The sequence below is a fragment of the Sylvia atricapilla genome, chromosome 11 (genome assembly GCF_009819655.1).
Source record: "Sylvia atricapilla isolate bSylAtr1 chromosome 11, bSylAtr1.pri, whole genome shotgun sequence".
NCBI lineage: Eukaryota > Metazoa > Chordata > Aves > Passeriformes > Sylviidae > Sylvia > Sylvia atricapilla.
Window position 1 is genome coordinate 14069858 of NC_089150.1, and position 1120120 is coordinate 15189977.

Genomic DNA, 1120120 nt, shown 5'->3' on the forward strand with positions numbered 1-1120120 from the left:
TCAAGAAAAGATGATAAAGTCATTCATCAAACCTTGACTTTGTTTACATTTATCATACATTCAGTACTATATCAGACCTACAGTTTATGCATCTGGTGTGTCCAAAACTGGACGCTCACATTTGTTTAATACAAAACCGTATTTGTACTATTGCTAGTCTAAAAAACTAAATTCACTTGGAAAAAATATTTTTTGCTTGAAAGGACAAGCTGCTTTTGTGTTCACAAACACTTGTGTGCACTGTATCACAAGGTGCTTTGAGCACCTTTCCTTTATGCACACTGGGTATGTCCATGCAGGAAATCAGCTCCTCCCGACCCTTCAGTGGATGGAAAGCAAACCTGAACCATAACAGTCACAAACATTTGACACCACAATCTGTCTGCAGCTGTGTCCTGGCCCGACCACCACTGACTACTCCTGATATGCAGATCACTGCAGTCCTGACACCGGATTCAAAATTTGTGTTAGCATTTCTCCCATGTTGCTCCCATCAGGATGCAGGAACCCCCTAAGTGGGTTTGCATAATAACAAAGGACCAAGGAAAACAGGAAAAAGAAGTGCTAAGTTCTACTGAAGAATTTCAGTCCTTTTTACTGGGGATGGAACAACGTGTTTCATTATTTGCTACAGCCTTGTGATATCCTGGAGCAAAGGCAGAAGAAAGCAAAGTTTCAAAGCAAAATAATGAATTTATCTTTTGGAAGTAATGTGGCGTTTCTATCATGTCCTTATGCTGTTATAGACAACTGCTGAATCTGGAATAATTTCTGGTCCCACTAGAAAAGTGTATGCACAAATAACTGACCAGAGAAGGAAAGCATTTATGCACATAGCAAATATACATTCTGAAACCAAAGTGCATCTCAGTAGACACTGCAGGAAAGTTCCTTACCTGCCACTAGTCTCTGAAGTAGAGCTCCCCAGACAAGTGTATTAAATAGCATCTCCCTGCTCCTGGCCTCCCATTTTTAAGGGACAAAAAATGGCAACTAATTTTCTCCCATGTCCTTGATGATCCAGCATAATGGTGCACTTCAGTATCTCACAGGAAAAGAAAGAACCTGGTTTCCCCATGAAAGCAGAAATAAAACCTGGATATGTGAATCAAATGTTGTAACAGAAAGCCACAGACGGGAAGAGAAACTTGATGAATCCCCAAAGGTTTTTCAGAGGACCACATTCAAGAAAATAAACAAGGAATTGGAGGAAAACCAAAAAAACAATCAAACCAACTCACAAAGAAAAAATCCAGGTCAAGGGGTAATATGAGATATGACACAAAGGTTGAAGGAGAGACTACAGAATAAGGCAAATATAATATACATAATAACTACCTGATTAATTACTCCCATTGTTCTTTTCCTCTACCTCCAGGTATATTTACACTTATGAAAGGGTGCAGAAACAGGGTCACAACTGCATCATCAGCACTTACTTTGAGGTCTCTGATTAGACACATATCAAATCCTAATAAAAGTCAATCGAGAGGCATACAGAGAAGAGAACATATGGTGTAGGGGAGAAAGGTAGGAGGAAATTATATAATTAACACAAATGTTTATTGTATTTCTTTTTTTGGATGCTTATCTACAATGAGTTCTAAACAGAAGTAATAAATGCAGAAGGCTGAAGTATTAAAAGCCTTGTTGAAGATGTAAGCCACCTCCACTGGAAATTAATATTTTCAAAATAATACAAGAAAGGAAATACATCAGTTTATCTATATCCCACATAAATTAAAAGATCCAGGTACTGCAAAAATAGAAAACTGTAACTACTCTGCATGATGTGGTGTTAATACTTGCTTTATACTACATTCCTCTGCACTTCTAAATACTAAGATTATAATCCTCAGAAGTGTTCTCCACAGAGAATTTTTTTCATTTACCAGACTAAATTGTCCATTTTCACTCTTGTTTGAAATACTTAATTTTAAAAAGTCTCCCTTTTATAAAGGCAGTGGGAGAATAAAAAGGGAAAAAGTAAAAGGATATAGATTCACTTCATGCAGCAAACCATTTAATATAATGTCCCATGGTGAAAATCCTTCCAGCCTTTAACAACTCAATGAAACTTTCCCTTACTTCTGTGTTTCACATACACTTACTTGTGGAAAACAGAAACAGGAGAAGTAGAGGCATAACAAAAATCATCTCAGCTTTGCAAAGCTCGAGACTGTCAGATAAAAGGCAAAACCTGAAAGTTCTGAATTTATTATTTGGAAACAAGCCAGTGGTGGAAGCACTCATCAGGTAGTGTTTGCCTGCTGTGAGAACACAGGCTCACTTCTTTCAAGTGATCTGTACATCCAAGGAAGAGCAGGAGACTGCACATGAGGCCTATTCTGGATAGGCTGAACATGTATTCCTAGGATTTTATGGAGGTCTCAAGTGTACAAATCTAAGTGTTCCACGGGTGTGGGAATGCCAAGTTATTGACTGATTCCAACCCACTTACAGCAAAGATTGAGGTCAAGTAGCATCACTCACTAGCTTAAATGAGCACAACTTCACATAATGGGCATGAGCTAATATTTTGGAGAAATAAAAATCCTGCAGAAATTCTGAACAACATCAGTATTTTTTATATGTAACTTTATACACAAACAAGATGATAATATGGTATTGTTATATAGGTCAAATCAAGGACTAGTATTTCATCCATGAGAGCATTAAGAGCATACACAACCAATGTTTACATATAATCAATCATTTATATGACTAGAAGTACTAATCTCTAAAGATTTTTAAAAATACTAATATATAATCCTAATTAGTGTGTTGAGAGTACAGCATTTTAGGTTACTGACACGTTATCTTTAGCACACTTCAATACCCAATAAACCTCACAGTTTGCCATAACCCCCCAAGGAACGTGTGGTTAATTTAGCTTCCACAAAGCCTAAGATCAGCTGGATTTGAATTTCCACAAGGAGTTAAAATGCAAAAGAGCAAAGCATTATCACATCCCAGCCTATGAGAGCTCACACTGCATGGCAAGCTAGAATGCTTTAAGCTAATTATGTTTATAGCTACCCAAATCCAATTTCAGCAGTCCACTGTAGCTCTAGTCTGTTACTGCCATTTTACATAAGCTTCATTTATTTTGAATTTTCAACTATTAAGACAAAGTCTGCCTTTGGTTTCTTTCAAGTGTTTCACGCTGGGAAATGAACTCTTCTCTAAGCAAATAAACTATTTTTTTACTCCCAAAGCTGGTGCTAGGTTGTAAATGTTAATGCTTTCAATGAATTCAAAATACCTGCAAACTGAAGATAGGACTTAAAAAGGAGAAACTGTAATTAAGAGCTCTGATACAATGGACAGAATGCTCTGGAAACAAATCTATCTAGCATCCTTTCTGTGAAAATAATAAAAAAAAAAAAAAAAAAAAAACCACGACGACTAGAGGTCACAGTGTATTTGAGTGTGAATCTATTTCTGTCTACACTCTAGAATGAGCCCCTGGTCATGTCTGTAATGGCCTGTGAATGTACCCCCCCCAAATCTTACAAATTCCTCAGACCCACTTGAAGTGACCCTTGCAGCTCTAAGTACAGACTTCAAGGGTTGGGAAATTGCCTTTAATTCAAACCTTGGCAGGGTTGGTGACACAAACACAGGGTGCCAAAAATGATGTATTCAAGAGGGGAGGGAGGAGCAAAAGTCCTGAGCAGCCACTGCCAAAGGGGCACCCTTTGCAGCAGGAGATGAAGTGACATCTGTGAACCCACTGTCATCAAGGAGGTCAAGGTTCCAACCACTCAGCTGAAAGCAACCTGCAAATTTGAGATTGGCATGTTATTTTCAAAATAACATTCTTATTGCCAAGTGGAAAATATAACATGGCTTTTAATCCAAGAAACAGTGCCATGTCAAGGAATTACATAGAGCCATAAGCTACTTCAGAGGCCCATAATTCTGTCACTCTCCGATAAATTTCTGCATCACAAGTATGAGTTTTGCGGTGGGAATGTGACTTTTATGAAGTCTTGACTACAATTGCCAGTTTCTTGATCTGATATCCACCACAGTTCTGCTTCTTGATGTAACAGAAAATTAATTTTGTATAATTCCATGGCAGCAGTTGCTAACCTGTGATCCACCTCTGCTCTATCACTTTGTTGAGCCTTTTTCATTTATTGTGTACATTGACTGATCCTGAAAATCAAAGTTATTTCAAAAGGAAAGTTATATCAAACTGTAAATAGTATGTGTTAAAAAGTAATGCACTGTGGTAATGAATTCCATCAAAGTTTTGCATAAGGAAAAATAATATATATCAACAGAATAAAGTGTCCTGTGAGGTTATTAGACTTACATAGCCAATCTCAAGTGTAGAAAAAGGCCACCAGGAACTACCAGAAGGCAAACAGATTTCAATAAGGTCTAAAATAATACTAGGAAGCACTAAGCAGATTTCTTAACTTTTCAGAGTTTGACATTGATTTAACTTCAAGAAGAGCATAAGCAAGTCATAATTTGTCTTATGGTCACAACAGCAACCTGATAAAACCTATTTAAGAGTTGCTGGTTTATGCAAATCAAGTTTCACTTCTTAAGGGTTTGCTGTCACCTTGGGTAAGAATCAAATCTAAAATTGCATTTTTTTTTTCCCACCAGTGCAAGTGCCTTCTTGTTCTGATGAGCACTAATTGAAACCTGGGTGCTATAGACAGATGAAACCATCTATTATTGAGGCACTTCTATAACATTTCAAAGTGGAAAAGTGGACTTGGGCATAATAAATGATTCCAGCATAACACAAAATACCCCATCACAGGAAAAAAACACCAAAACAACCAGATAATTTCTTATTCTGGGGTTTCAAATTCTGGCTTGTATATAATGCTCTCCTTTAATAATATAACCTGACATTACACATCATGGAAAGTTCACACCTGCAGAAGAATAGAAGGTTTATAGGTCTGTGGGTTTTAAAAGTATACTAAAGTGTGATTATGCTTAAAAGATGCAAAGTAAAAGCAAAATTGATACCCATAAATATACTAATAAGTGTTAGGTAAAATATTTGCCAGAGCATGCATTTCTATTTTACAGGCTGTTAATCCATCATAGTGTCACTAACATTGCAACAGACACACTCAGATTGCTGTGCTTATTACTTTTTAATGCATCACTCCATTTTAAACATTAATACTAACAAGTTCAAGCTATAATATAGTCATCCTTCTTATCCATAAAAAGAAAAGGAAAAAATCGCCACCCAAATGCTAATTTACACTACAATTTTAGTTATAAGCACAAAATACTGAATAGATTTTAGAAAAATACAGAAAAAATGAATAAAAATTCTGAGTCAAACTTATTCTCACTTTTTTCCCACCCCAATATTTTGTGGTTGGGAGGGCTGGAGTTTGGGGGGGTTGGTTTGGTTCAGGGTTTCTTATACAGTGAAAACATTTTTGCTTAATCTTCAATTGGCGCCAAAAAGTAGGTTTAGATAATGGATTCGATGCAATGTTTGAACAAAGGCCAGTGACACCACCCCTTAATCCAAAGGGGATGTTTTCTTACATGTGCCATTTATCAGTGACCTCAAAAATAAGAATAAAAGTTTGTGCAGTTCTCAGTCCTCCCCCTCTCAGCCATTACTGAAATAACTGTCTCTATCCACCACTGGGTGGATGAACTTCTTAACTTTCCTCAAACTGGTATTTCTTTGAATTAGCTGAGGGCTGCTGAGGGGAAAAAAAAGCAATAGGCTATCTTGTCAATGTTTACAAAAAAGCCACACAAGAAGGACATAGAAAAGGCATCAGACCCCAAGAGCTTCTGAGCATTATACAACCTGGTACATAATTTGGTACTTGTAAATTAAGGCTCCCTATTTTTCCTCCAATACATTTATTCCCCCACCATTTTGCTTTCCACTGCATTCTGTTTCTATTTCCAGTTCTCACCTTTATCCACTCTTCCAAACCACAGAAAGGTACCGCCCATTTTCTCACAAAAACACATCAAATTCCCTAAACAGTTTTCTAGCTATTTGGATTCCTAAATTCCATGCTTCCATCCTCCTTTATAAATGTAGTGAAACCTATTTCATCCTAGATACCCTTCCCATTCCTACAGGCCTCTAGAAAAGACACAGCCATCTAAATCACATTAGATCATACATCTCTCAAATTACCATAAACCTGAACTGCAAAAGCTGCTCAGTCTCCAGAGCAGGAGGTGCCAGAACTCCATGAAAAGCTTCTGAAGTGATGCTCTGTGCTCCTGTGACACTTGCCTCGTAATCAAGGGGTACAACCACAAGCCCCTGAGGGCACCACTGCCCTCCATCACCCCCTGACCCAGCAGTGCACTGCTGATTCCCTGGGGTGGGACTTCTCCCCAGGGAATCTCCACCTGAGGTGTCATCTCCTCACGCTGCTTAAATGCCTCCTCCCAAGCAGCTGTTCTAGGAAGCTCCTTAACTTTGCTTCAAGCTTTAAAATCTAAAGTCAGACCTTTTTTTATTTATGAAAGGAAAGCAATACCATGATGTTTTTGTTATCAAGGAAAACTGCAACAGTTCAATGGCACCTCTTTCTAACAGTTTTGTCCTAGTAGTCAGTAGTCTGGTAGGTTTGCTGAACCAAACTAATTACTCCCAGGGAAAGCAAGACAGTCATAACACACAGCTGAGAAGCTGTAGAGCTCTGAAGAGATAAGCTCTCCCAAATCCAGTAAATAAAAAGCTTCAGTTTCCCAAGACAGTATTTAGTTAACTCTGGATAATCAGTACATGGCCAGTCTTTAACCTACAGATGCACAGGGCAACTAGAGTCCTTCAGCCAAGCTGAGCCCTTTCACAGCGCCCTGGGTAGCATCTGATCCCACAGCCTGCTGGCAGCGAGAGGCAGATCTGACAACAGCCAACACTTCAAGGAGCACTTTTTAGAGCAGCAGTTACATATTTCTTGAAGCAGTAAGACCAGAAACTGCAGTAGTTGAAGACAACACATGTCATCTTTCTGGGCATCTTGCCTTAGCTGTACTACCCAGGGAGCCAGTGTTATGCATTTTGAAGAATTGTAGATGAAGTGACTAGGGATTTATCTTAAAAAAATGGAGTGCCCTAATTGCCCTTTTTTACCACAACTGGCACAATATGCGCCCCCCAGCATCCTGCCACCCCCATCCTGAGACTGAAATATAGTAGAGCACAGGCTGTTCAAGCATACAAATTGCCAACGGGGAAAAGTAATAATCTCAAGGCTTGCATCATTTCACAGTTGAGTTGTTTGAAGACAGACTAGCCATTACATAGAGCAGCTGTGTTATCTGGCTTTTCCTTTCATTCATTTATAGACTGGAGCTGGTTTTCTAAGTATGTTGAAACTATTTCCCTCATTAACAGTTTTTGTTCAGTATGCAGGGAACTCAGCCATAGGAAAAGCACACAAAGGCCTCAGTTCTGTACAGGTCAGTGTTTTAGGGACATTGCTAGATTGGAAGCCTGTCAGGGCCCTCCACATATGTTACAGTATTGGCTGGGATTCACCAGGACACAACTGAAAGATCTGTCTTCACAAACTTGGGCAACCTTTTTTTTCACAGAGCTGACTGACACAACTGCATCTTCCTGTTATCAGTCAAGGTAAGGATCAAAGACTGCTATTTGCAAAACAGAATAACTCAACAGAAATAAAATATAAGATTTTCACATATTGTATTTCACGTATTATTGCCCAGAAACAAAGGGCATTCCACATTATTCCAAGTAGAAAAGATTCATAAAATAACCACTGCAATCTGAGGTGTGAAAGTTGCCAGCTCTTTTTTTTCATTTGACTGAGGTTTTTTCTACAAGCCAGAACTCAAAACTTAGACAGAAATCTGCAGTTAAATGCAAGATGAGATTTAAAACCATACTGTCAGAAAAAAAGTAATGTCAGGTTAACAGGGATATCTTTCAGTTCTTTAATATTTCATTCTTAATGATCCTTTACCAACAGAAGATCTGTTCCTATTTTTCACACTGGAATGCTCTTCTGTTATTATATTTGAATATTTGTTGTTATCTCTGTAGCAGTACTAACACAGGGCAAGAAATACTTGAAATAAACCCTATAAATTTAGGATTTACAAAGAAGTTTCCTACATTTTAGACATTTTTCCAATACTACCACAAGCAATGGTGCCTCTAGACCTTGATTTCTCCTCTTCACCCTCCCATCTCTTTCCCTTTATTTAGGGGTGCATGTTTCTTTCCTTTTAAATTCCACCCTTGTTCCCCTTCTATGATGTAGATACTTAATAAATAGTAAAATAACAATACAGTTATCACACCAAACAGCTTTTCACCTTTCAGTAGTAGGCAGTAAGAAGTTTGTATAATCAGGATTGTTTTCTCCTGTTCAAGTTAGGCTAAGCTGTAACAAAATGTTCTAAATTGCAGGTTTAGACGCCTCCTCCCTGATGGACACTGTTACATTGTTTTAAAAACCAGCATTCTATGTAGGAGAAAAATATTCTGCCAAATCCATTACTACACCATAGAAGTCTCATACAGAGGTGTATTTACATAATGAACTGCAATTACTCACATTATATTTATCCAGGGAAGAATGAACCCATTGTGTGCAGTGGGACGTGTCTGTTCTGCACTAATACATGCAGAGGAAGTTACCTGGTGAAGTAACACATCAATCACAGGTTAACACCAAGCCTGCCGCTGTGTAATGCCATTTCCAGTTCATTAAAGGAAACCAGCTGCAGTATCTGCCATTGTGCCAGAATATCAAGGCTGAGCAGGAGGTCAGGAAGAGATGTGCAGTGAGCTCGAGAGTTGCTTGTTGTGGGCAGGGAAACCCTTTGTGTTGAAAGTGCTGTGACAACGATCATCACAAGGTTTACATCTTATGCACACACTGAATCTGCCTTCATTGGAGCAGAGCCCTCAGCTCCTGGTTAATAGGTATTATGCTATATAAATAACACTGCAGAGATTTGCGATGTACCAACACAGGTACTGAAGCTCTGGAGGCACGGAATGGGTCAGGCTTGAAGAGACCACAGTGGTTCAGCCTCCCTGCTCAAGCAGGGTTATCCTAGAGCACAAAGTCCTGATGCTGGATCCTGCCAGAAGAAATTCCTCTCTCTGCTGACACCACAAACCTGCATACGTATTTTAAAATTTAATGAAAACTTGACAGACGAAAAGTCTGCTCTACTTACTGAGTTCAGAGTTCACAGGCTAAGTAAGGCTGGGCCAGCCTTCTGTTGGTAATGGTGCAACAAAAATGCCTACAAAAACAGCCAGCAAACTGGACCCTCATTTCTGGATTAGAAGGAATTTGATCAATTTTTGCACACATCTGAACACTGTCAGTTTTGGAAATGCACATTTTTGCTACATCTTGGACTTCTAATAGTACATTCATGCATAAAGTGTCACTCACTGGGGATAATTTCAGATCAGATATAGTTTCCTCTGCACCACACTTTTGAGCTTTCTCCTCCAAATTAAATATCAGGAAACTACACAACCCCTTCATTTGACTTGTCAGAATGGGATTGTTCTTAAGTGCTCCAACACAACAGTGATCAGCCCCTGTTAGACTGAAAAGATAAATCCAGGTATGTTTAGACCTTTTGCAACATCTCTTAATTCTACTCATCAATATTAGCAAAGTCCACCATTTAGGACTATTTTCCTTTATGATGGTGTTTTAAAATGACTTGATCTTTGCATGGTAGCTGAGTGAGTGCAGCAGGTCTCCACAACACAAAGACTCCTGCTTGCTAAAGCAAGAGTCTCTCTCCTTACATTTCCTTTAATAACTATATTCAACTGCTGCTGCAGCATTTCACAGCCCACTTCAGAGGCATGTGGGCTGGAGGATAAGAGGCAGATAGACAAGTTAAGCACCTGTTTTAGTCCACAGAAAAGTGGAGTTCAAGAAGTTGCAACCAGGGACTTTTAAACTCAGAAACTTACTCTGTTGGTTCTATGTACATATGCATCATCCAACATTAAAATAGAAAAGCATTATTGCAGCAACAATTTCAAAAAATTAAAATACATCGGAATCACATGTTTAAATCCCCTGCACACACAAGATAAACAGCTTCAACTCATCAGTCTTCCTTTCCTTAGCGATTTCCTTTTCAGGGATTAAGAGACAGCTTCAAAATTTAACTTACAGATAAACACTTGTCTACTAACATAAAAGTGCATTTTTGCTCTTAATATCTTCAGTTAAAAAAAAAAAATCCATTTTCCTCAAAAAATACCCAACAAAGTAAATTACAATTTTGCATAAGAAAAGAAAAAAAAACTCATGACATTTTTTGTCAGTGATATTTCTCACTTTCATAAGCACATAAAGAATATTATAGGTAACTTTAACATCTCTGCTAAATAAACTCTCCTTTCTGCATAGGATAGCCCATCTATGTGAGAGACAACTGAATTGTTTAAGGGGTTTGTACAATGCCAGTCAGAGGTCCTGACTCAATTTTTTACTTTAAACCACAAAACAAGCATTTATAAGATAATGCATAAGAAAAGTAAGGAGCCCAAATATTTTTCTTACTGTAAATTAGTGAAAAAAACTAACACAGAGCAAGAACAATGAAAAACAATCAAAATGATTTATTTTGATATAAAATCCTGTATTGTACAGGAACAAAAATTTGTCACAGCCATGGAGGATAAGAGTCAGGATCCCAAAACAACAAGTGGACTATCCCACAGGGCTGGAGCACAGTGCCTGAGGGGTGGCAAAGATATCTCCCCCAGCATCCACAAGAGAACACAGAGAGAAAGAGTTCTTTTCTTATGAGTAAAGAGAAATTTGGGATGTTTGCAACTCCAAGTAAAAACACCCAGTGGGAAAAAAGAAAATATATATAAACATTAAATTCTCAATTATTTTGATGACAACTATTAGAATCAGATGAGCCAAAGAATGGGTCTTATGAGAGGAACAACAGAGCACACAAGACCGACCAGAGAAAAAGTAATCATAAATAGCAATTAAATATTTTTAAAATCCCACAAAACCCAAGAAGCAGACCTTTTTTCAGCTACTATGTCCATAATTACAAAGGTGAAGGATATGATTGTGTCTGAAACAAGCAGATGCAAAATGTACAGAGCTCTTTGTCAAATGAGGAGATGCTATTGCAGAAATAAATTAATGGTGCTAATAGCTCAGCTTTTTTCTTGTTTGTTTTCCCCTGAAGTGGTGTTAGCTCAGATTCATAGTTCTGTCTCAGAAATTTAAGCTCATGCCTGATGTTCTAGTCTATCACAATTCTTCCTCCCCAACTACCAAACCATGCCCTTAGTGGTGGGTAATGTGAAAAGGAGGTTTTCAGTAACTTAAACTTCAAATGCTCCCCTGCTTTTGCACAGCCCCACTCAAAATCACTCAATTACTGTTTATGTACAGGTTGACACAAAATAATTCCAGCACTTGATTATTTTAGTTATTTGCATCCCACTGAACTGTGCAAGGAGGGAAAACCAAACACAAGGCTTAAAACAAAAATGATGCACTGCTAAAGACATCCGAAAAGTGGGGAGTGTCCATGCATCCTGTTTCTCAGTGCTGTTACAGGCCTGCCTGCCATCAATCAGAAAAGTGAAGACTACATCCAGCCAAAGAGATTTTTTTTTACCATCCCTTTGATCCTGATCAGCAGGGTCACTTTGTACATGAGTCCTCTGCAACAGGGAAAGACAGCAAGAAGCTGGGGCACAAAAACTAATTTCAACTGCACTGTGTCACACACAAGCCCAAGAGTTTATACCTTCACAGACACATGAAATTTTTGAGACAGTAAGACATATTCTATAAAAATGTAAAGAATAGATTATTTTAAGTCTGCAATTTAACTCTGTATTGGACTAGTACACAACAGTGAGAACAAGGACTAAGTTGGGTTCTTTTGTTTTTAGCAACCAGAATTCTACTTTATGAGTTGGACTAGAGCTGAAGTGAAATTATTGCACACAGGGGTAAGAGCCAGAACTAATTCATTATTATGGGTCTAAAACAACACTCTGACAAAGCATATGAGTAGTTATTCATTGTATGTATACAGGATAGCACATAAAAACTTTGCATAAAATGAAACTGGAGGCACATATGTACTCTCAGCATCAGCAGGTGGCATTAGCAGAGCATATTTTAGCTGAAGCCTTAGGCTACTTTAAAAAAAAAAAAAAACTTGGCAACTATGAGTTAATTAAATTGTAAAGTGGCAAATTGCAGTACTAGTAAGAGTTACATGCCCACAGGAGACAAATCAAACGTATCAGTCTCTAAGGGAACAGGCTGGTAAACCTTCAAATCAAGAAAAGCCTATTACTTACTAGTCAGAAATATGCTGTGACTTCCAGTTTCATCAGCTGAGTCCCTTCTGAATGGAATTAGTCTAGAATGAGACTGTAGAAGATACAGAATAAACTCTCAGTTCCTGTTAAATATGTGAACCAGGAGTAAGTGCCAGATCAATACACAGCTACTTCGGGTAAACATATATTGTATAAGCAGGAGTTCACATGTCAATAAATTGGAAATATTATTTAAACCTTGCAAGGCTTTGAAGCCACCAATAGAAAAGACCTTTACTGCTGGAAAACTCGCCATTACAAGGTAAAAATCCAAGCAAAACAGCAAACTAAAAAAAGCTATTTGATTCTTTTTGATGGATTTCAAATTTTATTCTGTGCCCTGTCATTATACTTGCTCTGTAATTATTGAGATATTAGTGCAGTCTCCCAGGACTTGCCTAGAAGGATTCAGTTATTCTTTCCTCACACTACTTGTGATTTATTTCAAACTTTTGGGACTGAAGACTCAGAAAGAGAACACATACTTCGTAGATGTTTTCATACCTATTCTGGGAGTGAATTAGAAAAAGGAAATGCTGTACAGTGTAGGAAAATCCTGTTAAACACAGGAACAGTGCAGTGCATGTCCATGTTCCATCCTGCTGCACAGAAGATCCAGTAAGGCATCAAGAGAACAGTAGCACACAGGCCCTCAGGGAGGCACCACAGCCTGTTCCCTGACCATCCTCCCCCTCCTAGAACAGAAAAATAAAAGAAAAAAACTATACCATATGAACCTTTTGGGAAAGGGCATTCAAGTCTCCAGGATACGAATTCACCCGTTAAACATCACTGCCTCTGTGCCAAGTACCCATCTGTGCTACAGGCTGGTTTGGAGAGCTGTGTCTGGCTTTTCTTTGTGAAAATCTCTCTTTCCTGATGGTGTATACTGGGCAGATAAAGAAATATTTACTAGACTGGTTGCCCAACAAAATCCCCACCACTGGGCACTGAAGAAAACAGAGTTCAACCCTTCACAGCAAATTGCTGGTGCACAGAGAACCCAGCCTGTCAGGACTGAGGAAATGAATTGACACAGCGCTACAGCAGCTCTCAAGAGCCAGTAACAGCTAAACTTCACTGAAATGCTCTCTGCCAGGGTGAGTTCATATCATCACCTGCCTCAGCACACTTCACAAGACATGCTCAAAGTCTTGGTTTTGACTAAACCAACTACATCATTCCTACCAGATTTCCCACTTCCCAGACCTCAGATTGTTTTATTAACCCCTAGATCCATCACTCATCTTTTGCTGCAAGATTCTTCTCTGTTTTTCCTATATGCTACCTAACTTGTTATCAAATTGGAAAATTAAACAGTATTTTGAAAAAGTTTTGATCTATTATCATTTGTATGTTCCTCCCTATTTCAGTCCCTATTTCAGATCTTCTCTGTTTACTACAGCTCCAAAAAAACCCATCCCACAAACTACCACCTAACACACACTGAGCTCCTTGCAGATTATTTAACTACCAAGCTGTTAGTTCCACATGCTATATTGGGAAAATTCCTTCTAAAATACAAAACACAAAATCCATTATATACTCTTAACAACCTGTAAAGATTATTTCATTCACTGTGAGTCTTGCAAACAGTCACAAGGAAAAATATTACACTGCAAGACCTTTAGAAATCAGCTGGTTATAAGGGTAGCTTGTAAATCAGATTCTTCCTACAAAATGAGCAAGGCCTAAGGGGAGCAGTACAGATTATTTGACACCAGCTTGTTGTGGTTTAAAGAGTACATAGCCAGTTTGTTTTCCACATATAATGTTCATTCCAAAACTTGCCATTTTGTGGACTCTGATTTAACTTTGTTTAAACTATATAATTACAGAATTTCTATTCAAAAAAACCCAAGCTAGAACTATAAACTGTGGCTCCAAGTTATCGGAAGCTGCTGACCAAAGAACACTAGAAAGGACCTGCATCTACTGTAACTATAATCCATTTTTATTTATGAAGTTTGCCTCAACATTCCCCTTGCTTTATTAAATAAAGGTAGAGAAAAGCCCTAGTCTCATAATAAACGAGGGCAGCTTTTGTACAAGACAGTAAATATTTATCAAAAACACTTTTAACAGGACTAAGTGACTTCTCCTTTTCCCAGACTTCCACATTTTCACAGGAACAAAACACAATTGAATCATTAAACTGTCTCCACGGTAAAGCACTCAAGGAACGCAGTGCTCAAATATTACAGAGAAACCCAGAAGAAACGGAAAACAAAACACAAGAATCTCTGCTACTTTTTTTAATCTCTTGCTGTTAAGAAAATGTCTTCCTAACAGAGTTCGAGAGTTCTTTAAACCTAGATCCCACAAACCTGTGTGTCACATATTCATTTACTCTTCGTTTCTGCTCAAGAACGACCTGATAACATCTGATAACACATCAGCAGGCAATCGCCTTTGTTTTGTCTATGCCTTTTCCACAGCACACAGATAACTCTGCTCTTTTTGACTAAGGCATCGAACTTCTGGCCATGAAATTGCGCACGAGGTTTGCAGGAGACTGAGGGGGAATAACAGCCAGGGGTACTCCTAGAAGTGTGCTTTGATGGCAGCCTGGTGAGAGCAGCACAATAGCAACCAGAGCTCAGGCCATTCCTGCATTCTCAAGACAAGCTGCACTAATTCAGACTTTATTCCCCATGGGTAAACCACTTACTCTACTAAGAAGAAGTCCAGGTGGCAGCACATCTGAATGGCCAACAGTAGAGGTGGGACAGAATCTGAACAAGTTAACAAGTGAATGTGTAGGGAATAAGATGGAAACAGATGCTGAACAGCAGATCACTTGAAGGTCTCATCCCCTCCCACAGATGCTCAATTGATCTGTCAGGATAAACAGATAATTATTTTGTTATTCTCTCAGCAGAAGAGCTTAAAACAAATAATTACTGTAGTACAGACACCACTGACGGCCCAAAGCTTTGAGCCCCCAACACAGACGTGAACAGCAGCTGCAGGGCTGTCTCTTGGCTAAGCAAGCTCACTGCTTCAACCCAACCCCCATGTTCTTTTCTGGCTTTTTCTTCTGGGGAATAATGGCCAAGGTTGCTTGGCAGAGTGTCTTGGAGAGTGTCATCCAGAACATCAATCAATGTCATCATAAAGGTCAGAGTCACCACATGCCAAGGCCCAGAAATTTTCCATTTCACTGATAAGCTTTCTTTCATATCCCAAAAAGGAGTTTCAACTTAAGAAACAAATAGTGTATCTGCTAAAACACCTTCCCAAATTATGTTGTAATACTTCCTCAGTTATTCCTTACCATTTTCTCTGTGAATCTAAGGAAGAATAAAAAACATCCCTCCAAACAACAACAAAAGTCTCATAGCTGTCACCTAACCACTCTTAGTCCCCAAACATAACCAAGAGCAACTATGGGAAGATCAAGTACAGAAATTATTTTGAGAAACCCTCAATAGGAGAAGAGAAAATAGAGTTAGTAAAAAGGCTTGGGAGTTACGACCCCCATTTGAACTACTCACTACTTTACATTTACATTGTGGATGCTTGGCATTTTTACCTTCATTCCAGAATGTCTCTTCAAATCTCTGCTAACCAAAATCACTAAGTGGACAGACTCACAGCTCTTTTCTAGTGCCATTGACAGGACCCAAGGGAATGGCCTGAATTGTGTCAGGGGAGTTTAGGTTGGATATTGGAGAAAGTTTCTTAACCCAGAGGGTGGTTGGGCACTGAAACAGGCTCCCCAGGGCAGTGGTCACAGCCCCAAGTCTGACAAAGCTCAAGCAGTATTTGGGAAATACTCTCACAATGTGACCCTTGGGGATGTTCTGTGCAGGGCCTGGAGTAAGACACAGTGATCCTTGTGCATCCCTTCCAACTCAGCATATTCTGTGATTCTGTAATAAGACCTTTTCTGGTCCTGGACAAATCTCTTTGTAGACATTCTATCTGAAGTTTCCAGCATATTAAGAAAAGCTCGATTGAAGCAGGTTTTGATTATTTTTTTTTTTTTAAAAATAGTTTAGATAAACATTTTTTAATATATCCTAATTATTTTTCTTGTAGATAAAAGAATTCAAAAAGCCTTGCAAGATGCTCATGTAAAGAGCTGACAATGGAAGAAAATTGTCTGAGGCTTTAATGTTCACACTTCCATCATGATAAAAATAAAGACCTACTTTTTACTCAAAGAAAGTACACATAGCCTAGACAGGTAATATGCAGGAAGAGCCAGAGCTGTTGACGGTGGCACCAAAGGTAAAAATGAAAAAAAAAAATCAAAAATCACTTTTATGGGTGTTTATATGCATCATTGTCATGAAAAAGGACCTTTATTACTATTTCAGTAAACAGAAAGTGTCTGGTGATCTCACAAGTAAAAGAACCTACAAGTCTTGCAAAGTATTTACAGAAAATACATTAATAAGACAGATAATCTATGTACCTGAATCTGCCATGAAAATCCTAATGCTATCTACAGGAGGTTTTTAGCTTTTTCAGACCAGATTCCAAAATGTTGTTCAAGCACCTAAAATTAGAGTTAGACATCTGCTAGAGTTTTCAAAAGCATCTAGCACTTCAGATGCCTGACTTGGTGAGAACTGGCTACAATCGCTTTCCACTCAAAGCCAGCAGCCAGCATTTCCAACCCAATAGAGTAATAATTCATATTCAATTCATCTTAAATGTTACATGAAAACAGTAACAGGCTGTAAAGTCAATATCCATTTCCAAAACAATGCACTGGCCTCAATGAAATATTCTGAACATACAAAACATATCTGAACAGCCCCAACCACAAATTGTACCAGCCTATACTTACAGACCTGCATGTTCTGTACATCCTGTACCCACATAATGCAGGAAAATACATTTATTCACTCTAATGTCTTTTAGACAAGTAACAGTCAGCATGTGAGATGTTCCCAGAGCATGTAATGACAGAACTCTCACCTTACTTACAGTGAGCCAAATTTGTAAGTTACCAGGACCAACCTCTGGAAGTGCTAAATATTGAGTATAAGATTATGAATCAAAATTTTGATTGCAAGATGTACCAATTATGCATTAATTTTAGCTAAATATGAACTGGACTGTAAAAACAATTACCATAATCCAAGAAACAGATCTTTCACAAATTTTATTATTTCATTTTTGTTAATCAATGTTTTATTATTTGTCAATGTTTTATTGTTTGGCATAAAAACCACATTTTTGCTACTTGACCCCCCTAGGGTTTTTTGTTTCTTAGCACGCCATCATATACAGAAATGTTCTCCAAATGCAAAAGCTACTCTACATATTCCCACTACAGACTTTTTATCCTACTTTTTTCCAAAACAGCTGCCACTGATCACTATCAGATGTAGGTAGTGGAGCAGAAGCAACACTGCTCCAGTCAGAGATGACAATTTCTAGGTCAGCATTTTCACTAAGGGGAGTAAGTAAAATGAGATTGAAATACCATACAGCAGCTGTTTATACTTTACACCAACCTGTACAGAAGTAGTGCATCCAAGTTAATTATTTATTACAGCCTTACAATAAAGATGAGGAGGAAGCAATTGTGCCTAGATTTGACTATGCATTAAAAATAATTTTGCATTGCTGTTTCTTTGACTCTTTAAAAGCATTTGCTACTATTCTCTTCCCTCCCCCTTTTTCTATCATCTTCATGGAAGACTAAAAAGGTTGGAAAAACAAGGTCTCAAAATAGAAAAAGCAGACCTTGAATGCTCTAGCATTACTCAGAAAATGGAGCGTTGTATTCTGCTACAGGAGATAGCACTTCAAATTTGAAAGGTCACCTGCAAAGCTTGGCTTCAAAAGCAACTCACAATCACAACATCAGAGAAGAGAAATAACTGTTCCTGGGCCAAAAATTAGCACAGAATCCTGGAGATGCTTGTTTTCAGGTAAAATTGATGACAGAGCCAAAAATCTCCTGATGCAACCCTGCCCATCTTTAGTGAGACAGTATAAAGTCCCATTTCCCTGAAGACAGCAAAAACTAAGGAACAGGAAGCATTTTCCCTGCTCACTGCCCGTGGCTCTCTCAGAGCCAGAGCTCTGAGTGTTCACACCCTGTGCTGAGCCTCTCCTGTGACAGCTGCCAGCTCCTGAAACCACTCAGCACCCAGGGGTTCCTCTCCCAACCAATCCACGATGTTATCCTGCCTACAACCACCCGTCCTAAATGGCCTCAATTGTTTCATGCATATCATAAATGGCAAATACAGGATCTAAAACACCAACCAGATGTTCAAGATCAATCCTTTTTTTCCCCTGCAACCATCCTCAGTAAGACTTAGCTCAAATTTGGCGGCAGATATGGAAATTGTACCATTTTTCTTCAATTAAACTCAGACTGTAGGTCTGATAGATTTTTTTTTCTTTCCCCAGTAGAAGCTATGCATGAAATATTCACAGCATATTTAGACAAATGTGTTTATATTTATCTAATATAGTGTTTGTTTATACTGGAAATAAGGCTTGCCTGGTAGACAGCCCTTATTCTTTGGAGAGTAGTGGTGAATCTATCTCCACTCCCCTAGTGTTGGTTAGATAACCACTGTTGATTTATTAATACTCTGTCACCAAATTTTAATGCAGAGGAAATTGGTAGCCCTAAAGTGACTGAAAATTCTTTTGTATTATGAAGCAGACTGCTGAAGCCAATAAATATCTTTAGTGGTCCTTGCTGATAGCATGACATTACTCTGCAAAGCCACATATTCCCCTCTCCCCTCCTCTCTCATGTTGTTTCATTTGATGGAAGGATCAAAGCCATCAAGTCATTTTTTCACCCCAACTCAATCAGGCAAGTAGCTCTTTGAAGTGATATTTTTTTCTTCCTTATTTTTCTATTATTTTTTTTTCTCTTCATTAGGAAGAATCTTTCCAAAAACAGTCTGACATTCCAAAGATTCAGAATGTTAATTCTACAACAGGTGTGACACATCTCTGAAAGCAATGCTCTGATGGTTTATTTATGGGCTTTACTCTTTCTTTTCACTTAAGAAGAGACCTTGAATATGTTTTCATATGTCCAACATATATTTAGAAACTTTAAAGGCAGCATCCATTCATCAAAAACAGGAAAACTAAAGACAAGAGTTCAAATAAATCTGAAAAGCCATTTGTGGCTGCAGCTTAAGGCTGTCATGGAAAGAAATATATCAAAATACCTCCATTAATGATTGCCTTGCAAGTGCAGGGAAGTTGAAAGCCTGTTACTAACGTTCTTGTCTCTAATGGGAATTCAAACTACTGTGCAAAACTGGGTGAATAAGAAGAGATGAAGGGGAAAAAATTCAAAATTATTTCATTTCAGAAGTCAAGAAACATGGTACTTTATTCAGCAACACAAAAGAAACACCACTATTTTCTCCTGACCCTTGGTAGCACAAAGCAGGAATCGTCCAAAGCAGCAGGAGCCAGAAAATTCAGTAATCACTGACAATCTGTCCCATTAGAAAAAGCTTAGTGATTCACTGTACTGTTAATGTGTGCTCCTCACTGGGGTTTTTTAAACATATTTCAGCACCTTCGTCACAAAGAGCATTAAGAGATATAAACAAAAATCAGTACTTTCCATTTGTAGTCTCACCATATTTTGAAATCTTTTTCTTAATTTTATATAGGGCTACTGAAACAAGAAGCTACTAGAGGTCACTGGACTGAAAACCAGTGCCTGCTGGCCAGGTGGCACACCAGTAAAAGTCATGGGCAAAAAATTTTAAAGGGAGCAGGGAAAGGTAAAACAGGCAGCACAAGTCACATCCCTTCACACCTCAATGGTACCTGAAACAGCACATGATTCTTATTGTTACAGAGCAACTGCATAACACAAAATCCTTTATTTCTCCATCCAGTGGTGGCTTAGTGTCCCCTTCTTGGGTGAGGGGTGGTGGCTGAGATTTGCCCTGAATTGTTCCCTACAGCTCATACCACTGAAGAGACATCAAACAAGCAGCTTCTGTAATTATTCAGAAGGACATTGGTGCTACTGAGTATTCAAAACAGAAACCTCAATTGAAAATGCAATCTAATTTATTTTAATAGCCCTCACTACATCTCTCAGAGGGAAGAAAAATATCAGAGATATTTTAGTAAGGCAGAAATTTTTTATCACTACCTTAAAGACCTCAGAATTAAGGTCTATAATTTGTGCAAAATGGGAAACAGAGCTTAAGAGCAAGGTCCCAAAACTTGGAAGTGCAAGAAAAGCAGTCACTGCTGTTATCTCCAAACAGAAAACCACACTTCGTTTCCTGCCATTTTCACTTATTCATAGCTTCAAAAAGACTCTTCAAGTTTGCAGTGGAATTACTAATTGAACAACAGTTAATTTTGAGTTCAAATTAAAGACAGCAGTGATAAAAATTACCAGGTGCATTCATTTTTGAAGAGCAGTCATCTCAGAAGCAAAAGCAAGCTCTATTGAAAAATCAGAACCATTTCATCTGGGAAGAATTTCTACAGAGTACAAAACAAAGGCAGGGATAAGAGAAACTCAAAACTGCTGCTGGAAGAAAAACGAGGTAAGCAACCAATTCCCTTGGGTTCATTTTCTGTGTAGGAAATGGACAAAACATGTTACTTTGGTAACCTTGACCCCACAGCTCTTACACTTTGTTTCAGTTACTTTAGGGTTTTTTTAGACTGTCACCATCCAGATACAGGAATTTAGAAGCAGTTTTTCAATATCAATGTTTTTCCTATCGCTTTCTGCATGGCAGATACAGAGTGTTGTGACCCATTGCCTCCAGCCCAAAGACTAACACTAATGGTAAATCTTTTTCAGTTAAACTGTTAATTCAGCTGCATAAGGGAGGTCAGAAGGTGCCAGCTCTTGTTTTAATATTGCCTTGCACATTTAACATAGAAGTCAGTGATGGATTTCAGGATGTCACTCAACTTCCCTTAAAGTCTTATTCCCGACCTCAAATGAACTGGCAAAGTCTGGAACAGCATCTATTCCAGTCAAAGAACAAACAGCTATTTATAGAGCAAGTCTTCTATAAGCAACACAGTTTATATATAGCATTTTTATATAGAATATAATAGTATATGCAAAATGGAAAATTAATAGACAACATTAGTTATTTTTGTGAGTTGCAAAACAAGAATCTGAAAACAGAAGTAAGCTTCAAGTAGCCAGACATGAGCAAATGATAGCTCCAGAAGCTGTTGGTTTACAAATGGGTATCTTATATCAAGCAGTTAAACAAAAAAGCCACCCAGCAGAAGACCTGCAAGATGCCACTGAGTTATAAGTGAAAACACCTAATGGGGAGCAAGGGCTCTTTTATCCTCAGGCCCTTAAGCACAAATTATACTGTTTAACTCTACTCCAAACAAAATACGTACATTGAAAAGAATTATGGTTGGCTGAGAGTCCTCGATTTCTTTGTCTTTGTGGATTTAAGAACTAAAACTTCAAGACATGAACAATGTGTTCAAGTAACACATTGAATCAAAGAACAGAATTCATACAAATTAGAGTCATCTTTTAGAATGACAAGAGGCTTTTTGATCTGCTGTAAAATTTCAAGCAGTATAAATACATTGATATCAATGGAACTAAAAATTTGTGGGTACTGCAGGAATCTGAGGATCGTGTATTGTAATAACTCACCACGATAGAAATTATAATTATTAATATGCAAGTCATTTGCACACACTAGGACTAAAAATATTGTTTCATTGTAATAATGCCATAATAGAGACATTTTCAGCATCTGTTGTTGCATTTGTATCAAATGAACAGTCCACTTCCCCACATGGTGGTTATGAACAAAAACCTTCTCATGTCTAGTTGCATTGCTCAATATTTGTTTTTTCTGTTTCAGTACCATCTGCAAACGCTGTTTTCAATCATTAGTTCTAAGGAGTTAGCATAAAATACTCCTATATTTCTTGTTTGGTATTTTTTTGGTTTATACTGGCATTTATAGTTTAGATCTAACTACTTAATGACCAGGGGTCTTGCATATGTCAACTTATACCAACTCAGTTCTTTGTACAAGACTGTAGTTTCCATATATTAACAAATTACATAAATTATTTAGAACTCTCAAAACAAAAAAAACCTCACAGCTTCTTTCTGTGAAGGGACACAGTCCTGTTATCACCTATCCCACTATACAGACTATAAACAGGAATATTGGGTAGGTGGTGTTAATAGTATAATGCTGTATACATAACAGGATTTGTAAATTTATATCAATAACAGCAGCTATGGGACCTTTGAAATAATGTATTAGGGTTATTGGCCATTGCTCTCCTCCCTGCATTAAGACCAATTTCAAGAATACATTATTTAACTGAGTGGGAAACACATCTACACTGATACTTGCAGGTCCAAGAGCACAGAGCTTTAGCAAAGTGTTTATTATGAGGGATCCTCACATTTTAGTCTTGAGAAATCCCCAAAGATGTTTGAAGATATACCCTATTTTTTTTCCAGCTCTCTTTGTGAATAAAAATTGGGGTTCACTTTCTTAACAAGGAATTATAAAAAGAGAATTAAAACAAAATTCTAATGAATAGAAATTTCTCTGAGTACTGTAGAGCAAAGATATTTACCCACCACCAAAATGTGTGATGTCTGTGTGCATCTCCCAGGTCTATATTAAAGCAAAGCAAGCTACAGCACTGCAGATGACACTTTCATTTTAAAAATATGAACAAAAATAAAAATAAAGCTATATACGTGTAGGGTTGCCAAGATGTTAATTATGACCCAGAAAAAATTCTGCAAAGCCTCAACAAATTGATAATACTGTTTGCCAAACTAAAACATGATTTTTCACATAATTCCCAGTAACAGTTTAGCTTTTATGAGCAACAATAAAAGAACATATTGTAACTTTTTTAACCTACTTGCTTTTCAAAGAAAATTACAGCCCATAACACTTTTTCCCTCTTGTACTTTAAAAGAAAAAAAAAAAATCATTTTTCCAGTTCTGGTTAATGTTGGTCCATAGACCACCTCCTATTAAAAAAAAAATTGAAGAGTATTTTCTGGGTAGCAAAAAATTGGAAGCAATGGAATAAAAAACTAGATAGTAATTTCTGCACCTGGGAAAGTATTACCCTGCTCTGCAAAATGTGATGGTTCATGAAAAGGCCAGCTAATGGTTCCACCACTATGGTGGGTTTGGTTTTTTTAAATATAAAAATTCTGCCTGCAAAGTTTCATTGCATGCATTAATACTTCTTGTTTTCTTTTCAAGCAATCCAAAGGTTTATTCAACAAACAACTTCTTTCAGCACACACACAACCATTCAAGCCCTAAATAGAACAAAAGTATTTTACTACTTTGTAATTGAAAAGTCAGTAATGCCTGTGGTTTACACATTTCCAGAGCCAAAAGCACTGAAGAACAACCTTACAAAAAGGGGACTTGATAAATTCTCCAATAGTCATTGAAGAAAATCCATAGGTTTGAAGCATATTATTAAATCTAATTCTTGGAATTGCTGGTTCTGCTCCAGGTGGGCTTTTATCTACAATTTCAGATGTGTGCAGTGTCACTGTTGATTTCTAAGTAGTAGAGGGTCAATAAAGAGAGGAGACGATATTTCAAAAAAAGCATAAACAACCCTTAAAGTCTGTAAGCAGTGCACATGCATCTGGTGCTCCTACAGATAAGCACCACCTTTGTGCTTTACTGATCACTGTGAGGAATGTTTTTCTTTCATTAAACTCAATTGTTTTATGCTTTGTTCTTCTAGACTCAATTGAAACTGAGTACAGAATTCCAACACAATAGAAACAAATCAAAAAATTACTTTGAGAATCCAGGAGACCAAAACACAGGTGACAGAGAGGAATTATTTGCTCTTAAATGAAGACTGAAACCATTCATCAGTATAAATCATCTAACCAGCAGGGAGAAGTAAAAGTTCCAAGTAGGACAGGAGTCAGTGCACCAAAGAGTTGGTATCATTCAGAATGCATAGAGCTGCCAAAGTATTCCAATCAGACTCTAATTAAAGAGTCCAAAACAGGGTCTAGATTGAAATTAATAGAAATTTTACTACAAGCTTTCCTTAAAAAAGAAATAACAGACTACTAAATCATTTAAAAGAGCACTGAACAAAGCTTTGAGGAATACGCAGCCAGATACACCAAAGATAAAATGAAGTATTTTAATAGATATTCTTTTTGTGCAACATCTACAAAGATATCAAATTGAAAAACTCATCAATTACTCATTTTAGGTGAAAATACTAGTGATAAGGAAGGGTGGAAATAAAAATTAAGAATAAACCTTTGTCAGTCTCATTAATGTATATTTCTGCACTACCAAAAAGCTTCTTTATACCACCCCTCTTTACAAAGAAATCTTTTATTTCTAAAAAATTAAACTTCATCCACATCCACACATCTAACTATCTTCAATCATTTTTTCTCTACAGTTTGCAGAGAAAGCAAAACTAAAGTAACTTAGAGAGGGAAATCAGTGGTGTTTCACAAAAAAAAAGGAAGAAAAAAAAAAGGAGGAAAAAAAGAGGGAATTGAGGGAAGATAAAGGATAGAATTGAGTTACAGGCTGTGAGATGCCTGCAGAACACGGGAGGGGCACAGCCTTGGGGTCAGAGCCCATAGAAGGACACTCACAACACTTGTTGATGACATGGGCCACATGGGATAGGTCACACAGGGAGGATTACCACAGAAGGAAATATTGTGCCTTGTGTATAAAATCAGCTCATTTCCTTGTATAAACAATTCCTATTCCCTGCCAGTCTGGGTTCGTGCCTCAGTCTGTCTTGGTTTGGAAAGACAGGTGTCTGCCAGGGAAAGCTGGAGCTTCCTTTGGAATGGAGAATGTAAACCCCATCCCCCACAAATTATTATAGTTTTGTAATTAAGGGAGCTTTCAGGCAAAGATAGGGGAATAGGAATAACAGTCCTTTACTAGGAATATTAGAAAAATATGTTGTGGTACAAAAGAGAAAAACAAACTAACAAAAAGAAAAAAAAAAAAAAACCCACTGACAGAGTCAGAGCACAACCTGACACCCTGTTGGCATCCAGGCAGGAATACTTGGGAGCCACTGTGTGGAGCATCTCCCAATGGGATGATGTAATTTTATCAGTCATGCAGTGAGCCTGGATGCCCCATTAACAGCAGATTCCCCCTGGAGGGAGGACGGGTCCTGGAAAAGATAAAGAAATACTGCCCCACCTGGTTTTAACAGCTGGCCCATTAACAGAAAGATACAAACCTCCTCCCCCCAGAGCCATAAGGAAAGAAACACCTCCCTAACCAGTTTCAACAGATGGGAAATAGAATACATCTTGCATTGAGCCCAAGACACAGTAGTTACACTATTCTATGATGAAGACATGCTGGAGTCCCACTGGTAGTTTCACCTCACCACATCCTTAAGGTTTTCTTCTCCCAAACTGCTAGTGATAAGAAATTATGAGATCTATGAAAAAGAACAAGTTATAGTATGAAATTCTGTTTTCACTAGCACAGACATGTATGAACACTTGCACATAGTGGACATGAATTTCATGTACTTGAGAGATCTTGAAAATGATTTTTCAACAGTAGCTTCCTAATTGTGGAACAGGACTGGATAATTTCACTACCAAATTAAAGTATTTTTACTTTTATTTCTATTCTTAAAATTAAGCACATGGTACAGTTTTCTCCATGCTATACTATAGAGTCCTGGCAGTACATGGCATTTTCTTTGTTGAATTTAAGACAGTGAAATATGTTAGCATGTACCCCCAAAGATATTGCCATAACTTTAAAAAAAAAAAATCATACTTTTCCTGTTTATCTCCTCCACCCAAGCCCCATCATCCCCCTAAGTCATTCTTTCACATAATAGAAAGGAGATGACAATAAAAGGCCAAAGGAAAGCAAGACAAAATCAGCATCACTTTTCTTTTAATAGATTATTAAATCTTTATAGAGATGCATTTATCTGACATACTAAAAGCAGATATGTGTGAACTCAGTCACCACCAGTATCATCTGCCTACAGAATTTTATTTTAAGTTTGCAAAAGACAAGCAGAGCGCAAGCACGTCTGCAAACTCACTGCTGTTGGCTCGCTGGCCAGTGCTGAGTTCTGCAGCTGTCAGCTGCAGCAATCTCACAGAGGCAGCAAGCAGACTGTAATTTGGGCCCCAAGAGGACTGGGCAAGGGATGCCAAAGATAAGTCATATATATCTAAGGACTGGAGTGAAATGCCAGGCATAAACAAGGTATTATTAAACCCTCTTTGTTTTCAAATCCTTTTCTTCTTCCAGTTTGTATTGCCCAGTGAGTCACAGCTTTACAGTTTTGTTCTAAAGAACCTTTAACATCTATTTAACATCATATTTCTTACAGCAATCCAAAGTAAACTCTTGTAGGTACCAAGGTCACTAAACCACCTGATCACAAGCAAAGACACTTAGATGAGATAGGGTGATTCAGCAGTACAAAGAGTCAGATGATAATAACTGAATATAAAATGCAGCAATCCAGTCTGAATTGCCACATCAGTAGGACCCAAAGTGGAATAGATCTTTCTGGGAGACATAATTAGCACGGGAATGAGGGGAGAAATAGCTTCTGCCCCAACTACATTGGATGGCTTGTGATGAGCTCAAAGTTGTTATACCGCTGAAATTTCCCAACACTTGGGATTCAGATATGTCCATGTCCAACTGCAGACTTAGTAAACATCACAAAAACCACTCATCTCCATACTGAAACAAGAGAGATTGCTATAAACAACTAAGACTTGACTTCAGTGCTTAAATCAGAGTGATGTATTCCGGCAAGATGGCACTGTGCAAAAGTTGTATCCCACTAATTGCAAGACAAGTTTTTCATATCAGAACTCCAAGGGAGTAACCACCTCAGATGGGCACTTGGACCTTCAGAGCAAACTTGCCATACAAAAGCCTTGTAAAGGGGAACAAAAAGATCTCACAACTGATTTTGGAGAAGGGCATTGACTGCTAAATCAGAAAATAAGCACTTACATGATTCAGCAGGAATGTTACAGCAGGAGAAGGACAAGATCCCCTCAGGGATTCTGATCCAAGCCAAGCAGCATATAAGGGGTTATGAAGAAGTTACAGAGGAAGTTCACACAAGTACATTATTGTTTAGATCACTCATTTTGTGCTGTTTTCAACTAGAGTGTCCATATGACAAGTTTACTGACAGTAGCTACTTTTTGCACCCTTTAAAAGCAGCCCACAGATTCTCAATATCACTACTCTATATGCAGTTCTAGAGGAGAAGCCTAGGGGCTAACACCTGACTTGTGGCTAAAGTGAGAAAACTCCATTTCTATGCACTTATGGAAACTCAGAATATCCACCTATGCCTGGCCTTGTCCTTACCTTACAGTTCAGTTCTGCAAAATTGCAAAGCCCTTTCATTATATGCAACAACAATGCATTACTAAAGATTTCTCATACCACACAACAGTATACAGTCTACTGAATTTAAAGATTGCAAAGAACATAAGGGTACATGTGAGAAAGACAAATAACATTGAAGAAAAACTGTTTTACTAGGAGAAAAAAACACACAAAACCAGGATGAACAGAAGTCAGGTAGACTTACTTAGGTGGAAATGAGGAAAGGAACATCTGCTTATCCAGCATGTAAGCCCCACATCTGTCTTCGCACAAATCATAATAGCTTTCTTACAGTAAGAAAACTTGACAGGATGAACTCCAACAACTCCTTTGTATTACACTCTACATTCTCACCTCTCCAGCTTTTTCTTCCCCTCTACCTCTTCATTCACAGCCAACCTCATCTCTTATAACCTGGCTTGTTGTTCCCAAAGCACCTGAATCTCATGTACAGATTGGTCCCAGATGGGGACAATAATGATGAACTCAATGAGGACCAGGTGTGTGTGGTGGTATTTTTAAACCACATAAAATCTGTTAAAAGATTTACTAGTTTGTACTTATCTAGAGTTTTATTACAAACTTCATCTCTGCAATCTTTTCACTAAGGTGAACTTGAAATTATTGTAAGTTTCCCCTTTTTAAGTTGCTGTGGTTTGATACTGGGACAACAGGCACCCATGAGAGCCCACTTACCCTCCCTTGCCACAGCTGGGCAGAGGAGGGGGAAAAAATGTTAATGAACACTTCACGGGTGGGATAAAGACTGGGAGGAATATTTCAAGGGCAAAATGGGCTCAACTTAAGTTGCAAAGTGAATTTTGTTACTAACAATCAGAGGAGGATAATGAGAAGTAAAATTAATCCCTTAAAAACAGCTTTTCTTCCTGCAACCCCTCCCTCCTTCCCATGACAGCACAGAGACAGGGCACGGGGGTTTGGGTCAGTTTGTCACCCAAGGGTTTCTTGTGCTGCTCAGGGAGAGGAGTCCTTCCCCTGTGAGACCGTGGGGTCCCTCCCACAGCAGACAGTTCTCTGTGAGCTTCTCCAGTCTCACATGCAGCAGTCCTCCCAAAACTGCTGTGATGTGGGTCTCTCTTTCCATGGGGTGCAGTCCTACAAGGACAGGCTGCTCCAGCCTGGGAGCAGGGCCCTGTCTCTGCACCAGGTCTGCCACTGGATCACAGCCTCCTCCAGACATCCACCTGCTCCAGCGTGGGCACCTCCCCGGGGGCTGTGGGTGGATCTCTGGGTCCCCCATGGATCCCCACGGGCTGTGGGTGGATCTCTGGGTCCCCCATGGATCCCCAGGGGCTGTGGGTGGATCTCTGGGTCCCCCATGGATCCCCAGGGGCTGTGGGTGGATCTCTGGGTCCCCCATGGATCCCCAGGGGCTGCAGGGGCACAGCTGCTTCGCCCTGGTCTCACCACAGCCTGCAGAGGAATCTCAGCTCCGGTGCCTGGAGCACCTCCTGCCCCTCCTGTGCCACTGACCTGGGTGTCTCCATGTCCTTTGCCTCACATGTTCTCACCTCGTCTTCTCTGACTAGAAACAAACCGTGCAGTTTCTTTTGAATTTCTTCTTAAATATGTCATCACAGACACATTAACAACCTCTCTAATTGGCCCAGCCTTGACCAGCAGCATGTCCATCTTCAGAGCCAGCAGGGACTGGCTCTGCTGGACATGGTGGAAGCTTCCAGCAGCTCCTCACAGGAGCCAGCACTGTGATCCCCAGTACCAGAGACCAGGCTGTGCAAAACCAATACATGAGTATGCTACTGTAAGTGCTCACGAAATAACTCATTAACCTTCAGGAATTACTGCATCCACTATCTACAACAATGAAGAACTGTTATTGTTTTTTAAAAACCCTTTTTTATTGTTATTTTTTCTTTAGGTGATGATTTTGTTTGTAATAGTACTTTATGTTATGACTCCAGAGAACTGTAATTTGACTGTCCTGCAAAATTAGATCTCTCCTCTTTCTTCACTAAAAAAATACTTATGTGTCACAGAAGAGACAGATGAGGTGCTTTGGGGGCAGAGACAGACAACAGTTATGTGTGATACAATATCAAAATACATTACCTCTACCATTACCCCTGATTTGTGTTGTTCTCTAGGCACTACTGTCATGGACATGAGTATTCTGAGCTCAGGAATATGGATTTTCCCAACGCATGATGGTGATAATAGGAAGTGCTAAATATGCATAACAGATACAGATTGGGTCCAACTAAACTAAGTAAATTGTAAATACTTTTCAGTGCAGGTATTTTAACTAGAATATCTGAAGCCATTATTGCTGTATTGTCAGCACTGAACCCCATGTCTATACACACAACACACAGATCCTAATATTTCAGCAGGGTTCAGGTCTCCTGGCTTGAGAGAAGATTTGCTGTGCAATATGTGCATGTTAAGCAACTTTACAAGTTGCCTAAGCACAAGTTTATGTGGGCATCTTATCCTAAATCTTGCACAATTCTCTCCTAAGAACTATTGCATCAAAACAAGCTTCTCTTACTGTGTGAATGCAGGTCACCTTAGAGAATAAATGTTTCATTTCTCTGAGGCTTATTGTGAAGGAGATGCAGGAGTTAACTAGTTTATTTAGATCCAGAGAGATGCATGTCTGTGAGTAAAAGGTCAAAGAACAAGCACCTGTCCAAAGCCACTGGCTCTGACCCTTAATAAGGCTCAGTCTTCCAAATGCAACTGCCAGAACCATTAAAGCAAGACCTTAAACATCAGAAAGTATTTACATCTATCAACCTACTCTGCTGAAAGATGCTCCAGCCCATGGCAGGAGCTTTGGACTGGATGATCTTTAAAGGTCCATTCCTATATAAACTATCCTGTGATTCTGTTAAACACTTGAATATTTCAGCTGCCAAGAGGCATTTAGAGTTATTCAAGCCTGTGCCTCTTTGCTGCTTCTTCTTTGTTCTCCTTCCATTGTTCCACCAAACAAATAAAATTCAAATTTATGTCAACTTCCATAGCAGTAATGGCCATCTTAAAGTGAGTATATACTATTTTTTACAGCTTAGTCCTTGGTAAGACCCAGAGGAAAAAGAAGTATATACAGTTCCTGAACAAAAAGCTATTTAGTCCCTTTTTAATTACACATAACTTAAAATACACCCAGAAAAATAATTCCATGGAGAAAACTTAGCAGATAAAGGTGGGTTAGTGAAATGACCTGGATGTGTAGTCTTAAATCTCATCCTTGAAATCTGCCCCGCATAAATAGCACAATTAATAAATCAAATAATTCTGTGAACAAATAAATATCTAAAAACACTAGAAAAGCCAGAGGAACTTTCATTAATGAAAATTCACTTAAGCAGAAATGGAACATATCTCTGGAAATCTGATTTTAGACCAAAACATATTTGCTGTAAAGATTCTTTGGTTTTCTTGGGTTTTTTTCCCCAAAAATTTGCTATGGATTTTAGAGGGGACCTGCCCTGCACAGAAGGACTTCCAATGGAGTTTAAATATTAAAAATGACTGTGCAAAAATACTGTTCATCTATTGAACAGATCTATGGATGAGAGGTTTTGTAAGATTCTGACTCAAAAAAAAAAAAAAAAAAAAATCCATCAAATGCAGAGGTTCAATCCAGTCTTGATTTGAATTAAGGATTACTTGGTCTTGCAGCTGCCTTGGTGTATGCCCCATGCTGCCTAGTCTTCTTCATATATTAACTTACATCTCTATTTTTTATTAAGCATTAAAATAATTACTTATTTTCAGCAACTGAAAAACACCTTTGGCATTTCAGGGATTTTATACCCTTGCAAATTCCTCATGAATCAAAATATTCAGAGGAACAAATGTAAAGCAGTGCTCAATGCAAGTGAGCAGAGAGGAAACCACATTGTACTGGTAACAAGTCCGTGGTATTGGAAACAGGACTGAGTCTTCTGTCTGGAGCAGGATGTGAAAGGAAGGAATTTGAGGTTACAGTGGCTTTCATGTTTCTGTCAAGATACTCAGGTACAGACATTTTAGCTGTTCAGGTGGCTGGGCCCACCTCTGACTTACTTTTTACTCTTTGCTCAATTAATGGGTATGACATTAAAAAATCTACCTGTAATTAAAGCTACTAAAAACAAATTTTAAATTCTGTGTTTACAGTCTTGCTTTTCAAATGTATTGAGACTTTCACTACTCAGCTCTGGGTGTTGTCATATACAAGGTATTTGTCTTTTTAGAATGTTTTCAAACACTTCATTCTGCTTTGCTATTTCAGTTCATGGCTTCTGTGTCTGCCTGCAAGGCACAGAGATAAAAAATAAAATTAATTTACAATATCAAAATAAAGGATTGTCTATTCAAGGAAAAGAAATATTAGTGTTCACTATTATCTATCAGATAGTTTCAGAAATCTCTCTCCCACATGGTTAAAATTTTAAGAAGGAACTATAAACATGCTGGTTTAATACTACTTTAGTGATCCCAAATCAACTCCACTCAACACAGTTGTGTGTATTTTTCCCAAATGTGTTTACTATATATTGGAACAAGCATTGGGAAGATTATTTATGATGTGACCAGAATACAAATCACTAAACTATGCTGCACTCTTTGAATGTATACTACGTTTCCTGCTAAATTCCCTAAGGCAAAAAGAAAAGATGCACAGATGGGAACTATCTCTGTGCAAACCGATGCATTAGAAAAGAAAGAGCTGATTAAATCACAGTTGGTCTCACCCACTTCATGAAACACAGGAGATCTATAATATCAGTGGCCATAATTTTAACCCATCCTTGAAACATATTTGCAAAAATATGATATTCAGGTACTTTGATATAAACACTGATAAAATGTTTGACCAAAGGGGTGAGTGAGGGATTGATCTGAGATGAAAGGGGTGCACATGCTACACTAGTCCACTCTCAGCTTCTTACATAAGGCTGTGTAGCCTTTGGTTCCTCAGGAGATAGTGCAGAGTGGAGTGTTAGAAGCCTACACCTTCCATGTGTCATAGGAGAGAAGGCAGAGACAGAAGTTACTGAAGAATTGAATCTCCCATGTTATTTCTCCTCCTTTAGTCCAGTAAATCCTTTGGAGGGGCAGGGAAGATTTTGGAAATCCTTCATTCTTTTTAATGTGTTTTAATTTTAGTTTGTGTTCTGCATCTAGTCAGGCATAGCAGCAAGGGCACTTCCATTTGTATCCAAAATCTAATTCCTTGAGGGGTGAATGGTAACATAAATGAGAATGAATTCAACCAGACCTTAACAGTAATTTCAGCTTTTATTTCATAACTTCTACAAACTTGGGCAAGATATGCCCAAGGTGCTCCAGATGAGTGGCACAAATAAACAGGCATTGGTTTTTAAATATATAGTAGAAGTATATTTTATCATCATTTCCCTTCTTTTTTTCACTCATATGTGACACTCTTATATCTAAGCTTAAATGGACACTGGTATGTTTTAGTACTCATGTCCTGTGCTGTTGAGACCAGGATTACATTGGCAAATTTATAGGGCATTGTCTTCACTGAAGTAATGATCTAAAATCAAACTGCCCTGGTGGCCTTGAAGGAGCTGAGGACTGGGGTGCATTTAGCAGAGATGCCTTCAGCTGCTTTGCAAACACCGTACTGGTAAGAGGGGCCAGCTTGGAGAAAGAAGTTTATGTACCTTGAGAAAACTCTCAAATCTCTGAGCATGAGCAAGTGGCAGGAAGATTTCCCTGATGACCACAAGCATCATTCTTGTGAGCCCACTAAACTAAAGAAATCCCTGTGAGGTTTGTGCACTAAGGTGTCCAAAGACAAACACTTCTCTTTCCTCTTGGTACCATACAAAGCCCCAAAGCCTCTCTCATGGTTACACTGTTTACCTCTGCTTGCAAGGAAATCTAGAAAGAAAACACAGATAATGCAGGCTGACATTTCTCAACTGGGGTCAATTTCTTGTCCTCAAATTAGCGAAACAGGGATTTGGGTCTACTTTTTCAAATCAATATTGTGATTTAATCCAGGAAACCCACATATCCAAAGCATTCTGAGCACCAGGCAGGCAGAGAAACAACTCCCAGTCAAAAGTTTTGCTTGAGATCTGTCCCAGTCTTTCAAGCAGCTCTACTGACACACTGCAGGGTGGTTGGTCCTGACAAGGAGTTCAGACTATTACTGGAAGCTAAACCTTGGCTCTGTCCTCCTCTATGAAGAGTTATCAGCCTGGATGGCATTCACTGCATTACAGTCTGCTGCTCAGAGTAGACATACATTTAACCTGATTCCAATACATTGCTTTGAAGTTTCTTGGGAGCACGATACTATGACAGTGCAAAAATACTTACTTTATGTTTCTATTATGATAAAAAGCACACGCAGTGACAGCATTAAGTTTTTACAAGCTCAAAGAGAGAGAGTGACTGACCTAGGAGTGAGCACAGGTGGAACCTGTTGAGTGAAGGTCTGCATTTTAGTGCATGACACCTGTGACAGAATTCAGTTAAGTACTGCATTAGTGGACTTCAGGTTCAGCCCAAACACCTGGAAGTGTTTGAATGTAATAGTCATTGGAGCCAGTCGGGCAAAACCAGCTTGGGAACTAGAACATCTATTGAGAGGGTTCCTTTTTTATCAGCTAGCTCTTACTACATGTTCCTGCCATAAAAATCCATAACTAAGTTCTTATACGTGTTCTTTGTGATGTGCTTTCTCCCACTGGCTGATCTTCTATTTCACTGTGAAACGTTCACTACAAGACTAAAGTGCTTTCAGATATGCACACAGCTTCACTTAAGTACCTTAAAGATATCTCAAGCAGCATTAAATTGAAATATTTGACCTTGACAAATAATTTTATTATAGTTTTGTTAGATTGTCCACCTTTCTTACTGCTAATTTCTTAATACAGCACACATTTCTAATTTTAGACTTGCAGAGGTGTTGGACTTCCCCTGAAAAAAGTGTAACTGAATTCCTTCCACCACTCAGTTTCTTTCTCCTTCTCTGCTGTCCTTGAGCATTTTGACTAACATAAGATATTCTTTATTCTAACTGACCTTATTCTATTTTATTGAAAATAGCCAAGTTTTATCAGTGTCATTCATTGGTTAGCAACAGACAAAAAGACTTCCATCCCTCAAAAGAAAGAGAAAAAAAACAAGTAAAATAACATGTAAAAGAGCACCACTTTAGTTTTAAAGTCTGAAAAAGACAGTACATTCATTTCTAACCTGGGCAGAACTAAGCTGTTTGAAGATAATTAGACAAAAGTCATTGGCATCTTAAACAGAAGAATACACATCAGCTCGAGACAGCCTTCTAATTTGTCACTAAAATAAAATAATTGCCTTTGTCTAGATCATAGAATCACATCTTACTTGAGTATAAGTGCAACTAGTATGTACACACATATGTAAATAGTACTCATTTTACTCTTAAAAAACTGAGCTTGGGTCTACACCTCCAACTTGTAATATTAGTACATGATAACCAAAGATAATGAGAACAGTTACTCATATGTATTCTCATTAGTATAAAGCTTTGTGATGGATATTTAGGGAATGGCCCTGCAAGAGTATTTTTGTTAAAGCCACCAAAATAATAAAGTGAATGTTTATAATATATTAAATATTACCTTTCTTAGACTTGATTTTTACTTCTACTGAGCTTTTTTTTATATATATGTCATAACTTTTGACTTTTAAATAACTATGTCTATGTTTTTTAGACTGAAGTTGCAAATGTAGTTATCCCTCCTATAGAACTTCATACATCCATATGTAAATGTTATAAGCCTAATCTTTATATGGTTCGAGGAAACCAAATATTATCAAATGTGTAGTGTCTCATCATCTATATGGAATTAAGTATCAGGAAAATTTACTGCAGCAGCTGATCTTACATTTATTAATTGCAGCCTGTGCCTGAATTCACAACTGCATTTGCATCGCAGCTCCCAGTCAAGGAGAGTTGTGAGCCTGATTTGCTGCTCCCATGACAAGACACATTTAAGGGTCACAATTTCTGGCTTTGGGTCTTCACCACCCAGGCACTTTTAGTGTTGTCTTTACTTTTTCCCTGCAAGTGTGCTGCTGCACAGCAAAGTGGTTTCTCTGTGTGTTGCACAAGAAATGCCAAGGTCAGTTCTAGTTACAGGCTTCCCTGGGATACTGGATGCCATTCACCTCAACTTTGTCAAAATGGCCCTAGACAGAAACCTTTTCACCCCAGAGACATGTGTCCATAAACTGTAGGTGGTTTATCATCCTAGGACTTCAAGACAAGTCATGGTAACCCTGGCAACTCCATGTATTTCCCTGTGGATACAAAACACACACTTAAAAGGCAAATGACTATATCAATATGAAAAATTCATCAGTTCTTTCTAAATTAAACATTCAAGCTAGTCAGAATGCAGCAACTATACAGTTTGAAAGATCTAATAAGTTATTCACACATACTTCAGATGCTACCCTGGGTGTCTCAGTGTGTGCTCTGTGCAGGTGCAGAGGTGGACATGAGCACATGCACACCTCTACCTGTATCAACTGCAGCCCAGCAGTGTGGAATTCCATGTGAGTTACTGAAACAACGCAGCCTTATGGTAGCTGGGTAAACAACTTACAGAATGGAGGCAACATTGTGACAGCAATTCACTTTCTGTGCTCCGAGTAACTGAGACACCGAGAAACAGAAACAGATAAATTATCACACACAGAGCACAGATGTGAATTGTCGTTACATTAGATTTACAATTAATTAGAGGATGCAACTATCCAGCAAAAATACATTTTTGAAGTATACCTAAATTCTAAGATTTGCTCTTAGAATTTAGGTATATATTTAGGTCATCTATTTATTTCTGGTGTATTAAATAACTGTAAACCCAAAAATCCACTGTTAAGGGGAATATAATCTAATCTTCATGATTAGAACATAAATGTATTTAGCAGAGTCTGCTTTATTCACTAGACCTTTCAGGTGTGTCATTCATGCAGCCAGTCTGTCATTCCTCCCTTGTAACTCCAGCTTTACAGAAGCAGGTGTAGCAAGATTTAGCCTGCCCTGTTTGTTAGCTTAGGGGTGACCATAAACCCAAGTAAGTGAATGCAGGCCAAAATCCAGCCCACAGAACCACATGTTTCCATTCAATTCCCAATACCCTCAAGTTTTATGAGGCATTTTGGGGAATCAATAGCTACATTGTTTTCTTCTGTAAATTGTTTCCAAAGTTTTTGACATATGAGCTATGCTTTTTTGCTTTTCCCAAACTTTTTAATGTTCTATGTAAATCCCAGTAGCACTTATATACCAATTGATGTCTTTTCCTACCGTCAATGACTGCATTTCAAACTCGTGTTTTGCTTCAATCTGCTAACCAGCATTTCCACTCTCAGTATTTCTTTGCTTTTGAGTGTATTTCAAATTGTTTGCTTCGTAGACATATTACCTTCCAGAGGCAGAAAGTGCATTATCACTAATGTCAGCTCTCTTCTTAATTTTCCAGAGTTATTATTCACCATGGCTGCTTCCTGTAATGCTCTTTCCTTAATGGAAGAGGGAACAAGGGGCTGCAGTTCATTTAATTGTTCCAAGCTTTCTTCTGATTACCTGCCCCTTCACCAGGAGTAGTAAAAGCAAGTGCATTTCATAGCAATAGGCCTCCAAGCACCTTTCACACACTGAAAATGGTGTTGTAGATGGGTCTGTGAACAGGTGAACATTAAATGCTTCATTTTCCTGAGACATGGCAAATGGTAACTTTTATTTCCTTACTTCTCCTTTTTGTCCCTAAGCAAGGGAAAAGTACCTCAATTCATCTACCAACATTTATTCTTTCTCACCCTGTTATTTCATCTCTTATGCTGAAAATTGTGTCTGGATGAAAAGAAATTCGGTTTTGGAAATCCACCTGGTTTCAAAATAAGTCAAAACCTCCAGAGTCATATGCCTGAACTATACAACTCAAACATCCATTTGGAGCAAAACTAGTACCAAGCAGCTACATTTCTCTTCTAGAAAAGAGAATATTCACAGATATTAAGAGGTAGTATCTGGTTTCCCATGGTCAAAATGAGTCAGATTGATAATGTCAATAAGAGACATGGGACAGATATTTTGATGATGGATTTGGATACAAACTACTGGCAGAGAAATCAGAGGCATGAGTGAAGACAGGGTTCTGTCATGATCATTAAATGATGCAGCCAGATGATTTTGCAAAAAATTCCGTGACCAAAACATTTACAGTTACACAGGGACAGATGGTATATTAACAATGATTTGAATAACAACCTTTCATTGCACTAAGGCAAAAAACTCATTTAATGCATGCAACAAAAAAATCTACCCCTCTGAATTCCTGCTGAAACATGGACAAGTGAAAGGCTTTGTAAATTTACCTTGATACCTCACCTCTTGCATTTTTTTTCTACAGACTAACTTACTCATACCAAATACCTTCTCTAAGTTATTCCTAATGTTGAATATGCAAGATTTAGTAAGGCAAATACTACTAAAACTACCAGGGAATTCAAAATTGTTCTACCATTTTAGTCATCACACAGAGGAACTTTAAAAAATCTGTCCTTTTGCAATTTTTACTGATGTTTTTGAACTTGGAATGATTGATATAAAGGCAAATCAGAGAGCCACTTTCACTACTTGCATTAATTACCTACACTTTTATATAGAGTGTTTGTGTCTGCAGGCCAACAGACTGGGAGCTACTGTGACAAGGACATATGGGAAGTGTCCTGCTCTGTTCTTAAATATAAGACCAGATGAACAGAAGCTCCAATTAAAATTTGTCTTCTGCTGATCTTTCCAAAGAAACTTGAAAAAGGACAAATGTCTTATTTCCTGGCTGGACATAATGGCGGGCACAAACAGACATGGTAAAACTATTAATCAGAATTAGACAATTAGCTTGTTGATGGCACATTTGATAAAAGAAGAAAAGAGGTTGGCCATGTTTCTTCCTTCCTGGGAAAACTGTGACCTGTTGGATATGAGAGAGTTGTAAATGTGAAAGATCTTCCTTCCAACAGCATAAACAGCTGAAAATCTAATAGTAAATAGTATTTCTGTAGACTGCACCTAATGCAAGTCCTGCTACAGTCTGAAGCTTCAGCAATGGAAAAGAATTCCTGGCTGACAGCCCACTCACCAGGATTATCCATCATGCATAAAGATGTCATGCTGTATGATCCAAAATAATTTCCTTCCAATATTTTTCCATGTAAACCATTTCTGTTGTCACAAGTACTCCAAGTGCAAGTGATGGTAGAAATACTGCAAGGCTGACCTCTCCAGCTGGGGCTGATTCACTCACCCACCTTCTGAAACTATTAACAGAGAACAAAATTGCATACAGTCCTCAGTCCCTTTTTACAAGTAGTGTTAATTTAGAGCTTTTAACACCTCTAAATCCATTCTCAGATGTCATAATTACTTCTTGAGAGCACAACATTATACCACTACAAGAAAAAATGAGAAGGAAATGCAGACCAATTTTGCATCACTTAAGGTTTTTTTTTTAACATTTGGATGTTACAGAAACTCTCACATCAAGGAACATCAGACAAATTTTTGGCCAAAAGCTGTTGGATCACTGACTGACAGGCCCTAGGAGGAATTTTTATGTGACTTGTGAATACTATTTGTTGATAATGTGAATACAGTTAAAGATCTTACATCCCAATTATTTTTTTTAATTACATAATATTGTTGATTAACTTCAGAAAGCACTTATACATAATACTGATTTAATTAGCCTGACATCTTTTCTGCTCTGAAAATGATGACTACCACCACAAGTAGAAGATGAAGAACAAAAAAGGAAAAGGTCACTCCTAACTCCCTCCTCTGACTCACCACTCCTTTTCTCATGCAGTCAGCCTGTTTTTCCCTAATGTATATAAAATGCCACGTCTACAAATTTTCACCAAGGTAGATCAGGTTGCAGGACCACAAAAGAATTCGTCTTAGATGGTAAGAATATTGTAGGTGACTGTATTATTTTTAGAGTGATTAATTCTAATCTAAAAAAGCTTTGCCACAAAAGATGAGTGATAATTACAGTAATAGGTTAACTAATGAAAAGGCAAAGAAAAATGAATAAAATTTCTTCTGTCCTGTTTGGCAAGGTTTCATTACATGTGACTGTTTCACAACTGCGAGGAGAAAAATGCAGCCAAATACTGAATAGATAATTAATAATATATGCATTCAAGTATTTTTAAACTTGTGCAGGAAAACTTGGAGTTGGGGGTTGGGTGCTGGGGAGTCAGTGTAATCTCCTTGTGTTGCGCTCACAATATTTTAAAACTATTTTTTCAAAATTTCTATTTTTCCACAGCCTCACGAACGTACACAGAGTTGCCTGCATATGCCCAAAAGATACATCAAATTAGTATATTTCCAGCTTACATGAATTTCTGGAGAAGCAACTATTAAAAGATAAAGCAATAATAACAATAATAACTTTTTCCATTCCTGTGCAGTCACTCACTGAAAAATGCAAGCATTGGAGACAATGCAACAGGAACAAGATGTTCACAGCCTTGGGTCCTCAGCTTCTGAAACCTTCTTGAGCTGGGGTTCAGAAACTCGCTATGAATTCTGCAATGATCACATAAGCAGAGCGAATTTTCCATAAAAAGATATAATTACCACATCAGTTGTCATCTTTTTAATGGCTATCACTCTGTGAACACTCAGAGAACCCTCATTAACCTCTCAAAGCTTGCTTTCAAGAGCCATCAAATGAAGTTAAAATTCAGAAAGGATTTTCTGTGATCTTTTATTTGCTCCCAAAATCTTGGTAAGAAAAAACCTAGAAAAGTCTAGATGCAAATAGATGGATACAAACTGGTGCAGCATTGCATGCTTTATGTTTTGTAATAAAATATGGAACTACAACAGTGACTAGCATTTTAAGTGTTTGCACAGTAACAATAATCACTAAATTATGATGTATCATTCCATTACTCAGCATTTTCCAACAGAAAGGGGTATATGAGACAATTCCTGTCCAGGTTTACTTGTGTACTAACCCAAACTGGCATTTACTCCACTTAGCTCAGTTTACATTTTGAGAAATTCGTAAGTATTCAGAAAGCAGCACTTACAGAGCACCTTCCAGACCAGGACTTAAACACCTGGTCATCTGAGAAGAGAAATTTCAGTTACACAGTTCAAAAGTGCATAAAATATTCATTAACAACTTTTCATTGACAACATTTAACAAAGACCAATAGTAAAATTTATATGTGACAAAAAAAAGTTATTGTATATATTTTTGAATTTAAAGCGCAAAGTCTGAGTTTTCCAAACTGACATCACAAACCAGTCTCTGGTATTCATCCCATGGGAATAATTTCTTTTGCTTCAATATGACTGACTTGATATTCAACCTTTTAAAAATCAGGCAAGTTTATATTTATGTACCAATCTATAGACTTGGAACCAGGTTTCAGAATTCCAAATTTAAATTTACTTCAGTATTTACAGAGGTCCACTCAATATTCATGCAAACTAGTAAAATTACTTAAAAATTCAAAAATTCAGTCACCATAGACTTTTAATATCTTGGAGACAAAATTTCATAGACTTGTGTGGCAGCATACTCTGCTTTCTGAGGCTCCTCTCTTCCTGCTGTGTCTGTGACAGAGCTCACCTACACCTCGAAAATTCTATGTGTGCTTTTATCCATGTCACTAAATAAGTACTAGGCAACTAACCTAATACATTTCTCACAGCAAGAAAGATTTTCTTGAAACAAGAGTTTAGGAAGGGGAAGTAATTTGCAGAGGACAGCAAGGAGAAAGGACTTGCCATCAATTTCACAATGGGAAAAATCTACTTCACTGCCATCTGTGCAAATCGTGTTGATATCTTCATTAAATACACTGTTTTTTCTGAGATACACAAGTCAAGGTAAGAACCCTCCATGCTCTATAAATTCTTAAAGATTTCAGGGAGAGTGTGTTTTATTTAAATCCACACCATCAGCAACAAGTAATGCTACTTCTGTCCACAGTTGGTCTATAGAAAGGTGGGTTACAATTCCTCTATAAGTAAGAAAATGAGGTCAGTACATATTTGAACTGGAGGACAGATGAATTGCCAAGAGAGTTCCTTTACAAAATAAACTCTTTTATACAAAATATTTTTATATTACTAATATTTTTATATTACCAATTTTATATTAATAGCAGAAGCATTGAAAGAAATTGTGATGTCATCTCTGATGGCAAACCTGCTTCCCTTGTAAAGGATCATTCTCCATCTTTAATAGAAGAATAGTGGAACCATAGACTGCATTAAAGAAAATAGCTTAAAAGCTGTAAAAGGAGCAAGAATAAAGAGAAAAATGCTGCACACTCATGTAGAGATATAAAGCTGTGATACAAGTTGTCAACAACTTGAATGAAACAGAAAAAAACTTTTATCATCAGTTCTTCAACCATATAACATTTGCTTTTTGATGTAGGAAAGGAAAAAAGCCTGTCTATGAAGAATCTTAGTAGATTTTTTGTATCACTGCAAATATTTCATATTTTAAAAACACTTCCATACAGATAGTTTCATTGTCAACCAATGCATATTATATATGCTTACTCCTTTATGATTGATTCCTGAATTTAAAATTGATGCACAGCTTCTCATCCTACCATAAAATCCAGATAAAGGATATTTTCAATTCCATTAATTCTTGGAATCAATTCTAATTACCTGTAACTCACAACAATATATAATGAACATCCCCTAAGACATGTCCTGTACAAAGGGCACTAGGAACTACAGAGAACCTGCAATTGTTTGCTATGTTGGATGATATCATCATCAACATTAGTGATTTAATGATTACCAGAATTTTACTGGTACTTTGTCTCCTTTTTCAAATTCTAAACAAAAAAAAAATAGCTGACAAAGAGGGAAACGACAGAAAAGGACGGGGCAAATATATTTTATAAAATAAAAAGACTCAGTCACGAAGCTTTATAATAAAGCCTAGTGTACTATTCAGCATTGAAATTTCTAAAATTATGATGAGATGGTTCATGAACATTCTCATTATGTTAATCCAGATTCCTTCAGGAATATCCAAGATAAAAGCTGAATCTGACAGAAACCATTTGTGGCTAAGCAACTGCACTCAAATATCTGAAGTTTATGTTAGTTCTACAAAAATTATTTGTTCCTAATCTTCTAAGCTGTTCTTCATTAGGCATGCACAGCTCATTCTTGTGCAATTTGACTGAATTAAAAAGGTAAAACAGAAAAAATTTATATCCTGTACAACTGTAACATGAAATACATATCTGAGAATTCACGCAGATGATCAAGCAAGTGGAGCCAATGGTGGGTTTTTTTGCAGAAATTCTGACAGAGTTTTAAATTCACTGTGGTTAACACAGGTATTCTTTTTTAAACAAAGTCAACACATATGTATTTTCTGATCCAAAAAAGTATGCTTTACTTCTGTAGGAATTTGAAGACATTTCTTATTGTGATTTTCAAAGGGACAACGCTGATACTTATTTTGTAACAATATATGTTTTACGAATTATTCAAATATTGAAGACTTTAAAGAATCATTCCAGCCTTAAAAAATTTTCCCTCTTATTGGAACCTTGTGTTCCTTAGTAATAGAGTGTTTGCAAAATTTAATTAAAGTTGGCATTAAAAATGCCTTGTGTAAGCTGAAAGCAGAGTCTTTCTTCATGCAGTTAGCTTCATTTCAACTCACACATGTAATGTTTCTTAAAACTCTACCCAGCTTTTCTCTTCCAACAGTAAACCCACAAAAAAATAAGAACATCTCAGGGAATAATACATTTAGTTAATATTTTTAATGTCCTAACTAGAAATATAATATATTTGTGTTTAAGAAATACAAACACACTTTCAGGGAGGGGAAAAAAAACCCAGAAAGAATCCATGGGTGAATCTGAAAAATCAGGATCATTGATATGTGAAAAACTTCCTGGTTTTAAGTGTGCCTGGTGTACCTTACTCAAAACTACTGCACATAAGGGATGGGCCAAAGCAACGACTGGAACTCTAAAATGTGAAATCCATGGGGAGGTTCTCTCAAGCCAGTGTTGCCTTATGACTTCCAGGAACTTGTGCAGCTTAGAGCTCCCTGACTGTCCAAATAGCACTAAAAGTGAAGTACATTTGTCTACCCACCATGATTATGATTTTTTGTCTTACCCTAAAGTTGAAGCACTTCAAGTGTACTTACTACAAAGTCATGGATTGTGTTGGACTTTAAACATTCCATATCTATGGCTACTCATTTTAGTGTGGGTTTGAATGTAAGTGCTGTAGAAATTCCTGTGCAGAAATAACACAGCAGGTAGCAGCTTATCTTTATGTCAACATGAGACAGAAATAATGCCTCATTTGGTCATTTGTTATGTTGTGTTAGCTACTGATTTAATCCTCATGTCCTGTTCTCCAAAACAGCCAGAAGCTCATAAACATTATTTCAGAACTATTTGTTCTCATCAACAACTTCTCAGAGATTATGAGGGAAAAAAAAAAAAAAAGGAAGAGCAGCAAAGACTAACAGTTATTTTTGCAAGTTATTAGCAGTCACAAAGAAGAATGGTGACTAAGGATTAAGAGTATCGTTTTAGAATTCTGGTAGTATTCAGGTTCAGCGACACTCAGACCTGATCAGTTACAGAGAAAAGCTTTGCTGGAAAGTAAGACATGACATGTCTTATCCTTTTCCACAAAAGGACATCCCTGGATCACGGTAGACATAAATCTGTATTACTTATGCTAATCCTTACACTTTTTGATGAGCTACTGGCAGGGGATCTAAAACTTAAATGTGGAAGTTATTATGACACTAAGCACATGAACAGAGGAATCACTTTGCACTGAATAGCTCAACATTTCAAATGTAAATAACTTTCTGTTTCTGGACTATATTTGAACCAATGAACTATAAATGACATATAATTAACAATAAATAAACATTAAATAAACAAAGGGTATGAATTATTTTCCCTGGACAAGACTTTTACTTATCTCCTGTTTTTCAGTGATCACACCTTTTGGTCAACTTCCATTTTGCATAAGCCTATTCTTTTATTCAAAACAGTTTAATCAAATCAAGTCAGTAAGTTCTTTAGTATGTAGCTGCATGCTTTAAAAACAACTCTTTGTTGTGGCATTAGTGATAGCCTGCAGTTATCAACAATTCACAGTCACAAGGACTGACAGAGTTATTAATTGCAATACAACTTTCAGTGAAAAATTTCACTGGCCAATATATAAGATCAAATAATTGTTCTGAACAGGGAAAAAATACATTTTGTTACAAACACAATTTCCAATAATGGGATGGATGTGTCCAAATAAAGAACAGGTGAATATGTAAAAAAACCATGTAAAAAAATGCACAGGTATGTCTGCAGCCACCGTGGTTATTTTTTAAACAAGTCTTAGAACCAAATTTAATATCAAATCTAACTCTTAGCTCTTAAGCATATGGAAGATGAAGATTGTAAGAGTAGCTAGCAGTTCTTACTTTTAAATTATAATTACAATATATCATGACATCTTTAAGAAAGTATAGTCTTCACATCATCCCTCTTTTAATAGGAGAGTTTCAAAAGTGAGTATGGTGGGACAGTAAGGTAATATTAGCAAAATTCTTAGTCATGTGTTTTGTTTGAAGACAGGTGACATTTCTGATTTGGTGAGCATAAATTGAACTGACCTTGGAAGGAACCTTAATGTCCTCATGTGCATAAAGCAGTAGGAGCTATCTATATGCCTTTTCACACCTCATGAACTTTTACACATTATTCATCTAAATCAGAGATCAGACACTAAATCCAGCACTTGGGATTTTATGTGGATTTCTAAAATTCCTTGGCAAATGTGGAGCTCTGAAACAAAGGGCTATATTTAAATGATTTACAGATGTAGGGGCCGGATAGTGGGGAGAGGGTGATTGGCATTATTTTATCCCAGATGCACACCTAAAGTGTAGATAATCATTGTTCTGCCTAAGTGGTGTTTCAAAATACCACACTGGAGAGAGCACAGTGGCTTGGAGACTGATTATACAGAACATCAGTGGAGACTGCAGCATTTCCTGGCATCTGGCACAGTTGTTTAAATGAAGAGCTTGTCATCTGCTGGCTTTTCAGCTGTGGCACGTCACCTCCAGTCTGCAATGCTGTGGTGTGGGTGAAATGACACGGCTGATGTGGCAGGATGTGACATACTTTTAATTTCACATGCCAAGCATGGCTGCACCCCCCACTCTGAAATGTTGCAGGGACACCTTTTTCATGTGATGTTACATTGTTTTGCTGGAATATTTGCTCCAGTTTGAAGTCCAATTAGCCTTTGGGATGAGAGAAGAAATGTTAGCTGAGCTGTTTGAATGGGACACTTTGACTAGAGACTGTTTTTAATCCTGTCATAATGCTAAGCACCGTTGCTACTATCATTTATTTTATGTCCAGCAGATCAATGTTTTTTCTGAATTGGACTATCAAATAAGATGCATGCTAAATACATGAGAGAAACCTCGACATAATTATTTCTGGCAGAATTCAAAACCAGAAAAAAATAGCAAAATGTACTATGTACTTTATACAGAAATCAGCAAAATACATGGTTTAACATACACACACATATGCATGCACACACAGATAGATAGATAGATAGATAGATAGATAGATAGATAGATAGATAGATAGATAGATAGATATCACTTGTTATCAAGACTTCCAGAAATATGTCAGGTTTTCCTACAGAAACATACAGAACAAGACTGCTTAAGAAACCTACAACAATGGCAGAAATACCAAAGAGATACAGTGCCATGACTGCAATCACAGAAAAAATCTTTCATGTTGGGATACTCAAATTTTAAAATTTCAAAATACAGTCACACATATACAGCTGAAACACAGAGTTCTGAAACAAAATTATTGATAGGACACTTCTTAAAAAGACAAAAAATATCTATATCACTTGGCTTTGAAACTTTACATACCATTGTATGTAAATAATACAGGCTATTCTCAACTCCCTCTTCATGAATTTGTTTCTTTAAACATCAGCTGCTCTCCACCTCATATCTTCCTTTGTATCTCTTGCAGGCAGGATATTTCACATGTTTACTCAAGCAGGAATGTAAAATACTGACCATTTGATGATTAGCAAATATTCCAGCGAGGTTAAGCCCTTATTTTTTGTAAAAATACAACATCTAACAATTTTCTTTTTCTCAGTAATAAATAAGCTTTTAAAAAGTACAAATATAAATGCTACTAGAGGTACTTTAGACCAATGGAAAACTAAAGTTACATTTGAGAGGCTTTAACACTAACTGGCCAATAATCCTCAGTCACTGTCTGGATGCACCTAATCCAGAGTGACTCTGTCTCTGAGCCTATTTAATTCCTTACTCTTTCTGCTAAAATAAACATGTAATTTGCCTGTTCCAAAGAGGACTTGGTAATCCAAAGGATTTGCTCTTTTTGCCACAGTGTGGGTCAACCTCATCAGTTTGGTTATTATTTGGCACTCCAGTGAACCAGTGCCCAACTCAGGCCAAAGTAAAAGCAGTTCAAACAGTGGCATCCTGGATATCCTATGGCCATCCCAAAAATTCCATTGTTGCTATTTTGACTCAGTAATAGGGAAGATAACAATTCACTGAGTCTTGATTTGTCATCTATTCAAATTCTAAGACACATAAAGAATGAACATAGCCTTTTACACGTGTAATAGCCCCATTATTTTTTGCACATTTCTATTATTAAAAGTGACAAAGGGATTTTTAGCTATAGTTCCCTTATGGTAATGAATATTTTTCAAAATTTAGTGGAGGAATGATGCAGTTGTTGCCAGGATTTGAGTATTTTAAAAAAAGGCAAAAGAAGGAAAGAAGTATGGAAAAAAAAATCGTTACTACTTTCTCAGAGAAGGACAATTGGTACTGAATCATGAATACATGCAGAGTGAACAGTCTGCCAAATTTACACCCAGAAATAATCACAGAAAATAATTTTGAAATATAAAAAGAGCTCTGAAAACTAGATACAAGAATGTAAACAAGAGCTATTCTTTTTATTCTGAATTACCCACCTGAGTCAGTGCCATAATTTTCTAGGTAGGAGGATAAGAAAGAAAAGAGAAAAGCTTAAATATCATTTCCCTTTACCCTCTAAGTGTGATGGCTGAAGAAAACACAAAAATTTGAAAGGGTACTTTTTCTCTTGTGATTGCAAAAGTTGTGATGTGTGATAAAGCCTGGGGCCTTTAGCTGTGTTCGAATTTGTGATGTTATTTTTAAAAAGAATAATTAGTGAAAAATTAAAAAATAAAGATGCTTCCCACAACTCCCCTAACAATTTCATGCAAATATCTTAACTGCACATCCTTTGTTCCTCATCTCCTGTTAACCCTTTCCAGTGGAATGAGGAACTCTTTACACTGGGTTGTATGTGAGTCTAGGCATGAAGTTAAATCCACAGACCGGGACATTTCAATCACTGTGACAATTATGCAGAAAAAAAAAAAAAAAAAATTTAAAAAACCCACAGAAGTACATTGATTGAGATATTTGTCCTAGAGTTTTAACTGAAACTCTCACGTCTTTAACACCTGATAGAGTGCAGATACCCTAAAGCTGCAAACCGGTCTGTGAACACACGAGTTCACTGTGAACACTTCTCCCCACGCCTTGGCTGGCAAGTGGACTGGCTGCACATTTATTGGTGTAGTCTTTTCACATAAATCATAGCTGTCCAAAGCCTAATCGGATTTTCTCTGGCTGCCAACATTCTCAAAGGCTTCTGCACCATCAGCTTGGCAGCTCCCTGAGCACGGCCCAACCAGGCACAGTGGAGCCTCCAGGGAGGCTCCTTCTGCTGTGCACATCCCTCCATGGCCAATTAAACTGGCTCCAGAGTCACCTTGTGCTCTGGATGGTGCAAAGAGCCTGCAGTGCAGTCAGGACTAGGGCCAAGGTGTTGTCAGATCAGATCCTAAGGCTGGGGAACATTCTCAAAGAGAAATTTTGGAGTTACTTTCACAGCTCATTGCTGAAGCACCACACAAATAACCTTCTCATGAAATAAAACCCTTCCCCATGATAAAAGCTGGAAATGAAAGCATTCTCACCTCAACACAGAGCAGCTTCATACCCAGCAAAGCAGAACTGCAAAACACCGTTATGGTTGTTGACCACGGAAATTTCTAAAAGAAGCCTCAGAAAATACAATGCATTATATTTCCTAGGTGTAACAGATGAAAAGATATTAAGAAAGATCCCTATTTTAGGAATCATTTTAGGGTTTATGTTGCTTGCAAAAATTGTAAGTTTATTAAATATATGGCTTTATTCAGTACAGCATTTTTACTGTTCTACTATACAATGACAACCACCTATAAAATGCTGACTAACCAGCAGCAGCCATTGAAGAACTTGCTGGAGCTGCAAACCAAACTTTCTCAGAAGTTTGAGCTACAAGCTGAGAAAGCTGAAATATTAAGGAAAGAATAAATTAAAATAATTAATAAAAACTGGCAGCTGACCCCACAGTGCTTTCAGAAACTGAAGATTCAATATTTAATATGACAGTTACCTGTAACCTCAAAATCTCTATGAGCACATCATAAAAATGTGGAGGTACACTAGAAAGACTTGAGGAAGAAGTTCTTTCAAGGCTAACAGAAGCATTTCACATTAATTATTAGGGAATACAAACAAGAACTATTTAAAGAAGAATGCCTTTTTATAAATATATACATATAGCCATGTGTGTGTATGCAAATATATATATTTATATTTACACTAAACCTTTTTGGTAAGGTCCCTTTTTTAACTGAAGCAAAGCTATTTGCACCAAAATATAGGTGGCTGTATTCCATATTTCCTATGTTTGTGCATATATAGGCCACAGCTGACTTTGACTTTAGTAAGAGTGTTCTCAGTGTTGATTAATCAATTATAACCAGGAAGCTGTGTGAATTTCTATTATGAATATAATTAAATCAAATTGCAGTAGTTCTCTTTGAGGTATATTTTTAACACATGCTGCACAGCAATGTTTCATGTTGTGGTACACATCTTAACACCAACACATTCCTGTGGACCACCGGTTTTTTGAAGTGTTAGAACTGGTCTTTACTCATTAATGTCAATTTCACAGCTGAAGGATTTTTCCTTGCCTCTTATTTTATACTATTTTGCCTCAAATCACTGTCTGGCTTATATTAAAAATTGTTTGGTGTATTTATTGACACTAACTTCTTTTTACACACTACATATTGCTACCATTTTTTGATCGCACATTCATTTTTTGGCGTGTATTTATTGAGGTAAATTCATATGCAGAGAATATCAAAAGTGGACTTACTCAAGAAGCTTAACAGCATCAGGATGTGGAATTCAAACCCAGATCATGTCTCTACTTGGAGAAGAAGGCAAACACCAAAAAGAAGACAAATCTTCCTATGTCCATGTTTACTCTCAATGGTGTCTTTTCTTGGATGGAAACGGTATTTCTTTATAAAAGTGGACTCCTAGGATCAGTGTCTCAAATCTAAATACTCCAGGCAAAGGATCTATCAACAGGATGATTTATGATTGCCATGGTGCAGTCACAGAAATAAATGCTAATGATCCAAGATGCCTTGTAAAGCAGTGTGGATTCCTTTAAAAACATCGTGCTTCAATTCCAGATTGCAGCTCCCCAGAGGCTGCCTTCCAACACAAGCACCACGGATTCCTTCAGCACTCTCATTTCATTCTTTTGAACAGTTCCCAAAATATACCATTTACACACAGACACACTGAAATAGAACTTTTCACCTTTTCTAGTATTCTAAATAGTATGCAGAATAAAGCAATGGGGACATTATAAAAAAGAGAAAGAAAAAAGAGCACTTCTTTGTTGAAATCCAGGTGTTATTTAATGTAGCTGAATTAGTTTGGTTGATGCAGTTTCATTTGCTGAGTATCAGGAAAATACATTCCATGTAATTACAACATAAATTTGTACTTACTATGTAATAATACCTGGGAAACACAAAAGAAAGACTTGTAGTCCTACTATGATGAACCATCAGCTAGTCAAAAATCTTACTCACAGTGTCTCTTTCCTCTGTGCTCTAAGATGATCAGCGGAGGAAATGAGAATTTGAGATTTTGCATGATGACAAGATAAAAATAAGTACTATGTAGAAATAACAAAAATGTAACTTCATGGAACAAAAAAATAATTCATTCCAAACAAGGAAAGGACTCAGTTGTTGTGGATTCAGTAACTTACAATCCTTTGTATTTAGCACAGGCCTCTTTATCAGGAGAAACACTTTCTATTTAAAGTAACAGAATATAAAATCCTGATTCCCATATATTTCAAATAGAACATGATATGGATCAGTAACAAATAATAAAGTAGAATTCTAAGACCCTAGACTTCAGGTTATTTCTAGCTTAACAGCAGCTTTTTTGTGGACCCTGAGTGCATCTTTCTGGTTTTATGTTTCAGCTTTCCTATCTGAAAAAGGAGAACCAAAAAATTATTCTTCAGATGTATTTCCACATTTTTAGAAAATACCAGGCATGTAAAATGTTATAACATGTTCTTGGTGAGATATCAAAATTATACAGTAAGAAACAAAGCCCTGTTGACACTTCTAGAGTACAACTAATATAAGTTTTTGCATTTAAGATACCTTGTGGGACTCTGAACTGAACATGGACAGAAAAGTATCTTTAAAAAAAAAAAAGCTTCAAATAATTCCAGTGTAATCAAATAAGAGAGTCAGAAACTATAAGCAATTGACTGGACTAATGGCCAGATTTTTTCCTTTAGATTCATTCAGAGAGCAGGAAGGACAGCATCCATCATCTGTAAAAATCAAGTCGGGAGCACGCAGCTGCAGAGCTGTGCAGAAGCAGGAACGGTGTGCCCAGGAAGTGTTGTGCTCTGTCGACCACAACTCACTATAAATCCATCTATCCAGCAATTACACACTGCAGCCTGAACCCTCAGCTCAAAAGGGCACTGGAACACATTGCACTGAAACCCATAATTATTCTCACCCATGGCAATCCAGAGCACAGAGAGGAAAGAAGGTCTTGCACTGAGACCAATCACTAAGGGCTTCCCAATGGTACTCAACACAACCACCAGTTGCATCTCTCTCTGAATATTCCTAATAAATGTATTCCAGGCTTTCATGAGGAAAATGAATAACCATGCTTAGATGAGTATTACAGGAATATTCATGGAAAACAAGAGTAATTGTTTTGGTATGAACATTGCTGAGATGCGCGGAAAGTTTTTTGATATGAACAAGCATATTTTCTTCCATGTTCTCTCTCTCCTCATTGATTAAGCTCACCAAAGGAAACAAAATGCTTGCTGACCTGCATGACAAAGAAGCAAGAAGGTAACCAAATCAATAGGGAAGTAATTTTGTGCTGAGCAAGTAATTTTTAAGCTGTATTTCACCATCCTTGCAAAAATACATAATGAAAAGCACATGATGTACACTTGTGAGAGAGAGGATTGAACATTTTTTAGCACCAACTCTGTTGCAGCTTCCATTGGACTGCAGGAACACCTCTACACATTAGACTTGTACCTGTATAAGGGAAGGGAAAAAGATGGCAGACCCCAAAGGGAAGTTAAGACACAGCAGATGGTCTTTCTATTAGAGAAAAACTATTAGAACTATATTTTCTCTATTAGAGAAAACTGGTAAACATGGCATGAGGAAAACACCTACATCAGAAATCTTGTGTTCTTCTTATCAGGATTCATGTTAGAATTTAGAGATAATGTTCTTCTAGTAGATTTTTTTTAAATGTAAAACTCCATGCAAAAACTATGAATGAAGTCCTGCAGAACTGAAGGATTGCTTTGCTCAGTATTAGAAGTTCAAATGTTCAATAGCCACTCAAGGGTTTACTGCTTTGCCAGCTCTAAGACAGACTTTCCTCAGAAGCAAAATCAAAAGTGCTGCTGACCTGTGCCCTTATATCTGTGAGCTGCTTGACAGGTCAGTAAACATATAAAACAAAACTGAAATAACTACAAAGACAGTTCAAAAACCTCTCAACTTAAGAAATAAACCCCTAGTTTTGATAATTTGTTAAATCTCACTAATTAAATGAGTTGTGGTTTTCTTTGCACTGCTCTCCCTTGTTTGACCTGTCAGGATGTACAGTGTCACTGTTCCAGCACTTTACCTTTAACATTACTACGAGGCAATAAGATTATGAAACAGCAGATCCCATTCTCCTCTCTCACCTATGACCCACTTTGGCACATTTATTTCATTGCAGGAACAGCCTGGGAAACACTTTGAATTTTTTTCACACTTAGATTTTTCCATTGTATATTTATAGCAGGTGGGAGTGAAAGCACAGAAACTGTCGAGTCTGTGTTGTCAAGAACTGAATATAGATTCTTAGACTACCACACACATGGTCTATAACTGTATCATAGCCCATAGGTTTTGATCCACTTAGCTCTTTAATGAGCTCTAATTATAGCTAAAATTTAAAAAAATCATTAAAACATTTTTTAAAGCATCCAATATTCATATGAATACATCAAGACATGGAAAGATTTGCTTTCCTTCCTCAGAGGTGTTTGTCATGATCTTCTCATGCACACTGTTGTTTTTAGTGGGCTCTTTTGCCCAGAAACGTCCTCAAGGTGCACTGGGGATTAACACTGCCTTAAGAGCCCTTCCAGGCCACAGCTGCCCCTTTCATTCCCAGGCTGGAGCAACTCCAGGTGCAAAGTGACTCTGAAATGCATTTTATCAAGAGTAACTCAGCTGATGCCAGGGTCAAACCCATCTGGAAGTCTGTAAGAATTCCACTGTGTTTGGCAACTATGATGAAATGATATCTCTTCTAATGGTCAGAATTATTGGTTACGCCAAAGGTGGTTTTGCACCTCCCTGTAGCCAGCACAAAGATGCTGTGAGTCCTGATGGTGTTGGTGCCAAGAGAAAAAAACAATCATCAGTTTCTCTACCACAGATCTCTAGAGAACATTAAAGAGCAATGCTGGTATGGGCATGAGGACTGCAGTTAAATGTGGTCAGCACCCACCCCTGAGAGAAATAGGTTCCAGGTGGTTAGTTCGTTTCAAAGCTATCAGTCATTGTCATTGAAGTGAAGTCGAATGACTGACTGTAGCCAAAGGTGGAACAGGTTCAGAAAGCACAAGTAAATTCAAAAGAAGGGTCTGGACCAGAATTCTGTAACTAATGTACCGAGGGATAAAATAAAATAATTTTTAAACATTAAATAAAAGGGGAGGGGGGTGGTGTGAGGTGGCAGAGGGAGAGCAGGATTTGGGAATTTCTCTTTCCACCACCCCTATCCACTTAGATGCTCCACTGGGACAGAAACTCCCCAGCGCCAGACGAGCACAGAAAGAATAATTCTCACCACGCATTTCTGAAGTGTCGGGCGAGCGGCAGGAAGGCCAGCTGTCACTCCAGAGGGCGGGCAGTGTCGGGACGCCCCATCCCGGTCCCGCGGTCCCGTTCCCGGCGCGCTGCCCGCGCTGGAGCCCGGCGGTCCCGCGGACTGCGGCGCCCCCCGGTGGCGGACGGGGCGCAGCGCAGGCGGGACCCGGCTGCCCCTTCCCCGGAGCCCCCAACACCCGCCGCGGACGGCCCCTTGTCATCCTCCCCATGGAGAGCTCCCCTTCGAGGTGTCTCTTTTAGCTGTGATTTGGAAGGAATAGGAGATGATGATATAAAACTACGGAAGGGTTAATACTCCTAATTTTCTTTTTAGCAAGCATTAAAAATTCTCCACAAAATGTTTTGGTTTTATAGGTTCAATAGAGACTTCATTTTGTATTCTATGCTTGGTACGAATTTATCTTCCTTTCCTTAAAGTGTACTGAAAGTGCAGAAGCAGTTCAACAGAACACATATGCACCTACTTAGCTGGGTGACCCTGCGAGAAAGGCACCTTACTGTCTGCTGCTTGTGGAAATCCAAAACAATAAATTTCCTTTTTTAAAAAAACATTTTTCTTAGAGTGAGTATTCCTTTATTGCACTCCTTGTGACTAATGAGATCCTCACAAATCTTTGTCAATGTAGCAGGGGAAATAGTTTAAAGGACTTAGTTCCTCATCATTCTAATAGTTCTTGGAATTATTTTTAAGAGGATAACCATTACTCAAAAAAAAGGTAGAGTCCAAATTCTTACTTCTTTGTGCTATCTCCTGAAATTTTTCATCTGACCAGTGGAGTGGATGAAAAACAAGGAAATAATTACAGCTCCATGATTCTGCGGGCAAGCCAAGACCAACCTAATGTCCTGGAAACACATGTTTTTCATAAAACATTACATATCAGATGCATTAATGGATCAAAATATTGTCCCTCTTCTGATGTCAGAGAGGCAGAAGTGTTTGGTGCAGAAGCCAGCTCTGTGTGCTTTATTCCAGCTGAGAGCTTTCCATCAACAGAACAATTTTCTACTGATTAATTACAGCCAGCATCTGGCTCCTTTATATCACCTGAACAGCAAAAATTGTCAGATCAGAATGGAGATATCTGTCCTTTCATGCAGCAGTTAGTGAAACCCATACTACAGCATGTAGTAGTTAATTATTACACATTATCTATGTAATTCTTGGAATAAATTAATGGTATGAATCACAGCATTAAGTGCCACTACAAATGATTGATGTAAAGGGATAGCCGATTGCTACAGAATAAAACAAACAAAAAGGGACAACAGAGTTTCTCCTTTTACTTAGTATTTTCTGTTAATTTTGGATCTCTAAGGACCTTAATTTCACCTGACTGACCTACTTTAAAGGAACAAGGTGGACATGAGAACACTTTTAATAAAGATTTGTTTTTAATGGATTTGCTAAAGAAGAATAGAAATTTCCTCAAAATGAGCATTTTCTAAAGCTACTTGGAATAATCCATTCTAAACCTTCAGCTGACATTCTTAAAGAACCATCAAGAGTATCTCTGAAGTTTTTTTTCCTCTGAATAACAATAGCCAATTTAGAGATCACTGTAGAATATTAGGACTGCCTCTGCTTACTACCTGGCAATTTTTTAAAAATTGTTGTCATATCACTGCATCGCACAATTCTAAAAGATCCTTCTCAAACTCTCTGCAGTCAAATTAAGTTTTCACTCTTTAAGATCATTGAGGAAACAAAATTTGTTGTTGATAGTACTGTTTACCTTTTTTATTAATAATTTATGCATATATAGAATATATAAACCAGCACGAGTACCCAAACAGTTCCTTGAGGACCTTAAGAGTAACTTCCTCATGAACATGCATAATTTATTCCTCATTTCTCTTTTAAAAATAGTATTTCAAGTACTCTTCTAACCATTTCAGAACTGCAGCAACAATGTTTTTTCAATGATCTTTAAATGCATTTACTTTTGGATAAGCAGATATAAAGCACATGGTTTTCTCTTTGACAACTTGATAGGGGAAGACATGAAGGTAACAGGAGAATTTAACTACAATTCCTTTAAATACAGGTCTTGTCTCTTCCAATGAGCACAGGTAATCATATATTCAGTAAATGTTTAAAATAGCCATTGACTATAAAACCATTTTAGGAGAGATATGCAAAATCTCACTCTGTATGACTAAAATTCAACAGATTGCACTACACTGCAGCTTTACAGCTGGATCTCTAGACACCCATTACATTTTGTGAGCTGTTTGTACTGTAGCTTTTGATATTCTTAAAGGATTGACGGCATCCATTTCCTTTCAAATAGGGTCGTTTTCAATTTACCAGCATTCAGCAACCTGCAAATCTGAGTCTGCAAGGCGCTCTTAAGAATATCACTTTCAGACGATGGATGTTTTCCAGGTGGTTTTGCACAGAACCATGAAATGCAGCTGCTACAAAACCTTTGATGAGACATAAGTAGAACAACATCAAAAGTGCGCTTCTTTTTGAGCAAATACATGAAAGCACAAAACTAGCTGACAGTATCACATCATGGAATTCATTTGAACTTGAAGCAGACAGAAACCAAGAGGAAAGACAATTTCTGTAGCCATTGCTTGGAGCATGGCCTATACTGGATGCAAACACAGAAATGGATTTTTAACTCCATCATTATAGAATCAGACACAAACCCAGAATTAAGTCTTGTGAACAGAAATAGATACACACACACATAGGCACACATATATATTTCACTTGATATTTTACTGCTACAGCAAGGCGTGTGAGCCAAATTCACAGCCTCACACGGCCTCTCAGAAGGTCCAGCAGCTGGTAAGGACAGCACTGCCCAGCAAGCCCATGGCAAGCACAGCACACTTACACCACTTATCTCCTTTGGTAACAACAAGCCAAATCTAAAGCGTTTCATCAAATATTTATAAAACAGAATGCTGGCTGCTGTAGAAAAGGTCACTTCTCTAGGCAGAAATCATTGATTCTGCTGTTACTATATGCTTAAGCTCTTTGTGCTTAAGGCATATATTTCTTTGTATCATTTATAATTTTGTGCAGAAGAGAAAAATTTCAGAGGACAAAGCCACCTTTCTGACTTCCCCGTGCCTTAAGAAGGGGACTAACACACCTTATCTACAGAGAGTTTTCATTTCCGTGCTGTCCTGAAACAAACCTGACTCTGTAGCACAAAATAAAGATAGGAAGCTGTTAACATAAATTATGATTAGGAAAAATACTCTTTAAAATTTAAATTGTGATTTAACTGTATATTTTTTTCTTTTAGTATCTGGTTATTATGTTGATTTTCACTTTAATACATCTCTATCCATATTTGCTCCTTGGTATCACCACAGTTGAAAGTAGTGTTTTACACTTCAGTCCACTAAAGCCCCTCGATACTTTGCAGTGCAAAAAAGAAAAAAAAAATCCCAGCAACTTTATTTGACTCTGAAAACAAAACAAAAGCTTTATTTCAGTGTCATTTACAGCCATAAAGACTGGTAAATATTGTTAACTATAAGGAAATTTCAGATCTGTTAACTTGCAAGGATGTCTTCCAATAAAAACAGAAACTGAACATACTCAGTTCATGGAGTCTCAAAGTCTTGGCAAATTCTTTCCCTTTTATTGCCACTTTCCTTAGGTGCTGTTAAGATTTCCTGGGAACATCCTGGCCAACAGCTGTGGTCTCACAGCCACTTGCATCTTTCTGGTCAAAATTATTAATTTCAGCTTTTTTCTCTCGTGGTTCTTAGAGAGCAGGGGAGTCTTGTCCTAAGCTTGGCATGCACTCCCCTTCACTCTCATCTTGGCAGACTGGTTTTACCCTGAGTTATCCTCCTGTCTGGAATTTCTAAACTATTTGGAAAGTTTGGGGGTTGTTTTTTAGTTTTGTCTGAATTTTTAAGAACCTCTGTCATAGTGATATTTTAATGCACAAGACATGTAAGTAGTTGTTTATATGGTTTAAACACTCTTGCATGTGTGGCAAATTTTCCCCCTGAATAACTCTCCCAAGCTGGTCCTACTCACACACATATATAAAAGAAAATTCCATTGACATGCTTGCATTTCTGCTATTGTAACTGGCATTTACAAGGCACTCGTGAATTTTTGTGCATTTTACACAAATTTTTTGAAAGCTGAAAAATGAGTGCTCTGTTTACAGCACTAAGAAATTACAAAAGGAAGAGCTTTGACCTTTACACAAAAGCTGGAAAGTAGCATGGGAGCACAGCTGTGTGTCCCAGAATGCTATCCTGAAGAATGATTTTAACATTGTCATTCCATATCTGTCTATTGTCAATATCATAAACGTTCAGCCTGGCTCCAGAAAACAATACACAAAGCACTTCCTGATGAGTACAGAAGGATTTTTTCCTTGTTGCTATAGGATATTTACACTTTCAGGAATGCCTCAATTGGGAGCAGCACTTAAAATATATCAGCAATATTCTTTTGACATCTGTCACGCACATTTCAGCACAGCCCTTTCCAACGACGTATTCTCATGAATCATCTATTTAAAATCTACCTCATGTGCCAAAGACATGGTGATAATGGAAACCTGACAGTTTTTTGGATTTGTTACTCTGATGAAACCAGGCAATATGCTGAGACAAGTCCAAACACCTATAGGGAATGAGATGGAATGATACAGTTGAATTCCATCTGTGTTACAATTACTTGGGTTTTCTACATAATACAGTGAATTATTCACATTACTTCCCATCCCACACCAGGGTAGTAACTCAGCCACCACTGATCATCATAAAAACAGGGGAACATCCATTTCAATCAGGTAGCTTAAGCTTGCTGCCAGAACCCTGGAAGGCACAGCCATCAGGGAGACAGCAACAGAGATTTAGGTTCAAGAAGACACAAACATAACCTCAGTTTGGAAGCTATCATCAACTCTCCCCTATCTGAGAAGGGCTGAGGCACCCTTAAGACTTTTGAAAAAGACTTTGCTGCTAAATAATTTTTTTTAGTAAAAAGACCCTTAAAGATTTTAAGAACTTGTAAGTATCTATGCATTTAGCCAGCCAGCCAACTCAGTGCTCCAGCTCCAACAGATTCCAAGAGTGAATGTAAATGGCAAAAAAAAAAAAAGAAAAATAATTTGGAATGATAACACTAAAGCATATTCCCACAACTTCCACCAGCTTGCACCTTAGATATCTTGACCTAGAGTTGATATATTCGTGCTTCCCCATCCTTCAAGAATTTTACTTTCACAAATTTGCATAGCCACTTTTTGAACTTGCACAGAATCTACAACACGGTAGAAGTGTTCCACAGCCTAATTCCATGGTGAGAAGCACATACAGCTTTGCAGCTCTTCTGTGCCAAAAGGCTGAAACTGACTGGAGCTCCTTCTGCAGTATATGTTATAATGGCACTATTACAGCATGTACCATGCACAAATTTTCGATCAGTAATTTGGAGATTATCTCTGCAATGAAAACCTGTTGGACAGAATCTGCCAGGGCTCAGCTGGATAAGTGATGCCAACAGCTGACCTGCACATTTAGCACATAACTGGATCAATGTCCTTGAGACCAGGAACTGCACCTGCACCTGCCAAAGCAGGGAACATAAACTAACCACAGTCTGAAATACAGAGATGTGCAAGCTGAAAATCCTTTCAGCAAAAAGACCGATGAGAGTAGGACAGTGTGAAGGGTCATTTCAGAGTAGATAAGAAAGAGGATATTCGTGTTTGTAATGTATATCCAACATCCACAAGTGGCTCACATTACGCCTAAATGCTCCTATGAAAGAGCATCATTACAACTGGCCTGTTCAAATAACAGCAAGGGATGACAATTTTGCCTTACTGACCATTCTGCAATTTTGCTGTAGCTGTTGTTCTGCATTATGCCCACAAGGAGCAGGGTCTTTTGCAGATGTACTCCTGAAGTTCAGTATCACTTACACAAACACATGCCTTTTAACATTTGTTGTGGGTTTTGTTTCTTGGGTCTTTTGACAGTTTTGATATTGCTTCTATCATGAACTTTTCAAACATGCACTGAGAACATGGCAATCAAATTTGGAGCTCTGCAAAATTCTGGCATCCCAAGGAGGGGCAAACCAAAGTCCATTTTTTGTAATGATACCATCTGGAAATACATGCTAGACAAGGCATGCTATGGGAAAACTTTCCATTACTGAATGAAAAAAATCTGTTTGTTCTCTGGAAAAGCAACAAACTATCACAAGATGTACTTGATTTGTTTCATGCTACCCCACTCTTGCTAATTCACTGGAAATCTATTGTAGATTCTGCACTGGCTTCATTGTGTTTTATGCCTAAAACTATCTGATCAATAATTAATTTGCTTTGCAAAGGAGATTAACTTGCTGAAAAAATGTCAAATATGGATATTCCATGAGTGCTTGAAAAATCTCCATTTTTCAGAATTCTTTTTCTCAAGATTTTCACAGAAAGGAACAGCACACACAAAAGTGACCTGGAAAAGAACTTGTGGTTTTGACATGAGAATATGTACTAGGTATTAAAAAGAGAGGCAGAAAGGTAGTTATTTTCTGCTCTCATAATCACCATAATTTTGTATTCATGATGACAGCTTACTGATAATTATGTGCTAGCTATCTATACATACACACTGATATTTATACTGTCCTTGCATGCCATTTACTGAATGTAGGTTTTACATGACATGGTCACTAAGCTCCAAATAGTTCAATGTATTTTGTACCAAAGTCAAATTGCAGTTCAAAATGCCAGCAATTGCTGTGAACTAAGCAAATGCCCTAAGGAGAAATGATCTTCCCAATGAAGGGCCAATGCACATAATTTAGACTTTATATCTCCTTTATATCATCCCTTTAATGGCAGATATTTTATTCTATATGTTATTAATATGAAACACTGAGAATTTTATTCTGCTTATAAACTACTTCACCCTAATTCAAATACAGACATCAGGCAGAATTCCTTAGATTCTGTATTACAAATACTGAATGCAACACTAGTAAGAATAATAGCTTAAAAGGCTTCATCTAGTAGGCATAATTTATGCATGTTTGTGTATAATTATCTCATTGCAATACTCTCTTAACCTTGAAATTCACTTTTTTGTTTTTAATTTTGTATGATTTTCATCTGAAAGGTTTTAAAAATTCATCCTGGGAATTATTTTACACTAGTCTGCGACCTAACATTTCTTATCCTCAGATAGCTCTGTGTTCTCTAAGAACTAATGAGCTCATCATATATGGAAAAAATACATACACAAAGCTTGGAATTTTTTTTACATGAGCCTACATGAAATAACACCTAAGGCTCTTGGGTTCCCTCTTACTTCCCTGAATTGATTTAATGTGCCACAAGTCCTTTGGAATCCGGTCAAAACAGGCTGCTACCACTTTATCTTGGAGGGGTACATTATGAAACAATTCCCCTCTTTTCATGCATAAACAAATCCCATGGTACCTTCACACAAGTCTGTCTTTCTTTTGTGAGGGTTTCACAGGGTGCCTTATTTAAAGAAGTATCTTCCCACCTCCCACCTGCCCCCTAAATTACTCCTGACAGGCACACACCATAATAAGAGTGTGAGGTTGAGTGAGCAAATCCTCTGGGGAACTGGGCAGGGGCACTACACACAAGAAACATCTGATAAACAGGCATGTATCTCCCCAAGTACTTGGAAAATGGAATGTCAAAGAACATTCACTGGGTTTTACAACTTTAAAAAGAGAAAAAGTAATCACTATTTGAGGAAGATGCAAAGGATGGAAGTGTAGATATACCTACTCTGCCCAAAAATATATTTTGTGTAGGATTTTACACAGAGGAAGTCCAATTTTCTCACAAGGAAGTGGACTGGGTTTTTAAAAGGGAATTTTCTTAAGAATTATACATTCTCAACCCCAATTTTGTAAAAAGGTTTGAAAATGTCCAAGTCAGAAATTGTCCTCCCAACCACCCTCCCTCTGAAAATGTCAAACACTGAGAGACTCTATTGGGAAGCAATTTCTAGAAGTACATGGCTACTGAAGAAAAAAAAAATACACACCAAAAAACAAAAACAAAACAAACAAAAAAACCACACAGGTAGGGGATTACACACTTTAAAATCATTAACTAATGAAGTGAAGGTCATCACAAATTGAACAATGAAGCTCAAATGTACACTAGAAACTAGCTATTGCCAAGACTATGGACCAGACTGTGCAGTGTGGAATCTGTGGGATCCATCTGGCTAGTGCACAAGAAAAACTCCATCTTCCTTGGTACTTATCAAGTCAGATGATTCTACAGCAGTGTGAAAGTTCCTTCAGTTTATTTCAAGATACAAAGTGCTGCAGACATATGCTTTCAAAGGCTGCCGAGACAAAAAATTAACAAGTTTGGAACAGAAGGGCTATTAGAGGTAATTCAGTTTATGGTAAGTATCAGGGCTGAAAGTGAAGAAGTTAACTTCTATCCACAGCCGCAACCAGTTCTCCAAAATTGTTTTTAGGAAATGATGCAGCTATGAAAAGAGTTAACACAACACAGCTCCTGCTGTACAGGAGGGAGATGGAATCCACTACGTTTTTCACCAGCTCTATAGCAGCAGATTTCAGTACATTTAATTCCGACCTTTCAGGACAAACTGCAAAGTGCAGAGAGTTGTTTAGAAAACTACAAGAACTCAGGAGGAAAAAATAATCAAGGAAGATGTTAAAAGCAAACGTAATTATGGACATGGACTTGTTCATATAAATTGGTTCATAAAAATACAGCATTGCCTGTTCCAGAGAGAGCTCTGTGTGCTTTATGTACTTCAGAGAAGGTCACACATCCTTAAAAAGTACTCACAAAAGTAAAAATAAATGTTTTCACATTTACACTTTGATGAGAGCCCCACTTGTATTTAATGTGGTACAAATCTCACTTAGTGGGAAGTCTTAATTTTATTCAATGAAGTAACTTTAATTCAGTGATTGTCCCTAGGTATATGAGCCCTTGGACAGCTACATGCTTTTCTGCACATGGAACTGTGCACCCTAAGTTGTGAATGTATTCTAATCTACTGGAACTGAGTTCACAGATCAGTTTCCACCCTAGCTCCTAACACACTTTCACATATCACTTTCACATGCTGGTGAATCCAACATGTTTGCAATTTAATATCTGACTACTTTTAAAACTCTCCCAGGTAAAGCAACATGAACATTTGAAGAGCATGTCTGAAAATCACTAGCAGATGCATGTACTTATTCAGTGCTTCTATAGGAATTTTTTCATAGATCCACATGAGTGCATTTCCTCTTCTCTTCAAGCTCAAGGCAAAGGATTCATTCTCCTAAAGTCAAATACATGCAAGTCAAATACATAAATTATATAATAAGAATTTATTTTACACATTTTTCTTGCTTCCTTGCTCCCACAAGTGAACAATGAGAGCAGCAACAGACTGATACCTTTAATAAAAAATCAATGCATTCTTTTTTCTTCTTTTGTTACATTAAGTTTCTAGCACAGAGATGCTGTTACATGTGATATTAAATCACTTTATTGTTTCAAGTATATGAGGAATTTCAGACAAAGAGTAGAAGACACCAGCACCAATTGCTGCCTGAATAAGTGTTTAAGTATAAGTGAATAAGTGTTTCTGTGGGTTCATGGCTGTGTAACTGACACCAGAATTTCCTCAAGTCTCTGCAGTATGCATTTCACTTCACTCTGATCACTGGGACTCTTTTAAACGTATGTCCATTTTCCAAACTTGACCAGTTTTATATGCAGTTTGTGCCTCTATTAAAGTTATTTCTAAAAGCCACCTCACTGGTGTCTAGACCTACTGCCCATATCTTCAGGCAGCTCCTGAAGCACTGTCCAGCCAATCCAGCATGGCTTGATGGATCTTTTGACTAAAAGGAACTGCTTGAGAATTACACAATAATTCTTCTTAACTACACTGCATCATATCCTTTATAGGACCTATGAAAAGCTCTAGTGTTCTTTTATTCTACCCAGCCTTGAACATTAAAGACAGAAAGATAAAAAAACACATACAACTGGCTAAACACCAATAGGTTTGAAAACTATGGGTATAAAGACACTTGTTACTGTGCCATGGGAGTTTCAAGCGGCTAAGGGATATAGAGCTGATATTTTTCCCCCTATTAATCCAATTCCTAGTACACAAACACTGAGTAATATCTTGAGAACTAGAGAAGCATTAATATATTCTTGATTCAAGTGAATGCTAAGCATTGTACCTCCTTTAAATAAGGCAAGTGCACTAGGGAAAACACGATGACAGTGTTAAAGTTAATGACCCAGTGCAACAGTATGTAAAAGAGATTTGGCACTAGCTTAATCACATTAATTGCCACATTGGACAAAGTGGAGAACAATGAATACATTGTCCCTGGAAGTCCTGAAGCAGCATCTTGTCCATTATGTTAAGGGTGCAGTGACATTCATGATCTCCAGGTAACTGGAACTTTGAGTGTACTTTGTTTGTCCTGATACATCAACTAACTATGAATTATTAATCTAAGCAGTCTTCAAAGTATTTTTTTCCTACTCTGTGGAGTACCTTTAACAAGGCAATCTGTCTCTTTACTTAATCACAGTAATGCCTGTCAAAGACTATTACCAGTTTGAGGATAAAATGGTGAGGAGAGAGAATGTCATCTGATGCAACTGTCCTGAGATGATTGGCACTCAGTTTTAAGTATAAGTACTCTTCCCTTTCCCAAAAAAATTCACCAGGGAATACCGACAGCCATTCACCCAAAAGTAATCTCAGGTTTGCCATGGTCAGGAGTCTGGGAAGCTGACAGAGCCTTTTTTCAAATGAAGTTCCAAGGGGATGAAGAGTAGCTGCACCGTGCTCCTGGAGCAGTCTGAGTGCCACCACAGTCTCCTGTGGCCCACAGCCACCTGGACACTGCGCTGGGCTGGGAGGGGCTTTTTTTGCTACAGTCTCAGTCTAAGTACATCAATTAATTTGTTAACCATCAGACATTTCTCCCTCACAACTGGCTAGCAATGCATGAGAGCTCCTATCATTCCTCCAGATGTCCAGAAACAAAAAATGAGTTGACTAAAGAAAAGATAAATAAATAAATATACAGCACTGTCACACTGTCTTCTTCACTTCTGTGTAATCAGTAGAAAAGACAAACACGGCAAGAAAGACATGAACTAAGTCAGGATGCTGCAAAACACATCACCAGCCTGACTGGTTAACAATAACAAAGATATGTAAAACAGAATGTGTGTTACAAAAATCAGAATTCACATAACTGCTACCACAGACATCAGATATTTAAACAGGATCAACAAAAGAAGAAGAGAAATAACTGGAATGGGATTTCCCATGATACAATGAATACAGTCAAATTAAAAAGTCTTATTTTCATTCAAAAATGTCTAAGGACTATACTCACTAGTGAAATAGATAATATAATTAAACAAATAACCTCGTAGAATAAATGCAATACTCATATCTTTTTAATTAGATAAAGGTTTTCAGAGGGGAAAAAAACCCAAAACCAAAAACTTGATTTTCTTTTTACCTTACTAACATAAAAAATTAAGAGACTGTATTTGTTCAGATCTCAGAGAGGTCAATTTTGAATAAAAATTTCTTAGGAAAAGAAAATCTATTTAGCTACCTTTCATTTCAAGCTCCTAGATTAGATAATTTTTCCCCTTTCATAAAATAAGTCAAGTTTGTGTATAGGACTGTCTACACATTGCTTGAGCAACAAAGCTAAGAAGTCTTCTAATTACATCCAAGGTCATGGAACCAAAGTGAATGAACAGTGAGACTTCCAGATTTTTTTTTTCTGCTTACAGTACTTTTTTTTTTTTTTTTTTTTTTTTTTTGTGCAATCATTATCTCTTAAGGGAAAGAATCTGCCGTCAGCAACTGCAATATTTTCTGCTAAGTCATTCCACCACCTTGCAAAGACATTTTAAAACATAAAAGTGATTTACAACAACATTTTACAACAAAATGCTGCACTAGTTATATGAGAGATGAGCACAGTGTATCAATATGCAAAGAATAAGAAAGCTCCTGCAAAAAATTAGCAATAATCTGTAGGAATTTTGCAGAGTCACAGCAGGCCCAGGACGTCAAAGACTCTGATGATTTCAAATACAATAAATTCTGGTAAAGGAGTGATCAAGTTTAAGAGGCTATGTAAAGACTATGCATGAAGATTTACGAATAAGTAAAATTAAACTGGATTCAAAATACACGTTGTGAAAACTCTTTGTATACAATATATGCAGTAACCTCTTGAGCCTAGAGAGAGACACTTCTATCTTGATTTGGCTGGTAGAAGCCATAACACAGTGTTACAGAAAGAGTCACAAACATTTCCTTGCTAGGGAGGGTCTTCAGACCTCTGAAGATGATCTGAGTTTTCTCAGCAAGGAGACAAGTCGCTGCAGCTCATCCATAAAAACCCACTTGCACAGAAAGCACTTTTCTCCCTTCTTTCTATATTAAATTGCTTATTTATATACTTCCTCTAATTTCTACTTCTCCCAACTATTTTGAACTTACCACAGATGCCATACAATACTGAAGGAATTAATTGTTGAGATGAGAGTAAGTGCATAATTTTCAGGGTTTTTCTTACTACAGATCACTTATTGCAAAAAAGGAGATCTACACTTCACAGGTAGGGGATGGCAGGCTCATGGAGGGCAGCAAGAGGGAGGGGAAAAACAACACAAAACTTACGGAAAGATATAGGTGCATTTTACATTGATGTACTGAGGTGATTATGGGTCCCCACAACAACATTAATACTAATTCTCTAGGACAAAAATCACAATACAGAATTAAAGTTCTTTTGTCCTCACAATTAAGATCTGTTGAGTCTATTCTGGAGCAGTTTTGTTTTCAGTGTACCAGCGTACAGAGGGAAAGTTTACGTAATGACATGGAGAGGGCTGCAATCCCTCTTCTGTCCCTTTTAATTCTGGTTTTTCAAATGACACGAGGAACCCAGGTGGAAAGAATCACTCTGCATGTCTGGCCATGTGGCAGAGAGGAAAATGTAATTGATTATTCCTATTAAGGGAACTGATTTTGCCAGAAGTATCAATTTTATTCAGTTTCATGCTTCAAATGAAATAATCAGTGTAGTTAAATATCCTTCATTTTATACATAGCTTGAGCTGACTATAGGTATTTCAAGGATAGCAATAATGAAAATTGTAATGTAAACCTAATCAGAAAGTTAATGGAAAGGGAGTGAAGAATGCTAGGATCAAAAACTCAGATCTTGAAATGCACTTACACCTTCAAATCCACACCGTCCCTGCTTCTGTGTGTAAAAGTGTTAGGAGTTGCCTCAAGTCCATCAAAAAGAATGACTAGAAAAAGACTGAGATATTAACATGGAGAGATTCAAATAATGGCTTCAGAGACTAAAAGAAAGAAGTTGTCTTCCAATTTTTCTTTTACATAAGTTTAACAATAAATTACTCCTCTGTGCTTAATCACTTTGCAGACACATCGCTTTCTGGGTACCCAAACACTGGATATATTCACCCATTGGATATGTTATCACTGCAGCATTTGTAAATGGACCAGAAACTGCTGAAGCAAAGGTTCAAAGAAGATACAGAACCATATAAGCAATTTACCCCTTGGGAGAGACCCCCACATTTTGTATTGTTGGTAAGAAAACATACAGAAGAAATCTCTACATCTGTGTTCCCAAAGGACATGTTTTCAGTAGTTTATCAAGAGTTTGTGACCTTTATACAAATTAGGTAACTTACTGTCCAGTTATGCCTTTTTTATGTAGAAGCATAGATTGCATAAGCTACTATTAAATTTTTATTTTTAAAAAAAAATATTAGTGTAGTCAGATGTCATCTGAAAAAGAGATTTAGAAAAATCTAAAAATCAACACATGATGCTGTCAAGCAACGAAACACTGCTTAAATTTGAAGGCAACAGTGTCAGTTTTCTATGCATGGAAAGCTACTAACCCGAAGTAACAGAAGGAACTTTAGGCTATTAGTGAAGTTTCTGTGTCTTCAAAACAGCTGTAATTGACAAAAGAAAGCAACCTGACAAAATACAGCTTGCGGTTCCAGAACCTGCATTCTGCTGCTCAGCATTAAACAAGTGAACTCCGATGGGATCAGTCACATAGCAGTAGAAAAGCAAGTGATAGCCAAAACTGCCCTCTATTGATTTTTTTTCCAGCTTGCTCTCAGAAGCATGTTTTGAACAGCTTCAAGAGCAGAATCTGGAAACAAGCACTTTCTAAAATCTATTAGCCTAATAAAGCATTGTAGTCTATTTTGAGTTCAATTTTTTGGAAGCTTCTCTCACACCATTTTAGTTGTCATTTCTTTGATTAAGACTACAGTGATTCCTGTACCTGGCTAACAGCCTGGAAGAAAGCCTTGTAACATAAAGGATTATGTTACAGGGTGAAAGTATCAGCCCAGAGAAACAATCTTTACCCTTTCTCTCTCCTTAATGACTTGAAATTAGGAAAGGTTTAAAGGGTGCAGGATGGTCTTCAAGAGAAGAAAACAGCCAATTAAATACAGAACTTCATCACCAACTGTCTCCTGTTTACCTTGTTGCCACACACCTGCAGATTTTCTGCACGACAAACAAAATCTGTTGCCTCGAGCCTGGCAGCTTTGTCCTTTCCTCTGGCAGCCACCTGAGCAGCCGGACACGGAGCCCTTCTCCCTGCTACATGTTGGGGAATGCGTGTGCTGTGCTGGGACAGCAGGAAACAAACCCCGGCCCACGGGGACATGGTGCAGGTGGGAAATGATCAGAAGCACCATCTCAGTGGGTTACAACCACCCAAAGCATTACACAAGTGATAGCTAACAGCACTTAGCTTCAGGAGATAAATGCTGCCAAAGCAACTGGGCTGCAGTAAGTTGGATTGGGGTATATCCCTCATTCATAAGGAAACCAGCCGTGAGACCTGCTTGTTAAAATCCTTGTGTTTTTATGCTGGTGCCTGACTTCATCCTCACAATGAACTGGTGCTCACCAGTTCTCTGCAAGACCATGTCACACAGTGGGACAGTGCAGGACAGGATTGTCTTGCCTTAGAAATTAGTTAGACAAACACTGCTGAGATAGACTGTGCTATAATACATCTGTTAATAACGGGAGACAGGAAGCTGGAATACAAATGGGGAGAAGCAAATCTTGCAGCCCAGTGACTGCTTCTAATATCCATAGAAAGGCTGCAAGATCCATGGCAGGAAGGTAAGCAGGAGGCAGCAAGAACAACTGAAAGTCTCTGAAAGGGGCTCCAGGGATCAAATGCTTTGCTGTAGCTCTTTCCAGTACCTGCTGTCAAACACTTCAAAGAAAAGCTCAAGAGATACCAGTTGAGATAAATATGAGAATAAGCTACTTAGTCAAACATCTCAGCTTAATTCCTACTGCTCGGAGACTCAGAGGTGATTGCTTATATCCCTGACTGGTTTTAAAGCACAAATTTAAACACTATTCTTAGTCAAAAGTATCCAACTCCTTTTGATTCTCACAGATTATTTTTTTTTTGTCCAAGGGCAAGAAGACTGAAGGAATCCAATGCCTAAGGAAAAAATGTCTTTCCTTAAACTCACCTCTACTTCTTCCAAAAGGAAATTTAGTTTTGACAGCAGCCTAGAATGTGAGAATCCTACTATGAAAGCATAAAATCTACAATGCTTGATTTCAAAGTCTTTTTCAAGAAAAACAGTCTGACTGTGCAGGTTTGGGGGGTGGGGAGGAAGGGGGGGAAGAACAACCTACTTCCAGGTGGAAGTGCTTCTGTCAAGAGACCACAAAGATACCTGTTACCACCCCCTAATTTTCACTGTCATCAAATGTTTCTGTTACCAAAGAAACTGAAAAACTTTCCACTGCTTAATCCATTTACATGTTTATATATTTCAACTCTCTCATTAGTTATTTTTTCAGATACCAACTATCTATTATTGTCTTTGCTTCTAAATGAAACCAACTTTTACAATCTTCTTCAATACCACTATAATGTCGTAATTTTTGATGCAGTAATTAGAATTCAACATAGTACTTTATGGAAGAACTCAACAAGAAATATCATGTCATTACTTAGTCTGGCTTGCATTCTTTTTCTCTACCACTGAAGCTCAGCTTCACACTTACTGGATTGCTGGAGAACTTTAATTTTTACAATAGTTACTGATGAATAAAATAAGCACTTCAGAATTCTTTTCAGGTAGGCTTTTCTGCTTCCTTAAGCATGAAACACATGACAATTCAATTGCAACTAATTTTCAACGTAAAGAAGTTACTGGAAATTCCTCTGAATTTGTTCCTTCTGAATTTAAAACCCATTTAAGTCAGACATAAAAGGAAGAATATTTAAAATCATTCAATATGACTGTAAAGAACTGAAGCCATGATTTTGTCATCCAAACTGATGAAAATGAACAAAAATATTAAAGTTTATATTCAATTTCTTACTGGAACTAGTTCTGACTCTGATAGCACAGAGCCCATGTACGTTATGCTTTACATTATGAGATTTAATGCAGTGGATTGCATTAAATGAGAAAAAAATGGAAAATGCAGTAAATAAAGTATTAGAGTAGAGTGTCAGAGTCATTCCCCCCCTCCAGCCTGGGGTCCCTCACATGGAATATAGTCCTGCATGAACTTTCCCAGTGGGAGCCCATCCCACCTTCAACAACCACATGCTTTTAAAATACCTATATGTTTTGCACTCATTCAAAAGGGTTTTGATTGCACAAACATATTCTGTTAAAGTAATAAATTTTTGGAAGACAAAAAATTGATATTAATACAACAACATAACCATAAAAGCTCTTTAGGACAATGTTCCAGTTTTCACATCAGCATTTTATTCACCAAATAGATTATGGAATTGCCTTCATCCACCTACTTCTGCCAAGTACCGTAGGTGCTATTTTTACCTTGGCTGTTAAGCCTGAAGCAGTTGAAGAAAGTTTAACAGCTAAAAGGGTATATCGAGTATCAGAGATGCCTCTAGCAACAGCTAGAGCCTTGTTCAACTTGTCACCTTATTTGCATCACCCTTTCCAATGTGCAAGTGAAATTCTCAAAAATTATGTTAATCTTGTCAGATACAGTTTTATACAGTTTCCACTGACAAGGAAACTGCTGGCCGTTAGGAAATTGCTGGCCATTACCACTGCAGGGAGGAAAAAACAGGGTTTCATTTGCTGAAATCTGTTGATTCCAGAACTGCTTATCCACACAGCATCTTTGCCAGCTGCCAATCCTCAGTGTGCACAGCACATGAACAGAGCTGATCACTCCATGCCCATGCTGCAGGAGAGCTCCAGCTGCAATGCAATCTCAGCCTTGCTTCACTGGGGGGAATCCACTCCTGGCACAGCAATGGCACGTTCAAATGCCCACTAAAAGGCTCCAAATGCAGACACAAAGCTCCAAACACACAGCAAAGCAAACATGAATCAAGAAGAAATATGCAGTGGTCACGGTGTGTCGGGAGTCCTGTCCCATGCTGCCTGGCCAGCCCTTACACCGGCCGCAGGGAGGGTCAGTGTCCTGGGACACTGCCCTGTCCTCTGGGCCCTTGTCCCGCAGAACCGTGAGCAGAGACAGGAACAGAAGGAAGGACTCTGAAGGGAGAACAATGCTGGAGTTTATTGATGTCCACAAGGGAGCACCTCAGCACCAGAGAGTCTGCCCAACAGAGCCCATATCATCTCTGTGCAACATCTTAAATACAGGGGAGGGGCAAGGGGAAGGGCTCAGTGTGGGACCAATCGGGGGATACAGGGGGTGGTCTGTACATAAAGGACAAATAGTAGAACAAAGGAGGCAAGGGAGGGAATAACAGGGATCCTGCCCAATCATTCAAAGCCCTCACTGGAACTTTCTAGACACAGGGTGAGGCCTCGAAGTGATGGACTGGACCCAGGAGTTACATAACTGATGATTGACGGATATCAATAACTATGAAGGGGTAAACATGGGTAAACAAGGGACAAACCATTACAACATATATAAAACAGCTTAAAAGCAAAGAATAGATATATACATAGAACTGACAAAACCAAAACCACACCACTACAAGAAACACTTCTACTCAGTCTTCAGTGTAAATGCAACCCATGCACATCCAGCAGGAAACAGCACTGGGATATCCCAGCTGCACATATTTTCAAGGATATCACATCAGTGAGGCCAGAGAATTCCACTATTTATTTTGTGTTGTAGTTGCCTCTGACACAAAATTAAAGATAAATGATAAACAGTAGCACCTTCTTGGAATACAAGTCTTCCCAGCTTCCTTTCCCACTTTTAATGTAGGAATTTCCTCAGTCAAACAGCCCATACCTCTCCCACCAGGTGGCTGATAAGAATGTTCCAGCTATCTCCAAGCAGCTCCACAGCGTCAGTGAGCTAAAGCTTTTTTCCCTCTTTTGAGTGTATTCACAACCAAGCTATCATCAAAAACAGACAGTCTAATGTATGCCAAACAATTAAGACAGCTTTTACAGATAACAGAATGTCTTGGGTTACACAGAAACACACTATATGCCGTAGCAGGCTCCAGAGAACACATTCAATGTAAAACCTTTTGAAGGAGACCAGGTTTGCTTAAATATGATAATGTCTGGCATTTAAACTCCTCAGCATTCTGAGATGCCATTTTCCCCTTTAAATATTTATCTTCTCCCAGTCTTAAGAGCATCTCTCCCTGATTTTCTAGTACTACCATGCTAAACAAATCAGTACAAGCAAGTTTCTGTGTGCAGATAAGACAAAAATCACAGTAGAAGACTGTGACATCAGCTGAACCACAACGTCACCTGCAGCTGATGTACTGCCCTGGTCTGTGGGCTAAATAATCTGGCAAAAAGGAAACATTCACATCTGCCTTAACAAATATATTTCCCTGGTTAATCATTCCTTTTAATTTCTAAAGATGCCATAACAGCACAATGACATCATTGCTGTTACCAAAGTAATATCTAGGACGTGGCAACAACTCTGTGAAATCTGTAGGTGTACTTACAAGCTACCTTTACAAAGAGGATTTGAAAATACAGGAACAGTAGTGAAAAAGGATAATCCATACTATGAAAGCTTGTTCTTCAAATTTCATTGTATTAAATTTTACTTTTAGTTAAACAGAAAGTCAAATATTTTTAAAGAATTCAGAAAATCAAGAAGGAAAACATGCCAAAGTAGGCCCTCTGTATGCACACATTCACAATCCAGACTCATCAGATACGTGACAAATCAAATTGTCAAGTATTAGCAGAAAGCATAACAAGGCAAAGGATATTTGCCTTAAACAAAAACACTGACAGAGTCTGAGACTGCTTTTGCTTCCTCTACCTGACAGATGGAAGTATATCCTCAGAAATTACATAAGCAGGAGAATAAGCAGGGCAGTTTTATTTCAGGCTTTGCCATTAACTTACCACATAGGTTTGAGGACTTGATTTTTATTTATTTATCATTATTTTTCTCATCTGCTATATTTCAAAAGGTTGTTATTGCATTCATTTATGTTCACCTTGTCTTCATTTATTAAAAAAAAAAAATAAAAGCAAGTTGTTCCGATAACAAAATAAGAAGTCTGCTATTCCACTGAGGGAAGTATGCAGGGATGGAGAAGAATGATACGTAAACATACAAGCATTTCTCCCACTTTACCCAAAACTCTGCCTGTATGAAACTTCTAAATCTGTGCAGCCAACACAAGTCCTCACCCCAGGAAGAAGTTGCCATTATGCAATACAAAGTGTCGAGTGGCAGAGGAGTAAGCATTTTTCTCTAAAGGAGGATCCAAGTGTGCTCTGCTGAAGGCACAGAACGTTTCCAGTGCAGTTAAACAAGGCAGGTCTCGACCTTTCACACGTGCTGCCACCTGACTGATATTCCAAGTACCCCCATTCCCGAAACCTGGGGATTTCCTCACTCAGCTCAGATACTTCCACCACGTACTGAACTTGCTCTTTCTCTGCCCAAACATTAAATGCATTAAACATTAAACTCACTCTGCCTAGAGTGGGGAGGTTTCCTTCTAGACTCTCCTACAACTTTAAGTTGTACGACCACCAATTTCATTGTAGTGAAGGGTAAAGTCTTTGTAGTTTACAAGAATATGTAACATATACAGAGAGTTATGGCTTTCTGTATATAAGGATATGCTGTTATCTAAAGAAATATAAAAGCACAAGGCAGTCCTTTGGCATTCCTCCAGCATGTAACTGTAGTAATTTTGAACTAAAGCTTCTTCATGTTTGTTATTCAGAGCTCAAAAAATTGTATAAATAAACAATTTGCAGACAAATTCTGCTAGTAGAACATCTAGTCTCTCTCCCAGCCAGAGGAAAAAATGTTCACAGAATTATGTGCTTATGCACTTGACCTGATTTTATGCCAGGATCAGCATTGCTGATTTTGCAAAATGTACCTTCCAGTTGAAATCTGCACAAGATATGTTAATGTGTTGTGGGCTCTCAGTTAAAGATATCTCTATCTGGAGCACCAAAGAATAAAATAATTAGGTCTTTGTTGGAGGTTAGGTTTGTTCCTTTTTTACTCTAAAGAAATTTTTCCCCATAAGTTACCAAGGAGACCGAGTGTTGGATACTTAAAAGTACTTAACCAAAATAAAGAGGTGGCGAAAGCTCGGAGGGAGAGGTAACAGGAGTTCTGGGGGCAGGTAAAGGACGGAGGGAGTGGGTCTCTCTGGCTCTTGGCATCGGAGAGGACATGGCCAGGTTGCTGCCTGCAGCAGGACAAGTTCACCACCACCAGAAAAGTCCAGCCCTGGAATTCTGAGCTCCTCCACCTGCCCTGCAGGAGCTGGGCCAGCCCTGCTCTGCTGTCCCTGTTGAGATTTCTTCAGCGCTGCTCCTCTTGCTACAGTGTGACCCTGCACCCCCTGCCCTGCCAGGACACCCTGCCCCTGCCTGCCAGGACATCCTGCCATCCCAGCTACCAGCCCAGGACTTTTCCACTGTTCCAGCTTGGTGCTCTGAGGATCCTGCAGGGCCACCGGGACCAAAGTACCCTGGGCTTTTTGTAAAGCAAAGCCCTCAAGGTTCTTGGTACTGTTTTGTTACTAATGCTGTAGTTGTTGGTTTTGTTTTGCTTTGTTATACATATTAGTAAAGAACTGCTATTTCTATCCCCAAATCTTTGCCTGAAAGCCTGTAACTGCAAATTTATAATTGGAAAAAAGGGGAAGTGGTTTACATTCTCCATTCCAAGGGAAGCCCCAGCTTTCCCTGGCAGACACCTGCCTTCCCAAACCGAGACCGTCTTTAATCAATTATTCAAAAGTTGAAGCTACTTGAACAGGTAAATTCTATCTAAAATTCTGCTATTAAATCAACACTATTTAGTCCCAAGAAATATCAGCTCTTCCACAAATAGCAAGTTATTTATATCTTTCTTATAAAAGCAGTTAAAAAAATAGAATTCTGTGAAGCATCCACTGTTATGTTTTCGTTGCAATAGACATTCTACATTTGTAATGTAGAATTTAGAAGACCTTCTAATTCTAAGACATACAGTAATAATTTTGTGTGCATAAAACAAATACTACATAACAATCAGATCTTTTATGAATAATTCAAGTCCAAATTAAGTTTTGAATGCTTCCATTTTAATTGTGTGCTGGTGCAACATGATAATCACTGTGTGAAATAACTATAGGCCAGCAAGAAAAAAAAAAGTGCAGTCTCTATTTCTGCAATTAAATATGATCAGTATATTGCAACTGCTCTTCAGGCCAGGGCCAAGTTTCCCTTGTTTAGCTTCCAATTCAGCATTATTTTCTCTTAAAAAGTCTACAGTTGCACGTAAAATAAATTTTAGAGAGTAAGCACTGTCCATGCTGTATCTCCACATCTCCATGCACACCATTTTCAGCTTCTCTTGCACTACAACTAAAAGATCATCCCTCAGTACAGAAAATGCTATCAAAATACCTGACCCACAGGTTTTGTTACTTTTCATGAAAAAATAGAAAACATTGCTAAAGCACAGTAATACATTGCTCCACATGAATACTTAGGTATGAAATACAGTTCACAAGGAATCATAATATACAAATCTACAGCCCCAAACAGCACAAAAAAACCCCAAATCATCTCAAAACAGAAGGTATCCCACTGAGAGTTCAGAAGGCATAAAAAAACGTAAACGTAAAAAACATTAGTCTTTTTCAATTGCTCTATCCCAAAGTACGGCCCACACTTCTCTTCACGGCATTGCATAAATAACTCCTTGGTCAATTGTCAAATAATCACAGCTCCCCAGCTTCCAAATAGCATTCCTGGTAACTTTTAGCTTTTACACATTTCTGCTCACAGCACCCACCTTCACAAGGATACCCAGCTGGTTTGCATTTCTGCTGCCGACTCTAAAACTGCCTCTGCTACTGTTCATTAAGCACAGGTGCACAGCCCCTTGATCCTCTCAATTTGCCAGCCCCAAAAGTGGAAGCCAAGGTGGGGCTGAGTGGGACACCAGGGCCAAGGCATTCCCAGGATGAGGCTCCAGCAGAGCTCATGTCACACCTGCTGACCCAACTCCACCACATACTGCAGCTGCACAGAGAGAGCTCTTCACATCCCTCCTCTCTACTCAGTTCCTGACATGAGGACAGGCAGGGAGATAATCAGGTTGATAATGCAATGTCACTTATAAATGTCACATTTGCACATCTAAAACTTAAATGTGGGAATAAATTAAAAAATAATGTATTTTTTTTGTACAAAATAATGTATGTATTTTGTAAAAAATAATGTATATTTTGTATATAATGTTAGTGCTTTAAAACCAGTTATAAGCACTTGTAAGAAAACAGCAAAGCCTGACACTGCAGAAAATTCCTGGGAAGTATGGAAGAACTTAGATTATACACTATCTAAGAACAGGAAAGGCATCCTGTTTCCTCAAAGCCTGCAAACCTTGGGAAAACCAACAAACTGTCAGGCTGACGGATTTATTACAGGCCTGCAACTGGGTTGTGTGTGAAGGACTGAAGAAAGATTCTCACACTTGTCACAGCACAGCCTGTCTGGAGCTGGACAGATAAATTTGGCCATAAATAAGAAATCCAATCCAGCTAGCCTGGTTTGATATAGAAAAGAAGTGAACACGTCCTGGGTGATCCATGACAGGATGGGTTTGAACTCAAACAGGGACCCCAGCCAATCCCAGTCACTCCTGAATGCAGACATCTCATTGGCCAGGAGCTGGGCGGGGCTGAGACACTGACCAATCAGGTGTTCAGGCAGGGAACTTTGAACCCTATAAAAGGGTGCGGCCATGACAAATCTGGGGTGTTTTGTCGCATGGTGTTTGTGAATCCTGTTGTGTGTCTGTCCCCAACCTGGGACCATAACGTAATACACACTAAAGTGTGTAAGTATTAACACTGTCTTAATGCTGCAATAAACAGATTCATTTTGCTCTCAGCTTGTGTTGGGGGTTAGGTTTGTCCATTTTTCACTCTAAAAAAAATTTTTCCCTTAAGTTACCAAGGAGACCAAGTGTTGGACACTTAAAAAAAGAGGTGGCCAAAAGCTGGTCGGAGATTTTTTTTTCTTTATCTGTTAGGGAGGGACTAACTGCCTTCTCTGATAAGAAGCCAGCTGTTAAAAACCGAGTGGAGCAGTGTTGCTTATCTCTGTTTATTCTTCCACTACTCCCATGAGAATATCTTCTGTTAATGGACCATTAAAGCTCACCAGTGACATGACACATTACATCATTCCAGTGTTCCTTATCTCCTCCATGGAGATATCTTCTGTTAATGGACCAATAAAGCTCACCAATGACATGACATATTACATCATACTATGGTAAGATGCTCTACCCAGGGAAGAAGAGACGAACCATCTTCACCTAGATAAAAAGGAGCAAAACGTGTCACCAGACATCCAGTCTTCCCACGGGATTCCCAAAGGAAGACTGAACCCATCTCTGGACCCTTGGCCCCACAGGACCATCTCTGCTTCCAACAGGACCACATCTGCCACTCCAGGAGGACTGACTTTTTGGACCGTTTCCAACACCCTGACCAACAGGGTGTCAGGTTGTATTTCTGACTCTGTCAGGGTTTTCTAGAACTTACTTGTTTGTTTGCTTGCTTATTCTTCTGTACTACAACATTTGTATTTTTAATATTCCTAGTAAAAAACTGCTTACTTATTCCTAAAATCTTTGCCTGACAGCCTTTTCATTGCAAATTTATAATAATTTGAAAAAGGGGAAGAAGTGAGCTTACATTCCAAGGGAAATTCCAATCTTCCTTGGCAGATACCTGTCTATCTAAACCAAGACAGCTTGTGAGTCGTTTTCATATGCTACAAACATTTACATTTTCATGCATCATTTTATGCAATGATTGCTTATTTTGCCATTGTTAAGCACCTGGACATTTCTTCTTGAAAAAATAAAATTATTAGGAATACACATATACACACCAGTACTCTCAATTTTAAAAGGATTTTTAAAAAGTTCTTTAGTTTCCTTCACCAAAAGTACATTTCACAGAGAAAATTTGCATTTTATTTATATAATCTTAAGGCACTGAAACATTATTTATCACTGTTATTTAAAAACTGAAGACTAGGTCGCCAGCTTTTACTTTACGTAATCCTTCCCCCCCCCAAAAAAAAAAACCCAAACAAACAAAAAAACCCCACAAACAAACAAAAACCCCACAATAGCTCACAAGAAGAGCTCACAAATAATTTTCTTTGTCATTTGGGTTTGGGGATTTTCTGTCATTTGGAAAGCAAAAAGTACCACAGGTGCTGTCCCTGGATTATTTTAACATACTGCCTACGTTTATGTCCATTTTGCACTGTGCAGCACTATTTTCTAAACACTTTCATACAGCAGCATTTATTGAGTTGCAGATTATCCAGCTCTTACAATAATGATAAACATTTATACAATTTCTTTACTGGGGGCAGCTGCACTGTCAGAGACACTGTATTACAATTTCAGCTTCAGAAAACATTCTTCTCTTATGCCACTCTTAGCAAAGAACTTTACCTCAACATCATTAGGAAAATACAGCTGTTGCAAAGGAAGCATTAAAGCGTTTTTACATAAACTTTTTACTGCTGTTTCACATTAGAATTCAACGTCCCTTCTACTAGGTTAGCTTAAAAACTAGAGAGAAGGTATTATGTGAAATTTGCTCATAAAGCTGTATAGTTACCCCCAATTTTACAAGCATGTATTATCCTAGAAAAGGAATGCTAGCCGCTATTTGCAGGGCAAGGTTTTTATAAAAATAAAATAAATTTAAACAAATGCCCGACTTAGGGTTGAACATTCCCACAAACATAATGTGAATGTATGTAGCCACATACTTGTCATTGAACAGGCGGAACGAGCGTTCCCTTTGGAGAGAAGGGTTAAATCATCTCTGCACTCGGTCATATTTCTATCATTATTGCACAAGGCGACTAGGAACACTTCGTTTTTATGAAACCCCGACAGACTATTCCAACTCCCGTCACTATTGCTAAACGCGGCAGAGAAGCCCTGACAGCACTGGCACCACTAAAATTAATTCATTTTAGGGTGAACCAGATCGGCCCGCTCGCAGGGAGGAGCCGTCCCGCTGAGGACCGCCGGCCTCGGGCTGCTGAGGGCGCCCCGGTGTAGGGGCACGTCGGGGGTCCCTTGTTAACAGCGGCACTGAGAGGAGCCTCGTTGGTAACAGCGGCACTGAGAGGAGCCTCGTTGGTAACAGCGGCTGCTCTAGGGGACGCCTCGTTCCGCCGGGAGCAGAGTGGGATCCCGCGTTAACCGGGATGCCGAGAGACAACTCGTTAGTAACGGTGCTGCTCACAGGGACCCCTCGGTGACCGGCGGCCCTGATGACATGCGGTCGTTACTCTCCGGGGCCGCACGGCCTTTCCCCGCGGCGAGGGAACGAGCGGCCAAGCGGCACCCAGCCCTCGGCGGCGTGCCCTCGGCGGGCGGCGCCGTCCCCAGCGCGCTGCGCATGCGCGGGGCGGGCGCGCAGGCGCGGGGCGGGGCCGGCGCGGCGGGCAGCCATGGTCTACATCTCCAACGGTGAGGGGCCGGGGGCCGCGCCGGGCGTCTGCAGCGGGGACGGGCCGGGCACCGAGCGGGGGCTGGGCACCGGGCACCGACCGGGGGCTGGGCACCGAGCGGGGGGCACCGGGCCCGCTGCAGAGCGCGGCCCCACAGCGCCGCCGCAGCCGGACAGCCCGGCGGGGTCCGCCCCGCTGCTTGTGTCGCGTCACCCCTCTCTGCCCTGCGGCCTGTGGCCGAGCCTTGTCTGCTTCTAAAGCCGATTTAGGGACTTTGGCGAGTCCGAGTGCGTGCTGTGACACCGGCAGCGGCACAGTGCAGCGTTTGAACCGCTTACGGGGAATCAGACAGTGCACTGGTGTTTTCTGTAGGTTTCCCGGACGCAGAGCCCCTGTGGCCGTGCTGACCCCTTTAGTTCAAGCCCTTGGGCAGAAATAACCTACAGAAAATGAAACTCGCTGCCATGAAGTACAGTTTCACCGTCCCAGCTGCAAACTCTGGACTTAGCAGATCTGGTTTTGTGTAATGTATTGTACATGTCCCGCACTGAACGTCACTGGGTGTTTTATATCTGGATATGTTATAGGACAAGTTTTGGATAACCAGAGTCGGGCTCCCTGGAGTTTGTCATCTATAACAGATTTCTTCTGGTCGATAGCAGATTTTGTGGTTCTATTGTAAGTAGAAGTTAATTCTTTTGGTGAGCTTCATTTTAGATTTGACACAGGTGGAAGTTACACAATGCTCTCAGTATATAATAAAAGTGCTATATTTACTCTCTAGCATTCCATATGTATAAATGCTTTACTACAACTATGTGGCTTTGTTTATTAAGCACAGTATACTTAACAAAAACTGCATGAAAAGTGACACTAACTTACTGGCATTTCAGATGGGTTTCTTACATTTCATCTATTTTGAGACTGCAAAAAGAAAATATACAGTTTTGTTTAAAAGCATCTACTAGCTGATCAGATAATTAAGCTCTTTGGAGAATTTCTGCTGGTGACAATAGATTCTGACTATGTAAAAGTAATCACACAGCAGTAAACTGTGTTTATTTGTGGCCCCAGATCAAAGCCAGTTATCAAACAGAAAGTCCATGTGATGTATTCAACAGTTCTTAGTGATTTCAGTTACAAGTTTATTTTTTATGCATTTCGTGCACATTAACAAGAAAACTAGATTTTGTAATTTGGGCTTCACTGTAATTTGGAATGATTTCAGGTTTTAGTTTCATATGTAGGAGGCAAATTACCAAGATTTAAAAACAGTGATCATGAGAAGATAGATGCTTTATTCCTGAACACTACTTACAGTTTTTCTGGCCATTTCTTTTATCTTCCAATCAAAAAATTTAAAAAAACTATTTCTAGCTATCAATTCACCTAACCCTTGTTTTATTTTTTCAGTTTCCAGAGCATTATTCAACCAGATTTGAGAAGAAGAGGCTACACATCTTCCTCCTATTCAGGATACCATGACAGAAGAGGGTATTTTTTCATATTCACACCAGTTTTTTCCCCTGTCTTGGTGAAGTGACACGAATCTGAGTAGATTTCAGTTGTGATTTGCATTGAAATGGGTTGTGCAGGAAGGCTAAAATGGTTATCTGCACTATTGTTGGTGACAATACAGAGCTTTGGACAGCTACAATAGCAATACAGACTATAACACTGAAAATATTTCTGAAGCTTGCCTAGGAGACAAGATATGTCTTGGCTAAAATTCTTCTTTTCTTAGACATGTTTATACTCAGCATTTGACTTGCATTTGTGCAGTCATTTCTTGTACTACATTACCTACAGACAAAGCAAAACACTGTTACAGAGGTGTAATTTCTATGAACACTACAGCCTAAGTGTTTTGTAGGACTGTGTAAAAGCATCAGGGATCTGCAGCCTTCTCACATCACAGCAGTAATGAAACAGGAGAGGATTTCTGTGACCCTGGGGTTGGGGTTTTCTTACAGCTTTTCAGCTGAAACTCAACTTTTTTCAGACTTTCAGATGCTCAGACTTTCTCACTACTGACATTTAGAGACAGTGTTATTGTATATCTAGTTGAAAAGTTTAATGACAGTAAAATTCCTTTCTTTTCAGGCCTCCAGCACCTCCTCGCCGTAGGATGGGCCGAATAAATCACTGGGGTGGAGGCCCCAGTCCACCACCAATGGCTGGAGGTGGATGAGGAAGGTAATTCCAAATCTGCTGTATCCTGCTTTGAAGGGTTTAGGGTTTTTTTTAAATAGCAGTGTTAATTCAGGGTTAAGGTAGACTTGAGTGTTTTGCCCTCCTGCTGCAGAAGTTACCAAAACAGAAAAATAATCAAAATTATTCAGTTATCAAAGAATTAGAGATACATCCAGTAAAGGGGAAAAAAAGGCCAGGGTGAAGGATGTTAAAAAGGATTTTGGTTTAGGAATGGTGGGCTTTTAATTGCACAGAAGCTGATTGATAAAGTGTGGCAAAGAGTTTTGAGCACGGCTGATAAGTTACTTATAGCTTCTCATCTCTTTTGGCTGCTAATTTAAAGATCAGATTGTTAGAAAATGAAGCATTTTTTGCATTTCTAGTATGACATGTGAGGGGTTTTGGTTAAAGTTGATATTTCTCAACAGAAAAGAAAGAAAAAAAAATAAGTTGTTACAAGACAGTAAAAATGGGTTTATTTCCCCTGGTATAATGATACAGCCATAACAATCTTGAATTCCAGTGAAGTGTAAAAATCAGAATTCCTTAAAAATACAGGTAAAAGTAAAAGAGGTTTTAAATTTCTTATAGCTGTCTGATCATTTTATTCTGTTTAATAATGAGTTTGGCTGCTGGGAGTTCCAGCTGACACTGAGTATATTTACAGTGTGGTTTAATTTACTTTAAGACTTAAATAAACAATCCTTGTTTTTCATCAGTCATGCCCATCATTACTATCATAAAAGTTACAAGGAAAAAAAATCCCCATGCAGGTGGTTAATACCTGTAAACGTTGTAGGAAAAAGTTCATATACCAGGAAACACATACACCAGTATTTCAGTTCACTAGAACAAGGATGGGCTTCTTCCAAGTGGGAGAAAAACCCTGGGACATTGTGGTGGGGTTTTTTTGTTGAGTAGACACAAGGCCAGCAAAGAATCTGGAGATAATCCCAGAGGTAATCTTGGGTAATCCCAGCACTGTGTATCCTGCTCAGAAATAAAGTTAGCAACTCGCGTTTAGCTAAATAAAAAATAATATTATTTAAAAAATTTTACTTCATTTTATCTCACAAAGAAAAGCCTCTTTAAATGTGCTGTTACTACTTTATCTTTTAGGTAAACGCCTGCTGAGGAGGCAGGCACAAGCATACACATCTGCCAGATGACAAGAAGAAGAGTTTAGTGGTGGACCAAATGGGGATGTGTATGCCCGACTGGAAACTGTTCTGTGATAGAGGCAGATTAATGAAGTTGTACTGGGAACTCCTTCAAGGATCCAGTGTAACTGAACCACAGTTTCATTAAATACATGTTTACTGTCTAAAGTCTTTGTATAGTTTCTGAACATTTTACTGTAGTTGCAAAGTAATAAGTAAATTATATTTGGCTTGTCACAAGGCTGATTTTCTCATCATTTTTAGAAACTGAAAAAAATCTGAAGTACAATAAGCCTTCTGGTATTCAGATGAGGAAAAATACATATTTGTAGTTGATACAGATGGTCTCTCAAGAGTCAAAGCAGCACTTCCTAACAGGTTTTGTATTCATTCTCTCTGGACAAACACTCTTTACTTTCCTGTATTTTCATTGTATTAATGATACTCTAAAAGCACTTCAAAAATGCAGTTAACAGATTACTTTGTTTTACAACCCTTGCTTCACTAAGGCCCATAATGGCTTTTATAACAGAAACACCTCTTGAAACAGCTTCATTCTCCACTATAAACTTACTGAAATGTATAAACAAATTTACTGTACAAATTTTGGGAGATTTTACAATAAAATTAAGTGTTGTTTTTATTACATGAAGAAAAAAGAGATGAACTCAAAATACTGACAGCTATCCCAAAATAGTTATTTTGTTTCAAATAGGAACTATCTTTTATCTAAAATCACCCTTTTCAGGATGGGAGTTTCTCACTGTTCTTGGAGTTCATTTGGGATTTGCGGGTTTTGGGTTTTTTTTTTTTTGCTTAAAGAGGGCTGCATCTCTCTAAGAAAAAAATAGCTGACAATAATCCAGATTAAATTAGTTTCCACATAGTGCCACTGCAAATTTTTTACTTAAGCCTCCTTAGTAATTTCTTGTTAAGGAAATGTTCCTGTCTGACCATCCAGGCACCTCTCTGGCACTTCACATCCACACCCCGAAAGCTGAGATCAAAACTTGCCCTGATTGACTCCCTACACACACCACATTCAGGTCAGACCAGGTTTCCCAAAGCAGAGTCTCAGTCGTCCAGATCCTTAAAATTATTTAATCTTGGTGCAATAAGTAAATAACAAAAACTAGTGCCTCCGAGGAGGGACCTGAAAAAAGGAATCCCTGGTCTTTTATACCCTCAGTGTAAGCATGGCAAAGTCTGCGGGCTGCTGCCGTGTCTGGGTTCCCTCCCCGGCTGTGCCACAACTCCTCCCGGCCTCAGCTGTGCGGAGGGCTGGCAGCTCACGTCCCTGTCACGGGGCTCCTGTCCCCAGCCCGAGCTCAACCAGCAGCTCGGACTGCAGCCGCAGCCCGGCCTACCCGCACGGAACGCTGACTTGGCTGTGGAACAGCAACTCCCAGCCTTTAAAAGCCACATCTCCGCCAGCTCCAGTCAAACATCCTATCCGCACAGTTTATAGAGGGACTCAAACACGGAGGCTGGTCATCGTTGGCCCTCCACAGCTGTACCGCGTACACCAGCTGTACTACAGCCTTTGTACAGAGGAGTATTTTAAGCTGTTGGAGGATCATCAGCAGTACCAGCCCAGCTGACAGCGTTTGCCTGGTGCTCCGCCAGTCCCGCGGCAGCGGCAGGGCTGCTCCCCAGGCTCCCCGTGCCGCTGTTGGCTCAGCTCCGGGGCAGGAGCCCCGCACTCCTCCCCACGCGGGGCTGTCCCGAGCAGCGCCCGGAGCTGAGCCGGCGGTCAGAGCTGCCCCGGCGGTCAGAGCTGCCCCAGCGCCGCTCCCGCCGCTCCCCGCCCCGTACCTGCTGGGGGCGGTGCCGGGCCGGGCCCGCCCGCTTCCGCCCCGCGCCGGCCGCGGCGCCGCTCGGGCCCGGCAGACGCGGCTTCCGCCCGGCCGGAGCATGACCCAGGCGGAGAAAGGCGAGGCGGAGAACGGCAAGGACAAGGAGCGGGACCGGGAGCGCGAGCAGCGCGGCGTGAAGCGGCCCATCGTGCCCGCCGCCGTGCCCGAGTCCCTGCAGGAGGTGAGGCCCGGAGCCCAGCGGCGGCTGCTCGGGCGCTGCTCCCTCCCCGCTGGGGCGGGCCCGGCCCGGGCTCGGCCTTTTAAAGGCCTGCGGCGGGGCGTGTGGAAGCGCCGGGAGGGCTCCAGGTGGTCGTGGGGACTCGGTCTGACTCCGTGCGCGTTTGTGCTGCTTTCAGCAAATACAGAGCAACTTCATCGTGGTGATCCACCCCGGCTCGACCACCCTGCGGCTCGGGCGGGCCACGGACACGCTGCCCGCGGGCATCCCGCACGTGATCGCGCGGCGGCACAAGCAGCAGGGCCAGGCGGCCTACAGGGACAGCTGGCTCCTCCGGGACGGCCTCAGTGTAAGCCCGGCGCCTCTTCGGGGGCGCTTCGCCTTGTTATAAAGTGTAGATGTCCCTCTCGTCCTTCATGTTTTTCCACGCTTGCACCAGTCCGTGTTTGCGTTTGATTTGTTTGCAATTACTTAAATCTAAAAAATTGCTAAGTCGAGGGTTTGTACGTGTTGATTTCCCTATGCTATGGTCTGGTACCACTGTCAGTATTTCTTCTGATGGAATGCCAACTGTAGGGTTAGAATCTGACTTCTCTGTTTGTAAATGTGTTGGTTACTAGTTAATTTGTGATTTGGATAACACAGCAAATAATTTTAGTCTAGCCTCGTCGAAAAACAAATGTATTAATCCTATTTGTAATCTAAGTCTGTAAAAACTAAATTTATCCTCTCTAATATTAAACCTCGCCTTTAAATAATTGAGATCTATTTAAACATTTTTGCTCCTACTTCATATATCTGTAGTTATGTAGATAATGGCCTGGGCACACCACCAGAGATGAAGTCCAGCAGCCATTAAAAGCAGTTAAAAGATTCAAGTTGACTTGAATAAGGGTTGGGAACTCTAATATTAAAAAAAAATCTTTCTTTAAAAATGAGCGTAAGTCCATTTTGCATTGTACAAACATCTGTCCTTTCTTCCATTTATCAACTACAATAATGATTTAATTGTTTCCTAATAGCTTCAGTATTACCAGTGTACAGACATGGCTTGAGAGTGTTTACATTGCATGTTTGGGATTTTCCTTAGAAACCTGAAAGTACTGAGCAGAGACAAAATGGCCTTAAAATGGTGGACCAAGCAATATGGTCCAAAAAGATGTCGAATGGAGCAAGGCGCATACCAGTGTCCCCTGATCAGGTAACTCATTCTTAAGGTCTTATTAAATTGTTCATTCATACAGCCCTTGGGTGTGATGCCGTGCTTCAGTGGACAAGAATAGATACCCTTTATAGACCAAATATGGATAAGTGCTATTGTGTTACCTAACTCTGAAAATGTGAGAAAATTAAGATTATAAATAAGCATTTCCTCAAGGACTGGGTTCAAAGGGGTGTTTCATTTTTCTTCCATGCATAAAAAGTGACCGGAAAAATATTTATCAACAGGATTTGGTTTGTTTCCATTTCAGGCCAGGTCATACAACAGACAGATGAGGCCTGCCATTTTGGATCACAGCTCTGGGGCCAAGTGGACAAACACATCAAATCATCCTGAATTTTTGGTAGGAGAAGAGGTAAGGTTGATTTTCCTGCTGAATGAGGCTTTATGTGTTTTAATGCAGCCATTGATCAGTTGCAGTCTGCTATAAGTTAGTATGTACTGAAAGATGTGTAAAGCTAACCAACCAAAACTGAGAAACTTTACTGTGGAGTAACTGAGTATTTTTTATCATTAAGCAAGACAAGAGGGTTTCCCCCATTTGCTTAACAAGTATCTTGGATCCTCTGCTGCCATAAATCAGGGATTTTGCAGGGAGTAGGTGAGAACTTTACCCATATGGCATAATTCAGAGAAAAGGCAAGAAACTGATAAAAGTATCACTATATGGAATTGCTGCTGAGTAACTTGATATTTGTGGGCTTCAAAGTGTTTAAATTATTTTAGTTTATATGAGGTCATGGAAAAAATATACCTTTGTGTTCTCTAGATTGTCTATGGGTAAGAACATTCAAACATTTTAAACAATGTACTTGCTGTCTTTTTATTTTAATAGTTTATAATCAAGTCCTGTATCTGCTTCTGAAATACTTTTCTTCCCACTTGTTACTCATTTTGTTACCTTTTTTTTGAAAAGCAATGCCCAGAATGTACTCTCTTATTTTCAGGCATTGTATGTTAATCCATTAGATTGTTATAATATCCATTGGCCCATTAGAAGAGGGCAGCTGAATCTCCACGCAGGACCTGGTGGTTCGCTCACTGCAGTACTGGCAGACCTGGAAGTTATATGGTCATACGCAATACAAAAATACCTGGAAATACCACTGAAAGACCTAAAGGTGAGCTGTGAACAGCACACTTATGTGGTGTGGGCTGTATCCACTTCTCTAAGTGTTATTGTAAAAGAGGAGCAACCTGCTGTTATTGGTAGTCTCTTACTAGTGCTTTTCTTAATGACTTCTTTGTGCTGGTGAGCAGGGTTCCCAAGATTTCATCTGGAATTCTGTCCATGTCTTTAAGACAAAAGCTGTTGATAGAACTTCTAACAAGGATATTTAGAAATCCCATGATAGACATTTCACAGTCTTAGTTTTTGTTTGTTGGTTGGTTTTTTTGGGTTGTTTTGTTTTGTTTTTTGTTGTTGTTGTTGACTGTAAAGAAGGCAACTGGGGAAGGGTTGCCTAATATTTGTATAGTTACTTATCCTTGCAAAGTAGGGGTTTGTCTCATGCCTGATGTACTTTTAAACATTTTAATAGTTATAGACTATTGGCACTTTTTTGAACACATTTTTTAAGTATTAAAAACCTTTCCTTTCCTAAGATTTTGATTTTTTTTTCTTAAGTTATATATTAAACTTTATTTGAGAGCTGGCTTTAATTAACTATTCTTGTCTTCAGTACTACAGATGCATTTTACTAATTCCAGACATCTATAATAAACAACACGTGAAAGAACTGGTAAATATGATCTTAATGAAGATGGGCTTCTCAGGTAAAAACCATAATGAAGCAAATATTTAATGATTAATTGCATAAAGATTTCTTCTTTTTTATTGTAAGGGGTATTTTTAACACATCAGTCCTGGGTTAGCTGGGACTAGTGCCCTCATCTTATGGCAATCATGTAACTGTCTCTCTTAAAGGGGCAAAAGGGTTGGCTAATATTGAAACAAGTTTCTTGGTTTGCTGTTATGCATCCCAGCTGTGGGCTTCTCATTCAGCTGAGGTAAAAGTAGCAAGTCTGATCTCTTAAGTATTTCTAAAATGCATGATTGTCTGGAAGGACAGACTGGAACCTCTGGTAGTTCCTAGGTTTAAATACGGGTTATGATACAAATGTACCCTGTAAAGGTGGATTGAAAGGAAAACAGAGAGTGAAATTGGACCTTATTTTATAGCTACTTAAAGACCTTATCTGAAATGCTAATAGTAATGCTATTTGATTAAAACCAGAAAAAAATAGGAAAACATTTCACGTACATCCAGTGGCCAAGAGCCTGCACTACCAGATTAAAAAAAATATTGAAATTTGGAGACAATACCTTTAGTCTTGTAGAAAATTGAACATTTGACCCTGCTCTTAACTTTTTTCAGGACTTTTAAAGCCTTATCCAACAAAAAAATCTCAACGTACCCCCAACCCATCTTAACTAAATGTACAGGCTTTCAGTGCAGTCAGGCTATTGGTAGATCTTTAAAAGACATGAAAATGTCCTTTAAATGTCAGCAACATAATTGTAAAGTTTGGCATGAATTTAATAATATTTTTTTCTCATATTTCTAGGGATTATTGTGCACCAGGAGTCTGTCTGTGCTACCTTTGGAAGTGGTTTAAGCAGTGCATGTATTGTAGATGTGGGAGATCAGAAGACAAGTGTTTGCTGTGTAGAAGATGGTGTTTCCCATCGCAACACCAGGTACCTTAGAGTGTGCAGAATTATCATCGTGCTTACCAAAGATTTGACTTTTAAAAGGAGACAAAATTTCTATAAATATAGGGGTTTTTTTACTCTAAGGCATTTAACAGAGTCAGCTGTTACAATGTGAACCTTAAATGATTATCTTTAAAAGAAGAAAACAGGCAGAACCAATCAGAACTAATACTGTGTTCTGCAAACTCTGGAAGTCATGATCCCAGCATGTCTAAAATCTTCCTAGCATTCCTCTCCCTATCACTGCAGTCAGCCAGTATTTCAGCAACTACATAAAAGGATCTTTTTTTCCTCTGTGCTTTAGGCTGTGCCTTGCCTATGGAGGATCTGATGTGTCAAGGTGCTTTTATTGGCTTATGCAACGAGCAGGATTCCCATATAGAGACTGCCAGTTAACTAATAAGTTGGACTGCCTGCTGCTTCAGCACCTAAAGGAGACATTTTGTCATCTAGATCAGGTGAGAAGGGGCAAATCGTGTGTTATACAAGTAAATTTTTTTCCTTTACAGAATGTTACTCTGGAGAGCCTTTTTGTGAGTCCAAGTTGATTGTAAATATTTTACTCAGGAGAATACTGGCAAAAGCTGTAGAAGCCTAAGACTTGAAATGTTTGTAATTTGGTTTATCTTTCCTCTAGCTAGAAGGAATCCAAATCCTTAGAAAGATAATTTCTTTGTTCTTATTGCTGAAAGAAGCTGATAATTGCATACTCGCTGGTTTTCAACTAGAGTTCTGGAAAATCTGCCAGCAGGTCTCTTCTTCCTGCAAAATGCTCATTGTAGAGGCTTACGCATGTAGAAAGCTGTCTGGTACAGCATATGACATGGAAAACACTTAAAAAAACTCAAGAATAGATAAATAAAGTCCACAGTTAGAAGAGTGTTTTGTTACTTTTTGTTGTTTTCTGTAGTTAAATATAGTATGCAGCTTCATAAATATAAAAGATATTATTTTTGTTTGTTTCCATTGTTTCTGGCCTTAGGATATTTCTGGATTACAAGATCACGAGTTCCAAATTCGGCATCCAGATTCTCCAGCTTTATTGTACCAGTTCCGATTGGGGGATGAAAAATTACAGGTGATTTTTAAATTAAATTACAAATATATTGAGCATTCAGACTCAGAGCCTCAATTTGTATCAGTCCAGTGCTACTAAACCCATGTGATTTATGGATTGTTCTTAAACTATGCTTGTAGATAAAATAAATTCCTATATGGATGAGTGGGCCTAATGCAGCACTGGTGGATGCACAAAACTTTCTAAGTAGCTTTATTCTTCAAGTGCAAAGCATTAACGTTAATTTTGCAAGTTTTTCAGCTCACCATTGAATTTTCTGATTTTGTAACAAACTACATTTGAATACTTATTTATCATACAGTGCTAAATCTGTAAAGAAACTTGTGTATTTGTTGGGATTTTTTAAAATTATAAAAAACAGAAGACACTTTAGTATTTTATAAACTACCTGGAAAAAACCCTTCTATTTAATTTTGAATTGTGAGAAAAATAGAACAGGACTTCTCTTTTATCTGTAGTTAATGCCAAAAGAAGGAATACTGTAGTCAAACCCTGCCAAATCTCTCTTCAGGCACCCATGGCTCTGTTTTATCCTGCAACTTTTGGAATTGTTGGACAAAAAATGACAATTTTGCAGCACAGGTCACAAGGTGACCCTGAGGATCCTCATGATGAACATTATCTGCTGGCCACACAAAGTAAGCAGGAGCAGGTGTGTGATTGCTGGTTTTATTTTTCATTAACTATCATTTAATTGGGGAATAAAATCAGGGCTCATTAGCTCATCTCAGAAACCAGAGCTTGTTACCTTGGTCAGAAGTACTAAAGAATAAATTTAAAGTGAGTAGTTACAGCTGCCAAAACAATCCTTCAATAAGAAGTGTGAATTTTTAAAGTGGAAGAAGGCTTCATGTTATTGGATTGATCAATCTGATGGAGTTCAAAATAAGCCCTTACTTAGAACATGAGGATTAAAATGAAAATTAGATGAGGTAATAATGTAGGGCTTAACAAAGCACCATTGTACTTCCCTTCACCTTTTTGCACAGCAAGGTTAAGTCTTTGTACTGTTCTGTAATCTGCTGTGACCTTCTTGCATTTTTCATATTTCAACTTGTTTTCTCATTTTTAAGTCTTCAAAAGCTACAGCTGACAGAAAATCTATGTCAAAGCCTGGTGCATTTGAGGGAGAATTGAGAGGCCAATCCTCAGACATTTCAGAGAGGATCTACCCACAAGAAGTGGAACTGGGATCTTCGCAGGGTGACTGTATGATACCTGGCAATGATTCAGAGGAACCTTTAACTTCACACATGTCCAGGAAAACTGCTATTTCTCAGTTTGAAGGCAAAGCCTTGGGCCTGGACAAAGCCATCCTTCATAGTATTGACTGCTGTGGTAAGAATTACATTTGTACAAGTCTATAAAATAGATCTTAGGGTGGATTTATGTAACTCCTGTATTTCACCAAAGAAAGTTGTCTCTCTGGGTTTTATCACCTGGAGAGTAGCTACACTGTTTCTTATGCTTGCTTTGTTAATGTTTCACGAGCTATGTGTCCAATCAATAGAAGAAGAATTTTAAAAGCAAACATCAGTTTCTATCTGGTTTGACTTGCAAAAAATTAATTTTACAAGCCATATTAACTTTAAAAACCAGAATTATTTCTATATATTCATTCCAGCATCTGATGATACAAAAAAGAAGATGTACAGCTCCATCTTAGTAGTGGGAGGAGGCCTTATGTTTCATAAAGCTCAGGAGTTTCTTCAACACCGAATTCTCAACAAAATGCCACCTTCTTTCAGAAGAGTTGTTGAAAATGTTGAGGTCATCACAAGGCCTAAGGTAACTGTTAACTGATAGCTAAGTAGTTGGTAAACTGTGGTTGAAATCTTTAAAAGATTAAAAGAAAAAAATTCTTTAAAAATCTCAGAGTAGTTGAGTATCTGAAATTTAAGGGAGCTTTCCACCTATAACATAGCACTGGCTGGTTAGAGACAGGGAGTTAGAGGCATAGCAAGAGTGACTGGTACAGATCACTGAAGTGTTTATTAGCTCAAGGCCCTATTCTTAAAAAAGCATTTAGTACTGCCCCATGAAGGTAACCTGTCTCCTCAGCAAGAAATATTGATTCTTTAATTTCATTTTTTAGTGCTGTCAAGGTAATAGAAAAACAGGCATTGAGATTAATTTTCATTTGGCATTAGTCAGGCAAAACTTGTAAATGTATTTCCATCTATTTCAGAGCCTCCGTTACTGAAGGCAAGATTTTCATGATATACTTAGAAAGCATCTTAAAAAGTGATTTCTCAAAGCATCTTGCATATCAATTAAATATTTTTTATCTCACTATTTTTTCCTGGATAGTACTGAAAAACTTTTCTCCTCCCCTACCCCATCAGATTCTAACTGGTAAATACAGTTGGAAAAATAGGATACAACTTTAAAGAACCATGCAAAATGAGAGCAATGATTGTGTGCAACCTGTGTTTTGAATTTAGGATATGGATCCACGTTTAATTGCCTGGAAAGGAGGTGCAGTTTTGGCCTGTCTGGACACAACTCAGGAGCTGTGGATATACCAGAGGGAGTGGCAGCGTTTTGGTGTCAGGATGTTACGGGAGCGAGCTGCCTTTGTGTGGTAATGGAGGTGGTTACTGAGGAACCTGTAGGAACTTCACTGGAGATTCCTTTCCTCAAATGCCCTTTTTTTCCAGTGCTCACAAATTGATCTTCTGCTGATATATATTTTTTGTATTTTATTAATATTAACTTCAACTGAGATTTTTCTGGAAGCATTGTAAAAAAACAAAAGAACTTACTTAATTGACTTGACTTCAGCTACCCCATCATCTTTTGAATTGTATGTATTGAATTCTGCATACAGAGTATCACTGTCATCTCCAGAGTGACTATATTTATATTGTACAGGTTATGTATATTAAAATTGCACAATGTAGGAACTTAAGGTATAAAATACTATGTGACAGTTGTTAAGCCAAGATTCATTCCGGAAACATGTACACAGAAGCAACAGCTGAAGAATGCAGCTGTGGGTTCAATGTAATATTCTGATTCCTACTCTAATGATACCAGGACATGAAGCTGTTATATAAGTGATAATTAGGGTAAAAGTGAAATGAAGGACTAAAACTACAGTCACTGTTTGTATTTTACTTATGTAGTAAATTATTTTATTCAGTGGAAAGACAAAGAATTTGGAAGTGGAGTATTTTTTCCTTGCCTTGGTACTTATCATCAAAACCTCTTGTTAGCTTTTCATTATCAATTGTAGAGTCCACGTTTTTTCCCTAATTTACAAAAATCAATATAATACACCCAAAAGACCTAGCTGCAATTTTATAAAGCCAGCACATCTTCCAGTTTCGTTCCACCTGAGGGCAGTGAGGCTGCACTCCTCAACCACCCTGCAACACCAACCGAACCTGGCTTGGTCAGGCAGCTGCCTTCAAAAGGAAAGCACTGATTTGAACTGAAATACTGAAGGTGGAGCTTTCTGAACAAACTTGAGAGCATTCCTATTGCTTTCCATACCTAGAAGGTAGCCTTTTTTATATGACCTTATCTAAAAGGATGCTTGCAGCAAAACTCTACAGAATACAAAAGCTCAAAAAAGTGAGAATTCTTACCTCAGTCTGAGATGGCACGAGCTGCCACAGCAATGAGATAGAGTCACAAGTAGAAGAGCAAATCCTCCAGCTGAATTGACTGTGAGGAGCTCTAAAAGAGAAAGAAATCACTTTGAAACAAGTCTCTAAAAGCTATTGTCACTTATCATAATAATACCAATATATGGTACTTATGGATTAATTTATGTGTTTTTATTAGAATTTAGAGAAGATGCAGACAGAATTATTGAAATTATCATTTCCAATGTCCATACATAGAAAGTGTGCTAAAAAGCAATGCAAAATTATTAATCATTAATATTGAAGTTGTTGATTACTTAAATTGCTTGTCTTCCCTGCTTTGAAAGAAACTAAGCATATCAGTCTGAATCTGGTCCCTGCCAGTTCCCCCCATGGTACTGGAATGCACCTCCCCCTCCAACCTGATGTATCATCAATCATCATCTCATCTCCTCTCTTCCTTTTTGTTTAGAGTTTTACCTGGAGTAAGAGCTACAAAATAACTAATTCCTGAAGTGCAACATTACTCTAATAAGCATAGAACTTAAGGGAAGAAAGGTAAAAGGCAAAATCTGCCAAGGTCAGTAGAGACTTAAGTCACCTAAAACCAAAATCATCTGCATCTTAACAGGATTTTAACATTCAAACATCTATATAACCAAAACATTTATTTTTCCTAGATTTTTGCAAACATCCAGGGGGAGATCTGCTGAATATACCTGATAAATATTGCAACAGAAAACAATTAGTAGTTTCAGCTTAGTTTGCAGTGAATACTGACTTGAGAATGATAAATATTCAAGAATCCATGCATTAAAAAATAGTAAATTCACCTGCACAGGATTCTCAAGATTTCTGTTTAAATGCCATGGGTATGATTCAGTTGGTAACAAAGTGATAAGATATCATCACCTATTTCTAGTCCACAAACCCATGAAATACTGGACACTTGCAGGAGCCCTTACAATGAAGTGGAAACATCTCTAATTTTTGACAAACAATGAACACACTTTAAGTTTTGTGCTCTACATCTTCCCCTACTTAACTACTGAAATTACTGTTACTTCATGAAACTTCTATACTCTTTATACATATTTAGTGCATATTTCCTACAAACGTTTTATTTGCTTATTGAATAATAGCACTGAAAGTGTATAAAACTATTTCAGCATTGCAAACGCACATCAGTTTGGTTTCAAGTATTCTAAACCACTGCAAAGATTGAAGACCACTTATATCAAGTACACATTTACTCATAGTTCCACAGGGAACAATTACTCTTTTCCCCTAATGAATAATTATTCAGAAGTTTGAAGTGTGATGCTTGAGTGTGAATAACCAACCACCCAGAGACTGTCCGTTATCTTCTTACGTGATAAGAAACAAAACCATTAACAAATAATTAAGCTAGAAAATTATTAATGATTCAATACATTCTAAGAAGAGTGATAAGGCAAGACTTGGGAAAAAAAAAAACAGCATCTACAAGCAACATCAACAATATTGCAGCAGAGACCATTATCTTAGATGGTGTCAGAAAAAAATACAAGATTTCACGTTAATCTTGGTTTGTCTTCATAATATCAGTTTAGTTCTGCCATGAGCATTCTGAAAGGGTAAACAAGACTTCTGGGTTTACCCTCAGGAGTGGCACTGACTCCTCACACAATACCAATCCCAGGCCATTTCTCAGGGTGAGATGCTCTCACCACCAGCACGTTTTAATGCAGTTTAGTCTATAACGAACACGCACTACATTTGTATATACCGAATATATTCAAAGGACAAAGCCAACAGAGAAGTAAATTATCTTAGTTGCATTGTGGAATTGTTAGTTCTCCCGCCTATCCGGTGTTCAGAGTTATGACTGAACACACACTTACCAGTGATACAACCAGAGCTGAGAGTCGCCGCCGCTGAGCTAACGGGTCAGTCAATACAGACAGGCCCGGCGGGACACACGTTTGCTGCTGTCACTTCCGAACCAAGGCTTTCTCCTGGAATCACGCATTGCACAGGTAAGGATCACAATTAAAGCCTTCAACTGCAAGTCCCAGCTCAACTTTCACGGGCTGCCTTCGAGCACTGCGCCCAGCGCTCATACACACAGAGATCCCTCCGGTCAGTGCCGGGACAGCGAGGCACGGGCACGGAGCGGGGACACCTGGGGCTTCATCCCCAGTGCGCTGCAGCTCCCAGCGCTCCCACTGGAAAGCGTTTTCGCAGCCAGGGCCGGGGGAACGTTTTTATCGCCCCACTAAGAGCGGGGTGAAGAAGTTGGAGGGCTCCGGGAAGGAGCGGGCTGGGTCTGCCCTGTGCCTCAGAGTTCCGGGACGGAGCTGGCACCTGTCCCGGGGACACTGTTGGAGCTGGCACCGTGTCCCGGGGGCACTGTTGGAGCTGGCACCTGTCCCGGGGGCACTGTTGGAGCTGGCACCGTGTCCCGGTGGCACTGTTGGAGCTGGCAGCCCCGTCCCGGCGGGGTGCGGGAGCGGCGGGGCAGCGCAGCCGCCCGGGGACTCCGGCGGGATGGGCGAGGCTGAGGACTTCGGCCGCTGCCCCTCTGGGCGCTTTCGAAACGGTGCGAAGCCGCTGCGGCACACGCTGCGCAGCGGCCAAAGGCTGCGTTCCGGGAAGCGCCGGCCGCGCTGCCGCCCTGCCTCCCGCGGGGCTCTCCCCTCAGCCGCGCTCGCAGGGCACACCCCGCGCTCCGCCCGCCGCGCTGGGCGGTGGCGGCCGAGGGTCGGCGGCAGCCCCCGCACGCCAGCGGCCTCCGCGGCCTGGGCGGAGAGGGACGCGGCCTGTGGGTGCCCCGTCCTGCGGAGGGGACCGCGACAGACCCGTCTCCCTCCTGCTCGGGCGGCCGGGCGGGAGCGGCGCGGTCCCGGTCCGGTTCAGGAGCCCCCAGAGCGGAGTCGCGGCCGCCCCGGACCCGCCGGAGCTCAGGCGTGTGCGCAGCGGAGGAGGCGGCCAGGTAAGTCGGCTTGAGCGCTTGGAGCCCTGGAAATGAAACTCACCGCAAAGTTTTTGAAAGTGAATGAACTTTCTCCCTAACAGGACTGAAGGGGACGTTAGTCCAAAACATTCTGCAGCAGTTACGTTTAAACCTGTTACAGAGCCTGCAGCAGGGAAAAACAAACAAAAAACAAGATCTGCTTTAGCTGAGGAGCTTTTCCTCCTGCACTTTACACAGTCAGGCCCCACAGCATTTGGTGGTAACATAAAGGGTTAAGGTCCTGACAAAGCCCCATTGCTCGGCTGCACTGTGTGTTGTCTGTGCTGTGGACATCTCTGGGAGAGGGTCAGGTTTTACATCTGCCAGAGACGATATTCTTGTCTCTCCTCTGTCAACAGAACAAGGAGTGAGTGTTTCAGGCACAGTGACCCTCTCCTTGTTGTTTCAGGATCAGTTTAGAAGAAATGGGGTAGGATAGTGCTCATGCAGAGGGACCACTGAAAGAGGAGAGTGGGTGTGAATCAGTACGGCAAACGGAGCTGTATGTTGAAACTAGCATTACTCTATTGAAACTTGTGTTTTAATCCATTCAATCAAAACGTGTAGATATATATAAAATCAGAGTTATTTGATTTTTGACCTCTGCACTTCAGAACTCAAAAGCGCCAAGGTTTGTGAATCATCTACACATCTACTGACTGTCAAAGTTACGTGACTGTTACGGCCAGGACACTGCTGACTGACTTCACTCCCAGCTCTCTTTGCAAGATAAAAATTCTCTCAGATGTTGTTCTGCCAGTCCTGTTCCATTTGAAGTAAAATAACAAAATGCAAAGAAAACCATGAAATACCATCTAACTATACAGCTGAAAAACACAGGGTGCAGAAGATTTAAAATATACTTCAGTAACTTAAAAGGAACATTAGGTTTAGCTTTCTTGGTTGGCAGTTCAGCCTTCTCTCCCTGTCCTGAGTGCCTTAGAGAAGTCTGTTTCCACATATGATGGCAGATAGAGTTGCAATTGTAGGTACTGGTGGATTGTATCAGCCTGATACTGCAGAAATGTGTTACAATGGCACAAGGAACCATAACACCTGGTTTCCGAATTCCACTACCCACCTCTAACTAACCACTGTGTGATTAACTCTATTATTATATTCGAGCAACAGAATTTTCCTGCTGAAATGCTCCTGCTCTCCTCAGGAGTCTTGTATGACCACCAGCCATATGCCCTGCTGAATAGCAGCTTCATAAATACAAACTTTTTTAAAACAAGCCCCAGATTTTGAAGCCCTACTGCAATCCAGGGAATGTATTTTATATTGCTGTTATATGCATTTCTGCAAGTCTGCTCACTGATTACCGAGGAACTTTTCATTACATGCTCATAAAGAAGTCATGATATAGGAGGAACCCAGATAAAGACACCCAGTAACATCCAGCAAGGTTTAAAAGATTTTTTTTTGTTGGTAGTGAGTACAGAGCATCCCAGTAGGACCACAATGTATAAATCTCCCTACTTCTACCTCTTTCCTTTTGATACAACCACTGCAACATTTAGAGGAGTTGGCCATAAAACTATAGTTCCCTACTGGGGCAGAGTATCTTTCTAAGATTATAAGGGCCCACTCCCATATTGTACCAACCCCCTCACCAATTTCCTGCTCCTGGATCAGTAAAGTCCTGTGGCCCACCAGTTTTGCAGGTTAAGCACAGGTGCTGCAAAACCACAACCCTCTTCATCACAACCAAAACAAATAAAGACGTGTCTACCTTTACATCCTCTGCTGCATCACAAGAAGCTGATAAACCCTTTTCTTCAAGAAAGAATCCTTTAATGGACTTCACCTGCTTAAAAAAAAAAAAAAAAACAAACCAACACGGCCTCATCTTCAGCTGGGAACAATTTTAAATTATCTTTGTGAGGAGAATCAGCTGTGTGAACTTTAGGCTCAGACATAGCCCCAGCATTTTTTTTTTTTCCTCTTTACAGAACAAATTGTTCTCCATGGCCAGTTGTTCATTCTGAAGTTTTGGGGTTTGTACAGCCCCAAACAAGTTTATTACATGTTTTCCTAAGAGAACTCAGAGAGTTATGGTTCTTACCATCTGTTCAAATGTGATTGTGTATAAAATAGTAATTGTACATGGAAAATTTTTAACATTTTCAGCAATTTACACCTAATTTTGTTACAGAGGATTCTGCGTATTTCAGGAGAATGCTTGCTTATCTCTTTCAGCTGGGCAGTGCTGGAAGAGATAGGTGTAATGGACCCTGGATAAGTCATTTTCTCTAGAATACATGATAACAGCTTAGACAGAAGTCATGGGCCAAGGAGAAATATTATTTATAGCCCAAGGATACCCCATTTCACTAATTGTTTAGACCAAAAGGAATGGTTTCAGGGGAGAGAGCAGGAGAAACCCTTCAGGCTGGCCAGCAGGATCATTACCTGTGACACACAGAAAATCTGGCACTGGGTCCCTGAGGCTGAACCAGTGCAACACAGAGCTAAACGTGTGGTGCGTCCAAGGCTCACAGGCTTTTCTGAAACTAAAAAACCTTTCCATTCCTACTCAGCCTAAGGATCTGGTGGTGTTAGATTGTTACTACTTGTAGCACTCTTGCAGGATCTGGGGTTTAGTAGCAAGGTAGAAAGGCACAGATTTTGCCTGTGTGTTTTGCCTCCTCCTGTGTTAGGAGACACACCTGCAAATCCAGCAGTTTTTCCCTTGGGGATAGCTGGAAATGAGTTTGTTATGCATTTCTTTTGTGGTGACACTCTCTGGCAGAGTGTGCAGTGAGCATACTCATAATTTCCATTGTGAATTGCCTTGTGTGATATCACTGTCACAGACTTACAGAAAAGTTTTTGAAATTGTTGTTGTTCTTAAATTCTTGCCTATTAGAGGTGGATAAAGAGAGACTACAAGGAATGCAAAAGTTTCCACCTCTTATGGGTTTGGCAAATACTTGAAAATCTTCATCTGTCTCAGGAACCATAAGCAAGTCAAAATCAGATCCGTATGATATAGGATAGTACATTTGACTGCTGCATAGGCTGCATTAAAAGAATAAGAAGACAGTAAATATTTACTGGTTTATTGCCATTGTTAACTTTTTGGGTAGTGAAAATGGGTAAAGTACACCACTGTCACCTGAAAATTACTGACATTTTAGAGGTAGTGATTCTTACATCTTAATTAGTGTCTTTGTGTTTTTTCCTAGGGCAAACCACTGGATTTTTGTCAGAAATTCTGCAAGAGTGACTAACTATCAGTAAAGATGTCACATTTAATGAAAGGATTTAAATGTCACAGTCCTGTGATGTGCAAAGTAGCAGGAAGCCTGTTTAGAATACACACATTAAAGAACACATTACGCATCAATGAACAGCAATTCAAAATTTCACGTGCATCATCTCAGCTGAGCTCTGAAAAGGCAAACTCTTATAATTACATCATCGTGGGAGCTGGTTCAGCGGGCTGTGTGTTGGCCAACAGGCTGACAGAAGACCCGCAGAGTACTGTGCTGCTTTTGGAAGCAGGCCCTAAAGACACCCTGCTCGGCAGCAAAAGGCTGATGTGGAAGATTCACATGCCCGCTGCCTTAACCTACAACCTCTGCGATGAGAAATACAACTGGTACTACCACACCACGGCCCAGAGGCACATGGATAACCGGGTGATGTACTGGCCCCGGGGCAGGGTGTGGGGCGGCTCCTCCTCCCTCAATGCCATGGTCTATGTCCGCGGGCACGCCGAGGACTACAACCGCTGGAGCAGGCAGGGCGCTCTGGGCTGGGACTATGAGCACTGCCTGCCCTATTTTAAGAAGGCACAGACTCACGAACTGGGGCCGGATCAGTACAGAGGTGGGAATGGCCCCCTGCACGTGTCGAGAGGGAAATCAAACCATCCTCTTCATCAGGCATTCCTGGAGGCAGCCCAGCAAGCTGGGTATCCCTTCACAGATGACATGAATGGCTATCAGCAGGAGGGCTTTGGCTGGATGGACATGACTATACACCAAGGTAAACCATAAAGGGGTCCTCAAGTAATTTCTGTTTCTGACCCAGAAATAAATTTGAAATATGGACACATAATCTGCACTGAATGCCATTTGAGTGTTTAGGTTACTACCCAGCTATAGCACTCTGTATTTACACCCTATTCATTTCTCAGCAGCCTGCTATCAATGTACTATGTATTTTATTGCATTGCATTGGTAGGAAAGTCCTGATTCACAGTTAAATTATGTCATTGTGAAATTTGTTATGTTAAAGTAATATCTTTAATTATTGTATTGAATCACATCTGCTTTGAACTTTATAAACTCTATGAAGACTTTCCCTCTGTAGGCATCCTGATGATTATTGGCCAAAATCTGAAGCATACTGAGCATGACTATTTTGATGTTTAATGTAAATATACATTGTAGGTCAAAGATGGAGCACAGCTAGTGCTTATCTTCGCCCAGCCATATCACGCCCAAATTTCTCAGTTGCAGAGAAGACACTTGTAACAAAAATCTTGTTCCAAGGAACAAAATGCATTGGTGTTGAGTATGTGAAAAATGGGCAAAGGAAAAAGGTAAGAGATTTTCAGTTTCCAGTACGAAAGTTATGAATCAAAACTAAACTTTATATATATATATATATATATAAAAGTCTATTAAAATGGCACTTTACTGTGCAAAATATTGATTTTTTTTTTAGAGGCTATGTTGTTTCCTACAGTATATGATTCTTTGTCAGTTATTTTACAGAAGATGATATTCCAGTTGTATTGATTTAGAGATTAACTTCATCATCACACATCCATCTCCCAGTGCTGAGGGCACAAGCCATAACTTGATGTTACACAGTGTTGTGTAAGATGTCTGACTGGAGGCTGTGGTGCAACCATGCCTGTCCCAGCACACTGACCTCTTGCCATGCCATGGGGATGTTTCTGAAGAACAATTCTGGCAGAGGAAAATCTGTAAAAGCCAGATATCGAAATCTGAATGACTCAAGGGATAAATGACAAATCTTGCCCTATGGTTGTCTGTGGGATGAATATTTCTTAGTTTCAGTCCAACTTCCGCTGAAAATGTGATTGTGTGGAAGGAAGCTTGAATTGCCATTACAAAATTCAGTGGATGATTGGTTCATTTTATGTCTCTTTCAATCCATTGACTTCTGTAAGACCTAAACCATCCTTACTTGCCTTAACAGCTGATTATGGACTAGTCTGTAACTAGGATATTGCCTAAAAGGGGCTTGTATGCTAATAACTTAAGATACTTAGTCACAAACTATTATAAAACAAAATGTAATAATAATATCCTAGAGAGACTTGAGTACAAATCTTGGTGGCTTGAGTTCAGTAGTTACGGAACTCAGCAGACAAATTCTGTGACTGAGCACCTGCCAGAAGTTAAAATGCACTGTAAATAATCTGTTCTTTGATTTTCTAAAGCACAGATCAGATCTGCTGCTTTTAATTGGATTGCAAATTATAATAATTTTACCAATATGAAACAAAAGTTGCAGAACCTTTAACTGATTTCATAAGCTATTAAATTTCTGTGAAAACAGTACCTCTAATTGCTGTTCTTGTGCCATTATCAAGATCAGATTTATTGAAGAAAGTCTTGGAAACCCAATTACACATGATCAAAGACTTTCTGAACACTGGACCATTAATTGTGAAATTCTTCAATTGCTATGAATTTTCATACATACTAATATATGTATGATTTATACAGAGCAAACAATATATATTTCTATCATGTATTGTACAAAATAACACCTTAAAAGTTCTCCCATTCCTTCTCTGACCCTCCCTCGCCTCCCTCAGCATCAAAATTGCAGGATGAGTCTGCTTTTACTTTCTGGAAAATTTTATACCTGTCAGGATGGAAGAACTAATAATTTTATTGCATTATGAACACCAAGATGGAACAATTGAGTACATTAAAGTGTTTTTGTTTTTACAGTCTGTTTTAGATAGAATCTCTTTTACGTCAGTCATCAGCAAAGTGAAAAGATCACCAAGACCTGATTCAAAGATTATTCAAAACCTATTCACCAGCCAGTGACTTGTTATTTGTCTAACACTGAAGTCCTAGAGATCTCCCAGGACTCCAGTAATCCCTCTGACAAAAGTAGGAAAGGTAGACTGAACATTCCTAGAGTTTTTAAGTTCAGAATCAAGCAGAAAAGTATATTTATATTTCATGTCAAGGATGAAAAACTTTTAATGTATTATAGACTAACCCAAACAAAAGTGTATCAAAGTCACTTTTTCCTCTTAACATGTTAGCTGTGACATTATGAAAAGCTTTGTGTGGGCTATGAATAACTACATTGCTGACTTTGCAGTGGGTTTAGACTGAGCAAGTGTCATTTGAATGCTGCTCTGAACAAACTGGTACCAGTTCTGTGTGTACCACAGAAAATGTAAATAAGTTAAGTTTTTATAACATGCAAAATACAGCTCCAAGTATTGATTCAACAGGCTCTGATACAGTGTTTATTAATCTTAACACACTAATGATTGCCCAGAGCAAACAACAAATAAAAGATAAGAACATTGGCCATCTGTTGGCCATATCAGATAAATAGTGTGAAAATGCTTTTTATTGTTATTACACTTAGATGTTACTGTAGCAACCATCTCATTTGCCATCATTCTGTATAGCTGAGGTGTCATTCAAAAAGGACAGGATTACAAGTTAATATGCATTCCATTCTAATCTGTTAAAACTTTGACTCGAAGGCAGAGGAATAATTTAGCAGCCTCTCTCATGACCAGCTCAGGGCTCAGACCAAACCACTTGATGAAAAGACTGTCAGCAAAAGAAAGTTCATTCCATGCCTGCAGTCAATTTTATCAGTAGTGCTTCAGTAGATGGGAGGGCTTTTGAGACCTGCCATGAGCTAAAAAATCAAACTTTAGCCTTGGTTGAATTTGAAAAAAAAAAAAAAATACAAGCTTTTGAGAATTTTTGAGCTACCATGTCTGTGAATTCCAAATCTTTCTTATGAATTTCAGTTTTAATTCATAAAGGGTTACTGAAAATGGTAGAGAAGCTTAGCTGCCTGATCCAAGTGGTACTCTTCCCCTGGCAAATAGGATAGGAGCTGGTCTGAATGTGTCTGTGCCATACAGTTTGAATGGATTGTAAAGATGGGAATAAATACAGGAATGATCAAAGTAAAAGCTTGATTACTTCTCTCTGTGGAAAATTCTGACAAGACAGGAATACATTTAAATGAGGAAAATGTGAGGGAAGGGTGTCTAATCTGGATCAGAACAGCATATTCAAAGAGCAGTCCCTGGTGCTGCTCGCATCCAGCTCAGACTTAATAATATTAAGAGTTTTGTGCTCATTTCCTTTTAGGTTTTTGCCAATAAAGAAGTTATTTTAAGTGGAGGTGCCATAAATTCTCCCCAGCTGCTTATGTTGTCTGGAATTGGAAATGCAGATGATCTAAAAAAACTGGGGATCCCTGTCATTTGCCATCTTCCTGGTAATTTTTTTTTCTTTCTTCTTTCATCCTCCAATGGATGCAACTGAACAACCATTAAATTAAATTAATCATGAAATTGTGTTTTCTTTATGTCAAGTTATGAAACACATGTTGAAAACATGTTTGTTACAAATCAGTGGAAAGATGTATTGATTTTATACAAATCAGTGGAAAGATGCATTGATTTTAGAACTAAGCAACAAACTCCTACTTTTTCTTCGCCACATTTGACAGTGAAAAATGCCTTTCTGAAGGCATATTTTTATAGTTAAGCAGCACACTTGTCATTAGAAGTTTTGATTTAATTTTGATCCACAACAGATTGTATAAACTCCCACTGTCATAAGTATTCAAATATAGAAGAAATAACATGAACTTTTCCTTAAAGCTAAAGAAGTAAGCACAGTATTTAGATGCCATATCTGGCAATTTTAGAACAACTGATATCTGCCATTTAACTTTCTATTTTCATTCTAGTTATGCTATTTTTATGTAAAACCTTATTCTGAGGTTTGAGCAAAATATGAGCAAAAGACTGACGTGAGTCATGGCCTTGGTCTGTGTCATCACTGCCCTTGTAAGAAGTTGGTTTAGTTCCCACTTCAGATGTTCTCTGCTTGAAACATGGTGGGAAATTGTTGTGTGTGAAATAACCTTTTTTCCTTTTCACTTTTTTCTCCCTCCCCCTCTCTACCCATTGCAGGAGTGGGCCAGAACCTTCAAGATCATTTAGAAGTGTATGTCCAGCAAAAGTGCACCAAACCTATTACTCTATATAGTGCACAAAAGCCACTTAACATGGTGAGGATTGGTCTCGAATGGCTTTGGAAATTTACAGGTATGAAGCAAAGTATGCAATCATTCTACCACTGGCTGATTTAGAATTCTGACAGCCTTTTATCTGGGAATTTTATAGTCTGTGAGCCTTAAAACGTAATCTTTTTCATGCTCTGGGAAATAACTGGAACTTACAAATGGATTTGAACTATTTCTTCTATACCAGAATATTTTAAAGTTTTTATATCCCAGGTAATGAAGGAGGTTATTATACACCATTTTTAGCATTCCTATATCTCATACAAAGAAAAATTCTATAACTAAAAATCAGTGCAACTAAGAAAAGCTTTTGCAAAAAAGATGGAGAAAATACTCTATTTTAAATCAACATGTCAATAAAAACATATTGTTGAACTGATTTAAGTTTTCTGTTTAATTGTCTCAAAAGAATTTGTTCGTTGTTCTGATCAGAATCATTTTGGCCTTCAAGTAAATGTGAACTGACTTGCCTTAAAATGATACATGCATTTTACAGTACCTCAGTCCTAAGTTGTACCTTAAAAAGAATCTGTAAATATAATCCCTGATGTCAGTTAAATAGCTTGGCCAAAGTTGAGCTCTACATCACTTGCTGAAATACATTATTCTTTGGCAACTTCTTCTGCGTATATGTGGCTTTTTACCACACAAGTAAATATTGAGGGCTAACTTACAGTTTTAAACAGAAATAAAAGTAACATAAGGCACATTGCAGGGCTTTCATCTTTCCCTTCAGGCACTGTGGATGGTTCTGCCTGTTCCATGTGACTGATGGGATAACTGGAGTGCACGTCATGGACTGAGCAGTGCAGGAATATCAGGATGTGCAGCCAGTTCCCTCCACACCTGTTAGAATCCAAATTTGCTCCTGCAGTCAGGCCCTTGACCTGCCAGTTACAGTGAGATAACTGTAACATCCCATTCTCAGATCAGTGGGATTTCCAAAGTTACGCATATTTACATTTATCCAGGAATTAAAAAGCACACTGCTTAAACAACAAGCCATTCACAATGGATTTGCATTCCTTGCAATTGACCCTGGACATATAAATTATTCATTATAGTGCAACTAAGAGTTAAAAACAAGTGGACTTGCTGCTCTACCAAGGTATTTAATGGCATCTTCTTCCTCCTTTACACTCTCTAGGTGAAGGAGCCACTTCCCACTTAGAATCTGGTGGTTTCATCCGAAGTGAACCGGGGGTTCCTCACCCTGACATTCAGTTCCACTTTCTTCCATCTCAGGTGATTGACCATGGTCGGGTTGCTTCCACAATGGAAGCTTACCAGGTGAGTTGAAGAGGATGTTCCAGTAAGGTTTTGTAGACATTGGCAAGGAGGTTTATGGCCCATTATAAATGCTGATAGTTTGGCTATGTACTGAAAAATACTTTGTTCAGTATAATATGAAATAGACTGCTTAATCTCCTTCACTGGGGAAAAAACACAGTCTTGTTATTTGATATTGCCACCAAACCTATGCTAGTTTTTATCTCTGAGAAAGAAGGCAAGTATTGAATTAAGTACTCACTCTACTGAAGTGCCCCAGTCCTGTGGGTTAGGACACAATTTTGCAGTGGAATAAGGTGTTCCCTGTTCCACTGCAGTTTAGACAAAGGTTTAAGTGCAAATATATAGAAACATTCACTGGCACAAATCCAGGCCCCTTTTTAGACTATCATCTGGATCCAATACTCTGAATGCTAATTCTAGGGAATTGCCACTGAATATACATGCTTTTTCTTGCTGATCTCTTTCCTTCAGAGACATAGTAATTTGGTCCAGTTGCTGTTTGTAGTAGAGTGCTCTGGTACTCTTAAATTGGAATGATTGTATTTTAAATGAAAAGAACAGTTGTGAGTTGAGGTGACAGCCATATTTCCTCCCTGCAATGGGATTACATATTTACAAAAGAAATTATGCAACATGAAAAACAGTTCAATGGTATTTTCCATCTCTGGTTAATGTTTACATTTGCTGAATTTGTAAAGTCTGTCTAAATTGCAAAAAACAAAACAAAAAACCCATTCTGAATTTGGAAGTCGATCTGGTGGGATTGTGTCATGAGTACAGTGTGGGTGTTGCAGGTCCACGTGGGACCCATGAGGAGCACAAGTGTGGGCTGGCTGAAGCTGAAGAGTTCAGACCCGAATGACCATCCCATCATTGAGCCCAACTACCTGTCCACAGGTAAATGCAGCCTCTCCTTGCTCTGATGTCAGCTTATTTCCTGCCTGTTTCAGTTGCTGATTTTTGTGCCCACTAAACACCAGTTCAGAAGTGCTGGTTGGTACATTGTTACTTCTTTCTCATTTGTAAAAGTCAACTAGTATGAAAAGAGGTGATTGCACAAAGCACTGTGTAAACTGGAAAGAATTCCCTGTTGGGGATGAAGTCAGAATTCTCAGTATTTGCTGTGCCTTGCTGTTTGTGTCATCACTATCTCTGCTTGTGAAGGAATGAATTTCTTCTGCTTTTTTGTCCTGAGACTGTTCTCCTTTTCCTAGATGGTGGGTACAGCAAGATAAAGTGCAGTTCCTCGTAGTTCACATCTTCCCTTTTGGGGTTGTCCAATATAAGTGACAGTTTTGTTCACAGTGAATGTAAATATCTGTGACTTTGAAAAATATTCTGCTTTGTTACGGCTTTCAGCAAGAAGTGAGAGACTTTCCTTCTACCTTTTTTTTCTGCAATGCTGCTTTTTTTCTGGTTTGCATTCTGTATATACCAGTAAATTAAATGTGTACTTACAATTTTCATGTTTCCTCTCTATACAGAAAGAGATGTGTGGGAGTTCCGCCAGTGTGTCAAGTTGACCAGAGAGATCTTTGCTCAGAAAGCTTTTGAAAAATTTCGTGGGCCTGAAGTTCGACCAGGAGACAATGTTCAATCTGATGAAGAAATAGATGCTTTCATAAGGCAGAAGGCTGATAGTGCTTATCATCCTTCCTGCACCTGTAAAATGGGTCAGCCTTCAGACAGCACTGCTGTAGTGGATCCCCAAACAAAAGTAATCGGTGTTGAAAACTTGAGAGTAGTTGATGCTTCAATAATGCCCAGTGTTGTCACTGGAAACTTGAACGCCCCAACTATCATGATAGCAGAAAAAGCTGCAGATATAATTAAGGGTCTCCCAGCACTTCAGGAGAAAAATGTTCCTGTATATAAGCCCAAGACCTTGGAAACACAGAGATAAGTATCATCTTTTCATATCATTTGCTATTTAGGCTTTCATCAGCATGTTGGTATCTCACACTGGACATGCCAACATGATAAATATCATGCAAAACAACATATCCTATTAAAATAACTATTAATTTGAATAATTTTTTGGTATTAGACTATCTACTGTGTTTTTAATCAGCTGGCTTAAGTTTTATATTTTAGAATCATAGAAAATGTTGAAGGGACCAATCAGGATCACTGAGTCCAACTCCTGGCCCTATGCAGGATAGTCCAAGAATCACAAATTTAGTTAAATATGACCTTTTGTGGTAAATTCAGATTTTCTGTTGAAGAGAAGCTGTTTCTAAATGACAAGATAGTTGTACACATCAGCCAGAAATACTGTGTGATTGCATGAGGAATGGAAGACATTATTGTGAGCTATTTTGAAAATGATTGTCATTTGAAGAATTTTAACTGCTATAAGAATGTTACCCAGGATAACAGAAAGTCAATGATAACCACATCTTGCAAAGAATGGTCAAGCAAATGTAAGCACTTATACAATTTCATATTCAAGAGCTGAATTAGTTTGTATCAGAATTCACAGGACAGGGAGGAACCTGAATGTGCTCAGTTTGTCAAATGTTTTTATGAAAGGAATGCACAGTTTACAAATCCTCACTCAAAGTCAGATCTCACTAAGCTCAGCAGTCTCTAACTATAGGATTCAGGGAGAAGACATACAGTGTATTTATCAGAAACTTATTTTTCTAAAAAATTCAGAACTGGAGTTAATATTTATAAAAATCTACTGGAAATTTTGTGTTTTGTTCTGCCTCTTTTTTTTTTTTTTTTCACAAGGAGCTTAGTAGAATTCTGCTCACAATTTCAGTTGATGCAGCTGTACCACTGGCAGTAAGAGATCTGCACTTCCTATAACATCAAGTGATTGGTCTTTGCAATGATTGTTTGATGATTGTTTGTAAAAGACATTTATCAGAAAATATTCTGAATGGTGCCTTGCTATCACTCAAATTTTATTTAGGAAAATTACAACCAACCTATATTTAAAATTAAATGTTACTCAAAATAACTGTATAAGATCAGATATTGATATGGGAAGAGATCTTTCTAAATTAGAAGGCAAATATCTTATTCAGTGAACCAATGCTATATTTTGGTTAGGACTTAAGTTTTTGCTTTTTTAATTTTCAAATGTGTAAGGTAAGATACTTGAGCTTTTATGGCTATTTCTAGTGTCAAACTAACTTTCACGTACTGATTAAAAAAAAACCACCTAAAGAAACTGAACTCACCGAAAGAAATTGATTCCACTGATTAGTTTGTATTTATTAAGTATTCCAAAGTAACTTCTGATGAAGCAGATGTCAAATCATAAAGTAGAGGCTTCTGTAGCCTAAGATTGCTTAGGACTTGTGGCAAAGAGAATAAACATTTTTCAGAAAAAAAAATGGAATTCTTCCATTTTAATGGACTGTAGAAAACCTTGCTGAGTCAGATGTTGGCTGGAGGGACAACTGCAGATGTTTAAGGCAGATACTTGTACCTGGTGCTGCTCTCTGTAAGGCACTGACTGGCAGCTCTGCTGAAGGAAAGGACTTAATTCCTTAGAGCATCTGCATAAACACAAACAAAACTACTGAAGATGGAAGATGATAGCAGTGAACTCTGCTCCAAAAGGAGACAGGTAAACCCTTTCTATGTATGTTATGCATTCTTTTGAAATGAGGGGAAGAACATGAATATTTCACATCATAGGTGATTGATTAGCTGCGTTAAGGAGACAATTCATCTGGCAACTGTTTGAGAAAAGCATGGACTGTATATTCTGTACCTCCTAATGGCAAATAATTCTTTCTCAGCACTTAGGCTGGTAAGACTTTTCTTTAAAGGTATTCAGTAAGTTCTAGTAATTTATCATTTGGAATACAATAAGGATATATTAAGTTATAAACACTGGTGAGACTTACCACAGTCCTGTGCAGTTGAGAAGGGAGGCAATTTGGCAAGATGAGATTCTGAAGTTCCTGCATTTGCACAAAACCTGGGTTTCCACTCCAGGCATGCAAGATGGGAATTGTTATTATGCAACTACAGAGGATTAACTAGCCACTGGCTTACATAACTTACCACTGAACATGCACAGACCTCTCCTCTGCTGTTATGCCAAGCTCTAAAAAGAGTAAATAGCAAGGTTAGGTATCCATGTGTCTTTTCTTCAGGAGACATTGCTGCACTGAGAAATCAGATAATCAGGCATTTCTTCTGAGACATCATCTTTTCTTGCAGTCCTAGGCATCCTCAGACATCTTGCACATTCCTCCCCTTTTAAACACTTAAACATTTTTATTGCTGTGAACTGCAGTTGCTTTATTAACTCCAGCATCACTGCTGTAGAATACTGAGGCTCTTTCATGAAATTCCTTTGATGCAGTGCTGAAGGGTTTGTTGCCCTGGGGAAATCTTTAAGTAGCATCACTTTACCATTAGTTTCTCCCATGTTGTATCTGGTTGCTGATACTGAATTCCTGTTAAAAGTTTCTCTGACTTCCAGCAGAGTCAAGTCTGCTAGAGAGTCCTTAGAAGAGGTCTAGGTTATTCTAGCACATCCTGTGGAGCACTGGCAGTCTCACAGCTAAAATTAACCATCTTTTACACCTTATTGGACTGCAGAACACAGGTTGTAATTCCACAGCTTTACCTATTTAACAAAATAATACAGTGTGGTTATTCCCAATTCTGCCCAGATATAAATTCTATAAACATACAGACAATACATTATGTGTTCAAAACCAGTTAACTGTAAAAAAGCTGCTTGATTCAAGAATTACTAGACTTGCCAGCATGGCTTGGACCAGCAATGGTACTGCAAGATAGAACCCCAGCATCTCCATGGAAATGGCTTGCTGCAGATGCTCCAGGCAGTTGGAGGTCTGTGGCTGGGGACAATGAGATTAAGAAAGAAAAGTGACCAAAAATATTTGTACACACATTTCAGCTCAAGTTGTTTCAGTATGAGCACTGTATTTCATTTATGTAAGATTTTGTATGCCACAATGTTAAAGTCCTTTCCAAGTGTCTACTGTCAATTAGTCTGCAACCAAATTAGGCAGCTATATAAACACTGGAAAAGTGGGCTTGGAGTGTGCATTTTCTATAAAGTAAAGATAGAAACAGATTTTGAGGAATAATAAAGGCATAAATATATTCAATAATATAAAATATGTATCATCAAATAATAAAAGTAATTAAATACTTTTTATAGTACAGTTAAGATGAAGAGGGAAAACACAAGCACATCTTATTACACTATTAGAATTTTTAGTCTCAATCCTTCTGTCAGCCAAACTCCAAAAAAAGACACTGTTCAAATATGAATATATTTTATAGATTCACTTTTTCAATGAATTTGCTTTACTGTAGAATACTTACCAGTGTTTTTGTGTTGTTTTTTTTTGTTTGTTTGTTTGTTTTTTTACTAGTATTTTCTCTCATTGAATACATATATAAACAAATTTTGGAGTCTCATAAATGATGATTTAATTGTTGAGAGGTCGTCTAGGATTTTGTACTAATTACCATGATTGACAGTATTCTAAGGGTGCCAATTACCACGTAAATTGATTACTTGTTACCACAAATTTCTGTAGTAAAACCAAACAAATATTCTTTTAATCTATACAAATGTTTTCCCCTAAGCCAATAACTACATAGAACATGGTCTGCAACTAAATTTCCTTAATTGTTTATTTTTGCAAACAGTTCTCTCATAAAATTTCTTATCTACCTTAAAGAGTCTCTCATCAGACTATTAAAGGCAGAGGGCAAAGAGCATGAAAATACAGTGAGGTCAGCACATTGTTTTCTGTCTCCTTGGAGAAATCACTTAATAAAAATCCTGTCACTCTGTTCAATCTGCCAAACCTGAGGTGCTATCAAACGTCCAAGCTGGACAAAATACAAGTCTGAGATTGTTTTCCTTCTTCTCTTTTTAAAGTTTAACTTCAGTTGCCTTGAGGGTGGTTATCAGAAATGGGTTCACTATAGTAGGTAGAACTTTGAAATCTAATCATTGTTATTTCACAGGGATTGCTCCCTTTTGGCTTCCCAGATTTTGTTTCTGTAAGCTGAGAAAGTGTAACAAAGTGAGTATTGCTGGGTAACCTAGCTGAGAGCTTCCCAGGACAGCACAGAAAATTTATTTAGATGTTTCAGGGCATTTTAGTCAAAATTTCCTAATAATTTCCACAGGTTCATCTCTAGGGAAGCAGTAATCCCTTTTGCACATGAATACTTATTGCTTTATTTCTTTGTGGTTAAGAGCAATCATTCATAAAAGACTTGTCTGATGTGATGCTGCAGACTGATACCCTATTTCACACCTTCCCTCCCATTCTTATAACATTGCAAATTGAATTTAACCTTTGGAACTTCTTTGTGAAAAAATATTAGTAAAAGGACTCCCAAGTATAATAAAATTATTACACAGTTTTATTTGGAGAACATTTTGCATTTGTTTTAATACAAAATGATGTAGGTCAAGAAATAATTTACAAACCTTTAAGTTCTTATCCTGGCATTTGAAATAAGAATGATTTCAGAGGAAGTCTGTAAGCTATTCATAGGAAACTGTCATTATGTACAAAATGTTTATTGACATGTTTTAAACATCACATTTGTAAAAATGTGAACTGGATTGCTATCTAGCATAGGAACTACAGGTAAAACCTGATAAGACAACTTGTTAGAACAAGTCATTGTTATCCAGTGCTAACAAAGTAGACAGTAGCTTTCAGGGTGTTTTAATTATCCTCCAAGGTCATTTCAGCCTCAAAGACATTTCAGGGTTTTACTGCATTGTGAACAATATCGAAGCCCTCTCTTGATTGCATAAAAATAAATCTTTGAAATAGTACACATAGAACAACAGAAAGGTAGAGGCAATAAAATAATATATTTTTATATCAAGGTTTTTGGTTCTGTGTAGAATCACACTATCACATTTCATCTCTTTCCAAGTCGAGAAAGTAGTACTCAAGTAAAGCATTTTCATTTACCTGTAAAGTATTTTCTGCCTCAGATATTTTCTGTGTCAGTTTAGGGTATGTAGGTATTACACTTTGTCAAAACGAATTGCCTCACGACCAGGAATACCCTGGCATGAACTTGCCAAGGTTTTTGGGTGTGGGGGGTTTTTGCATGGGGTTATTACAAAAATAAAATTAGAAGTTACTTTTCAGTCAGAAAAAAAGTTGAAATCACTTTAAATTTTTTACCTTTCCCAGTATAAGACTGAGTAGTCAATGGTGCATCCCTTTTGCAGAGAGATTCATTAGACTCAATTATTTTAAAAAAAGATCTGATCTGTTGCCAAGTTCAAACTTGACACGTTATCCCAAAAAGAGATTTACACTGAGAGGTGGCTCTATTTAAATATTTAAGCTATAGATCTATATATTCCAAGTAAAAATACTTCTATCTAGAATTCTGTGGAGAGTTACAATAATTAGGGTCCATAAATATTGCTGCAGTTCAATTACGGTACAATAATTACAAAATATAGAACATCTCTTTACAAATACAAATCATTGTATATTACAATTAATTTACAATATTTTCTACTATATAATTTTTAGCAAACTATCTTATCTAATTCTAGTATAACCTGGTTGCAAGTGCATTAGTAAGAATGCAATTATTCCAGTATATTTTGCCCTTAACATGATAGTCATAAAACAGACCATCTGAATGATATTTTCCTATGTAAACTGATGTTACATATGACAGATTATTCTTTATATAACTTCTTTTTCCAACCATCTCTAACAGGTAGAGCATGACAAATTGTATTTTAGAAGAGTATTAAGAAATCAGGAGGCAAGTTTGAAAACAATGTTACAATGGATATGCAAGGGGTATCTGATATGCTTTGAGCACTGAGGTAATGACATTATTGGTTGTCATCACTCATCTCATGCTGCTGTTTCCTGCACAGTCTTGTGCCGGACCTCTTACAGACATTGTCACTGACAAAATCCTGCTCTACTAGGAAGGACAGCAGCACAAGACAGGCAAGATATTACACCTCAGAATCCTGCTCTAGCCCTCAAAAAACTGATTGTCACAATCTGCTTGGTTTCAAAAGAACCTTATTCCTACAGAGGAACTGAAGATTCTGCGGGAGGAGACTTGACCTACTGCAGCTCTGTTCACGTTTCGGCAACCTGGAGATAATAAATTTATTAATTATGGCTTCCTTGAGGTGTGACATCACTCATACAAAACTTGGATTAGTTATTCATTTCAGCTAGTGCCTAGCATCTTGAAACTATGAGGCACTTTTTCTGTTATTAGAACATTTTCCTTGCTAAATACTATAAGCTCGTAATGCATATCATTTCATCAGCTAAGTCTTCTTCATATCGTCCTGTTTCCGGCTCTTCATCGCTGTAGCCAGGACCAAAATCTTGAAGTTCGTAATCTTGTCTGCTTAAAATTGGAAACATATCCCCATTGGCCCCATTGCTGATATTTCCATTGAGAAGATTACTTGCTGCACTCTCCATCTCATCAATAGTCATGTCACATGCATCAGCAATCTCGTGTTTTGTAGCCGAAACAAATTTAGGGTCCTTTGCATACCTTCCTAGGCCTTCAGATATAAGTACCTGGCAGAGGTAGGTGAGAGAGTGAGAATTTCAGTGGAATTACAGAACAACAGACAGTCATTACATTGCTCATTGATGGAAAGCACTAGAAACCCCATGCACTGGAGCAACCCACAGCCAAACTGTCCAGGTAAGTAACAATTAGATCAACAATGAAAAGTCTCCGAAGCACACTGTGATGTGTGATAATGTAAGTGGTGCTGCAGTACATCTGACACTTCTCCTTAGAGATTTGGTCATATTCTTTGCTAAACATCAATCATCAGGCTGATATACTAAAGACAACAGTTAATACCTCTCAGATGGTGCAGTTAGAACAGTTGTCTGAAATAGAGAATTTTAGATGTTCTCAGTACTTTAAAGTCCATAGAAAAAAAGATGTTGAATTCCCATTTGCTAAAACATACCAAAATGTGTTGTTTAGCTCATAGCAATGGAAAGGAAGTGATGGATGGAAGCTACAACATTAACTATGATTCAGAAATGCTGCACACACATTACCTTCAAATCATTTTTAGTATAAAAGGAAATTCTTAGCATTCTATAGCACACCTACAAATCAATCAATCCTTGCAGTTGTTATTCTGCTCTGTATTTAGTACAGATTCATGGAGTTTTTGATCTTTTATTCAGATTACTGTAAAAATAGGGATTTATTTCTATAGAAAGAACAGAACAGGCATATAAATCATCTCTTCCCTATTGTCATTGTGGAAAGATACTTCAGAACTGATGCTCATCTAGAAAACTTCAATTTCAAAATTTTGAAGTATCTTTAGTTATCTGATTAATCTCTCCCTAATGTAAACATCTGGATTCAGTAGAAATCCTTCCCTACATGACAGTAATGAATAAATTCCCCTCTTTACCTAAAACCAGTTTGCGGCTATAAAACTAAAACTACATTTTTAGAGAGCTGATGTGAATTTAATTATGTGCTTTTGAAAGCTAACCCCAAAACTGCACAGATAGACAGTCTGGGCTCCTCCAGAGGCCCCTGCAGCACTCACCGCTTCCACCAGGCTGTCTGCACTCCTCTGCTTGTCGCTGTGTTTGTGCCTGAAGTCGTTGGGGACGGTCAGGCTGGCTGGTGTGAATGTCCTGTAGGAAATGTCGGGGTCATCCGTGTACCAGGAGCTCCTGTGCAAGGAAGGCAGGCTGCCATTCATGTGCTCTGTGGAGTCAGCCCTGTCCACCTGGATCAGAGGGGTGTAATAGGGGGAACGGTCCCTGTTGGGAGGGGTGGCAGGTGGGGTGGCCCAGGAACGCGTTGAACGACTCGGTGAATGTTTATGGGCTTTGCTGGAATCCAGACCTGCCACAGCCATCACCTGGGAAAGGGAAGAATTTTAGAAATCAGTGATTCAAATACTCAGTCATACTCATTTCTCACTTCAGCAGTTAGCTCAAACCAATTTTTCAGGCAGCAGCTACACAAAGTTAATATCTTCTGACATGTAGTAGCCATGTAAGAGAGGAACAGGACTGAAATTGATAAACCAACACAAGAAAATGGTATTTTTCCATTTTACTCATATCACAAAATCTTTTTGCTTAAAGAATATATTAAAGAAAACAAAGTATAGAAACATTCCTTCTGTCCAGGACAGGATAGGAAGCTGTCAGGATTTTCCAAGCTGGGCACTGAGCCTCAGAAGGTGTCTATCTTGTACTTGCAAATTGTCACAAATGGATTTGGGATAGGCAAAGATTAATAGACAGCTGCTGTATTATGCATTCCTGGTCAAAATTTAGGGCATGGTGGCTCTTTGTGAACACTCAGAGTTCAAAGGAGGAGGCTACTTATTCTGTGTTTTGTACAAGGTCGATGTTTGAGAAGCCTTGTGTCTAGCAACACACCAGTACTGCTTCAAACAGCAGTGAAAATCAGGAGTGCAATGGAGAGGATGGGAAGATGTAATTCCCTGTTAGTTCAGGAAGAGTTTGAGTTTACCTGCTGTTGCATTAAGTGAAGTGGCAAAGCCGTGCGATGGTGAAAATTAGGAGAGAGTGGGATCTCGTCTTGGCTACTTTGTCGGCGGAGGCATTCGAAATTAAAGGAAGATCGTCTGTGTGCTACAGGGAAACCATAATTCATTAGAAAAACAAAGTATTTTTCCTCAAAGTCTATTATTTCCAGAATTCCAGGGTGACTGAACTATGCTACAAATAAAAACAGATCCTCCAGTAAGAAACAAGTTGTGCTAATAGAAGGAAGTGGCTGGTTATAAGAAAAAGGACATATTAATCACAAGCAAAAGCAGTCCCAGGTAGAAACCACAGAAGCAACCTAACATGACAAAATTGGAAGCAGCTGTTTCAGAAAACAAGGTTGTCTGATGCAGCTGACTGGCTCAGACACTCAGATGCAGAGTTTTGCTATAAACTGCTGTGACTTTCTTCTTTCCTCCCCACAGCTTCAAGCTCTTGATTTAAATGAAACAGATTTCTCAAAGAAAATATGATATTTCCAGTTCCTTGGAAGCAAAATGCAATATGCAAAACCATATCCAAGTCAACTCAGGTTGTCAATTCCTGATGTTTATTCTGTTGCTTAGGACAGAGATCATCCATCTGCTGTTATTTGCATTTTCATGACAGAAAAGAAAAAGTAGAAATCTGAACTGAATTAAGATGTTTGGCTGATGTTTCAGCTGACCTTGTTGAAAGCCTGCAGAATGATGGGAAGCACGTGGGTATCACTCCCTGTGCCAGGTTCAGTGCACAGAAAGCCTGGATGCTGAACTGTGGCTGGAATCCAGATCCACCCTCAAAGCTGCAGCCACTGGAGTGGGACACTGGAGAGAACCTGGCTATACCAGGTTAAGTGCCACAGAGTTATGGCACCCCACAGTGATCATCAGACACTTCATGCTGGATACTAACAATCAAAGAGCCACTGAACTAAAATAGGTACCTCCATGAGGTGATTCTGTCCAGCTAAAGCAAACTTTGTCTCTCTCCTTTGTCTCTATGGCAAATCCAAACACAGGAATACAAGCCTTAGCTCTTGATCCTAATATGCTAAATGTCCCAGTACCAAAATGTAAAATAGCAAGCAAAAAAAGTCCTGTCATCCAAAACAAGCCACGTTTCTTTGCACATGCTTCTCTGCAGAGAAGAGGCTGAAAGAAAATCTCAGTCATTCCTCAGTACACTTCTGGAAGATGCTCAAATACTGTGGTGATGAGTTTGGTACAGAAACATCCAAAAAGCTTGACATAGAGCTCAGTTTACTGACTGCAGTCCTCAGCCAAGGCACTGGATATTATGTTTACTTGGAGTGGATCAGATGCTAGAAGGAACTGTTTAGTGCGAGTGTCCTTTTTTTTCTCTTTTTTCTTTCTTCCTTATTTATGTGAGATGATCAAGGCTTCCTCAGGCCATATACTACTAACAAATAATAGATCTGAGATTCTTTTAAAATCTGCTCAGATACTGAGCTGCTAAAATCTCTCAACTCTTTTCTGGAATATTAAATAAATGGTTATGACAGGAGGTCTGACATTGATTGCTCTTATGACATTACATTTGTTAAAGTCAAGGACTTCCTCAATTACCCTTTATGCAACTTTGATCAGAACTAGGTCCTCTTATCAAATATATCAAATACTCTTATCTAGTACCTTAACCTAGTCCCCTGTAGATGAGATAAAAAGCATAACTTCCTCTAAATAATTGACTGCCAAACACTGTCATTAAAACTTTATCTCCAATCATGCAGTTAGAGGAAACCTTCAACTCTCCACTCAAAACACTTTCATGGGCAGACCCAGGATAATTTTTATATGAAAATTTTTCTTCTGCAATCTGTGGAATGGATATGCAAAGCATCTATCTGTTTCTTTGGCTTAAAATTCCTCTGCTATCTATCTTTCTTTGTAGAAAAATGTACAGGGGTGTCCTTTCAGTCTCTCCTTCATCTGATGTATTTCCCATCTGCTATTGAAAGACAGCAGCTTCCTGTACCCTTCACTATTGTTCAGCTGAGTTATTTACTTTCTGTGGTGCAAGACTCATACTGTGCCTGTGTCCCTTAGGGGCAGAAGGCCAAATAGCAGAGAGCATGTCTTGTCATGAGGAATTGAGTGTAGATCCAATACTGGCAGTATCGCTGGAGAAGGCTACCCTTTATTACATAAAAATATATTTTGCTGTTGTGTTTGACCACAGCTTTCTGTAGCTTTAAACAGTCTGAAACTGTCCCTCAGATATAAAATTATCTCAATACACCTGAGAATCTCTGAGACAGGAAAAAACCTTAAAAAGAGGTTGCTTTTGATCTTCTAGTGCTACCCCAAGTACTTCCTCTCTGTGAAGTGTCAGAGGTCAAAGACCAAACTCAAGAATTTTGAGTCTGTGCCTAGTTTCGCCAGAGCACTGCTGTTCTCTGCAGTATGGCCTGGAACACACAAAGACAGAATTGCAAGACAAGAAGTATGACATCTTGTAGAAATGAAGATAAAGCAATATTGTCCTTGAGATGAGGAAAAACCAAGGCATAGAGATATAAGGAAGAGAAGAAATAAAAATTAAAGAAACAGGAAAAAAATCTGTTGACAATGCTAACTCTATCTATAATTGAAACATTCAGAAGAAACACAGAATTTTAAGCATTGTTCCTGAAATAGCAGAATAAAGTACCAATATCAATCTGAAATAAGATGCTTTAAATCTACACTTTTTAAAAAAAGCCTTTTTAAACTGGAATCTGTCTGAATGCATCTGAATTATTTCAGATTTGTAAACAAATTGTCCTTAATGTACTTACGTGGTGGTGTTGGAGGTAGCAGCCGTCTCCTAGGAGATCTTTTTGTGTCATAACAGATCTGTGAATCATCTTCCTCAAAAAAACCATGTGGGTGATGGTAACCTTTTGGTCTCTCAAAATCTGAGTCATGGCAGTGATATCTACAGTGGTAATCGTATCTATGCCTGCATTAAAAAACAATAAAATATTCTTTCAGTGAGTTTTTGTAAACCGTTACAAAATTAGTTTCCTTCTAAAAGATTTTCAAGTCTACTCATTCTCCAGCAAGATAATTAAACACTGCATTCTATAATTGCACAACTCAGATTTAAAATCCAGTTTCTGTAGGATTTGGAGAGAGAGCATATACTTTTGTACTAATACAGTTACTTTTGTACTAATACAGTTACAGTAATGGTCAATTCTCAAGTGAAATTTTTAGTCATATTGTTTTTTCACTGAGTTTATTCTTACCAGTGCAGCCAAAAATATAAGATCTCAGTCACATAGTGCTTAAAAAAATAAAATAAATACTCTCTTCTACCCCTGCCATGCTCTCTTGAGAACCCTGGGTAAGGTGCCGGAGCACAGCAGCTCAGAATGGATTTAAGCCTCTTATATTCTGGATATTCTCATGTTTAAAATCAGATCTTGGAAGGGTGTTACTTGATGCTGTCTACCAGACAAAAAAAATTAGTGACCTGAGAATTCTCTAAAATTTAGCTTTCAGGCAAATCTCAGCCTTTATGCAAACCAACATGCTGAATTCTTGCCAGAATTCAGCTGGTAAATGTAGTCCATGTAGCAGGAGAAGAAAAGGAGAGTTAAGCATGTCTGGCACTTGAGCATATGCACTTCTAAGATATAAGGAATCTAAGATAAAATGGCAATAAATTCCTCTACTTCTGGGCTGGACTTGAAAATTTTTTAAAAATAGACAGAAGTGGAGATTATTTTTGAGATGCTACTGAATGTATTCAGTAGAAGGAAAATATTCCATCTTTGGAATACTCCCCTTTCCTACTCATCATTTCCCATTTCAGCAGTTGTGGAGTACTAATTTCAGTAGAGAATTTGCAGTGTGAGTGTGCTTAGCGAAGCCATTGCATCTGTGTATCTATAATACTGAAATATTTTTGCATGCTAATTTATTTAACAAACATTTTTATTTAACAACATTTTATTTAACAAAAGTCCTCACCTGTTTCCTGACAACATACTGTCATCTTCATAATATTCTTCTCCACTGTAATACTCCTGCTCTGCCAAATAATGATCATCATTGCAATAGTCTTGGACTTCATGTTCTTCCCGGCGAATGGTCGGTCGGCGCCCATCACCACTGTCAGATCTGTGAGCAGCAACCAAATAGTGACTTTTTTCTCTATTTATATCAATTATCTATTGTTTATTGTATACACAGTTCTTTTAATGTGCTTCAAAGAGGAAAAGAAAAAGACAAGCATTAACAACTCTAGTTCAGAATGTGGTGTTATAACAGTGCAGAGCAGTGCAGTTCAGGACACGAATGATGTATCTGTTTGTTAAAGATGGCCTTCCTTTATTTCCTTGTGGTACAATAGAAAAACAATAAAAGGAAGCTTAGTGAAATCAAATACATTCAAGACATTTTTCTATGATATACATTGTCATTTGGAAAAACACAGCCTCTTCTAAGCCTGAAATTTGTCAAATGGCTCAAATATTAAGAAGTTCTCACTGAGGTAGTCAAAAAGAAATTTGAAATGGATATGTAAATCTAGACATTAAAACCATCACTACACATCCATTTACCAATGTACCTCGATTAAAACAATAGATCCTATATTTTAAGAAGTGTCTTAGAAAATATTAACACAAAAGACCAGGCAAGATTTGGCATCCCCTATAAAAGGAACTGTACACATTAACACTTATCAAAACTAACACCAGTGTTTTTTCCAGTCTTGGGAAGGCAATTTTTAACAAGGGCTACAATCAGGTGTGATTTTTAGCCTGTTGAAAACTGTAGAAACCTGCCAGGACTTTCAAAAGGGCTTGAATAATTTTGAACTTTACCAGAAGTTTGTCCTTTTAGAACAGGCAGTATAAAAATGGACTTAAAAATTGTCACTTGAGTTGCTGAGCATATGCATTGTTATACAGTTAATTTAGAAAAGAAAACAGGAAAGAAAAAAAAAAAGGGGAAAAACTCCCTGTCATCTTCAATTATATCAGAACAATATCAACTCACCTAATATATGTTTCATAGTAGCGTGTTCTATCCAGGTAGGCCATGAAAATGAGAAAAATATTTTAAGAACAAGTCATTTTGAGAAATTCTTTGGTGATTACAATGTCTACGCTGTAACTAATGATTTCACTTTAAAGAAAACCTTCAAACTTTCAAACCCAGTGAAGCTTCATGCATTTCCCATTTATCAGAGCTAGATTTTAAATACAGCTCATACATTGGTAGGCAACAGAAATGAAGATTCAAATAAATTTCACTTAGCTTAAGTTTCCTATAGTGTATTTCTGCATTTATTTAAAAACAAAGACATATTTAGGTTTACCTCCTACTGCTTGGCCTTCTGCGCTTCTCATGGTCAGTCCTGGAGTGTGAACGGTAACTGTTTTCAGATCTGTGCTCACGATTTCCATAACTTGTGTGTTTTCCATGGACTTTGGACACGTTGGCATTATTGAGATTGGCATTTGTTGAGTTTGGGACGTGCTTTCCTACCGAGTTGTGATGATGATGATTGTGGTACACAGAGTTTCCTGCCTGATGATACATGTGTTTCTCAGTATCACTTGCAGAGGGAATCGAAGGCCGCTGGACGTGTAAGGGACGGTGTGTGGTGTTGATTTGCTGAAATGAATCTCGTCTGTCACTGCTAATGTGGTTTATGTGGTTGCCAAAGAGGGCACCATTCCTCTGTTTTAGGGGAAGAGAAAGAAAAAATTATATCAGATACCTTAACAGAACATACCCTCAACAGTGACAACTTACTTTTCTCTCCTACATGCATAGAAAAGTAGCAATTCAAGTAACCTGTGATTTTTCTTTCTAATTTTATGATGCTTCAGATGGGATCTCCTGAAGTGACAGAGAGGTGATTGTGGTGATGACAATATCGTATTTCAGAGTCAAATCAACAGTATGCTGTGATCATTATTCTTTTCCACACAACTAAAAGTGACATAGCCAGCTTTCTCCATATTTCATTACACAGGAGAAACCTAGATTCCCACACATGAACATGCAGCAGCTTCCTCAGAAAGAGACATGTTTGCTTAATTTTTGGGAAGGCTTTGGTGGAGTTCTCTCCTGCTCTCCCGGAGCACCTGCTCACAGCAGGCGTCGCTCAGACAGGATGGAGTGCCATGCAACAGCCTGCAAGCAAATCCCAGGTAGGGAACATTCAGCTTCAGTGCTTCCATTCTTTCTTCTCACAGAGGTACAAGAAAGAGTAGTTTCTGTTTTTTCAGCCCTGGGAGTGTAATGGATGGTGAAAGAGAGGATGAGGTGCTAAGTTATGACTGTGACATGCAGCTCTCTTGGACACCTGACCCAGGTTAGGGAGCCTCCCTGTCTAGCCAGGTGTGGGTCCTGGATGACAGCAGTCTGAGTTGCAGCTCAATCTAGAGAAGACAGGAGGTAATGATGGTTGGCAGAGAAATGCATCTACTGATGGCAGCTGAGGCACTGTCTCCAGTGCCACATCCTCCTTTTTGCAAAGGACAGTAGCAAGCTATGGGGCTTCTGCTGTAATTCCTGCAGAAGCATGATTTTACATCTGCTTCTTCTGAAATGCTTGTGGAAAAAAAGTTTTCTTGCTGGCTGACAAACGGTTTGCAGACTGCCTCTGATTGTGACACCAAATTTACATGTTCACCATTTAGGAGTAAACAGCATAAAGATGAACCCTAATCTTTTTTCTGATTGATTCTTATTGATATCCCTGATGGAATTGGAAATTGCATTTATATTTAGTTGACCTAAACGTAACCCCATACATTCATTTTAAAATACACAGTTCCATGTCTGCTGTGGTTTGCTTGCACAGACTTTCATTCTCTTCTTCCTATCTACCACTGCAGAGGTTAAAACCAGTTTCAACCTTGCCCCTATCAAAATTTGAGATGGCAAGGTTCATACCTTTTGATAGAATTTGCTTAAGAAAAAATAAGAATTATGAGAAAGAATTAGGGGCAGGAGAACCTGCAGGAACTGCTTCCTAAATTTATAAAGAAATGCAAGAGTCCTGATATTACCATTTTTATAGATTTATACATAAAATATTTATTTATTATATAGTTATATTTTCCAATTTGAGGGGTTTAAAAGAATTGCTACTATTATATTATTTCATATTCAAGGATATGGTCATTCTTTACTCTCATATTATACAAAACCCCCATTTTTATAGGTTTATACATAAAATATTTATTAAATAGTTATATTTTCTAATTTGAGGGGTTTAAAAGTATTGCTACTATTATATTATTTCATATTCAAGGATAAGGTCATTCTTTACTCTCATATTATACAAAAAACAATTCACATGGTTGGGTTCTGACATTACTTTATAAACATCTTCCTCCTCCTCTGGATTGTTTTCCTCTGGTTCATCATCTTGCAAGTCACAGGATATAGCTCGGCGTATTTCTGGGCCAATATCATGAAGTGTCCTTAGTCCTGCCTAAATCAATGACAATACCATAATACATTAGGAATACAAACTCTTTTTTGCTCTTTAATTACAGGTGTTAAATTTATTTTAAAGGACAATTAACAGTTTTTGTATCCTGACATCCACAGAGGATGCATCCTGGTGTAAGTTCCTTTGCTGTTATTAATAAAAGGTTTATATATTCCAGTACCACCCTGTTGAGGTGATCATGTCTTTATTATCACAGTGTAGATACTGACTAAACCACCACTGATGTTTATGGACCCCTATAGAAAAAAAATCTTATTAAAAGGTATAAGTAATCAGCAAGGACTATAATAAAATGCATTTCAATGAGATGTATATTTAATGTTCAAAACACGTTTGCAGCCTGTGTCAACAAAGGAAACACAAGGAGATCTTTGCTATAGCAGCAGCAATTTTAGCAGAGCTCAGATGGAAAAGAAAGCAGTGAAATAATTCCAGTTCATCTGCACTGCACTGTGATTTGCAGGTATTTGGTTGAAAGCTTTAGTTTAGGACAGAAAACCATTGAGTTACAGCAGCAGAGGCTCAGTGTACATCGGTTCATATCCCTCTTAAGTTTGCTACCACAAGCAACATTTAAGAAAAGGGACAATGCTGAAACTGTCCAGGACAGACCTGTACATCGGGGAGGAAAGAGATGTCATAACCCATGCCAAGAACTCAGTGCTTTGTACAGGCCTTACTCCAAACAGGAGACATTTTTCCTGATTTAACTCTGGCTGTTATGGTCCAAAGCAAGAAACACAGTCTTATTCTTCCCAGCAACTTCTTTTATCTCCTCAGAAGAAATCCAAGATGTGTGTGTTTAACCCTTTACTAACACTACACTTACACTACTAAAAATCCTGCACAGCACTTGGCTCAATTTTTAGTTATGATCTACAAACCTGATTTATACTTTTTTAGCATTTTTGAAGGAATTGTGAGTGCTGTCCCAGCACAACACGGATGTTGCATATTACTTGCCCTGGGGTAGCACTAGGATGCATAGAGAATTTTATGTGTTTCAGAGCTGCAGAAGGAGCTGAGAGACCCTCGAGGACCCCAAACATGGCTTGGTCTCATCCATGCTGTTTCCTCACACATTCCCAGGAGCACACTCAAAACTTCTGCTCAAAACAGAAACAGCTGCTTGGCAGAGAAAAAATGTCATTTATGCAGTGTGGGCAATCAGAACCTGGAAAGGGATGAACCAAAAAGCTTAGAACCTTAATGGTCCCGATTTACTACAGGCTCCACTTCAGGTTTCACTCACTGCAGTATTTCCCTTCTTGACAAAGGTGCCTGACTAATCATATTATCTACTTCTATTTGGCAATTCAATTTTCTTCCTCAGGGATGAACTTTGAGAGTTATGCTATAATTGAACAAGGCTCTAAAAATCATTTACTAGTGAGTTAATATACAATACTCATTTCATGAATACATTGTGCTTTCTCCCACTTATGCTAATTGCATAGTCAAAACCTCAGCAAGGTTGCTAATGTCATCATTTTGCAAGGTACTAAAGGGAAGCAAAATTAACTCTTTAAGGTACAGTTATTCAAGTGGAAGACCAGAGGCTTCTATTTATTTAACAGAGACAAATGCAGTATTTATTTACTATAGGACTGCTATTATATTTTGCTTATTTGACCATTAGCTAGAAGAGCCACTTGCATTTCACACTCATTACCCGCTGACTCTAGAGCAAAGAGAACTAAAAAGAACAAAAAACTTCAACAGGCACTTTAACATAAAAGTTAACTGAGCTTAGTATGAGCAGAATACAATTTGAAAACTGTTTAAATAAGGAAATTAGCATCCAGAAAAATACCTGAATAGACCTACACTACAGAACTGAACATAAGAGACACAGCAAAGTCTTGACTGTTCAGAGTTATTCATGCTCGAGGAGCCCATCTCTCAACTCTGGCTGAGTGTGCTGCTCTACAACTGCACAAAAGCTCTGAGTTTTCAGCCAGCCCAGGATGGCTGAGCCTTTGAGCTGAGCCTTCTCTGAACACAGCACTGTCAGAGAGCAGCAAAAGACAAAATTTAACTCTGACAAAATCTACTAGCTCATACTCCTGTCTGCCAAATTGAGACAAAGCCACACAAACATATGCCTGGAAGCTGAGAAAAGCCACATGTTTGACGGCAACACACTGAATAGTAATTTAATTTTGATTACATTTCCAACTGCCTTCTGGCTTACTTCTTGGTGAATTACCCCTCCTTTACTCAAGAGAAAGCAGGCAGCTTTTATCATCTCATCTCTCTCCAGTAATACTTATTTCCAAGGAACAGACCTCTTGCACTTACCCAGTCAGCAGTGGAAAAAGAAACCTGGATCACCAGGTATATGTTCATTACACTAAACTCAGCAGATCTATTCACTCACAGCCAGCACTGAATCTCTTGAGCAACACCAGTCTACAGAATTTAAATATTCCTCAATTTGCTCTAATGAATGACCTTAAATAATTTTGTGAACTGTCTCCTTAAAACAATTACTCCCACTTACTGTCTCATTTTACCTTGTGCAATCCAACAGCATTCAAAGAAACTTTTTATGACGAGGAGCACCACATAATGATACTAATGCTCATGCTGAGCTCTTAATGATAGATAATTCTTAATTAGATCAGTCAGCTACCACTAAAGTGGGACTGACATAAAAACACAAGAATTGGTACTTTTATGTCAGTAGGAAAATCCCTTCTTTGAACCACACTCAATGCCTTCTGCAAAGACTGAAGAGGCAGCATCAAACATTTGGCTTTACCTTCAAGTGCTTCAAAACCAAAGATCTCTTAAACAAAAGAGCACAAACAAATATCAAACCAACCTTCCCCACACTTCTTCTTTAGTTTACAGAGAAGAAGGGTCCTTCAGATGCACATTCCCGACATCATATTGCACATTTTAGTCTACCCAGCAAGAACCCTGAGTGACAATGTAACACACAACAGAGCAATGGGAGCACTCCATATCCTCCCTTTGTGAGATTCTAAAACCTGCTACATTTAAATCAGAGATAAAACCAAAAACTGACCAGATGGTGCTTTTCCAAAACAAGAGCCTGGTTAGTGAATTGTCTAGCCTTGCCACGGGTGTCCTTGTTTCTTTTTCATTAAGACTGCTAAAGTTCTTAGGAGGTGGTTATTACCCTAAGTAGAACTTCATAAGACTTTCATTACATACAGAGATTCAAGATGTGCCACATTCCTTAAGCATTATGTTATAACCACTTTTTTTAAAAGTCGAATTTGAGTGTTAGAGAGGAATTGCTTCCTCACAGTCCTCAAGCATAGCTCTAACTCTGTTCTACAGATTTCCCTCAAAGTTTGCAAAAGAAGTTATTTCTTGTTCAGACACATTGTTTATCCAAAATTTAATTTTTGATTCCTTCATTGCTTCATCTTTTTTCCTTGTAGATGAGAGAAGGATAGGAAATATCAGTCCAAAGGTTACTTAGCAAAGCAGTGACACACAGTGCTGAACAACATAATTATATGAGAAACCCAAGCATATCTTTAATTAGGCTTTCCTGTAAATGCCCAGAATGACTTCAGATGAACATGGTAATTCTGTGCAGCTGTGCTCTGGAGGCACAACAGCACCTGCAATGTTTTCTGGATGGCACAAGGCACTGAAAAACTAGTGCTGGGTCCTAGATAGCATCTCAAGAGACAATGACTGATGCCCCTGTCTCTGACACACCATTGAGAGGATACAGATGTGTTTTCAAAAAATAACAGAAATGTAGGAGTCCTTCATCCTCAGTAAGAAAAGGTATCATATGACCAATAACTGTGCCCCTAGACAGGTTATTTAGAGATATGCCTTAAGAGCCTTGAAAGGCACCTCACACCAAAACATCAAAACATTTTGAAGTTAAACATGCAAACACTTTGAAAAGACCACTTTTAACAAATGCCAAACAGATTTTAAATCAACTTCCTAGAGTATGAATAAAAGAGTAACACCATTTTAAACATATGTCTTATATTAAGAAATCTGTGTATAATGCAAGACTCCACTCATGACTTTGAATAAAAAACTCAAATGCTTATAAATACTGAAACTACAAAAAGATCATTTTCCCTGTACCTAAACTCAGTCCACAACCATTTTAAGGTACGGTCCAACCTTTCAATAGACAACCTTACAATCAACAGTAGATGCAGTTTAAGCTTAGTTTAACAAGTGCAAGCACACTACCCTTATTTAAATATTGTCACCTACACTATTTCCAGTCAGTAAAATACCCAGTAGTCCCTCTTTTAAGGCATCTCAGAGGGATACCAGGAACTGGAAGACACTATCAAGCTTTGCTTCACAGACTTTAGTATGATGATATATATTTATGTATATTTCTATATAAACTCACTTGAACTGTAATAAAGCACAAACATTAATTCTAAATGCTTAGGCTTTCAGAGCTTCATAATCCTGGAAGCCTATGACGCTAAAAATGTTCCTGTAAACCATTAGATTTATAGGTAAAGAACATGTTTTTACTATCTGCTTATTTTAGAGCAAACAAAACTACAAAGAGTAAAACACCTCAGAGCTACACAGACACTTCAACATAAAAATAAACTGAGGTTAGTATGAACAGAATACAACGACAGAACTACTTTAAAAAGGAAATAAGCATGCAGAAAAACAGCTGAACAACCTACACTATAGCAGTGGACATAAGAGACATAGTAGTCAAGCCTTGACTGCCCAGAGTTCTCCATCCTGGCAGAGCGGCTTCCAGCGCTGAGCGTGCTGCAGCTACACCAAAGCTCTGAGCCCTTCTGTGAACACCACAGGAACATGCCAGCACAATTAAATGGGACCTGAGCAACAGATTAACCCCTCAGCTGATGCCTACCAGAGGGTTTTGTTTTCTTCTTTTTTCTATTACTATTTACTGCAGGGTTAATAATAGTTGTAACATTTGCAGGGAGAAAAAAGCATAATTAGTTTAATCTGAAACGTGTTTCCAAAATCAGGCTCGGGTCAATAAATCAGTGCTTTTATGTACCTGGGATGTGAAAGAAAATATCTTTTAACTTTTATTTGTGTATATTATTTATACACATAAATAAATATGAAACACAAATGTGTTACATAGTTTACAGTAAGTGTTTTCCATAGGAAAAACAGTGTAGAATTAGTTCGTTCCCTCTCTGTGCTAGATGAAAGTAATTAAAATTGTTCATGCTTCACTTAACATCTATTTTACTAACAATGTGACCAATGTTTGGCTCAATACAAGTTTCCATCATTGCACAAAGACATCCCTTTATGACCCAGAAAATATATTTGGTGTCACTGCATAAGTACCAGCCAATAGCACAAGGAAGGCACCTTTTTGTTGGTGACCTCAGAGCAGGTGTAACACCACAAAAATGGTATAAACAGCTGACTCAAACTGGTCACCTATAATTTCAGAGCCTCTTGTTCTCTTGCCCTCTTTTGGGTGTGAATTCCCCTGGGTCTGCAAAAGGCAAACTGTGGGGTTCCAAGGGATGTTGTTATTTGCAGCTCTAGATGGTTTAGGTGACAATATACAGATTTAAACAAACTGCAGTTGGTTATCATTTGAAGTGGTCTTTTCTAGATGAGGAGGAATCTGAAACTTCATGGCAGAGTTCCTTAACAGCACGAGCAGATAATTGCTCCCTCTTCACTTTATAGCTGCTGCCTCCTCTCTGACATTACCCAAACAGCAGGCCTGGGTTAGGCTAACACCAAATACAACACCCTTGAGGAAAACCTGAGCTCTACAGAATAAAAATCACCCTGAATGAAGTTACAGTGGAGTAAGAAAAGGAATTCCTGCCCACTGCATGCTCTGGCATACACAAAGCAAATGTAGTTTTGCAGGGAGCTCTGCTCTAATTTTCTAACTCAACCCAAACTTCCATTGTTTCTTCTCCTGCACCAAACACATCTCAAATCCAGTGTCAGAAGAAGCTGTTTCATTTATTGGAATTGGGTGGAGGTTCTGGCCCCTAAACATGAGGGAGCTGCCAGGGACATTCTTGTGACACAGTTAAAAAGTTTTGTGTTCACATAACCAAACAAAAGTCAGGCAAAGGATGCAAGTTTCAGTTTCATGTGTTAAAACGCCTAAGTCTTAATTACAAGAAACCCCTATTCTGTATATTCTAGTGTTCATCCTGAAATTAAATGCTGTGTGTGTCTCTCTGAAGATAACATCTTCTATGAACAGTATTTTTACACATGCTCCTTTGTCAGTCTACCTTCCTGAATCCACAGACTGGATCTCTAGCTGAGTAATGTGGCTTCCAAGGGATCATTTATTCCCACACCTGGTGAAACAGAACTTATTAAAACAACTACTGTAGGCCACCAGAAAGCCTCACTGGATTTTTCTTATCTCACAGAATTTTAGCCTGTTATGCAACTCTCTTCAGCTAACTAAAGACAGTGTGGATAACTCACTGTCTTTCACACCACACTTTTTATGGAAGTGCTTTTCTTGCTGAAAACATTACTTTTTATGACCTTGAACTCCAGTTGTAATATTGTGGAGATTTTGTTCTAGAAACATCTTTTATCTTGGATGTAAAATTCTTAGATTATTTGGCATCACTTTTCTGCCTGTGTTAAGTCATCTCATCAGAGAGAGCAGCGTAAGAAGTACATGTTTTAAAAAGTTTTAGCTAAAAGCAAGGCATCCAATTTAACATCCAAGGACTAGTTTTAAAAAAGTGTTATTCCCTTGCGAAAACAGGGCCTTAGGCCATTTGACAGTTACACAGTTTCCCTTCAGTATCTTCAAAAGTACTGAATGAAATTAGAGTAAAGAACCCAGCCTCCTGAGCATGAGGAATAAAAGAGGGCAAAAGAAATTATCTATGTTTATGAAAAGGCTGTTTCAGTCTCATAAAACAGGGAAAATGGCAACATCCATTAATTTTTTGCCCAACAATCATCCTTTGAATTAAAACACAATGGATTCTGCCACAAGGAGCTTTCTGTCTCACAGGGGCTGCTTACTCTCTGAAGGCAGAAAGTGTGACATGGCCAACTGTAAGAATCAGCAGGATTATAAAACTGTAACTCACCTCTTGCTTCACTCAAAGGTTAGGAAGGGACTGTAAATCTTGATAGCAGGTTGTTTCCTTCCTCTCTTGCACGAGATAAGAGATAAGGAAAACCAGGCTAGATAATGAAGGAACTGCAGGGTTTATTAGATCCTTAGGAAACGTCTTCTTCACTAATTAACTAGTTCATTCACCCCAAGAGAAAGCCACAGATATCAGCAAAAGTACAAGAGCATTTATGGCTCATATGGCTTTTGACACAAATTGGAACAGGTGACATTGCTTTTATTTGCTGGTTTGCTTAAGGATTTTGTAGCATTACAACTGGTCTGAAATGGGGAGAGATGTGAACTAGAATATGGAAATACAGTTGCTCTTGTTCTGTACAAAGAGAAGAATCAGATGGCTGGAAAGCCTTTTCTTATTAGCCTGGTAAAACTACATCCTCATCTTATTTAAAGCTCTAAGCAAGCAATTCCTAGTATAGAGAGGTTCTGAATGACAGAGTTAAAAAAATCACAGCCAGATGTAGGCCAGCTTCTGCTGCTCTCATCTCCACCAGCTCAGAAAGCCGGGGCTGTTTGCAATGATATGATCATGACTATCAGACACTGTGAAATCTTATCCAGTTCAGAAAAACTTAATAAAAGCTGCTGCTGAAGTAACATGCCCACCCTGATTATAGGAAGTTGCTAATTAAAAAAAAAGTTCTCAATACAAAAGGTATACACAGCCAAAAATAAAAATAAAGGTTGTGTATGTGCTGTCAGATTTCAGTGTCAGGAACTCATGTGTAGCTGAGGATAATTTTCCCTTCCAGAGAGGAGAGAAGGCTGACAAATCCTTTTTCTGTTGTTGTTCATACTCTTTTCCATTCACGTCTTTGTAAGTCAGGTGCTGCAATACTGAATGTGCAGCGTGTTTGATTAATTAATGCTGGACCACCTCTGCTACAGTGACACAGCAAGCATCATAACTTCCCTGACAAACTGGACAGCAGAGTGATGCTGCATGTTTCTGCTTTTCTTAGTATACTGTTTAGCAGAGTGATATGCAAGTATTAGTTTACCTGGAGTGTCTGAGAGAATAAATGGAAAAACAGTTACTATTAGCTCTCCAAGAACTGAAATTGCATTTTTATAGTTACAAGGTTTTCATGGATCATCTAACAAGATTTCTCTACTTGAGACACAAGCTGGATCATATACCTATAAATTATGCTGCCGAAAATGGTTGATAAGAACAAAGACTTTTGAAAACTTTGAAGTTTTACAAGCATTTAAGCTTTTGACAAAGCCTGGAATGAAGCAGCTGAAAATGGCTGCACCCAATTTTTATACATTCTAAGGCCAAAAAGATTCTCTGCACTCATTTATACTAAATTCCCTAAAACACATCCCACATGACTAATCTCAGGGTCATTGATCACAAGAAATCAATTCCTTGTTGAAGCAGAACATCTCTTTTAGCAAGATACCCAGCTCTGTTTTAAAGCTTTATCCTCATATAATTAATTGTTCTAACAAACACAGCATTATGACTTTGAATCTGACATGCTGTAGCTTCCAGTTTAAAAGTATATTATTCATTTATATGCTGGACTGGGCTTGTTTTTTCCAACCACGAGTTTCAGGTCTCTTTGAAACAGTATTTCCATTTTTATTTGTCAAGTTGAGTTCCTACTGATTTGTTAGAAAGACAAAAGCAGAAAAGATGAAGATGGGGAAAAAAGAAAGTCATAATCTTCCCACCTACTGGCCTGGCTCATTTTAATACGATGGGTTTTAATCAGAAAAAAAAGTTCCAGGTCTCAAATCCTATAGACCTTTGCAGATTTCCAGTAGAGATTAATGGTCTTTTTTTTAATGGAAAAATATTTGCCTAAGGAGAGAGGAAGAGCTGAGTCTTTCCAGTTCCCTCTGTCTTTTCATTGAACAGGAAGCAGAGTCTGATAATTAACAAGAGATCATACTCACATTTGAGAACTCAGTGGTTCTCTCTACATTGTTATGTATGTAACTTCAAAAACACAAGTGAAAACCTGCAATACTGAAGCTCAGAACCAACTCTGACCTCCTTATGCTCAAATGCTTCTGCAATAAAGAAGTCTGAAAAGTCCTTCCTAAAAATCAATATCTTTCACGGCCTTCTCGACTGTTACAGCCTTTTTATCAATTCCATTACCAATAATTTTCTCTTCTTTCATGTATGCAAATGCAGTTGGTATGGCCCTGGCAAGCCATTTGGGCACAAATACACAGCAAGGACTGTGGTGCATCTTTCCCTGCTTGTTGCATCTCTTATGCTTGTGGTGATTTGGAACAAAGTGGGAGTCAGAGCTGCCAGCAGAGACATTCTTAGGAGATAGGAATGAAAGAAATTACCCACTTAACACACCGAAGATAATTTTGCTAAATTGAAGTACAAACCAATAGGTTTTTAACAAGCAGATTCTGAATCAAATTAACACAGTTCTCCTATTATAGAAAGGGATTTTCAAAACATATTCCTAAATTTTGGCATCAGAATAAAAAACTATCAGAAGCAAATATATTTATAGTTTGTAGCAAACTGAACCATTAACTGAAATTCACAAAGTCCCAATCCAATAAAAACAGTGCAGTGTATGATGTCTGGAATTATTTGAGAACAGCTTTCCATTTGCCTGTTTCAAAGTTCATTCTACAAAGGTACCAGTGGAAAGAAGTTGTCAAAATTTGCTCTTTAGGTCACATGTACTCTATGGACTGCTTGCTGCAGGCCTGTTGAGAGACAGAAGGCCAAATCTATTGTCCTGGTTTCCATGTGATAGCTGGTTTTAAGAGACAGACAGAAGTGTGTGACATTAATTCAATATGTTAACACTTCTTATGAAGGAAATTCATGGATGCAAAATTCAGAATTTGCAAATAATAAAAGAATAAGAAGATATTTCACTGTATCATAAGTGGAAAAGAAAAATGAGAATTAAGAAAAATGATACTGTATAAAAACCTCTTTACTATGAGGTGATGCACAGTAGGAAGTTCCCTGAGAATTGGCTTGTAGCATTTTAGGTACACGACAAATTGAACACTTAAAACAAAACAAAGAACATAAATGATAATTCAGAGCTTTATTTATCCAATATCCAATCAGCAACTTTAGACTGTGATTTATCTGCTAGACTTCCTAAGAAATTTTATAACTATTGCTACTGTTTGAGTAATCCATAGAGAATAAGTTTTTGCACTTACCTTGTTATAGACAGAATAGCAGGATTAGCTTTTACTTTTCTGATGAATAAGGGCCAAAAGTGTCCCAGCTAAATAAAATCCTGGCAGCATTGCACAATCATCAATATTCATCTACCTGCTATTTCAAGTAAGTTCACAAAATGGTTAGTTAAAAACAAAAAAAAATCACCTGCAGAGCAATCGTGGTGTTCTTCGCAGGATGTTTCCCCACCAGTCCTTGTTCTTTGCGTTTCTTGAATTTCCTAAAGTAGTCCTGTATCAGGAAGGTGGCATAGAACTTCCCCACGGTTACCTCATCATCTAAATGAACAGACCAGACAGATCTCTCCCAAGTCAGCACATTTATCAATAGCCTGTACACTCACATCTGATTTTGGGGGGAAAATGTGATGGGTGCAACAGGTACTATGCTTCCAGCTTACAACAATGGAGCCTGTAAGGGGCTCAAAAGCAATGTTTCAGCAAGCACATTTGGTTCAGTCAGCTAAGTGAACTCATCCTAACAAAAGAGAAAATACAATACTTTACCAAGGCTCCTGTACTTCTAAGTAAGTTTCTACCAAAACCATAGACATGTTTGTATATACATAGAGGCTGAAGTACTGGCTTTAGTTACTTGGAATAAATAGATTAAATAAAATCTACTACATCTCACATACGCTGATGTTCATAAGAGTGACTCTGCTGTTTTTTGCCACTACTAAACCAAATTTGCTTGTCAGTGTATATAATGTGTCAGTTCTGTAATGCTGAAAGGAATGAAAATAACTTCCATCAGTGAACTTAGTACAATTCAAACAACAGCCAAATAGCCAGGGCAATAAAACGTAGCATTTTTACAGAGTCACTGTTGTGAACAAAATCGAAATTTGAAGGTTTCCAAAGGCAGGTGCCGTGTGAGGACACCAAAATCACCTGGTTCGTTAACAGGTTAAGAATGAATGGGCCTGTTCATGAGTCCATTGAATCATTCAGCTGGGCAAGTTTGATCTCTCAGCGAATAATGCTTGCCAGAAAACCAGAAATAGTTTTCTATTCAAAAACATTGCTTTTGTGGTCACACACCTTTTTCCCTAGAGTTATCTGACAGGAAGTTCCATTTCCCTTCCTGCTGCACTGTTCAGTCTCCCGTTTTTCAGTATCCAGAGGTAGATTTTGGCAAGAGGATTTCTGGCTCCTGCTCTACATAAAGAGGGGCCAGTGTGGTTTAGGCATCAACTGTTATTCCGTCCAGTCATGAGCTGACTGAGCACAAAAATCCAACAAGCCCAGACACATTTTAACACATCTCTGTTGGAAATTATGGGCTTTTGAAACATTTGATTAAAATAGAGTCTGTGTATCTTATCAGTAATATGTGCAAATGTATCTCACTAAGGATAGTATTTGTAGTACTATTTTTACCTGTAATGACTGTTTTTTCTAATTTAAATTGACTTTCTTCTTTTAATGACTTGCTCTCATCAAAGAGAGTGGGAAATCCATTCCATGGACAGTAGTTTTTAAATCCACGTTTACCTCTCTGATAAAATTTATCTCAAAATGAAATCTCTACCATGCAAAATCAGCTCCTCTTATTTTAATGTCTGAAATGGGCTGTATGCATGTGAGAAAGTACAACAGGCTTTAACTACAGTGAAAATGCACCCAGAATGTCTTCTCTCAGCAATTTGTCTTTATATATATATCAAAACAAAAGTAGTTGTAACAATTGCTTCAAAAGATACTGGTTGGGAGACCAGTCTGTTGCAGGAAATATCTTAGCATATTAAAGAGCCTGCTCTGCCAAACTCTGACAACTCCTCAAGGGTCAGAGTCCCCCAGTTCCTGGTGGGAAAGGAGGAACTGGCAGGAAACACCAGGAACAGCTCACAAGAAAAGCTCACCAGTCTATGGATTCCATCTCAGCAATAAATGAGCTTTTTAATTGACTCCATGAATTTCATTATTAAACTTTCTGTGAATATTTGCTTTGATGTTCACCTGTAATCTTCCTTTGCAGCTCTTCAGGAGACTAATAGTGCATTGTATTAGGATGAGATCTCTTACACAGTAAATGATGTAAACTTGCCTTCCCTATTTTAGATCTGCAACATAGCTCTGGTTTAACTCCCCAGATAAGCCTTTCCCCATCATTCATACTAATTCATTTCAAGTATTTGAACAGAAATTTTAAGGAAGAGAGTTAGCAAATGGCTCCCAGAAAGAACAAGCACACAGAAGTGACAGACTCAAAGTAACAAACGCTGCACTCAGAGCATGTCTCACGTCAGGCTATGACACTGCACCACCACTGACTGTGCTTGAGATGACAACACCTGGGAAATGCCAGGATGCAGAAACAAAGGGCCCTTATTTATCACTCTGGACATGCACCAATTTTTCATAAGCACATCAGACAAATGCACTGCCAGTTTGCTGGACTGTGCGTGCCAAAGTCTGTCTGTGTCCCCACGGTGCTTGTGCATGTCACAGGCACAGCCAGGCATGCTGCAGACACAGGAACTGATGAGCACACAGGAACTGATGCCTGGCCAAGGGGAGCCATCCTTGACTCTGTTTTCTGAGTAACACACATATAGCCAGATATAGACAGGTATAGGAAGGCAGCTAAGCATAACTGACCACAGAACAGACAAATCGCTAATTACAATTCGTGATGGCAATAGGAATAATTTCAAAAGGAAGCTATTGGAAGAGGCAAAAAGTACTAGGCAGGATTAAATGGATTTGCAGGTGGAGACTGGGAAGTTTAGAGAATACAGGTGTGTCCTTAGTGAGTTTTATATATTTCTCTTACTCTCGAGTCTCATTCACCAGGTATTTGAATGATATCCTATGTTTTTGCAAAGCAGTTTCACCTTTCTATACTGAAAATGTGTTGCTAACTATTAACAGTCTCACTCAGTTCTAATAAGAAGCTATTTAATCAGTACCAAGAATTAACTGTTTCTCTCTAGTGCATCCATTTATAATCCAAGGGGAGGGAATAGCCCTCGCTACACTGATTATTTTCATTCTGCTCTGCAAATAAGTGTTCTGGAGATATAGCCATGACATACAAAGGACTCAGCATTCAGTAATATCAGCACAAGTAATACTGGAGCAAACTACTATAAACTATACCTCTCAATAATTTTAAGTGCAAGTGATTTCAACATATTGAATTTGAATGTTTTGTTGATTTATATTGAAGAGAGTTTTCCATCTCTTGGGAAATTGTTATTATCAGCTGTCACTGGTGTCAATTAATATTTAACTGGAGCTAATTCATGGCAATTCTCCATTGAATATTAAACATCAAAACTAATTTCTAGTGTACACTAAGCTATTTTACACTCCTATGGCATATGAATGTAAAATAGCTGTATTCCTCTTTTTTCTAGGTGATTTACAATAATTTCAGTTTTCATAACATCCACAGAGGAACAAAGTAAACTGGAATTGAAAATTCATAAATCTGCAGGACTTCCTGACACATTCCCACTTATCCTGAGTTGCCAAAGGCATCCTATTTCCTATCAATTGAGCACATCCAGGTTTTCGGCCTTCCAGCTACACTGAAGAGCTACATTTGCAGAATAAACATTAGCAATGAATTTTAGTATAGCTGAAAATAAATACACAGCTTATACTCAGCAATGAAATGAAGCTGAAGTTAAGAGTGAATTACTACTTGAGATTAGTTCTAGGAATGTAATCTGTACAGGTTCTTTGTCAGATTGATTTAGGCAGGCAGAGCTCGCTATTCTGAAGCATGCATCTCTATTCAATAAAAATGTAGGGGAATAAAGTTGGCAAGAGGCAACACTAATTCCATGCCACCACCCTAAAACAGAATTGCTTCAGAATATTCGGAAAGACTCATAGTTGAAAGGAACAGAGGCTGCAGAAAAAGCTCAAGCACATAGTTACAACAATAACAAAGCGATTCATCTATGCCATGCAAGCACTTAGGTGTAAGGCTAAAAACAACAGAGTAGAACACAAAAGTTGTTTTAAATGTGCAGTATCAGTTCCCCTTTGGAGAGTCAATTTAGACAGATTTTTGGCTTCATCCCCTCTATTATACAGGAGCCACCCCACCAACAGCAAGTGGCTCCTCCAGCCATAGAGCTGCTGCTGCTGCTGCTCCTTGGTGATGCCAAGAGCAGTGCAGACAGTGCTCCTCCTCCTGGCACTGAGCATCTCCTTCCAGGGCCAGGGGCTGGAGTCTGAGCAGTCCTGGGAGCTGCCAAAACACTGTGAAGGTACAATAAACTACAAGAAACACCAGGGGATTACAATGTGTCTGAGGATTGGATGTCTGGGTAAATATACCCTGGGAATGAGTGACAGTGAGACAGATCCTGCACCTTTAAAACTTGAAAAAGCAAGTAAAAAACAGTCACCTAAACCTACACTAGAGCGTATTAATAAAAATGTATATATTGAAAAAGCCTAAATATATATATCAGAATATATATATTTACAAAGAGAGATATTGACATGTCATTTTACGGCACCTAAGAACAGCTAATAAATGTGCCTTGTAGGTCTCACAAATATTTGGTGTCATTAGAATTCATATATCTCTTTAAATGGGCCATATTCATATCTCAGTCTTATTGGCATAAATCTGAACCATTTCCATCATTTGTGGAATGGCTCTGGTTTAAACTACTGTAACTGAGATAATTCAGCTTCTTGCTTTATTAATTTGGCAAAAAAAATATTAAGCTGGCAATTAATTCTTTTTCCTCCCAGAAGTATTCAACATATACAAGCAAATAAGCTATAATGCAGCATAGTGCAAAACACAGTGTTTTGTTCAATGCATTGAAATCAAGCTAGTTTATTTTGCTGAATGATTTGAAATCAAGAATATACTTAGGTCTAATAAATTTGTTTTTCAAGCAAAAAAGTAAGTATAACATTTTCCTCTCTCTCATTTTGATCTAAGTTTCACTTATCAGTCCTCTATGTATTGTCTACTGTAATAGGATACAATTGTCTCAATATTTATTTTGCCATTGTTTGTTGTCCTTAAATCACATGATAATTGCAAAATGTAGCAGTTTTATTTCTTTGGTTCCTGACACTCCAGAAAGACCAACATGCACAGAGAACAGCACATGGCAGAGTTTATCAGACTGACCGCCAGCCGGAGGGACAACTTGGTCAAGTAATTTCATGCTCGTTTTCTTCCATATTTTCTTTATGACTGCTCTAAGTTCTTCATTGGCTTGCTCCAGGTTACCTGTGACAAGGAAATGGCAAAACAGAGGATGGCAATTATGGTTCAACCAGCTGCAGTGAACGATCCTGTGGATATTAATTAGCTATGTACAATTAAAGACTGTGACAGAGTTCCTTTGGGGCAAGCCCACACTATGTGATGTAGCCAACAGTGCCACAGCTAAAGAGAGCACAAGACAGCAAATTCCTGGTGCTTTCAAATCCAGCTCTGGAGCACTGTAGAGGTCAAAGGTGACTTCCAGACCTTGGCCTCACTCTGTCACTCCTTCTGCTTAAATTTTCCAGGAAGCGATGACTTTTTCTTTACAAGCCACTTCTTCCTTGAAGAAAAGCTGAGTCTTTATTTACTTAACCACAGTAATTACTCAGTTGTACAGGCTTGAAACTTTGAACAACTGAGTACTGAGCAGTTTTTCCTCTCCTGCACTGCTCACACAGCAATGCCTGAGGGTCCTTAATCAAAGTTTGATATTGCCAGCAGAGCCCAATTTCTCCTGAGAACAGCAGAAAAAACAGAACTGAAAGCAGTAAAAGATGGCAAAAAAATTGAAAAACGTGTACAAATAAAAAGACCTTTGAAACATCCCACTATCTTTAAAAGCCTTTCCCTCTTTAATGTAAATGAGAGAGATTTATTCAACCCAGTCAGAACTGGCCTCAACCAGACTGGGAATGTTGTTTTCAAGTGTGCAGAAGTCACAGTTGCACCACCATGGGATCTAAGGCTAAAAGGTAGTGAGGAAAGAGCATCTTGTTTAGGCAGAAAGGGAAATTCACTCATTTCTTGCAGTAGAAATTCTGCTATGCCCGGGCTGCACATTTTTATCTGACCAGATGAAAACATAGAATAATTTCTGAGGCATCTTTGGCTCTGGCCTCACTACCCCTTTCCTTTCGTTTTCCAGCAAATCATTCCTAGCAAGAGTGAATACAATCCATGACCCAAAAGCAAACCAGAGCCAGTGTGACCAAGGCAGCCCTCCTCCAAGAAAAAAAAATAAATAGTAACTTTTCCTCATTGTGCTTTCTGACGAGTGCAGTAAAGGTTTTACAGTGAAGAACCTTACCTTCTGTTTTTATCTTTAGAGCAGTCCTAACCAAAGCAAATAAAGTAGCATTGAACATGACGGTCCCATCACTGTTTAGTGGCATATTCATGGCTACTAACCTCTGAAAATGAGAAAAGGAATACACATTTTGATGCTTCTTTCTTTGAAAAAAACTCCTGTAATGTTAATTTTTGAAAAGCTGAAGTATTCAAAGAATAGTATTACTGAAAGGAATATAATTGGTGTAAGTTCGTCAAAATAATTTTTTCCATCCTAGCTGTGTATAATATGCAGTAATTGAGAACAATAATGCTTCTTTTTGATATTAACTACATGTATTCTTATACAAAAGTTAAAAATGTACAGAAGATTTCTTGAGCTATTTAATGAGCTAGCTTTCAAACACTGAAGTTCAGTTTTTGTCTGAGTCACACTGTGCCAGTACTAAGGACACAAGCAGTTATCTGAGGGTATGCACTCCAGCTGCAGTTGTGTCCCAGGAGTTCCTCATGCTCCACAAAGAACCAGAGCACCAGGTCTGAACTGTCCCAGCCCATTTGTTCCTCAATTAACTCTTCAGTGATGTTGTGAGTCTCTTATGCCAACTACACTGAACTGCTGTGAAAGGGGCTTTTCTCTTTGGGTCAGTCCATCTCTGCATCAGAGTTCTCCATCTAGAGCAGCACTGCTGTGACCCTGTCTGCCAAAAGGACACAATTTCATCTATCAAAATCTTTTTCTAATGTTTGACTTGGATTTTCTTCTATTATAGTTTAAAAGCATTACTCAATGAATACTTGATGTTAGCATATAGATAGATAGAGGTTTGCTTTAAGTATGTCTTGTGACACTGAATTTTAGCCCAGAGGTTTACATGTCAACTTTACCTATTTATGAAACAGATATACAAAGAATCCAAATGACAATACTGTTGTAACAGTCCTTCAATTAACAGGCTTGATCTAATCCCCAATGCAATTGCTAAAATATCAATATCTGTAATTCTGAAGTCATCAAATAATATAACAATGATTCATCCCCTTTGTATTGCCTTTCAACTTTTACATAAAAATGCCATTACTCCCCGTCAAAATTGCACATTTTGCCTGACAGATTCTATATAACATTTTAAATTCCCAATTATTTTGTCTTCTCACTCGCTGCTACAGATTGTTACACACTGTTATTCACTCCAGCCTGGTTTATCATCTTGCAGTCACACAAAATCTGGTGAGACCCACCTTGCAGGCCACTCGGTGAGGGCACAACTTGCCAAAACCAAGGGGTGGCTGAATCCGTCTCAGCAACGTCACCACATCGAGGTGCTTTATCCTCCCCCTAGAACCAACACACACCAGTTAACAAACATCCACTCCCAAAAAATACACCCTGTTCTGCTTGCATTGTGTTCACCAAATAAATTATATCAGAGAAATCATCTAACTTACTTTGCTTCAGGGTCATATTCTGACCATATTCTTTTGAATTCATCCAAATGATGGGGACCCAGAATAGACCAGTCACGAGTCAAATAATCAAAATTATCCATAATGACAGCCACAAACAAGTTTATAATCTAAAAAAAAAGTAATTAAGAACAATCTTCCTTGATTATTTTGAATTTTTATCAATTCAATATGTAGTAGCTTAAGAACTCAAGTAAATCAATAGTTTTTTGCAAATACCATCAAATGTCATGGAAAATATTTGCATTTAACTAACTAGAAATCTATCAAACAATGGCATGACAAGAACATGCTTCTGGTTTAGAGCACTCAGTTTTTTGACATAGGCTTTGTTTCTATTCCTCGATTTAAAAGATCCCACTACATTAAATTGAAGAATGGATCCAATACACACATTATGACAGTGTGTATCTCAGGAATAGCATTCAATTTCATGACAGTACATTTTGTTAACACAGAAGGTAATATAGAGCAACAGAACATATGTTTACATCAGTTCACAGAATTTTGTTGGATCACTCTCCTTTTGCAATGAAACAATTACTGTGAACAGAATCAATCAATCAATCAGCTTATACCAGACACCTCCAATGAGGAAAAACATATTTCAATTATTATCTCAGAGCAAATAATCCATTTCTGCCACAGACTAGGGTAAAAGATTTTAGTTCTCTTCTCATGTGCCACACATGAGGACACTTCTAGAGACACAAATCCAAATTGTGCTAAGTTTAAACAAAACAAGGAGCATTACTGCTCTGCCAGAGGCATTGCAGCTCCATTTTAATGAATATCTAATGGTACCATTGAGAAATGCATGAAAATGACAGCAATGAAAAGACTGCTAACTCAGCTTTCAAATGTGCAGCCAGCCACCCTGCACACGTGTGCAGTCAGAAGAAAACCTCACACATGGGAATTTAGAATCACAGAATAGTTTGAGTTGGTAAGGACCTCTAAAGGTCATCCTCACCAATTCCTTGCAATAAGCAAGGACATCTCCAGCTGGATCAGGCTGCTCAGGGCCCTGTCCAACCTAACTCTGGATATTCCCAGGGTTGTGGGTCATCTGCCACCCCTCTGGGCAACCTGTGCCACTGTTTCACCACTCTCACTGTAAAAAACTGGTAGAAAATATAGGATTTAAGACTCTGTATGGAAAAACACAACCTTGCCAAAATATTTTGGATACAGGATTTTCAGTTATTCTCTCAACTCACTACTCTTCATTTAGAAGAAAGGCAAAATGCCAAAGCTCATTGCTGTTAATAAGCCCAAAATCAACTCACCAAAAATGCACAGAGCATGTAAAAACTGATAAAATAAATGATGGCAAAATTGCTTCCACATGTGTATTCTTCCCCAGGATTATAATCAGATTCTGGATCACAGCGCTTTCCAGGCAAACATGCCAGCATGATCTCCTGCCAGGCTTCTCCAGTAGCACACCTTGGTAACACCACAAAGATAAATTCAGCATTATTTGATCAAGATGGATTAAAAATGTATTCATTTGTTACATTCTGAGAAAATACTGTACAAGCACCAATGTGAAGACAGACTATGAACATTTCAGAGCCAGAATTAATTAAAGAAAAGTGCAGAGCAAGTTTTAGAACTGACAAGCATAATCTGACATTGCAGACACATTTTATAAGATAGACTAATGCACTAAGGCTTGCATGTAAAAACTGTAACCCCAAACTGTGATTTACAAGTTAAATACTTACTGCAGTGGAGTTACTGTGCACAAAAGCTCAAAAGTCATGTATGAAAATCTGTCATAAAATTTCAAAGTACTTATTTGTAAAAGATGAACTTTCCTCTGTGGTTGAAGAACCACCTGTCTCTAGTTTCTGCAACTGCATTTTTTTCACAGTTGCATAAAGCCTGTGTACAGTCTCAGAATTTCAAATTTTTAAAAGACACTTACATAATTATGACATCTTTAGCTGTGCTTATTACCTGGAGTCAAAGGCATAAAGTGACTTAGATCTCAGTGGGTGATGCATGTGGTGCCAGATAAGGAATGACCTGCCAGTTTTTCCAGCCCAGGTGAGTAACAATGCACAGGAACTGAATTACAGAATCTCTGGCAAGATACTGCTCAAGGTTGTCACCTTTAGAGGCACCCCTGTCACATTTCATTCTCTCCTTGTTCCAGGACATTTCTTAAATTCTCCAGTGATGAAAATCCCATAATCCACCCTCCCACCCCCCACACAAAGATTTAGCTGCTTTCAGCATCACAAAGTCTCTCCTATGGCTCATCTGGTATTTCCCTTCTGCAAGTTACACCCCCTTCAGCAAATGTAAAGAATACTTTGTTTCTTTATGTTTGCAATAACTTCATTTCTTGAAATCATCACACAAGCTGCACTTCTGAAGATAGCAGTAAGGGCAGAGCCTTTTGCAGCTTTCCCAGTGCTCAGATTCATAACTGGGCTGACTAGGTTTGGGTTCTGCCCGAAGCCAATTGCTTCCCAGAGGAGTTTCACCAGAGCTGTGATGAATTTAGGTCTGTATCACCTCACTAGAATCCTGCCAAAGGACACTCAGCACACAGCCGCAAACAGGAGGTGCTTGTTGAGCTGAATTGATTGTCACTTGCAAACATGTTTTGCACATTTTTCATAGATCAGTGAAATGGGATGTACTGAGTGAGAGCTAAGGTTTACTCACCTGAAGAGAAGAAGCACAGCTTGGGGGAAAGTCTGAAAATTGTTGTTTCTGTTTATTTGATTGTTGTCCCTCATAGCCACTTTTCCAAATACCTACAATAGACCAGAATTTTGACTCTCATTCCAGTGACCTGTGCTGTCAGAGGCTGCAGGCCTTGCAATCTAAACTTCCTCCAGGACGCATGAAATTTCACAAAAACACTTTCATTACACTTTAGGTTTTTGATCTTAGTCATGTAAGTGCAATAAATGTATCACATATGCAAGCAAAGGAAAAAAAAGAACCAGCACACCAAGTTCTGCTCTGTGTCTTTTGGAATGTCCTGATCAAGAAAATCAGAGCCAAATAAAGATTTTTTTTTTCCATTACTCTGAAAGCTCTGCTTTACACATAGCACCACTAGCCAAGGAATGTTTCAATAAGCAACTTAAGAAGCAAGCCTCAGACAAACCTGTACTGTTGTTTAGTGTTAAAAAAATTCTCTAATTACCTGCATTCCAATGACAGCATAGATGAAGAACAGCATGGCTATCAGAAGGGCAACGTAAGGCAGAGCCTAGAAAGGGACAGGTGCATTGTCTTTTAATAATTTCACACTATCATTTCTATTTAATTTGCAAAAGTAATTTCTCTGTTCAACACAGACTTTTCCAAGGTTTTTCTTCCCATGCAAGTGCATAAAATGTTATTACCTGTCACTCTTTATACTTTGCTGCATGCAATGAATACCAGTGTCATTGTAATTTAAATTACTTCTTCCAGCAATCCAGAGAGAAGCACCATCTTGAGTGTTTTTTATTTTTATTTTCATTACTGATTCTGACAACACAAAGATACTTCATTCTGTACAGTTACAGAGTTTCGTTAACTTCATCAGTTTTCAGGAGCAATGAATCCAGTATCTATTTCACTTATGAAATTGGTTTTATGTAAAATATGTGTTAAATTCTTCTTTTCTAGTCATCTAATAAAAATGTGTGGAAGCATGAGATCTATGTATGTCAAACCTGTCCCATCTCTTTTAAATATGTCAAATATTTTTTCCAGAAGTACTATAGAAACCTCAGGTAATACTAAATGACAAAGAACGACTCTCAGACTCACAGAAATAATTGGAGAAATTAATGTAGGCACTAACATGCAAATACATTTAAATACGCCATTATTGATAACACTAACTTAAAAAAATATTTTTGCAATCCACACAGTATTGCTTCATAAAATTTGGTGTGTAAATGGTTGCAGTTATAAAGCAAATTTAAATAAATTGTGCTAACCTGAAATGACTTGATAAATGTCCAGAGTAATGTTCTGATTCCTTCTCCTCTGCTCAGCAGCTTCACCAACCTCATCACACGGAAGAGACGGAAAAAAGTGATGGAGATCCGAGCGCTGTCCTCGGAGTTCTGAAGAGCATCATGGAGAAGTCAAACCAAATACAAACTCAAACATGCAACACTTCCAGAAAAAAACAACATAAAATGCAAAGGTGGAAGAGGTAAGATTTGGAAATGTATCTTGAGGGCCTGTTCACCTTGATAACCATGATATGAAAGGAAAAGTTACATGCTGAAAACACAGGACCTGTAGAAATGCTTCACACAGCACATGCATTTCCAAGTTTTCTGGTTTGTTAATAGGATTGTGTTGGGTTTGTTTGTAATAGACTCCAATAGAACACTGACAATGAATGCAAACCACTGTATAACACCTTTGCAGTCAGACAGGAATGAAAAATACAGAAAAACTTGGTGGAAAAAAGACATGGTAAAAAGAATAAACTCAAGTATAGGTAAAACCACTGGGGTCACTTTACTGATCTTACCCCAGACTCATCAGTTGTGACTGTTTCAGTTGGCTTTGGCTTTAAGAAATTAAGAACATTAAATATTAAAATCAAATAAAAGATTTTTAAAAAGTTAGCTTAACCATAAGCAAAATTAAGAGCATTTTGAATTTCTAAATGTAAATTAACATCTTTCAACTCAATATATGCCCTGAACACAACATTAATTCCGTTATTAAACCATCCTCTTATCATTTCATGTTGGCTAACTCATGTTAAACCCTTTTGGCTGACTCATAATAAAATCTGCTGGTATAAAACATGCTTAAAAGATTCAATGGAAAGTAAATAAAAAATAAAATATCTGCTCCTATGTATGCCAAAAAAAGTTAGCCATCAATTTTCACAGGTTGTATGAAATCATAGCAGGAAGCCCAGCTAGAACTCAGGAACAGAGCTTTAGGGCCCAACTAGCCTTTTAAGGTCCTTTTTTGCTCTGCCCTTTTTGAAGATTAATTACTCCATCACTGGAATTTAACCATAGTCAAGTGTTTACGGTTTATATCACACCAGGAGCTCCCTTACAGCAAAGTTAATCCACTTGAGGTAGCTCAGTGATGAGCACAGGGTGCTGCAGTGCTCAACAGGCACAGGTTTTGCCTCTGCCAAAGGGGCAGACAAATGTCCCCAGCCCCTGTCCTGAAGGCTGGCCCTGCCCCAGCAGTGCACACCGCGAGGTCACACCTGAGCCCTCTCACTCATAGTCTGCACCAGGACAGTGTCATCAGCCCCAGGAAGGTGTATCAGGCTCTGAGGGTGACCAGCAGCCCCTCTCAGAAATGGCCAAAAAATAATTAGCAAGATCACCTGACCAGAGGTGTTTGGAACAAGCAAAAAGGTTTTCATTAAAGTGAAAATGACAAACTATACAGAACACAAGAGTGAAAGGCAGGTACAGCGCAGGGAGGTCCCCTGCACCTGCTAAGAAACCCCAAAAACCCCAAGAATCTCCGTGCTCTCTCTTAAGTAATCAATTATCCAGGAGGGGTTTTTTGGCTACTGCCCAACAGAAAATAGATACATTTCTTGAGGATCAGCTCAAGGGTCCAGCAGGTGCTTTTGTCCTGGCACTGGGCAATTACAGTGAGAAGATCACAGAAGTTTCTGATTCTTCCTTCATAAAAGTTTCAGGGGTGAAACTTAAACCCTTTCCTAATATAGAAACACCTGCTAAAGTGCAGAGGTGCACGGCAACATCTCAGCACACCTGAGCTGAGCTAACGGGATCAACCATGGAGAAAGGTTGGGATCAGGATTTGATGGATCCTTTTGGATCTGTGCAGCCCTCAGGAGCTACGGGGACTAGAGAGGCACACACGACTTCTTGCTCACAGAGCCAAACTCTGGGTGCTGTGAGATCACTTTCCTCCGTTTATTCTCCCTCTCTGATTTTGAAGAAACTTTCCAGAGAGCCTAAATGGTCACTTTGCAGAGCAGGCAGCAAAGCTTAAAGGACCAATGTTCTGTGCTTCTTGGGCAATGACAAACTTGCAGCAGCTTCTTCCAAAATTGGAGTGTCTTTGAAAAAATTTATAGCACTAGAAAAAAATGGGATTCTGGATGTTAGATCCCAGTGATGAGTCTTACCCTCTTGCCTAAAATATCCTTTTAAAGGGGCTCCTTTCAACAATTCCTGTCCCACAGAGCAGCAGTGAACACGATGCCTCCCCAGAGCTGCTCCCAGCTCTCTGTGGATGCACCAGCCACACTCAGTGCCACACTTCACCTACTCAAATCTCACTGCTGCTACTCAAGATAAAACTCGAGAAGGAAGGGAAAAGAGAGGACTGATTCTGTTGAAAATATATTATGCAAACATATCATGATAAAGAAAAGCAACAAGAGGTAGTACTTTTTAAAAATCAGGCCATTATTAAAATACTAATTGTGCTCTCTATTACTTTTTTTCCCAAAACATATTTAATATAAAGGCATCACTAGGGGAAAATGAGGAGAAAATTCCCGTTTGCTCAACTATGGGCAAGTTGGATACATTGCTGCCCTGCCAAGATATCACTATATTCTGAAACAAAGAGTTTTTTAACTGTATAAGGGATTATTACTAAATTTATGCATAAAATTTACCAAAACCTAGATCTCCTTATTAAACTGAGAGTTTAAAAGCAGAGTATTTGTAAAACTGGCTGTAACACTTAAACTTTCTAAGAACTAATACAAAATAGATGGAAAATCTGCTGCTAAGGAAAGATAGCGTCTTCATTCAAAATTCCCTGCATATTTCAACAATTTGAAATAAAATCATCAAGATATAATTAAGGAAAAATTCGTTATCACAAACACCATAAATTTCAAAATATCACAGATTATGGAAGCAATCTTACAAATCTGCCTACCTAAATCAATCCCAAACCTGCACCAGCGCATACAGACCCACACTGCTACTGACTTTTTAGCACAGAAAAAAATCCTTTTAATTTGAAGCTTTAAAGAAAAAAGGTTTAATTACACCTTCTGCAAATGAAGCTCAAAATGTCATACAATCTCTGGTGACTGAGTCAGGTTAAACTTGATACTCTTTTAAATAGTGAGCAAATTACTTAATTTCCTTCAGTATTTTGTATGATCAAAAACTCAGATCAGATTAAATTACAGTATTATCACAAATTGACATTAAAAAAAAGAAAAAAAAATCAGGGTTAGCATTTGGGAATTTTTTTCCACTGTGGTTTCTGGGAGCAGGATGGGACCCCATCAGTTTTAGGATGGCAATATATAATGGCATAGATAGTACCAGAAAAAGAATACTTTGGTCATCCATATTTTTATTTAATCATTTTTCCAAATGAAAAATTAATCAGTTTGCTTTATGACTTGGTTATGAAAAAAAAAATCTCAAAAGGAAAAGTCAGTAAAAACAACATTTTCTACATATAACTCTCTTAGTAATTACTTAATTCTCACTTTTAAAAATGCAGAGGTCAGAGAACCCAAACTACGTAATCAGCTCTACTGGAGCTGCTTTGGAACAATGATCCCTCATTTTATTTTTTATTTTTTGTCAGGAGGTCACTGAAGGTATTTGTGTTTGCACAGTGGTGTATGCCCAAGACTGCCCAATGCACACTCCCCTCAGAAATCCCTCTTTCTCAGCTTCTTGGGACAAAAAGTCCAAATTGCCTGTTTCTGATAGCTGATCTGATGCTGCTGGGGAGTGTTGGGATGTCATATGCAAGAGATTACAAATTATGGACATTGGAAAGTGCAGGCCAGCAATGAAAAATAAAAAAACACTTTGTTCACAAAAAACAAATTGTGCAATAATGTCAAGGTGGAGGTAAATGCTAGAAACAAAGTATGAAAATGAACTCCTGATACAAGAGGAGTTTTTCCTATTGAGGCTGAAAATGTTCATCACTGGGCAAGTGTTCTGGGTCTGACATTTTAGAGTGTATCTAATGTTTTACCCCCTCTGGCATTTCCCTCTGATAATACAGCAGCTTAGTTTGTTTTACAAATACCAATTCTAATGAAGCTAATGTAGTGATTTACCACAAAAGAAGACATGATTCATACTTATTTATAAAAAGAATGTTCATCTGGGAGACAAAGTTAGTTAATGGTTATGTGTGTCCATCCAGCATGAAGCAATGCTCAGATCTGTTAAACTGAGATATAGATAAGAAAATCTTCAGCAACAATAAAAGACTGACAAAAACAGAGCATCTGCTTCCTACAGATAAGGAAAAACCAGACACTCCCCCGGCACATAACTTTATTGGCAGCACCAGTGACATTACGTGCATGTACACACATAAGAAAGTGGCACATTTTGATTTTGTACATGTAGGGAAGCATTAGAATAGACTTGAGACTGAGGGGAACAGGTTGAGCAGAGGGATGATATCCGTTGACAAGAAGGCAAAAAAAAATATTACCTGTGGTCAGACAATCTACCTCCAGCCTCCTCTTTCCCCTCTTTTTCCACCAATCATTCCAATGCTACTTCGTCCAAAATGCTTTGGGACTGGCTGGTCATTACTAGGACCTTTTTTCCCCAAAAAAACTGTGACTGTGTGATTCTTAAGGTGACAAGGTGTGTTTCTGTCTGCCACAAGTCTGGTAATGGTCACAGCTGGAGTAAATGGACAGCTTCTGCTTTCCCTGCTCGGCTGACAGACACACTGCAATGAAGGGAATGAGCACAGACACTGCCCTCATTGTTCTGCCTCTTCTGCCAGCCATGGACCAGTTACACTCAGAGCCCAGGTCAGCAAAGCACTTCATAACCACGTGATTTTTAGCCAATCCTTAAATGCTCCTTAAGTGTTTCTTTTTTACTAAATTGAAGTGCACTATAACGGTTTTCTTCCTCAATCAATCCCAATCCTCAAAAAAATATAACCAATGATCAACCTAAATTTCTGACTCACTGACTAAAATGTTTGCAACCTGCTACCAATTTTGCTCAAATGCTGCTTATGAAAAATTTAGCACATTTCCTAAAGAGGAACTCCTTTTTACACTCTTCACTTTGCAACAAATGTTCAAAATAAACATCCTGACTAAAAAGAACTTCAGTGTCAAAACCGTGAACAGTGTGAAACAGATTGGATCATGCATTGGAAGCAAACTCTGTGCTTAAAAAAATATATATACATGGTGAAAACCAGTGATGTTAGTAAATGGTGTTGGTCAAAAGCTTCTTTTTTACATATTGTGCCAAAGGGTCCAAGAGTATGTCAGAACAAATGACACGTGATGACAATGTCCTCATCACCATAAACAAAGAAGGAAGCATCTGAATGACAAACAAACATACATGATGACAATAGCATATACAGCAAAACATTCAGGTTGCCAAAATATCTCCAGAAATGTGTGCTGTGAGTCCCTGTGCATAAACACACACAATTTGTTCAGAGAATAGCTACTGCAACTCAGATGTGAGCAAAAAATTGTCTTCAGTCTTATCAATGCTCTCTATATTCCTTGTTCAACGGGAACCAAATGTCTATAGACATCAACTAATTAAAATTTTAAGTCAATGTGAGAAACTCTTGAAAAGACTTTCAATAAGTGCTTCTTCTCCTGAAAAATATGTATTTAAGATCTAAATTCACAACTAATATATTGGTATTATATGATAACTAATAAATATTCTGTTGCACAATAAAGTAAATAAATTATTTTGTCATTAACATGATGAAAGCAGCTCAGAAAATTATTTCTGGCTCCAAATTAGGTATTGCAACACCACAGAGATTTGATACTGCACTAAAACTTCACACTAATTAAAGCAAAGCTGTATGAGAATGTAGTTTTCTGGCCTACCCCTAAGCCTAGAGAGATGTTTGCAAAAGTTTACAAAATATATCAACAGCATTCAAAAATACAAATTACTAGCACCAAGACCTAAGTTCTAACATATGATAGGGTGTGTAAAGTGGTACACAAACTGAACTGGACTGCTCTTGTTCAAAGGTGAATCCAGAATCTCTCACAGGAGGTAGACATGAGGCTCTACTCCACTCCTCCATACAGGCACAAGATCAAGGTTCAAGACAGACAGGTTTTCCTGAGGGGCTAGGGAGGAAGCAAAAATGCTGCTCCTTTAAACCCTATTTCAGCAGAAAACCTGAAGGGGCTTTTTAAATGTCAAAAACAAAATCAGTCCCATAGAGATGGCACTAATAATTTTCATAAAAGATGAGGAAAGGGAACTCTCCACTATTTTCTCAACATTTTGGCAGCACATGAATGGTAAAAGAAACTTAAATAAGAGATGTGAATTAAAACCTTCACAACCACTACTGCTACAATGTGATCATGCTTCTAAGTCATTTAATGTTGGTCATCCAAATGGCTTCTGAGCTGACAAATAGGACCATTTCTACACAGTCAGGCCAAATTGAAACTTTTATGTTATTTTCTTTTAACAACTTATTTATTCAGATTGTATTTCCAATTTATTTCTCTCTCATTCTCATAAGTTATATATGCCCCTCTCCCAGACTGGACTGACCACACTTTGTGTCTGCCAATCATTACTCTGCTTTTTTAATTGAAAAAGAACCATTTCTATGACCACACAAGATCTTGCATGTCATGTGAAAGTTTCTGAAAACAAAAGGCCACAGAACCCAGAAGTATTTATGCAGGTTTTAGTAGTGGTTTTAATTTTTTTATTGCTATACCACATGTATATTTACTTATATATACTTGCCTCTAATAATTTCTAAAAATAAAATGAACACGAAAACCAATTAGGTTCATAAAAGAAGGAGGTTGAAGGAAGGGGTATTAAATGAAAGAGTAAATTGAAAAGAGAATCACAGAAAATTTTTTATTTCCAAAATATATGTTGCTCTGAGGTGGTTCATTTCTGGAGTTGGCCACTGATCCAGTCCTTGAGAATGCTGTGCAATCCTGTAAATTGCTTAATACATTGAAGACTGACTTCCACAGGCACCAAAAATATTCAAACCACATTAATTTCCTGGATTATGTGAGAATGGGAGGTTACTGGATCAAAAGAATCAGCCTCAGGGAAGCATATATATTCTTATAAAATGATTAAAAAGTTAACAACAAATAAAATAGATGACATTTAATTTCCAGTATTTAATAGTGAAATCAAGGCAATGTGTACCTAGAAAGTCCAATCCATTCTCTTGTGAAAACTGGGTCAGATGCAAACTTGTTGTTTGCTAGAAGAACTCACTGGCCTTTGCACTGGATCTAAGCATCCCCAGCTACACTGCCAGAATGATGCTGAGCTGTTTCCACAGCATGGGGCAATCACAGCTGTAACCCTATAGGAATGTTTAGTTCACACTGAGGACATGAAGTATTCACACTCATGTCTCCTTTGCACTGCTCAATCAAGATGGTTGTGCCCCTGCAATTAGAGACAAGACCTGATTTTCTGTCAGTGCACGTGAATTGCCCTGCTCCAAATCAGCCCTCAAACAGGGCTGAGCTTCCTCAGCCTAAGAAGTTTCTGTAGTGGGAATTTTCACAGGTGCTATTTCAATCATGCTTGAAATCCCATTGGAAACAAAGTCTCATTAGCATCTCAGCAGAGATGTAGATTTCCCAGGATCACTGCCAGTGTTAGATAACAAGTACAGGTTGAGTGGCACAATTCAGAATGCTGAAAAAATACTGAGGAAAAGATTCTGAAATACTGGATTTGGATGACAGAAATTTACAGTAGACTAATCAAGTAGGAATAGTTCAGTAGAATCAAAACAATAAAAGTAAAAAGCTAAGAAATTTCCCTGGACACTCTTCAACATTAAATGTTTCATGTTGAAAATGGGAAATCAAGGCCAGAAATATATTGAAACCATAATACATTCTTGACTTGCACAAACAAAGCACAGAAAAATGGCAAGACCAGAAACAGACAATGCTTAGTACACAAAGAGTCTGCTGTGCAAAACTAGAAGAAATCAAAGATGAGCACTTTTTCCTCTTATGAGAATAACATGAAAACAGAGAAATGGCAGTGCTGGCTGTTGACTGTGGTGTGTATTTATCTTGGAGATCATTACTTGCCCCAGAATATTTTCAAGACAAGAGTGAGGACTGCTAAATCAGTGTTCTTCACAGCTGACAGCTCAGCAGTGACCACTCACAAGTAGTGCTGTCCAATTGACACTGCCCATACTCTGCTGAATACAGACACATCTGCTTTGGTCATGGAAGTACATCAGCTATCTTCTCATCTCTCCACAATCAAATTCCTTTTGCAGTTATGAGGGAAAGCTATGCTAAATTATTGGTCTTTTTACTCTTCACCTACAATAGTGCTCACCAACACCAGCACTACTGTGAATGGAAATCAGGGGTAAATTGCAAATACTTGAGTTGTAAGTCTAAATGCAAAACTTTTCAGGGGGGAAAAGAACACCAAACCTTAACTAAACAAAACAGAGGGAAAAAAATCAGCTTTTAAAAACATTCTCCATGAAGAATAATTATATTTTACGAAAAGTCACAAGGGGACACTGAAGTTCTGGGCTGACTGACCCTCCCTGTCAGCTCAAATTCCTTCAGTTCACAGAAGGATCCATCCCCAGAGAACAGAGAAAAATCAGTCTGAAATCTAAAGGTCAGGATAAAGTTCTTTTACTCCCATGTTCTCTCATCACTCCTCCATTTTCATTCCAGAAATTCAGCCAGTCATGAGATTCTCACAGTTTAACACAAGACCAGGCAGCAATTTCCAGGTGAGTCTGTTGCCCAAACATCTATTACATGAAACGGCCATCAAGTAAAATTTTGGTAAACGATGGAGTTTTCCAAATACTTTAAGAGTAATTCAATCTTCCGAACACTTACTGTAGGATATGAATAGCAAAAGGACCAGGAAAAAACTTAACATTCCATTTTCCACAGCATGGAAAGCCTGACTTTCTATGTGCCCTTCTTCTGCTACCTCATGAGATTTGAATGCCAGCACCCCTTCAACCCCAAACCTCTCAGTGAAAAAGAAATCATCATTTGGTAAACTAAGCCACTGAAAACTCACAGAATCTTGAATTATCTTAGCCAAGTTACCTACAAAAAGCAATGGGCTTCAAGTAAGATAGTAACATAAGCTTGATTCCTTTTTTTTTTATATTTTCTGTGCATATAGAAAAACAATTTTTATTCTCTCACTGTGCTGTGTGCACGTGCAACTATACAAGTATATCAATAAATAACAGCAGCTTGTACAAACATCTGTATCAGTGTTTTGGTCTTTGATTCCAGGATTAAACATACTTTTCTAAAAAAGGACTTTTTTGGGGATTAAGTTTACATTTTCTGTATTTCTTGATGAGAGCAATTACTTTTTAGTGCATGAACAGTTGCTACTTACATTAACTTCTGTTATAGCAATATCAACGACGCTACCAACAACAATTAAGGCATCAAAAGTGTTCCATGCATCAGTGAAATAGTGCTGTTAGGACAAGCATTCAGCAGAAAGAGAGCAAGAGAAAAACACAAACAGAAAAAGAGAAGAAAAGGACAGTGTTATAACACAGAAACACTCTAGGCTTCTCTGATGTACCACTATACAATCTAAACTTTCCCTTTCATAGCTAAAAAAAATTGGTAGAAAAAAAAGGCTATTTATTTCCCATATCAACATAATTGACCTATGACTGGTCTGTACTCAAAACTTTAGAAACATCAGATCAAAATCTGTGACTTGTCCAGATGATGGAAATAGTGGGGAGACAGAGAAAGAGAAGTAGGGACTGGGGAAAGTAAGCTGGGATATACTCACATCAGCTTCACTGAGAACGACGTCTACTATGCTGCCAATAACGATGAGGGAGTCAAACGTATTCCAGGCATCACTAAAATAGCCCTGAACAGAGCAGGCAGGGTGCAAACGTTTGTGATTACACATGAAATGTCAAATATTTGCATACTTCTGTTTAGTTTTGCATAAACAGAAATTAGTTAAACAAAACCTGTGGTCTAATGAGAAAACAAAACAAAACCAAACAATATTGCCTACTGAAGGAAAAGCAACATATATGTGCATGTGTGTGTATATATATAATTATATATATACATGTACAGACACACACACAGACACACACACACTCTACACATGCAGAACACACCATCAGATAAGCACGATGCTGGCAAAGCAAGCCATCATCCAAAATTGGTTCTGGGCTTTTAGCAAGGCTGAAAAATTCTAACATATATATACCCTAATGAGGACAACAAGACTCCTTTCATTATATTTCTGCAACACCAAGCCAATTGAAACTTCCTTAACACCAAGGATTTTGTGATAGACTTATCTAAGTGATTGGTAAAAATATTCAAAGGATCAAGTCTCATCATTGGCTAAACATGCGCAGTTATTAATGTGAAACTGTGCATAAAGATTAGAGAATTGATTTAATCTTCTAGTCATAAACTAGGTCTGATATAGGAACTCATCCTACATTTGCAGTCAGAGGCTGATTCTGTAGCCATTGCAACCTGAACGATTTTTTAATGCTTTTGGTTGGTGCAGCCAGTCCAGTGTCTGAAAACTCATTTTCATAAATTGCTTCATGACCCTTCTGATAATTTATGCCTTAAATATATTTTCCACATGTGTGTTACTGGGACATGGCTGCAAAGGGTTTTCAAGGGCTATCAAGCACTTAGCTGACTGCAGGCATGAAACTGCATGTTTGAGCATGAGATACTTCAGAAGAATCCTCTGGGTAGGTTCCAGTGTGAAACAAATCAAGATGTATTACAATTGTTAAGATAACTATGGAGACCAGAGTTTTCTACAATATGTGGCTTTCTCTTATTTATTATAGAAATCCAGAACTGCAAAAATGACTGAACTTGCCCTTTACCTTATTCAGATATAGTAAAGCATCAGTCTACCATGACTAAGGAATGTGCATTACATGAGAAAAGCTGAAATGTACATTTTGTACCTGTACATTTCTTGGTAATTAATTTTAAAATACTAACTTTTCAGCCACTATTGAAGCTCTAAAATAATGCATTTAGCAAGAAGTTTAAAATTACAAATGTGCTAATCTAATCTTGTATCTAGTTACACTCTTTTATTACACTGTTTGCTCTAAGATAATGTTTTAGCTGAGTAGCTTAAGTTAATAAATGAGTTGTCAGCAGAGGAAAAACTGATTTTAGAATTGGACTGATATTTTTCTCAAGATTTTAAACTGGTAGAATTTCTAGTAATTTTACAGTTTTAAGTCATGCACCTGAGTGCATTAATATGAAAAAAGGCTTATTTTGAGTGTAAATTTGCTCCTGGAGACTATGAGAGAGCTGCTACAGTAGACAACAGCTCTACATTTCATTCTTGGAGAGCAAGCAGGGCCAGGAAAGGCTCAGTATGTTTATAATGCTACTGTTTTAAAACAAAAAATTCTACAATCATTCCTTTGTCTAAGAGAGGGGCTGCAATAGGAAAATAGATCAGAGTGTTGATATCTCTACAACCCTTTGCACTACTCTGGTTCTTTCAGATTAACCATCAATTCCAGTTTTGGGGCAAAAGCCAGTGCTCATGGATTTGGCCTCCTGAAGAAATGCCTCCACTCCAAAGAGCTCTTGCACAATTCCCTACTGCTCCCTCCTTACTCATCCTGCTCATGGGAACAAGTCACTCCCAGAGTTTTACTAAGAATCACCCCAACAATACCAAAATTTATAATCCTAACGAGATTAGCAGCTGCCAACCAGAGAAAGAGAGCTGCTCTCATCATATTCTTCCTGATCATTCACATTTCTTATTTTTAAGTATCTTCCTTGATTTTAGAATAGCAATATTTTTATCTATATATACACAAAGTAAGAGACTATTGGCAAACAGCAAACACATAATCAGCACAATCCTGAGCTGTGCTATCCATCTTCCTCTACTGTGGGAACTAAAAAGAGTCCTCCAAAAAAAGGATAATTTCAGCTATAGAAAAAGTTACTTTACTAGACATGCTACAAGATAAAGCACTGAAATAAAAAAATCACATTTTGATTCAATACAGCTAAAACACTTTACCACTAAAATAATTTACACATTTATTTATTTATTTTATGAAACCTTTTCCATCAGTATAGACAAATATTGTTCAAACTAATATGAAAAGCAAAAGCATACAAATAAACAAAAAAAACTAAGAGAAAATAAAGATGGTTTTGGAAAAGGGAGGAATGGACAAGTCACAGCAAATAAACATCATGCAAATAAGTTGTTTTCACCACTGCAAGGACCCAAGATCAATTCACTTACTAGCCATCTTTCCTTTTTTCTTACAAAAATCTGATGTAAAACGACATGGAAAATCATTACAAGTTTAAGCAACAACTGGCTACCAGGAGGCTGTACATACAGTATATGTGGATGGATTATTTTTGATTCCATAGCTGTATTTTGGTTTGAACGGCACTGAACCATGCTGAGTAACAGATTTTAGCAAATTGTAGAAAAAGACCTGTTCTTTTAGCTTATATTATGAAAAATTGGCTCATTTGAGAAATGCTGAAGGACAAAATCACAAATCCTGGGGAATATGTAGGCATAGAGAATTAGCAACAAAATAGGTTTCCATACATCTACAACGTAAATATTTTAGTTCTTTCAGTACTCTCTTGGAAAATTTAGGGCCTCATTCTGCAAAGTCTTGTGTGATCCAATCTCCCAGTCAAGTGTGCCAGACACTCAGCAAAACCTTTACTATTGAGCACTTCTCCAGGTTTTATGCATTTCAGAGCTGGAAGGCAGTCTGCAGTGCCTTGGTTTTACACAACACAATATCATAGGAAGGGTATCAATAATTTATAGTAGCCTTAAGTTTATATGACCAGCAAAACCAAAAGATCAACCAAAGGACTTTTGTCAACATATTAAGGGGACACTGTCAAGCAGATGAGATAAAAACTAGCAGGTTTTTATCTATTCTTATTTCTACAGAGTTAAATGGAGTTTTTATTTGATGCTTTGAACATCTCTGAAATAACTTTTTAAATGCACAAAATTAATAAATAAAACTTTTTTCTGTCAGACTAGCCTAAGAGACCCAGCCATCAGTGACACAGACATAGAGGAAATTTATCAGTCTTCTCTCATGGACCCTAAAGCAAAGCATTAAGTTTGGTTTCAGATTGTTCCTACTATTATTAAACCTTAATAGGAGTTAAAGCAATTAATTGTTGTTTTAAACATGCATCTATTTTGAAATTTAGATTAAAGACATTAAAATTCTGCTTAAGGCTGCTGGCTGATTTGTAATTATTAATGAACTATGTAATATGTGTTGCCAATAGGTTTTGTTAAAGAGTATCTGATAATTTAAAAGGTTACAATCTCCAAAGAATAACAGGAACAACCTTAAATACACTTTATTTCCTTCCTGCTAATTAGTCTCTTCCAAAAGTCTGATTATTATCAAGCTCTTTAAACCTTGTCCTGCTAATTAAAATGTTTAAGGTGTTCCGCATTTATGGGGGACTGAAACTCAGGAAATGAGGCCCTTCCATTGACAGTGTCTGCCCTTCAAACTCTCAGGGTTCAGATCCAAGGATGTCTCACAGTGAAAGCATCCAGTCAGATAGAAAGCATGTGGCAACAGAATTAAAGCTCAAATTGTACAGAGTCTTAGAGACCAGTTTTAAGACATTGCATTTGCTAACGAGTAGGAAGCCCACAGTACAAATGGAGCACTGTGATTTGTACACTTATGATCAGACCACTGTGTTTGGCATTAGCTGCTATTTCTGACTACAGTCACAAGTGCATGGAGAACCATACAAGGATTCACAATCTTCTTTCAAAAAGCAGATGATAAAATGCAGCAGAGTCTTCTGTGCAAAACAAGGATATAGAACAGGAAATACAGATCAGGAAACACAACCAGCATACTCATGACACTGTGGTCCACACAGCTGAGCTATCTCCTCTGGGGCCTCATATTGTGCTATTTTTAATGTGAAACCCTTAGCATTTAAATAAGATAGCTGACACAAAAATACAAATAAATTCATTAGAAATGTACAATGGACTGGACAGTGCAGAGCGAGACCACGGGAGAGCGGGTAAACATTCACCCCGAACTCCACAGTTCACATCTCAACACCAGATCTCAAGTGATGGATAATTTCTTCACTTCTGCAGGCAAATACGAGCTGGCTTTAAACCAAGTAGCTCAGTCTGTACAGCCAAGCTCAGTACTAAATGCAAGCTGAATAAATAGTTTTGAAGTCTGGGAAGCTGTTGTGACCCTGCTGCAGCCTGAGCTCTGGGCCATGCTGTGAGCCCAGAACTCCCCTGGTCAGAGCAGGAACAGGGCTGCTTTAACAGAACAGAGCCAGGGCACAGCTCACAGCCACCCCACAGATCTCCTGGCTGCTTTAAAAGAAGGGCAATGGAAAATAATAAGTACCAGTCTTGGATGGTGAGAGCAGTATACTTCAGATGGCTCATCTGGCTTTTTTCAAATTCCAAGTGTAGCAAGTGAACACGTTTTACTTATTTACATAACCCAGAATAAACATTAATTTCATTGTACTAAAAACAAATTCAGTCTGTTTTTTCATCATTAACTTCTGCACTTCAAAAATGCAGTATGAGAACTGAACAAAAGGGCTGCATTAGCTGCCACAGGATAGTTTTATCCTTTTTTCAATTATAGTTACCAGTTTCTCTTGCAAATCTTTTGAAAATGTGTCTGTTTCATTCATATTGACAGTGTCCCTTTAAAACAAGGAATCAACCACTCAGTGTGGGGCCTTCTACCAAATATAATGTATATATAACTGAAAATAGAAAAATCCAAAAAGGCTATTGCATATGTAAATTATTTATGTGTATATTTGTAACACTTGGCTATATTTTATAAAGTAAAGAAATTATTTTGCATTTTAGAATAGGAAATTATACAGGATACAGGTCTTTACCGAAGATTAAATTATTGTCAAGTAATGAATGTAGTACCCAGAATAGAAGACATGGTAATGCTTGTAACAGGAAATGTTTTATCTGATCTAGAAAGGGACATTTTTCTTTACCTCAAAATACTCCAGATCTCATCAACCACTTCGTAAGACTTTTTTCTGATATCTGCATTTCATTTCCTGGATTTACATTGCTATTATAATTTCTCTGACAGATAAAGATGGGAAATGTTGGTTCTTTTCGTTCTTTGATTGTGAACACAAGTGTGAAACTCATGATACTTAAATCCTGTGGTGATGACCTAATTAAAGCATATCTTAAACTTACCTTGGGTTTGAATGCAATCAGTTTCAAAACCATTTCAACAGTGAACACTCCTGTGAAAACCATATTCATAATGTCCATCGCATCATTAAATAGCTTAGACTGTCCATAATGCTGTGAATGAAAAATAGAATACTTACAAAAGCAAAGGCTTTAAAAAGTGCTTTACTAAGTGAAAGCAAGGCAGCCTAAGACAAAGCTGACAAAAACACAACATAGTAGAACATTTCTAGTAAAATCTATGAAGCACATCTATAAACGTGGAAGATGAGCTGAGTATCCCTGGTCAAGCATGGAACTGTTTAAAGCTATTCTGTTTAGGCACTGAGCAGAACAGAAATGTCATTCCTTGACATCCTAAGGGAATCTCCAGAGAGAAAACAGTTCCCAGACAAGAGGAGTATTAGAAAACAACATTTTCCCAAGTTTCATATGCAAGGTTTTAAAATTACATCAGCCTGTGTCACACCTGCTTAGAAAGCCTGAAGCATGGTAGTCACAAAATAACACAATGTGTAGGAGGTATATTTTCAAGAGGACAGTGTATGTGACTTTACTGAAAACAGCAGAACAGTTTTGTAAACTGAATTCAAACCACATTTTTTCTTAACAGAATCAGAAATACTAGGGAAAGAAAGAGAGAACTAGAACATGTTACAAAAAAGTACCACGATTAGAAGTGCTTTCTTTAAAATTCAACTTCATAAAAAAATACAGGTTGCCATAATTTAAAGGCATTATATCACCCATATCCTTTCCCTCAATTTATACCAACAGCTTCAAGAGAGTTTCTCCTTTTCCTACCTGCATAGCCAAGCAAAGGGTGTTCAGCATGATGAGTACAAACATGATGTATTCAAATCCAGTAGAATTCACCACATACCAGAACTTGTACTGGTAAGGATTTTTTGGAATATATCTACGGAGAGGACGTGCCTTCAAGGCATACTCTACACACTGACGCTGAAAAGCAAATACAGCAAAAACTGTCAGACTATAACTTAGCAGTCAGTCAACTGGTAATACAATGATTAAGTGAAAATTGTTAAATACAACCCTCAAAACCAGTCTGTCTACTTGATTTAGAGCCTTTTATTATTAAGCAATAATAAAGTGCACAAGGAGCTCACCAATCCTTACTTGATTATTTTCGACTGCATCTAACCACATCCACTACTCAGCCACATGCAAAAATCAAGTAATGCTCACAGAAATTCTGGAGGGTTTTGCCCTTATACACTAATGTATTCTAGTATGTATGGGTATAGTACACAGCAGGACTTTTAAATTATCTATAAACCATGTTTGTCTTTACTCTCTTTTCAACCACCAATGGCCCTGAATAGCATAAAACCCTAGAGTCAGCAAAATAAATACTGCAGGGGTCTTACTTCTAATAGCTCAGTTTAATGGCCCAGCAAAATCACATATGTAGGAAGATCATGGATTCATTTCATAATCTATTAGTGCCAAAAATACCGTGTATTTTTCTTACAGGCCCTGACTACTGGGGCACATGGTGCAGAAAGAATTCTGGCTACAGCCTCTTGCTTGGCTTTCTTTAAATGAAGTGTGTTACAGTCAGCCAAAAATACCTGAAAAATTGTGACTTATGAGTTTCTCAGTCAAAGGACTGAACAGTAAATGGGGACAGATTTTGTAATTTTAATCTGAATATCCCTTGTGAATTTCTAAATAAGTGGAGTGAGAAGTGGAACATTTTGAACACTTGAACTTTGGATGCCTTCAGACTATTTGGAACACAAAAACTATTTTCCAGTTCTTAGTGTAAAACCCATCCCTGCCTCAGGATAACCTGGCTGTATTCTCATTAATGTGACACCAAAAACTGAGATACTAAGGAAGCCAACAAGCTTAGTGGATAGCTTTCACAACAAAAGCACTGATAAACTGGCCTCACAGAAAGGTACAACAACCTGAATACTCAGTTAAATAAATACCTAGATAGTAAAAAACTCAAATTAATAAATACAAAGCTATGTGTTTGGTGCCCTCTTCTGCCCCAAAGCAGAAAGGAAGCTCTTCATGGATAAACAAAAACTCTACTTTCAAAACTTAAGAATTCATTATTTATTTTAACCTGATTTTTGTCCAGCTCACAGTTCTTGTACTCTTGTTCTCCCTGTTCTTGGAATGTAACAATCACAAAACCAACAAATATGTTCATCATAAAGAAAGCAATAATGATGATATAGATGATGAAAAAAATGGAGATCTCCACTCTGTAGTTGTATACAGGTCCTACATTCTCGCCATTTGAATCAATGGCTTTGTATAGCAGCCTGAAAAACAAAGAAAATGTTACCTTTATTACCAATAAAATGATAAAATAGTAAAATATGCAGACTCAGAGGGCAGGTTTCAGAAATGGTCTGGTGTTCACTGTTATCTTCTTCTAGTTACTGACAGTTTTTACAAGAATATAGAAACCAGAAGAATCAGCACACATTGTTATATTCTTTTTTTTTCTGAAAGAATTAGGTTAATGATCCAATGGTTATAGTTTTTATTTATTTATTTATTTCCTCAAATAAAATTTTCTCATTTAGAGAAATGGCAGTTAGCTCTTCCTAGGTTTCTCTACGAGTGTACTGCTGTCTGATTTTTTAGTAAAAGGCTTACTTGAAGGCCTAAAACTTTCAAATTAGCCTTACTCAAGGGCCATTGATGGATAAGCATCTAAAACTGTTACTTCCATTAGAGCTGAGGAGTAGGTCCTTGTAGCAAATGTAGCCAGATGGGGAGTAAAACAATATAAAAAAGTTCATCTTTTCTTACTTTTCCTGAAATATGGGATAAGTGCCCAGATTCAGGGTAATAGGTTTCTTTATTTCCTCCCTTTTTACATCACCACTTAAAATTCTTTTATTGCCCAAAAATGTCTGGTAAATGACAGCAAATTGTCCTGGAAAATGCAGCTCTCATAACAACGCTGTGCAAGCACAGAGAACCCACTCACGCTGGCCAGCCTTCAAAGGTGGAGACTGTGAAAAGGGCCATCATAGCAGACAGAACGTTATCAAAGTTGAAATCACTGTTTTGCCAGACCCTCTCTTTGACCATGGGGCTATCGACATCTCCGTCCTTATAAACGATGTAAATCCCTCTGTGGGAAAGAAACTGGCATTAGTGAAACACTGAACTGACCCCAGAGATACTCATTGCACTGTTCAAAGCTGTTTCTTATATGGCTTCCTGGTGTTTGTTTTCTTGCCTTGCTAACCTTTGTTTTCTGGTGGGATTAAGATGACAATTCCAATTTACATAACCCTAAATGGCCTGACACATGCCTGCCCATGCACAGTTTAAGTTATTCAGAACATAATGTGTCACATTCTTAGACCAAAGATCTCCTCACCGGCATTCCTCGGGGTTCTGTTTTGCCTCATCAGTGCACTTGTAGAATTTTCCCTATACATAAAAACAAAAAAGCAATGACAAAATTCAGAATATGCAAGATACATGCTTTTAGACTATGGTTGGTTCAGGATGGGACCAACCCAGTTCCAGCAGCAAACCACCAAGAATTCAATTCAGCTTTTCTTGATGCACTGTAAGTTCTGAGTGTCTTACCTTAAACAGCTGCACCCCAATACAGGCAAACATGAACTGCAGCAGAGTTGTAACAATCATGATATTCCCAATAGTTCTAATAGCCACAAAGACACACTGAACAACGTGCTGGAAAGAAAGAAAAAAAAATATGTTTCAATGCAATTTGTCACAGACTACATACCATAAAAGTAATTCCTGCATTCTTTTTTGAAATTACTACTTTTCTTCTGCCAGCATTATACCTAAGACTGTAATTTGACTTGTTTTCTAAATTTTTCTGTAGGTCTGTTGACACTGACCCATCAACATCAACTGGCTAGAAATTACACAGGCACTGTGGATAAACAACTAAAATGCACTGAAGGGTTGGTCCATCACAGCCCAAATCTGCTCTCAGTGGCAGCTCCTCCACACACAAACTGCTGTAACTGTGGGCAGAGCCTGGGCTGGTTCACACCAGATATGTTTAGGAATCAGGAATTGATTTCTGTCCCTGCTCTGTGGACTTCTGTAGACAATTTCTCCTTGAGCAAGAGCTTTTAACCTGAGGCAGGACTGAAGGATCAGGCCAATAGAAATGTCAGTTAAAAATAAAAATAAATACCTTAAGTCCTTTTGCTCTGTTTATTGCCCTTAGAGGCCTCAAGACTCTTAAAACTCTGAGAATCTTCACGACTGAGATAGCACTTGATCTAGAAGAAAAACAAAAATATACTGTTACTGTTAAGGTAACTGATTTTATTACAGAATAAAATTATCCTTGCCAATTCCTGAAATGTGAAATTTGAAAAAAACCCCTTCAACTAGAACTCTCAAGATATGTATACATGGGGGTTTTATTCTTTATTGATTATTTATTATTAGGAAATAGTACTGATCTCATAAATACCGTAAGAATCATTTAGATTTCTGGAGCAAATTTGGAATTAACAGCTCAGAAGCTCCTCTAAGACTATAATGGAGCAAAATAGTCCCCAAAGTATTTTTCAGTGTTGACAAGCTCTTTTGAAAACACTGTGTAAATCCTGTAAACCAATGAATCCTTCAATTTCCAACTAACCTGAGATCAAAATATCTCAATTTACTTTGATTCTCTCAATTTAAGTAGCTAGGACTGCATTTTGAGGAAATAAGAGTGCACAGTGTTTTAAAGAGTACCCTGTGAAACTGAAAGCTTGTGCAGTAGGAGTTCTGGTACCAGCAGGGTTCAGAGTGGGCAGCAGCTGCCTGACACCCTCCCCTGCTCTCTTTGAGTCACTAGGGTTTTCACAGATTATTTTTAATATGGAAAAAACACCCAATGAATCGAGAAGCACATTTAGACTCTTTTACTGTGTTTAGTCTGACTGAACAAAACAAAACAAAAAACCCCTCTCCACTACCACTCATATTCCTGATTAAGGTACAATTTCTCCCCCCTCAAACACTGGCTAGTTCCATATCCCCACAGGTCAAAACTGGAAAAACCAAGCTCATAAAATTAGATTGTAGATGTGAAAATAGCTCAAGAGATGGGATTTGAACCTCCTGAAGCTCCAGGAAACACCTGCTGTACCATCCACAGTCGTGGTGCTCCTCTTCGTTCTCTTGGTAATTGTGGGAAGTAGTAATTTGTTTCCAACCCATATTAGTAATGAATTACAACTCTCCATTAAAAGCACTCCCTCTTGCCAGCCCCATCATCAAGCACTGACACTGCACACCCACACACCGTGGGGGAACAAAAGGAGCTGAAATACTGATCTCAGTATAAAACCCCAGAGCAAAAATAAATCATTCACACCATAAGTATAGTACTTACTGAATCCCAAATGATACCAGAGAAACGCCCACAACCAGCAAATCCAGCAAATTAAAATAATTCCTGCAGAAGGACCCTTTATGAAGGAATGCTCCAAAAGCTGTCATCTAAAAATAGAATTGTTACACACTCAGTCTATATTTCAATTTATTAAAATTCGCATTTAGGCTGTTTACAAGACACTTGCCTAGAGTGTGAATGCATACAATACTATCTCACTTTCTAAAATCCTTTGAGATATAAAATAATCCCTCCACCATCATTAAATCTTTCATTTAAATCAGAAAAATTCTGCTCAAGCAACATCAACAAATACACTAATTGTTTCTGATGTCATCAAATGTTTTATTTTGTGTAAGAACAGATGAGGCTTAGATAATTACCCTGAATTAGTTTGGCCTTAGAAAAATTGCTAAAAAAAAACATTTGAGATTTCCATGTTTACTAAACTGTAGGATCCAAATTCTGACTCCTAATCATTCATACTATCTTAAGAATTGAAGGAGCTGAAAATGTACTGCAAACACTTGAGAGTCAAAGCTGGTACAGGAGCAGGACAAGGCTGTCCTAAGGCAGCATTACAAGGCTATTTAGTTTTGGCTTTGGGAAACATGAGGGGTTATATCTTGGAATAACCTGGAACAACCAACACGTGTTTTGTATTCTGTGTAATCAGAGGTCCCTAAATTTTGCTTTTCCGTGGGGAGTATCAAACATTGCTCTTCCTTTTGAGCTTTCTCTAAATTTTGGGGGGTTTGTTCCTATATTTAAATGAAAAAAGCTTACAAAGTGGATCTTGTATGCATTATTTGCATGCTTCATTAGGAAACCAGTGATAGAGGCTCTTTTAATTATGGCTGCCAGTACCTGTGCAGATGATTTTGGGCATCACAAAGATCAATTTGACTCCTAAACCCATGCATTAGATTCCCTATCATAACTGTAAGCGCCAGTTAAAAATGCACAAAGGAATCCAATTAAATCATTAGATGCACAGACTCATCAGCTGATGAGAATATGTCAAAAGTCTTTCCATAGTTATGGATTAAGTCTGAAACATTGAAACTAAAGACTAGTAACAAAAATAAGAATACCTCTGCAAAATACCCCTTAGTCAGCTCAGTCACATGAATTCTAATTTCTTCAGCCTCAAGATCCTCTTACAGAGCTATTCCTTGTTTTCCAAAGGTGACAAATTTGATGTCATCTAGAGAACATCCCACAGCAACTGCGCATTTTAATCCCTTTACTTTATATTCTGTTCCTCAAGCAAAAAGGAAGAGATTTTATTTCACTTCCCCTCACAGCAGATTACTACAGCTTTCAAGACTGTTCCTCAATGTACAACACAGCTACGGGCAATGAGCATCTCAGTGCACTGCATCCCTATTCAGTGTGCAGACATTTCCAGGCATTCTGCACAGCAAACCATCACCACCAGTAAAGGCTGTACCTCTGCAAAGGAAAGATGGATTTTTTTGAAGCAAAAATTAATTAATCTCCTGATTCTGTTGTTAAGGCCTCTTTTTGATGATCAAAATACTAAATATTCCCAAAAGCTAGAAGAGTAAAAATCCTAAAGCTTTAACCTATGCTATGGCATGAGACTTCTAACATAGTTATAACATAAAATTTCCATTAAATTAGCTCATTCACTTACAGCTGTACAGAGTACAGCTCTAAACTCATCAAGATCGGTGGGAGTTGAACACTAAAGTAATCCTGAATGCCAAACTAACATCTATCTACAACTACCTATTTACATTGTATATGATATGAGCAGCTCACAAAGTTGCATGTAACAACTCCCACAAAAATTAGGTCAATAACTGACATTAAAGTACAGGTGAGGTACATATCCCCCCATCTTCACATGGATACTCATACTTCAATCACTACAATTCTCAGTGGAAGCATTTGCTAGAACTCTTTAGAGTAAGTTTTAATGGTGTGGGATCAGCACAGGAGAGGAAGGGAGAAAGCACAAATCCCTAAGCTGACCTCTGCTCTGATGTTTTCACCTTTCCCAAGTTGTCCAAACAGGATAGATAAGCTAAATTCAATGTATCCAGGGATTACATAAGAGAATTCTCAAACGCTTTTAAGTGATGTTGCAGCTCTTCTGTTATTGACATCCTCATTCATACCCACAACGCTGTGCAATGTGGGAGCCCTTGTCTGAGAGCAGTAAGAGCACAGGGGGACTCTCTACATGCTGAGAGCTCTTCTTCTTTAATGCTAGTTTTTGTACAAGTTTCTTCACTACAGCTGATAATATTGCCTTTGCTTATCCTAATTTAAGTTTCATGTATTTTTTACCTGGAAATTAAGGAATACTATTGTTACTGCAGGTCTAGTTTTGAATTTTTCTCCTTGCAGAACACACTCCTTCTGTACAACTGGGATACTGTGGGAAGCACAGCAGAGGACATGGAGGGCCCCAGCCATAAGCAAGCAAAGCCAAAGTCTGAGACATGTTAGTAAAGCAGGCACTGTATCTCTGTCAGGCCCTCACCACCCACTATATTTGTATGGTACAGTTTATTTTCCTTTACTTGTGAATGCACTACAGAGTTCCTGGGGAAACCAGAGTCAGAAGTATCAACATTTTTGGCTGTGCTGTAGCTTCTTGTTTCCTTGTAATTTTACAATTCCAGATTTCAGCAGCCCAAGCTCTAGAGCTTCCTGCTTCCCTTGGATAACTCAGAAATTGCTCAGCGCCAAAACCTTTTGCAGTTTGCAGGAATGTTGCTTTTCTTAACACATCCAGTTATGCCTCTTTATCCTGCTTTTTATAATGCCTCTGACTCCTAGGAAAACACAAATGGAACTGCAGGAGCTGGAAACCTGCTGCTCAGAGCATGTGGAATTTTACTGACTCTCTTCTGCCACAGATATAATGGTAACACATTTTTATGGCTTCTCAAATTCAAAGTTGGGAGCGAGTCTGATTAATTGCTAGAACTCTTTTCAATGCTTTGTTCTCTCCTTTAGTTTGGCCTTTCTCTAGCAGCAAAACCTCTGAATATTTATTTTAGTGTGCAACAAATAAGAATAATAATTTCTATAGCAAGCTTCTCACTGCTGAAAATGTGAAATAAGGGGATAAACATTAAGCCTGGGAGAAAAATTCACAAACATAAAATAGTCTATTACTTACAGTACAGCTTATCTTGTAAACAGCCCAAATATTGCACCAATTAGTATTAATCAAATTGCATTGGGAAGAGTATGCACAGCAATATGAGCAAAAGCTGGGAGAGATTTTGTTAAGCTTAATCCTCAACTGAAAATGCATAGTTTATGTACAGATTCTTAGTGTGCCAGCAATTTTTAAGTGTGTAAATCAGGGTTACTCAAAGAAAAACTTGTGGTGAGAATAAGCACAGCACGAAACATTTATGAATCATGTGTGAATCTCTAAAAAAGCGTTTTGACAATTTCCAATGAAAAAAATTATTTCCTTGTTCAGCATTTTGTTTCATGTGAATGCAATTCTTGGTTACTCATCTTCTTTACCAGAGTAAGTCTTGTACACTGAAAATCTGAGTTACCCCAATAGATATTCTTAATAATCAGTACACAAACTATACATTAAAATGCCAGTTTTTTGGCTCATGCATGGGTAATACATTTAAGCAAGCATAATTATGCCTGTCTGCGAATTTAAATGTATGCCCAAGATAAATGCAAAGTATCTTAGTATATAGGTAGATAAATGCAAGATATCTTGCAAGTTCTGTTGCAAGAAAATAGCCATCTACTATTTTAGCTCTGTGGATATAGTTCAGCAAAATAAATGAGAAATTACATGCTCCCTAGTTATAAGACTGATTATCTCTCTCAGAAATGCCAGAGCAAGGAGAAGGAAAAGCTCATGCGCAGTGATTTATTTTTCCCTTTTCTGACAACTGTAAGTTTAAAAGGGGTAAAAAATGAGTTATTAAACTGATGTAATGATAAAAGATCAGCTTCTTCATGCACTCAATGGTAAAAAAATAACCAATCAAAACTATGAAGAACTGTCAAATAAAAAATCCTCTAGTTTAAAAAAGTTTAGCTTTGATCGCTTAGAGAAAAGGTGAAGAACACTTCAAGTGCCTTTTCTTGGCAGGTGACACACAAGGAAAATCCTTTTAAACAAGCTTCCTTTAAAAACCTGTTACCTTCAAAATGATCTCAAATGTAAACATACTAGTGAAGACATAATCTGCATACCCTAGGATCTGGAAGGTAAACAAAAAGTTACAAACATTATTGCTAAAGCTGCTTTTGAGCTAACAAGGATCAATTAACAATGCATTACCTTTAACAGGATTTCAACAGTAAAGATGGCTGTGAAAGCATAGTCAAAGTAACCAAGTATCTGCAAGGTATAATACGTGCCACAGTAAGAAATCCATCTCTTAATAGTTTTTACAACTTAGACCACATACACAACACCTGAATTAATCTAAGTAGATAGATGGAGAATTTAGACAAAGTAGTTTAAAATTCCAGCTACTGTGCAACCATTTCTATTTGCTTAAAAATTTAACAGATGCCACTGTGCTCAGGTATTAGATCTCAATAATTGACAGGACCCAATAGGCAACAATTTCTTTCAATTCAGACATTCCTCTACCAGCTTTCACAGATACTTACTTTAGTCTTTAGCAGAGATACAGAATTTTAAACAAAGAATAAATACTTATTAATAATGTCGTGGTTTTTACCAAAGTATTTAATCACAAAATAAACTTCAGTGGTTGCTTCTAGAGTGCAGATTACACATTCTGCTACATTATACTGTTCCTGTATAGGCTTGTCTAGAATGTCAAAAAGCAAATTTGTGAATAACTAATAACTTAATATCAACACTACAACCCTCTTTCCTTGAAGTGGGAAGATACAGCAGTGATTTATTTGTAGGAAATCTAAAAGAACCCACAACAGTTGCACAGTGATGTGAAATTTCTAAGAGGATTGTGGCTGTGGGATTGACCTCACTGCTGTTGACAGGCACATGAACACGTGTTTCAGAACCACCCAGAGCAGTGGCCACATCACTAACACCTAAATCAGTGAACTGCAGGAGGCTGAGAATTTAGTCTCGAGGATCCAGCAATCCACCTAGCCAACAGATGTGCACAGAAGCATCTTTCCTGGGGTTCAGCAACTAACCAAGAGGGAAGGAGAAATCAAATCAAGAGACAACACACAAAGAAATTAGTCATACTAAATCAAACAAAAAGAAATATTTTTTTCCCACATATTACGTTGAATATCCCATTCTTCTGTCCCTTGATGTGGCTGAAAACATAGGCAAATATTAAAGCCATTCAACAAAGATTTACCAGTAAGCAACTCACTCTAGACTTAAAATAAAATATTCAAAGGCATCCCAGTTTGTAAACTTTCTGTTGCTGACCTGGCTGATGGAAGGAATGTGAACCCTCAAGGCAGTAAAAAGAGAATGATGCATGCCTGGGGCATGTGAGCGTACTTACAACAAGAGGGCAACGCCTTCCTGAAATCCCTCACCCATTTTGTCTGTGTCCCAAACAGAAATAATCTTTTCAGTTACCAACCACTCTCCACTTACATTTTCCTAATGCTCCTCCAGTTACAAATACAATAATCAGCCCTTGAAGCCCTTTCTATAATAACAATTTCAGTATTCTCCACCAGCTCTCTCTTTTTCCTACCCATTAGTGTGATTTATTTATAGGATTACATTGGTCCAGCTTTATAGATATGGGAAGCACACTGCTCTGCTGAATAGTGCATGAAGAGTATCTGTGCTTTGGCCTCTTTTTACCTCTGGAGAAAGTTTTAGCTTTTTGGGTTTTACTAAACTTACTGGAAAAATGTTCAGATAATGCCAAGAGCCAAAAGAAGATTTTCAGAGGTTGCATCAACACCAGAAAAACTAGAGAGATACAACCTCTCCAGCCTCAGCATGCCCATGTAGATGTAGAAGAGTTTCTCTAACTTCGAAATAATCTCTACAGATCATTTTGTATCTAAAACAGGAGAGGGCTGGAAGTTCTGTCAAAGCATCCCCAAAGCCCCCGTGGACCATTACCAAGCTGCACCATCTCAGCTATTTCCTACCTAATCTAAAGCAAACCCAGCTCATAAGTCCTGCTACACAGCTGATACAAGTGCAACAAGGCTAAAAAAATCTGCGGTCAAGAGAGTGGATTTATTTTTGTTTCTCTGTCTAATAATTGGGCATTTGAGTAACAGTTAAGTCTTCCACTAGATAAAGCACTTAAAATGCGGGATTCGGGAATTTGTTTTGGGAGAACACAAGCATTTAGTCCCCACATACAATTACATTGAGTAATAGAGACATTACTGAAATTAATGGTTTTTAGGCTGAAATGGCATTTTTCTCTGAATCAAGGCAAGAGATGGGCATGCTCTGATCCTCCTCTTACAGATGTGTTTAGAAAAAAGTGAGATTTGTTTAGTTTCTGATGCAACCAATCAGGAATCCAAATATCTTTGGGTCCAAACTGGGGGTAACCCAAACCCCTCAGAGTGGCCACATGAGCTTCTCTGAGAGAGGAGGTAAGACCCCTGTGAATCCCTACACTCCCTGACAGAGGGACACTCCGAGTGCTCCAAGACCACATAAGAGAGTCAGTGAAGAGAGGACACATCAGAGTCTGTTCCAAACATAATAAACAGTAATAATTTTAACTGGTGTTTTTAAATCAGCATCAAACACTGTGAGGCAGTAAGAGTGATTCAGAAATTGCACATCAGGTACTCCAGCTGCAAAGTAGGAAAAAATATTAAAATTATAGATATTATATTCAGCTTGAGAATATTTTATCCTGATATATTTATAGTCCTAGAAAAATCATAAATAATAAATACTTCTAATAGTGATGATGCTCCATCAATAAAGGTAATTGTCTTTAAAGATTTATGCTTCTTAGAGGAAAAGGAATATAAATGCTTGAAAAAGGAGAAGGGATGCTTTTTAACATGAAAATTAAACACCAGGCACTAGTCCCCAAAGGATTGTATCCTGTGATGGTATATTTATCTTCAGACAAAAATGAAGGGCTTACATTATTTCGAAAAGAGTGGCTGCGAATTGGATCTTCTGCTGCTAAGGAAACACTGCTCAGCATGATGAAGACAAGGATGAGATTGGTAAAGATGTGGTGATTGATAAGTCTGTGGCATCCCACTCGAATTCTAAAGAGGAGATACAAAAATACACCATTTTTTCACACAGAATTCAGCAGATAGTTAATACACAACATGTTTTTCTGTTACTCTGCCAACACTGATGGAACAGAGCAACAACCAGCAGTTAGAAGCAATGAAACTGCTGAAGCCATTGGTCTGATTCCTCAGAATGTAAATAAATTCAAAATCCAATTCAGCCATAGTGAAGGTGCTCTTAAAGCAATCTGGGAGGGGTTGGTCTCCACTGGGTTATGAACACCACAAGTTCCAGTGCTTGTACCACTGTGAACATACAGTCACAGGTCAGAAAGACCAAGGCTAGATAATAAATCATTCCAGATCCCCAATTTGATTTAAATCTTACTGAAGTTGTCAAAATTACTCATCTTGTGAGATGCAGCTTTGGCTGTAGGTTTCATTGTGCTATTTAGGACTGAACTCAAATCAGAATCTCCATGAAGATTTTCTTACAGAATTACAGAACAAGTGGGTGTTGAAGGCTCCAGAGCTGTCAGGCTTTAGCCACATGACATGAAATGTAACTGTGCATATGCTTAGAGTCACTGAGCCCAGGGTAATCACAAATACAGAGCGGGTCTGGGATTAAACTGACAAAAAGGCAGGATCAGGTTCATAACTAACACTGAAGTTATCTAAATTCTGCTGAAAACTCAGAAGGGTTTTTCTCCTGTTATTAAGTAGATGACTGGAGCGTGGTCTATCTTTGTTAAGCAATTTGGCCATTTTAGACCAGGAAGCTGAAAGCAATTTGAAATGTTCAACAAACTTTATGATTTTGCATCCAAAATATTTTATCTTGATCATTTTCTAAACTTGATGGCCTCTACCACTGAAAGGCAGCATTCTCCCATGCCAAATAAATATCAAGTAAGGACTTCTACTGACTAGTCAAGCTTGCTATCTTCACCAGTGTAGAACTCCAAATGCTCTGGAGCTAGACTAAGTAGTGAAAGATTCCACTGTCTCCCCAAAATCCAGCTACTACAGTTCTTGATTTCTTGAACTAATTTGTCTTTACCTTTGATACTTGTTTGAATCTGAGAAATGCTGTTAACCTAACAGGAATATATACAACTTTCTCCTACTTTTCTCTTTTTCTGGTTTCTCCTCTACAAAGATTCCTGGGGTCACTAGAAATTCTGTCTCATGCAGAAGATGTTCAGATCTTTTACATCCAGTGACTAACATAGTACATAGATAATACACCTTAAAGGGTACTTTCCAGACATGTGAGAACTCAGACTATATGTACAAAATTATATTATCTTCAATAGTGGGAAGAAAAATAATATATTTTTCAAATTCTTCTCATTTACCAAGTCAATCAGAATATTTTAGGAGGGAAGCCAATCTCTTTTCTGTTGAAGACACTAGATTTCTACTCCTGATCTCCCTGGAACAGGTCTGTTACTTCACTGCTAAAACTAGATGTCTAAACCAGTATTTTTCAAAGTTATATTTACGGATTGGTGCTGCTGAAAATGAAGAAGGCACTCCCTTCAGGGATTGGGGTTATCTTCTCCTTCATGTTGAGTTCTGATATTCTGCGGGGACGTGGGCCTGCTGGTACCTCTGGCTCATCCTCCTCCTCTTCTTCATCTTCACCTACTTTAAATTAAACAGTCTTTTTACTATAAACTAAAAATTATCAAGGTTTTGTTCATAACACAAGAGCATAGCTCGTATGAGAATACACATGGCTTATAGGAAACAGGTATTTGTAGCATGACTTAAAAGTCTATAAAGCCATATGTGAGCATCCAGATGTTGTCACAATCTCTCACACAGGTCGTTGTGGACATGTAGGTGTGTGCATGAGTGCCCTGAGTGCACGGACAGGCTTTGCTGGTCCTGAGCAGCCTCACCTGAGTGCTGAGCTCTGGGCACTGTGTGCTCAAAATTCAGGGCAGATTTCTGTGACATACATCCAGACAATCAGGATGAACTGATGTTTAGATAAGTGTGTTCACTGGGCCAAAACAAAAATTGACCAAACATCATCAGCCCTGGAATGTCCTGTTTTGCCAAATGTTTCAAAGAAGTTTAGAATTTGCTCTCCCATGCAGATAGTGTTACCAAAACAGTCCTGAGGCTCACAATATTAACTCTCAAGTGCTGCTTGTACTCTCTAGGAAGCTGCAGAAAAAGATAATACTTAGGCCCATTTGACCACTGATAAGAGAGCACAACTTCACAGACTTCAAAGGAATTGATTCAACATTCACTAAGAGCAAGTTTAGGATCCTTTAGCAAACAAACTTAAATGCATTTCTAGGTAGTATTCACATACCTGGTACATCACAGGGGGGATAGGGATCTTTATCTTCATCCTCTCCTTCTCCGTATTCGCCAATTGTCACCTACAGCAATGAAAGGGATGCACAGGAAGAAAAATAAATTTTAATATAGAGTACAAACCCCAACAGAAGGCAAACCAAATAAGCCTCTGAAGTCAGAGAAGTGAGTTTTCTGAAGCAGAGTAACTCTGAGAACATAGGAGAGCTGACGTTTTATTACTTATTTTTAAAAAATCATTTTTCAATAATATCGACATTTTTCTGGCTGTGTTAATCACAATTAGAATAGAACCAACACACTTTGATAAAAGCTACAAAGAATGTTTGAACATTCTACTCAGAGTTTATCACTCACTGATCTCATTGGATTTATCAAGTGAAAATACCTACAGGGATCCTACAAATAAATCACATTTTTCTAGCATTAACTATTTTGTTCTTTAAGAGCTTCATCTCTCAGGATATCCTAGAACCAAAAGGATTTTTCTAGTTTAAGAGATACTGTGAGGATGAAAACATGAGAACTAAGTTTCCTTTGCCTGGGAAAAAATGTAGGGATGATGGGCTCATAAAAGAAATTGTACAATGCACAATACAAAGTATTCCCTAGGAAAATCAGTAAAATTGCTTCTTATAAAAGAGACAAGTTTTAGGATAAACACCTTACTATCCTTGGGCTTCTTTTGGTCACCTTCTGACTTCTCACTTTTTTTATTTTCCAGACTCTCTTTTCTATAAAACAATACAACAGCAATTACAAAGCATGCCATGTAAAGATAGACAATTTTAAGTGAAATATACCAATTCTATGAAAAGTTGAAAGCCTTATAATAAAATATTTCAAATATTTTGTACAGCTGCAGGTGTCAGAGTAATAAAATCTACTGCATTTGAATGCAATGATCCATTTAAAAGATTATGATTTTGAATATAATTCCAGAGGCTAATCCCTAAAGCATTCAATGCATGATCATTACTCCTTTCTAGAGGGATAAACTGTGCCCTTGGACTCATACAAACAACTTTCATTGACTTCAACAGGCTTGCAGTGATTTCAAAAGAAGGTTTTTTACTTGTCTATATAAGGCTTAGAGAACTGATTCCACAGGGAGCTGTGCACTGGCAACAACAGATAAATTCTTGTGCTAATTGCACAATAAATCCTACTGTTGCAATGTTTAAATATCAGTTGGTTTATCGTCACATTCTTAATTCCAATTACATCCCAATTACTACCCAACTTTTATCTAAAATCATACTGTTTGTCTATTATTTTAGTGTCTAGACAAACCCTCTTATTTTTACCCTGAGCCCGGCACATTTTGAAGCTGGTAAAAACATTCATATTAAAAATTCCTTATGGAAGAATTCAGTACCTTCCTCCTTCCCTCTCCTGCTGGTTCAACATGCCCATCTATTTTACCTTGCATTCTTTTTTCTTTCCTTTTCTTCAGCTTCTTCTTTCTGAGCTGTATTTAGACTTTCAGCATCTGCCAAGTTATCCACAGCAATGGCCAAGAAGACGTTTAGCAAGATATCTATTTCAAATCATTTTAAGGACATTATGCCTTACCATACTTGTGTGGTTTATTATCAGCATAAACACTGACAATGTGAGAGATATAAAACACATGTTCCCAACCTACAGCATGGAGGTTTGTGATGCTGGAGTGTAGTGCAAATAACACCCATTTAATGGACCAGACTGATGCTGGCTGTAAAGTGAACAGAGATCCATTAGGGTCACGGGTTTTAAAACACCAAAATGCTTGAGGTATTTTTTTTAAAATAAATTAAATTCAACTTTATGCTAGCCTGAGCAATTCCTAATATGAAATTGTCTATTATAGTTGGAAGACTGTTCAGGCATTTTGAAAAATTCATTTTTGTGATGCACTGTCATTTATGTCTACAACAATCTATATCAAATTCAGTTCTTCAGTCCATATCAGTTAATCACAAATACTGATACAAATACCATATAGTGCAGAAAATACAATGATTTTGCCCTTTCCTCACCTCCTGACCTTTTAAGAACTTCTGAGAATGGCTGTAGTTCGTTTCTGCAAGGGGCCAAGGAAGCATTTCCAGATCACTGAAGGCAGGGAAGGGGAATGTTCCAGCAGCCTTTATTCCAGCTGCCTCAGTGTGTGTGCCCCAGTCCCTGCCCTGCAGAGCATCCCTGGCTGCACCCAGCCCACGTCAGAGCACTGGGACGAGCAGAGGGAGCCAGGGGCACAGACAGCAGGCAGGGTAAGGCCCTGCTCACAAAGAAGGAACAAAGAAAACATTCTCTGCTTTCTGCCACGGTGGTGGCTGGAGATGGCCTGAAGACCTCCAACTCTTGTTCCTCAGGGCACAAGGAAAAGTCTATTTAGAGGACCTGGCACATGCAGAGAGTACCTGCCCATGGCCATTTACCCCTCTCGGGGGTTTGTTGATGTCCCTGGCACACAGCCCCACCCCGAGCTGTTTCCAGCCAGTGTAAAGGATACAGTTACCACAGATGAAGAGGATAATGAAATATATACAGACGATCATGCCTGAGGATGAGGGACCACCGTATGCCATTATGCCATCATACATGACAGCATTCCAGTCTTCACCTGTTAGGATCTAAGGAGCAGATATTGGGAGATTAGTAGTGACTCAGCACCAAAAGTGAAAAGAGAAACACATTTCCTCTGACCACACAACACAGCTAACCCTCTGTGTGCATAAAGCAGTACCATGTTCTTTTCATGCATTGTTTTAAAAATTCCAATTAAATTAAAATTCCCAATTAAATTAAAATTCCAATAAAATTTCATCTCCTGAAAGCTTGAGTTTAACTCCCTCTGCTTCTATTTTGTGCTATGTATTTCTGTGACTGAACTTCAAAGGCAAAAATAATAAAAATGAAATTTTATTGATCTTGGCATGCCAAAGTAAGACTCCTGGTTTTCAGTAATGCCATATATGTGGCAATGCCAACAAATGTCCATCACCTAAAAATCAAGTTAGCATATGTTTTAAGGATCCTTTTTTCTTTTTTTTTAAATACTAGCCATAAATCTGTATTATGATTCTAAGTATTGCAATGCAGGCTTTAGGGGCACTTCATATATTTTTAAGTAACTTTTGCAAAATTATCAGTTCCATCCTGAGAAAACGTGTAATACTCACTCTCCTTCCAAGCAATTAAATGGTTGTTTAAGAAAATTAAATGCATGCCATTTTCTGAAATTCATTTTTGGAGAGTTAAACCTATCCAACTAATTTTCACTGCTGGTGAACACACAACAGATTGGTTGCTCCTGAGTGTCTTCTAACATTGAAGGAATCTCCATTTCTTTGAAAATGAAAATCTGAGTAAAATCTAACTCAGCTGAATTGGAGAGTAAAGCCTTAAGTTTTTGTAGGGGTAATGTCAGGTCAAATGTGAACACTTTTCCCCATAACAAAATTTCTCATTAATATTTCCTTATCTTGTAATTAAATGGAAAGATTTTCTGCTTGCTATGGGCAGCCACCAGATGAGGCTTCCACCAAAGAGAGAAGAATTGACACCGAGGTGAATCCTGCGGGGTCAGCCTTTAACTCTCACCTACAATGGCTGGAACCAAATATTGTGGTAATGTACACAGCCACATGTGAAATGGTGAGTAAGACAAAACCAAACAGCCTAATTCCAGTATCCAAATTGGGAAAAATAAATTTTAAAAAATCATCACAAATAAGAAAAAACTAAACTCTAAATATGTCCCTACCATTTCACAAGTAGCAGACAAGTTTGCCTTAAGATTTTAATAGCCTGATCTCTAAAGAAATTAATGCTTGTTTTTATGTTATAGTGATATGACCCCTTTGTACATATGCACTCTTTAAAGGCTTACTATTTTTTTCTTGAGAACAGCTGAAATGTTACACAGCTAATGAAGTTAAAAAAAATAACTTGACAAAAAATAAATATAACACTCCACCTCTTTTTCTAGTCATGTGTTTGATGGACAAAGGAGATTTAACTCTGTGAAGTAACGTGACAGCTATGTTGCATAGATACATCAAAGAAGATATGAAACAAATGGTACAAATGGTGCAAAGTTACCAGAGTACTGAATTTAATGAGTAGGATGCTACTTAAAGTAAACTGAATAAATAGTATCCATGATTTTTTTTTCAGGCAACATGATCACTTAAACAGTTTTGTTGATCAAAGGTAAAATGTCTCATACGGGATGAAAGAAAGTTACCTGGAATACAGTTAAAAGGGCTTGTGGAAAATTATCGAAGGTGCTCCGTTTTGTTTGAGTTTCATCAAAATTAAATTTGCCTCCAAACAGCTGCATTCCAAGCAACGAGAAGATTATGATGAAGAGGAAAAGCAGAAGCAACAGTGAAGCAATGGACTTCATTGAGTTTAACAAGGATGCTACCAAGTTGCTCAGGGATGCCCAGTGCCTATAAATTAAAATGCGTGCGTTAACACACACCAAAGAAACCCCAAACAAAACAGTAAAAGAGCAGTGCATGATGAAGTATTACAAAACAATTGCTGATCACTCTTCAGCTATCCTTAGAATTAGCAGTATTAGATAATCTTACCTTGTTACTTTAAAAATACGCAGGAGACGAACACAGCGAAACACTGAAATTCCAAGGGGTGACATAATTTCCAACTCCACCAAAATGGTTTCAACAATGCCACCACAAACAACGAAGCAATCAAAGCGGTTAAAGAGAGAGACAAAATAGGCCTGTAGGCCCAAGCTGTACATCTTTACTAACATTTCACAGGTGAATAAAGCCAGAAGAACTTTATTTGCGATATCTGGAACAAAATATTAAAGAAAAAAAGTTCTGAATGGCCTCATAGATTCCATTTTTATTTTAACATATTAGTACTATATTTTCTATGCGAGTTTGCAGCTTTTTGTTTAAAAAGGAAGTACTGCTTTTTCTGTTGGACTGTAGTTGATGTTTAAGTGGCAAAAGTTACACAAGGATGTAAAGCCTCCTGCAGCTACAAACTATTCATCTTTCCAATCTGTTGTGCAGTTCACGGTTCCTAAGCTCACAGCTTGAGTCCACACTGTAACTTAAGCAACCAGCCCACAGCAAGTTCTGCTGTGCCAGTTCCCACTTTCTTCTCATTTTTCAAGCAGTTCCATGATAAAAGTACAGGTATTTACAATTTAGCATTGTCAGATCTGTGCTGCTGAGTTACTAAGCTGTGCTACAGCTATGGAAATCAAAGACCACATCTAGCCATTTCTTTTATCACCCCCTGGCTGGGTTGAATATCCTTCAGACAGCAAACAACAAAATGACAAAGTACAAAAGTAGCCACCGATAGAATGCAACTATCCATAGTCAAGACCAGGACAAATAATTTTTGACTATACCTTGGATCTGGGTCAGCCAGTCAGGTTGATTGTAATGCTCTGATGAGATAGTTAATGTGTTCAAAAAGACCAAGACAATAACAAGCCAATAAAATGTGACAGATTTTACTGCAGCCCTACATTTTCTTCTGTTAAAGCGGTTCCAGCGACGCCAGCGTCGACTGAAAGTTCAAATAAAAATAATTTTATTATTATGCAGAAAACACATATGAACTTAAGGAGAGTTTCTTCTTTATAGAGAACAAGTGCAATTGTGTATGTGTGAGCAGGTGTACTGTCAGAAATACATGTATAATACTTCAATAGCTATGTAAATTATTACCAGTTGCAGATTAGCGAGTGCTAACGTGCTATTTCTTTTTCTATATTTTCTTATAGATTTCTAAATGTAAACCACAAAATTGGGAGACTCCAATTGCCTGTGACATAATTAGATTAAACTGCATTTAACATTTAATTGGGTAACAAAATATATCTATCTTTCCAAGATGCCATGCACCTAATAGCAATAAAGAAAAGTCAATGAATCAACTCAGAATTCAAATTAAATTCAGTCTAAAAATGTAGGCTTTGAGTTAAACCACAAAGAGAATTCTGGCAGGATTAAACAGAATAGGAATGCTGAGGTCACCTTTCAGAAATCTACCCTATAACATCAGAAATCTTCAGTAATTCCTAGAGATTTCGACTGATGTGCCCTGAAATTGTGTCAGTGGGCAAATGTCTGTGAAATAAATAAGAGTGACAAGTTGAGGATCTACCAAGATATGAGTTGGATTCACAAGTGAGGATGCATCTTTAGACTCATAAAACTAGATTTCTCTGCTTCACTTCTGGGAACTTTGTTAAAGCATTATCTAAGTTTTCTTTATGCACATTAAATTTCTACTTCTAGTAATGGAAATTAATACTGGTTTCAGATATCAGTACAAAAGGATTTCAAGCCTTTGCAGTAATCTAACCATATAAAGGAAAAATATCCTGTCCTGACCTAAATCAACATAGTATTCAAGAACATTCTTATCTTGCCAATCCTCTGCTCTAAGGGCTGTGTCCATGGCCATCAGCAGGATGCCTCACTCCCTGGGTATGTTAAACTGACTTTTTTTGCACTTACAGAACACTCTATCATTGAAGTCCATAAGACAAGAATAATAATGGTGGGATATCTCTACTTACAAGACTCACAAGCAAACTCAAACTCTATAACTCCAAGCTTTCGGAAGCCAATGGGGCTATTATTTTGTTTTCCCCAAAAAAGATGTGTGGTAACAATCAAGTATAGCTAACTGGTACATATATGAATGTGTATGAATAACATGGGCATACGTAAACAGACTAGAGAAATAAAACAATAATTCAAAAAGGAGAATAGCAGTAAATTTCTCCATTAGACTGATACAAGTAAAGGCACAGTCCCAAGGATTAACTTCTATTTTGACTTGTAGTGTAGCAGGTAGGCAAGCCTGCAATGAAAAGCATTTTCTATTTTGATCCAAAGGCATTTTGACATTATGGTCAAAACAATATTCTTGATAAGTTATGGCCTGACTTACTTTGTGCTCAAACACAGTGTACTGACACTGCAGCGTAACATTCCAGAAGCCAGACTGAGGATCAGCCCAGAAGAGTGAGAACTGGACCAAGACTTTGCATTTGCCTTAGAATGTGATTATAAGAAGAAAATACTGACCTGAACTTGGATTTTGAGATGGTTTGACTAGAAGAAAAGGAAAACACATTTTTAAGAATGAGGAGAAAGTAATTAACAAATTAATCTTCTTTAGAATTTTGCATTGCAATTACATATACATAAAACAAACTTTTAACAAAATGCATCATGAATGCTGAAATTCTTTTTTCTGTTATTTATTTTCTGAAATAGCATTTCTAAAGCCTTACAAATTTTCTTAGTGAAAGAAAGGAAATCTTTAAACTCAGTAAATAAACCTTGAAAAAACATGTAAAAGCTGCCTGGAAGTCAGGAAAATCTGCACAAATAAATACTGAACACCATGGGTTACAGAAATACTCCCATACATTCAGTTATTGTCTAAAAGAATACACATTCTCCAGGTCATGCACAATTTAACAGAAAATATTTGGCTTTACTTTTCATTAGAAACTGCCATTCTTTTCTTGTAAGTTTGGACAAAAATCACATTTGAGAAAAGCTTTCAGGAAATCACAATTCCACTGCAAGCTGAGTTGAAATGTTTTATATCTTCTTAAACTGAGAATTTTAGGAACACTTTAATAATTGGTCTAATACCAAACTCCTGCAAGTGCCATACAAAGCCTGGTTATTTCAAGGCACTTTTGGCCAAGCAGACAGTGGGAAGAGAGGGCTCTTTTGCATCAGATGATGAGGTGGGCCCTTGGCACCCACCCGTGCACTCACCACAAACTCCCACAGCACGCCGGGCTCTCCCCTTCCCCGCTGACGTTCTCCGTGTTCACGGACTCGGTCTCGCTGGTGGGCATGCTCGCTGTGGGGACACAAAGCTGCCTCAGCCCCTGCTCCCAGCAAGGCACAGCACTGCTGGCATCTCCTGGCCTGGGGCAAGAATGCCTCCAGCTCTGCTGAGAGCTTGGAAGATGTGAGGAGTCGTAGATGAAGTCAGACACTTCATCAGTCCTCCCCTCTCCATCAGAAGGAAGCACACAGAATTCCAGAGTGAATTGTGGTGCTTCATTTGTTTGGTTCTTCCTTTCTTTTTTAGTGATTCAAAGTCATTGCTTACAATTTACCACAGAATATAAAGTTAGAGAAAGTTTGTACAGAGTATGCTACCCTAGCAGAGAAATTAACCTGAGCTAGATTCTGTAACTTTTCACTTTGAGAAATGTTCTGTTAAGACTTTGGAGGTGCTGTTAACAAGTTCACTGATTCCAAGAAATATATCAAACTTCTGAAAGTAGGAACAATCACACTGTGGTCACACTGACCACTCTTTGCTTTTATTGACATTAAGAATTATTGAGGCAAGATGCCAGAGAGTAAATGTGCCTGCAAATACTGTGTGAGCAGCAAGCAGCAGCACGGGGAATGGGAGAATGATCCTTCTAAGCATGATGAGAATTACTGCTAATAAAAAGGGGACAATTACATTTGCCACAGAGTGAATTACTACACATATAGAGTATCATTACTGAGTGGTTAGCAATTGTAGCTGATAGTTTTTTAGATAAAACCCATTTTCAGCCAGGTCATGACCATTTGTCTTCAAATTGACTGAAACACAGAGGGAGACCTTATGTCAAAGAGTGTTAGGAAATTATGAACAGCCAAAGTTCTCAGTACTTCCTCAGGGAGAGCATTGCTTCCATGTCTGCAAAGCAAGCATGAAAGGAAAACCTCAGGAACAAGAAAAGTGTAAATTAATGTTGCTGGTTTATACAGTAGAAACACGATTTAAAGTAGGACACATAAGAGAGGTGCAAGATACACTGAAATTACTGTAAAACAGCAAGAACAAAAGTAAAACAGAGCATTCTAAAAGTATTCTGGTGTGTACCTTCCAGTATTTTGATGGTTTGCTTGTTTGGTTTATTTGGTTTGGTTTGTTGGGAAGGGTTTAAGCCAATGTCTGTGGACTGAGAGTACTGAGGGCAGAACAGCCACACTGCCAACTTCTGATAGGGAAATCTCACTATTTTGGGTAGCCTAAAGGATGATATGAGATTTAAAAATCAGACCCTGAATTTTCTGATTTGTGTACAAAGTGAAAACTGTTAGGAACAGTCTCTCTGCACAGCCTCAACACTGACATGAAGTTAGAGGGGAGTGGGAAGTGCTGGTTTGGTTTCTGTGCCCATCAGCCCCATCCAAGCTGGAGACTGACAGGTCTGTGCAGGCCAGGTGCTCAGCTACTGTTTGTAACAGCTGAGAATCTGTCCCCATAAGCAAGTCACTGTTATATGAAATGTTAAACAGAGTGGCATAACAAAGTGTCCATGCATGTGTTTGAATAAACAAAGCACTTCAGGCAGTAAGCACAGCAAAACCTTCTTTCACAAGGTTCTTCTGTTCTGATGATTTTTTTTTAATATTACTGTAATGACTTTATATATTAAAAGTCTCTGGTTAGCACCTGCAAGTGTCTCAGTTCTAGTATCATGCTTCCCTTTATAACTCAGTTTTTAAATAATCAATTTTGCCAGTCCAGTAAGAACTTCATAGCTTTTGAACTGTGAAGAGTCAGAGTTCAAAAGGAATTTCACTCAAAAGTAAAGAAAAAATATTTCATGTTCAAATTCAACTATTAAAATTTCAAAGAGTTAAAAAAACCCACAAAATTATTTCAAACATAGTCTCAAGGCTTTCAAACTAAGAACTTTTATCTTAAAATGTCAGTGTCTTTTGAAATAAGTATAAGGGGTTTCCCTGCCTGGTAAAGAACTGAACTGGTTGCCTTGAGGCAGGTGACTCGAGTGCTGCTAGAAAATATAACATTATAGTCACCTAATGATGAAGATTTCAGCACTTGTGATGGGCAGCTGCAAAATAAGAGTGCAGAAGTCTTGTTTCACGCACTATTAAGAGCTGCCAGGAAAACACAGCTAGACCTACTTCCATGATTATTGCATATGTGCAATGTCCTACACTTGTATTTCAAATTTATAAGCCCTACCATCCCCTGAAAAAAATCCAGTTCTTCAGTAAGTGTCACTCCACTGAGTAACACAAAAACCTACATTTAATGTAAGTAATCCAAATACAGGTAAAAGTGAAGTACTGTAATTTTAACTCAAGTCTACCCCGACTGTGTTAGTCCACAGTATGAAATACCAGCCCCTTTTGAACAGGATTATGTGAAGAAAAACAATATAAAAATATCTTTGTCCCTGTTCACATGGATATCAGTTCTGCTAATTATAAAATACACCAGAATGGTACTGTGTTTCAGACACCACAGGGCTATTGCTCCATCTCTATCAGTGACTTGCAGGTGCTGTATTAAAAACAGAAGAGGGAAGAAAAATAACCAATTCACATTAGAAACTCAGCTGTCATTATACTGCAATTTGTATGTCAAAATTGAAACTTGACAGAAGTACTGAGAAAGGCACCGTGTGGAAGTCCAGCTCCAGCAATGCCAGCAAGTCATCAGGTCTTTAGCCAGAAGAAAAGAGCAGCACTGCATGTCCACATCCACTCTGCTAATGCAAGCAACCTGCCAGGTCTCAAAACAACTCAATTCCACGGCCACGGCTCCATAAGGGCAGGTAGTGTCCATGAGGCAAACACAGCACACAATTTTGAGAGACTGATCTCAGCAGGGTGAGCTCTGAGATCTGTAAACAGGCACCCCACTATTGAAAGGAAGATGCCAAATTTTCTCTCCTTTTTTATTCACTTTTTGCCCTTATTTTACTGGCATTCTTCTGGGAAGATTATCTAGATTTCTAGATCTAATAATCTCTTCAATTAAGCTAACTGGTTTCAATCAAAAGAATGCTTGCATTAGACAATATAAGCAACTCATACAGCATGCAGCTTAATACTTTCCTGAGTGGATAGAAAACAGGTCAAATACATCAAATACTACATTTTGCTTCTGTGGATAAGAATATAACATGAGAAAAACAGTCCATTGTATTCATGAAGTACTCTAAGGGGTCTTTAGACTTTGGAGCAGGGATTTCAAACTCCACTCCAGGATGCAACATAACTAATGCACAGTTATTATGCCACTAATGCACAGTGAAGAGCAAGCTACTATCTATCAGCAGTGATGTGCCCTTGCCAGGTAGAGTTGGAAGAAATAAATTCCATAATCCTGAAATATAACAATTCAGTGTCACTGTAGAATCCAGAAGCAGGCAAAATTGCAACCTGAATTACTGAATTGTAGTGCTAATTATTATTGTTAGAAATGTTTTCCTCTCTTATGTAAACGATTAAAATTTTAACCTGTTTCAATTTCAACTGTGCATTTTCAATCCATAGGCTGATGTCATTTTCACACTGGTGCATGTTGGGCAGCCTTGCAGTTACATGTGCTGAAGGAAAAGTGCTGCAGAAGTGGAGAGATCTGCATAGCTCATCAGTATTGGCTACTGCAGAGAATCTTGGCATTATTTTAAACTGGCAAAATTGTGCATCAGTCTTACAAAAAATGTCATCTTCTGTTTGTTCGTAACAGCCAACCAATTCCTTGAACTCCAGAATTTTCCTAATTCTTTCTCAGATTAGTACATTAATTTTCTGAATCCTTTTTACCAAATCTTTGAGGTAGTCAAACAGGAAAACAGAGTTAAAAAAAAAATCCCCAAATTGGCAACATTATCATTGCAAATTCATCTCAAATCTTCCTAAGTCTGCTGTATGCCGAGAAAACACTTCAGAAAGAAGTGGCACTATCTCTTCTGACTGTGAAGCTTCTCAGGGTAAATCCAGTTCAAGGAGAGTCTTCTTGGAAGATGTTCTCCATGATAGTGTAGCAAGATATCTTTTTCCATAGTGTAGATTTAACGTTGTTGTAGATCGTTCTTATAGGCTCTCTTTTTTTATAGGCAGCCCACGGAAAAGCAATATAAGCCTGGCTGCATAGCAATGGAAGGAGAGCAAATTAAACAGGTTTTGTTACAGCAGTGTCACTGAGTCAACCACTTGTAGCCCAAAAGATGACACTGTGAACCTTGGGAATGTTGAACATTCTACACACATGTTGCTTTTAATGGAAATACAGGTAAAGGGAATACAATGAAAAATATTTTGTGTGGTGTTCCTAATCCAGAGACAGTTTAAGTGTCAACTGCTCAGATCAGCATAATCATCTCATGAACTCAGGAAGAAATAGACTTGGGAAATTAATTTGTACTTTGGAAAAACCCTACATACAAAAGGTGCATCTGCCCTGCAGAGCAGAAGAATCCAAGTCAGTGCCCATGAGTTTGGGATGCCTTTGACTTGCAAGGTCAGGCACCAGTCGTGACACAGCAGCCACTGCCCACATGTGACAGTGACATTGCCAGCCAGTGCCAGGCTGCTTCCTGACAAACATCAGAACCTGAACATGCTCGTTTAAGGGCTGTGTTGAAACACACAGTTCAAAGTAAAACTGCAACTGTCTTCTCACAATTTTTATAGAAAAACTATTTCAGCACATAGAGCTGTGTGAGCTATCACACAATATATGTAACAGTTGCACAAAAAATTTCAAGCAGACTCAGTGCTTGTACAAAATGAGTATATCAGGTTGCCACAATTTCTAACTTAGAATTCTGCATTGTCTAAAGTAACTGGATCAGAGTTTTCAGCCTCAGTCTGGGCCATGGTAGTGATTTTTAGGACAGCAAGAAAGCCAGTTGGTCAAATAACTTAGTTGCAGATAGGATTAAAACTAGATCTCCTAACTACTGCAGTCGTGCTCATGTCAAAACAGGACATTTGCCATTAAAACAGGCAGACTTGAAAATAACTATCATACTCTAAACCTCCTGTCCATCTCCAGTGCAGGTGGGGGAAAGTGAATAAAACAAATTACAGAAACAAAACCATCAGTAACAAAAGGAGATACAGTAAAAGCTTGTGTTTTGTTAGATTCTACACCATAAGTATCAAAAGTAAATAGTAAATATTTTCATGATGCTCTTCTAAGCTTACACTATGATGCATTATAAAACTTGTAAAATACTTCTATTACTTTCTTCACACCTACATTTAAAATACATTTTTTGATCTGGTTTACCTGACTTTTGAAAAAGAAAAGCTATTCTTCAAGAACAGCCAAAGACAAAGACACTTCAGTGGAAATCTGAATGGATTAAACACTCTGCTTTAGGGAGGTAGAGCAGCACCTCTATTTCAAACATGCACTTCAACCAGCAGGAAGGTCTGCATGCACGAGGGGTTCCATGCTACAGAGGGTTGTGCCTTGGTTATAGAAATGCAAACAATCTGTGCTCCCGAAAGCTACCACATCCAATGCAGTATTGGCACAAAAGAGAAGTTCAACTGCAAATCCGAACACGTTTTACCATGTTTATTGGAAGAACGGCCAAAGCAGCTAAGTCTGCTTTTCTTCTTGTCTTCCATTAAGTCAGCCAGTGTAAGCCCTGGGGAAGCACATGTAATCCCAGCAGTGACGCGGGAGGTGGCAGCAGTCGCAACGCAAAAAACAAAAAACGTGTCCGTACACACAACACAGGCAAGGTTAGGCAAAACAAACTGAAATCACCAGCAGCACAACTGATCACAGCTAAACCCCTCACCTCTCACGGATCCTTGCGTTTTGAGCTAAATTCGCAGTGCTTTGAAGGCAATGGAAGTTTTTTCATTGACTTCAGGATAATCAGCTATTGGTTTCACTAAATTCACATATATATCCACAATATTCACTAAAGGCATGTTTACAATTCTAGTCATTAAAAGGTATTCTGTTATTCAACAATATCGAATACCTGCCCATTATTAGCAACAGAGATGTACAAATACATAGGATTCATAAATGAATGGCTTAATGACTTTTTTGATTAGAAATTTTCAAATGCTGGGGAGGCATTACAGGAACCTCAACTACAATTATGTGAGAAATTATTCATCATTGACTTAACCATCTTTGAAATCTCTGCCTTTGCCTACCACAGAGATCTTCTGTACTTTAAACCCAGAGATCTTCTACATCATTAAGGAGCACCATGGTGGTCTTCCATCACCATAAACCAGCAGTAATCTGGATCACCCAGGGGTTTAGATATTTAAAGCAGGGACATAGTTGCCTACAAGCCTGAAAATTATTTTTCTGACTATCTTGGGACCCAGCTCTACTTCATGCTTCCAAGATGGCTCAAGAACAAATATCAGCAATATATTTCAACTAAATTTATTTCCTAACAATATTCAGGTATTATTGCATGGAGGTAGAGCAACTCAGCAGCCCTTCCTCCTTTACAGGCTGTTGCAGTTGATATTAAAAATGAAATACCAAGCCATATATTTAAAGATGTGTATAAATCCAGAAGTGCTTGGAGATTGCCTATTCACTGGAAGTTTCCACACAAAAGCATGTATGTCTGCCTGAAATTAAATTCTTGGTATTCCTCTTAAAGCTTTTTAAATCACTTTCCTTCTATTTTCACTCTGCAAGTCTTCTACAACCTTTAACTTAGCCTAGAATTGTGCCTAAGTTAACAGTTTAGACTTAAAAGTTCTTTCAAACTGAGTAGCTATGCAAAGTATTTTTTATCTGTAAGACCTCAAAGCTGTTAAAGGAATACCAGAGCAAACAGGGGTTTTTGCAGCCTATTAACAAATACCCAATTTGAACAAGACAAAAAAGGGTTCCTGGGAAAAAAATCCTGTTTTCAGTGGATTTCAGTCTACAGGCAGCACAGCTGACAACTGAGCCATGCAACAGCCTATGCAAACTCAGCATCACCTACAATTCTACACTGCAGCCTTGTACTAAGTGTATTTACTCCATAAAATGTGCCATCTTTTACATCTAAGGCTTAGGATTTTATACCAGTACTCAAACCCACAGGTCATGTACTCCTTCCACCCATTAGTAGCAATAACTAAGTATAGTGAACTAAGAACTCTAGATTTTTTGCTCTCTTCTGTATAAAAATTCTATTTGTGCAACACATTTTCCAATAGACATAAATTATTCCTTTCCAGTGATGCTGGAATCAACACCAATCCAAGGTTGCCTTCCAGCCTCTCATAAAATCAGTGTTCTTCCAGCCAGTTCCTTACCCCCATACTCTGCTTTTATTATAAACTGAAGGACTGACAAAACTCTGAAACTCAAAGAATTTGAAAAACTACTACCATCTCTGCAATACAGAGACATCTCTGCAATACAGAGATAAGTTGAAAAACAGATATTTCAATATCAAACCACATAATTTTTGTCATTTACTGCACCTGAAAAGTACTGCAACTTAGCAGAACAGTTCACAATAAATTAGCAACACTTGAAGAAAAGCAACAGTAATGTATCATTTAAACACAGAAAATACTATTCCGGGTTGTCTTTGACAAACCATTTACCCTTATAAATACTCTATGGCATCCAAATGACCACATACCAAAACTTTCCAGAGTATAACATTAATAACAAGGTGCTATGTAGCATTAGAATATCTACTGAAATTTGGAATTAGCCTTAGACTTAGTGTTAAATCAGTAACCACATCCTGAATTTGTGTTCTCATTCATGGACTGCTCTAAAATTTCTCATGAAAATTTTAACTACTACTCTGAAAACATGACAAAGAGGTTAAAATTATGCTAAATTATGATATTAAAATACTGCTGTTGCTAGAATTTTCAGATATATGGAAATCAATTACAACTTTAACAGTTTTTATAGTATCATGAAATTAACTTGCTCTTATACCTTAGAACTCCGATTAGAAGCACAAGAGGGTCACTACAGGATAAATTACCTGTTTGCAATAGCCTACAGTCAAACAAATACATCATAAATTGTATTTCTTAGTGTCAAGTGAAAATCCCACAAGATTTCATTTATTATACACCCAGTTAAGACAAGCAATAAAAATATTTTTTATTGTATTCTGAATATCCAAAAGAAAGACCCAGAATGTTGTTTCCCTACTTCAACAGCAACAGCAAAAATTCCTCAGTATTAGCACAAGGTTATTTCTTGACTGTAGCTTTGACCATATTTTTAAGCTCTTTATATCATTATTATTTCCCTTGCATACACCCACAGGAAAACACATTCTAAGGATTTACAACGACACTTAGTGCCACATGGTTTCTCTGCACTAACTCTTTCCAGAACACAAATAAAGCAAAGTTTATAAGTCTCAATAGTAACTGAACACAGATGGTGATTTATACATGGACACCCCAAGCAGAATTTTGCTGTAAGATTCCAAATTACCTTCTATGACTCAGCATCTCCATATTAACCAACAATTGCTCTGCTAACCAACACTTCTCCAAGCTGGGAAAGGGAAAGCCCTGGGCAGGCTGTGATCCCTGCAGAGGAGTCAAACTGTGCCACAGAAGTAGAGAGGAAAGAATACGTACTGTTCCTCTTGCCTTCTTCATCAGCCTCCTCATCATTCTCGGGGTCAATGTCTTCTGCCTGGGTAATCCAGTCCAAATATCCCTTCAGATCTTCTTCAAGCTGTTGTTTTTCACGTAGTTTCTGAAAGTCCCCTCGGGCCTTGGCTTTTTCTCTTTCTTTGGAAAATTCTCTATCAAATGCAGATAAAGCAGAAAAAATACACTGATTGACAAACTTGCCAGCATTTTGATCAAAGTCTTGACACTGCTGATTAACACAGTAACATAGAAAACACACCAAAGATTTGAGCACTGCTTTGAAAACAAGGTAGAGATGCAAAGAAGTCATGGCAAATCCCTACCACGTTACATCTCAGCTTTCAGAACTTCTATGATTTAATCAAAAACTAAGCAGTATTTTTGACACTTCCCATAAGGAAACAGTCTGTTCTCTAATTACTGCTCCTCTATACAGATTTTAAAATTGCTTTTATCTACAAATAGAAACTAACTTGCAATGATGCAGCAATCTTACATTTAATATTAAGTTTCAGTGAAAAGAAAATTCTGGTAGCCAGTCCTAAAATCTTTCCTCTCCCAGCCACAGTTCATTGGCCATGTCCAAACATACAGTATTCCAGAACACCACTATTGGGCTAGCCCTTAACTATATCACACACTAACTCCTGTGCTGTTGGAAATCTGCTCCCCACAACAGAACCTAGAAGTCCTGTTCCCACAGACCAGAAACAGAAACTTAATCCTCTATCTCATTGCCCCAATCTCAAGACAGTGTATTGGACTGTCTATCCAGTTTAGTGGAATCATGACTGAATTATCATGGAATGATAATAAAAATAATGAAATCATGCTCTTTGAGGAGGAGATTGGATAAAAAGGCCTACTAAGACCTTTTTCAAGCTGAATTACCCCATAAATCGAAGATTCTCTGAAGGACATGTGACTGAAGACAACTAACAAGTATATTCTCCCCCAGCAACTCACATGCCAACATTATTACAACTTTTGATGTGATCCACAGATCTAAATGAGTAACATCCTTTGCTCCAAGGACAGACACATTCCAGTTTATCTGAGTATCAATATGCAGTGTTAGGATCCGGCAAGGCTCTTTTGGACTGTACATACAAATCGGTATTTAAAGTTAAGTCTGTTCTGACTAACACATTAATCATTGAAGGATTTGGGCTGAGAGGGACCTCAAAGTTCATCCCATTCTGTGTTCCTGCTGTGGGCAGGGACACCTTTCACTATCCCAGGTTGTTCAGAGCCTTGTTCAACCTGGCCTTGGACATTCCACTGGTTCTCTGGGCAACCTGTGCCAGGGCCTCACCACCCTCATAGGGAAGAATTTCTTCCTAATATTAATCTAAACCGCCTTCATTCAGTTTTAAGCTGTTTACCCCTTGTCCTGTTGCTACTCACATTAATCTTACAATAGGGATTAAGTTAAACTTAAAAAAGGCTAGAGCAATTTCATTTACCACAACTTTGCAACTCCTTCATTAACTGGAAAACTTCTCTAATTAGTACACTTTCAAGGGGAAATTTATTGAACTACTCAACAATATCCTTTTTAAAGTGGAAAAATATTATAAAATTAACATAAGACAGAAAAATATTTTAAGAAGATGAAACAATCAGCAATAAAAATGTTGCCCTAAGAAAACAGAACAGAATAACAGAAAGTCTCAGGTTTTCAATATAATATTTCAGTTTGCTGATATACACTATTTATTTGGAATTGCAAAGACATAATCTCTCCAAGGGGTTTCTTATTTATTTTTATGAGCTCCTTTAGTCTTTAAACATGTCAGAGCAAAAATGTAGTGTTGAGAGGACATCAGTAAATTTAAGTGTTAAGCTGTTTACATACACCTACAGAGGTGCTGGAGGTTTTTCTAATGTGGTATTGCAGAAATTACACAGCTTTCTGCTGCAAATGCTAAGAGGCAAGTACTACATCTTTTGCAGCTGAGGACCTAATTCAACAGCATTTCAGTGTGGCACATGGGGATCATCCTGTTCCATCTGATGGCACTGTAATGAAGCTGAAGAATGACAGTGCTTGTTTTGCATTTGCTATCCTTCACCTCCCATCCAAGGACGAGATTCTGCAAGAGGCCATCTCCTCACAAAATGCCAGTGAAACAGAGAGCTCTAAAGATCTCTCTGAAAGATAATCACTAAAAAAAAAAAAAAAACAAACCAGAGTAATTTCACAAGTCAATAAGAAACTGTTTGGGTTAAGGAATGCCGGGTTTAAGCTTCTCCCAGGGGATTAGAGACTGTCCTTTACACCTGATTGAGGCAAAGCATTCGTGACTCAATTCCCACTGGCAGTATCTTTGGAGAAAGAGCTATCATGGCAGGGTAGGAAATGAGAAGTAACAAGCCTTGCTGGCTTTTACTAAGTATTCATATCTTTTTCATTTGAAGTTCTTCAGGTATTTCTTATTAATGCAAAGAAGATGTGATGCATGAGGGTGAAGCAAAGCAGAAGTTGCTGGTACTAAATAGAGTGAAGTGAACGAAATAATTTTTTTAATTAATCAGCGAGCAAGGCTGATAGTCTGAACAGCACTTCACCCATGGCTGACCCACTCTCTAACTCTGACTTCACATTAAAACAGCTGCATGCAGAGAATTAAACCTAGTTTTTTATATACACAGCTGATTCTGACCTCTCCCTTTTAATACTGCACAGAAGTCAGATGCTGCCTTGCTACAGGCTGCTGTGATTTATCAGTAGGGGGAGATGCAAGTGTGCTTATTTCCTCAATATTTAAAAATGTTAATTTTATTTTTAAAACTTGACTGTTTGTAAGGAACTATAAAACATGAGAAGACAATTTTCTTCAGGGAAGAATCTGGCTCTATGGTATTTTTTTCTATCACATCCACAATGAAGGGACATCCCTCGGACACATACTACATACTCCTTTTAGTGAAATGCCATGAATAAGGAAGGAGAACTAAATAGAATAGTAAAGTAACCAGTTTCCCACTGGCATCTGGGTTTTTTTGGCCAAGAAATAAGTAATTTGAAAAAGATGATTGGCATGAGAACAGGGAGAGATGTCAGCTCTTCAAAGCTTCTGACAAAGATCTGTGGACAAAAAAATACTTGAGTATTTAGATAAAGATACATAGACAGTGGCTGATCTGGAAGGAGGACTAAGACAGCTGCTTGTGCAACATTTACTGAAGTGGGAAGGGTGGGTTCAGCCAGAAAAGCAAAGCTTTTGGCTCTGTAGGCAACACGGGGACTGACGAGGTCAGACTGGTGGCCTGAACTGGCCTCCCTGTCATCAACCCAGCATTCAGGCCAGCAGCCTCTGAAGCTGACAGGCTCAAGAAACTGCACATTAATTGCAGTAAGTGGACTTCAGCTCTGTAAATATTTAGTTTCACAAATGCCCGTGCTAAGAGCTAACTTTTAAACACTTATTTCATTCTGGTTTGATAAAATGACCTGGATCTGATATTTGAAAATATTTTGGGCAGGGGGTGCTGCATCTGCAGCACAGTAGAGACATCACCTGCAAAATAAAGCATTTGATGGAGACTAATTTGGATAATCTCATTCACTTTTAGCAATAACTAACCTGCTATATAAAACTCAGGGTTTATTTCTGTTGTCCAAAAATTCCCTGTCTCCTAGCAGAATGATCTCATTTCTCTGTTCAGGCACAACACCATCATCATCAATGGCTGTTGAGGCAGAAGCATATAAAATGCAGGGCTTGAATTCACGCTTCAGTAGTCTGGGGTAATCATGCCAGATTTTTCTTTCTTCATCAGAGTGAAGTAACCCCTGCTGGTATGCATCAGTTGGGAATGGCTTGATGCAACAAGGTGGAAGTGGCAGCAAGAAATGCCTGCTGGGACTCAATTACATCTCCCTGGTTCTCACAGCGTAAATTACAGGCAGGGTCATATTAACCAGAAGTCCTAAGGCAATTCATTGAAATGCTTTTGGGATACTCTCCCTTGTCTCTGTATATTCCCAGATGTAATAACTAGAGACACCTATACCAGCCTCCTACCAGCTGAAAGCTTTCCCATGCTGAAGGCCAGGGACATTTCATCAGGGGGCCTGCGCAGCACCATGAGTGTTGCTGAAACTCCTGAGCATCTCTGGGCATTGATGGTATGAGACAAATGGGTGCTTTTGATATCTAAGCATAAACCAGGACACAAATCCTTCATTAGCCATATTCCTGCCCTTTTGTGTCTCTGCAAATGCACCAGGAGGCACAGTGAATCTCCTGCAGTAGAGAGTTCACCGTACACAGGGTCTGGTATGTGGAAAGTGTCAAAGCTAATTCTATATGCAGAACTGCCACCCAGACATCCTAGACTCATTATTCACAGAGAACAGTCACATAATAACAAAAATGTACTCCCAGGAGTACAGTGTTGGCCACCAAACTTGCAGAAGAGGTTTCACACAGTGGTAACCATACCAACCAATAAATTAGCAGAATCAAGTCAGAGAACTAAAACTACTTCAAGCACACAGCTAGGCACAGATAGCAGCTCACAGCTGGGTGTAAAGTGTAACAGATGTGGAGAGGCATAAAAAGGTTAAGTAACAGCACATCTTTAATTATAGGAGATTTGTATAAGTCAGTGTCACCCCTTCTTTTAGGGGGAAAAAAAAAAAAAGTCACAGGCTGAACACTAGAATTATTACTGTAGGACAAAACCAAGAAATCCTAGTAGGAATTTTCCTTGAACAAGGGGCATTGGGCTCTTGATGGGGAAATGCAAACTGGTACTACCTAGCCATGGCTATCTCTATGCAGTTTGTTAGCAATTAACAAAATGTGCATTTAACAGCTCCAGCATTTCTGTGGAACAAGGGCCTGCACAGCCTCACTGTGCAAGAGTGCCCACGAATGTTATGGGGTCATCAGTAGAAAGAGAAAAGGAGCCATTTGATAGAGCAACAAAAGTGAGATCTGATGTTTCAGACCATTAGATCCACATATTAAGATGTGCCCCTTCTCTCCTGGCTCAAGACCCATTTGGCTCAGGACACTCTGAATTTCTTGGAAGAAGAAGGGGTAGTTCTGAGCACAGGACCAAAAGCAGCCATCACCTGACATCAGGTACATGGGCGCCCTCCCAATGGAGTTACTGAAACTGCCATGGTTTGTTCCCTGCCAGGGGCTCACCAGCAAGGACTAACCCCTGAAAAATCTTGGTGTGGTGAGCTTAAACAGGACTCAAATAAAACCAGTTCCCTCCAAGATCTTATTTAAGAGTACAGAACTGTCCACATTGACTTTGTCAAGCTTTCTGTCTAAAGCAATCAGTTGTTTACTGCTGTACACAGCTGAAAGTATTTGCTGATCCATTATTGTTAGTATAATCAATTGATTGATCAAATGTAACATTTCCTTGTCTTTTTTTTATGTGAGTTTTACTTTCACCAGGATACAGAAATAAATGAGCCTGCTCCAGCTTATAACCTGCTGAGATCTACAGCTGAAGTTCCTCTCCTTCTTTTCAATGTATATTCAGTTTATGTATGGGAAGGAGTTAGATTTTCAGCAATAATTTTTCACTAGGCCTTCCTGCTGCTGTGAAAAGGAACACTGTCAAAACCAGTTCATTTTCCTTTTGCTGAAAGGCTATGGATGACAGTTTACTGCCGTTTTCTATTTGCTGCATCATTATTCAAATGTCTTTTTCTATGATTTTTTTCCATATATACTGCAGACAACAGTTCTTAGGTGTATAAGCTTATCTGCACCAACATATTTTACGTGACATTAATTAACAGATATTGCTGGGAGGTTGGGGCAGATGACTGCACACCCTTAGCTTTCAGACTCACTACATACATTGCAAATATTACTGGGGGAAAAAATTGAGAAAATTAACATTCACTTAATAACCTGCAACATCACATGTAGGAGGATGTAAGGACATGTCAAAGCTTATGTTTTGGTGTCCTTTTGCAAGGCAATAAATTCAACTTATAGATTTATTAATATGTGTTTGAAAGTCGTATTTGTTCCCATGGCTACCCAAAGAAATACTAATGCCTTGAGCAGAAAATGCCATCAGCAGAACCAAACTCCTAATGGTAAGGACTATCTTCATTAATAGATTATCATGTATTAATAAAAGCCATGCCTCTTGATAAATAAGTTTTGAAGTTTTATAATTTATTTCCTCTGTTCATAGCAAACTAGTTTAATACATGCTGAATTATTAACATGCTTGTTTAACTTAACCTTAACCTTATAATTTCTAACTTTCAATTTCAGCTCAGTCTTTTGCAATAGCCATGATATGCTCTGGTCTTTGACACTGGAATATCTGGATGAGGCCCTTCCTGGGCTCTCAGTTTCTGCACCTAGAATTTTATGCCTTCAGAAAATCTACTCTTAGAGTAATGTGAATACTTCTAGTGTCTAACACAGAGTAAAATGAGTTTTTTAGAGGTTTTTTTAGAGTTTTTTGAAAAAGCTGAATTAACTCAAGCCTATGAATTCTCTCCATCCTTGTTATTCAAGGGAATTACTTAAGAAATAATCTCCACAGTCAGCTTCCATGCAGAAATTACAATATTTACCACATGCAGATTCCATACACACATTGTTTCTATTCATTTATACTACTGATATTAAAAATATGAACTGTATTTTTAAGATTGTCACCTTCTGCAGGCAAGACTGACACGGATCACTAGGAATACTCACCTTCAGAAAGAGCTAGATGTAAAACAAAAGATCTGCCAAATCACCATTCTCATCCATTTTACAGTATCTAAATACATCAAACATGCAGTGCAGAAGAGGCATTACAGAAATACAAAGGGGCAGATGGTCACAGAATAACAAAGGAGTGCAAAGAGAATAACTGAGTATTTAAAAACAACAAACAGATCAAAAACAGCAAACAAATTCAAATGTGCACAGCATAACCTGATATAATGGAAGTAACACTTTCATACAGAAAAGGTATTAGGCATTCAGATTCCACTTTCAAAATCTGTATGCAAAGCCATGCTTTTCAAGTAAGTTGGCTTAATTTTTGCATTCTTGGTATTTGATTGGTTTAGTAAAATTTATCTGTAGATTTATCATAAACCAAGTTTTTGTGTTATGGTTTGAAGAGTATAAAATATAAAAGCTTGTAACTTTTAAATAAAACCAAATAAAAATATGTGATACATATTCAATGCTTGGCTCAGAATGAAAAATATCTTTCGACTAAGAAACACAGAAAGATCCATTGGATTTTACTAGTACATCACATTTATCCATAAAATTTAGATGAGGCTAGTAGCTCTAAACAGAAAGTATGGGGAAAATTATTTATATACAACTGCTATATACTGATCAAAATAAACCAGAGTAACAGTATTCCACACAGGTCCTTGTTTGTCAGAGTTTCAAACAAGCCAGGACATTCTCTTCACTTCTGTACCAAACATCAGTTCGCTATGATAGGTATCTTTTAGGAGTGTCTCCTTTGACTTTCTCCTTGCATTTTAATGTCAGTCCTTGGTGATATTTATACATCACATGTCTCAGCTCTCCAGTGTCATTGTCTTCAGAAAGAAAACAAAAAATGGGAGTTTTAGGCAGGCCCTTTCATGTATTTAGGGCAAACATAGATTCAGACAATTCATCAAGCACCCTGATCATTCAGTTGACCCTGGCTGACAGTATGGCAGAAAAATAAATTTAGCAATTAATGGCTTGATGAATATAAGGAGAGTTCACATCCCACTTTTCACTGCCATTTTCACTGAAAATCCAAGGGAAGCTGGCAAGGGTTGTGAGGAGCATTAGAGCTCTTTGGATCTCACAAAACCAAGAAATCAGTGGTGATTTCCTGTCTGCAGAAAGGAACCCAAGGACAAGGGGACACCTCTTCCCTGTATTGGAATGGCTAAAAAACTACTCCATATTCCAAGAAATATATGTATCATAATGTTGAAAATTTCACACAGTATTTTAAACTTATTAAATCAAATGCTAAGCTGATTCATTAGAGTATCTCTAAATTTCTATTACTTCAGGAAAACAAATTAACATGTGCAACAAAACATCAAATTTGGTGTCGGTTTCCCTGTAATTATTTATTTTTTAAATAGGAAAGTCTAAAATCAAGAACAATTTGAGCCATGGAAGGAAAAAAAGGAATATTCATTATCTGTTACCAGACACCTTCACAGGACAGGAAGAAAACTAATTGGTGCTTGTGATGCTCTTAAGGACCAGAGAAGGAACTGTGAGAGCCTAATCCTGTAAGGACTTCAGTGGAAAAGCCAGTCACACAGCAACATTAGGTAATAACATCAATAGAAGAAATAAATTACACTGTAACTACCCTCATTTATCTGTCCTCCTTCTTATTTCATTTTACAGTGTGGCTGAAAGCTGGGCCCTTGGTTTTGCAATAATTTACACATTTGTCCTTGGATAAAACAAAGCTGATATGAATGTATAAATCTTGGAAGGACGAGATTAAATCTAAAATCAGCAGTGTTGTTTTACCACTACCATTTTTCTTTTTTAAACATCTGCTTTATAAAGCCAGTCTGACAGTAAGGTAAAACCATGCTTTCTGTGGCTTCCTGGGTGCAACAGTAATCTATCATAGATAAATGACTAAATATTTTAAAAGCACATTGTAAAACCACACATCAGATAAAAGTGCTCTTGTAATGAAGTTACATCAACACCTGGAAATCTTGTCTGCTTATCTGATTTCCAGGAATATAATAATGCCTTATCATTTCTTTCAGATACAATGGATACAATATGGCAAAACCATGAATAGGGATGCACACACTGTCAAAATCCTGATGACACCATCAACTGCTCTGTCAGGCTGCTTTCCACACAAGGGAAATTTTTTTGTTGGCTAGCAAAGAGGGCAGAACTCACCTGAGATTGCCAGAACAATATTGTTTGCTGTATAACTAAAACCTAATGCATACAGCCATAAGAATTTTCTTTTCAGCATTCAAATGGTAGCTGGATCTTTTATATATTTATCAAAAAATATCTTTACCATAAACTGGAGTTTCCCAAGCTCGAGTGTGTTAGAAACCAGGAAATGGCAAAGGAAATAGGGTTGTAACTTCATGCAACTTCTTCTTTGTGTAACTTCTTCTTTGTAAAAAGAAATTCTGGCAAACTCTTGCCGTAAACTACAGTTTTGAAGTACATTATACAGCTAGAACTGACATGAGTTTAGTTTTGGCTGGAGCCTGGACAAAGCAACAAAAAGCTGCAACAACCTCCTACTGATAGCTATATTAAATTGATATTTTATTATTGATAAATTTATCAGCTCCTGATGCAGGCTGCCACAGCACTTCTCAGCTCTACAACCCAGGAACCACTGAACACTGTGTTGGGGTAGTGCAGCCACACTCTCTGTAAGGCAGCTCTTAAAGCACTTATTAAAAATATTTTGCCATATTTTGAGCAAAATATGTGACTGGTAAACATAAACAACACTTCAGTTGCACTACGACTATTTGAAGAAAAGCAAAAGTTGGTCTTTCAGAAAAAGACACTTGCATATAACAGAGGAGAATATTTGTACAGGTGCACCACCCATCTCTGTGCACAAAATCTTTTTCCTTGCAGGAATATTATAGAATAAGGAGATTAGTGCCTCATTGAATGAATGTTTTTGCAAGCATGGTGAACGTGATGTCAAGACAGATACAGGCACTTGAATCACACAGTTCAGTCCAAAGAGCAAACACTGGCAGGATGACATAAGAATCTCAAGTGCATGCAAAAAAGCCATTGCTGAGAAGCTGGAGTAAATGCAGAGGCCATCTTACAAGTAGCAGTAGCATACACAATGTTAACTCAAGGGCTTACCCACTAAGTACACCAAGAACCAGGTTAAGTACGAAAAATGAGCCAAGGATGATAAGACTAACAAAATAGATCCATGGCCACTCACATCCTATTGCATCATTTACCTGTAAAACGCAAGGAAATAAATTATGATTCAGTCATTCATTAAACAGCAGAGTCCTTTTTACAGCTGCCAGATCACATAGGTTCGACACAAAGTTTATGGCTTACCCAGATCTTAAAGTGAATGAACAATTGTTTAAATTTACTTACCCAAATGTTGTTGTAGATGTGAGGTTTTAGACAATTAATTGAAATAACATCTGAATGAGCGCATGAGAATTGTTATTCTTATTTTATAACTTTGCCAAAAGCACATGAAGAGTACTTACTGATAGGTCTAAACTCTGATTTTGTTGTTTGTATGTTATTTATATGAGAGCTACAAGAAAACTTTTTGTGTTGTAATAAGAGGAGGAAGCAATAGAGGTTAATTAAAAGATGTCATCCCAACTGAGGGCTCACCTGTATGAGATAACCTGTGTGTTCATGGCAACTGAATTCAGAACTCTGCCTTCATGATGAAAAAGGTGTATGCTTACCCGCTCAATACACCAAGAACAAGATTTAGTACGAAAAATGACCCAAAGATGACGAGACTGACAAAATACACCCATGGCAATTCAAATCCCATTGCATCATTCATCTGCAAGAAATAAGATGATCTTATAGAGCAGATCACTATATTAACAGCAATGAAGAGTCAGAGAAAGGAGAATTTGATCATTCAGGTTAGATAACATTCTATACATTCCTTCAGAAATCAAAGAAGAATAATGAGAGCGAGAAGGCACTGGCCACGTTCACTTTGCATTTCCAACACAAACCCTAGAACAAAATGCTGAGTGAACCTAGCATTTGGATCATAAATATTATCAGACATAAATGGAGCACTGCAACAGTTCTGTTCTTTAATGCTGAGAACATGAACTAAATTTCAGATCTCCAATTAAGACGATGATCACAAAGTATATTGAAATATTAGGAATTTTAGTTCATGTTTATCCTACCTACATGAATAATCATTTGGGAAAATAAATAGCAATGCATATCTCAACTGGACAAACAGTGTTACTTTCTGTAACACAGAATTCCCACAGTTTTTCCTGAAATAAAGCAGTCAAATGCAGTTAGACATTTTAAATCAATTCAAAAGAAAAAAATGAGAATGAATCTGTGTAAAAAGCATGAACACAATTTTAGGAAAATGGAAATTTGAAAAATAATTTCAGAAATACAATAGAAACATGGAAACATTCCAGGAAAACTTCTGAACATAAGTTATATCCAGATCAAGGTTGAATGAAATTTAAAAAGTTTTTGCTGATGTTTTTAAAGTGAGGTTGAAGCCACTGAGCTTTCAACACAGTCCTTATAGACTCACACAAGGTTTTCTATAAAGATTTCTTCCACTTGTTATTCTTAGCCAGCTCATCATAGCTATCAACAGATAGACCAGTGAAACCTACCCATGGACATCCAAAAAGGCCTATTCAGAAAAACAGATCTTTTAGAACAGAGAAATTTGGTTTTGTGTGTAGGATTCAAGTGCAAGAAGACATTCTGATAAGTCACAAAACCTCTGATGTGAAGCTTCTTGGAAATGGCTCTTCTTGAAGAGGAATTATCCTGGCTTTTGCACTGGATTCTTCTTAAGATGTTTCACAGTCATGAAAATTCAGCAGACCATAAAATTCATATGATACTGTTGAACAATCTAATTGCAAATCTGTTTTCTCTTCTGTGAATGCCATTGTGTTTGTTATATCTGAAATTTGTGATTAGGCTTTGAGCTCTATTGACAGTCAAGTTTGACACCTCTCCTTAACATCTCTCCTGGAATAAACCTATTAAACATGGGAACAAACATTTTTTCAAAATTACTTCTTCTATTTTTTCCCCTGTCTTTAAATATCATAATCTCATTTTCTGCAAGGGGGTCCTATGGATGGTTAGACAGAAGCATTAAGTCTTTGAAGGTAAGGCCCAAAGGCACTTCTCCTCCATGGTGATCTGTGATAGCACCAGTTTATACTTACACTAAAGTAAAAAAACCTCTTAAGTAACCAAACCAGATGAGTTTACACAGCTCCTTTATGCACCTTTAAAAAGAATCTATGTATCATCTTTAAAAATGCTTGTTAATTGAATTGAGGTACTGAAAAGCAACTTAAAATTACACTTGCTACGAAAAAAGAAAGAAAACTTGAAAATACATATTTGATTTGGATTTTTTTCCTCTTCCAATAAAACTATATTTTGGAGAAGTTAAAATAAAAAAGGGTTATAGTCATTCAGCAAGATTGGGATAATCACCTTCAATGCCAAGAGATCCCAATATTTCATCGTTCAATTCTGCAATATTCATATGGGAAAGTCTTTCACAAATGCTGACATTATACCTACTTAGTCTCCTGGGAAGAGCTTTCTGCAGCCCTTGGCACATCAGTGGCTTCTGCTAAGGACAATGGCTGTGAAGTTTGGGGTTTTATCACCCATACCCATTCTGTCAAAGTGAGTCCCCCGTGTTTGAGAAGTTTTAGCAATGAAGCCCCAAAGTTAATAAATAGAACATCTCATTGCTCAGACTGAATTTCTGCCTCGTCCCAGTGGATGCTGCCCTTTGCATTTTCTTTCAAGCACAGGCATCTGGCCTTATGTGTTAAGAATAATATTTACTCAATGTCTTTTTTAAAAGTGTACTCATTCTGTTACTCTAGAAATGAGTTTGCTTCATAGACCTGACTCATGCTATACACGCCAAGTGTTTTTCTTGCAATAACTGATCAGGACAAACATTTTAATTAAATTTTGAATACATCTGAATGCATTTTGCATCTAACAACTATACAATTGGCAGACAGTTGTTTCCAAGTCATCAGAGTTCAGAGTGAAGACAAATTCATCTGGTATTGGTGCCAACATGTTTCTGCTATGTATCATTTTGAAAAACCTGAGAGATTAATATTTGCAATTTTACTTTGAGCAGAGCTCAAAAAACAGAACTCTGGCAATCGCTGCAGTACAATTCCATGCTCTGCTTTTGCTCATAAAAAGAACATTTTCAGGCAGCCAGGCACTCTGCTAACTCAGTTACCCAGGAGCAAAGCTGAAATTCTCATGTTCTGTCACAAAAGCTCTGTTAGTATGAGCAGCTGTGATTTGCATTCACTTTTTAATGTGCAACATATTAAAAAAGTCTTTCTCATTTATGCAGCTGGATTTTAAGACCAATGTTTTAGGCTAATCTATCTAGGACTAATGCTTTGTGAAGCAAAAATTGGCAACTGCAGATAACAGCTAACTCATACTAGAAGAAATGCTTCACTTGGTCAAATGCTGAATTATTTCAAAAGCATTCTATAACTCAGGAACACCTGAACCTAGCAGAAGACCTTGGAACTAATCTAAGATTGAATTCCTAAAAACTACTCAACAACTTTACAATTTAAGTCTAGATACAATTAAACTCTAATCAAGTAATGCTTTGTAATTTCTATTCATGAAATTTTAATTCAGATGGCATTAATACCAGAGATCAAAGTATAAAAAGAAGTCCTTTCCTTTTGGAAAACTTTGCTGCTCATTTCATGCATGTCAAATGGCATTTTCCATAACTTCCAATTAAAGAAAGATTAAAGGAATTGATTTGCCTTTTGATTAAAAACAGAGACAGAACTTGGTTAATATATGAGTACAGAAAAATCTTCATCCTCAAAATGAAGATGGATTCATTTGAAGGGATTAAAGCTGACTTCTCACCCAAAGTGCAGAGAAAGGAGTTAAAGTCACAAATTCCAGATGGGCTAAAGCAACACCAGGAATTCAAGGAGATCTCACATCTGAAATCCTCAGCAAATCACCTTTGCAAGAGTCTCCTGCCCAATGGCTCAGGGATGCACTGTGCCAAAGGAGGTGCCATATTTAATGGCCCTCAATGGACTTTTTCTTTCTTTTTGAGACCATGAGGCTTTTAGCCTTCAAAACACCTATGGCAAGGACACCACCAAGAACCATCCTTCTTGCTCTCTGTCTCTTTAAAGATCTAGTCTTACTTTTTGAATGTCGTTTCTCCACAGTTTGTCCATCACATCAATCAGAGGGCAGATGAGATCATGGGTAGTATAAAGGACAAAGGTTTCTTCAAATCCCTTCATTCTGTTTCACCATATCAGTAGGTGTGCACTACACATTATTTATTTGACTCTATGCTTACATCCATATGTTGGTGAGTCTGCAATCGTGAAGAATTATCTTGAGCTGATTGGACAAATTTGATACAGTCTGAAACTGCTTCAAGTGGCATTTGGATGAATTATCTTGTGAGCTGTGCCTTAGTTGAAGTCAACTATCATTACAACTATCTCTGATAAATTATCAGAGACCAAGACTGAAGGGAGAAGGGGAAAAAGTCAAGTTTACTGCAGATAAAACCCTTACTATTAAACAGCAGCAGATGACAAATTTCAACCTAAAACATCAATTATTAACATCACTAAAATCTCATTTGTCTTTATCTGTGGTAATTGTGAGTAAAATTCTCATACACAATTGCATGCAAATCAAGGTTTTAACTTTTCTATATACCTGGTATTCTTTTATTGAAAATTGTTGCAAACTCAATTTGCAAGCAATATAAGCTCTACCTGAGGTTAATGATAAAACAAAACCTCTAATTCTGCATTTGTACCATTATAGATACAATGTGCTGATGCATGAACCTATTTTGCTTTTCCACAGTGTTTCAAACCCTCTTAAATTGTTTGAATTTCTTAAGCTTCCTTAGGACTTAATTTTACCTTCCTCTTTTCATACCCATGTCAACAGACACATAACTGGTGGGTTTACTTAGTGCTACCTGTAACCTGCTTCATCATCTTAAAAATTGTTCAGACTGACAAATTCAGCCTCCTGACGTGTAAAAATTCTGCAGACATCAGTATTTTGTGACATGGGACTATCCCTGCATTCTTGGAAGCATGGAAGGGAGGTTCACAAAACCCCAGATCTGGCTATTTATTCTACTCAGTGAAGAGCATACCAGAGAGCTTTTCAAAGCTGTCTGGCTTCAAAGGTTTGTCCTGAGATATTCTTGGCTGAATTGGCGTTAACTGAAAGCTGACTTAAAACAGGCTGTGCTTGAAGCACAGCACTGTCCAGGTTGATTTATAAAAGCATGGAATTTTATATTCAGTGTTCTGGAGTCAAAGCACAGATTTCCCTGACACTGTCCTGGTTGGACAGACTCAGCTTTGTTCTGCTTCTGACACAGAATATAGAGATGCACTGGTGGGGTGCATACTGAGACCATCCTTTGTTAAACACTTCAGCTCAGTAACACCTGAAAAAATGAGAGTTCCATCGCTCAGGCATCAAGATAGTCCTAAAGAGAAAGAGATTCCACTGAGAAGTGTAAAATAGTCACAGGACCTAGAGAGTCTCATAATTGTTTAATCACCTCTTAAATTTGGCCTCTGTCTTCAGCATGTAAACTACTGTGCAATTGCATGCAGGATCCTCTCAAGTTAAACCTCAACTTGGAAGATGCTGCTTCAGCTTAATTTATTTGATCAAGCTGAACAGACCTCATTTTCTTCCTTCTGTTGGTTCTTAGCAAATGAATTTTGGTATTCCCATAAAGCATTTACGCTTCAAAACATCATTGTTTATAAATTTTTACGATGATTGTTTGGAAATGAGTTTAGATGCAGGTCTTTCTTTTTCATTCAGACACTGTATTGTATTTAATAGTATTTTAGCTAATTCCTGTTAGTGGCATTCCATTAATCAGCTTACTGTCTTTAAGTGGGAGGAGGGGCTGGGCAGAAATCAAGTAATTGTTCCAAGGAAAGCCAAGATGTCAAATGTGACTGTTAAGAAATTGTTTTATCTTTTTCAGATTATTAGGCATCCCTGCTTAATCTGCAGAGCAGATGGACAGAACCATCAGGTTTAACAAAATCTATATTCCAGATATAACAAAATCCAAGTGTTTGACTCCTCTCATGAATAGCAGCACATTAAATTTAGATTAACGAACTGTTAGTGCTTGTACCTATTTATCTGTATTGCCCAAACTAATTACACAAAAATGTATAAAACCTATGCATAGATTTGGCTTGTTAAATCAAAGGGCTCAAAACATGACTAAAATTAACGTGATCAACAACGTGTTCATTTTTTTTAATAGTTAGCTATGACGTATGAAAATGGAAAGTTATAATATCCACACAGGTGTTCTGTACTAAACACCCTCTTTCTTTTGGATTCTGCTTTTCCACCTATATATGTACCATACACTATACAAAAATTGGATGTGTTTAATATTTCCCACATGCTGGATACAAAAAAATAAAAAAGTACAATGCATTTACTATTCAGATAGATGATGTACAATTATTACCTTAGCTTACGTAGCACCAACAAGTGAAGCCTCAATACTCAAGAAAATCTAAATTTATCTACTAAATTGTCCTGGGACAGACTGGGAACTAGAATTGTTAGAAAATAATTGTTGGCTTCTTGTGGCAAAGATTTTGGAAGAAACTCTAGCTGATGGACTAGTGGTGTTCTTAGTACTATCGCAAGTTTAGCCTCTATTTCCAATCCAGTTTCAACCCAGTTTTATTTAAAATTTCTGGGGAGAAATAATAGGTTCTTCTTAGTATTTTCAATGATCTGTGACAAGAAATTAGTTCCACGCTTTGACTGCAGTACAGGTCAGCAGTCAGCTGAGGCAGAGATACCAGATATCTTGTCAAAGTCAATCAAGTTCACCTCATGGAAAAGATATTTCCCTGTGAGTTAGTTTAAAATCTTCCTTGGGTGGGGTCTTTGTGTTAAGATGCTAACTGGAAAATAATTATACTAAAATCATATATTATGAAATGTATATATACATATATCTCACATATTTTTTGATCCTAATCCACACTTTTAATCTGCACATTCCTTGGCTTGGTAGCTCTGTTTAGACGTCTGAATTCGATCATTCCCTTTTCCCTCTTTCTGAAATTAAGTCCTGTCTCTTTGAAATCCAAAGCTGGATAGTTCAGAGCTTTTAATAACCGGAAAATATAAAAAGGTAATTAATCCAAATAATTATGTAAAAGGCGGGGGGGGATTAATCTTGATTTTAATGTGAAACCAGATTCAAGTAGTTAACACTCAAACAGAAAAAATTCTGCCTGCAATCCCTCTCTCTTTAGGGAGATTTATGCAATATATTAATGCTGTCATCCAAAATTTCTATCACTCTTTCTCCAGCTGTACATCATGTGTTAACTTTCTGCCTATGTAGTCATGGAAGGCTGCGAGCTCTGTGCATACAGCACATGGATGCCTTTGGGGATGAGCTGACTTGTTTCACTCCAGAGCCTCCCTCAGATGACCTGGGAATGGTGCTGAGCAATGCTAGCAGAACAGCACTAAGCTTTCCCTAGGTACATAAGAGGAAAAGGCAGGAATAATTATTTTCTAAGCCTTTTCAGGCAAATTTCCTCACAATTTTTAACACCACTAAGTATTTGCAACTGATTCACAAATGGAACAAAGCTGTGAACTTCTCTCAGACAATAAGCTGAAATTCATTGCAGACAAGTATTGTTTGGATGCAGGAATATGCCTTCCCTTTTTGCAGGTGGAATGGGACTAACATGGCTTAAATCACCTTAAGAAGTTGATTCCCACTAGCTTACTAAATCATTCAATTCAAAGTTCAACTCTTGTTCATGTTTTAGGAAAGGTATTTTTAGGAGCCTTCTCATCAGCACTCTGATGACACTTTTGATAATACTTTGAACATATTTTGCAGTTTTTGTTTATAGCCTAATAATACATTTTTGTGCATGAGCCAAGGTGTTTTCTTGTGTGATGTGTATTTGTAAAACATTCGCTTCTGTTTAGGAAATATCTTTGGCTGCACATCAGCTGGTTTCAAATATATTTTATCTGAATCTATCCTTAAATATCCTTGAATAGGAGAATTCTAAAAGGTGTCAGGAGTAGAGATTGAGCTCCTGACCCGATCTGATTGACATTAATACACTGTCTGTGCAGACACTTGTGCAAAAATGAATACAGACATACACAAGAGTGCAGTGCAGCCTGAACAGTCTGTCTTACAGAAACGATGGACTTTTTTCAGATGTTCTAAAATGCTTCAAGGAGTATATTGGGGGGGATATAAAGCCTCATTTCTTAAACAGGAGACAGGTTCCTAAGTGCACCCTTTTTTGTTATAAAAGCAGAAGAACAATGAACGAAGAATGTCTTTGATGATAATATATGATACTAGTAAAAAGTAGTAACAGTTTTTAAAAGTTGACATATCAGTAAAAGATATATTTTAAAAAATACTGCCATCCCTTTCCTAAAACCCTATATGAGTTTCAGGTATGTTTTAGATTGCCTAGACATTTCAAGTAATGATCTGAGTACTTTAAACAAGAATCCTTTAGAGAATATCTTGCTAACATATCAATAGGCGTATTAATAGGAAAAACCATGTAAGAAATCAGTGTATCATTATTCAGCAATTTTAGCTCGAGTGCTTCAATGTCAAAATCTCCAGCTCAACCTGACAATGCTAGGCAGGTATTACAGAAGTGGGGAACTTTTAAAATTGGAGTTAGTAATGCAGCATCCAACCATAAAATTGACCTAGTAAAATTCAGTAGCCACTAATACATTTGTCTCGTCTTTGAAGCAACTGCGCTGGCAACCCATCCCATGAAGTACTTCGTTTTTCAGAGGCCCTAACCACCTCTACTGCAAGCTGCAGTTGGATTGTTCAAGTGTAATAAGTCAAGATAACTTCACTATGGTGAAAACAAGAAAAATAAAATGTGATCATTTTGGTGCTCATGGGAAAATTGGGGGGTTTGCTGGCAAATATCACTGCTTGTTATCTGTGTTCCCATGTATCAAGTGAAGCAGCTAAAAATAAAAAGCAATTTACAAAATACGTGTTTGCCATTAATAGATTATACATCAAGATGTTTCAAAGGCCTGGGAAAAATCTGGAGCCAGATATGCAAATGCAGATTTAAGTTCTGCAATTCCTGAGAGCTTGCTAGCATAAATTGGAAATGAAGTAGAGAGTACTATGCTCTCAGCTTTAGAATGTGAGCCAGAGCATTAAAAATTGGGCACACAGAGACTGCTACTTGGCTGATAACAAGGACTGCACCAGGATCCAAAACTAAAAGCATGAGCCTCAGTGAGGGCTCCAGAGCAAACAGGAAGGACCATGACTGCAAATAAACATGGTCCCAATATAAATGGAGAATATACACAGATACACAGCCACAAGCACACAGTGTGGGAGCACACGTGCTGCACTGGCTGCTGACAACAAGAACACTCAACCTCTCAGTTCAAACCTTGGGCACTAAGGAGTCCCACTGTTTGTGGATAAACCACGTAAAGCCTGCTATGCAGTGAGTCACAAGAAAGTTAGAGAGAAAAGAGGCCAGATGAAGACACTAAAACCCAGTAGGACACATGGGATTGGGCTGCAAACTGGTGAGCAGCAGGATGCCCATGGGAGACACCAAGATCTGAAGGGTGTCCAGCAGCAGCAGAATCAAGGCCTTGACTCACAATAGCTAGGCATAAGAGAAAAATCATCATTGGTGCAGTCATTATTTCAAAACAAGTTTACTGTCATTAACCAGGTGATAACGAGCTGTGCCAGTGAGGGCTGTTGGAAGCTGTCGTTTTCATCTGTCATCCTTGCTGACAGAATGCCACTTAACACGATGCAAAATATTGCACAGATTTCACCCACTCACATTACACCTGTTAGCAGGAGAAGCCTACAGAAGTTTATTTCACTGTTCACACAGTGACCGAATGAAAAACGAGAGTTTTGTGCAGTTTCTAATATTCATGGGTTTGCTTTTGTCTTGTGTAAAACTCATTCAGTCTGTGTATTAATAACAGAGTTTTAAGTAAAAAGCAACCCAAAAGCCCCATGCACATCGAGCTAAAATGGCTTCCTCAGATTATTTTACTACAATCTGGTATCCCCCTAAGGCTTTTTCAATTTTCAAATGAAATTTAATCTTTTCCAATTTTTATCTAAATCTACCTCAGCTTGATCCAGTGAAATAAAATTAAAACATATAAATTGTCATTCCTCTTGTCCTCAGCAAGTAATTTCAGTTTGACAATGGGCAACTTGTTGGTCTCTAAGATAGAAATAATCTGCATCTGTAATTTAATTATATAGGCATCAGTTAAGATAAATTCCAAAGCCATCTGAATGTCTGATTTTGATTATATTTCACTAGGTCAATAAATATTTGCTTCACTGTCTAATAATCCAAGTATCATTTATATTAAAAACAAAAATGACACCCATATACCTGTAAATTCTACATTGCAAACTCCTTACAGAGAAAGAAGTAAAAAAAAAAAAAAACCCTCACGTAGTTTTCAATTGTTTATTATTTTCTTATACTTTTCATTTTGTCTGATAATGAAATATTCAACATCCTATTTTAATTATTTTGGTTTTTTCTGCTGTCATTGGAGACTTTAAAAAGGTTTCTAAAGGGCAGCAGATTAATTAGGGCATCAAATCCCAGGGGACAAAATATTTAATTCTGAAACACTGAAATTGTTTCTATATGTTTTGTAACAATTGGATTCCAAATACAGCAGATCTCTTAAGCTTTTATATTCATTTTCTTTGAAAAACGTTGGAACAATTATCAGCTCCTGAAATGTGGGTACACTTTTGCCTCAAAAGATATTAAGATATTAATTTTTTTCTAGATAACCATGGCATACCTTCCCTTTTCAGGAAGAATTAAAATAATTGCCATCACCATGAATAAAAACCATAAGGCACATACTAATTCTACATTCACACAGTCTCCTAGAAAATTAAGGAGAGCTGGAGTGCAAACTCCAAGGAAATGAAACAGCTTTACAAGGGGAAAACATGCAATAGCCTATATGTAGCCACACACAATAGTTACTCATTAGTGTTGATGAGTTGTGTGTTTCTAGCCTGTTTTGCAACTGACAACAGACAGTGGAAGAAGATATTCATAGTTGTCTTTCAATCCTAAAAGAATGTCATTTTACCATCTTAATTATCTTTAACAGTGATATACTCTTAAAAATACGTCCATATTCTAAACTTCAGTATCACAGCTTTTATCTGAGAATCTGTCTTAACACTCTGTGTTATGTTTTAGAAACAGCTTATTTTACCATGATTTGCAATAAATGACCACATAAAATCATGTGGTCATTCACTTGGTAATACCACACTTTTAAATGCATCCAGTACACCACAACAGATGCACTATTAGTAAATAATCCTACTTGGCGAGACAAACTTGAAAAAACTCACAAAGGGAGCTGCTCTCAGCAACAAAACCTAAAGCTCCACTAAGATACTCCTTGAGATAACTCATCCTTTTTTAACAGCTTGCTAACAGTGATTCTTACCAGTAATCACTTTTCTTCTTCCATACACGCTTTCTAATATCTGAACTGTTAGAACTGTGGTTTTTAATAAGGTCCTCATAGCTGCAAAGACTTACTGCTGAGTACCAAGTAGTACAGAATATTCCCACTGACGTTCAGCACCTGTGGGAGGTTCTGTCACAGAACTCTTGAATGACCTTGGAAAAATCACTCACATCAGCTATTGATATACTCCAAGACTGACAAAATAATGTCATGTCACTTAGACTGGAATGGGGTTAAGCAAGAAGATGTCTATCTGTGGCTTTAGGTGACTCTATTCCTTTAAAAATCTGTGTGCTCATTTTCCTCCATCCTTCAGTTTCCCAGTCTGTGCCCAGCTGACTGTTGATGTTGCAAGACTCTGAAGTACCATACCTTACACCAAAGGAGCATTTAAAGGTAAAGATTTACACAGTTGGGTTTTTTAATACCTTTTGCCGCTTCCACGGAGATGACGGAAGGGCCACAGCTCCTGTAAATCTGTAGTTTTTGGATGGTTAACATGATTTTCAGTCCCCATGGCAAACAACATCAGTTGAGAGCCTGCTTTGTTCTAATTTATGTTAACATTGTGAAAAAAATCTGCACAAATACTGCAAAAAGAGAGCTCTTAAGCCTAATCAGTGAAGACATATTTAATATCTGTAGCCTCACACGAAAAAATGTTAGTCCAAAGGACATAAATGTAGTTTTACATGTATCCAAATGGAATAGGATAAAAAAAAGCCTCAAATAAGCAATGAATAAATTTGTTTCTAAAATGTCCTTTTAGCCTGAGGAATCCAGAAACAAGTATGCAGCCGAGCTTGTCTCCTGCAAAACTCACCAGGATTTCCTGTTGATGGTAATGTGAAACACAGCTCGATCCCGGCTTGCACAGAGAAGCTTGTTTAAAAGCAAAGAAAGCTGAGTGATGGATGGACTCACCCAGTAGAGCACATCAGTCCAGCCCTCCATGGTGATGCACTGGAACACGGTCAGCATGGCAAATGCAAAGTTGTCGAAGTTGGTTATGCCCCCGTTGGGCCCCACCCATCCGCCCTTACATTCCGTGCCGTTCATCACGCACTGCCGGCCGTTCCCTGAGAATGCACAAGGTGCTGGATCGTCTTCAACTAGTATATCTGCAGAGGAACCAAACAAATCACATCTCTGAGCCCTCAGCTTTTCGTGGGTTACCGCTTCGTAAGAGGAAATAGCAGTGCTGCTGTGGGATAAATCCAGATTTCAAGCTGAGAAAGGCAACACATCAGAGCTTTGGGGCTTTTATTCTCTCTCAGGTCTGGGCCTTATAACCTCGAAAATAGGTTAATAAAATAATTAAGCAGTGGAAAGAAGCACAATGTAATAATGTATCATTTCACAGAATCATGCTGATCTTTTTCCCTCTTTACTACTGCTACTTCACTTCATGGCATTTCACACCAACACGTCGACCACTAAGGAAAAATGGATCTAATTCCTATAATGAGTCATCTTCATTACTTAGCTGAAAGAAAAGCATCTTTAGCCACTAGGTAAGACAGTTTCACTCTTTCAAAGTTCTCCCACAGCACACACTTCCATTGCATTATTTCACCTGCACAGAAGAACACTGTTTTCCTTCTTTACTCATGCAAGACCTGCACTCCTCACCACACTGCCACAATCTGGATTTGTCCCTTACAGGTAGTAACCCTTATTTTCTTCACTACTGGTATTTCAGCTACACATATCAGAAACTAAAACCTATTGAGAGCATGGTCTATTCTCTAGCAAGCTTGATTAACAAGCTTGTGACTTGGGTATTTCGGTTTTAATTTAATGCACTGTACCTAAAATTGTGAACCAGTGTAAACTGGGGTTGCAACAGCTTTAGTGCCTTGCTCCTAGATTTATTTCAAGCTGAAATCCCACAGATTTGAAAGAAAACATTATCAAACCCTCATTTTAATCAACAGTTTAATGACTTACCTGAATCAATAAGAAAACAAGATTTGTGCATTTTTCCAATAAAAAGTTCCAATCCTATAATAGCATAGATTATGATTACAAACAATACCAAAAGGGCAATATGGAGGAGGGGGACCATGGCTTTTATAATGGAGTTCAGGACAACTTGTAAACCTAAAAAAAAAAGAAGATACAAGATATGAACCATATTTCTATGTCTTGGTCTATCAAATTTATTATATAATTTATTATATAATTTATTATATAATTACACATTACTATAACTTAATGATACAGACGCCCAGAGATAATCAGATTTTTTTAAAGCATCTACTACCCAGAGCCACAAAATGTTCCTGTAACACAAAAGTCTTCATAAGAATCTAAAACTTTCCATCTAATTAGTTCCTCTGTTAATGAAGTTTATATGATAGAAGTCAGTGCTTGAAATGTGTCACAAGAACCAGTGGGCTTTTATAAAGAAAGGGCATACGCCTTTCAGTGTGCGCCTGAAAGTCATTCTATATGACCTTTATGAAATTCTGTGCTAAAACGAAAATTTTGTGGCAAGTTCTGAGAAAATGTGCACTCAGCCAGTTGTAGAATTGTCTTCTTCCTCTGGGACAAAAACATGAAAACGCATTTTTAATCTGAACAAACTTTTTCTTTCATCATTTATCTCTTTCCAAACTATTGTGTTTTCTTTTTTTCAATTAAATATTTATCCAACTTTTGCCTTTTTCAAAATAAGCTAATCCCAGACTAATGAAGCTGCCCCAGTAGCAACGAGAATAGAATATGCCTCTTTTTTAACTTGATAGAATTTCTCTCTGACATTTCATAGGACTGCTTCTGTCCTCACTGAAGCCATTTTGGCAAAAATCAGTAATTTCCCTGTAACAGTCTGCAGACTGTTATTATATTATAAACACAATTAGCTTTTTCCCTTTGAATGCCTTGGAAAGAGCTGAACTGGAAGTCATGAACCTTATATAGCTCAAATAGCTTCAATAATTAATAAAGCATTAAAGGAAAACAGGAAATATCAGAAAATTCAATTACTTTCTTAAACAATATTGTTCTACTTTTTAACTTTCCTAATTTATCTGTTAGCTCTGCTGAGATAAACAGAAGGCATTCATGAGCATTGGAGGGGGCAGGAAACACAAAATGTGTAATGTGCTCTAGCATACACTTACCAACATCTAAACTATTTTAGGACCACCAACACTTTTAAATGCAGGGGTTTAGAATAAAAAAAAACCCTGAGTTTTATTTTCTGGTGTATTTGCATTTTTATCTGTAATTTACTTCCACATAAAGCTTCCTTTTTAGAAGTGTATTCCCCTGTCTGCTTATTGAACTGTGTAAGGAGATCATACACTGACTGAATTCACAATCCCTTCTTTAACTTGAAATAGGGTATCATTCCTCTTGAAATTCTCTTTATATGCATAGCCAGATAACAAAAACTCAGCTTTATCCCATCTCATTTCTGTAGTGTCTGGAAGAAGACAGGTCAATAATCAGAGCAGTCACGTTCCTGATTGCAATGGAAATAAAGAGAGCAGAGCTTACTGGGCACTCCTGATACAAGTCGGAGAGGTCGCAATACACGAAAGGCTCTTAGGGCTTTGACATCAAAGCCACCAGGTTTGCCACCTGAGTGGCTGCCACCATCTGTTTCTTTGGTTAATTGTTCCAATATTACACTAAATAATCTAGAAAATGAGATGAAAGGTAAGGTCATCACTATCCATTTACCACACAGTTAAAAATATTACTTTGGAAATTTGTTGAACTGCAGATCATTCTGCAAAGCTGTTCAGATGCCAAATTGAGAGGTATATTTGCACACTAAATCATGACAGACAGAGCTATGAAGTACAAGACTTTATAATCCCTCTAGGGAATGAGGATCACACAGTTTCCAATAATTAAGCATTCAGCTTATATACACAGTTTGCGATTTTTAAATAAATGAAGCTACTTTGCCACTTTTGTTCAAACATTTTAGTTTTAACATTTGGAGAATTAATCTTCCCTTTAGAAGAAGAAAGAGATAATAATGAAACATATAACTAATAAACCATCTGGCTTAATTTTGGTGGAATATATGAACTCCAAGTGGCACAGCAGTACAATATTCTATATACAGTCAGAAGAAACGGAATATTTTAAAAATAATTAGATTCCACCATTTAATAACACCAAAAAGATTTGTTTCTCACGCATAATACCTCTGAGGAGAAATAGATTCCCAGATGGCTCATTTATTATATTGTATTTTTTCCCTGCAGAAATGAATTAGTCATTCATTAGAACAGTTAGCAAGACAAGACATTTATTTTGCTTTCCCACTTTTAGCAGCAATTTAAAGTGATGCATGTTCTTGAAATCCAAATTAATCTTGGGTTTATTTTAGTTTGGAGCTCGATATCAGATGCATGTGCTTCTAGACTGTCACTAGACCACACAAACTGTGTTATCCTTTGCACAGAGTCTGTGTGGTTCAATAGTTGCAGAGCTGCACTTCTCCTGAAAGCATTATCAAGTTAATAGAGTTTTGCAATCATGAAAAAAGTTTCACACTTGTAAAGGATGCCTGAAATGTGCAGGGTTTTCATTTGGTCATGAAAAGTTTTCACAACTCTGGTTAAGAACTCTGTCACACTGGATAGTTGCTTGAAATCATATATTATTTAATAGGTTGCCTAAACTGGATTATTGAAGGCTTTACTCTCCCCCAAGTAAGCAGTTGACCCACATCAGTCAATATCCATCCCTAGACTGCTTCGTTCTGCTCCAGAGGAAAACTCAGCCCCTAAGACTCTACAGATGTTACAAGGAACATCAGCAGCCCACATATTGTTAGACCAAATCCAGACATTGAATACCAGGTCCTGATTCAGCCCCAGGATTTAACAGAAGCATAATTGCAGGAAAAGCAACACCTCAATGATTTTAAGAGTGACTATTTGTGCTCTAAAGACAGATATTATTAAAAAGGCTTCTGAATCAAGTCCTGAATTCAGGGAACCCTTCAGTCTGTCAATTCATACAACATTCAGAAAATTAAAGGGCATAGGCAGGTGCTATGAAAGCTTTCTCTACCGGGACCTTATTCTTTCACAGAAATCAATGGAAATTACATGAGAGACCATGCAGGTAAGTAGACTAATTACTCAAAGTAATTAATATTCTTATGGGTTACAGAGAGAAGTGACAAAGAGTAGAAAGCATCACATTCACAGCTCTGTCTACAGCTCTGTCATTTTACATTGTCCAGCTGAAAGCAGGAAGTATGTTATTCCTAAAAAGCCATTAAGATCTAAAACTATTGATCTACTTTATTGAAATTTACATTCATATCCCTCTACAGTTTACCAAAGATTAAAGGTTTAATTAAGATTTGATTTTTAAAACATCTTTATATGTGGTTCCCTTTTCTTGTTGAGATTCCTCTATGTATAATTAAAATTAATGCAATTGGACTGCTACAGCTTCTGCTGAAAAAGCAAATTTCAATACATTCAATATAGGACATTATGGCAGCTCTTTCAAAGCTATTGAAATGAAAAGCTAATGAAATTTCCCATTGAAGCTAGTCAAATAGAGTCAGGTCCAGAAGGGATTCCATATCCACCTTGGACTATATATGAAAATCAATTTTTCACTGGGCTTTTATGTATTAATTAAATAAATGGGACTCATGCTTGCTTAATCATGCAGGTTGTGTTCTTACAGAAAGAACAAAAACGTTGCTCACAGTTTTGTCAGTGTGTGACATGTTAGGAAAGATCAACCTTGTCTTACAGGTAGGCTGATGACAACCTGCAGAGGAGTTTATATTCCAAACTTTTGGATTTGAATTACAACTCAATCCTAGTGTGATATTTTTTGGCATTTGATAAGATATAGTCTTTTTCTATTTGTATTTTCAACAAATTCACTCTGAGTATTTGACCTAACTACATTTAGCCTCCAATAATGAGTATTTTAGGAATTAGTGGAAAATTTTTTAGTTATCATGTATTTAGGACACAGTCAAAGATAGAGGTCATGTTAATTAGACTGCTCCAGGGTTACTGTAACTCCGTGGTCACTTGACAAAAGGGAAAATGTCTATTCAAGTGACTGCTTGGCAAGGGAACAGAGCTCGTGTGTGACAGTCCCCAACCTGCCCACCAAGCTTCCCCTTCAGGCACAGAGACCAATCTGTTGAGAATGACCTGACCTGATGAAAGATCTATTTATACACAAATTTTAGTCCTGGACCAAAACTGCCTGCATGTCAAAGTACTGGCCCAAATACAATCTTCTCAGTAACATTTAGCATCTTATAATCAAAGAGTTACAATTCAGGCATTCTTATATTCACAGTACTTCCCCACATTTAACAATGCTTTACCGCAAATTCCTTTACTTAGCATCTCTTTCTTTCCCTTAATGAAGTGACAATTTAAAAGCACCACACAACACTCCAATTTCTGAGCCTTTCCAATTACAGGCAACCCTTGATATTGTTTGAATTTAAAAATTAAATTAGAATTGCACACTGCAAGCCATGTTTGCTACAACATACAAAGTTATCCATGGATAATGCTCTCCATGTTCTAGATAATATATACTTTTAGCAAATAAAATTTACATTACTGGTTGAACAGTTTTTAACATAATCTCCATAACATTTAGGAAACTGGTGAACATACATCTCAAGATTAATTCCCTAGATAGATAAAGGTAGAATCTAATGAAGTAGAGCAATCTCTGACATAGACCTGCTGACACAAAAATAATTTATCAATAAAGAGGAGCATAAAATAGGTTCCACTCTTCTGAACCTTCATGAGGCCCAAGCAGTCCCTTCTCTGGGGCAAAGAACAAACTCCCCAAGGTTTCCTGGTAGAGCACAGCGCACAGGGTAAATAAAAAAAGGCATTTTTATCATACATTCTACCAGGCAAACCAAAATAATATCTGAATCTGGGCCCTGACATGCAGCATCCAACTTTACTCATATTTTGGTAGTATCAAGGGATCACTGTTAATTCTGTACCCCCCAACCACTCTTCTCCACTTTGAAACATGTTTCAAAGAGATCTTGGTGAAACAGATGAACTCCACATAATTGCAGTGAAGGGTTAAACTAATAAATTAAATAATAATTTGTGACCCTTAAGGGATCAACATATTGAAAGAGTTTACCTTGAAAAAGTCAGATGGAAAAGTTTCTGAAAAACAACTCTGGGAATCTCCAGTAGGACTCAGAATTCCCTGGGAGCTTCTACTAGAAATGCAATGCAGTCTGAAGCCACAGATAGCACTGAAAATTTTAGAACTTTTAAAATTTTTTTCACTCAGTTCATGCTTTTACTCCAAAGAAACAGAAATCCAGCATAGACTGCTGCTCACAGCCAAAAAAAACTTATGACTACCTCACAGTAAAGAAAATTTTAAGTATTCATATAATGGAAGGTAAGCTACTTACCCTACTATAACTATTACAAAATCCAATAAATTCCATCCGTTTCTAACATATGCATTGGGGTGTAATAATAATCCATATGCTATAATCTTCAAAAATGTTTCAACTGTAAAAATTATCAGGAAGGCATATTCTACTTTTTCCTGTGGAAGACAAAAGAAGCACAATGAAAGACAATGAATGTAACAGCTCCTTTTACTGTTGACAATTTGCAACAAGTGGGTACTGATCAGGACTAAGGAAATACCTTCATGGCAGTTTATTTCACAGGTTTTAATTGCATAACACATAATAATAACTGTACTGACAAGGTTACAATTACATAATTGCACTAGGTTTTCTTGTTTTCACATTCTGTGAGAGGAAAAAAAGCTGTTCCTGCAAACATGGAAGGATACTGTACCTTTGTTTCAGCAAACAGTGCCATCCAGGTCAGTAGGATTCTCTGCATTCATTATAACCAAAAAATGCTGTAATGCTGTAGAACAGAACCCTAGAAATATCCTTGGAAGGTAAGCAGTGGTTATACTTCTTTCACTACTCAAAAAGTTTTAATTTTGCAGTATTTAATTTTACATTATCTTGCAACTTTTTAATCTTGATATGGAATTTTGCATTGACTTAGTCTCCCCTCCACATCACCATTTTACCAAAATTCTTATTTCAGGGCTATACACTGAATATCTTTTCCTAGCTAATTAGACACTTTAGAAAGAAGAAACCCAAAAAATATTAGCATGCTTGATTTGGTAAATTGTAGAGGTCACCACTATCAAAACAGAGCACTTAGCATCTCTTCTTTTTACCTTTGGACAAGATAATTTCATTAATTTCTATATCATTTTGTTTACTTACCTGTTGCTACTCAAATATTACAGCCAAGAATAAAAGGCACAGAGTGTGATTCATTTTTTAAACTTGTTCAGGAACACAGGATGTTGCTCATTTATCACATACAAAGTTAATTACATGACTGTAACTGCTCAGCCAGGATTACAATCCTCTACTATCATTACTCAAATAGAACACCAACATTATACACATTACACACAGAAATACATTATCCCTATTTGTTACATACAAAAATACACATTCCTTATTTGTCACACAGCTTGGCACTTCCATACACAACCAAAAGAAAAACGAAACCTTAATCATTTGCAACTTAAACAAAGATCTTTATACTCTTCAGCATTAATTTATAATTTGGGCAGCTAGATTTCCTGCCAAAAAGGCCATTTAGGATGGTTATGTATATGACAGGGAATATCCAGTTACAATTCTGACACTGGTGATTTAATAGAGGCACAGGCTTATCAATAAGCTCCTCTCCAGGTCTTTGGCTGCAATAAGCACCACCCTGAGATCACTGTGGCAGGTAAGGCTCTTACTGCAAAGCAAGGATCCCTGGATCTCATCTCCTGCTCAGCTCAGTCCTATACCCCTGCCTTTTTCCCCTCTTTTGAGTACACTTCATAAACACTGTGGAGCTTCATCCAAGGCTTCTCAGCTACTTTTCCTTTTGGGTGAGGTCTTCCAGCCCAGTGAAACCAATGCATGTCCTTCGTCTCCTCAAACTTACTAAGACTTCTTTCAAAACTGTCCCTTCCACTTACCCATCGATGTATCACCAATCAACAAGGACAGTTGCTAGATAATAAGAGTGAAATGGCCTCACACAAGAAATGTGAATGTCTTGTGCACCAAAATACATCAGATCTCTTTGGCTAGAGAGCACCACAGAGTTTACAATAATATGAATAATCAGCATTCCTGAGAAACGCATTCATAAGAGCTTAAATACAGGAAATCCTACCACATACACATTCCATGACAACAGCTATTTCTGTCATCTTGCATACAACTAAATTTGCAGCTTGGTTATAGGAAGATAAATAATGTAGGAAAACATAAGGAAGACAAAAATATTATGGTTGCCATTTGCCATGGGCAAAATATATATCAAAATCATAGTAGTGAAAGAAAAAGCGAGACAAAATACGTATGTTCCATGTATGCCAAATTTCAACAGCTTCTTTACTTAAAAGGAACACAGGATCCAGGACTGGATGGGACCTTTTGAGCTAAAACAACCTCATGGGTCCCTATGCCCAGCACCCTGTTTTATAGGCCACCATGTAATTGAACGCCATCCATTAAAGTACCAGTTCTGTCCTAAAAACCATCTTTGCTCTTCACTGCTCTCCTTCAAAAAATATTCCAATGCTCTCTGGGCTAAACACTAGCCCCAGCGCCAAAGTTACACAACTTTGTTAATGGTCACATAGTCCTGCAGCTCATTTTAATGGGACTGTTCAAAGCTGAAAAAAAAAAAAAATGGAAATCTGTTCAACTCCGCCTTATCATTTACCATCCATCTTTGAAAAATAATATTGGTCTCATTCCGGCTTATCTCATTTCATTTATGGAAGCAGGAGTGTTTCTTATTTCCTAAAAGTATTGCAAAAATTCCATTAGAGCCATATGGAGTGTAGGACAATCTCATTTTTAAACCCACCAGTGGGCTTCAGGTCAGTGTGTGTCACTTTGCAGATGGACCATAAGAAACCTGGACAGCTGCACCAACAAAAGCCACATGAACCTCAGCAAAGAAAAATGGGAAATGCTGCACCTGGGGTTAAAAAATTCCACTCCTGTATGGGCTGAGAAAGGATCTGGAAGTCACAGTGGGCACTAACTTAAATATGTGCTCATTTAAATCAGACAAATTCCATATCTTCGCAGTTTCATTTTTCTTCTCTTCCTGCTTTCCTCCCTTTCATGCTCTCACATGCTCAATGTATTTATTTATTTTTAAAGCACAACCTGTGTCTTCCACAGAGGCCAGACCAATGACTTGGCCCCATAGCTAACAATATTCAAAGTACAGGCTGTGCTTTCTTTGCAGACTGTTTGGCTTTTTATTAAGTAGGTATCCAACAGATGTTCTCACACAAACTGCAGAGTTAACAACCCTGCTCACCCTCAGAAGGTTCTGGAGGTCTCTTCTCACACTTGGGCAATTTCTTGCTGGTCACTATGGACATCAATTTTTGCCTCTGCAATCCTGACACATCTGGAGGTCACACATCACCTTGTTTGTCCAGAGCTTAAGCAACCACTACTCAAGAGTAAATAACATTTAATTTTCAGTATTAATTAAAGAGTTGCAGACACAGGGTTGGTTTGGGAAAATAAAACAAAAAATAAGAGATAAATTCATAATAGAGACTCAAGACTGCAGTTTTAGCAGGAAATGATGCATATGTTAATCTGCTCTCTCTTCCTCACAGTGGAGAAACCATATTTTGTTCAGATTAGTTGATATCTTTAAATGAACACTTAATTCCATTCAAAATGGAAGTAGGAACACTAAAAAAGAAGACAACTAAACAAAATAACAAGGAAATATCTAAGAGTATGTATTGAGCACTTGCAGAAGAAAATCTCTATTAAAATAAACCAATAAGGCAGTTTTGGTTCTAAGAAACTGCAGCGATTAAAGCAGAATTTGCATATAATTTCTAATATCTATTATTGCATTTAGTTCCACATTGCATCATAATATTAGCAGAAAAAAGTGACAGCTGTAAACCTAAAGAAGATATGAAGCACAACAATATGTCTGCGTTCTGAAGGATCTAATCCTGAGGCTGTATAGATTTAATAGTTGCTTGTTCACTGATTTGATAAAGCTAGGTCATCTCTCCTTACAGGCAGCTGAATCCAGCAAGGCTGTCTGACACTTTTGTTAATGCTGCTCAAAATCTTCAAGTCTCAGCAATCTTTTCCTGAATATATGATGCAACAGGACTGATAAGATAAACTGCCTTTCTCATGGAATCCAAGAAGTTTGTGTTTGATATTGATCACAGAACACAAAACAAAGGCCACCCTTACCCTATGAGTTTAGGTGGAATTGTGAGAACTTCATTTTCTAAAAAAAAGAAAAAAAAAAAAAAAGAAAAAAGAAAGGGGGGGAAAAAGCAATAAAAAACCAAGCATTTGCTTTCTTACTTTAAGTAAATCAGCTTAACAGAAACCCTGTTGCTCAGGAAATCTTTTTTCCCCCACCCTAGCCAGATGGTGTACATTAGTCATCATTTATTATCTTTGTATTTTCAAAATCTCTGAAAGAAATATGCAAAGCTATTGTTGCATGTCAGCAGGTGACACACCAAAATTCTGCATTTACATTAAGATGTTTCACTAGATAACTGTTTCAAAATTGTAAGTCATTAATTTGCAAAACCTTAACCTATTATGCTAGGTAATTAAGTCTTACTATATTAAAACTTCTATTCCCTTAGCATCATTCATGGGAATTCTTTCTTAACTGAAGAAATGCATTTTTGCATCCAGACTAACAAATGTGCATCAGAGCAAAAACTGCTTAGCAGATAGAGTGACTCAATTTAAGCAAATAAAGCAGACCGATCAACTTTCTGAAGCTGAGACACAACACAAGATACTTTGACACTATTGATTTAGGGATAAAAACAAAAAGGTTGTATGACTGATGCTTTGACAATGCATAAAAGTTATTTATTTTTTTAACAAAAAGACATTGTTTCAAGTTCTGGCACTGCGAAAACTCTCCATCTATAAGCCAAAAAATTAACTTGAGTTTTGAATTTTCAAATAAAATTATAAAATTTTTCACTTTGTATACCTGTAGTCCTCTGAAAATCATCTGTGACATGCAGCACAGTAACAATTAAAAAAATAGGAAAGTAAACCTATTTATTCCCATATGTGAAAAAAATGTTATGGCAATTTCCCAATACAAAAAATAAACACAAATGTAATCCACACTCCTGGCAAAAAAAAATCTATATACTTGCCTTTCTCTTGTGAACTTTAAAAGCAGAAAAAAAGTCTCTACAGACATTAGACATGGAAATTGTTCTCTATTTATGAGAAGAATTGGAATTATTAATCACTCAACAATTTGCTGATAACTATTTTAACTGTGCCTTCAGATACATAACAACAAACATGGAGAGCAAGTTTGAAAAACATATTTTCAGGTTTCATGTCCTGATCAATCCAATTAAATCATTTTTCACCATCCTCATCAGTCCTGACCCACTGGAGAGAATACAACCACTGCTCTCTACTTTGTCTGCCTTCCTGTCCTTGTAAGTGCAGCTTTGCTTTAGATAATGTGCTGCAGCAACTTTAGAAAATATAATTACCTACACAAAATATAATTATTACTACACAAAATTAACATAGACCTGGGCAACAGACATTGTTTCTTTACTTGAAGTGCACATTTCATGTACATGAGACCTTTTATGTTTGAATACATGCAAAATCCAGAGCAAGACTGGGCAGGAATTTGGCATTAGGCCCAGAAACATCTCCAGTCTTTTGAGGGGCTTTCTAGGACACCATCACATTACTGCAGACCCAGATGCTCTGGCATTTCAGGCTGGTGCATCTGATGGCAAGGCTGATACTTGGAAGGCAACACCAAGAACAAACTCCATGCTTAAGTGCAGAAATAAGTCAGTGTTAAACAGCACAAACATTCTTTCACCAGTGCAACATTAAATGAACGGGATTTCACATTCCTAGTACCACTGCCAAGCAACAAATCTCACTCACAACATTTTTACTGTTTTTAAAGAGAACACAAAATCCTCTCATCTTTTTTGAACTGAGGATTCCCGTGGTCTGGTCACAATTAACAACAGTTGCACCCCCCTCCAGATCTCAAGCAGGCACTTGTGTTTGCAGGAACACAATGTGCAATAACATCTCAAATACTCAGTGCAGCAAAGGAACAAAATGGATGTGCAAGCTATACACTGAGATGTGATTAAAATTAACTGCAATTAAGTTTCTTCAAGTCCCTTTTTATCAGTGTGGGCTGAAGGAGCATTTGAGCACTAACATCACTGAAACAACTCAACTTCAAATTCAGTTTTAGTTTTACTTTCATCTGACAGGTTCTGGCAGCCAGAGGTAGGTGAATAAGCAGAGCATATTTAACATTGATTACCTTTTTCATTATTTCCTGCAATCACTTCCTCTAAATGCACTGCAGACCTGCATTTCATCTTTGAATGTGATTGCTTCTCATATTCTTAATCATGTATTTTGCACTTTAGAAAATACACAATGCACTTTACATTGTAACGCAATAACGGAGATGTAAACACCTCTGTTCTGTAAATAAGCATTTGTACAGAGACAAAAATGTTGCATCCAAATTACAGTTTTTCATACAGATTACAGGCATCCCTGTGGAGCCAGACTGGTTTTATCCATGCAAAAGTTCTATTTGGTACACATTAAGCAACTATTTTCTGTTCATAAATAGAAAAAAAAATCCTGGGACAGGTAAAGGCAGAGCTTTGCTGAGCAACAGCTGGGGAAAACAACAGACACCCACTCTGTGTGTCCATTACTAAATTCAGTACTGGCACTGCTTTGCATACCCTGATAGAGGCACAGACAGCCCTTCTGCTTCATATTTTTGTGAAGAAACGATGTGATTTTGAAAACTTGATCATAAATAACTAAAAGCAAAACTGAACTCCTGCAAAGTGACCATCTACTAAAAAATTATCAAGAAGGGGCCCATAAACCAATCATTTGGCAATGAGTGCATTCTTGCAAGGTGTGAAAGGCAGGCTATAGAAATGCCAGCAGGCAGTGACACATGAGCTTCAGTCCTGAATCCACTTGAAGATCCAGCACAGTATTCCAAAGAATTACACAAATGAAAGCAGACCAACTAAGCAACGAAGAATACACCTGGAATATAATCCAATTTACTTGGGTGTTTTTCTGTCCCTATCTGACTGACAATATTCAGGAAAACAAGGCCAGCACAATATGTAGAAGAGAATATTTGTGTATACAGGCATAGTCTCATCATCTTCCTTACAGAGTTGAATAGAATCAGTGTCAAGTGATGAATTAAACCCATACCTAGTCATAAAACAGCATTAAGGTCAAATACATTTTGAGACTTTCTATTAATTTTATTCATTTGTTTATAAGACACCAGGCTTTGGACAGAAACTGGGCTATAAGAATATTAGTAGGTCCAGCTTAGCGAACATATTCAAATTCTGAAAATATAAAAATCAAGAGAATTTCGTAATCGTTATAAATTCATTCTAACTGTGCAGAAACTCACAAGCAGAGAACAGACAGGAGCACTGACAGCATTAAATCCTCTATTGTATTTAAAGCAAGGTAAGCAAAAAAAAAAAAAAAAAAAAAAAAAAAAACACCTCCAAAAGCTAAAAGAAATTATTTTTCCTTAAAAGAGAAAAATCAGACCAAAATCTCACCAATCAGATCAAACTATAATAACTTCAGCATTTCACAATGAAACAGATGAAAAAATCTGCTTTTAAAACACTCCTGTGTGAGCTCTTCCTGTATTTTTTGCTAATCATACTTCAAAAACAGATATATTGAGACCACTTACAAGTTTCTTAAAATGCGATCATAAAAACTTTCAGCTCTCATAAAAACTTAATTACTCTGGTGATGCTGCAATAGCCTGGATTTAAACGTACCCACTAACAATGTTCATTTTTATCCTGTTTTTCCAACCCATGTACTTCCTTCTTTGACCAACACAATCCTGAAATGTGCAGGAGTGGCTCTCACACCAGTTCTGCATTCAGAACTACAGTTCTTTCCTGTAGGTGAGCTTGCCAAAGCAAAAGTCTGTTCCAACAGACCAATAATTCTCCAACTGCCTCTGAAGGAATATGGCATCCCAAATGAAATGAAAGGGAAAAGACCAAACAGGTAAGGGGGTTTTGTGTGTTAGCTATTAATTCACAGCTCTATAATCATCCAGTTATGATTTTATGTCTTTTTATAATGTCAAGGACTTTCTGTTAAATAAAGGAAAAAAAATTAAAACAATATGGAGAACAGATTGGGTCTGTAGTGCTGTTCTGCACTGATAGTGTCAGCCAGGAAACAAAACAATGACATTCCTTGAGTAGGTGTTTTTTTCCTTGATTTATTCATCTGATTGCAAATCTAATTTCCACTTTCATTACAAAAGAACTGGACAAAACTGATAGAATAGTTTCATCACGATGCTTTACTCATCAATCTGTCAGATATATGACTTCATTAGCTCTTTGCTTTTGTCAGTTTAAGAACTACAGAATTATTTGCTGAGAACATACCAAAGAGACAGTTTGTTTTTCTAAATACCTTGAGTAGGATAGAATCTTGCATTATGTAAGGCTTTATAATTTAGTTTGGTGGGGTTTGGTTTGAGTTTGTTTAGCTTGGTTTTAGGGGGTTTCTTTGATTGGTTTTGTTACAGTAGAAATGGTTTAACAAACACCCACCAATAAAGCTTTCAAAAACTCAAACACTATACCTACCCCATGCCCTGGTCTGACCTTGAGGTGAATACAAAGGGAGGACATGGTCAGGCCTGTTACTTCACTGGAATTTTTCTAACCATCCTTCTCAAGTTTCAAATGGAAGAGTCCCAGAGTCCCAGTGGTCAATCTGGGAGCTACTTGGTCTTGTGCTCTATTATTGCCCCTCACAAACCAGCAGCATCAAGAATATTTCCTTCAACCCTCTGCTTGTGGAGAGCAGTCAACTTCCATGACCAGGATTGGGTATCTGTAGCAAGACTGGCTACAGAATTAAAATATTATTTAAAAAAATTCAAGGGCTTTAAAATGCACTAGAGAATGTGCATCTCTTACAGTGGTACAACAATGTTGAAAAATTGCTTCAGAGAAATCTGTATTTAGTTCTGACTTTCTTTTTAATACATCCTAACATCAGCTCAGCTCTAGAATTTCATACAGAAGACACTGAATGCAATACATGATGTGGATATGATTATCCCACACTGAGAGGAAGGTATGATTGCAAAATAAGTTGCAGTGTGAAATATCTAACACCCTTGTGAGAAGTACATGCTACACACTCTATTACCTCTTCACAATTTTATTTTTTTTTTAGAAAGGATTTCTCGACTCCTTAGATACACTTTGATTTACTCTGTGTATTTGTTAAAAGGTAAAACAAAGTATTGCTCTAAAAACCACTCCAACAAATCCAGAAAGACTCTATTATTTATGAGCACACAACCTGCCAGAGCACTAGAAGTCATAAACTACAGAAATGTCAACAGCAATGTTGCTGATGAAATACATTTTCAACTAAAAGAGAAGGCAGGGTAGAATATTCCTGGTAGATGCTGCCCAGAACAACAATGTAAGAAACAAAAAAAAAATGCATTTATCCAAACTGGCAGGAGAATGGTCTGCAGTAGTCACGAAAATGTTAAAGCACAACTTCATCCTCGATTGTCTCAGTTTGCTGAACAAGTTCTCCTTTGCAGTTTTCTTCTCCTATGGTAGTTTTGAGCCAAATGCTTGAGGCATCCATTTAATAAAAATTTTATTTAACAGTCAAAAATCAAATAATGCACTAATAGACTACCTTATTTTGAAAAATACCTCATAGTAAATTCCAGATATGTGAAATATAATGTGGCTGTAGAAGTTAGTATTTCCCTGAAGCAATAAAATGCAGGAAGATTCCCATTTGTGTATCCACTAAGTACTCGGATAATTATGAAAGGAAAGCCCTCTATGTTCTTTCAACTTGAACACGAGGCAAAACGAACATAGAAACAATTTCATCACACATCTGAGGGTTAGATTGCTCTGGCTGTTCCATAACAAAGAAAATGAGGATCTGTGGAGAAAATACAAGGGAAACGTGCTCTTCTGCCATGACAGCATTCAATGGAAGGCCCTTGTTCCACTGCAAAACATAGAGCTCACGAAGAAGACAGATTAAAAGGTGAAATGGCTCTCTATAAATAGAGAGGAGTTGCAAGAAAAAATTTAAAAATACCACAGCTAAACCAACAATTTGTATTCAGTCCACAAACAAGACCCATGTATATACCTGCTTTAATTTCAGCAGTGCTCAGGTACAACACTGATCCAGTCTTATGAAAATTCATTAAAAATTCAAACGTTTAGCTGGTTTCTAGCAATAGCATCACCATGAAGCTTTCCTGTTTTCTTCATTCTAACCATGGTTGAAAAGAATTCAAAGTAACCCTAAATGTACCAATACTGAAATAAAGAAAACCACAGGATACTACTGATACCAACTGCTAAGGTATCAGGAAAACTTGCCACAGTAGAAACAACTGAAATACCTGAATAAAAGTTGAAAATATTTTCGTCCGTTTCCTCTGATCTGCAGATCAAACCTTAGTGATAAAAGTCTTCAACTCCTAATAGAAAGGAAAATGAGTCTGCCTGCCCTAAAGCCCCATTTCTTGCTTCTTTATGGATGAATAATCAGTTTTCCCTCTATCTTGTGGAAGGTTGCTAACATAATTTAGGGTCTCTCTCGGTGCCTGATACAATTACAATTCCAGATTCTGCAAATGCTTCTAAGTGCATCTTTGTAATCTCTAAGTTACAATGCAAAATCATTTCTTCCTTCCATTCCCGTACCATTTGGCATCCCAGGAGATGTATTTAGGTTTTGAATGTCTTATTTCATTTTCCACTTCTACACACAGAACACTTGATCAAGAAGATTATTTTGTTATTATTCCCATCTGAACTGCATCTAAGCCTGTTTTAATTTATTCCCCTATCTGGAATATCAGTTTTGATTTCCAGAGAACTCACTGTCCACAACAATATATTCCTAAGTGCTCTGTCAGTGTTTCAAGTTCACTGCTGTTATGACTATAAGACAGTTTGAGTACACCAGCACTTGCTTTTGTTTCACCTATAAAACTGCTTTCCAGCTGATATAGAAGGCCATAGTCCCTGCAATTTTTCTCCCATCTATTCAGTGGAATAGCCCCTAAAGCACATTTACAAACAGTGTTCTTCAAAGTAATTACATGAAACAAGAGCCATTACCTCCCTTTTGGAAAAATAAGGCTTTCTCCCCTAAAGCACCAAAGTCTCTACTATCCTCAAGTAGCCAAGGAAAACAAATATTATTTTGATCAGACAAAAATCCCAGAGACCAAGAGCTAAAACCAAAAATATTTTTTTCCTCTTCCAGCTATATGTACAGAATTTAAAAACTATACATTTACTGAAGATCACAGAATCATCAAGGTTGGAAGAGACTTTCAAGATCACCTGGTTCAAATATCAACCCACCACCACCATAATCACCCCTGAACCATATCCCCAAGTGCCATTTCCAGATGCCTCTTGAACACTTTGAGAGATGCGGACTCCACCACCTCCCTGAGTAGCAGGTTCCAAAGCCTAACCACTCTTCCAGTGATTTTATTTTTTCCTAATATATAACCTGAACCTTTCCTGACACAATTAAATGGCCATTTCATCTTGTCCTTTCTCTTGAGATTTGGTAGAGGACAACAATCTCTTCTAAGGGAGTTGTAGAGAGTGGTAAAGATGCCCGAGCCTCCTTTTCTCCAGACTAAACTACCTCAGCTCCTTGTAGGACTCTCTAGACCCTTCCCCAGCTTCACTGCCCTTCTCTTGACACACTCCAACGCCTCAATCTCCTTTTGAAATGAGAGCCCCAAAACTGGACACATGATTTAAGGCAACTTGATTGCCTAAGTAAAGATATTTCACAGCCAGAAGAGCTGAACTGAAAATTCTATCAGTCTCCCACTGTTTCAGTGATTTGAAGACAGCTCTAAAAATTATTTGATTCTATTTCAGCGAGTGTAACTAAAATGCAAATCTTTGTACCTTAATGGCCTGGGAGCTGCTGACATATGGGAGTCAGTTTATATCTCATATTGGTTTTTAAAGTGACCACTGAAACACAAATATTTTCACAATCCACTACTACACATTGAACAGTCAGTGAAAATATTGGAAAAATGAAGGCCTGAAAATTAGTCCTTAACATAGGAGGAAGATTAGCAGGAATTTACACTCCACAGGCTTAATTCAGAATCACTTTGGGAGTCAGCAACCACCATTTTTTGTTTCCTTTTGCAAACGGACAATTTGACGTCACAGGTTTTCTACTCTCATTCCAACACCAATCCCTCGGATTTGAAATGAGGGTCTTCATCTCAGCAGGAAAAAAATGCTCAATACTCTGAAAATCGAGTGCTCAAAGTGCAACAAAATGCTTTAATTAAAACTATTTCCTTTGCTTAGTGCTATCTCTAATTTATGATTTGCCAAAGGCACTATTTTACTTGTCTTTCGATGGAATTCTTAGCACAGCGTGAAATAGATGGCATCTCCTCTGTAGCAAAAGTGAAAGGTTGACTTCTGCCCTGGGCATCTTTCATTTTTTGTGAAAGCTTAGAGGTAGAAACTGAAGCATGATAATTGAAGCTTGAAGGAAAAAGTAGTGACATTATAAGAACTGCTTCTGTCAAGTGATAAATATCCTGTGATACGATATATTAAATTTGTACAAATAAATCCATAGTGATAATAAAGATTAAAAGGTAGTTACACCATACAAAATGGGGCATGTTGGACATGCTGACAGATAGTAGACCCCATTTACCATTCCAAGGAGTGCTGCAGATTACTACTGGATTGAAATAAAAAGGCTAATTCATCTAATCTTTCTTTTAAAAAATAATTCTGCTTTTACATTTATGATACACGGCATATTTAAAAGGTGGTTTTCATGTTCTCCAGCGCCCAAGGCATAAACCTGAAAGTGCCAGTGGAAATAACAAATGATGTAATAGAAGTGTGTAAAACCTGAAGCAATAATACGTCGCAGTCAGAACCCAATGGCTCTGCTCAAGTGACACACACATTTGCACTCAGAAGTTTTGCCTTTTTTTTTTTTTCCTTTGGTTAAAGCTACCACAGCAGCATTCTCCTAGTGAGGTGTGTCAGAACTAATGTAGCTGAATGTAGTTCACTGTAATTGAAAGTAATTCATGCTGTCACATTTACTGTAACGAGAGGTCACATCTCCAGGGCCATAAATGTTGTTCACATTAATCGTAACTGACACCTTCCTCCTCCTTCAGGGAAACTCAGCCATATCACATGGCTTAGTTCACATCCTTTTTAAAGATCTGAACTTTTTTATGTTTGGCTGGTTTTGTGGTTTGTTTTGGGTTTATTGGTTTTTTTAAGCAAAAACAGGCAAAAATAACAGCAACAAATTCTGCCTTCTGCATGTTGATAAAGTCATCTCACTGAAAAGTATGCACCAATAATTATAATTACCCTAATCTCCCAAAATCTTACAGATTACTAAAAATTTGGACCTAAAATCTGACTACTCTGGAAACAAAAATAGTCCTTAAATTACAAATACATATAGATCATATTTTAAAAGAGCAAGTTAAATACAACACACTCCATAATGACCACACGGAGTACATGCATTAATTTCTTCCTAATATTTACATGTATTATGATTTAGGAATCATAAAGCCCCTCGGTAAACCATGTACTGATTTTGGAACACTTAAATTCCATACTGACATGGCAGGGAATGAACCTCCATTCTCAACATGACTGTATATTTCAAACCTGATAATTCAGCTAGGACACCATTTCCTTTTTAAATATTATTTGGGGGGTTATAGCATGTAAGTCTAAGTCTTTTGATCCCTATTTAACAAAGCTTCACACCCAAAAGAGGCCCTTCAAAACACTGAATGCATGTGCACCCCATAATTAACACTGTACAGAAAGTGGACAGCTTTTTATCTGTATGCTTAGTTTATCCTAAATTATAGCTAAAAGATGAAAGATACTGAAGAAGGAGAAGGAGAAGTGGAAAGTAAAAACACATAGGCAAGAGTACGATGTGCTTGTTGGCCAAACAATAATCTCCTTCTTAGTTTTGTTTTGGTTGGATTGACCAAGAATCTGGGTTCCCTTCGTGAAAAATTAACTGGTATCTTAACTCAGAATTAAAAGCTTAGGGTTTGTTTTTTTTCTAACAGATCCTTATGGCAACACAAAATACAAAGTTTCATTTACTCACAACAACAACTGATAATATTAATGATAAAAAGTTTCACTGATGACTCTCAAAATTACATATTAAAGAAGTGAAGAACAGAAAAATAGGAGCACAGATTCACTTCTGTAATAGTTTGGAATAATGCTATTTTTTAATAGCAGATATAGGCTATAAGGATATAAGGCAGGATATAATAGCTGATATAGGCTATAAGGATATAGGTTATAAGGCAGATTAGCCTTAAAGCTACAATTATTTGAAATTGATCATAACTCACAAGAAAATCAGTTGCTTGATTTCCTCTGGCATCACTCAGTAATAATGCTGCTGAAATAAATTGGATGCATACGTGAATTTTTGAAGAATCAACTTTGAAAAACTCAAGGCTCACTATCACAGAACACAACTCTTCAGACATAAATAAAATTGATTCTTTCAGAAACCAATTTTTTCTGTTGTCTGACAATGTCATTTAATTTTGGTGAGGCATCCAGCAACTGTGTAATTTCCTACATTTGGTAGCATTTGGTATAGAGATACACAAAACACTGCTGTGAGCCCTGCAATAAAAGTTTGCTGAATGACCTGAAACACCAAAACAACAAATGCATGACCTCACTGCAATAAAAAGTTATATTTGGCTTATTCTTCTTACCTGTAATTAAAGTTAGCTGTTACATTTTTAGCAACATCACTCAACATTTCTCAGAAATAAATCTAGGTTTTGCTTCCAAACAGGTAATCACTTCATGTTTTATTACCACCACACTATGGCATAATATTTGTCCTGCACCAGTATCTACAACAGCCTTGATGGTGCTTGTTGTGCCAAACATATTATCAACAAGTATAAAAATACGATTTACACTTAAAGTAGTTCCTCATTTCAGCCTTAACTGCATTATAATTCATCAGTTTCTTACTCCATAGAAAGGCATATCAGCACTTCTACCCAAGTACCTCATTTATTCCTAATTTCAAAGGTTATCATTAATCTATATTTTTCCAATATATTATAACTCAGGAAAATAGCTTGAAAATCATAGTGAAACTATGTTCCAATAAATCACCGTTGCCATTAATACCTCAGCACCACAAAAAGTATACATAATTAAATAACTGTGGGCTTTTCTAACTAGGAAAGTGACCTCTGCTTTAGAAATACTCTCTTTCCTGTTCTATAAAGAATAAGTCAGAAAGTAAAAATACATTTAGATAGTAAAACATGCGCTCCTATTGAGTCCTATGAAATACAGCTACTCGAAGGTCTAAGCAGGTCTATTATTTGCTTCAGACTCTTTATGTACTTTAATAAATCATCAATCAGTCATTTCAAAGTTTTTGGTGAAAAGAAGCAGCAGCACTAATTAACCAGTCAGCCTAAACTCTGAATGTGGTTTTGCAGATATTCTAAAGCTCATTTTTGCACAGTAATTTCACAAGGAGTATACCGTGTAATACTTTATTAAGATTGGGGATAAATCAAGACAATATGTTAGGGAATTCAAATTTGCCCCTTTTTCCTACTTTATTTCTTCATTCTTTGCTGCACTCTTTTCCAGAAGATTTGACAGTACTGAGATGTGAAGTTGTGGGGCCAAATCCTGCCAAAATGAATGTCCTGTTCACTCCTACTGGAAGTCTGTTCCCATATCTCACCCCTCTGGCATTTAGAAAGCTCTTCTAATCACTACTGTAACTTTACCCACAGCTAGTTAATACCCAGTTGTTCTTGTGCCAACGCTACCCTTTAGCTAGAGCAGTTTTCCTCTCCCCCTCATGTTCCCCCACTGAAATTCTCTCTCGTTCTTCGATTTTCCAAGCTGAAAAATGTCATGCTGTTAGTTCCCTCTTATGAAATAAGTTTATTTTACACAGCCATCCTATTATCCTTCCTCTGCACCTATTTATTTGAGTTGATCCACAAGAGGATGATTAATTTACCCTCTGTCAGAAAGCAATTTCCACACTGTGACAAAGTATGCACATATTTCTCTTCTGTAACTTTAAGTCTGTTTCTATGAATCTCTCTGAACTCCATACCTTCAAATCCTTACTTTAGGGTAAAAATTGTCATCACTTGCACTCCATCAAAGAATCAACATTAGTTTCTCCAATCATATCTGATTGAAGTCTATTACATTTGTTTTTGAAGCTTCCCAGACTTCCATTTCGGTAGGCCACCTTAAGCATTTATTATTTCTATATAAGCACATAGAGCTTCTTAAAATCTCACATGTGGGGAACCCTTTCCATAGGAATGCTTAAAAGACATCACTTTCCTTGGAGGAGAAAAGGATTATTTTGGCAGGTTAGCATAAAGTTGTCTTTTTCTTTGTTACATAAGCCTTGATGTCTGTGCTGTCAAGTATTTATCATGTCCAGAGTTAAACAGCATTGTCTTTTAAGTCAGAGGAGTAGGCCTGAACCCAGACTCTGGAAAGCATCCAGTTGTAGTAATGTTTTCTTCAGATGAAATATGTTGGACAAATGTAAAGCCTTTTTACTACTGCTACAAAATATGGTTGGATTAGTTCTTCGGGCTATATACACTTTGTCACTTAGATTCCATGACAGCAACAAGCCATGAGAGGAGCAGAGAGAAGTTAGCCAGGCAATCAGCTCCTGTGATTATTAAAAACTTGACATTTCTGTAAAAAAAAATACTTCACATTGAAAGAAATAATAATTTTCTTAACCTTTACTTGCAGTCTTCTAAAAGTATGATTAATCAGGGGCTATGCTCTGTTGCTGTTTATTTTTCTGGTTTTTACTGCATGTACTGGCACAGGTTATTTAAAATGCTGTCACTTTTTCCTTCCCTGTGTCTTAAATGTGTACCTTTTCTAACTTGCTTTCCCAAAAATAAGAAACCATCTTCAGACAGAATCAGTCTGATAATACTTAGCCCAGGTGAAAGTACATATTTTGAAAGTTAGACCATCAATTATTACAACTACTATCCCATCTGCTAAACAGGAATATTGGACTACTAATGACATTTCATGCCTCAGTTAGGCTTTGGTTCATTTTATAAGGAAAGGCAGCACAGATGTGTTATCAAATAAAATTAAATTACAGGGCATATTTTAATTCTGAAGAATTACATGTTCAGACACCACTTATTCTTCTACTCCAGAAAAGTATAAAATGTCTCAAGAAAAGGCCAAGATAGGTTAGTTTAGCTTCTGAGTGATCCAGGGTATTTTTCAGACCAAAACCTTTACCCTTCTCCAAGCAGCACTCTGCTTCCTTGGAGGACCTGAGACAGCACAAGCCAAGTCTGAAGTCAGGCAGCAAAATATTAGTACAGTAATGGCACAAGAAAATTACCCTGCCATATTCAGGACAAAAAATTGAAGGCAAACTTATACTAAACTTTTGTCTCCCTAGCTTCCCTTCACCTCCAGGTTTCACCAAACTCCACAAAGTATTGGTGCAAAGTATTTTTGCAAAAAGAAAAGTAAAACACACCATAATTGCCTATACACATTCCTGAGTGTGCTTGCTCTAAGCTAGAGAAAAATACTTTGTGCTCACTTGGTGTGACATTACTTTAGCCTGTGTATGACAACCGGTAATGGGAGGTAAATTCCCATTAAGTGTCAATCACATTTGTTTACTGGTTCAATGGAGTAAAAAAAAATGAATATACATGTATGATATAAAATGGACCAGGGACAGATGCATGCATGTATTTATCTTATTAACAGCAAAGCAATCATAAGATAAAAAGGCTGATTAGTACCAAATGCATCTAGCTGAGAAACACTCTTAAAATTGTAGGAGGAAGACACCAGCACAGGTTGATAACCCTCTCCAATCTGAGAGGGAAGTCACTGACTCTGCAGCTGCACTGGTCTTCATGCCCAAGCCAATGCGTTTTCAATCACCCTGTGTGTTCTGTAATTAAACCTCTGGCTGCAGTGAGCACCAGCTGGATGGAGCCAGCAGTTTGACAGCACCATAAAACCTGGTATTGGCCGGCAAATCAAACAGTCTGATCCATGACAGCATCCTGGCTGTCCAGGGTCTCTATTCCAACATCCAAGGATGGTATGCAGAAACACAAACTCCACCACTGCACGCATGGCAAGGATGAAATCAGCCACTGCAAACCAGAGCAGGAGCCCAGCCCAACACCACTCTCTGGAGCTGGGCCAGCTGAAAGGCTGCTCTGGGCAAAGTCCACGTGCGTCTCATTTGCTTCAATATTTTAATGGTAGCTTAAAAAAAACCCCATAATACACAGCCTGTATATTATGGACTATATATACACACAGACTGCAGTCAGCCTTTATGTAATACAGTCTGCTACAGGTAATGTACAAACTACTGGTACAGTGCAGAATGGAAAGTGCAACACTTCCCAGTTGCTGCAAACAGCAGTGACTCCTCACAGCAGCTTGTGCTGGGGAAAGTGGGGAGAGAGGTTCCGAGCCAAGCCCCTCAGCTGGGCTTGTTCCCAAATCCATCTAAAACACAGTACAACGATAGGAGAGCCTTCTCCTGCCCTTCAAAATTGAAGTAGGGCAATATGACCTGGCTGTGTTTCCTAAAATGTTTATCCTGGCCAACCATTGCAGACTGCAAGGAAGACGTTTCAAATATACATCCATCAGAAACTTTTCCATATGTTTACTGTACTCTAACATACAGAGTCAGAGGAAGCAGGCAGAGGTGAGAAACTGAAATTGAAAATACAGAGCTCTTTTTATCTAAATTATCCCTGCCCTGATATTAATCTAGAGAATATCTCTTTGCCAGAACAATATAATGCTGCTGATGAATATTTCTTGTAAAAAGAGTTCTATTTCCTTAATTTTTGCTTTCTACTATATTATCCTTGCTCTTTAAAAACAAAATGCAAAAATAATTCTCCCCCACCCCAGATGCTGTTAATATTAAAATTACATCACTAACACTCTATTCATAGTGATTTGAATGAAGTCTGGTTTTCAGCACAAAAACGGGCAAAGAGTCTGAAAATCCCGTGTATGTTCAGATAAGGATGAACACAAATACAGAAAGTTTATGTCAAAAAAGATTAGTAGAGGATTAAAAATTTAAAACATAGGTAAAGAGAAGGTTAAAACAGGATATGGATCCTATCACCTTTCAACCACCTGTTTAAACTCAATTTAAGTGCAATTGGATTCTTTGGATATTCTCCTGCAGCTCCAATATAACCAACCACCACCCTCACAGCAAATCCTACCAGGAGTGTCTGCAAAGCAAACAGCTGGACAACCTGTTCAGCAGAAATTGTGAAAAAGCCAACAACCTCAACCTACTGACTGAACTGTAGGTGAAGTTATTTTCTACTTAGCAAATATTAAAATTAACTAAAATTAAAATATTAATATACACACTGAAGTTTAGATATTGGATTTAGCTGTGCAAAGATCCAGATTCAGTGCAGGTAAGGGACTAAATAATAAACTTGAGCTGAAGCAGAAATAAAGGATCATACCCACAGGAAATAACCCAAAAGGAAATAACTTTGTAAATCCTAACTGTCTATTTTGTGTTCTTCTATGAAGCATGATAACTGAGAAATTCAAGGAAAGAGTTGAATCCTTTTGGTTTGCTGAATGAGATCTGCCCTAAATTCTGGATTACATGGCAGCAACCATGTTAATCCTTACACTGTGTCTACTTGGAAAATGTCAGTTTAATAAAGTCTAGGTCAAGTTCTTCAGAATCCATCCTTATATCTGTCTTCAATCACTTGCCCAACCAGACCAAGTTCTGAGTAGATAACAGTAACTACAGTACTTGAGGCTCACAATGAAGCCTCTGACAACTTGCATGAAGACTGCCTGGATAGTATCATTTTGTAGATAAGGAAGTTCAGTCTGCTTCAAGCAATAAATTCAATTTCTGTAAAGAATGCAGATGGTTAGATACCAACAAGATGAATGCTGTACTGGTCTTACATGAAAGATTCAAGCAAGCAGTTACTCTATTCATCAACCATGCAAGAAATTTAATTTTATAGCACTTAGTTTGCAAGAGAGTATTTATTATTATGGGATCATAGTTAAATAAACATATTTCACTGTTTCACTGTAAAAAAACTGTGCTAGCTTTTTTGTGTGCTACCTTACCTGACTGCCTCAACTTACCAAAAAGTACATTTAAAAATATTCATAAAGCCATGATAACATTTAAAAGTGTAGTTTAAGACATTTCATCCCTCAATAGTACTACATATACTGAGACTACATCCTTAACTTTCTGTAGCATGGATGTTCTTACATTGATTCTAAAATCACACAGCAGAAAAACCCCAAAGTGTTAAGCTGGGATCCTCTCCCCTCAATATTTTCATAACTACCCCACAGGAAAGCATCACAATGCCTAAACACTGAATGCTCTGCAGCACTTGTGTAGTCATTACAATACTTTGAGTCACTTGACAACTGCACACAATATTTGGACTTCCAGCGACAGAAGCAACCACGATAATGTACTTGTACTCAAACTGCCAACACCAAAAATCAATTCCAAATTAAAAGTCATTAGCCTACAAAACTTGAAGATGGAGGAGAAGAGAAAAAAGGATTCAAAAATATTCATTACAACATTATGCCTCAAAAGTATTATTTTTACTGTAGTTTTGGGAAATATTTTTGTAACATTTTCACATGCATTCATTTAAGCTCCAGAAATCCACAGATGAGAGATCTGAATCCATAAGGCCCCATGTTCTTTTCCTAAAACTCTGCTCAGAGAATAAAACCCAATAAAAATCTGGGGGCTGAGGCTGTACATTTACAGTATATCCATGCCAGTTCAGAGAGCAGTAAAAATTTGATTCACATCAGACATAGATATGATCATGTGTGCCTTCAATTATTCAACATGGAGTTTATTAAAAAGTTAGATTTCTGGAGCATGTCAGATCCCTAGCAGGCAAAAGGTGCAACACCTATCATGAATGAAGTGTCACTGAAAAGTTTATCAAGTGAAAAAAGCATTTACCAAACTTGAAAGAGCTGCATGAGTCTGCACCACTTGGGAGTGCTACACCATGTGCACAAGGCGTTTCTGATTTAGCATTTCCAGCCCCCAAACCAAACTCTATTTGCTGAACTTTGATGTGGAGGCTAAGTTTTCCACAGTCTTCATTTTACATTAATTCTACATTTAATTAAATACTTAATAGTTGCACATTCAGCCTGTGACAGGATAAAAAATGTGGGGAAGGACACTGACAATCCTTTTTTTCCAGCAGCGGTACTGGATTAAACACAGTATTTTTCCTTTACTTCCATCTTTTCACTTTTTCTGTAAGGCAAAACCATTTCAGCCACTTCAACAATATGAGAACATACTGGGCATATGTTGATCCAGTTAAGTAAAAAGGTTTATTAAGAACAGTGGAGAGGGGTCATTTTCACACAGATTTGTTCATTCATCTGTCTCCCCTCATACTGTACAGTTACTTCAGCACAGTCCAAGCAGAAAAACATGCACAGGAAGATGAAGGCAATGCTCAACTAAACAATGAGATTGAAAACTATTCATCAAGCTAAAATCTTACATATTGCATCTTCAGGGGTAAAAAGAAAATAAAAGTAAAGGAGGAGTTTCAGAAGAGTAAGAATCCCTACAAAATATAAAATTACATAAGAAAATATAAGAGAATACATATTTAACATATTTATCAGGGAAACTGCTGAAGAAGTATCAAGAGCTGGATCCTCTAAGCAACTTCAGCAGAAGGAAAAAGAAGAAAGCAAAGTCAGCTTGATACCAGACTTCATATTCCAGGAATTTGAAGAAGGGACCATGGAAGTTACTAATAACAGCAACATAGCCAAAAGCCTAGAGTGGTTTTGCCAGCCTGAAATGACGACTGTCGAAGCAACCCAGGGAAATGTTTTATAATCAGACTTAATTTCATAGCTATAAAAACAAGAACGATTAAACTCAATAAAATCATTTCCCTTCCCCAGGGCCAAAAAGCAGAGCCCCTCAAGCAACCTAGAGGAAAGAAATTAAACTATGAATAAAGAAGTGTCCCTTAATAAGTTTAGTAACTCCATTTTGCTCTCCAAACATACCTCTGACCAGATCTGCTCTTTCTTGGCTGAGATCCTACATAAAATTGCCAGAAGAAAAGCACAGCACATGAAACTGGGCTTAAGTATTAAGAGTGAACACCAAAGACTCATGTCATTCACTAAAGAGCTGGGTCAAAAGCTCTGACTGGTCACTAAACAAAGCTTTTCTTCAATTCCAATAATGTAGAATTTTCTTCTGCCTTCTTTGAGGGGCAAAGACAATCCCATCCAGACCTGCAGATGCACATGGGGCATCCTCTGCAACCACTCCCAAACTGTTGCGGTGCTATTGCTCAAAGTTTCCACCTCACATCTCACACTTTGTACAGCTTCACCATCCTGCACTAAGATATTTAGTATCACTACATCCAAAAGGTTTAGGACTTGGACAGAAACAATGTAATAATACAGCCCAATTGTTTCATGGCCTGTCCAGTACTCTTTCAGTTCTTTTATAGGTAGGCATTGACAGATCCTAAAATGACCTTCAAAACTTTAAAACAGAATACACAATAACCTGCCTAAAAACAAAAGTGGAAAGAATTACAAGATTAGCAAAGAGCTGCATGATAAAATGATAGATAATGCAACTAACATTAAAAAGGATACAAATATATCTCTAACTAGACTAGGAAGAAAAAAAATCTCATTAGCAAAACAAAATGTAATGAACGAACACAGTTAACAGTAGTCACAACTAAGTCAGCCCACACAGAAGTAAGTTTGGAGGAACTGAGTGAGTCTACCATAATTTTAAAGACAGTAATTTGCTCTAGACAACATCATGAAATCTAAAGTATAATGGGAACAAATTGGATTAGCACCAATTGCAAGGAAATTAAATGCAGGAGTACTCAGAGAGGAAAGAGACATGCAAATTGCTTTCATAGATTATGATTTTCTTTGGGACCGCAGAGATTAACCCAGCTTGTTTCAGTAACTGCAGGGGAAGTCTTGTTTGAAAGAACCTTGTTTTAACAGGAGGAAGTGAACATTTTTAGGAAGACTTTTAAATGTATTTTTTAGAATACATGACAAGAAAGATTTTGACAGCCCTGGTGGAAAGCAAAAGTTTAAAAAGACAAGACTTTGACCAAATTATTTTCTCTTTGAATTGTCTTTCTTCTTTTCCCCGGAAGTCCTTCAGGTTCTCTTTGCTCCTTCAGGTATTCCTGGAGGTAACCTTGCCCAACCTTCTAATCTCATAATAAAGAGCTCAGCAAAAGTTCACTTTACTCAAGCATAGAGTTCTTTGCTTCATACTCACTATACTCAAAACCACACCACAGAACACCAAAAAAGCCAACTAGTGGCATATGCTGCATGTTCTATTTACAAACAAATTTTGCACTAGAGTATTTTGCTGTAACAAGTTTCTTGAAACGCATGATGAAATAACCATGTTTTCAGAACACTGAGAAATCACTTGCAGCTTGGTTATACAGTACTGATCTTATTTTTTTAAATAAGCAAACACTGTTGAAAAGTCACTAGATTCATGCTAAGAAAACTAGAAAGGGAGAGCTCAAAAATGCAAAGTTATTTTACTTTTAATAGCTTATAATACATCAATATTTATGTCAAGTGGCCCAAATAAAATAGAAATAAATAAAATAAATAAAATATAAATGAATAATTTTTTGTTCAATATTATTTAAGCAGAGATGCTTAGTTTAGCAAATTAAATTTTATTCATCTTTACTACAGTTTAATGAAGTTCTTCTAGCTGTATGATTTTTTTTGTTTGTTTTTTTAAAAATCTGGTAATGCAGATATTTTCAGTAAAATAACTGCCCTGAAAACACAAAATAAAATTCAAAATTTATCAGAATTTATTTCTCTCATATCTGTGTACCATTAAAATACTAAGTGTCTTATACTCTTTCTTCTTTCTATAATGAACACCCAAGTACAAATAACCAGAAAGATCTGCTCACAAATGTGACCAAAACATCTTCCTGACAGCTTGATGCACTCAATATAAAATAAATTCTGTAAAAAATATGGAAATCACACGTCCCCAGAAATTATTTGTAACATTTTTTAAAGCTTGTTGCTTAAAATACAGCAGGCTAACAAAGCCCTTTCAGGAAAATCCTGGTACATGTAAATCACCTTCTGCTTCCAGAGGCTTCTCTTCTCATACAGCAGGATTCTTAATCCCTCCTTACAGCCATGAAATAACTTTCTAACAAGAATTCTGGCAGGGCTTTAGAAGGTCATGAGCCTAAAACTATTTCTTGTTGACTACAGACATGTTGCTCAAAGAAAAGTAACACATTCTCTACTGTGATCACAGTCCCTTCTAAGGAAATGATTGAGAACATGATGGAATCCTAAAATATTTAACAAGGATGTATTTTAGAAGCTGCTGCTGACAACTTTACTATTTCTGTGAGTATGTTTTACAGCATGACTTCCTTCCAATTTTGAAATATTACTACCTTATTTGGGAACACTGAGATCAAAATCTTACACAGGAGAAAAACTAAACTTTACAGAATGGAATGTAGGTAAATGCTGAATATTCTTTCACTACCTGTGATATGAATTTTAATTTACAGCCTGATGACAGAAGTGAAAGCTTCAATGGGCTGAAGAACATCAGTACAGGGTAAAGCCCTCAGAAACCTGTGCTTTATCAGCATAATGGCAGTGCAGAGAAACACACTCCCGCCAATACCTGTTAGGCCAGTAGTCACTGAATGATATCAATGTTTGCAAAAACCCCCAAACTGCATACTCAACAAAGAAACTCTATCTCAGCATTGTTACATTTTTCATCCTCTAACTTGATCCTAAGAATTTGAACAAGTCACCTCTCATATTTCTGCAAATATACACAAACATGTGTGTATATATATATAAAAAATATCCTTGAAAACCACCAAAAGCTCAAGGACATTGGCAGTGGCCATATTAACTGGGGAAAAAAAAAAAAAAAAAAAAAAAAAAGAAAAAAAAAAAAAAAAAAAAAAAAAAAAAAAAAAAAAAAAAAAGAAGAGTGTGCACCTGAAACCAAACAGAAATCTGAAATTTGTTTGATTATTTTTACGTCCAGCTCTCACATCCCTAGTCACATTCGGTAATAATATGGTCTAGAAAATTCTCATCTCCTGATAGTCATGTCAAAAAAATGCTGCTATTTAATCTACACTTCAGAATACCTCCAGAGTAAGGACTCCTTCCTCAAGTTAACATACTCTGGTGCATTTCCTTTCAGTACCATGTAAGAATATAAATATTTACTAAAAATAGTTCAGCATGAAGATGAGTCACATCATCATGTCCTTGGAGACCAATTAGAAGTGGAGTCATTCTGATCAAGTGTTACAATAACCATCTTATAATCAAAACAAATAGAATTACACCTTGAGTAAGTACTATTTAATGCAAGAACAGCTGAATCATACACAAAGTTTTAAAAGGTTGCATTGTGTGCAGAAAGAATTTCATTACTTACAATGGGCTACATATCACAAGAAGGCTTTAAATACCGGTTCTCACTTTTGGAAGGAAGTTGGAATGCGTGTGGGACAGGAACTTAATTCAGTTTTGCTAAAGAACCTACATGTCCTCATTCATTTGCTGCATATCATGAATGAGAAAAATTGGCAGGAGCACGTACTGCTCCCCTTTGGGAAGGAGGCCAAGCAAAGGCCAGGTTTGGAGAAAAATTTTTTTGACCTTGACTCACACAAGTCCATAGGAGTGCAAGCCTGGTATCTCATGCATAAGGCCAGTAAATGCCAGCAGAAATATTCCAAACCCTAAACCTCTCCAGTTAATACCAAATCCCTCAAAGAATGGTTAGAACTTGTCCATTGGAAGCAGAGTGATGGACACTGGACACTTCCCTTAAAGGATCAGCTTTAACCCTCAGATTAACCAGAACAAGACCAAACAGTATTTTCTGGGAACCATGAGGGCAGATACAGAATTATGTTAAGCAATCACTCTGCCTTTTACTTCTGCCCAAACCCAGAAGCCGAATGTTTTTCTCTCTCTTTTAATATATCAGTGGTAAAAACACTGTTATTTAATGAGTGACACTTGGATTTCCAATTCAATTTTCAGAAGACTAATATGTAATCTGTAGTGCCTCAATTTCAGATATTTAAAATCAGCAGCCACCTTTAAAAAATATTCTTCTTTGCAGAAATTCTGCTCACAATATTTATGTTGTGAACTCTATATGACAAACTGTTCTTGTTGTTTCTCTAGATCAATATTCTGTCATTATTCACATCATAAAACTTTTCAGACACCTCAATTTAAATGAGCACCACAGTAACTGAGTATTTAGAATAAAACTGGCTGAAATCCATTTTCACACCAATGTGTGCTCATAGACTGTGCTTCTGTATCCATTTACATTTGAATACTTGTTCTGATGACTAAGCAAAGTCCTATAGAAGCTGTCTTATTTAATAAAAGCAGTTCTAGCAATTCTAATTAGGAGTATTTGTTATTCTACAGAGGTGCAATTTACAGTTGGGGTCATAAAACAAATCATGGTAAAAGCCAGGATAATGCTCCTCTTCCAGCTCAACTTGATAGATATCGTACACATGAGTTAATATTTAAACTCCTTCTCCAGCAGGAATAGCCGTACTCCTGCTTTAGCTGTTTCAGAACATGAAGAAAAGCCAAAGGTAAGGTACTAAAAATGGCCAGTCCAGGTGCAGAATTTTCTCGGTTCAACTCTTGCTAAAATACCCATACTGCTGCCTACAAAATAAAGTGTAGAGCAGTTAAGCAAAGTTAAGTGTCCATACTTGAGGATTAACAGCACAAATTTGGGGGCTTGCTTGCAGATTGGTTAACCCAATTCTGAAGAGAATCCTTAGATGGGTAACACTTTTTCCTGATCATCTCTCCTGTAAATTTAAATTAATACAGTATAGTAAATAAAACCAAGTATCTTTAACTGTGACTTAACAAAATATTCTGAATCAATAAATGGTGAATAAAAAATAAGCTTGGAATTGAATACGGAACATATTATTCCTAAATTAGCAATATATCCATGAAGATACACGTCTACCTCACCGTTCAACATAAATGTACCTTTTCTACCAAATTCCTGATTTGGTCGCATGTTCTACATATTTGAATTCAATCCAAACATTTCACACACATGGAAGCACAAAAGTAGCTTAGAAAAATCGAAGGGATAGTAAGCAGATCAATTCAAAGATTTCTCCTAATCTGGGCTAGACCAAAAATGTACAGTAAGATTTCAAAGTATAAAATACTGCTGCTAGAAAACAAAATAGGTGACCTATTTTTGATAAGAATCATCTAGAGTTCTTAAGTAATTAGTAATGTAATAACACTTCAAGAGCAAAGAGTCATCTGTAACAAAGTAACATTTGAAAACTTCATCTAAAGCAACTCCCCTTACATAATTAATATGGGCCTGCTTCCTAGATTAGTGCATCCACAAGGGAAGTTTTCTTTATATGGAGCTCTGATTACAAGATTGCAGGAAAGCAAACGAGTTCCTAGGGCATGTGACTTTGGCATTCATTGTCTTCGTCTTCTAATCCTCCACAAGGCAAACTTTTACAGAGTACCTACTGAAGGAGAAATGCAAAGTAACGCAGACCAGAATACATTTAAACTATCTTTGATTTACCACTAGATAAAGCAACTTTAATCATAAATCCCTGAGAGTCCTTTAAAAAGACCTAGAAGAGGATGCTCCTGCAATTTCTTACCTATTCACTTTCAGATATACAGAAACACAAAGCTCAAAGTGTCCCAAAATGTGGCTTTTCAAGTGCATTGAGAAATCAGAAAAGGATTCTGTCCCATAAAAAGAAACATACACATGGCATGCATAATCTTTTATCTAGGTTAGCAACACATCCTCTTTCTCTTAGCTTCTGATTAGGAAACAAGTGGCAACTATTAATAATAGTTAATCTTAGTAATGCCTTAAAGCCTATAAGGTCCTACATGGAATTATTGTTTCTGTTTAAGATATAAAAGTGTTTTCTCCCATAAACATGTCTTGGGACCAGAATTTGGAGATTCTTATTTTCAGCATGAACACAACCAAGGGATTCATGCTTCTTATTCTCCCAGTATGCATTAGAACAGTTCATTCCAAAGGATTACATAATTAAAAGTTATTGCAGAAGGAATGACAGTTTTATACATTCTGTGACCTGTGCAACTACGTGTTTTCATTGACCAAAATCTGAAAGTTCTCCTGGAAAATCAGGCCTTTGCCAATAGGCCAGATCATTTTGGATTCACATGCAAAATACTCTTTCAATTTTACAGTAGTCTATGATCAAACCAGGATTATATAATTGCGTTCCTGGCGACTGGCTTGCAAAACCATAAACAAACAAAACCCCAAACATCAACAGTAACACAACAAACAAAATGCCCAGTTAGAAAAGCATATTCCATTGAGAGTAATTTAAACTGCTGCAACTGCTGCTGTCTTTGAACTGCTCAGACTTCCCTAAGAAATGTTTATATGCTGTGTAGAAATGCAATTTCATTTCCTTACTACTGTATTTTTTCTCAATCACAGGTTTCTTTTTTGTGTTTTTCCTAATTCCTTCTTTGAACCTCTATATCAGATACAGCATTAACTGAGCTGATAGACCTGGCCAAAATAGAAAATAGAAAGGGACCACTTGCTTTTCAAGTTGAAATGATGAGTCATTTGGGTTTTTATAATTCATAGCTTTATGTAAGAAAATAATGTCAGAAGATTTGGGAAAATATGAAGTTGTAAGATTTTCATATACAAGTTTAGTGTTTCACAGAAGGGAGCTCCCGTTTTGCAGAAGTTTGTGATCTTACGTGAGGTGCAATTCACTTTCTTAAAAAGATAACCTGACCATAAGTTTAAAGAAGAAAAAATTAAAATTTCAGAAAAGAAAAGTGTTCAACAGTGAATCACCATGCCAGGCTGCTATGATGCTCTCTCCTCACTAATCAACTTTATTTTAATGTGATTTCTGTAATTGTACAGAACTTTATAGCTGGAGTCTGTACCAAGCACTCAAAGCCATCACTTCCTAGCTCCTGAGCAGATACAGCATGTGAGAATGCATAAACCATAACCATTTTAACATTAATATCTTTATCCACAGTCAGGAAAAATTGTGTGGATCACATTACTTGAACACAAGTTATTCAAGATTATTAATTCCTTCCTCTGACAGAGAAATTCCAATAGCAGACTTCTATTTAGAAGTGCCCAGTAGTTTCCAAGTAATTTTGGAATACACTTAAAATTGAACTAGAGCTACTGGTATAAACAGGCCTAGCATATTTATTTGGCAATAACCACAATATTAGTTATATTCCATGTTTATTATCTGTATCTTTATTCCAGTTGAACAAAACAATTACTTGGTTTAATTTTCATTAAAAATGTAAATAAGCATTTAAAAATCCTAAAGGATAATGCTAGTAATTTATGGCATTCTTGAAAAATATGAAATAATAATCTATTTGGTTATACTAAAAAAATGGCATCTCACAATTCTTCAGCAACATAAAGCAGGTTCAATGAGTGTACTGACAAACTTTCCACCAGTCCTAAAACATTTCGGTATTTTCACCACCTATTACTGCAATATCACAGAAATCTTCTGTGGAGGGCAACTATAGCCCAAGTAAGGTCATAGAAGACATATGTGGGAACTGTGTTTATAAACACTAGGTACCATAGTTTTATTCAAACTGTGAACATTTTCAAGTTTTTGTTTTTTCAGTACTCATTCAGTCTGCAGTCACACACACCACACACATACACAGATTTCCTCTTTCTTGCAAAGTTTCAAAGTGTCGACATTTTTGGGCTCTTGATTAATCTCGTGCAGTAAGATGGACTTTTATTAGCCCACCTAAACAACCAATTTTGCCAGTATTCTTGCTAGAGAAAAAACACCACTTTTGAGAATGGACTTAGCAGCCTCTTCCCAAGCCTATATTTTTCTTTTACTGTTTGTGACATTGAAACAAGACTGAGTTCAGACAAGAACCACTCCTAGCCAAGGAATAGCTGGATAAGGAACAGGGCTAAACAATTTGCTTGCTAGAAGAAAGAAATCCTGTAACCTCATTTCTTTTGTGAGAATTTTCATGTGGTGCAGCCCTTACACTGCGTGTGTACAACACATTTCATAAGGACGAAACCACAGTATTTGATCCTGCAAATATTCATAAGGGCAGTCACCAGAGGAGAGTATTTTGTATATTTATATAAAAATATATATATTTTATATTTATATATACATAATATATTTTATATATATATATTATATATTTATATAAAAATAAAAAAAGAATATTTATTTTGTTTTGGGTGTAGTTCTTCTGCTCCATGTGTACATCTAAGCCTCTGACCACATTAAGAAAAAAGCAAACAGAACCTGATAAATTAAACACAACATAAGAACCCTGGTTTATTTCTCATCTTAATTTCTTGTACTTGGACTTTTGTTAGACAACTGGAAATTAATTCCACTTCAACGGCAAACATTAAAATCGCCATTTTCTGTCATTTTATGTGCATTTTTCTTTATAAGATGAAGAACCTGATTATCACATTAAAAAACTATGACTGTTTGCAATTTTAATTTAGAAAACTATTGCAACAACACTTCAGAAGCTATAGAGTTATTCAAGAATAACACTGCTGCTTTGAAATTAACTCTGTATTCAAGTAAGGAATCTGAGATAATCTAAAATTCAACTGTGCTATTAATCTCAGAATTTCTCTGGAGAAAAATCAAGGTTCTTGCCTTAAAACTCTCAGGACAGATACCTGCACCACATGTTAGCCATCAGCTGGGCAAGAATCTCCTGAGTACTATAAAACCTACACTGAAAGTGAGACCAGGTAGGCTGAACATGTGAGATTTCACTGTATCAGAAGTTTGTTCCCACTTAATATTTAACTGGGAGGCTTTAATAATTGCATTTGCACTGCTGTGGTAGAAAATATTTCCCCAGAGAGCCCTAACAGCATGCCTTAGGCCACAAAGATATGCCTGCAAATATCTGAGGAAACAGGACAAAGATAACGAGCAGGAAATAATATTATCTTCTGCAGGCTACACGTGATGAGGGTCATTCTCTAATCAACCTCCACATGTAGACATTCCCATATTATCACAGCATCAGTGTGTCAGTTTAAAGCACTGTTCCTTTTTTCCTCCATGAAGTTAACTGTCCCCAAAGGCACTGACCCAAAAACACGTCCAGTGTTGTCACCTGCCAAGTCCCACAGCACCTCTGGGAGCAACAGTGACGACCTCACTGAACTGGCTCTAAACTTTTCTTTGCAGTTCACACACAGGCACTGCATTTCTACTGTGTAACTCTTTGTAGAAAACGAATTTACGTAACAAAAAAACATGGTAAAACATTGTACATTTGTAAACCCAGTAACTACCGCAAGTGTTTGTAAGCCTGTTCTCCTCAGAGCATGCACACGCCTCACTAGTCCCAAATGGTTCCTTATAAATGAGAGTTCTGGGAAAGCATCTGCTGCCAAAATACAATGCCTCACAACCACCTTTTTGGAGGAACATTTTAGAAGCTGTACAGGTTTGCAACCACCAAAAAATCCATTCTGCTACAGCAATTTTTCAGGGTTACTTTGACCTCTGTGTCACATGACAAAGACAATTATAGCCCCTTAAACACACTGTTGCCAATGACAGGGCACAGGCTCTGTACCCAGTGTGCTGGGTCTGGACCAAAGATTGTCTCTATCACCTGATGCTTTCTTTTCACTTGGTTTAGCTCTAACAATTGTTTCTAACAGCAGGTAACCATGCCTGGTTTGGAGTGGGACAAATCAATTTGAGGGTAATGGAGGGCAAGGAACATAACTGAAGTCAAAATACAGTGTGTATGTGGCGTGTTTTACACAGCTTGCAGACCACTGAAGAAAGAGCAAGATCTAAAAGTATAAGCAAACTTGTAAAAAATTTCCCCAAGCAGATCCTAGAATGAAAAGAAGCCATCAAACAGCCCCTGGCTCACACATGCAACACCGTGTAAGCCTGAGCTCTGCAGTCCCAGGGGAGGAGAGAACTGCCCCTGCCTTGCCAGCCACAAGCACAAGTCTCAGCATCACAAACACACAGGAAAGTGCCCAAGGCCTGACATTCCCAGTACCTCAGTATCCATGTTCCAAATATAACAAAATATTTACCTAGCACAGAGGGACGTGAAGAGCAATCAATAAGATCCAATTATACATATTTAAAAGATCCCTGGTAACACATTCCAGCTCTGCACACCTTGTTACCTGTCTAGGAGTGCCCCGTGCTGTGTGGGCACACCTCCATTCTCAGGCACTGCTGTGGCACACCAGCAAAACCTGCAGCTCTCCATGGGGACAGGGAAGAGGTTGCTGTGGCCAGATCAGCTTGCAAGACCACAAATTAAATTTTGGTAGTGTTTCAGAGAGGCTGTGCCTTGCTACCTAATGAAGAGCACTCCTAAGAAGTTTAAGAAGAAACTGTGCTTAAGATGCATTACTGATCAGAGAGTAACAAACTGGAGCTGCTTTTAATTACCAAAACCACTCTAACAAGAAATGTTGCTGCTGCTACACTATTTAGAAGCAAGATCTGACAAGGAACAGATTATTACACAACAACTTAAGGTCATATGTGCCTCCTGTAATTACAAATTAACATTTTAATTAAACACAAAACTTGTGTCCTATTTTTTCCTAAACCAGTTTAATTAAATACACCATGACAATGAAAAAGCTCTTCTGGTTTACTATTTAATCATTTAGAATTTTGTTAGACCAAAGAAGAGAATAGTGACAATTTCTCATTAGGAAGGACAATTTAGTACCTCATGCTTTTCACAGAAGATACAAATCACATTAATTTCTGGTACAGTATTACTAGCAATGCTTTCACTGGTACAGAAATATATTTTAGGATTTCTTTCCTCCAGAAGCATCAGCAAAACAAGATCAGCAAAGCATATTTTTGTCTGTGATTTGCTTTGGCCACAGCTTTGCTGGATCAGCAACATATCACTAAAACAATACAAGAACAGCAACTGTTGATCACATCCCCTTTCTGCTGCACACGAGGCTGTGCTCAGACTGCCCAAATTATAGCTCAGATCCCTGTTGCCCTCAATAGTTCTCTGGTATCATCTAAGCCCTCCCAACTGCTCCTCTGCAATACCCAATGCTGTCACCTTTGTGATACAATCTTCATGAGCACAGATCCCTATTCCTAAGGCCCAAGCTTCAAAAGATACACTGCAAAGATGAGAAAGTTATCCTGATGATCAAAGACATCCAACTCACCAGAAGTGTGCCTGACAACACCTTTTATATTTATGATCAGACCAGAACACTAGGAACTCTCAGATCTCTGAGAGCACAGTAAAACCAACGTGCAAATTCACCTAAGGAAACCACAAACAGCAGTTTTTTTATAATCAGACATGTCAGTGATAGTGGTGGCAAACACAGCTCACAGAACACGTTAGAGACAGAAAAGCTTTCCCCTGCTCTTTGCCAAGTATCCAGGAGTTCATAATACCATTACTGACCTCGACCTCTGACAATGTCAACAGAGAGCAGATGCTCTATTACTGGCAGAGCACTCTGCTCTTTGAGGTAGCAGCAGCTTGACACAACATGCTTTAAATGACATCCACCCTTGTCACATGGAAATATGTAGGTTTTTATAGACATTTGTCAGCTTACCTTTAAAAATACTGAGATACAGAAGCTGCTCCTTACTGAAAAGCTCACATTTAATAATACAGAAATAAAATAAAAATAAACCCCAAAGAATAGACTTAACTCACTTCATTGCATGTATGCATCAAGAATTTTTCACTATAGGATATGCTAAATTCAATAATTAATTCATCTGTGTGCATTGGGTCGGGGAGGGGAAAAAGACACTATTTTTTCAGCTGCTCTGTTTGGTTTTTTCATTCCAAAGCCAGGACTAAATTCAGATATAATTCTAGAACTGCAGAATTATAGTCACAATCAGTATAACTAAAATAAGAACTTGGCAACATGTCTCTTCATGCCTTGTATGGCATTAAAGGTACCATCTGTGCACTTAACAAATTTATAATAATGTCTCGTTACCAAATGTTGCATGCTCATGTATGTATTAAGGCTTCTACTCTGAAAATGCATTGAAGCATAAAAAGAGACATTAATTCTGAATTACCTGAACTAGTACAATTAACATTTTGGCCATGTGCTAATGTAAGTACCATTTATCCACAAAACAAATAATCCACAGAGGACAAAACAAAAACAAAAAAGAAAACCTATGTTTCTATTCCCAGAATTTTAGTTCTTTTTTTTCCACTCATTCTGAAATTGCATCACTCCACAGCTGAAGGATCAGCATTCAAATGCCAATGTAAATTTATTGGAAAATTATAGATTGCAATCCATCATGGGAAATTTCATGCAAGTCCCCTGCTCAAATATTTCTGCCAGCTTTGGTCCAATCCTCACTGCTGCTACATGATAATAAAGCTCTCAACCTCACTCCCCTCCTGTGAGTCCAACAAAAGGAAGGAGATTCTGGTTGCAGAATCCCTCACAGAGGGGAACAGTTGTAATGCTGTGTGTCAAATGTGGAAACAAACTGTGGGCAAACATCTGGATCCAGCTGTAGAGCAAAAAGGAGACCCTCCCCCCCATTCAGACTATTCTTAGCTGTTCATCACCACTTAGTTTAGGGGAAAAAAAAAAAAAAAGTGAGGTTCATTATAAAAACTATTAAAAGTCATTTTGAAATATGAGAGTAGGGAAGAATCACAGTGACAGTTTGCCTGGTAAATATGAGAACAAGTTCCCTCCAGCAGGGAAGAGGAGACAAGAGCTAATGATGAATCTGGGTTTTAATACATTTCAATATATTTTTAAAACTAGTTACAACATTTCATACGTATAATTAAACTTGACTTCAAATCTGAACATTAGTCTTCACAGGTTTCTAAAAGCTCTCAATGAGTTTATACAAAAGACATTTATCCCACCTTTGCTGATGTATTCTACTTTTCCAGCTAAAGGTCATGCTAAATTTTAGAAGTGTTTGGATTTAAGAAAAAAAAAATAAGGCCTTCCAGGAGACAAGTCTCCTGAATATGCAATCATAAATGATTTATGTAACACTTGTATTTATAATATTCATGATGCAAATAAGTCCTAACCTTTTTGACAATTCTGAATGTTTTGGAAATGCTTAGACTTGTGCAAAATTTAATTGTTTTCTTTCTTTCTGTGTCTTCCTCCTCAGCCCCAGAAGGACAACTGAGTCAAGATACGGTCATTCAGTTAGCCAAAATCAAAATTGGAAGCCAGGAATTGAATAAGTAGCCCCCACTGCTAATAAAAATCCTTCCACATCCCTGGTTTCTCAGCTATGAATCTCTTCAGATTGCACTCCAGAATCATCCATGTACGGAAACTTTATTGGTATAATATCCATTTACTCTCCTGAAGGGTAACCTCCCTTCCTTGCTGCTAAAGTAACTTCACATCAACCAGGGAAGTCAGAAGGGTCACTTCACTGTCATCATAAATGCTTAATAGCACAAATGTGATATTTATACAAAACAACCCAAATCTTTGCTGTCACATCTAGGCCTTTTAAATTGAATTACAATGGTTAATAAAGCCATCGCCAACAAAGACTTAGTTCAGACAAGAGGAAAATATTTTTGTACATAGACATCTCATGAAGAGATTCCTAGTTTATATGATTACAAATGGAATCAATCCAGGTCTTAACTTCAAAAGAAACAACCTCTTGTCATATCAAAGCAACAAAGTTTATAGAAGAACATAGTTACTTCCCACTACATGCCATGTTCCTGATTAATACTTAAATACCATCAATATTGAGATCTCTGCTGTGCTTTTCAACACTACTCATTAAAAACATTTTCATTTCAACAGCATCATGAACTGGGACATTGCCCAGGAACTAAACAAAATATCCAAGTTTATTAAATACTTGACTTTCCAACCCAAGAATATTAAACACAATTCTCACCAAGTATCCAGGCACAAATTTAACTTTAGTAACAATGTTAGGTTGAAAGAAATACATTCAGTTTGCTCTGAATTCATTCACAAAGAACTGTGCCAGCCTCACCTCCACCACCCCTAAATTCCTTATCACCCGTTTATAGGCTCTGTCTTCTGTTCTGCAAGGAAAGTTAATGTGGGTAATTTTTAATCATTTTTAATGTCCTTGAGACTCTGTACATCAGATTTCCTGGCAGTACAGTTCTCCTGCTGGTCCTTCTTAGTCCTAACTTCACTTTGCCAGAAGTGTCACCCTCCAAAGACACAAAAGGGCTCCCATTCTTACATCCTTACTGCATTAGCAGGTGAACTGCTTCTTCAGCCAAACAATTACTAGTTTCAAGTTCTAGGAGAGGAGGACCATAATTATGTAAATATCACCACTGAGAAGGAAATCAAATCTCAAACAATAGTTAAGAAATGGGCAGTGAGTAAAACAAAAACTAGGACCCCTAATTCCCATGCACACAAATCACCTTATGTGGCACAGCTCAAAACCTGAAATCAACAATCACATGATCCTGAGATCCTAAAAGTCCAATCGCAAATTCAACACTATGATCAGAAATCGCTTACACCTTGAGTCTGGCAACACTCTTAACAAAAGACAGATAAAGTGACAACACCATTCCTGTGCACTGTCTCCACTCTCAATCAACTATCCACGTTTCAGTATCTTTCTACAGCCTCTCACCCTAGCTGCAGGTTCAGGTATTGAAGCTCAGTGAAAACTTGCACGTCATTGACACTTCAGCTGTTGAAAGGTGATGAACCACATCCTTATCACAGCTGGATAACTCAAATCACCTTGCGAATTGAAGACTATAGCACCAAGAGAAAAATGAATATTTCAAATACGCATTTAGTAGTGACATTTTTAATCCTCATATAATTTTTAGAATAGACTGCAACATAAAAGCATTTGCTTTATGAACTTCCAGCTGTGAGCTCCCCTTTGCAAATTACTAAACCACGTGTTCCAACATATTACGAATAATGAATTCTACATATTATTGCCCTAATTTTTTATATGTAGTAATTGTCTAAAATATGAAAAATAAATTATTAGATCACATTTTTGCCTAAGAATGTTCCATAAAGCAAGTGAAGTAGCAAGCAAGCTCTGTGACACTACTGTTGACTAAAGGTGGCATTAAGAATCTAATTTTAGAAAAAGACTAAAGGAAAGAATCACAGAACACATACAAGCATCCTGACTCTGTATAACCTGGCCTTTAATGGATTTTGACACCACAAAACAGACATCTGGCTACAGAAATCTGACATTTCTGTAAAAGCTATCCAGAATATCTTTGTATGGGCCAAAGTTCTGACCTCAACAAAAATTTTGAAAGTATTCTGGTACAAATAAAAAAGCTTTAAGACTACAATTTCAGATTAATTCTATGTTCACCAGGGGGTTTAGTGTCTATGACCTTAATACTAATTCCACATAAAGTATCCACTAAGGACTTGGCTATTTCCTTCCCCCTCTACACCCCAGACAAAACTGGATTCATGCACAGAGTTTGAGTCCAAGCTCACTGTGCAAAATGAGGGATAAAGTGACATTATGGTAGCTGAGAATAACACTAAAAACTGCTGCCTTATTCTTCCAGAGGTAGTCAGCAGACTTGCATCAGATAACTAATGCTAATGAGACACACTGAATCTTCTACACTTTTATGGAAGGAGAGGCAACAGAGCAGACTTTTCCTCAGCATGAAAGAGCCCTCTCCTTAATGATTTTTGAAGTATTTATCAGCAATGAAAGCAACCCAGAGCGTGCCTCTCCCAGCTGTTGTCTCCATCTGAAGATAAAAAAGAGAGCTACAGCTGACTGATGAGCTAAATAAAAAGGCTCTTCTCAGAAGCACACCAGCTAGCACAGACATCAGCCTTCAGCACAGAATAACTTTCTATTTCAAAAAAAAGAGAGCAAGTTGTACTACACAAAGATTATGGTATCAACTTCAAAAGTTGCACTAACCTGCATTTTGGAGGCTGACAGAAAACATAAAAACACAGAATAGAAATAGAAAAGTGCTATCAAACACACCAATTTATATGACTGAAAACTGGTGGATAACTTCCAGAATGTATTTCCTCATTTTCCTGCACCTCCACAGAATCACAGAATGGTTTGGGTTGAAAGGGGCATTTCAGACCATCTGGCTCCAACTTGCCTGCCATAGTTTCACCATTTCTGGTGAAAATGGGATCCCATCACTAAGAGTCCATCCTGCTGTAAAGGTTATTGATGGCTGTTTGCAAAATGTTCATCTCAGCAAGCACCATCATCACTGTAGGCTGCCAGCACAAATGCAGCAAATGTCTAGAGTTCCCTTAGACCCCATTTAACAGCTGAGCCCAATCTTTTTATCCCCACAACAGGAGGACATGAAATGGTGCTAAAGGAGAACATCACACTATCAGCCATGTGTAGAACTGTCCCCATGACCAGCTGCTCCCAACCTGCCCCATGGGGAGCTCATTTGGGGGGCTTTCCCAGAGAGACCCCCAAGGGAGAAACTGAAACCTGTAGGCATCCTGCACAGAAACTTCCTTTTAAACTGCATCATGCCAATACTACTGTGCCAAAGTCCTGCACTGTCACAGTGTGGGCACAGCAAACAGACCCAGTGAGCTCCCTGACTCGCATCCAACCTCCCAAGAGACGTGCATTTAGAAACAACTCTATTTACAGAAAAAGCCATAAAGCTCAGCTGATAGAATCTGTGACAGATATTCCCCACTAAGCTTGCTGACCTTAGACAAGCAATGTAGCTGGTCATGAGATGGCTCCTTACTCAGGAATCTGCATCACTTGGAGACAGAGTCTCCTTTGAAAACTCGTAGAAGTTCTTATCAGTGATCCAAAAGCATCTAATGGAAAAAGAAATTCCTGTAACAGTTTCATCTTTACTGTACTGATTACTACAGGCTTCAGCAGCAGCAGCTAATGAGAGCTTCTTTTCAAGAGAGCAGAATTATCTCCCACCTAAAATTTGACTTATATTAAACAATTAAGGAAAGGGAAAGAATATGGAGGTGTGCACAAACTGAAAAAAAAAAAAAAAAAACACATCAAAAAAAAAAAAAAAAAAAAAAAAAAAAAAAAAAAAAAACACCACAGTTTTAGCTCCTAGAGTTTGGAAGACTTTGAAGATAATAATTTTACAAAGCCAGGCTCTCAGATGACTGTATCTCTTGCTTGTTATCCAGTTTCCCTGCTTTATTGCAGCTGCCTTTCTCAATCAGTTAACTGAAAGGTTCTGCATAACAGAGAAATCTCTGAAGAAATAAATATGCATTCCACACTTCCTTAGCATCTAGGAGACCTGAAGGCTAACATAACTGCTGGACAAGCCAGGAGAAGAGTTTGAGTGGAATCATCTGTATTCACTTAGAGGACAATGCCTCTTCTTATATCTTGGCTGGACATTTATTAAATTCAATGCAACACTGCAGACAGATAAAACGGCCCAAAGGCCAAAAGAAGGCCCTGATAATGAAGGTTGCTCCCCAAAAGAATTTCCATTCCTCCTTACTGAAGTGCTCCTACTAGCAAATGTAGCATCATAATAACAAAAAATATACCTGAACATGATCCCAAACCTATTCTGATGAGTAATTATAAAGATTCCATCAATGTGCACCTCATAAAGAGACTTTAGTCAATCCCACTGGAAAACAGAAGTGTGATGCTATTGTTGTCATCGTCTCTTACAGGACTGGGGAAAAACAGCTTCATTAATCAGGGTTGAAATACTGTCCCTTTCCTACCTTCAAGGCTTCTACAAAGGTTTTTATTTTTAGGAAATAAAGAGCAAGGAGAGATTTCCAAACAAAATGAGCAAACACATTTTGGCACTGCATAATTTCAACTGAACTTGTTTTCAACAGTTTTTTAACAGTTGATTACGTTGCTGCTGCCTATGGTTGACCAATTTAAATCCAACTGTGTTTTCCTCCTACTTCAGCTGGAACCAGTAGCTTCTTTCACCATTTTTCAACACTAAGAATGTTATTGATTTTTTTGTATATACATGTAAATTCAGTAATCTGGTAATAGGAATTTGTTTTCAAGAAAACTATAACTCAGTCACTTAAGATACAAATTTAGAATAAAATCTTAGGACAAGAAAATAAAGCAAGATATAGTTGTTGTGTCCACCATACATTTTGATTTGAAAAAAGGGGATATTCTATAGTTTACTTCATCAATACTGGCATTCTTCACAACAAACACCAGAGAATGTGAATAAGTTTATGGTAGCATGATACAGAACATGCTTCTATTCACTAACACCTAAACTAGAAAGATATTTCTAACACTGTGATACACTCTAATGAAAAATACCGGATGCAACAGTATACTTAGCAACAGTGTTCTGAGCCAGCATTATGTATAGGCAACATGTAATGTGTTATCATTGCCAATAATGTACAGAAATAATAGTTAAATATCTGGAGATAAGCTGATTTACCTAAAGTCATTACTAGAATCTGTCCAAGACCTGTTGGCTTTAACTTCTACCAAAGAAATGACTCAGAAGTGCTACAATGAAATGTTTGAATCAAAATGAGAAACTGGTGGCACTGTAATATCTGAAAGGCACAGCTGAAACAGTCTTAAATGATGCTGTAAGTTCCATGTGCATATTCTGTTTACTTGTGGTACAAAAGCAGATGTATTATTATCACAGCTGCTACACTTTCTCAAAATGCATCTTTCTTAACAACCCTTCCATTACACAAGAAATACCACTACAATTCAGAACCTCAGCAGCACAGAATATGAAATGTTAGGGGCTAGTTACAGTATCCAAAAAGTAACTCTCAAATTGGAGGCATAGCTGAGGAGTGAAAATGAGATTCGTATAGAGATCAAATTTGTTGTTGGCTTCTGTTTAACATCTGACAAAGAAAACTTTGACTACTTTGAACTTCAAAATTTATTTGCCAAAATAAGCACTACAATGCACAGATAAAACACTACTGAATACAGTTTTTAAAAGGCATCTGCTAACAGAAAATATTCCATCAAAAATAGCATTTGTTCCTGAATAACTAGTACCTATCCATTATACACTAAATAAGACTAGAAATGTTTCACAGGCAAGAAGAAAACCCAACAACATTCTGGTAACCCAGATCACTACTTAGCAAATACTGGGTCATACTCAATCTGATGTAATACCCCAGTGTGACACAGCGTACATGACAGCATCTCAGATCATCTTCCCAAGGAATCAAAAAGTCATCGTGTCATGATGTGCTCTGATTCAAAACATTATTTCTGAACAGTACCTTCACAGCAACCACTGCATTCTTAAGTTTCACTTCCTAACAGAAAAGAAAAATATCTACTACAGTAGAATAAAAGGATAAAACAGCTTGCTAAAGGAGAAATGGAAAGAGTAACAAAAAAAATTGCAAGTTGGAGTTGGAGACTGCTCCACATCAGAAGGTTTTTTTATAGGCAAGATGTTAGAATATTTGTCTCTGCAGAAGCATCTTTAAAATCAAAATTGTTACAATTAAGCACAACAACCCGATTATGTTCTCTCAAAACATTTAAATAAAGTATGGTGTGACTTATTGAGTGTGATGTGAACTGCCTCATCTGAAATCACTGAACACAAAGGCCCTATCTCTGGCTCAAACTTCTTGAGCTGAGGATTACTGGATCCAGTACTGGGCATTTATTTTGCTCCCTAGACATCCTCTACTGGCCAGTATTTGAGCCAGGGTTGAGGGATTAATCCTACAGGATCAGTACAGATGCCAAAATTCACTGTTCCCACAGTAAAGAAAAATCTTGATACAACAAGAGTTGCTTCCGGAATGCCCAAGTTAATTTAGGGGCACGTGTAATTCTTGATACTTAGCTTCCAAATAATTACAGTGCTTGAGTTATTGATAAAAATAACTTTCTAGATATTTTCAGAGGTATGAATGCTTTTCAAATTTACATAAAACCCATATACGCCGACTAGAAATCTACAGCTCAGAACAAACACCTTGCTCTATTTTAGGCATATATACAAACAGAGAGTATTGTAAAATAGAAAAAAAAAAACCTGAGTGCTTTGCTTGTCCTCTTTGAAGGTCTGTCTCTGCCCAAGCTGAAAAGGTCTCCAATCACTATGCACAACTAGGACAGCAGAATACAGGCCAGATTTAGCCCTCCAAACAAAGAATTTCTAAGCATGTCTTTGGTTTTTATTTTTTCCTGCAATTTACCCAACAACGAAGGTCACTGCAAACCACAGAGCACACATTTTACTGCTTGTTACAGCTTATACAAAACCACAGCTAGTAACTCTAAGCTAAAATATGTGCTGTTTTTCTTAACTCATGCAGAGCAGGGTTGTATAGATATAGCACCAAATTATCAAGTAATCATCGCCTGTGTCAGTGGAAAATAAAGCAGCACCCAACGATTACTGAAGTTGTGGGAAACCATTCACCAATTTTAATGTCTTTCAAAGTGTTATTATTTTCGTCATCAAAATATCACCACTTATAAAAATCTTCTGGTATGGGAAGAAAAACTGTATTGGGAAAAGCTTTAGAATAAAATGTGCCAGAATCCAACTATTTTGGTAGAGTGAAGATACACACAACACTTGGCTAACTTACAAATGAGGGAATCAATTCTCATAAATGTTTAGCAACCTAACAGCTACTGACAGAGTAAATTCCATGATGAAGTCATGACATTTATAAAAAAATTAATCCACTCTGATTTTTTGACAAATTTGCTGTAACATGTACTTATTCGTGGGCTTCCAAAGATGGGTGAACTCTTCAGTCAATTTCTGTGAATGACAACCTTTTGTCTTCAGCTTTTAGCCTTGGGAAAGAGTTCACTAGATGCAAGAAAAAGTATCCATAATGGAGTTAATACTACATATGGCAACATATTAAGTTAGATAAGCTGTTTCTGATTTGAAAGCAGGTACAGTAGTTAAATTACAAAGCAAGGTACTTAGAAAGGCAGGTTCTATGTATGATATCTACACTCTAGGGTTGACTTCAAAAGAATCTACAATCCCTTGAGATTCTACATCCTACTCAAAGTTATAACAATTCTAACATTTAATTAATTACAATCTGAAAGCTGAAAACTTCTCTGCTCCATGGGAGTCAAGTATTTTCATGTGATCATAAGACCACAGCAGTTTATCACTCATTAACTACGTCATTATATTTTTAGTGCTCGTGGTTATCAACTCTTATCTGCAAGTAAAATGCATTCACTTAAAATATGAGCAGCCATGAAAAAGTGGCATTAAGATGATTCACCCTGAAACTGGGGTTGTCTCAGAGCACCACCTAGTCATTTCTAATCAAGTCAATACATGTAGAGAAATAAATATAAATTGGTCTTTGCATAAGGACACACAATTTTAGGATAAAAAATTCAGTTTTGTCTTCGAGATAAAATGATAATGATAAGCCCTTTTACCTTCCCTTTCTAAGTCAGGATAAAGGCCTCTAATTACTCCTTTGTAATTTTCAAATAAAAAAATATTCCACCACAAACTTAAAATTGTAGCTCAACATTCAAATCCAAGGATTCAACTTCAAGGATTTTCTTTCATTTCAGTAGGTCTTTAATATGCACTATTAATGACTGAAGTCACAGCAAGTAAAAAGAAGGCAGTATTTGTAGTTTTGCAACTCTTTTCAGAAGTACGTGGTCAGAGTTTGATAGGAAATATCCTGAACTGTCTCTGCGAGCAGTAAACCATGGACTTGAAACTCAAAGACTTTATTATTCATGGCTACTCCTCCGAAGTTTTAGAGGAGAAAGGTCAGGATGTGCTGTTACACCCTAAGATTTCCCTCTCTTCACACACAGAAAGGGAGTTCCAAATTACGCAGCGCAGGAATAACCCATGTTCCATGGCCCCCTGCTCTGACCCTGTCCTGGAGTTTCTGGGTCTCTGAATGCTGCCTGTTAGCTGAGGAAATGCCTCCTTCAGACAAATGTGAGCCCACGTATCTGCCCTTGCCCAAGAAACCAAAGTATCTCTATTATTAGTGACCTCTCTAATAGCTTAGCGAGGAGCAGGCATCAACATTCTACTCTGTAATTACACAGACTATAAGTGTGCACACAATGACTGTGAAGAGACACCCAAATCCTTTAAGTTCATTGATAGCTGATGAGGTTACCCTTCAGCTCATATCACTCAAGATCTAGTTCTCAGAAAAACAGATAAGCTTCCCACTATTTATCAAGGTTAAAAAGTACATTATTATGTGAAAACATCAACTTAGGGCCTCCACTACCAGCTTTCTTCCTGTGAAAAATGAGAAAAAGTGGATAAAGGAAACGAATAAACAACTCAGTGGAAAACAGCCTGAGTACCTGGACCTCTGGCACCTTAATTTGTCCTTCACACTTGCCAGGGACTTACTCTGAGATTACTGGCTAATAATAGGAGAGGCCATATATCTCAAACACAAACTCTTCAGAATTTCATATGGGAAACAAGAGTCTGATACAAAATACTTCTGTGTTTTGTGGGATAAAATGGACGCATTCACTTGCATTTTTATAGTTTGAAGATTTAAGTAAGATTTCTGTGGGTTTACACTTTTTCTTCCACATTCTGCAAAAATATTGTTTACACTGCCGGTTTAAAAATTTCATAATCTCTTCTAGAGAATAAATCCTCTTCACATGACAAATATCCCTACCACAAAAAAAAAAAAAAAAAGTAGTGAACTCCAAAGATCCCACATCCAAAGACTGAATTACCTACATGCAAACTTCGCTTTTTACTAGAAGTGAAACTTTTGACTAAGAACATTAGAAGTTTTGTACTTCTGTAAAAGCAAATTCAGTGCCATTTCAGTATTTCACGGTTGTGAAATACAATAGTGAAGTATTTCATGGTTTTAGTAGTATTTTACAAAGTCATATATCAAAGAATATAACATTAATATTTATTCTCCATCCCTGCAAGTGTTTAAGGACAGTTTAGATAGGGCTCTAAGCAACCTGATCTGCCGCAGGGGGCATTGGGATTAGACCATCTTTAAGGGCCCTTCCAACCTAAGCCAAGATTGTGATTCCATCTTTTTATTGGTAAGTGATGAAATGCAGAATTTAAACTAACATTTCTCAAGACAGAATCTTGCAATTCAAAAACACCTTGAGCGGTTCCATTCCCACCAGTTGGACAGCTCACATTATTTGTGAACACTCAAAATATCACTCTTTTTTTTGCCATGTGCAATTTCTGATGAATGAGGTGTGGCTTGCCTTGGTTTCACTGACAGATTACCTGTTCAAGGAATCACTGAACTTCCCAAATAGATATTGGGAGTGCTTTTGCCACCAATAGAACAAATAGAGGCTAAACATTAGCATTTCCAGATACATATGAAACACCGTATGGAAGCTTACTGTATCTTCTGAGACATCTAACATTAACTCCCCCAAATTTCCTGTCCTACTGCTGTTTACCTAAATGTCACTGCTTTTGCTGTATCACTATGGGAACAGTGGCTGTTCCTTCTGTTCCCATATTGCCACTACCAATCACTTTTTCTTCGCCAAAATTTGCTGCCAAATCACTCTACATACTCAAATTTAAAATATAGCCTCTAAAAACAAAATTCTCCAGAACGCATTCACCCGAACATCAGCAAAACCATTTCCAGATGAAGACAAAGTAACTGTTTTAAGAGAAATCCCTAGATATCATTCCACTGTCTATACAAACCCTATTTACCATATCTGGATCCTTCACAGCCTCAAACTGACTTTTCCTTTTGACAACCTTTTAAAGCAGAAAGCTATTTTACAAGCAAGAAACTGAAATTCTTGAAAGATAAATATCCTGTCCAAGAATACCAAGAAGTTCCGGGGCAAACTGAAACATTCAGTGCTCATCCCTGAAGTTCTTGGCTAAAAATCTTACCTATGTTCTCTATGTTCCTTTCCCTTATGGCACCAAATTATTTGGCTTTCTTAACCCACATTGTTCAGTGCTCTTTTTAAAGGAAGCAACCAGTTCTGTAAGCATGAAAATTAATAAAGCCTGATCCCTTCAGCCTGCCATTGTTTGAGTTTTGGCATGACAAGTGGCCTGTATGTGAGGGAAAGAGGGAACACAAAGCTCCTCTCCCTATTGTCAAAAATCATGTTAGAACAACTTGGCAGTTTGTTTCTGCTTTATTTGGTTGAAATCAGGTGCTCTCAGAAGCTGAAGCTAAATCAGCAGCCCATGCATTTTTCATCCACACTGATACACACTCTCAGCCATGCAGTGCTTAGGGAAAACAGAGATGTGGGAAGCAGTCAATAGTCTTTACTACAGGAGACAAAGTCCTTTATAAAAGTCACAAGTCTAACCCATGCTGACAGGCCAGATCTGTGCATGCTCAGTCTACCTGGGCTCAATCTGCATTAACTGTGGGTGTTAAGATTGCAAAGCCTCCAGCAAGTTCCCAAGTTCAGGGTAAGGTCTTCTTATGGCATTAGGAATGCAGATGGCACACGTGCCTGGCTTAAGGTGGGCTTGCACCGACACTGCCGTGACCACACAAACACACAACTGCAGCACTGGCCAGCAGAACAACATGGCCTTGGCCAGAAACACGTTCTACTGACTGTCACTTAAATGAGAATGTTCAATTATACTTGAGAAAAAAACATAAAACATTTTAAGTATCATTCAACTCGGTACTAGAATGGAGGAAAGCTTTCTGGTCTACACTGTGCCTTGAGAATTAGAGCAGCTGAGGGACCCCAACAGAGCCAGTCACAGACTTTGTACCTGGAACTATTCATCTCTAGCTTTCAAACTAGGAAGCATCATTTAATACCATGAGACTTGTAGGTATAGTTCAGTTAAACACTGGTCCTTTGTATGATTTATTTAGTTTTTCTCAAGTCAGTCATGTCAAGAGATGTTGAGACCTTATTTTAATAAACATATAAGAGGTATATAATTCTGTAGGTTGCTTTCTTTTTTCCTTTGCTATAGGAAATTATTGTGAGATAAATTACTTGAACTCAAAACTAATAAAAATTCATTTATTAAACCAAATAAAATATTAAATATTATATGCTTATCTTCATCACAAGAATCACTTAAATATCATTTCATGATGAATAACATTTATGCCACACATCATTGGTATGTGTTTTAAAGGATTCTAGATGAATACATTAAAAAAATAAGTAATGGCATCATAATAAATCCAACAGAGTGAAAACTGCACTAACAAAATGTCTGATAAACATAATACAGCTTTGGGGTATTTGCTACTCAGTTCCTTGGAAGGACTGCATTTGTCTGATTAGCTGAGCTGCAGAAGATGCCGTCTTGCTGGAGGCTGCTGCACTCTGCAGCCACCGTCAGCAACCCAGAAAAGTATAATTATCCAACTAATGAACCTTATTAACAAATACTTCTCATGCCCATATTCTTATACTGTAAAGAGATTTCCTTTGTGCTGAAGGAACAAATGTAAGCAGCTCTGTAGACCCCTCTGTGCCACTGGATCTCCCACATTTTACTGAAATGCTGCCTGGTAGTTCAGCACAACATACAGAAGCTGTCAGGTGTGATTAAATTCAACATATCACCTGGTTTGTATCACATGAGAAGAGGACAACTAAAACAACTGGGCAAATGAATCTTTCGGCTGAACTATTTCCCTCAAACTAATATTTGATGTATCTTAATTACTGGAAAATTTGCAACCAAAATAAATTTGAAGACTAAATTCTGAGCTTCTGCAGGTTTTTTGTCTACTGTGATCCCTTCACATTTACTGGCCAACACAGACCATGGCTTGCATTATGTGATTTACCACACTAAAAATTAGCAAGATTCAAATCCTTAACATCATCCAAAGGTAGAATTCTACAAGATTGCAAACTGGTAACAGCTCTCTACCCCCTTGAATAATCATCAGTGTGAAAAAAAATCATAACAGCAACAGACTTAGACACTGCCCAAACTTCTAGCCGTGCATCTAAATCAAAAATTTACTTCTAATGTTAAAGAAGGGGGGCAAAAAAATATCTTGATTTATTATAAATCCATGCAAACCAATCTGCCTATCATTTCAAAGTTTAATCAATCCCTAAAAACATTGAAAAGTCAAATTATGTATCATGGCCAGCTGTGCTGACGTAATTGAAAATCACTGAATCATGAGCATGCATTTCAAACCTTTAAATAAAGTTTGTTTTGAATGGTGAAGTCAGGCACCTACATTTCTGGAAATACCATACTGTTCAATCAAGGGATTCTTCAAATAAAAAAATGGAACTCTAAAAGCCCTTTTCTTCATAAAAATACCATGAAAAAAAAATCAGAAACAAATGGAAGCAGCTAATTGGTTTTATCAAGCTAATTTTATACAGTCAGAAACAACACTCAGTCTCAATCTTTTCTGAAGCAGGCAGTGAGGGGGAATACACTGATACTCGACTTGCAAGTCATTAAATGAAATTATTAATTAAAAGTGATTTTTTTTTGGTCACTATGTAATCATTAGTGGTAACATTCTCCTGCTATCACTATATATTCATTTAACCTTTCTTTGTGGCCCTATTCTTCCAGATGCCCTGCAATAGAAAGGTTTTGGTGCATGACAGAAGGATAAGCAAATCTGAGTTCTTGCAAAATGAATGATAAACCAAATCATACATTCAATTAACAATGACCAAAACCAGTTAGTCATTAAAGCTCACCAGATCAGAAACTGCATTCCAGTTGATTTAACAGCTACATGAATCTTTTGAAGTACTCAGGGACCAGCTTTCTAAAAGAAAAAACTATTCCAGTTCTGCTCAAAATAAACAAGCCAAACTTGACCAGCACTTTCAAAAATCATGGATCCCAACCCTGTGGCATTTCAAGACAGTACTCACACACCAACCATGGTAAAAACAAATACAGTTCTCAAAACCTAACATACATCTGATGTGAACATCTTTTTAAAAGAAAGTAAACACCCGTACTCAGCATAACCTGGAGTTTTAAAATATGGTTTAGAGAAAAAAATCCAAGTAATATTTATGGCAACCTGTGTTTGGTGTGGCATTGATACATGGCAACACAGAAAGCTTCTCAATTCTATAGTGTTCATTCTTTGAGTAAAACTTTCAGAAACAACTTTCTAAAGTGTTTCCTTTAGCATATCAGCTATTGTCAAGGAATAAAACCATAACTAGTATTTTGTTAGATTTACGTATTCAATATTCAAGTAATTCACATGCTTTACATAAAGTCAGTAAACTAGTTTTATCACCAGGATTTTTCAGGGGTTTTTTCAGAGTATTTAATGATCTACTTTTACTCTATTCCAACAGTTTGCATATCAAATACAAACTTACCCTACTCACTTTAATGCTCAATTTATATTTCAGTTAGAGCTGTTTTAACATCAGATCTAACTACTTTCCCCACTGATCACTCAACTGATACAGTAACCAATATGATTGTTCTATGTTTTTAAATGAACAGGTTTACTTTTTTTACAACCAGTCTACACTTAAATATTTCTAAGTCATATCTTCATCAAGCAGGGAGTAAGGAGAAAAGAGAGTCAGGAATCACTGCTCTCCACAGCATAAAGAAACCCAAAGAAACAGTTTTCTGTACCAGTGCAGCACTATTCTGTTTGAGAGACTGACTTTAGCCTATAATAGAAAAAGAACTCTTTTTGGTGTATGCTCTCTCTCCCCAGGCAATTTGCCAGTAGTGCACTACCAGCAAATCTCTTTAAGGAGAGACAAGCCCTTAGTAGGAATTCCCCACAGGAACAGGCTTGCAACTTTGAACATGGAAAAAACATTTCCTTTCAAATGGGAATGATTAAGTACATCCTTTTGTGAGGCCTTCTGGCCTGGACAACTGAGAAGCTCTATTGCATTAAAAAAAAAATAAAAGTTTTATAGCGTCATTAGCTGAAATCTGTAACACCAAACTTCAGATCTTCACATGCCCTCATACTCTAAACAGACATTTTAGGATCCAGCTACTTCAGCATGGATTAAGTTTTACTGAGACACAAACTAAAGAGGAATAAGGACATGACTGTTATTCCCAAACCTCTACAAAGCCAAACAACCTTTCCACCAGCTGGAAATTGACAGTCATCTTGGTCACATCTTTCCTTTGGGAATGGCCCTCTTCCTAAACCACAAAGTGAAATAAAATTTCTGTTTCATTCACAGCTAGAGATGGACTTGATACATGCAATTACATTCACCAGAAAAATTCAAGAGCTATATCATATTTCTGGGGTAGTGCAGCACAGACAGTATAGGCCCAGGAACTTACTGTAGGGTAAAGTGAGAGTAAAACACTAAAACGCAGAATTTTCATCTGTTTTGCAGAGGTGTGCATGATAACACAAAGGAAAAAAATTAATTCAGAATCTGCATTGAAAAATCAAAGTATATCCATAATAATTAGCTAATTCATACTACTGAAGTTTTGAGCTGACAGTAATATTAAATAAAAAATTGAAATAGGAAGACAGGGATGAGTACTAAATTACATTTTTTAATAATCCCCTTGCAGAAATGTCATCTATTAAGAAATTCTTGCAAATATGCAAAGGTTATTTATTAATGCATTCTATCTCACCTAATAACCATCAAATAACTTCATTACTAATTTTCAGAAAAATAAGGCATGTTGTTCTTGTAGTTCTTGCATGGGTTTTTGAACAAGAAAATACATGTCGGGGTATCAATATCCATGAAAAACAGCAAAAAAAATTATCAAAACTATTCCTCAGAGCATTTGCATATAGACAAAACAACCAACCCAAGTCTCCCCATTTTAATGTGTGGGGATTTTGTTTTCAGAATTGAGCTAATGACTTTCTCACAGGCCCCTCCTATTCATACACAGACACGTAAATACATTTCACTGACTTGAATCAATGCACAATGTAAAATTCCTATGGAATATCAGTTAAAATCCTGTATTTTTGAATCTTCTTCAATTAAACCTAATGATATTTTCTCTTAAAACAAATTAATCTGGTATCTTTAGTATGGGTAGCTTGGTTAAGTATGCACAAGTCATTATAAGGGCTCCACCATGTTTTCCCAAGCAAAGTGTTTTCAGTAGAGTCAAGTCCAAATTATCTTGCATCTTTCCTGAAAAGTTCACTTGGATGACTTTTATGCCAGCTAGCAGAAGCATTAGGAGAGCACATTAGCTAAGAATCCAAAGATAGAAGAAATATCAGAAACACAGTATCAAAAAGTTATTTAGATTGGAATATTTTCTAAGTGAGTGGAAAGAGAGCCAGACCTTAAAGACCCTTGAGTTGAAAAAGTAAACACAGCAAAGGGAGTAGATAAACACAGACCTCCTTCTAAGATACAGAATTGAACACTTAGCAATTAAACAAATATCTTTAGAATTATTTACGTAATGAGATTAAAATTTATAGAATTCTACACCAATATTTTCAGATAATCTCTGTATAGAGGACAGCTGGGTGCAAGGTAAAAACCAACAACCTTTTCAATGGATGGATTAATTAGTCATGTGGCCTCAGAACTGAATGAGTCATCGAGTTGCTAATGAGATAAGGACAGGAAGCCTGACACCTCTAAGTCAAGAGTTCAACCGGTTCTTCTCAGAGTACTCTCCTGCTGTGCCCTAGATTGAAGGCACAACACTGGCTTTCCTCCTGATGAAGGGACTCAAAGAGCCACGTAAAGCTACTTACAGAGGAAATCTTTGCCTGAAAGTAGGACACAAACATTACCTTTCTGTAGCAGTGTCCCCCACTACGGCTCTCCCAGTCCCAGCCCTGGGATAAAGAAGAGGCATCCAGGCCCATCAGCACCTGCCCTGCTCTGCAAGCACAGGCTGGAGACAACCTTTAGCACAGAGCATCACTCAGAGCTCCCCATACACAGTGCTACTCAGGCAAGGCTGAAGAATCCTGTTATCAGGGGCACAGAGATTTTACTAAACATTAGGAGACCTTTGTGCACAAGAGGCAAATTCTTTCCTCATGAGCCCTTGCCAATTTGCTAAAACTTGTACAGCTGGGTCTCCTACCCCCTGACTCTGCTGTCAATCTCAAGTAGAACAGTGTTACCACACAAACCTTGGGGGTCTAATCACAAGAGATGCAGTGCAACCAAAGACTGAACGCAAATTTGAGGGGTGTCATTTTTAGCAACTCTGGATGAATGTATGTCTTCTTATTGTTCATATTTACATATTTTAAAAAGGAAAGAAAAAGAATAACCAACAATGCCTTGACCACAGCCAAAATCCAGACTTGTATTGTGCTGGTCTGCCTGCACATGGTAAAGAAAGAAGCCCAGTGCAAGTCAGGGCAAGAGGAAAGGCAGCAGGAGGCAAAGCACAGAACAGAACATGGGACAGCAGGATGACACCAGGAAGACAAACTGAGGTGGGAGAAGGAGATAAAGAAAAGCATACTGCACAGGAGGACAAACAGAAGAGAAAACACAGAGAGAAGCCATAGGGTAGAGTCAAAAGATAACAAGAAAGAAGTGAGTGGGAAGTTAAAGACAAAAGAAATTAAGGGAAATAACATACAACAGATGAGGGATAAAAAGGAAAAGACAGAAACAGAAATAAGATTTATATACAGAAAGCCCTTTCTGCTAGAAACTGCTTCTTATCTAGCTCAGACAAGAAACACTTCCAAAAAGAAGAGCTCAATCAAGCATGGAAAGTTCAGATCACCTGAGACTTCTGAAGGCAGATGAAAGAAACTACCTTAAAATATGAAGCAGGATTTCATCCTGAAGCATGTTGCCCCTGCTCTGCTGTAACAGAAAACTTCTCAGTTCAATAATAGCTTCCCCATCTACCTGGAGAAGAACAGGGCCCACTTGTGTCAGTACATGCAATGACTGGGGACTAATTATTAATGAAGTAGAATTTAGGCTTAAGTTCATCACTCTGTACTGCAGTCTGTGCACATTCACATACATCCTTGTACTGAGGCTGCCACTGCAAACTTTCCAAGTCATAAAGGATGAACATTTGGACTGCTCAAATTCTCACATATGTACCTCCTCATGAGCCCAACCAAAAATGGAAAAGTTTACATTTATAGTTCCCATGTACCAATGTTCCACTGGTTTTTGTTCTCATACCATTGCTTCCTTGTTCTGAGGCTGATTACAAATTATGTCTATTTTGTATTCACAGAAAAACCCCACATGTATAAATACATCATTTTTCTGTTTACAAATTCAAAAAAAAAAATGAACCAGTTCAGCTAGCTGATGGAAAGCAATTCATCTACCCATTTCAATGTAGCAACATTGAGAGAACCAAGCTAGATATAATATCCATATGCAAACTATAATTTATGAAGCTGAATTGAATTAAAGCCAGAGTGGGGCAGTCTCCCAGCAAGACCAGAGTTCAGGGCTCAGATCAGGCATCCATGCCACGCATGTCTGCATGCAGGGAGCCAAAACACTGCCAAACCTATAAGGTTCAATGATGATTAAGATTTGCTCTGCTCACAAACCAGACAAAAGATCTGAACATTATTAACAGAATAATGCCTACTCCCACTATAAGACAGCCCTCTCTCCAACACAAGCACCTCAAGCAGCAGGAAATACAGAATCCAGCAGGCTCCCAAGCAAGCCTGAAGATTTCTAACTCAGCTCTTTTACTATATTCCCCCGTAGTGCACTTGAATCCACACGAACCAAGGAAATTGTCAGTGAAATACCAGAGGAGAGACACAAACCCAGACCATTGGTTAACATATTTCGTGATGGAGAACCTCACCAATAGGAAAAGCCAATGCTCCTCATTCTAGAACTATTTATTTTATTAGACTGAACACATAGGATGTGTCTGTGTACTCCCTTATTGAGTTTAAATTAGTCCCAGCAGCTCAAAGTACATTGCCAGTATAAATTCTGTTCTTCAAGTAAATGTAGTGGAATGAATCATTATTTATTCAGGATAAATAGGATGCAAATTTAAATGAGAATTTAAATGGCCAAGTAAACTTTATATACATATAATTGGAGGAGTTTGAGAACCCGTCTACTTAAAATAGATAAGGATCAAGAATCTCTTACTAAAAGAAAAAAAAAAAAGGACACAAATTATTATTCCTTAGACTAGCCTGGCCACATTAGATAAAAAAAGAAAAATCATCAGGAATGAAATATCCATTGTCTTTCTAAATACTAGTATGTTGTAGAATTGAAATCGGGTCAGAAACACCAGACAATAATCTAACAAAACTAATGCTAGAAATATTTTCCAAAATGATTAGCCTCTGACACAAGTAACTACTTCACCTTTCCCATGTAATGCTTTCTGAAATTAGTTATTAGCAGATCTCAGGGTGGATTGAAGGCCATGGAGATTTGTGCCCTGAATTTCCCAGGAGAAAAAAAGGTCTGTTGGTTGGCCAGATACACAGCTGCATAACTTTTTCTTTACACTGACCTGAATTATTCTGCCTTTCATTGGCAATTTTTATTGTCCATATTTACTTAAACGCAATTTAAAAAACAAAAAATGGGTCTTCAACACAAAATAATTACTTTTAGAAAAATAAACATATACACACCACAAATTATGCAAACATGTTCATAAAATAGAAGACCTCATATCAACCCTAATTTTCCAGGTAAATGAGTCCAGAATTACCTACTGCTTGGTATCCAGTTCTTTCTTTCATGAATTTCCTTACCCATCCAAAGGGTCACATGCAGATTATGAGTGCACAAGACCACTCAACTCTACTATTTCAAGATGGAGTTTAAAATAAACAACAAAATCATTACGATATAATTCAATGTTGCCCTTGAGTGATAGCCTTTGTAAGTTTTAGAGAATTGAAAAAATTAGTTCCCATTTTATCTTTTCAAGCACAACCATAGTATACTATTTTTAACCAAAGAAATACATCTCTACACACCACTTACTACAAAACCATCCCTTTTTTGAAAGATCATTTATATCAGCAGTGACCACTTTAAAACAATAGGAACATCAATGTGAGTTTTGAAAATATGTTAATGCAAAATTTCCCACCACCCTCTCATAAAAATTAAGATGCCCAGTAAAATAAACAGCCGAATAATGCCATTAAAAACAGCAAAGAGAGTAGAGAAGTACACTAGGAAAGGCAGTAAACCTTCAAGTCTGAAACAAGTGTCAGAAAGACTAACAGCTAGCAAATATATGTAATCAATATAAGCAGTAGAAACACAAACTAAAGTTTTTATGCCACACAAGTATATGGACACACACAGCATAATATTAATGCATATTTCTCTCCAAAGAATCTTACTGACTTAAAAAACTCATTTTAAACACATGACTAAGTAACACAATACCGGGAGAAGAAAAACAAAAAGCAATTCCATAAATATTTTGCATAGCACTATGTATCAGGGTTTTTTACTGAAATTACCTATATTTAATGCAGTCTCAAATACTAGTTAATCATGTTAAAAGCATAGCAAACAAACATAAAATAAAAATTCCAGTGTACTTACCAAATTATGATTAGTTGAATTAGAATCATCTTCTGGGAATGGGATGTAAACAGCTAAGGCCACACAATTGGCAAAAATAGACAGTAGTATAAATATGTCAAATGGTCTGGAAAATCTTGTTAAGGAACTCATGACTTATGAGTATCTCCAAACTTTTTAGTCTAGTTCTCCTCTCAGCATCAACAATGGTAAAACAAGTCTTTCCTTTAAGGCAATCTTTTGACTGATAACTCTGACAAACACTCCATCACCTTTAGTTATAGCACTATATATATACCATATTATTTTCCATCACAATGATCCTTCAACGTCCTCTTCCTTTTGAAAAGAGTGAAAACTATTACTCATGCTGTCACAGAGCACTTTATATTAAATTCCAAAGATGAATATAATTACCCACTCTGAAATCCACATGTGGGTCACCATAATGGGCAAGAAATAATCATAGAGCCGGTCTGTCCTCATATGTAGGTCTCATTAATACACATTTGTCCGAAGGAGGAAAATCATTTAAAGTATAGTTCAAAGTAGGATATGAGAAAGATTCCCAGAAAACCACAACTATTCTCTTACAGGAGAACTAGAAAGCTGTACAATTGACACAGGAAAATTCTGAGCCACTCCATGTCTCTGACAGTTCTATTCCTGAAACCTGGCTTTGGTCAGGACAGATGAAAGTTTAGGTGTGTTGAGTAGAAAATAGAATATCATGGCTGGCTTGGCAGCCACACAAAGAGAGGCTACACACTTCCACACTGACACCAGCACGGACTGCAGCACTGCTTTCTATGCTAGAGCTGGACAACAGCAGTGGGAACGTGGAGATACCTCCTGTCTTCCAAAAAAAAGTCTTCATTTTCTTAGAATTCATGCATATGAAGTTCATCCTTCAGTTTGTCATCTTTCTCACACAGTATTTTACTATTCTCAGTGACCAGAAACATGGAGGTACTGAGATGAAGTACCAGTGGAACTAGCTGTGGAAGTTTGGAAAAGTAGTACTTTGGTCCTCAGCTACAATTTTTGTCAACCTTTCCTGTATTTGATGCACAATTTCTAGATATGTTTCCATAAGAGTCCCATAAAATACTGGGGTAAGAGTACTAAATATATTCAAAAGTATATTTTTGCCAGTTTAAAAAGTTCCCTGGGGCAAAAAAAAAAAAAAAAACAAAAAACAAAACAAAAAACAAAAAAAAACACAAAAAAAAACCTCAAAAAACACAAAAAAAAAAAAAGTCCTACAAAGCCCATATGTCCTATAAGATTCTGTTAAGTTTTGATTGCAGGGCTATTAAAAGTTTGTCACCTTGAGAGCCACATTTATGTCTACAAAGCAGATCAACATCAAGAGCTGCTATATTGGGTACAAAATAAAGTTACAACTGCATTTTCCAGATTGGAGGGAGCAATTGATACCATCACAAGACTGACAACCTTGTTTTATGATGTGGTGCTGCTGGGACAAATTCTCGCTGAGTTATTCCACTCCAGATCCATAGTAATTTCATTTACCTGACCTTAGCCAAGGAGAGGCCAATTTACTGAAATTAGTTGGACTTCTACCAGTTTAAACAAAAGAAGAAGCCATTTCACTATCTTTAATTTGCAATTGAATTTTGTACAAAGAACTGAGAAACACCAACCCTATAAATGAGTAACAGCTCTTATTGCCAGGTTGGCTGCTCTGTTTATAGTAACAAATTGAGTTTTACTTCAGTAATCTACTGTCTAGAACAGCTGTTTCCCATTACAGGGATGTTGCCATGGCTAATAGGCTAACATTTTTTTCCTTGTACCTCAGAAAAACTATTTTCTGTTTCAAACCTTTTCTTGGTAATTAAATAATACACCAAACCAACATGCTACCCATTTTGCCAGAGAAATGCATATTTCCACATTATAACCAGTGAACTAAAGGAAATTCCATTCCCTTCCCATTACACAGGTCATCATGAACACAAGGCAGCATCTCTGATCTCCCACCTAGATATACATGCTTCCAAAAATGTTTGGTGGTAGACAAAGATTGTATAAGCTCAGAAGATTATTGTATTTCAGACACTTGTGTGCACTTAGAACATGTCCTTGGCTTAAGTAAAAATCTTCCCTACTTTTAGTACCGGGAAAAACAATCTTTTTCCAAAGGTTTCTACATCTGACTCATTTGCCCTAATGGCAATACCCCCAAACTACAATATGGAAGACACAGGTTTGACATCTTTGGCCATCTCCCTAACACTGGGTGACTAAATACATTCCCATCCACTCTTTTTTATTTGGAAAGGCAAAAAATGCAATGCAGAGATTTGCTGGAATATAATGTTACCTTGAAAACATTCCCCCAACATCTCCCAGAAAAAAGGAACAGCTATGAGCTCTCCTCTGACTTTGAGCTACCTACCTCAGTAAATGATGTTCTGTGTCAATATGACACAAGAGACTATCTTTAATAGCAACTGAAGCCAAATTAACTACCATTGACATTAATGACAGTTACCCACACATACAAGTGATGCAAGCTGTGATGCTCTAAGTGATCCTGTAAAACAATCCCCTTTATATGATCAGAAAATGTAAGAAAATCATTTAAAAAGCAAACTGCAACAAAGGATACTTCCATTCTACTAGACTAATGCAGGCTCTTCGTATTGGATTGTTGAGGGATAAACAGAAAAGGGCACGGGGTGGCCGACTATTGGACGTATTACCCTGTTTTTTGCTCTTGGCATATTGCTGGCGTTTTCTTTGGGACAGAGATCCTACAGGCTGGGCTGTGGTGGTACTCATGTTTTGGGCAGCCTTTGCTTGTCTAGCAGCATCGATTGCAGCTTGCCAAGATAGAACAGTTTGCTTGGATGGTGCTGAACTGTTTGACTGAATAGCTGGTCCGTCACCAGGGAGAGGAATCCTGGTGCTGCTTGCATAGTTCACCTCTGTGGGACAAAAGAAAAAAGTACTCAGTTATAACTGTTTTACACTAAAATGGGTCTAAGCCAAAAAGATTGTTTTAAGACCTCATGGCAGTGTGATGTTTCCATTACACATACAGATATATACACATACACTAGTGCTGTGGTATGTGCAATTGAACAGTAGAAAACATACTCAGGAATCAGCTTTACAACCTCAGGACTGATGTAAGTATTGAGACGCAAACACTTCTCATTTTGATTCTCCCTTACAATGCCTTTTTTTAACTGGATGGAAGCCTTCCTTTCCCCGTGTTTATTCAGTAAAATATACCTACCCCTTAAGATCAAGTTTGCTGTAGCACCTTAGCATTTACTACTCTCTCAATTTATTTTGGTCGAAAGAACAGTTGTTTAAAATTCTTACACGTTGTTCAATTAAGAATAAGCAGCAAGGTAGAGGGGGAAGTCCTGTAAGCAAGTTAAATCTTGCCCTGCTTTGCATTCTCAAAGAAAAATGCGTGGATGCCTCCCACAAGTGAAGATCCAATACTGTCTGCGATAAACACGTTCATAAAGCTCTGCTATCTTTCGCACTTGGAATCCATTGTAAAAGGATAAGGTTTGGTATTGTAGAAGGATAGTGTTTGGTTTTTCTTCTTCACGAAAATTTAAAAAATAAACTGCGCCTTCCAAATAATAATCGAGTGATCCTTATGCAGATGACAGCAAAGAGGCAAAACACCACCTCCTCGCAAGGATCCTTCCTCGCGAGCTCTTTGACTAGCGCAACAGTCTACTCCTACATGCACCTGTAGGAAGGAGAGGCTCCTGAGTGCGATTCAAAACTTGATGCCTGGGTGGGGAAAAAAATGGAGGAACGGCACAATATACGTGCTGGGAATTCGGGCTGGCAAGAGAGATGACTGTGAAACGGATCTGCCCAAGGAGGGGAGGAAAAATCGCCCCTCGTCAAGCAGCGCAGAGGCAGGGAAAGCACAGCCCCCCTGCTCCGGGCGGGGGGCACAGACCACGGGAGCGCCGCGAACGCACGCGGACGAGGCCGGCACCGGCCCCCGCTCCGGGGGCGCGGGCGCCCTAAGATGGCTCCCCGGGATGGCGGCGGGGAGTGGGGGGGTCCCGGCGGGGCCCCCAGGGAGCTGGCCAGCGGCGGCACCGGCGCGGCGAGCGCTGGCCAGCGGCGGCACATCAACAGCTGGGTGACGCGGGGGGCAGAGCCGCCGCGGGGACAAAGGTGGCACATCTACCTCCAACATTTTCCCAAAGCATCCCTGCTTCCCCTCCCGCCCCCTCTTTTTTTTTTTTTTTTTTTTTTTTTCGCCCCCACATATAAAAGCAACGGCACAGCCATCTCCCCCGCCTTCCGCCTGCCCTTCGGGATGCCATGAAACGTGGCTCGGCGCAATTAACCACCCACCTACCCATCTATCTATGTAGCCATCGTCTTTTTAAATGGATGCTTGAAAGGGAAACAAAGCCCGGGTGACTGCGTTCCTCGGGGGCAACACTAACTTGCTGCTGATTGAGGAGGGAGGCATCATTTATAAACAACAGCGGGGGCCGTGGCAGCGCCGGAGCCCGTCGGCGGAGCCCCGCGTCTCGCCCCCGTGCGCCCCGCCGGGCAGAGGCCGAGCGCATCGCGCCCGCCGCCCTGCCCTCGGCCCGCCGCCCTCCCGCCCGGCGCGGGGCAGCCCCCGGGAGCCGCAGCTCCGGCAGGTTCAGCCCCCGGTCCGACGGATGTGGCAAACGCAGCCCCAGCCGCGTCCTCCCGCAGCTGATATTAATGGCCCCAGGACAAGGGACAGACGCGCATAAATCCACTCGCACGTTGGTCACACGCTGAGGGCAGCGCCTTGTCCCGCCTTCGTCTCACCCCCTGCCCTTCCCGGTCCCTCCTCGAACACAGCTGCTCTTTCCTTTCCCATCCCAAACCGACCCCATCCTCAAACCCTTCCCTAATCCCCCCAATCCCCGACTCCCAAATCCCTCCTAAATCCTCCCCCGCCCCCTCCCTCCCCTCAGCCCCAAGCACGCCGCTGCCCTTGGTGGGCGCCCCGGCTCTTACCTTCAGGGTGCTGCTCGGGCTGCTGCTGCTGGTGCATTTTTCTCACTTTCTCCGGCGTGTGAGAGGAAAATGAAAAACCAGAAAAGGGCAGAGACGCCCCCCAACCCCACCCCGAGCCAGGTGCGCGCTGCCCCTGCGCTACCCGCTACCCGACCCCCATTGTAGTGACTAGAGACGTGCGAGGGGCTGCTGCTGCTCCTCCTCCTCCTGCCGCTGCCGCTTCGCCGCTGCCAAATCCCTCAGAGTTTGGGCCAACATGACACTCACATCCGGGTGACACGGGATCTCTCCATCCCTAGCAACCCGGCTGCTGCTGCCGCCGCCGGCTCCTCGGTCCCCTCCTGCGCTGCTGCCTGCTCCCCGGTCCCCCTCCTCCCGCCGCCGCCTGCTCCGCCTCGGCCCCCTCCTCCCGCCGCCGCTGCCGCCGCCCGCTCGCAGTCCCCCTCCTCCCGCCGCCGCGGGCTTTAACTCCCTCGCTGCTGCCACCGCCGCCACCGCCACCTGCTGCTGCGGCCGGGCGGGGGCGCGGGGCCGCTCCGATCGCCCGGAGCTCCGACACCGCAAATAGACCCGCGCCCGCCGCCGCCTTAACCCCGTCACCGCCGCATCTGGTCCCGCCCGAGCCTCGTGCCCGGGGCAGGGACAGCGGCGACGCCCGGGGCACCACCGACAGCGGCTTCAGCGTCTCCCTGTCCCTGCGCTCCGGCCACCGTGTCCCCGCTCGTGGCGGCTCGAGGTTCTCCGGCCGCTCCGTTCCTGCCCGCACCTCCAGGAAAACTCCCGAGTTCTCCCAACCCCGAGCTCCCCGCTGACCTGTTGAAATGCCGTCATTCTGACTTCAAGCTAACACGGGGATCTTCAAAGTTTACCCAAATAAATAGCTTGACTGGAAAAAGATCGTTTTAGCGTTACCTTCCTACCTACCTACTGCAGAACCCTCAAACATTCATTTAGTTTTTGTCTCATTAGTGGTGAAGGTACCCCAGAAGTGCCGTGTACTCATACATAACACGTGGCTGGAGGGACCATGAGCTGTTACCACAAAGGACAAAATTTGGGACAACCACCTTCTCTTACGGCAAGGCAGTGTTTCAATCACTAAAAAAAGTGACTAACGAAGTCCAGTAAGAATTATAAACATAAATTTCAATTTGAAACAGAACTGATGCTTCAAAATTACAGCTTGTTTTCTCTGCAATGAACGTTTCTCCTTAATTTTAAGAGTATTTCATTATTTCCTTTGAACAAGCCACAGTCAAACTCAGTGGGTGTGAACCCTTGTCTTTGAGGAAAAAGTGGTATTTTGTTAAGAAAACTTTTCCATTGGACTATTTCTACTACGCCTTTCCTCTGCCACTTTTCTATTCATGTGCCTACCCACTGTTTCATCCATTCTTCATCCACAACTATCTCCATCTAATTAATAATAAATAACATCCACAGACAGTAATTAGAAGAAGAGCAATAAAACCTTAATACTCCAGGGAACCACTGAAGAATGCCCAGCCAGCAGCGTTATAAGAAGCTCTCCATTAGGTAGAGCCTATCCTTTTGGGCTTTACCTTTGTTAATTAAAGAATAAAAAAAAAAAAAAAAAAAAAAAAAAAAAAAAAAAAAAAAAAAAAAAAAAAAGCAGCACGGTTGATTTAGAGAGAGCAGCCTTCCACAGATGCTTCTTGACCTTGGGTTCAGAGCTTCCTCTTTTCTAATTTTCTGACCTGGCTGGCTCCAGTGTTGCAGGTTTGGTTGATTTGGGAAGACACCACACCCTCCTCACAGGTGTCATTACAGTGCAGGTGTTTCCACTTTAAACCGCCTTAATGTACTTACGTACTTGCCTTATATGTACAGAAATTAACCAGGACTTCTACTCTCAACAGTCAGATATTTAGGTATCAAAAATGCTTTGGTGCATTTTTAAAAGTATCTAAATCAACATTAGTTGCCTAACAACCACGGCAGGCACTGAAGAAGGCACCTAATGTGCTTAGCAGGAGTTAGTGCCTAACCCAAGTATCTAAGAAGTATCTTGGCACAGCTGGACTCCAAATCCAAAAAAATTTTTTTAATTAGGCTTATTAATTTAAGTACTGAGGCGCTACTGAGAAGTTAATATCTGATAAGGCCTGGATCTAACAAAAAAAAAAAAAATCCCCCCAAAAAAGGCTCCTTCCCTTGCAAACGTTTTTGTAAATTTCCTGATTTTCCTCTGCCTCACCAATGTCTATTTTCTAAACCCCAGTCCTTATAATGACCACAGCAATATGTACTGAAAGCTACCAAATACTCCTCAAAACCAATAAAACCATAAAACAGAGAAAAAAAATTCACAGATGGTCCAAACTTGTAAGTATCTAATTGTGCATATTTCAAAAGCTAACTGTCCCTTTATTGCTAGATCAAATCACCTACAATATTTTCAAATCAAAATTGGAGCTAAAACGGAAATGCAAGTCTGTTTAGAAACTTTTGAGGAAGTATTAAGGAACACTGATAGTCTTTAGTTACAAAATGTTAGTTACTGAAACCATCAATTCTTCTCTGAACACCTGTTTTCCTTTCTTCTAGAAACGGGTGTCCAGTTGTTTCCCTAAGATTGCTTCACTTTTTTGTCACTTTGATATTGGTTACTGATTCCTGAATGAAATGGCCAGCAGTCTGTGGATGTTTTCAAATATGTCCCAGCTACTATAGCAAGTGATGACATTTTGAATGGAAATAACCATTGTCCAGAAAAGAAAGAAATACAGATGTTCCCATCTGTCATACCCCTGTGCCACACCATACTCAGTTTACTTCATTTATATGTTATAGATTGGTAGTGCAGGGAGTAGATACATTCAATATTATAGTACATTTATTGCAGATTTCCAACTAAAATACCACCATTCCCCTCTTGATAATATTTACTGCTTTTCTCAGGGATTTATTCTTTGCAAGGGAGTCAGATGAAGAAATTGCCTCTTAGGGACGTTGTAGGAGCAGAGCCCATTAAGAATTTTGGGATGTTGTGCAGAAGGATGAACCTGCTTAACTAAACCTTCACCCACTATGAACTCGTGGAGTGGAGCACAGCAATACTGTGCAGCAGATCACTGCAGGAAGCAAAAACAAATCCAGTTGCAATGCATGTGGGAGGAACTTACGTAACAAATACGTAATTTTATTAAAAAATGGGAAGCTACAGAAGTAGCCTCATCCTTAACAAGCGAGGGATTCTCACTCATGTGGGTTAATCCATTATTAATTCTAATAGTCCAGCTGAAGTTATTACTATGCTAATATATACTAAACTATTACTATCTTTATTCATGGAAGGAATATTTTAAGGCAACATGGATATGTTGCTAACAAGGATTTGAAGGATTAATTCTTGTCCATGTCATGCATTTCCTTTTAATTTTGATTATATTTTCAGGTGCATGCTCTTTTCTTGCCTAAAGACTTGTATTTTCATTCTTATCTAAGGTATCATGGAACTACAGTTTGAATTTGAAGATCTAGTTCGAATTTTTATCTAAAAAAGACCATAATGAAATTTAAATATGTCCATATATTTTTTTTATGTCAGAGCACTGAATATCACCTTTCTGATGTCACTATGAGTAAGGGTGACTCTTTAAAGAACTTAAAATAGCACATTGTTATTGTGAATATAGTTTATATAGACAAATATAAAAAGTACAGACTTCTGAAAACCCATTAACTTGGATCTCAGAAGTAGATAAAATGTACATAAATGGATTTTAAAATACATTAATCCACAATAGGATAAAAATGATGAGAGGGAGGCTTAATTGTCCGTGTTACTGACCTTATCCACACTTGAGATTTAATAGGTAAAAGAACTTTCAAGAGGATATAACACTGGATTTTTATATGTCCTCTGCAAGAATACTCTTTTATGTTTTTGCATCATTGATTTTTTGTACTAATTTGCATGAGCAAAGTATCCTGATACTAAGCATAATTTTTATTTTCTTCTCTCCTATTTTGCGCTTGAAAAAAAAATTCAGATACAAGAAACCTACCACACTGAGGTCTTGCTGTGTAATCATTTGTATATAAACTCACCAAAAATACAAATTTTTGAAAGCTTAATATAAATTGAGTAACACTACTTCAGTCTAGCTGGATATTTAGCTCTATATTTTGTGAAAAAAAATCTCATTGTGAAAATTTGTACAAAGACAGGGAGAGTGAGAGGGAGTGAAGGAGAAGAAGGGAAAGGAGGGAAGGCAGCAGGGTGTATAGATAATGTTCTTTTCATTTGTTTGGCTGAGCTGAAGCCTCAAGTGTGTCTCTGATTGCTGTGGATTAAAGAAATGAGTAATGCTCTCCAGTATTGCTTACAAACTCTACAAAAGTCCAATTTATTTTTTTCATCCTCTCTGCAGAACTTTATAGAATGGTACCCAGATAGCTGCAAACATGATTTTGAAATAAACACTTTCTTTTATATGTCTGCAACTATATTTTTCATTATCTCTATATGTATAAACAGTGTAATCTGCTCTGAACACAATGAAAATCTGTCAAATTTAAAATCCAGTTGGACTTTTTCAAAACAAATTACTAAGAATGTAATGAAATGTGTTTTCCTGACTAATTAAATTCTTTGGCTTTGTGTGGCTTCAATTAGGATGCTATTATTCAGCAACACAGTTTATATTCTTCCAGCAGTTCCCTCTTCTACCTGCAGTTCTGCACTATTTTCAGTTTAGCATATCTTTTCATTAACTTGCTTCAACTACAGCTAATTAAAAGTTGCTGGATATCCTGTTGTTCTTTATCTCAAAGCTTCATTGCCTAGTAGACAAAAATCAAGAAATCATCTTTTGCTTGCTCCCCTCGGATCTGCAATCCTGGATTATGGATTGTCTTCATCTTTTTCTCCAGGGATCCCCCTGTTATTAATAAATACCTTCCACTCCGTGGGTTATCCACCTTCCAGAGCTCTCACATGCCTATGCCAGTCCTGCTCCTTTGGGGCCCAAGTGATTTGGCTTTGGTGGGCACCAGAGCAGCTTTCCAGCCAGAAATTATTTCCAGCTCTATTACAGTGCTAGCAAGGTGAATTGAAGTGGTGACAGCAGGACTATATCACCTTAAATTTAGAGTATCCATATTTAGGATAGAAAATATTTAGACTGTTGACTGCAGGAACACATTTCAAACTGTCATTTAAGTAGATTCAAAATTTTCTCTCAAGAGTTTCATCTCTATTTTTAGTGCTCGGTAGAATGATGATTTCACAGATGGGCAACATAGCCAGCTACCAAAAAAATTCCACTACACATAATTGTGCTTGAAAATGTCACAGCAAAATGGATGGATGACTCACAGTATCAGCACATGTGCCTCATGCAAACAAATAACTTTTATAAATACAAGCCACACTCCAGGTTTTTTCAGAATGTTCTGCTGGTGGCTTGTGATGGAGTTTCAAAACCCCGCACTGGAGGCTGGAAGACTACTAAAAACTGCACAGACTTTAGACAAGCAAACACATTCGTGTGGGGGCTCTCCCCCGGCGCCTGCAGGAGACAGCAGCCAGGCAGCTGCAGCCCTCGGCGGGGCCGGGGGAGGCTCCGGCAGCGGGGGCCGCTCCCACCGTCTCCAGCGGGAATTCCAGCCCCGGAGCTTCTCCCACCGCTCCCGTGGGAGCTGCCCCAGGCGCTGCCCGAGCGGAGCCCAGCCCAAAGGAGCGCACGCCTTAGGGCACAGTCCCTGCACTTCCTACAGAAGCTCTTTGATGTCTCCTGCAAAGCCCGAATTTATTTTACTTGCTCTGGCAAAGAACTTGACACAGGTATTAGGGAATATGTAAAAACTCACGTGTTTTAACATTCAGCAGAACAGAGAGTGAAATCAAATTCTCAGGTTACTAACCAAATTCTTCAGTTACCAAACGTCACACATTACCTGGGCTTCAAAAAATGTTTCTCTCTTGGCAGATAGAGGAAACCTGAATTTAGCAAATTTCTCTCTAGAACCTTTCCCAAAGAGATTTTAAACATTACTTTGAGAGACATTCCTTGTCATAAGAAGACTACAAAAGCACTCAAAGCTGCACGGTTGAGTACACCAAGGTCAGGAAATGTCCTACTTCATTCTGGGGCTGTGTCATGACACAGTTTCACATGATCCATTCTGCCTTTTGCAGGAATACGCACTACACCGTGTGCAAGACAGCCAGCACTCACAGCCAGAAATGAAAGGTAAATATTCAGATTTACCTTTTCAAACCATTAATTCATTTACATATTCAGCAATGGATACAACACAAAACGTATTTCAAACTTATTTTGTTGGAAGGCAATTTTCTACTGCAGCAAAAGCACATTGGATTTGCCTATACCTGTTTCACAATGAGTAGGTCAAGGAATAGGCATCAACTGGTTTTAAAGTAGGAATTGACAACAACTGTAAGAAGAAAGCTTTCTCTCTGTGCTAACTGCTACCTACTGGGAAAATGCAGTCATTTTTGTTGGCACTGGTACCCCACACTGAAACAAGAAGCTCAGATAATGAGAAGATCACAGGCCTACAGAATGAGGGGACAGACACAGTAACTGCATTAGAGAATGGGGGAAGCAAATATACAACGCTACTGAAGAGGAACACAAGCCTAGATTTCATATCTAGAGCAAGCATTTAAGGTAATTTTTCTTTAAAATCTGTCAGTCTTACCAATAGATGCAATGAGCTGTATTACTCACAGGAGTAAAAGATTGCAGCTAAATAATTTGGGAAGTGTGGTATAATCTCAATATTAAATGATAAGACAATAATTTTTCAAGTGTCTCACCAGGTAGAACAGAAATTGTCATGTAAAGGTCCCATCTTTGGCTTTAACATTAACACCTTGAATAAATGATCAATTTTTGTTTTTATGAGTATCTAAACACATGTATGAGTTATGCATTATTCAAAAATTCCTTTCCCTGTCTCTTCAAATGCTGTAGGATGTCCAGATTTCTACCCTACCAAGAAATTTTCTTCCTGACTTTACAGTGACATTCAACAAAACACAGGACCATGTTAGGTCAAACCTCTGACAACGGCACTTTCACTGGAGTTCAAAGAGCTTGAAAGGACAAAAGCATAAATAAAGAAGCAAAGTAAATATCCTCTCATATCATAAGACTTTCCTGTGTAGCTCTTAACAGCACAAAGACCAGCTTAATAGACTAGGGAAACAAATCCCTATAGAAAAGCACTGAGGGATCACGTTAGTAGTAGACAAGGCAACAGAGGAGCTTTCAATCAGTAAAAGAAGAGATGCAAATAACAAAATTCCTACAGCACACTGCGGACTCTCTCTTTATGTGTTTCAGTTAGCAGGTGCAATTACCAAAAGGGGCTTGTGAGATACACTTTGTCACTTAGAGGGTTTGGGGATTTTTCTGTCATCAAAGACATCACTGCCCAAGCACATCAAATGAGGATGTGCTGTGATGTGTTTAATTCTATGGAAATATTCCAGGTTTGCATTGTACTAATATTTCTAAAACAACTAACAAATTCCGTCACACTTTTGCTTTCTTCTGCATGCCCTTGAAGCTAATTGAAAATCAGCAAGTGCAGCCAAATCTCAATATTTTATAATCACCTGCCTCACACAGTTGGCTTGTTGATGCAGTTCACTTACAGCTTTGAACTTCTGTGTAATGCTCCTTTCAATGACTGTGGAACTGGTGTCTCAAAGTGGGGTACCACTTCCCAGGGAATGGGGTGTATCCCACCATGGATATCGGCTTGAGACAGCTGACAGACCTGTCAACACACTGCAATTTCAAACACAACACAGCTCTCTTATGCATGCAAAATAAAGCATAGGATCAGGTGGATTATGTCTGGGGCTTTTCCAGTTTGTTATTGTAGAGAATTCTCCAAGCGTTTCTCTGTGCAGAAACCTAGCTGGGCAAACATTGGACACTAATATCTTCAGTCACTTAATATGCATGTTGTGCATTTTTATTTTATTTTCTTTTTGCCCTGAGGTCTTTATTTCCTGTCTAATAAAGGGATTATTCCTGAAAATGACTCTCACTAGATTCAGTAAGATTTTTATCCTTTTCTGCGTCTGAAAGGTTTGCATCATCAAATAAGAAACTAGAGATTATAGCTATGAAAATATGTGAATAAAAGCAAAGGGACAGATGCCGAATCCATAAAAATTACTAAGGCATAATCTGTGTTTGCTGTTCCATATAAATACACAGTTAAAAAAAAAAAAACACACACACAAACAAAACCAACATAGAGTAAAATCTCAAAATTTATTTTCAGCTTCTAGCTGATTTAGTAGATGAGGGGGTTTTGTTTTGTTCTCTACAAAGGCAAGTGATTGAGCTTATTTAAGGGCATATTTTAATTCTTTAAAGATACAGACTGCTTCCTCTTGCCTCATACTGAATTTAGAAAATTGTAAACAAACCAAATGGTGAATTTCCCTTTAAGGTTCAATTTAGATAAGTTGATTTAGGTTTAAGGGCTCTGCAAAGCTGCAGCACATTTTGACCTACTTTGTGTACAATACAGTGGGTTAAATAACACTTGCTGACAGTGAAATAATTTTTAGCATTTTTAGCCCCCTGAGAGCTAATATAGCTAATATAGTACTTAGCAATATAAACCACATGTGTGTGCCCTACACATACAAAATCCCATTCTAGAGTCACACAGTGTGGGCAGGTTACAGCTGTACTTTGTATCTTATGCAGTCTTTCATAAATTCCAGCACAAATATATTTAATAATTCAAAGTATAAACAAAGGTGAAAGAGAAAAACATATTTATTTTAAAAATTCTAGGAAAGACTGTCTCAAGCACCACTATTTTTGAAAGTTTTCTATCTCAGAGGAATCTCAGAACTGCTTCAGCCCTCAGTACACTGTGTTCTCAATGGAAATTCAAATGATTGTGACCTTTGCCAAGGAGATCCCTGGCTAACAATACAGTTTCTTAGCCTCTTGCAGTTTGGCATACACTCCAAAGTAAATGAAAGCATGTCAGATATTAGACCAACCCCTAGATGTAGTCCTGGATTGCCAGAATGTGAAGACATCCACAAGGTACCTTTTTCCATCTGTGCCATGTCTCCACAGAGCAGCTCTAATTGAAGAATAAAATGTAGTTGGAAGTTTTCTTTCAGAGTGGAAAGCAGAAAAAAGAGCTCAAAAATATTTCAGGCAGCTTTGACAACAAGAAGTTAAAAAAAAAAAAAAAAAAAAAAAAAAAAAAAAAAAAAAAAAAAGAGAGAGAGAGAGAGAGAGGGAGAGAGAGAGAATATGCAGATCTTATACTGCTTTTGGTACCTGCACAAGAAAAGTTGGCTAACGCTGCCTTTCTCCCCTGCCCACACTCCTGAACTGTGGATTTCACCTGGGAACCTTCTGCAGGAGAGGCTGAGGAACACCCAGCTCGCATTCACCCACACATGGACACTCACTCCAGTTAGGGAGTAGCTCATTAAAATGAGGCATTAAACTGTTCCTCATTTGTGGCAGTGAGGCGTGGTGCTACGATGCTTGGGAGGGAGAGCTTCAGAACTCTGGAGAGAGCAAATGGAACTGGGACTTCCTAAAAGGGTGGTTGTGAACATATTTTTTAGAGTAAAAAGCTGTTTGGCTACATAGAAAACATGGGGAACAAAGCCATACAAAAACAGCCTTTAAAAATTAGGTTGAATTTTTGTCAAAAGTCTACCCTGTAAACTCATGTGAAACATTCTTTCACTCCATCCTTCAAATCTTTTGTTTTCAGATAAAATATTACTATGTTATAATTTCCTCAGAAATACTAATTAAATTATATGCAAATACGAAAGTTTGGGGTTGGAGTGTGTGCACAGAAAATGGATTTGATCTTGCCTCTGATGGAAAGGTGCCCACTATAAAACCAGATGCCACATTTCACAGTGCATTAACTGACACACTCTGCAGAAGGATGGGGTTTGGCTTCCTAGAAATTCAGCACGTAATCTGAAAAACGCTGCAGTTTATTTTTTACCTCTGCCTAAGCATCCTGCTTACATACAGATTTACCTTTTGGCAAGCAGAATCTGTATCTTTTCAGTCTGTGCCTGTTGCATCACCAAGCACCACCTTCTCTGCTGTGCAAATGAGCCAGCAATGCAGCAGCAGCCTGGGGGCAAAGGCTGACTCAGAACCACTGAAGCCAAACATCAATGCTTCCCCGAAATAGGCAGACACTCAATATCATTGACTTACATGAGATCTGGTATTTCTTTTAATCCAGCCATATCCAGTCCTAAATAATGGAAAACCAGGAGTTGGGGCAAGGAAGGGAGGGCAAGGGATTGCAGGAGCATGAGAAAGATCAGCTATTCTAAGCATAAAAGAAGGATGAGACTGATGTGGATGACTAAGAATGTCAAAAGAGTTCTTGAGAAAAAATAGAGGGTATATGACATATATAAGAACATGAAATCCGAATAGGATTAAGAAAATTATGAACTGAAACTGAAAGGATGCAAAAAAGCCCCAACCCCAACAACAGCAGTGTGTAAGGCTGCCAGAATTGACAAAACGAGAGGACTGCAAAGTAAAACAATAAAGGTCTCAAAATACTTAAGTGATGTGAGGATCAACAGGGAAATAGCTCCTGAGCTTATTATAGGACCTGTCCACGGCATGAGTTAAGAAGACAATAAGATAAAGCAAGAAATGTAAATGCCCTCTTCTATTCAATATCTATGCAGTAAAGAGAAGTGAAATGCCAGAAAAGAGAACACAGCTTGTGGAGGAGGACACTGAATAAATAGGATTTTAAGAAGAATAAAATAAGTTATAACCTTTCTGCCATCTAGAATAACCAGTAACACAAGGAAGCTGTGAAGATAGATTATTCGCAACAAATATACTTAAAATGTCAAACAACATTGACTGTTTAACAGTGATTTTGCAGAAAGAATTCAGGCTGAACACAAAAAGTGAGTGAATGTTACTCCAGCCTTCAGAAACAGAATATGAAAGAGCTGGGAAAGCAGAGATGACTCATTATAACCTGAGTGGCCATTGATCCTACTGATATTAAAGTAGAGGATCAGTAAACAGGTATGGCATTAGGAGAAATATAAAGCGTTCCATGGCGATTCACAATCCCTTGCAAATACAGGATGTTTCAAATTTTGTTTCCCAACTTTACTTTGAAGTGAAGTCAATCCAAGGCAACAATTTGCAGTCTTCCACTGATTTCTGTCATTTTTCCACAGAAACCAGTGGCTCACTACTTAGGCAGAACCAAAGCAGAGCAGCAGTACCTGTATTTTCAATGGGAATCTTACTAAAATCTGACAGCAGATCTGAAAGAATGGGTACTTCAGAATCTGTCATGAGTTCTATCTCAGCATCATAAAATTACCCTAAAGCTGAAAGTTCTTCACAACAAGGTATTTATCTTATATTCTACTTGCTTTTTGTATAAAAGGTCAGCAGGGCCATTCTGCATCACATCACTGGCCTTAGATTCAGCAGCATGAAGGAAGGAATTCACTGACCCTTTTAGATTCACAAGCTATCAGACAAAATAGAAGAACGTAAATTTTTGGTTGGTTGGTTGGTTTTTGTTTTGTTTTGTTTTTTTGTAACTTGAAGTTACTTTAAATAAACTCTTTGTATCAAGTAAGCAACTTAGTCACCCAGAGAAAAAGAGAAGCTAGTGCCTTCCTGGCTTCTCCGCACCTGAGCATGCAGTAACACTGAGTAGCTTCTTTTATTAATTTGCACATTTTCTGCTGTGAAGAGGTTGTTGAAGTAATGTCTGAAGCCTAAGAACTGCAAAAAAAAGGGCTGCAAAATACATTTTATGCAACCATTCTCTTAATCGGATTCAGAATATTTCTATCCAGGTTTTTCACAATAAATAAACCCACCACTATGCAATTTGCCTTTCTTTTTCTCTACACATACCCCATTTTCTGAGCACACATTCAAACAGCCTTGTAGTTTTTCACCTTTATGTCATTGAATGCTGCCTAATATAAACGTCTGGACATGCTTCTTACCTCCTGCCTGACCTTCCCCTAAGAGCCTCCACTCTCCCAGGTTTCAGGCTGTGCTGCAGTTACCACAGATGCTCTATTTGATGACATTACAACAAAGAGATCCATGCCAAAGCTCCTTGGCCACCAGCACCACTGCTGATGTCAGCATTGCTGGAAGAACAAGGCTAGTTAGCTAATTGCTTTACAGAGCAATCATGGGCAGTGTAGAGCTTGGAGCCAAGTGTTTTGCTGGGGCAAGCAGGCAAAATGCCATTGAAGGCACCTATTCCCTGGACCAAAATTCCCCCCTGCAATGACAGCCAGCACAGAGGCTTCTTCTAGACGTGCCTATGAGACCAAGGACCAAGGTGTCTGTAGGTTTGCATCCCACAGAAGCACAACAGTAATTGTCCGGTTTAATTACAATCAATCTAATTATTTGTGGGCATCCCTGCACAGTAGCTTTCATTACTTTGTACTGATTTTATCAGCATCAGGAAAGGATATGCATTTAGGGTAAAAACATGGAATTACTGAAACCAGAGGGAGCTCTGCTGCTAATTTCAATAGTGTTAGGGCTTTCTGCTGCAGGAACTATTCCAGCAGTGCAATGAAGATTAAATGAAAGACAACTCACTGATGTTAGGTAGCTACTCACTGAAAGTGCCATGAACATGTAGGTGGAATTCAGATTCATATATTTAACAGTCTTATTTATGTCAAAGAATATGTTCCATAAGATTTCTCAGGATTCTACACACTATAAAATACACCTTGCTCCTATGGCTTTTAATAGAATCACTACTACAAGTAATTGTAAATACAATAAATCATGTCAAAATTTATTGCTTAATGAGACTGAAATGGTGCATTTTAATATTAAATAGTTTTTCATGGAAAAGGAGAAGGAAAAAGTTAAATACCTCTATGATAGATTAAGAGTGAAAAATTATGTGATGCTACTGAATAACTTATAGTAATTTAAAGACATTAAAATGGACACAGAAGTAGAATCAAATTTGTAAATGATAAACCACCAAATCTTCGGGACAACACATTGTGTTGAATAAAGTAATACTTTTTACTGAAGAAACAGTCTTCTGATCACGATACTTCTGCAATGAAATTGCAGCCATGAGAAATGTCAGAGCTTAGTTTTAATCATCACCTGCTATTTAGCATGGGATTGAAAGTATTAAAGTAGTAACTCTCTGGAATTCTACTTAGTTTCTTAGAGAAATCTAAGAGACAGCATATTCATTTTCAAAAGTTTCCTAAGTAATGTTTTTACTTCTTTTTTAATAGCATAAAGACTCAATTCACTATAAAGATGCTCTCACTATGCCAATATATTTAATCAAAGCACTATAAAAATTAAGTTTTGATTTTTCCCTTTTTCTTTTTTTGCATCTGCAACAAAGAATGAATGTGGTCACTTTAGAAAAGTCCTCAATAGTATTTTGCTTCTTTTATATTTAAAAATGCAGTGCATACATTGATAAGCCAGAATGCTCTCCTGAAGGACCTTCTGAATTCATAATCAACCCATGACGGTTTTGAGTTCTCATGAGCACTAATTTACTTTCGCAAATTACTTAATAACTAGCAAGATGTTTTATCTTGTCATAATTCGACCTCTAAATAAACCACTACAAACCTTTATGCAATATTACAACCTACCACTCCAACTTGCACTCCTGTGTGCAGGTAATTCCAGTGCTGCAAACTCATCCTATGCTCACTGAGTGCTGGATTAAGCAGTTCAAGAAAATAAGCATTCAAATTCTAATAGCACACAAGTTAATTCTTATCAAAAGAAAGTCATATTTTAGGTCATTCTTTACTGCTACAGGTTTTTCCTTTTAGATGTAAAGCCTACTTATATAGAAAAACATTTTATATCTCAATTATATATGCTTGTGGTTTCATGATGTGAATGATACAGTATCAGATATTATTTTTAAATTTTCCAAGGACAGTCTACCGGCTTGGAAGGGGAATTCAGTATTAAAATTCAGCTTTAGACAAAAAAACAGCTAAGTCGTGCCAAAGAGTGTAAATGGAAGGACCAAGGTAATTTTATGTCTGTCAGCCTGACAGCAATCTTGGGCAAAAATAATAAAAAAAGGCAGCACTGGAGTTTTTAAGAAACAGTAAGGAGGTAACATGATTTATAAAAGCTGGCATAGGGCAATGGAAAATAAATCTTTCAGACCACCTTGCCAGCTTTTTCCCTTTGAGGCTAAGAGGTGTCTTGGTAAAATTATATTTAAATTTCTCTCTGGTATTTGACATGTCCTTTTGGTAGCTAAGGCAGGATGATATCAGTGCGGCATACAATGGATTAAACATTGTCTGGTGTCCCTTATGAAAGAAGTGCAAACTGTGGGACTGCAAAGGACTTTGCATCACTATTTTCCTAAAAGCTCAGTTCTCTCTCAGTCATAGCCATTGGACACACCACAATGATTCATTCATAAAATAACATAGTTCAAAATAGACAGTCACAATAGTCTCTCACAAGTTCAAAATCTATACTTTATATAATCTCTTGTAGAATCACTGTTAAGTGAAGATCATTCTTTCAACATCTTTCCAAGGCACAAATTAATGGTTTATGTATCAAGTATCACACATTCAGATGCTATTACTGAAGGCAGAAAAGGCTATTTGAAGGCAGGTAGGATTGTGCTGTTTTCAAAAAAACCTCTGAAGTTTCTTCTTTGAGGAAAACATGCATTTGTTTGCATTCTGTGTTTCAAAAATTAAATAACCTTAGTAATGTTATGAATTAAGAAGGAAAATGAGAAAAAACATTAAATCAGTATAGATAATGCAGTAAGTCTGACAGATGTATAGACTTACATTAATGGATCAGTATCTCAACAGAAACCTTATGTTTCATTATAAGTAGATACATTTATCTTCTAGAAAGCACAAATCCTAAGTCTTCTAAGATTTTATGGAAAGCATTCAAAAACATCTAGAGAAAAAGGAGGTCAGTTCTTGAAGAGAGCTCCTCTGTTCCTCTTTAATGTCTGCATTAAATCATTTCAGCAAAGCCATCAAATATTTGCCTCAGCCTATGGAACTCTGATCTAGCAAGAGATATCCACTACAAAAGCCAAGCACATGAGGCCACGTGAGAAACCACCTGAAGTTATTTCCACAGGTGTGTAGAAGCTCTCAATGTGACTCCAGGAAGGACAGGTCCCAGACAGCATTTCACTCAGCTAAGCCTGGAGGAAGCAGAAGAGCTACAAGGCACCAGCGGCAAGAAGCAAAAAAATTATGAGCATTAGCACAAGTAAACCAGACTGCAAACGACAAAGTACCTGTGCCTGTGTGCTCTGTTAGGTTAAAGCACATTTACATTTGTGAGGAGATAATAAGAGCTTTACTGGGAGAAGCTATTTCTCTCTTATTGAATTGCCTTCGTTGAAGAGGATTCCATCTAGAAGGCACAGACCTCCAGAGCATTCAGCTGGGAGAGTTTTCCTTCCTAATAGCTGCCTGTTACAAAATCCTTTTGACTTTGGTAGGTTTGCAGGTTTTGTACTTTATTCATGCACAATTTATAGAGTATCTACTCTGCATCATACTTTATTTACTGTCTCCTTTTTTTAAAAAAATACTCTCTTTAAGGTTCCTCTAAATTTACTGTGATTGTCTAATTCACTTGGGGGGTAGGTGTCTCAGAAGTAGTTTGTTCCCAGTTCTGGAAGTCAGAGTAAAAACTGGATTTTTGCAGGTGCCTGCAGCTAAAGGTATGGCTCATGACTTTGCTGGAGACAGCCTGCATCTGTGGTTTGGGATTTACAGCTGAAAAAGGTGCTGAAAGAGAGAGAAAGGGGTCATATGACAGAAAGCTGGGACATTCTCTTATCGTGCCTAACCTGGCCACTTCACTCACAGTGCTGAAAACACAAAACACATCTGTGCACATTAAGGCTGAGGTAGGTTAAATTGATTTTTTAAAGATCACACTCTATGTATTTATTACACATATTATACTTTTCTTAAAATAATTTCACGAAAATTATGACCACACACTGAGTGCAAAACTAACTACAAGCAGCTTCTTCATGTGTAATGTGTTTAATTCCCTTTGCTCCTGAAACAGGCAGAGAATATAGTGAATTGATTTCCAAAAAGTAGCAAATTGTTGCTTTGTGATCACACCTTTTTCCTGTTCCCAAAACAGCAACAATACTACTTCATCTGCTACTACCTACTCTCATTTCCAAACTCTTATTTTAGTGGTCAAAGCAATATGCTTTTGTAGAGGAAGTAAGACATCTTCCTGAAGGCATCTTTTAGAAAAAGCTTTTTGGGCACAAATTCAATAAAAATCTGTGAAAAAAGAAGCAACTATTGAACTTTACATCATTTCCCATAAATGTTATTCAGTACTGAAAAGCTGAAGTAATAAAACTTTAGAAACAGACCTAGACAGAAAGCAGTTAAATACGTGCAGGTGTAATAAAATGTGACTAAAATATTCCTTAAGTTTCTGTCTCCTTCTGGTAATTTTTCACACTATAAACACCTCTTTCTTCAAAAAAAAAGTTCCATAGATGGGAAGGAGTCAATCAGTGTGAAGAGGGTTAACAAAGTGGAAGCCAAATTAATGATGCTCAGTCTACTATGCCTTTAATTTCAGAAATGTTGTGGCCATATTTTTCACGCTTTTCAAACACAGGACTATCCCACCAAGCAATCTCTGTCATCTGGATACATCATCAGTTGTTTCCCATTGACAGTGCTTACATAAATCTGGAAATTAACACAAAATTGCAGGGTTTAAATTCTCCATCAGCTGTTAATTAGTATCTATTGTGAGTATCTAATAATTTTAGAGTATTTTTAAAGTAGGTGTTGTCTATGTGTTTTCCATCCTCTTTTTCTAATCTTTCTCACACTAAACAAGACTCTAATTCAGTTTATGTGTATTTGACAATATGAGTGAGGAAGATAATAACCCATATTACCACATAGCCAGATCTCAACAAAAAAATGCCTCTCAGATTAGCGCATAGATGAATGAACTTTTGTTAGCTATTAAATGGTTTCAGAAAAGTTAAATAACTATTTATTTTTCCTGCCACTCAAGTCCTCTCTAGTCATGGTTGCTCTTTGTTAGGTCACTCCTCAAACCGCATCCAGAACAGCAGCTACACTTGGAAGCTCAGTTTGTGTGTATGAGTGTGATTTTGGTTTAGTTACCATAAGAAAATTATTTCTTCCATTTGGTTCTCTGAACTTTGCTTCATGCCCATGAAGCCTTTACTGAAGAAATTAAATGTTCTTGCTTAGCATAGTTGTGACCGGGTTTTATCTGGACTAGGAATTCATGCAGAAATTTAGGATTAGCTCAGACACCAGTGAAGCCAATTTCAGAACTGGCCATTTCCATTTATCCTCTTTCTGAACTGGGTTGAGAACTAGGCTTAAAATTCCAATAGACTTTTAACTTGGAACTCACTCTGCACATTAGTCTGCAATGGAAATACAATGTGCAAAACTGTGCAGCAGTCATATGAATTAAATTTCTCTTAACTTCCTTAGGGGAATGTCTCAAAATGTTCCCTGAGATGTTTTTTGAGCTCAGCTGATGAAATAAAGCCTGACCTGAATAAAGCTCTGGTTTGTAATCAAGAAAAGGCAAAACTCTTAAAGAATTGTATTTGCCAGGACATGGACACTTAGTTCAGTAGCAGAGTGACCACAACCAGTCATTATGAACACTGGCACTGAGAGGTTCACTGCATGTAAGGAATAAAAGTATGAAATAACCCTTTTTTTTTGTTTTGGCTGCTCACAGAATATATTTGCATGGCTATCCATTAATACACAATAGTAAAGCACAGTTCCACAGAGAAAATGAAACAGATGTTTGCCAACTGGCATTTGTGAGTCAGGGTACAGCCTGAATGACACTGTCAAAATACATTTTCACTTTTATGGCCCAGGAGCACAAGAGTGACTTGAAAGCAGAACCATCACATTCTGCAGGGTTTTCTGTCAGAATACTATCAAATGGGTATAGAAGATACAACCAGAGCAGAAGCGTTTACATTTTCTCAAATATAAAGCACTAAAAAATTTATATTAAATTATGGCATCGTTAGGAAAATGATATGGGTTTATTCCCTTAAAGTTGGGCTAAAATTTCCGTAGTGTACATGTGAACACAACACAGCATTCCAAACTCTTGCACACCACATACAGTGCACAATACAACAGTGGATCTAATAGTTGTGAGAGCAGATAAGATCAACAAATAATTTATTAAATTACCTTCTAAATGTAAAAACTAGAGGGATTATATTTCAGAAGACAAATAATTGTGTGAAGATTTACCTCTAAAAAATTACAAAATTATCATCATCTGAGAAGCATGAGTGTATGCAAATACAGGAGGTGTCACCATGTCACAAGGCTTTATGCAAGGAAAGAAGTGTAAGCAAGGCTGGGTTTGAAAATGAAACAAATGGAATTTCTTTGAGACTGATTCTTACAAACCAGAAAAAGATTGTGAAGACAACATCTGCCACGATACTCTATTTAACTTCAGAACATTTGAGATAACACTCACATATTTAATTTCAAACTATACAGAACAAATATTTAACTGGTTTCTCACATGTCAAATATATACTTTTCAGAATTAAATGTTCTGAACAATAAGGATCCTTCTTCTGTCGTTCTGCACTGAAAGACCACTAAACAGATGGATACCAGGTCCTCACTGGGAAGACAGAAGAGTTTCAAACTCTTCAAGAAGTGGAAAATAAGTATCTCAGTGTTGGTTGTCCAGGTTTCCACCTCTGCCATGAGAATAATCTGGAACCTGAGTGCCACCGGTTGCCCCCATTCCTTCACAATCACATCTTAATCTCATTCTTGTGAGAAAATGGCATGGGCTGACCTACAAGATCTTTACCTCACTGAAGTTTGCAATTCTGTGCTCTCTGCAGTGATGATGAGAGAGCTAATTTATGAATGGCTGGGTCACAAGAGAATTAATGTACCACAGCAATGGAGCACAATATGCAGATCGGAGAGGGAGGAAGAATGTGGAGCTCAGCAAATCCCTTCTTTCTCATATAAGCTGATGCTCAGCTTAGAGAAAAACCATACTAATGATGCAGCTGATGTCTTGTTAGAAAACATCTGAACTGTGACCAATTTTTCTTGACAAGAATTTTTATTCTGTATAAAAATGAAATGCTTAGTCATACAGAAAATAAAGACTAAATCAGTGATGTAGTTTCATTCAACGATGGAATTTCAAAAAGATTGGGTTTTTCCTTTTATTATAAAGAAAATCTTTTAACAGGTCTATTGAACCAGCCCATTAATAGCTCTTTCCCATCAGTATCAAAAGAGAAGTGAGAGCACAGTGCCTAGAGGATAAACAAGGATATAAAACCTTTTCTCACTGCTTTAAAATGCAAAGTTTCTGTGTCTCTGCATAAGGCTGCATGTGCATGTTCATGCACAACTAAGAGTGACAAGCAACAAATATCCTCAACAATTTTTAGCCTCTTGCTGTACATGAATGAAGGGAAAATATAGAAGAAAATTTAATGTGTCAGACATCAACACACTTCTCCCTGCAAGATACATATGAGTTCTCCACAGGGAAATCTGCAGGAAAGTAATTCTTAGAATAGAATGCAGACTTGCTGATTATTTAACAAATACATTCAAGTGTGAGGAAAGGGAAATGAGCTAAAATAGTTGGGACAAGTTTCAGCAGCAGTTAATCAAAGTTGGTAAGTGACCCTGAGAACAGGAGGCAGAAGAAGGGACTGTTATCTTGCACAAGTCTTTATCATAGTCCCTCTGAAAATGAATTTGTAGTTTTCCCTTAGCATCTAGTGAAAAGGAGGCTGCCTGAAAAAGGTAACTGGGTAGAGGTGGCTGACAGTAAAGACACATACCTGGCTCTCTCCTTGCAGAGCAATCCTTTTCATGGCTGTCTGGCTAAGCCACATATTTGTTGTCTGTATAACCAACACAGATTTACACATTGCCATAAATACCTACAGAATTTCCTACTGTTAAATGTTGCCCCTGTATGCAGGAAAAAAAATGCATTACTTCTTGATATAGATATAGGTATAGGTATAGGTATAGATATAGATATAGATATAGATATAGATATAGATATGCTTTTCTAAAGCTTTCCACTTGACTTAACACTTTGGACTTCCCATAAGCTATTTGGAAAAGTGGTACAAGGGCCAAAAAGTCTAGAATTTATTACACTTACAGTTATGCTGGTATTTTTGGAAGTTTTCTTAATGTTTCTTAGACACTCAACAAATCAGAATATTTTATACATCAGCTCATATCTGTGTCTCAAAGAGCAATCAGAATAAAATCAGAATTATGTTTAACATTCAAATCATCCTATTCATTGCATAACTTTGGTTGTACACTCAACAAAGTAAGTGTATCTGTCTCCTGTATGTATTCTCAACTCAGGAGTTACTAAGATCATGTATCTGTCCTGGAGGTGCTGTACAACTGCAGTCATACACTTTTCCCAAGGGCTTTTTATGAATTCTTCATGCCACACTGCAAAACAAGAGTCCAGAAAATCATTCAAAAAAACCCACCTCTGGAATTTACTACCATTGGTCACCAGTAAACCCTTGGACTCCCATGTCTTCTTCTAAATGTTTCAAAATTAAGTACAAAGATGAATGGATTAGGCTTCTAATCCTCCTTTTTAATATTAATCAAAACCTCTTCATTTTACATGGAGATAAGATGAGGCATTGAGAGACTAAACAAGTTTTGTTGCTCTCATAGGTCTGGGGTAAGAATAAACTTCCCAAATTTCTGACTTTTTTTTTATCTGCTGTGATCTGCCCCTGAGTACAACGATGGTAAAGCCTAATAAAGCAAGGAGGTTACTTGGGGGTTTTTCTATAAATTTTCTTTTGCCCATATGCTTTATGACCAGCGGAATGTTGTCATCAAAGAGCCCAGAAACCTGTTTTAACTGAAGAGTGAGGCATAACCCAGAGAAGGCTGCTATCATCTAGTTTGCAATTCTGATTCTCAGAAGCTTCTCCTGATGATTTTTTACCTTCTTTAATCAAACCTGACTCAGAGAATAATGAGATCACCCCCCACTGCTGCTGTTCTCACTCTTATTAGCATTGTCCCTCAAAAGACTGTTAATGAATAACTGGTGGTAGCTGTCAGCTCAAAAAATCAACTGTTACACGCAGTTGTAGGGACAATGTGTCTGTGTCTTCTTTATGTAGTGAAATCTTGGAAGACTGAGGGGAGATAGAAAATGATCTGAAGAGTTTGTGCTGTTTCTTAAAGAGAGCAGCTTGCAGCAGTGTTCCCCAGGGATGCACTGCTATTAACACAGTTCCAGGAACCCCGCAAGTCACAGATACCCCAGGGAGCCTGCCAAGTAGGTGCAAGGGCCCTGATATAATGCTGTTGTGTGTGAAAAGCAGAAACTTTTGAGGCATAAGCATTTTGATTCAAAGACTGTAATAAAGGATAAGAGAGATACAGATCTCACAGTGACAGGGAAGCATGAGAGATCAAAGGACACCTTGTACCCTAACTTAGGTGACAGCAATAAGTTAATTTGTTGCTGGTATAACACACCTGTAGGGTCTTCCTCAATGATCCTGCCAGAGCTATTAACTCCCTGTAGGCAGGTTGAAACAAACACTGGTTCAATAGTTGAGACAGAGTCACAAAAGAAAGGACAATGGTTTCACCACTAATCTTTCTTTCAATAGACCAGATCGGTAGAACAATATCAGCTGAACGGACCTCTGAAGTCACCTGGTCTGATCCCCTGCTCAGAGTGGAACCATTTTGGAACAAGATGCTCATGGCCTTGCACAGCCAAGTCTTCTCCATGTCCAAAGATGCAGATTTCACTTCCCCGATGGGTAAATGGGGTTGAGCTTCATGCAGCTCATATCAGTGGATGTCTGTGGGCTGTTAAAAACCCTCTGCACATACATCTTGTTTTACCTTTTAAATATATGCATACTGGTTTTACTTTGCTACTCAGTTAATCTCAGACAGTATGGGAAGATGTATGGTGGAGCTAAAGGGATTATAGTCCCCTCTTCTTTAGCATTACCTGGTCACATGGCAGGAGAGAGCCACACATCCACCCACATGCTAATTGTAGCTGACTGGAATCAGGCAGAGGCGATTCCCCGAGCCAAATCCTTGTCTAGTGTAAAACAGCAGAGTCTATTCAAGATGAAACAACTTCTGCCACTTTAGAGAAATAATCCAAAAAGCATCTTAAAAATTGGTTTCTGCTTTCACTGAAATCAAAGGAAAACTCCACAGGACTGCTACATCCATCGCTGCAATATCACATACATGCAGACAGGGAACAGGCACTTCAGTACACATTCATATCTAGTCCATACATTATTTGTTCTGTGTAATGTCAGAAATGTTTTGGATAACATCTGTTCACATGGGAATGCAGACATCCAGCTTCAAATGACATACAGGCTAAAATATTAATGTGTACAACATCAACTAACATTTCTTTACTATGAGCTAAATTTTCTCACTCTTTGAGGCTTCATTCTTTTCCCATTTACAATACAAAATGCACTGTTTCTCCCATCTCAGAGGACCCTGGCCTTACCTCTGCCAGTGTATAGAAATTAAGGTGTTATTAGAGGGGATGATCACAGCAGTCAAAGTTGATGGCAGTGCTGGAACGGCACTGCAGTATCGACCATCTTACTGACAGTGTTTTTCCTTCTCAAACCTTGAACTTTTCCATGCCTCAAAAAAGAAGAAGGTAGCCCCCAGAGAGGAGTCCTTCCACCCTACTGAACAACTCACTTAACTGCACAACTTCTAAGACATAAACCACTTGAGTAATCCCACTGCTCAACACGGGATAAAAGGAGAAAATAGCATTAAAGATTTAAAGTAAAGAACACAGCAAACTCAAATGATAGCTGCACCATTCACGTCATTACAGCTAAGGGTTTGTCAGCACTTTCATTATAATGCTCATTCCTCTGCTGTCACTCCAGGCTAAAATTTGGCAGAGCATAAAACTTAAAGCCCAGACAGACACAATAAGAACACAGCAAAAAGGAAAGCAAAGGTTTCAAGGGCAGCATCCTAAGATACCTTTATGTGTCAGGAACAAACAGTATCTTACAAGGCATTATGCAAGAAATTAAGCTAGGAAAACTCTCTCTTCTCTCATTAAGAAGGTGTCATAGAGAGGGGATTGAACTGGAGGCTCAGTGACATACATTGTTATGAAACTACTATGAATTCAGAAGGTAAGTATTAATACAGTAATTTCAGTTAAATTTATGCTGCAGTACAAGGGAAATAAATAAGTTAGAAAGGAAAGGCAGACCACACACAAATATTACATCTGAACAGAAGAGACCAGACTTCACTTTGGGAGTGTAGGAAAATGTGTGTGTTTGGACTGGTTTGGGGCACCAAGTGCCACTAACATGAGCAATTGCTCTCAAGCACTGCAGAGCACCTTCCTCCCTCCCTTCTTTCAGCATGAGATTGTTGCAACAGCAGTCCAAATGTCAAAAATACAAGGAAAAAAGAAGACTAAGCATAGCACCAAAATACCTCTCATACTCTAGTAGTAACCCTTATATGGTTGGCATTAATTACTTGCCCCTCAATTCCACCCTCTCAGCTCCTTTGTCTACCTGGTACCCATATGGATACAGAATGACACAGAGTAAAGAACTGAGACCAGAACTAAGCTATGACAGAGGTCAGAGAGGCTCAGGACCACTTCTTGCAGTAATAGAGATAGCTAATGCTAAGTATAAACAGATTACAGTATTAGTTATGTTGGGTTTTTTTAATTTTAACAGGATTGATCAAAAGAACAACAAAGGTAAAGTTACTGTTGCACAGACTTAGTGCATTGAATGGCTTAATCATCCCCCATCTTTGTCAGTTGGTGCTGTGGGATTTATCACAAGACTTTTTGTTTCAGCATCAATGAAGATGTTTCTTATCTTTAAAAAGCACTTAGAGATGAACTGTACTATCTATACAACATATGATTGCTATTATTATCTCAGTAAATTTTTATGAGGATTTGAAGAATTCCAGTAAGTCAAAAAAGAGTGTGCTTCTTTCTCCTGTTCTGAATTAGTTATAACAGAGACTGTAAGATAACAACTATATAGGTCACCTAATCCCACTGACTTTGTTAGGGTCACATCTTGCTTGACTTCCTAAATGAGTGAAGGTTTGGACTGTGATGTTCTCCCAGCAGCTTTTGAAGGAAGGCAGTTGTGCATCCTTCATAATAAATATTCGAGTGTTTGATAAAGTCTAGTGCATCATTCTTAGAGCAGTGCTACTGCTGAACATGTGAAAACTACACTGTGCTCAACTTAGGAGAAGAGCTCTGACAGCTATAAGAAACAGGGTATTAAGGGCAATGTTAAAACAAACATCTGCCCACACAACATCAGTTTAATTTGGTAGCAAAGGCACTGTAGTAATTTACAGTGCTGGTGCCTAATAACCACAGTTCTGTTATAAGTTTATCAGGTCATGCATGCCTGTTATAATATAAAATTTATTGTCATTTATCACAGAGAAGAGGTGGAGCTCCACTCTCCTGCTGGCCTGTGCTGTCAGGGAAGGGCACACTGCTTGCATAAGATACAGGTCACACATTCAAAAGCATTCTCCTGGCACTCTCAGTCTTTTGCCTTTGTGCAAAATGCTGATGCTTTTGAATTCAATGATTTAGCATGTCACTGCACTGGCATAACAGATGGCACAGGAGAATAGAATGAATGAACAATGACCATGTTTCACTTTGTTCAGTGTGCAATCTTTCAGCACTCCTGATACAAGGCATCTATTATTCACTTTTCTTAAATCAAGCTGCTCCCTTTGGTTAACACTACCCAGTTAATAGCAAGATACAGCTTTTGAAAAATTGGGTAAAATGTGAGTGCAGCATGCAGAATTAATGGGACAAGAGTCAAGACTTTTTAAACCTGAAGTCCTTCTTCCCTTCAAACAGGATCCCACAACACTAAGTACTGTCTTCAACGTGTGTCTGACCACACAGCTCCCTGAACAAAATCTAGGCATTTCCTAGTCCTCTGCTCCCAGGTCTCCTCTGCAAAGCACAAGCCTCCTGTGCCACTGAAGTACCCGCCAACACCTGAAGCCAGATTTTACAGGAGGCTAAGCATTTTTGGGCTTAACATAGACTTTGTGATTTATAGAAAGATAAAGCTATACAAGGATAAAATTTATAAAAAGTAAGAAAAGGAGAGAAAAGGTTGAAAATATTCAAAGCAGCATTCATATCAGAGGTCTATTATTGTATTTATCACCTCATTAGGCACAAAGAACAAAGATGGTGGACTATAAAAACCTGCTCTTACCTACAGGTAAATCAGAAATAGCTGCAATATGAAATGCAAAGAATAATCTCTCCTCTTCTGTGAGTCAGAAATCATTGATATCCAGCAACATTTTGTCAGACCTCAGGCAGCAGTTTCACATACTTCAGTGAGTACAGAAAGGAAAGAGTGATATTCTTAAATACCAGTGTGCATGTTAACATGGAAAGTGGATGTATCAGGTAGAAAATAATTTATAAGCTCTTCAAGTGTAAGTATTAAAGCATCAAGCTATGAAAAGCACTACAGGACTCTATAGTAACAGGCCAAACATTACAGTCTAAAAATGTTACAGAAATGTTTACATAACCGGATCTAAGGACCTAATCCAATGCTCACGGACTTCAGTGAGACTAAAAATCTTGATGCAACTTCTTTTTTCCTTTAAATAATCCCTTGGAACTGTAAAAACAGTTCTGTGCTATGTATTCGGAGACCAAGGGTTTTCTACTGATAAAAATCCCAGAAGAAACATTTTTTTTCCGAAGCTGCAACTGTCCGTGAAGATTAATTAACACTGGCTTGATTTAGTTTTAAGGTGAAAAGAAACATGATTTTTTTGGTCTTGATTTCCTTTGATTTTAACTAGTGTGTTACTGGTACACAGTTCTTACGTGCTACACGTTTCTTCTCATCTGACAGCTCTCATGCTTTGATCATCAAGACTGCAAGAGGAAGCACGCTGTGTAATAAAGACACAGATCCTACTTCAGGGAGAAGTGTGGCAAAACACACTTAGTTAGAGAAATAAATTGTCTATCCTTTGGGAAATCCAGGCATTTTGAAGTTTATTTCCATTCTTAGTGGATAAAAAATATCAAAACCCAAAAATGTTCAGTGAAATGTAGCTTACACTGTCTTTTAATTTGGGAATATCAGCCAGATCCTGTTGAAATATTTTTACAGTAATATTGAAATATTATACCCCATACAGCTAAAGGTTTGCACAAGAAAACATATCCAAATGAAAAATAGAAATACAGTGTTCAATTTCCTTTTTGAAATATTCTGAATGGTTTCCATATCAAATTCTTCTTGACAGATTTTGAATTAGGTATTTTTCAGAAGTAAAAAGTCTCTTTTCTACAGCTTACTGGAAATTTTAAATTTTATCAGCTTTCAAAGAAGCAGTAAAATAAGATAGAATCACTGAAGCTGTCCTAACTTTCAGGAATGTGTCGGCACTGGCACGTATTCTACAAATCGTGCAACCGGCGTCCGTGATCCATATTCAGGGAGAGAGGAAAAAAGAGAATAGAAACAGCTGCTACTATTTTAATGCCTATACCAAATTCATAGAATATGAAGTTCAAAGGTGTATAAAAGCCAATGCAGTGGGCATTTTCTAAACTCAATATTTTATATTAACAGAAAAAGTCATTACATTAACACCCTTGAAAGGAAATAAACAAATACTTTTTTTGTACAAGATTCATCCTTATGAATTGCTAAAGACACCTAAAAGTTGCTTTTATTCCAAAGACAGCTTCCACATCACCTTTTTTTTTTTTCAAGCCTTAATTTCAAAGCCTTAAATGACCTCCAGCCAGCCAGAAACATGTGTCAAATTATGCAGTACCTATTGCTGTACTGTTCTCCCAACCTCAGATTTTTCATTGGAATTTTAAGCGAACAGAAGACATTCAAGCATGAAGTCTAGGCAAGGTCAGCATGCTCTCTGCCTGAGCTGGAAATTATGTGGGAACTTCCACTTGGTTGGTCTCAGTGCAGTTTCAAAACAGTGCAAAAGGGATTTGAGGGAAGCAAGGTCATGGTGAACACTCATCCTCAGCTCTGCAAGGTGCGAATCCTCTGGCGAAAGGCATTATCAGCTTTTCCTGCAGTGCACCCAAACTCATAGCAGGGAAAGCCTGGTACATCCAGGGATATATAACAGCACCAAAATAACCTTATGGGTGGATGCTGTATCCACTGCTTTGTTCCTGTCCAAGTCCACCTGTGGCAAGAGGAAAAGGAGCCAGTTTCATGCAGAACGCAGGGATGGAGCCATTTCACCTGCTTGTGAGTGTGACAAAGCAGAGCAAGTGCTTCTGAGTCAGGCTGAAATACAGACACCTGTCCACAAAGGGATGAGGTAAAACGGATTTTTTCACAATAGTTTTGCAATTGTTTGCCCGGTTGAAAAACTACATAAATTTCTTCCTGAAGGTCATTAGATTAGTTCTAAGTGTATGATCTATGAAGTAGACAGGAACTAAAGTGAAAAAATTGGGAGTCAGGATGACCCTTCACTAGTATATACATGAAGATTAAAGGCAATTTAACCTCTGCCATCAGTGTGGAGCTTGTGCAGTTGTAAAACCTCTCACATCCAACCCTGTAGCACATCCTAAGGGACCAACAGCATCTTAAGGCTGATCCCTCAGCTGTGGAAACAGGCTGGTTTAAAGGCATCTTTGATCCCCTGACAAATAAAAAGATCTTGTTGCCAAAAAAAACCCAATTTAAAAATAGATATGGGCCAGGACTTTGAAGATAATCAATTCAGTGGGAAAAAAAAAATAAAAGGCCTCCTAGGCTTTGACAGGTCTTTCTCATACATATGGAGTGTCTGTGCATCATAAAATGTATCAGTCAGCATGTTAGTATTAATGAATAATGAGAAATACAAGAGAGAAGTCAAAGCCTGAGAGCAAAGGACAAGGAAAGCTTTGATGACTTTTCTCTCTCTCTAGATGTGCTTTCTAAAATATCAGAATTAAAACTGAGTTATGAAATCTACTATGCATGGTACAAGTCCTGTGCAACATCAAATATAAGGAATCCATAAAACTTGCTTCTCTCAAACTAACAATCTTTATATATGCTGTTGAAACACCTGAAAGTGTGCATCCAGTCAGTGTGAACAACTCAGGATGAAATAAAACTTCATCTTCTTTTGCAAAAACAAAATACAGCAACTCCAGTGGTCAGTGAGGTACAGGAGCCACAACAGTAATGAAAAAACCTCCAGACCTTGCTGAAGAGCAAACTGGACCCTCCATCTGAAAGGCTGCTGAATTCAGTGTAATTCTTTATCTAATTCCACTCAACCATTTAATTTTAATGAAAGCATTTTAAACAACATTTAATAACATTTTGGCAAGGGAATTTTTATAGAATAAAAAAGGAAACATCATAATTTTAAAGTCCCATTACTAACCCCTTCTGCCTCAAAAACTGACTACTCCTTTAAATAAATTTTAAACAATGTGTTTATGGGACCATGGGGTCCTGCTTCTCCTTTACCATTAAGACCAGTTCAGTTCTGCTGTTCATATAAAAAATGTTTTGAACTGACTCCAGGTCCAACCTGCTAAAGCTCAAAGATGATCTGGTTCTGTGTTGCTCACACCTTTTTACAGACCAGACTTCTGGCCTGTAGCAAGAGGACAGTGCCATGTCAGTCGATATGACAGTTTCATCTTGTTCCTTAACACATTTTGGTCCTTGTATGAGTTAGTTGCTTTCATTATGAAAAATTACTTTTCTCTACTGTTTACTGCTTTAAAATTCTAATATTGTTGGATGAAACAACAGCAAAACTTCCCTACCATAAACACCTCTAAAGCAGAGGCAGGTGTTTAGTCAAGGAAGAACTAATAGACATCAAAATATATCATGTAGGTCTCAGCCTATTAAATATTAATATCTAAAATGATAGTTTCTTTCTTTTTACCATACACATTTCATAGAAAACAAAGCTTCATGATTTAACAAACATTCAAAATATATCAGAAAAGTTCTCTAAGAAAGTAAAATGTAAATTATTTTTAAAAATAAAAAGGGAGGGTTTTAATTATTTTCTGTGACCATACCATGAAATACATTTAAACTAGAATTACCAAGCCAGGTCCCCAAGCTTGTAATGGAAGTCTCTTGAAATTAATTTGCAGCATATTAAACTACCCATACACTAAAACATGGAGTTAAAACTTGATTTCCCTGAAGGAAAAAAACAAAAGCTGCAACAGATGAACTATGATGCTGTATAGAATAATGCTTTAACACTGGTTAAAGTGCTGAGTTTCAAAGGAAGCATGTAGTGAGAAGGAGTACCCAAAAAAGGAGTGTGCTTCCTCCCTACTCAGCAAATCCCAACATTAAAACTGGCTCTCAGTAATACCTAGGAAATACCTGTGCATACTATTTGTGTACTAAGATGTCTTAGATCTGCTGCCAGAACTGGGCTTAAAACAGAGTTAGATCCAACCATCAAATATACCGACCTTCCGTTTTCACAATTTATACATTAGTATGTTTTATACATCAAAACATAAATAATCTGATAAAACATTAGAAGTAACAAAAAGCCTGTGCTTTTTTTACAAATTGCTGAGGAGAATTACTATGGTACAGAGCCTCTCTTTTCAAAATAACAGCTGCTTGTACCCTGCAGGAAAGAGAAGAAAAGAAATTGGGCTTTTGGATTCCAGCAGGGATTCAGAGCTGGCAAATTTCAGAATGCTGCCTTAATACGTATCTGCTACCAGGAGATGTTCTGTTTGTAAAACAACAGCAAAAATTAGGGAGGGGATGGAAGGGTGTAATGGTGTGACTTGAACTGACAAATGAGGTGTTGATTCCAGATCATACGTATTGAATTCTCCCCCAGAAACCCAAAGAACAGTCACAGAGTCCATCTGGTCTCCGTGCTGCAGAATAAAGCCTCCTTTGCTCGGAGCACTCAGTGCAGCACACATATGAGATTCAACTTCACCCTCCTGTGATTATCTTAGTGCATTCCCCAGCAAGCTTGTCTTATCCACTTGACAGCTGCCGAGTGATGCGGGCCGAGCCCAGCGCTGTCCCCGAGCCAGTGGCACGTTAATGGACAGCAGCACCACACAAGATGTGACAGGGCAGCCGAGCACGGGGTTTATCTTGCATTTCCTCCATCCGCTTCCCGAGCCACTGCACAAGTGTCAGCACTTAGCAGAGCTGATTCTCCCTATCTAAGCAGCCTTGCTAAGGCTATGACAGGGATTCCTGGTTGAAATGTTATTCTGCATTCCAAACCAGCCCAAGACTGTATCAACTAAGGAAAAAGTGGATAGCCAATAACTCCTGTAAGATTATGCCCACATCCTCACGTAAGGAATGACTGGATCTAATTTACTTAGCCCTGTGTTCCAAGAGAAAAGCGTGAGGGAAAGGTTGGTAAGCAACTGAGAATATATGCCCTGTATTTCCTTACATCTCTTTTGCCATTAAATATACCAAGCAATTAGTGCTTTGGTATAAAATACTGTAGAGGCTGCCTGAATAGTCTTGGAGTTATTTAATAAATTACTCAGCAAAAGAGTGAATTTAGCCAGGCGTCCACTGGTGAGGAGACTGCTAATTAACTGATATCCAGGCAGGCAGCAATTACCCTTCTCCTCCCAGACAAGAATATCTCTATTCCAAATACGCATTGGGAAAGAATCAAGAGCTATAAAATATACGTCTCTTCCAGTAGGAAGCTATTTGGAAGGGCGCAGCAATCAACCTAAAGATTTCAAATCATGTGAACTAAACACAAAACAAGATAAAATAAAGAATCTGTGCTTTATGAAGAGAGTGAACTGGCTTCAGAAATAAGTTTCCAGCTGGGACCAGATTGCAAATGCCTTTATTCACTCTGCAGGAGTGGTTATTCACGCGAACAGTCCCTGCAAAGCCAGGGAAACAAACTCACATGAGCATGTAGTCACAACTGTGAACAGGGAGCTTGCCATCTGACCTCCGAAAGCAACCGAACCTTGTGATGCTTTTACTGAAAATACCATAGGGACCTTGGGGTTGTGTTTGTTTTCCTTAGACATGATTTTGCTGTCATTTCATATATCACGTTTTAGGAGAAAATTAACTGAATATTAGTTTATGGAGAGTTTTTAAATTTTAACATTTGGTCAAATTTCCAGGTTGGTATCTCAGCAAGAGACCTGTAGAAAACAGGATGCTGGGATTTATCAGGCTTGCACTCTTTTTGGCTTTTTAGATGTCCAGCCATAAGGCAGACTTGCCATGGCCACCTGGGCCTGAGGCTGTGCTGGTGGGCACCCACCCACCTGCACATCACACAAGTCTGAGCACAAAGGCAACCAAGAGTCTGCCCATGGTGAACAAGAATCAGGGATTCCTGGAAGAGTGTCCAAACAGCTCTGCATCCTCCATTTAATGACCCACGAGGGAAGGGATGTGTTTAGAATTGAGCTGTTCTGATTACAAGAGTTTTACATAAAGGCTGAAAAAGAAATGTAAGAAGAACAATTAGTACCCTAAAGGGAAAATTTCAAAAGCACATGTAAGATTTAAGTGCCAAGCTGCAAGAAGCTGTTGGAGCTAATATCCAAAACTGAAATCCAAGCCTAGGACAAGAGGTGGTCTGGCACCCAAAGGCCAGCAGTCAGGCTGAATACCAAAGGTCAAGAGCCCAAGACAGAAACCAAGATACAAGCCAAAGGTTAGGACTGAAATATCTCCTGGATGCAAGCCAAAGGTCACAAAATGAGCATTTTCAAATAGCCACACACCTGAACCACTGAGTAGTCAGTGAACAGATTTAGATGCTCCCTTAAACAGCACTGGTGTTCATCTGTGGTGTTAGTCCACCACAGCTGTGGACTTGCTGAAAGGGTCAGCCCAGCCACCAGTCCCTACCTGCCACCAAGGTCACTCTGAGTCAGCCAGATTCAGACTAAAGCTGGGAACAGCTCCCCTGGATTACACAGATGAGTGAAGCCCATGACATCCACAATTTACCTGCAGTTTCCCATTGGAAAAATTAATTTATATAGATTTGCAAAGTTCCTCTCTTGCATAAGCTGAATGGAAATGCAAACAAAGACAGTTTCAGATGAAATATGAGAAAAAAAACACGGGCCCCAAAGAGACTACACAAGTCTCAAAAATCCCTGAACTAACAGAAGATCTTGTTACAGATCTATATTTCAGTTGCTTTTTTCCTCTATTACCTTTTTGCTGATTATAACAGAAGTCCTGCTGCTACTGTATCCCTTTACCTACATTCAGATAAGCAAGACATTTGCCTCTGATAATTTTACAAGGTAAACATTTTCTAGTGTTAGTTCATTTATAATGAGAAACAGGTAGCAAATGTATCAAAAATAACCTTCTAATGTATGAATTAAAATAATAAATTCATCCTAATGTCCCATTATATGCCTCATTAACACATCCTCTGGAGAGCACTTGATGGTTTTGGGAGCATTTCAAAAACCAGCACAATGCTGCTTAAAACTACAATTAAGAGAAATCTCAAATAATAATCTCAGGGAACAGTTTGCAAATAGCCCATATACCAGAAAATGTTTTTACAAACATAATTAAATTCTGAGTAGAGATGCAAATAAAAAATCAACTTAAAGAGACAGAATATAGACAATTTCTTTATCTTCCTCTGATTTTTTCAAGGTTATAAAGAACTGATGGGGATTGAAGTAAGTTTAATAAGTCTCTCTGTTCTTCTGACATGATGGTAATAAAATACCACTGTACAATTATCTTCATTGTTACACATTTTTCTTTTCTTTCTGAAAGTGTTTGACAAAGTGCCCCTATTCTGGCAGTCATGCTTGCCTGCTAAAGTCAGCGTTTCAGTTACTAGCTTTCACTTGCACTGGATTTCACTTAGTAAACCTTGAATTGTTTAAACTCAAACAAATAGTTACTACCCTTCAAACCTCTCAGCAGTTGGCTTGGTGCCACCAAGCCCCTGGACAGCACTTTGCAGAAGTGGGACCACTAAAGAAGCATGATGAAATAGGCAAGAGCCTATAAAGGGAATTTCTGAGGCTGGATAAATGCAAAAATCCTGATATTACACAATATTAGGGGGATTTTCTAAAGGAACAAGAATAACCCTTTTAACTTAAGCATTCCCAACAGCTGTTTGTAAGCCAACAGCATTGCCTGGCTCTCATGTCACAGAAACTCATGAATCACACAGTGACCCTCAAGTGCTAAATCTTAGAAGTTTACACAGCCTACTTGGCCAGCTCTCCACTACAGCTGGAATTTAAAACCAAGTCCAAAAAAACCAAACACCGAAACAGAATATAAAGGGAGAATCTTATCAAAACACATCCCCATGTTATTACCAGTCAAACAGGCCCCTTTCCACACAAACACATCACAAAGACATCCCTGGTTTTGTCTCCCAGACCTTCCCTCAGCCTAAGCTCCCCTGCTATTCCTGTGTGGACACTCTTGCTACCAAGAGCAGGAGGAAGAGCCTTTGCCTCAGCTCCCTTTCTGTGCACTGCAGGAGCACCACCAGCTCTGCCTCTGTACCCAGGTCACTCCCTAGACATAACCACCCCCTGATTATTCACATAACTAATCCATCATGAAAACAAAGCTGATCAGAATTTTTCTTAAACCAGTAAAGGACGCCAGTTTTATTTCAGAATGAAAACATTTTGCAGAGGCAATGTTTTGCTCTATTTTTCGGTAGCTGGTTTTGAGTCTCTTTCTGTTAGGGTAAATGGTGGACTTTGGCCACTCCTGCCCTGTGGGACAGCTCATCACTACTGGAATTCAGCTCTCCCGGTTGACAAGTCTTTATTGTCATGGAAGCATCAAGCTTCAAAAAAATGCCCCATCTCTGCCTGAGCAATGTCAGGTGCACCCAGGGACAGGGAAAGGCCAGCATGGCAAACTTCACCTCCCCATCCTTGATTTCTGTGCCAGCTGTCAGCAGCCACAGATTGCACTCAGAGGCAGAAGAGGAGCTGGGCAGGCAGGCAGGCACTGTGTCACTCCAGGACTGCAGAGCCCAGCTCAACCTGCCAGCTCTGGAAGGCGTCACACCAGAAGGAAAAAGCAAGAGGAGATGTGGTCCTTCAGCTGTTGGTGCATATGTGCATTGTTTACACTGCAGCTCTCAAAGTCTGTTACATTTAATTGCTTTGAAAATCACATGGTTCTTACCATGTACAAGCTTTAGTTGAAGTAGTAATTCTGAAAATGAGAACTAGTTGTCCTGACTATGAGAATCTTGAAAGGACCTATTAGAGCCTGTCATGAAAACTGTCATGAACACTCAAGAGGTCTTGAAATAATTATTTAACATTATTACAATCTATTGGAGAGCTGTTCATCGGCTTGCCAACCCTTACCTGACAAAATATATCACCCCTCTCTCCCTATATATATATATCACAAGCTCTTTATATTCAGCATTTCCATGCACTAATTCCACATGTAAATGTAATTTTGTTGTGATGCACCACTGGGAAGAATTCTTGTCTGAATGCAAGGAATGGATTCAACACACAACTTACTAGTTATTTATTTTTCCTTTGAAAACATACCAAAGCAAGCAATCTAATTTGTAGATTAATCTCCCAATTTATACTTATTTTCCAAATGAAAATTCAGGTAATCTGTGAACAGGATTTTGTAGAAGATTCTGTAGGAAATAGTTGACTGACATTTCTCTTTACACACGTAACTGCACACAACCCACTTGAAATTAATTCAATAAGATGCTGTTGCTTTTGTTCTTTAATACCTCATTACTATCAGATCACTTATTTCCTAACACCAAGGTCAAGGGACATGAGGTCCCAAAATTAAAAGGCTGTAATTGGACTTCCACCGCAGCCTTCTAGGCCCGAGCTCCAGCCACATCTTAGCTAAGCTCTGTTCCAGTTTGGTGACAAATTTCCACAGCACTGTGTGTAAAACCCTTGCCCTGAAATGCCCTTCCTGTGCCACTCCTCACACATCTTATCCACAGGCCTCCCCTGAGGATCTTCATCACACAACTTTATGACTCTTTTCTGAGTGACTGCAGCAAAGAAATTCTCCATCAGCCAGAACTTAACTGGAGGAAAGAGGCCAAATAAGAGATTAGGATCTCGTTCAGTCTATTTCCTTAGTCATGATGTAACCGAGCTTCCCTTTTCACCAGGTATGGTGACTCCTCCCCACCTGTCCCAGCCTGTCTTCCTCACCCCTTGCAGGAAGGCCATCCAAAATGGGTGGCTCTACCTCAGAACTTGATTTTTTTTTTTAAGTAGGAGCACATTATGGATTCTTGATTGCAATTGATAGAGGCAGAATTTAGCACACGGCACACTTTCAAACCACGTGGTTTAGTCACTGACAAAATACTTTTGGACAAGATACATCCCAGAGAAAGCTGCCAGAGCACAGAGCAAAGATACATGTACTCACAGGAGAAATTAAGAGATGCTGTGCTCCAGGCCCTCACTACACCTGTGTCTGTTCTTGTTTGCAGCCCACAGAAGATGAGACCCACAGAAGGTGTTGGCTGACATGGAGAGGCTCCAAGACCCAGCCAGAGCACAGCTCCAGACCTGCTCCTTTCTCCTGGTGACAGCACCCAGTGCAGCTGCTGCCCTCACCTTCCAGCAAGGTTCTGTGATCCTTCAGCATCCCACCAGCCCTCCCCTGGATGAGTGAAGTATCACCAGAATGCCTACTGCTTATATTGCTCCTCAGAAAGTACTCCAATGACATTTATGATAATGAGTAAATATACTGTACTCATTTTATGGCTGGGAAAATGAAGGTGGAGAGAGCTGCAGTGGTTTAATAACCTCTGAAATTAATGCAGGTTTGCTGATTCCCATTCCTCTGACACTGGAAAACCCAAGAAGCAGCAAAAGCAGCCCAAACCACCAGGCTGCTTTATATTCTATTTGATTCCAGTCATGTCTGAAAAGCCCTAGAAGCTATTTACTCTCAGAATCGTGTTGCATCTTCCTTATTAGTACAGTACCACATCAAGAAAAGCCTATTGAAAAATACACATTTGCTCATAAAAAATTAATCTAGCCTATTTTAGAGATGATTTCTCTGGTATGTGAATATTTTGCAAGAAGACAAAATATTTTAAATTAAATATTAAATAAAAATACTAGCAGGAATAATATTAATAAAAACAATTAATATTTTAAAATAATTCTGACTTGCTATTTTACAGCACAGCTTCAGAGATAAAGCAGCACAGAAACCTACATTTTAAAATATATGTGACAATCCCAGTATTTAAAGGGCCAGATACATGGGGCCATCAAATATGGCTCAGAAAGAAAAAAGAATGCTTTAAGAAGACAAAAAAATTAGTACACAATAATGCCATAAAGCCGACACAATATTTTTAAGGTAGATCACTCAGTAATGAAAAAACAGCTGAGGTAAAAACTAACATGGTTCTACTAAAGTAGCTTTCTCAAGGCTCAGGATTACTACTATGATGCACAATTATTCCTGATGTGTTTCTCAATTCTGTACAGAGCAGGACCTTGCTAATCTAATTATCTTTTCTTTTTTTTTTTACTGTACAAGGAGACCTAGGGGAACAGGCTACTCTGCTTATAATAGTAATTGAATATTTCTTCTTAATGTTATTATAACAATAAAACAGCAACTACATGCAAAATGAAATAAGCATTTGAAAATCACTGATGGTGCACTTTTGCTATTGCAATATTTTGACCAATGAATATTTTGCAATGGAGCTCATTTTCAGCAATGAAATTAGCACAGCCTAATACATCTAACAGCAGGCCTTGAGGCTACAGCCAGGTAAAATATCCCAGAAGTAGCCAAAGATGTTTGTTCAAATCCCAGTGTATTACATTAAGCACATCAATCAGTAAAAGTTAGGCTGCAAACCTGCATCTAATGGACTTACAGAGGCTGCCATCACTGAAAGGCTTGCATTCAAAAATAAGTTGTATTTAAATTTTTCTACAAATTTACTCAGGAAAAACACATTGCTGGATATTATGCAAAATCCAGAGTCTCAGGAATAATGTTTTCTCTCTAGCTCTAATTTATGTCGATGATAAACTTCTCTCTTTACTCTATCAGTGACAGATTCTAACTAAGGGTGAACATGATAAAATCTTGAGCTGAACCTCTGTGCCCTAGTTTAAAAAAATCATTTTACCTGTCTAATTTCACAACCTACCTTCATCAGAGAAGAGCTGTCATATTTTGATGCAAATTCCAGCAATTTACATGTTTCAAGCTGGCAGGCAATGTCTTCCCAGAAAAACTTGCCACCCTTCCACAATCTCCTGTGAAATGGCAAACCAGGTTAGAAAGACAGAGGAGATTGGATTACCTGTCTGCACCAGATCATTGTTTCTAGGAGATAATCCATAAATGATTAATCCTTCTAATGTTATTGAGCAATGTAAGGAAGGCTGCCTGTGACCTATTTCACCCTCTTACACTGTTGTTGTGGGAGTAACTTTACTGTATAAATCGAATTGAGTATTTTCATTCTTTTGTTTTTATTGAATTGTAATTTACCAACTTTTCTGTGTGTCTTTCAATATTATTTCAGAACCTCTTGGAAGGATCATAACTGTTGATTACACTCATATCCAAAATGTCAGTGGACATGTAGATGGCTAACTGCCTTTTTTCCATAATTGTCCTTGTACTCAATTAAATTACATTATTTCAGATAGTGCTGTTGTTTTTAGTGTTTCATGCTTCACATTTTCTGGAAGATTTTTCCAATTGTACAAGGAGAAGATAGAAAGAAAAATAAAAGTCATCCATTCCTTTACAAAATCATTACTGCAACTATTTTATGACAAAGAGACTTCTAGTTAAATTCACATTTCAGTATTGCAACAGCTGAGAGACTCAGATGCTATGCAAAGTAGTTCTGTGTTATCTCTATTTTATACAGAGCGTGGAAACAGGAAAAAATCCTATACCTACAACTGGGTAAGTCAGTAGTCCCAGAACAATCCTCCTAAACCTTGTCACTTCCACGTGATGATCCTGCTAAACCTGGAGTCCCTTCACACACTGTCCTATCCCACCAATTTTAATCGTTTGGATTAACATTGCTGCCCTATAGCACTGTTAATATGTAGCAATTTGGAAAACTTTCCTCTGAATGAGGAAAAAGATCTTGCACAGCTAAAAACATGTCTCTGCCACCATGAATATGCAATAAGGCACCTGTGGCTGCAGCATCAGTGCAGAGAGAGCACAGTACAAGTTAGAACTCCTAGGAAAAGCTGCTGATCCACTTGGCCCTCCAAAGAGCAGAACAACTGCCAGGGAAGGCAATTACACAACCTGAGCAGTTTATACCATATTTATACAAATGAGGAAAAATCTGAACAACAGAGCAACAGAGACCCGGCCATGGCACCACAAGCAAATGACAGAGAAAAATAGGGTCTTTATTACTTCATCTACCTTAATATTAACACATATTAAGTAGACAGCAGCACTTAGGGTAATAAATTATCATATCCTGTCCTATAAAACCTCAGCAGAATAAGTGAACTATAAAACATGATGTTCACGTGTTGAAACACAAATGGAATCTGTCCCACTCACAGAGAAAACATGAAAAGGGCATCGTGTGCATCATCCCACTTGTGCCTGGCTCCATGCAAGGCTTGGGAACAGGGAGTGAGAGAGGAATATTTCCCCAGCTCAGCCGTGCAGAGGGCCAGGGAGATTTGCACCACACAACACTCATAGCACACACCTCAGTAGCTACAAGTTTCCAGTGTACCCTGAGACTCTGCCTGTGCACACACTTCGCTGTGCTTCGAGGTTGAGGAGGCAGGTGACACACAGTGCATCAGTTCTGATACAGAGTATTTCATTCCAATGCAACAACAGTGAAGATGGGTAAGGAGAATAAACTCACTGAAATGCAGAACTGGAAACAGCAGATGAAGGAGGAAAACAATCCATAACCAGAAACCACTGCTTCTCTTTCTTTCTTGCTGCTCCTTGTGATTCACTTTTAATACAAGACAAAGCAAAGCAGTTTTCACAACTGAGATCTCACACAGGAGAAAACTTCCTTTGCCACTAAGTTATCAAACTTGAAAAATACCTTTGCTTTACAGTAATCTTGCAGAAAGGGGCAGTCTGATGCTTAACACGCCATGTAGAACCAGGTTTTTTTAAAAGTTTTTGTAATTTTCTTTCTGTTTCACTTGAGTTCTTAGAATGTTGTTGCTCTATAAAATAGTTTTCAAACTTTAATTTCCTCTTTTTGTCTTTCTCTAATGTAAACTGTTAGTGAATAATGAGACATTTTACATCAAAATATGGTCTTTAAGAGCAAACACACAGTTTTCACAGAACTAGTGAAAACCCAAATTTTATGGATTAGGCTCTCCTGTGGTGGAACCATTAGAAGTACATGGACAATTTATGGAGCTCTAAGACATCCCATATGACTTCTGTGGAGGTTTTTACTGATGCTTTTGCCCTGGGGTTCAAGGGTGAGTTACTAGGATGAACTTCTGTGTCTAAATTACTTTTTCCCTAAGAAATGCATTTTTACTTTATACTAGAACTCTTTGACACCAAAACAGGCACATTATTGTTCTGCCCCAAAACCTTGACAGTTTAAAAAAATTATATTCTATTGGAATTCGATATTTCCACTTCTTGTCGGAAAGACTTTTTATGGAACCACACAACTGCTAGATCCTTGTTTATAGTTTGTGCATTAAATGTCAGCCATCGTGGGAGAGGACTATCCTCTAAAGCTGCATTAAAATCAGAAGCTTGTCCACCTGCCACAAAGAACAACCTGACCTGTGATCAGAACATAGCACACATTCATTTTAAAAAACCTAATACAGAGCATAGAACACATTCTTTAAATTCTCAGGAGGGTCGGGAGCTGGCCACGAACAAGGTTTTGTTTAGACATTTACAAACCTGTTTTTTTTCTGTCTGATTGCACGAAGATACTTGAACCTGAGTGATCTTATCTTGAAAGTAATTCATGCCTTGGTCCTGATGAATATTCTATACTTTGATGTTCCTAAAATCACCAGTAATTGAAAAAACTGCAGGAAAAAGCTCAGTGCACTGCATGTTACTTTGTTCGTATTTCAGCAAACGTAGATAGGTACTACATAGCACTCTACATATGACAGCTTACTGTCCTATGTACCTTCACCTGAGAAACGTATCTGTGGATGCTTACTATACCTGAAAGAAATATTTAATCCCCAAGTTCTTCTAAAATATTGAAAATTCCACATCCCACGGCAGCCCGTGAAACACTGATACACCAGAAAACGACAGGCACAGGAGCAAACAGCATCACCCCCAAAGCGCTGGAAGAGAATTCCTGAGCCTGAGACCCAGCTCATCGAACTCCTCAAGGCAGCCTGCACTAAACTCCGGAGCCTTTCCTCATGGGGTCAATAAATAATAACAAGATGCGAGGGCCAGCCCTCAGCCCTGCCCACGCGTGTCAGGGGGCGCGGCCCTGCCCAAAGCGCACGGCCCCGGGGCTCTGCCACGGGCCCACGGCCCCGCAAGCCTTCGGTGGCCTTCGGAGCCGCGAGGGAGGACCGGGGAGCCGGTGAGGGACGGCGGCTCCCGAGGGGAGAGGCGGCGCCCGGGAAGGGCCCGGCGGGGCGGGGCGGGGCGGGGCGGGGCGGGGCGGGGCGGGGCGGGGCGGGGGCCCTGGGCGGCGGGCGGAACTGCAGGCGCGGGCCTGGCGCTCCGGCCGGCGGCGGGGCCGGGTGCGCCGCTGCACCAGCGCGGCTGTTGCCGTTCCGCGGGCGGGGCTGCCCGGATCCAAGATGGAGGCGGCGGGCAGAGCGGGGCAGGAGATGAGCCTGGCGGCCCTGCGGCGGCACGACCCCTTCATCACCGGCATCGCCGACGTGACCGGCCAGGTCGCGCTCTACAGCTTCAGCCCCAAGGATAACGAGTGGGTGAGTGCGGTGGGGCGGGCCCGGCCGTGTCCGAGCCCCGGCAGCCGCCTGGCCCGGCGCGTCCGCACGGGGCCCGCGCGGGGCTGCGCTTGCCCAGGGGGAAGTTTGGGGTCTGGGTGCATTCCACCGGCTTGTGTTGAGGGAGAGGAAAGGGAAGGAGAGGAAGAGAGGAGGGGAGAGGGAGAGGAGAGAAAGGGGAGGAAGTGGAGGAGGGAGAGGGAAGGAAAAGGAAGAAGGAGAGGCGAGGCGAGCCCAGACCGTGTGTGCGCTCGGGGAGGCGGCGCAGTTCCCCCTCGGACCGGGCCAGTGCAAGGGCTGGAGGGCCTTTTGGCTCCTGGTGGCCACCGCCTTTTTCTCTTTTGTAATCGTACTTTACTGTTGTTGCTCCTGCCTGTTGCACAGAGCCCTCATTTGGGAAGAGGAGATTTTAAAGGTGTGAGTGTTCGTCATTGCACTAAAACACAGTTTTGGCTTGACCACCGAGTTCATCAAAGAGCCATAAAAATGGGAGTATGGGGAACTCCACGTTGTCGTGTGCAGCCCTGGAGCTGCACCGGCTTTATGCGCTCGTGGGTCACACGCCCGTGGTGAGGGCTGCTGTGGAGGCTGGAGTCTGACACGGAGCCGTGGCCGTAGTTCTGCCGTGGTGTGCTGTTGTCGCTGTCCTTGGAGTGCAACTGGAACACAACTTCTCCAATATTTGGAGTCTGCCCCAGGCTCAGCATGGGGAGGCTGTGGAACACTGTGTATGTAGCACATCGGCAAGCTGAGAGAGTGGGCAAAGTCTTTTGGAAGTGCGTTTAACTTCCTAGTCTTTCTAATTTAAAAAAAAATGGTAGGTTCTGAAGATAGGAGAGCATATTTTAGACCTGTGGTGTCAACGTTATGGAAAGATAAGGATGTTTTAAGTCTCTGTAATTAAAACAGTGTCCAAACCTGCATAACTGTGTGAACAAACGCATCCCTGAAGTTCATTTGTTGTCTTTTGTAGGAGAAAACCGACATTGAAGGGACCTTATTTGTGTATAGAAGGTAAGGGTTGTTTTTTGGGGGGAGAGGGGGGATATAGTGGTGGTGATATTTGTTTTCCTTCTTTAACAAAACAAACTCCAGATGGCTTCCTGCAGAGCTTTCATGCTCATTATTTTTTGCTTGTCCAGCTGTTAACTGCTGTGTACTCATTCAAAAAGAATAAACTCTGTACATGGGTGAGCAACTCTGTCACAAGCCCCTAAAAGTACTGCTGAGAAAGCATAAAACTGGAATGCTTTGTATGTACCCACATAAAAAACTGGTTTATTGAGCTTATTTTATTAATCCAATAGCGTTTGTTAGTGCATTGAGTTTGTTAAATGCCACATCTCCTTTTGTCTCCTAAAATCCATGAAGTTGATTATGAAAACAATAGAGATGAGAAATTAAATGATGTGTTTTAATTTACTCCTGGAATATGGCATAAATTTTTGTTAATGGATGAAGTTGCCCAAAAGCTGGAGAGTTCATAGTGTCTGGTTTTGGGGGCTATTTGATTTCCTCATAAAAACCATGGAAGAAATTTCCAGTTCTGTTGGACAGGTAAAAAGGTTGAAGAGGAGAACCAGCACATAAAATCAATCATGAGTTCAAGTTTTAAATTACAGGCAATTAAAAAATTCTAAATTAAATAACACTTTGTTAAAGGCAAGAAATGGAAATAATGTTGATTTAAGCCATCCTGAAGCAGACTGTCATAGTTTGGTTGTTAAAATATTTTATTCTGGCACTATGTAGGGATTTGAGTAACCAGATCTTGTTACTTCAGCTCCCAGCTTGGAAACACTTAGTGTAAGAAAGTGAACCAAACTTTTTAAATAAACAAATCAAAACAAAAAATAAATCAAAAGCTTCTAGTGTCATTAGCTGATGATTTCAGATGAGTCCTGCGAGGTGCATTAAGAGACTCACTTGTGATGGTAATGGTTGTTTACCCTGTCCTTGGAAGCTCTTGGCAGATTTTTGGGTCAATCATTAGGTGGCCACACCATTACAGAAATCTGTATATTTACCAGTTAATTGTGTCTGATTTTTAGCCTGCCTTCATTGTGCTGTTGTTGATTATATACCAGCTTACAGGCACAGTTGAGTGCTGACAGGACATTCATGCAGTAAGGGAAAACAGATCTAAAACTATCTTGAACTTTCAATTCTTACTCAGTGTTCTCTTTTTCTACCTGGTGTCCTGCAAATATCTAGATAAATAAAAATTGCTTCACTAAGCAATACAATTCTGAATAATTTATCTCAGGACACAGGGTTAAGTCCTTATTTGCAGAGTCTTCCTTTAGGAAGAAATTACTGTTTATGGTTCCCCTTACTTCATGCTATTTAAGATAGCAGCTCTTTTTTATTGTCATGTCTATTTACAATAAGGTAATGATGCTGTGTAAGTGGTTTGGTTTTTCTCCTTTAATAAAAAAAATTCTAAAATGCCTCAAAACGATCTTTTGTCAGGTATTGAATACATTTGCATTTTAATGGTGGACCTGCCCTAGTTTTTTTGAATAGATTTTGGAGAGGCATATCTTTGATTCAGCATTTTAGCAGTGTAGAACTGTAATGTTAATCCTAATCCTGCTTTGAGGTAAGTGTAGTTTGAAATTGAAATTAGGTGGCATGCCAAGAAACGGAATAGAAAAACTGTGAGAGCTTCAGGACTTCTAAAGCTTCACATGATAAAGCAATGGAAATTTGAAGATGAATTCATCACTTGGTTTCAGAAAATTACTTCTGTTGATGAAGGTATTAATCCTTGGTTTTGTTTTAATTAACACAATAGGTCAGCTTCTCCTTATCATGGTTTTACGATTGTGAATCGACTGAATATGCACAACCTGGTTGAACCAGTAAATAAAGATTTGGAGTTTCAGCTCCATGAACCTTTTCTTCTCTACAGAAATGCCAGCTGTGAGTATGACTTTCTCTAATCCAAATAAGCTCCAAAAAAGTGAATCTACCAAAGTGCAGTATTGCTCTAGTCTTTAGTTAATGGTCTGATAGGTTTGATCTAAACCTGTCTCCCTCTTATCAAAATGTCCCCTTGAGTTAACAGATGGGAACACTGCTTTGGCTGTGCTTTGGTGTACCTAATAGACCAGGCAAACGTTAATCCCTTCCTTTTTTCCCCTTGGAAAGCCTCTGGGATCTGTCAGTAGTGGGATAGATTCTGCCATGGTGGCAAAGAACAGCCTAAGGAAGACAGTCTCCTCTGTTTCATAATCTTAGCAATCTTCCTTCCATAGGTGTGACAAAGAAGAAAAAGTCAAAACTGGTCAGTAAATTCAAAAATCTAGGGGGTTAGGGGAGTGACTGGCAACAAATTGGGAAAAGTATTGTATTAAGTTGGGTGTTTAAGCAAATTGCTTGGTTTGCAAGGAAGAGGAGCTGTAGACAGAGGCAGTAGGGACAGGATGGAACTTAAGGTGTCAGGACAGAATTGCAGCTGTGAGGTTGGTGACATAAGGGAAGCAAGAAGTTGATTCATTTGTTGAAACTGCTGATGGTATAAGGAAGCAGGAGCTGCTGTGGAATCACCATGGTATGTGACAGTGACTGGAGGATCACCTCAGGGAAGGAGTCACAGAATCATTTAGGTTGGAAAAGACCTTTAAGATCATCACATCAAACCATTAATCCAGGACTGTGCAGTCCACCACTAACCCACATCCCTCAGTGCCATATCTGCACATACTTTAAATACCTCTAGGGATAGTGGCTCCACCACTGCCCTGGGCAGTCTGTTCCAGGGCTTGACAACCCTTTCCATGAAGAAGCTTTTCCTAACACCCAATCCAAACCTCCAGTGGCACAACTTGAGGCCATTCACTTGTTACTTTGGAGAAGAGAACAAGCACCACCTTGCTACAACCTCCTTTGAGGTAGTTGTAATCAGAGAAGGTATAGGCTGTGTGTGAATTCATTAGAAACCCCTGAAGCCAACTGTTTTCCTTTCCTTGATAAAAGCTCTCCTTTTCCTGTGGGAAACTAGTGTGTAAGATCTGTGGGAGGCTCATGGGTTTAGGATAAACATGACATAGAATAGTTCAAGGAAGGGAGGAATTCATACAAAGGTCAGCAAGAAAAAAACCACAGACTGTATGTGGGAATTGCATTCTGAAGTAATCAGGAGTATTTCTTTTCCTCTTATTTCTTTGCCATTGAAATTTTAAAAGACTTTAGTCAGAAACTGTCCTTTCTTTCATTACCCCATCCAGTCTCCAGTGATTGCAGGTGGAAGATATCCAATGCAGTCAGTATGTCATTAGTTATTTTCTCAGGTGCCAGAAATAAACTGCAGATGAGTTTTTGCCCTCTGAGAGTGTTTGCTTTGTTGAAATACAAGCTTAAAAGCATTGAAAATGGCATCTAAGCTTTTTATTCCTTATAATTTCCACATACATTTTGCATTAAGCTATTTTGTTTTGGATTATTTTCCTTGTATAAGGTTTTCCAAATTTTCTGCCCTCTGAAAGAGTTAGAAAACAAATTATATGGTTGAATTGTGTTAAAGCTGTTTGCCTCTATTTGCATAGTATTTGTGAATTTGCTGGCAAATTTGGATTTGCAGACAGATTTCAACATGTGTGTGTTTTGTTTGTCTGGGTAGATTAGAGGATTCTTGTCCGAGGTCTCTTCATGTGGAAGGATCTTCACTTCCACTCAGTTGCCTGCTGGCATGAAAAACCTTTGCGTTTTTGGACCTAATCCAAATCAGAGGTTTAAGGGTTAGTATAATGTGTGTCTCCAAGGGCGTTATGTCGTGTGTCTCTAATGGCTTAAGGTGAAGTTCTTCGGAGATCCCTTAATGACTGAAAGAGGATGGACTGCTAGTTTGTGTAAGGAAAAGCTTCTCCTTACACAACCCTGTGCCTTGTAGAGTGGCTGTTATTGCATCCTTGAAGAAATCTACTGTCATCATTAGAAACCCTTTATGAATAAGTTGCCCTGTTAAGGTTGCTTAGTGATTAAATTCCGATTCTGTTTGCATGGCTTGCAGATGGGCAGTGGCTCAGACTATCCAGTAAAAACCTGAAATCGGGTTAATGGTGCTGTTTGACAGAGACAGACGTACCTTCTAACAAGATCAGTAACAAATAGAGAGATTTGTGCTTCACCAGGGTGTGGTTGAAACAGTAGAAGATGATCAAAGCAAAATTATGTCACTGTGCATTTGGGGAAGGTTCCATGTCAACAGTATTTATATTCAGTGTGGTAGTACTGTTTTAGAGACTTCACTTTTTCACTTTGTTCTGGGATTCTGTCTTGACTTGAGAAGATAATCAGGCCAAGTCTGTTTCATGCAGCAGATCAGACCTCTGGCATTTCTGTCTTCAGCAACAAAAGAGCTGTTCTGAGAGCAGCGAGTAACCTACTGCAGTCTGTGCAGAGCTGCTCAAGACTTATGTGAGGAACTTCACAAGCAGTCTACAAGCATTATTTTTGCTTGGCTGGAGGATGTAAGAATGATTTTCCTGTCATACTAGATCATAATATTTTGGTGGGGTTTTACTGTTCTTCTGTAGTTTGATTTCTTCAAGCATCTACTGTACAGAGGAATTGTTGGTTTGCTACATATCAGAACTTACTTTGTTAATCTGTAGTTGTGAGATACTTATCCAATTGCACAGAGGCATTTTCATACTTAGACCAAGACTAGGTAACTGTCATTTTAGTCTTACAGGAAATTACTGATTTTCACAGCCCTTGGGAGGAGTCCTCCCATTTTTGCAAGGTGAGGCATGAAGGAAACTTCCATAAGCATTCTGGAAGGAGAACAAATACAGTACCTTTCTTAAATCTATCTGCCTTTGCTGTTCTCTGAGTGAAATGGAAAACTTGGGGCAATTTGTTATTCATTATTCTGTGAATTCTGTTCCCTCCCATCCCAATGCTACCTTTCTCATATTTCAGCTTTTAATGTGGAAATCTTTCCTCACTCCAGAATTTTTCTTCTCAAAATTATTCTGGCTACATAATATGGTTCCAACCCCAAAAGAATACTGAACCCAAAAAGTTGGATATAACACTGCCCCAAAACTTACAGCATTTATTTCTGGGGCATAAGACCCTAAACAAAGATGATAAGAGTATGATTAAGAAGCTGTGACACATTATACCACTTGGAGTGGTAAATAGAAAAAAGATATGCTTGTTTTCACAGTTATAAAGAATTAAGGAAAGCAAATATCTCCAAACATGAACAGACAAGAAATTGCCATATTGAAAAGAGATTGTTTGACTTACTGTAACATATTTTAAATTTAGAATTACTCTTAAAAGGTAAAAATTTTGAGATTATACTTAATAATGTGCTAGTTATTATTTCTTAGTCTGGAATAGATGTTGTTTGGTATATTTGATCCTTGTTGAACTCTCTCTCTGGACACATACAGACTCTTTAGAGTATTTTTTCATGAAATACTGAATCCCATTGACCTTTTTTTAAAATGAACCTAAGCTTGTTTTCTCTTGTCTGTGTTTTGCAGGAGGCTTGTTAAACTCTGTTTTAAAAAATGCATACAATTCAAAGTAACAGTAATAACAGTTAAGTCTGAAGTTCAGTACTTCCTTTCAATCTGTAATGTGAGAATCTGGAGCTGTTAGTTAATAGTTTGCTTAATAATTGAGGAAAATTAGTCAAAGTTTTAAGCACTGGTGAACTTACCTCCTAAAGTCTGCAGGAAAGAGTCTTTTGAGCCTTCCTCGTTTATAACTTTTCCTTTGTATCGGTGGTATTGATCTTGATTAAAAGGGTTTTTAATCCAAGCCAGTTCACTTGGGAGGTCAGGCAGGCTGATTTCCATGGTGCTGAAAAGGCAGATGTTTAGCATACAGGTTGGGTATTTAAATAAATGATCCTCATTTGGTGTGGTTTTTTCCCTTGCTTCTTATTCCTGTCCAAGGTACGAGTTAATAATACAAAAATAATGGATTTTGGAGAGGCTTGTATATTTAAGTGGAAAACCCAGTTACAAAGTTCTGTCTTCTGGGCTTGTGGTATTATTGATGAAAACAACTTGTATCCTGAACAGCAAAAGTGAAATGAGTTGCATTAAAAGTGTTTCAAAGAGCTCCTGACTGGTTTCAAAACTGGTAAGGAAAGTCTCTTGTTATCACACATGTTCCATTAAGTGTAACATATCTCTGTGATTGCTGAGGCTGCCTGGCTCTCCAGCAAGCACATTAACCCAGTGGTTTAGTCTGAGATAAGAAAGGAGCCTGTTCTTCATATCTTCATAGCAGAAGAAGCAGTGCAAGCTGGGGGAGGGGAGGAATGATTGAAAACTGTAAAGAAGTTCTAAAAATACATCGTTTGACCTGAAAGATGGCACTCTAAATGCAAGAGGTTTTTTTTCTGTGGTTCAGGTTGCAAAGCTGCAAACTCTCTCCTTCCATGTAATACTCAGATGGCAGTAAAAGTGTTCTGAGCTTGGATGCTGTTTGGCACCTGCTGAATTACTCCATGCTCCTGCTTGTGGGATTGTGCTGTGTGATATGTTTGTGAAATGGCTTTAGGCATTCAAAGCAATAGGAAAGGGAGGAACCTCTTCCATTTATTGTGATGGTTTATAAGTCTATGTGGCAGGCTAATATCTACATGTAGGAAATAAATATGAAAAATGTCAGTGATGTAGATCTGGCTGACTGAGGAGAGGTGGCATTTTAGCTGACATTGCTATGAGGAGAAATATGAGCTTTAACAGAGAGAGCTTTATGTCATTTTGCTTTAAACTCTATTTGAGGTGTAAAATGATGCATATATGTGCTTTTCTTTATGGAAGTGAGATCGGGTTGTTTTCCATGGTTACGTTACAGGAGGGGGTTTCAAACTACAAGTCCTTTTCTTTCAAGAGTTTGAAAAATTCTCTTTCCAGTTGTTCTGCTTCAGTGTATAGCAACATCTAAATTTGACCTGTAAAATAAAACTTTTCTCTCCCTTTTACCAGCTCTTCCATATAGTTAAGGGAAGTTTTAAACAAATAGTCTCTTTGAATGAGTTGAAGATGTATTTGTACAAATGGCTAAACTGCCTAGGGGAAGGGAGTGAGAGTGTCTGGAATCCCAAAACTGATGATCCATGTGCACTTCCTCTGGCACGCAGTTTCATTCTATCTTTTCCCTTCCTGTGTGTCCCAAGCTCCTTGTTTGTGCTCTCTTATGGTCCAATGGCCTTTTGTGTAGCTGATGCAGAAACAGGATCAAGTATCTGGTCTGGACTAAAATGTACCCAGTTGACATAAAGGAGAGGGGCTCCTTGGAGTACAGTGGGTTAACAAAGTTGTAGGAATGTGCGGGTGGGGACACTGCCTCTTTTTGTTTGCTTAAAATGAGAGCTGAAGTAAAACTACAATTTGGGGATGCAGCTTCATTTTATGTTGCCAAAGATGAGGCTTCTGTCTCGCAGTGGCACTTGACTATTCCCACTCTTAATCCAGATTATAGAAGAGTCCAAGACCTTCCTTTTGGTATTATTCAGCTGTTAGGCTTGAGCAGGATGTCTTCCATAATCCTTCTGTTCTCTCAAAAGCTCTTTGGTTTCCCATTTCAGTTTTAATCAGGTTTTAAGGATTGATCCAGACAAGTTTGGAGAGCAGTGGAGTGTTATGTGTTTAGATAAATATTTATGGGTCAGTGTTTCTAACACAAATGACATGTCAGAAAAGAATAAATGAAGAGAATTGATGAGTTCTTTAAGTTTTATGAAACCTGATTTGTCTGTGGTGTGGGTTACTCATTACTTCAGGCATGCCAAAATGTAGTGTGAATCCTACTGAAAGATTTGCTGCTGATGATTACAAACTACTGTTACTTGATTGCTAAAGATACTGCCCAGCATTCAGTGTAGAAAAGCTAGATGGAAAAATGAGTGACTTAATTCAGTGGCTTCCTTTGGATGAAACTCTTGCAAGAGCTGCAGTAGAAAGGTGCCATCAGACATAGGAATGTTCAGCTAATATTTATGCTGGGTATAGCAAAAAAATGACATATTTAAAAAGAGCTGGTAAAGAGCCAACTATGTCTTTGCTATAAGATGTTCTTAATTGAAGCTGCATGCATGGAGGGAAGTACAGTGTGTATATAGGAAAATATCTATTAAATAGTAATAGTGATGCTGTTGGGGCACACATTTCTGGGAGAGGGAGCTGAACTGGCAGTACAGGAGATCTCTTGGAAAGAGGAAGGTAAACATTCCAGCCTCTTAGACTGTACCTACATTAATGCCCAAGTTAGTTTGTAATCTGCTTTGTGTCTTTGTAATATTGTGTAAGATTGCTTTGCAGTGACTCCCTGTGATTGCTTGCCAGTAGTACAAAGTGGAAAAAAACCTTGTACTCACCAGACTGAGATTTGGATCTACTTGCAGTCTTGTCTAGGCCTGTTTCTGGCAGAATTGAGTGTGACTGTTATCATTGTCCCATTTAGATATTTTTATAAGTTCCTTATCTTCATTTTTTGGCAAGTATGCTTTTGAAGCAGCTTTCTCCTCTTGGCAGTTTCTCTGATAATGAAGTCAGGGAAGGGAAAGAGCTTTTCTTCAGTGCTAAAATATTAGCTACTTCTTTAGTCATGTAACAAACTGGAAACTTTCTAGGTTTCTATGCAGCAGAAAATCCAGTTATATTAAACTGTAGAGTTTAATTGAAGCATTTCATAAGCATTGTAGGCTACGTGTATGAAATGCTTTTTTATTGACTTGTGTCTTTTGTGCATTGATCTTTTTGTTTATGACTTGAAAAGCTTTGTTATCTATTACTTAAGCTGGAACCTCTAAAGAAGCAAACACCCAAATTAATACAGTTTTTATTTAATAAAAGAAAGAAAAGCCAAGAATTTCAGCTTGTCATAGGCTATTCTTCTAGAAATGAGATATGTACCTGACTTTGTGGGGACTTTGGCCCAACCAGGTACACCTGGGATAAGCAGAAGGGCCAGGAAAAGTTTAGTAAATAATTGCCCTCTTTGGCATGGCTTGACATAATTTTGAGTGGGCTTTGCTTGAAGTTTTTGAGTATCTTGTGGAGGGAAAAAAGTGAGTAAAGAAAGAAAAAGGATTTCACTGTGAAATAAAAACCTACCTCTGACTGAAAGTAGTTGTGTATTTTTTTAAACAGTCCTTTCCTTCACTCTAAGTGTATTATAATCATTGATTTCAGCTACATAGAATCATTAACATGAACTGCAGTATACAGATGAGTTTTAAAAGGCTGAAAGCATCTTTTTCAGAAATACTTTAATGGTAACGTGTGATGTTCTAGCACGTTATGCATTGACAAACTTCATAAGTGAATTAAGATTTAAAATAATCTGCTTTGTGGCCTGAATTCAGTACAATTCTGAAGAGAGTAGTGGAGCTTTGTGGTGTTGATGCAGCTGGGGGCAGTGAGGAGAGGAGCTGATGTGTGGTGCAGGCACTTGGGAGGATTGCTGGGGAAAGGAGCAGCTCATGGCACTCCTGATAAAGTTTCTCCCTCTGATGGAGGCTCAGTGGTCGAGCTCCAACTCTGCAACTTTCAATAGAATTCTACTTATTCTGAAAGCCAGAATGAGGCTGTCTTGCTGAGCTTCAACCCTTTTGCCTCTCACTGCTTTGTCCTTGATGCCTTCAAAGAGCAGGGGTCACTATGAGTGTAGTTTTAAGCTGTTCCTTGAATGTGACTCTGTGATGGGAGCTTTGGTAATGCTTCCTTCTGGAAAGGAAACCTTCCAGAGAGGCTCTGACTGAACTGTCATGCTGTAATTCAAATGTTAATGTTGGTCTTTGTATTTTACATATTTAAAAATCATTGTTTTTTTAAAATGGATATTCCTTCGCCCAGCTTAAATGATAAAGACAGTAATTCAAGAAAGGAGGTTGCAACTGTAGTGAGAAGGCACCTGCTGATTAGAACATTTTTCTGCCACTTTTATTTACAAACAGTATCAAGATTCTATTGTTCTTCCATTTAATCTGACTGAAGTTGTATTTATGTTTGCACATGTGCTATTTCTGATTACTTTATAAACAGTAGGTGGTGACACACAATATTTCAATGGAAATTGATGGAAATTCCTATGTTGCAGATTTAATGGATTACTGGTTTTTTGCTACTGATTTAATTACTTTTTTCTTTTTTATTTTTGTCTTACACTTGCTTTTTTCTTGTTTTCTAGTGTCAATTTACAGTATTTGGTTTTACGACAAGAATGACTGTCATCGAATAGCAAAACTGATGGCTAAGTAAGTACTGGGGCCTTACTGTTCTGTAAGCCTTTTAGAACTTATTAAATCTTCACTCCTAAAAATGGAGGAATGCAACATTCTTGCTCATACAAGTTTTTTTAACTAATGAAGATTACAGCTTTCTATTTTAAAAAAATGCAGCATTAAAACTTTCAGTTGAGTGATAAAAAAATGAGTTGAACTATTAGTTGGCATTCTCCAAAGAAATCAAGTATGAGCACTGTGTATTATTTTGTATTCGATTTTGTATAAGATACTGGCAAAAGATTTTCTAATGCAGAGTGTAGTGAAATAAATGATGGTTGGGGGTTTTTGGTTAGTTTTGTGGTGAGCTGTTTTTTTCTTGGAGTTTGTGGTTAGTTTGGGGTTTTTAAGGCTTAGGTGTTATTCCTGACTGAAATGAAGAGATTAAAGAATAGTTGGAGAACTAGGTAGAATTTTCTAAAATTACAGTGGGTTTAAGAGAATCAGCAAAACTGTGAAATAATAAGAGCTTGATGTTGCTAATTTCTGGATTTTTTTGTTAGATACTCTTGCTAAAATGCAAAATGTAGATGTACTGTCCAGGGTATCTTCTCATCCCTCCTTCTCAGTTTCGTTCTTTGCTGCTGCTTTCCTGAACCCTCTTATCTTTTGCCTGTCTTCAGCAGTGTGTCAGAGCTTGCCAGTTAGGCCATCCTGAAGATTTGCAGAATTTAATTGCATGGAAATGTATAATACTTACTTATCTGAAAATGAGTCACAATGTAGATATTTTAAGCTGAAATCTAATTTTGTAGTGTAGGGGATTTGGTGTGGGTTATTTTGGCTTTTTTTTAATTATTATTTTCACACTGAAGCAGTGAAAGACAACACAAATTACAAACATTGGTATCAAGATTTCTTTCTAAATTCTTCTCTTTTCTCATCCTGATAACCTCATTTCCCACTTCTATTTTTTTTCTTCCTACTTATGTTGGACTTCTTACTGTTACTTGGTTTGTCCATATCTCAGGATTAACTATAAGGATTAATGGAAAACAATTGTGTGAAACTGACTGTTGGATGTTGCTACCAAAACAAATAACAAAACTGTTACTGCCTCTCCTCTTTATAAACGGTGCAATAGAAGGACTGGCTTTCTCTTGTAACCTACAACCATTAGGTTAATGTTTGAAGCGTGAGAGAGAGTTGAACCCCTCAAACCTTAACCATATTCTTATTCTGTCACACACAGCTATAGTACAGATATAAGTTTTAGATAGCAAACCTTGAGTCCATTTGGTGTTGAGCTGCTCTGATCACTGTAGCACAAATGATGGGCTGCAGATACTTCAGGAGTCTTAAATAGTGTGATCAGGTAACAGACCAGACTGGTCATGGCACAGCAGTCCATAAAGCAAATTTACCTCTTTGGCTGGATTGCAGTATTTACATTTTCTTTTGAGAGTATTAATTTTGTTCTGCAGTTTTTTGTCTTTGGGAGGGAAATTTGGATTTTCACCCTCTTGTTAAGGTGGAGTTTTTCTTAATCACTGATAGGAAAGAGTGCTGCCTTTATAATACTTCAGCACTTCGAAAACATAACCATAAAAGGTTTCAAGGAGATTTGCATTCTCCTCCCTGCATTTGGCTTGACCTTATTGTGCCAGACTGAGTTAACAAGATTGCAGACCATCCATTTATATTTTGGTGGCTTATCTTCGAAAAGAAAATTAGGCTTTGTAATCACAGACTTCACTTCTCACGTTCTCTCCCTCCCCCTGCCCTTCTGTGAGGTTGTGCCAGGTATATTTTCAATGCTCTAACTCCAGATTTTCTTCAACAAACTGTCACAGCAGCTACTGTGTCCCTGAAGGAATGTGTGCCTCTTCCACTATCTGATATAATGGAAAGAAACAGCAGGCCTTGCTTAAAAAAGATTTAATCCTGGATTGCACACAGAGCATGTTCAGTGTACAGATTTGCATTAGTTGACTTTTTTCTCCCCTAGAAAAATTATTTAGGTATTTGATTTACAGATTTTTTTTTAAGAATTCCAGAATTTTCTGAAATGAAAACATTTAATGGGAGTCATCAATCAAACTCCTGATTTTAGAAACAATTAATTTGTGTCAAATTAAGATGATTGATTGAGGGATGAGCCTTCTAGAAGATGTAGGGCAAAACTGGAGGGTATCAACTATTTGAGAAAACTATTGCATTCTGACCTATAAGTTTATAGGGGGTATTTTTAGCTTAGTTTATAAGTTTGTTTTCCCTGTTTCAGTAGTCCAACCCAAAATGGCTTCTGAGATAACAGGCAGCAGACTAGAATTGGGAAAGAATCTCAGAGTTCTGGGGGTACAGTTTCACATTTTATTCCATTACCACCCTTGAAATGTAATGTGCACAAGACAGAAGATGGTGTTTGAGCTGTTGATGAGAAGAGAATTTGTTATTCTTCAAAAAGAAAATAAAAAAAAGTAACAAACACTTCGTAATGGAGAAGAGAAAAATCTTAACTTTTCCAGAAATTTTTATGAAACATTTCTGTGAAATGGATGCACTCCTTGAAGGTGTTTTGCTGTGAGTTCAGTGAGTGCTATTTTCACAGGAGGATGTTTTATTGAAACCTTCTGGGCCAACTAATTAAGGCGGAAGGAGAGTCTCAAGAGTGAAGCCTTTGCTTTGCCTGCCAAGCAGAATGTGTGACTTGACTTGCCCAGAATCTTCCCTTTAACTGAAGTGTTTCTTTCTTCTTAGACAATTATGCTGGCACTTAACATCTCAGCAAACCATTCTCTTACCTTGCTCTTTCTCATCATCAGTTTTGGAGTTGAGTTTGGAGAGGTCCTAAGCCAGGACTGGGTGACCACATGAGGTGCTAGAACAAAATGTTCTCTCAGAGTGTCACTATAGAAACACTTGTGGAGTATTGAGCTGCTTCATCCAAACCAGCACATGCTGCAGTTCTCAGAAATTATCAGTGTTACATTGGCCTCCCTACTGTGAGTTACTTTGCCAGGTGATTGCTGCTTACAGAGAAGGCTAGAAGTAATCAGAAGCTTGTATGAAAAATTCTGAAAGCAACACTGAATTGTTAAAAGCCAAATCTAACCCTTTTTCAACTAAACACAGCTAAACTCTAGTTTAGGAGCTTGGTAGATAGAAAACTGGGAAGTTTTCAAGTTGAAAAACTTGAACTATTTTTTCCTCAGAAATGTCAACAGAGAGGTGCATATAAATAATTACAGTCTATCAAATCTAAAGTTTTTTCTGAATCCTAACTGACCCAAAGAAACTGGAGGCTGGAATGATTGACACTTCCTGTGATTGTTGTGATGGCACCTCTTGGCTCCCCCCTTAGCCATCAGTTCCACAGCATGAGAGTTCTCAAGTGACATGCCAGCTCCAGAGCTCTGCCCTGTTTACAGTGCTTGTTTTTTCTTAACATATTTGATTAATGCAGGCTTAAAAAAAGAAGGGATTACAGGCTGGTGCGTGTTTATTTCAAGAGGATAAGCTTTAGCGCATTGCACAGCCATGTATATCTTTTGAACTGCATATGGATTAGGAGTATATGCTGCTTTTACTTTTATTAATGAAGTGACCAGGTACACATCAGCTTCTTGCATCTCTTACCTGTCCTTCAGATTGAAGGGTTTGGATACTTGAGGCAGGCAGAGGTGGAGCAGAAGTGGTGAATGAACCGTAGGGACCAAAGGCCAGAGGTAATGCAGGTAATTGGAATAACAGGGGCAGCTTGAGAAGGAAATGGTTTGCTGTTCTTTCCGGAGCCTTAGGTGGGGGTGTGAGGAGTAACTTGCTCTAAGTCCTCTTACAGACTGATTCCAGAGACATCTGGTGTGAGCCAGCTCTCTTCTTTCCCACTGTCTGTTGCATAATGGTGGGCCTCATCCTAAACTAGAACTGTTTGGTAATAGATTTTGTTGAATGACGTGGCTTGACTTGGCTAAATATGGAAAAATGCATGTTAGGAAGTAAAGAGTTAAAATCGCATCTTAGTCTGTAGTGCAGAATGTGCTTTTTGTGTATTACATGCATGGATGTCCACATATTTCATTCTAAAAATGTATAAACATGGGAGTTTTATAGGAGTAGTGTTTACTGTAGGCAAACTTTGTGAGAGACATACCGGTGCTCTCTGAATGGGAGATAAATTGTACAGACCGTTTGACAGTTTGTCTTGTATAAACCTTGTGGCAAATGAAAACTTGTGTAACTTTGGTCAGCTATGTGTTAGGCTTTTATTCAGGCAGAAAATGTGGGTTAATGTGCTGGGACTACTCTTCTTACTGCTTTTTGCAAGATGTTCACTCCAGGTAATTTTTAAAATCCTATTTCTCCTTTGCTTTTACAGAGTGGTTGAACAAGAAGCTCAGAGGTCACAGCAAGTTTCCCAGGACAGAAAAAGTCCCAGCAGGACCAATGGCTGCAATGAAAACAGGCCCATTGACATCCTAGAAATGCTGAGTAAAGCCAAGGATGAATATGAACGAGTAAGTAAATATCTCTTTTCTGGAAACAAGTTTTTAGCACATCAGCTGTGCTTTGTTAAAACTGTGGGAAGTCTCTGCAATAGTTCCAGCAGCCTTGTTTTCAGACTGATGTGTTGTTCCCTCCCTCAGGGACACTGTACTAGGAAACAATCTGTGATTTCAGGCAAGATGGATTGAATCCTGATCATGTGGTCCAACTTGAAATGTAGCAGGGCAGACCCATTTTATAATGATTTCTCCTGCTGTGAGAAAATCTTGTCTCTGGGAATAGCAAATAAAAATTGTCCCCAACAGCATCTGTCTCTTAGTCTAAAAAGATGTCTTGTGGTATTAGAGACCGAGTCATTCAGTACATTTGTAGACTCTACAAAACATATTTCTTATTAGCTATAGACTAAATGTAACTGTTCCTTTGTCTTTCTGTTTCCCAGTTTATTACTTCTGTCTTGTTTACTGTTTTTCCCTTTAATAAATTAATTCATCTCAGAAGGAAAAGTCTGTTATCCTTTGCCAGTGCTAAATTCACAAGATTACATAATGAGGAATGTTAGTTCTCTTAGGAAAGAATTACTTTATATAGTCGTGAGGACCAAATTCATACATGCAGGGTGAATAAAAAGGTAATGTGTGGGAGATCCAAAAATGGAAACAGAGATTCTGAACACGCCTCTTCCCCAGTGTAATAATACAGGAATGTGCCATAGTAAAGCAACGTGTGAGTATTGCATTGCAGAGCCATGGTGTGGCTTCTGTGCCTGTGCTGCTGGGAAAAGAGAGAGCACATTTGTACAGTGCTTGATTCCTTCCAGGATTTGCATGTGCAGCTGAATTCGTTTGAGTACTTGGGATCTGAGTCTTTGTGAGATTCTACATGGTTACAGTATAGTGTGGAATGAAGAGAAAAGAGTAAGCATGTGGATTAAACCTTGTATGAGCTAACTTAACCTGTTACTGTCCGAGGTACATTGAGGCCAGGTCAATGTGATAAACAATACTGCATCTTTGACCCAGGCTAGATACTAATTTCTGGAAATCACTCATATGTTGTTTTAATACTTTACAGATGAAACAAAAACTAATTTTGAATGTGTGTCAGTGCTGTTTGGGGAGAAGGTATCTCTGTATGAAGGCCAGCGTTGTGCAAGTAGCAGCTTTTGTGAGATCACAGAAGGAAACATCACAACCTGCATGATTCATCTTTCAGTGGTGTATCAATTTAGACAGATTGAAGAAATTGAAGTTGTTTTGCAAAAGGAAAAAACCTGTACCACAGGAATTCACTTTCTCCTGGATGTGATGAAGCCTTTCTCTCTCTTTGTCCTTGCAGTATTGGATAACACACATTTCCAGCAAATGGAATGCTGGATTGGATGACTTGGGGTATTCCAGCTTCTCTTCTAATTTTCAAATCTTTTTCATATGAGATTACTGAAAAGCTTTTGCTAGAAACAAAGTTCCTAAACATCATGGATGAAGCTCTGTAGACAAGTAAAATTCTGATGAACAGGAGCTGTTATGCAGATATTTTAATGGACAGACAACATCTGTGGTGCCAATAATACAACAGTGAAATAAGCAGGGCATGGGCTACAGCAGAGCTACTTTAAAATTGGGGAGTTTTTGTCTTTATTTCTTGGTTTTGTATATGTGTGTGTTTGTTTCTTGGTATTTTTAGAACACCAGGGAAACTGGAATAATTACTTCATTTCCTTTTTGTGTGTACGTGAACCATAAATGAACCTGTCCATGGTGATCCCATCAGAGCATGCTGCGATTGTAGTGCCAGGCAGTTGTCAGAAAAGCTGAACTGAACACTGTTGGTCATGTTTCAAGCAAATTTCTTTGAATAATGTTCTCTTGACCACCTCAGCTTTAGCAACAACACCTGGCATGTTAATTTTGGAGCACTTGTAGCCAATGTATGCCAATGTTAATGTGAGGAAGTAACTGACTTATTTGGAAGATGGATTCTTGAGAGACCTTTCCTGTCTTAGTGGTTGTTTGGGGTTTTTTTTTTAATTTTATGGCACTTGGTAATTATGCATGAATTTGTATTTAGGAGCAGAAAGTACTTACCTTCTGGTACATTCCAGATGGATCATACAGTAATCCTTGTGTGCAGCCCACATGAGATTGGCAGAGTGTCAGCATGAGAAGGGGGCAGAGGGAGTGAAAAAGAGATTTATGAAGGTCTGAGTGATTTAATCTAGGATTCCAAATCAGCTTAATCCTTCAAGTACACACTACATCGAGCCCATATGTGAAAATGAATGAACTCTGAGATTTATTTTTTTTTTAATGAAGTGAATGGATGCTTTTTATAGTGGTTTTGTGTGTGTATTTCAGTATGAGCAGGAAAACATACTGCAGCTTATCCTCCAGTGAAAAGAAAACTCTGCCTTTCCTGATTTTATAACTAAAAGGCCTCCAGCATTTCAGGCACAAGGAGTTTTGACCTTCACATTAGTGACTAAAAGTCAGAAAGATACAAGAGTCTGCTTCTCTTCTCTGTCCTTAAATCACAATATATAGGCTTGATTTTGTTTTGATTTATTGCTTTCACTTAGAATTTGAAAACAAAAGACTAAAGCTCAGATTGCTTTTTAAGCCATTCCTGAAAAGTTTAACCCAAATTTTACTGCATTGGGTAAGATACCAGAGCAATGTGTTGTGTCAATGTTTGAGCTCGATCATATGCATCAGGTGTAGTTTATCCATTGAAAGCTGGATTATTCTACAGTCTGGGTTTTTCCACTGGTGATTTTAACGGTAATAATTGTTTATTTTTATGTTTATTAAATAGCAAAGTCAACTCCATCTGAAACATACTGTGTTATAATGCAGCTCTCTTGCCTGGTTTTGTCTTGTTCACAGAAACCAAATTAACACCTGAAAATAAATGTACATGGTTGGTTACGTCTGGTGGAAATAAGTCAGTGACAAGCTGTCTTTCCGTCCATTAGAGTGCTTTCTGGCAGGATTTTTTTTTCTAAGCAGTTCTGGTTTGGGTTGCTGATTGAATGAAATGTAGCAAACATCTCTGTCAGCAGTCAATGCAGATACAGGATGTGAAAAGCCCACCTTTTCTTTAATGAATTATTTTCATTCTTGGTGAAAAAGTATAAAGCCAGTTGTATTTTCTTGGGTTTTTGCTTATAATAAAGAGTAAAAGTTTGACTGCATACCAGATTCTGGATGTCTTGGTATGATTTTTATTTCCTCAGATTTCCAATTCCATGATGTCTTACAAAAATCAGTGCTTTGTACATCATCTGTATTTCAGTCCCAAATGCCATGTAAACAGGACTATATAGTGGGTAAATGTATACTAAACCTGAAGTATTTATATTAATTTTTTTTTTTAAATTTTTTTTCTCTCCTCAGAATCAGATTAGTGACCTAAGTATTATATCAAGTTCTGGAATGCAACAGAATTCAAATCCTCCAAAGCCAGAAAACACAGAGCCTTCAGAACAGAAGCCTTCATTACAAGTGCAAGAGCAGGTAGGTTTCATTCAATCCTAAACAGGGGTTTTTTTGCATTTAGTACTTTGTTTTGGTACCACAATTGACTTTTTTCTTTAGATGCCTTCAGTGTTTGCCCTATGTATTGCTAAACAAACGAGTTTGAAGACTTTAGGACTCTAAATTCTGGCTTTTGACTTAGCATTTTAAAAAAAAGGAGGCTGTGTCCACACTACTGTGAATATCCATGTTTAAATGGGGCAGCTTGGCTTCTGGAAGAAGTCAGTCCATGGTAATGTGTGGGATGACTTGGAGAGACAAAAAGAAAGAAAAGATGGCTGTGCTCAACCGTCAGGTCTTTCACTCAGGAACTCAAGCCTTGGTCTTCTGTCTCAGACATTTACTGAAGGTTTGTCTGTGCTTCAAAGCCACTGCTGTGGTCCTGCACAAGGAAGTTGGGGCTTCATACAAGACTTTGTAGAGATAAATGTAGGGGGAAAAGTGAGTAAACTGTGCAGTAACTGAATCGCCTGTAACAGGGAAGTGCCGTGGGCCTGCTTGCAGTGCCACCCAGTGGGCACGGGACGGGCACTGCTGGTGCTCCTTGGAAATGCCCCATGGAAAACTTCTCTCTGCCATGGTTCAGTGGGGTGCTTCTGATGCAATAAATCACCGTGCCCAGGAAATGAAATCCCTTAGGAAAACGTGGGCACGTCTGCACTTAGTACTTGTAGATAAAATACACAGTTTAGAGGAGTAGTTGTAGTTCCTAGTTCAGGTTAGGGCTGGGGCCGGGCAGCAGGAATCTGATTTAGGGGTAGGGTAGTAACAGTTGGTGAATTAAAATGAGGGGTGGAGAGTTTGCTGGGATTATTTCTATCACAGCCCTTCCAGCCCCTGAGCAGCACCTCTGGTTTTGGGTCAGTGATGGAGTGACCCCTGGCAGCCAGCTCTGCTTGCTGCATGCCATGTCTGGAGACCTGGCACCAGGGCTGCCTGAGGCTTTGCAGTCAAAGCACATATTTTCTTTGGGTCATTCCATGTAGACCATACAAAATCAGCTGAAATGCTCCACCTGACAGTGCACTGCAGAACAGGAAGCAATTCACTAGTAAAGGAAAAACTGGAAAGATTCTAACAAATTTATCTGAAGTAATTAAAGGTAAAGTTGATTTATAGAACATGTAAAATGTCGTATTTTTAATTCTGTTGAGCTATTTAAGATAATAGCTGCAGAGATACTGGAAAAAATTAATTGAGTAACAAGTGATAGTTCTGTAAAACCAGTTAACTGGATCTCAAATGTGTTGGTTCTGAGTCACATTTTTAGTAACATGGACAACTGAGAGACTACCAGAAAAACATTCATTTTCAACTATAAAAATACATTTTTCATCTAATTAAAACAGATGACCTGTGAAATCAAAAAATAGTGTGCATATGATAAGTACAGTGAGATTGCTAAATTCCCTCCAAAATGTCACACTTGCATGTTAATTCATCTGATCCTAAAGATACCACACATTTGGGAATAAAAATAAATGTCTTCTGTATGATATTTTGTAGTTAAGTGTTGTATCTTGGCAATTCAAAATTAAAATCAGTTGTATCATGAAATGCTTTGCCAGCAATCTGCAAAACTGAACCAGAACACTGGTACTGAACCATGAATTAGCAGAGCTGGGACTATAAAGCTTAATTTATTTGAAATAATTTCTGGAGGAACCCTCTGAGCGGCAGCAGAAGCATTCTGTTCCTATCAAATAAAGTCATCTTGAGGTCTTTGTGCAACCCCTGATAAAGGTCTTCATAAGTACACTGAGTTGATGATATGCTCAAAGTATGCTCAACCAGACAAGGCAAAAGTGTTTTATACTTCATGGTGGTAAGTAACTTGATGTTTGAGACTATCCAGTCTGATTTGGATCAGGGCATGGTAGAGATTTCAGTTTATTACTTGCATATTGTAATGTATTAATAAAGGAGGGCTGGTCAATTAATCATACTGCAGTGAACAGCTGAGTTTGAAATGATCTGGAACAGTGATTTTTCTCTTAATGGAATCTTTATGGTTGAAGGATGGGTCTCCAGAACAGTAGGATCAGAGGAGAAAAAGTAAGAACAACCTTCTAGGAAAACATTCCTGATATAACTAACAAGGTTTATGAATTATTGAATAGCAATGACAGTAGAGGTGAGTAACCTGGACAGAAGACAGTGTGACTTCAAGTTCAAGGGGTGCTTGTTGGGCTATTTGTGTGGCACCTGTGCTGCTGTACCTTGGCTGCTGTTTTCTGTGCTAGGGAAATCGGGGCCATCATCAGAGCAATGTCATGGTGCAGTAGTTGTCATTGTGAAGTAGCGTCTTTGTTTAGACGTACCTTTAGAGTACACTGGAATTGTGCTTCAGGCCATTCAGTCTTCTGAACAGAATGTTTCATTTCAGTCCAGCTGTTTTACATAACTTCTGATTCTGTGTAACCTCAAAAAAAAAATTTGAGATCACTGGTGTTAATAGCTATTTCTTTTCCCTTTACTGAAACATGTTTTAAAATATTTTCAGCAAAATATTATATTCTTGAAACTATATTTTCTTAACAATTCAGTGGTGTAAGCTAGATGTCTATTTTTTGGGAGAGACTAAAGGACTCTTAGATGTAACTGTGGACATATACGTACTTTTCAAGGAGATACATGTTTAAGTTTATGTAAATTCTCTTACCTCTTTAACATCTATTGCACTAGGACAAGGGAAACTGTCTAGACATGTATTGCTAGTTCAGTTGTGCAGCTTCTGGTTTTCCCATCTTTTAGGCCATTTAACTATTTCCAGTTCTGTAAATTCTGTGAGGATTTTTTCAATGTGTGTTTTTCCCTCCACTTCCCTAGAGTGCCTTGTGTGGTTAGGGCTGATGGATGATGGCAGGTGCCATGTTCCTGACAGAATCCATAGCCATCACCCTTCCTGACTACTAGTGCAGAGACTGTGCTGAGATGGCTGTAAGGAAAAAGACATACATAACCAGAATGCTCCTCATAAATTAAATGGATTCCAAAATTCCTGTGAATAGGGCACCCTTGATACCCCAACTGTATTTTATATGCATTTGACCTAGTTGTCTTTCCTTAATTTGTAATAGACTGTGTGAGTTGGACAGTGCTGTGTCTAGTTCTAAACTAAAAACTTCTCGCTTCTTTCTAGCCATTTCAGTCAAGGCAGAAGCATCTGACTTTGGAGGAACTGTTTGGAACCTCTGTCCAAAAGGAACAGCCTGGAGCTCCATATCCCAATCCAGAGAGAATGGAGAAGCTGCAGACAGATGCATCTGCCAGAGAGCAGCACAGTTTGCTTTTGCCTTTTTCCTTTGACCAGTCACCAGTAATGCAACAATCCCTGGGAAAATCTGAAAGTCTGAACGTTAAACCCAGTGCCAATCAGCAGGACTGTTTAACACCTATGATAATACCTCCAGCTTCAGTTTCCCAGCCTGATATGAAAAACGTTTCAAGCTATTCAGTTCGTTTAAGCCCTGTTCTTAATTCAGCCTCGACAATGGAAGCTGCCCCTGCTCAGATGCTTCCTGGCCTCAAACAAAGCAACAGTATAATGCAAGTTATGCAGCAAGCTGCCAAGCCCATATCCCCACTGGTGAATCAGCCGCCATCTGAAGTGAACCACGCTCCACAGAATCTAATGACTGGCCAAAGCCAGCTCATAGCACCCTTGACTACAGCAAACACAGGGTCTGTCTCAAATGCATCTCATACAAGTGTTGATCTTCTCCAGAAACTCAGGTTGACCCCACAGCATGACCAAACACAGCAGCAGTCTCTCACTAAGCCTCCCTTAACACCAAACATCTCTGCCTCGGTTGGCCAACTTGCAACACCAGAAAGCTTCAAAGAATCTCACAGTAAGCCATCAACCTTGAACAGCAAGATAATCTCTCCCCTTCAGGTATTCAGTGGGCTTTGATATCCATGAAGCTTTAAGACTAAATATATGTATTTTTCCCTTGAAAACTGTGTTTTTATATATTAGCTGTTTGAAGATACTGCACTGTATGGTATTGATTGAATGGCTAAGTTAGAAATCTAGTTCCATTAGTTGTATATCATTAGCATTTGCTTTTAGTGACAGACCTGTCTGTAGAGGAGGAGGTGTTTCAAACTGCAGCTGTTAGTGAGTGAATAAGTCCTAAAGGTTTCATCTGTACTTGTGTCAGAAAAGTACTGCTCAGAGCTGGAAATCTGAGAAGGGACAGAAGGTTGCAGGTTGGGCACTGCGATGAGAAATGGATGTGGTGGAAGTCTGGCCTGTACCTTATTTGAAAGGATACAATTAACAATTTCCTTTTTCTGATTATTTTGCTATGAGTGTTTTGTACTCCTTCAGTTTTGACACACTTCTGTGGGTACCTGCGGGCTACATTGAAATATTACATTGAAATATGGCCTTGTATGTTTGCCATAATATTGAAAGCATAAAACATAAATTCAGATTTTTTCTTTTCCCAGCTTCCCATTGATTATATCAGTTGTACAAAATTGATCAACTTATATCTAAAATCTGTTGAAAGTTGTATGTTTGTGGCTTTCTTAAAAACAGAGAATTACCTCTGGAAATAGAGCTGTGGATGGTAACCTGTGAATTTTGCCTTTTTTTTTTTTTCTTAACTCAGACTGTACAACAAAACAAGGAATCAGAAGTATTTCCACAGCCGAAAACTTTGTCTAAAGCAAGTCAAGTAAGTGGATAAGTACCTCTGCTAATTGGTCTTAGGGGTTTTCTTAGGAGAAAAAGCCCAGCTGCGATACCCAGTTGATATCTCTAATAGTCACTGCCCACTGATCATATTTAAGGAGCTGTTATGAAACAGAACTGTACTGGAGGAAGGGGGAGTTGCTGTCAATGCACTGCTCCTGTACAGTCACTCTTATTGTTTGTTCTAATGGGCTGCATTTTTGGGTTTGCAGCCCTGCACTGAGTTTCCACCATTTGAACTGGGGTTTTTTTTATGTTGCTGGCAAGGAGTACAAATGCCATAATATTGTAGTAGGGTCTATTAGCCTTGGCCCGACGTTAAACACCCCCGGGGCTTAAAATGCAATCCTTGCCTTACTGTGTCTCAGTTTTCCTGAGATACCTTGTATTTTATGAAAAGATACAAAGTAGAAAAAATTGAAGATGGAGGGGAAAAAATAGTAGTTGCTACTGCAAAACTTGCAATAGCAAATTTTAGCAAGCTAAAAGCACATTTAAGATTCTTAGGACTGCCTTGGGTAATCTTTTAAAATAATGCCAATTTTAAGTTTTGGGTTGCAGGTACAGAATAACTTGATAATAATCAAGTGTTCAAGAACTAGTTTTAATTACTGTTTAGTTATGTATTCATTTTAGGACACCATCTGTATTTTAATTCTACTTTTCCCTTATGCACCCACTCCTTTTGCAGATCTCTTGCCTCATTCTTGTCAAACTTGCTCTCCAGTTTTAGTAGCATGCCCAGATCTGATTGTGAAGGAAAAAAATGGCCCTCCTTGAAGTAAAATACTGTTTTAGCTACTGGGCTGCTATAAAATAAGCTCTACAGTCTGTTCATGACCCAGTTAGTAAATAATTACCCAATTAAAAGCATTTTATATGGGAATTTTAAGAAATGTGCATGCTGTATAGTAAACTGTCAGTTTAAACACATTGTCTTCAGCTGAAATCCCACGCTGTGAGTCTTCACAGTTTTGACTACAAGAAAATCAATTTTCTAGATCTGCTGTTTTTGATGTTATTTTATACACATTAACTTTAGATGGCTTTGGAAAGCTTTTTCCTCTGAAGATTATTGGTTATCCAAGGGGACTTCTTTCTCCTGAGATATCAAATGTCTTTATAAATCACATTAATGTTGCTTTTCTTTGCAGTGAGATTGGCTTGTTTATTTTCTTTTTTTTTTTTCTTTTACCACATTTGGCGTCCTGGAAGCCTGAGCAAGGCAGATTATCAGCCCAAGTAACAATTGTAGTTACCAGGAGATGTCAGGGTTACTCAAATAGGGCATTTCTTCATGTCCAGTTGATGCAGATGTAATAGTCCTATAAATGTGCAGTTTATGCTTAAAAGAAAAAGTGGTGAAGGTAGTATGTGCATTTTTGTAATGAAATGGAGACAGACCTGTGGAATGATGAGGTGGGAAGATGGTCCTCAAAATATTTCCATCCCACATCCTCCCAAGGGAAAACAGAATGAGAATATTTCAGTGCATTCCAATGCTTTAATTATAATTCAGCAGTCTCCTCAAATATGTTTGAGATGCAGTTCAAATTTGAAGTAGAGTATTTGTGGGAGACCATAAAAGTGGGGGTGCAGGAAGCAGGACTGGACTTTCTGAAAACTCCAAAGGAAAATAATTTGCAAAACAGCTACAGGCTCCGTTGATTGCTTTGATGAAAAGCTCAACTTTCGTTGTATGTGTTATGTTCTAAAAATTCTGAAAGATAGCAACCACATGGGCAGGAAGGAGTCTGCTACTTTCTTCAGCTTTGAAAATGAGAAGTACTATTGGTCCTAATTTTCACAGATAGATATTTCTTGGTTATGAGCAGCTATTCTGCAACATCTGAGTGATTTTCAGTGACTGCAATTTATTTCATTTTCTTTATGTTCATCTCTCCAGCCTTCATATCATCATTCATCCTTGCTGAACACACTGCTTATTAGTTTTCTGTTCTTTTATAGGTTGCAGCTCCCCAGTTTGTTACGGCCACAACGACAGTAACGCCTTCAGTGCTCTTGTCTCCAAGTGTGTTTCAGCAATCAGCTACAAAAGCTACTGAAGTGGAGAATAAAGCCGGTTCTTCTTCGCCTTTAACACTTGGAACAACAGAAACTCAGACCACACCTCCCACTGTTCTCAGCAGGTCTCAGCTTCAAGAAGCACTGATACATCTAATAAAGGTAGTGTCTATACAGAGCTCAGTTTCTGAGGGATGGGGTTCCAAGCACAGAAGGCAGCACTGACAATTCTGTACCCCTGTAACTCCTTTTGCCCTGAAAGATTACAAAAGATGTTCTTTTCTGTTGCAAGGGGCAGATTCCTTCACACTGTACACAGAGTATGGCACAGCTTGTTCCTTTTGGTTGAGATGTGGAAGACTTAGAAGAACAGAGTACCTGGGATGTGTCCTTTCACATCCATATGAAGTTGTAGACAAGTGAGGAGTAACTTGCTCTAGTGGAAGCTGGTGTGGGGAGGGGGAGTTGATTTTGCTGTAAGTGTTCCCCAAGGAAAGCTTTCCTGTTTTCAGTTCCCTAGAACCTTTCCTTGTCTTTACTTTTAGTGTGCTTCTTGGAAATGGAAATTGCAAAGTTTTAGCTCGGCTATTTTTAGGGACTAAAAAGTTCTGTTGAATTAAATCTGTGATGTTGGGAACAGCTGTGTACTGAGATGATTTTGACCTCTAATGTCATGGTGAAATTGCCATGAATGACAAATAGTTCTTTCTTATTTCAGGATTCTCTTGCTCATTCCATGCTGGTGTTAGTAGAGCTTATATCCAAAATGCAAGTCTAAAAATATCAAACAGTATCTTCTCAGTAACCAAGTTGTTAGGACCAAAAAGGTCATTTACCAGATCCCATTATTAGGTTGCCTGATTTATCCATTACGTTTTACATAATCTTTTCTTTTGCTGGTGTGTGTGGGGTTTCTAATTAAAGACTTAAACTAATCTTGGAACTGAGCTCACCTGCCAATATTCTGAGTGGTGATTTTAGAGAGGGATATTTGTCTGCAGACTTAACAGAGAGAGAGCTGAATGAAGACCAAAATAGGCATATCCTGTAGCATGGGAGTACTTAACACAGCACTCTAAACAGGCTACCTGCTGCTCATATCTTGTAAAGAGAGTATTACACCCTCAAGCTAACTGATTAGATAATGGTTTTGTAAGTTGTCGTTGAAAGGAATTAGACTCAAGAAATATCTGTAAATATTGTCCACAGATTAAACCAATTCAATTCCCAGTCATTCTTTGACATGGGAATTCTTGTCAGGCACACTGCAGTCCCATTTGGGCTGGTCTGCCTGACAAACATCATCACATCTTACGCTCAGGCAGACTTGACTTGGGAGCCTGTACACAGAATGGGATTCTTTGTGCCTAAGACCATGTTTCAGATTCTGGAGAGAAGCAAAATGTGGCCGGGCTGGCACAGTGAGCCCTGTCTGTCTGAGCATCCAGAGTACCTGGTGATGCCTTCAACTGCTGCCCAGCTTCATAGTTCACAGCCTGTGTGTGCTCCAAAAGTACCTTTTGTGCAAGCACACAGCTCTTTCTCTTAACAGCTTCAAGGAATCCTTATCACAACTAAGTGGCATTAAATTAAACTTCTTTTGCATCTTTTCACTAATGTTTCTATTGTGTTTCTGTTTTTCCTGCAGAATGATTCCCGTTTTCTCAGCACTATCCATGAAGTCTACTTGCAAGTTCTCACCAAGAGTAGAGACAATGTTAAGCTATAACTGAAGTGGAATCTACTTAAAATATGTTCATTTCAGAAACAATTATGCCTCATCTATAAAACTAATATTTTTGTAAAAGAATATTTAGTTTTCAATGTCTTGAATTTGAACCTCCTAGGAAAGATTATTCCTTAAATACTTATGAAAGAATGATCTAGGTTTTCACTGTGATCATCACCAGCAAACCTTTTTTTGGTTGGGGAAGGGACTTCAGTTGCGTTTGAGCTCTCATTAGCATTAAGTGAATGTGCAAATGTTTGCTCTGGCTCTCATTCCTGTATATTCCTGTTTGAGGATTACAGACTCAAAACTATTTCAACCAGCAAATGCACAGTAGAGTACACTACAGCAACCCAGAACCAAATTCAGTTGTGGGAACCTAGTTCCAGTTTGAAGGACTAAGGAAAATGAGAGCAAAATGCCTCGTGATTAAGCTGGCAGATGCGGGGAAAGAAAGGGTCTGGAAGCCAGGCCGTTGGAGTTAAATCTTTAAAAAAAGGTCTAAAAATGTGATTAGCTCAATACATTGGCAATCTCTAGCTAATGCATGAAAATTCATCCTTTCAATATTTCATTAATCTTATGTTTCTGTGTTACTGGCATAAAACACCCAAGTGAGTAAGGCCATTTTCTCTAAAAAGGCAAAATTTGAAATATGCAAAATCGTCCGTGATTGTACCTTTGGGTTTTTTTAAGCAACAAAGTAGTTGCATGTTGAAATTCTCAAATTTATAGTTAAGAGACCACCACTGAAGACTCTCTTCCTGTTCAGCAGTGTTTTGGTAAAACTTAAATGTTTTGCTCCCTTTTAGCTTAATGATGGACCACACCATAGTTGACTTTTCACTCCTCAGTTATGTTGGAACTGCAGTGTTGAAAACTATGCAGATGGGAAACAAATGCATGCTTTTCTTCTGTTGCCCTCTCCCCAGATTATTAGTGCACACTTCACAGTCTGAAGTTTATCTAATTAAAATATTACTGCTTTGTGTATGTGATTTAGTAAGTCACTCTTCACTAAGAATTTAACTGAGTACTTTCCCATTTGAAATCAGAAAATTTTTAATTATGCTTTCTTATGCTGCTGTGTTGATTTACCCATGGGTTGTATTTATTTCTTAAAGGCATGCAAAGGTAATTAATCTGAGTTCAGGTCCCAACTTTCTCCAGCAATAGTAGATTTAAAGGATGCTTTTTCAGTAGAAAAGTGTTGGGTTATTGAGTAAAGAGATAATCTGTAGTGAGTTATGATGCACTGCTTCATTCTTTTCCCTTAAGCACTATTGAAATATGAAGAAAAATATTGTTTGGCTCCTTACAACATATATGTAAGTATAGATATCCTAAGGATTAGTTAATGTTGACGTAGTCAAGGTGCATGGCCATTTCATTGGAAACTAATAATTGAGCTTTAATTGTGACATGTTCACGAATCAGGATGTTTTAGATACAACAAATATTTACATTTTTATGTATTTGATCTATTTTAGGTTTTTTCCTAGCTTTTTAGTGGAAAATATATTTTGTTTAGCACTACCTGCCTTCTGAAAAGCTCTTCTTAGCCTTTGAGTTCAGTGTTTCCAGTTAAAATATATAGTATATTGTTAGAAAAATGTGCAAGATTCAGGGAAAGATGCTAATGTGCATCCATCAAGAAATATATTGAATTTAATGGTAGCATTTGAATTCAGCAATACCAACTCAGACTTTGTTAAGGAAGATAGGAGCTTCTTCCATAAAATCTGGAGTTACAATGCTGTGTATGGAAATAAACAGTGAGGTTCAAGTTAGATTGAAGGTCTAAACTGATTTTCTGCTGGACTTTTTAGGAGAAACTTCACTGAAAGGGACAAACCAGTGAGCAGTTCCTCTGAAAAAAAATTGACAGCCTAAGCCAAATAGAGGCTTGCTCTTATCTGGATGTAGCAAAGATGGAGTCCATAACTACTCACTTCTCATGGGCAGCTTGTGGTTTCTTCAAAGAAAGATTTGATAAAAGTTTGTAAGAATAAAAATGTTGTAAGCTGATAGTGTACATTGGCACTGTTTGATATAGTCATGTCCAAAGATCTATAGAAATAATAGGAAGGAGTTGTATATGGGTGAAGAACTTAAAATACAAAACTAATAATGCTTTGAATATCCTTGTGAGGGTTCCTGGGCAGCTGGAAACAAGCAGTTGGCTGTTCCTTACTTCACTTTGATTTTGTAGTGTCCTGGTAGCAATAGGTTGTTGGTTTCCTTCCCTGCCCAAGCTTTCCAAGTGAACTGGCAGAGAACCAAAGCTGCAAATATAGTGTGCACAGCGAACTTCACACGTTGAACAACTGCATGTGTTTGTTCCAACCTCTGCCTGGGGCCAGCAGGCACAGGAACCCTCCTCTGCAGAGACCTGACAAGTGCCAGGGGAGTGGCTCTAACAGATAAACTCCTTTAATTAAAAGCTCGTTGTAAAACACAAGCTCAATTACAGTGTAAAATCTATTTTTTTTCTAATGTGGACTGTGTATTTAAAAGCTTCTTTTTTCTGTAAATTTTTTAAATTTTTTGTATAAGTTTGAAGTGACCAGCTTATTGAAGTGCTTGATTTGTGTTATCCACATGTAGGGATAACCAGTGTGTAGCAAGTTACCTTGGGGCATCACAGGAAATGATTGTGACCATTTTCAAGTGACTTTTTTTTTTTTTTAAACTTCTGACTTAATGGGGATTTTATCTATTCTTTCTGGGAATCAAAAGATGATTAGTTCAGACTACACTCCCCAAATGAATTATTACCTAAGCATGGTTTTTGTGGCTCATGTTAAGCTACTTTAGGTTTGAGTTTGGATTTTTACTTTTTCCTTAATCAAAGACAGTTTTAAAATCTGCATCTGATGAATCCTTAAGGAAGATCAAAATTCTCAGTTTTGTAGTTAGACTTTATCAGTCCTTATTTAACAATGCAAAGTTTATACAAAAGGTGCCTAACAGCTATTAATTTCAGGAGCAGAATATCTTTCCAAATTAAACAAGATTTGCAGAATGAGTGATAGAAAATTTCAAGTGATTCATCCTGATTTGATATAAAATGTGTAATTCTGTGTATAAATACTCAATATTTAAGCACTCGCTGCTGGATGTATAATTTTTGCTTGCATTTCTAATTGCTTCATTTTGGTTTATTTCTGAAACCTATTATGCTATGTGTAGTCACTGATAGAATTTCTGAAATGTTTTGGAAAGCAAACTTTAATTTGGGACTTCTTGGTTTTTAAAAGTATTCTAAGCAAATCAGCCACCTTTTTGCCAGGTATTTGGGTTGCTTTGTGCAGCATATCTTAACAAGAGGAATGTGTGCAATATATATCACCTCATTGTTTGTCTGGCAATGTTACAAAAATGTTAAGATGCAATATCTTCCTTTCACTTCAAGTTGGAAAAATTGCAGTATCTCTGATTTGGTGGTGTATTTATTTTTATCTATTCAGTGTATGGGCATATGGTTAGTTTTTTTAATGTACATTATGTGCTTTTAGTAATTTCTGAGTTTTATCACTTCTGCATATGCACCAGTTGTAGCCATTTGCATGTTCTTTCAATATGAAGACCATGGGGAAAGGAGGGCTTCAGGAAAGATTTCTGGAAACCGGAATAATTGTAAGTCAAAAAATGTAGATACTGCATCATTAACGTTTTTGGTATGGTGTGGGTTTTATAGCACCTATGTATGTTTGCAGTTATTAAGTTATTGCATAAATGTTTAAGAATGAGCATTTTTTTCATCCAAAATTTTGTATGTTTGCAAATATATTTTTGTAATAAAACTTCAAAACATGTTTCAGCACCTCCTAAAATCTTGTAACGTTTCCTTTTATTTCTAGAGTCCATTTGGCCTACTGGAAGGTTCCGTTTTTATTTAGGGTTAATATTTACCAGAGAAGAAACTCAAATTTTTTACTCCATTATGGGAAGAGAATCAAAATTGCATTTGTCCACTAAGAAAATGCAACCTGACTGCTTGAAGGGCAATGGGGAACAGCCTCTACAAGGCCCTCTGCTGCTGTCAGCAGCTTTGTGTTTTGGATTTGATGAACAGATACATTTCTTCTCACATTAAGAAATGCAGCTGCACTTTCACTGGTTTTAAGTACAGCTCTGTTTAGTTCCTTTATGTATCGCTTTTTTATGGTATCCTTTTTCATCTATCTAGACATGGCATCTGATTCTCAGTCCAGTGTTGGTCTTTGATCCAAGACATTGGAAATTGCAGTTGTCCTCCTACCAAATCTGATCAATATCATGCCCTGATTGATCCAAATTTCACAAAGTAAAATAGGGAAGCTAATGAGGAAGAAAACATAGAAGTTGATCTTGAAATTAAACAAGACCTTAAGCTTAAATCTCACCTAGATGCTCATTCCCATTCTAATTACCCATAGGAGCTGGTGATTGCAGGCAGATCAAATGTCAGAGGAGGCCACTGGAGAATGGCATTTGTTGCTCTGATGGTTCATGTTGGATTGATGCCTGTACTATGTGCAGAAGCAGATTCTTCTAGTAGAAGACTACAAAACAGGTACAGAAGTCATGGATTTACTACAACATAATTAAAAAAAAAAAAGTGGAAAACTGCTTAGAATCAAACTTCAAAATCTGGACTCTAGATCCAAATTCTGTATTAAGTGTGTCCGTCTGGTCAATATCAAGAATATTTTTTTTCATTTTCAGTGCCATCAATCTGTCTTATCTTTTCTGGTCCAGATATTCCTCTTCACTGTTACTTCACTGTTACTCACATTAAGTTCCCCTTTGATTTGGGAATAACAATACTTTTGAATTTCTCTGTGTAGCTCCATCTAAACCAGGCACTGTATAAAAAGTTTGTACAAACCAAAATTTTTTTGGCCCTTCCTCTCTTGATCCTGTGTACTCTTCAGTCATGTTTTTTGGAGGTGTATGAGAGCATAAACTCAATCGCTACTCAGATAGTTATAGGTACTGGATAGAATCAGGGAATAGGCATTTGGCTTCCTAAAGCTCATCCTCTAAAATTCAAGTTTCATGTGCAGACTTGCAGAATGAAGTAAAGTTGTAGCTTGTGTTCATGGGCCAAATTAATTGAAGTTAGTGAACTGATGTTAAGGGTTCAACTACACTTCCTTCTTACTATAGAAGGTAATATAGAGAGTAGGAAACCTTCATTCATACAGTCTTTTTTTCATTTGTTAATAGGAAGCCTTCAAGTTACTAATTAGTCTTTATAATGGCTGAGGTAAATTTCTCTTCAGTTTAATTTTCTAACCAAAATATTAGAAATTATAATGTAGGTTATCAGAAGGTATTCCCACTGCCCAGTAGTAGAATTTTTTCATCTATCCAAGCAATTTCAAATGTGAATCAACTTTTTTCCATCTTCTAGATTTTCATTGAGGGATTTATTTTTTTACCTGACCTACTAATTTAGGAGAATTAAACTTCTATGATAGACCTGTAACTGGAAATACAGCCATGAACTCTAAAGCTCATCCTTGTCAATTACGCAACAATTTTTCACTTCCTTTTCATAAGACACTCCTGATCATGTTCGAAAAGCATTGAGAAAAGAGCACAGTTAAGGAAGATTTTTATCAGTTGCTGCATTTTTGAAAGAGCAATGGCAATAAAGCAAGAGGGAAAGGACAACTGAATAGAAGATTTCCTGAGAAGCAAACAAGAGAAGGAATAGCAGAAGAGATTTAAGTAAATATGAAAGAGGATATTGTAGAGGGAAGAGTATGTATGTATGGCCTGTGAAGGTATTTCCTGAAGCACAGAGGAATTTAAGTTGCAGTTTTGTTTCCGTACTGCTGCATGTCCAGGTATTCTCAAAGCTCAGATGTGGATTGCCTGTAAGAATTCAGAGTATTTCAGGGTGTGTTCAGAAAATGACTGAATAGGCATGATTTCCTTGCTCTAATTCTTCAGGTCTGCTGTGGGTTTTTTTAACGCCTGGTAATGATGCAGCACAGTGGAGTTGACTGATCACAGCAGTACCTAATTTTTGTCTTTGCTTGGTGGCCTCCCATTAGAGTTTAAAATCTGCTACGTAGAACAAGGCTGCTCATACCTAGTTGCCTTTTGTCTTTAAACAGACCTTTAAAAATATTTCTACCACAATCCATTTTTTAAAATTCATGCAGATTCGTTTTACAAAATCAACCTTGGGAAATAAAACGGCAAAAGAATAAAGCTTTATGTGCTGGCTGAAATGAAAGCACTTGCCCCTAGGCCTTTCTTGGAAACACACAGGGATGTGATGTAAATGCACAAGTGTTACTTCTTTTCTTCTCATAAATAACTTAAGCTTTTTCAGAGTATCTACAGAGCAAAGATCACCAGCCTGGCTCCTGTATGCAAAACTCTATGTTGGTCTTAATTTAGAAAGCATATGACTTGCACATCCTGCTCGTACTTCTTGTGGTTCGGAAGAGGGATGGGAGAGGCTTAGCAGGTTATCCAGCATTCTCATGTAGGTTTGAGATTTATGGGTGATGCTGAGTGTCTTCTCTGGTTTACATTCTAAGCACCTAGTTCACTTCTGTCCTCTAGGGACACAGTTCTGCCATGTAACAAAACTGCTGCAAAGGAAGCTTCTGTCGTCTTGTACCTCAATTCTTGTGGGGAGTTTAAGTGTGCTGTTAAAGCCTGCAGGACCTGGATGTGTAGAGTCTGTTGTGGTTTACAGCAAACCCAGCTCCTGATGTGATCTTCAGGATGGAAAGCACAGGGTGCCCTTTATAAAGAGAGCTCTACTTCACAATGGTTTAACAGGAAAATCCTGCCACAACAGAAGCTTTTACAGAAAACCCAAAGGTTTGATTAGAAACACGTGCAGTACTTTCAGTAAGGGTTTGAAAATAATATTTTTCATATATGAAGGCAGCTGTCTGAGGGAAACTGCTAACATAACAAACATATGTGAATGTAATGTAGATTCATAGTCTGTAGTGCCAGGGCCTGTGATGTAGCTTTATCTGTAACATAATTTTAGATAAAAAAGCTTGATCTTACTACTGCTTCTATACCTGTTCTCATGGAGTGCATATAATTGCTTACAGTTACTGGTGATGTGCTGCACAGACACTGGAGATTTTTTTCTTTTTCCTTAAATTCATTAGCAGCTAAATAATGTTATTACTGAAGATGAGCTGAACAATCTGTTCCATGTCTAACTGGAGTCACTGTTTGCATGTGGAATGACGTGCTGGTGGTACACAGTGAGAGAATGCTCTGGCATCAATCCATTTCATCCATTCTTTTAACAATTTCCTTCTTGAAGGGCTTCTAGTGCAGCTCTTCTTTCAAAGGACAATAATAGTCAAAGCCTGTTGCATTGGCAGAGGTCAGACTGAGCAGGATTTTTTTCACTTTCTCTCCTGTGCATTACAGCCCAAATAAATCCTGCTTTATTTTGCAATTACGTCTCACACCTTCTTGCTAAATGTGCACACCCTATATGTGAAAGCATTGCTATTTGGGAGATTTTGCTTCACACAAGTTATCATCAATAACTTTATCCTTTCAGTTTTGTCAAATTCAGTTAATTGAATATAGATACTCATTTAAACAGAGACTAAAGAGACAACTTCTGAGTTTGTCTGAAGAGTGTCATAGACCTTGAGTCAAGAATCAAATAGAGAAAGCAGACATGGTGAAGTAACTGTGGAACTATGTATTCAGTAGGACTTTCAAGCATAGATGCAGGCAAAGGCCTCAGACTCCAAACTGCGTAAGTATTTTGTATTTGTCTTAACATAATTTGAAGAAATTGCAACAAGTGAAAAGTCAGATTATAAATTTAAATAGTTTTGTAAATAACATCATTAAGTGGTTAAACTAAATCAACCCAAATACCTCCAGACACTGCAATATTAGCGTTACAAACTTTGATTTAAATACTCTAATTTTCTTGCACCGCTAGCAGAAATACTCCCCTAAATATCATCAAACAGCCCAAACCTAGTCACTGTGACTTTTAACTGTGTGAGAAATGCTTTCATTTTTCTCTGGCAGGCTACATATTAGACAGACATAATGAAGTCTCATTGTGTAAAACTTGCCTCAAGTTACTTGGTTTAATCTAACATTTTTGATGTATCATAAAATTGTAATAATATTTTGGAAACTTTGCAATATTTGGGTTGGGTTTGGGTATATTTAGTAAAATGACATTTTTACTTAGAGGCAATATAAAAATTACTGTGGTTCAGCATTGTTTTTATTCAACATTTGCCTGTGTGTAACTCAAAAGGGGTGTGTTCTGTTATGAAGCTTTCCATACACATTTTTCCTTTTGCAGAGAATTTTGTCAGCTGAGGAGAAGACTTTGGTTGAGTTGAACTATGAATGTATTCTGTTTGTATGTATCTTGTCCTTGTATCTTGCTCTTACAGACTTCAAAGGTAGATGGATTTCCCTTCTGGATATTTCTGCAACAGGTACTGCACAAGAACCTTGCATTTTCCAGGTTGCTGGTTATAGCTCTTTGTAGTCTGTGTAGCACAAACTGCTGTTCTATGGCAACTAAAGGACATTGAGAGTGTTTTTCATGCTCCAATGGGAACTGCAGAGCTGATAATTATTTCACAGCCTGCTGAATATTCTTTTCACAGGGAGTTTACTTGAGTGTGCTTTACTTGTTTTAGATAAGCTTGTGCTTGTCTAAAACCACTTGCTATTACTGATGAAGGAATAGAATTTGAGTAAGATGTGACAGTAAGGACTGATTCTCTGGAAAATTTGCAGTACCAGATTTGGTCTGACAATGTACTGCATTCCCATCCATCAGGCTACAATGATTGGAATTCCATCCCAATTCCACAGTGAGTGGAATTCCACTTCTCTTTTTTAAGGTACTCTGCAAATGAAATGAAACCCTGTGCACTACATGGAGATGTTCAGACAAGGAAGGTGACAATTCAGGACAGTGGTGACTGGCAATTCCAGTTCAGTTTGGAATCCATACAGTGCTCAAACTGCAATTGCACAGCATGTTGGTCTCCTCCCACGCCTCCACACATTTTCTTTACTCACTACTGTTTGGATTTTGTAGCGATGAGCACTTACTAGACTTGGATTTGGCAATCTTTTGAGAAGAGTTTTTAAGGCAAAATTTGGCACGTAGCCCCATGGTAGCTAACTGGCCTGAATTCCAGCAGTGCTGAGTGCATGCAGCTCCTGCTCTGGTAAACAGGGTTGCATGTACTTATGTCAGCAATGCATTTTTGCAGTATCTCAGCAAATGTCAGTCATAGCTGAGCTTTCATGCTTCTGCTGCACATAATGCCCTGACACCAAAACGTGGAGGAAGGGATGGAAAAATCCAGTTATCCTGTGTATGTATTTAATAAGCTGTCTAGTCTAGTAGTTAATGCTGAAGCTAACGAGATGTGATTGTATGTTCTGAAGCAAGACTGTTTGTCCATACATTTGCATCCTTGTTTTAATCACATTGTACATGGTTTCAGAGGCAAGTCCCAGGAATGTGGAAGAAATGTTGACTGCTGTATGCAATGTATACCATGACTTCAGCTATTGCTTTACAGTCCATCACACTTGGTCAGAGTTGCAGAAATAACACGCCTCTTCAGTAGATCAAAGTGGAGGCACTGACACAAGGTGGAATTTCATCCTGTGAATGCTTGAGCTGTTGTTTTAATAACACAATACCACAGTAAGCACTCGGTGATGCAGCACAAGGATTCAAGGAGAGGGAGCTGTGGGCAGTGATCGCCCTATGGCATTGTCTAAGCTAAGGCTGTCTTAAGGTTTTTTACCATTCAGATAACAACAGGGGAAACAAAAGAGATTGTGAACTGTAGTAAGGCTGGACTGATCCAGATCATCTCCCTTATTTTCTTACAAGAGGGAAACAAGAAAGCACCTTATGTCCAGCCAGAGAATGCACTTGCTAATATCGTTGCTGCCAGAACACTTGGGGCAGTTTGTGGGGGAGCCATCCTCACAAGGCAATTCAAGACCACATCATCACTGTGATGGGCAGAGACTTGACCACAGGCATTACTTTTCAGCCAAAGAATGGAGTCAGCCTTCTGCCAAAGGCAAAAGCAAGGCTATGATCTGGTCAGTTTATATTTAAAAGAATTGTGTGAGAAAACAAAGGACATTGACAAAGGAATAGTGAGTCACTGAACTCCATTTTAGTTGATTGTCATTTCATTTTGCCACTATCAGTGATTTATGCAGAGAAAACCAGTGACAGCCTGGCAATGCTCACCTCTTAATCACACGGTATAGACAGAAAACAAGGAGTAAATAAATCTGTTAGAAGCAAAATCTTAGTGTAAAAATTACTTCATTGTTTTCATGATACCTACTTCCATTTTGATATTTGTCTCCTGTGTTTGTAAATACTACCAGCCATCCAGAAATATGAAGTAGCCATATCTCTAAAATAAGTTTCCTGATGCAAATGTATTTAGGAAGTTTTTTGAAATTTGTTTTCTGCAGCAGAAATTGGCACAACCATGTTTTCTTAATGTATCTTTGGGCAGTACAAAATGATGTGGTGTTTGACATCATAAACATTTCACATACACTTGGCCTCATTTGAAGAATTTACTTCATGCAACTCTTCTAGATGACAGATTAAGGAAAACCAAATCATCCTGCCTAACCTCACTCAACTGACATGGAAAACTGCGTATCAGTGAGATGATGATGGAGCCTAATGTCAACATCTGTCTGAAGAACAGTGTTTCAACAGCAGAGGTGATAGAAAAAATCGTCATTCCCTTCCTCAGCACAGCCAGTGTTTTAACAACTGCTCTCAAGTCAGTGAGCATGGTACCGAGCTCAAGCTAATAAATGCTGCTGTGCTGCTAAAATGGTTCAGTGGCTTTGACTACATCAGAAGGTAGGAGATTCCAGTAGAGCAGGTCTATAGATCATATGAGAAACTGCTGAGGACTCCCCATCTGCACTATAAGGGAGCTTGAATTCTGCTCCAGACTGGCTCTTGTCTGTCCTGTTGGACTGAATATTCATTAGGACCTGGGATGTATTAGCTGCTTTCTCAGACTGAATCTTGTTTCATCTTTATTTGAAAGGCATCCAGTTCATAAGCTCTGGGACTGATCAGCAGAGAAAGCCAGAGCACAGTGAGCAAGGAACAACCAGGAAATTTGATCCAGAATGGTGGCTTGAGCAGCTCTAGTCTTGACTTCTGACCATATAACTGCAGACACAATCAAGACTGCTGTTGCCTTGAGAAAGCTGACAGCTTGTGGAAAGGATGCAAGAATGGACAGAGGAGGAGAAGAAAAGTTGTACAACATGCTCAGATAAGTTGTTCACCCTCACTCTGCAACATTAGTTTGATTTCAGGCCTATTTGAGGCAATGGCACAACCAGATCCCAAGCAAGATATTTGCTGGTGTGTAGCATATGTAAGGTTCAGTTAAGGATCCTGCATGGGGAATTTAGGTTTGAATTTACTGTTACCTCACCAACAGGATAGATTTTATAGTTTAAAATCTGCAAAGGAAGAGACAAAAATCAGTATTTCTCATAGATGCTACTTGTAACTCCTGAGATCTTTCATGCTCCCCTACTGACAATATTCCTTTGGGCATCAGAGTTCTAGGAGGACAAAAAAGGCCCAATATTGTTGTACCTATATTGTAAAAACTGGATTTTAACAAGAATATTGCTGGGGAAACTCCGTTAAGGACGGCTGTTGATTGTCTCCACCGTGTTTGGCAGTCCTGTTTTTGTTTCCTCAGCTAGGATCTTTTTGCAATGATTTCCTGCACAAGTAGCTACTTTCTAGCTATCATATGTTACTTAATTTCCAAGGTGCTGCCTAGACATAGTAGGTTACAAGGTGTACAAAGTCTTTCTGTGCCCTGAGAGGAAACAATGACCCTGAAAGTGAAGTAATGCCCCATTTCTTGGTCTTCTCTTCTGCCACTGAAAGCTCTTGGTGTCATAGCCCGTCATCAGAGCTCCTAAATCTAAACCAAAGTTTGTGTGATTCTCATCAGGTTCTTTTATATCCTGATTTTATTGTCCATATCACTTTAAAGTGTATTACTGAAATGAAAAGATTTGGGTAGGTGGTTCTGGGGGAAAAAAAAGGTAGTTTGTCTACCCTACCCAATTATTCAAAGGCTGAATATAGATTGAAGCAGAGTAAATGACAGTTGAAGCCATTAACCTTTGTATAGTGTTCTGCAGACCAACCTCTGTACTTTGCTACTGTCAGGTCTGGTTGTTTGGCTCTGTTTTATCCTTCCTGGCCTACTTCCAGTCTAGCTTTTCTTCCCAAGATTTTTATTAAAAGGATTTTCAAGAAGACAATTGATGAAATAGTTTAAGAAAACAGGTTAAAGGTGTGGTGTCTGCTTTTGTTTCTTCTAATAAATTGGTTAGTTTGTGGACCAAAGTTTTGTCTCACCTTGCTGAGAGTTTCACATGCTACTTCCTACTGGCAGTTTGCCAGGTGAGCGTTGGCTGAATGCTCTGGAGGTTTCCTCTGTTTCTGAGACCCAAAGTCTGCAGAGCCCTGAAGGTGTAGGATTTTAAACGGGAATGGTTCTGTGTCTTCTGGAAGTAGATGATGAAAGCATTAGGTCACTACATGTAACTAGGATGTTTTTAAATCAATACAATAGTTTCTAGGAGAAACTAACAGTGGACAGAACACTGAAATACAGGAATGAAGTGCAGGAATACCAGGTTTAATGAGCAAGATCTGAGGTATCTTAGAATCATAGAATCATCAAGGTTGGAAGATATCTTTAAGATTGTCAATTCCAATAATCAACCTAGCACTACTACTTTTTTGTCATTGTTGTCTGATTAACCTTTGCTTTTTTGTTTGTTTCTAGATTGTGATTTCTAGTGCTGCTTGAGCTTTCTAGAATATATATGAAGTACTTTACTTGCCTGTTTAAGTTCAGTATTAACGTCAGTGTCCAGAATTGCTAGAGAAAATGTATTGGCTGATCGATGGCTGGTGAAGTCAATATTCTATGCAAAACTCTGTGTTCGTCAATTTTTTTTAACATATGTTACAAAAATATGAATTGTATCCTGACAGGAAGCCACAGGGGGAAAGTCTGCTACTGTTTCTCCTGTGTGGAAGAACCAGGTTACTGTTAAGGTGTGGGATACTGTGACATTCTTGTAAAGATGGGAACAGGCCGGGGTGGAGACACTCAGCAACAGCTTTGTGGAGCAGGGATTGGATCAAACATGTCGAGGAAGGTGACCTTGCCTCTCTACTCAGCCCTGGTGAGACACATCTGGAGTTCTCTACCCAGTTGTGGGCTCCTCAGTACGAGAAGGTCAAGGAGCTGCTGGAGAGGCACAGAGGAGGCCACAACGATGAGGGGTCTGGAGCATCTCTTATGAGGAGAGTGGGGGAGCTGAACCTGTTTATTTTATGGAGAAGACGGAGGGGATTTCATTAATGCACAAAGACAGGTGCCGAGAGGATGGTGCAGACTCCTTTCAGTGGTACTCGGCAACATGACAGGAGAAACAGCCAAAACTGAAATGGAACATGAAGTTCCACCTCAACTTGAGAGAGAAATTCTTTACACTGAGCGGCGCAGAGCACTGGAACAGCTGCCCAGGGAGGTGGTGGAGCCTCCTTCTCTGCAGACATTCCAAACGCACCCGAAGCCGTTCCTGTGTCAGCTGCTCTGGGTGACCCTGCCTTGGCAGGGGGCTTGCACTGGCTGATCTCCAGAGGTCCCTTCCAGCAGTAACACTGCTGTGACTCCCGGAGCGCCGCCGCCCCGCCATGGAAATGGCGCCCGCGGGAGGAGCCGGGGCGGCCGCGGGGCCCGCGCAGCGCCCGGGGCGGGCGGGAGGGAAGGGAAGGGAAGGGAGGGAGGATGGAGGGGGCTGGCCGCTCCCCTCTCCGCCCCCTCGCTCCTCTCCCCTCCCCCGCGCCGCTCTCTCCGCCCCAGCGCTCGGCCCTGCTGAGCCGCGCCGCCGCTGCGCTCGCCGAGCCCATCCTCACACCGGCTCCAGCCGCCGCCGCCGCCGCCCGAGACCCGCAGCCGCCGCGGCCCTCCCGCGTCGCCCACATGGAGGATTACCACAAGCCCGACCAGCAGACGCTGCAGGCGCTGAAGGACACGGCCAACCGGCTCCGCATCAGCTCCATCAAGGCCACGACCGCGGCCGGCTCCGGGTGAGTGAGGGAGCGGGCGTGCGGGGACCCAGCCCCGGCCGCGCACCGGAGCCGCGCTCCCGCACCCCGGGGCTTCATGCGGCCTCGCGATGGTGCTGGGAGAGGCCGTGCCGGGCTCCCGCTGCCCGGAGACGCTCCGGTGCCCCGGGGAGAGAGCCCCCGGTGCCGCTTCCCGCCCGCGGTGCGGGGATGCCGCGGGTCCGGCGTGCGCCGGGCTGGGAGCGGGCGGGGCCGATCCCGGAGGGGCCGATCCCGGAGGGGCCGATCCCGGAGGGGCTGATCCCGGAGGGGCCCCGGCACCCCCGGCGCTGATGGATGCGGTGGCGGCACGTGTGGAAATGGCGGCCGGGGGCTCCGCGGGCACAGCCCGCCCGGGCCGGGCCACGTCGCTCGCCGGTGCCGGCGGGTGTTGTGACTGCGAGAGAGGCCGGGAATGCTAAGTTGGTGCAGGACTGGAAACCAAAGAATTTGTGCCCGAGGCGAAAGCGGCTTCTTTTTCATTGCGTGCCCGTCAGTTGGAACTAATTCTGCACAGAATTTCAAGTGAGCCCAAGTGGGATTATCTGTGCAATGCCCGCGGTCTCGAATGGGCAGTTTATTCAGGCCTCTGGACAGGATTTAGTGTGGGCTCTGATGTGTGCAGATTCCAGGGTTATCCTTTCTTTGATCGTGCTTTACCTATGGGGAGAAAAAAATCTCTGCAAACAATCCGCTTTTAGTCATGTAAAATTAAAGCCATTTTTTTCTGCTTGAAAAATATATGAATATTTGCATATAAATGCTGGGTATATTTTACATATATCCCGCCCCGTTGCAATTTCCTCCTTTGGACCTCTTTATCTGCACTGTTTAAAAAAAAAAACCTGAAGGAATCCCTTGGATGCTGAGGTTTGCGTGAAGGAGGGCAATGTGTAAAATGTCATAAAGCGTCTTTGAATTGCCTTACAGTCCCCACTCTGTGCCTGGCATGAGCTGCCTCACATGGCTCTCGAAGCTGAACTTTACTCGTTCCATTTGCAGACAGCAAATGAAAGTGCTGCCGTGGTTCTTCCTGTGAAATGGGCTGTTCGACACGGGAAACCTCTCAGCAAGTCAGAGCAGTGCTTTTTTACAAATCTGTGTCGTGTTGGGTCCAGTCTGGAGAGAGAAACACGGGATAGCCAACATTGCCCTTTTAGCTCTTGATTTGTTTCAGGGCTTCAGTGTACGGTATTACACAAGTCTGTGTGAAAGTGTAAATTGAAAAATTGCACTTTGTAGAGCTTGGGCTTCTGTGTTCAGCTTCCAGTAAGTCTTTTAAGCAGCCCACAGGGATGAATGGTAGCAGTTTTCTTATCAACAGATAAAATAATTTCTCTGTTTTATCTGATGTGCTGTTAAAGAATAAGGATCACACTATAGCCTCTGTTTCTCTTTCATGATCCATTAAATTCACCAGTAAAACCATTCTCACCATACTGATGAAGAAATAGTAAAAGTAGTTTTTAGCTTTTTATTTCCTGGCTCATGTGTGCTACAATACTGAGTACTTCTTGCACAAAGGCATTTCATTAATCCCTCTAGTTTGTTCTGCCACTGGAGTTGTGTAGTCTGAAATTATTACACAACCTGATAACAAGCAGATTATGAAAGATGGGCTCTCGAGAGAAGATGCTATTTACAAGTAATATATTTTCTTAATAAGATTTGGTTGCCAAGATGATGGTTCAGTGTGCCCAAAAGACATTCAATTTGTTGTGGAGTTAGGCAAAACATGTACATTTCCAAAGTAGCTGTGCGATATGAATATGTTTTCCAAAAACTGAGATAGTGCTTTGCTGAAATTGCTGGTGTGCACTGAGGATGGGGAAAGATGTTTGAATGCAAATGTAACTAGACACTTACAGTTAATTAAAAACGTGAATTGTCATTATGACTTTGACTTTGTTAAGGAAATACGTGTTTGTTGAAGGTGTAGTTTGTAAAAACTGAAGGAAATACTTGCGATAAAAGCACTTCAGAGAAAACAGGACCTGCCTACTACTTTCAAGGAAGTAATTTCTGTGAACTGTGGCATGTATTGCAACACAAGTGCTGGTGTGGTACATGTGTCACACCAGTTCTTGAAGTCTTTACTTGTTTTACCTTCTGTTAAAGAAAGTGCAGCCTTTGCCTGGACAAGAACTAAGTCAGTCTGATCCTGAAGTTGCTCAAACACGTCACTTTGAGTATTTCATCAGCTGGAGTGGAAAAATTCAGTGAACTGGGGGGAAAAAATTGTGTTCAAAATTACTTACGTGGGCAAAAAATTTGATTAGGTCAGTTGTAAAGATTGAACATACTTGCTTTGGGGCGTGGAAGAGCTTTTCTTTTAGATAATTAGTGCACACATTTCCACTGAAATAGGTAGAGTCTCTGATGTAGCTGATGATAAATGTCTGCTGTTTTGAAACAGTATCTTGGCTTCCTAGAGCAGGATGGATACATTCTTAAAAGTGGAAGTCGCAAGAGTTTCTTAAGAGGGAGTTAAGTTTCATAATGTGCGGTGTGATCACTCGTTGCAGATTATTTTTTCTTCAATTTTTTGGGTTTTGACTCTGTGTTCCATTTTAGCTTTCCACCACTGTCATTTCAGTTGAAATTTGTGGACACATGCAGATGGAACAGATTTGAATTGATGCACAGTAATAAAAAAAACCCACAAAACTAACTCGGAGCAATCATTCTACCCTTGCTTTGTGTGGATCCAGGATTTTGATGTTCTAGTGTACTTTGGTTTGGTTTCCTACTGGAGGACTGTGTGTCAAAGTTAAGGGGGTTTTTGTTATTTCTGATAGTAGAAATTAATTTAATTAACCTATAGTTTTAATGAGATTTTTTTTCCAATTCTCAGGTAATTTATTAAATTTTTCTACTTTTTTTTTTTTTTTTTATTTCCACATGCTACCATTTTAGGTGGTTTAAAACTTTTTTAATCAAGACCAGGAGTTCATAGAAGTATGGTTAAGTATAAAGTTAATAAAATTAAAGGAATGAAAGCTTTAAACAAGCATGTAAGGCTTATTGATTAACTCAAATACATAAATATTTACTAATATGTTTGAACCATGGTTCAAAGCTAATTCTCTTGGTTCCCTGTGTGTGAGTACTTACTAAGGGATGGACACTAACCATAATTTGTATTTTGCTGGTGTTGTGCATGTTTTTATTCTCTTATTACAGTTATGTTGGGAATGTTGGGTGGGAAGGTTTATTACTATCAAAAGAAAATATTCTGATTAAAGTTCTAGTGAAAGTGTTGTCTAATCCTAACATGCATGGTAAATGTACATGTGGGAAACAAAAGTGACACTTTCATAGTCAGTTTGTCCTGTTTTGCAAGTAGGATCAAATACTTTCAGAATATCCTGCTAAAGATGAAAAATTAATGTAGGTAAAAGAGAAAGTGAGACAAAACTGCTTTTTCAGTCTTCTTATTACTCATCATCCACTTTCCTGGACTTCAGTAGCAATGGCTGATGTCAAGAATGATGCTGTTTACACCAGTAAAATCTGAAATATTCTATTTTCCACACTCAGTAAAGGGTTTTAAAGAGCCTCCTTTCCCCTGTTAAGCTTTATGGCAAGTGAAAAGCCAAGGCTGGTACTCCCAAGTGGTCAAGTAATGCCACCCCTCCCAGGTGCATGAGAACTACAGTGATCATTATGTAAATTACAGTAATGCAGAAAAGTAAATCTAATTCTGTGCCCTTCTATTGCACTTCAAATGAAATATGTACCTTGTCATAGAATAAATCCATACTTGCTACTTGCATAACCTCTTCACATAATTTTTATTCACTTGTTGGTACTTTATGCACAGTTGCCTGTGAAATGGGCCTGTGTATTCCTAAGGCAAGTTATAGTCGAAGTATGAATTCATGCTGCTGTTATCCCAGACAGTTCAATGGGAGAGACTATACCAGATACTTTAAATTGATTGATACATCAACTCATACAATATTTCAAACTTATAAAGATGTAAATGTAGAAAATGTTAGTTCCCCTCTTAGCCAAAGATTAAGCAATTTAGTATTTTACAACATGTATCTGGGTGTTTACTGGAGACAGTAAATTTCCATATCCAGTTTCAGTAGAAGATTAAAAGAATTGCATTATTTAATGTCCTCTTTAGAAATCAGAATTATTATTCTGTCAGGTCTAATGTGGTACAATGAAATGGTTCCTAAGTTATACAATTATAAATGTTCCAGAACTTTCTGCAGGAGTTAATCTTGCATTACCAATCCCTGCCTGTGCATCAGAGCCTGAACAAGTCCTGATGCCATGTTTTTAATTTCTCCACTCAGTGAGTGGCTCCAGTTCTGTGGAAAGCTGTCTTTGTTTCCTCTGCATTGGTGTGAATTTCTGCCACCAGATAAATCAGTGGAGTCTGATTTCAGGCCCAGGTTGACATAGCCTGTGTCTGGCTGTCCTGTGCTTCAGCCACCCCTTCAGGTGGTGGTCCTTGGCATGGAGAAGAAAGGAGAGCTCCAAAAGACAAGTCCTTGAGCTGTCAGCAGGGTCTAGATTGAACATCCATTTCAACCAGATCAGATGCTCTCTTTATCTCAAAGTGCAATTGATTGGCACTGGGAGAACAGCACAGGGGTGGGGCATAGAACACTTTGGAATTGTGTATCTAATGCTGAAGAGTTGGGGTCTGATAAAGTGATATTTTAAAGATGCAGTCCTAAGCAAACAATAACACAAGTGGTAATCTTGGGTCTTCTTGACTTGTAGCCATCCTACATCATGTTGCAGTGCAGCAGAGATTATGTCTGTGCTGTTTTTCCATACCATGAGGTACAAAGTGCAAGACCCCAGAAATGCCAGCAACGACCGGTTTGTTCTTTCAAAGGTAAATAAATAATTTCTGGTTTGCTGTCCTGTTGCAGTCTGCTAGAAAAGAGCTGTCTGTCTGTAGATTTAATTGACTTGTCTTCTTTGACTTGTGTGTACATACAATTACATCTGCACAGAAGTCTGTTGGAAATATTTGAGAGCCTGGAATTTGTATGCTTCAGAAAGAAAGAAGGTGGCTGAATTTAGTTACAGCATAACTTTAAAACAGTTTAAAAAGGGTCTTTGTAATGTGTCCTGATAAGTCTTAACTCCACTATGTTAAGCTGTTCTAATGTTAAATAATAAATATTATATTGTCTATATAATCTATCAGGATTCAATAAGGTCTGTTTTATTTTTCTAACAAGGCAGTTGCAGTTGGCTTTTGTGCTCTCTTGTTAAATGCAGTCCTGCTGTTATGCCTGCAGCCACGTCACAGTGGGCAATAATTCCTGCCAGCTTCTCAGGGAGCATTACATGAAACAGGGCAGGTTAGTGAGTAGTTTGTAGTTTGCATTCCTACTGTGCCAGTATGGTATTAAAGTCACTGTTTCATCTGAGGCCACTGTGGGTCAGAAAACACTTAAACCCCAATCTGTGCTGGCTGTTAGTGTTCCTGTCCCCTTTTACATTGTGCCCTTGCAAATCACAGGGATATATCGTCTATATGACATAAGGGGCCTTCAGAAAATGTAAAACATGGCAAATGATGCAAAACATGGCAGATGAAGTGCTCCAGTGATGCACATTCCATCTTTGAGTCAGAATTCCTCAAGTGGTGGCTCTCAGCAGTGCTGTGTAGCCCGTGGTGAATGTCCTCGTGCTGGATATAACTGTTGGCGTTTCTGGTGGCCACTCTGAAAGATGGAATTGAGTGAGAAGCAAGCAGCTCATGCTGAGGTTGTGAAGCACTGAGAAAGTCACCTCCTCATGTTTACTTTAGCTTCTAATTAATCAGTATTTCTGTCCAGAGTTGCTAAATTGCTTCAAACCTCTGCGTGCTATTTTGGCTCTTGATGACTGCTCCACAAAGGTCTGAGTGTACAAAGCTTAAAACTTTGCCTGTTGTCACTCATTGCATTCAACCTGGGAAGGAAGTTCTAGTGAGATAACACTGCTCATCCTGCTGGGGTGCTCTAAGCAGGGGCGTGGGGAACTTGGAAACAAGCATCAGTGTGGATGTGTGCATTGTAAAACTGTTTAATAACTCCTTGCCTTCCTAATGGGCACAAGAACCTGATTTCAGGGTTTGTCAGCTTTGTAGAATTTTGTCTTGACAGTCAGGAATTGTGAAACCTGTGTTTCCTTTGCAATTTCTGTTTCTCTCCAGGGCCACGCAGCACCGATTTTATATTCTGTTTGGGCAGAGGCTGGCTTTCTACAAGAAGCAGAATTACTGAACTTGAGGAAAATTGATTCTGTCCTAGAAGGACACCCAGTGCCAGTGAGTGCTCATAATCTTTGATACAAAAGTATGTTTTCCGTGAAACAACAAGTTTTTCACAGAGAATTTGGTGGCCAGCTGTGCAGTACAAGAAAGATAAAGACTTCTAAGAAGGACGATGGCATTTAAGGCTTCACAACTGAATTTGAATTTGAACAGTGTTTGAATGAGCATGAATGAATGACCTTTATTGTTGTAGTAAAATCCCCCTACAGCTCTGCATGGCAGTATTTTCCATTTATTAAATGTTTAGATAAAGCTCCATCCAGGCTTCACTTGTCCTTTAAGCAGCTTGAAGGTATTTCAAGAGTTTACACGCAGTTTGGCCACCTCATTGGTCTTTCCATTCCCAGCCAACTGTTTCAATTGATTCTCTTTTTTTTATACAGAATCGTCAGTTCTTAATTGTTACCATCCAAAGTATAGCTGAGAAATTCCGTTCCCTCTCAGAGAACCCAGTTAGCTTGGGACAGTCATCATGAAAGAAACCTGCATTGCAGGAAAATCAGGGGTTCAAGGCAAGATTTAGAGGGACTTGCACATTGTTACAGCTGAGAAGCTGCGTTTTGATGTATGTTGAACCATCTTCTAGCACTGGAAATTACTTCCTGTGTTTCAGAACTGTAAAAAAATTGTTGTCTTTTTATTCTCAGAGACAAGCCTTCACTGATGTGGCTACTGGATCCCTTGGGCAGGGTCTTGGTGCTGCTTGTGGAATGGCATACACTGGCAAATTCTTTGACAGAGCCAGGTAACTCCATTTTTCATACTTCATGATTATAGGCATTTAATAGAAAAATTTTGTTAAAATAAATTAGACAGATAGATAGATTCATTCTCATTTATTCCATCCTCCATGCCTGAATCTGATTTCAAATTCAGGTTTTAAATGATAGATAATTACAAAGTGTTGCCAGTGAAACTACCAAGGGTTTAAAGATTAGCAACAACTAGTGCATGTGTGTTTCTTTAGTAACCTGACAGCATTGAAAGCTGATGTTCCCGAACAGAGGAGACAGGGAGTTGTTGGAGGAGCCTTTAACTTCCAGAGAGTAACTGATATCCATTTTGAGACTGGATGTGTCCCTTTAGAAGGAAAATGCAAGCTGGAGATGTCTGTTCAAAGTCAGATGACAAATAATGGAGAACATTGAATAAGGAACTGTTATGGTCAAAACCAGCATAATTGAATCACAAAGTAGGACTCCAAAATGTTATCATAAAGGCACTCGAGTCCACAGAAACAAAAATAACTGCTCCTGCCATTTGTTTTGTGCACAAGAAAAGAAGATATCTAAAGGCAAATCTGTATGAGGAGGAAAATAGCCTGATGTGGTTGATGTATTTTATTTGACAGTTCTAGTACATCTGAGCATAGGCTGCCCAGTTAATGTGTCCTACACTTCACTTGCTTGAAATCATTTCTGTGAAAGATGACTTGCTGATTTTAATTGTGTTTAGCAGATTGCTACATGTGGAAAAAAATCTAAGTAGTGCTTACATGACAAAAGGAAAAGGTGGTCTTGCATGAAGCACTGGGGAGCAGCTTAAGTGCAAGGAGTTCACATTTAGCTGAAGGGAGGTGGGAATCAGATCAAAAGTCTGTTATAGCTTCATGTTGAATAAAAAAATCCCTGACAGATACCTCTATTATTTTGTCTTAAAATTACATATTTGAGGGCTAATTTTTAAAATTTTATTTTAGTGGGTAATAAACATTAACAAAGTTCTGTCATCCTGAAGAAAAGTGGTAGTAAAAGACAAATGCTGTGGCTGAATTTGGTAGAGATGAGGCAGTACTCCTGCTGAGTTTTACCTAAATAAAAGACTTTGGTAGTGGGAGAAATAGTCTACAAAGTCATACCATGTTGGTTTATCTTTTTCCTGAACTCTGAATTTGTTATGCAGCATGCTTTAATCCATAGCTGAGCTCATCCACAATTTAAAGTTTCCTGAAATTAATTCCTGTTGGTTGTCCTTCCAGATGCTATATGGGAGGAAGGAGGAAGTAGAGGCAACTGTCCCTGCATTGTTCAGGATCTTGCTGAGTCACAGTGACAGTGTTCAATGGGCCTGTTCAGTCAAGCCTTGCAGTGGGAAGCTTAAGACTTGATTTTTTTGAGACAAAGGTTTGGAAAGGAGTGCAGTATTTCTCATCTTATTTTTCTAACATGTAGCAGCTCAGAACTATTTTAATTTGATTTGTCTAAGGTTACATAACTTTAGCTGAGGTGAATGCATTGAACAATGGGAATTGAGTTTGGGATAGAAAAAATGAAGTGAATTCTTACTATGAATTATCAGATGAGTTTTGATTTAACAGTGCTTACACATCAAGCCTGATTTATTTTCATTTTTAATTTCTTCTAGCTATCGAGTGTACTGTCTGCTTGGAGATGGAGAGTTATCTGAAGGCTCTGTTTGGGAGGCAATGGCCTTTGCTGGCTTTTACAAGCTTGATAATCTTGTTGCTATATTTGATATTAATCGTCTTGGACAAAGTGACCCAGCTCCTCTGCAGCATCACGTTGAAATCTACCAGAAACGCTGCGAGGCCTTTGGGTATGTGAGTGGGAGAAGTTCAGGATAATCTCTCATTTGAAAATGTATGTTTTATTTGCTTCTCAGTATTCTCAGTATTGTTCAAATGAGCTTTCAGCTCTAGAGGATTCCATCAGCAAGGAAGATGGTCTTTCATAATGCCTGATATTGGTCAACTTTATGGCTGCAGCAGGAATATTAAAAGTGGCAAAATTTGTTGGTTTTGAGGAAAAATAAGAACTGCTTGCACAGATGAATCTGTTAGGGTTCTTAAAACTGTTTTTAACACATTAAATTCAGATTTTATAACTGTGACCACATGTCCTACAATGGCAAGTAGATCAGAAAAAAACAGCATGGAAAGTAAGATAATTTTTTGTGTATTGGCTTTCATTTAGTTTCATATTTCTATGCAGATGCAAAGTCCATGCTAAAAAATTGTCAGATACAATAGAAACCAAATTATGCCAGAGTGTTTTGGGTTTTTTTAATCAACGTCTATTGTCAGTTTTCATCTTATTTCTAGATGTTTGATTTGCTCTTGTGATTAAAAAGGGCCATTATGTCTGAAGAAATGTAGGATAATTTAGTTATCTGTGGGCTGAGAATTTTGCTCGTAGCTGTTGATCCCCCTGTGACTCACTTTGCATTATAAAAAAAGCAGCTGTGCTGTTTTTTATGGTCTCAAACAAATGCTAGTTCGTGTTTCTGGCATACTTTGGGTTTCTTAAAAAGACACTGCACTGGAATGAAGTTAGTATTTGTTATTGTTATTGCTGACTACCAGAGAGTGTCACATGCTAAAACCCTTTAGAAACAGTTGATCTGTTTTTGTTCTTAGCTGGCATGCCATCATCGTGGATGGACACAGTGTGGAGGAGCTTTGCAAAGCCTTTGGCCAGGCCAAACATCAGCCAACAGCCATCATTGCAAAGACTTTTAAAGGCAAAGGCATATCAGGTAATAATACAATTATTTCTTTGCACACACATGTGGATAGGATGTGTACCTAGTGCTGCAGTAAAGGTACCTGCACATCTGAGCAACAGCATGCAGAAAGTCTTTTACCATCTGTACCTCCCAGCAACATGACTGCTGAGAAAATTGATTTGGTCTTATCAAGTGAGACGTGTGCCAGCTATGGAGTGTTCTGTCTGCGGGAGGGAGCAAATGCACACTCGGTGTATCAAGGGTTGCCATGATTCCTGTTAGCCATAGCTTTTAGCAGCACTCTGTGAGCTTGCCTTTCTGAGCAGATAAATGTTAATAACACCAGAGAATATCTTCATTCCTTTTCATTGAGTAAGGAAGCAAAGTCCATTATTTGCAGTGACTGAGGGGAAAAGCAGTGTATCAGCCACTGAGGTGATTTGGCTGCTAGTGCACAGATAAGAGTCATCAGAAGCTATTAAAATAAAGCTGTAAAACATCAGATCTTGTTTGATTTGGACACCTTGGTTAACTGTTGTTTCAAACTTAACAGATTTTGTTTAAATAGAACTAACTGTTGAAATTTCATGGGAAATGTTCACACTGATTTACTGGTTGCTTCCTGCCACACTTAGGTCTGTTAGGTGCAAATTTACAAATTATTTCAGTAGAAGATGCTGGGATTTTGTCACAAGTTTGGAATATGTGTAATTTGATTATGTAAAATTCCTCCTATTTGTTTAAATATGTCTGTCTTAATGCAGTTGAATACTACTGTAATTGTTCAAGGAATTTCATCCTTGGAAGACAATACTTGACTGTCATACTCCACTGCACTTTTAACTGAATGAAATCTGCCACTAAAAACCTAAATTGTTTTTATGCTTTTCTTACTTGTAATGTGATTTTAAATACACAGGTGTTGAAGATAAGGAAAGCTGGCACGGAAAGCCCCTTCCGAAAAATATGGCTGAACAGGTCATTCAGGAAATAGATGACAGGATCCAAAACAAGAAAAAGCTTTCTCCAGCCCTTCCAGAAGAAGATGCACCTATAGTGAATATTCGAAACATTAAGATGCCATCTCCACCAACTTACAAAGTGGGAGAAAAGGTATTCCCTTCTTTTTCGCTGATGGTCAGATATTTCAAAGTGACTGTTTAACTGGGTGGTAGGAGGTTTTGTGTTATCCATTGCCACAATTGCAGCTACCCATCTCTTCTCAGTAGGCAGACACCTACTTCTGTGGTGTGACACAGACAATAAATTTGCTGAGTATTGAAAGGGTACGTAAATATATTAAAATATGGAAATTCAAATCACTCTTCTTCATTCCATGATAATTATCAATTTTCTGAACTACTTTATGTGCTTTTGAAATTGAAGAAAACTTGAGGTTCAGTGAATTTCCAAGCAATCATGGAAATTTCCATGAAAGCAAAGTTTCAAACATTTTCTAGCAGGATTGGTGGGGAGCTGCCAATTTCAGCACAGATGTATTTTCTAATGCTTTGTTGTGGGTTTGTTTACTCTTTGGTGTGTCACCATTCTCATATGTACTTTTGCTACTGCTACCATTTGAAAACAATAAAATAGGAACAAAAGTCTCTGGAAAGCAGCAAGTCTCAGCAGCCCTGATGTGCTTTCCTTTTGCAGTGGGCCACCCGCAAGGCTTACGGGGTTGCCCTTGCAAAGCTGGGCCACGCCAATGATCGAGTGATTGCTCTGGATGGCGACACAAAGAACTCCACCTTCTCTGAGCTCTTCAAGAAGGAACATCCCAATCGCTACATCGAGTGCTACATTGCCGAGCAGAACATGGTAACTGATCCCTTGGGGTTTTTGAGAGATTAGGGTGACCATTCTGTGGAAGTCCCCTTAGAGTGAGGGTCTAATATCTGCTTTTCAAATAGATGTGAGGTAATTGTAGCAAAAACCAATTTAGGAACCTTGTTCTAATTTCCATTTTCCTAAGAAGGGCCCTTTTAGTAAATACCAGTCCAAATAACACAGGTAAATCCATTCTGTCTTACTAATGATGATTTTTGTCTGCTGGAGATAGCAAGACCGTGTCCATTGGACTGAGAATGTAAGCCTTTGATCCAGGAGAAGAAAGAGGGAGATAACTCTTAAAAATCTTTGAATGGCTGCTTTAAGCAGATAAAGAAAAGAAGCTGCCAGTAAGATTCAACAGTAACAGCTGTCAGTTGAAGCATGGAGCAGAGGAGATGCAGGAGAATAGATACTGGGAGGGTGAGTTGCCTCTTCCCTTTCTGGAGATGCCAGCAAGTAGAAGCAGGAGCTTCTTGCTAAATTTTTAGGGCAAGAAGTCCCACAGATGATGTCCAGGAAACCTCTGATAAATGAGGAATTCCCTGTTCTTGTGCAATGTCCCTCTTTCAGGTGAGCATTGCAGTTGGTTGTGCCACTCGTGACAGGACCATTGCCTTTGCCAGCACCTTTGCCACCTTCTTCACGCGGGCGTTCGACCAGATCCGCATGGCCGCCATCTCCGACAGCAACATCAACCTCTGCGGCTCCCACTGCGGGGTCTCCATCGGTAAGGGCACCCACGGCCCCCAGCAGCTGTCCCCAGCCACTCAGTGACAACTGTCTGCCAGTCAGAGGGGTCCTGCTCTGTGGAGGCAACCTGTGCTGTAGCTGCACTGGTGGTGCAACAGTGGTAGGAGGAAGTCAAATTTTCAAACCCACTTCTGTTGGGTTTAGAAAGAATGAGGAAAAATTTGAAGCTGTCATCGGCTTGTTTTTCCTCTTTGGCCTGATGAAAATAAGACTTCTCCCTATGGCCTTTTCTACTGTACAAGTAAAGAATGATATAAAGGGATTGGACTAAATCTGAGGAGTTTAGGTTCCATTTCATCTTTGCAGTTGACATCTTCTGAGGAAAGAATAGTCATGTGCTGTACCTTTGTTTCCGGTCCCTTAAATGAGAAACTAATGATACTGTTCTTGCACAGATGCTCTTGTCCATCAATCTCAAAAACACTTAGAGATCACACATTTGAAATAACTACTTTGACTCATCCCAGTGTTTTTTACGACTGAAATTGTTAATACGGTGATTAAAAAAAAAATCCAAAGCCTCTTACATACTGATGAAACAGGAACTGTGAAGCTGTTTCATAATTCAGAAAATTGAATCATAGAAGGTTTTGGGTTGGAAGGGATCTTAAAGGTCATCTCCTTCCAACATCACCCACTAGACTAGGTTGCTCAGAGTCAGGCAGGACTTACCCTTGGTTGTCTTGAATCACCTCCCTTTCCCCATATGCCTTAGTACAGCTTCTCGGAGCATGTTTCAGGATCTTCCCAGGCACAGAGTGGTAGTTGGTAGTTCCCAAGATTCTCTCTTTTCCTCTTTTTAAAACACTGGGGACTCCACCTGATATTGCTGTGACTCTTCATGAGGAGTGTCTTGGCAGCTACATCAGCCAGTTCCCTTGGGACTCTGGGATGATCTGGTCAGCTCTCATGGACTCCTGTATGTGGAGGTTCCTCAGGAGGTCACAAGCCTGAGCTGTTATGGCTTAATCTCAGCTGGACATCAAATACCACTCACACATTCCTTGTCACTGCAGTAGGATTGGGAGGAGAATCAGAAAAATAATAATAATAATAATAATAATTGTAATTACAAAAATAAACTCTGAAAAACCAGCACAATACAATTTCTCAACACCCACTGACCAATGCCCAGCCTGTCCCTGAGCTGTGGTCAGCGCCTTCCAGCCAACTCCCCCTCAGTTTATATGCCAAGCATGGCATTGTGTGGTATGGAATGTCCTCATGGTTAGCTTGGGTCAGCTGTCTGGGCCAGGGTCCCCCCCTGCTTTTTGTCCATCTCCTCACTGGCAGAGCACAAGGACACTGAAAAGTCCTTGATTTAGGATAACACCACACAGCAACAACCAAAACATTGGTGTGTTATCAACAGCATTCTCATCCTAAATCCAAAACACACCACTCTACCAGCTAAGAAAAAAATGAACTATCCCAGCCAAACCAAGGATATCATGGAGCAGAAGGAACTTTGCTTGCCCAGGCCCTGTCCTTCAGTCCATCCACCTGAGGGGTGTGGGAAAATGGTTTGCCAGTGGAGACCAAGGCAGCAGAGCCAGCAGATCTCAGACCAAATGGCAAAGGGTCCTCACCAGCAGAGCCTTCTCTGGTCTTTGCTTCCCATCATAACTTTTTGGAACACATCAGGTCATAGTCATGTTGGCTTTGGTTTGAAGAAGCCAAGAGAATTTTATTTTTATCTGAAATGCGTAGACGTGACCCATGAAAACAGGAATCAGGCTTGCATACCAAGAAGAAAAATGCAAGTAGACATTAATGCTTGAGAAACTAGTAGCTACTTCTAGGAAAAGCGAGGGAGAGCTGACAGGGGTAGTAAATTAAGGCTCTCTGCATCCGTTTTTGAGTTGATTTAATAGTTCTGGCTGGCAGTAAGGTTTGGAGGAGAGATGGATTTTTTTTTTTTAATTTAAAGCAAAATAGTTAATTTGACCTGTAATATTGGTAATGATTTCAAGATGCTTCATAAACACATGTAATCTCACCCCAGACCTCAAGTGTAACTTATAGCAGTATAGTTCTTTGGAGCAGAGACTGTATGTAGTGTGTATTGGATTATGGCTTTTGTATGTAATTAAGGGAGGGATTCTATTACAAGCCTCTTATTAAAATCAGCCCTTCCACCTTCAAACTTTTAGGAAGCAGAGTGTTGGTGCAGAAAACCAATTAGGTTTGGTCTTTGCTGATTTAAGAAGATAAAACTCCTTTGGATTACCTGAATTGTCTCCTAGAACTACATTTCCAAGTTTCAATTTTCAGCACATGAGATGTTCTGCTGGGAGCTGTGACTGTGAAGTGCAGACTTGGATTTAGAAAGTTGTTTGAGGTACAAACCTCATTCAAGCCTCAACCTGATTTTCAAAAAAGAATTTCAACCTAAAGTTTCGCAACTTATATAAAAAGTTATATAAAATTATATAAAGAGTTATATGATGTTAATGTAAGTTTTGCAACTTACAGAGTTATAAAGAAAGTTACTCAGAGAAATCCTTTAGCACTTAAAAAATTCAATTTTAAATGAAAGGGTATGAATGAAATGTACTTCCTATTAGAACTTTGGGCCTTCAAAGAATTCCAAATCTGCATGGAATTCAGAATCCAATCTGGATCTGTGGTGAAAACTGAAGCTTTATGTATGCAGTTCTAGGTAGACCTGGGCTTCTGCTGCACTGAAATTTGAACCCATTAAATTTATGAGAAATAGCTATCACAGTGACCTTCTGAACTTGTACTAAGTTCACTCCTAGACCAATAGTTGCCGATGAACTGAAACATTAAATGTTTTAAGGTCATAAAAGAATAATGGAAAAATCTGTATTTCTCAAACTGAACATATATAAAAAGAAATAATAGTGAATATGTGTCAAAAATAGAAATATCAATTATTTGGACTAATTTATATCTGTGACATTTGCTACTGTTCATATTAAGTACTTACTTCTTTTATTAAGCTATAAATGTAGGTTTTGCCGATGCAATAGAGAATGATACTTTCATTTGATCTGTGGTATTCCAAAACCATATAAATGGGGATTTTCATAAAGACTTGGGGCCAAACTCAGCTTGGTGCTAGTCTGTAAGTTACTTTAATTCAGTTGAGGAGCTTTGAATGTTGGTGGTATAGGGACCACCGTAGCAAAAGCAGGACAAGCAGGAGCAATTCTCTACCTTGGATAAGATTCAGATTCAGGATATTAAAATTATCACCTGATAATTTTATTCTTTATCATTTCCCTTTCCTTCTATGTCTTCATTGTGTGGGTGCATTTTAGGAAAGGAAAATGCCCACTGGATGCCTCTCACTCAGAGTACACGCATTTAGAAACTGTGATGCTGAGAGGGATTTTTCATATCATGATTGAAATCTGAGACACTTCCTCTTCCTGGTCTGTGCTTACTTTATTAGTAATGTGCAGTGGCAGAGTTCAATGATTGATCTCTTTAACGTGTTTAAAGTTCTTCAGAATTTTGTGCTGCTCTTAGGAAAATATTCTCCTCCTTCCTCGTGAACTCGTCCTTCTTGAATAACAGGTAGCGGGTGCATGTGGGAAGGCTCTTTGCCCTGCTGCTGCAGGCTGTGACATGAGTTGATTCAGAGCTCTGTGCATGGTTGGTTTGGAGCAGTGCCATTCCCAAAGCTCCCTTACATAAGGTCACTGGGGGCGGGGGGTGTTGTGGTGGTTGTTGCTTTAACCATGGAAAATCATGGCACTCAGCACGTGTCCTGGCCAACGATTCTTCTCCATAGATCTGCAGTTTGTGCCATGAGGCACTCGAGTTGTTAAATCAACAACACAGATGCCCTCTTGCTCCTAAAAAGACCTTTTCACGGTGTTAAAAAATACATACATACCCTTCATTTAATCTTGAAATCTGCCTAAAAATTTGAGAGTAGTTGTACCGATTGCACTCTCCATTTCTTATGGGACACATGCAATTCTCCTTTCACATTTCCAGCAGTTTAAATCTAGAGGAACACTATACTGCAAGTGTAAATTTTGCCTCAGCACATGTAAATCTGAAGATGTTCAGATATCTTGTGACCCTCTTTCTGTATCTGTACCTTTCCTATTTGGTTGTATTCCTTTTGTGTTGTTTTATTGTTACACTTTATTTCCTATTTTTTATTTTTTTTTAATCCCAGTTCTCTTTCTTTTTAGTCTCTTTCTATCCTTATTTACTGTTTAGATGGTTCCAAGTTTAAGGAGAAGATGATTCTTTTCTCAAGCAGGTAGACTTGCATGTTGTGTGTGTGCTTGATTTTATCCTTTTCTCCTTTTTTGCCTGGTTTACGTTGAACATCACTTCTATATTGAGTGATTGTCAAAAATGTGACTTGCTCTTTTGTAACCCTGCTTTAATTCTTTCAGGTGAGGATGGGCCCTCTCAGATGGGACTGGAGGATCTGTGCATGTTCCGGGCTATTCCCAACTCCACTGTGTTTTACCCCAGTGATGCTGTAGCCACTGAAAAAGCAGTGGAAATAGCTGCCAACACCAAGGTTTGCATCACAGCATTTCTGAGCCAGAGAATAATTCTGTCTTTTGTACTACTCTTGTTGCTTCTGGCATGTTTTTCGCATGTCTCTCCCCACGTAAATTCTTCCCGAGGCTCCAGTGGGGCAGTGGAATGTTTTCTTGTCAAGGAAAGGTTGCAGATATTCTGTCCAGGCTAGTGCAGAATGAACAGTCTGGAATGCTGTGGGCCAGATTTGGGGAGCTGTAAATGATTACGCAGTTTGAATCTATATTGAATTAGAGTAACTCCCTTAGGTGTTTAGTAAACTTGAAAGTGCTCTCCTAGTACATTATCTCTGGGGTCAAACTTGAAGCTGGATATGGAAAAATAAATTTCTATATTGAAGATTTTGATCATCTCCTTGATCAGTATTTTCCTTGGCTGCTATAGAAGGGTTTTTTGAGAAAGGAGCAAATGATCTTAAAAAATTCAGTCTTGCTACTACAGGTTTTCAGTGAAGGAGTGTGGAAAATTGGTGTGTAACAAATGCGATGAATGGTTTGTGGAAAAAAAGATGGGAGATTAGGAAAGGAATGGGATGAAGAGATTGAAGTACAAGTTTGTTACTTCATCTGGAAGGGCATCTGAACTTTAACTGATGGAAAGCCTTTTTCCTTGCTTTCAGCCCAGCATCCTTCTCCAATTTAAAATTAACAGAGTAAAAGTTGCACAGGTACGGTAAGGTTCTAAGAGTCTAATTAACTCAAGTAGGAGTCTCCATTTCACAAGAGAACAAAAGATAAATAAGTATCTTGGAATCAGAAAGGAAATTGTAAGTTATCAGTGTGCTTTAAGAGGAGGTGAAATGTTTTCTACTGTTTGAAGCAATCAGCTGCCACAAAGGACTAATGGGAATTGGTGGGGCAGAGTTTACTTATAAGAACCAGAGGCAACATAGGAAGGTGAACATCAGACAAATAGAAAAAAAAGGTTTTGCTGTATTTTTTCATAGGATTTATCAACTAGAATATCAACACTTCTCTGTTTTCCTAACTTCTAACATGTTTACCTCGGAAACAGGGCATTTGTTTCATCAGAACCAGTCGTCCTGAAAACCCTGTCATTTACAACAACAATGAGGACTTCCATATTGGGCAGGCAAAGGTAAATACTGCACAGATAAATAGAATCAAAAAAAAATATGCACTGTTCCTTTTGTAAAAGCCCCTTTCCCTCTAAAGTATTGCAAAGATTTGATCTTTTAATTAAAATCTTCAGAAATGTAAAAAACCCAGTAAGATAAGTGTTAAAAACCCATAGACATGTTTTCTTGCAGGTGGTTTTGAAGAGTAAGGATGACCAAGTGACTGTGATTGGAGCAGGAGTCACTCTGCATGAAGCACTGGCTGCAGCAGAGCAGCTGAGAAAAGGTGGGACTTTCTTCCTTTTTGTCATGTAATACAGAAAAAAAATCAATACCAGTCAGCATAAGTGCTCACCCTTTGTACTGGTAAACATTAATTACACTGTTCAGACAGTTAGTCAGGCACCTGGTAGCTGATGCAGTACAACACAGCATGCAGTTGCCAGTCTTGCCTAGTGGAAGAGGTTTTTGTTGGCATAGCAGCATTAGTAGCCATGAAAATTGACAAGAGATCACATCAAGGTCTCTTTAGAATTGCTGATCTGTGATAGTGCCCTGTGGGCAGAGGCTTGGGGACAATGTGTGAGAAGCAGGAGTGGCCCCTGGTCTGGCTGGGCCAGGCACAATCGGCTGCAAACAGGCTGGGGCCAGGTCCCAAACCACAGCTTGTCACCTGTGTGTGCCCGTGGGCACCTGTCCTGGGTTGGGCTCACTGCTGACCTGGCTTCCTCTGAATGCAGCAGCTCTGAACTAGCATGGGAGGGGCACAAATCTGTGGAGTGCTCAAGTCACTGACATCTCACAGCAATGGTAATCTTTCAATGAAATAAGAGAAAGAAACCATCAAAAACCCATCTGTGAGTCAGGGGCCTCTGCCCAGGAAGAGATTACAAATAGCAGAAGATAATACAGTAATGCTGCCTGTGGCTTATGGGGAGCTTTGTGTGCAGCATCTGGGTGGACTGATACTTTGTCATGACCTTGAGTCACTAGGCTTAGGACATTTTGAAAGTTGTATTTTCAGAACCATTGTTATTTTTCTACATTTACCGTGCTTTACAATGCTCTGCTGATCTTGGAAGTCTGAGTAATCACCTCTGGAGAGATAACCCCATAGTGCAAAGGCAGGGTCTAATACCCTAAATGTATTGGCCACTAAAGAGCCTTCAGTCACAAAACTGACAATAGGGCCTCTTCATGTGTAGGAGTCAGCCCAGTGTTCAGCCAGCCAGCATTAGAGACAACCTCACATAATTGCTATTCTTTATAAACAATTGCCATTTGTGTGCAGCTTTAATAAGCCATCTGGGCCTGTCTTATGAGGGCAGGGCAGATCTGGGTTTGGTGCCAACCAACCTTAAGGGTGCCCTGGTAGGGCTGGGCAGCTCAGACAGGCACACCTGAGAGGTGGCAACCTACAGTGAAGAAAGAATTCAGAGGGCCTACACACCAAAGAATCAGGTGGAAATTGTACTTGGCTTGACAATAAAGGTAAAATAAAGGTCTGGGGAAAAAATTACAATTGACAGTCTGAGTAAGGAGGATTTTGGGGTGACTGGATTTTCTCTTACCTGGGGAAAGCCAGTTAGATGACTGTTTTGCTGATGGGTGCTCTTGGTAACCTTGAGTCACTCATCCAAGCCTCCTCCTTCATGTCTGTGAATAAATGGATATCACTATTCCACAAGATGCATGGAGAAAGAATACATATAAAAATTTGGGTTGCCTGGGTTCTGTGGTAGATGAGCCATAGGTACAGGTACCTGGGAGTTCATGTGGGCATTTGATTTAATGGTCTAGGAGATCACAGCCATTGCCTGTACCACTGGCATTGTCTTGCATGTTGCAATTCATTGTTGCAAATAATTTTCATTTATTTATGCAGAAAAGATCTACATCCGTGTGATTGATCCCTTCACTATTAAGCCCCTGGATAAGAAGACAATACTTGAAAATGCAAGAGCAACCAAGGGCAGAATCATCACCGTTGAGGACCACTACCATGAAGGTGAGCAGGGTCTGGAAGGTCACAGCCCTCAGAGGCTGGAAGCTCCCAGCTTCTGACCTGACAGAGGAGTATGAGACCTGGTGCTGTCATCCCACTAAAGCAAAAGAGAGATTTCAGCTTTTTTGGGTGCTGTTAGGATTATAAAGTGACACTGAGAGTTGAAAGGTTCCTAACATGTAAGGGGTAATCAGAGCTGCCTTTCTGATTAACTTTGTGTGCTTGGTCTCAGTGAAGTCTGGATTCATTTGTGCCCAGTGAAATTTTAAGTTCCTGCTGTGCTGCAGGGGTTCTGCTCAGAGTGTTCTCTGAAAGTCTGTACAACAGCTGCTCTGCAGGTGTGAAATTGCAAGAGAGACCGTTGCTGTGCACGTTTAAGTATTCCATGTGTTTAAAAGCTTGGCTCCAGGTTTCTTGAAATCAGATGGTTTGGGCAGTTTCCACAGTTTTTCCACAGTTATTCTGGGATAAATTCCTCCCTTTTTCCTTACCATCATAGAGATCTACTAACAGAAATTAGTAGATACAGTTATCCTAATTTAAGATGAGCATTAGTGTTGCCAGGTACCTGAAGTGAGCTGGTTCTACTGTAAATGCTAGATACACCATGCTTTTGTCCCAGACTATGGCTGGTGATAGATCACTGAACCTCATCCTTTTCTAGCTTAGTGTTCAGCTCTGGAAAAGTATCTTACTGTAGATTTGCAAGACGGCAGAGTCTTAACTGTGAGGTGCTGAACAGGGGCTTTGTGCTGGCAGTGCTCTGTGGTGCAGGCAGGGCAGGTGTCTGCACCAGAACCCTGAGTGCATTGCAGGCCCTGTCACTGATCTCACCAGTTGCATCCATCCACAGAGCTGCCCCTGGCTGCAGGCTTGGTTACAGGCCACTGTGCCTGGAGCTGTGGGCAACCCTGTGATCCTGGATACACTCTGGCTGAAGAATAGCACTAAGATGCCTCTCCTACCAGGTCTCACAGCACATGCTTTTGACACAAGTCTGTTCTTCCCTGGTACTTCTGCTTCCAGTGTCTCTTCTGCCTCCATGCAGCTCCCTTTGTCCCTGTGACCGATAGTGAGTCAGAGCTGAGCTCTGAGCAAAGGTTGTGAATACATTATATAACCCAGAGAGGTGCCCAGCAGCACGTACAGGCACTGTGAAAAGATGGAGCTCTGAAGTGCTGCTGAGATTGGTTGGAATTTCAGCACGTTAAGTACACTTGTAAATGCTCTTCAGTCAAAGTGTATTTTTAAACCTGGTTCCTGTGGCTGATGCCGAGGTGGTGAGAGCTTGCTGACAGTCCTGTGCCCTTGAGAGGCAGGTGTGTTCTGCTGCTGATGGCTGAATACTTCAGAAACAGCACCCTGCTTGTCCTCAGAATGCCTTTGATACATTACAGGGTTTTCATTTCACAGTTGGCCCACTCAGACATGTGTGTTGGTGTTTCCCTGAGGCTGGGAATGCAGGCTGTAAGCTGCAGGCCCCTTTGCTCAGACACACACACAGTGTGGCTGTTCCTGCTGGGACGTCAGTCAGTGCTGTGCCTGCCCTCTCTCCACAGGTGGCATTGGCGAAGCCGTGTGCGCCGCTGTCATGGGTGAGCCCGGTGTCACCGTCACTCGCCTGGCCGTGACCCACGTGCCCCGCAGTGGGAAGCCAGCTGAGCTGCTGAGGATGTTTGGCATTGACAAGGATGCCATCATGCAGGCAGTGAGGGCAGCCGTGTCCAAATCCAGGAATGCCGAGTAGTTGAAAGCATCTCATGCTGTGTAACGGAAGAGCTGCGTTTGGAGAGGGTAAGGCAGGCGAAGGTGCTTTATGTAGAGAGTTCTAATAAAAATACCAGCTTAAAAAACCTTCTAGGTTTAATCTCTTCTGTTCTCTGTGGGATGTGGTGTTGTGGGACAGTACCTGCATGTTTAGAGTCCCTCCTCTCTGCATTGCCCCCAGGCATTGAAAACCAAAGGCAAGGAGGAAGTAACACCCAATGTGCTGGGTGATGCTGAAGTGGAATGAGATGTTCCAGGTCCTGGGGAACCAAGGGGGAGGTGGGTCCCAGCAGAGGCCTGGGCTCAGGTAGGACATGCTGAATGGTAGTGAAGACAGCACAAGTGAAGGAAGTTGAAACTCTTCATAGGAACTTGTAGTTTTGAGTTCTTGGCTGATGCTGCAGCAAGGGTGATGCTGTGAAGGACTAAAGGATCTGAAAGAAAAGCAGGAAAAACACAGCTCAGTGTGTAAATTGCTTTTTTGTTGAGAACTGACTTTTCTCATGGGACATGCTCTAAGTGGCTGAGCTGTTCATCTTGCATGCTGGGATGCACTTGGTGACCTTTTAAATGTTTTGCTGCTTTTAAATGTTTTGCTTATTTTACCCTTAAGCAGTTTCTGTTAAAATTAAAAATTTATGTTTACTGCAGAGTACCAAATTTACAACATTAAGTATTGAAACATGTTTCTCATCCTGACTGTTCCACAAGTTGCCTTTCAGAAAGACATTAGACAGCAGAGGACACTAAAAAAGCCCTTTTCATCAGAGCAGAGTGACTCTAGTTTTCAGTTCACCCAAAACCCATTAGCCAGTTGCATGGCTACAGTGGTCTGAGCAAGACTATTTGCAGACTAATACAAAATAGATAGTAGTTTGACATGGTGGAAAATTTCTACAAAGACATGTAAATGAGCATATAAATATTATGAAATAACTTGTATTCATCCTTCTTGCACAATTTAGCCCTTGAGGCACTGGGTGGCAGCTGTGCTGTGTTGGTGCAGGCCTGAGTACAACTGTTGGTGTTTCTGGCAGTGCAGCTGGAACTGCAGACAAGACTGACTGACACTGGTGCTTCAAATTACATACTACAGAGAGTAACCTTTCTAATTTTCTGAGAAAGGCTTGAAATTGTTCCTGTAAAACTCTGAGCCGTTTGGGTTTACAGCTTTCAGATTTACATTTCCTGATAAGTCCATGTTTATGGCTCTTTCTGTTCAACTGCTTGCCTTCATCATTCTGTGCATATGAAGACCTCATATTTTTACTGAAAATTTAAGGATACCCCCTTGTGTTGCAGTCTTCCTCTGATTGTAGGGTTACTGCAATCTTGCAATGTATAACACATCCTATAAAATGAAATGAATGTCAAAGTTCTGTGTTTATTTTACTCAAAGAAAGAAAAAGGTTGGGGGATGAGTCAAATCAAGCACTTCATTTGTCCCCTGAGAAAAGATGAACTCTGCTGTTGTTAATAATCTCATTACTGCATCACTCTGTCAGTGCCTGTAACATCTCCCCAGCTCTCCTCGGGTGAAGCCGCTGCCCGCCCACTGCTCCGAGTTCTGCCACAATCAATTCATCAGCCAGGAGAGCAGAGCCAGCCTCTGCCTGCTCTGGGCAGCACCAGGGGGAGGAGGAGAAGGAGGCCAGAATTCCTACAGAAACAGACAGAGCCTAAGCCAGAACCAGCTCAGGACATTGGTCTGTTGATTATATGCCACAGGCAGACTGGCGTGATTTGTTATGAACGAGAGATGTACCACCACGTGGCTGCCTGGGGGGAGGGAAGGTGAATGTGTTTATTTAGATGGAATTTATCACAAAGCTACATCTCCATTGTCTTCCAAGCTCTGCTTCCACTTCAGAATCCAGAGTGGGGCCCATAGCCCAGTTTCAGGTTTATTTTGGAGCGAAAGGAGTGATGTTTTTCAGAGGTTTCACATTTCAGTATTTCACATTGGCCATTTGGTTGTTAGGTTCACCCCATAAAGCAGTTCCTTTAGTACTGGAAATCTGAACAGCCAGGTTTGGGGAACTCTCCTCAAATATTCCTCCTAGGCAACTTTCCTCATGCCTGTGGGATGAAGAAAAAGACAGCTCTCACAACTGCTGTGTTCAGATTGTGCTGTATCCATGCATCTTGTCAGTATTCTTGGTGTTTTGTGTCCATAAACATGAACCAGGAATCTCTCTGAAGACCCAACAAGTGAAGCCTCCCTCCACCCCCTGAGTTTTTATCATAAGCTATAGAGTTCTTATGCAGACACTGCCAGGAAATAGTACCCCATACAGGAGTACTAAAAATGTGAAAATGTTCTGCCACAGGGAAAGAGTCAAGACACTAATTTTCAACTCCAAGCAGCTGTAATGAACTGTAGTAAAACATTCCTTCTTTAAGGCAGTGAGATTAGAAATTGTCATTTAAATGAGTTGGTCTTAATTCTTGACCAAACCAAGGTCCAGGGAAGACAGATGCTGTCAGTAAAAAGACTCCTGTTACCTCTTGGCCTGAATCTGTCAATCAGGGGAACAAAGCTGTCAAGGACGCTCCGAATTCGGTACACTGGTGTGAAAACAAACATATGATATATGCAACATAAAACATAAAAAAATAGAAAAAATGGCAAAACCCAAACACTGACATTTGTTTAAACAAGCACAGCTGCAATATCATTAATTACAAAGATCAGGCTGAGTCATGAGAGAACCATCCACAATCTCCCACCATGTTAACATGAGATTACAGAGGAGACAAGTTCTTGCTTGGGGAGCCATAACTTGCTGCTGGTGGCAGCTCCCCTATACCATCCCTAAGGATTGCCAGAATGCCAGGTTTTAATATTTCCAGTAGCTGCTGCCATCCAAGTTCTGCCCCGAGCTTGTCCTCAGTCCCAGGGGAATGCATGGCAGCTGGGATGCACAGCATCTCATCCAGAGGATCTGGAAAGACAGGCCTTGCTGCTAAAATTACGTGTTGTCATGGCAACACAGCATTCGGCCATTGCTGCAGAAAGAGGTGACTCAGGGTCTGGTGATCGCTGAGAAGGAAAAATGAGTCAACCTCTCCCTTCAATAGCATTAAAGCTGCTTGTCTGCAGCCCCCCTGGAATTGGGAGATTTTAGGGGGAGTTACGTGCTGAATTAGGGAATCTCAGGTTTATGGGCCTGTGGCAACTGTGTGATCCTGTTCTTGGTGCAGCAACACAGCTGCTGCTGCAGCAGCGACTCTTACCTAGACCAAAGTATATCCCAGTGGTTTCCAGGGAAGCAAAGGTGATTAAACCAATCCCAAGAGAAATAGTCCAATCTAAGGCAACAAAATAAATGTTAACTTTGTTCATTTTTCCATGGTGCAACAATATATCCTTCTATGGAATCTTGCCTTACCTTTGTGGTAGTAGTAGCAAACTAGCAAAGCTCCAATTGCAAAGCAAAGAATGACAAAATGAAAGAATTCATCTGAAATTGAGAGGGAAGATTAGGTCACAACTGCAGCCGTGGTCCTTCCAAATTCACCTTTAGGTACAGAGTATCACTCACAGAATGAAATCAATTTCCCTGAGATTTCTCAGGCACTAGGCTGAACATTGTGAGAAGCCTCAACGACTTTCATCATGAAGCCTTGATGCACTTCAACAAAGCACTCACATTGGAAAAATAAAGTCATTTTTGAACCAGAGATCTTATTCTTGGACTAAGGTTCAACAGGCTGGACATCAGTTTGATTTAATAAATCAATTACCATCCTTCCGTATGCCCATCCACCGTACTGTCCATTGAGGGGGGTGAGTGCTCTCCTTCTCATATGCTACAAAAAAGAGAAGTCTTTTATTGACATGGAACTTTAAAATTAAGGAGTTTAAAGTTTATTTCCTTTTTTGTATCTGAAATAGATTGTCAGAGCAGAATATATGTAAAACCATTTGTTGGTCTGCGAGTCTTTTAGAAAGATCAAATCAGTAATTTTAAAATCTCTCCAAAGAGCATGTTTTTAAAAATCAATTTTAAAAAGTATAACCAGATGGCTGCATTTACAATATTCAATTGTTTTAAAGTACTCTGTGTCTTTTCTGCCTCTTCTGGGAGAAGCCATAGTGTCAGAATGACAGAGGGGGAGTAAAGTCATACTACAAGGGAGCTTCTGTTTGGTTCCTGGGTGCTTTGCACAACCTCAACTACAGTAAAAAGATCCCCTTCATCACTGAAGGTGTGAGAACCATCCCTCTACTTACACCTGATGTCAAGTACTTCTGCACCTCCCAAAATAAGACCTGCTGCTGAAATGAGTCTCCTGCAGCTACACTGGCATAGAGAAAAAACAACATAAGAACAAATGAGGTATTTTAGAGGTCTAAACAGAGCAGTTTGCTCTTTGTCATGAGCAGAATTGCCAAATTCTCTTTTTTCTCCAACAGCATTGCCAGAAAGAGCTGAGTATTTTACCATCTCTCCAACAACAGGTTCAAAGCAGCAGTTTTTCCTTTTCTCTTTGTTGGTGGTTTGAGCAGCCCCTGGGGCACCTGCTGCACCCAAGCTTTTGGGAGTTGATTCAGCTCAAGTTTCAGATGCTGATTTACCCTACACTGGGCAACCCCTGCCTGGCAATGAATTTTCTCTAAAGATGTAACAGATGAGTACTGGAAGGGTCCTTTATGTGAGCTGTAGACTTTTGCTGTGGTGCTTTTGAACCACAGAACAACTAAACCTTGCCAAGAAATTCTGTTCTGGGTCACCTGATGCAGGTATCACATGCCTCTTTGAGCAGTCTGGATTGATTGATCTCATTCTGGTTTGGGGGGCAAATTCAGTTATTTTCTTACTAACAATGTAGCATTGCATTATTCTGACTCACAGATAAAACTCAGTGCAGTTGTATGAATGATCGATAGATAAAGAATTTAGCAGAACATCAATTCACACTTGGCAAGTGTCTGTCCTGTATTACTCTACTTCCTAAATGCACGAGTCCCACTGTAATTTGGCATCGTGGAATAATTTGCACAGTATTTCTTCCATTAAAGCATGCCATTATTACCCGTTATTACCTGTTTTCAACCTTCTATTTTTGATTAGACAATCTCTAGGCATCAAGGAACTGGTGTTGCCCTCACCACTAAGCAAAACTCATTCCTGAAAGAGCATCCACAAAATAAACTTCTATTTGCATGTTTGTACTCACCATCTGCATCTGAATCTTCTCTTCTGGCAATCTCTGAAAAGCAATATAATTTTGTTATTTCTGATGGAAAAAAATACAAATATAGAGCTTCCCACCATACTCATCACCAAGAAGCACAGTGAGTAATCACCTATCTGCAGCAAAACTGGGGTGAGTGGTAGAGAAGTCAAAACACCCAGTGGAAAAGTACCATGACCCTTTCTGCAGCTGGCAGTGTGGGGGGAATATGGCACTGCAATGGATCCCTCTGCCCTGGCATTCCATGTGGCTCCTCGGGGATGGGTAACTCAAAAACCTCCCCAAGGGATCATGCTGCAATTTATAACTTCCCCACTGGGGGAAGTTCTCCACAGAACAAGTGGAGCAGATGTCCTCTCCAGAGGCTGCTCCACTGGGTTATTTGCCTCTCCCAACTCATCCTGTGGTCTTGGCCTGGGCACAGGAGGGATGAGCTCAGTAATGCAATTAAGCCATTGGCAATTTCCTGCTATGGGCTTTTTACAAACATTCTGGGGCTGTGCAGCAGTGTCTGGTGTGAGGAAGCCTGCCTGCAGACTGCCTGTCTGTGCAAGCCCCTTGGCTGGCACTGCTGCTCTGCTGCCTGACATCTGGCTTTCACCTGGCACCTCCTGCTGGGAATGCTGTGAGCTAAGGCAGAAATGCATTTGGACCCAAGAATCACTGCTTGCAGAAACCAGGTTCCAGGTCCCTGCCAGCCTTGCACTCCTGTTCAGCATAGGATAGAGGGCTTCAGGGAATGCTAAAAACTGCTTCTAGCTTTTTTGGCTAAGACTGAACAGTTACCCAACAGAGGGGCAGAATGACTGCCATGAGCTGATCTTGTGAGAACCTGGCAGGCCTACAAAAATGGGTTAATCTCCCAGAACATCTTGTACAAATCACCCACAGTCAGCCAGTCACTACCACAGCCTTGCAACAGAATGCCTGCACCATGCCCACGTCCAACACCAGGCTAACTGGAAACCAAGGGATTTACAGCCTTGGAGTTATTTTTTAATGTCTCAGCAGGTCAGAAAGAAGACACTGCAGGTCATTCCAGCAGGTTCAGGTAACCTGGGAGCACTTACCTGAATCTCGGTAGGGAACCATCTCTGCTGGTATTCCTAAAACATGACACAGAGATGAGGTAGGTTAATACTTGCAGTGAGTGTGTCTGGTGCCAGCCCATCAGCTCCCTGAAATCAGTGTGGGTGTGTAACAGAGACAAGGAAGATACCAAATCTAACTCTTTAAAGAGCATGGCTCTCCTGGGAGTTATGCTTTCAAAAAGTAGAAATGAGTGAGTTCTTACCCCTCCCCATATTCCATCTCTCCAAGTACCTGGAGCCAGGTAGAATCAGACTCCTATGAGATAGATTAGATCTCCTGATGTCAATTTAAATGAGCTGTTTTTACATTTGGGCTGAGCTTGGTTTAAGACATTAATTAAAATATTAATGCTTTACATTTTTACATCTGTAGTTCTACAGGTATTTCTGTGCATTGACACAACACATTTTCTTCATCTGCATTGTACTTATTTTCCATTTGTCCTCTGGTAGGGAAGGAAAAGCCTCAGGAACAAGGTGGTCCTTGCTGATGATCTGATGCTGATGATCTCCAGTAAGCAGTGGCTGTGACAGATGTTTTCAGAATCCTCTTGCAGCATTTCAGTGGCAGCTGTGCAGACCCAGGCAGCAGGACTCCTCCCACAACAGCAGATTTTGCTGCTTTCCTGGTTCAGCTCTGAGCACAGTGCATGGCTGAGTTGTCAGCATTAGTTGAGCTTCATCTTGTGGAAATGTCTTTTCTACAGACAAATTCTGACTTATCTTTCTTTTACATCTACACATGTTAATATACCTTTGCCCAACAGCCAAACTGAAGAATGAAAAAAATAATCCTTTTTTGCTTTATATTGGTTGCCTCTAGTAAAAGCCAATATTGCTGTCACTTTGTCCTACCTCCAAGTAACTCGCCTTCAGTCTTCTGTCTTCCTAAATCTTCCTCATCACTGTCTAGATAAGAGAAAATGTTTGTTCATCAGAGTAAAAAAAAAAAAAGTGCTAGCAGCACCAGAAACAACAGCACTGTAATTGTTTGCTCATAATATAACCATATGAAGGTAAAAATCAAGGCTTTGAAATGCAAGGATCCCTACTGGCTGCTTTTGCCTCACAGCTCCCTTCAAAGCTGATTGAATAAGTGAAACTCAGCAAAACTTGAAGTTGGATTAACTTGTATAAGGGCTGTAGAGAGAAGTTAGGATATTTTATTTGGAAGAAGAAGATTTCTATGTTTCTGAAACCAACTTCCACAAGAGTGGGTGGCAGCCACTGTTTTGCTGATCATGAATCAGCTACTGATGATTTTCTACGTTCTCTCTTTTGCACAATTTCTTACTTTATTCAGAGCTCTACAAAATTGCCACATCTCCTATGTCAATTCTTACAAACATGCAGCCAGACTAAGTTATGTATTAGGGAAAATTAAATAAATCCTCCTTACCTTGTGTATCTTCATTCACGGACTCATGGGATGAGTTTTCAGACTTTTTGTCCTCTTCTGAATATACAGAATTGTTTTCCAATCTCTTCAGAAGTTTCAATTTTTCATCTTTTTTTATAGTGAGAGAAAAAAACCATAAACAATGACTACATTTTCTATTTTATAATTACAGATTTCACAATGCTTTATTAAAAGGTGCCTGACAGGAAATCAGACCTTTTGTCTAATTTCAGCTGTGTTTTTTGCACACAAATGGTAGTATAAACCATCAAATGAAAGCATTACACACACTACAGTTTAAACCTTCTTAAATGGTTGTGGTAGACACCTACAGTTTCATATTTGGGCGTTTAATTATTCATAATGTTACCCCTGTGCAAATTCCCACTCCCAGGAGCAGCAGCAGCTGCAGCTGAACGATGCTGCAGCAGGAGAGGAGTGGCCCTGCCCTGGGCTACTTCTGCCAGGGCTCCCTGTGCGGGCTCCAGCTCCCTCCTGTGGCACAGGAGCACAGCCCTCACAGCCAGCCCACGCCAGCAATCCCAAACTGCTCCTGGCTCGTGTGGCCAGGGGTGACTCTGAACAGCTTCACCCCCAGATCTGTGCTCAGGCCAGAGCTCTGAGCATCTCTTCATCAGGAGTTCAAGAATTTGGCACAGGCAGGTGGATGGGATTCCTTCTCCTCCAGCTCCTCGAGGCTGCTCACAGCCCAAAGGTCTTGTTACCAATATTCCTGCTCTGAGAGATGACCAAAGCTGGGCTCTGCTCCCCTTCAGGAACATGTTTAATCAAGGCAGAAGCAGGGTGCCCTTGAGGATCTCCAATTAAATTTAGGGTCATCTTAAGTGAGTGCTCCTCTGTCATCTATAAAAGACAATTAATGACTATGGACCCCATGAAACTGCCCTAAGTTTCTTACTGCACAACCAGGCAAATAAGTCTCTTTTATCTTGTTGCCAGGTTCAGCACCCTGTGTGCCATCCCCTGCCCATTTCTTTTAGTTTTACATGTGTGCTAGGCAATTATTTGTAAAAATATTTTCACTGGTTAAGCTCTGATTTCTTACCACTGTGAGTGCTCGGAGGGGTCCTGGCTGGCTGGATAACAGTCTGTGCAGAAACATCAGGGAAAACTTCCTCAAGTCAGAGAAATTTCTTTGGCAGCATTATCCCAGGACATGCTGTCTCCCTAAAGAGGGGTGTTTTTTCCCCTAGAAGAAGCCAAGTCTAACTGCAGTAATACACTTACTTTGGCTCCCATTACCACCACACCTATCTGCCTTTCCTGAGCAGAACTTCCAGAAATTTCAGCTGTTCACAAATAACCTTCCAGGCACATAACAGAGTGTTCAAGCTGCTGTCAAGTCCCACTGGCCCCACAGTAGTTTTAACACAACAGCTGACAGGAAGACAGGTAGGACTCACCCTTTCCCTTGGAGCTGGGCAGCTGCCTGTACCCAGACGGGTTGGAAGCCTTCAGCAAAAGATAAAGAAGAGCCATTGCCCTGACTCCTTTCTTCTCTATGGCTTCCAGGCAGGCAACACAGCCTCCGGGGAGGACACCACAGCTGTTAAGGAGCTGAAAAGAAGGTAAATAAATAGTAAATGGTCTTTGCAATAAAACACAGCCTGTAGAAGTACACCCTGATGGGCAAATGAGCATATCCCACCCTGCGGGAAATAGAACACCCTGCTCACACTATACAAAGGGGAAACTGGAGACAAAGAGAAATGTCAAATACAGGAAGAAAATGTAAACTCCATTCAGCAACTCAGAGCAGAGCCACCAACTGGGAGAACCAGCACGGTGGACAAGAGTTAACTATTCAGAGAGCTGGAGAAACACAGCTATAGGGTTTGAAAATGCCCATGCAATTGCTGTAGTATCTTACAGTAAAACATCACTATTAATGGTCCTGCCTAGCACATAGTGAGGTTAACTGATCCTGAGGAATTTATATAAAGGCAGTTGGTTTTGCACATGGAGAGCAGTGAAGTAAAAAGCAGTGGCCTAAATCTCATTTATCTAGTGCCCTGTTACACCTTTGAATACATTTCAGCATATCAGATAGGGGGACTGTATGTCCTGCCCAGCATATAGTAGAAAAGTAGAATAACAAGCGTAAGTGGTTCCTTGGTAACTTACATTGTTCTTTTCTTCAGTATTCAGGATAGGTGGGTCTGTAGCAGCCAAGCATTTTACAAGTGATTCCCAGAAGGACTGGTTCATTTTCTCATGGTTCTCCAAGTACTTGGCATCAGCAGCAAAGACTCTCCGAAAAATGTCTGTAAGGAGAACAAACCTGTCACTGTGCAGGAGTGGGGTTGCATGGCAATGTTCCTGTGGTGCTCAGTGCAGCTGTGGAGACAGACACCAGGCTCTAACACACTGCCCAATACCAGCACACAAAAGAGAGTGGTGCTGTATTTTATAAAGCATCTCAGTGCCACAAAACAGTAGACAAATGTCAGTAGTCCATACAAATGACTGATGTCTCTGTGCTGCTGTTGCCTCAGTTAGAGAAGCATGGCAAGTCTGCCCAAAGTATTCCCAGCTATTCCACAGGTGCTTATTCTGACCATGTTTTACAGACAGGCACAAAGACCCCAAGGACTGCATACCAAGGTACCGAGATTGCTCATCAGGCATTTAATGCACAGTAAAGTCTCCTTTGTGTATCTAAATTCCCACTTGCATGTGCACAAAGCCTAACAAGAGCCTGTGTAAGAGCTGGGAACTGACTGCTGGTCTCTCTTTTACAAGCAAGGAGATGGATAGGGTGTGTTTTCAGAGGAAACAGATTTCATTGACTCATGCCCACCGTGACAAACACTGCTGTGCAGTGTGCATGAGCCAAAGCTCTGATCTTTGTGTGCTTCCCTCACCTTGCTGTTCTTCAGTAAGACCTGGGATCAGGACATCCAAATTCTCCATTGCTGTGCCTGTTTGAAAGGGGAGAAAAAGCACATTTAGAATCAGGTCACTGACCTTCCTGGTTTTCTGTCTTTGATTTTCTGCAAACACAGCGTCTCTCTCTGTGCCTTTTGGTTTTGAAATCACTTCTTTGTTTCACATCATGATTCATTTACCCTCCTGGGACCCAGTTCTTGACTCCTCCCAGTGAGCCCTAATGGCCTCTGGTTATTAGGAAAGAACAAAACTCTGATAATCATGAGTAAAACAAAAAGAAGTCAGACTTGATCATTCACATTGTTCTTTTGTAAAGCTACCAAGGTGTCTAATTAAATATTTACCACAGATGTGAGTAACCTAATAGGCTGGGTTTCATTCACTAAACAGAACAATTATCCTGTACCTTTGACATCCCAATACTTAAAATGTATCAGCCAGGAAAAATAGCAGAAATAGTTCCTAGGAAAGTCCAACAAGACTTTGAATTCTTGTCTCGCGGAAGACTGATGCTTCAGCATCTGTTCTTCCCAACTTGTCATGAAAAGGAAAGTCCCACCCCTTAACTTTAGCTTTATGAATTACAAATTTTTAAGTGTTGATCCCAGATTAATTACTGGTATTGGTCACAGAAACAAATATTCTGACATCCCCAAAATTCAGCATTTCCTTTTGTTTTGATAAACTTGTCACAGAAGTTTTTGGCTGAGGCTGGAATATTCTGATGGTGCACATTTGTGGTGGCTGTGGTTCTGAACTGTTGCCTCTGCCTAGCATGGTCCAGGCATTCTGCACTGATGCATCTCCCCTCGTGCAATATAGCAACTAACCCACAACTGTACTGAGAGATGCAAAAGGAGATTTTTGGGGAGCCTGAAGCACAGATTCCACTATGCAGGACACAATAGGAAAACAGTTTATATGCCCACAATTTTTCTTACAATATGACTATTGGATCCATTCAACAAAACATTTCCAATCAAGCAGTTTGAACACTAAGTATATCCTTCACACTTTCCAGCACAAAACATGTTTCTTTTCCTACTGGCACTTTCAGTTCTCTAAAGACCATCATATCAGTCCGAAAAATATTCTAATACAAAACCCAAAACAGGTCATTAATATCATCAGAAGGATACTGTAACACATAAGCAAACACTCAAAACAACGTTTTAGGGTGTTGATGCCTTAAGTTTTCGCTTTCACATTTTTCAGATTCTGTGCTGCCTAGGGGTGCAGTTCTGAGCCTCATATTAAGTGTTAGTCAGCTCTCTTCACAGAATAGGTAGAGAAAACAAATCCTTTTCTTGTTGATGACCAAGGACAACTTTCAGGCCCAAAAGCATCAACAATAGTGGACTGAAGGGAGAAGCAAGAAGGATGAGACCTCACAACCTGCAGCTGTAATTGGACAATTAAACCCCAATATGCAAATGGACCAAAACTTATGAAAGTGTAAGACCTGATGACCAGTCATCCATTTTGTGACCATTCTTAGTACACTTTGGGTGTAGTCCTGACTAGGCTCTTGTCCTGCCCAAGGTGTATCTAAAGGCTTTTCAATAAATACCTACTTTATTCTCTAGCTCTGTCCAGTCTCTGTTTCAGGTCAGCCTTCCCAAGGCATCGGTGTCAGTTCTCAGATAGAGGAAATTAGACACAAACAGAGATCAAAAACTTCTGGGAAAATTACATAACCACTTTCAAAGGCTCAGCTCAGAAAACCTGGCTTACCTGTCTCCAAAGTGTATTGTGAAAAAAACAGTATTTTAACAACGTTTTGAATTTATTTCCAGTAATGAATCTATGCAAAAGACCTACAGATCTTCTCCTTTCCCTGACTTACATCCAGCCTTTGCTGCTGTAGCTGTGGCAGCAGCCCAGCTGTGAGCACCCGATAGGGAATGCAGGAAATGCATCTTCTCCCTTTGTGGGTAAGCACCAGCTGATGTGGAAATGTAGGAACCCAGCACACCACACCCTGGACAGACTCGTTCTTGGCCACTCAATCAAGAATGTGAAATCATCGGCACTTAAATACCTCCAGCTATGGTTTTCTGCCTTTTTCAGTCTCTTCCTTGCCTTCCTATTTGCTCAGCTTAGACCATGCAACAGTTGCTTGTTTAAGCTTAATCCTTTAGGCCTCTCTCTGGACCGCACAGTCAAAATAACAGAGCTAAAGGAACCAAAGTACTTTAAATATAAGCATTCTTCCAACTTATAAATTCCATAACAAAATACAATTATAAGTATCCTGATATTTTACTGTTGAGTGAAACTCAGGAGGTTTGTCTTTGAGGTTCCTAATACCTAGTGAAGGCCATATTCAGTGGCATTTTAAGGCAGGTTGCTGTTCCCCTGTCACAAAGGCTGCCCTATCCCAGCTTTGCATCATCCCAAAGACAATGTGAGCAGGTGGGCACTATCTGCCCTGCTATGCACACAGGAACAGCAGATTCAACACTGAAAGCAGGGCAGACACTATCAATGTCATCCTCATCCACTATCGGTCTGATTTGCTCCAAAACTGCTCATTTGATGGCCCAAATGAGCAGACTACTCAGCTGTTTCAGCAACAGAAACACAGGTCTTACCACTTTTGCATCCTGCTGTGGTAAGACCTGGATGCCACAAGAGAATCCAGGAGCAACCAGCATCTGCTCCCATCTCCATTTCTGTGCCTCCAGCACAGCTCAGCCCAGTCAGTCACAAAGATTTACATTAACCAAAGAAGTTGGGTACCTAATTTCTCTTACACTATGCACAATTAATTCCCCTGTGGCTCTTCTGGAAAGAAAATCAGAACAAAACAAAGGATAAGTTTATGTGCTTAATTATTGTATGTTTTAAAAGTGACTTAGTTGATTATACCTCATAATGAGAGAAGGATGATGATACACAGGCATTTCAGCCTGGCAATGAGCTCACTGGGGAATGACATGAACAACAGACTTCACCTTGCTTTCCTCACAGTAAATCAGAATTTAATTGCAGTGAGGTCTTTTTAACATGTTAGAATAAAATTTGTGTGCAGAGTCAGATTTCAGAAGTGAACAATCTCCATACACAAGATTTTGCTTAGCTGATGAAATATATTTGAGGGAAATTGCTCAATGGGATAACAAAAAAAAAAAAAAAAACAAAAAAAAAAAACCACAAACCCAAAACCAAACCACAACAAAAAAAAACCCCAAAAAACCCAAAAAACAAACCAAACCAAACCAAACCAAAAGGTTGTTTTACCTTCAAGACAAAAAATCAGACAATCCCAAACCTTTTCTCTTTGAAACTACTTTTACCTTTCATTTTAAGTTGTATTCTGACACCTAAACTTTCTAAATTTTATTTTAAATATGAAGTCTCTCAATGCCCTCTCAAACCATACCAAACTAACTTCTTAAGGCACACCTGCAAGTCTTAGGTTGCTCCTAGCAGTTGGTTCCACTGGAAGACGTCCTGGAGGGCCGTGGCTGTGCTGAAAGCTGAGTTTCTTCCTGTGAGACAACAAAAACTGATCCACACCAGCTCGGTTTGAAACCGTTCCTGCTCCAGTTTCCTCGGGCTGTGCTAATAATTCTGCCACCCTTCCTGTCATCAAACGTAGCTGAAATGTGACACAGAAGTATCAAAATGTACACTTCTCACTCCCCTTGAACACAGGGTGTAGGGAGACCCACCAAGTGCATGTCACCCCAGGACAGCTCCCCAGGCTCGCTCCGAGCAGCCCCATAGGGGTGAGCATGGAGGAGGCACAGCCCCATCCACTCCTTGCCACAGCTTCCTTCCTCCCCTGGCTTTCACAGCAAGCCCAGACACGGTGGCTGCACTGCTGCCAGCCCCACAGCTCTAAGCCCCAGGGAGTTTTCTGCCCGTTTTCCAGCTCTGCCTTAAGCATTGATGTGCAACAGTTGAAATTACCTGGCTTGTGTTTCTCCTTTCACGCCGCGTGCTTCTCTTTGGTTGCTGCAAAGCTCTGAAGGAAAATTAACTCATCAGAAGCCAGAAATGTTCATGCTTGTAGTCCGAGTAAAAATAAGGCAAACAAATCTTTCTCTTTGCATAAAGTGTTGGGCTTGCCATGAGGATTTTGGAGAAAAAAAAACTATTCAAAAGATGGGGAAGCTGAGTGAAAATGACTCAAGTCAAGAAGAGAGATTATAGGGAAGTTCTGTAATCCCCACAGCACCAGAACCCCTTTTCTGTACAGCGGCTTGGCGCCTCAAACAGGAACCAACAACCCAGCAGTGTACCAAGAGCCACCCAACACCTTCAGGCTTGGCCCCAAGAAGCCCCTGAAGCCCTCCCCAGCTCTCACCTTGAAGGCTTTGCGGCAGCTCAGGATGCTGGCTCAGGGATCCCAGTGCCAGCCCTGGCTTGCGCTGCTGGGGGCGGGAAGGCGTCGGGGCCGGGCCTCACGTGGCCTCCCTGACTCACGGGGTGAGCGGCCGCAGCTCCGTCACCCTCTGCCTCCCGAGGTCACACTCCAGCCCTGTGTCCCCATGTCCCCGAGCCAAGGTGGCCAAGGAGAAAGGGGCTGTGCAGCTCCAGCCACCTCAGGCACTAATGGCCCTGAGCAGCCAGGACCCCTCACTGCTGCCCGTGGCTGCCCCAGCACAGCCTCTGCTCAGGTTGGAGAGCCAGACCCACTTGTCTGGCCTCCCTGCGACATCAGGGGGGCACTGGGGACGTAGAACCCGCTCTGTGGGGAGAGGCCCTGGGCTCTAGCCAAGCTAAGCAGGGACACCATGATGGGGGTTTGGAAGCTCGGGCACGCTGCCCTCCTGCACAGGGCATCCCAGGGAGGCACAGGTGGAACGCCTGTGACAGCAAAGGGAAATGTCCTCTCCACCCCACCTGCCCCCAGCAGCCACAGAGGGTGCTGACAACTCAAAGTCTCTGGCTCTGCTCATCCTAAACCCACTCTAAGGTCATTGGTGCTCCCCTCCAGCCCTTCTCAGTCACCTCTGACACACATCTCTTCAGCACAAGTTACCTGGAGCCACCCCAGGGCTGTTTGTTGTTCAGGGCAGCTGCTGCCTCACTGGCAGGTGATGCTTTCTGAGCCAGCCAGCCTTCACCACAAGGAAATGAGAGCAGGAAAAGAGGGGAAATATTCCTCCAGTGCACCACAGCAGAAGGTAGCAGATTTTTGGTCACCTGAAAACGTATGTGAAGAGTGACAGCCAGTGTCCAAGGAGACTCCTTGGGACACTCCAATAGCACAGTGGCTATTGATTGCACAAGGTGTGGTCATGTATGTCATTTGTCAAATTCAGCTAATGGTTTGACCCTGGTGCAGCTCGTAGCCCAGGAAGGATTGTATTCTCTCCCTCTGCTCACCTCACTTCTTCATCTCCTGATGCTTCTGGAGAGACTGGGACACAGGTAAGGTAAGTTATACTTCCTACAGTCGGTGCAGACTGTTTTTCTTCTCCAGTCTGTTTGGCTGTTTACTATGGTTTTTTGGTATTTTTTAGAGGTGGAAAGGATTGTTAAAGCAAGGTATACCACTACTTTTCTACAAGTGCCTATTCAAGTGCCATGTGTCACCTCCCCTGGCATTTTTAATTACATGTAATGTTGAACACTTAGAGCAGCTAATACCCTGCATCTACTACTGGGAAGATTATCTAATGGGTTGGAACACTTTATCATGTATTACATGTGTTTACTTGGCCCATATTTGGGAACCATCCTCTGAGAGATTTAGGAGAATGGTGTTTTATTCTTTATATGCTGGGAAAATTGCTTCCAGGAGGGGTTTAGAGAGGTGAGACACAGACAGAGCTGCTCTTATGCTTGACACTAATTGGATGTAGTGGATTTGTCACACAGGGAGGTTGCATGAGAAATGTAGAAATACTCCTAAGTGAGTGTAGGAGGGGCCCAGTGATGGTACACAGAGTAGTGATTGCTCACTAAGTCATCACATTTCTGACAGATTTAAACATTGCCATGACTCCTCTTGCCCTACCCTGACTTTCATCCACCGAGTTGGTTAAATTACTCCCTCCTGTGCATTTACTTAGTTGCTACTTATTTTCCTTTAAATAAAGTGTGCTTCAACAATTGTTATGAGCCTGTGAAGCACAGGTAAGTGCAGGGGGATTATGCCTCACTGCCAGCTGCACTTCGCAGGTTACAGGTAGTTTACAGCCACTTTTCTGCTTTTAAACGAGACTTTTGAGAGAGAAGAAAAAAGCAACAAGCAGTGAATACAACCCACTTCCTAACCTTCCAGACCATCATTGAACCAGTAATACCCTGTTATACTGAAATTATGCGAAAGATGTTTGCTTTGGGGTAGGATAAAGCCTGAAGTTTAGCCATGAAAGCTTTTGTGGAATCATATGAGAGTAGATCATGTTGTACCTTACAAAGATCTTTTGGATTTTTTTTCTCATTCTGTACCCTGCTGTGGAATTACTTGCTATAATAAATTATTCATTGTATTAGTAGTTTAAATTAACACAGTAAAATTTTTGCTAAAGCCCATTAAATTTAACAACTAGGCCTGCTTGAGCAGGCTAAATCAAAGGCTAGGTGTGGGAGAATGGATAAAAGAATAAAGATAGTGCTGCAGGCAATCTCACCCCTGCTAAGCTGCTGTGTAAGAGGTGAACATCATCGAAGGAAAAAGCAGCATGGAATGGTGAGGTGTACTGACCAATCACAAAAGAGTAAAAGGGCACACAGGTGTTACACACGTGAGAAAGGTATAAAAGGTTGTATTGGGGAATAATAAAATTCTGATGCTTGAAACCATTCTCGGCATCAGTCGTGTGTCTATGTCAGTCAGGGTGTATCACTCACTTCCCGGAGGATTACTAACCTCCTCAGGTGCTGCTATCAACAGCTCAAGAGGCAGAAGAGTGAGTGATTCCAGTACTGACAAGCACAAGATCCTCCCCTCAATGGCTACAGGTCACGATGGAAACGTTTCCTCAGTATGGGAGCTCCTCTTCATTATGGTCAGCACATTACAGGTTCACAAATGGGCTCTGAGAGATGAGAGGAAGGGGGTTGTCCAGCCCCTGGTCCTTCCAATTAAGCTACAAGGGCAGTTTTGCAGTTACAGTCTAGCTGCTGAAGCCCAGGCCCATCAGTAGGACGGACAGTGCAGCCCCAACACAAAGCACAAATCCATAAAGGGCAGGCTGCTGCCTGACACACAAGTAGAGAACAGTGACCTGTTCCCACCCCCTGGCCTGGCTGAGCCAAGTGCTGCAGTAAGCACAGGGATACACGTGGGGTCTGAGGATACTCATCCCCACCCACTGCCCTAACTGGAGAACTGCTTCCATGAGCAACCTGAAAAAAATCTGCTCCAGTACCTGCTCCTCTCCTCCTCGTTGTTCTCCCAGTTCCCTGGGCTCCCTTTCTATCCCCAGTCTTCTGGTCTAGCAATAGAGCTTGAAGTGCCCCATGGAAGCAGAGCCAAAGGCAGGAGAGCACAGATGCTCCCCAGGAAGCCTGAGCTTCAGCTGATCCTCCTGCTTGATAAAGCCCTTTTAAACACATAAAAAATGCCAAGGATTTCAATATTTAATCCTGATGTTTTGTGGAATGGGTTTGGTCCTGAAATCCATTTTGTAAGCCTGTCAGCAAGGCAGGCAGAGACCTGTTCCCCACTACATCGTCAGCAATGTTCCTGCCAGGACATGGCAAGGCCGGGACACAGAACAGCCTACAAAGGTAAGGAAGCATGGGCTGGTTACCTGGTGGGGTTACCTTTTGGCACAGGGGCAACACAGGGGGAGTCACAGAGCCTGGCTGGGGGCGGGCCAGCAGCTCTGTGCAACACTGACCAAACTGGCTGGAGCATCTCCCCACAGCCAAGGTGAACCTTACACCTCCCACAGGCCTGACTCTGAACTCAGCAGGACTCAGAGTTTGATCTATCCATTATTTCCCCAGGATATTGTTCTCAAACTTTTGCTTCAGGACATACTCTTCAATAATCTTCTCCTCCTCCAAAAAGACAGTTCTGTCAAATACTGGCTTCACACCTCTGTGATATAAAGTGAAAACACACAGGCTGTGTCAGACTGCACAAGGAGAGACAGATGGGGAAGGTGAGTGGAAAGGTGAGCTCATGGTACAGCTACCCTAAAGCTTTTATGTACTCTAAGGCAGAGTTCCCAGGTCCCAGGACTTGCAGAGCTCAGAGCAATACTGCTGGCAGCTTTTGGAAACTGGAAACAAAGTCTCAGTGAATCTGGAGACCTCCCATACTCCTGTGAACCTCCCCCTCTCACTGACCTGGGGAGCTGCAGCAATCATAGATGGGCGGCGCCTATCTTCTTCGTGAGACAAGTACTCCAGAACATCCACAGCTGTCAGTGCCTTGGCACCAGGATGCAAGCAGACACCATCTTCTGGGATCTTTAAAATTCAGCCCTGCAAAGGTCTTCGTATCAAAGTGCAGCTCTCCCTTAACAACTCTGCTGTGTCCTAAAGCATTGCTCTCTTGAGCTCGCCTCAGCTCACTGAATTATCAGGTTCCATCACCTGCAACATACTGTATTTAAAATTGTTTCCTAAAATCAAGGGTCAGCTCGCAGTAGGCACTGAGAGAGCCCAAAGGGTATTTACTAAAAGCTAGAACTATTTGAGAAGTCTGGTCCAATCCATTCATTTTAAAAGATGTACCCTGAATCAGAGATACAACTTTTTTGGGCCATGCAAAGCTTGACTCAAGCTCTAGATCCCTCTTCTGCTGACACCACACAAGGTGATGCCAATACACCTTGTCTTGCACCCCGATCAAAACACTACAGCTCATTCCCAAACCTTGGAGCCTCTAATGAGGACAGCTGGACTGCTCCAATCACTCCATGAGGCCTGCCTGCCTGACCAGCAGGCAAGTGAGCACTACAAGCCCACTGTCTGTCATCTGAGAGTGCAAACCTCTCCCAAGTAAAAACTGGTTCAGATTCTCTAAGTCAATTCTGGCACCTTTGTAAGGGGCTTCAAACCAGCTTCTCTGCAGTTCAGGCTCTGCGAAAAGGTCTCAGACCACAAACATGGTCAGCAGAGACCTAAGTGGAACACCCAACCCTCTCAGGAGAAGAGGATAGCATGGTGTGAGGACACAGAGGACACTGCCATCTCTTGCTATGTAAAATGTGTGGTTGGAAAAACAGCACCACTAACATGCCATGTTAACCAATCATCTAAATTAGAATACACAAATCCACTCCAGAAAAGTTTAATGTAGGTTCCTGGGGCATCATATTATGGAAAAAAAAAAAAAAAAAAAACCAAAACAAAACAAAAAACCAAAATACAGTACAAAGAAAAAAGGCAAACAGAATTCCCCAGTATTTAAAATAATGAAATGTACCAGAGCTCCATCTATTACAAGGCTGCATGTTGCAGCAGCTGCTGGAGGAAGCTGTATCAGCCTGAGAATCAGGAGGCTTCACCTCCCAGAGATAGCCTGAAATAAGCAGCACCCAACCAGAAAACCTGGTTCCTTATGGAACCAGTAAGACTCCTTGAAAGGAAAAGGGCAGAACTCTGTACTGCAGTGAGCTCCCCAGCATCCCTGCCAGGACATGAACCAGACAGGCTGATCCCACAGTGCTGAAGCTCTCGGAGAGCACCTATCCTGGGAGGAGAGGTACCTTCCAGCAGATCCCACCAACTGCATGGCAAAACCTACTCCTTTGAGAAATCTTGGTATCAGAGGAAAAAGAGCCATTACAACAGCCAGTCAGGAGACCAGGAAGGGCTCTGAGACACTCCATGTCACTACAATGGATCTCAAGTTAAGAGGTCAGCCCAGTACAGACCCAGTCCTAAGGATGTTTGTGGTATTCTGTCTCCCATCCAGCCTTTGAAGAATCTCAGCATAATTTAGGAAAGAACCTCTGGCAGTCCCTGCTTCCATTCAAAGCAAGGCCAACTTCAACATCCAATTAGTTCAGGACCTTCTCCAGATAAATACTGAGTTATCCCCAATGATGGAGATCTCAGAAATTCAGCACATCCACAGTAAGCAATGCATGGGCCATGGCAACACTTCTGATGTAACTGGGCTATAGAGCAGCCACCTTGGAGCCAAGAGTGAGCTGCCTTCCTTCCATCTATCAATTTTCAGATGACAACAGTCTAATTTGATATGGCCCCTACACCTAAGGGCAGTGACCCACAGCTGTTTCACTCCACTGCAGGGCTGCTATAAAGCACTCATTTCCACAGGCACTATGCTGTAAAAGCAGTCAGGTTTCCCTGATGTGCAGCCCAACCTGACAGCAACCATGAGAGCTGAGGGAAAAACTGCAGGAGTACTTATTCAAACAATGGGAAACAGATTCCTAGGGAGAACAAAACTGTGAGTTCAGTGGAGGACCTGTGTCAACAAGGAACCAGCTGAGGTCAGACAGCCTCAAAAATATAACAAACATTAAGTAACCCAGGTGCTCAGTAAACACTGCAGGCATGACAGTGCCATTATTAAAAACCTAAGATTACAGTTGGAGAATATACCAAGACATTTAAAGCCTGCTGGGAAGCAATAAAACCTTTGCTGATGCAAATTCCATGGACTCCCCAACAAACAGTAAATATGAGCAGTGAATCTGCAGATCTAGATGCCCACTGAAAAACTGAGATAAATAGAGGAGTGGTAGGAAGGGCTGAGAGACCTCCTTCTCCTTGCCACTTGCTTCACAGAGAGGAGAAACACCTCTCCCCGGGTGCTGGCAAAGGTTCCTCTCCTGTGGCATGTGCATCACGCCAGGTGAGCCTGCTGTCTGTCCCCTCACTACCCTGGCATGTGCACAGGTGAAGGCTGAGACACCCTCCAGACCACAGAGATCACCAGATTTTCTGCTGTGATCCCAGCAGGAGCACAAAGCACCCCAAAAGCCGGCTGGGTGCCTCCAGCAGCTGACAACAGCCCGGCCCGTGGCCGCTGTGGCACAGCCCCCATGAGCGAAGAGGAACGTGTGCCCAAACCCCGTGGGTCAGGCGGATGGAAGGGCAGGCTCTGGACATCCAGGACGGTGGCAGGGAGCCGGGCATCCCGCGGCCCGGCCCCAGGCAGGCACGCAGAGAGCAGGCAGGGCAGGAGCACAGCGGTTTATTGGCAACACGAGCAGAGGCGGCGGCGGTGGCGGCGGGCCCCGAGCGGGGTGCGGGGCGGCGGTGCTCCGGCGGCGGGGGCCGGGGCCGCCCCGGGCCTATGTCAGCGTCTCCCCCTTGGTGACCTATAGGAAAAGGAAAAGCCTCAACCAGGGCCGGCCCCGGGCCCGGCCCGCACCCGGCCCACCGCCCCGCTGCTCACCCGGGCCTCGATGTACTCGATCCTCCGCTCCAGCGCAGTCAGCTTCTCGTTCAGGGTGGCCAGTCGGGACCGGCACGACATGTCTGCGGGGAGGCGGCAGTGAGACACCGCGGGCCGCCGCACGGCCCGGCCCGGCCCAGCCCGCCCGCAGCCCCCGTCCCGCGCGCTCACCGAAGGAGTTGAGGAAGTCCGCGATCTTCTTGATGGAGCTGGTGATCACCTCGATGTACTCGCGGTTGGCCCAGTCCTGGTGGATCTCCCGCTGCACCGGGTCCTCCTGCACCGACATGGCCGCCGCCGCCGCCGCGCCTGCGCGGGAGCCGCGCCCCGCCCGCCCGCCGCCTCAGCGCCGCGCCGCCGCGGGGCCCGGCCCGGCCCGGCCGCCGTCCCCGCTGCTGTCCGTGTCGCTGCCGCTCGGCTCCTGCGGGACGCGCCGCCGTCAGCGCTGGGACCGCACCCCCGCCCTCCCCCGCCTCGGAGAGGCGCAGCCCCGCGGCCCCTGAAGTACCTCCTCAGCGGGGCTCTCCGCCGAGTCCTCCTCGTCCTCATCCGAGCCCCTCTCCTCAGAGGCCTGGGTCAAAATTTCTTCTCCCTAAGTTGAGCAGAAGATTTGTACTGTGTGTATGTGAAGCGGCCAAAGCATATCAGGGTGGGATGGAAGAAAAGGGCATTTCGTTGCCTTCTTAAGTAAAAAGCTTTAGAGAAAAAAATGAGGTTTTGTTTAACTGTCCTGTTTCTGCAGTGAAAGATGAAGAGCCAAAACTGGCTTCTTTTAAAGCCACACAAAGTGTGAAAGTGTTCAGGTGGCCTTCATCTTTTCCCTCTTGTGCAGTTCCTGCCACGGAACAGCCAAAAAAATCCCCGTACTTGTTCATTACAAACAAATCCGACCACTCAGTGTGAGAGCCTAGAGATGCAGACTCTTCATCTTGAAAGAAAATACTTCTCCTGCACTGGATATGACTATACTATGGTCACACTGAATTTGGTCTTTTTAGCTATACCCACACACGAGGGGAGAGTTAGAGTTGTCTGGACAAGATGAGCACTGTTCTCTCCCAGATTTTTCTTGCCCCAGGCAGGGCAGTGATTCTCACCTGAAGATCCCGATTTTTGAGGATGCCGACCCAGAAGGCCTCCTGGCAGTGGTTGAATGCCAGCATTGCTTTTACTCTGTACACAAATTGTTCCAGGGACTTCTTCAACAAAGGCACATGGTTGGTCAGTCCAATGTCTTGGTGAATCTGTGCAACAGTAAAATGTGACGAGGATTGATTCTTGCCTAAGTGTTCTGGCTGTTTAAAAGGCATTGGTTATTATTGGGATGGACATGACCCTCACAAAGCTTGCCCAGATGACATCACTTCTTGGCCAAATTATAGCCATTGTTAAAAAATAAAGCTCAGATCAGAATTTTGTTTAAACTGATCCCTTACAACAATCCAAATACCTACATTCACTTGGATTAAAATAAAAGAAGCCTGTTTTTGCCATGAACTCTAGAGAGAAGCTAGTAATTCCTCTGCTGAATTCCCAAGCTCAGAAAAGAAAAAGTGAGAAAGGTGTTAAATATACCACTTCCATCACAACCTTTTCTTGTTCGGTGCCTTGTGCAATTCCTTTACATGGAATGTGTGTGCATTATAATCTCCAAAGCCAGCTTCTCTGGAGCAAAAAAGCACTGGCTTTTGGAGAACTAGGACAGGAGGAACAGATGGAGTTGCTGTAAGCAAAAACCACCAGAGGAAGGGCAGCTATGCCAGGTATCCTAAGAGATTTAACTCTGGGTGAGCATCTCCTCCTGCTAGGCTTCAATCTGCACTACAGAACAGTCACTGCTAAACCAGAAAGCCTGTCAACCTGCCAAAATCTGCACAGTCATTTTGTACATAAGTATTTTCCTCTTTCATGACAATACTTAGTAATCTTCTGGGATTAAGATGCTCTCATTATCTGTACCCTGAATTCAGGTCACCTGCAGTTCTTGGAAGAGTTCAATATGCCTGGGCTGAGGGACACTGCTTTGCTTCAGGTTCTGCCAACAGGAAATCGTTAACTAATTACCAACAGCAAGCTATTCTCTAGCCCATGTAACAGGCAGGAGCTAGCAATCATCAGCACTAATCAGAACCAAATCAACAGAACCCTTGCTAATCATACAACCAACATTCACAGTGCTCCCTGGGCCCTGGAACCTGCCCAGCTGTTGAGTTTGGAGACTCAACAAAAATACAGCATTGGCAAAAATCTGTCTCCAGAAACTGTCCACATGCCCAGGGTTAGATAAGTAAACAGAAAAGAGGCTTGGTGTGAAAGGGGAAATGACAAACACTTCAGAAATGACAGGTGTGGCTGATTGCTATTGCTTGCTGTGTAATGCTCTTTAAAGACACATGTATTGAGGGAGAGTGACAAATCTTAGATGACATTACACAATGGGTTAGCCAGCATTCCTGAGGTTTGTATGAAAGTGAAATCAAGGTTGGTTTAACAAATTTTGGTGTCAACTCCTTTTCTAACAAGTATGGAGCATTCATTGTGTACATTTATTTGCCCCAGATTCAGTTTCTGCCTTCTCACTCTTGCAAAATGATTTGGCACAGAGACCTGTACCAGAGAAGTGGTAGAACACAGGTGTTCATTGATTGCTGCTCAGTGCTAAAACAGACCATGGAACACAGCAGCTAAAAATGCTGGTAAAATGCAAAGACAAACATAACATAGAAAGCTGCAATGCTGGTATCCTGCTTACAAGGTGAATTGTGACTTTAAACCAGGCATGAGGATTTCACTTTCAAACACGAGAAGGACTTTTTAGCATTGTCAAGGTTTGTGCCAGCTTCCGATTCTCACCCTATGCTGAGGGCTGCAACAGCATGTTCTGATCTTCATCTAAATATCTATGCATCTGATGCCAGTTCTGGCCTAAATGGGTAGCAAATCTGGATTGGGAGCCATGCTGGTAGCTGGGTTTCTCCCTTCAACTGCTTTGGCAAAGCTTTCTTCTTTGACAAGTGTTCAAAAATCTTTTAGGAATGAGGAACAATGTAGCACACATGAAGTTCTGTCTCCTGTGTGATTCTCTCTTGCAACAAGCACTGTCTCTCCACACTGTAAGCAAAGTTCTAATGGTCTCCTTCCTTCCTGCCTCAAGTCTCCCACAGAGACAGACTCTTAAGTTACCACTGTCCTCCTTCTCCCTTTGCCCATACCAACATAATAACATAAAAGCCACCTCAAGAGGACTTTGATCAGGGTTTTTCCCCATCCACCTCCTGTTGCTGAGTCTTCTGACTCACAAGGTTGTTCATCTTTGGCAAAGCTTCTCTCCTGTATTATCAATCTGGCATCTGTACTTTGTTCAAGGTCTCTAAGGTCATAGCCTGTGTACTCAGAAGCATCCCCTTACAGATGCCAACAACTAAAGATGTCCAGAACCTCTGTGCTAAAAAATATTATGCCAACCTGACCTAACATCCAAGTCAGCCACTTCCAGAATAAATGCTTCAACTTTTGGGCCATTAAACAAGTCTATTTCACCTTCTCTCAGAGTTTTTGCTAGCACAGATACTGCTGGAAGCATGCAAGTAGAACCTGCCAGTGCCCTAGAAAAGCAGTGTAAGGGAAATAATACCATCCTTAGGACAGGAGTTTGTGCTGCAATTGGACCTTATCTTACCTTGGAATGGCCACACATGTGATGAAGTTGTCTGGTACTCAGCTGCAAGGTTTTCAGCAAACTCTGCACATCATCCTGCAATAAATAAGCAGACCAGCAAATCATTCTAAAAGGTCTTTTCCAGAGGGAAATAAGAATATTGAAACAGCCTTAGTCCTAGCAATCTTTTCAAAGGGTTATGGGATAGAGGTAAGATGCTTGTATGCAGGAAGTATCAGTCATGATTCCCAATTGGTTGCAGGCAGTTCTGTCCCCAGGAGTACCGTGTGCTTTTTAAAGCTGTGGTCCAGGAGAGGCATGGCAAGCTTCAGAAATGCTTCTACAAAGAGGCGGCCGTACTATGAAAGAGAGATAAATATATCAAAAAGCAAATTTAAACTCTTTATCAAAGAACCATTACGAAGTCAGATGAGATAATGATATAATCTTCCAAGCTACTGTTATTGCATAGAAAAAGATTATATTCATATGAAGGCTATACTGGAATATACAGGTAAAGGGTCCCACTTTAATCACTGCAAAGAGAGGCTAGATGGACATGGTCTCATCATTGTACACATCCCTGCTTTTATCCACCAGGGATCTGGGAATAAAACTGACCTAAATGCAAAATCTTAGAATCATTATACATATATATGTATAGCAAGGTGTAAAGAACACAGTATCTGCTTCTTCCAGAGAATGCAGTACCCACTCTACTGCATTAGAGGCAATGATTCAAGAAAGCTGGTACTTAAACTGCTTTCTTCAGTTATCTTGAACTTTTGCTTACCTTCAGGCAGATGTTGAGTACAGGCCTGCTGTCAAACACCTACATGGACAAGAGGAAAAAAAAGAGTCAGATCTGTCCACAAGTCTAAAGAAAACCATGTAAGCACAGCACCAAGTTAAAAACAGCCCTTCATGGCACAACCCCGTGAATGTGTGAATCCTGCTGTAAGGCAACATCCATTCCCATGTTTCAGCAGGAACACCACACAAGCACATGAACTGTAGTGGCTTTCAGGTGGAAGCCCTTGGCAGGATTGCTGTTCAGAGATCTAAGGTACATCTTTTGCAGATGGCACAAAATTATCTCAGCAAGTCTAAAGTTCTTAACAGTTCAGGACCCAAAAGACCCAAGCCCAGCTGATTGGCAAATAATCACCTAATAGACAAAGCAAAACTGAGATGGGCAAAATAATATGAAGGTAACTCTGGCGCTCCTGGAGTAAACTGAACTATGGACAAAACTGAACTAAATGGTCCAGCTCTACCCTTTATGCTCTCCAAAGGCATCTGGAGCACAGGTAGGGCTGCAGTGAATGCTGCTGTGTAGAAAAACCTGGGGTTGCCAATTATCACTTCAGATATGTAAAAATAAACAGTAATGATTGACCTAAGCAAGGAGAAAAATGGAGCTGTACCTATCACTTTCTAGCCCAAGCAGCATCACACTCAGAGACACGGAAAGAACCAGCTCCAAAATTGACAGAAGGATATTTCATCCAGTGGGACTGGGCACAGATTATAACTGGCTTTAATTATCACCTCCAGGTTGTTCCACTAGTTGGTCACCCTTCCCATTTTTCCCCGTTGCTCATAAGCCTGGGCCTTATGAACACCAGGCCTTACTGGGAATTTGGAGGTAAAGCAGAAAAACAACCAGAACCTCACCTTGACCAGGTTAATGAGGATGTGGAAATTCCGCACAGCGATGTTCCAGTGCAGCAGCTTCTCCAGTTGCACCTACGGGATGCAAGGGAACAATAACCCAAGATGGTGCATTTCCTCTCACCTTGCTGGATATTTATCACAGCAGAAACACCCCATGGCAATTCCAACCTGATCAGTAGCTTTAAGTGCTAGGAGTTAACTCAATTCCTTGCTCTCAGAGCAGCTCTTGGTTGCAAAATAGTGTTGTGCTCCCACACAGGTGTGCAGACCAACTGCACAGGTTAGTATTTTGCTGATTAATGCCTATTTTCTGGTTGCAGCTTCTGCTGGATTTACTAGATTTTTGACATAATGCAAATCAGGAAAAAAAGATGCTACTTGTATGTTACTCTGCATATCAGTGTTGATATACATTGAATGAAGGTGTCTGACTGCATTTCCTAGACAAAGTTCAGAAGTAAATTCCTTTCCAATCTATACACCTTTATTGTACTGTCCAGTTTAACTTAAATTTTCTTCCCCTTACAGAGTCCAGTGTATTCATTTTCTTACCTCACTTGAGTCTGATGGTTTCCCAGCTGGGATGCTTTTCACTGAACTCTCCAGCTGAGCCATCATTACTCTGAAGAAAACTGGGAATGTCTGCCTATGGAGAAAATTAAAAAACTGGAAGTCACTTCTGAGCATTCTGATAGGCTGCCACCAGAATGATGCAAAAAACTCAAAGGCTGCCCAGCTGGGCATCCTCCTCAACAGGAAATCACAGGAGATTGGCCCTAGGACTCATGAACAGGTCTAGGCTGGCCCAATTGCCCAGACAGATGGAGAATCCTGGGAAGTCACAAGCACTTCCCCAGTGTGAATGACACTTAAACACCACCACTTCCTTGCAGCTGTAGGGGTACACAGTGAAAGGCTTGCAGCTCTCAGCGCAAGATGATTTTGGAAGTTTCAGAGTGCAGGAAATTTATTCATCCCTGTTTCCAAATTCCTATGCTGGGGCAAAAAGCACCCTGAGTGTGTTTATGCACACTGCGTATCAGCCCAGATTGCCTACAGCCACCTCAGGCCTCTGAGGCTGACTTTTGGAGTGCTTTATAGCACCACAGTAGCACAGAGACAACACACTTGGTGACAGGCAGCAGTTCATTCTCCAGTTAAAATGACTTACAGCAATAAACTCAACATCATGTTAAGCACAGGACATTCCATTTTGGCATAAAGCAACCACATGCTACAAAATAAGACAACTAAATATTTAAAAGCAGAAATTCTCATTATGCATATCACAGAATTCAAACTTTCTATTGCTACAATTACCTGCTTAGGGTAGGATAAGTAGAAGAACATCCATCTTTGGCAGAGTTCATCAGTTCAGGAACACCAACACTGGAGATTTCCTCTATGGCTTTCAGTATGTTATCTGTGTGCTCCAGGTAGATACTAAATCCAAAACCAACACAGCTGATCAGTAGATACCATGCAGAATGACACACCAAGGCCTTGAATACTGCCCTACCTGAAACATGGCCTAAAACTGTCAAGCTCTTCCTGCCAAAGGCAATCCCATGCAGGAAACCCAATGCACTACTTAGAACTGTCACAATGATGCCATTAAAAGTTACCATGATCTGAAACATACATGGATTCAGTATTCCCTCATTTCTAGTATTTCAGAAGCATAGGCTGGGAAGAGGATGAGATGGAATTGCCCTTTATGAGAGAGAACACCCAGTCAGTATGGGTTGAACACTGAAATGTCTGTCTGCTATAAGCCACCTGGATCAGGAACCAGCCAACAAAGCCTTCTCCAGACAACCAGGAGTACCCCATGTTGCAGGCCCTGATCCTCATGGCAGACTAACCACCATGACACCTGCTGTAAGGACAGCCCAGCAGGGCATAAGCAATCCAGGAGTCTCCTGGAGGGCACTGATGAGAACCTCCTGACACAAGTGACAGATGACCTGATAAGGAAAGGTGCTCAGCTGCACCTCACACTTCAAACCAAGAAAGAAACTGTGCTTTAGAAAAGGTGTAGAAACAAGGCTTTAGATCAAGCTGTGCAAGCATGAGGGGACATTGATTCAGAGAGGCCATTTCTCTGCAACAACAGTAATCACTAAAAAAAATTGTCTTGGTGTGCCTAAGGGAATGGCTTGAGCCTTACCAGAGCAGGGCGTGCAGGGCACTGTTGAACTGGGTGCCCTTCTCTCGGTCTCCACTGGGCTTCACCCAGGACTGGCAGAGGAACTGTTTTGCTAGAGAAGCTGGGAAACATAAGGGATAATTTAGTGAAAATAATAAAATAATTCCTTTTTCTATACAAAAGCAGTGTGTTCAAATGATTTTTTGAAAGATCACAATATCACTGCCCTTCATGTGCCTGAACTTTCTAAGTCAGAATGCATTTTCCCTATAAAGCTGCAAGGCCACAAGGACATTTATCATCATAACAAAGCATTTGCACACTAGCATGTTCCTTGTCTGGAATACCTGTTCACAGCAGAACCATGATCCACCTCTGGCCACTTCTGACAAACTTAAGTTAAACCTTATTTGTTTGGTAGCTCCTACAGTGTGCATCTGTTTGTTTTTAATTAGGCCATATGCAACCCTTAGGGTATCCATTTCTAGAAATAGAATTCCAATAACAAGTGACTTGGCCTTTTGGCCATAGCACTATAATAATAAATATGAACAGACAAGTTTAAAGTCTACAGATTTCTGAAATCAAAACTGCTAACAAACCTGTTTGTCTCTTGCAGAATTATTTAAAACCAGGAAATGATTAGTTAAAATAGGTTGTTGCCTGCCACACTCAGTCAGCCATTCTCCCAACGTGGGACTGTTTAAAATAGTAAAATTGTCTTTAAAGAGAGAACTTACAATTCTGTGTGGCTGTGGGGATTGAAGAAGGACAAATTCTAGAGGTGTCTTAGTATGACAAGGAATAGCTGAGAGAGGCAACTGTCTGGAGTCTTTATTTCAGTGTGTGCTGAAGTGAAAGTCAAGTAGTTTTCTTGTTTATTCCCTGCAACCATGTCTGTCCTTTATCTGCTGTTTATCCTACATAATGGGTCCTAATCCATGAGAGAAGCTTTCTTAACTGAAAACATTTGTTGCATGGGGTTAAGAATTTACAGGTTTTCCTCTCTCTGCCCTGGAGTAACAGCTGTATTTGCAGCTCATTTCCATAAATTTTAGAAATGAGCTGTCAGAGATGTCTGTACTTACAGTAGGAAGTTACATCAGATCAAGTCTATGATCACTCACCTCCATAACCAGTGATTAAACTGGTACCAACACTGAACAGGAGGCTCATGCTTAGAACTCCAAAACGTTGTGAAGCTCTGACTTTTAAAAACACAGCTGAGAGAGCTGGAGTCTGCCTGTCTGCATGTGACTGAGGCACAGCAGAACAAATACCAAAGAGGGTCCAATATATTTACTGCTGTTCCCTTTATTAATGGCTAGGACTCTTCACCCAGTATAATTACCAAGATGTGAAAGAGAAATCTCTCCCTTAAAAGGCAAAAGACCACACAAAAACTCATCTGAGAGGAGTGACTCTTCACACATTACCCATTTTGTCCTTCTTCCAGCCAGACATGGGTTTCTCAGAGATGGCAGTCAGGAGCTGAGTGAGGATATAGGCACAGTGGAAGCTGGGAACACTCTGCTGGAAATTCAGCAGGTACTGAAAACTCTCACTGGGGATGACAGGAAAGGGAAAAGGTAAAAACAGTGCAGACAGGGTAATGTCTCAGACACACATAAACAAAAAGGAAGCCTTAGACTATCTCAGATACAAGGCTCCATATCCCAGTGTTTTGTTTCTGGCAGTGCCCTTCTGAAGAAGGGGTAATCAGCCACTAATACATAGAAATTCAGTCACTGAGAAAATTCTCTCAAGCCCCAGCCACTCAGAGTCTAGCAGCAGCTTTATACGCTGCCCTTTGCCTAATGTATCTGTAAGCATTTTAACTCTCCAGAACATGGTCATTCCTTCTGTGACTCCTACTAATCTCTTTGTCTCAAATAGCATACAAACAAGTGAGTTCCACAGATTCATGCATATTTTACATTTTTTTGCTCTTTTAATGAGGTTTGACTACACCGCCGTTCAATTAAATACAAAGCACTGTTTGAAGTGAGTGTAGTCCTTATGAGAGCTCCCAAACACACATTTACCCATAACACCCACATAAAACAGGGAAAAATCCCTGAAATTTGTTCATTTCAAACCTTGTGAAATATAGATTCTACCTTATCAATTCCTCAAGAAGAAGAAACTCTGTTTCTCCTGGCTTTAGCCTGTCTGCAAGCACCTGGAGAGCTGACGTCAGCAAGCCAGTATTCTCGTGCTGAGAAAAACCATTCCTGAGGGAGAAAAAATCCAGTTCATCATCAGAGTAGAAGAGGTATCAGATGCAAATCTAAGATGCATATCTAAGCCTATTTGGCAAGACGAAAAATAGAGAAGCTGGATACTCAAGACAAGTCCTGCAATATGAAAGTTATAAAGGGACACAAAAATTGAAAACTCAATTGGAATGGAAAGCAATGAGCACAAACAGTATTAACTTTTCAGTTAGACTGCAGATCTAGTTTGGTGAGGAGAGGCCATTTCCCAGAAGTGGAGGTCCATATATACTAAGCCAATGCTATGTAGACCTAAAACAAAGGATGTATAATGGCAGTTGCTGTGTAAATGCAGTGATCATGGGTAATCACCTCCTAAACAACAGGTAGGAACCTAACAGAGGGAAAACTCTATAGAGATCTTCATTATTTCTCTGAGCTCCCAGGGTCTGTGATGTATGCCAGAAATAGTCAAACACATCCACATTCCAATTCTATAGACTGAACAGGTGGACTTGATAATGGTAATGCTCAAGTGCACCTGAACCACACGAGTTAATGAACAATTGGTAATGTGAGAGGCCTTGACTAAACAAACGTAAAAAGAGCTGTAATTTGGTGGTTGAATTTTAGTGGCTGCACAGCTCACCCCAATTTTGCTGACCTACAGCAAAACAGATTTTACACTGGACAGCAAAACTGATCTTGAGTTGTCTGATACAAAACTGACCAGGTATCTTTGATTTACAAGACAGGTGGACTCAGGAACAACCAACATTCACACTGGCTAAAGAGGAAATGACAAATCTGAGAATGGTCAAGAGTGGATCAGGGGCCCTGAGGTTCCAGTAGAGGTCAACAGGAGGCAGACCTCAGACCTCCCTTTTTATGCAGTTACTACTGTTTATGAAGTACAACAAAGGTAAAATGCTTTCCACATGCAAATCTAAATTGGGGTTTAGAAAGAAACTTTTATGATACTATCTTGGATTATATTAGCAGATGCAGAAGTCTGAAGGCTGCACAAGCATTTCCAAGTCTGACATTAATGAATCCAGCTTGAATGTATCAACAGCACTGGCTTTTTGTCACTGAAATACACATTCCTCCTTTCCCACTGGCAAAAGAAATTCTTCTATCACTCAGGATTCAGGCAGTGACAATTTAGCAAAGCATGAGCAGAAGGAAATGGGAAAGGATGGGTAAGAAATTCCAAGATCCCTAGGAACACTGGAAATTGCACAGCTAGGTGGGCCAGTACACCTCTTATGCTGATCTTGACCCAAAAGTCCACTGATTGAATTCTACCTAGTTCAGTGCTTCATCACCTACAGCTTCAGCACAGCTCAGAATCAGGCAATGAAGCCTGGCTTATCTAAGGAGTGCTTAGAAGCCTCCACCCACTGCAGTGGGTTGTTTTTCATGGCTGACAGGCTTTTGGCAGGGTGCAAAGACTTTGAAGAAAGGAAACAAGAAGCAATAAATGGGTACAACTATGGACTTTTCTTTTAAACTCACCAAGAAAATAAGGAGCGAAAAGTCAGTAACAGCAGTTGGTAACAAGAGGACATCAGCTGGTGCTCCTGGATGTTCACTCCTGGTTCATCTTCTGCACCCTGGTTTTGTACAGCTGCCTTTAATACAGAAAACAAATAATTTATTAAACACTATTCCAGACAAATATAATGGCACAAGAATCCTTTTCCATAAATTTAATCTTTAAAAAACCTGAAGAAAAGAAAATTACTCTTTTTCCCCTGAACAAAATTAAAAGTATCTTTACAGGAGACAAAATTCGAGGTATTTTTTGGTCAAAATTGCTTTCCACTGACCTGGAAATAGTTATGCATATTCTCCATGTGCTTACACAGTGGCTTGAGTAGATCAACCACACACATAGCGACTTGCTTGGGAGATCTCTGACACAGATGGGAAAAGCCAATATCCTTGTTGCCTCTTTCCTGCAGCAACCCAAAAGATTAAAGTTGCTTCATTAGCTTCTCTTGGGAGTAGTTTCAATTGCTACATCTTAGACTGCTGCCAAGCAGTGCAATTCCTGATGCCATACAGGCTCAGGAAGGGTCAAAAATTTGGCTTCTGCTGAACAAGAACCACCAACTCAGACAAGTGGACAACAGCTGACTAAAAGGATAAAACTGATGTGACACACAGCTCTCTTATAGAATCAATTAGGGTGAAAAAAACCTTTAAGATAGAGAATCCAACACTACTCAAACACTAAGAGAAGACAGTCTCTGCATGTGGGAACTAAGATAGGTGGAAAGACAAGGAGAAAGAAGATTAGATATGAGGAGCCCATCCAGTTTCAGTGCATTCTCAGTTTAATGCATTGGGATATGCATTTACTTTCCTCCTGAAGGCATCAGCAAAAAATCCCTGCACTCAGGGGTGTTTCTAATGCAGAAAAGAATCAGAAACATGGCTGTAGCAGCTTCTGCTGGCTGCTGCAGCCATCTGGCCTGGCTAACTTTGAACAGCACAACCAGTCTTCCCAGGGAGGATTAGGGAAAGGGTCACTTGAGTTTTGAGGCTACAAGACTCACTCAGTTAAATTCCCTTTCCTGAGACATGCAGAGAACCAGATGCTGCAAACACTTCATCAAGAGCAGTGTACGCAAGTCTTTTAAAGAGCAGGTGCTGCTCTGGCACACAGCTGGGTGTCACACTTCCATTTAACTAACAAGTGAAAATAAATCTGGAAAGCATTTCCCAGGAAAGGCTTGGAAGCCCCTGATGTGCTCTGCCTCAGCCCAGGCCCGGACCCATCGCCTGCTGCTGTTCTTGCCTTTGGAAAGGGCACCCTCCTTGTGGAGCCAGAGGGCAGAACATGTTCCAGCTTCCAGCACAGGTCATCCAGAAGGAAGCAAAGCTCAGCAGGGCCCAGCTGCACAACTTCACGAGCCTGCAATTAAAAAAACAGTCAATCCCAAGACCCAGATGTAACTGTAGTGCCTTGAAGCTCCAGTATTCTCTGTTTCCAGTTATGACTCCTGAACTTGTTAACCTCAGGATGGACTTATTTGGTAGATGCCTGGTTTTATGGCTCCTCCATGGCAGGTATGAGGCATTGGTTCTGGTTACTCCAAGCATGAAACCATCCTGATGCTCAAAACAGCTGAGGCAATATCAGTGCAACTTAACTGAGAGCACCAGATTTATATACACTGACATTGAAAATAAGCTCCTAAAGATAAAAACAGGTTTAAGCCCAGAGAGTCACAAAATTCACGAACTAAGTAACAGTCAAGAAGTATTTTGAAAAAATGCCACATAGCCCAAGAGACTTGTCAAACAGTCTTCCAGTTGGCCTGTGACCTGTATGCACAGAGACAGCTGTCTGCAAGGGCAAACCAGGCTGAGCTCCAGCCTGCCATGGCCTTTTCACATTTTATGCATTTACTGTAGCCTGACAAAATGAGACTCCAGACAGAGTCAGCCTGCCTACAAAGAGGCACTTAAGCACTTCAATTTTCCACAGCAAAAACAGCAATGCAGTTTTTACAAGCTGCCAGATGATACACAGCACCCTGCTCAGTGAGAGCACCTCCATGAGTCCAGTCCCACATTTGTGCTGTTTATGATCTCCTGATGCCTTGAGGTTTTGACACTTGAGTTTTTGCAATACAGGCTTTACTTTATGTCATAGATTCTTGTTGATAGGCAATACTTAGAGTATTTACCACCCTATATCTTAGCTGTGCTCAATATTCAAGCCCCTTTCTTTCCATTACGTCTATACATGCTATACAGTATCTTTCACCTTTGATACAATATTTACATTAGTTTTGTTTTTAACTTCATTACATGTCTGCTTTCCTCAGGAAAGTCCTCTTTTTCTCAGTGCCTTGAATGCTCTCCTGAGACAAATGCTTTCCTGGTCCCCAGCTCACAGCCCTGGACTAACATATCTTAACGCTGACCTGTTGTGCACTTCAGTGGAACAAAGAGGGCCAAAGCCTCTGAGAGAGGCTATTACACAAAGCCTCGGCAGTGTGGGTTTCAGGGTGTTCCACTCACCTCTGTGTGCATCTCTGTGTCCAGGACAGACTTTGTGAGCAGCCCACAATGCAGCACAGAGAACACCTCGAGGTCCAGCTCTCGGAAGTATGGGCGATAGCTCTGCAGCTGTGCCAGAGGATTTCCTGCCTCTCTATCAGCAGCAGTCTGAAAAGGAAATTGCAGGAGAGTGGTGTCTACAGGGACAGTTTACAAAATTCTGATGGGAGGCAGGGTGCCAGAAAGCGGAACTGAACCACTGACTGTGATTAACTTTGGAATGAACAACCCCTCTCTCAAAGCTTTCGTTTATGCTTCTATGGCATCTTTCCTGTTCTGTCTTCCTTGTGAGTCCCCAGGGCTGTACACCTACCTTGTCCAGCTCAGAGAGCTCAGTATCAGGCTGGTTCCCCTCAGAACTGTCATCTGCTTGAGAACGATCTGCAGAGCCAGCTTTGCTGCCATCAGCCTTCTTTTTCCTTCCTTAAAGAGAAAAGCAACTTCAGAATCAAAGGCTACACACTGCTCAGCACTAGGCAGCACTTGCAGCCAGCACAGACTGGACTTTAATCAGCACTAAGAAAGCATGGAGCACAGGTCCATAGAGGAAGTACTCCTTCAAAATACAAAATACACTATCTAAACACTATCACTAAAGTGATGGATCCTCCTCTTGTCTGTAGAACAGTCAAAATTTTCCTTCTGTCTCCAACACACTCCTACATGACAGGCCCAGACTCTGCACAATGGGTTTGGCACAGGAGGGAAAGGCATTCTGATCTGTGGCCTCCTCCAGTTGTTCTCATTGAATGGAATGTGAATTTTGTCCACTTTGGCTTAAAGCATACATGTTCCCAGGAAATGCTAATCTAAACTAGAAATAAATCTAATCTAGAAACAGAACTAGAGACAGGAAGAACAAAGCAAATCTGATTCAGCTTGAAAACTGAGAGGCAAGTTCTGTGTCTTCTCTGTGGGAGCTAGCAATGGGTAAGGATGAAGGAAATGTTTCCTTGTGCAGCAGAGCCATGACAAGGTTCCCAGGACATTGGTTAGGTACAATCTAAAGCTCAGGGGTTTGCAAGGTGGCTCAAGCCACAGATTCAGTACCAGATGATGCCACAAACCCATCAAAGACAGAACTTACTGCTGCAGAAAGTACTTTGGCATGTGAAATTAATCAATGAAAGCCCTGGATTTTCACTGTTAAATGCTATACATCAGCTTTCCCAAGGAGATAGACTATCCAACACCTATTTGGTGTAGGATATTTTTCCATCTCCACTTCAGCTACAACAGGAGTTAATGAGGTAAGATTTCCAGCTAGATAGACTTTGCCAAGAACGTAATGCTTCAGGCAAACACAAGTGCAATGGCTGCAGTGCAATCTGCCAGTCAACCCCCGTGACATCTGTTTGCTTAAACATTTTAAGTTTTCTTTACCACGCCTTTTTCTGCCTGGACCAGCAGCATTAATGGATGGTACCACCTCCAGGGCCTCAGAGTCAAAAGTAGCTGGTGGTGGGACATAGCCAGGGGTTGCTGAAAGAGCCAAAATGTAGAAATTGGGTTAATTCAGCTTCTGAATGACAACATACATGCCAGATACATTTCTAAAGGAAGTATCATAAATTTCACTGTCCTGGTGAAAAAGTGTGGAGTCTGTGACATAGGTGTAAGAATTTGTGTATCTGCTAATGAGCAGTGAGCTGGAATTGCAGTGAGGCAGATTAGAGTGCCTGGGATCTAGGCAGGCTACTGGGAGATGGACAAGGTGTGTCAATACTTGGGAGATCTGCAAAAGTTCGTGTCCTTGCGACTCTAGAGTGTGTAATTTGTGTGCTCCTCACTGAGGAAGTGAATACAAAGAGCAGTTTGGATTTGGACAAATTGAAAATTATAGCTGTCCACGCACAAACTTTTAAAACTGTAAAACTGCCACTGTAAAACGGCAGTGTGTGTTACCATTTGTTCTTCCATTGATGTCTAAGGCAACCCCTTTCACTTCACAGCTGGTACAGGCCCAGAATGTACAAATGTTTCATACTCACCTGCCAAGCATTTTCCCAGCACATTCTGCAGCTCTGTGATGTTCTGTAATCGAGTTAAAACTTTCCCCTTCATCTCAGCATCCTGTTGCTGGCAAAAGGCATTTACAACCTAAAGATACAAACCAAGATCACTGAATTATGGAGATTTGTACCCACTTTACTACTTTTTCTTTTCTGAATAACATTCTCAAGTCCTGAATAGATACATAACACAGCACAAGTGGCCTATTCAGAATGCATGAAAAAGCTCTTCAGAAGTCCATAAGAACATGGATACAATTGGTGCAATCTATAAAAAGCAATAGGACAACACCTATAGATAAAATATTAATTGAACAAGAGGAATTAACAGACAGCACATTGTCAGGTTCTCTGATAGCTGCAGCTCTGAAGACCACTTGGCACTTCCCAGATCTGCCAGGATAGAAGCAGTCCTGGGAGAAGAGCAGGACTGAGAATGTGGAACTGCACCAAATCTGCCATTCTCATGTTATCAGAATAACTGCAGCAGGAAAAAATCCCACTGACCACTAATGCTAGCCAATACATTGTCCAAATCTGCTTGAAGGCACTGCATTTTACCTTTCTGTCAGCTCACAGAGCTATAGAACAGAGAGTACAGAGCATCCCCAAGAAAGGAAATTCTACAGCCTCTCTGAAAGTGGAGCACAACCTGTTAGGTAACAAAAACCACAGTAAAAGACCACAATATTCCCTCCCCTCCAGCTTCCCCTCTCCTGACTGACCAACCTCTACTCTGCTGGGGTTCCCTCACCCCTCCACTGCAGAACCTGCAGACAAGGCTCTACTCACTTCACGAAACCAGTTCAGAGCGTAGAACAGGAGTGAGCACAGAAATTCACGCTCCTGCTTGGACAGAGAGTCAAGCTTCCCTTCAACCTCCAGGTCAGTCAGGTACAGAGGACAACCTGGCACAGAGCAAGAAAAGTATAGGTTGGACTGTTTGCTGCCTATGCTTTGGTCTTTGCACTGACCAAGGTTCTGCATCAACTCCAATGGCTGTTTGAAGTAAGGCCCATCAGTCACTCCCACACAGAACAACTGTCTCCCTGGCCTCCCTTCCACTTTGTGAGCACAGAGCATCTCAGCCTCCTTCACAAAATGCATAACTCCACCTACAGCTGGAGGAAATCTGTGCAGATCTGGCACAGGAACAAGGCAGAAAGCCAGGCTCTATAAAAAGTCCATTTTCCATACCTAGTAAGGCATCAATCTCCTCCAGGCTTCCACTGTTTTGCTCTGCAGTGTAGAGCCTCAGCAATCGGAAACAGGGTGACAGACACATGGGTGACACTGCTCTGGGGGAAAAAAGAAGTGGAGTGGATCTTATGTTTTATCTATCTCTAGAATGCTCACCACTTTCATTATGGCTTGTGTCCTTCCCAGGCCACCTTGCCTATGCCTTCTATTTTGCTTCTTGCAAGTCCCAGCAACATAGAGCAGAAATGCACCATGTGGGTTAGGAAAAAATCCTCCCACAAATTAATAACTGGCAATTACCAGTTTTCTGGAAAAGCATGTAAGGGCAGAAAAATGGCTGCAAAGAACAAAAAACAGGGTCAGATTTACTTCTGGTGGAAATCAAAGTTGAGTAATTCAGAAGGAACCATAAGAAGTTGTGCACAATACAGTATAAGCAGTGGAGAAAACCTCCTTCAATGCTTCGCAGTGTGCCACTGCGCCAATTCTGAGTGACGAAAATTACCATTTTTCCATAGATGCATGCAAAGTAGCTATGTTTTCTCTCATTTTAAAATGATCTTGTCTTTTTAAAAGAACAACTAAAATCTCAACAACATCTTCTGACAATAAATTAAAAATTATGTGAAGGTGCAAATAAAAAAAAAAAGAGCTTTTTTGCAACCTTAACAAGTCTATGAAGTCTATGACTCTTACGATTCTTTCAATTTTGGTGTCCTCCTGTTTACTTAGAGTTTTTAATATCTTACAGGCTTCCTGTTCTATTTGCCAAAGACAATGCTCTGATTTTTCAGTTGAACTTCGTTTTTGGCTGCATGTTTGTGGGCTTATAGCACTGCCTACCATCATGACTCACCCAAGATCACCTAAACAGCCCAAGCCAGAACAGACTGCCAGCTCTCAACCAGATTATGCTTCTAGACCTGAGTTTGTTTAACATCAGAAAAAGGAGAACACTGAAAACTGGTAAATTCTCAGACCAGCTCCTTATCAGGCACCTGAAGTGCACAAATGAAAACACTATCTGTGCAGCCATCCCACAGCTAAGTGTCAAATACCTTTTACTTTGGTTACTTGCTCCAGCGGTGACACTACCAAGCTCACTCTGTGACACCAATGGCAAGAGGTTAATGGCAATTGCTCCTTGACTTTGATCTTCATCCAGATTGTACAAGGACTTCACTGGGAACAAGAATGAACTGCAGGGAAAGACAGACAAGGTCCTGTTGGCAACCTCAGTTCTCAGTGACAGAAACACTACCAATGCTTTATTTGTGATTAGCATACCCGTGCACTGTGGGGCTGAGATCTACCACGAAATCAGTGGGAAAATCCTCCACCAAACTCTTCCCAAACTCGTCCTATAAAGAAATTTAAAAAAACTTGCTCAGCAAAGGTGCTCAATGAAGAAAGCTCCAGCAGCAGCAGTGGAAGATGCAGAAGATAAGGCCAAGCAAAAGTATCCTGGAACCATGACAGTCATGAAGCCCCATGGCCTGCAAGGAGACCCAAGGGCTGCCTTTAGAGACAAAGCCAGGAAACACTGGTAAGTGTGCACAACCAATTTCTTCCCCTGCTCTTTGCATGTGGGCTTGACTACAAGTTCCAGAGAGATGCAGAGAGGCAGAGCAGCTGGCTGGAAGAGGAAAGCAGCCCATATGTAAAAGGAGTTCCCAGCAGGAAGAAAGAGCTGTCCAGTGACCTTCACAAACCTCTTGGTGTCACCATAAATACCATTTATTTATTTATTACCATTTATGACTGTGGCCCTTCCAAGATCTTAGGGATCAGACAGTCTTAATAGTCTGACCCAGAAGCCAATTGCAATACTAAATTTAAAGTTAATTCAGATTCCTTCTGTCTATAAATAGGAACAGCATGCTTTGAAATGTCACTTAATTTCCTTTAAAAGGCTTCCCCATTGTAATGTGAAATTTCACAAAAAGAGCTGTTAAAGCCCAATGAGGAATCTGCCACAATCAAAAAAAGCCAAGAGAGCTGAATGAGGATTTTGTATCTAACCACAGAACAAAACAAGTTCTCCAGACCAGAGTGAAATCCTGAAATTGACTCTATCTCACCAATGTTTGAAAAACATCGTTTTTTCTGAAGAATTCATGTAGGTGATTAAGTTCAAATTGCTCTGCAACGTACCAGGAGCTGCACGTCCAAATTGCCCTTCTGCTTCTCAATCAAATTGGCAAATTCATCATAGTACAGAGCCAAGACCTCTGGTGTTTGCTCACAGCAGAAGCCCACAAGGTCCAGCAGGGTAGACAGCTGAAAGGAGAGAAAACAGTGCAGAAATGGTGATCCAATTCAAGCTTTTACTTTCAGTCTTTTTTACATTAACTTATTGTGAGGCATATTCAAAGCTTCATCTCTAGAGTAACAACCCATAGTGAATATTCTTGAATAGACACAGATTTAAGAAGGAACATGGGCCTTTTAGTGTCCTCTGCCATGAAATAACAGAGTCTGCCCAGGATCACCCTTAAACAGAGTGCCAGCAGAGAGGATTCTTTAACAGAAACTAAAGAAAAAGGCTCCTAGGCCAATCCTGTGCAGTAGAAATAGTTTCTCTGGACTGCCTGAAAGGCACAGCTACCAAAGCTGAGAGGATGGCCATGGTCACCTTTAGCTCACTGAAGCAGATTTTTCTGCATCTTTCCTTTGAAATAACTGGACAGAAGACTTTCACTAAATGGCTGCAGTGCTGCTTGTTCTCATGTAGCAGAGGCAACACCAGGAGGCGCCTTTGTTTCTCCAAAACCATCTGTCCTAGGGTGACTTTATGATGCTTGTACCCCCAGTCATCTGTTCTGTTTGTGCTGTATATTGAGTTCTGTGCCTTTAAGACTGGTTCTGAGAGCGAAGCAGGGGAGAAGGACAAGTGTGGAGTTTGCTCTGGAGAAAGCTGCCTGAGTCCTACACATTTCTTCTCTGGAGTGCTTCATGTGAAGCACAGATGGACTGTGCAACAGAGATCTCCTGTGCTTTTCAGTTAACTATGGCTAGCTAGGGCAGAGAAGTTCCCTGGACTGGTTTTTTTTTTTTTTTTTTTTTTTTTTTTTCCCTTTTTCTTGGGGCTGTTTAAACCTGCTCTGGACTGAACAACCCAGAGGAGCACTGGAGAGCTTGCACCTGCAGCCCACCGGGGCCTGGACCTCAGCATTTTCCAGCAGTGCCAGAGGGACTGGGACTGATAACAGACTGAGAGAGTCCAGCTACACCCACGGCAAGGACTTTCTGAATTACCATCTCATTTCAGAACAACAAAAGGTTTTATTGTTTCATATTATCAATTCTTTGTGCTTGTGGGCACTTTGATAAATAAACAGTTTTTTCCACTTTTCTCCAAGGAGGGTCTTTCCTGAACCAGCTGGGAGAAGGGCTGTTTGGGTTTGCTCCCCAGAGGGACCCAGTTCAGGGGTTTTCTCCCAAATTTGCCCTAAACCAGAACACCATCTTTAATAGACTTCTGGTTCTGCAGACAATGTACAACAATCCCAGGCTCAGGAAAGCCAACTCCCAGACCCACACAGTACTTCAGTTAAGACTGCATTTCCAGTCCCCCCTCCCTGCTGACCATATCCTCCCTGTGTCCTGCACTGCTCTGTTCTGGGTACTCACCTGCCCATCACGCTCAGTGTTGAGCTCTGGTCTCTCCAGTGAAGCGGCATCTCCTTCATTCCTGGAAGCAATTGATAACCTTGTTGTTGTGGCACAAGATTCAAGATTCAGCAAAACCCATCACACCACAAGGTTCTCTCTCCAGAAATTGGAGAATTACACACAAAAAAAGATTTTTTTGGAACACATTAGGAAAAGACTTGGTGATTTTTGAGACTTCTCTTTTAGATTTCCCTGGATTCAGACACAGAGCACCTCAGGTTATTCAGCCTAGAGTCAGATGCTGATCTGTAGTCTCTCCACCAGTGTTCAATTTTTTTCCAAGCAACAGTGTGGTCAAGGGATCCACAAATAGGCATTAACAAGGAATTTGGGATGCCTTTGAGACCAGCAGCAGGTGAGCAGCACTGCACAAGCTAAAATACCAAACACCACAGTATGCAGAAGAGAGTTTGAAATTCCTGGATTTGCCCAAGATGTGCATGAACTCAAAGGCAATGCCCTCCTATCTTTGTTTCATTCCAGGCCTGAACTGAAAGCCATATTAAATTCATCTTTGCTACATTTTCTCTCACCTTTTTAATGCCACACTGCCTATCATGGAAACAGCACCAATAATCCCCATTTGTTTGTGGTTGGGAACCGTGCTGGAGAGCCATTTCCTGATCACCATGTGCATATCATCCTAAAAAGAGACACAGACCATGTCACCACAGAGGCACTTGTGTGCATCACTGACAGTTCTATTGGTATCTTCACTTAATTTCATCTCCAAGGGCTACAGAGGGATGGTTTATTAGGATTACAGCTTTGCTTAAGGAATGCACATTCTGATGTTTCATTTATTATGAAAATTCTGGTTCCAACTCCAAGTAAGGTTGTGAACAGCATTATAAGTAATTTGGTTTGACTTTGCTCTAACTACTACACAGAACATGTAGTTGATTCAGGTTTCAAACTATAATTAATAGAAGATTAACAGCAGATGGTGTTGGAGCCTGTCACACCCAAACAGTAGCTGCAGAGCTGCACTTCAAAACACTGTCAACTTCAGGAGGCTGAGGGATGGAGCAGTTTGTGGTGAAGGTCCAAAGACAAACTGTGCAGTGCAAGGAAAAATGCCTAATCTACCTGCAGAGATCCTTGTGTCTAAGAGGTATCAGCTAAGAACACTTAGAGAAGGCAAAGAGGAAGTTGACTCTCAGGATACTGATTTCTTTGATGACCCCTGGAGTCTTCAGTATCACTGAGGATAAGAGTCAAACTGCCAACCTGTGTTCTCCACAGCTACAAACTCGCAGCTCAAAATAAATTCTAGACACTCCTCCCCTTCTTTTCACAACTTCTGGGGGTGACAGGCAGAACATTCTGATGGCAAGTCCCTCTGGGCTGCAAAATCACACTTCATGTTGCCAAGGCAATTTTCACAAGACTCAAGGTGGGAGGCGGGGAAATCACTGAGGAACCTCGTTCAGAAAGGAGCTAAACCTGCCATACAACTGGGGATTTTGGCAGTGAGGAGCTCCAACTTAACAGGGTGAGTGGGAAGGACAAAATGACTACAGACATGTTGTTTTACATGCCACAGACCAATCAGAAGGAGAGGAAGGGCAGTTTTCTTTCATAGTCTCAAGTTAGCATGTGCAAACATACCTACAACTACAAACTACATGGGAACTCAAAGAAAGAAAAACAGTCCTAATTTCTAAGAGCTGAACTTCATGAATGGGAAGATTTTAAACCCTGACATCTCTGTTGTGAAATAAATATCTTTGAATTATTTATCTGCTATGTTCAAGGATTCAGAAATCCAGACAAAGGTATCCAATACCACCACTGTTAGGTTGCAACTGAGTCACACATCCTGTGCAAGATGAAGGTGAATTTAGACAGACCTGGTTTGACAGCTTCTCATGTTTAAAACAGAGGCACAAGGGGTGTGAATTCTACCACTTCACAGCAGGGTGCTCAGTGAAGTTCAGTTCTTCTAATAAGGAAGTCTTTGTTGTCTCTGATGTGCAGAATTTAAGTGGCTGAATCAATACAAACATGTCAGGGAAGAAGATGAACTGTGCTTTCTGAAGGCTTCCAAGTGATGGAGAAACAGAGATGCTCAAGGAGGCTGCTGAATTTACACTTTTGCAAGCCTTCAAGGCTCAGCTAGACAAAGCAACAATCAACATGACACCATGCTGATGACAGTCCCACTTTGCCTGGGAGGTTAGATTAAGAGACTACCATCAGTACCCTTCCAACAACACATCTAACAACTCTGCCTTTCTTAGACATGCAAGAGAAAGGGACCTTTCTGGGAAAGATGAAAGGCACAGACCCTGTGATAAGCCCTTGATAACAGGGTGGAAAGTTTAGAGCCACAAGCTGGTTTGCAGACATTTGGGGAGAAGAGAATTTTAAGCTCAAGGATATCTTGACATCAATCACTGTTCAGAGATGACACCAGTATTTAGTTAATCTGCCAGTTAATCTAGCAGAAGAACCAAGGCACAGGCTGAACAACTTTCTGTTGTGTCTCCGCTTACCTGAATGTAGCTCCCTTCTTGCTTCTGGCTGAATGCCAACGTGCTGAGGATGTAGAAAAGCTTCCGGATCTGGCATGGGTTCAGTTTCTGTGTAGAGTCTAAAATGGTCTGTAGGAGAAGCCACAAACTAGCTCAGAATATCAAGAATCCCTTTCCAGGTACTCAAAAACACGTTAATCATCAACATCAGGGAAGATAATTAACTTTACCTTTTTTGTACATGCATGAAAAAGCTACACTCAAATTAAACAACCATAAATGCCAGACTATTACTCTGGCCTTAATTATGTGAGTTCATTTTTTCAGAGGTGGAACAAGGCTCTTAAAAATAAGCTGTCCTTAAGGCACAAACCACCACAGGTGGGGGGGTGTTCAAGGAAAGTACTGTTACATGCTTGCCTTGCTGTTTAGCTCTTCCTTCAATCTCCACTTTTACTACCTATGGAAATAGGCAACTGGGCAGGTCTGACTCTGCTTATCATTCTTACAACTCATTAGTCCATTTATTTCCTCCCCACTGAGCACTTTCTTCTTTTAAATTTTAGGATATATCTTTTTCCATCTCTGCAAGCAATTTTGTCTTAGGATTCAAATACTGGCTAAAGTACTGTCAGTCTTTCAATAGGTAGAACATGCAATTCACAAAGGGGGTGGTTTTTTGCCAAGTTTTGAAATAGCTGATGTAAATACAGACAGCATTTTCCTTCCATTGTAGGCACCATTCCATGCCTGCAATTTAAGCATAGTCCTGCTAAAGGGAATTGTCTATCTCAATTTCCCCTGTCAAAAAAATCATACAGTCCTATCTTACAGCTCATACTTTGACAGCAGATACCTTTCACTTCTGACCACTGCCTTTCTCCAGACAGAAAAGCTTTAGAGGTACAAGATTTTCCAATACCTCTATTTTGGAGAAGTACTGGCCTATTCTGGATCTGAGGCAAAGTGGTGTAAAGAACCCAAAATCTAGTATGAGCCCAGGTGTGCACGTACCTTCACAAAGGTGGCATAGCGCATCAGCAGGGATGTGTGCAGCACCACCAAATCTGTGAGCACATCCAGAGAAACGTCCTGCTCTGTCTCACTCCCAACACACACGTGAGTCACCAAAGCAGTCACAACCTCCTAAGGAAAAAGCCACCAAAAGAACCAGAGTAAAATATCGACAGAAAAATGTCTGTCTTGCTCTGCTCATATGAACTGTGTTGATCAAGTAGAGATAATCACAGCAATCTTTGTGCTTGAAGACTTGCTACCAGTCTTGCTGTGATTGTTCCCCATCTTCTTTTTGGCCTACTCTTCGGCACAGATCTCTCTCCAAATCTTTCCAACTGCCCGAAACCCTGTCCCCTAAAGGATCATGACATACACTCTAGAACAAAGTGCAAACCCAAATAAAACAGCTGCCACCCATCACACTGTACCTGCTGGCAGTAGGAGTCAAAGGCTGCAAAAGCTTGTTTGTACATGCAGCTGCCAAAGGAGACCACAGCTGGGTGTGCTGAGTGCAGAAATGTCTGAGCAAGGGCCAGGATTGAAGGGAAGAAGTCTTTGATAACCTGAAATACAGACAGCATGAAAGACAAGATCTTGTTGCTTGTTTTCAACGTATCCAATGCTGAGGAAAGCTCAAGTCCAAAAAACCACATGACAGTTACAACAGAGGACATGTGCCTTGGGACACTGATCTGGACTAAAAATTATAAAAGAGAAGTATGTGAACATTACTGGAAAGCTATAAATAATGCAGCACAAGGCTAAATCATCATCTGACAAGATCTTTGAGAGCTAAAAGAGAGAGTCCCAAAGCAAGACCAGCACTGACCGTTGAATGGTTTTGGAAGGCATTCTGCATCAGCTGTTCTGGCATGCAGCCCAATCGGATTTTGCTCCTCAAGACCTTCTCAGTTTGCTTCATGTTCCTGGTGTTTGTGGAATGGATTAGCAGCAAAACTATCAGATCCAGAACCTTTCAGAGGAAATAATCTCCACTCATTATGCTGAAATATTAAACAGTCCAGATAACTCCAAGTCAAAACTTGAAGTCTAAACTGAGAAGAGCTCAAAAAAGAGCTCAAAAAGACAGAATTAAAGCAGGATAACTCTGTCCTTTAACATCAGGAAGGGATGACTCAAGAGTTACAAAGAAAATGGATGGTTGTTACACTTGAAACAAGTCCAATACCAAAAGAACCACCCATGTAACATCATTGGCAAGTTTCTGCTAAAACTACAAAAATCTCTTAATCTACAACCATGAAGAAAGCCCTTAAGAAACCAGGTGAAGAGGACATCTACAGAGCAGAACTATTACCTTATGGTCAGACACAGATGTGCTGTTCTCAATAGCCTGAGAGGAAAAAAAAAAAAAAACAAGCAAGCTGTTAGGCTACAGTACAATACTATATTCCAATACCAAATCAGAAAAGGTAGACACCAAAAGTCTGTGACATTCTGCTCATAGATTTCTCTCCTATACTGCAGGAGACCTATCAAAGTCAGCGAACTGGATCTTGCCAACAACAAAAAATCCAGAGGGCATTCAAAAAAGATAGCTGAAAACTGAGTTTGAACAAGGATGTTCTCAGATAACATCAGGCTTGAGAAAGGAACTGAGGCACTGAGTAATGAGGACAAGAAACAGCCTCATGATTTACACTGAAATGCAATTTAAAATTAAGTTTAACCTAATACCAGCTGATACTGATTTCTAGCAGGACATTTTCAAGCACCTTAAGGCTTCACATAGCTCAGAATACATTTTTCTTCTCTTGCAGAATGAAATCTGTATCAGTAAAATCAAGGGCTAACATTTGTCTTTTAGTACCACATTTGATTACAAGAAAGGCTCAGGCTCAATCAAGGAGCCCAAATAAATAAGGAAACAAGGACTGAAACATATCTTACCTTAATCCATGCTTCAGAGACATCTTTCTGAAATCTCACAGCTAACTTGATCACATCAAAAAGTAACTTCACACAATTCTGGCTGGTGGTTACTTGGCTCAGGGAAGAGCTGTGAATCATCAGAAAGGAGGAGACTCAGTCCCTGCAAATACTGTCAACAGAAGGTGCAAGGCAGCCCAGCAGTCACAGCAGTTACTTAAAGCAGCCATGGTCCAGAGGGAATGCTCTGGCAAGGATAGGGAGTTTCACAAAAGGGTGGAAAGAGAAGTCAAGAATCAATGGAAAACATACTGGAGGGAACTTAAACTGGTAGCAACACTAATATAAATGAAGCTGCTTATCCCTATGCAGACATGGAGGCAGATGGCTCAAAAGGAACTACATCCATGGCAGGGGAAGCTGGCTGGACACGGAGTGACAAATGTGTTGTATTAGTACCAAGCAGGAAGGAATAAAGGTGTCTGTGCCTTTCCACAGGATAAATCTGGCTCGTGTATGAAGCCAATTGTGCCAGAGACAACAGAAAAAGAACACTTTAAATTCTCTTGTCTTATCCTACCCTTGGAGAATCAGGTAAACCTGTTTAAGTACCTGGCCTGGACTTGGCTTTTAATCTTCTTCTGGGAACTGTGAATCTGCAGGGGCAGAACACACGATGACAGATCCAAGCTCTTACGAAGATCAGAAATCACCTGTAAAGCACAAATCCATGCACAAATCACTGTGACAAATGAGGGAAGAACAGAAAAAGCTGAGGAAAAGAAAACTATTTCCTATAATAACCCTAAAATTACAAATTAAAGCTCATATATTTGTAAAGAATCACAAGTATTTATCCATGTCCAAATTTAATTTTTGAAACTTAGAAAATAAACCACCAAAACTTTTCTCTTCACCTGTATGTCACACAAAAGATAGAATTTTTTAAGACCTACTCCGTGAAATTCCCATCTATATCTGCTTTATGTTGCTGTGAACTGTTTTTATCCTTTTTAGCAGCTGAGCAAGATACATGACAACCTCAGGAATTCTGGGACATGCAAGTTTATCAACCCAACTGCTGTTCAGATGCAGTGCACCAGCACAGACTGACTTCCATGTCATAGGCATACTTATTTTTACAGAGTATTTTTATTTTATTTTATTTTTACAGGGTATTTTTATTTTATTTTACAGGGTATTTTTCACAGGGTATTTTTACAGGTTTTTCAAACCTTGAAAGGTTTGGGCAGATCACAAACCTCATTTGGCTTAGGCTGAGGCTTCCTCAATATATGAAACAAAGCATGTTTGAGATCTCAGGAAGACTGGCTTTGATTCCTGGCAATATTCAAATTTTTTCTTGAAAACATTAAAAACACAGCTCTGTGTGTGAAGCACCTTCCCTCTGTTAAAACACACATTGGTGTGGAAAACACACACTACATTATGAAAAAGATATTGTACCTCTACTGCATCTGCTGCCTTGACATTTTGGAGGATGAATTTTACTACTACAGGCAAATCTTCCAGTTTTACAGAAGGGACAATGGTCATGGCAGACTGTCGCACCTGAGGAGAGAGCAACACTCCATCAGCTGGAAGACAACACTTCAGAGAAAGAGTTATGCTAGTGGGAAGCAATCCTTGGAGACTTACAGCCCAGCCTTCTGCTCAGAGCAGGAATATTGTCAGTACTAGGTCAGATTCACCTTGGCTTTGCTGAGTCTTGAAGGATGGAGGAAACCTCCAATCCCTGCCACCTCTGAAAATTTATGTCAGTGCTGCACACCCTAACTTGTTTTTCCAAATGTCCAACCTAAATTTCCTGTTGTGGCCACTGCCCCATTATCACTCTTCAACAAGAGCTTGGCTCCATCATTTTATAACTGGCATTCAAAAAAGAAAAGCATGGAGGATGTGTAGACTGCTATGCAACACCAGCCTTTTGGAACTATGTAAAACACTATTTAGGCACTCAAATGAATCAATTTTATTTTATTCATAAGAAGCCCAACTCCAAGAAGTGCAGCAATGCAACATATCCAAAAGGCACAAGGCATATCATCATCTCTTCTGCTTTATAAACACTCTGCAGAGAAAACTTATTTAATTATTTAATCACCAATCTGCCTTACCTTAGAATATAAGTCTAGTCTGGTCACTGTACTTAAAAAAGATGAAATATTGACAATAAGGTTTAAGGCAGTAAAATACTACTGCAGCAGAACAAAGTGCTTCTGCATTTGCTAAAATAGCTGTGATTGAAATTCCTGGCTGTTAAAGTATGCATTCAGAAAACATCCCTCTGCTCTTCACTGAACCCCTCATACATGTTTCAAAAACCACCTTTAGCTTCTGACCTCTTTCCAGCTTCAGGAGCTCAGGACTTTTGAAGGCCTACAGGAGTCAGATTGAGCAAAATACTTGGAATGAAGAAACAGTTCCAGCTCCGGTGTTGCTAAGCAGGGACTGGGGTCTGCAGAAGTGCTCAGTAAAAGCTCTCACCTCAGCCACAAGTTCTGCATCAAGATCCAGACGAGAAAGGGCGTCCAGGATTGGCACTGTCAGCCGCCTGCCCTGCTTCAGCAAACAGCTGATACACAGGGAAAAGAAAACAAATGGTCCTCTTAAGAAAACCAACAATGTATCTTTAGTGTATTGTATGATTCCAGTAGTTTTTGTGGTCACTGCCAAAAAAAAAAAAAAAATCTCAAACTGACAACAACATATGCCACTGGCATTATGGAAAACTTGTTCCCTAAATTATTACTCCTCATGTAAGAACTGCAACTGTCTTTAACAGCCTCATGGACTTTCCCAAAACTCATGTAATCATTCTTGGCTGACATCTCAGTTTCTTACAAACTTTCTCTAGCAAGAAGTTGTACTTAAATTCTGTTAGTTGAAAACCACCTCATTTGAACCTCATTATGTTCCCTAATTCATTAGAAGTAATGAGTTGTTTTCCACATCTGAAATGGATAGAGGCCATTGAGAATATGGAAATAAGTATGCCTTGATGATACTGTTTGGATCTCAGCTTTCAAAATACACCAACAGAGGAAATGAGAAGTCTGAGAAGTTTGATTAGCATAGGAAAAATGCGTGGAGTTTTTTTATCTAGAAGCTGAGGCAATAAACTGAGAATGAAAACAAAGTCACAATTTGAGAGGGTACAAGGAACAGGATGCACTGCTTGCAGTAATAACCTGCAGCAGTGATCATAGGTTTAAGAGGTAATTAGCACCAGCATAAATGAAAGTGATCTGTGCAATAATAAGAATTAGAAACATTCATACTTCTCAAATTATTGTGAAAAAAAATACATTATTAAAGAAGACAGATGTAAGGACTAGCCTATGGCAGTACTCCCTGGGAGGGTAACTCTTAGCATTAGGTCCCCCAGTTGTTTGGATCAGTAAATATACTTGAGAAAAGTATATGAAATAGCCAGAAAGTTCTGTTTCATGCACACACTTACTGTGTTGTGGGTCTGGTTTTTTTTTTAATTAAAAAAAAAGCATGTTGATCCTTACCATAGCAAAATCCAAGACAAATCAGAAGTTGTCAGTAGTAATATCCAAGTGACTGATCATAGACTATCTAGCAGAAGTAGTGAGTACTTAACTGGGTGCTACTTGTGCCGTCTCCAAATAATCAAGAATTTAATAATAATTTAGATAAAGGCAGTATTGGAGCATTGTCTAAATACAACGTCTTTTGCTGGATTACCTGAGCTCTCTTCAAGAGCGTAACAGTACAAGTGGAGTATCCTAAGACAGTGGTATGTATCCCCAAATGTTGCAGTTAACAGGAACACAGTGCTGTCCTAATACTTCAGTCAGCCTCAGAGCAATCTGCATTAATGCATCTTGTCCTTTTCTGCCAAGTGCAAGGGGAGGAAAAAACAAAACAAAACAAACCCTCCCAGCCAAACTGTGCATACCTGAGCTCTCTGGCAGCCTCAGTTTGCTGGGAATCCTCCAGGATGTCAGGTAAACTGGTGATAATATCATGCTGGATTGGTACGGGAGAGACACTAACCATCTGCATTAACTTCTTGACCAGATCCTGCAGACAAGAGGAGCACTGGTGAAATGCACAAATTTCTCAGCACAACAACAATATTATGCATCTCAGGTCCCTCAGTGCAACATCTGCCTGAGTTTCTGCCAACTGTCCCTTCACTCATTGTCCTGCTGACGCCATAAAGAGGTACTTCTTTTTCTATACAAAAAAGTATAGACTTTTGTGGAGCAATGGTATTTTACAGCTAGGAGATAATGATCTTGGTGAGCAGAGGAAACTGGAAAACACAACAAGCTTCCCAGTGTTTAGTACTCCAGTAGAAAGTAACCCACAGAGACCAACTGACTCAGGACAGAAGAAAAAGAATCACCAGAGCAAAAAGAGAGTTCATCCCCATATCCTTGCAAGTATCCAGTACCTTGTTAAAATTAAACAAGAGGGGATTGTAACTACCAGCCAGCAACAGCTTTAAAATGGGATCATCTGTGTGAATACACATGCACAGGTATAAATTTATGTAAAAGAAGACTCAGAGCAAAGAAAGAAGAAAAATAGTAAAAGATGTTCAGAAGTCACTCAAGGCAATCATAACAAAACAAAACAAAAAAAAATCTCTCCTTCAGCATATGAATACATAAACATCAGTTCTCATTAGCACAATAATTCAATCTAATCCTCCCTGAGAGGCATTCCAGAAATTGTTTGGGAAAAGCATCCATGTGATTGCACCTCTGGTACCCACCTGGCTGTCAAGGAGCCTGTCAAGCCACTTGAACTGATTGACAATGAGCCGGGGGAAATTTGTTCCAAAGGTACCCACACTGAAACAGCAGAAAAGGACACACAGGTTAGTCAGACCTATGGACTCAAAAGCTCTGCTGCTGGTCAGCAAGACCAACTAACCCCATTCTTAACTGGTCATTAATACATAGAAAGAGCTTCACTCTTCTTACAGTTTGATAGGAGACAAGTGTAACAACATCCATTTTTCAGAATTCCCAAAGGATTCACAGCACAATTAACAGCTTATCACTTTTGCATCTAAGATCTTTTAGAATTCTTGGATGAAAATAGTTCAGACCTTGTGACTGTCTATGTTAAACTCTCCTCAAAAAAGATTTCAGTCTGAGACAATTTCTTGGACTGCACCCCTGTGCATACCCATTTGTATCCTGTATTTCAGCACTGGAATAAAAACTGCAGGAGGAACAGCCTCAGCTTCTTTCTGCCCCTTGGCCTGCCCCACTCACTCTGTAGGGAGCATCCAGGGCACAGGAAGAAGAGATGAAGTAATCAAGTCTTGCAACTCAAAATCTCTCAAGATCTCTCACTCCACTGTGGTGTTCCATGTTTAAAAACCAAGAGATGGTCTTTCAATTTCCCTTGTTTGAGCACAACTTGCAATTTTAAAAGGATTTGCATCTCCCAGCCTCCTAAAACTCTGCCAGCAACCACTTCCATCTTTTTTTTTTTAATGATGAGACACACTGTAGTCCTTCTGCTGAAATAATTCCTAAGCTTGTGTCAGTAGCTGCAAAAAGCACAGTCAATCAATGCACAATGTCTGCATTTCACCTTCTAGAAATTTGTCTTCTGCTTTATGGACTCACAAATTTAAGGTCATGGTACTTCACAGATTATTTTACACAGTGCAAATTGCCATTCAGGTAAATTTGAAGTAACAGCTAAAGTCAAACAGCTGGTGATTGTCCAAAAGAAATTTTATTTCAAGGCAGAGAGAAGCCAGTTTATACTCACATGTCAAAAAAGAATTCAGGGATCTTTTCCAACAACAGTGTTATGACAGCAGGCTAAAAGAAAGGAAAAAACAGTGTTAGGTTGATTTACTGGTTGTGCTGTGGTACTGCCGCCAAAACTGATCTTTCAGAAAAGACGACACATACACACAGAACAAAATACGTGAAAGGCTCAATAAAAGCATTTCTTGTATAAGAAATCTCTTGCCTCATGCCAGAAATGAGGCACACAGACTAAGAAGTGAAAACCACTTCTCAGAGGCTGGTATAAACTACCCACATAACCCCACAGAATCAGAGAATATGGGTAAGATGTACAATTCCTCTGGGCCAATGAACCTCTCTTTCTCAGACCCTGAGCTGCTCTTCACCACAGAGAAAACTAAAGCATCAGTTTTAGATAAGTTTGAAAACAGTGCCCAGCTCTAGCACCTAAAAAACCATTCTCCACAGTGGAAGTGATTATATCTCATCAGAATTTTCCATGGTTGACCTAAGCCATCATCTCTCATTCTACCCCTGATCACCTTTGAGAAGAGTCTGGCTTTGTGTTCCCTACACCTTGCAAAAAGGTATTCAAGATTAATTTCTCTTAATCTTCCTCTAAAACTCAACAAACCCAGTCCCCTCTGTCTCTGCTTGTCTGCCATGTGTCTCAGACCCTAAGCATCTTTGTGTCCCTACAACAACAAACTGGACACTATTCCAGATGCAGCCTCAGTTGCCTCAAAACCAGTTCTATTAATCCTTAAGTAAACAAAATGTTCCCTACAATCAAAACCCAAGCTAAGGTGCCCATACCTGTAAGATCTTAATCCCAAGAAGCAGTTTAATGAGGCTTTCACAATATGAGTGCACCAGATTCCTGCAAGATGAAAGATTCCATCACAGTTGTCAAAAACACGCAGGGAGAACAGGCTGTAGCTCTTTCCATGACCGTTTTTTTTAAACTACATACCATGACTTAAGGTAACACATGGTAATCACACACACACACACACACACACACAAAGATTTAAAACTGCACTTTAGTTCTGAACCAGCTCACTCTCTACAAGATTAGAAATGTGAAAGTCTATGGTGAAGCTGTATCTCCTGGAAAAAAAAATCTCAAAAAGGAATTGACCTTCACCAGCTCTAGCAAATTTTTTTCACAGTATTTGGTTGTTGCTATAAAATGCCATGGAATCCAATGTGTGCCATGGGCAGACAGTAAATTCTGTGACTTAACACTCTAAACTCCCTGCTATTAAACAGCAATGGACTACACCAGCCATTCTGCCTTGGTGTGCACCAGTTGGAGCCTTTAGATGCAGTCTTGTCAATGTCACAGGACATAAATAGAGACTGGCTCTGACTGAAGGGGAAGGCAAAATACATTTTCTCTACCTCGACCCCTCAGTCTGTACAGGAGTGCATGGCAAGAGGCAGTTCTTGAACTGGTTCCTGTCCTTGATGTGAGATTCCAGGCCACTGATGAACTCCTTCACAACCTGCAAAGCAGAGAGAAGTTATCCCCTGTGAAGGGACACCCCAGCCAACTGCTCTCCTTTAGGATGAATTTTGCAAGCAGATGATGAGAACCAGGAAGAGCTAACCAGGGAACTGCAGACAGAAACTGTGATGGAAGGAATGCTGGATAATAAATGAATGTTAGTCTACACCTTTTCCAGAGGAAACACTGACTGTTCTGCAAAGTAACTCTAAAGCAAGTGTCTCACATTTTACTTTGATTTAAAAAGGCTTTTCCTTTCTTCCTGTTCAGCTGAGATAGCAACATTTAATGTGATGAGGGCCACACCCAAAAACATTTGCAGTCAAATCATTGGCCTCAGGATTTTCACCCTCAACTTGCTATCTGGGGAGGAGCACCACATCACGGCAGTGTTAATGCTGCCAGCTCCTACCCAGCACAAAACCAAACCCAGCTTCCACCAGAAAGTTAAGCAAGTGATTTGTCTGCTCTAAGAGTCTTTGTCTATTGACTAATATTGCCAATGAAAATTACTTTGACAGTCAGAAAAACAGTGGGACTAAAAGGCTGGAACAGCAACACTGAGAGAACTGGAAAATCTGAACCACAGAAATCCAAGATAAGTTGCTGTGTTGCACACTTTTTTTATGGGACTAGCAGGGACAGGTAGCTGCATTTGCATATTTTCCTACTCAGCAAACAGCTTTAAAAGTGGCTCCTGCCAAAGCTACTTACAGCTGGGTAGGTAGGGTGCTTCTCCAGGGCCAGGCAGAGCTTCTTCTGAAAAGCCATTTGATCAACAGCTAAGGAGACAGTTTAGAAAGGAAATAAAGAATGAGACACAATCTGTTCATATAACATCACAACAGCTACACCAAGTACAAACTCTCAAGGCCATACACCAACATTTCTGTATTTGCTCTATTGAGAAATCCACTTGGGCAAAAGCCTGAGTGGAATCAGCACTTGTGCTTTCTCCAGTCATGGCTTAGCATAGAAGACACTGAATACAGGACTCCCTGAAAACCTTGTCTGAAATGAAAGGCAACAATGCCACGTTTGTTTCCCCATTTCAGAGCTCCTGCCTCTGCAATTCAATACTGTAATGACAGATGCAGTCTGATATTTTTCTATATACCTCCAATAATCTTTCAGAAGTCTTTAGACTTAACAGGTATACACCCAAAGAGGTGGTATAATGAGTTTAGGTGATGCACTGAATTCAGCAGGAACAAGGTATTTAACAAATAAGAGGCCAACTCAAGGTTTGTTTGAATTTTGAAACAAGCTGGCTCAAGCACTTTTGTTCTGCAAGTAAAACATATCATTACTTTGTACTAGCCATCCTTTTAGATTTTGATCTACATCAGAAAGAGCAAATGTTAAACTCTTACCTATTTCATTCTGTCCCTCCCCAACTTTCAGGACAATTCCTGATGTCCTAAGGAGCTCTTCAAAGACTCCCTCATTCTCCAACCCACAGAAGGCAGAAGCATTTTCCTTATCGGAAATCCGTGATTTCTTAGTTTCTGAGAAAACAAGGCATGATGCATCAAAGATCTAAAAAATCAACAGTGTCATTAACAATCAGCATAATCAAAACTGCCATTTTGGCCTTGTCCCTGCTTGGGAACCGTTGCCTCTATTAATGGGTCTCTACCCCACTAAGATGATACCCAAGCACCTACTTGGCAAGTCTGTCTTGCAGCTCTCTTCAGAAGCATCAACTCTCGATAATTTCCTTCTTGAAATCATGATAACAATACCTTTGTTGTCGCCTAAAAAAATGCAGGAAAAAGACAAGTGTTTAATTTATCTCTTTTTAAGCAGATCTAGAATGTGTTAGTGAATAGCAAAAGGGAATGTGGCAGAAATTGAGAGTGCTCAGAGAAAGATTGCTTGGGTAATCAATATCACACATTTTTCTGCTGTGCAGGTTGAAATTTTAGAGCTTGTCATATTGAAATAGCACAATACAACACTTTTTCTAAAATTCAGTTCCTCATAAAACAAGACTAGGCTTTTTATTCAGACACCAGGCAAATTAAATGGCAAATTAAAGCGAGCAACTGTGAGGACTCAGATTGCATCCACTGAGCTAAACTCAATACCTTCTCCCATGCCTGGACAAAGCAACAAAGGATTCACAGATGAGTGTTTGTGAGCCCAATGACATTAAGTGACCCTGTTCATTTCCCTAACCACAAATCACAGCCAGTGAGCTCTGTCAGCACAAAACTCCATCTAACCCAACCTCTTTTGGAGGGGTGGCAACGATTAAAAAGAAAAAACCCCAAATTGACTCACCTTTTAAACGTAAAGGTTATTAAAAGATGTGTGCACATCTCAAACTAAATTTTAACTGCATGGCAGGGGCTAGTAAAATGAGTTACTTAAAATATTAGCATGGAAGAGGAACAGTTAAAAAACAAAAGGGCAATGAGCCTTTCACAGCTGTTTCAGGTGGATAAATATCTAAAAGACGGGTGCCAAGAAGATGGTGCTGGACTCTCTTCAGTGGTGCCCAGTGATGGGATAAGGAGCAATGGCCAAAACAAAAACACACGAAGTTTCACTTCGACATGAGCAAAATCTTCTTTAGGCTGTGGACGGCGGAGCACTGGAACAGGTGCGCAGGGAGGCCGTGGAGTGTCCCTCTCTGCAGACATTCCAAACCTACCTGGAAGCGTTCCCGTGTCACCTGCTCTGGGTGACCCTGCCTCTGCAGGGGGATTGGACTGGGTTATCCCCATAGCTCCCTTCTAACCCTAACAATGCCGTGGTTCTGCTCGGGGTGCCAGGTGCAGCCTGACAGCCCAGCCACACGTCAGGCGGGCACGTCGCCATCGCACCTACCGCCAAAGGCTGGGCAGTGCCGGGGGCGGCCATTTCACCTCTCCTCAGCTCAGCCCACCTCACCTGAGCCCACCTCACCTGGGCCAAGCCGAGCCCAGCTCCGTCCTCTCCCGTCCGGCCCGGCAGGACAGCTCGCCCCGCGGTCCCCTCACGCCGCTCCCGCCACTCGCACTCGAGTTTCCCGCCCGCGGCGCGCGCTGACGCCGTTCCGCCGCCGGCGGAAATACCGCGCCCGGAAGCGGAAGCGGAAGCGGAGCCGGGGCGTGCGGCGGCGGCCCGGTGTCGGCCGGAGCCGGGCCCGAGGCGGCACCGCCGCGATGAGCGAGCCCGAGCTGCTGCTGGACTCCAACATCCGGCTATGGGTGGTGCTGCCCATCGTCTTCATCACCTTCTTCGTGGGCATGATCCGGCACTACGTGTCCATCCTGCTCCAGAGCGACAAACGCCTCACGCAGGAGCAGGTGTCCGACAGGTGAGGGCCCGCCTCACCCCCGCCCGCACCCCGCTCCCCCCGCCCGGCCCGCTAACGCCGCGTGTCTCTCTTCCAGCCAAGTCCTGATCCGGAGCAGAGTCCTTCGGGAAAATGGAAAATACATTCCAAAGCAGGTACGGATCTGCGCGGTCGGGCTTTACAAAGAGGATGGCTGGGAGAGGAGCACAAAGCGCGGGGCTGTGTCCGGGCACGGCCGCGGGAGGAGCAGCGCCCACGGGCCCGCGGCGTCGGACGCTGCCGGGTCAGCCCTGGGCCAGGGCAGTGTCCAGGAGCGCAGATTCTCAGGAATCTTGGATACAGGACACAGCACCGCTGTCTATGTCTTTTCCTTGACATTTATGTTAGGTGTCACTGCTCGATGCTTTAACTGCGTGCTAACATGAGATGTGCCTCCAAGCTGTTGTGTTTAATACCTGCCAGCAGGCACACAGGGATGTAATGCAAGCTTTGGATAACGAGGTGGTCATACAATGTCAGCTGAAATGTTTGCTAAACTAAAAATGCTTCACTCATGTTGGCTCTGCTTGTACCAGAAGTGTATTTTGTGAAATCCAGAGGTCAGTTGGGCGAGTGAAAATGTTCCATGTATCGGTATTGGTGCTCCATTAGCACAAAGAATTTGCACAAAACACTAAAAGCTCATTAATTAACATGGGTTTCTTTTCAGAGAATTCTTACAATTACTTCAAAAAATTTAAAAAAAAACAGAGATCTGGTACTCTGGATGCAGAAAAACGTGAGGAGCTTTAGAACACATGGGCAGTGAGGCACCAATCCCAGGAAGGTGTGTTGTGGAAGAACTCAAGAGATTTCTGAATACCTGAGCAAGAATTAATGCTTCTGTCCTTTTACTACTTATGGTGTTGGCACTGTCTTTTTCTGTTTTCAGTCTTTCCTGTCCCGGAAATATTTTTTTAATAACCCTGAGGATGGATTTTTTAAGAAAACAAAAAGAAAGGTAGTGCCTCCTTCACCAATGACAGGTATGTTAAGGTATCCTGACTGCAGCCAGGTAGAAAAACCTGTCAGTGTCTGCCAAGGGTGGAAGGTGAATCAGCTTTGCAGGAAGTGCAGGCAGTGTGAGGGAGGGGGTGGGAGTGAGATCCCTCTCTTGGATAACAAAAACATTAGATTGCTTTATGTTGCTTAACTTCAGCCTTGAGCTGCTTGCAGCATCTCAGGAGACCTGGCCTCCTCAGGGTAGCCAGGAGTAGGAGTCCTGCTCTCATCTCCTTTTGCCAGTGTTTTGCTCCAGCTCCTGCAGGGTCTTCTCTAAAGTGATTTAATTTAACTAATGTATGCAGCAAAATAGGAGTTTGTTGTCCTTCTTCTACCCAGGTCAGCTTACAGAGGGGAGAGGCAAATTCAGAGATCTGGGGCAAGGGATGGGGTCAGACAGAGCACAGAACACAACACCTCTGTGGCAGCAGCCACCACCACACTGGCTGCTCATCTCATTTTGCAAAGTGTTGTCAGCAATGGAAAATTATAGATAACTGGGATAGGACTGTTGTCTCATGCAGTTTCTTAATTAAATTATCTGACATATAATTTCTTATATAATTGTTTCTCTTTATTGTGATGTGCTGCTACTTCACATCCTGTCTATGATTTGCAGATCCTACCATGCTGACAGATATGATGAAAGGGAATGTAACCAATGTTCTGCCTATGATCCTCATTGGTGGTTGGATCAACATGACATTTTCAGGATTTGTCACAAGTAAGTGTTTGGAATAACATGGGTTTGGCTGTGTTTCTGAAGATGAACCTTGAGGGTCTGAGCTGCAGCAGAGATTTGCTCCTCGACCTGAGCAGTCAGTTAGAAGCAGCTTAAATATGGCTTGAGGTACCAGCTCAAGGCACTGAGCACTCAAAACCAGCTTGAGGCACTGCTGCTCTTCACTCCATGAACTGCACAGATTTTGTTTATCCCATTGCAAAGGGGGAAAATTGTTTTCAAAGTATTGGCCATGGTCTCAAAGAAAATAGCTCATGTACTCAGGAACAACTGTAGTGACAAAATGGGTATTTTATTGAAACTGCCTAAACTTTAGGTTGATACAGTGGATTTTCCTCTGAACCTGTCCAGGGAGTTGGCTACTATATGGAGTGTACACATCAAAATACTTACATTCATAGTTTAACAAGGTACATTCCCTCTCACAGTCACAGAAGTAATACCTGTGAGAGTTTGTTCATCTGATTAAGTTTCAGAAAGTCTTTTCATACTAAAATGAATACAGAACTGCAGCTTTTTCAAAAATCAGAGTTAACTTTTTATTGTGCACATTGCACTCAGACTACATTAGATGTAATACCTGCTCACTTTGCCCTGTCCTTCGCAGTCGTGCAGTGTCACTTTGTGAAACTGTGATTTTTCTTTTTCTTTTTCTTTGTCCTGCAGCAAAGGTCCCGTTTCCTCTGACACTGCGTTTTAAGCCAATGCTGCAGCAGGGAATTGAGCTGCTCACTTTAGATGCGTCCTGGTAAGCCCCTGTCCTCAGCCAGCAAGGTCCAATTCCCACTTGGGAAATGTTGAATGTGTTCATCGCCCTTGGATGGTCTGTGTGCTGCTGGAATGAGGTCAAAAGCCAGCTTTGAACTGACAACTGTGCTTGTTCTGATTTGTCAGGGTGAGCTCTGCTTCCTGGTACTTCTTGAATGTGTTTGGACTCAGAAGCATTTATACTCTCATCCTGGGCCAAGATAATGGTAAGGCACTTGTCATTTCTGGGAACTGGCTGCCCCTTGCATGGAATATTGTCTGAGGGAGGCTGGGGAAAAGATTTCCAAGTTTCCAGCCAAAAAGCTCCTTAACTCCTCTCTTGTTTCTGTGAGCTTACTTACTGTCCATGGACCAGGTTTAAGGATCACCTGCAGCAAGTGCTCAAATCTCCTGCACCAGCCACTGGCTCATAAACTTCCATGGTTGTTAGCCCAGGCTTTCTTTCCCATCAAAATAGGGTGCAAAAGTTTTGTGCTCGTTTGTTTCTAGCAAGTATTGGTTTTAAGGAAAACTGCAGAGATTTCTTAATGTTAGATGTGGGGCAGGACAGATGTGCATTGGGAATGTTGAAAACTATTTTCCTCAGTTTTTCTGCATGTTTTATGTAAATCTGGCTAAGATGGAGGAGGTGGGAGGGAGTAAGATGTCTTGTGAGGACTCCTGGCACAGCAGTATTGTGTTCTGGCAGTTGCTGCAATGTTCTCATCTATAGATAAAAACCTTCCCAATGGCACCATGCTCCAGGGAATGCTGTTAAATAACAAAAATCAACCTCTCATTTCTCATTTCTAGCTGCAGATCAGTCCAGGGTGATGCAAGAACAAATGACAGGGGCAGCAATGGCCATGCCAGCAGATACTAATAAAGCGTTTAAGGTACAGTATTCACACCTGCATTCCTGCTTGTGTGAGCTTGCAGGGTCGTAGGCTGCATGTAACTCATCCTCTCTCTGTGTGAAGTAAGGGAATTGCTGTGGATTCCTGTTCCTAAAATTAGAGCTGACAGCTAATGAAGGCTGTGGGAGTTGCTCTGAGTCTGGCAAAGCCCAAATAACCCTGAAGTAAACCTGATATCGAGCATTGCTGATACAAAAGCTGAATTTATGTCCCATCCTCTGCTTTTACTGATGAAGGGGGGTTTTTTCTACCTTGAAGTGTAGTTCCAAAGCAGAAGCTGTCTTTCCAAAAGTTGTGTTAATAGTGCAGCTGAGCATGAGTTCAGCAGGCACCTGGTAGAACTTGGGTAAGAAAATCAAGTAAGCCAGTCAGTTCAATCCATCAGGATTTTACTGTCTTGAAGTTCTCCTAAAGTACTTTCCATAGGCACTTGCTTGTTGGACTGCCTCTGCCTTTCACAGGCAGAGTTCATGCCCAGGTTTATGCACAAAGGACAGACCTGGTTTCTGGTTTTGTGTACTGTAGAAGAGGTTTAGCCACACATAACCTGCTGCCTGGGAAGTTGGAATGGTCTGCTCCTGCAGTGTTTTCAGTAACCTTCCTGGTTAAAAAATCCCACACCACCCAGGCACAGAGAGGCTCAGCCAGGGAAGAGGATGGCTGCAGTTGTCAGCAGTGCTGGAGCAGTGGCTGTACTGTCAGTACTGAGGTGCAATTACAGCCAGTACTGACTCCACTTCCACCCAGTACTGGTTCTCCACAGAATTTCTGCCAGTTCAGCCTTGCAGGGACCAAAACCTACATGCTCCAGCATAAACAAAAAGGAAAAAGCTTACATTGCAGGAGAAGTGTTTTGGCCAAGGAATACAAATCTCTTGCTGGGAATCATGTGGCATGTTTCTTTGCAGGCTTTGCGCACAAGTCTGTGATCAGTTGCAAAATTTTTGGCCTTTTACCTGTTGTTATCAAGTAACCCTGAACTAAAGAATTAACTCACTGCAAAGCACTTACCTACCAGAACATAACTGGCTGTTAGAGAAGCAATGGACTGTTCCAGAAGGTTAGAGGGTTGTCAGAAAATAGATAATGTAGTTTTTCTAATTTCTGTAATGCAATTTGTATTGACCAGCTAACATCTAATTAGGGATAAACCACTGATTTCAGAGAGTTGATGGGATTGCCATCAGTGTTTGTTAACTGTTTTCTGTTTGTTAACAGAAATCAGTGTTTGTTGCAGCTTTTAAAGCAAGCACTGCTTTGTGTAGTTTTTGTCTAACTAATCTTGTGTTGTTTTTCCTTCTCTGATTCTGTTCACTGCCAATGCAGACAGAATGGGAAGCCTTAGAATTGACAGATCATCAGTGGGCCTTAGAGGATGTAGAAGAAGAGCTCATGGCAAAAGACCTCCATTTTGAAGGCATGTTTAAGGAAGAACTTCAGACCTCCATCTTCTGAATTTGAGAGTATGCTTTTGTCTCTTCTTGTAAAAGTTATTTGAAAAGAAGTTATCTAAAATTATATAATGTATTTTAGCAAGGCTGAGAATAAAAGAAAAACATCATGTTCAGAACTGCAGCGCCCTCACTTTGATTTGAGCCCAAAGACTCACATACACATTATTTCCCCATTTATTTAATCCTTCCCAAGTCCATTTGTGGGACCTGATTGCCCACACAGCCCCCCGTCTGCCAGCAGGGTGTTGCCAAAGAGTGCCAGGCTGCTATTTACTGGGGCAGAGGGGGATCATAAATGCTTTAAGCTGCCCACCTTGCACTGTAGAGAACAGAGAGCAACTGTTCCTGGCTTATTCCTCTGTAGAAACTCCTCAGACCTTTTCCCCAGGGAGAACAGTTCCAGCCTGGAGAAATGCTCTGTAGAAAGAAGCTCTTTCATACTCTGGCTGTTATTTTTCCCTGCTTCTTTATTCTGAGCATCTTTTTGTCAGGGTGAAACTGTAAATCAAAGCAGGAGGAACCAGGACTGTGATACTGATTTTCTGTCCTCACCAAATCATCCTGCCAGTGAACGGGAAGCTGCCCCTTTCTTTCCCCTCTTCCCATGATGGGTTTCACACCGTGTTTTAGAGGTCAGCCCTTGACCACAAAGCTCAGCAGCTGCTGTTTCACACTAAGGGTCATTAACCTGCAGGAGCTCCAGCTGAAATCAAGCTTCTCTTGCTCTTACACTGTAATTCTGGCAGAAGACTTCAAACCTTCTCTACAAGGGTTTCACAGCCCACCTTGACCTGCAGGACTGGTACAGTCCTTCACACAAGCCCATTGCACTTCCTCAGCTTTTTCCAGTCTGCTCTCACAAGTACTTTCAAGTTGCCTTGAGGAAATTGCAGAGACTGCAGGACAACTACCTCAGTGGTACAGTCACAGGCAGCCCTGATACCCCTGGAGAAAATGGACAGAAGGAAGACCAGGACCTCTCAGGGATCTGCAGAGGAAGAGGAAGGATGAAACCATAGCACAGGCTGCCCAATGCCACAAAAAAGCAAAGACAGCTTTGCTAAAGCACCAGGTACCAGCAACCCACCACTGCAGGGAGAAAAGGCAACCCTGGAGCAAAGTGAACCCTCAGCTGTGCAGTGTTGTGCCCTCAACAGCTGATTGTCTCCCAGATTCCCACTGGCTTTGCAGGACTTGCCCTCCCCCAGCCCAAATTACTCCTGGAGCACCAGGCATCCCCACAACCATGTAATCCATGTAGTGAAAGCTGAAAATACAACAAAACCCAGTTTCAGTGCAAACCACTCTTTAATTTTCCTCTTTGTACAACAGAGCCAGCCACTTACAAAGTGCTAGTCTAAAAAACAGTCTGGTATTACAGCACACACACACCAGCCAAAGCCCAGCAGCTCAGAGGCAGAGAAAGCAGAGCTGGGCCACTTGTTCTGCAGTACAACAGAGTCTGTTCAGCATCTGAGATTGAGCCCCACGGATGCATTTCTCAGTGTCAGCACAGGTAGGGAGGCGAGGAGGAGAACAAAGGTTATTTCAGATTGATTTCTCTTTTTAAAAGGTCTTTTACAGTCCTCCCTTTCCTCTATTCCCCATTTTGGAATGCCCACATGACTTACTTTTCAGGGTAAAACAAAAAAATGCTGATTAGAGTAATTTCAGTGCAGTGCTACAGCTTAAAAATTGCTTTTTGCATGCTCCCCTCAGTAATAAGGAAAAAAAAATTACAATATTAGGAGTTGCAAAAATAAAACAGCAGAAGCAACTAAGCAAATGTGATCTCAAAATTTCAATTTCAATGCTTTAAAAGCAAAATTCCACAAGGGAGAATCACATCAGTAGCATGCTGGCTAGAGACAATGCCCGCTCCTCCATCACTCTCCAGTGCCCTGGCAAAGGGCTGCCTGGTGCTGCCCTCCCAGGGTGCAGGGACAGGCACATTGCAATTTCCTACCAGGCCTGTTGCCTGGAGCTGCAGAAAGGTGGGGCTGAGCTGGCAAGTCTGGAGTTAAATGGATGAGCACTGCTGACCACAACAGAAGGTGATGGCCAGCACTGAAGCCACAGCACCTGCAAGCACACATTCCAGGGGGAACAAAAAGCACACTGACAGCCAGTCTCAGCCTTTCATATTGTGAACAAAACTTGGATCCAAGAAGGAAAAACCCTCCTGGGTTTGGATGACTACCTTGAGCTAGATTTTTCCCTAAAAAACACAGGCTAAGGCTCTGGAATTTTATGTCATGGAAGACCAGCTTTCCACTGAGACTCACAGGAGTCTCTTTCCAAGAAAGCTGGACTTGAGTCCTAAAAAGCAACACACAATAAAGGAGGACAGAGGGAAGAGCATTTGCCAGTTGTGACAAAAGGATGGAGCAGAACCATTGAACAGCAGAGGCAAACAAGGCCTGGGACAGGACTGTTATACCTGCAGCCCCACAGAGGGTGATCAGGTGAGGATATAAAAGGCAGCACTCAAGGGTGGAGGAGGGCTGAAAGAGCAGTCAAAAAAAACCAAAGTTGCAAGAGAAAAGGCTAAAAACTCACAAGATCCATTGCACTGGGCTGTCATCTGTACAGGTGACAGCTCTGGGGACATCGTGCTGAGCTTGGCTGGACACATAAATGAGCAAAAAAGGATAAAAATGCTGTCACTGCACAAACCATAGGAGAAATGCTGGCAGCAGAAAAGTGCTTACAGAGCAGCCTGAAAGTGAGGGGTGTAGGAGATGGAAAAGACAAGAAATCATCGATGTTATGGATGGTATTTTCTCTGCCGAAAAACAGAAGCCAGAGCAGCTGTATCCTGCATCTCCATGGGGATCAGCCTGCACATATGCCACACCACAGGCAGGTATGATTCACTTCTGGCCAAGATTTCTGCATCACTGGATTCAGTGTTCACATGAAAAATAGTGAGTCACAACTGCCCAGGAGAGTCTCAAATGCATTAGTGAAAGAGTGAGAAACATTTGTTGCTTTGCCAGGAGACCTAGGTACAATGGCAGAGACTGCAACAGACCAGATGTACAGAGATTTGAACTGAGCTCCAGAAAGGGTGCAGGGGAACCCTGACACAGGCAGGGCCCAACAGCTACATCAGAGAGTTGGCAGGAAGCCCCAGTGCTGATTCACAGAATCATACCCACCATTCTCCTCACGGGCCCCTGCAAGGCTCAGCTGTGCCTGGCCTCCAGCTCAGGCTGTCCTCTCCCAACCCCAGCTACAACCCTCAGCCCAAGAACCACAGTCCCAACCCCTGCCTCTAGCCACACAGCTCAGCCAGATTTTAAAAAGAACTTTATTGAAGCTCCAATATATATTATTTTTGGCCTCTAAATACCCAAGTGTCAGCACCTATTCCTGGCTCTTCAATGCTATTCTGCAACCCCCAGCACTCAATCTTTCAGTGCTTGATTTTCTGCTTGACCCCTACAGAAGGAAGAAAAATTTTCAGGCGCCTCAGGCATTGCTTTACAAGAGCAACCACTACCATGGTGGCTGAGTGCTGGAGGTGGTGCTTAGTTGGTGTCCATGCCATCACATTCTTCCTGGGGAGCAGAGGGGGCAGAATGTTCCTCGCTGTTTCGGCGCTGATAGAACAGCACATACGCCGCTTTTGTCTACCAAACAAAAAGAAAACCCATCTGAAACCATCCATCCCCGCAGCTTGGTTGCAATGTCATGCCTAAAGCAGGGAACCACACTCTCAGCACAGACCTCCAGCCAAATACTCACCACTATTTGGTCTTCTGAAGCCACCGAGACACTGCTGTCATCAAAGTAGTACCACTTGTTGTTCACCTTGTTCTTAGCATAGGCAGTGTCTGTCAGGAGAGAAACTGCAGCTCAGCATTCCAGGGAAGGCCAGCAGGGAATGCACACCTGGGACTCCAACCACGTGTGCATGGGAGGCCAGAAGCCAGCTTTGACATTGCCCACCCCAAGCCCAGTTAACCAACATACACATCTACAACATGCCAGCTGGCCCAGCTAGTCTAGGACCAGGTTCCACAGACCAGGCTTATCCCTGACAGCTGAGATACAGGGAAAAAGAAACTTAGGGAAAAACAACAGTACGCTTTGTCCACTGCCCTTGAGTCAGAGCCTTCCCAAACACACACAGTTTAAGACTCTCTCACTGCTTTTTCACTTGAAAGAAAAGTTTTCTGCTGCTAACAGATCTGATCTGGTTCTTGCAAGAATCCTCACTCAAGAATTAAGTTAAAAGTCCCTCAGTGTCTCTTCCAGCCAAGACTTCTGTGACTTTGATCTCCAATCTCAGAACATGTGCCCCTTAAGCTACAGGAGTTCATCCTCTTCTCATGGTAAATTGCTTCTGGATGGTTTTACAAGTATAATCTACAGCATGGATCTGCATACACACCTGATACAGGTAACACCAACAGACACTTTTCATCTGTGCTGCAGCAAAACCAGTGACAGAAAACACAGACTCAGCATGTATCAAACTTGTATATACCTGTTTTTTTCTCCTGATGAAATGACATTTTCCTATGTCAGTCCTTATCAGTGCAAAGGCAGAGACATTCTACTGTCAGCCAGTGCCACAATTTCAGGTTCAGCACAGAAAAATTTTGACACCTCTCATAAATTGGGGAACACCATCACACAAACTAACCAGAGTCCCACAGGCACTAGTCAAGACCTCAGGCCAAAGTGCTACCTATCTGCCCTCCATATCCTAACAGGATCCCAACATGATATCACCTGCACACAGAACACAGGTAAGTTTTGGACTAGATATCTTAGGTGAGGGCTATTGCAGGCATCCCAGTGCAGAGCTCTCCTATATCCCCTCTGCCCACATTTCCTTGCACCCAAAGGACACAGCAGCAGTTACTCACAGTGGCCCACTCCCATGGCTCCATAGTGATTGGAAACTGCAATGAGGTCATACACGTATGAGCCTGCTCTTGGGTCGCAGACAAACTCAGACATGTTCAAACCCCTGGAAAGAAACACAAAAGTATCAGTACACCAATAACTATCACTCTGTAGGAGCTGAAGCATGGCACCACTGCTGCTCTGCTGCTCAGGGGCCAGGTGTTGTTAGTCTGAGGACCAGACTTGCTACCCCTCCTACACAAGGCAGGTCCTGACAAAAACACCGAGCACTGCCAGAAGGTTTAGAGGGAGGTGTCGAATAAAACATAGTTTGGAGTGTCCCTGTGTAGGCAATGAAGAGTGAGATAGGAATAGTAAGGAATATGCTTCATCCCACAGCAGGATGCTATAAAGCAGAAGCAAAGGGGCAAGGCAGGCTTTTGTCTTGAAATTGAGCAATACTCAGTACTGCAAGTGCAGTACTGCCCAGAAGATTTGCTAAAATTGCTATAGAAGTTTTCTTGGTTGAACGACATGGGCTTAACTGAATTTCAGAAGAAACAGCAGCTGCTAGTAACTAATGCTCTTTGGAGTGTATAAAGCTGAATGGTATTAACAAAAACCACCCCTGCAGAAAACTAACCCTCTCAACTCATGCTGACTGTCCAGCCATTCAAACCCAGAAAAGATCTGCTCCAGTTACAGCCTTTACAACAAGCCCACACAACAGAAACATCAGATGTACCTATTTCTTGACTAAATTCTTCAAGCTCTTCCTATCTTGAGGGAAGAATCCTACCTGATGGGGAATTCCACAACAGTGTCAAGTTTATCCCTCCAGTATCTGCTGTATGAGAAGCGTTTTAAATGTACCACCAAAATCCTGGGCAAAGACCACAAATCAAACTTCTTCGTGGCCTGTTGATGTTTCTTACAGTTAGGGCAGTACCTAAAGAAGGAGTAACAAGCAAGGAAATTAATGACTCCATCAAAAGAAAAGCTTCTGGCTTTCCATTAAAGATGCCTCACTAGCATAAGCACAGTCCTTGCCTTACAGAAGGCACATTGCCTGTGGAATATGCAGGTGAACACACTGCCTCAGAGAATTCCAAACTCAAACTTGCTTCCACTTTATAGTCCTATGGCAAGTATGTTAACTGCATTGTACAAAAATTAACTTTTAAAAATAGCCTGGTCGAAGCTACATTCCCACTGACTCATTTTTTCTTAAATATAGGCAGGAAACAAATACTTTTATTAACCCATGTCCACAGCCAATTGAGTCAATGACTTAATACAGATCTGACAGATTTCTCAAAGATGAGGACAAAAAGCCAGACCTGGGAAATTATAAGAATCCTATGAAAAAACATGTGAACTCAAACAGTTATGGCAGGCAGGCAGAAGTTCTTACCATGGGTCATGTTCACCAAGTGTTTCCATAGTAGTGAAGAGCTCTATGCAGTCTCTGAGTGCTACTACAGCCTTCTTCTTCTGTGGCTGTAGTATGCTTATATGTTTTTCAAATGCCTAGTGAAAAGAGGCAGGTTGTTTTATTCAATTCCATGTACTCTGTAATCCCTGACATCAAGAAATTACATGCTCACTTTCACCACACAGCCTACTTCTGCACCACCTCCTCCACCCAATCATTTCCAGCTTCCAGCCACTCCTTTCTTATACTAGTCTATAAGAGAAAATATACGTCCTCACTTGGGTTTAGAGCTTTTATCAAGACAGTAAAATCTATCTTATTCTGTTAAAAAACCCAGCTTGTTCTGTTACAAAAGATGACCCAGCAGAACACTGCTTACTGTCACCTTTTAAATACCATGCAAATTTACACATAGATTACTTATGAAGAGAGCTACTACAACCTGTGCCTCCTGCTCATCATAAAGCAACCTCCGTGTCTCAGAATCCCAGTCAATAGCAACTGCAGAAAAAGCTACAAGAAAAAAGAAATATTTATTGCACAGGTGTAAAAAGCAGGAAGAATAAAAAACAGCAAGAAAATAATTACCATTTAGTTTTAAGATTTTTCCTTCAACAATGGAGTTTATCTCTGAGGTCCCAGAGGAATTCACAAGGCTAAAAGTGAAATGCTGTTTCTTGCAAGGCTGCAGGTCTCTTGTTGACTCCACCTGCATACAACCCTCAGAGTGGCAGGGATCACCTTCTGTCAGCTTTTCCTTGCCTTCCTCTCCTCCATCTTGATGCTCCATCTCTTCAATGTCGCCTGGAAAAAAATTTCAAACAAGGACAATATTACAGGGCTTCAATGAAAGTTTGGCCCGACATCTGCCATGGACAGCTGTTTGCATCAGCCTGTACAACACACACTAGTTATGTGGAAAACAGTGAAAAGGTGCACAGAAAAAGAAACCTCTGCTTGCTAACCTGCTACATCTGAAGCTCTATTTTCTCCTTTAGCAGATGCCAGTTTAGGAGAGTGCTCAGCTAACAATGACTCCTGAGAGCACACCCAAGGAAGCATCCCCAAGAGAGAATCAGCAAGGCTGTGGCTGGGTGTCTTCACAGACAGGAATATCTAAGTCACCAGGAAAGTTATTTTCGTTCTTTGGGGAAAATTGGCAGGTTTTTTCCCCATTTAACTTATTGCAGCTGTTACCCTCAGGGCTACACCAGTGAATCTTTTTAAAACAGGAAAGGGAAACACTCATGCCATCAGCATGTGATGATAACAGCTTCCTAGTGAGCATGTGGCCTAGGAATGAGACTAGTCATTCTATGTCCTCCAACAGACAAATTTCTCCACAATCTTTGTGACCCAATAGGCCAGTTTTCATCACCAAAGGGCATATCAGGAAGGGTTGCCTCTGGAGGGAGGCACCTGGACACCCCAACGAAGTTCCCTAACACTGGCCAGGATGAATGCACATCCACACCTTGTTCTGCAGCTGCTGCACATCTGATCTCCCTAGGAAAGAAATAGTCTACAAGATTCTCCCTGTACCACACAGATGTCCAGAAGAACAGTGTGTTTTAATCGTGGTGGATTATAAATACATACAGCACAAAACAAACACTGTTAGAAAGCTTAAAGTGCTGAAAAGCTTCCAGCAGACTTCGAAGGGTTTTACCTTCAACCACACCATTGGAGCCATTGCAGGTTCCTCTGTCTGGGCAGGGTGGGGAGTATTCTTCTGCCAGAGGGAGTTTCACACAGCGGCTGAAGAGAAGGGATACATTTATTACACAATCCCCTCTATCATCAGCTCTTGCTGCCCAATCCCCTCCAGCAAACCAGACCCTATCCTGTACAGCACTATTTACATTACACAACAGCACTGAGAGCCCTCAGAATAAGTCAAACAAGTCCCTAAATCTCTGCTCTCACTGCTTATTCCATGTTTCATGGCTATATATTGAAAAGGCAAAAGTATGTTATGGTGGCCCCATCTGTGAGCCCTGAAAACATGCCTAGAGTTCTGCTCCTGACTCCTTTTGCAAGACTAAGCCAGGAATATCTGTTACAAAGCCCAAAAAAAACAGGACCTTGAAATGTCCCTGGGGCCTCCAGACACTAAAGCAATGCAAATCCTGGTTTATACAACCCACACAAATCAAGGAAAATTCTCCCTGTTAACAAGGATTCAGTAATCCTATTACAATTTAATTGAATAAGTGACATAGGATTCAAAGGTACAGCCATGACTGACTTACCTGATCTGCTCCAAAACCACACTGTACAGGTGATCCACAGTGAGCTTGTGTTTGGGCACAGATATTAACAGTGGCTGCCCAAAGAGCACAGTCCCTGAAGTATTGCTGGATTGCCTCACTGTCTTTTCCCGAAAGTAAATGGAGAGAGTAACACACTCCGAGCCATCCTCACTTGGCTTGCAAACTTCATACCTGTTTGAAAGACAGGTATTTCCATGGGTTATTTTCACTGACAAGAACCACAGCAGGCAGGACCAATATGAACTCAGTTCAGCAAGTCTCTCCAACAGTATGAGGGTTGTGCTGTCCTCATGCTACAGAGCAGTTCCCTGAACACTCCCTATGGCTCACACTGGCACAGGACACATACTTGCAAACAACTCAGCTTCCAACCTTCCCTCTGTCTTTATTCCTAATTCAAAACCCTATTACAAATCATCTCCCAAGATGCTACCCTGACAACTCCACAGTGCTTCAACCAGTGAAAAATACTAAATGTACTTTGAAATCCCTCTGAGAATGTTTGTTCCCCCTGGAGAAAGAAATCTTCTTGATACCTTTAGTCCTGCATTCTCCCAGCCTCTCAATCAGTTTTATGGCCTGAGCTCACATCACTGAGCAGCTAATGTTTCATAAAACCAAGAGTCTGGAAACATCTGCTTCACCGAAAAATCCAAGGACAATAAACAAACAAGAAAAAATCTGGAAGACAACAAACAGCCTGGGAGAACAGTGAGGAGACTGTGACGCAGTTTGTGCCCTGGGTGAAACAGCAAATGAGGTATCTGCAGCTGTCAGAGGAGAGGCAAAAAGTAACCACATGGTACACTATCACACTGTTTGCTTCAGGCCTGTTCATTATAGAAGATTCATTTTCACGAATGCCAAGTCACACTGCTCTTTAATTTGGTGAGTCACCTGTCCCAGATTTATCTTAAAACTGAAAGAGAAAGATTTCATGAAAGATGTCACTACCCAGAATGACCAACACCACAATCACATATCTGAATGCCTCAAACTCCAAACAATTCTCTTACATTAGACAAGCCACTTCTCTCAGGAGCTGAGAAACGTTTTTTCTTGTGCTCAGAGCAAGGAGGAGAATAAATTTCAGAGCTGTAATCCTGCTTCATCCTACTTAAAACAAAAAAGGATCCCAGCTTGGGATTTGGACTGGGGCAGCAGAGTACATGAAGGAAAACATCCTTCCACGGAGCCCCAATCCACCAAGAACACAAGAGCTAGCATAAGAGAGTCCAATGCCAGCAGCTGTTGAGGTTTTCTAGGCTCTCAGTGCTATTCAGCTGGACACCAGCATTGCATACAGCCCACACCTCCTAAAGTTTCCTGAGAAACAGCACCACAACAAGGTGAATTACTTTGCTTAGTACTGTTTAAACCACAAAAGGCCATACTCAGTCCCAGAATATAATCTGTGATTAACACCAGGTCCTATGAGACCCTTAGCCTGGACTCCTGTAACACAGCTCAGTGCATGACACTCCTGTGACTCTTCTCACACCACCTACAGAGTGCTCTGCAAGCAGCAATTAATGAAGCCCCGCTTACACTCCACCCTCATGCACCTGAATGAAGCCCAGCCCATAAGAAGAAACAGATGGGACAGAAATAAAAGACTATTTCCACAGGTAAGGGTCATCCATCACAAACAGCCAGCATGCACCACCCCATAACACTCTGAAGAGAGCATCTCACATACTTCTCACCACAGCATAACAGATCTGGTTACTCAAGTGCCCCTCTACCCACTCCAACTCAAAACACCTTTTACATACTAGTACTAAAAGCAGACATACTAGAACCAAGATCTGTCATTTTTATGATCTCCTAAGCAACAGCTATCCCTTGAAAAAAAGAACCAAAACCAAAGTACTTTATGTACAGCGTAAGGAAGGCAGTAGAGCTGATACTGAGAATTGCTGGACATAATTCTGTATGTTACAACTTAATTGAAATAATAGAACATGACGGTGATGTTACTCCAGATGACACAACATGGTTTTACAAGTCAGAAACATTAACTCAGATGCTACTACACTACTAGATACTGGCTAATTGCCTTTATAAATCATGACAATCAGAGAAGTGTCTGAAAACTGCTAAGCAATAGGGTAGGACTTGACCAGTCTTTATCAGCATTAGGAAGGTTCAGGTCTGTGGTTTCAATTCAGAAAGGAGGCAGTGAGCAATGAGATAACTTTTGCTCCATTGCACAATGAAGGTAAGCAAGTCACAGAAGAATGGAAAGCTATGAAGGACCATAGCTACATGAAAGGACTCTGAAAGCAAAAAATACTCTGAGCTAAACACCAGGCTAATATATAGGTTGTATGTTACTGAAAGATTCCCTCACAGGTGCTGGGATCTGTGATATTAACTCCAGCTGCAAAACACTATTTGGATCACAACTCAATCTACAGCAACAACCAAGAAGTCTATTTTGAAAAAGGCTAGAGAAGGGCAGGAAAAATGCCACTGCAGAAGCAGCCAAACAGATCTGTCTGAAGGGGCTTACTACAGAACATCAACCCAGAGATGCTGCTGAGAAACCACAACAGGGTCAAAAGTAAACAGTAAGAATAAACACAGGATTGGAAAAAAAACTGGGAGAAACTGCTGCACATATTCTGATTTCTTCTAGGAAATGGAGATACTCCTAATCTGTTTACTTAACACCAGAACACACACAAGCAAGTAAACTAAGAGACTGGAAACTGAAAATGCAACATTCTTAGACAATGGACAGTTTGCCCCGTAGAACCTGGTCAAAGGATTTTGCCAGTTGTGCAGAGGAACAAGATTAAAAACGATGAGGGAATTCATACAGGAGGTTCATACAAGGCTTAAATAAATACAAGTTCATTTTGGAAAAGACGCAAACATTCTTCCAACAAGAAAACCCCAATTTTAGCAAGTGTGAACAAACTTCACAGATCAGTGCGCTACAAGATCCCACACATCTCAAGTGTTTTGTATAAAACTACTGCACGTGCTGATTTGCTGACCTCATTAACTCAGTTCAATAATTGCTGTAGCCTCAGTCATATTAACACACCTAACATCTTTGCAGCCAGTGATGTTTATTCAAGATCATGAACGCATCTAAATGAAATACACAGCATGTTGTAAGAGAAGGTAGAAAACATGGCACCTATGGCAAACTGAATACCTCCTATTCAAATATGCACACTTTTATACGTTAAAGGTGACCTGCAAATCAATTTGTGAAACTTTTATCAACATAAACAATATATGTTATGTAATATGCCCCATTAGCCAGGCTAAGAGAACATGGGTATCTAGTTTATCTTTCAGAACATTTTTCTTCTTAGTTCCTAAGAACTTCGAAGAAATACTAAGAGCAATACCCTCGAAATGGGCTGTGGAGTTTGTTTTTATGTGGTACTTACCTGAGCCCTTGTAGGCCGGCTCCAAGCTCCAGCAGGATCCCTGGTGATGGCACATCACCAGCATGGTGCATGTGTGGGGGTTACATTGGAGCGGGAGCCGGAGGTCCTAGTGGGGCTGGGCTTCCCAGAACCTGAGGAAAAGAAATAGCAAGTGTTTGGGTTGTGTGCTGAATGCTGTGCTCTGTTTAGCCTGGGCAATGAGAGCATTCAGCACAAACACTGAACTGCTATCATCAAATTGATTTGCAGACCACCTTTACAGGAGTGATTCCTGATCATTTGCCACAGACCTCCCTGTCCTTCCACAGAACAACATGCTTGGAGAGAACCATTACCAACACAGTGAGAACTGGGATACTCCCACCACTGTCTGGCTGCACTGCCCCTGCATGTCGGGTCAGTTATCTTGTTTCAAAGCTTCTACCAATTCCCTCCATTTCTGCATCTCAGCTCTTCTCTGATAAATATTACACAACTTGCTCCAGGACTACCTGACAGTTCCAAACCTGTCAAGATAAGAAAGAGATGAGCACAAAGCCTTGTGAAAGAACAGGCTTGTGGAATTTCCCAACTCTCCTTCCCTTTCAGTAGACTCGGAGAAGAAAATGTATTGTTTTGTCCTCTTGTATAAAAGGTGCCAGGTTCATTTTGGGATGCATTTCAAAGTTACTTAAAGTCACCTAAACATCAAGAAGGCCAGTGGTATTTGCATTTCTTCTTTTTGAGGTTTTACTATCAGAGCTCAACAGGTAAAATAATACACCAGAAGAACTCATGAACCAGAAACTGAGCAGCTCAGAGGAAGAACATATCTTAGACATCCAGGGCACATCTTCCTTTTCCATATTGCAATCCATTCAGCTTAAGTTCCAAATGTAGTCCAATTCTTCTCCCCTTCCTCACTCCCCTAGATTCAGTACTCCCCACCACTTCAGTGGCACATGAAAATTCACAATACACATCTCAAGATGCCCATGATGCCCGGCAAAAACCAGAAGGCTGAATGTGTCTTCCCTCATAACCCTATGGTGAAAACCAGAAAACACCCCACAGTTTTTCCCACCACTGAAATAATGCATAAAAAGGTGGCAGCTCAATATTTCACACATCCCACTTACAACACATTTCCCAAATTTCACCAACAGCACAGTCTGGACTACAATATCTATGTTCACAGACCATGTCCTCTGTCAAGCACATGCTCAGAAAAGCCAAGGCCCATTCCAGCTGCTCTATTCCTGCTGCAGTGTGTTATGAGAGTTCCTACTCACTGACATTTCCAACCCAAGCATTTCAGGAAAATCCATTCTCTGCTCAGTAACAAACCAAGAGAGGCCCAAATCAAAAGCTGAGACTTAACATTGGTCTCAAAAAGACACCAGTACAAAAGTAGACTCTAATGTTTTTAAGTCACAACCCTGCTGGAGCACAAATGTCCTGCAGTGTTAAGAGTTTCTGAACCTTGAATTGAGATGTGTGTTGCCAGCTGGCCAGTGCACAGTACCATAAAATCAGAGGTCTGGCAAACCACAGGGGTATTGTTGTCACAGGCAAGCTTGGCTACTACAGCTCTCAGCAAAGCAAACCTGCAGAAACACAGTAAGAGACTGACATTCACATTTAAAATTTTCAATCCTGAGACAACTTAATATGATGCTAAGAAACGTACAGAAGGCAAGAACTGCTAGTTTAAGTTACAAGCAGATCCTACAGCTTCAAAATCACTGAAACAACTGATTTCTGTTACAGAAGACAGCCACAAAGGTGATCACACAGGTGGAAGATCTGCTGGACTCTGAGCAATACCCTGTTTAGAGGAGGACAATGAGAGAAAGGAACAAAGGAACAATTGGATGGCTCTGCTCATGAACTCAGAGCCTCGGGGCTCTGTAGTGCCCTATCACTACCCACTCATTCTTTGGATTCTCAGAGTCCAGCAAATAACCACATATGAGTACTAAAACAATCTTGGTTGGCTTCTGCCAGTGGAAGAGAGGAGTGCATTACAAGTGAGCAAACTGTTGCACTTTTTTAAAAAGATTATTTAAACAGAAGGGTGTGGTCTTCAGTTTATCACAGCTTCTCTCTGAATTCACTCAGTGTGGCTATAAGGAAGAACAAAAGAAAAGGCCTGTGAGCCCACCCCAATTCCAATTCAAAGACTAGGCAACTAAATCCTTTAGAAAAAGACCTCAAAAATCAGTAGGACTCACTGAGCCATCCACAATTTCAAAATGTAAGTTTGGGGAATGCACACAAGTTTTGGGGAAATATACATGAGAAACATCTGTTTCTGAATATGCTCTACTGATTTAACTCTGTTTTGGATTGGTTTTCCCTTTGTTTTCTAACCAGTGAAAGAAATTTAGCATCTAACTGCAACTACTTAAAGCAAGGAGGGAGATATACACATTACAGTTTTCCCACAGGGATGTCTTGCTACTGGACATTACTAGAAAATAAGAGCACATGATGAATATATTAAAGAGACAGGATCCATAAAACATGAATTAGGAAAATGTTCAAGCACATGAGACAGCGAGTATCATGAAGAGAGTATAATTTAAATACAAGAGATACTTTAATTCTAAAAATCATCTTTTATTTGAATTTAAAAAATTAACTAATGGTACTCAAGTCATAGCCCAGGTTGCATTATATGTCAAGTTGAAGCATATCTATAATCCCTTTCCAGTTTGTTTGTTCTCACCTGATAGCTCACATAACCCTCACTTGGCTTTGCTGCACTGAGCTGAGCCCAACACCCTGAAATGATGCAGCTTGCCTATTTGATTTTCAAATAAGTAATGCTATTAAAAATCCCATCTGTTCTGTAATTTCTGTGTTCCTAGACTTGAAGCTGATATGTTTTAGTCTTACCACACAAGGCCATTAAGTGATTCAAGCAAATCTTAGGAAAAAATTAAGTTTTCAAAATATGGTAGGCAAGCAGCTTCCAGAAGGATAATTCCTTTCTTAAAAAGCACTTGCTATCTTGTTGTTGTCTGCCCAACACTCTAGCAAGTATTCATAAGTGTTTCTTTTGTGGCAATATCCAGTATAAATGTAGCACAAACAAATGTTTGATGAGTTAGCATGGTTTACTGAGTCTTTTTTAGGTTATTTATTTCAATTGTGACTTTTGGGTGAAAATACTGTGACTGTAAAACCCTACACTGCTGTACTTCATAATAAAGGGCATCTGTTCCCCTTCATTAAGTGATACAAAGACAGTTTTCTTTCAGGAACAGGAGAGAGATGCATCACTCCATGTAACCAGTGATACACCCCACAGCTCCATCACCAGTACAGGAGCACCTTTTCCAAGCTGAACATTTCATGGACTATGCAGGCATACAAAACATCCTTCAAGTCATAAGCAGCAAGTCTTTTCCTGTCACTCCTCTAAAGAATTTGCCTTAATTTAAGAAGAAAAAAATGGTTTTTAGTGAGAAATTCTTCTTCATTGACTTCAGGGAAATAAAATGTTTCTTAACATTTCAAGTGGAAACAAGCTTGTTCTTTAAAAAAGTGGAAGGTTCTGAAAGACCTGGGTTTTTTTAAAATGTTTTTTTAATTCATTTCTATTTTTAATAAATACTGAGATATTTGCCTGTAATCTAAGAAGTTAAGTTGCTGAGATATCAGAAACTCCTGAAGTTATTGGCAGCAGCAGTCTGAACAAACAACAGACATACCATATTCTCCAGCCACACATTACACAGCACCTGCAGAAGGGCAGAAACCTGATCTGCCAAGTCACTGTCCATAACTTCTGGCAGAAACACAACAGCTTGAGCAGCACTTGACAAGTTCCCCTTTAACTGTAAAGCCATCCTTTCTGGAGGAAGTGGAAGGCAGAGATCTACATCCATGACAACAAGTACATTCCCTAATGGAAAACAGGTTTTGAAGCTGGCAGGACAAAAAAAATAATAGATAGAAACAAAGTGGAATTCAAGAACCTTCACACTAGTCTAACCATTTATTGATCTTAGAACACCTAACAGCGGACTTTTTACAACCAGACAAGGCAGGTAGATTGTCCACACTAGAAATAATTATGCATTTGCCTTTAAAAAAACTTTCCTTTTTATGAATAAGTGTTTCTCTGCTCATTTTTTGAGACAAGACTTTCTTTCAATAAAAGAATGCTGGGTTTTAGCTGTAGTTAGAATATTACTTTACACATCTTTTTCCTGGCAGCATTATCCATTAAAAGGACTTCCTATGAACAACTTTTTCCTAATTCTTGCCCTGGTGCCTGGCTGCTTGCTCTTACCCCTCAGTGGTGGAAAGATCTTAGAGGGTGTACATGGAAAAACAGGATTTGCAAAACTTCCTCCTGCTACCTCTCCTCTTCCTTGGAAAGCTATTTTTAGCCCAGGTCAGTTCACTCACTGTGACTCACAGCAGCACCTCATTTACAGTTGTCCTGCACATAAAAGGAAGTGGCAACTGCAAAGGAAAATACACTTGGAGCTGCAGTTCAGCCAATGCTTGCTCCACACCCCAGAGCAGACCCGATTCAGACAGTTGTTTTCTGTGGAGGGACTTACAATACATTATGCCTGTTTGAAAGCAGGGAATTTTTGCAATTACCACTGTAATATCATGCTTCTTCTTTTTAAGATGTTATAATTGCTGCAGAGACAGACAGACTTACGAACTAACACTCTACAAACAGATTTCACAGAGGCCAAACATCCTTCCCAGGGATCCTAACTGGTCACACAATTGAAGACAACAACTTATACAAAACTCCTTCATTATGTTTCGGCAATAAGGTCACAGCAGACAGCATGACAAAAGAGCACCAGTATGTCACAGCATCCCACCCGTGTAAGGTTCACACGGGGCCAGAGGATATCAGTGCAGGGCTCCACAAAGACCCAACAATTTCATGGCAGCAACATTCTTGCACTGGAATGTTCTCGCATGTCAGCTGCAATAGAGGAACACAACTTTTGCTCTCCTCACCAGATTTCAGCGGTGATTGGAAATACCTCACCCACCAGACACATGTAGAACATCAAGCACAACCAAATCCTCAGCTTTGCCTTCAAAACCACAGTTTAGATATAAACAGTGTTAACCATCAGTCAAGAGTCTATAAGGAACCCTCAATTACAGTGCTCTAACAGCTGTGATGGATTTTGGAAAGGCAGAGTACAACAGCTTAGACTTCATATTATCTTAGTAACAGCCCAAAGCTTTTGGCTGATTTGGAAAACTTAATAAGCTTGAGTGAAACTAAAAATGTCAGTGATAGCATAACTGTAATCTTGACATAATAATGTCTTAAAGAGGCTTGTAGGAAGTCCTAAACTGCATAACACAGACTAGACTAAAAGTTCATTGTGGCCCAAGGGCCATGACCTCCTGTCTTAGAAAAATACCAGCTGAACACAACACCTGTTGACCTGCTGGTAGTAGTCGTGCTGCATTACTGCTGAGTCATGCAAAAGGTCTACAAGAAAGCTTAGGTTTTGTGAGGGGATAAGGAATTGGGTTTTAAACCTGAAACCAAAGTGAATATTTTGCAGTACTCTTCACACGTGGCATTTTCACAGTTTACTCACACAAAGATGTCGTCTTTTGGCATGATATGATTTAAACCTTCATCCATTTGGAAGATTTTGTGGAATCGGTGATTATACACATCTGTCACGACCATCTAGGACAGCAAGTGAGATTTGCAAAGTGATTATAGTAAAAGCTTACATGAACTTAGGCAAGCTACCTTTAAATTCAAGCAAGAGTTTATTTCAATTCTCTATCACAATTGCACAATCAGCACACCAACATCAGTTGTACTTTACTTTTCTGTCCCTTCTCTTAAAACTCTACAATGGAACTATCAGTATAAATACAGACTGTCTCATGAATGATTTTGATCTTAAGAACAAAGAATAGCATTTTAACTTGTTACAGTTTTGTCACTAGCCCATTAAGTTCAGCTTACCACCCATATAAAAGCCAGGCCACCAAAATGCTTTGAGAAGAACAAACATTTATCAAAATTACTGTCTGCATTAATCCTTACATTTTCTGCAGGAACACCAGAGAGTCTGGAAAGTGATTCACACAGATCTGAGATGGCCCCCATCATTGGCACCACAACTCGGTACTAGAAACAAAAAAAATGTTATACTTACACCAGGCAAAATAAAGCTATGCAAGGCAGAGCACTATAGAAAATGGAAATAACATCTTAAAACTCTTAAATCTTTAATTTACAGGAGTTCTGCTGAAGCTAAGGTCATAACCACACACTTCAAGGTCTTCTGGATTTCAGATTTACCTTACAAAGCAGGGATTTGGAGGGAATGAAAGCTGTGAACAGCTGGCCTTCTGCTGGGATCAGGCTCAGCAGTAGTAAAACTCAGGAAAAAAAATCAGTAGACATAGCAGCTTGCTCAGAACATAAAATTGATGTTTCTTTCTATGATTAAAAAAACATCTTAGAGCCATTCTCTTCAATACCGCTAAAGGTCAAGGCAAAAGTCTGGACAGACATTGAAATACTGCCAATCAGTTCCTCCAAAACTGCATCAGGACATCCAGTCACTCTGTTTGGGGCCCCAGTATGTGTTTCTGTGACATGTGGCAAGCACAAGGCAACTTTAGGGATGCGTGTGTCCATTTGAAAATGAAGGGGGGGGGGGGGGGGGGGGGGCAAATTTAAAATAAGTCTACTGAGGATGCTGAAAAAGCAAACATCATTTTTGGTATTTTTCTGAAGAGGAACTAGTTTTCAATTCTGTTTGAAATTCAGAGAATTTCAAATTTAGAAATTCAGAGAATATCCATTTAGAATCACAGAACCACAGAATATGCTGAGTTGGAAGGGACCCACAAGGATCATCAAGCTCAACTCCCAGCCCTGCACAGGACACCCCAAGAATCCCACCATGTGCCTGAGAGCACTGTCCAAACACTCCTTGAACTCTGACAGCTCAAGCTTGGTGCTGTCACCACTCCCCTGGGGAGTGTATTCCAGTGCTCATCCACCCTCTGGGTGAAAAACCTTTTCCTGATATCCAACCTAACCCGCCCTGACTCAGCTTCAGGCCCTTCCCTTGGGTCCTGTCACTGGTCACAACAGTGAACAGGTTAGTACCTGCCCCTTCACTTCCCTTTGTGAGGATGCTGAAGACCACAATGAGGTCTCTCACCTTTAGTCTCCACTTCCCAGGTTGAAAAACCCATTGATATCATAAGGCTTCCCCTCTAGACCCTTGACCATCCTCATGGCTCTCTTTCAACAGTCTCTAATAGATTCATGTGTTTTTTGCATTGTGATGACCTAAAACTGTCCCCAGCATTTAAATGAGGTGAGGCTGCCCCAGTGCAGAGCAGAGTAGGACAGTTTCCTTCTTTGACAGGCTGCTGCTGCACACACCAGGGCACAATGTAAGTTACATCTTTACATTTTCCAAGGTAACACGAGGTAAAACAGTGCAAGCACACTGCTGCTTTCAGGAAGCAGCACAGCACACTGGTCATCTCACCAGTGTGAGGAAGCCACTTTCAAGATGACCATGAACCTTAGTTTCATGAACCAAGATTTTATGAAGTCATTTGATTTCATATCCCAGATTTTTCATCAGAAAACCCAAAGGTGGACATTAATATCCTTTACATTATTTTAAGAGTCTCAACTTTAAAATCTGAAAGAACTTGACTAAAAGAAATTTATGTATTCAACATGCCTCACCTGGACAGGTCTGCGCTGTGGGTCTGCATATACCAGGGTAACTTCCATAACACGATCCCTCCTCAAGGGCAGTGGGAGAGTTAAGTAACAGAAGGGATCAAAGGTCACAGAAACTTTGGAGCATTTGGGACAAACAAGGGTAGACTTGAAAAGACCATGAAATATATCCACAATGATGGAATCATTCCTCAGCCTATGATTCTCCCATGCCTCTTTTGCCACCTCCTAGAAAAACAAGTTTAAAAAACATATTAGAAGTTACTTTTTGTGAAGATTTCTGCAGTGGGGTGAGCACCAGGACCAAAGAAAACTTGGAAAATTGATACCGATTTTATAGGGAAGGGGCTGTACCATTGGGGCTCTCCATGTGTATGTCCACCATAATACACTGAGATTTCTTCTCAGTGAAATTAACGCCTAGCATCAAGTCAAATTTCATCTATGTGTTTTAGCTGAGTTTGATCAGGTATTTCTTGGTACACACAACACCAGATGCATGAATGGAGCTGAGGGGACAGTGACAGGGACACATGCTGCTCTTCAGGACTAGATATGCTCCACTCTCCAGAAGGAATGGACTGCTGCCTCTTGCTTTGGAAAGGCAACTGCAGTTACAACTTTCAAGGAAAAAGATAGAGGGTTTTTTTCCTGGAAAATGATGGCCATGTTTCACAAAGACAGTCTAAAAGGAGACAAATTACATACAATTCCTTGAAGAGCTTCACAAGAAAACTTATAAACTCCTTACCAAAGGGCATCTGGCATTTGTCTATTCAGGGCAATCAGCGGCTGCTCTTAGCATGAGACTTTAGTCTCAGAAAGAAAAGTGAAAACAATAAATTTATTTGGCGTCTATCAGGTAAGTCTCATAAGATAATTACTTTTCTCTATTTAGGTACAGTGCCACAAGGCACAACAGGATTGTCCTATGCCAGGGATACTGCTCTGCAGAAAGGATGTTTGCGTGGCCTGTTATCAGGATGGCCAGGAACTGTCCCAGAACCCAACTAAGTGCCCTGGGAAGCACCACCTGCCCTATCCTTAAGTAAAGGGCACTGTACCGAATCTGGTCTGCCATTGGCATCCTTCAGCTCCAAGTAGGGCTTCTTCTTCACTCTGTTCAAATCCTCATGCAAGCCATCTAGCAGAAAAGCCAAGAGCTCCTGGGAATCCTGCTGCTGGTATCCTGAAAACTGAGGAGCAAACCGCCCAACCTGTGTCTGGAACATGAAAGGCAAGAGTGAGGGGATACAAAACATTCGGGTTGTGGCTTTTGCTCGCCGCTACCATCTGGTGGCAAATAGGCCATGGTGAACTGGATGCTAATGCAGGGAAAGGTGCCAGAACAATTTCCCCAGCTACTTTCAGTATTTCAGCAGAAACCAGCTTTTCATGCTGAAGCAATTTTCATACTGAGAACATTACACAAATAAACAAAGTTACAGACAAGGGGATGCGTTTTGATCTTCACTTCATAATTTATTTTTTTAGATTTGTAACTTGTACACCTCTTCTCACTGACCAAAGTTCACAGCTGGTAATTCATATGACCTTACCTAGTTTTGCAGCAAAGATCACTCTGATTCATCTGTAAACAGCACTCAGGCTGGGAGGTCATTTACTAAATAACATTAAAGAACAGCAGCCAACTCTGAGGAAGGACACTATTCACTGCAAAGGTCCTCCCTGTACCACAAAATGCATTCAAAAATCATGAAACACTGGAGCAATTCTGGTCTTATTGCCTTCTTAACATCAAAATATGTGGAAGGCACATTAGCTTTCACTGTTTCTTCTGTCCCAGAGCTGTGCTACCAGAACATGCCACACTTACTTTAAACATACGCGGGGCCACGTGAGACTGTCTCCCAGACCACATCTGTTTAATGAGATCTGCATAGGCTTCTGCAATTTCTCCCCTCATCCCCAGTGGGTTGTTCTGATTTATTTCAGCTTCATATTTATCTTCCAGGAAGTAGTCAGTCAGAGGAGGAGTATTGCTCAAGCACTGAAAAGGTATTAAGAAAATTAATTTACATGACAGTAGATAGGTGTGACAACGAAACAACAAAACCAACTTTCACATCAGAACGTGTACCAAGTTAACAAAACTGGTGACACTCGAGAACTTGTTTAGTAAAACAAAAGAAAAAATTAAGTCACTTTGACAATAAAAAATTTTAAAGTTGTCTGTTACCTAAGTCCAAAAAAACATAGAGTGGCTTAAGGTTACCATGACACAACTGAAAATAAAGTCATGTTGAATAAAAAGCAGAGCAGCTCAAGTTTATTGTGGTGTCCTGAATACCACAGGCATAATGCATTACAGTTATTTTAAGACTTGTTCCAGATTTCAAAGCCATCACTGAGTGACTGAAGTCATTTCACAGCACTGGTACCACACTAGAAGTTTGCTCATTCCTCAAATCAAAGTTCGTACAATTTGTCTCATATTTTGTTTGAACTTCTCAGCAGAAAACTACCCCTAACAGGTTTTTGCATTCTTTAAAATGAACAAAATAATCCTAAGAAGTTGAGTTTAAAAGTAAAGAAATAATTATTAGCTTTGCATTACTGTTTCAACCTTAACACCTTGCACCTTCCTCCATGCTCTTAATTTTTCAAGAATCTTTAACACAGATCCAGAGCTGCATACAGTGACCTGCTCACGTCACTTGTGTAGCCCACACAAGTCAAAACATCCTCCACGTCAGCCCATTTTTGGCAGGGCACAGCACTGGGACCTTAAGTTACAGTCAGGCACCTGTTTAAGACAACTTCCCCAGGCCATTTCAGATGCCACATATTTCAGATTCAGTCCCTAATACTGTAATATGTTTTATAGTACTAATGAGTTAAACATAAGCCAAACTAAATATGATGGTTTTGGTCTGGTGTTTTTTTTTTTTTGAGGTGTAGTCTCCTCATGGAACCACATTAAATATTCTTTTCTTTTCACAGATTTTAAGCCACAACATGTATGAGACTGATCTGTTATTTAATTCTAATGAGGGCTCTTTCTAATTCTCACCTGTAATGCAGAATTCATGAAGCAGGTGTTTCCAAGGTTACTGAGTCCACAGAGTCCAGGTTGTGACACAGAAGCACTGTCCCTGCAGTTGTAAGAGTTAGAGACAAATCCAGAACCTCTGGAAAAAAAAAAGACAATAGAGTGAATGGCACAATGAGTTTGCCAAGTCTCAATACTACTTAAAAGTCACATCAAATACAAGTCAGAAAACTGTTTACTGATTTTTTTTAACCAGGCTACCTGTTTCTGCTGCTTCATAGGGGCCAAATACCAGGAACATGAAACATACGTGCTAACTTTGGAAACATTAATCCTTACAAAGTCTATAATTAATTTATGCATCATAACACATTCATTTCCTCTGTCTGTAAGTACACAGCACACTATCCTAATGCAGCAAGAGTCTATATGATGCACTTTAAGAAATAATAAGAAAATTATGATCTGTACCTGGAAAGGCTTCTACCACAACAGCAGATAGACAGAAGAATATAATCCCTTCCCTCATGCTCTGAGTCACCTCAAAAAACAGGCAATGCTCTGGCAGTTAGTAAGTTCTGGAACATGCACTACTTTTGCAAGTGAGCAAGGAACAGCAGAAGACAGTGGTTTCAAAAAGCAAAGTTTGATAAACAGCTACACAAGAGTAGTGGAACTCCTCTAGGGCACCATCACACTCTTTTTCTATACAGGCAAGTATGCATGGGATCACTCACATGAAGGGTAACGAAACAAAAAGAACATTCCTGCTCTTACCCCCTGCCCAGGTGGGAGCTGTTCAGTCCATAGGAGTTACTGCTATCACCATTAGTAATGACAGAAGTGGCAGACACTGAGGAATAAGAACTTGCTGATGATTTTGAAGAGGTAGTAAAGTTTCTGCTAGTTGCAGTGCTTGATCTGGGAGAAAGGAAAAAGAAGTAGAAACAGTGCTACTGCTTTTTTGATCCCCAGTCCCACCACCCACAAAACTCCAAGGTCTTGCTGAGCTACAGTTAGTTACCCCACACAGAATTTACTGCTTTGATCTGTTTGATCACATTTCCAAACAACTGTCTGGAACAGAAACATCAGGGGAAAAAAGCACCAGAAGTAGGAGAAACAATTATTGCTTAAAGGCAAATATGGATCCCAGACAGTAGTAAGTAGCCATTCAGACAGTGTGAGTGAGAGGGAAGCAAGCTTTAATTTTATGAGTAAACCACCTTGAAATAAGCAAAAAAAGTCCCCAAAACCCCCCAAAGCTTAAGACCACAAAACACTCTGCCTGCATTTAAAAGTGACCAGGTCAGTCCTTCCTTACCTGAAACCCAGACCACCTATTCAAACACAACATTCATCAGGAAGAAGATAACCAACAAGGCACTAAAATTTAACAGTGTCCTGTCATAGACAGTTGCATTAAAAAAAAAAAAAAAATCCTCAAGACAGTATTGATTTTGACACTAATTAATTTCTCTATAGTAAGAGTTAACTGGGATTTGATCTAATCTCTCCGTCTCTGCCCAAACAAATACACAAAACCAAAAGCAAAAAGGTACAGGACACCAACAGCCACACAACAGTGGCTACTACCCCCAAAACAGAGCAGAGAACTAGCAGAGGACAGGGCTCTCAAGCTTCAGCTTGTCCATTTATTCTTTTTTATTGTGGTCCTCACTTTCAAATGGTACAAACTAAAAATGCATATTCATAGTTCAGACAGTACTAAAAAAAAAAATATGCTGGAAAACCTCTACGGGGAGAAAACTATACAATAATGAACAAGGCACAATGGCCATGACAAGGCAGAACACCTGGACAGCCTCAACAGTTTGGAAATAAATAAATACTGCAGTAAAATAAATACAGCAGTAAACAAGTTACAAGAGGAGCTTCCAGATGAAACTGGAAAACCCCAAACACAGTCAAAACCTGAAGCATGCTAAAAAAAACCTCACCAGCCAGCACAACAAAAAAAAAGTATACTGGAAAGTATCCTAGAAAGAACGAGATCTACCAGAATATCTGAGAGAACCATTTCTGTGACAACACACAACACTCTGTCGTATCATGTTGGAGGTGGAACTTCAAAATTATCTGGGCACCAAAGTAATATCAATGGGAAAAGAGAAGGACTAGACTATACAACAATTATCAGACTCATACAGGTGGATTTCAAGGGTCAAGAATAAAACAATTTAGGTAACAACCGCATGTAAATCCTTTAAGAACACATTTTAACAGTTTGAAGTAGTGAATTGTCTAGAAGCAAAGGGCAGCGATCTAGAAAATGCTAGACTTGGGAACTGAGCACCTCTGCTTGACACGTTTCCTCTCCAAGAGAGAGAAAAGAGAAACACAGAAAATCATGTGAAGAAAATCTACTGGTGAAAAAGGAAAAGGAGGACAAAAACCTCCTAAGGGATTTCAAGATTTCCAACAGAAGTATAGAGACAGTGTTTCATCAAGAGTCACACCGCAACTAAAGAATTCCAAGTACTTCAACAGCACCCTACACAAATGAAAAAAAAGCCACAAATTACAAAGGAAGATAAAAAAACAGATCAGAAAGCAAAGGTAAGACACAAGTCACAGAATGAGGAAAAGTCTATCCACAAAGTCATCCAGGATCTGAGCAAATTCCAGATAGAAAATTGAGAAGGTTCATGTAAGCGACAAAACAACAAGAGGTTTACAGTTTTCCACGTGAGATTTAAAAAACAGAACTCAAATATATCTGTGAAGAAAAAGAATTCTACTTATTCCTACATTTTAGAAGCTACTCATCTATGTGTAACTACTGAAGAAAGCATTTCCTAAGGACAGCTTCTTCCCCTCATTTCACAAGATGCTCAAAAGGCAGTCAGTCAGTCATCAATTACAGGTGAAGGACAGAGAGCAGCTATAAAAAACATTTTTCTCTGAAAGCTTCCCACTTTAAGTCTGGGAAGTGATTGTTAATGACTTCACAGTACTGCAGGCTCTCAGGACTACTACATTTGCACAGAGGTGACAACAGAAGACAGGTGACAACAATATTTATCCCCAAAGCCACAAAAGCGTTTCTGTGGCACACGCAGACTTTGACTGGTCAAAGGCATCTGCCCCCTCTACTGTCATCTCTCTCACAGTATGTGACTTCTGCTCCCTCAGAAAGGGAAGCCCCAAGACCTTGCTCTGAAGTAAGAAAATGAAGTTACTTATTTCATCTTTGAAATTTGTGATTTGGCATCTTCCAAAATGTTCTGGCCTACTCAGTGGGTTACCACTGAAACACAACTTCATCCTCACAATACTGAAGCACACTGTCCCCATCTGCAGGTAAAGACAGCTGCTTTATATCTTGCTACAAAACCTGTCAAAACCCCACACAAATAGCAAGGAGGAGAAATCTGGAGACTTACAGGGAGCAGGACAAAGAGGATAAAATCAAATCGCTCTGAATACATATAGTTAAGTAGAAAACAAAAACACCTCGTTAAACTAAACAAGTTGAAAAAATATTGTAAAACGCTTTCAAGTGGTTGAAAGACACAGAGAAAGTGTTTCAATTCAGCTGAGCCAACCTTCAGAGCACAGTGAAGAGCCAGTCCTTCTGCTTGACAGAACCAATAATAAAATAGTAATTTTGTGACAAATAGTTTCATTAGAGCCAGATTCGCTGGGATTTTATTCAACTGAAAAAGCAGAGGCCATAATGGATGCTTGTTTAGGAAATTCTTACATGCAAAAGTCTCCATAACTTATGTTACATCCTCAGGGCTCCTCTGCAAGCCTGGCATCTGCTGCAAATTCAAGTACTTCAAAGTCATGGAATACAGATCTGCACACAAAATATTTAGCCCAGTTGCTGAAGGGGTCCTCTGAAATCACAGGGTCAGCACACAGTGCCATGAGTAAACAGAGGAGCTGGAAGAGGAAACAGCAGGAAAATTCTAGCTCCAACCAAAGAACCAAAAGGTATTTTACTGCTGCATATGGCAAAGGGAGACAGATAGCTGCCAGGCAGACACTAAACACAACTTCACTCCAGTTTTCAAATACAATAGCAGATGGAAAAAGTGTTATTTTAAAAGAACTAACACAACTTCTGGTTTGCTTTTGCTAAGAAAACTATATCCAGGATTAAAAAAAAAAAAAAAAAAAAAAAAAAAAAAGTGTGCTAGGGCTGAAATGGAATTCTGCTAGTTCAGGACTTTAGTTTCGGAATCTTATAAGTAACAATTTAAGAGTACTAAATTCCACAGAGTCAGTTATATAATCTCCCTTCAGAAACAAAATATGCCTCTAATTTTGAAATTCCTAGAATAAGTATAATCCATCCTCTCTTCTGAAACTTTGTCTAGAAGTAAAAGCAGTTTCAAATTACAGTAAGAAGAAAGTATTTTGTTCTTAAGTGAGCAGCATACTAACAAACTCAGTAGCCAAACATAGGCAGTAGCCAAACATAGGCAGAATATACAACCAAAGGACTGCTGTAGAGTCTTAGAGCATTTTTCCTGTAAAACATCAGCCAGATTGATGGCTGGGGAAACACGAGGACAGCTGCCAAACCTGTGGAAAAGCTATTTCCTCTGGTAAGGGGCCAGTGTCTCTGACAAGCACCAAACGATGGAGAAAAACCCTGAGGACACAGAACCACCCACCCCACCATCACTCTGCACACACGCTCTGCAAGTAGGAAGGATATGAACTCCCCAGAACCTCTTCTGGCACTTGGGCAGTGATGCAAGTGCTCACCATTTCTCTATCAACAACAGAGAGGTCTACATCCTGTTTGGTTTATGTCATCAAAACTCTAAATTTGGGAAAAATTTGCTCATAAGCTTTCAGTAATAAACTGATGCAGCCCAGGAAAAAGACCTCCAAACATTAAGTTTCCCAGGTATTTTCTGGAGCTGAGAAATAGAGCACTGAAGCAAAAGTTTGCTGAGATAGGATGAAGCACAAGACAAAGTACAAAAGAACAAATAATCCTTGTATCACTTAGTACAATTTTTCAGCCTCCATTATCACCATCAAGTCAATTTCACAGGTTTCATGCTATAATAAGCAAATATTTTTATGTCATTAGAAAATACTAATCTATATACTAATAACCACTTTAATTTATCTATAACTAAGGTTATATTAAAGCCTTTACATATCAGACTAGCTCCTGACAAAGGACTACTCTGAGGCCTGAGAATGTTACACAGCTCCTTTTTAGCTTTGCTTCCTGTGGAAATAAAAGGTTATGACCTGGTCTTGCACAGCTGCCTCTCCCCCATACTGACTGTCAACCAGGTACATGGTATGAATGTTTAGTTGCTTTTCACATGACACTCCTAAAGAAAGTTCACTGTAATCCCATGGGCATTCTCTGATTCATTTACACAGTATGACCTCTCAAAGTACTGTTTCAAAACAGGTTTCACTGCCCTATCAGATCAACTCTTCAAGTTTAACACTAGTGTATCTTGATTTCAGATGACATCACTTGGCATCAAGGTCTGCAAGTTAACTGTATTGTACAGAAAAGCATTTTCTTTATCAATTTCAAGTCTGATGGCCCCTGGGACGGAACTGAGTAGGCATCAGACAGAGAAAGTCATCAAACTCTACTTTTTGTAGCAGGACATGAGCAGTTCCTTATCACTGCAAGCAACTTTCATTCTACACCATTCACTCTATACACACAATATGTCACCAAGCCCTGCAATTACCCATCTCTTCTCTAAATCAGATGGCACTGAAGAGACTCTGTGTCACATTTACAGGTGTCTGTAATTGTCTCTTGTGGTGGGAGGGGTGTTGGTCAGCTATTTCTGTACCCTTTTTAAGGGGGAACTACCAGAACTCTGAGCATTCACTACAGGCAAGTTTGAAAATACATTCCAAGATCCTTTCTGTTCTACAATAGCAAAGGACAGATGGTTTCACTGCAGTGTGCAGAGGGAGTTTTTTTAAGCAGACTAGTTCAATGCAAATAGCACTTTTGTCTCTTTAGCACTACAGAAACCTTGAACTATTTAATCTGCATACAACCTGTTTGAAACAGGCTTTAAAAAACACTCTTCTAAGAAACCAGTAGCAGAACCATTGAAGAGATTTTGAGATTTTCTCACGTTCAAAATAACCAAAACAAAGCAATCCACAACAGCCAGTGATAACTAGGCTTTCACAGAGAACATGTGGTCACTAAAGCCTAGCAAACAAACTGCACAAAATAATAGAAACCTTTAGAACATGCTTGCTTACTTTGCCAGGCAATGCTGTCCAGGCCACGTGCCATCTTCATTTCTCACTTCTATTAAAACAACCTGAAAGGGAGTGCAGGTAATAAAGGTAACTGCAAGTCTGTTACACATATTGCAAAAGCATTAGCAAAACCCATTGTCAATGTTTGCTCAAAGTACATAAAAGCAAGTGAAAAAAAAAATATGCATCAGCAAAAGCACTATGTGGGAAAAAAAAAAAAAAAAAAAAAAGAGAGAAATTATGCCCCTTACCTGACCCTGATAGAGCCCTGCATCTTGCACTGTGCTATCCAGCTTGCTGAGCTGCTCATAAGTGTTACTCATATACCTGTTCCATAGCCTGGTTTCCTTCTCAGCTGGGATACTGAATAGTTTTCTCATTTCTTTCTCGATGGTAGCTGTTCAGGAGAAAGAAAAACCACCAAAATTCCTAAAACATGAGTGCTTTCGAAAAAAACACTAAAACATTCATTTAGCAAGGAGGTACATCACTTAGCCTTTAAGTAGAAAACATATTATAGAAGTTGTAATTGCTCATATAGTTTGTCTAATATTAAGTCTGAAAGCATGAAAAATTTCTGTTTTCAGTCATGTATTTGCCTGTCAAGCCCTCAAACCAATAACATGCAGAACACTTTGAGAATTTTCTGCCCAAAGGCCAACTTCTCTTCATCTAAAAACTCAGGTTCAAGTTTTCAGTTACTACTGCCAAGCTGCTCTTAAAAGATGCTCTGTTGGTTTTGCACAGCCTGGTCTCTGGTACTGGGGATCACAGTGCTGGCTCCTGTGAGGAGCTGCTGGAAGCTTCCACCATGTCCAGCAGAGCCAGTCCCTGCTGGCTCTGAAGATGGACATGCTGCTGGTCAAGGCTGGGCCAGTTAGAGAAGTTGTTAATGTGTCTGTGATGACATATTTAAGAAGAAATTCAAAAGAAACTGCACGGTTTGTTTCTCGTCAGAGAAGACGAGGTGAGAACATGTGAGGCAAAGGACATGGAGACACCCAGGTCAGTGGCACAGGAGGGGCAGGAGGTGCTCCAGGCGCCGGAGCTGAGATTCCTCTGCAGGCTGTGGTGAGACCAGGGCGAAGCAGCTGTGCCCCTGCAGCCCCTGGGGATCCATGGGGGACCCAGAGATCCACCCACAGCCCCTGGGGATCCATGGGGGACCCAGAGATCCACCCACAGCCCCTGGGGATCCTGGGGGGACCCAGAGATCCACCCACAGCCCCCGGGGATCCATGGGGGACCCAGAGATCCACCCACAGCCCCCGGGGATCCATGGGGGACCCAGAGATCCACCCACAGCCCCCGGGGATCCTGGGGGGACCCAGAGATCCACCCACAGCCCCCAGGGATCCTGGGGGGACCCAGAGATCCACCCACAGCCCCCGGGGATCCATGGGGGACCCAGAGATCCACCCACAGCCCCTGGGGATCCATGGGGGACCCAGAGATCCACCCACAGCCCCTGGGGATCCATGGGGGACCCAGAGATCCACCCACAGCCCCTGGGGATCCATGGGGGACCCAGAGATCCACCCACAGCCCCCGGGGACCCATGGGGGACCCAGAGATCCACCCACAGCCCCTGGGGAGGTGCCCACGCTGGAGCAGGTGGATGTCTGGAGGAGGCTGTGATCCAGTGGCAGACCTGGTGCAGAGACAGGGCCCTGCTCCCAGGCTGGAGCAGCCTGTCCTTGTAGGACTGCACCCCATGGAAAGAGAGACCCACATCACAGCAGTTTTGGGAGGACTGCTGCATGTGAGACTGGAGAAGCTCACAGAGAACTGTCTGCTGTGGGAGGAACCCCACGGTCTCACAGGGGAAGGACTCCTCTCCCTGAGCAGCACAAGAAACCCTTGAGTGATAAACTGACCCAAACCCCCGTGCCCTGTCTCTGTGCTGTCATGGGAAGGAGGGAGGGGTTGCAGGAAGAAAAGCTGTTTTTAAGGGATTAATTTTACTTCTCATTATCCTCCTCTGACGCTTTTAGTAATAAACTCACTTTATACCTCTAAGCTGAGCCTGTTTTGCCCTTGCAGTGCTTTCTCCCAGTCCTTATCTCAACTTCTGAACCCTTCATTATTTTTTTTCTCCTCTGCCCAGCTGTAGCAGGGGAGGGTGAGTGAGCAGTTTTTGTGGATGCCTGGCATTCGGCCAGTGTCAAACCATGACAGATGCTTTCTTCAGTTTAGTGATGTAGACACAGGACAGCTGACATTTCACATTTTTACATGTGAAAAATACAGCAATGAGAGAGAGAGTAAAGTCAGATTTCCTCCAGTCTGGAAGTTCTGAGGGCACAGATTATCTCCTGAGACAGCCTCAGAGTACAGCTTCACCTATCAGAAAACTACTTACCAACAGTATCTGCCTTGCTGAAGTGGCAGCTGATGACATTGTCGGGATCGCTGCTCTCACACAGCTTCAGCTCCAAGAGATAAACCTCAACCTTATAGTGCTTCACAAAGAGCCCGTACTCCACCACCTGCACAAAGCAACAAAGAACAAAGCAACACAAAGCTGCAATACTGAGCAGTCCTCTGATGTACACAGTTCTAAATACTGTGAGCCTTTTGGAGTACTGAGAGCAAAGTCATGAACTGAACACCAACTCGCTCCTAGATTCAGTCACCAGCTTGTTTGGAGGGTTTTGTTTGGTTTTTAAAACAGGAAATCCCAGTGCTTTCCTTCCACAGTCCAGAGGTCCATCATCACAGTTGGACTGACAGTAACAGCTAACTCCTCATGAAAAATATTTGATAACACAAAGCATTATAGAAGAAAATTACCTTTTGCCTCTAGTCTTTGGCTAAGTTATATAAAAGGAAGGAAACCAGGCTAGAATACTGGAGTCAATTTCTCTTCAATCAGAAGAAAACACACCAAAGCATTGATTATTTTTCTGCACGGTACACACAATCTGCCTCATTAGTCTCTCCTAGCAAGAACAGAAAAGTACCCCTGAACTTGTTTTGATGACACTGCTTTATTTTAGAGTACTTTTCAAATCAATTTTGCATTTGAGAGAATATTCCAATAAGTACATTTGCTCATACCACTAGCTTCTAGCATATTTTTAAAAAAAAGCTTCCCTAAAACTGGACACCATTCTTCATCTACAAATCATAAAACACGTAACACCAGAAAGAAAAGCACATTTCACAAGCCAATTATGAGACAACTGCAATGTAACAGGATGAGTAAGAAAAAAAAGAAAATCCCACACCTCATCTCTTTCCAGAGTGCTTGGCAGCCACAAAGTCTCTGAAACTGAGACCATATTTCATTGAAAAAGTTGGTATAATTTTTAAGAGTAACAGTGAGAGGTATTTGGACAATGCCCTTAATTTGCATTAACTTGTCAGACCTGAATTGGTCAGGCAGTTGGACCAGATGATTAAGTCTGTTCCAACTGAAATATTCCATTCTATTCATGAGATACCAGACTTGGTATGATCTACACCTAACATTTCACAGAAAAAAACACACAACTTTGGAAAGAAACAAAGAATTAAGACCTAGACTTATAGTGACAATTCCACTAAATTATGCTTCCATCTTCTGAGGATTGTTGCTTTTAGAAGGTTGTATTAAATACGTAAGGTGCTTTAAAGGCAAATAATTAACAAACACATTCGGAAAGATCTTCAGTACTTTGCTGTTACAACAGAAAGTAAAGCTCCCTGTTTAAACAGCTTCTTGACAGGCAGAGCAGACTTCCTTTTAAGAAAGAAACGAAACCAAATCAAAAGTTCTCATTTATTTTTCAAAATAAATGTCACTAAACATGACTTCCTGTTCTCCAGTATTCTGTAGTTAGAAACGAGTAAAAGCCATATTTAGAAATGAAAATAACTCTTTTCTGAGTTCCTGAGGAAAAGAAGTTCCTGATCAGATCACTGTGTCTATTAGGATGGAGGAATGGATCTCTAATCACCTGCAGATGTCTTTTAAACTGCATCTGAGCAGCTTCCTCATTCTCTGCCAAAGCACAATTCAGGTCATGCCACTGGACAGCAATGTCAGCACTACTCAGCCGCTGAGGAAGCACATTAATACACCTTCCAGTGGGACTCTAGAGATGACTGCCCAAAAATATGGTTTGAGACTATCAAGAGAAACCTGAACCACAAATCTAGCCTAATCCTCCTGTTCTTGCCTCTGACAATCAAACACAGAGATACAAGAAATATCTTTTAAAACCATAAAGATGCCAGAAAATCACTTCCCAGATCCTACTTTCATGGATATTTAAATGAATGAATCACAGTTGATCCATCTTTATGGAAAGTCTTAAAGCATTGAAGGACCACAAGTTTAAGTGCTTGACTTTTAATGCTACCTGGGGAATACTGTAACCAAATCCTGCCCACTTTCTACTCAGGTGCAGCAGTGCAGCTTCTGTGTTTCACTGACCCACTGTAAGAGGCTGTTACATCTCACAAACCTAATATTCTCCTATATTTTAGCATCTTCTTAAATATAAAAACCCACTTCAGCTTAGCAGGTTAACAACACAGGCTGATCGTTTCATAGCAGTTCAAAACTTTAAAACTCTAGTCTTTATTAGACTCAGAATAACCTGGCATGTTAGGCCTATAAACCAGCACAAGCTCTGAGCTCTGTCCCCTTGGCCATTGCACCACTGAAAGCAGCATCAGATACCGCACCAAAAGCAGGCTCATGCAGTTAAGCACAAGTGTTTCCCCAATAGCTCCCAAATTTCTTGTCAACTTTCAAACTCTTCAGAAAAGGGAGTGTGCAATAACATGCCAGGTTTTGTGAAAGCAATCAGCCAGTTCACCGAGGAAAGCTCACTCACTTGGAGAGGCACTAATCAGTAACAGTACCAGCTCTCCCTCCCAGCACACACTTGCAATTCCTCAAGATGTTATATGTTTCTCTAAAACCACATGTCCTTTACATGCTGTAATTTTTTTCTCCTCTCCTACTTCTTGCTTCCATGTGAGTTCTGTCTACTCAGCTGAGTGAACCTGAAGTCACCTGGCGATCCTGGGTTCACTCAACAGTCCTGAAGACACCAGAATTTCTTACTAAATGCAATTTCTAGCCCACACTGAATGACAACATTCCAGTACCACTGATCAGCATTCCCGATCTTACTTCCCTTCTGGTGTCACACTTTCCTAGGTCTTGCACACCTTGGAGTAGCCCTTATTTACAACATAATGCTGCTTAAACATAAGTGATGCTAATTCCGTATATTATATCAACACTTGCTGTAGTGATTAGTCTTTTAATGAATGCCACAGACTGACACTGCTCAATTTAGTCAGTACAATAGCTTAAGACTAAAATAAAAACAAGAAACCATTTACCTATACAAATTAAAAAACCCAAAACCAAAACCAAAACAAACAAAAAATCAAAACCAAAGACACTTGCCAATTTCACCTTCCAGAACAGGTTATATACTCAGAATGCATACATGACTGCATTTGTCAACCAAAAATATGACTTATAGGACAAAACTATATATCCACCTCTTTATTAAGATTTTAGAATCACACAATTTTGTAAGAAAACAGGGATCACCTTAGACTTCAGAGGAAGCCCCTAATACATCTGCACTAAAAGACTCATTCTGTTCTGGAAGATATATAAGTTTGACCAGCAACTTACACTTGTCCACGAAGTACAAACTATTCCATGCAATACAAAAGCACAGTACTAGTCCAAAGAATCATAACCTAAATAAGGTTCAGGGTTCTTGCCCCAAATAAACCATCATCTCAGAACCCCTGAACAGTCAGGCACTTTGGCTGAAACACGGGCAAGTTGTTCTTTTAGACAAGGCAAACAGACATCACTTATTGTCTCCAAAGAGCTGCTGAGAATCCTGTCTTAGCTGACATCTGGCAACAAAAACTGTTTAAGTTTGATGGAGATCAAAAACTGAATCAAGGAGGACAAGTTGATTCAGCCATACTTACTTTCCTCACAATAGGCTGCTGCCCGTCTATGCAGCCATACCACGCTACTAGCTTGTTCCAGGCTTCGGTGGGCACCAGCACATAATCCAGCTCGTCAATGAGGTGCTCTTTTAAACTCTGAGTTTCTGGATCTAAAAGGGGACAGACGGCAGAGAGCAGGACATGAAACAGCACCTTTTCTTCTCCAGACCCACACACGTACTGCCGGGACACGAAGAAACACCAGCACTCGCAGGGAAGCAGAGCCCGGCCAGTCCCCCGCAGGTGCAGGGCGGCGCGGCCGCGTGCCCTCTCTAGCACTCGGCTTCGAAAGCGAAAGCAGTGCGGGGAAGTTCCCGGCCCAGCCCGAGCCGCGGCCCCGCTGCCCGCAGCACTCACCGCCGAACAGGCCCGAGTTGTCGATGGGCCCCGGGAACAGGCCCGCGTTGTCGACGGGGCCCGGGAAGAGATTGGGATCGCCGGCGCCGAACATGTCCCAGGTGTCGAAGCCCACATACTTCTTCCACTGTTTGAACCACCGGCTCTCCACCAGGTACCTGCAACACACGGCACCGCCCGGCGCGGCCCCTCAGCGGTGGCGCGGCCCGGCCCGAAGGCTCCGCCGCCCGCAGGGGAGGGGGGACGGGGAGGGAGGGGAGGCGCGAGTGTACTCACCAGGACTCGCCGGGCCGGAGGGCCGTGGCCAGGAGGGGCCCCAGCTCTGCCCGCTGCTCCGCCGGGTCCGGCCGGGCCCGTTCCCCGCCGGCCGCGGCCGCCGCCATGTCCGTGCGCGAGACCCGGCGCGGGCGGAGGTCGGAGCGCGCGCGGGCGGGCACGCGCTGGGCGAGTGGGAAGGACCCGCCCCGCCCGCGCGCGCTCCGCGTGAGGTGGGCGGGGCCGCGAGCGCTGTGGTGGCGGCCGCCATCTTGTGGCGGCGCCGTGAGGGAGTTTGTGGGGAGGTTTGGGGCATCTGAGTGTCCTTACGGGCGCTGCAGGGAGAGCCCGGGGAGCAGGAGCACTCACCCCTGGGGGGATGGACCTCGTCCCCGAGGGGGCTTCGTGGTCGAGAGGGCTCCTAGGCCGGCCTCTTTAAGTCCTCAGATAAGAACACTTCTGGGAACACTGCTCCCTTCCGCCTCTGCAGCAGTCTCAGCCCAGCCTTCCCAAACCTGCTCAGGGTGGCTGCTGCCAACCCACTCCTCTGGGCTCCAGACACCCTGTACTTCACTTTCTCACCAAGAATCTCCTCCCTGAATTATCCCGCAGTGAAGATCGAACCCAAGGTGAAAGCTTTAGTTATTCACAGATTTTATTTTTCTCCCTCAGGGCAGTCTCTGACAAAAGAGGTGGCAGAACCATTTGGTTGGAGTGTGGTTTCAGTTTTAGGCGCTCCATTTTCTCACTTGGAGCACACTGGTGAGGGCGTTGGACTTAAAATGTTACGGGAATAAATGGGACACCTCGTGTGTATGAGTGCTCAGGAGTTTGGGTATTGTCTCAAGAGAGAACTGCTCCAGGAGATTTAAGCATTGATCCCTCCAGTAGCGTATCCTGTGCTATACAGCGAGCCTGTTCTTGAGAAGGGGGGCTCTTAGGAATAATTTTAAAAGTCTGCCTTAAACGGATGCACCAAAGAGATCCGTTTACCTTAAGTGAAAAAAAAGGCAAGGGTGATGTAGGGGTGCTGCCTGTGCCAGGAGCATTCTGGCACCACCATGGGCAGGTGGGCTCTCCCTGCTTGGCACTGCCACAGCAACCAGAGTAACGTGATAAAAGCCTTTTATGTTCCTGACAGCAGGGCAAGTCCATTCAGTCAACAATGAAAGGAGCATTTTCTCCATCCAGTAAGAGTTGAGTGTTGTTAGTTCAGTTTTTCTCAGAGGGCGGGGCCCCTTCGGGGTCTAACACACCCTGGGTGTGTTTTTAAAATGAGTCAGCTATTCTGAGATAGTGCTTGTGTGTGGCTGACCTCACTCTGCTAATGAATTACTGACTCCTCATAGAAAGTGTGGTAAACAATTAAATGGTTTAATTCAGGCCTTTCTGATTCAGTGCAAAAAAAAATTACATTGTGACAGTTTCCTTGTAGACATAGGTGTCTGTGTTCTCCTGTCTCCTCAAGCACTTTCCTTTCAGCCATTGACTTCTGCCCTGATCCCCAGCTCATCCCAATGGGTGTGAAAGGGGCACTGGCAGCAGCAAAGCCCCCTCAAGTACCACAGGACTGGAGGCAAGTATTCCCAAGTATTAAGATGGCAATTATCAAACACAGTGACTGAAAGCTGCCGAGGATAAAGGGAATTTAAATAGCAGAAAGAACCTTGTATAGGCTGAGTAAGAAAGGTCTCAAACTCAGCCGATAGCACTTCTGTTGAGTAGACACTTCTGAACACCATATGTCATCAGCCAGGATTTCAGCAGATAGCCCAGGGTTTGGTGGACAGAACATTAGGAAATCTGGGAGAGAGAGAAAGGACCAGGAAGGATCATTTTTCTTGGAACTAGTAAACACTCCTGACAGCTTCAAATATTTGAACTTGTTTAAGGATTTAAGAAGTTGGTGGCAACTATCAGCAGCTAAAGGGGGGAAGAAATAAATCACAGGGAGGGGGGACAAGTAGGGGACAAACACTTTCTAGGAAGGAGAAACTTTGATATGCAAAAGAATGGAAAAGCAGGAACACTGAAAGACGGACTAAGTGTTTGCAATTAATGTGTAGTGTAGGAGTGTATATGTAACCAACGGGAGATGTTGAAAGGACAACATCCTCAAGCCACAAAAGCAACCAGTAGTATTATTTTAAGGTTTCCCTCTGAGTCAGTCTGTTTCTCTCTGGAATTACAGAAATAGAATTGGGTTGGTTTATAATCCCTGAGGAACCGCCTGGGATTCTTCATGCTTCCCCTCAGCATAGAGCTGCAGCCTGTATGCAATGTTCACCTCCTCTCATCACGACACCATCCAAGGTTTGGGCCTGAGCTCCTGCGTGGGTACCATGCTCCACTGTCCCTGTCACTGCCAGAGAATGACTCTTGCTAGTGCCCTCTGTGCTGCAGGCAACTGGACCCCAGAGCCAGCTGCTCCAGGGAATGCTGAAAGGAGACTGGGAGTAGGAAGGCTGGGCAGCTTTCGGCCACGCTGCAGAGTTCCTGCTGGTGTGCTTACACTGGGATTGTTCATTTTCCTGCTGGCATGGCTCATTTTTGTCCTGGAATCACGTCACTGTACTGCTTCTGGCACAGCTGGAGCTGGTCTGGAGCTGTTGCTTTGTTTTTCTGCTAGCAGAGCCTCAACAGTCAAAAGGTAAATAAATCCCTTGGCCGTAGGCACAAAATAAGCACCATTGCAAGGTGCCTTTCTGACCAGCAGGCTTGGCAAGAGATCCTTTTTTGGCAGGCTGGAACTGTAACAGGTATTAGGGTCTGCTCCCTGTAGTTGTGGGTCTCAACCAGAGCCCTCTGGTTGGGAGCAGAGCAGGCCCCACTCAAAGGGCACAAGTTTGGCGAGTCAGGAATGAGGAAGTGCCACAGCTCACATTGAGAAAGATTTTTCAGTGCTCTGAGTTTCTGCTGCTCATGGTCTAATGTACTCTCCCCCTATTTCGACATCCTGCATTAATGACGGAAGTAGAACTAACTGAAAAAATAATCCCCTACACCATGCATCATCTGCTGCAAAGCTTAAATAGCTACTGAAAACATCCTGTTTTTTCTATGAAGCTGTTCTGGGATTTGAGAAATAGCCCAGTGAGTATTGTGCAATCTGAGTCCAAAGCTCAATGACTCAGGGGTAGCAGCAAGCAGGGTGGTGCTGGTTGGAGGATTTACCCAGTCTCTCCTTAACCCTGAGGGATTCTTGGATATAGGTACAGTAACAAAACAACTGTGAATTTGTGAAGTGAAAAGCTACAAACAAGAAAACCCCACCAAACCCTCAAATCCTGAGTGTTTTTATTATGAAAACGGTTGCCCTAATGCTTGAAAGCTTCATGCCTTCCCTTGGAGAGCCTAAATTTCTAGTCTGGGTTAGGACTCCTCAGTCCCCCACCAAATTTTTACTCAGTGCTACAAGGCCTTGTGAGGAGTGGCTTGTAATGAAAATATGCTCACAGGGCAATTTAAGCAATGACAATTTTCCTGTAGAAGGAGTTGAGCAACTGGGCAGAAGGATGGCAGGTGAAATTTGGCACAGGCTCATGATTTCCCATGGGAAACCAATCATAATTCCAGCCACTTAGCAGCAGCCTGTAAAACCAGGATTGCTGAGCAGGGTTGATATGTCAGAATTATTACTGAATCATAAAATCATTAATATTGGGAAAGACCTCTAAGATCATTGAGTACAATTGTAGCAACTTCTCATGAAATATTTCTCAGCTCCATGGTTGGCAGGAGTCAAAAAGCTGTTAGGGAAGAAGTGAAAAGAAAAAATATTTCCTGGCACATCTGCACTTGGGAGTGTCATATACAATTCCTGTGCCCAAAGGGAAACAAGGACACTCTGAGGCAAGGCACAGTTGTTATAGGCCAAGTGATTGAATGAGGTGGTATTGCACTGGAAACATGAACAAACTTGTTTGTCGTATCATTCCCTGCACCTGCTTCAGGTCTCATGGAGGACTGGGCAAGGATGTGAGGATCTGTGTTGGGCCACCACTGAGGCAAAATAGGGTACAGCCAGTAAGGGGCAGTGGCTCTGGGACAAGGGGAAGGACAGTGGATACTGCTCCTGGTCTAGGTCCCCCCAGGCTGCAGGATCGCTCATCTCCCTGTCCCAGCACTTATTAGCCTGTTGTGGGCTGTTACCAGTAGCCACATTGGGAATTCATCAGCCAGTGTAAAATCACCCCCTGGCCATGTGCCAGCGTGTTGCCTCTGCAGGGAAGCCTTAAGGAAGGTCCAGTGAGCAGTGGGGCAAGGTCTGTCTGCTCCTTGCTGCCCTCCTGCTCTCCCAGGTTTGTCACACATGGGGCAGGACACGGTACTGATTTACATCTTGCAGAGCTCATGCCCTCAGTTTAGTTCAGCCTGACTGCACAGCCGTGCTCGAGTGCTCCAAATCTGCCCCTGTGAGCAGGGGCTGATGAGCAGGTAAAAATCCTACCATGTTCTACCCAACTTGCCCAGATTTATCAAGCCACAGCCTTAAAGAAAGTACACATTTTTTTATTCAGAGAATCACAGCAAACTACTGAGACTCACAGCTGCTTGCCCTGGCATAGTTTCCCAAACATTCCCGTGTAACTTTTGAAAACATCAAGCACACTTCAAGGATTTGGAAGATGCACTATCATAAGCAAAACCTACACAAGACATTGGAATTTCTGCCAGAGCAGCAGTTCCCTGAAACAAGAACGCCCAGGTGCACAGCAAAGGGAAAGGGCCGAGAACTTTCTAGGCAACCTTCTGCAGAAGCAACTCAATGTCGTCCTGGATCTTGATGGTTTCGAAACTCCGGCTGTAGCGTTTGAAGGGCACGCCGTCGGGGCCAATGAGGAACTTCTCGAAGTTCCAGGCGATGTCATTGCGGCGAACCGGGGACCAGATGATGTACTGCGGGTTGGTCATCAGCGAGGAGGGGTCATCGTGCGGGAAGGGCAGCGCGTCCTTCAAGAAGGTGAAGAGAGGGTGTGCGTCCTTCCCGTTCACCTCGCACTTCTCGAACATTATGAAATTGGGCTTGAACCCCTTGCCAGGACGAACGTGCTCGAGCATGGGAAGGATCTCATCGTTGGTACAGTTTTCCTAAGGAAACAAAGGTAAACCCACCCCGAGCACCGCCTGTGAGAGCCCGGCCGGGGCGGGTGGCTCCCGCTCGCTCCCCGGCCCCGCTCCCCGGCCCCGCTCCCCGGCCCCGCTCCCCGGCCCCGCTCCCCGGCCCCGCTCCCCGGCCCCGCTCCCCGGCCCCACCGCCCGCCCTACCTGGTGACCGAACTGGTTGCAGGGGAAGCCGAGGACCTGGAGCCCGCGGGGGCCGTAACGCTGCTGCAGCTCGTTGAGCTGCAGGAAATCGCGCGTGGTCGTGCCTCAGAGCGACGCCACATTGACCACCAGCAGCACCTTGCCCCGCAGCGAGCCCAGCGACAGCGGCTCCGCCGCGCCCAGGGGCCGCGCCGACATTCCCGCCAGCCCCGCCGCACGCACGCCCGCTCCCAGTGCCGCCATGCTGCCAAGTGCCGAGGGAACGGCCCCGCTCCCGCCAGCGCCGCGCTCCGCCCGCCCCGTCCCGCCGGGAGCCGCCTCCGAGCCCGCCCCGAGCCGCGCCCGCCGCTCCCGAGCGCTGCGCCGCCCCCCGCCCGGCCTTCGCGGGGCGATGCCCGGGCCCGCTCCCGAGGGCTCGGGCTTTCATCGGCGGAATGCGCACAGCGGGGTGGTTTTCAAACCCGCGGCTAACATGAAAGTATCACGGATCCTCGGAAACGCTGTGGAAAAGCAGTAAAACACAGAGTGGTCCCGAAGTTCCAGCCTTCGTAGTGACATGGTCACCCGCGTCCAGGGGTGGCACAGCGTGGCACCAAGGCTGCAGCATTCTCCGAGGACACCGCTGCCACCGAGCATGGCTCTGGGGAGAGAAACACCTTCAGTTTGTGCATCAGGAAGAGGAACGGGAGGGGCACAAGAAAGAGAGGCAACAAATTCCCTTCTTCAGATTCCTATAATTTTTCCACCTCTTTGAGGCTGGTGAAGTCTACACGCAGGGTTACAGTTTGGTATATCGTCGCTAGATAAAGAGAAGTAGGTTCCTTCTTCAACTTCAGGGGTTGCTTTTCCCCACCTTGACTTTTCCATTTCTTGCCTAACTGCTTCAGTCTGTTTGCAGGAGTGTTACATCATGCAGTATTGACTGCACTGTTCTCCACAGATTCAAGGCAGCCTTAAGTGAACTGGGCTGTTTCTTGTCCCCACACCAAGCAAGTGGCCTGGCTGTCCCTCCACAGGTCTTTATGAATCTCTGCCCTCCTCCAGAGTACCCTGTGAAGAGGCAGGTCAGGGTCAGGCCTTGTGTCCATGTCCATGGGCTGGACTAACAGAGATTGTGGAGCAGCACAGCCTGGCAGAAACAAAGAGCTAGGGCCTCAGCTCCAGTGCAGCTCCCAGGGGGAAGCAGGGAGCCTCTGCTGAGGCTCCTGCCAGCATCTGCGCCAAGTGAGCTCCATACACAACAGCCCAAGGTCAGACAGCTGCTTATCAGCCCTGGCCCCCAGCCAAGCCAGCCTGGGCCCCCGTGCGGGGGGATGTGCTCAGCCCCCCCTTGCTGTCTGCTCTCTTTCATGCTTGGCAGCAGGGACTTGTCACGAAATGCCAGCTGTCACTAACAGGCACCACATAATGCTGCCTCCCTGGTCTGGGTGCCCAGGTAACTGCAGGATCTGGGGGGTTGCTTTGAGCCACTCTTGGCACCTGCCCCAGTGACTGGGAACTGGAATAGTTCCAGCTGTGGCAAGTTCTGGGGACTTTCCTGACTTGCATCTTTGGGGACGTGCACTGTATTGCAGCAGTGATGGCAGGAGCCATGTCAAGTGTCCTGAAAGAGATCAGTGCTGGAAAATGGCTGATGAGCAGAGACAGATGATCCTCCATGTTTGCTCTTGAATAAGTTGATCGTTACAGTCGACTCCTCCTCACCCACCCCTGGGCACAGCAAGCCACAGTTCCTGAAGAATTTCCCTTCAGAGTGACCTCTAGGGCAGGGCCACATCTTTGCTGCCACTTTTGACCTTAAACTGGCACCTTCTCTCCTCTGTGTGGTTCCAGGGAACTACTCTGAAGTAAGGGAGTTTAATTCCGGGGCTCTGCCCTTTCTAGAGAAACACAGGTTAGGGCTTTCCCTTCCTTTGTGTGCTAGTTTTAAGGGTATGGAATGAACTTCCTTGTTGGCTTAGAGCTATGGCCTGTGCCTGGACGCATTCTGTGCAGCCTACTCAGCTGGGATCCAGAGGAGTGCCAGATGCTCCAGGAGGACCAGATGGGTTCAGGGGACCCTCTTGGGCTGTGTGACAAGTGACAATTGCCCTACATAGTCAAAGAATTGCCGTTTAACAGCAACGGCAGTGAGTAATCACAAAGGCCACAAAACCACACCTTCTGGCCTCCTGCTTACATCATGCCCCCACTTCTGGTACTAAGCTCCCTCTCCTGCCCAGTGGGCAGGCAGTTGGCTCCTTGCTTTCCCCTGCCTCTTCCACAGCTCCTTGCCTGCCTGGATCACTCTCCAAATGCTGAGCTTTCATTTCCCAGATCAGGTCTGGCATTCTGTGTCCTCGACTCAGTTTCATCCAGAGCAAATGTGGCTTCCAGAGGTGACAGATGTGGTAGGAACCCAGAGGGAGCCAGGCTGCCAGCCCTCAAAGACAGGAAAACTGACTGATAACTGAGATGATGGTGTAGGTCAGCAAAAGCTTAGTCACACTGGGCTAACAGTCACTGCTGGATTGAAGAACAGCAGCAGCACATACACAGCCACAAGCTTTGAGGAAGAGGCAAGCTGATTCCAAACCACTGTAAGAGCTGCTCTGTAACTGTGGCCATTGCAAACTGCAACCCTACATCCCTGCAAGACTGAAAAAACCCCAAATTTGCTCAACTGCAACACACCCCCAAAAAAGGGAACTGCAAGTGAGCAACTAAACTTGTCAACAGGCCAGCAAATTAAATCCTCCTTGGCAGCCCCACGGCTGCAGTGAACTTCCCGCTCCATTCAACCCAGTCACCCTGCAAGAGGAGGACAAACACCCAGGAGAGGAAGGAGGGAAGGGTGGGGTGGGTGACACCACTGGGCTTGTCAGACAATTCACTCTGGGTGTCTGTGGCTGAAGAGGAAGGACAAGGACCAGAGGTACCAGGCACACCTACAGCTAGGTCTGTTTCTCCTTTGCTGCAGGAAAAGCAATCAGGAGTTGTCCAAAAAAAAGAAAAAAAAAGTGACATGGATGTTTTGTATGCCATTATGGGATGCAGCCAGGTGCTCAGACATGGATTGTCATCACCAGCTGAACTCCTTCCTACCCAGCCCAGCGAGTAGGCTCTCAGCTCAGCAGCAGCTGCTGTAAATACCAGTGTGAGCATGGAGATGCCCACTGCTGTTCCCTGGCCTTTCCTCCCCAGGAGCAGCACAAGCTACTCTCCAGCATGGGTGCAGCACAGGGCCCACACCTCGGGCACAGCCTGTGCTGCAGGGCTTGAAGGCATTCCTCATGCAATGCCATGGCAAATACCCTGCCACGTGCAACCTCTGCCGCTGCTCCAGCGCAGCCCCGCTGCTGCAAACCATCACATGCTCCCACAGCAACACTGCATCGACTCCTCCCTTCCTCCTACACAGCCTCATCCTGCTCCTCGAGTCCCATGCTCAGGACTGACAAATCTAACTCAACTGATGCACTCTCATCTTGCTGAGTGTATCAAAAGCTCCTGGGAAGCTTTGCTACTGACTGCTGGGGCCAGGTGAGATACTGCAACTCGGCTCTGCTGCAGCGTTTGGAAACCACTGCAAGCAGCAGATGGGTGTCCCTTGCTGGGAAATAATAATAAGTATTAAAGCACTTGCAACTGCTCAGCAAATTCTCTCTCAGCTTTATCAAAAATGGTATTTCTAATTCAGGCCATCAGATGCTGGGACAAAAACCCAGAGTGAGGAATACAGACACCAGGATACAGGGAGCTTAGAAAACTGCCTTTATTCTATTAGTTCTTGGAAAAATGAAAATACAGAAAGAGTTTAGTTGGCTGCAGAACAGCAAGAAGTTCACAGGTTAGGAGTCTGATCACTACATGGTAACCAAACTTACACAAAAGATTTCTTTTTTTTTTTTTTAAGTTTTGAAACTGGGTCCAGCAATGAATTTAAGGCAACTGAACAGTTCAGAAGCTTTGAGTGTGAGCAGGCTGTCTCTTCTGATCCCTACAGGACGTTATGGAAAAAAACGCCTACTGGGTGTGCAGACCACTCAAATCATTCAAATGGGTCAGACTCTTAAAAATGAACAGGGGAAGAGGATCAGCTGCTTTCCACCGGACTTTATTTTCAAATACAGTTTCTTAAAAAACCCAGAACACCTTAACGCAGAGGTTACAAGTAACAGTATTAGGAAATCCAATTATACAAAAAATACTACATCTAAGCTGGGGTAAATAGATTTATTTTTGGTAACATACATTTAAACTGGCACTAATTACACAGTAACTAAAAGGTAACTAACATGAAACCACAGAACCCTCACTTTTCCTTAGCTGAATGGGACTTGGTCATTTCAGAGTGATCACATTTTCAAACTAATGTTTTACACCAAGCCATGAAAATCAGATCTTCCTAAATGTGATAGCACTGAAGCTACTCTCGATTCCATACAGCCATCTAACGGTTGTACTCAATTAGAATAGGACGTTAGTTATAAAGTAGTTACAGACCAATCCTCTGTGTTGACAGCTTTTTCTCTTTCTAGAGAGAAGAAAGAAGATAGAGAATTGTCTTCAATTAGCGCCTGGCATATCCTGTGAGTGCAGAGAAGGTTTGTTAGAGGAATGTTGAGGTTAACCTTGGGTGCACAGATGAATTTGATGCAGATTGTTATAAAAATCATGGTTGGCTTCTAAATACTGTAGCATGACTCGATTTTTAAATCTCTTAAGTAAATTATAGATAATGAAAAAGGCCAGTAATCATACACTAAGATTAATAAACAGCACTTCAAAATTACTCAAGTGCAGGGTGCTGCTTTGGCCATCTTCCTCTGGCCACGCTTTATAAGAGAAGGCACCCGGACTTTTTCTTGCCACGCCGGGCTTGCAAAGCAGCTCTAGTGGCCATTTCAAACACCTCCCTCACACCGTCTTTGGTCTTTGCCGAACACTCCATGTACCCGAATGCACCAATGCGGTTTGCCATATCCCGGCCCTCCTCGGGTTTGACAGGCTCCTGGAACAGCACAAAAGCAGCAGGTGAGAACAGCCCAAACCCACACTGCCCTTCCCCTTCCCACCCAGCTTCCCAACAATTGCAAAGGAATTTCTGGATTAAGTACACATAATGAATGGCTAGTTAAAAATCCAATGCCAGAGGACACGTTCAGTTTTCTGGTATCTCTGAGCTTGAAAGCTGCAAGACTTTTTGAAACTTGAACAGGTGATTGCCTATTTCTGATGAAACCTTTATGCAATTCTTTGCTACCATTGCAAAAAAGCCTATGAACAAATCCCCAAATCAATGCCTCAGTCTTTGTATAAAACCTCCCAATACTATGCTACAGGTGCAAAAATTCCAGGACAGAGCAGAACATCTGCAGTCCCATACCCAAGCTGGGGGTTTCAAGCTCAATCAGAAAATGAAGCCTGGTGATATGCTCAGGAATGAGCAACAGGCATCTGTGGTTATTACCTCAGAACACCCACCAATAAGTGTTTGCTGTCACATCCTGAACACACCAAACAAAAAACAGCTCCAAAGTGCATGCACTGATGTGCTGATGACTCCTAATCAATTCCTTTCTACTTCAGGGATCCACCTCTCCAGCACTGAGAGAAGGTGACTAATAGTAACCCAATACAGCCATTTTCATGGCTGAGGATGCCTTTTTCTAGAACTAAATCTCCAAATATGAGAATCCCCACTCAGTTAAAGGCAATAGACACGCCCTGGTGTCTGCCATAGGTAGGTGTTGATCACACAGCCCACAGAAACCAGCAGGCAGCTCTGGGTGCCTGTTTAATGCCATTTATTATAAGACTCTGAAAGGAACCTGCCTGCTTCATTTTGGCCAGCTCTCGTCTTGTGTGCTCGTCATTCCTCAGGTCCTTCTTGTTTCCTACCAGGATGATAGGCACGTTAGGGCAGAAATGCTTCACCTCCGGGGTCCACTTCTCTGGGATGTTTTCTGAAAAAAATAAATAGAGGCATGACTGTACAATAGCCCACTTCTGGGCAGAGTTTTATTTTAAAGCTTTTACATGCTGCCTGAGTTGCTGTAGCTTGATAATTCACACACTGATGCCCTTTTTTCTACTCTTCATAAGAAAGCAAGAAGACCTGTTCTGATGTTACCAAAAAAAAGCCTGTCTGTGGTAATTTGAAGGCTGAAGGACGTGTAACATCTTGGCTTTTCTCAGCAGCTACCTGACAAGGGTTAAAACAAGGGACTTAGAAGAACAGCATGCAGAATTCTGGACTGGAAAGTTAAGGAATATTTTCCTTCAAGAGAAACATTTATTTATCTCCAGAAGCTAGAGATGGGCACAACACTGAAGCTTACATTTTAACCTCATTTCTTTTCCTAAAGCAACACGAAACAACCCTCCTCTCAGCTCTCCTCTTACTGTAGCAGAACTGTTCAACACACTAATTACATATACACAGAAACAAAGGCTTGGGATAATTTCCAATCTGCCATTTCTCCCTATGTGCAGCAAATGAATTTCTTCTCCTATACAAGCAACCTCCTCCTCACATCCCTACATGACTATTTTCTTTAGTGAAAGGAGGACTTGGAGGCTTTTTAGTGCTGAACAGCCTAAAACATTTGTCTGTGCTTTCATAAGCTCTTAGACATTCGAGATTCACCTGCAGGCTGCATAACCACTTTTTATCTTCATAAAATTCCATTCAGCTTTTGAAGAGACATTCACTATTATGTATTATGGCATATTTTCTTGCTTGAAGGAACAACTTAGACAAGGATTTTGAAGCCAATTTTTGCACTACAGCCAAAATACCAATTCTGCAGCTGCACCTGGAGTGCTCAAGTGTGCTGGTCTCTAGATGCTGCACACCTGAAAAGCTGCCTGGCAGCTCCCAGGGACCCCAGGTACTGGGGAGCAGGAAGGGAGGAGAGGGAAGAGAATTTACAATCTGGGCAAACACAGAGTGCTGCTGCAGCTCTCATGATGCTCAGCATTGCTGGTGAATTCCCTAATGTCTGAAAATTACACACTCAAACCAGCACCAATTCTGAAAGTAGGAAAGCTCCCAAGGGAAAATATATTCTACAGTGCAATTTCCAAAGGGGAATATATTGATACGGAGAAGTGGTTCTGATTCAGTTGGAGATCTACTTACCTAAACTATCAGGACTATCAATTGAAAAACACATAAGTATAACATCAGTATCTGGATAAGAAAGCGGTCTAAGTCGATCGTAGTCTTCCTGTCCTGCTGTATCCCACAAAGCCAACTCAACCTGCAAAATTAAGGTAAGGGGTTAGTCAGATCACCGGGAACTCAACAGCAGTGAATAAAATATTTCAGTCAATACCACTCAAAAGGAGGAGACAAATTCTCCTTTGACAGGAGAACTACTAGGAATTTTACATTCTGTAACTCCAAAAATCAACTTATTGCTGCTTATGAGTCTTTTCTTCACACCTATGACCACTGCCAATTCTCTAAAAGGACATAAAAGCTAAGGACAGGAAAGCAAGACAGAAGAATAGAAGGGAATCAGCTCCAAAGGGCTGGGAAACACTCTGACAAGCATGCAAGAAATACCAATTTTCAAAGTGGACTAAGTATATGCTTTCTAGGATTATGCACATTTTCATTTACAGCTGGAACCTGTAGTGACTAAGAAATGTCAAGACTATACTTATTTGTGCACAAATTTAACAAAACTATTTGTGTGTATTTCTCAGTAACAAGAAGCTTTAATATACTTAATGTTCTCAATATTTCTACTTTTGCTGGAGCCTGGGGAGAACACCCCAATAGGATTGCTCGAAACTGTAGAAGGAATAGCCAACATTTAAAGCAAAAGACTTTAAAAATTATAATCAAGCTCTTTAGGTATATATACTCTTGCTTAAGATTATCTGATGAGTCTGCCTTCACAATGAAGTGGGTGCCTTCTTCTTTAAACTCTTGCATTCAAAAATTCCAGGAAAAAAGTCCACAGCAGATCAGATAAAGAATGATGGGCAAAACTGGAACCCAAATGTGAGCCTGCACATGCAATGCAACTGTTTAAATTATTAAGAGACAAAGCTTTAAGTTGCACACATATACAAAAATAATCTTCTGTATTTCAGTCAGAAAACTCCTCCTCTTAGAGTCACCTCTACAGTTGCAAATGTGCAGTTGCATTTGCCACCTCTGTGGCAAATGTTCATATTTTTAGAGAAATGTCTGTTGATGGTTCCCTCACATGACACCAGAATCAGCTCCTACAAAACCACATCTCCTACTATATCTTCTCTGTCTTCATATGACTTCCGGACATTTCTGGTAATGCTCTTCTAGGAAGACAGAGATAAGAGGCTGTCAAACAGAAGAGGCTTAAGCACTACTCTCCTACAAACTTTTGTAATCAAATTTTCTGAAGACCAAGAGCTTAGGTAAAATATATACTCTAGTGATAAAAATAAAATCAGCTGATACTGCTCAAGCTGCTCATGCTACTTTCCTTTAGCTACTGGCTGCATGTAGCTGACAGGGCATGACTCCTTGTTCACTCATTTAGAGATGCAGAGATTCAGGCAGAAAGGATTAAGAAGTTAGACTTGGTGATAAGAGAGAGAAATGGACATCATACATATTTCAAACAATAGTCCTTAGAGCCTAAGATACAATATAGAAAATGTAGAACCTGTCACCTGGGGGAAAAACATGTGCTAATATTAGTCTAAAAGTAAATTTTGTTTGACTGATTCACATTATAGGAGAGGAAAGCTCTTCTTAGACTCAAATAGCATGAACTATCATGACTAAATCCATAAGTAACCCATCCCTGCAACACTAGGAAATCAAATTTAACATAAAGTCCAAAACTAGCTCAAAACCCTCTTTTTCTCCAGTCAGGAACAAAAGTGAGCGATTTCAATTCATCCGTCACTGCATCTGAACTAGAAGGGACTGAAAGAAGGGACTGAAAGAAAGTGTACCTGAGCCCAGAGGAAAGGCAATGTCATACAAGGACAAAACAGGGAAGCTCAGCACCATCAGCAGCAAGACCTGCCACATGCTTCACCTGCAGGCCCATGGCAGAGTCAGCTCTGTGTGGTTACAGCACCCAAACAGACACAGAGCACAGCTGCCTGAGAGGGTCTGTGAATAGCTAAGCTTTCAAGGTGCAAAGTTTCTGCTTCGTGTGCTTCTGGAGTATCCTGGAAGGTGATAATTTTGCATGTCACTCAGCACTCTGCTGACAGAAGTGCAGAAGGCAACCTACACAGAGATCAGCACCTACAGCTGCCCCTTGGAGCAGGTGTTTGGCATCTCTGCTTGTATGGTAAACAAAAGGACTCAAGAGGTCCCACTGATTAAAAACTGACTTTCAAAGTATTTAAAATGAAATATTTTAGTAATTAGTTTACTGAAGCACAAACTAAAGATGAGGCTCAGTGAGCTGTGGTTACACTTGGGTTCTAAGAATTGTGTTCTTTCAGACACGCAGGACAGATGATGCTGATGTACATCACAAAAATCAATCCCTTGATCAACCTGTCTGTCATCTGCTCTCAGAAGGATGCTGCATGTTGCCAGGAGTGGGTATGAAAAAACCCCTCTCCAGGAATTAATTACAATACCAGGTCCCTATCAAAACAGGGACTCTGTTCCAAAGGCCAGTAGCCCCAATGTCCTCAGCATCTTTGCATTGCTTCAGCTCCTCCCACCTGCTGCAACATTCTACTCAGACTGATTGCACGGCTTTTAGAACCTCAGCTTGTGTACAGTTACAAGCACCTTGTTAAACAGACACTGGATATGAGCACATTCTAGCAAGGCCAGTATTTTCTTCCACAGCAATGTACTTAATATTTAAAAATATATTTACAATACAAGTACTAAGCATGTGTGCTAACCACATATTAAGGAAGTGTAGAGATGTCCATGCTATTCAGAAAAAACACCATTTCATTCTGGCTCTTAGAGAAGGGTTCACATACCTGCTTTCCATCCACTTCAATATCTGCTACATAATTTTCAAAGACAGTGGGAACATACACTTCAGGGAACTGGTCTTTGCTAAATACAATCAGCAGACAGGTCTTTCCACAGGCACCATCTCCCACTATAACCAGCTTTTTTCGAATGGCTGCCATCACTGAAAAACAAAATGACAACTTGTTAGTTCAACTGCTACAGCTTTTAACTGAGATGCTAATAATTAATAAACCCTGAGTCTTCAATTAATAAGACCTTTTAAATTGATTATACACGTCCATTAGAGAGACAACATATCTGGAATTGGGTAAGCTCAGATCCCTATTCTTTTAAGAAAAAACACTCCCCCAGCACTTACCAACATACTGATGAGCCCACTAGGTGCAAGAATAATAGAAAGGAAAGGAGATGGGCCTGGCTTAGCATTTATTGATCTGTTCAAAAGACTGAGATTGATCTGTTCTAAAGCAGCACCCAGAGATAATGAGTGAGTGAGCAGCACTGTCCCAAGGCACCCTCTCAGAAGTGTATTCCAGGTAATCATATCCAAGATGCTTCAATTTAGGGCCAGTAACATTTTCTTATCACACCGAGTTGTCTTAACTACTAAGTGCCAGTCAGCTGGACTGAGAGCACCTGCTGCCACATCAGAGCAGCAACAGAAGGATCTCAAGGCAACCAGTTCCTCAGATTACAACCACCACTCTGCGAGGATTTTGGCAGGACACATCTCACTCCTCAACCCGCTTTCCTGGGCACTGGTGCTCCCAAGTTAATAGGGCCTGCTGTCAGCTTGCAGTAAGTGAAGGGGGTACTTAGAAGTGGAGACCCCTGTGATGCTCCACACAGATCTCTGCTGTGCAATGAACTGATCTGTATCAGGACCATACAAATCCTTCAAAGTTGCTCATAAGCAACTCTGGCCTCAAAACGACAGTATAAAAGCTTGAAAAGGTTTAAGGAAAGCCTGGAATCAGGGTGGGGCCAAAGGAAATGGTTGTTTTGGATCTGGCAAAGCAAACAAAACCAGCACTATATAGGTGCCTGCTCTCTCTTTTCTCCAGGTGTTTATTTGTGGCCAATGCAGGGAAAAGCCAGAGATTTAGGGGATGACCTGGCTACACGGGAGTGTAATGAGGACAGAACCATAACGACTTTCTTCTCCATAACACAAAGGCACTACAGGGGAAGCAGCTTAGTCACCCCATGAAGCTTCCTGGAAATGGAACAAACAGCAACGCCACCACAATATCTATGACAGCATGACCAAAATACCACAGAGGGAGCACCCTGTGAGTTAACTTTTGCCATGACAAACCCAGAACTATGTTCTATGAGGATGACCAGGGCTACTGGCAAGGGGAGAAGAAGGCCTCAAAGAAGCACAGGAGAGCTTTAAAGGACACAGGAAAAACATTTTCTCCTTTTCACCTCCTCTCCTACCTCATAAAATTAAGTAAAAAGTTAAAACTACCATCTAAAAGCAAACTTTGGTACTGTTAGGTGGTGAAAAAGCAGTGGGTATTACAGAGATTCTGTACTTCTGCTCCAGGTACCATTTCAACCCATTTGTTCAGACACCACTGCTCAAGTGATCCAAGTCCATGTCTAAAGTGAGTTTCTTTCACCTTGCAAATATATATGTACACAAATTAAAGTAATTTACCTTAGAGACTTGCAGTTATTTTTACATTTGCGGAAGGTTTTAAATGATCCAAGCATTATAGTAAGTTTTCTTTCCATTGTTTTAGATTGCTTTGAACACTTCCTAGCAATGTTAGTATTTGAATTTTACAGAACTGGAAATTATCTGTACTCTGTACCAACTCAAGATCAACTACTTGTAACTTCTATTTAATGTCAGTTTTGGATAATTTGCCCTTAAAGTCCTACAAAACCTCTGAAGTCATCTAGTTGTGTGCTCCACAATATTTACAATGAAAAAATTTCCCTCAATGTGTACCCTCACCCTGCTTTGATGTAATATAAACCTATTACTGTTTATGCTGTTTTTTGTGGCCACAAGGAAATGGATTATTCCCTTTCCCCAGTGCAGCTGAGAACACATGCCTTCATTTAGTCTTCTCTTCAGGCAAAACAATACCAGTTTATTCAAGCCTTTTCTGTAAATCATATTCTCTAGACTTTCCCATTGCTCCCTTCTGGGCAGAGTCCAATTGGCACTAATTTACCAAAGTGTGGAACCCAAAAGCTGAATCCAGTATTTCTCCTAGGGCTCTATGAAGATTGCCCAGAGCTGAAGGATTCATTTCATTGATCTTCTGGGATACCCTGCTGGTAAAATACCAATCTGGAATTATGTGTCTTTTTCTTTCTTCTTCCCTTCCCCAGAAAACAACACTGTTGATAGTCAGTTTTTAATTCCTGACAGCTCACAGACTTTTTTTCATTCAGATGTCTACATAGTGAGTAGTTCTCTCTTCACACAGCTGAATATCCACTGTCAGACTTTTATGTATCCTTACAGTGACTGATGGTTTATTCTACCTTCAGGTTCTAGCTCTGTCCTCCAGTTTAATCACAGTCTGTCATATGCAAGTTTAATGGCAGTGATTCCCAGGTAATTATCTAGGCCATAGATGAAAACGCCCTGGAGACACAGTGGGCGGCTGGAATGGGATAACCTGTCCTTCCCTGCTACCCTCCCTCCTTCTCCCTTCTGTGCTGGTGGCTGGGACTGGTCTGTGATACCCTGAGTTGCCTGCAATACCACCCAGAGTAGGGGACCTTTTGGCATCACCTACAGATAACTGTATTTTTCAATGGATTATCAGATCAGCTCTATCTTCCTCTAAATACTTCCGTCACTCAAATTATTTTTTAAGTGTTCCTTGCCAGTTGAGTTTTGTACTTTGGACTTCTACATACCTACAGCTCTACAAAGAAACCACAATTGCTCAAAAAAAACCCCCAAACCCATTATTTAATGTAGATCTTTCTACAAAACCTTCCCCAAAAAACTTGAAAAATATTTGGATATAAATATATAAAAATTATTTCAGGAGCTTTGTTTTATCTCTTCATTATCCTTTTCCTGAGAAAAGCCTATCATGAAACTCTGCCTGAATGCTTCCTGAGATGTGTTGACATCATTTGGACCCAAGATGCCCCTCAGCAGTGTGTGCTCAACCACTCCCTTCCCACTGCTCAGGACCTGTCCCACGAGGCTCCCTCACTCACAGAGACCATCACCAGGATACATCCAACCTGCCCAACAGTCCCTTCCATCTAATGCATTCAAAGTCCAGGGAATTAAAATGCCCTCATCATCAGCTTCCAGAGGATCCTTCTGGACCATTACAAAAAACCTCAACCACATTATCATTTTTTGGTGACCCATGGCATCCTTGTATTTTTTGCTTTAGTTTCATCTCCCACAGCATTACCACAAAACAATTCCTTGTAGAACAAGCGTGTCATATAAAACACAATTCAGGAGGTAAAGATCACCACTTATAATCTCCAATTTTCAGAAACAGCCCAGAATATAAGCACTGGGTAGATACAAACACTTCAGATGTCAGCTCTGATCATTAGACAGATACCTCCATCCACCTCAGAAGGAAGTCACCAAACATCACAACCACTTCTTTCTACTTATCATTATCAATGAACCATAGAATGGTTTGGGTTGATCATATAATTCCAACCCCTGCCATGGGCAGGGACACCTTTCACTAGACCAGGTTGCTCAAAGCCTCATCCAACCTTGAGCACTCCTAATTTAGGAATTCCTTGAACTTCCTAATTTAGAGGATTCAGTGTACAGATCAGCACCTTTCAGCTATTTATTTTTAACTAAAATAAATACATTCCTCTCCAGTGGGCAGCTGTAAGGGCTGTCAGGTCCAGAAAAGACTCAGAAAAACAACATCGTGGTAGCACAATGGAGAAAAAATGGATTGTTAGAATCTTGGTGCGTGTCTCAAGGACAACACTAACAGCATTCACAGCAGTCGGGTCTTTCTGCTGCATCTGACATGCTCTGGTTTTCTTCATTAGGTATTCTGAAACATGAAAATACATCAAATTTGTACCAGCAGTATGGAGGAATCAAAGCACTTTGCTAGCCTAAAGAGTTTAATTTAAGATGCACATTACACACAATTTACTATTTGCTACAGCACAGCTTTTCACCAGTGAGCATGTGCCTATATTTAGAGCTAAAAAAACCTCTATGAACTACCCAAGAGGATATAACAAACGGACTAAACCCAAGCTTCTATTACCTCACTGTAACTGAACACAAGTACTATACATTCATCCTTTTCCAACACGTAGAGCAGGGAGAATCCAATAAACCCAGAAAGCTGCTGGAACTGCATCACTGATGATGCACGCAGAACACTGAGCAAGAAATATTTCATCCCAATTAGTGTAGCAGAACGGCTGCAGTGATCTTCCAGGAGAATCTGTGCTGTCTTCTGCAGCAAGGCAAGAGATCTGCAATTTTTCCTACTCTTAAATGAACCACTCCTCCTACATTTGCATTTATAGGATTCTCAAAACCAGCTAGTCTGCTAGATTCAAAGTGGAAACTCTCACAACATGACTCAAGTGACTCATCTGAATGGAAGAGATTCAATTATGACATTTCCCCAGCCTCAGCCAGTGTCTTTCACAGGTATTACAGGAGCTTTAGACATCATTTACTCAATCCCACTAACATCACAGGAGGTTACAACACAAGGAGCTCCTGTGAGTTGCCACACTAATATCCTTGTTACAGAGGCTGCTGTTTCTAAGCGCAGTGACGCTCCAAGACTCCTGCAGCATAAAGCCCTGCTTGTTAAGGGAATCCACCAAATACTCTAGAAGAATTAGAAATGGGGGAATATTTCTTCCCATGTTTCAAACATACTCCCCCCAAGTATTAGTTTTTACTGCAAGGGAATTTGCCTCTTCAGCACGCTATTTATTTTTCCAAGGAGCAACTTTTCCAGTGCCTCCTCTCCTGCAGGTCCCAAGGCCACACAGCATGAGTGAGGATTGTGAACACACTGTTGACATTCTGAAGTTGGACAGGCTGGCAACAAACATGCCAGGTTTGTCTATCTCTCTCTGGATCTCATCCTAGGGAAAGTAACTGATGGAAGAAACACCTCTTTACCATCACACAGGTATCAAAAATATATTTAATTTCAATTACCAATTAACTACTAGTAACTTTATGTTGCCTGCTATGCTATACAGGCAGATCCTTTGCATAATGCAGAATTTTATTTAAAAAAAAAATCTAGATTATTGCATGTCAGCAAGAACCCAGCAGAAGCAGTTCAGAAGAAGTTCAGCATGCAGTAAGGATGCTACGGGGAACACGAGGAGAACATCCTTTAAATTCTTTCCCACCTAATCTTGCTGAAGTCCTTAAAACCAAAATGTTGGAAGGTCAAGGTTTTGACATCTTAGAAAGACTGCCTTGCTGCTGACTCCTCTACACAACACTGAAGCAGTTTGCTGCTGAGTGAATTACAGCCTGGCACTCTTCTCACTTGCTTTATTTCCCTTCACTCAGCCAGTCCTGCCCTGGGCAGCAGGAGAAACAAGAGCCGGGCTGAGGGACCAGAAGAAACCCTGCTCAAGTGTCTCCCATCCTGACCAGTGAGGCCCTGCCCTCTACCTACCACAGGGGAGAACTGACTTTCTCCCAGTCCCTCAACTGCCTCTGCCTCAGTACCTGCATTCACTCTTAAAATATACTCACTTTTGTTCAAGACTGAGGTGGAGCAAGAAAGAGTTTTCCCAAAGACTCCAGGGATCAAGAGGGAATGAGCGGGCTTTTCTCACAGTTTTCTTCTGGCCATTCAGCAAGGTCGGGCATCAACACTGAGAACCAGCAAAGCAGTTTGGAGTGCGAAGTTGATCAGCCCGGAAACAACCAAGGTCTGATCTCAGGGCAGCTGTGTACAGCCAGTGAAGAAAGAGACTGAACACACAGCATCAGAATGGGTGAAGTGGCCCAAAGATTATGACGAAGAAAGGGGTCAGACAAATAGGCCAGGAGGAGAACAGCAGAAGGATGTAACCACTCCTCTAGAACAGAATCCAGGATTCCCACATCTCCCAATACGAGGCAAGCATGTCAACCTACTCCTCCACTAAAGTCCCAAAGGAAAATGTCAGCAACTATACATTTTGTAATCCTTTTTTTTTGCTGCTCACTTCTCATTAGTGAAAGCACATATAAACAAATATCAGAAATACTGCAGCTTACTGCTGAAATGCTAATCCTGCTACCTTAAATCAGCTTGCTTCAGCATATGTAAGCCTGTGTGTGCTATCATGCCATTTTTCTCCACATACCCAACACAGGATGGCCCAGCTCTTACACAGCAAAGCAGCAGTTGTGAAGTAAAAGAAACTGTGACCCCAAGTCACCTCTTAGAGAAGCTGCAAACTGGGAAGCCAACAGCCTTGGGACTGAAAAAAAACTAAGAAAAACATGACTCAATCACATAAAGGAATCAGATACAATCCATGTTTCTGCTACAGGGTTCCTTCAAGATCCTGGAAGATGTACATACCCCAAAACATGCAGCAAGCCACCATGTATTTATTGTCTGAACTGATCTGTACAGCCACACTGACAGTAAAGCCAGACACAATGAGCTTAGAGTGATCTGCTCTTTTGACATCATGATAACCTGAAATCAATCATTATTGGAATGGAAACTCAGTTCAACTCCAAGACACCAGAATCAGAACACTAAAAGTGTGAATATGGTCATCTCTATCAAGGGGACAGTCAAGACATTTCATTGTAATGACTGAGATTTTCTTAATTCTGTGCAAGTTTGCCTGTGGACACTTGCATTTATAAACCAAAAAGCCACCTTATTTAAAGTGTTGCTAACAAGGCCTTTGAGAAACAGCTATATTTATATTCCTTACTGCAGCCAGCACATAAAGCAGTTTGACAGTACTGCAAAATAGACCTATTTCTAACTACAGCACTATGTGGGAGCAGTTGGCGAGAAAAAGCTATCTGCTGGGGCTTTTTGGGAGGGTTACATATGAAATCTAACACTTGAAAAGAGTTCCAAAGGTGGCAAACCATGGGGCAGGCTACTGATGTTGCACATTAAATTTAATCCACAGAGAAATGGAATTTTTCTGTAGTAAGACTGAAGTACAATTGAAAAACAGACACAGAAGGTCAGCATAGTATCCAACAGGATTAAACACTGAACACAGGTCCTTTGGGAAGGTCTTTGGACAAGGCAAACTGAATGCTCAGATTTCTGATAACAGTTCAGTCAGCCTGTGTCAACCAGGCTCAAGTCTGGCATGTTTTACTAGTTTTGAAAAAGTCCCTTGCAAATAGAGCAGTATATTTCCAGAGCCAGTTTTAAACCAGGAGCAGCATAGCTGTGTTCACCCCCACTAATAAACCTCCCCAGGTCTCAGCTAACTCCACAAATAACCAGCTCAAGCCTCTTTGTACTACATCACCAGAACTGGGAACAGGGTGAGCTTAACTGCATTAGGTCTTAACAACACTGGTTGCCAGCCCCAGTGAACCCTTAATGACTGATTAATTTTATACAGTCATTAGGAGTTATCTAGAAGTACACAGTAGGTGTTTAACAGGCATGGGCATACACTGCATCTTCATTAAAGACACAAGAGTGTTGTTCATGCTGCCTCTGCAATGGCTGTGATGGGGCAGGAGATTCCTCATGCAGCATAAAGCCTGCCAGTGCAATGTTTTGGAGGAAACCTGAATCAGCTGTCAGCACTAGATCCGTGCTGAGTGTCATGCGGACACAGTACGTCTAATCCGAGATATCATGTGAAGTCTCAAAGTAGGATTCATCCTATCAAATTGCTGCCTCTGCCCTTGCCTTCCTCTTCAGGAAAAATCCTGTGTGACAACACACGGTTCATCTTCCTCTCAGAGAAAAAAATTGGTTTGGATTTTAATAAATTTGCTTGCTTTTTAAGCACTGCAGGAAAGAGCAAAACATTTTGCTTTGCTCTCCTTCCCTGTACAGGGCACCTGCCATGCTTTACAGGAAAGATTCCTCAGCACTGACAAGTGCTCCCAGGAACACACAAACTATCTTTTGTTAGAACACCCAAATCATGACCTGTACAGCCCTCTACACCCAGCACTGTATCCCATCAGCAGCTCCAACATGGACACTGATCACTTGGTCCTGCACCTAAACTTACACCTAGAGACTCACAGACCATCTGTTACTGCCGGTCTTCACACATGGAAGTAGGGACATTGACTTAGGAGTCAAGTGTCTCCACGTCAGTGCCTGGTATTTTGGAGAAGCTCAGGACTGGATTCTTGCGCTAAAGAAGAGGAAGAATGAACAAGAAGCTTCTCCCTTCATGTTTGCCAGCCTTCAGTTCAGGAGTTTCTTGAGTCAGGTGTGGTTCCCATGAATTCTGTAACCTCAAACAGATTTCTCCTCCATGAGCTTGTCCAGACTCCCTTTGAACCCATGTAAACTTCCAGCACACACAACATCCTGTGGAGGGAGTTCCCACAACTTAATTACACATTGTGTAAAGCCACTTCCTTCAAATTCAAGATTGTCCCTATTAGTTTCTTTTACTGCCTCCTAATTCTGAAATGGAAAGGGAGTGAACAATTTGCCTCAAATCACCCTTTTCCTGCTGCTCACATAACAGCCTTTCCAGAGTGAAGCACCCTAACACAGAGCTGGCTGGGTTTTTTTTTTAATTACCTTTACACCTTTGACAGTAGTGACTGTCTATTCCTGGCATAAGGAGTAACAAAGTGGTAGAGGTGTCACGGTGAAGTGCTTCAGGCGGGAAGGCCCTTGAGAGCAGCAGAGCACTGTGTACCTTCCCATCCCACACTGCCCATCGCAGCACCAAAGGCCCCAGGGCTGCTGCAGCACAGCTCCAGGAGCAGGAGCCTTAAATCCATTCACACAGGACCAGAGAACCACACCCTGAGATGCGTTTCAAGTGCAAACAAGCCAGAGCTTGGTCATTCCCCAGTACATTTCAACCCCGTGCATTAATTCAAGTACAGACCATCTTGAATTTAAAATAGCAGAAACAGAGAATCCCACACCATGCTCCTCATTCCAGCAGCCAATGACATTTTCTGCATTATGATGGGGCTTTCCTTGTCGCTTCCTCACTTCTTCAGCCTCTGCAAATTTCCTATTATTGGCATTTTGCATTTCTTCCAGGTGACCACTAAAAAACACAGCCCAAGAGTCCAACTCCTTCATGTTCTCACTACACATAGACTCACTTCAGCGTCCACTTGCCTTTCACAGATTATATTTCTATTCTCTTTCTGTTCTATTTAATATGAACCATATTGATTGTGTTCTGGCTTAGTTTCCCACTGAAAATGACATGCAATTACTGTCAAGTACTAACTGAAGGCTAAGATGAACACTTGCACATAAGAACCTAATAAAACAATTAACACCTCTTGTTTCTATTTCCCCCAGTCCAGGCTGAGTGACATTGCCTTAATTCTTCCCTGAACACTTTGTTACTTTATTCCATTATTGTACCTGGGATTGATGTCTTAGTCTGATGGGATTATAATCATTAAGACTGTCCTACTTCTCTTTATTATTACTGCATATTAGCATTCTTTCAAACTCAAACTGCTGCAGTATGTAAAGAGCTTTCTGGAAAAAAAAATTACATAAACCCTCTCCATTTTGAGGCCAGAGATCTTCAAAGCTAAGATATATATCAAAAAAGAAGTGTCAACTACCAAGTCTGGTCAGATTAGGTGTGCAATATAATTCAACTTTTTTTTTTTTTTTCTTTTTTCCCCTACTTAATGAGATAATCAGAATACCTGATTATACGGAAGTTCTCTGTGTATAGATAAACAACTGCCAAAAGATAGGAAACCAGGCAGAAGGAAATGCTCAGCGCTCTCAGAAAAACACCCGTGGAACCTGCCCAGCTCAACATTCATAAATGACCTGAAAAAGCGAAGAAAAATAGCTATACAACAAAATTTACTGATGATGTCAAGATGTAGAGGTAATAAATGCAAAGGCTAACTGTGATGGATTTCAGAACTTTAACAGGCTCTGGTGCCTTGGCAATAAAATTTGAAAGAGATAAATGTGAAGTGATAGGCAATGTAAAAAGCAGATTCGACTTCCTATATGAAATGATGGACTGAGAGCTGACCATGGCCACTCAAGGACACTATTCAAAGGTTATATAGTTAATTCCTTTAAAATATAAGCTCAATATTCCGAAGTGCCACAATTGTAAAGATTCCAGCATTAAGAACTAGGAGAAAAGGAACAAACAAGAAACCATTAAGATGATGTCAGAATCCATCGCTTGCTTGACTGCATCTTCTGATGTGTGCAGCTGTGATCCTTGCATGTCAAAAGGCTATAAATGAACTGGAAATGACTCAGAGCAGGGCACATGGGTGATTAAACTACACGACAGTAACCATATGAGGAACAACTACAGCAGAACTGGAAAAAGCACAGTCTGGAAGAGACACAACCAAAGGAAACAACTGGATGCTTCTCTCGGACCCTAAGGAGTGGTGAGCAAAGCTGGGGCCTGAAACAAGGACAAGAGCACATGGGATGTGCCAGCTTGAAAGCAAAGGCAGGCAGGCATCCCAGCAGGACACAGGGCAAAGCCTCACCACATTTCAACTTTTTAGATCCATAATTTCATACTTATTTGAGCTCCTTTTTCCTCCCAGTTACTTTCCACAATTTTGAGCGTCTGTTTTCTATGTTCAGCTACTACTTTTCCCTTATTTCATCTGTAGGGCTTTCTTACATTGTTTTTTTAAGCATGAACAAAACAGATGCCTTCATTTCCTTTCCAAGCCAGGTTATTTAATTCCCATTCAACACTTGGTAGGAGGAAAAAACTGCAAAAGAAGGTTCCTGAAAGATCTTCTTGTAAGCATGTTCAAGTCAATTTTTTTAAAAAACTAAACCAGCAATATGTGCAAGCAAAACCCTCTCTTAATCTTGTCAATGTGCATCCTCATTTGTTAACATCAAACTTAGCAGGGTGGTCCTGATTAACTACCTGCAAAGTTCACCCCTACACTGTTCACCTCCCTACTGCTACATAATTAGTAAATTAACACCATTTTAGAACCCAGGGAAGAAGACTAATTCCAGCATTTCTCCCTTGTCTTCCTCTGCCATGACAAGTCCCTCTCCAAGGCTGAAGGCAAAGTTTGGATTTTGGGTGCAGAAAGCAGGATTCTGTCCTCAAGATCTGTGGCTGCCATTGCTGTCCTTTCCTGCCGATGAACATTCCTGCTCATTTGCCCCCACTGACTACATCTCTGCTATCTGTAGGCACGACTTACGAGGGCACTTCTCTTATGCAATACTGAGTACCAAGATTACTTGGCACAAAATGAGATTAGGGTTTAATATTGAGGTAATTATAGTAGATCTGTGGATTTCCATGCGTGTGTAATCTGCAAAACGCTTTGCATTTGGGCCAGTTTTTTCTTGGTGTCCTCTCTTCCCAGACACCTCCTGCATGTCAGATGGGATGTGGGGCACCTCACGCTGAGCCAGGCAGGCTTCTGCTTAGGCATGGTGGCTCTGTCTTCAGGCACTGGCAGTAAAGCACATATGGACAAGAAAAACTAACACTAACTTTTCCAGACAATCGTCTTCTTGTACCCACAACTGACACTCCCCTGTGTTCCTTCCTCTTCTTCTCCCACCACAAGACACCTGTTGAAACTGCACTGGTTTAGATCTAACACCCAGCAAGCCCAACACTACATGACACATGCAGGTATCTCAGACAGAATAAAAGAAGGAGCAAATGCACTGATACCACCACAAGTGTATTTTCTCAGTTGACACCTTGGGGGTAATTGGGATTTTTTTTCTTTATGCCCAACAGCCCACTTAACAGCGTTTTCTCCTGTGATTCCACCTGTTTGGTCCTGAAACCACGCAAATTGTTGTCATTCAAAGCAGTCTGTGGGCACTGCATTCTGAGGTCTCAGTGCAGACAGAGAGAGGCATCATCAGTTTTCATCTAGATCAGACTCTGCTTGGTCGTGTCTTTGCCAAGCTGAGGAGTCCGAATCTTTTCAAGCATCCCTTGTATGGATTCCATTTCTTATCTCTGATCACTTTTTTCAGCCTCATCTTTGCTTTTCCAGTTGCAGTGTATCTCAAAGCACATCTTTCTTTGTGCCAACCCACTGTAATCAGTTTGTTGAGGACTAAGAGCCATGATGCTATCCCTCTGTTTTCCTTTTTTTCTTTTTTTAATTCCTTTCCCAAAGTCCCTCATACAAACTTCGTTGAACTCTGTTGATCACTGTTGAACACTAAACTTCCATTTTCACACAATTATGGCAAGCTCTTCCTTCTAAATGGCAGTAATTAACTTTCACCCCATCAGTGCATAAACAAATTAGGATTACCTCCCTGCTTTGTATTTATCTGGAACAAATTTCATTTGGCATTTTGCTGCCTGCAATTCAGTGTCAGAAGGACAAGCTTCAATTCTTCCTAATCAGTTCTGGTTTTTTCTTCTCTTCTTCCTCAACACCTTTCTGAGCAGATCATTTATGAATATGCTGAACAGCAAAGATATAACACATCCCTCTTCTTTTCTTCTCTTGTCCCAAACTTTCCTTCTCTGTGCTTCTCAAGTCATTCAAAACCTCCAGCAGATATGAGCTGCACCATTTCCTTTGCAAAAGCCACACTGGCTTTCTGCTACTCTAAGTTATTGGTCCATCTGGTTAGCTTTTTTTTTTTGTCTTTTTCTTTTTAAGAAGGCACTGAACTGTGATATCCTGCTGAACTATCTTTAAGAACTGCTACCAAAACTCCCATTACTGTGGCTTCAAGGTACTGGGAAGTTACACAGCATAATTAGTAATTCGGTCATTTCAGGCCCGAGTTTCCTTTGGAACCCTTGGGCAAACACCATCTGGTCTTGGCATCTTGTAGCTGTATTTATCACTTTGCTCTATAAATTACTTTGCTGACAATTCAAGCAGTGACAGATCTTCCAATGAGTCCTGTTCTCCATAAAGAGAACGTCTGGCACAGGGAACCTCTTCGGACTCCTCCATGGGAAAAAGGAATGCATGTAAGTCATCCTTCTACTCATGGCTTCATCATCAAATATTTCTTTCACTTCTCCATCTATTGGCTGTGCAGAATCCTGCACCTTTCTTGTTTCTCATGAACTTGGAAATTTTTGTTTGCTTGTTTTTGGCATTAGTATGATGTTTCTCAGAGTCTCTGTGGCAGGTCCTTGTATTTTTCATTTGACTTGCCAGAATTCACATTCTTATTTACTTTTCTGGTCAACTTCATGACTTAAATTTTCTGAAGGCCGTATTCTTATTTCTAATACTTTATTTATCCCAAACTGCATGCTCATTCTTATCTGTCAACATTCCATGGTATAAATTAAAATCCTCCCAACAATATTTTCAATTTCAAGTGCAGAAGCCCAGTTCTGCTGTGGTTTACATGGAACCCAGCCCTTCCAAACAGCTCTTGGACTGAGGTTCAAAAAATGAGCCAATTCACTTGGTCAGCACCCAGTCAGGATCCCACTGTAAGACAGGCTTCCCACTTCCCACAATTTCAACAGAGCAGACGGGAGGTGAAGAATAAAAAGCCTCCAGGTGTAAAATATAAGAAAAATTAAATGCTAGCAAAGAATGTAAACAGAGATAACTGGTACTTGGACAGCTGCTAGTTCTTTCAAACCACTGACACATGCAAAGACAACCTTCCGTAAAACTGTGAAGATGAGGAGGAGGAATCCTTTTGTACACATCCACCCTAGGGACCTGCTCCAAATGTGACAGTTCAGGCCAGGTGAGACAGAACTATTTATGGCTGCAAAGCACTGCTAATTAACTGAGCAAAGAGACTGAATTGAGCTCTGTTTCTGATTAAAAAACAACAATAAAAAAGCAAGCAGAAAACCCACAACTGTCAGAGCCTGAGGAAAGCAAAACCTCATATTTGGTGTAGTGCCCAATTTTACTGGGTATACTTGTGACTCTCCATCTGTTCATTTTCCAAGGGACCTTGGTCATGAAAGGTGGTCAGAGAAAGACAGCAAACCTTCTTCTGATTAGTTTAATTAGATGATTCACTTAGAAAGGACTGGTTATTAGTTGTGTGGATAGCAAATATCTTAATTAAAAGGTGGTCTACTGATATTTCAGTTCAACTTTTATAGTCTCAAATGTCCTTCCCAAATGAAAATATGGTGACAGGAAAACAACAGAAGAGAGGATGGACAGGGCAGTGTCACTCTACCAATCCCAATTAGCTTTTGGTACTTAATTCACAGTTCAAACTAAGTGGTAGCAGAGATCCCACCAAGACCAGAAGGCACCCATACAACAAACAGTAGTGTAAAAGTAGTAGGAACTTAACCAGTGTACCACAGACAGTATTTTGGGATACTTTTGCTTATTTCTGAGATTTACTGAATAGTAATAAGCAACTACCTCTTTCTATTTAACTACCCCCTATTTATAGCAGGAGAGGAATTATGCCAAAAGGCAAGGAGCAGAGGATTTTCATCATGCATTCAGGTGTGTGCAGGTGCTTAGCTGTACCCTGGAAATGGAATGAAGGTCAGCTGTTATTTGGTGCATTTATTTTGCATTGTACTGCTCTGTATTACAGAGTTTCACCCTTATTATGTGTTTTACTAGGACTAGCTCATCATGGATTAATTTAGGATTTCAAGGGCACACTCGCTGTACTTTATCAACATGCTAACTTCCTCAAACTCACCCAATTACAATTCTCCTCTACATTAGTTCAAGCTGCACTTAAAGACACACTGTAAGACAACAGAGTAACATGACAGAGATGAGATTTAGTACTAAAGGTAAAAGACGGTGTCTAAATGGAGACTTGGAAAGAATCTGACGATTCACCACATCAGCAGGGAATAAAATGCTAGAGAAACTGAGAAGGTACACTTGGGTCGTGAAAAGGTAGCCGAGTTCAGAAATGTCTAGCACAGAGCAGACCAGAGACATGGTGCGAAGAAGAGCCCACAGGGTTCTGGGCAACTTAAATACACAGAGAGAAAAAGATTAAGTGTAAAAACAAGAAAAACCAAGAGTTACTATCAGAAAAATGAGTAAAGACGATGATACTTCCAAGACCCTTCCAAAACATTTTCATTTGGAATTTGCTTATCTGAAGAGCCATCACCAGTCTTACATCCTGGTGGCGGTTAAGATCATTTAGGATGTTTTTACTGTCAATTCCTGGCTCAGAGAACTCCCCGCCTCTGGCGCTCGGCTGCTGTGGCACTCGGCCAGAGCGTGAGCTTGGTGAACGAGGAGGGATAACACGAGAGCTGCTCAGCTGAGCTCTGCTGTGACTGAATTTATTTTGCCCCTTGTGTGAAGGAGCATTCATGTCTTGAAAAGTCATTTTTAAAAAAGCCATGTATTCTAGTGTTAAATTACACAAATCACCCATTCAAATGAATTTATGTCAAACATTTATGCTGAATATGCTGTCAAACATTCCAGTGAACTAATTAAAGTAAAATAAGGCTAATGTTTTTCTTTTTTTAAACACGCAGCTTTGGTCCAAATCAGTGCCAGAATTAGACTCTCTATATTTGAAAGAGAAATGCCAATGCTGTGTGGCTGGAGACCTGGGTAAGACCAGAACAGGGCAGGCAGACAGCACATATGTATCAGAAGAGCCTTCAAAAGCAAGCAAATATTTTCACAAACAATACTTTCAGGGAGGGAAAGACTTAGTATTTCCATACTGGGAAAAAAATCCCCAAATAAAGCCATCAGAGAATCTAATACTTTGAGTCACAAACAACATTTAGGGCACATAAAATTAACTTTTGAGATTCCTGAGGTAAAAAGAAGATTAAGAGAAGTGTGCTTCTGGAAGAAGTTCACCATTACAAAGCCACATAGATGGTAGAATTGACACTTAGGCTAAGCTCTGTGGAGAAAAAAAAAGTAAAACAAACTTAACATTACCTAGGGAGATCTTATTTTCTCCAAATACTGTATCACACAGAGAAAGGGTGGCTGAGAACCACTGCTCATGAAGGGTTCCCTGCAACAAACAGGTGAACTGTACCAGGAGAGAAACAAAAGCTGGATATGAGGCAGCCACTAAAAACAAACAAACCCCCGTTCCAGACATCTCTTAAAGGGATATCAAATTAGTTGTAGTATCATTTGACTGGGAACAATATTTCATCCTGAGTATCTGTAATAACTAACTCTCTGGACCTCTGGGAGAAGTTTTTGGGTCTCATTTTTAATACTCAAACAGTACTCTCGAGGTTCCTCTCGCCCTCGAAGGAATACTTTTCCTGGCAGCAAAGGTTTATCAGGACACAGTGGAACACCGGGTAGTCCTCAGCCCAGGTAAGGCTGCCGGGGCACAGGACTCCGGCCATGTCAAACCACCCCCGGCGTTTCCCGGGCCTGCTGCAGCCGCCCCACCAAAAAAACACCGCCCAAACTTTCCAGTTTCGCTCCAAAGGCCGATTCCTCCCCAAGATAAAAGTTGAACGGCGCACAAACCCCTAGGAAGCCGTCGGCAGGCGGCCCGGCCCGGCCCCGAGAGCCGCGGGGGGCCCGGGCCGACCCCCGGGGCGACCCCCGGAGCGGGCGGGGCGCGGCCCCGGTGACGTCACACAACAAGCTGCCACTCACCGGGGCGCCCCCGGAGCCGCCCGTGTCACCCCGCGGGGCCGGGGAGCAACGCCGCCTCCGCCTCCCTCTGCGCCGCCCACGGCCGGACGGCGGTACCGGGTCCCGGGCGGGGCGCGGGCGGCTACCGCGGGGGAGCCCCGGGGCCGCGCCCCTTCCTCCCCTCCCCCGCTCCCCCGGCCCGGAAAAGGCCCCGTTACCGGCCCCGGGAACTCGCGGAGGGGCTGCTCCCGCCAGCCCTCCCCTTTTGTGCGCGGCGGTGGCGAGGAGAGGCCCGGCCGCCCCCGCCCGCAGGCCGCGGACTCCTGGCGGGGGCGGGCGGGCCCCACCCGGCGACGGCGGCGGGAAGGGGGAAAGGGAGAAGAGAAGCCAGCGATCCGCCCCCCCGACGACCCCCGGTCGGCAGAGAGTCCCCCGATACCTGCGGCCTGCGCTGGTCCGGCTCCCGCCGCCTCCTGCTCCACAGGCCCGAGCGCGAGCGGCGGCGGCGGCGGCGGAAACGGGCGGGGCGGGCCGTGCGCGCTCCCGGCCCCGCGCCCGGCGCGCTCCCGAACCGCCCCGCCCGCCCGGCCGCGCGCGCCCGCCCGCCCCGCGGCCAATCGGCGCGTCCGCGCGCGGGGGCTGCCGGGAAGGGCCGCTATAAAAACCCCGGTGCTATTTACGCCCTGTGGGTTGGGCAGCGGCGGGGTGGGCGGTGGGGGTGTGTGTCGGCGGCGTTAGGCCTGGCTTGGGGAGTTACTGGCCTCCATGCCGCCTCATCGGTGCCTGCCCTGCGAGGAGCTAGCGATGATGGCCACGGCCCTTCCACACCTCCTGGTGGAATGGCGGCTGTGGTGGGGACTTGAATCGCGATGGGCGGTTTGCCTGTGGGTGATTCATTTCTCTCTTTCTTCCGGTGGAGTCACACTTCGGGGTGCTGTGCGTGGTTCTGGGGCCTTCAATTCAGGTTGGACACTGAGTGCGGGAGAGGGTCCAGAGAAGGGCAGTGAGGCTGATGAGGGGTCTGGAGCACAAGTCCTGTGAGGAGCAGCTGGGGCTGTTTTGTCTGGAGAAAACGAGGCTCAGGGATGACTTTGCCACTCTGCACAACTCCCTGACAGAAAGTTGTACCAGGTGGGAATTGGCCTCTTCTGCCTGGTAACTAGTGATGGGGTGAGAGGTGTAGTCATAAACTGCACTATGTTGGACATCAGGAAGAATTTCTTTACAGAAAGGGTGGTCAGACATTGGAATGGGCTGCCCAGGGAGATGTGGAGTCATCGTCCCTGGAGGCCTTTAAGGAAAGGCTGGATGTGACACTCAGTGCCATGGTCTAGCTGACATCGGGGCTTTTGGTCACAGGTTGGGTTTGATGATCTCGGGTCTTTTACAACCTAATTTATTCACTTAAGGGTCGGTGGGGACAGTGGTATCAAAGTGCCCTGTTTGTCTATGAGCCTATTCCAGTAGAGGAGATGAGCTCTGCTCCTAGCAGGCACTAAGCTGTCCTATTGGGGCTGGAGAAAGCTGAGAGGCTCACAGGCAGTACAAGGCAGGGGTTGGAAGGGTCGGAATCACTGGCAGCAGCTCCTGACTGTGTCTGTGGTGAACTTAATGGCACGGATCACCCTCGTCCCAGGATGCAGAGCTCTGTGGTTGATGCATTGGAAGAAGGGACTACTTCATCATTGCTTCCTTCCTTGCCCACCTGAGAAATTTCAACATGTGGAACTGGCCTCAGGGAACCCAGGAGGGCATCACTGCAAAGGGAATGTGTGCATGGAGAAGGTTAATGACAAAGCCTCTGCTGTCTCTCAGGATTCCCTTGTGAACAGGCACAGCAGCCTCTAGCTGGCACTTGGGGGTGGCCTTTTTAACCTGGGCACTGAAAGAGAAACTGATGCATGATAATCAGTGTTTCTCCCCATTCCCTCATTTTACAAGATTTGCATTGCCAGCTAACTTTAGCCTGATTTTTTAATGGACTGCTCTGGTGCCTGTAGAGGAAAGGTGCTGCTTAGCCCCTCTCAGTAAGCAGCTCCCTGGGACTGGCTTGTTCTGTAAGGCATTGCAGGGAAGGTGACTTTTTCTTATCAAGGAGACATTTGATTCTACTTGGTAAATGGTTTTTATAGCTTTTATCAAGGAGACATTTGATTCTACTTGGTAAATGGTTTTTATAGCTTGGTACCAGTTCTTCATGGATCACTGAGAGTGTGCTCAGAGGCCCATGATAGTTTATTCTGTGCCTGACCAGTCCACCTCTGCCAATGACACTGAGGCAGAAATCCATTTGCCTGAAGTCCATAGGGAAATTAGCTGTGGTTTGGATACCAGGTTGGTGGGGCTTGAACCAGAAATCAGTTATTTCTAGGCCATAGGTTCTGTTCATAATTGGTTTTTATTACTGTTTGATAGACATCCTTGTTGCCTGCTGGGTTTTTTTCATGAACCATTGGGAAATTTGGCCTTGGTTTACAAGACACTGTCAGGTGTTTTGATCACTGTGTGTGCGTCCTTTTCCTGGCAGTAGCTCCTTGCCCAAGGGAGAGCACTCATTGAATTTGGATGGGTCTGTGGCTCCAGGTCCTCCTCTCTCAGGTGGGCACTGTTTGGGCATGATGTTAACGAAAGTACTTCAGGAGCTGACTTTTCCCAATTTGGTGAATGGTTGGCTTTTAATGGATTGAAAACTGTTTTTAATCGAGGTAGCCAACAAGCTCTACTGCCAGCAATGAGGATCCTCAGACTAACTCTCTGTAAACCACATCTTCTGAAGGTGTCTGTAGTGGGAACTTGCCACCTTCTCTTGTCTTGTGTGTGTTCTTGTTTAAAACAGTCTTCATCCTGACTTTGATGATGGCCAGGACCCCAGTAAGTTTTTAGTGTTAGGGGTGAGAAGGTGCTGCAGGAGTGAAGCTCTTCTCGCATGACATGGGGGGGCTTCATTTTTGAGTTAAAGCAATGTATTCTGAAACTATTTGTTTGGTCGTAAACATAAGCTCCTCCCTCTCTCCATCTCCCCTCAATTTATTTTTTGCCAAGATAAGAGGCCTTACAGGGGAAAAATGATTTATTAACTGAATGCCATGAACAGCTAAAACACCCCTTAAGATCTTTTGCAGATTTTTTTATTGCAGAGATACCTTTTGCTATCAATTCCATTAAAGTCAGACAATCTTTCAAGTGTGTTTACAGCTATCAGAGAAAAAAAAAAAAAAAGAAAAAAGATCTGAGAAGAAATAATAGGAAGCAGTAGCTGATAAGGTGGGGGGTTTTTCCCTTAGGGAATATACCATGAGTTATGTTTTTGGTCAAGCTATACACTTGATTGAAGAGTAAATGTAGTTTCTGTGCCAGGGAACTGACAGCTTTGTTCAACCACCACAGCATTGGCATGATTTACTAAGAGTCTTTCCATAACTTACCTATTAGTGAATTGCATTATAATTTGCTTTTAAAAGTCTTGTCAGAAACTGGGATTAGTATGTAGAAGTGTTTGCCAACCAAACGTGATGGTATGTCAGTATTGGTTTTGTCCTAGAGCTATAAGCTGAGCAGCGTAAAGCATCTGTTTATCACAATAAAAATGTGGGTTTGTATCTGCTGAAAAAACCCCCAAACCAGCCCCCAAATCCCCAACAACTTATCCTTCCCAGCTGATTTGGATATCCAGGTCCTAATGTCAAGAACTTTATTCTGAACCCAGGCAGCTCAGATTCATAAACAATGAAAATTAGCAGGTCAAGCCAAACATGCCAAGTGTCTTTCCTCATATGTGGCCTAATTAAGCAAATGGGAACTCTCCCCATGGTGCCAATATTAAAAAAAAAGTAAAACCAGCAGAGTCCAAACCAAAAGGACATCTATTTCTTCCATGTAGGACATTGGTTGTCTTCTCTGCCTAGCCTACACTGCATTTAGGCCAAGTGCAGGCCTCGATGAATTTCGTTTTTGATTTGCCTCACAGATAAAGAATCCTGAAGGGCAAGTCACTTGTCTGAAGTCCTAAAGGAAGTGGCCACCTTAAAAGCTAGTCCTTTAGCCTCCTCCTCCCCTCTTGCTGTAGCAATTAACTCCTTTGTGATTGTCCAAGGATGGTAGTTTGCAGCTTGGCCCAGGGTTGCTGTCATGACAGCCCTGATGAAAGGGTGAATTCCTGTGTTCTGGATAGGATTTTCACAGGACAACTGCCTGTCCACACAGATAGGGAAATCCAAAGCCTTTGATATGCAGAGGGGGGCAGAAGCTTCAAAAAGTTATTGGCCTTTAGCTGTGGCTGGAGAGAGGTTGAAATGTCTGACACAGGCATCTCCAAGGTGGCATTGGTCAGGCTTCCCTGTCACAGGACCACTGCAGGGGGGAGAAAGCAGCTCTGTATTCCTACTGAGAGAATCCCTGGTTGGAAGGCCTTGGGGCTCAGAGGAACCACCAGTTTTCCAAGAACTGTGGATCTCCAAGCTTATCCTCTGCTTCCATGAGTACAGCAAGGACTCTTTGAAATCCCACAGCAAGGCCATCAGAACACTGTGTGGTCTGTGCCCCCTGTCCAAGTGTGGGTTCCTCCTGGTCTCCTCATGTGAGGGTGGTGTACTGCCGGAACTGAAAGTTTGTCTTGCATCCTTACCTGGGAATATGTACCCAGGAGGCTGCACCTGTTAGAGACCCTGGCTGGATTTGGGCACAACGGCTCCAGACTACAGTGGCTTGCACAAGCTCATCCCTTAATCCTAGTGTGACCCACCTTCCTGTCTTCCACAAATAGAGCACAAGCAGCTCCTCCTCCAGTTCTGAAAACCTTTCTATATTTCCTATCATCTTGTTGCAAGTAATTTATTTTTCTGTACAATTCTTTCAGCTTGTGTCTGAGTAGAAAGCTGAATTATTTAGTTTATTTCACATTAACACAGAAGCTTTGCTTTAAGCTTGTACATGGCATTTTGCTGACTTTAAGTGAGCAGTAGCCACTGTGGCAAGAAAATGCAATGGCCATAAGTTTACTTTGTGGTATGTTCAGAGGAACTTAATTGAATTAAAAACCCTATCAGAAAAATGCAGTTTGACCAACAGGCAACAAGCAAGACCAGTGAGGTTCAGTTTATGTTCAAACCCAAAATTTATTCCAGAACTTTGAGTTTGTAAACGGAGCAGATAGAGAAAATTCAGAGATGTTTAGAAAAATCTGGCAATAACTCTATTAGACAAATATTAATACTTTGTAAAACAATAGAATATAGAAAGGGAATAGAATATTTCAATTGTACAGCAAGGCATTTAATGTTAAAATCTTTCTGTGCACTTTGAGATAATTTTGTTTCTTTCTCTTTTCTGAATTTAGAAATATTTGGAAGAGCTCTAGTAAACTGTGCTAGAAATAAAAGTGAAATAAAGCCCCTTTCCCTTCTACTTTTAAAGGGTAAACAGAAGAGAAATAACGATGCAACTTGATCCTGAAATAATTAAATTTCTCCAACATTTTATGATCTCAAAACTGGGTTTTTTTCTGTGAAGTGCGCGTGCTCCCCTTTTCCAGTTTTGTTTCAAGAACTAGCAAAAAACCCCTTGGCCTTAAGCATGGGGCTGAACTATTCAGCCCATGCAACACTTCACTTAATCCTAGGCTGGTTTGTTAGCAGAGGGAACACATCAGGGATAACAGCTAAGTTTTCATATGTGATTTCACCCTGCTATTAAATGCCCAGTAAATCAAATGTTTTCCTCACAGTCAGAAGTGAAGGACCAATGGCTACCTCCTCAGTGTGAAACTGAGTGGGAAGGACAGACAGACCTGTCGGTACCCTACAGGAGCCTGCAGTCCTGCCTGAGCAGGACACTGCCTGTGCTCTGCTGCCTTCCTGCCGTCTCTTGCTGCATCCTTCTCCATTTGGAGAAGCCAAAGCACAGAAGGACCACAGCAGGACGCCTGGCATGTGGTGGCACAGGTCCTGGAGGTCCTGGCTGTGCCCTGCTGCTGGGTAAGGGTCCTGATCAGCTGCGACAAGGCAGGGTGAGAACTGAAGTTTTAATTGTGTTGGTTGCGTTTGGCTGGGGAGTCCTGTACCACTGGAAAGCCATTCTGAAGACTTCCCCTGCCTGCATTCAAAAACTGGGAGAAAATGCACAATATCCTCGGTTATTCAAATCCCCTTCTCCAAGGGACACTCGGACAGACTTTTGGGCCACTTTTATTACTTACTGACAGAGGAGGGAGCTGTCAGCTCAGCATTGAGCTTTTCATCAGGCACAGGAAGCAGCCCACCTGAGAGCTGGCTAAGCTGTCTTGGCAGCTCACTGAAGCGACATGTTCAGCTTGATGTGCAGGAGATGAAGCTAATTTGGAAGTGCTTAAACCTTCTGCTTTAAGTGCATGTATGGAGTGTTTGTGTCCCTGTACAATGGAAACCACAGTCATGAGTCTGCAGGGACAGTGGGAGCAGTGGGCCTGAGAAGCTGTTCAGAGGGGGAACATTGGCAGTGGGATCTTGCAGTTTTTGTTGCTGTAGCGGTGTCCCACTGCATTGTACCAAGAGTCCCTGGAAACCTGGACAACACCTTCCTGCCAGTGCCCAGAGCCAGAGCACCCTCCTCTGTGCCACAGCAATGCAAGCTGCCCTTTTATCTGGGACACCTGCCAGGCAGTAGAAACAGGCAAGGAAACAGCTATGTTAAACTGGTCTGAGGTTGACTCAAACCAACGTGGACTGGTCTGAAGAGGAATGGCAACCTGATTCTATCTCCTGTTTCTCCTGGTACAACCCATCAGCAGCCTTCCTGCCTCAGCCAGTGGCAGTGTTGCGAGGTATGGCTTAATTACAACCTTGAAATAAAAAATTCTTCATTAAATGTTGCTTTACAACTGCATCAGTCATCTTCTGTCCAGCTGCTGGTGGCAGAGCTCCAAGTGGGCTGGATGGGGCTGGTTTGGCAGGTATGTGGAGTGGTGGTGGTTGGAGTGTGCAGCTGGGCAGAACACGGTTGAGTCAGAAGCTCCAGTGACATTGCTAAATTCAGTTTGCCACAAAGATCTTTTTCTCCTTCATGCTGGAGCTGTCTTTATGCAGTCTTTCTGCCTTCAGAAATGTGGCTCAGCCCCAGTTTCAGGGGAGTGAGAAAATGTGGTGTCTGTGTTACATGTTTAGGGACTAGTTTCCACCATGATTGTCCTGTGGCAGCAGCTGGGTGACAAAGACTGAAAGCATGTCTTTCCACCCAGGGTATTGTCCTTTATTTCTCAAGCCACAGAGATAATCCCTGTCAGATGACTCCATTTTAATTGTTGTGAGACCCTGAACTGATGATTTAGGAGCATGCACTCTCTTTGTTGTGGTTCTGGGTTTGGTGTGTTGCTTTGTGCCCAAGAAAGATGGATTGTTACTCAGCCAAGGCTAAATGTGGAGGTAATACCAGAGACTGTATGAAATGGAATCTCTTCCCAGCCCCAGTCCTCCAATCGCAAATTCTTCTTTTCCCCAGGAGCTGGTGCTAGAAACCAGCAGCCTTTCCTTTGCCTCAGTCAATGCACTGGCATCAGCTTAGTGTTAATGTTCTGATCTGGTCTGGATTAATGGCAAACCTTGTGTGTCATGTACAGCAGAGACTGACTCGCATCAGCTCACTTGATCACTTATTCCAGGAAAAATAACACTCAAATTTGCCAGAGAACTGTCCCTGACAGACTGAAATATTTTTGAATTCAAAGCTTTTGCAACTCTGACAATTTCTGGATATTTTCCTCTAAAATTGTTCATACTGAAATGTGAGGATTGTACAAAGAGTCTTCATGGACCCTTCAATTTGAGAAGAGTTTAAAATTGATCACTTGGACCAATAGGAGCCTTTGTTCCAGGGAACTCAGCTCAGACTAATGTAGAGTTACACAAAAACCTCCCAAGGAAAAACCAAGGCATAAACTTGTGGTTTAATCTCTTAATTTCATGGAGAGGTTTTTTATACACTATTTTAGCCTAGTTACCCAGGAAAAGGCTGTATCTATCTGGAAAATATGACTTGTCTTGTCTTAGTGACAGACTAGATGCAATCCTTTCGTATTGGTTTTTTTGTTTTTTTTTTTTTTTTTGACAAGAGGCAAAAGTTACAGGAGCAAACACTACACAGGCATAAAACTTCCCCTCTTGTATGCAAGGAGTTTCATAATTAAATGGAAAAAGGGCTTGCTTTTGGGCTTTTCAGTTTTGGCACAAGCTCCTGTGGGATCTGTGTGACTGGTCCTCCCCAGCCTCTGCACAGTGTTGCATTTCTTTACAAAAACAGGACCTTTGCTGGTACTGGAGTAAACAGAGGAAAATGGAGGGGAAATGCACCGGGCAAGGGGGAGCAAACTGGGTGTGACATGTGGTGGGTGGCTTTGAGTCAACTGCTACAGCTGAGTACCTCCTTTTAATTTACTTAGTAAGGCCATATCCCAAGGCTGGAGACTCTCCTGTGTTCTCAGTGATTCTGTAAGGATTGCTTAGACGTGGCTGACTATCCTTGACTGGTAGCAGGACCAGAACCACCTCATAAACTTCTGAAATCTTGGGAAAATTATTTACCTAAAAAAAAAAAAAAAATCAAAATCTGCAAAGTTGAGCCTGTGGCTATGATACTTGGAGGAGAGAACACACATCAGGGTGGAATAACGTCAGAAATCACTTGTGGTTAATAGCTTTTATTATGAATTTTGTGTCCACTACAACATGAGGTAGTAGGAAAAGAAAAGGAAATATGAGAGTATAAATAATCAGGGTTTCTGAAAGTCCTTTTGGAAGCTTTCCCCCTCCTCAGATTTACAGCAGCTCCCCACAGATCTTCTGTAGTTACAAGAGTCTCATGAAATATTTTTGCAAGACAGTTGTTTTTTTTTTTTGCCAGAAAGGAGGTGAAAATCTTATACCAAAAATGTCTTTTTACTTTAAATTTGGAGTTGTTGTCACAATGTAATTCTTTAGAAAGCTGCCAGAGAGGCTTTAAAAAGTGCTATTTATACATGTGCATTAAAAACAGGAGTACCACACAGCTATAAGAAATTAATTTTCTGGTTTTGAAGCTAGCAATTAAGGTTGGAACAAATGTTCCTGCTTGTTGTTCCTCCTGCAGTCACTCTTGTAAAACTAAAGGAGAACCATTGACATGAAAGCTCTGTTGGTGTCATTACTGCTGGGCTGCTTTACTTTGTGGAGCATCAGACTCTGGTTAGAATGACATCATGTAAGGCTCTTAAAATCCTGCTGAGATCCCTGAAGCCTGTTAGGGGATCCCTCATTAAAAATTCTGGAAGAGAGTTTAAATTGTCACTTGCTGTAGAGAATGAGCTTGTTGACAAGTCCACATTAAACGCAGCACTTTTTGTGAGCAGTTTGCAAACCCAGAGAGAGAAAGTGGTGTGTTCCTGATTCCCTTCTTGGTTCTGGGTGGAAAATGGAAAAACACTCTAGGTGAACTATCCCATTTTCAGCAAGAAAAACATCCTAAACTTAAATCTAGACTTAATGTACGAGAGAGGGGGTTAAAAAAAAAAAGACAGGAAGGCCTGATTTGTTAGTGGGTATTCTTCTGTAGCTCGAAGACAATGGAAGATAATCCTCAGGGTAAAGAAGGAAGTACACAGCTGCTGCTAAGGCAATGCAAGTTGAAGGCATGCCACAGGAGGAGAAATAAGAGAATATTTCAATGCAAATGTCCCTATAAAATACATTTTTTTGCCAGGGCAGGAAAAGGTGTGGATAGCCCTGTGCTTTGTGTGTGAGACACACTGCAGTAGGAGGTACCAATATTCCCAGCATGGGCAAAGGTAGATATTGTCCTCTGGACCAAACATAAGTGGCTGTGAGAAGCATTGCTACCAATATAAGAACAGATCCTTCTGAGCACTGGCTCCTGCCTGGCACCTCGGGAGGAATTTGGCCAGACCTGTTTGGTCATGAGTCAAAGTTGCGCACCCAAGTTCCAAGTGACTAGAGCTATAAACAGCTTAAAATTATTTTCAGGGCAGTTCAAAGATGAATAATGCATATCTTCAGGCTTGTAAGTGATCTTTTATTCACTGAAAATCAAAGCAATCTACAAATGTAGTTGCTGGCCTTGGGGATGGGAGTCTGAATGACTCCTTGCCATTCACAGTAGCTACCAGAGGTGATGTGACATCTGAAAAGCAGAGATGAAAGCTCCATTGCAATTTGTTAAATAAAAAACACTTCAGTATATTGCTAAATAGCTAATAATCAGAGGTGCAGAATTCCAATCTGCTGTTTAGGGTTTTGAGAGCAAAAAGAGAAGCGCACAGGCTACAACCTACAGAAGTTTTTCTTCCATAAGTTTATGGAAGTTTGCTTATAGTATCCATGGAAATTCCCATGACAGAATTACTTGTCCTGCTACTCTGTGTCTTGCCATTACTGAGTGTTTTGCCTGTCACTGCCATCCATTCTGTTTGGTTTGGTGGCTAGTTTTGTTTTAGCCACTGGATCCTTAAACACCCAGGTTTGTGTGGTTCAGGACTGGGATCTGAACACAAGGTGAGACTCTAAACTTGACCCTTCTGTTTTCCAAAGGCAGGAGATAGGAAAGGTTATGTGTCTGTCTGAAAAGTCCCTTCATAACTTAAAAAACACATTTAATTATGAGACCATTTTTGCTAATAGATTCTGAGGGGAAATAGTTTGCTGTTTAGCATTTGTGACCTAAATAGACATTTAACCATAAGAATAATATGCATATTTCTTAATATTTTAAGTTTATCTGAAAAGATGTGTGTGCCTTTTTTTACTCTGTAACACTGAAATTTTTATTCCTGTCCTGCAGTGGGAAATGAATGTAAATCTGAGGGCAAACCAGTGGATCAGTAGTTATTCCTTCAGTGCATCTCCTCTTTTGTGTTAGCAGAGGCACCAAAAGGTCAAGGGCTGAAGTGCTGCCAAGCTCTTCACACTGTTTGCCTTTTACAGGCCTGGCCCTTCTGGGATGCCAGGTTGTATGTGAACCCTTCTTTGGTCCCACCTTGAGGTTTTCCCATCGACAGCAGCTGCATTTCAACAAATAATCCTTTAGAAAATGTATCGATCGTACAAGAAGCTCCACATTGGTAAATACTAAAAGTTTCTGTGTCAGTACTGGGTGCTTAGAAGTGGAATCCGTTATGCAGAGGGGTAAACCTGTGCTGTCTTGTGTAGCCTTTGTGAATGATTCCCAGAGAGCTTCCTGCTCCCAGCACCGCTAACCCTGTGTTAGGGAGGCCAGTGCCCAAAACCTGGCTGACTTAAATGAGCCACGCCCTGGTCCTGCTTCACTGGACCAAGCAGCCCCCAAACAGTCCTTTGTGCCCTCACTCTGTCCACACAGCCCAGTCCTTCCCTCCTGTCTTCTACACTACCTTTCCTTTGGAGAAAACCTAGCAGGTGAGCATTTCCATATGCCAGTGCTGCCTTCCTTCCAGTTTTTCCCACAACTGATGGTCTCCCTTGGTTGCAACGAACAAAGTGCCAGTCTTGGTTAATCAACAGTAATGCAGAGTTGCTGTTATGGGCATCCAGGGAGGATGTGGGAGTAGAGCCCGTGTCTGTGCTGATGGGAATTCCCCAGGGCTGAGTGATCTATTCTGGCCTCTTGCCTGAACCCCTAGGGAGGGTATTTCCATGCAGAGTTAGTCAGAACCATTTGTGTTTTGCCATTCCCAAGGTGATCAGTATCCATATCACAACTATTTGCTTACAGGGCACCTGAAGTGACCTTTGCAAAGCTCAGCTCACCTTGTCCAGCAGGTAAAGGCAACTGAGAGAGGAAAGACAACAAAGTAACTTGTCCTGGGGCCATGGATGGAGGGTCCAGTAGATGTGAGCAGAACTGGAAGCCAAGGACTGGGCCAAAGCTGAGCTGAATATCCCAGCACAGGTATGCTGAGACAGTGTGGGGTATTGTGGGAGTGAGATGAGTTGACTGCCCTACTGAGCATCATTTCTGCATGCAAATGCTGGGATGAAGCTGGAGTCCCTCCACAGAGAGGCAGAAGTAGATGGAGAAATGTTGGCTGGAGGTTAAGAAGTGGGGCAGCTCACCCACATCTCCTGCTGCTCACAACCCACCTCTACTTCTGACTGCCACTTAGAATTCAAATGAGAATGGGTGGATCTGCATCCTCTGTTAGAGATGTGAGGGGCCCAGGGCACAAACAAATCTGCTGAGACTAAGTTCCTGCCATACCCTGACACACAGGACCCTGCTGGAGAGCACATTTTACGTCCTTCTGCCTCATCTCTCCCCAATGTACTGGTTGAGAGTTAGTGTTTGTTGTAGTAATGGAGAAACATGTGTTATGTGCTAAATGTGTGCAGATTCAAAGAACTTTAAGGCTGGAGGAAGGAGAAGTGTCTGATGGCCAGAGCTGGCAGCTACAGGGCTTTTGAGTTCTGTTCCTCTTCTTGCCAGTGAGCTTGCATGGCTCCAGGCAAGACACGTAACCAAGCTGGAATATTTTCTTCCAGCTGCAAAAGAGTCATAATGCCAAATACAAGGAGAGCCTCTGAGGTTTAACTAATTTCAGTTTATGGAAAGCCTCAAGATCTTCACTAGGAAGCTGCTAGAGAAAGGCAAGTATTGAAGTATTGCAGTATTTCACACCACTGTTCATAAATGAGCACATTGGTGAAAAGCAGTGGCTGGGCTCCCTCTGCAAACAAAAAAACCCCTCCAACCCCAGTGAAGGGGTTTGGGATATAGGGAAATGGATGTGAAACCACAGCAGGGGAGGCCAAGCAAACTCCATTGCTCCTTATTGCTGCATCTGGAGATGGCTCATAGACCAACATAGAGCAAATTTTCCCTGCTAAGAGGGTTGAAGAGGCTGAAGAAAACAGAGGGCTGTGAAGGTTGCTTCTTAGCTCTCCTGGTGCTCCCCTTGTTGGGCAGTGCTGTCTGAGATGTCTGTCTTGCTTTCCTTCCAGCTGGGCAGTGGGAAAGCCCAAGCACAGGCAGAAGCCAAGATGTTCCTGCCAGGTTGCAACAGCCCCAGCAATGGAACCTGCAAGCAGCTGTTCAAATTCCTCTCTGGGTTTCTTGGGAAGGGGTTGGGTGCTGCAGAGCGGCTCTGCCCACTGCCCTGACCGGCCAGGCCAGGCCGTGTGGCCAGGGCCGTGACGCTTGGCTGGAGCAGGGTGGCACCTGCTTGTCCAGCGCCCGAGGGAAGGGCCCATTCTCCGGAGGCTCCGGCAGCTGCGGAGCCTGGGGCTCGGGTCAGCAGCAGGACGTGCGCCGCGATGTGCGCCAGGACGCCGCAGCCCCAGCAGGCTGTAGGACACAGCGCTGCTTAGAGTTCAGCAGCGCCCTGGAGGGGGTGCGGGCTGGGAGGGGAGAGCCCTCGGCCTTGCTGCAGCTGCCTGCAAGCCCTGCATCCACAGCGCTCCTGCTCGGCGCAGGGAGGGGCTCCCGGCCTGCAGGGCTGGGCAACCGGGGAGGCGCTGGGAGGGGAATGGAAGCGGCCGGGAGCTGTGTGGAGCCTCGGGGCGGACTCGAACCCGTGTCCGCCCTGAGGCCGTGCCGTGCCGCCGCCCGTCCGCCAGGAGGCGCTATCCCCGGGGGCCGCTGCCGCGGCTCCGCAGAAACACACCCCCCCTCGGGGTGCCCCGCCCAAGCCCCGCCCCCGCTGGAAGCCCCGCCCCCTCCGCGCTGGTATTGCGGCCCCGCGCCCCGCCCATCCCTCAGGCCCCGCCCCCAGGCCCCGCGCGCAGCCGCCCCCTGGCGGCGGGGCGGGGCGGCGCCGGGATCGTTCCGGGCCGGCCGCACCGGGAGCCCCGGTGAGAGCGCGGGGGGTGCCCGGGGGCTCCGGCCGGCACCGCGGGGACAGCTCTGCGGGGATCCGCGGGGCCCGGCAAGCAGCGCCGCGCCGATCCGGTCCCCCTAGGCCGCGGCCTGCTTGGAGCCGGAGGGCGCCGGCCGGGTCCCGCAGCGCTCCGGCGGTGGGCGCGCCCGCGGCGGGGGCAGCACCGGTGCCGGTGCGAAGGGCGCTGCCTGCGGGCAGGTGGGGCCCAGGGATGCAGCTCCCGGCAGGCAGGCCGGACTGCGGGGCCGCTCGGGGCAGACTCCCACCCTCCGTCGGGCACGGACGCCGGGAGGGTCGACATCCCGGCCGGAAAGGGGAGGTGACATCCCCGGTCCGTGAGGAGGGCTGGGGGAACCGGCAGCGCCTGCCAGTGCCGGCGGGGAACGAGCCACGGGAACCGGGAAGAACGGCCAAAAATACCCTGCTCTCCTCTGGGGCGGCTGCCATCAGGGCCCTGGGGCTGGGCGTGGGGCTGGCAGCTCGGGGGAATCACCGGAGCCGTGATTGGAAGTGCCAGGTCTGTTGTGTTGGTTACAGGGAGGAGCTGAGGCGCTGCGGGAGCCGGTGTATCCTCCCGGGAGCTCTCTGCTGCCAGGGCAGCCGGGAGCAGCTCCGGCTGCGGCTCAGGTGTCCCCGGGGCCGGCCGGGCCGGGGCACACCAGCAGAGGCAGGACATCGTCCTCTTTCATCGTTCCTTTGCCATTTCCGTGTTTTTTGGTGCCCGTGCATTCAGCCGCAGGGTTCTGGGAAGAAATCTTGGCCTGTGTGGTCCTGGAGGAGGAGGCTGTCCTCGGGACACCCCTGCTTTGGGGAGCAGGTCCGAGGTGACCGGGCACCTTTCGGCTGCTCTGTCGCAGCTGTTTTTACTTTTGGTCCCGTGAGTTTGAGAGGAAGCAACGATACTTATTTTTTCCTGCTGCAGCGCCACAGATCCCGCACCCCTGTGGATCAGATGTCTTGAAGCATTTCTGAGCTGAGCTGGTTTTTCAGGTGAGTGGGGTCATGGTGTGAGATGTGCCTGGCCCAGGAGCATGGCCCCGGTTTGGGCTCAGCAGGGCTTGGTTTTGCCATCTCTCAGCTTGCCGAGCTCAAGCAGAGTAGAGCTGCCTGTGTTTCCTACCAGGATGTGGCTTTTCTCTTGTAAAGCTGAGTGAGCAAGCAGCAGCCTCGGTGAACAGCACTTTGTGGACAAAGTGTGTTTATAACACACAGAAGTAAAGGTGGATTGTTTACTTCAATGCTCGCTTCCAAGCCTACCTTCTGTGAAAGTCCCAGGGGAGTGTCACAACCATTCCCTGTGTGACCAGAGCTGTGGTTCAAGGGAATATAAAACACAAACAACTCTTTCTGAAATGGTTTGGGTTGCAACTCCCCAGAGTGGTTGCACTTGGTGGGTGAAAACAAGCAGGAGGCTTTCACCAGGCTGCTGTGTCCCACCATCAGCACAAGAGAAAAGATGCCAAAGAAAACAGGAAGCCTTTGTTGAAGTTATAAAAACTCTTTTAGTTTAAAAAAAGCCATCAAAAAAGAATACCAGTAATTCATTGTACCCGAATGTGCTGAGAATGCTTTTTCTTGCTGGGTCTTCAGCTCCCTCTGAGCCTCTTGGGGTGTTTGGATCTGGATCTGAACTGGCGTAGTCCTCATTTGCATCATTGCAGGAAGGTCTGGACTTCTAGATGTATTGACAAAGGGGTTGCCCTGGTTAGAATGGGCCTGATACCTATGAATGATAAATTATTTTATTACGGTTCCCTGATCCTTAGCCTAGTCCTATGTATCTGTTATCTATTGCATGATGCAGGCTCCCAGGGTGGTTTTTGGTCTCTCCTGGATGCAAAACTGGATTTGAACAGTTTTGAGGAGATGGAGATGATGCCTCTCTGTCCTCCCTTCAAAACCCCCTCATTCCCAAGTGGCACAGGAGCAATATAATTCGTACCTAGTGACCAATTGGAACAGGCTGATGCAATGTGGCACTAATATACAGGAGGCTTCTGGAGGGTTTCCATTCTATTAAGCATCAAGCATAAGAAGAATTGGAAGAGAGTGCGTTTTGCTGCAAATAAATCACTTTAGAAAGCAGTTCTTTGCTCAAGTGGTAGCTTGACTGCCCGTCTTTTTCTTCTCTGCTCTTGCTGGCAGTGCCTCAGGAGCCATGGTGCACCAGGTGTCCATCATGACCGACTGGGTGCTGCTGGGGCTGATCGCGGCGCTGGTCGTGCTGCTGCTGCTGACCGTCTTCGGGTTCGTCGTCTACTCGGGGCTCTTCACCGAGGTGGTTGTGAGTGCTGGCTCCCCCCCCGTCGGCAACATGACCCTGGCCTACAAGTTCAGGGTGGGCCCGTATGGAGAATCGGGGCAGCTCTTCACAGACGGCTGCAGCATCTCCTCGAAGCTCTGCTCCATCGGCGTTTACTATGACAACCCTCACACGGTAAGGTGTACCCGGCAAGGCCAGCACGCTCCTGTGGCTCCCAGCTTGATATGCTTCCTAATTGTGTTTCAGGTACATGCAGCTCATCCTCTGTAGGTGAGCACTGGGGTTCACGTGGTCTCCCAGATCTACAGAGGACCCTGTGTGGGCAAAAGCACCTGAAAGTAGATGGGGTTTTGCATAATCCTGAGTGAAGGGCATTGGGCGAGTAAAGCTAGGTGTCTTCTGATAGCGTCTGCTCAACAGGGTATCAGCAGGAAAACAGACCTGGTTATGGAACAGAAACCAGTGACCATGACCCCAAGGTGAGGCATTCCTGGGCATGTTCCCTGGAAGTGCAGTCAAGGCTCCTTCTGAACTTGCAGCTCTGTGGTTGAAAGCAGATGGTCCCTTCTCAAAAGTTCGATGTGTTCTCATCCATACTCCTTCTCTCATTTCTAGTGCTCTCATGTGTTTCTGAGCTTCCCTGTAGTTCTTCCATCCCCTGAGAGCTCTTACTGAAACCTCAGGTGCTGCGTGCTGAGGGCTCCTGTCTGATGAAACAGTTGCTCCATGATGCTCCTCGGGTTGAAAAGTGAGCAGAAAGCATACTGCCTGATGGCTGCCAGCCAGAGCCCAGTACTCCATGGGAACAGTTAAAGGCAAGGAACAAACAAAAGTGCATCAGAACTTGCTGGGGGGTGGAACCTGGCTGCTGATGCTGAGTGACTCTGGGGTTTGCAAATAATGGCATGTGGGCATCTGTCTGGGGCAGACAGCCTGGCTCCCCAGTAATTCTGCAGTAGCTACTGTGACCGTGCAGGAATCTGTGGGGAGGAGGGACAAAAGAGTGGCCAGCAGCTGTGCATGTGTGCTTGGGCTTGTGTCTTGAGGGCTGGTGCAAGGCACAGTGCTTGGGCTGACAGCTCTCACCCAGTGCTTCTGCTCTGGGGGTGTCTGGTCCTGTTTTAGAAACCTTGTTTTGTTGCTTGCAAGATGTTTATCCCAAGGATTGGAGCTGCTTTGAGGGAAGAACTTGTCCATTTAAACATAGTGTTGAGTGAGCTGTGTCAGGAAGATACTGGAGGTGAAAAGCACTGAGCTTGGCTGTGCACAGAGGAGCCTGGTGTGTTCAGTCACCTTGTGTCCTTGTATCCTGTGATGCCCTGACTTGTTTCTACCTACCTGGATCACTGGAGGCAGAGAAGACAATGTGGTTCCTCTTCTTGGCCTGGGAAGGATGATGGCAAGGATGACTTCTCTCCTTAGGATGAGCTGGGCAGAGGCAGGCTTTGACTAGGCATGCTTGGACACTTTTGTCAGGAGGAAGTGTCATGTTTGGAGCAGGAGCCATGGTGCCCATGTGATCAGAGTGGCCATTTCATTCCCCTGATTTGTATCCTTGTACCCTTGTGAGGGCCTCACCTGAAGTTGAGAATCCTGATGCTGCTGCTTGTTCTGCTGTGGTCTCCAGCCACAGAGCAGGCAGTCAATGCTGTGGGAAGGGCTCAGTGTCCATTCTCAGTCCTGTCCTACTCCAGGGATGTGATGTGTACATGCCTCTGGTTTCCCTGCAGCCTTTCAGCTGACATTGTATCAAGGGTGTTGTACCTTGGCTCTTTGTTTGCCAAAGCCTGGGCTAGTAAAAGCCTGTACTGCTGAGGCCCACAGATACTGATAAGAATATTTGTGGTAACCCCTGCCCTGCCTGGCACTGGGAATGCTTTCCCTGGTAGCAGCAGATGAAGCCAGGAAGCAGTAACTCTGACCTGGCCCTGAAAATTTTGGCTGTCAATGCAGGTTCAAACTGCCTCCCCTTCCAGGGGAGACAGGTGTTTTGTCCCTTTTTCTTCTCTTCCTGCACCTGCTGCATCTCTGCCTTCACCCTGTGACTAGAGAAGGCAGTGGGGCCAGAGGCCCTGTCTCTGGTGGCCATCCAGGGTTTTGGAAGCCAACTTTGTGGCTAGAGTATAACCTGCCCTCCAAGGCTTGGCAGGCAGTCCCATGGACCTTGCCCTTCTCTGGAATGGCTGCATTTGGTCATGACATTGAGCAGGTGATACTGGCGTGATCCTCATGTCTCTAGCCACTGTGGTGGCTGGGGCACAGGGGGGCTGTGCAGGATATAGCTGCAGTGCCTGCAGCTCTGCATAGTGACAGGAGCCTCCACTCGCCTGCCATCCACTAGCACGGTGTCAGACCTGGTCTGCTGGAACGGTTGGGGTGCTGGTGGGACCTTCCACAGGCTGATCTGTGGCTCCTGAAGTGGTCCCCACAGAGATCCACATCTCACCGACAGGCAGGTCAGGCCAGGCAGGGTACTGGGAGTGAGGATGTGTTTGGGCAGATGGTTCTCTTGCCTCTGGGCAGGTGAAGAAAGAGCCAGGTGTGGTCTCTTGGCTGGGGACTGCAGTGCTCATACCTGATGTGCTGGCTCAGGCTCAGAGCAGCCCCGTGTCCTGTGGGGCTCCCTGTGTGCTCGTACCCACTGAGCCACGATGCCGTGGGAGATGGTGTGCACTGCTGGCTCCTCATTCCTGGAGGTTCTGCAGGGTGGGATTGGTCACCCAGGCTGCCTTTCCCCTGAGAGGAAGAGATGATTTCCTCCTCATTCTCAGTGCTCCCCTGACCTCAGTGAAGCACCCTCTGGCAGAGTTGGCCCGCCCAGAGCTGGCCACTTGCCACGGATGTTGACTTGTCTCCAAAAATAGACCTTTTGTCATCAGGCAGCAGAACGTGCTGGCTACGTCCTGCGGTGTCGTGGGCGGAGCACTGGGAGCTCTGGCCAGACTGCCACCCCCAGCCACGGCCCCTGGGGGGTTTGGTGCCCCTGACTTTGGGGCAGGAAGGGCATGGTGGCCAGCAGGTGCCATGTGGCAGTTACTGTGCTGGTGTACTCATGGTCAAAGGAAGCTCTGGCTAGGAGAAAGGATGGGAATGCTGAGCTGGAGAGCAGCAGCAGCATCCTGCTCTTGGCTGGGGGTGGGGCTGGGGGGAGCCCCGTGGCCTGGAGCATGTGGGTTGCCTCAGGGTCATGCCAGGCCTCAGGGCAGCCACTGCCACCAGAGTCCCTGGGGCTGCCTGCTGACTCCTGGCTCTCCAACATTCACACAAGGATGCTCCCCGAGTGCTGCCAAAACCCTGCCAGCAATGTTTTATGTGTTTTAATGGACAGTATTAATATTAATTTCAACTTCCTTTTTTTTCTTTTTCCTTATTTAATATTTAGCATCCCGGAGGACTTCTCCCTCCTTTTCCCACCTCTGGGCAGGAACAAAAATAACTCCTCAGCAAGGACTGGAAGTGGCGGGTGGGCTTGTACTCAGCTCCAGCCAAGCTCCTGCTCACATATAGCTGTGGGCACATGCCAGGGCTTTTTGCCTGCAGTCCATGTGCTCAGCCACGAGCCCATGCCCAAGTGTTGGATGGATAAGGCCAAAATACTCTGTGAATGCAAAAATGGGTTTTGTTCCAATTGGCAAAGCTGATGGATAAGTTAAGTAATAATTTCCAGAACTTCTCAGTCAGGATCCTTGGGGAACCAGAGGCTTTGATCAGCGCCTGCCTACTGGAAAAGACAAATCTGTTAGAGAAAGGCTGGTTTTTTTTCCCCTTTTCCCTTTTTCCTTTCCCTTTTCCCTTTTCCCTTTTCCCTTTTCTCTTTCCATGGGGAGAGGGCAAATCTGCCTTGCTGCGACCCTTGGAAAGATGTCTGGGGCTACATGCTGTGAAAAGGAAAGGTAAAAGAAGGGAGGAAGCAAACACGCCTGGCCTAGCCTTACTGCCCACTCTGGTCCTTCTAACAGTTGCTCCAAGGCTAGGATTGAACTGTCTTTTCTCAGGACATAGATGGAGATTGAATGTTTAAAGGAATTTAATCTAGATTTCCATATCTTGTTGTTTCATCTGGCTCTTTTCCCAGGGATGCCATTTTCGGCTGCCTCTTGCTGTCTTTGGGGTGGATCTGCTTCTCCTTTCGGGCCCGGAGCGATGATGGATGCTGGGTACAGCCCTGTCTGCAGCTCCCTCTTGCAGCGCAGGAGGGCAAGAGCGAGCCATGAGATGTGTCCCCAGCCTGATGGATGCTGCTCCACAGGCTGCTTTCTTCCTTCCATTTACATCTGTTTGTGTTCCCCCTCCAGAATGGTCCTGCCGTGCGACATCAAAAGGTGTTTAAGGGAAAGGCAGGGCAAGGAGTTGCGAGAGAGTGGTTACACTGAAGGAGGAAGCTTTGGTGAGCTTTAGTACAGCAAAGTTAGGGATGAGATCAGGGAGCACAGATCCCCTTGTGGCATTGCATGGGGATGGGGATAAAACGCTGGCCTTGGTGCATTCTCTATCTGCTTCACATTGTCCCTGTGAAAGTTTTGTGACACCTTTGTCCCCTTAGGTTGTATCAGGGAACGTGGCTGGGTTGTCCACCCCCCTCCCACATTCCTACCCAGGGCTGTGGGTAAGCTTGAACTCAAGTGGTGGGATTCTGTTGAAAACTAGAAGTGAAAGTTGTTGCCTGGGTTAGCTTTGATGTGGAGATGGCTGGAATCCCGTGAGCCATCACTGGTAGCAGGTAGCTGGTAGCAGGGCTTTGAGCACCCCCATTGCTGGGCTGAGCCCTGCACTCCCTATCTTAATGTGAGGCATCATCAAATCTGTAAAGAGAGCATGTTTTAGGTTTTGTATGTTGTTGGGGTTCAGGATAGAAGTGAATATGTTTCTCTTTGTGTTACCACAAACAGCTGGGTAACTGCATGCAGGTCTTAATCTGCCTCAGTTTCCCCATGCCAAAACTGCCATACTGAGTGTGCCTACTTTGGAAGGACCTGGCAGTCTCTGAATTTCTCTCCAGCTTAGTGCTGCTGGCCCGTGGTGGTTGGTGGCATGTGGACATGGCTGCCAGGAGACTTCCTCAGGGGTGGGTGGAGGCAAAGTGGGCAAGCTGTGATCTAAGCCCCTTCCCTGTTGTGCAGGCGTGTCCTGCAGAAGGAGATGGCAGTGACCAGTTGATGACAGAAAGGTGTCTAATGCAGGATTAGGAGAGACACTTCCTGCAGTGACTATCACCTATGATGGGTTTGAGTGAGCAGCTTGGTGAGGTTTAGCTCTTTTCTGCTGCAAGTCTCTCTACCCTCCAAGAAGAGGAGGAGCACCTTCCGCACTGGGCTGTGTATACGGGCTGGGAGGAGTGTAGATGATTTAGGCCTGAACCAGCCTGGATTAGGACTGGGCACCTGCTTTGGTGTGCCCAATCCTGCTGAGTCATTGCTTTTACTGGTTTATGGTCTTCTCCTGCCTCCAAGCTCTGCAAGTTGAGGTTGGTTTTGGCCAGTTTTCAAGCCTTTCTCTTCTTCTGACACTATCTGTCCCCTTCAATCAGGTGTCTCCAGAGAAGTGCCGCTTCGCCATAGGCCGCATCCTGAGCGAGGGAGACGCGAAGCCGTCGGAAGAGCAGATCAAACGGTTCCAGAAGTATGGCTTTAAGATCTTCAGCTTCCCTGCTCCCAGCCACGTGGTCATGGCGACCTTCCCATTCACTACACCGTTATCCATCCATCTGGCAGTCAACCGTGTCCACCCAGCCCTTGACACTTACATCAAGGTAAGCGAGTGTGGCGTGAGGAGCGTTGCATGTGTTCATTGGGCTGTCAGAGGCTTCTCTTCCTGACAACTGATGGGGCTGCTCTGACATGCCATGTCTTGATGCTTTCCCTTGGGCACTACCATCAAGATCTCATCCTTTTGCAATCTGGCAGGTAGTTCCCCAGCAGGGATGTCCTTCCATTCGCTCAGTAGGCACAGAGGTGTCTTCTCTGCTGTTTTGTGTTTACGAGAAACAGGTTCTCATCTAATAACTTGCTGCTTTTCTCCTTAACACAGAGATAAAAGCTGATTTTCCCCTTGAGTCTCTTCCTTGTTGTTAGGATCTGGCAGGTATGTGCCCTTCGGTGTAATGCTTTGTGCCATGGAACTTCTGTTTTGAGTGCCAGCCTCACCAGTGGGGCAGCTGTCTTCTTCAGAGACAGGAGAAGTTAGAAACTTTCTGTCCTGTGGGCTTATGAAAACTTTATTTCAAGCAGTACATTGAAATTTGGGGGTCTTGGCCCTGGCTGGGCAGCTGGCTGCTGTAGTCTGTGTTTGCCCTTGCCCCAAGTGGCCATCCCTGCTGCTTTGGTCCTTTTGAAGCCAGCTCTGCTGCCTTGCTCTGGCTGCCAGAGCAGCTGTAGCAAGGTGTTCCCAAGCAGCACATCTGACACAGGTACCTCCAGGTGCAGGCTTTCCAGAGAGCAAGGCAGGTCCTGGCCAGCTGGATGTTGGAGGGAAGGGACTGTCCTTCCCAGTGGGGGAGGATGCTGTGGAGAAGCCGGTGCTCAGCCCTTGGCTTATCTGACTGTCGAGTTCTGACGCTTTCGTTTGTTCGTGTTGAAAGACACTATTTATAAACTTGCTTTTCCTGGCGAAACTCCCAGCCTTGTGGGGGAACCGTGTGAATCCCTCCAGCCTGCGCTGTGCTGCAGGATGGCTGCCTGGGTGCCAATCCTGGAACTTCAGCTGGGGGCTCTTTGCTGACCCTCTTGTCCTCTCTGCCACAGGGAGCTGCCCGCTGCTACTGGCAGAAGGTACATTACTGCTGGCAGTAGGTGACACCACCACTGCCTCTTCCCCCCATTCTGGAGAGCAGAGCCAGTCCCCTGTTTCCATCCTCTCGCTCCATGCTCTGTGTCTCCTCTGGAGCTGTGCCGGTGTTGTTGTGGGGGCTTCAGGCACTGCTGCCAGCCCTGTGGCGGACGCGTGGGTGTGCACGGAGTGGGCTGGCGCAGGCAGGAGCGTCAGGTTGGCCGCGGGAGTGCTCGGAGACACCGGGCTGACGCTGCCTGAGCCGGGGAAAGGTCCCGGCGGTGCATCTGTCGCATGAGAGATGGAGTTGTTAGAGCTAAAAAGGGAACCACGGGTTGTTCTGGGAGCACCTGGTAGTGTTCAATGGGAGCAGTCTGGATTTACAGTAACTGGATTCACACGGAAACAGATCACCCACAGCCGCGTGCAGAGGGAGGGGCAGCATTTCGATCTCTGCCCCGGTCCCAGCAGCACGTGGGTCGGTCGGGGGGTCTGTCCAAATGTCCTGCGGTGGGGCAGGGCCCCCCTGCCCATCTGGCGCTGACCGTGGGGACACAGGCAGGAGGAAGGTGGATTTGCCGTGCCGGGTGGGTCAGAGGGGAGTGGGTGCTGCTGATCTCTGCACACCGTGGGGATGCCCTGCCTTTCTCCAGTGTGGCATGGGGGACTCAGGAGGCCGTTTGCATCCCTGCTGCTTCTGTGTCATTGCTGCTTCTCCCTCGGCCTGGACTGTCAGCACCCCTGGGGCTGTGCTGGCACTTCCTGGGATGGAGGGACGAGGAGGGAAGGGGGAAACTTTCATGGAAACAGGTGACCTGTGCCCGCTCGGTGGTGGGAATGGGGGTTGCCATGGAGACAGCTTCTCCAAATAGCATCCTTCATCCCACCCCCAGAGCCCAACTCCCTTAAGCAACCCGAGAGAGCAGCGAGACAGATTTGCTTTGTTTATTTATTTCCTCTGTGCCTGCTTTGGGAAGGGTGCTGTTAATGAGAGCTGGGGGTCAGGCCTGGCAGGAGCAGGTCCCCCACAGCTCTCCCATCTCAGGAGGTCAGAAGGCAATAGCCATGAGGCATAAAAGGGGACTCAGTGGCAGGGATGAAACACTGGCTCCTCTGGGAGAGAGGGAATTAGCTGAAGTGGAGGGAAGATGACATAGCTGCCTAGTCCTAGAAAGAAGGTGTGGGAGAGCCAGAGATGGAGAGGGAGCTGCAGGAGGCAGGAAGAGGGTTGCAAGATGGGGAGGGAGGGTGGAGAAAGCTTTGGAGATGCTGAGAAATAGAGAAGAGGAGTGGGAGGAGAAGGGGACTGGAGGGGGGCATGTAGGGCAAAGGAGCTGAGGGTTTGGGATCCAGATGAGGGAACAGGACAGTGAGAGGTAGCTGGGGTGGGTGGGGGAAGTCTGGGGCAGAGTTGAAAGAAGCCTTACCACAGCTGGCACTCCAGCGGCCTTCCCACGGCATCCCCTGAGGTTAACTCGGGGACATCTAGTCCCAAAGTTTGGTGGTTGTGGATGAGATGGGTGGCTCCCTCTGGGCTTGCTGGTTCTGTGCAGAAGTTACCGGGAATGCTTGCGGCTCATACTTCCCAAGCAGTCAGGGTGCAGTGGTGCTGGCTTTCAGCAGTCTGGACTTTGTGTTCCCCAGTCTGCTGCAGCTTTGGAGGGACAGGAAAAGTTAAAAACAAATTTATAACAAGACTAAAAAAGAGCAGTGGGGTGACAATCTCCTTTCATTAAGGGTGGAAGGGAGATGAGCTGGCATGGAGCAGGAGGTCTCGTGTCCAGGCTGTCCTTGGAGCATACATCTTTGCCCCCCTGGCTCTTGTGAGCTCAGGAGCTGGCATTTCTGTGAGACTTTTGGTGCAGGCCTGGCTTTTGGGAGTTATGGGGAAATGGCTGCAGCCATCCTTGGCAGGTAAGAGGACAACCTTCCCCTGGGATGGTAGGCTGGTGGAGACTTACTGGCTAGAATTGCCTTCTGAGGAGCCCAGGAGAGGCTGCTGGCTCATTACTCTGAACATGGGTTATTTAAGGCATAGGCTGGGGTTATTTCATGTCCCTTAAAAGCATTTCCTCCGTAATAACCTCTGATGTTGCTTCTCCCTGCCTCCAGGCAGGTATGCCCTGCTTTCCTGAGCTGTGCACTCCTGGCCCAAAACACAGCTGCCTGTCAGACCTGGCACTTCCAACTCCTTGGAGCAAAGGAGAAAGCTATTCTCTGGTGAGGACCTTTTCTGACAGCTCTGGGAGCAGGTTATTCCCCTGTAACCTCCTGCCATTTCAAGGAGTGTTTCTTCTGGTTTAGGTATAATGAGCTCTCTGTGGTCAGCTGTGTGTCCCTGCATCTCTCTGCATCCATTCTGGTATCTAGTTGGCACTGCCAGGTGGGTGGGCTTGGACCTTCTGGCTGTTGGTCTCCTCTGGCAGCTGGAGAATTGGCTAATTGCATCCAAGGCAGCGTTGGCAGGTGTCTCCCACTGCAACCCTAGAAGTGCCTGTTTCAACGTGGCCTCTTTTTGTGTTTTTTTTGGGTGTTTTGTGCTCTCTTCAGCCAAGGAAAATGTGGAAGTGGATGCCAGTATCATCCTGACTGCCTTTCACTCTCCAGAACAGCAGCTGACTGACCTCAAACTCTGACTCTGCCTGACTTGGAAAACTGGGGTTTCATCTCTTTAGATGGTCTTGTAAAGGTATCCTCCAACTTCAGCTAAACTCCCAGCTTTTTTCCTTCCCCTGGGCTCTGTAATCAAAGTTTCCCACTTCCATGGGCTTGTGAATCATTACTTTACAGTGCAGATCTTGGGAAAGGATGGCTGGCATGAACTCTGTGATGCCAGGAAAGATTTGGGAGACTATCAGGTTGCCTCCTGCCTGACAGAGGCTGTTGTGTTCCTCCATAACTCAGCTTCCCATAAAAGGAGCTCCACGAAGTGCTAGAAAAATGTGGCTTGTTCTTGTTTACAGCAAGGAAAACATGTTATTCCTTGGACCATTAGCTTAGAGCAAGCTTTGCTCCCCTTGTCAGCTGTGGCAGTTTAGAATGCGGTCACCTCTTGCCTCTCTCTTTGCTAAGCTAAATACACAAAGCTTTTAAAATCCTCATGTTCTCCAATGTTTTCTGTGTTTTCTGACCTTAATTTCTGGTTTCTTTTTTGGACCTATTTTCAACTTAGAAAGTTCTGTGACTTCTCAGTAGCTCAAGCAAATGCTTCATTTCAGCAATGGTTGTATTGCTGTAGCACATGAAACTCCAGTGGAGATCTTGTCCCGTACCACAGACCCCCTCAGTCCTGGGTTTGACCTGAGCCAGCTAATAGGGACTTCAAACATGTGCCTCTGCCCTTTGATGGAGTTGTAGTTTCATGATTTAAGATGGGAAATTATGCCAAGTCCGATGTCTTCTCTGAGCTTGATTGAATGGCACGAGTGCTGGTTTGTTTATCAGTCAAGCCCTCCCTCCCCACAAAAATAAATCATGTTTGCCAACAGGATCTGACAGCTGTAAATGAGTCTTGGTTGGCATTAATTATGCCGATCTCCTTTGCTTCCTGGTGATCTGGCCCAGATGCAGCCATCCGTATATTTTGTCTTGGCTGTCTTTGCCTGGGCAGTCTGTGCTTGTTCAAGTCAGTTATTTACCCATTGAATGTTGGCAGGTAAAGGCTGCTGTCTCTCCTGGGACTCTTTAGCGTCTCCAGCTGGCCAGAAATCACCCTTTGACATGTGGACAGCTTGTCAGCAGGGACGTCAGCATGTTAACATGTGTGTTATCTGGGCCTGTGGGCCGTGTGTTTTGTCTTGTCATGAACAGATAGACATGTCCTAAACAGAAGAACAAACATTCCACTCCCATCCTTTGTCCTAAATTCAGTGCAGAAATACTCAGTGGACATTCCTCCCTTCTCACTGGTGCTGTTGAGGTTTCCCCTGGCTTACCTATCCAGGATCTGTGCCATCCTTCAGACTCTTCTCTCCTACCTAGTGCCCCAAACAGCTCCATGACATGGATGCCTCCCTGGCTGGGGGGAACTGGGAGCCTCAGTGTCCTTGTGAGGCTGCACCTCATCTTTCCCCTCTGGATCTCCTGAGCACGCTGCTGAGCCTGCTGCCTTTGCTCAGATCTGTTGAAAATCCTTTTGGCCCAGCTGTTTTAAATGAAGGTCTGTGGAGCTGTGTTCCCATCCCAGATGGTTTGTGTTTTAAAGGGCATCCTTTTGCTTGGCTGTGGGGAGGCTGGGGTTGGGGGTTGGGAGCTGATAAAACATTTGCAAAAAGGGCTCAATTATTGGGATGTTTTTCCACTTAAATTCTTTCTCCTGGATGATTTAGTTTATTTATTTCGGGCTCTGTGCATGAAGCATTTTTAAATGCCAGCTTGTCGTGTATGAGCAGCTCAGGCTTCAGTCTGCACGTGCGTGAGAGCTGATCACAGTGGCAGCTTCAGCCAATCAACTGCTGCCTGAATTTTCCTCCAGAGGTCTAGGAATTACTAACAGATGCTCAGTCCTGTGTTCCTTGGCCACAGCTTCATTTGTCCTCATGAACTCATTTGCTCTCCTGCAAGCCCTGGGCACCAGAGGCTGAAGACTACTGCTCAAGGTGGAGCCCTTGCTGAGCCAGGGCCACTCAAAGCCATATATTCATCTCTCTAGAGAGGATGAGCAGGATACCTTTATCCAGAACTTATCACCACTAACCTGGGACTTTGCTGCCCTCAGTGTCTCAAGTGGGTCTGGCAAGACTCATCCAGTCGATGTTCTTCCTCTTTGCATCAGTGTGCATCAACTGCACAGTATGCCAGTGGCCTTTTGGGAAATGGAACCCTTGATCCTTCTCCTGCCTTTTTCCCATACCCCAGTGTGCCTGAGGGAATCAATTTGCTTAAAGAGGGTGCTGCAGCTAGGGGTGGTGGCTCACCTGCTTGGCTGGGTGTGTTGACCTTTAAGCCCATGTGTTCTTTGGTATAGGTCTGTAGGGTTCCCAGGAAGACTGAAGATAACCTGACACTGCTGGGAAGTGATCCTCACACACCAAATAATAACAGGGGAAAAAATCCTAGGGAGTCATAGAGGATTTGATGTCTCCATCTTGTGTTGATGGCAAGGACAAGACCAGAGCTGACAGTGTGACAAGCTGCTTGGCTGTAGGCTGTCAGATGTTTGGAGTAGGGATACAGGCTCCAGGGAAAGTGTTTTGGGAGCCCTTGCATGGTCCCTAGCTGGTCTGTAGGTCATGTCACATGTGGCTCGTGCACTGTTCATGGACCATTCCTGGCTGTCCACCAGTCTCATTGATGTTGAGGACGAGCACCGGAGTGGCTTGGTCAGCAGTCCTGGGGAACACCCTTGGCTGGTGTGTGCTCTGTTCCAGGAGCCAGGGAAGCTCTGGATCTTGGGCTGCAGGGGGGGAGCAGGTGAGGGGTGGGCACTGTGATGCTCCAGCTTGAGCCTGTCCAAAAGGTGACATGCAATGGCAGGAAGCGGAGAGGGACCCCGAGGTGTCTGTGCCTTTGCGGGCACGTTGGTCTCTCTCTGACCTGCACTGACAGCTGGTTTCCAGTGGCTCTCTGCAGCCAGGCTGCCCGCTCACTGCTGGTTGGCACCCCCCAGCTGGATGTCACATCACATCAGTTCGCATGTCCGTGGCGACTTTTAGTTATTAAATATTTTTAGCGACAAAACCGTCCAAAGATGTCTCAGTCCTGTGAGCGTGAGTGACCTCGCCTTCAGCATGGAGTGGGCAGGGGAGGGCAGGATGCCCACGAGGCCAGGCTGGGGGCTGAGCCAGGTGGAAGAGAGTCTGGTGGGCAATGTCATTTAACACCGTGGGGGCCTTTGGAGCTGCCTGTGCAGCAGAGCAGGTCTGTTTAACCTGTGTCTGCAGGGAATGCTCTCCTCCCGTGTGGCTAATGGAACATATGGGGATCTGGGGCTCTGCGTCACGTCTCCTGCCACTCGCAGCAGGTATCCCCACTTTCCCATTTCCCCAGAGGAATGTGGCAGCCCCAGGCCACTACTCATCTGCTGTCACCTTCTCCCTGGTCCTTGTGGGCAGGTGATGAATTTTAACACTGACCATGCTTCATGTTCAGTACTGCCTGTGCCAGGCATGTCAGAGTGCACCAGTCAGCCTGTGCTGGTGCCATTCCTGCTGCTCTGCTGTCTGTGCCTGCACACACCTTTCCTCTTGCAAGCTAACTGTGCAGCTTCTGACAGCATGGCTGCTTTGAGCAGGAAAGGTTTGCTGACCAGCTTTTAGCTTTGGTAGTTACAAAGACTCCTTCCCTGCCTCTGCAGCTTGTGGAATGTGTGAAATCACCCAGGTTTCCCTCAACTTTTTGTTGACTCTTTGCAAGAGTCTGTCTTGGTAGCAGGCAGGGGAGTCCTGGCTCTAGGGAAGCAGCTGGTGTGAGATGCAGGATCCTGCCACTGTGGCCTTCCAGTTCTAATTGATCACAAAATGGGGACAGACCAGGTTGGATGGGGCATGAAAAGAGAAACAACCTTTCATGGGAAAGGGAGCATGGTTATCTAGCACACAATTGCATCTTGAAAGCCTCTGGCTATGGGGTCTCCACCACATTCCTGTGGAGGCTGTTCCAGCTGGCAGATCAGCCCCTGGTTTCTGCCACAATGGGTGCTTTCCTGTGACATCCAGCATTTTGACCCTGTTGCTATCCCAGCTCCTTTTTCAGGAACATTTCCGAAGGCAGCTCCTGCAGTCCTCCCGTGCATGCCAAACTGTGTGGGCACCCCTGATGGCCTGACAGCCAAAAGCCTGGACCCGTGTTAGCTGTCAGTCAGTGGTTCTGTTTGGGCGCATTTTTGTCCCGAGTTGCTGCTTTGGAAAGTTGGGAGAGCAGCCTTGTAATGACTCGCCCAACCTTGCAAAATTATCACAGAGATGAATCTTCTCAGACAAAAGATTTGCTTCCCCCTCTTCTTTGCAGCGAGGATTAATGATCACAGGAGAAGCTGGGGATATTTCATAGGGCTGTCCAAGGAAGAGAAAGAACTGAAATGGTTTGCCTTGGGCAAGGAGGGAGAGTGAAATACTACAGTGCTTTTCTGTCAGATCTCTTTATCGACTTGATCTGTACGTATGCTCTCCCCAGATGTATTTATAGAGAATCCCAGAGGATGCAATCAGCTCAGAAGGTTTTCTTTGTCAGGCACTGGAGACATGTCCAGGTCTTTCCAGCAGCGACAGTGTCCTGAACCTTGGGGTCTTCCCTTCTTGACAGCTAGTCAATTAATTCAAGGATGAGATTGATCTTCCTCTCTGCAATTATTTTAGCTGAGTCCTAATGAGTTTTGTCTGGACAGGTTCTTCCTCATGGCCCTCTGAACCAGACCTTGCCAGCTGTGCCAGGCTTAAGAAACAGCAAAATGAACCCGATCAAATGTGAAACAGCTTCATAGAAATATTGCTCTTTTCCAACAAATGCTGTTGGCCCAATTTCCCTGGCTGTGAAGTTCCCACTTTGAAACCTGTGGAGCAGGCAGATAATACACTTGAAAGCGGTGGCATTTTTACCTCCAGAAAAGAGACCATTGTGCTATGAGTGACTTTTACTTTTTCAGTTCTAGTTAGGTATAAAATGGTAGGAAAGGCCCCACTTTGGGGAGGGGAGGAGAGTCAAAACATTTCTCTTCTGCAGTGAGTCGAAATATGGATGGATGAGTCGTGAGGTTGGGTGGTGATCGGATCACAGGGATGAAAGGACAAAATCAGCTCTTGCTCCTCCTCTCCAGAGTGTGTGTGCTGTAGTCAAGGCACAGCTTTGGGGCTGCACCAGTGGCTGGGCCACCAGTGAGGTGACTGAGCCCAGCTGTTTGCTCTGAAGCAAAGAGTCACACTGGAAGTCCCTTAGGGTCTCTTTGTTTGACAGGGAGATACACACACACACACACACAACTCTGTCAATTCTGCCTGCCTGCAGCAGCTGCTGCCCTGTAGATGCTGTTTGAGTTGATGCCTCTGTGTGCAAGTGGCCCTGGGCAGAGGCAGCAGGCTGGAGGTGTCCAGAGTGGCCAGTCCTCATGACGGTGACAGATGTGGAGGTCTGTGGAGCTACTCACATCTTGGGGAGGCTTTAATGGGCCCAGCATGTGCTTTTCCTCTCTCTGTGCTGTTGCCTGGTGGCCATCCCTCTGCCTGGACCTGTAGGGACTCACAGCCTTTGGGGCGTGGGTGCAGGGTACGGAGAGGTGCAGTGGTTGAGTGCAGACCTACACACAGCCAGTACATCCCATCCTGCTTTGAGGAGCAAACACCCTCTGCCTGTTTATTGTCAGAACAACTTGGATTGTCCCAGTAGGCTGCCAAATCCTGGCCCTTTGAACTCCTCTGGATTTGTCAGGACTAGGTTCATCTTCATGGTATCCAGCTGCCTCAGCTCTTGCAGGGCTCCAGAGCAGCTTGCAGACTGGTCTGTGAGCTCCTTGAAAGAGGAAAGTTGAGCTATGCTTAATTATTGGCTTGCAGGTTTTTGGAGAGTTCCTGTGAACCCTCAGCTCCAGGACTCCTTTTGTGTCTTTTCTTTTCCAGCATGTGGCAGTTTATTCCAGCCTATGCTTCAGCCATACCAGGGGAAATCAGAGCCTGTAATAGAAATGTTGGCAGTTTCTAACTCCACCACTCATGCCTGGGGCTGGAAGAGATTACTCCAGATTAAAACTGCCCTGAGGCAGCTGATAGAGGTCTGCAGCATGGCAGGATGTCCAAGCCTCCTGTGCTGCTTCCCCTGCTCCATCCCAAACAAGCCATGGCAATTCTCTTCACCTTCACAGTTTTTGTGCTGGGTGGTTCACCTGGCATCTCTCTGATTGCATGGGAACAAGGAAAGGTATTTTTTCCCCTGCTGTCAGACCACAGTGTGCAGGAGGGGGAATCTCCCTGGGGAGCACAAGCCAGTGCTTATCCTCTGTCACCTTTGAGCTGATTTCTCTCAGGATCTACTGCAGTACCCTGTGTTGGTAGGAAGGGAAGGTATCCGTTACACTCAAGAGTGGATCAGCATCTGATGGTGCTTCTAGTCCAACCCATTTCTGTGTCCCCAGCCCACCCAACATTCCCCTTTTGTGGGCTCCTTGATGCTGTAGTGAGGGAGAGGAGGCAGAGGCTCACACCTGGCTTGAGCAGATGTATTTCTGCTGGGTTTGTTGGAGATAAGCTCTCCCTTAGGTGGGATGCCTCTGCCCTGCCAGATCTGCTAGGCTGGGTCCATAGTCTGAAAAAGAGTGTGCTTCCAGGATGGAGAGAGGAACAAACCTTCCTAAGAGAGGAGATGATGATGGGGAGTCACCTCTCCTGATATCAGAGAGAAACTAGTACTGGTTTGAAGCAGAGGCTCAACACAGCTCTTGGGACAGAATCAACCTCCTCTGGCACTGGGATGGCAAAAGAGAGATGCTGGGGCCATGAAATGGAGTTCCTGGTGAGGATTGGGGTATGCTTGTCTTCTAGGCCACTGACAACTGAATTTTGCACATGTATATTTTGCATGGCTGCCTCCTCCTAAAGCTCAGTGAGGCTTTGCTGATCTGAGGCTGAGCTCCAAATTAAATGATACCAAACAGTGCAGCTTTACATTTCAAAGGCTCAGAGCAGAAGGATGCCTGGGACTTTCTGTCGCTATGGAGTAATTGGAATGATTTTTTTTTATTTTGGCGGCTTGTACAATGACCACCGGGTGCTCGCTCTGCAGACAGATGGTTTTACCTGCATCTTCTGCTAATGTGAAGAATTATAATAACTCTGCAGGGATGAAGAGGGGTGACAGAGGTACAGTGGGGAGAGTGAGTTAGTAACTGCTCTTCCTGGCTCTGGCTGCTTATCACAGTGGATAACTTTTGGATGGACATATTTGCATCACAGGACCCCTGGAAATAATTGCTTCTGTTCCCCCATTCCACACACCACCAACCAGAAAATCTCCTGGTACATTTTAAGTTGCTATTGTGTTTCTTTCCCTTATCTTGACAGGGATGGACGCTAAGGCAAAGGTGCTGCTTGAAAATGGAGCTCTAAGCAGCTGGGAGAGTGGTTGGTCTGGGACCCCCAGTCCCAGCATGGCACTGGGGACTCCTGCCTTTCAAATTAAACCTGAAGGGGTGTCCTAGCCCTGGGGGATGAAGGGAATATGCCTGAGAATGAAGAAAATATGGCTGATCAAAGAATGGCCCTGTCTGCAGCTGCCTGTTGGATTCATGCATTTGCTGACAGGCTCTGTTTCCACTCCATAAGATTGTAAGGCACTCTGGGAAGGCTGCAGCGAGGGAAACAATGGCCTCATTCCCATTGTGGACACCTGCATTTTTTCCCTGCTACTGGATGGCCAGTTCCTCTCATTAACTCAGGGGTTTATTTCTGCCTGGAGCTGATGGCAGGTCCTTGACATGCAGGAAGGTAGATATCTATCATCTGCTGGGGCCAGCTGCTCTGCTTTTCACGCTGTGCAGATTCACAGCTTGGGGTAAGGTCCTCCCCGTGATTCAGTAACCAGACCGTGAGTTGGCAGAAGCTTATCAAGAGGTCAGTGTGGAGAAAGACTTGCTGAAGTACTTCTCTGATGAGCAGTACAGGAATGAGCAAAGCAGAACTGGCTGCTGTGGCTGCAGGAGCTGCCAGATGTTGTGGGCTCTCTGTTCTTGCATCTTCCTCCTCTTTCACGTGCATCTCTAGGTGCCAAGTTCACTTGTTCTGCCCAGGCCTGTCACCCCAAGAAGCCACCGCCTTAATCTCCCAGCAGTTCCCCTGCAAAGCTGTGTCTCCTAGTGGCAGCTACTTTGGCACCCAGAGCACTGGCTCAGCTCTGGCTTTCTGCTGTGCCCTGGGGCACAGGACCAATGTTCAAATCCCTCCCCTCTTGCTATCCGAGACCCAGCAGCCTTCCTGGGACAGAGCTGCAGCAGGCTTCCTGCCTGTGGCAAGCTGTGGCTGCTTGGGGAAGGGCAGATGGGGACAGAGGTGTAGGTATGCTTCCCCAAAGTCTTCCCCATCCTCCAAGTACCCAAAGTTTGAGGGAAGACATCAGCACTGGGAAGAGGAGGGATGTCCTCCAGGTCTCAGAGCATAATGAGGATCTGGGGCAGCTCTGGTGGCTGCAGCTTTACTGATGTGCTGCTGTCAGTGGTGTTACACAGGGCTTTGTATGGTTTGGGATACCTGGGAGGGCAGAGCAGTGGTACAGATGGGTTCTTGGCTCCCAGGAGGGAAAGATCTGGAAAGCTGATTGGCATGATGTATCTCCAGAGCATTAATGGCTCATGGAGCACATCTGGGAACATATGGGATCCTTGTGGAAGGGCAGAGTCAGGCTTGGCTCTGTCCTTGCCTAACTGCTTTGATTTCTCCTCCTGATTGATCTGCACAGTCAAACTCACGATCCTGTGCTGGCAAAGGAGCAGTTGCCAGACTGCAAAGGTCGCTGAAAGCAGCTGCTCCCCTCCCCTGCTGCCTCTGTTGCCGGCAGAAGAGCCCAGCTTTGGAGGCGCTCAGCTCGTGTCCCTGCTGGCAGCGCCAGCCGCTGGCTCTCCGCACGCCCGGCACACCGCGGCGGCTCAGCGGGTGCTCTGCTCTTCAGACCAAGGTAATGAGCCCCCCGGGACCTGAGCCGGGTCCCTGGTGGGCAGGAGAGGAGGAGGAGGAGGTGAGAGCTGCAGAGGAAAGGCAGCGTCGCCTCTCTTTGCCGTGCCCGCTCTCAGCGGGGCCGATGGAGAAGGCGGCCAGCACATGTGGCCGCTGAAATGACGCGTCCAGGCTCCAGGACACCTGGAGCCGTCCCTGATGAATCTCCCGGTGCCGGTGGTTCTCCTCCCTTACCCCCTGCCCGCCTGGCCTGTGTTGCCGGCTCCTGCCCGGCGGTGCTGTTCGCTCCGTGCCCGCCAGCGCTGTGCCGTGCGCAGGGATCTCCTCGGGCTAGTCCTTCCCGCCGGCAGCTGCAGCGGGCTCTGGGGGCTTCATTAGCTGAGCTCACCGCGGGAAATTGTCATCACGCAGGAGCCTGACAGAGCCGCTATCTCTTTGCCAAGTTTTTGAGAAAAAGGGGTTCAAACTTTTGGATGTGGAGGTTTGAAGGTGGCTTTGCTGGAAGCCTGTGGGGAAATGCCTCTTGTTCATTTATAAACATTCTGGAAGGAACTTGTCCCAGGCCCTGGCTTGCTTTTAAAACATGGATATATCTGTGCCTTGGGCAAGGGAAGGAGAAGCAGGAGGAGCAGTGAATTAAAGGTGACCAGTGGCCCATGGGTGTTTGCCCTACAGAGAGCCTTGGGATCCCTGTCACCCAAGTCAAGCCTGTGAATGCAGGGTTTCCCTGAGTGGGAGCTCAAACAGTCTTTCTCCACTGTTGGCTGCACTTAGCTAATAGCTTTGAAGATCCTCCTGTCCTGGAAAATTGCTTTTTGACATCAGTCTTACCAACGTGTTGTACTTGAGATATGCTTATGGTTGTCGTGATCAGCTTGCCTATTCCTCCTCAGCAAACCAGGCTGAAACCCACTTGATCTCTTCCTCTGGATCTTCCTTGCCTTCCGAATGAGGCCAATAAGCCTGACAGTAAGTCCCTGTGGGTGGGGAGGGAGAACTGTTTTGTTCAGGAATCAGGCAGTTGCATCGTGGCTTTGCCCTGGGCTGCTGGTGACTTTATCTGTGCAGGTTCAGTGAGGTTAAGTTCTTCAGCTTCCCTTTTTGGCTTTCTCAGCTGTGAAGGGATGGTGTGAGGCTGAGCTTAGCTCATCGTGAAATATATTCCATGAAGCCTGGGAACTGGGGGCGTTGCAGAAAGACAAGGTTGTTCAAGGAGGTAGGAAGGGACAGAGAGGGTATTTATTCCACTCCTCCATTTTCTTCCTGGGGCCACTGATGTGACACATGAGTTTGTCCTGGTGATTGACAGGCTCTGGAAGAAAAAGTAGAGAGGCCTGCAATCCAAAGAGCAAGAAGAAAAGGTTGAGATTTGGAAGGGACAGCTCAGATCTCATCTCAGAGACTGAGAACGCCTGTGTGCTGTGGGCACCAGGCACTGCTGCTCCTGCTCCATTTCTGTTGCTTGGCTTTGCTGCAAGAGGATTTCATGACAGGATTCATTGTGGGTGAGGACATGTGTGAGAAGGCTGCAAACCAAAAGCCTCCAGCTCATCGGGACATTCTTGTTGCAGAAGGGCCAGTACTCAAGTGAATGGTGGCCTAGGAGAGAAAGCCATCAAGGCTAGTTGGGAATGTCCACCTGGATGAGGAGCTCTCCAGGTTATCCATGGAAGAAGATCTGTCACCACAAGAGTCTCATGGCAGGGCAGAGTAGGTCAGTCTAGGTTAGGACTTACTCTCCCTGTGAGCAACATGGCAAAGACAAGTTTCAAAGAGGCTCCTTTTTCCTGATGTCCCATGCAGGGTGGGATGCTGCAGTGCAGTGGGCTGCCTGACTGAGGCAGAACAACAGGAGATGATCTTGGATGATGATCTCTTTCCTGAAAGGCCCTGCCTTGACAAGAGACAGAGAAATTGCCACAGCTGCTGCTCCTGGCAGCCTTGCCAAGGCAACAGAGCAGGCAAAGCGATTTAGCATTGCTCCAGTCATCCGTGATGGCAGAGATCATTGTATCAACCCCTTCAGCATTGTGATTAATGCTGAAGAAGCATCCTGTGATGGCTGAAGGGAGTGTGTTGGTCCCTGGAGATCTGCTCTCTCAAGCAGAGGCAGCCCTCTCCATCTGTGGTCCTCCTCTCCCATAGTCTTGTCTGCCTCCTTTTGTGTGCAGCTGTTGACCTCTGTGCTCCCTTAGTGATGGGACAGGAGCCCAGTACTGGTTCCTCAGGAGAGGAGAGATTATGTGGATTTACACAGATTCCTTGTCTTATGATGAAAATCCAGTGTTTGAGCTTTCAGCATGGTTAAAGGCAAAGTCCCCTTCAGAGAGTTCGTGTGTGGCTGTGATGGGGAAGGAGAAGAAAATGGGGTGTGGTGGGGTCGGGTAGGAGGAAGAGTGTGAGAAAATAATATGGAGCTCTGGGAAGCTGGTGAGTACCATCTCCCCAGCTGGTATTTTATCCATAGTGAGTACAGGAGCAAGGCAGAACTTGGGAAAGTGGAAAGCACTGAGCCTTTAGGAAAATTAATCTTTTTTAATACAAAAGTTTCCTTTACTTCTGCAACTCTTTGCCCCAGGACTAATTACTACCAAATAACCACAACACCGGGGGGACCCAAACCCCATGAATTGCGTTTGTTTGCACCATCTGCTCTTTATTCTGCAGGTGACATTCCTGTAGTTGGGGGCAGTACAATACATCCCTGGAAGCACTCTGACTAATGTACCTGAACTGTCTGGACTGGCAGTTTTGTCCAAAGCTTGTCCTACCCCCACGCTTGGGGCTCTGACTGCCCGTGGTAACTTTTTGAGAGGTTTTATCCTGCTGGGATTTGCTACCTAGCTCATCTCTGAAGATGATGGATGCTCTTTTGTGTGCTGCAAGATTTCTCTTGCAGCTCAAGTGGGTGCTGGAAGAGGAAAAGGGCCAGAGTGTCAGGGCCTCTAGCGAGGCAGGGCTGGAGCTTATTTCCTTTCTGCTGGAGAAGAGGATGGAATCTCCATCCCAGGGAGGAGAAAAGTGGTCATGACTCTGACAACAGCTGCCAGCCATGACCTGGGAGCCTGTGCCTGGTCCCTGCCAGCCCTCTCAGAGCACTGGGATCTCCTGAACCCACCAAATCCCCCGATCTCATTCCTTTACCTCTCAATTTGTCTGTGCCTGGCAGCTGCCACTCTGCAGCTCCCACCCTGGAGGAGCCATGGGAGCAGCTGGGTGGTTTGGCCCAGGGAAGCGTGGGCAGGCAAGGTGTAAATTGCATGGCGGGCTGCCTTCACTGAGGTGAAAATGAAAAACTCTCCCAAGCTATCAAACCCGGTGTTTCACGGCCCCCATGGTCCAAACACACTCCCACTCCCTCTCACTGCTGCAGAGAGGATCTCGGGGTCTGGTTTTCTGCTGGCTGTCCTAGAGCCATGGCACTGCCACGTCAGGAGGGTGGTGTGTCCTGGTTGCGGGCAGGACAGGCCTGCTGTGGGAAGGGGGAAGTGTGCTGAGGGCAGGCAAGGATGCTGGTGGTGTGGGAGGTGCTAACTACCAGGCTCTGTATTCTGCTACCTGGAGGATTTGTTATCCTTTGGGAGACTTTGTTTTCCACTGCCGTAGTGCTGGTGGTGCTGCTCGTTTTTCCTGCTGGCTGATGGAAGCGGCCTTTTATTGATTGCAATAATATCACCTTCTGTTTCTGAAACACCTCACAGCCCAGAGGATTCGAAAGTAAAGTGCACGTGCACGGGAGCAGTCTCACCACCTCTGAAATGTGAGTTTCTCCAGGCTGGGAAGCAGCAGCTGTTCCCCAGCCCTTGGCAGCCTGGTGCTGGCAGTTGTGCTGTGTGCTGGAGCTGGCTCCGGGTGCTGTCGCCCTGGGAGGCAAGCCCTGCCCGATTCCATGTGCACACTGCTGGAGCTGCAAGCTGAGATGTTGGGGTTTCCTTGATGCCTGAGGTATTGCTGGTGTAAAGCATGTCTGCATGCCTCTCCCTCCAGCAGTTTGTCTTCCCTTCTGCCCAGCTGTCTCGGGCTGATGGCTCTTCCCCAGCCTCTGGCTGACTTGTGCCCCTCATTGGACAGCCCTGGGCACCCAGGCTTCATCCTTGTCTCCCATTGTTAGGTGTGGCTCAGCAGAGAGGACCAGAATCAGGGTTAGGTTTGGAAGGGACATTTAAAGGTCATCCAGTCCAGCCCCCCTGCTGTGGGCAGGGACATCTTTCAGTAGAGCAGGTTGCTTAAAGCCCCATCCAGCCTGGCCTTGAACACCTGGCTATATCCAGGGATAGGACATCCACAGCTTCTTAGGGCAGCCTGTTCCAGTGCCTAACAACCTTCAGCACAAGGCATTTTATGTCTGGTCTAACCTGCTAGCTTTTGCTTTAAAGCCACTGCCCCTTGCCATGTCACCACAGGCCCTGGTGAAAAATCTCTTACAAGCACACTTTGGAGCTCCTCAAAAGCTTCTCCTCTCCAGGCTAAACAACTGTAACTCCATAGCAGAGTTGTTCTAGCCCTTGGATTGTTTCTGTGGCCTTCTCTTGACCTGCCCTGGCATGTCTGTGACTGTCTCACACTGGGGACCCCAGAGCTGGAGGAAATATTCCAGGTGGGGTCTTACAAGAGCAGACCTGAGGGGGAACATCCCCTTCAGGCTGCTGTCCACGCCACTTGTAGTGCAGCATAGCAGACACTTGGCCCCAGGAGGAAGGGGTGCCTCTATTTTTTTGCTTTCATCAGCTCAAGTGGGTGACTTAAAGCAGCGTCTAACCTCAAGCTGCTGTCTGAGCAAAGAGGAATGGAAAGAGAGACATTCCCAGTCTGGGCCTGGGACAGAGGGATGGCCCAGCAAGGAGTCTGTCTCCTGCCTAAACTGGGAGAATGCCAGAGGGCTCTGGGTGCTGTGCAAATGAATTGCAAAGCCTCTCAGGACTACCTAGCACCCGTGTTCTAAGATAAGCAGGGATGACACACCGAGCATGGAGTGTGTGAGGAAGCGAGGAGGATGTGGCACACAGCACACTCCCCCCAGTTCTAGCTGGTGGCTCAGTTTCAGCTTTTAATTTTAGCAACTGATTTAGGGTTGTTCAGCTCCACACAGTTTTGTTGTTCCTCTAAAATCCCTGGGACTGAAGCATCTGACCCCATCACTGAGAGATGGAGAGAATGGATGCCTCCAGCTGGAAGGAAGGTGTGAGGGAGCTGTGTTGTCTGGGCAGGCAGGAGTTGCTGGCATATGAGGACTGGGTTGCTGGGTCACCTGGGGGTCTTCCCACGCTCTCCCAGGTGCCAGCTGACTTGCTGGCACTACCCAGAACAGCCCCAGTGGCAGCAGAAGAGGCAAGGGGGGCCCATGGCAGTGAGGCTGTGGTGGTGCCCTGGCTGGCTAGGGGGATGCTGGCGAGCCCCCCCAGCAGGCAACAATCCCCAACGATGGTCACAAGCCCCCTGTGTGTTTGCATCCTCCATCTATTCCTTCTTCAGGTGTGGCAACATAATAAATGGGACTGACGTCAGCTATGGAAAACCTCCTCATGTGGCTGGTGTTGCTCCAGTGTCACAGCAGGATGTGGATGGAACCAGCTCCATGTGCCCTTCTGCTTCCCTGCATTGGCAGCAGCACATCTTATCCTGTCACAATAAGGGCAAGGGTGAGCAGCAGTTCCAGGCACACTGTGCCAAACTGATGTTGAGACAATCCCTGTTAACAACCCACACCTTCTCCTTGAGTCTGGGCCCTCCTGGCCAGACTTGGGCCACATGTCCATTGGCTCGTCTGGGCAGTTGTTCTCTTGACTGGCACTGTGCAGAGAGCAGTCGATCCTTAGGCTGGACCCTGCACTGTTGGCTTTGCAAAAGGCCCTGAGCTGGCTCCAGTTTGTCCCAGCTTTTCAGCGGTGCCCAGTGGCAGATCCCTGGAGGGTTCATCCCTGGCTGGTGACCAGGAGGGCCACTCAGGGCTGCCTGGCTCCCCTAAGGGAGAAGAGGGTTTGCATCTGCTGAGTGACCAGTTGCTTGTTCGCCATGGTGTTTCCAGTCCTGGCTGGGGTTTAACAGGTGCATTTTTCACGTGTTGCAGGCAGAAGGTGCTCTGGCAGGGATGGGTGACAGGCACAAGCAATGGCTGTGTTCATATGGCACACAGGAGGCTGGAGCATGAAGTGGATATCTCTGCAGTGGAGCCAGGAGCTGCTGGGCAGCATGAGCAGCTCAACCTCCAGCTCTGCTCCAGCAGGAAGCTTGGTGGTGGCATGAAAAACCTCTCCACAACTGCTCCTGCAGCATCAGTCCTGAAATAGGGACTCAGTGGGCTGGTGTGACTTAACTATCACCTTGTAAGCCATTCCAGGAGGTCACAATAAGGAGTCGAGGGTGACAGGGAGCTTGTGGGGTGAAGTGGGATGAGGACAGCAGCCTCCCTGGAAACACTAGAAGTGTTCTGGATGCAGCTGGAGCCTGATAGCCAGCATGCCTGTGCATGGTGAGGATCCAGAGAGCATCCACAAGGCTCGTTTGTGGTCTCCTAACAAGATGAATTCTTGCAGCAGTGGGAGATGAAGCAGATCCAGTTGGTGACATTTGAATTCCTGAGCAGATGAACCTGACAGAGTGACAAAGTCCCTGCAGTGCCCCAGCTCATCTTCTGCTTCTCAGCAGGTGCTGAGAGCCATGGTGTGACACGAGCACCCTGCCACCTCCTTCCACCTTTGCACAATTCCACTGGGATTTTAATGACTGCAGGTCATGTCTTGGACACCTTGTCATGTCCTTTGTTGCCCTGGGACTACTCTTGTACTCAGCCAGGAAAGTGGGGGCATCTTCCTCCTGGGAGGATGTGCCCAAGCCATATCATGGGCAGACATTGTGACCTTATGGACAAGTAGGGGGAGGAAGATTTGTGCTGACAAATAGCTGGCACTTCCTGCTGCTGGGGAAGGTCTCCCAAAATGCTGGTCATTGCATAATCCTGTTGTCCTTTCTGATGGATGAGGCTAGGGGATGCTCCACTCCTAGCAGGATGAGAGTGACCTGGAGAAAATCCTAGTCAGTATGTGGAGGTAGGTGATATGGAACCCGAGGTTAAAGACTGGGCAAGGTGCTGTTCCATCTGGAAAAGAGGAGTGCAAGAGTCTTCCCTTACGTAACACCTTGCTCCAGAGAAGGTGGTGAGAAGGCACCCCACCACGTTCCTCAGATGGGCTGAGAAGGAGTTGGCTTTGTGGGAAGCAGTGGGTCTGACGTGGCAGGAGTGTGTTGGAGCTGCTGTTCTGTCAGAACTGAACTTATGGACTCTGGATGCATTTTTGTGTGTAGATGGGCTGTACGGACTGTGTGCAATGAATCCCCTGTTTCAAGTGCCCAGAGGAGGGTCCTGGATAGAAATCAGCCCTGAACGCTGCACTGCTACCTCTGTCTTTGCTGGCCCTAGGAAGGGAGAGCTCCTGGCAGAGGCTGAGGACGGGGGTGGCACTGCATGACCTTGCAAAGGGACAAGTCCCCTTCCCTGCCCCACTTACCGGTCCTGTTGTCACAGCCAGCAGCCTAACACTGACAATGTCCCACTGTTCACCTCTCACTGAGCTCCTCCACCCGTGTGAGACTGCATTGGATTTGACTGGAGGGCTGACCTTGCAAACTCCACGTTCCCCTTGCTGCTCCATCTGTTGGCTTGGTGGCACACCCAGCCAGGGGCTCCCTACTCAGTGGCAGTGCAGTGCTGCCTGTTGAGTCTTTCTGTTGTTTTGCCATGTTGTTGAGCCTTTGCTTATTCGCTCTCTTCCCACACTTCTGCCTTTGGGCTCTGCTCTCCAGTCTCTCTGGGTTGTTTCTTTTCATTGCTGTATTCCTCTCCACGGGAATAATCCCAAACTCACTGTGTCACCAGCCTCTTTTGCACTTTGCTGCACTATTCTTGCCTGGCCTCTGCCTGCTTCCTAATCTCCTTTGGTATGATCACAAGGCTCATGTCCCACCCCCTTTAGATGATCCCTTTATCCATTTCCGTTGTCATGGCTCCTCACCTCATTGCCTCTGCCCATTTCTCAAGTCTAATCAGCCTCATCCCTTTGTCCCAGGCTGGACAGGACATTCCCAGCTGCAACCTCCCTGCTCTTTCTTGGGGACATTGTCCTCTCCTGAGCCCACCTGCCAATGCTGAGCTCTGCAGCAGCCCTGCCAGAAGCTGGGTTTCTCTGGGAAGAAGCACAGAAGCAGAGGCCAGCTCACTAGTCTGGCCTCCAGTTTAATTTGTACAGACATAAATTAGCACCCCCAGGCTGTGGTTTTCCTCCATTTCATTTTGGGAAAAACCCTGGATCAATTGAGAAGAAATCAGGTGTTGTCCATAATGAGGCAGGCATGGGTATTGACAGTGAGTGCTCAGCCACTTCAGCATGATGTCACCAACCTGGTCCACAGCCATGGGCTTTGGCTGCTGGACACCTGGGCTCTTCTGGCATCAGGGACACAGAGCTGCTTCTGGCAGAGTGGAACATCCTTGTCTCTCTTATAGGACAGTCTTGAGTGTGAAGCAGCATTTGGCTCAAGAGCTAGTCCTGCTCTTCATTCAGGTGTGCATTTTTATTCCTTAAAAAGCCAAGATTCCCACATTTTGTATGGGCAGAAGGGGTGTTGTTTGTATTTTGGGGGTGCCACTTCTATGTCTGTGTAACTAGAAGTTGTGGCAGCCTAGAGTAGATTGTAGGGAGAGGGTATGCCCCAGATCCACTCTTTTGTAACCTTAGGAAGGGCTGTGGAAAGACAGTTTGGGATGTCTTGAAGGCCACACTGGAGCCCTGAGGATTTAGACTGGTTGGAGACCTCACATGAAGTTAATGAAGGTCTCTTTGCTCTAAGATCCTTTGAGTTGTCTTTGTCTGCATGAAGTGGTGGAGGACCAGCTGGATTTATTCAAAAAAACCTGCAAATCCTGGAGATACCCGTCTCTGGTGTGTGTTGCAGTAACCTAAAATAACGAGCTGAGCTGGAGGTTGGCGGACGGGCTTGTGGTTGGGAGAGCAAGGGGCAGAGCGGTGGGGAGGGCTCTTGTCTGCGTTGTTGCTGAAAAAGCAGGAGTGATATGAGCCGCCTCTGCTCTGCTGCTAAAAACAACCCAGCTTGTTTTTATTTAATACAATTTTGATCTGCAGGCCTCAGTGTTTCACCTGCCCGTGAGTGGGAACTCCAAACTCCAAGCGCCTGGAAGCCAGCCTGCGTCCCTGTGTGTCCCTGCAGCACTGGGATCGGAAATGTGATTCCTCCTGGGCTGGAGGAGGGAATGCTGAAATTGAGGGTGGGATAGGTGAAGCTTCTGCTGGGGTCATGTTTCTGCCACTGTGGTGTTTCTGGGTTAACTGGGCCTCTGCACTGCCAGAGTCTGCAGGCTTTCCCAGGAAAATGGACCCAAAAGCTGCTCATGTGGGATTTCTGCCTGTATTTCTTGTGCAGCATCCTGGCAGCATGGAGGTGGCTCTCCAGGTGATCCAGCTGCCAGCACCAGGGAGAGGGTCAGTGTTGGCTCATGTCTGTTGTGATCCTGCCTGGTTCTAGCATTAGTGTGAGAAATAAATTATTCTTAAATCACATTGGTCCATCCTCAGGGCTGAAGGGAGTCAGGCTTTTATGGGTCCATAGAGCTCATTCTTGGTGTGGGGCCAGCTCTGGCTACAGAGAGCCCCAGAGGGATGGGGACCTTGCTGGAGGATGTGCAAACAAGCCACACCAACAGGCCATGACAGAGGAGAATAGTTGAGGCAGGGAGGAAAATCACTGGGTCAGGGAAGAAGAAGAGGATAATCAGGGCAAGAGGGAGGAAGAGAATATCTGGGACAGGGAGGAGGAGGAGGAGGAGGAGGATGATAACCAAGGTGGTTGCAGGGTTAAATAAAAGCTGTCAGTGATTTGAAAAGGGGAAAGAAAGAAAAAGAAAACCCACTGAAGAGACACTCTCCTTTCTCACCCGGCTTGTAATCAGCCGCCCCCTCTGCCAGCGAGCAGCTGGCGGGCGGGCGGGTGAGGAGGGGGTGGCAAGAGGGGTCCAGCTGCTCCTCGGCCCGGCCTTGGCACCCCAGGAGTCCCCACAGCCCCAGCTCAGCACAGGCTGCGTGGCCCGGGGGATGTGCCCCTGTCATGGGTCCCTGACAGGCTGGGGGCCTGCGGTCTTGACGAGCACTGCCAGGGGGAGGTGGGGTGAGGAAAAGGAGAGGGCCTTGTCTGAAATGCCATCTCCCACTCCCCCTGCCCTTGCCATTCTGAAAGGATGGCTCTGGATTATATTAATTAGCAGAGAAGTGCTACGCCTGCTCATAGGGCTGTGCTGTTTGTGGGGCTGTGCTGCTGGGAGGAACTGGAGATCTGGCAGGTCTGTGTGAAGCAGCTGCCTGGCTCCCCAAAACCCCTCGCTCCAGCCCAAAATAAGCACATCAAAACCAAGGCTGAGCTGGGGGTCATCTGCATCTCCTCCTGGATCCCAGCTGACTGCTTACCTTCAGGGCCAAATCTGCTGCCCTGGTGCATGGGGCTGGTGAAGCAGCACTGTGGTTTTGGGATGGCACCCTCTGCTCCTCACTAGGCCTCCGTACCTGTGGGCAAAGAGGACCAGTCTGACCTGGCCAGGCTGGCAGGTCAGTCTGGTGGGGGGCTGCTGGGGGCATGAGGGACTGAGGGCACATCCCTGCCTATGGCTACTTTTTGTCTTCCAGGAGAGGAAGCTGTGTGCCCACCCCCGGATCGAGATCTACAAGCAGGACCGCATCTACTTTGTGTGTCCCCTTGCCCGCCAAGGAGACTTCTATGTGCCTGAAATGAAAGAACTGGAGAGGAAGAGCAGGTCTGCTGCAGCTGTGGCTGAGGATGCCCAGACAGACATCACAGGTATCTGTGGCTTGTGCACAGGTTCCATCTTCAAGCGGCATCAGCCCTCACAGAGGTGGGGTCCTGGTATCCCCAGTCCTACTGCCTGAGCAAGAGAGGGACTGACCTGTGCCCACCTGGTACCCAACCACCAAGTCTCAGCACACCTCTTCCCCTCACCCTGGGCTGATCCCCAAGGATCTGAGATGACATCTCCTGAAATATCATGCCATGCCTTGGAGGGCACTCAGGAACCCTTTCTTGCAGTTTTGGGTTAAGCCACTGACCCACTGTTGTCAGTGCAGAGCTGGATCTCACAGCTTTTAGTTGCAGCTGGGCTTGTTTTTCTCTTTGTCATATACATCTTCCTTGATCTCATCTTCATCTGTTACATATTGGGATTGCAAAGAGCTTAAATACCAGGTTGCTGTAGCTGGTGGTGGAGTTGCCTGAGAGCATCTGCTCAGCAGGATTTGTTGGAGCCTGGATGTATTCATACAGGAAGGGATCACAATGGCTGTAGGCGCAGAACAGCAGTGCTATAGTAACCCAAAATGCTAGTTGCCTTCAGCAGCCCACATGCTCCCGTGCCTGTGAGATGTAGGAGCTGGCTATCCAAGCATTCCCAGGCACTGGACAGCACATCCAGGCCGGCTGCTGGCAGGGGCAACCGCCTCCCCTGCCCCACGGATTGCCCATGCTTGTGTAATGGGCATGAAAAAACCATGAGGGCTGTGCTGGCCTCCCGGGCAGTTGGGTCATTTGCTTTAACGCATCTTCAGGTTTGGGTCGTTTTAATTCTTAATCGCATAAAAGCAAGCCTGGGAATTGCTTTCTGGGAGCTCTGTCCATTTAGCACTGCAACGAGGAGTCTAATTGGGGCTGTTTTCCAGCACTTCCAGGTCCTGTGTTTGCATGGTGCTCACTCGGCTCTTCTCCTTTCTCTCTGCCTTGTTTTGGGGCGGCTGCTGGGGGCACCAACCTGGTTTGGCCAGAGATGCCCCAAAGCCCACTTGCTCTGACACCTTCCTATGGTCACCCCTTGGTTTTGGAGAGGGGTGGCAGGATCCGTGAGAGCAAAAGCATCCTGAGGATGGTGCCTTCATAGTCGTGTGCACCCCTTCTCCCTTCTGCACCCCACTCCCTTCTGCCATGCTCAGGGGGTGCATGATCCCACAGCACAGCCAGGGGTGCTCGGAGCAGCCACTGCCCTCTGCCCTGGCTGTCTCAGTGCTTTCCCTGGAATGCCACTGCCAGCATGCCCACTGTTGGGGAGTCCCCTGCCCTGCTGGAAGAAAGTCCTCCCAGTTTTAGAAGGCAAATGACATTGGGCTTTCTCACTCTGGGCCAAGTCCCCAGCAGCAGCTCTGGGCCAGCTCCTCCACCACCTCTCCCCTTCCAGGCACATAGATGAGCTTTTGTCAGTGCAGTCTGATACAGTGCCATCTGCTGAGTCTGCACAAAACCAACTTAAAATTATAGTAACTGTGAGGTTGGCCTTGCCTGCGAGACTAAAGAGTTGGGTTTGGATGTTGCACTGTGATTGTCACTGCTGGGCACAACGGCAGAACCACATCTGATGGGGTGTCACATCCTTGCTCTGGCTGAGGATGTGGCGAGCCTATGGGTGGCTTGTGCAGCTCCTGCCTGGGGGCTTTGGTGGTGCCATGAAGATTACACCTTATGAATGAGACTGGCCCTTCCTTCCTGATGATTTTTATGTGCTGGGATCTGTGCAACCACCTCTGAGTTGGACAAAGAGAAACCTCTTTTCCCATCCTTTTTACCCTTTTTCTCTGGGCAGTCCCTCTAAAGCAAGTTCCCGTTAGTCAGAGCCTCTTCAACAGGCATAATGGACATGAGATCTTGATGACCCAGCAGATCTCAGGATGTCTGTGACAGTTTTTAAGCTTTGCTTTGCCAGCTGGAGGGTGGGCACAGCAATGTCCCCATCTGCATGTCAGCATAATCTCCACTTAAACCAAGTGGCTTGTATTTGGGTTATTTCTTGATCCTTCTCAGCTTTCAGTGAATGTTTCAAGTGGTCCTGCCCTGCTGGAGGGTCAGACAGTGCTTTTGGGACAGTGGGGGCAGGTGGTGGTCCCTGCTGGTGGCTGTCAGCTCCTCTGGCTGTGCCTGAGATGCACAAATCCAGGTGTAGAGCTTTGATACCCAGTTGCCTCAATGGATAAGTGGAGACTGGGGAGGTGCTGAGCCCCATTTCCTCTCTCAAAGGCAGCTGAGGATGCTCTGTGCACAGAAGTTTTGGGCTGTCTGTCCTGATGTGGCAGCAGAAGAAGCCCCCTCTCTCCCCCTCCCAAAATACTGAGATAAGAGCATAGAGTGCAGTTTCAGAGTGGACATTATGATGAGTAACACTCTGTGTGAACACACCACTGGTCGGTCACAGCTCGTGAAACTCCCCACCAGCAGCTGGATTGTGCTTTCTTTGAATTAAAGACTTGAGAAGTTGCAAGTGGAAGGTGTTGCCATTTCTCCTCACCTGTCATTGCGGCTGGTGCCAGACAGTACCCGGCGACTTGAAAGTCTAAGAAAAGCTTGTATTTGTTTTCTTGAGCCTCCTGACCTTGGAGCATTTAGGCTGTCATGTGCTGTCCTTGCTCCTGAGCTCACCCTGTCAGGTGCTGGGTGCCTGTTGCTGTGAGCGAAGCCAGTGGGACATGGCTGTGGGACACGGCCCGGGGTCTCTGCTTTCTGCTGCTGCTCTGCACAGAGCAGGTCCTGGCAGCTCTGCTCAGGATGGACACCCTCGACACGCAAGGAAGGGGCCGGGGGCTGTGGCTGCCTCTGCAGCAATTCCATCCCTTCTTCGCTATTTTCAGGGTCGTGGGAAAGACAGGACGTATTTTAGGAAGGCGGCTGATGGGTCTGCAGGGGGCCAGTGTCAATCACGATTAGTTGTTTTGTACTTAATTGTTTTCTGGGGCGTCGGCATCAGCGCGGCGCTCAGCGGGTCCTCACTCCCGGCTCCATCCCAGCAGCGCGCTCTGCAGTGTGACCCCGCAGCCGCGCATGGAAGGTGAAAGCAAACAAAAGCAGCCTCTCCACACGGCCTTGCTGGCATGGACACAGATGGTTCGCGAGCATGTGGCTCTGCCCAGAATCTCAGGAGCTCATTTTCCTGGAGCAGAATCTGTCCCACAGCATTCAGGTACGACTGATGGCATCACACGCTGAGCTCCAGTGCTACAGAGCAGCAACTTCCCTGGTGTGTTCTGCCTCATCCCTGCTTGCTTCCATCCTTCAGAGATGGATGTTCCTGCCTTCCTCTCCACCCTGGGACGGGCCCCAGCCCCTCTCCTGGTGCCTGTGTGTGAGCTTCAGCAATCAGCTGTGCCCTCTGGCAGCACACTGTATTTAGAGGTGATGAATATTTGATGGAATGAGGGGAAGGACGGGGCCCAGGAGCACCAGGAGTGGAGCACTGCTCAGGCATCAGTGTGGCACAGGAGTGATGCAGGAGGAGAACCTACCCTCATTCTGGATTTGGGAATGCCAGTACCTGGTATGGCACAGAGCTGAACTGAACTGCCACTAAGCCTCATGATTGGTGATTGGTTCCCATTGCACCCATCCCTAGCTGGTCTCTTGGAGTTGGCTGCTTGATATCCCTTCTTCCTAGGTGGCCCTGGCTTTTGGGGGACTCTTCAACACCTTATCCTGACATCCTATTCACCCCCGGCTATTCCTCTGTTTCCCAAATGAAAACTCCTGGGTTCCATGTTCCTGCTGAGTGAGAGTGCAGTGGGATGGCTATGGCTGTCCTTGAGGAAGCAAGGTCAAGGGTGAGTTTCAACAGGTTGGCTGCTACCTCGCAGTGTGCCAGAGGGAAAAGCCATGCTGGAGCACGGTGTTGGACTGGTTCCTGCTGTAAGGACAAGCCTTGGGAAGGTGGATGCAAGGAATGGGCAGTGGCTCACGGGAGGACCAAACATGGTGTGTGGTAAAGGATGGACAAGTGGATCTAACAGCTGCTGGAGTCTGCTTGTGATACAAGGGCTGAATCCCTGCTTGTCCTCCCAGAAGGCTTTGGTTGCCCTCTCAGCTGTTTGCACTGCCTTCCTGGCCTCCCTGTTAGGACAGCTGGGTGTTCCTGCCACATTCGCCTGTCAGAGCTGACCCCACACGGTTCCAGGCAGCAGCAGGTCTGTTGCCCTGCCCACCCTAGACATTTATCCTGGCCAGGCTGAGTGGCCATGCCAGAGCCAGCCTTTTCCTGTGTGGAGGAGAGTGAGGCTGCTGAAATGGGCGAATTTACCAGCTGAGGCTGCTGGAACATGATCAGAAGTGACAGAGCAGTGACAAAGTGCCTGGCTGAATGGAAACAGGACTCGATTTATTGTCGCCCTTGGAGCGAGGGAGAGGAAGGTGGCTATGAGAGTGAGGACAGCAGTGCTTTCCCATGGTGGTGGCTTGGAGCAGTGTGTAGGTCAACTTCATCACCGTTTTCTTCCTGAGCGGCTGCTCCTCTCCTCAGGAGCTTCTTTGCTTTATGTCATGGGGTCACATGTCAGCTTCTGAGCCAAAATGTTCCCTGGGGTGCCAAGAGAGAGGTGCTGAGCAGGAAGGACACTGCTTGGGGGGTTGGTGTCATGCCTGTCCCCTCAGGTCTTAGAGGGATGCAAGATGACCACACATGACATGAGCTGTCATGGAGCCATTGTCCATGTTAACTCAAGCCACCAATTTGACCAAATCAGATTATTTCTTCTTTTCAGAAGATAACCACTAAAGACCTAATTTTATCTTCAAGGCTCAGGGTCTGCACACTCCCCTTCATCCACTGCAGCTCTTGATCTTCCCAGAGGCTCCCTGCTGACCCACTGCCCTGCCGAGGTCCTGTCAGGTGGGACAGCATCTCCCACCTTTCTGCCGCCCACTCAGCGGCTGCTGTCCCCTTCAGCGAGCACCTCGCTGCAGCGTGCAGAACATCCTTTTTAACTTAGAGTAAATGTAGTTTCCATGTCGAGGTGCTCCCTGATGCTGCAGCAAAGGCAGTGTTAGTGGGCAGTGGTTCTTTCCTCCTTTCTGTGGGAGGGGTCACCTGGCATTGCCTGGGGAGGGGCCGAGGGATGGTTTGTGCCAGCTGCCAAAAGAGTTGCCAAGGTTAGAGGGTGGAGGCTCAGGTTCCTTTCCAGGATGAGGCCAATATGCCATCCAGGTGGGATGAAGCAGTGGGTGCACTGTGTCTGTGGATCTTCTCTGGCTACCCCTCATCTTGCTACCACTGCTCGGTCCTCTCGGAACAGCCATCACTCAGCCGGCAGGACCGTGGGATGATGCTGCTCAGGAGGCAGAGGACTGCCATTTACAAGCAGTTCTGCTGGCAGCTGCCCAGGCCGGGAAGAAAAACAGCACAGAAAAAGGATTTAAGGATGTTTGGAAGGAAAGTTCCCTCCTTGGTGAGTGTCCTTCAGGAGACCAGTGGCTGCCATGCAGCTGGAGGACAGCAAGTAGCCCAGCCTTGGGCACCCTGGCTGCGGGAGCTGTAGGAGGCTGGAAATGGCCTGTGGAAGCCCAAGGCAGCCCCACGCCAGCAGCTGAGGATGGAGCTGCACCAGCAGGAGACAATGTGGAGAAGAGGGCTTTCCTCTCCCACCTGGAATGGTGATGACTGCAGAGAGGCTCCCATTTGCCACTTCCAGTCCTGTTGGTGGCAAGCCTCAGTCCCCCGCGAGTGTTGCTGCTTTATGAGGCTGCTCCTGGTTTCTCTCTTGGTGGGGCATGATCCTCAGCAGGGGCCTTCAGTCCAGCACGGATGGAGGTGCTGGGAAATGCCAGGGCCTGGCATTCACTTCTCACTGATACAAGACAGACAAGGAGGAGATGGAGCTGAGAGCCCATGGTGGAAGAGCCTGCCCAGTGTTTGCTGATGTAATCACAATTAACCACGTGGATCTGTGATGTCATAATTAACCACGTGGATCTGTGATGTCATAATTAACAATGATTAATGTTTAACAGGAGGGGTTTGTCTCCTGGCTGGTTGCTCTGGCAACAGCACCTAGCTGCTGAGTCTCAATCTGACACCTTCCTCTCCTTGTTGACTCCTTAATTGTATTGTTAATCAGGCTAATGAGGCAGGGATCTGGGGAGTGGGAGGTGGGCCAAGGGATCCACCTGGGCACGCAGGGGCAGCCCCTGGGGGCCTGGTCAGGGGATGGGATGTGGCTGGCAGTCAAGTCATGTGTTGAAGCACGGAATGAGCTGAGAAGGCTCCCCCTATCCTCTGGAGGCAGTAGGGGCAGACTGTCAGCTGCTGAAGGCACCAGGATGCCCTGGCATGAGGCAGGACATACATACCTGCTTCTGACAGCAGAACATCTGAGATTTGCACTTGTGCCATCATCCCCTTGGGTGCTCTAAACAATGCTGCAGCTCCACATCACCCTCACAGCACAGTGTCCTTCCTGCTCTTTGTCTCATTCCTGGTGCCATGCCAGAGACAGGCATGCATTCTCCCTAAGGAAGGGCTTGGCAGGTCCTTGGTGTGTGCATGAGGAGCAGCTGTGGGGCCAGGGTGTGGCCAGGAGGTCAGGATATGGCTGGTAGCTGGTGGTTGTTTGTGCTGACTTGGGGGTTCCTGATTTCAGGGAGCAGATTGAGCTCAGTCCATTCTTGTCCTGGTCACACTCAAAGGCATAGGAGATGCCAAGAGAGGTAGGGGCTGGTCTCCACTGGCTGGATATCTCAGAGGCTTCTGGTGGCTTCAAAGGCTGTGGCGCCCCATTGCCTCCTTCCCACTGCGTTCACTCTTTCCCCTTCTCTCTCCATCCCAGGGGTCGACACCATGAGTGAGACGAGCTCCATCAGCATGGAGGCCACAACTGACAGCAGAGACACCTCGGTGGCCACCTCCATCCTGCTGCCCTTCCCGGCCAGCCGTGGCCGGGAGGAGGCGGACAACCGCAGTGAGCACAGCTACAGCGAGTCGGGAGCCAGCGGCTCCTCCTTTGAGGAGCTGGACCTAGAGGTCGCCGGGGACGGGGAGGGAGCCCCGGGCCTGCTGCCTGAGGGTGCCTACGCGGGCAACCAGGAGGTCACAGACAAGTGGACCAAGGAGCCCATCGCTGCCGAGAGAGGAGAGGAGTAAAGGAGACCTGACTGCCTCACCTCCCACTGGGGTCTGAGTTACTGGGAACCAGTTGCCTTTCCCACCTCCTTCCTCTCCAGCCAAGAGATTTTGGTCGCTGATTCCCCCCGGACCTGCTCTCCCTCTTTGCAGAAAGGGTGTTTGACCGTTTTCGGGGGTGCTGGGGGGGATTTCTGTGGTGCTTGGTGGCGCAGGGTTAGGTGCAGGCTGGGGGGACAGCGAAATGCTTTTGCCATTTGTGTGTGTCCAGGCACATTGCAGATTCCTTGCAGGTGTCTGGGGGATGGTGGTGGGTGTCAGAGATGTCCCCCCTCATCTCTGCTGGTGCCCCTCTCACCCACAGCTTCTCTCTGCTGCACCACCATGTTTTCTAGCACCAAAGAGCCGTGAGTTGGGTCAGTTGGGTTTGTTCCTCTCTTCTCTTCCCCTTGCTGAGCAATGGAAACAGCCTGTGTAAACGTGGTCCTCTTGGCACTGCCACAGGCGCTTTGGGGTCTGTTAATAAAGTGGATGCTTTTCCTCACTGGTGGCTGGCGCGTTGCTGACTTGTCCTTTGGCCGATGGCACATCCTCCCCCATGGTGGCGAGTGGGCTGCGGATGGGAGCTGCCCCCAAGGGCCTCCACTGAGCCAAAGAGCCTCCCAGGGGCTCTGCATCCCTGCTGCTCAGGCTTTCTCCTTGCCTGGGTAGCCCAGCAGGGCACGGGGTCTGTCTCCAGCTTGTGCAAGCTGCAGGGGAAGTGGGGAAGGAAGGGTCCCAGCTGCCATGCTGAGCTGGGCCAAGCTGGAGGGAGGTGGCATCCCCACTCCTCCTGGGAACGTGTGGAGAGTAAAACTATTATAAAGCCAGGTATAAAGCTGCTGCTGGGCCCCTCCTGTGGCAGGGGACACCAGACTGCCTGCACTGTGCCTTCCTATCACTATCCCATCTGTCTGTCCTGCTGCTGTGGAATGCAGGCTGGCTATGCTGATCCCAGTTCCCTCTCTCTCAGCTTGGGACATGGGAGTAGCCTGGACATCGTGGCCATGGTGCCATGGGGCAATGCCAGGTGCCAGAGCACCTGCTGAATGCCCTTGGTGCCTCCAGCAGCCCGGGGATTGTTTCCTGGTGGTCAAACTTGGCAGCCCAAAGTTGGCACATGGGGTGGGGGTACCAGGGACAGAGGAGGCCTGACTGTCTCTCCATGGTGGGAATGTGTCCTCTCTGGCTTGGAAAGGTCATGATTAGTCCTCAGCCAGTGATTGACATGAGATTGTTCATAAATATTTTGTGCTCTGAGTGATAAAATATTAAACTCCTCCAGCCCACATGGAAAAATATTGCTCTTCCCGGTGTTTATCTTTGTTGCTGGTTATTACAAAACTGCCAAGCCCCCTGAAATATGTATGCTTGGCTGAGGCTCCCCGGGGGGTTGGAGCCAGGCAGTGGATACTAATGGTGCTTGTGCCCTAACCCCACTGAAGCTGGGCACCAGGGGGGCTTTGCCATCAACAGCCCTGGAGCTGCAGCCGGGACAATGCAGCCAGTGCCGAGGTGTGGGTCAGGCTGCAGCCAGGACCCATCTCCTGGGGGGAAGCAGGACCATGCCAGTGCCAGCATCCCTTGGCACAACACACCTCCTGTCCTCCTCTGCTCTGTCCACCCCGGCCTGCAGTGGTGAGGTCCCCCAGCCCAAGCACCTCCTCTCCCCATTGTCCCACTCTGTCTGTGCCAACACTCTTGAGAGGAGAGGGTTGGTGGGGTCCGGGGTCCTGCTGCTGTGGGACTCCAGGAGGGACCCTGCCACGGGCATTCTGAGTTATCCCTCCCCAAACCAGGATTGCGGGGGGAAGGGAGTCCAGCGGAGAGCGCCTGAATCACTGCAGTGCCCTTAACCTGCAGCCTGCAAGTGCAGCAGCTGGCCGGGAGGAAACTGAGTCACACGGTGGTGAGGTGGTTACTCGGGGCAGTGCCCCAGAAGCACCCTTGTCTCCTGTGTCATCTCCTGTCCCATTCTTGTCTCTGAGTGATGGAGCAGGGATGCCGCAAGGTCCTGGGCAGCCAAATGGCTCTAAGAAGTTTGGGCAATTGGTGGAGATCTGGAACGCAGCCCTGCCGGTGCCTCCATTTTTGTATGGTCCAAAGCCTTCCCCAGCTTGGTGCTTGGGCCGTGGGGAGTGCTGGGGCTGCGTGGAATGCAGGTGGGCAGTGGGGTAATGCTGGCTGCCTGAACTCCCAAGGACCTGGGGGGTGGGGGGCAGGCCAGGAAAGGGGGAACAAACCCTGGGACACCAGTTTCTGGCTGTGGATCTTGATCTGGGGCTGAGACCCCTCTCAGTGGGCTGGGAATGGGCTGGGGACTCTGGGGCTCGGGGAACAGGTGCTGAGCTGTGCCCTGCCAGGTCTGCAGGGTGCAAAGCAGGTCCTGTCTACTCTGGTTCTGTCTTGCCTCTGCCCAGCCTTCATTTGACCATTCCTTGCTTGCACCTAGCCATGCCTTCCCTGTGCTCTTCCTAGATCTGGATGTGTCCTGCCTTTTCTGGCCATGTCCTGCTTGCATCTTGCCGGTGCTCTGGCTCAATCTGGCCAGCCCTTGCCTGGACCTGGCTGTGTCTTGCCTGTGTTCTACCTTTTCTGTCCATGTCCTGCCCGTTCCTGCCTTCCCTGCCCGTGTCCTGCCTGGACCTGGCCATCTGCCCCCGGCTTTACCCCAGACCCGGCAGTGCCCCGCCTGGCTCAGCCGATGCCGGACCGAGTTAAGGGCAGTCGGGGCGGCCCCGGGGGTTCCGCTGCTCACCGGGCCGGGCCGGACCGGGGCCAGACCGGGGCGGGGGCCGGGGCCGGGCCGGGCGGGGGGCGGAGCGGCTCCGCTCTGCTGGGGCTGGCGGAGTGTCAGAGGCGGCGGCGGGAGGCGGTGGCAGCCGCAGCTCCGAGAGAGCCGCGGCACCGGCACCGGCACCAGCTCCCGGCACAGTCCGCCGGGCCCAGGTAAGGGCTGCGGTCCCACCCCGGCGCTCCCATCGCCGTGACCTCCGTTCGCGCCGTGCCCCGGCGGCGCGTCGCCGTCTCCAGAGCGTCGGTGCCCGCGGTGGAGCGGCACGGAGACCGGCGATCCCCCGCAGCCGTCGGGGCTGCACCACGGCGGGGCTCAGAGACCCGGTGCCGGGGCTCCTGGAGCTGCGCGACGAGAGCAGAGCACGGGCACCGGCACCGGCACCGGCACCGGCACGGGCGGGGCCGGGGATACGTGCGGTCAGGGTGGCACCGGGGCCGCTCCCGCCGCTCCCGCTTGCCCGGCGCAACACACGGGGCTCCGGGAGAACGGCGTGGGGGGTTTCTCGTCCCCGCCGTGATCTGGCAGCGCCGAGCCCCGCAGTGGGCACTCAGCGGGACCCGCCGCCGCAGTCGCCGGCTGGGGCTGCTCGCCGGCCCCGGGGCAGGGAAGCGGGGTCACCGCCCGGCCCGGTGGGGACAGTCCCCGCCCCTGCCGTTCCCCCGGCTCTGCCGTCCGTCTGTCTGGGCCGGGCAGAGCCGGGGCTTGCAGGGGGCTGTGAGTGTGCCGGGGCAGCCGGATCTCGGAGCGCGTTCGGGACGGGATATGGGGCGGCCGCGGGGGCGCCGGGGGAGCGCCCCGGGGAGGCGCCTCGGCCCCGGGGCTGGCAGCCCTTGTGCAGGGGAGAGCCGGGGGCTCCTGGCAGAGCTCGGCGGCGGTGGGTCCTCTGGGACCTCCGCGGGAGGTGACACTGTCCCTGCGCCCCCGCGGCACTGCCGCTCTCGCACACGCCCCAGGTGTCACACACCTCAGGGATGCTGGTGTCGCAGGGGTCAGGGCTTCTGGCAGGGGGTGGGAAGCGCTCCGGGCACTGAGGAGTCACGGCCCCTTCTCACCCACCCCACTCACTATGCGTCCGGGAGGAGAGGCTGCCCGCGGCTGGCAGGAGCTTCCCGCCGTACCGTGGCCGTCGGCTTGGATTTGGCTCTGCCCTCCCCGCTGCTTCACTTCCCTAGATGTTCTCCAGAGGTTCCCCTCTGTCATCCCCCCGAGGCTAAACCAGTCGAGCAGAGCAGTCGCAGGAATGGCAGCAGCCCTGCTCACTGTCCATCGTGGCTCGCTGACGGGTGGGTGATGGTTTGCCCTTCAGAGGAGCTTGGCCTGAAGGTGCCCTTCATCTGCTGGGTCAGGTCAACTGCCCCAAAAGAAATGGACCAGGGGGACCCGGGTTCCCAGTGCCACTGGACCCCTGTGCCAGGCTAAGCCTGCTGCTGATGGGCTCCATCAATAATCCATGTGCCTGTGGCCTCTTTCCTGCTTGAGAAAACCCTGGGTCTCTTAGAATAATTTATTGCTGAGATAAGGCAGGGAGTCTTCCTTCTCTCATCTCCAAAGTCCTTCACACTGGGGGGTCAGGTAGGAGATGCCCTGAGACAGATGGGGACTCAGCAGCAGCAGGCAGCACCTGAGAACAGGCACTTAGGGGCACGGAGGAAGAGGAGGAGGTCTGCATGTGTCACCCAAGCCCACCCCATTACACTCTGTGCCACACTGCCGCCTGCATCCCCCTGGACATTACTGCCAGCTCTGGCTGCTTCCAGAAGAGCTCCTCCAGCACAGTCATCACCTGTCTGGGAGCAGCATGGGGGCATCAAGAGGACCCCTCCTCCTGCTCAGGGAGGGTAGCCTCAGTACAGGTTGCAGGGAACTGCGGCGGGGGGCAGCACTCTCTGGCATCCCACCCTCTGTGCCCCTACAAACGCTGCTGGGCTGTGGAAGAGGCTGTGGTCCTGCCACAGCATCAGCAGCTTCCTGTTCCTAAGCAGCCTGAAGCTTCTGGACTGCCAAGGGGTCTCCCTCTCCTGTGGCCCCTGAAATGCCAGCCCCTTGGGATTTCAGCAGTCAGCTTCAAATGGGAAACAAATCTCTCCCGTGATTTGGGAAAAGACAACCAGTCTCAGAGGGGACTGTATCTTCTGCCAAAACAAGGCCTGCCTGCTGCAAAAGCCTTTGATTCCCCCGCGCCTCCGTGCTTTCTGCAGAGGGAGTCAGCAAACCTGGCTCTTACTTTACTGAAATCTCTGAATTTAGTATACAGGGAAGGAAGGGGCGGTGGTGAGAGAACAGACTCTGAAGCACCACGACTGCCAGAACCCTGCGCATTTGCTGCGTGAGGGTGAAGCCAGTGGCGAGTCCCTGCTCCAACCCTGATGCCACGGACAGCCCTGGGGGCAGCAGCAGGGTGGGTGGGCTCCATGGCTATGGGATGGAGATTAAAATACTGTGAGCACTGTGTGCTGTGGGCACAGTGGGCTCATGGCTGGCTGCTTTTGGCAGTGCTCTCAGCTGAGGGTTGGGATCTGTAAGCACCCCTGATGCTGCTGCGTGGGCTGGGGGCTTGGCTTGGCTCTATCTGCCCAGCCCAGCCTCCCTGTGCCAGGTGACATCCCTGGCTCTTTCCCCCTCCATGATATTTTAGGGCTGTCAAGCTGTCCCCATGCAGGCTGTTCTGCCCGATGCTGCCAGAGGGACCAGCTCTGTGCCCATCCCTCTGCCAGTGCATCCCTGGGAGTGCTGTGAGGAGACTGGTTCCTGTGCCCTTCCTTGTGCCTTGGGATTTGTGTCACTTGTGCATGTCCTAGGGGTTCTGGGTCACTGTGGGAGATGTTGCACCTGCTCACCTTGCTTTTCTGCAGGGGACTTCTTCCTAGGGGCATCCTGGGTGGGGAGCACAGGCAGGCTCATGGTCCTCCTTTCCTGTGCAGCACTGACTGCCCCTGTCCCTGGTGTACCTTGCATCCCGCAGATCCAGCAGCTTTCCCCTTTGCTTTTCCAGGTGCCGGGAGCTCTGCCAGGGTGGCACAACCTCTCTCCCACCGACACCACGCCGTGCCACCCCCCATCACCCAATGCCTGGGGACTGCCTGTCCTCACCTTGACGGGTGGCAGCGGGTGACACGGGGTGGTGTGGGTCCCCGGGCCAGCACCAGCACACCCCATGGCGGTCCCCTTGGCCACCTGGCTGGGGCTGATGCACCTGGCCACCTGCCTGGCTGCTGGGCATGGCATGGCTGGCAAGAAGGAGATCAGCATGGATGGGGACCTGGTGATTGGGGGCCTCTTCCCCGTCCATGAGAAAGGAGTGGGGAGTGAAGACTGCGGCAAGATCAACGAGCACCGGGGCATCCAACGCCTGGAGGCCATGCTCTTCGCCCTGGACGAGATCAACAAGGACAGGAGCATCCTGCCAGGGGTGAAGCTGGGTGCTCACATCCTCGACACCTGTTCCAAGGACACCTATGCCCTAGAGCAGTCCCTTGACTTTGTCCGTGCCTCCCTTACCAGGGTGGACGGTTCAGAGCACATTTGCCCCGATGGCTCCTACGCCGTCCATGACGATGTTCCCACTGCCATCACCGGTGTCATCGGGGGCTCCTACAGTGATGTTTCCATCCAGGTACCTCCCAGGCAAGAAGAGCTTGGATGGGCCAGGGGTTTGGCTGAAGTGGGGGAGGGGGATAAAACTTTGCAGCAGTGCAGTGATGCCACTGCCAGTGTGGCACTGAGAAGCTCACTCATCCCTCACAGTAATGCTCTGCCCCTTTCTCCAGTGGGGAGGGAATGCCAGGCAGGCACCTGAGCCTGTGTGTGTGATCTCTCTGTGATTGTGGGGGATGTGCCCAGGATCCCCTTGGGGGCTGCAAGGATCCTCCAACACTCCATAAGCTGTAGGAGTCAAGCCTCACATGGGGACAGGTGTTTTATTCCTCTCCTGGGGTCAAGGTGGCAAGTGCAGCTCCTCAGCCCAGCTCACGTCTGGACTGTGCCAGGCAGAGCAGACCAGTGTGAGGGGACACTGTCCCCCTGTCCCCCCAAACCACAGCCTGTGAGGTGCTGCAAGGGACATGCACCTCTGAGGGCTCAGCCATCGGGCTGCCTGGATAAGGCAGGATGAGCTCAGAGGACAAGTGCCCACACGTCCCCAGTAATCCCACAGGAACAGGCACCTCAAACTTCAGACTTGGCTGTGCCCCTAGGTGGGGTGAATCTCAGTCCCCAAACCACAGCTCTGTGGACCCAGAGGCTGGTTTCAGCAGGGAGATTATCCCCTGAGGATGTAGACAGCCAGCAGGACTAACTGAGTCACAGGGGTGGCCAGTGGGCCACATGCTTGTTGAGATTTAGTGAGTCCCCAGCATGTGTCAGACCGTGTGTCCTGGTACCTGGTGTCCCTGCATCCCCCAGCTATGGGGTAGAAGGAGCTGGGACTGCATGATGGAGGCAGCATCCCAGCCCACCTGGGCACTTGTCCCTTCCCTTGCTGAGAACCCAGCATGTCCCCATGTCCCAACCCTGGGCAGGTGTCTTCAGGGGCAGAATGTGGGTCAGCTGGGGAGCACGAGGGGCACTGGGGGGACATGGCAGACTGGCAGCTCCCATGCGTGGTGAGCACAGGCAACAACATCCAGTGATGCTTGGGGACATTCTTGCCGTTAGGGGAATTTGTCGTCAAGATCGTTTGTCCATGCTAATTAAGCCATGTCTCCTGCCTGGGGAGCAGTGAGACGTGGGCAGAGGCTTGGCAGCCCACCCGAGGCCCTCTTGCTGTCCCCAGAGCCTCGGTTTTAACAGCCTCATTAGTGGGGCTTTTTTCCCCTTTGAAGCTAATGGGGGATTCTGCTGAATGGCTGGAAGGTGCCAGTCCTGCTGAGCTTCCAGTGATGGATGTGCAGGCGCCGGTTCCCTGACCCAGCTCCGCAGCATCCCTCAGCCTCGTGGGGGCACTCTGCCCCGGCTCTCAGCCCCTAGAATCCTTTCCTCTGTGCTGTAGGGCTGCCAGGCATCCTGGCTTTCTCCTTGCTGTCAAGCATCTCCCTCAGGTCACCAATGGCAGACTTTCTGCTTTTGTCCCCTCTCCAGCCCCAAATTTTGGAGGGCAGCGCTTGAAATACTAAAAAAAAAAAAAAAAAAAAAAAAGAAAAAAAAAAAAAAGAAAAACTAGCATGTCTGATGGTTCAGGCACTCCATGAATGTGCCATCCATTCTTCTCCACTCCCTCCACTGATCAGGATGCTCTGGGTTGGGATGGGTTGCTTATCAGCCTGATGGTTCTGCTTGGGAGCATTGTGCAACACTGGCAGGGGTTCCCCCATAGGAATGTCCCTTGCTGACCACCTCTTCAGGCACTCATCTCTCCTCCTCCATGCAGGTGGCCAACCTGCTGCGGCTCTTCCAGATCCCACAGATCAGCTATGCCTCCACCAGTGCCAAGCTCAGCGACAAGTCCCGCTATGACTACTTTGCCCGCACTGTCCCACCAGACTTCTACCAAGCCAAAGCCATGGCAGAGATCCTCCGCTTCTTCAACTGGACCTATGTCTCCACTGTGGCCTCAGAAGGCGACTACGGGGAGACGGGGATCGAGGCCTTTGAGCAAGAAGCCCGCATGCGCAACATCTGCATCGCCACCTCGGAGAAGGTGGGGCGCTCCATGAACAAGAAGACCTATGATGGAGTGGTCCGGGCTCTGCTGCAGAAACCCAATGCCAGAGTGGTCGTGCTGTTCACCCGAAGTGAAGATGCCCGTGAGCTGCTCGCAGCTGCCCAGAGAGCCAATGTGTCTTTCATGTGGGTGGCCAGTGACGGGTGGGGAGCCCTGGAGAGCGTGGTGGCCGGGAGCGAAGCAGTGGCAGAGGGAGCCATCACCATTGAACTGGCAGCCTACCCCATTAAGGAGTTTGCTTCCTACTTCCGTAACCTCCACCCCTACAACAACAGCAGAAATCCCTGGTTTCGGGAGTTTTGGGAGCAGAAGTTTAGGTGCAGCTTCCACACACAGGACTGTAGCCGGTACTCCCTCAAGACAGGCAAGTTTGAGCCTGAGTCCAAGATCACGTTTGTGGTCAATGCAGTCTATGCCATGGCTCACTCTCTTCACAACATGCACCGGACATTGTGCCCCAACTCCACCAAGCTCTGCGATGCCATGAAGCCTGTCAACGGCAAGAGGTTTTACAAGGACTTTATACTTAATGTTAATTTTGATGGTGAGTCCAATAGGGAGATGGGGTTTGGCCAAGAGGGAGATGGGGTTTGGCTGCCAAACTGGAAAGGAATGAGTGGAGGATAGAAAAGAAGGAGACTCAAATTTGACCCAAAGCCCTCCAGTTCCTCCAGCCTGCCCATGCCCAGGGCTGTGGCTGTCCTGAGGTGCCAAGAGCCTAGCATCACCCTTGGGAGGCAATCCAGGCCTTCTGTCTCCAGTGGAAACCTGTGGAGAAGCTGGCCACCAACTCCATCCTCTTACAGCTAGGTGGGACCAGCCCCACAAAAACATGGGTCTTTGCAAGCATCATGATTAATTCACATTTCAGGGATTAAACTGGAGGGATAGCCTTGATCAGGGACCCATGTAGTTTGGGATGAATTAGAAGCATGTCCTCTGTGACATGGGCTGAGGTTGTCTTGGCTACCAGGAGCCACTGAGAGCCATGGAAGCTGCACAACCCTCTTCTGTCCCTGCAGAGGTGGCTGGGGCTGACAGGCTCTCAGGCACATGGGCAGGTAGTTCTCCACCTTTGCTTTCCTGATCCTAACATGTGCATAGGCAGCAAAGATGGGAGAGAAGGCAGGAAACAGGTTGGACATTTACCTGTGGCCATGGTGGGAGGTGACCCTTTGGATGAGCCCTGCCTAAGGCCTGGAGTGATTGTTCTGTCCCGAGGCAGTGACTATCTCCTCTTCTCCTCCCTGCAGCTCCTTTCAGGCCAGTGGACACAGAGAGCGTTGTTCGATTTGATCGCTACGGGGATGGGATTGGGCGCTACAACATCTTCAACTACCACTACGTGGATGGGCGGTATCGGTACCAGAAAGTGGGCTACTGGGCAGAGGGGCTCATCCTCGACACCAGCCTCATCCCCTGGGCTGAGACCTCCATTCCCATCTCCCAGTGCAGCGACCCCTGCAAGAAGAATGAGATCAAAAGCATGCAGCCTGGAGACATTTGCTGCTGGATCTGCATCCCTTGCCAGCCCTACGAGTACCTGCTGGATGAGTTCACCTGCATGGACTGTGGTCTTGGTTACTGGCCCAATGATACCCTGAATGGCTGCTATGAGCTGCCCCAAGAGTACATCCGCTGGAAAGATGTCTGGGCCATTGGTCCCGTCACTATCTCTTGCCTGGGTTTTATCTCCACCCTCTTTGTTATTGGAGTCTTTGTGAAGAACAACGACACTCCCATCGTGAAGGCCTCTGGACGAGAACTGTGCTACATTCTGCTGACTGGGGTCCTCATGTGCTACAGCATGACCTTCATCTTCATTGCAAAGCCCTCCACCGGGGTGTGCACACTCCGGCGCCTGGGGCTGGGCACGTCCTTCGCCGTCTGCTACTCGGCCCTCTTGACCAAGACGAATCGCATCGCCAGGATCTTCAGCGGGGTGAAGGAGGGGGTCCAGCGCCCCCGCTTCATAAGCCCAACATCACAGGTGGTCATCTGCATGGCCCTCATCTCTTGCCAGCTGATCATCGTCATCATCTGGCTGCTGGTGGAGACCCCTGGCACAGGCAAGGAAACTGAACCTGACAAGAGGTACATTGTCACCCTCAAGTGCAACAACCGTGACTCCAACATGCTCATTTCGCTCACCTATAATGTCCTCTTGATTGTCCTCTGCACGGTCTATGCCTTCAAGACACGGAAATGTCCTGAGAACTTCAACGAAGCCAAGTTCATTGGGTTCACCATGTACACGACCTGCATCATCTGGCTGGCCTTCCTGCCCATCTTCTACGTGACCTCCAGCGACTACCGTGTAAGAGCCACAGCTCTGAGGGGACTCTGACAGGGCTTGATCTAAGTGGTCCTGGAGATTTGGGCCATGCAGGGTCCATGATTAGGAGATGTGTGGGCCTGGGGAAGGGTCTTCATCCACATGCCTAGTGATGGTCACCTCTGCACTGGGTAATTCAGGACCAATGAAGGGTCCTGAAGGGCTGTGGCTGGGACAATGAGTCCTGGAGAAAGGACTGCCCCCCTCCCTCCTTTGTTATGAGGATGAGAGATGGCCTTGAGGCTTCCAGAGATCCCCCATAGCCAGACCATGGAAGAATGATAGTCATCCTTCAGCCTGGTAACACAAGAGCATGAGACAGCCCCTGGCTCATCCAGACACCACACCCCAGGGCATCAATGCCAGCCCCAGGGCCACCCTGGTCCTTGGACTGCTGAGCAGTGCCAGGAACTGGGTAGCACAGGGTGCAGCACCTCAAGACCCCTGGCATGGACAACCAAACACATTCTTGATGGGTCTTGAGGACCTGGTGGGGGCAGCTGCAGTCAGGGGCTTCCAGAGAAGACCTGCATCCCCAGAGAGAGTGGGCACCGGGATGGGGGAGTGCAGGCTCAGGCCCCAGGCAGTGCCACAAAGCAGCATGTTGGCAGGGCTGGGATTGCTGCTCAGGGTGTACCTGCTTTGCAGGGACAACTTGTCCCCATCAGGGCAGTGTCCAGACTCTGCCCATGGGTCTCCTGCAGCATCACCCTGACAGCTGGATGTGGTGTGGGGTGGGACGTCCATGCAGGGTGCAGCCTGTGCCCAGCAGGGCTGGCCAGTGCCACAATATGGGCTTCATCCTGCCCTGCTTGGGGTGGAGGGCTGATGGGTGGAGCACCTGATGCCCACCCCTGTCTCCAGGTTCAGACCACCACCATGTGCATCTCGGTGAGCCTCAGCGGCACTGTGGTCCTCGGCTGTCTCTTCACCCCCAAGCTCCACATCATCCTCTTCCAGCCGCAGAAGAACGTGGCCAGTCACCGCGTGGGCACCGCTCGGTTCAGCGTGGCAGCAGCCAGCTCCAGCCAGTCCCATGGTGAGCACACTGGGGCTGGGGAAGGGCTGGGGGGGCAGCACCCCTTTCCTGGTGGGGGGTGTGTGTATTTCCTGAAAAAAGGTGGGATGTGAGGTAGGGGAAGGCGGGAAGCAGGGGGAATGGAAGATGCAGTGTCCCCAGTGGCTCTTCCCTGTTCTCTTTCCCAATGCCTCATCATCCAGGACAGCACAGCTGCCAGAGGGGTACTGCTCCAGGGGGGCTGTAATTGCTCTGAGAGGACAGGGCCACTCTCCACCCCAACACAGGGGATTCAGCTGCCCCCAGGTGCCTGTCACCCAAGGCACTCTCCACTTTAGCTGCAGAGAATATGACCACCCTGGGCACCTGGGGGGACACGGCTATCCTGGGCACCCTAGCTCCCTGGGCACCACTGCCATGGGATGCTGGGGGGTGCTGCTGCCAGACCCCAACCCAGCTCTAACTGCTGCCTTCCTGTCCAGGCTCAGCCTCACCATACGTGCCCACGGTGTGCAATGGCCGTGAGGTGGTGGATTCCACGACATCATCCTTGTGAAGGACGGGGGCCAGGCTGTGGTGCTGCCACATAGCACCCCCACTGCTTCCCCAGGGAGAGCAGTGCCCGCAGCACGGCCCACTGAGGTGCCAAATGCAGCCGGGAGGCTCAGTCCCTGCCCCAGCACGAGCTACACATCCCACATGGGTCACGGTACGTGTCACCCTTCCCTTGCACTGAGCCACGTTACATGTACCCTGTCCTGCACTGAGCCATGGTGAACATCCCCACTCCCCGAGCTGAGCCATGGTGCACGTCCCCAGCCCTTGCACTGAGCCATGCCACATGTCCCTCTGTGTCACCTGCACTGAGCCATTGTGCACCCACACCTCCCTGCACTGAGCCATGGTGAATGTACCCCCACCCCTTGCACTGAGCTGTAGTGCACATCACACGGACCTCGCACTGAACTGTGGCACAAATACCCTCTCCTTGTCCCTTGCACTGAGCCCTGGTGCAGACCTACCTGCACCGAGCCCTGAGGCACATCCACTGACTCTCGCCCCCAGCCCCAGCACACAACTCAACTCCCTCTGGCCAAGCCATGTTCCACCTCCTGCTTTTCACTTGCACCAATCCACGCTGCACCTCCCACTCCCTGGCTGTGCTGCCACACACTGCCCTCACCCCATCGCCCAGCCACTGCCTCGTGCCATGCCTCCAACCACATCACCCTTTCCCTAGTGCTTTGCATTTCCGTGTTTTCCTCCTGGTTTTGGCCTCAGGAGAGTCACTGAGCATGGCTGGGCTGGGCCAAGCCCCCCCCATTGCTTCCCTCATTGTGTGTGGCGCTTCTCATCCCTTTGTGGGAGACAGGGCAGGAGCAGGGGCAGAAAAATGCCTGCTGACCCCAGCCCCTGCAGAGCCTGGGGGGGCATTGGAGGCTCAGGGCAAGCAACAGGACCCAGGTATTTGAGCCCAACTGAGTTTTTAAGAGTAGACTTTTTCTGTGAACAAAAGTGTGATTTTCTTTTTGTAAGTTATGTAAATAAAGTGGTTTTGGTGGTTTTTTTTTTTAACAAAATGGATTGTTCCAGAGCTCAGGTACAGCCGAACCTGAGAGAAGGGGACAGACCCTCGCAGAGGGCAGAGCCACAACAAGACATGGGGCCAGCACAACCAGGGGCCATGTGACAACCCCCACTCATATCCTGCTGACCTCAGGGTGGTGGCTGCACCAAGGGTAGGGGGCACAGCACAGAATGACCTGCTCCAGTGGCTCCAGGGACAGGTGCCTAGGAGCTGCCAGGCGATTCAGGGCTAGAGGCTGTGGTCTTCTGCTTCAGGGGGATAATGCAGATACTGTTTTTGGCTTCTTTGATTCTCCACCATCGTCCAAGCCTGTGGATGAGAGAGATGGGAGGGTCGCCCTCCAACAAGACCCAGGGAAGGGGGAAGCTGCACCCCCAGGCAGCACCAGGGAGGGGGGACAGTACCGGTGCTCCTGCCCGATGCCAGCCACCAGGAAGTCACCAGCTGCTGAGAACTTGAGGCTGTTGACAAAACCCACCTGGAGGGGACAGGGCAGGATAAAGGGACAGGGTAGGGTGAGAGGCTCCCACAGGTATCCCCTGCTGCCCAAGAAGGAGAGCCCCTGCTGAGGGACCCTCCAGCCCAGCTCCAGAATTCCCAACCTGCCCATACATCCATACCAAGGGGATATCCAAGAGGTGCTCCAGCTTCCGAAATCCTTCACCAGACTTCCAGAGCTTCACACTGCCACTGTGGGACCCTGAGGCACAGAGAGGAGACTGTCATGCACCCCAGCCCAGAGATGGGGGCAGGACACATGTCCCCCACAGGCTGCCAAAAGCAACTGCCACACACCTGTGGCCAGGAGGTCGCTGTTGCGCAGGGCAGCCACCGCCGAGATCCAGTATGGCTGCTGCAGGCCCTGGGCATCCTGCTCGCCGTGTGCCTGCCGAGCCAGCACCAGGGGCTTCTTCTTTGTCAGGCCCCACAGCGCTAAAGACCTGCAGGGGATGTGAGGAATGAGGGGGCTGAGGGGGCACCCTGCCCACTCCAGGCAGCATCCTGGCCCCGTGCTCACCCATCATCAGCACCAGACACCATGTGCTCCTCATTGATGAGCTGGATACAGTCGATGGAGCCCCTGTGAAGAGAAGAGGCAACTGCCGCCAGTTATAAGTGTGCTTTGGGATCCTGCTTAGGGGACAAGGGCTCACCAGGGCATCATCATCCTCAGGGTGCTCCTGGTGATGCCCAGCACCCACACACACCTGCCCTGAGCCCCCTCTTCTACCCCAGACCTACTGGTGCCCAGAAAACACGAGCTGTGATTCCTCAGGGATCTTCCAGAGCCGCACGGTGCCATCCCGTCCCCCCGCTGTCACACAGCACTCCCGGCTCAGACTGTCCAGCCCTGTGATGATGTCCTGATGTCCGAACCTGGAGGAGATGACAAAGCACTGTGGTAAGCATGTCCCTCTGCTTACTCATCTCCATGCCCCTCATCTCCTCAGGGCTGCTGGCACAGCCCTTGGAAGGTCAGTGGGATTTCCCCAATTCTTACAGGGTCTCCACGTATGCGTTCTCCCCCACATCCCAGACCTTGACGCAGCGGTCATGGGAAGCGCTGTACAGCTGGTGTGTGCCCTTTCGGAAGGACAGGCCCTGGGGACAGATGGACAGACATGGCACAGCAGTGAGGGATGCCAAGGAGGACACAGCTGCCTGGCCCCACAGTGCCCAATGCCCCCATCTCACCGAGACGGCGTCACGGTGCCCTGTGAAGATGTGCAGGCGCTTGCAGGTGGCTGCATCCCAGATCATGATCAGCTTGTTCCTGTCTCCCGTAGCCTGGCAGACAGCAGGGGACCCCTGAGACCTGCACCTTGGAGAACCACAGCCCACCGCTGCCTCCACTCCCACTCTATGGGCTTTGGGTGTCCCAGGGACCCATTCTTGACCCAGCAGGAGGTAGGGGCTGCTTGAACCCAGCGAGGCACATCTGGGCATGAGACTCTACCCTCAGAACCCTGGGAAAACACTCCCCACAGCCATCTCTCCACCTCCTGTCCCCATACCAGGTACTTGCCGTCCGATGAAATGGCCATGCAAAGGACATGGGATGCGTGCCCCATGTGCTGCTCCTCCGTGCCCTTCTTCCCTCCGGGCACCACGCACAGCCTCTTCCCACTGTCCACCTCCCCTGCAGGAAAGTCATCACAATCACCCTCTAGGAGCCTCCCACCACTCCCAAAAGTGTCAGTGAGACTTTCACAGAGCCTAGAATCATGCACAATCCAAGAATAGCCAAGGGCCAAGCCACCTCAGTAGGTACCTGGGTCCCTGCAAGGTTTGGGCTTGGGAACACCCAGTCACAGCCCCAGGTGAACACTTACATTTGATGAGGGAGCCGTCCTTAGAAGCAGAAAAAATGAATCTGTCATCAGGAGAGATGACAAGGCAGGTAACAGGCAGCTGGTGTCCCCGCAGCACACGGATCCTGGCTGGATCTGGAGGCTGTACCTGTAGTGAGAGCAGGATGTGAGCTGGGTTGCCTAGGACCTTTCCCCAGGCACAGGAGTACCCCAGCAGAGCACCCTGACCTCTCCAGGGTGCTAACAGCAGTGAAAAAGGCTGTAACGTGCTTAATGTCCCCTAAGTTGGCACCCGCAGTCTGGCACCCCCAGCACTTACATCTTTGGCGACCAGGCGCTGTAGCCGGCCTTTCTGCTCCAACTAGGGAAAAAGGGGGAGGTTCAGCAGAGGTGGTCTCAGTCCCGGTCCCGCGGGAAGGGGACAGAGCCCGCTGCCGCCAACGGGACCGATGGGCCGCGCCTGGCTCCCTGCTCACCACGTCCTCCTTCAGCCGGTCGCCGATGAGATCCGCCGGCTGGAGTTCCTCCTCCTCCTCCGCCCGCTCCTCCTCTGCGGCGGGACAAGGCATGAGGGTCGGGCTCAGCGCCCGGGGCCGCCCCGCGGGACACTGGCGCCGGGCGGCACTCACCGAGCTGCCGGAGCTCCTCCAGGTACTGTTTGGCCAAGCGCAGCTTCTTCTCCTGCGGCGTCTCCTCCACCTCCTCCTCCGCTGCCTCCCGCCGCCGCCGCCCCAACAACGGGCTGCAAGGACACGCGTGTGAGAGCACCGGTACCGGCGCCCCACAGGTACCGGCACCCCTTCCGGTACAGGCATACCCCCCTCCGAGACCCCTCCAGTACAGGCATCCTCCGGCCCGGCAGGTCCCCGATACAGGAATCTCCCGGTATTGAGGCCTCGCTGCGGTACCGGCAGTCCCAAAGCGCAGCCGTTACCTCTCTGTCTCCGAGTCGCTAGACACTTCCTCCTCGGCGGGCCGACTGGCCGTCGCCCGCGGCCTCCTCCCATCTGCACCCGGTGCCTGTGGAACAAAATGTGGCGATTGACGGGACGAGAAGAGACGGGACGGGAATGGGGACGGGCGCAGCGAAAGCGCCACGGCGGCGACCCCGGCGAGGTAGCCCTTCCTCGTCCACCTCCATCTCTCCCTCCGGCCCGGCCTTACCGCAGGCCGTGGCCGCCGCCGTGCCGCCGCCCCTCGCGGGGCCTTGGCCCTCCGGCCGCCCGCCGCTGCCGCCATGCTGCCGCCGCGCTGCCGCCACACGTGGGCCCCGCCGCCGGCGGCAGGGTTCAGGCCACGCCCCCGACAGCGTCTATTGGCTGTGCGCGGCAGGATCCCGCCTCCTATTGGCCTTGCGGCACCACCTCCCGGTCCCGGAAGCGCGCCCTGCCCCGCCCCAGTCCGGCGGCCTCGCTGTCACTCCTGTGTGACGTCACGTGCCCCATGGCCCGTAACCACGCCCTCACTCCTTGGGCCCGCCCCCCTTCCGCTGCCCCCGCCCCTCCGGTCCCGGTGCGGGGCGTCCCCATGGCACGGGCCGGCCACTCGTGCCAGGGACCCGCGGCCCGGTTGTCACAGAGCCCCAGGGCCCCCAGCGCTGCCTCCTCTGCCCTCCAGGACTCTTCGGGCTGCTGCAGCTGGCCAGACCCTCGTCGTGACAGTGACAGTGAGGTGCTACTTCCAGAATCATGATCAACTCGTTCTGCCCCTCGGGGACGCTTAACCAGCCTCTGTTGTTGGGCATGGTCTCTGGTCCCTTCCTATGTCCTTTGTGGAGTTCCAGGGACCTGTCTTTGGCCATGCTGGGGTAGCGTCTGTCTGTCTGGGACAGGTGGTGCTCTAAAGAGCTAAAAATTGTTTTTGTGCAGACATTTTATTATGTGCAAACAATCTCTTTTCTCTTTGGCACAGGGGGAGTCAGGGAAGGACAGTGGAAATACCCTGCACTGTTCTCTGCAAGGCAGCAGGCCTAGGGAGAGCCTGTCCCAGCCTGTGCAAGTGGATGCACCAGCTTGGGGACTGATGCTGCCGTCAGTCTCAGCACCCCAGAGCATGACAAAAAGAGCCACCCTCTCTGGCTGGAAGCCTGTCAAGGCTACCGAGTTTAGGTCTTGGTGGCCCTGGCCTGCTGTGGAACTGTTGCTCAGTCTCTGAGGCTGCAGGAACCCATGCTAGGGGCATTGCAGAAGGATCTGGGTGGACAAGGAACCCACCTCCTCATTCATCCGAGCAGCAGGAGCAGAAAGGCAGCTGTGGTCAGGGAGGGGAGCTCTACCTAAGAACTGAGCGAGGTAGAACTCAATGGGACACATCTGAAGGGTCCAAACTGCACGGCCCAAAAGGCCAGCCAGGTTGGGAATCCCACCTTGGCCTCATCCGTGCCCTGGTCATGCAGGTGAAACAGCTGTCTTGCACCTCCTGCTTCACAATCTTCTTCGTGGTACCCCCTGTAAGCCCCATCACGACTTGAAAGAGACGGATGGATGGAGAGCTCCCGCACAGTGTCTCACTCCTTGGGGAGGAGGGGAGGGTGTGAAGATGGACATCCCCAAAAGAGCTTTGGAAAGCCCTGCTCCAGAAGGGAGTGGAGCTGCAGCCCTGCAGGTCTGCCCAGTGGGGCTTGGTGTCCCTGGGACTGGAGGCCCTGCGGAGGGCTGGGCAGATCAGGGTAGGGTGTGCCGCCGTCCATGCTGGAATTTGGGAGCAGCCCGGAGCAGCTGGGGGAGCGCGGGGCCCCAGGGGCGCGGACGGTGCGTCCTCCGGCCGCCAGAGGCCGCGGGCGGGCCGGGGCGGGGCGGAGGAAGTGACGGCGGCGGCGGGGCCGGAGAACGGTACGGGCGGGACCGGGCTGGGGCAGGGGAGCACCAAGGGGAGAAGGGCAGGGAGAGGGGCTCGGTGGTGGGACAGGGTTGGGTCAGTGATGGGATCAATCATGGGGTCAGTGATGAGTCAACTGTTGGTCAGTGGTGGGTCAATGGTGGGTCAATGCTGAGGTCAGTGACAGGGTCAATGATGGGTTGGTGGGAAGGTCAGTGATGGGCCATTGAGAGGGCCAGTGATGGGGTCTGTGATGGGGTCAGTGATGGGCAGGCAGTGGGGTCAGGGATGGGGTCAATGGCAAGTCAAACGACAGGTCAGTAATGAGGTGAGTGTTGGGTCAGTGAGGGTCACTGGTGGGGTGGGGACCTGTGTTCAGGAGGTGCAGCCATGAGGTGGGAGCAGCGATCAGCTGGGTGATGCCGTTTCAGTATCTGTGTGTGGGTGCTGTGTGGTTTGGAGCAATTGGGGTGCAGGCAGGGTGAGTGCCCTGTGTGGAGGTGCAGCTTGGGAAGCAGGGGGTGCTGTGTGGGGCCCTGACAGATGTGTCATTCACACTGGAGAAGCAGAACCAGGCTCTGTGGTTGGTCACAAGCCTGGGCTGCTTCCTGCTGCGCTGGCACCCAGGGCAAAGGAGCCAGCAGCAGCAGGCAGGGTGAGTATGAAAATGGTCAGCGTGAGCAGGGTACAGGTGTGAGCAGGGTGGGTGTGAGCAGAGTGACTGAGCAGGGTGACTGTGGACAGGGTGAGTGTAGACAGGGTGGGTAGCAGCAGTGAGCACAGGGAGGGTGAGTGCGGGCAGGGTGGGTGGCAGGCAGATGCCGTTGGAATACTGGTGTGACTTTGCTGGGCAGACAGAAGGAAACACTCAGGAGTGGTGGTGGAGTCTGACTTCTGGAGAGGACAGTGCAGCCTGGGCTGTGAGTCAGGAGACTTGGAGCTAGGGAGGTGACCCCACCATGCCTCTTGGGGGCACCTAGGGTGGAGGGGAGGCCAGGCCCTCCCCAACCCCCAGAAGGGAAGTGGGGCCGTTTGCTCAATCCTAGTTAATCAACTGGCATGGTGGTTCCTCCTGCTTTCTGCCTGCGGCTTCTCCTGCGCAAGGGGAACTGCCAGACTGAGAGAGGGGACCCCATGGCATGCTGTAGGATAGGGGTTTTCTGACCTCTCAGAGCTATTTGGGCTTCTCAGATCTCTGACTCTGAGGACACATGTGATGAGCTAGCTGGTCTAATGGGTGCTGAGGTGGCAGGAGCTAGTGGTAGGGTCTGGGGAGGAGGCAAGGCACTGTGCCCACTGCCCCTCGGCTGGTTTGACCTTTCTGCAGGTCTCATGGCATGATTTCCTGGAGCTGGCACCATGTGCCACTTCTCTGCCATGAATCTGTCATTTGACCTTGGACCCGCCGAACATCCATGGGCTCATCTGGCTGTGCCGCTGGGGAACTGCACCCGTACTGGGGCCCAGTGGCGGGCTGTGGGGAACACACGCATGGTCTGTGCCTTGCTGCCTCTAAGCTATGACCTGCTTGGTTTTCTCTCAGTGAGAAGAATGGGTTCCGTGTCAGAGGAGCTCAGCTTGGTCCCCTTGCACCAGAGGCCGGAGCTGCTGGAAGCCTGTGCCGAGCTGCTGGGCGAGGAGTGGGGGAAGAGCCGGGCGTCGCGGCTCCACATGCTGCAGCGCTCTTCGGACACCTTTCCTGCCTGTCTGCTGCTGATGCGGAGCCAGGGCCCCAGTGACACCCCTGCTGCCCGGGAGGGGCCCTGCGAGCTCGTGGGCCATGCCCGACTCTCCCGTGTGGTCGGTCGTCCCCATGACCTCTTTGTGGAGAGCGTGGTGGTGGCCCGGGCGCTGCGGGGCCAGGGCTATGGGCGCCGGCTGATGGAGGCCACTGAGCAGTGGGCCCGGGCCCGGGGCTTTTGCTGCCTGCATCTCACCACCCACGACAAGCAGCATTTCTATGCCCACCTGGGCTTTGTTCTGGGTGAGCCGGTGCAGAGCGTGGCCTTTCTCAGCCCAGCTATATCCTCTGAGGTGCTGCGGCTCTTCTCTGCCCCTTCTGGGGCTGCCACTGCCACAGCCACCAGGCCATGGGTACCCGCTGCCCCCCCGCCTCCCCTCCCACCCGTCAGTGTCCCCCCACCACCTCCCCCACCGACTGTGATCTGGGCAAGGGGTGTCCTGGCTGAGAGCAGCGAGCAGAGCCTCCTGGAATCCCCACACCGTGATGCCAAAGGGCTCCCCATCTTCTGGATGAAGAAGGACATCTGAGGGGCTGGGGTCCCGAGCCACTGATTAAAAGCAGTGCGGGTGGGAGCTGCCTGCCGCAGCACTGCCTGACTGCCTGCCATTCTTCAAGGCTGGCACCACCTCCCCCAGCCTCCATGGTTCACCCTGGCCCCATTGCTGGGGGGTGGTGTTGGCAGGGAGGTGGTTCCCATACCTTGCCCTACGTGGACATGCTGCATTTGGAGCCTGTCTGGGGCTCTGGTACCACCAGTATGGTGATCCTACTAGTGCCAGCCCCCCACCACCCCAGGCTGTGGGGTTGGCACTAGTCCTCAGGAGCACTGCCCAGTCCCACCAGTGTCTCCTCCACTCAAGATTTGCTGCAAGGGCAGCTGGAGCTGATGGCACGTGGTGCCCCCCAGCATGGCCACAGCTGTCCTCACTGAGCAGCCTGGGGAAACTGAAGCACAGGATGGCTGGGGGGTCACTGTGGGAGTAGGGCATGGTGGTGGGGCTGCAGAATCAGCTCCCCTGTACTGCATGGTCAGGGGGGCTGGTGGCCAAACCCCACTAAGGCAGCCGGCGTCAGTGAGGGCCAGAGGCATGGGAGCGGGAAGGTCAGAGAGAGCGTCTGGCCTCGCAACGAGGGATTAGCACTGCCCTTGCTGTATCACGCGGCCCTCAGCCCATTCCCCGCCTAATCCCCTCATTTGAGCAGCTGGCCAGCACCCGGCAGGGGCACCAAACCTGTCTGGCCCCGCCTAGGCTGTGAGGGACAGAGCTGCCCCTTTGGCACCACTATGCCTCTTGGGGGGACTCAGTCCTTCAGCACGCCACCCAGCCTGGCTCAGCACTGTGCTGAAATGGGGACCAGGGAGTCTCAGTGCTTCTACTACAGGCAGGACTGGGAGCCAGCAGGGAAACTGAGGCACCAGGGTCAGTGACTTGCAGTGTCACTCCAGAGCTCTGCCATGGCTGTGGTGGTACAAGCAGGATCTCAGCAGCAGAGAGCACAGAGGTAACATTGGCAGTGCTGAGGCAGGAAGGGTCTCAAACCCCCAAGCGTACCCAGTCCTGTCAGGTTTTGGGGTGGGCAGCATGTGCTTGCAGGACAGCCCAGCCCTTGTGGCCAGTGCTAGCGCACCATGTGCCAGGGCAGCAGTGCCTGCGTTGCTGGAATGCTCACTGCATCCCACAGCCTCACCCCCATGGCTCTCCTTTCCTCACAGGGTGCTGGCCCCACAAGCAAGTGGTGAGGCGGGATGGTGCTGGTGCTGGCACTGTGGGCCTGCCTGGCACTGGGCGCAGCCAGTGAGGAGAGCCCAGCACCTGAGCCCCTGGCAGGCGGCCAGCCCTTTGCCGTGGTGTGGAACGTCCCCACCAGCCGCTGCCAGCACCGCTTTGGCGTGGGGCTGCCCCTCAGCGACTACGGCATCGTGGAGAACCAGGGTGGCCACTTTGCTGGCCAGAACATCACTATCTTCTACAAGAACAAATTTGGGCTCTACCCCTACCTGTCACAGCAGGGTGTCCCCCACAACGGGGGTATCCCTCAGCGTGTCTCCCTCCACGCCCACATCAACAGGGCGGCTGAGGACATCGGCCTCCTGCTGCGACCTGCTTTCCACGGCTTGGCTGTGGTGGACTGGGAGGAGTGGAGGCCCCTGTGGGCCCAAAACTGGGGAGCCAAAAAGATGTACCGGACAGCTTCAGAGCAGTGGGTGCGGGACGAGTACGGCATCCTGCCGGCACGGCAGCAGCTGCGACTGGCCCAGTTGGAGTTCGAGCGGGCAGCACAGGCTCTAATGGAGGAGACGCTTCTGGTGGGCCGAGCCCTGCGCCCTGGAGGGCTCTGGGGTTTCTACCGCTTTCCCGACTGCCTCAACGGCAACTGGGCCAAGGCGGCAAACTATACTGGGCAGTGCCAGCCGGCGGAGGTGCAGCGTAACAATCACCTGGGCTGGCTCTGGGCCGCCTCTTCCGCCCTCTACCCCAGCATCTACCTGCCGCCGGCGCTGCCGCCCGCGCTGCGCCGCCGCTACGTGCACCACCGGCTGCGCGAGGCCCTGCGCGTGGCCGCCCTCGGGCCCGACGGCCTCCTGCCCGTGATCGCCTACTCCCGCCTCTCCTTCCGCCGCTCCTCCCGCTTCCTGCCGCTGGTAAGCCCCGGGGGGCCGGAGCTGGCTGCGGGTGTGAGGCGGCGTTCTGCTTGGCACGGGGACGGAGGCTGTGTCCCCCAGACTGGCCACGTCTCTGTTCCTGGCAGGCCGACCTGGTGCACACCGTCGGGGAGAGCGCGGCGCTGGGAGCAGCTGGACTCGTGCTCTGGGGAGACATGTCGTACTCCCGCTCGGCTGTGAGTATGGCCCCCCGCGGCCCTGGAGGCAGTGGGCAGCAGGAGATGGCATGGGATGTACGGGATGGCCACATCTCCTGTGCCCACCAGGGAGAGCTGGCCAGGTCTCTGTTGCTGGGGCGGGTTCTCACTGGTGCTTCCTCCCCAGGAAAGCTGTGCCAGCCTGCGCCACTACCTCACGTCCACCCTGGGTCCCTACGTGGCCAACGTGACGGCAGCAGCCCGAGAGTGCAGCTATAGGCAATGCCACGGACATGGGCGTTGTGTGCGCCGGCAGCCCCACGACCTGGGCAGCCTCCTGCACCTGGGCCGTGGTGCCGGCCCCCGAGCTGCTTTCCGCTGCCACTGCTACCGTGGCTGGGCAGGGGAAGGCTGTGCCCAGCGGGTACGGTTCAGCCCTGGCTCCTGCCAGGTGCCCACGCATGCTCACAGCCTCTTTGGGCACAAGGATCTCTCATCCCCTGACACCTGCCTGCCACAGGGCACGTGGGGCTGGTGACAAAGGCCGGGGACCATCATGGTCCCCTACCCCAGCAGTGCTGCTGCTGGCACTTCTATGGTCTCATTAACCTAAATAAATTCTCGTGGTACAGCTGGCATGGTCGTTGCAGGCAAAGCTGGGGGACTCTGTGGTGCCCCCAGGCTGGGCACAATTGCCACTGCTGCTGAGAGGCAGCACAAACCCCAGTTTGGCTCTGGATGGGTCCAGCGGTGCCCAGTTTTCCTGCATGGGCTCTGCCCTCATCCCATGAGCTGGCAGCTCCTTTACCCTGGGAAAGGGTGCATGGGGCGCCGCCACAACCTACTGTCCCTTTACCACTGGCACTGTGCTGCCAGCAGCCCTGACCACGCCACCAGGCCCTGCTCCCCATAGCTATTTTTATCGCCCCCTAACCGTGTTTCTCACTGTCCTATTTTAAGCGTCACAGTTGGCGCACTGGGAACCCAGTGCCCAGCTCCTGGGGGCCCTGCACCACCTCACTGCCTGCTCACGCTGCCCGGGTGCAGGGCACAGGGAGCCATGCCCAGGGAGGCTGCAGAAGGTACACTGGGGAGTGGGCTTGGGGCTGGCAGGGGCTCTGGCACCCCGGGGGATACCAGACGATGCAAGGCTGTGGGGTTGGGATGGAAGCAGTGGACAGATGCTGCCCTCTGCCATGGGGGCTGTGGACAGAGATGCCTGCCCAGGGAAGAAGGGGGTCTTGGAGGGCTGCAGGTGTAGGGCAGCAGGATTTGGGGAAGGTGTTGGCAGCTGGTGGGCACAGCCCCCTGCATCAAACCTACGTGACCAGCTGTGCCCCCCCCACCAGAGGCAAGTGGGTGCAGGGGTGATGTGGGTACCCACCTGTGGGGCAGTTCCTGGCCAAGGGTAGGGCCGTGGAGAGGGTCTAAGGGGTCCTTAGCTGAGGCCCCCCAACCCTGACAACTTGCCAGCACTGCGGATGAGACAGTCTGGACAACAGCAGCACGGCGCCACACTGCCCTGCAACACGCCACTGACCCCGGGAGGGATTGGGAATGGGCACAGTGCCAGCCTGCCCTTCTCTGCCAAGGGCACAGTGCGTGGGCCCTGCCCACTGCTCAAAAATACACAAACACCTAGAAAATAATCTTTTCCCTCTACCCCAATGCAGGCATGATTGCTTCCCAAAACAGTGCTGGAGCAATGCCTGCTTCCAAAAAGCCCTCTCAGTCCCATGTGATGTGCTCACTAGGGCAATGGACACCAGGGGCCCCTGGCACAGCATACACCCCACATCTCCATCTGTGCACCCCCAAGCAGCACAGTACCTGCGGGGCAAGCTGGGCCACACCGCAGACTGGCACTGCCCTGCACCTGCCCACTAGCTTCCAGCTGGCCTTTGGAGTCTCAGCCAGTCCTACAGTGTCTGGGCTATCCTGGATGGGGGGTGGCACATTCCTGCCCCCAAGCCAGGGCCAGATTCCAGCCCCACTAACAAGGCTCTGGGATCGTGGCCACCAGGCACTCACTAACTGCTCTGATGACAGCGGTGGGGCCAGGGGGGCAGAGCCAGCGCTTGCCCACTGTGGCTGCAGGGCTGTGCCAAAGGAACACCAGCCTTAGCTGTCTGACCTGGTGCAGCACTGGGCTGCCAAGGCTGAGATCCCCCTGGCAGGGCTCTGATCCCACAGGGGTGTCCAGGGCAGGTGGGGGCTGTGGGCAGGGCACAGGCTGACCCTTTACCTCTGCTCCAGCAGACAGCATGGGAAGGGCTGAGGGTGCTGTGCCGGCAGAGCCTGGGGACCCCGACAGCAGTGAGTCCGGAGCCATCAGCCTGCGCCCCGTGGAGTCCATCAGCGACCTGTACTGGGCCTCGGGCGGGCACAAGGGCACGGAGGGTGAGAACACTGCAGGGGGGGCTGTGCAAGCCCCGGCTGTGCTTGTGGCTAGGCTCTGACCCCTTCTCTCCCCTGCCTGCAGGCAATGGTCCGGCTCCCTCCAGCAGCCTGCGCCGGCCCCCACCTCGGCCCGTGTCCCCTGTGCCCCCGCCGCTCCTGCCCACCCTGCGCCCTGTGCCCCCAGCCAGCCCCTGCCCCTGCCTCGGCCCTGGCCACCCCCTGCTGCTGGCCCTGCTGGTGCTCCTGGCACTGTCGAGCCTGGTCCTGGCCACACTGGCCATCTACCTGAGTGGTACGTGGCACTGGGCAGGGTGAGGAGAAGGGGAACTGTGGGGGGCCAAACTGCCCACCCTCAGCGTGTCCCCATCCTCTCCCCGCAGTCCTGCAGAGCCAGTCGGTGCGGGCGCTGGCCCAGTGGCTGGAGAGCCAGGAGGACGCCGTGCACCAGCTGCAGATAGCCAGCAGGCAGCTCTGGGCTCGCCTCAATGCCAGTGCCCAGCCTGGTGGGCACCGCTGAGCTGCCCCCGGCCCCACCATGGGCTCTGGCCACCACAGGAAGGGGCACCGAAGGGCAGGAGGGGGGAGCGAGCAGCCTTACCCGCTGAGACCTGGCAGCATTGCCCCTCGGGGCACAGGGATAATCCCAGCCCCTGTCCAGGCTGTGAGAGAAAGAAACTGGGCTGTAAGGACCTGCATCTGCCCCAGTGACAGCTCTTCCTCTTAACAAGGCAGAAGGCATACTTCAATTAGCCTTTTAATTACCTCTTACAATCAAAGTCTTAGAAAATCACCATGATAGATACATTCCCAGGGTGGCAGGCACTGAAAACTGGCATCCCCCCTGTAACTAATTTCCCACAAGATTACTATTTCATATAAAGCATTTGGCTGGAAAAAGGCTGAGTGGGCAGCTGGCAGGGCTGGGCAGAGCTTGCCACTCCACACCACTCTGCCACCATGGCTGATGCCAGACTGGCTGTGGAGGCAGGGCCTGTACCAGCATGGCAGGGTGGGGAAAACGCTCCTGCCACAGGCACAGACATAGGACCAGCTGCTCTGCAGCCCTGCACAGCTATGCCCCCCCATCCACCCTTCAGGCTGTGCCAGACCACCCTGGTGCCCCTGCAGGACTGGGGAAGGTTTACACATGCCCTGCCACTGAAAGGGGCTGCAGGAGCCTGGGTGAGACCCCCTCCCACTGTGCCACATGGATCCCCAGCCACAGAGCAGGCACACAGCAGCAAGCCACCACCTCCCCCTGCTCTTCTTTTATCCTTCCTATTTTTTGGTTAAAAAAATAAAAGAGGGGGCAGCCCCCCCTTGGGGCAGCTCCAGGCATTAAATACTCTGCTGTACATGAATAAAAGCCCAAAGGCTGGGGGCACCTGCCCCTCACAGTGCAGGGTCTGCAGTCCACGTGGGCTGGGGGCTCTGCCCCCCGTGCCCATCACAGCACATCTGCCCGCTTGTCCCGCACACGGCTCCGGGCTTTTGTGCGGGCTTTGAAGGCAGCCGAATTGTAGAGGTGCTGGAAGAAGAGGGAAGAAGAGATAGGTTAGGGATGCCCCTCTGTCTACCTCCCCAGCAGTGCCCACCACACTCAGGCACTCAGATGGAGCCCACGATGGCAGAGGAGGGGACTGTGGGCACCAGTCCGGGAGGTGGCACCCACCTTCTCGAAGCGGGAGACCTTGCTGGCTTTCAGAGCAGCCGCATCCAGCACCAAGGGGGGCCCGAGGTCAAAGATCTCCCTTAGCAGCTCATTGTTCTGTGAAAGCAGGGGTCTGTCAACACCACCAGCACCAGCCCAGCACTCCCTGGTGCGTCTGCCCAGCCCCTACCTGGAGGTGGTGGCGGATGCCGGAGCCCAGCACCTCCTTAAAGGCTTGGTAGGTGCGCTGGCGTGCCCAGCTGTCCAGGTACATGCACTCCAGGCCAAATCGGATGGTCTCCTCCTGGTACTCCCCACTCTGAGAAGAAAGAGGGGCATCAGCAATAACCTGGGCACCAGCTCTATGTGTTCCCTGGCTCTCCACAGAGACAAATCATGAGGCAGCTGGGAAGCAGCCACACAGTGGCAGGCCAGGGTACCACCAGGCTCCAGCACCTCAATGAAACGCAGGATGTCCCGGAAGATGGATCGCTGCCTCCGTCGGTCTGTCTTGGCTCGGTACTTGTTGCTCTCAGTAGCCAGGACCTTGAGTTGGGTACACAGGAACTCTGTATCTTGGTGGCACAAGTCCTCCTGCCAAAAAGCAGGGGATTTAGAGGGACGAGCTCCAGGCACTGCCCACTGCCATGGCCAGGAATGGGCAGGGGGATCACTGGGGCCAGCCCCTCTGCCTGGGTGGGAGCTGGTGACGCCGGTCAATGCCAGCTCGGCCAGGACATGGGCAGGGTGTCACAGCAGCTCCCTCCCTGCTGCCTGGTTAGCGCTCACCCACTGCTCCCACTGCCACAGCCCATGCTTTACCTCCAGGTCCTGGGCCAGTTCGAAGAGCAGCGCGATGGTTTCCCCGGCCAGGATGCGCAGGGCAACATTGCTGCTGGTCAGCAGTGGGGGCAGCTGCAGCCAGTGACTGGGACAGGGAGGCAAGGGGGCAGTCAGGGAGGCCAAGCACTGCCCCATGGGCTCCCTGCTCCATAGCTGGCTGCCTCACACCAGCCTCCATTCACTCCACACCTCACTCACTTGTCCAAAATGCTCCTGAGGTGGGAGGGGGGGACAGATGGTGAGGAGCAAGGACCATGACTGGAGCGCGCTGCAGTGCAGAGGCCCATGCTGGGCAGGAGCTGAGCCACCTTCATCTGTGCTGGGGATGCTGAAGATGCCCTCCAAGCAGGACAAGCATGAAACCAGGTCCTGGAGAAGGGAAACTTGCCAGTCAGACCACAGTTGCCATGAAGACACCACAGTGAGCTGGCCACCAGGGACCAAATGGGACACCACCATGCTAAGGGGTGCCAGGAGTCCCTTTGGGGCGGCAGAGGCTATGCCACCCACAACATCCAATCTCTGCAACACAGGCCTCCCCCCAGCTCAGCTCCAGGCTGCTCAGGGAAGGGGCCTGGGCTGTCACTGATGTCCCCGTACCCCTACTCCAGCTCAGCTCCAGGCTGCCCTGGCACTGTGGGCTGAGGGCAGGTGGCATGGCAGCCCCTGGGTACCCTCTTGCAGGGGTATGGACGACACCCAGGCGCAGTTACCTCGAGGTCAGCAGCAGCAATGTAGCAGCACATGCCCAGGGCCGTGGCACACTGGCAAGAGAAGTGAGAGAAACAGAGTCAGATCAGGCCCAGCTGGATCATGCCACCACACTCTACACCACCCAATCCTGTCCCCTACTGGCACTGCAGGGGCTCTCGAAGGCATTGCCTGGGCTCTCCCCACCACAGAGCTGGCCCCAGGAGGAAAGGGGACAGGCCTTACACTCTGCCGGGCGCTGGGACTGGCTGTGCTGTCTGTCAGGATGCTGACAAGCAGGGGCTTCAGGTTGCAGAACACCTCTTCTCCCTCGGGGCCAGAGCCCATCTGGAGGCAGAGGAGGGTAAGGACGGTGCCCGCCAGCGCCTGTTCCTCTCCTTTACCTGTGGGCAGCACGAGACACCTCCCTCAGACACGGGTCACCGGCCGCACCGCCCTGTCCCGCCTGCACCCTGACCTTTCTTGAGACACTTCTCCAGGGAGTCGGTGAGCGTGAGGCGGCGCTCCAGCAGGAACTCGGACAGGGTTTTGGAGGACAGGGCCAGGCGCAGGCTCTGCAGTGCCGCCTGCCGCGCCTTGGCGCTGCGAGAGACCGTGGCACGTCACGGGCTGGGGTATCCTGGGACGGGGCATGTCCCTGCCCCTCGCTGGCAGCGCTGGAAGGGGCGGGCAGCGTGCCTGGCGCGCCCACGGGGGTGACAGCCGCTCCTCACCTCTTGTCCAGGAGGTTGTCCATGTGCTCTTTCAGCCTGTCCTCTACCTCCTCCTCCTGGCCTTGCTCACTCGCCGCCTCGCTCCCTGCCCGGGCGGCACCACGTGAAGCCGGGGAGCCCGAGGGCGGGGGACACCGGGACCCACGTGGGGGTCACCACGGGGTCCGCGTGGCTCACCTGGTCCCTCGTCGGCGGGGCTGGCGCTCTCGCTGGCACTGCTGCAGTGGCTCAGCACCTCGCTGCCGGCCTCCTCCTCGCTGCCGGGCGAGCTCGGCCGCGCGCTGCCGGTGCCGCCTGCGAGGGTGCGGAGCAGACCCGTGTGAGCCCGGCGCTGCCGGCCCGGCCGTGTCACACGGGTACCCGGCCGTGTCACACGGGTACCCGGCCGTGTCACACGGGGGCCCGGCCGTGTCACACGCGGGTCCGGCCGTGTCACACGCGGGTCCGGCCCCCCTGTTCCCCCCGCCCGGTCCCCCACTCACGGCGCGCGGCGCGGCGGGAGCGCGGCATGGCCGGCGCGCGCGCACCCCGCGCCCCGCCCCCGCCGGGAGGGTCCGGCCCGCCCCCGGGGGCGCCTCCACCATCTGCGCGTGCGCCGCGGGACCCGCTCGAGGCCTGTGTCCCTCCTCCTGTCGCTGTCCCTGTCCCCGCCGGACTCCCTGCCCGTTTCTGTGACCCTCCTCTCTGCCCTTCTCCCTGTCCAGGCGCTGTGTTCATTCCCTGCTCCCTCAGTATCCGTGCTCCTCTCCCTGTCCTGACGCTATCTCCGTCCCTGGTCTCTGATAGGAAAAATGTATATATATATATATATATATTTATTTATAGTAAATACTGACGTATTTACTAACAATTCGATGGGTGAGGGTGATTAGGAGAAATAGGTGTTCATGTCTTTGAAATGGGTCTTAGTGTCTCTATTAACCTCAAGGCACGCAGGTTTGGTACAGAACCCAGACAGTCTGACTACAGTTTGAATTCCTGAACCATAGGGCAACAGGCAAAAGGGTCTGCAAAAGTCTGTTGTAGAACTCAAAGAGCCTGACCTGAACTTCAGGAGAAAATGACATGTTCAAGGGCGGAATAGGTAGTAGTTGGTTCGGGAAGGCTGTACCTTCCTAGTACCTCAGGCAATGGGGACAGGAAGAGGGCAACATGTGGCCAGGAGTTAGGATAAAAGGAGGCTGCATCGTCCTAATGTCAGGAGAGAAATCCCATGGGGGTATGGCCCAGAGGAGTCTCTGCCTTCATTCAAATAAAGTTGCAGGACTCATCTGTCTCCTTTATGGACACTAGCTTTTCCTAACATGATTTTCTGCACATCTCTGCCCCTCTCCCTGCCTGTGGCTCTGTCCTGGCTCTATCTTCATCCCTGGCCACTCACTATCCCTGCCCATACCCCTTCTTCTGTCCCTGCCCCTGCCTGCATCTCATTAGGAAAATCTCATTCCCTAAGTACAGTACCAATTAGTCTTTCTTGTATTAAATGGTTTGGCCTTTACTAAGATCTATATAACCCCTGTTATGTTGTATACAGCATAGCTGTGGTTGGGTAGGCAGGCAGATAAGGCCTGCAGCCTGGGCTGTCCAACACCTCCCTGAGACCTTCCCATCATCTGGCCTCACAGATAAGTACCCCTTGAGGTAATGAGACTAACTCCAGAAGGAGGAAAGAAGGATGCCAAAGCCATAGAATTGCACTGGCTTTACAAAGCCATGGGGACAGCAGGGGATTGGTGGAGCCTTGCTGTACCCCAACACTTGAAGGGTGCAAGAGTCACATGGAAACCACATTTGGGGTGCCTCAATTTGGCTGGGACAACCCCTGGGTGTGAATAAAGAATGTCTCTTTTCATGCTCATCTTGGTGTCCTGGTCTTGTTCCTCAGGCTGCATGGGCCAGGTGTGAAATGTTCATGACACCTGTCCCTGCCCACAGCTCTGCCCCTGCCTGTAACCCTGTCCCCAGTGCTGGTTGTCTCCCTGCCTCTCCTCCTAATATCCCTGCCCCTGCCTGTATTCCTGCTTTGTTGTCACCCAACACTAAGGGGGGACGCCCTATCTCTGCTCCTGCCCACACTCCTGACCTAGCCACTTGCTGCTGCTGCCCATCACAGCATCATAAGGTTGGAAGAGACCTTTAAGATCATCGAGTCCAACCCACCCCTAACATTCTCAACTAAACCATGGCACCAAGTGCCACATCCAATCTTTCTTTAAACACATCCAGGGCTGGTGACTCCACCACCTCCCCGAGCAGATGATTCCAGTACTTTATCACCCTTTCCGTAATAAACCTTTTTCCTATATCTCTACTTCTGTCCCTGTCACTGCTCTTGGCTACATCCCTGTCCCTGCCCATCTCTCCTCTGTCCTATCTGTATCCCTATCCCTGTTCCTGACCCCAAACGGACTCCATATCTCTCTTACTCATATCCCTGCCCCTGTGCTGACCTTTCCTTGCCTCATCCTTCTCTCTATCCCTACCCCTCCATCCCTGCCTCCCTTCTGCCTCTGCCTGTCTCCTGCCCATGCCCTGACTCCCTGCCCCTTTTTGCTCCTGCCCCTATTCCACTCCTCTTCCCATTGCTGCCAGCCCCTGCTCCCAGGAGCATTTTCCTTTTCTGCCTAGAGCGCCGCCCATCCTCCTGGCCCTGCCTCACCCTGCGCCGAGTTCCTGGGTGTGAGTTTATGTTATTTGGCTCTTCTCAGTTTATCTGGGCCAGGGGCAGTCGCGGGCTCCTTTGCACTTTCGTTTCCAGCTTGACAGAGCCAGAAACTGAAATTGCGTCAGGATGAGAAACTGAAACTCCCGAGTTCCCAGTTTAAGGCAGCACGAGCCTCAACATCCTATGTGTACTACCTGCTGTTTCCTTCTCCCGCGATCAAGGGGCACTGGGAGCTCTGGTGATGCTGGCATCGGCTGTATCCCCCTGCAAGAGAGGGCACCAGCCTCCCTGGTGATGCTGGCATCAGCCGTGTCGCACTGACGGTGTTGACAGCAGGACCCTCGGTGAAGCTGGCTATGTCTACGTCTCACCGCCTACTGATGCCAGGGCATGTGCTGACTCTGCTAACAGCCTCATCCCATTGCCCCTGCTGACACCGTATCCCAGCATGAGCATGTCCCAGCACCGGCTGTGCCCCAGCCCGGACACTTAAGCCCCCAGCATGGGACTGATCCTGCGGTGGGGCTCTGTGTTTGTCCGCCTGGGCACCCGGGGGAGAAGCCCCTGCGTCACCGAAGGCACCGGGGCCGTGCGGTCCCACAGCACCCCAGAGCCAGCCTGCAGGCAGCTGTCTCTCTGCCACCACCACCCGAGATGGATGTCAGGGTGACTCGCAGCCACTCCTGCCCCCTCCCAGCCCCCGCAGTGGTGGCACCGGGGACACCCGGGGGATCCCGTGGGAACGACCTGGGGCCACCTTAAGTTCCCAGCGGTGACGAATCGGGGCGGCGGCCCGGGAAGCTTTAAAAGCTGCTGCAGACGGGAGCGGTCTGTGGGGGGCAGTGAGCAGCAGGCAGGCGTGGACCTGCGAGTCAGCAAGTCAAAAAAGGGGCAAAGGGAGCGACACACCTGTCAGCATGGATGTGAACCTGCTGGCATCCACCAACAGACTGAGAACGGTAACCAGCAAGAACCTGGATGGCTGGATCGCGGACACCCTGGAGCCCAGCACAGCTTTCTCCATGCAGGTGAAGGAGACAGTGGGGCAAATCTGTGAATTCCTGAAGAGGGACTGCTTTCAGGATGGAATCCATGTCCAAAAGACCGTCAAGGTGAGTGCTGCCCACAATGGGGGCCAGCTGACACCCCTGCTGCCTCCCTTCCTAATGTCCCATGCTCCAGCTCCTACCCTCCCTCAGTTTCCCCTGGCAGCTCCAGGAATGGTGGTGGCTGATCCTGGTGCTGGCAGTGGTGCTGAGCAGGTAGGGTCTCTCTCTGCAGGGCGGATCAGCAGGAAAGGGCACAGCTCTGAAGAAGAACTCTGATGCTGATGTGGTGCTCTTCCTCAGCTGCTTGACCAGCTACCGGGAGCAGAAGGAGAACAGAAAGCATATCCTGGATTTGATCATGATAAGGCTGAAGGCCTGCAGGGAGAGCTTGCGGTTCAATGTGAACATTGGCGAGCCCAAGTACAAGGGTCCTGACAGCACACCACGCTCCCTCAGCCTTACTCTGTCCTCCAAGGAGAATGGAGAGTCCATTGATGTGGATATCCTGCCTGCCTATGATGCTTTGGGTAAGGGCTACAGGCTGGCACAGGGACAGGCAGTGTCCTGGGATGGCTCTCACCCTCCTTCTCACCCCACAGGGCAGGTGACCCAGGATGCCCCACCAAATGCAGAAGTGTATGTGAGCCTCCTGCATGCTTGCAGCGACCCCGGGGAGTTTTCCCCCTGCTTCACTGAGCTGCAGAAGATGTTTGTGAAGCGTTACCCTGCCAAGCTGAAGAACCTCCTGCGCCTGGTCAAGTACTGGTACAAGGAGGTGAGGAGCTGCCCAGCTTTCCCGGCTCCCAATAGACACCCATCCCAGCTAGCTCTCACTCTCATCTCTGCCTTCTCTCCAGCTGCTGAATCCACAGTACCCCAATGCACAGCTGCCCCCTAAGTATGCCCTGGAGTTGCTGACCATCTATGCCTGGGAGGAGGGCACAAGATCCTGCAACTCCTTTGACATGGCTCAGGGCTTCCGCACAGTGCTGGAACTGCTGCGCCGGCACAGGGACATCTGCATCTACTGGGAGAAATACTACTCACTCCAGCACAGAGAGATTGGTGCCTATGTCAAGGAGTTGCTGTGCAGTCCCCGGTGAGAACCATGCCCAGTAGGACTGTGCCCTCTGGCCCCGTGGTACTGCCCAGGGCTGACAGCAATGCCCACTTTCTGTGTTTACAGCCCTGTCATCCTGGACCCTGCTGACCCCACGGGGATCCTGGGCCAAAACAAGAACTGGGACTTGATGGCCCAGGCAGCTGCCAGCTACTGCCTCTCACTGCCCTGCTTTGAAAATGTCCAGCCCTGGGATGTGCAGGTAAGGCTGCCTGAGCCTGTGAGCATCATGGTCCCCCACCTCTGCTTCTGCCGTCTTTGCCCACTTGTTCTCCTGTCCCTGCAGCCAGCCCGGCCCGTGACCATAGCGGTGGTGCAGCTGTCAGGCGCCAGACTGACAGTGTGTGTCAGCCCCTACACCACCATTGGGCAGCTGAAGGAGAAGATCCATCAGAGCTGGGGCATCCCACCATACACACAACGCCTGGCACAGCAGGAGTCAGGCAGAAGCAACATCATCCTAGAGGACTGCAATACCCTGGCCACGCATGGCATCTTCTACAACACCACGTTGGTGCTGCTGCAGACTGAGCCCCAGAAGATGGAGGTCTTGGTCAAGGATGATAAGAATCGGACCACTACCTACACGGTGCTGCCCACTGACACCGTCCGACAGCTGAAGCTGCAGATCCAGGCCCGGCAAGGGCCTTCTGCCAACGAGCAGCGCCTGACCTACGGCTCCAGGGAGCTGGAGGACCGGCACACGCTGGCGCACTACGACGTCAAGCCCATGAGCACAATCTACCTGCTCCTGCGGCTCCGTGGGGGTGCAGGCCCCCAGCTCCCCTAGCTCCCTTGCCTGCTTGCCCTCCTGAGCATTGCCCTCAGCACCAGCCCATGCCCCTGTGTACCCTCCTGTCATGCTGGAAATAAATATTTAGTCGATCCTTGTGCTGTTTGCTCTGTTGGGGACAGTGACAGGTGTCACATAGGGTGGTCAAAGTAGTTGGGGGCACCAGCCCTTTGGGATGAGGGGGGACCTCAATGCCACAAACTCCTGGGATGGCACAGGGACACAGAGGTGCAGTAAAGCAGTGCTCCCTGAGCCCAGGGTGCTTGGTGGGGTCAGGGATGCCAGCCTGCTGCCAGCTAGAATTTAGGAGGAAAAACCAGTTCCTTTCTCTGCCTGCTCCTGCCTGCACCACTGCCTGCCTGTGCTCATGCAGGGGCTCAAGTGTCCAGGCTGGGGTGCAGCCAGTGCCGGGACATGGTTTGTGCTGGTAGCATGGTGTCACCAGAGGCCGTGGGATGTGGCCAGTGCCACCAGGGGTTCTGACGCCAGCGCAGACAGCAGGAGGCAGCAGACTCCGAGTTCACCTTCGGCCACAGCCTTAATTGCTGCCTGTTGGCATTGAGGAAGTTTGGTTCTCACCTTCCAGAAATCAAAGTGGAGCTGAAAGCACGGGGAGCTGGAAGCCTGAGGGAAACCCATCAACCTTGGCAATGTCCCTGAAGGTCTTGTGTCCCCTCAGCCCTCCAGTGTTGCCGAAGATGGCACCCCTTTAGGCTTGGGATGCTGGAGTGGGTCCACGCTGTGGGGCACCAGGCTGCCCTGAATGCTTTCTCAGGCTGTGGGTCAGACGCAGGACCCTGGGCGGCTGAATCTGCTTTATTGTGCTCAATTAGTACAAGGTCCCCTGTGCCACTGTTCTACACCCAGGGTGGTGGGTGCCACCTTTACGCCCCCCCATACCTCCCCCTTTGTGCCCCCCTTCTGCTGGGTCCCTGTGTCCCACCAGTGCCTGTCCTGCCCCTCCGTGCTCCCACTCCTGCCTGTAGCCCTTTTGGGACCCGAATGCGACCCTGCTGTGCTGTCCTTCTGCAGTGCCATGCTGGGGGGGCGGGCACTGCCTGGCCCCGTAGGTTTACATTCATCGTAACAGTCGTTAATAAATATTTCGGTGACTCTGCGATGCCGGCAGCCGGCTGGGTCCCCACCGGTGTTGGAGCCGGTGGCAAGGGCAGCCGGCAGCCCCTCGGGGGTGCCGCTCAGCCCGGCTGCCCTCCCGCGGCCCCGGAGCTGCAGTCCCCCGCCACTGCCCACGCAGTGCTGCCGGCAGGGCTGCCGAGGCTGTGCCCCACCTGCGGCTCCGCTCCTAGGCAGAGCCAGGCGCCCGGGGCCGACCCCCGGGTCACCAGGGGGATGCGCTGCGGGGGCCCCGCTCGGCCCGCGGCCCCTCGTGGGTGCGCCGGCGGCGGGCTCTGCGCGGCTCCTCACCCTGTCCCCGGCCGGGGGGGCCGGCGGGAGTGCGCGGCGGTGGCGGGGGTCTTCCCCGGCTCCACAGCCTCTGGCAGACCTTGTCCGTGGCTCCCAGCGGTGGGCGCTCCACCAGCTGGAGGAAGTCCCGGTACCAAACCTTGCGGCCGGGGATCCCGGCGGCCAGCTGGGGGTCTCCGGCAGATGCCACGCCAGTGGCCTGCCAGGCGCCGATCACCTCCAGGGAGAGCCGCAGCAGGGGCTGGGTGAAGCTGTGCTCGGTGGCGTGGCAGAGGTAGAGGCCGGCGTCGGCGCGCTGCACGCTGCGCAGCAGGACACCCCGCTCCGTCTGCACCACCCGTTCGTCCATCCGCACCTGCAGCACCCGTAGGGATGGCCGGTCAGCTCGGCATGGCACGGCACAGTCCCACCGGCGGTACCTGGCCAGGGAGAGCCTACCTCTCGCTGGGGATCATTCAGGGTGCGCTGGTGTGTCCAGAGGATGTGGGCTTGCAGGGATTTGGGGATGCACTCTAGAAACACGGTGCTTCCCTCCACCCCATAGAGTTGCTTCTGGGGCACGGTGTCCCGCCTGGGATCTGCAGGGACACGGCCTGGCTGTTAGCCCCACACCATGGCAGGGTTGGCACCCGGACTCTGGCTGGGTCCCAGCTCACCTTCAGAGCAAAGCACATTTGGGTCACCATTGCGGACATCCTGCCGGCGGAAACGCCTGTGGGAAGGTGATGGAGGAGCAGGGACTGCAGCAGCGTGACCTGTGCTCCTCACCATAGCATCGGGGCAGGGTGGCTGCCCCAGCACTGCACCCTGGCATGTCACCTACCTCTTGGTGTTGGGCACATAGCGGGTGCAGGTGTTGCCATCCCAGGCACAATATGGGTCCCGGGCCAGGCAGCACTCGGCACAGGCTTTGCCATAGGCACCGCAGCGGTGCAGGGGCAGCTGGGCCAGTGCTGTGGCTGAGCCAGCATAGAGCTGATGCTGGGGGAAGAGCAGAGCTAAGCACCCCCACGCTGTGGCACAGGGCTAGGCACAGCCATGGTGGACAAAGCAATGGCCAGGGGTCCCCTCTTACCCTCTTGGAGGAGAGCTGCAGGCTGGTGATGGGGGAGGCATCCTGTGGGCAGAGCACGGGCAGGAGTTAAGGTGCATACCTGGGTACGCAGCCTCCTGGCTCCCATATCCTGGCAGCTGGAGTGCCCTGGCACAACCCAGAGCATGGACAGCATATGGGGATGCTGTGGGGAAGTCTGACTGGTAGGATATGGAACCCTGACCCTCACCTGGAAGACCTGTAGCTCCTCCAGCAGCAGTGGCTCCATGCGGTGCCAGCTCTCCTTGGGCACTGAGACCACCTTCAGCACTGTGCCCACATCTGCAGGCAGGGAGGGGTGAGGCCAAGGGTCCCAGCCCCAGCATCCTCCCACTCTCCCTTACTGCCCCATCCCTAGGGTCGTTACATGCCTGTGCCAATGAAGAGGACATCGTAGTGGCCATCAGCAGCGGTGACACGGTCCACAGCGATGCGGGTGAAAGTGTAGGGCACGGTGGCTTGCAGGAAGAGGGGGCGCTGGCCATGGGGCAAGACAGGGTTATACATCAGCGGGTGGTGACGGGCAAACTGGATCACCTCGTCTGGGAAGTCCTTGGTGGAGCCGAAGGTGCCAAAGGTTTTGCTGGGGCACTGCAGGGAGACAGCACTGACTAAGCAGGGTCTCACACCCCACTGTCCCCAGCCCAAGTAGTGGCATCCCACTGGTGGCACCAGCTGGGACACCCCTACACCACGTACCATGCCTGGGCGGGGGTATGGCACACGCCCCTGGTATGACACCCACTGGTAGTTGGGACCTTCCTTGTGTGCAAAGGGGCCCAGGAAAGCCCGGCGGATATCAGCCATAGTGTAGACACAGACAGCTGAGCCTTGGAAAACAGAGCTGGTGAGAGACAGAGGGGAAAGATGTGAGGGGGCAAGGGGGCACCATTGGGTGTGTGCAGGGTACTGGGGAGGGGGCTTGACCTGGAGGTGGAGAAGATGGCATAGACCAGAGGGTTGCGCTTGTCTCTTGTCTGCAACAGGAAAACATCTCCTACAAGCAGGGAAGGCATCAGTGCTGCCAGTGTTGACCACAGCTACACTGGTGGGGTTGCACCCCTGTTTACTCACGGAGCTCATCAAAGTAGGTGTCTGCCCCATCAGGTCCTGGCACAGCGCAGACGAGCCGAGCCTTCAGGAATGTCGTCCACTTGTTCACCAGGCTGCGCTGCCCGCCCATGTCGTTCTGCCAGGGAAAGGAGGACACTGGTCTCAGCAGCAGCATCCCGGACACCCTTGGCCCCCAGCCCACCTGCCCGTGGGTGCTCTCACCCGGCAGATTTGGCCAATACGGGCAAAGCTGGTCTTGCTCAGCCCCTGCTGCCGTTCAACTGCCATCTCACGGAAGAAGAAGTAGATCTTGTCATCATCGGGGTCCTCACTCTCTGGCACCCAAAAAACGGCGACGAACTTGGGCTCTGGAGACAGAGAGGGGTGGTGCTTCCAATGCCTCCACTTGCTCTGTTCCCCTGGAACACCCGCTGGGGTCCCAGGGGAGGGTGCAGAACCAATCCTGCCCAGCTGCAGAGCAGAGGCAGAGTGAGGATGGGACTCCATCAGACATTGGGGGTCTCGAGGGGACACAGGAACCCCTGAAATCACCCTCTGGAGGTAGTGAAGGACTGCATACATCTGAGCCTGAAGGAGTCATTGCCCTGATGCCTCTAGACAGCAGCACTGCTGTGCCGGGGTCCGGGGTGCCAGTGCCCCCCTCTCACCCTCCCAGTCGCCAGCACTGACCATTGAGCCAGCGAGAATCATGCTGCTCCGTGCGGATGGAGGGACGTTGGCCCAGGCTGCGGAAGATGGTAAAGTCACGGCCCATCAGATCGGTGGCTACCCCAGAATAGAGCTCCTCACCTGGCAGGCACCGAGGGAAGAGTTACAGGGGGACCCCCCGGCATCCCTGTGCCATGCTGCACCCAGTTCCAGGCTCAGAATGCCCTTACCCACAAGGACAGAGGCGGCTGTATGCCGGGGGTCATATGGGCTCTTCCCCTTGCCATCCTCAGTGTGGTGGGGGTCCAGCTTGAAAACAGGCTCCTGGAGAGGGGTAAGGATGGGAGGTAGGCAGGTGGCAACAGCTGGAGGTTGTGGTGGTGCCAGGGGAGGCTCACTTCTGCGTGCTGGCCAGCCTCAACGAAGGCACAGACTGGGTGGAAGGCACCAGTGCCACAGGCGTACAGGTGGGTCCGGTTGTAAGGGTGCAGGATCTTCACAAAGTTCATGCACTCAGCCTGAGTGAGAATGGAGGTAATGAAGGGTGAGGTACTGCTGAGGCAGATCCCTGGCACAGTCCTGGCATCTCACAACATGCCCCATCACTCACTGTGATGTCCTTGCCGGCCCAGTTGCATTCTTCCCTCCACTCCACAGGAGCTGGCCAGTAGATCTGCGGGAGGAAAAGGAGATGGTCACAGCACTTGGAGCACCTGGCACTGCCCCACCAGCATGTCCCCCCCGCCCCATTACCTTCCTGTTCCGCTGGCTGATGTCATCCAGGGCCAAAGAGAGGAGGTGGTTCTGGGCGCCCACGAAGAGACGGCCGCGCTCCTCGTCCAGCAGCAGGGCCTCATAGCAGCAGGAGTGCTCCAGCGAGAAGAGGCGCAGCCCATGACGAGCCCGCAGCTCTGCCAGGACCCACCAGCACTGCTCAGCCCGGCCCCGCCACTGCCTGTCCATCTCCACTGCCCCGGACATGCTCCGAGGCAGCCCAGGCCACAGCCCCCTGCCATGCCGTCCCCTCCCCCAAACCTGTCCCACTGGCTTGACTAGGTTCACCAAGCCCTTGCCTGCCCAAAATTCATCCCCATACCAGCCCCACACTCATCCTTGTGTACCCTGAAACTCATCCTCAAACCACTCGGCAATGATTCCCATGCTCCTCGGCACCCATCTCTGCACCGCTCACCCGGCAGCAGGGGAGAAGGCCATTCCCTGCCCCGCGGAGCTAATCCCACCGTGGCGGGAACAAACAGCCCTTTGTCAGCCTGGGAGGAGAGCTCTTGCTGAGACCCGCCGCTGGACAAAGCCTCCTGCGCCGTGCTGGAGCCCCTGGAGTGGCCAGTCGGGACACGGCACCAGCTCTCCAGCTGGCACGACATTCCCAACAGGTACGGCACAGCTGTGGCTAGGGAGTGCCATCATGGTGCACACAGGGATAGGGGCATCTGAGCCAGCACATGCCGGGGGCTGGGAGTGAGGTCCCAAGCACAGACATGACCCCAAGGACAGGCAGGTGGCCCTGGAAGGGCTGGCATCAGCTAAGGAACACGGCAGCCAGTACCAACACCTGACAGCCCGCGGGGAGGGAGGCAGCGGTGCCGGGGACGTGCCAGTGCTGGGGTTTTGCACCCCTCCCACCATGCTGCCCCCCAGGATACTCCCGTCCCTCGGGATGATGCTGGGTGCTGCTGACACGTAACCAGTGGACCCACACCTGACCCCACGGCCCCCCGCCCGTGTCCCATGCTCACCGGGGAAGGACAGCTTGAGGCGGGGCGTGGCAGCGGGTGGGGGGCGGCCAGTGGTGAGGCCGCGCAGCAGAAGCAGGAGCAGGAGCAGCGTGCGGCTCATGGCCGGGGTCTGGCTGCTGGCGCCGCGGCTGGGGCAGAGAAACAAGACCTCAGCTCGGGTTACAGCCCCCTCCCCACAGCCCCCAGACCAAGATCCCTCCCCGATGCTGCCGACGGTGTCTGGAGAGCCCTGAGCATCGGCATAGGGCAACTCCAGGCATGGCATGAGGGGATTCCCCACTGGGCTCGACCTGGCAGTTGGAGGGAATGTGAGCCAGAAGCATCCCTCCTATTTTTAAGCCCCATTAATCCAATCCCAAATATAATGGGCTTCGGAAACACCCCTCCTGCTCCTGCCTGAGGAGAAACAGAGGTAGCCCAGCCAAGCAGCAGCCAGCGCTGCCCATGCCTGTCTGAGCCCATCAGCAGGAGTTTTGTGGGCTCTGTCCATTCCTGCCTGCAAGCACAGAGCTGTCCTATAGGAATGGGGACAAGGACAGAGCAAGCACTGAAGTGACGACAATCAGGTAGGGCACCTGGACAGTCAGTGGGCTCCTGAGCACTGGCCAAGCTGTCTGTGATGGTAGTCATGGGGTGCCATGCCTCAGTTTCCCCCACTGCTACAGCCCCACCGTTAGACCCTGGCCTTTCTTGTACCACCATGCAAATGGGAGCAGGATTTGGAGGACTCTGGCTAAACAGGTGCCCACAATACCCAGACGGGCCCACGTCGGTGCGTCTGCCACTTTGATGGGTGCCCACCACGAGGCAGGGAAGTCCTCCAGCTCTGGCAGCAGCACACTCTCCCCATAGGGAGTGGGAGGTGATGGTTATCAGGGCACTGTGCCAGAACACAGATCCCACCTTGCCCCCTGGCCATGCTGCAGTGCCGTGTGCAAGGCACAGAGTTATGTTGGTCACCAGCCCCTGTGAGTTTCACCTGTGGGCTTCATCCGTGGCACAGCCACCGGGGCCTCACGAAGACACCGGTGACAGCCAAAGCCCCAGCATAGCCCCGGGGCTCAGTGCAATCACTCCAGGCTCTGCTACCCTACCCGAGCTGGGAATCGGGGGATGCTTGCCTGGAGGGTCACATATCCATGGGGCTCCTGCGGGCAGGGCAGCCCTCTCCAGGCTGGCCGGCGGAGGTGTGCCCGGGGCGGGCAGCGGGTAGAGGACGGGGCCCGGCTGGGCGCAGTGCCGGGTACGGCTGCCCAGCGTCCCGGCACGAAGGCGGTCGGCGCTAATGGCATTTACAGAGGCGCCGGGATGAGACGCGGGACCCGGCGGGCTCTGGCAGCCCCGACGGCTGCAGCCAGCTAGGGCCGTGCCGGGGCACGGGGGCCTCCCGCCTGCCCTCACTTGCCGAGCGGCCGGGACAGACCCCCGGGCGCGGACCCGCGTGGCTCTGACTCGGCGGGCACGGGGGCCCGGCTGGGGGGCGGGCGGCAGCGGCAGCACCACGGACCCTCGGTGCCAAGCCTGGCAGATCTAGCCCGTGAAACCTCCCGTGCCAACCCCGACGCCAGCCCTTCGGCGCCAGACGGGACACGAACCCCACCGCGAGCCTCCAGGTACGAGCACGGGCAGCCCCCCCGACGGCAGCGCAGAGACCCCGTCCCGGGACATTCCCCGGCCACCCCCGTACCCTGCCGGCCCCCCCGGCCCCCGGCACCCACCTGTGTCCCGGCTCGGCTCGGTCCGGCCCGGCCCCGCCCGCCGCGTCCGCCGGGAGGGAGCGGGGCGGCCGCGCTGGGCGGGGCGGGGCGGGGCCGGGGGCGCGCACAGGGACACGCACACGTGTGTGCGAACACACTCACGAGCAGATGCGGGCACTCTCGCACAGACAGACACGCACACAGGCGGACACGCACGGCAACTCACACACACAGACCCGTGTTGACACCCCAGTGGCCCGAGGTGACATTCACCGGGATACCCACGGTGACACCCGCTGCCCCTGGGGCAGAACTGAGAATGCCAAGCTGAGCACACGTGTGGCTCAGCACACAAGTGGTGACGGGGCTACCTCCTGGCCGGGACAGGCACATGCCTGCCCCGCTGTTGGGGCCGTGCCGGGGGTGCCGAGGCCGTACTGGGGGTACGGGGGGCCGGACCCGCGCCCCGCTCAGCTGCAGCCCAGATGTCTGGCCCGAACCCAGCCCGGAGCAAACAAAATTCCTCCGCTGCCTCCCATTTTCCAGCTGCCGCTGCCAAGAATAGCAAGTGCCGAGCGGTGCCGGCAGCGGGGCCACGCGTGCCTCGGCGGGCAGGGCTCGGGGCGGGGGCAACACGATCTGCCTTGGGGGCCACACCTGCCTTGTTCTCCCCGCGCCCCTGACTGTCCCTACCTGCGGGTGCGGGAGTCCAGGAAGGCAGGTCCAGAATGAGTGGGGAGGCAGAGCTGCAGGCAGGCAGGGGTGCAGGCAGCAGACTCTGCAGGCAGGTGCAGGGCGAGTGGGGAGGCAGCAGTGCGGCCAGAAGCGGGTGCGGGCAGGTGCAGGCAGTGGATGCCAGCGGGCAGCCAGCGCAGGTGGGCTGGCAGGGAGTGCAGGCGGGCCAGCAGCGGGTGCAGGCAGGTCAGGCGCAGGTGCAGGCAGGCAGCTGGCACGGGCAGGCAGTGAGTTCAGCAGGAAGCCAGAGCCGTGCAGGCAGGGTGCCCGGGAAATGCCCTTCTATCCCAGTGCCAGTAACCCTCGTGCTGCCAGCCCTGGTACTCTGGCATGCGGGCAGGCTCTGTTCCAGCACCACCACTTGTTCCTTCCCTGGCTGTGCGACAGTGCTGAGTGGCATCCAGCCCAGCCCAGCCCAGCTTTGTGGGCAGCTAGGAGGATAGAGACAGCGAGGGGACGGGTGGGGAAGCAGAGGAGGAGTTGGCACCGGTACGGCAGGGGTTACTCTACTGTAACACTTTGTCCAGGCACCAGTAGGACTTTGAGCTGGGTGGCTACACACGGGCATGGCGTCTCTGTGCCTACTGTCCCAGGATGGCGCTGAAATGGTGGGGACAGGGATGTCGTGCCCAGCCCTGCACAGTGGGCACCTTCCTGTGCTGTTCCAGCAGCGTGCCTCAGTTTTCCTTCACCCAGTTGGGACTGTTCCAATTACCGCCACTCCCGGCAAGCGTGGCGAAGTGACTGGGTGGCGTCACCATCACCCCAGCCCTGGAGCCCTGAAGGGACCTTGCTGGCAGCGGCTCCGCCTGGAGAAACCATCAAGCGTCAGAAGGGCCGGGCTTCCATCCCGGAAAAAAACGGCGCGGGAGGGATGCGCCACGTCGGCCGCCGGCCACCCCTTCCCGCCCCACGGGGTGTTCCGGGCAAGCACCGGAGCCACCGGGCGCTGGCATGATGACGGTCCCCACCTGGAATGGGCACCGCCACTGGCATCCCGCCCTCATCCCCGCTCTCTGTGCCAGCCCGCGGAAGGTTTCACAGCCAGGTGCCGGTGGCCTGGCTCCCCGCCAGCGCGGGGGTGTTACTGCCGACGGCACCAGCAGGTGCTGGCGCTCTCGCTCTTTGATCCCTCCCTGCCTCTGGCAGATCCGCACCCAGGGATCGCTGCCTCGCCAAATCTCTCCCGGCGGTTCCGGCTCCGGCAAGCAGCTGTAGCTCCGCCGGCAGCGCCCAGCGGTGTCAGCGGTAGGAAACGGCTCCTCTCCACCCCCGCAGGGCTCCGGGGGCGGCACGGCGGCGGGCAACGGACAGCGCTCCTGCATCTCCTGTGCCGGCCGTGAGCCAGCAGCCCATGGCATCTATCCATGCCATCGAATGGCTGACCGGGACCACCGGCTGCTGGATACCCTGCATGTATGGAGAAGGGCAGGGACTGGCATCCACTAGCCCTCAGGATGGGTACAAATCCTGCATCCCAAATGGGAATGGTACCTCACCAGAAGAACCCTCGGGATTATGTGGGGACCTGTGGGGTGACGCCCCCAAGGGTGCTACAGGGTGGTCCCCCATGTTCCTGGGCCCTAGAGAGCTTTCCTCTGCCCTGGTGGAGCCATCGTGCCTGAGGACATGGAAAACCCACGGGTCAAGGTGAGCTATGTCATGACAGCTGGTGCCATAGGCATCCCTGTGACACATGGGCTTGGCATGGCACTGCTCCCCGCCAAGAGAGGGGTTTGTGCAGCAGAGTGGCCTTTGCCAGCGCTGCCAGTGACACTGCCAACTTGTCAGCAGGGGAGGAGTGTGTCATCCTCACCCCAGCCTACACCCATGACCCGGGCACAGGGATATGCTGCTCAAACTAGTATCCCCTAGGTCTGGACACTCCAAAAAGCTGTTGGTGGTTTGTGACAGCACTAAAGATGTGGCTTTAGGACTTCTTTGGGAGTCCATCTGTGGTGGTCCACATCCATAATGTTGGGCCATGAGATGACCTTGTGTGGCTGCCACATTCCTGGCACAGGGAAAGGATATGCCAGGCAGGGGACAGAGCCCATGGCACCCCCAGTGTGCCAGTGTGAGGGCTTGGCTGGCAGCAAGCAAACGTGCCTGATACAGCTACATCCTTGTACCACAGCATGGTGGCAATGTCCCAGGGGGACACCAGCTCTAGGTTCACACCCTGTCTGTGGATACACCCACCCTGACACTAAGTCCATCCCCCATCATAACATGCTGGTGAGACCCCAGCATCAGGGACCCTTGTGGCCCCAGTGCATTCCTGCCGGGATTAGGTACTGGCTCCCGGCAGTGCCATGCTGGTGTAGCCCAGCTAATCCCTTTTTAATTGTCCCAACGTTGTGCTGGACTGATCTGGGCTGCCCAGGGGATGGGGGTGTTGTGTGCACCCCTGTGCCTGAGCACATGTGGGCTGCTGCCATCATGTGTCCCTCCTATGGGACCAAGCCATGGGGTACATGGTGAACCTTTGGGGCAGTGATGAAGAAGGGGATGGCCATCGTCCAGGTGCAGGACAGTGGCTTTTTGAAAAGGGAATGCTGCAAGGTGCCCATTTGCCCTTGGCTTCGTGTCTCCCAGCAGCGAGGCTCTGGCACAGGCAGAGTGGCCATATGCCCTGCACTGAAAACCGCTGAAGCTCCTGAAAACCATACATGGGGCAGGAGCAGGACACCCACCTAGGCTTTCTGCCACCATCCAAGCACTATCCTCACCCCAGCAGGAGGGCAGTGGGAGATGCTGGCTGAGCTCCCCTGCCTGCTGTCCTGCCCATGTCCCTTTGGCCCTGCCCTGAGCCACACCAACCAGCGGCATCCAGCTCCTTAGGCTTTAAAAATAGTCTGGTGTCCCTGCCATGGGGTCAGTAATTTTAGCCAGGGTGTGTCTCGTCGGGAAGCCCGCGTATCCATTCATCTTCTTCTGCTGGCCCGGCCACGTCCACACCCAGGGCTGATGTCAGCCCCTCACTGCCCACTTGCTCATCCCTGCCCCGGGGCAAAGCAGAACAGCCATGGCCACCTTGGGCACAGGCAACGTCTGGTGGTATGATAAGGGTGGGAAGTGAAGACAGGGGTGTCCAGCTGCCCCCCCTGAGCCTGCCTGCTTCTTATCTTGGGCATCTTGCCCCCAAAGCTGGTGGCACCAGGGAGCACAGCATTCCACGGCGCCCAGCAGCACCCAGACAGGCAGTGGTGAAGTCCCGGCACCCTGCCCTCCTCTCTCACCCTTCTCCTCTCACCCCGGCCCCCCAACACAACAGCCACTTCAGATTGCCTCCCACGGTGCTCCCGGGTGGCTGTGCCGGCTGGGAAGGCTGCGGGGGCCGCCGCTGAGCATAATGGAACTATTGACGGCCGAGCCAGCGGCCCCGGCACGGCACAATGGAGCCTTGTCTGCTGGCCCGGCTCCCGCTCCTGCCCAGCCCCGTGCCCAGCCTCAGGATACCCCCTTTCCCCATTGCCTCGGAGCTCACCCAGGTGCCCGCCAGGGCAAACCCTGCCTTGAGGGAGTCAGTGAGTACTGTGCAGGGGCAGCAGGTGGGAGGCCATCAGGTGAGTCCCCCTTCCCATAAACCAGTACCCAGGGAAGGAGCATTGCTTGGGAAACTTCCCAGCACGGTGGTGCTCACCCCTGCCACCCCTGCCCGCCCCAGGACAAGGCTTAGGGGTTCCTGCTCAGCTGTGGGGTGACAGGAACAAGGAGGTGCGACGTGCCCGATGGTGCCTTCACTTCCCCTTCAGGACCACGTCCGAGCCCGCTGGCAGCCGGTACCCACTGCGGGGAGGCAGGGACCTCACTGCTTCCCAGGGAGCTCCACAGTCCCAGTCCCCCAACGTCACAGCCCCCCTCAATGGGCCAGCCCGGTGCCCCAAATCCACCATCTCACCTGCTATGGTGCGTGGGCTCTACCAGAGCTCGCCTGCCTCCTCGCCTGGCGGGTAAGCTGGGGCTCTGGCTGCCTCCCGCTCTTTAAACCCCAAATCCCCGGTGCTGGGCGCCAGTCCCGCCAGCGGCGGGGGTGGAGGGAGGGGATGCAAAGCCCCGGTCCCTGCTCCCGGGGCCGGCACCAACAAAAGGCAACTGTGTCTTGTGTCCTCCCTCTGCACCCAGCGACCTGGCCGCTTGGGAACAGCCCCTCGGGACCCCAGGGATTTCTGGGGTGCTGCCATCCCCTCTGCCTGCACTGGAAAGGGAAGAGAGGTGCGAGAATCGCGATCACAGCCGGCGGTACATCCCGATGTCCCCAAGCACCCGTTCCTGCCTGCTCGGTCCTGTTCCTGCCTTGGAGAAGTGCCAGGGTGAAGGCACTCATCACCGTCCAGTGCCTCATCTGCTCCAGAAAAGGCCAGCCCAGCAGGGCTGGAGGGAGGGGAAGGGGATGTGGCTGCTGCCGTGGTGCCCGTTCTGGGGAGACTCACCCCATGGTACCCCCATAGCTGCTGTAGGGTCGGGTCTGCCTGTGAAGTATCCCTGAAGTCCGAAGGCCAAGCAACCGGTGACGCCTCATTAATGTGGGGTAAATGTGTAACAAATTCTCGGCTGGGCTGGGCGGTTTGAGCCGCATGACTTCTCTTGGGGAAAGAATCCTGAGAGCCGGGGATTTAGTGGTTCTCTCGCAGGAAGAGCCGCTCAGGCAGGGCAGGAGGGAGAAGGAAAGTGCATCTTGTGGCCTGACACACTGGGGTGTCCAGTGCTGGCTGGACAGAACAGAGTGGGCAACACGCTAGGCTGGACTGGGCACAAGCCCGTTGCTGGAGGGAGAGGATGATCTTAGCCCATCTGCCCTCCAGGACGGCATGGGGGGAGAGAGCCAAGGGAGCAAGGATCTGTTTAGCAGTGCCTGCCAGCATGGGAGGCAATGGGCACCATTTTAATAAAAAAACAAAACAGGAAATTCCATCTTGAGGCAAGGGAATGTGTTTTTCTTCTGTGACAGTGTCCAGGTGCTGACACAGCTGTGCCAGAGGCTGCAGAGCATCCAGCCACGAGGATCTGTGCCCAAGCAGCGGGCACCAGCTGAGCCACTCCTGCCGTGGGGTGGGCTCAGGGCAGCCAGGGATTCTGCCAACCCAGCCACGCCCCAGCCTCCTCCTGGCAGTTGTGACCATGCAGGTGGAGAGGGGCTGGAGCACATGGTCCTGGGATGTCAGTGCCACCGCGGAGCTGGGCTCTTGGCATGTTGTCCCAGAGCGGACAGTTGATCACTGGTGCTGTGCCATGTGGTGCCATGTGAAGCCCCAGGGTACCTCACAATGTTGAGATCTATGGAAAGCAATGGGGTGGCCAGAGGCCTCAGGAAACAGGTGACACCCACTGGAGAGGTGCCAGGCAGCACTGCCACCACTTCCCATGGGATAGATTGAGGGACCGGGGCTGCACTACAGAAGGGCAGGCAGAATTCTGGGGTGCAGGTGGGGGAGAGGGCTTGTTCGGACACAGATCTGGGGCGTCGTGGGCTGGAGTCACACGGGTGTGACAAGGCAGTGGATACTGGGGAAGCCCAAGTGGGGCCGGGCTGGATGCAGACTCCCGGCGTGTGGGCAGTGGGCGGGCAGTGGGCAGGGTTTGGGCAGTGGGTGGGCAGTGGGCAGGGTTTGGGCAGTGGGCAAGATTTGGGCGGGGGGCAGTGGGCCAGTGGGCAGGGGAAAGTGGACAGGGGACAGTGGGCAATGGGCAGGGGACAGTGGGCAGGGGGCAGGGGGCAGGGGACAGTGGGCAGGGGGCAGGGGACAAGGGACAGGGGACAGCGGGCAGGGGGCCCTGGGCAGTGGGCAGGGGACAGAGGACGGCGGGCAGGGGACAGTGGGCAGGGGGCAGGGGGCAGCGGGCAGGGGACAAGGGACAGGGGACGGCGGGCAGGGGACAGTGGGCAGTGGGCAGGGGACAGAGGACGGCGGGCAGGGGACAGTGGGCAGGGGGCGGGCAGTGGGCGGGAGGCGGGCCGGGCGCGGCAGTGCCGCCAGCCGCCGCCAGAGGGCGGTCGGACACCGGCGCGGGCCGTGCCGCTCCGCCCCCCGCGCTCGGTGCCCGCGGCGCTCCCCGGTGCTCCGGGCAGGGGCATCGCCAGCCCACACAGTCACGGGATGGCCGTGTCCCGCGTGGGTGGTGTGGGGTCACCAGAGCCATGCCCGCCCCTCCAGCCGGTGGGAACCGGGAGCGGCTGGCCGGCGGCTGGGGGATGGCGGAGGCCGGTGCTGCCGTGGCACTGCGCTGACCTTGCCGGCGGCAGAGCGGGAGCGGGCAGCGCTCGAGGCGAAACCGGCGGAGCTGGAGCAGCCGCCCGTGGCCTGGCCCCCACGGCCTGACCTTCCCAGGGACAGCTGCAGTGCCGGGAGGGCAGCTGAGGGCCTGTATCCCCGTGCCCACCCTGGTATGGTGCCACCGCTGTGTCACCGTTGTCTCACCCGTGTGCCACGGTGGCCGCTCCTGCCGGTGATAGCAATCCCCATACCCATCCCAGCCCTCGTCTGTGCTTCTTGCAGCCGACCGAGCCCACTGCTGTGGCGGGTGGGTCCTGCTGCTAGCAGTCAGGGTAGGGGTGCCAGGAGTGCCACGGAGCGAGTGGTAGGACTTTGGGTGGTGTGGGATGTGCCGTGGGGGAACGGGACCAGAGCTGGCCTCTGGTATCCCCCTGGTATCTGGTGGGAGTGGGTGGCTCTCCAACAGGAGAGCTCTGGGAAGGGTACCGGGGGCATTTCTGTGAAGCACCATGCTCTACTGGTGGGAAAAGATTTCAGGGAATTGGGCTGTGGAGAAAACATGTGAGGTGGCTAGGCAAGGCCATGGCACGTGACTTGGGCTTGTGCTGGCCTCCTGCCACCAACCAGCTGGCCCCAGCCAGCCTGCAGCCCCATGGACAGGCCCAGCCCCATGGCAAACAGGGCTGAATTGGGCGAGCTGACCCTTGGACTGGGCAAGGAGGGACAGCCCCACAGCCAGGGCCAGTGGTCTCAGTGCAACCCTGGCTGTGCCTCACTTCTCCCATCGCGGGCAGCCCCTCTGCCAGCACGCTGGGTGCTTGTCCTGGTTTCTGTTTCCTCCTCCCGGCTCAGCCCCTGCAGCCCCTGGGCTCACTCCCGGCTGTGGGGCAGGTGGGTCAGTACCGTCAGCCCCCTGGCAGCACCAGGCAGAGTGGTGCTGCCAGCTCTGCTGTGTGGGAGAGGTCCCAGGCACAGGAGCACCGGGGGTGCCGGGGGCTGGCCGCATGCCGGCAGTGGCAGGAGCCGGCTGGGGCTGTTTTCCTCTCTGTTTGCTCGGCCCTGGGGACGGCCAGCGATGCGGATCAAGGCCGGCGTCCTTCAGGCAGCCAATTGTTGTCCAGCTCAGAGGGGAGGGAGAGGGGTAGGTGCCCCAGGGCTTTCCCAACCCTGGAGAGAGCCACTATGACAGCACTGCCCAGCCTGAAACAGCACCAGGTTTAGTCCACCCGAACACAAGGCTGGGTGGTGCTAGCAGGAGCCCAGGGGTGCCTGCCAAGACCCAGCACCTGGTGCTCCCCAGCTGCTCCTGGTTGGGGCAGGCACCCCGCATCCCGCCACTGCGGCTGCTCAGGAGCCCCGGTGCTGCAGGACACTGCAGCCTCAGTCCTGAGTACTAGCACGTCCTTTTGTGCTTCTCTCGCTGAATCCTTTTCCCTGATGGGCCATGAAAGGGCCTTTATCCACTCTCCTTCTCATGGCTGGATCACGCCCGACAGGAGCCTGTGGTGAACCCTCTAGCCCTGGGACTGAGAGTCACCCTAGCCAGTGAGGGGGCTCAGGACAGCCCTACGGGTGCCTCTGTAGGGAGCCAGAGCAGACTGTCCTTTCACTGGGACTGCAGGGACCATACCTGCTCCTTGGTCCACTCTGGACTGACCACAGCACCCTGGGGAGAGGAGGGACATGGCTGTGGCCACATCTCCATTTTTGGCCCAGATATAAATAACTCTAAACAAGGATGCTACAGTTGTCTGGGCTGAAAGGTGTCCCTGGTCCTCCCCTGCTTCCCTGTCCCCAGGTCCCCAGCCATCTGTCACCCTGCTGCCCAGGCCCTGGGCAGAATGCCTGGCATCCCCTGGGGGCCTCCCAGCCAGCTCCACTCCCTGACAGCTTGCAGGAAGCTTGGAGATGAACAGGAGAGCCCCTCCCCAGGGACTGGAGACCCCCCAACAGTGCCTCACATTTCCTTCCACTGCCCCATGCTGCACTGCTGGCATCACCTTGTGCCTCCTCAGAGGTTCTGGCAGATCCCTGAGCTCCCTCCCTGTCCTCAGGAAGCCTGGGAGGGGCTGCAGTGTAGGATGTTGACCTCCCTGTGGTAAGGAGGCTTGGGGAGCTGATGGAAGGCAGCTCGCAGCCCAGAGAGTCAGGCCCTGTGCACATGAGAGTGTTCCCCTGTGAGCAGGGGTCCCCCTGCAGAGTGGAGCTGCATCACCATCCTGAGGGATAATTGCCAGATCATCCCTCCAGCAGTTAATGGCCACATCTCTTTGCCCATTCGAGAAAAAACTGCTGGCCCCATGTCTGGATTTCCAGTGGGATGTGGGGAGCAACAGAGCCCAGCAACTGAGGACACTGGGGAAACAAGCCAAGACTCAGGGGAGCTGGGCACTGGGTGCTGGATGTTTGAGAACCATCATGACTGCTTGGGTTTGTTTGGCTTGAAAGGCATTTGAGTTGCATTTAAAGGCATTAAAGTCCTTGCTTAATTACCTTAACGGCATTTAAGCCTTTTCTGCAGGATGGTCAGCCCACAGAGACAAAGCCCCTGTCCCTGGTGGGGCTGTAGGTGCTGTGAGGATGGTGGGCACATGGCTGTCCTGCGTGGGTGGCAGAGATGAGCAGGCTGCCAGCAGGTGCCAGCACCTCTGGAGGGAAATGAAGGGACAGTCTCCCTGTGCCAACAGGAACAGTTTATTCCCACATCTTGTGGCTCAGGCATCCTTCTGTCCTCAAGTGCTCCCAAGCAGCCATAGTGTTTGACAGGTTGGAGCTGGGGGAGCCTGTGTGAGTCCCTCCAAACCCCTCAGTGTGCAGGGAGAAGCATCGGGGTTACCCTGGGGCTTGTCCGCCAGTCCTTGGTTCCCAGATTGTGTCTTGGCAGGGAGGTGATTGAGCACAGAGATAACTCACCCTTCAGGTCTGCTGAGCAGTGCTTGCTTCTGGCTTCTGTAAAGTTAATTGGTTTTCGAGGTTCCAGGAACAAACGAAGGAGAAAAACCCACTGCTCCGATGTGCGGGATCATTGAATGCTCTCTGGTGAGTTATAATTGCAAATCATGTTTTGAAATCACATTAACCAATTAGCCCGTGTTGTTGTTGTGCCCTGCCACATGACAGCATGTGCCGCGAGGGAGGCGGCGGTCAAGGGGGCGGAGAAGGGGGCCACCAGCTGCTCCCAACCACCTCTGTGTCCAGACACAAGCTACCTGAGCCAGGGTGCTTCTGTGGAGAGAGGGCTGGGGGGAGGAAGGCCCCAGCCCTGGACACGGCCCCGGGCAGGTGTCACTCTGGAGTCCACCCTGCTGGCCACAGGCATCCCTCTCCTCTTACAATCAGCATTCTTTTTGTGCCTCACTTGCTTCATGGTTATGGGGGTCCAGAGGGCAGTGGGGGTCTTGGAGCACCTATATGTGCTGGCGCTGTGTCTGTGGGATCCTCGGTGGAGGAACTCACTGGAATGTTCCTGGAAAGGGCAATCTCCAGGAGACTCTTGCTTGAGAGGTCAGGGTAGTGGCAGGGGGAGCACTGCTTGGGCTGCAAATCTCACCATATCTCTGCCGTATCTTCCTGCCATCTGGCTCTGGGAACAGCAGGCAGTGGCAGTCAGCAGCAGGCAGCGGGCTCAGGGGCTGGGAGAGGTAAGCTGAGCGTGACAAGGAGAGCGTGTCCCTGGCCATACATGGCACCCACTGCTTCGTGCCTGGGTCCTGGGCTGGCCTTGTCTGTGCTGTGACATTTGAGGCCAAGGGGTTTTATGGGTTCATTTTAATCTTTGATTTCAAAGCACGGCTGAAGGGTAAGAAATAGGGCAGTTTTGGCTGGGGGAAATGGGGAGAAATCAAACCCTACGGAGGTGTGCTGAGGGCAAGGGCTCTGGCACAGCACTCGGCTCCCTGCCATTGGTGAGGCAGGATGCTGCTGGAGAGATGAGCCGTGCTGTGCCGTGCTCCCCTGAAGGCTCCTCACATACGGGAATCCAGCGTCAAACTTTCCAGCCAGCTGGAGAAAACCGCACGACTGCAATTTTGCAATCCACTGGAGCCCTGACACCACTGGAGCCATTGGTGAGACTGGCCGGAGCTGCAGTGGAGAAGCACTGTTCACCAGAGGGCTCAGGGGGTCGAGAGCAGGGTTTTAGCCCACCCCTCTCATGGCTCATCTCTAGGTTGCCAGCCCAGCTGCATGAGTGTGCAGCTACTGTGTGCCAACATGGGATGCTGGGACAGACCTTGGAGGTTTTGGGGACATATTCACTCTCTTTCCTCCACTCCTCACTGCTTTCATTTTCCACAAAGCTTCAGTTGGACATGGTGGAGCCCATGTCCTTTGCCCACCTGGAAAGTGGAAACACTGGAGAGGGGTGTCACATGATGGACAAGAGGGGGGACAGTAAAAAGTAGACATGGCTGCATTTGTGCCAGTTGCAGGGGAAGGGCATTTGGAGGCTGGGAAGGAGCAGACAGCCTCCAAGTCACTTCCCACAGGTCCTCCAGCATGTTACCCCACGGCAGTCGCTGCACCCTGTGCAATGGAACAACACTGCTTGTCCCTGTGCCCAGCACCTGTGCTGTGTTTGCTCACAGGGTGGAAGCTCTTGGCTGCCTTTTACAACCTGGAGAGTTGCGCTGCCACACGTCCCGGGACGTCTCTCCGCAGGTGCCACGTGGCTGCACTGGCTTCACCAGAGCAGGGAAAGGGTTAAGCTGATGGCTTGAGGCCAGCCATGCCCATCCTCTGGGTGCCTCTGGCTCCCCCATGACACTGCCAAACCTGGCTGCCTCCAGTCCCCCGGCGTGCCAGCCAGCGCTGGTTCAGCACTTACGCATGCTGCTGTTATTAGAAATTAGTTAATGGATGTATGTCTCCAGCCAAAGAAGAGTGGCAGTAACAGGAGCCGCGGGATTGCCGGGAGCGTGAGGGCAGAGCTGCCACTGAATATTTAACATCCCTCGATGTCCAGGCGAGAGGGTGCCTCTTCTCCCGATGGCGACGCTCACTGCTGACTGGCAAAGCTGTTTCCATCCCAGGCTGCCCGAGGCTTCACAAGGATTTATTAAAGATATGCATAACACAAATAAAACCTTCCAGCAGCATGCAGAGCCATTCTGCCAACGCACAGCAGCTGGGCAGGGTTTGCAGCTCAGCACAGGAGGTGGGTGGACTCCCAAGTGTGGACCCCCAGAATTTTCCTCTGAAATAAAAGCTGGGCAGGACAGAGGAGCAGGAAGTAGTTTAGGGGTGACAGACCTTGCAGAGGGGCAGGGAATCTTTGGGGACACATCTGGTGAATCACCAGAGCTCACGGCTCTCCCTAAAGCCTGCAGGATGCACTTGGGAGAAATTTCCTCTTTGGGGAACTTTTATGGGGATCTGTATTTCCTGAAAATAGACATCTTTCAGCTCAAGTGGGGAGGTTTGATGGAGACTGGAGAAGGGGGCTGGCTTGTCCCAGTTGCTCTGGGTCTTGTTGAGATGATTGCATATGGATTGTTTAGTCCCAGTGTGCTGAGATGCTGTGAGGGCAGTGGGCACCATGAGCGGGGCAACCAGGTGGTTGGAAGCAGCCACTCAGCTGCTGTAGGTAGGAACGCCGGGTGGGGTGTCAATACCTGGCAGGATACAGATGCCCAGTATCGTGGTCATGCCTAGAGAGGCACAGACACCCGGTGCGGTCGCCCCATGTGAAGTGCATTGGGATCGCTTGGTGATGTACCTACTCCAGGCAGGGCAGCGCTGCCGGGACACTGATGCCCGGTGGGCATCTGATGCCCGGTGGGCGGCTGTGTCCCGCCGGGGCGGGGCGGGGCGGGGCGGGGTCGGTCCATGCAGGGCGGTCGCTCCACCCGCTTCCCAGCGCCCCTCCTGTGCCCCGGCAGAGAGGAGATTGGGAGCCTTGGAGCTGGGGGCGGGCTCGGGTCCGGTTTAATCTCCGGCTCCGCCGGGATTACGGTAGCAGGATAGTCTCTAATCCGCGGCACCGGCCACCGGGGGCTGCTTGCCCCAGCCCGCAGTAGAAGCACCGCGGAGAGAGGGCAGGTAGGTCTCTCCGATCTCCCCTCCTTCTCGCACTCCCAGGGTCGCTGCCTTCTCCTCCGTGGAGCTCCATGGTTGGAGGCCGTAGTGCCGGGCGCTCCGACCCCTCATCTCCACGAATTCTCCTCCGCACCCTTTCCAACACATCTTTCGCCGGCTCCGCTTTTCTCTCACGGCCCCGCTCTCTCCTCCTCCTCCCGGCGCCGGGCACCATCGGGAAAAATCCGGGGCTCGGCAGCTCTGGCAGGTGGCAGCGCCCCGGGGCTGTTTGCTTTGCTGTACTCCTGCCACTTCGCAGCGGCTGGCACCTTCCCACGGGTGGGTGACAGATCCCGCGAGTGCAGTGGGAGGCAGAACCCTGCCGTACCGCCTGGGTACCCCAGCGCCCTGACACTGCCCCTTCCTGGCTCGCGATGCTGGGGGCTTTGGCGTGCATCATTCCGTTGATACTCATAGTGACACTAACCCCCCAAGTCCCTTTACTTTCCCTTTTTTCTGCTTTAATTTTTAATCGCCTGTGGGAATGACATATGTTTCTGAAGGCTGGAAGCGGCTGTGGCTAGGATCGGGTGTCGGTGTCGGGGTGCCGGAGCAGGGAGAGTGATGCCGGCCGTCATGGGCACTGGGGCTGGCCGGGACCTGCGTGCGGTGATTCCATAGGCTGTGGTATTTATAGAGCCTGGCTGCCTGGGACAGCAGCGTGGAGAGCCAGGCAGCACATTGCGTTCCTGTCGGCCACGCGTGTCCCATGCCAGCCGGCATGGTGGCCCTCTCTGCCCTGTCAGCTGTGAAAGTCCCGCTGGAGAGAAATCTTCCCCAAGGGAAACTGAACCACAGCAGGTGGTTGCTGGACTTAGGGTCCACAAGCTGAGCTGGCGCTGTGGTGACATGGGTGAGACCGGGGACCTGGCAAGTCCCCAACAGGTGGGATGGCAGGGAAGCAGAGCCCTGGCTGGCTAAAGAGGGCATGGCTGTGCTGAGCTGACGCGGAGGAGATGGGGAATTTTCCACTGGTGTTTGGACCAGGCCCAAGATGAGGTGTTAGACCTGCCTGGTCCCTCTGGCTTCAAGGGGGTACCCCAAAGAAAGCCGTCTGTGCCTCGCAACACTGCCCTGTCTCCCAGAATAGAGTGCCTGTGTGCCCTGGCTCTGGTGGCCAGGGCTGCTAAGGGGCAGTGGGACACTCCATTCCACTTGGGGGTGGCATGGGACTGCTGGCACTGCGGGGGACCCTGGCTGAGGCGCAGAGGGCCCCACAGCACCCGGCCGTGCTGCAGCTGTAATCACACGCCGGGGCTGCGGCCACGGCAAACAAACAAGCACCGGCAGAGCCTATTTTCCTTGGCGCGTGGGGATGGGGGAAGGAGTGGAATCCCACGGGCTCCTTTGGAAGTGCAACCCTTGAGAAAACAGAGGCGGGTCGGGGACAGGACGGACCCCCATGCCCCCGGCTCTCCTCGCCACGTGAGTCTCTGCCGCCACATGCCTCCTCAGCCGCTGACGCACGTCTGGGACTGGCTGGGTCGCCCATGCCAGCGGGGCATGGCCAGCTGTCCCTGTGGAGCAAATGGCAGGCTGGTCCAATGGTGAGAGTGGCATGGCCAGGCACGGTGGTGGTGCCATAGGCTTGGAACGAATCATGGCTCCTGATTGGTACAGGGGGCTGTGGCTGAGGCCAGGCCCTCCTGATGTCCCCAGCATTGCCAGCAGCACATGGTGCGTTGGAGTTTTCGCTATTGACCCCTCTGTGTCATCTCGCTAAGGCCAGTTGTGTTTTGGGGAGTGTGAACTTCTGGAAAGCATCTTGCTTTCAAGGCAAAACAAAACTCCAGAGGTGTGGTAGAAAACCTGACATGTCCTTCTCCAGGCGCTGTCTGTCCATCAGTCTTTGCAGTGCCACTACCTGTGCCACCATCTTCCCTGGGTGGCCCTACATTCCCAAAGGGCCATGTTTGAAGTTTAAAGCAAAACCCATCATAACAGCCTAGTGCTGCCTGAGATGCTTTGGGCTCAAGCTGGTGTCTCACCCAGCCTCTCCAAGAACCACACTGAGTGCCATTGGCCTCATGCTGTGCCCACCCTGTCCCCATCCCCAAGCTGCCAGCTGCAACTGCCACCTGAACTTGTACCACATGGACTCAAGCTGGCAGGTGGCAGCAACAGCGTGGGCTGTCCCAGTGCTGGCCATGACTCCCCTCACCTGGTCTCAGCTTCCTCACTGCTCTTCACAGCTTGCTTCGGTACTGGTACTTGGATGTTAGAGGATGTGGCAGGATGGTGATGGCTGATACCTGCAGCGTGGCCCCATGCAAGATTGTGTGCCTGGCAGGTGATGCTGTGGCTGAGCTGCACCATGGATCTGGCACTGGAAAACCCAGTGGCCCCAGCGTAATGTTTGGCTCCATCACTCTCTTCCCTAAACTGGCTTTCCCCTCCCTGGTGTGTCCCAGACGCTAGTGTGTCCATTGCTGCAGGACAGTGGCCAGACCAGCTCAGGCGTTGATGTGTTCTGCATGTAGGCACATTCTCAGGCTCAGGCAGAGCTGTCCCCTGGGACACCCTGGGACATGGGTGCCACTTGTGCTCTTAGAGGTAAGACCCTGGATGGACACTGTTGTCCACACAGTGCAACAGAGATGGCCAGGAGTGCCCAGGCAGGTGTTGGTGCTGCCAGAGCCCTGCTAGCCAGGACAGCAGCTTCCAGAGCCATTTTTTCCTATTTGCTACAGCCAATCCTGCCCTGGCTGGAGCACCAGGGGAATTGCCTGACCCAAACCTGAGCCATGGTGTAGTATTTGGGGCTGAAAGAGGTGAGGTGAGCCCAGGAGCAGTGCCTACTTTAACCAGCTTGTGCTAAGGCTGTGAATAGGGCTGGCTGGCATGACCAGCTGGTGGGGCTGTCATCTCCAGAGGATCTCAGGAGAATCTCCCACAGATATAATTGGATAATGTCTATAGCAGGCCTACCCAGAGAGGTTCTCCAGCCATGCACCAGGAAGGTTGCCTCCAGCTGTCCTTTTCCACAGCTGCTGGGGTTCCCATACCCATGCAGATGCCTCCCAGAACCTTCATGCCAAAGGTGAGGCACATGGATATCCCCTGAATGGCCGGATTTGCCCCTTTGGGTGCTCACTTCTTCTGGAGGAGGTGGCACCCTGACACTGCCTTTGCTTAGCTGGGAGGTGAGGGGTGGAACACCACCGGTTAAAACCAGGTTTGGGTTGCCAATGTTAGGAAGGAAGGCCGAGGGGAAAGCTATGGCTGTGTGTTCTTCAGGGCAAGGGCAGACCCTACTCCCAGGGCAGCTGTGGACGGGAGTTCTTTGTGAGGGCAAAAAGAGAGGGATTTCTTTGCTGTGTGCCCTGCTGGGGTCAATTTCCCTGGAGAGGGGCTGCCCAGGGACCACCCAGGTTTGGGTTGTTGCCCAGCTGTGCCTGTGTGCCCACAGCAGTGCTGGGGGCTGATGGCAGTGGGGGGAACATGACTGGCATCCCTGCCCACTTGCCCGTGCTGCCCATCTCTCTGGCAGGGCTTGGTCATCAGCACAGCCTCAGGGAATATGAGCCCTGTGTGCCCAGCTCTGCTGAAACCCGAACAGCCACCTGGGCACGGGCGGGGGGGTGCCGTTCCCCCGGCACACACCGGCGGCAGCGGGATACCTGGCTGCCAGCACGCAGGCCGGCAGCTGCGGCAGGCTTGGCGCTAAAGCCGGATTACCACCCGGAATAGTCCCACGGCCCCAGCTGGGCCGGATTATCGAGGATTCATCTGCAAGGGAGAGGAGATGAGGAGGGAGTCTCTGCCCTGTGGGGGTCCCCGGCCCGAGGGAGCACTCACCTACTGCCAGGGAGAGCTGCGCCTTCGCTCCCCGCAGGTGTGGGCACTGGGTGCTCACGGATGGGTGCCGTGGGCTGTGGACACGGTGGGCCACGGCCCCCCGGGCTGGCGCTGCCTGGCACAGGCATGGCTGGCACCAGCCATGTCCCCACGTGTGCCACACTCCACCAGCACCGCGTGCACCGCTGGGGACTGTGCTGGGCCGGGGCTTGACCGAGGGAACAGGGACAGCACGGGGGCCAGGCTTGCCCGGGTTAATACACGTCCCCCTGGCTACATTGCCAGATGCAATGGATATCCCACCCAACGTACCTGCTGGCATTGCCGACAGAGCTTCCCTGCCCAGCCCCCCACACCTGCCTGTCCCTCGCTCCCGCTGGGATTTTCCAACTTTTAAATGAAGTCTGCGTGGAGGCGAGATGTGAGGCAGAGAGAGCGGTGCAGTCCCTTTCAGAACTGAAACCCTCACCGTGGTGTCCTGGTCCCCGAGGAAGGCTGGCGGGGACCGCGGTGAGCCCGGGACTGCCCGTCCGCCAGCCCCCAGCAGGGCAGGGATTTGGGAGCCCTGCCGCCCCACACACGTGTCCTCACCCCACCCGGCGTCTGTGCTGGCCGGGACGCAGTGTGCGAGACCAAACGTAGCCTCCCCTGAAGCGCAGACGTGGCCGGCGGGACGGTACGTGCCGTCCCACGCATCCGGCTCCGTGTTCCATCTGCAGGGGCTGCGGCACGGCACCAGGGCCCAGCTCAGGCTCTGTGGCCACACCGTAGCGTTGGTGGGGTGTCACCAAGCGCTGGGACAGCCGGAGCAGCCTGGGGGAGGTCTGGCCGCACGGGGCTGTCGCTGTCCTTGTGTCCCGGAGCGCAGCAGGCAGCGGAGCGCATGCTGGGAAATCGATGCCGCTTGCTCAGCGCCCCCAGGAAAGTGGCCCTGGGTGCCACAGCGGGGGGGCTCCGTGCCCACACTTGTAGGTGGCCAGGTCCATGCCATCAGGCTGGGCGAGCAGGCGTTGGAGCTGGTGGTCAGGAGTGGGATGATGCCAGGCAGCATGTGGGCTACCCGACATGGCAGTGAAGATGACACTATCCCATCTGCATGGTGGCATCTTGAGGGAAGAGATCCCTGAGAAGATGCTCCTTGCCCAGAGCAGAGGGTTCCCAGCTAAGGTGGGCACACAGTGAGGCGGTGAACCCACCAACCCCAGCCTGGAGGGGAACCAAGCCACCCCTTCGGGGCCACCCATCACTCCGTATTTGTTGTTCTGCCTTATCGCAAGGCAAACAGCAGCGGGCAGGGCTCGCACTGCCCGATCGAATCATCTCATGCTCCCTCCTCTTTCATCTCTCCCCTTGCCCTGGCCGTTGCCGCCAGGAGACCCTGGCCGAGGGGCAAAGGCCAGGGCCAGCTGGGGAAGTGGCAGTGAGCAGTGCTGGGCCTGTGCCAGGGCTGTGCCAAGGCTGTGCCAGGGCTGCCCAGCAGGAGGAAGCGTCTGGGTGGCAGCACGAAGCCCGGTGCATGCTGAATGAGTTCGGCTGTGCCGCTTGCTATTCTGAGAGACGCTTGGGGGAAGAAGTTGGTATTTCCTGAGCTGCCCAGAGAGGTGTAATTATAACCTGGGAGAAGAAAGGGGCTGCAGACAAGAGTGCCCAGCCTTCCTGGCGCCCGTGGGGGAGCGGGCAGGGGAGTGGGCAGCTCCTGCCTGCCACCAGCTGGATGCGGTGAAGCCCTGCCTGCCGGCAGCCCTGTGGCACTGGGGGGCTTAGGGGGGTGATGGAACATCACAGATCTGGTGCCCCCCTCAGTCCCATACTGGGTGAGTGCTGGATTCAGTGATGCCTGCCCATGGCGGTGGGAAGGCGCAGAGTTAACGGTGGCTTTTGGACGTGCTGGCAGCCTTGTTCATGCCTGGATCTATCCCAAGTGGAGGCCTAGTGGAGGGGATAAATCATCACCCAGAGCCCGCCCTGCGCTTCCCTCTCGTCCCCCGCATGGCTGAACCTTCTCATTCTGGTCCCTGCTGGCCTGTGTCCTGCCTCAGTTTCCCCACCTGGCTGTGTGCTGCAGGCACAGTGGTTCAAATACATGCCCACCACCCTGGGCCCACCTTAGAGGCCCACTGTCAGGCCCCCCTGCCAGTGCCAGCAGGCAGTGTGTGGCCTGGGATGACCCTGCAGGTAATCTTTGTGGTCTGGATGGGCAGGGAGAAGCGGGGCAGCAGCTCAGGAGACCGGAGGTGCTGGCACCCACACCCTGCCGTGTCATCCTTTCCTTGCGTGCCAGGAGGACTGCTGGACCCGACTGTACTGTGGGAAGGCTCCTCAGATTTCTGGGGACACCAGTCCCCTGGGAGCATAAAGATGGACATGTCTCCTGCTCACCTCATGGAGACCCCAGGCAGCAGGGTGGTGGGGCAGCAGCATCCTCCCGGGATGGGGGACCACCCTGCATCCCAGCCAGGCCTAACCTCCAGCCGGGTGGCACCGGCCCTTGGCTGGACATAGCCCCAGTGTGGAGCCCCCTGGCCAGCTGGACAAGACCCCAGCCCCTCGGGGCGGTGGGGGGTGGCGGGACCCTGCCCCGGCTGCCAGCCTGCCCCAGAAAGCCACCCTGTGCCGTTTCCCAGCGGGGCGGGGAGGGCCGGGGCTCGCACAGAGGCGGCTTTGTGCGGCGTGCCAAGGCGTCCCGCGCTCGGCAGCCCGGCCGCCTTCCCCTGCCAAGGAGCTGTCTCCCGGCCCCACGCTCTTTCCTGCTCCGTTTGTCCAGCCCTGACGTGCCCCCGAGCCCCCCGTCTTGGCACCCCGGTAGCGGCGGGACGTGGGTGAGCCCTTTGCGCCGGGGAGCACCACGGGCTTTACATAACGGTGGCTAGGGGGTCCCCGAGTTCCCTGCCCCGTCCTCAGCCGCCCTCCCAAACATCCCCCCTCGCCTGCTGGCACCGGTCTCCAGGAGGGGAAACTGAGTCATGGAGCTGAGAGCTGCGGGCAGGGCAGTGGAGGTGGGCAGGCGGTGTGGACTGGGGACTCTGGGGCTGGGCAGTGCTGTGCTGTGCTGCACTGTGAGCAAGGGAATGGAATGGGCTGTGGGATGTCTGGCTGGGTGAGGGGACAATCCCACATTGGGACTCTGGTGAGGTACTGGAGCTGGGGCTGAGTTCCATGGGACATTGTGTGCTGAGCGGGCAAAAGGGAGAAGCACAGCCACGGTGATGCCTGGCTCGGTGATCCTCTCATCCCCGAATGCCTGTCCCTGCTGTGCCACCAGCGCTGGTGCTGAGCCCAGCTCCAGTGTCCCTGGGGGAGGCAGGACTTGTGAGACTCCAGGCCAGCCCCTCCAGTGCTCCTGCCCAGAGCTAGACCTCTGTTGCCTCCCTCTTGCAGAGCCTGAGTAGAGCCCATAGCAAGCCCAGCTGTCTCCTAGCCATGGATACCACGGACGTGCCCCTCCAGGCCGAGATGGTGGAGCTGGTCCCCAACGGGAAGCACACAGCCGCACTCACCGCGTCCACTGTCCCCTCACTGGCGGGTGACAGGTAGGGGCCTCAGGGCAAGCGGTGGTGTCAGGGACGTGGGGGATCCTCCGAGCTGCTCCCTGCCCTTGAGATACCAGCCAGTATCTCATCAACCAGTGCTGATGGCCCTTGTCTCTGCTTTGGCTTCACTCCTCTCCCTCTGTGGACAGATTTGAGGAGAACCAGACTGGCGTGGCGGAGATGGAGGAGTTCCTGCCCCACGGTGCCGAGAAGAAGCAGACACATTTCACTGATGTGAGTAGCAGCATGGGCACAGTGGTGGGGGTGGGATGGGGCAAGCTCCCAGTATGACTGGTGCATCCCCTCCCTCTTGTGTCCTGTGAACAGTTTGAAGGGAAGACGTCTTTCGGGATGTCCGTCTTCAATCTAAGCAATGCCATCATGGGCAGTGGCATCCTGGGGCTGGCATATGCCATGGCCAACACCGGCATCATCCTCTTCCTGTGAGTGCCATGGGGGCATGAGGGGGGCGGTGTCCAGGTGTGGGGGGCTCCTCCAAGGAGATCGGTGGGTGCGGCAAGAAAGAAGTCTCTTGGGGTGATGCAGGGACCAGCTCCTGCTGACTGAGCCATGCCCATTGCTGGCATAAATCTGCCTGCTCTGCTGAGTGCTGTGCCCCACTTTGGGGAGGGAGGAGGAGGGTGAAGTTTTGCCTTCCTTACTACAAAGTCAGATTTCCAAAAGTGGCTTGAAGGATATGAGCGGTGCCTTCTTTTGGAGATGTGGACTGAATCTGCCCCATGAACACTCAACAGGTGCTGAGGCAAGGGGAGGTATCCTGCCAGGACAGCTGCCCACAGGCAGAGCACATCTGCATGGGGTTTGCCCCACAGCCGTGTCTGAGCCCTTTGCTGTGACCCACTGGTAACTGTGCTCTCCTCCTGCAGCTTCCTCCTCACAGCGGTGGCCCTGCTCTCCAGCTACTCCATCCACCTGCTGCTCAAGTCCTCGGGCATTGTGGGTGAGTGCCAAGTCCTCAGCAGGGCCGTGCCAGGGGGTCCCATCTTGACTCTCACCCACCACCACTCCCCATCCCACAGGCATCCGCGCCTATGAGCAGCTGGGCTACCGAGCCTTCGGCACGCCGGGGAAGCTGGCTGCAGCCATTGCCATCACGCTGCAGAACATCGGAGGTGAGGATGGCCTTGGGGGCCCCATCAGGGGCTGGGGACAAGGGGTGGAACCAGAGAACACCAGTGCAGCAAGACCTTGTTCTGCCCTGCAGCCATGTCCAGCTACCTGTACATCGTCAAATCTGAAGTGCCTCTGGTCATCCAGACCTTCCTGAACCTGGAGGAGAAGACCACGTGAGTGCCTCCTGCCCACGCTGCCTGCGTGCCTTCCCTGGGCAGGCGCCGGGGCTCTGGCTCCAGCTGTGCAGCCCATGGCAGGGATTTACTATCATTAAGCCACTACTATTTTTGATAACTGTCAGTGCTGAATAAGCCCCTGGGTGAGATTAAACCGAGCTGAACTTCCAATCCCTGCTCCTCACATCCCCTTGGGATCAGGCTTTCCTCCTTGAGCAGAACCTGGAGCTGCAGGGTCGGGGACTGGTTTGGTATAGGTCCCCCCACCCTATGTCCACATCCCCATTAGCAACTCTAGCCCTTGTGGGTGCACCACTGTGGGGGTAGGCAGAACCCTAAGCTCAAAGGCCCCCAAGGACGCTGGCCTCAGGAGTCCCCAAGGATGCTACCTCGGGGGTCCCCAGGGATGTTGCCTCGGGGGGTCCCCAGGGATGTTGCCTCGAGGGGTGCCCAGGGATGTTAGCAGAGCAGGAATGCCTGCCTCAGGAGACACCAGTGCCCCTGGGATTTGCAAGCTCAAGGGTTCCTAGGAAAGGCAGATTGCCCCCCCAGTGGCTGCCTGTGCCCCAGCAGGGCGGGGTGGTGAACAGGCCCTCTGCTTCCAGGGACTGGTACATGAATGGGAACTACCTGGTGATCCTGGTTTCTGTCACCATTATCCTGCCCCTGGCCCTCATGAAGCAGCTGGGTAAGTCAGGGAGATGCTACCCACGGCACTGGGGTCTGGCACCCTGGGTCTTCTGTGGGGTGATGGTGCCAGCCTGGATGTGCTGGGCAAGGAGGGGACACTTAGCCAGTGCAAGGGTCCCACCCGCACCCACCAGCCACTCTCCTCCCTCCCCAGGCTACCTTGGCTACGCCAGCGGCTTCTCCCTCAGCTGTATGGTCTTCTTCCTCATCTCGGTGAGCACCCACTGGCATATGCCGGTGCCTTGGGGTGCCCAACATCCCTCTTGCTGGGGTGTGAGGCTGGGCTGGTTGCTGTGGGGACAGCAGAGAGAGCAGGGACAGCGGGCGCTCCGGGCTGCAGAGACGCTGTGGCAGGGCTGTCAAGCTGCTGGGTTATTTTCGGCTGAAGAAACTGAACGTTGTGAAAAAGGAGAGGGGAAAGTGCCGGGGGGGTATCTGCACATGTGGCCCCTCCACGTGCTGCTTTCTCACTCTGTCCCGCTGCCCACATCCACAGGGACAGGTTGGGGGAGCAGCCTTGCCACAGGACAGCACTAGCAAAGGGTGTCCCTTGGAGGGGTCCCAGCAGGATCACTCTTCTGCTGGGCATGGTGCTGGTGTGGGCAACAAGTGCTGGCAGCTGGGGGCACCCAGAGCTGACGGGCCCCATATACCCCCCACCCCAGGTCATCTACAAGAAGTTCCAGATCCCCTGCCCACTGCCGGAGCAGGAGGGGAACATCACCGGTATCTTCAATGTCACAACTGTCAGCACTAGTGACTACCAGAATGGCTACACAGTCCTCCAGGCCCCTGAGCAGGACACTTGCACACCCAGCTTTTTCACCCTGAACTCACAGGTAATGACCTGGGATACACCCCTGAGGCTCTGGATGAGCCCCCACCCCATGCACCCCATGAAGATGGGTGGTCCTGGTGCCAGCAGCACCTGCCGCTGGGCCCCCAGCAGTCAGTCATCCTCCTCTTGCACAGACAGCATACACCATCCCCATCATGGCCTTCGCCTTCGTCTGCCACCCCGAGGTCCTGCCCATCTACACTGAGCTGAAGGAGTGAGTCCTGGGTGGGGGCATCCATGGGGAGGGGTGGGCTTCATCCAGTGCCCACCCAAAGGCAGTGCTGTCCATGTGTGGGACCTGCGCCGGGGCATCATGGGGAGGTGGGTGATTTGATCCTGGGTGGTTGAGCGGGTGGGTGGATGGTGGCTGATAGGACCTGAGATGGATGATACCAGTTTCAGAAGGTGGTTGATACAACCTGGGTTGAGTGGGCAGGTGGGTGGTAGGCAATATCACCCCTGGGAGATTGGTGATATAACCCAGGGTGGGTGCTATCACCCCTGGGAGGTGTGTGATGTGACTCAGAATGGGTGGAGGGGGGTGGTATGACCCCTGGGAGGTGGGTGCCATGATCCCGGGTGGTGGTGTGACCCCTGGGATGTGGGTGCTGTGACCCAGAGAGAGTGGGTGGCTGGTTGGTGGTAGGTGATTCAACACACCACCCTACTCAGGTAGGGGGACACAGCCCCTCTCCGCACATCCCCCACACACCCCAGAATGTTTTGGCATCACCCCTCCTCACTGGGCGGGTGCTTGTGGTGTCAGTGGGTGCTGCGGGGCTGTGCTGAGCCCACCGTGTCCTGCAGTCCCTCCAAGAAGAAGATGCAGTGCATCTCCAACATCTCCATCACGGTCATGTACCTCATGTACTTCTTGGCTGCCCTTTTTGGCTACCTCACGTTTTATGGTGAGCCCTCGGGGAGGGGGCTGGGGCTGGCACACCTGTGCCAGGGGGCTGATGGTGCTAGGGCTCACCTAGGGGCTCCTTGATGGTGTTCACAGACCGTGTGGAGTCAGAGCTGCTGCACACGTACAACAAGGTGGACCCCTTTGATGTGCTCATCCTGTGTGTGCGTGTGGCTGTGCTGACGGCTGTCACCCTCACTGTCCCCATCGTCCTCTTCCCGGTGAGTGGCCTCACAGGAATGCCAGGTAGCTTCAGCACCAGGCTTTGAGAAGGGAAGCTGAGGCAGGTAGCTTCAGTACCAGGCTTTGAGAAAGGAAGCTGAGGCAGGTAGCTTCAGTACCAGGCTTTGAGAAGGGAAGCTGAGGCAGTGATGAAAACAGGGATTGGGGAACAGGACATTCTGGGTGCCAGGAACAGGGATGGGGCAGAGGCAGGGCTACAGGGACAAGGCTGTGAAAGGTTGACATGCACCAGTGGGGCATCAGGGTCAGAACCTGGGAAGCGAAAGGGGTGATGGTGACCTGCAGGGCCATAGGGATAGGACTGGAGGAGGGGTGATGGGGACCCGCAGATTTGCAGTGACAGGGTATGCGTCCTGGCTCCGAGGATAGAGTGTGATACCCTGTCCCTGTTCCCAGGTGCGTCGGGCCATCCAGCAGATGCTGTTCCAAGGGAAAGACTTCAGCTGGATCCGCCACATCGCCATTGCTGTGATCCTGCTGACCTTCATCAACCTCCTCGTCATCTTTGCCCCCTCCATTCTCGGCATCTTTGGCTTGATTGGTGTGTGGCAGCGCCTTGCTCCTGTCCCTCCGTGATCACGGGGTGTTGCAGCAGCATGCCAGCCTCTGTCCTGACTTTTAAGCACAATGCTCAACTTTGACTGACCCTCCTGTGCCTCAGTTTCCCCTTCTCACCATGCCGGGACCAGGTGGTTGTGTGAATCCCCCATCCCATCCCTGTCCACAGTGCAGTGCCGGCACTTGCTCTTCCCCTGTGTGTTTCCCTTGATTGCCCCAGCCAGGCTCCCCCTGCTCAGCACTCAGCTCGGTGCCAGGGCCTGAGCTGCGGGAGGGGTGTGGAGACAGTGCCAGCACACCGCGTCCCTGGGTTCCTGGAAGGCTTTGCCAGGACTGCGGGGGGAGCAGGGAGGGGGTGGGGATGGACAGGACCTGTCCTGGCAGTGGGGCTGGCAGGGCTGAGCTGCAGGGTGGGAGGCCCCTGCCCACTCTGTCGCTGTCTGCTCCAGGTGCCACATCTGCTCCCTGCCTCATCTTCATCTTCCCTGCCATCTTCTACATCCGCATCATGCCCAAGGACAAGGAGCCGCTGCGCTCCACCCCCAAAATATTGGTAAGCATGGGCAGGGCTAGAAGGACGGGGATAGGTGTGGGGTTCTGAGGCTGGCTGGGAACCGTGTTGCCCTGGCCATCCCTGAGTCGCTTCCTTGTCCCCACAGGCTGCCTGCTTTGCCCTTCTCGGGGTGGTCTTCATGATCATGAGCTTGAGCTTCATCATCATCGACTGGGCCACAGGTGGGGGGAAGAGCGGCGGCAGCCACTAGTCACTACTGGGTGCCCACGCCAACCTCCCCCCCACCCACCCAGTGCCCCAGGGAGAGCTGACCCCGGGCTCAGCCCCCATGCTGCAGCCCCACCAGGATTCCCTGGGGACTTCCGCTGTTGCTGCCCATCACCTGTGGTGATGGTGAGAGGGCATGAGCCATGGCAGGCATGGAGACTCCTCAACCTGTGTCCGGGATGGGGCAGCGAGCCCGGGGCAGGTCCTGTGCCCCCCAGCCACTCCAGCGGGCACCCTCCCTCCTCTGCGCCTCAGTTTCCCCATCTGTAAAATGGGGAGAATAATACTGCCCTACCTCACCTGGAGCTGGCTGTCAGGTGGAGCTCTTATGCACCCCAAGAGCTGCCAGCAGCAGGCACTGCCAGAGGCGCAGGGCATTGCCTGCTGTGGGGACCGAGGACCGGGCACTTTCCTGGCCCCCCTAGATAGCATCAAGAGCCTGATGAACAGTGTCCGTGGGGGCTGGAATCCAGCGGGGCAGTCAGGCCTGTGACAGCACCTGTGCCCAAAGCCACCCGCCCTCTCCCCTGCCATCCCGCCATCCCCAAAGAGATGCCACCCACTGCCCCGGCATCATGGGGCACCTCGATCCCTGTGGGCAAGTGTGGTCCTCATGCTGTGGCTGGTGATACCCAGCCTGCTGCTCCTGAGCCTGCCAGGGGAACTGTTGGCTCCTGGTGCCTGCGGATAGGACCCTGCTGATCCCTAGGCTATGTATGGGGACCAGCTGCATTGCTCTGGGGAGGTGGCATGCACGCCACGGGCTTTGCATCCACTGACATCCTGCCCATGCTGTGGCTTGGCTGCTGGGGGCCTGGTGCACCTGAGGGGCATGAAGGGGATTTCAGGAGGGCTGGGGGCAGCACTCACTGGGGGCAAGCTCAGGGCTCTGGAAGCACCCCTTGTCTGCATGCCCAGATGCCAGGGTGATGGGCACCCCAGCAACCTAAGCTGTCCCTGCTCACCTTGCACCCTAGGCCAGCACTCAGACCCCCACAGCCCTCACCCATCCATCCACCCCATCCATCTATCCATCCACGCCGCTGGGATGCCCCAAACCATGCCAAAACCCAGAGAGCAGCTCTCCCACCCCCTGCCTCCCCTCCCAGTATGGAGGGCAGCCTGGCAGGGTGGGCAGCACAGGGTTGGGGAGTCTGTCCTGCGGCAAAGTACATAAGAGATGTATTTTTTTATGAGGTGGTGGAGGCTGGGATGCTTTTTATAAATACTGTACATAAGAGTAGATCTTTTTTAACGTGTTGTGTTGCTCTGGGTAGCTCTGTATAATGTACATATCATATGGGGGGCCACCGCTGTGGACCCTCCCCGTCGCCCCAGGTCTGGTGGCTGCAGCGTGTTCCTGTCACCAGCCTGGCTGCCCCAGGGCCACCCTTGACACTTGTAAATTATTGGAGGTGGGGGGTGACACTGGTGGTGGCGGCAGGCCAGAGGTGAGAATAAAAATGTGAATGTGCCCAGGTCTCGGGCATTACTGGGGTGGGCGAAGTGTTGCCATGCAGGCTGGCACCTGGCACACAGCATCCTGAGGCAGCACAGACAGACAGATATGTGCCACATGGGTGCACAGACGTGTGTGAGGACAGCAGGGATATACAGACACAGATGTTAATGCACAGGAATGAACAGCAGGACAGACAGCATGGACACACAGCAGGACAGCACAGATACATGGACATGGATGAGCAGCGACTCCCATGGGAGCAGGGCCCCTGTGGGAGTTAGACCCTGGGGAAAGAGGACCCCGAGGGAGTAGGATCCCTGCGGAGCAGGACACCTGTGACAGCAGGATCCCCAGGACAATGGGATACGTGGGAGCAAGGCCCTGGGCAGTGAGACTTCTGAGGAGTGGGATATGTGAGTGCAGGAACCCCAGTAAGAGCCATGGCAGTAGTATCCCTGGAGAGTGGGGCTGCTCTGGAGGCAGGGCTCCAGGCGCTGGGGTATCTTGTGCCTGGTGCCAGGGCAGTGGGTGCCCCAGTGCCCCTTATGGCCAGCCCCCCAGCCCTCACCCATGGCACAGTGTGGAGTGGGGGTGCACCCCACCAGTCCCGGCCCCTCGCTCCCCTCCGCCGGCCCCAGGTCTGGGCTCGGTGCCAGCTCATTAGCGAAGCTGTATTAGCACGGCAGCCCGCTCCCACGGGAACAGCCCTGCTCCCACCACACCAGGCCCACGGGCACAGGCCTGCAGACCCCACGGGGGATGCTGTATCCCTTTCCCTAGCATTCTGAGTTAAAAGCATCCCTGAGTTAAAAGCATCTCTGAGTTAAAAGCTGCCCTGATGCTGCTCAGTTTGTGCCAGTGGAGGTGCCAGGAGGGGCTGCAGGGCCTGGGCAGGCATGAGGCAGTGCTGTGGGGCTAGCATGGAGTGAGGGTGGCTACCTGGGCACGGGCCAGCCCCGTGGGTCAGTGGGCACACCTGTCCCCCCCCTCAGGAAGTGTGTGAGGGTGTAGTTCCTCAGGGAGAAGCCCTGGGAGCTGGGTGATGAGGCAAGTGCCTGAGGGACGCCCTGTCCTGTGAGAGACCTGGAGATGTCCCATCCTGCCCAGTCCCATCCTGACCCGTCCCTTGTCACAGACGCCTCCAGCCCCGGCACCTGCCAAGGAGCTCCCTCCAGCGGCAGGGGACAGGGGACACTGAGGACTGAGAGGTGTCCAAGCTCTGAGCCACCTCCCTGTGACACCGTGTCTCCACAGAAGGTAGCCCTGAAAGACAGCATCACCCAAATCACTGTTCCCAGGGCTGCACCCACTGCTCCGCACCCAAAGGACCCCAAAATGCAACACTCAGACTCCATCTCCCTCCCCATGTGTGTCCCAGTGCACACCGCAGCCGGTGCCCGCCTGTCCCGGGATACACCGTGTCCCACCCACATTTCTAGCCCGGGACACACGGTGTCCCTCTTCCTTCCTGTTCCTCACACCCCGTGTGTTCCCCGCCGTTACCCGCTGCTGTCGCCTGAGGGCCCGCGGGCCGCCAGAGAGAAGCCCCGCCCCCTGAGCCCCGCCCCAGCAGCGCCCCGCCCCAGCAGCGCCCCGCCCCGTTCCCCACGCCCGGTTAGCCCCGCCCCCGGGCTCGCGGGGCGGGGCCTGTCGGGGCGGGGCCTGTCGGGGCGGGGCCTATCGGGGCGGGGCCTGTCGGGGCGGGCCGGGCCGGGCCGGCAGAGCCGCGGGCGCGCGCAGCAGCCGCCGCCGCCGCCGCCATGGGCTGCACAGTGAGCGCCGAGGACAAGGCGGCCGCCGAGCGCTCTCGCATGATCGACAAGAACCTGCGGGAGGACGGCGAGAAGGCGGCGCGGGAGGTGAAACTGCTCCTGCTGGGTAAGACCCCCGGGCCCGACCCCCGGGCCCCCCATCTTGGTTTCGTCGCCCGGCTCGGCCCGGCGATGCCGGAACCGGGCGGCCTGGTCGCCTCCGCCCCCCGCTGCCCCGGGGCGATCCTGGGTACCAGCGCTGGGAGTGCCCCGCCCCGCCCCGGGGATCCCCCATGGGTGAGATGCTGGCCCCAGCCCAGACTTCGGGTTCTCCGCACAGTGAGCTGTCGGCTCCATCTCGGGCCCCGGGGATGTCCCCGGGAACGGGGGGCCTGCCCCGCCCCAGGCTTCCGGGTTTCCCCCCCATGAATGGGGCAGCAGGCCTTGGGATTTCCCCCCAGGAGTCGGGTGTTGACCCCATCCCAGGTCGCAGGCATCCCCCCAAGGAGTGAGGTGTTGATCCAATCCGAGATCCCAGGGATTCCCTCCAGGAGGGGGTTATTGATCTCATCCTAGCTCTCACGGATTCCCCTCCCCACCCACCCAGGAATGGGATGTTGACCCCATCCCAGCTCCCAGTGTCTGTTCCCCCAGGACTGGGATGTTGACCCCATCAGAGCTCCCAAGGATTCCCCCCAGGAGTGGGGTGTTGACCCCATCCTAGATCCCAGGGTTTCCCCACAGGAGTGGAGCCCTGTACCCACAGCAGACTCTGGGGATCCCCTCCACACTGGGCTTCTTTCCTCACCCCTCTGTGAGCAGGATGCCAGCCCCATTCCAGGCTTTGGGGATCTCCCTGGTAGGGGGTGCTGGCCATACCTTGGGTGCCCCTCAGGAGCGGGTGCCACCTCACCCTGGGCTGTGGGGTTCCCCCTAGAAACAGCTGTCACTCCACTATGGTACTGTCCCCCCAGCCAGTCAGTGTCCAGTCTGGACATACCCCTTTGGGACAAAGGTGGGGACAACCTCACTCTCCTGTTGGTTGCCCCCCCTCCCCAGCAAAGGTTCTGCAAGCTCAGGCACCCTGTCCCACGTGCCCAGGATCTCTGGGCACCTCCAGGGGCTCCTCTTACCCTGGCCTCTGGCTGTGGTGGAGATAGCGGGGCTGACAGGCACCCACTGCCCCATGCCTTCCCCACTGGAGCACCGGGACAGCCCCGAGCCTCTCCGTCACCCTGCCCCCTCCGTGGGGGGTTGGGGGGCTTGGGCCACTGTATGCCATGGGCAGGGCCCCCCACAGCCCCCGGGCTCTTTGCCTCACGGACACCCGATTTTGGTACTGATAATGGGCCACTTGCACTCTTCAAAGCACCCTGGTGATGCTCCCACGGGCGTTCACAGCCCTGCCCTGTGCCTGCGGGCAAGGCAGCACTTCGTTATTTTAATTTATTATTTCTCTTAATGACTGCCAGTTGGGCTTTTTATTCCCTTTACAAGATTCCCAGAGAGGGCCTCCTCCAGGTGCGAGGTGGGAGCGTGCAAGGCTCCCACGGCGCCATGGGGCAGTGGGACAGAGGGATCCCTGACAGAAAATGTCTTTGGGCTCATCTGCTGTCTGCAGAGGAAGCTGCCAGCAGCAGGAAGTCACGCTGAAATCCGGCAGGCCTTTATTTGCTCAACCCCTGCCTGCCTTGAGAAATACGTAATTAACGCCTCAAAACGCTCTTTTATCAGAGTGCGTCTTTTTTTCATTTTATTGTATTTTGATTTTTTTTTTCCTTGGCATGAGCAATGCTGTCAGCAAAACCTATCCTGGAGATATTGGGAGGGAGTCTGTGCTGTCTGGGGGGCTTGATGGTTGGGCACACTCGTTACCCCACTTTTTCTGTGGAGGGGAGAGTAAATCCTGTGGGATTTGTGGGATGGTGGAGAAGCACGTGGTAGCTCTTTGCCATGAGCTGCTCCCGTGCTGGCCTTGCTGCCAGCTCTGCTCTCAGCCCACTGGCTGGTGGGAAGTAAGGGGGATGTAGCTGGCCGAGGGAGTTTGGCACCTCCAGCCTCAGAAGGCTTCTGGGACTGTCTGTCCAGGCAGTCCAGAAGCCTTCTGGGACATCCAGGCAGTGTCACCCTGGTGCTGTTAGCTTTGGGTCCCCAGGAAGGGAGGGCTCATCCTGCTGGTGCTGAGCATCACCGAGGAGCAGCAGGAAGCCCGCTGGGTGACAAGGATTATGCTGTAGGCTGACTGGCTGACATTGCTTTCCCGGGTCTTGCTCTGTCCTGAAGTGGAGGCAGGAGGAAGAGGACGTCCACACTCCCTTCTGCTGGGGCCAGTGTTTACGAGTGGCATTTCTGATCTCAGCTGCTTTCTAAAGCCAAAAATAGAGCAAAATGGCTCTTTATGTACATTTAAAGATTTTTTTTTCTTCTCCTTGCAGCTGTTCAGGTGTCAGTAGCACTAGAGCCTTGGGTCAGTGCAGCCCATTTCTGAGCTGAGCCATGACGGGAAAATTCTCCCAAGCTGTAGGGGGTGTCTGGGCAGGTGGGGCCAGCACTGTCCCCCTGGGGGCTGCTGCTTGTGACATGTCCCCTCTTTGAGGTGGGACTGCCATGCTGGGGGGGTGCTCCCAACTCCCTGCTGCTTCACATAGCTTGGTTTTTTTCCCCATGGTCTGGGGAAGCTTAGAGGCGACCTGAGGCCTCACATGCTTTTTGGTGAGCACTACAGCTCCTTGTCACTCTCAGCAAGGCAGTGCTCCAGGGTCCTCTGTGAGGGCTGCAGCCCTCCTGCCTCCTCCAAAAAATGTGAGGGAAAAACTAAAGAGAAAAACAGCTTCACCCTTTGTGCCACATCAGCCTATGGCACGAAGAGATGTCTCTTCCAAGCGTGGCATGATTTTTTGGTGGCAACTCATGGTGTCCCACAGCTGAGCTTTGGAGCTGGGGCACTGCAGCCAGGCAGGGCACGGTGTAAGCAGAAGGCACTGGTCTTGGTATGTGGAAATGGCATCAGGGTTGTAGGAGCAGAGAAGGCTTGGGGCTGACTGCGACAGGTGCCTTAGATCTGTGCTGTGCTCTGTATGAGGCTGTGAGCTGCCTCTTGCCTTTCCTCTGCCGTGGTGGGTGAGGAGTGGACACACTGTCAGTGCCGTGAGGGCAGCCAGGACTGCCCAGTGGCACACAGCTCTGCAGGTGTGGGCACAGCCCCACTCCTGCTGTGACACCTCTCGGTGCCTGCAGGTTTTCCTCTGCTGTTTGCTCTGGCAAAATTAGTGTGTGCCAGGCAGTTTGAAGCTCTTATGAGGAGAAGACACAAATGAAGCAATATCCCTCAGGCAAAGTAATTCCCCCCAAACAGAGAATGTCTCCCTCCCTGCCACTGGAAACCAGCTGTCTCCCATGGTGTTGGTGCTGAGAGAGGCCAGGAGCCGTCACTGACCCCTTAAGGCGCCTGGAGCATCTGCCCCATACTTCCAACACCTCCTGGTGCCACTGTTGGCTGCTTGCCATCACTAGGACACAAGGCCCTGCAGTCACTGGATGTTTCTGCTGAGCAGCAGTGTTCTGGACAATCCACCTCCTTGCCTGTGGGAGCTGGGATGCTCCAGGAGGATGCAGGGTTGGCAGCAGGCAAGCAATTGCTATGTTCAAAGTCCCTTATTCCTTATCTTTGGAGGATTAGTAAAATAAAGGATTTCTCAGCTGTGTTAGAAGTGGAGAAGGCACTGGTGGGTTGATGATGTTAGTCCTGAGGGGTTTGCCCGAGGTGCAGACCCTGGCATGAGGGCACTGCCCTTGCTGGTGTGGTACATCACATAGGAGCTGCCTGTTCCAGATCCTGCCTGGGACAGACAGTGACAGTGGCTGGGCAGGGCTCGGAAGCAGCGTTTTTTTGTTTTTTTTTTTTTCTTTTGGCTTGCATAAAAATAGAGGAAGGGAGGGACCAGCTGTGACTTTCAGAGGTTGCATGGCCCCAGCACTGCCCTGGGTTCAGTGTGAGCTGCCTGATTTTCTGTGTCTGTGCTTCGTCCTGTCTTGGGGGTTGTTTCTGTCCCCACTCTTTCCTCAGTCCTGGTTGGAAGGATTGGGTCCTCCCTTCACTGGGGACACTGGGAGCCGCAGTGCTGTTTTTTGTCATGGGCTAGGAGTTGTCACATTGAGGGGGACCAGGGAAGAACTCGGTGCTGCAAGATCCAGAGGGATCTGACATCCAACCCCCTGGAGCTGGTGTATGGGCTCAGGATAGGTTGGAATGGGATGGGTCGCTAGAGTACCCCCACTGGTGACATTCTAGGGGCTGGCAAGCCCCTTGGACATTTGATCATCTGCTCCAAGATGAGCACTTAGGCTTTGCCCAGGGGAAGCAGCAGGCTTATATGTATTTGTTTAACAAATATTTTTACAGGTGTACATTAGAAATGCATTTTGTATTTTAACTTGTGTGTGTGTATACATCTTACATTTTTGCATGGAGCAATGTATACATTGATTTATATGTATCAAAAAGCACATATATATATATATATATACACACATGTATTGCTTTGTCTATATTTATATATGTGGCTTTATGGAGGAAGGTGTCCCATGGTCTGAGCCTACCCAGGGCTGGGATCATGGTGTCCCCAAGTGCTGTTGCTGTAGCCAGGGCTGGCCCAGCCTTTCCACAGCCACTGGTTTCCTGCTCCAGGCCGGAGCGCACGTTTCCGGGCCGGAGACTGGTTGAATCACAGGAGCTGGGGGAGCTGAGTAATTCTCCATCCCGCTGGTGGAAAACCTAGCCGGGGGGATTCGGGTGCTGGCAGCATCCTGGCTCCATCCTGTCAGGACAGATGGACAGAATAATGGTGCTCAGGCCTGGGGACACATGGTAGCAGTGGTGCAGGGGGAGAGGGACCACTCTGGCCATGGCAGGGGCAGAAACGGAGCAGCAAAGTTTCAGGATTCCTGGAAAAAGCCCAGCACAAAGATAGTTTTGTCCAGCTTGCGAACACCGTTGGCGCTTGTTGGCACCAGGGATGCTCCCCCTGGGAAACCATCCCTGGCCCACCCACCTTGTCCCTGTATGCCCTGAATGTTCTTTGTGCTGCCAATTTCTTTTTTTTTTTTCTTTTTTTTTGGGTGGAGGGGTTGTTTTTCTATCAGCTACCTTGGATAGGGGGGGTCTGCACCCCCCAATTTTTTGAGGTCCTGCCTGAGGACGTGGCATTCCACCAGCCGATGATGCATGGCTCCTTCTGGGAAGCGGCCAGCCCTGTGCTGGAATGGGATGGCCCTTGGGAAAAATGCCCTGTGTCACTGTGGGGTTTTAAAATTGTGATTATTTTTACAGCAATTTTCCATCTATTTTGGGTAGGAAGGAAAATGTCGAAGGGAATCTCTTTTTGATATTAGTTTTTGAGTCTTTAGGGTAACTCTGCTTTTAACACTCCCCTTTGTCTGTCCCATTTGATGGTGAGGACCCCACAGGTGCCAAGGCGGGTGGGCTCTGCAGCTGTCCATCTGTCTGTCCTGTGGGGAAAAGGATTGGTGGGTTTGCCCAGAACTAAAACCCATCTGCAAATCCACGCTCAAATAATAGCTGCTGTTTGCCAGGCTGGGAAAGCTTGCCGGGACAGCAGCAGGGGATGGGCCTCTTGGTGCTGGGGATGGCTCTGGACCTGCTGGTGGATTGAATTCCAGCTTTTCCCCCATAATGAGAATTTTCCAGCTATGCATTGCTTCCATCTATGCCTGAATATTTGAAAGGATGGTGCCGTGCTGAAAAACGGAAAATCCCGTCAGTGATGCAGGGTGAGGTAGATCCTGAAACCTGTGGCCAGCTCCTAAAGTACAGGGATTACATATGTGCTGCCCAGAACTATGTGCATATATTGCACTAAGTGTCTGCTGCCGAGAAAGCATCATAAATCATGGGCTGCAAAATATATATGTTGGCTCAATAAAGTTTTTGCCAGTGGATTAGCAGGGAGTTCTGGAGCCATGCAGCTGCTTGCTTATTTTAAATTTTTGAAGATTATTTTTAACAAAAAAAAGGAGGAAATGAGCCCGAGAGAAAGAGCTCTCCTCCTGTTTTTGCCAGGCGCTGCCCTGGGAACAAGCACTGCCTGCGGAGAGGCAGGGCTGGAGGAAGCACAGCCCTAGGGTCAGCCCGTGGTAGTGGGGGGGTTTCCATCCCCCCAGCTGATGCCGGCACAGGAGTCCAGAGCTGCTCTGACGCTCTGACACTAACTTGTCCTGCCTGGCCTGGGCTGGAAGGTGGAAGCTGGCGGTTGGCATCCAGCCCAGGAATTGTTTTGGGGCTGAATGGGCGGCAGCTGGGGTTTTCCGGGGATTGGAAACCCTTCTCCTCTGCTGCACTCATCGAGGGGGCTGGGGAGGGCCCCTCGAGTGGGGAGGGGGGCCGTGAATTCAGATCCAAATTCCTGCTCATTGCCAAGTGTACAATCTCTTGTGCTATGCATCATCTGCCTGGTGGGAGGCAGAGGTGCTGACTTGGAACATGGCTCCCTTCCTCAGGGAGCGGGGAAGGAACCAGGAGATGTGGAGGAAGTTTGCAAGGAAATAGCCAGCCTCGCTGATGGTCACCCTGTGACTGTCACCCTGCCGGGAGAAGGCAGGAGGCCCCGGTGGGGTTGTTCCCTCCTGGCAGGGAGAAAATGTCAGGCGGGGTCAGAGCGAGGAGGAGCTGGGGACAGCTGTCTGGCACCTCACCTCAGAGATGCTGATAAGCCAGGTTTATTGCTTGCCACATGCCTCAGTTCCCCTGTCGAGGCACCCGCTGAGAAAGGATTGGGTGAATGCCACTGGCTGTGGCCACCAGACCCAGCGGTACGGCATGCATGGTGTTAGAAACCAGAGGTATTTAATAGAAAAAATGAAGGGCTATGCCGAGTCCTTCTCCCTGCTCCCAGCTCCAGGCAGGAGTTGCCAGCACTGACCACAAGTTCTGGCCGGGCTGTGCCGCGTCAGCGTCCTGAGGGTGCTGGGGGAGGATGGGTGGGCAGTGCCAGAGAGCCCCTGCCGTGCTGAACAGTGACCTCTGCTCAGTGAGCAGAGCTCCTCCCTTCGCACATAACGCACGGGAACCTTGGAGTAGGGGGCTTGAGTGGTAAATACAGAGTCTCTCTAGCCTCAGTGTGGCCCCAGCATCAGGGCACTCCGTGCCCTGAGCACTGCACACAGTGATGTCCCTGGGAATGCATGCCCTGTCACCTGGGTGGTGTTCAGGCCAGGGACATGCGTAGAAGGAGTTTGTTCCCTGCCGCCATGTCTCAGCTGGCGCGATGGGCCCTGTTTTTCCCAGTTAATTTTAGCATAATCTGCTTTTTTTGTTTTCTAATTTTTTTTAACCTCCTCTATAATCTCTGCCCCCTCTGCGGCCATGCTGGCCTAGGCCTGCTTGGGGACCCCTGTAAGGGCAGCTCCGTGGTCAAGGGCAGGATTGGGGGACCTGCAAAAAGGGCTGTGAGAGGACACAGGGATGGACTTGGCTTGGGAGATTGTCTGGGATTTGTACCCGGAGGCAGGGACCACACTGGTCGCCAGCCAAGGGGGCCTCATCCTGCTGGGGGTCCTGGGGCAAGACAAGCCAGGCACTCATCCGTCTCGTGACACTCCCTGCACAGAGAGGGGACAAGGGACATGCCCCTTTCTTTCAGCTTCCTCTTTCAGCTTCCTCTTTTTTGCAGCCAGGGTGACTTTGCTTCTTCCCTGCTCCCAGCCTGTGGAGGGAGGGCTGGGCCAAGCCGCACACCGTCTGCATGGGGTGACGTCCCTAGAGGGGACAGGGTGGGGGAAGGAGAACCTTAGGCACCCTGGCTGTCTCACTGAACTCATGGAACCCTGCGTTTGGATGCTGAAAAACAAAACAACCCCAAAAGCCATCGGCTTTCCCTGCTGGCAGCCGCCTCCGCAGCAGGCTGGGGCACAGGACCCGGCAGGCTGGGAAGTGTGTGCTATTTAGGAACCAACCCGGGGGCGGCTGAACCCGCTGGGATCGCTTGAGCTGGCTGGTGGAGGTGGCAACTTATTCCAAGTTCCCTGCCTGTACCTTGTGGCACAAGTATCCTTGCATCCTGGCTGCTGCTGCCTCCAGCTGTGGATATGCGGTGAGGCTGGTGCTCCATTGTTCCCCAGCACAGGGGGGATCAGGGATGTGGCATCTCAGGTTCTGCCTGGAGATGGCATGGTGGGTGATGGACAGAGCTCAGCCCCCTGGTTGCAGGGAGTTCCCATGTTCAGCCAGAGCAAGGATTGCCAGTCAGCTGTGGCACACTAGGACTGTGGGGAAAATGTTAGTGTGTTGATGCCATTTTCCTGGCCCAGAGGAGGTGTCATTTCTTCCCTTGGGAACTGTTGTGAGGGCCTCCGAGGTTCTCCTTTTGTTCCCTATTTTTTGGTCCTGACTTTTCCAGTGTACATCCAGTCATCTTCTCTGGTTAATGCTGTGTCTCCAATGGCTGAAGCACCTGCTGCATTCCCACTGGGCTGAGGGTACGTCCCAGTAGGGTAGTGGTTCCTGGCTTTGGACAGGACCTCATCCTTTCTCATTTCTCCACAGGTGCTGGTGAGTCTGGGAAGAGCACCATCGTCAAACAAATGAAGTGAGTAATCCCTGTACTGTCACTGTGGCTGACACTGCTCAGGCCTTGGCCACAGGCTCTAAAACCAGTGGCTGACAGGGAAAGCTCCCCATCAGTGTTGCCACAGAGCATGGGTGGAGAGTAGCATCCTGGGGTAGCTCACAAAGGACTGACCTTGCCTGTGTCTTTTCCCTGCCCCAGGATCATCCATGAGGATGGCTACTCAGAGGAGGAGTGCCGGCAGTACAAAGCTGTGGTCTACAGCAACACCATCCAGTCCATTATGGCTATCATCAAGGCGATGGGGAACCTGCAGATTGACTTTGGAGACTCGTCTAGAGCGGTGGGTGCCCTCCTGCTCCCACTGTGCCTGGCAGGGGTGGGGGTTCTTGACAGCTAAAATAGATGTGCCCAAAACTGGACTAGGATTTAAGGTGGCTCAGCCCAAGCCCTGCTGTTCCCTGGTGGGCTCCCATCAGGTCCTTTGGGGCAGAGTGAGTTTTGACAAGTCCATACCAATGCTCAAGCTGTTTTACCCCTGCAGGATGATGCTCGGCAGCTGTTTGCACTCTCCTCCACTGCTGAGGAGCAGGGCATCATGCCAGAGGACCTGGCCAATGTCATCCGGAGACTGTGGGCTGACAACGGGGTCCAGGCTTGTTTCAACCGCTCCCGAGAGTACCAGCTGAACGACTCTGCTGCCTAGTGAGTACCCCCTCCTCTGCCTCAGCTCAGCTGAGCCCTGTGAACCACAGTGCTTTTGTCAAGCAGGAGAAAATCCCCCCAAGAGCTGCTGTTCACCGTCACCAGGCTTAGGAGCTGGTGCTGCCACTTCCTGCATGGTGCTGGGGTTGAGCCAGAGGGGAACTGGGAAGGCGGATGTTTCAAAAGCTGTTTCCTTCTCTGGCGGGGTACTGTGTACCCTGAGAGGGGGGGCACTGGGGTATCCCCCTGCTGCCACTGCTCTGTCCCCACTGCCCTTCCCCAGGAGATGCTCTCCACTGGCTCCCCACTCATGAGTACAGCCAGGGTCCTGCCCATCTTCATCACCCTTCATGGCCTATCAAGGCAGGAAAAATTCCCAAGGAAAGCCCTGAGGACACACAGGTCTGAAGAGGATGAGTAGGATGCTCAAGAGGCTTTTCTTTTCCTTTTAACTGTTTTTATACAGAAAGACTTCACACTACACTTGTGCATTATCCAGCAAATTGGTGTTTAGGTAGATAAATTGCTGCAGCTGGTTGGGTTTATCCTTGAAGAGATTAATAAAAAAAGTTAATCTGCCTAATGTACCGTTGTTGGAGAGGGCAACGCAGCTGAGTCTGTATTTGGCTTGCATGCAGGAGTGCCCTCCTACCCTCTCCACCCAGACCCCTTATGGTAAAACAGTGTGGGAGGAGCTCATGGTGTGCCAGGAACAACCCACCAAGCCTGGCCTCACCTGGGATCCTGCACACTTGGGCGTTACTGCCATCCCAGGGCAAGTGGTTTCCCCAGCTGTCCTCTCACACATGGCAATATCAGGTCCCTCTTTCGCACTGAGGTCACTATGGGGAAGAGACTGCAGGAACCCTCCTGGCAAGCACCAAACCTGGAGACTCTCCTGTCAGCTCTTTCCCCTAGCACACGCAGCTTTCACTTCCTCCTGATGTGCACACACCCGCCTTCCCCAGCCCCTGTCTGCTCAGCCCCATCACTCCCCAGCCAGCACTGGCATTTCCCTGGCAGTGAGTGCTGGTTTGGGAGCACAGGATACCCAGCAGGTGCCAGGGAGCTCGCACACACACTTGGAGCAGGTGCATCTGCACAGTGTCTGCCAAGTGCCTGTCGCTGTCAGTGCCATTAATGCAGTGTTTAGCACATGGTGGGAGGTTGGACAACCATTAATTAGGAGCACCTTCAAGCTGTGGCTCCAGCCTTTTTCCAGCCCTGTGGAGATGCCCGCACAATGGCCAATCCCTTGCCCATCTCACAGGGGTGATGTGCCCACGGTGCTGCTGGAACAGGACGGCATGCCATGCCCTGCACACAGCCCACCTGTGCCCCAGCCCTCTGCAGCACAGCAGCCCCCATCCTGTTCCTCCTCTGCCTCTTGGGCTTCCAGGAGTTTGGAGTGCCAGGGTGGTGCTCACCAGCACCCCGGGGCTTGATGCAATGTCCAAGAGCCTGTGGCACTGCACAGGGCCCTGCTGTGGCGTTTCCTGTTTTTTGTCAGCCAGAGGCCATGTGTGTTTCCGGCTGTTTTTGAGCTGTTCTGCAGCAGTAATGTTCAGGTCCCCCACCCTCACACCCACAGCAGGCTCCTGGGGCACCTCCAGCTCTGGCCTTGCCCTGACATGCTGCAGGGTTTCCCAGGAGCTGGCGAGTAGCCGTGCTGCAGTCAGAGCCAAGGATCCCTATGGCCTTGCGGGCTGTAATCTGGCTTTCACCAGATTATAGGGCCACAAATGCCTTAATTAAGACAAGCCTAATTTGCTTAAAGGAGCCCGTTTGTAGTAACCCAATTAAAGCAAAGTGAGCTGGAGAAATCAAAACCCGCCTTGATCCCCTCCAGCAGCCCTCATCAGTGCTGGTGGGTGTTGCACACTGGGGACCCAGCCACCACCTCTGCCGGGACCCTGCGGTCAGCAGGGCAGGCGATGTTCCCTGGGGGGACTCGGGACGCCTGCAGCCCCCCACGGCGCTGCTCCCTGTGTCTCTGGCCTCCTGCTTCCTCCCAGGATGCCGTCCCTTTGTGTTGTTGACTATAAATGGCATGACGCCATCGATTGTTTCCGCCGGCACTGCAGCTGGTTGCCATAGCACTGAATATTTTCCTCTTGCCATTTCCCCCTTGTGCAAACGGCCAGGGAAATGGGGCGAGCCCCCCAGCCCTGGCTGCATCCTCTGCCTGGCTCCCAGTGCCAGCACACTGCCCCCAGTCCCTCGGTCCTGACAGTCCCGTGTCACCCTGGCCACTGGTGTCTTGCCCTGCTTGTGTCTGGCAGGGACACAGAGTGACCCCAGGATGCACATGGGGGCCTCTGCTCTGCGTCCCAGCTTGGCACTGCCCTCCCCAGCTGAGCAGTGCTGCGAGATGGACAGGGTAGGGGATGGCCCCAGTTCTGGGCCAGTGTGAGGATGTTCCATGGGATCTGGGTGGGTAGTGCCTCAGCGTCCAGCTCCCACAGCATCTTTCCTCTTTGTCCCCAGCTACCTGAACGACTTGGAGAGGATAGCCCGTGCCGACTACATCCCCACCCAGCAGGATGTGCTGCGCACCAGGGTGAAGACCACGGGCATTGTAGAGACTCACTTCACCTTTAAGGACCTGCACTTCAAGTATGTCTGACCTCTTGCCCCTTTGCCTTTTCGAAAGCAAAAAAAAAACCCTTTCCTGCCCATGCTGGGATGGACTGTGGGTACACACTGCATGCACTCAGTTCCCTTCACCTCCTGGTTTGCTCATGGCGGGAACTGCTGCCTCAGAGAGCGGAAACCGCTGAAATTGCTGGAACAGCCTCAGAAACACTTCACAGAGCTCAGCCTGGGGGCGGATCCAGGCGCTGGCAAGGAGGGGAGGGGGGAGGCATCCCTCATCCCTCCTCCCTCTGCTGTGACGCTCTTCCGCCGAAGGAAGGGCGCTGGGTGGAGGCTGGGCTCTTGGGGTCAGGCTCCTGGGATCAGTGGCAGCGCTGCTTTCCCCCCGTGGTTGCTTTCCACTGAAAACCCACGGGAAATAATCAGGTCTCCAGTTTCGGAGGCAAAGAGCTGCCATTGTGCACATCCCCAGGGGATTTAGTCCCATGGCAACAGAGCTGATGTTAGGAAGATCTCTTGGGGTCCTCTCTGAATGCAGGGGGCTTGCAGGAGCCCCGATGCCACCCTGGTGGAATGGAGATACTTGGTTGTGCATTGCCAAGGCAGCGCTTTGGAGGTGGCAGTGGTCTGGGGGCAATGCAGTGTGTCCAAGTGGGGAATCCTTCCTGCCAGCCAACAGTTGCCAGTGGGCATGGCAGTGGAATGCTACTGCTGGGCTCTTCTGCAGGGAGGCAGGGCATCCTCTGCTGCCCGTGACAGGAGAGGCACACAGTGCATCGGGATCATCCCTGAGCCCTGCTGCTGCCACAATCCTGTTGAGCCTACAGTGACTTGGCTCTCCTTGGTCCAAGGTCTTAGGCAAAGCCCTGCTGTACCTGCTCTGGAGCAGGTCTCTGGGGAACATGACACTGACCCTCTGGGAAAGGTGGACTGATCCTGCCCCAGCTCACGTCAGGGATTTGCTTAAGCTGGGAAATGAGCCTGGACACTGTCCTGGCAGCAGGAGCTGGGCAGATCCTCAGTACTGGCAAAATGCCTGGGCAGAGGCATCATGCTCTGTCTGCACTGGTGCTGCTCTTGCTCTGGGCAGCTGGGGATGCTGAAACAGGGCACAGGGTGAGGGTGGTGGGGCTGGGAGCTGTCATCCATGCCTGCACCACCCCCCTGCTGCAGGATGTTCGATGTGGGTGGCCAGCGCTCAGAACGGAAGAAGTGGATCCACTGCTTCGAGGGGGTGACAGCCATAATTTTCTGCGTGGCCCTGAGTGCCTATGACCTGGTGCTGGCTGAAGATGAGGAGATGGTGAGTCATGGGGATGGAACCAGTACCGTGAGTCGTCCCATCTGTGGGGGCTGGGAGAGCAGCCCCTCCTCTGGTGGCCACCAGTGCCCTGGCCACTGTGGCTCAAGCCTTGCCAGGGCCATTGGCATCGCCTGCCCAGGCAGGCAGGAGCATGGGGGGTGGCAGTTGGGTGAGCAGTGGAGTGGGTGCTGCCTGGGGGTCCCTGCCTGGCTCATACAGCCATCTTCCCTTCCAGAACCGGATGCATGAAAGCATGAAACTGTTTGACAGCATCTGCAATAACAAGTGGTTCACAGACACGTCCATCATCCTTTTCCTCAACAAGAAGGACCTCTTTGAGGAGAAGATCGTGCACAGCTCCCTTACCATCTGCTTCCCCGAGTACAAAGGTACCACTGGGACTCTCAGTGCCCCCTGCCGTCCTGGCAGGGGCAATGGGTGTTGCCTTACCCCAGGTAGGGTAGCAGGAGGTGCTGGGGACTGAGGTGCTGGCTCTCCTGTGCCTGAGAAGCAGTGAATTGAGGCAGCGAGTGGGGTGTGGTGGTTTTTGAAGTGCTCCAGGACAGGGGAGAAGATGTGGGGGGATACAGCACAAGAGGCAGCTGCCCTGAGAGGGGTTGTCTGAGGCTCATTCTGCCTTCTGCCTCTGAAGCCTCAATTTGGCAACAGGACAGTGGCTGTGGGGGACCAAGTCAAGCCCAAACCCTTTGGTGGCTCTGGGCAACTGTGGGGCAGCCCAGTCTCTCTTCTATCCCAGGGGCCAACAAGTATGATGAGGCAGCCAGCTACATCCAGAGCAAGTTTGAGGACCTGAACAAGCGGAAGGACACCAAGGAGATCTACACCCACTTCACCTGTGCCACAGACACCAAGAACGTGCAGTTCGTCTTTGATGCCGTCACTGATGTCATCATCAAAAACAACCTGAAAGACTGTGGTCTCTTCTGAGGGCGGTGCTGCCCAGGTGGGTGGTGGCTCCTCAGATGGGGTGGTCATGGACCATCCTCCAGGAATGGGCAGGGCACAGCCTGCCAGCTGTAGGCTGCCCTGTTCCCAGATCCTCCTCTGCTCATGACCTCTCTCTCCTAGGAGCTGCAAAGAAAGGACCACGCCATCTCCCATCCCTGCTTCTCTTTGGATTCATTCCTCCGCCCACCACATAAAGAGACTTGTTGAGTGCCAGCACGGTGGCAGGGCCCATGTACCCCCTGCTGCATGTGTTTGCCCCCCACCATTGTCCTCTGCCTCGCCGGCATTGCCCTTCCAGGGAAGACAAGGTTCTAATCTTGGTTTGTATCCCCTTGAACCGTTCCAGTCCCCATTTCATCCACGCCGAGCCCTGGGGCTCTCACTGTTTACATTGCAAGTGTTGCTGGCATGGGAGGCACAAGATCCCCTCGGGGATGCCCACCCAGCCACAAACACGACCGATGACATTCCTTTTAGTAAACCAGAAAAGAAAGAAGAGAGAAAAAAAGGAAAAAAAAAAAAAAAGGAAAAAAGAAAAAAACACAACAGAACCAAACCCAAAACCATGCAAAAAAATCACACCACACCGGTTGGGCACAGGTTACTTTTTACAGAAACCTTTTTACCAAACTATTTAAAAGCATCAAGTGCTACATGGTGGTGGCATCCTCCATGGCCAGCCCACCCCCCAACCGTGTGCCTTTGGGGGGGAGGGTCTGCACCCCACCCCGCCTCACTGCCCCCATCTGCCGGGCAGCTCAGGCAGGAGGGTGGGCAGGGGGTGCTGCCCACTGCCTCTATCCCCCCCTCTTTCTAAGCCTAGTTTTTAGGGCTAGCTGTTGCATAGGGCGAGGAGAGCCCACTGTACAGAGCAGTCCCTGCTGTCCCCCCTAGCCCAGGGGGACCCGGTGCCTGCGGCCTTGCTTTTCCCACAGGATGTTTTACCGAACTCTTCACATGGTTTGAAATAATAAAATGTAGAAAGGAAAAAAAAAAAAAAAAAAAAAGAGAGAGAAACATTATATATACTGAAATGCCCTATGTGACATGGGAGTGGGTAGGGGGGCTTCACGTCTGTGGGAGGCCTGGGGTGGAAGAGGGACACGAGGTGGGTTGGCATCCCCCTGGGATCAGGAGAAGCCCCTGGTTGTGGGAGGTGAGGGCATTGTGTAGGTGTAGCTGGGATGCTGCTGCAGGGTTAAACCCTACCCTGAGGGGCTGTGGGGTGGTGAGGAACAACCACATGACTAACCCCGGCTCTGCAGTGGTGGCATAGTGGCACCAAGGGACCCCCAGTATCACACAGTCCCTGGGGACAGACCCAGTATGCAGGAACACCCTATGATCTGTAGCCCAGAGGGAGATGTAGCACCCCTTGCACCCAGCAGCCCACAGGAACCCCCAGCCCCAAGGATCATCCATAGACACCCCACACCCAAAGGACCCCCAGCTCCAAAGGGTTCCTGGAGACTCCCAGCACCTGCAACTCCAGGGGGCACTCAGGGACACCCAGCAGCACCCGAGGGACCACCCCAGCACTCAGAACTTCACAGGGCACCTAGGACCCCCCAGCACCCAAGGGAACCCCTAACACCCCTCAGTTCTGGGGGATACCAGGGATTCCCAGCACCAAGGGGCACCCAAAACCCCCCAATCTCCCCAGTGCCAAGGGTCATCTGGGAACCCCAGCATGTCTCAGCTTTGAAGGGAACCCAGGGACCCCAGGATCCCTCAAATATCTATGGAGACCCAGGACCCCCAAACATCCCCTCTGCCCCAAGGGGTACTCATGGTCTCAGCACCCAAGGGAACCCACGTGCCCCACAGCTCCAAGGGTTACCCAGGGACTGCAGCACCTGAAAGTATCCAGCACCCTGTAGTATCCAGGGTCATTCAGGTACCCCTGGGACCTAGAGCCCCAGAGACCTCCAGCAGAACTGAGGGCCACAGAGTACTGACTGGTGGGAGAGTTGGTGGGGAGGGTGAGTGAGATTGAGGGGTGAGTGCCCCCACCCTGCCCTCCCCTCTTCACCAGGGGTGGCTTTGGAGCTGAGCAGGTCAAATCCCAGGGGTTTAGGGCAAGCAGAGATGGTTGTGGAGGTGGGATGGGGTCAGCAGTGGGGCTGGGCCCCAGGGGAGGGGGTGCTCGGCTGGGGCTCAGAACAGCCCGCAGTCCTTGAGGTTCTCCTTGATGATGATGTCAGTCACAGCGTCGAAGACGAACTTGACGTTCTCGGTATCGGTGGCGCAGGTCATGTGGGAGTAGATCTCCTTCACGTCCCGTCGCATGTTCAGCTCCAGGAACTGCAGCTTGATGTAGTTGCCCGCATCATCATAGGTGTTGGGACCTGGTGGTGTGGCAGTGAGCAGAATCCCTTCCTGGGCTGGTGTCCCCCACCAGAGTGCCGGCCCAGGATTACCCAGTGCTCCCTCGGGTGGGTAAACCTTGCATGCTCCCTCAACAACGCTCATGTGGCACTACTTGCGTGGGGTGCTGAGGACACCTGGTGGGGGACTCCTGCGGGAGTCATGGCACCCAACCCTCCAGGAGCACCTCACCACCACCAGCCACTGCCACACTCACCATCATAGTCAGGGAAGCAGATGCTGAGATGGGCCTTCTTGATCTTCTCCAGAAAGACATCCTTCTTGTTGAGGAAGAGGACGATGGAGGTGGTGGCAAAGTAGCGGTGGTTGCAGATGCTGTTGAAGAGGTGCAGGCTCTCATGCATGCGGTTCTGCGGAGGGACACAGGCCCATGGTGACACCCAAGTCATGACAGGGACAAAGCAGATGGGGTGTGAGGTGGTGAGCATTCCTCACCACTTCATCATCCTCCACCAGGACCATGTCGTAGGCACTGAGAGCCGCGATGAAGATGATGCAGGTCACACCCTCAAAGCAGTGGATCCACTTCTTCCTCTCTGAGCGCTGTCCACCCACATCAAACATCCTGAGCAAGACAAGGGAGGGTCAGCGCCACCCACTCCCTGCCCACCCCCTGGCACCAGCCCTCACTGGGGGCCTGGCCCCCACCTGAAGTTAAGGTCTTTGAAGGAAAACTGGGTCTCGATGATGCCAGTTGTCTTGACGCGGGAACGCAGCACATCCTGCTCTGTGGGGACGTAGCCAGGGGTCACCAGGCGCTCCAGGTCTGACAGGTAGCTGGACGGGCACGTGGTGGGCATGAGACACAGGTTGGAACCCCCCTGATGCCTCCTCCACCCACACTCCCCACCCCACATACTAGCCCGCAGAGTCATTGAGCTGGTACTCGGAGGCGCGGTCAAAGCAGGCTTGGATGCCCGTGTCCTTCCAGAGCCGTCCAATGATTTCTGACATCTCCTTAGGCATGGTCCCCTCCTCAATGGTGTCCGAGAGGTGCAGCAGCTTACGGGCATCATCCTGGGAGGGAGAGGGGTTCAGTGGGGCCTGGGAGAAATCCCCGCCCAACATGGAATGCAGGAACCCCTGCCCAGCATGGAATGCTCCTCACCTGGCGAGCCGTGTCCCCGTACTGGATGTTGAGGGTGGTCATAGCCCGCACAATGGCCAGCATGGACTGGAGCGTGTTACTGTAAATGATGGCAATGAACTCCAGGCATTCCTCCAGTGAGTAACCATCTTGGTGGATGATCCTGGCCAGGGAAGATCACAGGCATGGGGCTGAGCTGGGTGCTATGGAGCTGAGCCACATGATGGATGCACCCCATGGCAGTGGCATGGGGCACATTCAGGCACCCCATGGCTACAGTGTGGCACAGACACTTTGCACGGTGAGCACGATCAAGTGATCCCCCCTTGGCACTTACTTCATCTGCTTGACGATTGTGCTCTTCCCCGACTCCCCTGCTCCTAAGGGGACAAAACATGGGTCATGGTGGTGCCCACGCCATGGGGACTCCCAGCTGACCCCTGTGCTAGCTCACTGACACCCTTGGTCACTGGTGCCTGACATGGCTGTGGGCACTGCTGGCTATGCCATGTCCATGGCTCAGGGTGTGTAGAGGGATTAACAGCCCGGTGCCAGTGGCATTAAGGTTAGGCTGAGCTGCTGTGTCTAATGGGATCTGAAGCGGCTCAGCCAGGGACACTCTCAGTAACCCAAGGGAGGGGCTCGGGACATGGTAGCATTGTAATCCTGTCACCCACCACCCAATGCCCCAAACTTGTGACTGTGCAGGGGGATGTGTCCTGGGCCAGGCTGTGAGGACAGTGATGCCACCCACGGCCCCACCACATACACAGCACCCCAATCCTCAGACACCACTGGGGGACTGGGAAGGACTGGGAGGGACACACAGCACAAGGGGGTTTCAGGGACATGGGTGGTATGGGCTGCATGGGGGTTTCTAGGAGGATGAGGCAGAGGTGCTGGCAGGCTAGAGTGGTGATGGGTAGTGTTAGTCAAGGCTCTTAAGATGGGTTGGGGGTGGGAGTGGGAGGATGTTAGGTGGGATGGTGGGGTTCAGGGATATATGGAAGCCAAGGGATCTTAGGGTGGATCTTGGGACCTTAGGATCTCAGGGTCTCATCTTCTTATTGAGATGGTCTGTTGCGTTTAGGGTGTCTGGTAGGGGGTGTTGAGCAAGTTGGGATGAGCTGGTCTAGGGGATCCTGCGAATGGGGGGGCTGTTGTGGTGACTGGTTGGGTTAAGGATGCTGAGGGAGAGAGGAAAACATTGGGTAGGCTTTTGGGGTTTACTGGTTGGCTTTAGGGGTGCTGTGGGAGTCAGAGGGCTGCTAGAGTGGACTGACTGGATTTAGGGCTGCTTAGCAGGAGGGGCCTGGGGACTGTTGGGCTGGTTTGGTTTAGAGTGGGGTCAGGAAAATTTTGGGGTGTTTTTTTGGGGGGATGTTGGTTGGTTTTAGGGATGCCTAGGAGTGGAAGGCTGTTGGGGGCACTCGTGGGTTGCTCCAATTTGGTTTAAAGGTGCAGGAGGCATCAGGGAAAAATTGGGAGGGCTCTTGAGATGGGGAGGTTTGGTTTAGGGCTGCTGGGAATGGTGATGATGTTGGAGTGGGCTGCTTGGTTTTAAGGGTCCTGGGTGAGTCAGGAGAATGTTGAATGGGGTTTGAGGGTCCATCTGGGGACCAGGGGAATGTTGGATTGGCTGGTTGGGTTCAGGGGCAGCTGTGGGGTGTGCTGGTTGGGTTGAGAGGTGCTGGTTGGGTTGAGAGGTGCTGGTTGGGTTGAGGAGCGCTGGTTGGGTTGAAGGGCACTGGGAGGTTTCAGGGGCGCATTGGGTGGGCTGTTAGGGTGAGATGCACAAAGGGTGGGTATGTCCCCAGGGTGTCGTCTCCCCCTTACCCAGCAGCAGCAGCTTGACAGTCCTGGCATCCTTCTCAGCGTCTTCCTTGAGCTTCTTCTCCAGCTCTCGGGAATGCTTCTCCTCGGCACTGGCCCCGGCTCCCATCCTCAGCCCCGCAGCCCTGCGGTTCCCCACCCGCTCCTTGGAGGTCAGCACCAAAATGGGCAATGAGCTCCAGCTTCCCGCCGCCTCCAGCGCTCGCTCCCGGCACCTGCCGCCGCCACTGCCACCACCGTCCGCCCGGTGTGCGACAAGGACGGGGCCAAGGTGCCGGGGGGCCGCGCTCAGCACCCGGGGCTTAAGCTGGGCCCCCCCGATAAACCCCCTTCAATCTGCAGCGGGCTGAGCTCAGCAATCCCGTGGTTCCCGGTGTCAGCACTTCTGCCGCTGGAGCCTCAGCCTGACAGCTCCCAGTTTTGCCCCCACCCTGGGTCAGTGACCCAGCCACCCGGGGAAGTGAGGCCCCTACCCAAGTCCAGCTCTGCTGTGGACCCCAGGGGTTTGGAATGGGGGGTGGGATGGTGTGTCTACTGGGATCTGGTCACAGTGGGAGCAAATGTCCCCAGTGCCCACTGTCCAGTAAGACATGCCAGTGTCTCCACGGGCACTCCCCACAGTGATAGCATGTCAGCCTCAATCACCACACCCTGTGTCCCCAGGGACCTTTCCAGAACCCTCCACTAGTGTCTCCACGCTCCCCGGTTGCACTTATTGTGCCCAGCCATTCACCAGTTCACCCCCAGTGCCAACACCAGGCCAGCTCAATCAGTATCACCTCCATAGCGTCCTCAGGTTCTCCAGCAACACCCGCACAATGTCCTCAGGGATACCTGCATACTCTCCACAGGGTTTCAAAACCCTCTCCAGTAATAGTGACTACAAAAGAAATCCCAGAGTTCCCAAGAAATTCCAGTTCCTCTGTGGGGACGATGTCACCCCAATCTAACAAAAAACCCCAAAAAACCCAAACCCCCCCCCCCCCAAAAAACCAAACAAAAAAACCCAAAACAAAACAAAACAAAAAAATCCTGCCCAACGTCCAGGGGCACTGCAGTGCCACCACAACCGCAGTGAGCCCCCCTAAATGTCTCTGAGTCCCTCAGTGTGCCTTCCCACTGCCCCCCTCCTATGTCCCCAGTGCCCCCCATTTCCTCTGTGGCCACCGCAGCAAAACTGAGTTTCCCAAGGAACACCGCAGGACCTACTCAGTGTCCCCCCACCTCTGGTGACACCAGACCATGCCAGGACTGCCCCAGTGATCCCAGTACAGCCCAGTGTCCCTGTGTCCCCCCATTTGTCCTCAGCGCTCCCCCGCCCCGCCCCGCGGCTCTCCTGCAGCGCTTCGCTCGGCCGCCAGAGGGCGGAAGCGCCCAGTACAGCGGCGGTCCAGCCCAGTGCTCCCTGTACAGCCCAGTGCTCCCAGTGCTCCCAGTACAGCCAGTGCTCCCGGTACAGCCCAGTGCTCCCAGTACAGCCCAGTGCCCCCAGTACAGCCCAGCGCTCCCAGTACAGCCCAGTGCTCCCAGTACAGCCAGTGATCCCAGTACAGCCCAGGGCTCCCAGTGCTCCCAGTACAGCCCAGCGCTCCCAGTACAGCCCAGCGCTCCCAGTACAGCCCAGTGCTCCCAGTACAGCCCAGTGCCCCCAGTACAGCCCAGTGCTCCCAGTACAGCCCAGCGCCCCCAGTACAGCCCAGTGCTCCCAGTACAGCCCAGCGCTCCCAGTACAGCCCAGTGCTCCCAGTACAGCCCAGTGCCCCCAGTACAGCCCAGCGCTCCCAGTACAGCCCAGCGCTCCCAGTACAGCCCAGCGCTCCCAGTACAGCCCAGTGCTCCCAGTACAGCCCAGTGCTCCCGGTACAGCCCAGTGCTCCCAGTACAGCCCAGTGCTCCCAGTACAGCCCAGTGCTCCCAGTGCTCCCAGTACAGCCAGTGATCCCGGTACAGCCCAGTGATCCCGGTACAGCCCAGTGCTCCCAGTGCTCCCAGTACAGCCCAGGGCTCCCAGTGCTCCCAGTACAGCCCAGTGCTCCCAGTACAGCCCAATGCTCCCAGTACAGCCCAGTGCCCCCAGTACAGCCCAGTGCTCCCAGTACAGCCCAGCGCCCCCAGTACAGCCCAGCACTCCCAGTACAGCCCAGCGCTCCCAGTACAGCCCAGTGCCCCCAGTACAGCCCAGTGCTCCCAGTACAGCCCAGCGCTCCCAGTACAGCCCAGTGCCCCCAGTACAGCCCAGTGCTCCCAGTACAGCCCAGCGCCCCCAGTACAGCCCAGCACTCTCAGTACAGCCCAGCGCTCCCAGTACAGCCCAGTGCTCCCAGTACAGCCCAGCGCTCCCAGTACAGCCCAGCGCTCCCAGTACAGCCCAGTGCTCCCAGTACAGCCCAGCGCTCCCAGTACAGCCAGTGATCCCAGTACAGCCCAGTGATCCCGGTACAGCCCAGTGCTCCCAGTACAGCCCAGTGCTCCCAGTACAGCCAGTGATCCCGGTACAGCCCAGTGCTCCCAGTGCTCCCAGTACAGCCCAGGGCTCCCAGTACAGCTGCGGTACAGCCCAGTGCTCCCAGTACAGCCCAGTGCTCCCAGTACAGCCCAGTGCTCCCAGTACAGCCCAGCGCCCCCAGTACAGCCCAGCACTCTCAGTACAGCCCAGCGCTCCCAGTACAGCCCAGCGCTCCCAGTACAGCCCAGCGCTCCCAGTACAGCCCAGCGCTCCCAGTACAGCCCAGTGCTCCCAGTACAGCCCAGTGCCCCCAGTACAGCCCAGTGCTCCCAGTACAGCCCAGCGCCCCCAGTACAGCCCAGTGCTCCCAGTACAGCCCAGCGCTCCCAGTACAGCCCAGTGCTCCCAGTACAGCCCAGTGCTCCCAGTACAGCCCAGTGCTCCCGGTACAGCCCAGCGCTCCCGGTACAGCCCAGTGCTCCCAGTACAGCCCAGTGCTCCCAGTGCTCCCAGTACAGCCAGTGATCCCGGTACAGCCCAGTGATCCCGGTACAGCCCAGTGCTCCCAGTGCTCCCAGTACAGCCCAGGGCTCCCAGTGCTCCCAGTACAGCCCAGTGCTCCCAGTACAGCCCAATGCTCCCAGTACAGCCCAGTGCCCCCAGTACAGCCCAGTGCTCCCAGTACAGCCCAGCGCCCCCAGTACAGCCCAGCACTCCCAGTACAGCCCAGCGCTCCCAGTACAGCCCAGTGCCCCCAGTACAGCCCAGTGCTCCCAGTACAGCCCAGCGCTCCCAGTACAGCCCAGTGCCCCCAGTACAGCCCAGTGCTCCCAGTACAGCCCAGCGCCCCCAGTACAGCCCAGCACTCTCAGTACAGCCCAGCGCTCCCAGTACAGCCCAGTGCTCCCAGTACAGCCCAGCGCTCCCAGTACAGCCCAGCGCTCCCAGTACAGCCCAGTGCTCCCAGTACAGCCCAGCGCTCCCAGTACAGCCAGTGATCCCAGTACAGCCCAGTGATCCCGGTACAGCCCAGTGCTCCCAGTACAGCCCAGTGCTCCCAGTACAGCCAGTGATCCCGGTACAGCCCAGTGCTCCCAGTGCTCCCAGTACAGCCCAGGGCTCCCAGTACAGCTGCGGTACAGCCCAGTGCTCCCAGTACAGCCCAGTGCCCCCAGTACAGCCCAGTGCTCCCGGTACAGCCAGTGATCCCGGTATAGCCCAGTGCTCCCAGTACAGCCCAGTGCTCCCAGTACAGCCCAGCGCTCCCAGTACAGCCCAGTGATCCCGGTACAGCCCAGTGCCCCCCGTACAGCCCAGTGCTCCCAGTGCCCCCAGTACACCCCAGTGCTCCCAGTACACCCCAGTGCTCCCAGTACAGCCCAGCGCTCTCAGTACAGCCCAGCGCCCCCAGTACAGCCCAGCGCTCCCAGTGCAGACCAGTGTTCCCAGTGCAGAGCAGTGCTCCCGGTACAGACCACTGCCCCCATACAGCCCTGCACACACAGAGTACAGCCCTGAACACCCCCAGTACAGCCTAGAGCCCCCAGTACAGCATTGCACCACCCCCAGTACAGCTCTGCACACAGCCAGTGTATCCTGTACTGACCCCAGCACAGCTCCAGCGCCCCCAGTACTCACACCAGTGCCTCTCAGGACTGCCCAGAGGAGCCCAGCACCACCTCCATTACCTCAACACTGAACAGAGTGCCCTGTTACAGCCCAGTATGGCCCACTACAACCTCCAGCCACCCCTACAGAACCATTAGCACTTCTGTACCACTGCCCCCAGTATCACCAAGTACCAGCTCCTACTACCAAATCCTAATGCCTCAGTATTTCTCCTAGTCCTCCCAGTACTGCCCAGTACTATCTCTGATAACACTCAGGACCTTTTAGCACTGACCCCAGTGCTTCCTGGAACTACTCAGAGGAGCTTGGTACCACCCCTGTATCAAAGTGCTCCCAGCATCATCCACTACCACCCTCAGTGCCCTCTGTAAAGTTTCTCCCCTGCTCCATGCCCCTAGTACTACCAAGTACCAGCTCCCAGTATCATATCCTGGTGCCCTAGTACTTTCCTCAGTGTCCCCAGTACTTTCCTGTGCTGCCAGTAGCGAGTCTGAGTGCTCTCAGTGCCTCCAGCAACAGCCAGTGCTGGTCCCAGCCACCAGCCCAGCCCAGGGTACCCCAACATCCAGCAATACCACCCACTGCTGCTCCTCCCCATAACCCCCTGTCCTGCCCCCCAGTGACCCACTGCTCTCCCAGGGGCAGCCCTCTGTGCCCTGGCAGGGCTCAGGGGATTACGTGGTGGGTCCATCCCCTACAGAGCACACGCAGGCGCCCACGTCTGTCCCAAAGCCAGTGTTTATTTGGGAGTCCCCCTGGCTGCAGCAGGGAGCACTCAGCCCTGGTCACCCCTGTGTTTCCCATGTACAACTATTTACAACCCTCCACACGCACTGGGGTGCCACAAGAGGGTGGCTGATGGGCTGGGTACCCCAAACATCTCTGGGTGCCACTGTCACCAAGCACCAGCAGCTGCTCGAGGTTTTGCACCAGCATGGCCCCTTCTCCTTCCCTTCTCCATCCAGAGACCATGGAGCCAAGCCCCCACTATTGCCTGAACACTTCAGTCCTACCTTGAGGTCCTGTCTCACCCCTGCCAAACCCCCAGAGAGGAGACAGAGCCGTGTACCCTCACCCCTCCTCCTCAGCTTGCCTGGTGGTCTACAGCTTCCCCACAGAAAGCACTTGCTCCTCCGTAACCCCATGGGGAAACAGGCACGAAGCTCTGATGGCCATGCCCAGCTTGCAGTGGGAAGACCTTGGCTGGCACCACCTCCCCCGCTGCCCTCCCCAGAGTATCACCCCCTCCCACACCAGGACATCCATCCCCCAGCACAGTGTCATGCCCCAGCTGTGTGGGAGAGTGGCTGCAGTGACCCGTGGAGAAGACAGTGATGCTGGCAGCAGCCATCTCAGAGGTTTCTGCCCCAGGGGTCCTTGCTTCTCCCTGGGGCTGGGAGGTGGGGGTAGCACCATCCCAGTGACTATGTACAGCCTACAAATAAGTACCACCTCCTGTGGGAGGGGGGAGCGCGTGTGTCTGCGTGTGTGTGTGCGTGGATGTATATATATATATATATATATTTATTTATAGATATTTTTAATATTAAAAGGGGGGAAAAATAGACCACTGTGCTAGCAAAGTCCCTGATGATGGTTTCATGTATGCCCATAGGTCTCTGGCTGGTGATTCCGGCGGTTTCGAGGCTTCTTCTGGTCTTGCTGCTCCTTGGCTTTGAGGCCAGCCAGCAGCTGCGGGGGGCTGGCGGCCGTGTGCCGCCAGTAGCCCTGGCAGTACTGGTCCAGGAGTCCCATTTCGGGCTGGGTGAGGAGCTGCAGCAGGTCCTGGTAGCGCGGAGTGGGGGCACCCGGCAGGCCGGGCGGGGTCTCGGCCTGGACCAGCACGGCGTGAACGGCGCGGCTGCTGAGGACGCGGAGCTGCACCTTGGTCACCGTGTGCTTGAAGTTGTTCTCGGTGGCGGTGCAGGAGTAGAGGCCGCTGTCGCTGAGCTGGAGGGCACGCAGCAGCAAGCCCTGCTCCGTGCGCAGCACCCGGCCCTCCACCCGCAGCTGGGGGAGAGAGGAGGCACGGCTCAGCTGGATGGCACCGGGCACCCCCGGCACCCCCGGAGCAGTGCCCTGCCCTACCTCTTTCCGCCGGTCGCTGTTGTCCTTCTGCAGCAGCCACTTGATGCTGGCCTGGGGTGAGCGGGGCTGGCACTCCAGGAAGGCTGTGCTGCCCTCCACCCCGTACTGCACGGCCTCCACAGTGTTCTTGTTAGCTGCAGGGGGGCAGCCAGGTTACCCCCACCCCACTGCACTTCTCCCCTGCCCACTCCATCTCTAAGCGTGGGTGTCAATTCATTCATCCAGCCAGCCAGCCATGCATTTATTCCTCTATCCACCCCTTTGAATCTGTTCAATCTCCTCCTCAACATATCCATCCATCTATCCATGTTCATCCTACTCCCCAATGTATCCATCCCCCCATCCATCCATGAACCAACCCATTCGTCTGCTTGCTCTCATCCCCAATGTATCCATTCATCTGTGTTCATCTTCCTCCCTAATACCCACTCATCCACCCACTCACGCGTTCATACATGTATCTTCCCATACATCCACCCACAAAACCATCAACCCACCAAGGAATCCCCGTGTCCCCAGCTCCAGCCCTGTGCCCTCAGCCTCCCCTCCCAGGTGCCCCCCACTGCAAGGCCTTGCCCCAGACCCCACTCACCATTGGAGTTGTAGCCACGGCACTGCCGGATGGGGTTGCCGTGCCGGACGTCCTGCCGCCGGCTCCGCCTGTGGGGAAGTGAGAGGTGAGAGGGGGAGCCTGTGGCTGGGGGGTCCCTCCCTGCCCCTGTCCCTGCCCCACCCTGTACCTCTTGGAGGAGGCGGAGTAGCGGGTGCAGGCGCTACCATCCCAGGCACAGTAGGGATCCCGGGCCAGGCAGCAGTCAGCACAGGCTTCCCCGTACACGTCACAGCGGTGCAGGGCCAGGTGGGTCACGCCTACAGCCGAGGACACATAGAGCTGTTGCTGTTGGGGACAAAGAGGACAGGGTGAGATACTACCTCATCCCTACTGCATTAGGGCCTCTGAGAACCACCTATTTCGGTGCTGTGGTGATGCTGGGCAATGCCACAGCTGGGCCCAGGATAGGATCTGCCCACCCAGTCCCCTGCCACATGCTATGACTCACCCTCTTGGAGGAGATGGTCATCGTCTTGATGGGTGCTGGCACCTGGACAAGAGCAGGAATGAACAACATGGAGGGATAACTGCTTGGACTGATGCTACAGCCCTGGGGTGGGCACCCCAGACCCCCCACAGGCAGCTGGAGCAGGCAGAGCAGGCAGGGGGAGATGTGAGTGGGCAGCAGACAGGAGGACCAGAGCTTGGAGTCCCTCCAGAGCTGGCCAAGAGGCAGCTGGTGTCACAGAAGACTGCCTGATGTCTCAAGGGGCTGGCTGCTGTTCCAAGGGGTGGGGCGGCTGGGTCAAGAACACTCAGCAGAGAGTGGAGGACATGCCAGCTCTTACCCTGAACACTTCAATCTCCTCCAGCATGAGCTCCTCTGTCTCCATGTCATCCCGGGGAAGCACAATGACCTTCTGCACGGTGCCCCGATCTGCAAGACATCATAGTGCCCAGGTGCTCAGTGCTACCCCTGGGCACCCATGCCCTCCCTGTCTGTGAAGGGGGTCCCTGCTGGGGCTGTGGGAAGGAAGGATCCCCCAGGCCCATCCCCATCTCTCTCCTGCTGTGGCAGGTAGCTATGTCTGGGGTGGAGCATGCCAGCTCAGGTAACCACCTGTGTCTAGAGAGCGCCACCGGAGTGCCAAAGAGTGCCCAGAGCAGCATGGGGACATGCACCAGGGCTGGAGAATGATCCCAGGATGGATCATAGGGGCTCTGGGATGCACATTAAGAGCAAGGGAAGCACTGGCCTGAATGATAGTGCCCCCAGGATGGGCACTGAGATCTGGTAAGTACAGGGCTGGATGTCAGTGCCTCTGGGATGGGCAACTGGGCAGGAAAGGCACAAGGCTGGAAGATGCTGGGCTTAGCATGGGCAATAGGAAGCACATTGGATGGGTGCTAAGGTCAGGAAAGGATATGGCTGGATGATGAGGCCTCTGGAACAGGTACCAGGACATGGGGAAGACCAGGCTGCATGGCAGAATCCCCAGGATGGAAAGTATCATGCTGGATCACTGGCTTCAGGGATAGGAGCTGGGCTAAGGGAAGGATGAGGTAGGACAGCAGGGTGTGTGAGATGGCATCGGGACAGGGAAAGAAGAGTCTGGAGCCTTGAGGAGGGGCAGGGATCTCAGGGGGGCAGTCTCAGCCCCCCACCCCACTCTAGCGGTGGAGGGCACCGTGCTCTGGCCAGCCCTGGTGGTGCCCGTGCCCTCCGGGGCCGCGCCGGAGCATGCTGCGTTCCCCGCGGTGCGCGGCGTGGGTACCTGTGCCCAGGAAAAGCACCTCATAGCGCCCGTCTGCTGCGTCCACCTGGTCCACGGCCACGGTGGTGAAGCGGTAGTTGACATTGGTGCGGACCACCAGTGGCTGGCGGTGCGTGGGGTACACGGCGTGGTACATCAGCGGGTGCGCGCGCATGAAGTTGATCACTTCGTCAGGGTAGTCCTTGGTCGACTTCATGGATGGGGTGAAGGTCCCCCCAGGGCACTGTGGCACACACATCACCAGGGCTTGGTGAGTCGGTACCAGAGCACAGGTCTGAGGGTGCTGTCTGCCCGGCAGGCACTGGCTCACCTCCTCGTGGTGCCTGGGGAATACTTACAGTGCCAGGACGGGGGTAGGGCATTTTTCCTGTGTAGGGCATCCACTGGTAGTTGGGTCCTTCCTTGTGGGCAAAGGGCCCGTTGAAGACCATGCGGATGTCAGCCATCGAGTAGACACACACAGCAGAGCCTTTGAAGACTGACCTGGGGGGAAGGACCTGCTGCCACCCTTTGTCATGGCATTGTCAGGACACCCACCCAGCTGAGACCCCCTTCTCTCCTGCACGGTGCCAGGAGGGTCAGCACTCACCCCGAAGCAGAGAACACAGCGTAGATAACAGGGTTCTTGGTGTCCTGAGTCTGCTGGATGAAGACGTCCTCTTGGGACAGAAAGATGGAGGCGTCACCATAGGGAAAGTGGGCAGGGACATCAGGGTACAGGCAGGGCAGTTACCCATGGAAGAGCAAGAGGCAGAGGGCAGCAGGGGTGTCCCCAGCTCTGCTCAGGGTGCCCCCCAAGCCTCCAGGGGCTAGAGAAGTCTCCCATCCCTTTCCTCTCACACTCACGGAGCTCATCGAAGTGTGTTTCAATTCCATCGGGTCCCGGCACAGAGCAGACAAGCCGGGCCTTCAGGAAGGTGCTCCACTTGTTCACAAGGCAGCAGTGGCCCCCGTCGTCATTCTGCAACAGTGAGACCTCTGTGCTCAGCTCTGCCTGCCCCCCTGCCCACTTCCCTGCCTGTCCTCTGCTACACCTACCAGGCAGATGCGCCCGATGCGGGAATAGACCCCAGGACTCAGTGGGGCATCAGCCGACTTCTCTCGGAAGAAGAAGTAGAGTTTGTCATCATTCCTCTCGCTGCTGTCAGGGATGAGCTGGGCACGGACAAAGGCTGGGTCTGCAATCACACAGCACAGCATGGCACCATCAGCCCAGTGGCACCCCTGCTCCATGCCATAGCAGGATGCTGAGCCCCCCTCTGGTGTCCCTGGGAACATTCCTGGGTTCCCTGGGAGCATTCCTGAGGCCCACAGATTGAAGAGATACACCAGCTCTACAAGCAAGGTGGTGGGAACCAGTCTTCCCTCCAGGAAGGAACCACACAGCATGGAAGTTTCTCAGGAAGCTTCTCCCTGCCATCCATCAGCCGGTGCCCAGCCTGTGCTGACAGCTCCCCCTCTTCAGGTTACCACCCCGCTGGCTCCCTGGCCCGGCAGGATCCTCCCATCTGCTCTGCTCTGTTTACTCAGCTGCTGCCCCGCAGGCAGGGGTGCTCTGAGCGGGGCAGAATGAACGTTCGGGGTCACAGACTGCAGGCAACATGGTTGACATCTCAGTGCTGCAGAAACCCATGCACTGACACCAGCAGAGCCAGCCCCATCTCTCACCAATCTGCTCCCACTGCTCAGCAAAGCTCCAGGCATGTCTGTCACTGCCCACACAGCTATCCCTGCTCTTGTGCCTTCACATTCATCCATCCATCCACCCATCCATCCATCATCCATCCACCATGCATCCATCCATGATCAATTCATCCATCATCCATCCATCATCAATTCATCCATCCATCATCAATCCATCCATCCATCCATCATCAATTCATCCATCCATCCGTTTTCTGTCCATCCATTCACCTGTCAGCTGTCAATTGCATGGACAATGCATGGTTGCATCCATCCATCAATCCACCCACCCAATCCACCTTCTCATGCTGGCTCTGTCTCTGTTCTGGCAGAAGGATGCAGTACCACATGACACTCTCATTTCTAGGGCTGGAGCAATGAGGTCCCCAGGGCATCTGGGCCAGTGACCCCCGAACTCACCATTGAGCCAGCGGGAATTGTACTGGTCTGTCCTCATGGCTGTCTGCTTGCCCATGGTGCGGAAGATGGCTGCGTCCGTGCCCATGAAGTCGATGTAGACACCAGCATAAAGCTCTTCATCTGCAGAGGGCAGAGGTCAGCCTGGAATCCCCACCTCATCCCGTCCACCCACCTTCTTCAACTGCCAGCCCCAGATTTGGTTGGTAGCCACCAGGCAACCAAGAGCCACTGCCTGTGACCATCCCGAGTTCTGGAAGCTGGCACTGGTCTGTAACCACGATCCCCACCTCTGCTGGGCCAGGTGCCTGGCGAGCTGAAGCCAGCAGGGATGGTGGAGCTGGAACTCTGCTCCTGGTGGGAGCAGTTGTTCCATCCCACCTGCATATTCCCTTTGCCCAGTGCAGGACACACTGGCACCAGGAAGCCACAGGACTCACTTATTAATGCAGAGACGGTGTCTACTTTGGGGTCATAGGAACACTTCCCCTTGCCAGACTCCAGCTTGTCTGGCTCCAGGTAGAAGATATAATCCTGGAGAAGGAAGCAAATAGAGCAGCTGGTTAGTCTTTCACTCCTCCATTCACCTGACAGCTCCCAAAGCCCACCAGGAGAGGCAGCCTCCTCCAGGATGATGCACAACAGCGAGGACAGATGTGGATGGACCACACAAGGGGTCTGTCTGCAGGTCTCCTGAGAAGCTGAAGCTCCTGTGAGTGACTCCTCCAAAGATGCTGGGTGCTTCTCCATGCCTCCACCACTTGGCAACTTGGCTGAGCCACCAGGCTGAAGTGGGGCATCCATCCCCCAGGTCTAGGAAAAAATCTCCTCTGACTGTCTCTTCAATCCAGCTGGCTGTGCTGCACACTGTCGCTTGCCCAGCAAGGTCACACAGTTCCAGCAGCCTCAGCAGGCAGGGTTTGGCCTGCAGCACACCTCGGCACAGCTCGGCACAGCTCGGCTGATGGACCCACTGTACTTCTCTCGCCCAGGACCATTTTCCAGCGCTTTTCTTCACACGGTGAGATGCTGTGTCTGCTCTGTGGGATGTCTCCCTACTGTCACTTCTGCCTTCCCTGTGCCCATCCCTGGCACCATCACATGTTCCCAGTCAGGACTGAGACCCACACTGCCTCTGGAGGCACATTCAAAATCCTCTGCCAGTGCTGGCTGGGGGCACACAGGAACAGGCTGGTCCAGCCAGGTCACTCCTCACCCTGGCATAGGGACCACCTTCAGCTGAGACAAAGCAGCAGCACAGAGTATCCGTGGGGAGCCTGGGCATGGGGGAGACCTTAAGCAACCAAACTGGGCAGATGCCCACTGGCCCGGTACTCTGGGTTTGGCACATGGGTGATGGACATGGTGACAGCCAACAGAGAGGCCATCAGGGTCCTGGTGGAGCCCTGGCTCTGGGAAGAGGGGGTGAGGGGCTGGGAGCTCACCGTGGGCATCTCCCACAGGAGAGTTTGCTCCTCCTGGGGCACCCAGGCCGAGATGAGCATGTTTCACCATCCACATCACTGCGCTGCGCAGTCTGTGCTACCATCACCATCACAAACACCTCTGCCCAATGCTGGCCCTGCTCCTAAAGTGGGCAAACACCTCACATGGATGAACACTCTCTCCAGCATAGCCCTGGCACTGGCTCCATGATCTCACCCTCCTGGTCAGACAACACGGCAGCCATTGTGGGGCTGGTGCTGATCAGCTAATGCACCTTGAAATGCACCAGAGCTGCCAGGAAGCACATGCTGGCAGCCCCCAGGGAGCTCCTGCTAGGACACACACCACCTCCTCAGCAGCAAAAGAGGAACTGGGGTGACCTGAGGAGGCTAAAACAGCAATGGCATTTTCCCAGCTGGCAGTGGGGAATTGGCAGCAGGACCTGCCCAGAGTTGGGGAGATGCTCACTGTCAAGCATCAACCTTGGTCCCTGACCACACGAGGAGCTGGGGGAGCCCCAGGCTGCACTGGGGTGCCCATGTCCCCCATGCTCCCCAGTCCATGCACTGACCCATGTTAGTCCGGAGGGGAGAGGTGACACTGTCAGGGTGGGCTGCACACTGAGGTGTTCCCAGAAGCTGGGGATCCTGTCACCTCCCTGAGAGCATTTGCCTGCCAGGATGACACAAGACCTTCCTGGGGCAAGGTAAAGCAGCTTCTCAGTAATGTTTCTGTAGGCCCTACCCAAACACCTCTTCTGTACATCACTTCGGCATCCTCCCCTGAATCATCCCGAGCTCTGTGGCTCTGCTGACACATGATCCCATTTCCAAGGGACACAGCAAGCCTGGAGTCAGGCAAAGTCACGGTGGGTGAAGAGCCACCATCCCTGACAGTGTCCCCCATGGGGGAGATCCTACATGGACTAGAAGGAAGGAGTTAGTGAGAGAAGGAAAGCCAACGCCAGGCCGGTGGCCGGGAGATGCTGTGCTGGGAGGGAAGGGGATGGTGGGGATGCCCACGGCACGGGGCGCCCGGCCCAGGGGTCAGAAGCATGCCAGTGGGACGAAGGAGCCCGCGGCTCTGGAGTGCCCCTGTGGACAAGTGGGCACGGCTGCGGCGGGCTCCCAGACCGGTTCCCACCTTGCTTTGTGCTGGTCTCGGGCTGAGGGGGCTGTCGGTGGATCTGCTTTCCCGGCCTCCCGGCTGGCTCGGCGGAAACCCCTGGGGAAAAGGAGCAGGGCAGAGAGTTAGCGCCAGCAGGAGAAGGACCCCCCAGGGCAGGGGTGAGCAGGGGACTCCAAGAGCTGGGGTGATGGATGCCCATTGAGCAGCAGCACTGCTGTCCCCCTGGGTTCCTTGATGCTCCAGGCTGGGCTGGCCCCTAGCAGGAGCTTCTCCAGGATGGATCCTGCTCTCTCCCACAGAACTGGGGTGCCCTAGCAAGGGATAGGAGAGAGTGGAGAGATGGCTGCCCACAGCCAGTCAGGCTGGGCTCACACCTTGGGGCTCAAAACTGGCACCTGCCACCTTGTTCCTCCTGCACTGGTGAGCAATGCCTCAGCACCAAAGTGATTAGCATGATGGGGTCACTGGAACACTTCCACACTGCCACTAACTCTGCTGGAAAACTAGTGCTGTCCTCAACTGTGCTAGCATCCCAGGTCCTCTTCATATATCGCCGCTCCCCAGTTCAGTCCCTATCCAATCCCAATTTGGAATGGTCTGAGCAGCATCCCTCTCTCTCAGTGCCCAGGCCAGGCTTGCGGGCTCTGAGGCAGATGCCCATCCTCCATATCCAGCGCCGTGATCCTCCCTCAGTTTGGGCTGCTGGCTCCCTCTCCAGCCTCAGGAGAAGACACAGCCCGGGACCTGTCACTCCAGTGTGGAGGGGACGGATGCCTCCACAGGGCTTGGGACCCCTGGAATACTCATGCTGCTACTTGCAGAGACTGGTTCCCTCCCAGGGCTGTCCTGAAAATGCTCCTCTGTCTGCCACACATCCTGCCTGGCGGCATGCAGCTTTGATGCCACCTTCTCACTGCATGTCGTGGTCCTTGGTGCTGGGTGACATCCATCCGGGGGTGTTGCTGACATGGCCACATATGATGGCACAATCCCTGCACGGTTCTCCCTGTGCAGCACCGGTGCTGGCATCCTTGGAATCTACAGTGAGGGGCTCAGCAGCCTGGAAGCAAGCAGGAAGCTGGGTTGACATGTCCCTCATCCCAGCGCAGATCCAGCAGTGGCTGCAGCCAGCAGGGTGAGAGAGTACGTTGTGTGGAAGCTGCCATCAGAGTACAGCCAAGTTCCAGCGTGAAGAGAAGTCCTTGGTCTGTGGAGATGGCTTGGCCCCGCTCAGCAGCACAACACTGTTAGCCATGGTCACCCCCAGCCTGCCCTTGCCCACAGCCTTCAGCCCCCAACCTCCCCCGGCAGCCAGCAGAGCTGAGCCAAGCGCCCACCCCACTGCAGTCCCCTGGTGGCTGTGCCAGCACCGCCGTGCCAGACACCAGCTCAGCAGCCCCATCCCTCCCGCCCCTCACCTGGGCTTTGCGCCCGCGGTTGACAAAGGCACAGATGGGGTTGTAGGCGCCAGTGCCACACACGTAGAGGTGTGTCCGGTTCCAGGGCTGGATCAGGCGGATAAAGTTGCCGCATTCTCCCTGGGAAGCAGAGCAGAATGTGTCAACCCAAGCAGGGGGCTATGGATTGTGGTGGGGCCATGTTGGTGTGGGCACGGGATGAAACAGATCATTGGATGGCATGTGGCATGGGACAGCATGGATCAGAAGTTGGCATGGGCCACGAGCCAGCAAGCTGGAGGGCCCAGCCCTGGCTGGTAGGAAGAAGCAGAATAGGGAGCTTGGCCTCCTACTTGCCCAGAAAGCTCTCCAGGACCTGCCTGGCTAGAACAGACTGGGTGACAGGACACTGCAACACTCTGCAGTGCCACCTCATCTTGACACAGCTGTACATGCTAGGTGATGGCTTTTCCAGAGCAGGATACAGGGACGTTAATCCCCCTCCAGTGCCAGGCACCAGCTCCACTTCACTGCCAGAAGAGGGTTCATAGTGGTTACTCACATTGCTATTCTTGCCTGACAGGATGCACTCCTCGATCCTCTGCTGGGATGCAGGCCAATGGATCTGTGGAAACATCAACCCAGGGGAGACCAGGACTCCCACCGGGACCCACCACTTTCCCACCAGCACCAGTGATGCCCATCGAGCTCTTGCTCTGGCATCCGAAAGGTCCCCCAAGTGTCCAATCACCCCCTTCCACCTGCTGCCCCCCTGCCCTGTGCTGGCAGCTTACGATGAGGGGCTCGCGGTTGATGTCGTGCAGGTCCAGCGAGAGGACGTAGTCCTTGCTGCCCACATACATGCGGTCGTGGTCCTCGTCCTTCAGCAGGATGCGGTAGTCACTGGAGTTGAGGAGGAAGTTGAAAAAGTGTGCTGTGCCCGTTGCCTTCAGCTCTATGGGGGGAAAGGGGAAGGTGTCAGTACTCCAGGGACCCCTGTCTTTGCCACTGTCATCCCTGAGTCCAAGTGTGGGCCCAGCTGGAGGACATCCCACGAGAAGAGGTTTCTACTCCATGAGCACCATGATACTGCCACCCCTCTGCAGGACAAGGGACAATGACAGAGATGCTCATGGCCAGTTGGGACAGCCAACAGTGGCCAGAAGAGAAATCATCAGAACTTGGGCTCAGGAGATCCAGCACCCCACAGCAGGGAGTGCAGGTTGTCATTGAGATGGGGCAGGAGGCTGTGGCAGAGAGCCACAGCCTCCTAGAGGCCACAGCTCCTAAAACTTCCAGCATCATCGCCTTCCTGTACTGTGACCCCATGTTCCAGCCAAGCCTCTGGCTCCTAGGATGGGAGAACTGGGACCCCAAGGAACCAGCTCCAGGGGAGATGATGAGCCTCTCCTCCGCCCTTGCACACCCCATCCCCCCTTGGAAAGTTATTTTTAGCCTAAGTGTGGGAGCAAGGAGTGAAAGAGGATAATGAGGGTCATGAATATTCACAAGTGCAATGAGGCAGCCAGATGGAAGGCAGAAGTGCTGCAGATGATGTGGGCCAGTGCCAAGAACCACGCAGCAGGGACCAGGGCATGAGTAAGACAGAGCACTCTGCCCCAACAGGATACAATCTGCCCTGGAGGCTGCCTCTTTGGAAATGCCACTCTTTGGAGGTGCCACTCCCCTTGAAGATGTCACCCCCTTTGGATACCACCCCCAAATATCAGATGCCACCTCCATGGGATGACATATGCCCTGCATGCCATCTCTTTGGATACCACTACAACCCATCAGATGCCATCCCCACGGGACATCGTCTTCCCCATATGTTTCCTTTTGGAGGTGCTGCTCTCTTAGGAAGCCATCAACAGTCATTGGGTGCCACCTCCACATGACGCCATCAGTCTCTGAAGCCAACCCTTTTGGAGATGCCACTCTTTTAAAAGGTGTCACTCTCTCTGGATGCCACAACCACCATCAGATGCCATCCTCAGCCATTGGTTGTCACCCTCACGGGATGCCATCTGCCCCAGATGCCATGCCCTTTGGCATTATCATCCTCTTTGGATGCCGCCAACAGCCACCGGATGCCAAATCCATGGTACGCTGATCCAGTGAGCACCCTCACCTCCATGCAGAGGGGTGCCTTGTGCAGGCACTGGGAGCAGCTCTGGGGACCCCACTTCCTGGGGAGGAGTGGAGCAAGGTCCTGCAGGTCAGCATCAGGAAGCATCGCACGGGCTTCCAGGCAGCGCTGGGCAGGGCTCCAGCAGGCAGCTTCCCTTCCCACTGAGAGGCCGAGTGCCTGCAGATCTCCCTGACCTCCCGGCTGCACAACGGACTGGAATGTCCCACAGGTGCCCCCAGGGTCCCTTCCCAGTCGGGGCAGCCCCTCTGTCCCACGGCTGGCAGTGGTGCTCCCCAGTCCCGCAGTGGGGCTCCTGCACAGCCTCTGGCACTGCTCAGCCGTGGCAGTGAGGCCAGTGCACACACACAGTGTGGGAACCCGTCAGAGTCGGCTGCGGGAAATGGAGTCATGGGATGTGACAGGAACCTTCCCCAGCTTGGGGACCTGCCTGTCTGCCAGGGCTGGACAGACAGGACGAGCACAGTGGGCATGTGGAGAGGCTGGAATGTGGGCTGCAGGCAACAGGGCCACGGCAGAGGTGCAGTGGAACAGCGCCAAGGATGGGGGGCCAGAGAGCCACACATCCACAGCAGGCTCCTCCTCCTGCCTGGCCCATCTGGGCTCCAGATGCTCCCTGTTGCTGGTGTTGGCTCACATGCCACCCATGGCGTCCCCAGCCTGTCCTGTAATGGTCCCTGACTGTGCCATGGCACACTGGGTCTGGTCCCTGCCTGTGCTATGTCCTGAAGCTGCACCACCGGCCCATACACCGTGTGTGTACCGGTGTGTGCCCCACACTGTGTGTGTGCTGGTGCCTCCCTCAGTGCGATGCTGGTGTTGCTGGGGACCAGAGCTTGGGAGCGAGGAAAGGGCAGGGTGACTCTGGCAGTGAATGACACAGGCAGAGCAGAAGAGCTTGTCTCCAGCTGCCAAAGATGGAACTGCATGCCCACGTTTCCCACTCAGGACACAGACACCTGCAGCAGGCAGAGACAGGGATAGCAATTAAACCGGACAGGAGCCCCCATGCCAGGACAGCCCCTCATCCGCCATCCCTGCCCAGCCTGAGGATGCCAGCACCAACAGCCCAGAGACCCTGGAACGCCAGGACACTTGGTGGTGGAGGATTCCATGTCAGTGACAGCCCCTAATATCCCACATATATCAGGATGGGTGTCTCCAGGACTTGGCAAGGGACAGGTCGAGTAGCACAAAGGGCCTTGGCCCCCCACGGGGGGCCCCGTTCAACCCCCCCACGGCCCAGCGATCAGAGGGGACACTCCCAAAGCAGGGCGGTGACGGACCGCTGCCCCGGAACGCCCTCTCCAAAGACGATGGCAGGGCGGGCAAGACCCTGCCACAACCTCTGACCTCCCAAACCTCGCACTGCCTAATCCCCCAGAGTCACTGTGTCCCCAAGGCCGCCCCCAGCAGCCATGGCGTGCCCCTGGGGATGGAGTGGGGCAGAGGCCCCGGCCGGGCTGGAGGAGCCGGCTCATTAGCCGACGCGCCCCAACGAGCAGATTCCCTCCTGCTTCGCCATCGCCAATCCCGGCACCGGCAGAGCTTCCCCGGCTGGCCGGGAGCCTAATCCTATTTTAATTGCCGAGCACCGGAGCCAGGAGCCGCTCGGCATCACAGCCAGGGTGGCCTCCCTGGGGACCGTCCCCTTACAGCATTCCGCCGAGCCCCCACCGAGCCCCCCGGGACTCTCCTGCCCGGAATCGTTTTGTGTCCTTGGGCACTGAGCTGTAATTACCCTGCGCCCTCCAGCGATGCCGGCGGCTAGGAGCCCAAGGGCTGGCAGCAAGGTGCGATGCGATGCTCTGCCCGCGGCACCACCACCCGATTGCATGCTCCGCAAAGCCGAATTCCCCCTGCAAATTCCCCCAGCCAATTTCGGGCTGCATTCCCGGCTCCAGCAGCTGTCCACCATTGCTGGCTGTCACCACTGGCCCTCATCGGGCAGGGGTGAGTGGTCCCTATCCATTACCGATCTCTAAAGCAAAAGGGAGAATCTGGGGGTTCTCGATAAATCGAGCACCCCGAGGGACTCTTCACTCCACCCCAGCCCCCCAAATCCTCCCCGGCTCCCCCCAATACATCACCAGGACACCAGCATGAAGAGTTAACACCGTTACGACCCGAGCGGGTCACCTCCCCAGGTGCATCATCACTGCATTCCCCAAAACCAATTACAGGCGCTCTCACCTAATTAGATTCTAATTATGGGCTTGTAGCGCATTCAACATAATTAGCATGTAAATTACACGGCGTGTTTATATTCAATAACCGCACTCCCGCCTCCCCTACACCCCCCCTCCGTCAACTCCCCCCCGGCTGATGGAGCCAGCGCCTTTCGGGAGCCTTTTCTTTGCATGGAGAAGAATGAATTCACTTTAAATGCCGATGGAGAAGCCCAGCACTGATCCCAAGGGAGCCTGGCACAGCAGGGATAAATCCCATCTCCATCCTGCAGCGTTTTATCCCACAAATTTAGAAGCGTGCCCCAAATTTTGATTATGTTCTCTGCTAAATTTTTTCCCTACTTGAAATTTGAGATGCAGCTTTCTGGGTACGCATCAGAGGGGAAGGATGGGGAGCAATGCCGGGAGAGGGATAGGGGGTTGGATGTGTCCCCTCTCGTGGTTAAAGCATTTGTTGTTATTGGGGCTGATCAAAGAGCTGGGTGGGTCGTCCGATGAAAGCAGAATTGCTAATTTGTTTGAGCGTCACTCCGCTACCCCTTGATGGGTTATTTATGATGTAATTAAGCTAATTACATATAATAAGAGAGTTTCCGTGGCCCCCAGCCAAACTCTTTTCCCATTTAACCGATTCACAGGTGGGAGGAAACCGAAGCTGCCTTGCAGGGGCTTGGAAAATGAAATGACTCCCGTTCCCGCTTGCTGCCTTCCACCCTCGATCATCTGCAGCCCCCCCGGAGCATCGCCCCGTGCCGGCACCCGCGGCAGAGGACAGGTGCTGCAGCCGCCCAGGTCAAATCCCTCGGGATCAAAGAGGTGCCGGCCGGGTGCTCCCCGCAGCCATCGCGGACCGGCCGGTTGGACGCAAGCCAAAAAACAATTAAAAAAAAATAAAAAGAAAGAAAACCCACATTTTTCAGCAGAAACCGCTGATTCATTCCCGGGCCAGCCTGCTCCAAACGCTGGTGTGTGGATGTTCCCCAGCGAGCAGCACTGGCAGGGGGGACCCTGTCCCCATCGAGCATCACCCTGCAGTGGTAACCAGGCTCTTGGCTGGGTCAGGGGATGCTCCAGCAGCATGAAATCCCCTCCAGGAAAGAGCTTGGCTTCTGAATTAAAGACTTGAATCACCCCAAAAGCCAAGTGCTGAGCTGAGGTGCCCCAACCCACTGCTCTTTGAGCTTCTTTGTTTAATGTTTGGACATTATTTCTTTCCACAGCCCCTGAGGGGAGGGCACGGTGCCGGGTGGAAACTGCGGCTGCTCCAGGCCCTTTGCTCTGTGCCCAGGCAGCACTGGAGTAGGGAGAACATCTATGCCAGGATGCCAGGACCCCAGGAAGGGCCACGCTGTTCCATAAGAGGCATTGTTAATTTAAGGGATAACTAGCTTATTAGATATAGGCTTGGGGAGGCTGAAATTGCACAGGGTTTTTTTGGCGGGGGAGGGTTTAAGGAGCTTATGGAGCTTCGCAGCCGGAGCCAGGGAGCTCAGCCCCAGCAGCAGCCGGTCCCAGCGGGTGGAGTGGCCCTGCCGCAGCCCCCCACTGTCCCAGCCAAGGAAATCCTCTTAGGGGTCACAGGGTTCAGCCCCATGTCCCTGCCCCTTAGGGGATGGGAAAGGGGACTGTGGCATCCCCCTGACCTTTACGGGGTCTGAGGAGCAGCACGGGGCACTCACGCCAGGGTGGGGACCAACAGCGCCAGTGTGCACAGCACATTCCCAGCACTGGCCGTCCCTAAGCCCTTGGCCCTGCTCACACCCCCGTTTATCCCATCCTGCTGTCACCAAGCAGTGCCCACAGCTGCAGCAGCTTAGGAGGGCGCCTGGGTGGCCCCCAGGACATGGTCCCCTGTCCGGGCTCCTCTCCAGCCATCTGCTACCCCCTGGCCCGGATCAAGTGCACTGGTATCTCCTGGCCACCGGCAGAGATGCCAGTGGGTTGGGAGGGGAAACTGAGGCACGAGGCAGGCAGGAGCGAGGCCACACAGGGGGCTGGCAGTGGAGCCCAGAGGATACTCCATGCTCAATTCATTCTTTTTAAAGTCATTTTTTTCCCCCGCAGGAACTGCCCTGCCTCTCACCCTGCCCCTCCCAGCCAGGGCTGCCCCCGGCTGGACCTCAGCCACAGCTTTTCTGAGAGGTGCCAGCAGGGCTGTTCCCCTCACTGCAGGGAGCGGCTCCTGTTTGGAAGCCCCACGGAGAGCCCTGACCTCGAGGGCTTCCCGCCGTGATGCGGGGCAAGAGCCCACCCTTCCTTCCCCCATGCTTTTCCCACGCTGGACAGGGAGCAGGACATGGAGGGATGAATCACCATCATCATCATCATCATCACCTCCTGCGTGCTCGTGGGGAATGGGCCAGCCTCTCTGGTGCCCGAGCCCCTGGCCCGGAGCGGAGGGGGCCGCAGGATGTGTACAGCAGTGTGGGGAACGAGTGAATTGCTAGCACAGAGATGATTAAAAATATCCACCCTATTTCTGGCCAGCACTGGGCTGGGATCTGGGAAGAGCTGTTGGCAAAAGGGAGCTGTGCCGGAGCCGCTCCCAGCACTGTTCTTTCCATGCTGGTCACCTTCCTCCTGCCGACACACGGACAGGAAAGCCTTGAGAGGAGGACACACGTAAAGAGACCACGGGGGTGACGGGATGGGGGGAGGACTGACCCTGCCCGGCCCATCACCCTGCACCAGGACACGGGAGCCCAGTTCCCACCCCCTTCCTATCACTTCAGTATTTTAGAGATGTATTTTTTTTAAATGCACTCAGAGACGCCGGGGCTCCGTAGAGGATGACGCAGGCCCCGGGGAGCTGCAACAAACCTCTGGCGCACGATAACAAGCAAAGGCAAACAAACCCAGAGACGCTCCCGCAGCTGGCAGGGCTCCAGGCAGCGCGGCCGCCCAGGCAAGGCGCCAGGGGACACACTTGGGGACATGGTGGCTCCTTCCCCAGCACCCTGGCCACGAGGCCACCTTGATCCCACCCTGGCATTGGGATGCTTCAGCCCTCTGGATGCTGTGCTAGAGACCCACGCCCCAACACCAGAAGCTGTGACTGCACAAACGGCTACCTGGTCCCCTGTGGCACCACAGCCACCCCTGACAGCAGAGCCCAGCCAAACTCATCACACCAATGCCCCCAGCCCAGACCCATCACACCCAACCCCACTGTCTGCAGCTGCACTGGAAGATTTGGAGCTGGGCATTTGGGTATCATCTCTGCCTCTCCAGGCAAGAGAAGGGGCTGGACCATCCACAACGTGCCACTGTCACTATCACACTATCACGTCAATATCTCATGATTCTATGGCTTGAGGGGGGCTGCACACAGATGATGAACTCAGGAAGCTGCTCACCAGCAGTTTGGAGTGTGGCTCCTAGCTGGCCCTTGAGGAAGATCCTGGGAAAATTCTCCACCACTGCCACACTTGTTAAGAGTACAGACAGGAAAGAGCCGAGTGGCACCCCTTCCCAACCCTGATGTGCTTGGATCTAGCACACCGCTGGCATTTCTGCTCCATGTTCCAGTGCAAATCAGCCCTTCTCCCACCACAAATTCCCCCCTCTAGGCAGCAAGGGCAGGAGGAGTCCTGCCAGACCACCTCTGACAAGAGGGAGAAGGACTGGAGATCCTGAACCCAGGAACCATTGCTCCAGCCAGCTGGGACCAAAAAAACCAACCCCAAAACAGCCCCTAAAAAAACCTGTGGCACAGCAAGCTTTACCATGCTTATCCAGAATTAATCTCACTCCTGAAGCACACCATAGCAGTGGGTACCAGGTCCAGCTGGGACTTTGCTGGAGCCTCCCCTCCCCACAGCTGTGAGGAAGAGGTGTTTTAAGCCAAGGTGGAGAAGCATCTGTACAGAAGCTGAAGTACCCTAGCAGCCCCCAAAACCCTCCAAAAAAACGTTTGGAGAGGAAAGTGGTGCTTGCCTCTGGGGAGGAACTTGCTTACTGCTTTCCAGCCTGGACTTGTCCCCAGACTCTTCATACCAGCCATTTTTTCTGTCAAGACCAGCCTGTAACACCCATGGCTATTGCTGCTTCACCGCGTTTGCTGTCAGCGCCCCCAGGCCCTCCTGCCTGCCTCTGCTGTGCTCACCATCAGTTCTGCCACCACAGCCTTGGGCTCACAGGTTCAGCAGGTGACCAGAGGGCAAAGGCACAGTGGGAGAGCAAAGGAGGGGCACAGGCAACACAGCCCCAGCTCTCCCGCAGACCCCAAGGGGAGGCAGACGTGAGATTCCTCGTGTCTGTCACCTCCTGACACACATCCAAGCAGGCAAGCCCCCAGCAGGAACAATTTCTGTTCCGCTTCTCAAGGTTTGCAGCCCTGGGACCTGTCTCATCAGCCCCAGCCTGCCCTGCTCAGCAACCTCAGAACAGGAGCTCACGACAAACCCCTCCACCAATGTGCACCCCAAAGCTCACCCAGGGGTTCCCCTACAGCTCCTAGAGTGGCTGGGTGGGCTAAGCAGCCCCGGTACGAAAGGGTTAAGCCCCTTCCCCCCACCCAGCACCCTCCCCTCCTGCCTCTCCCGGCTCCCTGCCAGCTCCCAGGCGTTAATACCAGCTGGGGGGGTCGGGGCGGCGTCAAGCTGCTGTCTGGAATCGGGGTGCTGCCGGGGGCTTCCCACACCTCAGCACCCAGCTTTGCCAGATGGAGGGAGCCACCCACCCACAACAGGAAGCGTACTGGGGGGACTAGGCAGGCTACCAGCCCCCCAAGGCTGCGTGTGCTGGTGCAGACTGGGAGCTCAGCCACACCTGAATATGGATCCCCATGGAGATCTCTGAGGGTGCAGATTGCTGCTGCCCCCCGAGAGAGGAGGAGAAGGAGCGTGTGCTGGGGTGCTCATGGTTCCTTCCATCTTGGGGTCCCACCCTGCCCCCCACTCCAACAAGCAGACTCTTACCTTTGAAGGAGAGCTGGACCCTGGGGGTAGCGAAGCCGTGGTCCTTGGGATGGGCAGCCCGCCAGCCCAGAGTCAGCAGGGTGGCCCAGAGGAGGACACCGACCACGGGCATGGTGGGCACACGCCTGGGCGCCGAGGTCGAGGGGAGTCTGGGGGAGCAGAGCCTGCCAAGGAGGGCACACGTGGGAGGGATGTCAGTTCACTGCACCCACCACTCCCCTGAGGGGTACAAGCCCCACGTCCCGCTCTCCATCACCCGCTGGCACGCAGCATCCTCCAGGGAGGACTGGAATCCAGCCCCGGGAGGCTGAACTCCACTCCGCAGACTGCGGGGCGGGGGCCACAAATCGGGGGCCCACAGCCTCACCCCCCTGGTGAGCATGCAGGGTGAGGCAAGCGCAGCGAGAGCCATTGCAGCACCCTCCTCCACCCCGGCTGGCGAGCCTTGGCCAGGTGAGGAGCATCCCTCCATCCCTCCTCACACCCCCTCTCAGCTGCAGCATCCCCAGCACCCTGCTGGGCTGGCTACCCCTGCCCTGGCACCCAAAGGGGTCCCACTCTCAGCCCTTGCCTCCCCACCTCTCCTCCCAGCCCCCAGCAAAGCCACAGCAAGCAGAGCTGGGATCAAATCTTTCCAACATGAAGGAAATCTGGACTTCATTATTCCAAGAACGTACAAAAAAAAAAAAAAAAAAAAAAAAAAAAAAAAAAAAGGATTTTTTTTTTTCATAAATAAAAGAGGAAGAAAAAGAAGAAGGAAAGAAAAAAAGCCCTGCCTGTGTGCCAGGCAGCTGGACTCCCTGGGGCTCCGGCACTGAGCGGAGTCCGCCAAGCTGCCTCCAGCAAGCCACACACGCACCCCAGCACGGCACAGTGCACAGTGCCCCCCGCACACCCCACTGCCCCTCCTGGACACACCATCCCCTGGGTCAGGCCCCTCTCCCGAGGCAGCACCCTCCTGGGGGTCTCCAGGGCACTCCAGGCAGGATTTGGGAGGAGGCTCACAGTGGGAAACCCCTCATGTCCCCAGGGAGCTCCATGCCTGGGTGGGATGCACTATACCACGGTATCTGGGTGGGCTCAGGCATCTGAGGAGTGTCCAGCCAGCCCAGCCAAAGGGGCTCAGCTCTGTGGGAATAGGGGTCCCCACCGTGACACCCCCATGAAGCCATGCCCTCCAGGGCTCTGCCAGCTTCTGCCACACAGCCCCAGAGGGGACAGGCACACCCAAAGAAGCTGGACAGATGGCTGGGAACCTTTGGAGCACCCCAGAGAAAGATGCTGAGCTGTAAGGGGGGCAATCCCACACCCCACCTGGGTGGTCTGGCTGGCTTCTCTTGCAGTGCACAGCACCCTCACCACCAGCCCCAGCCCCAAGCAGGGCAAGGGCAGCAGCACGGTCACCAACAGCAGGGCAAGACCCCGAGTGTGGTGGCACCACTGTTCCCTGGGGCTGCGTAATTTTTTTCTCCTTCTTGCCTTTGGGGTCAGTAAATATTACAATTTGCTCTTCTGCCCCTGAGCACACCCAGCTCCGCTCCATTGTACTGGTATTCGGTCCCTTTTCAGGCTGCCTTCCCCCTTCTCCCACCCATTCCCAGGCTCTGCCTTTCCCACCAGCGCCAGGCCGGGACAGCCTGCACCCCCAATTCCTCCACCAGCCAAAACTCCAGTTGGTTGCAGTTAAATAACCCCCCTCCATCCAAACCTCCCCCCCCTCTCCCCGGCAGCTTTAGGAAATAATTCTGGCAAATCCTACTATTGCATTTGGATGGAGCGGCGTACGCGTCAGAGACAGGGAGCGAGATGGCAAACAAAGGAAAAGAGGGAGAGGAGGGGAGCGCAGCAAGCGCAGGGCGAGGAGAGGGGAAAGGGCCGGCGGTGAGTGGGGGGCACCCAGACCCGGCTGGGAAAGGCAAATTCCAAGGAAGCAAAACGGGAAACGGGCCACTGGAGTGCACCTTGGCCAGGAAATCTCCATTTCCAGGGTCATCTGCACTCCGGGGAAACTGAGAACTCCAGGGGAGAGCAGCCACATTCCTGCCCTCCAGCCCCCGGGCCGTCTGGGCTTGGAGGGGTTTTTTAGCAATTAAAGTTTGGCCATTGCTTCTGCTGCCGCAGGAAGATCAAAATCCCACTCGGCTTTATCCCCCCTTCCCCAGGCTGGTCAACCCAGCGCCGGCGAGCCCGAGTAATTAGGCAAAGGTTTTCTCGTCTGGAACAGGGGCTCCTTTTGGGGATCGAACCCCCAAAGACGGCTGAGGGGACGCCTCGGGAGTACCCCGGGGGGCTCGGGGGTAGGGCTGCCTGCACGCCTGCTCCCCGTGGCCTCGGGAGAGAGCAGGAAACATTTTGGGAGGGAAAAGCAATAGAGGCAGGATAGGCAGCGGGAGGGGAGCCTGGCCCACCTCCGGCCACGGCGCGCGATGCCATCAGTGGGAAGGGGGGGGAAAATAGGAAAAAAAAAAAAAAAAGAATAACATAACATAATACAATAACGCAAAACGTCCAGCGCGGCCCCGCGCGCCCGGTAAATAACTTTGCACAACTTTGCGCTCTGGAACGCCTGGCCTGTCCCCAGGGAGCGCCGGCTGTCCCCTGCGCCCCCCGCCCGGGCGTCCTCCGCGCAGCTCCGGCCCGCCGGGGCGCGGGGTCCCGCCGGGGCTCGGTGTCCCATCGGGCTTCGGCGTCCCACCGGGGCGGGCTCCGGCAGCCTGCTCCAGGGCGCCGGGCGTTCTACGGCGTGTGTGTGTCCCCGGGCACCCGCTCGCCGCCGAGCCCTACCGCAACCCCCATGCCCGGGAGCTCCCCACCAGCCCCCGTCCCCCTGCGACAGTCCTCCCGCCCCGAGCGGGAGCGGGGCGCGCCTGCCCAGCCGCGGCTCCCGGGAGAAGGGGAACCGGCAGGGTCCCCCCGTCTCGCTATAACCCCGCTGCGACGCGGGGAGCGGGGGTCCCCCAACGCAGCCGGTGCCGCCGCCAGCTCGGGGACGGGGTCCCAGCAGCGCACCGCCGGCACCGGCCCAAGCCCCACCTGCCCGGTTCACCGGCAAGTCGCAGCGCGGGGGACCCACACGCGCGAGTTCCGAGCGGCGGAAAGTTTTCCCGGGGCGCCCCCCGCGCCGGGCATCCGCTCCGCCGCCCGCCGCCGCTCTTACCTCCGCGGGGGTCCCGGCGGCAGCCGGGCGCTGAGGAGGGCGGCGGGGCTCAGCGCCGCGCCGGGGTCCCGCGGCCCCCCGCCATCTCTCGGCCGCGACTGCAGCCGCGGCCCCGGCCCGTGAGCGCCGGGCGGGGCGGGGCGGGCACCGGGCGGGGCCCGGCCCCCACTGGGCCCCGTTGCGGGCCCGCCGCGGGGGGCGTCGTTTGCATGGCCGCGCCCCCCGGCCACGCCCCCCGCCCCTGGCCGCAGGTTCGAGCCCCGGCGCCGCCCCCGCCGCTCACCTCCTGCTCCGGCCCTTTGTTGCGGGGCGCAGGCGGTGCCCCTCGGAGCCGGGCCGGCCCGCCCGTGGCTCGCCGCACCTCCGCAGCCCACCGCCCTCCCGCCGGTCCCGGGAAGGAGGCGGATAAATAAGTGCCGTCCCTTCTTTGTCTGCCGCGGCGGGGGGCGGCCCGGGGCGGCGGGGTCTGCGGGGAGCCGAGCCCCGGCGAGTCGGCGGCTTTGTGAGGCTTCGGCTCCGCTGAAAAACCGAAACCGTCTCCCAGATACGACATCTCCAAATGCTGGGAGTGGGGCGCCGTGCCTGGCCCCACCTTGCTCATTCTGCTGCCCCACCCCGGGTACTTCCACCGGCGACCCCCGGCCTTCAGCCCAGGGCCCAGGTGACCCCTGCCCGCTCTGGTTGCTCAGCATCCTGCGGCCCTGAGGTCTGTTGGCACCTGCGTGATCCCAGCTCAGTACCTGTGCTCTGGCATCCAGGATCTGCTGGTTCCTGGATATCCCTTCCTGGGACCATTCTCCCCCTGTACCGGGTGATCCCAGCCCAGCACCGCCCCCCTGCACACCCAAGGCAATGACTGGTAGGTGCTGTGCAAATGAGCTCCGTAGCTCTGCTCTGGTCCTTCCTGCCTCAAGGGGACACCTTGGAGTCCCCCAAATTCCAGGCACGTGTCTCAGTTCCCCTGCTCTGTTTCTGCCAAGCTGGCGGCTTCTGCCAGAGCCTCCTCACCAAGATATGGGTACAACCCCCTGCAAGTACCACAGAGATTGGCCCCATGTCCCCCAATCTCAACAGTACCTTCCCCCTTGGCCGCAGAGGTCCCATCCAGGGGTTTGCAGTCTCTCCTTCTGCTTACCTGCTCCCAAATGGGGTAATGAGGCATTAAGAATGCTGAAAAACCACAACAGGGGGTGCTGGAGCGGAAGGTGCCCTGATCTAAGACCCATCATTTCCTCTGAGCCAGTCTTGGATAGAAGCAGGGCAGGGGAAGCCAAAGCATCCCAGCACAAGGACCAGGGAATGGAGAGCAGTAGCCACCCAATTGCTGCTCGAAAAATTCCTCCCCTGAGCACAGATCCCTGCACTGTCCCAGTACCCCTCCATTCCCCTAATTACCCCACAGGAAGGGGAGGGGGAAGTTGGCAGGGCAGGTTTTCTGCACAGGCACTGCTGGTGCTTGAGAAGGGGGCAGAGAGGGTGTCTGCTCCCAGCCCCACTGTGATTTGCCCCCTGCTGCCTCTTCTTTTTCCAGAGATGGCTCCACAGAAATATGCTGGTGCCGTCCTTCCCCCTCACACATCTCCTCTGTCTTCCTCTGAAAAATGAGGAGTTTGTCGCCGGATTCTCATCACCAGCCACTCTGTGTGAGGGAGGGCAGCAGCAATGGCCTCAGTCAGCAGCACAAATAAATGGCCCGAAACACGATACGCGGGAGCTCCCTGGGATAAAAGAATTTCTAAGGAGAGGTTTTATTTTCCCTTTGGAGCCCCAGTCTCTCGTGATCTGGTCCAAACACAAAGGCTGTCCTGAATTTCCAGTCTCACTTTCTCTCCCGGCAGCTGGTGAGCTGGGTGATGCTTTGGGGCACCTTGTCCCCTGTGCCAGCACCTCAGCACACCAGACTGCGGTGGTGGCAGGTCACCTGGTCCCCCCAGGCACTCCGGGGCCACTGGGCTCTAGTGCAGCCTCCGGTTTCAGTTCTGGGGGTGGTGACACACATTTGGCAGCGAATTAAAGTGGGGCAGCCACAGCCGGAGGCTGCTCTCAGCCCCCTTCCACTGCCTTCCTGATGCTGGGGGGGCTGCGGGTGCTCCCTCAAGCTACACAGGGGTGATGCCAGGCAGGAGAGGGATTGCTCAGCCCTGCCTCGGACCACCCTCCCAACACCTGGCCCCCAAAACCGGTGTGGGTGTCCTGGAGACCCACAAAGGAGCAACTGGTTCCCCACCATCCCCTCTCATCCCCATGATCCATGGTTTGCTGGCATGGAAAGGGTCCTGGACCTCCCGGTGTATCATTAACCCAGAACTGAGCCATTAACTCTCCCAAGTCCCCATAGTTATAAATCAGCATTCCCGTAACTTCCTTCTCCCCTGCTGCAGTTTAAGCCTGTGGCTTCCTGTCCTAATTAGCCAGCGAGGTTAATTGGCCCCCAGCCTCTTTACACTTCCAAGCTTCTGTGAGGGGTGGGTCACTGCATCCTCTGTTGGTGCACTGACCCTTGGACCCTTCCCCATTCCATGAGCTCTTCCCCCAGCACCAGGGATGGGAAGTGCTGACGCAGCCACATCCATGCCATGGTTGAGGGTGACCCTCTGCCTATTCCAGCTCTCTGCCTATTCCAGCAGCAAGCTGCTTTTTGACTTCTCAGCCCCTGCCCCAGGCCTGGGGTGCATACGCACCACCTCCCCAGCACCCTATCCCTGTCTTCAGTCCTGTTTCTGTCCCAATTCCTATCTCCATCCGCATCCCCATCTCTATCTCCACCGCACCCCTCTCTCATCACTATACCTGTTCCCATTCCATTTTCCAGTGTGTCCATTTTCCAGTCCCCATTGCCATCTCTGTCCCTTTTCCTGTTCTCACCATGATTCCTGTCCTTATTCCCATGCCCATTCCTATCCCCATCTCCAATGCTGTCCTCATTCCCATCCCTTTTCCTGTCCCAATTTCCATTCTCATCCCTATCCTTGTCCTCATGGCTGTTTCTGTGCCCATTCTCCCCATTCCCAGCCTGTCCCCTCTCTTTCCTGGCCCTGCTGTGTGGCGGTGCCAGAGGCCCCTGGCAGCTCTCGGATGCCTTGGCTCAGCCCGTGCCAGCTTCATGCTCTGGCCATCTGTCCCCCACCTGCCTGTCGTCTCACGCCTCCTCCCCGGGGCCAGGGGTCCCTGTTTCACCTGCCCCAGCCCGGGGATGCCAGCGAGCACCAGAGTGGGTGTCCCCAGGGAGTCCCATGATGCCAGGACGGAGCTGGGCAATGCTGGTGGCAGAGCCATGCAATGCCTGGGCCAGGTTTGGTGGCCCCTCTGAGCCAGCCTGGGGACTGGCACACTGCCACCCCCCTCAGGGAGCCTGCGAGGACCTAGGACCTGCTCAGCCCTTTGGGTCATGCCCCAGTACCGGAGTGTCCCACAGCACCCCGTGTGCCCCCAGTGTCACCTCCTGGGCAGTGCCGCCATCCCCTGCTGGGCTGGCAGGCATCGCCTGCTCTGTGCTGCTCTGGGGGAAGCATTCCTGCTTTTTATAACCCTGCTGAGGCTCCCCAGCTGCCAGCCCCGTGCCAGCCTGCCTGCCCTCCTGCCTGCTTTGCCTTCCTGCCTGCTGCCTGCCTGTCCGGGCATGGCCGGGGAGGGGGTGGCGGGGGCCGGGGGCTGCAGGGCCCGTCCGACCTGCACAGCTGCATAGCTTGTCTCCAGCTATTAAACAAACTCCTCCATCTCCCCCCTCCTCCCGGTCCCCTTCCCGCCGCCAGACGCTGCTTAACCCTCTGCTGCCCCGCTCCTCGTCCCGCAGCAGCAGGAAGCGGCATCTGCCCCTCGCCGCCCGCTGCACGTTTGACTCCCAGCAGCGACCCCCGTACTGACCCCAGGGCCGGCTGGGCAGCCAGGGTGGTCACCCAGGTCCCCAGGGTGCCGCAGCCTGGCACCATCCTGGGCACACACCCTGTGGGCAGCGCAGGAGAGCTGGGAGCCGGGAAGGGCAAGGCGATGCAGGGTCTGGGGAATAGAGGCGGGGGGTTGTAGGGAATGGTGGATGCAGGATCGAGGAAGAGAGGAGCCGTACTGCAGGGGCAGGGATGGTATGAGGGCTGCAGGGGAGGCAGAGGGGTGAGAGGCGAGGGGCTGGACTGCCCCTGACTCATCACAGCCCTTTGCCCTTCCCAGCCCACTGCAGGCAGCAATGCTGGGGGGATGCCCCAGCCCCCGGGAGAGCTCCAGCTGCAGATGTCCCCTGCAGGCCAGGAAAGGAGGCAGGAGGGCACAGCGGCCCTGGGATACCGCCCAGGGTGTCTCCTGAGATGCATACACCTCGGTGCAAGGAGACAGCAGTGCCACAGACTCCGCTTCCAGCCTGGCTTAGCCTGGCAATGCCACGAGAACAGCCTCCATCCCCCAGCGCTCACCAGCTGTCTGTACCCCCCCGCTACAGCTCTCAGAGACTCCAGCTTCGCACGGAAACCTTAGCGGCTCCCAGCTCAGGAGCCGCTGCAGGGGATGGGATGCAAGGGAGGAGCAGGATTTGCCCCTCCAGGCTGAATTGACCCCTCTGGAAGGGTTGACGCGGTGATGCCATGCTCTGCTGCCACTATCTTAGGACACTGTTGAGAGGACAGACCCTCTCCGGCCCCTCCAGGACCTCCCTGACTGCCCTCTGCCTCCCACGCTCCCTCCCCCAGATGTTTGGGATATCTGGTCCTTTCCCGCTCCAGCCCAGTGACAAATGCTTGCCTGAGCGTGGTTTATTATTGTAAGAGCCTGGAGCTGGCTCTGGCCAACTTTCTGCCTGGGGCTAAGCCAGCAGCTGCAGGGCACCCTTCGGCACAGGCACCCCAGGGACGAGCTGTCCCTGCCCCGGGCACTCTCTGCGTGCCAAGGGGTGGGGACAGACCCCCTGACATTGCCCAGCACCCTGCGGGTGCGAGGAGCCCAGGGCAAGCCCCTAGCCCCAGGCGGGATGTGAATGTGGATTCTCCACCCTTCAGCTGGCAGTGCTGGGAGAGGCGTGAGGGGATTGCTGAGACCCCCCCAAACCCCCTTCTCTTGCTCCCCTGCTCTGCTCCACGGATGGGCTGTCGTGGGCTGGAGCGTGGCGGGCTCGGTGATCGATGGCCGAGGCGTGGGCCTGCCAAACCCTGCGTGTTTGGAAGGCGCCGTGTTTGTCTTGGCAGGAGTGGGGATGTCATCTCCTCCGCCTTGCACCGTGACGAGCTGGGAAAACCAACGGGGAGTTGTGCCGGAGCGGGTGCCCCAGTGGGACCCCTGGCAGCAGCGGAGGGGTCTGACCCAGAGGGGCAGAGTGAGGTCTCGGTGAGGCGACAGGTCAAGCAGAGGCACCCAGTGGGTGTCTCGAGGGTGACATGGGGACAAACTGAGCCCGTAACCCCTGGCAGAGCAGGTTTGGCCGTCCAGGTGTGCCCTGCACCCGGCAGAGCTGCCCACAGCCTGTGCACTGAGGTGGTGCTGCCCGCAGTGTCACTGAGCTCTGCGCTCTGCTGCTGGGGAAACTGAGGCAGGAGGGTAGCACCAGCTGGCAGCAGGGCCGTGGGACAGGGGAATGAGGGGCTGTGAGAATGACAGGCACTAAGAAAAGCAGTCTCTTGGGCAGGGAGCAGCTCGGCTGCAGCTCTGCCGGGAAAGGGGTGCAGTGAGGACATGAAAGGTGGATGACGGATCGATGTCCTGCCCAGCGCCGGCGGCAAAGGCGTTTGAAGAGCAGCTCTTACTGATGGCAGTGAGGCGCTTGGCAGTCGATAGCTGCCTGGAAAGGCGGGGTCATGTCCTGCTGGGGGTCCCCAGGCACAACAGGAGACCGTGAGGGAGGGGAGATGAGTGCCCTGGTAGTGTCAGAAGTGTGATGTGCTGGTGGACGTGGGGTTGCCTGGGAGAGGCTGAGACTCCTGAAATGCGAACTCCTGGAGTAAGCACTGCCCCAGGACTGAGGCTTTTCACTTCCCAGCTGCAATCCAGGATGCCTGGGATGACAACACATAAGCCCTGTCCAGGACTGTGGGCAGAGGATGGCTGGTGCTGCCCGCACCAAGCCTAACCATGGGGACCCATCCTGCTCTGCCTCCATGATGGTTTCTAAGCCAGAGTGACAAGTGGAATGCCCACTCCTAGCCGCAGTCTTGTTGGCAGTGCTGAGGTCATCCATCCTTGCAGCTCTCCATGCTCCAGAAAAAGAAGTCATCACCTGCCTTTGGGTGAAGCCAGCTCCACCTCATCCATCCTTCAGCCTGGTCCCACAAGCCCAGCCCCAGGCTCTGCAGCAGCAGGAGCATCGTGGTGCCCATGCCTGGCCCATTACTGAGCATTTCTGGTGCCCTCTGGCTCACATGCATGTGGGACCAAAGCATGGTGTGGGACCACATCTCTGTCACCCCACATGTTGCCATGGAAATGGGCAGGAGCTGTGCTGATGGAAAACAGACCTAGACTGATGGCTCTGGGTCCCAGTGAACCAGTCCCAACACCCCCTACTTTGCCATGGGGTGCTCTGGGCACCCCATGCAGTTCCCTGTGCCAGGGAGGCTGGTGTAGAGGGACACTGAGGCACAGAGGTGTGCACAGCATGGAAGGGATGTGTCACCATGAGGCTGTGTCCCCTCCAACACATCCCCATGAACACCAAATTTATGAATACCAGTATTTTGGAGGGCTACAAGACCCTTTTCCTGTTTCAGGGAGAGACCGGGGTCATGACTGGGACCGCTGTCCTGTGGCTGCAGTAGCCATGCGGGAGGTGACACCAGGACCCAAGCCACTGGGCCAGAAGGACCACTATCTTCAGGTCAAGGGCTGCATCAGTCAGCATCCAGTCTCTAGACTGCACTTCACTGCTACCTGGAGCCATTTCCAGCCCCCACAAATATAGGGAGATGCTCAATGTTGTCTGTGTAAGAAGGACAACTGAATAACTCAATAGTTTTAAGAAAACTTCCCAATTTTCTGAGCTGCCAAGGGCTTTCATGACATGAGGAGGTAACGTGGGCAGAGTGGGGCCAGCAGCTCTGTGGCACAGCCCTGACGTGCCGATGTGCCACGTAAGTGGGTCAGTGGTACAGCTGTGGGCATTGGTGTGCACAGAGGAGCTGGAAAGGACAGGATGGAAGCAGCTGGAATGGCTCAAGGGTTGGAAGAAACTGGGACACGTCCATGCACGTGGGTCCTCCCAAAGAAGTTGGTCCAGGAGCTGGATCAGAGGGATAAAAGAGCACCAGGCAGTTGGAGAGGATTTTTGACTGTGTGACTCAGCGATCGCTCAGTTCCAAGATCTTTCACTGAGATGTGTCCAGTGCCCCATTCCAGCAAGGACAGATGGATGGTCACAGCCTGGCATGGCCCAGCCAACCCCTGCACTCCTCTGGGGTGAAGGAAGGATGGTCAGCCCACCCAGACTGGGTTTGTGGTGGGAATACTGGTAAATGGGCTCTCTATGGAGACTGAAGGAATTGGGAAAGTCCCATCCTGACTGCCCACCCCTCTCCCAGAAGCACAACCTGCCTTTCCCTATCCCAGCAACATCCCGTGGAAATGATGCTTCTGCTCCCGGGTCGCCGTGGCAACCAGCAGGCACAACAAGAATGGGATGTAGGATCTGAACCCCATCCCTCCCTGCACCCGGGACCACTTCCTACAACTTCCACAGCTCCATCGCCCCAGGGCTGGCTCTTTGCCGGGGGCTGCCACCTCTCCAAGGTCAGGCTGCAGCTGAGGGTCAAGGGAGGCCCAGGCAGCCGATGCTGACGCCGATGCCGGCACGTGCCTTGTGGGAAGCTGTCTCCCTGCCTTGCCCTTCACCACATCCCTCCCCAGCTGCCGCCTGAACTTCAAAGCCAATAAAGGCCACATGGCCTGGAGCATCTTCTCTATATCACTTCCAGGGAGAAGAAGATGCTTTGAAACCCCCTGGCCCTTCTCCCCTTCTCTGCAGGGTAATTTCCATTTTTTTTTTAAACCTCACAAAAAAGGAGCCTTTTTCCTCTTTGTTTCTCTTCTCCCTCTCTCTCTCTTTTTTTTTCCCCTTCTCTTTGTCAGCTAAAAATATGCAACCCACCAGGGAGGGTGAGTGGGGGGAGCTGCTGCTGCACTGAAGGTTAGTACCAGGCTTGGCTGGAAAAGCCACTGGAAATGCAGGTGCTCCCCAGCACCTTTCAGGAGGGGGTCCTGCCCCAAAAGGCTCCCTTTGCTCAGGCTGCAGTTTGGAGCTTTGTCCCCCAGGTGCTGAGGGCATGCCTGGGAGGCAGCAGAGTTTGAAGGCAGAGCCTGCTCAGGACTTGGTGTGACACAACATTCAGCGAGGGGGCCAGATACAAATCCATCTGTCTAGTTGTTCTCCAGGGAGCTGGGAGATACCCAGGGATGCCCGTCAACCGGAGGCGGGATGTCCAGGCACCCCACGGGGAGATGACCCCGCAGGGCAGGGATCAAAGCAGCCGGGGGCAGCCCAGCAGCTCCAGGCTGGAGCGTGGGAGGGACGTGGGCGGCCGTGGCAAAGGAAGGATGTGATTTACCCAATATCCCGCTCCAACCAAAGAACGGATGGAGGAGAAAAACATCCCGGGGGTTCGAAGTCTTGGGGAGATGCTGTCAGCGGCTGAGCGGCACCGAGCGGTGCCAAAGCCAGCTGGGAAATTAAATTGGGATGCATCACCCAGAGCCGCGAGCGTTATTCACCTGAGCTACAAACATGTCACAAATTCAGAGAAAACACATTTCCCAGTTCCCAGAATTGCAATCTTAAGACTCGTCCAGCTTTGCAGGAAGGTGACAGACTTCAAAACTGGCTTACTATTTCTTGCCGCCCCCCTTCCTCTCCCCCTCCACCACGGGAATGTTGCAGCAGGATGTCTCGGCGTGGGGGTAATAACCAGCCACGGGCTCCCGTCCGGAGATGGTGACCCGGCAGCGGGATGCCGGAGCCAGGACTGCCAGGCAGGACCGGTCCCTGGGCATCCTGCAGCGCTGAGGGCGGGCGCTGAGAGGGAGGACGCAGGCGGGAGACGGGCTGGGAGTGGAGAGCGTGGAGTCAAACTTGTTGAGAAGGCAGGAGACAGACAGTAGGAAAAAATTTCCAGGGCAGCTGTGGGTCAGGGGATTTACTGGCGCCCTGGGATGGAGGTGTGAGAAACAGGGAGGTGACAGAGTTGCTGCTGCTACTGAAGTGGGGAGAAACCGACACAGGGTGCACCAGATAGTGAGTGCTGCTTGAGCTGGGGGGGGACCTCCGTGGCTTGCAGGGCTGGGGGCAACTCATTCAGAGGATGCCTTGGCTACTTCAAACAGGCTGGCAGACCCCAGACCCGCGGGACAGCTCGGGGCGGGGGGGGTGTGTGGTTTATGAAGCGGGGGATTAGGCAGGAGGAGGCGGCGGCAGCGGGACACACATGGCAGGCGCTGACGGAGGGGAAAGGGCTGCCGGAGCAGGACGGGGGTGAGTCCCAGGTGGCCAGGATAGAAATTCCTCAGCCTTCCCTAGTGCTCGGATTTACCCCCGTAGCAATGAAGATGGCCCCGCCGGGCAGCGGGGGGCTTGGGGCATGTCTGCTCTCAGAAAAGCATCCTGGTGCTCAACTGCAGGGAGGGAGCGGGGTACGTCCCAACTGGGGGCTGTCTGGAGAGACCTTCCCCCTCTTCCCACGGCCCAGGCATCCGCGTGCTCCCCAGAACAGACATCAGGGAAGGGAGGCGTTTGGCAGGGGGTAAACTGAGGCAAGGTGAGGGTTGCCTGTCCCCGTTTCATGGGTTAGGACGTGGCGGCTCTGGGATTCCCAGCCACAGCTCGTCTGGGGCCCCGGGAGCTGGTGGGACCACGCCGTCCCTCTGCTGCCTGACGGGCAGCCAGTGTTCGGAGAGCCCTCACCGCCTCCGCCGGATGGCGATCTGCCCGTGGGACAAGGACATCCCGGATCCTTCCCGCGCGCCCGGGCAGGTGGCGTCGGGTGTCCGCAGCTGCGAGCCGCCTTTCATCCCCTTCCAGGCCGGAGCTCGCTTTCCGTCACCTGCTGCCCTCCCGGACGGAGGCCAAGAGCCCGCGGGCAGGGCCGATGTGCGAGACGTGGCCGCTCTGCCCGCACGTCCTCCGGCTGGAGGGGGGGCAGCGACACTCCCGAGGCAGCATCCTGCCCCATGCACCCCGCTGCCAGCTCCTCGGCTCAGGGTGGGCAGAGCTGGGATGGAACCTGGCAAAGCCCCAGTCCAGAGACAGCAGCTCCACGCACTTTCCCTGCAAAAGTTTCCATTGCCTTCGGTTGCTGCAAGCGGCGGGAGGAGCGGGGGAGCAGCGGTGGGGGCTCCGGGTGTTGCTGGAACACACGTGGTCAGCAGTGTGTGCATGTCCAGGCACACATGTGTGCGTGTGCCAGCACATGGATGTGAGCAGGAGCGAGTGCATCTGTGGGGAGATACACACACACAGAGCTCTCCTTGTGCATCTCTGAGCAGGAATTGCACGCCTGTGAGACTGCAGCATCCCTTTTGCTGCAGCCTTTCTCAGCGTGTGCAGCCTAATGAGCCGGCACAGCAGAGTTAATTGAGGGGACAGACAAGCGGAGCTCGTCATTAAGAAAGGCACTGCAGCAGGTACCGGTGACAAGATGCTGCCTTGTCCCCCCGGGCTGATGGCAGCCCCCGCAGGGGACAGTGACAGCCTGAGTCCCCAGGAAAGATGGCTGAAGATGAGCATCCCACGTGCTGTAGCCCCCGCCCAGGGCCAGCTCCATTAGCAAAAGCAGCCAGGGAGTGGGAATTGCTGTTGCCTGCATGGAAGAATTAATCTGCCAGACTTGCAGTGGATACCAAGCCTGGAGATGGTGGCTTGTCTACAGCCCTGTTTACATCCTGTCCACAGCACCTTCCACCTGGAACACGTCCCTGCTGGTGCACACTCGCACAGCGTGACGATGCACTGGCTGTCAAAGCTGCCCCCTCACCTCCCACCATTAGGTTCTAGAGTGAACATGCAGCAGAGGGGACAGAACAGCCGGCTCCCAGTAGCATGGTGAGACTGTGCCAACAGCCCACAAGGATGGGGAGCCTTGCTCAGGGCTGTCAGATTCTCGCTCAAGAAACTCAGAGAACTGGAAGGGAGCCTTCACCGCCTTCGTAGCCAGGAGCTCCCACACTCCGCCTCCCTCTTCGGCTCTCCTGTTGGCCATGCCTCTCCCTGGGGGGCCATGTCCTCACAAGACATGTCCACAGATCCCTCCTTGGAGCCTGGCTGTTCCCATGGGCATCTCCATCTGGAGGGCTGGGAATGTGTTTCTTGTTCTGTCCCTTCTAGTAGGTGTTCGCTCTGAAACCTAATGGTGGGGCAAGGGCCTGTCCTGCAAGCCGGATTAGAATCCAACTGCTGGAGTAGAATCCAACCCTCTGCCTTCTGCCTCTTTACTCACATCAATGCAGCCCTGCATGCCCTGCAGGCAGAATAAAACCTGGAGTGAGCATCCCCCTGACCAGATTTGCTCTGCTCCCTGATGTAGGGCTCAGTCAGTAACTGCTGGGCTCCTTTCAGGGGGACCTGAGTGTTTACGAGTTGATAACCTTATCACAGACACATCCCTAATTAAGCTCGTTAGCTCTTTATGATAAACAACATATGGGCTGGGGCCAGTGTGCTCCTCAAGCCCATGTGCTCTCCGGCAGCCCGTGGGGCAGGGCAGGCAGAGAACAAGCAGCCCTGTGCTCGTGCCTGCCTCTCCCTCCCCTGCACAAAATGGACCTTCAACTCTATGGCTTTGCTGACCCTCCAAACCATACTAGTCTTGGGTTTCTCCTCTGGACTGGGGTGAGGAGGAGTGGGCTGGTTTGGACAAGGCTGTCAGGGCTTTGCCAGTGCTACAGGATCCCTTTCCAACTCCTACAGGGTCTGGGGCAGCATGAGAAAGACTACAGTCTGTAGAGGGCTGGGAGATGAAGGGATGATAGAGAACAGTGGCTCTATTCCCCGTAGGAAGAAATGGCAGGACAGCAGTGCAAACTGCCATTGAGTCTGTAACACCCAGGGGTTACACGGGGATTGTGACCCACCACAGGATGGTTTCTTTGTCCATTATCTGGTTGGTAGCTGGAGATATCTATCCATCCATCCATGCACTCACACAAGCATAGCAGGGTGCTAGCAGGGTACCCCGGCATGGCTCACCCCAGCATCCATCACCCCACCATTTATCCTTGTCTTCATCCCTCCTCCCCCCATCTATCCACCAGACATCAGCCCTAGTCTTCACTCTTTCTTCTGTCCTATCAACCCACCTCACCATCCACCCTTCATTCCTCCTCCTACCCATCTCTCTGCTCCCCCTGAGCTCAGGGTGCTCATTACCTGCCCCCCCAATGCTCATTAATTACCAGCCCATGTCTCTGGGGCCAGACCTGTTAACGGGGTGACGGGAGAGCACCCGCTTACTCCCCCTCCTCACAGCTCTGCGTTTCTTATCTCCAAGATCCCACCTTGCTGGCGGAGGAGTGAGGCAGGACGCTGCTTCCCTGGGGAATGGCAAGCCAAGCGATAACGAAATCGTAGCGCGAGGAGAAATTACCTTGCCTGAATTTTAAAAACTTCTCGCTGAGGTTGCCGTGGTAACTGAAAGGTGCATCACGTTGCTCTGACAACTCGAAACAGCCAGGTTTTTGCCTGGCGGGCTCTGAAGCGGCAGGTTTTGGGGAGGGAGGAGCCCAGTGTGGTGGGGAGCAGAGATGTTCAACCCTGAGAACCCGAGACAGAAATGTCTCCCTCTCCATAACCGCCAGGTGCATCACTACCCCATCACTATTTGCAATCTCTCCCCATCCATCTCTCCCCGGAAACAATGGGGGAAGAGGACTGAGGAAGTCCAAGCCTAACCATGCAGTCCTCTGAGAAGGTGGCAGGGTGGTGGAATGGGTTCCAGATTCATCCATCCTGCTGTGGGCATCCCTAGCACTGCAGGAGATGCTGGGAGCCCCAGCTGGCAGACCGGGGACCTCTCTGCATCTTGTTTGGGGAGTGGGTTGTGCACCCAGCATTGCTTTGGGCTCCAAGACCCCAGGCGAGTGCCAGCAGCATTGTCCTAGTCCGTGTAAATCACTCTGCCACGGAAATAGCCCCAGTGGGGTTGAAAAATAGCAGGTGACTCACGCAGAGCAAAGGGTCCAAAATAGCCCCTCCGGAGCACTCCTAAAATTAGTCTCCCGCCCGGGAGGTCCCAAGTACTGTGTCCTTGCCAGGGCACAGCCGCGGTGTTGAGCCTGCCTGGCTGCTGCCACCACAGCCACTTCTCTCTGGGGTGAGGGGCACAGGGCTCCCTCCCTTTCCCTCCCATATCTCCTGAAAACCCACCCTTGGGTGTGACTGAATCGTGCATCTCTGAGCCGCTGTCAGATCTCTGTGATTCCTGCGGCTGCAGGCTGTTTCTCGGGGGATGCCCCATGCAACACTCGCACACACCCAGCAAGATGCAGGCACCAAAAAACACAGCCTTGGAAGCTGAGAGCGAGCAGGGTACCAAGGACTCCCCTCCCATCCTGCTCCCTTTGCTCGTATTTTGGTGGGAGGGATGCCGAGGCAGCAGATCAGGTGTTTTCCAGCGACAGTGAGTCCCGCAGACACTCGGGTTCTCCTACACCAGCTAGCCCACCTCGTTGTTCCACCATGGCAGGGCAGCACCCGCTTGCTGCTCCCACCCGCTGCCGGTGTTGGAGGCCTGGGGGGAACACATGGAGGGATCTCTGGAGCAGCATCCGTTCTGCTGGCATGGCCGGGAATGCTCCCCATGCCGGGCCATTGCTCCTGCGCGGGGGAGCTGTACCCAGTTAATTAGAGGAAGGGATGAATAATTCCTTTTTATAATGCAACGTCGCACGGCAGATGCTGTCTGCCTCGGCGCGCCGCGCGCGGGAGCCCGCGTTATTCTGCTCTCAGCAGAGTTATTTATACACTGGGACATTTTTCAAAGCGCCGCTTTGATGGTCTTCCACCAGCGCGGAAAAAAAAGTAGTCCATCCCAAAATAACCCGAGTGAAAGTCACAGCTCTTCATTACGAAGAGCTTCAACCGGGAGGCTCGGAGAACAAAAACCCGTCACATTCCTCCCATCAAATCCACCCTTTTCAAATGCATTTCAAATAGGTTCAAACCGCCGCGGCGGCGGCCAGACGAGCGCTAATGATGCTGCGGGCACATCCCGCCGGGGAGACGGGTGGGGCTGGGGGGTGGTGGGTTTTAAGCAGCTTCCAGACCCAACAGATGTTTTGGGGTACCCAGGACAGGGTCTTGGGAGGACCACAGTGGGATGTGCTGGGAAAAATGCGGTCCCTCTCTTGCCCGATTTTTCCTGCTGCAGGAAGCAGTTTCTCTCCCCAAATCAGGCTTTGGAGAAGGGGAACAAGCACCAAATGTTTTTTTCTTAGGAACTGGAGCAAAAAAGGCCCAGTCTCTGTTTCTCAATTGCACCTGCATGCACACACTCCTCAGGTCTCGTTGCTGTTAAAGGGAAAAAAAAGGGAGTGGAGGTAAAGAGATTTTTGTAGGTGGTGACAAATTCCTGTGAAAACGTTTTTGACATTAAATCGTCTCCCATCTAACCTTCTTCCCGGCGGCGACGGTGAGCGGCTTCCCCACCCCCCACTCCCCTACCTGGCAAAGGGCCTGAGCTGCTCACCCCTCTCAGCTCGCCGGGTTCAGTGGAGCCAGGGGCCTCTGGGTGCCCCACGGGAGGCTCAGGTTTTCCCCATCGCCAGGCTCTGGCTCACTCCCTGGACCCCCAGGGCCCTGCCTGCAGCAAGGCTGACACTGGCCTGCCCGCAGCCCCTCGGTCCTACCGCCCAACTCCCTCGTCTTCTTCCCCCGGAGCCTGGCTCTGCTGCCCGGGGCTCTGCTCAGCCTCCAGCGCAGCGCGCTGTGGCTCCGGGGCTGCCTGCCTGGTGATGGACGGCTCACTGCCGGAGGCAGGGAAGAGCCTCTGCTGGGAAAAACATTTCTTTACCCTCCAAATCTGCCTGTTCCAGCATTTCTGCAAGGCTGGAGCATCTCCCCTGGGAGAGCCTGGCGTTGGAAGGTACCCAAGGACGCAGGACAGTGTGAGCTGCCTGGATAGGGGATAAGCATGCTGGATGTAGACACAGGTCCCAGGCCTCGGGATCCCAGACCCCATCTGTTTTTGTTTTTTGCCAGCAACAGAGCCCCCTCACTCCACCCCCTGGGGCTGGAAATTGTGTCCACATTGCTGCAGATGGCGAGCCAATTAAAACCACCTTTTTCTTCCACCCCAGCAGAGAAACCTGGACCCTGCAGTTCCCAAGCCAGAACCAGGCTCTGGGTCAAAACAGCATCCAAGTAGGGTAGCCACGGGACAAGGGACACACCTCCCCTTCCTCACCCACCCTGGTACTGTGGGGCTAGGGAGAGTGTCCAGGATGACATGGCCACTGGTCTAGGGCCACAGGTGTTCCATGCCGAGGGGCAGGAGGGGTGCTGGCATGGTGAGCACCTGGGGCAGGGTGCCAACACCCTTCTCAACCCCCTTTATCTGTGCACCCTCCCCCTCAGCTGTCCTTTTCCTGCCCTTTGAGCATCCCAAACAGACAGGCTGCTGGGGTGCCACAGCAGTACTCACGGTGTGCTGGGAGGATGGTGCACCATGGCCCTGCCCATCCTCCCACCAGAGCCCCACAGCTGAAACCAGAGCCAGGTGGTTGTGGGGCATTTGGGTCAAATAGGGAGAACTGCTCCAGGGCAATTCCAAAGTAGTTAAGACACATTCAGTAGCTCAGGAGAGGATGGACCAACGTGGTGGGGAAGGGGAAAGGAAACAACCTTGTTAAATCCCCTGTGACGGAGTGGGGAAAGGCAGTGGAGAGGAGCACAAGCACACACAGGGACACACGGGTGAATAACCTCATGCATCTGTACCCCGTGTTCCAGGCTCTCCCCATGGCAGCAAACACCACCTCCCCCTTCAGATGCCCTTTTGGCATCAGGATACAACCCCATGGAGCTGTGGGTGCCTGGCTTTGACTGACACTCAGCACGAGCACAGCCAAGGTGGTCCCAGGTCATGGTTCTTTCCATGCCTGTCCTGCTGGGCGCAGAAGGGGTTTTGGCAGGGGGAATGCAGGAAAGCCAACCCAAACCACACAGAGTCCTGGGGCCTCTGGCAGCCCCAAACAGTGGCACAAGGATGTGTTCCTGCCTGCAAGCAGCATTTCAGTGACAGTGCAGGAGAGCCAGGCAGGCCAGGAGCTGGCCGTGCAGAATTCTGAGCTCTGCTACGGGTTGGTAACTCCAGCGATTAAGGAATACTCAGGAGGAAAGCTGTTCACACTGATTATTTGGCTGGTTTCCTCGCTTCAATTAGCACACAGGAGCTCCAAAGGCCTCCCAGAAAGCCAGGGCATAGCAGGCTTGGGAGTTTTAATATTAGTAATGCTGAAAGCCAGCCAGAAAAATCCCAAACTTTATACCAACAGGGGCCTTAGATTGTGTATATTGTAGGGGCTGGAAGGAGCTGCAGGCCTGTTGGAGCTAATGTCCTAAAAGTCATCCTGCAACTGCCCTGTGCCTGGAAGGAGCCCTGGCTGCAGTCCTGCTCTCATGTACCTATTCCCCATGGCAAAGGGCAGAGACTCCCTTTAGGTGTCCCCCCTTCCTCCCTAGCCTGGGGTCTCCACCTGCTCTGGGGGCTTAGTGCCTTTGCTTTTCCATTGTCAGCCACGAAGAGACCTTGTGGCTGCTCAGCAACAGAGAAACTCAAGCATAGGAGCGCAGTGAAGCTCTGCCCATCCAGGGACTGCTCTGCATCTCCTGCTGCCACTGCCTGGCTACACAAGCCTTTCTCCAGTATTGTGTGTCCCTCTGCATTCCTGATGGGACCAGCTTCAGCTCCCCCAGCATTTTGACTGTGGCCCATCATCTTTTTAGGGCACCCTGCATCAGGCTCAGGCTCAGTGGGACTGGAGCACTGGCAGCCCTGCAAGCCATGCCCAAGATAGCTCCCACCCTTGCTCTAAAGGGGATCCTGCCTTGTCACTGCACACTTCTGGGGCTGGCCTCATCCCAGGGCTTCTCCTCCCGCCTCCAGAGAGGTTGGTCCCCAGGGAGGCAGGGACACCACGTCCCTCTGAAGGCTGTGGGCCACCGTGCATTCAGTCACGAACAGCCGCACTGTGCTGCCTAAATTGGAGGCGCGGGTGCTGGCAGGCAGTGGTGCCTCCATGCCCTGCTCCAGCGCCTGCCATAGGGTCCAGGGGCACGCCTGGCAGTGGGAGGGCTGCATGTGACAACCCCCAGCTTCTCTTGTACCCTGAGCACCCAGCAGCAGGGCCTTCACCCAGGAAGAGGGGCTTTAACCCATCTAACCAAGAGGGGGTGGCTGCAGGCCCAGGGCTCTGTTAAAGCCTTGCCCCAGGAAGGGACCCTGCTTTGGGCATCCCGTTCTAGCAGTTATCCCCATTAGCAGATCCCTGTGCCCCTGTGGTGTGCTCCTGGTTCCGCACTGTAACTGTTCTGCAGGAGGTACTAGCCGGGGCTGGCTCAGCTCCTGGCATTGGGGCAGCACGTTGCTGCAGCAAGGAGACAGTGAACAATGAGAGAACACTGCTGTGCCCACTGCAGGCCCTCCCCCCGTGCCCGCAGCATCACCCCTTGTCAGGAGGATGTGCTGGGACAGGGATCGATGAGCTGGGAAGAAGCTGAGCTACACAAATGCACTTTATCGATCCACTGAACCCACCTGCTGGGAAACAGACCCTCCCATTTACAGCCCAGAGCAGCAAAGCACTTCACTGTGCTGCCAGCCGGGGACACACAGGGAGTGGGGGGAGGCAGCCACAGGCACACGGGACCCCATCACAGTGCACCAGACCTGCCTTCTGTACCATCACCCCGGGGGGAAGCTGGGGCAGGGAGCTGCCACTTCTAGGTTGTTTCAAGCCACCCAGCTTCCCCTGTGGAGCTGAAGAGTGAATGTCACACTGCAGGGAGAGGCCCTCGAGCCCAGCGATGCTCCGCATGCCGACACAGAGGAAACACCCCATGACAGACTGTCACAGCTGGGCCGCGTCTGCCACCTGGTGGAATGACCCGGGCACTCTGGCAGGGACCCCCCAAGCCCTGCAGTCCCGGTCCTGAGGCAGGGCTGGGGACATTCTCCACCTTGGCTCACCCCAAGCCAGGCACCCCTCAAAAATCAGGCAGCGGCCTGCCAGTGCAACAGAGACATAGGTGCAACCGCAGGAGCTGGCAAAGCAGGACTCACCCCTTCCAAAAAGCAGCCACGGGATGCTGGGTGGCCTTGACCCCAGAAGGGCTTTGCACCAACCACAAATGAATTGGCTCCTGCTTCATCCCACCCCTTCCTATGCCCACCTGGGGAGTAGGAAAGCCCACGGCTGGCTCAGCTTTGGAGGCTAAGCAAGACCCACAGCCAACAGCATCATTGAAAGCAGAGCTCAGGGCTAAGATCTGCTTATCTTGGCTCTTACAAAGAGGACTGTGAACAAGGCACAGCACAGGCGGAGAACAGAAAGGCAGTAATGGCACAGCTGCAGGATACCTCTGCTGAATCGCGTCTTCCCATCACCCAGCCTGCTGCAATTCCCTCCACAGCATCGAGGCAGGCCACAAGAAGCCAAAGTGGAGCACACGAGCCTTCCCAGAGGTGCCACAGCTGTCACCCCCCTCCCTGCCCACCAAAGGGCCAGCAGGACATCCAGGGCTCCTGGGCAAGGTCAGACACTGCTGCTGCTGCTGCTGCTCTCCTGCTCTTATGGTGATGGCAGGGAGGGCTACAGAGAGATCTGATGCTCCACCAGCCACCATCCAGGCTGGGACTGTGAGAAAGAAGCTGAGATCAAGGTACAGCACAGGGATGTAAGGAGGGAGGCGAGTGGAGAGCTGCACGGAACAAAGACTCCAGGATGAAGTCTTCATGAAGGAAGAAGCAGAATCACAGAAAGGACAAGTAGCATTGGCAACTTAATTCTTCATTCACCCACCGACAAACAGAAATAGGGTAATTTTTGGATGTATTTCATTTGGAAATGAGCCAAATTGGCAGCTAGAATCAAAGTCTTCAAAAAGTCTATACAAAGATGTATCATACAAAATGTACAGGAAAATTCTCCAAAAAAACCCAGACAGACAATACAACAAAAGGAGAGCAGAGACAGTTTGAAAGCACAGCTAACAGGTCCTGCTGCTGCTCCAGAGGGCAGGAGAGGCACCTGGACAACACGCTAAAACACAGAATACATTACACTATATACACGACCGTACAAAGATCAGCCATCTCCTTTGGTCTAACCAGGAGCTCTCCAGCATGAAGTCGAGTCAGTTCAAACAATCTGCTCATGGAAGCGTTTGTTACATGCCGAGCAGGGAACAACGTCCGAGGGAATGAAATGGTCAAGTCTAAACCAAAACCAGGATACAGCCAGGTCACCAAGGCTACGGAGTTTAACAGTCAATTCTTGCTAACAAGAAGTGCTCTGCAGTCAGAGGGGTTACTCCATCTCCGTGAAGCGAGCGAACATGGCTTTCCGCACTGCATCTTTGTATGAATCTGCCGTGGACACGCCATAGGAGCTGCCCTTGGCTCCCAGGCCAGCTCCTCTCATTCGTACTTGGGCCTGCAAGGGAACAGACACACTTCAGCTCTGCAGCGAGTGGCCAGACCACTGTGAGGGCACCACCAAAATTCCCACCAATCCAGCCAGCTTCCCAAGCTCCTATGGGGATCTCCACAGCCCTAAGTACCACCATGGACACTAAGAAACTGGAGTACACGTAATACCCCATCCTCATGCTTTGTGCTACTCTGGCCCCACTCCAACTGCACAGAACAGTTCCTAACAGCACAAGCTGGAGAACAGGCAAGGGCAGCAAAGGCAACGACTGGAGGGAGGGCAGCCCTTCCTGGGGTAGTGGGGCCACAGTGCCTCAGGAGTCAAGTGCCAAAGGGAGGAAGGCACAGCCCTGCCTCTACTTCAGCACTGGACAAACATGAGCAGAAGCCAACATTAAAAGGCAGCTTTGCAGTGGCTGGCAGTTTATTCCTTCAGAACTCTTCAGCAGCAAGTGCTTCTGGTTAAACAAGAAAAAAAACAAAGGCATAAAACCTCCTCAAGGAGACACCTCTCTTTACTTACCTCAATGGGTGCTGTGATGCCCTGGCATTTTCTTCCCAAGCCTGAACCTTCCCTCCAGCCCATGGCCTGCAGCATCTTGTTCCCTATATTACTGTTGTCAAGGCCATCTTTGGTGGGCTGCTCGTAATTTCTGAGGGAAGAAGAGATGAGTTAACAAGTGACCCACACTGCTCATGGTGCACTGAGGCAGCTGCTGAGGAGCTTTCGGATACGTACACTGTGCCTGCATCGTAGACCTTCTTGCGCTTGGGCTCCGGGGGCTCGGGGATGCCGTACTTTTCCCGCCTCTCAGCTGCTCTGTCTCTGTATTTCATCTGCATAAAGCAACTACAGTCAGCATGGATTTCAAGACATTTTTTTCTGCTTTGAGCTATGGGAGCCAGATGAATAATGCCTGTTACTGAAGAATGCTGTAGACTGCAGCCCACTAATACTAACACCACCAAGAGCACAGCCCAAAACCCAAGTCCCTGGAGCACCACCTGAACCAGCACTGGGGCAGAAGACACTTGCAGGTTTCTAGTCCTAGCCTGGTGGCCCTGAGCTAGAATGTAATGAGCCTTCCATGCTAAGCCGTATCTGTGGGATATGGGACACCTCTCCATCTAACAGGGCAGCTCTGAACCTTGACTGGAAAAGGGGTTGGCTTACAAGGATTATCTTGAGTGACGTGTGTAAGGATAAGGACAGCTCAACAGATCACCTGCACAGGTTTTCCATTAGCTACTCATCTGCTCATCTCAGCACTGACCTCTCTCTCACGCAGCTCCAAGGCTTCAAGTTCCTGCTCGGAAAGCTTTGATCTCCTATAGATATCCATGTTTTGCTGAAACAAGAAGAGATATTCACTTTAACAACATGAAATGCCCAACAGCTCTTCTTAAATGAAGTAGCTGACTTTTGGGAGAGCAACATTCCACCCACCAATTTTTGCTTTAAGAGAAACAGTTTCCCAAACAGCATCAAGCCTTGTGGCTTTGGTTTACACACTGAATTATGACAACTCAGTATTTTCCTCACCACGTAGTGTAACTACCTTGTGCAAGTCGGACAGCTGCTGGTGCCGAATCAGAGCATCTTTGTTTGGGAACTGCCTTCTACACAGCAGACAAGCCATCTTCTTCCAGTCAGTGAGCTTCTCCTCCTCATTCTCCATTCTTTCCAGTAAGTCCTCATCATTATCACTGTCACCACTGTAGGCAGCCACAAGGCCACGCTGTACAGGAAAGACAGCATTAAGGGGAGTGCAACAGTACCACAGTTCAGAGAGCACAAAGAGGGAACAAAGGCTACAGATGTGTATCCCCAGGAGGAACAGCATGCTCCCATTACGAAGGATGAAATCACAGAATGGCTGAGGTTGGACGGGACCACTGGAGGTTATCCAAGCTGCCTGCTTAAGCAGGGTCTGCCCCTAGAACACACCACTCAGGACTGTGTCCTGATGACCTTCGAGCATCTCTAGGAAACGAGACTCCACAGTTTCTCTTAGGAAACCTGTTCCAGTGCCCAATCACTCTCATAGCACTAGTTCTTTTTCTCATGCTCCTCTGGATCAGGATTTCTAAGAGCTGGCCTTGGCAATGAAGACTGAAACAAAGGTATTTAGTATTTCAGCCCTCTCTGCCACCTCTGTTACAAGGGTCCCTGCTCTATTAAGTACTGGGCCCACACTTTTTCAGTACTGTACTGCAACTCAAAAGAAATACATACCACAGTGGCTGCAAGACAATTCCCATTAGCCAAACAATATTTCTAAGTACAATCTATGTAGAAACCTCAAAACTTTTTCATGGCTAAAAAGAATCGCAGCTGTCCTCAGTGTATCTCTGTCACCCAGACAACTGCACTTGCACCACACCCTGCAATCATAAGCACCACTTTTTACAGGTAATGCCATAGAAATCCAGGTTTGAAAGCAAGTATTGGCTAAAGGTCCTCTACCATACTCACCTTTAGTGGATTTTCATCATCCCCGTTTTTCAACACCTCTGGCAAGATCTGCTGTCGCTCAGACAGAGCTCCCTGGATGAGACAAGAATGTCATGAGCACGGAGCTCTCTCACACGACCCCCACCACACACCACTGCCATCACCTTCACCTTTTTCTCAAAGAGGGCAAAGCCTGCATCTGCAGCTGCTGACTCCTTCCGCTCCTCCTCCCTGGTACTCAGTGGCTGGAAGCTATTTTTGAAGTTCTCTTTCTGCTTGTTCAAACTCTTTGCCCAGCGCTCCATGTCTTTAGCAATCTGAAATGCACAGTGGTTTGCTCACACAACTCCTCTCAAAGCTATCAATCTCTTATGACACCCATTCAATCTCCCATGCAGTTTCAGAACAAGTCAACCCACTACATTTTATTTTTAAACCACGGGACACTGGATGTAGTGCAGCTGTTTCCCTGTATCCAGCGTTCAAAGATAACACAGCTTGCTGCTTTTACTGTACAAACCCCTCCTTATCAAGCTAATCCTCTAAGTGATGGCTCAGTTATACTCCCACTGATCCTGGCAGGATTCCATAAGCACTCCTATGCAGAGCTTATTTCTGCACTGAAACCTTGCCAACTCCACCTCTCCTCAGCCCCCCCACAATGCCTGCAAATTGAAGGCATGCACCCCACTGAACAACCTAGGATTTCCTTTGTAATGAAAAAGGAGAAATATTATCGTGTTCCACAGGGAAGACTATCCCAGTTATGATCCCATTCTGACTTTTACCTGTTGGGCTGTTTTACTTTTAGGCTTCTCTTTCTTTTCTTTCACTTCTTTGGTAGTGGTTGTGGTAGCTGTCTGTTGGTACGTGACACCTTCTGCTGCAGGCATGTAGGTCTCCTTTTCGCCATCCCAGTACAGGTACTGCTGGGTTAAGGCATTGTAGTAATACTGCCAGAGGGAAGGAGAGGCAGACAGTTAAACACCTCACACGAGCTCAGTGTCCACGGGAGAACCCAAGCAAGCTGATTCACACTACTGCACCACACGGGAAGCCGTTTTGTAGAATCCAAACCAGTTTTGCAGACTCCACAGAGGAGTCGAAAGGCAGGAAGTGGCTGAAGCCTCTGTCCCCAAACACAGGCCGTTCTGCCCAACAGCACTATGGAGAATCTTTTGCTTCTCCCAAGAGATGACCCACCAGAGCCCAGAGCTGGGTGCACTTTGCTGGGCACTCCATAACGAAATAGCTCGTTACAGTGGCTGTGACAAGTGCTAATCCTATATGGGCCAAATGTGGAGGAAAATTAAGGAGAAGGAGAGAAAAATGCAGGGCTATACCAGAGGGAAATCAAGTCCCAGCCCTACACACACTGCTGAGTTATCTGCAAATTTGGTATGTTGTGCACTTCAAATGTCACTCGTATGATGAGAGAGAGGAAACTAATGGACCTTAACAGTTAAGACATGTGGGAAGAACTTGTGTTTACCTGGGAATTAGGATCATAGTAGAGCCCTGTTATAGGATCATAATAATATCCTGAAGATTCATCATATTGGTAGGTGGAAGTATCAGGGACAGCTGTAAAAAAATTAAAGCGTGGGACATGGTCGTTCCAGACGAATTCAGACAGGTATCTTTCTACATTTCAGGTAAAACTCGGAGACTATAGCAGCCACGACGGCAGACACATCTGTAAAGGGCTCTTAATCACCCGAGCAGCCAACGCTCTCCAGGGGCAGCTTCACCATGACACGGTGATGGAGCACTTGGCCAAAGCTGAGTTTTATTGCTACAGTGACAAAACTTGTCCCCAAGAGCAGCTCCGAGCACTTACCATACTTGGTTCCAGGCACTACGCCAGTTGGAGGAGCCGCCTGTGCCTGAGTACTAGTGGTAGGTGGTGCTGATTGTGTCTGAAAAAAACCCAAACCACAAACCTCAATTAGAAAATCTGTCACCAAGAAAACAAGGACAGCGAGCCAAGGCGTGAGCAGCGCACCCTACGCATACGACAGCTAACTCCTCCTCACCAGCATGCTTGGCACTCACCTTTAGCAAAGAACAAAACCATCCCAGAGAAGAAATGGCAGGTGACTTATGACCACAAGCACTATGACTAAGCCACGGACACTCAGAAGCTTTGCTGTACCACCCACTTTAAAAAGCAAAGGCTACAGATAAGCCACATATCCCAACGTTTGAAAGCAAGGACTCATCAGTGCTGTAATTACCGGAGAGTCAGGTGAGTTTGTCTGTTGATTATACAGCTGAGGACTCTGGGACACAACTGCAGCTGTCGTTGTAGTGACTGGAGCTCCTGCCAAAAAAGAGCAGCAATGCATAAGCAAACTAATTTGTAAAACAGTAGTGTATCCTAGGGCTAAAATTACTTTGTTTATAGTTTCAGCTATAATTCCAGCTCCAGCAGCTGAACAAGGCAAGAAGCGTTCAAAAGGAGATAGATACACAGTGGGTATCTCTACCCAGACATGGAATAGTTTCCTTTTCAGGAGGAAATATTCTGCACCCAAAGTCAGCAATTCCTGGCCTCTACAGCTGTCAGTGCTGAACATTTACTAGAATTGCTTACACTGCTATCATAAATTCAAGACCTTTGCCAATAGTCTGAAACAGAGGCCTTCCTCTCATCTTGCACAAGAGCTTCCACTTCAACAAATCCGTTACAGTTCTCTAGTAATGCATCCTCCTTCAGACATCCTGAGAGCAAAATGAGCCAAGTCTTCTTTTGCACAGCAGAATAACATAAAAGCTCAGGCAAAACACTACTGCAAAATTATCATTACAAACAACTGCTTCTGAGATGTTGGAAGCACTACCTGATATGGTAGCTGTGTCTGTGTCCAACACTCCTCCTTGATTTTGGTAGTACTGCTGATAATCCTGGGAATACTGTAAAGGGAAATGAACGACAACACAAGGTGAGTAATCTGCATATCCAAATTATGACAACCTACTGGTTAGAGCACCATCTCTACTAACCTGAGCATATTGTGAGTATCCATCCTGCCCTGACTGCAGATAGCTGTAGTCAAGGGTGCTGCCCTCTCCAGTCTGTGGCTGAAATTCAAGAAAGTAATTTTTGTCAGGGACAGGTAAACTACTTTATTAAATAATTTCAAGCATCCTACTGTTTAGGCTTCAAATTGGTTGTGGACCAGACATGTGATGGCTGGATCTGCCATTCGACAGCTCAACCAAGCACGTGGCCAGTGGGGCAATTACATGGTTTACATTTTCATTTTCTGGAAAGCAGGACTAGGAGTACGTCTCCAGATCATACCTGAGTGGATGACCACTGAGCTGCAGCAATGGCTGTACTTGCCACAGAGAAGGCGCTGACTCTGTTACCGTCTGGGAGAAGCAGATCTCTGCAATCACAAAACCAGGCACCTGAGTAAGTACAGCTTTTTACTGAAGTGTCTCCCTGTGCAAGGAGGTGGAGTCTGCCCTCACACATGGATTTCTTGGCAGTTATAAAACATTCGGAATGTAATGAATGAGCCAAAGCACTACTGGTAAAGGAATTTCAGGTTCCTTGTGGTAGAGTCAGTAACAAGTCAGGAGGTCTCCAAGGAAACAAAGGTGCTGTGCACACAAGTAGTTACAGTGTTATCTTCAGAGGAATGGAAATGGGTGTGGGGAACAGTGGGGAACACTGCTTACACACCCCTGGTAGGCAGTGAAGAGCAGAATGCATGCATTACAAGTCACTTACGGGAAGCAAAACTTTGGAGTTAGAATAAGCTTAATAAAAGCCTGGGTGACAAGAAGAAACCATCCAATATAGAGAGAAGGGGTGGGGGTGTGAATAAAAAGAAGCAAAAACCAAAAATGCAATTGATTGTTATCACAACTCACTTTCTGGCACTCTTTGCAAAGTCAACACCAATTGTTTTGCCATCAATTTTTAATGGTGGCTGAAGACTTTGTAAAATCTGTAGCAGTTGAGAAGCATCCTACAACAAAAAAAACTTGTTATTATGAAAGGCAGTTTACAGAGGGGGATTCAGAAGTTCCCCAAACTCCACCTTTTCACGTAGAGCTGCTGAAAAGAGCTAAAGATGTAAAAAAACCTCCATCTCCCCATATTAAACACATGCAGAAGAGCACAGTGACACCCTTAACAGCCCATGTGAAAATACTGAGCATTTCCTGGGTCACTATGTATTAAATTCCAAAATCTTAGCTTTATTAAGACACAAATTACTCCAAATCAAACATCAGCAAAAACTGAGATTAGCCACCTGTTTTTAATCCAACCACCTGCTTTTCTCTGACTAAAGCTGGTCCAAACAGATCACACTGCTGCTCGAGTTTGATGTACAGACTCCATGAATCATTTAGGTTGGAAAGGACCTTTAAAATCATCGAGTTCAATGGTTAACCCAGCACCACCAAGTCCACCACCGTGCCACATCCCTCAGTGCCATATCCATATCCAGGAACAGAGATTCACTGCCCTTCAGAGACCCCATGCCAGCATATGACCTCCCTGAAACTTAGGAGGCTTCTCTTGTACCTCTGCAATTTCCTGTGTTTCAATTTATGGTTACTGCCTATTGTCCTATCCTTATATATCCTTGAGAGTATGTTTCTGCTGTCCTTCCACCCTCCCACTGGATGCTGTTGAGAAGAGCAACATCTGTGTCCTCCTCTGTTCTCAAGGTGGAAGAAGCCTAATTCTGTGCACCTGTTCCCACACTGTATGCCCCAGATCTTAGAATCCGTTAACGAAGCATGATCCCGCACCAGTACTTCTGCAATCCAAGCACGAAGCTAGGCTGTAATTCAGAACAGAACTCTGCTACAAAAATAGCTTTTCAATGTGCTCCCAACATCCCACCACATTTCAAACTGCAGCTACATATCATCAGCTTTGACACATTGTGTCCATCAACACTCCCTGAAGGAGGCCAGTCCTTCAGACAGCTCAGGACTCTAAGTGCTGCAGGGAGAGAAGGACGTTAACCAGCTATTTCTCTCTGGAGCACCAGTAAGTTCCTCACCATGGCAGAAGACAGCTGCACAAATGCAAAGCCTCTGTTCTGCTGAGTCTGCTTGTCTTTGATAAGACGAATATTATTGACTGCCAGAGATGCATATGGAGACAAGGCAGTCATGATGGATTCCACTACTGTGTGAGGAGCAATGTTTCGGAGAATGATGGCTGAGGAGAAAAAGCGTAACATCAGTAGTGTACACAATGGCTTTGCAGGGTCTTTCAAGTCCTTCAGCCAGTAGGCTGAGATACAGAAAGGATTTTTAGTATGTGTGTTTACATTTCATATTCCAGAGTCAAAGATCACTTACTATCACAGTAATAATCCACAGACTGAACGGCTTCTGCTGCTCCAGGTGGTACCTCCTGTTCTGAATCTTTGTATGAAGAGAAAATATTCCAGTCAGGATATGGCTCATTCACTTCAAGCTCAGCATTTCATAAGCTAGTCTAGAACCTACACGGAACTCTGGTTCCTACAAAGGCCAGAAAGTTTCCCAGAAAACTGAACATAAAAGAGATCACAGTAACGTACCGAATTTGTCCGCTCCACAGCGGAAGCATTTTAGCCTCCTTCTGAAGTTGTAAAGGCAGCACTGTAACAAACAAGAGAAGCCAGAAAGAACTTAGGTAATTTTAGCAATGCTGCATTTGCTGTACACTAACAAAACCCAGACATTCACACAAAGTAACACAACAAAGCTAAACCCACCAGAATAATCCAGAACATCAAAAGCCACCTTTATCTCTACCACAGCTGCTTTTCAGAACATCCCAGCTACTTTCTCCCTAGTCATCTCAAATCAGTTATTTTAACTGTGTAGTCTTTAGCTTACAATCCCAGGCACAGTCACTACTATAAAAAGCAGTGTTAGAAGGGAACACGTGCTGGGGAACAATTTAACTTTATGGGCAGCAGAAACAGGTTTAATTCAGGTGTCACTTTCTTCAAACCACTGAGCAAGTGGAGGACTCTAGAGCAAGACAAACTCTCCCACAGAAACATGTGTTGTACCTTGTTGCACAGCCAGTCCTCAAATTTAGGCCTTGGGTTGCTGTAGTGCATTGCAATCTGCTTCCCTTGAATCACCAGCTTTTTCTGCAAAAAAAGTGGTTTCAATTATTCCTGTATCAAGACACACATGTCCATTTTCCCATGGCAGAGCACCCTTCGGAGGAATCAGTGCTCCTGAATTAAATGGACAACATATGGGGAGGATGTGGAGGACAACCACCGCCACCTACACCCTGCCCATCCAATCCTGCAGAGAGGAGGACGAGGGCAGTAAGAGAATGGGATGTGGAGCAAAGATAAACAGAATCAGGGAGTGTAGAAAAAGCTGCCAAACACTAAACGCTGACATGGAACCAGAAAGTGTCTCGAAGGAGACAGAATCCTGATCTGCTGCATTCATATTAACACATTTTTAGGAGTCTCTTTGCCCCCAAATTTCTATTCACTTCTGGCATAGCACTGACCGACTTTTTAAACATGTCCTTAGGTAACTGCTTCACTTCGTCCCCTACTCCAAACACCCCACATCTTTTAACCATATTTGGATTTACTTTTCCAAGCACACTTCAGAAGTATCCCCTTGAAAATACAGTAATTCCTCCCAAAGGGACCCTGCTTAGACTTCTTGAAGGCTGGATTACAAGTGCCATCAACCGAAACATTAACTCAAGAGTGGTTTCATTTGACTACTGCATCAGTTCAATTGGAAGCCTGCACAACAGGTTTGTGTTCTTCATTCAGGCAGGAGCTCTCCAAAATGAGTAACTAGATTGCACGTGAAGCTTCTCCAAGGGTAGGAAAAGTTCATAATGCTTTCAGCATGTCCTCTCACTCTGACTTCAGAGGAGCTAGGAATTTACAACTACTAAGAAGCCCTGACTCTCAGCCTCACGCTTTGCCAAGCGTGGGTATGCAGAATGGCCTTCCAAAACACGGCTATCAACATATTTTGGTCAAACAGGTGGAAGCACATGTGAGGAAGTGCTATTAGAGGCCACACCCCAGACACTGCAATGGCAGAACCATTTTTATAGCAGGCTGGCTTTCTACCAGTGTCAGGACCAGTGGCTTTTCTGGTAACAGGGTGGTCTGACATAGATCTAGCACGTAGCATGAATAAGGCTCTCACATTCTGCACGACTAAACAGGGCAAAGCCATTGCTCCTACCGGCAGGAGGGAGGGTTGGAGGGCCCAGCACTCACTGGATGTGCACACATAGAAACAAGGCTGCTGGCATAGTTGCAATACATCATTCTGTCATCTAACAGTCAGCAACCCGGCTGCTGGGGACAGGCTATGTTTTCCCTACTACTAAGGTGGCTGGTTACTGGAGTGAATTTGAGTATATTTCAATAAATGATGCATCAATACAGCTTTGTATATATTAAAAAAAATCTATTTCTGAAAATACGTTCAGCAATAATTTCTTGGTATTAAGTCTTTTCCCTGCAGCCACCTGCCCTACTGAGCAGCATATCAGGAAAACAGAATTCAAAAGCTGCTCTCTGGCTGGGGAACTCACCCTTGGTGTGGGACATATGAAATGCTATCCCAGCACAAGGCATATGACAACTTCCATCTGCTGGAACTGCCATGAATCCCATTATGGTGCCATTTCTTTATTATAACATGAACAGAGCAGATAAACAGTCATAATGCTGTCACAGGGCCATTGCATCAAATATTCAGGTGCAAGAAGAATCAGTGGTTTGATGCACTCTGCTCACTTTGAGAATATTTTAAGTTCTGTTGTTAAAATAGGTTATGACTAATCAAGTAAATAGTGAAAGCAAGTGAAACTGTTTGCAGTGCTACAGGAAAATCTCATGAGAAAACAAACCAGAGGATTCTTACTGCATTTTGGCTCCTTATCAAGTCATAGTAACAAAAAAGCCAAAATACAGAGCCTAGCAGGTGTGAGATCTCACTCTCTGCTGACTTAATTGAAATGAATGTGCTTTTTCCTCCAGAAGAGCCAGTTCCCCCTCTTTAACCAGGGTAACAGATTATTGCTAAGAACTGACACTTCTCTTTCAGGGTTAACACCAACGTAACACAGAGATGTGGTGCTTTCTCTGACAACAGAGAACAAAGCATCAAGTGGAAATACACTAGGATTTTCCAACAACTACCAGCCAAATCTTCCTAAGCCAATTAAATGGAAACCAAGTAATTTAAAACAACGGCACCTTTAACCAAAGTACAACATTCTCTCCTAATTTTACCTTATATGTTACAAATTTTAATATATACAAAGCTTTTATTCTTTAAATCACTGTTACGGAACAAACCACTCCTTCCACCTTCTTTTTTTTTTTTTTTTTTTGTTAAACTGTACAGACTTGTTCCATTTTCAGGAATATCTAGACTTGGTGAGTGAAGCAACCTGATTGGCTTCCATCCAGCTGGTAGCATCTTGAAAGTGATAAAACTCCACGAAGGCGAAACCACGGCTTACACCTAGAGACAGCATTCAGATATAGACGGGATACTTGTGTTAGTCAGTTCCTTTAAAACAGGTGAATCTCTCTCCAACTGCTTCATTACTTCATGACAAAGCAGCTTTACAAATGCGACGCCAACTGCTGGGATCTGCTCGTTATTTTGCCATGGCAAGGAACCAAGCTGCCTTAACTGGCTACATTTCACTTGATTTGAATCCATGTTTAAGGGTAACCATGCAACACACTACATACTATTAAACGGGTTCATACTATTATTACTTACCAATACCTGTTAACAAAACCCCCTGTAGACAGACTTCTTTTAACATGTTGACCAGCTATCTAAGTCTTCCAAAAAGCCACATTCCTTAGCCATGGCAAACCTTTTTTTTTATTGCATGTGCTTGCAGTTTGGGGACAATTCTGGATACTCTTTTGGGCTGGGGAAGAGGAAGGTGATGTCAAAAACTGGATTAAGAGCTCTCACCTGTCTTTCTTTTCATCAGCCTCACGTCTGCAGGCTGAGGACCTTCAAAGGACTCAATAAGCTCACGAATCTGCAGGAGATTTTGATTCAACAGATGAAATTTTTACAGAAGAAACAGAAGTCACAGAAATAACCTACCTTGCAGTATCCTCCAACATATACACAAAACAACATTTTCAACACTATCTCAGAGACAAAGAAAAATTTTACTGAGAACCCAATAGAGGACTGATGAGCATCAAAGTCCATAATCTTCTGCTACAAGCTAAACCAAATGTAATCCTCACTCAGGACACTGAATCATTCAGAATCTGAATCCCTATGATCATGTGTTTTCAGATTATTTGGACAGTATTTGGCAAAGACTGTGCATGACTCCAAGTTTTTTAAAAGTGCTCGCATCCCTCTCCCTGCATGTCTAAATACCCTTTGCTCCTAGCAATGAAAAAAAAGAAGCCTACACTGCAAGGCTCCATGATGAATGTATTCCTAAACCTCATGCTAAAGTCTTACCCTCTAACTGACCCTCATCAGCTTTTCAGGATAAAGAAGATTTGTGAAGAACATGTCATCAAAAAAAAGAAAAAAAAAAAAAAACAACCTAAAAAAACAAGAGTTTTATTACAGTTTTTCAGCTGTAACAAAGCTGCTGTGGCACAGGCAACCTCAGGCACTGTGCAGAGGCCTGGAGGAAAAACAAACACTAACAAATATTTTAATTTTAGAGCAGAGGGCACAAGGTTTTTCAGCAGCTTTCACAGAATTCAAACCACATTACATGCGAGAGGGCTGCTCAGCAGAATCAAAACTTATCTAAAGCTACCTGTTTATATGCTGACTGGAAATAGTATCAGATAAGCAAGCAAATTTTTCTTACGAAATATGTAGGAAAAAAATTAAAATTGTACATAACCAGAAGTGATGTTAACTTAAGAATTCAACTCTACGTTCCAAGATGCATTGTCTACGCCCTGAGTTCAGAATTAAACATTCATATAAATTATGCTACAGTTATTACACAACTGTAGAGCTACATCACTATCTCAGAAAAAATAACTGGTCTAAAGTGTTCTGTGTAATGTCTGACTGGGCTGTCTCATTTTTATGCAAGAACCTACACTTGATTTCAAACACTCATGAAAATACGAGATCATTATATGGTGATTAAGAACCCTCAATATCAGGAGGGTAACAAGCAGTCAATGAAAAAGCCAAGGAAAAAAATCTCCATTGTAGAAACGGTGTAAATGTATTCTCTGCACTAGGAATATACACATCAGAGGCAGAGGCGGAGTCTTGACTGAAAACAAACTGGGACAGCTCAGCTTTTGCCCGTCAAATAACAGTTGTGGGCTTACAGCTTGGGAACCAAAATAACCCAGCAAGGAAAAAAAAAAACCCTAAATAATTACCATAAATTAAAAAAAAAATTCTTAAAGCTTTAACACCTTTTTTATTAAACAAGTTAGACAAGCAAGCACCAAGCTCGTCGGTCCTTGCTCCCTCAGCTCGGCAGCAGCCATTTTGACTCCCACAGCTGTGCCCACACAAAGCAGCTTTGTGCGGGGCTGTGCTCGGCGGCTGTGTGTGACCCCATCAGTCACAAGTTCTGGCCTCGAGAAAGACCAGAAAAACTGGTGATTGCCACCTCTTTGTCTCTGTCCCCCGCCCCCCTCCCTGTAGTTGGGCGAAGCAGCAAAAAAAATCTGCCTTTTCCCTCCTATACGGAAAAGCAGCAAAGAGCAGGCACTTTAAAATCCACTCTTAGGGAACGCATCCTAATATGCGTAAAAAACCGAGTATTTACGGCTCATTCCGTTTGAAAGGGACTGATTAACATTGAACTGACCTCTATTACTTAACACTGGGAGTTTTAAAATGCTTTCAGGACTCAAAATGGCAGCGCGACAGCGCTGGAGAGGGGCCACCATGATGCAGCGCTCAACAAAATGGCAGCAGCCGCTCCGGCACGGCCCTGCCCAGCTACTCACATCGTTCTCCGTAACCGTGATGGGGAGCCCACGCAACATGATGGTCTTGCTCTCTTTTTCATCGTTAATATCGTTCCTGTAGTCGTGCTCGCCGTAGTCGCCATCGGAATGGTACCCGTCCTCTGATTTATCGCTGTTCCTGCGCTCCCGCTCCCTCTGGAAGCCAGCGCCCAGGATTAGCCACCGCGATTACCTGCAGCGTGTGTCCCCAAAGTGCCACACGAACGGACGGCGACACGGACACCAGCCGCCGGCCCGGGGCTGGTCCCCACGGCCTCGGGCAGCGCTCCGCGATCAAACCCGCTCCCGGTGCCCTCCGCCCCGCAGAGCCCGGAGTGCCGGCCCTGGCCCCCCGACCCCGCTCACCTCGGGGCTATCGTAATCGCGGCTGTCGTAGTTTCTATCGTAGTCCCGGCTATCGCGACTGTCGTAGTCTCGGCAATCCCGACTATCGTAGTCCCGGCAATCGTAGTCTCGGCTGTCCCGGCTGTCGTAGTCGCGGCAATCTCGGCTGTCGTAGTCTCGGCAATCGCGGCTGTCGCGACTGTCGTAGTCTCGGCAGACCCGGCTGTCTCGACTATCGTAGTCCCGACTGTCGTAGTCGCGGCAGTCTCGGCTATCGCGGCTATCGTAGTCTCGGCTGTCGTAGTCTCTACTGTCGTAGTCGCGGTAGTCATCATAGCGGTCACCGCGGCGCTCCTCACTGGACCTCTTGTAGTCATCCCTCCGCCGGCTGCGGGACTCCCGCTCATCGCGGTCCTCCCTCTCCACGATGGAGCCGTAGCGGCCGCTCCGCTCCGTTCTGCTCACCCTGCGGGGCACAGCGGGCCGAGCTTAGAGCGTGAAGCGCCCGCCGCGACCCCCACCACTGCCCGCCTCCTCCCGTCTCCCCTCGCCCTCCCGCCGCCGCTCACCGCTTGTCCGAGCCCATGCCGCCGCCCAGGATCCGCAGGCACCCGGCACGGCACAATCCGATACCACACGCCAAGGACGCCCGCACAGCCCCTCTCGCTGCCTTGCTACAAAATGGCGCCTAAGGGACCGCCCGTCTTCTACCCAGTAGCCACCTCGCGCCCCGACTGGAAGCTTCCAGGCGGGGCGCGGGCGCGGCGGCCGTGCGGCACGCCGGGAAATGTAGTTAGAGGGGCCGCCGCCATTAGGGGTTCCGCCGTCCAGCCTCCTCCACTTATGGGACTGGGAAGCTCAGAGCCCCGTCCAGCTTGACTTTGGATACTTCCAGGGATGGGGCAGGCGCAACTGCTCTGTGAAACGTGTCCAAGCGCCTCGCCACAGTGCGTTTCTTCTTCATGCTGTCAATTTAAAGCTGTTATCCCTTGTCCTGTCACTACGTCCCCTATCCAAAGTCCTGTGTCCCGTGCCACGATGGGACCTGGAGCCCCCTGAGGCACCGGAAGGGGTCTAAGTTTCCCCTGGAGTCTTCTACAGAGTGAAGAATCCCAGCTCCTTCCCCCCTGTTAACAGCTAAACAGTTTTCATGGCCTACCACCCCTTTAGGGAGCATCTGCCTCAGTTAAAAGTGAGTCACTTCTGCCCCCAAGGGAGGACATGGGACTGTACCCCCGCCTGCACTGCTTGGGCTCATATGGCCAAGCCCAGGAGCTGCAGAGCCAGCAAGATTTGGCCCCAGCAGTGTTGTCCTCTCCATGTTCCCAGCACAAAGGGCACCTCTGCCTCGTTCCCATGATACTAGCACCAGTCTCTGCTCCTGCACTACTCCTGCCTGGACCCGCAGCCATTGGAGCACAGTAGGTGCTGGCCAGGAGCAGGCGGAGGTTGCTGAGAACCCTTCAAACCACATTCAAATGCAGTCAGGTCCTCCTCAGTGCCTGGTCCTTAGCCCTGCATATTTCCTTGGGACCCAAGAAAAGATATTTAACACACAAAATGGTGCCATCTTAAAGTTTTTCAGTTTTTATTATTTGTTAGTCTCAGAGCATGGTGGAGTGGGGCTGGCTGGAGGGCAGGGTGGTGTCAGGGTCACACTTCATCCAGGGACTGCTTGGCAGAGCAGGCAGTACAGAGCAATCAGGCAGTACAGGCATACAGGCAGTGCAGTCAAGCAGCAAAGGCAGGCAGTGCAAGCAGGCAGGCAGTACAGACAGACAGGCAGTACAGACAGGCAGTACTGACAGGCAGTACAGACAGGCAGTACAGACAGGTAGTACAGACAGACAGTGCAGGCAGCACAGACAGGCAGTGCAGGCAGCACAGGCAGTGCAGGCAGCACAGACAGGCAGTGCAGACAGGCAGTACAGACAGGCAGGCAGTGCAGGCAGCACAGACAGGCAGTGCAGGCAGCACAGGCAGTGCAGGCAGCACAGGCAGTGCAGGCAGTGCAGGCAGCACAGACAGGCAGTGCAGGCAGCACAGGCAGTGCAGGCAGTACAGACAGGCAGTACAGACAGACAGGCAGTGCAGGCAGCACAGACAGGCAGTACAGACAGACAGGCAGTGCAGGCAGCACAGACAGACAGGCAGTGCAGGCAGTACAGACAGGCAGTACAGACAGACAGGCAGTGCAGGCAGTACAGACAGACAGGCAGTGCAGGCAGCACAGACAGGCAGTGCAGGCAGCACAGACAGGCAGTGCAGGCAGCACAGGCAGTGCAGGCAGCACAGACAGGCAGTACAGACAGGCAGTACAGACAGACAGGCAGTGCAGGCAGTACAGACAGGCAGTACAGACAGGCAGTATAGACAGACAGGCAGTGCAGGCAGCACAGACAGGCAGTACAGACAGACAGGCAGTGCAGGCAGCACAGACAGGCAGTGCAGACAGACAGGCAGTGCAGGCAGCACAGACAGGCAGTGCAGGCAGCACAGGCAGTGCAGGCAGCACAGACAGACAGGCAGTGCAGGCAGCACAGACAGACAGGCAGTGCAGGCAGTACAGACAGGCAGTACAGACAGACAGGCAGTGCAGGCAGTACAGACAGACAGGCAGTGCAAGGGTGCATGCGCTACTCAGTGGTGTGTCAGCTGTTTCCACTGTCATCCGTGGGTGGTGCCTAAGGAAAAAGTTTGTCCTCTGGGGAGGCTGCCCAACTTGCCTGAAGGCTCTCGGCAGCTCCTCGGCAGGCAGCCCTGGCCAGCCGGAGCAGGTAGGACTGCTGCCTGTACCTCTGTTCTCTTTGCTGCCCACAGCACCCCCTCTTCAGCTGAGAATGTCAGGGGGCATAGCAGACACGGGCTGTCCAAGCCCCTCTCCTGCCCAAATCAAAGCATTTCACTGGTCTTGAGAGGGACTAGGGGGATGGCATTGCATATCTGGGGCGTGTCGTTGCATTGTTTCCCCTCTCGCATATCCCTGGGGGCACAGAGCTGGGTGAGCCTTGGGGACACACTGCTGTGGATTGGGGGTCCCTAGTGAGGAGAGGGGGGGTCCGGCAGGCCCCCCACCTCTCATGAAGCAGCTAAGCCCCCCTGTGCCCCACCCTTGGCTTTGCCCCCCTACAAAGCTGAGGTCCGTCAAGGGCTGAAGGGTGCGTAGAGGCTCTTGCACCCACCCTGAACACAGGGACAAGACTCAGACAGTTTATGAGCAGAGGTGCCATCCCCTCCTCCAGCCCTGCTGTAGGCTGAAGGCACAGGGAAAGCAAGGCACAGCCCACCGGACATTCCAGGAAGGGCAGCTTGGCATCTCTCACTTCTCCCTCTGCTGTCTCCAAGGATTTTTCTGGAGGATTAAGGCTGGGCTGGCCCCGTGGCAGCGGGGGGGCTCAATCATGGCTTCCAAGCACCGAGCTTCTCCCTCAAAGCAACCAGACAGCAGGGAAAAGAAACCCAAAGTAGAAGACAAGGATGACACCTGGAGCTCCACCTTGGCAATTCTGAAAACTGCTCCCAAGGAGAAACACCCCACCAAAATTGATGAGCTGTGCCCCCTGAGCACAGCCCTGGATGCCCGGGTGAGAGCAGGGCTGAGGTACTCAGAGGGTCAGGGGTGGGAGGCTTGGGGGAGTCTCAGAGCAGCCCCTGCCCTGTTGATACAGGATCAGCCCCAATTTTCCTTGCAGATGCCCATGTGTTCCTACTGGGACAATTCTGCACCCTCTCCTTCACCAAACGCTCCCAGGTGCCAGCTCAGGCCGTGTCACTCACTGTAGGTCTATGAGGACTATGACTGCACCCTGAACCAGACCAACATCAGCGCCAACAACAACAAATTCTACATCATCCAGCTCCTTGAGCAGGGTGGTTCCTACAGTGTCTGGAGCCGCTGGGGCCGCGTGGTGAGTCCACCTGGGCATCACTCATCTCCTGCACCTCAGCTGTCCCCACCCTGCCTTCGGAACCCCAAAAAACCCTGGTGGTCCTTGGCCCCAAAGCAAGCACCCAAGTGTCCTGCACTTTAATGGGGCAGGCTTCAAGGACTTATCCCCACACAACATAGTCAGCCTTTCTGGGGCATGTCTGGGGCATGTGGCACCTGTCTCTGCAGTGAATGTGAGTGTGACAGCCCAGCAAAGAGTCCTGGGGTGTCTTCCTGAGCTGGTGGTTCAGCACATTCCTGCTCACTCTCCCACAAACCTGCTATCACAGCCCCCCTTGTTCCTGCTTGCTTCCACCAGCATGGGGCTGGTGGAGCAGGGATGCAGGGGAGGTCCTAACCACTGCTGTCCACTACCAGGGAGAGGCAGGCCAGTCCAAGCTCATGGCCTGCGCCTCTCTGGAAGCTGCCAAGAAGGACTTTGAGAAGAAGTTTCGGGAGAAGACCAAGAACAGCTGGTCAACAAGGGAGAATTTCATTGCCCATCCAGGGAAGTACACGCTCATTGAGGTGCAGCCAGGGGCTGGGCAGGAGGTGGAAGTTGCCCTCAAAGTGAGTACTCTGGGCACCCAGGTTGTCACCATGGTGGGATGGTCCTCATTGCATTCTGGGCCCGTTGAACACCAGGACATCCAAGAGAGTCAGCAGGATGGGATGAGTTTTGAGAGGGGTCTGGGTGCATGCTGAAACAGCTTGCAGGCAGAGATTTGGGGCTAATGGGTTGAAATGGAGTGGGAGGGCATCCTGAATTAGAAACATGACCTTCTGGGTGGCATTGGCCATGGAAAGTGGAGGCAGCACCTGCGCATTGCTCTGCTGCCCCAGGACCAGGCTTTCCTCGCAGAGGCGGGCAGCCCTGGTGCCATGCTCCCACAGCCTCTTGCAGGCTTGCAGCTGTTGTGGGGTGTCTGCAGGTGGATGCCGTGGATGGAGGCAAGGTCTGCAAGCAGCGAGTGCTGCCCTGCACCTTGGACAGAGCCACACAGGACCTGGTGTCCCTCATCTTCAGCAGTGACATGTTCCAAGATGCCATGCAGACCATGAATATTGGTAGGAGGTGATGGGTTGATGGGTGGCATGGGCTCAGTCTGGGGGGTGCAGGCGGGGAGGTGAACAGAGCAGAGGTGCTGATGGATTTTAGAGCATCCCCTCTGATACCCTGGCACCTGATGGGACTGTGGACACCCCATGCTGGGTGCCCACACTTGCCCGTGGTGATAGTGGAGGTTCTTGGAAGTAGCTGTAGAGCAAGCGGGGTGGATGGGTTCACCTTGCCCTCCCCTGCAGATGTGAAGAAGATGCCTCTGGGTAAGCTGAGCAAGCAGCAGATTGCGAGGGGTTTTGAGGCACTGGAAGAGCTGGAGGCAGTGCTGAGGGAGCAGCCCCCCCAGGCCGCTCGCCTGGAGGAGCTCTCCTCACGCTTCTACACCATCATCCCACACAACTTTGGACGGGCACGGCCACCCCCCATTGACTCCTCTGACCTGCTGCGTGCCAAGAAGGACATGCTGTTGGTGAGATGCCAGAACACACAGTGTGTGGCATCCCTTCCCGGTGGGGCCGGAGCTGCTGGCAGGAGTCTGGGCTTGCCCTGGTTCCCTGGCACAGTGCCAGCACTAGCGGTGAGGATCTCCCTGCTCTGTTCCTGCCAGGTGCTGGCTGACATTGAGGTGGCACAGAGCCTGCAGGCACAGAAAATGAAGGAGGAGGACGAGGAGAAAAAAGTTCCCCATCCACTGGATCAGGATTACGCCCTGCTCTGCTGCCAGCTCTCCCTGCTGGACCCAGCTTCCCAGGAATACCAGGTGCTGCTTGTTCCACAGTGTCCCATAATGGGAAGCAATTGTGTTAGGCCTGAGGGCACGTGAAGTGTTCCTACTGTCCCAGGGGGACCGTGGGCATTGCTGAGATGGCTGCCTGGAGTGACACAGCTTTTTTCCCTCTCCTTTGGCAGCTGATCCAAACCTATGTGACACAGACTGGTCACCAACTCCACATCCTCAACATCTGGCAGGTGGCCCGAGATGGTGAGGTGAGGACGAGGTGATTCTCCCTATGTCACAGTGGGAGTCCCATGGTTGCACTCTAGGATTGCTTTAGGGCTTCTCCATCCAAGAGGGAATTCAGCTCAGCTGGCCAGGGCCAAACCGGCACCCAGTCTCCTGCCCCTCCAGCCGGGCATTGGGGCTGGGCTGGGAGGTGGGTGGCAGTCCTTCACCCCTGGGCAACCATGTGTCCCTCTGTGGACAGTCCTTAGCTCTGCATCTCTGCAGGATGAGCGTTTCAAGGCCCATGACCTCCTGGAGCACCGGCGCCTGCTTTGGCATGGCACCAAAGTGGCGGTGGTGGCGGCCATCCTGAAGAGTGGGCTGCGCATCATGCCTCACTCGGGTGGGCGCGTGGGCAAGGGCATCTACTTCGCCTCCGAGAACAGAAAATCAGCCTCCTATGGTGAGGGTCTTGGGGTGGGCTTGGCTGCTTGTGATGCCCACAGGGTCTGTGTGAGCCTGGCTGCCTTTGCATACCCCCTGCCAGGCAGCTGTGGGCTTGCCAAGCCCCTTCCCTGCCATGGCAGTTGGTCCCAGTGTTCCAGCACAACCAGATGGGAATACCAGGGATAGTGCTATCATCCCTATCCCTTCCTCCCATGGCAGTGGGCTGTACATCTAAGAAAGTTGGCATCATGTTCCTGACGGAGGTGGCTCTGGGCAAGCCCTACCGCATCACCTGTGATGACCCCACATTGTGTCAGCCACCTGCTGGCTATGACAGTGTCCTGGCCTGTGGCCGGACAGAGCCAGGTGAGCCTGGGGCAGGAGAGGTGCGCCAGGGGTGGCTGTGGGGCTGTGGTGGGCACAGGGCAGAGGGGGAGACACCCAGATCTCAGGCTTGATTGATGGGGTGTCTTCTGGCCCAGATCCTGCACAGGATAAGGAGGTGCTGCTGGATGGCAAGAAGGTGCTGGTGTCCCAGGGCAAGCCCATCCCTATGCCCGCCTACAAGGACTCCTCCTTCAACCAGAGCGAGTACCTCATCTACCAGGAAAGCCAGTGCCGGATCCGCTACCTTGTCCAGCTCCGCTTCTGAGGGTGCTGGGAGCACCACAGCCCTGTCCCAGCACCAAGTGGTGACACCCATCAGCCCAGAGCACAGTGATCTGGACTCTCTGGCTACCCCACCTGGGGCTTTATCCCAGCTGGTGGATGGGGTCCGCCGCTTGGGACCCAGAGAGCCACAGCCACCCCAAAGGATGTCTCACTAGAAACAGCTCCTTGGGGGGTCAGGGCACTTGTCAGCTGGTAGAGGGGCTTCTCAGCATCGGGCAGAGCAGTGATTTTTCAGCTCAGTGATTTCAGCTTTCAGTGATTTCAGCTCAGTGCTCTTAGCTCATGCCCTTGTGAGTTAGCCCCTCTTTTAGCCGGCCATGGTGAGAGAGAGAGAGGTCTCGTATGGAATTTCCGCAGGTGGTACTTTATTGGAATGGTACCAGCGAAGGGGATCCAGGGACGAGGAACCTCTGCCGACCAGAGGAAACCCAGGGGTTTTTATGGGACACCAGGGTGGGAGGAAAAGGGTACAGAACCAATCAATTGTAACAGATCTATATAAAATCCCGAGGGGGCTTGTGGGTCTCCGGACAGGTCGCCGTGGCTAGGAGGTTTGTCTTTGTCTTAGGGGCTCTGGGTGAAGTTGCAAAATTCTTCCTTGACTCTTCAGCTTGGCTCCCTCCAGGGCAGAGCAGCCGGGGCTCCGCCCACCTCCACAGGGCTTGGCATGGGGACAGGCTGGCATGGGGACTGAGCTTGCTTTGACTGAATAAAAGCACTGTGCCTTGCACTGAGTGGTGCTCTCACTTTCCTGCCCAGCAAGGTGGGTGTGCTGTAGGGAAGGGTGTCAGTGGGTCCCTGAAGGGATGGCATGGGTGGCTCTGGAGGGGCTGAAGCCTTCAGATGAAAGCTGGTGTCTTTGAGAGCCAGCTGTTCTTGTCACCTTAGCAAGGCACAGAGCTCATGTGCACCTTGTGGCATCAGAGCTACAGAGGATGAGCAAGATCTGCTGCCCTGCCTGGGCATGGAGGAATCCATCCATCCATCCTGGGGGTGAGTGCCTGCCCTCTCTCTAGTGCCATGCCTAATGCCATGCCTGCTGTCCTGCCCCAGCCTGGTGCTTGTGCCAGGCTGTTCTCTGTGCTCGTGTGTCCTCCTTAAGCACATGTCCCGGTGCTCAGGCTACCAGGCAAGCGCAACTCTTCCTGTGTCACCCTGATGCCCCATGATCATCCATGTGCCAGTGGAGATGATTTGCTGCAGACCTGCCTGTAGCTCTGTCCATTGAGCCCTAGGGACTTGAGGGCTGAACTGTTCCTATGGAAGGACTAGGCCTGGTAGAGTGGGTGGCGATTCACAGGGGTCAGGAACCCCGATCCCCCCTTCCTGAGCCCCTGCCGGCTGCTAGGACCCAGCAGCTGTCCCCGTGGGACTGCCACGGGTGCAGGCAGTGCAGGCAGCGCTGGGAGTGACAGCTGGTGCCATCCGCAGCTGGCGGGCTGCGGGCAAACAGGATGACGAGTGGGTGACGGGAAGGGGGAGCGTGGCCTCACACAGGGCAGCAGCCCCGGTTCTGCTGCAGGAGCAACACCAGCAAGCAGGACCCCAGTGAGGAGAGGAGCATCACCCATCTCCCCAGGAGCAAAGGTGCGCTGAATCCCACCTACCTGGGGTCCCCTGTGGCCAGAGCAAGAGGGTTGGGACAGGCACGTTGTACTGTCTCTCCTTGGGACATACTGATGCCATTGGAGAGGGGGGACGGGGTGTCAGCCTAGCATGGGTGCCCACAGGATCTAGCAATGGCCAGGCTGGGGACAGCCAGGGTACCAGCTCCGCGACAGGCAGGGTGCTATGACTTCATGGCTACCCCTCCCTCTTCCAGCACGTTAGAAGTGTGCTGGTTGTCTCTCTGTTTCTTTGTGGCTCTTCTTCATTTTGGTTGTTTCCCTTCACATCCTGCTCCTGATCCCAACAGGCAAGGAGAAGGTAGCAGCCATGTTTGTGGTGGGATTACCCTCTCTGGGACACAGGAGAAGAGACCTTGCTGCCCAGGCACCAGAGCTGCTGGCTTAACCCTGGGGGGGAATGGCAAGCCGGAGAGTGTCAAACACCACGGACAGCCTTGAGCTGCTCTCTATCCCCAAGCACTCCGTTTTCCAGGAGGTGGTGGGCCTCTTCTGCATGATCCTGCTCACCTTCACAGCCCTGGTGGCCAATATTGTGGTGATGGTCATTATCCTCAAAACGCCCCTTTTCAGGAAGTTCATCTTTGTCTGCCACCTCTGTGTGGTCAATCTGCTCTCAGCCATTTTCCTCATGCCCCTGGGGATCATCTCCAGCTCCTCCTGTTTCAACTGGGTGATCTACAGCATTGCTGAGTGCAAGGCCGTGATATTCCTGAATATCTGCTTCATCAGCGCCTCCATTCTCACCATCTCTATCATCAGCGTGGAGCGGTACTACTACATTGTCCACCCCTTGAGGTATGAGGTCAAGATGACCATCAGGCTGGCAGTGGCTGGAGTGATTTTCATCTGGGTCAAGTCTGTTCTCATCACTGTCTTGGCACTAGTGGTATGGCCTCATGGCAATGGGGCCACCAGCGCCAGCCGCTGCACAGTCTACTGGAGCCCTGGGGCCCACAAGAAGGTTTTCGTGATCCTCTTCAGCATCACCTGCTTTATTCTGCCCACCATCATTATCCTCGCTGTCTACTCCAGCATCTACCGCGTGGCCCGGACCGTGTCCCTGCAGCAGGCGCCTGTGCCAGCACAGGCAGTTGCACCCAGACACCGATGTGACTCCATCACCAGCCAAATGACCATCCTCACTGCCAGGATCCTTATGCTGCCCAGGCTGATCCCAGATCGCCTTCTGGGAAGCAACAAGGCCATTCTCACCTTGGTCCTCATTGTGGGACAGTTCTTGTGCTGCTGGCTGCCTTTCTTTGCTTTCCACTTGCACTCCTCTGTCACTGTTGACACCATGGGCGGTGGGCACGGGGAGATGGTGGTCACCTGGATTGCCTACTCCTCCTTTGCCATTAATCCTTTCTTCTACGGGCTGCTGAACCGTCAAATCCGTGAGGAGCTGGCCCGGCTCCGGCGCAGTTGTCTTAACCGTTCACTGGGTCAGGAGTTCTGTCTTTCCATCTCAGAGGCTTCTGTTCAGGAAAACTTCTTGCAGTTCCTCCAGAGAGCAACTTGCACACTGGAGATGCACACCAGCTGCATCAGCCCCAGCCCCAGGAACAGGCTGGACCAGACCACAACAGGCTTCCCCACCCCAGGTCAAGTTCCCAAAGAAACCAGCTGAAAAGGAGGCTCTGTCCCACTGTGCTGGGCCAGAGACCTCCAAGGGGCCCATCAGACCTGCTTGGACCCAATCTCTTGGATTTGGTGGAGTCCTTATTCAGGTTTTGCCTCTTCTCTGAGTTTATGATGGAAGATGGTTTCTCTGCTGGGAGAAGGTAGCAGATCTGGGGAAGTTACATCTCTTCTGCAGGCTGGAATTGTCTCTGGCTCCACCAGCACGGCCTAGTTCCAGGGATGGGCTCTCCTCAAGACACGGAATGCCAAGGGGCTCCTGCGCAGAGGCAGAGGATGGGACACCTCCATCTCCATTGCCCTGCTGGGAGCGCTCCTGGCCAGTGGGGAAGAGCAGATGTCCCTTGCACCCTATCCAGGAGCAATGTTCCAGCTAATGCCACTAACACCAGTAACACCAGGGCCTCGAACTCCCTGCTGAGCCTGGATGGAGGACACAGACACCTCCATCCTTGGCTGTTTAACACAAAACTAATGTCCTTGTGGAGGAGTTCCTGCTCCCTGTGACACTGATCAGGGGGACACATCCACAGGTATGGCTCTGGCTGTGTCAGTGTTTGTCCTGCTGGCATGGCAGCATGCAATGCCTGTGGCCTTGCCTGGCCATGCCCTCTGTCCCTGTCAGCTGGCAGTGATCACTCCCCTGGGGGAGGCCTGGCTGTCTGAGGGTCCATGCCAGGCTGTTTATGGACACAGCTGCCCCGTTTGAAGCCTAGTCAGCAGTGCCATGTGCCAGCCAACTTGGGCTGCTGCCAAGGGCGTGCTAGGTTGGACATGGTGACACAGGGAGATGGGGGGTGGCTGTGTGGGGTGTCCCAGGGCAACAGCAGCCAGAGGGGATCAGGAGCTGTTCTCAGGAGTTCTTCTTCAGTCTCATTGATTTTGAAGGGTTTATGGACACTCTCAAAGGGTCCCCACTGCTAGAAAGCAGACTGGACCCTTTTGGGGAATGCTGCAGGGGTATATCACCCTCAGCCCACCCACAAAGATCCCAGGGATGGTGCTGGCATGGTGGGTTGGAGATGTCCCTATGCCAGTAGTAACTGCAGGCCTGAGGGAAAACTGCCCTATGGCATCTCTAACTGCACCATGGCAGGGAGGGGCTCCAGGAAGACCCCCAGAGAGATGAGGCTGAAGGCCAGCATCCACCCATAGACACAGGGATGCTCTTCCAGCCACCACCCAAGTACGCAGGAGATGGGGCTACCCTTGCTCTGGGTGAAGCTTCCATCCAGGGTGGGGACTATTATTATGATGATGATGATGATGATTTTCTTGTAAATTTTATCTTTTTATTAAACCATTGATAAGTTACAAAGGAGGAAAAAATATAGACTGATATATATACAGCATTTCCAAGCCAGCAGGGTCTGGCTCTTAGATGGGGTTGCTGGGAGGCGATTGCCCCAGGGTGGCCCAGGGAGGGCCTCCCACCAGAGCCAGTGGAAGGGGGACTCCTGGAGAGGCCAGGCAGTCCTCATCCAGTGGGACCCGGCTTTTGGGTGCCAGATGGAGTGTGGGCATGAGCAGGATGGCAGGGGAGGCAGGGTGAGGAGCAGGAAGCAGGGGTCCCACAGCAGCACTGGGCACTGGGAGAAGGGACCCTAGGCCAGCAAGGACAGCCGCCCCCCTCAATACCAGGACACATGGTCTCTGTGCAGAAGATCAGGGAGGGGGGCACAGCGCTGCTGGGATGGGCAGCAGGCAACGAAACAGCCCCTTCCTCCAGCAGGCATCACCGCCAGGAAGACTCTTCCCTTCCCTGGGGTGGGAGACATGGGCCACCTGGCAGAGGCTGAGGTCAGGGTGGGTGGCAGGAAGGTGTCCCTGCTACTGAGTAGCACCCTGGACCCCCTGGCCCACCCACCAGTGGGGTTCAATAGGGCGAGAACTTCTGCCGGTCAGCTTTCTTGGTGCCGTTGGCTGCTGAGATCTTGGTCGTGTAGGTGGTGGTGCCACCATTGGGACCTGCCACAGAGGATGGGGACAGCGCCAGGAAGGACACCGGCTTCAGGCCAATGAAGTTGGAGAGGGAGATAGCATAGGGGGTGCCCAGCAGGGCCGGGGGTGCTGGGGCGACAGCAGGAAGTGCTGCACCAGAGCCTGGGGCGAGGGGCTGGGAGAAGCCCATGCCGAGGTCCATGGAGCCAGGGCCTGGTGGCACCTGGGAGGTAGATTTAGCAGTCTCTAAGCTGGGGAAGGAAGAGAGAAGGATGATGGTGAGCGCCATGGTGACAGTGGTTCTCCCATCACAACCTTAGGGTGCAGGAACTGTGCGCCCCATCTCTTCTGGCACATGTGTTCATGGTACATCATGGGTATCCCACTGAGCAGGATTAAAAAGCTGGGCCTCAAATCTGGTGGGTCTCAGGTCCTGCATTTACCATCTCAAAGGATCTCAAAGCACCACCCAGCTCATCCTTCCTGAGGATGTTATGGTGGGGGTATCCTCCAAAAGCTGCCTTGGGGTGCTGGAGAAGAGCTGCCCCTCACTAGCACCCAGTGTGAGCCCCCCCAGGCCGACACCTACCAGGCTGTGATGAGGTACTGAGCCAGGGTGATGCTGACAGGGGTCCCTGTGATGGTCACATGCCGCTCATTGGAGCCCTCGGTCTGGTTGCCAATCTTGATGTGGGCACCTGACATCTGCCTGATCTCGCTGATCTTGCTGCCGTGCCGGCCGATGATGCAGCCGATGAGCTGAAAGGGCAGGAACAGGGTGAGCCAGGAGCAGCCAGAGCAGTCTTGCCAAGCAGGGAGATCCAAGGGGCTCACCCAGACACCCACTACACCTCAGAGTTTGAACTGTGGAAGGCACTGGGAGGATAGGGCACTGCTTTCCTTGGGCAGACCCTGCTTTTTGGTCTCACTCAAGATCCTCTTGCTGGCATTGTGCCACATGCCAAGGCCTTTCCTTGGCACTGGCCAAACTCTTCCCCCTGTCCTGTGTTTTAGTTTCCCTTTCTTCTGCCCCAGCTACTCCCTCCTGCTCCTAGGCCTTGGCAGAGCCTCCACTGTGTGGGTCAGTGGATCCTGGCCTCTGCAAAGTGCCTCTGGGATAGTACACATGGGTGGGGACAAGCTGTGGTCCCCCTCATCATTCCCAGACCGATACATACATCATTGGGCACCAGGAATTCTTGGGAGCTGCTCTGGGAGCTGGCATCCAGGCCTGGAGAGGGAGACAGGGATGTCAGCAATGAAGGGGCAGGTCTCCAGTAGCTCTGTGCCCCTACCCCAGCCCCATACTAGGATGATGAGTGGCCCTGGGGACAAACCTAAAGGATCATTGGGGAGTGGAAGGGAGGACAGGACACAGACACAAGTCATAATTTGGTGCTGTTGCTCTCTCTCTGCAGGACTGGGGGGCACTGGTGAGTGCAGTGACCCCAGGAAAACAATGACAAGGTTGTGCTGGAGGGGCAGGTAGACATGCTGAGGGGGCTGGGACTGGAGGGGGTGCAGAGGAAGAAAACCCCTTAATCAGGGCCAGGTGTCAGGGTGGATCAGGAGGGGCACACTCAGCCTTGGGGGAGCATGGGAGATGCTCACCTGGCATCATAGTGGGTGCATGACCCAGGGGGGCGAAGGGAAGCGCATGCCCTGACAGCTGCTGCAGCTTCGTCACCTGCACAGACAGTGCCAAAAGGAGGAAGGTGGTGTTAGGGGTGATGGCAGAGGTCAGCTGTGCCCCAGTGCCCCAGTGCCTCCCAAGACAGGCATTCCTAGCAGCACCCATCCTGGTGGGCACAGACCCCACTGCCACAGGGACCGACTCACTTCTGCAGGAGAGACCCCGCCGTACTGGCCTTGCATGGAGAAGCCCTGTGGAGAGAGAAAAAAAAAGGGGCATTGGTGGGGAGCCAGGTGGGGACCACTGTCACTTCGCCTAGGGCAGAGAGACTACCCTGAGCTGACCAGAGTGACCCCTTGTTGACAGAGGCTGCCCTCCTGGCCACCTCATGGCCTTGGAGAGGCTGTGGCCTCTTACCTGATTGGCAGAGAGCAGGATGGTGCCCAGGGAGAGACCAGGGTGGTAGGGTATGGTGGCCCCCTTCGGAGGTGACTAGAGACAGAAGGAATGAGGTGGAGGAAATGAGAGATGAAGCTGAATGCCCCTGTAGCCCCAAGGACCCTCTGCCCCCTTTTGCCCCCAGCAAGCTGGGCACAGCCCCCAGCACTATGAAGGCAGGGCGCTCCTATGGGTTTCCACACGGGAGACTCGGGTGTTTGGGTCCAGACGGGCATGGGAAGCCTTGGGGAGGGGGAGGTGGGTAGCAGACAGCCCCTGGGCTGAGCGTGGGGCTTGACAGGTACCTCCAAGATGACAGCACAGATCTGCCTCACGCACTGGATGATGGTGTCTGGCACCCCTGAGACGGTGACAGCCCGTTCAGTGGAGTTGGGCAGCAAGTCACCAGCCACCTGCACCTGTGCCCCCGTGCTCTGCAGGAAGTGAAGAGAGATGCTGGCGTTCCCCAACCACTCCCTGCCAGGGCTCAGCACCTCACATCTCCCCCATCCCCCTCCTGAGCCCCTAGGGACCATTGCAGGATCTGCAGGGTGATGCTCCCTCTCCTCCATCACCTCCTCCAGCCCCTGCAGGACTGTGGCAGCCCCCACACCCAGGGCTTTGTGCTCCCAGGGGGAAAAGGGGATCCCACATCCAGGCTACCCTCAGCCTCACCTCCCGGATCTCCCGGATCTTGGCTCCCGCCTTGCCGATGAGGGAACCGCATTGGCTGGCGGGGATGACAAGGCGAAGGGTCACCGGTGCTCTGCCTGCTGACACCCCATCGCCCCCTGCTCCCAGGTCCTGTGAGGGATGTGGGATGCACCGTCAGATCCCCAGGATCCTGCAGGTGTGGGGGCACCTGGCAGGGATTTAGGAAGGCTGTCTACCTCCTCCAGCTTGAAGGCAATCATGGAGACAGCACGGAAGACAGCATCGGTGGAGCCGGTGATCGTGGTGATGCGCTCAGGGCAGGACCCTTCTGAGATGGTGATGCGTGCACTGCTCTGGGGACAGTGTCACACCCCATTAGGGATTTCACAAGCCCTGTGTTTCATCATTTTCCCCAGGGATAGGCTCATAGGGGGAGATTGATGCCTTTGAACTTGCGCCTTGCCTCTCCCACCTGCCCCAGGCAGCCTTCCCTGGAGTGCTGCTTTGTTTCCCCTGTTTCCACCTGGGATTTAGGGGGGCAGGCCCATGGGAGCCACCAGGTACAGGCATGAAGGCAGCAGGACCTGGCAGCCTACCAGCATGCCCTTACCTGCTCTCGTATTCTCTTAACGGTCTCTCCTTTCTGCAGGTAAAGGAACAGAGTGGGTGGTCAGGTCCAGGGGGAACTGAGTGCTGGTAACACACAGAACCCCAAATCTTACCTTGCCAATGATGCTGCCGATCTCCTGCAAAGGCAGAGAAGGATGGCACTGTCAGGAGGTGGCTCCCTATCTGTCACATCCCTCCTCTGCCCACAGGCTGGTGACAGGCAGACCCTGCCCCAGGGACACAGGGACACTGGGTGACTTAACAAGTGACACTGGGGCATGCAAATGTGCCCCTCCCGGGCTTAGGATGGGGAAAGAAATCCTTCTGGGAATGCTATTCCCACGGGAGACTGGGAGCAGGGGATGAAAACAGGGCATGGTGAGGAGCTGGAGCTCCAGCATGGCCCCTCCCCTCAGGCATCACTGACCCCCCAGTGGCACTGAGCCCCCTGCCATTACCTTGCCGTGCATGAGCATGCGGAGGGTCAGGGTGATGCTGAGTTCTGTCTCCTCGGGACTGCCGCCCACGCCACTGGCTCCGTCCGGCGATGCCATGGCGGGAGGGCACAATGAGCCTGTGGGACATGGTGGTCTTCAGAAAGGGAGGATGCCCCAGATAACTCCCCACCCCCAGATCTGCAGCTTGAATATCCTGTGGCTGGGAAATGGGGAAACTGAGGCAGAGGCAGCACTGTGCTCTCCTCTGGCAGGCGAGGCTCACATGGCCCCATGGCACCCCCCGGGCACCCTGCGCCCCCAAAGGTGACCTGCTGCCATGTGTCTGCCTGAGCTGCCTTCAGTCTGTCCCGCACAGAGCCAGGAGCTGGATGGATACAGGGGAGGACACAAGGTCTGTGGAGCACGGCTGTGGGATAAGCTTGTTTGCAGATGCTTGCTGGAGTGGGGAGAGCAGAGGTAGCCTGGGTGGTCTCACAGGCTATGCAAGCCACCTTCTTTCTCCTCCTCCCTTCCCCCTGCCCATATGCAAAGCCCCAGGGGACACCGAGGCAAGCTCCCTGATGGGGACCACCCCAACCAAACCACAGCATGATGCCGGCTGCACCTTGTCCCCTCCCACAGCACCCCATTCCCCCCCCGGACCCCGTGCCTCGGTGGCCGTGGGTGGCCAGGGCCCCCGGGAGGAGGACAATTACTGTGTGTCCTGGATTGGGTGGGCGGCTGCGGCACCGCTGGCTCCCGGCAAGCTGGGCGATGCCAAGCAGCTTTGAAACAAAGCACCCGTGTTGAGGCTGGGGCCGCGTCCGCGGGCATGACGAGGGGGGGAAGGACGGCTATTTTAGGTGCTGGCAGGACTCGTCACCGCTACAGCACATCTCCTGCATCAGGGTAACGGGGGGGTGGGGGGCGCACCCCCTAAGTGCTATGCCTCGCACCCCGAGGGTGGTTTGAACGCCCCGTCTCCACCCTCCTGTTACCGCGGGCTGGAGAAAGGTGGAGAGACTGAGGAGAAGGCTTATTCCCTTTCCTGGTGCAGGGGAGCCTGAAGTGGGGCGGAGGGGGAGGGATGCACCCTGCTATAACCCCTGCCCGCGGCATCCGGAGATGTGTGGGGTGCCGGCAGGGACGCGCAGCCGGCCAAGGTCCCCAGTCAACCTGAGGATGAATGGCAGCAAGAATCCACCAGGGACAAAAGACCCCGCCGGGGGAAGGACGACGCTGGCGGTGGGACAGGCGAACGCGCAGGGCCACGGGTGTCCCCTGACTGCCACGCCTGGGGGGTTTGCGGGCAGAGGGGTGGTCTCCCCCAGGTGAGCCAGACTAGCAGGGACGCCAAAGGCCCCAGTGATGGGCACAGGCCACCTGCCACGGCTGGCATTGGGACAGCCACCAAGCTGGGCACCGCCCGTCCTTCGGGGCACCTTCCGGTGACAAAGGGACGGGGGACAACAGGAGGAAGCCCCCACCCCGTCCCTGGGGAAACCTCTCTCTTCTCGCCCTCCCTGCCGCCCCAAGCCCCCTGGTCCCCGCGGGAGTGGGGCCTGGCGGGTACCTTTCCGTGCGCCTCGTCCCTCCACCGGCGGCCGCCCCTCTCAGTGCCACATTGTCCCCGGCGGCGCCCAGTGACACCCGGGGCAGGAACAATGAGCCGCTTGACAGGCCAGGGCCAAGCTGGCAGCCCCGGCCCCCACCCCGGTCCACGCCGGGGCCCCCCTCGCTCTTCCCCTCTCCCACATCCCTCCCTCCGGGATCCTATTACAGCGGATAAGAGACACTAAAAGGAACAATGCACCCTGGGTAAGGCCATCTGCCACCGCTGGGGACATTCCTGGCCCCCCCGGTCCCCCTCCCTTTGGCTCACACATCGCCCCTCTTTGTAATTGCGTGGTTTTTTTCCTGGAAGCCGATCAGCTGGCAGGGCTCGAGGGCTCAAGGACACCGGAGCGGAGAGGAATGGGGCAGCTGGCACCCCAAGGCCCGCTGGCACCTCGTCCTGCTGCTGTGAGGTGGTGCTTAGAGGGGCAAGAGGCACCCCTGTATGGGGTGGGAGGGACAGCAACAGGGGACCTGAGCCATCTGGGGGGGCGTCAGGGATGCTCCAGACAGAAATCCTGCCAGACTGCCAGGGCAGGGACCAGCTCCTGCACCCTTGGCACTGCCTTGTGTTCCCCACGCGGGCGTCCTGCATCCAGAGAAAAGTGCCCCCCCGCCGCCCCCATTACCTCCCCCACTAAATCCTCCTGGGCCCTGGCGTAAGCAGCTAAAGCCCAGGCAAGCTTGGGGAAGGAGGGGGGTGGCATTGGGGGGGGCACCCTGCTGCTGGCTCCATCTGTGCCCCCAAGTGCCCAGGGCAGAAGCAGCAAAGGCAGAGGCAGGTGGCAGGCAGGGGTCCCTTGTCTGTCAGGTCTCCCCGCCCACCCTCATCTGTTCATGACAGCCACTTGTTTGGTAAATTGTCCCCCACCTCCCCATGGTGCTGGGCGGATGCTGCTGTGGGCCTCCTAGGGCTGGCAGTTCCCTTTTAAGCCCTGGTGGATTACCCTGGACTTGGGTGCATGCCAGGAGGGGTAGGAGGAGGAAGAGCAGGATGAAGAGGAGGCTGGCCGGCTGGGGACACGGATGTCACTACCTTGGCGGACCTACCTGTCCCTGAACACAGCCCCAGGGCTCCCTGGGCACCCTCTGAGGTTTAAGGGGGTCCTGTCAGAAGTGGGCTCCAGCGGGGATGGCACTCACCCATCCACAATCCCCAAATGTACCATCCCCCAGTGGCTGCATCTTCCCAGCTATCGCCCCCCAAGCCTGTGTGGGACAGCAGCCATGGAGGTAGGGATGGGGGAAGGAGGTGGGAAAGGTGGAAAAGAAGCAGGATGAAGGTGGCAGAAAAGCAGTGTCAGAGCTTGGGGTTTTATTTGGTCTCAAGAGAGGTGTGTGCTGGTGTGGGTCAGTGCAGTGTGAGTGCCAGCCAAGCACCTGGTTGGCACAAGGTGCCTGTGCAGGCAGAGGGGTGGGTGAGCTGGCCACATCCCCTTGCCCTGTGGTCCCGTCCTGCTCACTTCAGCTGCTGCAGGAAGGCCAGGAGTCCAAGGTGCCACTCATTGGGCTTGTCCAGGTAGCAGGCGTGTCCTGCACCCTGCAGCATCAGCACCTGGTGCTCAGGGAGGTGCCGCAGGTTGTTCAGACTGGTCTGCCCCAGCTCCACATCCTGGTCCCCGTACACGATCAGCGTGGGGGTCTGTAGAGGGGAAATGCACCCTGCATTGTAAGTGCCACCCAGGCACTCAGTCCCTCTGCCAGAACACTCTGGAGGGGAGACACTTGTCCTTCTCCCCCACCCAGTATGACAAAGGTATGTCATACCTTTGAATCTCAGACTCCCGGCTCTCCAATTGTCCTCTCTTTACCTCCCACTACCCCACATTTACATTCCTCCATCATCATGTTCCCCTCTTTCAGTGGCAGCAGGGTTTCTGGCATGTGTGGCCTTTCGCCTGCTCAACCCCAGTGCCAGGGTCTCCTCTTCACCATCCCCTCTCAGTTCCCCGACCCACCCCAGTGCCCTTCCAGGCCGTACTTTGATCTGGGCATACTGTTCCACCGTGAATTTCTCAGTGCAGATGGGTGCCACAGGAACATAGGCCTTGAACAGCTGGCTGTGCTCTAAGAGGCAGGGCAGTGAGTACATGCCACTGAGAGATGGGCTGATCACCACAGCTGGACCCAGGCACAGAGCCTCCGAAACTGCCTTCAGGAACGCCGCTGGTGCTGGCTGGCCCACAGATGCTGGGGCCACAGCGTCCTTTGAGCGCCCCAGCCCTGAACCGTGGGAGAGACAAGTAGTCCTGTCAGGCTCCACACCGCCTCAGTGACTGGGAGAAGCCAGCACAGCACAGCAGGACACCGGGGTTGCCATCCTGGCCACACAAACCGGTGGCTACCCCGCCTGACTAGCGCTGTGCTCACCACACCTTACCGGGCAGGTCGATGGCCACGGCTCGGTAGCCGTTCTCGGCCAGCGTGGCGAGTGTCCCCACCTGCAGCCAGGTTTCGGAGGAGAAGCGGATGCCATGCAGCAGCAGCACTGTCAGCTTCGGCACTGCCTGGGCTGGCTCAGCTTGGCGGTAGAAGAGGGCCTGTCCTTGCACCGTGACGGTGCTCTCGGTGATCTGCGGGGTGGCCATGCCTGGGGGCTGTGAAGTGGGGTGAGAGGTGGGAACAGGAGGGATGACTGGCCTTTGACTGTCGCTGTCGAGGCCCGGTGGTGGCAGGAAGGCAAGAGGGTTATGAGAGGTCACACCGGCATCATCTTTACTGTGGTGGCACCACCGGGATCACTGATGTGCCAGGCGGCCTCACGGGCCCGCCCCTGCCTCAGTTTCCCCGTCCAGCGCTGGGCCTGCAGCCCTTACCTGCTGCTGCTCCGCACACAGGGCCGGCCGCCGCTCGCCTCCTCCCCGCCGCAGCACGGGACTGGAGGTGCCGCGTCCCGGGGCCAAAGACCGGCGGGGCGGGCGAGAGAACGGCGGCACCGCCTCATGGAGCAGAAGGTCCGGGGCGGCGCCGGGAAACGCTGAGGCCCTGCCGGGCCGAGCCCTGCCCCGACAAGTTAAGCCGAGTTTTCCCGAGTGAAGCCGAGCTCTCCCGAGCGGAGTCTTGCCGGGCGAAGCCGAGTCTTGTCGAGCGAAACCGAGCCCTACCCGAACTCTACCGAACCAGACCGAGCGCTGTAGAGCAGAACCCGAGCTCTGCCGTGCCGGACTGAACCCAACCCGAGCCCTGCCCGAGCTCTGGCGAGAGCCGCCGAGCCCCTGACGAACAGAGTCGAGCTCTGCCGAGCTCTGCCAAGCCTGGCCGGGCCCCAGCCGATCCCCCGAGCCAGGATTCCTCTATGGGCGCCGGCCGTTGTCCTTCGGGGCTGTAGTGTGGTTGGCTGCCGCCAGGCGGGGCCCGAGGGCGCAGCGGCGCCGTGCGCGGCGGGCCGGGGGCGGCAGGGCCGGTGCCGAGCGGGGCCGCCAGCGCTGGGCGGAGGCTCGGGCTGGGTCGGAGCTGAGCAGAGCATCGGGGACCGGGACCTGTTCCCCCGCAGCAGCGGGGCTGGGGTCCCGCAGTCCCACTCTGTCGCTCTCCTTCTCCAGCGGGAGCGGAGATGCCGCTTGCCCGCAGCCGCCTGGGAGTGCTGCTCCTCGGGGCGCTCCTCACTTTCCTCCTGTACCTCTTGCTCCCGGCCGCCCGGCGCTCACGGCTTGACGAGGGGAAGCGGGATTGGCGGGCAGCCAACGGCACCGTGCGGACAGGGATGGCTGCGGGAGATTTCCCCGTGTTCTACAGGGAGGTTCCCGCAGCAGCTGTCGGCCCCAGGAGGTGGGTCAGCCCGCCGGCAGGTGGGGGGTGGCAGGCCCTGGAGTCGGTCTTCACCAGCCCCCGTGGTCGTGGCCGCTGCAGGCATGGCAACCTTCCTGAACCTTCCCACCTATCTTTCCCCACGCAGGCCTGATGTCCTATTCCTGCACGGCCAGGCGTTCACCTCCAAGACGTGGGAGGCCTTGGGCACACTGGCACTGCTTGCGGCAGAAGGCTACCGTGTGGTCGCAATAGATCTGCCTGGTAGGACAGTGGCACTGCGCTTAGCTGAATCCTTTGGGCAGCTCCGGTCCCTTGCCGGGCTCCAGTCACTGCTGGGCTCTGGATCTCTTTGGGGAGGGCTCTGGATAGCTACTGGTGATCCCTGGGGCAGTGTACCTGGGATTTGTCTATGTCCTGGGGCATTGATGCCTGTGTCTGTACAACCCTGGGGTTCATCAAGTGTCCATTTTCTGCCAAGCCTTTGAACCCTGGTGAGGAGAGACCATTGCAGGCTGTACAAGGCCCCCTGACCACCCTGTGCCCTCTTCCCCATACCAGGCTACGGGGATTCGCCCCCAGTGGAGATGGCAGTGACAGCACAGGGGCGGAGGACTTTCCTGGAACGTGTTTTCCAGGAGCTGGACATGCAGAGGACTGTTCTCGTCAGCCCCTCTATGAGTGGCCGCTTTTCCCTGCCCTTCCTCCTGGCACAAGGGGACCGGCTGGCTGGCTTTGTGCCCATTGCGCCCGTGGGCACCAAGGACTACACTGCTGAACAGTACCGGGGAGTCCAGGTGGGGTTTTGGGCTCTTAGAGGCTGTCTTGGGTATTGGCGAGTGTTATGGGCTAGCTGGCTGCAGGGTGATGTGGAGGGCAGCACTGTTTTGGGGTGAGTGAGGGGGACCTGTGACCCCCAGCTCAGGGGGTGCTGGCACCTGCCTCCCCTCAGCTTTGCAGCCCCCCGTGGTGATGGATGGAGGTGGGCACAACCCAGGGGGAGTGTGATCACCATTCACCCCTCTGACAGCTGCTTTTGTTTTCTCTCTCACCTTACCAAGACGCCCACCCTGATCGTGTACGGTGACCGTGACACCGGCCTGGCTCCCCAGGCCCTGCAGAACCTCCAGCACCTCCCTGAGCACCGTGTGGCCGTGCTGCCTGGGGCTGGCCATGCCTGCTACCTGGACAAGCCAGAGGCCTTCCACCAGGCCCTGCTGGGCTTCCTGCGCCTGCTGAAGTGAGCACTGCCTCCTCCCTGCCAAGCAGAGGGGCCGAGGGACTGAGAGGCACAGACAACTGGCACGAAGGGACGCTGTTCCCTCGTGGGGAATCCCCAGGATGGCGGGGGGGAGGGACTGGAGGCGTCCTTTGCTGGAAAGACGGGGTGTCGTCTGTCACGAGGCCAATAAACTGATGCTGCTCCGCTTTCTGCGTGTGTCGCCAAGCGCCGCGGGGCTCCTTGAGCTCCAGCCCCATGTCTCCGCCGCCAGTGTAAGGGCCGGGAGGGTGCCCCGTTCCCCTTGGGCGCCCCCCGGCCCGCCCCGGCCCGCCCCGGCCCGCCTCCTGCCCGCTGCTGCCGGCGGGCGGGGCGGGCGGAGCGGGCGGAGCGGGCCCGGGCGGGCAGCGCCGGCGGCGGCAGCGCTGAGGTAGGGCCGGGGGCGGCGGGGGGCCGAGCGGCGGAGCCGGGCAGCAGCGCCCCGCGGGTGGGCGCCCCGGTGCCTTCGCTCCCCTTAAGCCCGGGCCAAGGTACCCTGCACGCCCCCGCCCCCCTTGCACCCCTGCTCTACTCCCCTGCGCTCCCTTGCCGCGCTGTTCTGCGCCTCTAACCGTGATATCTTGCACCCCTGCGCTCCTAACCACAGTGTCCGGTACCCCTCTGCCCTTCTGCCCATGCTACGCCTGCACCCCAATAACGCAGCTGCTGCAGGCCTAACCACGGTGCCTTTCCTGCCCTCTGCTTCACCCCGTACCCCCCTGAGCACAGTACCCCTCCAGCCCTAGCCGCGGGACCCTGCAGTGCCCACAGCTCTAACCGTGGTGTCTGTGCATCCCAGCTGCAGTACCTCTGCATCCCACCGTGCCCGCTGACTGCACCCCAGCCATGGTACCCCTGTACCCCTAACCATCGTCCCACTGCATGTCTCATAGCCTCTCTGCACCCCCTGCTCCCATACCCCCCCAGTGTTTGCCTTAACCTCTCCTGCTGAAGCCCCATGTGCCCCTAAGTATCCCACATCCTCCTGCTCACCACAGCCACCCAGCTTACCTCAAAAAGCTCCCACAGTAGCTTGTCACCCTAATGTGGTCCCCCAGTCCCTCTATCCTCTGTTAACACTCCATTCCCTTTCACCACTCCCATTTCCCTGCACCCCCAGAGTCTTTTCTTGCAGCTCTCGTGCACCGAATAGCCAGGCAGTAGCCCCCTTTCCCTGCCTGCACCCCCTTACACCAGCATCCCATTTTCCCTGCCTGCATCCCCCAGCATTCCCACAAACCTCCAACCTGTGGCTAAACCCAACTACCATGTCTTTCTACCCAACATACCCTTCTTCCCCTTTATCCTTCTTCCTACTCCCCCACTTAGTTGCCCCCCTTTCCTCCCAGCTAGCCCTTGCCTGGATTTCACCCCTTGCCTGGGCATTGTAGCCTGTCCTGGCACTGTGTTTGGAGCAGGAATATGTGTTTTGGAGGAAGAATGACAGGACAGTGTGGGGGTCACACCCCGTCCTGTCCTGTACCCGTATGGGGGGGGATTTCTTCCATGGTAGCAGTGTCCCAGGAGTCGCATGGGGAGACCTTTGCCCCATCTCCCTTTGGTTTCTATGACGACCGAGCATGCCGGCGGACTTTGGAGGGGCCAGTGGGTGATTAACCATCTTGCAGCTCTTTCCCCAGAGCTTTGCAGCCCTGGTCCCAGACATGGCACCTGGGAAGCCTGGGAAGAGCACGGGGGCCTCAGAGAACCCCTCAGTTACGCTTTTCCGAGAGTACCTGAGGATTGACACTGTCCACCCTAAACCTGACTATGGTGAGATGGGGGGACAGGATGGGGACCATGTGGGGATCGGGGAATGCGGCTTTGCAGCTCTGACCTTCGGACCCAGGTGCCCAAGTCCTGTACTGGGGCTGTTTTGATCATGGTGTTAAGGAGCGAACTTCTTTGTGGCCTTATCTCTGCTGGTGCCTTTGGTTGGGGCAGGGACGTCTCAAGTGCCTTCAGAGCTGCTGTTTGCTTCTTCTAGCCCTGTGCCCCTTGCTCCGCTTTCCATGCTGCCCTGGCTCTGGGATGAGTGATCTCCTTGTGTGTAGATCTCTTTCTGATAACATTTATGTCTTCCCACTAAAGTAACATTTTATTCGTGAGGAGGTCCCTAAACTCCCCTGGAGAAACAGTTCCCCTGAACTCATCCTGATTCAATTTTAAATTTTTTCATGTTTCCCATGACCTCACCCCAAAGGGATGGTGATGAGCTGCTCCCATCCCTGTTCATGGCCACTTCTTGTGTTCAGGACCTGCAGCATCTGTCATCTCTTGTCACCTCTTTCCTGGGTCTGGGAACCCCATAGAGCCTTGGTATCTCTGGGGGTTTGCAGTGAGAGACCCCAATGTAACTGTGGGCACCCCCACTCTTCCCCAGATGCGGCTGTCCGGTTTCTGGAGCGTGTTGGCACTGAACTGGGCTTGGCCTGCCAAAAAGTGGAGGTGAGCAACCTGAGAAACAGCCTTCAGTCTGTCCACCCACTCATCCATCTATCCGCCTGTGCTTGGGTCCTTAGTGACCAAGATGTTCCTCTGCCTGCACCCAGAGCTGGACAGGAGTGAATCCCCTCTGTCTGTAATCCTCTGCTGACCTGAGCCCTCCCTTAAGCCAGTATTCCGGCTGCTCCCTGCTGACCTTTGCAGCTGCCTGTGCTATGATTAGCTGGGGACCTGGCAGTGTCACGTTGGCTGGGGCCATCCTTCCTGCTGGGCACCTGCTGTCCTGGGAGACTCCTGGGCACCAGGGGAAGATGCTGGGTTTGTCTTCCCTCCTCTGAATTGCAGCCCTGTTTGGCACCTGCAGCTGGGCCCTGCCTGGCTATGGAGGTTCAGGAGGGGCCTGCTGGAGAAAGCAGTGGCAGGGGGCATCCAGAAACTTTTCCCAAGCTGATGCTTTTTGGCTCCAGCCTGCTGATCCAAGCCTTTCTGCCCCCATTCTGGACCTGTGACATCCTGTCTTCCTCCCACAGGTGTGCCAGGGCCGCGTGGTGCTGATCCTGACCTGGCAGGGCACGAACCCCCGCCTGCGCTCCATCCTTCTCAACTCCCACACTGATGTTGTGCCTGTCTTCGAGGTGCTGGGACGGGGCCAGGGGTGGGAAGAGCATGGAGAGAAGGACGGGGTGGATGGGACCCAGTGCCCTCTGTGCCCCTCTGCCATCGTGGACGCTCTTCCCTGCAGGAGCACTGGACCTACCCACCCTTTGAGGCAGTTAAAGATTCGCAGGGCAACATCTACGCCCGGGGTGCCCAGGACATGAAGTGCGTCTCCATCCAGTGAGTGAAGGGCTCTGCACCTGCCGGGTGAGCACGGTGCTGCTGGAGCCTCTGACTGATGCAGGACAGGATGCCTTTATCCCTGGGGCCAGAGGTGCCACTGCTTGACCTGCCCTGAGGTGGCTCAGAGCACACAAGCCCCTATCCTCCACAATGACTGTACACTACCTTCCCTTGCAAGGTATCTTGAGGCCATCCGGAGGCTGAAGACAGAAGGGAAATCTTTTCCCCGCACCATCCACCTCACCTTTGTGCCTGGTGAGTCCCCAGGCTGTCCCCCCTCAGGAGCAACAGAAGGGGCTGGCAGCTGGGTGGTCCTCTGGAGTGTCCCATGGCAGCCAGGCACCACCCAGCCAGCCTCCTCAGATTCTGACCTCTCCTAGCTTGAGGCTGGAGAGGTTTCCATGTCCAAGGACATCAGGTGTGCTGATGGCATCCAGGCTGGCATGGAAGGAGGACTAGGGCTGGTGGGCTGGGGGATGCCCCAGTTCCTTCCTCCATGCCAGGCTGTCCCCCACAGATGAGGAGGTGGGCGGACACAAGGGCATGGAGATGTTCGTGCAGCGCCCTGAGTTCAAAGCACTCAACGTGGGCTTTGCCATGGATGAGGGTGAGTAGTGGTAGGACTGGCACAGGGACGTGTGTCCTCTTAGCACATGCTCCTCTTGGCATCACTCCCAAGCACCAGCATCCCACATGCTTCCAGGGACCCCTTGGGAGATCCTTCCCCTGGGCAGTGACCCACATGGTGCCAGTCTGGAGGAAAATGCTTCCAGAACAGAGTGGATGTGGCTCTGTTATGCCCCACTGACCCCCTGTCTATGCTCACCACAGGCCTGGCCAGCCCATCTGACACTTTCAGTGTCTTCTATGGCGAGAGGAGCCCATGGTGTGAGTATTTGTGTGTCCACTGCCCTGACCCTGGCTCTCCTGGGTACTGGGGCACTAATGCTATCCCAGGCTTTCTGCTCAACCCTTCCCTCTATGCCTACTGCTGCAGGGATAAAGGTCAAGTGCATGGGTAGCCCTGGGCATGGGTCCCGCTTCATCACCAACACAGCGGCTGAGAAGATGGTAAGAGAGGGGGTACCCCCTGTGCACCCCTCATGCCTGCCCTGGGCTGCCAGGCACGTGCTCATGGGGCTGGTCCTCACCCACTGCCCTTCCCTCCCCAGCACAAAGTCATCAACTCCTTCCTCGCCTTCAGGGAGAGCGAGAAGCAGAGGTAGGAGATGGGCAGCAGGATGGCAGTGGCTAAGTTCAGTCTATGGAGGGATCCCAAGCCAAGCTGTGACCTGGTGCTGCTGCCCTGTGCCTCAGTTGCCCCATTTTGGGTGACGGGAGGGTAGGGAAGCACTTCTCCCCAGGTGGCAGATAGTGACTGTCCCTTGCATCCCCCAAGGCTCAAGTCCGACTCAAGCCTGACCCTAGGGGATGTCACCTCCCTCAACATGACCATGCTGGAAGGGGGCGTCTCTTTCAATGTGGTACCCTCTGAGATGGCTGCCAGCTTTGACATCCGCATCCCACCCACTGTGGACCTGAAGGTGGGCACCATGTCAGCCCCAGCCAGGAGAGGAGTGGGATGAGGATACCCTGCTCACACTTCTCCTCTGGTCTCTGCCCCAGGCCTTCGAGGAACAGGTGGCCACGTGGTGCCGTGGTGCCGGGGATGGTGTCACTTATGAGTTCCACCAGGTGAGGGATCACAGCCACCTGGGCATATTGTGCCTGTCCCTCCCCTGCCAAGTGCCACCCCCTGCGCCTTCATCTGCTCTCTCCCTCTTGTTAGAAATGCATGGACCAGCACATCACCTCCACTGAGGAATCAGACCCATGGTGGAAGGCCTTTAGTGGGGTCTGTAGGGACATGTAAGTAGTGTCCTCAGGAAGGGCAAGACCCTGGCAGAGACATCCTCTGGTGGAAGCCAGGTGGTCCCTGGGGGTCTCTGAGGTCATGTCAGAGACTGGGATAGGGAGCTCTGTGATTTGCCAAAGCATCTCCCTGTTGCCCCCCCAAAAGGGATGGGATTGAGTGTCCTGCTGGGCTGAGGGATGTCCTGGCACAGTCTCTTTGCCCGTGGGGTGTGAGAAGGACAGGGGACTCGGCTGGCCCTGTGTCCATGCTGACACAGGGTCTCTCTTGACAGGAAGCTGCAGCTCAAGCTTGAGATCTTCCCGGCTGCTACCGACAGCCGCTACATCCGAGCGGTGAGTGTGATGGCAGCCTGCCACGGGTCCCTCACCTGGGGTGAGACCTGCAGCCTGAAGCAGGGGCTGTGTCCAGGTGAAAGTGGGCATATGGTGGGCCCATGCCAGCTCTGACCTCACTCTGTGTCTCTCCATCTTCAGGCGGGACACCCTGCCATTGGCTTTTCACCCATGAACCGCACACCAGTGCTGCTCCATGACCACAACGAGTTCCTGAACGAGCAAGTCTTCCTGCGGGGCATCGAGATCTATGCCTGCCTGCTGACTGCCCTGGCCTCAGTGCCCCCGCTGCCCGCCGAGCGCTGAGTGCCCGGCGAGGGGCAGGAAGGGGGTGCCAAGCAGAGAGACCCAAAGCTTTAAAAAGAGGGGCAGGGGCTGGGCACAGCCAATACCTGCTGGCATGCTGGGGATGTAGATGCCATCATGCCACGTTGACTATGTTCAGGGCTGGCCTGATGGCGACACCCACAGGGTTGTGTCCCTCTTGGCCAGGTGCCAGTAGAGCCTCATGCCCAGGTGCCTCCAGCCTTTCCTGGTGTTGTCAGTGCCTCCCCCGTCCCTGTGCCATCTCTGGCTGCACTGGCTGGGTGGTGAGGGGCTGGCCAGTGCCCCAGTCTGCCTCCCCATGCCTTGTCCTGCCTCCCTGCCCACTTGCTGGAGGAGTTGGGGCCAGTGCTGCCCACGATCCCTATCAATAAATCTCCTTGGTAAGCACAGCCTGGAGCGGGGTGGTCTGTCTATATGTCTGTCTGTCTGTCTGTCTGTCCATCCATGATGGTGCTGCCCACGGGGTCTCACGCAGGCACTGCAAATTTCCTTGTACAGTGCAGTTTGCTGGGGTGCTTCTCCTCCCCTGGGCTCATTGCCTGGATGAGAGCAGTGCAGGCAGGATCCTGCCTGGGCAGGCTAAGGGGCCTCTGCTCCCGATCAGCCTCAGGGGACTGGTGCTGGGGTTCATCCTGCTCCTTCCCTCCCTCCCTCCTGATCTTCTGCCGCTTCCACGGACCCTCTGGTCAGGGCAGGCAGTGTGCACGTCTGGGCAGGAACCTCTGCTTACCTGCCAGAGCTGCCATCGGCTGCATCTCCTCCTCACTTGTTCCCAGCCCTGTGTGGCTCCCCAGCACCCCGGACTGTGGGATCTGTCCGTGTGGTTTCTTGGGGAAACCAAGGGCCCGCTGAGTGAATTGGGGTGGTTTTACGCTGCTCAGGAGACTTCCAAAGCTGCTCTGTTACAAAAGGTGGGGGGTGAGCCAGGGCTCTCCAGCCTCCTGAACTTTGTTGTAATTAAGAAAGCTGCTGGAACCCTTAGGGGGGCTGGGGATAATGAGGCTGCCCCGTGCTGGGCTGGGAGAAGAAATGAGGCTGGTAGTGATGAAGCACTGAGGGAGAAGCCACCAGCTCCTCCGCTCCTTCCCCCCATCCAGTGCAGGGGGGGTTTTGGATGCGGGACACACCTGCCGTGTGATGAGGCTCCCAGGGGAAGCCGGCGTGGATTCTCTGAGGTCTCATATAACCACATCCCATGACCCAGCAGCCCTGGGGGAGGATGGCATGGGAGTGGTGTGGGTACCATGGGGTCCTTGCTGGTCAGGATCCTTGCCTACCCAGGGTGTTGGCACCTTTGCAGGCAGACAGCGCTGCATCCCCTGCCCTGTCGGTGTGCCAGGGCTACGTGTGGCACCCTGTGCCCCCCTCGACCCTACTCAGTCCCCTTCCCCAGCTGGCCTGCTGTCCCCAGGTTGCCTGTCACTGAGATGGGCACCTGACAGCTGTGTTCTTGCTGGTGCTTGGAGATCACACCACGATGAGCATCCTTCTCCGGGGGCAGGTCTGTATGCCCTCTCCTGTTCCTCCAGGAGTGCAAGGCTGGTGGGGGACCAGAACTTCTGTCCCTTGCCCCCCATCCTCAGGGATGAGCCAGAGGTGCTGGCAGGGTCACTTCTGGGGATGGGGACTGCAGCAACATCTAAAGCATTGCTGGCAGGGGACACTTTGCGGGTGCGCGGAGTTCTCAGGGTCCCCCCGGGAGATGGAGCCGTCCCCCCGCGCATCCCCGCGGCCCAGGGCAGGGGTATGGCGGGGCCGGGCCGGGGCGGGCCGGGGCGGGCCGGGGGCGGTCGGATGTCGGCCCCATAAAAGCTCGGTGCCACCGAGGGCCGAGGGCGCGGCGGCGGGATGCGGGCAGCGGTGGCGGTGTCGTTGTCGCTGTGCTGGCTCTGGGCGGCGGGGCACAGCCTGCCCAGGCTCCGCTTGTCCTACCGCGGTGAGCCGGGGGCACCTGCTGCGGGACGGGGGGCGGGGGGCTGTCCACGGAGGGCTGTCCTCTGGGTCCCCACTCCGGGGGCCAGGTGAGGACTTCGGGAGCCGCAGCTGCGAGCGCTGCAGCCGAAGCGCGGGGTATTTTTTGGTGCGATTGGTGGGCAAATTGTGCTGGGCGCTCGGGCTGGGGGGTTCGGTGCGTGGCTGTCCGCACCCTCCGCTCCCCCCGCGGGGCGTAGGGGCCCCCCGAGGAGGAGAAGGAGGAGAGGAGCCGGGTGACAGGGTCAGGGGATGTGCCGCTTCCCACGGAGGATCGTCTCCCACGCGGAGTGCAGGGAAACTGAGGCACGGCGGTGTTCTGGCCCCGGCACGCTTTGGCTCGTGTGCCGGGTGGGTGGTCCCCCGGAGTGGTGGGTGCTCAGCATCCTGCCCTCGCCTGGGTGGGGAGGGGTGCCCGGGCTGCACCCTCCGAGCCCCGCGGCGCTGGGGTGAGGGTGCTGCGGTGCCGGGGCCCCTCGGGGCTGCGGGGGCAGTGCTTGGGTTTAATTAAAACTCCTCTTGTGATCCTGCTCTGGCTCGCCGCATCCCCCGCTCTGCCAGCCTAATCCATGAGCTGCTCCAGCCAAACTTGACAGAGCCTGTGGCGCCCCAATCTCCTCCCGACCTCCAAGGAATGAACCTGCTCTAAAAAAAAAAATCAACATAAAATAAATTACATAATGTATATCTTCCCCCTTTCTTCCCAGAAGGGGGAAAGACCCGGGCAGCCTAGCAATTCCAGAGCCTCGGGAGCTGCAGTGCCAGGGAAACGCTGCTCTTATGCTGCCTGGGCTAGGGCTTCCCGGGTCTGGCTGCATCCCTTGCTCTGTCCTGGGGCACAGCAGGTGACCCTAGGGACTGCCTCTGTTGGACGGGAGTGTCCCATATCCCCTTATCCTGGGAGCCCGGGATGGCTCATAGCTCTGCCCGGTGATGCAATCCGGTGTCCTCAGGTAGCGCTTGGCAGCAGAGTGAGGAGATTGGGGGTCTCAGTAGGAGCGAATCGTGGGGCTCAGGGTCTGGCTCAGTGTCTGAGCCACTCCAGCACAAAGTCCAGCCGTTTCCCAGGTGCGAGGCGCTGCCCGGGGCGGGGTGGAAGCTCCTCAGCCTCCCACGGAGAGCGAGCCACCTTTGGAAGACTTTTTTTTTTCTTTTCTTTTTTTTCCCCTTAGGCTGATTATTCTATTCGTCTTCCAAATTGGAAACAGAAACTGAAATTTCCCATGAAACAAATTCTGCCACCGCCTTCTCCCCAGGGGAAGGAAAAAAAAAATTCAATTAAAGACATTAGAGCCTCTGAAATTAAAACCGTGGTGAGCTGAAGCTCTGTTTGTACAGAGCTCCTCGACCAGAGCTCTGTGTGGCTGGTGGCTCTGGCTGTGAGGTGACTTTGGGGGGTGACAGGGACAGGTGTTGTGCTGTGAGTGCAGTGGTGGCCATGTACCCAGCCTTTCCTCACAATTCAAGCCACTCTTTTCCTTTTGTTTCGACTTCCAGCTGTGGTTCATGTAAGAGGGGAAAGAGCACTTTGGTGTTGTGTGGACCAGAAGCTCTTTGTGCTCTTTGCTGTCCCTCCTGAGGGATCCCCACTTGGGGGGTGGCTCCCGTGGGAGCCCCACCCGGGGGTAAAGGTGTCCCAGGGATGGATGGGGCATGGCAAAGGGCTGTTCCCTGGGGAGTTGAAGAGGAAGGCGCCTGAGCTGGTGTAACCCGAGGCGCAGGAGGAATTCGCCAGGTCTGAGGGAGAAGGGGAAGCCTTGCCTGAAACAATAAAAGGAGCCTGCCGACTTTGCCAGTGTTGTTTTGAGCTGGGAAAATATTATTGCTGGGCAAGAATAGAAGGAGCTGACAGCATTTTCCTGGGCTGGACCCGGTGATGTGAGAGGACTTGATGCTGGAAGGACACAGGGAGGAGGGTACCAGACTGGGTGGAGGGACCCCACTGCCTGGAGCCAGCTCTGCTTGCAAGCACAGTGGTCTTTCTGATGAGGATGGAGCCGCTGGGACTATACCTTCCGTGCCACTGGCATCAGCAATTAGGGCACTGGGGCTGCCCTTGAGCAGGGATAGGGTGTGTGATGGGGTGAAGGTGTCTGTTGTCCCCTGCAGGGGATGGACCTTTGGACCTTGTCTCCCTTGCAGGGCCTAGGAGAGGCATCTCCCTTCCAGGATAGGGCATTATGTCGCTGGCCACCTCCTTGATGGAAGTGACAAATGTCCTCCCAGCAAGAGCAGGTCTTGGTACCCCAGTGTCCTGACCTGTGGTGACTGGATTTGTCCCAACACCACCTCCCCTCTTATGGGGATACATGCGGGAGATGCTCGGGCTGGGTGTTTCCCTGGGGTCAGCAGCAGTGGCTGGCAGTCTTCCGGGCTGGAGGGTGTTTGGGGACAGAGCTGTTCTCATCAATGGTGCTTTGTCCTCCTCCTCCTTCTCTCTCTGGCAGGCACAGTGGGCTGGCCTGGGGTTGGGATGGGTTTTCAGAGCCTCAGGAAGCTGAGCCATTCCCTCTGGCCCTCTGGCTGCTGTGGCAGCTGTGTGGGCGCCACTGTGTCAGCTTGATGACCCTTAAAGTAATTTCTCACTGGAAACCAGTTGAGCCACTGCGGCTGTGTTATCATCACTGTGAGGGTCCCCTTGGCCATCCCACGAGATTCAGGCTTGGGCTTGCTCTGGGGGCTTTGACTGTCAGACCCTGTTGCTTTGGGGCGTGATGTCCATCCCAGGGATGCAGCCTGTCCATCCCTGGATGCCCCCATGCTGGTGCCTCTCCCCAAGTGCCTTATCTGTGCCATGGAGGAAGCCTTCCTGTCAGTGAGTTCTGGTGGCAGTGGTAGCAGTGGGCTTTGTGTGGCTGTTTCCCCATGGCATTGGCTGGATGCCTGCTATTGTGTCCTTGGCTGGCACCCAGCAGGGACAGGACCTGCTTTCTGCCCACCTCGTGTCCAATCTGGCCACTATCCCAGCTCTGCGTGAGCCCAGCCTGGGGATGATGGCCCAGCCCAGCTTGCTGTGGCAGCTGCCACAAGTGGGAGTCTGGGGTGGTTCAGCCAAACCTTGCTGGGGGTGGCAACCTTGCCTGGGGCCCTGCTGCTTGTTGGCTCTGCAGCTTTGTCCTTGGCTGGCAGGGAGAAGAGCACTCCAGCCAGGTTGAGGCTGGGGTGTCCATGCCTCCAGGAAGGGATGGAGACAGATGCTGCAGTCTGGAGTGGCTATGAGCAGCTCTGCTGACTCCAGGACAACTCCATGCTACTCAGAAGCAGCAGCTCAGAGGAACCCTTGGGGCTGGGATGGCTTCTGCTGATGCTTTCATCTATTCCTGGCAGACCTTTTAGGCACCAACCGCTCCGTCCTCTTCTTTGGCCACCGCGGCTTCCTGGGCTTCCGCTCCCTCTACCTGGATGAGTATCGTGACCGGCTCTTCATCGGGGGGAAGGATGTGCTCTACTCCCTACGCCTGGACGGGGCCAATGCAGATGCCAAGGAGGTGAGCTGGGTGCTGCTGAGCATCCTGGGGTGTCTGTCCTCACTCTGGCCTCCTGCAGACCTGTTGGTGCCCAACTGAGCTGTTCTGAAACAAGGCCTGCCCTGGGGACTGGCACATGTCAAATGCCTCAAAATCATTTCATAAACTTGTAGTTCCTGGCCAAGGCAGGCTGCCTACGGTGGCTGCAGGGAAATTAGCTGGCAGTTAGTCATGATCATCAGCCTAGGAGACTGGTGGTGCAGCTCACCAATGATTCCTGGGTACTGAGCATTGTTTTGGACCCCACGCTTCTAAAAAACTACCATTGGGAGATTGAGTGCTGCTTGTCCCCATCTGGGCAAACACTCAGCTGAAAGCCTGCAGAGACAAGGAGCTAAAGGGATCCATCACTGCAAGAAGTTGTGCCAGGGTTCACCTGGCAAAGCGCCCAAATCTCTTTTGGTTCCTTGGTGGGAGAGGTGATGGAACAGAATTATGGTGCTGGGTGGTGGCTCCCCTCCTCTTTCACCCTCTCCACTTTAACTTTTTGTTTTTGAAACACGGCTCTGGGCTGTTTCTAGCTGAAGAAAGAGGAGGAGGAAATGAAGTGCCCCTTGGCGTGCTGGGTCACTGCGGTGGGGTCAAGCTTGTGTACCCAAGCTGCGCTTGGTCTGAGAGCTGCTAAAGGCTGTGGGGGACATGGGCTCCACCCCTCCTAATGCCCCCTGGGCACCCTTTCCCCAGGCCACCCACAAGTCCACCCCCTTCCAAGCCAGCTCCAGCCATCCCCAGCACGACCACCCAAATCCAGCCCAGTTGCAGGCTGTGACTGCCAGGATGCCTCTCCCCAGGAGGAAGCATCCTGCTTGGGGTTGTGGAGTGGGAGTCCTGGGCTGGGTGGGCTCCAGGGAGCTGGGGTTCCTCTCTCCATCCTCTTGCCTGGGGATGTGGATTTGCATGGCTGGGTCCTGCTGTCCCCCTCCCTGCTCCAACAGACCCTTTGTGTTCCAGATCTATTGGCCACCCCGCCCTGGGCAGAAGGAGGAGTGTTTTCAGAAGGGGAAGGACCCAGGGGTGAGTCTCTCCCTGTGTTTGTGTGCTCTGCTCTCAGCTGGGGGGTCCACTTGTGCTAGATGGCTCCCCTCATGTTGGGGCTGTGCCATGCCACCTGCCTGGGTTGGCCCTGGGGCTCAGGGACCAGTTAATCCTGGTGCAAGAGGGAAACTGAGGCAGAGGGTCTGTGGCCAATCCTGGCCACGCAAAAGGCTTGCACCAGGCTCTGGAAATCCTGTCTCAGTTGCTCTGCTCAGCCGTGTGGCCACAGAGTGGTGGCCAGTGCATGCCAGTGTGGCTGCATGAGCAGGCAGGGATAGCTGGGCTCTGAGACTGGAGCTTGGAGGGACCAAAACCCCCATGCTGTGCTCCAGACCTCAGCAACCCTGTCTGGCCCATCCTGGCTGTCCCAGATGGTGGGAAATCTGTAACTGACTCAGGTTTGGTGACCTTGTTCCCTAAACCTTACCCCTCTTTGCATCCCCTTGCCCCAAAATGAAACAGGACTGTGGTGGGGAGAAGTCCCCAGGGCTCCCCTGGCCCAGACAAATTGCTCCCAGGAGTCCCTGTTCTGCTCTCAGTGTTTATTTTACCAGTTCTCACCGACAGATCCAAGCCAGGGCAGGCTCAACTTTTTATTTTTCTTGAACATATATTTTTTTTTCACTTGCTATTTTAGAGGCTCTTTGCAAAGGGAAAATAAACAGCAGGAGGCTGGGAACCCCCGGGGCGGCTCGGCAGCGGTGTTCCCAGCAGATGAGGGGCCTCGAATCCTGCTGTGGAGGGAACAATGGAGAGCAGGCAGGGCTGGAGCTGGCCAGGGGGAGCTGCCAAACTAATGGTGGAGAAGGATGGGAGCCCTTTTCCAATGGGAACTGCCAGGAGAGGATGCACAAAGTCAGAGGTGGCAGGTCTCCAGCCCTGGGAGCGTCATTGCTGCTGTCCCCCACAAAAGGGGACAATTCCAGACAGCAGCCACCAGGGCTGTTCTGGAGGCAGCCTAGCATGCCTGTGGGTCTCTGTCTCCACTGTTTCCTCCTTTTGTTTCATCCCTGGCGTAAGCAGGAACATGATGGGAAAGGATGTCCCTGCATCTGGTCACGTCCTGGGCGCCAGGGGCTTGGGGCAGAGTTTGGAGCTTGCAGGGCAGGTGATGCTGCTCCCCTGGCTAGCATGGACTGTGTGACAGGGTGAGTGCACAGGTGCTTGTGGGCAGGAGATGCCCAGGTGGCAACTGGATCTCATGTGGTTCCCCTGGGATGCTCTTGGCAGCAGGAGGACCAGTAAAAAGCCCTGTCATTTTGCAGTGGGTCAGTCACCCCCTGACCCAGATGAAGTCCATACAAGCCCTGTCAGTGGGCACAAGCTGCTACCCCAGATCCCTGGCACCAGGCTGGAGGCAGGGAGCTTGGGTGGAGCCCTGGCAGCCTTGGCAGACAGTAAGGCTCACCCACTGTCACAGGGCCCCAGGCAGAAGCAGGGAGCTGGGGGTGGGCAAAGCACCAATACCCGGTGACCCTTCCTGTCCCTTGCTGTCCCCCCAGACTGACTGTGCCAACTATGTCCGCGTGCTCCATCCCTACAACCGGACACACTTGCTGGCCTGTGGGACAGGCGCCTTCCACCCCATGTGCACCTTCATCTACGTGGGGCACCGTGGTGAGGTAGGGCAGCATCCCCAGCAGGACACCCCTGGAATGGGAATGGGACACCCCATTGCCTGCCTCTCTCCTGAGGGGCCTTGGGACTGCATGGGGACACTGGATGTGTAGTTTGCTCTAACGTGAATACTGGTGGGGGAGGAGTGTCAAGAAGCAGCTCCCTGCTGTCTCTTTTTCCTTCTGCTATGCCCTGTCCAGCTTTTCCACCTATCTGGCCTGGGATCCCCTTTATATACATGTCCCCCGGGGCTGGTGTCCTGCCAGGGGCTGAGGCGGGGGTGGCATTTTCTCCTCTCCCAGCTCACTGCTCATATATCAGGTTGGCTGGGGTGGAATGGCAGGACACCCCTCAGAGCCCTCCCCAAGCCTGGCTTTGTCTGAGCAGCAGGAGCCCTGTCTGTACCATTATGACTCTGACCAGACAGGCAGGCAGGCAAGCAACAAGGCTGGTGGCTCCCCTTCAGCTGCTGTGCGCCCTCATGGGATCAGTCTTGCCTCAAAAAGCATGGATCCTGCTCCCATTTGGTTCTTTTGGGTGCACTGAGTGAGGTGCAAGCTGGGCAGGGACCAGAGCTGGCCCCTGCATGCTTGGGCACAGCCCAGGGCTCACCTGCCTGCTCTCCTCCCCAGCACACCTTCAGCCTGGACCCTGCCAACGTGGAGACCGGCCGGGGCAGGTGCCCGCACGAGCCCAGCCGTGCTTTCGCCAGCACCGTCATCGGTGAGTTGTCTTCCTCAGGATCTGGGAGCCCCGGGGTGTGTCCAGGAATGGTCCCTGTGCCAGCCAGCTGTGTGTTTTTGCAGGTGGGGAGCTGTACGCTGGCCTCACTGCAGATTTCCTGGGACGTGACCCCGGTATTTTCCGCAGCATGGGGGCCCGCTCTGCCCTGCGCACAGAGGTGGACCAGCGCTTACTCAGCGGTAACAGCTTCCCTCTGCCCTTCCATTTCCCCCAGCAGGGCTAATGCCAGGGACCACAAACCTTGTGGTGGCCAGAACATCTGCTGCTATGGTGCAGCATCCCCCATGCCAGCTAAGGGCAGGGAAAGGCACTGGAGCAGCAAGGTTTGGGGTGGCCCTGGCTGGCATCCAGCCGCAGCAGGGACTGCAGGTCTGGAGGTGGTGGCTGTGCCCTCTCTCCCCACCTGACATGGCTGGCTCTTGCTTGTAGATCCCAAATTTGTGGCAGCCCACTTGATCCCAGACAATGATGACCGGGACAATAACAAAGCCTATTTCTTCTTCACGGAGAAGGTGGTGGAGGCAGACAGCAAGGAGCATGCCATTGTCAGTCGTGTGGGGCGTGTCTGCGTGGTAAGATGCTGGTGGAGACCATGGGGGACAGGGATGCACTAAGTCACAGTAATGGCCCTGATACTCCCTGTCCTTGCAGAATGATGCTGGTGGCCAGAGGGTGCTGGTCAACAAGTGGAGTACCTTCAACAAGGCACGGTTGGTGTGCTCAGTCCCTGGCCCTGGTGGCATTGACACCTACTTTGATGAGCTGGGTAAGGCGTGCATGGAGCTGTATCTCACTGGGGCTAGTCAGTTGGCGGTTACTCACTTAGTTGTCTTCCAGGAAAAAATCCATGCTTTCATTTCCAGAGGATGTCTTTTTGCTGAGGACAAAGGATGGGAAGAGCCCGGAGATCTATGCCCTTTTCAGCACTGTCAGGTGGGTGGTACATCTCCAGCCTCTGGGGACATCCAGCTGCAGTTGTCCATGGCTTTCCCTGTCACTGTCACCGAGGGTTGCTAGCTGCTCCCCTGGTCTGCTTAGGGTTATCGGTGTTCCCACTGCCAGCAGTGCCAAGCATGGCTCTGCTGAACCCACTCTCTGTCCTATTGCAGCCATGTTTTCCGGGGCTCTGCTGTCTGTGTGTACCGCATGGCCGACATCCGGGAGGTCTTCAATGGGCCCTTTGCCCACCGAGAGAGCCCCCATCACCAGTGGGGTGCCTATGAGGGCAGGGTGCCCTACCCACGGCCGGGTGTGGTAAGTGACTCCCTGCATCTCCAGGGCCCCTCTGCTCCTCCAACTGCTCTTCTGGGGTGGAGATGGAGCCATCCCACATCTTCTCACCTGCTGGAGAGGTCAGCTGGTGGTTTGCCAAGGTCTAGAAAAGGAGTGGAAATGATGGATTCCAAACTGAAAGGCAGAGAGGGACCCAAAACAGCTCTGAGGGGTGATGGAAGGGGAAGGAGTGATGGGTGCTGGGGTGGCTAGGCTGAATTGGTCCCCTCTTGTCCCTGCAGTGTCCAAGCAAGACCACCAACCAGCCCCGGCGGCAGTATGGCACCACCAAGGACTTCCCCGACGAGGTGCTGCACTTTGCCCGCGCTCACCCCCTCATGCACAAGCCCGTGTACCCCCGGCACCGCCGGCCCCTCCTCGTGAAGACTGACCTGCCCCACCAGCTGCGCCAGCTCGTGGTGGACAGGGTGGAGGCCGAGGACGGGCAGCACGACGTCCTCTTCCTTGGCACAGGTGAGCAGCAGGAGCAGAGTGCAGGAAGGAGTCACAGAGCTGGGGGCCCCCAGTGGGCATTCCCCTGGGCTGTGTGATGCAGGATGCTCACACCTCCATCCTCCTTGGTCCCCAGATGCTGGCTCGGTGCTGAAGGTGGTGGTCATGCAGAAGAGAAGCTCAGCCATGACTGAAGAAGTCATCCTGGAGGAGCTGCAGGTTTTTAAGGTGACATTTACTGCCCAACTTGCAAGGGGGGGACAGTGGGGTGGGCTCAGGTTGGGGACACAGGTGGGAATGGAGGCTCAGGGCTGGACTCACTGCATTGCTTGTTTCTGGGAGGACTGAGGATTGTGAAGGCAGAGGGTGGCTGGAGGTATTTTCACCCTCCCCAAAACATTCCTGATGCTCCACCAAGCCTGGTGGCTCTGAATGAGCTGAGCTGTCTGTGGTGAGGATTATGCCAGCCTGATTCCACTCCCCCTCCCCCCTACAGATGCCTGTGCCCATTACCCAGATGGAGATCTCTGTCAAGCGTGTGAGTACAGACCGGGTTTGGCTACTGGGCTGGGGACTGGGCAGGTGACCAACTGTGGTCACCAGCCTCTTAAAGCCATGTGATGCTTGCCCTGGGGTGTCCTGGCTGGGCCCCCAGGTGCCAAGCCCATGGGGGTTGCCAACATCACCACCGTGGTGCTGTTCCCCCAGCAAACACTCTACGTAGGCTCCAGTCTGGGGGTGGCCCAGGTACAGCTGCACCAGTGTGAGTCCTACGGCACCGCTTGTGCCGAGTGCTGCCTGGCCAGGGATCCCTACTGTGCCTGGGATGGCACTGCCTGCACCCACTCCCTGCCCTCCGGCAAGCACCGCCATCGCCGCCAGGACACCCGCCATGGCAACCCTGCACACCAGTGTCTGGACCAGAACCTGACTGGTGAGAAACTGGGGGGCTCACAGGGCTGAGGGTCTCCTGCAGGTGCCCCCAGGTGTCCTGACATGCACAGCCCTAGCACACAGAGAGGCTTGTAGCCATTCCATGTGGGCACCCTCATCTGCCCAATTCATAGACCAAGACATGCCTCAAGAGAAGGTGGGTGCTGCTGGGGCTTGGGTCTTTCCACTGGGAGAGAAGGGGATGAAGCCATATGGTGTCCAAGGAGGGCTGACACTGAGAGGCTGGCTCTGCCTCCCTGTAAGCCTGTGCCTGTCTTTGCCCTAGTGGATGATTTTGAGAGCATTGAGGAGAAGGTGCTTTATGGGGCAGAGAACAACAGCACCTTCCTGGAGTGTGTGCCCCGGTCCCTGCAGGCCAGCGTGCAGTGGTTTGTCCAGAGGCCCCCCGACGAGCAGCGGGACGAGGTGAGACTCCCTTGCACCTGCTCCCCTTGTGGGGACACGGGAGGGATGTGGGGCCAGACCTGGACCCTCCCAATGTCCTGGTGGCCCACAGGTGAAGACGGACGAGCGGATCCTGCAGATGGAGCATGGGCTGCTTTTCCGCAAGCTGCACCGCCACGACGCCGGCATCTACTACTGCAAAACGCTGGAGCATGGCTTCACCCAGATGGTGGCCAAGACCACCCTGGAGGTGATCCCCAGTGAGCAGCTGGCACACACCTTCCCCCAGGGCCGAGGGGACAAGACCCCACACCTGCTCTGCCCTGAGTCCCCGCTGGTGCCACAGGCTCCCAAAACCTGGTTCAAGGACATCATGCACCTCATCAGCTCCCAAAACCCACGGCGAGTGGAGGAGTACTGTGCCCGCCTCTGGTGCAGCAGCCGCCCCCACCACCGCAAGAGCAAACTGGCCCAGGCCAAGCTGGTCCTGGCTGGCGTGGATGTGGCCAAGAAGGGACGGACAGCCAAACCCCACAGCGAGAGGAACCGTGTGCCCCGGCAAGCACCAGCCACTTAGAGAGGGCAGGGTAATGGACGTGGGGCAGCCATGGGGGCCCTCTTGTCCTGGTGGGCAAGCTCCCGGGGGTCCTCTTGTCCTGGTGAGTGGCTTGCAGTGCTGCCAGCCTGGTCCCCCTGGCTGGAGTGGATGGGCAGGTCCCCGTCACCCTCAGTGGCAGCAGGGTCACCTCACAAACAGGCGGTGAGGTGGGACTCATTGGCCTCCCATTGCTCTTGCAGGTGATGTAGCAGGTGGGGGCTGTAGTTCCTGGGAGGGCTGGGGCACAGTGCCACCCAGGCCGTGCTGTTACCCAGATGCTGGCTGGATCCCTCTGTGAATACTGGGGATGTATGTGGGGAGTGGCTGAGGGCTCCAGGCTCTTTCCACACCAGCACAGAGCCTGGGGAAGATGACGCCTGCTCGTATGGGGGGAAAGCCACCATCATCCCAAAAAGCCTCTGTGTGCAGGAGGAGCCCTGTCACCTGCTGTGCCTGGGGAGCCAGAGCTGTGCTGTGCCACCCAGGATGTATCCTTCAGGACAGTGCTCCTCCCTGCCTTCCCCTGGCACTTGGACACACTCAGCAGTGCCAGCCTGTTCCTGGGTGCAGCTCCCCACCTCCCTCTGTCCGCTCCACAGCCTGTTTTACGGGACAAAAGCAAACAGCTGTGGGCAGGTTAGACCTGCTCCTGGGTAAACACTGGGAGAGGCACTAATGCCACCACTGCCACTGTGCCCAGGTGGGAGCAGGGACAGGCAGAAGGCAGCCCCAGCAGAGCCTGGGGGGCTGCAGCACCTGGGGTGGTTTCTGCTGGTTGGTAACCCTGCAGGGCTGGGTGGGACATGGCTGGTTTGGGTGCGCTCCTGCTGCCTGCTGGAGCTAAACCAGCACCTAGGGCCTCCCCCAAACGCAGGGGTTGGGGGTAGGTACATGGAGAGCACCCCCAGGCTGCCTGCAAGGTGTTCCTTGCTTTCCTCATCCGACATGAGCTCACTCGTGGTCAGCCCCGGATGATAAAGATCTGCCCCTTCCTGAGACAGGGCAGCCCCACACAATGGTGTGAACTGCAGCCCTGCTGGGACAGGCATTGTTCAGAGCTGGAGGAACGGGAAAGAAAAATAATAATAATAATAATAGTAATAATTAAAAGGCTCTAAATAGCTCACACAAAGCCAGGTCGTGATATCATCTCTCCTCTCTGTGTGTGTGTTTGTGCTGCAGCAGCGGCTCCCTGGGAGCAAAGTCCCTCGGCAGCACTGCCCCATCCCACAGAGATGGGTTGGGGGTCCTGGCCCCCTTCTCCAGCTCCATGTCCCACCTCTCCTGGGATGGGGGAGCTGTTGTGGGGCTGATAGGCTGGGACATGTCCTGCAGGGAGGGGAGTGGTGCTGGTAGCACTGATTTATGGAGATTTATTTATGACAGAAGCCAGGCACGTGGATTTGGATAATCACAGGCCTGGGGGCACAGAAGAACAAAAGCCAACAAGTAGAGACAAGGAGGAACCTGGAGAAATGAGACAGGAGTCTGATTCCTCAGGGCTCGGATTAAAGAGCTCTGCAGTGCCTGCACTGACCTGTGCTGGAACGCCTGCACCCTTCTGCCTCTGAATGACCCGTGTACTGCACAGAGCAGGGACTGGGCTGCCCATTTTGGGGGAGGCAGCAAGAAGTGTCCTGAGAATTCTGCTGTGTATGGGACCTGGCCCTGAGGTGACTGTGATAGGCTGGAGGTGGCACCAGAGCCAGCAATGCTTCAAATTGAGCAGGAATGGAGACCAGAAGGAAACAGTCCCCCAGAGAGTCCCCACTTTTGGGGTGACTTTTTGTCCCTGCTCCCAGTAAGTCTCTGAGGTGGCTGAGCCTGGTCCTCCTGGGTAGATTTACCACCCAGGCTGGAGCAGGAAAGATTTTGTCAGGGCATTCTGCAGGCTTCCAGCCTTGTCTCCGGTGAGCACCAGCCAAACGAGACCCTAGAAACTTCCACAGGCTGAACAACCATGAACACAACCTCAGGCACCTGGTGGGTGGAAGGAAACACCATCCCTGGGCAGATCCAGCATCATGCACTTCAGTTTCTGCAGAGGGGAATGAGTCCTACCTGGGCTTGGCACTGTCCCAGGGGCAGGAGTGGGGTGAGGGGAGCACTCGGGGCCAGGGCGTGCGTGGGAACAGCCAAAGAACAAAGCCATGGACGCAGGGGCAGGCCCAGCCGCCCGTCCCACTCCTATTTTTATCCCACTTCCTAAGGAAGTGCAGCACAGGAGCACACGCTCGCCCTGGGAACCTTCCAGCCTCCAAAGTGGCCAAAGTGGAGCTCGTGGCCAGGCCAGGGCTGGCCCCAGCCCCACCAGCAGCCCTCACATCTGAACACACTGTCAGAGAATCGACTGGGTTAGAGGAGACCCCTGAGACATCGAATCCAACCTACCACATCACCAAGACCATGGCACTGAGTGCCAGCCCTTCCTCAAACATCTCCAGAGACAGTGACTCCATATCTCCCTGGGCAGCCCATTCCAACAACCCATTCCAGGAATGTTGCTGTGAAGAAACTCTTCCTAATGCCCAATGTGAACCTTCCCCAGTGCAGCTTGTGTCCCTCTCATCCTGTCTTTAGTTGCTTGGGAGGAGAGGCTGGGCAGTACAGGCCCTCACTGCAGCCCCTCATCAATAGGGCAGCCCAGGCTGCTGAGCCTGAGCCCCGTCAGCATCATCATCATCCCCCAAAAAACCCACAGACAAACAAAACAACAAAACCCCACCAGGCAGATGCACCCATATTATCATTCTTGCTATTTCTTTCCGTCCAACATGCATATTTTCAGAGATCTTGTAATGAGCACTAGGCGTGGCATCCATCGAACACTCCTGGATGTTGCAAATTCTGGTAGAGGCCTCTACCCTCAGCAGTGCTGTGAAGTGTTACAATGAGCAGGTCGTCCTTCAATGCACAGGGGCAGAATTAGCAAAGCATTCAAATATCACAATGTCTAGAAAATTACAGGCACAAAGTTCACGAGCATGCGCCATCAGCTAAATTCCCTAGACAATAAAGGGAAGCAGCAGCACACAGTGAGCAGAGAAAAGAGGCTGGAAATCAGTCACCAGAACACACAAAGGAGTGCGATGTGACGAACCCTATTGTTTTAGAGGCAATAAACCCTAGACATCCATCCTTCCTGCACGCCAGAAAAGAAGAGCAGCTCGGCGCTCCTTAGAGGAGCAGCTTTCCAGGGAATCCCGGGCCCTTCCCGGGGCCGCGCACAGGCCCCGCCCCCCGCGCGCAGCCGCGCACAGGCCCCGCCCCCCGCGCGCCGCCGGGCTGCGCGTCACCGCGTGTCGCGCCCGCGTGACGTCACCGCGCGCCATGACGCACAGCGGCGAGCGACGGCGGGTCCCGGAGTCGGGGCCGGACATGGCGGCGCGGCCCGGCCCGCGGGAAGATGAATAAGGGCTGGCTGGAGCTGGAGAGCGATCCTGGTGAGCGGGCACACGGCACCGCGCAGCGGACGGGGATGGGCGCGGGCCGAGGGACAGGTCGGGGCGGTGAAGGGACTCTGAGCGACACACGGGCAGCGGGGCCTGGGCTGGGGGGGACGTGGAGGACAGGTTATGGAGGCTGCAAGGGGCGGGCTGGGGGTATGGGGGTGAGTGGGTGGAGTTTCAGGCGGTAGGATTTGTGGAGCACAGCTGGAGTTTTTGGGGGAGTTGGGGATGGGAGGTGAGCTGGTAAAGTTTGGGGGGGCTGGGGTATGGGGTGTGCAGGTGAAGTTTTGCGGGGCTGTGGGTGCATAGGCGAAGTTGTGGTGGTGTGGGTGTACGAGTGGAGTTTCGAGGGGTGAAATGGGGAATGCAGGCCTAGAGTAGGAGGGTGCAGGAGGGCAGGAGAGGTGCTGAAGAGGCTGGCATGGAGAACCTGGGAGCAGGACAGTCCTAGGTGTCCCCGTTGCCTTGAAAGTGGATTCTGTGGCAGAGTCTCGGAGTTTTTTCATCGGTTTAGATTTCAGGGCTAAAGCTGGTGTTGGCTGGTGCATTGTCTGAAATGGTTTAATCTTCTGAGTTTCTGTAGTGTGGAATGGGGTTGTCCTGTGGAAGGCTGGGAGCTGCTCTCTAGGATGGGGTGGTGAGTTTTTGGGGCTGTGGTTGAGGGAATTTGACCTCTGGAATTATACTTGTCTCTTGCACTCAGGATTCTGTTTGGCGTCAGTGTCCCTGTCACCCCCAGTTTTGCTACTCTTTATTCTCCTTACTGGTACTTGGAAAATGCTGAAATCGTTCTCATTCTGTCCTTCATCATGGCAAAAAGTTACAGGATACAGGACATGGTTTGGATTCTCACAACTGGGGAGGAAGGGTATTTGCTTGGGAAACAATCTGTCTGGGCAGAGGCAGGTGTTTTTTTTTTTTTTTTTTTTTTTTTTTTTTTGATATGTGGCAGTTTGGATGCAGGGGTGGCAGCTGGGACAGATGTTAGGAGTGACCCATGTGCTGCTCTCAGCTTTCAGCATATCCCACGAGCTGAATATCTTGCCATGGGATGAAATCTCTGGGTGCTTTACTGGTCAGGAAGGGTTGGTAGATCCAGATTTGGGCTGGCTGCTGGGTGGGGAAGAGAGCCTTGGGAACATTCAGGCTGCTGCCATAGTGTTGTGTGTGCCTGTGGACACCAGCCAGTGTGTCCCAGCCAACTCATATAAGCTGGGATGGGTGTTTGAGTGTTCCAGGAGAGGTGTCAGGAGCAGGACTACGCCTTTTGTGGATTCTGAGGTAATACAAAATACTGAAATGTGCCAGAGAAAAAAGTGGATTTGGAAGGGACCAGGAGGGTGATGGGGTTTGATGTAATGGCCTGGCCTCTCACTGGTTTGAAGCATGTTATTTCCACAGCATATTTCTTCTCACTGACAATTTTGTAAGAAAAACAATGTTTTCTGTTAAATTAATGAAGACTTTTTGCTCCCAGGAGTTTCCTCCCCATTTTAATAATTTTAACTTTGGTGTGGAAGCCGCTTGGGCTCTTCTTAATTGAGCCACGTACGTCAGGGTCCTTAAATCCGTTGCTTACAGGCATGTTTCTCAGGATTTAATCCTTCTTATTGGTGTTCCCTGGGCTTCCTCCCAGGCTTTCAGCAGCCTTTATAAGGGAGCTAAAAAAGCAGATTTGTTATTCCAGTCTCAAACTCACTACCTCCATGTGCAGAGTGACTGCCTGAAAATTGGGCTGACTGCTTCAGCATCGTAGTGGCAGCTGCTGCTCAGTTGCTGATGTCTGATAATCCCTGTTTTCTTGCTGTTGTTTCTGTATTTCTGGTTATGTCCTCCTAAATTTTGTAGTCACTGTAGACAGGCTGTTGGATTTGGTTTCCCCAAAGAGACAGGGAGATGAAGATGAGCCTTTCAACCCTTGGACTTCCCCACAGCCCTGTTGCTGTGATCTGGATGTCACCTCACTGGCTTTCACTAACATGAACAGAAATGATTTTTAAAAAAATAGCTTGTGATATCTTCAGCCATTTTTCTCTCTGGTTACAAGCATGTGTGTGTCATTTAGGTGCTCCCTGCTGCTGCTGCTCACTTGGCAGGCCATCTGCAGTGGGTCAGGATGCATTGGGCTCTGGCAGGAAAGAATTGTTTCAGGTCCTCTTGAGGAAGAGGATGATCAGTGGAGATGGAGGGGTGAAGGGAGTTGGAGCACCTCTGAGCTCAGCAGCCCCACTGCTGGGACTTGGTGTGATCCTGGTGCCACTCTGCTGTGGATTTTCTGGCTGTGCCTTGGCCTGGGACCATATGGGACATCAAGGGATGATGACAGCACATTTCCTCTCTGCAGCCAAAAGTAACCTGTTGGTTTTGTTCCTTTTAGGTCTTTTCACACTCCTGGTTGAAGATTTTGGTAAGTCCTAGAAAGCTTTCTGAGAAGTTGGTTTTTTGTCTGCCATTACCCTGTCCTTTCTGGTGGGCCTTACACCAGCTTCTCTCCTTTGTCTGCAGGGGTCAAGGGAGTGCAGGTTGAGGAGATTTATGATCTGCAGAGCAAATGCCAAGGGTGAGTCAGAGGCCTGAGAATGTGAGTTTTGCTAAGCAGAATGACCTGTGAGCCTGGGAACTCATTGCCAGGTGTTGAGAGGGGCCCTTGTGAGCTTGTCTGTCATGGAGGTCAGGGCTGTAAGTGATAGACCAGGAGGGCTTAATTGGGTTTGGGGCAGGTGGGGGACATCCTCCAGGGGATTCATCTCCCCCTCACCATGGAGAGGTGGTGTGGTTGCAGTGTGAGCTTTCTCCCTGTCCTGGTGCTATGAAAAGGCTTTGAGGGCTCTTAAAAGCCATTGCTGAATTCTTCTCAAGAATGAATCCAAGGTAAGTGTAAAAGGAGGCTCATTCAGTGACCAGGCACCATTCTACAGGTCAATCATTGTCCAGACGGGAATTTCCCATTTCTTTGTCTTCAGTCTGTTAAGACTTGTCAATCCCCAAAGTTTTCATGCTTGATTGTTGGCTGAACCTGAAGTATCAGCACAGGAGTGTCGTCAGTAGTGTTGGGCTGGGGGGATTGTGGCAGGGGTGGTCACTTCCAGAAAGATGGCACTGGTTGTTCTGCTTTTCCTCTCTCTCTTGGCTCTGCCTGTGAAACAGAACGTTTCTGATGCTGGGCAGAGCTGGAGCTGCTGTTTTCTCTCTGCAGCCCCGTGTATGGGTTCATCTTCCTGTTCAAGTGGATTGAGGAGCGCCGGTCCCGCCGGAAGGTCTCCACGCTGGTGGACGAGACCTCGGTGATCGATGATGACATCGTCAATAACATGTTCTTTGCTCACCAGGTAGGCTCCAGGTGGGGGGAATGTTTGTCTGGGGTGTCTCCTGTGACACCTCAGGGAAGCAGTGTGTGTGGTACTGAGAGGCTGCACTGGTCTTGCTGGTCATGAGGGCAGCTCCTCTTTTCTGGGAGGGTCTTCCCTGAGCTTCAGGTTGGAGAGAATCCAGTGAGGGATAGGAGACTGTGACCTGTGCTGTGAGCAGATGCTCATGGGGCATGGTGATGCTCTCTAAGTGATACTGACTTCCCTCCTTCCTGTGAGAGCTGAGCATCCACCTGTGCTGCTCTCACAAGTGCCGATGGTTCTTGCATCAGTGTCTTCAGTTAATTGTTGTCAACACTGAGGGGTTGTTGAAAGGCTGCCTTGTTCTTGCTGGTTAAGTTGGTCTTTGTGTTATTGTCCAGCTGATCCCTAATTCCTGTGCCACCCATGCCCTGCTGAGCGTCCTCCTGAACTGCAACAATGTCGACCTGGGCCCCACGTTGAGCCGCATGAAGGATTTCACCAAAGGCTTTAGCCCTGAGGTAGGGGAAGGGTTGGGCTGTGCAGAGGTGACATGGGTGGTCTGCCTCTTGCTCACCTCTTTGAGTGATGCTCTTAATGAGCTGGCTTCTTCCCTGCCCTCTGTGGCTGCACACTGCAGCAGGATTTCCTCTTCTCTCTCATATTCCTGCCTTGCCTAGCTCAGAGCCTTGGTCCGCTTTAGGCTGGGCACAGCTCTGAGCTTTCTGTCATGTAATCAAAAATCCTCCTCCCTTCAGACCTATTGTGAAGTCTGTTTTTCTCCAGTTATAATTTATTCAGTAAAAATTGTACGCTTTTTCCGTCTTGGACTTTACTGTAACTCAGAAGAGTAGAGGATGTGCCTGAGAGTTTCTGTCCTGGTCCTGTGGGGAGATGGAGAGAGGGAGTGGGAAGGTGAAGCATTTTGTTTGTTCCCTGTCACTTCTCAGCTGTTCTTCTCTCTTGCTGTTGACTGCAGAGCAAAGGCTATGCCATTGGCAATGCTCCGGAGCTGGCCAAGGCCCACAACAGCCATGCCAGGTGAGTGAGGGTGTCTGCAGCTCTCTCTCTCTGGAGGAGGCAGACTCTCCATGACCTCTTGCCCTCGCAGGCCAGAGCCACGGCACTTGCCAGAGAAGCAGAACGGGATCAGCGCAGTGCGGACCATGGAGGCTTTTCATTTTGTCAGCTATGTCCCCATCAAGGGACGGCTCTTTGAGCTGGATGGGCTGAAGGTCTATCCCATTGACCATGGTAAGAGCTCACCTGTCCCTGCTTGTTGAAACAGGTGAATAGCACCCTGGTGTTTCCAAATGTGTTGTTTTTCATTGCCTCTTAGTGTGAACTGGTGTTAGTGGACAGTCACTCCAATGGCTTCCAGACAAATATTGGCAGCTAATTTTGGAGACTGCGTGTGATGGGGACTGTGCCTAGGAAGCAGTGATTTCTAAATGCATTGCTTTTGTTTTTCCAGCCTTGCCCTTTTCCTCGCCAGTTGCTCATGGCCACAAGGTCCTTCAGCTCTGAAATAACTTCATATAGCAAGGAGAAATTTATCTCCTCACTCTCTCCTTGTACCAAATAACCACGGTGTGTTGAGGCAACTGGTCCAAACAGATCCCACTGGGCTGCCTGGGTTATTCCATTCTCTTAGAACTTGACCCCTCAGTTCTGTCTTATAGGCAGTTATTTTTCCCTGCCAGGTTTCTGTCTGTCAGCCCCTTTGGTGAGGTACCCACTTCATGTACTTGGTTTACTTGAGCATGGCTTGCTTTGCTAAGTCCAGCTGTGTCTTGTTCTCCCAGGGCCGTGGGCAGATGATGAGGAATGGACAGACAAAGCCAGGAGAGTGATCATGGAGCGCATTGGCTTGGCCACTGCAGGGTAATGTCCTGGCCCATGGGGCAAGCACTGGTCCCTTGCCATATTTCCCTGAATTATTTGTACTGGGGTTTCTGAGTGGCAGATTGTGGAAGTGAGAGTGGAGGTTGCCTACGGAGAGGTGCAGGTGCTCTGCCCCTTGCCTTCTCTTGCCTGCAGAGCATGCATTCCCTGTGTGGTGCAGAGCCCTGCAAATGCTGCACAGCATTAAGAGTGGCCTGGTTAGGTCCATGTTAGCTCAAGTCCATAGGAGGAGTGGTGCTTCTGGTCTTGAGCTGGGCCTCTTGGATGCTTGGGCATGAGGGTGACAGCACTGGGACAGATTGCCTAAAGAAGTTGTGGAATCTCTCTCTTTGGAGATATTCAAAAGGGGTCTGGCTGTTGTCTGGGTGACACTGCTGCAGTAGATGACTCTCTCAGGTCCTTTCCCACCTTAACCAACCTGTGACTGTGAGAATGTTTTGTGTGGTGGTTGAAACAATCTTGCACTGCTTCTTCAGCCACTGTGAGGTTGACTTGGTTTTGGGAAGAAGCCTTGTGGGTGTTAAATGCCTGGGCAGGAGGTGGGGATAGGGCTGTCACCATGTGGCTGAGGGCTGCTGCCCTTCCTGCAGGGAGCCATACCACGACATCCGCTTCAACCTGATGGCCGTGGTGCCTGACCGGAGGATGAAGTATGAGTCCAAACTGCACATCCTGAAGATGAACCGCCAGACTGTGCTGGAGGCCTTGCAGCAGGTAGGACAGCCCAGGCACTGCAAGGCTGGGGGGGAATAGACTTTTTCAGGGCATCTACCTGTGCTGCTAGGGCCCTCATTTTAGAGGTGTTGTTTGGCCTTGGGAAGAACCTTGTGGGAAGAGGAGTTAGTCAGCCTCACTGCTCACCTGTGTCATTTGTGTGCCTGGGCACTTGGTGTTGGCTCATCTCATGAGCTCTGCAGTGCTTGAGGAGGGGGAAGGATGTGGTTTGGGTCGTTGCTGGTCCAGCATGCAGTTTCTATGTCATTTGCTTTCAAGCTTATCCGAGTAACTCAGCCTGAGCTGATCCAGACCCAGAAGTCTCAGGAGTCTCAGCCTGCTGAAGAGGCAAAGCCAGCCAGCAGCAAAACTGTGACTCCAGAGAGCACTCATCCAGGTAGGACCTTGTACCAGCAGTGTTGCCAACTGGCCTGCCATGGAGTGAGCACAGGGTGGTAGTGACAACAGCTGTCTGACCTTGGGCTTGGGGCAGTTTTATTGTCAGCTTCGCTTTTTTTTTCTGTGATCCCTGCTTCATGTGCGCTGTGCTGGGGTGTGGTGATGCCTCTGTGCCTGGGGGTTTGTTGGAGAGTGCGAAGCCTGAAAGTGAGAGGGCTGGAGCCTGGGGACACCAGTGACAGATGGAGGTGGTTGTGGTGGTCTGTAGGAGTGTAAGAGCTCTTCTCTCACCTGGGTGAGTAAGAGGTGGTAAAGGACATGGAATAAAAGGTGACAGTGCTGGTGAGGAAAGGCTGTGCTGTGCTTGTATGGCAGATGGCACAGATGAACCCACCAGCCAGGGCCACACCACAGCCACACAGAGCCCACCCAGCAAATCCAAACCGGTGCCAAAGACAACAGTGAGCGGCATCAATGGGGCCCCTCCAGCAAACCCCAACCCCATTGTGCAGAGACTGCCAGCCTTCCTGGATAACCACAACTATGCCAAGTCCCCCATGCAGGTAAGCTAGAGTGCCAGGCTAGCAGCACACCTGATTCAAGCTGAGCTCTTTGCCTGGAGTCCCTCATGTCTGTGGGACCACAGGTGTTAGCTGCCCTAAGTGTGGCACTACCCCAGCACTAACCCAGGCTGGGAGGGAGAGGGTAAATAAAGACTGATCTGATAAAGGAGGTTAACTTTAATGTGGGTAAACTGAGCAAAAATGGGAAAGGGTCCCTGTTTCCTATCAAAAGAGCCAAGTCCTGGTGTTGGGCTGAATGAAGGACGAGTCCAGTGGGTTCCTCCTCCTTGCCCTGCTGCCAGCAGGCTTTCAGCAATGGTGTGTTGCAGGAGGAAGAAGACCTTGCAGCAGGAGTAGGTCGCAGCCGGGTCCCAGTCCGACAGCACCAGCAGTACTCGGATGATGAGGATGACTATGATGATGATGATGATGAGGAAGTTCGTAACAGCAACTCAGCCATCAGGTGACAGCTTGAGCTGAGGGTGGGGGGCTGGGAGCTGACATTTGCAGAACTGTCAGCAAGGACTTCCCTGATCTCCTTCCTTAGATCTTGACAGTTCGATTTTTCTCTTCACCTACCATTTTGCTTTTCATTCACTGGGCTCAAAAGTCCTTCAGTAGCTCTTTACAGCCAGCTCTGAATTTCAGCTGCCCTGAGAGTAACAGTGTTATTGGCAGGCTTTGGGGCTTTGAGAAACCTTGGTTCCACAGTGCTGAATGCCAGTTCAGCTCCTGGTGACAGTGTTGGTGTGCTTGGACTGCTGCTAAGGCCAGGAAGTTGGGGTCACAGCAAGGGAGCTTTGGGGTCTTTGGAAGAAGAGCAGGGGTACACAGCAGCCTGTGCCACCCAGCAGTGTAGGGATCCCTGGGACTGAGTGGCTCAGAGTACTGCTGAGGTGCTGCAAGAGAACCCGGTGGCACTGAGGGTGGTGTTGAAGTGTTTCAGACTTTGTTTCATCCCAGCAGGCAGCCTGGACTGCTGAGCACAGAGCTGACAGTGTCCAGGCTGGGCCCTCCTACCAGCTATTCACCTTCCCTGCTGTGTTTCTGGGCAGATACAAGAGGAAAGGGCAAGTGAAGCAAGAGCACATGGCAGGGGCTGCAGATGGCCAGCTGTCTGTCCTGCAGCCCAACACCATCAACGTCCTGGCTGAGAAGCTGAAGGAATCTCAAAAGGATCTTTCCATTCCCCTGTCCATCAAGACGAGCGGCGGGGGTGCCGCTGTGGCGGTGGTCACGCACTCCCAGCCCTCCCCCACGCCCAGCAACGAGAGCACGGACACGGCCTCCGAGATCGGCAGCGCCTTCAACTCGCCGCTGCGCTCGCCCATCCGCTCGGCCAACCCCACGCGCCCCTCCAGCCCCGTCACCTCCCACATCTCCAAGGTGCTGTTTGGGGAGGAGGACGGGCTGCTGCGTGTCGACTGCATGCGCTACAACCGGGCCGTCAGGGACCTGGGGCCCATTGTCAGCTGTGGGCTGCTGCACCTCACTGAGGACGGCGTGTTCTGCCCGCTGGCTGCTGCAGGTAAGTGCCTGCTTTGGAGTCTCACCTGGGGTGACAGCACAGTGTCTTTTGACTTCGAGGGTGTCTGCCAGTCCTTTGTGGTGGCTCCTAATGCTTCCTTCCCCTGTGTGTAGATGGGAAAAACTCCCCCTCTTCCATCAAACCCGGTGAAGAGGCCCCGGTGGTGATCAAACTGGAGGAGAAGGAGGGCAGTGAGGCCAGTGACAGCAAAGAGAAGGTGGGACTTGGCAGGACCAGTGATCACCCTGGGGGGGAAAAGTATTCTCCCAAGGTGAGTTTTGTGCTGCGACAGCCCTGGGAACGTGGAGCTCACCCGGAGGCGCAGCAGCGCTGGCAGTGACTGAACTGCATGTGCACGCTGTCCCCTCGCGTGTCGTCGCAGCCGTGCCTCCAGGCACAGGGCAGTGCAGGTTTTGTGCCTTACGTCATCTCGGGGACCTTGGTAGTGGGCACCGCCCCTGTCTCTGCAGCTGACACATTCAGCCTGCTGTGCTCTCCTCTGGGCCAGGAGCTGGTGAGACCCTGCAGTCCCAGCCTGCTGGTAACTCCACAGCCTGTCTGTGCCCTCCAGCCAGGGGCAGGACCAGGCTCAGGTGGAACAAGTGCACCAAGGGCTGCCTGGAGGAGAGAGCTGAGTAGAAACTGCTATTCCAAGAAGAAGTCTTCAGATTTTGTTTTTCAGGGGAAGCAGGCCCAGGGGCGGGTAGAGGGGACAGGGTTTCTGGCACACAGGCAGCCCTTCCACCTGTACCAAAACCAGGTATATTGAGGCAGGGGCAGAACCCACCTTCCCTGGGCTGGCCATAGTGAATTCCCTACAACAAACTGATCTCTTTGTTTCTTCCTGGCGAGTGTTTTTCCTTTGATGAATCCTCATTCCTAGCACAGAAAGGAACACCTGCTGGCTCCTAATCTGTGGCTGGCTTTGTGCTCATGATTGGTTTGCTTGTTCCTGGTAGGAGCTGCTGGCGCTGCTCAAGTGTGTGGAAGCAGAAATTGCAAACTACGAGGCCTGCCTGAAGGAGGAGGTAGAGAAGAGGAAGAAATTCAAGGTGTGCTGCTGGCTTGTTTGCACTGCTCATTTAGCTGCCCAAAGGCTTTTGTCTGAGATGGTTTTATGTAAAAATGGAGGGAGCTGAGAATGGTGATGAGCATTCAGAGTCTCTTCCATGTTACCAAACAGCCCAGCAGGGCAGAACTCTTACCAGGACAGACCACAGCACTGGCAGCTTGGGGGAGGGTTGATACAGTGTTGGGATGAACATCAGCACTGATAGAAGGAAGGGGAGAATCAGACAAACCTCCCCTGGCCACCCTTACCTGTTCCCAGCTGCCCTTTGTGAAGCATCTGAACTAGGGTGGAGACAGTCCCAAGATAGGCTGGGAGATGGGTCCCTTCCTGCTTTATTCTCCTTAGTCTATGGGCTGGGCCAGGCATGCCAGTTTTTTGTCCCCTGTTAACCCTGAACTCTCCCTTCTCCCTGCCCCCTGCTTCTGGATTATTTGTGGATTTGTCTCTTTGTAGATTGATGACCAGAGGAGAACCCACAACTACGATGAGTTCATCTGTACATTCATATCCATGCTGGCCCAGGAAGGTGAGCTGTGCTCACGGCGCAGAGGGTTTGGGTTCAGCTGGGAGAGCTCCACTGAGCGTGATGAAGCAGCAGCTGAGAACCTGGGCTGCTCACCCTGCCTGGCTCCCTGTTTAGGCCAGGCCTGGGGCACAGGCTGACGCTCAGTCTGGGGAGCCACAGATCTCTGCTTTCTCCTTCCAGTTTGTAGTCCCAGGAGGTGCCCGCTGATGGCTTTTGAGCGAGAGGGGCAGGGCTGCCCTCTGGCATGGGTAATCCCAGCACTCCAGGCCCGTGTGTGTGCTCTTCCTGCAGGCATGCTGGCCAGCCTTGTGGAGCAGAACATCTCCGTGCGCAGGCGGCAGGGAGTCAGCATCGGCCGCCTGCACAAGCAGAGGAAGCCGGACCGCCGGAAACGCTCCCGCCCCTACAAAGCCAAGCGCCAGTAACCAGAGAGCCAAGACTGAGAAACAGCAGTTGGGCTTTGTGGCTTTGGGCACTGGCACTTGGATCTGTGTTACCCTTTGCCCAAGGAAGAGGACCACAGTGACAAACCCTCAGCCCAGGTGGAGCCTGGGGACAAAAGGAAATTGGGTTTTTCTCTGCACCTAAGCTGTGAAAGGCAAGACCCTGTCTGAAGGAGTCCCTGCAGCAGAAGGGAGTCTGAAGTGTTCAGCTGCCTGACCATGCTGTGGCAGCACCCTGACACTGTCACCTCTGTCTCAGCAGCCTGGTTGAGGACTGTGACCAGAGGGAAAGAGCTCACCCAGCTGGGGATGGGTCTGGTGTGGGAATGCTGGCAATGCCGATGTGAGGCTGTACTGGCCACAGCTGGCTGTGGCTTGTGTCCAGCATCCAGGCCTTCAGCTCTGTGCTTCTCTGGGATGTTGATGTCTCTTTTTTTATCCTTCCCTTACCCAAACTCATTTTTGGTCCTAACCAAGGCTTTGGCCATTCTTAGCAAGGTGGCTCCAGGACAGAGCTGCTTCTGCACCCACCCCACACTGCACTGCCCAGAGCCTGGTGCTGGCTGAGCTCCTGGGGCTTGGCTCCCCAGTGGGCCATGGCAGCTCTTTTGCTGGATGAGGGTGGGTAGGCTCATCTGTGGAGCTGGGCCTTGTGCCCAGCCCTCTCTGGTGGTGCTGGGGGTGGCCTGTTTCTCTTGCTGCTCTGGCTGCTCTCCTTGGGACCAGCTCCGTGGCCCTGGCCATGCCTGTGGGTTACACAGCATTGCACCAGGCCCAGGCTCCAGAGGAACCCCATCAATTATGAACAGTCCAAGCTTGTGTGGTGGCCTTGGTGGTGCTGGGCATGGCGTCAGGGTGGACACTGGCTGTGGCTTGGTGAATGAAGCCTCTTGACAGGGGCAGATGCAGCTGGTTGCTGCAATGGTGGATGTGGGATGGGGGCAGCAGCAGAGGGAGCCCAATCTCTTCCCCCTGGCTGGCTGGCTCTTGCCTCCTCCCAGCCCCCAGGAGCCTGGCAGAAATCTGAGATTCCAGAGGTGAGCATTGCTCCCCACAGATGTCCTAGGGTGAAGCTGCCACAGGAGAGGACTGAATATTTTCAATATGTGTACAGATCTTGACTATGGAATGAAACCGTTCTTTTGGTATTTGTTGAAGGAAAGAAAATCCTTCTGTCTCTTGCTGTGTCTAATATCAAGTACTGTAAATAATGGATCTGTCTGAAGGAATAAAGCTATCCTGTAACGGCCAGCCACGGAAGAGGTGTGTGAGGGAAGGGGGCTAGGGGCAGTGGGGCTGGAAGCACCAAGTGCAGCTCCAGGCCCTGTTATCCCTGCTGGCAGCTCTTCTGTGGTGTAGAGATTTGAAGTAATCGTGAAGAGCGCAACATCACCAGGCTCAATTTATTGACACACCTCAACAGGGGAAGGGCAGGACTCACCTCAACAGAAGGAGGGCAGGAGGACAGGGGGGTAGCAGCCTGGCTCAGGCCCTCAGCTGCAGTAGGTTCCTGGGCTGGCCTGACTGCATTTTTTGGCTAAAAGTCCAGGGCACAGATCAAGGCTGTACCCCGTTTGATCCAGTGCTTCTCTGGCTTGTCCGTAGGGATCTCCACAGCAATCACATAGTTGGTGGAATGGCCCGTTGTTGACAACGTGCCTGTAATGGGGGAAGCAAGTGTACGAGGGTGGTGCTGCTGCACAGTGACCAGGGAATCCCAGACAAGTGACCCCATCCAGGAACCCTCCCCACCCTAAGCCAGGTGACTGGCTGAGCAGGGCTCGGGGAAACAGGCCTGTCAGCTTGAGGGGACCTGGCCATGGACACTGCTGCAGAGTTAGCCAGGGTGGCTGGCTGCTCCATTCTCTCAACCACAGCAGGAGAAATCTTTCCTCCCTGGCTGGCAACTGCCAACAGTACCTTGCTCTATGCCCATGTATGCCAGGAGGAACTCCCTAGTGCCCCTCCCGGGCTGCCCCTCCTAGCTGCTCCTGCAGATCCCGTGCTTCTGGAAGTCTGCCTTTAGATCCCTTACCTGCGCGAGTGAGTGTCTTATAGATGGGGCACAAGTAGGAGCCGGATTCCGGAGGCTTGCGGTTGGCGATAGGTAGCAGCCAGATGACAGCCATCTCCGTGTAGAGCTCCTTGGGGCGGGACTCTGCCAGCAGACCTGCAGCCGCGTCCCAGCGGGCACCCTCCAGGAACAAGCCGTGGATGTAACAGCCCACCTTGGGCTGGTGTGTCAGCTCCTTTACCGACTCCTTCATGACCTGCCCAGGGGAGGGGCCGCCGGGCCCTTGCTCAAGGCGTGTCCCTGGGGGCTCAGCCCCAAGAAGCCTCTTAAGCAGCTCTTAGTTAAGCCAGCGCTGCCAAAGGAGAGTGTGCTACAGCTCTCAGCGGGGCAGCCTGTGACAGAGCGGGCGAAGTGGGATGTGAGCAGGTCTGGAAGCAAAAGCCTCTGCCAGCTTGGGGAGGTGTCTGGCAATGTGGGTAGGTGGGTGTATCCAAGCACAAAGAGGATGGTGGGGCCATAGGCAGCTGTGTAGCCTGATGGCTTCACCTCTTGGGCAGGGCCTTTGTGGCCTTCTAGCAGGAAATTCCAGATAAATTCACACTCTCCACCTGATTTACTGACCTTGAAGCCAAATGAGATGGTGTCGATGGAGATGACAGACTTCCTGGCAAAGTTCTGCAGTGTCCCGGTGAGAAAGGCCTGGGGGAAGAAGAACCCACTGATCCAGAACACGGAGGGGATCCCATGGCTGATCCAGTTCTGCAGGAATTCAATCCGCTGCACCAAGTCATTCACCCACGATGCCAATGGCTTCAGCGACGGATAGGCCTGTGGGGCACCCACAGAGAGAGGTGCTGAAGGCAGTCAAGGAGAGCCTGGACCTTGTGCTTCAGCTGCTGAGAGCTGCCCAGAGCCCAGGGGCTGGGAACAACTGTCAGCTGCACTAGGCAGGAGACATGTCCATGCCAGGGGACCAAGAGCCAGCTCCACGTGAGACAGCCCAGTCCAGCAGCAGCTGATAACACGTTCCTCTGGTTTGGGTGAGCTCTGGCAGGCAGCTGGCCTGGCTGGGGCATATACCTTGGCATTCCATATTTCGGGAACACTGTTGTTGTACAAACTGCTGGCCATTAGCTCCAGCTGAGAGGACATCACAACCAGGCCCTTGAGAGCTTTCAATAAATCCTTCAGACTTGAGGCAACCTCCTCCAGGAGCTTGTTGTACCTACAGAGAAAGGGCAGAGGGAGCAGAGTGACTCTGTCCAGTGGTTTATCACCCAGTGCCTGCCCAGAGAGGGTGTGGATCTTTATACACAAATGAAGCTCTTCCATGTAACCCCTAGCCCCAGTCCTCTTCAACAAGATGTCACAGCTGCTCCCCCAGCCCTAAATTGGTGACTGCAGCAGATGGAGACAGAATCAGCCAAAGGCCCTGGCCAGGACAACACAGTTGTTAGTGTGACTGCCAGCCCCACTGTTGTGCTCAGTGATGAGGTTCCCCAAAGGTGGGTGGCAGCAGGGGCCTGCATATCTCTGCTGTTCCCTAGCATGTGATCCCACAGGAGTTTCACCTGATCACCTCCTGCACCAGCACTGTGTTCATGGATTCTTCATAGAGCAGTGGGTATTTGTGGATCACCTCCTGCACGTCCATGGTGTCAGGCAATTTTGCCAAGATGTCCTTGGAAGTCTCCTCCACAATCTGGAAGGAAAGCAGCAAGTAGGTGCTTTCCCATCCTTCTAATCCAGGCCCATGGCTGCTGAGAAGGGGGAGAACTAACACTGGCATGGCACTGCCATTGCTGGCACCCAGCAGGTAGGGTGGCACCTGCTGAGAGCTGGTGCTTGTGGGCACTGCCCACACTGGGCACGGGCTGCCAGAGCACTGTTGGGACTGGGACACCCACCTCTTCCCTGCTGCGGCCTCCCAGCGTGATTGTCTTGGGCTGCAGCTGTGCAATGGCCCCCAGCAGAGCAAAGGTCTCGTTCTGAGCGAAGGTGATGTCGGCATTGTCGTGTAAACCAAAGAGCTCTGGGCTGTCGTTGAGAGGCAGGCCCTTGACGTACTGGAGGTAACCCTGGAGAGGAATCCACAGAGACTGAGAGGCCAAGACCAGCTGAACATCCCAGGTTCTTACAAATATTATATTCCCCCAGAGAACTGAAAATGCAGTGGGTTTCAGAGAAGAGAGATCCCCTTTGCACTGTGACAATCTCCCCAGATCTATGAGCTACAATTTGTGACTTGAGTACTTACATTGAGGTCAGAAGAGGTACTGATCTGCTTGTAGATACCTGATTCAGAATAGGCAAAGTCAGGATTTAAAACCTCAGGTTTGTAGAAATCTTCCAAAATGCTCATGATGCAGCGCCGGTCCCAGTCGTCGGTCACACGGCCGCCATAGTTGATCTCCCCAGCTGTGTATTTCAGAACCTGTAGGAGAGCCCACCATGGTTCTGATCCATGTCTGCATCATGAGCTTGTTCCCTTGCAGGAGGAGTGGCTCTCACCTTGTAGGGAATTTCTACATATTCATTCAAGAACATTTGCAGCTGGCTGATGCAGATGCGGAGGTCTCCATCTGTGAACTCATAGGGGATATTGAACCCCAGAGGCCCAAACTTTCTCCTCTCCAGCATGTTCCCATGGAAGAAGCAAAGTGACAGCAACAAGGATTTAAACTCTGTGACCTGTGGGAAGTGGGGAGAGGAGTTGCTCAGCTTGGGAGTAGACATCCTTGAAGTAAATCAGGTCCTTCTGGGACCTGGCAGAGCAAATGTTCCAATTCAGGAGTGTGAACTGGAGCTTGGAGATGGGGAAACCTCAGTCAGGCTGCTGTACTAGGGAAGGCCATGGCTCTCTCCTTGCTTAAAGGGAGTTGCAAGTGCTTTATGCCAGGCCTCCAAAATACTGTTGCTTCTGTTTCTCAAAGTAAAACTTCCAAGTGGCTCTTCACAGATGTGAGTTTATGAGAAACACCTCCTTCTCTAGTACATGGATTCTCTAATGGGGAGGAAGATCTATGCCTGGAGAGGAGCAACACCCAGGTGGAAAGCATACATTGGAGCAGGCACAGAATGGGGACAACAAGCCAAAGCACCTGAGTCTTACCTTGGAGCAAGAATTCAAGAAGTCATCATTGAAACTAATGTAGGACTTGAGCAGGTTGGCCTTGACCCCACGGGGGGGCTCGATGGTCATCTTGGAGCCATTCTGGAGAATGGACACTGGGAAGTGGTTGCTCGGTAGACTGGTGAGCCAGAGGCGAAAGTCCGGATGCACCTGGAAGTCCAGAAGGCAGCAAGCACTCAGAGGGTGCAGGCACAACCCCTGCACTGACCCTCTGGTTCTAAGGAGCCTATGGATGGGTCTGAACTAGAGCCTCCCAGGCTCCAGCCTCCTGCCTCTTATCCTCAGAGTGAGCATCTGCCCAGTAAAACATCTCACCTTGCCGGGGTCAATGGCCTCGATGAGTCTCTCCAGTGAGGGCATCCAGCTGGGGGCCAAGTGGCAGTTCTGGAAGAAGACCCAATTGCCCTGCTCCATGGCACTGTGCAACATGGCTTCAGCACGGGGGCCCTGCACAGGCAGAAAGAGAGGGCTCAGAGACCTTTCCCATGGCACACTGTGTCCTGCTGAGCAGGACAGGGAGGCAGCTCCCTGGAGCTCAGTGGAAGGACCACTGTCCAGAGCTATGGCCTGGCTTTGCCCCCATGGCTCAGCTGGATCTTTGCTGTTTGATGACAAGGCAAAGTTTTTTACAGCTTTTATAAGCCTGTGAAGGAGGGTGGAGGGAATAGAAGAAGTGCAGATGAATTTGAGACGTTAGAGGGCACTGTAGTGGCAGCTGCTGCAGCTCCCGCCCCAAGGGGGTAGGAGCAGAAGCTTGGTGAGTAAGGGCCCTGGGGCATGAGGGTGTTTTCACAGTGCTGCAAATGTTTGGCCTACTTGGAGCTTGGTGAGGGTGATACGAGTGCTAGGACACTGTTGTTCCACATATGCACTGACAGCTTACCTGTCCCTGGCCCAGAGAAATGGCAGAGAGCTTTTGTGTGAATTTCATTTCTTCAGCAAACTTGTAGAGGTCGGCAGCAGGGTCAGTGCCTGGGGACAGCACAAACACCAGGGGGGTGGTGGCAGTGGAGTCCTTAAACACGATTGAGAGGTCAGTGGTCTGCAACAGAGAGTTGGTGAGAGTGGAGAGGCTGTAGTGGAACCATGCAGCACCTCCTCAGCCTTCCTGGCCTCCAACTCTCCTCTAAGTCTCCAGCATCCTCTTGGGTGCCAAGGCCAGGAACATGATCAGTGAGGACAACGTACAACTCTCCTCTGGCCGCATTACAGTCAGGCTGTTCATTACATGAACCACTTTCCCATTCACCATTGGAACTCTTGCCTTGTACACCTGCAGTATCTGCCCCCTCCTACTGTGGTTTAACTGGTGGACATCATAAAGGCTATCCCTCATCTAAGACACAGGTATTTCCCCAGCTGTGGGAGGAACAATGTGACTGCAGAGGGGGACAAGCACCTTCACTGCAATTGGCGGCTCATTTATCACAAGCTCAAGGCCTCCTGCTCCATTCCTGTCCCCACCAGCACCTGCTCTTGCCCGGTTACCTGCGGCTCGATGAAGCGCTGATCCAGGTTCAGGACCACAAAGTCCTGCATGGCATTGGTGATTTTGTCTCCACGCAGACACCGCAGAACCAGAAGCTTCTGGAAGGCATCAAGCTCATCTTGCCACTTCCCGGGCAAAGGCTCTCTGCAAAGCAATTAGGTGCCTTTTGGGGGGATGTGCTAGATTCCACACAAGTACCCAAGTTGACTGCAGGCAGCTATTGGGGCTTCATAAGGGACAAGGACCTTCCAGTCCCCTGGCTGAGGTTGCTGTCTGTAGCTCTGAAGCCATCAGTATGCAAGACAGAACTACTTCCACTGGGGAAGCAGCAAATACTACTGTGCAAATACTACTACTACAAATAGGGCATTAGGATAAGGCTCTGCCTTGGGCAAGAAATGGTCACCCCTGAGGAGACAAGGCAGTGCCTCATCCTTTCCCTTGCATGGCACTGCGCTGGGAGCAGAGCTGGCACTGTATCAGCTCCTCTTGCTCTCCCAGGGATGTCATGTGCAGTAGAGCTAAGCTGACAAAGCAGAGGACACTTGCCTGTGAGGGTTGGGGCTGTCAAAAATGGTCCTGAACCCTTCAAGGTTGGCTGCAAAATCATTGTCGAAGTCAGAGAAATTCTTCAGGCTGCTCATGGCCAGGATGTCTCCCCATGCTCTTTCGTTCACCCAGGCTGGAGCTGGGTTGTCCTTCATCTCCTTTATGGCCCCTCCTGACAGCAGGTACCGCCATTCATCCTGGGAGCAGGATACGATTTGGTCACGGATAATGGCCTACCCGCTGAGCTCAAGGCACATGGTGCCATATACAATTAAAATCCTCTATTGTCCTTCTGGCTGCTCTCCTGCCAGGTGTGTGTGTCAAGGAGTAACTGAGCTGGATGGTCTGGTGAGACCAACATAGCAACTGCTCAGCTCCCATTCTCTGCTAACCCCTGTCTGCTCCCTCTGAACTCATTAACCTTTGCAGCAGTCCAGCAGCAAACTGACAAAAGCTGCAGGTGATTCAGGCTAGGCAGCTCTGCATGTAGACACTGGGAACAGTTTGAAAGCTGAATAAAGACAGAGGCCCCTGTGTTTGTCCATCAGGCTGCCAAGCCTGTCGCTACCCCAAGGAAACAAGGCTCCTTTTCCACCCAGCACACAGTTCTAGGGGCTGAACAGGCTGTGCTTGGGCTGCCCTGATGGGATCCCTTCAAGGACTAAGGTGACTTGCTCACCATATCGATCCGCCCCTCATTCATCAGGATCCGGGCGCTGACCAGGAAGGCAAACATGAGCTTGTGCTTCTCGAAGAGGCTGCGGCACACATTGCAGTAGAGACTGAAGGTGATGTAGTTGTTGATGTTCTCTACCCGCTCTTTCAGCTCCTCTGAAAAAGGGCAGTAAGGGTGGTAAGTGCCATGGGGGATGTGGAGGGTGCTCTGAATGTCAGCTCTGGGTTCCTGGTTACAGAGGCACACCCCCACCCTGTCTGGGAAGGAGAGAAGCTGCTCTCACACGCAGACTGGGTGCAGGTGTGGGATGAGGGAGAGGATAGGAGGGGGCTGTTCTGGGCAGGCACCTGATTTCTCAGAGTTACGGATCCCCAAGAGGAAGATGTTGAGGAACCACTCGAGTGAATACTGGTACATGGGGTCCACGTTGGACAGGTCTGAGACACAGAAGTAGAGGATCTGCGAGCGGACTGCCACAGGCACATACTGCATGCGGGTGATGTTGATGTCCTTCTCTGTCTGCTCTGCCACCGCGACCTTGGCCTGGAGGAGGGAAGGAATGTCATGATTAGTGGAGTGCTGGCAGGGGATGCACAGCTGCAGGGGGAAGAACACCTTTCACTTCTGACCTGGATCTCTCCTGCCTTCAGCTTGGATGCCTCCAACACTTTGATGAGTTCTAAGTCATCTACAGGGTTTCCTTCAGAAGTGCTGAGCCGATACAGGATCTGGTCTTCTATCTCCTTTAGTTCCTGACGCATCTGGGCATTGCTAACAATTAGCTGGTTTCTATCTTCTTCTAAGTCAGGCCGCTCTGCAGCCACCACTTCTCCCAGCAGTTGGTCTTCCAAGCCACTAAAACAAAAGCCACAGAAATGAGGGTGGCAGGTGAGAGGGCAACAAGCCCAAGTGTCTGAGGACTGCAAGGAATGATGCTGAGCAGCACGGGCAATTAATGGGGTAAAAGCAGGTACCTGGGGGAGAGGGTGAAGTTGATGAGAGTGAGCTTTGTGGAGACCTCAGGGCTGTAGTGAGGGTTGGGCAGCTTGGTGGTGATGTACATCTTGAAGTCTTCATGGTAGGGGATCACTGTATCCCCCAGCTTCAGCACAGTGCTGCCTTGCTGTTTGAAGGTCTGTACCAGAGAAGGACAAATACAAGAAGGCTGGGATGGTTACCTCTTGTGAGGGAAGGCATCCTGCTGTGCCCTGGGCTCTGCAATGAGGAGAGAGTCTGAAGGCTCTCAGGACAGAGGAACTCCAAGCTTCCCTGTGGAACTAAAGGCCTAAACATGAAGACAGCATTTGTATTTCAGGCCCTGCCTCTCAGGCAGAGATGCCTGCTGGCAGAAGACCAGTGTGTGCAGGTGGCTGTCAATGCCCTGGCCAAGGCATGGGATTCACTCATCCATGCAAGTTCTGCCTGCCCACGGAGACCTACAAACACACCACACCCCACGGCACCCTGACCACCTGGGCCCTTACAGCTCAACCAGGTACCACTGCCCTCCTTGCCAAGGTGAGACACAGGACCTCTTTCAGCAAGACAGGCTCAAGGACTGGATCCAGCTCCTCGCCAACATTCTCCAGCAGGAAGGGCTTCCCAAAGGTAATGGTGTTTTCCAGAGTGGAGAGGAAGTCCCGGTCATTCAGCTTGGCCACCTCTAGGCTGTTTTCCCTCTCCTGAATGCAGAGGCAGGGGAAAGTAAGGTTTCTGTGGTGTCCTACCACCTTCACATCCAGCTCTGGTGCACAGTACACCTCTCACTGGACTGATTTAGCTCCCTGGGGCAGCAGAAATAATATCTTTTCTTCCTCAGCTAGACTTGGGCTGTTTTGGCAAGTTTATTCCACACCAGCAGGCAGTAGAGACGACTCAATGAGGGAGCAAAAAAGGAAGAAATAGGGACAATCTCCTTCACAGACCCATACTCCTCTGGAGCCCCACACTCCTAATTCAGGGCAGAGCCTGCAAAGTGAGAGCAGGTGGGTGGGAAAAGCCCTCAGGGAGCAAAACAGGAGCAGCTGCCTCAGTCTCCTGCCTGATCCTTCAAAAGGGCAGTAAAGCACGTCTCTGGAGTAGAGGTGGTGGTTAGGATTTCCAGCACTGTGGTAGTATGGACTGTGCCCAATAGCCAGGTAATGCCACCCTGATATTTCTCTGTCCTAGAACTCTGAAAACTGTTATGGGAGATGCTGGTGTTGTTTTGTGAGGTGAAGGCTCCTAGAATGTTAGCAGAGAGCCAGCGTGGGAATCCAATGTCTCACTTGCTCAGGGCTCCTCCTGCCCTATCCCTGAGAAGGGAAATCCACCTGGGATGAATGTGTATGTAGAGGACTGTCTGGTGCTGGTTAGGTTGGGTTGGCATAGCTTGGGGTTTTGCAGCTCTAGAGCCAAAGCCTGAGGTTGCTCTGCACCGCTCCTGACAGAAAGCTGTTTCCCCTATCCTGGCTTTCCTCCCCACAGCTCTTACCAGATTCTTGATCCACTTGTTTGCTTGACCTTGTGGGTCTATGTAGTGGGTCCAGCGCAGGGAGAATCGGGTTATTACCCCATTCTCCACAGACAGGGCATCGTTGGGTAAACCAACAATCTAAGAGAGTAGAAAAAGTTGTTGGGACACCTGGTAGTGCACATAGGTGACCAGAGAGAAGCCCTTGCTGCCCTAGCCCCTGAGAGCTCCCAGTGGGTGGACAGGGGATAGTGGTGAAGGTACCTCTGCCAGGAGCTAAGTCCTGGGAAGGGGCTGTGCTGTGGGGTCAGGCTTGGGCAGGCTATGGCCAGAGCTTGGCTCTGGGCCTGGGGTTTGTAAAGGACAAGCCTTACAGGTAAAGGCTAATGCCTTCTTTGCTGCTGCCCAGGCCTGGCAGCAATTCCAGTTCTGCAGTGTGGAGATACTTGGCCATTATCCAGCTGCTTGGTTTGGGGCCTGTCCTTTGGCAGAGGTGATCTTGGTGAGGGGTGAGCTGACTGGTTTAGTCTTTACCTGAGGCCCCTTCTTCCTCAAGTATTGTTTGGTTTGGCTTTTTTTAAAACTTGCCTGCCAGGAGTGGATTTCCACAGGGTCTCCCAGGGTGTTGATGAGGCTTGCATCCTCACTGTGGGGAATGTTGTTTTCGGCCAGCTCCCTCATCCACTCCGTGGACAGTGCTGCACGGTAGTCTCCCTGCCATGAGAAACACCATCACAGCTTTTCTTTGTGTTGCAGCTGGTCTGTTGTGAGTATCTAAACCTTCCTGTTCCCATTCAAATGTGCAGCCTCTGGCACAAGTGGAGAGAGATCCTGGAAGGCTCTCACACCCTTGTGTCCTATTCCTTTCTCCCTGGCCAGGACAGCAGAGCTACAAACTGAATTCTGAGCACTGCAAACTTACTGTGAAAGGGCCCAGGTAGGCCACAAAGCCAGCTGCAACCAGCACATCCCCAGAGCTGTTGTTGATTTTGTCATCCAGGCCCTCCACAGTGTCCTGCCAGCGCACCTTCTCATCAGCCAAGCTGTTGATGAGCTGTGGGATAAGTTGCACATGTGAGAGATGCTACGTGGTCTAACCTTGTATCCTGGACCTGGATAATGTTGTTGCTCTCTGGATAATGCTGCAGGTGACTTTGGTGACCAGAGGCTGGGGTGGCCCCTAACATATTCTAAATTCTGTTCCTGGCTTTAAGCACTCAATCCTGGGATTACTGGGCTGCTCTAAGCTGTCATGGAGACCCACTGTTAGCTGAGGAAGCTGTGCACAGGAGGACAGCAACTTTTTACATCAGTGCCTGGCTAGCTTAGCTTTCCAGTCCTGTTGAGCTGCTAAGATCAGGCCATGTAGCTTCAGTCTGGGATTGTCATGAGCTGCAGGCACATGGATGTTTTCACTACTGTGCTGCTTGATCTGAAATCGAGTTGCCTCACATAAGTAGGCAGAACCCAGCTCTGTCCCTTACCACATCAGCACGGGCCAATCTCTGCAGACACTGCTCACACTTCCTTTCCAGCTCCTCCTTATTGGCTTTGCAGGCCTCATACTTTTCTTGCAGCTGGGCAATGCCATCCTCAACATCCTTCAGGCGTTGCTTAGCTTTGTCAAGGACCACTTGAGTGGCACGCAGGTCTGCCTCTGCCTCCCGCAAGGCTTGCTGGGGAGACATGCACAAGGAAACAGTGGGTGCTTTGGGTCTGTGGTCAAGCTTGTCTCCCAAAAGCCAGAGACCTTGGAGCAAGAGTTGGTTTTCCATAAGAGTGCTTGCTGCTAAGTTCTAGCCACTGATATCTCAGTCAATCCAATCCCTGGATGACAAAGGAGTTACACCCTGACCTGCAGAATGTGGTGATTCCCAACATCTGCAGAAGAGAGCTGCTAGTATTGTGTTCCCAAACACCAAAAGCAGCTGGGTCACAGAGTCTCTTACCCGCTTGGGCTCCACGACCTTGGCCACGAAGTGGTACTTGTGCATGGCACGCACCCACTGGCAGATGGAGGTACAGGCTTTGGAGACCTTGGCAATGGCAGCTGGCTGAAACTCATCATTGTCAATGTAGGGCTGGATGGCCTTGATCACACTGTCTGGAATATTGTCCTGCAAAGAATGGTGGAAGACAAGGAGACTTTCCTCAGTCAGATCTCTAGCATGCTCATCACTGATCGCCTGAGGGCTTCCCCCAGAGGCAGCAGCACCCCAGGTACCCGACAGGGGTGGCATCACACTGGAGGAATCAAATTGCTGTATGGTGAGTTCTGGGAGCCACAACTGTGGGATTGAGTAAATCCCTTCCCATACCACTTCTATCTAGCTCATCCACACAAAAAAGCAAGGGGACAGAACGTGAAGACTTGTGTGTCTGGGTCCTATTGCACAAAGCAGTGAAGTGCACCCAACTCCCATGAGGGCTTCCAGGCCAAATACACCCTTATCTTTGGTGTTGCCTACAAGAAACTCAATTTGTTGCTGCTGTGAGAAGGAGTCTGTGAGGAAATACCTGATCCCAGTCACAGCTTACCTTATCATAATCATACAGGCTATTCAGGAACTGCACTGGGTCCTGGAGGAGGGCCCTGCCTGGCTCCCAATAATCATCCACCTTGGTGCCTATCTTTTCTCCTGCCACCTTTTTGGGCTTTTTTCCATGCATAATGCAGACAGCTTCAATCACAATCTTCACACCAAGGGGAGGCCTCTGAAGGGCTCGTACCTGCAAAACCCAAATGGAAACAGTGGGTTAACCTGATTCCCTGGGAGATGGGGTGCTCATCCCTCCCTCAGCTGGACCAGAGGTAGGACACAGAGGATGCAATACACAGGCAGGAAGGACAGAGGCATTTGAAGGGAAAACTGGTTATCAGAAAGGGCATGGAGCAAACTAAACACAGGCTGAAAAAGCCTGCTTGCTACTCTAATTGATGTGTCCCTATGTGCAGAATATACCTTGGCAAAGGAGCTGAATCTGTGTGGCCATAGGGAGAAGGCTGCATGGAAATGAAGCACAGGCAGGCTTTCTCCCTTGTTCCATGGGCTCTTTATTTGTCTTGTACCCCACCACAGTAATGAGCTGGTCTTCAACACTTGTGGAGGGACTGCTTGAGTTTCCCCACAAGCAGGCACCTAGGAGGGCTGCTGCAGCACCCTTGAGATGACTGTGGGCATCAGGACCTCTGAGGATAACTCCTGCTTTTTCCCTTCTAGTGCTGACCATCCTTGCCATGTTCAGACGGAGATATTCCCGGGCCTTCCCACAGGACACTGTCAGCAGAGCAGCGGACTTTATGGCAACGCTGAGGCTGATCTACCCCCATGCAGACACCTTCTGTGAGAAGGACTTTGAGTGGCTCTTTGACTGCCCTGAGACAAAGCAATTTCTCGAGTGGTTCTGTAGCACAATGGGTGAGGAGAACGTGCTGAGCCCAGCTGAGGTGGAGGCCTATGAGGCCCTGCTGGCTGCAGGCAAACCCATCTTGGAAGGCAGTGCCCTGGAGGAGGCCCTGCAGATGTGCTGCCAGGTGCCACAGCTCCCGAGCTCGATAGTGGATGAAGGACCTTCTCAAGTGGCCCTGCAGCAGGAGCTTCAGGAGCTGAAGCACTATCGTGACCGCCAGCTCTGGAGGTACAAGAAGCTGTTGGCTTGGATAAACAAGCTGCAGCAGGAACAGAAGTATTTGGAGAAGGAGGAGAAAGTGGTGAAGCAGAAGTTGAGGACGGCTCAAATGGACCTGAAAGCAAAGATCTTCAAAACTACAGCTGAGTTGAGGCAGGTCAGCGAGACTGCAAAGCAGGTGTCAGAGTGTCATGGGAACATGGGGATGGGCAAGCTGCCAACACTGCTGTGCCAGATAGATCTTGCTCCTTACCTGGAGCAAGAACAACAAGCTACTGATACATTTGACAGCTTCATCCAGCAGGTCCTACCAGAGAGTGTCCAGGCTCCAGATGTTTGGGAAGCGAGTGCACAGAGAGAGAGCAGCCTGAAGGAAGGGCTGAAGGCTGAGACACAAATGGAGTCATACTGTGAAATACCAGAAGAAAGAAGAGGAGCTTCTTATCAAGAATGCACAAGGACACTGTGGGGGGTAGCACCAACAAACTGGGGAATATTGGTCCAAGACTCAAAGGCAGAGCTCCTAGTGGAGGGAGGGAATGAGAGAGATGTATTAAGCATGGAGAGTGAGGAGAGAGATGGCAGCCAGGGAGTCACAGAGAGATGGGACACCAGGAAAACATCAATGCCAAAAAATCTTGGGACTGATGAAGATGAGCTGCTGGAGGACCAAGACAGCTTCTGGAAAGAGCTGGGCCAAATAGAGACAGCATATATCTGTGCCCGGAGGGAGGTTATAGTCACAGCAGCAAAAGTGGAAGGCACCCGTGCTGCACTGGAGTGGGCCCAGAGGACTCTGGAAGCTCTTGAGGATAACCAGGTAAGGTCCCATTCCTCCACCATCCTATGTGGCAGGGTCTGCCTGTGGCACAGACAGTCCCTCCTGCTGACGACTGGAGCACAGGTGACAAGTTGGGAGGGGGTGGCGGAGCCAGGCAGCGCAGTGTCACCAGGCTGTTTGTGTCCCCCTGCACACAGGCTGTCGAGGCTGAGTTCCAGAGCCAGGCTCCTGTGCTCCAGAGGCAGCTTCATGCCCTGTGTTTCAACATCACACAGATTCTGACACACCAGCTGCCGCCCCTGCTCAAGGCAGAGGCCCGCCACTTTTGCCTGCCCATCCTGCACAAGCACTTCAGCCTGGAAGTTGCCCACCTCCAGAACACTGCCAGGAGGCAGGAGGAGGTGGCTGCGTGGCGTTTGAGCCAGCACAGCCGCCTGGATCTGCTGGAGCTCCAGCTGGAATGGGAGAAAAAGGAGCTGGAACAGAAGGCTGCTTGGCTGGAGAAGATTGAAACCATCACCAGGGAATCCCAGACCAGGCCGCAGAAGCAGCAGAACTACTTTGGAGCTGCCAGGCCCTCCCAGAAGGGTCATCCACACAAATGGATAGACCCCAAAGACCTCACTGCTCTACGGTAAGGGCCTGGTGGGGTGGGTTCTGAGCTTGAAGAACAAACTAGCTGTGGGGACAGTGGCATAGGAATGGCCAAGACAGGCAGCAGACCCAAGCTACCAGACACACTAGCAGTGCTCTTCTGCCAGTGCACAGCCACTGTGACTCCACAGTGGTGTGAAGTCCCTCAGATCTGCTTCTTTCTGGCTGGCTTGAACTGATAAAGCAAAGTACTCCATTGGAGAATGGAATGAGTACAGAGGACAGAAGTTTTTTCTAGAATGTTAAGGTAGAGAGTGTAGAGGCAAGTCTTCAGCCATGGAGGAGAGCTGGGCCACAAGTTGCTTAGAGCAAGGCTTTTCTCTGACTAGGTGTCTTGCATTGACTGGGTTTTCTTAGTCTTCCCCACACAGTTTTGGAGTAGCTGGTGCTGGTATCTGCCAAAAAGAAATCATACATGGCTCTTGAGCTAGCCTGCTCCTTTACAGTGCTCTTCCTAGAGCTCCTTGACACAAGATGCCCACCGGGAGTGGCTGTCTTCTCATTGCTGACATACATCAGCTCACATCTTAGTCTTACAGTGCACAACAACCTCAGAGCCGTGTTCTTTCTCAGTACTGGTGCTATATTCACAGCTCTGGCTGGCTGTCCCCTCTCACAGGCTCTGGGACATGCTGATGGGGGAAGATCAGGAGAAGCAGCCCTTCCGCAGCTACGAGGCCATGGCAGCCAAGTGCTCCCAGCTGGTTCAGGACAAGAGGGCACTGGAAGCCCAGCTGGAAGCTCCTATGCCCCATGTTTCTGCCCTGGAGTCCTCCATAGAGGAGCTCTATCACCAGCTGTATGACAGCTCCAACCAGCTGCAGGTGTCCTTGCCGGTAAGGAAGCCCTCCTCCTCCTCCACCCCTGGGCCTTGCTGGGCAGCAGCAAGGGAGCACAGAGAGTCTCCTGCCATCCTCCCTGGGTGCAGGGGGGGACAATTCCCTGCCTCTCAGCCACAGAGGGAGGGGAGGTTGGCCTATCCTTGCCTTCTCCCAAAAGCCATCCAGTGAAGCAGCAGCTGGCTATGGGACAAAGGTGATTCTAACTGTGTCTCACGTGTGCTGTTCAGTGTAGAGATTGGGGTGCCTTAGCCAAGGTGTCCCAGTAAGCCACCTCTGCTCCTTGGACTGGGAGGGTTTGGAGGCCAGAGCTGGGTGGGTAGTTTGTTTCTGGGGGGCTGAGCTGTTCCATAGGTATAAGGAAAATCCCCTTATTTCCCCATGTTCACACGAGTTTGGGCTGTGTCCCTTAGGAGATCTCTGAGCTGATGCGCCAATTAACCATCATGCAGAATGGCCTCTACCAAAAGCTGACACACCTTCTGAGTGACTTGGAGATCAAGCGCAGGTCTGTGGAGAACCCCATCCTGCAGGCAGAGCGCAACCTCTATGTGTATTTTTACTGCAATGAGGATCGGCTGAGAGAGATGGTGGAGGAGCTGGAGAAGCAGGCATCAGCTTCCTCCAAGGGACCCCCAAGGGAGCTGCCCTATGGAAAGGAGTAGGTCAAAGGGATCCTTGCTCCTGCCACAGTAGTGGTGTCCTCTTTTGGTTGGGCTGAGTCCTTAATTCTGGACTGGTAGAGAACTCTGGCGGTCTCTGCTCTGGGTACAGGTTACTTGGGTTATGACCTGGCAGCTGGATTTAAAAGAAACTAGGAGCTTCGGAGTGTCTGGGTTTCTTGGTGCTGGTTTAGATGATGTGTAAGAAATTGATGCATCTTGTGGCATTGGAAGCCTTGGATAGACGAGACACTTCTTGTGCCAGCTCTACAAGGGGATGGGTGCTGGGGGCAAGTGGACCAACACTGTGCCTTTCCCCACTTTCTGAGGAAAGGGATTTTGTCTGTTTTTGGGAAAATAAAAAGGTGTGTTACTCACAACTCAGAGCAATGAGGCTGTCCCTGAGTGGTGATATCCATACTTATTGAGTGTGCTGTCTTGGCTATGGACTGTGATGCTTGCAGGCTCAGAATCGCCCTTTTTCTCACTAGACTATTTCAAATCAGTATTCCTTAAATTCAGCCTGCTGCCTTTTCTTTGCCTGTGATGGATCCTTTTCCAAGAGCTTGCAGGTTCAGGGTGCTGCCAGCTCTGTCCCTGTGCCTCACAGTCAGTAGTTGGGGTTGCTTGGTGGTACCTGCTGCCTACCTCCATGGACAGGCACATGTGAGCCCTCTTCCACAGCCTCTCCAGGACAGGCTGGAAACACCCAGGGGCCACTTACTGCCTTTCTGCCTTTCAATTTGCACCTGAAGGAGTGAAGGTGAGAAGCTGCAGAGGCAGCTGCCCAGAGTGAGCCTGGGAGAGGAGGATGAATGGAGGAAAGGCTGGGAATGTTGCAAGCCTGTTGAAAGGAAATCGTTGTTGACCAGAACCAGCTCTGCCTCCCTCTCCCTTGACACAGTTACCTCTGTAACATCATTTCTGTTGAGGTTCTTCAGGCTGGCAAGAGCAGCATCCAGGGCTGGGAGGGCTTCATCCAAGTCCTTCTGAGCATCATCTGCAATGGCTTGAGCTGTCTGAGCTTTCTCATTGGCCTTTGCCTCCTCAGCCTGCACGGAAATTCTTGTCTCTTCAGCCACAGCTGTGTCCACCTGCAACACCAGAGACAGCTTCAGAAGCATGCTGGAGGCAGAGCTTGGCTTGGCACTGCTAGGAAAGGATCACAGCTGTCCTGGCAGGTTGTGTGTCTTCTTCCAGCAGATCTCAGAGACCTAACTGCTGCAGTGGATGCCCTTCCTGCACCATCCTGGGAGAAGGTTTTTGTCAGCCTGTATAAACCGTCCACAAGCCCCAGCTCTGGCCATGCTGGAATGATGTTAGTTTTGCAGGAATTAGCTGCTCTACCCATTTTTCTACTGGCACAAGTAGAGGATGGAAATGGTTGCAAATTTGTATGGAGATGGAGGAATAGGAAGATATGCTATGGGTTTTGTTTCTAAAACTGTCATTTCTGCATACCCCAAGGGTTAAAACACTACCAGGAGGCACAAAGGAAATGTAGACTATATCCAAACCCTTATCGGCTATGTGGGAATTTAGATGATTGCAGACTCTTTCCCCTCTCCATGCAGAGCTGTGTTATGTTAGTGTCCCTGTTCACTCTGTCCCAGTGTGGCCATCCCACAGTAGGAGATAGGCAGGGAGGAACAGTGACAGTCAACACAGAGCAGTTCCCTCTTCTGAAGTGGCACGAGTGACTGTGTGATGATCCCTGAGGTTTGGGGGTGCAGGCTGCAGCTGGATCAACTCTCTGGGATGGGATGTGGAAGAATGATCCTGTTCAATGAATCTGGCTTAGAGCTGCTCAGGCCACCTGAGGATTGTGTTAGTGTCGCTCAGCTGTGCTTGAAAGGGCCTGGGAGCTTGGCTGACTGACCCCTGGGTGGTGGTTTCAGACAGGGGCACGGGAGCCATCACTTCTGCAACAACTGGTGCTTACCAGCAGCAGAGCAGGACCCCAGCAGGAGGCAGTTTTTGGTGTCAGTGCAGCTCTGCACAAATATCTGCCATGCCAATCTGAGGCGTTTTAACCTCTGATCAAGCAGGATTTTGCACAATCCCTGCCAGGCCCCTCCAGCCTGTGTCCAATCCAGTCTGAGCAGTCCAAGTTACAAATTGCGGGGCTCCCCAGCAGCGGTACCTTTATCTGTTCTATGGTTGCCTCGGTGTCCTTGGCTGCCTGTGCCAGGAGAGGGCGGGAGTTCTCCAGCTCCTCCTGCATCTTCGCTACGTCCTCTGCTGTTCGCAGGAGCTAGGGGAGCAAAGCAGAGTTAAGAGCAGGGGCAGCAGCCATGGAAAGTCCTAGGAAAGGGCTGTGCTGCTCTGGAGGGTGCTCCCGGCCAAGCGTTAGGCTGTGCAAAGCACAGGTCTTGCCCTGGTTCCTGCTTAAGCAACAATCTGACGCTGTGGTGTGTTTATAAACAGTAGTGCCTAACACTGCCTGCAGGTTAGCCATTACTTCTCAAGCCCATGGCAATGAGGCAGCAGGACAATGTTTCTGTTTGAGGGCTTTCAATTACAGTGTTAGTAAGGAACACCCTGAGAGCTGAGCTACACAGAGGTTTGGGGTCCCCAAAGACTGGGGATCGTTATTCTTTTGGGGCTGTTACAGACTCAGACCTTCAGAAAGACTGGCCCTTGCAGAAAGCAAAGTTCTCACTTGCTTTAGTCTGAGTTTTTTCCTGTTACACAGGACATGTGTAGGACATCTCACTGCATCTCTGCAGCTATGAATACACTGCTCAGAGTGTGTTAAGAGGTGGCCCCATTTCCTGGGTATAAGGGACAAACCTTGTCTAAGCCACTTTGCATCCTGTTCTTGGCTGTCTTCAGTTCCTGTTGCTTCTTTCCAATGAGGGAACTGAAAATGCTGAGGAACTCCAGGTAGCTTTTGGGAGTGATATAATTGTGTCTGCCCAGTTCTGCTAGGAACAACTGGCACTTCTTTGCCACACTCTGGTGGATTGCTACACATACTTGAATCTACAAGGAGAAAGGAAGGAAACAATCCTATTTGGTACTGAACATATGAAAGGCAAATCTATGCGATGCCCAGAGAAAGAAAAAGGTGCTTGTGAAGAACCAAACTAAGCAGTCACAGCAGAGCTTACATGTGTGGGAGGGCTTCAGTGCCACAGGGGGTGACAAATGGCCAAGCCTGTTTCAAGGCATACAAAAGCTCTGCAGCTCTGCCTTTGAATGATCCTACCATGGAACATTTCTGCTACAGGGCAGGGCACTTCTGAAGGTGTGTCCTGCATCCGTTGTCTTGGTGTATCCAGAGATACAGCACGCTGACCATAGGGGAGCAGAGTATTCTCAAGTGTGGCACGTACCATCCCATCCAGATCGTCAGTACGGCTACCAAGAAGTGGGAGCTCACTCAGGAAGGAGGAGGCGACGCTCTGCAGGGCTTCAGCAGGCCACTCATTGAACCAGTCAATGGTACAGCAGTTCACAAGAGATGGGAACTGCCTCAGGCGTGCGCGGAACACTTCTCCGATCGGGCTGAGGGCAAGGCGTGCAGAGAAGATGTGTTACACCTGGCTCTAAATACAAGGACAAAACATCTTTCCTCCTGCAGAACCATCCTGAAGGCTTGCAGAGCAAGAGGGACAAGAATACACCCAGGGAAGGAGGGAAAAGGGGAATGAAAGTTCAGGCAGTGAGCTGCATGCCCAAAGATGCATGTCTGAGCTCATTCCTTTCCTTGGGATATTCTGGAATTATTAAAATGGTAGTAAGGTGATGTTTTATGGGTTCCTCTCTAGGGCCAACACTTAAAAGATAAGAAATAAATGTGCTCTGAAGTTTATTTCAAGCAGAGATCACATCACCAAACCATAATCATGGCCCTGAGTTTTCTACTTGCTCTTGCACTGAGAACAACCTTTTCCTTCTACTATCCCTCCTGCAAGGGAGCCAGCTGGAGTATGCAGTGGATTCATGAGTAAACATGGTGCAATTGAGCCCCAAATTAAAGCAAGATATGTTTGTAACAAATGGTTCAGTGGTGCAGAGAGGAGGAAGTAGCTCATGTTTCATCTGAATCACACAGTCATACTCTTGAAAAATTCAAACTTCATCTTGAGACCAGCAAAGTGTTAAAAAAAAAAAAAATGTATCTAGTCCTAGGGGAAGATGTTATGCAAACCATACTCCTATTCTTCTGCCTTCTCCAAAGTCTGGGGCTTGGAAATAAAGACCCCATTACACAGTGATGAAAGGCAAAGGATAAGGAGGGAATAATTAGTATTAAAAGCATGGAGTTGTAGGCCTGAAGTACCTCATGCACAGGACCATATGGATGTTGCTGCGAACCCGTGCTGTGAATGCAGCCATCAAATTGGCCTTGGTGGGCTGCTGCCCCAGGTCTCGGACAATAGGCTTCATAGCTGTCAGGATCACATCTTGGTCCTCAGGATTGTAAATGTTGGGAATGTCACCAGAGTTGAGCAAGTTGTTGATATCTTCGAGGAAGGATTCACTTTTAATCTAAGTAGATGGGGGAAAAAAAAAAAAAAAAAAAAAAAAAAAAAAAAAAAAAAAGCAGTTTCTTAAGTCAGAAGACACTTATGTCTCACATGCCATGGAGATAATTTCTGCATAAATACAGCCCTCAGCCTCAGTTATAAGAAACAATTTTTGTGATCATTTGGCTCCAGAAAGGCACACCCTGATTCTTGTCCAGCACTTCCAATTAAAAAGCTGTATTTCAGCCATTTTGGGGGTGGGAGGGTGTGTTTGAGAACAAACATCCTTCTGCCCATTCCCCATCTCCTTACAGACATACTGAGCTCAGGCTCTTGCTCCCTGCCTCTGCAGTCAGACCCCAGACACCTGGTTGCTCCATGTCTTCATTCCTCCAGCACAGAACATTCATTATTAAAATAAAGCATATCAATGTGGGAGACAGAGTAATTGTAGGGATGTGTCACAGTCTGTGGGATGATCTCCCTCCAGCGCTACACTCACCTCTCCACCTTTGCTACATCAGAAATACACAGCATCCATCTCCTTGACTAAAATGCACCCTCCTGGGCCCCTTTGCTCCCACATATGCTTCTCACTGCAGGGAAAAAGCTGCAAGAACAAGTAGCATTTGACTGATGCTCATCTTGCTGCTTAGGGCTCTGCCACAAGGGAATGGTTCCTATGATAATGAAGGCAGTAAAAAAGCCTATGGGGAACATAACTGTGATTCCAGAAGTGGAAATTTGCCTACTCATTAGCAAGTTACAGTTTACAGTTATAGCCAGCATTATCCTGTGGAACCAGCAGGCATAAGGTCCTAAATCTACTCTCTTTTTGAAAAGGAAAAGAATCAATTTACTTAGGACTTCTAATATCAGCGGCCAATAGTGCTTAGTTTCAGACAACTAAAATCTGTGTACCCACCAAACACTTGGATGGAGCTGAAGGAAGCTTCCTTGTGCGAGAGAAGAATCCACCCACTCACAGCTCTACAGATCCTCTAGCAATAAATGCATCACCTCTAGTTTCCCTGGGGCTCTTTTATAAGACGATGAATATAGGCTACTGAAGAAATACAAGCTGTGCCTGGTTTGTGTCAAGTTCCTTAATCCACTATAGGGGAATTTATTGAGCTTAGAGATGTGTTTCTGACTCCTTTTGAGAAGGAATCCACCGTGCTAATACTCCTGTACCTGTGTGTCTACAAATAGGAAGGTCTTGGGTAGACTTTGAAGGCCTGCCTTCATCATGACCTTCCTCACATCATCTCGCCATTCAGTCATGCCATAATTTTTGGACAGTTCAATCTGGAAACATTCATTTTCTGCCCTAAAGGAAAAAGAAGCCTGTGGAGTTACATCAAATTAAAACATTCTCTTCTATCAATTCCCAGTATGTCTTGTGGACCCAGGGTGAAAGGATTCAAGCATGTTGTTTTCCTATAGTAAGTCCCAAGCACACGCTTGTTCTTGTGCACCAAGGACAGCCACCAACCCAGGAGCGTGTTTTACAGAAAGCAGAGACACCTGAGCTAGCTAGAAACCCAGTGCGGAGGTGCATGTTAACTGAGTCCTAGCTCTTGACTCGTTTGAGCAGTCAGTAGCCTGAAAAGCACATAAGTTGCAGTGGGAAGGGCAGAAAAAGAGATTCTCTGAAGGCAGCCCCAATGGAACTGCTCCTCATTACATGCATAGGTGGGAGCTCATTACTTACATGTGAGATGCCAGTCTGGTGAGAGACTGTCTCCCACTTCCCCCAACGCCCAGGAGCAGAGCGTTCCCTGGAGCCTGCCGCAGAATCCGGCTGATTCGGCAGATGTGCTGTATTGCATCCATGAAAAGCACAAGCTTCAGTTCTGGGGTGTTGCTTTGATTGTACTCCTCCAGGTAGTCATCAATCACAAGCTTCAACTGTGGGTAGAAACACTCAGTTGTGGCTACCAGATAAAAGCAATTGTAGGGAGGGTTTATTGTCTGCTGGCATAGCCAGGAGTAGGGGAGGGTAGAGCCTGGTGCTTAACAGAGTCTGGGAGCAGCTCTCCTCCAGGCTCCTACAAGGAACTGCCATTGCATGGGCTGAATTTAGTTAGTGGTGGTGGCAGCAGCTGCTCAGTGGTGACCTTAAACTAACTCAGCCAAGTGACTACAGTCTGCTGTTCCCAACTGTGCTGTTTGCCTCGACAAACAGCAGGGTGTACTTCAAAATAAAAGGTTAAAAAAAAAAAAAAAAAAAAAAAAAAGCAGCTTATGGCTGCCTGATCCATACTGCTCCAGGGCCTCCCTCTGGGTTAGTTTCCTTGCACTATAACTGACCACTCCTGCTGCTGAATCCTGTGGTTAGGATTCTGGCTGGAAAGCCACAGGTGCTGGGGAAGAAAACAACATTGGCTGTAGATGGATAGAGGAGCACACTGCTCTCCCAGGCCAGTAATTACATGGAATCACTGCAGGAGCAGTTTCTCTTGCCCTTCCCAAGGCTCTCTTCAAGAGTACCCTCAGTCCAGAGAAGGAGATGAAGCATGAAGACATCTGGGATTTGATCCTACCCCCTCAGCAATCTCACTGTGAAGCTGGGAAAGCAACACCAGCTGGAATTCTTACAGCACTGAGATCCCTGCCTAGATGCCAAAGTCCTGTGTGCTTCAGTGGGGAGTGTGCAGCTGCCTCTATGTCTGGCTGTCTCAGCTGTGCTCACTTTGGTGGGGGACAGGCCTACCTACTTTGCAAAAGGGATTGGAAAGCTCAGTTAATTACCAGCCCTTGTCACACTGCTATCACAAAGGGAGAGACAACAGAATAATCATCTCTTTCTGATAATGAGTGCAAAACACACCACTCATTGCCTTTGCTTAATTACCACTACCCAAGTACTCCCAGTATCTTCTCCAACAGGGAGACTGGCAGTAACATTAATTACTCGTAAAGGTCAATTGTGAAGTCTTTAATGGCAAAAGTAGTATTGTTTGGGGGTAATGTGCCATTTCTTTCCAGCAAATTTCACTTTTCAGTCCCAAGTGTGGCTCATTTAGGAGATTTGGCATAGCAGGCTGCCTCCAGGATTGCAATGCAGAGACAGCTTGTTCCACCTCAACTGCCCATCACAACAAAAACAGCCACTACTCATATATGTGGTAGATTTCACAGGAGACCCCTGGGACAGTTTGTAGTTTCAGACACCTCTAATTAAAGCACCACTATTTCTACTACTACTGTTTTCCTTTGTTTGCAGAAGACTGGAAGATGTGAACGTGGTTCACAACGTGATTCCCAGGGTCCTTACCTTATCCTGGCTGTCAATTGCTTGGTATACTTTGACATTGGCACCTGGCTCCATGAAGTCTCCAAACAGAACTGGCTGGGAGGGAATGACCTGCTCAAAAGTGGTGCCAAACTCCTCCATCTTCGTTGTCATTAGGCTGTCAAACCAGGTCCGGTCCTCCTCACTGACCAAGCGATCACAGAAGACCCGGCAGCTCTCGTGGTACCACAGTCTCAGCAGCTGCTCTTTGTTCTGGTAGGAAATCCCAGGAAAACAGCCCCCGTGAGAGAAGCAGAGAAGTGTTATGAGCATTGCTGTCAGGAAAGCTGGTTCCTGCCCAGCATGTGGCCAACTCCACTCCTGTTACAAGGCAACTGGAGCGGAGAAAGAACTGGGCGGAGGAAGCTGGTTTCCCTTCTCTCAAAAACAACTCTTGTCAAAACAGCTGCTTTGCAGAGAGCTCATTACAGCATCAGTTTATCTCCCTCTATTTGTCCATATGTCGGGCTTTCTTTGAGAGACTTAAATTTTATGTTCTTCGTTCTTATCTTTTTCCAGTTTGATTTAAATTTTACAGTTTTCTTGTGTGGTTTTGGAAAGATCACTTTATTTGGCTGATAGCACAGAACCTATAGTACTTAGGGGTCCTAAGTACTTCCTGTGATAATTCAATCTCTACTGGCCAGGCTGGAGTCAGAGCAAGGTTCTCAGGAGAGCTGAAGGTGCAAAAGCAGTTAATAGGACAACACCTCTGCCCCTGCTTGGTCCCTGTCTGGTGCCCCATGGCTCCATCCAGCCCTGAATGGGTGGGCTGTGCCCTACTGACTCCCTGTGGCCACTCACCTGCTTCCATGCCAAGGAAGGACTGTGATGAAGGGGGCATCTGCCTGCTACTGGTACCAGGCAATAGCCAAACCACACTATTGAGCAATATCAAAATGCATCTTCAATGGGAAATTGAAGCCTGTTTGCAGGCCTGTGGATGAGGCCTCAAGTAGAACATTTCTGGTCTTGCCCTGGGTGGCAGGGCTGTGCTGACAGGAGGACTCACCTCGACTTTGCCAGGCTCAGCCATGAGCATGCCCTGGAACACCTTTGAGAGGTCTCTCAGGTTGAAGGTATAATGTGACTTTGCTGGTGTGGGCAGCAGCTGGGATGTGATGGTCGTATACACAGAGATTGTGGCATCAACTAAGGGCTCGTTCAAGTCTTTCACTGCATCTGCTCCCGCTGCCGAGACACAAGTAGTTGGAGAGGATGTCAAGATGGTAACTCTGGGCTGAGAGGGTGCTTGCAGTGCAGGAAGGTCGCACTGAGTGGCAGAGGTGCTGGCTAGGACTTGGACAGGAACACACTTTTTTCTGCCTTTTTTTGCAGAGACACTAAGGGACTTGACCAAGCACCTGCTCACTGCAGTGGACAGCTGCCAGTGGATTTATCAACTAATGTGAACCAGATTTCGGGTGCAAGAATGCTTTACAGTGATTCTGTGGTGTGAAGACTTCGTGCTCCCCAGCAACAGAGGAGGCACTGTGAGACAGGTAAATGATGCTGACCTAAAATACTCCAGACAGGTTTTCCTTCTCCCTCCTTGCACTCCCGCAGTAAAATCTCAGCTACTTTTAAGCTAGAAGTTGTGAGTGCCCTCTTAGCTAAACCCCTTCCAATTCATTATGCTCAGCAAATGCAAAGCCACTGAGGAATAATTTCTTATGCAATAATCTGGCAAGATTTAAACACAGCTGCCAGTTTAACAGCATAATTTTTTTTTCTCCCAATGAAGTTTATTACAAACACTTCTGGAGAAGTAGAGCCCTATGACACCCCAGCATTTTGCACTTTTTTGCATTATTTCAAAAATTCTTTAACTTTTTTCTAAATCACAGCTAGATGCTTCAGTGTGCCCCTGAGATCACAGTCAGGTAGTGGTGATTCTGAATATTGCAAGCATTCAGAAAGCACTGCTTTGCTTCTCCCATAGCTGACTATTCTCATTCCTTTTTACTGGCAGATTTGCAGATGAGGGCATATTTACAAAGATGATCCTAAATCACCACCCCGTCAAGTATAAGAGGACTCATTTCATTCCAAATGAACCCTTTTTTCATGGTGGCTGTAGCACCATGCTCAGATCCACCCTGGTCAGCTGTCTACAGGCTGCAGCAGATGGAGAGTAACAGAAGGCTCTGCTTCCACAGAAAGCTGTTGTCTGGGCAAGTGTCTGTCTGTTGAAAGCACAGGTAAGCTGTGCCATGCTGTGTTCACCAACTTGTTCTGTTCACAGTTTCTCTCATCTTTCTGCTCTTACTTACGCACTGGATTTCTGTAACTTTTTTCTCCTAGGAGTCCATCTAGAAAAAGACAGAAAAATTAGTTCCAGCTTTACCTGCTGAGGTTAAGAATATCTGCATCACCCATCACAAATAAAATCCTCTTCGAAAGGCCCAGGCTATAGGACAACATATTGCAACTGTGAAAGCCAAAAGCTAAAGTTTGCTGATTTGCACCAGCAGAATTTGGCCCTGAGACTAAATAGTGTATGAGCTCTCTGTTTGCTAAGCCTCATAAAACACTTTCCCTGAAGCATCTTTGAGTGCCTACTGCAAGTTTCAGCTTTCAACACTTTGTTTAGATCATCAGTATAATTGGTCCCCTTCCAAACTCCATTGTCATCAAGCTGACTTTCAACATGAGGAGAAGGTGGCAGTTTTCTGCAGGACTTACCCATCCAGCTGCCAAGGATGGTGGAGAAGATTTTCTTCTTGCTGCTGTCGTCCATCTCGGTGAAAGAGAGGTAGTTGAAATGGCGAGTGAGGCGCGGAGTGACAGGATTCCTTCCCCCTCCAGGAGGTCCCATGGCACAGACAAAATTAATATCTACCAGCTTCTTAAAAGCACCTTTGAGAGTGCAAAATCAGGAATGAGTGCTGAGTTGTAGCTAAAAACCCTGCCTACAAATGCCCATGGCAGGTACAGCTGTCTAACAGGCCGGCTTTTCCCCAGAGCTCTGGGCACAGGACCAGTGTCGTACCGATCTGTTTCCGGTCGTACCAGCCGTGGTGGTCCATCCACTGCCGCAGCAGCTCGATGGGTGGCTGGGCTCCATACTGCTCCAGCATGGGCATGTTCAGGTCATCGATAAAAAATATGAAGTACCGACCAACTGGAGGCCCAAACACTCCCTTCCTCCTGCAAGCACAGAAACCCGTGTCAGGACACAGGACAACTCCTATTGAAAAGGTACTTCTAACTTGATCCAAAAGCATGGTTTTTTTTTTCCTTCTGGATGCTTCCTGAGTCAACAGGTTCAGCTATTTTTATACTTGATAGACTCCTTTGTAAGGGCCTTTGCATGGAAAAGCTCTGGAGCAATGTTTGAGGCACTGGCTTCTCTCCAAGTGAAATTCTGTCTACTTATGCGCAATGCCAGGGAGTAAATGGGTGCAAATAAAAGCAAAGCATGAATCTGCTGGAAACTTCAAACCAGTGGCTGACTAGGGAAGTGAAATGGAAGCTGTTTACTCTGGGGAGAGGGATTGTGGGTGGGCAGCCACATTTTCTCCCTTCATCACTTTCTGTAAAGATCCCACACCAGGGTTTGCAAACACCTGTGCTGTGAAATGTAGTATTTCTGGAATAACTAGAATTGGAGCAACTTTTACTGACCCTCACTAATCTTTCTCACTTTCTTGCCATTATAACAAGCTATTATTGACTCTCACAGTCCCCACTCAGATGTGCTGTGTGTCCTACATGTTATCTACAGCTCTACATGCTCAGGTCTTGGGACGAAACTAAATAGCCAAGCTGATAGCAACACCGAGCTCAGGGATACTGCCTTTGCACACACAGAAAGGAATCTTGCCTCTTATCCAGTTTGCTGTCGATGAGATCCTGGGTTTGGTTAGCAGAGGTGCGTGCTGAAAACATCAGGAAATGGGTGATGTATTTGTTAGGCAAGTTCTTCAAAAGCTTGTCTGCAATAGTGAGAGTCTTCCCTGTGCCAGTGGGACCAATGCAAAGAACCTAGAAGCACAATCAGCAAAGCAGCACAATCATAGGCAAGCAGCCTCTTTTCCAGCACTCTGACATATGCTGGAGGAAAAGCTCTTCTAGGCATTTGAAGGTTGGGAGAGGACTGTAGGGCTTGCTTCTTCAATAAGGTCAGCTGCCCAACACCAAAAACTCTTGGTGGGGACAGAATCCAACCAGAGAAGTATGAAATGGAACTGTAGGAAACAGGTAAAGTGGGATGGTGATGGGCTATCTAGCAATTGCTGCATTTTGATTGAACAACTCAGATATTCTTTTGGGATGCTGGCATGGTGCCTGGGGACTGAATGGATAACTCTTAACGCTTAAGCATAGATTTGGAGCAGAGAAATACAAATCCATGGAAGTGGGAAATAATCTCACAGTATAGGTAACTGTTAAGTTCTGACTGCACTGGGAGAGGAAGAGGCTGAATCAAAAATTCACAGACAAGACTGGGCACGTACTGGCTTATAGTTGGTGAGCAACAGCTCCAGCAGATAGGCCATTCGGACTGTGTTCATCGTGGGCACAATAATGTCACAGAAGTTGGTGTCTGGAACCATGGTGAACTTTGCTGTAGCATCCAGCCACACCTCCCAGTGCACCTGAAAGATTGGAGTCTGCTTAGAGGGGACATCTATCCCTTCTAGGAAAAGGAAAACTATTTCTGCTGTTTTGCATGTCACTGCTCCCTGTGTAATAGCTCGGATTCAGATGAGAAATTCAGGTTTCCAGCCCCTCTGTTGAGTCTTACCACCTTTACCTTTATGTATGGAAGCACTGGGAGTGTTTGACTTGTTACTTTTGGGAGGGACAGAGCCTGAGTATTAAGGGTCATTGCCCCAGCAGCAACACACCTGCCCTCCTTTCTGAAAATTGGGATCAAAGTGGGATGGAGCACTTGTGATATCTGCAAGAACAGGAATTCTGCCCATGGCAGAGGGCCAAAGGGGGCTCCTGCCTTCCTGTTTCATGCCATCACCCACATTGCACTCAGAGGCACATGAGGTTTTTTTTCTACTTGTACAAGATACAGATCTCTTGTGCTAGATTGAAGCTGCAGATGAGCCTCCCAGAGGCCACTATACAAATGAGATAGAGCTTCTGCCAGGGCTGTACTGGAGAATACAGGAGAAAATCTACATTCTTGACCACTCCACGAGGCCTTCCCACAGAGACCACACTGGCACCTTCTGTTAAGAATCTGACACTTATCCAGGGTTCTTTGTTTCATTTCAGGAAGGGGAAGCATTTTCCCTCCCTTTTAAATTCCTTTTAGCCCAGAGTCTGGTAACTGTCAATCAAGATGACCCTGACATGCCCTACACTGCTGTCTCTTGTGCAAAAGATAGAATATTCTATCTGTCTTGCTGTTACTCCAGACTGCTGCACACAGCTATTCTGCTGTTGTTCACTCTGCTTTCTAACACAGCTCTATCCATCTGAGCTTTCCCCTGTGCTCCAGCAGCCACACCTGTGCCACCTCTCACTTTTCTGAGCACTGACAGAGAAACTCAGGTCTCAACTGACCATCTCTTGACTCAGCTTTGAAAGATCTGGTTCACAACTTTGAAGGCAAGATATTGCCTTCTTGATTCAATGAAAAGCTTAATTTTGATTTAAACATTTTTGTTTCCTTCCTATAGGCCTTTCTTCTTTGTCCTTGATGAGAAAATCCTACCAAATCCTGTTGGACTATGTTGCTTCCTGGTCTCTCCTCCTAAATTACTCAGCTTGGAATTAAAAATTAAATATTTTACCTCTCCAGGGGCATCCTCATCCATATCTTCAGTACTGCTAAGCCCAGCATCATTCAGTTTATAGTCATAAACCAGTCCTTCTTCTGGGAAAAGTAACTTGACCTGTGAGAATAAAGCTGTGGTGAATCTGACTGCCACTCAGCTGAATTCACAAGAGGACATGCACAACTTCAAGTAAGACTTTACTAATGGGATGCTACCCAGGCCAGGGGGCCCAGGTCTCTCCCAGAATTTCCAGCTCCAGGGGTCTCTTTGAGAGAGTGGCATACCATATGCCAACAGGCAGTCGATCCAAAGCCTCCAGGCATTCAGCTCTGATTGCTGTTTCTCACTACTAATTCCTCTATTATGAGAGAAGATCTGCTTTTCCTTTACTCACCCTTTCCTTTGCCATCTTCTTCCTGAGCCATGAGCTAAAGGCCTCACGACCTGGGGAATCTCCAGTAGCACCCACACTCCAGATCAAGGCAAATATAAACCAAGGTTCAATCAGCTCTCCCATACGAGCAACCTTCTCCCGGGGGATCGTCTTAAATCCCTTAGAACCAGAGATAAGCAGAAGAAAAGTTCTCAGGTGTAATCAAGGCACAAAAACCCCCAGACTCTTCTTAATTTGCTCATAATTCTATTCAGCTTCTACGTAGTTTTTTCTAGCCAGATTTTCACAGGTCTTGCTAATATATTCTGTGGATAAAAATTTGTTCTTTCATTGGTGTACTTGAGAGACTCCTTTTGCTAAACTAATGTCACTCAACAGGAGATGGGAGAAGAATTTAGTCGTAAGTTTTTAATTTGAAAATTGTTCAGCCTTCTTCAATACTAATTCTCAAAGGACCTGCAATCTGAGGTGCATCACTGCTCAGCTCTGATCTCTGCTTTCCACTCATTCTCCAATTTCCTCTGCTATAAATAAAAGTGAACCTCTGCCCTCCAGCCTGGTAGGCATGGAGCTTATCTTGTGTTCCTTCAGTGGGCAGAGCATAATCCTTTCAGGTTTACCTGTGCTCTGCTGGATGTTGTATTACCTTCTGTCACATAGATGAGCTACAGCATGACCTTTCTGCACCAACGTCTTGCTCTCTGGTGACTAACCCTTCCATGACTTAGAGTCCTTAGGAGTTACAGACACAAGTAACAGCGACAAGAGGCAGCAAAATCTACCTTAATGGGAATGAAAGGCTGATACAAACATTCCAAGAGCACCAGGAGGCTTGTTGCGAGATTACTGTCTGTAGAGGTAATTATCTCCTTCACAGAGCTTCGTAAAAAGTCAATGGCCTCCTGGAAAGACAGGCAGGGACAACTAAGTGTCACCATCCAGCACAGTTGTCTTTGGTTTTACCTTCTTGTTCACCTCCATCATGTTATGTTTAGCAGGGAGAGTGTGCTAGAATGCTGCCATTTCCAACTGCATCCCAAGTACCACCATTTTTACTGGAGAAAAGCAAGATGAACCCCTTGATTCAGTCTTAACAAGGAACCTCTGGGCCTCCCTTTTTGGTTCTGTGCAACAGTTATGTGCATGTTGTGCTATCACTGCTGTTAAATGGTTTGCTCCCTTCAGAACTTTCCTTTGTAGCTCCAGGTTCTTCATTAAAATAATGACTTATCAGCAGAGTAGAAATAACAAGACTTGTTTGTACAACCTTCTCCCTGGAGGTACTCCACTGTAAGCTATGGAACTGCACTAGGAGTAGTTTTGTCCAGAAGATAATTTTTAAATGAAATAAAACCAACTATAATGACCAATAAGACTTAGTCACATCTACAGAGGTCAGTGAGTAACCTCTATTAAAGCCACAGATTTCACAGAGAAGTTTCCATGATAGATATTATGCTGGTAGCAAACGTTCCCACAATGGCATTTAAATCCATGCCTTGACAAGGCTGGTTGATATTCGAGATGACATGGAAAGGCTGGAACAGAACAGTAGCTCACCTGGAGGAATCTCTTGAAGAGTGAAGCCAGCTGCTGTGAGAAGCGCTGCATGACATCTGGCATATTTTTCAGCCCACATTCAATGAAGGGCTCCAGCCCCAAAATGCTGGGTTCCAGATAAACCATGCCACAGCGGGAGACTGTGGCAGGGGAAGCAACAGCCAAATCCTGGACTTCAAACATCATGGTCATACTCTGGAAATTATTAAAAAAAAGAAAGGATAAGGACTTGCTCAGTTTTGACACGTATTTCAGTGCAGGGAGGAAAGAGTACAGACAATAGGCAGCAAAAGTGGGAGGGATGAGTTACCTCTGTCATCTTGATGATTTCCCCTGAGCTGAGGCACAGCTTCTTATTGTCATCAAGAACTGTGTTCATGTTCTCAATCCACAAAGCATCCACTGGCCCATCAAACATGTACCACTTCTTGTTGGAGTCAGTGACCGTGGTTCCCCGACGGATGAGTGTGGAGAAGATCCCGTCTGTCCTGAAAGGTAGGAGGAAGGCAGGGCTTGGCCCATTCTGGTTTTGCTGAAATAAATGGCAAAGTTCCAACCACAAAAGGCAATCTTATTCTGGTTCATGTGTCTCCCTTATCCACGAGCTGCAAAAAGCTCCACCTCACTCTTTTTTTACTGAGACACATCTCAGGCTGAGTGACACCACAAAACAATTTATTTGTGTGTCATGATCTGGAATTCATGTCATTTAACTATAAGATGTCAAGCTTCTCTTTAACATCTCTGTCCTCAGTGAAGAGTTAAGAGTCCTTGCTAGCAACCAGTTCAGGTCACAGGCAGATTATGTGCTCTCTGGAGGTGCCTCTTTTTCTCAAGGTTACAAGGATAAATCCAGGCTAAAGACCATACCCTTACCCTCTTTATAAGTGAAATTCCCCATCCTCAGCTGCCTGTGAACCAGGGTGGTGCTCGAGCTGGTGACCAGGAGAACAGACACAAGGAATGCTGGCTGTTGACAGCAAGAGTTTAATCTGTACATGGAACCCTGGAGCGCAGTTTCCATTCAGACCCTGGACTTGACTCTTGCTATTAAATAATTATTTGTTATTTTTATGGTACTAGTGAATTTCAGGGTATTGTTATTGAGATCAAGGGAAAACAATCTGTTCTAAAGCTCAGCTGATTAAAGCAGATGGATTTGTCTGTAAATATATTTTACACAACTGCTGTATTTTTCTTTTTGTCACATTGACATGCCTGTGTAGAGTCACATCATAAATAAACTCTTGAGCTTAATTGGAGCTCCTATAAAATGTCCTTCAGTAAGTATGTAGCAGATCCTAAGCTGGGAAGCTCTGGTCACAGCATCAGTAATGTTTACTGGCTTGCACTTTTTCCAGAAGCAGTTAATTTCATATATGTTTAATTATCCTCATTTTACAGAATCTTTAGCTTTACCCTGAAACAAGTGCTGGCTGACAGGGCCAAAGGGAGAGTCACACTGCTTCTCACACCCTAGCTTATGGATATAGTGAGCTGCAAAGTCAACCTCAGGTCACATATGGAAACATAAGCAGTAGGACTTGGCTGTAAAGAGGGCAAGTGGGCTATTGGTTCTTGTTTCCAAACCATGTAAGCTAGCAGGAGCCCTGGCAACGGGAATGAAATGCCTCTTTCTGCCTTAGAGTCATTCCTCATCACTCAAGGATACCAGAGTATTTATACAGAACAGTTGAAGTGCGCAGTACAGAGGTCACTTTTCTTCAGAAGCAAAGCAAGTGTTTTTAAGCTGCTGTATTTAGGATCAGGGGCATGTGCTCCAAAGCTATTGAATTATTGTTCTGCAGTTAATGCTGCAAGTGAGCTGCAGGAACTGTCTGGGCATGTGCTGGCAGACGGGCCAAGCGCACAATGAGGGATGTCAGCTTAAATCGCTGTGACTGGCTATTGTAGCTTGGTGGGGATAAGGACTTGATCGCTCCTGGTTTTATGCCACCACCCCAAACGGTTCTCAGCCTTGAAGAGAAGACGCTCAAGACCAGAAAATTGTTTTCTGTCTGGAAGAAAGGAAAGAAGGTTTTGTACTTTACCATTCATGCGTTAGCAAGTTGAACTCTCCATAAAGCTGGCCCATTGTGATAGATTTGGGATTCAGTACAAAGTAGCGGACTGCTTCATAATTCCCACCACTGGCTGCAGGCTGACCTTTCAGTGATGTCATTGCAGCTGCCAGGACTTCATAACTCTGCAAAAGCAGGACAGCCAGAGAGTTAACTCTGCCATGGCTCCAGAACGACAAAGCCACTTGCTCTCGCAGCAACTGCATTCAAATGCAGTGAGAAAAGAGACACAGTGAAGGGTAGTATCATAGTACAGAGATGCTTGGCTGAAATAAAAGCACAGAAATGAAGCACTCTGTATGCAGGGGGGGAGGAAGTTAGACCTTCTGTGCAAGAGGCCTGAAGCACCTAGAGAGGTCAAAGTATGTCTCAGCCTTAGAAATCTGCAGCAGATGTAATAAGCCTCAGTCCAATCTCAGAGCTCAAAAGCGAACCAGTAAAATATCTCTCTGTGGCTATAAATTATTACCAGCAGGCAGCATCTTTGTGCCCTGACTTCTCTCTGAGAGAGGTTTTAAATGCTAGTATGGGTCTTTTGTGAAACTTAACCCTCTGCATCACTAGGTAGGTGATGGTTTGCTGGGGCCAGGACAGTGTCTCACCCATACCTTTGTCTTCCCAGAACCCGTTGGTCCCACCAGCATCAGGCCATGACGAACCACAGTGGTCTCGTACAGTTGGATGCATTTAGTCACAAAACCTGTACAGGAAGATGATGCAGAGTGGGTCTGGGAACACTTCTCCTTCCTAGGGCAGCATGCTGGGCTAAAATCCCAGGTCCAGAGGGAGCTTGTGAAGAGCCTTTCCCCTCACCATCAACATCCTTCAGATTTGCCTGGATGCAGGATTTGCGGATGGCTTCTTCCAGGATGCCATAATCAACAGGTGCTTCTTTGATATTCGGAAATAAATCTGAGACAATACCATTGAAGAGCTTGAGGTCATCCTGCAGGAATTTGGGTACGTTGGCATCCCTAATAGCTCGCAGGCAGATCAGCTCCTGCAGGGATTTAAGAACTCAGGACTTCAGAGATCTTTCCTCTTGTCTGAGGCTGCAGAAAAGGCCCCATAAGTCTATGGCAGTGTGAAGTACAAACACATTTACCTCATCCATATCAGGATTCTCTCTTTTGAGATTGCCAGCTGTTGAGATGACAGTCTTCACAGCTCTCATCCCAAAATCATAGTGGTCCTGAAAAAGGCACAGAGGAAACAATGTCATCAAACAGAGCACCATTTAAAAAAGTAAACTTAGGCATACACTCAGTTAGCAGGTGAGGAAAAAAAAAAAAAAAAGAGAGACTTATGCCTTCAGAACAATTCCTCCTTCATCTAAGTCTATTCTCAGTATCCTTCAAACAACTAATTAGTCCTCAGCTGCACAGTCTATGAATGAGGAAGATGAGAATAAGTGCACAATGAAAAATCCTAGATGGAAAGAAAAGCAGGCAGGGTTGTTTGGCTCAACTGTCCTGCCACTGTAATCCTAAATAGGATTTAAGGTGAATCCAAGGCCAGCCAGAGGAGCAGAAATGAGAATAAAAAGATGGAGGGAAGATGAAGAATGGGTGTAGTGACCTTTCTGAGATATGCTGTCACAAGGCACCAAGAAAACCATCCAGATACTTCATGCCTAGGCTGAGAAAGTCTCACATTTAAAAAACATTAATGGACATTAAGGCATCTACCTGGGAGCTGAGCTGTTCCGACAATAGTTTGAATGTTGTGGTGATCTTCTTCGCAAGGATTTTGGCTTCATTAAACCCAAAGGAGTAGAGTGAGATCTCAGCAATCATGGAGTAATCTGGGACCATCATAGCCACAGGACGAAAGAGAGCCTGGAACATACAGATCCAACACAATGTCCAAAACACTGTTGCTTCTTGCTTTTTTTCCCAGCAAACTAAAAAGGCTGAGTATCCATTCCAGACTGTTACAGGACACAACATGAGCATGCCTGGCATCTGTCACTGTAGCATCCCTGCAGACTACAATCTGAATGGTGCCATTTCCTCACACATGTGGTTCAAATCTCAAAGTGATCCTGGAGACTCTCCAAAAGCACCCTAACTCCTGCCATGGACACACTGTGGGTGGGTCCAGGTAGCATCCAGCACATTTACTGCCCCTCTTCTTCCTGCCTGTGCAGCCTGCCCTCCTTACCTTCAGGTTATCAGGCAGTTCAGTGCGCCCAGCGTACCCTGGGTTCATTGTGATGAAGACTGCACAGGATGGGACCAGTGGGATCTCTGTGCCTTCAAATATGAAGGTTTCCACCTGGAAAATTAAAAATACGATCATCCTCAAAGAACAGAGCCTGACCTGCAAACTAAATAATGTACCAGAATCTTCTACGAGGAGAACAATAGCTTTTAGTTGTTAAATTATAAAGTAGAAACACACACAGCTGCCCACAACAGTAGTAACTCAATCTGGTCCCACTGCAGGAACCCAGAATTACCAGCATTATTTTCCCTGTATAAAAGACTGCAATTGTGGAAGATTTACTGACAGGTTAACTTTTTTTTTTTTAACTGTTGAACAGACTTCTATCCCTTCAGCTGTAAACAAACATCTTTCCATTTATTTTGCACTAGAGATCAGGCCTGAATTAATTCATGGCAAAGAGGGCAAAGAGAAACCTAAATCCTTTTTAAAGCTGTGTAGGTAGTAATTTCAGATGGGGGATAAAGTAATGCAGAAGAATTTATAGAGAGCAAGTTTCTAATTCCAAGCCAAAGTCAAGGAGATTCAGGTCTTAACCCTTCTGGGCCTCCAGAGAACAAAGGAGAGGCTGGCTGCTAGACTGCCTGACAGCTGAATCGCCATTAAAGTCAACAATTCACAACAACTCGCTTTACAATGCAACTCTGTGTGCACTAATATGCATTCTTCTGCACATACTGCGTTTTGTAGATCCACCAAAGCTTGCTTAACACATTTAGATAAATTTGGTGCAGAGAAAATCATGTCAGAACACTGACTGCCTTTATCACAGCTCCAATTTTGATCAGCTCAGTGGATCTGTAGCAGAGTGTCTCCCACACTGAAGTCTGCTGGCACTACAGGTCAAGCTGAGAGGTACTTCAGTCTGTGAGAGTGTGGGCAACTCTGGCAGCATATACTAGGGTGAAGTTAAAAATTCCCCTGAGGATGTTGACTGTAATGGACTGATATGATGTGCCATAGTTAGGACATTGTTCAAACCTCTCCTCAAGGACGTCTGTTTCAGTCGCCCCTGGGAAGTGAAGCTTGAAGGTGCATGCAGAGACAAGGACTTGCCCAAACTAGATCAAGTGGAGATTTTTTTGCCTGCCTTTGCATCCACATGCTCCTTACATACCCTCTGCTGCTGTGCTTTCTGGATGGTTGTGATCTGCTGGGCCACCACAGACAGCACCTCGATATCGATGCGGTTGAACTCATCAAAGCAGGCCCAGGCACCAGAGCTGGGCAAAGAAGGAAGGGTGAAAGGAATCAGGAACAGCACACAAGAGCCAACTTGCAGTCAAAAGTTCAGGTAGATCTAGAAATTATATACCCATACACTGGGTAGGCATAACAGAGACGAGAAGTGAACACAAAAGGGACCTGATGTCCCATGACAAACAGTGACACAGCCACTGTGTCCTGGTTCACTGGACACTACAACTGTGCATCCAAAGCCATGTGATGTGTGCCCATGGCAGTATCTGATCCTAGAATTTGGGACACACTCTCCATGTTAGAGATTTGAGCTTTAAAGCAGTGTCATGTTGAATTCCTGAGTTGTAAGTGTAGTAGACACAGTTTAGACAACGCTTAAGTCCATTTTTCAGAATTTGGAAAACTATATGTAAAGCTGGAAACATGCATATGAGAAAGGTGATCTTCCCACAAGGCATGGCTTAAGAAAGAAGTTAAATTACTTACAAAGAAAACATCTGAGAAAAGAATATCAGCTTTTGTTGGAGTAACTAATTCAGATTCACCAGTGTGCAACAGACTAATTGGACCAGCTCTGTTTGAAATGTAGAGGAGAAGTCTCTCTGAGAGGATCCCTCAGGGCTTAGAGCAGTATCTCTTGGCTGCTCAATTTTGAATACTCTCAGCAGATTCTCTTCTTCTTAAGATTAAGCAGCTTATGGGCAGAATCTCAGTCCAACATGGATGATATTAAAATAAAGGCCAAAGCTGCAAACATTTGCACAGGTGGATTAGTGCACTGTGGATTAGTGCAAAGCATTTTAATTTTGCCTTAAATGAACAAGGATCTCCTTTTATCTCTTTTTTTTTTTAATTGGATCAACTGTTCCTCCTTTCTGGCTGGAATTTTGTAACCTTGCTCTTTCTGGAACTCAGTAACCCCTTTTCTAGGGCTTTGCTTGTTCTTTTGGGTTGTATGAAAAATAGCCACCAATTCCTGGTGTACAGCATCCCTCAGTAGTGACACCCAGCATTTCACTCTACCTGGCTAGTCCCTTAAAAAACTTGCCCATTGCCATAAAGTCAAGTTGATCAGAGCAGTTGAACACTACAGTTTGGATTGCCAATGCTTTGCCCAGATCTTTTGTTGTTTCTGTTTTGCCTGTTCCTGCTGGTCCTGCAGGTGCTCCTCCAAATTTCAGGTGCAGAGCTCCTGTAAGTGTCAGATAACACCTACAACAAAGAAGAGACTGGATGATGAAAAAAAGCATTTGTACTACTGATTTCAGCAAGAAGACATATGATCTATCCAGCTGGAGACAAGGAGGAATCCATCATTCATTATTCTACAAAACTGCTTAGATATGCAGCATTCTGCAAAGGAGTTAGAGCTATGTGGCCTTGATTAGTATTCATGGGGGCCTGCACGGATAAATCCTTCTGCCAGTGGCCACAAATTCATTCTGCAGAAAAAGGACAGCTACATAAGGGTAAAACTATTATTTCAGCTGCATATTCTAGAGTACTAGCTGCTACCTTCTGGTTTCTAGAAGAGCTCCTTAGCTATCAGGTGGGCATTTTATATGAGAGCACTACATTAAGAGTTAGGAGAGTGAAAGCAATCAGTCTGAGCACTGATCACTAGGAATACGGTAGCAACCAACGCCAGGGTGCTCCTGTGCACTTGTCTCAAGTAGTCCTTTACTGTACAAATGGATTCTATTTACATACATTAAGATCTAGGACCTGCATGGTCAGATCCTTGTTTAATCCCGTTCATCCAGAAGAAAAAAAAGAAATAAAGAAAAGGGAAAAAAGGTATACTTGTTACCCAGAAAACAATGTCTTTACCTGTCAGTGAGGGGTGTGATAACCAGACGGCCAGTGTTCCCCAGATACTCATAGCCATAGATAAACTCAGCATTGACTGCTCTGATGTACAGGTCTCCCCGTGTCCAGTAGTATCTAATGGTGAGTGAACATGACATCAGAAAGATAAGCACTGCCTGGTAGACAAAACAGCAGCTCACGAGATTACAGACTGCAGGTTTGGAGACTTGTGTGTCAATGGATTTCCCTCTCAAGGGCAGAAAAGATAAAGTAACACAACAGGGTGGACAGGAGTTCTCACAGGACCTGGCATCAACCATTGCACCCCTTGGGCAGGAACATGGCTTTTCTGAGTGAAACATCATAGTAGGGGGTTGTTTATATTGCCAGAGAGGATGCCATCAAAACCAGGTCTGTCTCAAACTCCTGTTTCCATTTGTCATGGACACAGCTGATGGGTAAGGAGGATGGAAGACTGGCCAGGGAGGCCAGGTGAGGTTCAACAGCTGTGCTCTCTAACCTGAGCTGGGAGATCCACTCAAAGTCATTCATGCTTGTTATATTCTCCTCAACCAGCTTTGCTGCAACATCCTTGGCATGGACCTCAATCACAATAAGAGCTGACAACACTGCTCGCTGCATCTTGGACAGTTTCCCACGGACCAGGGCCACCAAATCTCCCAGCTGGGGAACGAAAGGAAAGTACCCTGAAGCAATCCACTCCATACCAACACAATGCAATCAAACTTAGGGCATGCTAAATCTCAGATTATATGCTGTGCTAAGGCAATTTCTGCCTCTTCTCTTGTCAGAAGTACAGATGATTCCTCAGAAAGCAAATACTACTCAGGGCTGGCTGAGAGTTGTGTTTTGCCTGCACCATTCCCATGTTCAGGTGAAAAAAAAAAGGGTTAGAGCCACCATGAAGTCCAGAGCTAATAACTCTCAGACATTAGGTGTGATTAAATTCACAGAACTGATATGAAGGATGCAGTTTCCCCCACTGTCCATCAGTACAGTTCTTCACCTTTGGCTTCTTGGGTAACCCTGGAGAAGTTATCTTTCACCTTGTTATAGTGTTCAGGTGGTCATCATATTATTAATCCTGTATATTACTTGAGGTTCATTATGACAAATACCCTAATAATTAAGAAGACAACCTGTTATATCACCTGTTTTGAACAGTGCTATGCAAAACCATGTCTCTGTTTCCCCAACAGTATTGTCCTGGCTGTATTTATAACTTGTCTGTGGTCTGATGACTGAAAAGTCTCCATCTGGCAAAATCTCACCCTTCCATTTATTTTCATACCTGAGCACTCAGCTGTGGGTAAAGCCTGCTAGACAAATCTCCAGCTTCCAAAGCTTCAGACACTTCCTTTGTCCAGAAAATCTGGCAGCCAGCAATGACCACTTGGCCAGGCCATTGCAAGACCCATGCGGTACGTGGAGTCTTAAGATTAAAAAAAAAAAAAAAAAACAACAAAAAAACAGGTGTGAGAAAGGGGAAAAAAGATGGTAAAACATTTATTTCTTTATGTCTATGTCCTCTTGCTCTGGGATGCATCATTAACAAATAAGCACTGAATTCTTGTGTAAGAGGCTTTCCTTTTCTTTCCCCTCCAGTTGCTCTGAAGAAGTCTTCTTCAGGCACTGGGGTACAGCAGACACCTTCTCTCCACTATGCCACTTGCAGTAACCAGTTACAAGTAGCCAGCAGCAGGTGAAGAGCAGGAATCTGAGACCCAAAAGAATGCTTCCCCTCCTCTGGCTGATTCTAATTTTCCTACTTTCAAATTTTTAGTCTGAGTAAGAAAAAGCAACAGAAATATCCGAGGCCTCTTTATTTTTCAATCTTTCTCCCTACCTAGATTAGAATTTCAGTTTTACACCAGCACAGCTTTTGTACAGAAACCAGGGCCAAGATGCATCCCCTATGCACTGACTGAAACCAACAGTTCATGTGCCTTGATTACTTTTACCAGCCCCTGGCACATTGTGTGAGACATAAGAGCTGAAGCAGACGATCCTTACAAAGAGGAAGTAGTCTGGAGAGATGAACAGATATGGGCTCATACAGGGTTGTTCTATGCTGTAGGAAAGCTGTGAGGGAGGGAGTGTGCATTCTGTGAGGGAGGATTTGCATTCTGCTGGACCATTAGCTTCTTGCCCAGCTTCCCATTCTGCACTTACAGGCACACAACTGTATTAAAAGCTGTGCTTTGAAAGTGGAATAGAATATTCTTGTAGAATACATCCCAAGTTCATCAGCCCCCACCTCTCCATGGCAAGCCTGGAACCAGCACATCAGAGACCTGTGATATATATGTGATACCAGAGTCTGTGATAAAACTCTTACCTCTGGATAAGCACCAATTGATTTTTCTATGTTGTCCCGAACACTGGCCTTCATGGACTTTTCCACTTCCAGCAGCCAGTCCTCCACATTCTCAGTGGGAGAGATAGGAGAAAACAGCTTCACCTCTTCTTCCTCACCAGAGTACATGTGTGTGATCTGTAGGTCTTCCTGGAATTTCAGCTAATGGAAGAAGCACAACAGGAGATGTGAATGGAGGATTTCTTTTCTATCCCTGCCTTCCTGCCCCTGGGGGACAGCCAGCCTATACCAGTGTTTGCTCATTATAAACCTGGTGCCAAACTTGGTTGCCAGTAGTGATAATAAAGTGCGTGACAGACGTGCAAAACGACCTCTCCAAATAATGGAAAATGATTGTATGAAAACAAGAGATTCACATCGCTGGTGTGACTTAAGTGAAGCAAATCAAATTATAAGTAGGATGAACACTTCTCATTGCCTGTCTAGAATTCAGACCCTTGACTTCTGCTCAATTCTGTAGATTCAAATCATTTCCCTCGATGTCACAGTGCCTGGTTTTAAGAGTAAATTTTAACAGCTTCTCCTGTGCCCCAGCATATCACTGGAAGTCCCCTTATTTATTCCAATGGCTTTGCACCAGGTTTCTAGTTCAATTTCCTTTCTATTTTTCCAAACTAATGACTAGAAGATTGGTTTTACTGTCTGAGTATTGTGGTGGTTCGAGCTGTGACTAGCTATGGAGTCTGATGTCTATTAGGAATAACAAAGAGGAAAAATAGCCAGGTTAACTCCAGCTCCTAGGTAGAGATGAAGGCAGAAACTTAATTCAGCTCAGGCTTGTTCAGCTCTTGTCCCTTCTGGGGCTGTCAGCAGGAGTGGGATTCCATCCTAACAAGGTGCTTGTGAGTAGGAGGCTAAGTCAGAGCTATTTCTCCTGACCTTCATGGTAAGATGGACACACTTCTCCAGAGGGAATGTCATCTCCTCCTAGGATGGATATCCAAGTGAATTTCTCATCTTTGCAGATGCCTATTTTGCCCCCATTGTCTGAAAGACAACTAAGGGTACCCAGCTGATGGGCAGATGCCTGGCTTTGAAATGTCTAAAGTGAGGTTGCTGGAATCCCTTCAGGACAGGCAGCACCTTCTGATGCCTATGTACAGTTAGTTACAAGTTCCCAGGAGATACATTTCCATACAGCAGAATGTCTCCAAGTTCCCAGGACACAGCTTTCCAAAGGTGCGCTTGCTTTGCCTACCCGTGCAATGTTCTCAAAGCACTTGTGGAGGTGAGGTTGTACAGCAGTGGGGTCTTTTGTCTGAGACAGTATTTCCAGCAGCTCATCATCTGAAAGGAAGTAGAACCTACAAACACAGAGAGAGGTATGAGGAGAGGCTCTGTATACTGCAGCAGCAAGGGCTTAGTCCTGGCATGATGGGGAATAAGCCTTTTGCTAAAAGACACTGTTTCTAACTGCTCACTGATCTCTTTGTACTTGTGTAGATGAGCAGCCACCATCCAGCCATCTCCCTTTCTGTAGAGACAGACTCTTCAGAAGTCAGTTATTTCCAAGCAAAGAGGGTTTAAATGAGAATAAAAGAATAGAAGCCTTCCTTCAGGAATAAGATACAAAATTACATGGGGGTTTTAATTTTACCCCACCCTTTCTACATAAATCCTAAGGCACAGATATGCAATGATGCTACCAGACTGCCCTTAACTCACCACATTTGTGTGTGCCTGTTTTCTCCCCATCAGATGGCAGCATTGAAAGACACAGCTTTGCTTATGTTTGCAAGCCATTAATAAATCCTAAGCTTAGGTGGTTTTGCTCTTTCTTGGCACAATGAACTACAGTGAGCCTCTCCTTTCATATTTTTTGAAACAAGGAGTGTGATCTAGCCCAGTGAAGTTTGGGGTTACCTGGGAAAAGCAGTTCTCTTTGTCTCCAGATATTCACTCAGCCCTTTCTGCACAAGTTCAAGTAGATTGTTACAGTTTTGCAGCTTCTCCAGTAGCTCTGGATCAGGGCACAAAGAAATCACCTACAACAGAATGTGTAACAGAGAAAGCATCAGTATTCTGAGCATGTGGGAGATAAGGCAATGGAGATAATTTGGTTGCCCAGTGATGTTACTGATGGGATTTAAATGACTCATCCACAGGAATTCTCAGGGATCTGGAGAGGTGTAAGCTTTGTGGGTAAAGAGGGTAAACAGCCCTTACAGAGACAAGCATTTCTGAGTCTCCCTAAATACCAACGTTTGTAATATGGAATACAAGTGGTGAAGGAGTCCTGGGAACTGGAGACTGGAGAACAGAAGAGAGCAAAGCACTGCCACCAGGACACAAAAATAGGCAAAAACAATTGTTCTTGAAAACCTCATAGAATCAGTCTTGAGGAGGAATTGAAGGAGTTACCTTATGGATTACAACCACAGCAGGTTCCAAGAGTCATAGGAGGCAGGGAGTAATCTGGTGCAGTGGACACTGGGGGAAGGCACCACAAGGAATGGCTCTGTCCATTCAGCCACCAGAAAAAAAAGGCAAATTCCAAGAGAAGAAACCCAACACAATGCCCTGGGCAAGGCTACACAGGTAATACAGTGCTGCTCATGCCCACACCATTACAAAAACAATGAGTCAAAGACACAGTCCTTTTGTGATCACAGCTCCAAGGTGTTCAAGATACCTGCACTGGCTTTCATCAAAGTGCATACCTCAGGATTTGCATTAGCATTCTTCATGACACGCCTCCAATCCTTATCTACAATGCTGTAGCGCTGGCTTTCCACTGGGAGCTGTCTTTTGATGTCCTCTGAGCTAAAGATTGGCTCCAAGTAGAGCCAAGAGCGCTGGCAGTTCAGCCATTCCTCTAGGACATCCTGATGGCAAACAAGAAAAGCATGTCAGGAAAAAAAGCATGCTCTAAACCTGTTCAACAAAACCATTCAAACTGTGCACCAGAACATGTTAAAAAAACAAGGAAAAAAACCCAAAAAACCAGAGACGAGGTGATGCTGCACTTACACCTTCCATACTTCTAAAATCTACCTACAGGGTCAAGAGCTGGAATTTCCTTTCCAAATAATTAACAACCTCCTAGCACTCCCCTTTCCAAAAGTTTTGGAACTTTTCTCCTGCAGCACTGCTATTTTGCTGTCAGAATCCTACTGGGTGCTCCTGGTTTGATGAGCAAGAGCTGGCACAGTCTGCCAGATCCTGCTTAAACAGCAGTCTTCCATGTGCTTTCCTAGACTGAGATGGATGATTAGCATGGATTTCACAGGGTCTGTAAGAATCTGTGAGGTTCACTCAGTACAGTATGATTAGAGAGATCAGTGACACTATTCACAGCAGCAGGTGAGTTCTGGCCCCACCAAAACATGTTGCAATAGGAAGCAAAAGGGCTGCATTACTTTCCTAGAGTCACAGGGCTTTCACAGGCCCTATTCTTTCCTAAAGACTGATACTCTCTTGATAATTGCCCTTCCAGTTCCCAGCAACAACTGCACAGTGCCAAGCATGGCAGCAGAGCCCAGCTGCCTGCCTTCACCATATGTATGTGGGTAAAACCAGTACCTGTGTCATCTTCAGCTTAGTTTCCCACAAGTTCATCCTTTCCTCAAAAGGTTTCTTGAAGGGTGAGAAAGACATGCTCTGAACCAGGACAATATGATCATCTAGGAGCTGAGAAATGTCATCTGTGCTTTTCAGAATATAGGTATTTGTGTTTTTGTAAAGCGTCACAATGAATGAAACAGATTTCCATTCATTCTCTATCTTGTTGAGTGCCTGAAACAGAGGGACAAGCAATTTAATTTTCAGATACAACCTGTGCAAATGGTTATTCCAGCTTCCACAACTCCCTTAATGACACTCTCTAGAAAATGACAGATTTTTGCTCTTGGATTCCACTGGAAACTGCAGCTGTGTATTTTGTGCATGACACAGTCAGTGACAGCACATTTCCTCTGCATTGCCCACAGGTTCAACAGCTCAACACCAGTGCTGAAACGAACACCTTGGGGGAAAAAAAATGGCAATTTCACCTCCAGGCCTGTTTATGCTCTAGATGCACAGAGCCTGGCACCAAAGGGCTTATTAATGGCTATGACTAATGGTAGTTTTGTCAAAAGGGGTACTATCCATTGGAAATTCACCTGAGATTTCAGAGAACAAGAGCTGCCAGAAGGTCAAGACCATCTTAGATCACATCTGAACTGATGAACTGAAGCTGAAAGACCATCTAATCTATGAATCTCCAGAGCTAGAAAGGTTTCCCTGCATGTTTACTGGTTTAAAGGATTTGCCATCTCTGCTTCCAGTCACAGCTAATCCCCCTGACATAACATTTGAATGGGCAGAGTGCAAACAATCAACTTTTTTTAACTTAACCAACCACTAATCCCACAGTGAGCAATGAGACCCAAGCAGTGGATCAACATAACCATAAGGCAGTGCTGTTAATGCCACAACTGAAATTCTGCACAAGACAGAATAAGTTTTTCTACCGTGTGAACCCAACTGTGTGGCCATGGTTCCCTTCTGTAAGGACAGCAACCTTTTTACTTATGCTGCAGAATGTGTCTAATGCTCTGGGACAACAGGAACATCACCCAAGGCAATGACTGCCTGCTCAACAGAAACCTATTTGAGAAGCAAGCAGAGACACAACAAGTCCTCTCTTCTCACATTTTCGATGGCGTATTCCTTGCTGGCTGTCTCAGCTACTTTGAGAACATTCTCCATCTGGTCCTGCAGCTTCAGTTCCAAGCAGCGACCAAATGTCATGCTGGGTTCCAGCTCGACATCAGCCTTAACCAGGTTTGACAGCATCTCCCAGTGCCGACTCCTCATCCCAGGATTGCGCAGCCCTTGGATTAAGGGCACGTATTGTTTGAAATCATCCATCTTGTCTCGAAAGCTCATGGCGACACTCTGGCAGTCTTTCAGGGAGAAAAACAGAACATCAGCAACAACAGTGTGTGAGGAAGTTGCCTTAAGGAACTTCTAGAAGCTGTCTAAGCCTGATGTGCATGTAGTCACAGGTATGGAGTATGTAAGCTGAAGGAGGAAGCATTGGAAAATGCAGGTTGAAGAAAGGAGGATATGAAGGCTCTCTTTAGATGGTAACTAAGCCAGGATCCAAAGCCTGGTCCCAAGAAGCAGATCTGCCTATTATCAAAAGCCTGATAGAGGCAAGTCCATGCTAAGCAGAAGTGTGCCTTAGGCTAGAACTCACCAGAAGAGAGGCAGACAAATTTAACTTCTTGATATGGACTGAAGCATGATCATCTACCAGTAGATATTTCAGGAGTTCCAGTCATCATTTCAAGATATTCACTTCTTAACAAAACTGCATTTTAAGTAATCTCACACCACAGCTCAGGTCATCCTCAATAGAAGATGGACACTAAGTAGCTAGAAGCAGGCTGGGATCCCAGCCTGGAAATGGAAAGTGTGCAGAACAGGCCCTGCCAGCCTTTGGCCGTGCTAGAGACAAATGTACTTCTGCCTCATAGGAAGGACAAAGCAAGGCAAAGAGCTTTTCTCTCTAGGGGCAACCTAGAAAGTCTCTGCACTGTTCACATCCTGCCCTTCTTTTTCGGTTTGTGCTACTGTGAGTAAAACAATGGGTAGGTAGAGAACATGGGACTTGCTTCCCTTCCAAAATCTGGCTACAGCACGTGCCTCCTTTTATTGCACCCTGCTTGCTCACTGCAAAGATGTGACCACCTCGCGCTCCCTGCTGGGGACTTGCAAAGGCAAGTCAGAACAAATATATTACCAGGTACCAGAGAATATTGCAATGAACATAAGCAGGTATTCTTAGTATTTCTGTTTATCATAATGATTCATAGTTACTCATGCATCCACTCATCACCTCCTCCATTGGGGCTGATTCATGGCATTGTTTAAGAGCAAGTTCAAGTTAAAAAGGATGAATCAAAAATCACCCACAGCAAAATACATTTCAATCTAAGCCATCTGGCAGGAGATCTTAGAATTAGCTCTAAAGAATGACCAACACATCTCTGAGAATCAGGGAAGGGCAAGTTAAGCTACAACTGAAGTCTCAATTTCAGCTTTATTAGGAGAAATGGTCAAAAGACCTTCATGTGAATTGCAAGGGCTGAGTGCAATCATCAAAACTTCATAGACATTCAGGCAAGAAGGAAAATTGTTATATCGCAGAGATCATTTCCAGATTTAGCAATTTCATTTTATTCATAACAAAATCAAAACCTCTTCTGGTTTTCCATTAAATGCATTGGCCAATAAAGAAAATAAGATTGGCCAAGAAAACAGCACCTGCAAAACCCAGACTCAAATTTCTTGCTGCCTGACTTGCATGAGGGCTTAAACCCACATGTCTAGCCAGCAGGCTCTATAGTAACTCTCTGTGACTAGCCAGGATTATTGCACTTTACATATATATATATATATATATATACACACACACACACACACACACACACATATATATACACATATTTGAGTAAATACTAACTGCAACATCAGAGGGTGGCTGGTACTTCAAGCATCTAACTAGTATCTAGATGTGAATCATCATAGTTTCAGGAAAAAAAAAAGCAGAAAATAACTTTGCTAGCATTTTCTCAGCTGTCTCTAATACACATGTGACATCCCGACAATCCCTGTTTAGAGCACTCTGTGACATGCCTCACATCAAAATGCTAATATGCACCAAGTTCCTTCCCCAGACTGTGCATCTACCTGGTGAATCCTTGAACTGCTTCACACATCTCTGCATGGTCTTAACAGAGTCATTGACATTCTTTTCCAGCTCCTCTGACTCAATTTTAAGGAGAGAATCATTCATCCAGCTCTCATTCCACTTTATCCAGTCTGACACTGTAGTCCAGAGATCATAGTATGGCTGGAATTCCTTAATCATCTTGGACAGCCCACTGTACTTTAGAAAGAGATTAAAAACAATGTAAGCAACAAATGTATTCACCTCCAAATGACAGCTTACATGTCAAAAGGCCAAAAAACATCCACCTCTTTTTTGAACCTTAAACCACCAATGAGAAAATATGTATTCCAAGTGGATATATCAGACTACCTTTCCCTGAGCCAACAATACGTATTCCAAGGGAGAGCAACCAGCAGAGCTGGGCTTTACACATTCAGGCCAACATATATCCAGTGGAGCTGTGCCTGCACCATGTGTGTGGCATGGAAAGCACTCTTTCCACTTGCCTCTACAAAGCTCTCCTGCAGAATGAAGAGATTTTGATGGACAGGCCACACACCATCAGTGAAAGCACACACCACATATATCGAAACTTGGCTCCTTACAGGGAAGGAGAAGTTCCCACAGACTCAAGGGTAGGAAAGGATCATCATGTGAACTCCACTTCTGGTCTGCAGCCAGACTTGGCTGGATGTGGATGACAATGACTCACTGGCAGCTGAGTAGCTATAAGCAAAATGAGTGTTTGCAACTATATAAACTGTTGCCTTAGGAGAACACCACGCTCCAAGCCCAGCCAGCTGCCAGGACCCACTATGCAACCACTTGCAATCACACCTATAGACCTCCAGCAACAGCCTTAGAGAAATGGATACATCCCAACTGCTGCTTCAAGACCTTCCCCAGCCAATTTCTCCTCATGAACATTGCTCATATCTCACTGTGGGCATCCAAAGTCTCCCACAGGAGTGGAAATATCAGACCCTGAGCAGCCTTCCACGTTTGCCTGGGATCAGCTCTTCTGCAGCCCAGTGGAGCAATGAAGGAGTGTAGTCAATCTACAGTACTGAGGAGCAGTTCCCCAGATAAAACAAAACAGCATGAAGGAGTCCTTCCTGAGGAAATATGTTTTATAATTTGCTCTACCTACCATACCACCTAGAAATCCCAACAAAGATCAGAGTCCTGTGGGTACCGGACCTGACACTTACATCTGTAACTCTGATGCCAAAGAGCCTTTCCCTGTTGTTGTAGAGAACTGCCATTTCTTGAAGCTCCTTCAGCTGCTTCCGGACATCCCTTGCATCTTCAGCCAGCTCATGGGCTTGGTTAACGTCTGACTGGACAGAAAATCCACCTACAGTCAGCTGGAAGAGAAAAGGCAGGCATAAATTTGGACCCTGAAGCTGAGTGTTGCTTCTCGAGATATCAGCTTCGTGTTGTGCTCTCTGTTATACTCAAAGGAAAGATTTTTATGTTTATGATTTCACCTTCCCCAAAACAACTTCACTTCTGTTTAAACCATGATGAAAGTGGTGAGGAGAAGGAATAACCACTGCTCAGGTGGAGGAAACTGCAAATGTGATGACCAGCTGCTTGTCTTCTTTGTGACAAGAGTTAATCCCTGAGGAATAGGAACAGTAAGTCTGTGCCCAAATTAGATGCTGAATTTATACTGATATTTGCTACAAAACACGTAAAGCGCAAATGATAGCTCCACTAGTCACTCTGTTTCCACGAATTGTTTAACAACACATATCTAGAGATTCTCCAATAAATTTTGTGTTTTGTTTTGGTGGCTTGGGTTTGTTTGGTTGGTTTGGATTTTGCTTTGGTATTTTGTGTGGGTTTGTTTTTTATTTGTTTGGGTTTTTTGATCCAGTGTTGGGATATTATTATTTGGGGAACCTGTTTCCAAGAAAATCTAGGTCAGTGATCCCATCTTTCTAAAATGGCTTTTTTCCCTTGAATTTAAGAGTTTCTGAGGAAAAAAATAAAATTCAGACTGTTTTAGCAGACAATAGAGGTATCTCAGCTCCCAGATTCTGCAGTTATTTCTGGGTCTTTTTCCCCAGTATGAGTTCCATGGCTGAATGCTGTATTTTCCCCCTTGATGGCAGCGCATCACAGGAGATGCTCTCAGGGAACTGAGTACACAGGAAAGAAAAAGGAGGTGCCCGTGTTGCCCAAGCACCAAGAATCAGAACACTGTGTGATCACCTTCCTAATGAAAAATGAGTATTTCTACAGAGTCTTGTCTTTCACACAAAAAGGAAACTCTTAATCAAAAGCCAACAAAAAAAGCAAGGGAGGGTGTGTTAATATTTGGTCTAACAACACCCTGACCTTAAAGCTCATCTGAGTAAAATCTCATCTGGAAGTTTCCCACTTGGCTGACCACAACAGCTTCAAGACCCCTTCTAGGCTCCATTTATTTTCAGGGACTTAATACCTGCATTTCCTCCAGTTTTTCTTCAAATGCCTTCTGATCCGCAATCTGTGTTTTACGAAATCTTTCTTCATCCTCTATGTGCTGGAGCCGAATGGACTCTGAATCCTTAGACATTTTCACTGGCCAGTAACTGGCAGTCCACCTGCACTCACATGACACAAGAAAACAAATGTGAAAAAAAAAATTGGAAAAAGAGACAAGCTTTTGAGCATATGTATGAAATGCTGAAAATAACAGAATGAGAAAGCCAAAGCCCACCAAACAAGGAGGCTTTACAACAACAGAAACACATGTGTTTCAACAAAACATTTTTTTCCAGCTTGTCTTGTTGATATGCAGCCCTTGTGACTAGGCTATTCAGCTGGAGAGAGCTGGGGAGAAGTGGAGGGCCTTTTTAAAAGGAACAAATCCACTACACTACTGAAAAGCTAGCAAAATAACAGTTGGCATCCAGAGGGAATGTCTGTCTTTGAATGTATTTACAAGGAACTGAAAAAAATGGGGTCAGAGACTTGGCTTGTGGCTTTTCAGGGCTACTGAAAAAGCTAGTCTCCTGTTAAGCAGGGCAGTGAGGGGCCAGCATAACCCAGATACAGGGAAGCTCTGGATTTTGCAGAGTGCCCTGGGGAGAGCATTGTATGTCCAGGAAAAGCTGCACAAATTGGCTGCTCACACCAAGGCAGACTTCTTGGTTCTTGCTCAGCCATAGACCACCCATTACTGCCTCCATTTGACCCTCAGCCTGTGTGCAATGCCAGGTACAAGGTTTGCACGCTACACTCATTGGAGCTCACACCTCTCCCAGCACCTGGGGATGCAGCCATCTCCTCCCAGTCCTGCCTGTGGCAGGTCTGGGCAGTGGGAATACAGCCACACCTGTTCCAAGCTGGCCTGGGGCTCAGCTGCTCTCCTGCAGCTTCTGTGGGATTTTTGCTCCTTGTACCCTATGTTTCTAGTTTCAGGAGCAGTCTGCAGAGACTCACTCGGATTGCAGACATACTTGACCAAGTACATGTCATAAGAGACATGCTTCCCAAAGCTGAGCAAGCTTTTGAAGCCTCATAGCTGTGTTTGTGAGCTGACTCTGCTATTTGAGCATAGTCAGGCCACAACTGGAATAATAAAACTAAGAGAGGGATGCTTGGAGAAGAACTGCAGTAATAATAAGGGTTCAAATTCCTTCCTAGTCTTAAGAAAACCCTGGGAGTGTTCCTATCTTGAAAGTGTTCATTTAGTTTCAGGCACAGACTAAATTGTGCACTTTGAGACCTTGCAAGTATCTCCAAAAAACCCAAAAACAAACCCACACAGAAAAAAGGGCTTTACTATGTTAAACAGGTTAATAGCTACCAGTTTGCCTTGCCGCAGGCCAGAAGGCAGCATGAATTCACAGTTCTTGTCTACAAACTTTATTTCACGAATTCAGTGCTCATACAGCCTGGGAGCCACTTAAAAGTTCTGCAGGAGCCCTTGATAGACACATGGCCCCTGAAGCACTGAGAATGGTAATTGCTGCAGAGTCCCACTTTGACAGTGGGAGAAATGCCTTGTGCTCACTTGTCAGTGAAATCTTCTTCAGTAAGATTGTAAAGGAAGTCGTCCATGACCTTGTAATCTTCCATGACTTCCTCAATCAGTTGCTGCACAGGGTGAGAGAAAGAGAAAAAAAGTTTACACCTTTAGACCATGCTGATTCCAAGTCTCTGGTGTACACCTCATTTTCATGAGGTGCCTTTGAAAAGCGTTAGTCACACAAGCTTAATGCAATGTGGGCTGCTTCTGTGCTGTGTGAACAGTGGGAATGGATTTACAACCCCTTGTTCTGTGAATGATCATGCCATCATCACGCTCTGTTCTATGGGAATGAAAAGAAGTGTGACCTAGTGGATAAAGCACTGGACAGAAATCGAGTGTTTTAGGTTATCCTCCAGGTTCCCTCATTGGCATTGGCAAGTCAGCTTACAGCTTGATGCCTTTGTTCCCCATTTGTTCAGCTGGGAAAAGACTTACACTTCAAATAACTTTGAAATAACTTGGTGCTAAAATGTCCTATTAGGAAAAAAAATATTAACAGCAATTTGAGCACTGGGTAACAGAATGATTTTCTTGAAAACAGCATTCATTTTTAGAAGATAGCTATTCAGTACACAAATGCAGAATGGCTCATGAAGGCAGCAAAATGCATACATAAGTATTTCAGGCAAGACTTTTTAACTGCTATTTTGTTTCGCAAAGAGATTTAAATTTATGATATGTGTATTTAAAAATACAAATCTTAGGAATTATAAAAATACAAAGCCAGGAATCTCATGGCATTGCATGCAAAGACAGGCAAGTAACAAAACCTGGAGTTCTGCTTCTGAGACATCACACATTACATTGACAAATTTCCTCCTCACTTCTGTTGATGTCCCTGTCCAAAGGAGAGCCTGCCCTACCTGCTGCACTGCCAGCTGCTCGGGCACTCCCTTCAGCCAGTCCCGCAGCTCAACCAGCTCCTCGATGTTCTTTGGTCTCTCATGCATTTTGGTGCTGATGGTTTCATATGCCTCACAGATCTGCAGCAGGACATAGCAAAGACCATCAAAAAGTCACCAACTACTAATAGACAAACTGGGAAACCTGCCCTTATCCACCCTCTTCTCATTCTGAAGGTGGTCTAAGTGATGAGTACACAGCCCTGTTCTGTTTTTTTCTTTTCTCATCCATCTCATTTGAGCTCAAATGGAATGAGACTGCCAAAAAAAGAGCAAGATGAACTGCAGGTATGTAGTGGAAATGATGATAATAACAGATTTAGACAACCAGCTGGCAGAGGCAATTGCCTATATTCCAGTTATTCTCAGAAGAAGCAGAATGACTTTCCAGTTGTCTACTAGACAGATATTTTCAATTCACCAACACACTTTTGTAAGATGGCAAGGCCTTGAGGAATTTAATCTCAAGAGCTACAGCTTTCAGACAAGTAATTTATTAAATATATTTAATACTTCGTTTAGTTGAGTTTGCATATGTCCCCTATAATTTTAATTTTAAATAATCAGCCCAGTGTGATCTTTAAAATATCCTCACTAAATGTGGCCTTCTGGCCATTTCACAAAAACATAGCAACTTCAAAAGCAGAAGGACAAGACAAGACAGAGAGAGACAATCCATTGAACCATGTAACTTACTTTCTGCACCTGTGAATGGAGGGTTTTAGCCAGCATGTCCAACACGGCAGTGGCAAGTGCTTTGTGTTTATCAGACAGATTTAGCCTAATATGTTCTATCCTGATTTGAAAGGGGCCAATGATAATAGAACTAGGTAGAAGGTGGTCCAAAGTCTCCTTTTCAGACAAGTATGTGCTTACTATGTTCACCACCTCCTGAGTGGGTGGAAATTGCTCTTCATAGCCTCTGTAAAGTAAAACACACACACAAAAAAATGGCAGTGTAGACCTTAAGAATATTTGAGCATCCAAGCTGTTTGTGTCCATTCAAAGGATCAAGACATGAAATTAATAAGACATACATTTACACAATAGGTGCAGAGTGGAATAAGAGCACAAAATATTTTAGCTGCAGAAAAGGAGTAGAAGAAAGAGATGAAAGAGAAAATACAGCAAGAAGAGAGAGAGAGGCAAAATAAAAACACTGGTGTAAACAGGGCAAGATCAGGAGGCACTTCAGGGGAGGGTAGGCACTTCAGTGTATTCCAGGGAGAGACAGGAATTTGTCAGATGGGATATGTAAATTGATTAAGATGGAATAAGAAAAGAGAAAAGGGCTTCATTCTCACTGTCTGGAGAAAACATAAGACCTAAACAGAAGTCCATTAATGTAACAGAGGCTAAAGGACAGAATAGATGAAAAGAAATTTGGCAATGAAAAAAATGAGGTTGAAACAAAAGAAAACATTACTTTCTGCAGAATGCTATCAGCTTGAGCAGACACTATATGAAGGTCAGAGTCAAGTATGCTAACTGGATTCTCAAACAGGATGATTCATTTTTAGGGCCATTAATATCTCCAATTACACTGACAAGCATGACAGGAATGTGACTGTTGTCAGAGACAGGAAGAAATTCCCAGTGCCACGACCAGTGTCCTCCAAAAGCACGGACTGCCACCCATGACTGAAGGCAGCCTCTGACAGGGGCCTGATCTCACATCTGAGGCACATGGTTTCAGAACAGCCTCACACTCTCCCCATCAGCACATCTACACGACAGTTTCCACAAAGGCTTGTCATTGGGGGGGTCACAGGGATTTTGTCAGAAGTTGTAGGAGAAGGAAATACAGGTCACCTCGCCCCTGATAAGTAACAGCTGTTTTAATTACCCAATACAGCCTTGCCCTGATGAGTCACAGCTACATCCAATAAAGTTAAGTTCAGTAAATGGGAGTGGGTTAGCTGGTGAGGATAATGAAAAAGGAGGATCCTGAGAAGAGATTTACTCTTGTGAAGTCAGTCTGGGTCTGTAGTTAGAGCCTGTTGTTGGAACCTGCAGTCACAGTCTAGCTGGGTAAAAGCCTGCAGTCAGAGTTTAGCAGGACATAATCAGCAGTCAGAGGCTGCAAGGGAAACCTACAGCAGGAGCTTGGAGCTTGCTGCAGCCAGAGTCAGTGAATGGCTGGAGTCAGGATGGCTGAGCTGTAAAGAGGAATAAACCGGGACCCTTTTCACACTGTGATGAACAAGAAGTCTGTGTCTTGGCTCACTTCTACCATTTAACAAAAGGGCTGCTGCAACAAGGAGCCACTTACTTTAGGAAGTACTTGATGTCATTGTTATTTATCTCTAAGAACTTCTCGTATCTCTTGCCGTAGGCCTGCAGAGGGATCTGAGACTGCTGAATGGCAGAGCGCAGAGCCTCACGTAGCTCTTCCACTTTAGGCTCTTGCAACCCCACTGATTCCAGCATGGGGCTGCCTGGAATATCCATGTTCTCCAACACATACTGGAAGAGGAAGGAGAGAGGTCTTTCAGGACAAACAGAGCTAACTGTGCCTCCTCGGGAGAGGGTCAAATCAATCCCTGGTGGTGTCTTTGGGAACTCCTGCAGTCCACACTTCTACATTGTGTCAGGAATTGTTTTATCAGTTTTATGTGCCCTTCTTCCCAAAGAATGAGTATCTAGAGAGATAGGGCTTACACTGTAGCAGACAGAAGGATGCATATGCAAAGGAGACTCGCATCAAACAGAATTGGAAACAGTGCTATTTTCTTTATGAGTCTGCTTTTACCAGCCACCATGCACTCAGGGCAAACACAGTGTCCATGTGTCCACAGAACCTGCAGCGCCAAAGCAGAAACAACAACCAGAAAAAAGAGCTACAAGGTTGGAGAGATTGAAGAAATCCTATCAGAACAGAACTGCATTAGCACAGTGCTGTGCCCAGATTAATTTAACTGAATTCCCAAGTACCCACTTCAGCACCTCTCTCCCTCAGTACAAGCTCAGGGGTGTCTGTGCTGAGCTGCAATGCACTGACACGTGCACAGCTGTATCACTGTTGATGCAGAAGCGTTCACCTGCTCCAAATGTGGGATACTGTGAGTCGCCAGGATTCCATTGTCGAACAGAGAAATGAGGGATGTCTCAAAGCTCTCCACAGAGGGGCTGAAGAGGATGCCACTGATATCTAGCTCAATGTCTGTTAAAAAGAGTGGATTCCTTTGAGGCCTGTGGTTGGAAGAGATAAGAAAGAACAGGGATACTTTTTGAGAATATGATACACAACTGTATTGCTCTGGTGCTGATACTAAAATGCCTCCTGCACAGGAAAAGAAAGCAGAGGAGAGGAGGACTGTCTCATGCAGATGAAGATATAAAACACTGAATTCTCAATTTAACAGTAAGGACACTGAGAACCCTTTTTTATCAAAGGTGAAGGAACCATCAATCATGACATACCAGGATCCCCAAAAGTGGTAACCTTATCTTGAGAATTGGAGCTGCTTTACAGAAAAACTGCAGGTGCTCTTCAAACTAGGCATTCAGTCTCTCCAATATATACTCCTAAAGTGTACCTTCTGGAAGTTATATTAGTATTTCCCAATCTTGCATGTTACCAGCATGGCTCAGGATCAGCTGAAGTCAGTGTCAGGACTTCCACTGATTTAAAGGTAAGAGGCCTCATGTGAGTGGCAGGGATTTTTTTTTCTTCTGGCTTTCCATTTCTATATGTTCCTTCTTTAATACCACAAAAAGTAAAAATCCTTAAATCAATACCCAGTGGAACAAAATTTTAGGCACTGTGATAACCTCAATTTGGTATTCTTTATAGATCCCAGGCCAGATTCTAATTCTGAGGTTTCATCTAAGAATGGAAATAAGCAGCCATGCTCCTGGTATTCTTCTTGGCATCCAGAAAAATTCTAGCAGCAACGATTTGCTTCCCCAAGAATACTGGAGGTGGCTGATCTTTAGAACAGTACATCAAAACAGTAGACCTTGGTTCTGATGGGCTGCTCCATATCACTAACAGCAGCTGGAAAGCTGTACTAACAGAGCAACTAGCTCTGTCCTTCTTCCATACTCCAGGGAAGATGTCAGGCAGAGGATTAGGGAAAACTGCCCAGCTTAAAGGCCCCATGCAGAGCAAAGTTTGCTTGCAGAACAGTAGTTAAAAAGACAACAGCACTACACTTTCCTGCTCTTTCCATCCCTTATTTTTCTTTCTTTCTTACATGTAGGGACTATTGGTGATGTCATCTCCCCATTCCATGTCCTTCGAGCAATTCAGGACACACTGGCAAGCATCCAGCACAAATTGGGTGAAGCTGATGAGCGAGTTCTGGACCAGGTACCGCAGAGAGTCCTGGAGCATGAATCTGATGCGCTCCATCAGCTTACACAGCCTGGACCTCTGGTAGGCATCCCAGTCACTCTCCTCCAGGTTGAACCATTTGTCTGCATCCCTAAGGCTGCTCTTAATCGCAGTCTTTATGGTATCGATCCAAGTATTCTTGAGAAACTCCTGAACCTAGGGCAAAGAAAAAAGCAAGCTGAGTAATCCTCTGAGTGCTGATGGGAAAACAGTTTGGCAAGGTGAGCTACTAACTGGGGCTGTTGGGCCTTTCTCTGCTGTGAAAGGAAACTCTCATCTCAGAGCTGTGGTAGCTAAAAGTAGCTCCCAAATCCCCCCACACACACATGGCATCTGAACCTGGTCAGACATCTCCTGCACTGACAAAAGACCCACAAAACAGAAAGCCTGATATTAAAAAGTGGGAGTGCTCTATTCTGTTTAATTTACAGTGTTTTCTTTTTGTTCTCTTTTCTGTAGAGTGGAGCTGCCTGTGTCAGGGTCCCTTCACAAAAAGTTGTGAAGACATGATGAGCACATAAAGGACAGAATGTCATCTTCTCTTGACAAGTGAGAAGAAAGAGCAGAAGAAGCCAAGGGCAGCAGTAGTTTGCAGTATTTTAATTTATTAAAATACCACCAAGTGTCACTTCTGCTCCACAGGCAGCTTGCTGTTTGTGTGTAATAAAAGAACCTTAGTCACTGAATGGATGACAACACTGCCTAGCTGAAACAGCATGGGACTGGGAAGGACCAGCACATTCTCTGCCACTGATTTAGTGTGCAACCTCGTGCAAGCTACTCTGTGTGGCCACATCCAGGGTGCAATGTGCTGCCTTCAATCAGAGGACATGAAGATCCTCTGATGGGAATTACCACGGAGCTGCAAATTTTTTTCCTATTCTGTCTATTGGCATTGCAAGCAGAGTAATTTAATTAAGTATATAAAGAACATAGAGTGTAGAAAAGCACTATCCCCATGAGTGTCTCAGGAGGAATCAAGGATCTTGTGCCTTGCAGCTGGAGGGATGGGGGATGGAAATAAAGAAAAGGAAATAGAAGGGAAATTAAAAAAAAAAGAAACTCTTGAGTGCCAACCAGGGCTCCTACTTGTATATAAAGCAGATGGAGGAAAGAGGGGCTGCAGCCCTATATGGCTGCTTGTTTAATACATGACTAAGAGCATGATCAGCATTGGCTGATCCTGGCCAGAGGACTATTGACTCTTTCAGCCCATTCTTCCCATCTCCCAATAATTTTTACAGGCACATGCAAATTCCTCCCTGCCCCAAACATGTCTCCTTTGACAGCTCATCAGTTTCCAGAAAATCAATCTGCAGCTGCTGCATCTGTTTAATACACACTGACACCACTGCTGTCTGCTCCATGGGTTTATCCCTCACACCTCCTCTACTCACCTGAGTGAAGGTCTGAGTCTGGATCTCTTCAAATTCCTCCAGAGAGACAAGTTTGGTTATGGTTGTGTTAAATAGCGACAGGACAGCTGCCTTGTTGCACTCATCTTGTACCTGTGCAAGGAGATTGATGACTTCTGGACTGGTCAGGAGGGAGACAAAGTTGAATTCTCTCTGTTGTTTACGAAAAGGGTAGTCTGGGATAGAGACGAGCCCTAGCACCAAAAAAAGAAATAATGTCATTGCCTGAAACATCCATTTCAGCTTCTGTTTTTAGAGTACAGGTCCCTTTGGGAAGCACTTGTGAAAAGGACTCTGCTCTAATGCACAGGCGATATCATGCAGAGGACTGGATGAAAGAGAGAGTGTGTACTCTGCAGCAGAGACCTTCTGCAGCCTCCCTTGAGGGGCTGAGGTGCTGTCTTGGTGTCTGAGCTTCCCAAGGCTTTGGCTCAGGAAGTTTCCTTGAGAAAGAACTTGGAATTGAAGCGACTTCCCACTGAGGCTCCAAGGCACAGCTGAGTCATCTGTGAGAGGCCACTTGTGAAGCACCTCAAGACCTTCCTGCCTTTGGAAGATTGAAGTGCACAAAATATGCTCTCCCCACCACCATCTTTTACTGGGGCCATTTTCCTTCTGTTTGGCACTCTAAAGGAGCCTGAGCCCTCTTCCACAGCTGAGGCATTTCCCAGTTGGGCACAGCAAAGGCAAAGCAGTCAGCCCCAGCACAGTGGTAAGTTAATCACACTGCCAAACATTTGGTGTCATTAAGGGTACGCTTGCAGAGTTCCTCCAGCTTAGCTGATGACTTCTAATATATTATACTGAGGTAATATGAATATGCAAATACACCCTAAAAAAGAGGAGACATACTCAAAATTCTCACATAATCTCCTGTTGCTGCCCCTTGTGAGCTCCAATCATTACTATGAACCTGAGAGTTCCTACAGCAAACCACGAATCCTATCAAAGACAAGAAGTAACCACACTGAATGCAAACTGCTTCACTGTGTCCCCTACCTGACTCTGGGGCTTCCTTCTCCTCTTTGTCTGGCAGGGTAACATAAGAAAACATCTGGGGTTTGGAAGTGACGATTCTGTCAAAGCTGATCCTGTTCATGATGTGTTTATAGTCTAATTTCACTTCTTTCTCCAGGCTGCTCATAGAGTCTGACATGCTGTTACAAGACACAGAAACACTGAGAACCCATGGCATTTGAACACACATATGTCTGTACCTTTACTGCAAACTCCACCCCTCTCTCCCTCCCTTCAAAATTTGCTAAGCCAGAAGCCCACCTACCACTGAGCACATCAGGAGAGTTTTGCAGACAATGAAGCAGCCAGCAAAGGTTCAACTGGACTTTTAATGACAGAGGCAAGCAGGGAGTGAGGACCAGGGCTGTAGCCTTCATGTCTTTTCAGTTCAAAGCAACATCTCCACTAGGTAGAAACATTACAGGGGGGAGGAGAAATAACCACAAACTAAAGAAAGAAGCTGGCCGTTCTGGAAAAGTTGGGCTATCCAAGCTGGCCTCCTGCTGAACACCCCTTGTTGTCCATTTTCTCAGCCAGAACACTCACATAAGCACTGAAACCCTGCTCCATCTGCCTTAGGAAATCATCATCCTTTACCTCAAGCAGGCAGAGTACTTTTTTTTTTAATCCCTGTATTTCTGCTCACAGAGACTAATTACTCTCCTACTTTCCAGTTCAGGCCAGCAGACCATGCAGCTTCTCACACCTTCCTGTTTCTGAACAAGGCAATCAGTCACGGCTGATTCTCAGCAACACCAGCAGTGGCTCATGATTCATCAGCCCAGGGACATTTAAATGACTCCTCAATATGAACTGCATCACAAAGAGATACTCCATTATATCCAGGTGGAGATCTCCTGTTCTGTTTGCCTCCCCTGTGCAGATCTTCTTTTGATTTGTTTTAGCAGCTGTTAACAGGTAGAAGGGTCACCAGCAAACAACAGCCAGGTCTCTGAAGACAATGGGTGGTCTGCAGATCAGTACAGCAATGACTGATCTGTTCCTCAAAAGCACAGAGAGACAGCAAGGTTAGCCATGCCATTTTTGTCAACCTTCTTGGTGTGGAAAGCCACTTAACTGCAGGTGTAGGCATGGCTTGGTGGGTCTGCATATAGAACCTGCTTCAGCTGGGAGCACTGATAGACCACCCATACATGTGTCCCTGGGGCTACCATCTGCCTACTTCTAATGCCACTCAGTGCAACGGAGTGGTGTGCTTGTGCACAGAATGGAAGGTAGGTCTGTGAGGTGGCTGCTGAAGATCTGCCTCCACTGACACTTGTTTTGTAGCCCCATGAGGTCCCACAATGTTTACGGACTGAAGGCTGAGCCCCCAGACATGCACATAACGCTTTACCTCCTCTCATCCTTGAGTCTGGGAGTCTGCACGGCCAAGCGCTTCATCCTCTGCAGGCTTTTCTCATTGATGGCATCCTGCCCCTCTGTGGGCATGCAGTCCACATACAGGTGGTACATGAGCAGCCCCTGTGTCTTCTTGCGCAGGCTGTCGGCAGCGGCCACGCGCTCCGCGAACGCCTGCGGATCCTCGGCCAGGAACTGCAGGCAAACTCGTGGCACCCAGTACTGACACGGCAACAGTGCAGCTCTTCCTGGGAAATAAAAGTACAGCTTACAAGGGCCTGCAGGGAAAACAAAACTCAGAATGGCTTGCAGCGCTGACAGCAGCTTTTTGATAGACAGGATAATTGGGCTGCTTGCAGGAGAACAAAATGAGGGACCAAAGATGAGGACAGCAAGAGATAAGGTGCATTTCCAAGTCTTCCAAGAGGAGGGTACTTCATTTTAATCTGTCCATATTCCCTTTCAAAATGGTATTGACCCAGAAAGACCAACATTTTACTTTTCTTGAAGGCAGAAAGGATGGGAGAAGGAATAAAAGGTGTCTCCAAAGAGAAAACCTCAAACAGGGTCAAATTAAGATGTGAAGTTCTCTTCCCTGGAGGTTTTTTCAGACAAGTTAAACAGACAGATATCAAGAGAGATAACAGTGAAAGGGATTAAATGACTTCTTGGTGTCCTTCCCATCTCTAGCTAGGACAAACATGGGTAATGAACTGGCTCTCAGACTATATGACAGGTCCCAAAACACCTTATTTGAAACACACCTTCTGGAGTTATTCCTCCATTGAGGATGGGTCTCCCTTCTTCATCACGCACCAGACCTTTCTTGTCTGTTTTATGGACCAAGTAGAGGTCTGTCTCCTTGTCATAATCCAGAACACCAACAGCAATCCACTCATAGATCAACTCGTGGTTTTTAGGGTCCTCTGAGAGAGCCAAGGATTAAAACAAGGTTAGTCCATTCTCCTGGAGGCTACACCATTTTTTTGCAGTAAATCATGGAAATCATCACCATTTCCTGATCTCAGTGGTGATGCCACAGTCGAATCCATTTGCTCGTTTGCATCTCAGTCAATCTCACAGAGCTTCTGCTGTGACCAATTAAATAATGAATTTAGGTCTTACAGCTTAGAATTTTCAACATTTTGCACACACTAGAGAGATACGTATCTACATCACTATCAATATGGATACAGGTCAGGACCACATTATGCTGTCCATTCAACCTGAGGAGTGATCAGGTGTGGTGTTCCCAAAGATAGCTGCAAACAGAACTCAGCCATCACATGCTGGCTGCCCAAGGATACACAGAGCTTATGTTTTATGCTTCAGTTTTGCAGACAGTCAAGCCTCTGGAGGCTGCTCCAGAACTGCAGAGGCCAGTTCCCCTGCTTTAAAGCTACTGCAGACATGTTAATTTGAGCTGCAGCCGCAGCTGGACATCAGTACAACTGTACCTAGTAATGCTTTCTTATTGAGAAGGCTCCAAATGATGGGAAAACTATGTCCATGTCACTTAATTTGGCCCAGGTTTACTGCTTTATGGTTACTGTAGTCTGAACTTGTCTTCTGATCTTGCACTTGCAGTGAAATCCAGGTAGAACACACCGTGTGCAAGTTACCTAACTCCATGAAGATAGCTATGCACCAATAAAGAGAAATTTTGTCTGTGCTGACAGAAAGTCAAAAGGCAAAGGCAACTTCTAAAAAAGTGGAAATGGTCTAGGGCAGGACTGGCAGTCAGTGAGATCTCTGGTCTCTTGCTGTGGCTGCCTGAGCCTGGTCAAAATGAGATATGGCTTTTCAGCTATTCCAGAGCTACACTCATCAGAATCTGCATGTTCCCTTCTGCTAAAATGGCCTGTAACTGTTAGCGTTGCCCTGCATGAGCAATAACTGATTCAAGCTTTACCATGTCCAAGTACATCATCTGTAGGTAAAAGTGCTTTCCCTGGCACTGGCTTTCTATCAGAAGATCCTGGCTCCAGTCCTAGTGAGATCCACTCTTCTGGAGTTCGACAGTCAAATTCATCATTGTCAAATACCTAAAAAGCAAGACATGAGTGAAATTAAGATTTACTTCAGAAACAAGAAAACAGCCAATAAAAAATTTATGAGAGGAAAACATTAACATGCAGCTCCTAAATGGACTACAAAATATGGAAATCAGTCCAGGTGCAAAAGCTGTGCTGATCTTTGGTCAACAATTTTCTCCCAAACAGCAGTATCTGTACCTCCAACCCTTTCCTAGGGAGAACAGACCAACACCTGGAGAGGTTTCCTGCAGCAATACTGCTGATGACTGCATTCAGAAGGAAACATGAGACACCTTTCCTTTGGACACACAAAGGTCAGTGAGGAGCACTCTCAAGGACTATTAAGTTTGACAGAAGTTGTGGGGACCCTGCAGAAGATGCTCAGCATCTTGTAGAGACCCTTCAGTGCCTGAGCCAGCTCCAAAGCATTTCCTTGTTTTGTTGCTTGTTGTGCCAGTACCTGTTAAGTGGTCTCAGAAACCTCCTGGGGTATAAGCAATGAGACAGATCACAAGCACCAAATGTGCTCTCTTACCTGTAATGGGAGGTAGATGGGAAACACGGTATCTTTTGTCTCCTCAATAGGTGGGATATTGTCAGGGTCATAGTGCCTTGGCATCAGCTGATTGGAGTCTATCCCCTTGCTGGCCAAGAGCTCAGCAATATCAAAGCTGAGATACAGCCGTCTCTTCCTGGTTTACATCAGAAGAGGAAATAACTACTTAATGTGCCTATAAGCATTCCCATGCCTACAACTCCACTTTTTTACTGTGCACCTCTATCACCAAAAACATTTTTAGTACACATTGCATCCATGTCTATTTCTTCATTTATAGCACAAAATAATTCAGTGGAAGTTGACCTAGAATGATCAGTTACTCCAATCTATAAATTATATACATGTAGTACTGTACTAATACATTATAGAGCATACACAAAACCAGACATTAAAAAAAGAACAACAAAAAGATGACATAAACTATTTAAAAATAATTATTTCTTTCCATATCCTAGTGAATTGTCTTTTGCACCCTCTGCAATGCATGCACGCCCCACTTTGGAGATCACTGCCTTACAGGATAAGGTTTTCTTAAGGATTTTTGACATGTTATGTCTTGAAAGCAAAAATCAACATCCTAATCTGCTGTGTTCATTCCACAATGATGCCTCTAGCCATCTTCTGGTTACTTACCTCTCTACTTCAACCTTCCGAGGGTTTTGCCCTGGAACCCGTTTGAAAGGCATCTGCACTTTGGGATTAAATGATTGTAAAGGGAAATCTGACGCAGTGAGGTCCTCAGTGGATGGTCCAACCACTTGCTTATCCAGGACACCTTTTAAGTTTGCAGGCATTGTGAATTTTGAGGCTAAGAGCACAGAGAAACACATTTGAAACCACCAGGTACCACTTTGGTTTACATTCACACACAAAGGATGACTCTGCTGTCTACTGAGTTGTCTGCAGAAGTCACTTCACTAGATTTGTAAGAGAAATCAAGCAGACATCAAACTAGAAACAGAAAAAAAATACCTTGTTTCCTTGTGACAATATGTGATTATGGTTTTCCAGTAACAAAGTGATGGCATAGAAGAAAGCTCCACTGAGAATTACCGTCATGCAGATTTTTGGGAGCCAGGGCACTGACCTGGTTCTAAGGAGCTCTGTTTTGTTGCCAGCTTTGCTACGGACTCTCTACATGATAGCGGGCAAGTTACCGTCTCTAGTGCACAGTTTCCATCACCCTCAGAAAGGAATGGGATCCCCCTGCCTCTCTGGAGGGCCCTGAGACCAAGAGTCAGTCATAGCTGGGAGGAACTTGGTCAATGCAGTGATAACGGGTTTATGAATATTACAGAAGAAAAGAAGCTGCAGGTCACCTTTGAAGGTGGTCTTTGCCTCCTGAAGTGCCTATTCACACCTTAGGACAAACCTCTCTCTTCTCAGCTTTTGCTCAATCAAACCACCCACTCACATCAGCGATGGTGTGAGAAAAAACTGAGTTAAACGGCCAACAATCTCACCATTTGGCAAAACTTTTCAACAGAAATTTGGACTAAGCAAAAAGTACACATTTCCAAGAACTGGCATAAATTAAACCATGTCATTTACCCCATAAATAAACCAAACTGTTTATGTTGCTAAACAAGTGGCAAATAATAGAACAGCAGCAAACTGGGAATTTGAAGCTTAACCTAAATTAAGTAATTGCATGCAAGCTTTAAAAAGCACTATTCCCTAGACAGAGCTAAGCATTGAACTAAAAATAGATTTTAGGGGAGTGAGAGATTTTCCTTTGATGAACTTTCACACTCTATCAAGGAGAAACTTAAGGTTCTGGTTTGGAATTGAGTATTTTGAATGTCAAGCTTTGAGCCCAATTGTTCACCGTGTTGCATGTGCTTCTAGAGTCATGAATGTGACCCTTGATTTCAAAGCAATTGTGCAGAACAGCCAATAATAACGCTAAATGTTTCAGGATGGTTAGGTACAGAAAGGGTCCTCTAAAAGGTCATTCCCTTGTCCTTCTTAAATGGCCCCTGACTCAACCCTTGTAGCTCTACATTGTCTGCTTAAAGACTAAAGGAAATAGCCACTAAATGGCTCTGCTCTCTCTACTCCCCTCCCTCAGGAAGGGCAGCTAGCCTGGCAAGAATGCGCTTTTAAACACCTGCATGGTCCATAATGCAATTTTGAGGAATCCCTAGAATGCAGCTCTTTAGCCTCATGCACATCTTGGGGTCTTTACAGAATGGCCCTGATTTGTATTTGTTATCAAGGAGCACAGCTGTTCCAATTTAGTCACTTCATTGTTGCCAAATCCATGGCACCATCCATTATGGCACTTGGTGCACTATCAACTATTTATGTCAATACTTAGTGTTTCATTTGCATTTACATTTCCAACTTGATGGCTTCTTCCCCCTTGAAGAAACAGCAGATCATAAATAGAGTTCTGTCTCTACTTGTTAAAGATGAGTCTAGCTTGTCAAGATTCACTTGAGGAAGCAGTCATTTGTCCTCAGTCATGAAAATAAATGTCACATCTAAGCACAGGAGGGTGGTATATACAGTTCCCATCTTTCTCTAAAATCCTCTCACACACACACTTTCTTCCCACCCACTGCCAGTCTATGATCCATATCCCCAGGAGTGCTTTAGGGGCCAGGAGAGTGCTGGCAAACCTTCAGCCATTCTCTGTTCCTATATTTGAGCATCCATGACACAAGTTCTTGTAAGCAGGTGGCACCAGCAGCTCTGTACACACAGAGAGCCCTTGCATGTAGGGAGACAATCTGCTCTGGGGTGCAGCTGGGTGCAGAATAAATAAATGAGGGAAGACCATGATTTTGGCTATATCTAAATCCTGAATACAGCTTTCACAGGCAGGTCCCATTTTTGGGGTTGTCATGTGCAGGGCCAGCAGTTTAGTTTGATGATCCTTGTGGGTCCCTTCAACTAAGGATATTCTATAATTTTCACATGAAAGGGACACTGCTGGCTCCATGCACAGTAAGAACACATGAAATTCAGTGTTCTCCTGGCAGCAGGACCAGAACTCCCACCGGCACCACCATCACAGTCCACCCTGAACCCTGGGGGAAGTAGATATATCCAGGAGAAAAGGAAGGATGGTTTTACCACCCACTCAGACCATTTTGTTGCACCCCTAAATGAAATTCACTTTTCACGGGATATTCAAGCAGATCAGCATCATTCCTGAGCACTGAAAATGAAAACAGAGCATGAACCCAGAGGTAGCAGCCCAATTCCCAGCGTAGGCAACCTTATAGGGTCTCCCACTATAGGCAACCTTAGCAGTTATGGCCCAGTTTCCTGCCTCACCTTGTTCCCTCTCAGTGTATTTACCTTGAGGGGTGTGGCGTTCCTGGTCTGCCTGGTTCACCAAAGACTGGGACACGTGGGGGCCAGCAGAAGCACCCTGGAATGAGATGGAAGTGTCAGAGCACAGTCATGGCATAGTGTGAGTAAGGATCATAGAGGTACAGAGGGAAGGTGTGACTGTAAGACTGACTTTACCAGATCTTTAGGGACAACTGACACAGTGAGTAATGCTCAGAAAAGGCTTAGAGACACAAATACCTGAAAGGTTCAGCCCAGTGCACAGGGGCAGGGGATCTCCCAGCAGCATGTGGTCTGATGTCAGCTTAGGAAGTTGACTGGGGCTGATTAGGCAGCCAGTCATTAGGGTTTTATTACCAAATATAACCTACAGTCACAACCACAAGCCTGCCCTGCCATACTGGCATCCCAAATCCAGGCAATCGTGACAGTGCTGTCACTGGCTACAGGGGAAGGCAGCACAACTCTGACCAGGATGAGCCTCACAGCTTCACTTTTTAAAGGCTGAGGTCTTGCACAAAGGCCTCTGAGCAAAGGACGGGCTAGGATCTGGGATAAAACCTATACATGTCCACACCAGCTGTACCATCAGTCTTTTCCTTTCAGGACAGTGCTGGAGAAAGGACTGCTCTTTGCACTTACCCTTGAACTGCTGGAGGCTCCTGGAGCATGGACGTCAGAAGCCTCATTGCTGGTGCTGGGACGGCTCCTATCCAGAAAATTGCTCAATTCCTTCCTTGCTTTCTCCATCTTCTCAGGAGAACAATGTTGTGACACAACCCTGGGCTTACTATGAGTGGAAAGACATTGAGAATGTCACACACTGTATCCTTAGCACTCCTCCACAACCTCCCACAGTGCTGGATATCCTTGACTTGCTATGATGAGTGTGTAACATGGAAGGTTCGATCCCCTGATTTGATACCAACTCCTGCATTCACGGCCTGGGGGCCATCAGACTCACGTGGCTGCCTCAATGGCTCACTAACCCTGGAGGAAGAGATCACTTTATTATTCCAGATGGTTTTGGAGTGGGAAAACCAGCAGTATACACAAGTAAAGCTGCTTTCCTTAAGCAGCAGGGGTTTCCCGGATCTGTGGTAGTATTCAAAAAGCTGCCAGGAGATTTTGAGTAAAATGGGACCACAAGAGAAGTACTACTTTTGCTGCACCCAAATGCCTTAAAAACCTTCTCACACTTGATCCCAGTGGGAGTAGGCTACAGCCTAGGATACCAACACAGCTGGTCCCAGGTGTAAGTCTGCTTCTTTCATTTAAATAATTCATGACAGATGTTTAGGTGTCACCTAACGCATATTAAAATACAGCCACAAGCTCCCCTCTTTCTCCTCCTGCAGGGGATATTTTTGCTCACTTCACAAATGATTTCTGCCCTTCCACCTTGTGAGATGCAATTCCAGATAAACATCACAACTGTACAACTTTATATTACAAAAAGCTTTGTGCACTAAGAGATACCAATTAAGAACAGCTCTCAGATTTCTGGCAAGAGGATAATGCAACCCTTGATTTTCGGCTTCTCTAAACACAGAGATTAACTACTGTAACTAATTAGAACAGCTAAAGTGACACAAAACCCTCAAGCCTGCACGCACATGCACTGATATAATTATGTACACATACCTGTGTAGCTTATTCCTGTAAATTATGAGTCAAAGCTCTCCATGGTGTCTCTCAACGGTACTCTGAGGCCAATACAGCTTACTGATCAATTCCTGCTCAGGGCTAGACCCAGACTCCTCATCCAGCCCTACTTGACTAGTGGTTTGTCTCCTGCATCCTTGCTAGGACCTTTCTTACTTCTGGTAGCCAAGTCTCTGCAGTAGGAGTCTTCCAGCTTCCCACAGCTAAGCGCTGGAAAGACCTTGCCTGGACTTGAAGGCCACAGGTGGCACAGTACTTGAATGGAGTCTCATCCTGACCTGGAGACAATGCCACAAGATCCTTTCCTGCCATGCCCTCTCTGCTCTAGAATGGAGTGAAAACTCTGCTCGCCCTATACTCTTGATAAGAGAGGGCAATCTTCTCAAAATTTCACCTTGCTGCCTGTCTGTGAGAATGAATCGGGTACAGCAGAGAAAGCATTACATGCATGCCGGAGATAAGAGGGAATAACTGTGCTGGTTTATTACTGCAGGTTCAAGCCAGTGCACAATTTTGAGAGGTTGAATCAAAAAAGAAATCAGATAATAAATCAAGGTTACCATGATGCGAATCTTTTAAGTGAAATGGAGTAAACGAACAGATTGGAAAGGCTTGGGAGATGAGATCAATAATACCCCCTCCCCTCCTTCAAGCTAGAAAATCTCAAATCTTTCTCCTCTCAGCTTTGCTTTGGCATGGCAACTGAAACCTCACACCCTGAAGAATGAATTTTCCATGGAGGATTTTGTTTTTATTAGCTATTTTATGCTCTGGCCATATCTATTTTAGCAGCCCAGCAGGACTGATTGGAATCAGCCAAGATCCAAGGATTCCTGATGAATCACTGCTGGACTCTTTTGTGCCTGCTGCACTGGCTCGGAGAACAGCAGCAAGGCGGAATGACCCTGTGGTGCCTCTCCTGATGTGTCACCTGAGCATCCTCTCCTTGGGAGCAGGGCCAACCTGCCAACATTGCTGGACTTTTGCCTCTTACCACCAGTATCCTAAACCCATCCAATTAAAGACGCCAGCTCAAAGACACAAGGTTTATCTGAACCTTTAGTAGGGGTGAGTGACTGAACCCATTCCCAACTTAGCAGGACTGGCAACCTCTGCCTGGAACCAAAATAATGTGGCTGCTGCCCATGATGGACAAATTTCCATGACTGGGGAAAAGTGTACCAAGCCAGCCCACAGCAGGCCTAATTCTTTGCTACTTTTCTTGCTGTGTACTCACTCACACCTCTGTAAAGTCCGTCCTGAGCGCTTATGTCAAAATAAAACCAACCTCTACCCAGTGTCCAGATCAGAAACATCCGTCATGCTCTCCCAGCTGCACAGAGGGAAGGCCCCTTATTTGCAATTGCAAAAAATCCTGACACATACCACTTAAAATAAAGAACAAAACCAGGCATCCAAACTTTTCCCAGCAATTCCCCAAACAAATCAGTAAAACAGCTTGTTTGAGAGCACGAAAGCTGATGTGGATATGGGAGAACTGCTAAGCGCAAAGGGAATCCTCCTCTCCTGACATCCCAGCTGCTGGGATGTGTCTGGGTTTTCCAACAAGGAGGTTTCCCAGGGCATGGTGGGGAGCTCACTTCAGGGCTAGCCTCCAGCTAGGTGGTTTGGCTGGTCCCATCCACCTCTCAGGAATGGTCTCCAGGCTCCAAAGATGAGAAGAGACCCTCTCTCTTTTATTCAGCCTAACTGCTGAGCCAAGAAGTTTACTGCAGAGCAGTTCCCCCTTTCCAAGCTTCAAAACCAACTGCCATTCCACACCCCTGAAAGAATGCACAGCATGCAGACCTAGGGCTGCCCCCCCTCCCTCCATCCAGGAGTGACCCCAAATCCTCATCCCTGGGCAGCAGAGCTCAGCATGGATTGTCAGGGGGAGCACACAATGGTAGTTCAAGCTTTCAGCCAGCTCTTCTACAGCTATTGCTGATGGTACCCTATAGCTTGTGCTCAAGGATTCCTTGGTTGTCCAAGGGATCCTGAAGAACAGCAGTGAAAGTGCCCCATCACACTCTGGGGGAGGAGGCTGGATACCTGCCACATTCACAGCCTTCAATTCTTTCCTACTTGGAGCACTTTGCTCAGGACTGAAGCTCTCATTTGACAAGGAGAGGCACAAAGATGGAGGAAACAGGAGTCTGGTTCATTGCAAGTAAGTGAGATGTCTTCCTGAAATCTGCCCTCTTCAGTAACCCTTCTCCCCTCCTTGCACACCTGGGAGCATCTTCCTGTTCTTCGATGGCAAACATCTGGCTGGCACCAAGCTGTCCCAGCTTTAACTATGAAACCTTTTCCTGACTGCTGAGACACCTATTCTCTGCATTAGTTTAGTCATGCTCCCTCACACCTGAAAAGCATGTTTCCTAGATATACCAGGTACAATGTATTATGCTAAATTGAACTATTCAAAGTGAGAGCATATTCTTATGGCACTGCTGACACAACATTAACTACAGCATCTTTGTGTCATTGTGGCAAAACTATAATTACAATTTCTCGGTAAATCCAGTCTTTACACATCCAAGAAGTCAAACTCCCACGTGTCTTGCTCAACGTCTGGTACAAGCTTTTTGATCTGTTGCCTCTACTTCAATTCTTTGATCCAAAGCTTTGACAAAATGGGACTCTTTTTCTTTCAAATAAGGTTTAAAATGGCTAAAAATTGCAACAGAACTAGAGAATAGCACTTTAAATATCATCTAACCCCTAAGCAAAACCGCAGATTGAAATCTAGTATTTATCTAAAATCTATTTATCTGTGCATAGTCAGAACCCCAGCTACTAGACCATCTGGACACCAACATGCAGAAATTCCCTCTTCCTATAATTTAAACCATACAATACAAACACAGACAAGGTGATGTGATCTCAACAAACTGCTTTAAACATTATCCTGTACTTCAAACCCCTTCTACTTTAAAAAGACAGTTGAAGGTAATTTCGAGTTTTACAGCAGCCCATTCCCTCCGACAATTTGCGGAGTTTTAAAATTGATTTTCCTCTGGGCTTTTAAACGCATTCTTTTCTCCACGGGGAAGCAGCACGGCGGCAGCGCCGCCCCGGGGGGAGCACAGGCGGGCGGCGGCCGGTGGCGCTCGTTACGGCCGGGGCTCAGCGGCCTGGGGGCACAGCCACGGTGGGCGCCGCGGGACACCCCGCCAAGCACCCACACACACCGTGACGCCAACAAGGCTTGTGTCATTTCCGAAGCACAACACGGATGAAGCAAACGCTGCTGTTGGCTTCGTTTCTGAAAGACCCCAGGGTGCGGGAGGAGCAGCGCAGGGGCTGTTAACGTGCGACGTGTGGAGATGGGACAGCGCCAGGAGCAGCGCCCACCCCGTGCAGCAGCGGCGGGGGACACCCCGCTCCCAATGCTCCGAGGAACGCTGGCCCTGCCCGCCACTTCCAGCGTCCTGAAAGCGCGAGGGGGACTCCCTCACGAGTAACACCTGCGGCCCTCCAGGCCCAGCCCCGGAGCCCCTCCTCAGAGCCCGCAGCCCCAGCCCCGCTCCGGGAGCCGGCGAGGCCCGGTCTGCGGGCGGTACGCCCCGACCGACCCGGGTACGCACCGACCGACCCGAGTCCGCCCCGACCGACCCGAGTCCGCCCCGACGCCGCACGCGTTGCCACGGGAGCAGGGGCGGGCAGAAGGCCCCGGCTGGAGACTGCCGCTCCCCCCCGCGGGCCGTTGGGCTGCTCCGGAGGAGGCGCGGGGCAGCGCGGGACCGGCAACGCCACTCCCGAGCCGGGGGGGGAGCGCCCTCCTGGGGAAACGGGGGCTGCCAGCGCGGGGCTGTGCGGAGCCGCCTCAGAGCCACCCCCGAGCCACCGTAAAGCTCCGGGTGCCACTTCAGGGACATCGCAGAGCTCCTGGAGCAACCTAAGAGTCACCACTACGGAGTTGCCGCTGGCGTCTCTAAGTTGCCAGCCACCAGGGAGACACCACAGAGCCGCTCTTGCTGCTTCAGTCACCACTGAGTCACCACTCTAGGGCAAACGCGGATCTGCCACCAGAGGCGACGGCTGTGGAGCGGTGCCACCGAGCCGCCACCAACCCGTGCCTTGCAGGGCTGCCAGCCCCTGTGTGCCGGTGCTCGGCATCCCAGGAAAGAGCCACCGAGTGCCACTGGGGACAGCCCCGTCCCACTGCCACCTTCCACACCGGCTGGCTGCTAACCCTGTCCAGGAAGGTCCGGCAAACCCTTCTCCCATCTCATCCCCAAAATGAGTGGAGGCAGGCAGGGAACTGATGCAGAGCTGCACCTTGGCTTGTCTAAATCAACCTTGTGTACCCATGAAAGTCTTGAGCTGAAAGATCCTGTTGGGTGGAGATGAGTCACTACTGACCCTGGAGAACGTGTCATCCCTGCAGAAGGAAAAGTGCCACTGAGTCCTGTTGAACAGGCCCAAATAAGCTGGTCCCCACAGAGGAAATGGTGGGGAAGGGACAAGCAGTGCCAGCCCTGCGGGGGAGTGAGGAAGAACAGGTTCGGATTATTTTGGGGGAGAGGAAGGAGGTGGAAAAGCAGAGAGGAAAAGATTTAAAGAGAAAAACCCCAAGCCATAAGAGATCTACTGTGAAGGAGTGCAAAGGGCAGAGGAGGAGGAAGAAAGGATGAAAACAGGAGATGAGTGGATGCTCCTGCAGCAGGAGAGCTGTGAGAGGTGGGTGGCCAGGGACTGCTTTGTAGCTCTTTTGAGACCCTCAGTGCTTGCTGGCCTCGCTGGCAGTAAGTCCTGCTGCTTCCCAGCTGTGCACCTGGGAGAGGTGCAAGTCCTAGAAAGCAGGACAACACAGCTGGCAGGCTGGCATGAGAGATGCCCACTAGGCCTTGTGTGGAGGCAGAGAATTAGGCAAAGAGGCACCAGGATGGGGGGGCATGCCATGAGGAGGCAGCAGAGCCCAGGCCAAGAGCCCTGGATCCTCTCCCTGCCTGGGTATCTGCCAGGAGTCAAGGGCCTGGTAGTCAAGGGTGACGATGCATTTGTGCCAGCCAAAAATTTTTGGATGCATTTGTGCCAGCCAAAAATTGGCAAGTGAGGGGATGTGAGGTTTGGACAGAGAAAGGTGGGGCAGGCAGAGCCTCAGAGAAGAAACACAGGCTTCTCCAGATAAGCAAGCTCCCTCACAGCAACGCTTAGCTGCTGCCAAGGTGTTCACATCTTCACATGCAGCAAGGGGGTCTCTGGGTGGGTTTGCACTCCATGCTGAACTGCTCCCAGCCCCACTGAAAGCAGCAGATGCTGGAGAAACTCCCAGGTGTATGTCCTCTGTCATATTGCTGGCCTCATCGTTTTACTTAAGTAAGGAGCACTGCTGGCTTGCCTCAATTATGTTTGATATAATTACAGCTCTTGCTGGAGTTCCCTGGAGTCACATCCCAGATGGCTTCTCTGATTGAGAGGAAACAATGGTGGAGCCCCGTTGCCCTTTGCGTAGGAAAATTATGCATCCGTTTCATGCTGGCTTCATCCCCCTGCAGCGGGCAGGTCTTGCTCTTCCTGTGGTCAGCTGGGCTTCATTTTGGACCAGGCTTTCAAAGTTCACCACAAAATCCTTCAGCTAGTCAGGAGGCGAAAGCCTCACTGATTCGCATGGCTGGGCCTTCACAAACCCACAAGGCCAGAACAGAAGCAAACAGGTGTATGAGCCACCGTGTGCTGCCATGTCTGATCCATTCCCTGACCTGCCTTCAAAAGGCCTTTCTGGTTCTCCAGAGCCTTGCTCCCAGCTGTTGCAGCAGGATGCGCTGGCACTTTGTCCTGTTCCATGGGTGCTCCTTAAACCAGGAAGACTGGGCAGGGGAATGTGTTACCTGCCCACTTGCAAAGGGCAGATTCAAAGTGGCAGTGGTGATGGTTGGCACAGCTGAGCATCTCTGTGCTTTCACCTTCTTGTATCAGTCTGAGCTGAGATCCCGTCCCCAGCTGGGCCAGGACAAAATGTTTAGTGTTATCTTTCTTCTGACAGGTCTTCTTAGTGCTCCTTTTAAACCATGAACTCTTTTGAGGCCACAGATTCGATGCTGAGTTCCCAAGAAAACAGTTCTCCAAGAAGAGTTTCCTGAGTCCCTGACGAAACACACTGGTCAGTTGTTGTATTGCACAATGTAGTTAGTTCGTTTTGCACTGGGTGTTCTTTGATTATACCTTCTCATGTATTTTTGCAGCTCTCCTCCATTTGATTCCCTCTGTATCTCCCCTCCCCACATTGGTCAACAGACCCCCTTCCCTCCCCTCCTCCTTAGGGATTAAAACTCCTCCGACGAGGGGTCCTGCCCTCTTTTTCCTCCTGGATTTTGAGGAGCAGGTTCTGCATTAAACCTTTGGGATTGTTTCTCACGAGGAATCAGAGCGCCTTTGTCTTTTATCTTTGCCCAGATTCCCCTTCGAGGTCCACAGCTAGCCAGGGCTGAACCTTAGGGGCGAGGGAATTAGGGCAGTCATTCACTTACCCAGTATTTTCCTTAGTGCGAGGCTGTTTTGGGAGAAGGAATACACCATTCTCCTTGTCTCTCATCACACCACTGGAGTGAAAGCATGAGCAAAGGTTAGCAGAGTCTGGACTCACAGGGAGGGAGAGAACTCTCCTTTCACACAGTTACTAGACACGAGAATCAAACCAGTTTCAGTAGGTGTTAAGACGTGAGCTGGCACTGGAAAGGAAAAATATGTGAAACATGCTAGTGGCCCATTCTGTCTCTGAGGCTCTTTTCTGACTGAAGAGCCCGGCTTTTCTTGTACATGGTCTGAGCTGTTGGAGCCACTTTTCCTGCTCTGCTCTTTCTTTTCACTCATTTGGCTCTCCTGCATCTGTCCCAATCCAATAGCTCAGAAAACCCCATATCACACCAAAACTCGCTTCTACAGAGAACAGCCTTCCCTTAGTTATGGGAGGAAGAATAAAATAGCAAAAATCCCAAATTCTGTGGACCTTGGAGATGATGTGCTGGTTGTTTTGTTCCATCACTTGCACCTACCCCCTACCGTGGGTGGCAGGCCCCATCAGATTTAGCAGTGTTTCCATACCCACCCCACACACATTTTGCTGAAGGTGTAAATGATCCTTAAAGCACAAGGCCACTAGAGAATAAGGCCCTAGATTTCTCTGTCTCCACACCTACATGTGTTCCCACACACAAGATACAGCATTAATCTAGAGTAAAACACCACATGTTGACAATGTTAGCAGTACATTTGACAGAAAGTCCTCAGATCGAATCCCAAGACACAAAACCCTGAGAAAGTCATAAAGCAGGGGGAGTCAGGACAAGATCTGCCTTCTTGTTGCCTTGGCACTTCTCCTGAAGGGGAGGTGATTGATTCTGGGGAGGTGATATCAAGCCAGATAATATTCCTGCTGCTTTCCACAGCTCTTGATGCAAGGCTTGAATTCAGTCAGGCTGGGACCAGTGAACAGTTTGTAGCTGCAAGTTCTGTACTTTCCAGCCAGTTTTTGCTTCAGAAAGCAAATGAGACTTTGACTCTGATAGTGACATTCTTGTTAGTTAACTTTATCCTTCATCTCCACCACTGTGCCACAGTACAGCATCTCCCCAGTGTGTGTTTCTCACATTGGGGATCACACCGTTAACCCAGCCAGAAGGCTTCCCCAGGGAATTTACAGGCAGAGGTTACTGCCTCAAGAAAGACACACAAAAAGCATGGGACTGTCCAGAAGGAGGAAAATGACAGTGAGGATTACCAGGGCCAAGCTTGAGCAGTCAGGGAGCAGTGGGGATGGAGAAGATAAACAAGCCTCAGTGATGAGACCTCAGCGGTGGTGGGCAGAGGAGCTTGCAGTATCCCTTTCCACACAATTGGTTCAGCTGGTTTGACCAGAACTGCCTCAAATACAATGCTGTTGTTCTCCATGGGGCTGCTGACAGAAAGAGCTTGTCAGCCAGCAAACTCCCAGTAAGTTGGGAGATTTTTCCAAGAAGAGCCCATATGTACTTTATAGGCACCTTGATTCCAGGGAAGGTTAGTGGCAGAGGTGCTCCCGAGTGTCCCACCCTCTGGCTCCCAAATTCCCTCGAGCTAGACCCTTCAATTCCTCAGAAGTCCCAGCAGAAGATCAATGGCCAGATTTCATGCAGATGCCAGTTCATGTGTCAGAACATACACAGGAGGTCTGGAGCTCTGGAGCTCCTGAGCAAATATGGTGCAGCTACTTCCCCATTACTTGCCACCTTATAGAAAGGCTGGAAATTTTCCCTGAAGCCTCCAGAGGAACTTCAAACTTTTCATGAGAGGCAGAGGCATCTTGGCTCCCTACCACAAGAGAACTTGCTGGGGGCTGTGGAGAGTTCTGGTTCAAGTCTGCAATCTGAACCAGAACTGTCAAGCTCAATGTTAAATCTCCTCTCAGCAGGTAAATGTTGAAACGATCTGGCTTTGAGGAAAAATTCCAGCCTTTGCTGACAAACAGCAACAGACTCCTGTGAAAAGCCTTTATTTTAACCAACTGGCATCTGATCAAGGAATCCCCAACCTGTTCAGATTTTTCCACTGGAAAGCATGTGCCAAAAGCTGGAATAGATCATGTGAACACCACTGTTTCATATGCTGTACAGAACAGGGCCTGAGCCAGCAGGCTGAAGAGAGCAGCATAACCAATGTATGTCTTTGCACCATGAGAGAACAATCCAACATTTTTTGATTTAAAATGACTTCAAAACAGAGTTTCTTGAACTAGTTCATCAGCTGATTTATTGCACCAGGTGCTAGCCTGACTTCCTGCCATCACTGACACATTGCTGTCAGTAGTTGGGCATTCATACCATTTGTCTGTCTGGTCCATCTACTCTTCAAGTACCTTTCACTTGGCAGGGAATATTCTCCATAAATAGCTCTTTTAAATACAAGAAACTATTGTAAACTGTTGGTGGAAAGTGAACAAAAAACCAGAAACAAACAAACCACAAACAAACAAACAAATCCCCAAAACCAGAACAAAACCCCCAAGAGAACTTTTTGCTATTTTCCATCATATTTTTGTATTCAACTGGTAATAGTAGCAATGTAAATATGAATGCAGATATGAAACCTAGAGGAGAATGGGAGCAGAGTTTGGGTGTGACCTTTCATTGCCTCTCAGCCTGCCTGCTCCACACCCAGTGTAAAGGGAATTCCTGGTGCGTCTGTCCTGCAAAGCTGGTGACATTTTTGGGGATCTCGGTGGGAAGGAGATTCCTGAAGCTTAAGGTTGAGCTTCTTCTGCCCAAAGAAATTGTCACCTGTTTAGTGACTGCTAATCTTTTGCCTCAGTACAAGGAGCAGAGCTCAGAGAAGGCAAAATCTGAAGAAAGATGTGGTTGTGGCATTGCTGAGAGGAACTGGGTGACCAAGTGAGAGGAATTATAGCTTCCAAATATGTACCGACATCCTGCTAATTCCCAGATCTCCCCCTACTCCCTCCTCTGCTGACGTTCCAGTCCCCAATTCAATACCTGCCAGGTCCTTTTAGAGAGCTGACATTTCCATTCCTGACATTTTCTGCAGCTCCATCTGGGAATTAATGTCCGGATATTAGCAGCGATGGGGCCGTTTATCATAATTAGTCTCATGAAGCTACTAAGCATCCAACTATTTTTCATCAGCGCTGAGGAAATAAACTGCAGAATCCAGTAGACGAGATGGACGATTTATTTATTGATTGATTTATTTTGGTCTGTCAGGATGCAGCTTTAAAGTTTGTCGAGATGAGCAATGCTCCTCAGAGGCAGTGACGACAGTAGGGCTGGCTCACCTTGGGTTTGCAAGCTGCAGAGAATAGGTCCCCAAACCCCCTGAGACAGTGAGGAGGCATTTGTTATCCTATTATTATCCTGTTTTCCTAGGCTCTAGCCTCCTGCACTTATAATATGACAAGTTGTGACAGGTTGAACCTCGTCTGGACAAGCTCAGGAAGAGGCAGCTGCTAGCCCCATGATGGCATTATGAATGAAAGCCATCTCCAGGCATGGATTTTCTTCTCTGTCAGGGACAGAGCAAGGGTGCTGTGTACCCTATAGGAGGTAGCACAGGGACCAGCAGCTCCGGGACTCTCTTTTGGCTGGATGTGCATGGTTGTGCTTGGACATTAATGCTAAACAGAGGATGCTGCAGGCAGCACGTGTCTGTCACCTTCCAGAGGTGCCTGGGAGCAGATGAAGCCGTTTTCTCACTTGTCGTCCCAATTGGAGCAGGGCAAAGTACAAGCTGGTTGTTTTCCTTCCCCAAAGGATTGGGATTGAAGGGCAGGGAAGCAAAGTGCCATACACAAGAGATCTCATGCTATGTCCACTACAGGCAGGGGAAGGTTCTTGGAAGAGTACTATGCGTTGGGTGTTATCTATGTCAGATAAGGTGGCTAATGCTTGCTGTGGTCTCAATCTTAATTTTAGGGGGCCAGTGCAATAGATTGTCCATGTTTCTGTGAGTTTGGCTCCAGCTCCCTGCTCTCCAGGCATAGCCAGTGCCTGAGCTGCTGAAACCTAACAAGGGTTGTTATCCATGTATTGTATTGGTTACTACTCAGGCCAAGGAGCCTGTATTGATTTCAGGAACTCTTCTACCATTTTGCAGGCTTCAGTGACCTCCTTACATGTTCTGATTGGGCTGAGATGGGAGATCCCTGGCAGGGTCATCTGCCCTACACCACACTGCTCTGCGTGGCTCGTAGCCCATGTGCCCGAGAATGAGGATTACAATGCTGTGTGGAGCTTCTGCCCAGAGCGAGGCATGAAGGGCTTCTGAATTCAGTGTTGCTCTTCTCTCTATCCCCACAAAACCCCACAAAGTCTTGCTACATCCCACACACCTCAGTGCTCACCTGCAGCAAGCCCACCTCCTCCCTGCAGGCTGATTATCAAGAGCTTTCCATCCTGAGGTTTGCTATGCAAACATCAAACATTTATGTTTAAATATTACACTCTTCTGCTGATGTGAAGCTAGTAATTACAGCCAGATGGGACGTGGCTCACAGGCAGACACAGGGCCCACACGCTGCTCAGTGGTGGCTTTATTTTGCAAAACCATGTGGCCGACCACTGGCAGAAATATCAAAAAAGCTGAATGCAATTAAAAACAATGAGGGAAAAAAAGGCATTCTAAATATATCATGCAATGTATTCCAGGTGAGCACTAAATGTTCTGGCTGCAGTGCCTGGCAGCCCTAGTACTACACAAGAGACACGATCCAAGTCAGTGTGCTCAAGCCATACATCCCCCAGGCACAGCCTGGCGATGATATGCACTGATTTGGTGTCAGCACCTCCTGCAGCACCAGAAGGGTCTGATCCTGCAAAGCCTCCCTCAGCTGAGGAAGACCTCTTTTTGCACAAGGGCCTGATTCAGCCCATGCTCTAGTCCATTCAAGTGGCCCCTAGAAGGGTGTCACAATCCCAGGGTCACCATGCTGCTGGCATGAGCTTACTGGCAAAAGCTGCTGCTGCCTCCTCAGCTGCTGAGTGGAGGGATCACCTTCAGTGCACAAGCCTGCACACATTCCTGCCTTGCACAAGCTGCCCAGGGTAGGAAATACTTCATTTTCTACTACCTCCAGGATTTCAGATTTGCTTCTATTCAAGGCAAAACAAAAGCATTGCAGTGAGTGGTAGATTTTTCCCCCCCTGGATTATAGCCCACAGTCCTTATTCACATTCCACATATGATTTTGTTTTTAATAGAAAATCCTCTCCCCATTGCCTCTTCCCTACACATCAACCAAAAGATGGGCAGGAATGTACCAGTTTAAGCAAAATGCCCCCACTGTTTGTCCTACCTACAACCTGTGTTGTATATACACACCACCAAGTGCCCAAGAAACAATGCCCTCCTTGCCCCACACACCTGATTGAGTTCCAGCAGTAACAGGTATGAGTAACAGTGATGCAGGTAACAGCCACCATTTTTGCCTCAAAGAAGGGCTAGAGTTAGCCCATCATGCATGGTTTAAGCAGCCCCAGAAACCACTGCAGGTGATGCCATTATGAACTATAAAGGCTACATCCCTTCCTCTGCAAATCAATCCACGCCTGTGGCTCACCCACTTTTTTACTGTCAGGATGCTTCCAAGCCAAGCAGTGCAAAGCCAGAGCTCAGTTTCCTGTCCAAACAATCAGGGATGTTAAATTCCTCATGACAGCTGCTGTGATATGTCATCCATGTTGTAACAGTCAGCATTACACAGGTACCTGCTTGCCCATCCATCTGCAAATGGTGTCCCACAGCCAGCCTGCCAGACAGGAGCCAGCAGCTCTGGTTGCAAGGAGAAGAAAGAGAGAGCAGCAAACAGGAAAAAAAAAATCATTGCTTTGTTAGAAACCATGCAGCCATAGCAAACACGTGCTGTCATTTGAGACAAATGCCAAGCACTGAGAGGTTTCCCTATTGAGGAAATCAGGATCAGTCTTGGTGGGAGGCAGAGAACCTTGATCTCACTTGTCTGCCATCTCTCTGGGGTCTGCTTCTCCCTCCTCCTGTGCTCTACAGGTTTTTAACTTCCCAAATCTTCCTCAGAGGACCATGACTAGAACTTTCCAAGGAAGCTTGTTTTTGATGTCATATACCCCAGGAGAGTGTTATCTGCTGGGAAGGGAAGGGAAGGGAAGGGAAGGGAAGGGAAGGGAAGGGAAGGGAAGGGAAGGGAAGGGAAGGGAAGGGAAGGGAAGGGAAGGGAAGGGAAGGGAAGGGAAGGGAAGGGAAGGGAAGGGAAGGGAAGGGAAGGGAAGGGAAGGGAAGGGAAGGGAAGGGAAGGGAAGGGAAGGGAAGGGAAGGGAAGGGAAGGGAAGGGAAGGGAAGGGAAGGGAAGGGAAGGGAAGGGAAGGGAAAGGAAGGGAAGGGAAGGGAAGGGAAGGGAAGGGAAGGGAAGGGAAGGGAAGGGAAGGGAAGGGAAGGGAAGGGAAGGGAAGGGAAGGGAAGGGAAGGGAAAAAAATAAAAAAGAAGGATTCAATGCCTCTCTGCTTTCTACACCGAAGAAGCAGAGCTTTGGAATACCATTACCAACCCTTATTGCAGTAACCTTATCCAGCGCTGCATGGGTCTGTGCAAGCTCTGTTGTACTACTGTTGCCTTCATGAATAATGGATCCCCCTTCACCTTCCCTCTCCTCCTCCCTGTTGGATCTCATTTCATGTTGTATGAAATGGCATGTTTGCTGCTTCCCTGGGGTTGATCTGAACATTCTGATTCCCAGCTCCAGTTTCCCCTCTTCCCAGGATGTGAGTGTAACCCAAGAGGGCCCTGGCTGGTGAGGGCAGAGCCTGTACTGGGGTCACATTTGGCTCCTGGTTTGCCTTCAGCTAAGAAACAGGTGATTCCTGAAATTCCTAGAAACCTGTAAGTTCTCCTTCTCTTCTGGAATTTTCCATTTTAAAGACTAAAAGTAATATTCCAGGGAAAATATTCTGATTCTAAGAAGTCAAATCTCTATGCCTAAAAGAATTATATCTACAATTCTACACAGGTTTGGGCCACAGAACATTGGGGATCACTTCTACAGTGCAGTCTGGAGAATTTAATTTCCTTTGTTCTTGGAAATACCCAGCTTTATTGAGCTTTATCTGGTAAAGACTGGTGTTTTTATTCTCCTTCAGAAGCCACAGGCCCAGCAGTGAGGTAGCAGGGAATATGCTGTGGTATTTAGCAGCATCATAGGTGCCTCTTGCCTTAGGTCCTGCTGCAGTAGCAACACAGTCCAAGGTGAGGACTTGGTTAACTTTCAATAAACCTGTTTTGAGTGGTTTGTAGCATTTTTAGGTGTGTAGACATGAAGGTCTGTCAAAGTTGTGTGCTGATCCCAGTTCTCCAGTTCTTCTACTTTTGTCTTATCACTGCAGATTACAAGAAGCACCCAAGTTCCCTTCTCCGTGGCTGTACTTTACCACTGTGCCTTCTGCCACCCTCACCTGCCCAGTTTTTAATCTCTGCCACACTCACTTGGTGTTGCTGCAAGGAAGTCAAAAAACCTGCAACCAGGAGAGTGGAGTGCAATTTAGGTGAACGTGTAATGCTTACAAAGGGAAGGGAAGAAAACTGGGTCCTCAGTGAGAAACCCCACGGCCAGAGGCCTGGGGAAAGACACCAAATCAGTTGCCTGGAAACTAATGCTGTCCCTCGTTATTGTCAGCAACAGGAAAAACCCAAAAGTGCCATAATTCAGGCCACCACTACTGTCTTTTTCTCTTGGCTGAATGGAAGAAGCAAAGAGAAGAGGCTTTTCATGCACTTTGGGTAGCAGCGTGTCTCCTTGCCTTCAGCTCAAGGGGTTGCAGGCTCCGTGCTTTTGCATCTGGATGGTCAGTTCCCATGGCAAACCTTGTGGGCTGAAATTTAGAGGCTAAATCATCATTCTACAGCTTTTTAAAAATTAAGAACAGTTGAAGTTGGCAGGAACCTCTGGAGACCACATCTGACCACCTGGCTCAAAGAAGAGCCATTTCAAGCAGGTTGATTTGTACCACATCTCATCAGGTTTTGAATATCTCCAAGGACGGAGGCCCCTCAACCTCCCTGGGCAGACAGTTCCAGTGTTGGATTACCCTTCTGGTGAGGTTTTTTGTTTAAAGTTTAACTCAAAAACTCTTTGACAAAAAGGGCTATATAAGTGACTGTTATAGAACAAAACATGCATATACACATGAAATTGCCCAAAACAATCTGGTTGCAGCAAGTTTAGTGTTAATTCCACAGCTGAGCTATTTTCCAGGGGACCCTCGTTCATCCCACGCACAGGACAGCCTTTGCACTGTTAGCAAAAAGTCTCACAAGGCTTTTCCACTGTGTTGTTCAGTGCACGAAGCCCGAGGCAGGATTTACTGCACATTATTCAATCTCTTCTAGGGAGGTAGGATTATTAGTCTCCTAAAAAGATTTTCAGTAGAGTTCACTAAAATAGCTGAATGTTTCAAAACTGGTAATGTTTTTAGCTTTGCAAATTCCCTGCCAAAGGATGGGTCTACGCTATGGCTGTTTTACAGAGGATAAAGCTTGAGCCCAGAAGGGGTAAAGGGATAGGGTGCTGCATGGACACACCAACAAGTAGGACATTAGAGAGCACTTAAAAGGTGTAGCAATTTCCCTTCAGGTCAAGAGGCTTTAATAAAGCCAGTGTCCCATGGCAGACCAAGCTGCTGCACGACGAGCAGCTCAGTGCCTGGGTGGCAGCAGCAGCAGCTGTGCTTGCTCTGTACCCCACATTGCTCTGCCTCAGTGTGCTCACCCCACCAAAACATTTCCTACAGCCCACAGCCAAAGAGGGGTTGGGCTGCAGGAAACAGGGAATCAGTCAATTCCATTTGAAAGAGGCTGAGATTGTCCAAACCTGAGTCTAGGCAAGTCTGGCTCATCCTAGCCTTTGCATTTGAGTGGAGCATGTTGAAAATAAAGAAAGCACCTTGAAATTCAAGCTCAGGCAGAGAGGTGGCACAAAGCATCTGCCATGCGTCCTGCTGGCCCTGGGACTGGAGACCTGTAGCCTTTGTCACACAGGTGGTGGCTAATCCTTCTTCCACAGCTGTTTCTATAATCCATGGTGGCACTAACCCACTTGTCTATAGTCCAAGGAACCTTTTGTCTTCAAACCAGAGACCACTGCAGGGACCTCTTTTCCTGATTGCCCCTAGGAGGGAGATTTGGCTTTTGTTTGGGCGAATGCTTTCTTGATTCAGCATGAGAGCAGGGAACAGGACACATGTTTCAGGAATTAAATCCATAGCAGGAACTGAAAAGATCCCAGTCTCCCAAAAGCTGATCCACAATGTCAAGCGGAGGTGGCGGGGGGAAGGAAAGAAGGTGGACAAAAAAGACTTTGCAAGGCGGAAACGAAAGGCAGGTCTGAGTTTCACTGTCTGTGGAGGAGAACAGAGCCACCCCCTACCTCTCTCCGTCTCCCAGCCCTTCCCTCTTACAAGCTGCAAGTCCCTGGGAGGCCCCTAATCTGCTTTGCTGTACAAAAGACCCAGTCTACTGGCGTTCCTTTTCTTTTTGCCTGTTTAGAGTTGAAGTGGGGATCAGTTTCCAGGCACGAAGGTGAGGAGGGGGAAGGAGCAACGTGCCAAGGGGCTTTTTGCAAAAGTGATTGTGTGGAGGGCAAGAGCTCAGGTGGTTTCAGGTGGGCGGGACACACAGGGACATGAGGTGTCTGGGGTTGTCAGGATCCTTGCTTTCTAACTACTGAGTTTTTGTGGTGTGCTTGGTTATCACTAGCACACTGATGGAGAAGATAACTCCTTCCATCTTTTGTTTTATTTGTGAAACAGGATCTCCAGTCTCTTGATCATATTCAGAGAATTTTTCTGCACTGCTTCTGGCAGCAATTCAGCCTACCTGTCCAGGACTCCTACCCAATGCTAGATGAAGTCTTGTCAGTACTTTGCAAATGCTATTAATAATTTTCTGCTTCTACTGGCAATATCCCAAACCCCTCGGGTCTCGTTTGCCTTTTTGTGCCTTTAGCTCATTGGTGGTTCATAATCACCCATGACTGCTACAACGAAGTTCACCTCCTCCTCAGTCATGTCCAACTGACACACTCCCTGTCTAGCACAAAAAACCCCAACCCTGTGATTAGTCTTGCATTTCGTGCTCTTGAATTTCAACTCGTTCCTGCGTCTCTGTGCTCAAGGTTGTCTGCTGCTTTCTGTTTGATCTCCTGTCTCCTCTGCATTCACAATGCCTCCCCCTTCTGCGTCATCAGCTGGCTTAACCTAAGCGCTTCCACTTCTTATGACAACATCATTCATGGAGAGAATAAACAAGATCAATCCCAGGATCGATTCCAGAGAAACTCCAGTGGTGAGCTCTGTCTAGCCTGCTACTGCCTCTGTCCAGAGGTACAGCTTCTGTGCCTGACTTCTATTTCTTCCCACTAATCCCATCATCTTCAGTTTAATTAGTAATTTCCCTGTCACTCCATTGAGCACAGCTTGGCGCATTTGTCTAGAAATTTGTCTAGATGAATTGAGATGAGCAGGCTGTCTCGGCCGAATGCTTTCCATGGCCTGCTGAGCTGGTTCTGCTCCAGCCGTTTAACCGAGCTGGCCTGCAAGTTTTGTTCCAGGTCTTTGCATGCTACTGACCCATCCTACACACTCCCCAAGTCCCACAGTAAAAACATCAAACAAACCAGGAATACATTCACAACACCCAGTGTGGTTCTTTCTCTTCTGCAAGAGGTTCTGCTCTGGAAACCTTGTCATCACACCTGCATTTTGGCATTTTGGTTTGTTTGGAAACCAAATACCTGCTTGTCCTGGCTGTAACACATCAACGTCTCTGACTTTTGTATCTTATTTTGTTATACCATTCAGGCTTTGTACTGTCATTCTCTGTTTTGCATGTTGACCCTACAGCTAGCATTATCATCCTCTTCAGACTGACTGGGAGCCACATCATGAACATCTTTGCTATCCAATAGAGCCACTGTGCTGAGTGGATGCCCGAATTATACTTTCCATAGTGCCATAATACCCTTTGGTAACATCTAGGTCAGCCAGTTTGCTATGTAGTCCATACTGCCTCCAGGTCTCTAGAGTATTCTGTTTCTTGTCACCAAAACTGGTAGGGGAAGATATGAATCTAGTTGGAACTGAATTTCCCAGAGCTGAACTCATCCTTTTTAATGTGAGGCCAACACATCCCAGATCCAGTCCTCATGGGCTCAGCGAGCTTTAAGGTTTTGCATTAGCTTTGCTAAATGCTGTGCTGGGGGACCTGGCAATCCTGCTTCCTCTGACCCTCAGGCACTGGGTTCCAGATGTTCCCACTGCAATTCAGGCTTGTCAGAGGCAATTTGATGCTCTCTGAGAGTGGACCCGATCCGCTCTGGTGCAGACAACACTAGGCCTAGAAATAAGGCATCTTTTCCATGCCTCATCTGGAAGGCAACTAACAAAGCCTGTCTGGATTAAACTGTAAAACCCCCTCTTTCAGGCTATTAAAAAAAGAGTTTTCCCCAATTTAATCCAGCCTGCCAGGGTACTGGCATCCCCAAGCAGGGAGAAGTACATCCTCAGTCAAAGGAGATGGACTCTGAACAGAGGGATGAGCAGACTCCCTGTGTAGAGGAGGCTGGGGCAGAGCCCACATCCTGTAAGGGGCAGATTGGACAGACCCCCTGGAGGGCCACCACTCTGTGTTAACCTTTGCAGGAGGCTTCTTGGGTGTCGCTTTGCTGCCCGTGCTTCCCGGGATGCTGCGGGCTGTCAGGGCACCCGGCTTCCCCGGAGACCGCGCCGGCTGCTCCCACCTCACCTGCCCTGCTGAGAGCACCAAAAGCGAAGCCAGAGCCTCACCATGCTGCCCTCTAAAGCTTCTGTCTTGTGGTGGAAATAAATTGCCTCAGATTCCCGTAACTCAGGCAGAAAACCCAGGCCCCTTGCTGATAAAACCAGGCAGCCTGGACGGCGTTGCCCTGGCAACCTGCACTTTCTTCCCCATCCTTTTGTTCGGCCTTGGACCCAGACTTTTGTACCCAGCCATAATGGGGCCAGACTCTTGGGATGTTTACGGGGTGAGGTGAGAGGAATTTCATTCAGCCGTGCCTTGCTTGGCCCGTCTCCTTCCGCAGGGTGAGGGAGGAATGTTATTGACCAAGGCCCCATGCAGCGACCGAGGCACTAAAGAAAGGCACTTTAGACTTTCCGACAAAGAAAAGAAATTCCCGCCCTCCCCCATGCAAACATACCGGGGCCCCCCCTTGCCCGAACTCGCCTTTTGTTTCCTTATTTCTCTTTTGGTAACTTCCCCGCTCACCCACTCCTGCCCACAGCTGCTCTCACCAGGCACAAACAAAACCCTTCAGCGTGCCCTGTGCCCCGTGTGCCTGCCGGCTCCGAGCTGCAAGGCATTCAGTAATCCTCCTGGATCCCTGTCCTCCGAGGCACCTTGACAATAAAAGGAAGCTGGATGTGCACTGAGTTAGCAGGAGTGCTGTGCAGCTGAGGCCAGGGCATGGAGCAGCCAAGCACAGCAGGGAGCTGGAGCAGGACCCCAGCCCACTCTGAGGCCCTGCCATCCTCAGTCCCTACCCTCTGGTTCGGGCTGAAAAGGGTTAAGCACATCAGGTCCAACTGCCTGCTGAGAAGACAAAAGTCTGCCTTGACATCCAATATTGAAGCTCCCAGGGACACCACTGAGGAATTCCCATTAGCTGGTGTTTGTGGAAAGCCTTATATCAAATGCCAAGGACAGCCAGTTCGCTTTCCTCATGCCTGTGACTGGCACTGCATTTCAGGGAAGAGGCAATGTGGACACAGACTAGGTAGTGCCTTTACGGGGGAAAAGCAAGCAATTCTTTCCCCTTGTCTCCCTGCACCATTGGCAGCTCCAGTGTTGGCCAAACCACCATGGAGAAACTCTAGCCTGACTTGACCAGACGTGTGCCTGGGTCCAGGTAGGTAATTTCAGAGAGCCCCATAGCACCATTCTCTTCCTGGCCTTCAGACTTCATAGTGTCTTGGCAGAAGTCAAAAAAATCCACTATTTGGGCAGAAGACTCTGAGGACTTATTACTGGCAACGCAGTTGTGTTTCCCACTCACCCTGCCCCACACTGCTCTGCTTTCAGGGCACCTGTGCAAAGCCAAAGGCATGGGGAAAGATGGGGTGCTGGGAAGGAAGGGCACTGGGTTTTGTTCAGTTCTGCTGCATAAACAGAAGATAAAGCCCAAGCTGGTGTTGTTTGAGTGAATAAGGACCCCTTGAGAAGTGAGTGGCTCCTGCTATGGGCAGTGTCCAAGTGCTTGGCCATCCTGGGGGACTCTGCCCAGCAGAGAAGAGCCTGCAACTTGTAGCACAGACAATGAGTGTCTTATGGATGGTAGGAGGCACTGCCAGAAGCTTTTATTTAATCCTGAATGAATTGTTACAGTATTTCTCTCTCCCAGCTGGATTACCTGATTAAAAGTGAGCTCATACATCATAGCCTTTCTCTTCAGTTGGCGCTGCGAGAAGATGGAGAAAAAAGATCTGGACAAGTTTTCCTAACGCTTGTCTTTGAGACCCCTACTCTTCCATCATGTCTACTTAAAAAAAAAAAAAAAATTAAAAATCAGCTAATAGATGTAAAAATTGATTAGTGAGCTGGACAGCAGAGAGGAGAGGTGACACAGACAATGGAAGACCAGTAGACACCTTCTCTTGGGACTGTCACCAGCAAAAACTAAAGCCCAGGGTATGCCCAGTTGGCTCTTGACAAAGGACTGGCACCATTTCAGTGCTGCTTGCCTCAGAGGCATGAAAACCCAGGGAAAAACTAGGCTGGGAACCAAGAGGAAGCAAAATTCAGACCAGCCACGAATAATGAATGGGGCAAATGTGTCAATGCTAACAGAAACACAGAGCAGCCCTTCCCATTGTCCAGCCTTGGCACGGTCCTTCCAAAAGCTGCTGCTGAAATGAGCCTTCCTGGATCAAACAGAGTGCGCCGGCAGGAGTAATCCCCAAGCAGGGTTTGATTTATGTGTTTAGGGTTAGTGATTCAGCCACAATGAGGGATCACACACTGGAGGCACTCTCCCATTGCTACTCCATCACCTGCACTTCCCCCACACCAGCCTACTGAACCCTCATTTTTGGGCAGTTTGCCTCAGCATTGATTCTCCTTTTCAAAAGCACTTCAGCTTGAAGTGCTGAAAATGGCTCCTGAACAACCCCGAGATGTGAAGCCACACTGAAAAAGTCCCTTTTCTTGCATTTTCAGGAGCATTAGCATTCATGTTTTTTATGTTTCCGTGTTGTGAGACAGAGTAGGGGTCAGGGCAGGTAGGGGGAAGCAAGCTCAGGTACACCTTAGGAACAGATCTCTGTTAGGAGGTGCAGCAGAAGAAAGCTGCTTGTGGACCAGAAGAAGGAACAAGGGCTGCAGTTCTCACTACTGAGGATAGAGGAGCTTGGGCAACAAGAAGCCAAACGCCTGAAGCAGCTGAACAGGGAGAAAATCTCTGCTTTGGCATCCCTGCCCCCCTACTCCGCCTTCGTCACTCGCTACACCAACATTGAGAAAACCAGTTTTTTTTCTACATAGTTCACAGCCATCTTCAGAGGGTTACAGGGTCCCTTCGAGGTCTCAGTGAGAAGTTGTGGTGCAACATCTTCAAATGGTGCCTTCAAGAGCAGCTAATCAGGGACATCGGAACTGTGGGAGTGGAAATTGTGTCAGGCTGGCACAGGAAAAGTTCTGCCACTAATGTCTCATCAAGCCAACGCGGGCTTAACCTGTCAGGCAAAACAAGAAGTGGTAGAGACAGAGTACCAGTTAATAGGCTTTAGGACATACAAAGCAGCAGGAAACCCATTTTTCTCCAACCACCCACATCCCATACGGATGTAGCTTTGAGGGTTTTTTCAGCTTTGTGTTGGTGGAAACAAAAGCAAGTCCCTTCTGCAACCCATTTGAGCAAGAAAAATGAGATAGAGGCTCCTGGGGAGGCTTGTCTTATCAGAGATGCTGGTGCTGAGGGGGTAGTATAGAGACCAATGAGGTATGAATGGTGCACTAAATTTGGGGCTCTCAGGGATGTCTCAGATGGGACAGTGACAGCATTGCGTTTCCTCTGGCCTTGATCCAAATGGGTTTGTCCTGTCAGTGCCACAGAGTGTAGACTGTTAGCTGTAATGCTGGCCTCCTGTTTTTAGAGGGCAAATTAGGCCCAGTTTGTCACAGCAGTGAACTTTCTGCATCCAGCCTTGTCCAAAAGTTCCCAGGGGAGGTATGAGACAGTTCCTCTCTATGGGGCCTGCAGCAGCAGATGTTCAGTGCAGCCAAAGCTAACTTGTTTGTAAATCTGATGAAGTCAAGTTGGGTTTTTCTCCTGTTTCAAATATTAGGTACTTTGATGTGCATAAAATACCTTGGATGATCTGTAAGTCAGAGACTTTTGCCTGGAAATACTTCTCTGGGATCACTTTGAGAAGAGAGAGAGAGGAGGGGATGAAGAGAGAGATTTTTTCTGAAGTTCCCTTTTAAAAAACAATCCATAACTTCAATTTTCAGATCAATGTTAAAAAAAAAAAAAAAAAAAAAAAAAAAAAAAAAAAAAAAAAACACCAACAACAAACCCTAAAAAAAATCTATCAAATTATTCTCTTCCTACATTCTTCTGACACTGCTTTTCTCAGCCCTCTCCTCCTCCCAGCCTGTTAGCTGTAGGAGCATTACAGGGTGCTCAAGGTGACAGGAGACAATTTGATTACAGCAGCTGAGCTCTGAGTGCCATTGGTTTCTGCCTTAACCCTCTGTTTGGGGGGAGCACAGCAGCTGTGTTTCCCCTCCAAAGGTGAGGTTCCATTGCACTGGTGGGGGTCAGGAGATGGGGTTTGCTTTAAAAGGCAAACTGTTGGTGTCATTATTAATGAACTCGAGTTGTGTTAGCAAAGCAACAGGAAAAAAAAAAGGGAAGCAAAGAGAGCGCAGCTGAAGAAATTCTTATATTTGCTTTTTCTGTCTGAAGACCAGAGACAAAAAAAATGTAAAGGGGATCAAACAAATGGAAAACACATCGAGATGAAGCAGAAAGGGTGTCAACTTTCCAGCAAATTACACACTCAGCGTTTAGAGACCACAACTCTGATTTCCACTCCTCTGGGATATTCCAGCACATTGTCTTCAAGCTGGCTTCCTCATTCAGCTGCAGTTGAGTCTGATGGCTGGTGTGGGCTCTAAAATGGTGAGAGATTAGTGTTAATAAAGGCAACAGCCCCCCCCCCCCCCACCTCCTTGCTGTATTTTAGGAATGGCCTTGTGCTGGAGATGGCACATTGTTTCCCTTCTACAACCATCCATCAAGGAGAGTTCATCTCAGACTCCGATAAATCCTATTATTTCAGCTGCACATTTCCACTGCCTCCAAATCAGCAGCTGATGATATGCAGAGTGTTGCAATAAATGTTTATGGCTCTGCTTCTCCTCAGCCTTTAATTTCAACGGTTTGATGTTGATCAGCCCCTTGAACAGCCGCTTGTTCACATCATTACTGGTGTGTGCAAACAGCCCGCGCCGGGGACCAGCGCCAGCTCCGCTGCCGTGCTGATCTTGGCTTGTTAGAGGTGTTTCCAGATATGATCTTATAACTCACAGAAACGAATGGTTTCCTCCAGCCCTGAGTTAGCATCCTCTGCTGTAGCACAAGCATATGCTACAGAAGGTATTTATGCATGGCTGAATGCCCTGGGTGTACACATGGCTGGGGATTTTATTAAAAACCTATACCCACCCCAGTGTTTCTGGGCAAATTCACAGCCAAGGCACACCATCAGTTTAGGAGCCACACACTGGCTGTGAAAGCCAGTAATTAAACATTCCCCCAAACCAGTGAGCGGCCGTTTCCCTGCCAGCCTCCTGCCTTTGCCCACGGAGCAGACAGATGCAGGGGAGGATGCTGCTGCTCTCCCCTGCCTGAAGTTCTGCAAAGACCAGAGGATGCTGGCCAGAGGTCAGCTGGTGTGAACTGCTGTGCAAACATCTAGTTTTTGCCACATTTTGGACTCGGTAAGTCCAGCTATGAAGTCTTGATGCAGATTTGGGGCAAACAGCCTGTGCAGTGAGTTCGAGGCAGAGCTGAACCTGCATCCCTCAGGTCCTTATCCAAGGTAATCATCCTTGTATAGATCCCAGTGTGGACAGAGATCCCGGCACTGACCATGTCTTGTGCCCCACTATGGACATGGTCAGGCTTTCTCAGCCATGTCTTACCAAGACACACAAATCAAAGTTCTAGGCCACCATGGTAGCCAAGCTGACAGCGTTTCGTAGCTCCATGGAGACAACAGCTCAGGACCCCAGAGCAACAGCAAAACCTGTGGGACCTGAATTGGACACACTTCTAGGCTGCTCGGGACCAGGACAGTGCCTATGGGGAGAAGGAGACAAAAGGTATATCATCAAGTGGGATGTGTTTGGAGTGGGGGGTGCTGATGCCGGCTCCTAGCAGTGTGGCCCCTGTGTAACTGGGGGTTAGAGTTTCTTGGAAGATGCTCCTATTCTGGCACAACTAGGGGTGTCACTGTGCAGGTGTCATGACTGAAGGTGTTGCTCAGAGATGGTGCATGCTGCAGGAGATGGATCTGTGCTCTGTACCAGGCTCAAGGCTGTGGGTGGTGGACAAGGGAGACAAGAGAAGAAATGGTGGTTTCTTCACACTGTAGCTCTTTGCAGGTGTCACTCCAGGAGAAGACACAAGTCCATGAAGCTCAGTTGTGCTGGGATTCTATGGACACAAGCCCAACAGACCTCAGTGCTTGTAGGGACACAGTGGTATTAGGTAACTGCAGCTGCGGGACCACATGTCCCACATCCTCACCATGGGATACTGGCTTGCACCTGCAGCTGTGGCAAAGCTGATGCTGAGAGGCTCAGGCACAGCAGGAGGACACAAGGGAGGACCAGGAGCTGGGGATGGGTGACACCTGCAGATGGTGCTACGCAGCTGGTGACTCCTCCATGAGTGAGGAGTGATGCCCTTGAGGAGCAAGAGGAAGGTTCAGCACAGGTATACCTGCTGGCCCAAGCCTGGGGAAGGGGACCAGGGAAGGTGAGCTGGGGCTCTGCTTGGCAGAAAAAATGAAGTTCACAGCTCACTTGTCAACATGGAAAAGGGAAGGGGGGGCTTCCTGGGAGCGGGATGGAGCCCGGGAGCGCGGGTCGTTAGCCTTCTGCTCACATCGGCGGGGGAAAGCAGTTTCATTTGCTGGCCTGATTGGACTGATGAGATTTCCATATTCTTCATTAAGGGGCTGCCAGCAAGCGCGGCTGGGCTGCCATTTCCCATTACTCACAGCCTATCCATTATGCAAAAGGCGAAAGGGAGAGGGATGAGCCCGTGAGCCCAGATAGCGGCTGTAATGATCCTGTCAGCCTCCCCAGCACCAGGAAGAGGGGAGCCGAGGGTGCTGCAGAGCTGCCTCAGAGAGCTGCCTGCCTGCTTCCCTGCCTCCTTCTCTGCCTGGCCACATGCTCTCTACTGCAGGTGTCAAATTGGTGGCATTGGGCTCCATATCTTATCCTGGCCTCTCCATGCCCAGCATTCAGCTCTCCTGCCCTGCCCCACTCTCAGCACCGCAGCAGGGGGACAGGTGAACCACATCCCACTGCAGCGAAGCCAGCACAGAGGGAAGGGGAGATGAATTACCAGCCCCAGGATGTGCCCACCAGCCATCTGAGGGCACTGCAGGATCCCCCCCACACCCAGCCCCTTTCCCATGGCAGATGAAGTGGGGTTGCCTGGTGCTGCACACATCCCTGGTCCATCAGGATGGGGTGGTAGGGAGCAGCGAGAGGAAGATGAAAAAGCCTCCTTTGGTCATGGGAAGATAGAGGGCAGAGGCAGGTCCATCTGCACCCCACTGATCCCCTAGCATCCAGGTGGGCACTGCTCCTGCCTCGGTGCTCTCATCACACCCCATGGGAGCTCCAAGCCTTCAGGCTTTGTACCTTACTACTCCCTATCCCTCCCCAGGGATCTCAGCCCATGTGTGGTGCTGTTTGATGGGGCTCTGTGCCCTTTGAAGGCAGGGATGATGGAAGGATCATGGCCTGAACCTGGATCCACTGAGAGAGAGCCTGTGCTAGGGGAGATTAGGAAAACTACCTCTCAACCCCAGTATTGAACTGGGTTGCTGCAGGGAGGTCTTGGAGCCGGGAGCTCTTCCCAAGGTATCTGTCATGCCTGACCTCAGCTGTCACCAGCAGGCAATTATCTCAGTGCTGAGAGATCATGGTGGCAATGCAAGGACCCATCTCTTCCTGCCTCCCCTTCAGCTCCCTTTTCCCTGGCTTACTTGCCACAGTGGTGCAGGCAGCAGGAACTTTCCATCGGATAGAGGCTGCAGGGAAGGCAGCCCCCCACAGTGCTGGCTGTGCTCCCCAGCCTCTATCCCGGGTTATGGAGCTCTCTGCCTTGCTCCTGCCTCACTGGAGTTTGTTTCCTGGCACCGGGAGAGGGATGGGGTGTTTGCACAGCCTCTCCATCCCCTCAACGCCTTTCAGCTGTATTTCACAGAATTGTTTACAAGTCTCGTCTCCCTGGGGGGAGTGTGGGTCAGCTCCAAGTGAGGCTGCTACCGGCAAGGCTGTGCTTGGAGGAGAGTGCCAAATGCCCAGACGCTGGAAGGAACAGGAACACGTGTCAAGGGAAAGTTTCCATTTATTAGTGACAGTAACCTCAGCAAAAAATAGCCCAGTCTTTGTCACATCTTCATCCCTTCAGTGTCTCTGTGGGCCACAGGCAGAGTAGCTCTAATTGCTCCCAAGTGCGGCAAGCAGAGATCAGAGCCCAGCATCCTCTCCTCACTCTCTCATGCTTGCTTCTTGCCTTTCTCTCTTCCTCTCCACCCTTTTCTCCACCATCCCTCTTACATCTTTCAGCACCAGTATGACCAGCATACATGGCTGTATATGCTGCTCCATCCCTGCCTATCACCTTCACACACCTTCAGAGGTCTTGGTCCCACTGCTGGCTCCCTGGGAGGCTGTGCCCTGCCTTCCTGGCTGCTTTTGGGCACTGCTGTGGCACAGGCTCTTGTCCATCCCCTGTATGCAGACAGGAGGAGCACACCAAGAGGGACAGGCAGGGGCAGCCCCTGCTCAGGCCCTGGCTTTGGAGTGGGAGAGCCACTTGGGGGGCATGGGGACAGAAGGGTTAACTGTCCCTGGTGCGGTGCCATCGCTGGGTGCCCATTAGCTGCCCCATGTTGCACCAACAGCGGGCACTGAATCCCTTCCTCGTTGGCAGCACTCCAGCCTGGCGGAGGAAGCTGCTGAGAAAATGCAATTACAGCAAACAACAGCCACACGCACAAGCGCTGCAATCCACACCTGGCACTAATTAACTTAATTAGCCCTTAATGAGCTACACTGGTCGGAAGGCCTATTTTTACTTAATTATCCCCTAATGTGCTTGGCAGAAAGTGGGGGCCCTGATGGATGGAGAGGTTTACCTGGCTTCCTCTACTCAGGCAGGATACTCCATCATCCCAGCATCCCTATAACGAGCTGAGCTGCTCCTGAGTGGAGCAGGGATGAACCTGGGATGGCTGGCAGCCTGGCACACAGTGGCACCTGCCTGGCTGATGGTGGAGGTTGGCTACACTTAAGGAGGATCCTGAGGGGCTTGTCCCACTGTGTCCCACCTCCTGCAGGTCTGGGTGACATTTAGGAGAGCCAGTGGTGGTGCACTGGTTGAGTGAAGTTGTAGTGCTGGTGCAAAAGTCTTTCCTGGGATGTGGTGGCCTGAAGCTGCCATGCTGTGCCATGCAGTTCCTGGGGGGATGGCTGGATCTGGCCCCCAGGTGGCTGGAGGAGAGGTGGTGGCCCAGGTCCAAAGCATTGTGTTCCACCCCAGAGAGCCCCATGCAGTGAAACACCCTGTGCATGACATACACAGAGTGAGAGCGGGGTAAGCCCCTTGATCCCTGGGGAAAATGGGACTGGAGCAGACTGGGGCTGGGAGCAGCCCAGTGCCACCAGAACAGCTCTCCTGTATCCTATGCTCTCCAGCTGCAAACTAGGTGAGAGGAGCTGGTCCCAGGTGCAGGGAAAATGCTGCTGTCCCTGGATCTGGCCCTGCTGTTTCCACAGCAACCAGCATCATCCAGCCTGGCCCTGGTAGCTGCAGCATCTCCAGGGGCTTCCTAAGAAAACCTGTCCCGAGCATCTGAGTTAAAGATGCAGGAGACAACACCTCCAAACTGTGTGCTGGGGAGGCTGAAAGCAGTGTGCAAGGACCTGCTGTGGCAAGCCAAGAAGGCAATGGCAGGATAGGGAGGGGATGGTTACTGTCACTGGCCCTTATTCATACCATGCCTCAATGTAAAGAATTTTTAAATTAAAAGAAGATCAGGTGCTAGGAGGGCAGTGCTGCTCTCCCAGGCTTGTCAAGCAGCTTCCCAGATAGATAACCCTGTAAATTATAGATCGAATCTGCCACGCTTTCCAGCAGCAGTGGAGCACAGAGCTGATGACGTGCTTGTGAAGGAAGTGGCTGTCTCCCACAGCATAGCATAGCTGGACACTGTTGGGATGGTGCTCTTCTCTCACCAGCCCTGCAATGCCACCACTGACATTACACAGCCAAGCCTGGCACCGGGCTGTGCTGAGGTGGTCGGGCAGTCCTTCCTCCTTTCCCTCCTCCTCATCACCTTAGCAGATTCAATGAACTGATATTTCCTTCCCTTGGGTTTGGTTCCCTCCACCTTCCTTTGTTCTTCACCCCATCCCTTTGGTGGGATGATTTCCTAAAGCTATTTTAGCAAAGTTTCTCCTTCTACCTTGTTAAGTTTTGCAGCCCAGACCTTGGTAAAACACTGGCCTGTTGCTTTCCCAGGGCAAGCTGTGGAGAGACATGGTGGGTCCCTGGCTGCTAGGGTCAATGTCCCTGCATGTCTCCCTCAGGACTATCTAGGCTGATGGATCCTTTTGTCTCTGACTCCTTTGTTGACAGATTTGGAACTAGTAAATTTGCCTTTCTTGCCTTTCCTGGGTCTTAAAGGACTTCACTGTGTGCAGGAAAGGTGTGCAGGCTTTCAGGAGATTTCTTCTGCTCTGGAATTTGATTATTTCACTCCATTTTTCCTGGTGACTCTAATCAGAAATGTGAGACCCTTTATTCATACACTGAAGTGTGTTGAGTGTTTAAAAGAAGATTTAGAAGCAGGCATTGGAGAGATCTGAGGGCCCTGGCTGCTGCAGCAAAGGGCCTGGCCTGTTCTTTGAGGGCATCCTGTCTGTCCTTAAGGGGATTTGTGTCCCAAACTGACATCCTGCCCTTCATGAGACTCTTGTCCCAAAGAGGCATTCTTATCCTGGAACAGGGGATCCTGTTCCCAAGGGATGTCCTGTCATGGGGGGTCCCCTATTCCCAAAGAACATCCTGTCCTAAACTGAGGTCCCATGCCTAAGGAACATCCTGTTCCCAAGGGTTATCCTGATCTGGATACATGTCCTCTCTCCAAAAGGGTTTCTGTTTCCATGGAACATCTTATCTCCATGGAGTGTTCTTTTCTCCATGAGGTGTCCTGTCCCTACAGATGTCCTGTCTGAAGTGGAGCTCCTGGCTGCCCAGCTCAACTCCATGGGGTGTTTTCCACCCTGCTCACACCATGGCACAGCTGGGTATCCACGATCACCCCTGGCAACCCAGCTTTCCATAGGGGACCACTGCTCATCCAGCCTTGCCCTCAGTACAGCCGCCTCCCCATGGGCAGGGCTCCAGGTGCAGCTCATAGCAGGATTATAGCCATGCTTTAATGCAGTAAAAAGGGGTCTTGGGTTACTCAGGGGAGCCCTGCTGCGGGGGGCTGGCAGTCATTCCCAAACCCGGGGCTGTTAATTTGTTGTTGTGCAGAGAAAATAGGGCACTGAAGTGCGTTTGAAGGTGAGCTGATACAGATTTATTGGTGGTTGGGCTCTTTGGGAGAGACATTTAAGTAGTGCTAAGAGGATGCTGAGAGTGGGTTTCCAGCAGTGAGATCTCTCATTTGTCCCTAAAGGAGAGTGGGGGGTTCCAAGCCATGCAGCCCACCTGGAAAGCACCTGCCACTGCAGCAGCATTGCTGTTTTAACCCCAACCTGAAGCCTCCAGCCATGTCCCGTCCCCTCCCACTCACAGCTGGGTCCAGCATCCCTGCCTTTGACCCTTGTCTCCACCACCAAGCAGCATTTTAGCATCCAAATTCAACAGAAAGAAGCTTTTTCCTAAAGACACCTTGCTCCTGGCGACCCAAAGATGCTCCCTGGGGACAGCATCCACCTCACCTGAACACCACTGCCTGCCTCCCTGGAGAGGGAAAATCCCATGGCAGGGTTCAGGCATTGCCCCCGCTTGGGCTTTATGTTTGTCATTATATTAATCTCTCATTTGAAATGGATACAAGGAGGGGGGAGAGATAAATTAGTCCCATTCTTCTGGGAAGAATGAAGTGACCCTGCGAGGCGAGGAACGACCGTGCCAGCCCCACCGGCCCAGGCAGAAATGCTAATTTCTCCTTTCCTCCTCCAAAGCCAGAGTAAAAAATGCTAATGGGGCTGACGGCGGGCTGCAGATAAAAGTCTGTGTCTGCTTGCGCGCACACAGATGGGTTTGAGCGCTGCGATAAGCTGGCAAACAAGGTAATTAAAATAATTAAAATGCTAAACAAAGGGGAGGATGGAGACAAGCGGTACAAAGGGCTGGGAGGGATGAGCAGCTCCTGGGAAATGGTAACTGGGTGCGGGCAAGGAGGAGGGCAGAGGGGTGGAGGTGGGTGGGCTGGGAAGGAGAAGGTGGGGTGCACTAGGTAACCATCCCATCGGGGAGCCCCATCCCTGGGTTGCAGCTGGCCCCAGACACGGGGACATCTGCCTCTTCCATCCCCTGCCTGCCCCAGTGTCCCCTGCACAGGTGACTGGGAGGAACCTAGGAGCCCAGGCAAATTCCCACTGCCTTGGCAAATTTTTCCAGTTTAAAACAAACTGCCCCCAAAACAGGCATGTTCTGCTGCTGGAAATTGCGATCTCAAAGTCTCCCTCTTATTAACAGCATCCATTAAAATATAAAAAAAAAGCGAGCTTGAAATTAAAATTAATTTTTGTTTCAGGCCAAGAGAAACATTGGATTTGAGAGAAGCAAACTGTTATTTAAAGCAAAGTCCTCAGGTGGCAGACAGCTTTCCCCTGCAAGGAGAGCTGGAGTCTGGAGCCAATCTAGAGACCTCTGTGCCGTGCTGAGGCCAAATCCCAGCATCACCAGCTGCAAATCCACACTGGTGCAGCACTTGGCAGGGATGACCCTGATGGGCTGCCACCACCTCGCAAGGTGCAGCATGGAATTGGGATGCCCCTGCCGGGCTGGGTTGCCTCATGCCAGGTTCAGAATGCCCCAAAGGACTGCACTTCTCCTTCCCCGTGGCTGAGCATCCATCCCTGGTCCTTTCCTGGTGGCCGTGGCCCCTGGGGCTGGAGCAAGGAGCCTGCCAGACAGTTTTAGCAGAAGCCACAGAGGGTGGGGAACAAGCAGATGCCCTGTGAGATGCAGTGGGGGGGGTCGGGACTGAGATCCCCCCTTGAGCTTCCTGCTGTGAAGGAGCTGTAGCCAAAAAGGAGGCCGGGGGCTGGCAGCCTGCCCGCAGTGAGCTGAATCCCTGGCTGCAGTTTGAAGCTCGCAGACAGCTATTTAACACAAACAGCCAAGCTGTTATCTTTTCCCTTAGGGCCACCATCCCTTTCGCTTCTCAAATGCCAAATTACAGCCTACATTTAATTTCAATGCCACGGGGAGATGCATGTCAAGGGAGGGCAGCTTCGTTTAAAATTAGCCACATTAGATTAGTGGTGATACAGCCAGGGAGGAGGGTTCAGAGAGAGAAGCGTCTCCATGAACTTTGGGGGAATTCCTCTAGGAATGTTGAGGATTTGGGGTCCAGCATAGCCAAGTCTGCCCCATCTGCTGCATCCCTGGCTCCACATGGATGCTGGTTGTGGCTGGGGACATCCCGTGTTTCATGGGGTCAGGGAAGGGATTTATGGTGTGGCAGGCACAATGTGGAGCTGGCACAGACAGATACAGGGCACCAAGTTTCCAGTCATCAGGCATGAATTATTTAATCAAGGGAAATTTATAAGGATCTTCAGTGAAAATAGTATAATTTTTCTGCACAGCACACTTATGGGAGCAGGGTGTGAGGTGGTGCTGGCTTCCTGAATTCAGCATTGGCATTGGTAGGATTCCTGTGAGCTTTTTGCCTGGATATGGGTTGAACAAGCAAGAGGGTCAAGACCAAAGAGCCTCTGCTAGTGCACAGCTACATTCTGCTCTGGTCTGAGCCCCCAGAATTATGGTTTTTTTTGGCAGGGGGACAATCAGAGGAGTTTGAAACCAGCCATGTGCACATGGAAAGTGTCAGCCCAAATCTCAATTTCTTTTTCTTTACATTGAAATGCAGAAATGCTAAAATTGTGGGCAATGCTTTCGTGGGGAATAGTGACAGCCAGGAAAAAAAGAGAGAGCCCGTAATTGCAGGCTTTCACTGACAGCAAAACAACCCTTTAATAATAACTAAATACAAGGAGCGCACAGAGAGCAATCTTCTCAGAAAGAAACAAACACTGATTTTTCTTTTTTTTCTCCTCACCAGAAACATCTCCACTACAAAAGGGCTGTCTGGCATCACCCACATCTCCTTCAGCCCCAGGGATTCAGTTTGCCCCTCCAGGATTTCCAGGTGTGCTTGTATGTGGCAGGGCAGGATGAACCCTGGCAATGCCCCTGTTCCCTCCATGCCAGCACCCAGCAGTGCCAGCCCAGTCACTCATGGGGTGTACGATCAGTTCATGGCAGGGTCCAGCATCCCTGCCCTCTGGGAACCAACCTGTTAGTTTTAATAAAACTATTAAAGCCTCTAAATCCTGTGGGGTAGAGCTGCAAGGGGTGGACATGGGCAGGCATTGGGAGTGAAGCAGAAGAAATATGAAGAAGGTCCCCAGGAAGGTCCCTGATGGAGTGGAGGATGTTGTGCCCTGGAGCAATGCCACCCCTGCTCCAGCTGCATCCTCAGTGGCAATTGGGCAGCCCTATGGCACAGGGAGGGGTACACCTCCCCATTGCACAGGTCCTTCTGCATGTCCCTATTTCAGGGCTGCTCCTGTGGGGTGCTCCCACAGCACTGGTGCTGAATGGTTGCATCCCTCTGGGCATTCACCTCACCACAGGGACAGGTGTCACAGGGACAGGTGTCACAGTGTAGCTTCAGCAGGGGCAGAGGAGAGGGTCTGTGATGGGTCTGTGGCTGGTCCTGTGTGGAATTCAGCATCTCACATCAAGCTGTCCTGCAGCACTCGCGGTTTCAACAGACTGCTCTGTCCTGCTCTGCCTCACCAGACTCCCTGCCCTGAAAATCCAACACCCTTTGTTGTGGACAGCTCTTTCCCACCCAAAGATCCCCCCAAAATACAATTTGCCTTCCCATGCAACCAGCCAGCTATTTTTACAGCAGGTGAGGAAGCAGCAGCAGAGGAAGGGGGGGAGCGTGGCCAGGCAGAGCCGAGCCGCAGGGATGCTCCATCAACATGCAGAGCCACGTGCCAGTTCGACGGTGGCTGGACAGCGTCTGGCTCATCCAGACAAACTGCTGTGGGGAAAGGTGGAAATTCAGTCCCAGAAATAACGGCGGAGAAGGAATCCCCTCACCTTGAGCCCAGGACAACCGGCTGAATCCCACCTATCGGACCTGCCAGCAGGAGCCCTTTGTGGCCCTTAATTAGGCTATAATTTAGGTGGTAGCCCCGTTTAGAGGAGTGAGGACAAATTTTCACCTTGTACAAATCAGTGGTGTACCACTGGTGCCACCCCCTGCCTGTCCCCTCCTGCCCTTTCACAGGTGGTGTTCGGGGTGGGAAGCTGCTGTGCCAGGTCTGGGCTGGCCAAGCCGCCGGGGCCAGCCCTGGTACTCAGGAATCTGCCGCCTCGTGGGGCTTCAACTAATGTGACTTGCATCTGTAATTTACTTTTAAAAGGGGATTCTTGCTTTCTCTCTCTCCACACTGCCTGCTGGCTGCTCCTGGATTTTCCAAGCAAAGGGAAGGGGAAGAGGGGTATGAATAAAATATCATCATGACAGCTTTTATATATATATACATGAACCTGCTCTGTCAGGCTGCGAGCTTCATTTTTAAATAAGAAGCTCAGTTCCATTCCCGAGAGGCCGGGAGAACGCAGCGGGCTTTTAAGAAAAGGGACCAAAACAGAAGAGCATTTTCCTCTTCCATCACATCAGACTGGAGCTGGGTTAATTACGCTTCTCTGTCCTGATTTAAGCACGGGAGCTTATTCAGTACAACTGTTCCTTTATTAATGAATTGCAACCCAATTTTAACCGGAGGAAGCTGGCGAGGAGGAGAAAAAAAAAAAATTGGAAACCCTTTTGCCAGCATGCTCTGTTTGCCGCTGCCTTTCATTTACATAACTTCAAAGTGATGCATTTTTTAAACCAACCTATTTTCAGGTCTGGCTGGACTGTATGGGTGCATGGACATCCATGTGGATGTGGCATTTCTCTGTGTACGCCCACAGCGGCTGCAGGGTGCAACAGCTCCTGGGCAGGGCTGGGATCCACCATCCTGCTGGGCTGAGACATGGCTCTCCACACTCTGCTGCTGCCCGAGGTGCTGTTGGCTCTGTGTGAGTGTCACCATGAGCTTATGACCTGGTGCCAGCCAGTCCCTACAACATATCCTGGGGTTTCCCATCCTGCCCCCCATGAACCAAGGGCTTCATGGGAGATGCTCTAGGGAGCAGGGACATGTGCTTTTCCAGTCCTGTGCTGGCCCTGCAGGGAATCACTGGCACCTCAGGGTCCCTCTGTGCCTCCCCACAGCATCGGAGGAGTCGCGGGCATCGGCGCCGCCACCACGCGCCAGGGATCCAGGGACATATGCTGCTTTTTCACGCCACGGAAACACCACCTGCTCGGCTTCCTGCTCAGCCCCAGGCAGGAAGGGAGGGGAGCCCATCACCCCAGTGCCCCCCAGCATGTCCCCACAGCCTCCTGCAGCTAGCAGGGCTTGGCCTCTCCCTCCCGGCCATGGGCACCCATGAGTGGCCCGAGCTCTGGAGTGCCATGGAACGGCACAGCTGATCCCCGATGCTCTGTAAGCAGAAAGACATGAGAACAGCTTCCCAACCCTGTGGTGTGCCAGGACCCAGCCCGGTGCCAGCACCCACCACTGACACTCTCCATCAGCTCGCTCCACACATGGGAGAGGTGCTGGAGTAGGGGGGAGCCTCATGGATATTCATGAGCAGAGGGTTTGCTGATCAAAAGGCGCAATCCTGTTTTCCTTTATAATATATCTGGTTAATACAGACCTAATGAACAAATGAATAATAAATTAGACCAATTTTGTTTTCTTTCTTCTTGGAAAGGCGGACGCAAAGGGGGACTCTGGGCGGGTTTGATTGATAGCAGGGGCTTGCTGGGAGATCTGCTCCTCAAACCCTTATTAAATATGAAACAAATAATGGTGCAATTGGTTTAATCTTGTTGCAGCGGTGGATGCTGTCTGGGCAGAGAGAAGAGGAGGAGGATGGGGAGGAAGAGGGATTTTCAACTGCCTTCACCCCACACCAAGGCAAGGTTCAGGTCTCTGGGCAGCGTGCTGGGCCCCTTAGTGGTGGTGGTTGCACCATTAGCCAGAGCACAGTGTGGGCACAAGCTACAAGAGGCAGCCAGCGCTGCACGGCAGCACCATGGCACATGGCCCAGGGTAATGCAAAGGCATCGTGAGGGAATGGAGCAACAACATCATTGCACCAGCTGCATCAACACACGGTCTTCTGAGCTCAGCAGGGTGATGTCTGAAGAGCTGCCACCAGAAGGATGAGATGACAAGTTCCATCAGGGAGATGAGTTGTGGCCACCCTGTCACGGCTGCAAGCCTGGGAAGGCGAGGGGCCGTGGGTCCCTGCATGGCAGCACAGCTCCCTGAGCCAGCGCTGCCTCCACTGGCACGGCTCATTGCAGCCTCTGGGGTCGTGTCACATCCCACCTCCTGATGTGAAGCACTGAGAGGAGGTGTTGAGTCACAGATCACTGGTGCATCCTCCACCTGGCAGGACTGGTGGGAAGGCGGCTACTGGGGGCAGCCCAGGGTGTTTCCCTAGGGACGACTGAGGCTGGCATGCAGGTCTCCAAAAACACAAATCCCTTCAGAAACACCCTCCTGGTCTCCAACAGGCTCCAGGGTCTGGGCTTCATCCTGGTCTATCTTCACAATATCCCACTGAGATGCCTGAACCACCTAGACTCCCTGCAGAGCCTGTGATGGGAGCATCCTCCTGCCCCAGGACCACAGCACTCCCCTCTCCCTACACAAGGGTGCTGGGCTCCTTGCAGGGTGGTGGACATGGGTGTCATGGGTGGCTTTCCCATGCCCAGCACCCCTCTGCCCTGCCAGGAGAGCCAAGCAGTGAGTGACTCCACGTGGGTGCCAGCACCCCAAACCACCCCTTAGCGCACACACCCTCCAGCAGTGCAGCAGGCACCTGTTGTGGAAGTGCCTGCTGCACTTCCAGTGCCTGCTCCCCTCCAGGTAGCTTTTCACTGCCATCATTTCAATAGAAAAAAGAGAAGGAATTCCCAGCTGCTGTGAGCTTAGCGCCGCTTCAGCTGCCTTGGCCCAGCCTTGCTGCTTTTCTTTGAGGCTCAGAGCCCCTCACTGGAGTCCCGGCCGTGGTGGGAATCTGGGCTGGCGATAAAAGTGCCGCTTACCTGCTTACTTCTGCTCCAGCGCCCAACGAGCAGCAACACATGGATTACCAAAAATAATTCCCCCTAGAGAAGGAGGGGGAAAGAGAGAGGAAAGAAAAAAAAGAAGGAAAAAAAGAAAAGAAAGCCTGTGCTGTGGGAACAGCCAGCTAACCTCGAAAGCCTCTTACCTGGCTAGATTTAACTGCCTTTGTTGCTGCACCAGCCTGAAAAATCCCCTTTTGCATCGTGTCAGTGCTGCTGGCAGCTCGGAGCCGCTTCCCGGCCCTTTGTAATGAAAGGCGGCTCTGTGCGGCGCGGCAGCCGCGGCTCCGCTCTCCCCGCTCCGGCTCCTCTCCCGAGAGACCCGGCTCATCTCTCACACTGCTTTTCTTTGCGGGCCTGTGCTCGGTGTGCATGGGGCTCCAGAAGTGGCCTGGGGAGGAACTGTCCGTATTAAACACTGGCGCTGGCATTAACTTATCTTCTGCCTCCTTGAACCTGCTTATCGCTGTGATCCCAATTGCAGCACTTCAGCTTCCTCCAAAGCGGCATTTCTGAGGCATATCGCCAATCTACTCATTAATGGCTTGATTAATGCTAGAGGAATGGCAAGGGTTGGGACGGGGGGCATGAAGGGCAGGGGAGCTTGGGTGAATCCAGGGTGCAAAGGTGGAGCCCAAAGCTGCCCCCGGGAATTGGTACTGTTATGACCCTACACACTCCCATCTCCTCCTTTTCCGGGGCAAGCCCCAAGGCCACCTCTGCCACCATGGCTCAGGGGATGAATAGGACCAAGCCTGGGTGCCATCTATGCTTTCCCCTTGTATTTTTCTGCCACCCTGGCGCCAGCCCTCAGAGAGGAAGAGGGAGCCAAATCAGCTGTGCGCATCAAAGGGGTACATGTGTATGTGGCTGGTAACACCAGCCCCAAGGTCCCCTTTGATTGGTGTCACCCAGGATGGTGGGTGACAGCCACTTTGCCTGGGAGTGTTTGGCAGAGGTGGCAGTACCCAGCTGGAGGACACAGAGGGGTGTTCATATGTGTGTGTTTTGTGAGACCTGAGTGCACCTCAGGGCCCAGAGCTGCATCACCAGCGCAGCACGCACCTGCATCACCCCATTGCCATGTGCGTGGGGACAGTCACAGCCTCTTCCCTGGACCTGCCACTGCCCAGTGGGAAGTGAACGAGAAAGAGGACGGTGGCGATGCTCCATCCTGCCCGAGATGTTTCGGTCTGTCTCCCAGGGCGGACATCCCTGCCCCGGGCTCCCTATGCCTCTTCCTCCCAGGCCCACATACGGGCTGTGACCTCCATCGCGGGCTGCGTCCCCATCCCGGGCTGGGCTCCTCCTGCGCTCACAGCGGCCTCGGGAGTGGGGGGTCCCGAGGGGATGTCGGGCGGCGGCGGAGGGGGGAGGGTAAGGCAGGGGAGGCTGCGGAGGGGGCGGGGAGCCCCGGCCGGACTGGGGGCCGGTGCCGGGCAGGGCCGGGGGCGGGGAGGGGGCGCTCGCCCCCCCGTTCCCGCCGCCCGCCCCCGCGGCAGCGCGAGTCGGCGGCGGCTGCAGACGGGGACGGCGGCGCCGCGCAGGTAGGACCGACACCGGCAGCGGCAGCGGCAGCGGCAGCGCGGCCGATCCAGGGGGAGCTCGGTGCGGGGCAGGAGCGGGCGGCGGAGCAGGTGCGCCGGCCTCGGTTCGGCTGGACCGGCGGGGAGCGGCGCCGAGTCCCGCCCGGCCGGAACCGGCCCCGGGGATGGGAGCGGCGGAGCCCGGCGCGGGGGTGTCCCCGCTGCTGCCGCTGGCCGGGGGCGCTGGGCCGGAGCTGGGGCTGGATCCTGCCGGGAGGGAGGTGGCTGCCTAGCCGGCCGGGGCGGAAGGGCTCGGGGATGGAGGATCGGTGGTCCTGGGGACCGCTCGGGGTGATGGGGCTTCTCGGGTGCCCACGGAGAGCGAGGCCGGGGGGTGCCAGGGGCTGGCGTGGGCGTGGGTCGGGCGCCTGGCGGCCGGTGGATCCGGGGGAGGGACACCTCGGGGAGACCCCTCGGCCGCTCGCTGTGGCCCCCCAGCTACCCAGTGATCACTGCTCTGGCCACCTTGTGGGGCCGGGGGAGTCGGGGGGAGAGCCCACTCGCGCGGGGAGCACCCTGGGAGGCAGGAGTCATGTCCTGAGGGGCCGAGCCCTCGTCTCCTCTCCCCGAGCCCCGGCCCGCGAGAGACTGACTCCCCGTAGGTTCACTGCATCGTCCCGGGTGGCCTCGGTGGGCTGTCGGGGTGGCCGGTGGCTCTCCGGGGATGTGATACATGTGACACGGCTGAGCTCCCTGCTCCGTTCCCGGCTGCCGCCTCTTCCCTCTGCAATTTTTTATCCTCCCATCTCCACGTCTACCTCTGCAGCCTCTGGTTTCTTTTTTATCCTTCCCTCTTCTTTCAAGATCCGTGGGTTTATGTGGACTTTTTTTCCAGCCCACTCTTCCCCCCCTCCTCCTGTTTTCTCATCCGTGCTCCCGCTCGCTCGAGCCTTCGTCTTTGTTTCAGCTGGGAAAAGGAGAAGAAAAAAAAAAAAAAAAAGGAAGAAAAAAATTGCTTCCCTTGTAAAGTTGGCCCTAGCAGAGCGAGCCCCTGGAGAGCGATGCTGCCCGGGTGGCGCGGGAGCCAATGGCAGCCCCTGCCGCCCTCCAGCCGCGGTCCCCAGAGCGGGGGGACAGCCACTCGCCCCCATAAATACCTGTCACCTCCAAGGCAGGGCGGTGTTGGGATGGCCCGCGGATGGGGGCCACTGGCGGTCTGACACAGGTACCTCCACCGAGCTGCTTTCCCCAGGGTGGGTTTTTCTCCCAGCATGATTTTGATCACGGGCCCCGTGTCTCGGTTTGGGCATCTCTGTCAGTCGGATTTGTGTGTGGTGGTGGTTCCCGGCGGTCCCGTGGGGCTGGGGGGGCTCAGCCTGGCCTGGGGTCTCAGGGGGCTTGGGGTCTCAGAGGCTTGTGTTTCAGGTGTGTGCTGCTATGCCCAGGTTTGCCTTTGTTTGGAGCAGATACGGGGATGAGGGACGGAGGGGGGTGGGTGGATTTGGTCTTTTATTTTCCCTTTTGCATGTGTCTTTGATACCGTCCCCAGGCGGGGATCCCATTTCCCCGAGCCGCCTTTGCTCTGCGTGGCTCCTCCCGCGCTGCTGGGATTCACACCAGCCTCAGGTAAACGGAGAAGCCAAGAGCGCTCTGTGCTTCCCGCTCCCCATACCGCGGGCAGGCTGCCGGATCCCGGCTGCGATCCCTGCATGGAGCCGCTTTGTGCCTGGGTTTGGCCTCGCTGGCTCGGGTATCGCCTGCCGGATGCTGGCGGCAGAATCTGGCCCCTTGTTTATAAGCGAGGGAGTAGTTTTGTCCTTATCTCCATCTGCTTCGGAGGCCGGAGCTAAAATTTCAGTGGGATGCTGCGGATCACCCCGGGCGGCAGCCGGCGTGGGTGCTACGCCCCGGAGGATGGGGTGCCCAGGGGAAGGTGTGGGCACCCCGAGGGAGCAGAGCAGCCACAGAGTCTGTTGAGCCCAGAGTTGGGCTCTTGAAGACCACGGGTTTAGCCATGGATTTATTGTCTTGTTTCTCTGTCTCCCCTCTGCTCTGTCTGGTTCCTTCTTCATCCCTAGGCTGGCTCTAAAATGCAGGGAAGAGGTGATGCTCGGGGTGGACAGTACACAGAAGGCACGCGGGGTGTTTCGGGGGGTACCCACACATGAGGGTCTACAAAACGCCCACTTCCTTGTCCCCAGGAAGTTGTTTTTACAGGATGCCCTTGCGGCTTTGGGCACCCGATGATTTTGATGAACTAAATGAAGCCGGGCGGAGCGGGAGCGGAACGCGAAGGCACCGAGCCCCGTGGGGAGCGCCGGCCGGGCCCCTCCGGCTCCCCGGTGCCGGTACGGCCGCGCCAGCTCCATGGGCTGTGTTTGGAGGAATGACGTGTGCGGTGACGGGAAGGAGGGAGGGTGAGCAGGGGACGATCAGGAGCCGGAGCCCGGCCGCATCCTGGGGCTGGCGTGGACATCCACAGCAGGAACAGAGTCGGGGAGGGGGAATGAACGAGGGATGGCGTCTTGCTCTGCTCTGCCCTTCTCCTGTCTCTGCGCTGCTGAGCCCCAGCACAACTGCTGCGAGCCCCTGCTTGCCCCTGCCTGCCCTCTGGAGCCGTTTGAACTCGGCCACAGGGAAAGAAGGCCGGGCGTAGGGTTTCCTCCCACCTCCCCCCTTTTTTTTGTGTGTGTGCTTTTAGACAGGAGACATTCCTGAGCAGACATTCGTTGCTGGGGCTGGGACGCCTGCTGCCAGACAAAACTCATGAGAAATAGGGGAACTGGTTTGGGTATTTTCTCTGGTGACCCTTTGAGTTATCAAAAAGCCAGCTGCAGCTCAGCCCTGTACAGCGATTCCCATGTCTCCAGCCAGTCAGTTTTGGTCTGTAGGTGGCTTGCAGAGAAGTCATTGTGAGTACAGGAGCAGCAGCTCACACTGTTGAGATTTTTGTGGCAGGTTACATGGTTTTGTCTCTATTTCCTCCCCTCCCCTGTTCAGATGTATAAGTATCAGAATCATCAAAGTGTAAATTATAAAACAAAAAGCTGCTGTGACATAGCCATAACTCTCCCCCTCAGTGAGGTCGGCCTTTGACGCTGGGAGGCCCAAAGGAGCACCCTGCCACTGTCCCATCTCCTGGCCACTGTCCCATCAGCCACCTGGCCAGTGGCAGGGGAAGGAGGGGGGACGCAGTTAGGCAGGCAGGGAGTGGGTGACCTTGTGAGGTCCCCTTCGTCCTGCTCTGCTCCACCACCTCTCCTTTTTGTCCAGGCACTCACTGTAGACATATCTGAAAGCTCTAATCTGCAAAGCCCTGGGGGGCTCCACACTTCGCTGGCTGCTATTATCCTCAAGACAAAGAGGGACAGGCAGGCAGATTACCTTGGCCTTTATTTTTTTCAGCTGGGAGCAAAGAAAAACCTTAAACGAGCTTGCTGCTCGGGAGGGATTGATGGGGCAGAGCCCCACATGCCCTGTGCTCCTTCCTCTCCCCAGGTGCCGTGGGACCCCATTTCTCACCCCCTGTGCTGTCCTGTCACTCCCCGCTCTGCTGCAAAGCCCCAAGGCAAGGCAAGGTTTTGCCTCAAGGCTGGGCTCCACTGAGGCTCCCCTGCAGCACCCCCAGTGTCTCAGGCCATGGGGCTCCTGGGGCTGGCATAGCCCGGGACAAACTGATGCCCGCACCCACCATCTCTGCCCCTGGCGGTAATATCCCGGCTGGAGCGGTGATGGGCTCCCACGGTGTCACCCCGCACGCCTCAGGGACTCCTCTCCCTGCCAGGGGCAGCATCCCATCCAGACTGGCTCCGTGCCGAGACGGCACCGCCACAGCCAGGGGCAGGTCCCCTCCATATGGCGCCCCTGGCCGGCTCCCAGCGCCGGGGCAGGTGCACTTGTCGGGACCACACAAAACCCTATTGTCGGGGCCCGGAGGGCTTCTTTCCCCGGGCAGGGGCCCGTGCCAGCCCCCAGCACTGCCGGGCAAATGGCTCAGCCACGCCGGACAAGGCCACGTCCTGCTCGGGGTGCCCTGCAGAGGATGCTCCCCATGCAGAGCGTCCCCCTGCTGTCCCCTCCACCCGGTGCCCTCCGGAGCAGCCCCGCTGCCGCCGGCCCTGGTGGTGGGTTGTGTCTCCCAGCCGCTGAAGCGCTGATGGTTTTATGCCTAGCACTTAATTATTTCCCCGATTGCCACCGCCATGTGCTGGCGAGCGGCGCTGGCTGTGACCCCGCCGAGCCTGACGCCGTCGCTGCAGCCTGGGGAGCTAATGGCAGAAGCACACCACACGTGGAGTTTAATTATTGGCTTTCTTCCTTAACAGAGTACATTGGCTGACCTTAATGCAATTAATTAGGGCTTAATCAACTTCTGGTGGCTCAGCACAGCACACAGTGATTCCTGCCTTTCCAGGAGGGTTTATAAGAGGTTAAAGCGGTAGAGGGGAGGGTGTGGTGTTGTTTGTGGGGTTTGTGATGCTGTGCTGGTAAGTTAGTCAGGTGTTGAGGTAGAATTTGTGTCCTCCCAGGCTGGGCTTCTTGCTGGACATGCTGGTAAAGGCAGGAGAGAGGTGAGCTGGATTCAAAAGCCGTGCCTGAAGTGATGCTTGTTTTTGGCATCGGGTGGCTTGTGGTGGGGCTGTGGCTGGGTTGTGCATTCAGCAGCTGCTGGTGGGTGGCTCTTAGGTTTGCACCTAGACTGCTGGAGGTGATGTGTGGGGAGCCCCTTCACCTCCCTGAGCAGCTGTCAGCCTTGGAGACAAGAAGTTGTTGGTCACTAGCTGCTCCTGAGCAAGAGGGAGGCTCCTTCCCCTCCCTGCCCAGCAGCATTTAATAATTAATAGTTCTCATTAATATTACAGTATGTATCCAGCACCCCTGGCATGGGCCCTTGGCTCTGCACCCCATGGCTCCTCTTGGCTTGGCTGCTGGGTGCCCTAAAAGCTTTTGGAACCCCTAAAAAGGGCCTTAGATACAGATGTCTAGAATTAAGACTTCTTTGCACACCTTGTGTTTCCAGCTGCTGGCCTGAAGGTCTCCAAGCCAGCAGGCACCTGTTGGCATAGCTGGTGATGGGATGCCCTGTCCTTGGGCTGCTGGCTTCACCTGGGGGTGAAGTGACAGCCTTGGCCTTGCAGAAAGCCCCTGGCAGGGGAGGTGGCCCTGTGCAGGTGGTGGCATGTCCTGGTGTCAGCCCTGGTGATGGGGGCCAAAACCGTGGTGTGTCCTACTGCGTGCCCTCACATCCTGCATGCTTTGCATCCTCTCTGTGCTATCATCCCATAGCAGTTCTTGTCTCACAGTGGCATGTCCCTGTCTCTGCCGCTGTTTCTTTGGGTCCCCATGTCCCTGACTGTGCCACCAAGCCCCTCATACAGGCTGCCTAGTGCTGGGACTGGGATGTGGCACCAGGAGCTGTGCCAGACACTGTTGCTGCCTTGTTTGCTTCAGCGCCAATTCATTAATATCAAAAAGCTAATTAAGTTTCCACAGCTCTTCCCACCCAGCCCTCTCCTTTGGAGGCTGGAGGATACTTGTCTGCAGGATTTTGCTGCAGCCCTGTGTTCAAAGGACTCTGTTCTGGTCTGTCCCATCCTAATGGTTTGTGTCCTTCTCTGTGCTCCTGGCTAATGCATGTGGCTAAAGCCCCTCAAAGCCTGGCAAATGGGAAGTGATATTTGCCAATAATCCTGCTGCTCTCCTGGGCAGGCTTCTCATATTACAGGTTTATTAAAAAAAACAAAACCCAGGCAGCAATAACTGTGGCCCAGGGAGAGGCCAGGCACGGATTGTTCCTGGTCAAGCCCCACCTAACAGGAGGGCCCAGGCAGAGGCAGCACAGGCCCAGCCCCATCTCATGGAGCATCTCTAGGCAGAGCCCAGCCCCTCCTGCAAGCAGAGGAGAGAGCCACAATCCTCTTTCTCCCTAGGGAACAAGCAGGATTCCCATGAGTCACAGACTAAATCAAATTTCTCCCCTCAAAGGCTGTGGGATAAACCCTGCTATTGCTCACCAGGGCTCCCCATTCTGGTGCCAGCACCCCCTGGCCTTGGCATCTTCCCCTCTGCTGGGCTGGGCAGGAGCAGCTCCTGCACTGGCATCTTGCAGGGACAGGACAGAGCCAGCACTACCTGCCTGGTACCTGCTAAGACAAACACAGACTCTACTGCTGATTTTTTTGCTTTGCTTTGCAAAGCTTTTGAGGAAACTTGCCCAGAATTAGGGCTGCTGTTTCTTTCAGCATAGGGTAGTGATGTTGCTCCATCCTTTCCCGAAGTCCTGCCTCCTTGAGAATGGGTTTGTCCTGTGGGAAATTCAAGTCACTCAATATGTGTAGTTGGGGGTGGGTTTTTTTGGTTTTTTTCCTGCAAAAAATATCAATTTCCTTGCAAGGAGTCTCACTGCAGCTCGAAACATTTCATTGCACGGACTAGGGGTTTCCTTCTGGTTTTAAGTCAGCATTTCCCCTCAAAATGTCACTCAGGGAAAGTAGCTTTTTTTTACAGCAAAAGTCTGTGATGACATTTTAAGTGGAGAAGAAAATTGCTGCTTCATTTCAAAATGTCAACTTTGAGTGGGGTGGGCTTAGAGTTTGTTGGGTTTTTTTTTTCCTCATTCTAGTGTTTCCCAGGGGAAGAGTGAAATGGTTTCATTAGACTGGAGTAACTGTTGCCCTCCCATCATCTCCAAAATAAATGTTGTTTTTTTTTTAACCTGTTTGCACTTTTGTAGCAAGGAGACTTTTGCCAGGAGAAGTTGTGCTCCAGTGGGATGCTACCTTGGGAAGGGACAGCCCTACTGCATCCAAACCTGAGCCCTCTATGGCAAATTCTCTGCCACCAAACTCCAGTGAGGACCTGTGGGAGAGACTCCACTGCTGCCTGCTGGCCTTGGTTGCTGTGGGAAGGATTAACATCCAGGTTTTGAAGCTCTCCTCTTCCTGCTTTCCCTCTGTCTTGTGCTCCTGGTTTTATTTCATACAGCTCTCCTCGAAAATTGCTTGATCTAGATTAGGCTAGAGACTGGAGTTATCTTCCTTTTATTTATTAGGGTAATTATACCTAATGATTCACATGCTCGGGGAGAGTAATTGCTCCCAAATACAGCGCTGGCAGTGTTCTTACCTAGCCGGGGTGCAGTGATTCACAAACACATCTTTTCCTACAATTCATCAGCTGACGATCCCGTAATTGCTGACTCGGTTTGGAGGCAGTGAAGGAGCCGGCGCAGCCCTTACGGTGTTCGGTTCCCTCCGGAGGTGTGGTCACTTGGGAGTGTCTCCTCCCTGCCACCCTAATGCCTGGCACCATTTGCTTCCTCAGTGGGTTTTGCTGGGGATTTTGGTTGGGTCGAGCCCCTCACACTGTGGGATATGTGCTTTTTAGAGAGTCACGGTGTCTAATCTGGTGAATTCCATGGCACAACCTGGCCGAGGGAAAGCCAGGGCTGTCCCCCTCTGCAGTGGGAATGACCCCTCCATCCTCCAAAAACGTGGCACAGATGTGGTTTGATGTTCACCTCTTCACAGCTCTTGGAGCAGATGAGTGAGAGCCTTGGAAATACTGATGTGTAAAGTCAACCCCCAAGGGTTTTGCATTGAAAAAAGCTTCTGTGTGGATGGATTCCCCCTTCCTTGGGGGTCTGGCAGCCCCCTGCCTGCACTGCCCAGGAAAGGGACATGTGGAGACCCTTGCCTCAGGACTCCTGCCCATCTACCATTCAGTATGGGCAGGGACATCCCACGAGGGATGATGTGCAGAGTCCACTCTTCTGCACAGCTCTAGCCCCTGGAGAAAGTTGGGCACTGGGGGTGGAGGAAGGCTTTTGGCAATGTTTTGAGGAGTGTGGATTTTCCTAGTCCTACCCTGTGGCATGCAAAGGCAGCCTGGGGCTTGAAATTCCTCCTGCTGGCTTAAGGGGAGCCCAGGGTGATGGCTCTGGGGTGGCTCAGCCCCTCTGGAGCTGCTTAAGACAACGCTGTCATGCTCAGCTGGAGGCTGCTGGTTGGCTGTGCTGTCCTGGGCCAGCAAAAAAGAGATTTTGATGCTGTGTGGCAACCAGAGTGTATTGCTACTTTGCTTTGGGGGGTTTTGTTGGTTTTTCTTGGAGAGGAGGTTGGTGTATTTTTTGTTTGTTTTGTTGTCTTGCTTTGGAGTTTTTTGTGTTTTGTTGTTTTTGGGTTTTTTTAGCTAGAAGACCCTTCCCTTCTCAGTCTGGGCTGTGCTACATGAGCCTGCACCATCACGCATTCTCTCCTGCCCTGGGCACTGCTCCAGCTCTCCCATCCCGTGGATGCCAGAATCGCTGCCGGGATGTGAGCAGAAAGGCAGGAGGAGAGGAGGTGGCACAAACAGCCCTTTCTGCTGGCCACCACTTGGCTTCATCCCCAGCACTGCTTGGGTGGGCTCCCAGGGGAGCCTGCCCTGCTTGCCCCCCGGCCCTGAACATGGGGTTGTGCCAGTGCTGCTCTGTGAGTGCTCACTGGAGGAACAGCTCCCTGGTTTCCTTCCACCCACATCCACCTCCTTAGAGGAGGATTCACTCTTGTTCATGCTAGTGCTTGGGCCCCTGTCAAGAGCTCCTGCAGGCAGCCAGGAGTTGCTTCTAATGGGCTGCCAGGGGATTTGGGTGCTGACAGCTCCCTGCAACCACTTGCTCCAGCTGCTGGGCCCTCCTCTCCCTGGTCAGCTCTGACCTCCACAGGGAGGAAGCTGGCTCCTTTGTCTCCCTTCCCCATAATTTGCAATGGTGCTGGAGGGTTGTGGTACCCACTGCCTTGGTGGGGCTGGTAAAGCCTTGGGGGACAATGGTGGTACCAGCGGAGGGTTCCCAGGCCGGAGGAGCTCCTGCAGGGTGATGGTCCCAGATGAGCATTGTGAGAGGGCAGGAGGTCTGGGTGCAGCACAGAGCAAGTCTTACCATGGCTTCTAGCAGGGAGTTGGGATGGGAGGCCTTTGTTAGCTGGGAGAGCTGGGAGCAAGTGCTGACACCACTTGGGGCTCACTCTCCAGCAGCTCTGGACCTCCCAAGCTTTCTCCTGGCTGACGCATCACCTCTCTTCTCTGTCTGATGCAGGGCTCCCGTGTCTCCTCACAGACCCCATACAGGGGCTGGGGGGAATCCTGGGGGCTCCCTGGGGTCCGGCTCCATCCCAGTGGGGGCCGTGGCAGCCACTGCAGAGGGACTGTCCCGTTGTCCTCCAGCATGGAGCATCTCACAGCCTCCCGTCTTGTATGGCTTTTTATTCCTATGTGATTATACATCCCACTTCATATAGGGATTGAAGCCGTGCAATACGCCGGGGTCCTACGGCGGAGAGCAGCCCGTGTGCCACGGGAGCCGGCCTCGGAGGAGCCACCAGAGCTGCTCCCTGGGGTGCTGGAGGAGGACTGCTGGGCTCAGCTGGGACTCCATCCTGCATCCCAGGCTCCCCAGCCCTCTTGGGATGCAGCTGAGGGGTGCCAAACTGCTTTGGGGTGAGGCCAGCACAAGCTTACTCCTTGCATTGCACCCCCTTGCAAGGGTGGGCCTGGTTCTGCACCACATTGGCTGTGGAGAGCCCCAGTGACTGCACTTGTGGGCTCATCCTTGGGGAATCTGCTGCTTTGGTTTTGTCCCTGACTATCCTGGGACATGGGTGACAGCCTCTGGCAGCATCTGGATGCAGGCACTGCCAGCAGCACAGGGGAGGAGGAAGAGGAAGAAGAGGAAAAAGATGCTGAGGAATGGCCACGACAGCAAGGGCTGCCCCTGGCACGATGCTCTTCAAGGTTTCTCAAGAGGCCTCAGCCACTCTTTCAAGGTTTGTGTTATATCTGTCACATTAGCGAAAATAGTGAAAATTGTGGCTTGTGGAGGAGATGAAAGGCAGCCCCTTCCAACGCCTCCAATAAAGGAAGGGCCCCATTAACACCTAGTGAATTATTGGCCATTAATCAGGCTCTGTGCAAAATAAAACCATCCACATTTATCATTATTGGATCCTTAATGAAGTGATAATGGGAATGCTGGGGAACTGTGATATTAATGTCTTCTAAGAGGCAAGAGCAGAGCCAAGGGCGGCAGCCAAGATTTTTAATTTACTGCCAAAAGCTCGTGCTGTTAATAACGCTGTTACTGCTCCTGGCCGTTAGCACTGTTTGGCTACGAGCTGCCGACTTAGGAGAGCAAATCTACCCTGAACATACCCAGACTTTGTTCACCTGCTCCTCCACCCAGCATCTGAGCACATTTTTCCCTCCCAGTGTCCCCTGCCCATGTGAGGGATATGACCAGGGAGCTGCTGGCCATCTTCATCCAACTGACTCCATTCTGAAGGCTGGCCGGTGTAGAAAGTTTTCCAATAAAAAGGGAAGGGACTGTGAGCGTCAAGTCCCAGTGGCTCTTACTGTCCTCTCTCTGTGACTTTTCTCCTCAGGCACAAGCACCCCAGAGCTGGGGTGGCCTGGAGCTGGTCCCAGCACAGCCCACACACACACACCAGGGTTGCTCGGTGTGACCACAGCCACACTCTGGTTTCTTCATTTGCTCAGCTTTACTCCCGTGAGGCCAATATCCCATCCAGGACAGCACGGACAACCTGCAAAGCCCCACTCAGCTGTGGTGACTCACTTGAGTTCCCAATGGGAAAGTCATTGCTCCTGCCAGCCCAGAGGCAAATCATTACTAGGCAGGTAAGTGATGCTCTCATGTCTTAAGATTTGTGTTATTCCCCAAATCCTGCTGAACCTCACCAGTGTGGCCCAAATGTATGTTGGCTCATGCATGGGGCTCTTTTGTGGAGGGACTGAAGGTCAGTGGGATCTGGCTTTCAGCTGGAGCAATAGCAGACAATTCCCTGCTGAGCACCGTCCAGAGGAATATGATGATGCTTTGTCTGTGAGGGCTGCACATGCTCCATTGCTCCTTTTGTCCCTAGGCAGAAGTTGCACAAGGCCCACCAAAGCAATCCCTTGGAAATGGAGCTTTGAGTTATCCAGGTAGGAGCATCACAGAAATATTTCTGTAGCCTGGGTGTTCTTGCTGAACCTCCCCCTGGCCTGTTATCACCTCATTAGGAAAGAAAGGACAAGAACAAAATCCATATATGGCAGCCAAGCAAAGGTAGATGGGAATTGCACTTCAAACAGCTCCATCCTTTCAATAAACCTTTTATTAGACATCTCCCCTCCCCAACACACACTCTTTAATCGTTATGAAAAGCCACCATTCAGGAAGCAAGGACACTGCTCGGGCTACCTGAGGTAGACATTTCCCAGAAGCCAGCCAGCACTAGCCCAAGGTCCTCTGAAATTGATTGGGAGGCAACACAAGCAGCAGCTCGAAGTCCAGGGTGGTGCTCAGCAATGTGGCAGAGCTGTGGGCAGGGGGTTATGGTGGCCCTGTGGCAGCATGCCCAGGCTGGCACACTAGACCACTGCTGAAGTGACCCTTCTGGCAGGAACCCCAGCCCAAAAGTGGAGTGACTCTGCATTCCACTGGAGTAGAATGGTCCAGGGAGCATTCACCACGTTGTGGAGCCAGCTTTACCCCGTTATCCTGGCTGCAGCCCATGCTTTTGGCTGTATCAGTGCCTGTGTTACTGCCCCCGTGGAGCTGCCCTGCTGGGCATGGAGCAGGCGACCTGCCAGCGACCTCTGGAGAAAAACACACAGCACAAAGCAGCTTCTCCTGCACAGCCACCCCCTGACATTGTGGGGGCACAGCGAGCTCTATAACGCTTGGCAGATTTTCCCCGGCAGATCTCGGAGCTGTTAGCCAGTGTGAGCAAGTTCAGGCACGTTACAGAAGACCTTCAGACTCGGAGGACAAATGAGATGCGTGGATGAGTTTAAACCACCGGGCAAGACTGGGGTTTTGAAATTCCCAGGGTTGTGCCTTATTCTGAGCCTGGACTGTAGCCCAGAGAGTCCAGCTGCCAGCCTGGCATTGACACCAGGCCCCGTGATGGTCCTGCTGATATCCCTACTTGTTAGATACTGGCTTCAAAACCAAAAGAGGAGGTTCTGCATCCTCCTCAAAACCCCACCCTCTGATCCACCTTGAAGTGGGACGCAGAACGACTGTTCAGTGAGACACCACAGGGTGTTGGCACAACGGTGTATTTATGTCACGAGATGAGATCAGCCACACGGAGTAGGTTGGTCTGTCTGGAAAGAGTCTGAGTCAAGCGTGTCCTATTACATTAGAGCTGGATTTTCAAAGGAGCTCAGCTCCCACTTAGGCTCTGTAACAAACAGACAGATATTCAAAAGGAGTTGGACGTGCTGGGTCATACCGGCTGCTGAGCTGAAGTCCTTTGAATATCCAGCCAAACTGTTAGTATGCCTGTTGCTGCAGGCAAAGCCCTCCTGAAATCCAGCCCCACTGTGAGCTCCATGTCCTGGGAAACCAAACTCATCTCTGCTCTCCCACATATCACACCGCAGTAGGTAACAAAAACGTGATAACCACAGTTCTCCTCGAGCATGTGGGGGTAGCAGCTCCCTGTCAGAGCACAGCTCTGGCAGATTTGCCCTTTGATCAGCTCAGCAGCATGGGTCAGGAGAGCTGAGCATGAAGGTTTCCTTGCCTTTTGTTCTGTGGAATTAGCAGAGTTAATCAGAATGACAGCGACTTCTGCCTCAGTGCAGAAGAAAGGTCACTGGTTCAGGCTGGAAGCACGACAGTTTTCTAGACAGTTGGAAAACAACACCATGAAAACTCATAGCATACGTGCTGCTGGCACGGAGGCTCTCCCAACAGGGACCAGCAGGGAAGATGTTACTGTGGAGTAGAGGGAAAGAGGCTGGAGGACTCCACAGAGTCCAGCCAGGCAGTGGCTTGTCACTGCACTTCATTCATCCCCATCCTTACACTGCACAGTGAAAGTATGTCATCCTCAATGCCACCGTGCACTGCTTATGTCACCCAGCCAGTATCACGAACTTCTCCCTACCAGCATGCTTCTTAGCTACACTCCTGAGTGTGCATCCTGCTGGGCTGGGCTCTTTGTCATCTCAGTACCCTGGTGTAAGGCACTGTGCTGGCATGTGGAGTGCATACTGGGTGTCCCCTTCCCATCACATACCCCCTGCACGTCCATCTTCAGGTGAGCAAGCCTTGCTGTTACTGCTTTTACATCCTTCAGTCATTGTAATTTGCTCCAGTGAACCCCTAAAACCCCACTGCTGAGCTGCTCTGGAGCTGGAGGCACTGGAAGTGCAACAGTGCAGTAAGGGCACTCTGTGGTAGCCTTGACATGGCCTCAACTTCCCCACATCTCTTAAATTAACTATAGTTGAAGCAGTTACAAGTCTTAAATCCAGTTTCCTTTTCCGTAATGTGACCTCTTACCTTCTTCTGATTCCCCCAATTACAAGTGCTTGTTTTTGCTGTGGACATTCACTCATGTGTTAATTAGTGGATTCTTTCTGTCAAAGACACTAGCAGCCTTGACAGTGAGCCCTAATTTAAGTAGTTTGCATTTGTCCACAACATTGGTGTTTTCATTTACTCCTGCCCCTAATTAAGTGCATCTGGATATCTGCAGAGGGAGCTCTCATGATCTCTCCGTGGCTCTAATTAAAATAGCCTGGATGTCCATGACATTGGTGCCAGTCAAGCCTGTCACCAGTAGGTGATGCCCACCTTGGAACTGGCTGAAGAATGTGTAGGAGTCATTGTTCCTGAGAAAGGCCTCCACATCCAGGCCTTCCTGAAGTGCCTCAGCCACCAGCCCTGGACTGCAGAAGGCTCCTGCTGCCTCTGTTGGCCCATCCTGCCCATCTGTTCCCCCGCTGAGGAAGAGGATCTCACACCTCCCTTGGGGGCTGCTGGCTCCTGTGGCCTGAGCCTTGTGCAGCCCCAGCCCCACACGCAGGGCCAGCTCCTGGTTTCTCCCTCCCTTGCCGGTTCCCTGGAGCTGGACTGTGGTTTCTCCACCAGCCAGGATGCAGACTGGTCTGTCAGGCCCTAACCCTCGCAGGGCCTGTAGAAACTCGTCCAGGTCCAAACCTGGGATGTGTTGCTCTGCTGCCAGCTGCAGGAGACTCCCCCTCAGCTCGTCACTCAAGGGCCCTTTTCCGAGGCTGGCGAAGCCCAGGCAGACCAGCTGGATCAGCTGGCAGTACAGTGTGGCAACACGGCTGACCTCCCCCTGGACTGCTGCACTCAGGACCAGAGCTGCATAGCCCAGGCCCTCAGCCTGGCGTCTGGCCTCTTCCAAAGCCAGTGTGTTGGACCCAAGGATGAAGTTGGAAACATGGGCATAGTTTTCCAGAGCAGTGGGCTCGGTGGGAGAGCTGGAGAGGACTGTTTCCACTGACTTGGGCAGCTCATGCAGCAGGTTGTATTTGGTGAGTATCTGAAGACAGTCTTGGACACTGTGAGAGCTGGGAGCAGTGGGCCCACTTGCTATGATGTCCAGGGGGTCACCTATCACATCAGACAGGATGAGACTCACCACCTATGGGAAGAAGTGCCCTCAGATTATTGCAGGAGGCAAAGACAAGTGACCACAAAGAACCCTGGCATAAGCACTGTTCTGAGTGCCATCCCAACATCAAAGAAGATGGGAACAGGGTAGGTCTTTGCCCATTTTTATTTTATGGACCTGTGAGTGTCACTTTGCCCTTCTCAAACCCACAGATTTACAGCCCCATTTGAAGCTGGACTATCATGTTGGAAGATGTAACCAGTGACACTGCACTTGTTAAGCCCAACCTACTGTGGGTTCAGCAAAGGCACATGCTGAAAACAGCCCCCAGGGGAGACAAGGGTCAGAGCCAGCCTTGAAAGCTGTGCTGAAGCACCAACACTTGGAAGTGTCTGCTGGGTGTGGGCTGGGGTCTGCAGAGTGGCATGATGGGATAGCTGACATTTCCCAAGTCTGAATTCCCACTCTTCCATCTCTGTCTCCCTGAGAGTTTCAGCCGTCAGTGAAATCTTATCCAGAGAGCCCCAAAACAGTGTTTGAACTTGTTTACTCAGTATTGAAAAAACCTTGCAAGTTGATTAAACCTCTGTTTTGAGGGTAGATGGGTGATGTCTGGGCAAACGGGCTTTCCCTTGGTTACCTGTGCAGGATGGGCCAGCTGGGCCAGCCCTCCACCCTTCAGCATGGACAGAGTCTTCCGGACAACGTTCAGCTCCTGAATGGCAGCTCCTCGGGAAGCCAACATCTTTGTGAGTTTCTCTTTCTCCTTGAGGACGATGGGAGGGATGGGAGCAGGCAGTAGGGCTGATCCACCCCCTAGGATGCAGAAGAAGGACATCAGGATAGCAGGAAAAGAAGGACAAAGGAGAGGAGAGCAAGGCTTTAGCCTTTTCTCTCCCTCACCAGTGTCTGGAGGGAAGGCAGAGGTGATTGGGGATCTAAGCTAATGTCTCTGGAGAATTCAGTGGGGTTTAATCACTGCTGTCCTGCACTTTCTGCAGTCAGCTACACTTCACTGAGGCAGTGTGAGCCTGGCTGGATGGGGGCACTGCAAGCCTGCAGTGTGGTGGGGATGACAGAAAAGGGACAGCAACTACCTTCACCTCTGCACCAGGCTACAAGTGGATCCTCACACTGATACTCAAGGGTTACGTGGATGGGTGAGCAGGGAGCATGGCCTCCAGAACTCACACAGCAGTCAGTGCTGTGTATGTGTGGACACTCCTGCTTTGGTGGCTCCATTTATTCAGGACAGCGTGTAAAAGCACTGGCTAGGGATGCTGCAAGATTGGAAATGGCTGAACTGCCCTCATCTAGGTCTGGGAGGAAAGAAAAGGGGGGACGAAGGACAAAGCACACCCTGGGTCCAGGGTGATAGGTTCACTGATGAGAATTCGGTCTGATACAAGCAGGCATTGGAAATGTGGAAAAGAAGCAAGGTTCTAATGGAAAAGTGGAATAGATGGAAAATCCAGAGGAGAAAAGAGCAAGGTCTGTGCAGAGAATGAACATGCACAGAAGTACAGCTGAATGCTACTGTCAAAATGCAAAGCCTGCTCAGAGGTTTGAGACAAATCAGCATCAATAAAACATGATGAGCAAGAAAAACAAATGCAAATGTCTGTGTTTCAGTCAATAGCCAGGGATTTAGCTGAGAGGCAGGAGCAGTTGGGGACCGGCTGCTGTGTGGGAGTGCACATGCATAGGGAGTCACAGCCACAGGGAGATCCTGTACAGGCTCCCTGAAGGGCTGAGGAGTCTCTTGGAGATCCCTGTAGCCAAAAGACAGGAGGAAGCCCAGGGGAATCCCCAGAAAGCACAGCTAGCTTCCAGTCACTTGGGTGTTTGCCTAATGGCACTGCTCTCTCTGTACTGGATCAGGCTTCAGCATCCACAGAGGAATACACACTGAGCAGAGGAGACCACAGCTTTTCTGCAGAGCTGCTCCAAGCCCCTGCATGCTTTTGCCCTGTGACACGCAGTGGGCTCAGGATGAGGTGATGTCACTGCGTCCCTCTGATGCGTCTTCCTACACAGTCCTGGATCTGGGGACAGTCATGCCCTGGGGGTGTGCCAGGCTGCCCCTGCAAGGCATGCATCTTACTGTGTGGTACCTGGAGGCCTCATTTCTACTAGCTCGGAAGGAGCTAGTGAACCTGGGAAAGGTCAGTCCCAAGCCTCAGCTTTCAGACTCTCACTCCTGCACAAATGCAGAGAATGCAAGCCTACCAAGTGCTTGCTTCTCCAAGTTTGCATCCCCAAATGTAAGGAGGAGGCAGGAAGAAAGTGTCTTCTTGCCAAGAGGTGAGAACAGCTGGGCTGTGCCCAGAGGTGCCACTTTACTGTGGTAGCACAACTGCAGCACCCAGCCTGTGCAGTTCAGCCTCTTTCCAGTGCTGTGAGCACAGCAGGAAGCCCTGTGCTCTCCCTTGCTGCATCCCTGGAGAAAGGGTGGCAGAAGGGAGAGGAAAAATCAGAGGTGCAAGTGTGCATGCTGAAGGGGCTGGCACAGCACAGCACAGCACTCCCTTGCTGAATGGCCAGGGGTGGGCAGGATTTGCCCTCAGCAAATCCCATTCCCTGGGGTCCCCACACTACCTGAGATGAGCACAAGGAGCAGGTCATCGGCAGTCAGACCCTTAGCCAGCTCCAGGATGGCAGCTGCTCCCTTCAGAGCCTCTTCATCTGGGAGGTTGTTCTTGGCGCCTTCGATGACCTGGATTTTGCTGTGTGGCTTCAGCAGCATCTCCCTGTTGAGGTAAGAGAGGCAATTACACCACGGATCTGTGCACCCACACAGGCAGCCAGGCTGTCACCTGCAAGTGCCTGGTGTACCAGTGGCATACAGTGAGTGACCAGGACAGGCAGGTGGCCTCTGCTGAGTGTCTCTTCCCCAGAGCTGGAGAGTCAGCACATGCAGCACAAGAGGTGGGCTGTGTCACTGGTGTCATTGGATGTGATGGTGGTTGAAGACGAGAGTGGTGGGGTGGATGAGGTGGGCAACAGAGCAAGGGCAGCTCCAAAAGACTTAAGGTGTACACAGCAACATCCCACAGAGGACAAATCTGGCAGCCTACACCCCTGCTCCCCAAAGTTGTTCAGAAACAGTCCTTACTGCATTCCTGCTCGCTGCAGGCTCTCCTGGATCCCTAGTGGCACGTTGATAATCCCCCGAGTGAGGTGGTCTCCCAGGATCTCTTCTGCTGCTGCGGCCATCCCCAGCACAGCTTTTCCAAAACCCACCAGGTACAGGTCCCTCTTCACTGGAAAGGCCTGGCCCTTCACCAGCAGCTGAGGGCACCCATCTCCCTGCAGCTTCAGAGCCCTCTTCAGCATGGGGGCCGGGCGGACGGTGCCCACAGCACCACGGAACAGGGACAGTGCGTGCTCACGGAGGGACATGGTGCACAGGCTGGCAGGGCTGAACCACTCTGCCTTGTGGGGTGGGCTTGTACACTCTCTGCCCGCACTGGCAAGGCCTCAAGGGCTGAAACAGCCAGCAGCCTCTGACCTGCAAGGGAAAGTGAACATTTTTGCTAGTAGAAGAGACAGGGCTGTCACAGAAAGAACAGAGGTCAAAACATGAACCGTGAAAGTCTAGCTCCTGTTTCCCCTAGATTAAGGTGCCATAGAAGCTGCATTTTCTAACTTTTTCCCAGGCAGGAAGAAGGGAAGGACAGTGTCACATTCTGTCAGCTTGTGATTCCCCTGCAATCTCATCACCTCCTGTGGGGAAAGTGAGCTCTGCCAGCCAGCTTCTCCATCACTGTAGATTTGCCACTGGCAAGCCATCATTTCTATTTGCTTAGTGTTTGACACCTTTCCAAACTGTGGAAGCTGCTCTCTGTCCTGGAGAGAGCAGGCATCTGAGTGGAACAGCTTTTCGCTACATTAACTCCCTTCCTCATGCTAGCCAAATGCTGATCTCATCCTCTGGCTGTGCTTTGCCCCATGTGCCCCCTGCAGCATCAGACACGGGCTGAGGAGAACAAGTCTTGCTGGCTGCCTCATCCCTTGCTGCTGGTGCCCACAGAGGGACCAGTAATGAGGATTCCTCACCAAACAGCAAATTAACAAGGCTTTATCCACCTTTCTCTTTGAGTCCTCATTATCCATTAAATTCGCATTTAGAGCCCAAATAAGGCATCATATCCAGGCAAGGTTGCCAGCCGTGTCTGTGAAAGCCCATTTGAGCTGCTCTCCACTGAGCATTAGCATTATATGCAACAGATCTGTGCATGGACCAAACGATCTCAGCTGCTTAAGGGCAGATACTTGTCTTGACAGAGGAAAGGTGGCCCCTGCCAGCACACACATATCTATTCCCTCCCAGCATTTATCCTTCTTTTTGTTAACTGGCAGCAAGTTCACTGCTGGTTTCTGAGGATCAAAGATGTGATCTGCATCTCTCCTGCTCATGGCATTTAAGGCAGGGTGCCAGGAGGCTGAAGCAACCAGGGTAACACACTTGATGACAGACCCATTGAAATTACCTGAGAGAGTTAATCCTCTCTCTAGTAAGTGGATGTTTTGTGCAAGGGCTTCTTTTAGGAGAGCTCAGGAGTCCAGAGGTCTCTTTGTCCTGACACTCCCATAGCATTGCAAGGTGTTAATCATTAAGCTGGACAAGCTTTTCAACAGCCCCTCTGGGTCTAAATCTGCCTTATTTTGCTGCAGAGACCCAAAGGATCTACACAAAAACCCCTCTACACACCTTCTCAGACACTGAAACTTGGGCACACTCTGAAGTCTTGGCACAAGGGACCTGTAGGTAAGGCTATGCGGAGAATCAAAGGCTTGTCAGAGAAAGAACCCCAAGAATCACTGAAGTGGGAAAAGACCCTTAAGAACTTAAGGCTAAACAGTAAACGATTCATTGCTTAGGAGAACAATTTTTAAAGCCAAAAGCCAAGGCAGATTAACTATCTATGTGTAGTTCCTTTAGGTGCTGATCAGAAGGACTGACACTTTTCAACCATGAGGAAACAGGAGAACAAAAGACAGGGTGCCCTGACCACTTTGTTACTAGACTCTCAAACTTCACGGCAGCTGATGCTGCCAGCAGTTCAAACCACTGACCCCACTTCAATGAGGGCCAGAGTAACTGTTCTGACTGCAGTGAAGTCAGCTGTGCACCTCTCAGGAACTGAGATAAGCATCTCTGCTCCCAGCAGGTCTCTGATTCACCTGTGGGCACAGTGCAATCAGAGGAAGGTGCTACAAAGCAGAGGTGCAGCACACCGCAGGTCTGAGCTGCAATACAGGGTTTGCAGGAATGGCTGGAGAAGAAAAGCCTAAAGGGAGCCAGGAGAGTTTAAGAAAATAAAGTTCAAAGTTTTTAACAGGCTTTGTCTCTGCCTTGATGTTTCTGCGCATGGCTGTCCCTGAAGCCCGAGGAAATTGAGCACAACCAGACCTGCAACTGTGGCTCCTGTCACACGTGCCCTCCTGGCAGCTCCGTTCAGCTCCAGCTCCAGAAACGACACAGCAGGCACGAGTTCTTTAAAAGCAATCCTCTCCTACTGGAGGTGGAAAAACTAAATGCCAGCTTAATTCATCTGGCACTTGTGTACATATTGCTAATGCTTACTCTGGAAAGCATTTCAGTACAAAAGCAGGCATGTAATCTGTTTTCTGCACTCTGAACTCAGATTATATTTTAACCATTGAGGCGTGATTCAGAGTCTGTGAAAGTCAGCAAGCGCCGTTCTATTGCACCTCAGGATTTTGGGGTCCACTGCCTGACACTGATCTCAGAGCACAGGTGTAAAGGTAAATACAGTGTAAAAGCCCCTTGCAGTCAGAGGTTATCCAACTTTATACCAGTGCAACAGAGAGATGAATTTGGCACAGATCCACCTACTTTGGATGTCTCAGTGTGTGACTCTGCTCCTCGTCTGCTCTGATTAGACACACAGGCTCACTGGAGGCTCCCCTTGGAATGGGGGTGCTGCTAACGATACCACAAATCTGTTTTTATGTAGTTTATTTATACAGTCTCAGGCACCGGGTACTAAATGTCATCAGTGAACAGCTATAAATCAGTGCTATGAAATCCACTGTAGATATTAACAAAAAATGAAACTCCTACTCATTTTATGAAGGCTTTAAAAACAAGATCAAGAGAACTGAGTATCACCCCAAAACACAAGCAGTTGTGGAAAGAAAAATAACCCAAATGGCAGCTCTCAGGCTCCCTCCCCAGATGGTGGGTTTAGAAGTGGTGTAATTGCCTGTTAACTGCTACGTATTGCACGAGGGGAAATTACACCCTCACATCCCTGTGTTTTCCTCTTCCCACTGCTGGCTGTGAAGAATCTGGGCTAGGAGAAGGGGCTGATAATGTGACTCATATTACTTCATGCACTAATCTTAGTTTCCCAGTTTCTCAGGAAAATCACTTAGGGATGAATGAGTCCTCTTCTATATTGATATAAGGTGACAAGGTATAGGCACGGGTGAGGTTCAGATGTCACACCTTCCCTTTGTCCCTGGTCGGGATAATTTGGAGTCGGGATATAGACAGTCTTTTGAAAAGTTTCCTGTAAGTTCACACTAAGCTTAGGATGAAAATGATGCTAAGAATTGCCTGTTCCAAAGAGAGCTGGAGGATTGTAAGGGGGTTAGATTAATCCCCTTTAAATGAAAACTTCCTCAGCTTTCATTCATTTCAATCTACGCACTTATAATAATCTACACACACCATTATAAGCCCTTTCTTCAGAGGGCTTCTCCTAAGCCTGTAGAAATTTCCACTGTTAGCTCTCACACCAAAAAGCAGCAAAACTCCAGCCTCTCATTTTCACTTCTCTGGGAAAGAGGGAGGGGAAGGAGCTGGACTGTGATAAAATACAGGCAAAATGCTCGTTTGCATTACCTTTCATTAACTTTTTAATTAAAGCAATTCTGCAGGCAAGGACCCAAAGTCAGAGGGAGACAGAAACAATCCAGCAGTAGGGGCAGAAATGTGGTAGAGCTGCCAAGTAAATTAGATGGTGGCAAGAGACCAAAAGCATGGACATAGTGGGGCAGAGTCTGAGCCATAAACTTGGAGGCACACTGGGGAAGAAAACAGTGAACAAATGAGCTGGCCATGCCCATGGAGTGAGAAAAGTGAACCAGCACCTAACTCCAATGGCAGGTACTTGAAAGCTAGAAAAATATTCCTTTCCAGGGGCCAGTCTGCCATCACTGGGCAGAGCTGAGCTGTTCCTGGTGCTGTGGTTGGAGGTTTGTTCAAGGATTTGCATCTTGGGCTTGTGGTTTTTTCTGAAGTCGGGGCAATTGAGCTTGTTGCAGGCCAACTCAACCACACACACATCCTGAGTGTTTCAGGTGCTGCTAGATCAGAGGATACTGTGCCAGAATGTCTGATTTAACTGAGAACTTCAGGGACCTAAGTTACTTTATCTTCAATGCTGTCAGGATGCCTCTGGATTTCCTCCAGGACTGGTGGCTGGCCCACCTTTTACAGGGTCAACTTCAAAATCCCTGAGGGGCTAGGAGAATATTTGAGATGGCACTAGATCAAATCCCAGTTGTTCGAGGATAATTTTGAGCTCAAGCTCTGAGAGATAGATTACAGTAGTAAACTCCCAGACACAGTAAGTTTTAGCAGTGTCTCTTGCTCCTCGTTTTTCTTGCTGCACGACTTTTTTCTGGCCTCTTGGCATGTAAATCACTGCCAGACTCACCGCTTCCACTTCTCCTGCATCACCAGGGGAATTTACCTATGCAGTACAACAGAGTGGAGATTTTACTGCCTTAAACTCCCCCGTTCCCACTTACTGGCACATCTCCTCTATCATTTGATATATCAGCTTTAATTCGCCTGCTGAGCCCTGCTCAAACCCAAGCTTGCTGCTCCACATGGTCCCAAAAGCATTACAAGAAAATTTTCCAGGAGATGCACTGAACCCAGGAGGGAAACAACGCAGTGAAGGCTTGTTCCAAGTGACTATTCTGGGAGGATTAGATGGGGGATTTTTCAAGACTAATCTCTTTAAATGAAAATTTCAGAATTTGATTAATTTTTTAATCTGCACATGGATTTGCATAAAATTACTGCACTGCCTCATTCACATTTGGCAAAAGAGAAAATGTCTGCAGCAAGAATGGGCAGACGGGTGCACGAGAGGGTGTGCAGGGACAGGGTGAGGGGCCTTTGCCCTCTCTCACTGCAGTGCTCCTGTATCCATAAGTGGGAAAAAGGATGAGGGTGATCAGCAGCAGTATGATGAGACCAGAGGGTTTGCCAGACAGGCAAAGGGAAAGTAGGATGGAGCCTGGATACCTTTGTTTTAAGAATATGCTGAGCTCTGGGAAACCCAGGAGTCCTAGTTTCCAGTACATGGCTTTCTATATGTTGCTTGGAAAAGAAATATGTTGCTCTCATGACTGATTTACTCACCAGGAAAGTATCAACAGGGTCTCTTTGCCTTTGATGAGGAATGTGGCTTAAGGCCAAACACAGAGAAGATAAGTGTTCTATTCAGCATTTTATATATATAGATCAGTATCATTAACAAAAAAAAATTAACTGGATTTGACATATGCATCTTACCAGTTTTTCTAGGTCATACTCCCTTCACTCCCTATATACCTTTTGGAAATTATTTTCCCATGCTCTGGGGATTGCAAGGAAGAAAAACTTTTCACTAAAAATTCTTCTGTAGCTCAATACAGAACACTACTAGCCTGAACCCAAGCCCATGCCAAGTCTACTTCCTTTCATGCTGTAATTTCTCAAACTCCCTATTCTGAGTCAACTTGCCATCAAAGATGAGAGTCATTTAAAATACAGGGAAAGATCACAGTATTCTAGAGAAGATGAAAAGCTGTGAGGCTTGAGGACTGGAACAGTAGAAAGGGGTTGAAATTCAGTGCTGTGAAATACAAGGTCATGGTCTTTGGGATTAATAGCAGAAAATTATGAGCTCCTCAGCTGGAAATAACATAAGAGGAGAAAGAGCCAGGAATCTTAATCAGTCACAGGATGACAATTACAGCTGCCCTCTGGGCTGAGACAAGAGGCTGTGGGGAACGTGGAAAGCAGCAGATGTGAACTGCCTGGACTTTGCTGAGGTTTTTGACATAATTTCTGTGAGCACGCTGGAGGGTGGGCTGGGCAATCACAGCCAGCCCCACTGGAAACCAGCCTGACCACTGGGCTCAGAGGGCAGAAAGCAATGGCTCAGGGTCCAGCTGACATCTGGTAATCAACAGGGACTCTGCTGGGGTTTGTGTCACCCTATGGCTTCATTAGTGACCCGGAGAGTAGCACAGAATGCTTAATTTGGGGGGAGCTGCTGATGGAGGCACCTTCCAGAGGAACTGTGATAAGGTCAGGGCCCACAGAAACCTCAGGGCATTCAGTAGGGAGAAGTGTGAACTTTTGCTGCTGAGCAAGCACAAGTCCCTGTATTGTGCAGGTTCCAGTGGTATCTAATACAGAAATGCATAGGCAGAATAACTGCATTTGATCGATATTACTCAAGCAGCAATTAAACGTTTTTTCCATTAACTAATTTTGCAGGGGCATTATCCATAATTCCTACTTAATATGACATTTTTCTAGGAGATCCAATTAACCTGCCAGCTAAATTCCAGCTTGGTATACACTGACAAACTAAGTTCCAACGATTAGGAAGAAAGGCAGAAGAATAAAAAGGAAGTGACAAAATATCAAATCAACAACCCACGGTGTTATACAACTGTAAAACTTAGCTAAGTATTGTAGGTGTTTTGAAGTAAATTGTCTTATGATGTTATTGGTGAGTCACCTCTGGGGCCTGCAGGAGATAATCCAGGCTTTGATCCTGCAATTTAGAGTGTGCAGGAGGCACGACATTCCGAGCTTTTCTAAAACCTCTCATCACACAAAAATCAGTTGAGGGTTTTGAACTGGCCTAACAAAGGCGCAGCTGACCCCGAGATCCTCAGGTGGAACGAGGGCATGTTCTGGTATCCCTGGACTCCACTGTGAAAGTCTTGACTTTGTTTCAAAGTAAAAAAAGGTAAATCATTCTGAGGAGCCAATCCCACTGCAGCGTGAAAGGATGAGTCCGCTGAGATCTCTAAACATGTAACAGGGAGCTCCAGCGAGCAAACAGCAAGGGCAGCGACTCTGAGAAAAGAAATACTTGACTAAATCAGACATGCACACAAAATAATTCAGCCTGTTTGAAGGACGTGCAGAGCTTTAACAGTCCCTGGACTTGCTGAGGTTTGACCACAGGAGGGCAACAGGATCCAAAAGCAAAATCAAGCTATTCTGGACACTTTGAAAGGAAATGCAATTAATGTTCAAGAAGGCATCTACAATTGATTTTTTTTTCTTTTGATTGTGAGTTTCTGCAGGACTGAAGTGACAGGATCTGCTAGTTTCTAAATTTAAAATAGCAGATAGCTTCATGGGGTGAGATTCTCACAGCTACTCTTATACTCCAAAACCAGCTTTTTAAGGTAAGAAATACACAAAAACATGCACACTGAGCCTGTCATCAGGATTTGTGATCGAAAAAAAGCAGTTGCGAGGTGTGTGTACTGGAGCAACATCCTCAAAAGCCATGGTGTGTTTCTCAGAGGCTTAAGTGCGTGCTGCCCACCTTTGCCTAAGAGCTTACACGGTGCAGAAGCAGAGTGCTACAGCTGTTGTGGTGGTGGTGCTGTTTCCAAGAAGTTTTTAGAGGTGTAAAAATTACTGGGAAATAAAAATGTGCAATAGCTGGACTGAAAGTAGGAAGGGAAGGGTGAGAAAGTCATCACAGTGTATTTCAAAGGAGGAGGAGCTGACTGATGCTCCCTGGTCACACTGGGCTGCCCAGAGGCTGTTCCTGCCGGGCTCTGCCAAGTTGCCAGCACAGCACATGCACCTGCACCCCATAAACGATTTCACAGAAGCACAGAATCAACTGTGTTTGAAAAGAACTCTGAGACATCGACTCCAACCTGTGACCCAACAGCACTGTGTCACCTAGACCATGGCACTGAGTACCACATCCAGCCTTGCCTTGAACACTTCCAGGGACGGTGACTCCACATCTCCCTGGGCAGCCCATTCCAGTGTCTGACCACCCTTTCTGTGAAGAAATGCTTCCTGACGTCCAACCTAAACCGCCCCTGGCACAGCTGAGGCTGCATCCTCTTGCCCTGTCAGTGGTTAGCTGGCCAAGTCCCACCCGGCTACGACCTCGTTCCGGGGAGCTGTAGAGTGTTAAGGTCACTCTCGAATCTCTTTTTCTCCAGCGTAAATACCCGCAGCTGTCTCAGCCGCTCCTCAGATGGTTTTTTCCAGACCTTTCCCTAGCCCTGCTGCCCTTCTTTGGACCTGCTCCAGCATTTCAATATCATTCCTGAATTGAGGGGCTCAGAACAGGACACGGCACTCAAAAGTGTGGCCTCGCCAGTGCCCAATACAAGGATACAATCAGTGTCCTGGTCCTGCTGGCCACACTATTGCTGATGCAGACCAGGTGTCACTGGCCCTCTTGGCCACCAGGGCACGCCTCGGCTCATGTTCAGCCGGCTGCCGACCAGCGCATTTCTCCCTAGTGTCCACTAGAAACTACGAAAAGCGCCTTAAATCGGCACAGTACGGGGAATATCCCGCGTGGCGTGTGGCGGCCCCGGGGTTCCCGCGGCCCCTCACGGCCCGGAGCACCCCGAGGGCGCCCGCCCTGCCTGGCACCGGAAGTGACGTTGCCGCTCGCGCGAAGCTATTGCCCGCTCTACGGGATGACGTCATGCCCTCAATTCAGCCCCCCGCTCCTCAATAGGCACAGACGGACGGGTGGGTAATGAACTGGTGATGACCTCTGGCCCCGCCACAGCCGCCCGGCCCTGCCCTACGCCGCCCCTTCCCACCTCGGGCCGCGGGAGCGGCCGAGACGGTGACAGCCGGTGACAGTCACGGCGGGCCGGGAGCGCGCAGGCCTCTCTGCCATTCCTGCCACACTCTATATGGCCGCCGGACACCGCACCCTCCCCCGTCCCAGCAGCCCGTGCGCACGCCCCCCTCACCGCTCTCCCCGTTCCCAGGGTGCCCCGCGCGGCCCCGCCGGAGCCGCAAGATGGCGGACACAATGAGGGGGAGCCGCCTCTCTGCGGCCTGATCGCGCCGAGCCCGCCGAGCCCACCGCCCTCCGCCGCCCCGGCCGGCCCCTCACTGTCCCTCAGTGCCCCTCACCGCGCCGGCCCGCCCGTTCCCGCCGCCGCCCGGAGCCCCGCCCGGCTGCCCTCAGCGCCGCCGCCCTCGCTCGGCGCGGCCCGGCGGGCGGGATGAAGCTGACGGACAACGTGCTGCGGAGCTTCCGCGTGGCTAAGGTCTTCCGCGAGAACTCGGACAAGATCAACTGCTTCGACTTCAGCCCCAACGGCGAGACTGTCATTTCCAGCAGCGACGATGACTCCATCGTTCTCTATGACTGTCAGGAGGGCAAGTGAGTGGCGGGGCTGGGGGCTACGGCCTTCGGGGTCTGGGGCGATGGCTGGGGCACGGGGCTGTGAAGGGCTTTTGGGGACGAGCTGTGCCCACAGGTCTGGCCGGTGAGCTTTAACTTGAGCTTCTCTCTTGTTGGTGTTTAGCATAAGCTTGTGAGTAGAACCACAGCGGCAGGGATGGCAGCAGCGTGGGTTTGCCTGCTCTGCGGGTGTACTTGTTACCTTGGTAGGCTGGAGACTGGTGTTGATTTCCTAAGTGTACGCGAAAGTTCACTTCTCTGAGATCTAAACAGTTGCTAAGCCGAGAGGGTTCAGTCTGGTCACATTTCCCGGTCTCGAGATTGCTGCAGGAATGAAACTTGACTTCTCGGGCTTCCCTGGGCTCAAGTCTCCCTAATTAATGAAGAAGTGGTTGTTGTGAGCAATGTGTAGATGTGCCCTTTTAATGCCTCATTTGAGTGTAACTTCTTGTCTAAATGCTTTAAGCCAAAAGGTGCAGATGGTGTGGCATGTCCCGTTGTACCTTCTAAAAAACTAACGGTGTTTTCCATAAAACCCAGTTCCTACGTGGTGTCTTGGATCTGCAGGCAAACGTGTTCCTCTGTTTTAAATTATTTTTTCTAGTTGTGTCCTTATCTGTAAAGCACAGCTGAAATACGTGCGATTTGCCTGTGTCTTCAATCATTGTCTTCGTTTAAATGTAGTCAGTCAAGGTGGTGATTGACTTCTGTTACCTAAGGGTAATGAGTTGAGGGTGTGTTTCTGTTTCTTATTTAACTGTCTGGTTTTATATTTCTTCTGCCATTGATCACACGGTGCTCATCTTGTTTTTTGGATAAACTCTCAGAAATTTGCAGAGCACTTGAGATCTGGTGCTCCTGTACAGAAGATGGAAACCTGCACCCAAGGGCGTTTGCAGCCTGTGAGAGTTGGAACAATTTAAACCAAATGATGTCCTTATGAAATTAAAATCTTTCTTTGTACATATGTGTGTTTGTCTGCTTTAAATTCCTTCAGGTTTTAAGTTTTACATGTGCTTATTGGTGTCGAGATGTAGTTCTGAGATTGTTGGTTGTTTTGGGGTTTTTTTGAAAAGTCAGGATTGGGAAGCATGACATCCACAGAATGTGGAAGGAAAACCAATGTGTGTATTATAGGACAGGGAATGGAAAGGACAGGGTAATGTGGGAATGAAAAAAGAAATGGCTTGGGAGTGTCAAGATAGAGATATATTAGTGTTGTATATATTTTCTAGTAAACCAGGTATTCCTAACCCTCCTGCTTTTCCGAGCAGGCCAAGACATCATACCTGCTGGGAGGAAAGATTGCCTCCTGCATTTCCTCTTAATTTTGTGGCACACCTATTATATATTACTTTAGACTTCTGTGTAGTTTGATTGCTTTACACATTAAAGCTGTTGGTGTTCCCCATCTGCTGGAATGAACTCTGACGTGAAAATATTTAGTTTTTATTTATGTAAGAGCAGGTGACGGTATACATATGGAGTGTGCCATGGATCGGATCCCAGATTTTAATTATCTACAGTAGGAGCAGGGCTGACTGATGTTAATGCAGATGGTATTGATTGCTCTTCCCCTTTCAAACTTGTAAGGAATAGTTTGGTGGGTTGGGAGGCATTTGGCCCTTTCATTCCAATCTCCATCTAATCCTGAAGTGCTTTATATAGTCAGAGGGTTTGCTTTAATTAAGTTAAATGTAAATCAGTGGTCCTCAACTGCCGTGCTGTGGGGCAATGAAAGTAGTTTCAAGGTAACTTCTGTGTAGGTTCTCTAGTGGTTATAAAATTTTAAAATTATTTGAAAGCTTCTCATGCACTATCATCTGGCTTAAAAGAATAGCTGTGATTTTTTTAGGGGTAACAAGGGATGCAGGACACACTTGTTCTCTAACCTGGAAAGTGTTGCTTTGAATTACTTTGTCACTGGAAATTCATGGGAAGATGATATTTCGGGTCTCTGAGTAATCATTGTTGTGGCAGTTTCAGGCTTGTAGTTGGTTTATTTTTCCTTATAAATCACAATTTCAAGAGCCTGGAGCTCTCACCTGCTTGGATATAATGGCCAGGAGGAAATTAAGTGCCCTGCTTACTGAGGTTCAATGTAGGATACCCTATTTCATCAAATGGCCTGAAAATTAATGCCTTTCCCTGTGTAAAAATGGGAAAATTTGGTGTGTGTTCTCTGTTAATGAGCAGTACTGCTGGTAGAATTAAAATGCAGCTGTTTGACTGTACTTTAGGAGTATTCTCACCTAGTTTGCTTTGTTTTCCACACCAAGATGAGTTGTACAGCTCTGTGAGAGTGTATCCAACCCCGTCTTGGTGATTTTCAGCTTCTGACTGTGTCAGGACAGTTGAAACAGTGCTGTGTAGCCAAGGGCTGACAGGACAAGATTATCTGCTTATCATACTGTTCTGGGCTTAGGCAGCTGACATGAGCATCCCATAATTTTGGTCTCCGTATTCCACTTCTATTTCAAAGTGTGAAAACAAGTAAATTATTATTAAATTTTTACCCATCCTGCAGCACCAAATCCCTCCACAGTTGGTTGGCTCAGAAGCATAACTAAAGAGGCTCAGTGGAGTCTGTTTGGACTTAAGGATTGTGAAAACTTAGGAAACAGTTGTGTATTGGGATGTACAGCAATGCCTGGAGCTGGGAACAGCTTGGCTGCACATCGGTGACCCTGCTATGATAGAATGGTGCTCTAGTAAAGGTGTTGCTTTATTTTTAGTGTATATCAGTTGTGTGCTATTGATACAATAAAGTGATAACTCCTGCTTAGTTGTGGTGTTTGCTGGGCACACCCATGTCCCTGGCTGTGGATGATGTTTAACCCACAGCAGCAGTGATTCAGTCCGAGGCATGGATGATATTACAAACTTTGCCTGTGTTTTGTTTCATCTTTGTAGCAGATTTGACTGAGATCTTGTATTTTTCTTTGTCAATATTTCTTTGTTTATAGGTGGGCTGGATAGATTGACCTTGGAATTGTTTAGTGATTGTGGTTTGTTGTTAAATAGTACTTAGTTTTCTTGTTTGTGTTTAAAATAGTTGAGTGGCAACAGGTCTTAAGTGCAGTGACATGCTTCTGTTTGTATTGGTTTACATGAGAGCTTCACCTTTTGTAGAACACAGAACTCTTTTTCCTTCTTTTTGGTAAATGTGCTTTTGTCTGTCTGTTGATCTTTATTGTCTCTGTCTATATTAATTTATTCTAAATAGATCTTCTAAGGTTTAAACTTGTAATAGAAAACGAAAAAACAAACTAGGAGAATATAATATATATAGTATATTTTGAGATTGGGTTTTTTTACTTGGTTTGTTGTTGAGTTTTATTCCCACCAGATTGGTCAACAGCATAGCTGAGGTAACTTCAGAAAACAGTGTGGGGAAGTATATCATGCATAATGTTAGCATGTCAAACTTTAAATTAGGTGTGTTTTTTTCAGTGTGTGACATGTTTGGATCTGAAGAACAATTTAAAAAACTGCTGGAGGAACTGGGGAAGAATGAGTCGAGTTTTGGTTTGTGGTGCAGGTGGTGTGTGGCTTTTCACTTGCTATGTTGGCTTTCACTTCATGGGAATTTGTCCCCAACAGTTTGTTTGAAGTCAAAGCCCGATGGCTTCTACTGCTTGAGAACTGATATTTAAGAATGTATGTCTGGGTTTTTTTCTGATACGAAAAGTCTCTGAGTTGTGCTCTTGTTTGGGTGTGTCAGGTTGAGCTAATGAAGAAAGGAAAAGGTCCAGCATAATAAGAATGTCTTGTCTGAGGGTGTAGTCTGACAAACTTTTCTCTTGGCAGCAGTATTGGTTTCGACTGCTCCTGCTGTTTGTTTCCGTTCCCATGCTGTTGTCTTTGGTCGTGTGGGTAAAATATTTTGTGGGCCTGTGTAATAACCAGAGTTATGAATTTCTGGATTAAAAATAGCTCCTGGAAGAGATGGTGTTTCTGGTGTTGATCAGTATCCTTGTTGGTCCACTGCCCAGCTCTGAAACCTTCGTGCTCCCTCAGTTGAGGATGAAAGGGGAAGGAGGGTGGTGGAGACATTGCGCTGCTCAAACAGGCACTGCTGCTGTGAAATACCCTTATTAGCCAGCTGCTTCTAAGCTTACTCTGCAGTTTAAATTTCTCAGACTGCAGTGCATTACCTGCTTACCCCAAAAACCCAGTTCTGTAGGCTCTGTTCACTCTCAGAGAGTGTTTTTCATTCTGTTGCAAAATGTTAAATTTGAGTTTGCTGCCTTACAACTGGATACAAGCATAACTCTGCAGTGGTTTGGAAAAGTCCCTGTGTTACTATGTCTGTTACAGATGACTGGTGTATAGATGTGCCTGGGTTCATACCCCATGAACGAGACACCCTGTTCTAGGTTTTGAAGTAACAGAGAACAAAGACAAATTATACTCAATCTTAAATAAGCAGCACATGAATAGGAGATTTGAATGGGCAAGGGCACAGTAAGGCAGTGCTGCTTGCTGTGCTTATTACGTTAGCTCCTGCTTTTCTTTTTGCAGTAGATATCGTAGGCAAAGGACTTTTTGGAGGAGACACATGCATTTTGCCAGTGTTAGAGAGAACTTCTCAAGCCTAGGGATAGTCTTGGAGAAAACAAACAAAACAAAACAAACAAAATCCTTGTTTGAAAATCAAATGCAAAAGCTTTTCTTTCTTTGTATAAAAACATCTGACTTCTTGAAACAGTGATGTAATGCCTCAGTGGGAACAGGCCTTGTTGATAGGAGTTTTGTTTTGAGATTTTTGTTGCAGAGAGTGCAATTATTTCTGCTTCCTCCTGACAGACCAAAGCGGACCCTGTACAGTAAGAAGTACGGAGTGGACCTCATCAGATACACACATGCTGCCAACACTGTCGTGTACAGCTCCAACAAAATAGATGGTAAGTGATCCACTGGAGTGGAGCATATTCATCTCCGTACACTACATGTCTGGATAAGCAGTGCTAAAGATTTGGGAAAAAGGTATAACAACTCTTCAGTATTGAGAACTCTGTCAGAGGTGGGAATTAATGTCCAGCACTAATGCACAGCTTGGTGCTAATCCCTTGAGCCTCTTTACGTGTTTTGTTCATTGCTGCCATAACTGAGGGGTTAAACATTGTTAGGGAGATAAAACCTGGGTTCTTCATTGTGCTGTTCAGTTGGTGTTGGTATCTGTCAGTGCTGTCATCGGCCTCTGCACCTTCATTTCTTACTTGTGAGTGAGGTGGAAGGAGCAGCTGGGCCAAATGCCATAGCTCTGGTACACACAGTTCAGCTGTAGAGGAAGGGAGGACAAGAGCTTCAGGTAACTCAGCAGATCACCAGCCAAGCCTGGAGGAGGGCACAGAGCTCAGTCATGGTTTTGTTTGTTGTAGTCAATGTCTAAGAATTTTGCAGTGACCAAGTCTCTTAGCACAGCGCTTTACAAATGGGTTTTAACACTATACTTGTAGACTCATAATTTCCGTAGTAGAGGTTTTGGTTAGGTTTTTCCTTTGCAGAGATGAAAATAGTAGACATGCTGGTGCCTTGTGATGTGTGCTGGGCTACTAAAGAAATTTCAAAGGCTGTGAATTTAGAGAAGATGGAAGTTAAGAGTTAGGAAGTCAGATTAAACTAGAACAAGCTGGGTCTGAAACTAGAGGAACAAGGAAGTCTCTGCCAGAATTGGATTTGAAGGATTAAAAGTGTCACAGGAAGCATGTGCCTTTTTAGTCTGTTTTAGAACCTACTTTTTTTTTTTAATGCTGTTATTACTATGTGTCACATTTTTTATTTGGCTGTTATTTAATTTACAATAACTAATAATTAACAATTCAGTGAAGCATTTTAATGCCATTTTGAGTACTGAGTTTTTGTTTATAAGCACTGGTAAGACTTAAGTCTTCCTGCCTCAGGGTAGCATTATGGTGAACACTTAATTAGAAGAAAAGGAAGAGAGACAATGTGAAAATGAGAATGTTGCTGTTACAGATTGTAACCTAAATAAAACCAACAGTGTGTTCTTTAGGAGTTCTGTAGTCCCTAATGCATGTGGTCATGGGCAAGGTGCGTTGTATTAACCTGTTTTGCAGGTATTGGGAGGGAAAGTTACCTCAATGCAATAGGAATGCTGGTGCTTGTTTCCAAGCATTTTTTCTGTTGAATTGCTACCAATTTACTTGTGAAGATTTCCTCAAGACATCTGGACTTATTTCCTGTTGCCTGATTCCAGGCTGAGGTAGTAGTTTGTACAGTTTGAGGGTCTATGATACCACCCGGTACAGGAGATAACTGTACAGGCCACTGCCTTGCCTGGGACAGAGCACTGCCAGCAGTGAGCATCAGAAAGGAGCACAATTCCCCAGTGCTTCCTCTGTAGCAAAGGAGGATGGAATTCTGCATGGATACTTCGGAGATCAGGTAATGACCGTTCTTGCAGGAAAAACAAGAGATGACCCTTAATAGCAAGTTTGAAGCATGTTGGTTCTATCCATTACAGGATGTGACACTGGTGTTAGGGATTTATATTTTGGATAATCACCTCAGGTCACTCAGAGCCTTTCAGACCTGTCTGTCATCAGTACCACATTTCCAGCTTGTTCAATCACCTTCAGTTTACTCGTGAAATACTGGAGGGTAGTTTAGACCTCTGATCTCAGCTTGATGACCAACCTCAGGCAAAAATGAGAACTTGATAATTTTTTCACAGATAGAAACTTTTACTGAATGAGCTTTTTCAAACATTCTGAACACGGTAGCCCCTCTGACTGTCAAAATGCCCAGTACATGTTGCATCCTCTTGGCACATGTTCTTCTGAGTCAAAAATGTCCCTGACCCTCAGCAGGACTTGTTGTTCCAGCAGTACAGAGTCTGCACATAAAGATTAAAAAGTGGCTTCTGTCTTTTAATAATTGTTTCCTCTTAGAAGGATTTCTTTTAATTTTTGGGAAGTCTCTAAAGCATCTTCCAGAATTGTAGGCTACTCTTGGTATGTTCAGCTGCTGCTCTCATCTATTTGATTTATGTTTAAGCTTGCTTGAAGTGCACTAAGCTGTAGATTACTCTGTCCTCTTCTTAGAACTTAGCTGCTGTAAGTGCAGAGAAAGTATGAAGCTGTTGATTGTCAGATTAAACAAAAAGAGAGATTTGCTAGTTTTTAATGGTCTTGTCCTAGGTTTGAAGTTGCTGGTTTTATCTTTAGCTGAGTGCCAGAATTTGTACATTTCCTGTGTGTACTGCTTAGTTGGAGGTTTGTTTGTTGAATGTGTATGTAGGAAAGAGAGCAAGGTTTGTGCTGCAAAAGGTTACAAAGTGGTAGTATCTACTCTGTAAATTTAATACTCTCCATTTTGTGAGAACGATGGAATAAAACCTGCTGCTACTTAAATTTTAGCACCTTTGAAATTACCTTGCATAAATCACGTGACAGTTTTTTTTTTTTAATGTACCATAACTTCAGACTAGGGGAAGTATCTTTTCCGCTTGCCTAATTTTCAGTTCTGCTTATAAGAACTGAGTTGATTGATGTCTGTTTCTAACTTGATTCTCTTTCAAAATCTTATTTGAAATTAAATGACCAGACTACTCTTGCTCTATGGAGCAAGTTTCGGATAACTGTGATCACTTTCAGATAACCTTGGGCTAGTGGTATAATAAAGCTTGTGGCTTGTTTATGTTTCAGACACAATCCGATACCTCTCCCTGCATGACAACAAATACATTCGCTATTTCCCGGGGCACACAAAAAGGTGAGATGTGGCTTGGGAACAAGACAGGAGAAATTGAAATAAGAATGGTAATGGGCTTGAGTTCCATTACACTTGGTTCATGCTGCTTTTTGCTTTGTTCAGTTGTGAGTTTGTACACAACTGTTGGGGTGGGTGTTGCTCCATTCACTTTGGTTTGTCTGTAATGCATGTGTTTTTCTGTATTGCAGAGTGGTCGCTCTTTCAATGTCTCCAGTGGATGATACTTTTATTTCTGGATCTCTGGATAAAACTATTCGACTTTGGGATCTCCGCTCTCCAAATTGCCAGGTAGGTTATAAAATTCATGTGCATAATGTGTTGAATTTTCAGTTGGAAGGATAAAAAATGGATGTGTGTTTGTGACAAACTAAAAATACTGCCAGGAGTGTGTGCTGCTGATTTAGTGTTGACACATTCCTGAAGGAGCCTGGATCAGGAATCTCTGTGCAGTGTGTATATGTCACATTGTGTAACACCACTTGCTCTCACCTGTGTCTCTGCTGGAGAGCCACTGGGGAGGGCAAGAAATAACACCCACAGCTGATGAAACAGGAGAAGGGCTGGGTGTCATCAGCTTGTTCATCAGGCTGCTACCTTATGCAGAGGGTGTTCTCTCAGAGCTGGCATCCCTCCTGTGTTGCGAATTCATCTTGTCTGAGTGTTTGTAGTGTGTGTCTAAAATTGGTGCCTTGATGCAGTTAAATTTCATGAAGAAACTGATGATCTAAAGTAACACAGCAGCCATATGGTCTGCCAGCTCCTTGCATCACCTCTATTATTCATCAGAACTGTTTGTGAGCAGATTTGACTTGATAGCAAGACAGAGCCCTATTTGTTTTTGTTTACCTTTTTTGCTGGAATACTTTACTTTTTTTAGTGGAAGCAGGCTTGTTAGGGCTGAGAAAAATACAAGAAGTGGCAGCAGTGGCAGGAATGAAAGATTGGAAGTACAATCTCAACCTTTAGTGGTCATGAATTGTTTTGTCCTGGCATCTGGATACACTGTGTTGTGCTCTCATATTTCCTCATCTCTCCAGGACCATTTTGCTAATGAGAGAGGGCTCTTTGCTTATTCCAGGTATTGGAACTATAAATGAAGGAGAAAGAAAAAAGTTACATTTCTCACAAAATGTCATCGTTCTTCAAACCAAGCCTTTTCTGGCAGATCTTAATTTTGGGGTTTTTTGGGGGGGAGAATACCTTTAACTACAGTGTGTAGATTTCCCTTGGGATCAATCTCCATCTCCAAGTGACTGCAGATAAGATAGGGTTGTAAGTGCAGTAGCAATTCTATGATTTATGCTAATGCTTGAACTTGTGAGAATGGTAAAACTAGGATTTGTAACTGGAAGCTGCATCCAGTCAAGTTTGGGAAACAGGTTGAGGAAGTGTTCCTTGTAGTTTTCAGTTGGTCCGTGAGATGGCAGCCATACTGCCTGGAAATACTCCCAGGAAACCAGAGCTGGCCCACTCACCAGAGCATTGGCTGAGCTCACTGCTTTACCTTCAGAGACCACAGGGAAAACTGACCTGCGAGGGAAAGAGGAGAAGCAATAAAATCTCTAGACTTTTATCTAGAGGGGAATGCAGAAAGAAAAAAACAGAAACTTGTTAAATGTGTTATGGATTTAATCAAAGATGTGTTCTTGTTTATGTACATACATTTAATAAAAACGTTTGACTAACATGCGCAGACTTTTAGTCAGGATACATACAGAAAATTACATATTTTGTTGACTTTTACCAAATTTTCTCAAGTGTTTCCTACTATGTCACTTAAGAAAAATGTAACATTTAAAATAAGCACTTGTAGTTACTTATCAGTTTTAATATGTAAGGTCTGTTGGCTTCCAGCAGGTATGAGGTTTCATTAAATAGGCATGTAAAGCTCACCAGTGATTTTCCCTTGCTTTCAAAGTACTTCTTTTTCCCTCTTGTGCAGCCACAAGTGGTAGAGCATTGCTGTTGATCCCAGCCAGCAGTGTTTTGTGGTGCTGCCTGGTATGGTTATTAACAGCCATATGAGCCTCCCTTCTCTGGGGACTTTTGGAGTGCATGACACCTTGAATGAGGTTTTGTTTTATTTTGGTGTAAACTTTGTCACTGAAGGAAATGGGAAGCTCTGCGTGATGGTGTGAAGTTGAGAAAGCTGAGTTCTGAACCTTTGTGAAACCTCAATATATACAACTGAAACTAATTTTTTCCGCCCCCAGTGCACTGTCCTGCTCACAGTGGACTCAGAGGGTGGTGGCAGAAATGGGAGCATCAGTCTTGGAAAATAATTCTGGCTGTTTTTATTTCTAGGGTTTAATGCATCTCCAAGGGAAGCCAGTGTGTTCTTTTGACCCTGAAGGATTGATTTTTGCTGCTGGAGTCAATTCTGAAATGGTGAAGCTTTATGATCTCCGTTCTTTTGACAAGGTGATGTACCCTAACTTCCCTTCTTACAGCTTGTATCTTGCAAGAATTAATCTAAACTCAGTGCTCAGAGGCTGGAGTTGTGTACTTGAGCTTACTGTCTGGGATGCCTCCTTGGCATCCAGAGAGTTCTTACTAAGCACACATCTCATGGACAGAAAGAGATACAAATCCTGAGGTACACTCATAACCAGTGTTAAAGTGGTAACTCTTGAACCTGCTCCAAATTCCAGTTTAGGCTCTTTATTGTGCAGTTTTGGCCTTTCTTTCCTTGCTGATTATTCTGGAAGAACACTGGCAAAGTTGAGCCAGGACTGTCAGAAAGGATGGAAATTTCAAAGGAAACTGTACTGATGTGGGCAGCTGAACAGAATAAGCACTGAGCGTTGTTAGGTCCATGGTTTTCAAAACTCAGGTGATGATTGCATTGGCTCAAACTCTTTAACTTCATTTAGCAAGCTTGTTCAAAAACCTATTCCTACCTTAATTTAATTTGTGCTGTTGGTTGTGGTAGAGTACGAAACTGTTGGATTGAATCAGCCTGTTGCACTCTTTTTTGTTTTGGAAACTGGATTCATATGTTGAAACTTAAACATGCAGGGACATGTTTGCCTTGACACCATCTTTTGGTATCTCAGGGCTAAGAATTTTCTTTTTAAAAAATCTGTAATGTTTTCCTGCACTATGGTTAAAAACAGATTCTTGTTAACAGCAATGCAGAGTTTTCCTCATATTTCTCATATCTTCCTTCCCATTTGCTCTCTGTAGGGGCCATTTGCCACGTTTAAGATGCAATATGACCGAACATGTGAGTGGACAGGCCTGAAGTTCAGCAACGACGGGAAACTCATCCTCATCTCCACCAACGGCGGCTTCATTCGGCTGATCGATGCCTTCAAAGGAGCTGTCCTGCACACGTTTGGGGTGAGCATGCTGCCTGAGGTTCTTGCTGGAAAACTTGGTGTTAGTTTGGGGAGCAGGTGCCCTTTGGTTGTGAGATTGCTGTGGACACGCTCTCTACTACATATTCTCCTGTTTTGTGCCATAGGGTTATAACAATAGTAAGGCTGTCACGCTGGAGGCATCATTCACACCAGACTCTCAGTTCATCATGATAGGTAAGATAATTCTTGGCAAGAATTCCAGTGCTCTGAAATTAGGCATGCTATGTAGGGCTAAAGCTGTGTCTGTTGGGAAACAGAATGTATTTAAATAATACAATGCAGCTGTAAGCTTTCTTTGGACTGACAATGTTCTGTTTTGTTAGATTGCTCAGTGTTCTCTAGACTGAAATACAAAAAAGCCTGCAAGAAGTCTTTTATTTTCTTATATATAAGTGCTGTTCCAAAATAGATAAGAAACCAGGAAGCTATTGTAGTGTGGGTCAGTTTGTTAGTGGTCCTTTCCCTCGTGGGCTGCCTCACAGCCTTTGGTGGCTGTGTTGTGGCCGTCCCCTGTTTCTTGATGACCAAAGCATGTGTTTGTGCTTGGGTGAGTGGTCTTGTATCTTGGTGCATTTGTACACCCCCAGGGGTGTTCTGAACTAGTGACATTATGGGGCAGCTGCAGTTTGTTCATGTGGCTCTTGTAAATCCCCATGTCTGTGGAACAAGCCTTAACCCTTGATAGAAGCTGTAGGCATCAGCCTGGTGCCTCCCAGTGTATGATTCCCCTGGCCCTCTGTAAGATGGAGTCCTGAGAGAAGCAGGTGGCAAAAATCAGCCTGAAATTCCTGTACAGCCTGGTGCTGCACCTTGGGCACCCAAGCAAAATGAGCTCTTCAGTCACCTGCTCCCCAGTGGGACCTGTGGACACAAGTCAGATGAGTCTATGTGGTGCTTCCCCTTCCTAGGACTTAATTTTTTGTTCTTATTTCTATGACCGATATATCAAATACATTTAACTTTGTGGTAATTTTGTATCCAGATCCTCATTTTTCCAGTATGAGTGATAGTCTTGGCAAAACTTCATTTCTTTTGTTCTGGCTGAGAACTTCCTGATTGCAGAGAAGAGGGGTGGAGTTTTGTTTAGTTTGTCTCTGGAGAGCACTTTATTGCACATATTTACCTTCCTGTTTTGCTCATCCAAATTAAAACAGTAGTAGAAGTTCCAAACCACTTATTCCTGTTCAGTTTTTACATATGGTTAAGTTGCAACTTGTACTTTGTAGGTTTTCTTTTTTTTTTTTTTTCCTGAAAGGCTACAGGCATAAATACAGAAGCAGAAGAAAATGCTTTGCATTTTTATTAGGAATCCTATTTAAAGTGAGTCTAAAGCAGAAATAAATTATAAAAATATAAAGTTCTCAGAGTTTGAAAAATGTCATTTTAAAGTGAAAATTTTGTCCCATTATAGTAATGTGGAGAGTAGATATCTCCAGGGGAGCTTCTGGTATTTGGCTTAGTGCATTGAAATCTGGTTACCTTCCATGGTAAAGGCTTTGGTTTGATTCTGTGCCCACTGAGTGAGACATTTACCTGTGTCTGAACTGAGAACTTGTGTGAACAATGACTCTTTTCCCAGCACTTGGCCTCTGCGCATTGGTAAAGGTTGGCCAGGGTCTCTCCTCCACAGCTGAAGGTGTCAGCTCTCTTTTCCTATTGGGTGACAGTAGTTAACATCTTTGCCTGAATAGTGTTGCCCTGTTGTGTAGTTGAGCCTCTGCAGTGCAAAGGTGCAAACCTGCTGTTTGGATACAGGTGTTTTAACTGTGATGTTTTGTATGCGCCCTTGTGACACTTAGAAAATTTTAAAGATTGTGTTACGAAGTTGAGACTTGCCTGTTCCTAAAGTTCTGACAGAAAAACATGTTCTTCCTTTCCTCTGCTGACCTCTCCAGTGCATCTTGTATATCTTGTTTTCCACTCTTGCCTTCAGGTTCGGAGGATGGGAAGATCCATGTTTGGAATGGAGAAAGTGGGATGAAGGTGGCTGTGCTAGATGGAAAACACACAGGTCCTATAACCTGTCTGCAGTTCAATCCAAAATTCATGACTTTCGCTAGTGCATGTTCCAATATGGTAAGGAATTGAGCTTTAAGTTCCTCTGAGCTCCATGAGGTGCTGACCCTTCCAGAGATTAATCTGAGAAGGCTCAGTGCTTCTCATGTGTACTTGCAGAAGGTGGCAGCTCCTACAGGGTGTTGTAGGAGAGAATTGTGTTCTGCTATGAAAAGATGTTTTCTTTCCTCCTCTCTAGGCCTTCTGGTTGCCAACTATTGACGATTAATTCCTCCGCTGCAGCTGCTGTCGGATGGCTCCCATACTGCTGACAGCAGCACGTCATTGCAAACATAGTTTTGGAATTGCCTACATCTCCTAGACTGTGTTCCTGTTCCTGCATATTTTCCATGTCTTACCTTGATCTACAGCATTCCGTTGTGAGGACTGCTCCTCTTGGCCTCCTGGCACCCTCAAGAAGCAGCATGCTACAAGTTCTTACTTCCAGTCCATGCCCAGCAGGCTTTAGCTCAAGATGGAACTGACACAGTGTTATTTCTTAGAGCCGTGAAGTCTGTTTTATCTACAAAATGATTGTGGCATTTTTTAAAGCTGTAATTATGTGTTTTCCTGCTGTAAATGCACAAGGCTATTGATGTTCCAGCGTGGAACATGCAGTTCCTTTCCATAGGTGCATGTTTTTAACGTCTGGGATCTCTGGTTTCACTGCAGTCCACAGATGCAAATACTTCTGTGCCAAATGTGAACACTGACAGTTTTCAACAGCAGATGCTGGATTCTCTTGCAGTGGAACATGCACCAGAAGTGTGGGTAGCTGTGAATGTACCTCATACATCTTGTCATCCTTTATTTTGGCAATTTAGTGTGCAACTGCAGAGGTTTCATCCACTGTCAGAGGTTGCCAAAGCCTCCCTGCTGCTTGCTGTGTCAACATCCTGGAGGCACAGACAGCACTGCTGAGGTCCGGCCAGTGTCCCGAGCAATAAAGGAGTCTGTCAGCAGGAGGACGGAGAAACCACACTGAGACTGAAAGCACAGTCTGCCTGTGTATCTTCGTTATGTACCATCTTGGCTGATCTTACTTGTAAATATCATGGGGTGGGTGGGCAGTGGGAATGGGCCATATTTTTTTACTTTTAGATAAAAAAGAATATGATGTGGGCCAGTAATGTGAGGTGTCTAGGCTGTTTACTTTCACCAATGCAGTTTTCTGCCCCCTGGTCTGTAAATAAGCTCCATGAAATTCATCCTACACCAGGCTTAGACCTGTATCCCTTTGTTGGTAAAACTGACATGTGAGTAGTCCATCACACAGTTTGGCACTGGTCTGCAGATTCCAGTGATAGCTCCAAAAGAGCAATGCATTCTTGGTCAGATGGTGTGTTCAGAAATTAACTTTAAAAATCTTAGGCATGACTGTGCTGACTGCTTTGCTGTCGCCCTGCTCCAAGGAATGGCCCTGCACAGAGATGGGGAAGGACGTGCTCTCCTGCCTCAGGGGCTCGTAGCACAGAAAAGCTGGCAGGCTGGTCTTCAAGCCCAGTCCCAGTTTCTTTTTCCTGAAATACTGCTTCAGTGGGATGCATCCACCAGCAAGCTGGGACAGGCCTGGCGAAAATGTAGTGTTCACTGTATTCTTGCCTTTCCAAACACACTTGGGTTTGTGCTGGGTCACAGCTTGGGAAGTCTGTTCTTTCCCTTGCCCAGTCACATGTGCTTCCCTGCTCATAAATACAAAAAGCTGGCAAGGTGACAAGACAGTAATGGGCATGTTCTCGCTGTTCTCCAGTGCCACTCCAAACAGGCAAACCATGCTGCAGTGTTTTCCTTAGGTCAGTTGTCCTGATGTTCCCTGTGCAGCAAAGTTCATCTCAGCTGTATACAGTTCAACATCATGACTCCCTGGAAAAGTAAATGCCTTGCAGAACAGCTGTTTCTGTTTTGCTTTTTCTTGCCTTTTTTTCCCCACTCCCAGTCCCTGTCCATGGAAAGGTGCTGTGCCAAGAGCTGGGGATTGGCACTGAGCGTTTCTGAGCTGCTGGGTTTGGCTCAGGTTGCAGCACTTGCCTGTGGCAGTGCAGGAGCACGGCCCACACGGGGCAGGCTCACACCGTGGGCTCCATCTGTGCTGTGGTTGTGGCTCTGCTGCTGCCACACGGGGCATTTCTAACCACAGGTCTGCAATGTGAGTTGGCCATCCTCCAGCAGGGTGAGGGATGCTTTCGCTCTGTCACACAGGCCTCTGCTGGAGATGCAGATGAGAGGTTCATGCCATCCCTCTTCCTGTGCTGGCCCACCATTGCCTATAAATTATACTGCCCGTTGCAAAGGGAGGTGGTTTTCTCAGGCCTCAGCCACTTCAACTCAGCAGTGTTGCATTTCAGGCTGCTTGGTGCTATTTTACCTTCGTTGGTATTTGCAGTGCTTTGTAAAATACAGATATTTGGGGTTTGTAGTGTGCTTTAACAGTCAAACTTCAGCGTCCAGTAGTAAATTATCTTTGAGGTTTTTCAAGTCTTTTGCCTGAGGAAGTGAACAGATCGCCTCTGGCCATATTCCTTGTTACTGTTCATGGGGAAGCATTTGGAAGTCTTTTATTCTATAAAAGCTCTTTGTTAATGTGGTTTTGAACGCTTGTCTAGAGGTCGTTGTTCGGCTCTCTTCTGCTTGCAGTGTTGTAAAACATGGTATGTTGTGGCATGGAATGTTGAAGGAAAAGGGGACTGGAGGAGCGAGTGGTTTAGGAGGATACACACACAAGCACATCAGTGGCGTTCTGGAGTGAAGAGGGATGTTCAGGCTCATGCACAACAGCACTAGTTCTCCGTTCAGGGTGACAGCTGAGCGCCTTCCCGGGGCCCACTGCCACTCACACAGGCAGAGACATCCCTGTTGATGTAGCATGAAGTGCTTTCCATCTGGCTTTAAAAGAGGGGAATGTGCCAAGTGTTGTCAGGGAACTTGAGGATTGTGTGTTTCAGCCAGTTGGACAGGAAAGGTGAATAAAGCTTTTAGCTTTCAGCTTCTGCATGCTCCTCTAAGAGTCTCAGGGCTGCAATCCCTGTATTTAGGGCTGCCAGCTAATAAGAAACAGATCTGATGAAAAACAGCTTTCCCAGGTCTGACAGAGTGGCCAAGCAGTAAACAGCATTCCCCCTCCAAATCTGACATGTAAATTCCTTCCATGCTCTTTAGGATGAAGTGAAGACCTTTTTTCAAAACAAGGGGGAAATGAGATTCAAGAGCCCACCTCTAATTAGTAAGCAGTGTGGTGGCTGAGCATGTCTGCCTGTGTTATAGGAGATTTCAGGTGTAATTCTTCAAGTCAGTCTTGAAAGATTTTTATTACTTTATTGAAGCTCCCAGGTCCTAGATTAGTGCCCCAATTCCTCCTTTGGAGGGTGCAGGAGCAATTGAGTGACAAATTTGGAAGCAGCAGGGCATCTTTTCCAATGCCTCTTGGCTGCATTAGCACTTTAAGAGACTTCACCTTGGTTTTGGGTCAGGGGCAGGAACCTGGTGAACTTGTCAGAAACTGGTCTCTGTGGTCATGAGCTGCTATAGGGAGTCGGACCTCGGTGGTATTTGCCAGTGAGTGTAAATACGTAAAGTCAAATTATGCTTTGTCACAAAATACTACGTCTGTGGAGAATTCGGTGTTGTGGCTGTGACCAATAAATATTTTGTAGAGAGACCACTTGAGTGCTGTAAATTCTGCATTTGTCCAGTGTGATACAACTTGCTGATTTCTTAGAGGGGGGATGTTAAACTCATCCATTTTTAAAAATCTCCCTTTGTTTTGGAGCATCAGAAATTCTGTAGTGGAAATCGTGATTCTTTGAAGTTACCCCTCCATAAATTGCCCATTTTAAGAGGGGTTTTTTTTTGCCTATGAATGTATCAGGATAGGGAAGCCTTGTGACAGCTCTGGTGCCCTAGGTAAAGAGGTGTTCACAGCAGTCTGTGGTCTGGATGGAAGAGCTGAGCTCTTTCTCAGCAAGAAGGTGAGAAAATAACTTATTGGATTTGAGTATCAGGAATCTTGGATCATTACAATTAATGTATATAAATGTGTTACAGCTACTGAAGGGAGGACAGCAGACAGTGTCATTACCATGGGTCAATCCTCATGTGTATTGTGTTCAGGTCAAATTTAAGAGGATGGGGGGGAAAGTGAAGCTGGAGACAAATGTTTTTTATTCAATCCTTGCTTATACCACAAGCAGATAGCTGAGAAGGCTGCCCATTCCTGGGGGGGAATTCCCACCCACTGCAGGAAATAATTTTTTGACACCAAACCCTTGCAGCAGTTCTGGTAAGGGGATGCTTCTGGTGACAAGCAAGGACAAATTAAAAGCAAAAACTGCCCCGTGATTTTCTGAGGCTGTTTTCCTCCAGCCCAGGTCTCTGTAAAATCCCCAGCAGAAATAACACCACAGTAAGATGCGTGGGAAAAAACCAAAGTACGTTTATTTGGACTTTCATCCTTGCGGAACTTAAATACACACTGGGGTTTGGCTGCTTCTCTTGGGAATCCTGGAACCTGTGTGATGAATAATGAAAACCAAAGTGGGGACTGAGGGAGATGGGAATCTTGTCCAGACCTGCATTTGCCTGGCTAATAAACAGGTTGGGAAGCAGATCTTGAGAGTTTAAGACAACTCTGGCCTGTCTGCTGCAGTGTGTTTCTGCTGGAATAAGTGCTTGAGATTCAGCACTGTAGACAAATTGCAACAAACCGGTTTTATTTTACTTGGAGTTCTTCTACTGAATCAGCTGATACACTGAAACACCTTGGTTCTCACCAGTGGTGCTGCTACAAAACCTGCTTTGCTGTCAGAAATTACCTGAATAGAGAAAGTGTCAGTAAATGTGGATTAAGATTTGTTAGAAATCTGTACACTGTGTTACTAATAGACTTCAGTGTTCTTAAATAAGAGTAAGGCACATATCTTTGCACAGGAGCTTTCTGTACTCCAGGGTGAAGCTTCACCTGGCTACAATCCTCTGGATTTGAGGTGGTGCTGCCTACAAATGGCAACTGTCTGAAGAGGTCTGGGCTACTGCTCCAGCATTCCCACGCCACAGGCACGGCTGTGCCCAATGCTGTCCTGGCAGCAGCTCCAGGCTTTCAGCACATCTCACATTACAGCAAATGGATACGAGAGATGCTTTAGCTTATGCATCCAGTTCAGCTTAGTTCAAGTCTGATTAAAAGCCAGCTCTTCAGACTGGCTGGATCTTATTGATTCTTATTGTTCAATATTAAAAAGGGAGAGGGATCAGTAGAAATACAGATTTGAGTGACTGTACCGCAAAAATCTTAGAGAAAGTGCTCTTTGGCTTGCATGGCCCCTTTTGCAGGCTCTCCTTGGTCCAACAATGAGAAAAAGGAGGGATTTGATACCCACTATGCTTCTCTTGCATGTTGTTGAGGAGCTAATCTTGTTCATCCTGCACCAAGTGCTGGCTGTGCATTTCAGGTTCCACTGCAAATTGGTTTTGCTGGAAGAGAGCACACGTGTGCAGCAGAAATCCTTCAGTCTCAGGCTGATGCTGAATGGCACCACAGTGCCATTCAGGGAACACAGTGTGTCATCCTGACAGTCAGTCCTCTTCCCTGTTGTGTAGTGGGATGACAAATACAGAGATGTCATCGTAGGACGCCTCGTGGCTGTCATCCAGCATCCACTGGTGGCCTCTCTTTTTTCCCCTTGCTCTGCATACCAAGCACTTGGCCAGTTCTGAAAACCTGTGGGTAGAAAAATGCAAGGCTTGGGCTAATACTGCAACTATTCCCCTTAAGCACAGCGTTGAGATCTAGTTTTATGTTGTAAAAAAAACAAGTTTTTTTAAGACATCAGCTTTATAATTGTTACTCAGGATGGGGACAGATTAGCAGGCAGTTTCCAAAGTCACGGAGGAGTGGACATGCCAGAGCTGACCTGGAAGCAGTGGGATCTCAGCTTGCTTTAGGTCTGACCAGGTTCTTTGGAAGAGAAAACAAAGGCAAAGCTGGTATTACCTCTGAGGATCTGTCCTGTTTTCTGCAAGGAAGCTCCTGGCCGCATGGGCCACCTCGTCATTGCACAGAACATCCCAAAGGCCATCAGTTGCCATGATGAGGACATCGTCTTCCTTAATGTCATGCAGAGCAAAGTCAAATACATTCACCTGGAAAACAGAGGAGTAAATCTGTGACAATTCCTGCAATGTAACAGAGGAATCAGGGAGATGAGACATCCCCTGAGAGATGACACACTGGGACCAGGGTGCTTGGAGAAATGCTAAGACCTGCCAAGTCTGTAAAAGGTACATCCTACAGAGGAGCAGCTTGTTTAATTCCACCCTAAAATTCCCATGTGCTGTGACTGACCTTAGGAATGCAGGAGAGGAAGGGTTTGACTTCAATGTTGGTGTCGATGACCTTGAGCTGATGATCCCCCAGGCCTCGAGAGACAGCCAGAGTCCCCAGCAGGCGAGCCTGGCCCCAAACAAAGCAAAACAGGATGGAAACGTCAGGGTGTGGTGCCTTCAAAGGCTGATGTGTGGCTTGTCCTGACTGATCTATGTGTTGCTTTAGGACCTTTCTCCAAGCATCATCCAGAACAGCCTGGAGACTTTGGAGATGGAGAAGGGATCAGAAGCAACGGCCTGATGGGAGTGTAGAAACAGCCTGACTGTGAACGGCTCCATGAGGCCCATAGTGTGCTCTGGGTAATGCTACAGACCTCAGGAAGCCCGTGGTGCCATCTGCTCTTGGTCTGAGGCGGCAAGAAAGACAATTGGGTTGGTTTGAGGGGTGTCTGTTTGTCCTGGCAAAGGAGGTTCTGCACTGACTGGGTAAACAGGGTAGCATGTGGGTTGTAGTGCTGGGGGAGGTGATGGGACTTTCTGCTCAAGCCCAGCAGGCAGATGCTGGATGCTGCAGTCACTGCTTCTCCCTACCTCCTCCTTCCCTCTCCAGGCTCATTTCTCAGCCTTTCCCCGAGGAGGAGTTTGTTGGAAAGGCACTAAAGCTAAAGGAGACTGTCCCAAGTAGGAGCTGATGAAGTTCTCATTTGAATTAAATTCTTGTGTGCAAGGGGAGATGAGGAAAGGGCAGGTTCCCTCAGGGCTGCTGTCTGCTCTGCTGTACTCTGGAGGAGGATGCTCTAGAGGGCTCTGGATTACACCAGCCAGGCAGCAAAGGAAGCTGCTGTATCTGGGCTGTGGGACTGTGCTGTGCTGGAGAACACCAGAGCTCCAGGCCTGTAGTGCCCCAGAGTGACATGAGTGACAGGGACACTGAGGACCCCCAGAAGACTTGCCTGTGCCTTCCCAGTGTGTAAAGCATTAAGCTACCTGCTTCCCGTGACCATGGACAAGAGGATACTTGAGGTCAGCTTTCTCCACCGTCTTGTACCCCCTGGAACAGAGAATTCACTGTTGATTTGGGATTTGTCTGACTTTATAGTACAACCCAGCCAGAGCATTTTGACTCTGAACCCTTGTGGTGTCCCCATGCACAGGCAGCTCACTGAGGATGGGGCAAGGTGATCCTCACTCCTGTTCCTCCCCAACTTGTACCTGCACCAGCGTGAGACTCCCTGCACCAGCCCCACTGTCAGGGATACCAGAAGGACCATCCTGACTGTTTTCTAATCACCCTGTCAGGGCCCTGGTCCTTCGGAGGGAGCTGCCCACAGCATCCTTCCATCCTTCCCTACCATCGTGCTGCTGCTCTCACTAGGAGGATGTGCCCCTTCTCCCTTCACTTCCCCACTGGTGTGAGCAGATAACGCTGCCCTGTGCTGCAGCCTTGCCTTCAGGCAGAAGGGACTCACCAGCCCTCCATGAAGTAATCCCGGTACAGGACTTTCTGGCCCACATCATCTCCCTTCAGCCTCCGTGGAAACTCAAAGCGGGTGAATTCACCATCCAGGAGCTTGGGGAAAAGGAAAGCCTGGAGGAGGGAATGGAGGGCTGAGCATGGACAGGTTCTACTTCAGTGGAGTAGGGCACCAGAGCTGCTTCTGCCTCAGGACTGGTACTCCCAGCAGCAGAGTGGAGACCAGAATTGGCAAAGTGCGTTCCAATGAGGACATGAGCATCTCCCATACTAAAGACTGTTGACTGAATTTCTACCTCAGCCCTCCCTGGCTAGTGCCAGCTGACATGGCCACAGAGTGGCCTTCAGGGAAAGCTGGAGGTCCTCTTGCTGCAAGTGCTCTCTGGCCCAGTGGGATGTTTGCAGCTGGATTGTCTGATGTGTGGATAGAGTCACTCACCAAGTGCTGGATTCGCTGCCTCTCTGACTCGGGGGTGAACTCGCTGCTCATGGGCACAACGTTGTCCTTCAGGACAAGAATTGCCCTACAAAGGGGAAGAGGCAAAGCTCAGCTGTGCACCCAAAACTGCTAAAAAATGCCACTGTATGTCAAATAACTCCATTGCAATTCCACTGTTGCAGCAGAGAACTGTGCTTGCCTGGTTTGACAGTGGTTGAATTCACTGTTAGAGGAATGTGGAGGCCACAGCCAAGTCAGGGAAATCACCCTTTTAAACACCTGCCAGGTTGAGTGTACTGCTGCATTACCACCCCAGTGCTGTGTCTGGGCAGCTTTAAATCCCCAAACTGTTCCAGAAGGCATGAGAGCACCTTTCTTCCAACAGGTCCCGTGCCAGGTGGGAGGTGGATGGCTGGGCTGCACATTTACTTACTGTCTCTAGGATTAAATCACAGTTGTGGCTTAACCTGGCAGCTAAACATCACACAGCCACTTGCTCACTCCCCCGCCCACCCAGTGGGGCAGACAACAGGGAAAAAGTAAAGTAAAATCTGTGAGTTAAGAGAAAGTAAGTTTATTAGGACAGGAAAGGAGGGAGAATCATAATGAGAAAAGAATCAGAATATAGAAAATGACTGATGCACAGTGCAGTTGCTCACCACCTGCTGACTGATGCCCAGCCACTTCCCCAGCAGTGGCCCCAGGCTACCTTTCCCCTCAGCTCACACACTGAGCGTGGTGCCATGTGGTCTGGAACATGCCTTGGATCACTTGGGGTCAGCTGTCCTAGCTGTGTACCCTCCCAGCTTCTTGTGCCCCCAAACCTCCTTGCTGGTGGGGTGAGAAGCTGAAAAGTCCCTGACTGTTGCTGGGCAGTGCTTGCACAACTTAAACATCAGTGGGTTTTCAACAGTGTTCTCTAGAATTCTGTCCCAGCTGAAACCAGGACAGTTAAGATGCTGGAAACCTTGCTTAACTCTCAGCTCTCATCCTCAGCAACTTCCCCTGTTTATTATGACTCACCTGCTGTCCCCAGCATTGGCCACATACAGCTTTCCCAGGAAATAAAGGGCAGCCAGAGCAGTGCAACCTCCTGTCTGGTTCGTAGCTTCCATCTCCTGACCAATGACTTCATCCTGTGGGTTTCAAGTTTGGAGACTGGCGTGATCTGGGCTGCTGCTTTCTACACACTCTCTCATCCCTCCCAGCAGAGATCCAGAACCAAAACTGACTGTGGATGGGCCACAGGAAACCAGCAAAGTAACAGTGTCGCTTCTGTACAGCCTACACAGCTGCTGCTCCTGGACTGTGGATGCTTTAGGAGGATGATGGCGAGAGCTTATACTTGTACCTGCTCTATGAGTGTGACAATAGCCACCTTCCTGCCCTACAGAATTGTACAGAGCTACTGTGGCTTTGCTCTGGGTCAGCACTGCCAACAAACAGCTCTGAGGCAGGCCTGCCTTAGGGTCAGACTCAGCACATTTAGAAGTTTGGCCCAATGTCCCAACCTACTCAGCGAGCAGCAGAACTGCAGACCCTGCCCTTCCAGGGCTCAGGGAGGGACAGACTGTGGCTGCCTGGGCCAGCAGGACTGGTGCCCTGCACGGGGTACTCACACATTCCTGGAAGGCATTCTCCAGGGCTCCCACCACCAAGTCTGCTGCATTGATGTGCTTCTCCTCCACGAACTGGGGGTCACTGTCACAAACGCAGCGTCCGCTGAGGTGCATGGGGGGCTGGGCCTCGGTGATGCTTCCCACAATCTCCTCCAGCTTCTGCTTGATGCAGTAGTGCAGATAGTTGGAGGCGATGATGGCAGCGTCCGGGCCACCGTGGCCATCGAACAGCGCCCAGTAGTGACCGGTCAGAAACTGCCGTGAGGAAGAGGGACAAGACGGGCTGAAGAGGTTGTACAGAGGCAGGCTCATAGCCAGGATGCCACTGTTACGTGTTTTACCTGACTTTTCCACCCCAGCTACCCTCCCCTGCCACTGGTAAATCTCCTGTGCAGCAAAAACTCAAGCAATGCCCATGTGCTGCTCTGCCAGACCCATCATCTGAGCTCTGAGCATCTGGATCTGCACCACACACCCTCATGTGCTGTGTTAGGGGAGACAGGGCCATTTCACAAGAAGTGAGGCAGAATCTGGTGAGAGCATCCTGTGTGCCCAGCTCACATGCTGCCCAAGTGATAGCAAGACACGCTGGCCCTTGAAAGCACATGGAGGACAGGAAAGGTGCGAGCATCAAGGGCTTGGATGACCTCAAATGCTGCAAGTCGTGGGCCAAGAAAGTAGACACGACCTTTACAGACAGAGCTACATATTTGCTGGCCATGGGGTACACAAGTCCCCTAAACACATCCAAGGAAGGGTTTCAGCACATGGTGGTCAGGACTGATGGAGCAATCCCGTGTTTCCTGAACCTGTGCCCTTGGGAGGCAGCAAAAGGCTGGCAGCAGGGTGAGCACAGCCTGCCTGGGGCAATACCTGCGTGGAGCACAGGATCAGCCATTCCTCGTCCTCCTCCAGGCCTGGCTCTCTCCTCCGGACAGAGATCTGACAGCAGGCTGCCTGGTCCTCATTGAACTCTGACTTCTCAGCATTGATAACCCTGCAAATACTCCATGTAAGGTGTGGGGACACACTGCAGTCTCCTGCTCCCAGCCAGCTGTGCTGGCTGCTCTACAACCCCTGCACCTTGCCCCTCCTTTCCAGCCCCATCCTCCCTGCTCCCTTTTCAAACTCAAGGATCTCTTTGCTGATGACTGAAATAGTAAGTCGTTTATGTGCAGCAGGGAAAAGCTCAGCCGGGGACAGAGACCTGCACCCTGGCCTCAGGCAAGCCCTCGTCAGCAGCCCATACCGTAGCATTTCCTTGTTGACACGGTGCATTGCAAAACCACCACCCTTGCTTTTCCTTCCAGCCTTGGTAATGTTTGTTCCTGAATGGGTGTGTGCCCTCCTTGCATTTCACGCTGTGCCATCCCAATACCAGGGGGTCATGATGCGGTCTGGCCAGGACGTGGGGACAGCTCCTGGATGGAGTTCTGCCTGATCCATCCCCTCTGCCATTTAAAACAGCAAGCCAAGAGATTTCTAAAAAATGTCATCTTCCCCTTCCTTTGTTTTAAAGACACTTTGTTAAAGGCGGTGCTGCCCTCGGGGCTGCCCCGGCCACTTGTCACAGCGCTGGGACGGAGAGGGGCTGGAGGGTTCACCGCCGCGCCAAACCTTCTCCGGAGCAGAAAGCCGCTGTTTCCTCGCCCGCAGATGGTGCAGGAGGGCGAACTGCGCTCCGGGCAGGGGCGGCAGCAGCCGAGGGCCGCAGCACGGGCAGGTGGGATGCGACCACCCCCGGCACCCCGCCAGGAGTCCGCTAAGCCCCCCGCACGCTCCACGCCCCCTGAATCCGCACTATTCCCCGGGATCAGCGCCCCGGGAGCTCCCCTAACCCCGCCCGGCCCCCGGGGGCTCTCCCGGAGCCCCTCCCGGAGCGGCCCCGCCGCCGGCCCCACTCACTCGGCGTATCCCGCGCCCCAGGGCAGCGGCCGCTCGGGCCCGGCGCCCCGCACGGCCCGCCCGCCCCGCGGGGCCTCCTCGGCGCCGCCGGCCAGGAACTTGGGCCGGCGGTAGCGCAGGGCGGGGGGCGGCGGGCCCGGCCCCGCTGCCGGGGCTCCGCCGGGCCGCTCCGCGGGGCCGCCCCGGCGCCAGCGCCGCAGCCACTCGGCCGACATGGCGGGGCAGGTGCGGCTCCTCCCGGCCCCGGCCGCGGTCCCGCCCCGGGGCGGTGCGGAGCGGAGCGGCCCCGCGCTCCGGAACGGGCGGTGCCGCCCGCCCAGCCGTTTCCTGCCCGGGACGCGGCGGAGCGGAGCCGAGCGGAGCGGAGCCGAGCGGAGCCATGACTCACCAGACCGGCATCCACGGTGAGCGGCTCCCGCCGAGCGTTCGCGTCCCCCCGCCCCACGGCCGGGCGCTGTCCCCGCCGCTCGGCCCCCGCCCCGGGCCGGGCTGTCCCCGCTGCGCCCCCCGCCATCGGCACCCCCGGGCCGCGCCCCGCGCATCCCCGGCCCCGCCGCGGCGGGCTGCGGGCGGCGTTGCGACAGCGGCGGCGATGGGGGCGATAAGATGAAGCTTCCCGAAGGAGCCGGCAGATTTCCTGGGATTGGCGGGGGAGGGGGACACTGAGTCAGGCTCGGAGCGTTTGGGTGCCGGGAGGAAGTGCGGGAGGGGGTTTGGCCCCGGGGTGCCGCCGGCGCGGGGTTCTCCCACATCCTTTGTCTGGGCTGATGCTCGACACCCGCCGCGACGTGCTCGGACAGATGTGTCACGCACATCTGCCTGGCCGCAGCCCCGGCCACCGCTCCCTTGCCTACGGGGATGCTCGGCCCCAGCTGCTCCCCAGCCCAGGGGAGCTGCGGAGAGCCCGAATGAATTCCTGCTTCCCGATTTCTCCGCCCGCTCCACACAGGACTCAGCCAGCACCCCGACACGGCGGCTTCTGCGTTTCTGAGTGTGCTTGGTGCATGACTGACTGTGTGTCCTCACGGTGTCCCCCCGCCTTGCCAGCTCAATTAGCAATATTAATCAGGAGTAGAGGTGCTGCATAATTTATGTAACCGAATCAATATGCGAGCGGCGATGTGAGAGCGGCTGCCCCTGGAGCCCTGCTCTGTGCGGTCGGGTGAATCCAGCCCGCAGCGTATCCCGGGAGGGAGCTGGGACACTGGACTCACAGCTCCCTCGGGTTAGCACCTTAATGCTGGGGTGGGAATTTGTGCCTGCTGGTCGTTCATGGCATGAGCATCCTTGTTCCTTCAGCATGGTCGAGAACATCCTTCCCCTCCAGTTGCTTCTGGAGGGGCTGTAGCTGAGAAGTGGCCAGCGATGATGCTTAAATGTTTCTCCTGCTTTTGTTCAGGAGACCTGGCAGTTGTTGATGGCGTTTGGGTTCAGGTCCATTGCTTCTGGCTTAGGCTGAGATCCTGAAGTTCAGGCTCTAATGAAATCTTCCTTGTTTTGTAAAAATATAACAATAATTTAAAAAGTTAAAAATCAGCAGGATGGATCCCTGCACCCAGCTGAGCTCTGGGTGTGCTGGCCCCACTCTGCAGAGCTGTCCATGGGGTTTGGGCAGGCAGGGCCTGTTGCACTGTGTCCCCAGAGGCTGCTGCCTGTTGCTCACTGGCCATGCCCGGCTGCTCCCGTGCTGCTGGTGCTGTCCTTCCCGGCACCCTGCAGCGGCCAGGGAGGGAGATGTGCCAGCTTGGCTCTCTCTGAGAGCACTGACCTTCGCTGACCTTGGTCGCCCACTGCTTGGCAAACTGTGCCCGGTGCTGGGAGTCACCGTGGGCCACCGTTGCCCGTGGGACGTGACGTGCCCTGTCAGCGTGAAAGGGGAAGGGACTCGACTTCCCCCAGTGAGCTGCAGCGCTGCAGGGTGGGGATGGACCTGGTGACTCTGCCCTGGCAGCAGATTCCTGTGCTGGGGGTGCTGTAAAAACCTCCCCGTGGTCATGGAAAATAGCTTGTGTTGGGTGGCCTTGCTGTCACAGCATTCTGGACATCTCTGGGTTCTCTCTCCGTGCCTTGTTGCACCGTCTCTCTTCCGGGAAGCTGCTGTTTCCTCTCTGAATGCAAATCTGCCCCTCCAACACCTGTGATGCACAACTCGGCTGCTCCAGGCTTTAAGGGAACCACCCCCCCAGGGTGGATTTGGGATATTTCAGTCTGCCCCACCCTGTCATGGTGATTGAATTATTCTGTTTGCTCAGCAAAGAGCAGATCCCGTATTGAATGAGGAACAGCAATCCCACTGTGACTTTCAGCCCCTCTGCTGAGGTGCTGAGGTCTGTTGTTTGCTGAGGAGGAGGGATTATTCACCTCTTCCTGGTTTCTGGGGCTTTGTTATCTTTGTGTGCACCCAGCATTTTCTGTTTTTTCATTCTCATTTCTCCCATATTTTCAGGAAGACATCTGCTCCCAGGGGAATTACGATCAGATCCCACGACTGGCTTAGGGGAGGTTGCAGACAAGCTGGTGAGGGATTTTGCTTGACACTGTTCTAGATCTCTGTGAGGCAGGGTGAGGTGGTGGTGAGAACCCCCGGAGCAGCCCCCTGATGCCATACTCCCACGCCATCCCAGCTTTTGGGGAGAAACAGGTGGAAGGGAAGCAATGGCAGTGAGAGCTGGGGGATCACGGAGTGCAGTTAGGCCTGTGCCTTTCATGCAGGGGCAAGAGGCTAATTGGGGTTTTTTTAGGTATCCTAGGCAGCTCTGTTGAAGGTGCTGGCGAGAAAACCAGGCTGCCATGGAGACTACCAGGCTGGGGAGGCGGTTGGAAGCTGTCAAAGGGTGCTGTGGGCTTCCTGGGGCTGGAATCCTGCTTTTTAGCTACAGCTGGGAGGATCCATTGAGTGTTTTTGCAGTCTTTGTTTTGCTCTGAGTGGCATTAGATGGGAACAGCCTTTGCTGCCTGAGCTTAGAACCTTGGGAAGGCACTGCTGAACCAGGGCTTTGATGCTGGTGGGAGGTCATCTGTTTTCAGTTACTTCTGGGATCTCTTTCAAGACCACTGGATAGAGAAAAAAAGTCTCTCAGAGGGTGTTTTTTCCATCTAAAAAGCAGAGAAATCAAATGCATTTAGTTTCTTCAACCCAAAAATAGAGTTTGGTACCTGGTCTTTCTGGGGGAGGCAGCAAGATGTGGGTATAGGGGAGGACCTTTGCTCTCATCCACAGCTGAGCTGCCACTTTGCCCCAGGTCTGGATCTTGCTTTGGGAACACATCTGGTAGGAATGGATGTTTGGTTCAGGAGGAGCATAACCATGGTGCACATGGGCAGGAATGCCGTCAGATGGGTAAAAAAAGAGCAGTGAGGTGGGGCCCAGGAGCTCCTGGGTCTGCAAAAGTCGTCATGGGAAGCAGGCAGCTTCCTGGCTCTCAAGTGAGAAGAAAGAAGGACCTTCTCTGCCCATCCATCACATCCTTAGCCCCTCTCCTCTGGCTGTGCTGGGAGGCAGCACTGGCTCCTGAGGCACCTGGATGCACAAATTTGGAGGGCAGCTTTGGAATGCTGAAGGCATCCCTTAACCAGAGACATGTCATGAGGTGCCATCAGCAAAGGAGAAGGAGATGGGATGGCTGGTTTTGGCCCCTTTTACTCATGGGGAACAGAGGGCACTGGGCTGCTGCTAGGATATTATTGAGGAAGCAGACCCAGTCTCTTTTCTGGGGCCTTGGAGGTTGATGCCCACTGGCAATATGGCCCATACCCAAGTGGAGGGCACGTCAGGATGGCCAGAGCAGCAGTGCTGGTGGAAGACTAGATAAATACTCTGAGATGTCAAACCCCTTGAAGTCAAGCACCTAAAGTGGATAGAGGAAATCCTTTGGAAAATGCACAGTGAGAGACTAAATGCAGTGAGGTCGTGGCCGGGGTGCCTGCCTCCTCCAGTGCACAAACCAGTGCTCTGCTGGTGGCTTTACTGGTGGAGAAAAGGAACAGCAAGGAACAGCTTCTGCAGGAAAGGAAGGACCGACCATGTGTGCTGCATTACCACTCTGCCTCAGGATCTAGCTGATGCTGCCTGCAGGGTAAGTGCTGCCTACCCTGCAGCAAGGGAAGGGACCAGTAACTCCAGTCCAAGGTGGCAAAGTGTGGGCAAGACAAGTCCTGGGCACACATGGAAAAGCAGGTGTTGAGAAGCAAATGTCTGGTGTCAGGCAGGTGGCTGAAAGTCTCTGGGCAGGATTTGCACTAAGAACAGGAGCTGTCTGTGTGAAATCCTGCAGGAATACAGTCTAGCCTCACAGAAAATTTGGATAAAACTTTGCTTCTCTCTTCTCTTGCTCCCTTTTCCCCCCACCCTGCTCCCTTCTTTCTATTTTCTTCTGACATCTGTAGCTTTTTTCCTCAGAAGACATTCCCTGCAAGGACATATTTATTTTTTTCCATGGTGAGAAATAAAATCCTCTTACTGCTTAAACTGGCCAACTGTATCCATCAGCAGAAAAGCTCTCTGCAGCAAGTAAGTTGAGCAGGCACTCTGTAAAGGAGTTACACTGGGATAGACTCAAAAGAAGGAATTTTAGCAGCAGCAAAAGCTATTTTGTGCCTGTTGCAGTTGTATCCTTTTCTGGATGCCCAGATCAGGAGCTGGGCAGAGCTGCCTGGGCAGAGAAAGCGTGGGCAGTGCAAGTATAACCATGTTTTATTCATCACCATCTTGACTTCTGTCTGGCCAAGCATCCCTGGAACTTGGACAAGTTTCTCCGGGTATTGCCGGATTTTTGGGTGAGTTTCCCTGTTGCATCCCAGGCACGCTGTGCCCCAGACAGTGAAAGGGAAGCAGCCACTTGCGGTGGCATCGAGTTGAAGATTATGTCCAGCGAATGAAAGATTGATGGCCGGAGGCTCGGGTTTCCCGTCGGGAGGGCAAGGTGACTTGATGTATTGAGAGAGGCATCCGTTTCAGGGAGCATGTATTATTGATCCGGGAGCTGGGCACTGCGTGGGGGCGATGGGGAAGGGTCAGACAAGCAAAAACCTGTTGCTGCCCCAACAAGTGGGCGGGAGGCTGGAGGAGGGAAGGCGCTGTGGCTGTCGCCTCCATCCCCGCCCCGCGGTGCTTCCCCGGGTCTGCGCGGGCGGCTCCGCTGTCCCCGGTGTCCCCGGTGTCCCCGGGGAGAGAGTGGCCGTTGCTGTGGCTACGGCTGTCATCACTGCCTCTCTCCCCCTCCGGGCTCCTTGCAGCCCGGCTCTGCTCGGAGAAGATAACTGGGGCTGTAAGCAGCGGGAAAAGGCTGTTTGGGAACACTGTTTGGCAGGGTGGTACCCGCAAGCATCATCATTCAGCAGTTTATACAAGAGCAATTCTTCAAATTCTTCAAGCCTGGCACTGTAATCTCCGGGGGACTGATCCAAACGGGCACATCCCAGCACGGGGCAGTCCTCTGGCTGCAAGCACCATGTCTGTCAGTAGGTGCAAGGGTCTGGCTGCCCCGCTGCTCTCTGAGCTGAGGGAATTCAGGCTTTGGTCTGCACTTTTTGGTCGGTGCTGCCAAAGGGGAGGCACCGTCCTTAGTTCTCCTCTGGCTGTTTGCATGCGGGGTCACATCCTCTGAAGGCCACTGCTGGCCAGCTATCACCTCCCTGCCACACTGGGAGCTGCCCAGCCTGGGTGCCCTGGTCCACACTGTAAGCTACCTGGGTGCCCTAGTGTCATCAGCTGGCTCTGCTCAGCCCTTCATCCCCCATGGGTGGCAGGTGCCACTGCGCTGGGAGGCTGTCTGGGACAAGGGGCCCTGGGGCATGCTGTTATCAGGCTTCTAAATGCAGGTTGCTCGTGAACAGGGGACAACTCATCTGCAGCCTACAAGCAAGTGGGAGAGGGAGGTGCTGCAGGACTCAGTGGCTGGATGGATGGGTGGCTGAGGAGGCATGGGTGCATGTGCCCACCAGGTCTGCCAGGAGGGTCGACAGCAGGGCTGCCTTGTAGAAAGGCCAGAAGGTTCCTCAGATGCCACTGAGCTCATGCTGCCTCAAAGCAGCAACATCCTGAGCAGCAACATCCATTTTTCAGGGCAGGGCTAGAGACATGGTGTCATTCCCAGGGTTTGGTCACCTCAACACGAGATTTCCCAAATGCCAAGGTGGGTCTTGATGTTTCTGGCTGGAAAACCAGTACAAGCTGTTAATGATTTTTCTTCTCTTCCCTGGGCTGACCAGCTGCAGTTCCTTTGGTGGCTCCTGCACGCTGTGCCCTCTGGCACAGGTGCTGTCTGTGCTGTGCCTTGCTCCTTGCACGATGCTGAGCCTGGGTGTGCTCTTGGTGCTGTGCCTGCAGCCTTGTCAGCACCACATAACATGGTCATGCTCTTGTTCATGCCTTTTCAAATGACTTTGCCTGCAGCAGTGTGAAGTGACTAACCCGGACTTGGTTTGTGACTCACCTCTCTTCTCTGGAGCTGCTGGACTCTGCCCTGTCTGGTCCTTTCTCCAGTTGAGATACAATGCTTCCTATTGAGTTTCATCCTATTTCTTTTTTTCTCAGCCCATTTCTCCAGTCTCCTGAGGGAACGGTGAATTTTTCTCCAGTGCACACTTGCATCTCCTCTAGCTTCCCACCTTACAGCTGCAGGAAGCACTGTTGCAGCTGCCAGAAGTGTTCATGGAAATGTGGATAAACCTGGAGCCACCAGAGGTGCCCAGGACACCTTGCTCGATCCCACCTCTGATTCCTCCCTGAGTGAGTTATCCATGTGGTTTTGTGTCTGTGCCATGGAGGTTCACCTCCACCATGTTCCCAAGCTGGCATCTGACACTTGGAGACACTTAGAAGCTGAGCTGAGACCCCTGAAGCCCACAGGTCTCTGACTCTGCTGGAGGAAGCATGAGGCATCTCGTGCATCTTAGCCTCAGTAGATCCCCACTGGCTGTAGCCCAAATTTCTGGACTATTTGTTTCAGGATTTTCCAGGAGCCCAGGCCTAGAGGGTGAGTTGGATGTGTGGGTCCCTTTCAATCCTCTGTCCTGTTGCTCTCCCCTCTTCCTTGGTTTTTATGGTTTCCTCACACATGGGTTTTTCAGTTCTTGAGTTGTATCCTGGAGACTTCCTGGCAGGGGATGCCATGAGGCATCATCTCCAGGGTGAGGTCTCTTCTAGCTCTTCCTCCAGAGCCGACTGTGGACTTCTCTATTAATATTTCAGGCACACAAGCCATCTCGTCAAGTCTGCTGTGCCAATTAAGTTGTAATCATGCCATAATGAAGCAGTTGCTGAGCTCGTGCTCAAACCTTCCCTGGTTTATTTCTCTCCCTCCTCACTGACTCTTGGCTCTGTGTTGTGAGAGGCAGAAGGGGACATTGGAGACACTCTGGTATTTTTATTTAAATGAAAATTGCTTTTAAAAAAATCAGTAGAATTAAATTGCAAACCCCCTCTGAAGTTTTTTTGAAAGCTTTGCTGCTGTCTCCTCTGGAAATAGTCTCCCTCCTTGGAAGACCTTGTGGCATTTCCTGTGGTGCACTTGGCTTCTCTGGCAGCATCCAGGCTTTTCATCATCTTCTTCAACCCCTGGTACCTACACAGACCCCAGTGCTTGGCTGTCACTTGTCAACCACTTATCTGCCAGTCATCCCAGCTGTTAATCTTCAGGGCACTCCTAGCATTTCCAAGTGGGCTGCAGGGTTGCATTTTCCCAGACTCCTGATCTTCCAGACCCCCCACTTGCCTTTGGGTTCTGGGAGGGATGGGGTTGGACTGAAGAGATTTGCAAACTGTTTAGTGCTGCTAAGCTTTCCTATTTCTTCCCTGAACTTGATGCTATAGAAACATCCAAGAGCAATGTTATTATCTCATCGTTTTGCATTGTAATAGGAATTGGTGAAACTTAATGCTTATTACGAGCTTTTGTCTCCTGCATGAGGTTTCCTGGGTGTATAAATGTATTCTCCTCTTCCTCTTCCGCCTTGTGTGTGTGTGCAATAACCACAGATGCTGCCAGAAGGAAACAGTCGCTCTCAGCAGGGAAGGGGGCTAAAAATATCATAGTATCCTTGGTTGGGCACATCCGGAGCGGGCTGAGCTCCCAGCTGGCACTAGGAGAGGGTGATTGTCTGCTCTGGGAACTGGGAGAGCCACGTCCCTTGATGGTGTTGGAGGGAGCGTGATTGTGTTGGGATTACACCAGCAAACCTTCTGTTTGTCTCCTAAAATGCCATTAAGGAGTGATGTGCCTTTGCTGGGGTGTCTGTGTGCCCATTCCTACAGGGTCCCGTCAGGATGGCATCTCTGGGTTTGTGTGGGAGCTGCTGCCTGCAGGGAGCCAGCCTGGGAGCTCTTCCTCATGTGTGCCTCTTCTCTCCGTGGGAGGAGAAGCCACCCAGACCTCTGATCAGGGCATGCTTTGAGCTGGTGGAGCAGATGCATCACAGAGATGTCACCCGGGGGGGACAGGCAGGAGTTTCCTGGGAGCTCCCAGGGGATTCCTCCTCCCTCGGGGCTTGGGGAGCTGCAGGCAGTGCCCCAGCCCAGGATCTGCCTCCAGGGGACTGAGTGACAGTCCGTGGCTGCCAATGTCCCTTGTGCGAGTGCCAGGTAACATTGAGACTCCTCCTGGGACTGTGCTGAGGGTGGTACCCAGTGCTGGAGGGACTGCAGGGAATGGATGTGGCCCTTGTAGGGATGGTTTCCTTAGCTTTAGTGGATGCTCTCGGGCTCCAGGTTGCTTCCTGCTGCTGGCTCTTTCGGCACAGTAAAGCACCAGGAATGGAAGGGCTGCTGATGGAGATTCCAAGCACGGATCCTGGTGTGGGCTAAGGGGTCTCTGTCCAGATCTCTAATCTTTGCAACATCAGTTTCTTGAGTATTTCTAACAAGCAGAGCAGCTTTGAACTCCCAGGGCCCCCTTTGCTGCACCACTGAATCCAGGAAAGGGCTTGGGTGGCTTTAGGGGGAACCAGGCCAGGAGATGATCCTTGTTGGGGGTTGGCCCCTCTGAGCCACATCTCCTGGGCTTTGCCTTCGCACAGAGCGTGTCTTGGGTGGAGCTCTGTGCCAGTGGTGGGCAGACGAAGCCTCCAGTGCTGGCTGTGGGCTGCTCCTTCAATATGCAGTGCCTCCAGCTGCCTCCTGGTAGGATGCTGAAGATTGGTTGCTGTTGCCTGGTGCTCAGGGAGCAGGGTGAGGAGGAATGCTCCCCGAAACGCTTCCCAAAAGCATTCTGCAATCCAAGCCTTGCCAGCTCCAGAGCAAAACCCTGGGGCTGTTGCCTTTCCCTTCCCCACGGGCTCAGCTTCAAGCCAGCTTCTCCAGTTTGGAGTTGTGCTGGTTCCCTGCCGCTCGGGAGCAGCATCCTGCCGTGTGTCAAAAGCCCAGGACATTGCAGCCTGTCAGGACATCCTCCAGCCACCCCGACTATGCCAACCCTACCACTCTGTAAAGCGAATCAACTTGTCACTTGAGCTCTCCCTGCCTGCACTGGCCAAGCCATCATCTAAATTTGGGTGATTATGTTCACCCAGGCCAAGTATCAGGTTCTCTGGATCACATGTGCTCCCAGCTGCTATTTAACTCTGTTGCCTCAGGGAGACGCAGCTCTTCTCTCCCAGCTTTTTGAGTTTTGTATTATTGTTATTTTTCATTACATTTTTTTTGGCACCAGAGATTTAATTTTTTTTCTTTTAAGTTTTAAGTTTCTGTCCTGCCAAGTTGGTCCCCTCTCTGGTCAGTCACTGAGCAAATCAGCACCTGCTTTGATTGCTAAATCTGATCACGATGTTTTTGGTTCTTTCAGCCACCACAGAATTAAGGGACTTTTTTGCCAAAGCCCGAAATGGTTCAGTTCGGCTCATCAAGGTCATCATTGAAGATGGTAAGTCCCATTTTTAAGTGCTTTGATTTACACTCCGTCTATTCTCTGTTTCCTTTCCTCCTTTCTTCTTCACCACTGTGGTGCCAGCTTGTGTCTTTGGAAACCTCAAGGAAAATGCTGCTGGGGTTTCTGGGCATGTGGCAACCCAGACCTGAAATACCGGCCCAAACTTTGGGTGTGCTGGTGAGCAGCTCTTGGAGCCCCAGGGCAGCTCCAGTGGGGAGCAGTGACTTTGCCAGCAGAGCAATACCAGCCTGGGATCAGTGCTCTGTGGGGGCTTTTGTTGCTGCTGTGTCATATTTTATTGTGGGATCCCTGTGACAAGCAGCTGCAGGGACCCTGGGACCTTTGTTGAGGGTGATGCACAGGCATCTTCTTCCTCAGATGTGTCGTCCCACAGCTGGCAAGGAGATGCTCAGGGCAGAGGGGTGCTCTGTGGCCCAAGGCCCAGCACAGGCCTGCAGTGGCATCCCGTGAGGAATGCTGCACTCTGAGACCCATCCCATCCCTTGGGGCTGCACCTAGCCCAGGACACAGGCTGGCACCAACTTTTCCCCTGTTTGTCCCTTGGAATGGGCCTTTTGGGTGTCCTCTGCATCTGTCAAGCAAGTGAGCAGAGCTAAGCACTGATTGAATGTCCCAGCGGGCGGGGTGCTGCCCTGGTGTAGGTTTTCCATCACCTCGGCTTCATACAATTGCATATGAATGACTTGTTTCTCACAGCAGCAGGGACATTACTGCCCTGCAAAGCTGCTGTCACGACCTCCCCTGGGTGGGCCACCAGTGCAAACACCAAGGTGGATGTGGTTGTAAGAAGCCTGTGGTCATAAGGAGCCCACCTGACTTTTGGAGAGGCCACAACGTCCTGTTCAGAAGAGCAGCGTGACTGGAAACGCATGGGACACATCAGTGGAATTGCAGCAAGGCTCAGTAGTGTTGGCTTTGTCCTTGGCAAGGTCCCCATTTTTGGGGGATGAAGTGTCCACGTTGTTTCTTTGGAGTGTCTTTAACAACAATTTTGTCCTCTCAGCTTCTTTTGCTTTTAAAAAGTAGGAATCAAGTTTGTGTTAGGATAAGCAATTCCTGTCCCTAAGCCTGGACTTGGTATGCTTAGGGTTTGTGCCACTGTTTTTAGGTTGTGGCTGCTGATGCCAGCAAGGAAGACTTTTTCTCACCAATGGAAAACATTTCCCACTATCTCAGCTCTGGCTGAATGGGATTTATTTTTCTGTCCATTGTCGGCAGCACAGCCACCACTCTTCTGTCACACAGGGGACATCAGCCTGCTGGTACTCAGCAGTGAAGGACCCTTGGGCATTAACCTGTGGCCAGGCAGATGTAACAGCCAGAGGGATGCTCACCCTGGAATGGAGGTGTCCAGAACTTCCTGGGGAGGAAGCTGGGATGCCAGCTGCCCTGCCTGAACAGGGGATGTGGAAGAGGAGCATCCCTCTCTGCTGGATGGCTTGCAGCACCTTTTGCCCTATGGAGAATTTGTCTTGGGGCATTTTGGAACAGGGAACAGTGAGTAGGAGAGGAAGATGGTGCAAGGAGCCTTATGGCAGATGCTCTGTGTTTGGGCATCTTCAACACCACCAGTGTGGCTGAGTGACCCTTTGGGAGAAATTAGAGAGGTCATTTTGCCTTTGGAGAGCTACTGGGAAGAGCTGAGATTGGATGGAGGAGGGAATAGGGGAGCAGGACGTACACCAGGACTCAGCAGCAGTTTCCTGGCATGAGAGCAGCTTGTGCTCCAATGTGTTTTTAGGTGATGCTCTGCTCCTCACTGTCAGCAGGATTTGAGTCAAGATTGATTTTGTGGACTTTTCTGTTGGATGCATTTCTTTACTCATAGGTGGCGGTGTGCACTGAGTTTTGCAGATTGGCACCCACCAGAGCTGTGGGCAGGGCTGCCTTGCAGAGGCATTTCAGAGCAAGGCAGGGGGTGCTGGGGGCACTTTGCAGGCCAGAAACACTCTCTGCTGTGCTTTTCCAGCAGCAGCTCCTGGTACAATATATCAGAGCCAGATATAGCCAGCGCTGTATAACTTTGCTGAAGGGTGTCTGCTCTGAGTTTCCCCTTTCTGACACTTACCGAGGAAGAAAATTTGTCCCTGAGTGGATTGAGCAGAACTGCAGAGAGCTCAGGGGAAAGTTGAAGGCTGCCAGGTTACAGCAGCACGGCTGGGGTCCGGCTGAGTCACAGCCCGGGAATAGCCTGAGGTGACTCAGCACTGATTGCTTTGTGCATAAGGTGTTGGTTTGTTTTGCAGAGATTCCCTCCAGCTGCCAGTGGGTTTGGCCCTGTGAAATTCCTGCAGTTTCTGCAGGATCTCAAGCCTTTGTGGTGCACAAATTCTTTCACAGAGTTTCGTGTTTATTTTAGGAGTACACTGAGGTTTTTATGCTTGCCTTTCTCCAAACAGGTAGTTTTGCCAAAGGTAAAGTATTTCAGGCACCTTGTTCTCTGCTGTCCTTGTTACTGAACCAGCAACTTGTGCCACCCATGCACAAATAGCTGGATGCAGTAATGGCACCAGGGCCCAGGGCATTGCTGGGCAGGGGAGGGCTATGCTGCTGCCACAGGGGATGTCCTGCCTGGGTGGGAAGAAAGGGTGAGTAATTCCTCCCAAACCCTTCATTCCTGAACTATTTTCCTTAAAAGCTTTCTTGCCATGATATTTGGAGCTGCCTAGCTGAGTGGGTTGGGAGGGAGAGGGTTGTGCCCCAGCCAAGGGGCAGCAGGGCTGTGGGCAGAGGCCCTGGCAGGCCGTGTTCCTGGCCCAGCATGCCCTCAAGTGCTGATTGTCCAAGGCCCCAAAACATTTTGCTTTGGCAGCCCCAGAATTTCCTAAATCTTGTTCTGAGTCTCGTAATCTCCCCCCAGACCTCTCTGTATCTACAAACATGAAGTTATGGTCCCAGGTTGGGGACAGACACACAACAGGACTCACAAACACCATGCGACAAAACACCCCAGATTTGTCATGGCCGCCCCCTTTTATAGGGTTCAAAGTTCCCTGCCTGAACACCTGATTGGTCGGTGTCTCAGCCCCGCCCAGCTCCTGGCCAATGAGATGTCTGCATTCAGGAGTGACTGGGATTGGCTGGGGTCCCTGTTTGAGTTCAAACCCATCCTGTCATGGACCACCCAGGACATCTTCACTTCTTTTCTATATCAAACCAGGCTAGCCACATTGGATTTCTTATTTATGGCCAAATTTATCTGTCCAGCTCCAGACAGGCTGTGCTGTGACATACAAACGGAGTAAAAATACAGGCTGTTTTCCAGACACCTAGGCTTGTATCCCCAGCACCACCACTTTTCCACCAGCCATCCCAAAACTTGACTTAACCCTCACAAGGGTGTGGATTCATGTCTGTAGGATGCCTGCACCAGTCTTTAAATCCCAGCTGAGCAGTGCCCAGCTCACAGGGCTCCCAGTCCTAATGCCACTTGCGTAGCAGCTGAAAATAATAGCTTGAGGTGTGTGAAATACACACATTACTTCCAGAGGCTGGGGCTCTCCTCGCAGCATGGTCCCCCTCCAAGCAGGGGACTGTGGGACATCTCTGCTGCCCACAGACATGGGGTTTGGGTATCAGCTTTGATTTTGACCCCTGTGAAATTACAGGGAATCCAGTGAGGGTAGCTTTGGCTCATCATCCTGGATTTTGCTGACACCATTACTTTTCTCAGCACCCAAAATGTTGGTGGTTCTCTGTTGAGGTGTTCTAGTGACTAGGGCTTGTCCAGGTGGGATGGGAGAGGTCTCGTGTTTCCCTGAGAGCAAGGAGGGATGGTTGGGGACTGCAGAGCTGGTGGGAGCAGAATGGAAGGAAGCTACAGGTGGTAACCAGAGAGGAGACTTTGCTGGTGAGAAACACAGGAGGGGAAGAGATGGTTGACAAGAGGCTGGCAGAAAACCAGCCCTCCACAGCAGCCACGGCCCCATGGTCTCTCCTGGGGGTCATCCCTGGGAATGTACACTCCTGTATGTGACTTGAGGTCATAATTTCTTCTTCTGCAGTACAGCATCATTGGTGGTGGTGGAGCAGCCATCAACCCTTAATGAGCTGCCACCTGATTCTGCAAGATGAGCCTTGCTTTTGTCTAACACCACCTTCCCTGCCTTCTCCTTGCAGAGCAGCTCATGCTGGGAGCCCACAAAGAGCTGTCCCGGCGCTGGGACGCTGACTACGACGCCTTTGTGCTGCCCTTGCTGGATGAGCAGCAGCCGTGCTACGTCCTGTACCGCCTGGACAGCCAGAACGCCCAGGGCTACGAGTGGCTCTTCATCTCCTGGTCCCCCGACAGCTCCCCGGTGAGCTCCAGGCACCCAGCCTGGGGACAGGGATGTGCTGGGGAGGCGCAGGGGGAGGAGGTGCTGGCCAAGGGGACTTTGCCCTGGGGCTGAGGAGCTTTCACCCCCTCGGTCATGGTGCCTGGGTCATCCCCTGTGGGGATGGGGGATTTTTTAAGACACAAAGAGGGACACTGGGACTGTGTCTCTGTCCTATTTCAGTGCTAGATGAGGAAGTGGAGGAGCTGGGATGTAGAGGGGGAGTGGTGTGGACCATGAGGCCAGGATGGAGACATCCCACCATGGCTCTGGCCATTGCTGGGAAGAGCTGGCACTAACCCTGATTTGCCTCCAGCCTGGCCCTGCTCTGCTTGAGGCTGATGCAGAGTGTCTGCCAGCCCTTCTCCAGGCCTTGCTCCAAAATCAGCTGTTGGAAAGTGGGCACAAAAGGGCTGGTTGGATGGGAAGCAAGTTTAGAAGGTGTCAGTAGTACAGCTGGGAAAGTGCCATCCTGTTGAATATATCTCTTATAACGGGTCTGACATTTACTGATGTGTGCTTGTCTTCTATTTACACATTTATGTGTGTATATAATGTGTATGTGTGTATATATATTGCTATGTATATATTTGTAATGTATTCATATCTTGTATTTATATCTTAATATTTTTAATCTATGAGCTAGATAGATTTACTGCCACGTTAATACATGCACCGGTCACATATATAAATATACAAGTGATAGATATGTAATTTTATATGCATGTGTTTATTTGTGCATGTATACATTGCATGTACACGTGTATATATAATAATATATATTTCAAATACGTATATCTTTCAACAAACCACAGAGGCTCTTACTGCAGAGGCACAGTGTGCCCAGGAGCACTTGCCAAAGCTCTTCCCTGCATTCTGCAGAATGATGCAATAGAAGTGCCAAAGGCAAAAGTCACTTTTAAGTGGCTGTGTGGTATTTGTGCCTCCTCTAACCCAGGTGCTGGTGAGAAATGGTGCTCTGGAGCTCAGGCACTAGAAGGCAAAGCATGGAGTAAACTGATGGATTGTGGGCAGCACTTGGCAAGGCTGCAGCCATGGAAATAGTGCTGGTGGGGTTTCCCAGCTGATCCCTACCTAGGGACGCTGCCATTAAAAATCAGACTGAGCTAGAAACTCGGTGGGTGCTCCCAGGAGAAGCTGAGGTGTGTAGAGCCTGTGATGGGATGGTGGCTGTGAGCACTGGGCACCTCTCTGGTCCCCAGTGCCCCTGTGTGACAGCACTGCCACCCCTGTCCTGGCAGGTCCGGCTGAAGATGCTGTACGCTGCCACCAGAGCCACCGTGAAGAAGGAGTTTGGCGGGGGACACATAAAGGATGAGATGTTTGGCACAGTGAAGGTACGGTGGTGGGTTCTGGGCAACCTTCTGGGTCTGACCCTGAGCTTCAGCAGCCTGTCCAGAGCTCAGTTTGTGGGTGGTGAGATGTGGGATGCTGGTGTTTGGTGAGGGAACAGCAGGGTGTTGGTCCTCCACACTGCTCCCTGCGTGGCCAGTGCTGCTTCCTCCTGCCTGCATGGCTGTGATCTGTCATAGAGAACGTGGAAGAGGTGGGAGGAAGGCTGCAAGATGTGGAGCTTTGCACTGAATGGGAGAAGAGGTGCCAGGTGGTGGCAGTGTCACTCCAGCAGCGAGACTGCCTCCACACCGGGGTTATCTGCTGCCTTGCATGGAGGTTTCTCCTACTCTCCCGTGGGCAGGGGGAGCTGCACAGCCAGGGCCTCCTGGACACCAATCCTGCTGGGGCCTCTGGTACTGGTGGAAGCCAGGGAGCATTCCTGCTCTTCTCCAAGGTCCCTCTGCTGCTCCTGGACTATGGGCTCTGCCTTTCCCTCTCACTACCATGCTCATAAGCTTCATGAAAGAGCCAGAGGAGGCCACTGCCACAGCCAGGGGTGACTGGGGAGGGGCAGAATGGTCAGAACAGACAAATCGAGTGTGGGATTTGCATGGGGAATCCAAGAGCCTTTAGGTTGACACTCCAGGACCAAGGGTCAGGAGGGAGCCCGAGACTCACTGGGTTGCTCAGACTCTCCTCAAGGCTGAGGGTGCCTCCAGCCCTGCAGGATGACCACCCGTGACACTTGCCCTGTGCCCCTGTCTGCAGGAGGATGTGTCACTGAGCGGGTACCAGAAGCACGTGTCCTCCTGCTCTGCCCCAGCCCCGCTGACCGCAGCCGAGCAGGAGCTCCAGCAGATCCGCATCAACGAGGTGAGTGTCCAGCACAGGTGGTGTCCAACAGCCCTGGGAGAGGATGCCTGAGGCCCTCTGGGCACAAAGGGGTGGAGGATGCAGGGAGTGAGCATTCAGCTAAAAGGGGTGGCTCATTTTTACTTCTCTGCTGTTTAAACCGTTCCTATCCTTCTCAAGGTGGATGAGCACCCTCACAGTGAAATGGTAGCATAGAGAGGAATTTACACTACTCTTTTTTTTCCCTTGCTTGGACATGAGCTCAAGACTGTGTTTTGCTGACAGTCAGGAGATGGTTTGGGGCTGAAAATAGGTCTCTAACCTGTGAGCAAAAGCCAGAGCTGAGTTTGAAGATAGCGAAGAATTCAGGCTTCTCTTTCAACTGCAGTGACGTTTTCTCCCATACACTTCCTTTATGTCTATAAAAATGAGGGATGCTGTCCCAAGAAATACAGATCTTAGCCTGTATTTGGTGCTCATGTGCTGGAAAGGATGTGGAAGTGGCGCAGGGTAGGGCTGGGGGCACACAAGGCTGTGTCACCGTTGTTCCCTGCTGGCCTTTCACAGCCTCTGTGGTGCTGTGACACACTGAAGCAGAAAAGGGGGTGTGCTCACTGTGTGGGAAGACCACTAGGAAGCAGTAGTTTTTAGGGAGGGATGTGGGAATTTCCCTTATGCATGGAAAGCTTTCCTCCTAGAGGACCATCCCTCTCTTCCACCTGTGCTGTTGCTGTGGTGCTCATGGGTGGGTCAGGACATGTGTGGGAGATGTGAAGCCCATCAGCCTTATGGCGTTAATTAATGACACAGATGAGGCAGGAAGTTTCTACCTGTTGAAGCAGGTCTGGGGGTGATTTCCACCTGCCAAAACAGGTTTGCAGGTGGCAAAGTTGAGGGACATTTGAGAGATGCCACCAAAGGGTGGTCTCCACCAGGTGGGTCTAAGGCCAGTTATCCCAGCTCCCAGCCTGGAGGGCCTGGGCAGAATTTGTTCTGGAGGATCCAAGGAGATGCCCATGTTTGGAGAAGAGAGAGGTGCTGATGATGACTCTGTGGCTTGTTGGGCACCTCGGGACATCTGGACCTGATGATCCTTGAGGGTCCCTTTTGACTCAGCTGATTCTGTGATCTGCCATCACTTTGTCTGGCCTGTGCTGCAGGATTAAGTAGTTTTGGCTGCTGGGGTGTGTCTTACATGGTTGTATGGCCTAGGTAAGTGGGGTGCTTGTGATGCTCGTTGATCTGCCTCATTTTCCTTCCCACCCACCCTTGCCTTTGTGAGATGCAGCTCCTGGATGGAGATGCTGCTGCTGTCTGCTTTGTTGGGGGTTATTTAAGGGTACATGATCCCCTGTGTCAGCCTGGGCCACAGGGAGGAGTCACTGACATTAAGAGAAAAATGAAGATAAATACATTTTTGCCTGTGGATTTAAAGGTGGAAAGCAGTGAAGTGCTGAGTGTGCTGAGGGGTCTCTGTGTTGGTGTTGCAGCTGCTCAGCCTTGGACATGGAGCAGAAGGCAGTGGGAGCTATTATTTTGGTGCTTGGTGCTGTTCTGGCCTCCCCAAGGTGGGAAATCCCATGACTTCCAGTAAATGCAGCTTTGAGGCAGTTCCTGGAGCCCCACAAAGCAGATGGCTGTGACTGAGGGAGAGTGTATGGGAGCAGCTCACAACCTCTAGCACCCTGCTCAGTACAGTGATGCCTCCAGCCTTGTTCTTTGCCTGCAGCTTGCAGTGTCCCTTGTGCACAGGCTGTGGGGGCCTGGAGTGTGCTTGCACCTGACAGTTGAGTTTGGAGGAGCAGATCCAGTGCGTGGGAATGAGTGGTGAGGGCCAGCACTGTCCTGGGAATTGTCCCTGGGGCAAGCCCTGTGCATCACCTTGTGTTCAACCAATCCATTAGGATTTCAGAAGTGACACAAGGGACATGGTTTCTTTAAAAGCCACCAGTCCACAAAGTACTTTGCTGTGCCCCTAACTTGGAGCTGCTGCTGAGTCCCACTCCCCTCCCCTCTCATGCTCTTGACTCACAACCTTCCAAGAGACTGGCCAGACTTGCAGCCCTCATCCCACACATGGCTGTGTTTCTGGTCAGGCAGAAGCTGCCTGGCATCCTCTCCAGCCACCAGATAAGTGTGGAGAGAGGATGGGGAGAGAAGGGCAGGATAGCCTGACGGGACTGGTGAGGGCTGCAGGGCAGCAGCTTCAGGGCCAGCATAGTGGCCTTTGAGCAAGGAAGGACTCAGGTTTGCACATTCCCCAGGGTGATGCCCAGACCTTGGGAAAGCAGGTTTTAGGCTGTGGTTTGAGGATTGGATAGACAGAGGTGATGTCATGAATTAACCCCCTTTTTGATAGCTGGGTGGGAGCTCATAGAAATTTGCCACCTGCTTTATATATATATTTTTAATAGCTGGAAAATGCCAGCTTTACTGAGCTGATAGTTGTCAGCAGACCGTGGGCTAAGAAACAGCTTTGAATTTGGCATTGAGCTCAACACCCACGACTGGGGAGTCTTTGTAGAAGTGTTGCAGGTTCAGAAACATGGGTGGAGGGGGAGCTGGGCATATCCTATTGGTGGGCCCATGGGGCAGAGGAAAGCAGCCTTGGAGCTGGGAGAGGGGGCAGGAGAATTGGGAAGAAATAAAGATGGGGGTGCCATTGCAGCATGTAAGGGACTGTCATTCATAGCTGCCCCAGTGTTGGTGGTGCTTTGCCAGGACCCTCCCAGGAGGATTTTGCCATAAGACAGAGAAATGCCTCTTAGGCAGGGTCAGCACTATGCCAGGAGGTACAAAAGAGGAGAAAATCTAACCTAAAGTAAAGGAGATAATCTCCCAGGCAAGCCTGCTGCTGGCAAGGTTGGGAGGCTGAGATGTGGCACATGCTCAGCTGTCCCATGCACCGCTCCCAGGCTGTGCCCTGGGGAGTGTTTCAGGTAGCCAGTTTTTAATGTTTTTGAAAAGGGAAGGAGTAGAAAATACAGAGGTATACGGGGGAGTTGATGCTGCTGGGACAAATTTCCATCTCTTGGTGTTTTTGGACTTCAGTGTGCTTTTTGTTGGAGCTAAGGTCTCTATGGTTCCACTGTAACTGTCCTGATCTTCTTGCATTTATGGGAGAGGAAGCTGGGCTTCTGGAGGTGTTGGCAGTGGTAATGTCCTTGTACTGCACGTCGCCACAGGGTGGGACCAGGTGAACTTGTGTGTGCCTTGAATCCCTGGGCACTTGCTGGTGCCGTGGCACCCTGGGGGACAGTAGGACAGCAGAGCGGGAGGTCAGCTGGACTTCCTGCCCACCTGAGCAATTGTTTCCTTTTCCAGAGAGCTGCACATCAACACCCTGCTCATCCTCCAGGATGCTTGGCATGGGTAGAGACTTTTGTTTTCCTCACAAACCTTCCATGTATGCTCCTTGGTGGAGGATAGCCCAAAAGCTCTTGCTGCAAGTGCTGGAACTCCTCCAGACCCTGGGCTGGGGCCACTCTGACTGGGGACCCAGGAGGAGATTGGGGCAGGGGTGGGCTCTGCACAGGGATGTTGGTGGAGACCCTGCAAGCCCAGGCTCAGGGCTGCCCAGCCTCTCCCTCCCGCTCCTCCCCAGCACTGGCATCTCCTGTGTCGTTTTTTGCTGCTCTCCCTGCCCACATCACCAGGATCAGCTTTCCCTATCCTCCAGGAGAGAGGTGGTGCAGCTCCTCCTGGCACATCTGTGTGCCCCCCACCCCTTCTCCTTTCACATGAGGCCCCCCTGCCCGCGCCGGGTGCCATTGACAGTGTGTCTCCTCTCCCCACGCTCGCAGGATTCCTGTTCCCAAGACTCGAGCACTGAGATGGTAGGCTGCTCTGCCCGCTTGATGCCCGGGTTTTCCTTCTCCTGGCAGTGCTTTCCTGCATGCTGTGCTCCGGGCATCATCTCCCCAGAGTGTGGGTACTGCGTGGGGCTGCTGTAACAAAGGGCAGCCTCTAAAGAGACCCACTTTGGTGCTGCTGAGTGGTTTTGAGATATCAGCTCAAACTCTTGTGTTTCTCTTGGCATGCCTTGACTTTTCTTCCTTTTCTCTATCGGGGGGAGGGAAATGAAGAAAGAAAAAAAAAAAAAGCCATAAAGGTTGGACTCTATGCAAAATCCCCAAAACTGATCCCAAAAGAAAGGGACCCACGCTCACTGTAGAGCTCCTGGGATAGTGCTGCTGGAGTGTTTCCCTGGGAGGGGGTCTGGAGGTGGGTCTGCCATCGGGGTGACACCATCTCCCTGTATTCTGTGGCAGATGGTGGGGGGCTGTTGCTGCTGCCCATCGCTGGTAGAGTACCCCGACCCCGAGGAGGTATGGTGTGCCCGACGCGTCCTGCCCTTCTCCTCAGTCCCCATCAGGGAGCCCTGCTGTGGCTGGATGGAGGCACCTTGAGCGATTTGGTGTCTCTGCAATCTGTTTCTCTCCCCTCTTTGAAGTGGGTTTGGTCTCTTGGACTAGGGGGTTTGCTTGGGATATGGCTGGCAGCCTCTGCCCTGTAGGGGTTGTGGGGAAAACAGCAGCTGGGATCTTTCTGAGCTGTGGATCTCCAATCCCAACTCCGGTGTTGGAGGGAATGTCTGTCTGCTGCAGTTAAACCCACTGAGGAGGGTGGGGTGCCCAGCTGAGTGCTATGATTTCAGAGCTTCCCCTGTCCCCCACAGGTTGCAGTTGGAGATGATCGGAGAGGACACGTGTCAGTGCTGGTCACAGCATCCCTGCCAGGGAATCACTAGGAAGTGCTGGTTTTGAGCTGGTCTTTGCTGAGAGTGAAGAAGGAGGTGTGGGGGTGCATGGCTGGGGCCAGGTGGTGTCCTGGAGAGGTGGGATGGTGACAAGCATCACCATCCTGAGCCTGGCTGACTCTCTGTGGTTTAATGCCATGATCCCTGTGGGGCAGGTGTCAGACAGCTCCTTGGATGAGAAGCCTTTAGCTGCAGAACCAGCTGGTTTTCCTGTTTCTCCCTTCCCCACTCTTTGCCACTGTGCCCTGACACTCGAGGTGATCTCCATCCCCAGGTGAAGACGGAGATCAGCGTGGAGAGCAAGCACCAGACGCTGCAGGGCCTGGCCTTCCCCCTGCAGCTGGATGCCCAGCAAGCCATCCAGGCTCTCAAGCAGAAGAAAATTAACTACATCCAGCTGGTAGGTCCCTCACATGGCTTCTCTGTGCCCTCCTCCCCACATCTTGCTGCTGTCTCTCACTTCCATCTGCTCCTTGTCCCCTCTGTCCATCAGAAGCTGGATCTGGAGCGGGAGACCATCGACCTGGTACACACGAGCCCCACGGAGATCACTGACCTGCCCAACAGGATCCCCCAGGACTCTGCTCGCTACCATTTCTTCCTGTACAAGCACTCACACGAGGGAGATTACCTGGAGTCTGTTGGTGAGAGCCTCAGCCCTGGGAAAGGCCAGTTCAAGCCTGTGCCAATCCCTGTTTTCCCTGGACCATTGGTTGCATGAGGAGAAGGCAGGGATGGGAATAGGATGGTACAACAGGGAGCCTTGAGTCAGTTCCCTCGTGTGGGTGGGTACTGGCAAACCCTTTGGTGCCATGTGCAGTGCAGGTCTCTGGGTGCTGCCACAGGAGATTTGGTGGTGGGTGGTTTGGTTTCCTCCAGTGTTGCAGGAGTACCGGGGGACGTTTGTGAGGAGTGATGGATGAGATGCTCACCCTCTGTTGCTGGATGTTATCTGGGACTCTGGGCTGGAAAAGCCATGAGCAGGGTGGGATGCAGCCGGTGCTCTCTGGCCACGGGCTCAGGCAGTGGCATAAGCCCTGCTCTCTTTTTGCAGTCTTCATCTACTCCATGCCTGGGTACAAGTGCAGCATCAAGGAGCGCATGCTCTACTCCAGCTGCAAGAGCCGGTTGCTGGACACCGTGGAGCAGGAGTTTTGCCTGGAGATAGCCAAGAAGGTGAGTATGAGCCCTCACAGAGGCCATGGAGCTGGACACTCCCACGAGACTGTGCTGCAGCCTTGGTCCAGCCCCTCTGATGGGCCTGGGGGTGGAGTTGTGTGCCCCAAAGGTGGGTGTCAAATCCCAAGAGAGATGCTGAGGCCGTGTTTCATGTTGCTGGGCAGATCGAGATCGACAATGGCGCGGAGCTGACGGCGGAGTTCCTGTACGAGGAGGTGCACCCCAAGCAGCACGCCTTCAAGCAGGCCTTCGCCAAGCCCAAGGGGCCCGTGGGCAAGCGGGGACACAAGCGGCTCATCAAGGGGCCGGGCGAGAACGGCGAGGACAGTTAGATCCCGCAGGGCCAGCGGTGAACGGACACCATCCCTGCGGCGTTTCCCGCCTTCCTCTCCGCTGACCTGGGGAGCTTTCCCTCCATCTCAGCCTTTTTTTTTTTTTGTTGTTTTGTTTTCTTACCTTTTTTTTTTTCCTGTTTCATTCCTTTTTTAAACATCTGGATGGCTTGTTGCACTTGGGGGTAGAGCGATGGGGAGGGTTCAGGGTTGTCGATGTTTCTTTTCCTCGTGTCCTTGTGCGAGCTCCAGGGTTGCAGAGGGAGGATGGGAGCAGCAGAGCCATGTCCCCAGTCTTGCTCCTGTCCCCCTCAGGATCACAGCCAGTGCTCTCGGTGTCCCCTGGGTGACTGAATGACACATTCACACAAAAGCTGCTCTATGCAAAGGGAAGGGGGTAGCACTGGGGCTTCCCGTTTGAAAAGAGAAAATGCTTCTTCTCCTGCCTCCCCAGCCTCCAGACTTTGTTCTCCTGTCCCACTCTTGGTGTGCATGGCCCCTCTGCCCCAGGCCTGGAGTGATCCCGCACCCCCTCAGGGTGTGGGCAGGACCCCCTGTGGGGTGGGCTTTGCTTCCTGTGGGATGGGAGTTTCTCCCTGCAGAGAGCCAGGCAGCAGGAGGTGGAAGTTCCTCACTGAGTCCTGAGCTCAGCCTGGACCTGGAGAAAGGTCACTCTGCTTTTGGGTGATGTTTGCATCCCCTTGTTGAGCTGCCCCAGTAAGGTTTTCCCCCTCAGAAGGAGCTGTTACAGCCCTGACTCAGCCCTATCCCTGTTTAGGGTGAGAGCCGAGGGGTTCCTGAGCCCTGGTCCCCTACTCTCCGTCCCCCAGCCCCCACCATTACCCTACCCCCCAGGTTCTCAGCTGTGTCTCTGGGCTGGGGCAGCCCCATGTCTCAATGATCACATGGGCTACCCCAAAGCCTTGTGTGGGGGAGTGTGACAGCCCCTGTGTGCCCCTGGGGACATCCCCAGCCACCAAGGGCCATCGTTGGCTCCATGGTCCACACTTGGCACTGTGATTTGGGCTGCACTGGGGGCCTGGGGGGAGAGCACTTTGCTGCTGGGTACCAGCAAGGGCTCAAGAGCCACCTGCCTCCCTGAGAGGATGGAAAAGGAGTCCGTGAAAGCTGCCCTCTGCTTTCCAGCTGTGGCGGTGAACGTCCCAATGTTGCCTTGGCTTCGGCGGAGTCGGGGGGTTGAAGCTGGGGGGAGCAGAGCACACTGTACTGAACGCTGTATTTTCTAAAGAATAAAGTATTTTTAAAACAGTCTGATGCTCTTTGGAGATCCCCTGGGTTCCCCATGTTTGGGCATTTAGCAGCTGCGGGCTCTAGAGCTGCAAAGAAAATCACTTGGATATCACGAGGCAGGAGCCAGCAACTCTCACAATCTGCCTGCCCTGGCTTAATCCAGCCCTCACCACCCTGAGGGACATTCACACTTCAATCCAGGGGTCTGACACGACCACAATGCCTGGCAGAGATTTTTACACTGAGTCACTGCAGCAATGCCCAGAGCTGGAGCTGGCTGCAGGAGACAGCATCCTACTAAGCCCAGCTTTCCTTGTTTTAATGGCTGGTGATTTTGCAAGGTTGTGAAGGTTTTCCTGGGGCTGTTCCCTTGCCTTGAGTGAATTCCTGCCTGGCCATGGGGAGGGAAAGGAGGAGGATGCAGAGCCAAGAGAAGAATAGGGAATGCAGTGGGGGTCTGCCTGCATCCTAGGCTCCAAATCCTCTCTTACCCAGGTCAGGGCATTGCCAGCTTTACCCTCCGTGCCCAGGAGGAAATGGAAGATTTGCAAAGCCAGCTGTAAAACATTTTTAAAACAGGTTTAATGCAAGAAAAAAAAATTCAACGGTGAATCAGTTTCCCTTTGACACGGAGGAGGAGAAGGAGGGAAGATGCTGCTGTGCAGGAAGCAGCCTCAGTGCAGGAAAGGTCCCTCTGTATATAAATGCTAATAAGCCTGGCTGACGACACCAGAGTCATTTGACAAGCTGAGTCACCCTTCTCCTTCGGATCTTACTCCTCTTCTGTGCTCGGTAATTTTTAACTTGCCCAAATACTGAGGGGGAGTGAGGGCTGTGCCCCTTTTCCCACCTGTCCCACTCACTGCCCCCACCCCCTGCAGTGCAACCATTCCAGGTGACATCCTCCCCGTGCCAAAGGCCCAAGGTCATGGTCATGGGAGAGACAGCCAGGAGCAGCCCAAAAGCTGGGCACCCTTCCCATCCTATCTTATCCTCTCTCCTGTCCCATCCTATTCTGTGTCCTAGCCCATCCTCCAGCCCGTTGTCTGTCTTCCTTCCTATTCTGTTATCACCTGTCCCCTCACATCTTATCTCATGTCCGCCATCTCTTTCCATTTCACGCCTTTCTTTCCTGTTCCAGCTTCTCTTAAGGGTTTGAACTAAAAGTCTCGCTGCTGCCTCAGGATGAGGATGAGCTCAGGGTTAAGACTCACAAAGATTCATGGATTCCACAGCAAACGAGCTGCAGAGTAAATGATAAGATTTTGATGCTTTTCCTTATGGCATTCTCAAGTGGGAAAGGTCCAAATCTCAGAGGAGCTAACTCCTTTGGCTTCCACTCCCCTGAGATCTGAAGCAGAGGGGCTGCAAAGGAGTTACACCTGATTGTAAGCTGAATGTGTGAATTAAGAGTCAGTTGGCACCTGGGCTATGAAACTTCAGGTGCCTGTGGGAAGGAGAGATGAGCCTCTGACCTCTCAAGAGCTCCGTGCCCTCCCTACGATCCTTGGGGAATAGCAGGAAGCAGGTAGGAGTAGCAGGGAGTGGAAGGGTATTTACCTGTGGGGGTAAGGATATCTGGGATCAACCCCCTGGGACTGTGCAAGATTGAGGGTCCGGGTGGAGAGAAGGGTGTCTAACCTAACCTGGGGATGATGAGGGTTTGGGATCAAGCTGGAGGGTGGCTAGGGCACAGAATGTCCTAAATAACCAGGAGTCCAGCTGTGCTAGCTGGGCTAGCAGCTCTGGGCCAGGAGTTACCTTGCATTAGGCTTTGGGTGCTTTGTGCCCATGTGTGCCCCAACAACAATGGTTTGTGGGGAGTCCACACTCACATCCCCATCCCGGCTGCCAGCAGCAGGCCAGGGTGCAGTGCAGGGGGCCTGTCCCAAAATAAATGTGTGCAAAGCATCAGGGATACCAGAGCTGTGAATTTGGTGTGTTAATGCCCTTGGCCATGGTAGGAGGGGAATCCCCCTGCAGCCTCCTCCCAGCAGTGGGGAACACGTGCTCCTGCTTGCACTTGGGATGGTTTTCTCCTCCTGTAGCACCTGGGGTTTCTCTGTTGTGTAAACAGGTTGGGAAATGGAGGGGGGTATGAGTTTAGGGCTATACAACATTTAACTAGATGAATTATTTTGCCCCATGACAAATGTTAGCCATGACTTTATGGCTGCATTCTTGCTTCCTCACTCTGCCACTGCCATTGTCTGACTCTAAACATATTTTACTGATTACTTCCTCTATTATTTTTTTCCAGGAACCAAACTAAAGTTTGTATAGCTTATTCCCACTTATACAACCCCCCATTCAATTTTTATTTGCTGGGAAACAATACGTGTTTATTTTTTTCTTTTGTGTCCTTTTCATTGGAGCAGATTTATCCTTTCAATGTGCCATTGGATTTGTTTTTCTCTCATCATTTGTTTTAAATGATGGACATCTGCTGGCCCCTTGCTGTGCTCTGGTTCTGCTATCATACTCTTTGCTTGCAAACAGTAATGCTGAAGGTAATTTGTCACAGCTGATGTTAAGAGGTGTGGAGGTACTGGCTGCCACGTGCTGAGGTTATTCGTGTTCCTGTCACTTCAAAGGTTGCTAGCTTTCAATCCTGGGGCTTGGTTCTCTCCTGTGATTCATTTGGAGGAACTTTGGAGATTTCTGATAGCTGGTACCTTTCTATGTCTTATTTCTTCTCTTTGGTAGCACAAAGTGTTGGGTTGCTGTTATAAAAACTAGGAAGACAAACAGGACTTTTTAACTGGTTTGTAAAATGGACTGGGCCAATTCCAAAAGCTCTGAGTGAAAAAAATTAGAAATGCGAGTGACCTGGTACTGTCAGAATATGACCATATGTGACTCAACATGTGTTATCTCCCATACACATTGATTGCTTACAGCTGTTCCCTGACTGTTGCCAGTTTGCAATGACATTGTTGGCACGTTATGGTGCTGGGGACAAGGTCCTAGGGAGAGGCTGATGGAGGAGTTGTGGCTTGTTATTTTATGTCTCCAATTAATGCAGTAATATAGCATAAAAGATAATGGGAAGAGCTCTGTAACAGATGCATACACATTGTCTTGGGCCACAAATGGTTCATGGCAAGGCTAGGCAGATCACATTCTCCCTTCTACAGAACACCTGCACGTGGCAGAGGCAGCAGCAGCCCCTTGGCTGGCTGGCAAAGGGCTTTTTCAAAGTAATGTGACTGCTTGGAAAGTCAGGTATTTTATAAAAACTCTTCTGAGAATAGCAGAGTGCTTCAGTACATGCTTAAACAACTGGTGACTTCTAGCTGATGATTTTGCTTTAATTTGGGATTCTATCTCCACCACACATGGCTATTTGTGATATTATAATGGATCCCTACTGAGAGGGAGCCTAACAGCACACGAGTGGGACAGCAGGGGGAAGTGCCAGGTTGGCTCCTTACAGCCAGAAAACAAAAGTCTGTGGGAGAGAGTGGCTGTTCAGGGGCTTGTGGAAGCCACTGTAGCAGCTCCTGGACATGCCTGCACCTGCAAGGAGCAGTTCAGTGCTCTGCTTGACTTCGTGCCAACACTGACCTCTGACTACACATGCTCACCCAGAGAAGTACTTGCCCCTGTTCAAAGCAGGCCTTTACTATTCACTAAAGCATGAAATAAGATTTCAGAAGGGTTGCAAAGGTAGTACTGATGTTCTCCTACAATGACTTCTCTCAGACCTGAACTATTATAGTGCTTGCTGACAGTTTTTACACCAGTCTGGCTCTGAGCTGCACTGAAGAGCAGCTCATGCAGACCTGCAGACACAGGCAGCCAGAGCCAACCTGCATTGACCACCTGCAGTGATGAACACACCTTCCTTTTCTAGCCCCTGCCACACCACCACCTTAGTTTTCTGTCAGGCAGTCAGAAAACACCACTTAATGCCACTAGCACCTTTTCTCTCAGTGTAATGAATACCAGAAGGGGAATGCTTGTGCACAAAACTATAAAGGAAGAAGAGTAGCAGAGAGAGACAGCATCTAGCAGAACCCATTCTAAATGCCTGCCTCCCAAAACATGGGTGCAACCTGCTTACACAACACTTCTTAAGTTTTAGGGGGCATGTAGAACTATACCTGCATGTTTTCAAAGGCTCTCAGGAAGACGCCCCAGAGAAGCTATTTTCTCTTTTCATAATAAATAAAGCCCATCCCATGCAGGAAGCAATACTGAAGTTCTTTGGGCATAGTCATTGGACAGGCCGTAGCTCAGGTGAGGGACATTAAGGTGTAGAGCACTGTTTTATTCCATCAAATGCCTCCCCACCCCCTGACACTTCAGTTCCAGTTATGGAAGGGACACAGAGAAGCACACAAACACAACTGGGCATCACAGCTCTAGAAATTTATTTTCAGAGCATAGTGCTTCAACTACAATTAAAATACTTGAGCAATTAAAAAATGCTACTGACTCAATACTAGAGCAGGACAACAACTAACACTTATTTTCATGCACTGACAGATACTAGTTTGCTCATGCCACTGAAGTAGGCTCGTTCTCTTTCACTCATCACTTCAAAATGCAGGGGTCGTCTACAGAAGTTGCATTCAGCTGAGGAGTGTGGTTTCAGCTCCAGACCAACATCCCTCCATGTAGCCAGCAGTTTTTCTGTTAAGAAAAGTTTAGTAAGATCAAAGCTTAAGACTGGATTGCTTTAGAGAAGCAGCAGAAGTGTCAGCATATTTATTCTCCTAATGAGTGAGCAGGGATAATAGGATTTCACTCTGACACAATCTACCTCTTGAAACAACTGGGCTGCAACCAAGTCTCAGATATCCTCATATCACCTCTCCTGACAAGATCAAGAGCGATCTACTTTCTCTGGACAGATCCATGTCTAAGACAAACATGTCCATGTTGTCTTAAACAGATCCATGTTTAAGCTCAGCTGAGGACAGCTGAGTTTGGGACCCACACAACATGAAGAAAATTGGTTTGGACAACACATGAGCAGAGCCCTGGCTGGGTATACGTCTGCACTGGCCTTGCCCCCTCCATTCCAAGTCATAATGCATTGGGGCCTTCACATCTCACACTCCAAGCAGGGAAATGTGCAGAATGTGCTGCAGCAGTGGAAAGACACTGTCCAGCTCATGACATATAAAACTGAAGATGAGACTGGGAAGAACTTAAGAACAAAGACTGCACAGACAGGCAGGGTCTTCCCTGCACTGATGCAGGAGTCTACTCACCGATAAAATAACTCATCATCTGAGGGGTGTGGTGAGGTGTAGGGGCAATTCGGAGCAGCTCCTCTCCACGGGGAACTGTTGGGTAGTTGATGGCTTGGACATAGATGCTGTGCTGGCTCATCAGCTTGTCACAGATCTCTGTATTTTTAGCAGCATCTGCAACCTGAAGTTCAAAATCATAAGTTAAAAATCCACAGGATCAACCAAAAGATGAGAGTTGGTAAAACTGTCAGTCCAACTTAGCAAGCTGTAAGAATCCAGTAGGGCTGGTAAGTAACACGTAAGTCAGAAAAAAAGTCTGTGCTGCAGAGCACTCTGGGCATAAGAATAACACTGCAGCCTAGGCAGGTAGCTCTTTACAACCCAAATCTTTCTTACTAGCTTGTTTGCAGTTTCCTTATTTTCTGTATACTATTAGCCTATGGACCCCACAGTATTTCTCCCTCTATTTTATGTTTACACCGGGTTTAAGCTTAAGCCAGACCCCTGGCACACCAACGCTGAGCAACAGGTTCAAACAGAGTTTGAACTCGGTGAAGGCAGCAGCCAATCAATACCTGATGGCATAATGCACTCAGGGGCAGTAAAACCAGCACCAGGACCCTGCGTTAACAGCACCCCAAGCCCTCACCCTTATGGGAATGATGTGGCTGGGGCAGTGCACCACGGGCAGCCCCACGTCCATCAGCATCTGCCTCATGAGCTTGACGTTGCGCTGGTGCTGGCGCCTCAGCACCTGCCCCTCGGCGCTCTTGAGCGTCCTCACGGACTCCAGGGCCCCCGCCAGCAGCATGGGCGGCAGCGACGTGGTGAAAATGAACCCGGCCGCGTACGAGCGAACCGTGTCGATCAGCGAGCTGGTGCTGGAGATGTAGCCTCCCACACAGCCAAACGCTTTGCCTGAAGGAAAAGAAAGAAATAAGAAAGGTAACTGGCATTCTTTCTGCTTATTGGGGTGATTTGAAGTATTGGAGTTTTTCATTTGGAGGAATGGGTTATTCTGACCACACCCACATAATGTAGTCATGGCACGTTCCAGCCCCTCTCAGTAATCTTGTATTTACTCAGCACATGGTATGGCTTTGTTTTTAAGCTAATCTTGATAACGTGGATCTAGTTACTGCACAGCAAGGACAGTTCATGCCTCTCTCAGATACACAAATTTTGATTTTGGGGAAGACCTTACAAGCCAAATCATCAAGCAGGGATTTCAACAGTTACCCCAAGCGATCAACACTAAGTCTCTCAGCAGATTTAAAATAATCTGTTTCAGAGATGCTAGAAATAGCCTGTGCTCCTAAGGAGCAGAAAAGGCTGTTACTGTGATTGTGCAGTTGATACCAGCCCTCCTTTCCAAATGTTTGGAGTGCAGAATACAGCCAGAGACAGAACTAGGGTGTATGGTGAACACTTCTGTTCCTATTAGGCTGTAATCCAGGACATCAAGTTCCAAAGGGAATGAATTTTCCTAGTAAATTTTATTTGTGTTTTGAAAGCTGTTTAAACAACCTTCCAATTTGCAGCAGTAAACTTACTCCTGAGCCTTCATTCTACTCAGATAATAGCAGTTGCTTCAGTAGTTGCCAAATCTCTTTACATAACTTCCCATCTCAGGTTTCTAGATTAGTAGCACTCCATTTCACATAAAGGAACTAAGTACTACTAAATATAGAGAACTGCTCTACTAGCATTCTCACCTGAATTTCTTCTTGAGTTGTATAACCTGCCACTGCAGGACTTTTTGCTAGTTTGCCTAAAGGAAAACCCCATACAAAGCTACCATAGTTATTTCTAAGGCAGTGTAAGTAGCTTAACAGAAGCTTTTCAAACTGTGGGGCACACTCAAATCCCTTGGGCTTTTTGAAAAATCCTAGGCCCCAGCAGCCCTTAACAAGGTTCATTTGACTAGACTGATTTTGAGCTAACCCACTTAATTTGGCTGCTCAGCAGCTTTGCTGCCTCAGCTCCTGCAGGAGTGCCAGGCTGTGCATACCAAGCGTTCCAGAGATGATGTCCATCTTGTGCATGATGTCATCCCGGTCTCCTATCCCACCTCCTCGGGCTCCATACAGCCCCACAGCGTGCACTTCATCCACAAAGGTGATGGCCCCGTGCTCGTGGGCCACATCACACAGCTCTTCCAAAGGACAAACAGCACCTAGGAACCAAAGCAGTGACGGGCAGTTTAGGATTTTCTGCATGACTGGATGAACCCCAGAAGTCCCCCTAGACAACCCCTACAGCACTGTACCCTTTGAGACCTAAAACACAGATGATTTGAAGACTAATTGCCCTCGAAGAAGAGAGAAGGCTTTGATGTCAACTTACCATCCATTGAGTGAACAGTTTCAAATGCAACAATTTTAGGGGTGGATGGATCAGACTTTTTCAATAGTTCTCGAAGATGGTTGACATCATTATGGCGAAATATATGTTTTGGCACCCTGCTGTTACGGATCCCCTGGATCATGGAGGCATGGTTTCCAGAATCAGAGTAGATCTCACAACCTGAGGAAACAGCCCAGTTGCATTTTAAGTATGAAAAGCATTAACTGATTCCTAGCATTGCATTATGTATGAGAAGAGTTCAGGAAACAAGGGTAGCTTGTTCTTGAAAGTAATGCTCTTGATCAGAAGAGCAAGTTACAGATCATGAAGCAAGAATAATATCTGAGGTTTATTTTAGGTCTTCACACAAATAAGAGCTTGAGAAAATAGTTATTTAACTCTTAACTTCTGAAGTGGGATAGCAGTTCACCCCTTCCAGTGGGAGGACACTAAACTCCTGCTGTCTCATTTTCAGGCAGAGTTTAAACCTAAGAAAAGACTCTTCTTGTCTAATTCCTCCTGCAGTTCTCAGCTCGATCTCAATCCCAGTAGGCTGGTATTGTCATTTGTATTGACCCTAACTTGAATATGGTATTAAAACCAGCAAACCATACTCTGCTGATGGATTAGGGTGAATCCTCACTTTGGACAGCTACTTGCAAAACATACTCCCAACAGCTTGGGGCAAGGCTACATTTTTTTGGCAACAGAGGCGCAGTTTGAGATCTTACCTGGCAGCATTTTAGCTAGAGTGAAGAGAGTGGAGTCATTGGCTACAAAGCAAGATGAGAACAACAGTGCTGCATCTTTTCCATGTAGATCAGCTAGTTCTTTTTCCAAGTCGACATGAAATTTACTTGTTCCTGATATGTTTCTTGTACCACCTGCTCCAGCACCATGTTGTTTCAGTGTTTCCCTAGAGAGGGCCCAAGAGAGGCATTAGCATTGCTGTGGGACACACAGAAGAGTAAAGGATTGCTGCTGAAAACATTCTGGTACATAATCAGGACTGCCCTAAAGAAGAACTGGCAGCAAAAAGCAGCTATTGGGTCTTTGAGCAACCTGCACACTCAGAAGTCCAGTAAGGTCAGAAATCAACTGCCAAGTACAGCTGCAATATACCATCCAGTTTATCTGGCAACATTTAGGGACTTCTAAGGAAGATCCAAGGAGCACAGTCAGTGACCACACAGTACACACAGTGTGGCCCTGGATCTAAACACTAAGTGACCCACCCCAGCTCAAGAAGTAAGTGTGATCTCAACTGCACACCAAGAATCCCATCAGAAGCAACTCATGTACCACAGCACAGAAATCAGATTTTTAGAAGTCTTCCCACAAAATACAGCTTGGAAACACCTCTTAAGAACGTGGCACTACTCACATGACTGCTCCACAGACACGAGGGTGCCGGCTCATGCCCAGGTAATCATTGCTGCACCAGACAGACACCTCCTTTTTGGTGATCAGGGAATCAGTGTAGTCATCAGCCATGGGGAAGACGTGCGCCTTCCGGTTCACGGTCTTGAACACTCGGTAGGTGTGATCTTTCTTCTTCTCATCTATCTTTTTCTCGAAGAACTGATCATACTGGAAGGTGGATACAGCTGAAAGAAGACAGAGACTTCAGCACACAGGAAATAATCACAACAACCCAGGCCTCTGGAGGTTTTGTCAGACATTCTTACATTTTGGCAAGTTATCCTGAAGCAGATGAGAGACACTTTCTGGTCTTTGCTTCAGCATAATATCCTTAAACTTCTTGAGCAAACCACTCTGCTCTTCTCCCTCAGTCTCAATCTTTCTCACTGCAGATGTAGTTGGTATTTTGGCAAATTCCGTACCTACAGACATTGTAATAAATTCCAGTGACTTTGGTTTGAAAGGGTGAAGTAAATCCAATGCAGCAAAGCAAACATTTTAAGTAAAACTAACATTTCAATCTTTAGAAAGGACATGCCCAAAACCCCATGTTGATCCTTCTAGGATCAACTGTTTTATTTGCTTACAAATTTGCATAGGACAAGACAGAAGGATTAGCCTTTCTAATCAATCCAAACAGGCAATTTCTTTACAACATATTTGGCTCATCATGACTCAAAACCACACTATACAGCTACAGCATTTATCTGAAAAAACAGTACACACCTAACTGAAGGCTTCTAGTCAGCTGCTTCCTCTTTGTTCCATTAGCACAAGTTTATTTTTTAAAAAAACTATGCCACAGAAGGCAAACAGAAAAGTAAAATAAGCCTCCTGAGACAGGCAGCAAGGCTTTACCGATACTGCTGAAAAGTTCCCTCCTTTGAAGGACAGTCCCTCTACACTACCACTGCACACCAGCCAACACCTTTTAGTTCCATAAATACAAAAAAACCACCCCAAAAACATTTGCCTGTGTTCAAGCTTGGATTTGTGCTGGTACTTGCCTGGTGTCTTGACACTTTCCTCCATCTTTCAACATAAAACCTTTGTCTAAACGAGCACCTTGGCAAAGCTCTCTTCAGATCTAAGCATCTGCTTGGGTGCAAGTGTAACAGCTTGACTCCCACACCTAGAGCCAGCCAGCACATCAAAATACAGCTCATGGTATTCCCACATCAAAATCACCCAGGGAAGCCTTGCACGTCGTCACAGGTATGTCATTAACACCTACATTCTCCAGCAACGTTTCCCTGCAGTCACCCATAATCCCAACTGCATCATTTCAGTGGTGCCTGTCAGATCTGGCATGCTCCAGAGCCAAGGCAGGCACCAGAAGCTCTCGGGAGGAATCACCACTCCAGTGCACAGAGAACGTACCTTTCCTGTCTGCCTGCATTTCCTGCACATCCTCCTGCAGTTCCAGGCTGGCTTTGCAGAAGACATTGCTCTTCTTGTGATTCATCTGAGCTGCCAGGAACGGGCACTTGGTAGCTGTACTCTGGCTAGCGCTGGCAGGTGGGTGGCCAGCAGGAGGCTGGGTTCCATCTGTACTCTGCTGGGCCACCTCTTTGACGTTTTTGGCCTCTGAGACAAGGACAGAGAAGGGAAAAAACACTTTAGCGTGATCATTTCACTACACTGATTTCAGTTTTTTGATCCATTACTTCTGCAGTTAATTTGGCAGGACCCCTTCAGAACTATTTAACTGAGCAGTCACCTTATATTTAGAAAAGCACAAAATCCCAGTAATACCCAAGCGACATCTGATTTAAGATGCTAGATCTAGCACGGTACCCTTCAAGGGGTAAAAATATCTCTCTTTCACTCCCAATGGGAGTATTTAAGGAAAATATTTAAGGAAAGACTGGATGTGGCACTAAGTGCCACGGTTTAGCTGACACGGTGGTATTCAGTCATAGGCGGGACTCGACCTCAGAGGTCTTTTCTAACCTAACTGTGATTCTGTGATCTTCTTTCGAGGAGTTCAGAGATTTTTCAGCCATGCAGCTTCCTCTGCTACCAGCCTCAGCTCCTTCCCCTGAAAAATTCCCCAAGGAATGCTCCCGAGCGGCGTGAAGGCCACCGTGCCGTGAGAAACACCGCTCTGAGATCCAGTATCCCAGATCCCCGCCCGGGGCCCGCCGCAGGACGCCCCAACAGGGCCGGTCCCTGATTCACGCCACGGTCACAAATTTCATTACCGGGGACATTTCAAGGATTAAGCAATCCCTGCCTCAGAGCTGCCTATTCCAGAAGTTTCCTCCCGTGACAGGCGGCGTCTGTGTTATTTTTTGCCCCTTCCGGGGGCCCGCGTGTGACCCTCGGCCGCTCCCCCGGCCGTACTCACCGCGGCGGCCCGCGGGGGTCTCCTCCTCCGCCTGCTGCCCGCGGGCGGCGGACGTGGCGAGGGCGCGGGCGGCCGGCGGGGCCGCCTCCATCATGCGCGGGCAGTGCTGGGCGTACAGCAGCAGCGACGGCCCAGCCTTCTGCAGGAACGCCTGGGACACACGGGCCAGGAACGGGCAGCGGCGCACCACGGCTTCCATCCTCGCTTGCCGGACGGGACAGCGGAGGTGACGGCAAAGTGAAACCGGCGACGCGGAGGCGACACCGAGATGCGCGCCGGCGCTGCCGCCTTTATAGCGCCGAGGTCGCGGCACAGGCGCGGGGCGGCTGCGCAGGCGCGGGGCGGGGCCGGGGGCGGGGCGAGGGGCGGGGCCCGGCGGCTCTGGGTGTCCCGGGCGGTGTGAGGGCCGGAGGTGGCCTGAGGGTGCGGGGGGTTTCCGGCGCGGGTCGTGAGGAACCGCAGGCTCTACAGACACCTCCGGGGGTCGTGGGGGACTGGAGGAGTCCCGAGCACGTGGTGGGGCGCAGTGGGTGAGGGGCTGGAAGCGTTTCGAGGACAGGGAGGCTCCTGAGGGGCAGGAGTGGGTGGGGACGCCATGGGGGAATAGGGGCGCTGTGGGGGAGGCTGAGCCACTGCCCCAGAGCTGTAAGGGTACGGAGGGGCCTTGGGCACTGCTGGGGTCTGTGAGGGGATGGGGGCTCTGTCCGAGCGGGAAGCGCCGCTCTGGGTTTCCCCAGAACCCCTGGCTGTGCAGTGCTTGTTTCCCAGGAGGTTTGGAGTCCCTTGCCCTCAGGACAGGAGATTGGGAGTGGGAAAAGGTGAGCTCTGAGTCAGCTGCGCTGGGGGAAATCCGGCGTTGCTCGGACGCGTCTCGGTGTCTTCTTTTTAAATGCACCTCTGACGCCCTGCAGAGCTCATGCCCGGGGGCTCAGATGGTGGTACTGGGATCCTGAACTCCTCTTACTTTTCCTACAGATGGTATTAATCCAACAGCTCTTTTGTAAGTGATGCTCAGATTTTCCCCATTGTATTTTTTGCTGAGTTTTGAAGGAAAGAACAACAGCAGCAGGCAAAATTGGAATCCTTCATTCTCTGATTTGCAACGGACATTAAAGCTTGTTTGCTTACAAGGGATTTGATGTGTGGGGGTAATGGTGAAAGGAATTCTCCTTATGTGTGTGGTTATTCAAACCACAGTAGTCCTATTTCCTGTAAGCACTGACTGCTCAAGTGTGCAAAGAATGGAGAAGGAAAAATTACAGCACATGTTTTTTTCCTCATCTTGTGAAACAATTTCACGGAAGACAGGATTTGGGTAGAGAGCCAATAGCTGTGTTGGGCACTTTGGGGCATGAGTGGGTTTTGTAACAGGTGTGGAGTTTGGAGGAGGGCTTTCGTAAAGGTCGCTCTTGGCTCTTGGCTCTTGCCTTGCATGAAGTTACATTGTGTAGTTACTAGAAGGCACTCCATGTGGCATGACTAGAGAAATACAAACCCTGTGTAGGACTGTGGCTGCTGAACACACGTTTGGCTATAAAAAACACTTCTATGAGTGTTGGTTAGCATTCAGATATTGCAGATTAATCTTTAGACAACTCCTCTGTCAGAGGGAGTTGTCTAGGGGGACAACCAGCAGGATATTTGCCTGACTCTTTTATTCACCACTGACTCGCTTTGAGGATGCTGCATGCAGTTTGTAAACTTTGGGATCTGAATAAGTTGGTCAGGAAGAAAACCTCATAGTCAAACGTCAGATTTGATGTCAGCTCCAGTGTGTTACTAAGCTCCGAGGCAGGAAATGGGAGTTCTGCCCTCATGTACTATTCACAAAGCCCTGAAAAAGTTAGCTGGGGCTTGGCAACACGGGGTGTGGGGTTTGGGTTTTAGTAGGGCTTTAGCAGGTGTGTTTTAAGCACAGTTCACTTCTTGCTTATTAGAAATTTAAGACAGTATTATTTAAGAAGTCTCGTTGCTCAGATCTTAACTCAGTATTTGTCAGTAATGCATCATTGGCATTGTTAAACCAGATATACACTAGTTTTAATTTGTTCCGTAGATAAGTGATAAAGTAGGGCAGCGGTATTTGACCTCAGCCTCTGTAGCAGTTATGAAAGCAGGAGTCCTGGTCATTTGGTACTACCAGGATAGTGTTTTGAATTATCAGTTCAGTTGCTCATGAAGATTTCCCCTGCACACACAACTAGGTTTTGGCTAGTGTTACATGCCTCAAGTATTTAGCAAAATAATAGTTAATTAGTACTTGAAGTTTAAAGACACCTGATCTGTATTTCAGATTACTGCTGTCCCCATTCCCTGGAACACTAGCATTTGCTGATGAAGCTCTGTGTCACGTCAGTTACTCTAAAAATTGAGGGAACATTATGGCATTTTAACTTGTGAACGCCTGACAGGTGTCCATAGAGCACAGTTAAAGCGTCTGGGCCTAAGGGATCACTCCTGTGCTCCTGAGGTAAATTGCAGTTTTAGCAACAGGAATCAAGTCCAATGAGCTTGATTTATAGTATGTTGAGTGTATTTTTCTTTCTCCTGCTATTTTTCCCTTAACAATTGTCCATGATTAGCTCAGAGGGAATATGTGTTTTATTGTAAGAGGCACCAGACAAAGGTGTTGTGCAAATGAGCACAAATCTGCTGCAAGAGGCTGCAGAGCTTGTCTGCCTGGACACCTGCCACAGCAGGTTAGATCCCCCAGAAATCTGATAATCCTTCTTTATCCTGGTAATCTGAACAGCAGCGTCTCGCCGTGTTGTAGGGCTGAGGGCTGGAGTACATCAGTCTGCTTGGTTTCTGGAATTCAGAGACTTGTTGGTTTGTATTCAGAAGTGCATGTGAAGCCTGAAGAGCATCTGCTTTTTACACAAATATCATTCAAGGCTGGCAGCTGAGTCATGGTGACCTTGGCTACGATATGGAGATCTCCAAATGGGGCAGGACTTTCAGCTTTCCTGTCAGACTCCCCTCGAATCTGTGCTGTTAATCAAACACTGTAATAACACCTTTTTTAAAGAGGTTTTGATGAATTTCACCTTGTACATGACAGGAATTGCGCAGAGCAATGGAATTACATTGACTTGACCCTGATCTTGGAGGGCTGCTGAGGGAACTGTCCTTGTCAGAGCACAGAGCTGGCTGGGAGCTCTGGGAGCAACAGAGCAGGGAGAGGTTGGGAAAAGGGTGTCTTGTCAACTGCTCTGCCAGTGTCCTCCCTTTGGAAATACTGCCAGAGCTTACCGTGTCGAAGGTGAAGTAAATACTAATACAGCTGCTGTTAATTAAAATTTCTTAGGGCTTCAGTGGATTAATTAAATGGTGTTTAAGGAATTAATTGTGGCAGTGTATTACTGATATCCTACAGGGCTCGGGAGAAGCTGGCATGTGGTGCCACACAAATGCTGTTTGTCACATTGCAGGAGGAGGTCAGTCTGCAGCAGGGCGAGTGGCAGCACAGGAGGGAACAGGGAGCTCATCCTGAGAGAGAAAAAGCAGACTTAGACTGGAGAGAGGCAGCAGGTACAGCAGGCAGGGGAGAAGGAATGGCTGCTTGGCAGTACAGAAAGAGCAGAGTAACATGTAATAAAGGAGGAAAAGGGTTTAAGCAGAGGGGATAGCACTCAAGTGAGAAGAAATTTATTCAGCTGGCCCTAACAAAATTTAGGTCAGAAGGTGAGTAGTTCCTTGCTGTACCTGTGTTTTGGAGCAGCCTTTTGAGCTGGTCCCTTAGACCAGATGGATTGAGCAGAAGCTCAATCTGCCTGAAAGGCCCGTGTGCTGCAGTGACAGAGGAAGAGAAGGGAAGACTCTCAGCTATCCTGAGAGCCTGTGCTGATTTTAGTTTTCTAAAGCCCATTCTGTTCTGATCATCTGTCAGTTTCTTAGCTAAATAAAGGTTAAGGGGAAACAAGGTTAAATTCCACCAGTTTGGATGGTGAGTGAGAAGCTACAGAAAGTGCTTCTCATAAGGAAATTGAAAGGGGAAAAAATCCCCTGCCACAAGATCAAATTAATGTCTGCAGATGTCTATGAAGTGTTGCTGGTGAAGATGGTCTCTTCCCATGTTGCTGGTTTACTGTGTAGGGTCAGGTGTAAGTTACCTTGAATACTTCCCTCCTATCCCTCTTCTCTCAAGCATGTTTGCCCCAATAATCCTGGAAACAGAACTTGGTTCACAGGTTTGTAGCATTCATTTGCCCTTGCATTTGTCTGTGGGGAGCTCCTTTCATAGAATTTTCATTAGTTTTATGCTTTGAAGAGAACATTTAGATACTTAACAGTAAAGCAAGGGTCAGAGCCCCTCCACATTCAGCCTGGTCAAAGGAAAGGCTGTGACTGCACCATAATTAGTAACATGTAATCCCTTTTGCCCACTCCTGAAGTCAGGGCTATGCAGATTCCTAATTTTTTCCCATCTAGTCAGTGTCAGAGAGGACAAGCCAGAAAAACAATTCCCCCTCCCCATGCACACACCCCTGTCCATACTGAGATCTGAATTTTCCAAGGAAGTGGGTGTGATCCTGACATCTGGATTTAATCCAGGCTCAGATTCCAGGCTTCATCTGAGAACTTCCACCTCCGGTCCTGGGACCCGCAGTTCTTAGGGAGGATTTAGTTTATTTACCTTTTAAGGCAAAATTGGAGGCTTGTTAGAGCAGCTGCATAGTGATAATTCTTCCAATGCTGAATTTCTTTAGCATGTTTCCTGATTTGGAGCCAGTGTCTTCTTTACATGGCAGAACAGGAAATCTTGTTTCTTTCTAGGACCCTCAAAGCAGCAGAGAATTAGAGCAAGATGGAGGAGCTGCTGGATGCTGAGGCTTGTGTTGCAGAGTGGCTGAGCAGCACCCCTGTCTCACCAACACAGGCCAGGGAAGATCCATACCCATCTCATACAGACAAGTGTGAGTTGTTTTGTTCATTCACGGACTGCTGGTGGGCCCTCACAAGGCTGTTGGGTCAGGACACATTTCCTGTCTGCCAGGCCCCTGGAGCTGCCCATTGATGTGGAGCAGTTTGGTTTCCTGGCAAAGTCCCATCACAGGGACATGAGTCAGGTGCAGTGCTGGCAGTGGAAGCTGTTGCCACCCTCATACAATGTACCTTGCTGTCCCACTGAAGTGCACCACTCCACACTGCTGCTGCAGTCCACAGCCCAGCTGAATAACACATCCAGCAGTGGCTTGTTCTAAGTCCAGAATATCCCCCTGACGTCCCTCCAGTTGCTTCAGATGTGGAAAATCACGTAATAACCTTTTTTTCATCTTGCATTATTGAGTTTGTCTTGCTTTGTGCAGCACACGGCAGGAAATGATACACTAATCCTTCCAGCTACTGTGAGCTTTGCTGCACTTGCCATGACTTGCCTCCACACCCTCATTTCCTCCTCTCTCACACAGTCTTCCTCCTCTTAGAAGGAACCAGTAGACCCCAACCAGTATACTTTTAGTTATGGTTATTGAAGTTACTCAGTCTATCATTTTTCTTGCATACCTCAGCCCTCATTTCTCATTAGGTACTCAGGCAGAGACAGCACCTTCTACATCCAGTTTAGGAGCTTGAAGTCTACTCAACAGAGAGCAGAAATACCTTAAAAATTTGTATTCAATTACTTCCAGTATTGAAGGTGCAAGAGGGTGGGGAAAGGACTTGGATCTTTAGTCAGAGCACTCTGTAGAAATCTAGAACTAGGATTTCCAGAAAAGATTTTAGTAGATAGTCTGCTCCTCTCTATATAGGAAGGACAGCTGTCAAAGGAGAGAAGTGTGTGTCTTAAATTTAAACACTTTAGGCCCAGAAAGATACTCAAGTCATGCTTATGTAGTAAAGCATCTTTGCTATACCAGGTGTCTCTAGTGAGAGCCCCTAGTTCTGCTCATACCTATGCTACTGTGGGCTTTGGCAGGAAGGTGGAAGTCAAAGCAGAAGGTGGATTGTCCAAGTCCTTGAAAACAAGAAATCAACCCATAGCCATGAAAAATTCTGTGCTGGAGCCTATGGGCTTTCTCCCTTAAAGCAGTGTCAATGTTAGGAGTTTTCTGTCAAGAAGATTGCTAGAAAGCAAGGAGTGTATCTTGTTCTCTTCCTCTTGTCCTCTAAAAATGTGCTGGTTTTGGCTGGGATAGAGTTAGTTTTCTTCATAGCATCTTGTATAGTCTGTTCTTTGGATTTCTGAGGAAAACAGCAATGATAACAGATGGATGTTTCAGTCATTGCTGAACAGTGCTTGTACAGTGTCAAGGGCTTTTCTGTTTCTCACACTGCCCTGCCAGCAGGTAGACTGGGGGTGCACAAGAACTTGGTAGGGGACAACCCCAACTGAGCAGAGGGATATTCCACACCGTATGACACCAAAATCAGCAGTTAAACTGGGAGGGTGGAGGTTGGCTGGGGCTGTCATAGGTCAGGGATTGGCAGGGCATCAGTCAGTTGGTGGTAAGCAATTGTTTTCTTTTGCATCACTTGTTTTCTCTCTGTAACTTTCCCCCCCTCTCTTAGTTATTGAACTGACTTTATCTCAGCCCACAAGCTTTTACACTTTCACCCTTCTGATAATCTCCCCCATCTGACAGAGAGTGGGAATTGAGTAGAGGCTGTGTGGGGATTTGGTGCCTACTGGTGTTAAATCACGACCCAAAATCATCTCTCTGACTTGTCTACCTGTCCCATGGGCCTGCCATGGACACCTGAGAAGGCAGTAGCATAATAAAAGTGCCCTCAATTCTTCCAGTCACCACAGACTCAGATTGATACAGGGAGTGAAATATTTTGTACAAATTGATGTCCTTTTTTTAATCAAAATGAATATTCCCCGACTGGACAGTTTTTTAACCAGTACTATCTCCTGCAGTCTTTACATGCTGCCTTTCTGCTCCCAGGTGTAGCAATACGAGTAAGACTGCCTTTTCAGCCTGGGAATAGGGATAAAGGCATCCAGTGAAGTCCTAATAGTCACAGTACACTTACTAGTAAGGCTCATTGTTGTGGTTTGTCTCAGCAAAGGCTTGTTCTTTTATGAATCTGGTAATATAATTTCTTCTGCAGAGATCAGTGAAGTAAAGACTAGCATTTCAGAATGAAATACCTGCTGATGACGTGAGAAGGTGAGGGAAAATCCTGCTCCTGACTAGAGCCAAGCTGGACTTTTCTGTGTAGGTGTTATCCCATTAATGAGTACCCAGTGAGGCAACAGAACTTTGTTACCTGGGTGGCTTTTCTCCTCACCCAGTTATTCCATAGCATTAGATATTGCTGGTTGTGAGACAGTTTTAAGAGTAAATTGTAAATCAGTTTCAATCTGTCATTGTTTCCATCAATGGAAAGCTTTACAGTTTTAGAATTGGTCGTTATAGTTAATATTAGATGCTATAGTTGTACAGGCAGAATTAACTCTTTGCAAGAAATAATCCAAAGGGATGAGGTGAAGTGGTGAAGCAGTAGAGCAGAAGGATGCCTCATATTTAAGTGGAGGTTTTCCATACATGAAAATAGTATGAAAGTGTGTGGTAACATGGGGTACAAAACCTCCTGCTGTGAGTGGAAGAGTGTGTAACACCACAGCCTGTGTATACACCAGAAAGGTGGAAGGATAAGCTTACAGCCTTCTTCGGGTCCAACTCCAAATGCTTCCACCTCCCAGAGTGCATTCTGGGCATGGCATTTGCTGTGCTGTTTTGCAATAGCTCTTGCTGCTTGTGAAATGCAAGACATACTCCTCCTTATGCACTGAAGATTACAGATGAAGTTAGAGGCTGGCGATAAGGTATTAAAATGAGAAGAGTGTCAGCTATAGGGAAGAAAGGGCCTTGTGCTGAAACATTAAGGGAGGAAATTAGCACATCATATCTCCAAATCTGAACTTGAAAGCTGCAGATCAGAGAAACTCTGTGACGTATTGAGATTACTGGAGTATGCAAGGCTTCCATCCTTGTTTGCTTTTGTACTGAACTCTCCCAAAAGCTGCCAGGTGCTCTGTGTGCACTGTCCTACAAACAGCCTCAGTCATGCAAAGCTCTGGACTCTACTTCGAAGGCTCCCAGGCTTCTCTGCCTGCCAAGGACAGGTGGTACCAGGAGCAGTGGGAGTGAGGATGCCAGGACAGCTGGACTGGGAGGTTTCTTGGGGTACTGTGACCCTGCTGGCAGCCTTTTCTGCACTGGTTTGTTAGACCTGATGGTCCTGCAGCTGCTTTGAACATCATTCCAGCTGAGATCTATGGGACTAGAGGACTCAAACAAAGGAGTGAGCTGTCTCTGGCTTGGTGTGCTGAGCAAACCCAGTTGTGTTGAGTTGGCTTGGGGAGGTAGTAATGGTGGGAAATGTGTTGTTTGTGTGTCTCCAGGAGATGTGGTGAAGAACTCAGGGCGTTTAAAGTCTACTTTTCGGGAATCTTGCTGCTTAATTGGGGGTGAGGCATGTGCTCTCTCGTGGAAATGCATCTTGTCCCAGCCCTGGGCAAAGAAAATCAAAACTGATTCCAGAGAATGTCCTAGAAAGAGATGGAAGTGCAAACATTACATAACATAACAAAAAGTTTGAGAGGGGTCAGCTGAGACATTACTGACACCAGACTGAAATGGCAAAAATACAAACCCAAGGTTAAGTCATTCTCTTTACTTCTGTGCATGGTTTCTCATGTGACACTGACTGTAAGAGCAAACCAAGGGAGAGTGGAGGGTTACTGCTGGTTTAGCGCTAGTGATGGATCAAGGGATTGACCTGTGTGCTGTGATTTTATAGAGAGCCTTGATAATTTATGGAGTTTTATATACGGTAGATAATCTAGTAGTTTATTCAGACTTGCAACCCAGAAATTCCTGTGGACATCCCACAAGCTTTTAGGAAAACTGAGGTGTAGTTCTGATGATTTAGTTTTGTACTTCCTTATCTTTTTTTAAAGACCTCTAGTCTTGAAAAGTCTCTTCTTCAAAGTTTAACTTGAAAAAGTAATTCAGAATTCATGTTCTCAAAAAGATACATTGTATTTTCACTGTGAAATTTAATAATGCATTAATTAATACAAAATAAAAATAATTCAGTGTTACTCCAGGTGAGGTGTTGTAAGACACCCCCTCTAGGCACTGGTAAGGATGATTGCTCACACAGGGAGGAAGTATTGAGCCCTGTGAGAGTGAGGGGTGGTGACTCTGTGTGGAGAGGGAACTTGGGGCAAAGGATAACTAATGGTTCTCCAGCCATCAGTTTTCACCAGAAAACTTTCAAATTAGTTCCACTGCACGAGGCTCTTGCTGGCAGTGGTGGAACTGTTTCCCCAAAAGCCCTGCTGGCAGTTTTGTATTTTTTTGTAGTTCTTTGGCACTTTGAAGTCTGCAAATACAGCACAGATGATACACTGTTGCAGTGTTTAACGAGTAGAGGGGTGGTTAGGTTGCTTTGCAATGTTTTTCCACAGCCCATTCACTACTTACAGGTTAATTCTTCTGCCTCTGATGGAGTGTGCTGAGCAATCTCTGTGTCCAGGTGGGTGTGAGGTTGTATTTTGTTGCCAAGCTGTGTTTTGTGACACAGCAATATATTGCAAGAAGTAATTTGGGGAAGAGACGCCATGCTGGGCAATGCACACATTTGGCCGGGATCTGATATGGAGCAGATGTTCATCCTCTGCAACCTGCAGCAGGATTGTAGTGTAGTTCCATTGAAGTGGAATGTGGGGTGCCTGAGAAGGGGACAGCCACGATTTCAACCACTAAACAGGAGCAAACAGTTCTAATGAGTGAAGATGTGCAAACCTTCTGGAGCTTTGTGCTCTCTAGTGCTGAAACCCAGCAGGATCTTCAGGGCTTGTGTAGCACCTAGCCTTGCACTTTGATGGGAAGAGGTAGAGAGCAGGCTGATGCTTGGCACAGCAAACAGCCGTGCTGTTCTTTGGGGGGTGTGATGGGGCAAACTCTGTGTTCATTTGTGAGCCTTTGAGACCATGGATTGCTCTGTGAGGCCTGTGCTCTCCGTACTTCTGTGTTGGAAAGGTGCCTATCTTTCCTGTGTTTATTCCAGCTTTTTTCCCAAAACTGCCTGTCTCCTCCACAGTAAAAACCAGTCAGAATTATTTAAAACCTGTCAGGATATATAAAATATACATAAATATATAAAATATATAAAAACCTGTCAGGATTATTTACCATGAAGAACACTGAGATTTTGAGCAAGTAATTGAAATTTAAAGCTCTAATTATAAGACCAAATAAACTAGAGATGCTTCCTAAGCTCATATTTTAATTGGAAGAAGTGATTTCAGTGTATCCTTCCCAGAGTCCTGGCATTATCTCTTGGGTTTGATAGCCAGTGACCCAGTTTTCATGGAATGATCTCACAGTAGTACAGTCCCTCACCCAGCTGCACTTGGATGAGAGAGAACAGTGCATGTCTACAGTGATGGTGCATATACTGTGAATTTGATTGTTCTGCTTTTCAAAGTTTCCTTGGGTAAAAATACTGTTTTATGTTTACTTGGCAGCTTTTCTCTTTTCTACTTGTCCTGCTTTAATTGTGTCTGTTCCCTGGCATGCTGTCAGTTGTGCATGTTGGGGAATACAATGCCTTTGGGGGTGGTATTGAGCACAAGTGACACCTTAATAAGGGTCCCCAGAGACATGGCTTTAATACTAAGCTGCCCCCGTCTCCCAAGAGTTGTCAGTGTAGGGCTTATGAGTCACCCATTTCTCCTCTGAAACAAGTATTTTTAATGCTCCTGCTCTGTGCTGAGTCCTCAGAAGCTCTGTATTGAAGACTCTGTACTGCTGTTGCTGTTTTTGCTGACAGTGACTGCTTTTTAATTGCTCAAATAGCAGAAGCAGGGCTTGAAAACCCAATCAACATTATCTTGTCTTATCTCACTGTCAGCAGTGGGTTTAAGCAGATCAAGACATTCATATGGATCATGTGTAGAAGCAAAACATAGCTAGCTGTACAGGCCAGGGGCACATGAGATTTACCTAGACTACTCTCCCCAGTGCCAGCTCTCCATGCCCTTGCCCTCAGTCAGTCTCTGTTTCCTGTTGGTAGATGAGCTCTCCATTGTCAAGGTCAGGGCCACTCTTTCTGCCAAGTGCACAACCTGGCTTTGCCAGCATGTGACCTCTCCTAGCATCAGCTGGAGTGTAGGGCCCTTTTCTGCACTTGATGCCCCTTTGCAGCACCAGGGCTGTGACTGCCTCTGTACAAGCTGAGGCAGCCCAAGCAGAGAAGCTGGTATCTCTTAGCTTCTCCCAGAGGAGTTGTGGGAAGAAGTGACTTGGGATAGCACACCCCACGCAGCACAGGGACATGTAGAGGAGAAAAGCAGGGTTGCAGGTGAAGCACAGCCCAGGGATCCAGGGTTCAGCTGTCCATCAGGATTTGGTACAGCTCCTCTGCTGGAGACTCATATCTGCCTGCCCTGGTCTGTTTTCAATCTCATCTCTCTCCTGTGTCATGGATTATGTCAGTGTGGTTTGGGCAGGGGCTTGGGAACAGGCTCTGCGTTGCTGTCACTTCCTCAGGGGAGATGTGGAGAGCCTGGTGTGCCTGCTGGCTAAAAGCTTGGCAGGGAGCAGGCTGGGCAAAGCAGCTGCTGCTTGGCTGGGGTCTGGCATTACCCCTGGCCTGCTTCTATGCTTGATGTCATGTTCCCCATGGCAGATGGGGGTCTCTTCAGGATTAATTAAGGATCATAACTGTGACCTAGTTACCAGACTTGCACTATTGTCACTGAAGCTCTCTGAGCTATCAGGCTGTTTGACAGAGCTTCTTACCCTTGCCTGCTCTGATTACTCGCTCTGTGTATCCTTCTGGGACTGACTCTGAGCCACAGGCAGGATCACATTACATTAATTTCTCTAATAGATCCCTGCTTTACCTGTGGGTAGGTAACTTGCTCCTTCCTGCTTGCAATGCCACAGTGAATGTTGGGATTGAATGTGCTGGGATTTATCTTTCACAGGGTTCTCTCCAGTTCGGGAGTAGGGGAGAGGTCGGCTGTGAGATGAGGGAGAATGGTGCTGGAGACAACGTTCTGAAACAGTCCAGTTCCATGCTGCCATACCTTAAACCATGTGGATACTGAAAGGTTATTCCAGGGCCTCTCTTCTCTTGGCTACTCAAATCTTTCTCATTTCTAGTTTGTGCTTTATTGTGGCAAGCCCTTAGGGATGCTCCCCATAAAGAAGCAGCAATGATGACTGGAGCTTGAGAAGTAAATTGAGTTCAAGCTCTTCTAACCCTGCTTTTCACCTGCCAGATTTTCAGGTCGAGCACTGTTCCAGCTGTCAGTGTCTCAGTCCTGTGTTCTTGTGCTCTGCAGACCCGCTACATCCCAATCCGTCCTTCTGCTGGGCAGAGGTCTGCAACACAGGAATCTTCTTGCTCTCTCCTTCCCTCCTGTTGCTGCTGGTTTGGTGAGAGCTTGCCTTGCCCACGGGGCTGTGTCCCACGCAGCCAGGCTATTGCGTGAGCTCCCAGCCTCGTGCACAGGGACTGCACACTGCATATGTGTACTGTTCACGTGAGGGAGGTTTGTGTTCCTGAAGCTCCACTCAGTCCCCCGTGGAGCTTTAACAAGCCTCATGTTCTCCTCAGGGTCTGTCCATATCCCCAGTGGGATCCCAGCAGCTCCTGCTGGTTTTGGACAGAGGAGCATGAAGGAGGCTGCGGAGTGGGACCCCAGGGAAGCAGCACTTTGTCCTCAGAAGCCCGTGTGGAGGGGGAGCTGCCTGGCTTTTCTTCTCTGCCTTGAAAAACATCTCTCGTGTTCCAGTGACCTGCTTATTATGTAGGTCAGCATCAACTGGAAAAAAAAAAAAAAAAAAACCAGTTTCAAAAGTAGGAGAAATGCAGGATGAATCCTCCACACAGCAGTTCCTTCTGGAAAAGCAAGGAAAGTTTTCCTGGGGGATGTGGCAGGCAGAATAGCTTATTCTTCCACCCACCCTGGGCAGAGCAGTTGGAGAGGGGAAGCTCTGAGGATGTAGGGATGTGTGATACCCTGGAAAGCAAGCACAGTGTGCTCTGTGATGGGGGAACAGTGCATTAAGATAGCCAGTAGAAACTTGACTTGAGTGGTTGGGGATAGTTTGTCCTTTGTTGACTTCCTTGGGCTTGGTTTTGGTAAAGAGGAGGTGGTTTCTGCTGGGCTTTACCTTGGTCATGTGTCTGCACAGCAGAGACTGGTGCCATGTTGCTGGAGGAGCAGTCCCTGCTGGGACACAGCTGTTCTGCTGGGGTGAAAAAGGGACACAGAGCAAGTAAACGCCTTTGGATGCTGAAAGTAAAGCTGGGACCTCAACCAAGATTCTTCTCAGTGTTGTGCTGGTGCCATTACCCTGGGGCTGCTCCACTATGCTTGTAGCAGAGCTGACACCTTGTGATACCCAGTGAGAAAAGAGAAAGCCCTTAGCATAAACTCCTGACTGTAACCTAAGCAAGGGACAAGTTGATCTGTGCACAAGAGGTTTGGTGAAGTCCAACTTCACTCGTACTTGCCTCTGATGCAGGTAATCTTAGTATCCCTCAGTATGTTCACTTCTCTCCCAAATCACCCACTAAATATCACCTTGGTGGGAGGCACCCTGTGCCCTGGCTAATTCTCACTTGGGAAAGTGCGTGTGTGGGTGCTTGCTGGCCAGCCAGCAGGCAGGGGAGAGCTGCAACTTTTTCTTAGCAGGAGCAGGAATGTAGCTCCCCTTTCTCCCTGCTCACTATGGAATTTCTCTTTCCTTTCAAACAGGTAGAAACACCATGTTTTTGAGACAGCCGGGTTTGACAGGAGAAGTTAAAGTTACTCAAAGGCTTCACTCATAACGTGAGGCAACACAGTCTCATAATTGTAAAATGAGATTTCAGTATGCTGCATCTTTGGCAATGAAAAGGTGTGTGGGGCAGTGGGTTGTGCAGTGAGCAGATATCTCTGCCTGCATCTGCCTTGCTGTTTGCTGGGTCCCCTCCCCATTCACCCAGCCTAGAGCTGAGTGAGGCCTCTCCAGCTGCAGGAGGCTCCTGGCACCACCTCTTGAGGGTGCTTGAAGGTGCAGTGACTTTTTCCCAGATCACAGGTTCTTGCAGAGCTGCTCACTCTGTTTCAGATACAGCCTCCTGCAGCCTTTGCTCCTTGTTTTATACCAGCATGCACTGTGCTGGCTTGACAAAGCATATCTGTCTGTGACTGGACTGTCCTTCCCCTTCAGTGTCTTGATCTTAGTGGTTTCCATTTAATATTTGAAGAGCTGTCTGCAGATCCCAGCTCTCCCACTGTCTCACCCAAGGGTAGGCAGTCCTTGCCCCATCACACCACAATAGTCTGGAGAAGACAATGCAGAAAGCAACACAGCAATGAAATTTTGAACAGAATGACATTTTTTGACCTGCAGTAACAGGACATCTCCCATGCTTTGTGAACTCACATGGAGCAGAGCATTAAGGAAGCAGGCAGCAGGCATGTGTCTTAGCTGGAGGCACTGCCACGTGATCTGCCAGTGTACTGCACACAGCTTGGAAGTCTCAGTCAAGATGTAGGATTAGGGTACATTCCTAGCACAAGATTTTCTGAGTTAGCAGGGGATGGGTGCCCTGAGGCTGGGATTGTCACACTGGCTTGGTGGGTCCTTGCACAATGAGGCTGCTCTGTGTTAGAGACAGCAGAATGCTGGAGCTGTCTTGTACTTGTGGTGAGAGTGCTGAGGATGGCTTGTTATCTGTACTTGGAGGAAGGATTTGATTAGAAACTGTCTCCTAAACATGTGGTTATTGAATGAGTTGCTCCTTTAGTATGCATGAGCCATCTCCACATATGTGACAAGTGCATCTGTCCTGGGCAGGCAGCTGCTCTGAAGGAAAGCAGATGAGCTTTCCTCATCACAAGTTTTCCTCATCAAGCTTTTTCTAAATTGCTCCCTGCATGGAGCAATTCTACAACAATATTAAACAAAGCAGCAGGGGTGAGTCAAGCAGACCTTGTCAAAGCCGCCCAATTTTTTTCTCTTTTTGGTTTTATTATAAATTGAATCCACTGTGTCACAGGGAACAGTTCTGTTCTCAGCATGACTGTGGCAGCAAATAGCCACCCAGGAAAAATATGTATTGTGTGGTAACTGGGAAGAACCTCCAGTTCCCGACATCTACAGCCTATCTGGGGCTTGTTGCCATGAAATCGTGGAGCTTAAATAAAGGATGATTGGTCTGTGAGAAAATCCTTTGAGCCACTGGTTAATTCAACTTACTTGTGTGTGTCTCATTGTCTTCAGAAGTTGGTGAGACCATAAATTTAGTAAGATGGAGTGTCCAGCTCAGGTTCTTAAATGGAAAACAAGGCAACCTGGTGTTGAAATCAACAGGGATGCTTTCCTGAGGGAAACTTGGGTGTTATTGTCCAGACATAAACCAGTCCTGAGGTGCTGGAAGCCAGGTCAGGACCTATGCAGGCAGTCTGGGGTTCTTGCACCTCTTTGGGAAGTGTCTGGTGTTGGTCTGGATAAGAGATGAGGTTAGGTTCCCCTTGGACTTGACCCTTTGACATGGAGGCCTTGACAGCACTCTGCCTGGCCTGGGGCTCTGCAGAGCTTTCTGTTGTGAGAGCACATCTCCCATTTGCTCAATTTTGCTTTGCTAATATCAAGATAAGTTTTGGTATTGTTCAATGTAGGTTTTTTGCCCAAACCATGAACAGCAGTTTAACGGTTACTAAAGCCTCAGATGTTGTAAAACTTGTGGGCAGTGGGTGAGCTGTACTGGAACATGGAAAGTCTTTGAAGAAAACACCAACCTGAGTCTTGGATAATGATTTGGGCTGTTAGCAAGTAGTCAGTCCACCAGTTACTTGTCTTGGAAGCTTCAGTTGTACTGTGGTGATCCAACAACTACTAATTTGAATTAATGTCAAAGTAAAGGGTGCTTGAAGAAATAAACCACCTTGGCTGTTTGTGTTGCCATGAGCTCTCTGCAACCTGGGGTTTTTCTTTCCTGCACACCTCCAACCTGCCACCAGTGCTCAGATCTTCCACCTCTGGGGTGGAGCAGTGGCCCCAGCACAGACATGGCTGCCCAGGGCAGGAATGAGTGAGGAGCACAGCTGGGCCCTGCTGAGTGAGAGAGGGAGGACTTGGAGATGGCTGTGCACCTCTGGATGCAGGTTGAGGGAGGTAAAGAGGCAAGATGAGGCTGCTGAAACCTCAATGTGATGGTCTTGGCTTGCTTTTGCTCTTTCTGCAGCCTGCAAAGTAGGCCCTTGCAGCCTCTGTCTCTGTCCCTGCACAGCCTTGCCCAGACACTGCTGGGTAAAGCAGGCAGGACACCCTCCCTAGGAGGTGACTTAATTACAACCAGACCAAGCCTTAGGGATCACAGCCTTCATGTAAGCCTCTGACATCTCTGTTTGCTCACCCCAGTGGGGTGGGACGGTGCAAGGAACTGGTTTCACAGCTCTCTTGTGCTGGGTGAGATCGTGCTGGGGGACCAAGAAAATAGCCCAGTGTCCCAGCATGAATCAGCCATCCATTCATATCCAACTTCTCCAGCAGTACCAGGCAGTCCTGCACGGTGATGGGCTGCAAGGATAAAGGACTGACTCTCATCTTGTGACAAGAGGGTTTATGCCAGGTGGTTGTGGCTGGCACCTGTTGGTGATAGAAGGAGACTTGGACTGAAGAGCTTCCCTACACTCTGAGTGTGCAGGACTGGAGATCCAGTCACTAAATCATGACTGTTCAAATTCTTTGGTTTGGAGGTTCAGGCTACATCTATAAGAATTGAGGAGATGAGCCTACAAATAAGAATCTTCTGATTTGGTGCCTTTTCAGATTTGGTTTTGCAATTTTCTTGTGTTTTAACAGATTTTTGCTAGGCTAGGATATGATTTGCTCTTGGCTTCCTTTTCCTTTTGTTTCAAGCTGAACTCCATGAGGGCACACTGTTGTACTGTGTGCTAACTGCCTGCCAGCAGCTTTGAACGTGGTGGCCATGCTTCAGTTCACTGAAAAGCTCAAAGAACAGTAAAGCTTTTAAAGGTTCCTAAGAGATCTCTGAAACCACTAAGCCAGTTAGAGGCCTTGCCATCCACTGACCAAGAAACAGGCTGTAGCAGACTTGAACCCTGGCAGCCATGAGGAAAAAAAAACCAGAAACTAATTATCCAAATACTAATGCATGAGGGACCTGATTTCCTTAGGTCTGCTGTTGATGGAGCTCTTTGCATGGCAGAGGAAACAAAATTGCTCAGCAAGTAGAAGCTAAATGAGTGGGAAAAAAAAATCTGGATTGCTTGCAGCTATTTGCCAGTAGCATAAGACAGGAAAAGGTTAAACATTAATTTCCGTCTATTTCTTCTGTACTTTTTTTCTCTTGCCCAGTGCTAATTCAGTGTAGCGATATGGAGGGTGGACAGCACAGGTAGTGCTGGGGAAAGAGGTGCTTTTGGGTGAGGATACAGTGTGAATGTCCACCTTTGAGGGATATCCTGCCAGGCCAGGGCTGGTGTTGCCAGTTAGGCCAAATGTCACTGAGCTGTTGGAGCAAGGGTTTAGCCTTGGCAGCAAGGGTTGCTGCCACTGTGGTGTTACCCTGCTGCAGCCAGACCCATTCTGTACTGTGTTGTCTGGACGGATGAGGGGGTGATGATTTAGCCTGTGCTATTAGCCCTGCCCTGGGTTTCTCCAAGCCTGTCACTTGTGAGTCACTATTTGTTTATTTACAAAGTGCACACAAATGATACCAGTGCAGACTCAGGCTGTTACAGACACTGCTGTTTGGACATCAGGCTGTGTTTGCAAAGTGGAGGCACAGCAGTTGCACAATCTGTGTAAGTACTCACTCATTCCTAAGAAAACCGCTCAGGTTGTCTTAGGACATCTCAGGATATCATCTCAGGACCACTCAGGATATCTCAGGTTGTCTGCTTGAGCCAAATGACCTGACCCTCTCCTTGCTTTTACAATGTAGAGGGTTTGATTTTCCTGCTGCAAAGGTATTTTACTGGATGTGGGCTTTGTGTCATCTTTACACCTCCCCTACTGCATAAAACATTCTGTCAAAAGCTGTAAGAGCATCACATCCATACAGGTGCATTTCCCTTGGAAAGGACAGGGGTTGCATAAAAGATATGTTCAACTTAATTTAATGTGGTTACTCATTATTTTATTTTTTAATCCTAAAGCTTCCTCTCCACAGTCTAAGCACAGAACCCCATTGTGAATGCTGGTTTCACCAGCACAGCAGAGACTACAACTCAGCTCAAGACAGAGTTTTGTACCATACTGAACAAGGTATAGGAGTGGCCTTTACCTTGGTACCTCTTTATAGTAGCAAGGAAATGTTTCTGTAATTGTGCAAGAAAGGTATATTCAGCAGTAACAGTAAAATGATGCTTTTGCTGTTGAAGTTGTAAGATCAAGGCAGCCACTCCACATATGTGGCAGAAAATCTGATCTAGCATAGTCCTCAGCTAAGATAACAGGCCACAGGTGGATGCTAGTTGTTTGGCTTAGCTTAAGAGAGCTGGGAATCTCTGTTTATAACTAGAATAAATAAGCCCTGATGGAAAATTGTCATCCTCCTCTTCTTTGGGTCATTTTTATCCATGACACCCATGATTGCAACATCAGTGTGATTAATTCCATGCAAGGGATTTATCTAAGATGTCTTTTCATGTAAGGTTAGACCATTTGCTTGCAGTGTTGTAATACTTTACAAACAAGAAGCAGAGCAGCCCTGTCTGCCCTCTTTGGAGTTGGTGGTCTGTCTTTTCAGGCTCACAGGAGACAGAAGGAGGAACTGAACACTCTGAGAAGACACTTTGAGAAACGAGCCTGTGAAATCCCACACTGCCAAATGAGGCTTTGTTTTGCACAAACAACACTAAGCCTTGAATACTTTAGTCTTGGCTGACTGTATGTCTCAAGTGAGTCAGAGCAAACGTGCATCCAGCTAGCAGCAGACTCTAAATGAAGATGCTGGTGTGCACTGTGCTCCTGGCAATCCCCTGAGCCAGAGATTATAGACCAGGAATTTAAAAAAAAAAAATGTTATTCATTAAAAAAATAAAAGTTCTGGTGAACTCTGTCTTAAAAGTTCTTAAACTTTTACGAACTTGCCTAGTTTAGATCTGAAACTTGACAATGAGTTAAACAGTTCCTTGTCATTTGGAAACTAACTTCCTTAAAAGAAAATAGTATATTTGTGTTCAATGTCAGCTGCACTTTCCTGCCATCTAAACTCTAGGGCATATCATACTGTCATTAAACTTGCTGGTCTTTAAACTCACTTGACTCACTTTTAAACTCACTTTAAACTCACTTTAAACTTAAACTTTCAAGTTTGAAAGCCATACAGTTTTGCTTTGGCTGAGTATCCTGTGATGGCAACAGCCTGCATTTCTGACATCTTTTGTCATGGTGTAAGTATTTATGGCAACCATGTTGTGCTAGAGAGAGCTTTTCCTGAAGGTCAGGACAGTTGCAGATGAAACAGCCAATCCCTTCCTCTGCTGATCCTTTACTGTACCTCTCCAATTTCTAATAAATGTTTGCTGATTAGAATAATTACCTTTGGTGTAATTTGCCAACCTAATTGTTCAGTAAGTTGATTTAGCAAGTGAAATAATTCCCCTTTGCCTTATAGTTAGGACCTTTTTGGTGCACCTAGGTTTGCACCACCAGATTTGGACCACTCTGCTTGAGTAGGAAAACAAAACTGGATGTTCTTAGCATGAAGCTCTACCCTCTGAAATTGGACCCCCATCTCTCTTGACGTTAACACAGAATACTGAAAGATACATAATAAAAATAACGGGAGTTGGAAACAACTGGCCTGGCACCTCAGCTCTAATTATAACAGTGTTTAGCCAGTGCCTGCACTTGGCAGAGGTACTGGCTTCTGTGATCAAATCAGGCAGCTTGAACCAGAGCTTGGCCACTCTCCAGGTTTAGCATGGCACTAACTGGGCAGGGAATGCCTTTCTTGTGCTGGTTCTGTGGGGAAGTCCCTCACACAGAACAGTTTTCAGTGGGTCACTTCCTCATTCTCCTCCTCAGCTTCTACTTGGCACAGGCTAGAAGTTGCCAGAAGGTTCACAACTGGGCAGTAGCCGTAGAGCTCTTGAACTGGAGGCAGCATGAACGCAGCTGTGGCAGAGGCTGTGGGTCTGCTCCTTCTGTGCAGTGGTGGTTATTCGAGGGACCAAGCAACCCCTGAAGAGGAGCTGAGTGTGATATTCCCCCTGTTCTACTTCTGGCTGCTTGGAGCATCCTGAAGGCCAGCAGGTATTTTCTGTTCAGCTATGGTAGCAGGCTGTAATAGATAAGTATCTACATATTCAGCAGGCTGAGCAGGAGGGTTTTTGCGTGTCTCTGTTTAGGCTGGTCTGGACTTTGTAATGTTTTGCTGCTGTTCCCAGATGCTTCCTTCAGCACTTAATAAAGTAGGGTATGGCGTCACTTTTGGTTTTGTCTTTGCTGAAGTAAACAAAACAGAAGACCAAAAGCCATCTACTTAAAATATATTCCTCTTCTGTGACTGGGGGAAATCTCTCCTTCAGATACAGGCATCCACTGTTTGCATTGCTCATCCTCCTGGCAAGGGTTATGGGCTTTGTCTGCCTCACTTGGTTCAAGCCTAACTTTTTTGATCTTTCTATTTTTGAAATTTCTGAAATGCTGTTGCTTCCTCACATGGATACTGGTTCCAGCTGCTTCCCACATCTCCAGGAGATGATGAAAAAAGAACTCATCAGTGGGTCAATGTATGGTGTTAAACAAGAATGTGCTTGGTTTTACCAGGGCTTGGTTTATCTATCAGACACATTGCAGGCCTGGCATTGAGCTGAAAGGTAGAGGCAGAGGAATGTATCTGCTCTCCAAGAGGGAGTAAACCCGACCAAGAAATGCAGAGCTGGGAGACTTGCAGTGGGAAATAAATTCTTCTGAGAACACCTGAGATGTTGCAGGATACTCCTACACCTGCAGGCTTTTCCTATACCTCAGGATAATTGAAAGTAGCCCACTCACTGCAGCTATAGCACGTCCCTTTTTTTTTTTTTTTTTTTTTTTTTTTTTTTTTTTGACTTGTCCATCTTCCTCTGAGAACCATCACCTTTCTTCCCCTCTCTGCTTTCACAGGTAAAACCACAACAACTCACTTCCTGAAGGCTGAGCTGGGAGAGGTGATGCTGTGATCACTGGGTGCTGGCTCTTCACCCCGGAGGGTTTGCCCTGCTGCCAACAACTGTGTGTTGCTGTTCCTTGCTTTTGTGAATGCTTGGTGAGCTTTGCCCTTGGAGTAAGCCTAAATTGGTGAGAATTTTATGGAGATAAAGCTGAAGTCAAAAGCTGAATATGGACACTTTTTAAGGATCAGAATATGTTAGGAACTGGCTTGTTGAATCTGTGTTTTGAATGGAGGATTCACATCGATTTGCAAAGGACTGGAGCTAGACAGTGAAATATCCTCTGATCCTCCAATTTTCCAGCCCTTAATACAGTATTAAAACTGTTGCAGCAGTTTGAAGGATTCAAAGATATATCTTTGGTGATATTTATATATCACCTAGATATAAACCATTCTAGAGAGGAAATATAGTCTTCTCCCTTGTGCTGCTGGTGACTCTCCCTCTGTTGAGAAGCTCTTCATTCACTGGCATGACCATGACAAGCCTGCTTTTAACATTGTTTCCAAACTTAGCCAGTGTTTAGAACAGATTGTTAGAGAACAGCAACCTGGCAGTGCTAACAAGGTGAGCTCAGGGGTGGTTCTGGGCTCTCAGCCATCTGCTGGGTCTCTGTCACCTCAGAAATAGCCTCCCCTCGTACAGACATCACAGAATGCTGCAGCCAAACTGCCTCACACTGGGCTGCAAGAAAGGGACAAGCAGCAGCTCAGAACTGGGTACCAAGACAGGTTGTTTGTATTGATCCTGCTGGCATGAAGAGTGTTTACTCCACACAAAGGCTTGCTGAAATGTGTTTCAACAGGGAAGACCATTTCCCCTTGCTTGGCAGAACTTTTCATAGCCAATTGAAAGGCTAGTTTGTTAGCAGGGAGCTTGTAATGTGTTTCTCCAGTGAATCACAAAAGGTGCAAACTGTCAGGGTGTTTCTGCAGGTGTCAGAGGGGTAGAGCTGGAAAGGTTTCCAAATGGGGCACTATCATGTCCCGGGCTGCAGCTGTCCCTGCTGCTCTTTGGGGAACCACTCCTGGGTGCAGCTGAACACGGCCCAGACCTCTCCTTGCCCCCAGCCCTTCAGGACAGCTCTGTGGACTTGCTCAGGTAAAAACCCAGGGCTGGTTATCATTTAAAAGAACCATATTGTAACATCTGAGCTAGCCCAAGCCTGAGGTTTCAAACTGCCCTGTCTTCTTCAATAGGTTTGGCTTTTGGCCAAGACTAAAGTCTTAGTTCTTATGTATGTTTGTTTTCCAGGCTTGAACTGGTTACAAATAACTCTCCTCCTTTGCACTTTCTAGCTTCTATGATTCTGTTATAGCCTAACTTTAAGATGGACCATCCCAAGGTGCTGGAAGGCCGCAAGCCAAGAGTGGGCTACAAAAGAAGAGCCTCAGCTGTATTGTGCCTGGATGAGGAGCTGGAGGAAAGCTGCCCTTCAGGAAGCTGCCAAGATCTTTGGCCTGTCCAGGGAACTGCTGCTGGCATGGAGAAAGAGGTGTTCCCACCAGCTCCTGCACAGGACACACAGGTGTTTGCTTACAGAAACAGAACATTTATTGGAACCCACAGTTAGCCATGGCCAGTTGGCTTTTGCCCACTGACTGGGAGAACGAGATAGGGCTGTGCAAGGTGATGGCCAATGGGGGAAGCTTCCATCCACCTGTGAGAATAGAAAAGTGAGCTGATGCCCACAGAAACACCATCCCTTTCTGCTCCAGGTGCACTGGGGCAGTGGGCTGACATGGCTTCTCCTGGCCTTCCAGGACAGGGGGTTATTGTGCCCTGTGACACTGCCGTACAAGTGATGGAGGATGAGCGGGATGTCCGGCCTGGCAGTGACAGATGCAAGACCAATCGACCTCCTGCTGTTTCCAGTGAGAGCATAGGCAAAGACAACAGATTCTTGCCCCTCTGCTTTCCAGAGAAGCTTTGGAAAATGCTGGAAAGTGACCAGTTTCGATCCATTTGGTGGAGTGAGGGCGGAAAATGTGTGGCCATCAACAAGGATCTCTTCAAAGTGGAGGTGCTGGGCAGGGGAGTTTGTCATCGGGTTTTTAACACACAGCACATCAAGAGTGTTATTCGCCAGCTGAACCTCTATGGATTCTCCAGAGTACAGCGGGATTTCCAAAGATCTGCCTCCCTGCCTGAATTCCTATCAGAGGAAGCAGCAGCTTCTGCTCACAGCCAGGTACAGCAGCTGCTCTGCACAGCAGCCAACACTTTTGATAATCTGAGGGGAGAGAGGGACCTTCACAGCAAATAAGGCCTTGCCATAGAAGAGGTGGGGATGGGAGTCAGTGGTCTGGTTTTTATTTCCTTTTCAGTCTGTGCTCAGGCAGGTTTGAGTGAATCTTTCTGACTAGTAGAAATGCAGATAACATAAATTTCAGTGAGATCTGCTGAGTTTGAACCCATTTAAGGGACAGACTCAGCGTAATCTGATTTCTCTGAATGTCTTTGCTCCTTGTCTTGCTGTACCAAATCTGAAACCTCCCTGCGGCACCTGCCCAATGCCAAGCAGATGCATCCAAGGATCATGGGATTACCTGCCTGCTCACATCTGCACTGAAGCTGCAGAGAAATAGTGATATTTAGCTTTTGAAAGCAGTTTTTCTGCTTTGGCCCCCAGGAGAGCAAAACCTCAGTTGTGGGGATGGCTGAACACAATGATCACATAATGCTTTAGCCTGACCTGTAAATTCCATCTGGCCCTCAAAGTCCTTTTCCTTAGCCATGCTCCTCTTTTGCGATTCAGAATCCTAGTTCTTGTAGCTTGGGTTTTTCCAGTCTTGGAATAGTAGCAACTAACTCTTCTCCTTGTTTTAGATCCTCTACTACTATAACCCCAGCTTCAACAGAGCACATCCCTGGCTGCTGGGAACATGTAAAAGGAGAGCTGCCCTCAAACAGAGAACTCCGTGTGCAGTGGGGTTGGATGAAAGGCCCCTCCAGAAGCCCAGATGGTCAGTGTGGAGGGACATGCAGGTGTCTGCTGAAGCCCATCCATCTCCACTGGCAGCTGCTCCCATGCTTCTAGAGCCTCCTGGAGCACACTATGGATATACAGTCAAATAGACACTGACAACCTAACTGAGTTGATAATAAACTGACCAGTAAACCTTTTTTGTTGTCCTGTCCTATTTGAACAGTGGAAAACTCTCTTATATAGTTCTGTGTCTTTAATGTCCCGCTTGTCCTTTAGTAGCCTCAGCAAGGCAGATGTCCCAGAACAAGCGTGACCATGTCAAGGTAGCACAAAGAGATGCAGCAAAGGCTGAGCTCCTGTTGCCAGTGGAAGGGCAAATGTTGCCCTTCCAAAAAGTTGGAAGTGCAAGGAAGGAATTGGTTTGGGCAGTGGGCCCACCACTATCTAGTTCGGCCTACTTCAACTGGCTTGGAAATACAAAGAACCACTATCCCCTCACACAGCTCTATTCCCTGCAGGAATGTCTAGCTTTAGTAATTATAGTCTGTTCAGAGGGGAAAGTGCTGCAGGGGAGATGGTCAGCTGGGTGCCATACAGTTAATGCTGGTTAGAACAAGGGCTGCTCTGATGTTCTGCAAACAGGTGCATCTTTCCCTTCAGCATGTAAAGGCAGCAAATGTAAGAGATGTTTGGGGTTGTTCTGTGGTCTGCTCTGGTTACACTTACCTGACATTCCTCTCTGCAGGAATGTGTGGGAAGGAGAGAAGCAGTTGTCTAGGTCTTTAGGAGGTGCAAGGCTCCTGAGAGCTTAGAGCTTTAGAAGAAGGACTGGGCAGTTCTGTTTGCCTGTACTGACAAAACTCTCCTGTCAGCAGGAGTTTCTTTGGAAAGGCTGATGTCCCCCTGCCCACTCTGCTCTCAGCATGGCTGAGTGTTCACCCTTTTAGTTTTTCCCGTGTGACACTTTCCACAGATACTTGATACTCTTCAGCAGTGTCTGACTGATACCCTCCTCTAATCTGCAGAGTTCGGAAATTTCGGGACAAAGAACTTTTCTATAAGATTAGAGGCTTAAAAGTCAAGGCCAAATGTGATCCAGCCCAGTGATCAATGTTGTTTGGAAAGCAGCCCCATGGGGAGAGGTGAATACTGGAACATGCTTCCATGGCACTGGCAATACTGTGCTTTGTAGGTGGGTGGTGCTGGACCATGCAGTGTTACCTGGCCTGGCCAGGTCAGCCCCAGCACGTGGGTCTGTGTGGCAATGAGCCCTGCTGGGTGTGGGTGCTGGACATGTGCCCCATGAGTGAGGAATTCCATTGAACTCAGCTACTGTTTTCCTAGCACCAGTTTTTGTGCACTTTGGGCTCTGTGCTGATGCAATTGTGAGTTCAGTGAAGCCTGAACTCTGCTCACCCCTGCAGACACTAGCAGAGAAAGTTCAAGGACTGAAAGCAGCCACCTGGCCTTGGTCAGCAAGATCAGCACAGCTGAGCCACCTGTGTTGGAGACATTTTAAAGTCAGGTTTTATCTACATTCCTGTAACAGATTTTAAGGTCTTACAGTGGCTGAAGACACTAGAACTGATGTAACTGGTCAGAGACAACTCTGTAGATGCCAAGAAGGCTGCTGATGATATTCTGGCTGGATCCAGCTTGCCACATTTTCTCACTTCTGAATCCTCCTCCTTTAGGCTAGTCCTGGAAACTGCATGCATGTACGAGCTCCCTTTACTCTCTCTACTCCCTCTCTCTTGGACGGATGAGAACTGTGTAGCTCCACAAAGGCAATAGCAGTGTATCCCTCTGGTGCTTCTGCATGCATCCCGTTGTCACCCTCCCCCTCAGCCCTTCAGCTGTACGGATGAGCAATGAAAGTAATACAAATCTGCAAAGACTAGGCAGCAAATAAAACGGTATTGCAATTAACAGAGTGATTTCTGACTCTCTACCTAGCAGATGCTTCAAATCTGAATCAGAAATATTTTCTCTTGGTGTCCTGAGCAACTGCAGAGCCCAGGCTTTGCAACCCCTTTGCTTTACAACAGCAAAGACCCTCTGCATGCCGAGTGTTGAGGAGAGGAGAGGGCTCCCCCAGCCCTGTCAGCTGTTTCCTGCTGTGTCACTGTCACAGCAGCTCTTGTCACTTTCCTCCCTCCTTTCAATGCTCTGATAACAAGCACCTGGGGCAGCCAGGTGACCTTTGACTGAGCTTCGTCTTTAAACTCCCGTGGCTTTTGCTTCATTGCCTGCTTGTTATGCAGCAGTAAAGATCTGTTCTGATAGCAGTAAAGGCTACTCCCCTTCCTTTTCTCTTCTTATGCAGCATCAAAGCTCTCTGAATTTGCTTGAACAGATTTACATTTAGGTCAGGACTTACTTGAGGAAAAGGTGTTTTTTTTTTTTTTTTAACTCCTGTCTTTTTCTTAACTCTGTAAGGAAGGGTAATAAGCACAAAGGCAGGTGGGAAAAAGAAATGTGGGTTATAAATAAACAGGTTTGGCACATAGGGGAGGACAAAGTCATTAGTAAGAGAAAAAATAACTGATGTGGCAGCAAGCTACATCTTCAGCTGGTGTAAAGCAGTCCCTCCCCATGGAAGCAATGGGAACAGGTTACTGTCATCAGCTGAGCTGCTTGGTGGGTCTGCTCCCTTCTGCAGTGTCTAGCCTGTCTGCAGCTGCCCCCTTCCACAGCAGCAGCAAAGGAGGTTTGACATCAACTCCGTGCTGTGAATCTTCATCTACATTCTTTGGCTCCTTGTAGCTGTGTGCTTGGGCTGCCTAAGTCCCTGCTGTTCTCTTTGGATGCAAAGTACCAATAATAGGGTGGCTGTCACATCCCAGATGGTCATTTTGACCTATGCCATAGCATTGCAGGGTTGGTTGCCCAATGCCACTGCCTCCATCTCCACGATGTATAGGGATGGGACACAAAGCAGCTGTGAAGGACTCATGCTGGGATTGTGGGGATCATGGGGACAGGATGACCTTGTGAGAGTGCTGCTAGCAACTGGGAGACCTGGGTGTAGGTGCTGGTTCCATTTTAGCTTGTGTGCATGGCATTCACCAGCCCCATGTCTCTTGGAGCTTCCTTTCTAGATAGCAAAATACTTCTTCCCACCACTGGTCTTGTTGAGAACCTCAGCTGTTTCAGAAAAAGTCTCATATGAGGTGGCTTTCTGCAGCTTTGGTGGCTTTCTGAAGCTTTGCACACTGTCTCTTGGAATAGTCTTAGAACTGCAAAGGTATGAGTAGAGACTCAGCAGTTTAAGTATTAACAAGACAGGTGAGAACTGGGGTTTCCAGTATAGCATTGGTAAACATTAAGTTTATTTGCTAAATTTAGACCCACACACTCTAGAGAGAAATTCAGGGCTTTATGAATTGGGCTCGGAGTCAAAGGTTAACTGTAATTTCATGCAAGAATGACTCGCCTGAATTCTGATGCTCTGCAATAGCTTTTGCAGCATGCAGAAATCACAGCCATGGCAGGACTGCCAGTGCAGGGCTCTGTCGATGTGACAGAGAGGGCAGATCCTGGGGCTTCTGGTCTCTTTCCGATTCATAGTGATACAAATAAGCCCAGGGAAGGAGTGGCTGGGAATTACTAGATAATTCCTAAGTGGCAAGCTGGGAAGTGGCATCTGTAAGAGGAAAGCTCAGCGCTTTTATCACCCAGAGTTACGGTATTCTTCACAGAGAAGCTGCCTAGATTGGCCCGGTTAATCTCTAATGAAGCCGTGCTGCGTTTCATCCCGTTTTCCCGCAGGCTTTTCCGCCTCTGCCCAAGGGAGGCAGTTTGCGGCCCCAGCCCGCCCCCCGGTGGCCATCTGAGGGCCGGCAGCAGTCCCCAGCCGGTGACACGGGGTGACAGCGCAAGGCCGGAGCGCCTCCTCCCGGGCTGGGCGTCGGGAGCGGCCGGCTCCCAGGGGCTGGGAAATCCCCATCCTGCCCAAACCCGGGGCACATAATGCCACAGGGATGTCTGAACGGCTGAACTGGGCTATTCAAGGCGATCAGCTCCGCTGCTAGACTTGTCTGCTTGTTGCTCCCAAGGGCTCCTTTTCCCCCTCTTGACATGAATTTTCTTTAATTCTTTTTCTTTTGACATTTGTTCTGAACTCCCACAGGTGAGAGTGTCACACTAGTGATATGCTGTCACTTCTGGCTGTTGGTGTTACACAGTGGCACCCCAGGGCTGAGGTAAGGAAAGTAACCATCCATGGCCACCATAGATGCTGCTCGTGTATTATCTATGTTATAAATACATGTTATAATATTGGCCTTTCACAAATATTAAAACGGATGCTATATGTATAATGTTAAACTAGCTTTGCTATAAAGATATAGTTTTTATTTCTGGTATCAACTAAACTTAGACATAGTAGTGGGATAGCTGATAAGAGTTATGCTTGTATTGAATTGCCTGTTTGGTTGGGATAAGATCCAATGAAGGTATGATGAAGACTGTTGCTACTGATACGCCAACTCTCAGCACCTGCCAACTGTAGAAAGTATGGACCAAAACCCAAGCTGGAGGTGATAATAAGAATGGACTAAAACCACAGCCAAGAAATGCACATGCTCTAAAAAGGTGGACCCGAGGAGGAGCCATGCTAAACAGTTCTTGGAACATGTAAACTAGTCTGGGGAAAAGTTTAAATGTGCCTAATTGTTTATGAATATGCAATAGGCTGATGTAATAGAAAAGGTATGTAAAGGGTGTCTCTGAAACAGCAGGTGTGCTTGGCTAAAATGCCAAGCACCTGGCTGTTAAAATTTGCTTTATTATCCTTGTCTCCTATTGTCCTTTATTAAAATTATAAATTTTACCAAGAGAGTGAACCTCATTTTCCACATCTAGAAGGCAACTAGGGGTACTTTTTTGGGTGGTGGAATCCTTCAATTAAAACAAATGTTCCCATTTTCTGCTTTTAGAAGTGGGAGTGCAATCACAACATATTTCTGGTTTTTGGTTTTTTTTATTTCTCTAAAATTGATTGGACATGATTCTTTCAGACCTCAGGCATATTTAGCATCATGTGTATCTTCTTTTTTATTTCAGTGCAGGGAAAGAAAAGTTAATACTCAAATGCCAAAGAATTTAATGAGGAACAGGTCAGGCCATTCTTGAAACCACTTCAGACTTCCAGATTCAAAATCCATAGCTATGTGGGCAGAAAGGCCATGTCTGAGGGAGGAATGTATCTCTTCAGATGCAGTACCTCAAAGGTCAAGGAGGAATGCAGAGCTTTTCAGGCACACAGACACTCCTGAACCAGCAGACTGTCTACTCTGGGATGGCAGTGCAGCAGGGAGAGGATGGATGCTTCCCTGAGAAGACCAATTAATGGGATTATGTTCATGGCTCTGCATTTATGAAGAAAGAAGGAGTGATGCAGATAAAGTAAACCAGAACATCTCTTGACCAGATGGCTTGAGTGAGGGCTTGGGCTTTGTTCTGCCAACCTAATTGCTGGGTTGTTCGTGGATGGAAAGGAAACTACTGCTTTTGGGTCTCATGCCAGAAATGAAGCAAGTGTGTCCCCTGGTCCATCTCTCCCAGCTGGTTTTAAACCCACTAGGTGAAAAAGTGCAATCCTATTCAAGAAGTTTGCAAAGACAATGGGTTGACATCAAGGAATCCCTGAGGCTTTGGGGTAAGAGATGTCAGAAAAAGGATTCTCCATGCTAGAGCTGCTGTTTCTGCATTGCAGGGGTCCAGGGAGCCACGTTTCTGCAGGTGACAGAGGGGTCCAGCTAGAAAGCTCCTCAGACAGGGCCCTGGGATGGCCAAGACTGCAGCCATGCCAGCTCCTCCCTAGGGACCCACTCCTGGTGAAGCCAGACATGGCCCAGGCCTCTCCTTGCTCACAGCCCATCAGGACAGCTCTGTGGACACTGCTGGGCTCCAGACTCCCACCACTGTTGCCTCTGGGACAGAGAAGCAACAGTTTCCTCAGCAGTTTCACCTCAGGGTGCTTCTCATGCCAGGGCACCAGTGCCAGCTGTAGCAGAATTTCTGCTGTATTGTACAATGCCAACTGTAGCAGAGCAAGGGCATGATTTATATTTGGATTGAGGTTTGAGCTACCCCAGCCTGGGCCCCAGATTCAGGCCTGTGAAGCCTGTGGTGCAGTTAGAAATTATGTTAAGGTATGAACAAGGGACAGTGGTTTTTCTAGGTATTAATAGGTATTATTTGTATTGTGAACACTTTAGCCACCTTAAGAATAAGATAAACAATGTCTGTTTGCATTTTTTCCTCATGCTATATAGCAATGAGAAAATACTTGTAATTGTAAACTATATTGAAGTGTATATAACCTGCGATTTTAGACAGAATAAACAGAGAACATATGTAAACCATATTGGTTGAATCTGCATTGCTCTGTCAAGCTTCTCATGTTTTAAGGGGTTCTCTGCTTTGGCCAACCATCACAGAAATGTCACCTGCAATGTCCCCACAGCTCAGCACAGGCACCACAGTGATATGCCAGAACATTCCATTGGAACCTGCTGTCTGTTGGTGCCAGTTGGTCTTTGCCTGCCAGCTGGTGGGACACAGTCAAGATCCTGTCCAGGGGATCGCCATGGAGAGAGAGTTCTTGTCCCTGCGCTTTCCACAGAAGCTTTGGAAAATGCTGGAAAGTGACAACTTTCAGTCAATTTGGTGGAGTGAGTGTGGAAAATGTGTGGCCATCAACAAAGATCTCTTTGAAACGGAGGTGCTGGGCAGGGATGGACAGCAGGTCTTCCACACACAGAAAATTAGAAGTTTCATGCGACAGCTGAATGCATATGGATTCACCAAAATGCAGCGGAATTTCCAAAGATCTGCCTCCCTGCCTGAATTCCTGGCAGAGGAAGCAGCAGCTTCTGCTTGCAGCCAGGTACAGCAGCTGCTCTGCACAGCTACTAATGCTTGTGATAATCTGGGGAGGAAAGGGACCTTCACAGCAAATAAGGCCTCCTCATAGAGGAGCATTTGAAGGTTGAAAAGAAGCCACTCTTTTTAAGAGGGCTTATAAAAATGAAGAAGAGGGACTTTTTGTGCGGGCAGAGAGTGACAGGACAAGGAGCAGTGATTGTATAGTGAAAGAGGCCAGGTTTAGATTACATATTAGGAAGAAATCCTTCCCTGTGAGTGTGGTGAGGCCCTGGCACAAGTTGCCCAGAGAGGTTATTGATGCTCCACCCCTTGAAGTGTTCAAGAAGACCATGCTGGATGGGGCTCTGAGCAACCTGGGATAGTAAGTGGCATCTGTGCCAAAGGGAGCAGTGTTGGGACTTGATGATCTTTAAGATCTCTTCCAACCCAAGACAATGTGTGATTCTGTGATGGAGGGGATGGGAGCGAGTGGTCTTTTCTCAGGCTGTGCTCAGGCAGGTTTGTGTAAGTCTTTCTAGTATAGACTAGGTTAAGACTAGTATAAATGCAGATAAGACACATTTCTGCTGAGTTTGAGCCCATTAAAGGCACAGACAGACTCAGCATAACCTGATTTCTCTGAATGTTTTTGCTCTATGTCTCGCTGCATCAAATCTTAAAACTTCCTGTGGCACCTGCCCAATGCCAAGCAGATGCACCAAAGGGCCAACAAGATTACCTGCCTGCTCACATCTGCACTAAAGCTGCTGACAAATCATGATACTTGGTTTTCAAAAGCAGTTGTTCTGCTTTTGAAAATCCTACACTGCTCTGCACTCATGAGGCAAAACCCCAGGGATGGGGATGCCTGAAGACAACCATCACAAGCTTTAGCCTGACCTTTAGGTGCTATGCAGCCCTCAGAGTACATGATCCTCTGCTGCAATCTGGAGCAACTTTGGGGTTACAGTCTTGGGATAGTGGCAACTAACTCTTCTCCTTTGCCTGTTTTAGATCCTCTACTACTATAACCCCAGCTTCAACAGAGAGCACCCCATGCTGTTGGAAACGTGCAAAAGGAGAGGTGTCCTTACAGAAAGGGGCCCAGATGCAGAAGAGATGGAGGAAAGGCCCCTTTCGAAGCCCAAGCTCCATGGAGAGGCACACCTGGGCTTCACACAGGCACCTGTTAGAGAGCAGTCATTGTCCAGTCCACAGTGTCTAATAAATAGCGCTGTTCCTAGATAGAGATGAACAGAGTTGGAAGAAATAGATTTGAGTTGGTATTAAACCACTGGAAGAATAAACCTTTCTCAGTTCTGTTATAAATGATTAGAAGCCAATTCAAAATAACAGAATTTATTTAGCAAATTTCCAAAACCAAATTAAAAAGTCACAATAAAATCGGACAACATCAATCGAATGCTGGGTGGGCAGAGTGACAGTAACAATGGTACCGTCCAACCTCAACCACACACCACTGGGTCTCAGCGTACGGTTTTTATACAGTTTATTTATCCTGAGGCTAAGTCCATTGAAAGTCCAAATATTCAAGTATTTCTTTATTTCCAAGCGAGGTTTTGAAAGGGGTTCCCATAAGTATGAAAAGACTACTCAGGAGTCTTCCTGGATTTCTTCTCTGGGGTGTTGATTTGATCATCCTCCGGATTCCCCATCAATATTGACATCAGATGTCAAGCAGCTGTTAAATGGAGGCCCATCATTGATGAATGGGCCATCTCCAGTCCGGCTGTGTCATTTCTGTTGCAAATGTTGTGGTTTCACAGCTTGCACAACAGGCCTTGGAATCTCGGAGATGCCCTGGAGTAGCTTTTTAATAGACCAAATCTTTGATACATTATATACACGAATTTATCCATTACATTTACCACAGTTCTCCTGTGCTCTTTGCACAACCCCAGGGTGAGTTCCTGTTTTGAACACCCACAGACCAAGCAGAAGCAACTGATCTCCCATCAGCTGAACCACTTCTTGGAAGTGACCAGCCCGGCTTCTCAGCCCTAGAGGGCACGGGATTGCGGCGCACCTCTGGCTGAGATCCGGGGACCGCTTCCACTAGGCTGTGGCGCCATTCAGCCCCAGAGCAGCACTGAGGGGAAGGAAAGGGCTGGATGGGCACTAACCGGGCCACTGAGGGAGCGGCCCCAAGCCTGCCAGAATAACTGATATAACAACGCCGGAACGGGATTTCCCCAACGCCCTGAGCCCCCTGACGGGACCGAGCCCTCAGAGGAGCCCGCTCCGGCGGCTCCCGGGCTCCGGCCCCGCGCCCGCCTCAGCGTCCCTCAGCAGCCCCTCAGCCCGGGCCCTCAGCGGCCCCCAGCGCCCCTCAGCCCGGGCCCACAGCGGACCCCAGCGCCCATCAGCGGCCCCCAGCGGCCCCTCAGCGGCCCCCAGCGCCCCCTCAGCGGCCCCCAGCGCCCCCTCAGCGGCCCCCAGCGCCCCTCAGCCCGGGCCCTCAGCGCCCCTCAGCGGCCATCAGCGCCCCTCAGCCCGGGCCCTCAGCAGCCCCTCAGCGCCCCTCAGCCCGGGCCCTCAGCGCCCCTCAGCCCGGGCCCTCAGCGGCCCTCAGCGCCCCTCAGCGGCCCCCAGCGCCCCTCAGCCCGGGCCCTCAGCGGCCCCTCAGCGCCCCTCAGAGGCCCCCAGCGCCCCTCAGCGCCCCCCAGCGGCCCTCAGCCCGGGCTCCGCCCCCCGCTCCTCGCTGGGCGGGGCCGTTGCTACGGGGCGCGCGCGGCGCGGGAACCGAACGGCGGCGGCGGGGCATCATGGCCGCCGTGTGTGAGGTGAGGGGCGGCCGGGCCCGCCCGGAACAGGCTGTGTGAGGCCGCTGAGCCGGGGCCGGGCCCCCCGCAGGGCTGCGGGCACTGCCGCTGAGCGGGGCTGGCGGCGTTGGCAGCCCTCGGGCCGATGTGTCCGAGCCGGGAGGGTTGTGACTGTGCAGAGAAGAGTGAAAGGAAAGGCTGGGCCGGTGCCGGGCCGGGTGTGTCTGATGCTGTGAGGGACTCTGAGGCCGGGGTGGCGGTGGGAGGCAGTGCTGGGCTCAGGCGGGGTTCAGTGCTGCTGTGGGGTGCCATCATGCAGGTGGGGCTGGGACAGAGGGGCTCGAGGAGCTTAATGCTGCTGGGTAGCCCTGGCTCTGGGGTGCTGTTGCAGCTGGGGTTGGCCTGTTTTGTTGGCGGCACCTCCAGGCTGTTGGAGGGGTTCTGGGTGTGCGGAGGGCTGGTGCTGGGTGTTGACGGGGAAGGGCTGCCCTCTTCCGGGGCTGGTTGCTTGTCTGAGCGAGGGGCTCTGGTCAAGTCCTGAGAGGGAAAATGCTGTGGTGAGGATTTCCAGGGAGGCAGGAGCAGTGTGTGTGAGAGCAGGGATTGAAGGCTGATCAGCCTATCCTGAGGTCTGCACAGTTTTCAAGTGTTAAAACCTCCTGTAATTCGGGTTTTTGTTTTTTGCCTGACCTCAGGCTTTTTTTGGCCTTTGCTGCAAGGTGCTGTGGGAAGGGTTGTGTGTCAGTTCGTTGTGGTGCAGTTCTCATTCCTCCTGCCTGTTTCAACAGGGGTGTTAAATCTTGCAAGTGTGTGTCTTCTGTACAAATGGTGGCCTCTTAGCTATACCTGAGCTGAGATGAGCAGCTGTCAGAGCAGAGCTGAGCTTGGCTGTCTGCTCAGGTGATCATGGACATGGCTTATCTGTTCTACAGTCAGCTTTAGAGTCTCTGTGCCAGCAGCATGTTGTAAAAATGCATGAGGGATTTGTGCAGTCACCCAAGATCCAAGCTAATAACAGCTTGGATATTTTGCTTCTTTTAAATTTTATGGTATATATTTTTTTAAATTTATGGTATATATGAAATTTGTGTTTCGTGTTGTGCAGTTGCCTACACAATGGTTCTGGCCTGTACCTGGGGTTTTTTTTGTAGGGGGAATATGTGGCTTGGTTCACTTGCTGTAGAAATAAAATGATTTTGTTGTAAAAAGATGAATCTTAAATCTGAAGTGTCTGAACATTCTTGTCTTCTAGGAAGATCCGTCCCTGGAGAGGCACTTCAAAGGCCACAGAGATGCTGTCACTAGTGTGGACTTCAGTCGTGCTAAGAAACAGATAGGTAAATTGCCTGTGTTTTGATGACCAGAGGATAAAGAAGGAGCTGCTCTGCCTTAGTTAGATGTGGGGATCAGTGGAGGTAACTGAGCTCAGCAAAAGGTCTGCTGATGCTTCCTGTTAACAGCAAATTGAACAATGCTCTACTCACCTTGCAAGCTTGTGTTTTTAATGTTTTGAAGAACTGCTGCAGATGTTGGTCAGTGTTTTGCCACAAGGGAGTGGGTGTTGGAGGGAGGTGTAGCCAGGGTGCTTTTAAGTCACCAACTCACTGGTCTTCTCTGCTTAATCTGTAGTAACATTTAACCTGCTTCAGCTCATACCTGCCTCTGCCAATGAGAAAGTGATGAGATAACCTTCATTTCCTGAGCGTGTGGAAGATTTGCAACCTGTGTGGCTTCTGCCTTGGGAGCTGTTGCATGGCTGGACTCTTGAAAGTAAATTGTCAGTCCAAAGTAATCCATGGCTGGCCTTGTTGTGTTTGAACTGCTAATGAAATAATATACACAGCTTGCAATAGATGGGTGAAGCTTCAAGGGAGATGTATGGAGACTGCTGGAAGCTATGATGGTGAACTGAGTGTGAAATGTAGTTTTAGTGTAATTAGAGGAGAACTAATTCAAGTTTGGTTTTGTGTGGTTTTGTTTCTCCTTTTTTATTTCAGTAAGTGGCTCGATGGATTCATCTCTGATGATCTGGAGTATGAAGCCTCAGATGAGAGCCTATCGCTTCGTGGGCCACAAAGATGCAGTTTTGTGTGTCCAGTTCTCACCTTCTGGTCACCTCGTGGCTTCAGGCTCTAGAGACAAAACAGTCCGTTTGTGGATCCCTAGTATGTGAGTACCTATTCCCTTCTCCCTCTCTTTGTGTTTAACTATGACTTGGAATTTCTCCCCACTTCTCTGTAGCAGTTCTCTGGCTATGGGACAGGCAGGGATCTGTTTGGCACTGTCTTTGTCTTCTCTTCAGTCTGTGAATATGGAGCTCCTGGTGGTACAGTACATGCTGGAGACAGATTTTGGACTGGGAGTTCCATAAACCTGTTGGATCTCTAAATATGCTGTGCTTTGGATCTCTAAAGGTGCCTTATGTTTATTTGCCAGAAAAGTGCATCTTGCATTTGTTTGGAAATGAAGTGTAAAGAAAAATGAACACATTTAAATTGTCTTGGCTGACTGAGTTGACTTCAGGTTGCTCACAGCAGTACAACTTCAGGTGTGCTGAATTCAGTCGTTTTATTTCTTGTGTGCCCTGGAATGCCACAAGAATGGATGTGGCACTGGGATGGCCAACTGGTGCATTGGCCATTACAAGAGTAGTTGTGGGGTTGTTGCCTGCTAGGCTCTGTCTAGATAAGCTGTGGAAACACCTCTCTCCTTGCCTGCCTTGCAGCAAAGGACCTGGCAGCAGGACAGAACCTCAGTGTCCTCTTTTACATTGATGTTTTCATAAGTGTTTAAATGGTTGCACAAATTAGCTGTAGCATTTTTTCCTCTTTATAAGAAACACGGGTTGTTTCCTATTGGATTGGCCTCTAACGTGGAACTAAACAATTAGTCTTAGCTGTGTATTCTGTATTGCTCATGAAGCATGAGCAAGTTTGAGGTTGATCAATGTTTTTCTCCTAATGTGGTGACATGCAGTTCCCGCATAAGGGGTGCTTACTGGCACTGCTCAGAATACAGCTCTGTGTCTTCAGGTACAGAATGTCTTTGCTGCTCTGTTGTGCAGTGTTAAAGAGCTCTTCCCTTTTGTGTAGCAAAGGAGAATCAACTGTGTTCAAGGCTCACACAGCGACCGTGAGAAGTGTTCATTTCTCCAGTGATGGCCAGTCCTTAGTTACAGCTTCTGATGACAAAACAGTCAAAGTGTGGACGGTTCACAGGCAGAAGTTTCTGTTCTCACTGAGTCAGCACATCAACTGGGTTCGCTGTGCCAGGTGAGTATGGCTCTCTGACAAACAGAGATGGAGATTTATCTGTCAAAGCAGAGGCTCAGTGTCACAGTCTGGTGCAACACATCTCTATTCAGGGTGATTCAGGTGTGTCTAGTGACTAAAATACATTGCTGACCTGCAGAGACATCTTTTGATAGTCTGTGCTCACTTTGTGTTTCTCCAGTGATCTCTGTCAAGCAGAGGCTTTCCTGCTTTGTGATTTGTTCTGTGTTTTGTTTTTACCTGGTAAGGAGAATTCTGTGTCTTGAAGTTGCTAACAGAAAAAAAAGGAAACATTCCTACTGTTATTTCAGCTTAGTTTCTTCACACTTGTCATGCCCCTTGTTAAAATGGTCACCTGTGCTATCCAAAATGTTGTAAGTGCTACCATGATAATAACATTATTTCCTGGTAACTGTTTCAGGTTTGGTTTCAAGGAGTTATTTATGCATATGTGTATCTAGGATAAAGCCATGGTTTATCCTAGATTTATCCTATCTGTAGGTGAAAAGTTCATTACAGATCTGGAGTGTGGTGGTGACAGGTAGCAATATAGATGCCCACAGAAGAGCAGAAAGGATTTTTTTTTCCCAGTATGTGATGATCTATAGTTAGGGACTTCAGTCCTGATTCTGTAACATGTATGCCTCTGAAGAGAGATCTGGATCTGCCATGTATATGGTATTTTGAGTTGAGAACTTAATATATTCTCGTAGGATGCTGGAATGGTGAAGGGTCTGCTGCAGCTGTTTTCTTGGGAGTGACTGTGTTGCTCTGAACTGTGGCAAGGGCAGGAGTTGTTTTGAATCAGGGCAGAGAAACAACTTGAGGTACACTTAAATTGAAACAAGTAGGACACAGGATCTTAAGTCAGACTCAAGACTTTCCTGAGGGTTTTTTTTTTATGCTCATGGAGTTAGGGATAGTTTGAGTACTTAGGGTTTGCTTTCTTTTCCCTCAATTTAGTGATTGGATTTTCAGTTGCACTGATGCCTCTGACTTCTTGAAAAGTGGAGTGTGTTTACCAACATACTTCAACAACTGGCCAAATTCAGTTGACCCTGTACTCCTTTCATTTGAGGGCTTTTCTTAATTGCTGTAACTCTTGCCTTAGATTCTCTCCTGATGGACGATTGATAGTGTCATCCAGCGATGATAAAACTGTCAAGCTGTGGGACAAAACCAGCAGAGAATGCATCCACTCCTTCTGTGAGCATGGAGGGTAAGGACCTGGCAGTGATCTCTGAAGTGGGGTTACCTGGGGAATCTACACCTGGTTTGTGAGGTTCAGAGGTCCCTGTCCTGGCTGCTATAAAACTGCTTAAAAAACCATTAACACCTTTTACAAAAGTAGCCAGTCCAGAATTGCCCTGGCCCCTTTGACTGCACAAAGTTAGAACTGTGAGGGTTGTATTTCAGTGACTGTTCAGGACATCAAGCCTCCGTTTCTTTGTGCTTATTTATTTTTGGAGATGCTTAAATTCTTTATTTCTTCTTTTATTTTGCCCTGAGTTGACATAAATTAAGTGCATAAGTCTGCTGACAGAATAACACTTGAATGCTTTGATTCATCTTCATGTTTTTAAGTAACGAGGTTATTTCAAAAATCCCACTTTGCATTCAGAAAAATAGCTGTTAAATTTGGAATGTTGAGCCACAGCAAAAGATAGGTTACCCAGAAACACAAAACAAGTTCTCAGAAAACTGAGACTGGAATCTCCCTAATTCATTGCACTAAAGTTTTATGTTCTTTCTAGGTTATATACAATCCTAAGACAAATTCCGACATTATTTTTTCAGTGCTCCTTAAGTATGTGTCTTGTCCAAACAACCTATTGAAAGATCTCAACTTTTTCAGTACTTGCTTCAAGAATAGCTCAAAAGATAATTAATTTTATCCAGTTCATTTGTTGAGGAGTTACAAGGTATCTTTCCCTGAAGGGTCTGAAGCTTTTATTATACTTATTTGTTCAAACTAAAAATCGATTGGATTCAGGTCCAGAAAGAAATTTGGCCTCAGCCTTGCTACTTTCCAAGTGGCAACATATGATTTCAGGTACAAATTCACTAAATTCCATCTTAAATTTAGTTAACAAGAGAAATTTCTGCTCAGTCTCGTACACATCGCTCTGAATATAATTTAATAGAAGATTTTAATTTAATAGAAGACATATATTATGCAAACATTAAATGAACACTTCAAAATGTTGTTGTGACAGTTGCATCCATCAGATTTCAGGAGGTTTGTGTCTACGGTTCCTACACTTGTAATGTGTAATGTACTTAATATGTTCTTAGGTAAGAGCCTGCAGTCTGCCTGGGGTTAGAAGCAAGGTCTTAAGAGAAATTCAGCACAATAAATTTTCAGGTTACCACCTTTCCTTAACATTCAAGGAGTCATGATGTAGCTTCCCTTGTTGAAAAGGCTTTTTTGATCTTTAGCAAGAGTTGAACATAAGCAGTTGTGTTTGGCCTTGACAGGTTTGTGAACCACGTGGATTTCCATCCCAGCGGTAACTGCATTGCCGCGGGGGGAACGGACAGCACGGTGAAGCTGTGGGATGTCAGGATGAACAGGCTGCTTCAGCATTACCAAGGCAAGTCAAAGGCTTACAAAACCCAAACCTTTCCACGTATGGATATGAATTGTCTGAACTCCAAGGATGATTTCTCCATCAGCTGCTGCTTTTCCAGAAAGGCACTAGGTTAGGCCTGCCAGCAGGAGCCTTTCTTCAGCAGACATGCTTTGCTTTGTGTTTAGCTCCAGAACCAATTCTGAAGCTGTCCCATGTTGCAGGTGGGCATGGGTCTTACCTATGATGCCATTTGGCTCACGTTCACTGTTACTGAAAACGTGGTGTGCCAAAAAAAGGATTTGGCCTTTGCCTCTGAATAAGCCTTAGGAGGAGTCAGAATTTTATTCCAACAGTTCAAAATGCTAGGTTCTTTTATGAGAAAATAAAGAAAAGGTAACAAAAACGAAAATCAAAATCAATCAATTGCAGTTCTATACTGTGATCCATGTTTATGGTTCCTTTTCCAGACTCTGTTTTTCAGCTTCCATAATTAGCTTTGATGATGCCAAATGGCATCTCCTCCCATTACCTGTTCTTGTCCCACTGATTAGTGCTGCTCTTTGGTAGGTCTGGATAGGAAAAGGGTGCTTTTCCATCCCTACCATCCTCTTTGAGATTGATTAACCTATTCTGTGCATTAGTTTCTTCAGCCCAAGTGTGGCTTTTCTTTGCTAATAACAGTTTTTAAAGCTGCTGTGATACTTTAAAATGAATACGTTCTTAAGTACTGTTTCCATTGTTGATAACTTATTAAACTTAATTTTTCTAACTTTCTCTGAGGAACTGCTTCTGGCGTGTTTGTAAAGCAGATCAGAGACATGGGGCTGGAGCTTGGTGTCTTGTTTTTGCCCTCAAGATTGGCTTTTGTGCGTTCCTGCTGTGACAGCCTCGCAGCTTCACTCATTCTTCTGTATCATAGTCACTCCCAGCTCTCTGATAGTTAACAAAATCTAATAGAAATCAAATTTTTTTGATGACTGTTGTTCTAATTCATCAGTATCAGTGCAGTTTATGTAATAAGTATTGTTAACTTGTGGCCATATCAAAACTTGGAAATGCCTTCCTGAAGTCTTGTTGCTAAAATCAGTAGTGTTTTTTAATACTTGGGCAGTGTCAGGTTGTCCTTTAACCTGCTTTATCAGCTTTTCAATGGTGGCAAGATCTGCAGTGCATGTTTCCAGCCACAGTGTAACTTGGCTCAAAAGTCATCTCTTCCTGCTTTCCACTTAGCTATTACATTGTTCATACCTAATGTGGTTTAGGTTTGGCTGCCAGGTTTATTTTTTGTCTTGGAATGACATATTTCCCTGGTATCCCACCCTTACTGAATGACATTTTAGTGTGACACCCTTGCTGTTGAAGTGATCCTTTTCCTGAGGTGAGTGTTATTTTTAACAGCTACTGTGTAAATCCTAACTGTGTATTAAACTTTCAACTAAAAATAGTAATAATAGCTGAAGAAACCTTAAATTGCAATGATGGCTTTTTACATTCACTTCCTGCACCTATGGCCACAAACTGATGTGTTTGATGTTTTCTGGAGATGTGTTTATAAGTGCTGCCCTTCTGAGGGTTTATACATGCCTCCTTTTGGCTAAATCTGATTTCATTTTGTGGCTCTCCTCTGAGGCTCCCAGTCCTGTCCCACTAGATGGCATCTGTGCCTTCAGAACGTGCTGATGCTGCCTGATTTCCAGGGAATCCATTTTACACATGGAGTTACACAGAGGAGTTAATAGATGAGTAGCCCTGCCTCGGGCTCTTGCGTCTTGAGGTTGGGCTGGTTTCCAGCACCGATTAGTCTTTTAGCAGTGTTGCTCTTGTTGCCAGCACTTGTTCCAACAGTGACATTTGTAAATGAAAGTTGGAAGTAGAGAGCAGGCTGCAAAACCTTTTGTGTGGTGTGTTTTCCTTTGAGCCAAGCAAAGTATGCTCTGGTCACGTTTACTGTACAGGAGATCACACAGATGCTTTATTCAGGTCTCTGCTTGGCACTGACTCTTTTGTACAGCACATTTTAAACTGCCCCTACAAAAATGGCCTGTGTTTATTGCCTGACACTTTTTCCCTGTCCAAAGCTGTGTGTGGGACACCTCTGTAACAGGTCGATGGAAACAGCTCTAACCTGTTTTTTATTCCTGTTTAAAAAGAATGATTGGTACTTTTATCCAGTTTGGATGGGGCTGATGGTGGTTATCTGTTCAGTAGAGACTGTAGCTGTGTCAGGTTGATCCTAATTTGTCTTCTCTCTGATGATTACTCAGGGTTGCATTACATAAAGGAAGTGCTGTGGGGCTTGGGACAGTTTTGTGCAGGCTGGGAGGACTCAGTTTTACATGTTAACCCCCAGTATAATTCCCCTAAGAGGCTCTTATTTTGCTAGGGCTTGGCTGTCAGAAGAGTTGGCTTGTAGCAACAAGTTGCTGGGAGATGCCACCTTGTGCTGCACTGGATTTATTGTTTGCAGCATGAAATCAAGTGAGGTGGCAGGATGTGTTGGCATGTTTTTTGGAGAGGTGTTATGAATGGTCTTGTGGGAGGTATGAGCTGCTTTGACAGTAGAGATGAACTTTTCTCTGAGTTTACAAGAGCCAAGAGGTCCGTGGGCACAGAAGCTGTAACTGCTTATGCAGCCACAGTCAGTGTGACTTTTTTCCATTATGGAAGGGGTTTTTTTTGTGAAGCTGGAAATGCTTTATTCACTGTCTGGAACTTGGAAGATGTTATACATTACTAACCATGTCTATTTCTGATGTGATTCCTTTCAGGACTTTCCTTAGTTGACAAGATACACTTACATTTATCTGAATATAGATACTAAGGGGGTGAGAAATATAACAAATCATTCAGAAAAGGATTTTCAAGGGAGAAAGATATTTATCACTCTTTCATAAGAAAAAACTCCACACAGACTTTTTTCTCCTTTAATACATAGCATGATATGGGGTTGGGGGTAGAGGAAGATCTAGCTGTGTGATAGAGACAAAAGTATTCACCAACAAGAATAACAGTTTAGAAGTTACCTATGTTAAGGTTTTCTTCCGTGTTTTTTAACAGTCTGGGTCAAGAAGAGTTGTTTTCAGAACTTAACTGAAGTATTTAGTGTTCCTGAGAATTCCAAACATAGAGACATTCTGCTTTACAATTGAACAAGGTTATTTCAGCTATCTGTTTCAAATCCACATATGCAAAAAATAATACTTGGTTCTAATGTATTTAAAATGGTATTTTAAGGGATTTCTTAGCACGCAGTGTGGATTTAAAATGCACAGTAGACTCTCAACGGAACGTAAATTTAGTTGGGTGTGATGTATCAGGAGTAGTAGATTTGAGATACCAGAACATTTGGAGGGCATATAGTATAATTAAGAATAACTGGATGGTTAAATCCCTCCTCAGGCATATTAGTATTCTGTAATGTCACATATGCTCAGGAAGCTGGGCATATGTGAAGTACTGCGTGTTCTCATAAATAAATATGTTCAATAGCCTGTTTTGTAAAAGTTCGGAGAGGGAAAAAAGTCATATATTAAATGTTTAATGTTACACTGAACTTCAGTGAAGTTTGACTTTTTTCCTAGAACATTTTCTTTAGCTTTTGCAAAATAAATCTTGGGCTTCATCTTCATGCAGGGAAAATGGCTTTATTGCAAGTTCACATTCTTGACAGTTTGTCTATTTGTTTTAAATTTTTGGTGAGACAAATAGGATGTCTGAGGAAATAATGCTTGTACTGGATCGTTTTCAAGTTGCTCTTATTTCCTAGTTTCTCTTAACCCCAGTCTTGGCTAGAGTCAGATGGTGAAAATCAAAAGAAGCTGTGCGGTGTCAGCTCTGAGCGCCTTCCATTGTAATTTCAATCTTCTCCGTGTCCTAACGTACAGATTTTAATCTAGAATGATTTGAGAGTGAGACCAGCAGCTCCATGGTAGTAAAGTACATCAGTGTCCAGCATTCTCACAGAATCCTGTAGTTCACTTACACATACTGGAAGCTTTTGTAGCATTGAATCTCCCAGAATAATTGGCAAAGCTTCCCTTTTCCTTTCAGTAAAGTAGTGCCTATTTTTACAAGAATTGAGTTACTGTTATTGTTCTCCAGTGCTTTGAAGAGCTTTTGTGGGATGTTTCCCCCATGATAATTTTCTTGTTAAATTCCTAAGAGAAAGTTAGAATGCACTTGTGCTTTATTTTATTCTTTTGCCTTGGGCTTATGTAAACTGATCTTGGTGACTACTATACATTTTTTTTCCTATCCTTAGTGCACAGCTCTGTGGTCAACAGTCTTTCCTTTCATCCATCTGGAAACTATCTGGTTACTGCGTCCAGTGATTCAACTCTTAAGATTCTAGACTTGCTGGAAGGAAGACTTCTCTATACTCTGCATGGTCACCAGGTGAGGCAAGGCCTTCTTTACAGTAATGTATAGACTCATAATAAACTGAACAAATCCATGCTTGAGACTTTCATTCTTCATGACCAAAAACTGTTTGAAAACTTCCTTGCGTAAAATCATGATTATAATGCTAATAGTCTTGGAGGGCATCACTGTTTTGAAGGGAAGAAGGTAAGCAGGAGTGGAGAGAATGAGAAAGCAAGACTAAAAGTGAGCTGCAATATTGAGGATTCAAGTCTAAGGCAGAAGGAACTTGGAGCAGCACCCTAGACTCTGACTGATCCTGTCAACTACTCTGTAGTGCAGCTCTGTCTCACTCCCTCTCTAGAGAGCTGCAAATAACACTTGTCCTCCTGACATAGGTGTTCTGAAGATAAATGCTGTTCACCTGGCAGGAGACTCAAGAACAGTAGCTGTAAAATGGAGGAAATCTGTTTTGGGATTTGATTTGGGAACATCTTGTTAATGGACTGAATCATACAATTGAAGATGATGTACGGTGCCTGGTTGGTTAAGTTTAACTGATTGGCCTATTAGTAGTATGCTGCTGGATGTGTTGCTTGTAAGGTCAGTTTTATGAATGCTTGTAGCTCTCTTTCTAAATCTTAAATGAAAATAAATGGACTAATTTCATTGTCCGTGCAGTGTGGGGTGTGAAAAAGCAGGACTGCCCTAAGGGTTCTCTTTCTAAAGAGACAAGAGAACAGAAATTCTTAACCCACTTGTGTCTCTTTTAAAGTGGGTGCTGAGTTTTAAAGCATAAAAACTGGCAGGGGAAAACCACAGCCTGAAGCTTTTTGGAGATCATGGGGATTGTTGTGGGCAATAATGGTATCCGTGTAAGCTGTAAAACTGATAATTCTGTCTTCTTGTGGCTTTGTTTAGTGACTGCCTTGTTGATGTCTAAAAAGGTCAAGTTTCTTCTGTAACTTCTCTTTTGCTATATGCTAATGTATTTTCTTCTTTTTGTAATATTAATGGAAAAAATAGGAAAACCTTATACTTAGATCTTTCATGAAGTAGAGCATTGATTAAAACTGACCAAAGGATTTAACTGTTAAAAGAATGGGGAGGAGATAACAAATATCAGCCTTGGCTGTATAAAACTGTTCTTGGAAAACTGGACTAAGTGGATTCTCTATCAGATAGGGCTGCAAAGCTTCTGTTGCCTTAATCTTGTTTTAATATTTATCTGTTGTGTTAATCAGCCAAGTGAGTTCTTGAGAAGCAGCTTCCTGGAAAAGGGTAAATGTTGGAAGAACGGGAAATCTTTACACTTTCCCCCCTTCCCTCAGGAAGGGATGTGCCTGGTTACGGTTCAGCAGGAGGCTGGACCTGCTTTCCATTTTTCTCTCATCTGAGCTGTTAGCTGTGCCTCGCTGACTGCAGTAGCACAAAAAAAGAGTTTAGCATTGAATTAGAGTCCAAAACTGATTATGGTCATGGAGGTCTTCAGAATGAGCAATAGAAAGTCCCTTTAGGCTAATGTTGTACTTAACTCGAGGCTTTAACAGAACAGTTTGTGGATCAACTACCCAAAAGTAGAATTAAAGCTCCCTGTTCCTCCTCCCTGCTGCTTCAGATTGGTAAAACAGTGTCTGCCTCTTTCTCTTGGGCATCTAACTGGCATTGGAAAAGCTTTGCCTTTGGCATAGCTGAAGAGTAGCTGCTGTTGTGGCATTTACAGCTTGTTCAGTTTGGAAACGTGCAGGTATTGAAGTGGCTGGTAGAGCTTTCTGGTTGTCTTTAAGGGCACTGTACTGAGATACCTCTGGAACCAGTCCTGGCATAGTCCTGCCTGGCATTCCCTGTCTGGCCTGTGCTGTATTGCTGTCAGTTGTTTTACTGCCTGATTGAACAGATAGGTTGCTTTTCTGCTAAAAGCCTGTGCTTTGTTCCCGGTAAGCCACTGTCAGTGGCTACAGGCTGTGCTGTCACCAGGGGTGGACCCACTGGGGTGGATCCTGGGCTGGCTGCTTCTCCAGCTGGTTATGCTCATAGATAATCCTGGTTACTTAATGACAAGGGGCTTTTTTGTCCCCTCTGTTATCATTGTGATTTGTGCCAGTATCTCCAAGTGGCTAGAAACAGTGGTGTGGACTTTTTTGGTCATTGAGTTGGTTTGTCTTTTTAAGTGAGTGCTACAGGTTAGTCACCGCATGAACAGCCTGTTCTGAAGTTGTTCCTGAGTTGTGACTTTTTGAGGTTGAAGGTTCTGGTTGACACTTTGTTCCTGCTTTCCTGGCTGCTGTTACATTGTTCTGGGAAGGCTGCATGCGAGTGGACACTTGAAGGAAAAAAAATCTTAAGGTCCTTTAGACATACTTTGACGCAACTGCTGGAGTGCCAGGAATTTGTTAGCAGCTGATTAGCTGTAGTTTACATGGGGAGGTTGGCCAAGTTTACATTGCTGTCTTTAATTGAAATGTAGCTGGCCACTTGTAGCAGAAGGATCATTAGAGGCAGAAATTTGCAGCTTGGAGCTGACATCTCGCAGCTGCAAAATATCATTCTGTATTGTGCTGCATATTTTGGTTCTGGAGTGCTTCAAGCTGTGAAGTGCTCTTATCTAATTCCATACAGATGAGACACTGGCTTGGTATGTAAATCCACCTCTAGTACTGAATCATTGTTGAAGAACAGACTGTTTTGGAGCCCTTAAGCCACCCCAAGAGAGTTGCTAGAGGAGAGTAGGTATGTCCATGGTACTTGTCTGCCCTTTGGAGTAGTTTAATTAGAGCATTTCCAGACTGACTTCCTCAGTGGAATGGAAGTTCTCAGTAAATATTTAGAAAACATCTCATGGTTATGTTCATAAATAGAAAATGCAAACTTACAATTCTTCAGGCTACCTTGACTTGAATTATGAAGTAGCTGCATTCCACCTACCTGGGCAACATAAATGCTCCTTGCTTTGCTCACTGACTAATGAATGAGGTCTCCTGAGCAGGTGCACAGGAAACAAATGTGCTCCTTTACTGTCAGCTGCCAGCTCTGCCTAGGTGGCATTAAACATCTCTGCAGGCCTGGTCCTCTTTGAAAAATGTGAGGATGTCTGAGGGCTACGCAGAAGTCAAACAAAAAAGAAAGAAACGTGTGTTGCAAACAACAAGCAATTGACTTTAGGCTAGCATTTCTGAGTCTTGAAAGGAAATAGGAATTCTCTGTCCTTGCCTTGTGTTTTTATAGACTGAAGCTTTCCAAAATTAAAGCTGCTGAAGATTCAGCTGTAAGATGCCAGTGTAAATTTTCCCGATGTTAGTTGTAGCCCTTAATCGCTGGTGAAGGAGGGTGCAAACATGACAGTCTTTTTCAGGAATTTTTCAAAGCCCAGTGTACTGAGAATCCTTGGGACTTCTTGTCAGAGGTATTCCACCTGAAAACATCCCTGTTGTCATTGCCACCTCTGTTCCCTGTGCTTTTCTCCTTTGTTCCCTTCACTTCTCCCTTTCCTGTGTGACTTGCCCTCTTCTCTCATGTATGAAGCACCATGAAAGCACTGTCAACAGTGGCAGTGACTGCTCTGTTCTTAGTTGTTTTATGCCTAGAATGGCTGCTGCCAGGGCTAGGATCCCAGTGTGCTGGTTGCTGCTGGATTTGCTTCTCAGGCCTTGTCTCCTCTCATGTCTCCTGTTTCTCTTTGCACTAGTGAATCTGTTCTGGGAGAGTTTGGCTGAATGTACTGGCTCCTACTTCTGCATCTCCTTTTGTGGCAGTGGAAGGGGAAGCTCTCCTTTAATTCAACTATTTACATCCTCTAGCTATGCCTTATTCCAGCTCTTAGCATTTTCCTTGCTCTTTTACCTGGCTTTTCTCTACTATGCATTAATTTCTCACAGGACTGAAACAAAAAAGGTGAAAATCTACTGGCATCCTTGACCCCTACTTGTCTCTCAAGCTTCTTTCCACAGTGCCTCTCCTTTCATAGTGCAGACAGTGCATCATTAAACTCCTCTTCTCTGGGTTGTTCCTGGACCCTTTCCAGCCTGGCTCTTGTTTCTTCTGTTACACTGAAGCCAGAATGTTTGCTCTGTTCCTAGCTGAAGCCTGAAAGTCTGGCCTTTCTTGACTTGCCTGTTGGTGTTGGCCCTGTTGTTGTTGAAGTGATGTGCCTTCTGTGCCCAGCAGCTCAGAGAAGAAAAGGGTGTTCAAGAAGGATTTGTCTGTGATTGTCCACTCATTATTTATGGATGGTACACACATTCATCTGCTACCTGTGTGCTAGTGTGACTCTGGACTTCAGTCATATTTCTCCAGACTAAACACTTGACCTCTCTCTTAAGTATTTCTTTCAGAGACATCTATTTTTAGCTTTACCCTTGAAAGCTTTGTGTTCAGGAATGCTATTCCTGTTGTCTTAGTCACCCCTGTGTCAGTTGATACTGATGCTATTAGCATCCTGTCAGTCACTTGGTGGTGTAATCTGTGTTCTGGCTTCAGATCCTGTCTCTCTTGGTGATTAATGCATTCAAGTCATTCAGAATAGTCTGACCATCTACTTTGAAGGCCAAACATAATGTTTTATGTAAGCTGATCAACCTGTGAAGTGCTAGGGCATTAAAGGCCTTGTGGTCTCTAACCTCCTTTGTAGGAAGTGGGAAAATAGTAAGAAGGTATAATCTGTATCTCTGCACATAGATTATGTAACATACTGGGCCTCACCTTTCTCACCTATGAATGCAGCTAGAAATGGGCTGTCACCTGGTGTTTCAGCTGTCATGCCATGCATATCTGACCTTGCCTGAATTGTCTTCACTGGGAATGCTGCAGCAAACAATGAGGTTTGATAATGTCATCATTCCTTCTCTATGACTTCCTTTTTCTTTGTGGTTGCTTTGCTCCATGCAGTTTTTGAGCTTTTTGGAAGCTTTTCAAGGCTTTTTGGAACTTGTCTCTACCTTGCCTGCTACTCTTTCACTAGAGGAGATGAGCTGAATGTTGATTAGTGACCGTGTTCTTCTCACTCAACAATTTCAGTGGATGACTTGTTGCTTTTTTCTTCACTTTTCTTCAAAATTTCTGCAGCTCTCCCAATATCACCAAAGCTGCTGTTATAATTTCAAACTCTACTAGACGTGCACAAAAGCTTGACAGTCCTGACATTGACCTGCTGAGGATTAAATAGAAATGTACCTTACCACTGACTTGGTGTTGCCCAACCCCTTCTTCCTGCAGCTTGCTGTCTAGTCTGAGGCAAGAAGCTGCAGCAGGTTGGGGATTTGTGCTAGCAGCTTGTGTGGAGCCCCTTGAGCAATGGGGATGCAGACTGGAAATTCAGAACCTCCAGGAAATACTCATAGAGGGCATTTTGGTCCTGCTGCAGAAAGAGGAGCTGAGAGATCCTGTAGAAGAAAGTTGCTGTGTTGCCATAGGAGGAGACAAAGACATGACACACATGCTGAGGTTCATGCGACAGCAGCCAACGTTTGTTTGTGGACACCCCCTTTTATAGGAGGTTCAGAATCCTCACGCTTTCACATCTCATTGATCGGGGTCTCAACACCCCCTGGTCACTGGCCAGTTAGAAATCTGCATTCAGGATCAAAGGGGATTGGCTGGGGTCCCCTGTTGGAGTTCAAATCAAACCTATCATTGCCTGATCTGGAGACTCGTTTACTTCTACTCTTTAACAAACTAGGCTAGTCAAATTAAGGTTCTGTTATAGCCAAACTTGTCTGTGCAGCTTCAGATGAGCTGTAGCTGTCACATTGCTGCATCCCAAAAGTTCTAGTTATGTGGGAAATAAGCTTAAAATTCTCTCTACTAGTTCTGTAGAAGAAAATGTAACTGCTACTTTTTGATACTTTTAATGCAAGCACTAAGTTGAAAAAGGGAAAAAAAAGGAGGTTTGAATTCTTTGTTCTCCAATCTCCTGTCTGTTACCCAGGTCTTCATCAGAAATCTGGTAGATTTCTGCTGTGCTTACTTGGGATGAAAGGAAGTTAGGTTGTATCTAGTAACTGGCAAGTGTAGCTATTTTTGTTTGTTTGTTTGGTGTGTTAATATTAAATTGCAAGGGTATTTGGCAAACTCTTATTTGTATGTTGCTATAGCAAACCTGTTGTATCTTGGAGGAGTTCTGGAAGTGAATGTAGCAGGAATACTTTTCACTTAATTTATGTCAACAAATCTGTAGAGGATGTTGCGTCTATAGAGTTGTTTGTTCCTTTTCTTTCAATTTATAAAGGCACATTCAGTCTTTGATGTAATTTTCTATTTTGGGAAGAATATGTTCTGTTGAACTTTTTTTCCCTTCAGAATGCCATGACTTTGGAGTCAGTTCATTGCCTGTTTTGATGTGATTTGTGTTGTACTAGATTTTGTCTAAATACACTGAAATATTTAGACTGATAAAAATATTTTTAGGAAACATTGCTCCTTTCCAGTGTTCCTCACTTGTGCTTGTTCCTGAACACTTAGTCTTAGATTTTTTTCTGCCCTCCTAACCCTGACTGGTTTATTATAGTCCAAGAGCAGCTTCTGTAAGCTCACATCTGTTACCTTGGAGCAATATTCACCACTGCAGTTTTCTGTCTGTGGGGTTGTTTCTGCCTTTTATTACTTGCTTGTCTTTTGCTTTTGCATTTTTTTTAGAGCCTCCATTCCTGACATGTGATTAGAGAGCTAAACACTGGGGTAGGTGCGTGGGAATAAAGGCAGAGGCACAGTTTGTCTCAGCTGATTGATGGCAGTGTCTTCGGTCTGAAATATCTACCCTAGTTATTGCTGTGTCAGGTGAGTGAGCTTAGTCACACCAACGGCCGCGCATGCGGTTTGGAATTGCTGCTGCTGGATCATTCCTGGCAAGTCCTCCCTACTGAGGTGTTGCTGTGTGAAGGCCTCAAAACATTTTGATGTGTTGGAAATCACTGTGTGGTAAATGATAATATGGAAACACCTTAATGTGTTTTAAGGAAGCTAGAACTCTTCACACTGGGATTGAACACAGCAAGGCTCTGGTTTTGCTGCCATTACTTTGTGCTAGCACGTTTGGGAAGCAAACAGGACTGTGTGGGCCAGGTTGCAGTGAGAGCTGGGTGCTTATCTCACATGCAGTCTTTGGGTATTTGTCTGTCTTCAGGATTTATTTTGTTGAATTCACTTTTTCAAAGGCAAAGAAGGGATGTGAAGTTTCTATGTGATGTCCATTGGAAAGATGTGCAATCAGGATTGTATTTCCTTCCAACTTGATACAGGATGAGGAGAAGCTTCTTAATTGCCTTCTGAGATACATGATCTTATTTGAAAGAGGGTAACTGCTTCTGTCAGGAGGTGTATGATCATGTGGTGGAGTGTTCTGGTGCTTGTTGTGGCTCTTCTGGTTGTTTTTGGTGTTTGTTTTTGGTGTTTCCTCCCAGCCCTCCCCAGCCTGTCAGCTCCATAGGCAGCCTCTGGAAGTTCTCATGCTGACGTCTGCCCATGCTGGTGAGCAGGCTGTAGAGGAATGTGTTCAGTTGCTGACACAAAACTCCATCATCTGGGTTCTCAGCTGTTTACTCTGAGCAGAACAGTTTGTCTGTTGTGCCTGGGCTTGAACACACGTAGCAATTCCTCAGCTCTGTTTAACCGCAGCTTGGGGCTCGTGCCTCAGCCTTCCCATGTGCATCCTCCTGTGTGCTTGCTGGAAAACAAATTGAAATGGGTATGTGGTGTGAAAGGTGTGCTGTAGCTCTCAGAAGCATTTAAAGTCTCTCAGAACTGACTGTTTTAAACATGAGGCTTCTCAACATGCAAGTGCTGTGCAGAGGTGATCCTGGATGCATAACTCTGGCATCTCTTCTCCTAGACTAAGAGAAAAGCAGTTTAAGCCAGCCCACTTAGACCTCAGTTTCAACATTTCTAATAAGTGAATAGGAGTTTTAGAAATTTCTTATTCTAAAGTGAAGAGGGAATGTCTGAAAAAAGAAAAAGTCTGGTGCTATAAAAATTGGTTTGTTCCTGTCTCTGCCATGGATAATGAAAAGTGATGTCTTAAACTGGGGTCAAAAGTGTGGGAAGCAAGCTTAGCATCTTAATTATGGCCCATTTACCTGACAGGTAAGAGCTTTTCAAATTTTGTCTGTAGATTGCTGATGTCAAATAACAAATAGCTTGTAAAGCTGTAATGAATGGAATGTTGTAACACTTCATTTTCTTTTATCTTATTTTTTTAACCTGTCTTTTAAATGCATTTGCAGGGACCAGCTACCTGTGTAGCATTTTCAAGAGAGGGAGACTTTTTTGCTTCTGGAGGTTCTGATGAACAGGTACCTGATTAATTTTTGAGTTACAATCCAGATTCACGTTTCTTTAAAAGCTGCTGTGTTTTGTTCTCTGTTGTCAATGGGCAAAGCAAAAGTGTACCCTTTATCCATTATGTCTGGGCCATGCAGAAGTGACTTGCTGTTTTATTAACAACCTCTGGAGGTCAAGCCTAATTTTTTTGGAGGTAATGTAAGACATTCAGCCTTCCAAGAAACCGATACTCAATTGCCAAACTGTAAACAGGCCTGTTGCATGAGCCTGTGCTGCAAATATGTCCTGGTTTGAGCACAGCATGAGTTGCCCTCCTGAAGACACCGATGGAATTCAACCCAAAGTAGTAGTCTGAGTAAGGATCACCAGTCTTCAGAGAGCTGCTTTGCATTGCCCTTAATCCGCAGGTTGGACCAGGTGGCAATGCCCACCTTTAACAGCACCTTTGCTAGCTGTGAAGAGACAGATTTGTCTATTCACCAAGAAAATTACTTTTTCTCCCTGTTGCTCTATGGAATAGCCTTGTTGGTTAACTGTACAACAGTGAAAGAAAAAAGCTTTTATTTCATGCAAAGCAGTGATGCAAATTTGTAAATGAAGAATAAACACTCCTTCTGATAACCAAATGAGCTGTCTAGATTTTTGAGTGTCTTTCAGACCTCTGAAATCATTGATTGATGGCTCTTTAACTCTTTTAAACTTGTAGAGTCAAATTGAGGAGTTTACTCCATGGATTTCCTCTTGATGTTGAAGTGATTTACGTGTTAGAGGCCTCTTTTCTGAAATCAGTACTGTGTTATGGAAAGCAGAGGCCTATATGTGGGATTTAAGTTTGGTGTCCAGCTGACAAACTAGCTTAAGATCTCTAATGCTGGTCTTAGTAGTAACTCTCCTTTTCATCTGAATGAGTCTCATGATAAATGGGTGAGTGACTGCTTGGTTGGAGTGTGGCTGATGAATGTCATGATGCTGAGCATAGTATTTTAAAATTTTTGTGGTTTTAATGATGTATTCATGTTGCTTTGAAGTTCTCTTGGTCATTCTTGTTTAATGATGTTCTTGACCCAAAGAATGTTGAAAGAGGTCGCTTATCCATTGAGAACTCAGTTAAACTATCTCTATTTAGTAGCATATTTACAAACAACTTCCTTAATTTAATCAATGCCAAAGCTCTTCTAGGGAAACTTTCTGTGGATTTTCTGATTCTTCTCTGAAGGGTTGAAAAAATTATTTATAAGCAAACTTAGATGAAAAATTTTAATGGAGTTAACTTTCTTCTGCAGGTGATGGTGTGGAAGACTAACTTTGATGCTGATTATTGTGATGTAGTGAAAGCCCAGAAATATGGCAGCAGTGTGGATGGGACCCATGGCACTGCGGTAGGTCAGCAACCAGTTACTGTGGAGAGTTCCTTTTCAGTACACTTTGTGCAGCCTTAGAGTTTGTGACTCAGGTGGTTGAACTGTAGAATCATCTTTCCATGCTGTTTATTTGAGCTGCAAGACACCTGTTTTTTAACTAACCTTATATTGTTTGTTTTTATTTAACTGTATTTACTGCATAGGGCAATTAAATATAATGATCTTGAAAGGAAGATAAACTTAGTGCATGTATAGATGTGTTTTGTAGCAGCAGCCCCTGTTTAGGAATGTGTGGTTCATAATGACATGAATGATAGTTCACAAAAAAAAAGCAGATGTGAGCAACAACTGAACTGGGCTTTGCTAGCTGATATGAATCCTTCAGGCTGGTGTCAGTTCTGAAAATAGAATTCACGATATCTTTTCACTGACAGTCAGCAAAGACAAAAAAAATTGCTGTGCGTAGGTGTCACACATGACAAATAGGTGACATACTGTACTGGAGCTTCTTTCCTAAATACCTGGAGACATTAGTTCATATCTGTTCCCTGATCATGTGTTGAGACCTCAGAGTTCTGACTGTACCTGAGGATAAATCCAGCGACTGAGTAATTCAGTGATGCACTGAAGTGGAACTTAGATCAGTGCATCAGATGTTGGCTGTTATAAAAGTGACCCTTAAAGCTGCTGCCCATACAAGCTGTAATTTTTGCACATGGCAATGATTCATTTAAACGTCTTTATTTTGTCTTGTCAATCTTTGGCTATTTTTGATACATTTGGGTATTCTTCTGGGATTCTGCTGTATGTTATTACCATGGCCGGTGTTTGGTTGATCTTGTTCAGCATGAGCTGTAGGCTGAAAGGCTTTCTGTGAACCAGGGCTCTGTGCAAAAGTGGCTTGCCCCAGCTGAAGGGTAAACTTTTAGCCAACGTCTATTGCTCTGTGGCAGTCTCTTTGACCATGTCAATTTAGATCTTTACTGGGGTACTAAGGTTATCTCTCAAACACAGTGATGTTTTTATTTAATATGGCTTCAGTCCATTGCTGGAGATACTGGAATAGCCATGGTATTTTGGGATGGACAAGATTTGAGTTTGCAGCTCTAAGCCTGATGCCCTACTATGTGAAGTGCTGTGTGAAGAAAGCAAACAAAACCTAAGTTTGGTTAGTGTAGGGTTAGTGGGAGAGCATGGGAGGAAGCAGTAACATAGGGAAGGAGGTGAAAGTGTTTATTGATCCTTGGCTGGTTTTTGCTAAATCTGACTTCTTCCTTTTCCTCCCCTCCTGTGTTCTAACTCTAAAGTTATGCAGGCTATGAAACTATCAGTCCAATGACCTCTTTGTTTATTAGCCTATTGAACTGGTCTAGCTTTGAACTCTATCTGCTTTAATTTTAAATATGGCATAGAGTAATACTGGGCTGAAATACAGCATAGGCACATCCTTTCTGTGAGAAAAATAACACTTTTGGTTTTTAACATGCCAATGAAGGGCTTAAAAAATGTAGATGAGCTATCAGCTAATGGGAAGTGATGGTAAATTTACCCTCTCCTGTGCTGTTGTTATTGCCAGAGCATATTATGCAGTAGTAATTTAAAGAAAGAAAGAAAATGCCTGCGCTCTTCTAAAACTTAGTTTTTCATTATAAAACCTCTTAAGATGTCCATTGAAGGGAGCTGCTGAACAAATCCCTTGAACACTGGCTAACCACCCTGGACATCTGTCCCTCCAACACAAGTGTGCCCCTTGTGGAAGAGGGTTTACCTAGCCAAACATCCAATAGATGCTGCTGGGACCAGATGTTTGTGTGCCACTGACAGGCAAATCTGTGTCATGTGCTGGTGGCTGACAACAGTTTGCTCTAGTGATGCTCTGAGCCTGTAGGAAACAGGGCACTTGGTATTCTGAGGTGTGAAGTGTTGGTTTGGACCAGGCACTGTGCATTTGCAGAGGGAAAAGTGAATCCATGCTTCATCATGCAGCAGAAACATACTTTGTTTTGGGGTCCTCAGTTATTTCCAAGGGAGTTTTCCTGAACTGCCACCCAAATGCAAGCTGTGGCTTGGGCATGCAGCATGGGAGCTGCAAAATATAGCTAGTACTGTATCCTTGGATTAAGGCAAAAAATTAAAATTGCTGAAGTCCAATAATGTCCTCGGAGAACTTACTTTGAATACCCTAGGTTAAGATTAAATTTAGAATTGATCTGAAATGTTCTTTGCTGTTAAAAAGAAACTGATATCTCTGAAAATAGCTTCATTCGCTATTTTGAAGTATAACCTGAGGATGAAGATCTTGGCCCCCTTGGAACTTATACACTCATGCCAGTCTTCTTTTTTAAGTGAATGTCATGTCTTGTATCTTAGAAATACATGATGCTGGGCTCTTTAAAGAGTACCACCACTCCTACAACTCGCTGCAAGACTTTAATTTCACAGTATTTTAATTTCCTTCTTGTTTTGAGCCAAATGCTTGCTTTTTTAATATGAATTGCTTGTTTTGGTGGGTTTTGAGTAGGTGAGATAGTTATTTACTGTCAAATTCAAACTTGAAGATGCCACCTGCAGATCTTGGTTTCATGCCAAGGTCACCTTTTCCTTCAATGAAAAGTGAACCTACTCCTTCTCTACTGCTCTGTTAGTGTGCCAGGATACTGCCTATTGAAGAATCCTGACATTTTGCAGACATTTCAGGATGTAATTACATTTAAAATAGGCATATGGGTTATTACTTAGTTTTGGTACCCCTAAAATACACGAACACTGTTCTTGACGTATCTTGAATCTATTTTCACCCTTAAGTCCATGACTTGCTGTGTGGCTGTATAATATTTTTTATTAAGCATTGTGAAAGCACAGATATTAATGAAAACAGTGGCTGTGTAAAACCACTCAGTTCAGTATCTGGTTTCTCATAGGGAGAGGCTGAGTAACATGCAAGAAATAGTAACTGAATACAGACATCAAAACTAGTTTTGTCATCAAGTTGAATAGGAAGAAAAAACAATTCTAAATAAGTTGTGGGATTTGAGTCATGAAATATTGTCAAGGTTGATGACAGGGAGCACCTTGAAAACATACTTAGTCCAAACCAATTTTCACTTCCCTTGACAGAGGGAGAATGGAGCCTTAAGAAGATTCTGGTTTCTCAGGCAGTTGGTTTAAGTTTGATATGAATCAGGGTATTGGATGTGTTTGTAACAGGGGACATAAACTCCCAAGTTGCTTTGCTCACCTGCTTGTGTTTTCTGTAAATGTAGGAGGCTTGGGAGATGCAGCTTGCTTTGGAAGTAGAACTGATCTGTGCAAGGACTAATGCAAATGAAAGAGAAGGACACCATGGAATTGCAGAATTGCAGTCATGGCTGGTGTGAAAGCATAGATGTGAAGGCGTGATAAACCACTGAAGCTGTCAGAAGTGAATTCTAAGTATGTTAGCATAGATGTGAGACTGTAAATGTTAGATCAGAAGTAGTACCTCTGCAATAAATGCTTGCTCTTAAATTGTAGGTTAACAATTGTTGCTTTAAAGTGTTACATAATCACCTTGAAACCCAAAGCTCAGGGCAAACACTCCTGGTGTGTGCAGTGGGAAGCTGATGAGAAGAAAGGAAATCTTGCAGTCCTGTGCCTTGATCCTGTGGGTGTGCTTGCTTTGATCTAGAATCTAAAGGATAAATTAATGCTTTATGCTGCAATATTGAGTGGTGAGGACCTAAAGGAAAGTCAGAATGAGAGAACAGATTTCACACGTGATTTCAGAAATATGGGCTCTTACACTTGTCTGGGATCAGTAACTGTAAGCATTTGGGTTTGTCTGGGTGAAGATTTGTGTAGGATCAGATCAGAGGACGTGTTCACTGTTCTGAGAAGTTATGAAAAAATTCAACATATGATTTGTTTTTTTCCAGAGAGGGCAGATAACGTGTTTTATTTCAGGGTTTTGGTGGTGGATTTTTTTCTTTTTTTTTTTTTTTTCCAAGTACAAGGAAAGCTTTGCATGTGTGGTTGCAGCTGACATGAGTGTGCAAGAATACTTGTTTCATTATTGGACAGATTTGCAACTGTTGTAACTAATTCCAGGAAGGCTGTGTATGCTCAAGTGTCACAGCAAATGCTGAATGGTTGATGTCACAGGGACACTTAGAAGGTGCTTAGGTGTTTATCTAAGCTTGTTTATCTAAACACTGAAAATTGTGAATAAAAGCACTGTAGTATAAGCTAAGTGGGCAGTTTTTCTATGAAATAGTAAGGAAAATAGAAAATATGCATTGATATAGAGGATGTTTTGCTCAAGTTTAAACATAAACCCTCTGGAGGCATGTTGTAAATCTGCAAAATGTTACCTTGCAAAGGAGGAGGCTTATAAGGAGACTTTAGCCTCAGCCTCTGTCTAATGAAAAATACCTTAAAACTTGCTCATGTTGAGGTACCTCAGACACAGAAAGAGGTAATCCCTTGATAGGGCAGTTTGGGAGACACGGGCAGAACCAAGAACTGTCCTCTGACATTCTCTTGCCAAAAAGTCTTTCTGCTCTTCCAAAATTCAGGAGCACAAATGTCTTTAATATCCTCAGCTCTTATGAACTTAAATGGCACTCAGTTGTGGAGATACCGAATTTCTAGGCATAGCTGACCTTCACCAAGGAAAGCTTGGCAAGAGCAGCACTTCAGCAGAAAGGACTTTGAAACAAGTAGCCTGTGACACTTCAAATGCATCTTTTAGCTAAGACAGACATTTAGGCTCTTTTGACACTACTAAGTTTAGAGCTTTCTCCAGGCCTTGGACTGTCCTTATTTCTTCAGTGGTAAATTATCCAAAATTGTCCTATTGGACAGGATTGGAGACAAATTCCAGAAAACACGATCTGATCAAAGTTGTCTGGAGTCCATAATTGAATGTCCAGAGCTGACTTGACTTTCTCTCCTTTGCTGGTTGGGTTTGTTTGGTGACCTTGGGTGCCTCCAGTGCTGAGCCCATGGTCTCATGCTGACTGCAGCAGTTCATCCTGTCAGCTTGTCCTTCTGTAAACAAATTCCTTCTGAGTTACTCATAGGCCAGATGTGCCTCTTTTTTTGACCTTTTGGCTTCCAAATTGGTAACTACATCTAATTTTGGCATTTGTTAATACTTATGAATCCTGTTGTAGCTTTTTTTTTTTTTTTACTTGCTGTGAAAATCCTTCCTGGGAATCAGTTTCATTGCATAGAGCTGCACTGCCTCTTCTTTTGTTAAAGGAAACCCACTTATCTTAGCCTGTTTGGAGATGTGACCTTGTAATTGTGTTGTGAGGGATCAGAAAAAAAAGACTGAGAGGAGCCCTAAAGAGAAAGACTTGAGGATGTTGGTTGACAAGAAGCTTGACTTGACCCAGCAATGTGTGCTTGCAGCCCAGAGAGCCAAACATGTCTTGGGCTGCATCCAAAGCCCTATGGGCAGCAAGCTGAGACAGCTAATCCTGCCCCTCTGCTGTGCTCAGGTGAGACCTCACCTGAAGTGCTGCCTTCAGCTCTGAGGCCCCAGTGTGAGAAAAATGTGTACCTGTGGGGGTGGGCCCAGAGGAGAGAGGTCAGAGGGCTGGAGCATCTCAGCTGTGCAGACAGGCTGGGAGAGTTGGGATTGTTTAGCCTGGAGAAGACTCCAAGGACACCTTAGAGCCCCTTCTGGTACCTGAGGTACCTGGTACACGAAGAGCTGCAGAGGGTGTTTGGAGACAAGGGCATGGAGTGGCAGGACGAGTGTCTTGGTGAAGGGTGTAGGAGAGAGAAAAAGACAGCACCCTCAGCTTGGCTTTCCAAGGGACCTGAATGACTGCAGCAACCTGCAACAGCTTTGCCTGGTAGCGGATGGAACAGCTTTGCTGCTACAACTGTTTCCCCTTGTGCTCTGGTTTGACAAGATTTCTTCCAGAAATAAGAGGATCAGCTTTTAGTTTTTGTCATCTTACAGTGAATAGATTTGTTCTTAGACCTGGAACAATAAGGCAAGTCCTGACAAGTCATTATTGGTCAGAATAAAAATTGCCTTTTAAGTTCAGCATCTCAGGCTAATTAATGTAAATTCTCCCACTTAGGTTGCTGCTGTATGTGGCTTGTTTTAATGCTTGAGTCATAATTCAAAGAAATTACATGGAGACAAAATTTTAAAGTTTTTTTCAAGCTGCTGTTCTGTGCCAGCTTGGAGATGGATGAAGTTAGCTTAAGCTTTAAAAGTTTCTAACATCTCAAACTTTTCTGCTAAAATTCATACTTCAGAAAAGAGTAAGAACAAGTGCATGTGTTGTAGTTGTGTGTCCGTGTCTGCATTACATATATGTGGCATGCATTTTTATACATGTATATAAGTAACAAAGTAGGTGTGCACACGATTTGTATGTTACACAGTGTGTATATACATAATTCAGTGGGAAAAGACTAATTATTCTTCCGAGGGGAATGAACTGGAAGCTGTTATTCCCACTTCAGGAGGTCACTGTGTGTCTTGCCTTGGAGGCTGATGGCTTTGGTGTAAAAGAACCTGTAGCTGGACAACCCAATAAACACCTTTTTCCTATGTTTGGCTGCCTTTTCTTGGGAATTTTTCTTCAAAAACCAGGACCAGAAAGAATTAGTTCAATTCTTGGTGAAATTTCTTTAAAATGTTTCTCTTATGTTTTTGTTCCTATCGTGGCTTGTTTCCACACAAAAGTGTTCATTTGAACTTTTTGTTGTTGCTGTTCTCCAGGAGCAGTGTCAGACAGTTGAACATCACCCATACAACAAAGTTCAATTATTCCATACTGAATTCTGGAAGACCTCTTCCTATTTCCTAAGGAAACTCTAGGACTGATGGGAGGACAAAATTGGTTAAGGGAGATAAAATGCCTAAGCAAATCAGGAAACACAAATCTAAAATGTTGAAGTCCACCCTTAGCTTTTCCTTCTCAAGGAATACAGACTTGCTTAATTTTTTAAACAATTGGAAGTCAAGTTTTATCTATCACTGGGCTTTCAATGTCTGGCATTCCTATTTCTCATTTCACTCTTCACATGAATACCATTTGTGCTTTTGGAAATGCCATATGTGCCAAACTCCCATTTGTCTGCAATGTTACCTTGAAGCTGTCTGTCCTGATTTAAAAGTGACACTTGCAGACTATAGGGGTAAGTAAACTGGACCAATAGACAGTGAACCACAGAGCAAGGTCACTGAGACGTGGGAAGGGAACAGCTTTTCTGCTGAGGACCTCCAGCTCTTGGCTGGAGATTGCCAAACAGGGTCACTTGCAGAAATAGAGTGCTGGTGTTTCTGCAAGCAAACCTAAATTTCAGCCCAAGTGCAGCCTTCTCTGTGTGGACAGGCTGTTTTGCAAATTTTTTTAGTACCTTAGCTGGCCGATAGCTCTTCCCCTGTTTCTGTCCTTCCGGGCATTTTGGTCAGCAGAGCTGGATGCTCTGATGCTGTTTCATTTAAAATACACAAGCCTGTTCCATCCTTCTGCCAGTGCTTCACTTAGGCTTTGGCACAAGAGTGCCTTGGGATTTAAATGGGTTTGAGATGTCCCTATTAACTCTTATTTCTTCCTGAGTTTATCAGGAGCTTAATATTTATTGGTCTGTGGTGAAACATGGCTGTTACAGTAGAGGTGCCAAATCTTAGTGGTTTTTTTAATAACACCAATAGGGAGGAGGGTTCTGCGTAAATAATTGCATCAAACCCAGCGTACTGTTTGAAGCAAAAATAAAAGGTGAGCAAAGTCTTCTCACCTCCCTTCTCTTTTCTCTTTTTCTCTCCTAAATTCCCTGCATTATTGCAACTTGAATTCTGACATAAGAGTTGAGCATGGATGAATGGTGATATAAATTGTTTCACAAAGCTAATTTAACTTGTGACCCTATGCTGGTCTGGACAGTAGCTGTAGAATAATGCAAATTTTGAAGAATGTGATTGCTCCAGAAATTTTAGTGCTGCCTTGAAGAGGGGATGCCTTCCCAGGGCAGAGAAGTGTGCCTATGCTCAGTCAATGATACTTTGTGTGGAGCAGGGAGAACTGAGGTGACTTCTATCTAGCATGGTGTAGTCCATCTGACCTTCCTGTGGAGCTTACCTTGAAGCTGACGTGCTTCCACTGGATGTCACTGTTGCTCTTCAGGAACACTTTTAAGTATTTTACCTGTGGTGAAAATGATTCCTCAAAACAGACTTTTAAAGGTATTTCTCTTATCTTTGGATTAGTAGAATTGGAGTCCAGATTAACGGCATATACCACCTTTGAGGATTTTCTGCTGCTCTGTTTTTTGGGGAATTTTTTCAGCTAAGATAATGAATTTGATTGCACTATGGAACTTTAACACGTTCAAGTTCTGTGTTGAATTGAACACACTGGATGTATGTGTTGTTTAAGTGGTGTACTGTGTTTCTAGATATTTGAAAATTAATTATTGGGAACATCATACTGTCTTAAAAAAACCCCATCAAAACACAAAACCCTCGAGAGAGTAAATACACTGTGTTAATTAATTGAAAGGGACTTAAATCTAGAGCTGAACCTACCCCCTTCACACCACTCAATTCTTCCTGTCCAGTGGAGAGAGGGGAGGAAAAAGGAAAATAAATATTTCATCTGGACTGAATTATAATGAATCCTACATTTTATTAGTAGGTGTAAAACTGAGGTAGGTGGTTATTGTATCAATATGTCTTCTAAGGATCACCATTTAAGAAGCAAAATGGCATTTGTCAGTTGTCTTGTGCAGTTTGCTACCAATGCACATGTGTTTTTTAGTTCATACCTGCCCCCAACCCCTGATCAGCACTGTAATTGCTGGCCAGGATGCTGTTTAGCCAGCACAATTTTCATAAGAGGCTCGCTCAGTAAGAGACCTCTGGAATGAAGGCTGATTAATTTTCCCCTTTCCCCAAGTAGTTGCCTTGTGCTGTCTTTAAGTGGTTGCTATAAATAAATCACTTCTGTTTTCCCTTTGTCACTGAGAGCTGTATTGTATTCTGAAACTGCTCATCTCTTCTTCCTTTAATGTTCAGCTGCTCCTTGCTCTACTCCCAGTGTTTAATACGCAGATGTTGTAATATTTAATGGCAAAGACATTTGTTTGGTTGTGCCGAATAAATTGCACACTTGAACTCTGACTGAAATGAATTAAACCTCTGCAGCAGTGCCATTGTTTCTGGTGCCTGTCCCCAGGATTCAGCTGGCATTTTACTCACAGGTGAGTCAGATGAGAGCACAGGTGTCTCTGCCTGTAATCATGATCATCATTGGTACTGAGACTGACACAATTTTGTATTTTTGCAATGTTTTTCTAAATCTGTTAGAATTTAAGTTCCTGGTGGCTGGCTCAGGTCATATAAATTGTCATTTAGAGGGGTTCCTGCAGTCTCTCTAAGGCTATAGGTTTCTGAGGATTTTCTTGTTCATTCTTGGGAACAGCAGGTGATTTAGTCTGCTTTTACAAAATTTGTTTCAGTCTGGAGGCAATTTGGTTCTTCCTCAGCTGGGTGCACACTTCCTAGAAACAAATAGTCAAAGACATGGTCAGTTGGAAGCCTCCTTTTTGGAAGTCACTGTTGTGACCCATCGTCACAGTGTTTGCTGGCTGGCTGTGTGCCTGGTTTGGACAGAGGCATGAACTCAGAACCTCATTGCTGAAAGCTGTAGCTGTAGGATATCTTGATGATGGGCAGTAAGGAGCCTTTCAAGCAGCTGTGGTGTTTGAAATGGGACAACATGCCATGTTGTCATGTTTCTGTTTTTAAAAGTATATATACTCTGTTCTTGGGGCTGTTGCCTTCAGGACCCCCCATGGCCTTACTGGAGGTGGCTTTTTGTGGGGGTGGTACGTAGCCTGTGAGGTGAGCAGCTGAATGTGGCATCTGACAGCTCTGGCTTCAATTTGACATGATGAAGGACCACCTGACCCCTAAAGCATCAGTGTGGGAACATCTCTGCAGTATTCACTTTGCCAGTCTCTTAAACTTTGTGAACTGTAGCAAAGAGAATATAGACTCAGAGTTCAACCCCAAAGCTTTTTATGAAAAGCTGTCTGACATATGCTATGAAGATACATGGAGAAAATCTGTTGGTACAGTCATTTTTCTGCTCTGTGAGTCAGCTTGTTCTAATGGGTTTTGAAGAGGATAGCTCATCATCATTTGGGGTTTTTAAGTGCAGGTTGTATGCAGCGTTAGCTCACTAAAATTTCTGCTGTGCCATGATTGACTGGCCTGAAGTTACATCATCAGCATAAGCCAGTCAGCCTTAAAATAGAAAGAAAATGTTTTTTGGTGCTAGTTACCCATTGAAAAGCAATGGTTTGTGGTTTTTGTTTGTTTTCACTTTTAAATTTAGGCAGCAAATAGCAGATTTTTAAGACTGGATTGATCTCATCTCTGCAAGAACATATTTTAGTTGATTAAATTAATGCATGGTGAGCAATGTGTGGCTCTTGAGCTTCCTGCAGCACAGGAGTAGCTGGACTGTGGCTCCCATGCCAAGGCAGTGCTGTGTGACCTGGAGTGTGGGCTGTGTTGAGCAGGGGCCTGTAGATAATCCAAATTATTCAAGCAGGTGGGAGGAAGGAAATTAGCAGAGGCTGGTGTGGCTGGTACCACCTGATATCCAGCTGCATCCTGGGCCTGTGGTGGAGCACAGTGATCCCTGTGGAGCAGCTGTCATTTAAACCTTCCCCTTATTTCCTGCTCCTTATGCAAAACTGGCCATGTGAGGCTTGGCTGAAGGAGGATGGTTTTGGTGGGCAGGGTCTAGAAGAATGGTCAGCTCCTACTAGCAGCTGGTGGCCAGCAGCAAGGCATTCTCCTGTCAAAGCTGCTACTGCTGCAGCCTCTTACTTATTTTTCTCTTGCTCACTTGCTCCAGTCTCCACCTTCCCTAGGTATTCACATTTCTGCTCCTTGTAGTACTCATTGCATATTTTGCCCATGTGCTGAGCTGGATCTCAGCTGTGGGAGCCTTTCTGTGGCCTCAAGCAGTGGCTCCCAGCAGCACAAGGTATTTTATGTATATTTTTAAAATATATAAAATTTTTGTATGATTATATATATCTTTGTGATGTACTGAACAGTTTGGTGGTTAAAGTTATGTGAGCTGCTCTTGTTGCAGTTTATTTGCACATCTGCACACATCTGGCATCAGATACAGAGAGGAGCAGGTAAATCAGTACTGTGCTGGTGAAAAATGCATTCCTGCTGTTGCATAGGAGAGAAGAGACAGGCAAATCTTCATTTCTACTTAGAAAAAATACATGTGGAAGAACTTCTGAAGACTGTTATTCAATCTATTGGAATTCCTTGCTGCTTTGTTGATTAGTAAACTTTGTTTGAGTAATAAATGCGATGGGATGGAGCTGCAGCAGGCATTGGGCCATGGAGAAGTGTGTTTTGAGAGCTGTGATTTTGGCTTGCAACTCAAATTGTGTCCGTTATTGTAAATTGAGAAACTGAAGTCTGAAGTTGCTTAACCAGTTGGCTACTTCCTTTAGCTAAACTTCTTTGGACTGCTTCTACTGGCAATAATGCAGATAAACAATGCAAATAGTGTTTGTTCTAAAAGAAAGGTACCATTTTGAAAGAAAAGGAAAGAAGAATAGGTTCTTTAGTAGAGATCTATTTGTATTTTTCAAACTTAATTTATTCTGAATGAAATATTCAAGCTTGCATAACTAAAACAGCTGAAAGTTCAAAGTAAACTTGTTCTTAATCTCGTTGAGGAAGAAAACCAGTTCAAAATATAAACAAAATTAAAATTACTAAATCAAAACAGTTCCAATGCATATTGAGACATCTTCCTTCTGCTGAACTTAATTATGGTACAAATATCTTTGCCTTCTTTCAACTACCAAACATGGAGAGAGGCTTTAACTTTACTGTTGGACTGAAATAATCAGACTCCAATGGGGTAGCTTACTTAATTCCTGTCATTGGGATGTAGTGCTTCCCTAAGCAGCTCCAGTAAGTCTCCACTTACCTGTAGTCTATGCCTGTGTGCCACAAGAGCACACCAAAGTTCTTTGCACACAGAAAACTTGAACCTTGCAGGATTGCTTCAAGATTTATATCTAAGGTTGGCCTTTCCTGGTGATGGTTTAAAAACAAACAAAAACACACACCAAAAACCTCCCAGAAAACAACAAAACCACCCTCCACCTGGAGCAGGCAGACAAGTGAGCAAAAGCTTTTCCTTTTCCAGCTGTGGCAAGAACAATTCCTTTCCTCCTTTGCATGTTTTTAATAGCATAGGCTGTCCCAGCATAAACTGTCCTTTACTGTTTACCCTCCATGGAACAGAAATCCCTCTGCAGTTGTTTGCATCTCAATAGCAGATTATGTCTGTTTATTTTTCTAGCAGTCAGAAATGGATTGTGGCATTCATCATAAGAAAACAAAAACTCAGGATTCTAGTAGGACCCATGAGCAGCAAGATGAGGAGAACAGTCTTGCAAATACCCTGGAGCATATTTTGGGACAGCTGGATGTTCTGACTCAGGTATGGTTTGCTTTTTAATTTGTTATTGACAAAGTTACCCTTGACTGGAAGAATTGGGAATGTTTTGCAATAGTTTCATAGAATAATAATATGGCTGGTTCAAAACATCTGCTTTTTAGTAGCATTTTGATAAGTCTTTCATCATCTGCTTCTCAGCTTCTCTCTGTCAGTTTTCTCACACTGACTTCCACCCTTAGGCCCTGCTCTTCCCCTGTTACTTTATGCTGCAGCTTAGTCGATGCTGCTGGAGCCAGCTCTGATAGACTGTTCTGTTAGCCAGGGTTTATCTAAGGTGATGCTTTAAAGGAGTGGTTGGCAGAACAATTCTGCTTTGGTGAATTATCTCTGTCTCTCTTCCCTCCTTCATACTCACAGCCTATAGGTGAACTCTGTTCAGATCCTGCTCCTTTGCCCCACCCAGCATTCACCTACACAGTCCAATTTCTGCAGAATCCTCCTCTCATCAACAAGTCTGGGCCCTTCTGTGCCTCATTGCTGGAACATGCTTTTCACCCACAGCTGCAAACAACTAATCCCTTGCTAAAACATTAACAAACAGTTCTTTCTTGGAGTCACTAAGCAATGCTTGAACAGAACCAGCCATGAATGGTGATCATCATAGAATGTGTTTACTTAATAAGAATTTGGGGATAGAAGTGTTTTGATTAACTAAAAAACTGCTCCTTGCTCATTGTGGAGAAATACTGTTTCTGGTTGTCTGGACCTGAATTTCATTGTGGTTTTTTAAGGTATGTGAGAAGCAGGGAGAAAGCATGGAATAGTCAACATTGGAGGTCACCTGTAGCTGAGGCCATGGTGGTAGGATGGAAAATTCTGTTGGGAGGGTTTTTCTGTGAGTTTAAATATTGTTTCTGAGGAAGAACAAGTAGGTCTTAAACGCTTGGTGTTGAACATATAGATTAGTAGTCTGAGTTAGCTCTCTGCTCTTGAGAGAGTTAACTTGTCAAAGTACTTGTCAAAGAGTGTAAGATGATGGGTTGGAGGGACCATCAGGAGATTGAAGGCTGATTTAAGGATTAAAAAACGTGCTACAACTAAAGGCAGTCTAAAATAGTGTAGGATGAAACCCAAAAGGTATTTAAGTTCACTTGGCAGAAATGCAAAAAAGCACTTTTGCTGTGATCTTTAAAGCACTGAACATTGGAGGAGGGGAGGGAAATTTTGTGTGACACTGGGCCCTCATACTTGTGAGTAAAAAGCAACCCAGTGTATACACAAAATATTTTAATACTGTTTGTACATCTCCCTAGTAAGCTTGGAATGTGATTGTTATCTTTCATTACATAAATCACATCCACGTTTCTGATGATGGATGTGTACTAGCCCCTTTTCGACTTCATAGGTGTTTAGAGGAGGCAAATATTGCAGTAAACAGTACGTGTGGGATTTAACCTAAATATAAGCAATGCAAATATCTCTGTCGGAGATATTGTGTAACCGTAGAAAATTCTAAATGTTGTTTTAAACCTAGCAGAAAGAGAAATTGAGATCAGTGGGGGAGGAATAAATTAGTACGTTATAGGATAAAATTGGAAATAGCCTTGAAATAGTAAAAAACCAAAAAGCTGCCTTGAATAACTGTGTTCTTCAACCTTTTACCTTCTTTGTACCATTTTTACCATCTTTGAAGTACTTTATCTCTCATTGGTTCTAGTCTGTGGGTGTTGTATTGACACCATTTTAATGCATTTATACAGGTAGATGTCCCTGACATGCTATTTTCATGCCAAGGTTTTGATATTTAGCAGCAACACAAACTGACACCAAACAAACTTTAGCAAATGAGCCTGGGAGAATTCCTCATTCCTGGACTAAGGCAGAAGGCATCTCAGAGAAGAGGGATGTGGGCACATAACAAATGCAGATGTAGAGAGCATTGACTTGTATGTCTGAACTTCCAGCTTTTCCAACTTTGGCTGGTAGGAGAAGGGGATGGAGCTCTGGAATGCAGCTCCAGCAGAGCCACTGTTACACCTCTTTCCTTCGGTTGGATGTGCTCTGGTAGGAGGTGGGATGTGCAGAGATCCAAGTGAACTGGAAGCAGTGCTTGGTGATGTGGGGTAGGTTGTCTTTCCAAGGCATTTCTGCCAAAGCACAAATGGATGCTGCTCCCTGCAGGCAGGAGATTCAAACCAATGTGTGTGTGTCAGCTTTGGGCCTGCTGACTTCTCTTTTTGGAAGGAGGACACCACTGCTTCTTCAAAACAACAGAAAGCTTTCATAAGTAACACTTAACAGGTGTCACTATTTTCTCTTCTTGGAGAATGGCTGAAGATGCTTCTAGTGCTCTGTTAAAATCATAATTCCTGAGTACTGCGTGTTTAAAGAGAACTCTTAAGGGCATAAGCAGGGCCATCCAGTTGAAGGGAAAGAACATGTGATATTTCCAGAAACCCTCTGTTGATTTAGCCATCCATGGGCTTTTCAGGAATTTAAGCTCCATGAGAGCTTGGAATAATTTCTGATTTGGTATGTTGAATTCCTGTGTTCATTGTTCTTACTGTAGGTGCAACACTGTGTAGCCATCATGTAAAGTACCCAGTGGGGGAAGATTAAAGTTGTGATAAACTACATTGGGAAATTATGTAGATCTAAGCCAAATTTGTTTTCCTAATATTTTTTCTGTAGCTGTCATTTCAAGGTTTAAACCTGGTATCATGTAGAAGTGGGAACGAGAGAAAATACTTCAAATTTCTGCTGAAAGAGGTGATAGTAAGACATCAGCTGTGGGCTGTCATCTCTTGCCAGCACACAGCTTTGTTCAGAGCTGTACACTTGAAGCTGCATCACGAATTATTAGTACCTTTCCTCTGCTGGCAGTAGATTTCCAGATGAAATTAGGTGTCATGTGCCTGGATTCAGTGAGATTGTTTTTATTCAATTAAGAAGTCTCTTCCAGCCAGTCACCAGTTGCTGAGGCTGTGGAGGTATTGTGCCTCACACAAGAGGATCTAGTGGAGCAGACTTGCTCCTTCAGCTGGGCTGAAGGACTTCAGTCCTTACTAGAGAGATGGATCAAAAGAATCCAGTGGCTGTTGTATATTACAACTAGCAGTAACTGTGAGAGTGAATAGAAGCTTTGCTAAGCTTCATTCTTATGTTATGATTCAATTATTTAAAGTTTTGGCAACTTTCTTTCAACTGGTTTTTGATTCAATGAAACCTTTTTTTTCCTCCTCCTCCCCAAAGCTATCAGGATTATCTTTTGTTTTACTTGTAAGAAAGTGGTCTAATGTGACCTGACAGGATCTTCGTTTTTTTTCCTAAAAGCGGTTTTTGTTTGGCCTTACATGGCTCTTTTTCAGAAGAGTAGCATATGCTTAATAATTCTGCTGCCTTGAAGAGTGCAGCTGAGACCTGGACATTAGCCAGTTGTTCCCAGTAGTTTTGGACTACTTAGATACCCTGGTTCTCCTCTGTAGGAAAGCAAGCAATTTGTATCTGGCAAGGGAATGAGGAAGATGAGATTAATAAATGTATGATGTTTTGCTCCTCCCTTTCCTGCAGTTTATTGTCTTGTCAATGTCTCAGTGTTCAAAAATCTTCTACTGGCGTTTCAGAGATGTGAAAAGGATGAAAATGCAAACTGTTTAGCAATTGATTAATTTTTATTGAAGACTGGATCTCAGTATCTCAGTGTCTGTATGAAGAGTTGAGCTGAATATTAAAGTTTAAGGGGAAAACAAAGCAATTTTCTCTCTTGGATAACCTGGCACAGAAATGTGTGTTTTGGGTGAAACAAAAACGTAGCAGATATCAAAGATTTGCTTGGTTCAGGTGTATTTCCTGCATTTACAGCTGAGCTGCCCTTCTGAAAAGATCATCTGTGAGTAACTGTCTCGGCTGCAGTGGAAAACTTCTATTTGCAGTGATCATCTTCAAACAGTTTAATGTACTCTTGTCCTTACTCCAAACACCTCCAGCTGCTATGTTCACTCTGTTCATCTGTGGGCAGCAGGCACTGAGGCAAAAGCTGCTGGTTTTATGTGGGAAGGAAAATTTCTTCTCCAAACGAAGAGTTCAGAACCAGGTTAGCATAAAAATTCATAAATAGCTGCAATAATCCACCCACAGGAAATGGCTTTATATGCTTCCCCAAACTAATCTTGCATTGAAACTAGGAAAAAACAACACAGTGAAATGGAGAAGACTTGATAAATCTGTAAAACAATCCAAAGCCTGAACTGAAGGACAGTCTAGCTCATGTGGGATTAAATGATTACTTCACTCCAGAAAAGACTGCAGGCGGAGAAAGAATTTTTCTAAATTATTTTTTTAGCATAAAAAAAGACTTGGACACAAGTAAGTTGCTTTTTAATTAAAGCTGTAAATGTTTGTGTGTCCAGTGCTTAGAAATGAAAGCAAGTAAAATCAAATTTTTGTTCCTTTTTTGAGGTGCGGTCTCAAGCCTGTGTTGGTGAGGGATATGAATGTGGCCTCTCTTTTGAGAAGCACTGAATGTAAATTAAGCAACTGGTTTAATAAAATACATGCTTTTATGACTTCAAGTAGTTAAAAGTCGAGAAGAAATACTTGGCAGTGGTGGGGGGATCATGTCCCAAGTGCTTCTAATATGCACAAATATCTTGTTGATGTGCACAAATATCTTGTTGCTCTCAAGACTTGAGCACCAATGGACCCCAATATACAGGAGAAAAACTGCAAATAATTTTTATTCCAAGAGAAATAGTTGGAAATCTGAAACACTAATAAAAAAGTTCTCATCTGAAAATCTGTGGAGTGTCAGATGAGCTTGGTTTTTAAATCTGAGTTTAAAGGACACAGAGGCTATTTCTTGTGAGTCAGACCCATCTCTTAGAGATTCAGTAGCTTTGATCTCTCATTCAAAACAAATTAAATACCCTGGTTGTTGCCAATCCTCTGTCATTGAGCAGAGCTACTTTTATTTTCCCCTGGAATTTACTTCCAAAATATGCCTGTTATAAAATCTTGATGCAAATACATTTTTCTCCTTTCTAAGATTGCTTAAATTAAATGCACTCTTAGGGATATTACTGTGTTAGCAGGACACTGTCTGAAGGCTGGCTTTTCAGAAGTGCTGATCCCCTCTCCCTGGATGTTCACAGGACCTTCACCTTCCATTTTCCTTCAATGGGAAGGAATACCAAACGCCTCCCACAATTTGTTTTCACAAGCAGACTTTGAAGATTAATATAAATGGTTACTCAGCTATTGGATACCAGCAGCTGAGTTCGTTAGGTAAGTGATTTGCATCCTCTCAGAGGCAGGTGATGGATGCAGGAGGGCTTTGAAGTCTCTGTGGTTGGGGAAGACCTCCGGTCATTTGGGGTTCTAACCTCCGTATTGTGCAGTTGCTGTCAATGGTGCATGTTTGGACATTTTGTTGTAGCTCATCCTGACTGGTTGTGTTTTTGGTGAAACTGGGAGTCTCCTGACTCCTTTAGCTGTGCTGGCCCTGCCAGAGGTCTGGGAGCTCTGCACCAAGGAAGCTGCACAGAAGCCATCAGCCATTCCCTTCTAGAAACGTGCGGGATCTGATGTAAGTGCCATCAGTTTAGCTTTGGCTGATCAACCGTCAGGACTAAAGCAACAGCAATGTGTGATGAAACATTTCTAGTCAGAGGGCTGTAAATGGAAAGACTCAGTTGCTTGTGTGCCTTGTGTCTGCACCCTCTGTGGATGAAACTGGCAGAGCCTGTGGCTCATCTTCGTAGCTATGATCGATTTAAAACAAAGGACAACCTTTTCTGTGTCCCAGGGTCTCTTTGGTCACTGTGATACTGATCATGCTGCCTTGCTCTGGCAAATATTGGATGGTACTGGAATTTTTGGTATGCTTTTGTGGTTTTCCTGCTGTAAAAAGCACAGTGAGCATTGCAAGTGGTCAGTTGTTGCTGTGCTAAGTACCACAGGAGATTTGTGCATTACAACAAAGTTGGTCCTATAATTTAGTGAGAAGGTTGGTAAACTGTAGTTCAGGTAATTCTGCAGGAAGTGAGGTGTGCTGAGAGGTGGGAGGAGAGATGGCAGCTGAGTATGATAGAATGGTTTGGTTGGAAGGGACCTTAAAGTTCATCTAGTTCCAACCCTGCTCCCAGGTCAGGTTGCTCACAGCCCCATCCATCTTGGTGTGTTCAAGGGACGGGACAGCCACAGCTTCTCTGGGCAGCCTGGCCAGGGCCTCACCACCCGTATTTTAATAATAAGGGGAGGATAGCTGAGCAGACCAGCTGCAGCTGGTCTGAAGCCTCACAGATAAATTTGGCCATAACCAAACCCAAGTCCACTAGCCTAGCTCGTTAAAGAGTAGAAGTGAACACGTCCTGGGTGGTCCAGGATGGGTTTGAACTCTAACAGGGACCCCAGCCAATCCCAGTCACTCCTGAATGCAGACATCTCATTGGCCAGGAGCTGGGCGGGGCTGAGACACCGACCAATCAGGTGTTCAGGAAGGGAACTTTGAGCTGCTATGAAAGAGGGCAACCATCAATAACTGGGCTGCTGTTGCATGACCTTCAGTTGTGTGCCTGTCTCCAAAACTGTGACCCCAGCAAACAGAGCAGTGCTGGTTTTGAGTTTTCTAACTAATCTTTTCCTTCTTGTAGTGCCTTGGGCTGCTAAATAGAAAAATCTTTACTTTTTAAGCATCCTCAGTAGTGGATGTCTGAATGGTGGATGAAGAGAGCTGGGAGGACTATGAACTCTCATGCCTTGCACTAGAGAACAGACAAGGAGGTTGTTCAGCAACACAGCTTGCGCCGATCTCTGTGTAGGGATCCTGATGAGGCCAGGCTAGTGCTGCCATTTGTCCTTCCACATGCATTGTTATGTATTCCTCATCCATGTGACCCTACAGTGAACCCTGGATGGATGTGCAAAACCTGCGTTGAGGGGTCTGTGGGACTCCTTGACCCAGGGCTGTACAGCAGCACTTACCAAGATGTTCTTGTCCAGGCACGTTTGGAGCTAACTGTGTTATAGAAACAATAATAAAAGTTTGTGGAATTTGAAGCATGTTACAAAGTAAACCTAGGAAAATTCATGGCGTTGAATTAGAGGATGGTATGGTGCTGAGTCTTCATACGCTAACTCAGACTGCTGTGAAATGTATGCAAATAGGCTTTGTGAGAATTCACGTTAGAGTTTGCCTTCAAAGCTATTGAGATGGTGAGGAGCTACAGACCTGATTTTAAAATGTTTGGGGTAGCACATCTTGTTTTAGTCTGAGCCATGAGAAGCTATCATTTCTGTTAAAAATCACCCCACATTTTATTTTAATCCAAAATCCACTTTGAGGTTAAGGCTTTGACCACTGGAGTAAGGCTGGTCCTTGCAGGCATTTGTTTGCTACATAAAGTGTTAATTGCTATGAAAGCTTCATGCCTTGTTCTACTCTGAGATGAGACTTGCCTCCTCACTTAGTCTGAACTGCCTGCTCTTACTGAGAATGCATCAGAGCATGAAGAACGTGTGTAGCTGGCTTGGGTGCCATCTCAAAGCTGTTAAATTATAATTTGCACTCGAGGACAGCAGTCGGGCTCTTTTTAAGTGTGCTTGGTAAGAGCAGGGATCCGCTCTGGGGGTCCAAGTGCAGCTGCTGAGGTGGAGGGGCACTGGCAGCATGTTGGGGCAAAACCCAGTATGGGAGGAGGAGAAGCTGTTCTTGCCAGACAGGTTCATGCTTGAACTCTTGCTGCATAAATTCTCCCATGAGCCTTTCAATCTTGCAGCTGCAGTTTGGAGTTGTAAACTGTGGTTAGTAGCAGGAGTTAAGGTTTTTTTCCTCCTGTAAAAGGTAGGTAAGGCTACCCCAATGCAATCCCTTTCTATGGTAGTTTGTTTCACTCATTGCATTAATTTAGAGAAAGCATGTAAGGGGCACCCAGGTAGATTAATCTTGGGAGCCCTAAGGCAGCATTTTTATGATGCAGCGCACTTGTAATTCTTGGCCATGTTTGGGAATAAAGTGGGCTCTGAAATTGCTAATTTTAGAGAAAATCACAAGAAGTTAGAGCAGGGCATCTTTGAGAACACACCTGCACTGGCCATGCTTGTTACAGGGGGCAGAGCTCTTTTAACCTGCCACTCCAGATCAAAGATGTCAAGTCTCATTCTGTAAATCCATGGGCCATCTGTAGTCTTCAACAGACCTCTTAAGATCCATCAATCCCTAAATTCTTCCTTGTACCCACACAGTGGAGTGGAGAAACTGTGAGTACAGAAAATTACAAACTTCTGCATTTGTTGTGTGTTCATTGTGGGTGATTTTTTTTAATATAAATTGAAAAGAAAATGCTGTCTTCATAAATTAACATGTCAGATAGAGAAGAAAAAATCTGAAGAGGCAGAAGTAATGTTTTTTCTTTGAGCTGTTTGATATGTAAGTACTCTGCAAAATCTCTTAGTGTATGCTTAGGGAAAACAGTGGAGCAAACTTTTCATGATCTTTTTAATTAAAGCTAGAAAACTACATCTGCATCCTTTGAGATCAATGGAGAGAGGGATTTTCTGCTATGAACAAACAGGAATAGAAGTGCAAGTGTCCTATTTTTCCTGCATAGAGCTAAGAACACATCTGTGGTGCAGTCACTGTGCAGGATCATACCCCTTGTAGGTTCAGCCAGGCTGTTGTTACTTGATCTGAAGAGCTGCTGTGTCCATACTTTTTGCGGGAGTTCCCGGATTGCTGGTGATCAGTCAGGCAGTTCTCTGTCCCCTGTGCTATTCCATGGCTTACTCAGAGCCGCTGTGGCTGCATACTGGAAATGCTCTGTGCTGCACCTCTGGCCTGGCAGAGAGTGTCCCTTAGCAGGGTGAGCTGAGCCCTCTGTGCCCTTGCCCACCTTGCCCCCAGCTCCAGGTTAAGTCCTGCTTTAGCTCCTAGCAGCCATCTGGCTGGCTGGATCTCTCCTGGCAGAGACTCCACCGTGCTCCAGAGGATTGCTGGTGACCTCTGCTCCCTTGCTCTGGACTCTGCTGTTCAGGTTTCCTTCCATGCTGGTGGAACTGGCTTCTTTAGGTATTCAATTAGCACCTGGTTCCCCTTATCTGTCCTCCTCAAAAGCCCCTCCAGGGCTATGACAGAAGCTTCAACCCTAAGGCCAGTGGCTTTTAAATTGTCTCTGCTGCTTAATCAAACATGTTTAAGAGGGGCTAAGGTAAAGATACCAATGAAAGCATCTTGGAACAGCATCCCCAGTCACTGTTATTTGGGTTGTAAAAATAATGTGGAAGGATATCATAAGAGGCTTGTCATCAGGTAAATAAGCATGACTACTGGGTGCCTCAGTTTAGGTGTCCTGTGGGAGAATGGAAGTGAATATTCCCCAGAATTTTTAAGTAAATAGGAGGCAACTTTTTATTTCTCCATAGTTTCTCATTAATGTTTCCAAAGAGAAGAGTGGGTTTTTTCAATGCTGAGTCTGTGAAGATAAATGAAGACAAATGTTGCAGGAAGTGTTGGTAGAAGTGATTCAAGTTTTCTGTGAAAAATTCCTGTATTCTGTTCTGGTACCCATAGTAATGCTCAGTATATTACTGTAATGTCAGAAATACTCCTTAAAAATAAATAACTTGGTCTTTTTTTTCTTGTTTCTGGTTATCCTCCTGCCAATTTCAGCCAAGACTTCCATAAATTATCAGGCATTTACTCCCTGGTGCGTAATGGAGACATGTACTGTATTCCTGACACACCAGGAAGCCCAGATCCTGCCACAGAGTGCAAACCTGGCTCTAATGAATCCTCACTGGATCTGCCTAACAGTGTTCTCCTCCCTGGCTTAACTGCTGGTTTGTTATCTTTGAGATGCCACAGCAAAAGCATGCAGGAGCTGAATGGGTGCAGTTTCATTTGCCTCCTGAGAATGGCTTGCTTTATAAATAGCAGCATGGAAATATTGTAAAACTTTCAGCTGCTAATAAAAAAGCTTTTCTGTGCAAGTTGCCATATAGCACTTATAGCAGCTGGGCAGTATTTGTGCTTTCCCTTACCTTCCTAGGATGTCAGATGCCCTGTCTATTTATATTCATCATATATTCAAGTCTAAATGGACTATAGTCATTGATTCCTATTTTGGACTTCCTGAATTTCATTTCTGACTGCTACTTTTCCACTTTTAGTTTCCAGAAAATACTTAGTGCAAGTTTCTGCTTATACTTACATGCAATTTCCATTCCAATAAACATTTTCCTTACAGCTTTCTCGCAAATTCAACGCTTTATGAAATCCGCTTTACTTGTGTCTCATGGTGCCGTGTGTAACAACTCTTGACTCCTATTGGCAGGATCATGGTGGCAGTAAATCATGGAGCAGAGGAGCCACGAGTGATCTGAGCACTGGCAGGGCAGTGTGATTGGGATGTTAATTCAGCTGGTAATCTTTCTAAAGGAAATTTGATGCAATGTTTCATTCTCCCTCTTTTTATTGGAGTGTTGAGTTACTAGTTCACTTTTTAGATGGAAAAGCCAGGATCCCTACTGGTCTTCATTCTCTGTCTGGTTGCTTGAAGGGTAAGATCTTTGCTGTAAATCCCTGGTAGACATTCAGCCTGCTGTGTTGTGCCCTTGGTAGCTTTGTTCCTGGTCTCCAGACAGTCACTAGGCAATGGCATGGCTGGATGTGGAAAAGATTAAGTCCTCTCTCCTTTGAATAGATGGGAGGGCTCCTGCTGTCTCTGTGGCACCTGGGATGTTACCTGCCAGCTCCACAATGTTTCTTCTGGTCCTCTCTATACTTCAGTTCCTGTGCCTCAAAGGGATGGAAATAGAGGAGGAAAAAACTTAAATGCAGCTGGTGCTGTAGCCCATGGAGTATTTGGGCAATGCATGGCTGTTCTTTCAGGTGAAGCTTTCTACAGCTGCAGCAAAGCTCTTCTGCCTTGTCACAGATGAGAAGTAAGAAATATATTAGAAATAAGCTTTGAACTATATTTAAGGAGGAAAAAAGGTTCATTGTGATACACTGGACAACCTCAAACCCTTCCTGACTTCCCTGATGCAGTCTTGCAAGATGGGTTTGCCTTATGCCTGCTGTTGTTTTTCCTATGTCTGTTTTCTCTTCTCCACCACGACTTGTCTCATTCCCCAAATCATTTTACGGCAGACTTTTCTTAGTCTCCAGTGGCCTTAGCCAAGCTATTTCCTCTCTTTGTGCTTTCGTTTCCCCAGCTGTAAAATGGGGATAATGAGACCTGCTTGCTTTTGTCAGGCACTTAGAGATGTGCTTACGAAATGTGCTATTAAAAGGCTTTCTATGTATAACTGCTATACAAACAACGGTTGTCCAAGTTTATTTGAATTACTTTATTAAAGTCCAAGGTTCTGAGCATCCTTTGTTTTTAGCAGAGGATGTTATTTATGCAGTAAAAATGCCCAAAATGTGAAGCTATTGATCGTTGCTGATAAGTTTATGGATATTGAAGCATTAAATCATCACCACCCTTTATCAGCCATTCTGGCTTCTCTGGAAGCTGAAAGTGGTTGTGCATGGCTGGGGCCCTTGATTATCCTGGAGTGATCAATAAAAGGTTTTCAGCAGAAGCTTTTATTGCCACGTGGTTAAAATGTTCTTCCTGTGCATCCTGTACATGATGCCTTCAGCTTGAGGAGAAAGAGAGCAATCCTTTGCAGGGTAACTGGATTACACAAAGAAATGTAGGCATTATGTTGAGCTAGATATTGCCACTTGGAGTTTTTCCCCTCCATCTCTTGCAGTATTGTCTTAGGCTGTGGAAGGTTTCCTTGCCTGTCATGGTGCTTGTCCAGCAAGTTTTGAGTGTTTCAATTACAGCAAGACCCATGGTGTTCTGGGAAGGGAGGAAAAGGTTGGAAGCAAAAAGACAAAATCAGAGCCATAACTGAGCAAAATTGTTTATGATATGTGTGTCTCATTGGCAGAAGCATGTCTGGTGGCTCTCCAGTGTCTGGTGCCTCATGAACCTGTCCAGGAAAGGAAATGCAGAGCCCAGTCTGAAAGCACCAGTGCTGAAATGGGTGCTTGGTGTTGTTTGCAGGAGGACTTTGTGCCCACTGTCTTCTATTGCTCCTCTCTGAAGTCACGTGAGGCTCTGCCCTGCTGGAATGCTGACACTGGAGTTCCAGCCTAGAAATTCCTCAAAATATTCCTGTGAATTTAGCATTTTATTGGACACATTTTATTGAGAGGACAGTGTGCAGTGTTTCTTTGTCAGTAGCTCAACAGCAGCTTTCACTTTGTTTTGCAGACAGTTTCCATCCTGGAGCAGAGGCTGACACTCACTGAAGACAAGCTGAAGGAATGTCTTGAGAATCAGCAGAAAATCCTTCAGAACAAAACAAACTGATTTCCTGAAATCAGACAGGAGCTGAAGGCATTGGGAGGTTTGATGTTGTGTTCCTAACAGACTGTGTGTGACTTGCTTTAACAATTTTGAGCACAATCTATTTTTCAATTGGAATGTATAGTTATTGTACCTGTAAATAGCTTTGTTACTTAACTAAAATAAAAGCAATATTTTATTCATAATTGTGGGTAACAATTGTAATCTCTTGTGCTTTCCAGAAGTACAGCAGCCTGCATGTGGACTGAGTACTAACCAGGAAGGTCACATCTCGCCTTGTCTCTAATCCTACTAAGTTAAACTCAAAGTGTGTATACAATGTGGAATTGCCAGATGCTTGGCCCAGGCTGTATTAGGCTTGTTTCTGAGGTGTGTGCTGGCTGGAGGTGAGAAGGAAAGTGCTCTCAGGATATTTGGGGCAGTGGTATTTCACCTCTGGTCTGGGAACATATTGCACAGGTGAAGTCCTGTGCAACTGGCACCTGGAAGGGTTTGTCTCAGCCGAGTCTCACACAGCAAATTTGACACAGCAGCTGAGACCCTGGAGGATTTTGTGCAGAGGTGATTAAATCTGACTCAATTAGTGTGCAATGTAAGAAAAATGATTGAGGCTGGAACAGAGGCCCCAGCACATCAGATACAGTGTGATTTCCAAGGAGATTTTGCTTCATCTTTGCTTCTTTGCAGGGCAAAGGTACAGGAAGGGAACTAAACAGTGGAATGTTTTCTCTATCATGAAACACCCTTCTTCTCATACTGCCTTTAACTTTTGATGCAAATGAAAACATTTTGCAGATGTTTTCACAGATGAGTTGGTCATCACTGGCACCCTTCTCCCCTTATCACACCTCCTGACTTTTTTGGGGCTTGAGCAGGTGTTCAGTATGTTGCTGCACAAGAATTTGGACTTCTGGGAGATCCTGTCTGCAACACCTTTTCTGCTAACATATACTGGCAGTCTCCTTTCTTGCAATAAATTCTGCTCCACTGTCCTGGGGTGACTTTATGGTGCTTTTATCTCCAATTGTCTGTTCTATTTATGCTGGATATTAAGTTCTGCACCTTTAAGACTGGTTCTGAGAGTGAGGGAGGGGAAAGAAGAAGCACACAGTTTATTTTCAGAAACTGCACTCACTCCTCCACATTCTGCTCCTGGACTCTGTTGTCTGCAGTGGACAGCAGGAGAGAACTCTCCTTTGCTTTTAGTTGGTTTTTTGGCTAGCTGAGGCAGAGAAGTTCCTGAGACTGTGGTTTTTCTTTTTCTTGGAGCTGTTTGAACATGCTCTGGACTGAGGGCCCAGAAGAGCACTGAGAGCTCATACTTGTGGTTCACCAGGCCTGGAACACTGCACTGCAGTACAGGAGTGACTGAGTGAGCTGAGCAGCCCCTCACAGCAAGGGCTTTCTGAATTTTGCCATCTCTGCAGACAGCGAGAGGTTTCATTGTTTAATGTTATTAATTTCTTTATACTTGTGAATACTTTGCTTATTAAATAAACAGTTTCTTCCACTTTTCTCCAAGGAAATCTTTTCCTGAACCAGTTGGAGGAGGGGCTGCTTGAATCTGCTTTCTAGAGAAACCCCTTTGGAGATTTTCTCACAAATTTGCCCTTAACCAGGACACCCACATTCCTGGAGAAATGAGCTGCAGGAACTTGAGCACCTCAGGCTTTACCCTCCTCACCACTGTCTGTCTGACGTCAGCAGACAGGGTGGCAGCCTCAGTCCCTGCCCTTGGTGGTCATGCCACCAGCACCTGCCAGCCTTGCACAGCTTCCAGGGGCTCCATCTCCACATGTGTTGTGGCACTCTGGATAGGCTGGCATCCTTACTTCACATGGGGTTTAGCTGGTTTTAAGGCCAGGCCATGTGGTTTTGGCTTTGGGATGGTTTTTGGTGTTGCACCTGTTTCTATTGCAGGCTGTGTTGGCTGGAACAGCGCCTTGGTGGTGTTAGTGCTTCTCATCCCACATGGGGAGAGCTGGTTGTGTTTTCCTGCCCAGCACTAGGAAACTTCTGGTCTCCTTTGCTTCTGCTCCTTTGTGCATCTCTAAGAACCCATTGCTGGCATGATCACAATATTTCACTCCTTCATTTGTGGGAGGCTGAGAGCTTTCTCATTTCCATGCTTGGCTGATGATGAGTTTCTCTCTGCTCTGCCACAGACTTTGTTTTCTGTTTCCAGGCTCTGAGTCTGATAAATCATTACTTTCCCTTAATGGAATCAATTCAGTGGTGATATTCTGTGCTCTTGCTCTAAGCTTTCAGTGGCTTTTTGCTGAGAGACTGACATCATTTTCGTTGAAATGAGCTTGTGTGGTGATGCAGATGAGTGGGGAGGAGGGGACTCAAAGATGCTGTGGCCAATTTGCTGCTAGAAAAAAAGCTGCTCCTGCCCTCATCTGCTGCCACTGAAACAATGACAAAAATCAGTTGCAAGAGCCTAAACTTTCAGCTTGATCCTCAGTGTTGTGGACTGGCCTTTAGGATTGGACGTGGAAAATTTAAACATTCCTACATCAGTTTTTAAGCTCAGTTGGTCAGAGCGTGGTGCTAATAGTGCCAGAGTTGTGGATTTGATCCCTGTATGGGCCATTCACTTAAGAGTTGGATTCAATAATCCTTGTGGGTTCCTTCCAATTCAGAATATTCTATGATTTACTTTAAAAATAGCCTTTGCATCCTCTTAATACATAGTTTCTAATGTCTTAGAGACACTGAAGCAACTCATATATAGTATTTTAGAGAGGATGGTGGTACAACTGACACATTTCATGTGTCACAGAGGTGCCCACATTTGGGCACTTTTACTTTACAGATGCTTTTCCCTTTCAGATGTTCTGAGTGAATCCATTTGAAAGGTGTAATTGTGCTTCTAAAACAGGTTAAGTGCTGAGGGCAAGTGGGATGTGGGGTGTTGTGTTTTAACCCCAGTTGGCAGCTAATCCCCACACAGCCCCTTCTCTCACCCCAAGTGGGATGGGGAAGAGAATCAGAGGACTAAAAGACCTGTGCCTTGAGATAAAGACAGTTGATCAGGTAAAGCAAAATGTAAAGTTTATTCACCACTTCCTATGGGCAGGCAGGTATTCAGCCATCCCCAGGACAGCAGGGCTCCATCACACGTAATGGTGACTTGGGAAGACAAATGCCATCACTCTGAATGCCCTCCCTTTCTCCCTTTTTCCCCAGCTTTATATGCTAAGCATGATGCCACATGGTCTGGAATATCCCTTGGGTCGATTGGGCTCAGTTGTCCTGGTTGTGTCCTCCCAACTCCTTGTCCTCCACCTTCCTCAGAAGCAGAAGAGGCCTTGGCTCTGTGTAAACACTTCTCAGCAGTAATTAAAGCATCCCTGAATTATCAACTCAGCACAAATCTGAAACAGGAGCTACTGGGTAAAAAAAAATCCTGTCCCAATCAAAAGCAGAAGATCGGGAAAAATCTTTTCTTAACTTGTTCCATATTGTTGTTGTAGAGGTAACCCAGGGTGAGTGGGAGGGGGGAGTCAGGAGGAGATGGAATCTTACAACCTCTATATGATTTAGTGGCAAGAAAGGTAATCAGAAAGGATTCTGACAGTATTATCTACTTTCTTTGTTCTAAATCTCAGCTAGTTCATTTTCCCCCAAACAACCCTCTTACCTGGAATAGGACTTAAAATGTGCCAGCACTTTTGAAGGTTGGCTACTGCTTGAGAGGTAGGCAAGGCTTGGAAACTAAAAGATTGACATTTAATCCTTGTGCTTAAAGATTGAGCAACAACCTCAAAAAAAAAAAAAAAAAAAAAAAAAAGAAGTCCCCAAAAACATGAGGAACCCAAACCTTGTTGCCAATCTTGTCTTGAGGCTCCAATGCTTTATCCACTATGCACCACAGTTTTTGTGTGCTGAGGAGAGAGTAGCCTCGGGAGTGAGTTAAACCCACTTTTATTTTTACAGTCATGATTTTTTTTTTTTTTATGTGGGCACATCTGCAGTGTCCCATTTGTGAAGCTGTTAACTCAGGGAGCAGTGAAGCAGCCAAGTGAGGAGCAGCCTGTGGTTTGTCCTTGGACTGACATGGCCTCTGCACTGCTTGAGGACAAATCCTGCCTTTAAAACCTCATGTGGTGAGCTCTGTGCAGGGGGAGGCTATGAAGAGTTAAGGATTTTGTTTTGGTTCTCCAAGGCATGGTGGAAGAAGCCAAGTTCTTAAAAAAGTAGTTTAATTTGTTGCCATTACATTTGCCAGACATATGACCTCACTAAACTTTCAGCAAGGGTTCTTTGTTCCGAGATTGGCCCCTGGGGAGCCTGGTGCTGCTGCAAATGGCTTTTTGGCTGCTGTGAGCATGGAGCATGTTAAACATAACCGTGATCTGTGAAAAAGTAAGAATCTTCAAGCACTGCCCACTTTCCTTCCTGTCTGGGAGCTGGTATACAGCAGCAGAGCTCATCACTGAATAGGCAGAAACAGCAGAGCACTGTAGTACAACTCTCCTGGCCAGGAAATGCAATGGCCAGGAGCATCCTCTGCCCGCAGGCTCATCACTGGACATGAGTCTGCCAGCTAACCAGGAAATAAAATCCAACTATGATCTAAGTAGCTGGGCTAAAGCTAGCCAGCCTTGTGGTACAAATCACTTATTATATAACCTCTTTAAAGAGCTGCTTTTGAACCAAGTGTTTTTTGAAACACAAGTGAGTAGGAGGGGAGGGAAGCTAATCGTTTTACAAAGGTTTGTCACTCTGACGTGAGAGCAGGGCTGTGTTTCTTCTCTTGCTTTTAGAAACGGTTGATCTGCAAGTGCTTCTCAAGTGGCAGGACCTTATCACCTGTAGTTTTGGAAAGGAAGCTGGGAAAGAAGATTTTCTTATTGATATTCCTCTGTGTATTTGACCTGGGTTTAGTGTGCTGTAGGAAGTTTTATGTGTGTCTTGGGGAAAGCTGGGATTTGTAGCTCTGCGACAGCGCTGTCACTGCAGGCAGACATCACTTTTTAGTCCCCCTGTTCTCCTTGTCAGGGGAGATGTCTCTAAATTACTTACTCTGTTGAGGTACAGGTTCCATAAAAGAAGAGCTTGTCAGAGATTTGAATGTGGGGTGTCAGTGAAGAGAGTGATGGGCTTCCAGGTCACATGTCTCTGGTATCCCTTACTTTCTCCCCATCTCCTTGTAGCACAGCAGCCAGTGCTGCTGGTAAAGGTCTGCTGAGAGCCTTTGTGCTGCACTGCGCAAGTGATGGCCATCACCTCTGGTGGAGTTTGAAGTTACTTGGTATCAATTCTGAGAAAAGGGGAGGGTACATGGTTAAGCCAGCAAGCTGGGAGAAAGTGCTGTGGGGTGGTTTCTGGTGGGGGATAAGCATTGTGAACACCTGGACATGTTCTGGCAGAGGGTCATTTTCTGCTTAGCTGCAGCTGAGACAGGCCAGGTGACCAGTGCTCAAGGCCAGGAATTTGCCATCTGCAAGGAAGTCTTTCCCCATGGCCACCTTTAGATTTCTTTATACTCACTCCAGCCCTTCCTCCCTGATAACGCAATACAGCTGGAAACACACGATTCTGTTGTCACAAAAATGCTAGGCTTCAATCAGTGCCGTGACCCAGTGCCAGAAACCTGTCACCCCTGTTCTCCCTGGCTGTTTCTGCACCCTGCAGGCACCTTCCATGCAGCTAATTCACTGCTGCCTTCCAGAGACCAGGCAAGCTGAGGATACAGAGGTGCTCTGTGTGGCACAAGGATTTTTCTGCAAATATCTGCTGGGAAATGCTACTGAGGCTGATCCTGCTTACTGCAAGAGCTTGTGGCTTTGTGGAGCATGTGCCACTGGTGGTAGCTGTTCTTGCAGCTGGTGGCTGAAGGGGTTAAGCTAAGCAGCTGCCTGGATGGAGCTCCTGCATGGCCTCACTTCCCTGTGGGGTGTCTGCTCTTGGCAATGATTGCCTCCTCACGTTTTCACAGCCAGAGCTGAGCTTCCAGCTGGAGGAAGGACTTCTGCCTGTTTCACCTGAAATGAGCACCATGGAGTGTGCTGGGCACCACGAGATCCTCCTGGCAGCATGGTATGAGCAGAGAATGAGGGGGCATTGCTGTTCCCCTTGTGTGAATCCACTCTGCCACATGTAGATGCTGTAACAGCCACAAAGGCTCTGTCTGTCTCCTGTTACGCCTGGTCCCTGTGGTAAAGCAGGTGTCTTGTGCCAACCAAGGTTGAGATGATTTTCATCCTGTGAAAGCCTAGGAATTTCCTTTTCCTTTTGTTCCTCTGGGCCGTGGTTACTTCAGAAGATACTGTTCTTTGCATCCTGGGAGCAGTAGGTGTTGATTTCTGTGTCAGAGTCTTCTGATGCAGGCCTGTGGCTGGAAAAGTTTCTCATTCCATGTTGGGTTCCCTGGGCTGGGAGCTTTTTCCAGGAGTTAGGGATGAAGACTGGCTTCTGGCACTTGTCCCGTGTGGACATCAGTCAGTAGAACCAAGACAGAGGTAGCTGTGGTGTTGCAGAAACTGCTGAGTGCTCCTGGAGTGAGAAGGCCAGGCCTCAAGACTCCTGTTTGTGGAGCAAGACCCCCAAGGTGACCTGTTTGAATCTGGCCCTATCTATGTGTTATTAAGTCAATTGACAAATAACTCTAATGCCACTTGCTCTCCTGCTTAAAGATCAATGCTTGCCTGCTGGGCTATTTTTTCCTTTGTAGCTCCTGTTTGTTTCCTAAGGGAGAGATTATTTGACCAGTGTATTTGTGTGATGTGTTTCTTTCTTTTACTCTATTATTTACGAAATCAATAGATCTTAAAAAGGAACGCTTACCACAAAGTGTCTGGAGCAAGGTGTGCTGAGGAAAAAGTGAAAACCTGGCCAATTGCACGGCCTTTCTCATCAGCCCAGTGTTTTTTCTGGAGAGAAGAGGAGCTCACCTGAGCACAAAGGGGTGGATTGTCCATGAAAATGCCATAACAGCAGTCCAGGTATGGGGGCAGAAGCAGAAATTCTTGCCTGGTTACCTGCAGGTCACACAGTGAAGCAGAGCCAGAAATAAGAGTGGGCCATGAGATTGGTGTTCTGAATTTGGCAGCCCAGGTGGGAGATGGGAGGCATGGTCCACGCTCTCTGCTGCAGAGGATGCTGAAAACTCCCAAGATACCTTTGAGAGGGTATTGTTGGTGTTGAGCAGGCTCAGAGTGCTCTGGAGACATTGCAGCTGTGGTGAGGGCAAGAAACAAAGCTGAGCAAGCTTCTGTGTTGGGTCCCTTTTCCCAGCCTCTGATAGCAGTGGCCCTGTTGGTTTCCCTGTTTCCTGTGCTCCCTCTCTGTGGGTGGGCAGAGCATTTTGGAGGTTATGTTCTTTGCTGCAATTCCCCCACTCTGCCTCTCCTCACTGTGTGCTGTCTTCATTGCCAGCTCTCACAGAAGTGAAGATGAAAGAGAGCAGGGGTGATTATATTTAATAGCAATGAAAATCGGTGTGGTGACTGAGGGGCTGTTTTCCTTCCTGCTCTCTCACCTGTTAAAGTTGGGAGGCAGCTTTGAAATCTCACGTGGTCATTTGGCCAGCCCTGTACCGGGCCCCACTGTGGCACCAGAGGGGAGGGGAAAGCCAGGTTGCATCTGTGTTGTCTGGATTTTCCAGCCTGGCCCCTGTAGACGGGAAAAGTCTTTATCTCTCCTCACTTAAATTAAAAGCCCCTTTGCCTCCTTCTGCAAAGTGTCTCTGCCCAGCCCCAGTGGGTTGGCTCGCCTGCCTTTTGGATGCAAATACTTGCTAGTTTACAAGCTAGAGAAGGAGCAGCAGAAAGCTAATGAAGGTCATCTGAAGTCCTTTTTCCTTAATCCGCCCCAGCAGTTCACAGTCTGGATCAAAGAGCAGCGGGATCAGCTGCCACTCATCCTGCAACAAGCTGCTCTGGCTCTGTCCTGGGAGTCCAGGCTCTGGGAGAAGTTGCTGGGAGTGGAGAGGTGCTGAGATACCAAATGATAAATCTCCAGCAGACACTGGAAAAAGTTTTCCCTGTCGTCAAGACTGGCATGAAATGGATGCTGTGGTATCTAAGGTGTTCAGAGAGGCCAAGGCTGAATGGGCGACAAAGAGACTGTGACTCCCATGGTTGGAACCAGTCTGTCTGTCTGTCTGTCTGTCTGTCTGCAGTGCGTGGCAAGGCAGCACAGCCACCAAGCCCAGGAGCAAATACATGCTGTGGCCTTGGCAGAAACATCTTTCAAAGCATGACTGTGGTTCTTATCCTAGAATTTATTTAATGTCCTGGGACCCCTTCTTATCCTTCATCAGCTTCCCACAACCCTGGACCAAACGCTGCTCACTGTGAGCATCTTCCCCAGCCTCTGCAGCCAGAGTGCAGGATTCGGTGATGAACCAGCTTTATTCCTAATGTGTGGCATACTTACCTTTCCTGTGGCTACCACCTGTAACCTGCCTCCATCCTCCTGAAGCCTCCTGCCTCCGCAGACAGGTGAGACTTTCCTCTCCTGCCCACCAGGGAGATACCGAATCCGGCTCCACCTCCTCCCCAGGTATTTCTGCTCTCCCCAAGGCATGAATCACCCCAGGGCTTTTGATGAGCTCTGGCTTTTGGAATGTGTAGTTACCCTGCGTTGGCCACTCCTCTCCTTAGGATCCCTTTCCCTTTTTCCTGCTGAGCAATCTTTGTTTTTATCCAGTGAGAAATTTTACACGATTTAAATATTTAATTAAAGTTTTTTCCTTTCTTGCTGTTGCTCACTCTTAAGCTGTATAGAAATTGTTTTAAAGAACATTTACATCAGTTCTTCTGAAGTCAGTTTCTTGGCAAACTTAGGAGTGCTGCTTTAATCCATCCACATCTATCTGCACCCCTTTAACTAACAATTTCACTGAAATCCCTGAAGTTAGTTAAAACGAGCCCCTGTGGCTAAACAAAAGGAGTTTTGGAAGGGATTTAACCCTTTACCTTCCCAGCTGCACAGATTGAATAGTGAAGTCCCAGCTCGCTGCCTGGGAGCTTTGCCTCACTGGAGGGGAGATCAGGTACCTACCTGAAGGTTGCTCAGAGCTGAGGTTGGGGCCAGATGGCTCAGGAGGCTCCTTCCAAGGTTATCATCTCTGATGAGGTATCCAAATGCAAAACAGTGTGAGTGCAGAGGCACAGCAGTGAAAATGTTCTTAACACACCATCTTTGCAATCATTTACCGGACTGTTGTGGTGAAGAGGCTCTAATGCCTCTTTTCTCTCAGTCACAACACTTTTTTTCCTTTTTCCTAAACCTTTTCTTTGCTTGAATCTTCATCCTGACTGGATGTAAAGCTGCCTGGTGGCCTTGCAGGATATGTTGCATGTTGTCCCTGCAGCTGGTGGTCAAATGGGTCCTGTCACATCTGAAAAGAAATTGGCTGGTGGTACAAAGTGTGGAAGATGGTTTTTCCAGGAGGCTTTGTGAGGTTATGTTTTATTTTGTGGTCTTTATTCTCATGCAGGGATGGAGTCCATCAGGTGGTATAGACTCTGGCCCAGAGCGATGACGTGTCCTTGGAAACCTCTCATCACCCTCCAGAGTGACAACCAGGTAAAGCCAGGAAAACCTGTCAGGGATTCTAAAGAAAGTAATAGATGTGAAACTTTAAGAGGAAAAACTTGGCTGCAGCCCCCTGAGAAGCTTAGCAGGGGCTATTGGCCCACTCTGATTTTTGTTTGCTTCTCCTTTCCTGTAGCCTCTCAAGAAGCCTGGCCTGACTGAGAGCTGTGTGCACCGTGTTTCTCATCACAGCCTGGCAGTCGTGGACTTCTGCAGACCCCACAGCTGAGGTCCTAGTTGGTGGATTTTGCAAAACCTCTTTCAAAAGGATTTCATGCCCAGTCCTGTGAGACAACACAGAGGTGGAGGAAAAAACATGTACCACTTGTGTCTGCTGGTATGTGTGTGAGTCAAACTATATCCAAGAGTCTGGGACAGTGCTGGAAACAGTCCTTTTCTCCAGCTGGTAATCTTTCCTGGAAACCCACCACATCCCTGCTGGAAGGTTTCCCTGCTCTCCTGTCTGATGGAAGCTGTCACATAGATGGGGGACGTCTCATAATCCCATCATTGCACAGGCTTCTCAGGGTCTTGGCTGGACACCTGTGAGATGGAAGAGGTCATACTCTGACCACTCTTCATGGACAGGGATCCTGACTTACTGGAAGGTAGAGTGACTTGTTTTAGACTGTGGCACTTGCTTGAAACTTGTGGTTGTGCTGTGACCTCCAGCTTGAACACGGCAAGGCAGGTTTGGCTGAAGCTGGCTGGGCACTGCTGGCAGTGGGAGTGTGGTGTGGCTGGAGGATCCAGCTGTTCTGCCACTGTCTCAGCTGGCTTTTGCAGCCTGTGTGGAGCTCAGCTTTGCAGCTGCAGTGACTGAGTCAAGATCAGCACCTGTGTTTCTGTTTCTTTTGGCTGTCCCATGGGACACTTGTGGCTTTGCCTACTGGGAGGCACCCCACAGTTTGGGTGCTGGGTAGGGATGTGGTGTTGCAGTGAAAGTTTGGTTTGGCTCTGGACTCCCTGTCCCGAGCTGGAGCTGGTGACCTGGCCCTGGACATCTCGGCCTTTTTCTCCATAGACAGGGATAATATTTCTATGAAAGGAGTAGTGTGGAAGTCAAAGCTAAATGGTACCAGAGTTACTGATGAAAGACTTGCTGGTGTGGAAAGCTACAAGAAACCCCATTGTACTGATGTCGTCCCCTCTGTTACAGTCCAGGAGATGGAAATGTCAGTAAAAACAGAGGCTCCTGAGGGTGAACAGTCTCTTTGGAGATTGCAGAACAGCATCCTAAAGACATGTCCTCACAGTTGCCTGCATCCCTCACCAGTGTCTGTGCTTGGCTGAGGAAATAGCTCATGGTCGTGTTGAAATGTGTTTGGTTGGGTGACAGCACAGGTGCAGAGCTCTGGGTGCTGTTTCATTTCCTGTGCATCTTAAGCCTCATCTCTCGAGCGCTTTCTCAAGAGGCTTTCTTGTCTCCCACACCAAACCTCCTCCCTTGTTGACTCTTCACAGGATGGTTTTTACATTGGGATTTTGTGTCTTACTTCTTTTTCTCTTTGTCTCCTGAGGGTTTCATGTCTGTTAGATTCACTGGAGACCTCTGAGAAGGGAGGGATCCTTCTCTCCTTTTTTCTTTTCTGCAGACTGCATCTCTTGATAAAAGGCCTTTCTCCCTTTTGCATTGTGCTGAGTGACCAGGAGTGTGTCCCTGCTTCGAGTCCATTTGCTGAATATGCTCAGAATTTGCTACTAGGATTTGCAGTTTCTGACAATGAAATCTTTCCTCAAGCATCAGGTGTGGAACAGACTATCACCATCACTTTGAGGCTGGTTTCTCTGGTGGTGGATTTCAGGTGCAAATCCCAAATTTAAGTTTTTCTTCCCAGCCTCTCACTGCTCTCCCTTTGCTCTGATCAGCCAAGGCTGGTGGGAATCTGCCATTCCAAGCAGGATGCTGGGATGGGGGCAGGCAGCGAGGCCCTGTGCCATCAGTGGTGTGTGGCTTGGTGACTTGGCTTGTACAGTGCAAGAGAAAGCATTTCCTGTTGTCCAGCAAGTGCAAGATGTGGTGTGTTTCTGATAATGTGCAGTGTGAGGTCACCTCTCAAACCTGACCCACAGTGCTTGTGCTGATGAGATTAAGCCTGTGCTGGTTAGGCTCTGTCCTTGTTGGTTGGGTTACACCTGCATTGCACAAAGTGGGTTGCTCAGGCAGTGTTACATCTTCCTCTAATGTGTTTGGGGTGATACCCACAATTTCACCATTGTCCAGGGTGGCTCAGGGCATGAGGAGAGGCTGCTGCAATAGGCAGGGGAAGGAGCCAGGAGTTGAGGCTCCTGCTGCTTAGGCTGGCTGCTGTGGAGTAGAAGAGTTTTAGACAAAATCCACACAATTTGGATGTGCTCAACACTTCCGCTGAGCTTCTGAGCTTGACCTGCCCGTAGGCAGCTCAGTTCCCCCCACCCCATGCTGTGTGGGGCTGTGCAGCTGAAGGAAGCTGGGGGAGGTTTTGTCATCCTCCAGCCACAGGGGAGGATTAGCTCCCTAAACCATGCCAAGACAATAAGCTGCAGATCAAAGGTAGATGAGGTTGGCCAAACTGTGTGCACTTCATCTGCCCTTCATCACTCAGCGCTCCTTGGATCGTGCCTGGGGGTCCGTGGATTGTCCAGCAGTGTGGGAACAGTGCTTTGGTGGTCTCTGTGTGCAGACTGTGGGGACAGATTAGGCTGCATGGGAGGCATAATCAGGGGATTATCATAGCTCGTCTTATCTTGAATGCCATCTCTTATCTAAATGCCCTCAGTTGTGCCTTCTGCAACAAAAGGTTACAGGTTTGAGTAGAAGTGAGTTTACCAGGTAGTTGCTGTGGTGTGGCTGGGTGAGCAGCAGATGCCTGGCTGTGAAGGGAGGCTTTCAATAACTTGTCTTTGGTGCATGATGCTTGTGGAAAGCCTCTGGGCTGGCTGACTTCTGCTATTTGCTTCCTCGGGACCCCATGCCTGGAGTCTCTGTACTGCCCTAGAGAGTGAGGTTTCATGCTGTGGAGAATGTTGTGAGTGAAGGTTAGGGAGTATGGCCCTCCAGCTTCACCCCAGTTTTCTGGAACAGAACATCTGCGCTGTTAGGAAACACTTAATAGTGTAAGCTCTTGTTGAAGGAGTTGGGTTTTACTGCAGCAAGAATGTCATCAGTCCAGGGCAGATGCCTGCTCTTCTCAAAGCCCAGCCAGTGTTTCTGCACAATCTCATTTTGTGTGGGCTTTTTCGGAGGTCTAAGTTATTAAATCTTATGACCCAGGTCAATAAAACTCCATCTTGACTTCCAAGCTGAAGGAGCTGACGTCGCTGAAAGCAGTGCTGGGTGTGCCATAGTTATGTACCTTCCATCAGGAGCTGAGGTGGGTCTAGAAGAAATGCTGACTGCCTTTCTTGAGGTGCTTGAGAGCTGAGGTAGAGCTGACAGCTCTTGGAAATATGTCATAACTGTTGCAGGTGTTAAGGAAGTGTTTGGAGTACATGCCACACAAAAAACTTTCCCTCTGCCCAGGACCCAGGTGGGTTGTGAGTTGTGCCAGGTTACACAGTCACTGGACAAGGATGGACAAGTACCTTGGTGGAAATAGTTATACTATTACAGTCTCTGATTAGTTGTCTTTCCTGATTTGCCACCCCAATTTTGACATGTGTGGATAGAAAAACAACTGTGAATCTTTTCCCATAAAAAGTGTCTTTGTTTTCCAGCAGACTCCAGATCTGATAGAAATGTTTTGTGGTGGGAGGTATTAATTGCCTTTAGCACCAACTCATTTTGCAAGGCAGGTATAAAGTGTAAGGGCCACATCTGTTATCAGGACCTTGGAGAGTCATTGCTCTTTTAGAGGTAATTCTGATTTTTTTTCTATTACATAGATGCCATGGATGTTTTCATATTCTCAGTCATGTTGTGGAGGAGGAATCAAGCAGCAATTTTCTGGTGTTCATTCATGATGAGAGACCTCTGGGGTCTTTGAGGGGAAAAAAAAAAGACTATTTTTTTATGACAAAGAGAATATTTATTGTCCTGTTGGAAACTGCTTGTTTCTTATTGCTTAGTTGTTCTTAGCCTTCCAAAGGACCAGTTGTTATGATTTCCCTGCTGTTGTTGAAATAAAATAGACTTTTCATTTGGTAGCATTGGGGAAAATTTTCTTTACCAGAGGTGGAAATTTTGGGAATCATTTAGCACTTCAGTGGGAGTCATTCTGCAACATCAGCAAGATGGCATATGCTGCCAGCCAGCATCTACTGACTTGGTGTGAGTGAAGTTGGGTGAAAGATTTGGATGAACAGCAATTTTGCAAAAGAATGTTGCTTCCTTTACCCTGTGCCCATCACAGATTTAGACTGACTTCGGTCAGGGCAGTGCTGGGATTTTTGCTGCTCCCCTGTGCTCAAAGCACTTCCTTGGAATTGCATCCAGGTGCAACTCCCTCTTGCTTCCAGCAAGATCTGAATCCATTTTGCCCAGTTCCTAAACCCTACTCATCTTGTTTTATTCATCATTTTTTCAGTCAAGTAAGAAGCTGCCCAGTTCATCCTGTGTTGAAGCTCATGAAGATGGGGGAAAATAAACTCTTGACTGATCGAGGCATTAGGACATCAGAGCTAATTTCTAAGATGTCAGGAAGGAAAAGGCTCCCTAAATCACACACCTTGGCTTGGCAAGCTGTTGCTGTGATGTTAACTGCGTGGCTAGTGACACCTGCATGCTTCTCCTCTGGCCTTAGAAGACAAAGTGACTCGTTGATGTTCTTGGTGTCCCCGTCCAGGTGATGTGGCCCTTCACTACAAGCCTTGGAAGGCTGCTTTGATCCTTGGGTTGAAGAGGAAATCAAGGAGAATTCAGGAGCTTTTGTGCCCCTGGAAAATCCTTGCAAATGTTTGCCCTGGACTAAACAGCAAAGGAAAAGTGACCAAATAAATTAGAGACCTCCAGAGCAGAAATGTCTCAGGCATAGCAGCTCTTCAGAGCAATGAGACAATTGAACTGGACTCCCTTTCCTCACACACAGACCTTCTACTTAGACTGTCCAGGGAAAAGACCTGAAGTCTAATTCCAAAGATCTGGGCTGGAGGATCTGGCACTGGGGACAAGTGCAGCTAGGATGTCTCCCCTTCTGGGTGTTGAGATGTGATGATGCAGCCTTGTGTAGGTGTGAAATGTCAGCAGTGAATGTTTACCCAGGATGCCTGACGTGACGTGCAAGGACCTGCCTGTCATTTTGGACCATCTGTTTCTTGCTGTGGAGGTGTCTCTTGCCTTTCCTGGTTCTTCTCTTTCCAGTCATGGTCCCTTACTGCAAGTGCTGCTCTCACCCTCTTCCTGGTCTTCCATCCTAAGCCTCCTCTGTAGTCTTCTTCCCACCAACATCCTGGTATCAGGTTTGGGTTTGGATTTTTGTGGTGGATTTGATTCCATGAAGCAGCACCTCTTTTGTGAACTTGTTTTTCCTCATTTAAGTGGTTCTTGCTGTCTCTCCCTCCCCTTGGCGTGGAAGAGACACGCTCAGGCTCTGCCTGTCTGACTTGCACTTGCTCAAGCCCTGGGGACTGCAAAGCTTGTCCTGACGTGATCCTGCAGCAGTGGAGAATACCTGTAACACAGGGGAGAGAGCATTCATTGCTGGAGTAACTGGGGAAATGGGAAATGCCTGCCTGACTGTGTTAGAGCCTTTATGGTGGCTCTCCCAAAAGACTCTGCTCAGGGAAGGAGCTCCCCTGATTGTTTTCCCTCCCTGTTCAGGGCCTGGAAGCACTGTAGGAGAGTGTACTTGTGCATCTGTGGGTAATTCTTACCCTGACCCCACATGATTGGGTCCCTGGTGCAGGGGAAAGAGACCATGTGCACGCTGCAGTCTCATGTCAAGTGGGATGTAACTGTAGTCAGTTCTGCCTTGCTTTTGGTGCTGGGGAAGGGATCATCCCTTCTTCTCCCACCTCTGAGACAGGAGTTTTATTCTGCTGTGGGGGTGCCCTTCTCTAAGGGAAGAGGGGAAGACCCAGGAGGAACAATGCCAGAAAGATCTGATCCTGTCATTTCACTCCCAGCCCTGTGTAGTGTTGGGCATTGTCTGCCCCAGCCACCACCACAGCTTTTTGGTGGGCACAGGGTGTTCTGTGCCTTGGCATCTCTCCTCTGGCCATGGCTGGCTCTTGCAATGTGGTTTCTCCTCCCTGGGCAGATGATGAATAAAGGAGAGCATTTCCCAGGACATCTCTCCTGGGTAAGGCTCTACAGCGCCGTATTTATTTTGCAGGATTGATGTGTTGTGCACTTTTCTCTCTGGCTGATTCAAGCAAACACACACAAATAACACTGCTTTTATCTGCCCAGGTCCAGGCCCTGCTCAAAGCCTCCTCTTGGCATGACTCACTCCTGGGCAAGCCCTGGAGAAAATAGATGTGGTAATTCAGTTGAAGATCCCATCCTTTTCTCACGGCCCTGTGGTCAGCTGGCTTTGTCAGATGTGCTCCAGGTGGCTGACAGGAGAGCAAGGTGCTCCGAGCAGGAGTCTTGCATCAGCCAAGTGTCTCTTCCTTCCTCTCCTTCCTGCTCCAGCCCTCCCAGAGGGATCCTTCTAGTTGACAGGATCCTTGGTCCAACAGCCAATTTGGGACACTTTCTGTCAGCTGTGACACTTTGGCTCTGGTAGAGGTGTTGGTGTAAACTGGGTTCTTGATCCATTGAGCAATTCATATGGAGTAATTCATAAAGAAATGTGCACTGTCACTTTTGTTGATGTCCTGGCCTTTGCTAGTTTCTGCGAGGGTAAATTCTGTTCACTGAAAATTTTGTTGTTTTTACAGAATGCCTTTTTTATCATCTTGTTTTCTTTTCTTCTCTTTTGTTTTTCTGTGTCCTTCTTTTTAATCCTTAAGTAAAACCTCATCATAAACTAAAATCCATATTTTAGGAAAAACAACACATAAAATTGAAGGGGGAAGCTGGAATCCAATTTGATGAATAAGAAATAATCTTGGACTCAAAAAAGTCTCAGCTATTTTTCTTGAAGCAGCCAGTGCGCTACTGGCTTGATTTGCTGCTATAAATACTGGCCAGGTTCCTTCAGCCCTTGGGAAGGTAAAGGAGAGGCTGTTGCCAGATTTGGTTGGTATTGAATGTCTGGGATGATGAAAGGGCCAGAGGAAGGGGCAGATGTGTAATTGTGAGCGGGGAGCTCAGCCATGCAGGCCAGCAGCTTGGGGTGCAGCACAGAGCCGTGTGCCTGATGTGGAATCTCCCTTTGCCATGGCTCCAACACCAGCCTGGGGGATAACTCGTGCTGCCATCAGCATGGCAGGATGCTGAAAGCCTTCCTGCTCACACGAAGAGCTGAACCTCAGTGATGGGCACTGGGTGCACCCCTGACATTTCCATGCTGCTCAAGGCTGAGGCAGTGCTGGCACTCCCCACGCAGCCCGAAGTGATGGAGCAGTTGGACATCAGTGGGCAGGTTGGTGCTGTGATGGCCTTCCTTCCTTTGCCCTTAGAGGAGCATTTTTCCTTCATCAAGTCCCACATGTGACAGCTGAAGCTTTGCTCTCTCTGTCTTCAGTGGATCATAGAGCTGTAGAATGGTTTGGGTTGGAATGGACCTTAAAGATCATTGAGTTCCAACTCCCTGCCATGGACGAGCCTGTTCACTAGATGAGCTTGGTCAAAGCCCCTGTGCAATCTGGTCTTGAACATGGAGCCCTTTCTGCTTGACATGCTGGTAACTCTTAAATTCACAGGGCTTGTCTGCCTCTCATCTTTCCATGCTTACAAAGCCCTTGCTGTTGTTTAGCTCTAGGACAGCTGTCTTCCATCCTGGCCCCTGGGGCAGGTTGCTGCAGGATTGAATGTGGTCCTTTTTGGCACAGCCTGAGCCTTGGTTTTGGACTTGTCCCCAGCCCTGCCTAGCACAGGGCTTGAGCAAAGACCTGAAGGAGGAGGTAAGTACAACCTTTGTGTGTCTGACTAGAAGCATCTCCTGTTTCCAGCAGCAATTGTGAGGGATGCAAGGAGCTTAGAAGAAGAATCAGGGGCATGTGTAGACCCATCCTTCCCTGGCAGGCAGCCCTTGGCAAGCCATGGTTTAAACTCTGCTTCCCCTGGCAAAGATGGTTTCCATCGTGCTTAAGAGAGGATGGCTTCTCCAGGAATTTTTTGCCTGTTATTATCACAACTTAAGCTTGTCCTCCAGGCTCTGTGGAAATACCCCCAATACCAAGGCTGCTGTTACTTTCCTGAGGGGCTGCATATTGCAGGTTCAAGTCTGAGAAAGGTGCACCAAGCTGGGGTATGTCCTGCTTTTCACTGCAAGGACTTTCCTCTCTTCTTGTGGTGGCCCATGTCAGACCTGCACAGGGCTGACTTGAGTTGACAAATGATTGAAAACGCCAAGTCCTTGATCACAGTTACCTGAAGAACAAGAAACATTTGGAGATATTTTTCCCTAGAGATAATAACTTCCTGGTGGAGCTAATGACAAAGCTAGAGCTGCACTGCTACCACTCTAAGTGTCAAGTGGTCTCCAGTGGTCTCTGATGTACTTGCCACTGGTGCTACTCTGAGGTTCCTGGTCTGAGGGACTTTCACTAGTGTTGGTTGGGGGATTTTTTAGCAAGCTGGCCAAGGGGGATTCTCCATCAGCATTGCCTCAAGGATCCTGGCTGTGATCCCTGCCTGTGCCTGGCTGTGCTGCAGTTGGATCCAGTAGCATCATGTCCATTTCCATGGCAACAACACATGCATGACCATAATAAAGTCAGATTACAGCTCCTTCCCTGTGTGTGCAGGCAGGAAAGGAGTTTTCTGAGGTAATAGCTCAAATGACTTGCAAAGGAGCATTTTGGCTGGGTAAAGGCAGACTTTCCAGTGGCTAGGGAGGCTGTTTGTACAATGCTGGAAATGTTAATGAAGACTGAGTGAATTTTCTGGGATTTTTTTGCTCTGCTAAGCAGATTTTATGCACATGTGTAGCAAGAGCTAAATTTAAAGGGTGATTGTCCAGAAAGGGCTACAGAACAGGTCTCTGAGGTCTGCTCGTCCCATGGGGTAATAACATGTGCTGCGTATTTTCTCAGAAGTGGCTTTAATGGTGTGGGATCCAGCCACAGCTTGGAGCCTGCTGCTGGGGTGGCTGTTTGTTATGGGCTGAATGCCAATAGCTAGGCTGTGGGGAGAGCTCACACAGCCCTTGAATTTAATGTCTGAAGAGGAGGAGCTGGGCAGGACTCGTGGCTTGGCCAGTGATTGAGATGATCTCCTCTGGAGATCTGGCATAGTCCAAAGGGCCCTATTTGGTGCCTCTAGAAGTCTCTTCCAAATGAGGCTGTGGTAGGACGGTAGGTCACTGCTGTTGATTGATGTTGTTGGGACTGTTGGTTCTCTCCAGCACTGTCAGCACCGCGGCTGAGTTTGCAGGGATCTGAAATGATGAGTTGTTTGACCCCAGCACTGCAGTTCCAGCAGTGGTTCCAAACTTTGGTTAAAAAGGCAGGAACCCTTTTAATGTGGTCAGACCTGGCTTTCCTTGCCCAGTTCAACTACAACTTGTAAAGTGAGATTCTTGGGTGGACTTAGGAGCATAATTTCTACTTCAGAATCAAACCATACACAAGACCAGCAGGATTTAGGCACCACGTGGGTTTTGGAGGACCAGGCATCTGAGCTGTGCTGAAGTGGGAGTGGGGATGCAGGTGTGGGAAGGAGACCAAGGAACCTTGCTGCATTCTGAGAATGCCAGATGTATCTTGGTGAGGCTTCTGTGGTGGCTCCTCACTCTGTCTCATGGGGTAACATCAAAGGAGGCTCTCGGGGGAAACAAATAGAGACCAAGGTAATACCTCATCATGGGAGAGCCTTGAAAGCCCTGGCTGAGGGAAACCTGCCTAATTGGCTCCAATTTGGTTGGCAAAGCTGGCTCTTCCCAGCACAGTATGTGGGGGCGTGCTGGCCCTTCCCTAGGCTGTGTGACAAGTGTGTGTGGATGGGACTGTAGGACACTGCCCAGATGGCTGCTTACAGGAGAAAATAGGACAGACCGGGGCGGGTATTGCAGCCAGAGGAAGCTCCCAGAAGGTTCTAGGGAAGGGTTTGGTTGTGGGTTAAAAAAGGTCATGCCCCAGGTATTGTCAAATGTCAGAGATTCAGGACCACAAACATCCTGTGGTTTTGTGTTTCCCCTTCCTATCCCTGCCACCACCTCTGCTGTGTCCCCCAAGATGTGGCTGTGAGCTGAGTGTGTGTTCTGGAGGTGGCACCCGGGTAGCACCCACTGACTCACCCAGTGGGTGTGAAAACCAGGGGCTGGCTTTAGCACCAGCTCTGCCAGAGGGATCTCAGCAGTTTCAAAGCATCCTTGCTGCTCAGCTTGGCTCGCTTTCAGCAGCCTTTTGCTTGAGCACCAAATTCCTCCTCGGGAAGTGCAATATTCATGAAGGAGACACGTTAATTAGCAAGCCGTCTGCTCCCTGCTTTGGCATGTGAGTAGGTGGTGTTACCTCTGGAATTAGGTTGAAATCCGTTTGGTATTTAGGTGCATTTGATTTGCAAGAGCTTGTAGGCCCCTTAAAGAGCACCTTTAAAGCACGTTGAGCTACACACAACCTTCATGTGATATGTTTTCTTTCTGTCACTCTGGGACATGCGAGGACACCTCATTTCCAAGCTGGTGTCCCCTGGCCATCTGAACAAACTGTGGGCAGCTGACCACCAGCATTCAGGACAGGTCCGGTCATTCCTGAGTGCATCCTCTCTTACTGGCAGAGCAGCTATCAAGAGATCCATGATTATCTTGGACTTGGTCATGGAAGTTGCTCAGGGGAAGCTTATTCCCAAATTGCACTGTGTTTGGAAGTCAAATGAGCAAACCTCAGCTATGCAGCTTCACAGCAGCTGTGTGTGGCTTTGCTGCTGTCCCCCAGCCTGGAGAAATGTTACTGTCTCTGGGTGAGAGTTTTGAGCCTCAGAGGAGTTTCACTGCAGCCTCTTATTGGACCCCACTGGCATGGAAGGGAACACAAAAATGGTAAAAACACCATCAAACCTAATTAATTTCAAATCAATTCCTGGCTATTGGCACCACCATCACTATTCCAGTGCTAGTATATTGACTTAAAGTATCAGTAAGTTTTGGCAACTTCTCCTGGGCACGAAAAACTAGACTCTCTGGAACTGAGCTCTTTTTTTCCTTGAATCTTTTTCAGATATCTCCCTGTTCTGCTGAATTCTAGGAGTAAGAAAGGAGCAAGTGAAGATGGTAAAAAAAGACGAAAAATCTTCCTTGTGTCATACTTGAGAAATGAAAGGTTTTCCCTTTTATAAATGATTTTCAGTGGTTTCAATATTCTCTTCTTCTTTTGCTTTTTGTCATGGCAAAAAAATGAGAGGAAAAAATGGAAGAAGTAATGAAAAGACCAAATGTTTTTAATTTTCTGGTTAATCTCTTAAGAACTTTAAAAAGTAAAGAAATGGCTCATGCTAGTTTTTGGGAAAAGGCAGAGAAATTCCAGATTCTGCCTGTCATTTTTTCCCCTCACTTGAAATAATTCATCCAGTCCTAAATTAAAACATTTGATTTGGAAACTGGGGCAGAAGGTGAGCGTTTGTGGGTGTGTTGGCTGGGGCATCCTGAGCAGAGAAAAGCTTTTGGACGGGCAGGATGCAGCCCCAGCACTGCAGGGCGAGCTATACTGGGAATATCTTTGGATAAAACCATGGCGGGTGCTGCTGGGGTGGACGAGGAGGTGAAGATGCCAGCCCAGAAAATCTTTAAATACTTCCAACACAGGAGCTCAGCCCCCACTCCTGTTAATTTGGGAGCTACTCCAAGCTGCTCTCTCTGGCTCTGAGGGGTGCCCCACTCCCAGGGTCAGCAGCTTGGGCACCCAGCACCTCCCAGGGCAGCTCCTTGCCCTCTCTGCCTGGGTGTTGTGCTGTACACCAAAGCGACGGGAGGAGAAACCCTTGCTGCAGTGAGGGGTGAGTGCCTCCTTCCTTTTGGAATCCCTCTGGAAGGCACTTATCACTAGTGCCTTGTTTCTCTCATTTAAATGAAGATTTTTGCATCCACATGCATTACTGCTCTGGACCACAAGAGTCTCAGCTCCAGGATCTTGTCCTTGGGGTAGACAGAGGCTTTGCTGAGCCGATGGACTCCTGGTTATCTACAGCATGAGGGTGTCCCCAAGCCAGGTTCAAGACAGACTGAGCTGGATGACTTGTTTCCTTCCTGCTTTCCCTGAGCCTTTTCCCACCAGTGTCACCCTGAACAGGAGTCCTGGGGAGCTGCTGCTCCATGGCAGTTCCCTCATCTGGGTGCACCCAGCCACACTCTGTGAGCAGCCAGGCTTCCTTACTGGTGCCTCTGGAAACAAATCCCACAGCAGGGGACCACTGTTGTGCCTGCTTTTCCCGGCTGATGATGTCAGGGAAGAGAAGGCCTGTTGGGACAGAATGACTTCACAGAGCCTCTCCGGGAATTGGTCACCCCTCCTCACAGCGAGGGCTGCTGGAAGGGAGCCCAGGAGAAGCACTGCCAGTGATGTCTTCATCCTCACACCCCAATGCAGGCAGTGTTTGCAAATGCTGAGGTGATGCCGTTCTGTGAGGGGCCAGCCGGAGATGATAATCTAGCTTTTGGTGGCTTTGCTCAAAGCCCCAAGAGCCTCAAGGTGTGTTTTGGCTTGTGAGTCACAGTGGTGGGTTTGGATGGCCCTGGAGTAGGGGACAGGAGACATTGGTTATGAACCCAGGATGGTTGTTACTGACCCCCACAGTCCTGTGAGGTGAGGATTTCCCCATTTACAGTCATAGTGATGTTCTCCAGCTGCACCTGAAACACAAGGGGGGATCTCCTAATGCAGTACAACTTTTATGGGCTGAATTGATTGCTGGTGAAAAAGCCCAAGCCTCAGTATGCTGTGAGATATCCCTGCATCCCACCATCACCTCAGGAGAGCATTGCAGAAACACTCCAGCCCTGGAGCAAGGGCTGCATGTGGCCAGAGCCCATCCACTGTGTATTGTCCAGGAAGGATTCTTTGCTTTTGCAAGAGTGAGAAGCAGGTTCATTGAAAAGATCTCCACTCGAGTACCAAAAGTGCTTAAGCATTGTCTGGTTTGCATTGGGAAGGTGTAGAAATGCAGAATGGATAGTTCTTGTAAGCTGCCCCACCTGAAACACCAAAAGATGGAAGCAATTAATGAATTAATTTCACTATCCCCGTTGGAAAGGTGCTGGCCACAGCCCTGGGAAGCGGTGGATGGGGATGTGGAAGGCAGCTGCCTCCCTTGCTTTGATCCAAACCTGTGTGAGCACCTGTCCAGAAATGTGGGGTCATGCTGGCATCTTGCAGTGCCAGAGCCTGAGATGAGACATAGCTTCTCTTTGAAGTCAGGATCAACAATCTCTGAAAATAATATTAATTAAACAAAAGCAAAACAAAAAGCAGGACCTACTCCTTTCCACTCCCCCACTGGGAAGATATAGCAAAGCCTTTCCTGTGTTTGGGTTGGTGCTCAAAAAGAGGAGCAGGGAAGATTTCTAGCAGCCTATCTCCTTTGTAATGGGCCCATTTCAATCCTGTGGTTAAATATATTAAATAATTATGGAATTTAGTTCACGTACCCTGTGCCTTTTCACACTCTGAGTGACTATTGATGGCAAGTAACCACACAGAGCAGTGAGAGGAGGTGGACTCCATGTCCAGCCTCAGCACTCTGTGCCAGCCCCTCTCCCAGTGTTGGCGGGTTCAGAGGTGCCCAGGCTCATGTTGGCTGCACATGGAGCATCTTGAGTAGTGGGTGATGCAGAGGGAGCCTCCAGAGCACTGTGGAAGCTCTGAGAAGCTCCAGTGCACAGGGCCAGGAGCTGTTCCATCCTGCTGTGTAATGAAACGTTGCCACACCTGTGCAAATTTCCCCATAGCCTGGGGCTTGGGTGGAAATGTGTGGGATCATTAAATCAAGCTACTTAGGAGCTGCTTGAAGATGGGAGGTATGAAATCCATGTATGAAATGGTGGTCATGTCTCGGCCATCCCCTGAGCACCTGACCAGTGGCTCTGGCTCTTGGCTGGTGCCCCTGAGAGACAGGCAGAGCTGGTTCATGCAGAAAGCCCAACTGAGCTTCTGCTCCATATTGCGGAGTGTTTGAGGCTTTCCTGGCAATGCCAGGATATTACCTGGCCTGAGGAGCCACCAGCAAGCTCAGGTGGTGCCTGTAAGGACAGGACCTAAGGGAGACTGGGGAGGAGGTGTGTGGATCTGGGATGCAGAGCTGGTCCTGCTTTGGGGCATGGTGCATACCACTTTTAGAAAGGTTCTGCTTAACTCCTCTGCATTTGTGCTTCATCCTTCCCCTGGACTGAGATCTCAAGGAATTGGGAAGGAAGCTGGGAGGGAGAAAAAGGTCTTTGGTTTGAAAGGCCTTTTCTATGTGGGAGCTTCCTTAGTGCTTTGCTGCATGCACCCCAGAAGACAGCTCCAAGCAGCTCCCTGTTTATGTGCATCCCTGGGTAATTCTGTCTTGCTTCCCCCACCTTCCCTTCCCAGGGCATTAATTCCTGAGAGCTGGGACTGTGCACTGGGGTCTAGTCAGGCAACATCTTTTCTTTTGGCAGTGAAGACTGCAGGGGAGATCCCACACCACATCTTCATTCTACAGCTTCTCAGTGATGTAACTTACCTCTGGGCAAGGGGGTGGATTAGAGCATGGAAGCCACATTTTTCCCTTGGAGACTTGGAGCTTGGAGCAGCTCCAAACATGGCTCCCAGGCTTGCTGCCTGCTCCATGCTAATCTGCAGTGGTACAGGGGCTGATGGGATCCAGGTTTTGGCTGGAGGAGCAGCAGTTCTGATATGAGCAAAGAAGATGCAGGCAAGTTGTTTTCCTCCTGTCTTTCCTGCAGTCTTTCACTGCATGTTGCCTTCCACACACATGCGGTGTGAGGGATGTTCTCCCCTGCCTTTGCATGGCACTGGATTGGTCTGTAAATCCCTGTCCCCTGCATGGGGACAAATGCAAACACTTGGTCAGCCTCAGGTGACATTCAGCATGTGCTTCCCTGTGCTCTGACTGCCTCCCTGCAGCCTCAGCTCACAGACACCACTCAAGCTTCAGCAATTGCTCTCTTTAGCTTTGCAGCCCTGAAATGCACATTGGCTTCATCACATGTTATGGGCTGCTGACTGTGGGATGTGCCCAAATATTGAGTAACTTTCCAAGCTGAGACTAACTGCAACCAATGGGATCTAGGGCTGCTTCTTTCCACTAGGGTCATGAAGAGAATTTGGACAGGTAATTAGAAGAGGTGCTGCCCTCCCCAAACTGCTGGTGGGAGAGGCAACTGCCAGGAAAGAACTGGGTTGGAGGTTTGCTTGAAGAAAACTAAAGTGAAATTCTGCTGGAGATGTCACACTGGATCTGAAGATACCTTAAGTATTTTGGAGAGGAGCAAGACCGATGCTAGATGGTAGTAAATTGCTATCAGAGGGGACATTCTGGAACCAAAACCCCAACTCTAGAGCTTGATTTTGGGTTCTTCTTTCTTACAGATGGGGCTCAGCACATGGGACCTGCCTTTCCCAACAGGATGAATAACACACTGGCTGTATCCCCCTTCCCAAAGCAGCCTTAGGCAGCTCCCAATAGATCACTTTAAATCCAGCCCTGCTTGACCTTTGTGCCCAGTTTAAACAGCATGACCGCATCCTTGCCCATGGGGAAGCCTTGTTTGATTGTGGAGCTAATAAGATGATTCGAACACAAGAGCTGATAGTTTCAAGTAACTGAAACTTAACCTCGCTGCATAAAGCATCATTGTCCTGCCACAGAAATCCTCTGTCCGGGAGAGCACAGCTGCGGGGGAAATAAATGCTCTTCTTTTTTTCTTTCTCTTTTCGCTGTTTGTTTGTTTAAAACCCAGGGCCCTTGGGTTGGCTGCGGTGGTGAGATGTGGGTGCTGAGCTCTGCCCCTGGGGCCCAGGGAGCTGGGGCTCCCTGAGTGACTGTGAGGCAAATTCCCTTTAATCCAGGGAATTAAACCCCAAGCAAAGCCATTGATGGTCATGGCTTTAGTTGAGATCCAGGCCAAACCCCATTTCTATTGAAGTTAAATGGGAGCTTTAGCTGCTGGTTTCAGAGGGATCAGGGCTAGGACCTGCTGCCCGGTGTTGAGCACATCTGCCCTACTGACCTCAGTAGGATGGGCTGCCCTGTCCAGGGGTGGGTTCTGGCTTCCTGGGTACTGCAATGATCTCACAGTACTTAGGGTGGCAGTGGATGCTTGAGTTGTGTTTTGCCTCCCTTGTACAGGTCCTGACTCCAAAACAAGCCCACCTTGCTCCATTTCAGCCGTCATCAGGCAGCAGCTGCTGATTTGTCATTTGCCTTCTCAAATCCATCTCCTGACATGGAAACGGTTCATCACTGCCTGTAAGCAGCAGGAACACCAGATCCTGCCAGCATCTCTTTTGGACATCAAGGCAAGTGGGCCTGGGACAGCTTTATCAGGGGTAGAACATTACTACTGGTATTGTACTGGAACTTCAGCTTGTCTACTGCTGCCATGCCGTGAGGGCAGGAAAAGCACTCCCAGACAGGCTGACCTTCCAAGATGTGTTAGGAGTAAAAAGCCAGGTATTTTTGAATGCATGTATATGAGTAGTTGTTTTGGACAGAAACTGCTGGTTCTGGGTGCTGGGAACTGCAGGAGCACCACCTCCATCAGTGCTGAATCTCCAGCTCAGGGCTGGAGAGACCTGGCTCAGGGCTGTGTTGCCCAACACACACAGCCATGTTGCTCTTCCAGCAATTCAGACTGTGTGAAGGTAAGAGGCAGAGGGGTTATTTTGCTTGCTTAGTTTTATTTTTTAAAAACTTCCTGTATTTTTTAAATTCCTCGCCCACACAAATCCATGGGGTGAACAAGCAAGGTCTTCGTCCGGCTTGTTTTGGGCAGACTTAAAAATCCCCATGGGGATTTTTCATCTGGCAGGGCTGGGATCCTCTCTTCACGGTCACAGCTAGCATAATAACATTTCTACTGATTAGTTGCACTTATTTATTTGTCCAAACACACAGCAGTCCAAGCCTGTATTTGTGTGTTTACTCAAATGTCTTCCAAAAGCCACTCCTACCACCCCTGCAAAATAGTTGGAGGGTGACACAAGAGCGATAAACATCTGGCCATGGGAATGCTCTGGAGTGAATGAACGGGAGTTGTGAATGGGGACCCAGTGCTGAAGTGCTGGTGACTTCACTCCACATGAGACCAAAATAATCCAGGCTTCGATGCCCTTGTGTCCCAAGGGAGAGACAGCGACCCTGAGCTCCCAGCTCAGGAAAGTCCCTCGCTCAAGCAAGAGACTTCAGCAGATGCTTCATCCAAGCTTTTCTGCTGGCATGGATTAAGGCTGGATTTGTGATTTCAGTGTTCACACTGAAATCCACGCTTAGCGCTGACTCACGGGGGGAAGCAGAGGTTTGTGATCTGTGGCAGGAATCAGCTGTCCTGTTTCTCAAAGCTTCCAGCTTGATGACGGGATATTTGTTGGAAGAAGTAAGAAATTCTACTGCTTGGGACTGATATAATGTCACTTAATTGCTAAGACACTGGGAAAGCCTCAGAGATTGAGTCCTTACCAACTGCTGGTTAACATACTGGTGAAATCCTGCTGTTGTAAGTATATTCCTAGACAAATGTGATTTTTGTGCTCTGGGGAGTTAGCAAAGTTTTATTATTTTTTATTAGTTTTCAAAGTCTCTACAAGCTACTCACACTTCTCCAAGAAAATATCTTTGCCATTACTACTAAGTAGGTGCTTTTTAAAAACTTCAGGAAAATGAACACTGAAATGAAATCCAGAAACAATTAAATCGTCCAGTTCTGAAATCTTTTAAACTGTAAGTTATTTTCTCTGGTTTATGGGTGTCTTTCCCAGTCTGTTCTGGAATGCTTTGTGTTTTGCTTAAAAACATTACGGAAGTGGGAAATGGTTTTGACAGAAGATCCAGTTTTTTTTTTTTTTTTTTTTTTTTTTTTTTTTTTGCATGTCCTCAGCACAGAAGCAGCAACTATCAGATGAAAACCCCAAATATTTTCTGCCTGACGTGTTTCTCATCTGCCACTGGTGTGGGCACTGGGAAATGCAGGAACACTGCCCAGCTGCCAGCAGTGCCCTGAACCTGCCACTTGCTTTTCTTTCCCAGGGCAGCACAAACTGACCGTCCAAGCTCAACAGACAATTGATTCGTGGTCCAGATTTTTAGGCCCACACATGCCACAACCTGCACTGCAAAATGCCCAGACTGGCTCTGAGCCCTTGGAGGTGCTGATGGTGGGGGGCTCCACGGACCACGTGGTCCTGCACCTTGTGTCTCTCCTAGCCCTCATCCACAGGACATTTGCAGCTCTCTTAGGAATTGCTGGTGTCCCAGCATCCCACCACTTTTTGACCTGAATCTCTGGCCCTTCTGTGCTTCCCTTCTTCCCTCTTCTGCCCGTAATTAGGGGTGGATTTTGGACAACAGGAACAAGTGGGGGTGAGAATGTTCATGTGGCTCAGGTTGTCTAAGGAGGACCTCCGTGATGACAACTCGGCCACCAAGGACTAGGGTGGCTGTGTTCTGGGATGGCTGTGATCCCCACAAAGACTTCCCCTTCTGGACGTGGGCTTCTTCAGCATGTAGCAGACTCAGATCCCAAGGAGCTCCAAGCCATGTGTGGCTTGGCTTGCTCATCTCAAACTGGAGGTGCCTGATGAAGCTCCTGTTACCTTCCACAGTGGCCCAGAGCAGGGACCTGGCTCTGCTTACGTCTCCTTGGGCAGAGGTATTTCCAACTGCCACCATAACATCACTTTTCTCCTCCAGCACAGATGAACAAGCAGGAAAGCTATGTCAAACCATAGAGGCTTATCTGCTTTGGCCCTTGAGAAATCTCTTTTTCTTCCTTAGTTTGGTGACCTGTGCCTTATCCCAGGCTGGTGCCTTATCACAGTTTTTGATTCATTGCTGGAAAGAGAGGCTGAACCAGAGCGTTTTGCCAGGGATTTGAGGATGGTACTGGCTGCAGGAGCTGTGAAGGCTCAAGCAGCCCCTCAGGAGGGTCCCCAGCTGTTCCCAAGCCACCTGTACCTCTCCTAGAGGCAACCCTTTGCTGGCATTCAGATTTCTCTGCATAGTGCCTTGGTCCTAGGACAGCTTTTTTTCTCATAGGAAGGGTTGCATGGAAATAACCTGATGTTTGAATCTGCTCTTTGTACTGAGGGGGTTAAAGTCTGCTCCCTCCTTCTAGGCTGACCGTGGAAAATACTGCTCATGCCAGAGACTATGCAGGACAGAAACTAGGGCTCCTAGGATACAATTATACAAATAATACAACTTGTTCCACGAGCGGCAGAAACCAGCAAAGCCGGGTTTCCAATGGGTTTATGTTGTGGAGTAAAGGATGAGCAGGAGCTTTCACTGGCCAGTAAAAGCTAAACACACAGCATCACCTTCTCATCAGCCACCAAACTTCACAAAACTTACATTCCCATAATAACTGGGAGCCCCTGTACCAGTTAGTGTGGCTGAAAGTGTCCAAAAAGAAGGAGAGCTGGAGAGGAGGGGTGCAGGGGTGGTGTGGCTGTGAGAACCTTGTTTCTGTAGAAAATCAGGTTGTAAAAATGAGGATGCAGGCAGACAAACTCTGGGCTAGTTTAATGATGTTTCCATCATTTTCTTCCTCAACTATTAATCCGCTTTGTGATGATGCTCAATTTGCCGGGCCAAAGGCACTTGAAGGCAGAGGTTTTACATGACAACATAACATGGTGTGACATGGGGTACTTTGGGCTCACAGGGAGAAGTGTCATTCTGTTTGGCAGTCTGGCTTTTGGTCTTCAAACTGGAGAAACTTGTGTCCCAGTTCCTGTTTCAGCCCAGACTTGGCATTTCTGCTTTGATTGCCCCTGCATCTCAGACCTTGGGGATGTCTGGTGGTCAATGTGTGCTAAAAGCAGAGTACTGCCCCCATCCTCTGCACCAGGTGAGAGTGACACTTGAGCTGTACCTGACACTGAGAAGATGCAGCTGTCACATATCCAGCTTCTGGTGACCACAGAAAGAAACCAGCATCTTAGTTTTCTACTTTTTTTCCTGCTGGGATCACATCACATTTTAATTCTAGGAGACAATTACATGTATGATGGAGGTGTTCAGCAGATGCACACTGGAGCCTCACAGGAGCCAGACCTTTGTCTGTTTGTCAGAAGCATAAAGTAGCACCAGCTCACGTCACCCTTTGAGGGGTAGAGGAGCAGCGGAGAGTAGGAAGAGGTTTCTAACTAAACCTGACAAAGACATGCTTAATGATTTTTGTCAGGATGTGGTGAAGGCTCCTTGGTGACGCACTAGTGGGGAGGAGGGGGAGTTACTGTGTCATTTTCATGAGGGTGGCAGCGGGGCCACTGGCGTCCCTTGGCTTTGAGCCACCCACCCTTGGGGAGAGGCCCCAACAGAACTTGGTGTCCTGTGAGTGAGTGGGGGCTGGGAGAGCCCTGTCCTTGTTCCCACTCACCTGTTCTTGTTCCCATCACCTGGGTAGGAAGCAGCAGGGTCTGTACCCTCCCCGACTCTTCTGAGCCGGCCATGGGAGTTGTGACTCTGGTGTGCTCCTGGACAATTTGTCTCTGGGTTTAAGGATGAGCATAAAGGCTGTGTCTGGCTAGGTGGGGTGGCAGGAAGCTGCTTTGGCTTGTGAGGAGCGCAGCCGGGAGCCATGGCAGTGGCAGGAGGTGACACAGCTGAGGTGACTCCTTACTGCCAGCACACAAGACACCACTGGGGTGCTCATTAACAGGGGGAGGAGAGGGTCTCGAGGTAAACAGAGCAAGGCTGGCAGATGACTGCGCCATCTCTGTGCAACTTTGTCTAAGCCTATTTATATAAATCATGTGAAACCCAAATTAGAATTTTATCCATCTGCTATGCTGTAAGTCGCTCTTCCACCAGCACAGCAAGCCAAGAAAATGCTCTTAACTCCCTAAGATCTGCCTCAAGCGTGAGTGAGCTTTGTATACCAGGCCTGTGGCCGGTGTGGGGGGTGCTGTGCTGCACACCCTGCAAGGCTGAAGGACAGGCTGTCACCAGGCCCTCCAGCAGACAGCAGTGTTTTGACATCAGTGGTGAGCAGGCAGAGGTGTGGATGTACAGTGAGAAGTCTCCAAGGCTCCTCACTGTGTGTGGGAGGACAAGGGCTCACCTCTGGCTCATGTGTGACACAGCTGTGGCTCAAAGTGTGGAGCAAGACCATCTCTGCCTGACTCCTGTCCTGATGTGAGGCCCAAACTCTGGGCTGAGCTTGCCATGGTTTGGCACAATGAGGAAGGTCGGGAAATGCTCTCTGCTCTTTCCCATGTGTCCTACTTGTAACAAAGCTGTACTTTCAGCCTTTCCCTCAGGGAGGCTGTTACCCCTTTGCTCTGCACGGGGCAGCTCCTTGGAGGAGTCACACCCAGGTAACCCCAGTGTGGCCACAGCTCTGTGCCTGCCTTCATGTGTGGTCACTGAACCTGCCGCTCCTGTGGGAGCACACACTTGTGGGAGCATCCCAGGGCCACTCCTGTGGGAGCACACACTTGTGGGAACATCCCAGGGCCAGTGACTCGGCTGGCCGGATGCTGCCCTGGCAGCCAGCACAGGGCTGGCCCCACCACAGCACAGCAATTTCTAGGAAATGCATCTGCCTCCTCACACAGGAGGTCCCTGATGGAGGTGATGACTCACCAAGGGATCTTTCGGCCTCTTTACCCGCCATTGTTTTGATCTGCCTTTTTTGGCATTCAGGGTTTTTTCCTGTCATTAAAAATAAAAGCTTTTTTAAAATTAATATTGCTATTATTTCCCCTCACCAAATTGAAGATTTCAGTGAACAGTTTGGGGGTAAACAAGCAGAGATGACACTGTGGAGGAACAGTTGGTCAAGTTTGTGAGAGATAGAGCCAGATCTAAATATGGCACAGCCTCACTGGTATGGAGCAGAAGGAAGGTGGCATATGTGTCTGAGCAGTTGGATTGCTGCACGCTCTGTTAGATTTCCTTAACATCAAGTGCGTATCTTCCTCTTTTCTTTCCTTTTTAGCATAAAAAAGGAATAGAAGCTCACCAAAAATGTCTTTGGGTGGAAATAGGGAAGGGCTACATGGAGAGGATGGACCCCGCTGGTTCAGTTTACAGGTGCAGGCAGATATGTCTGGATGAGATGCCTCTCATCAAAGACTAAACCAGAAGGCCACCCCCAAAATTTGGCCTGGCAAAGGCCCTGTCCCAGCTGACCTCCGTGCTGCTTGGCGTCAATGGAATGACCGCTTTGGGCCATGTATCCCACAGAATCCAAGATCTGCAGGAGGGAGGAGGTCACCATTGTTCATCTGGAGATGCTGCAAACTCTCAGCCTCTCACCTGGGCCTCTGCCCACCAGGAGCAAGATTGACCAGGTGCCCCTGAGTGTCTCCTCCAAAGTCCCAGGCCACTGTGTTGACAACAGAACACCCAATTCCCCTAGCAGTTAGTTCCTCCTGGGAAACACATCCTCACACCCCACCGGTTGCATCAGCTTTTTGAGCCCCTTTGTCTGCTGACAAAAAGCCTGCAGAGAAATCAATGTGAGTGTGTTCACTGCTGGAAAGAGCTGCACAGGGCTTCCCTCTCCCTCTGTGGCTGACTGTGGAGACAGCCAGAGGTCAGGCTATGCTGGGGAGACAACCTGCTGCTGGATGCACAGACACTCCTCACGTGGCTCCTGCCTGTCCTGGTGGGCAACTCTTAAACTCTGGGCTGGGAGACCAAAGGTTTCTTGTCCATGGGATGCTCTTGCTGCATTTTTCCACACCCAGGGAAGGGCAAAGAGATGGAGAGGAGAAGCCAAAGGTGAGACTGTTGCAAGCAGCTTCAGTTAGGACTGTGCAGAGAATGACCTCCACTAAAAGGTCAGTATTTGCCAGCAAATAACATATAGTTTTCTTTGTGTTTAATTGTCTCAGTCTCCTTAAGTGCATTTTAGATCAGAGACCCAAAAATCCTCAGCACAGGAGAAAGATCACAGAGAGAGAATGAAGCAAGGCAGGTCCCAGAGCACTGGCTGTGCTGCCTGACACGTCCCAGTGGTGCCAGCTGCATCAGAGCAGCATCTCAGCTACTTCTTCTGCCCTCTGAAGACTTGTGTGAAAATGACCAAAAAACAAAGGGCCCAGGCTGCTCCTGGAAGAGGAAGAGGCTATTGGTGTTGAATGAAGAGGCTGAGGACAGTGCCTGACTGCACTCACATCCTGGGAAAGCAGTTGGAGATTGATCCTTGTTTGGTCACCCACTGATGAGCTAATTTTTAACACCAACCATGTGAGTATAAAAAGGATTAACCTAAGTTTTAGAGCATTAATCACGTAAAAAAACATGGTCAGAACGTTTGTGTAAGGAGATGTTTCAAATGCCCTTTTGCAAATACAGAGGTTCATCTTATTTGGAGAGGTAGAAACAGGAATACAGAAACAATCTTCTGCAATGCAACACTGGTACTGGTTTCACAATTCTTTTAAATTCATTTTTTTGAACAGACTCTTAATTCAGTTTAACTCAGTCTCTTTTCTCCCCCCACTCTCCCTGTGCAATACAATCATATTTGTGTCTAGGTTACTGGCAACCAGTTTATCAAGCTCTAGCCAAGCATGTATTAAAATAAAACTGCAATCTGCTGAAAAACAGGTTTTAAGATGGAAACAAATAATTAGAAACACACAAATTAGTGTCTGTCTGACAACAGGTTGAGCTCTGCACAGATTTAAACAAAGCTGTAATGGCAGGATGTGAACGATTCAAACTGGAGGCAGTGGTGAGTGTTGATTTTTATGGGTCAACTGAAAAAGATGTGGAGAAGGAGCAAACCTGGTTGGTTTTGGCTAGGGCTGAGCACCCAGAATTGTGAGATAAAAGAGAAACACATAGAGGCTTTGTGTAACTCAGGGCCTTGTAAGGACTGAGGCTTTGGATGAAGCAGGAGCTTTGGCTGGTGTCAGAGTGCAGCTGCTGGGTCCTGCCCCTCTGCGGGTGCCTGTACTGGTGTGTGTTTGCTGGGAAAACCACCAGTGGCAAAGGTGTGGAAGCATTTTCTGTGGTTTTCTACCTTTGCTGTGGGTGTTTTTGTGCCTGCAGACTCTGGCAATGCCCTGGGGCAAGGCAGACAGCCCTGCCCGTGCCCCTTGGCCGGACAATGGACAGCAGGGCTTCTGAGGAGCTTTCCAGCAGCTGCTGAGAGCAATTCAGTCAAATACTCTTCTTCTCTCATTCACACGAACATCTCACCACTGGGATGGTCGTGTCCCTGGTCCTCAGCAAGTGTGTGAGCGAGCAAATCTCTCCAGCAGCAAGGATCATTCTTCTGCACCCATTGTTATGGAAATCGCCTTAGAGACTGTTGCTCCAGCAAACATTTTTAGAAGCACGAGTGAGTTGCGCAACAGGAAAACTACTAGGAGGTGAGGAAACCCCCCCTCCAGGCTCTTAGCACTGCCCCTTCCTCCAGTGGAGCAGTGGAGCCCTGCTGGCTCTCCTGGTAGGGATGGGATTTAGGGTATTTCTTTGCCTGGTAAGGCAGGGAGAAAGTGCTTGTGGAGGAGAAGCCCCTTCTGCGTCAGTCTCCAAGGAAACCCTTGGTGTTGCGTGGCTCAGCCTTTGTTGCACGCCTGGGCCGTGGCTCACACATCCCAGGCTTGTGCCTGAATCATACATCCACACTTTAATCTGCCAGTGGTGTTTTACGGGTGCAAAATTTAGGCAAATGGTGGGGTTTTCCTACCCCTACGTGCCACTTTATCTCAAAGAGCGTCATGGTTGGATTTGGTGTGCAGGAGAAGTGAAACCAGCCCTGTCTGTTTCGAATGCACATTCCTCACCGTTGAGTCTGGAAGGAGAAGCCTTCTAATGCTCCCACACTCCCAGCTTCTCAAGAGCAAGCCTTGCAGGGAAGATTGGGCAGCAGATGAAGCAGCCTGGGTGCAGTGCCTGAGCCAGGGCAGGTCACCCCAAGCTGGCTGCCTCTGCCCACTGCCTGGTGACAAGCAGGAGGGGTGGAGGAGAACAAGTCACTACCCCAAAAATTTCCAAACCCCCACAGGTTAGGGCTGCTCACCGACATGGGCAGTTTCACTGCTCGCCCCCCTGAGTTTTAGTCAAAAAAATCAACTCTTCTTGTCTCGATTACCTCCAAACCATTGCTTCTCTTGAGTTTGCTCATGCTCCTCATCACTGCCTGCTGTGGAGCAGGACCAGCTCTGCAGCCTTTGCCCAGGAGCTTCGAGCAGCCTCAGCTGATGGAAGGGGAAAGCGCAGATCCAGTGACCTTTGTCTGCGTCACTGCTGCCCACAGTCCCTGCCTGACATTTGAGGAGTGCTGTAAGTGCTGGAGGGGGCATGGGGATGGGTACTGAGCAAAGCACACGAACCTCATCCTTGCTGGTAGAATACCAGGCTGGGCTGTGACCCTTCCTTTCCCTCTCTGGAAGTCACAGTTGACTTTCACGATGGTATCTCACCAGGAACCAAGAGCAGGAGGTTTCCTTCAGCTCTTTGCTGGCCAGGCAGAGGGACTGACCACAGTTTGTCTATTCCCAGGACAGTTTTACTGCCCAGAGCAGTGGAGCTGGAGCAGGGTGGGATGTTTGGCTCTGTGGGATGTTGTGTTGCTCGCTACCATTGCCATGGGATAGGACAAGAGGGAGCTGATAGGCTGGATATGGGAGGGGACCTTGTCATCCCAGTGGAGATGCTGGGAATCATGAGGTGGTGGCAAGATGGCACTGAACAGCCTGGCTGTTAAACACTGACCTGTCAGGACCCCAGCTTCAGCCTGGCTGCTCCTTGGCATCTCCCCAGTACTGCCTGGGGTGGGGAACGACAGCTCTGCTCCATCCCATCCTATTCCATCCCAACAACAAGAAGCATGAGATTAGCATAAGCCCCAAAGTTTTTTTGGATAAAGAAAATTTGGGGGGAGGATGAGAAAGGATAATTTTTCGGATTTTACATTCTGAGCCACTTGTGCTTATTTTACCTCCCTTGGTACTTTATCTGCTGCGCTTTTGCAGGTTGGATGCTCCCTCTTATTTTGTTTTGTTTGCTTTTGATGTGAAAACTGAGCTTTTTAGGGCAAGTAGCTGAAGCCTGGCCACAGGAACTGAGCCCTGGGCTGTGCCTGACTATGAAAGTCAAATGCCTTTGCTGGACATCTGGCTGCTTTAGTGCCAGATAGCAGGGAAGAGCAATTTAATATTTATCCTGAGCTAAAAAAACAAGTAGAATGGAGAAAAATATACAAAGTAGGCCATGAAAACAGGGTTTGTGAACATCTGAGATCCTCTCCTAATTAATAGCAGTTCCCATCCCAGAAATCATACCATTCAGCAAAAGTTAATCATCTTTGCTCGTACATACAATACACTTCAAGAGAGAATGAGTCACCCTCATTGAAATGTCTGATGTTATGAAATCCAGTGTGACTGATGTAACAGACCCAGCTAAGCTCTCCAAATTGGCCGGCAGCGCCGTGGCGAAGCTGCCTGTGTGTGAGCTGACTTCATTGAGTTTTGCTTGTTTGCACCCAGGATGGATCTTCCCTTTAGTTTCTGGAACAGACTCACAGCAAAGGACCCAGGAAGGCTGGGGAGGGCAGGTGAGCGTGGCAGGAGGGGTTGGCATCACCAAGGCTCTGTGGTCCTCACTTCCCAGCATGAAACTGCTTGTCCCCACCTCTGGGAGCCCTCAAAGCCACTCTGCACAGCAGACCCCATCCTGCAAATATTTGGGTGCCCACGTAATTCACAGCTCTTTGGGATGTCTGGGACCAGCACTTCAATCACACCACTCTGCATTTTTAACCACTCACTAACTTGGGGGTTTATTCTTCCCTACTTGGTTGAGAGAGAAATGTAGGTTGAATTCAGCATTAAGATTCTGCCTTGATATCAGCTGTTCCCTTTTAAATTAAATATTATTACCTGCAAACATTTCCTTTCAACACTGGGAGCCGTTTGCTTGGTGTACTTTGTTTAAATGTCACCATATGAATTACTGAAAATAATTTAAATATTTAAAGACATATACTGCAAGTCTAATTTTATTTTGAAATCCCGAGCCAGGCTTGCAGCTGATGCAGCAGATAACAGCTCAGCCTGGCACCCCTGGTTCCTGGCCCAGTTCTTTAAATTAATGATTTGCATTTCCAACACCTTTCACCCAACAAGTCTGGGCTCTGAGATTTTTTCTCTAGCCAGACTTTCCTCTCTCTCTGAGGCATTGCAGCCCCTCTAGGATGGGTGTGAGTCCCTTGGAACTTCTCTCCCATCCACCTGTCCACCTTGGCTGCTCTTCTGGGACATCTACTCCATAGGGCAAACCCTTGGAGCAATGAGATCAGAAATACCAGGGCTCCAATAGAAGAGGCAGCAGCGCTCTTGTATTCCATGTTTTCCAACTAGAGAGGATCCCCCTCCTGAAACTACATTTTCATCTCTCATTATCTTTATGAACAGCTTAAAAAAAATTACCATTTCTGGCACACTGGCCCCACTGCTGAAGAGCTCTTCCTCTTCCACCTTCTTCACCTGATTAAAAGCTACAGGTAATGCTGAGGAGTAAATGAAAGGCTTTCCATGAGGAAATAAGCTAAAACAGTAAACAAAAGGCTGATTCTTAGAAGCAAAACAACTGAAGCTGTCACCAGGAAAACACGGTGATGAAGCACTCTGGTCCTCGGAAGTTGCCTTACATGTATTGGAAATTACCTTCTGACTCAACCAGCTCAGTGTGTCTAGTGCCACTGTGCTAAAAGCTTTTAGTTGACCTGAATACCCGAGGTTTTCAAGGAAATAACATTTCCCATGAGAAATGTCACCACCAGAGCCAAGCCTTTCCTGGGTTAGGTGGGTGATTTCTCCTGCTCCTGGGAGCAGCCTCCCTGAGGAGCTTAGCTCCCATTGCCACGTCCCCATGGGCAGCAGCTGCTCTGTGGGCACACCGAGAGCTCTGCTCTCACACCTCTGCTGCCACAGCCTTTTAATCACCCTGCAGCCATCTCCCAGGAGCATTCCTCTTCCCTGCTCTCCTTCTCCCTCCAGAGCAGAGTCTAGCTTCTTACACAGAGCCGGTGACTCATTCTTTGGGATGTCTTTGCTTAAATTTGCCTGGTCACCTCTTTCCCTGAGCGCTGCTGTCTCACTTTTCAGATGATGAGTGAAGGAACACAGGCACAGTGTGTGCTGAGATGGCACCAGCTGCTCGCAGGATCCCCCTTTCCTTTGTGCTCTGGGTGTCCCCGGGCCAGTGTCCCCTCTCTGTTGTAGGCAGTGGTCAGAAGGGAAGTTATGTGTGTCCCCAGTTCCATCCTTTTCTCCAAGATCCACCACTGGAGCTATTAAATGCTGTGAACTCTCCCTGCTCCCCTGGCTTTGCATGTTCCAGGCTGCTGTTCACAAGGACCTCAATGTGCAAAGGGGAGCTTTATGAAGTCCAACAATGGGAATAGGAACTCCTGCCCCCAAGGAGGAATGACCCCACTCACCAGTACAAACTGGGGACCAGCTGGCTGGAAAACAGGTTTGCAGGTACAGACCTGGGAGGTGGATAACAAGCTGACCATGAGCCAGTGGTGCTTCTCACAGCCAGCAACATCATGGGCTGGATTAAGAAGAGCTTTGCCAGCAGGGAAAGGGAGAACGAGGAAGGAGGTTTTGATTCATCCTTTTTGACCAAGCCCTGCTGCCACTCGTGGAAACTGGATTGGGCACCTTGTGAGTGTTTCAGATACTTCTTGCCAATGCTGAGGTCCAGCAAAGTGCTGCATGAAGAAACTTAAACCCCAATTCAAGGCTTGGAAAGCAGGACACAGAGGGAAAGGACTTGCCCAGCATCACACAATTAAGTGTGATGGGTGGGTTGAGAAGAGACAGGACTCTTCCCTGTGGTGGTTTGGGAAGGGACAGGACTCTTCCCTGAGACCTGGTTCAGTTCCCTCTATACTGCGTTGTGTTCTTGTAGGTCATATATGTGTATTCAAAAGTTGTGAGTGTACCCAAGAGTGTCAGGCTGGCCAAAGAGATGCTTTGTGTTCAAAATAAAGTCCTGTTTCCTGGAAACTAAACTTTTTTTGGGGAAAAAAAGAGCAGGGCTCAGCTGAACATTGCTAACACTTTGAGGAAAATAGATGTTGTTTTTTGATGCTCCCAAAGAGGAACCAGCCCCTTGCTCCTGAAATGCTTCACGGAAATGGCTTCTTGGGAGTTGTTCAGTTTTATTTTCATTGCAGTGAGGGGTTGCAAAACCAGGGAATTTGATGCAAGAAAAAATCCTCTGGAACTAGAGCATCTTCACATATGTCCAGTAGAACTTCATGGGAGAGCAGTGCTGCCACAGGACAGGTGGTGAGGGCTCAAAGCAGGGCACAAGCCTGGGCTGCCTTGTCCATCCATAGCCACAAAATACACCCAAACCAGAACAATTGCATGAATGTGAAGCAGCACTGTAGGGAACATGCACTGGCTGGGAGACCTGCACATCTTCTTGGAATAAAAGGATATGAACAATAATTCACCTTAAAGCCACCCATAGTGAGAAGCAGCAGCACAGTACAACTTGCTGCCCGAGTGTCTGTGTTGGCTGAGGGTTTAACTGGTGCATTTTGGGGTTTCACTGATAGCCAGGGCTGTGGGGCACTGCCACGGTGCTGAGGCTGCCTCTGGCGTGCTCTGGTGTAAATCCCAGGTAGTGCTGCCAAAGCCACTGGGACTGCCCTGGCTCCACCGCAGCAGAGCTGAGCTGGGCTGTCCTACCCTTGCGGCAGTGGGAAGAAGCCCTGGCAGGGTCAGCATTTCAGAGGAGCACCCAGAAACCCGGGAGCCTCCCAGAGCCAGGCTGAGGAGCAGAGACCACCCAGCTCCATGTGGGGAGAAGCCTGTCCTGGGAGCTGGTGGCCTGGCTTCAAGTCAGACCCAGCAGCATAAGTGAAGAGGGAGAATGCAAAAGCTGATGAGCCAAAGTATGGTGAAGTCTTATGTCTCCTCTCAGCTTCTCCCACTCCTTCTCCCACCAGAGGGACAGGCCGTGCAGAACCTCCCTTGGGAGGCTCTGCACTGCCTGCACCCCAGTCCTGATCATCATCTGGCCACTTACCCTGCCACAAGTCAGCATCCCAGCAGCAGCCTGGGGGAGATGAGAGAGAGTCAAAAAACTCCCCCCCTGGACATGTACTGGGAAGCTGGGTTGGGGGCACAGAGCTGGGTGCAACCTGCCTAAATGACAGCCCTTCCTGGTGGGTGGTGAAGCTGCTTTCGTGATGGTTTCCCATGAAAAGCCTGCACCAGGAAGTTCCCCACTTAGGCTCCTTGGGAAAAAATCTTCCTCTGCAGGAAATTGCTTCTTGAAAGCAGCTCGGCAGCCTGGAGAAGCTGCCGAGGATCTGATGTGTGTGTGGGGTGGGCGAGGGGCCGGGGCTGTGGAGCCAGGGAGGCAAGGGAACTGAGCAGAGCTGAGGACCAGGGCTCAGATAGCACCAGCAGGTCCTGCACTCTGTGTCTTGGGCCATCCCTCTCCTGCTTGACCCTTTTCTAAGGAGGAAGGGTTTTTTTCTGGCATACAAAAGGCGGAATAAATGGGATATGGGGGTCTGTATTCAACTCCAGGCTGTGAAGGCTGCGTCAAACACATGCCTGAGCAAGGCTTAAGAGTAGATGTAATTGGTGTCTTAAGTCCCATAAATATCCTGTCCTACTCCATCACTGCAGTGACAGACTCTGGAGGGTCTCATGCCAAAGGGAGCATTGGAGCTTTCCCCTCCTCTGGTCCTCTGCAGGGGAAGATTTTCTAAATGCGGTAACACAAGCTTCCAGACATTCCAGACATCCAGACATTTAAAACTCACTGCTAAAAGGATAAATAATCTTAAATATTCTCCAGTTCTTCCTCTGGAAAGAGCCTGGAGCCCAGGAAGCGAGGCAGAGAAGAAGGGAAATGATGGTGCTTAAGGATGTTTTCTCAGTTTAATTAGATTGGAGCTGCCCTCCCTTGTTCGTGGAGCCTCTGGGCTCTTGACTCCTGCCTGAGCCCCCTTTCTCTCTTGGCTTTCACAGAAAACACACCCACTTCCATAAAAATACAGGAGTTTCCTCAAACCCTGAACATGGAGCCAGACTCTTCCTGAGTGGCCAGTGAGGGCAACAGGAACAAACTGAAGCACAGAACATGTCAGTTCACTTTTTCACTGTGACGATGGTCAAATACTGCACCAGCTGTCCCGCAGAAGGCGTGGAGTGTCCATCCTTGGAGATACTGGGATACCCAATAATAGGTGCAATACTTGCCCTAAGAGAGGGTCAGGAGAATACCCAATAATAGGTGCAATACTTGCCCAGGAGCTGGACTGGACACACCTCAGAGGGACCTCCAGCCCCAGCCCATCTGGGCTGCTGTGATCCCTGTGGGATGGTGACAGCCCTGGGCTGCTCAGACACTGCATGTGCCTTTTGGCTTTTGCACAGGAGGGGATGGTTTCTTTCTTCTGCAGGAACCTGCCAGAGAACAGTTTTGTTGTCTTTGGAGCAGAGTTCATTGACACATTTACATGAAAGTCTCCAGCTGTGCAGCAAAAGGGCATCTCAGAGAGTCAAATGTTATGTCCATTTAACAGAAGGAAAATGGCACTATCCCAGGACCTGGCAATGCCTGTGGCTGCCTTGTGCTTCACGAGATGCTCCACAAAGGTTTCTCCTTGTGGTGCTTCTTCCCCAGCCTCCATCCATCTGCCTTGCCCTGTGGAAGATGCTTCCAGGGCTAAGCATCCTACTGGAATGGAGCCCAACATCGGAGACTTTGCCCTAAGGCAGGGCTGCGTTAGGAAGGGTGGATCTGCTCCCATGGCTGAGTTGGATGCCTGCAGTGCCAGAGCTGATGTTCCACGGGGATTGTTTGCTGCAGACAGGAGACTTGGACCCTCCTGCTGAGTGTTTGTGGGTGAAAGGCTTTGCCAGGCCAAAGTCATCTGACATTTTTCTCGGGGGCGGGTGAAGTTAATGAGTCCAGATTAGGCAATGCGGAGGCTGGGGAGCTGGATTTCTGCTGAATATATATGAAGACAAATGTAAATTCTAAACTTTCGAGGGAGTATTTTTACCCTGGCTCAGTGTTAACATTGATAAAAATAGTCACAAATTAGTGCAGGAGTAGAAAGTAAAATTGGGGATTTTTTTTTCCCCTGTTAAAACCATGCATCTGTTTCTCTGCCAGGAGTTAACCTCTTACATGCATTAATGAAACATGGGGTAAACCATCAACAAGTGCCCTCTTATGACAAAGTAACTCCTACTACATTAAATAATTAGGAAAGAAAGCTGAAGCTAAATAAAAGATTTTTTTTTAAAGAAATTATTAAAGATAGAAAAAAGTGATTCAGTTCTAGAAATTCAGCACTGCAAGAGGATGTTAACATCACACCAGCCCACCTGCCTGGTTCCTTAGCACCCAAACGCTTGCAAAGGTGATGGGAGGTATCAGCCCCATTCTACAGATAGGAACTACACAAAGCTGTGAATTCACTCAACTCACAGAGCAAACGGGAAGCTGATCTGGGAGCCCAGGTTACCTGAGCAAATTCCCAGCTGAAATATTGCTCACAACACTGCTTTGAGCTGCAGTCCAGCATTAAGCTGCCAGGAAAGCACTTCCTGTCTTGGTACTGATGGATATTTGACCACAGGCACCTGAGACAGGTAAAAACTCCTTCTAGAAGGAATTTAATAGCTTTATGGATTGGTATCTGGGCCACCAATCATACCTAATACTTCTTATTAGATGTAGCAAACAGCTGATGAGCAGTGAGAAGGTAAGTCCTATGAAGGTTTAGCTGCTACAGCCCAGATTTGTTAGGGGAGAGGCTGGAGGGAAAATCCTTTGGGGGTGAAGTGTTGTGGAGAAAGTGCATATTAAAAAGAAAAAAGCTTTTCAGAGGCTCATTTTGAAGAAGAAAATATATATTAACATCTGACCAGCTTGTAGTTTACTTTACTCTGTAAATCCTTAGGAGCCCCTGCCTCACGTAAGCTGCAGGTACTACCATGCATCCCCTTGGGTGTGACACCTTCTGCCCTTTACTCACATCTTGCCTCCCCCTTGGCTCAAAGTAGGGCCTCTCACATCCTTGTGAGTGCTGCCTCTGCAGGGGCTGCCAGGGCCTGAAGTGGGTTTTGGACAGACATCTGCTAATGATGCACGTACCTTGTGTTCTGCCATGACTCATGGTCTTTGTTTCTAAAACATCAAAACAACCTGTGGGCTCTGCAGTCAGAGAATCTGGGAAAAGAGAGGAGGTGGTGATAGAAATGAGGAACCTGAGCTGGCACCTGCACCAGCATCATGGGAGATGAGGACAGATGAAGACAAAAGCACTCTGAAGCCAAGCCAGCAAGATGGGGCTGTGGGCAAGGGGAAGTTGCCTGGTCACTGCACTAGGCATCAAGCAGGACTTTTGGAGGAGAGAGCCTTTCCACAGTGAAAAAACAGCGAGAAAGATGCACACAACCTGTATTGGAAACTCGGGGTCAGGTCTGGTATTACGGTATGGGGATGATGGCAATCCCCCGGCTCCCCAAGGCAGTGGTCACAGCACCAAACCTGCTGGCGTTCAGGAAAGGTTTGGACAATGCTCTCAGGCATGTGGTGGGACTCTTGGGATGGTCCAGTGCAGAACTAGAAGCTGGGCTCAATGATCCTTGTGTGTCCTTTCCAACTGAGGATATTCTATGATTTTATGAATCCACATGCAGAATGGATATCACTTTGTGCAGTCCTTGTCACAAGCACTTGGGACTTTTGGGACTTGAGCTGGAGGCTGCCCGTTTCTGGACACGGGTTATCTTCTGCCTGTCAGCAAAACCTTGTACGCGGGGAGACAAACATCACCAACACGCCTGAGCCCCCGCCAGCTGCACTGGGCTGAAGGAGGTGCTGGCACACCATGCCCTGGCCCCAGCCTGCAAGCCATGTCTCAGGAAACCCTGCGGGGTCGAGGTGCCTTCTCGGTGAGGGGGAATTCGGGGGAACGCCGCAGCTCTCCGCAGAGCGGGGTTTCCCCCCTGTCGGGGTGTCGGTCCCGGAGGCCGGCAGCGCGGTGCCGCTGTCCGGGGCGCACCGCGGAGCGCCCGACTGCAGAGGGCAGCACGGCCCCGGGCCGCACCGCGCCGTCACCGCCCCCGGAGCCCGCGGCACACACCAGCCAGGGGAGGCTCTTGCGGTGTCTCTCAGGTCCTGCCTGGACGGGCGGAGGATGTCACCCTTCTGTCAAGTGACACGATTTTGCTTTGACCCTTCTCACGGTGAAATCCGGTCTTGTCTTCGCAGGTGACGCGTCCGGAGCCCGTCCCGAAACTTATGTGGTCGCTTGATGCGACCGCAGAATGGAGGTGAAACATTTCTCTTCTGGTTTCACAGGACCACACGCCGGCGGCTACACCTACCTCCTTCTCACCACCAAAAAGGATCCCCTTAAGATTTCTGGGCTGTTTTCAGCACAACAGGGACTTCAGAGCCAGATTTTAGTTCTTTGCACAAGCCGCTGCTGTTCCCCTTCCGAACTGAAGGTGCTTCGATAAACAATGTGAATGGTCAGCTATTTTCACTGTGCCTGTGGCTTGCGTAAGAACCTCAACATCCTCTGCTGCAAAGACCAGTGTTAGAAACTTCCCCTACTGCCACACTGAATCACAATAGCTTCCCACAGCAACCAGTGGTAAAAATAAACTGGGCAAGGGGAAGTGGACAGCTTCTGCTGTTCTGCTTTCTTGGGCACACTTGAGTCAGAAAAAAAGCGATGTAGAACAAGACATTTATTTTGCTGATGCCAATGAAATCCATGAATGGTTCAGAGCACGGTCGCACTGAAATCACAGAGTGTTTTGTAATGAGACGCTCACTGTGCTCAATGTCAAGCATGTGTTCAAATGCTGTCTTAAGTCGGTGTTTTCATTAGGATCCAGCCTTAGGAATTAGACTAAAAGGAGGCAGGGACCCCTGCACATCCGAGTGCTGCTTTTGTACTAGAAGTACGGGAATACAGCCCTCTTGGGATATTTCATGTGTTAAGGGTATATAAAAGACCACTGAGAAGACAGTGGCTCTGAAACGGTTTCAGTAGTAGATCTCAACTTCGAGAAAAGCAGATGTTGAGCAGAAGAAAAGTGTCTTCAAATACAAATCAGTTTGAAGTTTTGCCTAGAGACAATGCCATTTGAACAGTTGTCAACAACATTACAACTAAGGCTCTGTATGCACACGTGTTTGTTTGCGTGTGGGGGAGTGTTTTAAGAGCAATATCTTTCCTCTTATCCAAGGTACAGCCCAGTTCTTGAAATTCAGCCAGCTGGGAAAAAAACCTGAGGAGACCTCAGTCTTTTAGTCAGGTCGCTGAACCTGGGAATCTTTTGGTGAAACAGACCCTACCTCATCCTTTCAAATAGTGTGTGCTGACAAAGTTTATATTAAGAGGCTAAAGAGAAGTTAGAGAGAGAAAAAAAGGAATGGCTCATCTGTCTCAGGCTGGGGAGAAGGGCTGGTTACAACTCATCCTCATTGGAATTTGGAGAGCAAAGGCTTGTAGGATAACCTAGGTGAGAGGAGAACACAGGAGAGCTCCAGTGAAACCTCTGGCTGAAAGCTGGGTCAGCCCTGGGGTCAGGCCAGGTTACCTGGGGATGCGTTGAGTTGGATCTTGAAAACCAGCGAGGATGGAGATTGCACAACCTCTCTGAGCAATCCAGCAATGTTTGACTGCCTGCATGGTGAAAATAGACTGCAGTAGATGTGGCTCATACAGAACCACGTTTTTAATGTCATCCTGCTCATTAAAAAGAGAAAGATCAAATCTATTTTGTAACAGGAACAGTTTGTGTGAGGCATGGAAAACTTCTGGTACCAGAGGACTGATTCACATGAGAAGGAATGTAAAAGATGGAAGGTAACCAAAGGGTGCCTCCAGTTACATTCCTGTCTTGAAATGTTACTGCTGCAGCACAAAAGGTTTGTATTTATAGCAGTGGATACCAGCAGGGAAGATACTCTAAAAATAAACAAGGATGCACGGATAAAAACATCTATGTTGTAGCTCATTCTGAGAACGAAAGAGAATGCGGAGGCTTAATGAGTCTCAGTCGGTTTTATTTTGGAACTGTGAGTTCCTGTCAAAGACCAAACAGGACTGGGCACGACCCGCTCAAAACCCACGCGGGCCTCCGCAGCGGCCGGCCGTGCGGCCGGGTCACTGCAGCGTCTGAGGGTTTTTACCGAAGGGCAGCCCCGGGCGGCGTGAGCCGTGCCCGGCGCCCCGCGGCTCCCGCGGCTTTCGGCGCTTCCCGCGCTCTGCCCCCGCCGCGGCCCCGCCCCTGCCCGTATTGGGCCGCCCCGCTCCCTCCGCCGCGCCTCATTGGCTGCGGGGGCGAGGGGGCGGGCCCCGGCGAGGGGCGGGGCCAGCGTGTGCGCGGTGCCGCAGCGGCCGCTGGGCGCAGCGCCGGGCGGGGCCGAGCCGCCGGGCCCCGCCGCCGCCCCGCCTCCCGAGGCATGACACGCCGAGGCGCCGGCGAAGCCCCGCTCTAATTGAGGCCGCCGGCATGGGGCGCAGCGCGTAGGGCTGAGCGGGGGCCGCCGCGCTCCGGGCCGCAGACACCGCGCACCCGCGGCCGTGCCGAGCGAAGCCGCCGTCCGGCGCAGCGCGAAGACCGACCCGGCGGAGCGGGGCCGCGTCCGGACGCCGCGTGGGTGGCCGGCGGGCCGGGCGCTGGCGGCCGCCGCTGCCGAGCCCCATGAAAACGCAGGTCTGGGGGAGCTCCCCGCGGGCGCCCATGGCTGCGGCGATGCCGTGCAAGAGCGCGGAGTGGCTGCAGGAGGAGCTGGAGTCGGGCGGCGGCCGCTCGCTGCTGCTGCTCGACTGCCGCCCCCACGAGCTCTTCGAGAGCTCGCACATCGAAACGGCCATCAACCTGGCCATCCCCGGGCTCATGCTGCGCCGCCTCAAGAAGGGCAACTTGCCCATCCGCTCCATCATCCCCAACCACGAGGACAAGGAGCGCTTCGTTAAGCGCTGCAAGGCCGACACCGTGCTGCTCTACGACGAGGCCACCGCCGACTGGCAGGACAGCGGTGCCGCCACCTCCGTGCTGGGTCTCCTTCTCCAGAAGCTGCGCGATGACGGCTGTAAAGCCTATTACCTGAAAGGTGAGATGCTCCTCGCCCTCCCTCCAGCCCCGTCCCGCTCCCGCAGCCCTTGTCGTGTCACTCTGCGCAGCCTCTGGCCGGCCGCTGCATCCCCAGGGTGCCCATCCCCTGGTCGGACGGAGGTGGCTGGCTTGTTTTGCTTCCTTCCCTTATTCCTTCTGCCTGGTTTCTCTCCCCCTCTGTTTTTTTCCCCCCCTCCTCTGCATCCCGCTTTAATCCCCCGCACAAAATGGTCGCAGGCTGGAAGCGGCCGGGAGCGCCCCGCTTCTTCCTGCGTCGCCTCTCCGGTAGCGGCGGGAGGAGCCCCCCAGCCCCGCCGCCGGCGCGGCCCCGTCCCAAGCGATCCCGGCTGGGCAGCGCCGGGCGCCCCTCGCCTCCGCTCCCCGGAGGGAGCCTTTCGGGCTTTCCCCGCGCCGGCACCAGTCTTCTCTCAAACCCCTCGGAAGGAATGGCCGGATTTGGGGGGCAAGAGAGCCCTTCCCTGTTTTTATTTTACCTCCCCATACAGCGAAGAAGCGAGCGCTTGGGTTTTCCTCCGCCTTTGTCGGGCAGTGCCGCTGTCTGGGAGAGGGCAGCCCGGCTGCGTCCCCGGGGCAGGGCGATGGCCAGCGGGGACCTGCGTTACCGGGGCGCCGAGCCCCGCACACGCCTCTCCGTGAGGGCCAGGGGTGCTTTGGGATTTTGGGGGTTTTTTTGGCCATTTTGAAAGATCGCAGCGGCTGAGCAGAGCCCGCTGCTGCGACCCTTCCCATCCTCCCAGTGCGGTCGCTGGGTGGCGGGTTTGAGGCAGGAATAACAGAAGAGCGGGGGAGCGTGTGTGGGGGAGAGTGGTCAAGAAAGTTGCCACTTGCGGCTCTTTAAAAAACACGGCTGTTCCTTGATAGACCCGTTTTGGGGAGCCGGGGAAGCCCCTGGTGGCAGGGTGGGGCGGCGGAGGGGCAGTCAGGTTTTTGGGGACCAGCCCTCGGGGCTGCGCAGCCCGCACACACCAAAACATCGTGACGGGCCAGCACAGGGGCTGATCCCATTCCCCCCGTGACCCTCCGATCCCTGCCCGTGGACGAGACTCCCATCCCAACATCCTATCCCGGTTTGGGGTTGCCCCATGGGCTCCGTTGCTCCCTCGCTTTGCATTCCTGCTTCTCTCCCCCTCGTCCGTAGCAGGAAGGAGCGGTTTTGAAGTTACTCCTAAGCTCTCCCCGATGGGCAGGGGAGGAGCTGAGCCCCTTTCTCTGCCTTTTTCCGGGAGCCTCGGTGGGAAATGTTTCCAATTAAAATTCCAAAATGGCTCCTCGGCGCTGTCTGGCGGCGCGGGGGGAGGAGGAGGGCGAGGACGAGCCTTTTTCATGAATGGATGTGGCAGGAGCTGTCTGTCCTGCTCAGTGACCCCGCCACAACCGCCGAACCCACTAACGAAGTTTTCAGGAGCCCTTTCTAATTAAACCATTTGTCAGTGTCAGATCCCGATGGCTGAGCTCTGCTTTAATGCTGCCTGGAAAGGAGGTAGATCGGTGGGGTTTTTGCTTCCCTGCCTCTGCCTTCCTTCCCAAGCCGCCGAGCTGGAGAAAAATACTTAGGGGCAGCCGTGAAGGGTCCCATCACTCTGCACTCCTCCTGTGGTTTGGCTGAAGAACAAACCTGTGGCACTGTTCTGTTGCAAAACCTATTTGTAGTGATAAAGTAGTTGTGAGGATCGCTCTGTGGCAAAACTTAGGGTATTTTTTCCTGCTTGGAGGTGAATAATTTCATTGGGTTTTAGTGCCTGGGGTGAGTATGTGGTGATTGTCCCTCATCTGTCCTTTCAGACATGGATCATTTTCTCTCCAAGTGGCATAATAGCTCTTGCCTAAACTGCCCCAGACCCTTACTTTTGAAAAGCTAACAAGGCAAGATTGTATCTTGACACTGATTTTATTTGTGGATGTTTCTTTCTTTCGTAGTTGAGATTTGGCCCTATTTTTCACAAGCAATATCGAACTTTGTAAGAACCACTCTTTGGTCTCCTGGGCCCTGTTTGCTCAGTATCAGTTTGCCCAGGGAAGATGAGGGAGCAGGGAAATGCTTTTCTTGGTGTGAAGTTGAAGGGATGCCAACTTTTTGCTCTTAAAGACTTTCTGAGTAACTTGTTCACATGTAAAAGGATTTCCCATTATGAAAAATGAAACATCTTTTTTTTTTTTTTTTTTCTCTTTCTCTGTCTCTCTCCTTTCCCCCTTCCCAGGTGGCTTTAACAAGTTTCAGACTGAATATTCTGAGCACTGCGAGACAAACCTTGACAGCTCCTCACCCAGCAACTCTCCCCCAGCATCAGTCCTTGGCCTGGGAGGGCTGCGGATAAGTTCCGACTGCTCGGATGGTGAATCCGACAGGGAGCCCAGCAGTGCCACGGAGTCGGATGGGAGCCCCATCCCCAACAATCAGCCTGCCTTTCCAGTCCAGATCCTACCTTACCTGTACCTGGGCTGTGCCAAAGATTCAACCAACTTGGATGTCCTGGGCAAATACGGCATTAAATACATCCTGAATGTGACTCCTAACCTGCCAAACATGTTTGAGCATGACGGAGAGTTCAAGTACAAGCAGATCCCCATCTCAGATCACTGGAGCCAGAACCTCTCGCAGTTCTTTCCTGAGGCCATTGCTTTCATTGGTAGGTAGCTGGCAGAACATCTCTTTTCATACTCACCGCTTGGGAATGTGGTGTGCTGCTTGGGAATGTGGTGTGCCGCTTCCCAGGGCTGCTGCTGTCTCCGGCCTCACCTTTCCAGGGCACAGCATCAGCTTAGCAGCCAAGTATCGTGCTCTGAGGTGGCACATCTGGTGCATGTCACCTTGGCTGAGTTCATGGAGGCCTCCCCTTCCAAAATTCAGCCTTCTTGCAGCAGCTTAGCTGAGCTACCTGCGAGTGCTTGCACTGGCCCCTTCTGCCTCTTGCCCTTGTGTGGGGATTTGCACTGGTGAGAAATGGCTGAACCCAGGCAGTGGGGAGCTCCTTTGCCTGCCCTCCTTGGGGATGGGAGCTGCATAAGTGTGACTGGTGCCAGCAACTCCTTAGCCCCAAATCTGGTTAAAATCAGGGAGTGTCTGTGTGTGTGTGCGTATGCGTGTCTGTGTGTTTTCTTTTCCCAAGGGGATTTGCTAGTCTTGTTGAGATCCTGCTGTAAGTCACCCTAGCATAACTAACTCCTTGTATGGATACTTCTAAGGTAAGTGTCAACACAATGAGTTAGTGATTATAATTATACTGCAGAGTTTGGATGGAAAAACTGCTAGTCCCTGTGACACTTTTAGCTGGTGATGGTGGGGTTCAGGAAGGAAGATCTCTTCTCTCAGGCCAGCCTTGACTTTGAGAATTGCTTCTTATTCTGTAGGAAGTTTTTGTTGGGCTGAACAGGCATGTACACTTCCAGCCTGACCTGTGCTGTTTGCTCACGATAGTAATTAGCCTAATCAGCTCTGTTTTATGGGGGTGAATGGCACAGGCAGTAATATCACCGTTAACTATTAAAAGCCCCATGGCTTCATTTCTGATTACAAATACTTGTGTAGGTAAAGGAGAGGGTGACCTTTACCTGCAGACTGAAACCTGTGCAGCTCCTTTCAATGCTGTCCATTTCAGACCCCGTAGCTTGCGCTTGCTGTGCTGTGAGGCCTGAAATGGGGCAGAGCAGTGGTGGATCCTTGTCTGTTCTTCAGCTGTCAGAAACCCTGGTTCCCACACGCTCTCCTTTGCCCCCAGCTTCTGCCCTCCAGTAACATGCCTGTGGTCAGAAGCCGCAGCTTCAGTGTGGCAACAGGGACCTGTCTGATGTCCCATCTGCGCTTCCTGCGTGAGCAGCGTGTTAAACGTCAGGGGTGAGGTACAGTGTCCCTGCTGACATGCGGCTTTTTGGGATCTGTCTGCTCCAGTCAGCCCATGTCTCTGTGAACACCTAGCTTGTGCTTTCCAGTTAATGACAGGAAATGGAGGATTACCTCACTCTAAAACCAAACACTAAGAAATGCCGTGCAGGTCAGATGAAAGGCAAAAATGTCTGGAAAAATGTTGAACGGGAGAGCCTGGGGGGAGGGCTGAGTACACTGGGCGGTGATTGCCCACTCTACTGGAAATTCTTGCCTGGTTTTGGAGACTGGGCAGAAAACCTGTTGTGGCTTGGGTCTGGATTTTTGTTTTGCCTGCATCTTCTTTGCCCTTTCCTGCACTTATGGTGCCGGAGTGTCTCTTACCTCTCGATTTGCCCGAGGATCCTCTTTCTCCTGCCACCTTTTTGCTCCCCACCAAGCTCTCAGTCAAATGACTGACTTCAAATAGGGCTGCCCAGAAGTAAAAGCAGCGCTGGGTACTTGCGTGCATTCAGTTCTCTCAGTGGCGTGTCCCTCTTTCAGCACTGAGATGTCGATTCATAAAGGGATCACACTGTTCTGGCTGTGTGAGAGACAATGAGCGTGTGTGTGCGTTTCAGTCGGTGGCAAGGGAGGGGAAATTTCACTGCTATTCTCTCGCCATTTTTTGGTCCAGCCTGCATTCCTGCTTCCCGCTACCATTCATCCTGAGAGTCTCCTCCAACACAAGCATTTGTTTGTAGTGAAGTGCATTTCTGTCGATCCTAAAGAACAATTTCACAATAAGGGAAGTTCCTGCACTTCAGACTCTGCTTAAATTGGCATTGGCTGCATTCATGTAACTTTGTAGTGGAAGGAGGGCAGGAACAGCAGAAGAGAATAGCTTGTGTAGTGCCAGGCTGCAGCCTTGCCCTGAGTACACTGTCTTCCCTGGTTTAGCTGGAGTTCAGGTGGGTGTGCTGTGCTCAGCACCAGCATCTCCCTGGAGCTGTTGTCTCCAGCTCCATCTGTCTCCTGTGGATTACTCCAGCTCTCTTGAGTAGAGGGTACAGATGCTCCCTAGGCAAGGGATGTGTTGCTAGACTTGATTGATACTTTTGAAGCACATGCCTTGCTGAGCGTGTGCAGCATTGCCATATAGCAGGAGCCCTGTGGGGAGAAATGTGGGTGTCCAATGGACATGGGATGGTGTCACTAGGGGCAGGGGATCCAGTTCTGGCAGTTGCTGTGGTGCTGGCAGCTTGCAGCTGCCATCTGGCTCTGCTCCAAAGCCATGCATTTTTGGTGCAGAATAATAGACTCCCCCTTCCCCTTGTCTTGTTTCAGATGAGGCTCGTTCCAAGAAGTGTGGGATCCTTGTTCACTGCCTCGCTGGCATCAGCCGATCCGTAACAGTCACTGTTGCCTACTTGATGCAAAAACTCAACTTGTCCCTGAATGATGCCTATGACTTTGTGAAAAGAAAAAAATCCAACATTTCCCCAAACTTTAACTTCATGGGCCAGCTCCTGGACTTTGAGAGGACTCTGGGACTCAACAGCCCTTGTGACAACCGCTCGCCCAGTGAACAGCTCTACTTCACCACCCCCACCAACCACAACCTGTTCCAGCTGAACACTCTGGAGTCCACATGAAGGGGACACTGCCTGGTTGGGAACTCGAGCATCGAATCGCTTCTCTTGAGTATTTCAACTCTTACGAAAAGATCTTCTTGCCAGGCAGCTCTGAGATGAGTAGCTTCTCTGGGCAGAGGTGCCTGATCGCTGCTTTAGGAAGGCTAATGCCGCTCACTAAGTATCCTGATCCAAGTGGTTTGAAGAGGTATTGTTTTTACAGGGCGATGTTACAGCGTTTTGGACGCAGCTGTCACCGGCAATAACCGCTTTCCTGGGTGCATTGAGACTGTCAGAACACGCACATGTGTGAAGAGCTACCGGGGGTTAGCTTGCTGTGGAAAATGAGGAGATTTATGCACTTGGAAACCTTGAACAAAAGGTGTTGGGCCAAGACTGTTTTAAAACCCAAGTTTACTTTTTTTGATTTAAAAAAAAATAAGAAAAGGTAGATCTTACTCAAGCTTTGGGTTCAAACTCTTTTTAGATCTGTAAGTTCTTGACTGTTTGTACAGACCAGGTTGCAAAACCAGTATTTTATTCTGTTTCTTGTTTGATCATTTATTATTTTTTTTAATCAAATGTTTATATTGACCAAATGCATTTTGCACACTTTGTGAAGCCTTGGTATGTCCTGGCATATTACTGGGTACTCCAGAGAGAGATACATGCTGCTGCTGTTGTTGTTAGCATCTGGTAGGAAGCTTTGTTATGTGTGAAGGCCAGTTGGGCTTAAACGCAACCCCTTCACCACTCCTGCACTCACAATCACAAACTCTGCACTGATTCAGCCAAGGTGACTAAGCCGCAAGCTTTTTTTTAATGCCACCCCTGCCAAAAACACTGCTATTGCCAGAGGTAAAACTCTCGTAGCCTCCAGAGCTGGTAGAAGCATGTCTGAGCCCGGCTTTTATTCTCTGCTGCCTGTTGACTGACTTAACGTCATCCAGCTGGCCTGAAACCATTCCAGCTTCCCGAGTCCAGAAGGTAGTTGCGATGCTGGCGTTTCTTGTGCGCACTGGATCCTTTCCAAGGTGTGCGGGGTGGAGGGGGAATGCAGCGAGCGCCTGGAGCAGAGCGAGGATTGTGTGGCGGGACAGGACTCAATCGTCACGCACGGAGCGTGTGAGGGGGGTGAAGAGATGTGGAAATGATGAGGAGATCATTGTAACAGAGAATTTTTATATATATATATATATATGAATATATATATTAACTGGCAAATTTTGAGATGATTGGAGCTTTCAGCAGAGGTTCTGATTTTTTTTCTTCCTCTTTCGAATAACTTTATGCCGTGCCTTCTATTCTGAGAAGACTTGTATGTATTTCTGGCTAGTGTTTGGCAGACTCCTTTTACCAAGCTGGGAGGGGAGGAAGTGGTAATAATTTCTGGGAGGAGGGCAGAACGGATTTGGAGATTTCTTTATTGGCTGCAATGTAGTCCCTCCTTTCTCCCCCCTCCCTGTCCACTTTAACTCTCAAGTAAGTGAAAAAAAAAAAAAAAAAAAAAAAGCCACGGATTTTTTTCTAAATATCCAGTTTTTTGTACTTTTTTCAAGAAAAAGAAAAAACATTTAAAAAAATCTCCATCTGGAGGAATGTTTGACGCTGTCACATCCTGAAACTGTTCTTTTTCGTTAAAGATGTTATCAGAATGTTGGAATGAGCTTCTGTTTCTTTTTTTTCTGGTTGTTTTTTGTTTGTTTGTTGGGTTTTGTTTGCCACAATGTTGGGATCATGGGTCATTGGAAGGGAGAATGGGCGTACGATTGTGAGTGAGAAAATTGAGAATATCCTAATTGCATCTTACCTCATGGAGGAATTTATTTTTTCAGGGATTTTTTGACAGTGCATCTGTATTGCATTACAGCTAAGCTGGTTTGTAAAGGCTTCTTGTGCTGTTAGTGGTCTTTATTCTTTAAAGGAAAAAATAAGATGCGTCTTCTGATTAGTGCAAATGAGAGCTTGTTAGTGAGGAATGGTTCTGCTTTCTGAGTTATGAAGGAAAATTAGTGACCCTATATATACTGATCCAATATTGGGACTTTGTTTATATTGCAAATAAATATTATTTTTTCTTTAAAAATTATGTTTGTGTCAGATGCTTGTCTAGCCTCTGCCCATATAAGGGCACGCTGCTCTTATCCATTTTTTATGGTCGATTAGGGTCCTCCTGTGACCGTGGAGAGCATTTGCTGGGCCGTGCTCAAGTGTGGTGTTTGGTTTCATGCACAGCTTAATTTTTAAGACCTGTGGTAAAATGGAGAGGGGGAGGGTGGGTGGGCAAGGAGAGGGATAAGGGGGTATTGGATAAACTGGAGAACAAAGAGCAGCTTGAGAATGGGACTGGCTTTGACCCCAGCCATTCCTCAGTGCCAAAAATGAATAGATAAACTAAAGACACTTGTTCGCTGTTTAAGCGTGGCCTACAAAGGCATGGCAAGTCCTTGCCCACAACTGTTGTGTTAGCAGACTATAGGAAAGCAAGAAGTCAGAGGCTTGTGGGCAACCACCTGATGGGTTATCCTGGGGCTCTTGGAGAGCCAGAGCCCCCCACTGCATCCCTGGGGAAGGGGGTGCTGTGTGTGTTACACTTGGGCTGTGCTGTGTCCCCCTGTGCTCCCTTGATGATTTGTGGGAAATACGGAGGGGCTGATGAGGATGCTTTAGGGTGAAATGTGGCTCTAAACATCTGAGTGCAGCCCAGCTAAGGGAGCTGTGGCTCACTGTGACTCTGCCTGTAGCTGGGCAGCAGTAGGTTGCCCCCAGCATTCCTTGTTTTAACCTGCACGGCGAGAAATTAAAGGACTATTAAATTGTTCAGTTCCTCAGAGTAACCACGTGTGTCATCTTGTTCTAATCCTAGGGTCTGAGCACTAAAGACAAGTAGTTGTATTCCAGAAGCAGCTCAAGCTAGTGGGTGTAGAGGGGAAGTAAAGGCAGCAGCAGGAGCCAAGGGAGTGTGCACATGAGTTTGTTTATTCCTGGACTCCATGATGGGAATCTATATATTGATTTAGAGGCCCATTTGTGGCTAAACAAACAAAAATCTACCTGGTATACAGGGGAAGGAAGACCTTTAGGTTTTCCTCTGTAATTACATGGTAGAGTAGCTCTTGAGGAAGATAGGAAACTGCTGGAGGCTGGCTGTGCACTGAAGGAGTGCAGAACAGCTTGTCAGGTGTATGGCTGTATTTGCTTCCATCTAATTTCCTCTCAGGTTTTTCTGGTAAGGTATAGAGCAGGATATTCGCAGTTAGCATTGTAAGCACATTTGTGTGGTAGCTGAGTCGTGGCTGCCTGCAGCAGCACAGCTGCTGTTTGCTGTGGCCTTGGAAGAAGAGCTGGTGTGAAGGGAGCTACCAGACAGCTCCTGGGGACATGATCCTGGGTCATGCTGTGAGTGTCCTGGCACTGTGGCACTCAAAAGCCCTGTTGTCAAAGGAAGGAGATGACTTGTCTGAAAATCATCCTGCCACCTGCAAACAGGACACACAGGAGCTTTTTCCAAGCTTCCTGGCCTCAACAGCAAGTAGCAGCCAGCCTGGCTGGCTGGTCTTCAGCCATCAGTGTTTTACAAATCTCGGGGGGTTTCCTTGGAGACCTGGTGTCCTGTAATTCAGTGAGGAGAAGAGAACTGACATCAGGCAAGGGGCAGTACTGGAGAAATAGTTACAGAGGGAAAAGAGAGCGTGGGGTCTGTCTGCACTCCCTTGCAGAGGCAGGCACGAGCACTAGCTGAGCGTAGGAGCACAGGCTGAGTGAGAAAGCTGGTTATGTTCAGAGCAGTGGAATTTGGCAAGGAGATAGAGCTTCCCACACGAAACAGGGAGAAGCTCCTTGGTTAACCCATTTATTCCAGACAAGCTGTTTATAAGACACTCCTGTGGTATTCTACTTTACAAAACCAGGTAATCTCCTGCCTGGGCAGAGAGAGCTCCTGTCCCTGGGTTTTCACATGTGATGCCACCAAGCCCTCAGGCAATATGAGTGGGAATTTATCTTGTTTGTTTTTTTTTTCCCCGCAATGGATGACTTTATCTTAACTCATTTGAACAGTTAGAGGGACCATGGGTCCCAGGTGCTTCCAAAGAGCTTCTCCCTCCATTTCAAGTCATGGCAAAAGCTAAGCTGCTGCAATTCCCCACTGGAAGCCCAGTATCAGGAGCCCTGTGAGCAGGACACAAGCTCAGGGAATGATCTCTGTGGTTGTTAGTAGCTTTTTCCCCCTTGCTTGTGCCTACCCTTCCCTTGGTGTGGTATCAAACATATCCTGAGCATGATGCAAGTCAATCTTTGCAGCTCTGCACTTGCCTGCTGTTGCGACACCCAGAGAGGCACGTGGAAAAGCAGACACTTCCTGCTACCATCTGAGTTTGGGTGCCTGCATTTCCAAGGCAACCAGGTTATTTGTGGGCTGTTACATTCTTGTTTGATCCTTTACGTGAGGAAATCAGGCTATTTGCAGTATTGTAAAGGCACGCAAATAGTTCAGCTAATAAACACATGCTTGTATTTACTGGCACAGGCTGTGATGGTCGTGCTCTGGGCTGCTCAGAATGCGTGTGAAGCGGGTTTTCTTCTGGATTATGCCACTTGCTCCCATGCTTCCTCATATCTGTCTCTTCATTGTGGAGTGCTGGGCTGGCTAAATGTGGTGAGAGGGCGTGTGAGGGATTGTTCACCAGCAGCAGCAGCTCCTGGGATTCCCATCTACCCTCCACGTCCTGCTCCTGCGAGTTCCTTTACTCAAACTGCACAGTTCCCTCTCTGCTGGCTCTGTCCTCTGGCCTCTTGCTGTATCACCAACAGGTCCTGGCTCCATGCTGCCGCACACGCCTCAGCACCGAGGGTGCCCGTTCTCTGGGGACCACGCTCCAGGCAGCAGCCGCCCGCCATAAACGGGCGGGAAGGCGCGAGGGGGGAAGGAGGCTGTGAGGGAGGAAGGAAGCTGTGAGGGGGGGAAGGAAGCCATGAGGCGGGAAGGAGGCCATGAGGCGGAAAACTGAGGCGGGAAGGAGACCATGAGGCGGGAAACTGTGAGGGGGGAAGGAAGCCATGAGGCGGGAAGCTGTGAGGGGGGGAAGGAAGCCATGAGGCAGAAAACTGTGAGGCGGGAAGGAGGCCATGAGGCGGGAAATTGTGAGGGGGGAAGGAAGCCATGAGGCGGGAAGCCGTGAGGGGGGAAGGAGGCCATGAGGGGGGAAGCTGTGAAGGGGGGGGAAGGAAGCCATGAGGCGGGAAGGAGGCCATGAGGGGGGAAGGAAGCCATGAGGCGGGAAGCCGTGAAGGGGGGGGAAGGAAGCCATGAGGCGGGAAGCTGTGAGGGGGGAAGGAAGCCATGAGGCGGGAAGGAGGCCATGAGGGGGGAAGGAAGCCATGAGGCGGGAAGCTGTGAGGGGGGAAGGAAGCCATGAGGCGGGAAGCCGTGAGGCAGGACGTGCTTGGTGTCCAGCCTTGGGACAGCTGTCCTCAGCATGGGCAATGGCAGACACTTGGGGTTCTGCCTCCCCACCAGCTGCTGTGACAGGTCAGATGCCGCTGAGGGGACCCTGGCTGGGAGGGCCTGGAAGGCTCGTGGCCATCGCAGTGGCTGGGTCCTGTGGGGAGCCCAGGGAGGAAGGCTCTGAACAGCCAAACCCCTCAGCCTGAGTTGGAGGTGGCACCTGCTTGTCTGAGACTGGGAGCTGCTCCTGAAGGAACTGCAAATTTCTGGAGTCCCTGACACCTCGCTGGTGCCCTGCTCTGCTGTGCTGCCATCCTGGGTTTGAGGTGGGAGCTGGGTCAGGACAGAAGCTGTGGTTCAGCTTTGGTGGCTCTGTCAAGGGTCGGGGTTTAATTGTGTGTTGGGAATGAATCCTGCAGCAGGAGCAGCTGCCTGGGCTGGCTGACTAGCCCTGGGCTGCTGGGACCCAGCCTCCACGGGCTGTGTGGACCCCCTGGTGCTGGTGCAGGGCAGATCCCCCTCCTCTGCCCGGTGCAAGGTGAGGCCACCAGTGCTTTGCTGGCTTTTCTCCTCCACTGGTTGTGCTCACTGCTGAAATTGCCCTTTTTCTGCTTTATCCTGTTTTGCTTTTGTCTTGAAAGACAGGTGTCTTCTAGGGAAGACAGGAGCCTCCCTTCGAATTATTATAATTTCAAAATTAAGGACCTCTCAGGCAAGGATATGAGGGTAGGAATAACAGCTCTTTACCAGTATGTGTAACAAGACAAACAACAATAACTGTGGCATTAACAACAGAACAGAACCAGGAACGTTGTGACGGCCTTCTCGGCCGAGATGGGAAGGGATGGAGGAGAGGCTTTGCTTCCCAACCCCCGGGGCAGTCTGATCCCAGTGTCCCTGCAGGACTCTGAGGAGCACCAAGCTGGAAGGGCAGGGATGAGGTGTATCAGGAGCTCTGCAGGGTTAGCTGGCAGCATTGATGAGCAGCAATCCCAGGCTGGGAGATGAGGTGTATCAGGAGCTCTGCAGGGTTAGCTGGAAGGGCAGGGATGAGCAGGAATCCTGGGGGGATGAGGTGTATCAGGAGCTCTGCAGGGTTAGCTGGCATCAGGGATGAGGTGTATCAGAGGCTCTGCAGGGTTAGCTGGCAGCAGGGATGAGCAGCAATCCTGGGCTGGGGGATGAGGTGTATCAGGAGCTCCGGTGGCAGATGGAGCTGCAGCAGGTCCCGGCGGGACAGGGGCTGCGGGGACACAGCACAGCAAAGCCCCGGAGCAGCGGCGGCCCAGCCCCAGCGGGGCAGGAAAAGGCGAGCTCAGGATGCCTGGGCACACGAGCAGACGGTGGTGGGGCCCTAGGACTGGACTCCAGTGGTGACAGGGAATTCTCCCCGCAGTCAGCAACAGCTTGACCCTGCTCCTTCTGATGCTGAGAGCGAGAGGCAGCAGCTGCCCCCAGCCCTGCCTTTTACCTGCCCCCAAACTCGTGGTATCTTCCTCCTCAGAGACAAACTCCCAGAGGAAAAAAAAAAAAAAAGGTGTAGACAGATGCTGCATTCCTCTCCCCACCTTAGCCACTTCTTTTGGGGGTTTTTTTGTTGCTCAGGTACCCATAAGAACCCAGTAGTTAGTTTCCTAGCAACTTATGGGAAAAAAATTCTATAAGAAAAAACCCCAACCCCCAACACCTTTCCCTGGTTTTCCACTGCCTTCTGTTTCTTCAAATGGTTGGGAGTTGAGGTGATGTCATATGGCAGTGGGCCCTGCAAAGCTGTGGTCCTTCTGTAAGAGGAAGGAACCCCGGATTCCTCTCAGAGACATTTGGATGTGTTGGAAATGGAGACCTGCTGTGCTGCGGGGAGGTTTGGAGGGGATGTGTGTATCAGTTCTGTGCTGCTCAGTGGTACAAGTGATCCTAGAGCATGTAGGGCTCTAAGAAATATCTAGTGAGGGACCCAAGTCTGGGGAAAAAGGGGAATCCAGACAGATTTATTTTCTTGCTTTCTTTCCCTAGAGAAACATCTGGCTTATGTAAAGCCATTTGCTGGGGTTTTAATTGCTTTATTTTGAAAGTCTCTGCAATTGGGCATTCTGCTTTTCTCATCTCCCATCACTGCCTCAGGGGCAGATTCTTCATGATTTGGGGTTTTGCTTTCATGAAATTTACTCTTTGTTTCTGGGCTGTGTTGTCTTTTTCTTCTTTTCTTTCTTTTTCTTGTAAAGAACTGCTCCAGTTTGACTTGGGGTTTTGCCTTGCTTTCTTCCGGGAGGTGATTTTTTGTGATAAACCTTGCAAAAAATGAAAGGGAGCAGACTGGTGCATTGGTGAGACCCTGGTGACTGATATGGCATTAGTGAAAGCCTGTGCCAGGGGAAACTGAGCTCTGAGGTTTGATTGCATCATAAAAGCACAACCTTTTTCTGTAAGGGAGATTTTGAATTGAATTTTGTATGAGGGGGTGCAGTTAGAGGGATTAGCACTCTCCTTCCTTTTGCCAATGTGTCTCTGAATTGAACCCATTGTTTTCCCATGCATTTATCCTGGCAGTGAAGTGCTCACTACCTGGTGAAAGATTTACAGCCCTGCTCCAGTGATGCAATTTGTTTGGGTCTTACTCTAAATTTGCCATTTCCTCTCCCTGGGTGGCTTATTCCCTGCTGCTTGGAGCAGGCAGTGGTCCAGGCAGGATCACAGCCCCAAGAGCCAAGCAGGATCCTCTCAGAGCTCTGCAAAGCGAAGTGCTGGAGGAGAGTTTGATGGAATTCAGGGTGCTGAGCCTGCAGAAAGTTTCCCTGTCTTCTGACAGAACAAGGATCAGCTCTGCTGTCAGCACTACGTCTGTGTTCTCTCTGCCATTTTTCACCTTCCCTCTGCCCCCATTCCAGCTGTTGTCTTTGAGTGATTCTGTGCTAGAGGTTCAGGCAGGCTCCTGCATGTCTTGGCCTTGCATCCTCTTGGCAGAAAGCTGAGAGCAAGAAATGTTTGGGAAAGTCTTGTGGGGTTTTTTATTTTTATTTTTTAACAAGAAGGTTCACTATTCATTCATTCCCCAAATAGCTTTCCCTCTCATTGGACATCTTCCTGCTAGGACAGTCCAAGCCTGTTCTGACAGGCAGCTTATCTGCCTGGCAGCTCTGACTGCTTCCTCTGTCTCTCCTTTGTGTGGGAGGTGTTTTGTCTTTCCAAACTTCTGCTGACTTCAGTGGGCATTAGCTTGTGCCCAGACATGCACTGATAGTGCAGTTCAGTGCTGAAGTTCACAGCTGGTTTTTATTTATGTCCCTGCAGTGTGTTTTTCTTTTCGAGGGGAAGGATTTAAGTGGTTTGGGGAGGGAAGGAGAGTTGTTATTGAAAGTTAGTGAGGCCGAGGCTCTCAGTTCACCCTGGCTGCCTCCATCCTGTGAATCCTGCAGCAGGACGTGGTGAAGGCACTGGTGTTGAGGGGTGCCACACTGATGGGGGTTCAAATAAAGGCCTGATCTGCAAAAACCCTGTATCTGAAAAAGCCAGGTTGTTACTTTGCTGTGTTGCCAGCTGCTCAGGCAACTTAGAGAAATTTTCAGTCTAGTTTAAAATCTGGTAAAAGTGGAGAGAGGTGCATGAGTATGTGTGCATGAAGCAAGGCTTACAAATGTTGATATTTTTAATAAAACAAAGTCAATCATGTCTGAACTTGCAGTTTTTCAGACACTGAATCAATGCTTTCCCTGAGATGCAGTTTCCAGTCAACAAAACTCTGGATGATGGTTCTTGAATCTCCAGAATTTCTGTAAGCTTGTTCCTTGTGGGGAAGCATTTAGGTTTGTTTATCAACTTTCTTAAGTTTTCTCCCTGACCTGTGGGATCCTTCCTACTGTCCGTGTGATGCCACCACATGTCCAGTGCTACTGCTTGTGCAGTGGCAGCCCAGGGATGTTTGTAGGTCAGGGATGACAGGTACTCGGCAGGGCTCATCGGTGCTACTAATTAATTGCATTCCAACAGCAGGGAAAGCAGCAGCAAGAGTAATAAACGAATTATAATCTACATTAGGAAGCTGACAGGTGCCACCCACTCATTACTTGTCTTTAATCACTCTCATTACTACTCAGTCTTTGCGGGAACTAATCTTGCTGCTCAGTGTCCGACTTGTTCATTTAATGCCATTATCTGAAGCAATCGGCCTCTCCCTGTGAAAGAAGAGAAAGGTGCTTCTCCTGAGCTTTGTTCTCTGGATGCTGGAACACAGGGAGCTCCGGGTTCTTCAGCTCTGGGAGGAGGCTGAAGGCGCCCTTTGCAAAAGCAAGGTGTGGGCTGGGGATTGAAGACTGAAATCCACACGGACAATCTGGGGAGGAGCTGGGGATGGGTAGCAGGATGGGAGATTGTTACTAGGAGCAAAAGTCTGCACTTTGTTCATCTCCATGGATTATGGAATAGTATCTAGTGGAAGGCATAATAGGAAGAAGCACATTTTTTTCTCTCTCCAGATGTTTTCCAGGCTTTGGGAACAAGTTGGGTTGCTGACTAATGACCCTTCTCTTTGTGGCTGCCCCAGGGTATTGCAGGAGGAAGTCATGGTACTGTTTCTGTGGGGGCCAGCTCAAGCTCTCCCCAGGAAAAAGAAATTGAACTCCAGAAATTTCTTCCAGTGGTCTGGCTTAGGCCAAGCTCAGCAGAGGCAAGGATGCTTAGCCAGAGGAGCTCAGCCTCCTTGCCTGGCTGCTCCATTGTCTTGTGTGGTCCCCAACATTAAGGACTGTGCTGTGCCTGGGCTGCAGTTGTTTTCCTTTTCACACTGACACAACTGAGAGCCTTCCTAGAGAACATTATTGAAGCCTGGAAGTTGGCATTGGGCTGAGACACCAGATGGGAAAATAGGTGTTTTTCAAGATACTCCATGGATGGCTGGAGGTCCATGAGGTCCTGTTGTGCTCTTGGGCTTTTGGGACATCTCATCAAGGGGTGTCTATTGAGTAAATAATAAGCCAAAAGATGAGAAATAAAGGCAGAGAGGTGAGGGGCCAGCTTTCCCAATAGAGGATTGGCATCAGTCACAGGCATCAGATACAATGGGGGCCTGTGAAGAGCCAGAACTGTTGAATGTGTCTATTAATGAAAAAGAGGAATAAGTGGCAGATGAAGCTTTCTGTTGACTATTCAGAAAATCCAAAAGCTTTGCTGAATTCCTTGCAATGTGGAGTGGAAGTCCTTGCATGATGGAGTGGTGGGGTTGTGGCATATGATGCTGAGAAAAGCAAGGCAGTCCCTCTCAGAATGGGATAATATCACAACGGGGAGAGATCTCAGAAGTGCAGTGAGCTGTGCTGTGGGAGCAAGGCTTGATTCTGAGTATGGGCAAAATACTCCAAACAGTCAGCCTCTTGAAAAAGAGCTAAGAACAAACTGGATAATTGCATTGTATGAATCTATGGTGAAGAAAAGTGTTTGGGAGTTTGGAGGGCATTAGAATAACTAATGCAAGGAAAATCCATTGAGTGATTTTAAATCTCAATACACAATATCTTGTTGAGAAAATCCCATATCTGCAAAGAGCTGGAGCAATCATGAGTTATTGCAGACAGCTATTCCAAGCAACGAGAAGGTCTTTGTGCCAACAGAAACATCTCATTCTTCACCAGCACCAGTCACTCTGAAATGGACAGAATCCTTAGGTGATGGAAAGCCATTGCCTGGGTCAGCAGACCTGCCTCTTGTATCCTCTGAGAAACATTTGGGCAGGAAACTAACTCCAAAAGGATTTGTTTTTTTTTAACCTGTCCTCTCCCAACAGTCCATGATTACGGTGCTTCTGGTAAAGAACTGGATGATGTGGAAGTAGCTGGATGGGTCAGGCTGACTCATCTTGCCCTCAAAGCCCTGGTGTGCTACTTTAACACACACCACTGTGGGGCGAGACACTGTGTGGGAGTGTGAGACAGTTCCTAATGTTCCTGTTGATCAAATGGCCCACTGAGTCTCCTGATCTGCTGTGGTGATAAATCCTAACAAGGACTCTCTCCTAATCCTCATTATCCTCTGTTGGTGCTTCCTGCCCACATACACTAGATATTTCCTATCAACAGGGAGGAACCTCTGTGGAAGATAGGATCAGATTCCCAGGAGCCAGGCTGTAGTAAGAGTGAAGAAAGAATGAGGAAACTGTCCTAATTTGAGGTTAATTTTATAAATACAGCATTGGAAAAACACAATAGGAAGAGAAATGCCAGGAGAGCTTTAGCATTTAGTTAGGAAAGGGACATATTTTTCCAGGAGTAGCCTGAATTGTAACTTAGGATGTGGTGAAGTTGCTGTTTGATGTCAGCTTCAGCAGAGGGGAAGAAACAGATTCTGCTTTGTGTTACCAGAGGAGGAGTAACCTGAGGAAAAAAAAAAACAGGGAAAGATGTTTTTAAAAGCAATATTTTGTCATTTGTGTACTGATTCAAGCTGCAGTGCATGGATGGAGTCCTTCATTTCCCAGGTTTTATTTGAATAAATGAGAAGAAAAGGGCTGTGTGATTTTCTTCCTGAAGCAGACATGCTAATATACCTATTGGGTATTCAAAGTTGCATGGCATTGCTGAAAATACAGAAACCCACAGACCATTTCTTTTAGTGTAAGTGGATTATTGGAGTGGGATGTTTCTTTCCCCTACCTGGATCCATAGCTGGAGCCTTGACCAGTCAGAAGCATGGCCCGTCCCTCATGCTCACCTTTCGTGTGGGCTGGGTGGAGTGTGCTGAAGCTGATAGTGGTGGGGAGTTTTCTACAGGCAGCTGCTTTTATGAACCCTTTTAGACAACCTGTTAAACTGAAGAACTGCCTCTTGCCCATCCTGTCCCTGTCCCAGCTCCATGCACAGAGCCTGTGATGCCTCTGTGTGTTTTGTTCACAAGCACGGTGAGAGTCACTGCCTGTTTGTGAGAACTGAATTGCCTTTGTGGGAGGTGTGAGGGTCCCTAACTGCGCACTCATGTACATCAGGTGTTCCAGCATGATCCCATGTGAATTACTACAATGCAACAAGGTGTGGACACTGGTTGCTCATCCCCACCCTGAAGGTGGTGTTGCAAGTTCTGAAAAATGCCGTCATGCCCTTGCGGGTTTGGGCTCGTTTGGCTTTTCACTCTCGGTGTAGTGCTCACAGGTGTGCAGTGATGGTGTTTTATTTGTTGCCCAGCTCTGGGCTGATCACTGCTTCTTCCCTCAGAGGCTTTACAGGTTTTGCCTTGGACCAGGTTTGTGAAGCTGCAGTGATGTACAAACCCCTGGAGATCTTGCAAAGCTTAGTCTAAGACAAGTGATACAGTAGTTCCCTGTCTCATGCTTCCTCTGTAAGGCCAAGCTTTTTAGCTATTTCTGTGCCACCTGTATCTTAATTCCCACTTCCTATTGTTTCTGACCCTCCTAGGATAGTTGATTTTTGCTTGAAAGTAAGTAGACCAACCACGTTCTGCCATGTGAAATCCCAGTCCTTCCCCTTGTGGCTGGCTCTGTTGCTTTCTCTCCAGCATGGCAGGTTATGTCACCCAAGGCTTCTACTTCATTACAGAGAGTGCACAGTTTGACTCTGATGCCTGGTTTAGTTTTCTTTTTTGGGCTATGTTTAAGAAAAGCTCTGACAGGGAGTAGGGCTGGCTCAGAGGACATACACAGTGATGTGGGCACAGCAGATCGCCTTTTTGCTGTTTCCTTTAATAAAGGGTTGCTAAGTAGTCCCTACAGATAGTTGATACAGCTGGATAGTGAACAGATTATAATTGCTTCTGCTATCTTCTGGGATGTGCTTCCAGCAAGTCACGACATCTGGTAACGTGCTTGTAACATCTATTAACCTTGTAATTATATAAATGGTGCTTTAATACTGCCTGGTTGCCAGTCAAGTCTGGAAACATAGACTGTGGCTCTCCATGGTCACTGATGAAATGCTGTGCCTGATCACTGAATTCACTGCTTCTTGCTGTCAGTCCTTGTCAGGTGCTCCACTCCTTCTCACAGCTAAAAGCCTGCCTTTGCTGTTGGTTTTCTCCCTCTGTCCTTCTGCAGCATGATTGTTGGAATGTTGCTGCTTTGCTGACCAGGTGCTGCTGGGTGGTATATCTTCCCTTACGGGTGACAGCCTGCAGTGAGGAGCTGTGAGGCTGAAGGGGTCAACATTCCTGCGGAGCCCTGAGTCACCTGGCATGGCTCTGGATTTCAGGACAGAACTGGAGCAAGAGCTGAGGCTTGCTTGAAGAAGAAGATTCAAGAATTCATGTTTTGTGTGTGCTGTTAGGATCTGGTCTGCTGCAGGAAGGGGTGTCTCTGTGCTGCTGGCTGTGGAAGGAGCATACCAGCTACAGTGTGCTCAGCCAGGCAGGGGACAGATGGAAAGTGATGGACAGTTGGACAGTTCTGCACTGGCTGTGAACACACACTGGACCAAGCCACCAGCAGAAAGATTGAGTGCTGAGCTTTTAACAAACCATGACCTCATGGTCAGCCTTCTCCTCCAAGGCCTCCTTTGAGCATAGGAGTAAGGTGTCAGGCCAGAGTACCCAGCTGCTGGAATCCTGATCCTCGCCTGGAAAGGTGTTCCCTGGAGAACTGCAGACAGCCTGCCCTGTGGAAAGCCCTGAAGAAGAGAAGGCTTGGCCACAGGGAGGTGGGGAGCACACAGGAGGATCTTGGGGTGGGGTTTGAGGACAGGCTGACTTCAGGTCCAGCTCTGGGGCAGTCCTGGTAAATACTCTTCACAGCACTGGGAGGGACAGGTATTCGGTGAGCAGGGTGGGGTGGATGCTCTGTGCCAAACTCTCACTTGTCTCCTTTCTCCTTAGGGCATTCTTTATTCACTAAACTTGCTAGTAAGGCAAGAAGTAATCAGTTTCCTGTAAGTGAAGGCCTTTCCTGGCTGAGCACCCAGTGTTGGGTGAACTGTTGTTTGGAAGAGCAGAAAAGTGAGGAGTTTTGCTGTGTGCTCCATTGCCAGAGACTGTGGACAAGAATACAGATCAATGAACAACACCAAAAAGCAGAGAACCATTTTCAATTGCCTGCATTCAGATGCTCCTGGTGAGCAGAGCAAAGCTTTGAAAGGAGAGCACACCCTGCCTTCAGCCTGTCTTTCTCCTTCCTGGCTCTAAACAAGACTTCAGGTCCAGAATAGGCAGTGAGAGCCAGTTAGGGTGGGCACCATCTTTGCCCTCCACTATCTCTAGTGCCCCAGCCAGCAGGGACATGAGCCCGGGCAGCACCCCATGGCACAGCTGTCAGAGAAAATAACAAGCTGGCAAGTCCTGACTCCTTATTTATATTTTGGTGAAGGTTTTTATCATGTTTCCTGCAGATATGACAGAGAGGAACGGGTGGTTCTGCTGTTGGCGTGCCTTTCTGATAAAAGCCAATGGCTTTTCACAAAGTCTTGAGTTGCTGTTGAGCTTCAGTATATCCCCTTCTGCTTTTTCATGTCACTGCTTCCCTGTGCCTGCTGAAAGACAGGTGTCTTCTGTGCAAAGGATTTTTCAGCTGCTTAACCTGTTTACTTTTCATCTTTATAATCCTTATTCTATTGGGGGGTTTTTTATTCTTCCTCTGCTCCATAAACCTCCTGTTTACCTTCCCCAAATAGAGAAAATTTACAGGAATCTTTAATAGGTTAATTGAAATTGCTTCTTGCTGTGCAGGGAAACCAAAAAAAAAAAAAAAAAAAAAAAAGGGCAAAGTATAACTGCGAAATATGAAAGCATAAACAGGAAGATATACCAAAAGTGGCTCCATTTCGAGGTCATAATCCTTTAAGAGTGCAAAACCTTCTAGGCCTGGAAGGTCTGTAAGTCAAGTATCAATTGATGTGATGTTCTAGAAAAGGAAATGTTTAACTTATTTATTTATGTCCAGTAAATCTCAATGAAGCCTTCAGGGAAAAAAACCAAAAAAACAAAAAAACCAAAACCAAAAAACAAAACAACTCAGGAGGATTTAAAGGAAAACAGCTCAGAGGGCTTCCGGCTGTGCATGCACCACTTTAAATTTAAGAGCTTCATGGGAATGTTAATAGTTTATTCTCGGCAGTGTCACTGGAATGAGCCTGTAATTTGAAAACCTTTACACAACTTTCAATTTTAAAATAAAAGAGAATTTTGGCCTACAATTTAAGAAGTGACTATGGAAGGGTCCCTCAAACCAGTGGTTAGGTAGCCCATAAACAGTGTCTAGAAAAGCAAGTCCCTTAAGGCTGTCTCCTCTTGGACTCCAAATTTAATATGTGATTTGAGTGATCTTATGTTGGGAAGTCATCATGTGATTTGGGCAATCAAAAACTGGTGAATTATCCATTAGCTGAAATACATTTAAACTGAGTAATTGAACACGAGTAGAGTCATCAAAACTGGAGTGTGTTTGTGGCTGATTTGTTAACTGACAAAGGAGATCAATCATTTGATGAGCATTTGGCTCCAAGTTGTACACCTACGTATAGTGTCCAACTGCAAAGAAGAAAAATGTTCAGTTAACCTCAGTATTGATGGTTTATGAAGATCAGATCTATTTTTCTTGCTTTACATGGAAAAGACTTGAGATGTCCTTGGAGTGTCTTTTATTTTTTTAACCCCTTCCAGCAAGATGTCAGCAGATCAGAGCCAGGCAATTATCCCCTGCAGTTGGTCAGGCAGTCATCAAGGAATTTCTTTGGTCTTGAAGTTCGAAGGGGTCCTTGTCTCTGCAGCACTGGGACCCAGCCAGGCAGGACAGCATTTTTCCTCTCTGCAACTTGGATTAGGGCAAAGGAAGAACAAACTGTCACCGTGAGCTATTCCAACCAACTCCCTTCTTCTATCAAATGCCAACCATGATTTTATGTTTAATTATTTGCATTACATCATTAGTCCTGTGCTAGGTGTTGTACATGGCTAATGATGCAAAGCCTACCCCAGGTTTGGACACCGTACAGGCTTCCCTGTAGGGCGGATGTGCAAAAGTGTTTGAAGTGCTCAGGGAGGGGAAGCTAGCAAAACCTCCCCTACATTCTCCTCTTGGCATAGTAAGATATTTAACATGTTAATTTGGCATGCTTTTTAAAATGGAATAGTCGTCTGCAGAAGTAAAGCCTGCACAGGTTAGAAACTCCTTTATGCTTTCTGTGCTGTGTGTCTGAGCAGGACATTTCTGAGGGAGACCCCATCAGAGGTCTGGGCTATTCCCACTGGCTAGGCACTGGGCAATTATTCAAGAGCCTTGGGCAAAGCAGAGTCCATCAAACTCTTGGCTCTGCATGGCATGTAAGTCAAAGTATCTCTTCTGAAGGTGCCTGATTAACAAGCAGATCTCACCCCTCCCAGAGCCTGCGATCAGGACTGGCTACTTGTCACTGCCCCAGCGTTATTTCCACGTTCTCACAGCCTGTGTGTGCACAAGTATTTCCACTTGCTTTTTTATCATGTTCTCCTTTCTGAGCTTCCCTTTAGACTGTTGATAAACTGTATTGCTTAATATGGGTGAGGGTGTTGGTTTTGGAGGGTCTGGCAGGGTTACCTGCAAAGGAGCTTTCACAGTGTGGTCTCATGGTCTGTCAGCTGGGCAGTGGAACTTGCTGGCCCCCTCCCAGCAGGAGTGTGCCTACTAGCTGCTATCGTGGGGGTGAAACTGGGAAAGGATGTTCTGTGTACTGGTAGTAAATCTTTGAGAAAAGTGCTGGTGGCAGGGGAGGATCAGCCTGACTCGCAGAGGCCCTGTGCTACACTCACCAAGTCTGATCTGAAAGAGCAGAGAGGGAAATAATTTCTTCTCTGGCCTGTGTTAGTGCCTCTGCCCCCCTGCCCTCATGCAATGCTGTGTGTGTAGTCTGAGAAGCAGAGCAGGGCAAGGCAGCAGCTGCCCAAATGCTTTGTTCTTTCTCTGTCCTGTGGCCAGGCTTGAGGCCAGTTGTCAGTCACCTGAATCAAACCTGCCTTAACCTGGTGGAAGTGAGGTCAGGGACTCGAGCTGGAGTGTATCCTGATATTCCATGGCTAGCTCTACACTGAGAAACCCAGGAGCTTCACCGTTGGTGCTTCACTGCTCTGGTAGGAGATGCCCTTTACCCTTCTCTCAGTGGTTGAGTCTGTCTGCACTGAAGAGTCTGTCTGTCTGCTCTTCCTCCGGAAGAGGAAGTGTGGGCCCTGCTTCTCTGAGAAGCTGCAGGGTGGCCAAACATCCTCAGCAGATAGAGATCATGTAATTCAGGTGGACCACTAAACTTTTAGGCAGCAATTAGGACTTATACACTAACACTGAGTCAACAAATACATCTGGGTGTTGCCTTGGCATACTTCCAAAGGCAAATCCTTCCTGTGTAGGCTTGATGTTCTTACATTGTCTGATGGCCTCTCAAATGCTCCACTTGGAAACTTGACCAAAAACCTGTGGTGATACCAAAGGGAGATGTCCCATTAAATTCCTCAGTCTTCCTTTGGTCCT

The 1120120-nt window shown here is 46.4% G+C and overlaps 44 protein-coding genes and 1 long non-coding RNA gene across 65 annotated transcripts; 26 read left to right on the forward strand and 19 right to left on the reverse strand.

Annotated features, from left to right (window-relative positions):
• Nucleotides 1-80257: 80257 nt before the first annotated feature.
• SELENOK (selenoprotein K) lies at nt 80258-82504 on the forward strand. Its single transcript, XM_066326745.1, has 4 exons — nt 80258-80323; nt 80892-80982; nt 81718-81798; nt 82408-82504. The coding sequence occupies exons 1-4, from the start codon at nt 80305-80307 to the stop codon at nt 82502-82504; spliced, it is 288 nt and encodes a 95-aa protein (XP_066182842.1). The 5' UTR covers nt 80258-80304.
• Nucleotides 82505-85509: 3005 nt separating this feature from the next.
• Nucleotides 85510-93867, forward strand: ACTR8 (actin related protein 8). The gene is made up of 13 exons (XM_066326746.1): nt 85510-85694; nt 85870-86040; nt 86782-86892; nt 87164-87268; nt 87861-88034; nt 88596-88689; nt 89482-89614; nt 89934-90087; nt 90612-90707; nt 91219-91359; nt 91781-92045; nt 92332-92495; nt 93152-93867. Exons 1-13 carry the CDS (start codon nt 85572-85574, stop codon nt 93293-93295), a joined length of 1875 nt encoding a protein of 624 aa, XP_066182843.1. The 5' UTR covers nt 85510-85571; the 3' UTR covers nt 93296-93867.
• A 3369-nt stretch (nt 93868-97236) lies between these two features.
• Nucleotides 97237-112209, forward strand: CHDH (choline dehydrogenase). The gene is made up of 8 exons (XM_066326747.1): nt 97237-97274; nt 100487-101291; nt 101699-101850; nt 104648-104777; nt 105481-105615; nt 106741-106883; nt 107681-107783; nt 108371-112209. Exons 2-8 carry the CDS (start codon nt 100544-100546, stop codon nt 108787-108789), a joined length of 1830 nt encoding a protein of 609 aa, XP_066182844.1. The 5' UTR covers nt 97237-97274; nt 100487-100543; the 3' UTR covers nt 108790-112209.
• A 2589-nt stretch (nt 112210-114798) lies between these two features.
• On the reverse strand, nt 114799-283097 carry CACNA1D (calcium voltage-gated channel subunit alpha1 D). 3 transcript variants are annotated; one of them, XM_066326748.1, is made up of 49 exons: nt 282949-283097; nt 280568-280886; nt 277951-278056; nt 222306-222445; nt 218393-218535; nt 216836-216988; nt 215810-216006; nt 203357-203460; nt 193485-193654; nt 184872-184959; nt 184164-184190; nt 182471-182631; nt 181671-181896; nt 181319-181526; nt 179582-179702; nt 178510-178624; nt 177749-177818; nt 177080-177149; nt 176253-176397; nt 174645-174774; nt 171884-171943; nt 167578-167684; nt 166381-166468; nt 165795-165902; nt 165580-165632; nt 165181-165327; nt 164302-164503; nt 163005-163163; nt 162204-162314; nt 156720-156803; nt 156306-156389; nt 147455-147493; nt 146907-147035; nt 146120-146185; nt 145630-145721; nt 144237-144396; nt 142930-143057; nt 142723-142819; nt 141500-141602; nt 140332-140433; nt 135364-135494; nt 124772-124888; nt 122756-123120; nt 122434-122460; nt 121402-121551; nt 120222-120385; nt 117405-117526; nt 116461-116781; nt 114799-115450 (listed from the first exon to the last, which is right to left on the reverse strand). In XM_066326748.1, exons 1-49 carry the CDS (start codon nt 282983-282985, stop codon nt 115157-115159), a joined length of 6540 nt encoding a protein of 2179 aa, XP_066182845.1. In that variant the 5' UTR covers nt 282986-283097; the 3' UTR covers nt 114799-115156. The 3 variants fall into 3 exon arrangements, with proteins under 3 accessions (XP_066182845.1, XP_066182847.1, XP_066182846.1); XM_066326750.1 differs by lacking the exon at nt 203357-203460 and adding an exon at nt 203938-204041; XM_066326749.1 differs by lacking the exons at nt 147455-147493; nt 156306-156389.
• Nucleotides 283098-323929: 40832 nt separating this feature from the next.
• DCP1A (decapping mRNA 1A) lies at nt 323930-355689 on the forward strand. The gene is made up of 10 exons (XM_066326751.1): nt 323930-324131; nt 325123-325163; nt 326947-327074; nt 335319-335385; nt 339731-339869; nt 343254-343373; nt 346537-347292; nt 348017-348082; nt 350068-350286; nt 351773-355689. The coding sequence occupies exons 1-10, from the start codon at nt 323997-323999 to the stop codon at nt 351851-351853; spliced, it is 1752 nt and encodes a 583-aa protein (XP_066182848.1). The 5' UTR covers nt 323930-323996; the 3' UTR covers nt 351854-355689.
• A 10133-nt stretch (nt 355690-365822) lies between these two features.
• Nucleotides 365823-387878, forward strand: TKT (transketolase). The gene is made up of 14 exons (XM_066326768.1): nt 365823-366041; nt 370803-370920; nt 372235-372348; nt 373002-373099; nt 374719-374910; nt 375731-375849; nt 376739-376932; nt 377476-377640; nt 378223-378379; nt 382788-382918; nt 383956-384039; nt 384212-384305; nt 385905-386027; nt 387584-387878. Exons 1-14 carry the CDS (start codon nt 365935-365937, stop codon nt 387769-387771), a joined length of 1884 nt encoding a protein of 627 aa, XP_066182865.1. The 5' UTR covers nt 365823-365934; the 3' UTR covers nt 387772-387878.
• LOC136366000 (2'-5'-oligoadenylate synthase 1-like) lies at nt 367133-606154 on the forward strand. Its single transcript, XM_066326769.1, has 7 exons — nt 367133-367141; nt 603984-604206; nt 604376-604670; nt 604743-604918; nt 605001-605242; nt 605330-605465; nt 605550-606154. The coding sequence occupies exons 2-7, from the start codon at nt 604012-604014 to the stop codon at nt 606051-606053; spliced, it is 1548 nt and encodes a 515-aa protein (XP_066182866.1). The 5' UTR covers nt 367133-367141; nt 603984-604011; the 3' UTR covers nt 606054-606154.
• Nucleotides 389156-407227, reverse strand: TMEM40 (transmembrane protein 40). Of its 7 annotated transcripts, none has more exons than XM_066326774.1 (15): nt 403387-407227; nt 402312-402366; nt 401802-401887; nt 398369-398425; nt 397629-397768; nt 396908-397061; nt 395484-395591; nt 394940-394993; nt 394064-394099; nt 392976-393008; nt 391539-391604; nt 391184-391255; nt 391029-391103; nt 390297-390359; nt 389156-389870 (listed from the first exon to the last, which is right to left on the reverse strand). In XM_066326774.1, the coding sequence occupies exons 4-15, from the start codon at nt 398415-398417 to the stop codon at nt 389851-389853; spliced, it is 870 nt and encodes a 289-aa protein (XP_066182871.1). In that variant the 5' UTR covers nt 398418-398425; nt 401802-401887; nt 402312-402366; nt 403387-407227; the 3' UTR covers nt 389156-389850. The 7 variants fall into 7 exon arrangements, 6 of the variants coding, with proteins under 6 accessions (XP_066182871.1, XP_066182869.1, XP_066182872.1 ...); XM_066326772.1 differs by having other exon boundaries at nt 401802-401997; XM_066326775.1 differs by lacking the exon at nt 403387-407227 and adding an exon at nt 402709-403372.
• BRK1 (BRICK1 subunit of SCAR/WAVE actin nucleating complex) lies at nt 409467-410018 on the reverse strand. The gene is made up of 3 exons (XM_066326777.1): nt 409858-410018; nt 409687-409769; nt 409467-409609 (listed from the first exon to the last, which is right to left on the reverse strand). The coding sequence occupies exons 1-3, from the start codon at nt 409973-409975 to the stop codon at nt 409583-409585; spliced, it is 228 nt and encodes a 75-aa protein (XP_066182874.1). The 5' UTR covers nt 409976-410018; the 3' UTR covers nt 409467-409582.
• Nucleotides 410016-445750, reverse strand: FANCD2 (FA complementation group D2). The gene is made up of 44 exons (XM_066327092.1): nt 445678-445750; nt 444686-444775; nt 444392-444526; nt 443733-443800; nt 442913-443016; nt 442325-442388; nt 441525-441577; nt 440509-440587; nt 439684-439808; nt 438243-438330; nt 437202-437306; nt 436347-436447; nt 435756-435864; nt 435163-435198; nt 434674-434817; nt 434273-434407; nt 433842-433973; nt 432849-432956; nt 430884-430993; nt 430309-430369; nt 428830-428955; nt 427963-428036; nt 427734-427874; nt 426673-426773; nt 426268-426383; nt 425455-425563; nt 424847-424945; nt 423777-423886; nt 423425-423571; nt 422193-422309; nt 421219-421347; nt 420905-421020; nt 419291-419404; nt 418607-418734; nt 417192-417291; nt 416342-416464; nt 415574-415667; nt 415022-415093; nt 414138-414176; nt 413629-413703; nt 413366-413440; nt 410784-410930; nt 410195-410278; nt 410016-410107 (listed from the first exon to the last, which is right to left on the reverse strand). The coding sequence occupies exons 1-44, from the start codon at nt 445748-445750 to the stop codon at nt 410030-410032; spliced, it is 4434 nt and encodes a 1477-aa protein (XP_066183189.1). The 3' UTR covers nt 410016-410029.
• EMC3 (ER membrane protein complex subunit 3) lies at nt 446093-451321 on the forward strand. Its single transcript, XM_066326752.1, has 8 exons — nt 446093-446325; nt 446402-446459; nt 447236-447329; nt 447965-448069; nt 448754-448835; nt 448982-449061; nt 449648-449730; nt 451078-451321. Exons 1-8 carry the CDS (start codon nt 446171-446173, stop codon nt 451204-451206), a joined length of 786 nt encoding a protein of 261 aa, XP_066182849.1. The 5' UTR covers nt 446093-446170; the 3' UTR covers nt 451207-451321.
• Nucleotides 454501-486926, reverse strand: USP4 (ubiquitin specific peptidase 4). Of its 2 annotated transcripts, XM_066326753.1 has the most exons (22): nt 486769-486926; nt 486493-486650; nt 486115-486245; nt 482519-482645; nt 480408-480553; nt 480157-480218; nt 474691-474834; nt 473935-474052; nt 472738-472911; nt 471965-472123; nt 470904-471128; nt 469230-469313; nt 468766-468860; nt 459753-459944; nt 459170-459258; nt 458089-458304; nt 457943-458013; nt 457480-457595; nt 456865-457014; nt 456086-456189; nt 454956-455044; nt 454501-454840 (listed from the first exon to the last, which is right to left on the reverse strand). In XM_066326753.1, exons 1-22 carry the CDS (start codon nt 486873-486875, stop codon nt 454739-454741), a joined length of 2859 nt encoding a protein of 952 aa, XP_066182850.1. In that variant the 5' UTR covers nt 486876-486926; the 3' UTR covers nt 454501-454738. The 2 variants fall into 2 exon arrangements, with proteins under 2 accessions (XP_066182850.1, XP_066182851.1); XM_066326754.1 differs by lacking the exon at nt 474691-474834.
• LOC136365990 (glutathione peroxidase 1-like) lies at nt 491239-492617 on the reverse strand. Its single transcript, XM_066326756.1, is given in 3 exon segments — nt 491239-491838; nt 492016-492273; nt 492275-492617. Coding segments are annotated over 3 exon segments (777 nt in total). The 5' UTR covers nt 492443-492617; the 3' UTR covers nt 491239-491487.
• On the reverse strand, nt 495746-519219 carry RHOA (ras homolog family member A). Its single transcript, XM_066326757.1, has 5 exons — nt 519082-519219; nt 501964-502121; nt 499142-499262; nt 497833-497963; nt 495746-497008 (listed from the first exon to the last, which is right to left on the reverse strand). The coding sequence occupies exons 2-5, from the start codon at nt 502117-502119 to the stop codon at nt 496835-496837; spliced, it is 582 nt and encodes a 193-aa protein (XP_066182854.1). The 5' UTR covers nt 502120-502121; nt 519082-519219; the 3' UTR covers nt 495746-496834.
• On the forward strand, nt 532341-571544 carry TEX264 (testis expressed 264, ER-phagy receptor). Of its 2 annotated transcripts, none has more exons than XM_066326758.1 (6): nt 532341-532423; nt 533372-533439; nt 534595-534886; nt 540240-540461; nt 563757-563928; nt 570708-571544. In XM_066326758.1, exons 3-6 carry the CDS (start codon nt 534608-534610, stop codon nt 571019-571021), a joined length of 987 nt encoding a protein of 328 aa, XP_066182855.1. In that variant the 5' UTR covers nt 532341-532423; nt 533372-533439; nt 534595-534607; the 3' UTR covers nt 571022-571544. The 2 variants fall into 2 exon arrangements, with proteins under 2 accessions (XP_066182855.1, XP_066182856.1); XM_066326759.1 differs by having other exon boundaries at nt 534603-534886.
• Nucleotides 576838-584039, forward strand: GRM2 (glutamate metabotropic receptor 2). Its single transcript, XM_066326760.1, has 5 exons — nt 576838-577449; nt 579202-580039; nt 580749-581812; nt 582695-582869; nt 583331-584039. Exons 1-5 carry the CDS (start codon nt 576991-576993, stop codon nt 583402-583404), a joined length of 2610 nt encoding a protein of 869 aa, XP_066182857.1. The 5' UTR covers nt 576838-576990; the 3' UTR covers nt 583405-584039.
• On the reverse strand, nt 584403-587992 carry RRP9 (ribosomal RNA processing 9, U3 small nucleolar RNA binding protein). Its single transcript, XM_066326761.1, has 15 exons — nt 587913-587992; nt 587683-587768; nt 587378-587490; nt 587225-587298; nt 587068-587109; nt 586770-586896; nt 586452-586576; nt 586132-586224; nt 585938-586038; nt 585679-585813; nt 585455-585517; nt 585232-585377; nt 585057-585136; nt 584841-584914; nt 584403-584745 (listed from the first exon to the last, which is right to left on the reverse strand). Exons 1-15 carry the CDS (start codon nt 587985-587987, stop codon nt 584640-584642), a joined length of 1440 nt encoding a protein of 479 aa, XP_066182858.1. The 5' UTR covers nt 587988-587992; the 3' UTR covers nt 584403-584639.
• On the forward strand, nt 588264-594747 carry LOC136365995 (hyaluronidase-3-like). Of its 2 annotated transcripts, XM_066326764.1 has the most exons (4): nt 588264-588419; nt 593024-593953; nt 594061-594150; nt 594299-594747. In XM_066326764.1, the coding sequence occupies exons 2-4, from the start codon at nt 593057-593059 to the stop codon at nt 594647-594649; spliced, it is 1338 nt and encodes a 445-aa protein (XP_066182861.1). In that variant the 5' UTR covers nt 588264-588419; nt 593024-593056; the 3' UTR covers nt 594650-594747. The 2 variants fall into 2 exon arrangements, with proteins under 2 accessions (XP_066182861.1, XP_066182859.1); XM_066326762.1 differs by lacking the exon at nt 588264-588419 and having other exon boundaries at nt 592017-593953.
• On the forward strand, nt 589692-592025 carry NAA80 (N-alpha-acetyltransferase 80, NatH catalytic subunit). Its single transcript, XM_066326766.1, has 2 exons — nt 589692-589893; nt 591109-592025. Exon 2 carries the CDS (start codon nt 591117-591119, stop codon nt 591834-591836), a length of 720 nt encoding a protein of 239 aa, XP_066182863.1. The 5' UTR covers nt 589692-589893; nt 591109-591116; the 3' UTR covers nt 591837-592025.
• Nucleotides 596335-597161, forward strand: LSMEM2 (leucine rich single-pass membrane protein 2). Its single transcript, XM_066326767.1, has 3 exons — nt 596335-596511; nt 596594-596803; nt 596892-597161. Exons 1-3 carry the CDS (start codon nt 596376-596378, stop codon nt 597026-597028), a joined length of 483 nt encoding a protein of 160 aa, XP_066182864.1. The 5' UTR covers nt 596335-596375; the 3' UTR covers nt 597029-597161.
• On the reverse strand, nt 597248-600954 carry IFRD2 (interferon related developmental regulator 2). The gene is given in 13 exon segments (XM_066326765.1): nt 597248-598039; nt 598184-598279; nt 598353-598481; nt 598619-598756; nt 598985-599090; nt 599204-599235; nt 599237-599374; nt 599719-599769; nt 599942-600099; nt 600174-600298; nt 600430-600514; nt 600607-600723; nt 600912-600954. Coding segments are annotated over 13 exon segments (1284 nt in total). The 5' UTR covers nt 600940-600954; the 3' UTR covers nt 597248-597958.
• A 694-nt stretch (nt 606155-606848) lies between the features above and the next one.
• Nucleotides 606849-619258, reverse strand: SEMA3B (semaphorin 3B). The gene is given in 19 exon segments (XM_066326783.1): nt 606849-607836; nt 607920-608193; nt 608305-608462; nt 608557-608598; nt 608765-608856; nt 608946-609165; nt 609274-609418; nt 609502-609571; nt 609649-609763; nt 609850-609995; nt 610318-610437; nt 610527-610620; nt 610695-610814; nt 610907-610969; nt 611050-611207; nt 612054-612181; nt 618922-618957; nt 618959-619049; nt 619052-619258. Coding segments are annotated over 19 exon segments (2529 nt in total). The 5' UTR covers nt 619068-619258; the 3' UTR covers nt 606849-607395.
• Nucleotides 619259-626608: 7350 nt separating this feature from the next.
• SLC38A3 (solute carrier family 38 member 3) lies at nt 626609-640907 on the forward strand. 2 transcript variants are annotated; one of them, XM_066326778.1, is made up of 16 exons: nt 626609-626746; nt 633955-634106; nt 634256-634340; nt 634434-634549; nt 634994-635067; nt 635147-635239; nt 635332-635413; nt 636022-636104; nt 636261-636319; nt 636772-636945; nt 637079-637158; nt 637752-637852; nt 637948-638072; nt 638491-638635; nt 639102-639205; nt 639312-640907. In XM_066326778.1, exons 2-16 carry the CDS (start codon nt 633997-633999, stop codon nt 639414-639416), a joined length of 1536 nt encoding a protein of 511 aa, XP_066182875.1. In that variant the 5' UTR covers nt 626609-626746; nt 633955-633996; the 3' UTR covers nt 639417-640907. The 2 variants fall into 2 exon arrangements, with proteins under 2 accessions (XP_066182875.1, XP_066182876.1); XM_066326779.1 differs by having other exon boundaries at nt 626675-626742.
• A 1692-nt stretch (nt 640908-642599) lies between these two features.
• On the forward strand, nt 642600-657363 carry GNAI2 (G protein subunit alpha i2). Its single transcript, XM_066326780.1, has 9 exons — nt 642600-642773; nt 651207-651249; nt 651430-651571; nt 651773-651933; nt 654421-654549; nt 655702-655831; nt 656067-656220; nt 656589-656795; nt 656921-657363. Exons 1-8 carry the CDS (start codon nt 642656-642658, stop codon nt 656777-656779), a joined length of 1068 nt encoding a protein of 355 aa, XP_066182877.1. The 5' UTR covers nt 642600-642655; the 3' UTR covers nt 656780-656795; nt 656921-657363.
• Nucleotides 657364-658871: 1508 nt separating this feature from the next.
• Nucleotides 658872-662217, reverse strand: GNAT1 (G protein subunit alpha transducin 1). Its single transcript, XM_066327076.1, has 8 exons — nt 662112-662217; nt 660613-660655; nt 660297-660438; nt 660048-660205; nt 659837-659965; nt 659624-659753; nt 659385-659538; nt 658872-659148 (listed from the first exon to the last, which is right to left on the reverse strand). The coding sequence occupies exons 1-8, from the start codon at nt 662215-662217 to the stop codon at nt 658958-658960; spliced, it is 1053 nt and encodes a 350-aa protein (XP_066183173.1). The 3' UTR covers nt 658872-658957.
• Nucleotides 662218-667530: 5313 nt separating this feature from the next.
• Nucleotides 667531-689208, reverse strand: SEMA3F (semaphorin 3F). Of its 2 annotated transcripts, XM_066326781.1 has the most exons (19): nt 689085-689208; nt 685928-686091; nt 677465-677625; nt 677233-677295; nt 676692-676811; nt 675289-675369; nt 673140-673233; nt 672703-672822; nt 671638-671777; nt 671446-671560; nt 671189-671258; nt 670938-671082; nt 670600-670822; nt 669673-669761; nt 669333-669374; nt 669012-669169; nt 668864-668931; nt 668272-668405; nt 667531-668193 (listed from the first exon to the last, which is right to left on the reverse strand). In XM_066326781.1, the coding sequence occupies exons 2-19, from the start codon at nt 686037-686039 to the stop codon at nt 667783-667785; spliced, it is 2346 nt and encodes a 781-aa protein (XP_066182878.1). In that variant the 5' UTR covers nt 686040-686091; nt 689085-689208; the 3' UTR covers nt 667531-667782. The 2 variants fall into 2 exon arrangements, with proteins under 2 accessions (XP_066182878.1, XP_066182879.1); XM_066326782.1 differs by lacking the exon at nt 675289-675369.
• An 18861-nt stretch (nt 689209-708069) lies between these two features.
• On the reverse strand, nt 708070-723176 carry RBM5 (RNA binding motif protein 5). Its single transcript, XM_066326785.1, has 24 exons — nt 723019-723176; nt 722471-722915; nt 722105-722260; nt 720114-720183; nt 719569-719642; nt 717182-717265; nt 716702-716762; nt 716478-716543; nt 716174-716334; nt 715026-715123; nt 714448-714535; nt 714147-714224; nt 713984-714056; nt 713378-713463; nt 712981-713059; nt 712633-712724; nt 711929-712093; nt 711311-711457; nt 711162-711233; nt 710245-710424; nt 709960-710034; nt 709425-709522; nt 709209-709338; nt 708070-708689 (listed from the first exon to the last, which is right to left on the reverse strand). Exons 1-24 carry the CDS (start codon nt 723033-723035, stop codon nt 708564-708566), a joined length of 2721 nt encoding a protein of 906 aa, XP_066182882.1. The 5' UTR covers nt 723036-723176; the 3' UTR covers nt 708070-708563.
• Nucleotides 723177-725118: 1942 nt separating this feature from the next.
• Nucleotides 725119-729694, forward strand: PARP3 (poly(ADP-ribose) polymerase family member 3). Its single transcript, XM_066326786.1, has 11 exons — nt 725119-725226; nt 725795-726033; nt 726232-726357; nt 726756-726947; nt 727310-727445; nt 727683-727909; nt 728048-728200; nt 728350-728427; nt 728669-728846; nt 729050-729196; nt 729313-729694. Exons 2-11 carry the CDS (start codon nt 725851-725853, stop codon nt 729480-729482), a joined length of 1590 nt encoding a protein of 529 aa, XP_066182883.1. The 5' UTR covers nt 725119-725226; nt 725795-725850; the 3' UTR covers nt 729483-729694.
• A 1277-nt stretch (nt 729695-730971) lies between these two features.
• On the forward strand, nt 730972-734005 carry LOC136366010 (probable G-protein coupled receptor). The gene is made up of 2 exons (XM_066326787.1): nt 730972-731089; nt 731418-734005. The coding sequence occupies exon 2, from the start codon at nt 731528-731530 to the stop codon at nt 732755-732757; it is 1230 nt and encodes a 409-aa protein (XP_066182884.1). The 5' UTR covers nt 730972-731089; nt 731418-731527; the 3' UTR covers nt 732758-734005.
• Nucleotides 734006-734037: 32 nt separating this feature from the next.
• Nucleotides 734038-740194, reverse strand: PCBP4 (poly(rC) binding protein 4). Its single transcript, XM_066326788.1, has 13 exons — nt 740054-740194; nt 738502-738617; nt 738157-738180; nt 738045-738077; nt 737671-737787; nt 737456-737584; nt 737086-737214; nt 736760-736834; nt 736549-736593; nt 736321-736396; nt 735888-735940; nt 735299-735468; nt 734038-734960 (listed from the first exon to the last, which is right to left on the reverse strand). The coding sequence occupies exons 2-13, from the start codon at nt 738595-738597 to the stop codon at nt 734645-734647; spliced, it is 1263 nt and encodes a 420-aa protein (XP_066182885.1). The 5' UTR covers nt 738598-738617; nt 740054-740194; the 3' UTR covers nt 734038-734644.
• A 1195-nt stretch (nt 740195-741389) lies between these two features.
• On the reverse strand, nt 741390-743083 carry LOC136366012 (putative protein-lysine deacylase ABHD14B). Its single transcript, XM_066326789.1, has 3 exons — nt 742475-743083; nt 742076-742317; nt 741390-741736 (listed from the first exon to the last, which is right to left on the reverse strand). The coding sequence occupies exons 1-3, from the start codon at nt 742680-742682 to the stop codon at nt 741554-741556; spliced, it is 633 nt and encodes a 210-aa protein (XP_066182886.1). The 5' UTR covers nt 742683-743083; the 3' UTR covers nt 741390-741553.
• A 467-nt stretch (nt 743084-743550) lies between these two features.
• LOC136366014 (protein ABHD14A-like) lies at nt 743551-745270 on the forward strand. The gene is made up of 4 exons (XM_066326791.1): nt 743551-743862; nt 743990-744105; nt 744403-744638; nt 744903-745270. Exons 1-4 carry the CDS (start codon nt 743648-743650, stop codon nt 745083-745085), a joined length of 750 nt encoding a protein of 249 aa, XP_066182888.1. The 5' UTR covers nt 743551-743647; the 3' UTR covers nt 745086-745270.
• Nucleotides 745181-751306, forward strand: ACY1 (aminoacylase 1). Its single transcript, XM_066326790.1, is given in 17 exon segments — nt 745181-745338; nt 745340-745437; nt 745439-745490; nt 746728-746872; nt 747483-747547; nt 748075-748179; nt 748287-748381; nt 748563-748639; nt 748902-748991; nt 749216-749272; nt 749382-749455; nt 749557-749606; nt 749784-749928; nt 750011-750079; nt 750174-750253; nt 750532-750592; nt 750734-751306. Coding segments are annotated over 17 exon segments (1584 nt in total). The 5' UTR covers nt 745181-745182; the 3' UTR covers nt 750899-751306.
• Nucleotides 751307-752767: 1461 nt separating this feature from the next.
• SEMA3G (semaphorin 3G) lies at nt 752768-763722 on the forward strand. The gene is made up of 16 exons (XM_066326793.1): nt 752768-752855; nt 756218-756378; nt 757369-757431; nt 758955-759074; nt 759702-759792; nt 759876-759992; nt 760243-760385; nt 760465-760579; nt 760677-760746; nt 760923-761067; nt 761328-761559; nt 761675-761766; nt 762035-762076; nt 762247-762472; nt 762758-762897; nt 762989-763722. The coding sequence occupies exons 1-16, from the start codon at nt 752768-752770 to the stop codon at nt 763451-763453; spliced, it is 2310 nt and encodes a 769-aa protein (XP_066182890.1). The 3' UTR covers nt 763454-763722.
• Nucleotides 763723-766811: 3089 nt separating this feature from the next.
• On the forward strand, nt 766812-777874 carry BAP1 (BRCA1 associated protein 1). Of its 2 annotated transcripts, none has more exons than XM_066326794.1 (17): nt 766812-766917; nt 769301-769330; nt 769429-769483; nt 770120-770252; nt 770654-770773; nt 771232-771293; nt 771364-771506; nt 772058-772136; nt 772748-772871; nt 773151-773268; nt 773646-773833; nt 774163-774296; nt 774889-775361; nt 775475-775632; nt 776321-776413; nt 776887-776959; nt 777251-777874. In XM_066326794.1, the coding sequence occupies exons 1-17, from the start codon at nt 766881-766883 to the stop codon at nt 777382-777384; spliced, it is 2154 nt and encodes a 717-aa protein (XP_066182891.1). In that variant the 5' UTR covers nt 766812-766880; the 3' UTR covers nt 777385-777874. The 2 variants fall into 2 exon arrangements, with proteins under 2 accessions (XP_066182891.1, XP_066182892.1); XM_066326795.1 differs by having other exon boundaries at nt 775475-775578.
• Nucleotides 777875-778807: 933 nt separating this feature from the next.
• On the reverse strand, nt 778808-845870 carry DNAH1 (dynein axonemal heavy chain 1). Its single transcript, XM_066327093.1, has 78 exons — nt 845730-845870; nt 845094-845166; nt 842418-842592; nt 841761-841917; nt 841102-841234; nt 839954-840115; nt 839185-839437; nt 837810-837967; nt 836793-837004; nt 835256-835551; nt 834098-834248; nt 833329-833522; nt 831753-831978; nt 831018-831137; nt 830137-830219; nt 828580-828721; nt 827339-827494; nt 826145-826343; nt 824099-824352; nt 822986-823198; nt 822124-822288; nt 821327-821448; nt 820662-820767; nt 819425-819604; nt 818378-818518; nt 817586-817749; nt 817087-817200; nt 816280-816468; nt 815174-815279; nt 813994-814107; nt 813519-813668; nt 812936-813022; nt 812644-812830; nt 812439-812530; nt 811801-811955; nt 810060-810237; nt 809750-809944; nt 808972-809091; nt 808190-808348; nt 807811-807912; nt 806515-806655; nt 805881-806041; nt 805047-805204; nt 804740-804913; nt 804328-804366; nt 803067-803245; nt 802037-802267; nt 800471-800667; nt 799951-800086; nt 798570-798778; nt 797620-797791; nt 797075-797266; nt 796425-796535; nt 795190-795375; nt 790254-790445; nt 789665-789832; nt 789200-789391; nt 788638-788769; nt 788304-788429; nt 787737-787856; nt 786796-786945; nt 786238-786398; nt 785893-786118; nt 785611-785806; nt 785267-785418; nt 784584-784784; nt 784038-784178; nt 783433-783591; nt 782865-782996; nt 782529-782699; nt 781928-782107; nt 781674-781850; nt 781324-781494; nt 780988-781118; nt 780497-780641; nt 780038-780244; nt 779438-779672; nt 778808-779061 (listed from the first exon to the last, which is right to left on the reverse strand). Exons 1-78 carry the CDS (start codon nt 845835-845837, stop codon nt 778940-778942), a joined length of 12564 nt encoding a protein of 4187 aa, XP_066183190.1. The 5' UTR covers nt 845838-845870; the 3' UTR covers nt 778808-778939.
• Nucleotides 790954-794671, forward strand: LOC136366184 (HAUS augmin-like complex subunit 3). Its single transcript, XM_066327083.1, has 4 exons — nt 790954-792165; nt 792324-792760; nt 793400-793616; nt 794033-794671. The coding sequence occupies exons 1-4, from the start codon at nt 790954-790956 to the stop codon at nt 794282-794284; spliced, it is 2118 nt and encodes a 705-aa protein (XP_066183180.1). The 3' UTR covers nt 794285-794671.
• A 30176-nt stretch (nt 845871-876046) lies between the features above and the next one.
• Nucleotides 876047-878171, forward strand: LOC136366167 (uncharacterized). The gene is made up of 3 exons (XR_010744476.1): nt 876047-876127; nt 876754-876861; nt 877329-878171. It is a non-coding gene; the product is annotated as an uncharacterized lncRNA (long non-coding RNA).
• Nucleotides 878172-896628: 18457 nt separating this feature from the next.
• Nucleotides 896629-902494, reverse strand: GLYCTK (glycerate kinase). The gene is made up of 4 exons (XM_066326796.1): nt 902075-902494; nt 901558-901709; nt 899600-899775; nt 896629-898989 (listed from the first exon to the last, which is right to left on the reverse strand). Exons 1-4 carry the CDS (start codon nt 902359-902361, stop codon nt 898084-898086), a joined length of 1521 nt encoding a protein of 506 aa, XP_066182893.1. The 5' UTR covers nt 902362-902494; the 3' UTR covers nt 896629-898083.
• An 8521-nt stretch (nt 902495-911015) lies between these two features.
• WDR82 (WD repeat domain 82) lies at nt 911016-928235 on the forward strand. Its single transcript, XM_066326798.1, has 9 exons — nt 911016-911399; nt 916230-916327; nt 919094-919160; nt 919349-919448; nt 921465-921581; nt 922347-922502; nt 922627-922696; nt 924456-924598; nt 924777-928235. Exons 1-9 carry the CDS (start codon nt 911239-911241, stop codon nt 924804-924806), a joined length of 942 nt encoding a protein of 313 aa, XP_066182895.1. The 5' UTR covers nt 911016-911238; the 3' UTR covers nt 924807-928235.
• An 80-nt stretch (nt 928236-928315) lies between these two features.
• Nucleotides 928316-936560, reverse strand: PPM1M (protein phosphatase, Mg2+/Mn2+ dependent 1M). The gene is made up of 10 exons (XM_066326797.1): nt 936333-936560; nt 935301-935424; nt 934428-934682; nt 933832-933944; nt 932809-932893; nt 932365-932483; nt 931883-931946; nt 930915-931022; nt 930564-930712; nt 928316-930290 (listed from the first exon to the last, which is right to left on the reverse strand). Exons 1-10 carry the CDS (start codon nt 936545-936547, stop codon nt 930146-930148), a joined length of 1377 nt encoding a protein of 458 aa, XP_066182894.1. The 5' UTR covers nt 936548-936560; the 3' UTR covers nt 928316-930145.
• Nucleotides 936561-936669: 109 nt separating this feature from the next.
• On the forward strand, nt 936670-960279 carry TWF2 (twinfilin actin binding protein 2). 3 transcript variants are annotated; one of them, XM_066326799.1, is made up of 11 exons: nt 936721-936736; nt 942402-942466; nt 942868-943309; nt 946112-946189; nt 950336-950514; nt 951795-951890; nt 952657-952761; nt 957774-957899; nt 957993-958143; nt 958554-958675; nt 958843-960279. In XM_066326799.1, exons 3-11 carry the CDS (start codon nt 943207-943209, stop codon nt 959008-959010), a joined length of 1128 nt encoding a protein of 375 aa, XP_066182896.1. In that variant the 5' UTR covers nt 936721-936736; nt 942402-942466; nt 942868-943206; the 3' UTR covers nt 959011-960279. The 3 variants fall into 3 exon arrangements, with proteins under 3 accessions (XP_066182897.1, XP_066182898.1, XP_066182896.1); XM_066326800.1 differs by lacking the exon at nt 942402-942466 and having other exon boundaries at nt 936670-936736; XM_066326801.1 differs by lacking the exons at nt 942402-942466; nt 942868-943309 and having other exon boundaries at nt 936670-936736.
• Nucleotides 960280-964620: 4341 nt separating this feature from the next.
• ALAS1 (5'-aminolevulinate synthase 1) lies at nt 964621-971883 on the reverse strand. Its single transcript, XM_066326802.1, has 10 exons — nt 971584-971883; nt 970614-970820; nt 969500-969655; nt 969196-969418; nt 968543-968727; nt 967812-967991; nt 967477-967641; nt 966115-966383; nt 965484-965646; nt 964621-964899 (listed from the first exon to the last, which is right to left on the reverse strand). Exons 1-10 carry the CDS (start codon nt 971780-971782, stop codon nt 964739-964741), a joined length of 1908 nt encoding a protein of 635 aa, XP_066182899.1. The 5' UTR covers nt 971783-971883; the 3' UTR covers nt 964621-964738.
• A 22069-nt stretch (nt 971884-993952) lies between these two features.
• On the forward strand, nt 993953-1050166 carry POC1A (POC1 centriolar protein A). 5 transcript variants are annotated; one of them, XM_066326808.1, is made up of 11 exons: nt 993953-994928; nt 1006575-1006659; nt 1007320-1007491; nt 1008415-1008594; nt 1009706-1009813; nt 1011073-1011188; nt 1015429-1015562; nt 1023740-1023808; nt 1025081-1025176; nt 1037524-1037661; nt 1049886-1050166. In XM_066326808.1, exons 1-11 carry the CDS (start codon nt 994422-994424, stop codon nt 1049982-1049984), a joined length of 1704 nt encoding a protein of 567 aa, XP_066182905.1. In that variant the 5' UTR covers nt 993953-994421; the 3' UTR covers nt 1049985-1050166. The 5 variants fall into 5 exon arrangements, with proteins under 5 accessions (XP_066182905.1, XP_066182900.1, XP_066182902.1 ...); XM_066326803.1 differs by lacking the exon at nt 993953-994928 and adding an exon at nt 1005266-1005343 and having other exon boundaries at nt 1037521-1037661; XM_066326805.1 differs by lacking the exon at nt 993953-994928 and adding an exon at nt 1005266-1005343.
• A 45980-nt stretch (nt 1050167-1096146) lies between these two features.
• Nucleotides 1096147-1104345, forward strand: DUSP7 (dual specificity phosphatase 7). Its single transcript, XM_066326809.1, has 3 exons — nt 1096147-1096800; nt 1099022-1099450; nt 1101970-1104345. The coding sequence occupies exons 1-3, from the start codon at nt 1096389-1096391 to the stop codon at nt 1102275-1102277; spliced, it is 1149 nt and encodes a 382-aa protein (XP_066182906.1). The 5' UTR covers nt 1096147-1096388; the 3' UTR covers nt 1102278-1104345.
• Nucleotides 1104346-1120120: the final 15775 nt, after the last annotated feature.

Coding starts and splice junctions, on each gene's coding strand:
- LOC136366184 (XM_066327083.1), top strand. CDS start 790,954: ATGTTCAGACGGAGATATTCCCGGGCCTTCCCACAGGACACTGTCAGC. Junction 792,166..792,323: donor AAGCTCTTGAGGATAACCAG/GTAAGGTCCCAT, acceptor CCCTGCACACAG/GCTGTCGAGGCTGAGTTCCA. Junction 792,761..793,399: donor AAAGACCTCACTGCTCTACG/GTAAGGGCCTGG, acceptor CCCCTCTCACAG/GCTCTGGGACATGCTGATGG.
- CACNA1D (XM_066326748.1), bottom strand. CDS start 282,985: ATGCACCAGCAGCAGCAGCCCGAGCAGCACCCTGAAG. Junction 135,495..140,331: donor AGTTGTCCCTCCGGCTGGCG/GTCAGTCTGATA, acceptor CTGTTCATTTAG/ATGATGAGGTAACCGTGGGG. Junction 123,121..124,771: donor AGGAGGAAGATGTTTATAAA/GTAATGTCAGAA, acceptor CCCCTAAAACAG/AGGAATGGTGCCCTCTTTGG.
- DNAH1 (XM_066327093.1), bottom strand. CDS start 845,837: ATGGAGAAAGCAAGGAAGGAATTGAGCAATTTTCTGGATAGGAGCCGT. Junction 817,750..818,377: donor ACCCACAGCTGAGTGCTCAG/GTATGAAAATAA, acceptor TTCGTTCCCCAG/CTGGGAGATTTGGTGGCCCT. Junction 802,268..803,066: donor CTGAGCCTGGCAAAGTCGAG/GTGAGTCCTCCT, acceptor ATTTCCTACCAG/AACAAAGAGCAGCTGCTGAG.
- DUSP7 (XM_066326809.1), top strand. CDS start 1,096,389: ATGAAAACGCAGGTCTGGGGGAGCTCCCCGCGGGCGCCCATGGCTGCG. Junction 1,096,801..1,099,021: donor TAAAGCCTATTACCTGAAAG/GTGAGATGCTCC, acceptor CCCCCTTCCCAG/GTGGCTTTAACAAGTTTCAG. Junction 1,099,451..1,101,969: donor TGAGGCCATTGCTTTCATTG/GTAGGTAGCTGG, acceptor GTCTTGTTTCAG/ATGAGGCTCGTTCCAAGAAG.
- ALAS1 (XM_066326802.1), bottom strand. CDS start 971,782: ATGGAAGCCGTGGTGCGCCGCTGCCCGTTCCTGGCCCGTGTGTCCCAG. Junction 969,656..970,613: donor AATGCAGGCAGACAGGAAAG/GTACGTTCTCTG, acceptor CAATGTCTGTAG/GTACGGAATTTGCCAAAATA. Junction 968,728..969,195: donor CGTGTCTGTGGAGCAGTCAT/GTGAGTAGTGCC, acceptor GGCCCTCTCTAG/GGAAACACTGAAACAACATG.
- CHDH (XM_066326747.1), top strand. CDS start 100,544: ATGTCACATTTAATGAAAGGATTTAAATGTCACAGTCCTGTGATGTGC. Junction 101,851..104,647: donor AAAATGGGCAAAGGAAAAAG/GTAAGAGATTTT, acceptor ATTTCCTTTTAG/GTTTTTGCCAATAAAGAAGT. Junction 105,616..106,740: donor ATGGCTTTGGAAATTTACAG/GTATGAAGCAAA, acceptor TACACTCTCTAG/GTGAAGGAGCCACTTCCCAC.
- PARP3 (XM_066326786.1), top strand. CDS start 725,851: ATGGCTTCCAAGCACCGAGCTTCTCCCTCAAAGCAACCAGACAGCAGG. Junction 726,948..727,309: donor AGGTGGAAGTTGCCCTCAAA/GTGAGTACTCTG, acceptor GGGTGTCTGCAG/GTGGATGCCGTGGATGGAGG. Junction 727,910..728,047: donor CCAAGAAGGACATGCTGTTG/GTGAGATGCCAG, acceptor TGTTCCTGCCAG/GTGCTGGCTGACATTGAGGT.
- TEX264 (XM_066326758.1), top strand. CDS start 534,608: ATGGTGCACCAGGTGTCCATCATGACCGACTGGGTGCTGCTGGGGCTG. Junction 534,887..540,239: donor ACTATGACAACCCTCACACG/GTAAGGTGTACC, acceptor CCCTTCAATCAG/GTGTCTCCAGAGAAGTGCCG. Junction 563,929..570,707: donor TGCCCAGACAGACATCACAG/GTATCTGTGGCT, acceptor TCTCCATCCCAG/GGGTCGACACCATGAGTGAG.
- WDR82 (XM_066326798.1), top strand. CDS start 911,239: ATGAAGCTGACGGACAACGTGCTGCGGAGCTTCCGCGTGGCTAAGGTC. Junction 919,161..919,348: donor TTCCCGGGGCACACAAAAAG/GTGAGATGTGGC, acceptor TCTGTATTGCAG/AGTGGTCGCTCTTTCAATGT. Junction 922,503..922,626: donor CTGTCCTGCACACGTTTGGG/GTGAGCATGCTG, acceptor TTTGTGCCATAG/GGTTATAACAATAGTAAGGC.
- DCP1A (XM_066326751.1), top strand. CDS start 323,997: ATGGAGGCGGCGGGCAGAGCGGGGCAGGAGATGAGCCTGGCGGCCCTG. Junction 325,164..326,946: donor ACCTTATTTGTGTATAGAAG/GTAAGGGTTGTT, acceptor TTAACACAATAG/GTCAGCTTCTCCTTATCATG. Junction 327,075..335,318: donor TCTCTACAGAAATGCCAGCT/GTGAGTATGACT, acceptor CTTGTTTTCTAG/TGTCAATTTACAGTATTTGG.
- EMC3 (XM_066326752.1), top strand. CDS start 446,171: ATGAGCGAGCCCGAGCTGCTGCTGGACTCCAACATCCGGCTATGGGTG. Junction 447,330..447,964: donor GCCTCCTTCACCAATGACAG/GTATGTTAAGGT, acceptor TATGATTTGCAG/ATCCTACCATGCTGACAGAT. Junction 449,731..451,077: donor ATACTAATAAAGCGTTTAAG/GTACAGTATTCA, acceptor CTGCCAATGCAG/ACAGAATGGGAAGCCTTAGA.
- NAA80 (XM_066326766.1), top strand. CDS start 591,117: ATGGGTTCCGTGTCAGAGGAGCTCAGCTTGGTCCCCTTGCACCAGAGG.
- PCBP4 (XM_066326788.1), bottom strand. CDS start 738,597: ATGGCATCGCCGGACGGAGCCAGTGGCGTGGGCGGCAGTCCCGAGGAG. Junction 736,594..736,759: donor TCCTGCTCTCTGCCAATCAG/GTAAGAGGCCAC, acceptor CTCTCTCCACAG/GGCTTCTCCATGCAAGGCCA. Junction 734,961..735,298: donor CAGTACCTCATCACAGCCTG/GTAGGTGTCGGC, acceptor TTCCTTCCCCAG/CTTAGAGACTGCTAAATCTA.
- SEMA3G (XM_066326793.1), top strand. CDS start 752,768: ATGCGGGCAGCGGTGGCGGTGTCGTTGTCGCTGTGCTGGCTCTGGGCG. Junction 761,068..761,327: donor CCTACCCACGGCCGGGTGTG/GTAAGTGACTCC, acceptor TTGTCCCTGCAG/TGTCCAAGCAAGACCACCAA. Junction 761,560..761,674: donor CGTCCTCTTCCTTGGCACAG/GTGAGCAGCAGG, acceptor CTTGGTCCCCAG/ATGCTGGCTCGGTGCTGAAG.
- TMEM40 (XM_066326772.1), bottom strand. CDS start 401,988: ATGACAGGAAGGGTGGCAGAATTATTAGCACAGCCCGAGGAAACTGGA. Junction 395,592..396,907: donor GCCCAGCTCCAAGGGAAAGG/GTGAGTCCTACC, acceptor CTATAAAAAAAG/ATGAAAAATTGAAACTTCTG. Junction 393,009..394,063: donor GGTTCCCTACCGAGATTCAG/GTAAGTGCTCCC, acceptor ATTGCTTTTCAG/AGATTGCCAGAAGAGAAGAT.
- RHOA (XM_066326757.1), bottom strand. CDS start 502,119: ATGGCAGCCATTCGAAAAAAGCTGGTTATAGTGGGAGATGGTGCCTGT. Junction 499,263..501,963: donor TTGAAGTGGATGGAAAGCAG/GTATGTGAACCC, acceptor TTAATTTTGCAG/GTTGAGTTGGCTTTGTGGGA. Junction 497,009..497,832: donor AGCTGGCCAAAATGAAGCAG/GCAGGTTCCTTT, acceptor GTGCTGTTCCAG/GAGCCTGTCAAACCCGAGGA.
- LOC136366000 (XM_066326769.1), top strand. CDS start 604,012: ATGGATGTGAACCTGCTGGCATCCACCAACAGACTGAGAACGGTAACC. Junction 604,207..604,375: donor ATGTCCAAAAGACCGTCAAG/GTGAGTGCTGCC, acceptor CTCTCTCTGCAG/GGCGGATCAGCAGGAAAGGG. Junction 604,671..604,742: donor GCCTGCCTATGATGCTTTGG/GTAAGGGCTACA, acceptor CTCACCCCACAG/GGCAGGTGACCCAGGATGCC.
- LOC136366010 (XM_066326787.1), top strand. CDS start 731,528: ATGGCAAGCCGGAGAGTGTCAAACACCACGGACAGCCTTGAGCTGCTC.
- PPM1M (XM_066326797.1), bottom strand. CDS start 936,547: ATGTCGGCCGAGTGGCTGCGGCGCTGGCGCCGGGGCGGCCCCGCGGAG. Junction 932,484..932,808: donor GGCAGCGAATCCAGCACTTG/GTGAGTGACTCT, acceptor TCCCTCCTCCAG/GCTTTCCTTTTCCCCAAGCT. Junction 930,291..930,563: donor AACAGGACAGATCCTCAGAG/GTAATACCAGCT, acceptor TTCTACCCACAG/GTTTTCAGAACTGGCCAAGT.
- TWF2 (XM_066326800.1), top strand. CDS start 943,207: ATGAGGCATCTCGTGCATCTTAGCCTCAGTAGATCCCCACTGGCTGTA. Junction 943,310..946,111: donor CAGGAGCCCAGGCCTAGAGG/GTGAGTTGGATG, acceptor TGGTTCTTTCAG/CCACCACAGAATTAAGGGAC. Junction 946,190..950,335: donor CAAGGTCATCATTGAAGATG/GTAAGTCCCATT, acceptor TTCTCCTTGCAG/AGCAGCTCATGCTGGGAGCC.
- GNAT1 (XM_066327076.1), bottom strand. CDS start 662,217: ATGGGAGCCGGGGCCAGTGCCGAGGAGAAGCATTCCCGAGAGCTGGAG. Junction 660,439..660,612: donor ACAATCGTCAAGCAGATGAA/GTAAGTGCCAAG, acceptor TTCCCTGGCCAG/GATCATCCACCAAGATGGTT. Junction 659,149..659,384: donor CTGCTTCCCTGACTATGATG/GTGAGTGTGGCA, acceptor CCACACCACCAG/GTCCCAACACCTATGATGAT.
- LOC136366014 (XM_066326791.1), top strand. CDS start 743,648: ATGCCGCTTGCCCGCAGCCGCCTGGGAGTGCTGCTCCTCGGGGCGCTC. Junction 744,106..744,402: donor GGTCGCAATAGATCTGCCTG/GTAGGACAGTGG, acceptor TCCCCATACCAG/GCTACGGGGATTCGCCCCCA. Junction 744,639..744,902: donor AACAGTACCGGGGAGTCCAG/GTGGGGTTTTGG, acceptor CACCTTACCAAG/ACGCCCACCCTGATCGTGTA.
- FANCD2 (XM_066327092.1), bottom strand. CDS start 445,750: ATGGGGATAACCCAGTCCAATCCCCCTGCAGAGGCAGGGTCACCCAGA. Junction 428,956..430,308: donor ACACTGAGCGTGATGGGCAG/GTGAGTACCCAG, acceptor CTCTCCTTTCAG/CTGTCTACCCTGCTGGACCT. Junction 421,348..422,192: donor GGAGGGTGCCCTTTCCAAAG/GCAAGAACAGCA, acceptor GGGTTGCTGCAG/GAAAGAGGCAACAAGGATAT.
- GNAI2 (XM_066326780.1), top strand. CDS start 642,656: ATGGGCTGCACAGTGAGCGCCGAGGACAAGGCGGCCGCCGAGCGCTCT. Junction 655,832..656,066: donor TGGCTGAAGATGAGGAGATG/GTGAGTCATGGG, acceptor CTTCCCTTCCAG/AACCGGATGCATGAAAGCAT. Junction 656,221..656,588: donor CTGCTTCCCCGAGTACAAAG/GTACCACTGGGA, acceptor CTTCTATCCCAG/GGGCCAACAAGTATGATGAG.
- LOC136366012 (XM_066326789.1), bottom strand. CDS start 742,682: ATGGCCACCCCGCAGATCACCGAGAGCACCGTCACGGTGCAAGGACAG. Junction 742,318..742,474: donor CGTGGCCATCGACCTGCCCG/GTAAGGTGTGGT, acceptor CCCACGGTTCAG/GGCTGGGGCGCTCAAAGGAC. Junction 741,737..742,075: donor AACAGTATGCCCAGATCAAA/GTACGGCCTGGA, acceptor TCCCCTCTACAG/ACCCCCACGCTGATCGTGTA.
- SEMA3F (XM_066326781.1), bottom strand. CDS start 686,039: ATGCCCGTGGTCGGTGTCCTCCTCTGGGCCACCCTGCTGACTCTGGGC. Junction 677,626..685,927: donor GGTCCAGCTCTCCTTCAAAG/GTAAGAGTCTGC, acceptor TTCCCCCCATAG/AGCTGAAGGCAACGGGCACA. Junction 671,259..671,445: donor AACACACTTCGATGAGCTCC/GTGAGTGTGAGA, acceptor TTCTGTCCCAAG/AGGACGTCTTCATCCAGCAG.
- GLYCTK (XM_066326796.1), bottom strand. CDS start 902,361: ATGTCCCTCCGTGAGCACGCACTGTCCCTGTTCCGTGGTGCTGTGGGC. Junction 901,710..902,074: donor CTGCAGCGAGCAGGAATGCA/GTAAGGACTGTT, acceptor TTACCTCAACAG/GGAGATGCTGCTGAAGCCAC. Junction 899,776..901,557: donor GCTCCTTGTGCTCATCTCAG/GTAGTGTGGGGA, acceptor TCTGCATCCTAG/GGGGTGGATCAGCCCTACTG.
- RRP9 (XM_066326761.1), bottom strand. CDS start 587,987: ATGGCGGCAGCGGCGGGCGGCCGGAGGGCCAAGGCCCCGCGAGGGGCG. Junction 587,769..587,912: donor GGCGGCGGCCACGGCCTGCG/GTAAGGCCGGGC, acceptor TTTGTTCCACAG/GCACCGGGTGCAGATGGGAG. Junction 587,110..587,224: donor ACCGGCTGAAGGAGGACGTG/GTGAGCAGGGAG, acceptor CTTTTTCCCTAG/TTGGAGCAGAAAGGCCGGCT.
- LSMEM2 (XM_066326767.1), top strand. CDS start 596,376: ATGGGAAGGGCTGAGGGTGCTGTGCCGGCAGAGCCTGGGGACCCCGAC. Junction 596,512..596,593: donor CGGGCACAAGGGCACGGAGG/GTGAGAACACTG, acceptor CCCTGCCTGCAG/GCAATGGTCCGGCTCCCTCC. Junction 596,804..596,891: donor ACTGGCCATCTACCTGAGTG/GTACGTGGCACT, acceptor CTCTCCCCGCAG/TCCTGCAGAGCCAGTCGGTG.
- BRK1 (XM_066326777.1), bottom strand. CDS start 409,975: ATGTCGGTGCAGGAGGACCCGGTGCAGCGGGAGATCCACCAGGACTGG. Junction 409,770..409,857: donor GGACTTCCTCAACTCCTTCG/GTGAGCGCGCGG, acceptor GCCTCCCCGCAG/ACATGTCGTGCCGGTCCCGA. Junction 409,610..409,686: donor TCGAGTACATCGAGGCCCGG/GTGAGCAGCGGG, acceptor CTTTTCCTATAG/GTCACCAAGGGGGAGACGCT.
- GRM2 (XM_066326760.1), top strand. CDS start 576,991: ATGGCGGTCCCCTTGGCCACCTGGCTGGGGCTGATGCACCTGGCCACC. Junction 580,040..580,748: donor ACTTAATGTTAATTTTGATG/GTGAGTCCAATA, acceptor TCCTCCCTGCAG/CTCCTTTCAGGCCAGTGGAC. Junction 581,813..582,694: donor TGACCTCCAGCGACTACCGT/GTAAGAGCCACA, acceptor CCCTGTCTCCAG/GTTCAGACCACCACCATGTG.
- SLC38A3 (XM_066326778.1), top strand. CDS start 633,997: ATGGATACCACGGACGTGCCCCTCCAGGCCGAGATGGTGGAGCTGGTC. Junction 635,240..635,331: donor CACGCTGCAGAACATCGGAG/GTGAGGATGGCC, acceptor TCTGCCCTGCAG/CCATGTCCAGCTACCTGTAC. Junction 636,946..637,078: donor TTTTCACCCTGAACTCACAG/GTAATGACCTGG, acceptor CCTCTTGCACAG/ACAGCATACACCATCCCCAT.
- BAP1 (XM_066326794.1), top strand. CDS start 766,881: ATGAATAAGGGCTGGCTGGAGCTGGAGAGCGATCCTG. Junction 772,137..772,747: donor ATTGGCTTGGCCACTGCAGG/GTAATGTCCTGG, acceptor CCCTTCCTGCAG/GGAGCCATACCACGACATCC. Junction 773,834..774,162: donor ATGCCAAGTCCCCCATGCAG/GTAAGCTAGAGT, acceptor GGTGTGTTGCAG/GAGGAAGAAGACCTTGCAGC.
- RBM5 (XM_066326785.1), bottom strand. Junction 715,124..716,173: donor TGCAGCTGTCTTCTGCCATG/GTGAGGAACTTA, acceptor TTTTTGTTGTAG/GATGCTTCTCAACTGCTACA. Junction 714,536..715,025: donor TTTGCAAAGAGTGCCAGAAA/GTGAGTTGTGAT, acceptor TTGTGATTGCAG/AGATCTGCTTCTCCCAGACG.
- POC1A (XM_066326808.1), top strand. CDS start 994,422: ATGCCCACAGAAACACCATCCCTTTCTGCTCCAGGTGCACTGGGGCAG. Junction 1,007,492..1,008,414: donor CGTTTGTGGATCCCTAGTAT/GTGAGTACCTAT, acceptor CCTTTTGTGTAG/CAAAGGAGAATCAACTGTGT. Junction 1,015,563..1,023,739: donor ATACTCTGCATGGTCACCAG/GTGAGGCAAGGC, acceptor ATGCATTTGCAG/GGACCAGCTACCTGTGTAGC.
- ACTR8 (XM_066326746.1), top strand. CDS start 85,572: ATGACCCAGGCGGAGAAAGGCGAGGCGGAGAACGGCAAGGACAAGGAG. Junction 86,893..87,163: donor TACCAGTGTCCCCTGATCAG/GTAACTCATTCT, acceptor TTTCCATTTCAG/GCCAGGTCATACAACAGACA. Junction 88,690..89,481: donor AATGAAGATGGGCTTCTCAG/GTAAAAACCATA, acceptor TCATATTTCTAG/GGATTATTGTGCACCAGGAG.
- LOC136365995 (XM_066326764.1), top strand. CDS start 593,057: ATGGTGCTGGTGCTGGCACTGTGGGCCTGCCTGGCACTGGGCGCAGCC. Junction 593,954..594,060: donor CCTCCCGCTTCCTGCCGCTG/GTAAGCCCCGGG, acceptor TGTTCCTGGCAG/GCCGACCTGGTGCACACCGT. Junction 594,151..594,298: donor TGTCGTACTCCCGCTCGGCT/GTGAGTATGGCC, acceptor CTTCCTCCCCAG/GAAAGCTGTGCCAGCCTGCG.
- USP4 (XM_066326753.1), bottom strand. CDS start 486,875: ATGGCGGCGGCCGCGGCCGGCGGGGAACGGGCCCGGCCGGACCCGGCG. Junction 486,651..486,768: donor CTCCGGCCCGGCGAGTCCTG/GTGAGTACACTC, acceptor CGTGTGTTGCAG/GTACCTGGTGGAGAGCCGGT. Junction 458,014..458,088: donor AAAAATCTTAAAACTAAATG/GTAATTATTTTC, acceptor TTTTTCTTGTAG/CTTTTTCTGCAGTTGCTATT.
- TKT (XM_066326768.1), top strand. CDS start 365,935: ATGGAGGATTACCACAAGCCCGACCAGCAGACGCTGCAGGCGCTGAAG. Junction 374,911..375,730: donor AAACGCTGCGAGGCCTTTGG/GTATGTGAGTGG, acceptor TTTTGTTCTTAG/CTGGCATGCCATCATCGTGG. Junction 375,850..376,738: donor TAAAGGCAAAGGCATATCAG/GTAATAATACAA, acceptor TTAAATACACAG/GTGTTGAAGATAAGGAAAGC.